Source organism: Bos indicus, chromosome 18 (assembly GCF_029378745.1).
Source record: "Bos indicus isolate NIAB-ARS_2022 breed Sahiwal x Tharparkar chromosome 18, NIAB-ARS_B.indTharparkar_mat_pri_1.0, whole genome shotgun sequence".
NCBI lineage: Eukaryota > Metazoa > Chordata > Mammalia > Artiodactyla > Bovidae > Bos > Bos indicus.
The window spans coordinates 37767431-38662252 of NC_091777.1; the positions used below are offsets into that span (position 1 = coordinate 37767431).

Sequence of the window (894822 nt, forward strand, 5' to 3'; positions counted from 1 at the left end):
GTTTATCATTATTTTAAATATTGATAGAAGCCCTTTTTATACCCACCAGATTGCATTTGGGGATTGGTGGAAAATGCTAGCAAATTAGGGAAGCAAAAGAAAAGACTGCTCTGTCTACTGATTTAAATGTGTGTGTGTGACACAGATATATGTATATAAGGTGAAGTCAACCTTGATGTGTGATTTTGTAGCTTAACTTAACAGTTTTTAAAAATGGGTGTTTTCAGAGACCAGTTAGTTTTCTTCCTCCTTTCAATTCAGAAGCAAGTAAAACCAAACTGTTGATTGTCCTCTAATGATTTTGAGGTGTTTCTTATAAGCCCTTTAAAAATAAGAATTAACCTGAGAAAGAAATCTAAAGTCATTACTTTCTGATTAGTACAGATGTCCATGCTAACATTCAAGCTTCTCGTCAGTTAATATTTTTATGGGGAACTTTTGGTGCGTTTTCTTTTTAAAAATAATAGAGAGAAAGCAGTTGGCATGTTGACATTAAACTGTATTGGGGAAAGTGGGTCCCTACTCTCCACATCTGTTCAGTGTTTCTGTTGCCTTTCATTTTCTAAAGTGTTACATATGGAATACATATGTCTTTGTGTTCTGGTACCACAGGAAAAAAAAAAAGGGAAGAAATAAAAAAGAAAAATCACAAAGAAATCAATAAACACCTGTTATTCCCAGATCTGCAGTTATTTGGGCTCAGAAGCGCCTGCAGGCAAAGTTAGAACAAAAATCCTTGGATGTCTATATGCCTTCATAGATTTCTCTTGACCTGTATGAGAGTTCTTAAAATTTTATTTTATATTTATTTCATTTCGTTTCATCTTACTTTATCACAGAGTGGACCCTTCACCTTCTGTTATTTTACTGCCCTGGATTTGTTCTCTCCAATGTATATTTATTTCCTCTTTCCCTATATGCCGTAATTTTGTATTCAACAAAGTGGAGAATTTTTTTCCCAATGACTCTAGGATGCAGCCTTACTTTCACCACTTCCACAGCAGGTTTCCTACGTTAGATTGCCCCCTGCTGCTTCCGGAGCATTAAAAACAAAGCTCAAAATAAAATGTTTGCGGACATACCATTACAAAAGTATCCAGTGAAATATACTGGAACCTAATCATTTGAAAACACGTTCAAAGATCAGTAATAATTGACAGATGCTTCAGTAATAATTGACAGATGCTTTGGTGTGTTATACGGAAATTTTAAACCTGAGAGATCGAGCTCACATGGTTGCACTTGTAGCCAGTTCACACATTATCTCTTCCTATTGTTAGTTATGAATTAGAAGGTGTTGTTTTAAATAGTTGTGAATCACGTGATATGCTTTTTCTTTTGCTGTCTCAATGTAATTAATAGTTCCCACAAGTAGATTCTGACCCAATTGTACAATTTCTTTTTCTTATAAAAAGTATACTTTTCCTTAAGGGCAGGGACCATATCTTGTTTGTTTTTGCATTTTTGATCCAATGCCTGACATATAAAAGACACTAGATTAAAATCTGTTAATTTCACTAGATTCATTCATTCAGCAAAGAAAGAGTAAGATCACTAAGCTTTAATTCATCAAAATATTTTTTGTTGGACTTAGAATCAAGAAGAGTAAATAATGTAGCTAACATTTTTAAAGAAATAACTCCCAGCAAAGATACAAGAACATTTTAGTGATCCCTACTGTCATGGCAGATTCCATGTTACTGGCTTATATTGTTGGCTTTCAGAATTTAGTTTCTCTTTATTGCTGTTTCTTTCTCAGCTCACATTTTATATATAGATTTGACCTACTCTCCTGGGTACTCCTCACTGGCCCCGTGTATGTTTCCTGGATATCTCATTCAAGACTTTGGTTATTAGAATTTGTCTGCATTCTCTGATAAACCTGTGAGTGACTTGAGGGCAGGAACTATCTCGGATTCATTTCTGCATCCCCAGCATCAATGCCAAGAATGTCCATTTGCTATTGAATAGTTGACACTGAAATGGGATTTACATAGCCTCCAAAGAAAACAAGCATTAAAAATATGAATAAAATAATAAAAATGGAACTAAAACTATTACATGTAGCATCTAGTTTTAGGGGTAATCTAACTAAAAACAAAGGACAGCAGTGAGTTATAAAATGACTATGGTGCCAAAGTCAAGGATTGGATAGTGGAATGAAAACACAAAATTAATCATGATTGGTTGCCCTAATCTCTATCCTTCTTCCCCACGTATAATCATTACAGCATCTCTGTGTATATGTCCTGATATTTCTTCCTTCCTTCACCCCAACACTTGAGTCCACTAGGTCTGGCATTTTGATTTGACCAGTACTATGTTCGATGACTTGGTTTTAATAGCCATAAGAATTTTGAGATTCTAGGGTAGGACTGAGGGATCTTGGCTCCCTCACTTACCTGGATACTATTAGAGGTTGTAACCGTATTCTAGACCTTTTGCTTCTCTTTGATCCTTGGCCTGGAAAGGGTGAGTTCCTGGGGCATATGTATTTACTGGGGTAGTATGTAGAAAGGCCAGACCCCTCATGCTCCGTCAAGAAATGTTCACCGTCTAAGACCCCAGGAATGTTCTCTATCACCTTTGGTTTCAAGTGTGTAAAAATTAAGTTCATAAAAACCATTTGAGTTTTAAGCATTTGCTATCAAAACAAAGAAGAGCTTATTTAAAAAAATTCCTTCAGGACTCATTCTCCTTCCCAGCTAGAAGTAACTAGCATCCTGAAAAATTTTTTCTCATTATGTTGTCCCTTAAAAAAAATAAGTTTGCCACTGTGTGATAAGGAGGGATCATATGTATGTGTACCTGAAAGTATTCTTTGTTTACTTTGCAACTTTTGAAGAATGGTGTCTTTTAAAGATACTTTCCTGCAGCTTGCTTTTTTCAGTAAAGTTTATATATATTTCTGCAAGGAGATCCAACCAGTCCATCCTAAAGGAGATCAGTCCTGGGTGTTCATTGGAAGGACTGATGCTGAGGCTGAAACTCCAATACTTTGGTCACGTCATGCGAAGAGTTGACTCATTGGAAAAGACCCTGATGCTGGGAGGGACTGGGGGCAGGAGGAGAAGGAGACGACAGAGGATGAGATGGCTGGATGGCATCACTGACTTGATGCACATGAGTTTGGGTGAACTCTGGGAGTTGGTGATGGATAGGGAGGCCTGGTGTGCTGCGATTCATGGGGTTGCAGAGAGTCGGACACGACTGAGCAACTGAACTGAACTGAAGGTTTATGCATGTGGTTGCACAGAGCTATAATTCATTCTTTTTCACTGTTACAAAATATCTCATTGAATGAATATAGCCCAGTTTATTTATCAAAATCTCTAGGTGTGTGTGTGCTCAGTTGCTCAGTTATGTATGATTTTTTGCCACCCCATGGACTGTAGCCTGCCAAGTTCCTCTGTCCATGGGATTTCTCAGGCAAGAATACTGGAGTGAGTTGCCATTTCCTTCTCTGGAAGATCTCCCTGACCCAGGGATTGAACCTGCATCTCCTGCATTGGCAGGTGGATTTTTTGCTGAGCCACCTAGGAAACCCCATCAAAATCTCTACTGATGGACAGTTGAGTTCCTCCCACTTTTTGCTATTTCTAACTTTGCTATAAGGGACATTCTTGTCTACATGTAAACATTTCTTTAGGATATGTATCTAACATAAGGATTTCTGGATTGTATGTACACTTTCAACTTTATTATGCCACATTATATACCAAGATGGTAGCACACATTTATATGCTTATCAATAGGGTATAATCTCATTCTTCTGTATTCTTGCATTGGCAGGCTAATTCTTTACCACTGTGCCAACCAGGAAGCCCACTCATTCTTCTATATTTTTGGCAGCCCCCGTTTTTGTTATCCAAATCTTTATATCAACTATCTAGTTTCTTGATATTGCAGACTTTGTAAATCCTGAGTGAGGTTTTGTAACTATGATTCCATTTCCTAAGTGAGACTTATGGAGCTGTTGGATTTCACTGTTTTGTATCTCTAGGCAGAAAAACACATAGAAATGATGTTGCTTCCACCAACAAAAATTCAGTAGAATCTTATTAATATTATGACACTGATATTGTAAAATGAGTGTAATACCTGTTCTGTTGTCGACTATCTGGATCATAGTGTGAAGAGCTATGTGTATAGGGGAAACACAGTGGCACTTGATTTGATTCATTTGAATCCTTGCAATAGCAAGATGCATTGATTGTCTTTATTTTTACCATATATGTGACATTTTAGGAAATAAACTTCAGATTTAATTTTGAGGGGAATGGACTTCCCAAAAGGGCTTCTTCCATTAGAAGATTCATCTGGCTGCTTTGAGGAGTGTTTCTCATCTGAATTTTAATAAAAGGCACACATTTTTATTCCAGTTCTCCTGTGACCGGTATGTATATACTTGTATTCTTTTTAATAAATCAAAGGAAAATGGTAACGAAAGCATCCACACATTTCAAAGATCCAATGTAATCATAAACTACTCAGTCTTGACTCTGTAGCTATGATGATATGAATTGAAAATTCATTGATGTATGTAGCATTTCTGTCTTAAATCATAGCTGTATATGTACAGGTGCAACGGTACAGATTTCAACAGATTATAATATCCATGTACTCTGCATATTCTATAAAATTTATGCGTCAATTGTTGTGACTTCGTGTACCACTCAACCTGTGAATTGAATTTAATTATTTTTGCTCGCTGAAGATATTTTGATATTATCATCATCCTTATTTTAGATATGCTGGTCATTTTAAGAAAGGCATCATTAGATGTATGCTCTCTGACTTAGAAGCCATAAAGATAGAAAAATAATCCATTGCTGGGAATCAAGGAATATGGATTTATATCCTTGCCAGAGGTGTCGCTGTTCTGATCTAAAATCCTCTCTCTCTTAAATTCATTCATTTCAACAAGGAGATAAAGCTGAAGCATCATTTTGAGTTCCTTTTAAAAGTGAAGGACATTACCAGACACCACTAAAGCCATAAACTGTTAAATATATTATGTTTCTTTATAAATTCCCAACTTTTCCCAAACAAAGAATTTGGGTGAAGGGAAGACCCTAGTGATAGGCAAAGGGTCTTCCTTTGGCTTTGAATAAAGGTCAAGGAGTGAGAGCCCAGGCTTGGACCAACATTTCCTGTTCCATGTTTTGACATCCTTAGTGTAATCAAGAAAATGTAGATCCAAACCAATATTCTCAAGGTGTGGAACTGCTTTAACAACTTTCCTGGTGATTCTGATGCATTCCAAATTTGAGACCCACAGTTATGACCAACCTAGATAGCATATTCAAAAGCAGAGACATTACTTTGCCAAAATGGTCCATCTAGTCAAGGCTATGGTTTTTCCAGTGGTCATGTATGGATGTGAGAGTTGGACTGTGAAGAAAGCTGAGCGCAGAAGAATTGATGCTTTTGAACTGTGGTGTTGAAGAAGACTCTTGAGAGTCCCTTGGACTGCAAGGAGATCCAACCAGTCCATTCTGAAGGAGATCAGCCCTGGGTGTTCTTTGGAGGGAATGATGCTAAAGCTGGAACTCCAATACTTTGGCCACCTCATGCGAAGAGTTGACTCATTGGAAAAGACTCTGATGCTGGGAGGGATTGGGGGCAGGAAGAGAAGGGGACGACAGAGGATGAAATGGCTGGATGGCATCACTGACTCGATGGATGTGAGTCTGAGTGAACTCTGGGAGTTGGTGATGGACCCAGAGGCCTGGCGTGCTGCAATTCATGGGGTCACAAAGAGTTGGACACGACTGAGCGACTGAACTGAACTGAACTGATCTAAACTATTAATGTATCATTAAATTGTTGTATTTAACCAAAATTTCCCTTAGAAACACAGATTAAGCATCTCCATATAAATGAAAGTTTATCAAGTACTTCTTGCTATTTTATCACTGGTAAAAAATGGAAGAAAAAAATGATCCTCATTTTTATATCATATTTTTTTACATTAGCATTCCTCCAGTATCCTTTTTTTGGGGCAATTTTGTTATTGTTCGGTCTCCTGTTGCTTTTAAGTATTATAAAATTTTATATAGTTTGACTTGATCACTTTTGCAACAATTCAGTTTTCTATGTGAAAAGTATCCTACTGAGTGCTTTGGAAGTAATCCAGGAGAAAACACAATATTTTCCCTCAAGGAGGAAGAAGAAAAGCTAGTTAAGAGGGCACCAATTCCTTGATTTGAAACTTCTCTACAATTATAGTAAAACAATATAGAGAGGGAAGAGCTATCTGATTTGGGGTGGACAAGCTTTTTACATGAAGTAAATTAATTTTTTTGCATTAAAAAATTTTAAATGCTGGTAAAATAAATATAAAATACACCATCTTAACCATTTTTATGTGTATAGTTCAGTAGTGTTAAGTACATTCATGTTGTTGTACAATAAGTTTCCAGAACTCTTTCTTCTTGTAAAACAGATATTATACCCATTAAACAACAACTCCCCATCCTCCTTTGTGCTCAGTCCCTGGCAACCACTGTTCTACTTGCTGCTTCTATGAATTTGACTTGTCTTGGTACCTCTTATGAGTAGAATCATACAGTATTTGTCTTTTTGTGACTCTCGTATTTCACTTAACATGTCCTCAAGATTCTTCCAAGTTCTACCGTGTGTCTAAGTTTTCTTCCTTTTTAAAGCTGAAAATGTTCCCTTTTATGTAGATACTGCATTTTGCATATCCATTCATCTCTTGATGGACTCTTGGGTTGCTTCCATATTTTGGCTAGTGTGAATAATGCTGCTGTGAACATGAATATGCAAATACCTCTTTAAGGCCCTACTATCAGTTCTTTGGATATATACTCAGAAATGGATGAATCATGTGGCTTCCCTGATGGCTCAGTTGGTAAAGAATCAGCCTGAAATGTGGGAGACATGGGTTTGATCCCTGGGTTGGGAAGATCCCCTGGAGAAGAGAATAGCTACCTACTCCAGTATTCTGGCCTGGAGAACTCCATGTACAGAGGAGCCTGGGGGGCTACAGTCCATGGGGTCACAGAGAGTCAAACACGACTGAATGACTTTCACACACACTGGAATTTTTAATTTTTTGTGAAACCTACATAGTGTTTTTAACAGCACCATTTTACTTTCTCACTAATAGTACATAAGGGTTCTAATTTCTTCACAGCCTCTCCGACGTTTGTTATTTTCTGTGTTTTGGTTTTTTGGTAGTAGTCATCCTGATGGATGTGAAGTAATACCTTCTTGTGCTTTTGATTTGCATTTTCCTAATGATGAGTAATGTTAACCATCCTTTTATATGCTTGTTGCATGACATAAGTTTCTGTCTAAGCTCGTAGAAAATCATGGACTTGGGCTTTTGAAAAGGGGAATAGATTTCCCAAGTGAACAAAGAGCCATTAGTTAAAAGAAAACAAGACTTTTTCTTTTGGCTGTGCTGTGCGGCATGTGGAATCTTGGTACCCTGATCAGGGATCACACCTGTGCCACCGGTACTGGGAGCATGGAGTCTTAACCACTGGACTGCCAGGGAAGTCCCAAAAGGAGACTGTTTTGAAGGACAGGTGATAATGAGACAGGAAGGATGGAGAATTGGTGGTGTGGATGATGGAGGACACTGTTGATCACATGTGGGACTACACTGTGGGACACTCTTGGAGAGTTTTGTGCACTGAGATTACATGATAATAGGGAGATGTGTTATTCTGGCAGTTGTTGATTGAATTTCAGTGGCCAGGGATAGAGCCAAGAGAATGTTTTCCTAAGAGCTGTCACCCTCATCCAAGTTTGAGGTTCCGAATGACAAATCAGTGACCTAAATAAGAGTGTTAAGTTATATAGTAAGTAGTTTTAAAAATGTTTATGTAATTTTTAAAACTAAATGATCTCCAGATTAATTTTTTTTAGCTGCTACATTGGAAACTTTGGATTAATTTATGTGCAACAACCATATATGCAGGTTTAAAAAAAAATTTATCCAAACCATTGAAAATTACTAATGCATAGTAGAGGAGTGTGGTAGACTGTAAAATCTTCTCCCCCCACTCCAATATACAAGGTTCTAAAACCTGGAACTTATAAATATTATCTTACTTGTAAATGTTACTTGATTTGGAGAGTTTCTGCAATGTGATTATGGTAAAGATTTTGAGATGAGGAGATTATCCTGGATTACCTGGGTGAATCCTAAGTGTAGCCGTAAGTGTCCTTATAATTGTGGGAGACAGAGGGAGACTTCACACACAGACACACAGACACACACACACACACATATGGGAAGCTATGTGAAGATGGAGTAGAGGAAGAGATTTGAAGATGCTGGCCTTGCGGATTGGGGAGATGTGACCACAAGCCAAGGAAAGCTGGTAGTGAACAGAAGCTAGAAGAGGCAAGGAATGGATTCTCCCCTAGAAACTCTTAAGAGAGCGCAGCACTGCTAACACCTTGACTTTAGCCTAGTGATACTGATTTCAGACCTATGGCTTCTAGATTTATGAGAGATAAAATTATCTTGCTTTAATCCAGGAAGTTTGTGATAATTTGCTACAGTGGCTAAAGGAAACTAACACAGCAGATGAAAACTTTGTATCCTAGCTTCCCAGATGAATAAATTGACATTGCCACTTACTGGCTATGTGAACTTGTACATCTGGTTTACTTCTATGCTTCTCATCTGTGAAATAGGAATAACAAGAATGGGAGCTGCTTTATAGCATAGTTGAGTGACCCAAATGAGCTTACCTGGCTATGATACGCTCTCTCATCACTGTTGTGGTGGTGGTGGTGGAGTCACTAAATTGTGTCCTACTCTTGGGACCCCATGGACTGTAACCTGCCAGGCTTCTCTGTCCATGGGATTTCCATCATAGTCAACATTATGTATCTCTGTCACTGTCACCATCTCTTTTTCCCAGGCGACCTTTAGGATTGGATCTTTGTTGATCTTCTAATCACCTCAGTTCGTATTTTTTACTTTGAAGCCTTCTATCCTTTTGTAAGTCTGTATCTGAGCTCATAGTCTGACCTTTCCTTGAAATTTTATTGTTTCAACAAAGTAACTTCACCTTCAGCAATAGATTAGAGAACACTGCAAAAATCAAATTATGGCCAACATTACCCAGACCAGCTGGGGCTTTACCTCCTCCTGTTTCTTATCCTTACTGTTCTCCCTTCCTCTTCTACCTCTTCCTCCTCCTGCTTCCTTCTATTTCTTCTTACCCTTTTTCTTTCTTCCTTTTCTGCTTCTATTGGAAATGGTTCCAAATCCTTCCCTAGTTTAGCATAAGGTAGAGAATCATTTCTTGATTATAAATTCTTGAGGATGAAGACACTGTAATGATAAATCCAAATGTTAGATGAAGGCATGCCTCATTCAATGGCAGCCCAGCAGGCTATGTGACTGTACAGAAATATAAAATTAACCAGGCAACACATGTGATTTCTAAATTATTTGAGAATTCAGATTTTGAGTAATTGATCTCTTCCTTGTTTGCTTATCTCTATTATTTAGGCCTTGTGCTAGCACATCGTCTTTATCCAGTTCTCTGTCAATGAGCATTTAGGTTGCTTCCATGTCTTCGTTATTGTAAACAGTGCTACAATGAACATTGGGGTACATGTATCCTTTTGGATTTTGGTTTTTGCCGGGGACCAGCCCCGGCTGATCCAGGGTATTCGAAGCGGGGACGGCGTCGGCGAGGATCAGGAAACAACTGCTTAGTTAAACGTTAATTAAGGATATAAAGAGTAATAGAATGAGGATAGCTCAGTGAAGAAATTCAGTGGAGAAAAGAGGCTGAAATAAGGATAGCTCAGTGAGGAAATTCAGTGGAGAAAAGAGGCTGAATAATTCAGCCAGAAGGTAAGAGAAAGAACGACATGGTGAGACCAAGTTTCGGTGAACAAGGCCCACACTTTATTTTCCAAAGTAGTTTTTATACCTTAAGTTATGCATAGAGGATAATGGGGGAAGGGGTAGAGTCATGCAGTAAGCCAGGCTTTCTTCCTGCAAACTTATCATATGCAAAAGTTTAGGTGATTTGCATCATCTTCTGGCCCGGAGGCCTTTTTCTCTAAAGGTGATTATTCTAAAGTCAGGCGCCAGCCTCCAAAAAGCATTAGATAAAGTTGCATTCCTACAGAGCAAAGGTGTGGTGGGCTATAACAAGAAAAAGAATTAATTCAAGGGTCCCAGGTTACAAACATTAAAGCTACTATTTAAACCAATTATATTAATCAATACACTGCCAGGGACACAGCAGGTAAGGGATATGGAGACTTAGCAGCAAACATTGGCCCAACAAGTGAAAATCCCTTCACCAATACAATTTCTAATCAATCTTTTGACTGCTCAAAGGAATCTGTATTTAGACAGTTTAGAACATCTCATGCCTCTCACAGTTTGGAGGCTCTGAGCAATCACATGTGGCCGGAAAAAACCTATTCAGGCAGGCTAGAGGACTTCCAAGGGAGTTTGTAGGTTGAAACACTGTCACACCCAGGAATTAACTGGAGCTATAAGCTAACTCTTTTTTCAGAGAGGTAGTGGGGGACAGCCCCCCGTAAAGTCAGAGGTGTAGGTGAAAGCACAAACCAGAAAGTAGGCAGACTCTGGTTTTGGGGGTAGATTGCTCGAGAATTTCCAGGGAGACTCCTGAGGCTTGATCCCGCCTTTGCGTATGCCAAGCCTCCTTCCTCATGACCTTTGCCAGAGGCGGAGCTCGCTCCCCACATCTCCCCCTTTTTTATTTCTTAAAATAGCCAGAGGCAGCTCAGTCGCGAGCATTCAATGCTCTGCCGAAGAATCCTGACAATACAAGGAAGAATGATTATGAGAAGCAAAATTAGAACTAAAGATATTAGACAGAATGCTTTTTCCAGAAGTAAAGTTAGAGAAGGTGTGAAATAAGTCATTAGCTGCTCCAGCGGTGGTAAAATCCAGTTGACAGTGTTCCAGGGTCTGTATTTGATTATGAAATTTCCCTAAGTCCAGGCCAATGTCAGAGCTGTTGCAAACACCTGAGATATGTTTTTTGATTTTTTCCCATTCATAATCTGTCTCGTTTACCTTTAAAGATGTCACGCATATCCACCGGTAATCAGCGTGGCAAGACAGAGCCATTTTCACTTTTAAAGCCTGTAACTCAGTCCCAATATGCATTATTGCCTCTTTTAAGGTGTCTACTCTCATCTCTAATTTCTTATCTATAGCTTCCTGTGTTGCTAGAGTTAAAGAAACACTTTTAGACGTGGTATCAACATATTGGGCAGTATGCACTTGTTGAGTCAATGATATTGCTGCCGCAGTAACAGAACTAATTGCTGCTATTAAAGCTGATATTCCTAAAATAAGTAAAGCCCACAAATCGTCGCGATCACATTAAATCTTGTAGTTGTTGTAACACAGCAAGACTATAGTTATATCAATACGTGGTTACATCGTAAGATATGGTGGACATTGTAACACTACCAAAGAGCAAACATTATATTGAGGGTTTAAACAAGATGAGAGCATGCATTGTTCACAAGTCACTACATTGGGTCCACCAGTGAAAGTCACATGTACATTAAGTTTTCCAGAATCATTGGTAAAGAGAAAAACATAAGGAAAGGGTAGACAAGCCAAAACAGAATAAAGTAGAATTATTTTCTGGTTGGAGTTCGCACTGCAGCAGCCCCGTCAGTCTTGCCGGGATCTCGATGTTTATCTTGCCTCCCCTTCCGGCAGGCTCCTCTTTTGTGATCGAAGCAATGGGGAACTGGATGTCTGGGGGTCTGCAACATGGCGAATCAACCTGTCTTGGATCTAAATTGGAGAATCTGCATCCTGTGGAAAAATACAAGCACATCCTCGACCGCTAGTTAATAAGGGGTCAGGACCCTTCCATTGTCCTGAGAGAAGGTCCTTCCATTTGACTAACGGTTTTGCATTTAATTGCTCCAGGCACCAATGACGAAGCATTGCAGTAGTTCTAGCCAGATCAGTATTTAGAATATTTATTACGAAAAGAGCAAATATTTATTACGAAAAGAGCATGTTGCAAGATTTGATGGGGAGAACTATACTTAAACTCCCCTTCTTTTAGTTTTTGAATTTGGATTTTTAATGTTTGATGCGCTCTTTCAACAATGGCCTGTCCCTGGGGATTATAAGAGATGCCTGTATTATGTTTCCTGAAAAGACTTAGAAGTATAAGCAGGAGCATTGTCAGTTTTCAAAGCTTTTGGTAGGCCCAAATATGAAAAACAAGTAAAGAGATGTTGTATTACATCTTTAACTGCTTCCCCTGTACGAGCAGTTGCAATAATAACATGAGAAAAGGTGTCTACAGTTAAAGAACAAAGGACAGTTTTCCAAATGAAGAGACATGAGTTAGATCCATTTGCCAGAGTACATTAGGTTTGAGACCGCGAGTATTAACTCCCATAGGTAGACTATTATAAACAGTGGGGCAATATAAGCAAGAACGCACAATTTCTCGAGCAGTATCTCTGGGAATTTGGAATTGATATCTTAAAGCAGTAGCGTATTGATGAAGTGAGTGAGAGGCTCTGGCCTCCTCAATCACAGAAGCCACTGTATTTCTGGTTAACAAGTTAGCCAAATCATTAAAGGCATTTTAAGGGCCGGGCAATCCGGAATGAGCCCGAATGTTTCCAATGAAAAATATTTTATTTGTCTTCCAAATTTGTTGCTGTAATTTACTTAACAAATGAAATATGGTAGTTTTACTTTCAGGCAAAACCGCAGTTTCAATGTGTGGAAACAACCTGACAATATACTGAGAATCAGAATAAAGGTTAAATTCCTCATCTGCAAACATAGCAAAAGCCTCTATGACTGCTGTTATTTCAGCTCTTTGAGCTGAAGTTTTCTGTGTTTCTAAAACTTTTTGGTGATTTTTAGTAACTATGGAGGCTTTACCATTTGCTGACCCGTCAGTAAAGGCTATCTGAGCATTTGGACTAGGAGATTGTTTACATCTGACAGGAAAAATAACTGGATGTCTGGATATAAAATTCAGCAAAACATGTGAGGGTAAATGATGCAAAATTTTGACCAAAATAGTTTCCTATAGCAATCTGCCAATTTTTATCAAACATTAGAAGAGCAACAAGTTGTTCCTTATTATATGGAATTACAATTTTTGATGGCTCTTTACCAAATAATTCAATGTTCCGCTTTTTTCCTTTAATATCAAAGTAGCTATCAATCCCGGATAAGAAGCCACTACATTTTTAGTTTGAGCGGGAAGATGGACCCACTCTAGGGGGCCGTTTTTTATAAAACCAATTTTTTGTCTGGTTATCCCAGTTACACCTATGGGGGGGTTTTATGGCAAAGGAATTGTCAAGCAGTTGTCAATTTAATTTTTTAAAATTTACATTTTAACAACATAAATTTAGAGATATGTTAATTTAGGTCTAATGTTTAGTTTAGGTCTCCGTATAAATTTAAATAATAAATGTATAACCTCCTTATCTCATTTTAGTATACAGATATACCTAAATGCAAAATGTATTTATATATGGCAACAAGTATAAACTTATTGACATACAATATATATAAATCAATATACTTGAATTAATCTTATAATTAATATATTAATTCATATATATTACAGCAATACAACACGCACACAGCCAATACCAACCAACACAAACCAATGTACTGTAATAATACATGTCACACATATATAATTATACAGCATACAGAACATATATCACAGCACATCAATCCATACCAATTAATATCAGCCACACACATTATATTACTGCAATATACATTTAATTATACAGTATATATATAATACATATATTGATTTATATACAAATTAAGTAAGTATAGATCTATAAATAGAATTAGGTATACCTTTATTATGTTTTATTTATACCCATACCTAATTAGGCAAACTGTAGTTAGGCAAATATATTTATATTACGTATTTATAACAATATATAAAGTATTGTTAATTGTACCACCTGTTGATAACTAAGAAATTGAGAAAACCCTTCTCTGAGTATCTCCTATTTGAGACAGCACGTCCCTCCCCCATAGGGTAAAGGGGAGCGTAGGAACTACATACAGTTGGAAAGTTCCACAGGTATCCTCAAACTGCCAATCTAACATTTTTGAACTTTTAACTACTGTGGGGGCTTGAGGGCAAATGAAACAAAATTTGACCCCTGAAATCTATCAGGGCAACTTGACAATCATCACTATTTTGTAAAAGACTTGCAGTTGATCCTTATTGAGTGAAATTATTATATTTGCTACTTCTTTTCTAAAAAGTTCCACACTTCTTTTTTCCTCCTTTTATAATTAATTGTGCCACCAAGCTGGGATAAGATAAAACTATTTTTCTTGGGATCACTGGTAGATGGAACCAATGGGCCTTTTTGTCACAAGCACCCTGTAGGTGTATGTTTTGTTGGAAGAATAATTTAATCTCATCTTTTGGTAATATTAATCCTAATTAACTGATCATTTAAAGTCTCATACACTTCAACAAGAGCTAACTCTGTCTCATTAGTCAACTTTCTCTTAGAACTGGAATTAGGATCAATTTTTAAGCAATCAAATAAAGGCTTTAAATCTGCAGTAGTCAGTTTTAAATGAGGGTGTATCCAATTAATGTCCCCTAATAATTTTTGGAAATCATTTAAAGTTAGTAAACAATCTCTCCGCAGCTTCAAAGGGGCATTATCAGTTTTTAAAACTTTTGGCAGACCTAAATATGAGAAGCAAGTAAAGAGGTATTGCACAACATGTTTATAAGCTTTTCCAGTTATCGTTTTGTAACCTAGATCTGGTCTACAGCTTTTTAGATGACAAGCAACCATCTAATCTTTGCTTGAATACTTCCAGCAACGGGGAACTCACTATTCTTCAAGGTTTTAAACTCTCCCTCACCTTTTTCTATACAGCATTCCCACCCCACATACCACTTTCTCTAATCTCAACTCATTTTCAGTAGTATGTGTTGGCCAGGAGCTGGGTCAGTCTTTCCCAGCAATGTTAAGAGACGTCTGTTCCTGTGTCTAATAGCCCTGACATTTTATTTTCTTGAATTAAAAGATCTTTTAAAGGCCTTGGAGCTGTAATTTCCTGCACCCAAAAGGCTGGATCACTAGATCTAAACGCTCTGTGGCTCTTAGCTTGAGAAGTCAAATTTTTCCTGCCTGATAAGGTAAAAGCAAAAACTGTGTTATTCTTTGACTTTATTAATTTGCACAGTTTTGGTAAGCGGCGAGATCAAAACTATAATTTCTCCAATATAATCAGAATCTACCACACCATATACCACCGAAATTTCTTGAAAAGAAAGCGAGCTACACCCTAGCACAAGTCCTACAATGCCCTCAGGCAGGGGGCCAGCCACTCCCCTTGGAATCGGAGCAGCCGGCATATCAGGGGTTAATATTGTTGCTAAATCCCTTTACCGTCAGCTTTTTTCTTAGCCTGGGTGAGACCCCCCCTGAGGGGGTTTTCTCCAAGGAGCACTGCATATTGTGCACGAAGTCTGTTTTAAAATCTCCACTGTTCAAAAAACTTTTTATCTTCCTCAGGCTTAGGCAACACTTTGAGAAACTTTGGGGGCAAAGTGGGGAACTCTTGGGCCCTGGAAGGCGCAAACGGAGGCGGCAGCAATGGCCTTAAATCAGAAAGTGGTGGATAAGTTTTTTTTTTTTTTTTTTTAAGGTTTGTGCAGTGGGGGTGGGGGGGAGGGAGAGCTCGCCAGGACACCTGGTCACAGCGTCTCTTACAGTCTCTCTCTCTCTTCCTCTCTTCCTGCTTTTCTCACTTTTCTCTCCCCCTTCCTTTTTCGCTACCCTTCTCTTTCCTTCGTTTCTTTCCCTTTACCCTCTTCTCTTCCCTAATCTTTTTTTTTTTTTTTTTTTTCTCCCTATCTTTTTCTCTGTTATCTCCTTTTTAACTTCCTTTCTCTATCTTGCTGCGTTTCCTGATTCCTTCCTTCTCCGTTCCTCTCTCCTTTTCACTCTTTAGCTTTTTCTCTATCTTTAGATCTTTCTCTATTTTCTTTCCTTTTTTCTTTTTCACTTTTTTTTGTTTGTTTGTTTGTTTTTCTTTTTTTTTTTGCTTGGGTGAGGCCCCCCTGAGGGGGTTTTCTGCAAGGAGCAGGCTCTGTATATTGTGTATTTTTTTTAAAAAAGCTCCTTTGTTTGAAAGAAATCTTTTTTATCTTTTTTAGCTTTAGGCAATGCTCTGGGAGACTTTGGATGTAAACTGGGGAATTTTTAGGCCCTGGGAGGTGCAAGCGGAGGTGGAGTAGTCGCCTTAAATCAGAAATTGTTGGATAAATTTTTAAAGGTTTGTGTAGAGGGGGAGGGGGCTCGCCAGGGCGCCCGGCCGCAGCGTCCTGTAAGCCCTCTCCTTCCTCCGGAGGTAGAGCACAGTCTCCCTCCTTTTCTTCGTCAATGGCAGAAAATATGATCTGCGCAGAAGGTGGAGACCCACTACCATCCACCGCTATAGCCTCTCCCATAGACTATCCCACAGCCTCATGACGAGGGTCCAGAACATTTTTAATCATATTTATAGGATAAGCTTTTAGTTGTTTTTTACCTTCACCCAAGTATCTAAATTAACAGTAGCCTCTTTAACAGTTTCAAGATTACTTGTATAAAGAGTTGCCATTCTTAGTTTCAGTGTTACCCATGTCAGAAAATTAAGTATAATAGAAGATAAAGCTTTTAGCTTTTAAAAGATCAGGCTCTTCTTTGGCCTTTTAACTTCAGAAACCGTTTTCTCTCTCTAAGTCTAACTCTTTAACACTTTCAACACTTCCCACTCCTCTCGCCCTGTCTATCCTACAGGGGGGTCCGCGGCACCCTTGAGTGGGGTCCTAGCCGTCCCGAACACTGGAAGAACAATAGGGCTGGTGACCCAGATTGTTCCGGGGGAGGAACAGTAGGCTGATGGCCCAAACTGTTCCAAGGGAGGAGCAGTTGGGCTGGTCACCCAAACTGCTCCGTGGGGGAACAAGAGGGCTGGTCACCCAGTTGTTCCGAGAACGGGGAGCAATAGGGCTGATGGCTCTGATTGCTTTGGGGAGCTTACCTTCGAAAGTCCCTGTTCGGGCGCCACTTGCCGGGGACCAGCCCCGGCTGATCCAGGGTATTCGAAGCGGGGACGGCGTCGGCGAGGATCAGGAAACAACTGCTTAGTTAAACGTTAATTAAGGATATAAAGAGTAATAGAATGAGGATAGCTCAGTGAAGAAATTCAGTGGAGAAAAGAGGCTGAAATAAGGATAGCTCAGTGAGGAAATTCAGTGGAGAAAAGAGGCTGAATAATTCAGCCAGAAGGTAAGAGAAAGAACGACATGGTGAGACCAAGTTTCGGTGAACAAGGCCCACACTTTATTTTCCAAAGTAGTTTTTATACCTTAAGTTATGCATAGAGGATAATGGGGGAAGGGGTAGAGTCATGCAGTAAGCCAGGCTTTCTTCCTGCAAACTTATCATATGCAAAAGTTTAGGTGATTTGCATCATCTTCTGGCCCGGAGGCCTTTTTCTCTAAAGGTGATTATTCTAAAGTCAGGCGCCAGCCTCCAAAAAGCATTAGATAAAGTTGCATTCCTACAGAGCAAAGGTGTGGTGGGCTATAACAAGAAAAAGAATTAATTCAAGGGTCCCAGGTTACAAACATTAAAGCTACTATTTAAACCAATTATATTAATCAATACACTGCCAGGGACACAGCAGGTAAGGGATATGGAGACTTAGCAGCAAACATTGGCCCAACAAGTGAAAATCCCTTCACCAATACAATTTCTAATCAATCTTTTGACTGCTCAAAGGAATCTGTATTTAGACAGTTTAGAACATCTCATGCCTCTCACAGTTTGGAGGCTCTGAGCAATCACATGTGGCCGGAAAAACCTATTCAGGCAGGCTAGAGGACTTCCAAGGGAGTTTGTAGGTTGAAACACTGTCACACCCAGGAATTAACTGGAGCTATAAGCTAACTCTTTTTTCAGAGAGGTAGTGGGGGACAGCCCCCCGTAAAGTCAGAGGTGTAGGTGAAAGCACAAAGCAGAAAGTAGGCAGACTCTGGTTTTGGGGGTAGATTGCTCGAGAATTTCCAGGGAGACTCCTGAGGCTTGATCCCGCCTTTGCGTATGCCAAGCCTCCTTCCTCATGACCTTTGCCAGAGGCGGAGCTCGCTCCCCACAGGTTTTCTCTGGATATCTGTATGCCCAGAAGTGGGACTGAAATAGAGTCACAGATGTAGAAAACAAACTTTCGGTTACCAGGGGAAAAAGAAAGGGAGAGATAAATTGGGAGATTGGAATTGACATATATATACTTGCTTTTATTTTTCATTTTGCTTTTTGTCATGAAGTCATGTCTGACTCTTTTGTGATCCCATGGACTGTAGGCCCACCAGGCTCCTCTGTCCATGGGATTTTCCAGGCAAGAATTCTGAAGTGGGTTGCCACTTCTTTTTTCAGGGGATCTTTCCAACTCAGGAATTGAAATCACAGCTCCTGCCATGTCTCCTGCATAGCAGGCGGATTCTTTACAGCTGAGCCATACTACATATAAAATAGATAAACCAATAAAGACCTACTGTATAACACAGGGAACTCTACTCAGTGCTCTGTAATGACCTAAATGGGAAAAGAATCTTAAAAACAGTGGATAACTGACTTGTTTTATTGTATAGCAGAAACTAGCACAACATTGTAAATCAACTACACTCCAGTAAAAAATTATATATATATATATATAAAGTAGGCCTCTGCTCCTTTCTAAAAAAGCTTGTCTACTTTGCTCAATGCTGGATGTTTACCGAATATATTTGAAAAGGCCATAATGATATGCTTTCTTAGCTACACAATGAATTTCCAAGTATTTACTTGACTAAAAGTACCTTGGGAACAGATTTTTCTCCTGTCACTTTGGTACACAGGAGGGAGTACTCAGAAATTCTGAAGAGGCATGGAAATGGCAAATAATGAAGTCTGGATGAATGTTTCATTGTGGTGGAATTTTAAAAGCACTTTTATTTAATTTATTAACAAAGCAAAAGTTTGTTCATATCAGCATACATTTGTAAGTAGGAGACAAACTATCATCGTGTATTTTTCTGGACCTTATTTTTAAGAGCAAAGGGCTGAATCTCAAAATAGCTAGTGCTGTTAGCTCATCCAGTGGTTATCCCATGCTCACTGTACAACTTTGTCCTAACTTGTTTTATTGGAGGAAAAGTCAAATTCTGAACATAATAGTGATGCTATGTTAGTTGACAAGGTGGTAAACAGACTGGAAATCAGTGAAGGACCTTCCTTTTTGCAGCTGACGCATCTCAGACTTGTTACATATCTAACGCTTATTACCCATCCCATGATTCCATGAAGCCCAAGCAACCTGGAGATTTAACACCATTGTCAACATGGCAACATTTTTTTTAAAGAGTCACTTGTTCATTTTTCACCAGGAGGAAGAGAGTCCATGCTCTGAATAGAGCAAGCTTTCAGTTTATGACATTAAATAAATTCTCTTACTGGCTTTAAAATCTTGGGATTGAAAGGCCCTGATGTTACATTGAAATAGATTTACGGGATGTTCTGAAGATGGGTTGTTAGGACTATGAAATATCAGATGCATATTTGGGTAATTTTCAAGTGAGTGGAAATATCATCCTGGGCTTGTTTCATTTCATGTTGTTATGGTCTGCCCTTTCTGGTTTTTCTATCCTGTTATTCATTAGGGATTTCACTCTTTATCCCCACCCTTAGGACAATTTGTTTTGCTGAACATTGTGAGATACAGTTTCTTCATAAAAATGATGCCATTCAAGGCCACCTTATGCACAGCCGGAGGCAAAAATTCCTTAGGAGAGTCTTTGCAGGACTCAGAAACTTCCTCTTTGCCAAATAACCCTACTTTCCCTTAGCATCTACAGTTATTTGCTAAAATTTTTAGTCAGTGAGTCATTCCTCTGGGCTAGCAAATACTATTGGAGAAGGAAATGGCAACCCACTGCAGTGTTCTTGCCTGGAGAATCCCAGGGACGGGGGAGCCTGATGGGCTGCCGTCTATGGAGTCACACAGAGTCGGACACAACTGAAGCGACTTGGCAGCAGCAGCAGCAGCAGCAGCAAATACTATCAGAAAAAAAATGGAAGCAGCTATCAATCACCCTGGGAAGGGCTTTCCAGGTGGCTCTGTGGTAGAGAATCCGCCTGCCAATGCAGGAGACATAGCCTCGATCCCTGGGTCAGGAAGAGTCCCTGGAGAAAGAAATGGCAACCCACTCTGTGTTCTTGCTTGGGAAATCCCATGGACAAAGGAGCCTGGTGGGCTACAGTCCATAGGGTCCCAAAGAATCAGACATGATTTAAGTTACTAAAAAAGAATAATAGTCATACACCCCCTAATGCAAATCATCTCTTTGGCTCTTCCCAGCCAATAACTGAGCTTGGAGGGAATGGAATTTAAATCAGGGTTAAAAGAGAAGGATAATTTGGAGTAGAAGCTCCTTTAGAGATCAGGCCTAAGTGAGAATGATAGGAGGCTATACCTAGGGCAGCATTTGGGAGGGTGACAAGGGAAGGTAGGAAGACACATTTTAGTGACTATAGTTTCCTAGATAACTTCATGTGAAAGAGGAGAGTGAAAAAGTTGGCTTGAAACTCAATATTAAAACAAAACAAAACTAAACTAAGATTGTGGCATCCAATCCCATCACTCCATGGCAAATAGAAGGGGAATAAGTGGAAGCAGTGACAGGTTTTATATTCTTGGGCTCCAAAATCACTATGGATGGTGACTACACCCATGAAATTAAAAGACGCTTGTTCCTTGGAAGGAAAGCTATGACAAACCTAAAGAGTGTATTAAAAAAACAGAAACAAAAGATCTGTCTAGTCAAAGCTATGCTTTTCCAGTAGTCATGTATGGATGTGAGAGTTGGACCATAAAGAAGACTCAACACCAAAGAATTGATGCTTTTGAATTGTGATGCTGGAGAAGACTCTTGAAACACTTGGACTGCACAGACATCAAACCAGTCAATCCTAAAGGAAATCAACTCTGAATATTCATTGGAAGGACTGATGCTGAAACTGAAGCTTCAATCCTTTGGCCACCTGATGCGAAGAGCAGACTCATTGGAAAAGCCCTTGTTGCTGGGAAAGATTGAAGGCAGGAGAAGAAGGAGGTAGCAGAGGATGAGATGGTTAGATGGCATCACTGAATCAATGGATAAGCTCTGAGAGACAGTAGAGGACAGAGGAGCCTGGCATGCTGCAATCCATGGGGTCACAAAGAGTTGGATATGACTTAGCAACTAAACAACAAGTTAACTTCATAGTGGTGACTCCCCATGTTGAGATTCTCATTATGTGATAGCATAACATCTCACTGGAGCATAGCTCTACAGACACAAGGCCTGTTCATTCAGTGGTGTTGTCAAACACCTACTGCCAAGTCAACTCATAGTATGTGCTCCATAAATACGTGAATCAATGTATAGTCTGGTACACACAGATTACTTTTAAGATGTTTTGCTTTACACTGCTGAAACTATTTTTTGAATTAATTTCAAAAATGCTTGTATTTTTAAGCCCAACCCTGAAATGATTTTTAATCCTCAAACTATACCAGACATAGTTTCTTAAGCAAGATTCATCTTACAAGTGTTAAGTGTTAGATATTCTAGCAACTAAACAAGCTTATTACAGGAATTAATTAGTCAAGTATTTGACCACATATTCTGTACCAGGAGCTACTGTGTTGTTGTTTTTTTTTTCTGGAAGAGGGCAAAGGCAAATTTGTTAATCCATATTTTACTTTTGTACTTACTTTTATACTTAAAAGAACCCAAGGCAAACAATTAGGACTTTTACTATTTGAGGATACAAATATGCATGATAAATAATTGTCATAATTTTAATCTTTCAGATTTTACTTTATGGTTGTATTATGACCATTTGTCTGATGTATTTAATTTTCTAAATTTCTGTTGCATGAAAAATGGAAACTGTATTGATTTAACATCAGAAAAATGTACAGTAGTTAATATAAAAAAAGGCTGCATTTAATTTTGTTAATAAACTATAAATGATAAAATGACATACAGTCTAGATATCAAAGTATTAGGAACCCTCAGTTTTCTGTACCATTAATAAAGTAGTTTTAGTTTTGGCAGCAGCATAATTCTATAGTGTGAGATTTCTACTTTATTGTTCCTTGAAGTAGGCTCAAAATGTTGACATAATATGGGAAAATTTCCCCTAGTAAAGTGTGCACTGAGCTAATGGGATGTGATATTTGTATTACAAAGGTAAGTCTTACATAGATTTGCAGACCAGTCATCATAACTACCCTCAACCCTGATGTTGAAAGATTTATTAATATCAGGTGGCATACATTTGCCATCATTTATTATGAATTCAAACAAAGTTTGCTCTTCTTGACTGTCTCTGGAGCAACAGTCAAGTTTAGTAGCTAACTCTGGAACATTATGACCTTGATTTGAGTCTTGGTCCTCCACATATTAGCTGTATCATCTTAATCATTCTGTGTTTCCATTTTGTCATCTATAAAGTGGGGATAATAACTGGGTCAACTCATATAGGGTTGCTCTGAGGATTATATAAGTTAATACAAGTAAATGTGTTTAACAGTGACAAGAACATAGTAGGTACTTGATAAATATTAGAATTCCTAGAAATAGATTATGAGTAAGAGTATTACAAGCAAAGTTAGCTTATGAATAAAATATAATGCACTGTATCAGTTTGGCGTGCTATGTCTTGGAAGAGATTTAGTTTAGTCACACAAGGAGAGGTTAGGCTAAGCACAGAAGACTTAAAGGTGAGAAAGAACATGGGTCTCTGCATTTTTAAGTTCTGCAGAAGTTGTTGAGCTTGTGAAAGATGAGGTCGGATAAGTGAGGACTGAATCCTGAATGCGTGACCCAGAGCTTCGTGGTTATCTTGAGGACAGTGGGGAGCCCTAAAATATTTTAAGTTGTACAGTGACATGCTGAGATGAGTTTTGAGTAACACCACTGTGCCTGCAGTACAAAGAATGAATCGATTGGAGGATTGAAGGTGATTCGACTGCTTCAGGAAGTGACTGAAGAGGCTATTAAGAGGCAAGATCAAAAAAAAAAAAAGATCAAAAAGAGGCAAGATCAGTGGTAGCCTAAACCAGGCTGGTGTGCCAATGAGGAGAGAGAAATGGACAGATTTGAAGTCTATTGAGAAGATAGACTCAGTAGCATTTAGTGATTGTTTCAATGTGGTGAGTGAAAAAGAGGTAAGAGCTGAGAAGGATGGTCAGTTTCCAGGCAGTGGCTGACCAAGATATTGCCTACCTACCTGGCCAGATACCTAGGTTTGTAGTGGGCCATAGCGCTTACGGGAGTAATGTGATCTGATGCAGCTGCTGTTTGAAGTGAGACAACATCACCGGTAAAACTGAAGTATTTAGTCATAGGCTGGAGGTCAGGAAGGTATATAAAAACATAGAGGAGTATGTTGTCAAAAATAGAAAATGAGGGAAAATCTGGGGCCATATTTGCCTAAGACATGGCCCCTACACTGTCAGGGTTCCACATATATATTACAACGTGACTCTTCTCTAGTGAGTACTGTCCCTCAGAACAGCCCCTCTAAGCTTTAAACGCCCTGGGCAATTCCAAACCTCTGTTGACTCTCCTCTTATCTGCCTTGGAGCCTTGGTACTAGCAGTTAAGGATTGTGTCTCTATCCCTGAGGGAAACTAGAGTTCACCTTGAACATGAGATTTTCTTGAGCTTGTATTTCTAGGTTCAGAAGACCCTTTCTTCCCTCGGGGACTGTGGACCCTGAGGAATTAAAGCAGAGCGCTCCTAATTCTTCTTCATCCATGTCCTATTTGTGACATATTCATTCCTCAGTCCTTAAGCTTTCTTTTACATCATTCTGCTGAAACCTGAAACATGATGCATTTTACCTAGGCATTTGTGCAGGCTTGGCTCTAGAGATGAGTTAGGGTGAATTCAGGTAATTGCTAAATTAACTTTCTAATTTCAAAGTTCAAGTTTTACAAGTGATTGTTAAACTTTTATGATAAAATACAAACCTTAACAGTGTGAATTGCAGCACTGGTGGGTGGGAATTAAAGAATTAGTCTCGTTCAAAATTAACAATCTAATCTAAGAACGGTAGAATTGTTCATTTGTGTGGATGAAATGCGGATCTGGTTTTCAGTTTGTTTAATATTAGGAATTCAAAAAGAGGAAGATTCAAAGCATTTCAAAATATTGGCAGCCTTCTTAAGGGGATCATTATAGCAAACCTCACTGAAAGTAAACAGACCTCTCTTGCTTCTTCAGTAGACAAACTGTGATGGTGAGAATGAAATTAGCACTGAAAGTATTAAAATATTGATAGCAATCATTCCATGTCCAGGCTTTGCCAATTAATAATTAATTTTACCTTGAAGGTAACTGTAAGAGTCAGACTTTTTTTTTTTTTTTTAATGCTTTCACTTGGCAAGAGTGTTGACTTTTTCCCCTCAACGTTATCAAGTCTCCAGCAACTAACTCACATTTTAATGTGGTTAGTAGCTGAAATTTCTTTTGTGTGCATTCATAAAATGAGAAAAAGATTTGTTGTGAGTGGTTTAGAGAAGGGGTGCGTTAGTCACCTCTCTGATTTATATGTGGTGTTAGTAGACTCTTACTGTGTCATTGCCTGTTATGTACTTCTCACAGTGTACCTGTTGTTTAAAAAATTTTTTTCAAGTGCCATACCCAACAGGAGAGGGAATGATCTTTATCCTCTGAATGCTAATGATTACAAAAGGGTTATAGATGGTTACAAAATGGATATTTTCTCACCAAACTAGGAAGCATTTTTCGTTTTTTTTATGGCTTTTTCGGCAAGGTAAGTTTGTATTGAATTCCTCATAATATCATCAGTGAACAGTCTTGTTGCAGTGGTGCTATTTTATAGTCAGAGGCAGTTATGCTGTCTCAGTGTTGCTCTTACTCTAATGGTGGGTAGCAAAACTTATGTCCTAATTTGTTTTATATATTCAATAGTTATATATTCAGAAATCCATTGCAAGATATTTTAGTTTTGTTTTTTTTTTTTAATTTTGATAAATAAAAAGTGGCTAAAATAGTCACTCATCCTCTCAACTCTTTGCTGACTGCCTGGTATGTGATTGTCCAGAAAAAAGTGGATTTAAAACCTGTTTGTGTCATACTAATTAAAGAAAAGTGCTCCGTTTCTTGTTTTCTAAAATGGGACAAGATATTTAAAGTCTTTGGTCCTTATGCTGAAATGTTTCCCCTGTTTTAAAAAAAAAAAAATCCATCCCTTCCAATGAAAAGCATAGGCTTAATTATTTTTAATCCCTGGTGGCTCAGACAGTAAAGAATCTGCCTGCAATGCAGGAGACCTGGGTTTGATCCCTGTGTTGGGAAGATCCCCTGGAGGAAGAAGTGGCAACCCACTCCAGTATTCTTGCCTGGAGAATTCCATGGACTCTAGAGGAGCCTGGTGGGCTACAATCCATGGGGTCGCACAGACTCGGACATGACTGAGCAACTTTCACTTTCTTGCACATTTAGATTTTTGTATTTACTTACTTTACTAAAGTATAGTTGATTTACAATGTTAATTTCTAGTGTTAAGCAAAGTGATTTGGTTGCATGTGTATATATATATATATATATTCTTTTCTATATTTTTCATTACGGTTTGTCCAAGGACACTGAACGTAGTTCCCTGTTAATGGGAATGTAAGTTGGCACAACCACTATGGAAGATAGTATGGAGGTTCCTCAGAAAACTAAAAATAGAATTACCATATGATCCAGCAATCCCTGGGCATATATCCAGACAAATCTATAATTTGAAAAGATAACTGCACCCCTATGTTCATAGCAGCACTATTCATAACAGCTAAGACATGGAAACCACATAAATGTCCATTAACAGATGAATGTATAAAGACTACTACTCGCTTAGCCTTAAAAAAGAATGAAATAATGCCATTTACAGCAACATGGATACAACTAGAGATCATCATACTTAGTGAAGTAAGTCAGAGAAAGACATATACCATATGATATCACTTATATGTGGAATCTAAAATATGACTCTAATGAACCTGTCTGCAAAGCAGAAACAGACTCACAGAACAGACTTGGTTGCCAAGGGGGTGGGAAGGGATGGGGAGGGATAGACTGGAAGTTTGGGCTTAGTAGATGCAAACTGTTACATGTAGAATGGATGGACAAGGTCCTACTGTATAGCGTAGGAAACTGTATTCAATGTCATAGAGTAAACCATAGTGGAAAAGAATATTAAAAATAATTTATATTTAAAAAGAATATATTAATAAAAAAGAATATATAAATATATAAAAAGAATATATATAAAAACTCTTAGAACTGATAAACAAACTCGTGTCCGACTCTTTGTGACCCCATGGACTATGCAGTCCATGGAATTCTCCAGGCCAGAATACTGGAGTGGGTAGACATTCCCTTGTCCAGGGAATCTTCCCAACCCAGGGATCGAACCCAGGTCTCCTGCATTGCAGGCGGATTCTTTACCAACTGAGCCACAAGGGAAGCCCAACGTTAAAAAGAATTTATATTAAAAAAGAATATATAAATAAAAAAGAATGTATATAAAATATAAAAATAATATATATAAAAACTCTTAGAACTAATTAACAAATTCAGTAATGTTGCAGGATACAAAATCAATACATAAAGTCTTGCATTTCTACACAAGATGTAAACTATTACATATAGATTGAATGGACAGCAAGGTCCCACTGTATCACACATTTATTAATAGTTTTTGAGTAATGCCTTTCTTCAGGTTTTGGAAATATTTTGTTTGAAAATATTTTCTTATGTGTAACTATAGGGAAAGTATAATTTTCCTAAGTGACCTTGTTCAAATATTTGAGAATAGCACCTAGCACAGTGCCTGACACATGTATTTATTGATACTGAGTGTGGTGTGATTTCAGTCTAAAAAATCCAGTAATTCAGTTCCTGCTCTGTGTAGTCATCTGTCTTCTTATCGTGCTTTCTTGCTTTTATTTCAGTCTCAGTGCCTTAGCTCCAACTTGACCCAAACCATTCAATCTGCTTGTTTCTACCTAGCCTATAAAGAGCAGTTTTCAGACAATTAACTGCAATATTATACATAGGACTTGCAAGCATTGATTATTTCGAATAAAAAAGTCAGGAATAGAAGGTAGTATTTTTATTTGGGTGATATAAGTCCATGGGCTCACAAAGAGTCAGACACTACTGAGCAACTTTCACTTCACGTCACTTCTTGTGTGGATGAAAGAGAAGCTACCAACCAGGTTTCATAAGCCACCATATTTATTATTAATAGTATTTGTGTGGTTTATAGTGTTTCTGCCAATTCCTGTACTACTGATCCACTGGCATAAGTTATGCTGAGACACTTGCCAAAGAGTTAGACACTTATGGTTCTCCGTAGTTCCACATGAGATTTATATGGTCCAACCAGTAATTTAATTTCTACAATTTTAAGGTCAATAGGCATTGTCACTTGTGAAATGTAAGTGAGCGAGAATTTATAATAGTCTTCAGATGACTTTTATTTTGCTCATTATAGTTATTCTCTCCCTTCATGAGTATCTATGAAAACAAAGATGTACCAAAACAGTATAATACTTATAATTTTTCCAGATTTGTTAGAAAGCACACATTGTATCATAGTAGAGTTCCCAGTGTAAGTAGACAAGAAGTGCTATAATGTTTTATATTCAGCCTTTCAAAAGTCTGTTAATTATGCATAAGATAGTACTCTTCAGTAACATCAGGAGTACACAAAAGAAATCATTAGTTTTATATTCCAGAGCTGAGTGTGCATCTGTTATAACTATGCATTGGATGCCTTCACCCACGTGGCTCAAAATCACTTTTTGATATAATGTGATATCATAAATGACTATGAAGAGTATTATATGGTGGATTAAATTATATCAGAAACTTTTATAAACCAATTTCATTATTTGAAAAGATAATCTGCTGAGAACTTATGACAATGGAAGGAGAGGTATTGATCAACCATTTGCCATTGTCTTTATTTCAATAAATAAGGCCTCTGACAAATATCCTCTCCAAGACGCTTAACGTGCTACCATAGCAATTTCAGTATAGACAGAAGTGGATCTTGGTGGTAGAACCTTCTAGGAATATGTTAGAGAAAAAGCTCTGTCTTCCTGTGAAGTCTGGTCATGACAGGATATCCAGCAGTATATCTGCATATTCCTTTAAGTTGGAAGCATCCTAGAGAAATATTTTGAGAGGTAAGAGAAGAAATACATGTTGTACATTTAAAGTGACTTTGTGAAGTGATACGATTTGCCAAAATGCACATTATTGTAATTTAGCCAAGATAAGTGGCCAATTGAATGTTCACGGGACTGTGTCTACATGCTATTTACAAGGCCCTTTCTGATAGAGCTAGCAAAATGTACCTTTTCCTTTCAGTATCCATTTGGTTAGGAATGTATCCATTACTTATAAATGATGGCACCCTCTGTCTCTCTCTTTTTTTCTTGGCTACTGTAAATACACGTGAAAGTAATGTAGCTTTTTTCTATTTTTGTGGTTGTAGAAATTATTTTTAAATATACCATGTGTTACCTTAAATTTAATTCTAAACTGTATATTTGCTTAAAAAGAAAAGGGAAATAAAATTTGAGAAAGAAAATCATATCCAAACAGAGAATAGTTTTAGCCATGTGTTTTATAGCCAGAACTTCAAAGCATGGATGGAAATATTCTAAGATTTTCTTATTAAAAGCTGGTTAAATTTTTACAAATGTCACATTGCTGACACCAACCAGAAGCAATTAAATTATGAAAATAGAATTTTTATATCTGTTATAGGAATGATACATTCACTGGAAAAAGTCCTGAAATAAACATTGATAGACAGTGATAGTTTTGTTTTATAGTTCTAGAGTATAAACACATGAACAAAATTACAGAAAGGGATTTGCTCTTATTTTGTTTCTGAATTCCACTGTTAGTAATAAATGTTAAATGTCTTACTGAAATAGTTTTTGTTGGAAATATAAAAACATGAAACTAAGCTTTGAAAATTCTGAATTGTGTCTTCCATGTTAGACCTGGACATAAATGTCTATCTCTAGTACCCACATCTAGTTAGTTCCTAACCTAGTCCCATTATCTACTAGCTGTTTTATCTTAGGTAAGTTATTTAAATCCCTTTGTGCCTCAGTTTCTTCATCTGAAAAATGAAGAAAAATAGTATAATAGTGTTTCTTTCAGTAAGTTGTTGTAAAGATTAATTTAATACAGGTATAGGAATTCAAATAATACACAATGTTGGTTATTCCAAGTTGTAGTATATTAATAAAGTTCTTAATTAAAATGTTCTTTCAAGTTATAAAAATTGTATATTTTCATTTAAAAAATTAAGGAAATGCAGAAAGATATAAAGAATATAATAAAAATCACTTATCACTCCCCACAGAGATAATTACTAGTACATTTCATTGTGAATCATTGCTTTCTTAGTAACTGCACATTCTTTTGGTTAGTATTGCCTACTATATTTCTCTTTATCAGTTTATTTTCAACTTTTCAATGTCATTCTGTGATGTCTCATTAATGAACAACATATAGTTCAATTTTAATTCTCCTTGAGAGTATATCTTTAAAAATACAATCTAAGTAATTTGCATTTATTTGATACTTAAATTTTTTTTAGTATCTTTTCTGTTTGCATTTTTCTTTTTTCCTTCTTTCCTACATTCAGTTGAATTATTACCTTTTTTTAAAAAAAATCTCTGCTGCTCAGGCATCTTCTCTACTGAATTTGAAGTTTGCATTATATTTCAATTCTTTTCCAATATACACCTGAAAATATTTGATGTGTGTACTTTTCCTTTTTTTTAATTGAGATATACTTGATTTAAAATGTTTTAGGTGCATACTTTAGATTTTCCTATTCTATCTTGCTCTCAAATGAAACAGTGACCCTAGGACCTAAGCACTTCATTTCCTTGTTTCATGTTATTGTTATCAAGAATGTTATGATTTTATGCATTTGATGGCCTGCAATTACTTTTCAGTTCAGTTCAGTCACTCAGTCATGTCCGACTCTTTGCAACCCCATGAATTGCAGCATGCCAGGCCTCCCTGTCCATCACCAACTCCCAGAGTTCACCCAAACTTATGTGCATCAAGTCGGTGATGCCATCCAGCCATCTCATCCTCTGTCGTCCCCTTCTCCTCCTGCCCCCAATCCCTCCCCGCACCAGGGTCTTTTCCAATGAGTCAACTCTTCGCATGAGGTGGCCAAAGTATTGGAGTTTCAGCCTCAGCATCAGTCCTTCAAATGAACACCCAGGACTGATCTCCTTTAGAATGGACTGGTTGGATCTCTTTGCAGTCCAAGGGACTCTCAAGAGTCTTCTCCAACACCACAGTTCAAAAGCATCAATTCTTTGGTGCTCAGCTTTCTTCACAGTCCAACTCTCACATCCATACATGACCACCAGAAAAACCATAGCCTTGACTAGACGTACCTTTGTTGGCAAAGTAATGTCTCTGCTTTTTAATATGCTATCTAGGTTGGTCATAACTTTCATTCCAAGGAGTAAGCGTCTTTTAATTTCATGGCTGCAATCACTATCTGCAGTGATTTTGGAGTCCCAAAAAATAAAGTCTGACACTGTTTCCACCGTTTCCCCATCTATTTCCCATGAAGTGATGGGACAATTTGCCATGATCTTAGTTTTTGAATGTTGAGTTTTAAGCCAACTTTTTCACTCTCCTCTTTCACTTTCATCAAGAGGTTTTTTAGTTCATCTTCACTTTCTGCCATAAGAGTGGTATCATCTGCATATCTGAGGTTATTGATATTTCTCCCAGCAATCTTGATTCTGGCTTGTGCTTCTTCCAGTCCAGTGTTTCTCATGATGTACTCTGCATATAAGTTAAATAAGAAGGGTGACAATATACAGCCTTGACATACTCCTTTTCCTATTTGGAACCAGTCTATTGTTCCATGTCCAGTTTTAACTGTTGCTTCCTGATCTGCATATAGGTTTCTCAAGAGGCAGGTCAGGTGGTCTGGTATGCCCATCTCTTTCAGAATTTTCCACAGTTTATTGTGATCCACACAGTCAAAGGCATTGGCATAGTCAATAAAGCAGAAATAGATGTTTTTCTGGAACTCTCCTGCTTTTTTGATGATCCGACGGATGTTGGCAATTTGATCTCTGGTTCCTCTGCCTTTTCTAAAACCAGCAATTAGTTTTAGACTCTCTAAATAACAAATGTTTTCCTTAATGGTGAATGATTATGGATTATGATTTAATTATAGATAATTACAAATACTCATCTATTTTTTGTGAATCTAGAAATAAAATTAAGCATTTGTCAAGGACCAGAGAAAAGAAAAAAAAATGTGATTTTAAACCCTCTAAAATTAGTTATTACTAACTAATGACGGCCAGGTCATGGTGGAGAGGTGTGACAGAATGTGGTCCACTGGAGAAGGGAATGGCAAACCACTTCAGAATTCTTGCCTTGAGAACCCCATGAACAGCATGAAAAGGCAAAAAGATAGAACACTGAAAAATGAACTCCCTGGGTTGGTAGGTGCCTAATTTGATACTGGAGATCAATGGAGAAATAAGAAAGAATGAAGGGATGGTGCCAAAGCAAAAACAACACCCAGTTGTGGATGTGACTGGTTATAGAAAGAAGGCCCAATGCTGTAAAGAGCAATATTGCATAGGAACCTGGAATGTTAGGTCCATGAATCAAGGCAAATTGGAAGTGGTCAAACAGGAGATGGCAAGAGTGAACGTCGACATTCTAGGAATTAGCGAACTCAAATGGACTAGAATGGGTGAATTTAACTCAGATGACCATTTTATCTACTACTGTGGACAGGAATCCCTTAGAAGAAATGGAGTAGCCATTAGAGTCCACAAAAGAGTCCGAAATGCAGTACTTGGATGCAATCTCAAAAACAACAGAATGATCTCTGTTCGTTTCCAAGGCAAACCATTCAATATCACGGTAATCCAAGTCTATGCCCCAACCAGTAATGCTGAAGAAGCTGAAGTTGAATGGTTCTATGAAGACCTACAAGACCTTTTAGAACTAACACCCAAAAAAGATGTCCTTTTCTTTATAGGGGACTGGAATGCAAAAGTAGGAAGTCAGGAAACACCTGGAGTACCAGGCAAATTTGGCCTTGGAGTATAGACTGAAGCAGGGCAAAGGCTAATAGAGTTTTGCCAAGAGAAAGCACTAGTCATAGCAAACACCCTCTTCCAACAACACAAGAGAAGACTCTATACATGGACATCACTAGATGGCCAACACCGAAATCAGATTGATTATATTCTTTGCAGACAAAGATGGAGAAGCTCTATACACTCAGCAAAAACAAGACCAGGAGCTGACTGTGGCTCAGATCATGAACTTCTTATTGACAAATTCAGACTTAAATTGAAGAAAGTGGGGAAAACCACTAGACCATTCAGGTATGACCTAAATCAAATCCCTTTTGGTTATACAATGGAAGTGAGAAATAGATTTAAGGGACTAGATCTGATAGATATAGTGCCTGATGAACTGTGGATAGAGGTTCATGACATTGTATAGGAGATAGTGATCAAAACCATCCCAGGAAAAAGAAATTCAAAAAAGCAAAATGGCTGTCTGGGGAGGCCTTACAAATAGCTGTGAAAAGAAGAGAAGTGAAAAACAAAGGAGAAAAGGAAAGATATACCCATTTGAATACAGAGTTCCAAAGAATAGCAAGGAGAGATAAGAAAGCCTTCCTCGGTGATCAATGCAAAGAAACAGAGGAAAACAACAGAATGGGAAAGACTAGAGATCTCTTCAAAAAAAATTAGAGATACCAAGGGGACATTTCATGTAACAATGAGCACAATTAAGGACTGAAATGGTATGGACCTAACAGAAGCAGAAGATATTAAGAAGAGGTGGCAAGAATACACAGAAGAACCGTACAAAAAAGATCTTCACGACCCAGTTAATCATGATGGTGCGATCACTCACCTAGAGCCAGACATCCTAGAATGTGAAGTCAAGTGGGCCTTAGGAAACATCACTACAAACAAAGCTAGTGGAGATGATGGATTTCCATTGAGCTATTTCAAATCCTGAAAGATGATGCTGTGAAAGTGTTGCACTCAATATGCCAGCAAATTTGGAAAACTCAGCAGTGGCCACAGGACTGGAAAAGGTCAGTTTTCATTCCAATCCCAAAGAAAAGCAATGCCAAAGAATGCTCAAACTACTGCACAATTGCACTCATCTCACACGCTAGTAAAGTAATGCTCCAAAATTTCCAAGCCAGGCTTCAGCAATGTGTGAGCCGTGAACTTCCAGATGTTCAAGCTGGTTTTAGAAAAGGCGGAGGAACTAGAGATCAAATTGTCAACATTCGTGGATCATGGAAAAAGCAAGAGAGTTCCAGAAAAACATCTATTTCTGCTTTATTGACTATGCCAAAGCCTTTGACTGTGTAGATCACAATAAACTGTGGAAAATTCTGAAAGAGATGGGAATACCAGACCACCTGACCTGCCTCTTGAGAAACCTGTATGCAGGTCAGGAAGCAACCATTAGAACTGGACATGGAACAACAGACTGGTTCCAAATAGGAAAAGGAGTACGTCAAGGCTGTATATTGTCACCCTTCTTATTTAACTTATATGCAGAGTACATCTGGAGAAGGCAATGGCACCCCACTCCAGTACTCTTGCCTGGGAAATCCCATGGACGGAGGAGCCTGGTAGGCTCTAGTCCATGGGGTTGCTAAGAGTCGGACATGACTGAGTGACTTCACTTTTCACTTTCATGCATTGGAGAAGGAAATGGCAACCCACTCCAGTATTCTTGCCTGGAGAATCCCAGGGACAGTGGAGCCTGGTGGGCTGCCGTCTATGGGGTTGCACAGAGTCGGACACGACTGAAGCGACTTAGCAGCAGCAGTAGCAGCAGAGTACATCATGAGAAACTCTGGGCTGGAGGTAGCACAAGCTGGAATCAAGATTGCTGGGAGATATATCAATAATCTCAGATAGCAGATGACACCACCCTTATGGCAGAGAATGAAGAGGAACTAAAAAGCCTCTTGATGAAAGTGAAAGAGGAGAGTGAAAAAGTTAGCTTAAATCTCAACATTCAGAAAAATAAGATCGTGGCATCTGGTCCCATCACCTCATGGCAAATAGATGGGGAAAAGGTGGAAAGAGTGACTGACTTTATTTTTTGGGACTCCAAAATCACCGCAAACGGTGATTGCAGCCATGAAATTAAAAGATGTTTACTCCTTGGAAGGAAAGCTATGACCAACCTAGACAGCATATTAAAAAGCAGAGAAATTACTTTGCTGACAAAGGTCCATCTAGTCAAGGCTATGGTTTTTCCAGTGGTCATGTATGGATGTGAGAGTTGGAGTAGAAGAAAGCTGAGTTCCGAAGAATTGATGCTTTTGAACTGTGGTGTTGGAGAAGACTCTTGAGAGTCCCTTGGACTGCAAAGAGATCCAACCAGTCCATTCTAAAGGAGATCAGTCCTGGGTGTTCATTGAAGGACTGATGCTGAGGCTGAAACTCCAATACTTTGGCCACCTCATGCGAAGAGTTGACTCATTGGAAAAGACCCTGGTGCGGGGAGGGATTGGGGGCAGGAGGAGAAGGGGACGACAGAGGATGAGATGGCTGGATGGCATCACTGACTTGATGGACAGGAGTTTGGGTGGGCTCCAGGAGTTGGTGTTGGACAGGGAGGCCTGGCGTGCTGCAGTTCATGGGGTCGCAAATAGTCGGAACTGAGCGACTGAACTGAACTGAACTTAATTCTATCAACCCATGTTACCAATTACTTTGCTTGCTATTTTTTCTTATATCCTATTCCTTCTTATGGGATTCATTTTCCTTCTGGTCAAATACATTCTTCAGTAGTTCTTTCAGAGAAGTCTGCTTACAAGCTCTTAGTTTTCATATCTTTGACAGTCTTCATTTTATTTGTAGTCTTAGGTGATTGTTTAACTGGGTATGAAATTTTAGGTTTTTTTTCTTAGTGTTTTGAAGTTAATATTATCCTTGTGCATATTTTGTTGCCTTCGATAAGAATCCTGTTTTGATTATTGTTCCTTTGAAGGTAGTTTCTTCACTCTTTTGCAGCTTTTGCATTTTCTCTCTCTCTCTTTCTTTTTTTTTTTTTTGGTGTTCTGTAGTTTTATCTTTATTCTGGGGAGTTCAGGAACTCTCAATCTGAGGATTTATATTTTTACTTCTGAAAACTTTAAGAATATTAATCTTTCTTTGTTCACTGTAGTCTCCTTTTCTCAGATAACTATCATGTGTTGGAGTTTTTTATTCTCTTCTAAATTTCTCTTTAATATTTTCCACTTTTTTTAACTTCTTGTGATGCATTCTAGTTGACTTCCTTAGACATATCTTCCAGTTTAGTAAATTTCCCTTCCTGTTTGTCTTCTGTACTCTTCAGTGTATCATTGTGTGTGTGTTGTTTTTTTTTTTTTTTTTTTGCCAGTGATAGTCTTTTAGTTCCAGAATTCTTTTTCAAATTTTCCATTTCAAGATATTTTTCATGGATTCCAGAAAATTAATGTGACTTGCTTTATTGGGATACTTGCTTTATGATGGTGATATAGAACTGAACCTGCAATATCGCTCAGGTATGCATGTACCCTGATCTTCCCATGTGGGATCTATTATCTTTTTTATCTGCTTAATGGCTAAAGTTCTTAAAGTTGCTTTAGTATCCAAAGTTATTTGATTATGAGTTTTTGTTGCATTTTGCAAACTTTTATAATATTAGATTTCTTTGTATTTGCAATCTTTTTACAGTAACTTCTGATGAATTTTAGTTCATCAATAGTAATTGTATATTTGTAAGTACATTCTGGATTGTGGAAGGACCTTTATGGGGCAGTTTTGTGCTTTATTCTACTGTGGATGAATGGATTTCTCAGCTCTTTACCACTTTTTATATTAATTTCTTAATTTGGAGTTTGCTAATAGCTCAAAGAATTTTACATTGTGCTTGCGTGCCTTGCAGGGTAGGGAATTCACAATTGTCAAAATTGACTCTGCTTCCTATCTGTACCTTGAGGCAAACTTTGTTTTTCCACTGTTGGGTTTTTTTTTTTTTTTTTTTCTACTTCTAGTTTACCTTCTGGTCTTGCTTCTTAACTTTGTGTGTCATCGCCACAATATACATCCACTTCTTTCTGAGGGACACATGGCTTATTTTTCTAGCCCCTACAAATGTATTTTTCTTATCAGGTCTAGCTGTGTCAGAGAAGGCAATGGCAACCCACTCCAGTACTCTTGCCTGGAAAATCCCTACAGAGGAGCCTGGTAGGCTGCAGTCCATGGGGTCACTAAGGTTCAGACATGACTGAGTGACTTCATGTCCACTTTTCACTTTCATGCATTGGAGAAGGAAATGGCAACCCACTCCAGTGTTCTTGCCTGGAGAATCCCAGGGACGGGGAAGCCTGGAGGGCTGTTGTCTATGGGGTCGTATGGAGTTGGACACGACTGAAGAGACTTAGCAGTAGCAGCAGCAGCTAGCTGTGTACTTTGAAAAATTTGTTCAAATTTTATCTAGAATTTCTAGATGTCTTTGAAGTGGGAGGAGAGACTTCTCAGCTTAGATCAATCTGCTATCTTTGTTGGAAAAGCCTCCTTTTTTTTTTAATGGGCATATTATATATGTGTGTGTATTATATATGTATATGTTTTGTTAATTTCTTTTGTACCTCTAAGACTTTATCATGAATCTTTATACCTTTATTAATCTTCTAAACCATGATTCTTTAGCAATTTCCACAGAGTAGTTGTATTATCTGGGCAATCCCTGTTGTTGCATATTAAGTTTCTGGGTTTTTTGAAGTTATAAATAATTCCGTGAATATCTTTATGTATCTTTGTGAGTGTCTCTGCCAGTACTACCTTCTTAGAGGTGAAAAAATTATTGTATAAAGGGATAAGATTGTTACAATTTGAAGGACTGTTTAAACATTAGTAATAGGAAATACAATGGGTGTATCACAAAAATTCTGAACACTAAGAAAAAAAAGAACAGGATAAAATTGTAAGAGGACTATAGAAGTATATAGATTAGAACTCTGTACCATTATAAAAGTAAAATCTCAGTTTATTGACTTCATCCAACAGATATTTGAGACATTATGTTGAGGACTGTAACTAATAGGGATAAGAAATGAATAAGACGTGGTTTCTGCTCTTCAGAAGAATATAGGTGAACTCTAAAAGCCGTTAAATACAACTGTATGAAACTTTCATGAAATAGCAGCCATATGTAACATACTTCAGATAACAGGAGGGTGCTATGAGATCTCAGAAGAATGATCTACTTAATCCAGTGGAGGAGGGACTATATATACCCTGGTGGCTCAGACGGTAAAGAATCTGCCTGTGATGCAGGAGACTAGGGTTCGATCCCTGGGTTGGGAAGATCCCCTGGAAGAGGGAATGGCTACCCATTCCAGTATTCTTGCCAGGAGAATTCCATGGACAGAGGAACCTGGTGGGCTACAGTCCATGGGGTTGCAAAGAGTTGGACACAACAGAGTGACTAACACTTTGACGTATCTACCGAATAATTTACAACTCTTAAAATGACAAAAGAAAAAGGGTTAAACAACAATGAACACATGGTTATAGGAGGGATAGTGGATTTAGTTTGTAATTTTGTGTATATAATTACCTCAATAAACATTTTCTTGTCTGAGTGAATTGCCTCTTACCAGGGCTCGCTTCTAGTCCAAATGGTTTGTTATCATGTCACCAGCCAAAATGACACTGTCAAGCCTGTTCTTTAGCTTCTTTACAGCAGCCTAACAGTCATGTCAACTTCCTCCTTCCAGACAGAAACTTCATTGGTCTGGTTTTTCACCATTCTTATACATGGGTATGTGCTCCGGAAGATGCTCACCCCGTCTCTTGCTATAGGGTTCCAGTTAATCCAAGTCAGTCATAAAGCATTCCCTTGCCAATGACTGGTTTAGACATAGACATGTAATAGAATTTTGGCAGGAAGAAAATGTTGCTTGGGGCATTCTTGGAAAGGTTTATTTGCCCATGTAATGGGGAAAAGATAGTCTTTCCACTGGCCTTTGTTGGGTCTGGGTACTGTACCTGGAACTGTTGTAGTCATCTTGCCTTCAGTTTTTGGATGAAGTCAGTGCATAGGAAGGAGAAACTATGAAGGAGAGAGTGAACCTGGAGGCTGCTCTGATACTTAATGCTGTGATAATAAGTGCCCAGACCATTTGACTTGTGTTAATTGTGTTTTTCTTTTACCTGAAGCTGAAATCTTCCTAACTGATACAGGAGGGCAGGTGTCTCTTGGGACTCTTGTCACGTCAGGATAACCCCTGCAATCAAATGTCTGATCCAGGGATACAGACAATGTTCTGGGTGACTTGAACTGCTTTCCTATTTGTTGTCTTTGGGCAGTTACCAGAATAAACTGGATATTTGCATTTCCATATCACGATGTCTCTTTCCAAATTTTCTAATGTAAAAGTAGATTCTTCCAGTTGGTTTTCTCCAAGAAAACTATTGATACTGCACAGTAATGATCTACATATTTCCTATTCAATTCCTTTGTCATGAAAATTAGGGAAAAACTACAGAATGATAATTATTTTTTGGCAAAATATTATGAAAAGCATAAATCTCCACTTTTCAAATACGGTAAGATAGCTTGCGTTCACTGCTTCCTTTGTGTCTTCAGTGTGCTGTGACCATAGCTTATCACTCACTTTCAAACTTCTTTTCAAGCATTGAAATTCTTTTTATTATTTCCAAACAATTTCTCAATGAGCAACAGCACCCCCCACCAAAAAAGAAGTTGTAATAAATCAGATTAAATTGATTTTATAAATTCAAATTTATAATCGGAGATTATGGGTGACAATTGCAATTTGAGATCACCTTGAGCAAGTCATTCTTTGGTTCTAGATTTCCATGCTGAGAGAATTCAGATTCATTCAGTTCAGTTCGGTTCAGTCGCTCAGTCGTGTTTGACTCTTTGCGACCCCATGAACTGCAGCACGCCAGGCCTCCCTGTCCATCACCAATTCCTGGCGTTCACCTAAACTCATGTTCCTTGAGTCGGTGATGCCATCCAAGCATCTCATCCTAGTCGTCCCCTTCTCCTCCGTTGCAAGTTTTAGGATTTTGTTTGTTTGCTTAAGAAGCTTGTTTTGTAATCTTTCAGTCAATTCAGTTCACTCAGTCGTGTCTGACTCTTTGCGACCCATGAATCACAGCACGCCAGGCCTCCCTGTCCATCACCAACTCCCGGAGTTCACTCACACTCACATCCATTGAGTCGGTGATGCCATCCAGCCATCTCATCCTCTGTCGTCCCCTTTTCCTCCTGCCCCCAATCCCTCTCAGCATCAGAGTCTTTTCCAAAGAGTCAACTCTTCGCGTGAGGTGGCCAAAGTACTGGAGTTTCAGCTTTAGCATCAGTCCTTCCAAAGAACACCCAGGGCTGATCTTCAGAATGGACTCGTTGGATCTCCTTGCAGTCCAAGGGACTCTCAAGAGTCTTCTCCAACACCACAGTTCAAAAGCATCAATTCTTTGGCGCTCGGCTTTCTTCACAGTCCAACTCTCGCATCCATACATGACCACTGGAAAAACCATAGCCTTGTAATCTTTAGGTTCTTAAATAGGGATGATTAGAAGTATTTTATCTGAAGCATGTTAACCTCGTTGCATAATGTAATGTGGTGAGAATTTCAGATACAAATATAATATTGGTATAGAATCATGTGTGTGTCTGTTTTTAAATACCATTTTAGAAATAAGAACTATTTAGATGAAGAAATTACAATAATGTAGTTTTTGTAACCTTTGAAGTACTCTAGCAATGCTTGGAGTTGAATACCATTGTTTTAAAAAATTTTTTTATGATACTTATTATGCCATGTAGTGATTATTTGACGGACTTTCAGTCTCCCTTGAGCTTAGGGAGCTTTCATTCTCCCTGCTTGAGGGCAGAACTTGTATGTCATTGATGGTGAATTTAGGGACCCAGTTTTATTTTTCATGGTTACTCCTCCTTAGACCATCTGAGAGCTTCCCAGGGTAACATTCCTCATCTCTCTAGCACAGTGCCTTCTGCATGGTGCACCTATGGAATGAATTATGTTACATCCCAGCAAACATTTCTCTGCCTGTCTATCTGTTCAGTTTATAAAAGACTGATTTAGGAGTTGGTTTCATTGAAGCTTCTTTTACAGAACACATATGCAGATCCATTTGTGGTAACTTTTGTTGCTTTCTTCATGTTATTAGATAAAAAGATACTTGTAGAAATTTAGCAAGTATAGTAAAGTATGAAGAAAATAATCACTGTGAAGCTTTTGCATTTCCTTTCAGTCTTTCTTCTCTATATATGTTAGTTAAGTTAATGATGTCTGTATCCTGCTTTTTTTATGTAACATAAGTGGACATTTCTTCACTCTACTAAAGTTTTCATAAACCTAATTTTAGTTTTTTTTTTTAAGTATTCCATCTTATGAAACTCCCATGGTTTATTTTACCCATTATCTATTCTTAGACGTAAAGTTTCTAATCTGCTTTTGTAAGTTATGCATTACAAAATGCTGTGATTTTTTTGCCTATAATGTATCAACTGTGCAAAGATTTATTTGTTTAGGGTAAATTCCTCAAAAACAACAACAAAAAGGAAAGTACTGGGCCAAAGGTGCAAACATTTTCAGGGCTCTTGTTTTTTTCTTTTTTGCCTCAGATAAATTTGTCATTGTTCCTATTGATTCTAGAGAAGTTGATTCTGGTTGCAGTTGTGTAACTGTTGATGCCTCAGAAAATTCTGAGAATTAAGAATTTTAGAATTTAGATGACAATAGAAGTAAAAGCTATGTTAGATTTATCAAATGAAACAGATATCAGAACCAGGGCATCCTGCTATTTAAGAAAATTGGCTTTCAGATACTATATTTTTTCTCATTTCCTTGGGGATTCTACCCTCCAGGACTTTTTGCAGCCCTGATTCTTGCTGGATTTACATTTCCTGAGTTTCATTTGCATCTGACCTTTCCCTAAAGAACAAGGGATGGAAAATCTTGTCGGGGATGCACTTCACTTAAGAACCAGCACCCGTTTATTTTCTCACAACCTTACCTTGGGTTTTGGTCAGAGGAATACAGTTCTAATTTCTCCTCTTGATTTTGCATTAAGAAAGCTTTTTTGAACTCACACATGTGGAAAGACTTGATACAGTGAAAACAACATTTTGTTTCAGGGAAAGGGTACTATGTATAAGAGGAAATGTTGAATCTGGGTTTTTATGTATTTAAAAAATTTAACTTATTTACCCAGAAGCAGAAATCCCAGGGACGGGGGGAGCCTGGTGGGCCGCCATCTATGGGTTCGCACAGAGTTGGACACGACTGAATCGACTTAGCAGCAGTAGCAGCAGAAATAATTTGGGGCTTAGGAAAAAAAATAACAGTTTGAAATTCATATGTTGTTATTTGATTTAAAGTCATATCTTCCTTCATCTAGATCATACCAGTCTAATTCTAAAAGAAGCGTTCAAGGGGTTTGAATGGATTTTTTTCTTTTTTTAACGTAAAGAAAGGGCACATTAAAAAAAAAAAAAATGACAAATTGGCTTTTCCCAGTGGCAGACTTGATGCTGTTAACTAATCCCTTAACTAGAGCAATATTTACCCATACATTTTCCAAATAAAATATGGGTATATGCAGGTTTGGCTTAAGATTCTATAATACAGACACTTTAGCTGCTAAGGAAAAATAAAACAAAAAAACACAAATTGCCCCAAGGGTTATAAGTACTGGGGGAGAGGTAAGAATTTTAAAAAGCCAGAGAGAGGGAATGATGTGACTTTGTAGAAAGCCTACTTAGGACAGAGAGGGGAGGAGTTTGTAGGGATGGTTGAAGGGTAATGCAAATGCCTGGGCATTGCTTAGAAGATCTGATCAGTTATCCAGAACAAGTCATGCTTGCATTATTAGAACCTGGGTATTAAGGACTGCCATTCAGGCAAGCACTGATGATTGTTTTCTGCTAGGAGGTATTAGAATTTTTTTTTTTCCAGAAGTACTGTGTAATTTCTATTTGCCCTCCTCTGTAAAATTCTTTTTCAGATGGTGAAATTACATTTTTATGACTTTAGCTTAATTTGGATTCAGTTCAGTTCAGATTTTGAAAATGAGAAATTAATCCTGTACTGGGCTAAAACTTGCATTGCTAGAATGGCTGATCATTGCATCTCCCCATAGCCTGCAAATTTTTTGAGAATCCCATTAGATTTTTTTCAGGAGTCCCTTACCAGCCAAATGTATTGTTTCCATGGATACAATTAATGGGGAAAGCAATTTTATAAGACTGATGTAAAAAATGAGCACTTCATCAGCCCCCCTGCTGGTCGCTTTTAGAGACTGGAGGAAGGAAGTCGGCTCTTGAGGGGCTGGCACAAGGTCTGTGGTGTAAAGGGGGCAAAACAATGAAAGCAGAAGTCAGAAGTGTCTTTTTAAGTATAAGGAATTGCCACTGAAGACTTTATTAGGAACTGTAAAATGCCACTAAATTGTGACACCTTTTCACACACCATCTATTTACAGAATCCGTTCTGTGACAACCTTAAAAAAAAATTCCTTAAAAATACACCCTTTCATTAATTGCTGAAACAGGTTTTAGGGTATTTAGTGCAAGACAGATAGACCCAAGAAAGAATGAAAACCTTGATGAAATGAAGGACTCAGTAGCTCTTAACTGTAATTAATTTCTACCACAATATTTAAGTTTTAGGTAATTATGACTCAATCATCAAAATTTCTTTTGATTAGCATTTTTATTTATTCTTTGAAAGACGTGCAATGAGGTGAAATCAATACCACGTCATCTCATTTTCCAAAATATCAAAGTGAAAATAATAGAACCACAATATAATTTCCTAAGCATCAACGAATGCTTTCACTCCACTGCCCTAAGCCCAGAGCAGAAATCTAAAGAGAGTTTTTGACAAATCAGAGCCCTACTGTACAATGGTTATATAATGTTTGAGTAACTATTAAGAAGTATTTTAAAAGGCTACTGTAATTTGGGGAAGAAATAAGGCTGGAACAATTGTGTTTTCAGTTTAATATCACCATGCAGTTTGTGACAAAAATGTTGCCCTTTTCCTGTTTTCCTGTGACTGGAAATAGGGGATAGGCCAACTTAAAAAAAAGTATAGTGTGAACAAATACATTTAAGGGTGAATGAATTCAGTCTAATTGCACACGAGCAAATTCATTTAATAAACTATTTGTTTATATTTTCTGCTGTACAGGTATCTTGTTTTTTTTTCTTTTTTTTTTTTGAGATTGTTTTGAAAGGGGGCTGTTAAAAAGATGCTTTCCCCTGCAGAGGGCAGTCTGCCTCTACAAAATACACACAACCCCACAGCATTTAAGCATAGAGAACAAGTATGTAAAATTATTTTTTAAGCTGCGAATGTAAATAATTCTTTTTGTTTTGGGATAAGGCTATAAAAAATTCTATGGTAGGAAAATATAGATTGTGTGCAGCTTATGTATGTGTTTTCCTCTTGACCTTGTATGTATTGTCTTGATGACCAGGTTTTTTTTTTTTCTTTTTTAAGATTGAAGGCATTTTTGAATAAGTATTGAGTAAGGGGGATTACAAATAAGGTCCCAAATGGAGGGGGAAACGGTAATCAGAGTAAGAGAAATATCAGGCTGAATTGTAGATTAAAAATGTATTTGTATTAAGAATTTGAGGGCATACAAATTGCACCGCAAAGGCAGAGAAAGTAAAACATGCCACGTGATATATATATATTTTTAAATATAGAAATTAATTTCAGTTTAAAGAGGTTTCTCTCTGCAGCTTGAGATATTTAATCTGAAAAGTGTGAGAAAATAGGTATTTCTTTCTGTAATATTTCTCTCTTGTTTGATGTACGTCTCTGTCTGAGAGAGGAATGGATTAAATAGAGGCAGCTCTTCCAGAGGAGAATCAGAACCTTTCAAGAAGAGGTGCTCATAGGCATGTAACTGATGCACATATAAATACAAGACAACAGAATTCCCAAACAGTTTAATTGCAGATTTTCTGGACTTTCAAGGGAGAGGGGAACACTTTCTGCTGACCAGGAGAAAAGTGCCTAGAGATATTGTGAAGCCTTAGTTTAAGGGTATGTGAGAAATGATCAAGCTGCACATGATCATTCATAAACACTGAAATTCATAAACACTGAAAAAAATTACATGGATTTTGTTTATTGAAAATCTTGAAAAAGGGTTATATAAAAGACTCCTTAAAAACACAATAACTAATAGAGGGAAAAATGCTAAGCAACTTACGTCTTGGGAATATTACAGAAATCTGCAGCTCACACCGATTTTCATGTCGTGAATGCAAGTTGTGGAAATACCTTTGAGAATATCTCTTTTGCTGTTCTCCTGCCTATTTACTTGCCAGGATTTTCTCAGTTCCTTTTCTAAAGCAGCTTGAAAATGTGATTTCTTGTCAAGACGCTTTTATAAAGTGCAATTTATTTATTCAGTTCTCACCACATATGTTTTTATTAATGCGCAATTATTGTATAGCAAGATAATGCCAGCACAAAATATATTGTCTCTAAATGAAAAGGAGAAACTGTAAGTGGTTTAATTTTGGAAACTTATACTTTTGGAGCTAGCTCTCAAAGCATGCAGCTTTGTAGTCTGTGGTGGCTGCGGTCGAGCCAGGTGGAGCAAAAGCTGCAAAATGGCAGGACAGTGACCATCAGGGAAGATCATGAGGAGTCCTGTCAGTTTCCAGTGTGAAATGTAATCAGGTTCCATAGCATGATGTAATCTATCTTGTTAGCCCATTCTGAACTATTTTGAAAATATAAATTATAAACCTTTCAAAATTTAAAACAGGGAGATTCAGAACTGCCTAGGTTGTCATTCGGATGTTTATTTTGCTGCCATGAATTTTATATCAGCAAGTTTATTTTAATCAAGTGGCCCATTCTACACCATATTGATATTGCACATACAATTATGGTTGTTAGTTTCAACCATTTAGAAAGAATTTTATTTTAGCAAGTTTATTATGATCAAATAGTCTATTCTCTTATATTGACATTGTTCTATCCTATCATAGTTGCTAAGATCAATCACATATATTTCTTCTTTTCCAAAACTATAGAGCAAGTATAAAAGGTTTGCATATATCAAACTAGCTTATCTTTGAGGGGTATTTTGCCCTGTGCTATCATGAACAGTTGGATATTGCTTATGCCCTCTAAACCTAACTTCAGAAGTTATGTTACATCCTTTTTGTTTTAAATGAACACTGCATAAAGCTCTTGAGATATTAAAAATTAAATAGGATGATGAAATGCACAAAGTATTATTAAGACTTCCAGATAAAGAGTTACAATGTAGGATATCTCGGTTATTTTTCACTAAAAATGGAAGACTTTGAAACTGTGAAATTTGTGTGCATTTTGTGTCACCAAAATTAATACAGCTTAAGAGAGTGATGCTTTTTCTCTTTTCTCACATAAACACACACACACGTACATATATATGTATATATACACACATACACACACAAAATGCAGAATACTCATACATATAAAAATATGCCTACTTTCTTCCATGGCTACTGAGGTACTTCTAAACAGCTATTTGTAAATTAGTACCCTTGCCAAAATATTTTAACTTTTACAATCTGTCAAGTTCGTTGTACACACTACGTAATCCACAGAGTTGGATTTATCTTGTTCTTCCTGAAACCTTGGGAACAATGCTTACAGAGAAAAGAGTGGGTGGTTTTTACATGGCTTGAAAATTTTAAATAATATTTCAACTTTTATATGTATGTACTATTAAGTGATCTTAATGCCTTGATTTTTTTAAGTATTGTCTTAGAAATTGAAATATACATTGAAATTATAAAAAAATATACAAAACATATATTTTTTCCTGTCACCTCAAGAAAACTCAGTTCAACTCACTTTCACGTTTGGTTTGAAAAGCAGAAGCATTCAGTGCTGTGATTACCCCTGTCTTCAGTCTGCACTGTACGGCATTTTCTTGCCACCTTCCACAACCGAGTTGCTGGAAAAACCACAGTGGGAACCCTGATTTTTCAGCCATTCTGTATCTTTGCTGCTGTTAGACTCTTAATTCTGCTTGAATTTATAATATTTGCGTTTGCTCTTATTACACCAAAAGAATTCCTTGGAATGCATGTTCACTTTCTCCCCATTCCTTTCATTTGCAGATGAAAGGCAAATGCAGATTAAAAAAAAATAAATAAATACGATGTGGTTAGGACCATTCATCACACTCCCTGTCTGCTGGGTCTTTGTTTCTGTTTCATGCTGTGTGCATTACATTACATTTCTGAACCTGTTGTGAGTATTTTTTTTAAAGCATTTTTCTTTTGTAGTTTATTAAAATAAAAATATTTTCAGTCAGCAGAAATCCCATTGGTTCTTCTGCAAATCTTGCCCCACAGGCCTTTGTAGGACAAGAATGGATTGTCTTGGGCCTAATTCTGAGCATTGTTTTTTATGAGGAAATCAAAAGTATAATTGTTAAAACCCAGTGTGTCCTTTTATGTCTGAAAAGGAGAATTAAATTGCTGGTGGCAAAGCAACAGGGGATAGAGAGAGAGAGTGGATGTGAGGCAGGCCCTTTGGAATTAGGGATTTGTTGTTGAAAGTAAGGGGAGAGTATACTTCGGCATGTACACAAGTGAGTGTGCATTTGGCAGGTAGAGCTCGGAATCTGGTGAGTACAATGCAGTGGAAACTGAAAAGGAATAAATGCATTAAAATAGTCTCTTTGGCCATTTAGTTTGCTCCTGTCAAATTCTTAAAGGTCCCAATTTGCAAATAGTAGAGAAAATACTTGATTCAAAACTTGGAGGATGAACTATCAAATACCTACCAATTTTGGTTTCTTCTAGGGGAAAAAAAAATCTTTATATTCTTGAGGGATTTTTTTACCCAGACATTATTCTTGACAGGACTACTCTACCTCTTTGACCTATGCTTTCATTTTTAATTTTGAGGAGAAATAGCTTGAAATTTTAGTTTCATTTGTGCTAATTATACTTTCCGAATCTGATGGCTAAAAAGTGTATCAGGATTTGGGACGTGTGTCATAACAATTCTAGATTCCTAAATTTAATGAAGTTCTAAGACCATCCTCAGAGATCTGTCTTTCATGGGACTATTCGGACAATTTTGAATTTTGCCATACGACACATAGTTTCACTGCATACTTTAGGGTACATATGTAAGACAGAGGATCCTGTGAAAACACTTCATGTTCCAAGTTTAACTGGGATATAACAAAATAGATTTCAAAAAAGAATTCAGTGCTATGAATCTGGACAAAACCTTGGTGGTGTGCTCTGGTGGACAAATGGTTAAAATATACACTCATTGGAGTATGAAGGCAGTTCTTCTCAGCTGTCAGATAGTTTGACCAGTGTCAGGCTATCCTGACGCGTGCAGCATACCTTCATTGCATCATAAATAAAACAGACAAATTACTTTTTTTTTCCTTCAGGATGAAATAAGCACCATGAGAGGGGAGGGAAAAGGATTAGGGAGGGGGAAGGGGTGACTTGGAGGGTTGATGGGGAGGCAGCAAAGAATTAGAAAGGAAAAGAAAGAAAGAGAGATCCTTTCAGCCCCTCTATGAATCTCGGAATGGCAGCCGAGAACAATGAGAAAACCAGGCAATTACCTAGAATCCTGTTCCCTTATCCAGACATAGAAAATATATTCTTGCACCGGCCTTCCTTCCATCCCCCACTCCCCACTCGCTTCCTTCCCTTCCCCCAGTCTATCTAATTCAGTTCTTTAGTGGAAGGCCCAGCAGATGTAACAAAGGGGGAAGGGTTTCTGATGATGGACCACTCACTGACTCAAGGGCCCAGCCTTCCCGGTCTGCTGTGGGAAACATTTTTTTTTTTTTTCTTTCATATTCTGTACCCTTACAGACTCTGGTAACCTCTGAAGCCGCAGCAGTGAAAAATGAATGGAAAGGTATTTTATATCCTGAACTCTTTTCCTGATTCCCTGAAAATCAAGTGGTCGGGACCCTAAATCATCTGGCCCAAATGCCCCCAGTTGACATGTCACTTCAGCCTTGGGAAATTCTGCCCTAAGCTGTGAGTAGGCTCTGAATTCTGGGCTCTGAAACTGTTTTACCCAGAAACCTTCCTGAATTCCAGTGAGGAATTCTGCCTTACTTATAACGTCATTGCAGTCCTGTAAGGGGCTGCCTCCTACCCAACTTTCCCTTCAGTTAAGTACCAGTGATTGAAGATGCTGGTAGTATTGGTGATTTCACAGATTCTTTCAGAGTGACTCAAAAGCCTGTCCTTTCTTTACTCCTGTGCTACCTGGCCACCCGGCCAAAGCTCCTGGGACATGTATGGAAGGATGTACCATAAATGACTGTTCCCTCTGAGGCCTTTACAGTTGGAATGTGTGTGTCCCATTATATGCTGAACAGGGGAATTTGGTTAGAGTGACATTTAAGTGAGAGTGTGTGTCTGAACCCCTGTTATTTATATTCCAATATGGCAACAGTGGCTTTATATCTGATTTCTGTGTCTTCTAGCCACCCCCTCCCCAAATTGGCAAGACTGACTTTGCGTTGTCTGGAATGCTGATAACATATGGTTATATAACAATGGTTTGTTGACATATCATCCACACTTCTTATCATGACCAGTAGTTCATAAAGCAAGACAGCTGCCTGGGGTTAGGGTGTGGTTGACAGCTGCTTACAGAAATTCCTCTCTGCACTCTTTACAGTAGCTGTGCAACCTCTATAAAAAGTAGAATACCAAGGCTTTCCCATGGTAACGTTTACTCAAGATATGCTTGGAGGAGTATCTTGAGTTTCTTCTTGGAAAAACAATTAACAAAATCTCAGAGGCCAGCAGATTGCCAAGACCACTTCTCTACATTAGCCAAAGAAGACTTGTTGGCATTCACTAGCTTATTTAACCTCTTCCTTTAAGTAAAACAGATTTTTACTGAAAATGCCATTGTTTCCAGTGGAGTGGCGGTGGTATTTGGTTTCTAAGTGGATGCAAAGTACTTTGACATCTTTTTATTTCTTAAAGTGTGATTTATGTCTTATATAGTTTTCACTGTATTTATTTTTACAACTCGGTTGTGAGTTAGTAAGAGCTGGCACCCTGATTTAGACTTTGCTGCATTATCCTGTAGGATGTGAAGGTTTGCAGTTGAAGCCTGGGGGTTCAGATTCCAGTTTTACTTCTTGCCTGGTGTGATGTCACAGAGATCAGGGACTCTTACTTAGGTTGAGACTCAACTTCCTAGGGACAAAAATTCATCAGAGGTCTGGTGAAGTTTAATAAAATAAAAGCATATCAGATCACTTGGTATATTGCCTGATGCCTAGAAATGGTTATAATTACTCCAGTATGTAGTAATAAATATCTGTTGATTGAAACTGAAGTTACATAAAGACAAGCCTAGATTAAGCAGCTATTTTCTTAAGAAAATTGTATTGTTTAGGACAAACCCCTAGAAATAAAGGTACTCCAAAAATATGTTGGAAGATGATAGTATTTAACTTAAAAAACAAACAAACAAACAAAAATTAAGTCACCTGAGACAGTTTTAAATTGCCAGTTAGAGCTTTTTCTTTTTTTCCTTAGAAGTCATATCCGAATTTAGCGTTAAGTTCCAAAAGTAAGTGCTGAGACAAACGGTAACATAATCCAATTAATGAGTCCCTAGTAAAATTAATAAGTTTGTACAGCAGATTCATCATAAAAGGAAAAACCCCAATATTCTTTATTTAGTGGTTTTTCTGATATTTAGTCCAACTTAATTGGATCTTTTTAAATCTTTCTGGATTGTTGTCCTTCCAAGATTTATCTACTACTATTATAGATGATCCTTCATTAGGTAAGATCCCCTTTTTTCTCCAAATTTAATTTCTATGAACTTTGTGTTTTAATAAAACTTGGCCACAGTTGAGGTTTTTAATGTCAACACAATTGTTTTCAACCTCACTGATCTAATTCCCATGACCTAATTCACTTATAATTACCCTGACTCCCCATGTTGACAGTGGGGGCAGTTGTGCATGTTGTATGGTGCATCCTATTAGATAGAGTCCATGCTGTTGATCAGAATGGCTTTTACTTACAAACCTCATATATGAATCAAAGTATATAAAATTCTACAAGTCTGACAGAAAATGAAGCAGAAAACCTTTTCTGGGTAATTGTACTGAAATGGCTCACCCCAATTTGTCTTGCTAGGGACTGAAGATACCCTGAGAGCATTCTAGCCCATGCAAGGACAGTTCATGTCCTTAATTGTGTGAACTTAAGTAACTAGGAACAATTATCTGAGTGAATAATTTAAAATATTATCTAAAGCCATAACCCCTCTTTTTCATGGGCCTATAGCATTAGTATTTTTTTTAAAATATTTGACAAAGTTTTATTTGAAAGAATGGCTTTAACTTTGAGAGAAACACAGAAACAGAAGGAAAGGGTTAAAGTGTATGTGTTATTTAAGTATACATTAACTCTTTTTATGATGCTTTTGGGATGTTGAGATTTCTTTTTTAAATGTTGGAGGATGACAGGTAATTCTAGAGGGACATCAAAGGACAGAGGATGTGATATCATATTAAGATCATAGTTTGGTGAATCTGTGCAAGGATTTTCCTTAATCTAATGTAAAGGTTTGTAAGAACCTGTCATCTTTCTGCTTGTTGGCTGCGTTTTACATAATACCCTTCAGCATCATTGATACCAACCTCGATGGCATTATTACTGCTATTTACAATCATGTGCTAGTAATGTTAAATCCGAATGGGCTTAATAAAATAAATTAAGTGATAAAGATTTTAATGCTATTAACAGTCAGTAATACTTCTTGACAGCACAAGAAAAGGAATAGCATGCTATTACCCAGCCTAGATAGACTCCACAGTCTGTAAAGATAAAGATTCCTGGTAATTCATGTTGATAAACCTTATTTTTTTAAAGTGCCCCTCCACCACACTTCCCTATTCTTTGCCCCCCATCTCTTCCTTCCTCCTGTCCTTTCCTTTACTTCCCTCCCTCCTTCCCTTTCTCTTTTCCTGTTTGTGATCTCTCTGTGTGTGAAGATGCATTCTTCATGATCTCTCATCTTTACTGCTCTGCAGTTATTCTGCTGTTATTGTCTGGAAATTGACCATTGCCTAGCAATCGTGTGTGCAACTTGTGCCAATAAACCTGCTGGCTCAGCCTGCTTTCCTTCCAGCTCTTTCTGCCTTCCTTAGCTAGTGCTTTCCTCACTCCCACTGTCTTCCAGCTTCCACCTCAACACTCTTCATCCTCCCGCAGATGCTTCCTGGGGTTCTTTTTGAAATGGATGCTAGTCTTTTGTTCCAGTCCCACTCTGAGTGGCTAGGGTCAGGCAGCTAGCAGCCTCCCCGGGGCAGTGCTGTGATGAATTTTGGCATGGCCAGGCTGTTTAACAACTCCATCGCAGAGTGCCAGCTTCCTCAAAGATTGAAAGGAACTGTGATGAGCTTTTTCCAAAGGCTCCACTCAAGTTTTGAAATACCAAAGATTCCCGTGGATCTCTAAATTATGTGGTAATTTTTTGAACCACGCCTTCCCAATAAAAATGAATTTTCTTTTTTCTATGAAAATTTTCTATGAAACATAGCTACTTTGTGATCGTATTAGTTAAGAACTCAAATTTTCCTGGGATCCTAGTTGTTTGGATTTAGTAAAATTTTAATTTAAGAATGTTCAAATCCAATCAACCTTTTTCTTGCTAATTGTCAGTTATGTCTTATCTTTGCTATTATCCAACATTCTTCTTTTAAAAGTCATAATTCTAATAAATGACACTCTCAAATAATTTTTGAAAACACTTGTCATTTCAGAAACATTTAGAAAGTCCTAACTGAGTGAATTTTTTAAAGTGGGTAGGACGAGGTATTTATGCCCAAACTATATATCTAGTTCTGTACCTATATGAAAAAATTGTTTAAATGAGAATCCTTTTCATTTTCTTTTATGGCGTTGAAAATTTACCTTTCAAGATTATTTTATCTTTTTATATGTATATACTTGGGTTGTAATATGGACACTAAAGAGGCAAATAGTGGTCTTTAATTGGGAATGCTTAAGAAGTCACTTAAGGAAATACTGCCACGGATCTTCAGATATTAATCCTCAAGGAGAAAACATTTAGACTTAGTTTATGTGACCGTGTGCACAAAACAAGCATATTGTATGGCTTCTTTGAAAATCAGGTGTACTTTTCAGATGTACTTCATTGTCATGACCCCCAGCTTTGCTGTAACTAAAGAAGGGGAGAAGAGTGCATGATGGTGTGTATATGTGTGTGTTACCACTGAATGTGATGAGTGTTCTCAGGAAGGATAGCTTGGGCCAGGTTAACAGCTCTGTACCCTCCTTCATATCCTTTCTGGTACTCATTAAGTTAATATACTGTTGCCTGCATGGGGCAGCTTCTTTGATGGTGAGTACAGTTAAATGCCTATTTAGACATGTCATGGACTAACCAAGACAAGAAGGTGCTTGAAGTGTGGTAGAGAGATGGGGGAGAGAGGGAGAGGGGAGAGGGGGAGGGAGAGAGAGAGAAGAATTGTTGCTATATATTTTTAAACTTAAAAATGCTTCTTAACAATCCTTTGCAGCTGGCAGAAGGCTAAGGTTTCTCACACTATGAAAGGAAGTCAGACCATAAATAAGGCAGTCGAGTGCACCTGGAAAGAATAAAATGCCTTTCTAGACTTTACACTGTGCTTAGAATGGATGCCAGCCTGGTGAGTGCATTCAAATGGTATGGAAGAATGTGTAAAGGCCACATTAGTATAAAGCTAGGGAAATGTTTCCATTTTTAATCTCTAACTTTTAAGCTAATGGTTTACGGGAAAAAATATGGAAAGGCATTTTTCAAAGTTTAGTGTCTTGCTGTCATGTTAGGGGCAATGGACCTCTTCCAAGAAGCAACAACAGAGTTAAGACAGAAAGAGACAGAGACTAACAAACTTTGCAGAAGCTGCCACAGTTTTCACACTTAGGGATCTAATTCAAAGATGTACGTTCCTCATCTGATGTGTATTAAAGATCCAATGATCTTTAGCCTTTTTTTTAACCTCATCCCCTCTCAGGACATTACACAAGAATTTTTTATGGCTGCACCAGTCAGACATACACTGGTGCAGTTCTTGGGTTGGAAATTGTGGATGCTTCTACTTAATCATTTGGCTGCCAGTACTGTCTGTGAATTACACACCATCTGGCTTAGGACTTTTGCAAATTTTAAGGTAGGGTACTCAACTTTCCCAGAGGCTGGCCACTGCTGAAACTAGTCAGCAAACTTACGGCTATATTATTTCTGTCTGAAAAGTGTGTGTTGACAGCCTCCCTTATCTGTACAATAGGATTCATGTCTAGGCCATGGAGGTGGAAGGGGAAGCATGTTATTTCCTGGACCCAGTGGGCTAGAAGAGGAAGAAAGAGAGTTGGTGAGGAAGAGAGAGAGTTGTTCTTGAACAACACATTCCTGATTCTGCTAACTTAGTCCTTAGATTCTCAAATGCAGATGCAAAAGAAAGCTTTATTTTTGTTTGGTCTGTATCAACTTTTACAAATTAATACCAATGGCAAGTTGATTGTTTAATACATTCTAAGAACATTTATGGATGTAGCAGGAAAGTAAAAACAAGTATGTCTGGGGCCAACTGCCTAGTAGTCACATTCTTCCTTCCTTCCCAGGTTTGTCTCCCATCACTGCTTTCTTCTAATGGCAGACACAGATTCTTTGTGTCTCCTAGCCTGTTCATTTCATTAGTGATCTCTAGTACAGAGAGAAACAGTGAGCAGAGGAGGGTCCCCAGGAGCCAGCAGAGAATGTATTCCCTTATAGAATGTATTAATCTAGGTAGCCTCTTCCCAAAACATGGGCTCTGCCTCCTGCTATGAAGCCAGAAGGGGATGCTTGGAAACAAATAACAAGTGCATGTTTTGCCAAGTGTTGCCAGGACCAGATGGCACTCAGGTTGTCTTGAGTTACTGTGATTGTGCAAAGGGCTTTTCCTTGTTGGCTTTCAGACTTTTTCAGGGAAGCTATATCATGTACTGAACCTTCATGGACTAACATTTCTGATGATTATCTTGTGCCAGATACTTTGTACTATACAATTTAATCTATTGAAGGGGAAGAGGTCTGAATATTTGACTTTTTAACATACCAACTTAAGTCTTTCTAAAAAGAAGAGCAGGGAGCAAGTAAAAGAGGAAAAAAGCTTATTGTCAGTTTGTTTTGTGTAAAAATTTGTTGCATGTTTTGATTTTTCTAGTCATTCATTAATTCATTCATTTTTTCCAACTCTTTTATGCAGGCATTGTTCATGGTGCCATGAGGGAAAGAAAAAAATACAAGTTATGGTCCTTATCCTTAGAAAACATATACCTTAATATGCATCATTTATAGGAATGTATTATAATTTTCATATATGTTGACAAGTGACTATTCTGAGTCAAGATTCTTTTTTTTTTAAATTCAGGATTCAAGAAGCAAAATATTTGCCTCCTTTTTTCAGAGTAGTAATTTCTGCTTATGTCTTAAGTAAAAAATAAACCTCTTCACCTTGAATTTTTAAGAAAAGTTTTGTTTCATTAATCAAAAAAATGTATGTGTTGAATGTGCCTTGAGTAATTCTAAAAGAGTAAGTGTCTTAGTTGAAAGATTCAAAACTTAAGTTGATAGTTTGCTTCAAAAATAATTGAAGCCCAGGATTTATTTGAATATGTTTGTGGACCAGATCCTGAGACTGTTGCCTTCTTTGATTAAGATGGAATTTGCCGTTCATAAAGTTAGTATATATCCAAAAGGAGAAGAGTGGCATTTTTACAGTAATGCACTGTGAATGTTTAGTGTTTCTTTTCTGATATTATTGCCTAAAATTTCCAATGGTGTAAATTAGACCCTCTAATACTTGTCTCAGCAGTAGGCAATAATTGAGGATATTTGATGGTTTTTATCCACATGGGAGAATGTACCACATATTTCAAAAGCAGCAAATCTCTGCATTCAGTTTATTTATATTGCATTTTTTAGTTTCAATATTTTGAGAAAGGAAGGAATAATTAAATAATATTTTAAGTGACCAATAACAGAGATAGAAATTTGATAAAGAAATAAATGGCAATAACCTATATTAATATGCATTTCTTGTATGTGAATTGAGTTTGTGTTCTCTTTCAGCAACTATTTTCATAAGAATCTTGGCTGATTTTGGAGGCATGAATCATCTTTCTTGTTTTATGATCTACTTTTTTTTAATATGAATGCATTTTTAGTTCATCATTTTAAAGTTCCTTTTTGGTCCAGAATCAAATAGAGAAAAACACGAGAATAAAGAGGGCAATATTATTAGTTTGTTAGGAATGTCACATAACACATGTGGGTATTATATGTTATAGTGTGATATATAAATCTCTTTCCTGAATTTATAACTTTACTGTCAAAATTCACCTGAGGGTGACGCTCTGAAGGTAAGAAATCTTAATTGAAGAGAGATTTACAAAACCAAACCTTAAAGAAAACACCAGAGAGTGTTTCTAATTTTCCTAAGCACAGTTTTTATATTTGTATTCCCTCTAATATGGCAATATGATTTTTAACACTAAATTTGACAAGCAGTAAATCTAATTATTACTGAGCATATGAAAAAATATATAATGTAAGAGAGCTGGCATCTAAATATTTTGCTTTCACATTCATGGAATATTTGTTAAAGTTTCATAAGGACTTAAAAATCATTACATATTATAGTTATACCTCTAATAAACTAATTACATATGTTGTTTCTACTATGTAATTAGGTATAATTATAATAATTGCAAAACAGATGATAATCAACCTGAAATTACTTTATAAAACAAGAACATTTACACAACAATAATGTCATTAAAAAACATAAGCCCCCAAGAATGAGACAAAGCAAACAACACCAGGAAATTCAGTTAGGGATTAAGTGTCTAGCACCGTAGGTATAATAGGGACGCTGTCACCTTCCCATTACCCTAATGCACTCCATTCCTCTTAGATATAGTATGTTTAAATCCCGAGCTGTGAATTTCTAGGCCTTTGTGTCTTTGTCTCACTACCTTAACATTTTTAATGTAGTTTTTGTTGTGTAAATCTATATAAGTGCCATCACCCGTCAGCGGTGACATCTGATGGCATGAGGCCGACCCAGTCTGCATGTATTAGGGCTTTTTGTGTTTGTGCAGTGGAAACTACTTAAACAAATTCCAGTTGAAGGAATAAACCTGTAAAAGGAATACATTTTCCCTGTTCTGAAACAATAGCTCAGTGTTGAATGGATGCCCATGAAAAGAATAAATCGCATAGAAGGATAAAGTTCTTTTCCTCAGAATGGCAAGAGGATAATAATAATGATTTTGACCTATTGAGGAAATAAATCTCTTGATTTATCAGTTTAATGTGGAGACCAATCTAGAACACATGCCAGGAAGCCACCTGGAAATTACTGCTAAATTTGGGATGGTCCAAAAAGAGATTCAGATATCAAAAACAATATAAAAAATTCAACAATTTCACAGAAAAAGCTGAGGCCCCAGACTGGGCAGGAGCACTTTGACATTATTTACCTAACTCTTTAATATTTAGTCATTCTTATCAGTGCCATACTCCAGTAAACCAAATACCTGAAGAGCTATGATTGGACGTAAGAATCAGCCTCCATTAAAATAGAGTATTTACTTGCAACTGATCTTTTGTATTGTTTGTGAACAGTGGTTCAGGAACTGTAGATCTGTTATTAGATATGCCTTGGTAAGATTTGTTGTGAATCTGCAGTGAATTGGGGGCTTTAGAAATGTGTAGATCCTTGTGTCTTCAGCTCCTATTACTGGGGGGATCTGTGCCATATAAAAGTTCAGTGTCTATTATCACCTTAATTTGTAGTAGAAAAACTGGAGTATATTTAAGAGCATTTAGGACTTGAGATGCCGAATCAAATTCAACTTGAGAGCTTGAAGATGCCAACTCATATTCTGGTTTCTTCATCTGTTAAACAAAGCAGTCAACAAAATAATATAATTTTCACAGCTGCCAGCAGCTAATGTAGACATGTAATGTAATGATGCTTAATAAATTCTTGCCAAAGAAATATGTAAATAAAGGGGGAAAATAGTATTTGCTGGGTTCCTCCCCACCCTGCCCGACTCCTAATAGAGTATGAGTTGTTTTCTCAAAGAGTTTGGTAATATTACTTAAATTTTAAATAATACTTTCTTTTCTCTGATTATGAAATAATATTTACTATATATATATATATATATATATTTTTTTTTTTAATTACAAATAGGCTCAAAAGAAGGCATGGAAAGGCTTTGAGGTGTGTGCTTTCCAGAAAGCTTCCACTCCCACTAGTATAGTGAAGTTGCTCAGTCGTGTCTGACTCTTTGTGATCCCATGGACTACCAAGCTTCTCTGTCCATGGGATTTTCCAGGCAAGAGTCCTGGAGTGGGTTGCCATTTCCTTCTCCAGGGGATCTTCCTGACCCAGGGATCAAACCCAGGTCTGCTGCATTGCAGGCAGACACTATGCCATTTCCCCACGTTTACCAGTATTGGTTATCTTAATTTTTAAAAATCTGTCAATTTTATGTGCCACATCTTACTTGTATGCATTGTCTTTAATTTTAGAAAACTTACTTCTCTTCTGATTTCTGTTTCCATTTGCTTCTATTGGATATGGTTGATTTTTTGATAAATATTATCTGAATCTCTTGTCTATGATGGGAAAATCCTGCAATGTTGTGATAGCCTCCTCCTGCTATGAAAACTGAAAGTTCCAAGTCTTTCTTATTATGAGAACACAAGTGTGTATAGCAGGTTCTACCCACAGGATGCCTCCGATTCAGAGTTGAGTTATCCATGAGAAATTCTTCTTTGTGACAGTTGTCGAAAGAGAGTTCCTGGGGAGCAGGGGGAACCGTGCTGGTGGTATCCAGTGTCTACTGCCTGAGGTAGGGCTGCATTGGCCAGTGCTCAGCAGGGGCATCAGTGACTTCCCTACTAAACCAGATCTCTGCTGGGATTCTAGATATCAATCCCAGCTTTGTAGCTTGAAACTTGTATCTACTTTTCATGACAGTCTTGTGAGCTTAGTAATAATTTTTAAGAATAAGCATTCTTTTTTGCTTAAATAAACCAATATACATTTTTATTACTTGCTTCTCAGGATATTAATTGATAAATAAGTGGATGCTGGGACTGATTGAGTCTAATGTTGCTACATAATTTAAAGAAAAAGAATAATAGACTCAAATTCCTAAATTCTTGGCTCTAGGAAAGGGATTTTTTTTTTTTTAAACCAAAAGAATATCTTCTCTGTTGTAGACACAGAACAGAGTAAATTCAAAGTAAAAGGTGATTGACTCCCACGCCAAGATTGTTGAATTAACAAGTCAGCGGAACTCACTGTCTGGTGTCAAAGTGTAATAATGAAAAAAGGGTGAAACTACAGAACTGGGAGTGGGAATATAGGTGAGGATTTGAATGATTCAGACTGTAATGGCCTCCCAAATCCACAAGTCTCATTTGGGCTGAAAGAGCCTTCTTGCCCAATCTTGCTTGAAAACCCTGGAATGACCTCTTTGCAAACAGAATCCAATCCTCCTTATGGCCCATTCTCAAATCATGCACCATCCCCAGACCTGTATCTTGAGACAGATCCCAGCATCTCTTACAATAACCATCAGAGTTGAACTACAAGATTTTGCTAATTTTTAAAATCAGATAATATATGTGTAAATAGATTCTGAAGGTATAAGAACATGGAAGAAAGAGTGTAATTTTGAGTTCAGCTGAATTAATATGGATGTACTTACCACAAATTCTGGATTCAATATAGTAGCTTAAGTGAGAGTGGTTAATGTCATACAAGGCATTCAGCTGCTTACGAAATTAGAAATGTTGGAGTAGGTTCATCATGTTTGCCTAACTCTAACCAGGTTCTCCAAGAAGATTCAGAAGACATTCCCTTCAGGCATTTAAAAATACGTGAGTATTTCAGGTCTGGGAAGAGTGCTGCAATGTCCATTCTCTATAAGCCAAGGATGCTAGTGGGAGATGTAGTAGGGTTTCATTAATTCAGTTAGGATGCATGGGTCCCAGGATGGCAGAGCCTAAGTACCAGCTCAAAAGTATTAGAGATAAGGTGAATGCGGTTATGATAATATGGATTAGAGCTAGTATGATAATAGTTAGACCAGCTGTAGTGTTTGGTGATAATTAACAGGATTAAAATAGATGGGTAGCCTAATTAGATTCTACTTAATATGAATAAGAAAAACTGCATGCTTGATGAACTAAGGCCTGACAATAGTCGTGATCTCTTTTAAAGTCCTAATGTGTGTAAGTTTACAGGTTCAAAATTTTTTCAATGAAGGGGAGATCAGATACTCTTGAGAGGAAGAAATCTACAGTAACATCTTAATTAGACTTTTAAAATCTTTTATCTTTTACAAAGGGACCTGAGCCATTTACCAGGGTGACTGAACACTTGCGGAAAAGGGAAATACCTAGACCTTTCATAATTATTAGATGTTAGCTCTGGGCTAACTAAAGGTTCTGGGGCCCCAGAATGCAACCTAGTTCTTATGTCAGAATATGGGATTTATGGAATTCAGATGATAGAGATTTGATCCAAGTCTGTCTTATAGTTAGCCCATTGGGACCGTAAATGCATCCCTCTTTTATTTCTTTAATTCATGAATTTATTGTTGGACTATATATCATTAGCAATAGAAGAACTCCATAATGGCTTCTGATATATCAGAAAGGACCAAGTGGAAACTGCTGGAATTTGTCTTACTACCAAGAGACTAAATGAAAAGCAGTACCATGTCCCTGGAGAACTGCAGCTTTAAATGTCATCATAAACCACTAGAAAAAGGCAGGGATATTGAGTCTTATCACTTCTTAACATAACTCTCTAGTATGAAATGGTCTTAGAGAATGTTGGTGGATTATCATGATAATAAGTTTAACAGGTGGTAACTTCAGTTAAATCAAGTGTTTCAGATGCAGTGTCTTTACTGAGGCAATGAACATAACCTTAACTCCTGTTCTTCCAAATCTGTTTTTTGATTTCAATACATAGTTAACCCTTGAACAATACCCTCTGTGTTTTCAAAGATCTGCATATGAATTTGTGGTTGGTCTTCCATACCCATGGTTCTTCCTCTGAGATTCAACTAACTGCAGATCTTGCAGAACTGTGGTACTTATTTATTGAAAAAAAAAAAAAATCCATGTATGCCTGGACTTGTGCAGTTGAAACCTGTGCTATTCAAGGGTCAACTGTATCTAGACACAATAGCATTTTTCTTACACTTGGCATGGATAACAGTATACTTTTGCCATTTTGCCTCAGAGTTATGTGTACTCTCTGGTCTTGAACCATAATTCAATCTAGGGAGAGCTTGAATGTCTCATCCCAAAGGACATCAGCCTAGGTCATGAAATTAGTGAGTTTATGCTGATATAATTTGGAGGACATGAAGTAGCAGACATTCTAGATACATCCAAACTCGAAAGTGGGAACAAAATCCCTGAAAATATAAGACCTGAGTTGCCCAGTGAATTGTGTAGAGGGTACAGGGCTTTGGAAAATTTCAGGGTATTTGCTGAAGTTTGAGCCTTCTACCATTAAAAAAGAGATATAGAACTTAGTGGGTCTCTTTTCATTTTGAAGGCATATATACTAGATTTGGCTGTGTTGCTTAAAGGCCACTTACTATGTGTAGCAGATGCTGTCAGGGCCACATCCATATCTCCTCACCTTTACTCTCTCGTTACTTCAAGGAAACTTAAAAATTGCCAGCACCTGCATTCTTTTCCCTGACGGAATTCTCTCGCTACCAGAGCATACTTTCTTGCCATTTACTTAAAGTGTCTTAACAGACTGCGATATTACATAAAAACTGTATTAAGTCTCATTAGGAGAAGCATAGCAAATACACCTGGGGTTTGAGATTAAAGTCATGCTCTCTTAGTCAGGTAACTAGTTCTTTTGATTGAGAAACATCTCTCAGCTTGTTTTAAGATCCTTATAGAGAATAAATGTTTAACTATAGGTATACCAGATAACTATTCAACCTGAGCTGCCCAGGATGTGTGTTATGATTCACCAAGCCATGTATCTGGGTGCGTTAAACTGGAATACATTTTCAGATGGAGGTGCTGTATTGTATATGGGACCTAACTCAGGTTTTTCTAAGCTCATAGTAAAGGGAAGTCTCTACAACCGATTGATTGAGTAGGAAAGAAAGATGGAAGTTTAATTACCAGTGGCTCTGCATAATAAATTAGTACTACCCTGATGAGAAAGGTTTCTTTTACAAACATACTCAGGGATAGCCTGTCCTCCACTCATGAATGTCATCTGATCAAGGTTGACTTGACTACTGTCATTACTGAATGCCCAGTTTGCTACCTGTGGCTTCCAGTATGGTACCATATTCAAAGGAGATTAGCCAGACATCAGACTATGCTAAGACTGTATCATTATGGAGCAAGAGTAATTTTGAATTTGAACTTGCTTTTGTTGTCTGCTATGCGTTAGCCCCACCGTCTTTAGAGTCACTAAAAGTTTTATTTTCTACTGTGTTGTTATATGTTACATAATTTCTGAATATGAACTCAATTTACATCGAAGGAGTAAGGCAATGGGTATACAGCACATGAGATTCATTCAGTGTCCCAGAAGTTGCAGTATAGTTTGTGAAACATAATTTTTAGCTTTCTAGCCTCTGGAGTTCAGGAAAACATATAAAAGAATATAAGAATGGGTGCTAATATCAATCATTTTCTGCAGTTTATGCAAATCCCCCAGGATGGTGGAAGGCCCATTGAAGATTATGTTGTAATTTTAGATCAGAGACTACTTTGTGAAGTTGGGGTGCTGTCCTATGGGGTACTTTGAACTAGTATGTATTCTTTGAACTAGTGAGCAAAATGTGATTCTGTGTGTGTCATATCAAGAATGTGTAAGTTTGGAAACCAAGGAGGAGGAAAAGGGAATGGTACCTCTCACAGCTCTATCTAATGACCCACTCACAAACTTTGAATTCCTGTATTACTCAGCATTCACTGGGAAACAAAAATCACTCCAGCTATTTTAGGCAGGAAGGACTTTAATATAGGCCATCAGGTGCTTATGGAATCATGCAAGAGTGAAAGAGTGACAATCAGGAGTCATTTCAGGAGTAATTGAGTTCAAGAAAAATCTCCTATTGCCACAATTCTAGAATTGGGTAGCAGAGATGAAGAAATGACTGGAATGGTGAATGCCTGTCAAACACATCTAGAACATTTCTTATTTGAGGATCTCTGAGATCTGCTGCTTGAAAGGCTTAGTTCCCAAAGAAATATGGCTTCCATCAAGGGAACAGCAGTTATTTCATTGAACTCAGGCTGAGCCAACCAACCCAGTCATTTCAGACCTCTTGTGCCATTTGATGAATATTAATAGATGAGAAGTGTTGCTTAGGTTTGGCATGGGAGATTGTTCCTGTCAGTGAAGTTACTGTGGCATGACTGCAGCAAGGAGGAGTATGGAACACAGCGGCTTTGGAACCTAGGCTTTAGGGTGCCTTCTTGTACTGCTCCAGTGATAAAACAATGAAAGACTACATCAATGTCTCAAATCTCTCAGGTCTGAAGGTTTGAATGAAGATTTAGGTCATCACATTGGGTAATGAAACCAGGTCAGCAGAATGAAATTGAATCTGGAAGGAGACAGGGAGGAGGGAAATCAGAAGTACCAACGATAGCATCATGTCCGTTTGCAGATGACTGTTATATCTGCCCGTATTTTCTTACCTGCTGTGGTGTCTCATGTACATTTATATAGCTTCGGAAATCTCTTTTCCTCTTCCTTACACCTAGCATTTCTCTCTATCTTACATTGTTTATGGTAGTGATTATTTATAGTTTAGTCTATAGATTACACATTATTGAAAAGTGACAGTATTTGAAGATCTTGGACTTGAAGCTGGATGCATTAACTGAAAAGTTTTTGGGTTGTCTGCCATTGGAGGACAGAAAACATGCTTTTAGATATCAGATAAGGGTTGATGTATTATGTTAGGTCAGAGCTCTTTGTGGAAGAAGAAAAAGTATGAGAAAGAAAAACACATGTTGATGTGGACAAAGAGTGATTTTTCAGGGAGCATTTGTGGTCCGTTTTGGCCACTCAGTATCAGAACCTCCTTCTCACATTTTGGATTCTTCCTCTTCTTACAAGCCTTGTTGTGGGTACTGCTTACCTTTTGCTGGAAAAGCTGAAATGCCAATTATTTGCTTTTCTTCTCTCACCCCTTTTTGGCTCTCTTGCAGCTGGAGAGCAAACACATAATCTAGACTTCAGGGACAAATGTCTTAGAGCGACAGGAGAAGCACACCCTTGAGATCATTCCCTGCTAGGGCGGTGGCTGCAGAAAGAGTGTGCTACTGAGACAGCGGTGGCGCTGCACCAGTGAGACCACCCCGTGTTCCCACCTGTGTTCTTGGGTGCTTAGCAGTGCCAGTGGTAGTGTTCTCTCAGTCTGTGGTGTGATGTTTGAAAGTCTTTTTCTCTATGTTGCCCCATATCTAGCTCTTCACCCTTTCTGGGGGTTCTTTGAAGTACCCACTACCATTATTTTTTTTCCCCTTATTCTTTTCTTTTCATTTTTCATCACCTGTGGTTGGTTTCTGTTCCTTGCCAATAGGAAAATAAGACTATTCAATGATAGAATAGAAGGAGCCTGGACTTGAGGCAAGGGTTGGGTTGGAAACAGGGGCTGCCACCTAGTGACCAGTGACCTGGGCATATTATTATTTTATTTACCAGAGCCACAGTTTCCTTATCTGTAAAATGAGAATAAACATTTCCACTTTGATTATTGGGCACAAAGATCGTATGAGCTAAAACTTTTGACGGTTCCTAGACCTGGGCCTGTCACATCTTGTTTTTATTGCTGTTTTTGTTATTAAAGTAGCAGTACAATGGGAAAATGCAGTGTTTGAACATAGAGTAATTGTGCTCTTATTAGAATATCTGACTGTGTTTAATATTACTTTCATTAAGATGTCCTAGAAAAGAATATGTTTTCTTGCTAGCTCCTGAGAGTACATAAAGTAATGGAGTTTTAGTTTACCAATTTTGAATGCAAGTGTTCTTTATTTTCCATTCAGGTACTTCTATAGCACATAGTTCAAATGTCTGAAGGTTATCTTGGGAAATAGAGTAGCAAGATGTACTTATATATCTGATTGCTGCTAGAAGTTTAATAAAATCAGTGAATATACTAATAAGTATGCTATTTGTGGTGAAAGGCAGTTTGCTTTTCAATGAAATTATTTCATTCCTTGCAAAGGAATACTACATATTTTTTTGTTGTTCAGTTGCTCAGTCATGTCCAACTCTTTGCTGTCCCATGGACTGCAGCACGCCAGGCTTCCCTGTCCTTCACTCTCTCCCAGAGTTTGCTCAGACTCAATCCATTGAGTTGGTGATGCCATCCAACCATCTGTCACCCACTATTCCTCCTGCCCTCAGTCTTTCCCAGCATCAGGGTCTTTTCCAATGAATTGACTGTTCGCGTTAGTTGGCCAAAGTATTGGGGCTTTAGCACCAGTCCTTACAATGAATATTCAGGGTTGACTTTGTTTAGGATTGTCTGGTTTGATCTTCTTGCTATCCAAGGTACTCTCAAGAGTCTTTTCCAGCACCACAGTTTAAAAGCATTAATTCTTTGGCGCTTAGGCTTTTTTATGGTCCAACTCTCACAGCTGTACATGACTACTGAAAAAACCATAGCTATGACCATCCAGACCTTTGTCAGCAAAGTGATGTCTCTGCTTTTTAATTATGCTGTCTAGGTTTGTCATAGCTTTTCTTCCAAGATGTAAGCATCTTCTAATTTCATGGGTTTGGTCACCATCCACAGTGATTTTGGAGCCCAAGAAAATAAATTCTGTCATCAGAGACAGACTGCATATAGAAAGTATAAATAATAATTAAATAAACACCTATATACTTATTTCTCAACTGAAGCCACTTGTGTAATTCAGCCCATATCCCTTTCTCTGTCTTCTTTCTAGCAGTATATGTAAAAAGTGCTTGGAATTATATATAACAAACTGTTAGCAAAAGTAGAAATCATGGGGTGTTTTTGTTGTTTAGTGGATAAGTCATGACTATTTTATAGTCCCATGAACTGTACCCAGCCAGGCTCCTCTGTCCATGGGATTTCCCAGACAAGAATACTGGACTGGGTTGCCATTTCCTTCTCCAGAGGATCTTCCTGACCCAGGGATTGAATCCGAATCTCCTGTATTGGCAGGCAGATTCTTTACCACTGAGCCACCAGAGAAGTCTAGGGTGTTTTTACTTTCTTCACTTCTTTGTAGTCTGATTTTTTTAGGAGCAGTTTTTTTTTTTCATTTAGGAAAATGATACATTAAAAAAGAAAAACAACTAATGTAACAATATAAAATGCATTGGAGCAAAAAAAATTAATGAGTATTTTGGAAAACATAGGTACAACAGATTTGGTAAACAAAAACATGAAATTTCAGAAGCATACTATCAACAATTATTCAGACAATGATTGGTTTTTCCTGGTTTAATTGTTCACTGTGATTTGTAGTGATTATAAGGGTGGATCCTGAAACCATTGGGTATAGTTTCAGACCCAGGTCCAATATTTATTAGCTGTTTAACCTTGAGAAAGCCATGTAAATCCCTTTGCCTCAGTTTCCTCACCTATAAAATATGGATAGTTACAGAATCTTTCTCATAAGAAGGCTGTGAGGATTAAATGAATAATTCCATCAGATAGAGGATAGAGATACATAAGTAGTATATGTGTGTGTGTGTGTGTACACGCTCATGTATATAAGTTCTCTCCAAGCATAGCAATTGGTACATTAGTGATAGACCTTCCTTTCCCAGCCACAAATAGTAGCCAGGAACCAACAATCAAGCATTTCCTCTGTGAATATAGAAGCTGAATGTGGTGGACTTCTTTAATTATATATTATAGACATAAAACATATGTATATATACATATACACACATACATATATAGAAATCAGTTCAGTTCAGTTTAGTCGCTCAGTCGTGTCCGACTCTTTGTGACCCCATGAACCGCAGCATGCCAGGCCTCCCTGTCCATCACCAATTCCTGGAGTTCACCCAAACCCATGTCCATTGAGTCAGTGATGCCATCCAACCATCTCATCCTCTGTCATCCCCTTCTCCTCCTGCCCTCAATCTTTCCCAGTATCAGGGTCTTTTCAAATGAGTCAGCTCTTCACATCAGGTGGCCAAAATATTGGAGTTTCAACTTCAACATCAGTCCTTCCAATGAACACCCAGGACTGATCTCCTTTAAGATGGACTGGTTGGATCTCCTTGCAGTCCAAGGGACTCTCAAGAGTCTTCTCCAGCACCACAGTTCAAAAGCATCAATTCTTCGGCCCTCAGCTTTCTTTATAGTCCAACTCTCACATCTGTACATGACTACTGGAAAAATCATAACCTTAACTAGACATTACTTTAAAGTAATGTCTCTGCTTTTTAATATGCTGTCAGGGTTGGTCATAACTTTCCTTCCAAGGAGTAAGCGTCTTTGAATTTCATGCTTGCAATCACCATCTGCAGTGATTTTGGAGCCCAGAAAAATAAAGTCAGCCAATGTTTCCACTGCTTCCCTGTCTATTTGCCATGGAGTGATAGGACCAGATACCATGATCCAGATGCCATGATATATAGAAATATTTGTATTTAAATATTTTAATTTAATTCCTTACTGTTGAATACACTAACAGTCAAGATTATTAATTTGCCTCTGGGCATAGCTTTTCTGCTGCTGCTGCTCAGTCGCTTCAGTCGTGTCCGACTCTGTGCGACCCCATAGACGGCAGCCCTCCAGGCTTCCATGTCCCTGGGATTCTCCAGGCAAGAACACTGGAATGGGTTGCCATTTCCTTCTCCAATGCATGAAAGTGGAAAGTGAAAGTGAAGTCGCTCAGTCGTGTCGGACTTAGCGACCCATGGACTGCAGCCTACCAGGCCACTCCGTCCATGGGATTTTCCAGGCAAAAGTACTGGAGTGGGGTGCTATTGCCTTCTCCGGGGCATAGCTTTAGGTACATCTTAAAAGGGTTACTATAGTGGTGTTATCATTGTTATTTCCTAAATAATCTGAGTGTTTTCAATTAGGAGGTCCTGCTGCTGCTGCTGCTGCTCAGTCGCTTCAGTCGTGTCCGACTCTGTGCAGCCCCATAGATGGCAGCCCACCAGGCTCCCCCGTCCCTGGGATTCTCCAGGCAAGAACACTGGAGTGGGTTGCCATTTCCTTCTCCAATGCATGAAAGTGAAAAGGGAAAGTGAAGTTGCTCAGTCGTGTCCGACTCCTAGCGACCCCATGGACTGCAGCCCACCAGGCCCCTTCGTCCATGGGATTTTCCAGGCAAGAGTACTGGAGTGGGGTGCCATTGCCTTCTCCTAGGAGGTCCTAAGAAGTGTTAAAGTTGTTGAAGTGTTTTGTTTTATTTTGTTTTGCTCATGCTTAAAGATTTATTATACTGTGGACATATAATAGAGTATGCTGCCTATGTAGTTTCTACTATTTGGTGTTCAGACAGTATTTCTACCTAATATATGGGAAAGTAATATTAATAGTCTATTAAAATGTTTGCTTTGTATGGGGGTAATCATATGTATTATTTTATCTGTCAGATTTATACTCTGGTGTTTCTTGCATTTTCATTATGTCCTTCACTTAAAATTTTTTTCTATTGTAGGGCAATATTATTCCATGCATAAAAATTAACGATTGTTGCAGTTTCATTACATATTGTACCTTGACTCATTGGAAAAGACCCTGATAATGGGAAAGATTGAGAGCAGCAGAAGGAGGTGACAGAGTATTAGATGGTTGGATGGCATCATCAGCTCAGTGGACATGAATTTGAGCAAACTCCTGGAGACAGTGAAGGACAGGGAAGCCTGGCGTGCTGTAGTCCATGGGTTGCAAAGAGTTGGACACAACTGAGCAACTGAACGACAACAACCAGTATAATAATACCCTCTTTATTCACTTAATGCCTTGCCTTGATTTTTGCTTTTACTTGTACTAATATGGGAACTTACCACTTTCTTTTGGTTTGTGTCAGCCTATTATATCTTTGTCCATCCTTTTAATTTTTAACTTTTTGTGTCACTTTGTAAGTGCTTAGGCAATTTTTCAATGCAGTTTAAGAATTTTTATTTATAATAGTGGTTAACTCATTTATAATTATAATAATTATTGGGCTAGTCGATGTCACTCTTGGGCTTCCCTGGAGGCTCAGTGGTAAAGAAACCTCCTACCAATGCCAGGAGACACAGTTTCGATCCCTGGGTTGGGAAGATCCCCTGGAGAAGGAAATGGCAACCCACTCCAGTATTTTTGCCTGGAAAATCCCATGGACACAGGAGCCTGGTGGTCTACAGTCCATGGAGTTGCAAAGAGTTGTGCATGACTTAGCAACTAAATAACAATAGCAACAAAGTCACTCTTACTGCTTTCAGAGTTTCCTTTTTAGTAATGTATTTTTGCTGCTTCCTATCTTTTGAACTACCAACATTGTATTCTTTGTGTTTGTTTTTGTCAGTGCTTTGGGTGTTACATGTCCTGATTTCAGTTCTTTATAAATGGTGACCATGCTTTTTCGAAAGCAATTATTTCTAAATATTTTTTTGTAATTTTCAAAACTGACCAAAATAATTGCTTAAACAGTAATTGGCAGGATTCTTTGGTTGCTGTTGCTAATGTGTTAAGGTGCAGGATAAAAGAAACTTTCCCCAACTTGATTTTCTCCATATTATAGGAGCAAGTATGGAAAATAACACCCATTGCTGCAGCTGAAAATACTATAGTAGCAGGTAATATCTTGAGTTTCTGTGCAAACATGATAAACCATTTAGCATATGAGAATATATCTTTATAAAGACCATAATGTATCTGCTCCTAAGAATAAGCCATCCTAGGTTTCTTTGTTTGCTATGATTGAATAAAAATGAAGAAGAGCTAGAAAAGATTCAGGGAAGAAAAATAAAGACATTAGAAGCAGTTGAGATGTTTCTATATAAAGAAAAATTTCAACATAATAAATTTTAGGTTCACTGATAGGATGAGAACTCTGAACCAAAGGAATCTGCCTCAATGTAAATTTGTAATTGTTTTTAACATAATGAATTTCTTTTCCAAATGTTGTTAATTTATCAAAAAAATCATGATACACATATATTTTTGATCTCTATATGAATGAGATATGGTGATTATTTTTCCTTTTACTAAAGATATGAAGATGAGCTGAGATTATTTCTATTGTTTTTGCTTTGAACTAGACCTTGGTTAAATACTCAACTTGGAGATAGTCTTTTGAGTTAGAATTGATCAAAATGGTTATCTTCACCAAATCCTTCACCTTTCTTTGAGCTGAATTCATGTCATACAATTTTGAGATTATATTTTTCTTAGATGGTCAAATCTCACATTTCTGCTTTAGAGGTAGAATAATAAAAAACAAAGATGTAGAACAAAAGAGAAAAAAGTTTAAAGGAACCCACTGAAAAGGTAAGAGAATTGGAGAACTGATTAGTTACCAGGTAGGACAATTGGTCAGTTTGACATGACTTATTTTGGGAATCCTATAGGTGATAGTCATTTTTCTGAGACTTTTCAATAAGCTAGATAAGCAAGATGGCTGACCTGGTTAAGCTGGGCAAGCTGGCTGGTTTAGCAAAGCAAAAAATATCTAATATCATAATGTATGTATATTGCAGGACCATAATTCACAATGATATTTTACATATAGATAATGACCCAGTGAAAGATGTAGGTTCTGCAATTTTTTGGCGTCTTCAACCCTTAGATGAATATTTAATAAGAGTTTGTTAAAAAGGCTGTTTAGAGAGCATTATCCCTATGGCAAGTATTTGGTCAATATAGAGTATCAGTAGCCATGGGTCAGTGTTACTAAGTAGATCGTTTGTGTTGTCAAGCAATGTATTTTAAAAGTGCTTGTTTCCCAGCACCAGTAGTGGAGGATCATCCAATCTGAGAGTGACTCTTCAGATTATTTTTTAAATCAGGAATTACCTTGCCAAGGAATTCTGAATATTATTAAATTTACTTGAAAGCAATTATGTAGAACAGTTGTACATTAGTCACTGTGAATAAAACCATTTATAAAATCTATTCAGCAATATTTTTCATACTTTAGAGTAAAACATGGAACTATTATGACCTCTTTGGAACGTAGCCCAGTAGAAGGAAAGCAGACATACGGAAGAGAGTTTCAGAATCTTAATTCTCCACTCACAAACAATACGTTTTTCCAAGTTAAAAAGTTCTGACTATGTCTGTGTATTTTTTGGCATCCTAGACATTCCCCTGGTAGCCAATGACTCACTTTTGTTCCAGTTCTGTATCAGGAAGGGTGTAGCATTGAGATGGGATGATGGTTCTCAAATATGGAAATTAGTTCATGAGGGAAACAACGATGTGCCAGATAGCTTTGAAGGTCACATTATTTGCGTTATGTTCATTCTCTCTTTCGCATCTTGCCCAGCGGGCAACCTACTTATAAGGGCAAATAGGTTATATGGTGACTTGCTGTGGTGTTCTCAATGAATGTCCAGGGTTGTTCACTCTTAAGTTAATCAAGAAAGCCATTCCAACAGAGCTTGACAATGCAGACATTACGTGTCCTGTGAGATTTTTTAAGAAATAATTGAACAATGATTTATTTTCTTGGGGAAGTAGTAGCTGGTGGGTACCTGTTTCTGGAAAAAGTTGAGAGACAAAGAGTTTTCAGGCAGCCAAATGAACGGAACATGGATTGGAAGTCAATGAAAAGAGGGGGAACCAGAATGACTGTGAGTGTTTTGCTTGTCTCACAGCATGCACACTTATTTCTGTTCCATTGTTTGTGACACAGAATGTGATGTCACCCAGTATTGGTCCTTGGCAGGGAACCTAAGTGTGCCCAACATTAACCATATTGAGAAGGACTTGGCCAAAAGTTTAAAGAGAAACACATGATTCCCAGATTGTTGCAGTATCTAATTAGATACTGAGTAGTGGGAGAATGTTGAAGAATAAGAGCAGGAAAAAAATCTGGCATGTCTTTTGTTGAAATTCAATCCTCTCATTTCCCCCTCTATGTTCTCTGCAGCAGTCTGAAAACTTTTCAATCACTTTTTTTTTTAAAAGGATGCAGTGAATTTTATCACAATTTTGTCAATCAGAACCACATGTGCTTGCTCCATTGATGACAGAGAGTAACAAAATCATATTTGTTAAGACCAAACCTCAGGTAATAAATAACTTGGATACAATGTGAAATCTAATGTTCTTTAAAAGAAACAATGAATGTTTCTGAAAAATTTAATTTAGAGACTAAAATGAACTTTTTGAAGAGAAAGCCATATGAAAATTTTACTTGTGGCTCAAGAACCTTTTTTCCTCTATCAGACCTATTCTATTTTTCTGTCCTGAGGCCATAATAAGAACTCTCCTACAAATTGACCAGCTTTCATGTGATGTAGATTAAGGTCTCTAAGTGTGGGTTATGGTTATGACCATGTTTTAGAGCCAAGGTGGGCAAACTGTGCTCCCCTGGCAAATCTGGCCCAATGCCTGTTTTTGTAAATAAAGATTTATTGGATCATAGCCTCCACTGTTCACTGACACGTCCTCTATGGCTGCTCTTATGGTACAGTGGTGGAATGGATGCATAAAAGACTGAGGGGCCTACAAAGCCTGAAATATTTATTGTCTGACCTTTTACAGAAATAGTTTATTAGCCTCACTTTTAGACAACCAAGAATAGTCAGACAAAATACAATCAAAATAACTGACTCCTGGGGAACAAGGATTAAGAAGGATTGTGGTAATTTAAGAAATATCTCCTTCTGATTCTCAGGCTATGGATTTGTTTTCAGTGGCATAAGGAAGAGTAATCCTGTGTATGTGACAAAGGTCATCAGCAGCCACTTAAAGACCTCCATTCTCTATTATTGAGATTATTTATTCTTGGTTTTGGGCTTTGGCAAGTGGCCAGAACTTGTATACCTGCACCCTTAACCAAAAGTGCCTGGCTGCAGCCTAAATGCATAGTAGCTGCTTTAGGAATGTGGAAATGTCAAGTTCTTCTTTGACATCACTGCTGTGGAATGGTTTGTCCTAGCATTTGTAGCCTAGGATAGTGAAGGGCCAATCGTAGTCTTTAGAAAGTGATCAATGTTACGGTGTCATTTTGTCTGTTTTTATTTTTAGATTTGGAACCCATTTGATTTTAGGAATGCTATCAATTTTAATGTGACTGTGCAAGGAGAACAAAAGAAATGTAATCGTATCTTGAACAAGATCTTTGATCACTTAATTGATGAATTAAAAACTCTCAAAGGCTGTGCACCAGGCGGAATGCTTCAGATTTACTGGTAATTTTAGAAGCACTTTGTTATTAGTTCCTTATTTCCAGCCGTCCTGCAAAGGTATTTCAAAATGTATATTAAAGTCAAAACCAAGCTGCCTCTCTTCTCCATCAGCCACAGAGCTCCAGGGAACTTTTCTAGGAAGGCGATGTCAGGATATTTGGAAAGGTTAATTCATCTCTAGGTGATAGGAACCAGGTTCTGTCCACTTAAAGGGAAAGAATGGAATGGGGGAGGGGGACAAAAATCAGATGGCTAGGAAGAAAATAAAGGCTACATAACTAGAGAAAATAACCACGAAATGTGTAAGGCCTGTGGGCCTTTGCTTAAAAGAAATCAGGCTGAGGGCAGTTAAGAATTTGAATGATAATATAAAAGGTCTCTACTCTGATTAGACATTTTTGAGTGATTAATGCTCTCTGCCATCCACTGCATCATTTTTGGTAAGTAGAGAGATGGTAATAATTTTAACAGGTTGGTTTGATTTTGTGTGTTGCTTATCTAACAAAGTGGAGATGACAGATTGATTTCTCAGCATCCTCTTCCAGCTCTAGCTTGTTTGTATATCTGAATTGTAGAACACCTTTTCAGCTTACTCCTGCACTCAGAAAACAAGCTGAATCTATTGTGTCCAGCAAAACCCCTGAATACTTGGGGCTCTTGGGTACCTTTGTGCTTTGTAGCATGAAGAGTAAAGACAAAACAAACTGATGGACCATCATGCATCTTGGAGGCAGGGCACTGGAAACAGAAATCTTCATTATTCCGATGGCCAACATGTTGAAATATTTTTTACTTGGGGACTAAAGTTCATACTGGGACATTGTCACCCGATTTCAGGAAGGCAATGCAGAAAGCTCTGAAAGCTCTGATCCAGAGGCTTGCTACATTCTGTACTGATGCTTTATGCTGTTGCTGCTGCTGCTAAGTCACTTAAGTAGTGTCCGACTCTATGTTGACTCCATAGATAGCAGCTCACCAGGCTCCCCTGTCCCTGGGATTCTCCAGGCAAGAACACTGGAGTGGGTTGCCATTTCCTTCTCCAATGCATGAAAGTGAAAAGTGAAAGTGAAGTCACTCAGTCGTGTCTGACTCTTAGTGACCCCATGGACCACAGCCTACCAGGCTCCTCCATCCATGGGATTTTCCAGGCAAGAGTACTGGAGTGGGGTGCCATTGCCTTCTCTGGATGCTTTATGAGTCCATCTTCAAAAATCTCTGGTTTGTGACATAGTATATGAATGGTCACATTTACCAATGGCAGAGGCACAGTGCTTATTAAAACATTTTCTTGTAGAAGTTTGTGAAGTAGCCTATTTTGATATTGGAAAAGAGGGAAGAATTAGGTAAATATGGCATGCCTAGACCTGGGTTGGGGTTAGCCTCACCTGGAAATTGTTTTAAAAGTTAACTTATTTATTCGGCTGCTCTGGGTCTTAGTTGCATCATGCAGGATCTTTGATCTTCATTGCAGCATGTGGCATCTTTTAGTTGCAGCAAGCAGAATCTTCAGCTGTGCCATGAGAACTCTTAGTTGCAGCATGTGGGGTCTAGTTCCCTGACCAGGGATTGAACCCGGGCCCCCTACATTGGGAGCACTGGAGTCCTAGCCACTGGACCACCAGGGAAGTCCCCTCACCTGGAAATTTGAGTTTAGTTTTGGGACCACATTTTAATAGATATATTACACACTAGAATATGTCCAGGATGGTGAGGGTACCTAAAATTTGGTATTCATTCATTCATTGAAGTTTTTGTGCTTATCATATAGTAAGTGCTGAACCAGCCACTGGAAGTACAACAGTAAAAGACAAATATGGAACCTACCCTCGTGGAGTTTACTGTCTAAAGGGGAAAATGAAACACACACACACACACCCACATACACACACCAGCTGGCTAACTAATTAACAACTCATGAAGGTGCTGTGATAAAGAGGGTGAGTTGAGTTAGTCCTAATTCAGAAAGATTGTCAGGACTCTAAAGTGCAGGCTCAGTAGTTGTGGCCCCCGGGCTTAGTTGCCCTGTGGCATGTGGAATCTTCCCAGATCAGGGATTGAACTTGTCTCCTGCATTGACAGGTGGCTTCTTTAGCACTGAGCCACTAGGGAAGCCCCACAATCATCTTTAAATCAGTGGTTTTTCACTATTTGTGGAGCCACCGAGTACTTTAAAATCTAATGATAGCTAAGGACCCTTTTTACAAAAAATGGATCATACATCTAATATTGAACACGACTTTTTAAAAAATTAACTTATTTCAATTGGAGGCTAATTACTTTACAATATTGTGGTGGTTTTTGCCATACATCAACATGAATCAGGTGTGCATGTGTCCCCCCATCCCGAACCTCCCTCCCACTTCCCACCCCACCCCACCCCTCTGGATTGTCCCAGCGCACTGACTTTGAGCATCCTGCCTGATGCATCGAACTTGCACTGGTCATCTATTTCACATATGGTAAAATACACGTTTCAATGCTGTTCTCTCAAATCTTCCAACACTCGCCTTCTCCCACATAGTCCAAAAGTCTGTTCTTTACATCTGTATTTCTTTTGCTGTCTTGCATATAGGGTCATTGTTACCATCTTTCTAAATCCCATATGTATATATGCCTTAATATACTGTATTAGTGTTTCTCTTTCTGACTTCACTCTGTATAATAGGCTCCTGTTTCATCTGCCTCATTAGAACTGATTCAAATGTGTGTTTTTTTTTTTTTTAATAGCTGAGTAATATTCCATTGTGTATATGTGCCACAACTTTCTTATCGATTCGTCTGCCGATGGACATCTAGGTTACCTCCATGACCTATCTATTGTAAACAGTAAACAGTATTGTAAATAGTCCTGCAATGAACAGTGGTGTACACGTGTCTCCTTCAATTCTGGTTTCCTCAGTATATATGCCCAGCAGTGGGATTGCTGGGTCATATGGCAGTTCTATTTCCAGTTTTTTAAGGAATCTCCACACTGTTCTCATAGTGGCTGTACTAGTTTGCATTCCCACCAACAGTGTAAGAGGGTTCCCTTTTCTCCACACCCTCTCCAGCATTTATCATTTGTAGACTTTTTGGTGGCAGCCATACTGACTGGTGTGAGATGGTACCTCATAGTGGTTTTGATTTGCATTTCTCTGATAATGAGTGATGTTGAGCATCTTTTCATGTATTTGTTAGCCATCTGTATGTCTTCTTTGTAGAAATGTCTGTTTAGTTCTTTGGCCCACTTTTTGATTGGGTCATTTATTTTTCTGGTATTGAGCTGCATGAGCTCCTTGTGTATTTTGGAGATTAATTCTTTGTCAGTTCTTTAATTTGCTATTATTTTCTCCCATTCTGAAGGCTGCCTTTTCACCTTGCTTATAGTTTCCTTCATTGTTTAAAAGCTTTTAAGTTTAATTAGGTCCCATTTGTTTATTTTTGTTTTTATTTCCATTACTCTGGAAGGTGGGTCATAGAGGATCTTGCTGTCATTTATGTCAGAGAGTGTTCTGCCTATGTTTTCCTCTAAGAGTTTTATAGTTTCTGGTCTTATGTTTATTTAGACCTTTAATCTTTGCATTTTGAGTTTATTTTTGTGTATGAAGTCAAGTCAAGTTGCTCAGTCATGTCCAACTCTTTGCGACCCCATGGACTGTAGCCTAACCAGGTTCCTCCGTCCGTGGGATTTTCCAGGCAAGAATACTGGAGTGGGTTGCCATTTCCTTCTCTATTTTTGTGTATAGTGAACACAATTTTAACAGTCCCATGGACCACCCAAAGCTGACCCATTGACTGTTCATGGGCTCCCGCTTAAGAGCCCTTTTTTAAAATAGGTGAGGGGATTGCCTGTGGGAAAGGAATTGGCCTAGTATTATCAATTTTCATTAGACAGTCTGGATTCAAGTCTTCTCAATTAGCTGAGTTTTAGATTTCCAATTGGTGAGATGAAGATTTATAATGCCTGTTTTATCAATTTATATAGCTGTTTTAAGTTGACTGAGATGGTGCTTTCTTAATTAATATCACTATCTAATCCTTTAAGCAAATAAAGCCACAGGGACATAAATATGGCTTGGTTGAAGAACTTTTGATAATTATCATTTTCCTTAGCAAAATGGATTACTTGGTGAGGTAGTGGTTCATAAAACTGTTCAAGCAGGATCTGAATGACATCTTGCCCATAATTGTATGGGGAGTGTTGGACTAGATGATCTCTAAAACCTTGCCCCATCTATGGTCTTTACCGGAGCATAGCTACATCCAAATTTGTAAGGTTAGATGGGGAAGTAATATGTGCTCATGCTCAGTCACTAAGTCATGTCTGACTCTTTGCAACCCAATGGACTATATCCCACCAGGCTTCTCTGTCCATGGGATTTCCCAGGCCAGAATACTGGAGTGGGTTGCCATTTCCTTCTCCAGGGTCATCTTCCTGACCCAGACATTGAACCCCATGTCTTCTGCACTGGTAGGTGGATTCTTTACTACTAAGCCACCTGGGAAGCCCAGTGTGTGGTGAAGTGAAGTGAAGTGGCTCAGTCGTGTCCGACTCTTTGCCACTCCATGGACTGCAGCCTACCAGGCTCCTCCATCCATGGAATTTTCCAGGCAAGAATACTAGAGTGGGTTGCCATTTCCTTCTCCAGGAGATCTTCCCAACCCAGGGATTGAACCCAGGTCTCCCGCATTGCAGGCAGACGCTTTACTGTCTAAGCCACCAGGGAAGCCCAATGTGTGGTAGATAGTGCTAAATAAAGCAGGTAATAATTAAATTATCGGGACAGACAATGAGCAGGGTGGTTGGCCTAATCGTATCCTGAGACATCTTTCCTATAGTCACCTTCATCCAAGGGTGGCCAAATGACAGACATTCTAATGAACAAACCAAGTTTCTAGGAAAGCCACCTCCTAGAAACCTCACGGCAGACCTAAATAGTAATCATGTTTGAAAATTTTTCCATTTATTTTCACTTTCTTCTGTCCTTAAATTTGGAAGTGATGTCAAGGAATGAGGCAGTTGTCCTGTGACCATGAAAAACAGCCATGAGGCAAAGGTTGAGAGAATTGTTGAAATGTTTTCATTTCTCTTGGCTATATACCTAAGAGTGGAATTGCTGGTCATTTGGTGATTGTTAAAAGCTTCTGAAGAACCGCAAAATTGTTTTCCACAGAGGCTGTACCATTTTACATCTGTCCTAGCAACATATGAGGGTCCCAATTTTTTCACATTCTCTCCAGCACATACTGTCTTTTTGATTGTAGCTGTCTTAGTGGATGTGAAATGGTTTCTAACTGTTGTTTTGATTTGCATTTCCTTAATAATTAATGATAGTGAGCATTATTCTATGTGCTTATTGGTCATTTGTATATCTTCATTAGAGAAATGTCTACTCAGATCCTTTGCCCATGTTAAAATTAGGTTATTTGTCTTTTCTGAGTTTTAAGAGTTCTTTATATGTTCTGGATACAAGTCTTTATCAGATATTTAATTTGAAAATATTTTCTTCCATTATGTAAGTTATCTTTTAACTTTCTTGATGGTATTGTTTATAGCTCAAGTTTTAAATTTATTTTGATGTTGTGTAGTTTGTCTTTTTGTTTCTTTTGTCACTTATGCTTCTGAAGTTGTATCTAAGAAAACCTGGCCTAATCTGGGATCATGAACATTGACTCCTATGTTTACTTTTAAGAGTTTACATTTAGGTCTGTGATCCATTTTCAGTTCATTTTTTTGCATGTGGTGTAAGGTAGAGAGCCAACTTCATTCTTTTTTATGTGGCTATCCAGTTGTCCCAGCACCATTTTTTTGTAGACTATTGTTTCCCTGTAAAATTGTCTTGGCATTCTTGTCAGAAATCACTGACCATAAATGTCAGGGTTTATTTTTGGACTCTTAATTCTATTCCATTGAGCTCCATGTCTGTCTTTATGTCAATACTATACTGTCTTTATTCCTGGGGAAGGAAATGGCAGTTCACTCGTGTACTCTTGCTGGGATAATCACATGGACAGAGGACTGTGGTGGGCCACAGTCCATGGGGTCACAAGACTCGGACATGACTGAGCAACTGAGCATGCATGCACATACACAGTCTTTATTACTAAAACACTGTAGTAAGTTTTGGAATCAGGAAGTGGGAATCCCTAACTTTGTTATTTTTCAAGATTATCTTTGCCTATTCCCTTGCTTTTCCATAGAAATTTTAGGATCCATTTGTCAGTTTCTACAAAAAGTTAACTGGGATTTTGATAGGGATTATGTTTAATCTATATAATGGTGAGTATTGCCATGTAGATCTTTCTGATCTATGAACATGGAATATCTTTCCTTTTATTTAGATTTTCTTTAATTTCTTTAAGCCTTGCTTTGTAGTGTTCCATCTACAAACTTTGTATTCTGTTAAATTTATTTCTAAAATTTTTATCTTTTTGATGCTATTATAAATAGAACTATTAGTTTCATTTTACAATATTCAAGTATATGGAAATACAATTACTTTTCTTATATTGATCTTGTATCCTGCAATCTTGCTGAACCTTTTATTAGTGCTAATTAATTTTTTGTTTTTAGTTGTCACCTTGGCTTCCCTGATAGCTCAGTTGGTAAAGAATCTGCCTGCAATGCAGGAGTTCAGTTCAGTTCAGTTCAGTCGCTCAGTCGTGTCCGATTCTTTGCGACGCCATGAATTGCAACTCCCCAGCCCTCCCTGTCCATCACCAACTCCTGGAGTTCACTCAAACTCATGTCCATCGAGTCGGTGATGCCATCCAGCCATTTCATCCTCTGTCATCCCCTTCTCCTCCTGCCCCCAATCCCTCCCAGCATCAGAGTCTTTTCCAGTGAGTCAACTCTTTGCATGAGGTGGCCAAAGTATTGGAGTCCCCGATTCAATTTCCTGGGTCAGGAAGATCCACTGCAGAAGGGATAGGGTACCCACTCCAAAATTCTTGGGCTTCCCTTGTGGCTCAGCCGGTAAAGAATCTGTCTGCAATGCGGGAGACCTGGGTTCGATCCCTGGGTTGGGAAGATCCCCTGGAGAAGGGGAAGTCACCCACTCCAGTATTCTGGCCTGGAGAATTCCATGGACTGTATAGTCTATGAGGTCGCAAAGAGTCAAACACGACTGAGTGACTGCAGTTTCACTTTGGATTTTGTTATATATAATATCTTTCTATATATAGGATTATTATTTTCTGTTCATTGTTTTCTTCTTTTTGCTAAGTTTGGGTTAACACTTTTTCTATTTTTTTTAAGTGGAAAGTTAGGTTATTGATTAGAAATCTTTCTAGTTTTATAATATAGGTGTTTACAGCTATAAATTTCCTCTGAGTTTTGCTTTAGATGTATCCCACAAATTTTGTTATGTTGTGTTCGTTTTCATTCACCTCAAAGTAGTTTCTAATTTGCCTTGTGATTTCTTATTTGAGCCTTTGGTTACTTAGGTATATGCTGTTTTAATTTTCACATACTTGTGAATTTCTTAAATTTCTTTGTGTTATTGATTACTAATTTAATTCTGTTGTGATCAGATAAGGTGTTTTGTTTTATTGTAGTCCTTTAAAACTTACTGTGATTTGTTTTATGGTCTGGCATATGGTCTGTTTTAAAGAATGTTCCATGTGTATTTGAGAAGAATGTACATTCTGCTGTCGTTGGGTAGAATGCTCTACCGATAATTGTTACATGTAATTGATTTATACTATCATTTAAATTTATATTTCTTTATTGATCTTCTATCAGTAATTGAAAGTAGGATACTGAGGACTCCCAGTATTGTTGTTCAATTGTCTGTTTATCCTTCAGTTCTGTAAAATTTTTTGCTTCATCTGTTTTGGGGCTCTGTTGTTAGGTGAATATCTTTTTATAATTGTTATATATTCATGACAGAGTGATCTTTTTAATAATTATGAAATACCCCTCTTTATTACCAATAACATAGTTTTTGTTTAAAGTCAATGTTATCTGACATTAATATAGCTATTTCAGGTTTCTTATTGTTGTTACTTACGTGATATATCTTTTCCAATCATTTTACATTGAACTTGATTGTAGTTTTGAAACTAGAGTGTATCTCTAGCAGACAGCAGCATATATTGGTTTTTTTTTTTTTTTTTTAATCCAATATGACAGCCTTTGCCTCTTGGACAGATTGTTTAATCCATTCACATTTAGTGGTATTATTTTTGATATGATTAAAATTACATCTGCCACTTTGCCTTTTGTTTTCTGTTTGTCTTGTGCTTTTTGGTTTCTCTGTTGTGTGTGTGTGGTTTTTTTTTTTAAATATGAGATACTTTGTAGTGTAATACTTTAATTCCATTGTGTGCTCAGTCATGTCCAACTCTATGTGGCCCCATGGACTGTAGCTTGCTAGGCTCCTCTGCCCATGGGATTATCCAGGCAAGAGTATTGGAGTGACGTGCCATTTTCTACTCCAGAGTATCTTCCCAACCCAGTGATTGAACCTGCATGTACTGCATTGGCTGGCAGGTGGATTCTTTACCACTAGGGCCACCTGGAAAACCCTTTAATTGTATTGCTGCTGCTGCTAAGTCGCTTCAGTCGTGTCCAACTCTGTGCGACCCCATAGACGGCAGCCCACCAGGCTCACCTGTCCCTGGGATTCTCCAGACAAGAACACTGGAGTGGGTTGCCATTTCCTTCTCCACTGCATGAAAGTGAAAAGTGAAAGTGAAGCCGCTCAGTCCTGTCCGACTCCTAGCGACCCCATGGACTGCAGCCCACCAGGCTTCTCCATCCATGGGATTTTCCAGGCAAGAATACTGGAGTGGGGTGCCATTGCCTTCTCTGGCATTAGAGACTCTTAAATTCTATTTGAGTAATTTTGTTAACGGTTCCTCCAGGGTTTACAAGTCTACATTTTAAGTTATCAGAATCTACTTCAAATTTATACTGACTTTGTTTTAAATATAAATTTTTTTCTTTATTAGTGTGTTGTCACTTCTTTTTGTGCTATTATTATTATATATCATGTATAATACATTATTATAATTTACTTTATTTAGTTTTATACTTTTAAAGATGCTAAGAGAAGAAAATAGAACGACTATATATTTGTGGAGTTTGCTACATTAAAGTTCTTATTTACTCTTCTGGTTTTTTTCATTTTTTACTTTGGGTTTGATTTCTATCTGATGTCATTTCCTTTCTTGAATAAGAACTTTATTCCCACCTGCTTTCTTGGTGCTCTTATTGTTAAATATTTTATATTATGTTATAGGCTCAATAATATAGTTTCATATTTTTATGCAATTGATTTTAAAATCAATTAAGAGAAGAAAGATATACTTTCATAATATATACATAATTACCTTTATTGGCACCTGTCATTGTGTGAATTTGAATTACTGCCTGGTGTCACTTTCAGCATATAGAATTTCCTTTAATATTTCTTGAAGGTATGTCTACTAGGAACAAATAATCTCAACATTTTTTCATCTGGGAATATTTTTTTTCACCTTAATTTTTGAAGTGGTATGATTTTTCTGGATATAAGATTCTTGGTTGACAATTTTTTTATAGTCAGTACTTTGAATCTGTCATCTTGTTGCCTCCTGGCCTCTACTATTTCTGAAGTCTGCTCTTAATCATGCAAGTGTCCTTATCCTTGTTTGTTTTTCTCTTACTGCTTTCTAGACTTTTTTCAGTATCTTTGGATTTTGCCTTTGTGATTATTCATGTGTCTGGGAACAGATCTTCTAAGTTTATCCTACTTGAAGTTGGGTGAGCTTCTTTGTGTGTAGATTAATGTGTTTCATCAAATTTTGGAAGTTTTCAGCTATTAAAAAAATTTTTTTTTGGTCATTTTCCCTCTCATGTCTCCTGGTAGTCCCATTACATGTATGTCAGTACCCATAATGGTGTCCTACATTTTTCTAATCATTTTTATGTATTTTTTCCCTTTGCTCTTCAAGTTGCATAATATCTATTAGTCCCTCTTCAAATTTATAGATTTTGTCTTCTTCCTTCTACTATTGAGCCCCTCTAGTGAATATCTTATTCTGGTTATTGTGCTTTCCACTCCACAATTTCTATTTGGTTCTTTGTCATAGTATCTCTTTATTGATACTATACATTTGATGACATTGTCATCTTAGCCTTTTGTAATTCTTAGTATCATATTCATAGTTTTTAACTTTTAGTTTTTTGAAGGTATTTATAATGACTGCTTTGAGGTCTTTGTCTGCATAGTCTATCATCTGGGCCTATTTAAAAGCAGTTTTTATTGCTCAACATTTTCCCTATGTGGGAGTCACACTTCTCTGTTTCTTTGTGTGTCTCATAATTTTCAGGAGGGGATTAAATAATATATTTTAGCTACTTCAGATAGTGATCTCCTCTCCCAGGTATTTGTTGTTGTTTTCTCATTTTGATTTTGTATTTGTTTACTGACTTGGCTGAAATAATTCTTGAAGGTGTCTTTCTCTTGAAGTGAATATCCTCTAATGACCTTACTAAGATTCCCCTCCTCCACCTTTTACTTTCAGCCTGGCTACTTAAGGTTGCCTCTGGGTTAGAGTAGATTACTGTTAATTTGGTGTCTGATCAGAAGCCCCTTGTGCTTGTGAGGCTGCCACCCTACTTGATGGGTTTGTGTGTAGCTTGAGGAATGCTTTCAAGTCTGTTTGCATTTGGCTATGATTGTTCCTGAGTTGGAGCAGCCTTGTAGATGCATTCAGCTCGTCACAGAATTGATAGTGGTCCTAAGAAGCCTTCTCTTGGATGTTTCTTTCTTTCTTTCTGTTAAGCTTTTAGCTGCTCTGATGATTTGTTTGAATCATGGTGCTGGATTCTTATGATTCTTCATCAAGATCTCAACTGTTTTCAATAAGACCCTCAGCCTGGCCAAGTACTCAGTGCCTGAGGTCTTCTGCCAGAAGGGTAACTTTATCTTGGTAGGTTTTCTATATCTTAGCCAGAACCTTCTGTTTGCATGTTTTCCAACCTTGGGCAAAATTCTTGCCTTGAGACGAATCTTATCTAACCCATTTCACATAAGACCCAGCATATTCCTTCCATTTCAGTGCCTTGAATCTGCTACACTTTTTACTTTATTCCACTCCTTCAGCTATTATGGATGCTTTTGGTTCCTGATCATTGGACTGAATTCCCAAACATTTTTCTTGCTATGTCCTACAGTCTTGCTATGTTCTACAGTCTTTCCGGAGCCCTGCATTGTACTGAGGTCCTTATTTGTGTCTGTTTCAAATCCTGTGTCATTTCAAATTTTCCATGGATTTTTAAGGTCTATAGTTAGAGTGGACTCTCAAAATTTCCTTGGCACCTCAGTCCAATTTCTGTACTTTTAACTGCTCCACTTTGTTTTCCATTGGTCACTGCCTCTCTTTCCTTATTCCATAGAGTAGCATGACTGCAATGTGTGGCAGCACTTTTGTGAAGGTTTGAAAGTCAGAGAGGGTTATTTCATTGCACAGTAGGAAGTAAATGAAATTACATAATAACATTCACTCTTTTAAAGTATTCTTTGGTCACCCAAGGACTTCTCACTGGCTGATTTTCTCCTTAAACTCTGGCCATGTAGCTGGCTTGATGCTGCTCTGTCTTTCTTGATTCCACTGTCCATATTTTCTCCTCTCCATTCCAGGGTTCTTACCTATCTCTCCTCTTGTCCACCTCCTTTTTGAGTGTACATTTATCAAAAATTGTAGTAAATATACATAATATAAAATTTACCATTTTAACTATTTAAGTGTATAATTAATTGAATGGCAATAAGTACATTCTTAGTGTGGTACAATAATTACATAATCCATTTCTAGAACCTTTTGTGATCCTAAACAGAAACTCTGTACTTTTAAAGCAATAACTTTCCTCTCCTCTTTCTAGTCCTGGTACCTCTGTTATACTTCCTGTCTTTATAAAGTTACCTATTCTACATATCTTATATGAGTAGAATCATACAATATTGTTCTTTTGTGTCTGGCTTATTTCACTTACTTTGCATAATGTCTTCAGAGTTCATCCATATTATAGCATGTATCAGAATTTCCTTTCTTCTTAGGGCTGAGTAATATTCCATTGTATGTATGTATCTCATTGTGTTTTTATGTTTATCTGTTGGTGAATACTTGGCTTCACCTTTTGGCTATAATGAACAGTGCTGTCATGAACATTGCATATATGTGCCTGTTTGAGTCCTTGTCAGTTCGTTTGGGTATATACCTGGGAGTGAAATTGCTGGGTCATATAGTAATTCTGTTTCTAGCTTTTTGAGGAACTTTCAAACTTTTCCACAATGGCGGCACTATTTTATAATCCACCAGTAATACACAAGTTTTCCAGTTCATTTACATCTTTGCCAGTGCTTCCCCCCCCCCCATTCATTTGATAATGAAGTGAAGTGAAGTCTCTTTGCTGCTAAGTCTGCTAAGTCACTTCAGTCGTGGCCGACTCTGTGTGACCCCATAGATGGCAGCCCACCAGGCTCCCTCGTCCCTAGGATTCTCTAGGCAAGAATACTGCAGTGGGTTGCCATTTCCCTCTCCAATGCATGAAAGTGAAAAGTAAAAGTGAAGTCGCTTAGTCCTGTCCGACTCTTAGCAACCCCACGGACTGCAACCTACCAGGCTCCTCCGTCCACGGGATTTTCCAGGCAAGAGTACTGGAGTAGGGTGCCATTGCCTTCTCTGGAAGTCTCTTTAGTCATGTCCAACTCTTTGCAACCCCATGGACTTTAGCCTGCTGGGCTCCTCTACCCATGGGATTTTCCAGGCAAGAATAATGGAGTGGGTTGCCAATTTCCTTCTTCAGGGTATCTTACTGACCCAGAGATTGAACCTGGTTCTCCCCCATTGCAGGTAGACTCTTTACTGTCTGAGCTACCAGGGAATCCACCAGTAATGCACACGTGTTCCAGTTCATTTACATCCTTGCCAGTGCTTCCCCACCCCCCCATTCTTTTGATAATAGCCATCCTAATAGTATGAAGTATCCTGTCCATTTTTAACTACTCCTCTCCTTTCCCCTGCCAGTGGGTGAAGGAGATTCCTTTTATTATATAGAGCAGATAAATAGGAAGAAGCTGAGAGAGCAAGAATTATAAATTTGTCTACTCTTTAGCCGTGAAGTATTTCTAATATATGACAATGTTTAAGGGATCATAAACTCCTCTTTTTAAGAATCAGATTATCAGATCTTATCTTTTTGCCTTATTTGTTTTGTATTTATAGTTTTCTTTGCCTTGAGATGTACTTTTCACTCATCAGTGGTTACCTGTCCATAAGCTAAATGAAATAATTGAAATATTTATTCTCTACCTGGTCCAAAGCAAGTTCTCATTGTCTTCAATTTTTTTACATTTGTGAAAATGATTCTTTTAAGGAATTAACTTAGACAATTGTGGGAGCTGACAAATTCAGAATCTGTAGTGCAGGCCAGCAGGCAGGAAACTCCAGTAGGATTTTCATGTTGCAATCCTGAGACAGAACTCCTTCTAAAAAATATCCCAGGTTTTGGAGTAGGAAATGGCTACCCACTCCAGTATTCTTGCTTGGGAAATCCCATGGACAGAGGAGTGAAAAATAGTTGGACACAACTTAGTAACTAAATAACAACAACAAAATATACACTATATGGTCTGTTAAAGAAAAAAAATAATAGATTTTCAGTTGGTAACTAGACTTGTGGTGATCATTTCATAATGTATAAAGTTATCAAATAACTTTGTAATATACCTGAAACTAATATAATAATGTAATCCAAGTATACTTTAATAAAAAATTTAATGATAAAATTATCATAAAAAATAATAAAAATTTTAAAACTCAAGCTTTGCTCTTTAGGTCTTCACTGATTGGGTGAGGCCCACCCACATTATTGATGATAGTGTTTTAAAAAAATTTTTGTTTAGATTGAAGTATAATTGCTTAATAGTGTCATGTTAGTTTCTGCTATACAACAATATGAAGCAGCTGTATGTATACATATATCCCCTCCCTCTCGAGAGCCTCTTTCTCAACCCCCATTGTTTTTTTTCGTTTGTTGTAAATTTCTGTTCTATCAGCTTTGAGTCCAGAGATACTTTCCATGTTTCAGAATGAAGCTTTTCTTTACATTTAGGCAGACTAATTTTTTTAAATTTATTTTTTAATTGGAGGAAAATTGCTTTACAATGTTGTGTTGACTTCTGCCATACAATGAAAATCAGCCATAATTGTATATATATCCCCTCTCTCTGGAGCCTTCCTCGCCTCCCCCCATCTCACCCCTCTAGGTCTTCACAGAGTAGTACAGAAATTGGCTCCCTGTGTAATACAGCAATTTCTCACCAGCCATCTATTTTACACATGACAGTGTCACATATATCATGCTTACGCTCAGTTGTGAAGTCATGTCCAACTCTTTGCAATTTCATGGATTGTAGCTGGCCAGCCTGTTCTGTCCATGGAATTTTCCAGGCAAGAATATTGAAGTGGGTTGCCATTTCCTTCTCCAGGGGATCTTCCCAACCCAAGGATCAAATCTGGGTTTCCTGAGTCTCCTGCATTGGAAGACAGATTATTTACCACTGAGCCACCTAGGAAACCCACAACAGTGTACATATGTCAATGCTGTTTTCTCCATTTGTCCCACTCTCTCCTTCCACAAGTTCATTCTCTGCATCTAGGCAGACCACTTTTTGAATGAGTTTTGTTCACATTTCCTAAGTCACTCGCTAAAATATCATTATTACAGTCTTCTAAGAGGTAACCTCAGGAGCTCCATTTTTCATGTGAGGAAACTGAGGTTTACAGAAGGATAAAGGAAAGAAAGGATGTCAGAGTAGCAGAGCTTGGGGAGGCAAAAACAAGTATAGAGGAAGACTGCAGACAACAGGGTTCATGGATTCTTTCATTAAAGTAACACGTTAAAATATTTGAAGGAAACACAATGCTTGGATTTAAAGATTATGCCAGGGTTTCAGAAAGAAAGATGATAATGGTGATTAAACAAATAAAAACATACATTGAACATTTTTTTTCAGCTAAGGAAATTAACAATACTTTAATTTTATTTTAATGCTTTGTAGTTTATACATATTTTGTTTTCATTATTTCATTTGATTATTACAATAGTCAAATGCCTGGAAAAGTGTCTTTTCTGAGTCCCATTTTATAGATCTTTTTTTTTTGAAAAAAGAAGAACCCTAATTTTCATTGACCTAATTTTCATTTGCTTTATATTGGCCAATTTATGAAAATTTACCTCACTTAAGCATCACAGCTTAATCTATTAATCTTATAATCTATTAATCATATAAATAGATAGTACTATTACTGTTTTCCAGATTAGAAGACTGGCGTCATAGGTGCTAAGTGACCAGCCCAGGGTTTCACAGAGAAAATCAAAGCTCAAATGTAATTCTCTTTCTACCATCAATGTTAACTACTAAGAAACTTAATCTGAAACTAGAAGTCTGTGCTGTTCATTATGGTATCCCATCAGCTACATCTGGCTCTATAAATTTAATTAAAATTTAATAATATTAAAAATTATTTCCTGAGTCTTTCTAGCCACATTTCAGATAGTCACTAGCCACATGTGGCTTTTAGATGCCAAACTGAACAGTACAGCTACAGAAAATTTCCATCATTGCAGAAGTTCTGTTGAATAAGGCTACTGGAGAGGCTGTACCAAATATCTAATACCTGTGTTAGATGCGCATACGCCAAAGAATGAAAAAAGATGGAGTCAGGAAAACAAGGGAGCAGAACAGACAGCAATACCAGTGAAACCACTTGTTTTATTTATGTGAGGGGTGAAACAAATTATTTTGAGTGTGTATACAGCAGGCAAGAATAAAAAGAAAAAAAAAATCCCTCATTTCAGCATATGGAAACTAGCAGAGGTTGAGAGGAGGATGTATTGGTAAATGTGGTAGTTAGTGAATAAGTATTTGAGTGTCCGTAGGATGCTTAGTTTTATACTAGGTGCTTGAGGGTATGTATTAAAAATAGACATGGTCTAGTGCACAGTTTGTGGATCCTATGATTTTTCAGAACTCCCAGAAAAGCTGACAAAGAATTGCCTCATGCTCTGCACAAGAACCGTACAGATAAAAACCATTCATACTGTCAACACAGTCATACAGAATATTGGCTATTATTTTCTCCCTCAACAAATGTGGAAGATAGGTTGCCTCAGGCAAAATAGTATTTTACACATGGTTTCCCCAAAGCCCTGTGCATATTTAGAGCTCTTCTCAAAATGTTTGCATTTGTTCTTCCAAAAAGAAATTTGCATGACATTTTAGAATTGCATTCTGTCTAGAAAGCAAATCCTAGCTTTTCATATTTAAATTCAAAGCTTTCTGATGTAAAATCTGCCAGGAGAATGTATGTTCCAAATTAGGTTCTTCTTAGAGCACAGCAGGTTTTTTTTTTTTTTTTTACTATTAAAGTAATTTTGGGGAAAAATTCCTAACCTCATGCTATCTTTCTTTCTTGGTTGAGAAAACCATTGAGACTCAAGGATTCAACTCATTTTCTACATATAAGAAATTGAGGCTGGATTCAGTTTGATGGGGCTCTTCAGAGACACAGTCATGTGATGTCATTGGTTAGACACTTGATGTCACACTTGTTTCATATAAGGGCCATTAATAGAGTATTTGACAGTAAAATAGTAAAGTTCTTTAATATTAAAGTAGTTGATCATCCAGTTAACAAAGATCGGTGAATAAAAAGCCTCTTGGTAATCCCTCAAATTCGCCTTCCAAACTGACTTCATTGAACATTATCAACAATGGGTACTATGACCTGAAGACATGATCCTTTGAATTTTTTTATTTTGGGTCCAATTTCTTTAAATTGTCTGTGAACAATGGATCAGCATCTTTCTCTTCAAAACTATGCAGCAAGTTAAAAAAAATAGTTCTTTCTCATTTTTTTTTCCTTTTACTGTCCATTTTGGCAAACCATTTAATATTACAGTAATCCAAGTCTGTGCTCTGACCAGTGATACTGAAGAAGGTGAAGTTGAATGGTTCTATGAAGGCCTTCAAGACCATCTAGAACTAATATGAAAAAAGATGTCCTCTTCATTATAGGGGACTGGAATGCAAAAGTAGGAAGTTAAGAACTACCTGGAGTAACAGGCAAATTTGGCCTTGGAGTACAAAATGAAGCAAGTCAAAAGCTAACAGAGTTTTGCCAAGAGAATGTGCTGGTCATAGCAAATACTCTCTTCCAAAAACACAAGTCTACACATGGACATAACCAGATGGTCAATACTGAAATGATTAATTATATTTTTTGCAGCCAAAGATGGAGAAGCACTATAGAGTCAGCAAAAACAAGGCCAGGAGCTGACTGTGGGTCAGATAATAAACTCATATTGCCAAGTTTAGACTTAAATAGGGAAAACTCCTAGACCATTCAGATATGACCTAAATCAAATCCCTTATGGATACACAGTGGAAGTGACAAATAGATTCAAAGAATTAGATTTGATAGACAGAGTGCCCGAAGAACTATGGACAGAGGTTCATAACTTGTACAGGAGGCAGGGATCAAGACTATCCCCAGGAAAAAGAAATGCAAAAAGGCAAAATGGTTTTCTGAGGAGGCCTTACAAATAGCTGAGAATAGAAGAGAAACTAAAGGCAAAGGAGGAAAGGAAAGATATATCCCTTAAATGCAGAATTCCAAAGAATAGCAAGGAGAGATAAGAAAGCCTTCCTCAGTGATCAGTGCAAAGAAATAGAGGAAAACAATAAAATGGGAAAGACTAGAGATCTTTTCAAGAAAATTAGAGATACCACGGGAACATTTCATGCAAAGATGAGCACAATAAAGGACAAAAATGGTATGGACCTAACAAAAGCAGAAGATACTAAGAAGAGGTGGCAAGAATACACAGAAGAGCTATACAAAAAAGATCTTCATGACCCAGATAATCACAATGGTGTGATCGCTCACCTAGAGCCAGACGTCCTGGAATGCAAAGTCAAGTGGGCCTTAGGAAGCATCACTACAAACAAAGCTGGTGGAGGTGATGGAATTCCAGTTGAGCTATTTCAAATTCTAAGAGATGATGCTGTGAAAGGGCTGCACTCAATATGCCAGCAAATCTGGAAGACTCAGCAGTGGCCACAGGGCTGTAAATGGTCAGTTTTCATTCCAATCCCAAAGAAAGACAATGCCAAAGAATATTCAAACTACCGCACAGTTGCAGTCCTCTCACACGCTAGCAAAGTAATTCTCAAAATTCTCTAAGCCAGGCTTCAGCAATACATGAACCATGAACTTCCTGATGTTCAAGCTGGTTTTAGAAAAGGCAGAGGAAACAGAGATCAAATTGCCAACATCTTCTGGATCATCAAAAAATCAAGAGAGTTCCAGAAAAATACCTACTTCTGCTCTATTGACTATGCCAAAGCCTTTGACTGTGTGGATCACAGCAAACTGTGGAAAATTCTGAAAGAGATGGGAATACCAGACCACCTGACCTGCCTCCTGAGAAATCTGTATGCAGGTCAAGAAGCAATAGTTAGAACTGGACATGGAACAACAGACTGGCTCCAAATAGGAAAAGGGGTATGTCAAGGCTGTATACTGTCACCCTGCTTATTTAACTTATATGCAGAGTACATCATGAGAAGTGCTGGGTTGGAGGAAGCACAAGCTGGAATCAAGATTGCCAGGAGAAATATCAATAACCTCAGATATGCAGATGACACCACCCTTATGGCAGAAAGTGAAGAGGAACTAAAAAGCCTCTTGATGAAAGTGAAAGAGGAGAGTGAAAAAGTTGGCTTAAAGCTCAACATTCAGAAAACGAAGATCATGGCATGTGGTCCCATCACTTCATGGGAAATAGATGGGTAAACAGTGGAAACAGTGTCAGACTTTACTTTTTGGGGCCCCAAAATCACTGCAGATGGTTATTGCAGCCATGAAATTAAAAGACGCTTACTCCTTGGAAGAAAAGTTATGACCAACCTAGATAGCATATTCAAAAGCAGAGACATTACTTTGCCAACAAAGGTCCGTCTAGTCAAGGCTCTGATTTTTCCAGTGGTCATGTATGGATGTGAGAGTTGGACTGTGAAGAAGGCTGAGCACTGAAGCATTGATGCTTTTGAACTGTGGTGTTGGAGAAGACTCTTGAGAGTCCCTTGGACTGCAAGGAGATCCAACCAGTCCATTCTGAAGGAGATCAATCCTGGGTGTCCATTGGAAGGACTGATGCTAAAGCTGAAACTCCAGTACTTTGGCCACCTCATGTGAAGAGTTGATTCATTGGGAAAGACTCTGAGGCTGGGAGGGATGAGGAAAAGGGGATGACAGAGGATGAGATGGCTGTATGGCATCACTGACTCAATGGATGTGAGTCTGAGTGAACTCCGGGAGTTGGTGATGGACAGGGAGGCTTGGCATCCTGCGATTCATGGGGTCGCAAAGAGTTGGATATGATTGAGTGACTGAACTGAACTGAACTTGAGTTAGATGATGCTTCCTCCGCCAAGATTAGATTTAGTTTATATAGAATACATTTTTGGCAGGAATGCCATTGAACTGATATGGTGTCCTAAGTGTGTCACATATCAGGAGGCACACCGTATCACTTTATCCAATTATTGGTAATATTAACTTTGATGACTTGGTTAAGGTGATGTCTGTCAGGTTTTGTCACTCTAAAGTTATTCTTTCTCCCTTTATAACTTGTAGGAAGAGGTTTTGAGACCATGTAAATATCCATCAAACTTTGTCCCAATAGTCTGAAGCATTTGTGAACCATTCTGGACTAAATTATGACTCAGGTGAGTATCAAACCTTTTCCAGAAAGATTTCAATAGATCCTATTTTATTTTAGGGACTGTGAAGAAGGCTGAGCACCGAAGAATTGATGCTTTTGAACTGTGATGTTGGATAAGACTCTTGAGAGTCTCTTGGACAGCAAGGAGATCCAACCAGTTAATCCTAAAGGAAATCAGTCCTGAATATTCATTGGAAGGACTGATGCTGAGTCTGAAACTCCAATACTTTGGCCACCTAATGTGAAGAACTGACTCATTAGAAAAGTCCCTGATGCTGGGAAAGATTGAAGGCTGGAGGAGAAGGGGATGACAGAGGATGAGATGGTTGGATGGCATCACTGACACAATGGACATGCAGTTGAGTAGGCTCTGGGAGTTGGTGATGAACAAGGAAGCCTGGTGTGCTGCAGTCCATGGGGTCGCAAAGAGTCAGACACGACTGAGCGACTAAACTGAACTGTTGAGTATCTACCATAATGAATTATTATGGCTTCACTCAGGCAACAGTTATGATCTAACTGTTGGGTTGGGTAGCCTTTCCCTTGTCCAGGGGATCTTCCCAACCCAGGGATTGAAATGGGGTCTCCTGCATTGCAGGCAGATTCTTTACCAGCTGAACTATCCAGAAGTCCTTATGATCTGGTGGCAGAGATCAAACTGGTGGGACCAAAGCCAGTGGTATGGTTGTTTGGTATGATTGATTGTTATAGTAATATTCCTGACTCCTTGTAGCTACACCCACATGACTCTGGACTTTATCATGTGACTTTCTTTGACCAGTGGGACAACAGCAATGTGACATAGCAGAAGCTTGAAAAACACTTGTGCAATTAGACTTTCCCTGTCCTTGTAACTTTTAGAACAAGGCTGGTTTAGAGGATAAGAGACCATATAGAGCAGTGACCAGCAGTTCTAGCTGAGTTCTCATTAGACCAATGTAGTTGGCAATTACCAGATATGTGAGCTAGGCCTTTTGACTTCAGTTAGCTCACCACTTGACTTCAGAGATCAGCCAAACTGGTCCAAGATAACTGTTCCACCTGGCTAACCCATAGAATACCCAAAGAACCTCTTTTTGGTTTGGTTGCTTTCTATTACTGCTTATATATTACCTAATGTCTCCTTTTGTCAGAGTTGTGTCTTCTCTCCATTCCCTTTGTCTTCTTATTTTTCTGCCTTCTTGAATTAAATGCTTATCTTATTAATTTTCAGTCTTTTAAAGAGGTTGGGAAACCTTGGTTCCAACGTAGAATTGAAAGGTTTTGGTTGTGAATTGAATGTTGGGACTGAACAAAGCAGAAACATCACAAATGGCTCCCAGGGTTTGGAATTCATTTAATGACTGGTATTTTCTTTGCTCTAAAGGTCCTGGATGAGTTGACCTAATTTGTGTCAGTTAAGATTTAACAGAAGTCTCTATTAAATCTCCAGATGATATCACAGGTAGTAGGTAGGTTTTGTTATCTCTTTGTAAAATAACAATAGTACTGATCTAATAGGATTGTTTAGGAATTAAATAATACATGTAAAGTATTTGACATGCACACAAAATATTAGGTATCGTTGGATATTATGATGATTATTATTAGGCAGGCATAGTGGAAATCCCAACATGAGGATTCTTTCATTGAAGACCACAAATGACCTGTCAGAATCTTCCACTCAAGTGGGAACCAAAGGCTCAGTATTGAGTTAACTGAAGTGTATCTCTAACATACCTTGGGCTTGCTGAACTCATTTGTTTTTGATTCATTACTTTGTTTGTATTTTATATTTAAACCATGTCCTGATCATGTTCATTAGGTCATCTCACATGATATCACTGTGTACTGGTTCTTCATGATCCCATTCTGTTCTGAATATGAAGAAATGGAGGTACTGAAGGGTCCACAGAATTAGAAATTATGTTGAAACTAAAATATTTATTATTCTTCATTATTGTTTATGGTTTTGAATACTTGGTAAATTTTCAGGAGAAATCATTTAAAATGAAATGAATTAAAAAAAAATATCCATTTACTGTTAGTAGGCAGGATTGTGTCTCTATGGACAGGTTTTGTCCATCCTGCTAGTTCACTACAGTTGGAGGAAGCTATTTTCCTTTTCCCTTTTGGGCTGTCTCAATAATTACAATTCTTTATTTTAACACATTGCACAAACATGAGATCTTATTTGTACCAACACTTGGCACTTTTTATTAGCTCCTACGTGGCTTCCAACATGAGTGCCCTTAATTCTCTTTGAGATAGGTGAAAGGTGTGCCTCGCTTCAGACCCTGTGGCTGCAACAGTATATTGGACGGTGCTGGGTACCCTGTTGGTGCCCAACAAATAAGCTCTAATGCTGATGAGAATGAATGAGCAGGCAAGAGGAGAGTCATCCATCAACTCTCTGTCATACAGTATTGACGCAGAGTGAATGTGAGGCAGAAGACAAACCAGTGCAGTCTGCGTGGAGGTCTGGGTGGTGTATTGGGCACAGACTTCCTTAGTTAAATCTTGCTGGGAGTATAACACTACTGCACTCCACCTTTGATTATTGTATCTGATTTTTGCTGGCTGAAAGAACACAGTTCATTTATCCCACTGACCTATTAAAGAATTCTGGCTTCATTTTTTGGTCCTTTATATATAGCACAGAAAATGTGGGTGGCAGAGACACCTCCAGCCTGAAACATAGCTAAAGGCCTTCCTTGATGACATGCCTCTTTAAGTACATGCACTTTATAGATTATGGAACAGACCTTACCTCAAGTAAGACCTCTCTTTTGGCAGAGTTAAGTTGAAATGCAGAATTATTCAGAGACTTATTTTATCTCTTTTAGCCTGTGGACAGCAAAACAACAGCCACCTTACAGGAGGAAATGTAAACCTTCCAATCAACTTTTCTGTGTCTAATTATGGCCTTCTGCCATTTTGAACTTGTGAAGCCCAAAAGGGAGTTTCTTTTCCTGATTTTGCAAATTTCTTCATCTTTTGCTGATCCTTTGATAGGAACCATAAATTATCTTAAATTAAGTAAAGTGGCGGATTATATTCCATTTCTAAAGAAGTTTAACTCTCACAAAGTGTTCTGAGTTGAATGGGAACTACTATTGAACTCTTGTTAAACAGAGAAGACAGAGTTGTATCATAATAGTAACTGCTGCCACTGAAATAATTCTGAGATGCCATAGTCAGCTTCCAGTCTCAGGTACCATAAATATAAGAGCTTTATTCTCCAACTGCTTTAAGAAAAACTGTGATTACAGTTTCTTCCATGGCTGCCTCAATTTCGAGTCTGAAATTCTTTAAAAGCACCTTCCAGATTTGAGCAGTGGAGGGAAATCCCATCTGGGCAGTTCTTCTGTGCAGGATCTGGGAGTGGTGCTAATGGGGAAGGGGGCTGGGAACGGGGATTCTTACAGTTGGAAGAAATAACTACTTAAAGCAAATGCTAATGATTTAAAATGTTATTCCTTCTGTGCTTTTAGAAAAAAAAATAAAATTAAAGTAATAAAGGCTCACAGCCTGTACCTCATCTCCAGTCACTCCACTGAAATTCCCAAGAGGGTCTCGACTCCCCTCTCCTCCCTTTAAAAATGGTGGACCTGGAACCACTTACAGGAGAGGTTTAATAAGAGGCAAATGTGTTTTATATTTTGTATCTTGTTAAGTGAAAAAAGATGGATTCTTGCAAGTAGTCTCTTGGTGCAGATTTGAGTGGTCTGTGCATGCAAACGTGGGGATGCTTTGCCAGCTAGCATCTCCGCTCTGGTCCCCCATGGCTACTTAAAATACCCCTCCCATGCCACTGCCCCCACCTCAGAGCTAGCAGAGATGAAATTGCTTCATTTGTAGAATGGATCTGCAGATCCAGGAAACTTGTTTCTGTCTGATTTACTGATAATTTACTCCTCATTTGATTTAGGGGGGGAGAAGAGTGGGGATAAAAAGAAAAACAGTCTCAGTTCACACAGCCCTTCCTCAAGGAAAGAGGGATTGCTGTGCCAGTTGGAGAAAATCATGATTCAAAGGAACTGAAAAAAAATTAGTAAAGATTTACACAAAGGTTGTACACTTATTAGAGCGAAAACAGGAAAAACCTTGCACCTGTGATGAAGTGACCAAAAAAACCCTACACTTAAAGTAGCTCATTGGAAACTGGGCAAGAGAGAATCATTTAAAAATTTTATATATATATATATATATATATACACACACACACAGACACACACATATATATAATTTTAGATATATAATTTTACAATGAGACACATTCCCTTTCTGGCAATTTTTTTTATGACCTTTGGGTGCCAGATAGCACCATTCCTGCTGTCTGCTTTCACTATTCAGCGTTGAGGAAGCCCATTATATCTGTCTTTGATCCGGAGATCGGGATTGCTAAAACTGATGGCCACAATTAAAGACAGTCCTGTTGAAAAGCTGACCTCTGTCTGCTCTCAACTGCATGTAAACTTTTCAATATGGATGTAATTTGGTATTAAATTACCCATGCTTTATTGCTTTTTAGTACAGCCCTGTCTGTTGCCTTTTAAAGATAAAGGTAACATAAAAGAAAAATTGTGGTGTGTCTGCATAATTATGTAATTATAAACTTGTTTTCCTACATTCAGAAAACCCTTTGTGTGTGTGTGCATCTATTGAAAAGTTAATAGGCTGGTAGGATTGGAGAAGAAGCCTTTATATATATATATATATATATATATTTTATTTTTTTTTTTTTTCCCTCCTGATCTGTTCAACTTAGATATATGCTATGCAAGATAGGTCACTGTATTTAACTATTTTAATCTTGGCTTTCAGAGGGTATTCTTGATTTGGAAGTGAGGTGGTTTTGCAAAAGATATTGCTACATTTATTTTTTACCATCAGCCAAACTGGCATGGATGTTATGCCAGAGCTCTGAGGCAAAACCTACCCGTTCTACCAAAGATTGGACCTATCATAGCAACATGGTAATATCCTACACGTCTGCAATGAGCTCTTGGATGATTTAAACCTCACTGTGCTTGAAATTAAAAGCAACGGTTGTGACTTTCTCCTCTAACGTTTTTGTTTGGGATGAATTCTGCTGAGGGGCATGGAAAACAAGCTGAAAAGATGGAAGCAGATTTCCCTTTTACATTACAGAGCTGCCCACTACTCTCAGTTGTTCTAGCTACCACTCTGTTATTTCAGAGTAGAACGAGTGTAAGCTATCATTAGAGTCAGATATAGGGTTCTAGAATTGCATCTTCTGAACAGAGAAAGAATATCTGTTTGGAGGAATAGTTGAAATCACAATTCCATGATAAAACTTGGAGGAGGACAAACTCTCAGGCCTCTGGAAATGTGCAATAGTTCTCTGTGTAAATGGAAAGTTTTGAGCTTACTTTCTCTTCTTGTTAAATATTCCATGGCAAGATTTTCCAGTAGAACCACATTTAAAAAGCCAAGCAGATAAAAAGCTGATATCAAAACAAACAACCCAAGGGAGGCCAACAGGCTGCTCCAAATACCTTAAAACATAATAAAGCAAAGGTATCAGGTTGGGGGGAAAGTGTCTGCATAATGCAGGTGAGTTCATCTCTCCCTCCTTGCTGGTCCTCTGTTGGGTTATGTGTCTAGTCTTCTGCCCCACTTACCTGATTCTCTGGGCACACTGAAGAATTGGGGTCTGACCCATGTTGTAATTCATCTGGTTGCTCTATAAAAATTGCCTCCTATGGGCTCTCATGCAAAGAGGTAATTCCAGAATATCAAGGAAATAGGGAAAATAGATTCCATGCTAGATTTAACCCCCCACTCCCATCACCTTCCAGCATAACTTGCTTTAGAGTTGAGACCAAAGAGAAGACTCAGCTTCAAGTAATATTTTTCAAGTCACTGTTTAAAATAGGGCTCATCCCCCCCCCCCGCTTTTTTTTTTCCCCTTAGTGTCACCAGGATCTCCTTTCCTCTGATGTTGCTAGTAGTAATGATGAGAAGACCGGGCATAAGATACAGTAGGGATTAAGGGTTGGATTTGGGGTTAGATCTGAGCCATCCAGGGTGGTAGCCACTAATGTGATAGAGCTATTTATATTTAAATTAAAGAAAATTATATAAAATTCAGTTCCTCAGTCACACCACTAAATTGCAAGTGGTCAATAGCCACTTAAGGCTAGTGGCTACCATGTTGGACAGTGCAGATATGGAACATTTCTGTAGCGGCAGGAAATTTTATTGGCCAGTACTGGGCTAGTAGGAGCTGGAATGTCAGGTCCGCTCTTACCTTGGCTAGGTCACTGTACCTAAGTTTACTCATTCATCTGTAAAATGGGAATAGTAATAGTATCAGCCTCTTGAGGTGATGATTGGTGGGATAATTAAAAGAGGTAATACATGTGCTATCTGATAGGAGTTTCTGCAGTAACAGAAATGTTCTATATCTGCATTGTCTGATATGGTAGCCACTAGCCACATGGGGCTATTGAGCACTTAAGATGTAAAGAATGTGACTGAGAAACTGAAGTTTTAGTTTTGTGTGATTAAATAAAACTTAAAATATTTGCATGGGAATAGTGGCTATTGTATTGGAGAGAGACCTTGCTCAGCAAATACCAGCTTTTGTTTCTGTTAGTTCTTCTCCTAATTTGGAAAAGGTGGATAATGAATCACAGGTTTGTTTTGAGATTTAAATGAGAAAAATGTTCTTGAAAGCACTGATTAAATCTTACTTATTTAACATATTATCACTGTTTATTAAATTTATTTATAAATATGAGGCTTATGGAAATAGAAAAGTTATGAATAAGGATCACAAGGAATTATGAAATAATAAAGGGCTAAGAAATAAATTTGTCTTGTTTATCAATGTTTGAATAATTTTGAATTCTAGAAAAGTTACAGAGTATTATTAGTTCAGAAGACTAGTGAGAGAATCATTATTCATCTACCTGTCCCCTTTAATTTTATATGTTACCATTAATATATAGACCAAGTATGATATTTTTTAAAAGGCCATTGGGATCAGCTGCATTATTTTCTAGTATGAATAATTTAATTTGGCAGTATTCTTGATATTTTTTGCCGTAGCCACAGGTTTCAGGGAAAACCAGAATTCTCTTTTTAAATGCAGCTAAACAGTGGAAGAGAACTTTGGTACTGAACTATGGTACTGAACTAAAGAGTTTTAGCCAAATCTGCAAAGCAAGCAGACCTGCTTTTGATTTCTTTACTTGCAGCATTAATTTGGAGCTGTATCTACAAAATTCCACTGAGCATTTGATCATGTGCTCTCTTGCACTGTTTTGCAGGAGTTTGTCCTCTTATTCCAACTAAATCATAAGCTTCCTGAAGGCAAAGCCCATGGTTTTAAATGTACTCTACATCTAGCACAGTGCTGATAGGTTCTATCAATAAGGGTTGACTTATTATTGATTTTTCTCTCTCTTTTTTTGGTATAACACCAAATTTTATTATGCAGTTGTGATGTAGTGAATACACTTAAGGCCTTCCGTGGCAATGAATAATGATTCTGCATTTGTTTACACTCAACAAAACCTCCAGTGATTTTGCCGCAGCATCCCAAAGACTTGACTGTTATGAAGCCCTCATGTTAGAAAAATCAGGTCTGTTGGCGGCATCAGCATCACCTATAATCACTCCTTAAAGATCATCACTTATTTTACCAGTAGAGAAACAACCTGACCTTTTTAATCTTAGGAAAAACATTCTATTTTATCCTGAAAAATTTGGTAAAAATTACAGTGTCTATTAAAAAAAAATCATTATCAATTAAAATTAAGTATGCAAGAGATGCTGCAATTTGAGATAACTTTAAAGGTCCAGTTTTGTAAAAGATCTGAGAATAATTTAGTTCCTTCTACTAAACTACTCCACCTAATATCTTGATCCATATCCATTTTAGCATTTCTTTGCATAACAAAATACCAAACTTAAACATTTTTGGGGAAATTCACCAGAAAAGCCAATTGAAAGAGAAATATGCCTGCTCAAATAGACCTGGGCCCCAACATAGAGTTTTAGAGTTGAAAGGGATCTCAGAGTGCAAATGATCTGGTACTACAGAGGTTAATTAACTGACTCACAATTACTCAGAGCCAAGATCAGATTCATTTCAAGTCTGAGGGGCCCATTTGACTTGCCAGTGTAGACGCAAGACATGAATTCACTTAAATAAAAATCCATCATGAGCTCAGTGCTAGTTTAACCTCAATTGTTAAAATTGTGCTGCCTCGTGGGCCCTCTGCTGCATTTTTATTAATCCCTAACTCCTCATTGAGATTACTTTATTTAAATGTCATCACCCAGCTCTAAAATATGCTTTCAAAATAACTGTGGTGGCCATGGAATACAAAGTATTGGGAGAAGAAAAGGAAGCAGTAGAAGCCAACTTCTGTTTGATATGTAGACACATTTCAGTCCACTGGGCGCCAACTTCTGTTTGATATGTAGACGCATTTCAGTCCACTGGGCGCCAACTTCTGTTTGATATGTAGACGCATTTCAGTCCACTGGGCCCCTGGTGGTGGTACTGAGGCAGGCTTTACAACCAGGCCTGGACATCCTCGCTGTCAGAGGGGGACTGCCATTGCCACTGGCAGGGTTGTACCTTTGGAGGCATTTGGGTCATTGGTGGAGTAGGATCAGAGAAAAGGTATAAAAAGTGAGATGAAGCAAAGGGGTCTATAAACTAAAGTCTTATGATGCAAGGTGGGGTGGGGGAGGCTCCTAGCATTAGATCGAGAGAAGATCAGTCAGTTAATAAGTTTGGGGTGCTGGCGACTAAAACCAGATCACTGGTGGCTGTCAGCTGGAGAGGGGCGTCATCCCAGGTGGATGGCGACCTGGTCAGCTCTGTTACAGCATGTGCCTTAGTATTCATTTCTCTCCACTTTTTTTCAGTCCTTTGTCGAGAGACAGTGAAGGGTTAGCCTTTTCTCCCCCATGCTGATACAGGTAAAGACAGAGACTGATGGTGCCAGCCTTAATTCCCCAAAGAAAAGGAGATCTAGATTTATGTGAATACCTTTAGTTCTGAAACAAGAAAAGATGAAACAGGTTGCATTCATGTATTCATGAAGCAGACAGTGTGTGTATTGGCGAATTCTGTACAAATTCACTTATTGTTCCATCTCTCATTTCTGAAGACCCTGGGTGCTCATTTTCCCTTAATAACATAAAAGCAGTTTTAGCACAACTGAATTTTCAGGTTTAAAGCAGGGTATCCACAATTCAAAAATGCTGTGTGTGTGTGTGTGTGTGTGCATGCGCGCATGTGCACCTGTCTGTGTGCATGCGCAACAAGTTGATTAGAAGATCAGTGTGATTCCACTGGGAACAAAAAGTTTTTTTCTGGCTTATGAGATTTTTTTTTTTTAATCAGTAAACCTAAAGGACATCTTCCAGCTCAGAGAATTGTGGTCACGGGTCAGAATTTGACATCTTGATAAAGATGGTGAGCTGCGACAAGAAGGCAATTTTCCTTTCTTGGTTTGTATCACTAGTCTTGCTATTCCATTGACAGATGTTCTATCTTTGATAACTGTAATGACAACTTTTATGGGGCCTAGGAAAAAAACTGAGTTTAGGAACAGTGGTCCTCAAATGTTTGTATGTTCATAAATTACCTGGGAGACTTCTTGGGGAAAAAAAAAAAAGCAGATTGTGCTTCAGCAGGCCTGGAATTTGGCCCAGGAATCTGTGATTTATACAGGTAGCCTGAGAGATTCTCATGTGTAGCCACACTTTGAGTGGGAGAGGTCTAGGAGAGGGGTGGGCAAAGTACAGCCTGTGGGCCAAATTTGACTCATTGCCTGTGAGTGAAAATAAAGTTTTATTGGAACCAAGTCACTCTCATTCATTTTTGTATTGTCTGTGGATATTTTTGCACTGTGATGGTAGAATTGAGTACTTGTGACAGAGACTATATGGTCCATGGGGCTTAAAATAATTACTGTTTGGCTATTTACTGGAAGAATTTGCTGTCCTCTGGTTAAGAAGAGAAAGTTTTCAACTTGTTGATGTAAGTCAACATATATGTGTGTATATATATGTGTGTATGTGTGTGTGTGTATATAATATATGTGTGTGTCTGTATCTATATACACATACACATATGCACACACACATATATAGACATATGTATATATGATATTTTAAATGCCTAGTATTAGTTTACCCTATATATAAGGTACATAAAAGTGTGGATGAGTTGGTTCAAGGGCTAGAGGTCGAGTGTGGTGCTATCTCAATAATTTAATAGGACTATAATACAGGAGTTAGTAGTGTTAACTCTGTTGTTACACAGATGATGCTCTGAGATCTGGCTGTTACACATTGGACTTGTGACCTTGAATAAGTTACTTTATGTCTCTAAGCCTCAGTTTCCTAATCTGTGAAAAGGGGTTGATAGTAGTACCTACTCATGGACTTGTGCGGATTAGAAAAGATAATGTGAGTGAGGTGCCTGGTATTATGGTAGGTGAGAATTCTACCACTGAACCACCCTTGCACCAGTAATGCCTGGTATTGTGTCTGGCACATAACAAGTATTCAGAGAATGTTGTCTCTTAGAACATCAACATCTTCATCAGCACTCTGTGTCACTACTTAGCTGTAGGGTACTGAAGTCAACAGACTTTGCCGCTGTTCCTGTTCAGCTCGCTGGGCTGACAATGTGGGCCAAAGTTCAGGACTCTGGACAGCTAAGATCCCAAGTCTGTTGATTCTGAACCAGGCATATTTGGAGGCATGATCTTCTCTTATTAAACGCCATTTCCAATTTCCCCCTTGAATACACAATTTCAAGGAGGTGCCTATACCTTTGAAAGCGGCTCTTCCAATCTTTAAAATATTGCTTAATTGTAGCCGTGAAACCCCAATTCAGTTCAGTTCAGTCACTCAGTCATGTCTGACTCTTTGCAATCCCGTGGACTCCAGCACGCCAGGCTTCCCTGTCCATTACCAACTCCCAGAGCTTAGTCAAACTCAGGTCCATCAAGTCAGTGATGCCATCCAACCATCTCATCCTCTGATATCCCCTTCTCCTTCTGCCTTCAATCTTTCCCAGCATCAGGGTCTTTTTCAAGGAGTCGGTTCTTCGCATCAGGTGGCCAGAGTGTTGGAGTTTCAGCTTCAGCATCATTCCTTCCAATGAATATTCAGGACTGATTTCCTTTAGGATTGACTGGTTGGATCTCCTTGCTGTCCAAGAGACTCTCAAGAGTCTTCTCCAACACTACAGTTCAAAAGCATCAATTTTTGGCACTCAGCTTTCTTTATAGTCCTACTCTCACATTTATACATGACTACTGGAAAAACCATACCTTTGACTAGACAGACCTTTGTTGGCAAAGTAATGTCTCTGCTTTTTAATATGCTGTCTATGTTGGTCATAGCTTTTCTTCCAAGGAGCAAGCGTCTTATTTTATGGCTTCAGTCACCATCTGCAGTGATTTTGGAGCCCAAGAAAATAAAGCCTCTCACTGTTTTCACTGTTTCCCCATCTATTTGCATGAAGTGATGGGACCAGATGCCATGATCTTAGTTTTCTGAATGTTGAGTTTTAAGCCAACTTGTTCACTTTCCTCTTTAACTTTCATCAAGAGGTTCTTTAGTTCTTCTTCACTTTCTGCCATAAGGGTGGTGTCATCTGCATATCTGAGGTTACTGATATTTCTCCTGGCAATCTTGATTCCAGCTTGTGCTTCATCCAGCTCGTGAAACCCCATTCCCTATCAAAAGCTCCATCAAACAGCAGCCAATAAATTGTAAGTTAAGATACAGACTGTGAAGAACCTGTTTACTTTGTTATACTTTCTCCAATCTACAGTGAGTCACTGATGGTGGATACAATACAAATGTATATGTTATATGTAGTTGTGAAAGTTTTTGCCTGGAATTCAATGGCTATTTCTTTTCTGCTCTGCTTTTTTACTATGGTCTAAGTGATCAAAAAAAACAAAAAAAACAAAACAAAACCGAAAACACAAGATTCAGTAACTCTCTCTTTGTTCTATTTAGAAAAGGGGTTGAATTTGCCTTTCAGTGGGGAAAGAACAAATAAAATTCTTTATCCTCATCACCACAGATTTCTCCTCCATGTGCTAAGTGCAGGGCTGTGTTTGGGTCTCTGGGTACACCCCTTCACCTTTACACTGAGTCAGTGATTCTCAGTGGGGATGATTTTGCTTCCTCTTCGGGGACATTTTTGGTTGTCACAACTTCAAGAGCAGTGCTCTTAACGTCTAGTGAATAGAGGCCAGGGATGCTGCTAAATTCTGTATAGTGCAGTGGACAGTGCCACCATGCTCCTATCAGAATTATCTGGTCTAAAATGTCAATAGTGCTGCTGTTGAGAAACTCTGGTCTCTGGGGAGAGAAATCCAGTTTCTCTACTTCCTGGACTACCTCCTGCCTTAGGTACCAGTTGCTTCGTAATTATAGCTCATTTATTGCCTTGAGCCCAGCCACCCAAACCTTCTTTCTCCTTTTTGCAGCCTTTCTGTAATTAATTGTATTGATATCCCAGAAAATATGCTTTCTGATTAAAAGGAGTTTTTAAAGTAAAATGTACTCACCTGGGGAAAGGTTAGAACAGAGAAGGAATGACTGAATCAGAATATGGCCCATATTTTTTATTTTTTGAGATGAATGAGTCCTTACCTTCCTGGTCATCCAGTCCTGTATACCATAGTGATACATGATGATTTCAAGTGGTTTATGCCAAACATTATGTTTCATTTAATCATTGCATATTTATTTTAATGCATTATATGTATTCTGCACTCAATATGTCAACAAATTTGGAAAACTCAGCAGTGGCCACAGGACTGGAAAAGGTCAGTTTTCATTCCAATCCCAAAGAAAGGCAATGCCAAAGAATGCTCAAACTACCACACAATTGCACTCATCTCACACGCTAGTAAATTAATGCTTAAAATTCTCCAGCCAGGCTTCAGAAGTTCAGTGAACCATGAACTTCCAGATATGCAAGCTGGTTTTAGAAAAGGCAGAGGAAGCAGAGATCAAATTGCCAACATCCACTAGATCATTGAAAAAGCAAGAGAGTTCCAGAAAAACACCTATTTCTGCTTTATTAACTATGCCAAAGCCTTTGACTGTGTGGATCACAATAAACTGTGGAAAATTCTTCAAGAGATGGGAATACCAGACCACCTGACCTGCCTCTTGAGAAACCTGTATGCAGGTCAGGAAACAACAGTTAGAACTGGACACGGAACAACAGACTGGTTCCAAATAGGAAAAGGAGTACGTCAAGGCTGTATAGTGTCACCCTGCTTATTTAGCTTATATGCAGAGTACATCATGAGAAATGCTGGGCTGGAAGAAGCACAAGCTGGAATCAAGATTGACGGGGGAAATATCAGTAACCTCAGATATGCAAATGACACCACCCTTATGGCAGAAAGTGAAGAACTAAAGAGTCTCTTGATGAAAGTGAAAGAGGAGAGTAAAAAGTTGGCTTAAAACTCAACATTCAGAAAAGGAAGATCATGGCATCTGGTCCCATCACTTCATGGGAAATAGATGGGGAAACAGTGGAAACAGTGTCAGACTTTATTTTTCTGAGCTCCAAAATCACTGTGGATGGTGACTGCAGCCATGAAATTAAAAGACGCTTACTCCTTGGAAGGAAAGTTATGACCAACCTAGATAGCATATTCAAAAGCAGAGACATTACTTTGCCAACAAAGGTCCATCTAGTCAAGGCTATGGTTTTTCCAGTGGTCATGTATGGATGTGAGAGTTGGACTATCAAGAAAGCTGAGCGCCAAAGAATTGATGCTTTTGAACTGTGGTGCTGGAGAAGACTCTTGAGAGTCCCTTAGACTGCAAGGAGATCCAACCAGTCCATCCTAAAGGAGATCAGTCCTGGGTGTTCACTGGAAGGACTGATGTTGAAGCTGAAACTCCAATACTTTGGCCACCTGATGCGAAGAGCTGACTCATTGGAAAAGACCCTGATGCTGGGAAAGATTGGGGGCAGGAGGAGAAGGGGACGACAGAGGATGAAATGGCTGGATGGCATCACTGACTCAATGGACATGGGTTTGGGTGGATTCTGGGAGTTGGTGATGGACAGGGAGGCCTGGCGTGCTGCAGTTCATGAGGTTGCAAAGAGTCGGACACGACTGAGCAACTGAACTGAACTGAACTGAATATGTATTCTAATTAAATATTTCATTAAAAATTGCAGCTACTGAAGTTAAAGAGAAAATGTTGATATATAGTAGTATTTAGTAAAACCAATTAGAAAAATGCAATGACAATAAGATTTTGTTCTAAAGATTAATTTTAAAGTTGTTTTTAAAAGTTAGTTATTTTAATAAGAACTATTGGGTAACACTTCAGTGGGATGGGATATAGCAAGTCCACGAAGATGACATTAAAATTTCTGAGATCTGGGAAACTCTAACATTGTCCATCTCCCTTATTTACACATGAATTAATGATCATGATATTTTAATAATCATCATGGATAAGTATGATATTAATAATGATTTAGAAAGCACTATCCCATTTATTTATTAGTGGGAAATTAAACTGCAGTGTTTATGGATTCTAATCAATGGCAACCATCATTTTGCTCATAAATCTACAGTTTGAGCAGGTTTTCATGAGGATACTCATCTCTGTTTCTTTCAGCATCATTTGGGATGGCTGGATGAATGGGGTGTCAAATCCTCTGAACAGTCACTCACTTCTGTAGTGGTGACGCTGGCTGTCAGTTAGAACCTCATCAGGGGCTGTGGCCCAGAACGTCTACATGTAGCCTCTCCATGCGATCTATGGCTTCCTCACAACATGGCAGCTAGTCCCCAAAGGTGAGTATCCAAGATAGAAGAGCAGACGGAAACTGTTTTGCCTTTTATTGTTTATAGCCTCTGATGTCACTACAGTATCACTAACACCACAGTCAGAGTGGGTGGGAACTAAACCCCACCTCTCAGTGGAGGAGTGTCAGTGTCACATTGTTAGAATAATGTGAGGGATGGGATATACCGTTGTCACCATCTTTGGAAAAAATAATCTGTTATAGTACTATCACATATATTAGTATATTTAAATTTTTGCAGCTATTTATGTGAGCCTCTTACCACCCTTGCTATCCTTACTGTTTTCCAGATATAAAAGAATTGAGGCTCAGAGAGCTTGACTGACATGCCACTTAACACATGGGTAGTTTGTAGCTGAAACAAAGTTAAAGCAGTTTTGGGACCCAGAAAAGACATTCTTCACCAGGTTGCCAAGTTCACAGGAATCCTTTTTACATCGTCTCCTGTCATTTTGCTAGGATCATTGCCTTCACTCCTTCTGGGGACATTCATTGTGCAGTTCTAGAAGAGGGCCAGATAACTCTTAGAAACAAAGATCCCATGTTCAACTTCCTTCAAATGTCATCAGATCCTGAGATGCTCTTGTGAGAGGCTATTTAGTGGTTTTTGTTTTAGTCAAGTAGGTTAATTTCTTTTAGGCACTGGGACTAGGAGGTCAAAATTATTTTGAGATAATTGTGTTGACCACATTTTCTTGAGGATTTTCTTGAAAATTTAAAATGTTTTAATATTTCAAATAAAATATAAAAATAGTACTCCTTACCTACCACCTAGCTTTAACAGATCTTTGCCATTATTTATTGTTTCACTTAAAAAAATTAACCTCTCTGAATTTCATCAGTTTTTTTTTTTTTTCTGCTGTGAAGTGGCCATCTTTATTCTTTGTCGACAGAAAACATACTTGTAGAATTTTACAGATATGTGAGTTGCAAATTAATCAAGGATGGGCTGGGGTCAGAGATGTCAGCTGCTGCTGCTGAGCTGCCTGTATAAGCACCAGCAGTGGCTGGCCCTGTCCTGCTCAGACGCTGCTCTGGGTCTGAGGCACATATGTGTCTCACAGCCGAACTCCCAACGTGAGCAATACTTTTGTTGTTGTAAATGTCAAAGTGTCATTACTCTTTTTAATGATTGAGTTGTATTGCATTATATATACCACATATTCTTTATCCATTCATCTGTTGATGCACCCTTCGTTTGCTTCCTTATCTTGGCAATTGTGAATAATACTGCTGTGAACATTCAGGGGCATGTATCTTTTTGAATTCGTGTTTTCATTTGCTTTGGATATACATCCAGCAGTGGGATTGGTGGACCATATAGTAGTTCTAGTTTTAGTTTTTCGTAAAACCTCCATACTCTTTCCATAGTGCCTACACCAGTTTGCATTTCTACTAATGATGTACCAGGGTTCCTTTTTTTCGTCATCCTCACCGATATTTGTTATTCATGGTCTTTTTGATGATAGCTATTCTGACAGGTGTGAGGTGTTGACTCCTTGTCGTTTTGATTTGAATTTCTCTGATTAGTGATGCTGAGCATCTTTTCCTGTACCTGTTGACTAACTGTATGTTGTCTTTGGAAAAATGTCTGTTCAAGTCTTCTACCCATTTTTAAATCAGGTTATTTGTTTTTTGACATTGATTTATATAAACTGTTTATATATATTGGATATTGATCCTTTATGGTTTGTATAATTTACAGATACTTTTTCCCATTCAGCAGGTTGTCTTGTTTTCATTGATGGTTTCCTTTGATGTGCAAAGCCTTTATGTTTAATTAAGCCCCATTTCTTTTTTTAGCTTTTATTTGTCTTTAGGAGATAGATCCAAAAAAATATTGCTGTGATTTATGTCAAAGAGCATTCTGCCTTTGTTTGCTTCTAAGAGTTTTATAGTATCCATTGTTATATTTAGGTCTTTAATTCATTTTGAATTTATTTTTGTATGTGGTATGAGGAAATGTTCTAATCTCATTTTTTTTTTAACGTATAGCTGCCCGGTTTCCCTAGGATTACTTATCAAAGAGACTGTCTTTTCTTCATTGCATGTTCTTGTCTTCTTTGTCATAGACTGAGTGACCATAGTTCCTGGGTTTATTTCTGGACTTTCTGTTCTATTGATCTGTGTGCTTGTTCTGTGCCAGTACCATGTTGTTTTGATTACTGTAGTTTTGTAGTATAGTCTGAAGTCAGGGTGCATGATATGTTCAGCTTCATTCTTTTTCCCAAGATTGCTTTGGCACTTTAGGGTCGTGTGTGGTTCCATAGAACTTTTAGGATTATTTGTTCTATATATGTGAAAAAATTCATGTGTTTTTTTTTTTTTTTTTTTGAGCACTGAGTACTGTGCTTAATGACATAAGATAAAGACAAATACTTTATCACTTATATGTGGAATTTAAAAAATAAGATGAATGACAAAAATAACAAAACAAATATTTCACTTAAAGATACAGGGTATTACATATATCAAATTCCCTCTCACCCTCCCTAGAGATAACCACTATTCTAATTTCATATTCTAATTGTATCATTCTAATGATATTCTATTTATATCATTTCCAAGGATGTTTTCTTTCTTTCTTTCTTTCAAATATAAAAGTCTAGAAATGATATATTTTTTAAAAATATGTAAATCGCTACACTTTATCCAACATTGTAGTTTTGGGATTTAGCCATGTTTAAATTTTTAGAATAATTATTTTATTTTTATCCACCCTATGGTATCCCAAAGAATGAATAAATTAGATTATCCATTCTTGTTAGCTTCTGCTTCTTTCCTTTTTCTGTTCTGATGAGCATGCTGGAGTAAATATCCTTATTACATGCCTTCTGGAGCATGTGCAACTATTTCTCTAGGATTGATTGTTAGAAATAGAGTATGCACATCTTCATCATAGGAGCTACCAAATGTCCCTCAAGTTTATTCCTCCAGTTATATATAGAAGTTGTTAATTCCTCCCTTTCTACTGACACTTTGTGTTATCAGGACTACTTACTTTGTAAACCAATCTGATGGGCATAAGATGACATTTTAGTATTGTTTGAATTTCTCTTATTTCTGATGAGTTTGAACATTTTTCATAAATTTACAGTTTATTTGGAGTTGTTCTTATGTTAATTGCCTGTTCATTTTCTCTGCCCATTTTTTTCCATCAAGTTTCTTTTTTATTATAAGTATGTAGGAATTCTTCATATGTTCTGATCAGAGTACTGTGTTAATTATATTGTGGAAAATAACTCCATCTACTCTGTGACTTGTCTTTTCACTTTTCCCCTTATGCGTTTTGTCACAATCTGTTGCTAAAAATTGCCTTGGCTATTTTCATTTGCTTCCATGTGAATTTTCAGATCAGCTTGCCAACTGCTAAGAAATGCTCTGCTGGAGGTTTTGATTGGTATTGTACTTAGTTCAGATTGTTTTAAGGTGCATTTCCACCTTGAAATAAAGGTTTGCTTTCCATAGCAAAGCATAGACCTCCGTGTATTCAAGTCTTTTGTTGAGTCTTCAGGCCTCCCTCTTCTGGCACCTGTCTAGGGATTGGTCAAATAAGCTTTTCTAGAATTGCTCCTCCCATGCCCAGCCATCTCCTGAGCCTCCTAAGTCAGTGGTGATAATGGACCCATTCTATTAGCCACAAACAAAGGCACTGTGGACAGTCCATTAATTGCTGCCTTCGCTAAGGGTCGGACACGACTGAGCGTCTTCACTTTCACTTTTCACTTTCATGCATTGGAGAAGGAAATGGCAACCCACTCCAGTGTTCTTGCCTGGAGAATCCCAGGGACGGGGGAGCCTGGTGGGCTGCCGTCTATGGGGTCGCACAGAGTCGGACACGACTGAAGTGACTTAGCAGCAGCAGCAGGACAGTCCATTAATTGCTGCCTTCTGGACAGTCCATTAATTGCTGTACTTCAGGTGCTACGATGGGAGCAAACAGAGCAACTGAAGGCTGAGACCCAAGCAGCAAGTTTGAGGAAGAGACCTGGAGGTCCAATCACTATCTGTTTGGGTTGTTTCCTAGGTCCTTGTGTTTTCTGTGTTCTAGTAGCAATGTGGCCTGCTTTAGAACATAGTCTCCAAATAAATGGGCTTCCCTTATAGCTCAGTCAGTAAAGAATCCGCCTGCAATGCAAGAGACCTGGGTTCAATTCCTGGGTTGGGAAGATCCCCTGGAGAAGGAAATGGCAATCCACTCCAGTATTCTTGCCTGGAAAATCCCATGGACAGAGGAGCCTGGCGGGCTACAGTCTATGGGCTCACAAAAGTCAGACGTGACTTAGCGACTAAAACCACCTCCAAATAAAACTGATTGGGTTCAAATTCCATCTCCACCACTTATTAGTCTGGGAAAGTTACTTAACTTATTCATCCCCTAGTTTCTTTATTTGTTAAGTAGAGAATCTCCTGGAGTTGTTTTGAGGAGTGAAATAAGTAATATCAGGAATTACTTTTTTGGAATTCCTGATTATTAGGAATTACTCACTGCTCTAACATCACCATTAGTTATTGTTCTTGTTATTGTTTTTATTATATTGAACCATCTTAGATTCAAGTTGATATTTCCCTATGTGTGCTTTCTCTTGGAATGGGGTTCCTGGGAAATACTCTGTCTACCCTATTGGAGGTTGATAGTGTCCATGAGCATATTCAAGATTCTTAGAATATTCGTAGTTAAAAAACTATTTAACATTATTTAAGCCAATATTTTCCAGCCCTTTTTGTCCACTGAAATCTTCATCTCCCTTTTTCCAAAGAGGACCTATTAAATTCAGTGTAATTAGCATTCAGTAGAAGATATTTTCAGGGATAGTCTTTGGGGGATTACCTATAAAAAATTATCTTTATTTTGGCATTTATTACAGAAAGATATCTCGAAAAGATATACTCTTAGTGAAGGATTTGAAAACACAGGTTGGCTAAAGAATAGAGATTGACATTGGTAGGCAGTCTCTGATGAATGAAATATCCTTTAAGTATTTGAAAAAAATCTCCCAATAATCGTGAACACATTCATTTAACTTAGAGTATTGAAAAAAAGAGGGTGCAAGTTTGTTGTTTTTATAAAGTAGAAGTGTCATATTTTTGGTGCCTATATTACAGCCTGGTGCAGAAGTAAAATTTTATTCCTTTCATAGAAGCCCCATTGGACTTTCTCCTGAAGGCAGGAAGGCCAGTTTATTGGTATTTATCACAGTTCATTTACTGCTTGTTTTTATTTCTTCAAAGAACTCAAGTTGCAATTGGGAATGGCATTTTGAGAATGCTGGGAATGTTGCTGAGAATATTTTTTTTTTTTCTGTTCCCTTCCCTCCCTTTCTGTGTATTTTGTTATGTACTTAGCCAAACCTGTGTCTGGTTAATTATTCCAAACCCGAAACAAAATGCTAAGGCGAAGCAGAGGCAGCAGCTCCATTCTGCCGCCTCTCCTATGGCTGTTCCGTCATTGCTCTTAACCAAGTAAAGGAAGAAGTAGATTATGCTAGTGTTGGATCCAAATAGTTAGGTCTTTAATCAAGAAAAACAAAGCAGAACCAATTGTAAATAATGTTTCCTTTCTTTTAATTTCCTGAAAGATCTTTTCTTAGGATAGCTTCCCCCAACCCCTCTCTCTGTTTTCTCCCCATGACACTTTTTGTTGCATTAAGATGGCACCTAGGGACTTTCCTGGTGATCCAGTGGTTAAGACTTCTTCCAGTGCAGGGGGTGTGGGTTCGATCTCTGGTTGGGGAGCTAAGGTCCCACATGCCTGGGGGCCAAAAAATATAAAAAAGAAGCAATATTGTAACTAATTCCATAAAGACTAAAATATATGGTTCACATTAGAAAAAGAAACAACAACCACCTGTGTGGCCAGGTTTGAGTTTGAGATCTGTGAGGGCCAGGACCTGGTAGGAAAGGTGTGACCAAGCAGAGAACTAAAACTGAGGAGAAAGCTCTAGGGCAGGATCATTGGTTTTCTGAGTTACTCACCATTAATTCTCTATCACAGTTTCCTTTCATTATCAGATAAAGTGAGCAATGAAATCCAGATGATTTGCTGGTAAACTGTTATACCTCCAGTTCACATATGTTAAAATGTCTAATTTTAGTTCTGTATGCTTCTAAATCTTAACAATTGCTTTATCACTTTGATTTCCGTGGCTTATGTTTGGTTTTTTCAAAATAGTCATGCTAAGTAACATTTTGGGCTAACTTGAGTTAGGAATGTTTTGTTATTTAACAGTCTTCTGAATGAATTTTGTCTCATATATTTCTTTTCAAACAAAGCTCAAATAAGTACTTAAAAGTGTATGAATTACTCAGAGATCAAGTTAAAGTAGTAACTTTGGTTTTATCTGTCAAAGACACATTGATCTGGGACTTAATCACGACTGTACTTAAACAGAAACATTAAAAGTACAAAACGAGGCTTGTTTTTCATTAAAAAAGAAAAGAGCTGGTAACACTTGGAATACGTAAACATTGCTGCCTGGTAAATTATAATCAGATTGCTATTGTATTACACATTACATTGTGCTAATGCTAGAAGACCCATTCACAATGATGTCATTTCAGGCTCTGAGTCGACCAGATCTGTTCCTGTTAAAAACACACTGTGCTAACAATTTGCAACAAACCAAGGGGTTATTTGACTTGGGTAGGACTGGCTAGAGTAGTAAAGAGGTATTTCTTTTTACTGAGAAAAACTTTCACTTTGTCTAGGACAAGGTTCATTAGACACAGGCCATTTTGCTAATTTAAAAGGTATCTTCAGTGCTTCCAAATCCATTTCTCTGTGTACAGTTAACTTTACAGTAGGATCACATGAAGGAGAAGTTGAGACTTGCAGAATAAAGTTTTCACCTTTGTGCATACCTCTGCTATCATTGCAGTTACAGCAAGAAGTTGATGGTCACACAAATGGTTTTTAAAGGAGATGCTTTTTATTTTATACTTTATTTCCTAATATTTCCACTAGTGGGCGCTGCAGTGCTTTCAACTCTGTATATTTTTATCTGGGCACAATATTAAAAAACCATACATGCAGTGAATGGTGAGTTTCCCTTAAGAGCTACTGTCCTGTCAAGAAAGATACCAAAAATACATTTGGAAGATTAAACCTGCTGAAATTATTTACTAAAATTTTAGAACAGAATAATGTGCTTGCGATTGCTACTCCGTTTTTGTTGGCATTCATTTATACTTGTGAATTGTCACATTTATTCTTGTGTGATAGGCATATATGTTGAAGTCAACATTATGCAGAAAAGGAAAGGTACTTAATGCCGTAGTACAAATAAACAATATTTATTAGGAGAAAATCCTGCCTTTTTCTATTAAAGGCAAACATTTAACACGTTTGGTTTATGTAATTTTGAGTATGAAGCAGTGCCGTTGTGGCTGTCTCTTTGATATTTAGGGAAGAATTTGATGCTTTAATAAGGGAATCCTCTGTCTCCCTCATCCATCATCCGCCATCCTCATCCATCCAAACACCACTGTAAATTTGTCAGAGCCTTTTCCATATTCAGTACTTGTATAAATAATGGCTGCTGTGATTTGAGAAAAGGGGAATGCGCACTTTCTCTGGCTGTGTTATATATTTGATCACAGTCATGGCGACATGTTACAGTTTTTGTTTTGCCTTGCTCAACGTCGGTGCATATAACTTAAGCCCCAGAGTGAAAGGACATTTTTGTGTGTTGACCCTTATTGTGGCTAGTACTTGCCGAAATGAAATTAGTTTGAGGGGTTTTTTACAGCAGATGAAACACAGCCTCTGCTCCATTACTACGCTTTTATCATTGCCCATTGCCTCTCCTTCTCTCCTTTTCTATCTTAGGGATTATGCAGGTTCTCTGCAATATTCTGAAATTAATCAAAGCAAGCAAAACCCCATGCCTTATTATCCATGACAAGAAGAGAGTGGTTTCCACAATCCAGACAGCTTTGTGATGTTGTCCAGTTGTGTAACTAGAATTTTATTATCTTTTTTTTTTTAAAGGTTCTGGTTTTCACACAATGAAATCTTTTCATGTTAAAGTTGTATGAGCAGTGGATCGCTCCATGTGACTGTGACAAAGGATCTGAATTTAACTGATAGACTGTTTCTCTTATTTAAATAAGGAACTGATCTGTGAACAATGTCCACTTCTTTCTTTGATTTTTAGCTTGGCAGAACTGCTGTATGTCTTTAATGCACATAGTTTGGGTCACAGAAGCTTTCTATGCAATGAGATAGGAGCAAACTTACAGGATGCTTATCCAGTCTGGGCCTTGTATTCTATCTTATCTTTTTATAATCATGCTCTACAAATTATTTTTTTCCACTAAATTAGTGGCCATTGTACAGATTGCAGACACTTAGTTTGATTGAAAGTAATAAAAGGAGATTATCCACTGGGTTGGTTGAGTGAAGGTTCTGATTTGACCCACTGCCTGGAGAGAAAAGAATTAATCTTATAAACCCGACTCACTTCTGCCATGCTTTGAAAAACTGCCAGGAATGCATTAGATCCCTTTTGTCTTAAGTCCAGTGAGAGCTAAAGGTGGAGTGGAGCAGATCAACAAATGAACCAAATAGATAGTGGCCAGTATATAATGCTTTGAGTGGTATCTTGAACTATGATGAGGGCTTTTTCTCACTCCCTCTGTAAACCCCTACCACCACAGTCTTTGAATTTGAGGAGGAGGAGGACAAAAAATAGGAGAACGGTATTTATTTATTAAGTATATTCTTTATGTTGGGCAATGTTTTAAATTCTAAGTTTAGAATCTAAGCATATTCAGATTATATATGTTTTTGTATCTTATCTTTATGAAATAGAATATTATTGAGCCAACTTCCTGGGCATGGAAACAGCTATAAAGAAGTACAAAATCCCACAGCTAGTTGTGGATGATTTGAGATTTAGACTCAAGTTGTTGTTTTTTTTCCCCTCTAACAGAGCACTTGCTTGTAAGCACCATGCTCTCCTTCTTCCTCAAGATAGCAAAGGTGGAAGCATTCATTCCAGGAGATGGGAATGGGATACTGCAGCCTGCCCACTGTCAGGCTGGCACAGGGAGGCACTCAGGAAAAAAGAAATGAGTGAATGAAAAAGTGCATCACTAATGTTGAGGGGTGAACCTTTGTCCTTTTCAGGAGATAGCACAGTGAACTGGAAGGGGCCCAGGGTTTAGAGCCGCCCAGACCTGGATGTATGTATCCTTACTCTTCCCTTTGTTGTCACTGAAAGTACATCACTAATCTCTGTGTTTCTGTCTCCAAGACATACCTTGTAGGTTGTTGGGAGCATAGTAAAGATGGCCTGATTGATGTTGGGTGGCAGATTTTAGTATGAAGGTGGGAAAGATGTGATGAACTGCCTTGGCCAGGAGGTTGGAGGTTGGGGGATAGTATTTGGCACCAAGAAGAATGCAGAGGGAGAGTCCCATATGTTATATTGGAAGAATCTTATGGCACCTAATTCAAATGGGAAATCCCAACTTGGAGAAGTTCAATAGCCTTTGAACCTTTAAAAGACAGTTCTTCCCCTAGAGCCATTTTTAGGATACACTTTAGGCAAAACTGGCATTGTCAACTCGGATCTTTATTTTAACCGTGTAATTTCCATGAGTGTGTGGAACAGTACTGAGCGTTCACTACCAGTCTTAGTTCATTCCATTTACGGAGGCAGCCAAGGTTTAAAGGGAGAGGCACTGATCAGCATCTTCCACATCCACTTCTCTCTTCCTTTGTATTTTGATTTCTGCCCTGTTGCAGGGAAAACGGTGAGAGAGGGGAAAAGAATACAAACCTTTTGCTGGAAATCGTTCCTTTCCTTCACGTTCTTCAGGCCATTCTGTTCATCTGAGGGTGTTTTCCTTTGATCGTCAGCCTTTTGTGGTTGTTTTTATTGTTGATGGTTGCAATCCATTTCCCTTAAAAATCTTGAGACCTAATAGAATAGAATGAAGGAGGGAAAGGAAAGAGTAATGATTAAGACCGTCCTGAGGATAAATGACAAGGGCTCAGGCTGGGAGGCCATACTGTGACAGCAGGTCAGTGTGCTAATGACTGTTCTGTAGGCTGAACCAAGATATTTGGAGGGAGATGTCTGTGGGACCTCCTGAAGACTGATGTACATGTGTGTTACGGTGTGTGTGTGTGTGTATGCTCAGAATTCAATCTGAGCCTCTTCAAACCTCACCTATTTTTGTTGTTGTTTTAGTTACTAAGTAGTGTCCAACTTTTGCAACCCCATGGACTATGGCCTGTCAGTCTCCTCTGACCGTGGGATTTCCCAGGCAAGAATAGTGGACTGGGTTGCCATTTCCTTCTCCAGAGGATTTTCTAGACCCAGGGATCAAACTATGTCTTCTGCATTGTCAGGCAGATTCTTTACTGCTAAGCCACTGGGGAACCCCCATGTGCTTGTGGGGATGCCTTTATTATCTCCTAGCAGAGAGAATAGTCTGTGGTTTACCTGGTTCCAAAGTCGTCAGTAGGACTTGTCTTACATATATATTTTTTTTTTTTTCTTTTAAAGATTCATCACTTTTTAAAATTTAGAGGATAATTACAATGTTGTGTTAGTTTCTGCTGTACAACAATGTGAATCAGATGTCTTATATTTTGACATTGCTTACTCAGGTAACTTCACCCTAAAAACCCAGTCTGCTGCTGTTTTTCTTGCAGGAAAGGTAATGCGCTTTCTCTCTAACCCAGAGCCTTAGCTATGAGTGAACTGGAAACTGGAAGACCAGGACTGAAACTTTTTCTTTCCTTAAGTCTAAAAGCTTTTGGTCGAGTGTCTGGACAAACCTCCAAGGGGTCGGGTAATGGGTGGGGATGGTGACTCAGGGCCTGCTTGATTTCTGAACTTTGGGGCCATTGGGACTGCCCCTTCCTGGCCCTGTCCTGGCCTCTCAGTGGTGTGATGGCATCGAGCCCTTTGGGCATCTGTGAGGGTTTTTTCCTGACAGCACAAGAGCATTCTTGCTGCACGGAAACCTCATCTGTTTCTTCCATTCTTGTCCCTTCCAAGGGGAGGAATTGGATAAGGAGCACCCGAATGGGGAGGTCCCTGGGGGTAGGCTGTGGCCCTTCTCTGTTTCCCGCAGTCTTAGCCCGAGTCAAGCTCAGGGTCTGCAAGTTGTTCTGCAGATGGCTCAGCAGCAGACACCCAGCTGGGCTGATTTAACCCACAGAGTGTTTGTGTTTATGTTTGACAGCCAAGACAGGGAGCAGGAAAACTGTTTTCACTGGGATCAGCCTCAGTTGTTTCTCCAAAAGCAGTTGGTTGAACGGCTGTGCTGTTTCTGGGGCCGTGATGCCATGAAGTGAAGTTTGGATGAAGGACAGATGTATTATCTAGGAAAGAATCCTGGTCCCTTTCCCAAAGAATGTTCAGTTGTTTCCTGGGCCAACAAATGAAACTGCTCTCCAGTGTTCTGTTTATGTAGACACTATTTCTGGGGGAGAAAAAAAAAAGCCCTAAAGACATTAATCCTCCTTTGCTCTGGAGTAAGTAAGTAGCAAGTGTCAGTCAATATCCATTTTCTAGGTGAAGAAATAGAGGCACTGAGAGATTAAATAGATCATTGCTTTTTAAACTTGGATGTATTCATGAAGTGCCTAGGAATCTTCTTGTAAATGGAGATTTTGATTCAGTAATCTGGGGAGGAGACGTGAGAACCTGTATTTCTAACCTTTTCTCTGGTGATACAGATGTTGCTAGTCTGTGATTCACAGTTGGGATTAATTTAGGCTCATGGCAAGTTAGAGAGCAGCTTACTAGGTAAGGTTGCTTGCGTGTGTCCCCAGGAAGTGAAACAATACGGTCTTCTAATCAAGACTGTATCTCAATTGTTTTAAAATAGTTATAGGAAGCATAGCACTGCCTGGACATTGTGGCCAGAGGGCATAAAAAACCAAATTGACCAGAGTGGTTTTTAGCAGAATTAGGTAGCTAGACTAGTTTTATACAGTCATAAGTATAGCTTGCCTTAGATAACAGAAGCATAAGAAATTATACCCAAGCATCAAAAGCTCAGTAGTGCTTAGAAGTGAAGGCAGCTACTATCTTATAGTTTAGGTTTCATTCCTACTAAAGTCAATAAAGCATGTATGTGTGCCTGCGTGTGAGCACGTGCATAGGTCCAGTGTTCCTGTTTCTAACTGCACTCCTGTGGTCTATTTCCTTATAACATGTTATCAGAGCAGTGTTGCCATTGTAAAAGACAATCTTTGCCATGTGCTACTATTCACAAAGATTTCGCAGTTTGTTGATGACTCGCACATCTGTGTGGAAATATACACTCCTGCCTTCAGCTGCAGTACTTTATGTCTTTTTCCCCTCTAGAATATGATTACCCACAAGTATGTAGTAGTCATTTAATGGGGAGCAGGTGTAAGAAGAGACAGTAACTCTGAACAAAAGGAACAGATGCAATTGCAGCATGAAGGATTTAGGCTAGACATCCACATGCAGAGAAAATTCTCTTCTGCCAGTAAGAGCAGTGAAACACTGGAACACAGGATGAAAGCAGAGTGGTGGTACATTCTCGAGCATTTGAAAGAAAAGGGCAGGTGGTTTGATTTCAATGCTCTCTATTCAGCTCCTCTCAGAGGGAGGAGAATGAATTCTGCAATTGCTGGAGATCATTTTTAGCTCTGTGATTCATGAGAATGAATTCTGGGTGTATCTGATTAAAAGCCACGTCAAACAGTCACATATTCCAGAGATCCTTTCTGATCATCCTAATTGATACCGGAATATAATTGTTTTTTTGGCGTGGGGATGGGAATCCAACAAGTATTTGCTGAGACCAGTTTCATGAAATGTCTTTTTCTTTGAATGATTTTCACCTGCACCTTCAATGATAATAAAAATTGTCTTCCCCAAGGGCTTATGAGATAGTGTAAGTAGAGTATCATCTGGAATACTCAGGGGATCCAGAGGTCATCAGATATTCTTTCTCCCAGTATTATTTTGAGTGTTCCAAATTTTAATAGTCTATATAATAGTCCTTCATTTTCCTTTCTAATTGGAATTTCAACTAGGGATGCCTGCAGGCATTTACTTTCCTCACTTGGAATGCTTTGATGCACTAGGAAATGATAAAGGATGTCCATACCTTGGTGCAAAATTGCCACACTGTTATAATGTTTGGTATTATACCATATTAAAACCCGTGTCTCGAGAGAGAATGACAGTGCCTAAAAATAATGGAGATTAAACTTTCCCAGCTTTTCGGAGAATACTGAAAATAAAATACTGTGTGTCTCCTAAGTGACTAATGACACCTTCTTATAAACAGCATCATAAGATCTCTCTCTCTCACACACACACATACACACATGCATGCACAGTCACATAAAGATGAGAAATGGACATTTGAGTTTCTAGTGAATATTTTCTGGGTCCATTATATATGAGGTCAGCAGCAGTGTATGTTCAATAAAATTCACAGCAGGAAAATAGGAACCTGGAGAAATTCTACAGACCTTTTGGAGCCAGATAACTCAAACATTAAGAAGGTGCACAAGTTTTCAGCTTTTGAAAGCAAGAATTAGGAAGGTGGGAAAGGAGGATGGGGGGAAGCTGATAGTCAGGCGTGACAGGCCTATATTTCAAAGATTGCTATGTGAGGGAATTTATGGCACCTGGATTCCATACTTTTTCCTACTGTTGTCTTTATCCTAGTCACAAAATCTACTCCTCAGTGAGCTGACCCATCAATCAGGCAGGGTCTGGACAAGAAAAATGGAATTCTTTGGTGGTGGTTTTTGGTTATTCAATCCTAGTTAGCTAAAGCTAAATTAACACAACAACTTATTCTCATCACTTTGTCAGATTGCTAGACCATGAGGTAAATTAGTACTTTGAAAGGAAAGATACACAGAAACTCTGTTCCTGGAACATTTTATTACTCCATAGAATCCGAGAAATTTGGACACCATGGATTACTAACTTTCAAAGCTTGGTCAATTAAAATTTTTTCGAGAAAGACATTTCCAAATTAAAAAACAAAACCCAATAAACAAATAGGAAACAGAAGAACCAACTATTATTTACTATAACTCTTATTTCATTTTAAAAAAGATATTTGAACACTGAAAGTATGGAAAGGGAATATTCTCCAAATAAAGGGTTGCCTGTATGTTAAATAAACTTAGCCACATGATGGCTTAATGAAGACCAGTGAATATCTCATCGTATACCAACACTGGCCAGCTGATTTGGATTTGGGAACCATTGCTTCAAAACCCAGCTGTTTGTTTAGAAATCAATCTGCTTGAGGGGATGGGGTGATTTGTGGAGGCCCACTGGACTTTGGCTGTTGGGGATCTTCACTGATGAGATAGATATGCCATAAAAAGATAAGAAACATTAGGATGTTTTTACAAAAATCTTTTCATAAATGAAAACACATCATTTTGACTCAACTAGGCTTGATGAATTTCATAATACCCAGTTTATCTTTTGACTGTCCAAGATTTAGCAATTCTGTGTCCTTTTAAGTAGAAGATAAGAAACCTGTTTTGTCTTTTTTAGGAAATCACACATGGTATATCTGATTAAACTCTACTCTGTTTTCCATCGTTACAAACATGAGATGACTTAGCAGTTTCACTGCAGAAGCATGCATCATGATGTTTGAAGTGAGAAATCATCCTGTTACTATTATACAACTTTTACTTCTAAAAACTTAACTCTTCTTACTGTTGTGTTATATGTAAGGGCTTCCGAACCATGAAAACTTGGTTGAGAGGGAATGAAATGAACATCTATACTTGAGGATTGAAAACCGGTTGTATAAGCCTAGGTTGATCCAAGCATATGTACTTACCTCACATTTTGTACCTCACTTAGGTATAATAGTCCATTTTTTTTTTCATCCAGATTTTGAGTTTTGAAGTAAATGCTGAGGATGAGGTAAGTGTCCCAGGACAAGCTCCCTTTCAAGGTTAAAATTGTCTGTAGCAACTGTTTTGCTTAAGAAAACACCTGAGTTGGTAGAAATCACATAGAATGGTAGAGCAGGAGAGGCTTGAGGAATACTTTATTTTATAGATGAGGAAGGGGAGGGAAAGGGTGCAAGGAGGGAATCAAGTTGAAATGCAGATGTCTGAGAATAACTGGACCTACAAGTGGAAAATTGAGGAGAATGACAGAGTCGAAAACTACAATGGTATTTCAGATAAAACTTTACAGATTCCTTCCAGCAATATGTGGGTTGCAGTTGGAGTGAAGTGAATGGTTTTGCATATAATGTGTTCCACAGCCGTTAGGAGATGCCAGGTGTGTGTGTGTGTGTGTGTGTGTGTGTTATGTTCTTTGAACAGACAGTGCTAACAAGGGCCTGCACATGGTCACTTACTTATATCTGCAATCAGCTATAGCTTTAAAGTGATTTCCCTGCTGGCTTAGTCATTAAAGAGTCTGCCTGCAATGTGGGAGACCTGAGTTCGATCCCGGGGTTTGGGAAGATGCCCTGAAGAAGGAGATGGCAACCCACTCCAGTAGTCTTGCCTGGAGAATTCCATGGACAGAGGAGCCTGGTGGGCTACAGTCCATGGGGTCACAAAGAGTCGGACACGACTGAGTGACTAACTTTCACTTTCAAAGCTTTAAAAGGCTCAGGCCTCCTGAGGGCATTTTGGAGGTTCACTGCAGCAAGGGCTCTCTCTTTGTGTGCTGTGATGATAATTTTGGCAAAGGAAGGGCGTGTTCTAGTTTTAGAATCCCTGGAGACTCTTTTGTCTTTCTTGATTCAACTCTTACAGCTTGGACTGCTTTGGCTTAAAAGAAAATTACAAAAGTCAAGCATCACTGAGTTGACCTTAAAGGAATAAACAATCTGAAGATCACAGTGTAGTCCTTGTATTAAGCTCATTTTTGTTTGCTTTTGGTGGTTTTTGGCCAACTATGCCAAGGCATTCAAGTACTTAGGTCTTCATAAAGCTGTTCCTTTCCTCCACTTGTGTTAATACAGATATTAAGTCTACTAGTATCTACTTAGCATAAACAAGAAGATAAAAATGATTCCTATGATTGAAATGTTTGTTATTTAGCATTAAGCATCTTCCTGCTCCCATGCATTTTGCATTTTAATCCACTTGGTGCTTGGTTTGGGGATTGTTAGATTAGTTTTAATCCCCTGTCTAATAGTGGAGTAGTGGTGAGATTTATTACACAGACGGGGTTTGGTTCTTGGATTTAAGAGGGCTCACGTGCACTCTTCATGCATATTAAATTTGGGAAACCACTGGTTCAGTATAAAAGGTTGGGGAGACATCCTTTATCTTAGAATGATTCTCTTTAGGCACACAAAGTGCAGACGGCATTTATTGTATTAATGAAAAGAAAATTGATTACAAGTGTTTTCTCTCTTTTGGGGTCAGACTAATGTTCTCAGAATATTTTTTTTTCCTATTTGAAATGTACTCTACTATCATTTCAAAGCATTTCTAGATGTCCTCTTTATTTCTTGGGAGGCCACCTCTAGGAGAAAGATAAATAGCTTATTATGTAATGGATTCTTCCCAAGACAAATGGAAAAGTTTGAGTACTACCCAACCAGGGAATAAATATTTTCAGAAATCACAAAAAAATAGGAGAGCTCACTAATCCTTGAGAGCCTAATTGTTGCCATTTTCTCCAAACTGATTAAAAAGTGTGCCATTTTGAAGATTGGAGGATTATTGTTATTATTTATATATTTTCTATGTTTCTTACAATGTGAAAAGATTCTGGTTAATAGAGTACAAAACAAACAAGAATACCATGATTGTACGTTTTTGTGATTAATAAATAAAAATAATGCTGGAGCAAAACTTTGTAGTGGGAGCTTTAGTTTTCTTCTATTGTTCCAATTAAGTAATTTTGCCTTGGGGAGAAGAAAGAATATGTATTAAGTAATGAAGAGACAGATACTGGGAATAACTTGGGTTATAGGGTGGAATATTTAGGTTTTTTTATGGTTTCAAAATACCATCCAGTATTTTGAAATAGTCTTACTCTCAGAACTTGAACTTGTATTTGTGACCCAGGAAACCGAAATGGCACCCCTCCAGTACTCTTGCCTGGAAAATCCCATGGATGGAGGAGCCTGGTGGGCTACAGTCCATGGGGTCGCACAGAGTCGGACACGACTGAAGCGACTTAGCAGCAAACCTTACTTACAGTTTGTCTTTCAAGGCTATTTTTCTGCCCATTAAAGGTTGATTCTCTAAAGGAAGAAGACAAGCATGTGTAATGGTCAGTACTACTACTACTACTAAGTCACTTCAGTCGTGTCCGACTCTGTGTGACCCCATAGACGGCAGCCCACCAGGCTCCCCCGTCCCTGGGATTCTCCAGGCAAGAACACTGGAATGGGTTGCCATTTCCTTCTCCAATGCATGAAAGTGAAAATTGAAAGGGAATTTGCTCAGTTGTGTCCGACTCTTAGCGACCCCATGGACTGCAGCCTACCAGGCTCTTCCATCCATGGGATTTGCCAGGCAAGAGTACTGGAGCGGGGTGCCATTGCCTTCTCTGGTAACGGTCAGTAGTCTCCTGTTAAAATAGCCGCTCACATGAGGGCAAAACTGTTCAGTTTACTTAAAAGACATATTTATTTATTTATTTTTAAGGAAATCCAGAAGTGCTGAGAGCAAGGGGTAGGGGGTGGGTAGGTTGTGGAAGATGAGGTTAAGACATATTTAAAATTTACAAAGCAATGTTTTCTCTCTATGATTTGAGAGTTCAAAGCAGCCCTTCTGTGTTAATTTTTCCTTCAAATTTTGTTTCCAAATTTATGTTTTTTTTTTTTTTCTTAAACTTCGTTTTTATTTATTTATTTTTTTTTAATTAATTTTATTCTATTCTCAAACTTTACATAATTGTATTAGTTCTGCCAAACATCAAAATGAATCCACCACGGGTATACATGTGTTCCCCATCCTGAACCCCCCTCCCTTCTCCCTCCCCACAACATCCCTCTGGATCGTCCCAGTGCACCAGCCCCAAGCATCCAGTATCGTGCATTGAACCTGGACCAAATTTATGTTTTATTCATTAAATTTATTTGGTGCTAGCTGTGAATACAAGTAACCCAAAGTTAGTGTAATTGATTTCCTTGAGAGACAAAAACAAGAAAGAAATGTATTCTCTTGGAATGTTACTATGATTTTAAATCCCAGTAAACATAGCTTTTCGGAGAAGGCAATGGCACCCCACTCCAGTACTCTTGCCTGGAAAATCCCAATGGGTGGAGGAGCCTGGTAGGCTGCAGTCCATGGGGTCGCTGAGGGTCGGACACGACTGAGTAACTTCACTTTCACGCATTGGAGAAGGAAATGGCAACCCACTCCAGTGTTCTTGCCTGGAGAATCCCAGGGACAGGGGAGCCTGGTGGGCTGCCGTCTATGGGGTCACACAGAGACGGCACACACGACTGAAGCGACTTAACAGCAGTAGCAGCAGCAAACATAGCTTTTAATATACACATTTGACAATATAAATAAATGAACTTCATAGTAATTTTCACCAAGTTTGGACACCTAGTGGAGCTTTTTAACATCTCTGAGACTCAGGTGAGAATATGCTGTTGGATTTGATAAGAGTCCAAGGAACCTTTCAGTTCAGTTCAGTTCAGTCGCTCAGTCGTGTCCGACCCCTTGTGACCCCATGAATCCCAGCAGGCCAGGCCTCCGGATCCATCACCAACTCCCGGAGTTCACCCAAACTCATGTGCATCGAGACGGTGATGCCATCCAGCCATCTCATCCTCTGTCGTCCCCTTCTCCTCCTGCCCCCAATCCCTCCCAGCATCAGGGTCTTTTCCAATGAGTCAACTCTTCGCATGAGGTGGCCAAAGTATTGGAGTTTCAGACTCAACATCAGTCCTTCCAATGAACACTCAGGACTGGTCTCCTTTAGGATGGATTGTTTGGATCTCCTTGCAGGCCAAGGGACTCTCAAGAGTCTTCTCCAGCATCACAGTTCAAAAGCATCAATTCTCCCGAGCTCGGCTTTCTTTATAGTCCAAATCTCACATCCATACATGACCACTGGAAAAACCATAGCCTTGACTAGACGGACCTTTGTTGGCAAAGTAATATTGGAGTAGTATAAATCTTGCAAGTGTATTTATGAGAAGTAAATCTCATTGACCACTAAGTCATGTGTGTGTGTGTGTATGACAGAAAGATGTTTCTCACTGTTGTTCAGATTGTGGAGATACCTCCCCCGAAAGAGAAAACTTGCATCTGAAATTCCTTTTCATCCTGAGCTGGTTTCTGAAAATGGTGGGCTAAATCCTGAGTGTTGGTAGGCATTTTGTCTTTCTAAAAGGCATGCTATGTTTCCATCCATTCATTATTCAAATATTTGCTGTACACTTTGTGCTTCATGTGGAGAAGGAAATGGCAACCCACTCCAGTATTCTTGCCTGGAGAATTTCATGGACAGAGGAGCCTGGTGAACTATATACAGGCCATGGGATCACAAAGAGTCGAACACGGATTCTGTGATCTTATGAGCTAATGTCAGATAGGAATCTGTAAACCTGTTACATTCTTGTTTTTGAAAACCCAGAAGTTTAGAAATAACTTCTTTCATACTAAATAAAACATTAATGTGATGGTAACATTTTCTTTTGCATTTCATCACCATCCAAATGTTCCCATGAGAAAAGGAACACTGTCTATCTTGTTCACTGTGGCATCCCCAGAGCACAGGATAGGGTCTGTGACATGTTGCACTTAATAAATAAATTAATTTATGGGTGAATAGAAGAGTGTGTAGATGGATGGATCTTTGGAGAAGAGATGTCTGAGTTTCTGGATAAATTCTCAGACAACAACTTCTTGATTTAATGTGCAGATTTAGAGAATGAATTCTTTTCAAACACTAGGAAGTTCAGTCCATAGTCAGCCAGACCACACAAAGGGGATGGTCTGGAGTTGGGTGGAGAGACAGGGTTTGAATCTGGGGGCCAATATTAGGATTTAGAATATTTCAAATAATGTATATATACATATAAAATATTTAAGCATATAATGTATTAATAGAAATCAATGTAATTATATTGCTGTAGTATATAATATCACATATATCACAATATTATATATAATAGTTGCTATAATATTATATAATATATACAAACATGGATATAGCACTTTTCCTATATATTAAAATATACATATAGTGGAAATATTATATACTTCAATTTTTGTTGTCTGAGTGGAAGTTTCCTTCTATTCATAGTTTCTTGAGTGTTTTTTATCATAAAAGGATATTGCATTTTGCCAAATGTTTTCTGCATCGAGATGATCATGAGGGTTTTGTGTGTGTGTGTCATTCTGTTAGTTCTTTGTGTATTCCATCCAGTTTTCTTGTTGCTTATTGTGAGAAAGGGGCAAGATATTCCATCATGACCAGAAACCCTTGCATGTTGAAGTTTTTCAAAATCTTTTTTCATATCTATTAAGCACTAATTATCAACACCCTGAATTCAGGTTTTCTGTTGTAATTATTGGTGCTTTGGGGCATATGTCCATCATCTTTCTGTTTTTTATTGTCTTGCTGCTTTCCCCCTTCTTCTTGCTTATTTCTTTTTTCTGGTTGATTGCACTGTGGTGGTTACTGTTCATTTCTGTAGTTAAATAATATCTTGATCTACCTTACAACAAGTCAGGGTTCTCAGAACTTTTGACCCTTTTAACCCAGTACAAAGAATTATGTACTGTCACTGTTCAATAGTTTAGTTCCACCTTTTCTCCTAAATGCCATGAATTAGACATCATCATTATTGGTATTAGTTTATATAGACAGTGTATGTTTGGATTTATATCCAAGTGTACCTTTTATTTGTTTAACATTCATTTCTCTATCTTAAACCTCCATCTGGGTATTTTTTCTAATTCTAATCCTTTCTCATTTATTTCTCTTAATATAATATGTTCTCTGTCTTTGGTGGAGTGTAATTTCACTACAGTGTTTCTAGGCATGGATATCTTTTTATTTTTTTGAGATCTGTTGTAGCGCTTGGATCATTGGATCATTTTGTTTTGGAAAATTCACACCTTTATCTCTTTAAAATTTTCTTTTCTCCTTTTGCTTTATTTTTTCCTCACTGTTATTCTACCTAGATATATTTTAGAAACAATTATTGTCTCCTCTATACCTCTTTAAACCTTTTATATTCTGTTACCTTGTCTTTAAGTTCTTGGTAATTTGTTAAAATGCATTTTCCATTTCACAAATTCTTTGTTTAGCCATGATTATGCTATTTGACCCATTAATTATTTTATTTCAATAGTGATATTTTAATGTCAAGAATTTCATTTATTTTTCTTTCAAATTTATCTGATAAGTCTCAATACCTTCTTGTTGCTCTCTTATCATTGTAACTATGCTCTCATTTCTTTAAATATCCTTGTGAAAATCCCAATATTTAAATTCTTTGAGAGTTTAGCCTTCAAATTTGTTAATTTTTGGCTCTCCTTCATGGTGTGTTGCCTTCACAAATACTTATTGATCTTTGCTTGTGAGCCCTACTTCTTGATCTTAACCAGTAGTACTCCTTTAGACCTAAGTTGTGGATATACATCTTTGAAAGAGATGCTCTTCTTTCTGTAGCTAATAGATGCCCCCAGTCTGCCACCAATTTTGGAGGTCTGGGGTTTAGCACAGAAATCCCAGGCTCAACTTCCTCTTTCCTTGCTGGCTCAAGTCTCAGTATCTTGATACAAATGCTTCAACTGACATTGCTTTCAGGGTAATGTATCTCCTCACTATCTACTACTTTGACCTCAGCCAAAGGTTTTAAGTAGAAAATGTGAAATCCTGTCCTTTGAGTCCCTGTAACTTGTGAGACCAGTGACACCTTAAGAGTGTGCTCCATTCAGAGTGCAGTTGTTCTGAAGTGTGATGCTCCCATAGGGCTTTTAGATAGCCATAATGCTAGAAATAGAAGTCATATGGTATTACTTTTAAATACTAATTGTTGCTAGAGTAAAGAAATGCATAAAGTTTATCTTTAGTTTAACTGTGTTATCTCTGAATTATTTTGGAATTTTCCTATACACAGTCATATCTCTTGCAAACAAAGATGTTATTGTTCTTCCTTTCCAACCCTAATAGATTTTGATTCATTTTATTTTCTTACTGTACTGATTAGAACTTAGAGTACAATGACAAAAAGAAGAGATGATAGTGGACGTCCTTGTCTTGGTCCTGATCTTCAGGGATCAGTGTTTCACCACAAAGTATAAACTTTTCTACAGTGTGTGTGTGTCAAACAATTAATTCTTACACAGAAATTGGAAAGAGCTTTGTAAGATTTAAATTTGATCCTGAAAATGAGTAGACTGAGATATGTTATAGGTATATGGTATATATAACTAGATTACATTGATAAATGAAAGAAACAGTTGGGATGGTTAATAAAATTTTTGATTTTATGTCTGCACATTCTTCACCTATAAATCCAAGGACAGCAAAGCTAAATATATAATTTTTGTTTTTTAGCTTTCTTTTTAATGGATATATGCATGGCTTTTCTGTGTGTGTAATTCTAATCAGGCAAAATTAGTAGTACAGCAGAACTGAAACATTCATGAAGTTAGGGTCTTTCAGAGAGGAATAATGATGGGGTAGATTTGATGAAATTTTCTTTTCTTTTTAGCAGAGTTTCTTGTTTTTCTCCAGTATCCTAATCAGGAACAGATACATCCCTGCCTTTAGTAATAAGAACTTTATCAATTCTTGAATTCAGTGAGCTTGGGAGAGATTTTGTCTGATATTTGTGGCTTTTTTTACTTCACTCTCAATTACCTGCATCATAGGATGTACTTAGCTCTTTCCATTTGGCTTTCTCTATGTGATATCGTATAGTTCTTCATGCTATCAGCACCCTTCTCCTCGCTAACTGTTCATTAGATGAGGGTGGCTGCTGGCCCAACATACTTCCTCTTCTGAAAAGTAGGAATCAAAACCCAAGAAAGTCATTCTATCTTTATGTAGGTGAACTTGAAACAAATTCAATAGCCATCTGTACTCAGGAACTGTGGATAAGAGAAGATGATTCAGCAGGGAAGAAGAGAAGAATTCAGAGAGGAGTTGAGGTGAGAGATGAGAAGAAAGGACCGTCAGGGTTCTGACAGCATACCTTTTTCTCATTCTAATTCCTTCTGGATATCTACAACCTTTGGGTTCATGAAACACCCTCATATCCTTATAATGTTTTTTTTTCTTCTTGTGAAGGCCACATGTGACCACAGTCTTAGGAATCTAATGTACCTGTTTTTTTTTTTTTCATTTGCACCTAAATTTAAATTTGAGTTCTAGTGACTCTGAGCAAGTTATGAATCTCAGTTTCTGCATCTGTAAAATGGGGATAGTGACATCTACTTTGCAGAGTGCTTATGAGCATTTGAGTTAACATATGTAGTGGAACAGCTGGCTGAGAGTAGACTTTTAATAAATAATAGTTATTACTTTCTAAATTATTTCTCCAGTCCAATATGATATCTGATAGTGCATTGTTTGCATGCTTATTATCGCACATCCTATTCTGCCTGTGATATCGCTTCTTGGATGTTTGCCCTGTCTTCCTATTAGATTTCAAACTTCTTGACAGGATGATTTCTGACATGTGCTTCTCACTACCCTATCAGAAACGATCTCAGAGTTTGTGCTCAATAGATAATTACTGGATAGGGTAAATACTTTGGGGATTTCTTGTCAGGGGAAACCAGAAGAGCTAAGAGTAGAACACTTTCCCTATTATTTATGATTGTCCCCTTTATAAAGCTAGGCAAACACAAACTCTGATATCTTCTATTCCAGAAAGAGTTGCCCGTAAGTGAACAGTTCTCTTCATTGGTTAGACCCCTGACAAATCTTGGTTGTTTTAGTTGTAGTTTTAAAAATAAAATCCTATGAGGAACTCCAATATATGAAACAGATTTAAGCAAAGGCTTTGTGGTTGAGCAGAAGAGAGAGGCCCTGAGCCCTGCATCCCATTCAATGGTAGACCCCAAAGCACCTCAGGGCTTGGTGAAAAACATTTTGGAAACCGTTACTTTGGATTATCTAGGATAGTCTATGTAACCCACAGCTATCATGGGGTTTTACTGAATTAGAAAAAAAAAAATGGAACCAAAGGAACAAGATGCCATAACCCTTCCCAGAGTGATTATGAAGGTTTTAGAAAGCTTTAGGGGATTGTTGTCAAACTTGTTACAATTGATGGTGTGGGAACTCTTAGCCACTATTATAAGCAAGAGAGATTTTGCTGAGGTAGGATGGAAAATGTTTTGGGCTTGATGTCAAAAGATGAGGATTTGAATTCTCATTTCTTTTCTTACTGGCCAGTGGCTTTAGGCAACTCTGCAACTTCACCAAGTCTCAGCTACAAATTGGGAATTATCGGCCCCATCTACTTCGCAGATCTGTCAGCTAAAATGAGACTGAGATGTGAAATGGTTTTATAGTTTGAAAAAAAAAAGTACTATATAAATATGAGGCCTGCTTAGTAATATGACTAATTAAGGGAATAAAGAGAGAAAACACAGTATGTACAATTAATGACTTTACCTAGACTCAGTTATTTTCATCCTTTGACATGGCATACACATATTCCTTTTTATTTTTGCTGAAAGTCTAAATGACTGTACTATCAATAAAGGTCCTCCCTCCTATACTGTGCTGATGAAAGAAACTGAAGGCCTAAATAAATGGAGATGCATGCTATGTTCATGGATTTGAAGACTTAACATGGTAAAGATGTCAGCTCTCCCCAGTTTGATGTAGATTTAATGCAATTCCTGTCAAAATGCCAATAAGATTTTTGTTGATAAAGATGAATATTTTAAAATGTATATGAAAAGGCAAAGGAAGTAGAATAGCTAAAACACTTTTTTTTAAAAAAGAACAGAGTAGAAAAATCAGTCAACTCAATTTCAAGACACGTGATAAAATGATATAGAACTATACTCAAATACCACACCAATGTCAGATTTTTCCATTTGATATTGCACCGTAATTATGTAAGATTAACTGTAGGGGAAACTGGGTGATGGGTTCTTGGCAGTCTTCTACTACCTTTGCAACTTCCTGTGAATCTATAATACTCCATTTTTTACAAAAGTAATTTTTTTTAGCTTTATTGAAATATAACTGACATGTAAAATTGTAAGATATTTAAAGTGTACATCATGGCGGTTTGATATATACATCGTGAAAGTATTCCTCCCATGTTAGGTAATTAACATGTCTATGACCTCACATATTTATCCTTTGTTTATTTATTTATTTTTTGGTGAGTACATTCATTTTGCTCTCTCAGGAAGTTTTAATTATTGAAAGTTTAACGCACAAACACATTTCAACTGTGTCAGTCATTTGCTGGCTGGCTCTCGGCCATTATTCTCACTATTCTGTGTTTTCTTGTTGCATATGATGGGAAGCTGGGGCCTTGCAAATGACTTCTCCCTAATTCTTTTGTCAACTGGCTTCATCTTAGGTCCTACCAATTAGTGGCCCTAGGGAGGGACTAGGAAACAGGATCTGGGGAGAAGCCACTTTATTTTCACTTCTATCTTCTATCAACTTTTCTCCAGCAAAAACAGGCAACAGTGGAATGTGGCATTTTTTGGCAGTCCCAGCCCATGCTCTCTGGAGCCTTTTCTTTGGTCCCCTCATTAGTACTCAGCATCCCCTCAGTAGTACCACATGTAGTCATGAGATACTCCCTCATAGACTTGGCATTGCCTTTCAGTCCTCTTCTGCACTTTTGGACTCTGATAATATAACTGCCTCTCCACCAGCCCTACTAGTGGCTGCTGCTTTCTTTAGTTACTAGTCTTTGGGTTACTATACCACCTTCTCATACTCTCTGCTCTTTTAATACCTTTCTAACCAAGTCCTGAAATTCCTAAAGTGGTTCTGATTTGACTTGACTAATGCACCCAATGTGGGTGAAACAGTGCTTTGTGTTAACAGGAATTAGGCAATATTCTTTCCATCTCTTTATTTCAGTGCTGAGCCATTCCTTGAAATCCTCTTTTGGCAGAGCCTTCTGGAGATGGGGAAAAACTTGGGGTATCCTGAACTTGAACTGTAGTTGAAACTTGGCCCTAAGATTTCTGACACCTTTAGGAAATGGTAGAGACTGAAACGGAGAAGGCAATGGCACCCCACTCCAGTACTCTTGCCTGGAAAATCCCATGGACGGAGGAGTCTGGTGGGCTGCAGTCCATGGGGTTGCTAAGAGTCGGACAAGACTCAGCAACTTCACTTTCACTTTTCACTTTCATGCATTGGAGAAGGAAATGGCAACCCACTCCAGTGTTCTTGCCTGGAGAATCCCAGGGACGGGGGAGCCTGGTGGGCTGCTGTCTATGGGGCCGCACAGAGTCGGACACGACTGAAGCGACTTAGCAGCAGCAGCAGCAGAGACTGAAAAGGGGGGAAAAATATCTTAGTCACTTCAAGTTGGAACACAGTTTTCTGACTTTCAAGAGAAGGACACTTGGATGCTGTCTTTTTTTTTTTTTTTCTAGGAAATCTGCCTAAATAAGCTAAGTCAAAACAGAAATATATTTGTCCAGAGGCTCCACCAAATTAAATCACTGTGTATTTCCTAGACCTTTTGATTTTCTGTTCCTGGAAAAAAAAAATTGGGGGAATGAACATAGCACCCAATATTTTAGTTTTACCAAGAAAGCATGTTAAAAACGGGAAAATGGCAGTAGTTTATCTCAGTTATTTCACTAAAGAAATAGCAGCTTATTTAAAAAATAAAAATGACATGAGAAAAATGGATAGAGTTTTAAATTTGAGAAAGTATGCTTCACCATTTCCTTATTTGTTTATTTTTAAAAAACACCCCATCCCCATTAAATATTCCCACTGGTCTGGGTGTTTAGGAACTTCTTCTGGATAACTTAATGTTGATTCCATAGTGTAAGTAGAGTACACTTTAGAGATAGTGTTTCTGTTAGGGAGATATTTCTTTTGTAAGAATGTTGAGATAGAACTCAACATTTTCATCTTTTGACATGGCATTCACATATTACTTTTTATTTCTGCTGAAAGTCTAAATGACTGTATTATCAGTAAAGGTCCTCCCTCCTATACAGTGCTGATGAAAGAAACCAAAGGCCTAAATAAATGGAGGTGCATGCTATGTTCATGGATTTGAAGACTTAACATAGTAAAGATGTCAGTTCTCCTCAACAGTTTTCTCTCCTCAAAAACTGTTGTATGTTTATCTGAAGATGTGTATCCTCTTGTTTTACAGTTGCTGATAGAAGTTGAAAGTTATGTTTTCCTGAGAGATTGAGATTGTGTGTCTTCAGGAATCTGCACTTATTAGTGTGTAGGTGAAAAGTTGGAACACAGATTTTGGGAAAGGGAAAGTGTCCCTGCTTTTGCCTGGAATCCACTGTTGTACTTTGATTTCGGAAACTAGCAACTCTAGGGACATCTGGAGAAAGTTTTCTTGACCCAGGTATTAGCTTTTTCGCAGTGGACACCAAGGACAGTGAGAATAGTGATACTTAACCCAAGTGGCTTTGCAAGCATGCCAGCCAAAGCAAAGCATGTCAGAGGCTACATGGTGACTGTAGGAAAGGCAGTCTGCAAGCACACATGAAGCTCTTCCTTTTAAAACTCTTGGATGTTCTTGGAAGTCAGGGATTTTTAAAGGGAAATATAACCTGTCAGCCTATGGAGTAAGAATGTGCTCGGTCGCTCCAGGCTCCTCTATCCATGGAATTTTCCAGGCAAGAATACTGCAGCGGGGTGCTATTTCCTACTCCAGGAGAATTCGCATCTCTTATGTCTCCTGCGTTGGCAAGCAGATTCTTTACCACTAGCACCACCTGGGAAGCCAGAGTAAGAATAGGAACTTGATCTGATGGTTGTTGTTGTGACTTTCTTTGTAACCAACTACTGAGTGGAGAATTGTGACAGCATGTGATTGTCCATGATATGTATCAGTTAGCTTTTGGTACATGAGAAACCACTCTACAACTTTGTAACTTATAACAACAAATATCTCTTCTTTAAAATTTTGTGAATTAACTGGAAAATTCATATAATCCATGTTGGCTTGATTTGGGCTAGACAGACTAGAATGGCTTTGCATGTCTGTGGGCTCAGATGGAAAGGCTGGAAATACTGAGACTAATGGGACCTCTTTCCTTGTAATGTTTCATTTTCCAGAAGACTAACCCATGCTTTGGCACATGGTGGTGTTGATGCCCATCAGCAAGAGAGGGAAAGTAATTTTTGAGCTTCTGAATGCATCATGTTTGTTAATATTCCTTCGACTAAAACATCCATTGGTTTAGATTATGTTCAAAGCCAGATTTCAGGGGAGGAGGAAGTGTTTAACTTGGCTAGGAGAAGCAGCAAAATCATATTTAAAGGGTCATGGATATGGGAAGGGAGTAATTTGTGACCATTTTATAATCTTCCACATAAAGTGATGGTGAGAATCTTAACTCTAATATGACACATCCTATGAGCTCATACCACACATAGGATTCATCATCCAGATGTTCAGCATGGCTGTAAGTTTCTAAGTGATGGAGGTGACCTGAATCACTGGTAGGAAAAATTTTATCTTCTCTGGCAAGCATCACCTGCTGTGATTTGCCATTTTAATTTTATTTATTAGACTATTATCTTTCAGCTACAAATCCAAACTTCTATTTGCTCCTCTGTTATTTTGAGGACTGGGCCCTATAAATTCCATTTTTGCCTTGCCTACAGGTTCTCTTTAAGTTCTACCAATAGAGACCACTAGGAGATAGTGAAAGGCTGAAGAGGAGGATATGGCACTCTTTTGTCTGCTTTTTATGAACTTTGCATCAGCTTTTTTCCTATGGGCATCATTCCAGAATGATTTTGTCCATGTAAGTTATTTCTTCTGGTAGCAGTTGCATCCTATTAACAGTTTTCCTAGCATCTTTAAGGGCTTTCCTGGTGGCTCAGTGGGTAAAGAATCTACCTGCAGTGTGGGAGAGCTGTGTTTGATTCCTGGCTTGGGAAGATCCCCTGGAAAAGAAAATGAAAACCTACTCCAGTATTCTTGTCTGGAGAATTCCATGGACAGAGGAGCCTGGTGGGCTACAGCCATGGGATCATAAGAGTCGGACATGACCGAGTGACTAGCACTTGCACTTTCATCAGGCCCTGCTCAAATACACCAGCACCAGCCACCCAGGACCCCATCTCAAGAGACCTGGATTTGGCCCTTTTTCCAAACCCCTTACTTTTAATAATTCCAATCCCATTCCCTTTATTCATCCTTTCTTTGAAGTGGTTGGTCCTTCTTTGACACCTTAGGGTTCTTTTTGTCTTTCCAATTCACTAATCAGAATTGTTTATACCAAGTGAGAAATTCTGTATATTAAATTTTCTGTTACATTAACTGGTGTAGTTTCTGTCTTCTGCCTGAACCTGGACTGATCAGGTAGGAAGAAGATACTGAGGAAAGCTTAAGTTAGATTGAAATGCTTAAAACACTACTGTTTTTTGGTTACTAGTTGCTTAATTACAATTATAAAATGTTTAAGACGTTGTATGACTTATTTTGTGAGGCTTGAACAACCTTGATAACAAGACTCAACAAGGATAGTATGAGAAAAGGAAAACTGTAGTCTACCTCTCTAAGAAAGAGAGATGCAAAGTTAAGGACAAAATATTAGCAAACCAAATCTAGCAAATTATTTAAAAGATATAGTTTTATGTCCTGGGCTTGTTTTTGAAATACAGTGTCAATTTCATATTAGAAAGTCAGTGAGTGTATAATCATTATATATTATGCAATAAAGTATATAGTACTATATTAAAAAATAAATTATATCATCTTAATAGATGCAGAAAGAAAGTTTGATAAAATTCATTATATCCAGTGTGAGACTTTTTAATAAACTAGGAATAGAAACATTATTGATTTGATAGCTAATATCTAAAACTCTGTAACAAATATTATTCTTAACAGATAAGCAATTAAAAAATCTTTCCTTTTGAAATCAGGAGAAAGATAAAAATACTTAATCACTTTCATTCAACATGGCAACAGACATCCTAGCTAGTGTGATAAGGCAAGAAAAAGAAAAGATATAGGATTGTAGAGGAGGAAATGAAATGGTCTTTCTTCATAGATGATATAATTGTGAATATATCTGTGAAAACCCAGAAGATTCAAATGATAAGATATTAAAATTAATAAGAACCTAACAAAGTGGCTGGAAACAAAATCAGAATGGAAAAATGAACTGTATTTCTATATACTAATAATAAATAAAAGTAAATTAAAAATATGTTTTCTAAGGTCAAAAAATATGAAGAACCTAGAAATAACTGTAAGTCATTAAATGTTGCTAATCTTAAAATTAAAAACTTAATTGAACAATATTAAAAAGGACCTAGATAAATGGAGAAATGTAGCATATTTATTAAGGATAGCAATTGCCCAAAAATTGATGTAAAGATTTAATTCAGTCTCAATCAAAATCTCAACTTAAAAAAAAAAAATATATATATATATATATACATACACAACACACACACACACACACACACACACACAAAGGATGAAGTATTGCCAAGTTGACTTTTAAAGGAAATCATAGTCAGGACTTACTACCAGATGTCAATGTATATTATTATGCCACACTGATACAGTGTAGTATAGTGTAGGTATAAATAAACAGGCCAATGGAAGAATAGAAAATGAAGAAATAAAACAGCCCATATGTATATATTAGATACATAACAGAGGTGGTTTTATAGATCAGTGGGGAAAGGAGAGACTTTTCAGTAAATGGTATTGAGACAATTGGTTATTTATACGAAAAAAAGAAATGAAATTGAACCTCTACTTCACAGTATACAAAATAATCATTTCCAGGTGGAATAAAGACCTAACAATGTAACAGACAAAGCAATAAAGCTTTTAGAAGATAATTTAGGAGAATATCTTCATGACCTCAGGATAGGGGAAAACTTTTTAGACAAGGCACAAAACCACTAACCATAAAGAGTCAATATCATAAACAGACCTACATTAAAATTCAAAACATATTTATCATAAAATACTGTAAAGAAAATGAGAAGTCATCTTATTGGACAGATGCTTGCAACATATACAACTGACAAAGAGTGGCAATCAGAACATATAAAGAATTCTTATTAGCAAATTAATAAGAAAAAGACTAATCCAGTGAAAAAATGAATGAGAAATCTTGAACTTTCACACAAAAGAGAAAACCCAGTTGACCAGTAAGCATATAAAACATGTTTAACCCTGCTGGTCATCATGTCACTGCAGATGAAAACCAGAAAGAGTTATTATTGCATACTCCACACCACAGCAACATTTATAAAAGCTGGCAAAGATTGTTGGGAACTTTGCTGATGGGAGTGTTGATTGAGATACCAAATCAGAGATACCAAAGGAACATTTCATGCAAAGATGGGCTCGATAAAGGACAGAAATGGTATGGACCTAACAGAAGCAGAAAATATTAAGAAGAGGTGGCAAGAATACACAGAAGAACTGTACAAAAAAGATCTTCATGACCCAGGTAATCACGATGGTGTGATCACTGACCTAGAGCCAGACATCCTGGAATGTGAAGTCAAGTGGGCCTTAGAAAACATCACTACGAACAAAGCTAGTGGAGGTGATGGAATTCCAGTTGAGCATTTCCAAATGCTGAAAGATGATGCTGTGAAAGTGCTGCACTCAATATGCCAGCAAATTTGGAAAACTCAGCGGTGGCCACAGGACTGGAAAAGGTCAGTTTTCATTCCAATCCCAAAGAAAGGCAATGCCAAAGAATGCTCAAACTACCGCACAATTGCACTCATCTCACACGCTAGTCAAGTAATGCTCAAAATTCTCCAAGCCAGGCTTCAGCAATACATGAACCGTGAACTTCCTGATGTTCAAGCTGGTTTGAAAAGGCAGAGGAACCAGAGATCAAATTGCCAACATCCGCTGGATCATGGAAAAAGCAAGAGAGTTCCAGAAAAGCATCTATTTCTGCTTTATTGACTATGCCAAAGCCTTTGACTGTGTGGATCACAATAAACTGTGGAAAATTCTTCAAGAGATGGGAATACCAGACCACTTGACCTGCCTCTTGAGAAATTTGTATGCAGGTCAGGAAGCAACAGTTAGAACTGGACATGGAACAACAGACTGGTTCCAAATAGGAAAAGGAGTCCGTCAAGGCTGTATATTGTCACCCTGTTTATTTAACTTATATGCAGAGTACAGCATGAGAAACGCTGGATTGGAAGAAACACAAGCTGGAATCAAGATTGCCAGGAGAAATATCAATAACCTCAGATATGCAGATGACACCACCCTTATGGCAGAAAGTGAAGAACTAAAGAGTCTCTTGATGAAAGTGAAAGAGGAGAGTAAAAAGTTGGCTTAAAACTCAACATTCAGAAAACGAAGATCATGGCATCTGGTCCCATCACTTCATGGGAAATAGATGGGGAAACAGTGGAAACAGTGTCAGACTTTATTTTTCTGAGCTCCAAAATCACTGTGGATGGTGACTGCAGCCATGAAATTAAAAGACGCTTACTCCTTGGAAGGAAAGTTATGACCAACCTAGATAGCATATTCAAAAGCAGAGACATTACTTTGCCAACAAAGGTCCATCTAGTCAAGGCTATGGTTTTTCCAGTGGTCATGTATGAATGTAAGAGTTGGACTGTGAAGAAAGCTGAGAGCAGAAGAATTGATGCTTTTGAAGTGTGGTGTTGGAGAAGACTCTTGAGAGTCCCTTGGACTGCAAGGAGATCCAACTAGTCCATTCTGAAGGAGATCAGCCCTGGGATTTCTTTGGAAGGAATGATGCTAAAGCTGAAACTCCAGTACTTTGGCCACCTCATGCGAAGAGTTGACTCATTGGAAAAGACTCTGATGCTGGGAGGGATTGGGAGCAAGAGAAGAAAGGGACGACAGAGGATGAGATGGCTGGATGGCATCACTGACTCAATGAACGTGAGTCTGAGTGAACTCCAGGAGTTGGTGATGGACAGGGTGGCCTGGCGTGCTGCGATTCATGGGGTCACAAAGAGTCAGACACGACTGAGCGACACTGATCTAATCTGATCTGATTGGAAAAGAGTTGGGTTTACTTAGCCAAGTTGAGCTCACTTGTATCCTGAGACAGAGCATCCCATTCCTCATTATACATACACTAGAGAAAGTCTTGCTCATGAGTGCCAGGATACATGAGCAAGAACCATCGCAGTAACATTGTTTAAATAACCACAAACTAGAAATAATGGAAATGGATCGATAAAGACTGATAAATATGTACATTTATTGATAAATCAATAAAGACTGATATATGTATACATATATATCATATGTATACATATATTTGTAACATATATATATATCGTATGTATACATATATATGTAACATACGTAATGACAAAATGTAATAATACATAGCAATGAAAATGAATGGATTATGGCTACACATGACAAAATCAGTGAATCTTAAAATGTTGAGCAAATGAAATAAGCTCTGAATCATAATAGAATAATGAAACAGGCAAAACTAAAATCTTGTTGGGATTAAAAACAGAAAAACATATGCAATGATAAAATCATAGGTGATGACTATATTAAAATTCAGTAGAGTGAGAACCTCTTATAGGATGGTGAGAATAAAAGGATGATGGTGGAGACCGAGATATGGGGACATAGGTTGGGAGAAAGACTGGATGCTAAGGTGTTGACAAAGTTCTGCTGCTTAATCTGGTTGGTTACACAGGTGTTTGCTTTATGACTTTTCTTTCAGCTGTCCATGTGTATTTGTCCTGTGTATGGATTTCATTGTTAAAATACATTTTTATTTATCATGCAGTATCTAATATAGAAACTGCAGAAAAGGGAATGTGCATCTGGAAGCTACAAAGTTTGCTTCTTTCAAAAGTTGCTTTCTCTTGAAAGATGCTTCTTTATAAACAAATCTTTTTTATTCATTTACATGTATGCAAACATTGCTGTCAACTATCATTATTAATCTAAGTCAGTTCATTACAGATTTGACCAAGGGTTATACTGAAAAATCATGCAGTTTCAGTCCTAAAACAGCTATTTTTATGGTTCTCAGAATCTTAGCATCACTGGCCAGCATATATTTCACTGTGGGTTGTCAACATCATGGAAAACACTGAGTATAACCCTCCCCCCGCCAGGAATGACTTGTACATTGGTGGGCTCAGAGTATCCCAGAATGCATTGCTAGGCGCAACCCTGCATTTATAACCCTAAGTGAAACTCCATTTTGCCATTTAAGCATTGATGCTTTCCTTTGGGAAACAAAATTTCCACATAAAAAAGTAACAAAACAGCAATTATGTAAATTGAATGGAAAAAAACCAGTAGTGTCCTGTTGGAGGTAATTTCCCCCATAATGAATGTTGGGGGAAGGAGGAGAATGGGAAGGACTAGAGATTAAAAATAGGGAATTGTGTATGTGTATGTAATAAGCTTGCACAGAAAGCGGATGCATGGTGTGGACGTCATGTATAGAGGCAATAATCTGTGACAGAAAGATTTACATAATATTCTTTCAGGGCAAGTTCCCCATTTTAAAAGACGGTGAAATGCAGACAGCATGCCTGACTATAATGAATCTAAATCAGGTAAATAATTTGCACTCTCAGATTATGTCCCCCCACCCTGCCCCAATCCACACTTGCTTAATGGGTCTATTACAGTTTAGAGGGTAAAGAGAACTGAAGTTACCCTGACATGTTCGTGTGACATACGTGAAAACACTGCATTTCAGAGGCAGAGTGGTACTGATTGACAGTCACAATTTTGATATTGCAGGTTGTAATTAATAATTGGTAAATTCACAAGTGGAAAAGAAATCTCCCTAAATCATGAAAGGAATGCTGTTTTAAACACATTCACACACACAGGGAAAGAAATCTCCCTAAATTATGAAAAGAATGCTGTTTTACACACACACACCCACACCCATACCCACACACACGCCCACACGCACCCACAAACTGGCTTACACGATTCTAGATTAAATGGGATGCTACATTTTCCCTGCAGTGGGTCCCAACCATAAGATGAATATTATGTAAAACATAAATCAACAACCCCTTTTCTTCCTTCTCCTCCTTAGCAGTAAATTTCCGTTAGGTCCTGGGATGCCTTTTGGTGGAAGAAAGAAAACCAAGAGCACAGGATGCTGTTCATCTCATTCGATGTCACGCAAAATGGGGTAGGGATGAGATCGAACTACCTTCCTGCCTTTAAATGTGATGACAGTCCTTATGTTTTAAGCTTTCCCTGCTTCTGTTTATAAACATCTTCCTTGTCTGTTATGCTCCCTATTACATTTGTATAATTCTGAGTGACTTTTTCCTGTGCTTTCAAATTGGACATGGAGGTGTTTTTTGAGTGAGTGTATCTGGTGTACAGAGGCTAATAGACTTGACTCCAACAACACCTGATACCAGAGTTATGATTTTGGACTTTTCACTGTGCAGTAGCCTTAAGCTGTTGGCAAAGTCTTGACTTGGATACTCAATACTCTGCCTCTATTTCACAACTCTCAATTAACCTGCAAACCTCTTGGTTAGTGTAATGCTTAACAAGAGCTAGAGTAATTAACTGTCTATAATTACTGTGCAAAGGAATTTAAAGTATTGTTTCACATGTGTGGAAAAAATACCTTTAAGATTTGGTTTCTCCCTTTGAATATTGTATGTGAATTACATTGCCTGTTGTATACGCATGATATTTCTTTTTTCAGGTTAACACAAAATACTGAAAGGGAGGCAAATCAAAGAGTGTACTGAAAACACCAGTGTTGTTTGTCCTCAATATTTTAATTTTTTCAGGCCCTCAACCTTGGGGTACTAAAACGAGATGGGCAATGGAAAGAATTCTACTTAGGTTTTTAAAAAATAAAAAAATACAGTTTATTTGGTGAGTGTGTCTGATTGCCCAGGCATATCCCTGTTTCAGATGCAGGCGACCATCAATTATTGCTACACATTTATCATCATAAAATGCTTATTTTGACTTTTTTTTTAAAGGGAAAATTATATAAATGTACACACACACAGATGCACGCAAGCATACACATATACATATATACATACATTTAAAGGGCAGAGCAAGGAGCTGTCTCTCAAGGGTAAGCTATTGCTTGCCCCTGCTTGGAAGAAAAGGCTTTCTCAATGGGATTATGTCCTCTCTCATAACCTATCAGTTGTCTGATCAGAAATTCATAACACAGCCCATCTATCGCTCAGCTCAGCCAGGGCTGCAGGATTGAATTTAAATAGGCAAATGCCAGACTTGGGCGTTGACATTCTCTCTGTCTCTCTCAATCTTTCTCTGTCTCCTGTCCTCCTCCCAATCATATTGTCTCTTTTACTGTCCCTATCTTAAAAAAAAAAATTCTTCCACATGCCACCATTTTATATTAGGCATGAACTAACATGATGAGAAGTTATCAGGAAATGGAGGGTGGCTGGTGAGTGGTGAGGCAGACACAGTGAGAGGCAGAGGGAGGGGAGAATGAGAGAATGAGATGGAAGGAAATTGTAAATTGTTTCTGTCATACCCTCGCTGGGACAGTAAAACCTGGTTGTTTTTTGTTTTTGTTTTTTTTTTTTTTTACTTTTAAAAGGAAATATTTCAGGATAAACTGCTTACCACATATCCTTACTCAACCAGCAAGATGACTCTGTGTATATAGTTCACATGTATCCATATTTTAACCCTTTTTTTTGTCTGGCCATTATGTGGAAAATGCATTTGAACCTGTACATTGTCAATCTTGGCTTACTCCAGCTACATGGCTCCTGAGGGTGTCAATTCTATAGAGTTGTAACCTGATGACATTTAGCTCTGGTCTGATAAAGTAATAATTCACAAGCTCTCTCCCCACTCTACTTTCCCATCTTCTCCAATCCCAGTATAAGTAAATCAGGTTTATCTCTAAGTCCAAAAACCACAGTGCAAGGAAACACTTGTTTAACTGCTACTGCTGCTGCTGCTGCTGCTAAGTCACTTCAGTCGTGTCTGACTCTGCATGACCCCATAGACGGCAGCCCACCAGGCTCCCCCGTCCCTGGGATTCTCCAGGCAAGAACACTGGAGTGGGTTGCCATTTCCTCCTCCAATGCATGAAAGTGAAAAGTGAAAGTGAAGTCGTTCAGTTGTGTCCGACTCTAGCGACCCCATGGACTGCAGCCTACCAGGCTCCTCCATCCATGGGATTTTCCAGGCAAGAGTACTGGAGTGGGGTGCCATTGCCTTCTCCGTGTTTAACTGATAGCACATTAAAACTATCTGAGGAATTTAAATGTTGAAAGTTAAGGATTTTTGTATTCAGACAGATGGGTGAGTGTTAATCATTCTGGTTGGGTAAACCGCAAAAGATGAAAAAATGAAAATAGCAAGAAAACAGCCTGTTGCCTGGCAGATTCTCCTTAAAAAATGTGGTAAAATTCAACTTGATGTCAGATTCGTAGCTTTTAAAAGACATGTTCTCCTCTCTGTCCCTCTCCAGTATCATTTTTCTGGGCTAAAGTGAATCTTGAACTAAGAGTTTCATTATGTTTGTACTAAAATTCCTCTCCTTGTGACTTTGTCTAGAGAAATTATATCCCTTGATTTTAATGTTTCCATCAGTAATGCTTAGTTAAAAAGAAACATTTATAAGTGTTTATTTTTTTTAGATCACCATCAATTTATGGGTATTTAAATTTATTTCATAGGACAAAGTCCAAATAAATTTTGTCCACATGGGAAAACATATGGTATGGGGGATTTTGCACAACTTGTAACAAATTCCTCAGCTTTAATAACAATGATATTCTGCACTATAATGTACTGTTTCTGCTTGAGGAAGGATGGAAATGTTGCTAAATACATTCATTTTTTTAAACATCTTTATGCAAACCTTATAATCTCCTTCCTCTTTTAGGACATTGAAAACTCATTGACTTCAACTGATGAGAGATTTGATAGCCAGAAGCAAAAAAATCAGAGAAGCTGGCTGGCCATTTGTCCAGTTAACCGCTCACTGACACACAGGGCTTGCAGAATTTCCTTTGTTACCATGTTCATTTTCAAATGTCTCCACCTACTTGTAGGCACTTGACCCATGGAGAATTCAATTAGTACAGAATTTGGTTCAATTGCTTCAGAAGAGAATAAATCTCAACCAAACTCACTCAAGACCCAAAGAAGTCTCCTTTCTTCTGAGATTTGCACTGATAAATAAAGAAGTCCTTATACTTACTCTGGGCTTCCCAAGTGGCTCAATGGGTGAGGAATCTGCCTGCAGTGCTGGAGATGTGGGTTTGATCCCTGCATTAGGAAGATTCCCCTGGAGGAGGGCACGGTAACCCACTCCAGTATTCTTGCCTGGAGAATTCCATGAACAGAAGAGTTTGCTGGGCTACAGGCCTTGGGGTTGCAAAGAGTTGGACACAACTGAGCAACTGAGCACAAACTTACTCTCCTTGGTGTTTTCTCTCTTGTTTCACAGGTCTGATGGGCTCCCAGGTATTCCTATTTTTTAGGAAGGGCTAAATTGTATGTTTCTGGTGGGTCAGAGTTTTATAGATGTGTTTAACAGTTTTATTGAGCTATTGTTCACATACCCTACCATTCACTCATTTAAAGTGTATTCAGTGGTTTCTAGTTCATTCACAAGAGTTGTGCAACCGTGGGGCCATAGTCAATTTTAGAACGTTTCCATCACCCGCAAGAAAACATTTCATACTTGTTAGCAATCACTCCCCATTTCCTCTCAACCTCCTCTCCCTCAACTTTATCCCCAAGTAACTACCATTCTACTTTCTGTATCTATGAATTTTACCTGTTCTGTAGATTTCTTATGAGTAGAATCATATGCAGTCCTTTGTGACTGGCAGATATAGTTCTAAACCTCTGCTGTGGACACTGTCCTTTGGAGTCCAGAAAGATGTGCATGCTCACAGATACTGATAAGAGTTTTGGGGGTGGTTGTCGCTCCTGAAGTCCATGAACCCCTATTTAAAAGTGTCATTCCTTTGGCTGCTGTAAGAAATGTTCTTTATTCTTACAATTGAACAATTCAGGGGAGAGAGGTAGGCAGGGGCTTATCTTTTCAGATAACTCTTGAAGCTCTAAGCCACTGTGTCTTTACTGCACCAGTAGTTTTCCTGTTTTCTGGTGCTATTTATTTTTATTTCTTAACATATTTTATTAATAGTAAGGGAAAATACCAGCAGAGTCTACCTTTTGCTTTCCTAAACCAACTCAGCAATTGTTGAACTTTACATTGAAGTCATATATTTATTACTATAAAATAAAATTTCACAGTCTAGAATGAATTAGGATGGTTCTTAAAGAAGTAAGAATCACGAATATAGTTTTACTTCTCAATTTTTGCCATTTAATTCACCTCTGCTACAAACCAGGTACAGGTGGAGAAGACTGATGAAAGTTTTGGCAGTACCGTAAGATTCTTTTAAAGTCTGTAGGGTGGGTAGTTAGATAGGTACGTAGGTAGACAGATGAATAAATAAATAACTGAAAGCCATAGGCAGAATTCCAAAAATGCTTTTTAGGAACTTAGGGCTTGCCTTATTGCCAAATGGCCACTGATCACCTTTCCTCTCTGCCTGTTTACAGACATTTTTTCCCCTGCTATTTTCCCATAAGCTAGCTACGGAAATGCAAGGTGCTTTATCTCATTTTGATTAAGCTTGGTATGTATCCAAGGCATCCCCTGCAACTCTAAATGTTCCATTTTTAGACAAGAATCTTCCAGGAGTCACATAACAGCCTGGCATCTTTTGCAGACCTTTTTTGCCATGCAGGACTTGTGCAATTATGGCCAGTCCATTGAACCATTCTCAAGATTTTCTCACACACACCTTCCCATTTTCTGCTTTAGACTGTCTGACACTCTGAGCTTCCAAGAAAGCTGCCTGGAGAGAAGCCCAAGAAGAAGACTTGTCTGTCGTCTGTGTTTTATTCCAGGGAGGGCATCACAGTACAGTTCAAACCCATCAAACTCATAGTTCATGGGGAAAAAATACCTAGCCAGGTTAATGCATGTTGTTTTTCAATGGACCTTTACTGTTTATTTTCTTTGTTACTTCCTCTCTGCTTTGGTTGTTTTCTTTTGCACTTTTTTTTTTTTTTTTACCTTGGGAATCTTATTTTAAGAGCAATAGAATTTGTTGGAAAGCCAATTTTACACACACAATGAATCTTTATCTCCATATTATTATAAGCAAGAAGTACTGGGGATACATGGGACAGAAAGTGCAATAAATTTATTTCTCATTTTCAGGCTATAAGACAGGGTCCAATTCTACCTTGAGATTGATTAAAAAGAAATGCTGAATTTTGTGGTGCACCAGCACCACACATACCTGGGCTTCAAATGCAGCCTCAGACATCACTGCCCTTCATTACCTTGATTTTGTAACCTGGGGGCTGCTGGGGTGGCCAACTAGGCTTGAGCTCCACCTGAACTTCTTTAGTTGGTTAAAAGCCAAGGTCATGGCAACTAGGATTTCTTGCAGTAAGGACATCCTCACAAGTCCTTTGCGTTACCAAAAGGAATACAAATCTGGCCTTTTTTACTTTTCCATAGTGTCAACTAGGAAATTAAAAACTATAAAAAGCTGAAAAAAGGAAGCAATGTTCCTGTGTGATGGGAGGCAACTCAAAATTGACCTCCTGAAACTAGGTCACACAGGGCTCCTTTGACTTCGTGAAGAAGTTGATTCATGGAAGCCTGTGATAGGAGAAGTTTAACCACACAGTGACTGTCAGGGTTACCCAGACGTCAGCTGACATTAGTTTGTCCTGGGAGATTTAAACTGATGGTTGGACATGTCCAATAGGAAACCCAATCTTTTTACCAAAAATACAGTTAATTTTTTTTTATGGCCCCTCCTAGCTCTAAGTGCTTTCCTCCAGTGATTTCATAGTCCCTACATTAACCACACTCTATCAAGCATTTTTTGTTTTTTTTTTCTGGATATCTCTGCATTCCACAGCAACCTAGATATTAGAAATTAGCCCTTGCTTCCAGTTTCCCCCAAACTATGCACATAAGTTGTATTTGAGCAACTGACTTTGTTAAAGGTTGGAAGTAAAGGAAGAAGTTTGCTTTGCAGTGAATACAAGCAACTTTAACATTACATGAATATATTCAGGCAAGTTTTTTGGCTTCTCATCACCAGCAATTTCTGACTACTTTTCTCTGAAGGTATCAACCTTCTGCCATGCTAAATAGTCACTTCTTTTTCTTTCTCTCTCCCATGACCTCTTCTTTCATTCTCCCTACCTCTTCACTTCCTAATCGTTGTGTTTCAGCATGAACAGCAGTTTAGTGCTTTTTTTTTGTGGGGAGGGGTGGTGTTTTTATCTTCCAGTTGGTCTTGCCTTCTACGTGCAAAGTGGCATCTGAAGGGTTTCATATTCCAGGATGGCTTATTCCTTTGCATGAATGCTACTGCTTGCTATTTTAAAAAAGTCACCCTGCAGCATAGCTCCCTAAAGACTGAGGATGATGAAGGCAGAACAAAATCAAGCCCCATTTTAATTCCAGTAACAACTTTGGAGGAATCCTGCCATGCTTCCTTGGATAGTTCTACTTCTGACACTTAGATATGGTATTTACAGTTTTTATATTGCATCAGTGAGTTGATTTTAAACCACTGAAATATTTATATTTGAATTTTTAAAGTAGAATAATAAGATTTTTTTCCTCCAAAAGTAGGAAGCAACTGAAGCTACTGGTAATAAAAAAGGAAAGAAGTGTTAGAAGTTTCCAGAAGTAAATACGAAAAAGTGGTTTTGGTTTCTGCAAATAAAAGTGATGTCTGCCGAAATCATTGCGAATTTCTCAGGATGGTTGTGAAACTTTATATGTGAACAAATAAATACATCTTACAGATTATAATAATGATAGAAATATCTAAACCAATTTGAAATATGATTTTAAGCCAAACTTCTTACAAAAAATGAAATATGTCAGAGGAATCCAGCAAATAGTTGACTATGTAGAGAAAAGATCAATGTCTGAAACCTTTAAAAAAGAAAAGATACGCTCAGCTTTTACTAGACTCTCCACAAAGCTGTAACATGACATAGAACTGATAAGTATGAAGTTTAAGATAACATTTCTTTATCAGAATGAAAGAAAAGCAGATCCTAGGTAGAATTTTTTTCTCTGAAAATAGATTGTTAGACTCAGCTCTGCCTTTTGTGTTGTGATTCCAGTCAACCTGTATCCAAAATTTAGCTTAGCAGGGTTTCTGATCAGGTAGACGTCAAATGTAGAAAATCAGAATCAAATGATTTTTGGAATTTGAACAACAGTATTTTCATGTGTAATTCAGACTCATTTTGCTGGCCAGAAGCATGCTGGTTTTCATCTGTTTTTCTACACTGGTGAAGCTTCAGCCCCCTTGGTTTGTAAACCTTGGTGGGAATTACTTTCAGGTTCTCATAGTTTTCATGATGTCATCAGGTGTTTCCTGATGATAACTCCTGGACATCTCATGCCCACCCTATCTCCACATGATTATTTCAAACTGGTGAGAGTGTGAAATACAAGGCTTAATCTCTTGTTTAAACATCTTGAAAGGTCTGTGCATTTAATACATGGACATACTTTTGAGAGGATTCTGATGGTGTTGAAAACTAGTTTAGTTTGGCATGCAAAATAGTTGAGAGATCTGTACCTTTGACATCCACATTTCCTACTGTTTGCTTGAGTTCCTGTGGAAGGTATGCTGTAAAATAATAGAAAGTGAGTCCTCAAGAAAGCTTCAGTGAGTTTAAAAGAATAAGACAAGAGAATGGAATTTCTTGAGGACTCACCGTTAAACTGAAAACTGTAACAAAGTTTGGTAGCAGCATACCAGTTCTGTACCTATCTGGTTTTCAAAACCTTTGAATATGTTTTCTCTCTATGTATATAGATGTGTGTATGTACATGTGCGTGTGTATAAATGTTAGTTGTTGTTGATGGATGTTTGCTTAGCTGACAGATCCAGTGAGCCAAGTTCTCTTTATGATCAGAGAAGATACACAACAGAGGCTGTAACATAAGTTAACTTATACCCTTATCTGTTGTGCCTTGTCCAATGTCAATATTTCTAGAGAGAAATGGCACTCAGTGTCAGTCACACGAAATTCCCAGCTTTAGTATAAGTAGTTGATACTCATTACTTATCCCCAAATGTCTTTGATTAAATGATAGTGACGGAAGTACTGGGATTATTTTGGAACATTATGGAAGACAGAACTCATGTCTAGTCTTTTCTGTATTATCCTGTTCATTAAATATGGCATTCATTCTTTCTTGTCTCCTAACATTCTTCCTTTTTTATTGTACGTTTGAGTTAGCTTTTTCTTGACTATAAGATGCCCTGCTCCAACCATCTAGAGTGCATTATTTATCAAAAGGCCCCTGAATATATCTGTTTGCATATTGTGCTCATTGTGGGTAGTTAAGGGTAAGTTTTCATCCTAGTGAATATGACCGTAAGTGCCCACCTTGTAATTCAGTTCAGTTCAGTTCAGTCGCTCAGTCATGTCCGACTCTTTGCTACCCCACGAATCGCAGCATGCCAGACCTCCCTGTCCATCACCAACTCCCGGAGTTTACTCAAACTCATGTCCATCGAGTTGAAAGAAAGCTGAGCGCTGAAGAATTGATGCTTTTGAACTGTGGTGTTGGAGAAGACTCTTGAGAGTCCCTTGGACTGCAAGGAGATCCAACCAGTCCATCCTAAGGGAGATCAGTCCTGGGCGTTCATTGGAAGGACTGATGCTGAAGCTGAAACTCCAATACTTTGGCCACCTCATGCGAAGAGTTGACTCTTTGGAAAAGACTCTGATGCTGGGAGGGATTGGGGGCAGGAGGAGAAGGGGACGACAGAGGTTGAGATGGCTGGATGGTATCACCTTGTAATTGGTGACCTGTAATTCAAATAAATTCCCTGACCCTTAAGGAAAGTTGCAGGTGAAATCACTCATGAAAGTAACTGTGATTTTTTTCCCCCTCTGTGCCAGAGAGAGATGGATATATAGTGGCTTTAGCATCTAGAGCACTGGTTCATAACAGTTCAGGTCATGGTTTCCTTTGAAATTCTGATAAAAGTTACATGTGAGTGCATGCACATATGTGTGTGCACACACACACACACTCAAGTTTTGCAAAGTATTTCAGAGGAAATTAGTCCTATTAAGATTTATGCATATATGTTTAGACTCCTCCATCTTGAGAACCCACACATTGAACATTCTGCATACTGATACAAAAATCCATTTTTTTTAATTACAAAATTAAACAGCCATAATGTGTCCACTATAGCATCTCTTGAAATTTACCCTCTTCCATATCCTACTTCTGTTTTTTTTCTTAGTTTTTCTCTGATAAATCTCTTTTCCATTCCTAGTCAACTGTGCTTTTCTCCATCTGTTCCCCACATGCCTTAGTTCCTGTAGGAGACTTGACAAATTGTATGGTAGTGCTTAGAGGAAACGGGCTATAGCATGGTTACATAATTTTGGTAGCAGTCACTGTGCAGTGTGCCAAAAAGTAGTGATCCTGGTTTCATTTTGTCAATATCAAATGCAAAGAAAGAGCAGAGGGACGATGTGGTGGTTATATTTTATAGGCACACAAGTTTTGATGTAAAACAAAAAATATTGATGCTTTTTCGAAAATGTTTAGTATTTAATGTCACTTGAATTATGGGCCAGGAAAATAAAGTGCCGACTTTGTTTTCAAGGGTGTTTAACGGGAGCTTTTAGTTTTAGAAGTGAAGGTGTGATTACCTACAGTTGGTCTTGAAATTATTTAATTCTGTGCCACATTTTAAGTAGACTCTGTAGAAACCAATGAAAATGAAAACCAATGAAGTGTCCATTTCAAGATACACCTTTAGAATTAAGCAAGTTAAATCAATGGAAATCAATAGAATGTTAGGAGAACCAAGAAAACTACCTGACAGGAGAGCAGTGAAGTAGTGAATTAACTTTTCATACCAGAATCAGTATATTTCCACTGCAGTCCTCGGGCTGCATAGGCTCACCTGGGTGAGTTAATCTATATGTGATTTCTTGATTTTAACTATTTGAGGCCATTGTTCTTTAAAAAAAAAAAAAACTGCTTTGTGCTAGAGTAGGGGGAAAAACTTGCTTTTTTGAATGTAGTCTCAGGTCTGAGATCCAGGAACATATGAAACTTCCTTGAATGTAAAGATTCTAGCTCTTGCTTGCTTTTCTGAGAAATTCTTGGTCCAGTTTTCTTTGAGATTTTGGTCAGTAACAATAATAGGTGATTGTGATTCAGTGCATTGAATTTTGTACATTGTTTTGATAGGCTTTATAGCATCTACTCTCTAAACAATTGTTCACATTTTAGGGTTAGTGAAACTATATGCACTAAGCAAAAGACTAAAGGTCCACCCTGCTTCTACTTAATACCAGCTCTTATCCACTAAGAAAGGAAGTAACAGGAAATAAAGATGATGTATCACATGATGGATTTAGGCTACATAGGGTAATTTGATAATTGTTACAATTGCTTCAGCATATGAATGGTTATCATGAACTTCTCTTTCTGGAAGTCTTGAAACTATAACCATGGTTTTTCACTTGTCTGGGATGGTTTAAATGTGTTCCTGCCAAAATTCCATAGTATCTTTTAGTAAACTTTTCTGAGAATAATCTGTGTTAAAGAGCTGAAAATTGATCAAGCCAGTAAAGTGTTCTGAGTTATAGATGTTGATTTCTAGATTACCTATGTACTGTTTAAAATATACATTTTATATTGTTTATCTTATGCAAGTTCTCTGCAAGTAATTTTATGTTTACAAAAGACACTATAGATTATTTTTAAAAATGAGATAAGAGAAGGGGGCCCCAAGCCCTACCTGAAAGTGCAGTGGCATTCATATCTTTTATTGTTTTTTGGTAGTATTGATGGGCATTTTGTTGTATTTTTCTGCAATTAAAAATCTCACATGTACAGACTTGATACAGAGTGAAAAACTGAAGACTTAATCAGACCTAAGGAGGAGCTGTGACATAAGAAACAAGAAAATTTCCCTGACTCTGTTGAGAAAAGCCAAGATATTTAGATTTTTGCAAACTTCTTAATAAAGATACAAAGTCATCTCTACTTCAGAATTCTGTGTAGAAGATGACTTTCTGTATCATATATAAAATAAATAAGTGCCTATTTTACTATATGTAAAATAAATAAGTATTTATTAATAAATACTGTATAGCATAGGGAACTATACTCAATATTTTATAACAAGCTATAGTGGAAAAGAATCTAAAAAATAAATGTATATTATATTTATAATACATATATATAATAAACTGAATCCTGCTTTACACTAAAGCTAACATAACATTGTAAATCAACTATACTTCCATTAAAAAATGATGACTTTTTATTAGGTATCTACTGCTGCTGCTGCTGCTGCTAAGTCACTTCAGTCATGTCCAACTCTGTGTGACCCCATAGACAGCAGCCCACCAGGCTCTCCCGTCCCTGGGATTCTCCAGGCAAGAATACGGGAGCGGGTTGCCATTTCCTTCAATGCATGAAAGTGAAAAGTGAAAGTGAAGTTGCTCAGTCGTGTCCGACCCTCAGCCACCCCATGGACTACAGCCTACCAGGCTCCTCCATCCATGGGATTTTCCAGGCAAGAGTACAGGAGTGGGGTGCCATTGCCTTCTCCGAGGTATCTACTAGTAATATGTTAAGTTGGTAGATGAACTAGTAACCTGGAAATGGACAAATTGAGACCTGGTTGTTTTATGCTATATAGGATCTTAGACCAAACCTTAAAACAGTTTTCCATTGAGTATTAACTACCACATTTGTTGATAATTGGCAATACTCAGTTTTTTGGCCTAAAAGTGGCAATTTTGTCTCTCCACCCAATTCCATTAGATATATTTTGCAAGCTATAAATGCTGTAGGTTATCTATTTTAAAATGGAGATAACAATTATGTTTTCCACATAAACTTGTTTTGAAGATTAACTAAGATAATACCTGCAGCTTGCTGAGTACAATGCCTAGTATAGTAAGTGCTCATGATCTCTTGTTATTATCACTGTTATTAAGATGTAAAAAAAGAAGTCACTGTATTTAAATTAAATTAAAAATAATTACCAAATTAAAAGATATTTTCCCTTTGTTGACTTGAAATACATCAGCTAGTTAATAGTGAATGAAATATGGTCTCAGTAAGACTGTCTTCATTTTGATGTAGAAACCATTCAATTCTCTATCCTTACTACTTTGAAAATGTCTTTTACCTATTAAGAGCCAGTGTATATTGAATTGCATTGAACTGAGTTTTTGTTACGTTACAGGGCAATTTCTAATTCTACCTTATTTTTTTTGAGACCTCATTACAAAAGATTTAAATAAATTAGGCATATGAATGTATTTCAAGGTACTTGCAAGAAGTGGTCATGATAAAAAAATCTCATAAATAGTAACTGTGTTATCATTAGATGTGCTGAGACAAAAGATAGGCAAATGGGCTCCTTGAGGGCAGAGGACAGAACGGGAACATAAGACTCCTGGTCAGACCTGTACCAGGACAGTTCAAGAATCATACTGAGGGTTACCTGTAGTTAATCTGGAACAGGTCCTCCTTCCATTCGGACTCTTGTCAGAGAAGAAAAGCTCCCTCAAAGAACAAGACTGGGTATCCTCAAATCTTAAAGAACCAAATCTGGGTTTTGTTAAAGCAGTATATTCCCTTGGACTCCTAGTATTGACAGAAATTATTTTTAGCCATCTTATATGGTATTTTGTGTAAATTTGGACAAGCATTAAATTAGACATTAGCTTCCTGTGTGTATAGCTTTTATATAGCTATAAAATCAAACTAAATTTACAGATTGCTATATAAGTTTACTATAAAAACCATTGAAGTTTAAATTAACAATGTTTTAATGTTCTATGTGATGTTTTTGCTGAAACTAAAGGACTGATGGCAGATTTGATCATAGAAAAATAGATTTTTGTCTTTGATATTTTACTTATTAAGTTGATTCTTTGGATTTTGAGCCTGATGGGATTATTTTAATAATTGCCATTATCATGGTTATTTTTTCTTTTATGTACCAAATTCATTTAAAATCACTTATCCATCACTTTGATGGGCCAGTCAATTTGTTAGTGCTGCTCAAAATACAATATTGAAAAAATTTTAAATGTGCTTTAATGAAAATTTCTTCACTATTCTACATTTCTTGAAAATGACTTAAGTTCTTATGCATAAATATAGGAGTCTCACTATTAATTTAAAATGGGAATATTATAATGGGACCTTGTGTGGTATTCCAAAGATTCTTTGGAATTTAACTTCTGTTAGTGTGTGTCATGTCATGATTCTGTTTCACCACCATTTTCCTCCATTCCACTTTCCACAAAACTTTTGTTCCGGCAATGTCTGTGAAGTCATTTGGCAAGAACCTATCATTACATATTAACTTGGCCTTTGCTTTTTTCTCATTAGATGCTAAGTATTAAGGGAACACATTAATCTCCCACACTGTCATTTTCATGATGACACACCAAAAACTCAATTTATTAAGTAACTTAAGAATCTACATCTTATTCTGTGAAAATGGCTCTCAATTGATAATTATCACTGCAAGAAAGAAATTTTGTCTCGATAAGAATTCCACATGAGTATCATGTTCAGTTCAGTTCAGTTGCTCAGTCATGTCCAACTCCTTGCAACCTCACGGACTGCAGCACACCAGGCTTCCCTGTCCATCACCAACTCTCGGAGTTTACTCAAACTCATGTCCATTGAGTCAGTGATGCCATCCAACCATCTCATCCTCTGTTGTCCCCTTTTCCTCCTGCCTTCAATCTTTCCCAGCATCAGGGGCTTTTCCAATGAGTCAGTCCTTCACATCAGGTGGCCAAAGAATTGGGGCTTCAGCTTCAGCCTCAGTCCTTCCAATGAATATTCAGGACTGATTTCCTTTAGAATTGACTGGTTGGATCTCCTTGCAGTCCAAGGGACTCTCAACAGTCTTCTCCAACACCACAGTTCAAAACCATTGTGTTAGATATGGCATAATTTCATGTTTGGGTTTTCAATTTTGTTTTCAAAATTGAAAAAAATTTTGGGCTACTTCACTGTAGCCCATGAGTATGTTTTTGAGTGAATGCATTGAAGAACAGGGCTAAATATAATTGAAACAAAAAGAAGTGTCCCTGTGAAATGAATGTATCTCCTATCCCGACCATATGTAGAACTCTTTCTTCCAAGGAAAAGCATGGAAATATTTATTACAAAAGGTATTTTGTAAATTGAGGTAACATTTCAAAATATTTAGTTAAGCCCAAGAAACTTCAGTGGCTGAACCCTACTATATTTGTCATTAGATACCTTATACTTATTTTATTGCTAATTTTAGTTGTTACCTAAGCTGCTCGTAATCACCTGAATCTGGTAGAAAATTTTTACTCTATGGCATTAATTTGTCTTGACAACAAACTGTGTGTGTATTAAATGTAATTGCACTTGAAGGAGCCATCAGAAGTGTCAGAAAACCCGAAGGCCAGTCCTAGCTCTGCCACTTTCTAATAATAACTCAGAAATTTTTGAAAAATCAGGATCTCTCAGCCTCAATTTCCTTACCTAATGTTGCTTGATTTGCCTCATCAGGAGGTTGGTTGTGAGGAAGCAGTGTAAGTTGATTGTACTTTGAAAGCATTAATCTTATGCTTATACATGTTACTACAATAGTAACCCCCCTGCCCCCAGTGCAAAGTGTTTAAAATCTTATGTATATTCAATTGTTAAGATTATCCACTTCTTTCACTTATTTTAGACATTTCTACCCATTATTTCAGCCTTCATTTGCATCATTTAAAAAGTTATTATAGATCAAATGTCAGAACACTGCAGGCTGAGTCCTGTCAATCACCTGTGTTTGTAAATAAAGCTTTATTAGAACACACTCATGTTCACTGATTTATATATTTTCTATGACTGTTTTTTACTGCAGTGGCAGTTGAATAGTGTGGCAGAGACTGTATGGCCTGCAAAACCTAATATATTTATTATGTGGCTTTCTACAGGAAAATATTGGTACCCTCTGTTACATATCACTCAAGTCCAGGGCCAATTATAATTCAGCCCTTTCGGGAACCTCAGTCTTTGTAGATGATGTAATTTCCATACTCTCTTGTAAGGGACTAAGTGGGCCTGAATATATCCTCTTAGTAAGGAGCAGCCTTACCCCCTCACTTGTGATTCATGAGTTCAAAGATGTGGATGTGTTGGAATCTTTCTTTCTTGCTCCTTTCAGTGTCTTGATTCTTTAAAAGAATAGTCTCAGTGAGTTGAGTGATGTTGCTGAAAATTTTGGTTAGAAATCTAGGCACATTTAAAATCTAGTCCATTACCAGGGCACCACAGTATATGCAGGCTAATGTCTCACAAATTTTTAAGTTCAAATGGAACATTGAATAATGGAAATTACCAGTCCAGCAAACAGACAATGTGGAAAGATAAAGTAGATAAGTTCACATTTTAAATGCACTAGAAACAGTAAATTCCTGTTACTAGGTTTTCATGTTTAAGTTTTTAGGCTTAGGCTATATTCATTTGAATTTGAAAATATCTAGTGGGAGAGATGGGGGATTTAGTAATCTATACAAGTTTACTTTCTACTACTTTAGAAAAGTCAGAGGTGTCTCATTTAACATAAAGAATTTTAGAGCTGAAATAGACCTGAGAGATCAACATTTCCCAACCTCTTTTGACCCACGGACCATTTTCATAGTAATTTATAGTCTTTTCAAACCTCTTGGGTATTTTTAAAATCAGTTCATCATTTTTGTGTGATATATTATGAAGAGATAATTTTAAGTGAAAACTATTTTAGATTAGTACATTGTTAAGGATTATATTATACATTTTATTTTGACACGATTATTAATGATGACATACATAAACAAATTTTGCCTTTTTTCGTTTGTAAGTGAAAGTCGCTCAGTCATGTCCAACTCTTTGTGACCCCATGACTATACAGTCCATGGAATTCTTCAGGGGATCTTCCCAACCCAGAGATCAAAGCCAGATCTCTCTCGCATTGCAGACAGATTCTTTACCAGCTGAGTCACAAGGATGAGTGGTAAATACTTTCTTGGACTTCCCTGGTGGCTCAGATAGTAAAGAATCTCCCGCAATGTGGGAGACCTGGGTTCGATCCCTGGTCTGGGAGGATCTCCTGGAGGAGGAAATGGCCACCCTCTCCAGTATTCTTGCCTGGAGAATTCCACGGACAGAGGAGCCTGGCGGGCTACAGTCCATGGGATCACAAAGAGTCAGACACGACAGAATGACTAACACACACACAAACATGCACACACACATATTTTCTCGGTTCACAATTTGTGAAAGAAAAAATGAATTGTTATAAAAATTGAAAATGACATTATTTTCATATGTAATTTTGAAACTGAAATGTAGATTAATGTAAGAGGCAAAAATTGTTTTCATGATCTGTTTGAAATTCTTAGACTTTATGATATAAAAATTAATTTCTGTCTTACAGTTTTTGTATTTGTGCTTTTAAGTGATGACATCAGGGAGATTTGGAGTTTCCCTTCTCCAAAGAAATCATGTTGGCTGAAAAGTTAAGTGAAAAATCAAATTAGTTATAATTATGTGTATATGTTTGTATATTTTAACACTTTGCAAGTACCAGATGTATATGAATATGCTGTGTAAGAATTTTGATCAGATAAATATATCCTATAAACCTCTTAAGGCAATTTGGCACAATCACTAATATTTTTGGAATTCCCTGGTGGCTCAGACGGTAAAGAATCTGTCTACAATGCAGGAGACCGGAGTTCGGTCCCTGGATGGGGAAGATCCTGTGGAGAAGGAAGTGGCAACCCACCCCAGTATTCTTGCCTGGAGAATTCCATGGACAGAGGAGCCTGGAAGGCTATAGTCCATGGGGTTGCAAAGTGTCAGATACTACTGAATGACTAACACACACATTAATATTTTAATTTCATAAATCTTTATTTAAAATGCATCTCCCCTGCTTTTTTTTTTTTTTTTTGGCTTTTGATATCAATCAGAGGTCCATGATGATTATACTTTAAACTCCATATGACCACAAACAAGGTATCTTAAGCCTGAGCCATGGCCAATGACCGTGGTAATTGTCTGAGGCTCTGGGTTCAGGCCATACTTTTCACCATGTGGACCTCGTGCTTGTTCCACATATGCTTGGAGACTCTCAGTCCCTCCAACTTGAAAGGGTATGTCAGTGACTATTTCACAAAGGAATGAAAACAGTTGTTATTGACAAGGGCCCTGTGGTCACTGTTGCTCATCTTACATACAAGAAAGCTACAACCAAGTGAAGTGAAATGCTATTTCTGGGTTCATACAGTAGCCTAATGGCTACCATCTGGCATCTTTCCACATAAATGTGAGTGATTAAATAATGGTACTGTACCCTACACAAAGCATGTGAAGCTGACCTGGTTCTGGTTTTTAACTGGGAGTAGCTCAGATAGTAAAGAATTTGCCTGCAATGCAGGAGACCTGGGTTAGATCCCTGGGTTGAGAAGATTCCCTGGAGAAGGGAATGGCAACCCACTCCAGTATTCTTGCCTGGAGAATCCCATGGACAGAGGAGCCTAGCAGGCTACAGTCCATAGAGTCGCAGAGTCAGACACGAGTGAGTGACTAATGCTATCAGTTAGTTCATCCCCAATCATATATTGTGTTCTAAAGCTGTTATTCAGCAGAGGAAGCCTGTCAGTTATTTCTTAGGTGTCTCATTTGAGGATGTTGATTCTTAATGTGTCTTCCTTTATAATAGATACACCAGTATTCTGATGGAAATTATTTGTAAGTCTAGTCACAGCAAATACCTATTCCATAGAAATCACTTTGTAACAAAGGGTACTGAACCTGAACTAATGACTCATCTATTGGAATCAAGTCATTGGCTGAATGACTTTACAGAGATGAAAAATTTGAAGGATACCCTAGTGCAATAGATTTTCAGCATAAACAAAATTTGTCAAAAACAGTATGGAATAATTGGTTTAAATCATTGCTATAAATTCAGACTGAAGATTAAGTACAGTCTGTTGTAGCATGTGATCTCTATTGGTCAGTCCAGTAGAATCCCATTCAAGGTATGTGTCCATTTGTAAAATTGATTTGGTCATGACTGTTTTTCCTACTGATTATAATAAAGGGATACTTGGTTGTCTTCGACTGATTGATTGTTGACTGTTCTATAATTCAGCATATATTTCTTGATTTGTAGTTCCTCCTCTCCATTGTTAAATTTATCATATTACATTATCATCCAGTTTAATACTATGCTGTCATTTTGTTGGAGATTATTTTAAACCAATCTGTTATTACCATTAGGAGTGGAAAGTTTTCTGTTTGTAAGGTAATATGTTTAGTGACTAGCCTGTAGTGAATGTAAAATGTTAGCCTATGAGAGGATCACAGAGCATTTAGAAGTTTAGTCTGGTTTAAGTATGGGTTGGCCAAAATGTTCATTCAGGTTTCCCTAAGATATTACAGAAAAACTTGAATGAACTCTTTGGCCAACCCAATACATATTTTTATGAAACGGGAATATATCCTGGGTGTCTGTATTTAGAGGTTCATATTTTTCAAGCAACATTTTAGGATTATAAGGAAAACAAGATCTTAACTAACTGGTTAACGAATCAGCAAGTGTTCTACTGTTCAGTATTTTTTCTAATCATAACTGCTGGCTACATTTGTTCTTGACAGAATCACTTACCTGTGCTCATTCCTAACAAGCTAACTCTCTGGAAGATTTTGAAAAATATTCTGTCTACCATTAAACCTTTGTTCAATAAAACCTGTATTTATTGACACCAATGTTCAAGACATCCAAGATTTCACTTAATAAAACAGTCTCTATGCCTATTGGCCAGTTGTTTAATTCTCTATAATCAATTGTTTATAGTGATTATATTTTAGAAAACTAAAATTTCTAACCTTGGCAGAGTGATAGCTTGGAAGAAAACGGTTTAAGACTTCTTCATAAAATCCTAATTAAACAGTTATGCTCTTGGGTTATGTTGTGGACGAAGTAGGTCTGCACTCCAAGTGGGGGTAGCTGGACTGGATGGCAGATGATATCTCCAGGTTGCCACATGCCTTTAAGGTTCAATAATGCTAACTCTTCAAGTAAGCTGGAGAAGGAAATGGCAACCCACTCCAGTAATCCTGCCTGGAATACTCCTGACTGAGGAGCCTGGTAGGCTACATGTGTCCATGGGGTCACAAAGAGTCGGACACGACTGAACAACTTCACTTTCAAGCAAGCTATGTTCTTATGGGAACATTAAAACACATTTATTAAAAATATTATGTAAAATCTTATAAGTTTACCTACTTGCCTCAATTAAGAATCATGAAGTTCTAAGTGGGAAATTGGGTTAGGAGTAAAATCTGATTTCTGTAGAACTTTATAGGTGACTCTTCACCATGGATCACAATGCTGTGCTGAATGTACAATGAAAATTAGGCACCTTTGAATAATATTTCCTATTCTTTGATTCCCAAATGGAGTATATAGGGAAGGATGAAAGTGTGTATGTGTGTGTGTGCGCACATGCAGATGGGTGCTTGGGAGGGGATTATAAATTATAAGATTAGGTTTCTTTTCTTCCCTTTTGACTATCTCAGTAGGAAATACCAGTGGCAGATTATTCACATGGCTATGCTGTAAAATCATAAGTTTTTAATGTCTGGACTACTGAGTACAAACATAACATTTAAATAAAAATAATTCAGAGTATTTATCTTCACCAAATCTTCTCTGTCCCACAGAGGATGAGAGCTGTCTCTTTAATAATGCAAAAGAGTAGTAAATTTCAAGCTGAGGATGGGCAATAACAAGGAGAGTGATCTCCACGCTGCCCTGATGTCAGTGGAGTGCCTTAGGAGAACACCTTATTAGTTCTAACAGGCTGGTTAGCGCCGGGTCACCTCTCTGCCTCCATCTTCCCCAGCAGGGTCACTCATCTCTGGGTTATATTTGGGAGGGGAGAAGTGAGGGGGAGGGGAAAGAATATATTTAGAGCTTCTCTCATCTCCCCAGCTTTGAGAGCTGTTTATTTTTATTTGTTGTCCAACTGTGTGATTCTCCTCTTTCCCTCACTGCCCACTCTTCTCCTCTCATCATATGTCTGCATACATTCTCTGTGTTAAGGCAAAAACGCAGTGTTGTGTTTTTTTCTCATCATTGTTTCATTTTTAGAAATCACCAGAAATAAACGTAGTTTATAAATCTATATTTAAGCGAGTGTTTACTGTGTTGAAAACATTAACCAGAAGAAGGGCCCAATTAACATGAAAAACCAAAAAAAAAAAAAAAAGGAAATATAGATATGCATTTATATACCTTTTACTGTCTTAAAAAATGGAAGTCAGTATATTTTATAAATCAGTCACATTTAGGGTTGCACTTAATATGTTTTTACAAAAGAAAAAGATTATCCTCTTTTTAAAAATGTATTTTTTTTGTCATCTTCGACTTTTTTTTTCATCGTAGCTATGAACATCAGGTCTTTCTCCTCCCCAGCCCCCATCCTCCATCCAAAAATGAATGCAAAGAAATACTATTAGGCTGTCTGGTTATGTATTTTTTATGAGGCCATACAAGACGCTGCCTGACCCCTTGCAGCTCATGTTATAAGCACACTGAAGATGCTTTTCATTTGGGTTTTGCTTTTCAGCCTGGATGACCTCTATTAAATAAAAAAGGGGGGGGGTTGAGAGTTGGGGGGGGGAGGCCTAATATGTGACCCCAGGGACTAGTCGCTTCAAGGATTACATTTAATTCATATGATAATATTGAAATATAACGTTCCTGGGTCCCATGTTTTGGTTATTTTCTCTTTATTTCAGGAACTCATTGATGAGTCTTGTCATAGACGTTTTTCATCAATTTGGGGTAGAAACTGTGACTCATGAATTAGGGTCAGATTCTTAAAATTACCTTTCCCCCCCTCCTTTTAGGATTCAGGTCACAAATACAAAACATCTCTCCAGAGCTTCTCTGGGAGGAACAGAGGAATTAATTTTTTTCTGATGTGTCTGTTAAGAGTTCTGTTTCAAATGAAGAAAGTTTTAATTTTGATGTTTTCTTAACCATCATCAAGATCCTGAAGTTCTTTATTAGTGTGAATACTAACATCTTTTAAACTCATTCAGTGCCTCCCTCCCTTCTATCCCTCTTTCTTTCCTTGCTCCCCCTGCAAAGTCAGTTACACATATATAATGGTATTCTCTCATACATATGAGTCATGATCTAGATAGTGACCCACATTTGGGTCATTGTCCCATGGTACATATATTAATGCTGTAATACAAATTTTTACATTGCTTTTATTATTATCCTATTTTTTATAATTCCCCTAATTAGTTACTAGTCAGTTGAATAAATTTTAAGAGACCTATAACTTGACCATGCATCATTTTTTTTCCTTTTTACAGTGAAACATTGTTCATACAATTTAAATTTAGGATTAATGATCAAAACCAATTTGCAAAAGCATCCTTCTGGTCAGTTTTTAGAATTACATTTCTATTAATGTTTCTCATAATATTGGATGCCTTTTTGTCTTTGCTAGTTGAAATGAGCAGGTTGAGAAATGGAATTAAACTGGACACCATTTGTTGTATTTTGAAAATGTTTTTATTCCTTTCACTTAACAGACTAGCACTTAATGTCTGTGAATCAGCTGCTGTTCATCAGTACTGCAGCGGTTCACTTGTCTTGGAAAGCAGGTTCCTTGGAGGGACAGTAACATTTCACCAGAGCTAATAAAGTCAATTAGGATAATGTTATACAGTAGGCCACTGGATAAGTAGGTGCACTTTGCACGAATCGTTCTATGTTTTTAATTCATACAGTTTTACACTTCATAAGGAATATTTAAAGACAGCTATTGTTATTAGTTGCATCAGCTTGGAGATATATATATATATATATATATGATATGTATATCATATATATATTTAAACACTATTTTCCTTTTCCCTTTTTCCCTTTAGTTGTTGCAAGAAAACGAAAGCAAGAAAATTTGTGGACATGTTCACACATTTTCATTGCCACAAAAGTACTGATGAAAACTGATCAAAGCTGGGAAATTCATTGCAGTCGCTGAAACCCCTTCTCAAGCCAGTCCCTTATTGCATAGGTATTGGTACAAATGTGATTCAGCAAATAAAACCCCTAGCTGCCGGGCCCCCTCTGCAATCAGAGAGCAGCAAAGTGGATCTGCAATAGGGTTTTTTTTCACGATGACTCATAATTTTCCTACATTTGTTTGCATCACAGTCTTAACATTTCTGACATCTGGGTTACTGGTGAAAACGTACATATGTCTCTGTGTATACATAGAGTATGTATATTTTTGTCTTGGTTAGTCATTGTATGTGAGAGGGATGTTTTTAAAACAGAGACTTCAGGTTCTCCTTTGTAAAGCATTAAGCTGTGACCCTCCCCTCCTCCCTTCCCTCCCCCTGTAGCCCTGGACTTCATGATGCCTTCTTGACTGCTAGCTGAACATGGAGTTGTCTTTTTATTTATTTTTTTTATAAACCCAGTCACAACACAGAAAGAGGAGGAGGAGGGGAGAGAGAGAGAGAGGGAGAGAGAGGGAGAGGGAGAGAGAGAAGTAAAAACCCTGAAGGATGGTTCTCAAAAATTCTAAAGGAACCACAGGGAATTCCTTTTAAGAGCAACAGAAAGCAAGCTAGCTGAGGTAAGGCAGATGTGGACAGCCTTTCTTTTCTTCTCTTTTCTTTCCTTTCCTCTGTCTTTTTCTGTGTATCTCTCTCTCCATTTCCTCTCTCTCTCCTCATATTCTGTCTCTCTCTCCCTTTACATTCATTTCTCTCTCTCTCCCTCCCTCTCTCATCCTCTTTCTCCCTCTCTCTCCCCCTCTCCTCAAGAGCTGTTTCTTTATGGATCTGGGAGGGCAGGTGGGTGGGGGAGCTACCTAACTTCTTCCCTGCTTAAGCAATCTGAGAATGGAACTCATGTGAATATGCAAATAGGACTGCCTGGGCCGCGTTGCTGACACGTGTATGTGTTGTATCCTTCTCCCCACCTCCCTGTCTTAGCGTCTGATCTTCAACAGATTGCTGTTGTTTCTTGTGATCACCAGCACAGCGTGCTGGAAAGAGAGATGGGGGGAGAGGTGGGGATTGGAGGGAGTGTTGTGGGGCTGGAAGGCAGGAAATCAGACATGATTGCTGTGACTTTTTTATATTAATGTGTGGCTTTTTTTCTAGCTCATTTGCATGTCAAAGTGGCGGAGGTGTGAGGGCAGAGATTAGTATGGAGATGACATAATGATGCAATGAATTAAATGTGATCACTTCTCAGAGCGGGGGTGAGGTAGGGGGGAGCAGTGAGTGGGGAGGGGGGTAGTCAGCAAGACAGACGGAGTGAGAGAGCAAGAGGGGAGCGCTGCTTCTGATCTTCACCACACAGTTGATTGATGTCACCAGCGAACAGAATGCATCTTTTTATTGTGATGATGGTGATGGTGGTGGTGGTGATGCTGATTGCCATGATTACACTTATCGTTAGTGTGAAATTTGAATTTTAAGTGGTCAGTGCAGGAGCTCCAGTGCACGTGATTGTTTGGTCCATCATTGCAAACCCTTTACTGTCAAAATTTAACGCCGCTCCATGTTTGCTTTTATTTAAAAAGGAGAATGCAACATACAGGAAAGAGATGACTAATTTCTGATGTTACACACTGAGCTGGGATACCAGGGTTTTCATGTTTCTTTAGCTCTATTTTGTGTATGCAAACAAAAAAAAGAGGGGGGGTGAGATTAAAAACATTTTTATTATTACCAAAAAAATCTTTTACGGATCAGCAGGGTGGCAGGGGTTTCAACCGTTGACAATCAAGAAAATGCAATTTCATCTCTGGCATTCAGCGTTATCTTCCTTTAATAACAAAACCAAACCGGACTGATTACTGAACAAAGCAAATTCTCAGGCGGCTAGTTGCAGGTCTGAATGCAGGAGTAAAAACTGAACATTTTCCCCCTTGCTTTTGGCTATTTTGTATGCAACACCTGTAAATATGCAGGAGGTAGTTGTAAAAGGATTCATGGGAAAGGAGAAGGGGAGGTTTTAATTTAAACTTTCTGATAATTAAAAGAAGAAAAAGAATATAAACACACTAGAAGGGTTTGTAGACTTCGTCGATTTATTTGTTGTAGAAGTCAAATTCATTCTGTCTGCCAGTAAGTTTTCCTCTGATTAGTCTCATCTATTGCTTCTTTGGGAGGATGAACTTCCTACAGTATAGACAAATCAGTATAGAAATTTAGGTCTAATTGTTATGTGTGCAATAACCCTGATGATATAAATGAGCACTTAAGAATCCACAGAACATCACTAACATTAATTTATTGAAAAAGAAAATCCAAAGCAACTCCATTAGTTTTTCCCTGTTATTGTTAAGGACTTTAAATGGATTTCCTAATTGGATAATTTTATTCACAAGAATAATACACAAATGGAAAACGAGCCCTAACCCTTGGGGAGGAGGGGGTGGTCTGTAGAAGGAGGAAGAGTCAGGGTAAGAGCAAACCCCTGTCAACTTGTAGGACACTTGCTCGGATAGCACACTGAAGGGAAAGGTGCAGGATTCCGAGGAAAGCACCCATGTGTGAGAAAAGCACCCATGTGTGAGAACGAGCAGTCAAACAGGGGTGGAGGGGCCAGGGTGCTTTAAGTATGTTCAGGCAACATGGGAGATAAATCCCCTTGCCTCCTTTTTGTTATTTAAAACAGTGTCCATGATTGTCGCCCCTCTTTGGTCACAGGCACTTCAGATTCATTCTATCCCAAGTATTCCTAAGACGGAGCATCACATCTTTGCCCTCTTGCCCTCTTTCTCATTCGCATCTTCAGCATTTTCTCTCTACCATGTTCATCTTCTTGGAGTGGCACTGGGGCTTGCATTGTGTTTCTTCCTTCTCCTAGATGAAGGCAGCTATACTTACAATAACCTGGATTTCACTGAATGCTGTGCAGGGCTACTATTAATAGAAAAGCATCTTGTGTTCTATTCTTACACCCTTTGCCTGCCAAATCAAGACAGAGAAAAGTTCTTGAGTACTGGTCTGGACTGGCTTTCCTCCACACACCTCAGTACCTGTATCCTTATTCTCCACCTGTCCCCAGGTGGTACCGTGGCCTCTTCCGCACCCTGCTTTCTCCTTGCCTTAGTCTTCTAGGCCAATAAAGAAGAAAGGCAGGGATGAGGATTGTTCCTATTGATCTGCCCAAGGGGATCATTAGGCATCCGTATCAATCCACAAATCAGTGGGCCTGTGTTACTAGCTTGGGCAGTCATTGCCAATTTGTTCCTATTAGATGGTGGAGCCTGGAGGTGTTTGATGAGCAGATTGGGTCTTTATCTCAGCACTGGAGAGTATGCAGGCTTGCTGCCAGACAGCAGAAGTTTACAGGATATTTTGGTAGCAGGGACAGGGATCCTTATGAGTATTGCTTTTCAGCCTGAAATCTGTCTGCACATTAACTGGACTTCCATAGTGGACCCACCCCGCCCTCACCGATCCGATCGTCTCTAGTTAGAACTAGCCCCGACTTTGCCTCCCCCAGCCCTGACATCTTCCTGGAAAGCTGTCCACAGAAATATCTTCTTGAGTATTCTTTTGTAATCCTTTCAGGGACCGGACCGGCATCACTGGAATGTAGGCACTTTTTCTTTTCCTTCCTCCAGCTCCTTTGCTACCAGGAGCAGTGTATTTACTGTCGAGCAGGTGACACTGAGCTGCGATTTTCTCTGTAGTTCAATTAGAGAAAGTAAAAGTTAAAGCTCCAGGTAATTTTGTTTGGGGAATTCTATTTACCTTTTCTCTTTGAGTTGAAATCTAGAAGGAAATGTGTTCTCATTGCCATCTTTGTAATTAAAAAAAAAATCTTTAAAAACCATCCTTGTCTCTAGTGTTGGGCTTTGAAAGAGCAACAACTATGGCAGAAGCCCAGTTCTCTTGTGTGCATGTAGATTTGAAAAATAAAAATTATGTTTCTGTGGGGGAAGGGGAGGGGAACAGGATAATGAATGAATAAGCACAATTTATGCCATTTTACTGCTGCAAGGATGACATTTCCTCTTCATTATTTTGTGAAAATCTCAATTTTAAGGCTGGTTTTACTCATTCCTGACATGAGCATTATTCAGTATAAATATCTGACCATTGCCAGACCATGGTGATGTTCTCAGTGACATTTCTGCTTTATAGCTTTCTGTGTTGGGAGGAAGAGAGGCAAGGGAAGGTGAGCTGATTCAGACAGGGAGGGAGGGAACCCGGGCAGTGCCCACTTCCTGGGAGTTCTGTTTGTATCTCACTCTTGAGTTTGTTACCTGTGAATAATAAACTGTTACTCAGAGTCCAGCCTGCGGTAGGTGGGCAAAGTAGCCCAACCTGAGTTGTATACTTAGCACTCTGTCCTTGAAAATCTGTTCATCATTCCACATGGGCAAAAAAGTGTGTGTGTGTGTGTTTAATATAACCTTTCATGTTTTGAGTATTGAAAATACAATGGAACTCCGTTTACACTAGATACCAATTTGCAAGCAGTTTTGGCCTGCTTTTACTTGCCTAACATACTTTTTAGATAACTAAAGAGAAAAACCTGCATTTTACTTCAGAAAACTTTAAACTTAGTGATTATTACTGTTTATAGCTTGTATTTACATTGTCCTCAGCTGCCTATTTATCTGTTTCTTTTTTTTTGTTCCTCCCTGATCCTGTTCCAGTGCATCCACTCTAAGGAGCATTCATTTCAATCCACTTGACAAGCGCCCTGCTTTTTTTTGGTTGTGGAGTAGCTCACAGAACTTCACAGAAATACATCTGTGTGGGGTGTATGATTGTTGGAAGTTAAACCACCTTAATTTATCATAAACCAGACAGCCAGTCAGCTTTCATCTTTACAGTGCATGTATAGAAATCGATTTGGAGTGGACTCAGAGGAATGTTTTAAGAGTTTGTTTTGCAAATATTTGTAAACTGTTTTCTCTGGAGCAGAGTCTGTTTCAGTATGGTCACTATACTATTAAGAACAGAGCTTATTTTGAGGAAGATGCTGCCAAAATCTGCTGTTTGTTTTATCATGAGGGTTGGGAGTTCACATTTGTTTGGCCACTGTCAAAACCAGAGATATCGGTGAATAAGCCGGTTATTTTATTCATCCTCAGGATCCTCCCTCTTCCATTTTTTTGAACCCTATGAGAACTTTCAAATGAGTGAAACATACAACCCAGGTGCTCACTTTGATTTTCTGCCTGAAGGACAGAAAGTGGACCTTTTTGCATTTCACTTTAGTAGAGAAAGGAAACCCTTCATTTTCTCATCTCCTAAGGGCTTATTACTTAGGGATGTTGATAGTATGTTGCAACTTTATAGAAACTTTTAATCAATGAGAGTCTGGTTCTTTAGCCAGGACATTTATAGTTTCCAATTCATCTAGCCTGGGTATGAGGGACATTACTTTTATTTCTCTTACAGTGATAGAAAATATTTTCATTCCATAACACACTGTTTGTTTATCTATCCATATATCTCCCTGTTTTTTCTTGTTTTATTTAGTGTGGCTTCATATATCGCATTTCTCCATGAAACAATTGATACATTCTCAGTGCGCGCTGTTGTGAGTAGAAAAAAAACTCCCAGATTAATGGTCAGTGTCTCACACACGCACATTTGTGTTGTGATCCTACGGAGGAGCTGCGAATTACTGACAAGATCTAGAATAATTCCTAATGCTGTCGAAGGCTTCATTTTCTCCTTGGCATGATGGATGAGGCATAAGAAGTGCTTTCTGAGATCATTATGTGCATCATTCTGTTAAGTGTTATTAAAGTCCGTCTGTCTTAGGCAGCAGAAACAATATCTTTGCCCTTATTTTGCTTGCGTTTTTAAAGATGGTAACTGCAGATCCCTTTCTTCCTAATGTGAGCTTTTGGGGAAATCATTTGACTACCGATTTGTGCCATAAAATGATTAAGAATTGTATTTTTCTTTCTATTTAAAATCTGGTAATGCTAATCCATAAACAAATTCTGGTTTATTTCTAAACCTTTAATTCATAATAAATGCTTTAGAATTGCATTTTTTTTTTTTTAAAAAAAGGACATACAGAACATACTAGGATCTGGGGTGTGGGTTTCAGTCTGTAACTTCAAAAAGATTTCATAGTCTTTTATTTTCTGAGCTCCAGTTATTTTAAATAGCACTGACTATTTGTTACCTTGAATTGATTGTGCAAGAAATAGGATAAATTTGAATTTGACAAATATTTCATAGAATTTCTCCCTTAGAGGCAGAAGTATTCAAAATTGACAATGCAAAGGCATGTAAATGGGAATGAAAACTTAGCTCTAACACTTGGCTAAGGAAAGTTTGTTTTTATAAGCTATGCATTTGGAGGGCAAATCTCCCTTAGTCAGTTCCGAGCGCTTGCTGTTTTTGGATGATGGTGGGTGAATGCGGGCTACTTTGAAAGTGAAAGTAGCTTGCCCTGCTTAAGAGAGAGACCAGGTAAATTACAGACAGCTCATGTTATATCTTAAGCAACTTCACCCAGACAGAAGAATTTACGTTACAGCTTTGTAACTTTCCTTTAAGTCACAGATTTTCTGTGATAACAAAATACATGCTGTTTTACAGAAGCTTTTCATTACACCCAGTAGCCCTACCCCATCACCCTTTTTGCTGTTATTGTCGTTAACTGTTTTTGAACAGTGTAGTAGGGCATCCTTAGACCCTGGAAGGCTTTTCAGAAGTAAATGAAGCAAACAAACAAAAAAAGATCATCACACTTTCTTTTAAAATACTACTTCCCCTTTTCAGAAACTCAATGAGACCTAGAAAGGCTCACTTTTATACTTTTAATAGAATTATGTAAGTTTGATGCACAACTGGGATCAGCTCAGCCATCCACAGCACAGCAAGTTTTTGAACATTTAATTTTATATTTGAATAATTCTCCAGATCAGGCTATAATCATGAATGTCATATAAAAAGAATTTTTTAACAAATTACATAATTTCACAGATGTGCAAATACTTCTGAGAAAAAAATTACATTGATCAGTTTTTAATACCCCCCTGTCTCACCCTTCAGTCAAAGGGAAAAATAGCTTTTTTCCCATCTTTGTCTTCAGAAAGGTGCTAGATTGTAAACATCTGAAGGAAATGAAAGGGGGTTGGCCAGTCCACCCCAAACTCTTTCCAGATTTTCAATCCTTTCAGCAGCAGCCTTCAGTTTTCAGAAAAGAGGGAGGGTCTAGGGGAAAAAAAAGAAAGGAGATGTCTCTGTTTATTATTAAAATTTAAAGTGAAAAGCATTGCTGTAACTGGCTAATTTTGAATCTACTAATTTAGAGGGCTTGAACAACAAGAGGCAAAATTTAGAGAACGTATGTGCTGCAGTGATTGGGAAGATAAGGCATTTGCAGCTAATTAAGTCCTAATTCTGGAGAAAGGACAATAAGCAACAGATGGCTATCATTTCTTTTACAGCTTGTGAAACAATAGCATGTGGGTATTTAATTCAAAAACTATTCAGACAAACACAATTATTTTTACTTCGGCAGAAAGATGATTATTTGTATAGTGTTTCTAAAGCACAGCCTATGTATTCCTGTTTGAATAAAGGCATTTCAGAATTTCTGTGTTTTGCAAATACTGGAATATTTCCGGGGGCAACAATTGAAGTCATGAACCGTGGTCATTTTGGGAACAGTCACCTGTGGTTGAAATACTACTGTTACTCAGGGCAGACTGAACAAGTGCTTTTGAATACAAAACAAACAGTTGAATTAAGAGTCTTGAGCGTGTTGATTTTTCCATGTTTCTTTTGTTAAAAGCTTTGACTGGGGAATATTTCATGGCCTCTGTACCCATATAATATTTGGATATTTGATATGTCATCATAAAGATATTCTGAAGTGAAAAAATTGCGTTAGCATTTGGCTCATGGATAGTGATCTGGTTAAGTTGCAGTTTTTTAGGACTTCCTTAGACCGAACAGAAGTATTCTATTTTTTTGTTTTTTTGACTAAAATACTGAGAATAATTTATAAAAATAAAACAAGGTGTTGTATTCAGATCAGTAGGTATGAAATCACAATTGCCTCTTTGTCTTTCAGAAACCATACATACCAGATGCAGTATGAGAAAAATAATCTGAAATGTTGGGTTTATTTTCAATATGCAAGTAGTGTAAAAATATGCAAGCTCTGATCGCAGTGTGCTGGAAACTAGTCCACAAAAAAATGTGTAACGAAAGCTGTTACTATAAGTGCGGTTCATGTATTGGAACAGCTGTGACAGCCTGATACAGTTTAACACTTGTTCAATTATAAGAAAAAGAAATTCAGAAGGGAACTTGATTTAGATAAGAATTTTAAGTAATCCTTAAAATTTCCCAAGTAACTTCTTCTTCCAGTCAAAATCTCACCTTTCCTCCTACTTTGTTCTCTTCTCTAGCCCTGTATTTAGTGTCCAGCCCAGTTCTAGAGACCTGGGAAGTAACAGCTGCCCTTGACTGGACCACTTTCTCCTTCCAAATTCTGCTCATATTTTATGTTTTTTTGAGTGTCTGGGTTACAGCGATTTGCAAATTATTTCAGGTGTCTGCTCTTTTGTATTCACTTAGGAAATTGCCAAGAAATCGTCTAGTAGCTGGCCACACTTTTCATTATGCCCATTTCTTTTTTCGTTTTCAGGTGATTTTACTGTGCTTTTACGGCAGATAGATTTCAGTGCCTACAAGAAAGGCTGACACTGATATCGATACCAAACCTGTAGTTCTGGGAATTTGTGCACATGTCACTCTTTTCCTTTTGTTTAGCAAATGCTTGATTGATGTGTGTGCAATGTATGTGATTATGTGTATATATCACATACATGTTATATATATGTGTGTATGTATGTATCTGTACACACATGTATGCTATAATGTTTGTGGTTCATCTAAACTCTTTCTTGGAATAACTAAATACATAAGGAACATATGTTCCCAAATGTGAAATTTCTTTTGTTTAGATTAACTTTTTATTTTTCTAAGCAGTTGTCTCTATGGTTTGTTATCTGTATAAAGGTTTAATTTTGTTAATACTGCATATTTTGAGAGTTCATATTAATAGTGTTTGCTTGATGTCCTTAAAAGTCAACATCTTCATATTATTTTGAAATTGTCCTCCTTCAAAGCAAAAAAAAAATTACTCAAAACAAAAATCAACCATTAACAGAAATTATTTAGTATTTTTAATCTTAAAGACAATTATTTTTTCACTTTGACTAAAAGTAAAAAGCACAGGCATTTTAAAGAATTCTCAAATCTCAGTGTTTATGATCAAGTCCTGCTGGTAGACAGTGGGGAGAAGTATGTGTTTGTACCAAGGGGACAAACGATCCTCAAAACTGTGTTTACAGAGTTGCTTATCTTAGCTTCAGAATTTCCATTAACTTTACATTATTGAAGTATTTGAAAGTGGATGAGAGAAATAAAATACTGAACTTTTTCGAATGGTTTTTGGGACACTTAGCATGCAAGAAGCTGACAAAAGAGTCTGTGCATTAAGACTCAGGCCGGAGAGGGGAGAAATGGCAAAAGCTACCTCTTTTCATTCTATAGTGGTTGGTATGGGCAATTTAAAGTAGGATCCTGGAATTTCCAGACCCCAACTCTATCTTCTAAGTCATTTCTGTACCTGGAATAAAATGTTGCTGTTGAAATTATTGACATAATAGTCCCCATGAGGACTCATAGCCATCAAAGTGAAATCTCACAATAAATTCAGAGGCCACCTGGAGAACCACCGTTAAAGAGCTTTTTAGAGGGGGGAAAAAAAAAACTTTAAAAGCTTAATTCTTCTTAAATATAAGTTCACTGATCATGTTTCTGTACCACTTTCCTAGAGTTTAGTTCTTTACTTTTAGCTTTGTTAAATAATCCTTTAAAGCTTTTTTGACAGCAAAAATGCTGTGTTTTGTATAGATGACATCACTAGCCCAACTCCAGCCACGTTGAAAGCCAAGGGGTTACTAAGCAATAAACCTCGGTCAGGATTTCTGCGTGTCTCGGGGCATAAAAGCCTTAAAACGTGAGGTGGGTCTTAGTGATCTGTGGGACAAACACTCCTACTATAATACCAGAAGCATTATTGATCAGTTTGGGGGGAACATTTTTTTAAAAGCTAATTAGTCTTTGCAGAGTCGAATAACTAATGCTGTTTTACACTTAGCACTCAGGCGGTGCTTTTCATCTTCAAAGTGCTTTGAAAACATTAACTAATTAATCATTAGCTAATTTAGCAACTGACGATAAAAGTTAAGGGACTAAAAGAGGCTGGATTCTACCAGCGTTTTGTGCACAGTGACCTCTCTCTGGAGTCAAAGGGAAGGTCTTTGTCTGGAAGGGAACCCTGGGGCGGGCCACCAGGTGTGGGTAACGATAGGGGACACTGCTCAGGTAATATCTGAAGAGAACTGAAACAAAATCTTTTAGATACACACTCCTGGACAATCTTGACATTCAGCTTTTTTTTTTTCTCTTGGTTTTAAAAAACCAGTTTTTTAAAAAAGGCAGCTTTGTAGCAGGAAGCCTAACAAATGTCCAGAGTATATAGGTATGCTGAAATTTACAAGTATGACCATCCATGGGCAGAATGAGAAGTGTGTGCATTAATGATCTTTATCTCCCTGGGTCCAGTGCCATGTACTCCATGAATACTACCGTGGAAATCTAGCTTAGTTTGGGAAACTCAGCGTAGAAAGAGCATAAGAGAATTTTCCTACATGTCGTGACAAACGGCATGCTTTCCAGGGGGCTTGTCTGCTCTGCACTGTAGCCCCATCCATTATGTGAATGAGATGTGAAAATAGTTCTTGTTTCTCTGAGATATCAGCAGACCGCACAAGCTGAGTTTCTTTAAAAATACGGAGACAGTTCATCTATAGCCTTATGCTGAATGAGTGAGTATGTGTGGTCCAGCTCATTTAAAGAAAAAAAACACTCCACAAAAGCCACCGGTATTAGGGAATGTGGTACCAGTGACTGCAGTTTTGAAGATTGAATATACATTGTTTTGCATTCAGTTTCTTTTCATTCCCACATACCCCTTTCCTGCAATGAGGAAAAGCAAGATTTCAGAGTATTAAGCAATGTTAAATGTTAAAAATTTATCTACATTCTTGCCTGTTATCACCAAACGGTTGGTAAAGGAGGGGGGCAGAGACAGGTGGTATTTACGGTTTTTCAGAGTGAGTGCTACAAAAAGAAGACTAATTATTGAAAACTTCCCACCAACTAAACTTGGATATCCTGCAGATAGTAAAGGGCAATGGAAATAGACAATGCATATCTAATACAGTCTGTTAGTTACTGCAGAATTACTTGGTGTTCTGTTGGAGAAATTTAAATGGAGATTTTGCACACATGCCCTGGGATAGTGCTAAGACTTTACTCCTAGTCGTATTTTGGGTCTATGCAGAGCTACACTGTCTTAACCCTGAACTTGGCAATAATTCTAACTTTACTAGCTCTCTTGAATTTAAACCTATGTATCTCCCCACTACCTTCTCCTGTTAACCTTCTCCTGTTAATATTTTTTTCTAGAGGGGTGATTTTTAAAGATCCACAACAAGGTTTCAAATTATATTTCTTGTTGAGAAATTAAAATTTTACACCTTCCCTGTTAACATTTTCTTTTTTTTTTTTTTTCAGGAGAAGTACTTCCTTTTTAAAGATCATCTATTTCTCAGTTTGCTGTTTAACTGTAAAGCTCTATAATTTAAACACTTTGAATAAAACAATTCTTTTCCCCATTCTCTGTCTCAGCCCCCTGCTTGCCCCAAGATCTCAGCAGAATGGCAATTTTTCCCCTTTGCTTTTGGGGAATATCCTTTAGACAGCTGCCATCCATGAGCCAACTTTCCCCTTTAGCTCTCTCCCTAGAACTTGTGAGTGAGTCCTTTGGAAAGGTCAGGAGCCCTGATTAGCCTTGAGGTTAAAGAAATTATTGAATGTAGATTGCTATCCTCCCATTCACACCTATTTTACCGTATTCTTTTCTATAATTATTTATTTTTGATTGACTGATTTACAATATTGGTTTGGTTTAATTTCTGTCACACATCAACATGAATGAACCGTAGGTGTACATATGGCCTCTCGCTCTCATATCTCTCTCCCACCTCCTGCCCATGCCCACCCCTCTAGGTTAAAGAGCCCCAGCTTGAGTTCCCTGAGTCATGCAGCAAATTCCCATTGGATTTCTTATTTCACCTTATTCTTATATCTTTAACAAATATTATTTTATGCATCAACATGAATCATCACCACATAGAGAATTACGTGAGATTAGTATCCTATGGGATTCTCCAGGCAAGAGTACTGGAGTGGGTTGCCATTTCCTTCTTCAGGGGATCTTCCTGACCCAGGGATCAAACCCAGGTCTCCTGCATTCCAGGCAGACACTTTAACCTCTTAGCCACCAGGGAAGCCCAGAGTATCCTACAACAGTTGTTATCAAAGTTTGAGGGGTTGATTTTGATCTGAGGAGACATCTGATAATGTCTGGTGACCTTGTTGATTATCCTAGCTATGTGTATGTAGAGGGTTACCAGTGATATCTATTGGGTAGGAGTTGGGGATGCTGTTTACCACCTTATAATGCACAGGAAATCCCCCTATAACAAGGAATTATCTACCTCCCCCAAATGTGAATGGTGTGCAGATTGAGAATCTTTGCTGTTTACTTACTTTTCACTTTCATGCATTGGAGAAGGAAATGGCAACCCACTCCAGAATTCTTGCCTGGAGAATCCCAGGGACGGGGGAGCCTGGTGGGCTGCCGTCTATGGGGTCGCACAGAGTCAGACACGACTGAAGCGACTTAGCAGCAGCAAACCTATACTTGGAATATATAGGCAGTAGCTTTTAGGTAGGAAATTGTTTTCTTTTGATAGTGCTTATAAAACCGATTCTTAATTGGGGATGATAGTCCCTTCTTGCTTCTATACATCAATTTCCTCAGTTTGATTAGTTTTATATAGAGAGGGGGAAATGGCTCTGCTTGATTTCCATTTCTCACTTTTAAAGATCATAGAACAAGTCAGCTGAAATTAAAGAGAAGTGTACAAATGAGCAAAGGATGCATTGGTGGAAATGTAAGTCCAGCTTGCAAAAATTTGACAGATTTTTGGTTTTTAAAGGATAACCTTAGCTTCTGCATCCCAAGCAGCATAAGGAGATAGAAAAAGACACTTTATGCATATGATGTCAAGGGTTTTCTCTAGATTTTCACTCTTCTTCACCCCAGATGACCAGGACCCTTGCTTTTCATTTTGTGATTTTAGGTGTTAAACAAATCTCTTGCAGGAAAGATATTGGCACATATTCTTGTGAAAAATCACAAGCTAGAGATTACAGGAAATGACACCAAGGTTGTTCTGGGTGTTGTTAACTTGTTACTAAATAGTAGTTGGAAGGAGATGAAAGGAGAGCCTTTAGCTGGAAATTAAGAAGCAAAATGCTGGGAGATCTCAGAGTAAGAATATAATGATCTATAATAAGAACTGTTGTTTTAATGACAACATATATTGTCATTATATATGTGTGTGCATGTGTGTGTGTGTATGTGTGTATGTATATACACACTTATCTGTTTTGAATGCTGAAGGGTATAGAACTGGATATCTCTCCAATTACATCTATTTGCCTTTTAAACTAGCCTTACTGTTTTAAGTGAAGTTGAACTTCACTTTCCCAGTAGATGGCATTGTAGTCTGTTCAGTGGAAAAGGGCTTCCCCTAACCATCAGGACTTTAATTTTTTTTTATTCCTCTGAGCTTCTTCCTTGATAATGTACCCCCTCCCTCTTGCATTAAATACTAGCTTGAGGTTATAAATAAGAATCTTGTTTTTGCTAGTTACCTGTAACTCTCAAAAGATTTGATTTTAAAAAAAAAGATACAGTAGATAATTTAATATCCTTATATCAAATGAAAAAATATAAAGACTAGACCTGAGAGTGCGGCATATGGAAAAAATATGCAAGCATGGAATAGTCTCAGAATACACTGTTTCAAAACGAGAGCTGCCTCTGATCTTCCTAAGTATACTTTTCTATATTAATTCATTGTATTTACAGCATTTTGATGTCAGTGTGAATAGAAGCCTTGAAAAAGTTATTCCATGTCAAAGGTTTTCAGATACAATGTATTCTTCTTGACTGAACCCCCATCAACTTTGAATCATCTTTATTAACTCATTGTTTTTAAACTCTTTTTTAAAAAAACTGTCTTGTCTAGGTGCATTACATGTGGGATAGTTGCATGTTTTTATTTAATTATAAATATTATTTTCATGATAGTTTTTTCTTCTTTTAAACCATGAAACCTATAAATAACAGTGGTAATTGATTGAGCTAGGGTAAGTTGTCATTCCTTGATGTTACAAAATGGTTGTTACATCATTCTTATTATTGTTTTGCTTATTATGAAGATCCCTGAATAATGGTCAGAACATTAAACTGAATTTCAATAAAAGAAATAATGATATGGTGAAAAAAGATACATTGTTTGTTAAAAAATTCATAATGAGGATTTGCCTATGTAAATACTTTTTAAAAATAGAGATTGAGTGTATTGACAATTACAATCAAAATGGATTTTCTATTTTTGTAGATGAACTTGCAAGATGAAAAAAACATGTTTGTACTTTTCTGTGTGTGTTTTAACAGTATCTGGGTTTTCCCTTGAGTCCTTGTTTTCCTGTGAAGCTATTATGTTCTCTTTTTAAAAATATTTTGCTGAAACTGTAAACTTTTTTTCCCCAGATAAAAATCCTTTTTCTACTGAATATAATCTGTATTTCTCTGATAGTCATTTGGTAATAATATTTGACTTCCATTTATCAATACTGTTTCTTTCCATTATTTTTAATCACAAGATTATGAGCTATGTATTTAGTTATTATTTAAGCTAAATGGTGTCTTTGGCTGTTAGCTCAAAAAGATAATGTCCCAATATCAGGATTAAGTTTTCATCTATATCAACTGGCTTAAAAATACCCAACTTGATTCCTTTTGAATTAACTGAGTCTTATTTTATTTTATTTTTTTCAATATCACCTATCACCATAGTAACCACTAGCTGTCAGTTCAGCTTCTGACATTTTTCTCATTTGGTAAGATTTCAGAATTGCCATCCTCCCTGCCAACATGTCATGAACAAGAAAAAAAAATTGCATGAAAAATCTAATGGGTGTCTGGTCTGATTGTCCTCATTCGTGGCAGGAAAGACAAAAACTGATGAATTGTGAAATGTATTCAGAGGGATTCAAGGAAGCAAGTGCCTGGGACCCCCTCCCCCCAACACCTCGTTTTCATTTTGTTATGCTTGATGCACTGTACATGCTTACCCTGACACTTGGGTTTGTAGAAATTTAAGATGAACAATTTTTACATTCACCCTGCTGATCTCTCTCCCCTACCTTGTTTTTTTTTTTTGTAAAAACTCATCATTAAAAATAAAGTTACCGGGGCTCATATTTAGCATGATTTCTCACTCGGATCATAGATTTTTAGTAGTCCAAATTGGTTTCCAATATTTAAGACGTTATGCTTGCAAACGCACAGCTCTGTTTTGGAGCCACATATGGACCATGGATGCACCCAGTGGGTTTTGCATGTGTGTGGTGTGCGCGGGTGGTTAAGAAAGGATATTAGGCCCATTTGAAAAAAGAAACAAAGCTGATTCTGGACCTTTTCTAGCGGTTTGTTTTTCATGGCAAAGAAAACTAGGAGAAACGCTGTTATTTTCTAATTCTTCCCAGTACTCTGGTTTAACAAATGAATGGGGGTTACATGCTAATGAATTTCTACCCCAAGTATCTGGCTGGGTAATTGATGAAAGGAGCTAGTTTTGTACTTATTTTCTTCTTTTTTGATTGCCAGACTTGTTAGAGCAAAAAGCAAAAAAGAAAGGGAAGTGATAATATACTTTAGCTGATGTAAACATGCAAGTTATTGAATAAATGTTACTGATATGACACAAACATATACCCTGTACATGAATCTTATCACTGACACTAGGCAAGACATATAATATGTATGTGGTTTGAATACAAGTAAACATATTAAATACATTAGTGTGTATTATGCACACAGATGTCCATGTTGTTAATTTATCCTTAAGCTATCTAGGTGTACATGGACTTGATAAAACTTACGAGTCTTTCCAGAGGTTTTATTTTGAGTGAGATCAATCTTATAGGGTATTTTTTTCATGACTGTCTACAAAGTCAGGCTCAGCAGCAGGAACTCATTCCAGAAACATAAAGCTGATTTGATAAGCAGCTGCAGAATCCAATGCCTTTTACAAACGGGTGGACAACCCAGGATCATGCATGTACACATCGGGATGTTTCCATTTCACATTTCATATGCTATGGCTTTAGCTCCTTTTAAAAAATTCACACACTGGATGGTTTGGGGATGTGTTGTAGAATTACTGCAGATTTTTATTCCCAACTGTATTTAAACATTACATATGGCTAGGAAGGAATGGAGAGGCCTAAAGAAAAATATCTCCATTAAGAACCAAAGTTTCTTAATTTGAAAGCAAAATCACATATATATCTTTGTTATAATTTATATGAATATTAAAACACTTAATGTTCAGGGTAGGTGGATTGATAACATGATTTTGGCATTGATGATTAATGGTGTGCTTGAAATATACATGCATAAGTGCATACATATGTATATGGCTATAATGTGTGTATAAAATAAGCAATTTGGTTCATCATGCTTTTGTTATTTGATTCTTTATAAATTTAAACACTTAGGAGAAACCAGACAAATAATGCCTGAATGTTTTCTGCTATTATTATGAAAAAAATATAACCCTTGAGAAATAACTTGAAAATTGATATTGAATCTCAGGGTATATTTCAAACACATATTTGGAAGTGGAAAATAGAAAGTATTTTTTGCATACCGGCAAATAAATTTACCTTATAAACGAAAAAAGCTAGAAAAACATAAATCTTTTAATAAGAAATAATATTTTTATAAGCTGCATTTTAAAATGAATGGTGTAAACAGAATATACTTTAATGCTTTTATGCTTTATAAGATTTATAACAATAATCAACAAAACCTTGTAACTGTGTTTGCACCTTATGTGCCTTCAAGCCATTGGACCTTGCAGTTAATTGTATAAATTCTATACACTATGGGAAATCACGATGTATCATTTATATTCAGCGTGTGTCATGTGTATAAATATTAAAATATATTAGCCAAAAATGGCTGATTATTCCTCAAACATTTTGTGATAAATCTTATCATTTTATGGGTTGGGTGGGGGAACCTAAATATTTTATGTTATTTGGAAATATTCTTTAAACAACCTAGATTTATTATTAACATTTTAAACATTTATAACTGCGTTAAAATATTTGGAGACTTAGCTCACTGAACAGCCATATACCCGAGTAAAGTTATTTTTGTATGCAGTATACACCAGCAGTTCAGACTTCACTGTTCTCCAGTGTGGTTCCTGCATTAACTGTTCTCTGGTGCCAAACTTATGTACATGAAACACCCATTTGTGCATGTCTTGAGAGTTACCTGGTATCACTGATACAGATCCAGATTGGAATAGCATATTCTCTGTATGTGCAGGGATAGTTTGAAATCTATTTAATTATAATTCTTATCCTTAATTTTTAAAAATCCTGTCCTAGACAGAAAGGCAACGTGTAGGTGAATTTTTGTATGCGAATACTCTTTTTTTATTTTCAATGTGTGTTTGAGGAGCTATTTTTAAAATGTGGGTTGTATATATTCATACATAAACACACAAGTCAAATATACAAAGGCTTGACGTAATAGCAAATGTAAAAAATTAGAGTGATACATATTTATTGAGACTGATAGAGATGCCTAATGAATAAACAAACACAAGGTTGAATTGTTTTACAAATGTATTTGGCAACTGCCCGTAGCAGTGAGTGTGTACATTTTGAGGGGAGGAAATGTCAGAACAGAGTCTTGTAAATACATGCAGCTGGAAAGAATAAAATAAAAAATGATGGCTAGCGCTGACAGGCAGACTTGGGGTGTATGATATACTTTGTTCATTTGATTCTTAGAACTCAGTCGGGGGTTAAATTGGAATCCAGACATCAAAGAATTCTTCCACCAGACCCAAATTTTGCCCGTATAATTTTTTTTCTTACAGTTGTCATAATTTTAGCTAATTTCACAGTGCAATAAATTTTTACCGTTTGAAGTCTTTTTTTTTTAATATGCACACAGTATGTATATATCTCATGTGAACTCCCCACACACTTGATATTGGGTACACCTACACATAAAAATGACACACACGTATGTATATTACACATGTGTCTATGCATGCACATTACAGATGGGGAGAGAAATGGCGCAGGCAGCCACTGCATTCATCTGACCCCAATCTTAAAATATTAAAGAGAAAACAACAACTGTTTTCAGTAGCGATACATTTGTTTCTTTTTCCTCTTTTACCATTCCCACCTCCCCGCCCCACCCCATCCCCAACACTGTTGTGTCTGAAAATGTTGGAAGCATGTGGTGCTGCATATTTGGAGGTTTTGCAGATTTCTGTACGATTTTTATCTGAAGGTCAGGTCTGAGGAAATACATCAGGTTGGGATGTTTGCCGTTTGCCATTTAGCCTTGCTCTGCTTATCAGATCATTTTGTCGTGTGGGCCACAAACAGGGAACTCCTCTAAAGAGAAAGTAAAAGTAAGCATGATTGTATTTATATGCAAGTTTTTCCTTTTTAAAGAGTTAACACCTTTTTTTAGGTATACTTAATTTTAAGCATTCCTTAGGTTCATTGGCTTATGTTTATAATTCAATTTACCATTTGCATTTTGCAAATAAAAATGTTAAAGGTGAATGCTTTTTTTTCTCCCTTTGTAAAAGAAAAAACAGTGATAAATCACATCCATAAGGTGTCATTTCTGAGCCACTGGTGTGAGTTCACTATGCTTGGTTTTACCTGAATATGCCACTTATGATAAAGAAACCCATATAAATTGAAGATGAGGATTCTCTTTACTTGTGCTTTCTATAGCTCTAAGAATCTTGTTTTCTAGCTGATGAACTTGTCTGTTTTCAAATGAGCTATGCTCATGCAGGCCTGAATAATATGGTCACCACCACCACCAGAGTATATAAGCAAGCTGTGGCTCCTATTCCATGAAATTAACATTGTTTATGGAAGCCCCAGATGGAGAGAGAATTTCATACCATAAATTGTGTGAATTAAATTTATTCAAGGTAGCTATCCAATCTTCACCACTTCATGCAGTATTCAAAGGTCATGCAGAGCCAAGGAAAATGAACTTTCATTCTCCTGCTATTAAGAAAGGATCTCCTCCCATTTACATGGAGAGTGATTAGACAGGAGCCATATTGGAAAACAAAAGCCATTAGGAGCAAGTATTGGTCATGGCTTTTGGGAACCAGGTAAGAGATGCCTATTGGCTTTTAGGATTATTGGGTAACTAATTATGCTTCTGATTTCAACCAGTTATTCACCCACAATTAAAAATGAGAATATGGGTCTCAAAGTTGACTATAAAATTTTTCATTTGGACCTACGGAAAATCCTAGATGACCTTGATTATGGTAAACCTGCCTTTTTTCATCAGCATCATCACTCTTTGAAATAATTTCCAAAGAGTAGATCTTATTGGGAATTCTTAGAGGAAGTCCACTTTCATTTCTCTAAGCATTTGTATAGTTGAGGGGCCTCTGAAGCTGCATGTTGTTTTTCAAAATACTTCTTTATTTTGTTAGTTAGCTAACTGTGGTCTCACTGTTAAACTACTGTCAGAGGTAGCTAATAAGGACTTGATTTTTTTTCTTTTTAAAGACAGACTAGTGGAAGACTACCATAAGCTTTGTTATGCTGTCTTTTGCAAAAGATAAACATTTGCTTTCCATCTTGATGTCATCTCTTCAGGTTATTATTTGGTCACTAATTTATCTCACCATTAGCGAATTACAGTAGATTATTGCTTGGATGTGATAAAAGCACCAAGGAGCTGTGGTCCTGTGGCTATTTCGGGCAAAGTCAGAAGCACACTCTTTTTTTTTTTTTTATTGTCCTCCCAGGGAGCAGAATTTGAACTTAATATTCCATGAAATAAGCCATTGTAATCACGTTGGGTTAATAGAAGAAGTAAAATTGCCTCTCCTCTCACAAGACATTAGAGCAAGGCTGTGTTATTAAAGTTTTCTTGAGGACAGGCGGTTTAAAATATATCCTCAGTGGCTGACGCAAGTCCTTTCAGGGTAGATGACAGCTTTTCAGATCTTAATAGGCTTCTCATTCCTGGCCCATGAGTTACCAGCAATTCTTCCTTTTGAGCCAGGCTATGACATGACGGCTAAAATCTGATATAACACAGTACCATGGGTTGTGCAAACCTTTCCTCATTAAATGGGTTTATGTAAGTTTGTGTCAATAAGTAAACAATTAGAACTTGTAAACCATATTGATTTAGGCCACTTATTCTAAAACAAGTTGACCCACAAAAGTCTTTGTTGGATGGCCTCCTTGGAATCTATAACCCACCAGTACGTATAGACCAATAATCTGTTTGATTGGCCTAGGAAGTGTTGAGGCTATGGGAGGCATTATTGAAAGCTTTTTTTTTTTTTTTCTTTTTAAACCTTGCTGGTGTGTTGTGCTTGGTCTTTTGGTGAGCAAAATTTAAGTAAAAGTTATAAGGAGAAAGCAGTGAAGTATTTATGTGTCTCTCCACCTCCCACACCTGTTTACTGTCCAGCATCTTCTGCTGTTCATGTTCGGGTCCAGCTGATATTGGGAGGGTGGGTACTGCCCACCAGTCCTCATAGCAAACTCCAACACTTTTGCAATTCTGAATTGACTTTGAACTTAATTTGAATTGGGGACTATATCTCAGAATGTATTTTCCTCGTTGTGAGTTTATGAGCAAAGAAAAACAAGAGTTTACTCTCAAATACTTCATAATTGCCATTTTTCAAGTCATGGCAAAATCCAAGAAATACAGAGAATAATAGACACTCCTCTGGTGCTTAGAAAAAGAATTGTTTTGGGAATTGAGGTGAATCAGTTTGAATCGCTCTTTAACTTTTTTCTCCTTCTATCCTTTCCTTGGTTACTTTTTCCTCACAGCTTATCTCTACTCCATGGCACTGAACAGACAGATGACCAGTTGTACTGGTGGTGATGCTTTGCAGCTCAAGGACTGGCTGGAGGTAATGCCTCATGACCGCCTTTGCCTTCAGCCTGCTAGCTGGGAGGGAGCACCTAAACTGTCTGGTGTGTGTGATGCCCACTGGTCTGAGGGGATTCTCTCAAGGCCCTGGCATTCTTTGGAATTCAAGCAGCAAATCTCAATTGCATATAAAGTGATTATTTTTATCTGTAAATATGATGTATAAGAGATGCAGAGTGAGGGAGTTGAAAAAGATGAGATTTTTTTACCTTCCTACACATAGTATTTGGAAACAGCTCAATAGGAGTCAAATGGTTTCTTTCCCAACAAATCAAAGGACTTCTTGGAGCTACTTTATGCTCACTTAAAGACTGGACACAGAAGATACAAGAATGTTTGGTTTAATTTAGTCAGTGTTGATTGAACATTTGCTTTGTTTCAGTCTCTGTCTTAGGCCCCTAACAGCCCAGGGTAAAAGACACAATCTCTGACTGCAAAAAAAACTTGTTAATGCATAAGATCACTTCCTCTAAACAAACAGGAAGCAGGGTTAGAATCTGGGAGATACCTCAGCTTCTCTCCAAGCCTACATGTGCCTCTACAGACTCCTGCCTCATATCATGGCAGTGGGCTTCAATAGGTCACGTGCCAGCATTTGTAAATAGAAACACATTAAGAGTTGCCTGTTTTGACTCTGTTTCCTTGTCCCAACGTATATGTGTGTGTGCCTGTTTATTTCCCATGATAATTCTTAAGTATAGTCATGCAAATATACAAATAAGTTATGTATGTATATCCCACACATTCTAAAGCATTTCTCCTGTTATCTTTTGCACAGGCAAGCTCTTTGTAGTAGAGTGTATTTTATCTGTGGTGCATAAACAGTTAGCCCTTTGTCTGTGTAACTTTTACTTGAAGACAGTTCTCTGCAGATGCTTAGCTTTTTTTTTTTTTTTGGTATTGACATAATTCATTCTCAGCTGATAAGTTTTAGCCCTTTTCCCTAGTCAAATGGCATCTAAAATTTAACTAAACATACCCTCTGTGCGTACTCGTTGAGTTGATTTGGGTGGTCGGGGCTGTTTGCTTATTCATGAGTCATATTTAAAATGCTGTCTTTTCTAAAATACCCTGTAGGTTGCTACACTATGAATTTGCAGCTCTGCTACCAACTGTGTTTCCAGAGTTGTACAATTTATGTGTGCCTTGGCCATGATAAGGTTTTTAAGAAAGTGTTGTAAACATTACTAGCTACTGGGGAGGTTAATGTGACGTAGTCTTGAAGAATACTAACCTGGATGAATCTGTCCAGGCTTTAGAGAACAATGGGCATTTCATTCTAATTTAAATCTAATAGAACAGTGTTCACCATTTTCAAAGAGTAGAACTTCCAAGGAGGGAAAATGGAATAAAGAAGGTTATGAAATCATGAAAAAGAATAAAAGTGATCTTTAAAAAGTAGATCAATAGCTGGCTTACAGCCCTTAGATTATAAACTGATAATGCAGAGTACTGAAATAAAAATATGGAGCCTGGGTGCGTGATGGAACAAGAGGGGAAAGCCATCTCTTTAAAAAAACAAAACAAAACTGTACAGAAACCCTTCAGAGTGCATTGAGTAACGTCTGCGGTGGGGCATCCTCTGCATCCTCTGAATAGGCTTTGCAGAATAGGCTTTGGTTAACATGTGTAGGTTTATTAGCGTGTCCCTGTTCTGCCAGGTAGATTTTTCATTTGTGTGGTGGAATGAAGAATCACACACACTTTCAGAGTGGGTAGAGGAAAGCTTCTGCAGGTACCACTCGTCAACCTTTGCATGTGTAAAAATCTTACCACCTTCAATGGATGATATGGACATTACAGATTCCACTATCAGAAGTCTACTGTCTGTACCATTTATGATTTTTGGTTACAAATCTTGAAACTTATTCTGAGCAGTTAAGCAAACGAGGATTTATTGGGAAGAAGGGGAACAATGAATAACCCCCAGACACCAGGGGAGCAAGTTGGAGGAGGGGCAGGATCTGGGAGCTTGGAGGGCTGGAGGCATGGAAAAGGAAGTGCAGTACCCCATTCTAGTGAGAATGGGCTGGCGGGCTGGCTGTTGTTGCTGCTCTGCTGGAGGCTGCACATCATCTCTCTGTTCTTGCACCACTGGCTCGAGAGGCAGAGTCCTGTGAGAGAACATGTGTTTGTTCAAGCTTGGACCACAGGTTCACCCCTGGGAAGGGTCAGTCCACTGTAGGTTCTCACAAGAGAAGCAAGCACCTGTGCTTATCTTCTCAGCAGACCTTTACTGCTGGAGGAGAGATAATTATCTGTGGAAATCAGATTGCATGGAAATGCACCCAAGGGGTGGGATGGATACTGGGTGCCCAGAAGATAATACGTGTCTGCTACACATTCTAATTAAATGGTAGTAAATAGATAGCACAGTTGGAAGCTGTTAAGTAGCATATGAATATTAGATAACACCAGTCTTTAGGCACACAAAATTTTAGATGAATAGACTAAGCTGGAAGTACAAAACTAAAATGTGGGGAAGAAACTCTTCACTGGCCTTGTATGCAGTTGTGAATGGCTTCATGTGGAGTCACATCTACCGTTAGCCTCATGGTTTCCACAATGCTAGGGAGTGTTTGCTTTGCTTGCGGTTTGCGATCTTACTACCCAGCTGCTTGCTATTCAACTGCATGGATGAGTGAAGCAGAATTGTGCTTAGGATCTGGCTATGCCCCACTTACTCAGGCCAGGGGCCTTGGTTCCCCCATCTATAAAACAGAGCTCACAATAACATCATAGCATTGGTTTGAGCGTTGCTTGAGATAACTCAGGTGGAGCATCTAACGCCAGAACTGGCTCATAGAGCACTCTCAGTAAACGTATACTAGATGCTGTCAGTGCTCACCATGAGGCCCCTGGGCCTACCTCTGTGCTCACCTCTAGTTGAGGTGGACTATTCCATGCTGCCAAACAATTTCTCCCCTCTCAGGTCTCTGTCCCCTCGTCTATGGGCTATTTCTGAGCTGTGAACACTAGCCCAGCCCAAGCACTGGGCAGCATGAAGTACCAGAAATTAATGCCTCAAGGGGCAATACAAACCAAGAAAAGACACAAAAGGAGTTGGGGGGTAAGCACCCTGCATCTCCAGCCCTTGGTGGTACAATTCTGAGGCCTATTCTCCATGGATACATCAGACACTCCCCAGCAGGATTGAGCACTAGGTGCCCTTAGTATTCATTGGCTGGCTAATGCAGCATTACCATTTTTTTCTCCTTTGCCTGCTCCCTCACTTAACCTTCCTGAGTTCACCTCCTAAATAAACTCCCTGCACCCAAGTCCTTGCACTGAAGCCTGCTTTTGAGGGAACTCTAGTTCAAATAGCTATCATAGGCAACTGAGATATTGTCAAAGGTAGGATCAGCCCTGAGGTTAAATCTGTTTATGACAAATACTTTCCTTTCCTTTTTTTCCTCCTCATCCCCACTTCCTTTTTATTATCATTATTTTGATGCCTGGAGTATATAAGGAGAGAGAAAAAAGACAAAAGTCATGTGAGGCTAGAACTCTGAAAAGTGGTGGACTTTTGCAAGTTTCGAGAGAGGAGGGAGTGACAAGTACTTGTTATCACTTGAAGAAAATTGAGTGTTCAGACTAAGAAAAGGATGCTTAAACTGGCTCTTAGTAGCATCTTCTTAGGCACAACTGGATGCTTCTCTGATCATAGTGTAAATTCTTCCCAAATCAGGACTCGGGACACTCTGCCAGAGGTGAGGAATGGGGAGGTGAGTGGGAGGAAGGAAATCGACAGTGTAATGTGGGCAATTAATTAACAAAGCTGAAAAACTGTCTAGACCATCATACAGTTGGGAGGTGGGATAGTCTCAGTCCCAGGAAACTGGATATGAAGAGCTCCTTGAATGAGCACGTAGCAGGTAGGCCAGCTGCACCGAGGTAATCCTTCCCGAGCTCTCACTCGGTGTCTTTCAGTTTCTCAGATGTTGTTACTGCCTCAGGAGGCTTCCTCTCGCAGTTTCCGCAACCTGGACTATTCTCACACACTGCCTGCAGATCTTTCATTGATGTCAACTCCTTATTTTCAGATCCCAGTTGGATCAATGAGCATTTGTTTCGCGACAAGTGTTAGTTGCTCAGTTGTGTCTGACTCTGCGACCCCGTGGACTGTAGCCCACCAGGCTCCTCTGTCCATGGGATTTCCCAGTCAAGAACATGTTGAGGTTTGACAGAAAACAACAAAATTCGGTAAAGCAATTATCCTTCAGTTAAAAAATAAATAATTAAAAAAAAAAAAAAGAAAAGGAAACTACTACTGGAGTGGATAGCCATTCCCTCCTCCAGGAGATCTTCCCGACCCAGAGATCAAACCTGGGTGTCCTGCATTGGATATCCTGGGTGTCCTGCGTTGAATCTGGTGCCAGATTCTTTACCATCTGAGCCACCAGGGAAGCCCTTGTTGCATAACAATCCGCTCCTAAACAACAGTCATATAGTTGCTCATGATTCTGTGGGTCAGCAGTTTTAGCTGGGGTCACCTGGCATGACTCACCCCTAGTGTTGACTGAGGTGGCTCATTTGTCTGGGCTCTCAGCTGTGACAGCTGGGTTGCCTGGGCCTGTCTCATGGAGATGTTCCAACAGCATGAGGGGAGAAGCTGCAGGGTCCCTTGAGGGCTAGGCTCAGAACTCACATAGGGAACACTTCTTCCAGATTCTGTTGGTCAGTTCCAGTCTAGATGCAAAGAGTGAGGAAACAGTTACTGCTTCTTCATGGGGGAAGCTGCAGTGAGTGTGTGGCTGTTTCCAGTCTGTAATACCAATCAAATACCATTTCTAATTTAGGGATGCCTAAGAACTCCCCTGCCAGGCTATCTATCCCAGGTCCCCCTATTTCATTTTCTAATGGCACTCTGTCCCATTTTTTAGTACTCGTCCAAATGTGCTAATCATGGTAGGTGGTGGTTTAGTTGCTAAGTCATGTCCAACTCTTGTGACCCCATAGGCTGTAGTCTGCCAGGCTCCTCTGCCTGTGGGATTTCCCAGGCAAGAATACTGGAGTGGGTTGCCATTTCCTTCTCCAGGGGATCTTCCTGACCCAGGGATCGAACCTGGGTCTCCTATGCTGCAGGCAGATTCTTTACTGATCTAGCTACTAGGGAAGTTGTAATCTTGGTAGAATGATACCTTTAATGTCTCCCCCTACTCTAATCTTTGTGTTTTTTATTGTATCCTTGTCATTTAGCCCAGTGCTTGGCACAAAATAGTTAATAACTGTTCCTTGACTGAATGATGGTTTTGAGGAGCAAGTATAAAAGTGAGTGTGGTGGTAGAGAAGCTGTTCAGGAGGAAGTGACAGAAATTCAGCTTGAAAGTTGAAAGAAGACTCTGACTGTGTATGCTGGTATCAATTATGAGTAAAATTATGAAGACAGAATCAGCATTTCTGGCAGTGGATTGTGAAGCATGCCAGTGATCTATCAGAGTATATATAATGCATACCAAAACAAAGGGAATTCTTTTGGAAAGCTTAGATAAGGCAAGAGCACAAAGCAAGAGTAACTTAAAAAACTGCTTTTATAATTTGAAGCTGGAATTAGTACATACCGCATGATCATTTTTCTGTCGAGAGAATTGGGCTACATGCATATTAATCAGAGTTCAGAAACTAATAAGAAATTAAGAATCTAAAAAGGCTGGCTGGAATATGCTTCATTTACACACTCATTCACTCTTTCACAAAACATCTTTTGAGCTTCTCCTAAAAGCAGTGTACTTGGCTAGCTGTTTTGCAAGAGGTAAGGGACATAAGAAAGGTCTATGATTTATAAGGTAAGTGGAGATCTAAGGTATATGTGCAAATGCCTGTCTTATGATATGGAAAGTGATCTAGGTTGGAATGAAGGCCTGTAAAACTTACCTTGTGAATTCAGAGAAAACTTGGGGCTCACTTCCGGTCACTGAATGTCTTTTTTTTCCACCTATTTTTTTCTGAGATTGAAAACTAACTCTCTTTACATGTAATCTTCTTCTTGTGAGGAGTAATCTCCTTTTAGACATAGGATGACTTTGGTTTCTATAAGTCATCTCACAGTCTTAGGCAAAGAAAGTACATCTTTTTTTGGTGTCCTACCATTTACACTCTTCAGCCCCAACTCCTTCTGAGATACCTTCCACCTAGGTCTACCCTCTGGGATCATTGTTCATGATCCCCACTTTTTGCCCACTGCCTACATACTGAAGCTTAACTTTCAAAATCCTGTGTTTCTCTAGGGAGTGCCTCTACTAATTAATCTGTTCTGGTTCTGCCAACCAGAGATCTTTTGGAGATAAGAACTTCCTATGAAGTCATGTGACTTTAGGTATTATGTAAATACCTAATACCTTTAGGTATTTTGAGGTTTTGGTGTGGGTAGTTTTCTTTTTACCTATCTGTTTCTCTCTCATCTTGCTAGTGAGGATGGGGTTCCAGAACCTCAGAGGGTGAAAGAAAAGCAATTAACCTGTACAAAATTTTACTATATGTTAAGCACAAATCCAAGAACTTCCACATGTGTATCCGATGAGGTTTTTAGTTTTGTACCATAGAACCCACTCTAGGTAGTTAAAGTCACAGGAGATTTTAAGTGATATAGATACCTCATAAATTAAGTGAGAAGGGCTAAGATAAGACCCCAAGCTGAATTTCCAGGGAAGACTCTTAGAGACACATCACAGGACAGACCAACGGCAGGAGCTACAGCCCCTCAGGCAGCCGGGGCTTGGGGTTTTGGGTTCAGAATTAGGAGGTGGGCAGTGATCTGCACACACAAAATGTATGGCAGCCCCAGGCCTCTTCCTCCACATAACTTGTGTGGGTGCTTCTCATTTGAAGGATCTAAAAGTCAGAGGAGGCAGGAAATATAGCTTTTAGACTTTTCTTTGGGAAAGTGAGATAGTAGTACATTGTAAGGAACTGTCAAAATGTGGAAAGGAGTGCCCAGAGATTTGGGGAAATGACAACTGCAGTTGTTCCCTCAACAAATACAAATCACACATTTTGAATATTTTGCTTCCATATGAATGATTTAACCTGAACTCTGTCAAGCAGGGATTAATGCCTCTTCTTTTAAGATTAGGGAAAAAGGCACAAAGAACCAAATAATTTATACATAGTTTGGAATAGAATTGGGATGAAAACCAAGAGTGTACTGACTTCAAAACCTTCTGATTTCCTTGGCATCATTTTTGGTTATATTGAAGAGTATTTTTCTTCCCTGGCCTCTGGAATTATCTCAGAAAACAGTGATCATATAGGCACTTTGTTGTTAAGCAAATGACTTTGATTATAAAAGTAGAAGTTCTTTAGAAGTATATGAGAAAATTTGTCAGCATCATTTCTATCAGAAAGTCTAGAAAAGGGAAACTAAAAAAGCACTGCTTCTCCTCTTTCCATAGAAAACTGCTGGGAATGTGCAAAGTGGAGACAGCATGAGGTGGGGGTTGGGGAGCTGGTCCTGACACTTGCTTTTCAGGCTTTTATGGTGAAGCTGTGCTAATGTCTTTAATCGCTTCCAAAGAAATGACAAGCAGAGTTCTGCACCAAAAAGGCCCGAACTTTTATCGAGTGCTAGTATCTTTGGGCGACAGCATTGGAGAAATAGAAAACAGGCCTGAGGAAGGTGCAGAGTCTGCTTTGTTTCACATTTTTTTCCCCCTACCAAGATATAAGTGAGATCTTTCTATAAAGACCAAAATGGCTCCATGAGAATTGCCATATTAGACAAGAGGTCTTTTTACTTTTTATGCGATGCGTTTGTATTGAAAACACATGTTGGAGGCCAAAGTAATTTTCTTTACAGACAATGAATCTTACAACTGGTTTGAACAATTTTTAAAAACTTGAGTGTTTTACCACTCCTTGTGATTGGTAGAACTAGAAGAACCACCCCCCCCCCAAAAAAAAAACACCTCACCCTAAACCACCCCTCCCAAAACCCACCACCAACAACAAAAAATTATGAAGGAGGGAAAGAAGACAAGAAGAGCAAAAATGGAACAGAACTGTTTGAAAAGTTGCAAGTTACCAGAAATTAAGGAGTGCAGGGAGCCTTTGCAAGGCAGTGATTCTGTTGCTTGAGAAATTTTGGTTATAGTCACTTGCAATGTACTTTGGGGAAAATAGCTTTTATCACTTTTCAAAATGTTAGTAATTTGATAATTCATCAATTTTTAAAAATCAAAACACAAAAGAAAGCTATCAGAAAGAAAAACCCACTTTAGGGTGGTCTTGCTTCAGGATAGTCTAATACCAGGTTCTCTTGGCTGTTGTGTTTTTGTCCAGCGGTGATCAAGGCAGCGTCTGTTAAACTAAAGTGAAAAGTTATTGTGACCTTCACTGTCAGACTCAATTTGAACCAGGCCACAGGACTTTGCATTTTATTTTTTTAAATTAGCCATTCCTGTCTCTTGGTGTTTGTCTACAGGCTGCTCCTGCCGCATGAAAAGGACATGCGCCAGGATGCTTTTACTTTCTTTCACGTTCCCACATAAACAGCACGAGGCTACCTTCGAAAATGCTCTGAACTGGAGTGCAACTTGCTGACATGGTGTGCAGTTTCTCTGAGGCTTGAGTAATATGTGAAGCACATTTGTTGTTAAGTCTGAGTGCTCCTGGGCAACTTCTCTGTGTGTTTCTCACCCTCTTTGCTAGAAGAGAGCATGATTCTCTTCTTTGGTGTTTGGCTTTAGTTGTAATGTTTTTGCTTTCTTGTTGCTACCTTTCTCTTGACTTCTTGGGTATTATTTTGTCAATAGTCAGTGGAATTGTAATGTCCAATGACAAGAACAAGACCAGACCTGGAGACTCACTACTGTGAGCCTTCTGAAAGTGAAGGAAATGGGGTGCTGGAGAAGTGAAATGACTCATTCAAGGTCACACATCTAGTTCACGGTCTGCAGACTCTCCATCTGAATCTCTTTCCCCTGGGCCACATGGGAGATAGGCAGAGAGAAGATCTTGAGTCAGAAGAGGGCTGCTTCTTTTACTGAGCACATCAAAAGTTTGAAATGGTCAGGCTTTCGTTTACAGAATTAAATTAATTTTGACTCCTCAATTGTGGCAATGTAATAATAATAAGATTTAAATCCATCAATACTCTTTTACTATTTTGCTGGGTAGTATTTATCATTTTATAAAGTAGGAGCTTCAGGACATTCCAGAAATTTATTTTAGGCAACAGGGGACTTCAGTCCTCACCTGGGCCTGCAAATGATCCTCAGGGAACCTTTGAACATGATTCCTCATCTTGGGCTGAAATTTGGAAATACTTCCTCATGTTTAGCTCTATAAGTGTTCTTCTCTAAGGAAAAGATGGGGATTCATGCTCTCCTTGTCTTCCTGTGGGTATTGTTTTGTTTTGTGTTTCGATAGATGAATTACATTTACACAAATAGAGCAAAAGAGCTGAAAGGGAGAAGTAGATGATGGTCGATGGTTAGTTCAGTCGGGAAAAGCTGGGTCAAAATCAAGTTTCATCCTTCTTTTTTCCATCTTACCTGCATTGTAACTTACTGAAATTGTGAATTATTATGAAACTAAGAGTCCCATCATCCTTGATTCAGTCCATCTGAAAATGCTGTATTAAATCCAGACCAAGCTATGATCACCTCCCACTTGCTGAAGTTCCCCAGACATCTTTTGTGATACCCATGTATTTTTGTGTATCAGAATTTTATTTTATTTATTTATTATTTTTTTGTATCAGAATTTTAATGTGGAATTATTCCTCTCAAATCCCAATGCTAGATTAACCTATATGTCATCTGTTTACAAGACACTATGGTTCTGGTCATCCCTTACAGTAAATGAGACAATGCATGGCAGGTTTTCATGAGGGTGTAATAATGCATAGCACAGTCCTAAGATATAGTGTGATGCAGTGCAATTCACAAGAACCTGGTCATTTCCTTTCAAAATGGCAATCATGGTTTCATTGCTATAGAACCCAGCATTGGTCTTTTTTGCCAACGGAAATGGCCTGTTGATATCAGAGCATCAAAGGCTCTATCAAGATAAGCAGCTGTTCTCCCCAGAATGGTTCTTCTTTCAATACTTAGGCCTTCTCAAGGCTATTTTAAAAGGTTTGAGCCTCTTTCTATTTTATTTCTCATTCTCAATCTTCTAAAATCACTGTTACTGAACTTTTCTTGTGCAGAGCATCCAAATCTTCATGTGTGTTGGGTGGCAAGCATTGCAGGGCAGGCTCCTTCTGCTGGGCTTAATCAGGGATATATTTTTGATTGTTGCAAAGTATCAAAAGTGTCAAAGTATCAAAAGTATCATCATTCACAACTTTCAGTAAGTTACAACGCAGGTAAGATGGAAAAAAGGAGGATGAAACTTGATTTTGACCCAGCTTTTCCTGACAGAACTAACCACCATCTACTCCAGGGTTAGGCAACCCTGTTCCTGACCACTCATGGAAGGAGAATCTTCATGGACTCCATCTATTAAGAAAGTGCAGAAGAAAAACCTTTGTGCATTATATTAAAACTTACACAGCACCAGGCAGTTCTGTTTAGGGTTCCTGTACTCACATCTTTTATTTTGAGATGTGTTTCTCAAGTTTCATGGGGTTTCATTGTAGAACATATCAGGAAAACTATTCTGCCCTCCCACTTCCCTTTCAAAAAAATGTGTTGATGGTTAGAATAAGAAAGTCTAAGAACAAAGAGAAAACTTGAAAAAAGAGTGGAACCTGTGGGGTTATTTTATAGTAAAGATAGGAGTCATGTCCATTCTACCAGAGGACTCAGTGTCTACATGAGCAGTCACTTTTTTGACTGGTAAATATATTTAGGGAGAAGTGCATTTAGATGCCATCTTTACTCATTTATTCTTCAAACTGTAATACAGCACATTTTGGGTTTTAGTATATTGCATTTTAAAACTAATGATGCATTCATTCTAGAGCAAATCTTATTTCTAAGCCCTAATTTAATAGAATTAAACTCTAAGCTGAATTGGTTTTATGAGATAAAACTCTGAAGTTGATAACTGCATTTAGGAATAGTTCAGGTATTGAGTTTCTAATTTGCTTCCTGAGCATGGAAATCCCTCAGATAATCAATATTGACTGCCTTTAATTGGTAGGAAAGGCCCTTGCTGAGTTTTTTATCTTTTGCTGATGGAATTGCCTCCGCACCTTTGTTGTCGTGCTCCTCTGATTGGCCACAGCTGAAGAGCTCTGGGTTTGAGTTCTTTCGAAGTTGGAGTTGGATGTTTGTTCCTGACTGGTTTACCACAACTGTATTCAGCTCTATTGAAGCAACAGTGGTCCTGGAGTCCTTTATTCTGTATGCCTTACGGAGTTTCTGGGTTTATTTCAGTTTTCCTTTAAGACTGTATATTGAGTCTTTATGACAGACCATTACTGTTTTGGTTGGGGTGGGGGGGCGGGGATGGAAGCAAGCTGATCAAGGTAAGATCAGGAGCTTCCTAAAGGGTAGGGACATTTCTGAATATGCTCTGACACCTCTAAATAGTTTTAATACCTTCTGAAAATGAAAATCTTGCTAACTGTTAAATGTTGTATTCCAGACGTTACAGGCATTGGAAATTGATTTCTCCAAATCCCTTAAAAATCAGATGTTGGCTTGTTTTGGTATAGGAAATATATTAAAAATGTAAAACACAGGCAAATGTGTATTTTTCTTTTGGAGCAGAGGGTACCTCTTCATCCCATCCTTGATCCAAATCCTCTAAGAAAACCACCCCCCACCCCCCCTTTTTTTTGTCCCTGTCAATCTAGAGGGATTTTGTTTAAAGGAATTGAATGTGAATACTATAGACCTGTTACTGTCTTCTGAGAAGGCCATGGCACCCCACTCCAGTACTTTTGCCTAGAAAATCCTATGGACGGAGGAGCCTGGTAGGCTACAGTCCATGGGGTCGCTAGAGTCAGACACGACTGAGCAACTTCACTTTCACTTTTCACTTTCATGCATTGGAAAAGGAAATGGCAACCCACTCCAGTGTTTTTGCCTAGAGAATCCCAGGGACGGGGGAGCCTGGTGGGCTGCTTACTATGGGGTTGCACAGAGTCGGACACGACTGAAACGACTTAGCAGCAGCAGCTACTGTCTTACCTCATTTTTCAAAATGAGACAATTCAAAATCTTTACTGTTTCTTTTTTCTTATTATCAAGGAATAGACGTTTAGTATAAACACTTTTTAAAAAACTATGGTATAGCACATAAAATAAAAAGGTAATCTCACTACTTACCTATAATGGCTGCTAATGTTAAAGAGTATACAGGTGAAGGAATCAGGATCAAAATGCACATATTTCTTTGTGAACTTTTAAAATTTAATGTTACATTGGATACATTTCTAGATGTTGTTAAATATACTTTTTTTTTCATCTTTATTTATTTATTTTTAATTTTATTTTATTTTTAAACTTTACATAATTGTATTAGTTTTGCCAAATATCGAAATGAATCCACCACAGGTATACATGTGTTCCACTTGATTTTTTTTTAATTAATTTATTTTTATGTTTTAATGGTTGCACAGTATGGATGCCTCATAATCTGTTTAACTGATTCCTTGTTATCAGGTATGTATTTTCTTCTAAATTTCCAAGTATTATATATATAGGGAAAATCTCAGTTCAAATACTCACACTTTGCAATATGTTTATTATGTGGCCTCAGACTTGTTTTTCTTCTTTTCCATTTCAAAAACTCTCCAACATGATGAGAAATGTTTTATATATTTAGGTTATTTGTGAAGTTTACTTTAGCTCTTTAAGTTCTACACTCTAGTAAATATTTTTTGAACTTATTAAGTTTTCCATAAATGACTAAATCTGTGTATTTTATTCCTGTCTATAAATTTGCATTAATTTTAAGGTATATGTGGGAAAGGTGAACTACTACTTAACTCACGAGAGCTTTGGCATCTGTTTGGAGTTTATAGCAGTGTATTTCCTTTTCTTCTGGAAAACTGTGTTATCAGTGACCTTGCCAGCTGTTCCTGTGGCTGCCCACCTGCTGTGCCCTGGCTGTTGTGGCCCATGCAAGTTGGCCAGCTCTCTGATAGTTCAGAAAGGCCACTGAACGTGACTCCTGCCTGAAAGGCTGAGAAAGTAAATCATGGATCTGGCACATTTCAATGTAAGTAAATTACATTTTGTCAGCTTCATTGCCCTGAATTTCACGCGCAAATGTGGGACTTTGAATGACTGGCATTGACAATAAAAAAAAAAAAAACGGAAAAAACAAGGCTAATGCCTTATTAATGCAAACAATCTCTGATTCAAATGGCTGGAGGCAAGGAGTTGTTGCTATTTCAATAGGGACAATTGCTAGTTTTCCTTCTGTTCATATTAATTTCTCAGAAAATTTAAGCTGTGTTTTGTTTTCCAGTCTGCTTCTCGCTGGATTGGAAACACCAATGCCTTCTTTGGAAAAATACTGGCTTTTGGAGGCTTGTAGAAACTAGGGGATTTGGGGTCCTTATTCATCAGGGCTCTTGTGCTGTGATTTAGGTAAGAACCTACATGTTCTCTTGAGTCTGCCTCTGGGCATCCTCCTTTTACTGCAGATCCTTGTGGTTTCACCTCTGTGGTCAACCTCTTAGAAAAACTCTTTCTGAAAAATCCAGATACCAGAGCAGCATGGTAGGTGTTTTAATGTTCTGGACAAACAATCTGGGGTCTTAGGTTGCCTTCTAGAAATAAAATAATTTATTCTCTCTCTCTCTCTTTTTTTTTTGGAAGAGTGGGATACATTTCTTTGTCTCATCAGCTCCATCAAACTTGGTATTTGCCTTTTCTATTTGATCAGAAAAAATGCCCAGCTTCATGGAAGTAAAAGTCAGCTCCTACCTCGATCCTATGTATGTATTCGTTCTTATTACTCATCTCAAATAGGAACAAATGTATATGTCAGAGTGCTCTTTAACTGTTCACACCAGAGGAATCTGCGATACTAAAAATTCTAGTGAGTTTATAGGTGGGTTTGACCTAATACAATCTTGTTTCGGGAGTCTGTTTTATCTGTTTTATCTGGAAAATATCTGTTTTATCTCTTCACATATTTACTTTGCCTCTACTCAAAAACATATGCACAAAACATATAACAACAAGCAAAAGAACTTGCATTGTATGTGTGTATTTATATGTACTTGCTTTTTGTTCAGCTGAAAGGTCCTACGGTGTGTAATGTTCCAAATCAAAAATGGGCTTTTTTATTGTGGTCTTGACTGAGGTACAGAATGGAGACAAATGACCCAGTCTAACACATGTGACAATAGGAGAGCCTCAGAGACTTGGGGAAACTTTTTCAGGCTTATCAGCAAACTTTGAAATGTGCAAAGATCTAGTTACAGTCAACACATTCACAGGATGGTGAAACTTTGACCTTGACTTTTGAGCTTCTTGCCATTTTTTAAGGCCTGGGTGAGCAGGTCTGACTTTTCTAGGAGAAATGTCTGACAGAGGATTCAGGGCTGAAACAGTGATTGTATGAGTGGTGATGATCTTCAATTTCATCACTAGGAACAAAGAGAATGTAACATCATTCGTAGTTCTATTAGACCCAATGCTACTATTTCAATAACAAATATTTTGTAATATCCTCTTTACTTAGCCTGACAATAAATACATAGACTACTATTCATGTTATTTAAAAAAGACTGTTAAAAACACCTCAATAAAAAACACAATTGAAAGGAAAGCAGTTCATAATAAAACAGACATTGTATATGAAAATATTCAGGATAACCATACTAGGAAAAATACTGAAGAAGTTGGTACCTATACTCATTGGTGGATGCACCATGGGTCAGTGACAAATGCAGACCAACAGAATGTGTTGCATTGGCAACTTGGTTTCATTGAGTTGCTTTGTTATGACTTTCTGATGTGGGGAACAGCTCTTGGTAGAGTTTGGAATGAAATAACATATAGTTGTCTCTTGGTTTATCTTGCAGTTGCATTCCTAGAAAATTCATTTATATTCACACTGAATGATGGTTTGTTTATATGTGAGAGAACTTAGGTTCTAGGCTCAGATAATGATTAACAAGTATTTACCTTGGTGAATGTCCAGTGGGGTGTTGGGAAGTCACGCAGGAGGTGAGTAGGATAATTTTTCATTGTGAGGGATGGTTTTGGATTGTGCTGGATGCTTAAGATCCTTGGATCTGCCTGGTACATGTCAGTAGTGTCTCTGTTGCCTCATAATCATTGTGACAATCAAAAGTGCCCCCACAAAGTTCCATATTGTGAGATTACTGTGGAAGATGGGATGAAGGAAGGAATTTTAGAGAGACAAATCTGTAGATGCTAATTCCTCAATGTGAAAAAAAAAAAGCCCCGTGATATCAAATTCAAGCACAAAATATATCAGCTTAGTGTGCATATTAATACATTTTGATTACAATGGTAAAGAGTCATCATTCCAAGATTTCAGGAGGCATTCTTCAATTCTTAGCTTCTTTGTCCCCTCCAAAGGGGTTTTTTGAAGAAATTAAAAGTATATGCTACATTTGAAAGCTTAACATATGCCTAGCACTGTGTTAAGCTGTATGTATATATTATTTTATTTAAACTCCCACCTGTAATTTTTGAAGATTTTAAGCTGAAGTTAGAACAGAAGCAAAACTTACCCAGCTAGCAAATGTAAGATTTGAGCTCAAGTATGTCTAAGGAGGGCTTTTCCTGTGGTTCAGCAGTAAAGAGTCTACCTGCAATACAGGAGATGTGAATTTGGTCCCTGGGTCAAGAAGATTCCCTGGAGAAGGAAATGGCAACCCACTCCAGTATTCTCCTAGGAAATCCCATGGATAGAGGAGCCTGGAGAGTTCCAGTCCACGAGGTCACGGAAGAGTCCCGACATGATTTGGGGACTAAACAGCAACGACAATGTCTAAGGAAGTAATACAACAAGCACTTCTACACAGGTAACCGCAGAAGGGTACAGTTGATAGATTTCCCCTCCGCCTATAGACTGTCCTAAATATGCTTTAGGAGTGTCTAAAATGTAGCCCTACCTTTGTAGAACATTTGGGCTCTGGATTCTCTTACCTGCTGTGTCCTGTTGAAGGCTTTATTATGCACCATGTTCTAGTGGTTAATTTTCCTCTCTCTGAATTGAGTTCTATATTTTAATCTATGTTCGAGCTCTTTGTAGAAAAAAATTAGTTTGTAACCATGTTTTGACAGCAATAAGACAGACTGTAACTTGGAAGTGGAGATATTGTGGTCTTTTGTAATTGTGCTTAATCACAATATATTTCAACAAAAGAAAAGTTTAGGAGCAGGAGAAAAAATGAAGATGGGATAAGATAGAGGAGGTGGCATAGAGCTATGTGCGTTTTGCCCCAGCGGTCACCCTGGCTAGTGGGTCCCAGGTTCTGGTGGAGTAATTGGCACATCTCCATGGCAGAAGCTGGTGATGTTGTGTCACCCAGATTTCCTGGGATCCCTTTCCCTGCTTGAGTGCCCACCCCTCAGCTGCTGCTCACATCTGCAACCTTTCCTGGAAGATTGGCCTTGGCCAAGAATGGAATGCCAGGAAGTTCTGGGAGTCTTTCTCTCAATCCACAGCCCTAGGTATCCTGTAGTCAGTAACTGGCTTTGGATTGGGGGGTGACAAAAGCCTTGTTCCCATTCTTCAGGGCAGGACAGACTCTGCCAGTTAGGTTAAGTCTGAGAGACCCTTGTGGAATTGGACTGAAGTGAGACTTGATCCAAAACGGTATTCTTGCTCCCTCCTGCCGCTGCCCATCCTGCTCCCTTTACCCTCCTCCTGAGAGCTCTTGCTTGATAACTCATTGTGCCCATCTCAAGGTTGTTTCTGTGGAACCAGACCTGAGACAGACCCAGTTTTTAAAAGGAAGCCACGTTGATTGCCAACCAAAGTCCAGCAAGACTTGTTTAAAAAAAAAAAAAAAAAGACCATTTTATTCAACATTTCTCTGTCCATAGCACTCTAAGAGGTGCTTTATATAAACTATCTCTTTCGCTCACCGTGTCTTTTATAGTTGGAGAAACTGGACTTAGAAATGTTAACTGACTTGCTTAATAGCGGGCAGGTTGGTAATTGACGGAGATGGGATGTGACTTCAAAGCTGTGGTCTGTGCCATGTTCTCTGTCTCCCTAGTTACTAGTCACTGAAATAGTGAGCCCTCAGTAGAGTAAGCCATGGTTTTCAAGAGTTACCATGCTTTACTAAAAGTAAGTGTTGCCAAATTAATCATATTTACTATTTTTAACAAGTATGATATCAGTGCATAAAGGGGACATCTTGAATTGAAGCAGGCAGGCTGGTAAAATCTCTTCCATGTTTTTGAAGACAAAATGGAGAATTGTGTACTGACCAGTGGAGTATATAGTTAGTTGAATAAACATTCTCAGCATGTTTTACTAACCAGAGCTAATTACCCTTATATTACAACCACTTCCAAACTGGATGCCCTGTTATCTTTTTTTAAAAATTTAAATCAATAACTTAGATGACAACATAGAAACTATACTTTTCTGGTATGCAAACAGAAAGAACTCTTATATTGGCTATCAGAGCCAGTGTTCTATGGAACACGCTATGACCAGCTCTTCTTTTTATCCACCAGAGATCAAATATCATTGCCATAGGTTCACAACAGCTTTGTGATTGGGCTCAGGCTTGACCATAGACCAGTTGTGAAAAATAAGACCAAAAGTTCAGAACTGCTGCATGACCCTGGCAGAGTCTCCCTTCTCTTGGCCATCTTTGGTCCAGCCTCAGATGTGATCCTGTCCATGCTCCTTCAGTTCTGGGATAAGGATGTGTTCCAGCTGGCATTTGGGGAAATGCTGCCTCCATTCTAATAAACCTGCCTCTAGATTAGACTGGATTTAAGTCTATAAAAACAAAATTGGTTTACTGTTCCTCTGGGTCTTACTAATGCTCCTAATGAGAAATATTATTTATCAAATACTATATGCCAGATGGGCTTCCCTAGTGGCTCAGATGGTAAAGAATCTGCCTGCAGTGCAGGTTCAATCCCTGGGTCTAGATGGAGAAAAAGGCACTTGATACACATTATCTAATTTAATATTCACAACAACCCTGCAAGATAGCTTTCATTAATCCCATGAGACAAATGCATAAATTGAGAACTTCAGAGGCTAACTAACTTCCTGAAGATCACTTAGTTCCCGAAGGGTAGATCCAAGATTTCACTCTATCTGACTCCGGTCAGACTGAACAGAATCATCTCCTCAATTCACCACACTGAGTGACTCCAACAGGCCTAAGATATAACCACAGATGCCTTCAAAGGGAGCCTTTTTCCACCAAGGCTCTGATAGGAATGTCGTTTTCATATAGGTTTTGTGCAACACTAGCATTCCTAGATCAGGGAGCAGTATCATCATAAGGGCCGTTAAATCTCTACAATGTTTGAGAACCAGAGTAATGAGTATGACTTATAATGGAAAAATGGAGGGAGAAGTGTTTAAAAACATCAAAAAAAAAAAAAAAAAAAAAAGCATCTTGCTGGAAAGTTTCAACCAAGACGTCACTTTACTGTTTGTTGTGGTCTAAAACCTTGTGATAGGCCACCTTTCATGACTCAGCTTGTGTTTTATTTTTATTGAAAGTGTATCTTTTGAAGTATCCGCCACTGGGAAGTTAGTTTTCTCTCCCTGTTGAAAGGTTCCCTTCGTGGATGAGAAGCCTAGCTTCCACTGTAGGAATGTCACATTTTCTCATGCACAAGTAGGTAGCAAGAGGGCGCCCAGACATTTGGCTTACTGCTGAGGAATCTGTGCTTATTCATGCATATTTACAAGGTAATTAGTTGTCCATTCATTCATTAGCGTGTTTATAGGGCCACTCGCAAAGCCTCTCAATTGCGGCTTGGAAGAGAGAGACAGCCGTGGCGGGCCTCCGGGGAACACTTGGGTTAAACAGAATCACAGCTGGATTTAGTGGAACACACTAGTCCCAAAACCAGAACTAGCTTAGTAACTCAAATGTGATTTGTCAATCACCCCCAAAATGAGGTATTGAATTGGCTCATTCATGTTTTTTCTCTAAAAGTCAGGCAGAGACTCACGGATGCTAGAAATTTCTATTTTTAAAGCCTTCCACATCCAGAGAGAGATTTGAATAGTTCCTTTTTTTTTTTTTTTTAAATTAGCTCATACTCAAATTGAGAAAAAGTTTGCTATACTTAAATTTACTTTTTGGTATACGGGTCCATGAAAGTTGATAAGTATGGCATGGTACAGAACAATTTCCATGTGTTTTAAAAGTAAAGACTTTTTTGTACTTTATCTCCCCCCCGCCCCCCGCCCCAAATTAGTCAAATAGATCTGAACTAGACTAGCCGTATTTCATGGAGCAGGAAAAGACACTCTTTTTAGAAAGACAGGTATGTTTTGACTCATGACAGCACAGGTGGCTGCTGCAGGAGCCACTTTTGGGGAAATCCTGATGGAGCCAGCGTGCCTCAGTGGAACACTCCATCCTCAGAAGGGAGTACATATTTCTGTGGACTCAGAATTGATTTAGGGCAAGTTACCTAGTTTTCCAAAGCATTAAAAAAAAAACCCTAAACTATAAAATGAGGATAACATTTCCTGGTGTAAGTGAATATCATTCCTGTGACCCCTTGGGTGTGGTTCTCTGTGTGTTTAAAACAAGCTCCCTAATCACTTGAGGCTGGACCCACCATGGGGGAAGGTGCTCCTTGCACGAGCAGCTTTGCATTCCAGATAAGCCCCCTCCTGGATATCAAAGGGAGGCAGTTTGCAGAACCTGTGTTTTTGAAAATCTGTCCCTGCGTTAGATCTGAGAGAAAAACGTCTAGCTCTTCAAATCATCTCACTCTCAAACCCCATCTGCATCTTTGTTTTTCCTGGTTCCAGGTCCCCTACGAGCATGCTTCCTGTGGTTGCGTGCATGTTTCAATATTTAGTTCCTTCAGTCAACTCCAAAGGACTTCAAACTCACCTCCTTTCAGGAAACCTCCTTCCAAACTAACCTCTTGGAAGACTAGGGGTTATCAGTATAGGGCTGCTTATTAAAAAAAAAAAGAGAAGTTCCCACCTCCTCCCACCCTTCAGTCTCTGTTGTGCGTTCCAGCAGCCTTTTACTTATGATCCCTTTGTCCATGTGGAGGTGTTGCAGGAAAGGGGACCCCTTCCAGGGCCCAAAACTGGGCTCTTGTCTAACACTCAGAAATGAATTGTCCGAGGAGACACATCTGCTGACAAAGCAAGAGATTTTATTGGGAAAGGGCACCTGGGTGGAGAGCAGTAGGGTAAGGGAACCCAGGAGAACAGTTCTGTCACATGGCTTGCAGTCTCGGGTTTTATGGTGATGGGATTAGTTTCCAGGTTGTCCTTAGCCAATCATTCTGACTCAGAGTCCTTCCTGGTGGTGCATGCCTTGTTCAGCCAAGATGGATGCCAGAGAGAAGGATTCTGGGAGGTGGTCAGACAGGTGGTTTCTCCTTTTGACCTTTCCCGAACTTTTCTGGTTGGTGGAGGCTAATTAGTTCCCTGTTCCTTACCAGGGCCTCCTGTCATAAAACAACTCATGCAAATGGTTACTATTGTGCCTGGCCAGGGTGGGCAGTTTCAATCAGTGTGCTTCCCCTAACAGAGGCAGCATAGTGCAGTATTTAGTGCTCCATTTTTGGAATTGGTCTGCTATCTGTCTATGCTTTCATCCATCTATATATCATTTCTATTAGTGTTTAGCCATTTCTTTACCTATCAATCGTGTGTCTGGTTTTTTATTCATTCATCTGTACCTTTGAGAATGTTTTTTTTACCTTTCAGAGCCTCAGTTTCCTCATCTGTAAATGGGGTTAGTAATAATGCTTCAGAGATCTGTTATAAGGATTAAATGATACAGTGTATACATAGCATTTGAAATCATCTCTGTTACATAGTATTAGCCACAGTATTACACAATATTAATTAGCTTGATAGTATTCAGTTCAGTCACTCAGTTGTGTCCAACTCTTTGCAACCCCATGAATTACAGCACGCCAGGCCACCCTGTCCATCACCAACTCCCGGAGTTCACTCAGACTCACGTCCATCCAGTCAGTGATGCCTTCCAGCCATCTCATCCTCTGTCGTCCCCTTCTCCTCCTGCCCCCAATCCCTCCCAGCATCAGAGTCTTTTCCAATGAATCAACTCTTTGCATGAGGTGGCCAAAGTACTGGAGTTTCAGCTTCAGCATCATTACTTCCAAAGAAATCCCAGGGCTGATCTCCTTCAGAATGGACTAGTTGGATCTCCTTGCAGTCCAAGGGACTCTCAAGAGTCTTCTCCAACACCACAGTTCAAAAGCATCAATTCTTCTGCACTCAGCTTTCTTCACAGTCCAACTCTTACATTCATACATGACCACTGGAAAAACCATAGCCTTGACTAGATGGACCTTTGTTGGCAAAGTAATGTCTCTGCTTTTCAATATGCTATCTAGATTGGTCATAACTTTTCTTCCAAGGAGTAAGTGTCTTTTAATTTCATGGCTGCAGTTACCATCTGCAGTGATTTTGGAGCCCAGAAAAATAAAGTCTGACACTGTTTCCACTGTTTCCCCATCTATTTCCCATGAAGTGATGGGACCGGATGCCATGATCTTCGTTTTCTAAATGTTGAGCTTTAAGCCAACTTTTTCACTCTCCACTTTCACTTTCATCAAGAGGCTTTTTAGTTCCTCTTCACTTTCTGCCATAAGGGTGGTGTCATCTGCATATCTGAGGTTATTGATATTTCTCCCAGCAATCTTGATTCCAGCTTGTGCTTCATCCAGCCCAGCGTTTCTCATGCTGTACTCTGCATATAAATTAAATAAGCAGGGTGACAATATACAGCCTTGACATACTCCTTTTCCTATTTGGAACCAGTCTGTTGTTCCATGTCCAGTTCTAACTGTTGCTTCCTGACCTGCATACAGATTTCTCAAGAGGCAGGTCAGTTGGTCTGGTATTCCCATCTCTTTCAGAATTTTCCAGTTTATTGTGATCCACAGAGTCAAAGGCTTGGGCCTAGTCAATAAAGCAGAAATAGATGTTTTTCTGGAACTCTCTTGCTTTTTCAATGATCCAGAGGATGTTGGCAATTTGATCTCTGGTTCCTCTGCTTTTTCTAAAACCAGCTTGAACATCTGAAGTTCTTGGCTCGCATATTGCTGAAGCCTGGCTTGGAGAATTTTGAGGATTACTTTACTAGTGTGTGAGATGAGTGCAATTGTGCGGTAGTTTGAGCATTCTTTGGCATTGCTTTTCTTTGGGATTGGAATGAAAACTGACCTTTTCCAGTCCCGTGGCCACTGCTGAGTTTTCCAAATTTGCTGGCATATTGAGTGCAGCACTTTCACAGCATCATCTTTCAGGATTTGAAATAGCTCAACTGGAATTCCATCACCTCCACTAGCTTTGTTTGTAGTGATGCTTTCTAAGGCCCACTTGACTTCACATTCCAGGATGTCTGGCTCTAGGTGAGTGATCACACCATTGTGATTATCTTGGTCATGAAGATCTTTTTTGTACAGTTCTTCTGTGTATTCTTGCCACCTCTTCTTAATTAGCCTTCAACATCTGCATTATTTCCATGACCTCCTTTTCTCCTTTTTCTCTCATATTCCCTTCCCAGAAGCAGGGCATGATTTCTCATTTGTGACTCTCCTCAAACCCTCAGTTCAGTTCAGTTCAGTCCAGTCATTCAGTCATATCCAACTCTTTGCGACACCATGAATTACAGCACGCCAGGCCTCCCTGTCCATCACCAACTCCCGGAGTTCACTCAGACTCACATCCATCAAGTCGGTGATGCCATCCAGCCATCTCATCCTCTGTCGTCCCCTTTTCCTCCCCACCCCAATCCCTCCCAGCATCAGAGTCTTTTCCAATGAATCAACTCTTTGCATGAGGTGGCCAAAGTACTGGAGTTTCAGCTTCAGCATCATTCCTTCCAAAGAACACCCAGGACTGATCTCCTTTAGGATGGATTGGTTGGATCTCCTTGCAGTCCAAGGGACTCTCAAGAGTCTTCTCCAACACCACAGTTCAAAAGCATCAATTCTTCTGCGCTCAGCTTTCTTCACAGTCCAACTCTCACATCCATACATGACCACTGGAAAAACCATAGCCTTGACTAGATGAACCTTTGTTGGCAAAGTAATGTCTCTGCTTTTTAATATGCTGTTTAGGTTGGTCATAACTTTTCTTCCAAGGAGTAAGCGTCTTTTAATTTCATGGCCGCAAACCCTACCTTCATTGAAACTTAAATGTTGATAATAAAACACTTAGTTCTGTTCAACTTACTTCATCATCACGACTGACGCAAATGTTTCACCACATTTTATAACTTTTTTCTATTTGTGGTTTTTTTCAATCCCCGTCTTTTTTTAACTACTGCAGTTTCATGTGGCCACCAATTCAGTTTCTATATTCTCACAGGTGTCTGTTCTTCCAGAACACATGTTCAGAAGTATGCTTCTGAGTGCCCAGGTAATATTAGGTCACAGTCATTGAAGGGCTTGGTTTTGGAGCCAGAGCAGGCAATCTGCAACCACCGCCTAATTTTGTATGGCCTGTCACCTAAGGATGGTTTATATATTTTAACATGGTTGAAAGAAATAAAAAAGAAAACATTTCATGACAGGTTAAGATTATGTAAAGCTCAAATTTCAGTGTTCATAAAGTTTTATTGGACACGGCCACGCCCATTCATTTACAAATTGCCTGTGGCTGCTGTCACGCTGCAGTGGTAAAGTTGAGTAGTTGCGACAGAGACGGAAAGCCCCCAAAAGCCTGAAATATTTACTGTCTGGCTCTTTGTAAAAAATGTTTGCTGACTACTGACTTGGAATTTTGTTCTAAGTAGAATAATGGTGAGAAAAGAGAATATCCTGATGTGAGAAGTAGGGGATTGAAAGCAGGTTACTTCAGGGGGGGTTGTCTTTGAGTAGCTGTTGTCCTGCTTTTTCAGTATGTCCTATTCCTTGTCTGGCACATTTAGCATATTTGATGGGGTGTGTGTTTTAAGTCAGTTTGCATAAAACTTCTGGGTCAAGTCAGCTTCCTGATTCTCTGCCTGGCAGTAAAACCAGACACTGTCATCTTTGAGTACTGGGTTTCACAGAACACAATCCCTTTCCTCAATGGCCAAAGCTTTGTTTCTTTGTGAACTATGGTGGCTCTCCTTGAATTTCTTCTACTGATGTTCAAAAGCCGGCCTTTTGTCACGAATATCTTCACACGTTTTAAAACGGCGAAACTCCAGGCTTTTCAGCCGTGCAAGCAGAAGGAGCGCCTGCCATTGTCTTTCTATTGGGGTGATTGACTTGTTCTTTAAATAAAACCACAGCCTTTGTTCTCAGTTCCCCACTAACTGCCATATTAAAATTGTTTTGTTCGTGTCTAAAATAACTTGAGTTTGTGCTAGTTATTCTGTTGTCTGGCAAACAATTAAGCACAATGTTTACAATGCAAATTGACACCTATTCTGGAAAAATTCTGCAAAAACAAAGAGAGAAATCTAAATAACAAAACGAGGCAGAAAGAGATCATGCAGTTTTTTTTTTGTTGTTTTGTTTTCTATATAATGTATTCCTGAAAACTTGTCCAAGAGTTATGCAATCAATTCCTGTGTTGTGCAGTGGGGGCTCCATTTGTGGAGAATTTTTTTTTAAATGTCACAAGAGGCCCAAAGCTGATTGGGCACATTATGCCTTCCTTGGGTCCTGAGAGCAGGGGCATGAGAGGTGGCACTGGGTACCGAGGTGACAGCTCATGCTGGATTTTAAGGAAACTGAGCCAAGCATCTCCCCTGTTGAGGCTGATGGTTGTCTGCTCTGTTGTTTAGTCATGCCCGTCTCTATGTGACCCCATGGGCTGTAGCCCACCAGGCTCCTCTGTCCAGGGGATTTCCCAGGCAAGAATATTGGAGTGGGTTGCTGTTTATTCCTCCAGGTGATCTTCCTGACTCAGGGGTAGAACCTGCATCTCCTTTGTTGGCAGATGGATTATTTACCACTGAGCCACCTGGGAAGCCTTGTGGTTGATAGTTAGGTGGCCCCTAACCTGGAACCTATACAAATGGATGTGTTAGAGTCCATGAATAAAAGCAGAGATAAAAGTATCTTTTATCCCCTCTTATTTCTCCTATCATATTACTAGCAGTACAGAGCCTTGTCTGTCTGGGTCCAGGATATGCACATGTGAAGCCTGATGGTTTCCCAAAGGGAGAACCTTGGTGAGGTAGGAGGGGACAGATTTGAGACCAGTAAGGGGTACAGGCTTGTCGACTTAAAAAATAGTCACAGCCTAAAAGGTGAGAGTTATGTTTTATTTGGTGGGAATTTTTAGGACTTCAGGCCCAAGAGACAGAATCTCAGGTAACCCTGAGAGAACTGCTTGAAGGAGGAAAGGAGAGGAGCCAGGTTATATAGAAGTTTTGTAACAAAGGGCAGGTAGTCTGAACATCAAAAGAATATTGTTAATTAAAGAATATCAGAATGGTCGAATGGCATCACCAACTCGATGGACATGAGTTTGAGTAAGCTCCAGGAGTTGGTGATGGACAGGGAAGCCTGTTGTGCTGCAGTCCATGGGCTTGCAGAGTTAGACACAACTGAGTGAACTGAACTGAACTGAACTGAGATATCTCAAGTTAAGGAATTTAGTGCTTTTCTATGTATGGGAAGATGCAAAAGTCTGGGCTCACTGAAATCATTCCTTTCATATGCATCTCAGCTGTCTGGGGCCAGTATCTTGTGTTTTTCACATCCTGAGCTCACCTTAGGGAATGGCTACAATCTGATGGCTGTGTGATGGCAGGTATTCTTCTCCTTCCTGAGTGCCCTTTGGCACACATTGGAGGGCTGGAATCTCTGATGACTGTGACATCTTTGTTTACTGATTCGGCAGGAAATATTCCATTTCTCAGGCAGGAGACTGCATCCCTAGTGAAAAAGCCAGACTCTCAATGTCTCGCTTCTGACTTGGGTGGTCTAGCTGTTCAAGTCAGCTTGTTGCAGCTGTGGTTTTTGGAGCTTAAGGTTGGAGGGATGCTTTTTTCCCCTAAGGTCCTACGCAGGCGGCACTGGTAGCTCTTCAAGGACCTAACCTCTCTCTGCCACCTTTTGTCTTGGTAGCAGCAGACAGTGCCAATTTGGGATGGCTTGTAATCATTTATTATCATACAGATTACAAAAAGTTCATGAAGCTGGATTGTAAAATTACACACTGTATACTGATGTGCAAAGAAAATGTAATTTTTAATGTTTCATAAGAGATCTACTCTTCCCTGGTAGCCCCCATACTGCTGGGATTCAAGTAAAACTAAAATGTGGTCCGATTCAATTATTTAGATAGCTTCTTAGGTAAAGGCCTCTTTGCGGTAAAGGTTTAGTTTCTCTGATTTCTTCGTCTGTTTCTGTTGTTCTCCAAGAGAGCTCCTAGGTGGCTGGTGGAGGTATCTCAGCTCATGGTGAGGGAACATCTCGCAGTTACACATGCAGGTCCCTGTACTGTCTGCTGGCCCCTTCTGTGGCCATGTCCATGTTCTGAATCTGCCTGGTTTTGAACCCCTGGCTCTAGTTCTGAAATTTACATCTCTGACATCATGGTGCCTTCTCTCTCAGCTTGGCCTTCCAGCCGACTCAGCCCCTCCTAAAGCCTAACCCTGCCTGTCTCTCCTGAAGTCCATGACTCTCAGAATCACCCAGTCTCTGCTGTGAGCATCCTCTCCCTTATAAATCCATCAGCTATCTTCTGGGACCTTCCACAGGGCACCCAGAAACTAACACATACTTAACTTGCCTTTGACATAGAAGCTGTGTGTCAGATACTGGGCTGGGTGGTAGAGAAACAAAAATCAAGTCTCTGTTCAACCTAAGGGCTTAGACGAGAGAACTGACTTGTACAAAATGGGATTTGAGGGAGTTGTTGACTGTGGGGGGAAGATGTCTTTGGGAGGATGCTGGAAAGTCCGTGGCCATGGGAAAACAGTGAAGAGACGGGATGGGGAAAATATTGTTAGCAAAATTAGCAGGAAGTGCTGAGCATCTCTCTTAAAGGTTGGTTTAGACCATGGTTCCCAAGGATAGGGTTAAAGTGATGGAAGTGACTGGAATCATGCGCTCATTTGCCACATGAGAACGGAGGCAGCGTGTCTCCTTGGGACCAGCCCACCAAGAGAGGTTAGCACCCTGCATTGGTGCTTGCAGGGCATTTGAGCTTCGTGGGTGCGGGCTTCCTCTTTTTCCTAACTCAGAGACATGAAGAGACATTTAATCCTGCAAATGTATTATGCTGGACTCAAGGTAGCTTCACAAGGATGGACATTAAAAATGTTCTTGAATATTTTATTCTGTTCAACTATGCATATGTATTCCATTCAACTGAATTTTACCAAGGCTAGTTTTTTGCATTTATAGTGATATTTTTAGTACAGACATGCAAGAATACACTTGTGTCCCCTGAAAGGTTCAGAATATTTACCCAAAATACTCCAAAGCATACTTTGGATTCATTGTCCATGAAGACCTAACTTTTTTCTGCTTTTGTAAAGTGAAGCCAATATACCCTACATCAGCCAGCTTAGCACAGGAAGCTGCAGTTTTCTGCTGATGTTGTAGTGATCATTACTAGAGAGGTCCTAAGAGGATTTGCCCCAGTGTCTTCAACTGGGGTCTCTGAGACCCCAGTCCTTCCTTGGTCTTTTAGCTTTAGGTTTTCCCCATGAACTTTTACCTGAGCTGCTCTTTCAGGTCAGTGAAACATTGTAGGAAGCTCCTTGCTAAACCCCTGTCTTGAGAGAACTCAATTTCTGACCTGCCAGTGCATACCACACATAACATGATACACTTAATGCATGCCAGCAACCACAAACACACCCTGTCCACACACCACACAGATACACATACACAGTAGTAGAAGCTGGCCTGAAAGACCTTACTAAAGCACACACTCTGCTCTTACTGCCCTTCTGTATAACTTGATGTTTGGAAACATCTGTGTTAATCAGACTAGGGGAAAAAAACCCCGTTGTTGACACTTGACATGAAAATAGGAAAATCTCCCTTTAAAGTATCACTTTACGCTTTCCAGGTGGCACTAGTGGTAAAGAATTTGCCTGCCAATGCAGGAGACTCAGGTTTGATCCCTGATTTGGAAGATCCCTTGGAGAAGGAAATGGCAACCCACTCCAGCATTCTTGCCTGGAAAATTCCATTGACAGAGGAGCCTGGAGGGCTATAGTACGTGGGGCTGCTAAGAGTCAGATATGACTGAGTGACAATAATGTATTAGTGTATGCTTTCCGAAACTCTTTCAAATTCATTGGACCTTTTAGTTATCTGAAAGGTATATTAGGATTCATGGGGGTTCTCTGAGCTGCAGACCTTATTATTAAGCCTCATGTACCTGATTTTCACCTGGTATAAATTAAACTGGAAACATGCATTTTGCTTTGAGCAGTTTTCTCTTTGATTTGCCCCTGTGTCTCATTTTATGAAAATTTACTAAAAATGAAAGAAAATATACTCATATTGAAGATATTTTATCTGCCATTTTTTTCCAAGAGAACAGACAAAACTGCACAACACAGTGAATCCATATATTGATGATAGCTCTGGTCAGATCACCCCAAAATAGGGAAAGAAGACTAGAAGTCCTAATGGAAGAAAGGCTTTCTGGGCCTTTATTTGGAGTACTCCATGTACATTAGAAATTTGCCAAATTTCATCACAACCTGACAACGCTCAAAAATGTCTAGTGGAACAAACACTCGATGGCAAGTGGTCAAGTTGAAATGAGACCTGGCAAAGCTAAATAGCTGAGAGGTCATGTTCAAGCGCACGTGGCAGTGACACTGAGGCTTTACGGACAGTCTTCTGTCATACCGCCATTGCTGGAAGAGAAATTTCTTTCAGAAATAGCAGGAATGGGGAAACAGAAAAACTTCTGAAAATTCTTGTGCTCATCGTGACTCTAGAGTGTGGATGTTAGCTGTTTGAGAGAAGTTGCAGAGATTGAAAAGCAGAAGGCCATTGAAATATTTTAAGTGGTTGGTGTCTTTACACTGCTATTCCAGTAATTCCAGGGTTATACTTGAGTAGATGAATGGGTCTCAGTCATGGATGATCACAACCTGTTAGCCAGAAAGGCAGTCATCATGTTGTTCTGATGAAGCTCAAAGAGTTGAAATTGAGTAGGAGTGGTTTGATTTGTGGGGAGATGGTATCAAACTGGCTGGGTTAGACCAAACAACCCATCCAAAGATAACACAAGTTTGGTTCTAACTCATGCTTACTCAGTGTCTTAGTTCAGGCTGCTACAGCAACAGAAACACAAAGGCTGGTTGGCTTAAAACATAGGAATTTATTTTTTCCCAGTTCTAGAGGTTGGAAGTACATGGTCACGTTTTGATGAGCGTCTTCTTTCTGGTTTGTATATAGCTGTCTTCTTGCTGTATCCTCCTCATATGACAGAATGAGATTATTTTTCTTGTTTCTCTCCTAATGAGGGCACTAATCCCATTCATGAGGGCTCCAACCTCGTGACCCAATTACCTCCCCAAGGCTCCACCTCCAAATACCATCACATTGGAGACAAGAGCTTCAGCATTTGAATGAGGGGGCAAAACACTCATTCCATCGTGCTCACAGTCCACCACACGGCAGTGAGCTTCTGATTATCGTTGCCACGGCTAGACCTGATTTGTCAGAAGCTCCATCTTTTTTTTTTTTTTTAAATTGGAGTATAGTTGATTTAGTTGAGTATATATAGTTGATATAGTTGATCTTTAGTTACAGTATAGTTGATAAACCCTGAATATTCATTGGAAGGACTGATGCTGAAGCTCCAGTACTTTGGCCACCTGATGTGAAGAACTGACTCACTGGAAAAAAAACCCTGATGCTGGGAAAGATTGAAGGCAAAAGAAGAGGGTGGCCGAGGATGAGATGGTTAGATGGCATCACAGACTCAATGGACATGAACTTAAGCAAACTCTGGTAGGTAGTGAAGGACAGGGAAGCCTGGCATGCTACAGTCCATGGGGCCCCAAAGAGACAGACATGACTTAGTGACTGAACGATAGCAACAACAAATAGCTGATTTACATGGTTGTGTTGTTTTCTGGTGTACAGAAAATTAATTTAGTTATATATATATATATATATATATATACACACACAGACACACACATATATATATTTGGGACTTAAGAATCATTTGTTATTTATTTATCTTTGTATTAAGAAGTTATTCTTCTCTTCTCATACCAGTATCTATTCCATTTAAAGTATCTTTCCCCCTCCCCCAAAAGTGAACAAGTTAGTAACTTATTTTTGTATGTAAGAATCTCACTTTAAATTGACTAAGCCTACAAATGTTCATTTTTTCTGATGTACTTATTATATTAAATGCTCTGCTGTAATTGCTTACTGCCTCATGGGGTGACGAACATTACAGATGACCCTTGCAGTGTAGAAGACTCTTCCTCTGCAGATGGCTTCAGTGTAGAAGGAGATTAATGGCGAAGTGCTCCTCAGTCTGCTTGGGACACTCAAGACGGTCTACTTATATTGAGAGAAAGTGCGTTAAGCTATACTTTGTATCTCTTCCCTCTCATTCTGGACTGAAAATTGTTAACATCTTTGAATGAAAGCTTTCATGTCCTTGAAATAAACAGTATTCCAATGTCCTGCATCATCTTCTCTATGCAAAGTATGTGCAGTTCTTTTCATTTCCGTGAATCAGTTTTCTTTTCCCGTGTGTCCTTTTTGAATTCTACCTTGCTCCCAACCCGAATTTGGGGAAAGTGATGAAAACGACAGAAATAAGGCACATTTGGTCAAAGACCAGGCTTACTGGAAAACACCTTTGTTTACTTCAAGGGAAAACTGGGAAATTAAACATAGTCTCCTTGACTCCTTGGGGGAATCAGCTCTCATGCAGTTTAGAACTGAGGTTACCCTGATTCTTTCAGTTTTCATTCTAGATTCCTCAGGCAAACCAGACCGAGGAAACTTTAGCTCATCTTACTTCCCCATCTCACTGGTATCATCTCTGGTGTACTTTGTCTTATGGCTTCTCCAGTACTTCAGAAGATGCTTAAGATCTTTCTTTCTTTTTACTTCTTTCTTTCTTTCCTTCCTTTCCTTGCTTCTCTCCCTGAATCCTTCTGTCCCTCCCTTCATTCCTTTTTTGGCTTTTGTAATAAGGAGTAGCACCATTTTGAAACCAGAACACCTTTCTTGATAATTTCTCAGAGCGATCCTTATTCACTGTTGTATGTCTTTGTGTTTTTGCCTATTCTGAAAATTGTCTGCAAAATCTAACATAGGTCAGATTTGTTGTTGTTGTTCAGTTGCTAAATCATGTCCAACTCTTTGTGACCCCAGGGACTGCAGCACACCAGGCTTTCCTGTCCTTTACTATCTTCCATATTTTGCTCAAACTCATGTCCACTGAGTCAGTGATGCCTTCCAACCATCTCATCCTCTGTCACCTCCTTCTCCTGCCCTCAGTTTTTCCCAGCATCAGGGTCTTTTCAAATGAGTCAGCTCTTTGCATCAGGTGACCAAATTATTGAAGCTTCAGCTTCAGCATCAGTCCTTCCAATGAATATTCAAGGTTGATTTCCTTTAGGATTGACTGATTTGATCTCCTTGCTGTCCAAGGGACTCTCAAGAGTCTTCTCCAGCACCACAGTTCAACAGCATTGGTTCTTTAATGCTCAGCCTTATTTATGGTCCAACTTTCACATCCATACATGACTACTGGAAAAACCGTAGCTTTGACTAGACAGACCTTTGTCAGCAAAGTGATATCTCTGCTTTTTAATATACTGTCTAGGTTGGTCATAACTTTTCTTCTAAGGAGCAAGCATCTTTTAATTTCATGGCTGCAATCACCATCTGCAGTGATTTTGGAGCCTAAGAAAATGAAGTCTGTCACTACTTCCATTTGTTCCCCAGATACTTGCCATGAAGTGATAGGACTGGGTGCCATGATCTTAGTTTTTTGAATGTTGAGTTTTAAGCCAGATTTTTTACTCTCGTCCTTCAACTTCATCAAGAGGCTCTTTAGTTCATCTTTGCTTTCTGCCATTAGTATGGTATCATCTGCATATCTGAGGTTGCTGATATTTCTCCCGGCAATCCTAATTCCAGCTTGTGCTTCATCCAGTCCGGTATTTCACATGATATACTCTGCACATAAGTTAAATAAGCAGGGTGACAACATACAGTCTTGACATACTCCTTTCCCAATTTTAAACCAATCCATTGTTCCACGTCTAGTCCTAACTGTTGCTTCTTGACCTGAATACAGGTTTCTAAGGAGACAGGTAATGTGCTCATTGTTAAATGTAGTATTAATACCAGAGCTTATTGGGGGAAACTTTTCTTCCCCACTCCTCTGTTTCCTTCCATGAGAAGAGGTTTCTGCTAGTGTAACTCCTGGCTTCACTCTGAGTCAGTAGACAGGTATTTAGCTGATTGTTACATTTGGGAAGAAAGAGCAAGGTGTTTACTCGGCTCTATGCTTTTTCCTCTTGGGATGCACCTTCCCTCCAAGAGCACTTGATATGCTACCATTCTGTGGGTCTGTGATGTCCACCTAACTGTGGGATTTGCTTGGCTGTATGTCCTCCAACTTAGCCTTTTTCATTAGTAAAGTTGATGTCTGGACATTCGTCTGTTATTCTGCTGCTAAGTCGCTTTAGTCGTGTCCGACTCTGTGCGACCCCATGGACAGCAGCCCACCAGGTTCCCCTGTCCCTGGGATTCTCCAGGCAAGAACACTGGAGTAGGTTGCCATTTCCTTCTCCAATGCATGAAAGTTAAAAGTGAAAGTGAAGTTGCTCAGTTGTGTCCGACTCCCAGCCGCCCCCATGGACTGCAGCCTACCAGGCTCCTCAGTCCATGGGATTTTCCAGGCAAGAGTACTGGAGTGGGGTGCCATTGCCTTCTTCGTTGTTATTCTACTATTTATTTTTTTGTTTAGGAGTGAGGTGAGAAAGAGGGGTGTTATTTATTGAACCCCATCACACCAAGGGATTAAGAAAAGCATTTCATGACTAAAGGCCAGACAGATAGTGCCTTAGGCAGCGAGTGGACCCATCCAGCCATTCCAGAATCAACCCTGTTTCCTTTATTTTCTAGAGGCCAGTTTTTCCAGAAAACTTCTTTTTGTGACTCAGATTCATTACTGATCGTTCCTTCCTCCTACTTTCCAGAGCATCAGTAGACTATATGGAATATTATGGCATAATTTAAAAAATTCTCTGAGGTTCATTTCTTCATTTTAGAGTGTTGTAGCTTCCTCACAGTTTATTTTTAGGGTAAGGCAATTGAGATTATATGTACATAATAAATATTATATGTCTATGTATGTATACATATACATACAAACATCACCAAACACATACAGTAAGCTACCTGACACTTGGTAGGTGTTCAATACATATTGTTCTTATTGTCTTTGTATTTTTGCATAATTTTATTTCTCAAATGATTAAGATCCTGCGCTCCTTGAGAACTATGCCTTATATTTCTTTTCCTAGTTTGCAAGGATTTGGTAACCAATTCTAAATAAATTATTGAAAACATTTCTTGGAGCCAACATAAAACTGATCTAAACCTATTTTTGAGAACTTCTAAAAATCTAGTTTGGGCAGGAATTACTTTTGTTCCATTATACTTTCTATGTGTAAGTCTGCATTTAGACCTTGACTTAGATGGTAGTAAAATAATAAATGTGTGTGTCAGACAGCCTGCCTTCTCATTTTGAAATTCTCCCCAAATATCTAACACTTATCATCAGACACTGTAACAGAGAGAATTTGTGAGGAAAAAACATATTTAGCAACATTCCTCAAAGACACAACAGATGTGTGTACATATATATTTTTAATGTATAATACCAGCATGCACACATCAGCATGTGGACACATGGTAAAAAAAAATAGGTTAAAAGCTTAAAAAGGACATTGCCTAAAATAATTCCATTTATTAGACATTAGATATCAAAATATGCTTATTGAATATATTGTGTCTTGTGTTTATGTATGCCTGTTACCCTAGTCTTTAAAGAATAGGCAACTGTGGGCTCTTTATCCCATTTCTTAGGCTCTTAGGTTAGTGTTTTTTATGACGTGAGCATCGGGGCTTATGTCCAAACAGCCCCAAGTAAATTTGACTCTTTAAGAACTGGGGAGTAACGTGGACAACTAGCAGAGATCCAGAGGCTTGGTGCCATCTGGAACAAAAACAAATGGCTTCCAGAATGCTATATAGCTCGAAACTGCCACCAGGGAGGGTCAGTGCTGGGCAGATGGAGAAAATGGATGTCCAACTGCTTGTCCCTGTCCCTGAAGGAAGGTGTATAATAAGCAAACTTCCTCCCTCCCTCCCTCTTCCCAATCCATTGCCCCTTTGCCTCCTCCTCTGTCTTCATTTGCCCTCCCCTGCAGGTTCAAGGAGCAGCGAGTTGAAAAGAATCATTCTTGGTGGGAGAGTTTTACAAGAGAAAGTTGTGGGATTGCTAATTATTTTATAATTAGGTACTAGATTAACCATCTGCATGAAGGAGAGAAAGTCAAGGAAAGAATTTGCAAGAAGTTGTAGCATGTAGATACGTTGCTAGGAAAGCAGTTCCCGTTCCCGTTAATAGACATCATGTAGATGAATCTCCGAGCATTGCACACACTCATCTGCTGAAGCCTCACTCTTCCAGCTGTCACTTCACCCATTCCCATCTGTTTCTTATGCTCTAATAAACGATAGCACTAATTTATTTAACACCTCTCATCAGAGCCCCCAGGGCTGCTCCAACCCTGCAGGGATTCTCTGCCAATATGTGATGACCTCAGAGTGGACACATGGCCTGCTGCTTCTGGACGTCAGTACCAGACTCTGAAATAGGACTTTGCCTTCAGGGATGCTCACCATCAATGGTGTGATTTTTCCACTGCCCTTTTCAAATCCCTTTAGCCTTGGGAATGGAAAATTTGGCCTATTTCTCCAGGGCTGTGAATACCCTGGGAGTTGCTTGCCAGCAGAGGGTCTAGAATGTTTGTAGATATTTATGGTTGCCTTTGAAAATGTTTATTGGCCTTTTATTGGGTCTTCTGGAGGTGACTGAAAGAAAAGAGAAATAGCTAACATTCGCATTCTTGAGGGTAATGTCAGTCTTTGAGCTTGTTACTGGCCTGCCCAATGCCTGGATCTGTTTCTCCAGTGCGTGGAGACGGTGGACCTGAGAGCAGGGAGTGCAGCTGGCTGTCTTGCCCATGACTGATTTCTTACAGACTTTGGGCCTTGCAGCCTATAGTTCACTTGCATATTGAATAATTAGGGGTTGGTGGGGAGGGACAGTATTTTTTATAGTATTCAAAAGTAACTTGGAATACAGAATTTAGAATGCAGTGAGACAGTCTATTCAAAAAAATTAGAAATGTTCGTTTTTTCTCATAAACTGATGCTTTGAATTAAGTTTTGAGCCCAGTACAACTTATTAATGTTGTCAATTTATAGAAGTTAAAAGAAGCAAATTCTTGTAGCGTTAAAAACTGAGTCACAGAACATTGGAGATTTTTTTTAAAGCAGGAAATGGGAACAAAATATAAGGGTTCATGTGGGAGGAATTGTAGAGGTTGAGGGAGTGGGATTTAACTTCCTGGATACTCACAGTTTTTTAGGTTGCTGCCTTTCCTTTCCTCTTCTGACAGTTTTGAGGTTAATTTGAGAGGAAATACCTTTCTGAAACTGTTTTAGAGACAATTAAGAGGATTTGCTTAGTTCAGAGTTTAGCTGTGTTTCTCAAAGAATACTTTGAGCAACTCTGGCCTGATAACACATTGCTGGAAAAATGGAGTCTGTGATGAAATAAACTTGAGACACACAGCGTAAATTTTTCTTTCTCCTGGAGATTTACAAAGCACATGGTAAACTAAAGGCTCTGATAAGTCCTGCAATGAATAAGCTGGTTCAATTTTGTTTATTTAGCATTTTTCAAACTTATTTGAGCACAGTGCTTTTATTTGTTTCTTTTCTGGATCATGTCTATGTGTGATTCTTTTCAGGGAACAAACTTTGAGAGATGCCAATGTGCAGTCAATTTTCCTGGAATATAACTTTTTTTTGAAGCAAAATGAGCCTAAGTGCATGAATCTTGTTTTGTGTGATTTCTGAGGTGTCCTTAAACATACGTGCCATGTGCTTTTTTCCCTCCCTGGTTCTTTTAGTCAATCAGAGCATCCACAAAAGGGCTTGCCAAGTTTCCTTCTTCCAGGTGCCAGAAGCAATAGGTACTAACACACTTGCTCTCATCCCTTGATTCCAAATCCTCCTCATCCTTTCAGTCAAAAGAGCTCAGTAAATTTTATGTGTAAAGAGCCAGAGAGTAAATATTTTCAGTTTGGGGGGCCCGGTGGTTTTTGTAGCAGCTGCCAAATTCTGCCATCATACCGATAAAGCAGCCTTTAACACTATAAACGAAGGGGTCTGGTTGTGTTCCAGAACCACTTTACTTATTGAAACAGGCAGTGGCAGAATTTAGCCAGCTCTCATGCTAGACTCTTTTGAGGGGTGAACCCCTTCTGGAGCCTTTCTTGAGGTTCTAGCTACTGTTTCTACCTTAGTCGGAATCTTTATCTGGCTGTGGTATCTGTTGTCTAATCAGTTATGTTATCCCGAAGGATGGAGGGACCCAGGGATGGCCTTGTGTCCCTGTCTCATCATTCTTGTCAGGCTTTCCCTCCCTCCTCCACTGTGGCCTCTCTCTTCATCTCTTCATCCTTTGGTTCCTCACACACACTACACTCCCTCTCTTTGAGCATACTGTTCCCACTGCCTGCAGTGTTCCTCCCCCGTTTCTCCATTCCTGATTAGCTGTTACTTTGGCATAAGGTCTTAGCCTACACAAGCTTTTCTTGATCTCATGGACTTGGTGAAACTCCCCCATTATAAGAACTGAAACCTTCACACACCTCATAGATCTTTGCTGAAATGCCATTTCCTATTAATTTTTATGACTAGGTATTTAATGTCTGTCTTTCTCACCGGCCTCTAATGACCATGAGTGCAGAAATCAGGCTTGGTTTTGCTCACTGTGTACAACCCTAGCATGTAGCCCAGAACTGACATATAGTAAATGCTCAAGAAAAATGTACTGGAAAAGAAAATGAGTGCATGAGCAAATCAGTGCTTGAATGATTGGACTCATTCAGTCACTTATGGTAGGTTCAGTGTTTTGTCTAAGAGCTTGCACATATATGCTTAATAAATATTTTAAGGAATAAAAATTAATGGCTACTGTTACTCTCAATATCTGAAAGTAACATAGACTTCCAGCTGTGACTCCCTCTGGCATTAGTTAGAAATTTATAGGTTATGCCACATGCCACACTGTGGTACTTTCATCCAAATATTTGATTTCTTTTAAAATTGAGCTCAGCATCAACTGCCAGGCACAAACTTTACAATAAATGACAGTGATTTCTTCCTACTTGGGGAACCTTTAATATCTGTGCTGAGCAGAACTCAACTGGACATTAGCAACCAAGAATAAAGCATGATAGCATCCTTTAGTATTTCTTTTAATTAAAAAAAAAAGATAGTAAAGGGTGCCTTTTCAATGACAGCCGACCTGAGAAAAGCTACCAAGTGGAAAATTTCGAGTTAAGATGCAATTGTGTTATTAATTGTGTTATAGGTCTTTTACAAAAGTCATAACATGGTGAATTTGGGATGAATAGGTGTTTTTCCTTTGAAACTCAGGGAAGTTAGCTGGCAGAAACCTAATGTGACTGAACTATAGTGTGTTTCCTGGACCTCTGGAGAAGAAAGCCTTCAGCCTGGGGTGGTGCAGTGAATGGAGATCAGAGCCCCATTTCTGGGTTCTCATTCCCAGCTCCTCCCCTGATGTGTGAGAGCTTCAAAGAGAAAGAGAAAACAGACGCTTGAGGGGCACAGACAGGAAAGAGAAATCTCACCCAGGTTGGCATTGGATCCTGTTAGAAAATTTTGGTTACACGTTGTGCTGGTCAGTGGCAATGCCAGCAGAGATGGTCCTTTTTGTGGCTCAAGATTTCATGAAGGGCCAGGTGTGGCACTCCCTTAGGAGGCAGCACCTTAGCTGTGCTCAAAGGCATACGTAGAGGGCAGATCCCTTTGAAATGGGCCTCCAAGAATCAGGAATCCCTTCTTGTGGGGTCTTTGGGCTGCATCCACTCTAACGTGCATGACCTGGGATGTATGGGCGTCTCAGAAGTGTGTGAATGCTGCACTTGGAAAGGTCAGCCCACGAACGCGCATTTCACACTACAGTACTTTTGACTTCCCACTGAGCCCAGCACTCTAACAAATATCTTCCCTCAGTTTTATGTTGGCTGTGGATAGTAAAAGGGATGTATATGCCCAACATGCCTCTAAATTTCTAGGCATTAGTTTAGACAGAGGCTAAATGAAAACATTGTAATCTTGCCTCCTCATCCCTTAGACCTCACATACCAGATATAGGTCCTGGACAGCCTATCACTTTCAAGAGCCCCGTACATTGCCAGCACTATGCCAGGCACTTTAATACGTTATCTCAAATTGTCATAATTCTGATCAATGGAGGTAGTTCCCGTCTTACAGCTAGGACTCTGAAGCTCAGGAGATTTGTGATTTACCTGTGGCCATCTAACAGGTTAATAGACACAGTTAAACTACAGAGACATTGGGAAGTGTAAGGATTGATTTCTTGAAAGATTTTTGGGAATTTCTGATCATCAGTGCTCCTGATCCATGCACCTGCTGAGTGTGCTGCTGGCCACACCTCAGAACAGATGAGCCCGGGGGGAGAACAGTGACTGACTGTATGATGCTGGGAATCTGTGATCACAGGATGGAGTTATCTGATGGGGTTCCTTGAGTAACATTTGACAGCAACCTTCTGTTCCAATCTCACCTCAGCTACTGTTGGCATTGGGAGAATATTTTCCTAGGCTACATAGTTAAGAGGGAGTCTCACTTATGCTATGCCATTGGTAATTCACTGCAGAGCAACGGCTGCTTGCATGGTGTACTACGGAACTGGTTTTATCACCAGAAACAAGGAGATGCATGAGGTACTTGAAGAGTTACTTGGGCATGGAGATAGAGTTCATTGCATAGATTCCCAGAACCAATCTACCAGTTTATGGTTATTTCAGAGTCTATCCCTGCATATGTCATATGTATTAGTCACTGTCAGGAGTTCAAGTCAGGTCTTCTTAGTCATCACGTGTGTTTTTGTCATTGTTTGTGAAACTCTGCAGCTTCCTGAACTGCTCTGCATAGTCGATGTCCATCTCATTACTGGTCAAACTGTGAGCGAGTAAAGTTTGAAAACAGATTTGGAATGCAGTTTCCGAGGCATGAGCCCTCTCCACTACAGTGTGCATCTTTACCTGCCTTTCCTTGAATCCATGTGGTGTTTGTCGTCCTTCACTGCACTGGCAGGGGCCCAGAAAGAATCTCCTTAGCACTTGTAGTTGGATTGTACGTGGGTGTCTCATTCTTTAATGCTTTGATATAAAGTTTGGCAGTTGCCATATGTCTGAAACCCCTACTGAACCTTTCCTGAAAGAGCTGAGATTCTGAGTCTTGTAAGAGCTCTGGCTGGTATCATATAATGATGCCGAGTTGTTGAGAAGACCTCTTATACATGTAATTTGTACCTAAAATTGCTTAGCGTGGAATCCATCCATCTCCATGGTATTGGAGTGGGGACTGAATTAATGTCAGCTACCCTGATGAATATCACCTTGCCATGAACTTCCTTATAAGCCATTTTCCTTTTTCTCTCTTGCAACTAGAGGTGTTAATTGGCTGCAATGCCCCTAAATAAGTATTTGCTTTTTTTCCCACATTCAGTCGGATCTCAGTTTTTCCATAAACAGTTGCAAATGATAGAATAAATCAATATTTGTTAATGTTATGATGCAGCAGCATCCCTCAGATCTACAAAGAATGATTTATAGACTACAGCATTTCAAGCCTGACCCGTTCGGGTCTCGGAAAGCACTTAAAAAATAAATTTACCCTGGCCTCTCTCACCCCATTTCAAAAAGGGTGACAAAGATGAAGTAATTTATAAGTCACACTTTTATTAATGCTTTTAACTTTCATACACTTGGCTTTGTTGGCCTTCGAGCGGCATTAGTGCAGGGCCTGGTTGAATGGTAACCTTCGGCACTTTGAGGGGGGTTCGGTACAAATGATCAACTCATAAATAGGTGCTGGGCTCCACATTATCCTGCCATAAATTCACCAGACCTTTCAAGTACATCAAGTAAGAGCGAGTTGAACTAGGCGTTTCACTCTGAGTTTACAGACTAATGCAGTACTAATGAGTATCTGGGCAAAGGGTTCCCAGAACGATGTCCAGGACTTTGCAATGGAAGATGCTGCTTGTCACCAGGGAGCGGAGGGCCTTGTAACATAGGAGTCATGGGGAGCCAGCCTGTCTGTTTTCAAGAGAACCAAATGAATGTTCCCAAGCTGTAGGAACTCCTCCTTTGCAGCCAGAGCAGAAAAATGAGGAATCGACTTGAACTTCACAATCTGCCTGTCAAAACTGAGATTTTAAGACTTACTGTTAGGGGGTCTGTAACGTGAAAAGGAAAATAGGTAGAGAAACTCCCCCCAAAGATGATAATAGTCACCTCTTTGCTTGAGGTCTTTAAAAGAGAGCCTGTGGTGGTTTGTAGGATTAGTGATGACAGAGTATTGACCTGTCAGAGCAACTTTGAGAAGCAGCAAATGCTTTTCTCCTTCCCTGCAATACGATGAATGAGTCAGTGTATTACATTGATTAGTAGAAGGGGGAAAAAAGAAAATAAAAATCACTGAAATCATTGACCCTGTACTTAAGAATTGCTTTGGGCTTGATTCATAGCATGAAGCTTTCAGATATGCTTTTTGCTGTCACCACAAGAGATAGTGTGCACGAATGTGTGTGTGCCCTCGTGCAAGCTGGTTAGCTGTGTGGTTGCCTTGGTTGGAAGCCCTGGAGCAGCCTTGATCATGCCTGTCTCCTTTCCCATCCCCAAACCCAACAGGCACTAGGTCATTTTCCTGCTGTCTCCCTTACTCATGCCTTCAAGCCCGTGCCACAGCTTCTGCATTGCTTAGGCCTTAAATGTCTTTTGCCTGGCATCTCAATCCATATCTGATTGGTTTTCTCTTAAATCTTCACTTTCATTTTGTCAACTCTCTGCTCAGAAAGCTTAGTAATGACTGACTGTGTGCAGAATCAGGTGCAGTCTTTTTTGTCTGGATGTCCATGGTTATCTGGCATGTGCCTCTCAGCCCGTGGCATCTTCTATGCCCTGCAGTGCCCAGTCTCACCTCCACTCACTCACCTCACCTCACCCACCTCATCAGCCTCCCGGTTGTGAGAGTCCTTTGCCTCTTCAGTTTCTACTCATCCCTCAAGACTCAGCTCTTTTTAAAAAATCCATTGTGACACCTTTTTAAAAAGATCAGAGGTCAGCAAACATTTTTCAGTACAAGGCAAGGTAGTTAATATTTTCAGCTTTGTGAGCCATACACTCTCTTTGCAACTTCTCAACTCAGCCACTATATGATGAAAGCAGCTGCTGCTGCTGCTAAGTCGCTTCAGTCGTGTCTGACTCTGTGTGACCCCATAGACAGCAGCCCACCAGGCTCCCCTGTCCCTGGGATTCTCCAGGCAAGAACACTAGAGTGGGTTGCCATTTCCTTCTCCAGTGCATGAAAGTGAAAAGTGAAAGTGAAGTCTCTCAGTCGTGTCCGACTCTTTGCAACCCCATGGACTGCAGCCCACCAGGCTCCTCCATCCATGGGATTTTCCAGGCAAGAGGATTGGAGTGGGGTGCCATTGCCTTCTCCGTGAAAGCAGCTGAGGACAGTATATAAATGAGTGGCTGTGTATCAGGAAACTTTATTTACAAAATGAGGGGATGGGATAGACTTTGCTTGTGGGTCTAGAGCACAGCCACTGACTCCTGACTTAGATACATGGTGAAACCACTTTCCAGTGAGCTCACATGACACATTTAAACCTTTCTCATATACTTCCTTTTGATATGAAGATTATGTTAGATTATTTATATTTCATGACTCTGTCATCTCCATAATTAGATTTTAAATATCTCTTTTACAAGTATCAACTTGACAGTTTAACATAGAATAACAGAGCTGGAAGAGATCTAGTCCCACCATTTCATGGCTAAGTCTATGTCAGTATCTATATCTACTTCTACACCTAGGTCATCTGTAACTATTTCTTCTTTTTCTCTGTTTTGTCTTTTTGGGCTGACTGATTTTGTAGATCGAGATTCTGAGTGTCTCCTGTCAAACATGTCCTTTAGCATTTTATTCTATATGTGAAGACATAGGTATTGAGCCCATTAAAGGCTAGGGTCACACATTTTAGTTACTTGAAAAGTAGTAGCTTTCCTTAAGTCTCCAAACACCTGAAAACCTGATGACAGTTGTTTTCTTTGGGGACTAAAAGATGGATAAACAGTAGATTGGAGTTGGGTCCTTGTAAGGTTCTTCCAGATAAATTCTGCACATTGACACAATGTGGGATGTTCTCTTTAGAGAGAGAACTAGTTGAAACATTTCCTATGTACCTTGGATGTGTGAGGACTGCTTTTAAGGATTTCCTAGAAGCCACTTCCTGCACGGGGTTTCTGTTGCTAAATTTAGGTTTACACTAAGATTGAGTTTGGCTCCAGAAGTCAGCAATCCTGGTGAAAAGCATTTTGGTATACCTAGAGTAGAAGGATCACTTACTCTGCTTGGAAGTGGGAGCTTCGGATAGACACATTCTGGTGGCATGTTTTACCACAGAGAAAAGGAAGTCAAACTTGATGGGATATTACAGATAATAATAGATTATGTTGTGGTCACTGTTGTCTTCATTGTTCTAGTATTTGTTGAGTGCTTACTATAGGCCAGGCATTGGGCTGCATTCATTCTCATGTTATGTACTCTTTGGCATTTCCCCATTATATTAGAGAAATAAAATTGATGTCTATCACCCTATACCTTTAAGTATGATGATTTTTTTAGTGGAGATTTTGGAATAAGCTGAATTGATTACAACAGAATAGGAACATATACGTGGGATGTGATTGATACTTTCTAGTGGTTGTGAACTACATAAAGTCAAAACACCTTCCATAAAAAGAAGTGTTAAGTTTCATTTGAAAAATACACCCATCATACATTTTTAACTATTTTTAAAATTGTTTAGAAAGCTATCTTTGCAAGAGTCTACATGGTGAGCAACTTTTTCATTAAATCATGGAGATCCCAAGATTACTTCATCCAACATATTTAAGCAAGCTAGAGGTATAGTTTGTTTTTGGTTTTAATTTTTAAAAATAATTACTGTGTGGTATTGGTTTTGTAGACTTACAGACAGAAGATCTGTCTGGCGACTGTTGTTTCTGTATTTGCCAGTTGACAATGGTAGGGGTAAGAAGTAACTCCTCATCATCACTTGATCTGATTTCATTTTGAATATAGAAGCCATTGAAAAAATTGAGGCTACAGATCCCATTAGCTTTGCCATCATCCTGCCCCTCTGCAGTAAAATATATTTATATTTATCTATATTACTTACAAGGAAAACCAGCTGGGTCAAAAGACTCCTACTTGATGATTAGAGAAGGCAAAATCACTTACAACTTAAGCGTGATAACCGACAATAGAAGATTGAAAGAAATGAATTGCTGCAATGAGTTAAATTAAATTCAGCACAACTAATAGTAGATTAAGCAAATATTACAAATTAAAACCAAAGCTCCAGACAAACAAGGGAACAAATCTTGCCTGGAGCTGAGCTGACAAGGGAACCAGCTGATAGCCTTGATATGTCTTTGCTCTGGGAGGGAGTCCCCGACTGTGGGAGACCAATGGGTATGGGGTACAGGAAAAGGAAGGAAGTTGTGCAGAGAACCGCACGCATGGCTAATGAGGGAGACTTCCGGTTCAGTGCAAGAGCCATGGATACCTACATAACCATTACACAATGGGCTTGTGAGGAGAGTCTATCTCAAAGAGCTTGAGGTTGTTAAAAAGTACAGAAATGAGTGGAAGGAAAAGGCTCTAGGTTCTAACAAGGGAAGACAGGTGTCACGCTCACTGCTTTTTGAACTGCATGATTTGCCTTTTTTTTCCTTAAATTTTTTTAAAAAAATTGAAATGTAACACATATATAGAAAGTACACAAATAAGTGTGAAACTCAAAAGATTTTCACCTGTGCAACCAACTTCCAGATCAAGAAAGAGAGCATTACCCCAGTAGAGGGAGTCCCAACTACCCCCATGTCATGGACTGCCTTGCTGCTCTGCCATTGCTGTCTATCCGGTTGAGAATCCTGGCTCAGTTACAAGTGAATCTTGTTTCCCACTCAAATATTAGCCTAAAATGACAAAGATGAAGATAGGATAGAGACAGAGGGGTGTGTGTGTGTGTGTGTGTCTCTCTCTCTCTGTGTAAAACACACCCACAAAATAGAAACAACAGAGAGGAGAGAGAGAGATTGGTTAGCTCTGAGGGAAGCTGTTACAAATTCCGAGCTTGGAAGTTAGATGTTTGTAGAACCAGAAGGAAAGACTCAAACTCCTGGTGTTTGTTTAAAGTAGATTCATTGGAGGCCCAAAGCTGAGCATGCACAGTCAGACTAATATCTACCACTTAGTGCAGATCACGGAGAAGGCAATGGCACCCCACTCCAGTACTCTTGCCTGGAAAATCCCATGGACAGAGGAGCCTGGTAGGCTGCAGTCCATGGGGTCGCTGAGGGTCGACACGACTGAGCGACTTCACTTTCACTTTTCACTTTCATGCATTGGAGAAGGAAATGGCAACCCACTCCAGTGTTCTTGCCTGGAGAATCCCAGGGACGGGGCAGCCTGGTGGGCTGCCATCTCTGGGGTCGCACAGAGTCAGACACGACTGAAGCGACTTAGCAGCAGCAGCAGCAGCAGTGCAGATCATGCATTACAGACATTAACTAATTATTTCATGTGGCACCGTACCAAGAAGTAGGTAGGTACTATCATACCTGCATTATAAATGGAGTTAACAGGCATAAAGAGATACAGGTTGCTCCTCTTTCGGAAGTTTACCCAATGAGTTTCCGCCTTTCCTGCCACCCTTGCACTCAGTGGATCTTCAGGCTAATTGGTAGTCATCATATGTCCATATGTTTATTCAATTATTTATTCATCACACACCTATTGAGCTGTTTTATGGTATTGCAGTAGGCTGCATGGAGGATTTGAAAATGAACAGGCATAGTCTATACTATCAAAAAAGGAATAATTCTTATAGGTGTTAAAACTTAAATCCTGTCAGAGGGCAGGTGGATAAGACAGTGGGGAGTGAGGAGGACTTTGGCAAAGTGGAGGTGTCTACTCCATCTGTTTATTATAACATGGTAATTGCCCCAAACAAATGCACCAGTCATTAGGATTCTTCATGGGAAGCCAGCTTGAGGAGGAAGAACATTATTTGCTATAGTGCAGTGTGGCAAATACTCTAATAGAAGTATAAACAGTGTCGTGAGAAGATGGAGAGGACAGTTCATTATGTCAGGAGGACATAGGTAGGGTGTCAGGAATAGATATACAGGCACCCAAGGGGAAGCTGAGAGGGCTTTGAAGAGATTTACAACCATGGTATCTTAAAGTTTGAAGGCAAGTTAGAGGCCCAGCCTGGGCTTCCCTGGTGGCTCAGACAGTAAAGAATCTACCCGCAATGCGGGGACACCTAGTTTCAAACACTGGGTTGGGAAGATCACCTGGAGGCGGGCACAGCAACCCACTCCAGTATTTTCGCTTGGAGAATCCCATGGACAGAGGAACCTGGTGGGCTACAGTTCATGGGGTCGCAAAGAGTTGGACATAACTGAGCAACTAAGCACAGCACACAGCCTATGCTTTGATGCCTCCACTGATGGGAAATTTAGCTCATCCCTTTGGAAGTGTCTCCACTGCCTTGGTGATGAAGACTACCATAGGCTTGCAATCAACCTGTCTAGGTTAGAATTCCAGACTCAACCGCTTAGTAATCATATGACCTTGGGGGATTTATTTAACCTCTTTGTGCCTCAGCTTTCTCATCTGTTAACAATGAATTGTTGCAAGGGTGGAATGCAGATAAAAACCTAAGCATAGTCTTGACACATAGGAACACTTAGCTAGAATTGTTCCAAGGCAGCTAGAATCAAGGGAGACTTGGGACTTGGGCTCCCATCTGGTAGTAAAGCCCTAAACTCCCCAAAGAGGCATTGAATGAACAGAGTCTTTATGAGATAGGTAGTCTCCTGCCTGTAAGAAAGGGAAGGGGCTGAAGATCACCTTTGATGTTTTAGTGGGAATTAGCCACACTATGACTTTCCTGTGCCCTGGGAAATTCCAGCTACACATGGCACTTTCAGCTGACACAGAAGAGAGAATTATGAGCCTTGCATGAGGTATACTCAGATGTCTCAAACTGAGGAATCCAATTCAGGAGAAAAGCAAGAGCTAGATGTGGTCTCTTAAGAGAGCTAAGCCAGTAACACATTTCGGTTTGATTTTCATCATGTTGAAGGGACAGTGGTATTAAATGTCTGTCATTGGAGGTGGGAGTTTTAGTATTTTCACACTATAAAGGGGATATTAAGAGATGATGTTCTGAGCTTTCTACTACATTTTTTTTTTTCTCATTTGGTATATTTGTATTTGCAAAGTTCTTGAGTGTACTACACCGACTGTTCTTGTTTCAACCTTCCTGGGTTGTTCATATTATTCTCTTATTTTTGGATAGAAGTACAAGTCACTGAGAGAGGAATCATTTAGAATAATAGGTTGTAGAGTTTTAGGGATTTGAAAGACCTTGGAGAGCATATAGTTAACCAACTTACTTTACAGATTGACAAAACAAAACTCAGAACAGCAAGTGATTTACTTAAGACCACGTTGCCAGTTAATAATAGTCTACACTTGAATTCAGTCCTAAACTTCCCTGACAGTTAATACACAAATGCTTACAATTTTTTAGTTTAATAGCCTTGGCTGAGTCTTTTCACCTCTTTGAGCTTCTATTTCTTCTTTTGTGAGCAGGGGTAATGATAAATACAATTCATAGGGCTTCAGGGGAGAAGGCAATGGCACCCCACTCCAGTACTCTTGCCTGGAAAATCCCATGGACGGAGGAGCCTGGTGGGCTGCAGTCCATGGGGTCGCTAAGAGTCGGACACGACTGAGTGACTTCACTTTCACTTTTCACTTTCATGCACTGGAGAAGGAAATGGCAACCCACTCTGGTGTTCTTGCCTGGAGAATCACGGGGACGGGGGAGCTGGGTGGGCTGCCTTCTATGGGGTCGCACAGAGTTGGACACGACTGAAGTGACTTACCAGCAGCAGCAGGGCTTCAGGAAGGGCTGAGTAGGATAATGTATGTATAAAATGCTATAGAAACTTTAAATATTATTACCATTTGAAGTAATCCAGTAAGATACTGAATTGGAAGTTTGACAAATACAACTCAAATAAAAAGATGTTTGAGTTGGAAAGGGCCCTTAGAGGTTATTTGGGTTAATGAGCAATTAATTGAAGACTTTTTTACACATCTTTATTCTTAAATCAAATAATCTTTTAAAATGTGCTTTCATAAACTGACTTTCTATGCAAATAAAAAAAATTTTGATTATCTCTGAAAGAGGACTTTCCATCAGAGGGCCCAGATACTTTTAACACTGATCCATAATGCAGTTTATTAAAAATGGCAAGAGATGGTTTTGTTGAGCTGTTGGGCTTCCTTCTTGTAGAGCTGTGTGTGAGTCATACAATTTCACTTTCTTTTGTGGGGTAGTAGGTTAAGTGAGGGAGAGGCTTAGGGCATTCTGGAAAATAAATACTATGAAAAAAGCCTCGGATCTAGCATCCAACAGCCAAGACATTCTAAGGCGAAAGTGCATGTAACCAATTCTTTGTAGATTTGCTTCTCACATTTTTGGCAGAGATGAGGAGGCAGACATTGCAATAGGTGGGTTGCAGAAAATTTTCTTAAATTCCCTGTACTACTACTAAGCAAAGTATTGGGTTGGCCAAAAAGTTCATTTGGATTTTAAAACCCCAGGTGAACATTTTGGCCAACCCCGTATCAGAGTCAAGATAGGTAGGAGGGAAAGCAGGTGACCACAGGGAACTCTGGGCAGGGCAGTCATTTTTTCCAGACTAAATAGGGTTTTGATAGTCTCCTGATTTCTGAAAACTATTGGAAAACTCAGGTTAGGTAATGGAGATAATTTATTATTATTTTTTTTAATGAGTAGAGCGGGACAAGAAACTCACTTAAAATCTACCCCTCCCCCTGCATTGCTCCTTTGCGTGTTCAGCCCACAGATCAGAGGCTGCAAAGAGTGATTCACATGAGGGAGATGAAACTGCATTCCCACTTTGTCCCACCCCCCTGCTTTTAAGATCCTATATAACACCAACTCCCCTGGTAAATGCACTTCCACTGTTAATAATTTAAATGATGACGTAGCCTCAGTGAGAATAAACACCATGAAACACAGAGCTGTGTACAGCAGAGATTGTACATTTGTGACAACTCAAGGCTGGGCTTTGGAACAACTGTGTGGTTGATGGGCATGCTCAGGCCCAGGTGGGGGGACCTGAGCCCACTTGAATGAGACTGCCAGCCATGCCACCTCTTCCCCACCGTGGAAGGGGTAGGCTTCCAAGCAGCGGCACCTGCCTGGATCAGGCGCATTTTCATTGCATGTCAGGCAGATTGCTGCAGCTCTATACACTGCACACGCCCTGTGCAGCTGACCTGCATTACAGCTGTGATGATGCTTGTCAGTGAAAGGAAGTTTCAGCCTCAGGAACAGCCTTAAAAAGGGCTTTTAATTCCTCCTGGGAACTCTACCTGTGCCTTAGGATGGTGGCGGGGTCACCTCTGTTCTGGCAGCTGAGGAGAGCAAGAATCTGCCATGTGATTTCTTCCTCCCATCTTTTCATCAGCCCCTTGTTCTTTAGGAAACATCACACTTATTGCTGATTACAAATACATTATAAAAACAATAACAAACAAGAAAAAAATAAACCCAAGTTAAAAAAAAAAAAACCTTATGTGATAGAATCTAACACTAATCAAGTGCTGTAAGTTCTGCTTTTCAAAATAGTAGTTTGCTATGACTTAAAACAAATATTTATTTATTTGACTACACCATATCTTAGCTGCAGCATGAGGGATCTTTAGTTGTGGCATGCAAATTATCAGTTTGGCATGTAGGATGTTAGCCACTGAACTACCTGGGAAGTCCCTGCTATGACTTTTTTAGCTTGTAGGTGTAGGTCCTCAGGGCTGGCTTCCTTCTCCAGTAGGTTTTTTTCTTTTTTTTTTAAGATTTCCATTTTGTCCACTTCCTCTTGAACCCCTGACTCTGACAACAATCAGGCTGTACTCTGTATCTATGGGTTTATTTTTGTTTCTTTAGATTCTACATATAAGTGAGATCGTGTGATATTTGTCTTTGTCTGACTTATTTCACTTTGCATAATGTCCTCAGCATCCATCTGTGTTTTTAAATGGCAGTATTTCCTTCTTTTTTATGGCTGAGTAGTCTATCATGTATATACCACATCTTCTTTATGCATTCGTTCATTGACAGACGATTAGGTTATTTCCATAACTTGGCTACTGTGAATAATATTACAATGAATACGGGAGTGCAGGTATCTCTTTGAGATCCTGATTTTATTTTTTTTGGATCCCAAAAGTGAGATGCTAGATCATACGGTAGTTCCAGTTATAACTTTTTGAGGAATCCGTATTGTTTCCTATAGTAGCTCCATCAATTCACATTGTCACCCACAGGCCACAAGCGTTCCCTTTTCTCCATAGCATCACTGACGCTTGTTGCCCCTTCTCCTTTTGGCGATAGCCATTCTAACGGGTGTGAGGTGATGCCTTATTGTGGTTTGATTTGCACTTTCCTATGATTAGTAGCAAAGAGTACCTTTCCTGTGTCTGTTGGCCACTTGTATGTCTTCTTTAGAAACAGTTTTCCAGCAGGGTCTTCTCTAAGGCTATTTAGAATGCTGGGTTACTGCCCTTGTAGTTTGTATACTCTGAACACTATCTGCTCATTTCTAGCTCTAAATTCTCCCTTCTCTTCTAAAACGTTTCTCTGACTTTCTGGAGACTCCTTTTGTTCCCCCTTGAAACTAATAGTTTAAATGGCTGCGCATCACATACCAGGGGTAGCTGCTTCAAGCTCTTAAATCTCTTACCCAGGTTTCTCCCGTCCAGGTGTACTACCTTCAAGTTTATTCAGTTCAGACTCATTCAACTGACATGTATTGAATGCTCACAAGTTGTAAATCCCTAAACGCTTGAGGCTGTGTATCTGTCTCTTTCTCACTTTCTATTCTTTCATCATCTTTTATCTATCTGGAGCATAAGATACAAGAAGTCTTACAGAAACTTATATAGACTGCTTTCTTAGCATGTTCAACTTTTCTTCTTTCTATTATTTAAAACTATTCTATAATAATACGGAGAAGGCAATGGCACCCCACTCCAGTACTCTTGCCTGGAAAATCCCATGGATGGAGGAGCCTGGTGGGCTGCAGTCCATGGAGTCGCTAAGAGTCGGACACGACTGAGCGACTTCACTTTCACTTTTCACCTTCCTGCATTGGAGAAGGAAATGGCAACCCACTCCAGTGTTCTTGCCTTGAGAATCCCAGGGATGGGGGAGCCTGATGGGCTGCCGTCTATGGGGTCGCATAGACTGAAGTGACTGAGCAGCATTCTATAATAATAATGGCAATGACAACAATAAACCAAGAATCTTAACCATCTACCATTATGTTCTCTACCAAAATGGGATGAATGAAATTTAACAAGTTTCCTTATAGCATTCATTTCATGATTATTCTCCCAAAGGAGTTGTTTCATTCTGGTAATAACAGTGTAGTCACAGTCCAGGGGTATGGTTTTCACCTTTTTCCCCTTCTTCTTCCAAAGTTCTCATCATGGAGTATTCTCCAGAAATCAGCTGGACTGTTTTCAACATGCACCTCCCTTTCTGCCCCTTCTCTGCTCCAGACAGAAAGGTTAATATTGAGAGGGTGAATGAGTGTGAGTTCCCAAGTGTGGGCCTTTAGAACCTGGTTTTGAATCCTGGATTTTCCATTGCTAAGTGTGTGGTTTGGAGCAAGTTACAGTCCTTGAATGTAAAATGGTGACAATCATAGTACCAGGTTCATAGGAATTGTTGGAACAATTAAATAAAAAAAAATACTACATGTAATCTAGCAGGATGCCTTGCATAATGCCTACTTGAAAGGTACATTGAAAAGGAAATGAGATGCTAGAATCTTGAGTGGGTGGGTAAAGTATCTTACTTAAGAAAATGGATAATTTTAGCAGCATTTAAGTTATATTGGTTCAGTTAGCTTGATGGTTATAAATATTCCCCAAATACATATCTGGATTTTTCCTAAATTTGGATATCAGTGGATCTGAATGTTCTTGCACTGATAAAAGGAAGAAAGGAAAGAAAGAGGGAAAGGAGGGAGAAAGAGAGAAACCAATCAAAGGATGTCAGTGTCAGATGGACTGCATCATGTTTGAGAAAGGTTTGTATAATAATGAATGTTATGCATGCACATAGCTCAGCTTCTGACATGACTTTGATGATAATATCAGTTCCCACATCTCACATGCCAGAAGTCCCTGCTGCCTGACCTGGAGGTGCCCACTACTTTCTTCTCACAAGTCACAGTTTTTCTTTGTACCATTATATTTTTTCACATTCTGCTTTCCATCACAGCTATTTTGCTCAGGTGGAATCCCTCAGTGCCATTCTCTCATCCTCCTTGCCCTACCACATGGTGGATGGAATCGGGTGGAACACGGCCATTCATTTGGGCAAGGCTCAAACCTGCTGACTAGATGATGGATTCCCTCTAGTCCAGAAACAAGTAAAACCTGAACACAAGATCAGGGCAGTGCAGAAGCTGGAGGGGGTTTGGGGAGGCGGATTGGGAGCAGTCTCCCCTTGGTTTCATTTTTGAAGAGTGGCACCTTTCACCAATTTTTAAAGGACGCAAGATTTTACATGAAGATTGTCAAGATGATGATGATAAGGGAAGAAGCACCAGGAAACAAAGGTCACTGTGCTCCAAGTATCAGGTGAGGCCTTGGAACCTCACGGCGGTATGTCACCATGCGGCCCTTTTACATCCACCCTCCCGTCCATCCACTAGTGTATATAGGTGTTATAGGCTGAAACTACCTGACCGCCCCCCCCCAGCCCCAAGCTTTCCCTTCTTGTAAAAACCTGTGTACTCCCACATGAGGCCCAGCCTGCTTTTCCCCACATTGCCCTCCACGTACCCAGCTGAACTAAACCCATGGCCTCAGAACCCTTGAGGGTCCAGCCCTGCCTCTGACTCTGGTTTCTTTTTCTCTTACTGTGCTGTTTTCACATGAGCTTCCTGGATGTCCCTCAAACGTTCTGATCATGTTCCCGTCTCAGGGCCTTTGCCCCTTCTGTTCCCTCCGCCTGAAGTGTTCTATTCCATATGTGTACATGGCTGATATACTTCCTCATTTCTTTTAAATGTCACCATCTCATCAAATGTCACCTTCTAAGGGAGGCCCTCTCTGACCACCCAAGCTAAACACATTCTCCAGTCACCCTCTCTCTCCTTACTCTGCTACACTATTTTTCACATGCCGCTAAGCATTGTGTTACGAACATATCAGCTTGTTGTCTGCTCCCCAACTAGAATGTAAGCTTAATGAAGGCAGGGACTTTGACTCTTTAGTCCTTTGCTGTATCCCACTGCTGGAGCAGTGTCCAGTACATCATAGGAACTCGGTTAATTTGTTGTGTAAGTGAGTGAACAATGAGTGATTTTCACTCATCCATCCATTTAGTGCATACCGGTTGAGTGCCTACAGTATGCAAAGACAAAGACATCATAGTCCCTGCCTTCTAGGACATAGCAGTCTTGAGGAGATAGACATAAATAGATACAGATATATAAACAGATATTTATGAAGAAGATTTGCAGGTACAGTGATAGAGTTATGGCCCGGATGTTTTCTCAAATACAGTGTCAGAGAAGCAGCAGATAATATGCTGACATTAAGTATACTCCTTTGCTTAAGAATTGAAGCCACAAATAAATGTGTGTGTGTGTGTGTGTGTCTTTAGTGCTTTGGCATTATAGGATTTCATAGAGTTTGGAGAAAGGCTCAAAATAGCTTTTCAGTGATGTTACAGTATGACAGAAAGGTGAAGAATTCACTTTCTTTCCCCTCAAATGAAATAGAAGCAGTGGCATTTCTCCCAGGTGGGCCCAGGCATTGTACAAGACCCACATATTTTTCAGTAAGAGGCTCACATTTGCTGTGATGCTAGAAGCTTCTAATGGGCCTCTGAGGGTTGTAAATTATATCAAATAATTTTCCAGATACTAAGCTGTTGTTTTTTAAAGGATGGAGATGGGAGGGGTGAAGATGAAGCTTTCCTTGGATCATGAAATTATACCTTCTTCCAGCCACATTCAATAAATCTTTTTGAATGTCAAATATTCATTCATTCAGTATTTACTGAGTATCAACTATGTGAGAAGTGCCATATGGGACCATGGGACTGTCCTTAGTTGGCTTAAAATCCATAGATCCTTACTGGAAAAACTGCTAGAACTTGATGTAGCTTTTTGCTATTGTTTTAGCATTTATATTAAATTACTGTGGTTTTTATTATATCCTTATTGTAGCAAGTCAAATAAAACAGAAGTATATAAATATGTGTAAAGGAAAAATGTTCAATGATCCACTCTTCCCCTTCATTCCTACCACCCCTTGTAATTAATCTTTCAGTAATTTGTTGGATGGGCTTCCCTGGTGGCTTGGTGGTAAAGAACCCACCTGTTAGTGCAGGAGACTCGGATTTGATCCTTGGGTCGGGAAGGTCCCCTGGAGAAGGAAATGGCAACAAACTCCAGTATTCTTGCCTGGGATATCACATGGACAGAGGAGCCTGCAGGCTACAGTCCATGGGGTCACAGAGTTGGACACAACGAGTGACTAAGCAACAACAAATGTGATGGATATCTTTCTGTATCATTATCTTTGTACACATACCCAGACTTTACTTTTATTTTACAAAAATGGCGTTATATCATACAGATGGCCCTGCAGTGTACTCCTTAAAACTGACTAAGGTATAATAAACATTTTTCTAGGTTTTATTCTTTCTAGTAAGTTCATAATTTCCTATAGACTGGGTATAACAGAATGCAGTCACCCATTTCCTTAATCATAGACTTTTAGGTGAATCAAGGTTTTTTTCCTATGATATTCAATGCCTAAATAAACATCCTCATACATATTTTTATATATTGGTGATTTTAGTTCTGTTCAGTGGATTCTGATAAATGTGATTATTATGTCAAAGAGTAAATGAATTTTTAGTCTTTAATAGGCATGGCTTGATTATCTTCCAAAATGGAGCAATTCATATTTCCTTCAGAAATACACAGGAGTACTTTTGTCCCTAATATTGTCCCCAGCACTGGATGTCCTCAGTATTGTTAAGTTTTGTCAATAAAGACAGTAATAGTATTTAACAGAGATAGTTCCTTGTTGCTTTAATTTCATTTACCTGACCATCCATGGGGTTGGGTATCTTTCATACATTCAGTGGACGATCTGCATCCCCCATTCTCCAAGTTCTTGTTCACGTCTCTTTGCTTATTTTCCTACTATGTTTTCTTTTTCTTCTTGACTGTAATAGAAGCTCTTTTGTGTGTTAAAAATGATAATGCTTTGGCTATATATAAGAATACAGCATGTATTAATCTTGCAGATTGATATAGCAGCTTATTTTTATGATTTCTTTCTCTTTTTTTTATCTTGCTCATCAACTTTTTGGATATGGTGCTCATCAAAAAAAGTGAGTTTGATAGGTCAGGGTCTTTGGGGCAGAGAGCAAGGTCCTGTTTGTGGTTCTTGTGGGTACAGTGTAACGTGTCAGGGTCTGTTGCTGCCACACACTTAAGACCAAGATACCATCTCCATCAGCCTTTCCCTTCTCACTCTTCTCCCTGATTTACAGTAGGTTTTTGCCTTCTGGCCGCAAACCTTGTGTTCTATCAGCAATGCCGAGCATACTTCTACTAGAAAACATTTGGGATGCTCTGAACCTCAAAATGAGGTTAATGAAAGTAGTAGTCATTAAAAAATAATTTGGCATTTCCTAATATCCCAGGGGCTTTCCTGGTGGCTCAGTAGTAAAGAATCTACCTGTCATTGTAGGAGATTTGATCCCTGGGTTAGGAAGTTCCCCTGGAGAAGGAAATGGCAACGCACTCCAGTATTCTTGCCTGGGAAATCCCACGGACAGAGAAACACTGTGGGCTTCAGTCTGTGCAGCTGCAGAGTCGGACACGATTTAGCGACTAAAGAGCAACCACAGCAGTATCCCAAGGCCATTTCTCACTCTGGGACTTCTCCATACCCAAATATCCAGTTTGCCATGAGGCAGACTAGCACACCCCTCCCTGTCAAGCTTATCTCTCATTGCCTTTGCTTTGTCTCTCATTGGCCCCCTACTCTGAAAGAGTCATGAGAAGTCTCTAATACCTCTTGTTATTTCATCCTGGGAACTGGATTTTATACAGAATCGATTTAATTAAAATCCGCTATTTATTTTGCATCTGTCATGTTGTTAGGATGTAGTTTCTACAGACCTAGGCTTTGAGGACTTCAGTGTGTCTCTTCGGTAACTGAGTAATTTGTTCCCCTTGACAGGACTAATGTTCTGTCCTTCATAAACAGGGATGACTTTAGAAGGAGGCAGGCTCTCAGGTGAACTGTTTCTCTAATGATAACGATAGATATGAATGTTTAGATTTTCATACACATTTTCCCTGTCCTTGTGACTAAGCTGTCAGAGAAGGCTGGAACATCAGAGCTATAGGAAAGCTGAGGCAAGAAAACTGAGGCAGAGAGAAGTGAAATGGGCACGTTCGAGTCTCACAGCATATTGATGTACACCGACAGTCCTTGTGGATTTATGACAACCACAGACACAATAGTAATAGGATTTATATGTAGATTTCGGTAAATGAAAACAGGGTCGGATGGACCCATCAGCACATATATCATCATATTATTGGGACGCTGACCACTTCTAGAACTCTGAAGGTAATTCAGAGTCACAGTTTAGAGCAAGAACTTGGACCTCTCTACTCATTTCATGCCGTGGAAATGGAAATACAGGGAAATGAAGTGATATGCCAAAATTTGAATCCATATGCCCTGATTTCCTGGTCTAGCCCTCCGTCTTCTGTCTTATACCCCTATGATTGATGCAATAGTTTCAGGAGTAATTTTTTAAGTGAGCAGTAGAAAGATTGAAGCCCAGTATTTATGGAGAAACAGAATCTATTGCCACATTCACATATAGCCCCTTAACCTGCCTCCCAGCTAAGGAGGCTGGTGTTGTCTTGTTAATTTGTTCAGAAAATGTGTATGTCATTCCCTATGCTGGGGCTCAATAAACCAGAGGTAGGGGCCTGAGCAAGTGACTAAAATTTCATTATTACCAGTGGGGATAAAAGATGCAGCCCGCTGAAAATAAACAAATCCCTTTTTAACAATTTCACTAAAAACATATGCCATATAATTGAATATAAGTACAAATAAAAGGCACCTAGTACAGCTTGTTCCAACTTCTCTTTTATTAGAATCTAAGTGGTAACATTCATTTCCAGGCAGTGTCACTGATGTTGGTTTTGTTCATTATTAGGAGACTGTAGTTATTGCACTCTGAAGGGAGCAGCCCTGGGTTTACAACCGCCAGGGCTGGCAAGTGGCCGAAGAACTAGACACACCAGCTGATGGGCCTTTTATAGAGTCAGTGAGTCAGAAATCATCTTCAGAAAGCGGTGTCCCTTCCCTGTGCCTGCTCTCCCAGGGGGGCATGGACACTTGTTTTCCTTTGGCTGTGGATGTGGTACAGACTTCGGCTCAGAAGCTGCCTGATTCCTGATCTGGTGCCCAGGGGCAGCTAGAGGCGGGCGGCTCAGAGGCTGATGTGGCCGCGGCCACATGAGATGCGAGGCCAGCTGAGCAAGCACCAGGGGCTGATGTCCCGGAGGAACCCTGATGTTTCATTATTTTGATTTTATCTGGCATGAATGGAATTCATGGATGGGCTTCAGAACAAGGTGAAAGAGGAAGAAGGAGGAAAAAGAGATCACAAATTACAGCAATAATTTATGACCCAACAAAGAATTCTCTTGCACCACAGTCACAGCCCCTAATGAGCACATTCATTTGACTTATGTGATGGTACTAATCTTCCCACTGATGATTTCTACACATTGTTATTGTTACTATTGTGCGTGTTTGGTAATGATGGCCAAAAATCAATATTGGGTCTTTGGATTCTTTGAATACAAAAGATAAAATTCTTTTCCTTTCCCACAGCCTTCACACCTTAGCTAGAAGCAGCTTCAAAACCTGGAGACAGGAGGGGACCTTTGGTGTTTATCCTTCTTTGTTTCTGGAGATTTCAAGACAGAACTGTAGCCAAAACTGAGTTGCTTTTTTCTGTCCCTTTTCTTCTTGGAAGGAGGGGAAGAGGCTATTTTCTTCCCCTGGGAAGTTCTATGTGGAGTCCTAGCTCTCCTAAGAAGATCCACAGAAGCAACAAGTGTAAAAGATACCTGGGTACCAATATTCCAAACAAAATGAGCATCTCTCCCCTCTTATCACCTTTACAAGTGAGAAGGCTGCCCCAAAGAAACCTCCCACAATTTGAGTTCTGTATCTAGATGCTTATGACCTCATCCTAAATGCTTGGTGCTTGCTCTTGCAGTGCAGACCTACTTAGGCATTCATCTATCTGCTTTTAAAAAAGATGTACATCATTTACACTTACATAGTATCTTACCATTATCAAAAACAGTTCTATAGATGTTTCTCATTTAATCATTATATCCACTCTTAAAAGTGGCTATTGATCAGTGCCATCTTTAGGTAAAGAGATTGAGGGTCAGAGAGAATTTATGTCTCTCAAAGCTGCTTGAGTGGTGGGTGTGGATTCAAGAGTCCTGTAATGAAAGAAGAGTATTTCTGCCTTACCTGGTTTGTGTCTCCAGAGTAGTACAGCGTTCACCACAGGTGTAGACGCTGGCTTGCTTCTACACTCTCCTCTTAATTTTAAATAGACACTTAGATTTCGGGGGAAGCTTTGAAGACAGTTGTGACTTGGAGAAGCTTCATTTGCGGGGCACTGGACATAGGGAGAGTTTGTTGCATTCTAGAAGTATGTTTCTAATGATTTAATCTTAGCAGACCATTTTAACTCAGACATCAGGCAAGGCTTTTGTGTCCAAACATCTCTAGGTAAGATGGCTAAACTCTCACCCACTGTAAATGTCCCATGTAAATATAACACCCTTTACAATACGTCTGCAGATTTCCAAGGGGCTGAAGCATCCCAGTGGTTACTTCTTGCTTCCTCGTTCCTGCTTCTGTTGAGTCAGTTCATCTTGGACGTTGTCTTGATGCCCTTCTGCTGTCTGTGATGTATGATATGGCCGAGTAACTCAGGCATCTTCCTAAATTTCCTTCAGACAAACCACTCATAAGAGGTGTGTGTTTGTGTGTGTGGGTTTATTTAAGTGTGTGTGGACTTCGTATAATGACTACTGACATTTTGATAGGACAGGAGCATTTACATATCACCATCTGGTCCCTTTTTTAGCTTGGATTTCCATTTCCTACCTTTTTGGCAAGACTCTTTCGTCTTTTTCCTCCTGTCTCCACTTCTCACCCACTCCCCCACCCAAATTTTGTGTGCATTCAGTATAACTACCTCCTTTGTTTCCTTCTGACTCAGGCCCTCAAGGTCTCACTTTCCCCTCAAGCACCTTATCAAGAATATTTTCCTTAAAACGTTCATTCTCTCTGTACAAGGAATTCTGATGCCAGCCAAATCAGACCTTTTTTCTTTTTTCCTAACCATAGTGACAAGTGGGAGAACCCAGTCTTGAATGTGTGATCAGTCTCAACATTACAGTGCTAATACTGATGCTGATACCTGATAGTTACTGAAAGTTTTCAAGTTTTCAGCTTGTGTTGCCTGTACATTAGTATATTTTATTTTCACAGTAATTCCTGTCATCCCAGTTTTTGGATGAAACTGAGGGTCACACAGAGCCAGAAACAGAGCCCAGGTTCCCAGGCTGTGCGAGAGCTCTTTCCCCACTGCACGGCAGGTGCAGTTCTGACCCAGCCTCTTCTGCCCTGGTTAGTTTCTGTGTTTCATTGTCACACAATGACTCAGACTGGAAAATATCAGCCCTCTCTGATTTATGTTTGCCACTGGCCTCCCTGGGACTTACAGTCTTGAATAATTAACTTTATTGTTTTCAACAACACTATACATTCAACCAGCAGCCCCAGGTGGGCTCCTGGGTCCCATGCCTTTTGTCATTTCTGGATATCCAGAAACATTCATTGTTCAGTGAAGGCCACAACCTTGTAGGAGCAGGTCATGAGACCACATCAAACGTGTGACCTGGTTCTTTAAAATTTGGACTATCTCTCCCCCTCCATTGGCTGCTACAACCTACCTGCATGGATGTTTTTAAGTTGTTGTTGTTGTTTTTTTTATCCAAGTAACATTTCTTCAACCTGGGAAGTCTTAATCGCACAGGATCAAAGCCATGTTTAAGCTCCAGCAAGACAGGGGTTAAAATGTTTTTTTTTCCCACAGGATTTCATGAATAGGCTGTGAGCCAGGTTTTGGTCCCTTCCATCATCTCCTTATGTAAGTGTCCCCAGTTTCCCAAGTATGCTTTATCTTGACTATTACGGAACTTAGCAGCCAAGGTACCATAACCTCTGGCTGACCTTGAACTGCTGATGGCTCTGTCATGCACTCCAACTACTAGGATCTGTAGAGGTGGCCGCAGCCTTGCAAGACATCTGAAAGCTTTCCATTTCTGTATTCTATAGCTGTGTCAGGTCCTTACCTCTTTTCAGTGGTGTTGGGTGACTTCTAGATCCCAGTAGCATTTCTCTTCTCGTGTGATGTGTGCTCTTCTGAAATAAAAACAACATTGCTGCAGTTGGTCTCTCTTATTGGAAAACAGTAATTTCCCACTGCCTGGGATGTTTTCCTTGGATGATGGGCTATAAGAAGGAACAGTGAGAATATGAGGAGATTGGTTAACTTCTTTTTTACCAGCAACCTTTTTTTTCTTCATTTTGTCAGGACAGCTAGAGTTTTATTGACTCAATTCTTCCAAGTCTTTCTGCTTGTCATTTAGACTTCATTGCTAAATTGGCAACTGTTATGCAGAAGGCTTAATAGTTTTGATAATATTTTGTATTTTTTGTTAATCTTTTTTTTTGAGTATGGGTAATAAAAATGTCAATGCTTTGCATTTTAGAAGTAAAAGAAAATTAGACACCTGCTACATAATATGCTCATGGCATTATATAACAAGTCTTTCTACTGGAAATAATGCTCTAAGTTGTGCTGTATATTAAACTTGTCTATTTATCAAACTCAGAAATATATTAGGTTGAAATCTATGAATTTGCCTATTTTGTAGATCAAAACCATTCAAATACTGGCAGTTTCATAGGATACCACTTGTATCAGCGGTTTACATGGCAAAGTCTGATGGGAAGCAGGAGGGGTGATCCCAGGCAGGATTGCATTTCAGTCATACTTAGAAGAATCTTAGAACTCACACTTATTAACATTTGTTGTCAAGGAATGAAGTTCCAGATGCAGTTCTGGGCTAGTTAAGGGATTAATCATCAGTGTCAAAGTGGGGAATGGGGCATTCTGGAAGCTCAGCAGAAATGGCAGGGCTCCCTCCTCTGTAAGATCTGACAGGACCCCTCACATGTTGTCACTCTTGGTGGGTGTGGTCGAGGGTTTCATAACACAGAAAACCTCTCCATTTGCTTTCACCTCTCATCAACCAAAGCTTTGATTCCAGGCTCATCAAAAACCAGTGATGATTGACTCTGGCTTGCAACTTGCTTGAGACTGTGTCAGATCGTAGCCCTGAATGTGACAATATAAATATAAGGTAGCCCTTGGCTACCTTAGTGGACAAATTTGCTAAATGAAGACAAGGAACCTGCTTTACTCAAGCAGTGATATTTCCAGACACAGCAGAGTTGTGGGGATAGTCTTTGGACTCCGGGTAGAGTTTTTGTGATGTATCATATCTAAGCCAGATACTCAAGATATCTGCCCTTTCTCTCAGCCTCCTCCCCACAGGCAGCCTCTCCCCACTCCCACTATCCCTTCGCCAGCAGACCTTGATGCCCAGAGGATTCAGCTCTGGGTATGCCTTCGCTCCAGCCAGTATTTATTCCATGCATTGAGCTTGCTCTTTAGCAGACTCATACTTTTGTTGCCAAGAAAAATGTAGCCACTCAGTCCTGGGTGTGTTCCTAATATCTTCAGAAGGCAGGAGTTTTAGAGACTGAGTTCTTCTTTGTGATGAAGACATGAGGCAACCTCTTTCTCTTAGCCTCGGAACCGAACTCAAAACCTTTGGACCTTGTGGCATTATTCTGACACTGAAGACATAAAGTTTGGATGCGGGATGCATGATGACAGAAATTTCCGTGCAATCTGTAAACTCTGTTCAAATGAAATGAAAGTACCCGATGTACTCCCTGGCCCTTCACAAGCTTCTGTTGGATGCAGAAAAGGTATAGAAAAATTGGCTGAAGAGGAAAGATGAGAGGCTTTTAGGTCAGAAGGTCCAGGTTCTGCTCATATATCGGCCACTTGTACACGTATGACATCAGGCCACTCTTGGAGGGTTTCAGTTCCCTCCTTTGCAAAGTGGGGGTCCCAGGACTTCCCAGGATTGCCTCCTGGTCATAAGATGCAGTTGTGGGGGCAAGATGGTTTGAATAAAGGATGACACATCCTGAAAGTGTTGGGTGTCTTATACCCTCCAGGTCTGATTCTTATTACGCCTCAGACGTCTCGCATAATTGGAGAAAGGACTGGGCTAATATGCCTCAGAAGTGGATGGTTCTTAAAATTGATGAGTGGCTTTGAGTCCACATCAATTTCTTACCCAGCCATCAGGAAGCAGCTGTGCTGGTGAAGGGCTGAAAGGGACATGGGGTGGGCTGGGGAACCCCATTACAGAAAAGCCTCCTTCCCAGCTAGCCCTCGGTCCCCACCCTCCTGCAGCGTGTTGTTAATGAGGGAGCTCGGTCCAAACCCGGTTTTCCGGGATCTGATGGAAGCCGTAGCCTGCTTATGGAAGCCGTAGCCTACTTAAATCACTTTCCTGTGGCCTTTAACCTCAAAAGATTACATTTTGTGGGGGTAGGTGGGTAGTGAGCAGCAGAGGACCAGCCTGCTGTCAGAGGATAAAATCAAATTTTTTTTATGTGATGTTGCTGCATTAAAAGAGCCAATCTTGTGTCATGTAACAAGTGAATAATGGCTCTAGCCTGTGATGTCAAAATTTTCCACACGTCTCATAAATAAATCCAGCCACACCCCTCCCCCCAACCACCACCCAAAGGCTATCCGTTTTTGAACCTCAGCTTGCATCCCAAATTAAGAATGCGTTCAGATTCAAGGTTAAAGGTACAGTATCCCGTTTCAAAAGGCACGTCAGTGTTTCTGCTGAGAATGATAAATAACATTTGAAACAGGCTATCAGTTGTCCAGAGGACTCTTCTTCCTCCTACTCCTCTTTTTTGCCCTAACTTTGCTGAACATCTGATCCTTTGGAAAGAATAGATGCTGTATTAGGCCAAGCCTTGATGAAATTTTCTTTAAAGAAAACCATTTGAGTGAGATCCCTCGGGGAGGGAAAAATCACACAGTCAAATAGTCCAATGGCCCTCAAGAGCAGAGACGCTGGATCCAGCACAGCTGCAATTAGGATTAGCAACACAGCCAAGCCAAGTGCTTTTTATTGCAAGAAGCATAGCACATTCATTTGAGACCTGTCCACTTGCATGGGGCTACCAGGCACAGATACTGACAAGAGTCAGAAAACCTAAAATGTTGGTGTTGTTTGCCAAGGAGATTCTTCCTGTTCATTGTCAATTGTGATAGACGCAGGTGACTTTCTGAAATAAGAGTGCAAACCATCCTTTGGTGAAACACACCCATTATTGTTCCCTTTCTTCTAATGTTAAAAGATTGGCCAGTGGTCAATGTACAGGGAGATTTTTCTATAAAATCCAGTTTCGTTGAAAGCTCCTTTGCTGAAGCAGAGCTGTCTCTTTATTCTCCCTAAAGGACAGAAGGGTTTTTTGTTGTTGTTGTTTTTCCATTTTAGAGAGCGTCAGGGGGAGGGAATGGGCAGGGACATGATGGCTGAGAACCAGAGCAAAGAACAAGAGGGGAATTTGGCTGAATTTTCATAGAGGCTCAAGTCGCCCTGTCTGCTCGCTCAGTCCCTCTCTTCTCTTCCCACCTCACAAACAAAGGCAGCATCTTTCTCAGATAATGCCGCGTGTGTCAGAAGCGAACGTTCTGGGAATGTACGTGGTGACCTGCTCTGTGTAACAAACGTCAACCCCAAACCATACAGAAGTCGCTACATCTGTTTTGGCTTTGTTCGCAGCACAGAGGGGAGGGGGGTGCACTCCATGGTCAAGGGCCAAACTACATGTCATATTTCATTACCTTCATTAGCTACTACAGAAGGCTGCATTCAAAGAAAAGGTTGGTATTAACTCTTGAGCCGCCAGCCTTTTCTAACAACCATTTTCGCCTTCACCCACTGCTCGCCGATCCCGTTTGTTCATGCTGTGGGCTCTGATTTAACTAAACTGTAAATCAGCCGCAAGGTCCACAATTTCACCTTCTTAACTTAAAGGAGGCAAGCTACTGTTTTATCCTAGGTAGCTACTTACAGGACGGCTGAACATCTGGAACCTATTAGGACAAATGCTAGTGTAAACCCAATGGGGAAAGCATATTTAGAATTAATAAAACTTTCCCTTCTTATTTTGTCTGCAGTTGTCTTTTTCTTTTCCCCTTCACATTATTTCTGTGATTTAGTATTGCCAGCTCTTTCTTAGTTGCTGTAGTGAGATAGGATGGTGTTTATTGTTACCCTGCTATTTTTCTTTGCGGGAGGAGGTTTTTCTTGGTGCTCTCTTGTGATGACATTAGGCTCGCATGGTCGCTACCCCTGGAAATAAGAGCCTGTTTTCCCATATTCATGTTGCATTCTTAAGGTATGCTTTTCAATTACTGAAATACAGTGAGTGAAGGTATAAAGTAGATCGTTATACCGTATGGCTCTAAAAATGGTCCGTTTTCATGCTGCATATTGATTCTATTTAAAATCATCTGTGGCCAGCACATGCTGTTATTTCATGTTATGAAGAATGGCCACTTGGCCAGCACAGGTCAGAACACACCTGGACTGTGGAATTAGGAGTCTGGAATTTTGATTCTTCATCTTGACGCTGCTATTGATTTATTGCATGGTATTAGACAATGCTCTTGCCCTTAATTCTCCCATCTGTAAACTACAGATCATTATATCATTGCAAGGATTCTAGGATCTCAAATGACTTCATTTTAAGATACTTTGAAACACCACAAGAAGACAGTACTTGAGGATCCTATGTCATTTGGAATACTATACCATCCATTTATTTTCATTAATACACATTTGAAAGATACACACCAGTGGTTTGAAAGTGTAGTTCCCAGACCAGCAGCATCATTAGCACCTGGGAACTTGTTAGAAATGTAGATTCTTGGCCTATGGACTGCATTAGAGACTCTGGTGGTAGGATAATTCTGAGGCACATGAAAGTCTAAGGCCCATTGATCAATAGATTTGGCCTCAAGTCTGGGAGTTAAATCCACAAAGCTCTGTCAGCCTAAGCAGATGTTGGAGCGGAAGCTCAGCTCAACAAGGCTTGAACCATAGCATCAAAAAGCTGCTCTTGACCTGTAACACATGTGGGTGAGCCCTCTTCAGTTCTGACCTGTGCACAATGCCAATGAAAAAATTGTTTTTTCTGGTTTTTGAAATGAGTTTTTTTTTTTAATTTTATTTTTAAACTTTACATAATTGTATTAGTTTTGCCAAATATCAAAATGAATCCACCACAGGTATACATGTGTTCCCCATCCTGAACCCTCCTCCCTCCTCCCTCCCCATACCATCCCTCTGGGTCGTCCCAGTGCACTAGCCCCAAGCATCTAGTATCGTGCATCGAACCTGGACTGGCATCTCTTTTCATACATGATATTTTACGTGTTTCAATGCTATTCTCCCAAATCTTCCCACCCTCTCCCTCTCCCACAGAGTCCATAAGACTGTTCTATACATCAGTGTCTCTTTTGCTGTCTCGTACACAGGGTTATAATTGCTGCTGAGCATTATTGGCATCCCATACTCAACTGTCCACTTTGCAAGCTGGTATGTCTCTAATGACATCTTGGATACAGTTTAACCTGCCAGGAAAATAAATTTATAATGTAGATTGACAATCACCAATGGAATAAGTCTTGAATCTGGGATTCCAGTGTACACAGAGACAGAATGATACCATCAGTCAGTCAGTTCAGTCGCTCAGTCGTGTCCGACTCTTTGCGACCCCATGAATTACACCACGCCAGGCCTCCCTGTCCATCACCAACTCCCGGAGTTCACTCAAACTCATGTCCATCGAGTCGGTGATGCCATCCAGCCATCTCATCCTCTGTTGTCCCCTTCTCCTCCTGCCCCAATCCCTCCCAGCATCAGGGTCTTTTCCAATGAGTCAACTCTTGACTTGAGGTGGCCAAAGTGCTGAAGTTTCAGCTTCAGCATCAGTCCTTCCAATGAACACCCAGGACTGATCTCCTTTAGGATGGAATGGTTGGATCTCCTTGCAGTCCAAGGGACTCTCAAGAGTCTTCTTCAACACCACAGTTCAAAAGCATCAATTCTTCTGCACTCAGCTTTGTTCACAGTCCAACTCTCATATCCATACATGACCATTGGAAAAACCATAGCCTTGACTAGACAGACCTTTGTTGGCAAGGTAATATCTCTGCTTTTCAATATGCTATCTAGGTTGATCATAACTTTCCTTCCAAGGAGTAAGCGTCTTTTAATTTCATGGCTGAAATCACCATCTGCACTGATTTTGGAGCCCAAAAAATAAAGTCTGACATTGTTTCCACTGTTTGCCCATCTATTTCCTATGAAGTGATGGGACCAGATGCCATGATCCTAGTTTTCTGAATGTTGAGCTTTAAGCCAACTTTTTCACCCTCCTCTTTCTCTTTCACCAAGAGGCTTTTAAGTTCCTCTTCACTTTCTGCCATAAGGGTGGTGTCATCTGCATATCTCAGGTTATTGATATTTTTCCCGGAAATCTTGATTCCAGCTTGTGTTTCTTCCAGCCCAGCATTTCTCATGATGTACTCTGCATGTAAGTTAAGCAGGGTGACAATATACGGCCTTCACGTACTCCTTTTCCTATTTGGAACCAGTCTATTGTTCCATGTCCAGTTCTAACTGTTGCTTCCTGACCTGCATATAGGTTTCTCAAGAGGCAGGTCAGGTGGTCTGGTATTCCCATCTCTTTCAGAATTTTCCGCAGTTTTTTGTGATGCCATGTGAAGTGAAGTCGTTCAGTTGTGTCCGACTCTTTGCGACCCATGGACTGTAGCCTACCAGGCTCCTCCGTCCATGGGATTTTCGAGGCAAGAGTACTGGAGTGGGGTGCCATTGCCTTCTCTAGAGTATCTTCCCGACCCAGGGTTCGAACCCAGATCTCCCGCATTGTAAGCAAGACGCTTTACCATCTGAGCCACCAGGGAAGTCATAGAAGAAGACAAATAGAACTTCTTTGGTACTGGGACTTGAACACGGAAATAGTTACTTTGCAGATTGTACCCTTTGAAGTGGCAAAAGAGGTTAATGGTAGAAAATAATGTTCATGTTCAGAAATGCCAAGCTCTCTGTGGCTGAGTCACATGTGTTCATCCTTTACACTTTACAAGAGTTGTTGTAAAATAAAAACTAACCAAAGAACAGACACCCAGACAAGTGATCTAGTTTTGTAAATTAGTACATATGTGCTCAATCGTGTCTGACTCTTTGCCACCCCATTGACTGTAGCGTGACAGGCTCCTCTGTCCATGGGATTCTCCAGGCAAGAATACTGGAGTGGGTTGCCATTTCCTCCTCCAGGGGATCTTTCCAACCCAGGGATTGAACCCGCATCTCCTGCTTCTCCTGCGTTGGCAGGTGATTCTTTACCCCTGAGCCGCCTGGGAAGCCCCTTGTATATCAGTGAGTGAAAGTGAAGTGAAAGTTGCTCAGTCATGTCTGACTCTTTGTGACCCCATGGACTGTATAGACCATGTAATTCTCCAGGCCAGAATACTGGAGTGGGTAGCCATTCCCTTCTCCAATATATCAGAGAATATGTATATCAGTAGCAATATGTAAATTATAAATGCGGGAGTATATGGGGTACACTGACTTTTAATATGTCTCTGCATTTAGTGTTACTTTGTGCTGAGAGGGACTGTTTTCACAGGGGAGTAAGAAACTGCACTCATGTTCTCATCTCGTTCTGGCGTTTTAGATTTCCCTAAGATTCAAGAATCGTTCTGAAGTTGAGAGAGGGGCCAACAAATTAGGACAATTTTTTGTTCCCATTTTTAACCTGAGACCAGTCAGCTAGCTCAATTCTTCCTCCTTTAAATTTGTCCTAAGTTGGGTCCTACAATGAGACCTTTTGCATGACAAGTTTCAGCCTGGAGCAAATTTTTATGGCTGAATTATAAACCCTTGAAAATAGGGGTTTATAATGGAAACGCTGACACAACCTTAACTCTAGCGGCGAGAGTGCAATGCAATAATAAATGAGGCAGAACAGCAAAGTGCTGCTTTTAATTTATCATTTAGTAGGAGAAAAGGGCCTTGTTTACTTCTTCTTTTTCATCTTCTTCTCTACTTCCAAGACTTGCAACCATTATTTTGAAATGTATTTTATAATAAAACCTCAGTGGTTATGTTGCCTAGGGCTTGAGTGTCCATTTTAGAAAGGGAGAAAGAGAGAGAGAAATTTTTGAGGCCTAAGAAGCATGTTCTGTTGACTGATTATGTTTTGACTGCATGGTTGCTGCCTGGCAATGCATTTACTATGGAACAGATCGGCTACTCTGCTATGATCCTATTTGCACATGTCTAAATGGTAGCAATAAAATTATTATAATATTTGAAGTGCCTTCTAACACCTTTTATTCGAGACATCACTGTATTTTGACCACACGGATTATTTTGGAGTCAATTATGTTATGTAGTTTAGTATCTTTCTGCATTCCCTGCATTCCCATTCTGTGGATGAAGAAACTGAGGTCACTCATTGGTGTGATTTCTATCAATTCCTTCCTTTACTGAGTCTCTGTGTGCCAAGCAGTGGGCTGGAACATAAAAGAGCATGCCCCTGCTCTTAGGGAGCTTACAACCCAATGGGCAAAGCAAACACATAACAAAGAAAAAAATAATGGGGCAAAACAATGTAACAGCAGAAGCCTGTTGTAAAGTCACTTTATGAAATGGACATTTAGTTACTTCTAGTCCTTACTTGGTCATTGCTATATCTTCAGAGGGGCTCAAGGGTACAAAATCTCTTATATGTTTATTTTATACTCTCCACTCTTCTCACTATGACATCCGGTTCCATCCCTTCATGGCAAATAGATGGGGAAACAGTGGAAACAGTGACAGACTTTATTTCTGGGGGCTCCAAAATCACTGCAGATGGTAACTGCAGCCATGAAATTAAAAGACCATTGCTCCTTGGAAGAAAAGCTATGACCAACCTAGACAGTATATTAAAAAGCAGAGACATTACTTTGCTGACAAAGGTCCCTCTAGTCAAAGCTATGGTTTTTCCAGTGGGAATGTATGGATGTGAGAGTTGAACCATAAAGCTGAGCACCCAAGAATTGATGCTTTTGAACTGTGCTGTTGGGGAAGACTCTTGAGAGTCCCTTGGACTGCAAGAAGATCAAACCACTCCATCCTAAAGGAAATTAGTTCTGAATATTCATTGGAAGGACTGATGCTGAAGCTGAAGCTCCAGTACTTTGGCTATCTGAAGTGAAGAACTGACTCATTGGAAAAGACCTTGATGCTGGGAAAGATTGAAGACGGGAGGAGAAGGGGACATCAGAGGATGAGATGATTTTATGGCATCATCGACTCGATGGACGTGAGTTTGAGCAAGCTCCAGGAGTTGGTGATGGACAGGGAAGCCTGGTGTGTTATAGTCCATGGGGTTGCAAAGAGTCGGACATGACTGAACGACTGAACTGAAGTGACCATTCTCACTATGCCTTGCAGGATGACCTTTAGGACTGCAACACTCTCATCCTTGTCATGCAGCTTCTACTTTGGTTTAAGTAATAAGAGGGCTCAATAAAAGAATGGGAGGCAGGAGGAGAGTGAGGTTGTGGTACTTATTCCTCTGGCTCCCTCCCTTTCTGGCTCAGAATTGGTTCCATTTCTCTGTTGAAGACCATAGCTCCAGCCCTCTCCCACAGCTACTGATCTTGTCAGATTTCATCAACCTCACCCTCCCCTGGGACTTTCAGGCCTAGGAATGGTAATGGTTTGTGCCTTGCTACCCCAAGGTGCTTCACCATCTCTTCGGGGTTTCCATAAACAAAGCTCACACCTCTGCAAATGGTTCCTTCTTTAAACTCTTCTCAGTTACCCTATTTGAGTGTGCGCATATTGTCTTCTGCTGGTCCCCTGGCTGATTAAAATATGTATATACAGATCACATGTGTGTACATACGTATACACACATATATACACTTTAAGAAGACAGAGTATCCAGAAGATTTATCGAGTAGGTCTGTCCAATGTTGGGATTTGTGGTGAGTATGTTACAAAGACAGTTCTTTCAATTCCTAGGCCAGGTAATGCATCCATCATGCAAGGCAGCAAGCCCCTGAAATTACATCAGATTTATAACATAATAAACTTTCATTAAGAGAAAGCTACATGAAACCTACTCCCTTTCACTCCCAGGACTAAACAAATGCTGCTTGAATATCTAATGAACCCAGGTCTCACCCAAATTGGTAATGCTGGCATGAAGATAGCAGAGAGAATAAAACCAGGAGACACAGAATACCCACTTCATGGAATATCCTCAGTAGCTGAAACAGTATTTATGGCGTTGTCATCAATTTTCTTCAGTCATCCAAAATGGGATGTGTGAGGCTACTTGCTGAGGTTGATCTGTGCCTGCACCCATTATACAGATTCCTGTGTGCATTTTAATTATAACATGTCTTATAGTTTATTGAAGGATTTACACTTTTTGGTTGCCTTCTCCTTTGACACTGTACTAGATAAATCAGTCATGATCATTCCTTAGCACTTTAGAGAGCAAATACCCCAATGATGGAATGGAATTGGTTCACTAAAGGTACCTCCTACCAAGACATAGTTCAAAAACATGGTGGCTAAAAACATGGATTTATCTGCCCTCTCTCAAAGCCTTACAAAAATGATGGTTTAGGTATAAAAACGCATAAAGTCAGAAGGATAACAAACAGAAGAGGAGGTGGATGGCAGATAAGAAATGTCAAAATTTGGGGAGCTGGGAAACAACTGGACTGATGGTAACAGATTTAGTGGAAGACAGAAAGGTGGAGCTACATGTCTGAAAAATGTTGCAAACTGAGCCAGTGTGAGGTGCTAGAACAAGACAGATGCTTCTGTTAGAGACAGTGGCTATTTCTGTGGGTGTGGGCCTGTGTAGAGCTGGGCACAGAAAGAAGTGGAAGCTGCATAAAAGTCAGTTGATCTTCTAGATTCCTGCACTCTGTGCTTCATATGAAGAGCTCTTTGCCCAACTACTCTAGAAGCTTGGCGCTCTAGAGAGGCTGAACAGGTGTTGATGTGAGGAATCCAGCTCAGCTGAGCAAGGAATACTTAAATGAAGTCTGAGTATTAAACAGTGAGGCCTCTTTGCCCTTGTTTGCCACTTGGCTGGAGAACATTGTTGACCCGGCTTATCATCTCCAGGCTTGAGACCGGAAGAGTCCTTTCTGAGGAAGCCGATCATTCCAAGAGGAAAGATCTACAGATACTGTCAGCTGAGATCCCAAAGAAACAACCAGGTCCCCTTCTGAATATAGAAATCACCCCACACAGAACTTCCAATGGACTTTTAAAAAAGTGTTTCATTTTAAAAATATGAATGAACAATGTCCACTCAGACATTTAAGGGAACTTTTGCCTTGATGATAGGAACAAAGAAGAAAATGGAACCCAGAGGGAATAGAAGTAGCGAAGAAAGAAGAAAATATAGAAAAAAAATACACAGGGAGACACAGAAAGATGCCACATTCATGAAATAAGCATAGGGTGCTATTTCAAAAGATGACTCAAGACGAAAAAGGGCCCCCAAGTACTCAGGCCAGAAGTGGATATGGCAGAAATTTCATTTAAATAGGGATAAACAATTTCAGAGGGAAAAGCAGTCCCAATCAGCATCAACTTTCTCAGTAGAAGTTCTGAAAACAAGAAAACAATAAATATTGAGCAGAAATTATTTCCAGTGTAGAACTTAATAACCAAATTGTTGCTTAAGGGTGAGCATAGGATTTACTTCTCCTGTCCCTTTTCTCAGAAAGTTATTCACGGGTGTATTTTACTAATAAGGATGGAATAATCTAAGAGAGTCCCTTGGACTGCAAGGAGATCAAACCAGTCAATCCTAAAGGAAATCAGTCCTGAATATTCATTGAAAAGACTGATGCTGAAGTTGAAGCTCCAATACTTTGGCCACCTAATGTGAAGAACTGACTCATTGGAAAAGACCCTGATGCTGGGAAAGATTGAAGGCAGGAGAAGGGGACATCAGAGGATGAGATGATTGGATGGCATCACTGACTCGACGGACATGAGTTTAAGCAAGCTCTGGGAGTTGGTGATGGACAGGGAAGCCTGGTGTGCTGCAACCTATGGGGTCTCAAAGAATCGGACATGACTGAGCAACTGAACTGAACTGAATCTAAAAGAGAAGACATAAATATCTAGGAAATGGAAACTTTAACACTGGAAGGAGCAAATGGAATTCTCATGATAATTGGGGAAGAGACACTTCAAGATGATTGCTGACCAAAGGAGTCTTTCAGAAGTGACCAGAATTGGCCTACACTGGCCAGCGAGCCCTACCTGGGCTGTAGTCTGAGCTTTTCTCAATTTCATGGACAGGTTTTTTATTTATTTATTTATTTTAATAAAAAGAGAATCCAGTTAGAGATGGTTCCTCCCAGCCCTATGATGACTCTGGTTATAATCTCTACCCAGCAAACTTTTTCTGTTAAGAGTCAAATAATAAACATGTTCGGTGTTGTGGGCCCAGTGATCTCTGTCATAACTACTCAATTCTGCTTTTGTAGTCTGAGATGACCATAGACAATATATGGATGATGGGCATGGCTGTGTTGGAATAGAACTTTACAAGAGGAGGAGCAGCAGCCTAGGGTTTGCCAAACTCTGATCTATATTAGTGGTTCCTAAAGTATGATCATAAGACAACCAGCAGCAGCATCACCTAGAAACTTGCTAAAAATGCAAATTTGGGGGTCACAGCCTGGATCTGCCCTGTCAGAATCTTCAGGGATGGGGCCTTCAGAAGACCTACAGGGAAAATCCTGATGAATACTAAAGTTTGAGAAACATGGATCTCTCTTAAAAAAAAAAAAAACAAACAACTTAATGATTCCAGGTTTATTCAGATACCATGCTCTCTTGCTCAGGTAATGAGGCAGGGAATGTTAAAATAACTAGCTTTAACACCCTTGCTTCCTCCATAGTTCCCAAATTATTTTAATTTTCTCATCTTCACAAGAAAATTATCCCTTTCTGTTTTGTTCATCATAATCACTGCTAAAGCTTTTAATATGTAAGAAGTGAAAGCTGTTGCTTTTACACGCAAGTCTTCTTTATTATTGTTACAGCGTAACTGATATTGTCTTTCATGTGTACCCAGGGACTTCCTTGTAAATAGCAAATAGGTGTCTGAAAAAAGCAGCCTTTGAATAGTAATGACACTTAACAGTTCTGTTACACTTTCATGGGAGGCAGTCTGCCATATATACACTTTTAAAAATATGAGGTTATTCATAAGTGAAAGAAATTAACAGGGAAAGATGAGTCAACATGAGAATTCAATTGGAATAAGCCTTGCTGGAACATAGTAGGAGTTCATGGTGGCTAAAACCCCGTCTTGACTTGGAAGTCTAAGTTAGATGAAGAGAGAGAAGAAGATCTTAGTAATTCCTGGGACAATAGGTTCATCAGAAGTGACCTTTGTTGCTGCCCAATAAGAGTGTATGTAGCTCCATTTCGGCTTTTCCTGAATTGTGCTTATATGTCTTAAATTTTCATTTGTGGGATTCTCTGGCTTAAGGTCCTCATAGACTAGGATGGTGTCTACCTCTGTAGAGCCTAAACATTTCACCTTGCACATGGGGTGGATGTGGTAGAGTAAATGAGAAAATGAATGAACGAATGAACATTGTGTAGGATTTTAGGACCCAGTAAAGGCCATTTCATTCTTGGGGTTTTCTTCTCAATCACATCCCAGAATGAAATGACACTCCCTCTGCTTTCCCCCCATTCCCTCCTCCTCCTCTTTCATTGTTGTGGCTATCTTTTCAGATGAATTATCCACATCACTAAAAAAATTAACTTCTGGACAGTCATTTATAATTGGATTGTGTGTGTCATTCCAATACTGGACTCACTGATCATACCCTGGTGGTCTTTAGATATGTGAATTTGGGCTCAGTCAGTAACAAGAAAAGTGATGTCCAGAATTCCCAAGATACATGATTACAAATGTTTGGGAATTTAGGAATGCTACAGTCATATGACAGTCTTTGTCTTCAAAATATGAGATGTGGGTTACTGCATTCTAGTCTGTGTGGCCATCTCCTGGGGATTCCAGCTGGATACTCACCCTGGGGCAGGACCCAGGACGTGTGGGGCTTACCCCAGAGCAGATGCATCCCATGATACCAGAGAAAACACTTAATTCTGGCTTATCTCCCCAGAAATTTCCAAGTTCATTTTCCACTCACCTGTGAATTTTCCATATAGAACCCTTATGATTAATGTTCCACAGAATAAGAATAATTTCTCCTTTCAGAGATTTATTTACCACCTATGTTGCATTTTAAGTATGAGATGTCCTCCTTTCACTAATCAAGATTCTGGACCTTACTCAAGATTTAGAGAATCCCCTTTCAGTGAACTCCTTACTATGGAGTGACCTTGACGTTACCTGAACTCAGGTACAAATTGTTGGACATTATTTTTACATTGATATGGTTTCACTGTGTTAGTTTGAACTGCTGATTAAATCCTACATTGTCATTTTATCTTTTTATTTTTATTAATTAGATGAGACTGTAAGCTCTTGGAAGGCAAGAACAAGGTATTAAGGTCTTTTAAGTCCTTTCGTATGCTGCAAAGCCATACACATGGGAAATGATTGTAGACAAAACATTTTATCTACATATATCTACATTTTATCTAAAATATTATCTGAGTAGATAATAAGTGAATACATCATCAGTGGTTGTTCTCAGATTAAGATTTTCCCTGTCTGATTTTTAAAAATAGTTAAAATCAAGTTTCAAACAAAATAATGTAGATTGCTGCTACTCTTTAAGGGATTGTTGTAAGTTTTAAGCCTGTTTTTGAGGAATATTTTATATTTTGCAATGTATTTTTAGTATTCATTTAACACAATAGCTCTTGTAGACAAGGGAAGGTAATAGAGAAGCTGAAATCTCACAGGGTGATTATTTGCCTGTCATGTGGTGATTTAATGAATAAATGAGCAAATGGATAAATATGATGGGCAGATGCATTCAGAGTTGGAACCATGTCATTCTGAGTTGAAGGCTAATGCCTTTTTTTGGTACACGCTCTTCAGCAGTAAGGGCAGTGGTTAGTGCAGGGTCTCTTAGAGTTTTGTTTTAGGATTGTTTAGTGTACCTGCTCCCTTTCCCAGCGTGGGTAACCTCCAATGCCTGGTCTATTTCCTGGGAGTGAGCTTCTGAAGTCAGCTTTGCATCCAGCAATTGGCTTTGCTGTTTTGTATTATTTCATCTTTCTCAGTCTCTTCCAGGATCCAGGGGTCCCTTCAGCTAAAGAGAAAAAAAAATCTCATCTCTACCATTTGGGAAGTCTGAGGCAGTACCTCTCTGAACCTCAGTTGCCTTATCTGCAAATGGAGATGAAACAAAATCCAGTCATACAGATGTGAGGATTAGATGAGGTACTGTTACATACTCAGCACTGTATCATTCACAGAAAACAAGCTCAGTGCATACTCACTATGCACTGAGTAGTCACCAAATATTCACTACTGTTGTTGATGGAATTGGAGAGACGCACTGAGGAAAAAGGATTTAGGGACAATGTCGTCAACAGAGTAGAAATTAATGAATATTTACTTATTTACATTAAATTAAATTTAACTCAGCTTTCCAAAGGAGGCTAGTTGGTCCAGGGAGTGGTGAAAAACAGATCCCTGCCACGCACATCTGATGGGGCTCTGGCATCTAAGCTCGGTGTGTTGGGTGGGGTGTGCCTCTTCTCACAAAGCCTGACAGTACTCGGATGTGAAACAGGGGAACGCAGCACCTCCTTTACATTCATGGGAAAAGATGAAGAGTAATCCTACCTCTGGTGCTGCCTTCCCTTCCAGGGGTAGGGGATTGGCCCAATTCAGTTGCACAATGTGCGAGGATGTAAATCCGATAATGTCATGCCTTAAAAAAATAAAGAAAGCAAGCCGTGCTGATTGCTTATATGGACAGCTGGCACACCTTAAGAAGCAGGAACAGTTCAGGCGGGAATGTAATAAGGCCCAGGAAAGTGGCAGCATGAAAGGGATGACCTTTATTTGCAATCATGGCTGAGATTTACAGTTTATTACTGATAGCTTTTATAAAGAGCCATTCAGTTCAGAGGTGAGAGGTTTGTCATCTGGAAATGCAATTAACTTTACCTTATCCCAATCCCCCTGGTCTTAGTATGAGAGCAGCACTCCAGCACTTCAGCAATATCATGATTTCCTCTCTAATTTCATTTCTGTCTATTGCATCCCCAGGTCCCTGGCATTAACGTGGTTGCATATTTTTTACTATTATTATTTTTTATTATTGCTACTCCCTGTCATCAGTAGCCAGAAGGCACTTGTGTATTTTTTTTTAGATTTAAATTATTTGATTTCTGAATGAGGAAACCTCAAAGCATAAAGCCTTTTTAAACCGCAGCAGTTAGAGTAGCACACGGAACCAAGACATGCTCTCTTAGGTGCCTGAAATTAATTACAGCAATGGAGAGGTTGTAGCAAGGTAGAGTTGTTGTTTTACACAAAGATGGGACCCTAAGAGTTTAAGCCCTTGCAGTTCCACACATTTCGGTGGCCCATGCTTTGCCTGGAAAGATGCTTGCTCTCCCATGCCTGCTCAGACATACATGCGTGTGGAGGAAGCACAACATGATTGGAAACAGGAAAAAATGAAAGCGATTTTGGCAACCCTGCTGTGTGTGTATGAGAAGTCCCGAAAGGTCTATTTTTGTTTCACAGGTTCAGTTTTATGACCCTCTCTTGTCTGTTAAGTCAGGTCTGCAGGAATTTAAGAGCCAGACACAAAAGCAAGAATTTAGTACTTTTTGCCAGTTGGTTTAGGTTATTTGAAATATAGCCTAGTATATTTTCCACACTAGGTTGCTGCCAGATAGAACAGAGGAGGGAAGTGGTTCCAAGAGCCTGCATCCTCAGATTTTTCAACCTCTGAAGAGTTGAGGGAGAGGAAAGGGATTCTGCTGGGGGCACCATCACTTAACACCACACTGTCTGCTGGCCTGGCAACTCCCCCCGCCTCCCGATAGCCCTTCCACCTGCCGTATAAACCCCCAAATGAAGGGACCTTTTACAAATTCCTGAAGCTCTATCTGAAAACTATTTCCTCTGGGGTAAGGTAGAGCAGAATAATTACTACCCCTGCGTTTTTCATCCCGATTTTATTGTGGCTATTATTTTCATCAGTGTTAGAGGTTAATATCCCTATTTTTCCCCTCCACTGCCTAAATATAACTGGGGCTCAGCACACAGACAAACCAGGTAGTGAAGGAAATAGCATTGCCTCCGAAAGAAGTTCAGATTAGTCGAACTGAAATGAGGGTTTGGGGCCCTCGGGTAAGAATTACCCTGCTGCAGCTGATAGCAGATAGATTTAAACCCATAGTATTTCTTTTCTCAGCTGAGAGAGGTCGGGTTAAAAGATTCAGAAGGTGAATAGAGCATGAAACGATGCACTTATACAACTATATTGGTGCTACAATAGAACGGCATCACTAAGAATAAAAGCATCCAAGAGCCATTTTTAACAGGAAGAAGGAAAAGCAGACACCTCAGTTGAGCATCCTTAAAGAGTTCTTTGTAAGCAAAGCGGGGTTGAAGATGCTTAGCTTAAGGGATTGTGCTAAACTTGAGAAGGATATATTCAACTGCCCTTTCCCATAGAAGTGCCTTAAAAATTTTCAAATCTTGTGTTTTAAATCTTGTTTGTCCCCAGGTTGTATCTAAACACAAAGGATAGAAGTTAGGAATGGGACAAGTATGGAAGCAGGGGTCCATTTAGAAGGCTATCAGAAACATGTGTATATTTGGCTGAGTCCCTTCACTGATTGCCTGAAACTGTCACAACATTGTTAATTGGCTATTCCCCAATACAAAATGTTTTTGCTGTTAAAAATAAAAATACACCCTAATTTTAAAAAATAAAGAAAAAGGCTCATGTTACAACAACAAAAAAAGGCTATTGAAGAGTTCCAGTTGATGTGCTATCTGAGCTTACAACAGGGTGCTAGCAGTGGTGGTGGGGAGAAGTACGTGGCTATGAGATAAATTTTGGAGGCAGAGCCTGCAAGATAGACTTCTGGGTTGAATATGATCAGGTTCAATTAATATGGGATTTGAGTCTTAAGGGAAGTCAAGAAAACTAACTACATCTTAGAGCAAAAATGTACCCATTCACACAACTGCTTACTTAGAGTTACAAATGCTACAAAATGGGAAAACCATTCCCACTCAGAAAAGCTACGATAAACCACTGTCCAGGTCTGATAAACAGTTTATGTTTCATTACCGTCTGTGGCTCAGTGGTATTACCCAGTTGCTCATCACATAATTGATGCTCCGAACTGTGAAACTCAATAATACATGCACTTTCTCTTCACAAATGGCAGTGTCTTAGGAGAGTGTGTGTAGAGCAGCATCTTCATTTCTTAGAATCAGCATCAACAGTGGATATAGAGATTTAAGTTAAGTTTGGTATAGGGGTGAGTCGTGTGTTTCTACTGAGGAAGACCAGCACATATGGGTCTTTGTTAGACTGTCTCCGGGCCACCAAAGTCAGGAATTGTGATGGATCGTGGGAGTGGCTATTCTAAAGCCAGAATGGGTATGAGGGCAGCATGAAGGTATGAAAGAAATGAACTCAAGTTTCATTAAATACTTAATGGGTTTATGCCAGAACCATGTGAGGTGATGGGGATTCTACAGCAAGTAAGATGGACACAGTGTCCACCCTTACTTGTTACAGAATTGAATTTGGAGAATTTTTGGCCCACAAAGTCGAGAGTAAAGAATCAAAGACAGTAATTAAAGCTTAATATCTTTTCAGCTTTTTAAAAGGGTTGTACGATGGAATGTTGGAGTCCCATGGAACTTGTCTCTAAACCCTGTTCTCTTTCTACATTCTCTCCTTAGGTGTTTTCATCTATCTTTAAATACAATCTGTGTAAGATAATGCTCAGATTTGTATGCTAAGCCTCTTTCTTCCTCTGAGTTCTAAATGTGTATAGCGGTAGCAGCAGTGTCAGTCGCTCAGTCGTGTCCGACTCTTTGCGACCCAATGAACTGTAGCCCATCAGGCTCTTCTATCCAAGGGATTCTCCAGGCAAGAATACTGAAGTGGATTGCCTTTCCCTTCTCCGGAGGATCTTCCTGACCCAGGGATCGATCCAGGTTTCTGGCATTGCAGGCAGATTCTTTACCATCTGAGCTACAGGGAAGATCAAATGTGTATAACCAAGTGCCTATTCAACATTTCTGCTAAATGTCTGAGAAGCAGGTGTTAAATGTGGGCAAATCGAACTCCTGATTTTCAACCCCAAATTTAATGCTTAACTATCCTAGTAGATTTCATCACTCCCCGTTTTTAGTTCCTCTTGCTGCAAATACAGGCTTCTCTCACCTTCTGCATCAATGCCCTTAACAATTCTTCAGGTTCTGCCTTCAAAATGCCCTCCCATCCACCTCTTAACACTCCAGTTTATACCACCCAAGACCCTGGTGTAAGCATGGTCATCTCTTGTCTCCGGGTTTGATTGGTCTCCCTCTCTCCATCCTTGTCCTTCTTTCTCTTGTCAGTTTCTTGCTCAGAAACTATAAAAGTGTAGAGCAAAAACAGTTTTACAATGTAAATCAGCCTAGCCTTATCCACTAAAAAGCTTCATCCTGTGTCTTCCCACCCTTACCATAGTCTCTGAGACCCTAAAGGTCTGGTCCTTACCTAAAGCTATAACATTTTCTTTCACCAGAAATGGCTTTGCTGTGAAGTTTATTTCATGGCCCTTCATTTGTATGGTTCCTTTCCAAGATTTGAGAGGTCCTTAATCAAGTTCATATTTCTCATTTTATTTCTTGTGTTTTAAAGTTCAATTCAGTCACTAAGTTATGTCCAACTCTTTGCAACTGCATGGACTGCGGTACGCCAGGCTTCCCTGTCCTTCCCCAACTCCCGGAGTTTGCTCAAACTCATGTCCATTGAGTCAGTGATGCCATCCAATTATCTCATCCTCTGTCATCCCCTTCTCCTTCTGCCTTCAATCTTTCCCATAATCAGGGTATTTTCCAATGAGTCAGTTCTTCACATCAGGTGGCCAAAATATTGGAGCTTTAGTATCAGTCCTTCTAATGAGTATTCAGGACTGATTTCCTTTAGGATCGACTGGTTTGATGTCCTTGCAGTCCAAGTAAAGTAATGTCGTAAAAATGTCGGTAAAGTAATGTCTTTGCTTTTTAATACACTGTTGAGATTTGTCATAGCTTTTCTCCCAAGGAGTGTGTCTTTTAATTTTATGGCCACAGTCGCCATCTGCAGTGATTTTGGAACCTAAGAAAATAAAGTCTGTCACTGTTTCTATTGTTTCCCCATCTACTTGCCATGAAGTGATGGGACTGGATGCCATATCTTAGTTTTTTGAATGCTGAGTTTTAAGGCAGCTTTTTCACTCTCCTCTTTCACTTTCATCAAGAGGCTCTTCAGTTCCTCTTCATTTTCTGCCATAAGGGTTGTGTCATCTGCATATCTGAGCTTATTGATATTTCTCCCGGCAATCTTGATTCCAGCTTGTGCTTCATCCAGCCCAGCATTTTGCATGATGTACTCTGCATAGAAGTTAAAGCAGGGTGACAATATACAGCCTTGTATTCCTTTCCCAATTTGGAACCAGTCTGTTTTTCCATGTCTGGTTCTAACTGTTGCTTCTTGACATGTACACAGGTTTCTCAGCAGACAAGTAAGGTGATCTGGTATTCCCATCTCTTTAAGAATTTCCCACAGTTTGTTGTGATCTACACAAAGTCTTTAGTATAGTCAATGAAGCAGAAGTAGATGTTTTGCTGGAATTCTTTGTTTTAAAGAGGATCCCCCAAATTGCATAAGCTTCAGGCCCCATGAAATCTTGGTTTGCCTCTTCTTCTAGCTCTCTACTTCTTTATTTCTCTCCAGCCACATTAGCCTTTATCAAACATGTCAAAGTTATTCTTACCTCATGGCCTTTGCACTCACTCTTTCTCTAAGTAAAGTGAAAGTGAAGTCGCTCAGTCGTGTCCAACTCTTAGCAACCCATGGACTGCAGCCTACCAGGCTCCTCCGTCCATGGGATTTTCCAAGCAAGAGTACTGGAATGGGTTGCCATTGCCTTCTCTGCTCCTGGGCCTTGGCCTCCTTCAATTTAGATGCTTTCTCTAAAGCATCACACAATTCACTCCCTTGTTCTAAGTTTCTGCTGAAATATCTCTTTTTGAGAGATGCCTTCCCTGACAGCCTTCTCTCTACTTGCTCTTTTATTTTCCTTGTTTTAGTGCTTTCTACACACACATTATTATACGTATTGATGGTTGTGACAATAGAATGGAAGGTACATGTGGACAAGGACTTTACCTCACTTAATGTTTATCTCCAGATCCTGGAGCAGGGCCTGGTTCCTAACTGGTTCTCAGTGAGTGAGTGTTGGTTGAGTGAAGATGGGGACCAGCTGTTCTCCACCTTCACTGATGCAGAAAGAGTTTGATAAGAACTGAAAGTGCAGCACAAGAAGAGAAAAAATTACTGCCTGGTGGTGACATCTATGGAATGTAAAGAAGGGAAAGCAGTGGGCCCCAGCTATCTGGACCAGCACTGTCCTCTAGAACTTTCTGTGATGATGGAAATGTTACATATTTGTGTTTTTCAATATGATAGCCATTAACCACTGAGCCTTTTCATATGGTTCATGGGGTTCTCAAGGCAAGAATACTGAAGTGGTTTGCCATTCCCTTCTCCAGTGGACCACGTTTTGTCAGAACTTTCCACCACGACCGATCCATCTTGGGTGGCCCTACATGGCATGGCTTATAGTTTCATTGAGTTAGAAAGCCTGTGGTCCATGTGATCAGATTGGTTAGTTTCCTGTGACTGTGGTTTTCATTCTGTCTGCCCTCTGATGGAGAAGGATAAGAGGCTTATGGAAGCTTCCTGATGACAGAGACTGACTGAGGGGGAAAATAGATCTTGTTCTGATGGGCAGGGCCATGCTCAGATCAGATTAGATCAGTTGCTCAGTCATGTCTGACTCTTTGTGACCCCATGAATCACAGCACACCAGGCCTCCCTGTCCATCACCAACTCCCGGAGTTCACCCAGACTCACGTTCATTGAGTCAGTGATGCCATCCAGCCATCTCATCCTCTGTTGTCCCTTTCTTCTCTTGCTCCCAATCCCTCCCAGCATCAGAGTCTTTTCCAATGAGTCAACTCTTCGCATGAGGTGGCCAAAGTACTGGAGTTTCAGCTTTACCATCATTCCTTCCAAAGAAATCCCAGGGCTGATCTCCATCAGAATGGACTGCTTGGATCTCCTTGCAGTCCAAGGGATTCTCAAGAGTCTTCTCCAACACCACAGTTCAAAAGCATCAATTCTTCAGCGCTCAGCCTTCTTCACAGTCCAACTCTCACATCCATACATGACCACAGGAAAAACCATAGCCTTGACTAGATGAACCTTTGTTGGCAAAGGAATGTCTCTGCTTTTGAATATGCTATCTAGGTTGGTCATAACCTTCCTTCCAAGGAGTAAGTGTCTTTTAATTTCATGGCTGCAGTCACCATCTGCAGTGATTTTGGAGCTCAGAAAAATAAAGTCTGACACTGTTTCCACTGTTTCCCCATCTATTTCCTGTGAAGTGATGGGACCACATGCTATGATCTTCGTTTTCTGAATGTTGAGCATTAAGCCAACTTTTTCACTCTCCTCTTTCACTTTCATCAAGAGGCTTTTTAGTTCCTCTTCTGCCATAAGGCTGGTGTCATCTGCATATCTGAGGTTATTGATATTTCTCCTGGCAATCTTGATTCCAGCTTGTGTTTCTTCCAGTCCAGCATTTCTCATGATGTACTCTGCATATAAGTTAAATAAACTGGGTGACAATATACAGCCTTGAAGAACTCCTTTTCCTATTTGGAACCAGTCTGTTGTTCCATGTCCAGTTCTAACTGTTGCTTCCTGACCTGCATACAAATTTCTCAAGAGGCAGATCAGGTGGTCTGGTATTCCCATCTCTTTCAGAATTTTCCACAGTTTATTGTGATCCACACAGTCAGTCAAAGGCTTTGGCATAGTCAATAAAGCAGAAATAGATGCTTTTCTGGAACTCTCTTGCTTTTTCCATGATCCAGCAGATGTTGGCAATTTGATCTCTGTTTCCTCTGCCTTTTCTAAAACCAGCTTGAACATCAGGAAGTTCACGGTTCACATATTGCTGAAGCCTGGCTTGGAGGATTTTGAGCATTACTTGACTAGCATGTGAGATGAGTGCAATTGTGTGGTCGTTTGAGCATTCTTTGGCATTGCCTTTCTTTGGGATTGGAATGAAACTGACCTTTTCCAGTCCTGTGGCCACTGCTGAGTTTTCCAAATTTGCTGGCATATTGAGTGCAACACTTTCACAGCATCATCTTTCAGGATTTGGAATAGCTCAACTGGAATTCCATCACCTCCACTAGCTTTGTTTGTAGTGATGCTTTCTAAGGCCCCCTTGACTTCACATTCCAGGATGTCTGGCTCTAGGTCAGTGATCACACCATCGTGATTATCTGAGTTGTGAAGATCTTTTTTGTACAGTTCTTCTGTGTATTCTTGCCATCTCTTCTTAATATCTTCTGCTTCTGTTAGGTCCATACCATTTCTGTCCTTTATCGAGCCCATCTTTGCATGAAATGTTCCTTTGGTATCTCTGATTTTCTTGAAGAGATCTCTAGTCTCTCCCATTCTGTTGTTTTCCTCTATTTCTTTGCATTGATCGCTGAGGAAGGCTTTCTTATCTCTTCTTGCTATTCTTTGGAACTCTGCATTCAGATGTTTATATCTTTCCTTTTCTCCTTTGCTTTTTGCTTCTCTTCATTTCACAGCTATTTGTAAGGCCTCTTCAGACAGCCATTTTGCTTTTTTGCATTTCTTTTCCATGGGGATGGTCTTGATCCCTGTCTCCTGTACAATGTAATGAACCTCATTCCATAGTTCATCAGGCACTCTATCTATCAGATCTAGGCCCTTAAATCTATTTCTCACTTCCACTGTATAATCATAAGGGATTTGATTTAGGTCATACCTGAATGGTCTAGTGGTTTTCCCTACTTTCTTCAATTTCAGTCTGAATTTGGCAATAAGGAGTTCATGGTCTGAGCCACAGTCAGCTCCTGGTCTTGTTTTTGCTGACTGTATAGAGCTTCTCCATCTTTGGCTACAAAGAATATAATCAATCTGATTTTGGTGTTGACCATCTGGTGATGTCCATGTATAGAGTCTTCTCTTGTGTTGTTGGAAGAGGGTGTTTGTTATGACCAGAGCATTTTCTTGGCAAAACTCTATTAGTCTTTGCCCTGCTTCATTCCATATTCCAAGGCCAAATTTGCCTGTTACTCCAGGTGTTTCTTGACTTCCTACTTTTGCATTCTAGTCTCCTATAATGAAAAGGACATCTTTTTTGGGTGTTAGTTCTAAAAGGTCTTGTAGGTCTTCATAGAAGCGTCAACTTCAGCTTCTTCAGCATTACTGGTTGGGGCATAGACTTGGATTACCGTGATATTGAATGGTTTACCTTGGAAATGAACAGAGATTATTCTGTCGTTTTTGAGATTGCATCCAAGTACTGCATTTCAGACTCTTTTGTTGACCATGATGGCTACTCCATTTCTTCTGAGGGATTCCTGCCCGCAGTAGTAGATATAATGGTCATCTGAGTTAAATTCACCCATTCCAGTCCATTTCAGTTCGCTGATTCCTAGAATGTCGACATTCACTCTTGCCATCTCTTGTTTGACCACTTCCAATTTGCCTTGGTTCATGGACCTGACATTCCAGGTTCCTATGCAATATTGCTCTTTACAGCATTGGACCTTGCTTCTATCACCAGTCACATCCACAGCTGGGTATTCTTTTTGCTTTGGCTCCATCCCTTCATTCTTTCTGGAGTTATTTCTCCACTGATCTCCAGTAGCATATTGGGCACCTACTGACCTGGGGAGTTTCTCTTTCAGTTTCCTATCATTTTGCCTTTTCATACTGTTCATGGGGTTTTCAAGGCAAGAATACTGAAGTGGTTTACCATTCCCTTCTCCAGTGGACCACATTCTGTCAGATCTCTCCACCACGACCTGCCCATCTTGGGTTGCCCCATGGGCATGGCTTAGTTTCACTGAGTTAGACAAGGCTGTGGTCCTAGTATGATTAGATTGACTAGTTTTCTGTGAGTATGGTTTCAGTGTGTTTGCCCTCTGATGCCCTCTTGCAACACCTACCGTCTTACTTGGGTTTCTCTTACCTTGGACGTGGGGTATCTCTTCACGGCTGCTCCAGCAAAGCACAGCCATTGCTCCTTACCTTGGACAAGGGGTATCTCCTTTCTATTGATGGGTGGGGCTGTGTTCCCTACCTGTTATTTTACCTGAGGCCAAACTATGGTGGAGGTAATGAAGATAATGGCGACCTGCTTCAAAAGGTTCCATGCACCCACTGCTACACACAGTGCCTCCAACCCTGCAGCAGGCCACCGCTGACCCACGCCTCTGCTGGAGACTCCTGGACACTCATGGGCAAGTCTGGGTCAGTCTCTTGTGGAGTCACTGCTCCTTTCTCCTGGGTCCTGGTGCACACAAGGCTTTGTTTGTGCCCTCCAAGAGTCTGTGAAACTTCTGGCAGCTCTATGGTGGGGTTAATGGCGACCTCCTCCAAGAGGGCTTATGCCATACCCAGGCCTACTGCACCCAGAGCCCCAGCCCCTTCAGCAGTCCACTGCTGACCCATATCTCTGCAGGAGACACTCAAACACCATTCTGGCTCAGTCTCTGTGGGGTCTCTGGGTCCTGGTGCACAAAAGATTTGTTTGAGTCCTCTAAGTGTCTCTGGTGGGTATGGGGTTTGATTCTAAATGCAATTTCACCCCTCCTACCATCTTGCTGAGGCTTCTCCTTTGCCCTTGGATGTGGGGTATCTCCTCAAAGTCACTCCAGTGCCATGCAGCTGCCACTAAAATGTTGGCTTAAAACTCAACATTCAGAAAACTAAGATCATGGCATCTGGTCCCATCGCTTCATGGCAAATAGATGGGGAAACAATGGAAACAGTGACAGACTTTATTTTCTTGGGCTCCAAAGTCACTGCAGATGGTGACTGCGACCATGAAATTAAAAGATGCTTGCTCCTTGGAAGAAAAGCTATGACCAACCTAGACAGCATATTAAAAAGCAGAGATATTACTTTACCAATAAAGGTCCATCTAGTTGAAGCTATGCTTTTTCCAGTAGTCATATGTGGTTGTGAGAGTTGGACCATAAAGAAAGCTGAGTGCAGAAGAACTGATGTTTTTGAACCGTGGTGTTGGAATAGACTCTTGAGAGTCCCTTGGACTGCAAGGAGATCCAACCAGTCCATCCTAAAGGAAATCTGTCCTGAATATTCACTGGAAGGACTGATGCTAAAGCTGAAACTCCAATACTTTGGCCACCTGATGCAAAGAACTGACTCATTTGAAAAGACCCCCATGCTGGGAATGATTAAAGGCAGGAGGAGAAGAGGATGACAGAAGATGAGACGGTTGGATAGCATCACCGACTCAATGGACATGAGTTTGAGTAAGCTCTGGGAGTTGGTGATGGGCAGGGAAGCTTCACATACTGCAGTCCATGGGATCACAAAGAGTCAGACATAACTGAGAGACTGAACTGAGCCACTGAGCTCTTGAAATTTAGCTAGTGAAACTTAGAAACCAACGTTTAAATGTTATTTGATTTTACTTAATTTTATTTCAATAAATTTATTTGTTTAATGTAATTAAATAGCCTCATGTGGCTAATGGTTAGCACATAGATCATCAGTATAGGTCTAGGGACCCAGAATTCTTTTTCTGGAATAACATGATACAGCCAGATGCAAGAGCTGAGACGAATACCAAGTGCTTCTGGTTTTAGGAAAAAATGCTCTGGTATCTGCACAGGTAGTGCCGGATATAAAATGAAACATGTTTTTCAAGATATTGAAATCTTCCAAAAGCAGGAACTTTCTGAGAACAGTGTCTGACATTTAGCAATAATAGATTTTTTAAAGATTAGCCTAGATAGCTTAGAAACATACACACATCACATAAGGTTAGAACCTAAATGCCAGGTGAGCTCCACCAATTAGAAACAGGAACTACCAGTGAAAAATGGGAGACGCTTGTAATAAATACAAAGTTCCACGATCAGAAAGGGATGTAATAAATACAAAGTTCCATGATCAGATAGCCAAGATGCAAATGAAAATGAGATTTGGTAATTGCAGAGCTGGTGAATCTGAAAAATACCTGAGGGGAAGAGTTGATGACCAACTAAATAGGGGTCACTCAGAAATACCATGGCAGCAGGGATTCCACTTTCAAACACACAGTATATGGCCAGGGGCGAGAGGTGGAGAACTGTGTTATTCTACCTCATCCAAAAAAGATTCTAACCACATCTGGAAAGCTAGCTCTGGTTTACATCCCCACAATTTAAGAAGAAAATAAAATGTAGAGGAAATAAAAGAAAGACCACAAAAATGATACGAATGTTGGAAGAGCAAACGTGAGTGGTCTGACTGAAGGAGTAATTTATATTTTCCCCAAAGAAAGGCGTCTATGAGGGAAGTGACCACAGTCTATAAATACCTTCAGGGTAACCGTATAAATGAGAGAAAGTTACTATCTTCTCAGGTGGCCGGACCAGGAGCCATGGCTAAATCTAAGAAAGAAAACATATTTCAGCCATTAGTAAAACACAACAAATTCTCCTAGGCCAAGAGGACTGGACAGGGACAGAGCTCTCAAAAGAAGGAGGCCAAGTCCTGTCACTGCACTCAGGAGCTGATTGAATGAGATAGTAATGGAAATAAAAGCAACAGTAGACTAAGGACTTGTGAAATAATTGGTCTGATAGGTCCGGAAATCTGCCTTTGGCTGTGGCCCATGCAGGAGGCCTCAGAGAAAGGTAAAAGTTCCTCACAGTATTTCTCCAGACCTGCCTAAGCAAGGCAGCTGGGCAAATTCCCTACTTAAAATAGGCCCAAGTTTGATGTTTTGTGCAGTGCGACCTCATTTGCCCATACCCTGCTGATCTGGATTCTTGGTCCCTCTGACCAACTCTGCTGTGGGGACTGAGGCTGAGAGGGACCACGATGCCAGGCTATTGTGGCAGCATCCCTAAGGTCTCTTACTTAGAGGGTAGGACCTGTGTAACCTTCCAAGATTAATCCTGGCCTAGCCTGATCCAGGTAGAGAAAGCAGGGATGTGACTTCATCAGTAATAATCCTCAAAATGCTTGAATTCACCCTCACTTTTTTCCTGAAGACTCTATGAATTGATCTTCTTTTTGATCTTACCATCATGAGGCTTCATCATCCCAATCTCTTAGTGCTTCAAACATTTGAGTTCTAAGAAGCTTTAGAAATTATATCATCTTAAATTTTTCACAATGACACAACAAAGCTCAGCAATGTCCAGTTATTTGATATCAAGTGACCTTGATATCAAGGTCACATAGCTAGTTAGGGACCAAACCAGACTTCTGATTCCCAGACATTTATCTACTGCATTATAGTGTCCTGCCATGCAATGGGAGAAAATTACACATTCACCCATCCAGTAAATAATTTTTGTCCGCTATGGTAACCTGCAGGGGCACTGTGTTAGATTTAGCAGCTATGTTGGAGGAGGAGTTAAAATATGAATCATGCACAGATTCTAGCTTCAAGAATGATCACCTCCAAAGCAGAATGTGTCTACCTCAGGGGGTTCCCAAGGCAAACCCACTGAGGGTGTCAGAGCGTGGAGAAGGAGGTGGCATCGGAACTGTACTTTGAAGGATGGTAAGCGACTTAGCAGCAGCAGCATTTGGTAAGGTGGGGGAGCCAGAGGAGGTGGGGAGTTTCCATTGCAGGGAAAAGAATCCTGTCAGCATAAAGATGCGAATTCTCAAGGAACCATACTGGAAACACAAAGTAATTACAATTGGATGAACCTTAAGGATAAGGAAATGAAAGAGTAGTAAATACGATTGGAAAGGTAGAGTTGTACTAGATTGTGGCAGGCCAAAAAAAGTTAGTTCAGTTCAGTCGCTCAGTCTGACTCTTTGCGACCCTATGAATTGCAGCACACCAGGCCTCCCTGTCCATCACCAGCTCCTGGAGTTTACCCAAACTCATGTCCATCGAGTCGGTGATGCCATCCAGCCATCTCATCCTCTGTCGTCCCCTTCTCCTCCTGCCCCCAATCCCTCCCAGCATCAGGGTCTTTTCCAATGAGTCCATTCTTCGCATGAGGTGGCCAAAGTATTGGGAGTTTCAGCTTCAGCATCGGTCCTTCCGATGATCACCCAGGACTGATCTCCTTTAGAATGGACTGGCTGGATCTCCTTGCAATCCAAGGGACTCTCAAGAATCTTCTCCAACACCACAGTTCAAAAGCATCAATTCTTTGGCGCTCAGCTTTCTTCACAGTCCAACTCTCACATCCATACATGACCACTGGAAAAACCATAGCCTTGACTAGACAGACCTTTGTTGGCAAAGTAATGTCTCTGCCTTTCAATATGCTATCTAGGTTGGTCATAACTTTCCTTCCAAGGAGTAAGTGTCTTTTAATTTCATGGCTGCAGTCACCATCTGCACTGATTTTAGGGTCCAAAAAAATAAAGTCTGACACTGTTTCCACTGTTTTCCCATCTATTTGCCATGAAGTGATGGGACCAGATGCCATGATCTTAGTTTTCTGAATGTTGAGCTTTAAGCCAACTTTTTCACTCTCCTCTTTCACTTTCATCAAGAGGCTTTTTAGTTCTTCTTCACTTTCTGCCATAAGGCTGGTGTCATCTGCATATCTGAGGTTATTGATATTCTCCCAGAAATCTTGATTCCAACTTGTGCTTCTTCCAGCCCAGCGTGTCTCATGATGTACTCTGCATATAAGTTAAATAAGCACAGTGACAATATACAGCCTTGATGTGCTCCTTTTCCTATTTGGAACCAGTCTGTTGTTCCATGGCCAGTTCTAACTGTTGCTTCCTAACCTGCATATAGGTTTCTCAAGAGGCAGATCAGGTGGTCTGGTATTCCCATCTCTTTCAGAATTTTCCACAGTTTATTGTGATCCACACAGTCAAAGGCTTTGGCATAGTCAATAAAGCAGAAATAGATATTTTTCTGGAAATTTCTTGCTTTTTCAGTGATCCAGTGGATGTTGGCAATTTGATCTCTGTTTCCTCGCCTTTTGTAAAACCAGCTTGAACATCTGGAAGTTCATGGTTCAAGTATTGCTGAAGCCTAGCTTGGAGAATTTTGAGCATTACTTTACTAAAGTTAAGGTTGTCTTAGTTACTTACTAAAATCATCCAGCTTAAACCAAAGTGGAAGTAAATGGATGAATTAACAGTCCCCAAGAGAATTTACGTGAACTGATTTTGGGGGAAGATTTTGTTTCTTAGCTGAGAGGAGAGAGAAGAGTTGTATACAAGATAATAGCTGCGCAAAGGTTTTCTGGCTTGCTATTATGACTTGAGCCAAATGTTCATCTTCCGGTTGTTTTCAAACATATTATTAGATACATATTTGTAGTTGAGAATTATCCCACTTGAAACCCAGAGTGATCTACGTTACGTGGCTTTAAAATCTTGGTAGCTGTAATTGTGTCTTGTGGTGAAGTAATAATATGATTATTATCACCTCACTTGCAGAGAGTTTTACATCATTATTATACTATCTCCCTTTCACAAAAGAGGAAACATGGACTCAACTATCTCACCAAGAATCATACAGCTAGGAAGTGACGGGGCTGAATTTCAGATTTTTCTATTGTGAACTAAATTATAATGGTTTCCAACTCCACACTCTCCCATTGCTCTGTGTGAGAATGTGAGCTTATTGTATCCAGAGTAAACCCCCCTTTTTGTTATTGCAGCCACTAACTTCCTGGAGTTCTTACTACAGGAGTTTATGTTCCTGATGAGCATTTTTCCCTCAAAATTGTGACCCCTAAATTTTACCACACCTCTTCATGTTGAAGGCATTGTTCTGACACTTGGAGATTCATTTATTCAGCAAATATTTGTTAACTGCATTTTGGTTTTTCTAAAACACTTTTGATTTTTCTAAATCTGGCTTGTAAATGGTTCTCAATATCTACTTCATGTTCATTTGAATGTTTGTGTATGTATGTCTGTCTGCATATCTGTCAATTCTTTCAGGCACGTCTCTTCACCTGATTGATTAGAACAAGTGGATTAATTCTCTAAATCACTTAATTGTGGAATTAGTTTTGATCAATTGTTGCTCTGGGTATTCTTGTATTGCGTGAACCTGATACTTGCTGAACTTTGAGGTTTTCTCATTCTTGTGGCTTTCCCTGGGAGACGTACATCCCCACCCTATTCATTTTCTCATGGGTATGCTGTGGAAATGATTTTGATCCCATTATTCTCATTGTTGCTGCCACTACACGGTGATGTGTCTGCTGTATAAACTGTACTAAGGTTTCCTCTAGCTACCAAGGCCCTGCCATTGAGGTGACTTGCCTTTGCAGAGCCATCTGTCTTTGGGAAGTTGAGTTCTCGTATGAGGTCAATGCAGCTAAATGCCACCATTGCTGTAATCAGATGCCTTTGCTGCCCATGAAGCATTTGCAAATCCTCCCAGTCTCTATTCACAGACTCTGCTGGCTCTTCCTTTGTCCAGTGTCTTTCATCTTTCCAGGGCCAATCTCCACCCTCTGATTCATCATCACAAGGGGACTTTCCATTTGTTGTTTGCTATATTCTCATGCAGCCTTATCTTTGATGGTTTCCATTTCAGCACTAGTTAGCAAGAGTCTCTTCAGCACGGCCCCATTCAGTTCTGCAGTTTTGTTCTTTTACCCTGTTCTTGACAATTACAAGATTTGGGCTGATCGATAGCCTGTGTGTTTCGTAACCATGCGTTGTTATTTGCTTTTCCAATTGGATTAATTCCAGATAGCAGTGTTATATTCTTGTTTATTTTCATTGCTCATCTCAATATCATAGTTACTTTTTATAACTCATATGTTTGAGAGTGACATTGTTATCTAAATATTTCATTTGATACTGATAAGTATCAGTGTATTACTACCTGCTGCTGCTGCTAAGTCACTTCAGTCGTGTCCGACTCTGTGTGACCCCATAGACGGCAGCCCACGAGGCTCCCCCATCCCTGGGATTCTCCAGGCAATAACACTGGAGTGGGTTGCCATTTCCTTCTCCAATGCATGAAAGTGAAAAGTGAAAGTGAAGTCGCTCAGTCATGTCTGACCCTCAGCGACCCCTTGGACTGCAGCCTTCCAGGATCCTCCATCCATGGGATTTTCCAGGCAAGAGTACTGGAGTGGTATTACTACCTAATTGTTGATAATTCACAAAGGTTTTAATTTTCTATGGTGCTGTAGCAAATTACCACAAACAAAGTGACTTAAAGCAACACAAATTTATTGTAATTCTGGAGATCAAAATTTGAAAATAGGTCTTGTGTTTCTGTGTGTGTGTGTGTGTGCTCTTAGTCATGTCTGACTTTTTGCAACCCTGTGAACTGTAGACCACCAGGCTCCTCTATCCATGAAATTTCCCAGGCTTGAATACAGGAGTGAGTTTTCATTTCTTACTTCAGGGGTTCTTTCCCGACCCAGGGATCAAACCTGTGTCTCCTGCATTGGCAGGTGGATTCTTTACTGCTGAGCCACTTGGGAAACCCCCTAAATAGGTCTCAGTGCACTAAAGTCATTCATTTCTGGAAGCTCTAGGGTAGAATCTGTTTTCTTGTCTTTTCCAGTTTCTAGCAGCTACCCACATTCATCTGTTCATGGTGCCCAACCATTTTCAAAGCCAGCAATGGTTGATGGAGTCCTTCTAACTTTGTCTCTCTCTGACTCTGATACTTTAGCCTCCCTCTTCCACTTTTAAGGGCTCTTGTGATTATATTAGGACCACCTCAGAAATCCAGATGATCTGTCTATCATAAAGTCATGTGGTTAGCTATCTTAGTTCTTTCTACAACTTTAATTCTCTTATCCTAAGTAACATAACATATTCACAAATTCCAGGGATTAGGGTCTGGACATAATTCTGAGAACCATTCCGGGACCGCCTACCACAGGTGGTGATACATCATAACACCTGCTTACACGATTCTTGTGAACAGTATGATGGAACTACTGTCTAACTTCACATAGCTAAGCCATCTTTTTCCTTTGGAGCTCTTGCTGTGTACTGAGAGACTTCTGTTGACTACTGCAACTAAATACATGGGTTGAGAAGGAGTGACTGAGAGGCAGAGAGGTCACAGGCAGTGACCTTGGTGTTCTTCCGTGTCCTTGATGCTGGGCATGTCCGTAGGATAACTGGCTTCTTCATATGTCAGAAAGTGTCTGGCAAAACATTTGTCCCTTTAAATACATTTTAGCTTTAGAAGCAGTTTCAGTGATTGAAAAGGTAGAAATTCTCATTTCACATTTTAAGTCACTGTTTAGCTGTGATAGGTTTCTAGATTGTCACTGCTTTTCTGTCTTTATAGGAAACCAAATAGCTGCCTGATCTGGAAGTCCTGAGTATAAATATAGATGTTCATGCCCATTAAAATTTGAATAAGAATGGTAGCATGGTACTATTAATTCTGTAAGCATTTGATGAATTTTTGTAATATACTGTACATTACAAACTAACATAACACTATTATGAAATGTCATTATGACATTTCCCAGGTTATGTTTTCAATCAATCTAAAAGAGCTCATTAGGGGCCTTGTGGCTTGGGATGGTTTGCTAGGTGGCTTACAGATTTACCTAAATGCTCAGGAAGTTTTGATCTAAGACAATGGGGAACAGCATGAGACACCAGAACCTTTACTTCTGGTTGTGATTTTATTCTAACCAGCTATATAACACTGGCAGATTTATTGATATCTCCGGGCCTCAGATGCCCCATGTATGAAGTGGCAAATTTGGCTGAGCATTTCATTCAGGGTCAAGGATGGGTTTGTTAGATTGAACAAATAAACGTACAGGGTGCTCAGTTTAATTTGAATTTCAGACAAACAACAAATAATTTTTTAGTATATGCCCCAAACATGGCATGAAATATATTTGTACTAAAAATTATACACTGTTTGTCTGAAATTCAAATTTAACTAGGCATCCTGTGTCTGTGTTTGACAAGATGAAGTAGTTTTATGTGCGTATGCTGTCACTTTCCCTATCAGTCCGCTGCAAGAAACATGTTTCCTATTGTGTGTGGGCCCAGCTTTCTGTTCTCCCAGCGTAATGCTCCAGATAGTCACAACCAGTCACTTAAAGTTGGCACAGATGGTTAAATCCAAGCCTGATAAAATTCATAGAGTGGAAGGGTAGCTGATATCCCTAATTTAATCTATTACCTTTATTCTATTTCTAAAGTTCCATGATTCTATACCATGTACATAGCATCAGTTCAGTTCAGTTCAGTCGCTCAGTCATGTCTGACTCTTTGCGACCCCATGAATCGCAGCACGCCAGGCCTCCCTGTCCATCACCAACTCCCGCAGTTCACTGAGACTCACGTCCATCGAGTCAGTGATGCCATCCAGCCATCTCATTCTCTGTCGTCCCCTTCTCCTCCTGCCCCCAATCCCTCCCAGCATCAGAGTCTTTTCCAATGAGTCAACTCTTCGCATGAGGTGGCCAAAGTACTGGAGTTTCAGCTTTAGCATCATTCCTTCCAAAGAAATCCCAGGGCTGATCTCCTTCAGAATGGACTGGTTGGATCTCCTTGCAATCCAAGGGACTCTCAAGAGTCTTCTCTAACACCACAGTTCAAAAGCATCAATTCTTCTGCACTCAGCTTTCTTCACAGTCCAACTCTCACATCCATACATGACCACTGGAAAAACCATAGCCTTGACTAGACAGACCTTTGTTGGCAAAGTAATGTCTCTGCTTTTCAATATGCTATCTAGTTTGGTCATAACTTTCCTTCCAAGGAGTAAGTGTCTTTTAATTTCATGGCTGCAGTCACCATCTGCAGTGATTTTGGAGCCCAAAAAATAAAGTCTAACACTGTTTCCATTGTTTCCCCATATATTTCCCATGAAGTGATGGGACCAGGTGCCATGATCTTAGTTTTCTGAATAGGTAGGAATAAAGATCATCAATCATCAACAGGTGTGTGTTAACATAGACAAGCACATGGTTATGTGCAAACTGCAGAGAGATTGTTTTGAACGTGGATCTCAGGAGGGATTAAGGTGATCTCTCTTCCTGTTGGAAGCTTGAAATAGAAGATGGGATTTCAGGTATAGCTTGACTTTGAAGGATGATACACTGGAGGACCATCAGAAGGGTTGGGCTCGGGACATTTGTGAGGTGTCTCCTGAATATTTTCCCTCTGTCCTTCCTTCCATATCCACTCCCCTTCCTTCCTCACTGTTCTTTGTGCCCCAGGACACCTACAGGTTTGGATCCTATCAGTGGGATCCATTGCTTTGTGATTCTCAGTTGAATCTGGCAACTCCAAATCAAGAGATTGGAAAGATGGAGGAAGGCGTGGTTGGAGTATTTATTCCACAGAAGTGGCCAAGAGTTGGTTGTACCCCTTTTACTAAAGACACCAGATCATCTCTGGCATATTCCTCATGCAGCTGCTCTTCCTAGGATGTAGGAATTACTCCCTCTCTGTTCCCCTTCATGTCTAGGGGTCGTAGTGGCTCCCTGCTGTTGCTAGTATTAAGGTAGTGGTGCTAATTCCTGTTTTCCAAAACCCTGCTCTCAAGTTTATAATCAGTCTCTTTATTAAACTCTCCTTGATTACTCATTTTGAGTGTGCCATCTGCTTCCTGATGGGGTTCTGACTGGTACACGTGGGTACTGTTAGCTAACTGAGAATACATGGCTTACAGAGGTTAAGTCACTGGTCCAAGATCACATAACTCATAAGTGGCAGATCTAGGACTCAGATCAAGAATTATCAAGTCAATCTGAAGAAGTAGGGGGAGAGTATATTGGGAGATCCATAGGAAGTCTGGTGATGGTCTTGGAAACATGTATTTTTCTCCATTGCCTTGGAAGATATTCTAAGGAAACAAACCTACATCATCATCTATTATGTCTCTCTTTTTCCATTTTGGGAAAGAAAGAATAAGAATATGTCTCAAATGCTTATTCTTTCTTGGTCTTAAAAAAATTCTGTGAACCAAATAAAAAAGTAGAGATGATGTCCAGATTTTATGATTCTCAGCCTAGTGCTCTATACTCTAGAAAATGCTGCTTCTAGTACCTTCTGTCCATCTTCATTACTTTTCTTGAAGCTCAAATAACTTTATCTTGTAAAAAGATCCATTTTGGGGACTTCCCTGGCAATCCAGTGGTTAAGATTCCTCGTTTCCAAAGCAGAGGATGTGAGTTAGATCCCTGGTCGAGGATCTAAGATCCTACATGCCACGGGGTGTGGCCAAAAGACTTAAAAAAATTAAAAATTAAAAAAGTTCCTTCCTTCCACCAAGGATGAAGATATTCTTAGCAAAGCATTACTATTATTATTATTATTGACAAGTAGCATGATATGCTTAACATCGTGTGCCTCTGTCTGAGATAATTATGAATTGACTTGGAATTAAATCACCTTTCTTAGGTCAAACCATTTCCCATGAGCTTTCCCTGCTGCCAGCTAACCTGAGGATGATGTAAAATGGAGGAGGCAAGTCTGGGGACCCATGTCCCTCTGATCTGCAATCCTCTCTTGAGTGACACATGCTTTGGACACCCTGCCTGCATATTCCATTTCTGTTTACCCTTTTATGCAGCCTGAGTTCACTCAATTTCCCGTTTTTCCCACCAAATGTATCTTTTTGAAAGCTTAAGTTTACCTCATGTTCAAGCTCTTTTTGAATCATGTCAGTTTCTCACTCAGTTTCTGCTTCATTTCCATTGGTTTTGCTAAGTTAAGGTCCACTCTTGACTAAATAAGCAGGAATGATATTGACAAGATGGAAATATGGCACAGATGTCAGAAGGATGTCACCCCTCATTCCTGGGGGAGGAGGGCTTGGTGGCACCCATAAAGACCAGGCATATCCTAGGACGTATGATCGTGATACATAGGCAGTTACCCTGGTGCAGTAGCTAAGCCATGTATTTTAGGAGGAGAAATAAGAAATTTTGAGATAAAAACATATACAAGGTAAGGGTTATACATAAGAGCCAACCAGTTGTTTAGGAGAGGCATTGGTTTTCTCAGTTAAGAAAAAGTTTATTCTGCATGACTTTAGTTAATTTTTTAAAACTAGATTTTACTCCTGCTATTGCTGTAGGGGACTAGAGAGACATTGAAAACTAATGCTTTTTTCCATAAAGGATTTTTTTCAGGGGTGTGAGATTGGAGGAGTCTTTCTCTCCAGTTCATTCATATGATGTTGTTGGTGAGGAAGTTCTGCTCTAGGGAATAGATGGATCAGAGCTTTGATTTTTATTTTTCTCTCCAATTTCTGAAAACCCTGTCCATATTGAAATGGACCTAGAATAACTCAAGGCCTTACTGTAAGCACTGTCCATAGGGTGCAGCCACAGCAACCAATTTTATGGGACCTTCTTGGTCAGAGCAAGTGGTGTGGCTAAGAGAATGGGCTGGTGACCATAAACCATTCTGTATATTCATCCTCATGCAGGAAAACTAAGTACCCTTAATTGACATTGAACTTCTTTCATAGAGAATTGTACCGAAACTAAACACATTGTTTTTCATGAAATTCATAGTAGACCTATTATTTTTCCACTCTATATAGACCAAATAACTTAGACAATGTTTTCCAGACTTAGTGTTTACTGGTAACTGGCCTTGAACTAAAAATGGACTGAATGACTCTAATCATGACTGAAATGAAAATGTAAGTGATTCAGGCCCCAGGTGGCCTTCCCCAATGTTTGATTTCAAGTCTAAATTGAGGCATTTGGCCCAATAGCCATACAGAGGTGACCTTCAGCCTTACCCAACTCTTCTTTTCTCTTATGTGGTGTAAATCAAGTGTGTAAATTAGGTAATTTTCTCCATGAGTTATTAGATCAGTATTTAGGATCAGAATAGCTATGTTCTTTACCAAGCTGTTATATATATATATTCACATACACACACACACACACACACATATATATACACTTTTAACAGAAAGGTCAAGATGTTTTAGTAACTCAATAAAATGTTACCAATTCAAATCAGACACATCTGCATTGCAAAAGCTGCCACTATTCTTTGGCTATAGAGAATCTATCTTTCTAACCATTTAGTAGTGACGACAGAGGATGAGATGGCTGGATGGCATCACTGACTCGATGGACATGAGTCTTAGTGAACTCTGGGAGTTGGTGATGGACAGAGAGGCCTGGCGTGCTGCAATTCTGGGGTCGCAGAGTCGGACACGACTGAGCGACTGATCTGATCTGATCTGATCTGGGTTGTTTGGGGAACCCATAAGATAAATTAAAGAATGTGGACAAGATTAAAAAAAAAAGGTAAGAAATGTCTTCCTAGAAGTTAGGAGGAACAAGCTAGGATATAAAGATAAATTTTCTGTAACTTTGGGAAAGTAACATGAGAAAGAAATATCAGTGAAGAGGAAAGAGGATGAAACAAAGAAAGTTGGAGGTAATGCTGTGGAGAAAAATGGGGATTGAAGAAGAGTCTTGGGGATAAACTGTTGTTTGTGCTTCCTGATCCAGGCATTGAAATTATCCTGAACTAGCAAGATGTTGACTCTAGGGTACACAGAACAGAATATTCCAACACAGCTGCCTGTGAAACATGTGTCAAGACCCAAGGTCCCAGAGGGCTAGGCTATAGATAGGGATCAACCTAGGGGAGAAGCAGGGTGATTAAGACTTCCTGAACTTTGGGATATTCAAGTTACTGGTGCACTGACTGCCATCCTGATTTTAGGTTTATATGGATGTAGTCTGTCTCTTTGGTTTTAGAAGTTTCCCCAGCTGTTCTTTGGTTGCTCCTTTCTTATATGTTCATTTTGGCCAAGCATCCTCCATGGCTGGACAGCCTGTGATCATAGAGGGCCCTCCTTCCTTCTTATCCTCAGCCAGAGCTCATTCCCTTTTGTATCGGCTGTTTTCCTTGGAAGCGTGAAGCATTAGCTTTAATCAGTTTATAGAGCCCCTGACCTAATTTTACATCTGCAATAAGATCACTATGAATTCTCTGCTTCCCCATGGAGGATAAAGCTCTGCCTCCCCCACTCCCTTCTGTAATCTTTCTTTGTGATGGACGTTAGAGAGCCTGGCAGGTTCTGTTCCACACTGCATTGCTTCAAGAGAAAATTTATTTATATATTAATATTATATAAAAAAGATTTCTCATAGGGAGCCAAAGATTGAATCATAGTCAGAAACCTAATTTGAGATTGAAGGCCGGATAGTAGCAGGCGAACAATGTCAAAGAGCAAAAGCTCTGGGGGTGGGCAACGCACAGGCATTAAACGTTTGCTTTGCATCGTACACCTCTCTGTTCCTTCGGCATGTTGGCACATGTTGCGGGCCAGCCGTGTGTATCAGTTTTCTCTTGCCATATAACAAATTACTGCAAATGTAGTAGCTTAGAACAATATTCATTTGTTATCTTACAGTTCTTGTAGGTTAGGAGTCGGGCCTCTGCTTAGCTGGGTTCCCTGCTCAGGGAACAAGGCTGAGATCAAAGTATTGGCTGGGCTGTGTTCTTATGTGGAGGCTCAACAAGGGATGAATCTGTGTCCAAACTCCCCCAGGTTGTTTGCTGAATTTGTTTCTGTGCATCTGTAGAATTCATGTCAGTTTGTTTCTTTAGGGTGAGAGAGTGAAACACTTTGCTGAAGTTTCTATCCTCTGAGTGAGTGAATGAGTGAAGTCGCTCAGTCGTGTCCGACTCTTTGCGACCCCATGGACTGTAGCCCACCACGCTCCTCTGTCCATGGGATTTTCCAGGCAAGAGTACTGGAGTGGGGTGCCATTTCCTTCTCCAGAGGATCTTCGCAACCCAAGGATTGAACCCAGGTCTCCCGCATTGTAAACAAGACAGTTTACCATCTGAGCCATCAGGGAAGTATTATGGAGGTCCTCTAGACCTCCTTTTAAAGGGCTCATCTGATTAGGTCAAGTGGACCCAGGATAATCTTCCTTTGGATTAACTTATTTAACTGCTGAGAGATTTTAATTACATCTGCCAAATCCCTTACTCTTGCCATATTAGTTAGTGGGGTCATAGTTTCCAGGCCTACTTAAAAGGAAGGTATTATATGAGAGTACGGCTCATTGGATGCCACCTAAAGGGCGTGTCCTCTATATTTCATTAATCCTTTATTAGTCAAGATGCCCAGGATCCCAAAACATCTCATCAATATAGCTTTATCATTTTAACAACCAAATATGGCCAAAGGAACAGGACTACATGCCTTTTATAGTGGTCTGTATTTTCTTTCTGCTTATAAAAATCAGTTGTGAGTTCACTTAAATGAGTTCCTGTGGATAATAACCAAGACATGGGAAATAATTAATTAGAGTTTATTTATAATTATACACCTCAGTCAAGCCCATTAGTTACACTTTCTATATTTCTTAATTGCCTTTATTTTGTGAATGCCTGAGACTTAAAAAATTTTACAAGGTTTGATATCCACTTTCTTTTATTTATTTATTTATTTTATTTTTTAACTTTACAATACTGTATTTGTTTTTGCCATATATCAACATGAATCCGCCACAGGTATACACGTGTTCCCCATCCTGAACCCTCCTCCCTCCTCCCTCCCTGTACCATCCCTCTGGGTTGTCCCAGTGCACCAGCCCCAAGCATCCAGTATCGTGCATTGAACCTGTACTGGCGACTCGTTTCATATATGATATTATACATGTTTCAATGCCATTCTCCCAAATCATCCCACCCACTCCCTCTCCCACAAAGACTATTCTATACATCAGTGTCTCTTTTGCTGTCCCATATACAGGGTTATTGTTACCATCTTTCTAAATTCCATATATATGCATTAGTATACTGTATTGGTGTTTTTTCTTTCTGGCTTACTTCACTCTGTATAATAGGCTCCAGTTTCATCCACCTCATTAGAACTGATTCAAATGTATTCTTTTTAATGCCTGAGTAATACTCCATTGTGTGTATGTACCACAGCTTTCTTATCCATTCATCTGCTGACGGACATCTAGGTTGCTTCCATGTCCTGGCTATTATAAAGAGGTGATATCAACTTTCTTTAAGCCCTTTCCACATGATAAATCAGTTTCAAAGATGGGTAACTTTTTTGTGTGTAACTAAGAAATTACAAAAAATTGTATTTTAAAACATCATGACCTACACACTGAAGACATCTAGTTCTGTTTTTTTTAATTTTACTTTTTAAAGACTATGTGTGACAAGGTAAAGAGATTAATCTAGTACATTTGTGTACTAGAACAGTGTGTACTAGATTGTATAAAGAGATTATCTAGTACACTTGTGAGGAGATATTAGGGGAAAAGCCCAATTTCAACTTTTTTTCCCTGTAAGACTGAGACAGACCCAAGCATCACTTTTTATTAGAAATAAAAATTCCCAAGATTATTCTGCACCCAAGAAGTGGACTCTATTTCCTGTCAGTGTTCTTCCTTTATTCACTAAACTCGAAGGTATAATCTTGAAAATTGAGCCCATAGAACAGGAAACCATAATATCCTTCAATTTAAGCGTTCATGAGAATCAGGAATCCTGTTACAGAAATAAAGCATCAAGGAAAGGAGCTTAGAAGACAAAAGTGGTTCGAGAGTCCCGGTAGAGAAGGAGGTGCGCTTACCTATACTCACTGATGTATCTGCCACCTCCTTTTTAACTTTTGTTTCTCCCCTTCACTGTGACTTCTCTCACTGCCTTTTTAGTGGAAACTTGTAACTCCTGAAGCCATGTTTTGGAGATAGCCATTCTGCCTTTTCCATTTAATCAGAATTTTTAGCTGGTACCTGACTTCCTGGTACTCATTTCCCAGCTTTCCTTGCAGCCAGGCATGGCCAAGTGACTAAGATCTGGCCAGTGACATGTGGATGGAAGCGATGTACACAGTTTTCAGCTCTTGTCCTTAAAGGGAAGGGCTATATTCTCTACTTCCCTTGCTTCCCTTCCTATTGCCTGGATGTGAAGGTGAAGATGGAGGCAGGGTTGGCCATAGTGGCTCATGTGATGGAGTCCATGTACTAAGGATGACGGAGCATCAAGAGCGAAGGACCCTAAATGCCAGTAAACATGTGCAGTCACTGAACCTACCCTAGGTTATCACATGAGAAAGAAATAGATTTCTGGTTGGCTCAACCACAGTAACTGATCTCATAACAGATGTATCCGCTTAGAGAGGGTGAATCATCTGTTGAGTCAAGGGACAGAACAGTGGTTGAGAGCAAGGCTTTGGTATCAGGTGGATTTGGATCAACTTTCAGTGCTAACTCATCACCCGTATCTGTGACAGAATTGCAGTTTCATCTTCTGTAAAATGGAGATAGTAGTAAGTGCCTCATAGCATGTTGTATAATATCAGGGGATGAAAATTTGGTGATACACAAACTAGATATGGCCTGTGTTCCCAGGGTGCAGAGGGGGAGAGGCATGGATAGTGGCAAATGGTAAGCAGTGCTGTGGAGGAGCAGAGGAGAGCAATGTTCAGGGGATTCCTTAGAGGCGTCAGTGAGGAGGAAGCAGCTGTGCAGAGCGTATCTCCTTTCCCTATCAGATATGTCCACGTGTTCAGACATTTAGGAGGTGGCTTGCCCTTGCCCAAGCTCTCAACAAAGTTTCAATTATAATCCTTGAATTTTGGGTTGGGCTGTCCCCCGTCTAGACTAGACTGTATGCCCCACGAAGGCAGTGTGCATGTTCACCTTGCTCTTTGCTGTAAATATGAGGCATCCTGCTATTAGCTGAGTGAGGAATGATTCATGATCAAAGCATATCTTCTAAAAGAGATTTATTCTTACTGTCTTCAAAGACAACTGGGTTGGAGCGAGACTAGCTAGGTGTTATCTGCAAGAACTCTATGGTGAAGTTGCTCTATACAGTTAACATTTTTACTGAATTATTAGACTTAGCACAGTGCATGGCATAGAGTAGGTGTTTAATAAATATTTGTAGAATGAATGAATGAATTTCTAGCAATGTTTCAGTTCTGGTTGGTTAGAAATTTCACCCTGATGAACATCCTAACATCTAGGGCTATGTACAAGGGGAATGAGCCCATTTGGGAAGGACTGAGGTCTTTTTTTGGAGATGTGGAAGGATTTAGAGGAGGGTGTCACACTCTGAATGGAGGACCATGTCTTCTTGGGGAAGGTCAACCCAGAGAGTGTGTGTTCTCTGAACATGTGTGTGCTTTGTATCCATGGTTATTTGAAACTTACTCGTTGGGAGTTTTAATTATTTTTATTCAAATAATCTCTGTGCTCTGAATTTGCTTAAACTAAACGAGACTTCTCATACAGTGAGTCACGGATTCTGATTGGCATCAACATCCACTCTTCTTGGACACAGTGGGGCACATGGAAGTTGTTGAAGCTACCTGGAAACCAGAAGCAAGGGTCCTGGTCCCGGTTCTGTCACTTCACCACTGTGTGTCTCTCAGGGACCTTCCAATCTGTACTCAAATGTAACACCCTTTACATGTTTCCGTCATGAAAGTCCTCACATTTTGTTATAATCTCTTTTGGGGGTCTGCTTCCATCACTAAATTATGACTGTCCTGTATGTATCTTTTCCATGTTTTATCTCAATGCCTAACACCATCCACAGGGTTGATGGGTACTCCATACATACTTCCTGAGTTAAAAATTTTCTGTTGTCCTCATCGAGGGAGGAAAAGAGAAATGGTTCTTTGGTTTTCATGGGTGAAGAAACTGAGTGGTAGCAAGAGGAAAATGCCCCAGGACTGACTCCCACATTCTAGGAATGCCACTTCTCTGGGTATTTCACTGTGGAGTTCCAGTCCACAGAAGAAACTTGTCCATAGACCCCAGGGGGATCTTCACAGAGTTCGTGTGAGCTGAGGGTTTGGAATAGACATACTTCTGCACTCCCTTTTCTGTCCCCTGCACTATGGCATGCAGACATTGTTCCTATCACTTCCCCTCCTTCCCAGCATAGCCTTACCCACCTTTTCTCCTGGCTGGCTTTTGGACCCCCTCCCATCCCCGCCCTTCACCATTTCAGATTCCCACAGCGGCTCTTGGGAAGAGATACTGAAGCATCCGTGAGCCAGCGCTTGTTCCTGAATTTCCTTATGGTGACTAATGGGTAACACCTGTCCTGTGGAGTCCCTCTTGTGCTCTTAGGATTGGATTTATCACTGCAGTAGTTTAACCATAACTAGAAAAATGTAGCTCTCTAAAGTCCCTATAATGTGGAGGTTCCTAACGTGGTCTAAGTTATTCCTTGTGTCATAAATAACACAGACGGCACTATTATGGACCAAAACCCTGAAAAGAAGAGGCACTGAGTGCATAAATAACACGCGCTCAATAGGGGTTTGAGAAGACTCATCGAAGTACTTTGGTTCCTGATGGAGGACGAGGAGCGGGGTGGGGTGAGTGGCTTCTAGGAATGCTTGGGATTTGGGGGCCTGGGCGTGAAGGGAAATATCTTCTTGTCTATGAAAACTTTTCCAATTACACTAACCTAAGCAGTCAGGGTGGCATTTGGGGGGTGGGGTGGTCTCACCTGGTCAGAGCCCAAGGTCAGCATGGTCTCCCTTCCTGGAAAGGGTGGAAAGAGGGTCAGCCTGCTTCGGTACTTTTCTTGTCCTGTGTACCCCCATGACTGCCAGGAGAGGGAAGAAGTTAGAAGCAAGTCCATGTTGTGTAATGATCTCGGTCCCGGCCAGGACCCAAAGCCGAGTTTTGTGATCACATATCTTTCCATCTATTATATCCCAAGTCAGTTATCCTGTTGAGTGTAACTGCCATTTTTACTGGATTAGGCCTATCAGATTATTCTCTAAAGATGAAGAAAATGCTACTCCTCCAACAAAACAGTTTCTGCTTTACCTCAAAGGCCTCTCATTCTCTTTGCTTTGAGGAAAAAAGAAAGAGAGAGTGAGAGCGTGTGTGTGCAGTGCCCTTTATTTGGACTTTTATCTTAACCTGGGAATACCTGATCTTCTGTTTCCTTCCTTCTCATGTAACTCTTCATTGATTTTCTTTAAATCAAACAAGCCACCATCACAACTCTTACAAAAGAAAGTCAGTCATGACGGAGCCCTGGGCTTGGAATAGAAGCCAACCTAATTTTAGTTGCTGGCAACCCTGTCTAAGCAGTGGACAGTGGTCAGAAGTTCATTGTGGCCTGTGCTATCAGGACCCAACAGCGGCTGACCACTGTCCCCTGACTCCCTGGGGCCCTCAGGGAGCCCCCACTGATGAGTTCCACCATAATTTCCTGGTGAGGCAGCTTGTCTGCCAAAAGTAGATCTTGCATTCATTATTTTTAAAAAATTAAAACTGCTTCTGATTTATGGATTAATCTCTTGCCAGTATCACGGGTTGGGGGTGCTTTGCTGTGCCTCATCCTGATAAGCAGAGGGGCCCAATCTCCTCTTTTTCTTCATGGGAGGTTGGACTCTGCCTTTGGCTGAAGTCAGGGGCTTAGCTGACTGTGAATCGCCAGGGGAATTCCCAGGACATATCTGCAGCTTCCCCAGCCGGCACAGACCATCCCTTTAAATCTTATTATAAGAATACTTGGTTATTAAAAAAAAAAAAAAGATTTGTTTGATTTGTTCATACTAATAAGTACCAGAAGTTCTTGTAGGATTTTTTTAAAAGGAAGAAATAGTGTGAAGAATTACTCACACATTATGCTCTGTCTTGAAAAATAGTCCAGACCCTGTCTACTTATTGATATAATTAAAACTGGATTAGTAGGATGGATTATAGAGTTTCTAAGACCATTAGGGAGTTTGAGTTCCAGACTTTGCCTACCCTTTTTTCCTCCTCTCTATATTCCCTTTTCTCCAGTTCAAATTTATATATGTCATTACGTCCAACTTAAACAGGCTGAGGTCTTAGACATGGGACTTTGATTGGCAAAAGGGAGAAATTTGGGGAAATAGCATAGAATATTTGAGAATAAGGAGACCTTAGAGATAATTGGGCAGTGTAGACAAGTGGTTAAGTGAGTTAAGTTGCCTGGATTCAGACCATGACTTGATAGCTATGTTAGCATGAACAAATTCATCCCTCAGCCACACTGCACCCCTCTGAAATGTAACTTCCTGGTAAAATGGGGATTGTAATAGCCCCTACTTTGTATGGGTATTTTGAAAATTAAGTGAAATTATGTGTGTAAAGTGTCCTTATAGTAAATGTCCAATAAAAGTTATCAATATCATCATTGTCATCTAGTCTAAACTCCTGGATTTTGGGGGAAGGAAAACTGGGGTTCTGAGAAGCCTACCAAAATTTCCCAGTAACTTAGAGCTACCAGCAGAAAGGATCCAGACAAGGCTTTCCTTAAGTGAATTACATATATTGTATAATTTTCAGAACCTCTCTAGCTAATCTTCCCTCACCTTTTTTCCCTCTGATGTTAATTTTACTTCTTCCTTCAGCTGAAAAGGAACGTACATTGAAAAGCTCACTCCCAGTTCAGATTCGTAAAGCCAAGGCTATCAGAAATAAAAGCACCTTAAACAAAGCAGTTTCTTGTGAGAGCACAAAAGTCAGATCAAGGAAACATTTGCTTTTTAAATAAGATACCCTGTCTTATTACCAACAATGTTCTGGTGTATAGAGCAGTAGGTGGCACATAGTTTGACAAAGTCTGCCAAAGGACAGTCATAAGCTCAAGAGACAGGTATGTGCCTTGATCCCTCAGGGGTACCAGACAGAGAGATGTCCCTTCAGCAGCAGTGTTCTGCCACCAATGGGATGTAAGTGTAGAGACCTCTCTCTACCAATGGTGAAGAACTTGGTTTCAGTAGTGAATTCTCTTGCCTCTTTCACTTCCCTTTGCTGTTAAAATGAAAAATGATTTGAGATTAATACAGAGTTAAGATTGTAGATTACACTTTAGAAATTTTTGAGTGGAAGCCATAGGATGAGTTGAATTGATGTGGGTTTTGTAACTGACCAACATATCCATGAATCATTTTTTTTTGGCGGGTGCTTAAATCAGTTTTTAAGCACCTGCCATATGCCATGCTGCATGCAGAACCCATGTGCTCTGAGTTCTAAAGGACAAAGTGTTTTGCAAAGTGTTTGGAAAGGACAAAGGACATGAAACATTTGTAGAACAGTCCAAGAGTATAAAATTGAATGAGATTTTGTACACACAGAGTTGATTCTTACTATTTGCACCACTTGAAGTGGAAGTGTTAATTCCTCAGTCACGTCTAACTCTTTGCAACCCCAGGGACTCTGTCCGTAGAATTCTCCAGGCAAGAATACTGGAGTTGGTTGCCATTTCCTTCTTCAGGAGATCTTCCTGACCCAGGGATCAAACCCGGGTCTCCTGCATTGCAGGCAGATTCTTTACCGCTGAACCACCAGGGAATTTGTGCCACTTAACATTCTGTCAAGCCATTGCAACACTGAATTAGTGAATCCTGAACCATTGCTCCTGGAAAAATACAGGGTTGGGTTCCTGCCAGCCTCTGGTTACATTTTGTTTACTCATTCATGTGTAACCTTGTTTTATATGTGTTTCTGTTTAGAAACACCTTATTTAGTATATGTTGCTGATTGGAGCTCACAGCCAAGTGCACTGTGACTTACGTCTGAACAAAGCTCATCTAACACCCATTTTCTCCATAATGCACATCACAGACTTTTGTGCTTGGGACACTAGACAGCACTTTGGCACCATGCTTGGGGCCATTTTAAATAGAGAAATCACTGCCGCCGCCACCACTAAAATTCATAGAAAGGCAAAGAAGAAAAAAGAAAGTGATACTAAATAACCATACAAAGGACATCTATTTACAGTATGAGAGTTGGAACAAGAGACAGAGCATTGCCTTGGTTGACCACAGCTGGGATGTGCATGAGGTTGGCTCAGAATCCTCAGTGCTCTGCACACGTCCACAAATGACCGTGAAATCCCCATCAGTGATGAGTTTGAAGTGAATATTACTGAGGAAGCAAATTCCTAAATAATGAAGGTCCACTGTATCTTCAATTGTTATTTGGTGTTATCAGAGATTCTGTGCCATTGTATGTTCTATGGGCAATGAGAGAAGGAAGCAACCAGGTTACTGGAATAAGGGGAAATTTTATGGAGCTGATAGGACTGGAACTGGACTTTAAAGATGAGTAAAATATAAGAAAATCAGAAAGGAGGGGGCCTCATGAAAGTATGCAGGGAGAGGAATAATTGTTTTGTTGGGGGTGTGAGAAGACTGACCTACAACTCAAAGATGTCCACATGGAGGTGTCATGGGAGGTGAGCTTGGGCTGGAGAAGCAGACGTGTTAGTTTTGCCCTCAGGTCCTGGCATCACCTCAGCCATCCTTTAGGAAACAGTCCATTCACTCTGTATGGTTTGGATGGGCTAATACTTCCCCCCAACTTCAGGAAGGACTTGCTCCAGGCTGGGTCAGTTAGGGTGTTTTGTGCCCTTGACCAAATGGCTGCTTCAGGTGTTGGCACGTGACACAGAGGTAGCCATTGAGACTCTGCTCTGGACGTGCTTTCCTGCTCAGATTGATAGTTGCAAAAAGAGGAAGTTTGAAGCTGTTAGGGACCACCGGCAAGAGAGAGTCTGAGAATAAAACAACATGTAGTGGAAAGTGGGAGAGATGGAAAGAGAGAAAACAGAGAATGAGGCTGGACATTTTTTTAAAGTACCTGGATCCAGTAGTGTCTGAAGGAAACTTTGGATTTTTCAATTACATGAGCCACTCCATTTTAATGTATTTTAATTTCCTCAGGTAGTTTGAGTTGGGTCACAGCCAAAAGGTCAGTACAGTAAGTGGGTGTCCCAGTGAAGGGGTTTTGGGTGAGGAACAGAAACCCTCTCAAACCAGTTTCAATTAAAAAGGAGGTCGTTATAAGTCACAGAAACTCACATGGAATCCAAGCTCAAGAAACTTACCTGGGCTTCACAAAAACTGGAATTGAGAACTAAAAACTCAGGAATTATGGCCATTCCCCTGTACGTCAGGGGCGGCATGGATTTGGTCATTTCTCCTTCTCTCTAGACTTCAGCTCTGCTCTCTTTTCCCACTTTCTCTGCTCACAGATCTTGCTCATGGCTGGGAATGGTAATCTTGATCTTTAATCTTGTTCCCAGTGTTTAAACCAGCCCAATTTCTCAGAGTCCCACTTTCAAAACCCTGAGAAAGGAGCTTATTGATTTGGCTTATCTTTTCTCATAAGACCAGCCTACTGATCCTTTTCACAGATAGATGAAGCTATGGTTTTTCCAGTAGTCATGTACAGATGTGAGAGCTGGACTGTAAAGAAGGCTGAACACTGAAAAATTGATGTTTTTGAATTGTGGTGCTGGAGAAGACTCTTAAGAGTCCCTTGGACTGCAAGGAGATCAAACCAGTCAATTCTAAAGGAAATCAACCCTGAATATTTATTAGGAGGACTGTTGCTAAAGCTTCAATACTTTGGCCACCCACTGTGAAGAGCCAAGACTGGAAAAGACCCTGATTGACGCTGGGAAAGATTGAAGGCAAAAGGATAAGGGGATGTCAGAGGATGAGATTGTTAGATCGCATCACCAACTCAATGGACATGAGTTGAGCAAACTCCAGAAGATACTGAAGGACAGAGGAGCCTGGCATGCTACAGTCCATGAGGTTACAAAGCGTCAGACATGACTTAGCGACTTAGCAACAACAACAACAATGGGTCCAATTGCTGTCAAACAGGAGCGGTAATGATTGTATGGATCCACTAACAGACATCTCTGTTACATCAGCCTATGGGTGAGGCTATCTCTGAGAAAGTTTTCAAAGTCAGATGGGGGCATTTGGGCTTGAGGTTGTGGCAGTAAAAAGTAAAAGATGGATGGCAAAAGATAACTTGATATTTACTTTATCCTACTTTTGAATACCAGAAGATAGGACTACAAAAGTACATATTTATATTAAGAAAATTATGTAAAAATTTAAAATATATACATACATATTTATGTACATATACATACAAACATGTATGTGCATATTTATACATATGCATACTTATGCCTTTCCTTATATTTCACTCCATTTTGTTTTTCTTTTCTAAATTCCCACTGAGGCATCATATACATATGTATTTTATATATATTTATACACACATATATGTTATATACATATATATATATATATGCATATATAACCATATGAGCTTCTCAGGTGGCACTTGTGGTAAAGAACCCACCTGCCAATGCAGGAGACATAAGAGTTGCAGATTTGATCCGTGGGTTGGAAAGATGTCCTAGAGGAGGAAATGACAACCCACTCCAGTATTCTTGCCTAGAGAAACCTATGGATGGAGGAGCCTGGGGGCTACAGAGTCAGACACAACTGAGGTGACTTTGCACACACTCATATAACCATATACTTAAGCATTAGTGTATACTTTTTGCAGGTGCAAAGACAGACATTTTGAAAGCTGATACACACTGTTATTCATAAATTTAGAGCACACATGTGTATGTTTACAAACTAGTATGGATTTTGGCATTATTACTTAAAACCTTTCCGCGGTTCTCCATTACACCATACTTTTTGAAAAAGTGTTTCTTTTTGGCTGTTCCAGGTATTCACCGCTGCACACAGGCTTTCTCTAGTTGTGGCGAGTGGGGGCTGCTCTCTAGTTGGGGTGCACAGGCTTCTCGTTGCAGTGGATTCTCTTGTTGCAGAGCACAGGTTCTAGGCACACTGGCTTCAGCAGTTGTGGTGCATGAGCTTAGTTGCCCTGTGGCTCATGGGGTCTTCCTGGACCAGGAATTGAACCAGTGTCCCCTGCATTGCAAGGTGGATTCTTAACCACTGGGAGTGCCAGGGAATCCCACATCCTGCTTTTTAAAATCATGGCTTTCTAATATAGTATATATTATATATTTGCATGTTATTTATTCAAAACGCTGTACTCAGTGCAAAGTACAGTATGGGCACAGAATGTTTGTTCAAGGGGCTTCCCTGGTGGCTCAGACTGTAAAGAATATGCCTGTAATGTGGAAGACCTGGGTTCGATCCCTGGGTTGGGAAGGTCCCCTGGAGAAGGAAATGGCAATCCATTCCAGTATTATTGCCTGGAGAATCCCATGGTCAGAGGAGCCTGGCAGGCTACTGTTCATGGGGTCGCAAAGAGTTGGACATGACTGAGTGGCTAAGCACAGCACAAACATTATTGAGTGCATGAATGAATGAGTTGTGCCTGAGGATTCAGGGACCTTCTTGCCATAGCTCTTGAGTTCCTCCCTGAGGTCTTCTGTTCATAATTTTTGAAAACTGGTTTTGAGGTACACATAGGTTCTGGGAACCCAGGTCTGTCTATCCACAACAGAACCCCATGCTTCAATTAGACACATGCAAGATGCTGCTTTTCTATTGAATTTTCTGATGGATGCAACTATAGATATTTTTTCAGAACAACACCCAGACCAGTAGACCTCTAGACCCACTTTGGATTTTTACGCTCTGTAGATGGTTATCATAGTCCCCCAGGTTGTTATTTAGTCAAATTATGTTCATTTTATCGCCTATGCCTTTCCTCATATTTCACTCCCTTTGATTTGTTTTTCTTTTCTTTTCTAAATTCCCTTTGAGGCATCACATTACCCCTAATTGCCTGCAGTGTTCCAAGTCTGGTCTCACAGCTGACACACAGACGCAGTCTCAGCCTTGGTTCGGGATGCCCCTCTGTGTATGGCTGAACATTTTACTAGCTCAGAGAATTGCTGAACAGCAATGCTTGCCTAACCTCCTGATAGCTCTTTACCACTAGCTCACTATTTGGTTGTTTTCTCTATTATTGCCACCCAGGAATCCCCTTCAAGTTAAATTCCATCTTTAAGTTTATTCATCCCCAGTTAGATCATCTGCATTTTTTCAACAAGTGCTTCATTGTATTACTTTTGACATATATTACCAAGATCTGTGTATAGCTTGGTATTGTGTGCCAGTCTTCAACTGCTGTTAGGAACACCTCCCAATTTAGTTTCATCTGTAGATGTGATTATCATGATAATAGTAACACAATATTCCCCTCTCTTTCTTGATTCTTAATAAAGTTGGTAGGATAAAGCTGTGTATCTTTGCTGATCATACACTCAGGACTTTCTTTTCACAGTTCTGTCCGTGTCCGCTCATGGCTGGGGTTGACTTAGGGCTGTTTTTACTTCCCATGACAGTGCTGAAGGACTCACCTAGCTTCTCTTTATGAAAGGGCTGGCTCTTCAAATACAACTTACCAAACCCAGGGGAGGCTTTCAGCCTTGGTTTCTTTCTCCCTGTTGGGTTCCTTCCTCTTCAGTTCCATCACGGAGGTAAGACACATCCCTTGATATCTGAAGGGAATTGTAGATTGTTAATTGTTGAGTGAATGAGTGAATGGATGGCTAGATGAATAGGTGAATGAGTGAATGAAGCTCTCAGACACTAGGCTGCTTGCTGCCATGAGGTTAGTACATGGAGCTTGTGAAACCAAAGCAGTGGTTACTTCTCATTGGTTTGGTGTAAGTTGCAGTGTCCTTTGGGCAATCTCAGTCTATTTCTGTATCACGCTACCCTTCCCAATTAGGGAGCTTCTGCCACTCTTCAACACCAAATGTTGCATTTCTGCTTTTAACTCAGTCCTTGTAGTTATCCACTGCATGAAAGGGCAAACATAACACCTTGTAATGCATTCCAGTGCATGTGGCATTGATGCCCCTGCCTTATGATCCTTATCTCTTCCCCGGAAATCTCCCCCACACAGTCGCACATAGTAAAGCATCAGAAAGGGTAGCCTCACGTATTTCAGTTGCATTAGTAATACTTTGTTTCTCACTGGTTGGTCTTTGTTATGTTATTCTATATAGCTTGGAGTGTTTTAGATATTTCATAAAAACTTAAAAAAATAAGAGGCATGGGCTTTGCCTTCAGAAGACTTCTACTTGTTAGAGAAGACTTGCCCACTAAAGAACTATAACAAATTATGAGAAAACACTACAGACTGGATGTGTCTATAGTACTGTGGCTCAGCGGTGGGTGAAAAATTTCAACCTACTCAAAGGTAGTAGTGGTATTATCAGGGGTGGTAGAAAGGGAGTGGTAGAAAAAGCTCAGAAATTATCCTTAGGACAAGTCTTGAAGGATGAGTAGCGTTCACCAGGCAGACAAAGCAGTAATGCTCTTTAAGGCAAAGGGAATGGACAGGTGAAAACACAGAATGCATTTGAGAAGCTGTAAGTGGTCCAGTATGGACAGAATGGATGTGTTTGGGAAGCGGGGAGATTTGGGTTTGCAATTAGTTTGAGAGAGATTATGTATGTCATTCATGTCAAGTTAAGCCATATGGATTTTATTGTGTAGGCCCAAGGGCTTTTAAATTGGGAAGAGATATGATCAGATTTGCATTTTAGAAAGACTAACTAGGCAGCAAATTGAATGTGGGATAAGCCTGGAGGCACAAGTAACTGCTCCTGAAGGAAGTGTAGGTAGAGATGTTGGGAAGAAGAACAGCATGTGAGGCAGAGGGAACAGCAGGAGCATCAGTATATAGGAGAATAACATGAATTTACATTAAAAAAGTAGAGTGTAAGCATTTTCCACAAAGTTCTTATGCAGAAACTTGAAACCTAACAATATAGCCGATAAATTCACAGCAGCTCTACAATGAAACATATGCATTTTTTGTTATAGTAAAAGAATGGATAACAAATTGTGATTTATTTGTGGAACTTCTTTGCTTTGTTCATATTTGCATTGGTTTAAAACCACAGGATGTTATCACTCATCATTAAAATATTTAAAATAGCAAACTACTGCAATAACAGTTTAAAATATTCAGAATTATTTGTTGCATGGCAATGAATGAGGGGCTAGAAGTGAATCTTGAATGCCAGACCAAGAAATATAAACTTTATTTGTATGATACTGAGGAACTCTTTCAGGTTTTTTTAGAAGGGATGACACGCATAAAATATAATTTTAGGAAGATTTAAGTTTATGGTAGGTTGAAGCAGGTAGACCTGTTTTGTGTTGTGAGGTATGTTTCTGTATTTTTTATGAATCACACATTATTTCTTTTAATTCATGCATTGAAAAGTCTCTTTGAAATTACAAAATATTCTGCATCTTTCCAAGATGATTCTGAAACAATTATTCAAAGTGATTTCTACAATCTAGTTGATAGAACATTATACCCAACTTCTTTTCCTCTTCTACTGTATGTATTTGTAAGCAAAAGATAGGAATTTCCCCAGGATAGATTTGACAAATCCCATTCAGCTGTATAACAAAGTAGCCAGGTTATTTGCTAGGGTATAGATCTTAGATTCCAGAAGCTTCTCTGAAAAATCAACAATGACTATCAGTTTTGCAGCTTGAGCCACTGAATGGTATTGATGCCATTTAATTAGATGGGATAATTTATAGAGAAATACTGTAAGATGTGTGTGTATATATATAACTACATATATCTGTACCTTTACTTATCTGACCTGGTAAATAAATTTGGGAGCAATCAGCATAGTTTTTTGTTGTTATTGTAAAATCCATAGGATTGGTTAGATCGCTTTGTGTATTAGTCAAGATAAGCTAAGCTCTGCTACAGAAACAAACAAGCCTTGAAAATCTTAGTGACCCAACATAATAAGGTTTGTTTTTCTTGCTTAACTCAGAGTCAGATACAAATGTCTTGGGCAGGTGGCTCTTCTGTAATCAAGGATATGAGGAATTTGAGTTTCTTCCACTGTGGGACTCTGCCAGGAGCAGTGCTAGGATCTACCCACATATGCTGATCTGCTTTTTGTTTGTTCCTCTATTTTTGTGACTTTTGAAAAGATTGATAAAAGTATTTACAATTCAATTTTAGAATTCATTGAATGTTAATAATCTAAAACACAGCCCCTGTTTGAAAATGTTTGTACTTTGGCAGTTAAAAACAAAAAAAACTCGCCTTTAAATATTAGGTAAGTTTAAAAAAAAATATATTAGGTAAGTTTAAGCTCTGGTAATTTTAATTAGATATATGAGAGATTTTGATCTGTTTTGTTCTTGCAGAAATCATCATTTTAGGGCATTCATTATCTTGCCTGTGGACTGATTCAGAGTGCTGGATAATTTAATTTTAATATAGTGTTGAGAGAAACCCCAAATAATTGAACTATTATCTTAGATGGCTGCTTCTCTGTTGCCTTAGTATTCTAAGAAAAGTGACCCCCAGTACAGGAAATATTCTCATCAGTGAAACCCCACTTAGCATAGGATGTAAGTCTCAGAGGGGCTAGAAATAAGCCATGTGCTTTCTGGAAATACTTTTCTAATCCAATGGCCCTAAAAGATAACTCTGTATTTAGTATTCTGTCAGGAGACTACCCAGGTGCCGTATTTATATATCATTCCTGAGAATGGTTTAAAACTGAGTGCTATCAAGCCTGTTTTTCTTCTGTATAGAAGAAGGAGATTTATAACAAAAATCATAAATAAGAGACAAAGGAACTCTGAAGTTTCTTTTTTTCCTGCCTGCCTTTCCCTGTTCAGTGATAGAACAATTTATGAATCTGACAAATCCTCCCCTAGATAATGGTAAGAGTAACACAGTGTTCAGCTGAGTAACTCTGGGCCACTAAAGTTTATTAGACTGTAGAGCAACAGCAGCGGGATTGATGCAATAATCAAATGACATGCTTGATTTGGATTCTCCCAGTCTCTCTCTTCCCACCCCAGCCCTCCTTATACCTATCCCTCCCTCCCTTCTTCGTGCCTGTACCTAAGGAAAACTAAGAGAGGGAATTTGAAATTGAATAGGTTGGCAGGGGTAGACTCCCAGTTTCCACAAGCAGCATTCACTCAGAAAGTATGAGAAGTCTGTGCCAAAAGGTTAAATGAAAATAAGGAACATGGTCGTAAACACATCCCGACTAAATTTTTCGTTTGGATCCGAGAAACCCAAGAGGCAAGAGAAGCCTTTTCCATCTGCCTCACGCTTAGGCCAACCCTGAATTGTTGGGACACCAGAGACATGATCAAAATACATCAATAACTTGAGTTAAACCAATATTGATGGGTCAGAGTTGGCAAGAAGACAGAAATTTAGGCATTGGGAAAACTCGACTGCTTTGAAAACTCTAGACTCCATGGGGTATGTTGATTGTAAAAGCTTTTAAAGTGAAAGTGAAAGTGAAGCCGCTCAGTCGTGTCTGAGTCTTTGCGACCCCATGGACTGTATGTAGCCCACCAGGCTCCCCCGTTCATGGGATTCTCCAGGCAAGAATACTGGAGTGGGTTGCCATTTCCTTCTCCAGGGCATCTTCCTGACCCAGGGATCGGACCTAGGTCTCCTGCATTGCAGGCAGATGCTTTAACCTCTGAGCCACCAGAGAAGCCCAAAAGTTTTTAAGAAGTCACTAAATCCAGCACTTCAAAATGGCAGCCAGAGGGTGAGGCTGGGTGTGCATTTGCTTGGTTTGGACCACGCTATTTTGTGAAGTTGAATTTTAATGCCTTCAGGGGAGATTTTCGTTTTCACAGGGCTTCCCTTCTTCCTATTAAGTTCTGCCTCTTGTATACATATGGGCTTCCTTTGTGGCTCAGCTGGTAAAGAATCTGCCTGCAATGCTGGAGACCTGGGTTCGATCCCTGGGTTGGGAAGATCCCCTGGAGAAGGGAAAGGCTATCAACTCTAGTATTCTGGCCTGGAGAATTCCATGGGGGTTGCAAAGAGTCGGACACGACTGAGTGACTTTCACTTGTACACATATGTGGCTTAATTCCTGGCCTGGGATGGCCTTCGTGTTTGAAAAGTAAATCCATCTACTGCTTCTAGTTGGACCACGGCGTGACTCCTGACTAAAAAGACATGGGAGTCTTAAACTAGATTCTTTATTCTCTGCTTGTAAGAGGATGAAATTTGCTGGAAATTGCTAAATGTCACCATTGTTGAGGTGACACCGAAGAAGTCAACATGTTATGAGAAAACCAGCAGGACTGACACCCAGTCCAGGAGACCTTCAGCTTTTTCAAGACAGTGAAAGTAAAAGGTCTCTCAAATATCGAGAAACGTACTTTATAACCAGAATAGTCTGTGATGAATAGGATAATAATATTCCACCCTGCCTATAAAGAAAAGTGGTATGGACATTACTGCGTTTTTGGACACTGGAGCAACTATATCACTCATTTCTGAGAGGTTGTCAAAAAAAATTGAAGGGTTTAAATATATGACCTTTTACAGGAATTACTTCAACAATAGCTTATTCTACTGAGTCCATTGAAGTTGCAGTTGCAACAGTGAATTTCCTGTTGCGAGATGCAAATTGTGGGCTAATTGCAAGATTTAATCCTACCTGTTTAGGGCAGTCCTCAGAAAACTGGGTTTTTGCAACACTATTTTATGGGTTAGTACCAAACATTCTGTCACAAACTATAGAAGGAAATTTAAGAAAAGAAATAGTAATATTCAGAATGCAAGAGCTATCAGAAATATAGACTGATCTTAGAGCAAATGGGTTTTGCTTTGTAAATCAAGTTGGTAATTAGACAAGGGAGCCATTCAGGTTGATGCAGAACACCAAAGCCTCCAAAAAACAGGGGCAGTGCAAATGCCAACCCGCTATGTGTGATAAAACAAAATGAGGAAAATGAACGTTCACCCGTTCTTTGGTTAGTCACTCTCCTAGGAAACACCGCAGTGTTATACCTGTCTAGACCATGCACGCAATCTAGCCTGAAAGAGGCCTTTCAGAAATACCAGAATGAGGTAGGCGAGAATGTTTACTGAAATAGATAACTGAAAGCTCCACTTGCAGCCTGTCAGTTTTGCCATTTGAATAACTGTGTCTGAAGCCCTGAGTAATCTCCATCTGTATGAGTTCTTCAGATTCACTGGTGTCACCTGCAGTCATTGACAACTCCCCAGATCTTCTCTGTCAAGTACCATATGTGCACACCAGAGACATATCCAAAAGCTGCTGGCAAATATCTTTAGATAATGAGTGCAAATTAATAACTCGTTTTGTACGTCACAAGGGATCATGCCAATTTAATGTTATGCCCTTTGGGTGAACAAATGGGACAAAGATCTTTTAGATACTAATGAATAGTGTCTTACAAGGATTAATTTGTCCAACTTTTTGCTGGGCTGACATCACACGCAACATGGCTTGATTTGTTGGGTCTCTGGTGGGGTTGGCTCTGTAGAAGTAAGAAGAAAATGAATTTTAACTTTGGGCTTTAAGACTGTTATTTAAGAGGGATGTCATTCTGGTTTCTCAGTGAAGCAGCTTCTCATAGGGTTATCATGTATGGTAGTACAGGCTGGACCTTTATTCACTCACAGTGTAGTCTGCGTGAATGGTGCCCCAGTCCCCTTCCCCAGAGCTGAGTGCACACAGTTAGTGCAACTGTTTGCAGTGGATCTAGTAACCTCTCATGACTAACCATCATTTCACTCTGGATGGCAGCGTGTATTAGTAATGGTGAGTGTAATACTCCACTGTATTAACAAGAATTTGATTATTCACAAGGATTTGTACTCTTTCTGATTAGGAATTCAGTGGCTCCTGTGTTTATTATATACTGAAGTTTGTGTACGCCTGTGTTTTCTAATGAAAAATTAGATAAAATTTTTTAGCTATTGTATTTCTGTATATTAAAAGTATAGATTGGAGTGGGTTGCCTTTTCCTTCTCCAAAAGTATAGATATTTGCCAGTATTGGCTAGGGAACAGGGAAATAAGTATTCTCTTAAATTCTTATTTCGTAGCATAAATCAGTAGGGCTTTTTGATTTTGGGGGAAATTTGGAAATTCTGTTACATAAAAAATGTATGTATCTAACAGAAATTCTTTTGCAAGGGTACAATATATGTATAAGTATTGTTTGTTGTAGCTTGTAATAACAAGGACAGACCAGTCACACCCCAAAGGAGGAATTTCACTAAATCAATGGCAGACTGAGTCTCTGCAAAGGACTGCTATGAAACGATAAAGGAGTAAAGCAGACCAACTGTGTGTACAGTACACACCATTGCAAGCACATGTGGCAACAGTGTCTGTTTATAAGGACTGACCTAAAAGAGACCAAAGGTATATCATTAAATGGAAAAAAGAAAGATGTAACACAGTATTCAGGGCATGATCTCATTTACACAAGAATTAAATAAATAAGAATGATAAAGAAACTGAAAGTGAAAGTGAAGTCGCTCAGTTGTGTCTGACTCTTTGCAACCTCGTGGACTGTGGCCCACTAGGCTCCTCCGACCGACCATGGGATTCTCCAGGCAAGAATACTGGAGTGGGTTGCCATTTCCTTCTCCAATAATGATACAGACACATACATAAAAAACAGTTCTGTGTATATAGACTTGTTCAGTTAGTTCAGTTCAGTCACTCAGTCGTGTCTGACTCTTTGCCACCCCATGGACTGCAGCACACCAGGCCTCCCTGTCCATCACCAACTCCCAGAGTTTACTCAGACTCATGTCCATTGAGTCAGTGATGCCATCCAACCATCTCATCCTCTGTTGTCCCCTTCTCCTCCTGCCTTCAATCTTTCCCAACATTAAGTTCTTTTCAAATGAGTCAGCTCTTCGTATCAGGTGGCCAAAGTATTGGAGTTTCAGTTTCAGCATCAGTCCTTCCAATGAATGTTCATTCAGGACTGATTTCCTTTAGGATTGAACAACAACAGGGACCTACGGTCCCAGGAGCTGCAAGGTGCAGCCAAAGGAGAGGAAAAGGTGTAGAAACAAAAAGAGCACCGAAAATTTCCAAAATGTTTCCCTAGGGAGATGGGGGTGGAGCGGGGCAGGGGTAACTTCCTGCTGAGAATGAGTGTTCTGGAGCAGTGCTATCCAGTATGGGAGCCGCCAGCCGCATCTTGTTAACATAGGGGTTAGAAATGGCAACCCCACTCCAGTATTCTTGCCTGGAGAATCCTCGTTGACAGAGGAGCCTGGGGGGCTACAGTTCATGGGGTCACAAAAGAGTCGGCCATGACTGAACAACTAAGCACAAAATGTGTGGGTTCCCCAAATTGACATATGTTAGAGGAGCCTGGTGGGCTGCAGTCCATGGGGTCGCTAGGAGTCAGACACGACTGAGCGACTTTACTTTCACTTTTCACTTTCATGCATTGGAGAAGGAAATGGCAACCCACTACAGTGTTCCTGCCTGGAGAATCCCAGGGACGGGGGAGCCTAGTGGGCTACCGTCTGAGGGGTCGCACAGAGTCGGACACGACGGAAGTGACTTAGCAGTAGCAGTAGCAGTGGTGTAAAATATTCATAGGGTTTCCTAACTTGATATGAAAAAAGAACAAAATATCTCATTCAGTTCAGTTCAGTCGCTCAGTTGTGTCCAACTCTTTGGGACCCCATGGACTGCAGCACACCAGGCTTCTCTGTCCATCACCAACTCCCGGAGCTTGTTCAAACTCATGTCCATCGAGTCTGTGATGCCATCCGACCATTTCATCTTCTGTCGTCCCCTTCTCCTCCTGCCCCTTCTTCTCCCCCTTCTCCTCCCCTTCAATCTTTCCCAGCATCAGGGTCTTTTCCAATGAGTCAGTTCTTCACATCAGGTGGCCACAGGATTGGAGTTTCAACTTCAGCATCAGTCCTTCCAATGAATATTCAAGACTGACTTCCTTTAGGATGGACTGGCTGGATCTCCTTGCAGTCCAAGGGACTCTGAAGAGTCTTCTCCAACACCACAGTTCAAAAGCATTAATTCTTCAGCACTCAGCTTTCTTTATAGTCCAACTCTCACATTCATATACATAACTACTGGAAAACCCAAGCCTTTGACTAGATGGACGTTTGTTGGCAAAGTAATGTCTCTGCTTTTTAATAAGCTGTCTGGGTTGGTCATAACTATTCTTCCAAGGAGTAAGCATCTTTTAATTTCATGGCTGCAGTCACCATCTGCAGTGATTTTGAAGCCCCCCAAAACAAAGTCTGTCACTATTTCCATGTTTCCCCACCTATTTGCCATGAAGTGATGGGACCAGGTGCTATGATCTTAGTTTTCTGAATGTTGAGTTTTAAGCCAACTTTTTTTACTCTCCTCTTTCACTTTCATCAAGAGACTCTTTAGTTCTTCACTTTCTGCCATATGGGTGGTGTCATCTGCATATCTGAGGTTATTGATATTTCTCCCGGCAATCTTGATTCCGGCTTGTGCTTCATCCAGCCCAAAGTTTCTCATGATGTACTCTGCATATAAGTTAAATAAGCAGGGTGACAACATACAGCCTTGATGTACTCCTTTCCCAATTTGGAACCAGTCTGTTGTTCCATGTCCAGTTCTAACTGTTGCTTCTTGACCTGCCTACAAATTTCTCAGGAGGCAGGTCAGTTGGTCTGGCATTCCCATCTCTTTCAGAATTTTCCACAGTTTATTATAATCCACACAGTCAAAGGCTTTGGCATAGTCAATAAAGCAGAAGTAGATGTTTTTCTGGACTCCTGCTTTTTTGATGATCCAGCAAATGTTGGCAATTTGATCTCTGGTTCCTCTGCCTTTTTAAAATCCAGCTTGAACATCTGGAAGTTCACGGTTCATGTACTGTTGAAGCCTGGCTTGGAGAATTTTGAGTATTACTTTGCTAGTGTGTGAGATGAGTGCAATTGTGCAGTAGTTTGAGCATTCTTTGGCATTGCCTTTCTTTGGGATTGGAATGAAAACTGACCTTTTCCAGTCCTGTGGCCACCGCTGAGTTTTCCAAATTTTTTGGCATATTGAGTGCAGCACTTTCACAGCATCGTCTTTCAGGATTTGAAACAAATTAACTGCAAATTCCATCACCTCCACTAGCTTTATTTGCAGTGAATCTTCATAAGGCCCACTTGCCTTCGCATTCCAGGATGTCTGGCTCTAGGTGAGTGATCACACCATCGTGATTATCTGGGTCATGAAGATCTTTTTTGTGTAGTTTTTCTGTGTATTCTTGCCACCTCTAAATATCGTCTGCTTCTGTTAGGTCCAGACAATTTCTGTCCTTTATCGAGCCCATCTTTGCATGAAAAGTTCCCTTGGTATCTCTAATTTTCTTGAAGAGATCTCTAGTCCTTCCCGTTCTGATGTTTTCCTCTATTTCTTTGCACTGATCACTGAGGAAGGCTTTCTTATCTCTCCTTGCTATTCTTTGGAACTCTGCATTCAAATGGGTATATCTTTCCTTTTCTCCTTTGCCTTTCACTTCTCTTCTTTTCATAGCTATTTGTAAGGCCTCCTCAGACAACCATTTTGCCTTTTTGCATTTCTTTTTCTTGGGGATGGTCTTGATCTGTGCCTGCTGTACAATGTGTCATGAACCTCCATTCATAGTTCTTCAGGCACTCTGTCTATCAGATCTAATCCCTTGAAACTCTTTGTCACTTCCACTGTATAATCGTAAGGGATTTGATTTAGGTCATACCTGAATGGTCTAGTGGTTTTCCCTACTTTCTTCAATTTCAGTCTGAATTTGGCAATAAGGAGTTCATGATCTGAGCCACAGTCAGCTCCCAGTCTTGTTTTTGCTGACTGTATATATAGAGCTTCTCCATCTTTGGCTGCAAAGAGTATAATCAATGATTTCGGTGTTGACCATCTGGTGATGTCCATGTGTAGAGTCTTCTCTTGTGTTGTTGAGAGCGGGTGTTTGCTATGACCAGTGCGTTCTCTTGGCAAAACTCTGTTAACCTTTGCCCTGTTTTATTCTGTACTCCAAGGCCAAATTTGTCCATTACTCCAGGTATTTCTTGACTTCCTACTTTTGCATTCCAGTCCCTTATAATGAAAATGACGTCTTTTTTGGGTGTTAGTTCTAGAAGGTCTTGTTGGTCCTCATAGAACCATTCAACTTCAGCTTCTTCAGCATTACTAGTTGGGGCATAGACTTGGATTACTGTGATATTGAATGGTTTGCCTTGGAAACCAACAGAGATCAGTCTGTCGTTTTTGAAATTGCATCCAAGTATTGCATTTCGGACTCTTTTGTTGACTGTGATAGCTACTCCATTTCTTCTAAGGAATTCTTGCCCACAGTAGTAGATATAATGGCCATCTGAGTTAAATTCACCCATTCCAGTCCATTTTAGTTCACTGATTCATAAAATGTCGATGTTCACTCTTGCCATCTCCTGCTTGACCACTTCCAATTTGCCTTGATTCATGGACCTAACATTCCAGGTTCCTATGCAGTATTGCCCTTTACTGCGTCAGACTTTACTTCCATCACCAGTCACATCCACAACTGGGATTTTCTCTGGAGGATGAGACTCTGTAGTCTCCAGGAATCTCATTTGCTATGACATATATTTCTTTATTTAAAAAATTGATGACAAAAAATAAGAAAAAAATTGTATTTGTAATTTAGAAAATGAGCCTGCCAACTTCCTGACTGCTGGTGCACTTGGGGGTTTTGCTAGCTCACATTTAGGATCATGAGTCTCCCGATAATTTGCATCCACAAGACAAAGAGAGTTGGGATACCAAGGTCAGAGCTCATTGCTGACTCTGTAGAAAGAATCCTGACTCTGCCCCATTAATGGTGACCACAGTTTCTTACAGTGGTTACTTGCTTGGCAGGCTAAGCTTTGTCCTAAGCTTTGACAAGGTGCAAATGTAGATATTCCTTAGGACTGACATTTCAGATAGTCACAAACCTGATTGACCATATTCATTTCCCCTCCAAAAAGGCCTTGCAATTTTTGTGCGTCACTGAAGGATCAAAATTACACAGCATGGGATATTTTTTCTTGGTCTAATAGAAGTTCAGAGCTCAACCAGTCAAGTACTGGTGGTGGAAGCATCCTTAGCCTTTTTGGGTGGTAGATACATGAGAAATGGGAGCTATGGAAACAATAATCAATCTACCTGCATATGCACTTCAAACATCATTTTGCACTTAATTCAATTCAGGAGCTATTCTGCTGTATTTTAGAGACATTCCATTGTTTTTGCTCAGTAGCTAAGTTGTATCCAACTCTTTGCAACCCCATGACTGCACCATGCCAGGCTCCTCTGTCCTCCACTATCCCATGAAGTGATGGTACCAGTTGCTATGATTGTAGTTTTGTTTTTGATATTTTTATTGGTGTTTAAAATTAGTGAACTAGAGAATTTACATTGGAAAAGAATATATTTTTGAGTACCATATGCATATTTAAAAATAGCTGTAACCTCAGCAGGAAGAAGTCCCTAGGAAATCTTGTTCTTCAAAGATTTAAACAATGAATTGATGCTCTAGGTTGATGCTTTGGAAATTTGAGTGGGTTATGGATTGATGACCATGGTACTGGTGATACATACTTGCTAAATGGGGACCCACTTAATCTCTCAGGAATTGCTTGTTTTCTCCTGCTCCGTTTTCATTTTGTGGACACTGGAGATTTCATTCATGATTAAGTTTTCCCTATTTGGCTTTGTTGCAAGAAAGCCTTAGAACCAAACTGGTGATTTGCTCAAACAAGTGTGTAAGACTCAGTGCCATTTTGCATTTACCCATTTCTGGATCTTTGTTTATACTCCTTGTGTTTTTCTTTCTTCCCAATTTCTCATGTAGGTTGTCTTGTGTTATTTTGTATAATTGTGAATAAGTATTAATCTTTTTAAAGGATAAAGAAGGATATAAATAAATACAGAGATAAGTAAATAAATGCAGTAGTCCTAGAAGCACTGGCATTTTGCCCCTTGTTTAAGGCTCAGGGATCATGTTTTCCTGGTGTTCAATGGTGTGTCCTAAGTCATGTCTGATTCTTTGCGACCCCATGGACTGCAGCATACCAGGCTTCCCTGTCCTTCACTATCTCCCAGAGTTTGCTCAAACTCATGTCCATTGAATTGGTGATGCCATCTGCCCATCTCATCCTCTGTTGCCCCCTTATCCTCCTGCCTCAATCTTTCCCAGCATCAGGGTCTTTTCCAATGAGTTGGCTCTTCACATCAGATGACTGAAGTATTGGAGCTTCAGCTTTAGCATCAGTCCTTCTAATGAAAATTCAGGGTTGATTTCCTTTAGGATTGACTGGCTTGGTCTCCTTGCAGTCCAAGGGGCCCTCAAGAGTCTTCCCCAGCACCACAATTTAGAAGCATCAGTTCTTCAGTGCTCAGCCTTCTTTATGGTCCAACTCTCATATCTGTACATGGCTACTGGAAAAACCATAGCTTTGACTATATGGACCTTTGTCAGCACAGTGATGTCTCTGCTTTTTAATATGCTGTCTTGGTTTGTCATAGCTTTCCTTCCAAGGAACAAGTGTCTTTTAATTTCATGGCTGCAATCACCATCCACAGTGATTATGGAGCCCCCAAAAATAAAATCTGTCACTGTTTATACTTTTTCCCCCTGCATTGGCCATGAAGTGATGAGATTGGATGCCATGATCCTAGTTTTTTGAATATGGAGTTTTAAGCCAGCATTTTTACTCTTCTCTTTCACTCTCTACAAATGGCTGTTTAGGTGTGTCTTGGTGTGTCTACGGCTATTGTAAGAAACAAAACTGCCCACTTTCCAAAAGCTGTTTGGAGTTGGGCCTGTGCAGTTGGGTGTATTTGGACATAGCTTGTAGACACACATATGGCATGGCAAGTTTCTGACCTGTTCTGGACTTCCAGGATTTAGGAACTCAAGAGAGCTGGAGTCTCAGTGGTTCCCTAATAGCCACTTTGGTGAGAATAACAACCACATTTGACTTGTGAGGTAGGTATTTTTATAAACCTCATATTTCTCCATGTGATGACTTCTTAAATAACCTGATAAGGAGGCGGTCGATTTTTACCTTTTTACACCCTACCTACAAGAACATTTCTGAAACCAATACAATGGAAATGCCTTTTACGTTCTTTCTTTAAAAATGTGTTCAAAGTCCTAACTGCATAGATATTATGGCCATCCCATCATCAGCTGTGTACATGAGGAGTCAGTCTTAGGGTGTTCTTCCAGAGAAGCCTTCTTTTTTTCCCAGTGACTTAACTTTTTGGCCCCTTTGTAGCTCAGTCAGTACCCCGGTTCAATTACCCACTTCAATATTCTTGGGCTTCCCTGGTGGCTCAGATGGTAAAGAATCCACCTGCAATGTGGGAGACCTGGTTTCGACCCCTGCATTGGGAAGATCCCCTGGAGGAGAGCATGGCAGCCTGTTCCAGTATTCTGGCCTGGAGAATTCCATGGACAAAGGAGCCTGGTGGACTGTGGTCCATAGGGTCTCTAAGAGTCAGGTATGACTAAGTGACTAAGTACACACGTACTCCATAATGAGGGACACGATTGAAAGCAGAGGCTGCTTCTTCAGTAATTGATTGTGGGCTGAGAATCTGGAGCTTGGTGATTTTTTGTCCATTGAGTACCATTTTACTGAACCTCAGCCTGGAGAACACCTGCAGAAAAAAATACCTTGTGGTAATATCTAAAGTAAACTTCAAAGTATTTTGCATTCACATGTATTTTGCTTTTTTTTCTGAAGGCATTGAAAACACAGTAAACAGATCACCATGTTGTTACTAGTAGCATCTTGCTAAAGGAAGTGAATGGCACTTTTTCATGTGATTTGTGAAGTTAAGGGCCACAGAGAGACACAGAACAATTAGCCAGCAATAATCAGGGCTAGAATAAAACTTGCCCATCTGTCACTTAGAGCTCTACTGTCACAACAGCCTCTACTCTAGCATCAGAAGTCCAGTTTAAGGGATATTCGCATCAACCTTTAGAGTCCAGAGTTCCCTAGCCTGCCAAGTGAATGAATATTCAGTCACTTCAGTGTGTATTTGATGGTAGTTAGCAACACAAAGCAAGCCCAATGCCCAAAGAATGTGTAGAGGAATGTTAATTCTAGAAGCGACCATAACTTGATTTTCATGATTTCCTTGAGTTTAAAGCCTGGACCACAGTATTACATTACCAAGTTATTTGCATTTGAAATATAATACCTGGGGGAGGGGTGACATTTAATTAAATTACAGTGCTACCCTCAGGCTGCAGGGAACCAGACTGGCACCAGGCTGTGTGTGGAAGGTGCTGGATGTGCATTTTGTGCTTTTCCTGAAAGGCAAGGACTGGGAGGAGGAAACTCCAACGCTCCCCAAGAAGCATACCAGTGCTGAGCAGGAGCAGTTGACTGGTTTGGACTTAAAAATTCAGAATATGAAGTGCATGTGTGAGCGTCCATTGAATGTGGAAAAGAGCACATACCTGCAGGCTTCAGTCTCCACATTTTCTAAAGTCCTAAGAGAAGAGAAAGAGTGAGAATCCCTTGGCTTATGACAGACATAGCCCAGCCTAGGTCAGCATCTTCCCCAGTGAGAAAGGAAACTCTTGGCTTTTGAGTCAATGTAGCTCATGATAACTGGGGGACTGTGGTGCCCTTGCTCCTACTCTCTTGAGACTCCATGGTAATGGTTAGAAAAGGCCACCAAAGTCCCCACTGATCAAAAGACCTTCCTTTCCATGCCCTTAAGCCCCCATTCACTAAGCAGGTACAGAGGTGGGAACATTCAAGATGTCTACACAGAACTCTAGCCATCTTATCTCCTATAGCATCTGTTTTCAACTGGCACAGATTTTTCCCTCCTAGGGGGACATTTTCAATGCCCAGAAACATTTTTGGTTGTTATGATTGGGGAGGTGCTACTGGCATCTGTTGGGAAGAGGCCCTGGCTGAATATGCTGAAATAATATACAAAGCATGAGATAGCCCCTCACGACAAAGAGTCGTTCAGCCAAGTCAACAGTGCTGAAGTTGAGAAACCCTGTTCTGACAGAAGATGAGATTATGAAAGAGTGGATTCTAGTTACTGAGTTGGCTATCAAAATAGAAAATAACCTATAAAATTGCCAGTGTGTCATTCAGAGTCCAACTAGGAAAGTGGGGACCACTTTGGTATTTAAAAGGAAACAAAGTTTTTTAAATTGAAGTATAGTTGATGTACACTATTGTGTTAATTTCTGCTGTATAGCAGAGCAGTTCAGCACACACACATACATACATACATTATTTTTTAGTGTTCTATTTCATTCTGGTTTATCACAGGATATGGAATATAGATCCCTGTGCTATACTGTAGGACCTTGATGCTTATCCATTCCATATATAATAGTTTGCATCTACTAACCCCAAACTCCCAATCCTTTCCTCCCCACCTCCCCACCTCCAGGGGAGGTGTGCATGTGTTTCTGTTTGTAGATATGTTCATTTGTCATATTTTAGATTCTACATGTAAGTGATATCATATGGTATTTGTCTTTCTCTCTCTGACTTACTTCACTGAGTATAATAATGTCTAGTTGTTGCAAATGGCATTATTTCATTCCTTTTTATGGCTGAGTAATATTTCATTATACATAATATGATGCTATATATATATATATATGCCACATCTTTATTCATTCATTTGTCGAAAGACATTTAGGTTGTTTCCATGTCTTGGCTCTAGTGAATAAGTGCTGCTATGAACACTGGGGTGCATGTGTCTTTTTGAATAACAGTTTTGTCTGGATGTATACCCAGGAGTATGCTGGATCGTATGGCAATTTGATTTTTAGCTTTTGGAAGAACTTCCATACTGTTTTCCATAGTGATTATACCAATGCACATTCCCACCAACTGTGTAGGAGGGTTCCAAAAGGAATCAAATTTGATTCATAGATTCAGTTGTGCAGGTGCTGGAGAGGCTGGGAGCAGAGAGAACAGCAAGTCAAGGCAGAGAGTACAGCAAGTCAAGGCAAAGGTTAACAAAACCAGGCAGTCCCTACCATTTCTTGGCCAAGGTACAGGGTGGGATGTGGGGACATTGCTGTTTAGGGATTATGGTAGTTAGAACCACAACAAGCTGGTCTGGTAGGAGCTAAAATCGCTGAGATGAGGAAGCTTTTGGAGGGACAACCAAAGGAAGAGAAGGAGAAATACTCTGATTTTTCTGTCCTTCCATCATGGAATCTCCCACCAGTGCCTCCTATCAGCTCAGTTCAGTTCAGTAGCTCAGTCAGGTCTGACTCTTCACAACTCCATGGACTGTAGCATGACAGGCTTCCCAGTCCATCACCAACTCATGGAGCTTGATCAAACTCATGTCCATTGAGTCAGTGATGCCATCTAACCATCTCATCCTCTGTCGTCTCTTTCTCCTCTTACCTTCAATCTTTCTCAGCAACAGGGTCTTTTCCAAGGAGTCAGTTCTTTGCATCAGGTGGCCAAAGTATTGGAGTTTCAGCTTCAGCATCAGTCCTTCCAGTGAATGTTCAGGACTGATTTCCTTTAGGATGGATAGGTTGGATCTCCTTGCAGTCCAAGGGACTCTCAAGAGTCTTCTCCAACACCACAGCTCAAAAGCATCAATTCTTTGGCACTCAGCTTTCTTTATGGTCCAACTCTCACATCCATATACATAACTACTGAAAAACCAAAGCTTTGACTAGATGGACCTTTGTTGGCAAAGTAATGTCTCTGTTTTTTAATATGCTGTCTGAGTTGGTCATAACTTTTCTTCCAAGGAGCAAGCATCTTTTAATTTCATGGCTGCAGTGATTTTGGAGCCCAAAAATATAAAGTCTGGCACTGTTTCCATTGTTTCCCCATCTATTTGCCATGAAGTGATGGGACCAGATGCCATGATCTTCGTTTTCTGAAAGTTGAGTTTTAAGCCAACTTTTTCACTCTTCTCTTTCACTTTCATCAAGAGGCTCTTTAGTTCTTCTTCACTTTCTGCCATAAGGGTGGTGTCATCTGCATATCTGAGGTTATTGATATTTCTCCCGGCAGTCTTGATTCCAGCTTGTGCTTCATCCAGCCTGTCATTTTGCTTAATGTACTCTGTATATAAGTTAAATAAGCATGGTGACAATACAATATACAGCCTTGAAGTACTCCTTCCCTTATTTGGAACCAGTCTGTTGTTCCATGTCCAGTTCTAACTGTTGCTTCCTGACCTGCCTACAGATTTCTCAGGAGGCAGGTCAGTTGGTCTGGTATTCCCATCTCTTGAAGAATTTTCCACAGTTTGTTGTGATCCACACAAAGGCTTTGGCATCATCAGTAAAGCAGAAATAGATGTTTTTCTGGAACTCTTGCTTTTTCGATGATCCAGCAAATGTTGGCAATTTGATCTCTGGTTCCTCTGCCTTTTCTAAAACCAGCTTGAACATCTGGAATTTCATGGTTCATGTACTGTTGAAGCCTGGCTTGGAGAATTTTGAGTATTACTTTGCTAGGGTGTGAGATGAATGCAATTGTGCGGTAGTTTGAACATTTCTTGGCATTGCCTTTCTTTGGGATTGGAATGAAAACTGACCTTTTCCAGTCCTGTGGCCACTGCTGAGTTTTCCAAATTTTTTGGCATATTGAGTGCAGCACTTTCACAGCATTATCTTTCAGGATTTGAAACAACTCAACTGGAATTCCATCACTTCCACTAGTTTTGTTTGTAGTGATCCTTCCTAAGGCCCACTTGACTTCACATTCCAGGATGTCTAGCTCTAGGTGAGTGATCACACCGTCATGGTTATCTGGGTCATGAAAATCTTTTTTTACAGTTCTTCTGTGTATTCTTGCCACCTGTCTTAATGTCTTCTGTTTCTGTTAGGTCCAGACAATTTCTGTCCTTTATCGAGCCCATCTTTGCATGAAAAGTTCCCTTGGCATCTCTAATTTTCTTGAAGAGATCTCTAGTCCTTCCCGTTCTGATGTTTTCCTCTATTTCTTTGCACTGATCACTGAGGAAGGCTTTCTTATCTCTCCTTGCTATTCTTTGGAACTCTGCATTCAAATGGCCATATCTTTCCTTTTCTCCTTTGCCTTTCACTTCTCTTCTTTTCATAGCTATTTGTAAGGCCTCCTCAGACAACCATTTTGCCTTTTTGCATTTCTTTTTCTTGGGGATGGTCTTGATCTGTGCCTGCTGTACAATGTGTCATGAACCTCCATTCATAGTTCTTCAGGCACTCTGTCTATCAGATCTAATCCCTTGAAACCATTTGTCACTTCTACTGTATAATCATAAGAGATTTGATTTAGGTCATACCTGAATGGTCTAGTGGTTTTCCCTACTTTCTTCAATTTAAGTCTGAATTTGGCAATAAGGAGTTCATGATCTGAGCCAGTCAGCTCCCAGTCTTGTTTTTGCTGACTGTATAGAGCTTCTCCATCTTTGGCTGCAAAGAATATAATCAATGTTTTCAGTGTTGACCATCTGGAGATGTCCATGTGTAGAGTCTTCCTTTGTGTTGCTGGAAAAGGGTGTTTGCTGTAACCAGTATGTTCTCTTGGCAAAACTCTGTTAGCCTTTGCCCTGCTTCATTCTGTACTCCAAGGCCAAATTTGCCTGTTACTCCAGGTGTCTCATCTGAGCCCTAGCAGAAAGCCAGCTGTTCTGGGAGGCTGGGAAACACAGATGCAAGGAAGAGGGGTGAATGGCTTTGAATGCAAGCAGGTGCAAACTGGTCCATACTATCTTAGAGAGCCTAGTGAACTTCCCAAAGCATCAGAACAAACCATGGCATGTTTGAGCAAACATCCAAAGAGTTCTGCATTATGGCTGGTACTGTTTACCACAGAACATCATCTTTCCTCCTGCCTTGCAACTTGAGGCTTAAAATAATTTTAAAATTCCCATAATAACAAAGAGAAGATACAGTTATTTCTTTCTCATTCAGGCTTAGAAGTAGCCAACTTCATGTGTTGAGTGGCCTTGTGACATGATGTAGAGTTTTTGTCTCTGTGTAGACAGCACAGTTTGTTGGAAATCCATGTCAGTGTGCAGAGCACACACTGTTAATTTTACTGGATCTGTGGCAAACTCAATCCTTCATTGTCAGGCTTCAGCTCATTTTGGTGGCAGTGATCTTGCTTCTTGCTTCACTCGAATGTATATCCTTTCCATGGGTCCTGCCCCTCTGGAAACAGGCTAAAAGGAGAAAGCTGTTGGGAAGCTAGAGAAACTGCTGTGATGAATTTTATTTATTCTTACAGTGTGATTTTTAAGAATTTAGACAAAGCAAAGGAAATTAATTTTATTTGTTTTCTATTTGAACAGCCCAACAAGTTCCCAAAGTCATGGGGATAAAAGTGATAAATTTTTTAGAGTCTTCTTTAAGAGAGTTGTATGGATGCTTAATACTTTTTGCCCCACTTTTGATTATGTGCACTAATGGAGATGTGGAGGGCCCAAATCAATACCATCCCTTGATAATCCAAAAAAATCTCAATGTTGCCATTAGTTTTGACCTCCTCCCCCACCAAACCTTTTATCAGAGCTACTAAAAAGTGCCTCTGCACCCCCTGGGTTCTCAATATATTCAACTTGTTGACAGGCTGACTGATAAAATTGTCTGATTTCAGTTTTATCTCTTTTTTCCCTGCTCCTGCCCACTCTCTGGGGGAGGTGCTAATGAGCAGCACAAGAACAAAACCACAGGAAAAAGAGACTGCAGAAAAGCCAGGGTAACACACAAAATGATTAAATAGCTCCCATATCCCTGAAACTTTACTATATAATGTCAGCTTTGTAGGATTTTTTTTTCTCTTTTCCTAAAATAAATTGAAATAACTCAAATGGGCAAAGTATATGGAGCCTGCATGGACCCTTTGAAGCTTTGAATAGCTTTTGTATGGTATTCGTTTTCTGGGGAAAGATTTTTAATTATTAATCCTTTTATAAATGGCATTGATGTTACTCCTCATGCTGGTAAAATGCCCAGGCATTTTCTTAACTTCAAGGCAGCTGAGAATTGGGGTGTTTGTCTTAATCCCTTTAAGGATGACTAAAAATAAGAAAGAACTTGGGGACCAGGTTAAATTGTTTTTCTTGTGTTATATTTGTCAGACAAATTTATCCATTATCCAAACTGGACTCATGGACGCCATAGAAATAGCTGGCTGCATCACTATCTTACTGTGCCTGCTTACCCTTTCCTTTTTTCCCCATGATGGGGGATAAGGCAGAACTGACAATGAATAAAGCATATACACTGCTACATTGCCACAAATACCAGATCTCTTACAAGTCCCCATTTACATTATTCTTTAAGATCTGCAGTAACACCACTGTTTGGGTCCAGTACCTACTAGTGAAGACCATGTCTTCTAATTTTGTCAGAATATACCATTAAATGAATGGAGTGCCTGATGAAATGTAGAAAGGTGAAATGCAGTGAAAGGTTCTCACACGGAGGAATGAATTGGCATCTGATCAGGTGCCTACAAGGGAGACAATGACCTCTCTCTTTGGGCTTTATTCTCCATGGAGGAATGAAGTTTGCTCTTTCTGAAGGAAAAAGCAGTGCATTTTCTGGTTTTCCTTTCTGTTTCCTTCAGTCATTTTTACTTCAATTTACCAGATACCGTTTGAAAGCAATTTCATAAACATTGAAGTGGCTATGAAATTCAGTGTTTGTATCTGGCAGGTGGCTTATAAGATCTAAGGAACCACCTGGTTTTGAAGAATTGGGATGATATGTCAAGGTTCAATCAGAGACACAAACCATCTTGAGTGATTAGAACAAAGGATTTATTATAGGGTTTAGGCCTCACATAATTGTGGGAGCTGATAGATTGGACCTTGTAGGCTCTTACCTCAGCATCCAGTATTGGAATTGAAGTTGTCAGTCAGATCAGCAGTTGGGGAAAAAAGCTTGAAATAGACGAGAGAGACTGAACCAGAAACTCATGAGAATAGCTGAATACATGAGCAGAAACTGGTCAGATGTATATAGGGATTCCATTTCCAATCTCAGAGAGACTGGATGACTGGAAAGAGAAGATGGTGCCCGTCACCAAGGAACCATGCATGTACCTGGCCAAAGACTGAAAAGTTGAAGGAGCAGATCCAGCAGGAGCTGGAGAAACTGTGGGTCCAAGTGCTGCTGCACATCACCTGGGTGAGCCAGAGGATCCCTGATAGTGTATATAAGCTGTCATTGGGCCTGGACCCAGCCACATGCCCCAAACTTCAGAGCATAAAAAAAAAGGGCTGTACTTCACTTCTGCCTTCCAAATATTGCACAAAATGTCACTTGTGGGCAGTGCTAATTTGAAACTGTGCAGGCAAGGTATGCTGGAAAGCAATCATAGTTCTTTCTTAGCTAAGGTGACGCAGCACAGTCACTTGATGACATGACTCAAAAGAGATCATCTCTGAGCACTCAGATATGTAAATGGGAACTCACACTTTGGAGAAAGGCACCTTTCCAGGAGACTTGTTTCTTGGCAAATTGCCAGGTGTCACTGTTTAGTGACAGCACTTTGCAACTTTCCAAGTTGCATTTTTCTTTTGTTAGAAACTGTTGATACATTTAATTTACTGATCTTTGTAAGCCATGGTACTTTTACATGAAAAATTACTCTCTACAAATGCTAACGTATCTGATAATCTCATTTCAGCCAAAATATTTTCACAGGTATTATGGCTTTAATTCAGGCAAACTTTTTGTGATAAAAATTTTGTAAGGTTAAACTCATCAAATTATCTGTATCCTTGTAATTCTTTTAATGTTTTGCCAAATTAAGATGCCTCAAAATCATAGGTTTTCTCAATTTTATACCACTAAAATCATAACTTACATGATTTTTAAAGATCTCCATCAAAATTGTTTGAGATATTTTAAAGCATATTTTTAGAATCTCAAAGTTTAAAATCTTTCACATTATTTGTGCTCTCATCATTTAATATGTTTAAACTTCCTTCTTGCTTATTGGGGGGATAAATTTAATGTGTTCTTACATGTAAATTTTATTTCCAGTAATTGTAATTCACTGAATTCTTCATACTACAGTTGGTTTTTTTAAGTATTCATTTGTTCTCTACTTGATTAAAATTTTCTAAGTGATTTTGAACAAAATGTAATCAAAATCTAGAGAACTCATTTATTTACAAAATTAATACCATTGTAAAGCAAATAGGTTTTTTTTGTTTTTTTTTCAATTTGAAAGCAGTCACTGTTTATGAACTGACCAGGTTATAAAAATAATCATGGTAGATACTTCAGTTCTTCCTTCTAATAAGGCTGTTGATCTGATCTTCCCTGTTGCCAACATCTCCATCTTTTACAAAATGAGTGATCTTTCTCTTCACTCCACCTTGTGGAGAAGATAATGTGAAAAGCCACAGGAAGTTGTTTGCTTCTTTGAAACATTTTCCAGCAGTTTAGATCTCATGAATCTGATCCTCTGTGCAGAGGATGCCATATTTACTGAGATCAAACAGTCAACGTGTTATCTGTCAGGGCAGTTCACTTCTTGTTGATTTTGCCATAACCATGCTTGTAGACCAGTTCATTTACTGACTTCAGGTACAAGCTGGAATCAAGATTGCCGGGAGAAATATCAATAACCTCAGATATGCAGATAACACCACCCTTATGGCAGAAAGTGAAGAGGAACTCAAAAGCCTCTTGATGAAAGTGAAAGTGGAGAGTGAAAAAGTTGGCTTAAAACTCAACATTCAGAAAACGAAGATCATGGCATCCAGTCCCATCACTTCATGGGAAATAGATGGGGAAACTGTGGAAACAGTGTCAGACTTTATTTTTCTGGGCTCCAGAATCACTACAAATGGTGACTGCAGCCATGAAATTAAAAGACGCTTACTCCTTGGAAGGAAAGTTATGACCAACCTAGATAGCATATTCAAAAGCAGAGACATCCCTTTGCCAACAAAGGTCCGTCTAGTCAAGGCTATGGTTTTTCCTGTGATCATGTATGCATGTGAGAGTTGGACTGTGAAGAAGGCTGAGCACCGAAGAACTGATGCTTTTGAACTGTGGTGTTGGAGAAGACTCTTGAGAGTCCCTTGGACTGCAAGGAGATCCAACTAGTCCATTCTGAAGGAGATCAGCCCCGGGATTTCTTTGGAAGGAATGATGTTAAAGCTGAAACTCCAGTACTTTGGCCACCTCATGTTAAGAGTTGACTCTTTGGAAAAGACTCTGATGCTGGGAGGGATTGGGGGCAGGAGGAGAAGGGGACGACAGAGGATGAGATGGCTGGATGGCATCACTGACCCAATAGACGTGAGTCTCAGTGAACTCCGGGAGTTGGTGATGGACAGGGAGGCCTCGCGTGCTGCGATTCATGGGGTCGCAAAGAGTTGGACATGACTGAGTGACTGATCTGAATCTGAATCTGAATGCAATGTGTAGCTCCACAGTTCTCAGCATGTTAATTGAAGCCTTGTTGAACTTCAAAAAGGTGCCACTGAAAATCTGACAGAGGCAGAGAAGCCGCAACCTTTTCAGACCTTTGGGATCAGACCACTGATAGCTCTGATCCTGATGACAAATGCCAATTTGGGTTCTCCAGACACATAGAAGTTGCTGACTTTTCTTGCCATCCTGAATTCTCAGTTCTGTATATCTGCCTATATTCCTTGTGATAATGCTTAGCTTTTTCATGGATAAGCTTCCTCCTTGCCTTTTGAAGCATCTTTGGGGCAAACTTCTGCTCAGATGCTTGATCTCAGGTGCTCTGTGAAATCCTTCTGCTGTTTCTGGCACAGCAGACGCCTCTTTCTTCTCTTCTTCAGCCTGCATGGTTCCAGCCAGGAAAGAGGCCAAATAGGTTGATTTTTAAGGTAGTTCTTCAAAATTTCAAATCTAAAACCCAACTGACAATAATGATGAACAGCAAAGAAAGAAAAATCATAGTCATGGTAAAGTTTTTTTTTAAAGTTAATTTTGCATCAGTTTAGTCAAAAAGTCTTTGTACTTCAATTACTGTATTTTGAGTATATGAAATGTAAATTAACAACTATTTCAACTAAAATTTCATATGAGTGAAATTAAAAATGAGTCATTTGATATAAATGAAAAGCCATGGTTGATAGAGTGGTATGCAACTGCACTTTCTATAGCTTTACAGACTTTATCATCATTATTTGGAATAGTGTTCTTTGAATAACCCCTCATGTTGTAAGTAGAATAAAACTAATACAATATTGTAAAGTTTAAAAATAAAATAAAATTAAAAAAAAAAAAGAATACAGTACTTCATTAGCAGTTTTGTTTTTTGCTTTACTTGTGATCAGTGATACCACTATGATCCCTGCATGGTGGATGGTAAATGTTAACACATACATTGTGAAAGTTATAAGCTCTCATGAGCTTTTTTAAGAAGCAGAAATTCAAACTTTAGGTTGTCTTTAAATAAGTATCTTTTGTGGTTTTTAACTTACTGCTGGCTTAAGAGTTTATTGAAAAAGAGAAAAGTGAAAGTGAAGTCGCTCAGTCATGTCGGACTCTTTGCGACCCCATAGACTGTAGCCTACCAGGGTCTTCTGTCTATGGGATTTTCCAGGCAATAGTACTGGAGTGGATTGCCATTTCCTTCTCCAGAAGAATAGAAAAGTATTTTCAAATACTTAAACAAATAAATATGTAGTTATATGTTCTCACCATACACTGAAGGAGGAAACTCAATAGTCAAAGCACACAGGCTACTCTTATAGGATCCATAACAGGACTGCTATAATTTTCCAGTTTTCCTGCTGATTTCACTGCCTTTGTACATCTTACAGTCATGGACTATGGCATGTCAGAATCCAGCAAAGACAGTAGTGACAGATACTTCTCTCACCACCATAAACCAGAGGGGTTAGATCTTCCTAAGTGTTTATTTTATCAATGAGTACCCTGCAAGTTGTCCTTGAAAAAGAGAAATGAATTGCCCCTGGGAAGGGTCTGGGAGAGAGAGATGGACTAGGAGTGGTCATCTTTCAGATGTAGCCATGAGCTAGTGTGAGAATTCTATTATTGCACGTGCATTTCATCTGCAAGTTAAAAAAAAAAAAATATGGCAGAAGTTGGAAGTACAAAGTACAGTTCTACTAGAACCACCTTGGATTTTTTTTTAATGCAGTTTTGACTAATGATACTTCATTAATAAGACAAAAATCTAAAACAAATTCTAAAACAAATGGGTAACAGCAGCAAACTGGGATTGTCCTGGGCAAATCAGAATATGTGGTCACCTAACCTGAAGGCAAAATTTGTTTGTCTATGTGCTTATTTTATTGCTAAGCTAGAGAACTTGATGTATTTGGTTGACCAAGAAGTTTGTTCTGGTTTTTCCATTACATTGTATGGAAAACTTGAATGAACAGTTTGGCCAACCCTATAGATGTTCTCAACTCGAATCTTCCTTGGTTGGTAAAGAGACTGTTCTAAGGAAAACTAGGTTGTAGTGAAACGATAAGTTAGTGTTGAAATTGTGTTAGTCTTCTTAGTCATCTTTAGGAGAGTGGAACCCATTTGGTTTGATATTATCAAACTTGAGATTATTCTGAATATTACTTAGTCTAGAAGGCTGCACACAGTGTTTTACCCTGACCTAATTGGTAGAGATGCTTATTATTAAATGGAAATATTTGTTCAGAGTTAGAATAATTTCTAAAATTATAGTTTCTGCAGGAAATAAAAAAAAATATATCAAATCCTGAAAACTCCAGCTAGGGCTCACATTTTTAACAAATCAGCAGGCATTTGAAACAGAGAAATGGCTTTATTCTGCTAGCTTATTTTACTAGTTGTTATCCTCTCCTAACCCACTCCAATAGTCTTGCCTGAAAAATTCCACGGACAGACGAGCCTGTCGGGCTATAGTCCTTGGGGTCCCAAAGAGTCGGACACGACTGAACACACACGGACACAGGCATAACATAGTGCCGGCTCTGCCTAGCGCATCCGTCCAAAAGGGGTACCTTTAACCCTGGTAGGCCTCCTGTGAGGAACGGGTTTTCTCTTGCAACTTAAGCCTAAATGATTCCTGCTTACAAGAACAGGTTTCAGGTTAAAACAATCTTGCTTGGCTTTATTTTGAACATTTACATTTCCTTATTGTAGCCTGTCACTGGTTATTCAAAAACTTTCCTTGAGGAGTTTGGAGTAGCTTTTTTTCCACTCTTGAACATCATTGGTTTATGTGTATGAGCTGCTGTAAAGTGCAGTGATTGCTTAAAAACACTATAGTTACTTTAAAAAGATGACTTTGATTGTGTTTTTTGTTCCCATCACAATAACACTTTGCAGGTGATTATTAAATTAGAGATTTTCTTTGTTTTTCTAACAAAAAAAAAACCCTTTTTTATGTCAGCGCCAATTATGAGTGGTAATTTTTCACATTTTACAAAAGATTTTTCTGTCCTACCTCCACGCCCCTCCCCCAGATAAAGAAGGGCTTTGACATTCTATGACAGGGAGGGTTTTTTGCATACACAGTGCTTTTGACTTTTCTTTAAAAAAAATCTGTTGACTCTATTGAAATGTGACAGGACAATATTTAACCTGAATAGAGGCATGTTGACTCCTCTTATTAAAACTGACAGTTAAGGACGTTTCTCTCTTTATTCCTTCTGATACACGCAGACAAGTCTTCACTGCTAACTAGTATACAAAATCAAAAACAAAAAAATACAGAGCAAAGAGATGACTACCTTATAAACAATATATGAATGACAATTGCAAGTTTAATCTAGCAAAGAAACCTTTTTTTATCCTTTAAGAAAATTAAAGCCCTTTCAAATTAGCTTGATATATGAAGACAGACTGACATCATTAATTTTCAAGTATTCACTCTTCTTCCCTAGCTGCCTTTCTCTCAAAGATAGGCAACATTCCACTAAGCCCTGGACAGGGCCACAGCGACACCTATGGAGAGAGTCCAGGGCCTCCATTGAGCCTTGTGTAGACCTCACAGCCTTGTGTCATGTTTCTCAGAATTCCTTTGCTTATTCTGCTGTCATGAAATAAAAATGGTGGCCATGGAGATTTGTCCCTGAGCTCCCTACTACCTGATGGTTGCTTTCTCTGTTTCAAAAAAAAATATATGGCTGAAAATATTAAGATCAAGCTTTCAAGTTCTTTCTGTTTTGTTGAACCAATAAAGAGACTTATTAGCATGAATGAGGCTTTGTGCATGGAGTGGGCCTCTTGGGAAGAGTGCAGTTGGGAACCGGATGCCAGCTTTCAGAAAGAGGAGGAAACTGTATGGCATTTGGATGTCTTTGGGTACTTGCCCACTCTCCTTAACTTCCAGGTTCAAATTTCTTAAAAGGAACTGTTGTCTTTCTCCTGTGTCATACACTGGATATATATGTGATGTAAATAAACTGTCCACCGAGACTCACACTTTTTGTTTGCGGGGGGGGGGGGGGGGGGGGGTGGTAAGAGCAGGATATTACACAATTAATAGTAGAGTCATTTTTGTTGTAATATAATTGGAGCTGTAGCAAAATCATGAATGGAACTATTTGTTACAGAGCCAGCAAAGGTACCTCTTATTCTCCTTTTCCTGCTGAACCTTCTTTTCTCTGCATTTATCACTGGAAAAGGGTCCTTTCAATGGTCATCAAGGCTTTCAACATTTTGTTGTGGAGAGTCAAAAAGATAGCAGTCTGTTCCATGGCAGACTTCTATGTCAAGCCTGCAGAAGAATTAGTCTTCTGTGTATTGATATTGATCTGTCCAGTTTAGTCTCTAGAGATCCCCTATTTCTATTTCTCTGGTTATCCTAATGAGGGCCAGGTGAGACCCTTGGTCAAAGCAGCCTGTAGATTGTATTATAGAAGCAAATCTAGATTTTTTTTTTCTTTCTTGAGTAGAAGGACCCAGTGGTGCCTGTGGTAACCAAGACTTCCTTTAGATCTTCAGGTCTAAAGCTGTCAAAAAACATTTAAAATATGTGTGTGAATTAACGTTCCTGTCCTTTGTGTTTGTCAAGATTGTGGGAAAGGCTGCCAAGTCTTTCCTGGTGTCTTAGTTGGGGTTATCCCCCAAGTAGACCTCAGGGCAAGGATTTAATGCAAGTAGTTCATCTGAAAAATGGTCTCGGCTGTGCTGGAGGGGACTGGAGGCAGGAAAGGCAGCCATTGAGGGATGTGGAAAAGTAGGTCAGTGCTGTGGGGAACTGGAGCTTTGTCCTGTCAGGGGTCATTAGAGGCTATGTAGACCATCCTTCATAAAGAGACATTTGAGGGACAAGAACATTCTTTATCCATAACTACTGTCTCTTGTTAGTTGAAGGTCACTCCTGAGCACCCGTTTCTTAGCACTTCAGGTCTCTTTTCTGTCCTGAACCCACCACCTTGGCTAGAGAGAGAGCAGGAAGATATGTGTATGAGAACTTTCTGCTGACCATCTCTGGGGTGGCCTGAGGGGGTACAGGGAAGACACCAGGAGCTTCTGGTGCACATGCTTCCTGTGGTTTAGAGAAGTAAGTACAGTTACAACTGTGTGTGTGTGTGTATCTATTGAGGGTGGGGATTATTAGTTCTTCTTAGACTTAAAGTATGTATATGTGTGTGATGCTGGATACTACCACTGTGACACTCAAGTAGAGATACAGGGCTCTTGTTACATATGGAGTGAACAATATATCTGTCAAGGGCAGGAGGAAGGAGCTACACATTCCCTGGTTCTCTGCTTGGTTATTTGAGCTCTAACTGAATGTGAGAAGCAAAAAGAAGAGACACCAAGACTGCTAATAAATCACAAGAGTTATCATGAATGAGATGGAGTGGTGGGCCATGAGAAGTTTTATTTTCGCTTGATTTTGGCGGCCATTAGCTCTAGAATGGTGCTATTGTAGAACTTCTTGCTAGTTTCATGTAGCTGTTGAGATATGGCTAGTGTGACTGTATTAGTTATCTAGGGCTTCCAAAGCAAAATACCAGAGACAGAGTGGTTTACACAACAGAAATTTATTTTCTCTCAGTTCTGAATGCTGTAAATCTGAGATCAACGTGTTGGTAGGGTTGATTTCATTCCAAGGCCTCGCTCACTGGCTTTCCAGCAGTTGCCCTTTTGCTCTGTGTCCTTATGGTCTTTGTGCACACGCATCCCTTGTATATCTCTGTGTATATTAATTTCCTCTTCTTATAAGGACACCAATTAGATCGAATTGAGACTCACCCTAATGCCTGCATTTTAACTTAGTTGCCTCTTTAAAGATCTCGTGTAGTTACATTCTCAGATTTTAAGGGTTAGGACTTAAATGTATGGATTTGGGGGAGGCGACAGAATTCTGTCCATAATAGTGACTGAAGAGCTGTAAATTCTAACTTTATCTAATTTTAATTAATTTAAATTTAAATTGCTACATGCCCCTGGTGGCTAATATCAGGCAGTGAAGATCTAGAAGATATATTAACTCTTCTACTATGAATCCAGAAAGGTCTGGATGGGATTTTTTCCTTGACCATCAAGGGGATGGTACTAATATCCAATCTGTTACTGGCTTTCTCTTTATCATCTCCTACATTTACTCTCCTCTGTAGCTAATTGATTTGGGTGCCCCAAGCTTAGCTACATCAGGGGCCAGTGTCCACTGATGTAGACACTCTTACCTATCCACTCTTCCTTTGAAACAACGGAACACATTTATTTAATGGATGGTGAGAGAAACCCACTTAAGGGGCAAAACTAAATAGTTTAATATTTTCAAAATATTGTCTCCATTATGCTACAGCTAATAGGGCTACTAAAGAGTTAGATGAGTACATGGGGCAAGGGTGTGGCAGGGCCAGGGAGGGATGGTGTCTGAGTGGATGTCCTGTTCTGTAACCTGAATCACTCATGGTTTGAAGGGGTAGCTGGGTTTTATTCTTAGCACCACTGCCCATCCCTTCTTCTAAGTAGCTCAAATCATGTCCTGACCTGGTGTCTAAGGGCTGCCAGTTTGAGAGAATTACAAAAGAGAATAAAGGGAGGGGCTTGGGTAGCTCCTCCCTGCTTCTCCATTCCCTTCTCTTACTTCTGTGCTCCACCCAGTTCTTTGATCCCCCAACCTCAACATCTAGGCACAGACAAGAAAGTGGCAAAAATGAAAAATGGTGTCTGGCTTCCTTCAGTTCAGTTCAGTTCAGTTCATTTCAGTTGCTCAGTCGTGTCCGATTCTTTGCGGCCCCATGAATCACAGCACGCCAGGCCTCCCTGTCCATTACCAACTCCCGGAGTTCACTCAGACTCACGTCCATCAAGTCAGTGATGCCATCCAGCCATCTCATCCTCTGTCGTCCCCTTTTCCTCCTGCCCCCAATCCCTCCCAGCATCAGAGTCTTTTCCAATGAGTCCAAAGCACTGGAGTTTCAGCTTTAGCATCATTTCTTCCAAAGAAATCCCAGGGCTGATCTCCTTTAGAATGGACTGGTTGGATCTCCTTGCCTCCCTATTGCAACCTTTGTCCCTGTCCCGCTGGGGACCACAGTCAGCTTCAAACTTAGCCCCTCCTGAGCTAGGTTGGGTGATGCAGGAGAGCTGTTGGCCTGCAAGCCTGAGCACATACGTCCTTTGCTGCTGCCTGGAGGAAACAACCCTAGTGGCGGGGGCTTGGCAAAGCACAGAGCGTTGGAAATCAGCCTGGGCCAAAAATGCAGGTCTAGTTTTCTTTTTATATATAAAAGCTTTAAAAAAAAATCTTTAAATTTGTTCTTCAAGAAGAAATAAACCTTTATTAGACCCTATGTATTGCTGTAAATTTGATTGACCAGATGTTTGTCAGATTTAATACAGGCTGTTTAAAAAGTTGCTTTCTACATCTTGACTGAGACCCTTTCTGGTGAGGAAGGAGCTGGTTTATAGGAAACAATGAAATCATTTTTTACACCTTACAGATGCTCTAATCCCATTACAGACTGAGGTGTTTAAAATTCTTGATGTTTTCTTGCTTTATTTTTATGGTATGAGTGATTCTGAAGGAGAAAGCCAAGGCAAGAAAATATTTAAATAAGGCATTGCCCCAAGGGATGGTGGGGGGGCAGAGGTGGAGGGAGGGCTACAAGGAAAGGCTGAAGGTTATTTTTTTGTATTTGATTTGCTTTCCAGCCATGGTTACTGGCTACAGCTGAAAGGCCACTGCTAGAACTCTGATCAGTGATGCCAAGCTTTTGGACCACAATCCAAGAAGTTGCTACCTGGAGGAACTGGGGCTAGTTTTTCTCCAATCCTACTGAACAGAATGTGGCTTCCATAATCCCCTAATGTTCTTTCCTGAAAACAGGCCATTAGTCTCTTTCCTAAAACAGTAGTAGATTGAAACGCCCTCAAGGACCAGGCAGTTGCCAGAAGTGACCAGAGTGAGCCAGACAGCTCTCTGTGGCACAGTGGAGTGGGACTCCAAGCCCACCCAAGAAACAGTCTTCAACTACAGCATCTTGGTGCCCTGTGGAAATGTGAGCCCAGTGAAGGGGTGTTTATGAAAAATTCCCAGTTTTAGGTAAACAAAATTCATCGACAGGACATACTCTGCCTGAGGACAATAGGTTTGCAAGCTTATTCTTATTAAAATGTGTATAAATAGAACTGCACGATTTAAGAGATAATTAGTCCCCACTTTTGAGTTGTTAGAACTAGTAAGAGTGTTCTTAAGCTTTGGAAGCTGACACAGATGTTGTCTGCCTTTAATTTTGCTGTGTAAGGGTATTAAGCAGACACAGTTATTATCACTATCACCAACAAGTTTCATAAAAGAAAGGATATTAATCCCCACTATGCACCCCCCCCCCAAAAAAAAAAGTAGGAAGGAAATCATCTAAAAGTTTAAAAATAGCCTTTCAGGTGAATACTTTTATTTTTATGAAAAAAAAAAAAAAACAACAATCAAATAACCCACTATTCTAATTTTCTTGTGAATGCTTCATCATAGACCAGTGGTGATTCACAGACCATTGCCAAAACTATCCTACCTGTTAATATTAATATAGATTGTTTTCTTCAACTACTTATACCACTAGGGTGCTATTGAGCTTTATTCAATGACAAATTAGGTCTATAATTATTTCAGTCACATAGAGGAGAACTATGTCATTTTTATTACAAAATAATACAAACAGAAGAAAATTACAATTGCCCCACTTCTACTTCTGTGAGATGACCAGTGTAAAATTTTTGATGTACCCCTTTCTCATATTTTTTTCTAATTATATATTTGTTTGGAATCCTGCTATGTTGTGTCATAATCTGAGTTTTCACAACAGTAATATACTTTTCTTTACTCACTAATCAGTAACAGTGTGTTACTTATTAGGTTACTTATTATTAGTTGTATTATGTTTTGTGGTGCAATTAACATTGATCATTATATATTCATGTTAGTGCTCACTTTGAATTTTCCAAAGAGTACTCGGAATGAAGATCTTTGTCATATAGAACCTGCCTTCTGAACATCTTATTTTGCTTGTTTTTCCTTTTATACTCCCTGAATTTCTAGTAAACTCTTCACACATAAACGCAAGTTCATTTCATCTGTATTCCCAACCTAAATCATTCGTGAACTGTCCAGGGGATCAGCAGTGGAAGATGATTTTGGGGCCAGTTGGAGCTGAGCTCCCCATTGTCGTGTTGTTTAGTCACTGTAAACAACACTGTAAGCTATGTCTGACTCTTTGTGATCAAAGGACTGTAGCCCGCCAGCCCCCTCTGTCCATGGGATTTCCCAGGCAAGAATACTGGAGTGGGTTGACATTTCCTTCTCCAGGGGATCTTCCTGACCCAGGGATTGAACCTGCATCTCATTCTTTGACAGGCAGGTTCTGTACCACCGAGTTCCCATGGAAACATGTGTTCCTCATAGTAGGTGCTATTAGATAATCAGTGTGAAGCAACATTGAGCCACTTTGGTAAAACGAATGACAAGTACTGGTCTCATCGGTGGAAGGGAGAACAATTGAACCATGTTATCATTTAGCTTTACAACCACATAGATGTTAGGCAGCTATGTGAGTGTCCATGAGTTTGTTACTGAAACAGTTGGAAATTCAATAAGATTCAACTGTCCTGCTTAGAAAGAGGTGAGAAATGCCAAGCTCTCTTAATATCTGGTTGCAGATCTTCTCATATTACTTGAATAGATTCAAAACTGTTTTAAAATATACCCTTTCCAGAGAGATATAGAATCTCTTTGAGTTATTATAGATCCAGTTTGTAAAAAAATGTTGCAAATCTTCCTTGTGAGTCATTCTTATCCAGGTTATTGGAAGCAATTTCATTAAGTGTGTCATGGTTTATACCTTCATTTAGAATCTTCTCACCACATGACTCACCTTTACAATTTAGTTCCCTCTTAGAAAAAAAATATACTTTTCTGGAGATTTGGGCATATCCAATCTTCATACTATTGTATTTCATGGCATACTCTGTCTACTATACTTTGAAGTAACTTCTCTGAGTGGGAGATGAAAGAAAAGAACTCATGCATTTGAAAGACGTTTAATTTTGCTGCCTACAAATCAGAACCAAGTGTGAGAGAACTTCTTGATTCATAAAGTCAAGGTTAATTTTAGGAAAATGGTATTGGTGTCCCAGATAGCTTGAAACTGAATTCTGACAATTCAGGTCTGGAACTTATTTAGTTCACTGCATTTTTCATAACTCCAGTGAGCAATACTTCATGGCACTGTTAACCAAGTAAATATGACATCAGCATCCTTGGTTTCTTTGAGTCATTAGCTCTAAGCAGAATGTGAATACTACATGTTTATTGTCTGTTGTTAAATTAGCATGTAAGCTCCATGAGGGCAGAGATCTTGTTCATGTATTAACAGCTGTAGGTTCAATAGCTATCAAGCCCTAAGCATACGGGAAGTTCTTACTAGCTGGTGAATGCATGCATAAATGAATGAACCATCAAAATTGAGTAATTCACTAGTGTCTTACTCAAGGCCAGCTAATAGCAAATTCTCTTGGCTCATGCACATTTCCCAGAATCAAGATTTTGTTCTTTTACAGGCTAGGTCTGTGGCAGGAAAACCAAAGAGCATCTCCTTGCATCCATCCTCAGGACCACTGAAGAAATAAAGCCATACTGTTATACAGAGATAACCCCTCTTTATGTTATGTGTATAGTCACCTGAAGTTTTTTTCAGTGTATAGATACAGTGTTATAGACATCACAGAATCATACAGATATAACTTGTGTATTTTCCTGTGTCATTAGATGGTACTTTAAAAGCATGATTTTAAACAGCTATATGACATTTTATCACATGAATGTACCAAATTTTGTGTTACCATTTAACATCTAACAACTGAAATGGACATTTAGATTATACCTTTTTCTCTTTTAAATAATGTTGTGATAAAAATCTTCAACTTCTATTCCTAATACTCTGATGTTTAGGATTAGTTCCCAAACACTGAAATTTGTAGTTAAACAGTATGAATATTTAAAAAACTATAATAAATATGGCCAAATTGTTACTCAGAGAGGCTGTACCAATTTATACCCGTGTAACCTATGTCTGCAATTGTTTTCCACACTGCTGCTGCTGCTGCTGCTGCTGCTAAGTCGCTTCAGTGATATCTGACTCTGTGCGACCCCATAGATGGCAGCCCACCAGGCTCCCCCGGACTGGGGAGAAAACTATAGGTTGCCATTTAAAAAATGAAACCAACAAAACTTTGTCTATGTGTTAATAGAAAATATTATTTTACTTTCTACTTCATTGATTATTAGCATTTATTGGTCCTCTACATTTTTCCTTTGGGAATCTTAATGTTGGAATCTTTAATGTTCTTGCCCATTATTCTATGAGTTATGCTTCCTTTTCCTACATGTTTATTACCCAGCTACTACGTACCAGGCCCTGTTCTAGTCACTGGGGGAGCAGTGGTGAAAGAAACAGCAGATGTCTATTGTCATAAGAACTAAATGAAATCATGTCTGTAACACCCTTAATGAGTAGGTTCTGCCTCATGCAAGATCGTAGTAGGTTGTTATCCAGTCATTCTTGGTGTAGTTGTATGTCTCTCTGTGCCAGGAGCATTAGCTACTGTTTTGCAGACAGGATGTTTCTGGAATTTTTCTATATTGAATTGGCTAAGTGGCCCTAGTGGTAAAGCATTTGCCTGCCAACACAGGAGATGTAGGAGACACAGTTTTGATCCCTGGGTCAGGATGATCCCCTCGAGGAGGTCATAGCAACCCACTCCAGTATTTTTGCCTGGAGAATCCCATGGACAAAAGAGCCTGGCAAGCTACAGTCCAAAGTGTTGCAAGAGAGTCAGACATGACTACAGCGACTTAGCACATACCCAGCCCAACAATGACTTAGGGTGTTCATGGACATGACTGGTGCACCTCTAGTACATATGTTTCTCTAAAGCGAAACAATATAACCAGATTCACAAAATGCTAGTGGCCCCTTGAGTGCCACCTGATGAGAGAGGAAGTGGAAAAAAGTCAACGTGAAAAGAGACAGTAGCCTTAACTGACTGCCTCACATATCTTATATTTGCAAATTTTGCAGAACTGTACGAATCTTTGTCATGGTCCCTTCCAGTGCTTCACAGTTAATCTTCCTCTGGGGTAGGATAGTTACTGAGGGCTTGAATATCATCACTTAGACCCCATGTTCTGGTGGGATTCTCAAAATACAATTTAAAAGTGAAAGTTCCAAATCACCAAGATTTCTTGTTTCTCCTTCTTGCTACACAGAATTTTTTAATCCAGTGTGCACACTGCCATTTCACAGTTGAGTATATGGCATCAAGGGTGACAAATTAGGCAGCCGCAATCAGAATTACAGGTATCGTGGGACTAATTCCATTCCTTGCCCTGATTTCAATGTGTTTCCCATATGATATGACGGAAGAGGACTGCGTTTTGTTTTTTAAAATAATTCATAGTCCAGCCACAGAAGGCTAGTGTCCAAGTGGATCCCAGGTCTGCCTCTTTCAGCTAGACCTCAGTCCCTCTCAGCTTCTCTGTTTGCAAATGTTTCTGCCAAAGAGGAGCTGTGAGAAAGGAAAGGAGGAACTTGTGGGCTTTAAGGGTCTGTTCTTGTAGCTGGAGGGTACAGAGGTTGGGACTGCATGGAGTGGAGAAAGGATATCTGGTTAGGTGTTGAATTCATATCAGAATAAGTGTATCCTTTCAATAAAGTACCACTTGGAACAGAATGTTACCAAATCCTTGCCTTTTACCAAGAGCAAACTGGCCACTTGTTATTCTGCAGTTTGATGGCTGTTGAATTACTTAGGACTGAGCCAGAGGCTGGCGGGCTGTATGCAGAGTGCTGTGTAATTGTGTAGTTTTCTGTGGTCCATCTTTGGAACAAGATCTCATAAAAATCACTTTTCATGGCTAATGAACTGAGAATCTGGGAATGAGATCCAGAGCCAATTCTTGGGTTAAATCTTCTGAGCCTCAAACAAGTCTGCTTAGGAATTTGGGGGAGGGGAGAGCCCATGCCCTCTAATGAAGGAAGATAAGCTCTGACCTTCCTCACTGAGCCTGGAGACCTGCTTGAAGAGGGTACCAACGACCAGTCAAGGCGGATCATGAATATCAAAAGGCTTGTTTGAGCATCAGTAACACGTTGAGTGTGGCTTCCCCCTCTGTTTGTTTTCCATGCGATTTCTAAGAAGTGCTTTCTCATTTTAAAACATATTTCAAGTAAGAAGCACTTGCATTCACATGCTGATCAGTAACCGAATGGTGGAGGTCTCTAGTGAACAGCAACGGAGGGTGGGGAAGGTAGGGTGGGGTTGGGGGGATCAGGAAACCTCTGACACAAAGAAACAAAGTAAAGTGGGAACTGGTGGTCTCTGGTAAAGGTGGGTGGTCTATTGAGAAGGGCATTTCAAGGCGGATTCCATCCCATGATGCACACGAGTAGATAAATAAATATGTATCTGCTTTCCCTTTATTCCACACTAAAGATGATGACTGCAGGTGTTTTAGGCCCCCTGAGGAGGAAGACACAGAGCTTGAGCCCAGGTACAACTGCATTAAAAATATTTCCAATAGGTCCCAACTAGATCTCCTTGTCTTTCGTCTGGTTTTCTTTCTGGTATTGCAAATTTCCTTTCCCTCCTTTTATTTTTCTGCTGGCCTGTGGTGCTTGCACTCATTTCCAACGAAGGACATGAACATTCTTTCATATGGCAAGGTGAAAATAATTTTATTTTCATCACTTCCCTCACCTCCCCCCACCCCAAGCTTGTGATGGATTTACTTGAAAAAAAATAATGACGGGGCTTCACAAACTGGCCTGACAGTTGTGATGCGGAGAGCGAGCCGGCTGGGTAGGGACGGTGAGGCATCTCTGTACCTATTATGGCAAAAATCGATAATGCTTTCTGTAAATTGCTCCTCCCAAAGGAGCCGAACAAATGCAGGAGACAGGGGAAGCCATCATTCTGTGTGAAGGCTCCGCACACTTGGACCAGTGCAATTATGAGCAGGAAGACGGTTTGGTCTGTGTGTGTTCAGAGTAAGAATTCTGGGGGTGGGGGGAACTTATTCATCATAAAAATTTAATTGCTTCTTCTCTCAGAAAGGTGCATCCTTCTATCTGCCCTTTCAGTGTGGGAGAGACCAGAGTTACCCCTTTGGAAGTGGCAGTGGACGGGTTAAGAGAGTAGCCAGCCTATTTGATTGTTGATTTCCTGGCTGAGGACTTATTGTTCTGATGCTTTTCTGGAAACTCTCTTGTAAGGACTTTGGGAATTCCACACTGAATCTATGACAGTAAACTAGCTTGTATGTGTGGGCTGTTTTAAAATTTCCTTCACTTTACAAATCTCTATCTTAGTGATCTTTGAAAAGACAATATATTACAAGTTTCTATTTTTTCTGTAAGATTATGACTCCTGGTCTTTCTACCCCACCCTACTCCTGGATTGCAAAAGGCGATTGGAATCATTTCCATAATGATGGCTCTTGTGGGTCACTGCTATAATAACTTTATTTCCTGGCAGGGGGAACCTAAAAATTAATTAGACATGCCATGAGGCAGTGATATTAAAAGTAACAAAAGATGTCATAAAATAATTTTTCAACTGATGTGTTTGGCTTGGGGAAGTGGTGTACCTAGAATGCAAGGATTGTTGTTTAAATAACTCACATTGAGAGGAAACATGCTCTGTTGGAAAGACCACTAAATTCAGAGCCCAGAGGTCCTAGGTATAAAGAACAGCTATGCTACTTACTAATTTGACCCATAGCATTTCAGCCCTGGTGTCTTCAGCTGTAAAATGGGGACGGTGACACCTACTTATGCTCTGTCACACACTGTGAGAAAGTTGTGTGAAAATCCCTTGCTAACATGAAAGTCATGAGGATGTACATTATTATTAGCTTGAAGACGATAAGCAAGCTTAGGCCTGGGTGTACTTGAATGAAAAGGCCAAGCGGGTCTGTCCATGGTTATCCAGTGCCAGTGTACTTGATCTCATTTGGTTTTGGATCCTATTTGTTAAAGTCAGCTTTCTACAGAAGATGAGACGATAAGACACCTAGGTTTCAACCCCCGTTGGAACTGACAATGTACATGAGGGGAGAATAAAACTGTGGAGATTTGAGTCACTGGAATTTTATCTGACAAAAGATCTGATGAGACTTCATTTCCCATGGCATCCATTGTTTTTTTTATTTTTTTTTTATTTTTTTATTTTTAAACTTTACAATATTGTATTAGTTTTGCCAAAGATCGAAATGAATCCGCCACAGGTATACCCTCGTTCCCCATCCTGAACCCTCCTTCCTCCTCCCTCCCCCATGGCATCCATTTTAAGTGAAGCAGGTAAATTGGGGGTTGACACTCTATCCTTAAGTAAGAGGTAGCTGTAATTCTGGCAGGAAGAGAGACTGCAGAGAAACAAAAGGCAGGATTTGAAGGCAAAGAAAGATTCTGAAAAAGAGAGACTTGAATTTTATTTGAGGAGGTGAGACTGGCAGAGTTTTCTATGGTTTTATCAAATTGTTTTGTTTAAATTAGTGATAAGAGGACTAAGAAGCTGGTGTGTGAGAGGAGGCCGTGGACGTCCTCAAGTAAGACGGTAAGCAGGAAAGGGCAGGTGGTGAGACAAGGAGGGGAAAGGAAGCTATGCAGTCTAAAGTTTTAGAAATAAGGGAAGTAGACACATTGGAAACATCCAAAATAATCACTAGCATCATGAACCAAGGAAATAACCCAATAATGGCTGAAAACGTATTTCAGTTGATGAAGCAGTTGGGAATAGAAAGTCAGCACATGTGTTGAAATGAGTTAGGCAGACACCTTCATGCAATAAAGAGTTTGAATGCACAGGAAGAAGATGGGGTCATCTAGAGGGTACTTGAATGGATGGACACTTGGGGACATGATATGAGAAACAGAGTCACAAACACCCTGGGAAAAAGTGAAGCTTGTGAAATCTTCTCAGGTTGGTAGAACTCAAGATCTAGCCCAAAGCTAGGACATGAGCTGAGAGCTAGGCACCACCTAACCCATCACGGCATAGCCGTGAAGACATATCCTTTCAAAGGACACATTGTCTGATGTCTGCCCCCTGCTGGAAGCAGCTGCCTTGACTCTCAAAGGTAAGGGAGAGAGAGAAAAAAAATTTTTTTTGACCTATTAAAGTCAATAATGCCAGGATCCTAATGGATCCAAGTGCATCTGAATAGCATATTAAAATGACCAAAATTGTCTTTTAAAACCTACTGATGTGGGTCATCCAAGCAGCATGCTCCCAGCTGTTAATAATTAATACTGGGCATCCTGGGGGGGAATCACTGTGATAATTGTAGCCGACGAGCACGAGTCTGGCAGCCCAGTGTGCTGAGGGTCGGAAAAGGGCAGCGGGGGAAGGAATCATACATCAAGGGGTGCCAGCGGCCAAGTATCAGTGGTCTGCTTCCTTTGGCTGTACTTATTCTTCTGATGGGAAAGCCTTCTAAACAAGGTTGTGAATTGGTTTTCATGCTCGCATTGACAGATTGGGAAAGCAGTTTGTTCTACCAAATTTAACAATGATATATCATTATCACAACTTTGGGGGAAATCTATAAAATCAATAAGTTTGTAGCCTGAACAGGATTTGTATCGCTTGCTTGCTGTGCTGGTGTCAAAGCGTGAGCATATGGATTGAGTCACAGCCTGAGATCAATGGAATTTGTGGACAGTGAGCTCAATAACAAGCCCTTCTGAAAAGAAATAGATGTAAAAAGCAAATTTACTAGAGTATAAAAAAAAAAAAAACTAATATCTTTTCCGCGCCTGGCTGTAAAGTGCTGTTTGGCTGCCTTTGGCTGTGGGTACTTTGAAAGCTGTCTAGGGTATGTGCTTGCAATGCTGAATGCTCCTGCGCTAGCCTCATGCATTGCATGTACAGTTGGGTGCTTCTGTTTGCAGGGTTTGTACTAGGAAACTCGCCAAGAATAGGAGGAGGGGGAAAAATAGCCCTTTATATTGTAAACTGAATAAAGAATAAAAACAGTCAGTGTGTCTGCTGGGGAAAGACCACGGTGGCTTTATTTACTTTGTGCTGGTAGGACTTGCTAATGGAGAAAAATAAAAAGGCATAATTAAATAGTTTAATGAATTCGCAGCTCTTTTGTTTGAGTGGGACGGGAATGCATGTTCCAGAGAGGCCTCACAAAGAGCTTGGCTGGCAGTGAGTTAAAAGTAGGAAATCAGTTCTTTGAAGGCATTTTTATACTTCATTATCCCAGCATGTAAAATGACTTGCACTAAACGATTGAGGATTTTATTTTTCACTCTCTCTCTTTCTCTCTTTTTCCTAAACAAAAGAGAGCATGGGGTGGCTGGTGTCTAATTCCCCTCTGGGTCCTGGAGCTAGGAGATCAGCCAGGCTGATCACCAGGCTGGTGGGCAAGTCCCTGCCCAGGAGCGTAGTCGAGGGCTCTGAACCACCATGGAGCCCAGGGAGCCTGTGCAGGCGCCCTGCGAGTGGGCATCAGTGGCCCCTACTCTCCCCCTCATGGGGGAAAGCTCCTGCCTATTGCCCGGCTGTGACTGGGGGCGGTCCTTTATGTTGTGTTTTTTTTCTTAGGAGCCAGGATCACTTCTTCTTCCCTCTTAGGGTGAAAACAAAGGGAAAGAACTCCTGGGGAAATTAAGTGAAGTTGGAGGAATGCTGTTTCTGATTCTCAGTCCTGACCTGGTTTCCTTCTCTTCCACCAGAAGGATGTGCTCAGGAGGCCAGGGCCTTCGGGGAAGCCAGCTGGCCACCAGCACCCAGCTGTTCCCCATTGGCCATAGGGTTCTCACGCTCAAATTGGGCAGCTGGGCACTGAGAGGCTGGTGAGAAGTAGGCGTGTTTCCAACCCTCAAGAGGCAAACAGGGCTTGTGCTACCTACCCAAGCAGGTCGAAGACACTGCCCAAGAAAGTTCATTTCATACTGCAAATTGCACAGGGGGTGGCAGAGCACAGGAGCTTTCAGGGGTCTGGGTTTGAGGTTGTGAGACATCTTGATGACCCACTGAAGAGATGGCCCAAAGGAGGGCCGCCTCCGACCCTTGAGGGAGTGGGGCAGCCCGGACTTTCGACCACGAGGCATGGTGTGGTGGCTGAGGAGCCACCATGAGTCGTCTTTCACAGGGTGAGCTGTGGGTTTTCTAGAACCAACACCGACTGCTCTTCATCCCGCCCATGAGGCTTGTGTATATAGAGAGTAAGCAGGATGACTGTTTTTTCAATAAGTCTTGTATTGTAAGTGCTCAGCAGGTTCCTGCCGTCTCTCAGCTCCCCACCTCTCCTTTTCTGACTGTTTGAGCGCAGAGTTTCCCAGAGGGTGTGGCCAAGGCTGGTCCACAAGGGATGTCCCTGCCACGTGGCAGCTGCCCAAGCACCCCTCTATAGATTTGTTGTTATTTCTTCCTTCCAGCCAGACTGAGGGCTCTCTGCCGAGCCTCCTGTGGCAGCGCTGTGAAGGCGGTGGAAAAACAGCCCAGCTGAGGTGGTTCTAGGTGACAAGCCTAATCCATCTTTGGAGGAGAAAGGCCCTCTTGGGTCTGAAAATAATCACTGCTTCTTTCTGTCAGCCTTTTATTTTCTCCCTCTCCTCTCTCTCTCTCTTTCTGCTGTACTCATATGTTAGCCTTGCTTCCAGATTCAGGACCCAGTCTTTTCCCAGCCCAGCGGGATGCCCCAGAAACCCCTCAGCAACATGACTCTGCACCCTCTACGTCAGAAGGCTGGTTCCTGGTGGCCTTTTTGCTCTGTCACCTTGCACACGTGAGTCAGCTGAATTTCCATTCCATCCTCTGCCAGGTTTGGAGATTTGTGCTTACAAAGCCTCTCTATGCCTTTAAAGGACTCACATTTGATTATAAACAACACTTGCTGTTTGTTTCCTGTTAAATTTTACCTCATAAACAAATATTACTATGTGAACCTCAGCCAGTAATTGTTAAATCCCGACTTTTTTTTTTCCCCCTCATACCTATAATGCATCGACTGTAAACCTAAGATTTAAACTTTAAAGGATGGTTTTCCTTCCTCCATCTCTCTGGTGAGCTGAAGGTGGGGGTGTTTGAAGTAGTTGGCCCCATCTACATTAAAAAACACCATTTGGAGGGTGGATCTCCCAGGATTGAATATAGTTAAACACTCTGGTTAAACAAACAAACCCAAAAGGGCCAAGCTCTGAGTTCTCTTGCCCTTTTTGAATCAGGTACTGAGAAACGTGACAGAAATTATTTTCACAATTAGCCTTAACTTTTGAATTACAGCATTTCTTTCGGTATAATGACCAGGCTGTGTGGTAATTTACAGCCAGTCCCCGGCCTTGCTGAGTAGCAGGGAAATGCTGTGAAAGTGACTGTTAATATTGATCAATGAGGGCTAGAGAGAGCTGCAGACCCTCAGCACTGCCACTTAAAGTGGGCAGGAAACCCAAATTGACCAGTAATAAAGTGTTTGAGGTTGTACGAGGCGGCTCCTGGGGAAACTGCTGCTCCGAGAGGAGGCTGGAGGAGAGAAGCTGTCAATTACTCTTGTTTGATGCCCAGTTACTGAGCAGGACGGAGCAGGCTGGGGCCTGTGACTGCCAGAGGATGGGAGGCAGACCCGGCCTGAATCTCTCTGGAAAACCATCTTTGTCTGGGTAGGAAGGGAGACACAGGGGCTCTCTTTACATTCCTTATGGGTCCTGAGGCCTGGAACTCACTGCCGTCTTCACCCACTTCACTGCCGTTCTTTTAATTTTAGGGCAGGAAGTAAAGTGTGAGCTGATGGCAATCTTTCCCCTACTTCTGTGCTGGACACTAGTGGGTGATGGGGCTTTGGTTTTGGTAATTGTTGCAGTTTTGTGGGTGGAAGACCAGAAGTCTAAAAAGACAAGGTTCAGGAATGAAAATCAGCTTCTGTTAAGGACTTTGGGCTTAAGTCTCATTTAAGGTGATGTTGTTGTCATTACCATTTTCAGTTAATTAATAATAATAGTAGGCAAGATGATGCTCTGATTTCAGTGCTTATTGTATTAACTCATTCAACACAGAAAGCAACCCCAAGGAGTGAGATGCTATTGTTTTGCCAAGGGAATATGCAACAGGTATATGATAGCAGTTTTGATAGGAATTCTACTACTTAGAAGAGATGAATTAGAACATTCTTGGGACGAGACCATGATCCAGATGAACAATTGACCCAGTAATTGTTCCTGGAATAACAGATTTCCTTTAATGAACCTGTGATATGCAGCATCATCTGGGGTTTGTGTTGTTAACATTACAATTCAATGGGGTTTTGTTGCTTTAAATCAGCTGTATATACTCAGTTGAGAGGTGAGTGATTTAGTTTAAAGCTAAAATTGAGTAATCAACCAAAAATAGATGATTATAATCAATTTAGTTAGATTAAAAGATCAAAAAGTATTGATAAAACGGAGATTGCAATTACTTATACAGTCATTCTACTTTTTCTGTCTGACCTGATGCCACTCAAGAGTCCTTTGTTAGGTTACAGATTGCGTGTAAAACCATTTAGGAACTCTTCCAGTACAAGTAAATACTTATAAAAAATGATGAAATATTTCAAGTGTACAGATAAAAGTATACAGACTAATACCTTTTTCAGCCACCCAGGTTTGTCAAATCCGAATATTTTGTTACATTTGTTCTGGCCACTTTTTCCAACCTATGAAGCGTTTCAAGTCCATGTGAACCCTTTTGTGTGTACCATTCCTTGATCTTGGGTTCCCTCGTGGTTCAGCTGGTGAAGAATCCACCTGCAGTGCGGGAAACCTGGGTTCAATCCCTGGGTTGGGAAGATCCTCTGGAGAAGGGAAAGGTTACCCACTCCAGTATTCTGGCCTGGAGAATTCCATGGACCATATAGTCCATGGGATAGTAAAGAGTCAGACACGACTGAGCGACTTTCACTTTCCTTGATCTCATTTCACTCTTTGCTCTTCCTTGCCCCCAAGAATTAACCACTCTCCTGAATTTGATATTTTCTTTTTTTGCTCACATGGGTGCCACCAAAAATGGCATATAGTTTTGCTTGTTACTTTACATCAATGTTATCAAACTGCATATGTCTATTTGCAACTTGCTTTTCCCCCCACTCATTAAATTTTTAAGATTTATTCATGTTGATATGTTTAGCACTTTAACTACTATGGAATATTCCAAAGGCTTCTTTCTAAGTAAATTCACCATCATCTCTCCAGAGTATGGATTGGAGATGTTTCCATTTGCTCTGAGCAAAGGGGTCAGTCTGGGTAGAGTGGTTATTCTTCTTAAATCATGAGGAAAAAGCAAATACTGAGAAAGTTGAGCAGAAAGGGAGTTTTAAAAAATCAATTTGACAACTTCAAATAAGTTGAATTAAAATTAAAAAAAAAACTGATTAATTCAGTACACAGTGAATTGTATAATAAAGTATATTGACCGCCGAATTAGATTTTTAACTCCCAGTTCAGTCTTACCCAGCCTATTTGGATTAGAAACGACGTGACTGAACTGAACTGATAGCTGCTTTACAATGCTGTGTTAGTTTCTGCTGTGCAGGAAAGTGAATCAGCTATATATGTGCCTATATCTCCTCTTTTTTAAATTTCCTTTCCATTTAGGTCACGATAGAGGACCGAGTCGGAGAAGGCAATGGCAACCCACTCCAGTACTCTTGCCTGGAAAATCCCATGGACGGAGGAGCCTGGTAGGCTGCAGTCCATGGGGTCGCTAGGAGTCGGACACGACTGAGCGACTTCACTTTCACTTTTCCCTTTCATGCATTGGAGAAGGACAGACTGGAAGTATGAGGAATATGAATCCCCACTAAGTGCATCTTTCAACCAACGACTGAGGGGATTTTGTGAGATGGTCGGTTGGAGTTGGCTCATACTGACCTGCAAAGTTTGATTGTTAAATTTTCTGAAATTTTGTCAGTCAGTTGTTAAACACAGCTGTTACTAAAAATTAAATTATATACACTTGCATTATAATTAAGTAAATTATGTTAAAAGTAAAGGTAATTTCTATTACTTTCTAATTATTTTACTACATTTTATGTTTTCCTGTACTCTTGTCTTTTGTATTAAGTAAGTGGCTACTATGGTTCTTTTCTCAGCTCCATGTTCAATGACATTATATTGGTAGCTTTAAATCAGCCATGATGGGAGGAGAATTTACACCATGGAAATTGGCAAATGTTACAAATCAGGGATCACTCAACCCCACTCTCACTCCAGCTGGAAAACGTGTTGTTAAAGATTTACCAACACATTACTGAGATGGTAAATAAATACTCAAGCTCTTTTACCCCTCAGTGGGGACAGCTCTGAGGTGCAGATCTACATGGGCTGAGTTGCCCAGCAAGATTTGGGTTCAGTTTCTCATTGGTAACTTTCTTGATGACATATGTTTGGCTGCTTTGCTCTGTGTCACTGTTCCACTCATTTCTGAATAATCCTTGAATTACTTTTGAAATAAACTATTTAAAATGAAGCCCTTGTTTCAAGCTGTGCTTCTGGGACAACCAAAACCAAGACAAATAACAAGAACAATTGCTGTTTCTGATGAGTAGGTCAACAGTTGCCTGTGACCCAGTGAGCAGTGGCACCCTGGCATGTGGAGGGCATGCTCTGTGGATGACCCACTGGGGGTTAGCACCAACAGGGTTCTTCTTTCCATGAAGTATAGTTGTAATTACTTTAAACAATATGTTTGCAAGCTCATTTTATTTTTTAATCTAACATTTTGTCTCTACTGTGGGAGCCCTGTTTAAGTACAATCTCTTATTCATTCCTTGAATATGAAACAGTATGTTGAACAAATGATTGCTTGTTTGCTCTTCATTAACCGTAAGTTCCAATCTCTCCAAAATATACTACTGTGAAGACAAAGTCACTTAAATGCATGTGCCTTTTTTTTAAATTGGAATTCATGTGGTATAAGAGACCAAAGAGCAGAGTTGTCACTTTTTCAGTCTTGAATTGTATGATCTAAAGTAATACGATTCCTTTTTCTTTGTGACTGCAAGTAGGAGACACATTTGCTTGTGCTCACTTGACATTTTACAGATATTTATCACTTTGTGGCATGATCTTAATTCTACTGGGTACTTTTCAACATAGAAGGGAGTGATCAGAATTAGCCAGTGAAGATAGAATTGGCTTGTTTGGTAAGGCCACATATTGTTCAGTTTCATCTTGCTTTTTATTTTCCTACTCTTGACTCACTCACTCTGCCTTCTTTCAACTGGGGTCCTTTGAAAACTTACCACAGTGAAGCAGAAAATGTTTAGTGCATCTTAAACTTGAAGATTGCCTGTCTGTGCTTTTCTCTCCATCTACCTGTGTGTCCACCTTAATGTACTTTTGTTTAGTGATTGGAATGTCCACTCCAATGTCTACCCTGAACCTCTCGGGACTCTTAAATCTTCCGAGCTCGTGAAATGATGCAGGTAGGCACAGTCCACCCATCTCCCCATGCTTCTTTATTACTGGTTTGTTATAGATACTGTTTGTTTCATGGCTCTCTCTGCTATTGCTATTGGAAATTATAGACCTTTTCCCTATAAACTTCCCCCTTCCCCTCCCACATCAATTTTTCTGCTTTCTGTTGCCTTCTGAATTTCAGTTCCTATTTGAATCCACAGAACCTAGTTTTTAATATTATTGGCTAATTAATATATATCTTTTAAAAGAATGACTCTTTTGCTTGCTTAGGTGGGTTGTTATTTTTAATGATTGCTTTAATGGTAGTCGAGGATGTCCTCGTCTAGGGAGGCCCTTTCTTTCTGTCCATAATGAGGCATAAGTCATTTGCACTGTCTTGAGATTTATGGAGGGGCAGGGGTGGGGGGAAAGCACCTTTTCAATTTATTACATCTTAAACAAACTGCTCCCAAAGCAAGAGCAGAACAAAACAAAACAAAAGGACAGTAGAGCCTTGTGTGCTGTTTAGTTTGATGTTTACTGAGTTACATAGAGGTTTGCTGACTGCTCTGGAATTGGTAGGCAAGACTTCACATTTCATCTGAGCTGCTCTTTTGTATTCTGTTCACCCTTAGCTTTTTTTCCTTGTGCGTCACCGTCAGCATCACTGTCTCCCTCTCCTCTAAAGTTACCCCGTGTAGTCATATCCATGTCATTGGATGGTTATGATAGTTCATTTCACCACATCACGAATTTTTTAGGGGGAAAACGATGTGAAAGAGGGGCATCTTCATTTCATACAGGTAGGCACAGTGACCTCAACACTTAGATGTATGACCTCAGGGACATTTGTAATTTGATAAAAAAAAAAAAAACAACAACCTTTGTCTCCATGAATTCTGTGCTGTCCCATCTTTTCAGGTCATATCATAGAAAGAATCTCCCACCAATGCAATTGACTTTTCACCTGTGCTATTGAAGTGCATTGTGGAGGGGCTGGTACCTGCACAGGTGGGAGAGTTGTGGTTTCTTGGGCATGAATTAAATGCAATTTATATTTCTACTATTAAAGATTAAAGAGCAGGTCAATTTTGAGGTGGGTTCAGTACACCTATTGTTACCTATTCTTTTCTCTTGGTTTATCTCTTTGTGAATTCCAGGAGAGAGAAAGCCCCACCATTCAGCTTAGTTTTGAAACATTGCTGGAGAGACCAAGTTGGTTTTTGTATGTATCCCATCCTCCGGGAGTTGGTGTTGGACAGGGAGGCCTGGTGTGCTGCGATTCATGGGGTCGCAAAGAGTCGGACACGACTGAGCGACTGATCTGATCTGATCCAGGCTCTGTGATGCTGCCAAAAAAATGTCCCCCAAGTATCCCTTTCTCTATACTCTGTCCTGCTTCAGGACACTTTTACTTGGCTGCTTTGGTTCATCCTTGTCTTGTTTTTGTAGCCCTTCTCCATCCAAATCCTCTCATTGTGACTGTGGAAAGAGGGTGCAATTTTATTACCCTAACACTAAAGCAGACTTGAAACCTAAAGAAATAGTTGCTCATGGCCACATTGCTCTCTCTGCTTCCTTGACTTTGGAAATGAGGCATTTCATTTCTAACCATGGTTTGAAGACCATATAAATGTGTTTCACACAATACAAAACACCAGCTGTATGTAGATTCTAATATTTTTTCATTAAAAACCCATTGCTTCTTTCCTCTTGCTTCTCTTGATATGTACAGTGATAGAAAGCTCCCACATACCTAAGACTTCCTTTTTTTTCAGACTCAAACTTCAGAATATTTTCAATATCTGCAACATTATCTTTTGAATAATAATTACCTCTTATATTAAATTATAAGACAGCAGGATTCAGGATTAGATCTCCCCATATTATTCTAGTGAAGGAAATTATGACAGGGGTCATTTTTTAGAATTATGTAGCAGGGTAAAAGGTCCTAGGCAGCATTAGAAGGCAAAGGCGTTTATAATTAAATTGTAATTTAGGCCAGTGATTTATCGTTTTCTCAATGAAAAATTTGGTGCTGCCTAGAGATCCTAAGAGGAACTTTAGTGAGATACAACTTAATGAAATAATAAAAAGAAAAATTATTCTGGAATAGATTGTATTACAGTGGCGGAACAATTGCAGCCTGCCTTCTGTGGGTATTTTCATTATCAACTCTATTTTTCAAGGATCTCTAATTTAACTATCATTTTCTTTTCAGGATAAAACATGGCCAGGGAATTTTGAATTTTTTATCCAGACAATTTTTGAAGACAATTTTTGAAAATATAATTAAAAACCTTTGTTTATGTTTTTTCATGTTCACAAATACATTTGGAAACATATTCCAATTTGCTTAGAAGTTGTTCAAATTGATAAAGTAACAACAATGTTTCAAAGACAGATATATTTATTTTGGACTAATAGATGAGTCTCTTTTATTCGCTTATTATGAAGGCTCATGTCCATAAGGGTGATCCTCTAGTATTTGTGTGTTATTTTTCTATCTGCAGTTCTGTATCTCCCATGAGTGAGATAGGAGATCTGATCTATGGGACACAAACCAAAAGGGAAGTTGCAGAATATGAATGATTCTTCCATTGTAAAATAAAAAAGTAAGGTCAGGTTTAAAAGGAAAAGAGTAGAATCCTTTGTTAAAACAAAGAAAAAGACTTTCACAAGCAACATGAAGCCAGTGACTTTTATGGAACTAATTGGGACAAAAGGTTTGGCCCAGGATAAGGCCAGTTCAATTAGTGTTTCGAGTTGAGAGATTGAACAGTTGAAGTATTTTAAAAAATGAAAGTACAGCTTGCATTTGTGGTGTGATATTTGCATTACTTGCATTTGTTACAATTCAAGTTGTTTACTTATTGCTGTATTTCAGTTGTCTTCATAGAACCTTGATTGCTTTAATGATTTTGGTGGTGGTTCTGTAAAAATAATCAAGCTAAAAAGTTTTAATGGCATGTGTTTTAAATAGTTGGTTGAAAATGGTCTAAATATCTGTTTATCCAGTAGTCTGTAATAGCTTCTTCACTCAACACCTAATCTACTTGGTAAATAATCTGCGTTTCAAAAAATGCACTCTGTGTTTACATAATAGATTTCAGGTGTATTAAGAAAACAACATATATTCTATACATTCTTGAAATATCTTAATTGTTGCCATTCATTGAGTAAAGAGTGTGCATTTGAAGAATTATCTAAAACAGTTATATGAAAAATCATAATGTCTTGCAAGAACCTGTTAAGGTTTATCTTGTCTCTGATCGCGTAAGTTTTGTCTTTTTTACTTCTTAAATATACATGACAGACTTTGAGATAAAACTTTTAGGGAGAGCAGAACCCTCAAAAATATGAACTTTTTGGAAGAGAGGAATGCTTTTAAATACCTGCTTTGTAATGATGTCCTTCTCAATACTTTTTCAAGATATTAACCCAATGTTTCTAATCCTGTGGTCTTTCTCTGTCTTTCATATTTGAGACAAGATTGACCTGGTATGGTGACCCTGACATTGCTCTACAGGCCAAGCCCTGTGATGATTAAAAGTACAGGAAAGCAGTGTAACCTTGGGCAAGTGACTGAATTGCTTCTCGTCTGTAGAATAGGAATAATAATAACAGGATCTGCCTCATGAGGTTGTCGAGCATGTTAAATGAGTTAATTCAAACAAAGAACTTATAACAGTGTTTCGTGTACTTGATAAATGCTAGCTGGTATATCTGGTTACTTGTAATTGTAGAGCATGATCATTCTTACTAGACAGATGTTGACGAAAATATTCTATTAAAAGTCTGCAATAAAAACTTGGCGATCTAAATCTTGACCTACATATGAAAAGCTTTTGAAAGTGAAGGCAGTGAAGAAACATAAACCACTAGGGGAAGTGACTGATATAACAGGCAATCCACAAAACATAGCTCTTTTATTCATGTGAAATATGTTAATCTGTCATTTTATATTCAATTCTCATGTCTTTTTTTTTTTAACTTTTCATTTTCAAGTAATTTTAGACTTAGAGAAGTTTTAAAACAGGAAAGTTTGCATATAACTATCACTCAGCCTCCCCTAAAGTTAATGTCTTGCCTTGGTATAATTGTTAAGACTAAGAAATAATTATCAACAGAATACATTTAACCAAACCGAACAATTTATTTGGATTTCACTGATTTTCAACTCACAGTCTCTTTATGTTCCAGGACCCAGTTCAGGTCCACACACTGCATTTAGCTGTCATGTCTCTTTAGTTTCCTCCAGTCTGTGACAGTTCCTCAGTCTTTCTTTGACTTTCATGACTTTGACAGTTTTGAAGAGTACTGGTTTCGTATTTCATAGAATATCCCTCAATTTGAAGTTTTCTGATTTTTTTTTTTATCATTAGATGTGGTGGGTTTTGTTTTAGTCGCTCAGTTGTGTCCGACTCTTGCAAGTCCATGGACTGTAGCCCACTGGGCTCCTCTGTCCACAGGATTTCCCAGGCAAGAATACTGGAATGGGTTGCCATTTCCTTCTTGCATGGAAATTCTCGAACCAGGGGTTTCCCGAACCAGGGGTTTCCCGAACCAGATGAACTTGCATCTCTTGAGTCTCCTGCATTGCAGGCAGATTCTTAACCACTGTGCCACCTGGGAAGCCTAACACCCTGGTACCTATTGATATGTATATAACCTCTACTTTCCTGATCATTTGTTAGTGTTTAAATGAAAAAGTTAAATTCAGAAATAGGCATTTTTTTGACTCCACAGAATAATTCTGTTTTGAAATATAAGAATTGTTTTTTCTAAGAGTTAATTAAGATACATTTTTTTCATTCCTTATTTCTCCAAAAAATTTTTTTTGTTATAAATAACTAAAACCTTCTTTTTTCTGTTTTTCTTCTTTCTTTTCTTCATAGACTGTTGTGTCGCTTTTTGTTGTGTCCCTTTTTGATGGGCCATAAGCAAACTGCTACTATTAGGATTAATTGCTTCATGCTAGATATAGTGATTATTGTCAGATAAGGCAATGGCACCCCACTCCAGTACTCTTGCCTGGAAAATCCCATGGACGGAGGAGCCTGGTATGCTACAGTCCATGGGGTCACTAAGAGTCAGACAGGACCGAGTGACTTCACTTTCACTTTTCACTTTCATGCATTGGAGAAGGAAATGGCAACCCACTCCAGTGTTCTTGCCTGGAGAATCCCAGGGACGGGGTAGTCTGGTGGGCTGCCATCTCTGGGGTCGCACAGAGTTGGACACGACTGAAGCGACTTAGCAGCAGCAGTGATTATTGTAAAATTTAAGGTTGAAGCTTATCAACACTTAGCATTTTTGTTTATATTCCTACCTTAGAATTTATGTATATATTGTCTTTTCATCATTTCCAGAATCCTCTTGAAATACTGAAGATATGAAAGCCACAAGTCAAATGATATGTGGAAATTAAGGAAGCACTTTTGTGGGGGATTGCTGTGAGACAAGGAAAGAGGGTAGAGAATAAATCAGACCTCTATTTACTATGTTCACAAACCTGATGGTTTTGATAAGTCTGACAATACACCCAAAATCCACACAAATGGAAGTGATGAATTTAGAGCTGAGCATATACTACATTCAGTTCCTATTGTGTGTTTGTGTGTGTGTGGTAAGTTGTTTCAGTCCTGTCTGACTCTATGACCACATGGACTGCAGCCTGCCAGGTTCCTCTGTCCATGGGATTCTCCAGGCAAGAATACTGGAGTGATTTGCCATGCCCTCCTCCAGGGGATCTGCCCGACCCAGGGATCAAAGCCACCATCATTTATATCTCCTAGTGCCAGCTGGGAAGTCCTCAGTTCCTATTGGTTTGTCTTAAAAACCAAATTGTATGAGGAGGTTTCCAGGCTGGATAGTTAATGAGAGTTATAGATAACTTAGCATATCGTTTATCAATGACTCTGTAATCAGAATTTTTGACTCCTCATACTGTGACCTTATCTAATGTGGATCTAAACAGCCACCATGGAAGTGGCAAGTGTCACAGTGTTAACTTCAGGAAGAATCTCAAGGTGCTACTTCTCACTTCAACCTCTTTTACAGGTTGAAAGTCAGATTACTCACTGTGGCAGACCCTGATGGACACCATTTATATCTTTTGGGCACGATATCCTTTAACCCTGAAGGCCGCTTATTGAGAACCGCTGTGACTGTCTGCCAGAGGATGGTTTTTCTGGGTGCATGCTCAGTTTGGTCAGCATGTAGGGCAAGCCAGAATTGCCAGAGAGTTGATACCACCAGAATAAACCATCAACTAGTGACAAGTGAGGGTTTAGTGGATACACCCTATGTCTTCCCTTGGTTCGAATAACTGGGGCATGTAGCACATTAGCTTCCAGAACCCCTGTGGGTTAAGCTCCAATTGCCCACTAACTCAATAATGCACCTTGTTGATGTCTCACCCTTCTGTGTCACGCACGCTGGTTTTTCCCCAGATAACTTCCCAAATAAACTACTTGCAGTATTATCCTTGTCTCAAGGTCTGCTTTTGGGAAAATATAAACTATAGCCAGACCAAGTCTGAGTTATCTCTTAGCATAAAACGGTTTCCAAATCCCTTACTTCCTCTCCATTGCTGTTCCTGTATGTTTATTTTGTTCCTCTGGCCTCTTGTCCAACTGGTTTCTCTCTGGAGAGCTTAGGCATGAGGAGGTGAGCAGGATAGAAGGCACTGGTGATGCTGAGACAAATGGGTATTGTAGCATCAGGGCAGGGAAGAGAAATTGGGCATTTGTTGAGTGCCTGCTCTGACCCAGGCACTGGACTGTATTAAGTGCTTTACAAAGGTTATTTCATCTCATTCTCTCACCAGCCCTGGAAGGACTGAAATATATGAGTCTTTTGCAACCGCTTGTGTAAATAGCAGTATTAAGGCAGAGTTGTTTGGCTAAACAAGTGACCCTTCCCTCTTGTAGTCACTGGCCACACCATGGATCTGAACTTCTTAAGCTTAATGACATACTTGGTTTTTCTAACTCTTGAGTCAATCATGGCTGTTTTTTTCCATTGGTCAGTAAATGGCCTAATCATCATGTGGCCTTTTGCTTCATATTTGTCACTGTCAAGTTGGCTTTGTATTTTGGAAAGCTTCCAGCACTCATTACCATAATGATAAAAGGAGAGATGCAGTGGGCGCTTGGGCTGATTTCCATTGAGAGAAGTTCATATTCTCAGCACAAGGACTTGGAAAACTGTTTAGAGGGGCCATTCTTGCTTTCAGAATTTATCGCTTCAAAACGAAAAGAACCTGCAAACCTGTATATTAAAAAACGTTCATGGTTATTTGAGTCTGCAGAATTGGAGCTGTCAACTTGTCCAGAATTAGCCTGCAAGACAGACAAGGTTGATGGCAGAACTCTAACACTAATTTACTTATAATTTGCTTTTGTTTCTTCTCATCTTGGGAGCCGTTCCTTGGTGTTTCATAATCAGTCACAAGCCAGGCAAACTCATAGGTTGTTTCCTTTAATAGGTGTAAGACAAGCAAAGGAATTCTAAGAAAATCTCCTAAATGGAAGGCAGGCATTTTGTTTTGTTTATTGTAGTTGGGATCCTCTGAAGAGAAGAACCTTTTGTCCTGACTTGCAGAGCTGTCCTTTATGTGACTCTAAGAGCCCAAGTTTGTGCTTATTAGACAGAGGCCAGTGTGGCCTTTACAAGGAGGAAAGAGCTTGACTTTCATCTTAGCCCTTCTAGTGCAGGCTATAGGCTGGTCTTATTCTCACTTGTGATTTTCTTGCCTGCTACGGTGTTGGGAGCTCTCCAGGAACTCTTCATGATGCAGCTAAAACACAAGTGTCTTGAGAAGCCCTAATCCAAAGTGAATCTTCTATAAATAATAAACAGCAAATAGGCTCCACTTAGTTATATTAACCTCCAAATAGGTCAGGCACATTGTTTAAAAATGCAAACATCACAATAAAACGGATTCCCTAGATGCAGAATTTGATGTGTATGTGCAGATTTTCTGGACATGGTACAGGAAAAAATAGCCCACACCTATGCTTCACTACTTAAAATATTTATATATTAACTTTGAAAAGTGCTACTTTTGAGATGCTATTTATTATAAGCTGATAGAACTCAAGGGCTCTCTGTCCTCATAGAAGTCCTTCTTATCTTTCCTGATTGCTGAGTAGTTACTGCTAACTTTACTTTGCAAGACCTGTGGAGTCCTCAAGTGAATTGGAACTCTTGCCAAATTTTTCGTGATTTCTTGCTGAACAACTTGGCATTCATTGCGATACTCTTTTAGTTTTTTCAATGGGTCTAATTTCACATGTTAAGAATCTTATTGTTTGCCAGCCAAAATAAAATGGCACAGTTCAAAACTATTTATACAATTCAAAACATTTTTTCATGCGGAGCTCATTCTGCTTGCCTTTCTGCCTCGATTGTACGTTAACTTCATTTCTTTCGTGCCAGGAATAATTAGACAATTAAGTGCTGATGCTCTGCAAATGAAATGGCATATTTTCATTGAAATTCTAACTACAAAAATACCTAGTCTAATTCTCATTCCTTCTTAAAATCAGATGGGTAAAGTGTTCCACTGCAAACTCTAGCATTCAGGCCCGAAAGTATTTGTACTTGGACAAAAATATGGCACTATAATTCGATTGAGGAATGGCAGTAATTACTTTTTCCCTGGGAAAAGTAATTCTTGCAATTAAAAATATACAGAGCTTGTGTGAGACATTTCTGTACTTCCCAATTTGCTTATGGTTTAGCCATTACCCATATCAATCTATAATTCTGTTGTAATGATTTTAAGAGTAAATAAAGCTGCATGATGTCTCACAGTATGTGTATATGTGTGTGTATATATATATATATATATATAGATAGAGAGAGAGAGAGAGAGAGAGAGAGAAGGGACCTTCATTGCTGTGTTGAAATCTCCTGATCCTTTAAAACTACCTCCTTTAACTCTTCTTTTAATTCCTTTCCTTCTCCTCTCAACACCATGGAATTGCCATGATTAAGAAATGATATAGAAGTCCAGTTTACTTGGGATCTGGCTATACATCTGGTTGGATCCATTCACATGAAAGGGATATAATGCAACTCCCAGCCTGATCCACCAGGACTCCTCTGTAGTTTCCCATCTGAAGATTGCACTGAACTCTAGTAATCTCTTTAAAAATGAAATCCCTTATGCTATATGAGAGTTGCTTTCCTCTCTCCCCAACCCATGTCTTCCGTACACACTGTCACTTCTGCCACATTGTATTCATTAGAAGTGAGTCATTAAGTCCAACCCACACTTAAAAGAGGACAATTAAATTTTACTTCTGGAAAGGAAGAATGTTAAATAATCTGTGGACATATTTTAAAGCCACCAGAATCCTGGACAAGGATTTCAGAGGGAGGAGTGACATGAATCTTCAGTAGAAAAAGGTTGGCTGAAATATAGAGTGCAGAGTATACTCATATAAGAAGAGCCTGAGTTATTTGATCAGAATCTCCTTTACGCACTAAACCAGAAACCCTCTTAAGGCAGGGACCACATTACCATTGATTCTCCAGCACTTGAAATCCCTTGCATGTAAGAGATGCTCCTTAAATAATTTTAGAATGACTGAATCAATTAATCACTAACTTAATAAATGAGGAATGGGTGACTTGATTACATAATTTGAGAGAAAGTATGTCAAAATGGTAAAGGTACTCTATGGAATCATAATGCCTGGGTTCAGAGCCAGGCCCCACCACATACCAGATGCATTTCTTGGGAGGTCACTTAATCTTTCTGAGCCTCAGAGTAAAAATGGGAATATTAATATAAGCTATCCTATAGAGTTATTATAAGGATGACGTGATAATTAGGTATAGTATTTGGTACATAATAAACTAAGAAGAGGCGGCAAGAATACACAGAAGAACTGTGCAAAAAAGAGCTTCACGACCCAGATAATCTGGTATGATCACTCATCTAGAGCCAGACATCCTGGAATGTGAAGTCAAGTGGGCCTTAGAAAGCATCACTATGAACAAAGCTAGTGGAGGTGATGGAATTCCAGTTGAGCTATTTCAAATTCTGAAAGATGATGCTGTGAAAGTGCTGCACTCAATATGCCAGCAAATTTGGAAAACTCAGCAGTGGCCATGGGACTGGAAAAGGTCAGTTTTCATTCCAATCCCAAAGAAAGGCAATTCCAAAGAATGCTCAAACTCCCGCACAATTGCACTCATCTCACACGCTAGTAAAGTAATGCTCAAAAATCTCTAAGCCAGGCTTCAGCAGTACATGAACCGTGAACTTCCAGATGTTCAAGCTGGTTTTAGAAAAAGCAGAGGAACCAGAGATCAAATTGTCAACATCTGCTGGATCATCGAAAAAGCAAGAGAGTTCCAGAAAAACATCTATTTGTGCTTTACTGACTATGCCAAAGCCTTTGACTGTGTGGATCACAATAAACTGGAAAATTCTGAAAGAGATGGGAATACTGGACCACCTGACCTGCCTCTTGAGAAACCTATATGCAGTTCAGGAAGCAACAGTTAGAACTGGACATGGAACAACAGACTGTTTCCAAATAGGAAATATACATCAACACTGTATATTGTCACCCTGCTTATTTAACTTATATGCAGAATACATCATGAGAAATGCTGGGCTGGAAGAAGCACAAGCTGGAATCAAGATTGTCTGGAGAAATATCAATATCAATAACCTCAGATATGCAGATGACACCACTCTTGTGGCAGAAAGTGAAGAGGAACTAAAAAGCCTCTTGATGAAAGTGAAAGTGGAGAGTGAAAAAGTTGGCTTAAAGCTCAACATTCAGAAAACTAAGATCATGGCATCTGGTCCCATCACTTCATGGCAAATAGATGGGGAAAGAGTGGCAGACTTTATTTTTGGGGGCTCCAAAATCACTGCAGATGGTGATTACAGCCATGAAATTAAAAGACGCTTACTCCTTGGAAGGAAACTTATGACCAACCTAGATAGTATATTGAAAAGCAGAGACATTACTTTGCCAACAGAGGTGCATCTAGTCAAGGTTATGGTTTTTCCAGTGGTCATGTATGGATGTGAGAGTTGGACTGTGAAGAAAGCTGATTGCCGAAGAATTGATGCTTTTGAACTGTGGTGTTGGAGAAGACTCTTGGGAGTCCTTTGGACTGCAAGGAGATCCAACCAGCCCATCCTAAAGGAGATCAGTCCTGGGTGTTCATTAGAAGGACTGATGCTAAAGCTGAAACTCCAATACTTTGGCCACCTGATGCGAAGAATTGACTCATTGGAAAAGACTCTGATGCTGGGAGGGATTGGGGGCAGGAGGAGAAGGGAACAACAGAGGATGAGATGGCTGGATGGCATCACCAACTCGATGGACATGAATTTGAGTGAACTCCAGGAGTTGGTGATGGACAGGGAGGCCTGGCGTGCTGATTCATGGGGTCGCAAAGAGTCGGACACAACTGAGCAACTGAACTCTATTGAACTGAAACATTTAATAAATATTAGTTATTATAACTATTGTTAATACTCAAGTTTTCAAGCTGTTAAATAGTAGAACCAGAATTTGAATTCATATCTGTCTTGTTTGAAAGCTCATAGTCCTAACATTTGTAACTTCAAGAGTGGAGGTAATACTATCCTTTCATGTTATTATAAAATATTGAATATAGTTCCCTATGCTATGCAATAGGCCCTCGTTGTTAATTTTGTAAGTACTAATGTATACATGTTAATCCCAAACTCCTGATTTATCCCTCACCCTTTCGCCTTTGGTAACCATAAATTATTTTCTATATCTGTGGTTCTATTCATGTTTTATTTATAAGTTAATTTGTATCTTTTTTTAGATTCCACATGTAAGTAAATCTGAAAAAAGAATATATATATAAATATAAAAAGAATATATAATATAGATAAAAAGAAAACAAATATATAAAAACTGAATCACTTTGCTGCACACCTGAAACTAAGACAACTTTGTAAATCAACTATATTTCAATTTAAAAGTTACTTTTTCATGAGTAGTGGTGTTTAAACTCAGTGGGCCTCTTCGGTCAATATTTTGATAGAAGTTCTATAGTACTTGGCTTTTAACAAAGTCTTGGGCTTTTTTTAATTCAGTTGTGGAAGGAGATGATGGAGCTTCTTGAGGCTTAATTTTTAACAGGTTTTTCTAAGCTAGTTCTAGAAAACAGCAGGGAATACCACCAGGACCATTTTTAGAGAACACTTGTTTTGATTGACTAAGCTATATAGCAAGAACAGTAGCAGCAGCACAAAACCACTCCAAGTTGTGTTGGATAGCTGAGAGACCCCACATAACCTATGTTGATGTACATGTGAGAAACCTTTAATTTCTTATAGACAACAGTTTCTTCTATGCTTTTCTTTCTACAGTGTTCAGTTTGATATGTGGGAAAGAATAGGTCTGTGTTGGTAATCTATTGATGAATAACAAACCACTCCATACTATAGAGGCTTAAAATAATAATCATTTAATTTTCTCACCAATCTTTAAGTCAGAGGTTCAGGTTGGGGTCTGCTGGGCAGAGTTGCTGGTCTCACTGCAGGGGATGGCTGGAGTAGAAACAGATGGTCTAAAATAGCCTCACTTACATGTTTGGTGCTGATACTAGCTTTCAGCTGAATCATATATCTCCAGACTCTAGCTGGGCTTATTCACATCATAGCAGTCAAAATAGGAAATGTCCTATTGAACAAGGGCTTTTCAAGATTCAGCTGCATGACATTTGTAAATATCCCATTGGCCAAGAAAGTCACATGACCAAGCCCAGATTCAAGGGGTGGACAAAACTGCTTTAGAATAAAAACTGCTTTAGAATCTCATGGACAGGGGAGCCCCGGGGGTTATGTTCCACGAATCAAAAAGAGTCAGATACGACCGAATGACTAACACTTTCACTTTCTTGATGGGAAGAATGAAAAATGCTACAGAGTTGTATTGAAAAGAGGTATGCTTTGGTCTGGGGTGGTAGAATCGTTTTGGCTTCTTTGCAAACAGTTACCACAATGTGGAAGATAGTAGCAATTTCATGTTTCCAAGGTATGAAGCTAGTCTGGAAAGATCTTTTGAGGGATTTACATCTCAAAGCTATATCTGGCACAGAATTGATGTGAAATGTGCTTCTTTTATAGGTGCTTCAATTAGGTTACTAGGTGACCATGTAGTGTTAGTTGGTGATTGCTGAAGCCTTAATGCACATGCCCTGTATGTGGATGCTAAGATACAAACAGATCCAAGTCTGCAAATCTAGCTTGGAACTGCTGGGTGGATGTAAAAGCTTCATTTATGCTTCTTAAATACTGTATGTCTTCATTTATGCTTCTTAAATACTGTATGTCTTCATTTATGCTTCTTAAATACTGTATGTCTACTGGGTAAACTTTGCTAATGAAATTTCATAGTCATGTTTTCCAGTTTCTTATGAAATTTTAAAATTCCAAGAGACTTTCAGAAATTTCATTTATTCTATCTGAATACGACATAGAACTCCCGATACAGTCTTCTCAGGAAACTGCCATGCTGTGCTTAGGCCATCTCTCTCTGAATCCCCACCCTCTAAGCCCCGTGTCCAAGGAAGACAGCTAGTTATATGTTAAGCAAGTGGGAGAGCAGTGAGAAGATGGGAACACAAGTTTAATTTCTTCCACAGCCAACGAAGCATCTGCATGGCATCTAACCTGTTTCCTTGCTTGTTAGGTCAGAAAATGTGCCTGCTGCATGGCCCCTCACCTCCTCTTTCCTTGCAGCTCAGACATGCTGCAAAATCAGCAACCCTAGGAAATCAACCTCTGGGACCCTGTGGCTACTCTTCTTGGATGTCTTGAGTGAATTTAAAATTTGAGGACTTTCTAAAATTGTCCTGTTCCTGTGGCATGTGAAATCATGATTATGTGAATAAAAGTGATGTGAAACCTTAAAGTTTTCAAGTAAATAGATCTTATTTTGATATTTTGAATTGGAAGAAATGCAATATTTCTAAGATAACCTCTCCTAAATTTGCACCTTGAGGTTTAATTGATTATGGCTTGTAACAACCGAGAGTTATCAATTGGCCATATAAGCCTGGTGTGCTGCAGTCCATGGGGTCACAAAGGGTGGGACATGACTTAACAACTGAACAACAACAACATATTTCTTGGATCATTTTGAATGGGTTGATTTGTGTTAAACTGGGTTTGGGGCTTTAAATCAGAAAAAAAATGCATTGCTTAAAGAAAAAGGTACGGTTATTGTGGAAATGTTGGGGCCTAACAGAAGAGAGGTCTTTAATATTAATAGTTTCTGAATCTTTAGAGGATGCTAATGATGCTACTTCTCTTTCTATTGTACATGATCAGAAAACACATTGTGGGCCCACTTTGTAGCTTATCTTAGTTTTTGATTCTCAACATTTCACAACATAATTTATCTAGTAGTAAAGGATCCAGACGTTTAGAAACTCGTTAAAATAAAAAATGCAGCTTAAAGAAAAGGTATACTATGTCTCTTGAAACATCCCATTATTTTTTTTCTTTAACTGAGAATGGGATGTTAAAAATTAAGTTCCCCATCCCTGAGGGTGTACACAAAGTTCTATTCTGGTAAGGGTGACGAATAGAAGGTAGTGTGGACCTTGATCAAAGTAACCCAAGCACATTGGCCATATTATGTTCATTTCCTTGGTGCTAAGGTGGTAGACTTTGGGTCTCTCCTAAAGAAAGGGTTCTGAGTCCAGAAATAAATGCTACAAATTTAATAGTTACTCTAGTGGGTGTCCTGCAAGTACAGGAATGTTCACTTTTATGCTTTGTACAGTGAGTTGTACATCAGAGATATGCCCTGCTGAGGGGAAGCCCTCATCCTAAACAGAGGGTAGCCTCCACCCAGAGGTCTGCAGCCTGGATGACCTTTGTGCACTGATCACACTGGACAGCTCTGATGACCACTTAACTGCACAAGGCATTCACTTCCTTAACACATGGAGAACATGCTAATGTTCCCCAAAAGTTGGTTGGGTTTGTCCATTGCTGTAGGTCAGATTTTTCCAAAATGAGTTCTGCATGATGCCCTGCCCATGATACTCCCAGAAAGGAAAAAGGATTCATAGCTGGAATGGTTTGAATATATCATTATCCTCTTGGAGATTCACATAAGCATATTAAAGGTTCAGAGAAGTTCGACATGAAGACAACTGTTTAATCTTGTTTAAGCTATCTTTTCCTACACATCTGTGAACACAGATTTATTTTTCCTGACACGTAATAACATCCCACACTTCAAAGAGTATTGCTGTAGATAATCTAAGTTTGATCCTCACATTAAGCATACTTTTAGAGACTGACTTACATCGCATGGCATTGGCTCCTTGTAGAAGAGCATTTGCCATGCTGCGATTTGCTATTATGCCATCAGCCGACTTAAGGGTTGTTCCAGAAATGAGACACAGGGAACTTGCCATTACATTTGTCGTGGGCACCTCTTTAAGTATGTAATCGACATGATTAAATAACACCATCATGGAATTGGTATATTAAAACAGTCTACATTTATTATCTTACAGTTCTGAAGGTTAGAAGTTGGAAATGGGTCTCACTGGACTAAAGGCAAGGTGCTGGCAGAGCTCTGTTCCTCCTGGAGGCTCCAAGGGAGAGTTCACTGTCTTGCCTTTTCTAGCTTCTAGAGACTGCCCACATTTGCTGGCTCATGGCCTGCATCGTCTTCAAAGCCAGCAACAGGCAGTCCGGTCTTTGTCATGATTCCAACTCTCTGTCTGGTTCTTGATCTTCTGTCTTCCTCTTCCACTTTTAAAGGACCCTTGTGATTATCCAGAGCCTAACCAGGCAATTCGGGATAATTTCCTTATTTTAAGGTCAGCTAATGAGCAGCTGCAATTTCATCTGTAGTCTTAAATCCCTCTTGCTACATAATCTAATATATTCATAGGGTCCTGGAGAAGGAGGTGAACATCTCTGAAGAGCGGTTATTATTCCTACACAACACAGCATGCATATCACTCTTTGTGCTTTGGCTTCTAGGATGTTGAAAACTATTTAATAACTATTTGGACCTTTATCTTATTTTTCTAACCTTATTTTCCTTTTGTTCTTATATTTTCATTCTTTTGTAAAATTCATGTCTTCACACGTGCCTGCACATTTATAAGCCTTGTCAAAATGTAGTAGAAATAATCAGTGCCAATAATGAATCTCAAAAATGGTGATTGGCAAAGTACAGCCCATGGGCCAAATCCAGTCTGCCTCTTATTTTTTGTAAACAAATTCTGTTGGAACCCACCTATTGTTTTCCTGATATAAGGACTGAATTGAGTAGCTCTGGCGTAGAAGATATGGCCCACAAAAAGGAAAATATTTAGACCCTGGCCCTTTCCAGAAAAAGTTTACCAGCCCTTTCTCTAGACACTCTGAGGCTTATTAGCATGTTGTTCTCTTTTTACTACAAAGGGAGATATTGGGTCACTTAAAATCCCTGAGACATGGCGCATATAGTCATTTTTAGGTTTTAGCTTTAGTAGAGATTTGTGAAATGACTGGGAAGTCTGGGACAGTATGAATATAATCTAAGTCACTTAAGAAAATAAAATAGTCTGTTGACTTTATTAAATCAGTTTCTATTTACATATTTTCAAAAGGTTATACAGTGGCTTAAATCTCTGATTAGATTTTGTTGATTGGTGGTTACCACCTTGTCACACACATAGACATACCCACACCACTATTACCTCTGCTCAACCTTTAGGAGAATGAGAAGGAAGTGACTATGGGCTTTGAGCTATTCTTAGCATTTCTCAAGTCTGGTGGTAATCGTGCATTCACCCATAATGTGCATCACTGATGTTTTCAAAATGGAACAACAACATTTTAGTAAACACCTTTTATGTACTGGTAAGATTATAATAAAAGATATCTGTGAGAGTGAAAATGTTGAAAATCTCTAGAGTATACATCTGTTTCCAAAAATCATGTACATGTTATTTATGTTTCTTTTAAATCAGTGATTAACATATGAATTATGAACTGTGTAGATGATGAATTTCTTTATGACCTTTCCAAATGAAGTAGTTTTGAATTTTCTTCTAAAGGATATCTGCAATTTGAGCAATCTTTTCTTAAAGCAGCATACCTGGGTACCTTATAAGTAAAAATCTTAATTCTGAATGCAGTTTATACATGGAGGAAGAATGGGATATCTGGAGAACAGGATTAGGTACCTATTGTAGGGCAACTTCTGAGAATGCCCTCATTAGATAGTACTAAATAGGCTTGGCACTTAAGTGTTTAACTTTTCTTCTTTAAAGCTGTATTGAGGTAATATTAATATACAAAAAAATTGCACGCACTTAATGTATTTATCTTGATGAGTCTGGGCATACGCCTACTCCTATGACATCACCACAACCAAGGTACTAAACATACTAATTACCTCTTATTATTTCCTTTTGTTCTTTGGTAGTTTCATTGTTGTTGTTGTTATTTTTTAGTAAGAGCATTTAATGTGAAATCTATCCTCTTAACATATTTCAAAGCCTACAATTCCAATACTGTGTTGGTAACGATTGGTACTGTGTTGTATAGCAGATCTCTAAAATGTATTCATTTTTGCAGAATGTAAACCATATACCCGTTGAAAAGCAATTCCCCATTTCCCCCTCTCCCCATTCCCTGGCAACCACCATTCTGTTCTTTCTTCTATGAGTTTGACTATATCTCATATCCATTAAAAAAAGAATCATGCAGTATTTGTCCTCAAGTAGTTGACTCTTTCACTTAGTATAATTCTCCAAGTTCATGCTTATTGTCACAAATTGCTGGATTTACTTCTTTTTTAAGGCTGAATAATATCCCACAAAGTGTGTTTACCTTTATAATGGCTTGGAAACAATAACCAGAACCAGGGCTTGGCTTGTTCTAGACACCTGCCTATTCTGAATTAAATTTCTTTCTCTATTTCTGGGCTCTTTCTTTGCCCATTTTTGGTCAGTCCCCTCCTTCCTAATCTTAATCTCCCCATGTTTTCAGTAACTATAATTTTAATGAAACAGTCTTTTTAAAGTTCATGTTTTAAATTTTACTTTAGTCCTCCTTCACTTATTTGGTGAGGCACTTTAAAATTGATTTTGGACAATGATTTTTAAAACTGTTTTGAGGTATAATCAGTAAATGGATCAATTATTGTTGCTTTTCTGAAGCAATTGTCTCCAATTAAAATGTTTCCCCCTCCCATGCTCTTCTAATTTATATATCCATTTTAGTTTGGAAAAATGGCAATGTATTTATAGAATCATTTTCTACCAGGTTTGACTATCTCAACTTCAATTTCTCTACTTAAAAGTAAGTAATAAACAGTAAGTTACTCTCTCCCATAAAAGCAGGCATCCATTGACAGACAGTCACTTCTGTATAACGTTGAGTCTACTTCTCTCTAATGTTCCCCAGTGGTCAACGGTAAAGAATCCGCCTGCAGTGCAGAAGCCAGAGGAGACCTGGGTTCAATCCCTGGGTCGGGAAGATCCCCTGGAGGAGGAAATGGCAACCCACTCCAGTATTCTTGCCTGGAAAATCCCATGGACAGAGGAGACCGGCGGGCTATAGTCCATGAGGTCGCAAAGACTTGGACACGACGGAAGTGACTTAGCAGCACAGCAGCAATGTTGTGTAGAATAACCCAAATCCTTGTAGTAACTTTCTGCTTCTGCTATTCTTGCTGGATTTCTGGACTTTTTATTGTTCCTTGGCACTCAGTCTTTGCATGTGATACATTTTACTTTCATTCTATGTCATCCTATTTACAACATGCTGGTGACAATATATGAACTATACCAGTTTCCACACACTATGAAAAGTACTTATCCACACACAAAAGCAAAAATGAGGTTAATAAGTTCACTTGAATTTGGATCTTTAGTAAAAAAAAAAGATACAATTTTAGATTGGCTGTTTGTCCATTAAAGTTTTGTGTTATTATTAGGCCAATTTACATAATATACTTCTACCACTGAGTTTGAAACTCAACTTAGAACTCATCTTTAATTATTTCTGGAGAAGATATTTGCTGTAACTTACTTTGTCCCTTTCCCAGATGGAGACCTGTGAGAAAATCACAAATTAATTTGTCTTCTCCTAAATCAGCAATTAAACTAGTAATAAAATATATCCATCATTAGTGATTTATTATTTAATGTGAAATGAATTTCTATTACCACCTCTACTTCTACCTCTTTGTTGAGAGGGAAGAAAGTGGAAGGGATGGGACTTTCTTTTCCAGTGGAAACAGTGCTTCCATTCTGAGATGTGATGAAGCAGTCAATGTTCATTCTGACCGTGACCTCCATAGCTGGCAGATTTTTATCGACTTCTTACTCAGAATACCTCATTTTTGTCCAAACCTACACGTTACAACTCTTAACTCTTCTTGATAATTTTGATTGCTATTTTCTATATCTTTTCCTTACAGCAATTCTTTATTTTTTAATATATTTACAGACTTGTGGATTTCTTAAATTCTTCTGTGACCATAAGAAGAAGGAGTCAAAGAAGAATGCTTCCCTTGGTATGTACCCACATTCCAACTGGGATGCTCATGGAATCTTTCTCAGAGTACTTTGTTTCATTCAAAGTAGTTGGAGGTTGATTTCACATGGAGGGTGTTCTCCTGTCTGATTTCTTAGACATGATTATTTGGATTATGGATGATATAGAAATGCCTGACTTAAATTTTAATGGCTTTACTTCTCAAACTCTGTGTGTTTTTCCCCGAGGCTTTTTTTGTTTGTTTGTTTTTTTAACTTTTGCTACAAGTGTTTCTATGCCTTCTGCACACTATGATAAACTCAACAAATACTTAACTTTTGTTCCTGAGAAAATGAATCCAGTTGGGAAGATTCTATTGGTATGTAGGTAGGGACTCATTATAAGTCATGGACTTTGGCAGTTTCAGCAGTTAGTTATTGCTGGTCTTGGTGTGAGTGTCATGTGGATGGTGTATAGATGTATTCCTTGTTGAGAATGATCATAAGTATGGACCTCTGTTGTTCTAGAAATGAATGAAGAATAATGATGGGGAAATCCATAGAGTAGTGAAATAGGATGTTGTTTGGAATTCCTTGACTGTTTCTTGGAATTCATTGCCATGGCAGTAGTTGGACATGTGGATATGGCAAATGCACTCTCTAGAAAAACTGTGGTTTGGGTTTTCCTAAATAGGGAAAAAGAAAAGAAGAGAAAGAGTTTTCAGTGTTAAGGCATGTTGGAAGCAGTAACAAGTTGCCATTTGCCATTTCCTATGCCTATTTTCTATTGCACAATGCTTCTGACCTGGGGAGCATTTCATTGTCCACCAAAACGTCTTTCTCTCTGACCTGAAGTATACAAGGCAAGATTTAGTATTGCTCTGAAAATATACTCCTTCATCCTGTGATTTCAAAGTAGAGACGTTGTTAAGAAAGAGCAGGGACTGGGGTGACTGCATCAGATATTCATTTGATGAAGTGTTCAGGAAACCAGATGGTTGGTATCAAATGAATGCCTTGATAAAATACTTTAGAAATAAGAACTGGTTCCCATTAAAAACAATATATACCCCTCTGGAGGAATTTGCTTATGACTTTCACCATTTTGTTTTCATTTATATCAAGTAGTTTTAAAAATTAAGTATATCTGTGAGTATAAACCAAGCTTGGACTATAGATTTTAAAAAGTCAGTGTGCTTGACTGTGGATATTTGATCCCTACTTGGTCACCTGGTGTCCTTATCCTGGTTATCACAGCAACATCTGCTTAGATGGAATACTGACATTCTTGCACACTGAAGCCCCAAACACTTGAATTTTCCAGCAATGAGAACACTGGGTGTTTCTCTTTGTGTGTGCTAATGGTATGGTCTGATTTTGCAGAATCACTGCAGCAAGTTGTAAATGATGTATGAAATGGAAAATTCCTGTCCAGTGCACAGAGCGAATATATACAGTTCTATGCAATCACTAGTGCTGGGCTGTTTATTTTAATATTTCCTTCAGATATATAGTAATTTCTTTGCTGAGTCATATCCAGATGCTTATCACTGGCACAGAACACCAATTTCCTTTATATGCATTTCATATGATTTCAGTCATGTATTTAAGTGTACTTAAATTAATACAATACTAGATTTGAGAGAATTTGACTTTTAATATTTTATGAAAATCATAGCAGTACACTAGTTTTGAAAAATTTCAGAAATATCAAAGGGTCCAAATAGTAAAATTAGAAATCATTTAATCTTGTTATTGAAAAATATCCTGTTTACATTTAGTATTTATCATTTAAGGCTTTTATCCCTTGTGGTTAGACTTCATTCTGTAAAATAAAATTATTAAGTTGTCTTATTTGTAAATTTTTATTCCCCATTGCCAGTAAGGCTTGAATATCTTTTTATGCTCTTCTACAATGTAACTTTATCACGTCATACTATTCAATTACATGAGTGTAGCACAAAGATTTCCCTGTTCTTATTGAACAGTGACGATTTAGGTTGTTTCTAATTTTGCTGATACAAACATTTCCTATATAGGCAATTTTATGTGATTTTATTAATTTTGGTATATGTTTGGTAATGCCACACTTGTCTCCACTTGTCTCTTTCAAAATGTTCTTGGTTATTGTATTTGTTTCTTGTGTTGGAGTTTGATGATAATCCAGTTAGAACTGGCATCTCTGTAAAACTGAGTCATTGTTACTGGCAGATTTTCTAACATGGATTCATTTTAGTATACCAGAAGTAAGCACCCCTAATTAGGTCACGATAATTTTTTATTTCGAGTTTCTACATCTAATGCCTAAGATGTATCTGTAAAGTTCTCTCTCTGTGCCTTCTCTTAATATTTTGAATGAGGGTCTCATAACATTAATTAACAAGATTCCTCCGTCTTCTCTGGCCCTCCTCCCCACCCCACACCGTGCTCTGGAGGCATTTAAATAGCATGGAGGTACCCCGTGTTCTTTAAGTAATGTCTGCATCTGGCTTATTTGGGGGGATATTTTCTTTGAAACCTCTCATTTCCTCTCAAGGTTATTTTTTGTTTAGATTTTTTTGTATCTTCATACTAGCTTCTTAAGTTGCATGTTCAATTTATGTTTACTATTTAAAATATTTCAAACTACTCATTTTCCCATGATTTGCATTTTAGCTGAATCATATGACTTTTGATATGTTGTATTCATTAATTTTTAGTAATTTAATGTATTTAAATTTAATAAATCATTCAACAAAAACCAATTTAATTCATTGTTTAATAACTTGAAGTATTTTTATATCCTCTATGACCCAAAATTCTTTCAAAAGAGTAAATTTTAAAGTAGTTGATTTTTAAGATTTCATCTGTTATTATTGCTTTCTAGTTTAATTGTCTCTGAAATACACCTGGTATGACTTTTACTTGAATTTTACTGACATTGTCCTTATGAAACAGTATACATGGTCATTTTTGGAAAGGGAGTCCATGGGCACTGGAGATGAGAGTTATTTTATCTAGAGAATTTATTGTATTATCAAGCTTTTCTATATCATAGCTTATTTTTGTGTATGTGTGTCTTTTTCGATCTTCTTCGGGCAATTGTGAGGGATGTTAAAGTCCTTTATTAATTTGTTCTTGTCATTCTTTAACTCTTATTTATAGAGGTATTTGCATTCTGACAGAGAAGTATTATTTGACACACAAACTGTGTATTTGTGTTGAATTTTACTGCCTTAATATAACATCTCCTTTGAACATTTCATATGTTTTGCCTTGAATTTTCTTTAATATTGGTATTAAAACCACTATTTTCCTTCTATGTCTATCTCTTTAACATATCTTTGCTCATCTTTTACTCATCCTATTTGTACTCATTTGTCTTAGCTATATCTCTTGTAAAAAAAAATATGTAATTAGATTTTATTTTGTAGCTCAGTTTTCTACTTTTTATCTTCTCACAGAGAAGTTTAAGCCATTTATAGTTATTGTTATAAACAATTTATCTGACTCACTTCTTTCATTATGTTTTTTTTTAATTCTTTGAGTGATTTTTTCCCTTTATTCTTCTTTCTTTGAGCACGTAGACTGTATCATTCTTTGTTAATTTTTAACAGAGTATATATTTCATATTAAATTATATTTTCATTTGTTTCTCCAAGTTCAGTTAAGTTCGGTCGCTCAGTCGTGTCTGACTCTTTGAGACACCATGAACTGCAGCACGGCAGGCCTCCCTGTCCATCATCAACTCCCAGAGTCCACCCAAACCCATGTCCATCAAGTTGGTGATGCCATGCAACCATCTCATCCTCTGTTGTCCCCTTCTCCTCCCACCCTCAATCTTTTCCAGCATCAGGGTTTTTTCAAATGAGTCAGCTCTTTGTATCAGGTAGCCAAAGTATTGGGGTTTCAGCTTCAATATCAGTCCTTCCAATGAACACCCAGGATTGATCTCCTTTAGGATGGACTGTTTGGATCTCCTTACAGTCCAAGGGACTCCCAAGAGTCTTCTCCAACACCACAGTTCAAAAGTATCAATTCTTCAGCGCTCAGCTTTCTTCACAGTCCAACTCTCACATCTATACATGACCACTGGAAAAACCATAGCCTTGACTAGACGGACCTTTGTTGGCAAAGTAATGTCTCTGCTGTTTGATATGCTGTCTAGGTTGGTCATGACTTTCCTTCTAAAAAGTAAGCGTCTTTTAATTTCATGGCTGCAATCACCATCTGCAGTGATTTTGGAGCCCAGAAAAATAAAGTCAGCCATTGTTTCCACTGTTGCCCCATCTATTTCCCATGAAGTGATGGGACCAGATGCCATGATCTTCGTTTCCTGAATGTTGAGCTTTAAGCCAACTTTTTCACTCTCCTCTTTCACTTTCATCAAGAGGCTTTTTAGTTCTACTTTCTGTCATAAGGGTGGTGTCATCTGCATATCTGAGGTTATTGATATTTCTCCCGGCAATCTTGATTCCAGCTTGTGCTTCTTCCAGCCCAACGTTTCTCATGATGTACTCTGCATGTAAGTTAAATAAGCAGGGTAACAATATACAGCCTTGATGTATTCCTTTTCCTATTTGGAACCAGTCAGTTGTTCCATGTCCAGTTCTAACAGTTGCTTCCTGACCTGCATTTCTCAAGAGGCAGGTCAGGTGGCCTGGTATTCCCATCTCTGTCAGGATTTTCCACAGTTTATTGTGACCCACACAAAAAAGCAAAATGGCTGTCTGAGGAGGCCTTACAAATAGCTATGAAAAGAAGGGAAGCGAAAAGCAAAGGAGAAAAGGAAAGATATAGCCATTTGAATGCAGAGTTCCAAAGAATAGCAAGGAGAGATAAGAAAGCCTTCCTCAGGGATCAATGCAAAGAAATAGAGGAAAACAATAGAATGGGAAAGACTAGAGATCTCTTCAAGAAAATTAGAGATACCAAGGGAACATTTTATGCAAAGATGGGCTCAATAAAGGACAGAAATGGTAGGGACCTAACAGAAGCAGAAGATATTGAGAAGAGATGGCAAGAATACACAGAAGAACTGTACAAAAATTATCTTCATGACCCAGATAATCATGATGGTGTGATCACCCACCTAGAGCCAGACGTCCTGGAATGTGAAGTCAAGTGGGCCTTAGGAAGCATCACTACAAACAAAGCTAGTGGAGGTGATGGAATTCCAGTTGAGCTCTTTCAAATCCTGAAAGATGATGCTGTGAAAGTGCTGTACTCAATATGCCAGCAAATTTGGAAAACTCAGCAGTAGCCACGGGACTGGAAAAAGTCAGTTTTCATTCCGATCCCAAAGAAAGGCACTGCCAAAGAATGCTCAAAATACTGCACAATTGCACTCATCTCACACACTAGTAAAGTAATGCTCAAAATTCTCCAAGCCAGGCTTCAGCAATACGTGAACTGTGAACTTCCAGATGTTCAAGCTGGTTTTAGAAAAGGCAGAGGAACTGGTGATCAAATTGCCAACATCCGCTGGATCATCAAAAAAGCAAGAGAATTCCAGAAAAACATCTATTTCTCCTTAATCAGAGTCTTTGACTGTGTTTCTCCAAAGCATTCTTAATTTGTGTCACTCTCAAAATTATATCTTCTGATTAAATGGAAGAATCTGGCATACTTCCTGCCCTAACACGTGTACCACAGCTTTTTCCCAGTCCTACATTTTGGACTTTGTTTCTCCTGTCTTACGTTTTAGAAAAAGCATAATTTTAAAAAATCGTTATTCTTATAGCATATGCCTTATTCTTCAAGAATAATATTTTTATTTACATTTACCTTTTAAAATAGATGTGCTATAATTTTATTTCTTTGTTTAACTGGTTTCATTTTTCCCAGTTAGATCACTAGACTTTCTTTCTTCTTTTTTGAGCTCCTAATTCTTATTCGTCCTTCAGTGAGTTTGGGTATGGCTTTAGATATTTTTTCAAAAAGAATGCATGGTTTTACACAAAAATAAACTCAAAATGGATTAAAGATCTAAACGTAAGACCAGAAACTATAAAACTCCTAGAGGAGAACATAGGCAAAACACTCTCTGACATACATCACAGCAGGATCCTCTATGACCCATCTCCCAGAATATTGGAAATAAAAGCAAAAATAAACAAATGGGACCTAATTAACCTTAAAAGCTTCTGCACATCAAAAAAAACTGTTAGCAAGGTGAAAAGACAGCCTTCAGAATGGGAGAAAATAATAGCAAATGAAGCAACTGACAAACTAATCTCAAAAATATACAAGCAACTCCTACAGCTCAACTCCAGAAAAATAAATGACCCAATCAAAAAATGGGCCAAAGAACTATATAGACATTTCTCCAAAGAAGACATACAGAGGGCTAACAAACACATGAAAAGATGCTCAACATCACTCATTATCAGAGAGATGCAAATCAAAACCACTATGAGGTACCATTTCGCACCAGTCAGAATGGCTGCGATCCAAAAGTCTACAAATAATAAATGCTGGAGAGGGTGTGGAGAAAAGGGAACCCTCTTACACTGTTGGTGGGAATGCAAACTAGTACAGCCACTATGGAGAACAGTGTGGAGATTCCTTAAAAAACTGGAAATAGAACTGCCTTATGACCCAGCAATCCCACTGCTGGGCATACACACTGAGGAAACCAGAAGGGAAAGAGACACGTGTACCCCAATGTTCATTGCAGCACTGTTTATAATAGCCAGGACATGGAAGCAACCTAGATGTCCATCAGCAGATCAATGGATAAGAAAGCAGTGGTACATATACACAATGGAGTATTACTCAGCCATTAAAAAGAAAACATTTGAATCAGTTCTAATGAGGTGGATGAAACTGGAGCCTATTATACAGAGTGAAGTAAGCCAGAAAGAAAAACACCAGTACAGTATACTAACGCATATATATGGAATTTAGAAAGATGGTAACAATAACCCTGTGTATGAGACAGCAAAAGAGACACTGATGTATAGAACAGTCTTATGGACTCTATGGGAGAGGGAGAGGGTGGGAAGATTTGGGAGAAGGGCATTGAAACATGTAAAATATCATGTATGAAATGAGATGCCAGTCCAGGTTCAATGCATGATACTGGATGCTTGGGGCTAGTGCACTGGGACGACCCAGAGGGATGGTATGGGGAGGGAGGAGGGAGGAGGGTTCAGGATGGGGAACACATGTATACCTGTGGTGGATTCATTTTGATATTTGGCAAAACTAATACAATTATGTAAAGCTTAAAAATTAAATAAAATTAAAAAAAAAAAGAAATCCCCCCCCCAAAAAAAAGAATGCATGGTTTGTATGTTTTCTAAAATCATATATTTGTGAAGATATTTTTTCTTCTTTGTTTAGGTATACATTTCTTGAGTTGTACCATTTCCCTTCAAATTTCTGTAATTTTGTTATATTGATTTCTACATCAAAAGAAAGTCTGAGGCAAGGCTCTTTTTTTCTGTGTATAATCATTGGTGTGTGTGTGTGTGTTGTTTTTCTATGCCTTGGTATTTATGAGACTTCATTCTTGTAACTCAAAAATTTTGATAGGAGGCACCTAAGTATGGGTTTGAATAATAATAATAATCAACCTTTTCATCTTTATCCACTGGAATTTTTTCAGTTGATGAGTGTTTTTGTCTATTATAACTTAAATTATTAGAGTTGTCACATGTATTATGATCTTCTCAAGAACCCCAGTGATCTAGATGTTGAAACAGTACGTTCTATGAAGGCAGGAGCCATAGAAGTCTTATTCACTGCTCTGTACCTGGGTATATAGGTCTAATGCCTGGTGTATTCTAGACATTCATATATAGTCAGATAAATGAATGATAAACCCCATCTCTGACCTTCATGTGTATGTTTTCCTCCCCGATAATTTTAATCTTATTTTTTCATCTGTTTGTAGGGATGTTTTGTGAAATAAGCTCACTAGGAAACCATGAAGCTGAAGGTTCTACTTCAGGATTAATATGCTCAAGGTTAACCTACTTGGACATAGACATTGCTTCCCTTGTCTCCTTCCCCTGTTGTCTTATGAAGATACGGCTTCACCAGAACTGTCTTTAGCTTGAGAATCAGCAAAGTTTCATAAGTCTAACACATTCCCTCTTAACACATAATGAGTTCAAGTTCTTCCTAATTGATAAGTAAATCCAAGAGTAAGGAAGAGGAAGTAAGCGAGCACCAAGCTTACTTAGCTCAGATCCAAAGCCTCCCTCTTGACTAGAGAATATCACTGATAACTGACTGCTTCTCTGTCAGTTAGCCATTGTTGCATAACAAACCATCTTCAAATTTAGTGGCTTAAAACAACAGTTGTTTACTAGCTTCTTATTCTCTTTGGGCTGGGCTCATCTGTGCAGCTCTGTGAGTCTCACATGTGCACACACATGTCACTGTAGTCAGACGGTGGGTCAACTTCAGGTGATCTTGATGGCCTCATACATGCGTCTGGTGTTAGAGGCACAAGACTGAGGGTTTCTAAAGCAGCACGAGTGGGAAAACCCCAATACACAAGCACTTTTCTAGCCTCTGATGGCGTACTTTGCTAAGGTTCCATTGGCCAGAAAGTCACCTGACTAGTTCAAATTCAAGGGGTAGAGAAATGAACTCTGGTTCTAAATTGGATGGCACGGATACAGGGAGTGAGCAAATTTGAGGCCTTCTTTAGAGTTCACCCCCAGTCACTCCTATTTGGGATTCTGGAAACCAAAGGTATTCATACTGAAACATATCCATTCCTTACTCTGTTGTTCTGTTGGCCAATTAAGTTGGAACTTAATCTAACCTTACAGTGTGTGTTTGATCGGTAGTCTCTCTGAAGAGTTACACTGTGTTCTTTCTACATTATCATTCTGGTATTTGCTGTCTTTAATGTAGATTTGCATGCTGCCAATGCATTTTTGCAATACTTTACTAACATAAGGTTAGTATTGCATTTTGCAATGCAATACTAACCTTACGTATAGTCTCTTCTTACTGCATTCATCTTTTTTTTTTTTTTTAATTCTGTTACCTTTTCATGTTTTTCCTTATGGTTTTCTGTACCTTTCATGGTGAAGTCTGTTCCACAAGCATCATATTTTTCAAAAGAAGTGATCTTTCTCTGAGTTTGTGGGATGTTTTTGTTCCCTTTCTATATAAGTCTTAGAAATGCTTTGTTTGGTGTTTGTCAACAGAATAGGGGGTTTGCTCTTATGTCTATTTTCTTGTGTGGTGGATCAGATTTCCGTCTTGGATGTGTATATGGAGGACGTATTAATGTGCGTGCATGCTCAATTACTCAGTTGTCTCCGACCCTTTTCGACCACATAGACTGCAGCCTGCCGGGCTCCTCTGTCCATGGGATTTTTCCAAGCAAGAATACTGGAGTGGGTTGCCATTTCTTTCTCCAGGGGATTTTCCCAACCCAGGGATCAAATCCGCATCTCCTGCATTGGCAGGCAGATTCTTTACCACTGAGCCACCTGTGGAGCCCTTTATGTACATACCTCCTAGTCCAATTCCCAGTTTTTAGGGAGAATCATTTAGAGAGTGAATCCCTGAAAGCTCGATCTCTGTTCAAATGGGATACATAAAAATGTCAAATTTCTGGCATGCGCTCCTTAGGTCTAAAGGCAATGAGAAATCTCTTGCTTGTTGATGATGAGGGTGATAGGGGTCATTTTGACAGCAGAGGGTATGTGATCTCTTCTCCTCTCTGCTCTGTTTATGTGCAGGTTTTGTGACTTTTTTGCAAACATTTTCATTAATAATATACATACAAAATTAAATATGTAATATATGCATATTATAAAGCATAAAATGAATATCAGTAAACTTATGACTCAGATTAAGATGAAAAACACAAACAGGGCCATGGTATCTACCTCTTGGACCTTACCTGGTCCTCATCCTACATCTGCCCACCAAGAAATAACCACTATGCTGAATATGGGCTTACTACTCCCTTGCCTTCTCTCTTTTATGTGTAACAATTCCTTTTGGATATGCAGATACATCATGAAAGTACATGAATATAAATGTATAAAAGTGTGAAGTGTAAATAATTATAAGGTCTTTCTTAGGGTCATTTTAATGCATGCAGAATCTTAGTATTGATCATTTGTACCTTTTCCCTTTTTAAATTATTTTGTTCTAATTAGTTTCTCATTTTTTTTTTCAAAAAGAACTTTTGGCTTTGATCATTTTCTATAACAGTTATTTTTCTATTTTACTAATTTCTACTCATCTTTATTATTTGATTTTGGGACTGAGTTCTGAAGAGTAGGTAGAATTTGGCCAATTTAAGAGCATGAAGGGCTTCCCAGGTGGCACTAGTGATAAAAGAACCCGCTCGCCAATGCAAGAGATACAAGAGACGTGGGTTTGATCCTTGGGTTGGGAAGATCCTGTGAAGGCATGGCAACCCACTCTAGTATTCTTGCCTGGAGAATCCCAGGGACAGAGGAGACTGGTGGCCTATAGTTCATAGGGTTGCAAAGAGTTGGACAGGACTGAAGTGACTTAGCATGCACGCATGTGTGCAAGAGCATAACATCCTTAAATATTTGTCAGTATTCATGGGAATATTGGAAATAGTGTTTTAATGTCTGCTGTTGAATCATTAGTCCTACCAAATCCCCTGGAATTCAGAAATGTTGAATAGAAGTCTTGTACACTTAGAATCATTTGATTTCATTTAAACGTGAATATTAATTTCTGAAATATTGGTGATATTTTAAGTCTCATATTCACCTCCTAGGTTTACAACATTCACCCTATTTCCAGAATGTCTTTGTTCCTTCTTTTTCTAACTCTTGATAAAAGCAGATTCTAAAATGGACATGTACCTCCTAGGGGTGCCATATTAGAAATTAGATGACAGTGTTTTTCTAATAGATTTTGTCTTATGTACATGATTCTGTCCTTAAACTATTATCAATGTTCATTTGCTTTGATTACCTGTATTCCCTCTCATGCATCCCCTCCACCTTGAATCTGTCCCCCATTCTTGGATAGTATCAATTTTGTTCACCTAGTGTTTCTGTCTTAGAAAAAAGCAGAAGGATGACACAGTTAAATGGGCCATTTAACTGAAGAATGGCATGTCACACATTCTTTTTCTATATGTATAATGAGAGAGAGGTATATAGGTTAATGTATGTATTTATGGAGATGAATATTATGGCTATTTTATGATATTTAAGACTAAATGCCACAGTTGTATTTTTTTTTTTAAAGTAAGTCTAAACTTCCCTTTAAGGAAAGCCGAGAAAAGTAGTAATTTGGAACTAGTTGGCTTAACTTAAAAAGCTCCCCTGTGACATCGGAGTGTGTTTCATGCAATTGCTTTCTTAGACTTGCTCATTAAAATATTGACTACTCTTTTTCTTCAGTAAATGCTAATCCTGGCTCCCATGTAAATGTATTTACATTTCACTGCAGGCAGCCTGCCAGGTTAGAAATAAAACCAATTTGTTAATATCACTATTTCCTTTTCAGCAAAGAAAATATGCATTAAATTAAAGGCTTTCTAAAAATAATAAGAAATGACTTCAGTTGATACCAACCATTTGTTTGTCTCTCTGACTTAGGCTGTGACAGCTCATCTTTATCAGCCTGCATTTCTCTGTTCCTCTCTGCTCTGACCATCTTCTGTGCAAAACTCTGGATTCTTAAAGACCCCAGTCCAGGTGCTAATGTTCGCTTGGCCCCCTTCTCCTCACCTTTCCCACTGCTGCACCTATCTAAGAATGCAAAACACTGTATTTAAAAGAACGTGAGCAAATATGGTTAATCCTGGTTGATGACATGCTGCTTTACTGGAGCATTCTCCCCAGAAATCTTGGAAATCTTTGAACTGCAAGAAGGTTCCCATTTGATTTACTATTCGTAAGTGGATCAGTGTTATTAAAATCCACAGGAGTCCTTTGTTCATTTAGTCATTCTGAGGGCCACCCATCAAGTACTTCTACATACTATTTTGCACAAGAGCATCTTCCCAGAGCCCTTAGCTGTTTCTTAAATAATCCTTCTATAGAAAGAACTAACTATGCAACTGTACATCAAGTCATATTAGAAACTGGAGAATGTGCACATTGCGTTATCTGAACTTGGGAAGTCAAGTGAATTTTCAGTAAAGCTAACAAGATATTACCCTTGTTAGCATACTTTGCCTGGCTAAATGCTACTTTTTACTTTGTTGATTATTTTTTAATAAAATGAATTGATTGATATTTGCTATTACTCCTGTAACTTGTAAAAAACAAAAAAGAATCATTTGCAAATGCCCATGGTCTAGTTGGTCCTGAGAAAAATAAAATCTGGCATCTAAAATTTGGTACATAAATTTTGTTACTCTCCTGATTTTTCTTCTTATTTCATTTTATTTCCCTTGTTTTCTGGTCCAGTCAAATGTTGGCCTTGGCTCTATCAGTTTTTAGAAGGATGAAGTCTTACTGACAATCTTCATGTTCTCTTTCTACGTCAGGGAAAATATTAAAGAAATAAAATAGTTAACCTAAACAATGAACGATTGCCTACTTCCCACCTTTTTCTTAACTAGCTTTAAGTCCTAGGGTCCTAAATTCTTTACTGTACTGACTCCACAATAGCCATCAAAATAAGGAAATCTTTCCCCTCTTCAGTCCTTTCACCTTTCAGAGTTTTATTCTGTCTTATACCCATTTAGTTTGAAGGGAGTTGTTGGCCTCTTGCATCATTGTTTATATATATTCTTTTTTTTTTTTTTTCTATTGGTATGGCATCATGTCTACTTGCTAAATCCTGTACAACCTTGAGCTGGGTGCATACCAACAGTTTAATGACCCTTCTGGTATAGTCTTTGGTCCAAAAAGTGATTGGTGTTGAGATGCTTCTCAGGAAGAGAGATTTATCAGTACATAGTTGTTCTGTGAGGAAAACCGCCTCATTCAACTGGTAAGCGATTTATGCCCTGAAGCATGAAGATTTCATAGCCCTTGTCATTTTATCCTTCCTGGTGTCGCTGCAGGTGCTATTTTTATTCATATAAATATTTAATCTTCTATAAAACTTATTAAGCTGTTGGCCTCAATAACATTTTTTGGCAGCAAGTTTCCTAGGTTAAAGGGACACAGTCAAGTACAACAGCTTAGCTCAAGATCATAGTTTTAAATAAAGGCATAAAAGGTGATTTTTCTGAGATTTAAAAAAAAGACTCCAGCAAAGCTGTTTGGGGTTCAGCTATGGCATTTCCCAATAATGCTTCCACTGTCTCAATAGCACTGAGTTGGCATCTAAGAGATCAGGAAGCAAGCACAGTTGAAATTAAAGTGAGAGTAGTTCATATATATCTTTTTCTGGACCCAGTAAAGATGAAAAGTAGACAAAATGTATAGGCAATGTTCTTCACTTTCTCAGCATTCAAATCTCCACATTAAAAGTAGTTGGCTTCTTGGGATGGATACCTCCTGTTAAAACAGGTGACCTTTCTCTGAGCTTCTTCATTGGGTAGAGGACCAACAGGTAATGAGTGGTGGCATCTTCTAATTCCTTTTAGATGGTTATCTGGAGATCAAGTGGAGGTTTCTCCAGTTGAATTTGATTTAGCCACAGCCATATTGGAAATTTAAACATAAGCATCTAGACTTATGTACATGGACCATCCAGATGGATGTGGATTAACTCTGGAGTCATACATTTATTTGTCTTCCTGGGTATTTATAGGAGCTGATACATTTGGCCTTGAACTAGCTGGACAATGATGGACACTTGTACCACAAAATATTCTGGTGTGTATAGACCTATACTGGTTTAGAGACTGTATCTAATTTAGATGAGTTAATCTCTATTGGCAGCCCTAATATAGGAAGTTTATGACTCTTAAGGAAGAAAAATAGCATGTTAGTAATAGAACAAAACCATGGGATATGTAATGAAGTTATAAATTATGAGGAATTATAAGGACTGTATAAATTCAGAGAAGGGATTGGTTATTATTGACCAAAATGCTTTAAGTGATGGTGGTAGTTGAACTGATTCTTTTGAAAAACCTGAGATCTGGGCAAGGGAAGAGAAAGTGAGTGGGTGAGGCATTAGTGAGGAGTAGGGCAGGGCTACCATTCAATAGCAACACAACTTCAGTGTAATAGGTTCTGTGACTTCTAAAATAGATTCTCACCTAAAGAATCATAATGAGATTAAGTGTTGGTTCAATCCAGATTATGTGGAACTAAATTTGGTGCTATTCTTTCTTTTATAATTATTATCCTTTCTACTGATGTAATTAAAAAAACATTCTCACAGGTCCAAATATCAAGGTCCAGTAATTTTTAAAAAATATCGTTAACTCATCTTGCTTAGCAATACTTTAGTTCCTTTTGTTAAATAAGTGACCAAACTGTCATACATGCTGGCTGAGTGCAGATTGGTCTAGCCACTTTAGAAACTGTGTTAGCAGCTTTTTTATAAAGTTAAGTATGCATATACCAGCTTTTTATAAAGTTAAGTATGCATATACCATATGACCCAGAAAACCTACTCCTAGGGATTTGCCCAAGAGAAATAAAAACTTTGTCACATCAAAACTTGTCAGTGAAAGTTTACAGTGGCTTTATTCATAATTACCCAAAGTTGTAAAGAGTACAAATGTCCTTCAGCTTGTAAGTGAATAAGCAGTGGTATATCCATATGAAGGAATACTACTTAGTAATAGAAAGGAATGGACAACATGGGAAAAGCTCAAATGTATTACACTAAGTGAAAGAAGCCAGACTCAAAAGTCTCCATGCTGTTGGTTCTGTACATCCTGGAAAAGGCAAAATTATGGGAAAGATAACAGATTGGTCATTGCCCAAGGACTGGGGCTTGGGGAAAGTGTTGACTGAAATTATAAGGGTGTTTTGGGGGAGTGATGGAACTTTTTAGTATCTTGGGGTTGGTGGTGGTCACCTGACTATGCATTTGGCAAAACTCATAAAACTATACACCAAAATGAGTGGATTTTTTCATGGTATTTATATGGCACCCCACTCCAGTACTCTTGCCTGGAAAATCCCATGGATGGAGGAGCCTGGTATATTGCAGTCCATGGGGTCACTGAGGTTGAACACGACTGAGCGACTTCACTTTCACTTTTCACTTTCATGCATTGGAGAAGGCAATGGCAACCCGCTCCAGTGTTCTTGCCTGGAGAATCCCAGGGACGGGGGAGCCTGGTGGGCTGCCGTCTATGGGGTCACACAGAGTCGGACACGACTGAAGTGACTTAGCAGCAGCAGCATACTTCAATAAAACTTACTTTAAAAAAGAAGTGGCCAACCATATGTTTTTCACAAATCTTGCATTATGACCTTACATGGGTTTCCTATGCTACAGTTTTCAGTGTTTCACATTCTAACATCTTTTCCCTCTTGAAAGTTTTTGTTTATAAGCTTCCATCATCCCTTGAAGAAATGTTTAAAATTCTCTTAGAATTTTGGTGGAGATGCTCAAAGACCTAAAATGAATGGTCTGAGCTCCCTTTGAAAACACAAGTATTTTATATGTAAAGAGGAACTACTTTAAAAGGACTGTTTCATATACTGAATATGTGACTCTTTTGAGACATGGTTATGACATGATAGAACCCATGTGACTTCTTTGCTGTGTCATGGATCCATAGACCTTATAAGATGTGGAGATTTGAACCCTTTAAACCAGTCTACACATTCATTTTCCAGATACAAATAAACTGTCTAGTTCATTGTCTGCAAAGTTTCACTCAGGCTACTTAAAGGATATTGAAGAAAAATCACAAAACTTGCTGTGTGGTACAGTGAAAAAAAAAAAAATCTTTTGTTCTTCAGCGATGCCAAAGCATCTATTTTTCTGTGGTTTAAAATTTTTATTTGTATCTCACTTGCTTCTAAAATGGATTTGGGGTGGCTCCTCTTAGTAAAGTAGATGTTCTGAAATTTATCCTTTTCACCAGGTCACCTTCTCACTTCCAAACCCTTCACTTTGCTGGAACAATCTATCTGTTATCACCCCGGACAATGTACTGCCCTCTATCTGGATCTCAGCTTCTCTTTTCAAAAGTGAAGTCCAACTATGATCTGAGGGATCATCTCTTCAGTGGTCCCCAAACACCAGTTATGTTCCTTTTCCTCACATGTGTCACCCCATATTTAATTAATTATTTACTTATTCATCTCCTGTGTTGGAGAAGGCAATGGCAACCCACTCCAGTGTTCTTGCCTGGAGAATCCTAGGGACAGGGGAGCCCGGTGGGTTGCCGTCTACGGGGTTGCACACAGTCAGACACCACTGAAGCGACTTAGCAGCAGCAACAGCATCTCCTTTGTTAGACCCTAAGTGCTGTGGGACCGTGCGTCTCTTAATCACTGTTGTATTCTCAGCTGACAGGAAACACTAGCAAAATATTTGTTGAATAAATGAAGGGACCTGCCATCCCCAATGGGTCATATTTGTGCTACTCATCCCATGCTTATACCAGTTTATACTTTAAATACTTTGGAAATAGTTTAACTACCATATATCTGAAAAATATTGTTAGTAAGGAAAAGCCAGATTTTTGCCATTACAATGTTTTTTGTTTGGGGCCTATCTCAGGGCTTTGTTATAATTTCCTCTTTGATACTTGGTTTGTATATTTGCCTGCTTTTGTTTGTCTGTTTGGGGTTTGGCTGGATGTAACCAAGTGGCAGCTCCTTCACCTGAGTGTTTTGTGCAGTATGTGCCATGTCTCACTGTAGCTGATACATAAGTAGCACCTAGTATGCAGTTGGTGGGTGGTCTCTTCTATGTAAATGAAGGTGATTGCTCTTGGGATGGGAAGTCCAAGATGGCAAATTCTATGGGATTGCAAATTTCAGCATAGATCTCTGGCTATTTGTGGATTTTGAGCGATTATTTTTAACCAGTTGAAATCACTGAATCAGAGACTAGCCATTTTAATAATTGGGTTTCTGAAAGGATATAAATATGTAGCCATTACATAGAACTTATATACTTTATACAGGCCTGTGCGTATACAGAGCTTTAACTATAAATTTTAACTATGTTGGATTTTTGAATTAGAAATTGATGCAGTTGTCAGAGGCTTAGTTCCTCCATTTAATGTAGCTCTTTGTTCTTAGTGGGAATTTAGGTCAGCACTGAACAGTGCCAGGGCATCCCAAGAATTTCCCCCAGAAAACAAGGATGCCAGACATGCAAAAGAAGGTCAGCAACACTCTTTGGCAAAGTTATATTCCCTCCTATCTGGCAGCAGTGCCTGGTTCAGTTTGGACAGCAGAGACTTAAAAAAGGATTTTCTTTTTCTCCTATTTTTTTTTTCTTTTCACTTTTAAAAGCCATTTTCCTTTCCCAACATAAAAATTGTTTTCTATCCAATTCTGTCTGAAAACAACATATCTATTTAGAGAAAAATGTAAACTACTGTGTCACGTTTCTAAGCAGGCCGTGTTTTCTGCAGTCCCACCAAGTTCTGTAGCCATTTGAGTCCTCTGAGTCCAAATGATACTTAAGTACGGACATGCAGTTGAGATGGGAGGGGGTCACAGCTACAGAATTTGATTTCGCCAAAGGAGAAAGAAACGGCTGCCACATCCTGAAGCCAGTCCAGAGTCCTCTTAGAGATACAGGTTCACAGCACTATTCATCACCGATGTCACTTTAGAATCCATTCTTATGATTTTGCTCTGGTTTTCACGGCTATGCTTTTCAAACTCTGTCCATTCTTTTGTCAACAAGTGTTTCCTCAGATGCTTCTCTGCTCCAGACGCTTTCTGGATCTCGGGGACACATCAGTACTCAAATTGAGCAAAATATTTTCCCTTGTTGTTTTCTGCTGTCCTTCCAACCCTCAGAAGCCAGTAGGCCTTTATTTCTTATCCCTAGTAGGAAATGAGAGAGAATTTGTGGCTTTCCTCTCTGATCACCCATGAAGTTATTGGCAAGATTGAAACTAGAAATCAGATCTTCTTGCTTCCAGCTCACCAACCATACCTTTCATCACACCAGACAAGACCTGTGGGCAGGGAGTAGCAGTGGTCAGAGTATCCTTTGGATTGGTGCCTGTTGCGTTTGTCCTTGGATTTGACCTTCCAAAGGACCACTGAGCAACTTGTCTTTGAGAAATGACCTGCCATTTTCAAACAGCATCAAGGAAAGTCAGTGAGACAACAGAATGAGAAGCGAAGTATTGAGTTTAAAATGTTCTTTTTGTGTATTTGAAAAGGAAAAAAAAAGACCATCTATATATATGACTTAAGGAGAAGATATAAAATGAAACAGTTTTCTCAAACTCTTATGTCTGTTGAGACGCTCCTAATCAGAGTGGCTCCCCGCCCACCCTTGCTTCTTTTATTTTTTATTTTTATTTTTTTGGAAGGGGAGGGATGACCCTGCTGAGTTTTGGAGTATGCCTATAGCAGCTTTTAGCAAATCACAGTCCCAGCAGTAGGTTCAGCTTTGAAGAAAGATTTACAAATCCCTCACTGCTTTATAAATATCTGCATTTATATCTTAAAGAAGAAGAAGAAAAAGCCCCTCACAGTTGGTCTCAGGCTCCTCACCCTCTCCCTCCCCCCACCCCACACTTCCCCTTTTCTTGCTTTCCTCTTTCAGAAATTAAAGATTGTGATGTGTGCAGGAAATGAGGGTCTATAAAATTGTGATAAAGTGTTCCTGCAAAATTGCCTTTGAATTTTCACCTTGAATTGCAGGCGAAATGAAATTGTTCGCTTTCAGCATTGCTTTGTTTTTGACCCCTTTTTGTGAATTTATCTGGCATCTCTCAGCCTCTTGAATTACTTATGCTAGAGTTGGCCAGCCTCAGGAAGGTTGTGGCTGGTTTATTTATTTATTGTTCTAAAGTGAGGGTTTTTGACATGGGTTCCCTACTTCATCCGAGGGGAGTATAGAAAAATCAAAAGTGCTTTCTGACATTGCATAATATGTGTTATATATACACATGCGTGCATTATTATAATGGTAAAAGATACCCATTGAAGGAGATGTAATAGAGGACCCCATGATCATAGGTCATGGTTATTTAATATTTTCACCTGAGAAGGGGAATGTTTCATGCACTGATTATAAATAAAATTATATGTAAAAAGCAAAAAAAAAAAATCCGGGAAAAGGCTCTGCATTGGAAACAAAGTGCTAATAATACCTACTTGTAAACCTGTTTAGTAACTAGTTGGTTTTAACAAGTATTAATTCTGTAACAGGTGATTATATCACCTTGTAATTTAGGGAGTTTAATGTGACTCTTTCATGTAAGAATTTGGTATCAGAAAGTGAATATCAGCCATCACCTGCAACTGCGTTCTGTTAAGCCTAGCCTTGCTTGGTAGCCCCGAGTTCTCTTTTAATGTGATTCATTCTTTTTTTTATTTCCAGTCCCTTGTGCCTACACTCAAAAAACCCTAAGCTACAGGTGCAAGCCTGCAGAAATCAGATTTGAGTTTCTAAACTAAATCTCTCTTATGTTGAGAAAGCAAAACAATATATCACTATCAGGGAGAATACATAAAGAATAATACTTCTTTGTGTGGCCTTAACTTCCACGGGGCTCACGTTAAAAATTAGCTCAGAAAACTGTGTTTTGAAACTATTACTAATGCCTTAACCATCCTTTATTCATACCTATACTTAGAACACTATGATGCCTGCAACTGTTGAACGCCTATCATGTTTACATATTTCTAAATTATAATAAGTTAATCCTGAAAAGCTCTACAGTTACCTTTTCTATTATTTTTATAATATAAGCAAAATATGTTTATGCCATAATTTTTTTGTACATACCAATTTTTCAATGGATTTCATTGTGTTTCAGGTTTACTAGTCACACACTTCTTAAATAAGAACTCACATAAACCCCAGAAATGTTCCTTTAAAATTAGTCTTATTCAGGTCAGTGAGAGGTCCATGTAAGTTTAACAAAACATAAAATAAGGATCCCTAGGGAAGGGGGTGACGTGTAGTTGGAGTGTCTCTCACGCACACTTTACTTCCATGATACTGTGAGATCTTGAAATCACGGAAACAGGCTGATACGAAAGTCATTCTCTAACAGATAGGCATCTCTCTGTATATCTGCATCTTAGTAGAACAAACATTAGGATTAAGCAACAACTCAGAAAGTGCAGGGTAAGTGGGAATGTTCACATCAAGCTACTTAATAACATTAAATTTATTTTAGAAATATTTATTTTAATAAGCATTAGCAGTGACCACATTGCTGACTAATTTATGCAGTCAAAGGAATCAACTAACCCGACCGTCACAATTTGTTTTTGATGAAAAAAGAGAAGAAAATGGCTGTCCAAGAAGATTTAAATGGAAAAGCATAAGTTTTCATAGTATTTTTTTGTGGGCTACAGATTTTAAGAGGACCTAACCTCCCTTATATGTCGTATATATCAGCAGCTTGCATATCTCCTTTCTCCCTTATAAAAACAATTCACAACTTTTATATAAACATTTTAATCTATAGAAGAGTGAATTAACATAATTCTTAATTGTGGCCAAAGTACTGGAGTTTCAGCTTGGATTGGGGGCAAGAGGAGAAGGGGATGACAGAGGATGAGATGGCTGGATGGCATCACTGACTCGATGGACGTGAGTCTCAGTGAACTCCAGGAGTTGGTGATGGACAGGGAGGCCTGGCATGCTGCGATTCATGGGGTCGCAAAGAGTTGGACATGACTGAGTGACTGATCTGATCTGATCTTAATTGTGGCAATAGAAATAAAAATAAGAGATGTTTATTTGAAATAAATTCTTGAAATCATTTTCTTCTGTCCCCTCAGAGATGGCAGCAAAAACACTTTTTTGATTCGGACACAGTGATTTAAATGTGTCCAGTTTCGCAGTTGTGCCTACGAATCAATTTAGTGTGGGTTTGTTCACATCTAAAGGAAAGTTAAATGCTGACTTTAAAAGTGGAGAAACGTTCCATAGATATCCTTTGCTTTCAAAAAGCATGCATTTGACTGTGATCCTTAAAAGCTTTTATTGAACTATTTTCTTTTTCTGTTTGCAAAATTCACAAAGGGCTGTCTGTAAGCCCTCTTCATATTTTCCCCAGTTTGTCCTAAATTTTGCCTCAGGGGAATAAACAGCAACAGTGTTGCATTTCCCATTCTGAACATATATGCCAAAACAGAGAGCTTTTATTACAAGGGAAGAAATCAAATCATTGTCACCTAAAGTGCTAATTATGTCTGATAAATGTATGGCATGCACTTAATGCAAAGAGAGCTTAGGAAATGATACACCTTCCGTAATTACAGTGACCAACCTAGCTCCATCAATCTAAATTTTTTTTCAATCCATGTTCATTTGGGTGGCTTTATTCTTATTAAATGGCTTTCTTAAGCTTCAACAGACCCACTTGCTGCTAATAAGGAAGCTCACATAAGTATTTTGGAACTGCCTACAATAAGACGGCGTGTTATGTGATACACATCCAGATGAGTGTACACAGATAAACAGGAACCACAGAGGAATATGGTTACAGTCTTCTCCCACTGGGCCTTGGAATTGCAAACTGATGGTAAAATTTGCCATTCTTTGCTTGCCTAATGAATTTGTGTATCCAGTTAACTAAGGTACTGTATTTCTTTATCAGAGGAGCCTGAAATCCTTTCATAGCTGACAACAGACCCGTTAGTCTCTTCCCCTGGAGACATAAATGACCTCGTGGGTAGGCATGCTGCCCTCAGAACCTCTGGCGATAACATTTAAAAATTACTCCTCTCCCCCTGTTTTTCTCCATGGAAGAAAGCCACCATTCTTCTCAGAGCCAAATTGTATGTGGCCTCTAATCGAACCTGACACCCTTACACAAATGGAATAAGAGTAGGTTTTAATTAGACTGAAGGATGCTGATTTTCTCTGAAGCCACTTCAGAGCCCCTATCCTCTCCGAGTCCTCCAGCAGACGCACTGGCTTGTTTCACGCATCCATCCATATTTGGCTGCAGAAACCTTGCTCCAGAGGGTGTGTGAATTCAGGCCTATCATCGGGACTGATCAGCTGAATAGTATTTTCAGATTTTTGTTTTGCTCTATCACAATTCTGTCTTTTTGTGTGTCTTAATTGCAGATACAGGCAAGGTGCTCTGTGGGAACCGTGTATATCTGGGCAGGCTTTTCTTTGCCTCACTGAAGTCCAAGCAAACTATTCTCTTGTTTGTGCCTCTTCTTTCTCTCTGGGTCTTTTTCTCCTTAACGCTCCTTAACTCTTAATCTCCTTTGCTCTTCTTAACCTCTCCCAATTAAGAGTTTGAATTTAGTTTCTTTCTAGTTAATGTTGCTTGCTTTTTCACTTGGAATTTTTAGCACTTCGTGTTTTTGAAGGCAGTAGAGAAGCTGAAAATCCCTCCATTTCCTTCTGATTACATATCTGAGGATTTTTGTGGATTTTCAAGAGAGTTAGTGCTACCTGATGGAACGAAAGCGTTAGTGGTAAATACTGAATTCTCCATTTTTTTTTACTTTTAAAATCATAATTAAAATGACAGAATTCAAAGTTTTGGGTATTATAGTTATGCAAATAGGTAAATCTTGAACAAAGTCGTAGTTTCATGGAACATCTTTTACTCTTTTTAAATAGTTTTGCACTAAATTCTCAAATTGTCCATTTGCTTTAGCCTACTTTAACAAAAGTCTTTCTCAATTGCAGATTTGAAGTCATTAAAAATGAAAAATGTATTTGGAATTTTTTAGTTTGGTTCTGTATAGTCCATGGAGTCACAAAGAGTCAGACATGACTGAGTGACTTTCACTTTCATAATGTATTTGGCCTTCTCCAGTTTGGTTCTGAATATATATGTGTGATGATAGATGATATAAAAGATTTTTAATTAAAAAAATAGTTTTCATTTTAGCCTGAAAATTCTAAATGTGTGAAAAATATTTTAAGAAACTTTCTATGAGTTTAAAAGACTAGTAGTTTGAAATCCATATGTTGTAGATGAACATATTTAGTTGTAGTGGTTGAAGCATAAATGTGGTATTAATTATAGTATTAAAAGTATATGTACTTCTCACAAATATGGTCAACTTTCAAAAACGAAGTAACAATTTATTTCACAAAACCTACTCCCTAAAAATGACAAATGCTATAATTTGATTTCTGAATTATATAGTTTGTTGTAGTCAGGCATAAGTCAAATATTAAAATATTAGGACTAATTTCATTCATTGTTATATACCTATGAGAAATAAAAACAAGTATTCACATGTACATAAATCATTATAGCAGCATTATTCATAATAGCTAAAAGGTGGAACCAACCCAATGGCCATTGACTGATGACTAAGTAAGTAAGATGTGAGAGTTGGACTGTGAAGAAGGCTGAGCACCGAAGAATTGATGCTTTTGAACTGTGGTGTTGGAGAAGACTCTTGAGAGTCCCTTAGACTACAAGGAGATCCAACCAGTCCATTCTGAAGGAGATCAGCCCTGGGATTTCTTTGGAAGGAATGATGCTAAAGCTGAAACTCCAGTACTTTGGCCACCTCATGCGAAGAGTTGACTCATTGGAAAAGACTCTGATGCTGGGAGGGATTGGGGGCAGGAGGAGAAGGGGACGACAGAGGATGAGATGGCTGGATGGCATCACTGACTCGATGGATGTGAGTCTGGGTGAACTCCGGGAGTTGGTGATGGACAGGGAGGCCTGGCGTGGTACAATTCACGGGGTCGCAAAGAGTCGGACACGACTGAGCGACTGAACTGAACTGAACCGATATGGTATATCCATAGAATGGAATGTTAATTGGTCATGAAAAAGAAGTACTGATACATGCTACAACATGGATGAACCTTGTAAATATTCTAAGTGAAGAAAGCCAGACAGAAAAGATCACATATTATATGATTCCATTTATATGAAATTGTCAGAATAGGCAATTCTCCAATGCATGAAAGTGAAAAGTGAAAGTGAAGTCGCTCAGTCGTGTCCGACTCCCAGCGACCCCATGGACCGCAGCCTACCAGGCTCCTCCGTCCAAGGGACTTTACAGGCAAGAATACCGGAGTGGTTTGCCATTGCCTTTTCCATAGGCAAGTACATATAGACAGAAAGTAGGTTAGGAGTTGCCTATGGCCAGAGGAGCAGGGAGATAAGGTGTTTAGGGGTGATGGAGAAGGAAATGGCAACCCACTTCAGTGTTCTTGCCTGGAAAATCCCAGGGACGGCAGACCCTGGTGGGCTGCCGTCTATGGGGTCGCACAGAGTTGGACATGATTGAAGTGACTTAGCAGCAGCAGCAGCAGCAGCAGAGGAGCGGGGAGATAAGGTGTTTAGGGGTGATTGTTAAAGGATAGCTAAGTTTCTTTTGGGGATGATAAAAATTGGTCATTGCATAACTCTGTGAGTAGATTTAATCCACTAAATTGTACATTTAAAATAGATGAGTTATATGATACATGAATTATAGCTCAATAAAGCTATAACAAAAAAAATTAAGAGATGTATCTGTACATTTGCATTTTAAATGCTAATAAGCAAAGAGAAATATCTGACTACTTTTGAAAAAGAGAACTATGATTTGTTTAAAGATATTTTGTCTGGAGTGAAATTTCTAGATTAACATGCTAGTTAATATGTTATACATATTGACATTCTACCCAAGACTTGCATTTCTATTATAATAGAAATAGTAATTTATTTTGTTGGTGAACTTGTGCAAATACTTTATATTAGTTCTTTTTAACATTTTGCTATAAATCATGTTGAAATTTAGGAAGAATGAGAGAAGTGTAATCAGAACTTGAGTTAATCTTTATTTTTAAAAATGTGTATGATACTATCTAAACCTTTCACATTTGAATTTGAATACAGTTAGAATATTTTACTTTATATTTTGTTTTGAAAACTAGATAATGACAGCAGTATTTTTTGTTTTCACTTTTGTTTAGTGTAAATTTTAGCATACATTCGGCAAACAATTTTAAGGATATGCATATTTGGTTTACTAGATACCTGTGTATTTACCACTCAGATTAAGAAACAGGTCACTGTCAGCTCTCTGGAAGCCCCTTTTATTGGCCTCTCCAATCTCAATCCTTCCAACCTCTTCAAATATGGTTCTTGAGATGATCATTTCCTTAAGTTGCTTTAAAATTTTACCATATATGTAGGTATCCCTAAGCAATATAATTTACATTTGCCAGGTTCTTAGCTTTATATAAGTGGAATGATTTGGTATATATTCTTTGTTAATTTTTTATTTTGGTCAGCATTGTGCTTGCAAGATTCACTTAAGACAGGGTAGGCTTCTTATGCTGCTGCTGCTGCTAAGTCACTTCAGTCGTGTCCGACTCTGTGCGATCCCATAGACGGCAGCCCATCAGGCTCCCCCGTCCCTGGGATTCTCCAGGCAAGGACGCTGGAGTGGGTTGCCATTTCTTTCTCCAATGCAGGAAAGTGAAAAGTCAAAGTGAAGTCGCTCAGTCGTGCCCGACTCTTAACGACTCCATGGACTGCAGCCCACCAGGCTCCTCTGTCCATGGGATTCTCCAGGCAAGAGTACTGGAGTAGGGTGCCATTGCCTTCTCCAATGCTTCTTATGCTATAAGAGACCAAATAGTAAAAACTGGTTTTAAGGGCCATATGATTTCTAGCCCAGCTACTTTGCTTTGTAAACCTGTGAAAGCAGTCATAGACTATATGTAAGTGATGAGGGTGCTTGTATTCCAGAATAATTTTATTTTCTTTTGAAGCCACAAATTACCAAACCTGATTTGAATGATTGTATAGATATAGTTTATTCATTTTCATCATTGCATATCTGTTCTAATATTATTTTACTCATATAATTTTATTGGAGTATAGTTGATTTACAGTTTTGTGTTAATTTAGGTGTATAGCAAAGTGATTCAGTTGAGCATATATATTCATTCTTTTTCAGATTCTTTACCCTATCTATAGATTATTACATAATATTGAGTATAGTTCCCTGTGCTATATAGTGGATCCTTGTTGGTTATCTATTTTAAATATAGTAGTGTGTGTATGTTACACTATCTGTTCTATTCTTGATGAACATTTGGTTTGCTTCCAATTTGGGATATTATCAAAGAGCTTGTTATAAACGTTTTTATATGTGTATTTTGGTGAAAAGGTGCAATCATTTCTCTATAACATATATTCCTTGGAGGAGAAATAATGGCCCACTAGATAGGACCTCTTCACCTTGATTGTTAAATTTCAAATGGTTTTTCAAAGTGTTGTGTTGTTGGTTTTTTTTTCACTTTATAGTCTCACTAGAGGTGTTTAAGAGTTCTCATTACTCATCTAATGAGAATGAGAACTCCTAGAAAACTAACCAAAATGATCACATGGATCACAGCCTTTTGTAAATCAATGAAACTATGAGCCCTGCTATGCAAGGCCACCCAAGATGGATGTGTTGGAGAGTTCTGACAAATATAGTCCACTGGAAAAAGGGAATGGCATACCTCTTTAGCATTTGTACCTTGAGAACCCTATGAACAGTATGTAAGGTCAAAAAAAATATGACACTGAATGATAAACCCCTAGGACAGTAGGTGTGCAATATGCTACTGGAGAAGAGCAGAGAAATAGCTCCAGAATTAATGAAGAGGCTGAGTCAAAGCAGAAACAATGCCCAGTTGTAGATGTGGTGATGAAAGTAAAGTCCCATGCTGTAAAGAACAGTACTGCATGGGAACCTGAAATGTTAGGTCCATGAATCAAGGTGAATTGGAAGTGGTAAAACAGGAGATAGCTAGAGTAAACATCAACATTTTAGAAATCAGGGAAATCAAATGGACAGGAATGGGTGAATTTAATTCAGATGACCATTATATGTACTACTGTGGGCAAGAATCCCTTAGAAGAAAAAGATTAGCCCTCATAGTCAACAAAGGAGTCCAAAATGCAGTACTTGGGTACACCCTCAAAAACAACAGAATGATCTCGGTTCATTTTCAAGGCAAACCATTGAACATCACAGTTATCCAAGCCTATGCCCCAACCACTTATGCTGAAAAAGATGAAGTTGAACAGTTCTATGAAGACCTACAAGACCTTCTAGAACTAACACCAAAAAAGATGTCCTTTTCATCAGAGGGGACTGGAATGCAAAAGTAGGAAGTCAAGAGATACCTGGAGTAACAGGCAAGTTTGGTCTTGGAGTACAAAATGCATCAGGGCAAAGGCTAACAGAATTTTGCCAAGAGAATGCACCTGCCATAGCAAACACCCTCTTTCAACAACACAAGAGACACATGGGCATCACCAGATGGTCAATTCTGAAATCAGATTGATTTTATTCTTTGCAATGGAAGATGGAGAAGTTCTATACAGTCAGCAAAAACAAGACCGGGAGCTGACTGTGGTCAGATCAGGAGCTCCTTATTGCAAAATTCAGACATAAGTTGAAGAAAGTAGGGAAAACCACTAGGCTATTCAGGTGTCAGCTAAATCAAATCCTTTATGATTATACAGTGGAGGTGAGCAATAGATTCAAGGAATTAAATCTGGTAGACAGAGTGCCTGAAGAACTATGGACAGAGGTTGTAACGTTGTAAAGGAGGCAGTGACCAAAACCATCCCTAAGAAAAGAAATGCCAGAAGGCAAAATGGTTGTCTGAGAAAGACTTGCAAATAGATGAGGAAAGAAAAGAAGCAAAAAGCAAGGGAGAAAGGGAAAGTTATACCCAACTGAATGCAGAGTTCCAGAGAATACCAAGGAGAGATAAGAAGGACTTCTTTAATGAACAATGCAATGAAGTAGAGGAAAACAATAAAATGGGAAGACAAGAGATCTCTTCAATAAAATTGGAGATACCAAGGGAATATTTCATGCAAGCATGGGCACAATAAAGGACAGAAATGGTAAAGACCTAACAGAGGCAGAAGAGATTAAGAAGAAGTGGCAAGAATACACAGAAGAACTACACAAAAAAGGTCTTAATAACCAGGATAACCATGATGGTGTGGTCACTCACCTATAACCAGACTTCCTGGAGCGCTAAGTCAAGTGGTCCTTAGGAAGCATTACTACAAACAAAGCTAGTGGAGGTGATAGAATTCCTGCTGAACTATTTCTAATCCTAAAAGATGCTGCTGCTAAAGTGCTGCACTCAGTATGTCAGCAAATTTGGAGAATTCAGCAATGGTCACAGGACCAGAAAAGGTCAGTTTTCATTCCAGTCCCAATGAAGGACAATGCCAAAGAATGTTCAAACTACTGGACTCATTTCACATGCAAGTAAAGTCATGCTCAAAATCCTTCAAGCTAGACTTCAGCAGTATGTGAACTGAGAACTTTCAGATGTACAAGTTAGGTTTAGAAAAGACAGAGGAACAAGAGATCAAATTGCCAGTATTCTTTTGATCATAGAGAAAGCAAAGGAATTCCAGAAAAACTTCTACTTCTGTTTAATTGACTATGCTAAAGCCCTAGACTATGTAGATCAAAACAAAGTGTGGAAAATTCTTCAAAAGATGAGAATACCAGATCACCTTACCTGTCTCCTGGGAAACCTGCATGCTGGTCAAGAAGCAACATTTAGAACTGGACATGGAACAACACCCTGCTTATCAATTTGTATGCAGAGTTCAGTTCAATTCAACCACTTAGTCATGTCCAACTCTTTGCAACCCCATGGACTGAAGCATGCCAGGCTTCCCTGTCCATCACTAACTCCTGGAGCTCGCTCAAACTCATGTCCATAGAGTCGGTGATGGACAACCAACTCATCCAACCATCTCATCCTCTGTCATCCCCTTCTCCTCCTGCCTTCAGTCTTTCCCAGCATCAGGGTCCTTTCCAATGAATCAGTTCTTCACATCAGGTAGCCAAAGTACTGGAGCTTCAGCTTCAGCATCAGTCCTCCAATGAGTATTCAGGACTGATTTCCTTTAGGGTTGGCTGGTTTGATCTTGCTGTTCAAGGGACTCTCAAGAGTCTTCTCCAATACCACAGTTCAAAAGCCTCAATTCTTCATCTCTCAGCTTTCTTTATGGTCCAACTCTTACATCCATACATGGCTACTGAAAAAACCATAGCTTTGACTACATGGACCTTTGTCGGTAAAGTAATGTCTCTGCTTTTTAATATGCTGTCTAATTTTTTCATAGCTTTTATATACAGAGTACATCATATAAAATGCTGAGCTGGATGAATTATGGGCTGGAATCAAGTTTGCCAGGAGAAATATCAACAACCTCAGATATGCTGATGATACCACTCTAATGGCAGAAACTGAAGAGGAATTAAAGAGCCGGTTCATGAAGGTGAAAGAGGAGAGTGAAAAAGTTGGCTTAAAACTCAATATTCAATAATCTAAGACCTTGGCTTCCAGTCCCATCACTTCATGGAAAATAGATGGAGAAAAAGTGGAAGCAGTAACAGATTTTATTTTCTTGGGTTCCAAAATCAGTGCGGATGGTGACTGCAGCCATGAAATTAAAAGACACTTGCTCCCTGGAAGGAAAGCTGTGACAAGCATACACAGCATATTAAAAAGCAAAGATACTGCTTTGCTGACATAGGTCCCTATAATCAAAGCTATTGTTTTTCTAGTAGTCAAGTACAGATGTGAGAGCTAGACCATAAAGAAGGCTGAGCACTGAAGAAGTGATGCTTTCAAACTGTGGTGCTGGAGAAAACTTGACAGTCCCTTGGACTGCAAGGAGATCAAACCAATCAGTCCTAAAGGAAATCAAATCTGACTATTGATTGGAAGGACCGATACTGAAATTCCAACACTTTGGCTATCTGATATGAAGAATTGAGTCATTGGAAAAGACCATGATGCTGGAGAAGATTGAAGGCCAGAGGAGAAGAGGGCAGCAGAGGATGAGATGTTTAGATGGTATCACTGACTCAATGGACTTGAATTTGAGCAAACTCCAGGAGATAGTGAAGGGCAGGGAAGCCTGGCATTCTGCAGTTCATGGGGTCACAAAGAATTGGACATGACTTAGTGACTGTACAACAGCAACGATCTAGCCAATTTTATTAAATGTATTATTGTAATTTTTTGTATTTAAACATTTTCACAACGTTTTCTTTTAATGATCACAGAATCTGAATCATGTTCTCTATCATTCCTAATATTGCTTTCTTTAGTGCCTTATTTATTTCCTTTACATATTTTACTGAATGTTTTGCAATTTTATTATTCTACTCAAAGAAGCAACTTTTTAATCCATATTTATTCTTCTTTAATGAATGTATATATTTATTATTTTCTTCTTTCCATTTTCATTTTGTTTTTGCTTTTTAACTTAATCGGTGTTTTTATGTTTAGAAATGAATAATTAAGCATGACATGTCATAATTTTTCTTAACTTCAAAATTTTTCATAATTTTTGTAAGTGAATTTATAGTCACTAATAATGTTAGACTGCTTTAGCTATATCCTATAAGTTTTTATAGGTAGTATTTTTCATTACCATACATTTCTTATCCACTATACCACAAGAGAAGTCCTGGTAATGCATTTCAAAATAATTTTCCATTATATTTCTTTGTTGAGCCATGAATTATTTTGGACTATTTTTCTTTAATTTCCATACTTATGGGAGATCTGGTTATATTTTGTTAAATGATTTCTGTTTTAATTAAAGTGTGGTTAGAGAAGATGATTCTTATGATTTCAGTTCATATAAGTTTTTTGAGATTTGCTTTATGATGAATTTTTGTAAATGTTCCATGTGAGTATAGAGCACACTCTATGATTTTTGGATATAGTGGGTATTGTGACCTATAGTAAAGGTCATCCTTGGTTTTATTTCATTAATCATGTTTAAAATGTTCTTTATCAATGCTTTTGTCTTCAGATTTATAGTTTTGCTAATAAAGCTGTATCTTTTTAGAGGTTGATAAGCCTGTGTTCTATCCTTTTCTATCTTCCTAGCCTCAGCTTTTTGTATCCTTATTTTTTAGATATGTCTCATAATCATCACATAAATTTTGTTTTTATTCACTCTGACAATCTTCATTTTTAAATTGGAGCTGTCAGCTTATTTAAATTTATACTTAACATAGTGAAGGTTAAATTTGTGTTTAAATTTTCCATCCTGTTTTATGTATTTTGTGTTTCAATTTATATGCTTATTTTTCCCTTTTCCTTCCATACTTTAGGTTATTTTTTGTTACTGTAACTATTTCTTATACTCATTTGAAGTCATACACTCTATTTTTATTCTTTTATTGATTTTCATGGAATTTATAGCATGTTCAGTTCAGTTCAGTTCAGTCGCTCAGTCAAGTCTGACTCTTTGTGACCCTATGAACCACAGCACGCCAGGCCTCCCTGTCCATCACCAATTCCCGGAGTCCATCCAAACCCATGTCCGTTGAGTCGGTGATGCTATTCAACCATCTCATCCTCTGTTGTCCCCTCCTCCTCCTGACCTCAATCTTTCCCAGCATCAGAGTCTTTTCCAATGAGTCAGCTCTTTGCATCAGGTGCCCAAAGTATTGGAGTTTCAGCTTTAGTATCATTCCTTACAAAGAAATCCCAGGGCTGATCTCCTTCAGAAGGACTGGTTGGATCTCCTTGCAGTCCAAGGGACTCTCAAGAGTCTTCTCCAACACTGCAGTTCAAAAGCATCAATTCTTTGGCGCTCAGCTTTCTTCACAGTCCAACTTTCACATCCATACATGACCACTGGAAAAACCATAGCCTTGACTAGATAGACCTTTGTTGGCAAAGTAATGTCTCTGCTTTTTAATATGCTGTCTAGGTTGGTCATAACTTTCCTTCCAAGGAGTAAGCTTCTTTTAATTTCATGGCTGCAATCACCATCTGCAGTGATTTTGGAGCCCAGAAAAATAAAGTCAGCCACTCTTTCCACTGTTTCGCCATCTATTTCCCATGAAGTGATGAGACCAGATGCCATGATCTTCATTTTCTGAATGTTGATCTTTAAGCCAACTTTTTCACTCTCCTCTTTCACTTTCATCAAGAGGCTCTTTAGTTCTTCTTCACTTTCTGCCATAAGGGTGGTGTCATCTGCATATCTGAGATTATTGATATTTCTCCTGGCAATCTTGATTCTAGCTTGTGCTTCCTCCACCCCAGCATGTCTCATGATGTACTCTGCATATAAGTTAAATAAGTAGGGTGACAATATACAGCCTTGATGTACTCCTTTTCCAATTTGTAACCATATATACCTATTGAAGTCTGAAATTAATCAATATATTTATTCTTTTTTTCAGAGAAAAGAAAGGTCTTTGAACACCTTAACTTAGTCTACTTTCTTTCTGACTTAAGTAATTTTGTTATGAATGTATTTTAAATTTTTTATAAATGTTATTATTTTATGTTAGTGTTTGTTTAATCCATAATTTAGCACTTTCTTATATTTTTCTCACTTATTGCAGATCTTTCTCTTGGGATTAATTCTTCCTTCTCCTAAATTATCATTTCCTTTAGTGAAGATATTCTGGTTACAAGCCTCACTTTTTTGTGTGTTTAAAAAATGTTTTTATTTCTCTTTCACTCTTTGTGACAAGGAGTATGACTCCTTTTTTTTTTTTCTTTGCTATTTTACTGTTGATGGCTTTTAATCCTCACTCTCTCCTTCTTCATTTCTGCCCAACATCTGAGTAGGCTGATAAGAAAATCAAGGTGCTTTCTCCTTTGTCACCAGAGGTAGATTCAAACTATACAAGTCCCATCCATCATCTGAGAGTCCTCACCCTGGGCGTATCTCCTAACCAGAATGAGAGACCCAAGGCAGTCTCCCTTTTTTGCTTTAACCAGTTTCAGACCATCTTGAGATATTTGACTCATTCTCCCCAGAAAGCTTTAATTGTATAAGTAATAAATCTTTTCATATCCTTTTAATATGTGTGAGTATCTGTGTGTATATGTATGTATGTGTCTGTGTGTGTGTGTGATTAGTCTCAACACAGAAACTGAGTTTTCAGTGAAGCTCCATCCTGTGTCCCTGTAGTATACCCAAAACCCTAAAAAGATATTTTCTCTGAGTATGAAGTTTCTAGTTTTATAAGTATTTTCTTTCTCTATAATGAAGAAGTCTACTGTCTTTTGGCTTCCAGTGTTGCTACTGAGGTGTTAAATGTTTATCTAATTATTGCTCCATTGATTATAATTTAATTTGTCTATTTTTAGTGGTTCCTTTTCATATCTTTGCCAATTATCTTTGGTGGTCTATAGTTTTGCTACGATGTTGCCCAGGCAACTTTAGTTCAGTCATCTGAGAGTGAAGGTTAGCTGGATGGATTTACTTCTGTCTTATTCTTATCTGAGGGTGTGAGCCTTGGGGAATCCAGTTTAATTTGGAGAAGTTTGCTTGTTTGGAAAATGCCCTTAGGGCAAAAGAAATTTTAGTGTTCTGCTTTGCTCTTTGGGCTCTGCTTCCTCTGATATTTTGAAGTAAATTTTTTACTACCTTATCAGATCTTTGATAGTCTTAAGAAGTTACTTCAAAAAATGTCCAACATCATTTGTGATTATTTTCAATGGGAGGATGGATCCAAATAGTCTAGCCTGCCATATTTTCAGAAAGTAAAGTTGTAAGCTTGATTTTTTAAGAGATTCTTACTTTAAACTATGAATTCAGAGTGTGAATAACAAACCCCGTTCTTTAACTTTGGGTGAAATTTGAACCAAAGACTGAAGATATATGATCTGAGCCTCTCATTTTAAGATCCTAACTCCAACTTGATGGGACTCATTAGTGCTCACAAGGTGGGGTTTTAAAAATGAGTTAGTGGAGGCACAGATAAGTAAGTTGCTCAGACAACATTTTTTTTTTTTTAAGTGGTAGAGCTATGACTCAACCCCCAGATCTGTTTGAACCACCACCTGTGTTTTATTCAAACATATACTTCTTCTGACCAGGTTTACAATTATTCCTACAGCCCTCTAGTTTGGTGTTTGGTGCCTACATGGGCTGTCACAGCCCATGTTGGCATGGACAGGTGTTCCTGAGGTTTGCCCGACTCTCTACCTCTGGCCCCAGAAATTTGAGTAGTAACCATTAGGAAGAGTTATTTATGTTCCAAAGATGTTGTAGAGAGTCTAGCTCTGCATTGTACCAGATTTACTGACCCTCTCTATAATTATTAAAATCCAGAGATAGAATAAAACCAAGTTTTATTAAGGCTATTTCTTAGTAAAAACGTGCTCATATTTATCACAGAATATCAGAATATTTAAATCAGGAAAACCAAGAAATTGGAGGATAGCCATAGTCATATCCAGTCAAAGACAATTTCTTGGAAATCCTTCCAAACTCTCTATGCATATTAACATATACTCTATAGTTACATTTATATTCTAGAAGGGAATCTTGCCATACATGCTGTTTTGTAGCTAGGTTTTGGGTACATGGTATCATGTGCTTTAATGATGATTACATGTTGAGTAGGGAACAGTATAGATTGAGATCAAAGCTGGAAAGCAATAGGAATTCAGGCCAGAAAGCTTGTCTAAGATATCACAAGCTTCACACTGGAAAGCAAAAAGAGTATAATATGACTTCCTAACTACTTTCTGATATTATGCAGCAAATCTTTACTGACCTATGGAACATCATTGTAAAGAGAGAACACTTGCTATCTCTGAAGCAGAGATAGTTATGGTAGCCAACATAGAAATTACCGTAGTATGTTTTGAAGGCTATTGTGATATTTTGTTCCTGTTGATATTTTTTTTCTGAGTATAGTAATTATTTCAAAGCATACAGCATTGAACATGATAACCATAATGCTTAAATATAAAGATATTTGCATCTAGGGGACTTTCTACTAATATCACTTAAATACCCTGAAAAATTTATTTTTACTTCTACTAACATTTGAAAACCAGAAAAGAGCAAAGTTAGCCATCCAAGGCTAGAAGTGATTTTGGAGGGCAAAGGGCTGATTGGTGCAAAGAAGTTAGTATGTTTCTAATGTAGGGATTATAAAACAACTGTGGAAACCTTAGAATGGAAATTATCCAACAGTGAGGCAAGTCAAACTATAATATTCTGTTTTATATTAGTGAACTGGCCTGTGGTGTTCCAAGTCCTTGTTCATGTACAACTTTTTCTAGTCCTATATACTTAATTGATAACAAGTCATTTAACATATCTAAGACTTTTTCATTCCCTGAAATTAATATTTAGGTGGTTTTATATTGTTTGTTTTTATTGAAACTGTGGCAGAAGGCACCCTCACACATGACTTGGTGCATTTGGCCAAATGTTCTAGTAGTATACATTCTTACTAGGAAAAATTTTTATATTAAAGGATATGCAAATTCCAAAGGAGAATTGGGTGGGGGGGCCGGGGGGGCAGAGGGAGAAGGAGCTGAGGACAGAGAGAAGAGAAGGATGCTTCAAAGGCAAGGAGGAGAGATGGGGACAAGGGTAAGAGGGAGCTGAGAGGCTCAGTATCCAGGGAGGGCAAGGCCCGGGTCGGGTAGGGTGGCCAGGGGTGCAGGGGAAGAAACTGTGGGAACAAACCTATATTGTGCACTCTGAGGGCAGTGAGGAGGAGGCGACCTTATCCTTCAAGACCCATTCTCAACTCTCCATTAGAGTAACTTATTAATAACCCCTTACTCCCACAATCCTCCCCTCCCCCAGTAAACAAGCATCTCCAAACAGCAGGGCTGCTGCAAAGGGCAGGGGGGGTGAACGGGGATCGGGGGTGGGATTGGGGGAGGGGTAAGCACCAAAGCCTCAGGGTTCACCCCCAACCCCCCAGGCCTGCCACATTATCCTCCAAAAGTAGTACCAATTTACATTCTCACCAAGAATGTATGACATATCTTACTTTCTGATGTTTAATGTTAACATTATATTTTTCAGCTTTATTGAACTATAATTGACACATAATCTTCATAGTTTTTAATCAGATGGGATAAAATATAAAGTGTCACATTATTTTTAATCTGTTTTAGTCATTACTAATGGGTTGTAGCATATTTTTCATGTTTATGGTTAATTTATATTCTTTTTTTGTTTGTTTCTTTTGACCATTTTTCTATTGTATTTTTTGTTCCTTTTTGATTTGTTAAGTGTCCTTCAGCAGTGTGCATAATATACATGTTTTGTTTATTTAGGAGCATGCGTCAATAAGCCTAGAATTTTCTTTCTTCTTTCTCATTTATTTTTTTCCCTCTTCTGTCTTTCTCAACCGTGGACTAGAAAACCTTTAATCTCTTTGTAAACTGTGATGCAGTTTTTATAACTTTAGAAAGCTGGTGCAAACAGTGAAGTCATTGGTCCTAATTTGCCTGAAACAGTTCTGTTTTCTCATATTGTCCCAGCTTAATTATTAATAACACTGTCTTTCACTCTCCAAAGTGTCCCAGTTTGGGGCTATAAATTATATGGTCCCCCTGGAATGAGCTCGATGATAAAATAGGCTAAGCCTGGGGCATTTGGGGGTACAGATCTTTCACAGCATTTTTCATTTCTCATGTGGTTATTATATATTCAAATTTTTTGTTTCATTCATTTTTGAGCTAATTTAGAAATTTATATATTTTCCTAGAAAAGCATCTATTTCACTTAGGTTTTGAAATTTATCAGTATTCAATTGCAGAAACACTGCAGGTACTTGAAAGTACCCTGAATCACCCATGTCAAGGATCAAGCAGAAAAGGAATTTTTTGTGGGTGAGGTTTAGGAAAGAACCTAATAGGTGGATCAGGCCTGTGGCTCAACCTGTAGAAAATTCAGTTAGCCTCAGGCCTGAAGACAACCGATTGGATCTGGCCATTCAGATCAGATCAGTCACTCAGTCGTGTCCGACTCTTTGTGACCCCATGAATCACAGCACGCCAGGCCTCCCTGTCCATCACCAACTCCCAGAGTTCACCCAGACTCACGTCCATCGAGTCAGTGATGCCATCCAGCCATCTCATTCTCTGTCGTCCCCTTCTCCTCTTGCCCCCAATCCCTCCCAGCATCAGAGTCTTTTCCAATGAGTCAACTCTTCGCATGAGGTGGCCAAAGTACTGGAGTTTCAGCTTTAGTATCATTCCTTCCAAAGAAATCCCAGGGCTGATCTCCTTCAGAATGGACTGGTTGGATCTCCTTGCAGTCCAAGGGACTCTCAAGAGTCTTCTCCAACACCACAGTTCAAAAGCATCAATTCTTCAGCACTCAGCCTTCTTCACAGTCCAACTCTCACATCCATACATGACCACAGGAAAAACCATAGCCTTGACTAGACGAACCTTTGTTGGCAAAGTAATGTCTCTGCTTTTGAATATGCTATCTAGGTTGGTCATAATTTTCCTTCCAAGGAGTAAGCGTCTTTTAATTTCATGGCTGCAGTCACCATCTGCAGTGATTTTGGAGCCCAGAAAAATAAAGCCTGATGCTGTTTCCACTGTTTCCCCAACTATTTCCCAAGAAATGATGGGACCGGATGCCATGATCTTCATTTTCTGAATGTTGAGCTTTAAGCCAACTTTTCCGCTCTCCACTTTCACTTTCATCAAGAGGCTTTTGAGTTCCTCTTCACTTTCTGCCATAAGGGTGGTGTCATCTGCATATCTGAGGTTATTGATATTTCTCCCAGCAATCTTGATTTCAGCTTCTGGCCATTAGGAGATTATTATTTTCAGTATGATGAGAAGGATGGAAGCTGGATAGCAAAACAAGATTGAGTTGAGGATTTGGAGGGAAACAATGTGGATGATCTTTAAAAAAATGTGAAGATAAAAAGAGAAAAGGAATGGCACACAGTTCAGCAGAGGGATAAAACCAAGAAAGGGCTTTTGTTTTAGGGAAATTTCAGCCTGCTGTGGGCAGAGAGTTAGATGAAGAGATAAAATAGAGAGATGAGACTTGGGACTCCAAGCATTCTGTTAACAAAGTTATAAAGCATTCCCACAACTTTAACCTGGACCCATGTTCATGGAAACACTGGGATTACTGGGAAGGAGCACATTTCATATTGAGTTTTGAAACAGTCTTCAGCAGGGAGAAAAATGTAACTTCACCTTAATGGAATGTGAATTTAAAGCACAGTCCTGTATGTAATTGACTAAAATGAATGGCGTTAAAAAAATTTTTGTGTTTATCATCACAGCCAGAGCAACAGGTAAAATCATTTTGTGCATCAGAGTCTGGTTCATTTGTTAAATCAGTGGTCATCTTTAGTTACTGGTGATAAAATCTCTCCACATGAATTTTTCCAGAATTGAGTACATTACCTTTAAGAATATCTCCAGAAAAGGATTCATTTGTATTTGTAATCTTGAAGGACTTGTCTCATTTACAGTTTTATTTTAACTAATAGCCATTTCCAAAAAAAAAAAAAAAATCCATGACAAACTAAATCTCGATGATTTCCTCACTCATTAATGAAGACTTTTAGTATGTACTACTGTGCAAATGTCTTTGAACTGTTTTGCTTAAAATAATGTTTTTAGTTCTTTCGAAAAGGTGCTGGCCGAGCCTTTAGGTATCAAAATCTCTATGCTTAGCACTCCTTTTACATGACCCTAAAAGTTAAACTGCTACACTGGGGGATTTTTCTTTAAATTTAATTTAACTGAAAATCTCTTCAAATTGTATTGTTGGCTTTGGTGCAGGGCATGAAATAATTTTCCATCGCACCCCACCATTCCTCGAAGGTCAGACTTTGAATTGGGCTGTTACTGTCTTGCTGCAGAATTTCCAAGCTACGTTAATTTTGGGTCTGCTGTTGATGGATGGAGCAGTTTGAATTCTGACATGCAGCAGGCCGACTTGAATGACCTGCGGAGGCAGATGTCAGCCTGTTATTTCATGCCTGTTTGTTAGGAAGGAAAGCAGCGTCTGTTCAGGCTGTTCTGTTCTGGGTTGCCTAAGTGAAAGTATGCAAGAGTGCACTATACTTAATATAGGTATGGGGGCAGAAAGTATGTGGTATTTATATAATATGTTGACACATAAAGGAACATATGAATAGTGGGTGTATTATGCTTTTATAAGTCATTTTCTATTTTGGTGTATATAAATATTTTGTGTGGATGTAAATGGAAGTGTGTATGTTAAACACATATACTGCAAAATTGCTCTCCATATAGAGGAGTGTATCCACTGATCGTGTACTCAAGCACCTTTCTATGGCCACATGTCTTCTTTTCATTGAGATCAGTGAGTGTATCAATGTGTCATAGATAAAAAGATGGCATGTATGGACCCTGAATTGTAGGGAGAGCAACAGTATAGAGTTAGGAGTGTGAACTGGGAGGAAGAAGTGGGAAACCAGAAAAGGTACAAAGAAAAGGTTCTATCTATATTCTTGCAAAATATTAGAGCAGAACTGAAGGCTAAGGACCAAGCAGGGGGTGGATATAGTCTGATGAGCCATCTGATAATGTATAAGAGATTGGAGTTTCTTCAGACATCAGAGCTTCCTGCAGAAGTGACTTGAAATTATCCAGAGTTCATGAATTGCCATGACCTGTCCATCTTCCTTCCTTAAGCAGCTGCTTTGATAAGGAGGAACAAATTAGATGGGTAGGTTCTCAGAAACTGCCAGAAATCTGTATTGTCTGGGGAAGACTTCAAGGAGGATGTGGGCTAGTTCTCTTCATCCCAACCCAGAACTAGTTTTACCTGCTTCATTTGTATCTGGAGACTTTGCAGAGAGACCAGTTATCAGACTGATGAAGTTTGTTTATTAATTTTTATTTTTGTAGAATAATACATACATATAGTTTAAAAAAGTCAAATAATACCGAAAGTTTGAAATTCCAATAGCAATTCCCTAATCCACCTCCTACCCCTAATCTTTGTTCCTAAATGGAGCTACTTTCTATTCATTATCTATCTCTTCTGCTGCTGCTGCTAAGTTACTTCAGTCGTGTCTGACTCTGCGACCCCATAGATGGCAGCCCACCAGGCTCCCCTGTCCCTGGGATTCTCCAGGCAAGAACACTGGAGTGGGTTGCCATTTCCTTCTCCAATGCATGAAAGAGTAAAGTGAAAGTGAAGTCGCTCAGTCGTGTCCGACCCTCAGCGACCCCATGGACTGCAGCCTACCAGGCTCCTCCGTCCATGGGACTCTCCAGGCAGGAGTACTGGAGTGCGGTGCCATTGCCTTCTCCGATCTATCTCTTCTAATATGCTTCTAAATAATGTTAGTATTCCTTAATTTATCCATTTTAGTCTTAATGTATGAGCTTCTGTTTTAGCTGATGTGGATTCAGCTTTCATATACATCAACCCATTTCCCCTCTGCCATGCTTCCTAAATCAGTATTCAAGTTTATATCTTTATGATGAATACAATATGTTATATAATTATTGACTTGCTTTCACGATATTTTTTTTTCACTTGCTTAATTTTCTCAGTGATCCTTTCCATCCTTTCCGATCAATCACTATGTCCATCGCATTTTTCAGGAGTCCAGTATTGGCAGTTTTTCCTAGGCCTGCTTGGAGACATTTTCTTTTGTTCTCAATCTTTTGTTGTCACATTGAGGTTAACCATTTCCTTCTTTCTTGTTTTTGGTCACTTTTCCTCAATTTTATACCTCCTTTCTCAGGTTATTCCTTCATTTTGTTAGGGCAGCTTTCTGGTAGCTTTCTCAGACAATATGTACCGAGAGGTAGATACTTTCAAAACCTAAATATTTATTCTATCCTTGAACTTAATTGATTCTTTGGGTATAAAATTCTGGCTTAAAAATATTAGATTTTTTTAAGGCACTGCTCTGTAGTTGTCTAGGTTAGAGTGCTAGTGCTGAGAAGATGGATGTCATTGTGGTTCTTATTGCTTTGTGTGACCTGTTTTTCCCCTTCTGGAAACATCTAGAATCTTCTCTATGTTTGCAATATTTTGTAATTTCACGATTTGCCTTTATGTGGATCTACTTGCATTTACTGAGCAGGACTTCCCAGGCAGTGCTGGTAGTAAAGAACCAGCCTGCCAATGCAGGATATGTAAGAGATGTGGGTTCTATCGCTGGGTCAGGAGTATCACCCGGAGGAGGGCGTGACAACCCATTCCAGAATTCTTGCCTGGAGAATCCCATGGACAGAGGAACCTGGCAGGCTACAGTCAGTAGGGTTGCAAAGAGTTGGACATGACTGAGCATGCACACAGGAGCAGGGCACCTGGTTGAAACCTTTTAATTTGAAAGTTTTGTGCTTTTAGTTCTGAGGCTTTTTTTGGAAATATTTCTTTGATAATGTTTTACCTTTTTTCTCTTTTAGAAACTTCTGTTAACCAGAAGGTAGACCCTCCTGGATGTATTATTTAATATTCTTACCTTTATTCTTCTGTTGTCTTTTCATTATACTTTCAGTGAAATTTCTTCAGTTTTACCTTTTGGCCATTCAATTGGATTTTTAAAAAATTCTTGTTTTTTTAAATTGTTCATATTTGTAAAAATTCTGATTTTTGTTTCATATATACACTAACTTCTTTTATTTTTCTGAAGATATTATTTCTTTTTGAACCTTTCCTTTGACTCTTTACATTGTTTCTCTTTCCTCAAAGTTCCCTTTTAGCAGTTCACTTCAGTCTCTGTCATTCCATTTCCCCAAGAGTGCTGTGTTCTTTGACTTCCTCAGTTCAAGAGTGAGGCACTAAAAATTGATTGGCTGTAGGGTAGGAGCAGGGAATGAACATTTTTATTGGGGACCCCCCCCCAAGTGATAGATTTCTTTTTTGAGTACTCTTCAGTTTCGCTAGAAACTCTCATTTCTTGCCTGGAGGATATAATCTTGGCTGGTAGATATTTGGAAGCCTGGCAGGAGATATGGGCTTGGGCAACACTGTTCATCTTGCAAACTTTTGCTCAGTGCTCCTGTTTCATTCCCAAATCTAGAGACACTTCAGCTTAAATGCTCCCTGAAATAAACCTTCCATCTTCTCCAGAAATGAAGCAGGAGTTATCACGTGGCTCTGCAGAATGAAAGAGAGAACAGAGAGCTCAAAATACTCCTTTTACAAACTTTCAACCAATCCTTTTATTTTTAGCCTTTTTAGGATTCTGCAAGGGGAGTCAGCTTTCTGCTCATCCCTCTAGAGAAACTTATTTCAGCTTCGTCTGCTCTGCTAAGGCAATTATTATTCTTCCCATGACTTGCTTTCTTCCAAAGATTTGTTGACATTTCTCATCTACTATCATTTTCTTTCCCATTTTCCTTGTCAGTTTATGACTTCTTATTCTTTGATTATTATTATTCCATTTTTTATTCTCATTATTTTGGTAGGATTGGGGGAGGAAGCTGAGATAAACACATGTTCAGTCTATCAGGTTTAACTGGAAGTTTATGAGGCTTTGCCTTTAGAACAGCTCTCAATGCCACTGGATTTGTACCAGGAAACTCCTGCTTTAAGAGAAGAGAAAAATCCCCATTTTTTTCATTCTGACCTTGCCCCTGACTCTAAACAAAAGCCAGGAATGTGGTATGTTTCTCTTTTAATATTAACCTTTATGAAAGGATATGATTAAACCACTCTGCTTTCAAGAGCATGCCAATAAAGAACTCTTCAATGACTTTTGAGTCTCATGGGGCTACTATAAACCCATGGTTTAGAGATTCTTGCTTTGGACTTTTCTATTTGTGGGCAAATGGGTTTATCTTCTCCAAAACATTTTAGTTGCTTTTCCTGGATAAACAATGAAAAAAAAATCAAGAAAAGAATACTTTAGTGTAATATATCTGAGCAGGGGAGCTAGTATTGGCAGATTCAACCAGGTCTCTAGAGGAAATGCTACTGTAAACTTGATTAGGGTACTGACAGAGGTTCTAAGATGTTCTGCACTAGGATCTTGCATATGAAAGAGGAGGCGTAGGAGGATTAAAAGAAATAGAATGTTTCCCCTACACTTACTTGCAAAGGACCATTACTTGGTATTTTTTCTGCATGGCTTCTATTGGACTGACCACAAGAGCACTTTCTTGAGTGCCGGAAATCTAGCAGTGCTGATATACAACTCTTTCTTCTTTTTTCGTCTTACTTTCCTCTTCTTTTTTCAGCAGGACCCAGTGAAGTCTCTGTAGCTTTCATCAAAGTTAAAGCCCATACCCCAAGACCTACTTTTAGATGCCTTCATTTCAGACAGATGTTTTGGAATATAAAGAGTCCATATTAAGAGAAATAAATCAGATTCCTACTTCTTTCATTCATTCAACAAATTTTTATTGAATACCTGTTATGTATCTGGCACTGTGTTTTGTGATAGAAATGCAAAAATGAGTGCTCCCTACTCCCAGAGACACACAGGTTACTGAGAAGCATTTAGCAGACAAACAAGCATTTAGCAGACAAAACACAACACAGAAGGTACTATCATAGAGGTATAGTAATTTATTTAACAGATGTCTATTAAAGGCATATCATGTTTAAGGTATACTAGATACTAATATCGGCAGAGAAGGCAATGGCACCCCAGTCCAGTACTCTTTGCCTGGAAAATCCCATGGACGGAGGAGCCTGGTAGGCTGCAGTCCATGGGGTCGCTAAGAGTCGGACACGACTGAGCGACTTCACTTTCACTTTTCACTTTCATGCATTGGAGAAGGAAATGGCAACCCATTCCAGTGTTCTTGCCTGGAGAATCCCAGGGATGGGGGAGCCTGGTGGGCTGCCGTCTATGGGGTCGCACAGAGTCGGACACGACTGAAGCGACTTAGCAGCAGCAGCAGCAACAGATATTAATATTGGAGAAGACAATGGCACCCCACTCCAGTACTCTTGCTTGGAAAATCCCATGGATGGAGGAGCCTGGTAGGCTGCAGTCCATGGGGTCGCTAAGGGTCAGACACGACCGAGTGACTTCACTTTCACTTTTCACTTTCACTTTTCACTTTCACGCATTGGAGAAGGAAATGGCAACCACTCCAGTGTTCTTGCCTGGAGAATCCCAGGGACAGGGGAGCCTGGTGGGCTGCCGTCTATGGGGTCACACAGAGTCGGACACAACTGAAGCGACTTAGCAGTAGCAGCAGATACTAATATGCAAAATGGAACCCTTGAAAGAACTCACATCCATGTGAAGTCATTTGAAGGACCTAGGGGACAGAGTACAAATGAAACCCTCATTCTATATATCTAGATATTGAAAAGTCACAAGTAAAAATCAGCCTAGTAAATAGGATGTTTGTAATTTTTAATGCCTAACTGATCTGATTCCATTCCTGCCTCTCTTTTATAATTTAAATAACCATTATTCACATTTTCTACTTACCATTCTTCCTTCTTGATAATCCATTTTATGCAAAACAATTTGGATTAACAATTCTTGATAATCCAAAATTGGAACTTCTAATAAATAAATATCAGGTTAAATCAATTACCTGCCTAGAATCAAATCCAATCACCTTATTAATTTCCAATTTGAGACAAATCAAACTGTCATTGAGCATCCTAATACATATATCTTTACTTCACATTCATGATTATTTCCATAGAATAAAATTCTCCAAGAGTGTGATCATTTTATGACTCGTGAAAGCTATGGCTACACTGCCCTAAGGCTATAGTGTATAAGTTTACACTCACACTAATAGTGTATGAGAAGGTTGTTTTGCCTGTACTATACCTGGTGGTGGAAATTCTAAGTTCTTTATTTTTTTGATGATTTTTATTTATTTATTTTTAAATATAAATTTATTTATTTTAATTGGAGGTTAATTACTTTACAATATTGTATTGGTTTTGCCATACATCAACATGAATCTGCGACAGGTATACACGTGTTCCCCATCCCAAACCCCCCTCCCTCCTCCCTCCCCGTACCATCCCTCTGGGTCATCCCAGTGCACCAGCCCCAAGCAACCAGTATCATGCATTGAGCTTGGACTGGCGATTCATAAATATTTTTCAATTTGACTGATAAAAGTGATATATAATGGTTTTATTTTTGAATCTCCATTTACCAAAGAAGCTGAAAATCCTTTCATAGGTTTTCTGAGTCTTTCATTAATAGTCTTTCACCATTTTGCCTAAGCCATTTCTTGTCATGTACTCTATTAGAGCGTTCATCATTCTGTACTAAGTTAAGCACACTTAATATATTGCAGATTTTTGTCTTCATGCAGTATGCATAAGTTGCTTTTCAATTTGTTCATATAGTATCTTTTTGTGTATAAATTTTACATGTTTGTTAGACTAATCTACTAATCTCTGACTTGATAGAATCATCTCTTTGTTCTTCCAAATCAAGATATAATTTAAACATCAAAAATTATATAATAGATATCCATGCACCCACCACTCAGCTTTAATACACACACACATATACACTTTCTTCAGCCTATCTTTCTTGCTTCAGCATATAAGACAAAAGAAAGGGCTTTAATTTCATTTTCCCCTCAAATCACATCTGATCTCATTTGTTTTACTGGCTACTTTTCCTATTGATTTGAAATGTCACATTGAAGTATAGAAGTTTTAAAAATATATTTGAGTGTATTTTTTCACGTATTACTTTGTTCCATTGATCTACCTATATCAAATCAGAACCTTATTGTTTTAATTACTGTAGCTATCTGCATTTTAATAGCTATCCATTTTTTTCCTGATATTTAAAGCTAATTCCCTGTTTTTATTTTTTCAGATGTGCTTTGGAATCATTCTATTAAATTCTACCCGACCCCAAAGACCTTTAGTAGTTTTTAGTGTAATTATGTCCCATTCATCAATTAATACCAGCTGAACTTAGTAGCTTTATGGTTGTGTACCTTTCCATCTAGCTACAAAGATGATTTTGTCTTTGCCTATTTTTTGTTTTATGTCCCATTTATGTAGAAATATTGCAGTTTCCACTATATGGATAATGTGCAATTCTTATTAAATATATTTCTAATAATTTTATCCTCTAATTCCCATAATGATTGGCACATTACAATTGTTTTTTTCTTTTTTTTTTCCCAGACTGGTCATTGCTGACATATACAGAAACTATTGTTGTTGTTTTTAATTAGCTGAATTTTATAATTTGCCACCTTGTAGAAGGGTTTAGTTTTCAAAGATTTTTGGTTACTACTCATATTTATCAGGTGCCAATTATATCATTAGAAAACAGTTATACTTTTGCCTCCTCCTTTCCAGTATGCATACTTAAATAGTTACTATTCTTACCATATTGCTTTGGCTGGAACTTCCAAAATGAGATTGAAAGATAGTATTAATAATGATTAAACCAAGCAACCTTGTCTTATTTTTGTTTTCAGGATTCACTATGAAGTTTGATGTTTTCTGTTAGTTTCCAATAGATATACATAGTCTCTTAAAGTTTATTATAATAAATTTAGTTCCAAAGATAATGATTTTGAGGGGTCTGGAAATAGCTAATATGAAATATTAAGTTAATTAAAGAGATCTAGTCAGGGCTCTTATTCTTATTAATATATATGAGAAATGAAATTTTGAGAGTAGATGTGAAATTATGGACACAGATAAGCTCATTCATGGAAAATGTATAAAAATGATAAAGATAAAAAGGATAAGGAGTAAAAATAAACTACTTAATTTAATTGTTCTTTGGTCACTTGTGACTATAAGAGGAAACTAATAACCCTATTGAGAACAGAGTACCATACATTTGGTTAAAGCCAAATTACAGTAAGATCTAAAGAATACATATGTCCAAGATTAGGAGCGGCAGCCATGAAGAGGTACCCCACATCCAAGGTTAGGAGTGGCAGCCATGGGGAGATACCCCACATCCAAGATAAGGAGCAGTGGCTGCACTCTGCTGGAACAGCCGTGAAGAGATACCCCACATCCAAGGTAAGAGAACCAAAGTAAGACAGTAGGTGCTGAGAAAGGGCTTCAGAGGGCTGACAGACTGAAACCACAATCACAGAAAACTAGCCAATATGACCATATGGACCACAGCCTTGTCTAATTCAATGAAACTAAGCCATGCTATGTAGGGCTACTGAAGACAGATGGGTCATGGTGGAGAGTGCTGACAAAATGTAGTCCACTGGAGAAGGGAATGGCGAACCACTTCAGTATTCTTGCCTTGAGAACCCCATGAAGAGTATGAAAAGGCAAAAAGATGGGCCACTTAAAGATGAACTCCCCAGGTTGGTAGGTGTCCAATATGCAACTGGAGATCAGTGGAGAAAAACTCCAGAAAGAATGAAGGGATGGAGCCAAAGCAACACCCAGTTATGGAAGTGAGTGGTGATAGAAGCAAGGTCCGATGCTGTAAAGAGCAATATTGCATAGGAACCTGGAATGTTAGGTCCATGAATCAAGGCAAATTGGAAGTGGTCAAACAAGAGATGGCAAGAGTGAACGTTGACATTCTAGGAATCAGTGAACTAAAATGGACTGGAATGGGTGAATTTAGCTCAGATGACCATTATATCTACTACTGTGGGCAGGAATCCCTTAGAAGAAATGGAGTAGCCATCATAGTCAACAAACAAGTCCAAAATGCAGTACTTGGATCCAATCTCAAAAACGACAGAATGATCTCTGTTCATTTCCAAGGCAAACCATTCAAAATCACGGCAATCCAATCTACACCCTGACCAGTAATGCTGAAGAAGCTGAAGTTGAATGGTTCTGTGAAGACCTACAAAACTGTTTAGAACTAACATCCAAAAAAGATGTCCTTTTCATCATAGGGGACTGGAGTGCAAAAGTAGGAAGTCAAGAAACAACCTGGAGTAATGGGCAAATTTGGCCTTGGAGTTTAGAATGAAGCAGGGCAAAGGCTAATAGAGTTTTGCCAAGAAAATGCACTGGTCATAACAAGTACCCTCTTCCAACAACACAAGAGAAGACTCTACACAAGGACATCACCAGATGATCAACACCAAAATCAGCTTGATTATATTCTTTGCAGCCAAAGATGGAGAAGCTCTATACAGTCAGCAAAAACAAGACTGGGAGCTAACCGTGGCTCAGATCATGAACTCCTTATTGCCAAATTCAGACTAAATTGAAGAAAGTGGGGAAAACCACTAGACCATTCAGGTATGACCTAAATCAAATCCCTTATGATTATACAGTGGAAGTGAGAAATAGATTTAAGGGATTAAATCAGATACAGTGCCCTGATGAACTATGGATGGAGATTCATGACATTGTACAGGAGACAGGGAGCAAGACCATCCCCAAGAAAAAGAAATGCAAAAAAGCAAAATGGCTGTCTGAGGAGGCCTTACAAATAGCTATGAAAAGAAGGGAAGTGAAAAGTAAAGGAGAAAAGGAAAGATATAGCCATTTGAATGCAGAGTTCCAAAGAATAGCAAGCAGAGATAAGAAAGCCTTCCTCAGTGATCAGTGCAAAGAAATAGAGGAAAATAATAGAATGGGAAAGACTCCTCAAGAGAGTTCTCTTCAAGAAAATTATAGATACCAAGGGAATATTTCATGCAAATATGGGCTCAATAAACGACAGAAATGGTATGGACCTAACAGAAGCAGAAGATACTGAGAAGAGGTGGCAAGAATACACGGAAGAACTGTACAAAAAAGATCTTCATGACCCAGAAATCACTATGGTGTGATCCCTCACCTAGAGCCAGACATCCTGGAATGTGAAGTCAAGTGGGCCTTACGAAGCATCACTACAAAGCTGGTGGAGGTGATGGAATTCCAGTTGAGCTATTTCAAATCCTGAAAGATGATGCTGTGAAAGTGCTGCACTCAATATGCCAGCAAATTTGGAAAACTCAGCAGTGGCCATGGGACTGGAAAAGGTCAGTTTTCATTCCAATCCCAAAGAAAGGCAATGCCAAAGAATGCTCACACTACTGCACAATTGCATGCATCTCACAAGCTAGCAATGAAAAGCTCAAAATTCTCCAAGCCAGGCTTCAGCAATACATGAACTGTGAACTTGCAGATGTTCAAGCTGGTTTTAGAAAAGGCAGAGGAACCAGAGATCAAATTGCCAACATCTGCTGGATCATCAAAAAAGCAAGAGAGTTCCAGAAAAACATCTATTTGTGCTTTATTGACTATGCCAAAGCCTTTGACTGTGTGGATCACAAGAAACTGTGGAAAATTCTAAAAGAGATGGGAATACCAGACTACCTGATCTGCCTCTTGAGAAACCTGTATTCAGGCCAGGAAGCAACAGTTAGAACTGGACATGGAACAACAGACTGGTTCCAAATAGGAAAAGGAGTATGTCAAGGCTGTATATTGTCACCCTGCTTATTTAACTTATATGCAGAGTACATTATGAGAAACCCTGGGCTAGATGAAGCACAAGCTGGAATCAAGATTGACTGAAGAAATATCAATAACCTCAGATATGCAGATGACACCACCCTTATGGCAGAAAGTGAAGAAGAACTAAAGAGCTTCTTGATGAAAGTGAAAGAGGAGAGTGAAAAAGTTGGCTTAAAGATCAACATTCAGAAAATGAAGATCATGGCATCTGGTCCCATCACTTCATGGGAAATAGATGGGGAAACAGTGGAAAGAGTGGCTGACTTTATTTTCTTGGGCTCCAAAATCACTGCAGATGGTGACTGCAGCCATGAAATTAAAAGACACTTGCTTCTTGAAAGGAAAGTCATGACCAACCTAGACAACATATTAAACAGCAGAGACATTACTTTGCCAACAAAGGTCCGTCTAGTCAAGGCTATGGTTTTTCCAGTAGTCATGTATGGATGTGAGAGTTGGACTGTAAAGAAAGCTGAGGGCTGAATAATTGATGCTTTTGAACTATGGTGTTGGAGAAGACTCTTTGAGAGTCCCTTGGACTGCAAGGAAATCCAACCAGTCTACTCTAAAGGAGATCGGCCCTGGGTGTTCATTGGAGGGACTGATGTTGAAGCTGAAACTCCAATACTTTGGCCACCTGATGCGAAGAACTGATTCATTTGAAAAGACCCTGATGCTGGGAAAGATTGAGGGCAGGAGGAGAAGGGGATGACAGAGGATAAGATGGCTGGATGGCATCACCAACTCCATGGACATGAGTTTGGGTAAACTGTGGGAGTTGGTGATGGACAGGGAGGCCTGGCATGCTGCAGCCCATGGAGTCTCAAAGAGTCAGACATGCCTGAATGACTGAACTGAAGAATACATATCCACAAAATGGAGAAGCCAATATAAGCAACTATTTAAAGTAGTTTGATGGTAGAGAAAATAGACTGGTAACTTCAGCAGGAAAAAAAGTCGAAGGAGGAGATAAACATTGTTGACCAAAGGAAAAAAAATTGAATAAAAAGGAAAGGGGATAGTTGGTGGATGTAAGTCATGGGAGTGTTAGGATGGTCAGTGGTTAGTAGGAGACTATCCAGGTCATAGAGTGAAAGGGTCGCTTTGGAAATGAGAAAGAAGGCAGGAAATGAGTGTCTGTTCTTTTGAGATACAGGTAAAAAGCCTTTCAATTTCAACCTACCATTACAAGCTCATCACAAGCCTAGGACATCAGTTCCCTGTACACCAGTGTAATAGAACACTGGGTCATACTTGTATTGGTATGTGTGTGTGAGGTGGGGGGGGGTGGGTACTGTGTGGGAAAAGACAACTTTCTGGGCTGAACAACTAAGAAGCATGCACCTCCCTCCACCTCTGGCAGAAAGATGAGTATTTGTTGAACAGTTCACACATTTGGTGGGTTCTACTGGCTTCTGGAAAGACGGCTTATCAGTGAATTAGGTAGTGCTTTCTGGAGTACAATATATACCTATTTCTTGGATGTCCCTTTCGTTCTGTTTATAATTGTACTGCATCAAGACCTTTGTCAAAATTTCTTTTTAGTGAGGAAAATTTGACAAGATTACACAGGAATAAATCATAGTTTGCAAATTGAAATTTTCTCTTCCAACTCTTCCATCTTCACCCATTACCTCAAATTATTACTTTTATAATAATTACACTAATCTTTAATAAGATCACTAAACATACCTTAAAACCTGAAATAAAAGTTCCCAGACTTTAGAAAGGAGAAAGCGCCCTTCTCCTGTTTCTTCTTTTCTGCCTTCTTGGTCGTGCAGTGCTGCCTTCAGTGTCTCAGAAGGGCTTGTTTCTTCCAGGAAACTCACCCAGTGATATTCAAAGAGTGGGTTGCACCGGCCCTGTTCATGTTTGCTGTCCTCAAGAAATCTGTGTGCCCAACTTGCTTGTAAGATACATACATGCAAAATGTTATGAATGATCTATCTGTGTAAAAATCGTATCTGTAAAAAAAAAAAAATCCAGAAAAAGATACCCATGTTTATTTAAAATATTAAGTTATTAATACTTAAATATGAGTGTTAGTGAAATTATAAGTTTTATAATTAAATATATATATAAATATAGTGAATATCTGAGTTACCTTCTCCATGACTGTATTTTTTTCTTAGTAGAAAATGACTGAAGACTGACTTCTTAAATTTCAGCCAACTCTTCATATGAATATGAGTCACTTTGAGGTAAAAACATCTCTGAGGGAAAGGAATAGAATTAGTCATTTTCAGAGAGAAGAAAATAATAGTGTTTGATTTTAGTTCACTGAGGCAGCATGATAATTTCCCAGTTTTGTGTAACATGTACATTTCTTTTTTAAACTACTGACACCATATAGTGTGTGTACGCATATACATATGTATGTACATGTACATTTACATAGATAGATCTTTGTATCCTGGTTTGATCACGTAACATCCTATTTTGACCATTTCTATTATAAAAAATGTCAATAGTATTTTGACCACTTCATAATATCCTCTTGTAGGTATGTATTATATTTATTTTACTAGTCCTCTTTTATTGTACCTTTAAAACTATTTAAAAATATTTTACTATTAGAAATAATTCTTTGATAAACATGACTACCCTTAATCCATTGTTTTACCCTGGCTTTGTTCCAAAGGTAGATTCTTAGTAATGAAGTCATAGAGTCAAAAGCCATTTTTTAAGGCCCTTGATGCATGTTGCCAATGCTTTGAAGAAAGGCCAGGTCAATCCATGCTGCTGTGACAGCCACCAGTATTGATGTATAGAGAAATATTATGTGTCTTTTTCCCTTTGTTAAATAAACTGCTTCAGGTATAGGGGAAACAATTATCAGGAATAATGTAAACAAACCTATGTACCCACTACCAATTAAAGAAATCAACGTTACAAATAACTGTGACGTCCCCATCTCATTTGCCTCACTTTCTTTCAAAAGTGACTCCTAAGTGTGGTTTTTTCATTCTTAAATGCATCTCCATACTGTTACTATACTAGCCTTTGCTTCTGGTTTTACACTAGCCCTTTCTTAAACATTTACTAATGTGATATATGACAGAACAATTTTGCAATGTTGATTTAATTAGCATTTTCATGGTTACTTATCGTTCCTCTGTCTGTCCCTTTTAAAATTGGCCTTTGGTTTTTCCTTGTCAATTTCTACATCTTATATATATTAAAGAAACAACTTTTAGACATATTTGTAGAAGATATTTTATTTACATTTATTTTAAAATATCTTTGAAACATAGGAATTAAAATACAACAAAGTTACCAATCTTTTTGTTAACTTCAACCATTACTTTAATGCTCATAATATCTTTCTATGTCCAAAGTCCACCTAGCATATGATTTTCTACTAATCTCTTTTGTATAGTTTTATAAAGAGAGGAATCTGCCTGTGTGTCTAATTTTTAGGTGTTGATGGGGGCAAGAATGCCTGTGTATATTCTCCTCTTTCAATCAAATGTGAATACTTTAAAGGCAAGAACCATTTTTTAATCTTTTTCTCTAACTCCACACCCAGTGGAGTTAGAACTTTAGGAATGCAGAAATTGCTAGAACATGTTTGTTAAATAAAGAAATGACCATCATATTCATATTTTACATGCACTACCTTAGTGAAAACATTTTATGACCCTTTTGGAATCTATCCTGAAGCATTTTCTTTCTCTCCACCTCCTCTTATCTCCTTTGTACTTGTCTTAAATAACTTCAAGTATTATAAAAATGGCTTATTTGCTTCATTTGAAATAAGCCATATTTCCATTTAGAGATAAAAATACAAAATGTAAACACACACACAAAATTAACAGCATGCTTTTTCCAACCCAGCAGCAACTTATTGAATTATCTAACCCCAATTCTGTACATAGATTTGTGATTTATATGTAGATAGAGAGAAATGATCTCTAGCTAAATGACAAATGAAATAGATGACAGATACATAGAGATTACATGTTGTAAGTTAAACAACCAACTGGTTTGAAGCTGAAATTTCCTTGGCTTTATAGCATTCCCAGCCACCCTTGCCAGAACTCTGAAGGTCTGAATGCTACATCCTGAGTTGTTAAAGAAATTATCAATTTTTAACATATCCAGAGGATGAATTAATATCCCCAGGTAACATTTAGTATTTGTGGGCCATGTTGGTTTCAGAAAACTTTTGCATTTTAAATATTCACGGAGGTTGGTGAAATTCACACCAAAAATTCACACCTGACTTAAGACCCAACTCCAGGTTTTTCTTTGGCATCCTCCACAACTCTGAATGGTTATGCCTCATTTCACCCATCTCAGAAATCATCTTCTCTGATTCCTTACCACTGCTCCATGTGGAAACTTACTCTCAAGGAAAACTCTGACACCAGGACGTGCCACCTCAGTGTTGTTAGAAAAGCCTAGTGAATTAATACTAGGATGTGAATGCAGGTTAAAACAGACAAAGGAAAACAGAAGGAGAAACTCAAGTCACCTCTCTATAGGTTGTTTTTTTTTTTTTTTTTTTGAATAGCCACCTTCTTCTCCCAAAGAAATTAGGGTTTTAAAAATATATTTAAATGGCACCAAGATTGCAATTCCTCCTGATTACAGCCAGGGAGTTAAGTTGAGCCTGTCATGCTTTTCTTCACTGAGACTGTTCTGGATTATTCCTCTGTGAGTTTATGAGTTAATAGCGAGGCACCAGCTGAACTTTCTATTTCTGGGCTGGTGTTCACTTCTGTCATGATTTGGTTGAAGTATGACTTTAAAACACCATTAATGAGTGGTTGCTTCTGGTCAAAATCTGGTGGCAGGTCCATTAGTTAGATCTGGTCTTTTCCCAATTTGCTGTCTATCTCCTTTTCCATTCAAAAGTACGGAGTTTGGTGGAAGCCAGTACCCTGAGCAACACTGAGCAGCACCTAAAATCATTTGATACGAGAAGCTGTCTTCAGCCCCTTTAAGGCAAGGTGAAGCTGATGTTTGATGCACTATGCATTTAATTTAGTTTGCTATAGAAAGACAATACAGATGCGAGGGCCCCAGATGAAACCTTCTCCTTCTGAGAGAAAGATCACCCCCTTCACACAATAAAATTAATTTCCAGCTTCCCTTTTGGCCACACAAAGGACTTTTTGGAGGTGGAATTAAATCTGGAGGCAGAATTAAATCTGGAGGCTTTCACTTGTCTTGATTTTCTTGCTAAATGTAAACTGTTTCAAAGAAGGTTGAAATTAGACTAACATTTTCCAAAGTGTCTACCTTTCAGTCTCACTGAAGAAAACCTCTGGATTTTTTTTCACTGTGCTGAAATACCATGACACCTGTCTAGACCAATTAGAGCGAGAGAGCGGTTGAGTCTCTGCAATAGAAATGATGGATGTGCTGGGGATGGTTTTAGTGACTCATTAGCCAAATGCTACAAAGATATAAAAGTTTTTATTTTCATTTACATCAAGAGCCTGCTTAAACCTGTACCATTCTCTCCATTACCTCTTTCTTGTGCAGTTGAAAGCAACTATCTGTTCAAACCACCCAGCATGCCTCGAATTTAGTATGCAAACTGTCCTGATGCCCATTCCTTTTGAGTTATCCCGATCCTATTTCTAACTAGTAGGATTTCCAAACTGAAAGAGGAAAGTGGCAGTCATTTAAGTATACTTTAAATTCATCTCTTTCTATCCATCAATTGTGCTTGGGAGATGGACACACAATGTTTTTGGTGTTTTTTTTTTTTTTTTTTCTTTTCCTTTTCATTTCTTTTTCTCTTCATCTCAATTTATGGCATTTGAGTTTGCTTTTATCTTTTATTATCCTCACCCAGCCTCCATCTTCTCATCCCCTCCCGTGATTGGTCCTGTGGCAGGTGCATCTTTCTTTGGTGCTTCGGAAAACAGGAGGCCTTTATTCATATTAAGTCCACAGTATCATAAATGAAATTTTGATTTGGGTGTAGAGGTTGCCCTGCTTGTAATGTGAATCATAAACACCAGCAATGCAATTTTAAGAAGCTGTTTTTTTTTCCCCCCTAAGAAAGAAGGAAAATAAAATCTCTGAATCTGCTAAAGTCAGACCACCTCCCCCCACCTGCTTCCTTACTCTGAACAAAGGCTGGTCAATCTCAACCCTTCTGAATACTGTATGAAATTCCAGGCCGCATACAGAGCATGTATGGAAACAGAATGTGCAGCAGGAGATGGATTGTGCCGCTCGCAGTATTTACGTACCGGCGGCCCTGTTTGCGCGCACGCACACACACACACACACACACACACACATGCAGCGCGCTGGTGTGGGGGGAATGGCTGGCTGTTGGTGCAGATTTATATTTCCCATCACTGCTCTCTATCCTTTGGGATCAACTTTGTCACGGGAAAACCGGCGGGGGTTTATTACAGTGTATGACAGCAGGTATGGGGCTGTATGTACATTGTAGATTCATTGTCCTTCTGGATCAGGATTAATACAGCCACACACCCCTTCTTTCCAAGAGCTTACTTGGTACGCGGACATTCGTATATCTTCCGGGGCTGGGTCCTCACAAGGGCCCTGGAGGTGGGGACAGGACCTACATGGCTCAGCCAGGGCTGGGAGTGCATTCAAAGAGATTTGGTTGTAAAGGCTTACTGCTTTTCATTTAAAAATGTAGGTTATTTAAGAGACAGAAATGCACCTGAAATAGGAAAGCTGGCCAAACAAGGAGAAATTCATAATTCGCCAGTGTGATTCAGAACAATTAAATAGACACAATGCTCTCTGAAGCTATAAATTTAGTGAAATCAAATGTAAATTTGTTGAGTGCTATGAGCAGTGCAGGCATAGAACTTGGTACTGTAAGGAGAGCAAGAAGGTTTCTAGAATCGAGAAAATTCAGCTTCTGAGGATTCACATGGTATAACTCTCCTCCCATCTCCCAGGACTCCTTGTTTTCTGGTGAAAGAATCTTGTTTAGGATCAAATAGAAGCTCATTTGGGCTAGAGCCCTTTTCAGCAGACTGTTTTGCTAAGCCTGAAAAATTAGGATACTTCACGAATGGTTGCTTTTTCTCTAAAAGAATAGATCCATAATAAATTTGAGCCCCAGAAGTCATCTAATTTTTAAATGGTTGTTTGAGAGAAGAATTTTGAAAATATAACTGGGGGGAGAAACTGGAGTAACATTGATTTTTTTAAAAGATTATAACACAGTGATATATTTGTTAATGAAGAAAATTTACAAATTACTTTCCTTATTCCCAGAAATATGATTAAAGAAGTAATGGGTTGGAGATACACATTGTGGATAGTTTTTAAGTAGAATAATTTAAAGGGATATTACTCATTTCTAGATAATGTACTAGATGCTGGATACTGCAAGCAACAAGATAAAATTTGTCACCTCAAGAAATCCATAATTCAGGAGACACCTCACACTAGCCCCTTAGCTTATCCTGCTTCTTCTACCACCTTTCAACATCCTCCCACTAACAGCTGTTTTTCTTAAAGTATGTCAACTCTTTCCCAGGCATGATCATTATTAGGAACAAATGGTTGAAAAACACACATCTGAAGTTTATGCAAGATTCTTCATTCAAATGAGCTTTGGGAATTCTCTAGTGGTCCAGTGGTTAGGACTCGACACTTTCACTGCAGTTGTCCAGGTTCAGTTCCTGGTCTGGGAACTGAGAGCCCACAGGTCATGCAGCGTGGCCAAACAAAACAAAACAAAATTAAAAAAACACACACATAAAAACAAAAAACGAAGGCGCTTTAAGTCATACAAATGAGAAGTCAGGTTTTTCTCGACAAGCTGATCAGTAAGGTGACTTGTCTGTGCCTCTGTGCCTCAAACTTTCTGGCTTGAAAAAGATGCTAAGGAGTCTATGATGCTCTCCTCTCCTACTGATAATCTATTTTATCAGTAGATTGAATCTTGCTGAAATACACAGCTAGTTACACCTTTCCTTAGCTTTTATATAAGACTCATGATAAGGGCTTTTCTTTTTGTTTTCTCTTCCTTCTGTCCATCTTCAAATTCTAGCAAATATATACTGTTGGAAGCCCCTGCTTCCCTGTAGCTCAGATGGTAAAGAATCCGCCTACAATGTGGGAGGCCTGGGTTCGATCCCTGGGTGGGGAAGATCCCCTGAAGAAAGAAAGGGCAACCCATTCCAGTATTCCTGCCTGGAGAATCCCATGGACAGAGGAGCCTGGTGGGCTTCAGTCCATGGGGTCGCAAAGAGTTTGACACTATTGAGTGACTAACACGACTCTACTAGGAGCCTCTGTGTTCACCTTTCTATTGCCTGCATCTGTGTCTTTGTATATTTTTTGCCATACCCTTTGGAGAAATCTCGTCTGCTTAATGTTCTTCACACTTGACAAAATCCATGATTTCCTTCAAAACTATGTATATGCTTCAGTGTTTTAATCATGGGTCATGGATCTTTGTGACCCCATTCACTGTAACCCACCAGTCTCCTCTGTCCATAGAATTTTCCAGGCAAGAATACTGGGGTGGGTTTCCATTTCCTCCTCCAGGGGATCTTCCCAACCCAGGGATCGAACCAGTGTCTCCTGAGTCTCCTGCATTGCAGGTGGATTCTTTACCTGCTGAACCACTGAGGAAGCCCATTTTCAATCATAACAGTATATTATTTTTGTTTTCTTCTCTGTCTTCTCTATAATATGATGAATTTTTTGACATAGGGAGCAAAGATATATATGGCTGCATCAGAAGTAGAGAATAAAGTTCTCCTTTATCCCTTGATCCTCTACAACAAACATAGAGCCTGGCACAAAATAGTTCCTAAATAAATATTCATTGGGCTGTATGTTGAGGGAGATTGTACAAGTTAGGTGAAACAACTGGGAAAAAAACAAAGTAACATTATGTAAAAGTGAAGCGTCCCAAACATGTATGTCACCATGGTTTAGAGGAGTGTAAAGTCAATGAAGGACAGAAGAGCTGCCAAGTCTTCCAGGCAGATGGAAGGCCTAAGATGGAAATTAAAGGTAAGAAGAGAATGTTTGTGGGAGGAGAGAGGGATGACATCCCAGAGAGAAAGAGTACTAGCAGCAAAGAGCAGTAGACCATTCACTGGTGATCACATAGTCTAGATTTTGTATGTGGTTCTCACTGTGTGTCACTTAATTTTTTTTTTTTTTTTTTACTGAAAGCCATTCATCAAATGAATGTCAAAACATAATTTAATTTTCACATCTTTGTAAGATTTTTCATATAAATATATTTGTAAATTGAAATATGTATCCTGGTCTTAGATTAGAAGATAAGGGTACAAATTCTCTATGTCAATGTGCATTTAAAAATAGAAGTCTTATGTTTAGGGGTACAGATGGTTCAAGGAAACCAAGGTCATGGCATTTTCTTTTATGGCCTTGCTTTGGCTGATGAGTCCCTTTCATCTGTTTCCATCCCAGATGTAGGAGCTGTACAGCCATCCCTGTCCAGCTCAAAGTGGAAACCAACAAATTTGTTACATGATATGTCAAATACATTATTTATTCTCATATGCATGGCATTTAAGGATCTGTTTCATGAAGAAGGGAGAACTTTTAGAGCCTTACTAGTCAGTCATTCTAGGACCACCAGCATCACTTGGGGTCTTGTTAGAAATGCAGAGTCCCAGGTCCCAGCCTGCACCTAAATTGGAATCTACATTTGAACAAGCTCCCTAAGTGATGTGAATGCCACTGACCTGCAGACTGTACTTTGAGTAGCAAAGCCTACAGCATTTTTTAAACAGGTTCCTCATCTGAACCACCAAAAAAAAAAAAAAAAAACACTACAGAAAATGATTTGAGAGACTGTTTTCTCAATCTCCCAGAATTGGGAGATGAGTAGTACATTCTAGGTGCAGAGGTAAGAGGTTAATTTATTACATGCAATGGATGCCTTGGAGTATTAGGGCTTAATTAATCCTCTCATGGATCCTCAATCAGGAAAGGCACCCGGAATCCTGAACTTAAAGAAGAATTCAGGTTGACGCTATTATACTTGCTAAGTCACTTCAGTCATATCCAACTCTGTGCAATCCCATAGATGGCAGCCCACCAGGCTCCCCCATCCCTGGGATTCTCCAGGCAAGAACACTGGAGTGGGTTGCCATTTCCTTCTCCAATGCAGGAAAGTGAAAAGTGAAAGTGAAGTCGCTCAGTCGTGTCCGACTCTTAGCGACCCCATGGACTGCAGCCTACCAGGCTCCTCTGTCCATGGATTTTCCAGGCAAGAGTATTGGAGTGGGGTGCCATTGCCTTCTCTGGCTATTATACTTAAACGTCATTAAATTGAACACATTGAACTAGGCAGGTGTGAGCTGTAATCTTACTGTGAGATGGAAGGCTTCCCATTGGTAAATCTGTTTTTATTCTGAATTAGCAGAAATCATGGCCAGCTTTGTACAGACTACAGCAGTCTAAAAAGTTTAGCAGATCTTCCATGCCTGATTCACGAAACCAAATGGTACAGATCTAGCTGTGGCTGAGTTAAGTAAATAAAAGCATGACGCATGTCTTTCATAGCTCCACATACATACTATATTTAAATAGCTTCAGAATCCAAATATATTTTTCTCAGATGCCTAAAATAAAAATCACTTTTTGTGTGTGCCAGACTGTAGAACAGCCACTGGAAATGTGGTAATAGGAGAGATGAAATTCTTCCATGCTCTGGGCCCATGAAAATGGGGCCACAGTTGACATTATTTGGCAACTTTCTCCATTAGCATTCTTTACGACAGTCACACCTGTCCTTTGCATGTAAATGTGTGTGAGATTGGATCTGGGAAAGAAGAAATGTCTTTGAGCAGGAGATAGCATTTGGCCTCACTACATGGAGTAAGAAATCAGGAAGAGCCAAGGCACATTAACAGCCGGGGACTTCTGACGCTGACCTCCTACAAAATTGGATCAGGCTTTTCCCTGGCAGTTGTATTAAGCGCGCACATTTGATGAAATGTGCTTCTGAAGCTGGCATATTTGACTGCTTGCTTTCTTTCTTCCCTCTTTTTTTTTTTTCTGGGGGGATAGATTCTTTATTATCTGCTGAATTCATTTCACTCTGTCAATATTCTATAGAAAAATGATGGACGTTCTATAATTTTGACTTTTATATTAATTCATAATTTTGATGGCTCTACCTGAGGGCTGCTTTTCTCTCTCGCCGCCTTTCCCTCGCCTCCCTCCTGCCCCTGACTTGGGTCTCTGGTTGCTCCATCCAGCAGCTAGGCTTATGACAGCCGCATCTCTCCTTATTGCCTCAGCGAACTGCAGGTCTTTTTTCATATTAAGCTCGCAATAACAGCAATGAAATTCAGATTTATAGCTGGAAATCAGCCTATTTGTAATATAAAGCATAAACATTGGAGCATTTGCAAAAGCTAAAGAATTTTTTTTTCCTGCTTTGTATTTTTCCTTCCTTGGAACTTCATGACTTGAGTCCCAAACAAGTGCTATTTTAAAATTTCCTGGCACCATGTAATATAATTGATAATAGTGTTTAAGCAGCATCTAATATCATCCAGCATAGTGCAAAGTGAGCCATCCCAGGATATGAGCTTAAAAAAATTGCATTAACACTTAGACAAAATGAAATTTTTATACTTGATTTGCTCATGGTTGGACGGATGCAACTAAACACAATTTGAGCTGTCACTTTGCAAAAGGGAAAAAAATATGCAACTTTGGAATGTTTCAAATGAGCCCAATATTAGATTCTATAACTCAGAGTGACACAGGAAATACTATTTGCAACACGATTGGTTCATTAATATTTGGTAATTGTAGTACATCATTTTAAGGGGGAAATAAAATGCAAACAAATGTTTGCAGCTTCCAGTCAGTGACTGCTTCTCAACTGCCACCACCAGGGAAGGTTTGGGAGCGAAAGGACACATGCTTTGGGGAGTTTCCCCTCCCCATTTTCATTTTGGAAGAATAATTTTCCTCATAAACCAACATGTCAGACAAAGCATCTACATTTTTAAAAAAATATTATTTCATGATTTTCCACATGCACATTTGATGTAAACCCTGGAGGTGTATTCCCTGAGTACCTATTACCTCCATTTTAGGGAAATTACATTAAATTATTAGTGACAAATTTACTTGTCTGCCAATGTATTTTTCTGGAATTTTACTACAACATCAATACTTGGCTGTTTTATATGGGCCCTCATTTACCTGTCTTTGAAGGCAGCCACCCCTTGGGGAGCCCTGTCTGTCACTAACAGAAGCTGGAAGAAGTCTTTAAGTTTAACATTCACAGTTTTGAATTAGATGGAAAAATATGTTGTACTTTAAAAATATAATGCACCCTTCTGAGTTTTACAATTAGGCAACTTGTTCCATAATCTATTGTTTCACTTTTTGAATAGGGAGGAAACAACCCAAATCATCACCAGGTACCTCAGCATGAACAATGGATGTTCTCTTTAGGTGTAAAGTATGTCTGCCAAGGACTGACAGCAAAATGGGGATAGATGGTCACATTCTTGTATTATTTTAGGGGAATTAGTGGAGAGAGGATTTACAATGATACGAATGAGCCTGCAGCTCTGAGGTCCCTCATTGGAGAGGTGTCTTTAGTGTCCTGGGAACTGCTGGGAGCTGTGGAGGGTTCTGGGATGGCAGGGTGGCAGGGAGCCAGGTGTCATCAGGGGAAAATCTCAGAAAAGAGGGATCTGATTGATGAGAGCCAGTTCTTTGTTGCGATTTATTTCCTCATTTTAAATAAATTTTAGCATCAGAACCTTATTCCATATTCCTTTCATCAAGAGAATTCTGTAAATTCTTTAAGTTTCAGACCCCACAAAACCAGGATCTGTTCTAAAGAAGGATGTTATTTTTCTTGGCATCCCAGTTTATGAACAGAGTTCTGGTAAGCAGAAGCAACATGTGTGAGGAATAGAACCAAAGTTATGTCTCAAACTGTGGAGTCCTGTTGAGGGAATGCATAAGACAAGTGAGCGTGTGGTTCACCTAAGTTTGAAGCAGAAACAAAGTGAAAATGAAGAATAATAAGCAAGAATATAAGTCCCAGTGATGTGTGCTTAGTCACTCAGTCGTGTCTGACTCTTTGTGACTCCATGGACTGTAGCCCACGAGGCTCCACTGTCCATGGGGATTCTCCAGGCAAGAATACTGGAGTAGGTTTCCAGGGCCTCCTCCAGGGGATCTTCCCAACCCAGGGATCGAACACAGGTCTCCTGCATTGCAGGTGGATTTTTTACCCCCTGAGCCACCAGGGAAGCCTGTAAGTCCTCGGGGTAGGGGGTGGGTGTGTACATTCATCTCTCCATTTTCCCTTTGATGTAGAATTCTTCATTAGAACTTACCAAAGCTCTGATGACATTTAAACTTTCTCCTATATTATGTTTGGTTCTCTGGTTTATATATTATTTTTTCTTTAAGATTCTTAATTTTTTAGCAGAATAGTTCATTTTTAGTTTAAGATCCTGGGGTCTCAAGTTGGTCGAGACCCTCTGTGTCTTGGCCTTACCAAAAATATGCAAGTAATTTGTTATTGTAGATACTTAACTTAGAGTTGAGAATTGCACAGATATGTGTGTGTGTATACACACTATATATACTAAATTCTAGTATGTATTTTATATATATGCTAAATTCTTAGGAATTATTTTCTTAAGAATATGCAACTCTATATGACTCAACCTTTGACTATTACTGTTCTTCCCCATTTTCTACTATTCAGGAGCCTCCCTTTTCTAAAAGCCTTTCCTTCCCTCCCCCCAAAACACAACCATTTAGATCAAATTAACTAGAATAACTGTTTCAACTGACCTAAATTCATCCTCTGCTATGGCTTGGGAGGTTTGACCTTAATTAAACCTCTATTTTGCCGGAGAATGAGACTGCTGGAGGGGAAGACCATATGAATTTCTACTTTCATTTCAGGTGGAACATTTGTAGCACCTGGGAACAGATCGTTAATGAAATATTTGTTTTATCCAGCAGTGCTCTGTTAAGACCTGGAAATTTGGCAGTTTGGCAAGTCTAAATGGGGAAGAACAGTAGCTAATGTCACAGGAAGCAGATAATAAAAGGTCAGTACTCCTGAAAGAGATATAAGGGGTGATGACTCAGGACAAAATGGCAGAGACCTGTGGACCATGAGCATATTATAGGATTTCCTTTCTGACTTCTCAGTTTCCCTTCCTTACTTAATCATTGTCCTTGGTGCCAAACAACTGAAATTCGTGAATACATTTAGTAGTCACAACTACCCTACAGGACAGATACTGCGATCCTCATTTTCCCCAAGAGGAGACCAAAGGACAGGGCAATATAAACATTGTCTTAAGTACATCTGATAGTCTACCCGGGATTCCTACTGACTTGTTCGTCACTCACAGTCCAGTTAATTTCTTCTCTGTTCAACTACCTTCTAGCCATCTAACTAATTCTGAATGCTGAGCTGTTTTGAAATGTTTACTCTTAATTCTTTGGCCAATTTTAGTATCTCTTGAATAGTAGTCTTTGACTACATTGTCCAAATTTGAATAAAGAACAATTAAAGATGAAAGTCCCTAACTTTGGTCCCTAACGCATTGCCTTCACTGAGGGGAAAGGGACCAGTGATGAAGTTGGGAAGGAAAGGTGATCATGCAGAAAGCTGGGCAAACCTATGTGTTCCACCCCGAACTGCATCAACCCTAGTCGTAAAGTGTTGTGTGTTCATCTTCTTTCAAACCAGAAACTCTTTATTCAGAGAAAATGTTTAGAAATTGTTCACCTGTCCTAACTGTTGAGATGTCGTTGCTAACATCTCCTACAGCTCCACCTCTGATGGCTCGTGAAGCTTCATGATTGCTTTAAACCAAACAAAAATTTTGTTAAAAAGGTTGGAATTGATGAGTGACAGCCACCCAGTGGAAATGTCATCAAAGCCTTTCAGTTTTGTTTTGCATTTATTGCCCTAAGAGCAATATTTATGTTTCTTTGACATTTGAAATCAATGCTTCCACTTATAAACCTCGACCTGAGAAACAGGTGTATGCTGTTACATTTATGCTTTTGTTCTTAGGATGCAACCAAAACAGAATATTCTTCTTCTGCCCCTGCCACTATCCTGGGTGTCCCCTACCCATTGAATGCAGCTGTAGCCCTAATATTTCAAATGCAGTCTGTGGGTTAAATTAATCAGGTGGATAAGTATTAAGTACTTATCAAAGCCTACTAGTGTGCTAGGTATTTTGGAGGAAGAAATATACCCAGGATCCTACACGTAGTCAGAGAAACTACCGAAGTTGATAGAGCAGCACTGGTTTAAAAACTGAGATGTGAAATAGAGACTATTGTTGATGCTCAGAGAGACAGAATGTGGTCACCAGTGAGTTTTGTGGGTGGGAGTTGGATTTGGTCAGCAGAAAATGGCATAGCACATTTCTGGCAAGGGACAGGAGAGGCAGGAGGTGGGAATATCCTGCATTTTGCAGCTGAGGCTGGGATAAGAAATAAGTGGAAATGGATTTGAAAATGGAAATGAAGAACTCTATAAACTGTGGGGCATTCATCAGGAGCCATTAAAAGAACACTAAGTTTGAGAAAACAAAACTAGTGGTAGAAAGGCCGAGAGCTTTACAGACCTGTAGTTTTATTTTCCCCATGCTGCTCATTTTTATTAGTATTTGTATAGCTTTGGGCGGAATTTTGAAGATGTCCTTATTTTGAACCCTCTCATAGCGAAGTTAGATGTTGAATTTTTCTTAGCTTTTCATACTAAATATCCATTGAGACGATATTGAACAGTGTCTGCATAGACTAGGACATTGGTGATTTAAAATATGCTCTTCTTTTCTTTTTCTCCCCCATAAGCATCCTCTAACTTATTCATGGTAGTCAGCTGTGACAGGTCATAGTCCCATCAGTCTCATGCCAACAGGCACATCCTGGTCCATTATTCTGGTTCAGAAAATGCCATCTTCTGAACTATTGAGGGCACCAAAGATACAGTGGGTCTGCCTGGCGTCTTTGGAACAAAACTTAATTTGGGGTCCTGCTTCACCTTCAGAGATTTAGCAGATCCACTTTGCCCTTTTAAAAATTCAAAACTGTTTCCATAAAGAGGACTGTGTTTCAGATATAAAATGAGAGAGTTTGAATTGCAGTCATCTCTTCATGGTTTGAAATCTACATATATCTTTAAAAAGTGCTTCTCGGTTCCTTAACCCCCTGTGAAAAGAAAGAGACCCACTTTTGATTATGGACTTTCTCATTATAAGCTGTGGAACTTGGGATGAGTTACTGAAGTTCTCTGAGCCTCAGTATCACCATCTATAAATGTGGAATGATAATAATTCTCTATAAGCTTATGATTTTGAAAAAATTAAAAGTATAAAGAAACTGGCAGTGTACTTGACTCATAGTAGAAGATCCCCCCAGTATCGTCTCTATCTTTGAGTTTGTGACTTGATAGACTTTTCTAATCCTAGGGTGTTGTAGGATTTAATTGGGTAGAGAATTGCCAGAGGGCATTTAAGAGAACCAGTGGACACTGATGGTGATCTTGCTTCTAACATTCTAAGGTTCTCAGATAGCTCTGAGGAACTGCCCTAAGTGGGGAATATTACTATAATGACGATCATTACTGACTGAAGTCTAGACACCAGATACAGTACTGATGGTGTCCAGTTGTAACACATTCATTTGCCAGGCCAAAGGAGACCCTGTGGGTTGCATGGATATTCCATTATGAGGGATCTGACAGTACCTGAACGTTAGTTAATGACTTAGAAAGAAGTGGTTCAATTGCCTCAGAGGCCAATGTGCACAGCCAGGAGAAGTTCACAGGCAGCACCACCTCGGGAGTCAAGGAGAAATGACAAGGACATTATTTAAGACACCCATGTGAGCCTGTATGAATGGAAGGGATAGCATGTGGGTAACTGAAGGAAGACACTGTCATTCTCCTACTCAGAAAGCCTGTCAGTCCTAATGATTTGAAATGAGACTTCTTTTTGTTTGTTTGTTTCTAAGCAGGGTAACATTTTTAGAGTCCTCCCTATGGTACTCCCTATTGTTTTATAAGTTGATTTCCTATTAATGAGGTTTCTTCAGTGATTTTCTCTTGCAAAAACAGTTCTAACAAAGACAATACATTTGACTAATAATAGCTCAGATGATTGTATCTATTTTTTTAGAAAATTTCATAAAGAATTTTTCAGGCATCTCCATCTCATATATAAATTTCTGTTAAGTAAATGGTACAAATTTATCTTCTTGGTTAAAAGCATTGAACTAGATGGCCAGTTCTCTCGGCATTGCTTTTCACATGTTTTTAATTTCTTGTGTCCTCTAAAAAATGATCAAGGATGATTTATTTGGAATACAAATGGTTATTCTGTATGTGTGTATATACCGCATCTACCTGCACAGTCCCCAGTGTGTATTTTAGCAACTTCTGCTAGAATTCATGTCTTGTGTTTGTCTTCAATACTCAGTGCCTTTTCTTTGCCCTTTGCTGTTTTCCTCGCCTCACTGTCAGCGCTTGATGAGGAGTCAGCTGCCCGAGTGGTCAGCGGCTAGATTCCCACATTATGAACAGCCCTTCATATAAATTACTGCTGAGAGTAGAGCCCCCCTCCTCCCAGTGGCAAGGGTTACTTACATTTCAGAATGTTGGAGGAAGAGGTGTTTGGTTTTGAGCAGAAAGAACTTCTCGGCACACTTGCTGTTTACAAACTCATCTGTACCTAATCTTTCATTTCGGCTCAAGATGGAGGGTTTGTGATGAATGCAGTTGACGCAGAAAATGGCCGAGTGCTTGGCTTCTTTTAAATACATCATGCTCTGTGCACACAGACTCTGAGCGTCAGTTAGAGAGAAGTGACAGCCGACTTGACCTTTCTCTCTGAATCGCATGTGGAAAAAGGGAATTAGCTTGCTACAATAGTACTTGAGAACTTGCTTTAACTTATCACTTTCCTCTTTAGAAGGAGGAATGCACGTTAGAAATGCAAAATCACCTTCAGGTCTCATGTTGTTTAAAATGAAACTAAACTTCCTGATGATATTAAATCAGATGTGTCAGAAGAATTTACTAAGGTGATCATAATGCACAGCATACAAGTTTTCTTCTCTTTTTCTCTCTCTCTCTCATTTTTTTTTAAACAAACCAGTATTTACATTTAGTGTTAAGATGCATTGTGTGTGTGTATTGAATTTTGCATTGGCTACTGAGCTTCCCCAGGAGAATATAGGAACAATAGGTCTACTAGTGAGGTATGAGGTATAAAAGCTTTTAAATTGGCTTCCGTGTAACTGGAAACCAAATAAATGGCTATGGGAAATAGGAAAGGAGACTTAGCAGGGTTTTTTCCATAGTTGCCAATTACTGCTATTAGAAGATCTAGTATGCTCTGCCTACACCCCAAACAGCTTAATTGACACAGACCTCAGCCAATCATAGTGTTTCCTTGTCAGCTGTAATTAGCCTATGATCAATTACCATGATTTTAGACTAACCTGAATGGAAAGTAAACACACATTGTAACCCAAAAGCTCATCAGGTAAATATACCATATAGAGAAATATCTTCTCTGACCTCTCTGACATTTTCAAACTGTTTAAAAGTTGAAGTTAATTCTTTCTGATGGCCTTTCATCTTCAGTTGACAACAGAGAGCCCCAGAGTGGTGACAGCTCTTGTCAAGCGGGACTGTCTTATCAAAAACAGTACCCTCCAGATCTTTCAATCCAAATATTCTAATCTGAAATAATTGCATTTAAAATTTCATGTAGCTTTTATGTCTTCCCTGAACTATCCTGGTATGAAACCACACATATCTCTTCCTACAGCTCGCTTTAAGCTTCAAATTTTGCTAGTTTAAAAATGCATTGTAGAGGTACCATGTAGCCTGGAGATTGTAAAACTGTAGCTGGAGTGAACAGCTACAATTTGTTCTGCTGCGTCTTTTATTTGTATCTACATGCTCGGAAGGTGTTTCTGCAAGTGTCAGTCCAAGTTCTGTTTCTGTGCTCCTCGTGCTCACACCAAGCAGCATCGAATCTTGTCTTTTGCAAAAGCAGCAGAGATCCTGGATTTGGCTCTGAGATGATGTGAATCATCTGTTGAATATTTAGATTTTTAACACCATGTTTTAGTTATCTCTTCTAAACTCAATTCAGTTTGTGATATGGAGGAACCCTGTAAATGGCATGTAACTGTTAGCGGCTAGCCATGTTATTATCCATTGTCTTGGGTCCAAAGACAGATGGCTGGATCCCAAATCTTTTGTAGAAGGACTTTTGCTGGTTTATAGATTTGAAGGCAATTTCCATCCTCTGTTACCAGCCCTGTTGACACAGGTACTGATGTTGCAGGGGATTGGTTTATGTTTGGGGTTCAGAGATGTGTCTTTTTTGGCAGAATCCTTCCACAGACCTGTGTCTTTCCTGTCCTCCTTCCTTTCATAAGCCAGAATTCCTTCTCCTGGTGTCTGATCAAGCCCTATCACAGGCATCATCCTGGGCCACTTTGTCCTGATGCCTCTTGAGCAGTGGTCTCGAGACTGACATTTCTTTCATCACCCCTTCCCTTCCTCTGCCCTTCCTCTAGATTCAGCTCCCAAACTGTGCCCTGAGTTGTGGCAGGTGTTTTTTGTTTTTGCTTTTAAATAACTCTGCCCCCTTGAATAAATTCTTTAGTTAGGTTTATGTGAAGAGAAGATCACACTGAAAGAAAAATACTATCCTTCTCAAAGTGATTTTCATTGTTAAAACATACAGATGGCTAACAAACACATGAAAAGATGCTCAACATCACTCATTATCAGAGAAATGCAAATCAAAACCACTATGAGGTACCATTTCACGCCAGTCAGAATGGCTGCGATCCAAAAGTCTACAAGCAATAAATGCTGGAGAGGGTGTGGAGAAAAGGGAACTCTCTTACACTGTTGGTGGGAATGCGAACTAATATAGCCACTATGGAGAACAGTGTGGAGATTCCTTAAAAAACTGGAAATGGAACTGCCTTATGATCCAGCAATCCCACTGCTGGGCTTACACACTGAGGAAACCAGAAGGGAAAGAGATACGTGTACCCCAATGTTCATTGCAGCACTGTTTATAATAGCCAGGACATGGAAACAACCTAGATGCCCATCAGCAGATGAATGGATAAGAAAGCTGTGGTACATATACACAATGGAGTATTACTCAGCCATTAAAAAGAATACATTTGAATCAGTTCTAATGAGATGGATGAAACTGGTACCTATTATACAGAGTGAAGTAAGCCAGAAAGAAAAACACCAATACAGTATACTAATGCATATATATGGAATTTAGAAAGATGGTAACAATAACCCGGTGTACGAGACGCAAAAGAGACACCGATGTATAGATCAGTCTTATGGACTCTGTGGGAAAGGGAGAGGGTGGGGAGATTTGGGAGAATAGCATTGAAACATGTATAATATCATGTATGAAACGAGTTGCCAGTCCAGGTTCGATACATGGTACTGGATGCTTGGGGCTGGTGCACTGGGACGACCCAGAGGGAGGGTAGGGGAGGGAGGAGGGAGGAGGGTTCAGGATGGGGAACGCGGGTATACCTGTGGCGGATTCATTTTGATATTTGGCAAAACTAATACAATATTGTAAAGTTTAAAAATAAAATAAAATTAAAAAAAACAAAAACACAGCAGACTCACTTGCTGTTCACATAGGTGAGGCAGGGCTGTAGCGTCAAGATTCCAGATTGAAGCAAAAAGAGCTAGGAAATAAGATCTTTTAAGATCTTTGCTGAGAAAGCAATAAAAGTGAAAATGTGCATGCCTTCTCAGTGTTAGCTTTTCTCTTAGATGTAAGTTACCTGTAGAATCTTTCTATTTTTTATTTTAAGCTTTTACTCAAAGAAAAAAAGAGACAGAAAAGGAGGACCCAAAGATTTTGCATCTTTCAAAAAGCCAACACGATAAAACAAATAGTGTGTTCAAAATAAAAGGATCTATTTCAGAGCCAGAGATCTGTCTGCTGCTGACATTTGGAATCTGAGTTGACTTTCCATATTGCATGTAGACTCCTGCCTTTTATTTTTTCAAATGGCTGGATGACCAGTCACATGTGGTCCTGACTAGACAGATGCCTCATTACCAACCTGGCGTTTGCTGCTCCATGAACAGCACAGATGTGCTGAAGGGGAGTGTTGCTGAATAGCATCCCTCTTTTCTTCCATGTTCTTCCTTTCTTTTGTCAGAGAGCATGCTTCAGAGAGCATGTCTTTCCAGACATAGATATTACTAAAGATATTACATAAACCTGAAAATTTGCTTATTCATTTTAGGCCCTGTAAGACAGAGACAGATGAAAGCCTATAGTATAGCTTATCTTTGGGCCTGAAGAAAAGTTCTAATAGAAAACAGCAGTGTGCTGAGGGTGTTAAAAGGGTTAGGGTTCAACTCTCCGAGGCTGATTTTATTAAGACTTCAATGTACTATGGCCACACCCTACCTGCTGCCTCAACAACAACAGTTTAGTCCTGTACTCTTTCTGGGAGATTAATGGGCCTAGAGTTATTTTTACAAAACTGCTCACAAGAGGGACAAATGCAGACACCAATCTTGAATACCACGCCCAGTTCCATAGAACACAGAATCTCCATAGATGCACTTTGTGAAACATTTCAAAGTAGCGACTACCCCTGCCCATTCAGGAGCCCCAGGGAACACCATGTGGCCCTGAAAGGTCATTTGTAGAGAGGATCCAGGTCTTACCATGCCTTAACCTGGGCAATTTCTGTCAACTTTACTCTCACAGGAAGTCTTACCTTTGACCCCCAAAGAGCAAATCATAACCATCCTGCTTCTAGAGCCTTTCACCTGTTTTCCTAACAGTTACACTGCTTTGTCTTCCTCCTGCACCAGAATCATTGTGAATTTCAGAATCCTACCTGACATCCAAAGAACAAAAGCAAAAATTAAAAACATGAATTTTCCTTATGTCAGTGAAAACGATAAGGCACTGGCATCTCTTTATCGTTCTTTTACACAGATAGTCTGTCTCTTTTGAACATTAAGAAAAGTTCCGAGAGGAAGCCCTGGTTGAATCAGAGCGTAGGGAATGGAATTCCTTAGGTATGAGCCTCATCTTCCCCAAATGAAGATGAAGTTAGAGCAGATTCTGCTGAGACTGTTTTGACTCACAGGCATTTCTGAAACTTGGATTTGGTTTTCTATATAACAGTATACCAGTACTAATCTTCTGAATGAGATCTTAATTTTCAGTAGTATAAATAAAGACTGATATTCTCTTTCATGTGTTTTCCAAATTCTAAGAGAAACAGTCTGCTTTGATATTCTTCTAGTCTTTTATATTAGAGAATTTTCTACTCTGGCAATTTATTTTTTCTTAGAGTATTAAGATATTAGAAATTTCATTGGGACTACACTCTCATCTTTGGTCTTCGGCTGTTTTAAATCTTTATTTCCTTTTTTATTCATTTTATTAAATTTTCCTTCCTTTTTTTTTGTCCACCACCGTGCTTGTATTTTCTCTTTTGCAATACTTCCTTATCTGTCCCTCTCTTCCTTCCTTCCTTTTGTCTTTTCTTTTTTTAAGATTTAAGGGCACTGTTCTCATGTTTCATTTAAGAACTTCAGAAAATAACTCCAAAATGAACTTGTTATTTTTTAGTTATATTAAAAGCAAATTGTTATTCTATGTTTAAAGTGCGCATTTTTGTGCTTTGAGAATGCAGCTTGTTTCACTTCACATTTCCAAATGCCAGAACTATTTTGTGAGTTAGCCAGCCGGTTGGAATTCCCTAGTCTCCAAGCTGTCCTTGCTTACTGCTCAGTGACAAGATGCCCCCACACTCTCTCAAACTCCTTTTGGCCCACCGATAGAAATCCATGTTTTTGTTTTATTTTTAAACAGCTTTATTGAGATATAGTTTACATGGCATATGATTCACCCATTTTAAGTGTTTTGAGGAAATAGAAGCTTCCTTCTTATTCAATTGCATAAATTTATTTATTATTTGAAACTGGAAAAGCTACAAAACATGATCAAATAGAAATCTTGAAACATTCTTTGAACCCCATTCTATTTAAATGCATAATTTTCCTATTACAGCCGCCTGTTTGCACCTCTGGAGTTAAGGTCACAGCAGCGTTTGCATTATAAACCCTTTTTTCAAGGGTTTATAAATGCAGCTGCTTTTGTTTGCTCAGGACTGAAGCTTGCCTCGTGAGGTTTCCATGCAATAGAGCAGCTTTTTGGGGTTGAGTTTTCTTTAACTAAATTAAAATTTTAAAGCACCATGTTGCCCTTTAAAAAAATCATGGCAAGTGTCAAAAAGCCTAAGTAAGAATTTCTCCCCAAATAACTTTTTTTTATGTATATGTAGTTTTTAATTGCCTTTGCTTCTAAAAATTCTCCACTGTGCTCAGTTTCTGATTAATGTTATTTGCTTCAAATATTTACAAACCTAAATCCAACTTGGTTTATAAATGAAAGAAAAAAAAAAAGCATGTTATATACGATTGCTGTCTTTCAGCATTGTTAACAGAATTGTCTTACAGTGCATAATAAAGCCCAAAGATGGCATGTAAAGATAGAGAACCTGTCATAACCTCATGAGAAGTTACACAAATATATATGCATTTGAGAGTGCATGTTCTCTAGGAGAGTTTAAAATATTTAAAAAGAAAACCATTTACATTTTCAGGATCATATTTTGCCTTTTTTCAAAACAATAAAAGTGTGTAGTAGAGGATACAGAAACCACCATAAATTATTAAATTGATTTTAGATGTTAAAAAACGAAATATACAAGCTCATTAAACAAAATACAATATTAGAATGTCAATTTAAATGAAGTATAATTGAGAACCCTGACTTTGTTTGCATACAATTGCCAGAAACTTCTAATCAGACCTTCACTTGGTAATTTTAGGAGGTGTTTTACCTTTCAATCACAGACCAGTATGTTTGTGGCTGCCTAAATCTCACCTTAAGTCTCAGAAGTCAGGTTTCATCTTGTTCAATTGTATTTAATTTTTTAAAAAATATTATTTTATTTAATATTTTTGTGCACATTTGTATTTTGTATGGAAAAGATAGATAAATCAAAAGCAAGATATTGTTAATGAATATTGTGTTCTGCCATGTACAATTTGATGGAAAATAGCATGTTCTTCCCCAAAACATCCACAGTGCTCAAGACAAAAGCATTTTGTAGTCAGGTCCATTTCATGGTGGACTACAAATCCCCAAAGTCAGGGATTCCCCAAGCAATCCTGCATCTATGTCTTACCCTCCCAGCAGAGCCCATGCCTCCTGCAAGTTTGTTGAATGAAGAAATGACTGTCCTGCTCATCCGGAAGCTCTTGGACAGCAATCAAACACTCAAAAACCAAAACAGTTTTTCTAACCTTCCTCCCACCTCCTGACTCCTCAAAACTAAACAAAACAAAACCAGCAAATAAACAGAAAGGTTTAATCTGGATTTATGAGACCTAGCACGAGGGTGAAAGCCTCAGTTGATGTTTCAGCTGTTCCAGCTTGAGTTGAGGTTCCAGCAGCAGCTGACAAAGGCTTCATCAGGTGCCAAAGAAAGGCTGTCCCAGAATCTTTCTGTTTCAGAGCCTGTGGGGGTAGTTGTCCATGCTGAGCCCTGAAATATAGGGCTCCCCAACCTCCCAGCTTTAAACAGTCCTTTGAATTTAGAATATGCTTATCTAAACCAATTTTTTTTTCTAACCAAATAAATACAATTCTAAGCTAGTGTTGAGAAATTGTATTTGTTTCCTGCTAAGATATTTTATAATTCCCCTTGGTCTCTCCCAGTCTGATTTTTTTTTTTTTAAACTGGGAGATTGTATTTATCATCCTGTTTCTTGACCAAAGTATTGTTTAATATAGTTGTATTAATTTAATTGTGTTATAAATTCAGTAACATAAGAAGAATGGGAAAAATAATTTTGTTAATCCAGTGCTAACAGGTTTAATCTTTCAATCTGTTGTTTTTGTTAACAGACCATTTGTTTTTCCTATGGGTAGACAACAACAGAAAGGTGCCTTTGAGTGCTTTTATGCTCACAAAGTGAAGCATTTCCCAAGCAAGAAATGTATGAACAGAGGGAAGAAAACACAGTGTTTCCACATAGTAATAGCTCCCAAACAAACATGCCTCTCCATACTCTACTTTCACATGTGTGTGAAGAAAAGGGGACAGAGTGCCCAGAAAAGAAATACAATGATGGAGGTGTGAAATCATCTCCTTCTGTGAGTGGAAGCATCAGATTTTCATTCTAGAGTGAAAATGAATCCGTCGTTTCCAGCCACCCACCATTCCCCATTATTCCCTGAATATTTTTTCCTTCTAAAGTTAATGGTGTTAAAAAATGGGTACTTTGGCTCTGGAAAAAATCCAGAGTACAGTTCTCTCTAAGAAAAATCGAAATCCTGCCTTTGATTCCTCTCGTGCAGTAGGGTGGGCTCTTGTAAGGGATGGCAGACATGGCTCCCTGGCCACCTATGCTCCACTCCAGGCTGTCAACAGCCAGGAGCCTGAACATCCCACCACCCACTCTCTACCGTACACTTGGTCTATACATATTTATGAATTTAAACACTTACGTACACATTTCAGATTAATTGGTTGAAGTAAAGACTCTGAGGTTTTTCACAGCCTAAGTTATTTAAAAATAGCGTCTCTCGTTTTTAAAACAGTGGGCTAGAACAAAATTAGGATTTGGCTTGACTGGAATTGAATTTTTGGGTGTAGCCATTCTTATCTGGCATCTCTAGAAAGTTTTCTTCAGTGAGTATACATACTCCTATCTTTTTTACATTTCTGAAGTAGGTAACGCCTTTAAAGGGTTCCTGAACTCTCCCCTCTCCTCCCTTCCTCCTTTTCTCTCCTTGCTTCCCTGTCTTTCCCACCCTTTTTCCCCTCTTCCCCTTCCCTCCTCCTTCCCTCCCTGTCTCCTTCCCTCCCTCCTCTTATCAGGCTACCTATGATTTTCCCTTTAAGTAACCTGCCAATGGCTGAGGGTAAAATCCACAATCTGAATATTTTTTTGCTTTTTTAAGTTTTCATTTAAAAATATGAATGTGGATGCTTCCAATTGTGTCTGCTCACACTCTCTATTTAAATCAGGGCATTCTAGAGGAAAATGCCTTTTCATTGTTGGCAGCACATTCAGTTTCCCTTCTACTCCTCATTGGGACAGTAATGAAGGGCTTAAAATTGATCCTTTTTATTTTTTAAAAAATGGAGGCAGTGTCAAATATTTGAATTTGTCTCTATAATTTTTTTCCACAGGTGGGGAGTAAACACTGCAAGTGCACATTCTGTAGGTGGTTATGATGGATAAATTGATTGTATGATGCAGAAATCAAAATGATGGAGGGATGATGATGATGCACAAATCAGATATCTTTGTGTGTCTTCTCACTTCTGAGATGGCCTTAAGTCAGAGATTTTACCAAAGTGGTTCTAAATACCCTTGTCTACCAGAATAAAAGTTGCAGCTTGTGCAAATCCAGACTGGAAGCACAGAGATCTGTGCCAGTTTAGAGAGGTGGAAAACTTCAGGTTGATATAGAGTTTATGAAGAGCTGAAAGTAAGATGGCTATTCCTGCATTTTATGAAATTTGCATGTGTGTGTGTGTTAAGTCACTTCAGTCATGTCTGACACTTTGTGACCCCACGGACCATAGCCTGCCAGGCTTCTCTGTCCATGGTGATTCACCAGGCAAGAATACTGGAGTGGGTTGCCTTGCCCTCCTTTAGGGGATCTTCCCAACCCAGGGACTGAACCTTTGTCTTCTGTGGCTCCTGCATTGCAGGTGGATTCTTTACCACTGAGCCACTGGGGAAGCCCAGTTTATGAAATTTGGGCATCTGCGACTGAGTGACTTCACTTTCACTTTTCACTTTCATGCGTTGAAGAAGGAAATGGCAACCCACTCCAGTGTTCTTGCCTGGAGAATCCCAGGGACAGGGGAGCCTGGTGGGCTGCCGTCTGTGGGGTCGCACAGAGTTGGACATGACTGAAGTGACTTAGCAGCAGCAGCAGCAGCAAATGCTAAAGAGAAAATAAATGAAAGATGGAAAGTAAGGGATAAGAAAGAATAATGAAGAAATACTAGCAGTAAGCACAGTTCTGTGTATATTCGTGTGTAGTTTTCATGGCTGAACTCTCCATTTTTTTTTAAGTTTCTTGTTTTTTTTAGCAAAATAACTTTTAATGTATATTAAATCTGGAACCAGAAGCATTTAAAGTAAGAACACTGCACCAAATGATGTTCAGTAATGGGCCAAAGATGACAAATACACAAGTGTCACATCCTTTTCAATATCAGGCATGACTCTACTGGAGGGTCATGGCCATGTAATTAATTGTTAATATCATGTCACTTCCACTACAGAAAATGCTCCCCCAAATATTTCATTTGAAACGTTTTGTTTCCACCTGTTTTGGAATATTAGCATTAACAAATATTTAGCTTTGAAGAAATTTTTTCAGTTTCATTAACGTGAAAACCAATATTATTATTGTTGTTTTTCCACCTTTTAATAACCTCTGAAACTGAAGAAATAAGTGATCTCACCCCACCTGTCTTTGTAATATTCCTTCAAAGCAAAGAGAGTCAGCTGAATTAAATTCTACATGCATGGATTTAGTACCTACTATGTGCAAGTATTATTAGGCCAAGCACAGTTTAGAAAGTCCCATATACACTGTGTCGTCATGTTTTGTAGCTTTGTGAAATCTTCTGCTTTAGATTCAGTTAGAACATGAAGCCAGCGTGAAGCAAAAGGGTACAGGAATACAGGGGGGATATGTAGGGTTCATGGGCAAAAAAGTTTCCTGAGGCTTCAAGCCAACTTGCACACATGGTGCCCTTCTCTATCCCTCAGTGTAGGTGGGGATTGCAGTGCGGTTTCCCCAGTGTCATCTTCATGAAGCAAACCCGTCTCTCCTTTTTTAGGTCTGAGTATTCAGCATACACTTTAATCCTTTGTGGTCATTCCTGGTTGAGATGACTAATGTCAGATTTTTCTTGACAGAACGTGGTTATAAGTTCCCAGACTTTATTTTTTGGGCTCCAAAATCACTGAAGATGGTGATTGCAGCCATGAAATTAAAAGACTCTTACTCCTTGGAAGAAAAGTTATGACCAACCTAGATAGCATATTCAAAAGCAGAGACATTACTTTGCCAACAAAGGTCTGTCTAGTCAAGGCTATGGTTTTTCCAGTGGTCATGTATGGATGTGAGAGTTGGACTGTGAAGAAAGCTGAGCGCCGAAGAATTGATGCTTTTGAACTGTGGTGTTGGAGAAGACTCTTTGAGAGTCCCTTGGACTGCAAGGAGATCCAACCAGTCCATTCTAAAGGAGATCAGCCCTGGGTGTTCTTTGGAAGGACTGATGCTGAAGCTGAAACTCCAGTACTTTGGCCACTTCATGCGAAGAACTGACTCATTGGAAAAGACTCTGATGCTGGGAGGGATTGGGGGCAGAAGGAAAAGGGGATGACAGAGGATGAGACTGCTGGATGGCATCACCGACTCGGTGGACGTGAGTTTGAGTGAACTCCGGGAGATATGATGGACAGGGGAGGCCTGGCGTGCTGCAATTCACGGGGTCGCAAAGAGTCAGACACGACTGAGTGACTGAACTGAAGTGACTGATGAGCAGTGTTCACAATGAGAACATTTTGTGTTGATTTAGAAATTTTCAATTGATTCATAGTTCCTTCACATTTATTTCCTCATTGGATCTTCAAAAACAACCGTGTTAGGTAATCAAGGATACCTAGTACTTTTCCCATTTTGTTGAAGAAAAAACTATACACATTAAAGTTGTGTGGAAAGAATTGAAGCTGTGGTTCCCTTGCTCTTAGCCAGGGATTCCACCTACTGTCCTTGCTGAGGGTCTACAAACTGAGACCCAAGGGCCAAGACCAGCCTGTAGCCTATTTTTTCTTTTATGGTCCCATGAGAGAATGATTTTTAAATTTTTAAATGATTACATTTAAATGGTTTTATAAGTACTTAACCTAATAGCCTATATTTTATCTCTTGGTCTTAAAATATTTACTCTCTGGCTCGTCAAGAAAATGTTTGCTAAGCCCCTACACCATCTTCTCCAGCCTTCTTCCTATCCTACCCAAACCAGTCCCTCCCCAATTAGATTATTGAGTCTGTAAAGCAAATACCAACTCTTTTTCCTTTATGTATTTGGCACACCAGGTATGGATTTCTATGTGTGTAAAAGTTTGGCTAATACTATTTGACCATTTAATTCACTCAGACAGACCCAAGTATGCCAATTATGCCTGGACTCTGCCTTGATTTGGGGTTAAAGTTAGAAATGGGGTTGCAGTGGAGATAGAAAAGGTCTAACTGCTGTAACTTTAGTGTTTGATTTCTAGCATAAAATTTGTTTCAGTCAAACCTAGGCACCCCAGTGACAGAGTTTTCTCTCGCATTGTGACATCCTAATGTAAGGGAAAATGTGTATCATGTTTAATTCCCTACCCTTCTCCATGGCGAGGTCATTCAGTGATTGCCTTTAGTTCTCGAGTTCCTTTTGCATCTTTTTTTTACATCTCTTTTGCATATATGACTCTTTCAAAATAAAGACATAGAAGGGACACTGTTGGCTAGAGAAACATGGGTTCCATGTTAAGAGCATCTTGAAAATTAGGCTGTTTCAGTGACCACATTCGCCATTCTGAAGATGAAACTCTCAGGCCTAAGTCATCATTTTAGTTAGAGCATAACCAGAACAGCCATTAAAACTGAATGTGGCCTTGTTGGGCTAAGACAGGAGGGCAGAGCAGTTACTCCAGGCTCAGCAGTATATGAGAGGGGTGTATCCATAAACACATTAAGTGAATTGGATGTAAAATGCAATAGGAAATGCTGTGGTGAGAAATGGATATTCTGCCTCTGTCTATCCTCGGATGGATTTTAGAAATTGTCTCCATATGGAAGGCAACACTGGCATGGTAGTAGGCATGAGTCAAACACTTCCTGCCTTGCTTAGCAAAATATGAGAGAATGCAGAGACTTGTAATCGTGGGAAAGTTTAACAAGGCAACTTGCAAAACTAAAGCATATCTGACTATCTCACTGGTGTTCCCAGTGAATTAGGTTTGAAATCTCGACCTAGGTAACTGTTTTGGGGGCAATAGTGACTTCTCTTTTTCCTTTTAAAAATAGTATTTATTTGGTATGTTACTTTTCTGAATTATAAGATGTAACCCAGAATGGAAAACTTGGAAGATATGAAAAAAATAATCTGAAAAATCTACAATCCTACTCAGAGCCACCCTCAGGTACTATTTCAGAACATTTAGTCTCAGTTTTTATTTTCTGTGTAGAGGTATAATTTTAGACAATGTTGAAATTTTGCTTTATTTGATTTCTGTTCTGCTATTTATTTTAATTAACGATGCAATGTGACTTTTTCCCTCTGAGCATTTTTAATGAGTACATCAATGGTGTTATAATTCATACCATAATTATATAATAATTTCTGTATTCATTCTTCTAGTATTAGCCATGTAACTTGCTTTAGTTTATTAATTTGTTATAGTAATTAACGTTGCAATGAATTTTTAGGAAGAATTTCTGGAGATGGGTTACTAGTTCAAGGGGCATAACCCTTTTCTAGATTTTAGAAAGCTTGTATCAACTTATATTCTTTTCAGCTCTCTATGAGAGCACATTTGCATCAACTTTCAAATGGTGAGAATTCATTTCTTTTCAGTCTTTGCCAACTTAATTGTTTAAGGAACATCTTGATTTTTTATTCTATTTTTCTCATGGGCTTATTAGCCAGTTGTATTACCTTTGAGGTTATCCATTAGTTTATCCTTTTGCCCATTTGGGTGGGGGAATGGTGTTCATTTCTCTCTCTCTCTCTCTTTTTTTAATTGAGTTGCATGATACCTTAAAGCCCTCAGATCATAATATTTTAAAATTATTTTGCCAAGGAGAGTAAAGGGAATCAAGTGGAAGCATTCAGAATTAGAAATTCATAGAGGTTGTGGTTTTATATGAAAAATTAAAATAAATATAAATAATTCTTCTAAAAGATTTTTTGGGATGTAGAATATATTGAAGGTTAGATCAGTCCCCACTGTAGGAAAAGGGGCTTGGTTCTCTTCACATCTCATTTAAAATTAGAGGCTTCTGGTTTTGTCACATTTAAATATATAACCAAAATGTAGACTGAGCATTGCAAAAGGTAGATTTCTCTCTGTGACCAGACTTTTAGAGGCCTCCCAAATTGAAACAATTAAAGCACTGGGTTTTTGTTTCTTTTTTTTTTACCTTTTTTTAAAAAAATTAAATTTATTTATTTTAATTAGAGGCTAATCACTTTACAATATTGTATTTGTTTTGCCATACATCAACATGAATCTGCCATGGGTGTACACGTGTTCCCAATCCTGAACCCCCCTCCCACCTCCCTCCCCATACCATCCCTCTGGGTCATCCCAGTGCACCAGCCCCAAGCTTCCTGTATCCTGCATCGAACCTGGACTGGCGATTTGTTTCTTATATGATATTATACATGTTTCAATGCCATTCTCCCAAATCATCCCCCAACTCCCTCTCCCACAGAGTCCAAAAGATTGTTCTATACATCTGTGTCTCTTTTGCTATCTCCCATACAGGGTTATCGTTACCATCTTTCTAAATTCCATATATATGCGTTAGTATACTGTATTGGTGTTTTTCTTTCTGGCTTACTTCAATCTGTATAATAGGCTCCAGTTTCATCCACCTCATTAGAATTGATTCAAATGCATTCTTTTTAATGGCTGAGTAATACTCCATTGTGTATATGTACCACAGCTTTCTTATCCATTCATCTGCTGATGGACATCTAGGTTGTTTCCATGTCCTGGCTATTATAAGCAGAAAGCACTGTTTTAGAATAAAATATTTTACATAATCAAAACCACCACCCAGATTTTTAAAAGTTAGCATTTTGCCACAGTTGCTCCACATGATTTTTTCCTGGTTTTCTTTTCTTTATGACAGAATAAGAAGTCACAGGCCCCTAATCCCATTCCCCTCTCTCTGATTGTTTTGTTCCTGGACAATTTATGCTTTTACTACCCATCCGTGTTTGTTCCAGTAGTCTTAATTCTGTGTTACAGCATGTTATCTTAAGCATCTGTTTCATTAACTGGCCTCCCATTCACTTAACGTTATTTTTAAGAAAGCATCACTTTTTGAAATATTAAGCATATGTTTTCAAATGCTGTATATATCAAGGAATATCTGGCAGGGTAAATGTGGTGAAAATGACAGAATTAAAGAAAGAGCGGCAAAATGCCGCTCAAAAGCAAAGATGCCGATCAAAGCAAGGAGCTGTTAAAATGTCTGTTCAATTGGGTCACTTTGCAAGTCGTACAAAATCATAAACCTGTTCTCTGCCCTCGATGAATTTTATTCTAATTGAGTAAAAGAAAGTAGAAATAAACACGTGATAGATTGAAACAGAGATTCTTTATCCTCTGAGCTACAGGGAAATCCCAAAACAGAGAGGCAAACAATTGTTAAATAACCCTTGTGTGTAAGAAAACTTTTTTAATGTCACTACTGAGCATATGCTTAAGGGTCAAGAAATGAACTGACTTTTCTAATACTTAAAACCAGGATGGAAATACATATTTTTAGTAAAACACTAAACATTTTCTGGAGAAAAGTCTATTACTCCTTGTGTTGAGGTTTTCCTCAAATAGCTATTGCCCACCAGCTCTGGGCAGGGCACTTTTGTATGTGTTAAATACAGCTTGCTGTTTCTGGAGTTAGGCTGAGTTCCAGTGGTTCAGAGCATTGGTGCTCCACGATGACCAGATTCTCGTTTTGTGCCTCCTCCTCTTGCAGGGGTAAAGTGGGGCTGGGAGGCCAAGTGTGTGTTGACAAGGACAAGTGTCACCGATATCAAGGATCCTCGGTGCTATTAGAAAAGAGGCTGTGGTGTAGGCACTAAGCCAGAAGACATGGCAGCCATGGGAATATGAAAAAGGGACACTGGATCAGGGAAGAAAAAGTCAGCAGCCTTCTGGGTCACATTCCAGGTTCCATCTCTTCTGAGGCCTCACAAGATTTCTTCCCAGAGATGATGTTGCTTCTTCAGAAGTAGCCCACTTTAGATCTTTCTGGCTTTTAGTCTAATGTATATGATTATGTATACATTATATATGTATATATATGTATAGATGTATATGGCTAATACAGTCTTATCCAGCTTTGGAGGGTGTTCCACTTGGCATGCATTGGCAAGGTATCCTATACTCATACAAAGAAGGTCTCAGAGTTCCCTGTCAAAGTATTGGGATCGTTGCATGCACAAATAAGGTGCTCAGTATATATTTATGGACTCCACTATCCAGCAACTCCAGCCCTGCCAAAGTTGCCTCAGTAACATTGGGGATGGGGTGGGTGAAAAAAAACTAGGAGGGAAGAGCTAAAATTTGCAGTAAAATCTGAGCATAAAACTTCCCAAGCAGGAGAAGCCAACAGACTTCAACTGACTCAGAAAACTCACAAGATAAAAATTCTGTTCTCTGAAGAGAGGCTCCATTATTTAGTGTCCCCCCAAAAAGCCTCATCATACTAGGTGTGTGTGGTGGGGGGAGTATTTTTACCTGTGGATTGGTGTTTCCTTCTTTTTGATGACATTTTAATCTTGGATTCATTATTCAGTACGTAAACCATTTATATAATAGTTCTCAGTTGGCTGCCATCCTTTTTGATGACCTGTCCTAATGGAGAAAGCAGCCGTGGAGAAAAGCCAAAGCAGGTGACAATCCAAATGCTGTTAGATTTGCTTGTGAAATGCAATGTTTGGTTTTCCACTGCAGATAGGTTCAGACTCATGGGCTTCAGACCTATGCTGTTACATGGGCCCATGCCTCAGAAGGGCCCTGGTCCTGGTTTAATGTTCTACTATCACTGCCTTGAGATTTTAATTGCTTTTGAACAAAGGGCTCCACGTTTTCATTTTGTACTGGACCCTGACAATTATGTAGCTGGTCTTGGCTTCAAATTAGCTTTTCTTAGGCTGTAACATGATTCTGCATCCCAGAAGAAGTCCATATGAACAAAAGGAAGAGACTTCTCACAACCAGAATGTGGCCAACATTCAGCCTGTGACTTTTCTTTGTGTGATACCTACATGGCTCATGGAGATATAGCTGACACGTGCTGAGAGTCTTCCAAGTGCCCAAAACAAGAAGGTAAGATATTATTGGTACATATGACATCAGACTTTAAAGGTCACAGAGAACAAATGTGTCCTCCTCTGTAAGAACTAAGAAGATATGGAGAAACCCACTCTTTAAGGTGGTATTTTAAGAGCTGTATCACCAAGAAAGGTGTTCGAGTGTCCCGTTGTGAGTTTAAATCCTATTCTTGGCCAGTGACAAAGAGCAGACATGAACTGTGATTCATGGATGAAAGGTGATGTGGCTTGACCTATCTTGGTCAGAAGAATTTGTCCGGAGGAAGGCTTTTGATGCAGAGGAAACTGCAGAGAAAGCAAAAGTATGCACACATCCTTTAGCTTCTTGAAGTGCCCTGTGACTTGCTCCTACAAAGAAGGCTTGCATCTCTCTTAGTGACCTGCCTTTCCCCATATACCCTGACATCCATTTCTGAGCCAGGGGTACCCAAGCAACCTTTAAGCCTTGATCCTCTCTCTCATATTTAATAAACCTTTGAAGTAATTCATCCTTTTTGCACACCCTCATGAAGAGAAGTTTGGCATCAGTGACTATGCCAAATGCCTACAGTAACAGTGATAATATATCCCAGAGTCATGCCATGCAGGTCTCAACAGTCATTTATTCAGGTAACAGTTACTGAACTTACCACTCAAGAGTTCTACTAAACTCTAACATATAGATTGTATTCATTTCCTAGAATCATTGTAACAAATTACCTTAAATTGGGTGACTTAATACAGCTTTATTCTGTTACATTTCTGGAGGCTAGAAGTCTGAAATCAAGGTATCATGCTCTGTCTGAAAGCCCTAGGGGAAAATCTGTTCCATGTCTATTTTCTGGTTCCTGGTGGTTGCTGGCAATCCTTACCTTATAGAAACATCATTCTAACCTCTGCCTTTGTCTTCACGTGGCCTTTCTGTCAGGACACCAGCCATTGGATCTAGCGCCCACCCTTAGCCAATATGCCCTCATCTTAACTTAGATAATTACATCTTCAAAGACCCTATTTCCAGAAGAGTTTATATTCTGAAGTTCTGGGTGGACACGAATTTTGGGAGGATACTACGTAACACACAACACACAGATTTTCAAAAAGATACATTCACTGCTCTCAAGTTGCTTGCCATGCAGAGTGGGAAAAGAGAAATACGAAATCATATTCTACAGATCAGATCAGATCAGTCGCTCAGTTGTGTCCGACTCTTTGCAACCCCATGAATCGCAGCACGCCAGGCCTCCCTGTCCATCACCAACTCCGGAGTTCACTCAGACTCACGTCCATCGAGTCAGTGATGCCATCCAGCCATCTCATCCTCTGTCGTCCCCTTCTCCTCTTCCCCCAATCCCTCCCAGCATCAGAATCTTTTCCAATGAGTCAACTTTTCGCATGACGTGGCCGAAGTACTGGAGTTTCAGCTTTAGCATCATTCCTTTCAAAGAAATCCCAGGGCTGATCTCCTTCAGAATGGACTGCTTGGATCTCCTTGCAGTCCAAGGGACTCTCAAGAGTCTTCTCCAACACCACAGTTCAAAAGCATCAATTCTTCGGCACTCAGCCTTCTTCACAGTCCAACTCTCACATCCATACATGACCACAGGAAAAACCATAGCCTTGACTAGACGAACTTTTGTTGGCAAAGTAATGTCTCTGCTTTTCAATATGCTGTCTAGGTTGGTCATAACTTTCCTTCCAAGGAGTAAGTGTCTTTTAATTTCATGGCTGCAGTCACCATCTGCAGTGATTTTGGAGCCCCCCAAAATAAAGTCTGACACTGTTTCCACTGTTTCCCCATCTATTTCCCATGAAGTGATGGGACCAGATGCCGTGATCTTCATTTTCTGAATGTTGAGCTTTAAGCCAAGTTTTTCACTCTCCTCTTTCACTTTCATCAAGAGGCTTTTGAGTTCCTCTTCACTTTCTGCCATAAGGGTGGTGTCATCTGCATATCTGAGGTTATTGATATTTCTCCTGGCAATCTTGATTCCAGCTTGTACTTCTTCCAGTCCAGCATTTCTCATGATGTACTCTGCATGTAAGTTAAATAAACAGGGTGACAATATACAGTGTTGATGTACTCCTTTTCCTATTTGGAACCAGTCTGTTGTTCCATGTCCAGTTCTAACTGTTGCTTCCTGACCTGCATACAAATTTCTCAAGAGGCAGATCAGGTGGTCTGGTATTCCCAATTCTTTCAGAATTTTCCACAGTTTATTGTGATCCACACAGTCAAAGGCTTTGGCATAGTCAATAAAGCAGAAATAGATGTTTTTTTCTAACTCTCTTGCTTTTTCAATGATCCAGCGGATGTTGGCAATTTGATCTCTGGTTCCTCTGCCTTTTCTAAAACCAGCTTGAACATCAGGAAGTTCACAGTTCACATATTGCTGAAGCCTGGCTTAGAGAATTTTGAGCATTATTTTACTAGCGTATGAGATGAGTGCAACTGTGTGGTAGTTTGAGCATTCTTTGGCAGTGCCTTTCTTTGGGATTGGAATGAAAACTGACCATTTCCAGTCCTGTGGCCACTGCTGAGTTTTCCAAATTTGCTGGCATATTGAGTGCAACACTTTCACAACATCATCTTTCAGGATTTGGAATAGCTCAACTAGAATTCCATCACCTCTACTAGCTTTGTTCGTAGTGATGCTTTCTAAGGCCCACTTGACTTCACATTCCAGGATGTCTGGCTCTAGGTCAGTGATCACACCATCATGATTATCTGGGTCGTGAAGATCTTTTTTGTACAGTTCTTCTGTGTATTCTTGCCATCTCTTCTTAATATCTTCTGCTTCTGTTAGGTCCACACCATTTCTGTCCTTTATCAAGCTCATCTTTGCATGAAATGTTCCTTTGGTATCTCTGATTTTCTTGAAGAGATCTCTAGTCTTTCCCATTCTGTTGTTTTCCTCTATTTCTTTGCATTGATCACTGAAGAAGGCTTTCTTATCTCTTCTTGCTATTCTTTGGAACTCTGCATTCAGGTGCTTATATCTTTCCTTTTCTCCTTTGCTTTTTGCTTCTCTTCTTTTCACAGCTATTTGTAAGGCCTCCCCAGACAGCCATTTTGCTTTTTTGCATTTCTTTTCCATGGGGATGCTCTTGATCCCTGTCTCCTGTACAATGTCACAAACCTCATTCCATAGTTCATCAGGCACTCTATCAGATCTAGGCCCTTAAATCTATTTCTCACTTCTACTGTATAATAATAAGGGATTTGATTTAGGTCATACCTGAATGGTCTAGTGGTTTTCCCTACTTTCTTCAATTTAAGTCTGAATTTGGCAATAAGGAGTTCATGGTCTGAGCCACAGTCAGCTCCTGGTCTTGTTTTTGCTGATTGTATAGAGCTTCTCCATCTTTGGCTTCAAAATATAATCTGATTTTGGTGTTGACCATCTGGTGATGTCCATGTATAGAGGCTTCTCTTGTGTTGTTGGAAGAGGGTGTTTGTTATGACCAGTGCGTTTTCTTGGCAAAACTCTATTAGTCTTTGCCCTGCTTCATTCCATATTCCAAGGCCAAATTTGCCTGTTACTCCAGGTGTTTCTTGACTTCCTACTTTTGCATTCTAGTCCCCTATAATGTAAAGGACATCTTTTTTGGGTGTTAGTTCTAAAAGGTCTTGTAGGTCTTCATAGAACCGTTCAGTTTAGCTTCTTCAGCGTTACTGGTTGGGGCATAGACTTGGATTACTGTAATATTGAATGGTTTGCCTTGGAAACGAACAGAGATCATTGTGTCGTTTTTGGATTGCATCCAAGTACTGCATTTCGGACTCTTTTGTTGACCATGATGGCTACTCCATATCTTCTGAGGGATTCCTGCCTGCAGTGGTAGATATAATGGTCATCTGAGTTAAATTCACCCATTACAGTCCATTTCCATTCACTGATTCCTAGAATGTCGACATTCACTCTTGCCATCTCTTGTTTGACCACTTCCAATTTGCCTTGATTCATGGACCTGACATTCCAGGTTCCTATGCAATATTGCTCTTTACAGCATCGGACCTTGCTTCTATCACTAGTCACATCCACAGTTTGGTATTCTTTTTGCTTTGGCTCCATCCCTTCATTCTTTCTGGAGTTATTTCTCCACTGATCTTCAGTAGCATATTGGGCACCTACTGACCTGGGAAGTTTCTCTTTCAGTATCCTATCAAGGGGTAAAGCTCATAAGAAATAGACAGATGAAATGCTGTGGAAAGCTATAGGAAGGAGAGACAGTTTCCAGAGGGCACAATGACGAAAGGCTTCATGGAAGAGGTGGTGTGGTTGTTGGATGTTGACTGGTAAGTAGGACTGAGACATGTAGAGAAAATATATGGAGAGAGTTTGGGAAACAACATGAGCTACAGCAGGGAGGAGAGAATCAGAGGAGCATGTACACATATGAGTTATTGAGGTTGGCTGGAAAATAGGACACTTGATACTCAGTGGTATCCAGAAAAGTACCCTGGATAAGATGACAGCGATTATGAATGCCTACTTAATGTGTGTGAACATTGTTCATCGTGCAATACAGAGTCGCTGATTGTTTTAAAGGGAAGTGACAGATTGTGCTTTGTGTTTTAAGTAAATATGGCAGAAGTACAAGGGATGCATTTATTCACTTCTTCTTTTGTGCAACACATATTTATTGAATACTGGACTCTGAGGAGTATAATAGATCTGATAATGTGATAGAGAGTTGCAGTTGTCTTTCCTACACACTAGAAGCTTTCTGTCCAGTAAAGAAAACAGAGAACTTAGATACTGGGTATTATTAGAATGTAGCATGCCATGATGGGTGCCATGAATGCACAGGGGAGAAACACTTATTCTACCATGGAAAGCTTTTAAAAGCAATTGATGTTACAGCTGAGATGAGAGGAAAGATGGCAAAGTGGGCACTCAGAGTGTGGGCAGCATGTTTGAAGGCTAGACACTAAAGCCATTAGGGGAAGCTACAAGAAGTCCCCCAAAGGAGGAAGTTTGGTGTGGGGGTGGTCAACACACTGTGGGTAGAGGTGGGGGAAGAGGTCATAAATGAAGCGAGAGAGAGAGAGAGACAGAAGCTAGTTTATATGCCACCCTGAAGGCAAAGACATAGCAAAAGCTGCATTTTAGAAAGGCGTGCAAGGGTTGTTTTGTGGGGAAGAGATTAGAAAGTGGTGGTCAATGGGAGAGAAAATGATGGCCGGGTTCCGGGCAGTAGCAGTGGAGACAGAGAGAACACTGACCAGAGAGCTATTTAGGAGGGAGAATCTACTGGACTCCACAGTGATAGAATGTATAGTCAAGGAAGAGGAGGGAGCCACAGATGATCCTCAGGCATAGACAACCTAGTGAATGATTCAGCAAGTTAGAGGCCAACTGAAGGGGTATGCACTTCTACTTTATTGACTATGCCAAAGCCTTTGACTGTGTGGGTCACAACAAACTGTGGAAAATTCTTCAAGAGATGGGAATACCAGACCACCTGACCTGCCTCCTGAGAAATCTGTGTGCAGGTCAAGAAGCAACAGTTAGAACTGGACATGGAACAACAGACTGGTTCCAAATCGGGAAAGGAGTACGACAAAGCTGTGTATTGTCACCCTATTTATTTAACTTATATGCGGAGTACATCATGAGAAATCCTGGGCTGGATGAAATACAAGCTGGAATCAAGATTGCTGACAAAAATATCAGTAACCTCAGATATGAATAGGACACCACCCTTATGGCAGAAAGTGAAGAACTAAAGAGCCTCTTGATGAAAGTGAAAGAGGAAAGTGAAAAACTTGGCTTAACATTCAGAAAACTAAGATCATGACATTTGGTCCCATCACTTCATGGCATATAGATGGGGAAACAATGGAAACAATGAGAGACTTTATTTTGGAGGTCTCTAAAATCACTGCAGATAATGACTGCAGCCATGAAGTTAAAAGACGCTTACCCCTTGGAAGGAAAGTTATGACCAACTTAGATAGCATATTAAACAGCAGAGACATTACTTTGCCAACAAAGGTCCATCTAGTCAAAACTATGGTTTTTCCAGCAGTCATGTATGGATGTGAGAGTTGGACTATAAAGAAAAATGAAGTCACTCAGTCGTGTTCGACTCTTAGTGACCCCATGAACTGCAGTCTACCAGGCTCCTCCGTCCGTGGGATGTTCCAGGCAAGAGTACTGGAGTAGGGTGCCATTGCCTTCTCCAACTATAACGAAAGCTGAGCACTAAAGAATTGATGCTTTTGAATTGTGGTGTTGGAGAAGACTCTTTGAGAGTCCCTTGGACTGCAAGGAGATCCAACTAGTACATCCTAAAGGAAATCAGTCCTGAATATTCATTGGAAGGACTGATGCTGAAGCTGAAGCTCCAGTATTTTGGCCACCTGATGTGAAGAACTGAGTCACTGGAAAAGACCCTGATGCTGGGAAAGACTGAAGGTGGGAGGAGAAGGGGACAACAGAGGATGAGATGGTTGGATAGCATCACCAACTCAATGAATATGAGTTTGAGTAAACTCCAGGAGTTGGTGATGGACAGGGAGGTCTGGTGTGCTGCAGTCCATGGGGTCACAAAGAGTCAGACATGACTGAGAGACTGAACTAAACTGAAGGGATATGTGTGGGGGAGAGAGATGGTGAGTTCAGCTAGAGAATTTGAGGCTCTTAAGAGATATTTAGGAGGAAACATCCAATAAAGAGATATGAATTTGTGTTAACAGAATATCTGGGCTCAGATAACGATGTTAAAGTCATCAACATATTAACTGGCAATTAAGTGTAAATTCCCTGGTAGCTCAGCTTGTAAAGAATCTGCCTGCAATGCAGCAGACCCTGATTTGATTCCTGGGTTGGGATGATCTACCCACTCCAGTATTCTTGGGCTTCCCTGGTGTCTCAGACAGTAAAGAATATGCCTGCAATGCAGGAGACCTGGGTTCGATCCCTGGGTTTAGAAGATCCCCTGGAGAAGGGAATGGCTACCCACTCCAGTATTCTTGCCTGGAGAATCCCAAGGACAGAGGAGCCTGGCAGGCTAGAGCCCATGGAATCACAGAGTTGGACGTGACTGAGTGACTTTCACTTTCACTTTTAACTTTGTGTGAGTAGAGTTGAAATAGTAGAGGGCCTAGCCCAAACCATGCGAGCATGAATAATGAAGAAATGGGCAGATGAAGGGGACCAAGGGATGTGGCCACCAGAGTGGGATGAAAACCAGAAAAGAATGGGTCATAGGACCCAAGAAAGGATAATATTTTAAGAAGGGAATTGTTGGTTCTTTTGAATGTAGATGAGAGGTTGAGTAAGATAAGAACTAAACAGTGTCTATTGGATTGAGCAGCCAAGTAGTCCTTGGGGCCCATTGGAGGCCATCGTCTGGCCCGCGGGATGTGCTGACCTCAAAGAGGAGAGTGGTGGCGTAAATGATAGATGATTAATAGGCAAGCAGTATAGAGATTGGGTAACAGGGATGATGGTGATATTATTGACAGAAAGGGACACTGATGGAGAAGTTATTTATGTGTGGGAAAGGGGAGATAATGAGCTCCATTACTTGCAATGAAAGCATCCTGAGGAAATCTCTTGCTTGTCTAAGCAACCCTAAGACAAACATCCTCACACATGTTCCCTTGGAGACCTGTGCAAGATCTTCGCTGCAGTATTGACAAGAAATGGAATTGCTGAGTTATACTTAAGGTATAAGGATACTAAGTGCCAGTAAGAACTCCTAGGAAGCTCTTCAGAAGGACTCTGTCATTTTATGTTCCCAACACCAGTGTGTGGAAAGTTCCCATCTTTGCTACAGCTTGGTATTATTCCATTTTCTAATGTTTGCCAATCTTACTGGTATAATGGGATATTTCACTGTTATTTTCAAATACATTTACCTGTTACTAACAAGATATTCATACTTTTATAAACATTCAGGCTTTATTCCTCCTTGTATTGCCTAGTCATAGCCTTTATCTGTTTTTTTTTTTTTTTTTTTCTTACAGGTTTCCTATCATTTTCTCACTGTTCATTTGTTCATTGCTTATTTTTCATGTTAAACCTGTATTGGTTTTAGACATTGCAAATAGCTTTTGTTTATTAGACATCCATAATTTTGACCTTGTCAAACCCATTAATGCTTGTGCTTTAGAATTCTTTCCCCTCCCTCCCTCCTGCATCATGGCAATTTTAAACTTTTTTTCCTCTTCTTTTACTTCTACTTTTACCTTTCACTCTGCACTTCCTAATACCCGCCGGAAGTCCTTTTGAATATGGTGTGACATTGGGATCTGCCTAATTTTTCTCCTGCTGGGGAATCACTTTCAGCTATAAATTTCCACTAATAAACCCCTGTTGGTTTTCTTTTGTGGGAAGCACTTGGTTTTCTTTGTGGAAGGATTTTTTATTACTGATTCAGTTGTTTTTGTTGGGATATCTCCTGGAATCTATAGATCCACTGGGAGGAAATTGATATTTTTTTCACTATTGAGCCTTCCCATCTATGAATGTGACATGGTTCTTTATTTATTTAGATCTTTTCAAATTATTCTAGTAAATGCTTAGCTGTAATATTAGGCACATTATATTTTTATGCTATTATAAACAGTATCTTTGTAAAAATGTAATTGATTAATTTTTCATTGAATTATATAAAAATATAACTTTATAGTACATTGATTCAGAATAACACTGCTAAACTCTTCTGTTTAGATTTCCTTTTCACTTTTTAACCTCCACAATGATATCCATTTGATTAATTTTGTTGTGGCTTCGCCAATCATGCCTTTTATTTCTCCTCCTGCACTAGCTGGAACCTCTAGTACGATGTTGAATAGGAGTAGTGAGAGTGGGCATCCTTTCTTATTCCCAGTTTCAAATGGAAGGCTTTCAGTATTTCACCATTAATAAGATGTTTGCCAGAGGTAAATACCCTTTATCAGAGAAAGGGTAGTTAATTCTGTTCCTATTTTGCTAAAAGTTTTTATATTGAATAGATGTTGAATTTCATCAAATTCTTTTTTACATCTATTGAGTAAATCATATCAATTTTCCCTTTAATCTGTTAATGTAGTGACTTATAGTCATTAATTTTCTAATGTTAAATAAACTTTTCATTTCAGGGATAAATCCTACTTGGGCATGACATATTATCATTTTTATATATTGCTGGGTTTGGTTTGATAATACTTTAGTTGAATTTTGCATCTATTTTTTTGAGTGATGTAATTTTCGTTTCTCATAATATCCTTGTCATGATTTGACATCCCATTTTGCTAGCCTCATCAAAGTAATTGGGAACGGTTCCCCTTTTTCCCATATTTTAGAATAGTTTTTATATTAAAATTATTTGTTCCCTAATTACTTGGTAAAACTCATCAGCAAAGCCATTGACATACTAACTTTTACTTGTGGGATGGTTTTTGATGACTGGTTCAGGTTTGTTTGTTTTTTTAATGTTTATGAGGATGTTTAGGTTTTCCTTTTCTTTTCAGGCCAATTTTAATAGTTGTATTTTTCTAGGAATTTTTCAGTTTTATCTATATTTTCAAATTTATTAATATAAAGTTATGCATTGTAGTTGCTCAGTTAATAAGTTGTGTCCAACTCTTCAACCCCATGAACTGCAGCTCACCAGGCTCCCGTCCTTCACTGTTTCCCAGAGTTTGCTCAAATTCATGTCCATTGAGTCAATAATGCCATCCAACCATCTGATCCTCTTCGTCTCCTTCTGCTGCCTTCAGTCTTTCCCAGCATCAGGATCTTTTCCAATGAATCAGCTCTTCACATCAGATAGAGTATTGGAGGTATTGGAGCTTCAGCTTTAGCATCAGTCCTTCCAATGAATACTCAGGGTTGATCTCCTTTAGGATTGACTGGTTTGATCTCCTTGCAGTCCAAAGGACTCTCAAGAATCTTCTCCAACACCACAATTTGAAAGCATCAGTTCTTCAGCACTCAGCCTTCTTTATGGTGCAGCTCTCATATCCGTACATGACTACTGGGAAAACCATAGCTTTGACTATATGCACCTTTGTTGGCAAAGTTATATATTACATCCCCTTGTCATTCTTTTTCATATCTCTAACATCTGTAAGCAGTCTTCATTTTTATTATGAATATTTTTGTATTTTCAATTTTGTTCTTGATCTGTTAGTTTTACTCATTATTTCAGAAATTTAAAAAATTTGAGTTTTTGTCTATTCATTCTACTACATGTTTATTTTCAAGTTGTTTATTAATGCTTTTTAAAAACTGTTCTGCTTTATACTTTTCTTGAAAAAAAAAGCAAAGTTTTTTATTGTGAAAAATTTCAAGCATGTGTGAACTAGATAGAATAGTGAAAAGAACTGTCAGGTACCCATCATTAACTTCAACAGTTATTCATATATGTTCAACCTTGTTTCATCTATACCCCATCCACTTTTCCCCTGCCCTTTAGATTATTTTTGCAGTATAATCCCAAGAGCATGCCATTTCCCCCTAAACAGTTTAATATATATCTCTAAATGATGTGGAAAGGTGTTTTTTAAAAAGGTGTTTTATTTACACCTACAAAAAAAAAGGTTTTTTTTCATCTTATTTTGGATATTTTCAAATATATATATGTGTGTGTATATATATATATATATATATATATATATATATATATACAGGAAATAGTACAATGAACCTTAATGTAGCCATCATCCAGCTTGAGCAACTGTCAGTTCTTGATATCTTATTTCCTCTGCATCCTTCCCACTGCCTCCCACACACTATTTAAAGAAAATATTTATTTAAAGAAAAGTCTATTTGTATTTTTACATTTGCAGTTATCTGAATTTACCTGTAAGGTCTAAGGACTTCATTGCAAAATAGAGACAGAAAAACATTTTCATGTCTAAAACTTATTAGCAGTCCTTAATATGATCAAGTATCTAGTCAGTGTTTATTTTCCTAATTGTCTCTTTTTACTTTACCATTTCTTTGAATCAAGGCCCAGATTCATAGTAATATATTTCATTCATTGATATTATCTTAAGTGTCCTTTTAATCTACAGTGACCTTATCTTTCTCTTTTACTTCTTAATTTTTGCTTTGTGTTATTTTATGTGTAAGTTCACTGATTAAAGAAGCTAAATTATTTGTCTTATAGATAGAGCCACAATTTGAATTTTGTTCTTTGCATTCTCCTGTTGTCATTTAATGTATTCTGTTCCTGTTTTTCAAAGTAAAATAATAGTTAGATCTATAGGCTTCATTAGATAATGACTTGATTTCTTTTTCTAAAAATGCTCTAAGAGGTTAAGTACATTTACATCAGAATACATGCAATGTCTGAATTTTCTTTGTTGTGATGTTACAGCTATTGATGTTATTTTTTTGATCCATTGATTCATTAGTGGTTACACAATAGCAATATTCTATCATTTACCTTCTATTTATTAGCCAGAGCATTTCTTAAAGCAAGGTAACTTTTTATCAGCAAATATCTGGTTACAAGTAAGATTTATATAAGAAATAAAGGACATGATTCTTTCCCTTAATTTACCAGTTTTTAAAATAATAAGTTGCTTTTCCAGAATACTCTAATGATGACCAGTGCCATCAATAGTATTATTATGAACTCTAGATTTAAATATGTTGATGTATTTTGATGTGTTGAGATTATCATTACTGCTGCTGCTCACATTGTCCCATTTGTGGCCAGTGGGAAACTCTTTAAATTGGTTCCTGTGTCCTTACAATATAGACTATGTCATGACTGACACCCTGGCTACTGGTATGACCCAGTGTTTCATGTTCATCTTGTGGAATCTGACTCAAACTGGGAATCAATTATTTTTCCAAGGAGCACTGGTTCCTCTTGCTGCTGCTGCTGCTGCTAAGTCGCTTCAGTTGTGTCTGACTCTGTGCGACCCTATAGACGGCAGCCCACCAGGCTCCCCCATCCCTGAGATTCTCCAGGCAAGAACACTGGAGTGGGTTGCCATTTCCTTCTCCAATGCATGAAAGTGAAAAGTGAAAGTGAAGTTGCTCAGTTGTGTCTGACTTAGTGACCCCATGGACTGCAGCCTACCAGGCTCCTCGGTCCATGGGATTTTCCAGACAAGAGTACTGGAGTGGGGTGCCATTGCCTTCTCCACTGGTTCCTCTTAGTTGGAAATAATTAGAGACCACAGTTTCAATGTAATACCCACCTGTTGATAACAGGTTGGTCATGGTTTTTAAGTTTTCAAGAGACCATGTTAGAACAATTTTTAAAAATTATTATTATCATGAGTTCATACTGATACTGCCAATCCAAATTCAGGGCTACCTGTTTTTGCTTACCTTCATCAAACTTATATCTGCATATCCTTTCTTCCGTGAATATGGTTACTTATTTTTGTTATCCCACGATATGCATAGAAAAGTTTCAGAATAAAAATACCAACACTACCACCAATGATAAAATGATTTTAAACAGTTTGACATATTTTAGAGTATTTAGATTTTAGGGCAGAAGGTTTATTGTCAACTTACTGTATTTTGAAAACACTTAACGATATTTTTTTCTTTCAGAATAGGTTATACTGTTAGGTGACACTATTTCATTTTAACTTCAATGTTTAAGGATTGCATTTTAAATTTAATGTTTTGTACTCTTACCAGATTCCAAAGTCAAATCCACAACACAGAGTATATTCACAGTTAACATATACAACATCTTTACTATCTACTCTACTCCCCATTCCCTATAGGTAGCCATTACCTTTTACTTATGATTTTTTTTTTACTTATTCTGTTCTTATATATATACATATTTATATGTTCACTTATGTATTATATTTCCCTTCTTAGGTAAATGGTAGCATAATATGTATGCTTTCTTCTACCTTTATTTTTTCACTTAAAACATAAGAAAATAGATGACATAACACAATAGTTGACATGATACCACTGTCACATCCAAAAATTTAATATTTTCTTAATTAAATATCCAGTCAGGGTTCAGAGTTCTCAAATTGCATCATAAAAGTAATTTTTGTTCTTTTTTCAAAAATTAATTTTTTAATGAACCAGACTCTCTATATATTCTATATGTTTATTCTATTCTCTCTTATATTCTATATGTTTCCTCTGCATCCTCATTTCCTCTTTCCCCTCCTTGAGCAGTTTGTTTAAGAAAAACTAGGTCATTTGTCATGTAGAGTTTCCTTTTTTTTTTGTAACTTTAAACTTTTTATTTTGTATTGAGGTATAGTCAGTTAACAGTGCTGTGGTAATTTCAGGTGAACAGTGAAGGAACTCAGCCATATATATATATATATATATATACACACACATATATATAAAAATATACATGTATATATATATGAATGCAGTCTAAATTTTGCCAATTGTGTATCCATGACACTGGTTAACATGTTCCTCTAACTCCTGTATTCCTATACAATGGTTCAGTTTAGTTCAGTCGTCCAGTCGTGTCCGACTCTTTGCGACCCCATGAACTGCAACACGCCAGGCCTCCCTGTCCATCACCAACTCCGGGAGTTCACCGAAACTCATGTCCATCGAGTCGGTGATGCCATCCAGCCATCTCATCCTCTGTCGTCCCCTTTTCCTCCTGCCCCCAATCCCTCCCAGCATCAGAGTCTTTTCCAATGAGTCAGTTCTTCGCATGAGGTGGCCAAAGTACTGGAGTTTCAGCTTCAGCATCAGTCCTTCCAAAGAACACCCAGGACTGATCTCCTTTACGATGGACTGGTTGGATCTCCTTGCAGTCCAAGGGATTCTCAAGAGTCTTCTCCAACACCACAGTTCAAAAGCATCAATTCTTCAGCGTTCAGCTTTCTTCACAGTCCAACTCTCACATCCATACATGACCACTGGAAAAACCATAGCCTTGACTAGACGGACCTTTGTTAGCAAAGTAATGTCTCTGCTTTTTAATATGCTATCTAGGTTGGTCATAACTTTCTTTCCAAGTAGTTGGATCAAAAAATCTTCTAAGCCTTTTGGATATATTTTGTTTTTCCATTTCTATTTCTTAAGATGGATTCCTATTGCACTCATATTTAGCCTTCCTTCCTTTCTAAGGTGAACGTTTAAAGTGATGTCTTTTTTGCTATATACAGTTTTACCTGCATTCTGTAAGCTTGAAAGCTAGTTTTTGTAGTGTTTTCATTGTTATTCAGTTGTAAACATTTGCTCATTTCTACTATGATTTTTTCCTTATTAGTTTTCTTATTTACAAATGTTTTCTAAATTTTGAACCGATGGGGGTTTCAGTAGTTATTTTTATGTTATTGATTTCCAGGTAAACTGCATAAGGTCAGAGAACATATCAGCATCTGCTGTAGTGGTATAATATAGTTTATCATTTCAATCCTTTGAAATTTGCTGAGATTTGCTTTATCATTCATCATTGCATACATGTCCCATCTTTAAAAATGTTCCTTGAAAAGAATGTGCATTCTAGTCTGTAGTTGGTTGGTGCAGTATTCTATATATTTAAGTTGTACTACAGGAAATTGCTGTTTTTGAAGGTCTAAATGAAACTTCTGCATTTTAAAAAGATATGCTTGGGGCTGGTGCACTGGGACGATCCAGAGGGAAGGTATGGGGAGGGAGGAGGGAGGAGGGTTCAGGATGGGGAACACAGGTATACCTGTGGCGGATTCATTTCGATATTTGGCAAAACTAATACAATATTGTAAAGTTTAAAAATAAAATTAAATTTAAAAAAAAGATATGCTTTATTTAAAATATATACCATCATCATTGAAGTTTTTCTCTGAGTGAAGTATTAAATGAACATTCCATATTTTTATAAAATTTGGCACTTTTAGGCTGTGCTGCTGCTGCTGCTAAGTTGCTTCAGTCGTGTCCGACTCTGTGCGACCCCACAGATGGCAGCCCACCAGGCTCCCCCGTCCCTGGGATCCTCCAGGCAAGAATACTGGAGTGGGTTGCCATTTCCTTCTCCAGTGCATGAAAGTGAAAAGTCAAAGTGAAGTCGCTCAGCAGTGTCAGACTCTTTGTGACCCCATGGACTGCAGCCCACCAGGCTCCTCCATCCATGGGATTTTCCAGGCAAGAGCACTGTATAACTTACTAAAACCCTCTAGTGACTGCTTATCCAGTGGGATAGTTTTGTTTATTGGGAAGAACTCCAAATCCTGATAAAGGTGGTAGCACATTAGACAGCAGTCTAGTGAGAATGTTGGGTACACCCAGCTGTCATAGCCCAAGTCAGTTACTTTTGCTGTGGCAGTTAGTGATGAGTGTGGTGGAATGTCTGTGTGCAAAGTTTAGGAATGTGTCTGGTAATCAATGTGGGTTGCTTTAAGATCATATTTTTAAGTTCTAGTTTTTGATTATATGTTGCTGCTGCTACTGCCTAATTCAGGTTTTAAAAAGAATAATAAATTATGACTTTCCAGCACAACATGTAGTATTTTGTAATATAGTTATGGGTTTGGTCTTTGTTTGGAAGCTTCACTGACATCCAACCACTGTTCAGGTTATTTGCAATCATCATACAGCTAATGACTCACTCTAAAACTGGCTCTGTGATAGACAGTGGTAGGTGTAGCTCCAAATGTCTTGGTTTATTATTCATCAGTTGGTGTACTCACTTTTCTAATTTTTTTTTTTTTTTTTACCTTTCCTATAGAAGTCAAGTGTTGAGAAGCTATCATAGATCTCAAATTATGATTTGTGAATTAGCTTCTGCCCTGGCTTGGAATTGACCTTTCAAACTAGAGTTGGATATTCCAAAGGCCTTTGAGACTCAGATCCCTGAAATAAGATTTCTAAACCACCAGCAAATAGCTCTCTAACAGAGCCATCTCTGAGGGCAAAATTGTTGCAACCTATTTCAATGGTACTGTGTCTGTTTAAAATTATACACTTAAAAGTATTTAGAATTATTTTGACAATATCATAATGTTTTGTTGATGCTGTTCAGTCACTCAGTTGTGACTCTCTTTGTGACCAACTCTTTGTGACCCCATGGACTGCAGCATGTTAGGCTTCCCTGTCCTTCACCATCTCCTAGAGCTTGCTCAAACTCATGTCCATTGAGTCGGTGAGGCCACTCAACCATCTCATCCTCTGTCTTCCTCTTCTCCTGCTTTCAATCTTTCCCAGCATCAGGGTCTTTTCCAATGTTTACATCGGAGGAAAAATAACCAATAACAAAAACAACCAATTATCAAAGAGAATTAAACAAAATTAAATAAAATAAAGTCTAACAAGACAGTAGGAAATAAACTGTGTATCAATTTTTATGCATCTCAGGTAATTTTTAACTCAGCTAATACTATGTCATGTGGTAAAACATAACATTTTCATTACATCAATTTTAGTTTTGTGTTTTTCATATCTTCATTATCTTAATTACCTTCTATTTCACTTATCAATAACAGAGAAATGAATTAAAATCTTCATCAGTGATTATCCCACTATTTGTAGAAGTCTATATTTTCAGTTATTTTCTCTTAATACATTGAGATTTCATTCTGAGGGTTTCTCACCTTCATTGTTTCTGAACAGTAGTCAGCTGTCCACCTGTTCCTCCTCTGAAGGTAAACTATATGCTTTTCAGATATTTTCTTGCTCTCTCTTTTTTGTTTTTGTTTTGGCTGTTACACAATTTTAGTGTGATATATCAAGATACAGATTTACTGTAATTTGTTCTGCTTGGGTTTTAGTAACCTCTGTGAATCTGACCTCCATTACTTATGGTACATTCTCTGTCATTATTTCCAATGTGTCTTCTACCCATTCTGTCTTCTCTTGGGAACTCTAATTCGATGTATGTTAGAACTTCTACCTCTGTATGTCATTTATGTTAACCACTTAATAACATTTTCCATATTTTTGTCTCTCTGTACTGCACTCTGGATAAGTTCTTCAGATATATATGGCAGTTCACTAACTGCCTTTGTCTATTTCCAATCTGCTTTAGCTTGCTCTTTAAAGATTTAGATTTTGGTGACTATTTTTTTTTTCCCCAAAAAGTTCTATTTAATTTGCTGTCAATCTGCCTGTTCACTTTTCATAGCAAGTTATTCTTTTCCTATCATTTTTTATTATTTTTTGTGGTTTAAATATTTTTATATATACTCATGTCCCAGTCTCTATCAGGTTCAATTAGAAGTTCTAGAGAGTTTAAGTATTCTTTTTTATGGGCTTTGTTGATTCTCCTGTCAGGCAGGTTTTTTTATGGTATACTTTGTAAATTTGGATTGTGAGTTCATCTTTAGAGGAGGCATTTGTCACCTAGACTGGAGCTTGTCTGTCCAAAATGATTTTGCACCACATTATTTCTTGGGATTTAGTCTTTCTGTAAAAGCACAACTGCTTTTCCTACCCAAATCTCAGATGGAGATAAATTTCCTTGTTATTTCCTCAGGTAAGATGGCAAAATTTTTTACTAGGCTAGCTTTCATGGATGATGAGCCCTGTGAGGATTCCAAATTAACTGAAATAACTTCCCAGCACACAATGCATACAATCTTATTTTCTGTCTCTACCCAGCCAGTAAGTCCCAATTCATTGGATTTCTAAATCTGAAACACATGGTTTTGTCCCCTCACAATATTCACGTGACAGCTCGAGTGCTTATGATGCTTTCAGCCTATTCCTTCTTCCTGGTATCTGAATATTTTCCTCTTCTTGCAAGGTTGGATGTAGATTTTTAAAGCCACTATATTTTATTGAGATTTTATATGTTTGATTCAAGTGAGAGGACTTTTATTTGGAACAGGTATTACAGGTTCACTCTTTGTAGGGAAAGGGGTATGCAGATATGGCAGTAGATGGGAAGGAAAGGGGCTTCATTAGCCCAGATAATGTCAGTACATGTTGAGATTTTCAGAAGCATTTTCAAGACCATGTCAAAATTGTCCTGGGAAATCTGTGGTTTGTAGGCATTCCCCATGACCTTGAAGTTGTAATTCCCCCACCCCCTAAGACTAGGACAAGAAATGAATCACATAGCCTTTAATATTTGGATTAAGCAAATGCTACAGTTTATATAAAACAAGGCAGTTCAGTAGTGATTGAAGCTCCACAAGGTGGTTAGTACCTGGAACTAATCCCCAAATCTCAGCATGTGGATTTTATATGACTGCTTAAGCTCTACTGCTATGTGTCATCTGATATCACTCTAAGGCAAGAGTTAGGTCCAGATGGGGAATCTGGATAACTAATAGTTATCATTAGATTTAGACCTAACTTCCTATCTTCCTGTATCTTAGCTATGAAGAATGTTGGAAGTAGGACTGAGATGTGTGTTCACTTGGAGTTTTGTAGGAATAAGTACAATATAACTTTAGATTTATGAAGATTAGATACAACCTCATGGAAGGTGCATGAAAGCTAATGTAAAACACATATTCATGTGTTCCCATTTCAGTATGGCCCATTTTTGCACTGTTTGTGTCTTGAAACTTTTCCAGAGTGAAGGGTATTTTTGCCTCTAGGATTTTGTACTGTGATCTTTCTTACTCTGAGTTCTCCAACAGGCTTGGACTCCATTTGCTTTCTTCACTACATTTTCTAGTCCTTGTCTTGATCCATATTTTGTCTCATAGTATAATCACGCCATTATTCATTTGAAAAACAGTGTTTCAGTTATTTCAGATGGAACTTGAAAAGAGGGGGAAGTATATGTATGTACTCAATACACAATTTTAAGTGGAAAATTTGTTCCAAGTTTTATGATCGATTAGCGATATGTATTGATCATAACCGATCATAAAACTTGGAACAAATTTTCCACTTAAAATTGTGTATGATCGATTAGTGATATGTATGGAGAAGGCAATGGCAACCCACTCCAGTATTCTTCCCTGGAGAATCCCATGGACAGAGGAACCTGGTAGGTTGCAGTCCATGGGGTGGCAAAGAGTTGGACACGACTGAGCGACTTCACTTTCACTTTTCACTCTCATGCATTGGAGAAGGAAATGGCAACCCACTCCAGTGTTCTTGCCTGGAGAATCCAAGGGATGGGGGAGCCTGGTGGGCTGCCATCTATGGGGTCGCACAGAGTCGGACACGACTGAAGCAGCTTAGCAGCAGCAGCAGTGATATATATGGTAATGCAAACATAAACCCTTTACAATTATTGTAATAAAATTAATTACTATTTAATTATAATACTTAAAAAATTGCTTCTTATACTTAAACATGTCAAGCTTAATCTCTAGGACATATTTGAATGTAACAAGGGTCCATTTATGAGCATCTTTTTTGTTCCTGCAAATAACAAGTCTAATTTCAAATGTGAATAGAGGAGTCAGAACTATACTCCTTATTAAGCTTGGTTCTCAGCTGTAGTTGAAATATTAATGTAGTTAGGACTTTAGAAGGAATTACTTTATTCCATATCAAATCACTCACATAAACAAAGGTGAACCACTCATTAATGCCATTACTTTATTCTGAATATTGATAGGCTTATACCTAAATTATACAATTCCCTTCTCTGGAAAATGCTTAGAATATGTGTGGCTGAGTCCTTTTGCTGTCCACCTGAAACTATCCTAACATTGTTAATCAGTTACACTCCAATATGAAATAAAAAGTTAAGAAAAAAAAAGAAAATACTTGGAGAAGGCCAATAGTCTGGCTATTTTTTAATAACTTCCTGCTGAGAACATTTTTCTTTAAAAGACTAGATGGGTATTTCTTAGACCTGTTCACTTAACAGGCCTAAAAGTCATGGTAACCCAAAAGTAATGAACATTCATAGTGTCCAAATTATGGTTTCTAAGTATCACTCTCCACTTGAAGAAGCTAGGGCTTCTTAAAGAGCTGGCTGGTTCCACTCCGATATATAAGTTCATAACAAGGTATCATGCCAGAAAGTAAAGAAGATATTAAAATAAATTAAAGTATAGTCAAAGGACATAAGACTAGACATGATTTGGCTCCCATTGGCAAGAAATGGGACACTGTGAGCATCAAAAAGAATAAGGAATGAAGTTGTTGAAACACAATGAGTCTAGTGATACTCAAATGAAGAGAAAGAGAAAATAGGGAGACAGAAGAGACGGGAGGGAAAAAAACCCCAAAACAACCACCACCACTAATTGGATACTGTTAGTATGAACTCTTTACTCTGAAAATTGGCAAATAAAAAGAAATAAGTAAGCATTTATCCTTTCTTTCCCATATGGGTTGTATTTCTGGATAATACATAGTCCCAGTTAAAGAAGGAAACTTATTTTATATAGAAGGATTTCAACTAACATATTGTGAAAAAATTATAAAATTAGTCACTATTTACAGACCCTAATGAAATAATTGGTACTTCATAACGCTAAAGACAGGAAGTTTTCATTTAATCCCTTATAAGGTTGTCCAAAGAGAATGTTATACATATATATGTATATATATTTTTATATAAATTATATGTTTTCTATGTATATAATATACATAATGAAAAACAGGTAAAGCAAAATAAATACATTTTGGTTTAGCTGAGATGATTAGAATGGGAATTTAAAGGCCTTGATTCTGTTTTTAACTCCATGCAAAAGAAGTACTTTAAATAAAGCAAGTCACTTATTTGAGTGTGCATTTTCCTATTTATAAAACAGTTTGTAGTACAACATGTCTTTTAAAAACCTGTTAATTGGAATTGTGATCTGGGACAATAAAGAAAAACAAGGATTCCGTGTTCACTGTAGGCTTGAAAGAACCTGCATATTACATTCTTGTCCTTTAGAGTCATAACACATAAGGAACTGATTAAACAATTGAACCTTTTTAGCTCAGTGTTTCCCAAATATATTTAATGAAAATACTCTTATCCTTGATTTTTTTTTTCATTTAACACCTATGAAACTTTGGGGGAAACCCTAGACTGTGTGATCTCCCAGGACCCTTTTGGCACTAAAGCTCTACGAGCCTATGATTCTGTAAGTCTTTTAAAGTCTATAGAAAATCAAAATAACCAGTTAATACAGTGGGGAAAAAAATCAATCAAATCAGTTGTCTGACAGAAGTGCCTATTTAATTCAGTCCAAATGTTTTATCAAGTAGCCCCAGGTAGACCAGCTTGAGTGTTTAAAAAAATAACCTTGGCAGCATCCTATGAATCCCAGCTTTGTTGTATTTGTGAAATGCTGAGCTTGAGCAAAGCCACAGCATTCATTTGGTCTATCACAGTGATCAAGGCTGATTGCTCACCAATCAGAATGGATACTGTGATTCACATAAGTCAGAAGCTCAGCAATGAGCAAGTTGACTATACATGTATTGCCAGGAATTCCTGAATGACCACCATGCCATCGGAGAAGGCAATGGCACCCCACTCCAATACTCTTGCCTGGAAAATCCCATGGACAGAGGAGCCTGGTGGGCTGCAGTCCATGGGGTCGCTAAGAGTTGGACACGACTGAGCAACTTCACTTTCACTTTTCACTTTCATGCATTGGAGAAGGAAATGGCAACCCACTCCAGTATTCTTGCCTGGAGAATCCCAGGGACGGGGGAGCCTGATGGGCTGCCGTCTGTGGGGTCACACAGAGTCAGACGTGACTGAAGCGACTTAGCAGCAGCAGCAGGACTTTAAGCCAGAAATATAACCCCTAGTGCCTCAATTTTAAGGAAAGAGAAGGCTGCTGTCAACAGTTTTCTCCTCTTTGCTCTTTGTAGAAGTTTTTTGAAGGTTGGGAAGTGAGGGTCAGGGGGCAGGCACAAGAGTGGAAATGTTTAAATAACAGCATAAGAAAAAGTATGCCTATCTACATACTATCCTACATACTATCCTACAACTATTCAACACATGAGTTTTTAAATTAAACTTTTCTGCTCATTGTAGATTGACATGTAGTTACAAGAAATAGCACAGAGAGATCTCATATACTCCATATATGGTCAGTCAGTATTTCCCAGTAATAACATGTTGCAAAACTATGTATTAAATTGTCACAACCAGAATAACCATGAATAATTTTTAAAGTTTAGAGGAGATGCCAAAAGTAAAGAAAGAAGAAACATAAGGGCCAAAGATACAATGAATGCATAGATTTGATTTCAGATTGATTACCTATCACCCATGTTTTAGGAGAAGAAATCCAAAATACTACATTTTATCAGTAATGAGGCATCCTGATGATTTCTCTTTCTGCATTCGTATAAGTAAATCATGTGTTTTTATGTGTGCATAAGGTCTTAACATGTAACCCTTAGAAATCACATAAACAATATGATTTTGTATATGCTCCCATCCCCTTCTCCCCTCAAAATACACAAAGTCTCAAAATGTCTGAAGGTGCACACCAAAACATATATATTGGAATCTAGGCCAAACAGAAGATCCCATGTATTGATTGAATCTGCTGTTAAAGCAAATTTTAAACCCATCACTTATTTTGAATGTTAAAGGAAGGACGGTGCAAAAACATCTCTCTGCCTGGGACCTATGGTCAGCAGGGGATTGGAGGGTCCTATCCACTTACCTTTAACAGACTTTTACTTCACTATGTGCATCTATGATGATGGAAGAGTCATTCCTCTTCTTTTCTCCTTTTGTAATAATTATTTATCCAGATACTTGTGCCAGATGAAACCTGCTGCAGCTGTAGGTACATTATCTATTCTTGCCCATCGCTCAGATCCTTGGGTGATGCAAACATGTGTGCCAAGGGTAAATATTTGACCGTTGTTCTAGCCACCATTGCACAGCCCCTGAGTGACCCTGCATTAATTAGCTGAGAATTTCAGGGCTTTGAATCTGATTGAATCAAAATATTGTTTTTACAAGTTGATGAAGGCTCTTGATTGATGTGGGCCCTGCTGATTCTTTAAAGGATTAAATTGTATGTACAGATTACAGAGTCCTGACTGTCACTGCTAAAAATGAGATTTTTTTTTTTTAACAAAGCTTCAAAAAAAAAAAAAAAAAAAATAGGGCTGTGGTGTGTTTTTTCCCCAGGGGATGTTGTGATCATTTCAGTGGGCATTTAAGAATGTTAAAAATTGATAGAAATGGTCAAAGAAAGTATCAGGTAAAAACAGAGAGAAGAGAAAGAGAAATGGATCAAGGAGGAAGAATGATGTTGGATTCCATTCATCTTGAAAATATGTTTTGTGTACACATCTCCCATGGTAAAGCCTGCCATATTTTACCCAGGATACAGGAAGGAAACACAATCATCGGGGTCTGAGCTGGTCAGGGCTTAGAGGAATTGAATGGCATGTAGCATCTCCAGTGAGAGACACTCATATGGCCCCGGGTCACGCAGCTCTCTGCCTACTGAACCCGAGAGCCCCACGGCATGAGTGAGATATGACAAGAACCAGAGTTAGGCCCTGGTCCAGAGAAAGGGAAAGACAAGAAAAGCTCCAGGGGAAACTGGTATCAATAGAGATGGAAGGAGGAGCACAGATTTCCCCTTGCCAGCCGTTCCATGTTCGTAGCAAATATCCACATCCTCAAACAAGGAGAGTCTCAATGTTGCCCTCTTCTATTTCTCTTCATCAAGATCTCTTATATTGGTCCCGTGTTGATTCTTTTTTCCCACCTGCAAATTTACAAAACTTTAATTTCATCATGCACCTGTTAACTTGAAAAATAACTTTTCTCATGGAGTCCGTATTGGGTAATGAATCAAAACCAATCAGCATACAGAAGAAACAATAAAATGGAGCACAAATCATCGTGTGCCCAGAGCACGGAGATTGCTGAGGTCTTAGCTGGCAATCCTGATGTGGCTTCTGAGAATGAACCACAGGTTTTAAGTACTTCTGGGAATATGCTGCTTCCCCTAGGTTCCTTTTGGGACAAATTAGCTGTGATCCTGGGTGTTTTTGGTATTTTCTTCTTCTTTCACTTGTACCATGAAGAGGGGGTGGGTCCTGAAAATTGGTTAACCCATAATATGTTATGTGATGGGCAGAACACAGTAATAAGTAACAGTGACCTGGAGCACAGAAAGGGGGAATTTTTAAAGAAGTAAAACTGTATGTACTTGGGCTTAGTTTTAAAAATTCATACAAAAGAATTTTTCCGCATGCGAAACATTTTTAAAGGAAAGTGTTAATGAGCACTAAGTCTGCTCATGCTGTTATAACAAAGTACTAGAGACCGGGTGGCTTATAAACAACAGAAATGTATTTCTCACAGTTCTGACAGCTGGGAGGTCTAAGATCAGAGTGCTGGCAGGGTCACATTCTGGTGGGATCTCTCTTTGTATCCTTATAAGGCAGCAAGCAGAAGGGAAGCATGCTCTGCTGTGAGTTTTATAAGGGCACTAATCCCATTCATAAGGGCTCCATCCTCATGACCTCATCTAATTCTTGTTACCTGCCAAAGGCCCCGTCTCCTAATACCATCACATTGGGAGGCTGGGGAGGACACAAACATCAGTCTATAACAAAGTAGTGACTTTAAAATTAAACGCAAAGGAAAATGAATGTTGGGCGGTGGGCAAGATCACTGGGGGGCTGTGGGTCTTCAGAGGCACTTTGAGGGAGATGACAGATGTGAATGCACCAAGTGCAGAGAGGACTCTCCTAAGGGACAAACGAGAAATCACGAGGAGCCAGGGTAGTTGGTGACTATTTGTGATTTATTTAGCTTGGTTGAGGCAAGAGAATGAGGTGGATCAAGGAGATGAAAAATTATGTAGAGGATTGGTCTCTTGATGAAAAACTCTCTCACATTGAGATGCCAAAAGCAGAAGAGATGGAGACCCAACTGTAGAAAGTGAGCAGAGGGATGGTAGAAATAAAACCCCTTATGTGCGGACATCCATTTCCCTTTGTCGGTGTAGCTATTTGAAGACATACAGTCAAATCTTAATTTAGTGGATCTTCAGTCTGGCTGGTTATCACTCATCTGAAGAATTTTATAATATATACATTTCTGGTTTCTTGATTTACTGGGTCTGAAGTTGGGGTCCATAACTCAGTAATTAAAAGTCTCTAAGGCCAGAGCTTCTGAACTTTAAAGCGCATGCAAATGCCTTTGTTGAAAAGCAGACTCTGATTTAGTAGGTCTTGGGTGGGGCCTGAGATGCTGTGAGTCCAGCAGGCTTCCAGGGGCATGGTGTGCCTGCCCCAATTTGAGTAGCAAGACCAGGATGATCTGGTAACCAGGTAACTTTAAGATCCACTTCCTGAGAGGATCTGAGGTCCAAAGAACAATGTGCATAGTCACCTATCTGAAGGAAGGGTTACATTATTTCTCTAAGCAATGAAAAATAAAGAGAGGATTTTTTTGAAGAGGAACCAACACATAAGGATAGAACAGTGAGACTATTTCTTTTTCTGCATCCACATGTGAAGTCAGTCTCATTGTACTCTAGCCTCATAGTGAGTGAATGAAATAAGAAAATAGAGGTCTTCTAGTTTCCCTGGAATATATAAATAATAGATTATTCCTCTAGTTCGTCTTCCTGTCTTAAGACCCAAGCTGGCATGATTTCAAAAGAAAGGGAAGAAGAAAGAAAGAAAGGGAAAGAGGAAGGGGAAGGGGAGCAGGGAAAGAGGGAGGGAGCAGGTTGGAGAGTGACTGTGGGCACTGTCAACGGGGGAGGACTGTAGAGCTGTGTGAGAGACGGAGAGGCTGAAGAGCTACGGCTAAGTGTGCGTGCGCACACGTGTGCACACCCACATGTGTATATGTGAATATAAAATGGTATACAATGTAATTATCTACGGTAATGTATATGTGGTTTTATGTATATATGATTACATTAATATATTGTGATATGTATATGTTTGTGTATGTCTGAGTGCATATGTATAATTGTATATATGTGTGTAAACATACATATGTGTGTGTCTTGTAAGTGAAAGTGTTAGTCTCTCAGTCGTGTCTGACTCTTTGCAATCCTGTGGACTATAGCCTGCCAGGTTCCTCTGTCCATGGAATTATCCAGGCAAGAATATTGGAACAGATTGCCATTCTCTTCTTCGGGGGATCGTCCCAGCCCAGGGATTGAATCCAGGTCTCCCTCATTGCAGGCAGATTGTTTACCATCTGAGCTAACAGGGAACTGTATATAATTATATATGTGTGTGTTTGTGTATGTGTATATATAGGGGCTTCCCTTATGGCTCAACTGGTAAAGAATCTGCCTGCAATGTGGGAGACTTGGGTTCGATCCCTGGGTTGGGACGATCCCCTGGAGAAGGGAAAGGCTACCCACTCCAGTATTCTGGCCTGGAGAATTCCATGGACCGTATAGCCCATGGGGTCGCAAAGAGTCAGACACAACTGAGCTACTTTCGCTATATATAGACAGAGTGAAAGAGAGAGGAACAATAAAATTGATGGAAGACAAACCCTTTAATTCTAACATAATAGTTAGAAATATTATGGTTATCTATAATATCAATAGATATTAAAATAATCTAATAGATTATAATAATCATCATAATTTGATACCTGCCAGTGGTTGGCTACATTCTGCAAACAATGCTTCAGTGAAACAAACATTTTTTAGTCAAATATAGCTGTAATCAAGAGTGTTGACCATGTGTATTCCCACCTTCTATTTTGTGTATATGAAAGTCCCATCCTCTTTTTGGGAGCCAAAATTCTGGTCTTTTCCCATGAAGATCCAGGGGTTCTCTGTGCTGTGGCTTCAGGGGGTGTAGTCTCCATTCTATAACCCAGATCAGCCCAAGAAGAATGCAATTGCTCCTCACTTCTATTTTAGAAATGAAGTTCTACCTTCACCAAGAAGTCTAGGCATAGCTTCATTTCCCTTTAGACCAGGGAGAGTTGTGAGGGTCTTAGGTGTTAGAGCCCAAAAAGGAGCATGGGAGTGAGGCATGGGATTGTGGGGGCACCTGTAGTAGGTTCAATATTCTAGCAGAAGAGCAGTGCATCAAATGCAGTGAAAGGCACCCCTTCCCTCATTCACTATAACTCTCTTATTATCTTGGGCTCAGGTGTGTTGCATGAATATACAATAATGGGGCTAACAAGATGGTTTGGGGTCACAGAGGGATAAACCATGGCATAATCCAGCTCTGAAAGCCGTTCTGGTAATGAAAATTGTAGACCAGTCTTGTGGCTAGTTTTGTAATAAAGATATACAAAGATGAATATAGGTTTCCAGGAATTAATCTGAGAGCATTTGATCCAATTTATACTGGAGTGGCTGCATTGAAGGCAGCTCGGTAGACAGGATTCCAATTTAGGTTGATAGAGTGCTGTGGGGTCCAGGGAGGAAGGGTTCCCTGTAATTGGGAGATGATTTTATTTTTGAAATGCCCATCTCTTGGCTTTGTCAAAGGCTGTGCATCTGTCTGCCTCGCCTATGAATGCAGCCAGGCTCAAGGCACCGAACCCTGCGGTGTAAGCTTCTGGTTCAGTATTCAGCGTGACAGACAGGCTTCCAGTTTTATTCTTTCAGAGGGGACCCCAGGACACACTGCATTTTATTGTTTTGATTGTTCTGTGGACCAAGCAACATTAGACCCACGGAGAGCGGAGGCTCAAGACAGCTTTATGTCATCTTCTCCTTCCCCCCTCTGTCTTTGACCTGCTAAAAGTGGCCAAGTTTAAGGTTCCTGGGAGTTTTTCTCTGAAGACAGCAGCGTGGGTCTGGGAAGCAGGGGAAACTGCTCTTACTTTGTCCTTGGAAGTGTGTCTTTCTCTGGCAGATGGCCAGGTCAGGGACAGAACCGGAGGCAGCTGAATGCGGGCTGTGACTCTTGAAGAACTGGAATTCCTGGCACACTCTTACATAAAATAGCCTCAGACCAACCCAAGAACGTTGACTGTGTCTACCTTATCTACATGCTATCTGTTTACCTCTCTGAGCTGCCAATTTAGGAAAAACTTGCTTTAAGAACATTTACATTCAAAACCCATCGACTTTTTTTTAAGTGGCATTAGGGAATTATTCTCCTCAAATCCTGCTTAGGTGGCTGTTAAGAGAAACCTGTGTTAAAACTCCTGTTCTGCTTAAGATGAATCAGAAAGCATTGACTTCTGACGCTCTCCCTTAGAATTTTGGAGTTTCTTATTTGTAATTTTATTTACAGACTTCAAAAATGTCAAATTTTAGTTCCTTTTACTAATGTAATTTTGAATATATGTGAGTTTATGTTATCATCTATGAATTTATATGTTTACAATTCACTATGAAAACATACCATGATCATTAGAACACCTTTTAAAGCTCAATTTGAAACACTCCTGTCACAAAAACCAAAGTTTGTAATACATTTTTATTTGTGCCATGAAATTATCACTTAGGATTTTCATATAAGTATTGAAAAGTTAGCTAAATAACTGTTTCTTGTAATGTTATGGGAATGAAATTTAATTATTACTGAAGGCTTTTTACTTTTCTATTTTTAATGTTATTTTAATACTTTTCTTAATTGCATACCTTGGCTTGTATACTAATACACGCAAGGTGGTATATGATGTGAACATGTGAACTGCCTTTAATAACGAGTAAAAAAGCAGTTTGTATTCAGCTTAAAATAGCCCACAGCTAAAATGAAGGATATAGCTCTGCAGCCAATGAACCCAGAGAGAGTTTAATCATTTAGCCTGCAGATTACAACTAAGGCATTTTTAGAGGATTTTGAAATATATAATATATATATATATACACACACATATATACATACACTGGAATTTGCTTATTACTTATATTAATCACTTTTTTGTTTAATAGAAAAGAATGAAGCTTTTTAATTCATTTTGACTTTTATACAGTCTTAGCTTAGATTATCTTTATTGGGAGGTGGGAGTGGTATTTTTAGATGCAGCAAATGAGAAAAAAAAAATGCATTTTCAATTGTCAGTAGTTTTTAATTTCTATCAACAATTTTTTAATTGTTCACCTGAAAAGCAAAGCTTTAATGTGTCAGCCTAAATTACAATACAAAAGAAATCAGAAATTATGGCTGTTAACATTTCCCATTTTCAGATCTTACTGATTAGATTAGAGAAAATTATTCCTTATAATTTCACCATAGAAAAGCTATATGTCTAGTCCTATCACTACTTCGAAATGAAATTAAGGAGAAATGTTTCTTAACATAGTATTTGTATTTGTATCTTTTTTTTTTTGAGAAGGGAAGATTGCAGCATCTAATTTTACCCATGATTTGTCTTTATTAAAAGCTCTTGTCAGGGAATTAAACTTTTTGGATCTGGGCATTGCCTTAAAAATACAAAGCCTATCATGATGTTGGTTTTATAATAAAAATTAGACTGATTTTAATTTAAAGAGATTTATAAGTGGTTCTCTTAGGAATTTTGTTGTTTTATTCACCAAGTTAGTAGACCAATAGAAACATACCAATGACGTTTAGCTTGCAAGTTAATGAAAAACAAATCCCCTATTGAAATAAACTAGATTTTTTTTTAATATAGAGAGATCAGGTTCATGCCTAAGAAACTTTTCAAGGAGAAAACTCTACTAAATTTCTTTCTCATATTTTTAAGGTCAAATGCTTTCTGTATCATGGAACTCACCTTTTTTTGTGGAGAAATCTTGCTTTCTTAGAATTCACTAATGTCATTTGTAAGGGCAAACTTTTTTTTCAATATGGTATAAGTGTCTAAAATAGAAAAAATGGAAGGAATCAGAAAAGCCTTTTAATGTGAATGATCCGTATATAGGCATCTTAAGAAACATGCATACTGTACATGAGTAAACAATGCTTATGCTGTGAAAGATGCTAAATCAATGTGTATTTAACTTCCGAGGAAAGTTGCAGGGCAGAAGCAAGCGTCTATTAGGGAAACATTATATGGGGTTGCATTTGTGATGGGAATCCTAAGGAGCTTTCTGAATATGTTAACTTTTTTGGATAACTCAGTGATGAAAGCTTACAGCCGAGCAAGTGTATTTCTTAACACAAATTTGTAAGGACGTTTTTGATATCTTCATCTCTAATGTTTCAAAGAAGCTTTGTTAAAGTCCAGTTTCCGTAAAATGTCTACTTGCAAAGTGTCAGATCACAGGAAAAGAAGACTTTTAAATATTCAAGGAATATTTGTTTTTTAAGTAAAGCTTATAAAAATTGCCTGGCAAGCCTGTTTTAAAGACACCAGATACCTTCACCCAATAGCACACTCTTACCTTCTGAAAGAGACTCTACGAGCAAAATGGGCTCTTTGGTTTCTAACTGCTATTTACAGCCAATGATCAATTTGTTATTTTTCTTTCCAAATATACAGATTAAGATAATAAGAGAAGCAACAGTGGATTCCTGGTGGAATTAACTGGTTCCTCTCAAGCTTCTTCATGGCATCAACAGCATTTGTGTGTTCTCCTGGCCCTGCCTGGGAGTGTACATGTTTGTATATACAGGTTTCACTGGCAGACCTAATTTCAGGATACATAATGCATGATTTTGAAACCAATTTGTTATTGTAATAAAATATTTTTTAGGAATGCATGGAAGTACTCGAGAGGAGAATGTTAAATTATACATGCATTGTGGCCGAGTGGATTCATTTAGCTCTGTCTGTAGGTGAATCTCCCCGTGACCTTGGCACTTGCTGGCTAGTATAGAATAACAATCAAAGCTTGGATTGGAAATCCGACCATTTCCAAATATTAACAACTTCTTTCAAAGGAAATGCTGATTTCAGCATTTAGGTAATGGAACATCAGTATCTCTTTCAGAGTTTTTAGGGGAGGGGGAGAAATTAAAAAAAAAAAAAAGCATCCATGATCTTAATAGGATTAAAAGCCAGGCTTTTTATTTTTAAAATGCTAATTTGTTTTCTGTATTCTATTTTCATATCAGGGATTGTTATTCACTACCCAAGACCCACAGGCCACTGAAGACTCAGAATTGCATTGGTAACGATAGGAAAGTGACATAAAAGCTTTCTATCTGAAAGGAATTCTATATTCTTTCCAAGCCCATTTTCTTTTTTCTTATGTAAGTCAGCTTGGGGTACAACATTGGAGGTAGAGGGTGGGAGAGGACAGATATGCACCAGGTCCCTGGCCTGACTCCTATCTACTTACCCTTCCACATTAGCTAACAAACTTGAGTCATTAGAGGGGCATTAATTGAAGCAGCCTGTGACCCATATGAATTGGATGAACTGCCTGGGCTGGAGAAGTTTGGCTGTGAAGTGGAGCGGCCTGAGGCAGGTAACATCCAGTAATCTGCTCATCTGGCAGGCTTTCACCAGCAGCTCACCCATGGCTGTCGGAGCAGTGGGGCAGGGAGAGTAGGCTAGAACTGAGACAATAATTTACCATGTAATTTGTTCTTAGATTCCTTTGATAGACTTCACTACCAAAGACATTTGCAAGAGAAGGGGACCTTACACCCTGACGCCAGCCCCATCTGGTGACAAGAGAGAGCTACATTGTCTGGGCCCCGTGACGACCTTATTAGATAGGACTCACCTGTCCTTACCTGCATATTTCTTCCCATTTCGGTTTCTTTGCTTTTTCCTTTCCTGTCCAACCCAGGAATGAAGAGAGAGAGAGAGTAGAAAATCGAGTTACATGCAAGTTGATGAAAACCGAGTGTAGCAATCCAAAGACGCAGGCAATTTTAAGTTCGAGCCTGTTTGGCAAATGAGGTGTCCCATTTGGGGAAATACTGTTCCTGTTTAGGCCCAGCAGGTGTGCTAATGCAAGGCAGGCTTCCTCTGGTTGCCTTATTTAGGGGATGTTACAAATGGAAAGACTATTTAAATGTTCACAAAGACATTAACAAACAAACATACCCCATTCTCAAAAACCCTTTCCTGAAAACTGGGGGGAAAAAAAAAATCAAAGGAAAAAGGCCCACGCTTTGGGTTTTACTCACTTGTGTTTTTAATAGTTGTTTAATGACCTATAAAGTCACTTTTCTAAGAAAAGAAACATAAAGGAATTTGGTAACTAAAAAAATTTAAAGGGAGGGGGCTGCTGAGATATTTCCTTCCAGCTGCTGAAAGAAACTGAACGGGCTATTTTCTGTGCTGCTTTGAATGGTGTTTGCAGCATTTACATTTCTTCCTTCCTTACCCACTTTGTTGGAGAATATAAATGTTGAGGCTCTTTTTTTTTTTTTTTCCCCTGCCAGAACTGTTGGTTTGGTTGGGATTGTGTTTTGTTTTCCGTTTGAAGATATGGCAGATATAAGGGAGGCATCATCTATGTTTTGCTTAGTACATTGGTTTCTAGTCAGTGTCCTTTTGGGGGAAAAAAATTCCTTCAATTAGCATTTCTCACTAAAACAAAGAGTTTGCTCTGTTCAAGCCTCGTTACTGAAATATTCTAAGGTATATTATGTTGCGGCCTGTTGCCATGAAAATGAAAATGTGAGTCATGTCTTAATTAAGGGGATGCTTAGGCCAGAAGATATACAAGTAAATCCTGCCTTGGAATGGAAATAAAACAAATGGGTGAAACTTTTAAATGTCCCCCTTAACATCAAAAGGTATTCTCCATTTCCCCATGGTGGTTAAATATGTACTATGGAATCTGAAGAAAAAGAAGACCCTGGGCTTTGACCTTGGCCAATAGGATGCTCTGTGTACAGAAAGTGCACCTGAAGTTGGCTGGGTTTATCCTGGTAGAGGAACCACTACAGAGTGTCCCCAAGAAGATAAATGAGGAAATCCTACAGAAATGATAGTGGCTAATGGTTCTCCAGCTTAAGTTCTGGGCTTCTGCTTAACATGGAGAATTAGTCGAAAGGAAGAAAATTTGTGAGTGGATGAAATGGATTACCCAGTGTAGTGGATTGAACGGTGTCCCTCCAAAATTCATGATGACCAAGAACCTCAAAATGTGACCTTATTTAGAAATAAGATCTTAGCAGACATAATTCATTATGGATCTTGAGTTGAATTTATCCTGAGTTTAGCATGGGTGCTGGATCCAGTTATTAGTGTTCTTATAAGAAAAATGTATAACACACAGAGAGACACAGGGGGAAAGCTGTGTGAAGACAGAGGTAGAGAAGAGGGTGTTGAATCTATAAGCCAGATCAGATCAGATCAGATCAGTCGCTCAGTCGTGTCCAGCTCTTTACGACCCCATGAATCACAGCACGCCAGGCCTCCCTGTCCATCACCAACTCCCGGAGTTCACTGAGACTCACGTCCATCGAGTCAGTGATGCCATCCAGCCATCTCATCCTCTGTCGTCCCCTTCTCCTCCTGCCCCCAATCCCTCCCAGCATCAGAGTCTTTTCCAATGAGTCAACTCTTCGCATGAGGTGGCCAAAGTACTGGAGTTTCAGCTTTAGCATTGTTCCTTCCAAAGAAATCCCAGGGCTGATCTCCTTCAGAATGGACTGGTTGGATCTCCTTGCAGTCCAAGGGACTCTCAAGAGTCTTCTCCAACACCACAGTTCAAAAGCATCAATTCTTCGATGTTCAGCCTTCTTCAGAGTCCAACTCTCACATCCATACATGACCACAGGAAAAACCATAGCCTTGACTAGATGAACCTTTGTTGGCAAAGTAATGTCTTTGCTTTTGAACCTATGCTATCTAGGTTGGTCATAACTTTCCTTCCAAGGAGTGTCTTTTAATTTCATGGCTGCAGTCACCATCTGCAGTGATTTTGGAGCCCAGAAAAATAAAGTCTGACACTGTTTCCACTGTTTCCCCATCTATTTCCCATGAAGTGATGGGACCAGATGCCATGATCTTCGTTTTCTGAATGTTGAGCTTTAAGCCAACTTTTTCACTTTCCTCTTTCACTTTCATCAAGAGGCTTTTGAGTTCCTCTTCACTTTCTGCCATAAGGGTGGTGTCATCTGCATATCTGAGGTTATTGATATTTCTCCCAGCAGTCTTGATTCCAGCTTGTGTTTCTTCCAGTCCAGCGTTTCTCATGATGTACTCTGCATATAAGTTAAATAAACAGGGTGACAACATACAGCCTTGACGTACTCCTTTTCCTATTTGGAACCAGTCTGTTGTTCCATGTCCAGTTCTAACTGTTGCTTCCTGACCTGCATACAAATGTCTCAAGAGGCAGATCAGGTGGTCTGGTATTCAAGGAAAGTTAAAAATTGCCAGAACCACCAGAAACTCAAAGACAGGCATGGAATGGATTCTCCCTCAAAGTCTCCGGAAGAAGCAGTGCCACCAACACTTGTGGCTTCCAGAACTGTGAGACTATACATTTCTGTTGTCTTAAGCCACGAGGTTTGTGTTAATGTCAGGGCAGCCCCAGAAACTTATACACCCAGCACCCAGTTGAGCTATTTTAATCCTAACAAGGAGATAAATCTGAATTTTATCTGCCATCTACAATGGCTTCTTGGTCTCACTTGTATGGCACACAGTTTTTATTAATAGAATGTAAGGGTACCCAGGGCCCTCTGGCATTTTGAAACATATCTTCAGCTGATATCAGGAGGGAGTAAAATGACTGCTTCAGCAAAGGTGCCCTGGAGTCTCAGGCTAGCCCTGGTCCAGAGTTTTCAAGTCTCTGGATTGAGCAGGAAGCTTCCACAAAGAGTCTTCTACCCAAGGGGAGATAAATCCAGATATTCCTATAACTTATCTTTTCTCCCAGGAATTAAAAAAGAATTTTGGGCACTCTCATGCCCTAGAATTCGGCCAAAGAGTCCTGAGAACACAGCTTCAAGTACCCATCTCTCCCGATGATGCAGCACGGTACGTTAGACATATACTAAAGTTGCATTGTGCTTTCAGGACACCCCAGCTTGGCAGGCAGTGGTGGTGGCCAACTTGGATAATGTGTTTACAAGAAGAGGGACTAACCCATGCAGTAGGTAAAGAAGATCACTAAACCTACACTTGGAAGGACAGCCTAGACTGGTCTGGGTGACCTTGGACCAGTCACGTAACCCAGACAAACTTTATTTTCCTCTTCTACAAAAAATGGGGCTAGCTCATCCTTCTCTGAGTTCTGAGGTTTAGAGTGATAATGTGTATGAAAATAATCTGGAAATTATTAGGTGCCCTGCAAAGTTTAAGTATTTGAGGTAACCTTTGGGGAAAAGACCTGCAGTTAATTTTTTACCCCTTAGCACCACCTTGTGTCCAAGCTACTGCTCTTGAATTTTGGAGTCCTACGTTACAAAATGGACCAGAAGGATTCATTAAAGCTTTCTTCCTGAAGTCATCAATGTGAGAAGTAAAAGTGGATAAACTCTTTGTGACCCTCACTACTCCTTACAATTAGTCTCAGGTACAAATGTTAAACAGTAAATGTTTTCCTACTCTTCAGAAGGCATAGCAACTGAGAGATATCCCCAAACTCATTGATTTCAGTGTTTTATCCTAAGAGAACAAAGAAGAACTCCAAAGTTAAATACATTGCTTAGGTACCGGTATTTAATACCATGAGAGAATTTTGGAGAAACTACTGTCTAATTCTTAAACTTGAGCAGGCTTGACCACCACAAATAAAGCCACCTGTAGTATGAGTCTGAAATATGGGGATTAAGAATGGGCTTAGGTAGAAAAGGTACCCAACTCAAGGTCTAATGCTAGGGGCTAGCTAGAGGACCTGATAATAGATGGGTATGTTGGGTCTGATCCATGTCCTTGTTTGAACTAATTGGAGGGATGACAACCCAGGGTAGGTGGTGGTTGTTATTCATTCGTTACGCCATGTCCAGTTCTTTGCGACCCCATGGACTGAGGCACACCAGGCTCACCTGTCCTTCACTATCTCCCGGAGTTTGCTCAAACTCATGTCCATGGAGTCAATGATACAATCCAACCATTTCATCCTCTGTTACCCTCTTCTCTTCCTGCCCTCAATCTTTTCCAACATCAGGGTCTTTTCCAGTAAGTTGGCTCTTTTGCATCAGGTGGCCAAAGTATTAGAGCATCAGTATCAGTCCTTCCAATGAATATTCAGGGTTGATTCCCTTTAGGATTGACTGGTTTGATCTCCTCGCAATCCAAGCAACTCTCTAGAGTCTTCTCCAGCACCACAATTTGAAAGTGTCAATTCTCTGGCCCAACTCTGGAGAAGGGAATGGCAAACCACCCCAGTATTCATGCCTCGAGAACTCTTCATGAACAGTATGAAGAGGATGGGTAGGAAGGATGGAGTATAGGAGTCAGAGACCTGGGATAATGGCAATAACTATAATCCAGTGTAAATATGGTGAAATTCTCAAGTGGAGAAACACTCAGTGTAACTTGAGGATAGAGGGAGTGAGTCCCATATTTAAAGGATGAAACCAAGGATTGGCAGTAGTGGAGAAGAGGCAGGACTACCATCTTGGAAGGGAACTCTGTGCCAACCAAGGTGCAGGGTGAGCTCATTGTTGCCATTGTGGGAGGGAAGTGCATTGTTGCCCAGAGAGGAAGCTGGGTCCAGTTAGCCCTGAAGGCACCAAGCCCTTGGTTCAGGGAAGCTGGGGTATTATGGAAAGTGAGATCAAGGATCATGACACATTGCCAGGTTAATATCCCATGGACTCAGGACGGAGGTAGGTTGAACCCAGAGGTCAAAGTCTTCTAGACCTGTGACCAGATAGGAAGTACATGCTTGACTCACCCTAATGCTGTCCATGAGTGAGTGACAAAACCATGCCCTAGCTTACAAATGTAATCTGTTAGACTTTACCCTTGAGCTATCTTTAGTATATGCCCTGCTTTAGACTATAATGGAAGCCATCTTTCAAGAACCTCATCACTTGTGTTTTACTATAAAGAGAAATGTTTTGAGTCACTTGAGGATTTAATTTCGGGGTCTTCATCTGGCACAGTGTTATGTCATTTGTCTCATAGATATTTGTCCTCCCACCTAGACCATAAGCTCTTTGAGGATAGAAAAAAAAAATTTTTTTTTACTCCCCCCAAAAAACACAATTCCAGGACTCAAAAACAAAATGGACTAAGAACTATAACCTGCATACGTGACCTATTCTTGGTGACAACCAATTGCTTTCTGTGGCCAAGAGCAGGGACAGCAGGAAGGGGGGTGAGAGGAGGGTAGGGGTGATATTATACTTAGATCATTGCTATTTCACTCAACACGGAGGTAGGCAGCAACCAATCACAGCCCCTATCACATGTGACATCCATGCACATGAAAATTGGACCTTTAAGACTGCATATTCAGAGGCTAATCACCCTCTTTAATACCCCCTCCAACAACCAAGTCTTCGTTTTTGCCTTTATTTCTAAAGACAATGGATACTGCCGGTTAACTGAAATTTTCCAGCAATATTTTGAATCGCTGGCATTAGAACTGCTACTGAGAGGTTTACAGTATTTCAGGCAAAGGTCTTCTTTAATAGAGGCAAAGATTTTCCACTTATCTTCCTGTAATGGCACAGTAACTTTGCTAGGGGGTGGATTTTGAAGTATCACTTAACAGCAATCTATTTCCTTAAGATTCTTGATAACATGGCTTGTATTTCACCACTAATAAATAGGACCAGTTTCAGAGAAAGGCTTTTAAAAACATAGAAGCATCGGATTTCCCTGTACTTTAAAATGTATATATCATTTTGTTTGTTTTTTGTCCTTCTCATTGTCATTTTAGAGCCATCTTCGGAAAGGGGGACATCTTCTGTGTCCTTTCTGGTGAGATAAGGAAGATGCTTCTCATGGCCTCTTCTGAGATGCATCCCGTCCTGGCACTTTACAGTTCAGAACTGCTGGACACGGCATTTACCCTAGAATATTTTAGCAGCTACCTTGACAGAGAAGTTCCTAAGACAGATCCTAGGAAACATTCAGATCTAAAACAGATTCTCCACTTCTGGAACATTCTGCTTCAGTAGATAAATTTGCTGGACTATCTTTGAAAGAGGACATTTGTGATCATAATTTCATCTGGATGTTTACTCATAGGTCCACTCTTATCAGAAGCGTGATTTTATAGATTTTTATCTGGCTCTATTAACTTTTTCAATATTCATTCATCCAGTCATATGGGCACTTTCTTCCCAAGCAGAGTTAACAGGGCAACAGGTGAGGACACCAGAGACATCAGGGGCCTCATCTCCAGGGTATAGAGGAGCCCCACCCAGACCAGCTCAGTCATCCCAAAACCCACAGAGATGGATCACATACACTGGGGAGACTGGGACAATTAAAATCAACTTTTGTTTAAAATTAGTACCCTGGAACTTGGTATTTTTGTTTTCTTTTCGATAATAAGCCCACTTTAGGTAATGAGATTTTTGCTCTAATCTGAAGGGAAAGAAGAGGGCAATTACTGATTGTTCTGAATTTGATAAATTCCAAATTTGTGATCATTTGGCCTGGTTAAGAGAAATTTTAGATTTCTGTTACCTTTGCACTAAGTTTGTAAATATGGACTGTGACAAAATATTAATATGATGGAGCATTTCTGAACTAAAAGAACAAATACTTTTAGGGGTTTGAGCTAATTAATTGTGATATGCAAGGACTTAACACTTGTTATCTATATATCTTTCCTAAGGTCTTTCAATTTAAAAGTTCTTTTATTTTTGGTGACTTAGGTAATTGTGTATAAAATGTAGTGATAAAACTGCTTTTTTAAATTAAAAAAAATCTAAAATTCAGATGTTTCATAATGAATGAGCTTATTACATAGTTCACATCTATGCATTTATGGAGAGTGAAACATGTTGCCTTGAGTCTATTTGTCAGTAAAAACTTTTAGAACTCCAGTCTTCTGCCTTTGAAAATCTAAATGGTTCAAATTCAGTATGGAGTTGTCAGCTTTAGCAAATAGAAACACAGAACACTGAAATAAATTGGAATTTCAGATAAATAACAATGACTATTTTAGTTTATCTATGTCCCGTATTTGGACATACTTTTACAAGATGTTTGATACGAAATATACTAAATATTTTATTATATTACCTATCTATACTATGTCCTGTATGTTATCTGGTAACTTTAATGAGGGAAAGATTCAGATTGTATTTATTCATCTTCTCTGATGGTTTCATACTAGTTTGCCTATTTAATCAAACCTTCCAAGGTGTCTGTAGTTTAAACAAGGAGCAGAGGAACACCACCCAATCTCATGGAGTGTTTGAACTTGGCCTGTCTCTGACTCGATGAACCATGAAGTAGAAACATGGCACAAGTGACATTTCAGAGGCCATATCACAGACACATCACTTCCCTATCTCCCAGTTACGGGACCTTATTTTTAAATTACAGGTAGTATCTGTATGTACCATGTGCTGTTGATCCAAGTAGAGTTTGGAGACTCCTTCTGAATCCCTGCCCAGGGCCACTCCTTAGCACCTTGGAATTCCACAGGGATTTTATCATTCTAACCTGGACCCACTCCAAACACTCGCCTGGCAATTAAGATTATAGTGATGATGATTCAGGCTTTATGAAGTACTGCCTTGACGGGTAACATAAGAATAGAACTACAGAGCCATAAATGTAGAGAACAAGCATGAAATCAGTGGGAATCTTGGCATCCAGAGAGCATTTAAAAAATCAGCCCTGTCAGTGTCTTTATGATAAAATAGTGTTGACTTTTTTAAAGAGCTCTGCAGCCACCCCAAGCACTGAGGGGTGTAATAATGGTTCTGCTTTTTGTTTCCTCTGTTACCTGTGTATAGGAGCAGAGGAAGGATGGGGATCTTGCTTTTTAGTGTGGTGTTTACCTAGAGATAATAAACTGAAACTCTTTTGCTCACTGTGGTCCCTGAGATAAGCTGTGAAAAGATTTCTGTAATTGGGAAATCGTCAGCATCCTGTGACTTAAAATTTAACATGTGGTGCAAAAACCAGTCAATAGAAAGGAAGGGAAAGGCAAACGGGAACACTTGACAGACAAGCTTTGGATCATCATAGCACTGGATTTTCCACCCCATCCCCGCCAACCCCCAGGTCTTTGGTGGATGAAATGTCAAATGAAACAAGCCCTTTTAATTTTTCTATTAAATCCAGCTTTTAATAACAAGCATCCTGGAAGAGGAACAGATAATATTTGTCTTATGAAATGTAACAGCCGGCTCCCTTCTCGAACACAAACCTGCTCACAGGACTTTATCGTGGGCTCAGGCCTGACAAGTTTGCAAACACTCCAGTTGCCAATTAATTAGATCCAGATGCTTCTTCCAAATAGTTTTCTCACTGTCCCTGCATCCCTTCCCATGGAGGGGATGGTGGAGGAGAGGGAGAGCCACAATCTGCCAAAAGGCCTTTATGTTCCAAGAAGTTCTGCCATGGTTTCTTTATCCTTCTGTGTTTGCTTCATTCATGGTGCATTTGCACTGACCAGCAAGGAGGCATGAAAGGGCAGGTGGATGCCCCTCAGAAACAGCTACTTAGGTCAGATGCAGCATCTGGACCTGAGACAAGCGTGCGTGTCTGCATTTCTTGTCCTTCATGCCTCTGGCCCACTGTCTCGTAAGTTGATCTTGGAAGGATGCATAGACCCAAGAGAAGATCTGAGTGAGGGTAATTCCATCATGGCCCAGTGTCACAGGGCTATTTCCAGCAGTTAGAGTCAGCATCTATCATCAGTGACCTGCCACTGGAGGCCTTGACTTACTTTCGGAAATGGGTTGCGGGGAGAGAAGGGGGCAGAGAAAGGAGAAGAGGAAAATGGAAATAAAGGAGTCCTCTGTGTGTATTGGGAGGGAGGCTGTGAATGGAGAGCCCACCCTCAGTGGCTGTAGTCTCACCCCATTCACAGTGGTCTCTCCAGCTAAGCCCGCCATTGACATCCTGATGCTATTACTGAGACCACTGCAGCTTTCTGTGTTTGATCAACTTGTCCCCATCTGTTTTGGCAACGAGAAATAAGAGGCCCTGGCAGTTACTCCAGGCATCGTGGTAAAAAGCTCAAGCTTTAGTACTGTTTGACAAGGGAAAGGATTGCCTTACCAGCACGTGGTGGTAGTATTTGAAAGTACTTTCCTGTAGAAAATTCCAGGTGCCTTTGCTCTCTGAACGCACAAACCATTTATGAGGCAAAGTTGTCCTCAATTATAGGGGGTCTGTTTTCTTTCTTTCCCTCTTGAAGAAACCTGTTATTCAGTGGGCTGTAAAATGGAAAGTAAAGATCAGAGGTAGTGGAAATCATATAATGTACCTGGGTAGAAACATTAGACCTCTCCCATAAAATGTTAAGGCATTTAGAAATTTTCACCCTATTATTTCACCATGGCCTGTTGGAAGCTTTTCTCCCCCCGGGTCCCTTTGGCCTTGTTCTGGGACATCTTCTCAGATGGATGTTCTCCATGGCTGTATCTATCTGCTTCCTACAGGAGAGAAGCCTGATGAGAAACACTTTGGGTGGTTAAATTTGGTTTTCTTAGTTACGATTGCTTTGGTACAGACTGACATGTTGTATTTCCACTGAGAGCCTCCACAGTGGCTTTGGTTTCCACCTGGCCATCCTGAATGCTGTGATTTTGGGGGGTTTTGTACAGTGGGTAAGGTTTGTTATTTGTTTTATTTTGTCCAGCCTCCAAACTGTCTATCAGACAGTACAGTACTAACAGATTTTTATTTTCCCAAAGCCCCATTTCTCTCTGCCTTCAAGTCTTGCTTCTTTGATTGTGTCAGGAAACCTTTGTTCCCTGGGTACCCTCTGCCTTCTGGGCAGCCCCATCACATCTGTGTTCCTAATGGTTCACCTCCCACTATAGCTGACCGGGCTTCAGGGTTGACCACGCCGTGGGCCCTTCCTCATCCTGCCCATTCTTGAATCATCATCTGTCTCAGTTCACTGAGACCTTCTTAGAGCTAGTCTTGTTTTAAATCAGGTCTTCCAGCAGAGGATGTTCAGCAAGCAGGGCCTGGAGGGTGGATAAAGCCACCCATTCAACATAAGACATCAACCTAGTTTGAATTCAGTCACCTCTCAGAATTCCTTCTTCTGGTCCCTCAATATCATCTTTCCTTTCTTTCTGTCCTCCTTCCTAACCACCTCCGCCCTTTCTCCCAGTAAAGCCCCAGTAGGTTTCTCTCTGGAGAACAATAAGCCCCGGTGTTTGGTGCCCGTCCGGAGCTCAGAGGGAAAGTTGAGGTCAGCGTGGCAGGCTGTACAGCTTTCTTTTGAGGCAAACAGATGGTGAAGGTTAAATGACAGCTCTCTGACTGCCTCTTTTGAAGTAATTGGAGATAATTTGTATTTTGAATCAGAACTTGACCATTGTCAGAAGGGAAGAAGGTTAATATGGAAACGATTTTACATTAGCCCCTGTTTCTTACGCTGCCCCCCTCCCCACTTCTTTCTTTCTCTCCTTCGGATCGGTGTTTCTTTAATCCTTGCTCCAGGCAATTGGTGAGATCCTCTCTGGGCTCCGTGTGCCTCGTTTTAGGCTGTGGCTGTTATGAAAGCCAACAACAGCTTATTAAGGCCAGTGATAATCTCTTCTACTGATGTATTGTTGCTTTCCAGAGGTCCAATTAAGGCCACGCATCGGAAACAAGATCTTGTAAACCTACGGCTTCTTACCTAGGACAGTTTGCAAACAAATGCATAGACTGCTTCCGAACACAGACTGATTTCCTATTGCAGAGAACAGTGTGTCTGCATGAAGAAAGGGACATGCTTGTCTTTCACTGCCTGCCACCTTTCCTCTCCAGACACTTAAAAAAATTTATTTTAATTTCAAAGCCTGGCTTTGGGCCCCACCTCTGATGTGAAGTATCGTATTGTTTACCTCTGAACTGCATCGTCTAACGAATTTAAAGTACTTCCTGAAGTCCCACTCTGGGAGGGAAGGGGAATTAAGCCCCTGAAAAATAAGAAGTGCTTTGCATGTTCTAGAAAAGAGACTTAAGGGAGTAGCCTGTGGGTTTCCCCTCTTCCTATCCCCATCATAAATTTGCCCAGAGCGAGCAGGTTCTTAAAGTAAAAGTGAACTGGGAAAGAAGTTGATATTATTGCCACTTAGGGGAAACCTGGGTAGAAAATACCCTGCCTTTTGGAGGTGGCTATGATATTAATCTAGGCAATTCATAAAGAGCACTATCTGGGGATTGCCAGGAACCAGGGATACTCTGGTGAAGGGCGGGCACATTATCATTTCCTGGTGTACTGGACATTAAGCATCATTTCACAACTGATGAGAATAGGGGCGCCCACTCTGTCATAGACACTGGCCCTCACAGGCTGGCCCAGGAGGTACGGGTTAGGATGCGTAGTCAGTTACGTGCCCATCCCATGTCTGCCAAGTGTCAGCAAGAGGTGGCAAATCTGACCACCAGTTGGGTGAAGATGAAACTCAGTCCTTCTTATACTGGGGTCTGAAAAACAAGAAATTAGCAATACTTTGCTGTAAAAAGAATCTGGATATAATCACTAATATGAGAAAAATATAAGTTTTATTTGACATCGCCACACAAAGTTTTAATCTATAGAATCCAGAGAGAAGGAGCAAAAGCAGAGACTGAAGTCTGTCTACAACATGTTTCAGTGCTATTTGCAACAGAAGTGCCGAAGGCAATATTGTATTTTATTCATATACATCTGGTTTATTATGAAGCACATTTCCCCCCACTAACTTAGAGAAAGAAAAGAAGATATTGTCGTGTTATCCCTGGCTTTTTCTTAACCATCCAAAGTAAAGAAATGGCTGCAAAATCTTTAGAAGCAATTCAAGTACCTCAGTCGCTTTCATCAGATGCTCTCTGTACAAGAAAACGAAAAAAAAAAAATCATTCTATCTTTTTATTTTTACTTTGCTTTAATCTTATTTGATGATGTCTCAACAGGCTGGGACATGCTTTCTTGGATGGCAATTTCACTGCACCATATGTGTCTCTCACGAGATAGCAGAGTGAGATGAATCTTGGCAGGAAGAGAACTAAACACATTGACAAAGAAAAGAAAAAAATTATTTACTTAACTCCCTGTTGCCTGCATACATTTCCCCCCCTTGTACTCTGACTCCCAGTGCAGTAGTTCAGACTTAGTTATAAACAAGTGTGTGAAATGCAGGCCCCCATTTATCACTTTTTCTGATCACTTGCTCTAGTTTTTCTAAAAACCCACATTAAGCATTTCAGTGACTAGATGATGAAGCTTGGTATATGAAAAGAGAAAATCTGGTACCCTGCCTAGACCTCCTGTGTGGGAGGAGTCCCAGGCCTGCCCCTGGAGGCAGCAAAAGCCCCCCTTCTTCTCTCTGTACCTGGTGATGAATTTGGGGGCCTCTGCCATCTAGTCAGAGGGAATCTCTGTTATGTTAGTCACGCTGTCACCGTCTCTCCTTCAAGTTGCTTTGGACTTTGGGTGCCTTCAGGTCATCATAAACTGATTCACATGACTAGTCTGTATAGGATAGCTTTGTCTAATAAATGCCAAATTTATAGGAAGAAATGATTGTAAGTGATAAGGGGGTGACTAATTGGTTTGCAAATGGCTCTGATATAGTTCCATCACTTTCATCATAGGGACCAAGGGCTATTTCAAAGGACAGGCCAGGGTCCTGGTGTCACCTTGGTCATCTTTAGATGGGGAAGGGGGCTTCTTTGCTGTCATGTATTCAGGTCATGGAGGCTAGAGTTCCTGATGACAGTGTTAAAACCCTGAAATATGTATATTTGTACACTGTGTGATGTTTTCAGAGAATAGCCTAGCGACCTTGTTGTGACCTCTAGTGGCCTCTAGTGACATACAGAATAGGGAATGGTACTCAATGAGCTATTTCAAAAATGTATTGAGATTTAAGTGAAATCCAAAACATAAAGATACAAATAAGAAATACTTTTCATCAGCCATCTTTGAGGAAAAATAAAATGCAAAACTTATTTTCCAGGTATCAATCTAAAATGTTTGGAAGTAGTATTTTATGGGGGTAAAATGCCCATGTTTGGTTTTTCATAGGGATGATGAGAGAGAGGAACACCCTGCACTTGTCACCCTTGGGGTCAGATTCACAGGTGGTGTGATTAGGGCAGTTGAGAGAGCATGGCGATGTGTGACAAAGGGTGCTTGAAGAATAAAGTTTCCTGGGAAGATTCAGGCTTGTGAACATAAATGGAATCATGAGAGGATGACTTAGGTCCCAAGAAAAGAAGAGTCACAGTCAGAATTAGCTGCCTTCAGATGTACACACTGACTGGTGTGTTATTTTCCAGGAATCTTGTAGGTCAAAAGATCAGTCTAGAGTAGGACAATTTAAGGTTTTTTTTTTTTTTAAACATACATAAAAAGGAGTGTAAATGCAGCATGACAAACAGGTATCTAATGTTATTTTGCTAATGGACAAAATGCCTTTCTTCTCTCATTTATGCTCAGGTCCTCAGAGAACAGAGTTCAGAGAAAATTCTGTCTTCTAGTTCTCAGAAAAATATCTAAAATTTTAGAGATGTTGCAGAACCCACCCAAACTCTACTGATTTTTCAGCTGGAGTTTTAACTGCAGTGATAAGAATAAGTGTAAATGTGGCGCAGATGCTAATTGCTTTAAATAACAAATTGATTTAATTAATTTAGTGGTGTCCATGTCTTAGGCTTTTCAAGCTTTTGCCTTGGAAATATACATTTGGATCAGGATAGAGTGATTTCTAAATGAAATAGCACAATGTTAGTCAATATTAATTTCATGACTGATTTTTCAGTTACTAATGGTATACTTATTAGATGCTAAAAACATGTATAGGGCATAATAGATAGATATATTTCTCTTAATTGCACACTTTCTTGGCTTTGCAAATTGAAAGGAAGAGGTGGGAAAAATTACCGAAAGCAGGGTGGAGAGAGGTTACTGGCAATGATGTAATTTCCCTTTGGTATCTCGTCCCACTAAAAACTCAAGATTGCCCCATTATAAATACCAGATCAATGCAATTTATTTCTCGAGTTAGGGCTCTAGTTAGAGGTCTATTTGGATGAGATGAGTAAAAGATCCATGACCATGTGCTTTCTCTCTCTCCCTCTCTCCCCATCTCCCCCCAACCACTCACTCTCTCCCTCTTTCTCTCTCTCTCACACACACACACACACATGCACACACAGTCACAGACATATTCAGACTTATCTGTACAGGGATTATTTATATGCTTTCAACAGAAAACATCAAGGTGGAGTTCGGAAATGTTGATGATAGCTGTGCAGATATTATGTACATTGTACACACAATATCAATTGTACATTGAGAGAAAATGAGTTCCCATAACTCCTTGTCTAAACAGCATACCAAAACACAAAACTGCTTAAATCATTCCAAGTCTCCAAATCCACACACACAAAAATCTTATTTTTAAGCTTTAGGAACAGGATAAGATAAAGCAGGGTGTAGGTGTGCTTTAATTTATCCAATTTCTCTGAAATGGATATGAAAATGAGGTAGAGTCTACGCGGTTTGATCAACTGACTTCTTTTAGAAGAAATAATTCTGAATTTTAGCAAGTGCTAAACTGCTTGTTTAGAGGATGTTCCAAACTGCATGAAGAGACAAAGCTTATGAACTCTGGAAAACTCTCTCAGGCCTGGATGATTTGAAGTGGACAATGAGAGCAGGTGAGAATCCGCCTCCTACACTCTTAAACACGGCCCGTGGCTGCGTCCTTGTTTATTGGAAGGGTAGTTAATAGTTCAGTTAACAGATTATCTTGTTAATTAGATTTCTACTTTTAAGACAAAGAAAGATGCATCATTTGGTCAAATTATTAGCCCATTTATACTGACTTTTTTTCCCCCACTTATTGTGGCACACTGACTAGTGTTGGAAGAATAGAGGGTTGCTTCTGTTAGATTCAGTGTTTGATGGTGGGGGCCACTGAAAAATTCCCTCTCATTTTCCCTTCTAGTGTAATATCAGTTAATTCTCAAGAGGAATCCAGACAAGGTGTTAAAACTAGGATAAAAGCATTGTAATACCAGAAAATCTGCTCTGTCAAACCAGAGGCCGCTTTCCTAGTGGGAAAGCAGAAAAAGTAAACAGTAGCAATCTCTCATGTAACAGAAGATTTAGGTATAATTTGTTTAAATAGTAGCAATAATGATTATTAATTCACCCTTTGAATGTTAACAAAGACCTGGTTTTTGTTAGTTTGTGCTTTCGATTCATTTCCAAGCTGAAGTTTGTTTTAGGCTAATGCTGCCATTGATGAGAAATGCAATTATCTTTAACTTCCTACTCCCCCACCCCGCCAAATATATTCGACGTTCAGCAATACAAAATAAAATAATTCCCTTCCAGAGCACTGCTTTGCAAATGTCGTGAGCACACTGGAGTGAATTTTTGTTGAATTCTTCTTTACTTCCCTGGGAAACAATAAGGAATTCTTTTTGTTCTTTGCCACAGAAGGTATAACAAATGGATTTCGAAATACCTGCACTCTATCAGTGGTGCTTAGAAGAAAAAGAAAAATCAAAGCAAGAAATAAAAATCACAAAATGGTAGAGTCTGACCACCACTTTATCCACAATTTGTGCCTGACCTCATTGTTGAAAAATTTGGTGAAGGATCACGGTGGCTAATTTTTCTCCTTTTGATACTATAACATTAGAACTAATTTTAGGTGTATTTTATCCAGTTTGGTGTAAAAGAGTCAGAGTCCCTAAGGGACCTTACCACAGGGACCCGTTGCTTCTCCACGAGGCAGTCCTGTCCTGGGCCTGCTGTCAGCGGAGGCGGGCTCCAGAGCAGGGTCCAGCTTGTCCCGTCAAGTTTATTGTCCACTCCATCAAAGGGCCTAATGGTCAGCAGAGGGGGCTAAATGTGTCCCCCGTGACCTGACATTAACGGAGTGGACTGGTTTAAGTGTTACTGAGGGTGTCTCAGAATGATTTGGACGCCAATACCCGTTTCCCTCAATAAGCCGTCATTTGGGTCATGACTCAATACAGCTTTTCACTGACACGGCCCAGCCCCGAAGTGCTCCTGGGGGACATGGCCTCACCTCCGAGACCAGCAGACAGCAGGGCTGATCAATGCCCTCTGACAACAAGTGAAACAATCACCTTTCCCTCACCCCTCCACCTCTTGGCACTTCCCACCCCGAGCCCGTCTGACCAGCTTGAAAATGATAAAGATAAATTGTTTTATCTAAACATAGAGTCTGACACAGAGAAAAGACAGGAGGAGTGAGGAGAACCGCCCAGTTTGTCGAGAGTCTCAGATTCCAGCTTTTTGCTTCTCATGTAATTTTGATGGGGGAAAAAAAATCAGTCTGTATATCAAATGTAGAGCTCGACTGATCCAGAAGGGGGGAAAAAAAAAGCCTGGAGATGTGGAGGGTATTTTCTTCTCAGCTTTAAGCTGGCCTATAAACATTAGCTTTGTAGGTGTTAGGGAGACACACGGCATTTTCTGTGTTTGGATTGGGATTTTGACAAAACCATATGCATAGGAAATAAATTTAAATTATAAGGTTCTTTAAAAAGCAGAGTATTTTTCAACATAATACTGATGTGAGAAATCTTTAGAAAAGGCTTGAAATACTTTTAAAAAGAAGATTCCCTGCAGAGTTCTAAAATAACCATTTAAACCATTTTTTTTCATTCTTGTTTATTTGGTTTTGAAACAAACCCAAAGAATACAGAAAAATGTACATATTTTCTTGCCATCATGACTGTTGTTTTCTTCATGATATAAAAAAAAAAAAAATTACAAATCTATAATAATGCCCAAGTAAGAATTGTGGTGTATATATATAAATACTTTAAATATTTAAAAAAATATTTCGGAATATTGAAACAAGTGGACTAAAATGTTAAAGAGTTATTTCTATTTACTAATGATAATATCACTTTTCATATGGATTTTAATGTAATATTTCTTTGTGAAATAATTTTAAATCATTTTACTTTAGGCAGAAAAAGAAAAGTAATTCTACTAGATCTAACCTTACACACTCATCTAAGAGTATGATTATTTATGAATATATAAAAGGAAAAAAGTATATCAGAAGAAAATTTCATTTCAGAACATCACTGTTTGAACAGATTTGCAACGTCCCTTTTGCAATTTCTGGGAAGTAACTAAAATTTCATATACAATTTTTTAAAACAAATATCTATTTTAATATTTTGGCTGAGGATATCTGTCTCCACTCATATATTTTCATTTGATTAAGCAAACTGGGAATGTAAATCAATAGGAAAATAGTCACATAGTTTTTTATCCTTGGTAGAGACATAATTTACTAGTGCTTTTTATAACTTGAAGTCTAATTTGTTTAAATAGCAATCCAAAAGCACATTTTATTTACATAATTATTTATGTGAATTATCTTCCTTTCTTGGCCTTATTAATCTTTCTTTTCTCTATTTTGTTTACACCTTCTAGTAGAGTAAATATATTATATATACAGTATTTCGGTGTGTTATTTCAAAATAGTTTATACTATTAGTTGCTTTAAGATGATGTTTAAAAAATGTATATATTTATATAGGTTTATAATAAAAAATTGTATACCAGCTTTAACAACAAATTAACATCTTCCTTTGGGGAAGCACAAATATTTATTATATAATTGCACTTTAAAAACAAAAAAAAGAAAAAGACTAAACACCCAAAGTGTCAAGAGTCAAGCTTAACAAATTTAAAAGCAATGAAATGAAACCCAGTTAAGCACAAAAGGTCTTTTTTGAATTTAGTGAAAAGCTGTTGCAAGAACTAAAGAAGACGAGATCTGTGCCTCCAGTATTCGGTTTATTAGGTCCGATGCTCGTCTTCAAAGGAATATCACAGCCGTGTGGCATTTAAGGATTTAGAGGAATTCTGAGAATTTGAGTGCTTTTTGCCAAAATGGATTCCGTGTGCACTTTAGCCATGAAAACTGATTTAGGACCTTTTATTCACTCTTAGTCCTCCAGCTATATTTGTTCAGTTAGATAACTACAAAATTATCCGTCGGTAAAGGTAGAAAAATCGAGAGATGGGCCTAAACAAAAATTACACATCTTAGCAAAAGAAAAAACAGACTCCTCTGTTTACTGCAAGGAGCCAGGCAGGTGTGGTTACAGAATTGGCCACCAAAATAAGAGGCTGCAAGTTTTCAGATGCTAAAGTAGCATTTGGGTCTGTGTTTATTTGCTCAAAGCGTATTATGATTTTAAGGTAACATTGGACATTATCTGTGTTCAGAAATTCCAAAGTAATCAGGAAAATCAGATTTTATTGCACTTTAGAAATAGTAGTAGCTACAAGAATATGGCTGTGGCATGATCGTAAATGTGTGATGGAAGCACAGAGCTTGGAGCCAGGACATGCCACCAGGACAGACTTGGTTAGTATCCATCCACGACCAATCCATTTCTTGATTCAGGTTTAAATAGGGCATTTTAGACCTAGCCTTCAGATTAAAAGAGCACAAATTCAGCCTTGTAATATGAAAATCAAACCCTATTCTCTATTAGGATCGTCAGCAAGAGCTATTTCATCCATTTCTCACCCACCCTCTGCTCCCTCCTTCTGTCCCTGGATAAAACTGGGTTCTAGGGTTAGGAAGGAAAGTGACAGGAATCTTAAGAGATCTCATTTTGGAATGAGGACTTCTTGTCCCTGGAAGTAAAGGAATAAAGCCAAAGAAAGGAATATTTCAGGAGAGTGGCTGATAGGAGGAAAGTCTGAAGTTTGAATAAAAGTTTTGAAGTAGGATTTAATTTAAGCCAGGGTATTGCTTTCTTTTTATTAGCATTGATTGTGCATAAGACATTGCACAGTTTTTTGTGTGTTTTTTTTTTTTTTCTTTTTTTCCTTTCTTTCAGTCTTTCTACTTTTAATTTAAAGCCAATTTAGTACATGGGACTTGTTCTGTAAATAATAAAAATAGAAGAGTAAAATCGTCCATGTGCAGGAGGGGAGGAAATGGGGGCATGTACCTCACTACAAAGATCACTGAATTTTTAACACAAAGAACAAATCTGTCTATCTGACATTGTCATTAGGACAGAAAGATTTTTTTTTCTTTTTTCCCTTTTTTTTTTTTAATCATTTCAATATAAGAAAAGGACCCCTCTCAAGATAAGGTTGCTGCTTTTGCAGCGCTGGTTATGTTATTATTTTAAGATGTGGTTATATTCTCTGCCTCTTACATTAACAATGGGGGCAGGGGTAGGGGGTGGGTCCGAGGGGCCTGAAATGACAGAATGAGGGACACACAATAGGATGGCCGTGACTCTGAACAAATAAATAAAACATGTGAATCACAGTCTCTGCTCTACCTCCCTCCCCCCTCACCCCCCAACTGTGATTAAATTTGCTGTGGTCATTTCCCAAATGTCTGCCTGATAAAAAAAAAAAAAAAAAAAAGGAAGGAGAAGCCGCAGCAGCAGCAGCAGCACCCAGACCCTTTTCTCACACTGTGATGTGACTTCAAGTGAGGGCCCTTCCTGGAGCTGGCAGCCTCCGCTCCTGCCCGTCAATCCTACCAGCACAGACACGCATGCCGCTTTCATTAGCGAAAATGCTCCACATCTGATTGCTGTCCTTCCCCAGCCCCCTAAACAGAAAAAAAGGAGGGGAAAAACAAAGCCAAACAAAACCTACCAACCCTATACCACCAACTCTGCCCTCTTAATAAACAGCTTCCCAAACTCTACCCCCAGCCTCACACTGAAACCCTAGGCGCCTGGGGCTCGGTAATGGGATTTCTCGTACCCCTTCCTCCAACCACCAACGCAGCTTCCCAGCAATCTATTGAGTGCGCAGGGGGAGAAAAAGAATACATTTTAATAAATCGAGGGGAAAAATGATTTTGGTCCTGTGGCCCTGTTTCTTTAGTAATAGAAAAAGGTGAGGTTGTTGGGGGGAAAGGGAGGGGGAATTTAATATTGCAAGAGATAATAGCAACTATGTTAATATCCGGAATTTTCAATGTACCATAAGTACATTTTGTTTTTCCTTTTAGCACGATTTATAATTAAAGATTTTAATCTGGCTTCACATTGAGTTAATAAGCCCTTTGATTGATTAGGATTCATAAAATTGCCATTTCCCGCTGATGCTTTGTGTTTCTGGGGATGTTCTTTTGAAAAGCTGGGTTAAGGTGAATAGGAAGCAGCCATTGTTTAGGCTGAGCTGTGCCAATTCTGGGAACTCGGAACTGCTTTATTCAGAGTTTGTCCCCTGCAATATCTTGTTGTTCAGCCAAATTAATGCAGATAGGATCTGCTGGGCTACAGTTTAGCCATTTTTAGGGGGAAACTTTTTTACTATTATTATTATTTCAGCAGGTGTTCCATGCAGTTTCTGCCTCTGTTTCCTGACCTGTTCTTTGGCTTAAAAAATAAAATAAAAACCAGGATGAAAGAGCATCAAATTGATAAATAGAATGTTACAAACTGTTTCAAAGATAAAAGAGAGAAAGGTACAAACCAAATACATATGAATGCAAGAAACCCAAGGAAACTGGGCTCCGCTTTTTCTTTTAAAAATTCAACTTCAGAGGCTGTGCAACCAATAAATTATCCTTTTGCATTAATGGCCAATACTGCAATATGTGGGAAGTGTCCTCCTTCGGCTAAAGGGATGTCTTAGAAATGTAAACACAAATGAATAAATAGGAGAGCGGGGCTGAGGGAGGGAGGCATCCAGGCGGTGCGTTAATGCTGTTTATCAAGGTAAATAATAGATCCTGCCACCCCTCCCTCCAAAACCAAACCAAAATGAAGAGCAAAACCAAGAAACAACGATAAATTCTTAAAAGGAAAAGAAAGAAAGAGGAAAAGAAAATGTGCGAAAGAGCCAGTGATTTGAAATGTCCCGTCAAAGGGCCCCTTTCTTCAGTTCATTGTACCCTGCATGTCTATATGGGAGTGTGTACAAGAGAATTCTTTTCTCCCCCTTATTTTTAGCAGAGGGAAAAAAAAAAGTGATTCTCTTCAGCTTCCGAAGGGCCTCACTGTGGGGACCGAACCAGAGCAAATTCCCTTTGTGTTTCTTGCTCTGAAGGGACCTGCTATTGTTGACCGCGAGGCCTCCTGGAAGACCCAGTGGGGCTGTGGGCTGTGCGCAAAGCTTCTTCAGAGAGCACTGCCTTGTTCTGGAACCGATACTACCTCTCCTCCCCTGTCATCTACCCCAGTTTACTTGGCACGACTAAGCATTTTCCCCTCCGTTTATCATCATTCAGATGTTCTGCAAAGGCAAACGTTTTTAGGGCTTTTATGGGGAAAACTGGAAGCACATGCAGGGCATGTCCAGCCCGGAGAAAGTGCCCAGACAGCGCCCCCTGCCCACCCCCCGCACCCCCCCAGGTGGGCTGGGAGGTGATGCTCGGCTCGCTGCTCTCGCTTTACCTGGGGCTCTGCCCGGCTTTCCTTCCTAACGTTCAAGCCCCATCTTGGTGCCTGTTTGGCCAAAGACGCATCCCAGGCAGCGTCCTCAGTCCTTTCCTCACTCAGTCCTCATCACACACCCACATCGACCCCCCTCCCCAGTCCCTCCACGCCCCACACCGAGGTTTCTGTTTTTGCCATAAAATAGCAAACACCAGCACAAAGTAGATAGCGGCCAAATCCTCGGAGGGAAGCGGGTTTGGGTTTGCAAAGACAGGGATGTCGCTCTCTACCCCAGGAGTCCTTGCTGTACCATCACTGACCTCATGAATCCCGGACTGGCGGGCCTGATTGGTGGGCTTTTAAACGTGACTAATGAAGAAGATTTACCCTGGGAGGTGGGGAGGCCCCCTCCCTACAACCAAATAGAATGTGCCCTGATGCATTGTACTTTTTACAAGAAAAAAAGAGAAAACAAAGCCCAGTACATGCAACTGTGGCAATGCAGAAATAAATTTAAAACAAACTCCCCCCACCCTTTTTTTTCTCTACCCTGGGTCCTAGGCAATGACAGCAGAGAACAAATAATTCCTGGTGCCGTGTCTTAAAGGTACCTTTGAATGAATGTCAGCTCCTTTCTACCTTAGTGCCAGGCGATCGATGCTTCATTAGGGCCGAATTGTCTTTTGCCCATGCAACCTTGAAAACAGTCCCTTTAATTACCTGTGAGGAAGTCGGGAACCCTCCTCTCCCCTGTATGTCCCTCTCTCTCTTCCGGCTTCTCTCCCAGTTCTTTCTCTCTCCTCCCTCCCCCATCCCTTTCAGGGAAGTGGGGGTGGCTTGATGGGGGTCACTCACATTTTTATTCATAGTCAGTCTGAGTACATCACTCCTTGATAGAGAAGCTTGGAGAAGAGGAAGGTGGGGGCGGGGGAAGAAAAAGAAAAGAAAGGAATATTGGACCCCGAGGTGAGAGGGCAGGGTTCAAGTCCAGACTACAGATCTATTGAAAAGGTTTCAGCCAGGCAGGCCTCCACTTGACTTTCTCATCAGCCAGCTTTATGGATTATCAGCTGCTCCGTTTACACCACAGCTCCATGCATCTCCCCGCTGCTAATCACCGGGGGTTTCTCAAGAATGCAGACCCGGGCCCTGCCAGGGACCCAAAAGGCTTTTGGACAGGTGTCATCCAGGTCACACAGAAAAGGGGGAACCTGTTGGCTAAGTATTTTACAGGAAATACAAGGAACAGCGTAGCTCGATTTAATCCCTCCCATCGAAACTGAAGGCGTTCCAAATAATTGTAGGCCTGGCAAGTCGAGCAGTGGAAGCAGTGCATAAATAATCGTATTTGTTATGCACTATTAAAAATTCAGAAAGATTTTAAATTCAAGTGATAATCTGGCCATCCTGAGGGATAGGCTTGTATTTAATCGCCAGGTATTTTTACCTATTCAATTATGATGAGAAATATTCTAATGAAGCCATAAACCTCAGCAGAGGAATGTTAATCACCTTTGCGTGCTCTGTGAGCACCGTGTTGAAAAACATACCTGCCCAAACTGAGCTCCCTCCTAATGCACTAAGTCAGGATCACGTTGGAACCTTGTTCTCTCAGAGGTTCCCCAGGCACCTGGAAATACATGGCTGAAAACCATGAAGGTCATCTGATAGTCTCTCCAGTGAATGTACTTCTATCCAAGAAATGAGTCAAGGATGCATTCCCCCCAAAATTTACACAGAAGGATGAAATGACATTGTACTATCCCTTTCCCACCCTTCTACCACCACCACACATACACACACACATAAACTGCAGGGTGGGTTTTCCCAGAGAAAATATGGGATGGCAGTTCAATTTGAATTTCAGATAATGAATAATTTTTATGTAAGTGTGTCTCAAATATTATACCAAAAAATTACTTATTGTTTGTCTGAAACTCAAATTTAACTGAGCATCTTTTGTTACCTTTTTTTACTTGATAAATCTGGCAGCCAAGATTCCTCAAATGAGACGAAGGTAGCAATGATTTCAACTCACTTAGAAAATACATAATTGTACAAGGATTTATTTGAATATTTTGGGGTCTAGCTTATGACACAGAAGACGTGAGGTGTTATACTGTGTACAGGTGCCCCGCTCTGTCAAAAGCCATCTCATTCTGTCTCGACGTGGAAACCCTCCTGGTTGAGGAGATGACAATAGGCTTGATAGGCTTGTATCTGTCCATTCAGCTCAACTGTATTAAAAAATGAGGCCTGTGGATACAAACTGCTGTCCTCTCATGTACGCAGGCTAGGGCCATGTTGTCACCGTCACCTGGCAGGCTTTGTGTATGAGCCCAGTCCTGCCCAGTCTTCCTCTGAAGTGTGTGGACACATGTACCCCTGTGCAGCCCCCACGCAGGCCTGCGTCTTCTGGACCAGCGATGAAGACTGAGCCTTCACATGCCCTGGGTCTGGTCACTGGAAAGTGCATGGGGAGGAGGCGAGTAGTGTATCCTGCCTCTGACCTCAGTGTTTGACCTCACTCAGGAACCTGTGATGTCATCACATCAAGGTAAAATAACCACCCAACAGGAGAGCAGAGGCCCAGGGCTGGGAGGGGAGGCAGGGGAAACACACTTCCATATCTCATTGCCAACTGGACTGTGAGAGCCTTTGTGCTCAGTGTGCTGCGTCAGGAGGGAGGATGATCCAGGCCTTAGTCTCAGCGTGCAGGGTCCTCACGCTTGTGCTCAGCTGGGAGGTCAGAGGGCATTTTCCTTGCCTTTATTTAGTGTGCTAAATGAATAGAAGAATTTAATTTCTATTTGTGTATTTCTGTCTGCAGTATTTCTGTCTGTTTTTACTACTTTGTGCCAAGTGGGGGACATGTCACATCTCACCTAAGTTTGCTGAGCCCGGGATAAATATTCATAAAGATGAGAACGTGTTTCAGGTTGCAGATGGGTGGGTAGAGAGGGAGGGTCAGGCTGACTTGATGCTTTTGGATAACTCCTGCCCAGCGGGCAGGGGGCAGTGCTGTCATTTCTGGGAGGAGTAGAGGGGATGTGGTCTTTGAGAGAACTGCTGCCCCCTATTCCAAAAGAATATCTCTCTAATCTGCCTGTATCCCAAACTCCCTACATTTATGAAGCGCAAGCGAAACAGTGCATCCCCACACCTTCGGGTGTGCGTGGTTCAATGCGGCTCAGGCCACTGTCTGCCGCGACCTCAGCCGGAGAGTGTGTTGCTGGTGTCTGCAAGCAGCTGAGTCTGGACATGCTCAAATATGGCGCTCCTGGTCTGAGTTGCAATCAAGGCATATGTTTATCAGCAAGCACAGTATTTGATCTATTAATAGAAAACAGCACAGTGATTGTTGATAAGATGATCTTTGGATTGCTATTGTTCTTGAAGTGGGGGAGTGAGCAAGTGATCCACAGATATTTAGAAAAGAAAAGGGAAGGGGGGCTGGTGTGTGTGTGTGTGTGTGTGTGTGTGTCTTCTTTTGGGAGTCAGGGAATAGAAATTTCCCCAGAGAAGAAAATAAGCATTCTTTTGTTTCCCCTTTTGACCAATGTTGACATCATCTATCCTTCTCTATTAAGGTGGGATGTTAAACAATTGAGGGGAAACTAAAAGGTAGGATTGCAGCCTTTGGGCTCTTGAAGCAAAAAGGGATTACCTCCTTTATGGGATTTCTTACTCTGAGAGAAAACATGGTTTCCTTGAAAGTAGATTTAAAAAGAAACCTCAGCTATTAAAAGAGTTCTACCTGCAAAGTATTTTTGTTCTGTTTAATTTTTCCTCATCTAGGAGTTCAACAAGCCCAAATGGCTAAGGAAGCAGTTATTCTTGAGGCCACTGAAGCCTTTGTCCTCTCGGGCCTATAACACCTGAAAGCCAGTGGCCACCTCACACCAAAGAAAAATGCACTTTCTTCACATACAGTGTGTCTGCATTACAGACTAGGACAATGAACTCCAAAATCCTCAGCCTAATATAAGTCTGTAGCTTGTAGCTGCCTAGGCAGAGCCAATTAACATCTGTAATATTCAGAATATAGACTTCTGCTCCCATAGTATGGAGTCCCTTGTGTAGTCCGTAAATTCCTACTTCTATCCATACCTGTGAGTATGTGCAGAGAAAAACAGTGTCTGTGTATAACTGGGTGTCAAAATGCAATTTCTTGCCGCAGTGAGTTTAATGTATTCAGTAACCTTCTGTTTATTTGGGTATTATTTACTGAAAACACTTGGGAAGCTTTGGCCTAAGAGTGTAGGAAAACCCAGACCAAGTGTTCATCTTGATGTCCCTTCTTCACACACCAATGCCCGAACCCACACAGGCAGACGGCAGAAGAACCGTCTCTCTTTACTGCACAGCATCAAATAAGGTCAGTAATGCTGCTTGTGCGCCTTCTTCTTTTATTGTCCATGTTATCGAGGAAACCTATAAAAGTTCCCTCTTTTGATATCTTGACCCACGGTGTTGCTCGCATGCTGCTTTGTGGTTTAGAGATTTAAAGAAACAGAGAGGGAAAAGGAGTAAGAGAGAGAGTTTGCCTTAGGTGATAAACAGCAGTGCAAGGCCAGAGGCCTTATGGAAAAAAAAAAGAAGGGAAAAAAAAAAAAGAAGAAGCAGCAGCAGCCGTAGCAACAAGGGAATTTGGAAATGATCAGGGGGCATGGGGGGATTATAGGAAGAGGTAGGGGCACGTGAGGGAAGATGCAAAATCAGTCTCACTCAATAACAATGTAGAGTAGAATTCCAGACCTTCATAGACTCGTCTACACCCTGGCTTCAACGCAGGGACAGATGTGTGGCATATGTGTCTATAGGGCCACCCAGTCACATAAGAAACACTGGAAATCCACAGGTATACTTGTTCAACTCAGTTTTCAAAGACAAAAAAAAAAACAAAAACCCAAAAACTTTATTTGATAACAGGGTATAGATGTCTGTTTTAAGTGGAAATTTGAAATGAGATGCTGTCATTTCCCCTCATCCCCAGGCACATTCAGTCTCCCTTGGTAAATCAGGCCTTCTTGGGCAGACCTCTTTGTCTACGCCCCTGTTTGAGGAAGATGTCTTGGTGATCTTGGATCTTGGACCCGACAGATGTCATTACACTGGTTTATTGAAATAATCATTGTTCAGTGTGTGTGGCTTGCAACACATTTCTATCCAAGTCAACCTGGATAATTTTCAGTGGTGAAAGGAGGTGCTGCTATTTTGGGGAGTGTGTTCACTGATGAGGAAGGGCAGGCCTGCCTGTTCATTTTTCTCCACTTGCTCCGTGTGAGTTGTCCAGCCGGCCAGCTCAGTGGTTCTAAATTTCTACAGTGTTAGGTCTCTGCTGTTTTAGCAGACGGGCAGGTGCCAGGAGTGAGAAGTTAGGAGCTGGGTGAGAAACAGGGCCACTCACATAGGAGATGGTGATACTGTGCATTTTGTCTTCTGTCTGGACTTCTCCTCTGATCCCTGATTTGATGGAGGTGGAGTTGTTTTCTTGTAAAGAGGAAAAAAATTGTGTGACTTTTTCAGAGACATGTGAGTTTATAAATAAATGCCACAGTATTTATTGTTTGGCTTCTGGAATGTACCCCATATGAACTTCTTGTTGATGTACCTTCATAGCTGGAGTTTGGACTTCATACTCAAGTGCAGGGTGACCTTTTCCATTTCATGGCTCTTTTGTTAAATTTTATTCCAATAATCCTTGGAGAAGAATTTTCCCAAACCCTTTACAGCTGAGGAAACAGAAGAGGGCATAAGATGAGACACTGGAGGCAGTGGCATGAAACTTTTTCCATGTTTTAATTTTAGTTGAGTGAGAGTGAAAGTCGCTCAGTCGTGTCTGACTCTTTGTGACCCCATGGACTATACAGTCCATGAAATTCCCCAGGCTAGAATACTGGAGTGGGTAACCTTTCCCTTCTCCAGGGGATCGTCCCAATGCAGGAATCAAACCAGGGTCTCCTGCATTGCAGGTGGATTCTTTACCAACTGAGCCATCAGGGAAGCCCTTAGCTGGATAGCGAAAATATGGAAAATAGAACAGTGATGCAACAGTCATTAATGTGATGTGTACATACGCTGGGTGAGAATGCACTGCTCATGTTCAGTCCTCAGAATGTTTTCATGTAAACACAGTAATATTGGTAATGTTGAACCTTGAAGACAATCATCAGCCAGCAACATCACGCCTACTGAGGCCTCGAGTACTCTGTGTTGAGTGAATAAACTCAATGGATTGTAACTGAGTCAGTTCCGAGTCAGGTCAGTGTATGATGAGATCGATAACTTATTGCTGTTATCTTTTGAATGCTCAGGTCAGATAAACACTAAAGCAAATTAACATGAACTTGAAAGGGGGGGGATTTGTGGATACTCATCGTGTGAGTTTTTTCTTTAAAGGATATCATTGAATTAACTTATGCAAATACATCTTCCCAGATAATAAAACACAGATCCCTTAGTTAAATGTGTAAGAGAAGTAGGTGGTCAAAGAGGTAAAGGGGGTTGTGTGTAGATCACCTCGTAGGCCTTTGGAAGGACTTGGGCTTGAACCTTGAATGAAAGGATTAGCCATTAGAAGATCTTGAGCAGAAGAGAGATGGTGGCTTCGGAGTTGAGAACAGAGGCCAGAAGTAGACATCCTACTGCTGTAATCTGGGTTAGTGATGACATCAGCTCTGACCAGAAGCCCTGGGGGTGCTAAGAAGTGGCCCACCCTCCAGTAGCACTGACATTGTTTTGGTAGTTCAGTATGCACAGAAGAGGCGCTATGGCCTAACTTCGGGGATAAGGGAAGCAAATTCGCAACCGTGGCAGTGCAGCTCTGGAAGTTCCAATCGCATCTGAACTGTTAGGGAAAAGAACTAATCTGGAATGCAAGCAGTACATTCCACTTGCCAAATACAAGACGGTCGTTCCATCCCCCTAAAAGCTCCGTCACAGAACTGAATCTTGGATGTGAAGGGAGTTATTTCCTAAGAAGTTTCTGTTGCCCAGTTGCTGAGTGTCATCACATAGCCTAAGATCGCCTAATTAACACCCAAAGAAGCAGGTGCATCACTGGGGATGTAACAGCAACAATCGCAAATGACACAATTATTTCCAGCACTTGAAATCAGAATTTTCAAGTGTGAAAATCATTTTCCACTGAATTACTGTCTAGGCAAAGGCACAAAGTAACAGCACCACTGCTTTCCGCAGAAGTCTGCTGCTCTCTGGAATTTTTCTGCAGTTCCTGATGGGGACTTCCTCATCTGTCACCTGGATACTGGGCAGGGTCAGAGACCAGCTTTGCCAAGGCTGCCAACTGACCTCTGTAGGCCAGGGGAAGGCAGGGGCCAGGCGGGTTTTTCCTGTCTCCGTGTGGCAGCATGCTGGGAAACTGCCAGCACCCCTCCCCATGTGGGTGAGTGCCACACCGTTTCTCTCAATGTGAGGCAGTTGGACACATCAAGGGAGAGAAACCTGCTGAATTAGCTTCTCCAGAAGGGCTGGAATATTTTTTATTAATCCTGTTCTTTGGCACCAAACTCTCTGATTCCTTCTCCTTTCCCATATAGGCTCTTTTATGAGCATCCCTGAAATTAATGGCAGATCTTTTGACTAGGGCAGCTTTTCTCTTATCAGCTTCTCTGTCCAATGGGCAAAATTGCTGTCTACATATAGGAAATCTAAACAGGAGAATGAGATACAGAACTGACGAATGTCTGGATAATTTAGGACCCCCCCCCCATCTATTTTACTCAATTTTCAAAGTAGAGGAAAAGCCACTCGCCTCCACCCCCACCACCTCAAATCTCACCACATGTACTGTTTTCATACAATGCATTTATGCTGTATGACCTCTTCCTTGCTATGCTCGTATTTTATTTTTTGCTGTCCTCAAGGAAAGCCTAGCTTATTAATTGTTAAACATGTTAAGGAACTGGGGATTCATTACATGCTGTTCTCAATTCAGAAGGTTGGAGAGCCAGATGCCTGTCTGTATCCAGGAGGCTGATGTTCAGTCATGTATCATTATAATGTAGCTGGTGTAATGAGGCTGAGGTCCTGGGTGTGATTCCCAGGGTGCCAGTTACCTCAACTCTCTGGCTGCTGACGGTAACTCTGTTCTGATGTTGCACTTCGAGTGAATGAGTTGGTCAAAGTGAGAATGAATGAGAGTCTGTGACCAACGTATCATCAATGCTTCAGGAACAAGAACTCACAGCACGTGCCTTAGGGCTAGAGTGTGTGCCAGGTCCTTCTTCTAGCCTGCCCCAGCCAGAGCTGAATTCTCCCCATTCTGAATCTCTTCCATGCTTTTGTATTCTCATGCAACTTATCACATGCTACTTGAGACCCCAGTAATTATTGTCCACACATTGTCTTCTGCCGGGGTCCAGTCCCAGCAGGATCTAGAGAGAGATGACAGGGGTCTTACAATGGATTGAAACCTGATAGTCCGGGGTTGAACGATAAGAGAATAAAGGAGAAAGAATAAAGAGAAGAGAAAGAGGCTTGATCTTCCTTGATTAACACAGAAAGCCAATAAAGCTCTTGTGTTCCAAGGAGTCATCCTGAAAGAAGAACAGAGAGAGAAAAGGAGGGGAAAAGAAAAAAAGAATGACACAGGGAGACCAAGCTTCGGTGAGCGAGGCCCACTCAGGGATGGTCTCCTCGGCGTCGGCAGGGCTGGCCCTGTCCCGGGGTGTGGCCTCCAGTCTTCCTCACTGAGTTATAAATTCCTTGAAGACATAAACTATATCGAGTACATTTTTATGTCTCTTACAGTACTAAGGCACACTCAGTAAATCCTTGCTGAGAGAATGGATAGAGGATGGATGGTTAGAGACATGGATGGATAAGTAAGTTGTGTGGGTCATCTTTGCATATCTGCTGGCTGGTACCTCTGTTGGTGTCCATCAAGGACAGATAGTTCAGAGATGTAAAATAGATATAATAATCATGCCTGATGATAATGCTACATCTTCCACAAAACTGATATATCTGATAATGAAATGTGTATTGATTGCTCATAATAAGCTGATAATGCATAGAATTTCCCATCCCACCAGCAGAATCAAATCCTTGTAAGTATTTAATGCATGTCTAAATCCTCTCTTTTGGACTTCCCTTGTGGCTCAGCTGATAATCTGCCCGCAGTGCAGAAGACCTGGGTTTGATCTGGGTTGGGAAGATCCCCTGGAGAAGGGAAATGCTACCCACTCCAGTATTCTGGCCTCTGGGATCGAAAAGAGTTGGATTTAGAAAAGGCAGAGGAACCAGAGATCAAATTGCCAACATCTGTTGGATCATCAAAGAAGCAAGAAAGTTCCAGAAAAACATCTACTTCTGCTTTATTGACTACGCCAAAGCCTTTGACAGTGTGGATCACAGCAAACTGTGGAAAATTCTTCAGGAGTTGGGAATACCAGACCACCTGACCTGCCTCTTGAGAAATCTGTATGCAGGTCAAGAAGCAACCGTTAGACCTGTATATGAAACAACAGACTGGTTCCAAATTGGGAAAGGAGTATGTCAAGGCTGTATATTGTCACCCTGCTTATTTAACTTATATGCAGAGTACATCATATGAAATGCTGGGCTGGATGAAGCACAAGCTGGAATCAAGATTTTGCTGGGAGAAATATCAATAACCTCAGATATGCAGATGATACCACCCTTATGGCAGAAAGCAAAGAACTAAAGAGCCTCTTGATGAAAGTGAAAGAGGAGAGTCAAAAAGTTGGCTTAAAACTCAACATTTAGAAAACTAAGATCATGGCATCCAGTCCAATCACTTCACTGCAAATTGATGGGGAAACAATGGAAACAGTGTCAGACTTTATTTTCTTGGGCTCCAAAATCACTGCAGATGGTGACTGCAGCCATGAAATTAAAAAACGCTTGCTCCTTGGAAGAAAAGCTATGACCAACCTTGACAACATATTAAAAAGCAGAGACATTACTTTGCCAACAAAGATCCATCTAGTCAAGGCTATGGTTTTTCCAGTAGTCATGTATGGATGTGAGAGTTGGACTATAAGGAAAGCTGAGTGTTGAAGAATTGATGCTTTTGAACTGTGGTGTTGGAGAAGACTCTTGAGAGTCCCTTGGACTGCAAGGAGACCCAACCAATCCATCCTAAAGGAAATCAGTCCTGAATATTCATTGGAAGGACTGATGCTGAAGCTGAAACTCCAATACTTTGGCCACCTGATGTGAAGAACTGACTCATTGGAAAAGACACTGATGCTGGGAAAGATTGAAGGCAGGAGGATAAGAGGATGGCAGAGAATGAGATGGTTGGATGGCATCACCAACCTAATGGAAATGAGTTTGAGTAAGCTCCAGGAGTTGGTGATGGACGGGGAAGCCTGGTGTGCTGCAGTCCATGGGGTAACAAAGAGTTGTACACAACTGAGCAACTGAACTGAACTGAACTGAACTGAAGGCCTCTCTTGGAGGCTGCTCCCATTTTAGAGAAAAGGAATCTAAATCAGAGTGGTTGAATTGTTCTGCACAACATCAGGCAGTATACAGAAGGATCAGTGGAATTAACAGCAATATTAGTTATCTGTTGCTACAACGAATTACCCTAACATTTCACAGCTTCAAACAACAAACATTTATTATCTCTGCTTCCCTGGGTCAGGAGTTTGGGTGCAGTTTAGCTGGAGGCCTCCATCTCTGAGCCTGTCTGTTATAGGGCTGTGATCAAGGAGTCAACTGGGGCTGCTGGCACCTCTAGGCTTGACTGGGGAGGATTCGCTCCAAGTTCACATGTGAGGCTGTTGACAGATCTGAGGTTCTCAGATCTTGGAGATTTGATTGGCTGCAGCTCTCAATTCCTGGCCTTGGTTTCCTCACAGCAGCTCATACATATGGCACCTTGCTTCCTGCAGGCTGAACTCCAAGAGAGAGTGACAGAGAGCAAGCAAGACGGAAGTCACAGTGTTCTTGTCACCCAACCTCAGAAGAGACAGGCCGTCACGGTTGCTATGGTCTCCTTGATAGAAGTGGGTCAGCCACACCGAAGGGGAGAAGGTGGCGTAAGACCAGAGTACCAGGAGGCAGGGGTCCTTGGAGGCTGTCTCAGATACTGTCAACCACGGTGGGCGCCCCCAAAGCTCCCAGAATGCCTCTCTGCCAGCTGCCTCTCACCTGTCTGTACATTGTGTTGAGTCAGAAGGTGGTGCCAAATAAGAGACCAAAGAAGCAGCCTGCCTTGAAAGTGAAATCTGTTTTCCCCATTTCAACAGAAAACAAAGGTGAATGTGGCTTCTTGCAGGAGACTTCTGCCAATAGCCCCTCCCATCCTGAGTGGCACCGCAGCCTCTCACCTCCACTTCCTGAGCTCCCTTCAATAGATGGCGGTGGATTTCTGGGAAATTCAAACACATGTGCTCTGCCCTCACAGTGAACTCCTCAGGCTGGGACCCTCTGAGATGGAGAGACTGCTTTTCCAATGGGATCAGTGATCAAAACTGTTGAGTGTGGGGGTGGAGGAAGGAAAAATCCTTCCTGATGGTTGGTGAAGCTGCAACTCCATTCTGAAGCTGGTTGTCTCTTGTGTTGGAAATGAATGCTTTGAATTGACTAAAGTCCCCTAGGAGTTTATTCCTTTGTGTCTCTTCAAGCGAGGCTTTCAGGAGAGACATAATCAAAGAGATACAGTATAGTGGACGAGGAGCAGAGGGTATTTTTAAGCCCCCTCTTGCCTTGAATGGTCATTTGCCCTGACAGTCCACTGTTCTGCCAAATCTCCTTAACTCCCGAAGCAAGATAATGACATTTTATTAAAGAGCGATTGCTGGGTTATTAGCCACCAGGCCTAAAACACTGAAGTGTCATCATTCTTTTGCTTCTCTTGGCTCAGATCAGCGTGGTTTCAGCTGCTTCAGAGATGTGAAGTTCAGAGCCAGCAGTTCTCTCCATCCTGCTCAGAATTAACCAATAAATTAGAATAACTAAGTGAGAAAGGGTTAGACAAAGGCAGTGTCGAAACTGGAGGCCGGGGCCTGGGTCATTTTGAATATGAAACGAAGCATGGTTTATGTTTTGTATTTTATAGGTTTTAAAACAAAACTAAAGTATAGCATTAAGGATCAAGGTCAGGGTGTTATCTTTTGTGGGGTGAATGGGGTGGGGGTGGCGAGGTCACAACTTATGCCAAAGACTTGGCCCCTCCTTTCTCTGTAACATTTATTTTCCTGAGCTTCTGTCTAATTAATATAAGGCCTTGCTCAAGCACACTGGCCCTCATTGGGCCTGTCACTCGTTAATCAAGCGACCCTTCTAGCCTTGGGTAATGACCTTGAAAGAATATATCAGCCCATGATGGCGGAAGTGAGGAATTAAATTGTTTCTCTGAGTGCTTATGGTCATTGCTGACAATTTATATCTCACAGCTGCCCTGGGCTGGCCATACCGGCCATTGTGCGGCAATCATTTTCCTGGCCAGGAATGGATTGTGTGCCGGACAGAGACCAAGCTGGCCTCCTGTACATCTCCATCTTTATGTTATTTCCCCTCTCCCCACCCCACCCCCCCCCCCCTTCTTTTAATCACGTCTTTGTTTGAGAGGCAGGGATTGTACAAAGTTAAAAGCTTTGTCATTAAGGCCACCAGGAGCCAGAAGCATGGGGGAAATCGTGTGTCTGGCTGGACCTGCTTTGTCCCTGAGCACACCACTTTCACCTCTGCTGATGTTAGGCCGAAAGGGAAGTGTCTTGAGAATTATGCTAGCTCCAAACTCATAAGAGAAAAATTACTGGAAATATTAAAAGGCTGTAAAGGGTGTATTGTATACAAGTGATTAAGCCCTAACCATTTCTGCGTCTTTCCAGGAGGTCAGGGAGATATTGGCTGCTGGTCCTGAGGGGAAGAGGGGACTTACATCCTTCTGCCTTTTATGGTGCTGTATTTAGACGTAGTGGTGTCTAGGGGTGTGCTGGTGTGCAACTCAAACCATACCCTCGCACCAAGATAAATGTTATCTGTCCCTGAGATTAAGCCTTGTACATCCACTCAGAATCTGGATACCCCCTTCTCCTTTTCTGTTCATTCTTCTTGAAACTAAGTAAGTAAATCTTAAGAGCTCTTTTCCTGTGAAAAAGTCTATTTCATTGTTTTACTACACCACCTGTTAGGTTTCCAAAAGAATTAAGAAGGAGTTTTTTTTCATGAGCTAAAATTCAAGAGATAAATAGTATACTTTTGCATGGCTCAGGCTACAGTGGCTGGGTTTGTGTGTGAAGCTTTGTGAATACCATGGCATAGTTTTGATTTGTCCCTGGTTGTCTCTTGTATAAAGATGTTTGCTAGTTATCACTAAACATATGTGCTACAACTTCAAAGAAGAGAAATCACCAGCAAGGACCTCCAGAGTTGGGGAGAGAGTTAAGTGTTGGTAAAAGCTAAATTGTGATTCTCTCCTTTCACTGGCTCCTGGCTTGGCGCCTGGGTCTGTTTATCATTATTGGCCAATGCCTTCCATACACAGAAGAAATTCTTTTTCCTGGGATCTATGTGGTCTGAGAGCTTCTGCAAGTCACAGCTCGAACTCGAACTTAAGGAGGGTCCTTTTGTTACTTTTTTATGTAGAGTGGTTGGCGGAAGGGAGTCGATGAGGAGAGTTCGTTTCTAATCACTCAGGCACACTGGCCGTCTATGAAATAGGATACATATTCATTCTGTCTTCAGCCTATCTGAAGAATGTGTACAAATGCTGAAAAGGAAGACTTCTGACAACATATGTGTGAATAAAGGCAGGCAGGTTAATAGAATGCAAGCTGACCACATGCATGCTGGTCCTAACAAGATTCATATCAAGATGTTTGCCCTTTAACGGGAAGCTCATGGAAAGCAAAGGCCACATCATTTTTATCTTGGGATTCTTTACCACCACAAGTAGTGGCTTACAAATCTAGGCACCAAAGAAAAAAGAAAAAGATTTATTTAGTGATGAGATTAATTCATCCATCCTGTGGTCACAACATATGAGTCAAACTGGTTCTTCAGCTCTTAGGGAAATAGGACAGAACTAACGCCATGGAAGGGAGTCTTACCTGTCTGTCTCCCTGTCTTCATTACCTGCATATATGGTAGTGGAGACGGCACAAAACTGAAAGTCAGAGGCCTCAGTCCCACCCTAATGCCACCACTCACTCAAGTGCCAACTTCACAAGAATCGTCCGTTTTCTGGGGGCTGCTGCTGCTAAGTCGCTTCAGTCATGTCCGACTCTGTGTGACCCCATAGACAGCAGCCCACCAGGCTCCCCTGTCCCTGGGATTCTCCAGGCAAGAACACTGGAGTGGGTTGCCATTTCCTTCTCCAAGGCATGAAAGTGAAAAGTGAAAGTGAAGTCGTTCAGTCATGTCCGACTCTCAGCAACCCCATGAACTGCAGCCCACCAAGCTCCTCCGTCCATGGGATTTTCCAGGCAAAAGAGTACTGGAGTGGGGTGCCATTGGACAGCAGAGTGTAAATCTTAGATGAAGGGGCTAGACTTGCTAATTTCTGTGGTTCTTCCCAGCATTTCTGTATATTAGAAGACAGCTATCACTTTGTGGGAGAGAAAGCTAAGTCATAGGAAGAGAATGTCTTTATGTATAAAAAATAATTAGTGTTGCCTGTGTGCCTAGGACATGGCAATGTGGCTGGAATTGGTTTGTAGAAGGAATAAGACAACAGACAAAAACCCACGTAATTCAAATCCAAGTTCACATTCAGCCTTCTGTCCTCCCTTTGCTCAGACATTCATGTCTACTATTCACTGTGACTCCTGGTAGAAGCAGAACTGCCAGGATGGCAATTTTCCAATGTGTAATTCTAGTGATGTGTAATTCTAGGGAAGACTTGACAAACTGAAATGATGGAGATATTTGAAAATTTCATTTGCTCTTTTGCCTAAGTTCTCAAAATCATTCCCTTTTGTAGTATCCATGAGTTGGCTAAATTTTTATGTAACCATCTATGCTTCTGTATTTTCAATGATAGAGGACTTAACTGTTCCATCTAAATATTTAGATTTGTGTACTTGTTTTGATAAAGGATAGAGTTTCTTTGAGATAGGAAAGCCATCTTTGTGAGGAGCATCTAAGAGGCAAGGCAAAGTCAAGGAGAAGAAACTTCGAAAGGGGTGAAAGAGAAAACTTCATCCATCTTCTGTCTTATTTTCTTTGTCATTCCTTCCTTCACAATATACACATGAAAAAAAAAACTGTGTTTTCTTCTGCCCACTCCCAGAACCACATAAATTGCAATGAGACATCCCAGGCCTCCAGGGCAAGTAGCCATATGCAAGGCTGATGATGTCATCTGGGCATGTGCAAAATGCCATGGGTGTGGAGTGTGCTCCTAAGTGTGTCAGTGAACTCTGCCTATGAGACAGGGCCACCGACTCACTGAGAAGACAGCAACAACCCTGCCCCTGAGATGGCACCTCAGATGCTGGTAGCAGAGCATGCAAATCCAGGAAGGGTGCATGTGGTCACAAGCACAGAAACCAATAGTGTTGGTGCTTAAGTCTGAGTAGTAAGAGATCGCATTGCACCAGCTGGCTACTGTGTTCCAGAAGTTCTTTACTAAATAGCTTTCATGTGTTTTTGTTTGTTTAGCCTTAATTTTTTTTCAAACTGTCAATATTCCCAAATGATTTCATAGGAAGCCATGTGTATTTGTTATGCTCAAAAACAATGAACATCCATGATCTGATGCTGAACTTTGTTGATTGAATAATCATAAATTCTTCTTCCTGTATTCATTAAGTGCAGACCTATGTAACTGACAGGCAGAACTTCTGTGAATCATTGGATAACCAAGGCTTTCATGCAAACTTGCTATAATTTTAGCCAAAGGGAAAGGAACTTGGCATTTTCATCAAGCTTTGTGAAATCTTTATGATGGGAAAAATATTACTTTTGCAGACTCAGGATTCTAAGGACCCAGGGCTGGAAACCATTGGATTTTTTTTTTTTCTGGTGGAATTTTAGTCACCATACTAAGCAGAAGTAAGAAAAAAATTGGTCACTCTGTGAGTTCACCTTTTTGAGCAGGATCTTAACTAATAGGGAAAACTATTCTTAGAGTTTCTCAATTTTCACAAATTTCTCCCTTTGCCTGCTATTGCGACATTTTCTCACAGTGGCTTCCATGAGTTGCTACGGTAGAGTGAAGTGATGTGGGCATTTTGAGTAGAACAAATACGGAGTTCAGGGTAAGCCAGAGAAATCACTCCTCCCCCAACCTGTCTATAGGATCTATCTGTTCATTTAAGCAAAAGTTGACCAGTTCTATTCTGATAAGTTCAAAGTTAGTGACCCAGTAGCTTAGTGGAACAAATGACTATTACTGTTATTAATGGTAGTTCATTTTCATCCAGTTTGGTTATACACCAAACTCCATTCTAAACTCTGTAAAACAACCCTTTAAGGTAGATACTAAATTTTGTATTTCACTGATGAATTCCTCAACTAGAAAGTGACAGAGTGCCTCTAACATTTGCTGTCTGATCTATATGGTACCTAGTCAACCAGCCAACAAGGAGACCTAAGTTAAGTTTGATCACTGAAGGCTAAGATTTCCTAACTGCTTTGAAAAGCAGGAAGCTTTCTGGGATTAGTTTGCTTTATTGCCCTATCATCTTCTGAATTTTTAAAGGTCCAAAATTATTTTGTATATTGTGATAATTTTTGAGTCACTTTAACCTTAATTCAGAGTCTGTTATCTCCCACATATCATAAACATCACTCCAGTATATAATGATCTCTGTTCTCTTCCCTATACTGTTTTATGGACTCTTCTATGGCAAAATCTATGTCTTCGTAGACATCTAGTGTAAATAGTATATGTTAAATAAATATTTGTTAGCTGAATTGATTTTATCTAAATTTGCACTTAACTCCATAGATGACCCGGTCTATTTCTTCAATAAACATTAATTTCACTTCTACTTCATACACTTGCTAGACATGAGATGTTTGTGGAAAGAATGAGTGGAGGTAGTAAACTTCCAGAGCCAAAGAGCCCAGAGTTGAGGAAGCTAGATGGGCACTTTGAAAGGCAGCTCAGCTGCTCTTCTAAACCCAAAGGAAGAAGAAAATTAACACTTATGGGCTGAAACTTACCAAAACCAATGTTTTATAAGATATTTCCCCCAAATCTATCTTCTTAAGTGAAAGTCTATGGTCCATCTTTGCTTAACACGTGAATTTTGAAAAATTTCAGACAAGTTTGTTCAGTTATGCCTATATAATTTTAGTTTTCATCCTAGATGAAGACAAAAGACTATATAGTTTTTTCAGCTTTAATTCAGAGAATGTGGGACGATTTATGGAAAGTTTCAGAAAATGGAACTTTGGGGATTAGATATAATCATAAAATATAATAATTGTTGAAAGACACAATAATGTTCCATTAAATCATTTTTGAAATGGAATTTGAAGCAACACTTTAAAAAAAAGACTATTTTTAGAGCAATTTTTTGGAATAAAATTGAAAGGAAATTACAAAGATTTTTCATATGTTCCTTTCCTCCACATAGGAACAGTCTTCCCAGTTATCAGCATCACTCACCAGGTGGTACACTATTGTTTTATTAAGGATAAACCTTCATGAACACATGATAATCACAAAAAGTTCATAGTTTACCTAAGGATTCATTCTTGGTATGGTACATTCAGTGGGTTTGGACATATGTATAATGACACTTATTGATCAATATAATTTCATACAGAGTAGTTTTACTGCTCTAAAAATCTTGTGTGTTCTGCTTTTTTTTTTATCTCTGGCCCCCTCACCTGGCCACAACTGATCTTTTTGCTATCTCCATAGGTTTGCCTTTTCCAGAAAGTCATGTTTTTGGATCACACAGTTATATAGATTTTCAGATTGATTTTTTTTTCCACTTTCACTATGCATTTAAGGTTCCTTCATGTCTTTTCGTGGCTTGATAATTCATTTCATTTTAGTGCTAAATAATATTCCATTGGGTGTACCAGTTTATTTAGCCATTCATCTAGTAAAGGACATCTGGGTAGTTTCCAAGTTTTTGCAATTATGAATCAACATGCTATGCAGGTTTTTGTGTGAACATAAGTGTCCAGCTTGTCTGGATAAACACAGAGGAGTGGGATTGCTAAGTCATATGGCAAGAATATGTTTGTAAGAAACCAACAAAGCCTCTTCCAAAGTGGTGACACAATGTGTGGTCTTACCAGCAATGAATGAGAGCTCCCACTGCTCCACATCTTTGACAGCATTTGGTGTTATCTATGTTTTGGATTTTGGCCATTTTAATAGTCATGTAGTGAGGGCATTGCTTTGTTTTAATTTCAATCTCTCTGATGACTTGAGATGTGGAGCATCTTTTCATAATCTTGTTTGCCATCTGTATATATTCTTTCACCATGTATCTCTTAAGGTCTTTGGGCCATTTCTTAATCAAATTGTTTGTTGTCTTACTGTTGAGTTTTTACAAGTTTTTTGTAAATTTTAGATAACGGCCCTTTATCAGATGTGTCTTTTCCAAATATTTTCTCCCAGCTTATCTTCTAAAAAGCAACACATTTAAAATAGGTTCATTATCTAGAAGAAAACCTCACTGTTCCATTCCAGACTTAAGTTTGTAAAAAGTATCTAGTGTGAAATTAAATCAAGTATACAATGAATCTGTGTAAACCAACCCCAAATGGCAGCAGTTTCCATCCTTCCTTTTATCTTTAAATATGTGATTTATAGTATCTAAAATACTGTGAATTTATTTTCTAAACAAAGCCATCAGGTTTGGTTTTTGTTTTTTCTCACTCTAAGTACTCTCCTAATAAATCTACTTCTTTTCCTAAAAGTTTTTGCTTTGAAAATGAAGTAGCCTTAATTCCTAGTATGAGTAAATATTTGAGAGTGATTTATTACACAGCTCATTTGTTAGTGGCAAGTAATTCCTGGGACAAGAAGTAGGCCTAGATGTAGGGCTACCTCTTCACCTTCCTCCAGGAGGAGGCCAGGGAGTTGTCAGGGCTGCTTTCTGAACCCGTCAGCCACTGATGTCCCTGGGAAGAGACACTCTGGTTAAGGGAGAACAGCTAGACTGGACAGGTGACAGGTGACCAGGAAGAACCTGGGACAGAGAAAGGTGGTCTCACCTGGAAGGTGAAAAAAGAAAGGAAACAAATTCCAGTTGACTGGGGTACAAGCTCCAACGTACAGGATTTTTTTTTGTTTTTTTTTGTTTTTTGTTTTTTTGTTTTTTGAATGGCAGGACATTTTTTTTTTTCCTTTTTTTTTATTTTATTTTATTTTATTTTTAAACTTTACAATATTGTATTAGTTTTGCCAAACATCGAAATGAATCCGCCAAGGTACATGATTTTGAAAGCAGGACAATTTGTGAATGAGAATGAATAAATAGGCCCAAGGAAGAGTAGAATAGAAAGGAGTTAAGAAGGAAGAAATAATTATTAAAAAGAAAAGCAAGCAAAAATTTCAAAATAAGTAAAATCCTAGAGAAAAATAGGAAAAATGATACAAGAAAAATTTATAGAAAATTTTAAAAAGAGGCTAATTAAATATACATTTAATCTTAGATAAGTGAAGAGGGAAAGAAAGGTGTTCATAAACCCAATAACTAATAAAGAAGAAAATATCTTTCCAATGAAAACTTTTCATCTTCTGATTTACTGATGGTTTGCCTGTTTGTCAAAAATAATTGTTAGAGATACTAGAAAATTTTTTAAGCTTAAGATCAAAAAGGATGGGTCATTTTGAATCCTCTGCAACTCAGCAGATTGCCTCTTTTTCCCTAAGAGGTTGATGGGTTTAGAAATGTTTATATCTATCTACTTACTTAAAGGAGACTTGGGAAATTCGCGTTTTCCATTAGCAGACAATGAACACCACTTAGTGCCTTTGAGACTTGACTGGACTTAGCAAAATCCGCTTGCCTTCATCGCTTTGCCTCTTTCATGCCACAAATCTTGGTGCTTTTTACTGTGTAGCATCATGACCACTGTTCTTTTTAGCTGGGAAGACGTGTTAACCTTTTCATGGCAAAGTGGTCACCAAGTGTGTAGCCTTTGATTTTCAAAGACCTCTTTGGACACAGAAGTGAAGGCAGTCCATAGAATTTTTCCCTAAAAGAAACGGCTTAGGGATAATTTAGACTAGACAGATGGAAAATTTTTCACCTGGCAAAATCTGTTAGATATTCAAGTTTGTTATGGGAGGAATTTGCTGCTTCTGCCTCTGTGGAGATCTTTAAAATTCCTGTCTCTGTGAAGTGGCTGACTACAGTGAGGTCCAGACCTCAGTGTCCCTCTCTGCTGAGGCCAGGGCTGGCACATCTCCCCTTGTTTCCCTGAATGGGAAATTTACAATGATTTCTCCTCACAGATGGTTAGGGACCTGTGGATCAGGTGACTTCTGAGAATCAATCATTTGGCAAAAGGTAACTGAATGAGGCAATGAAAAAAGAACTAATGGGGGAAGTAACACAAGTAAATCATAGAAGTAACTTTTTCAGGGAAATAGGACCCAGATGAAAAAGTAAATGATGTTTATCAGCAATGTATGCTGAGTCTTAGATGAGTACTTTATTTATTTTATTTTATTTTTTAACTTCACAATATTGTATTGGTTTTGCCATATATCAAAATGAATCCGCCACAGGTATACCTGTGTTCCCCATCCTGAACCCTCCTCCCTCCTCCCTCCCCATACCATCCCTGTGGGTTGTCCCAGTGCACCAGCCCCAAGCATCCAGTATCGTGCATCGAACCTGGACTGGTGACTCGTTTCATACATGATATTCTACATGTTTCAATGCCATTCTCCCAAATCATCCCACCCTCTCCCTCTCCCACAGAGTCCAAAAGACTGTTCTATACATCAGTGTCTCTTTTGCTGTCTCGTATACAGGGTTATTGTTACCATCTTTCTAAATTCCATATATAGTACTTTAAATAGTCAATTGAAAGATGATCTCAGTGACTAGAGATTATCAGCGGAGCAGATAGGTTCAGTGGCCTGCCCACATACCTTAAGCCATGTTGTCCAATAATGGCCACCACTGGCCACATACAGCTGTTAAACACACGGAATGTGGCTGGTCCTCACTGAAATATGCCCTACATATAAACTGCATCTCAGTTTTTGAATACTTATTATAAAAAACATGTAAAATTTCTCAGTAAATTGTTTATGTTAAATACATGTTGAAATGATAATATTTGGAGTAATAAACTAGGTTGAATTAAAAAAGATAATGTTAAATAATGAAAACATTATTGAAGTTAATTTTACCTGTTTGTTTTGAACTTTTTAATGTGGCTACTAGAAAACTTAAAGCTTAATATATTCAGGCTGTATGTGGGACTTACATTATATTTCTGTTGGACTAAACTGCTTAAACCTAAAATATTTCAGGATCTACATTTCTATACTGAGGGCTTCTTCTGAAGTTCTGACAGATGGGAGAAATTGGGAATTATCATCCTTCTTCCTCTACATTGGTCCTTACCCGGTAACTTTTAGGAGTTGGTGTATAAATACCCCATTCCTTTACCTCACTGGTAAGACAGGCCTAAGGTGTATGTTTTGTACCATTTGCAATATTTTCCCACATTTGTCCACTCCCTTGCTGATTTTCCTTGTTCTCCTCAAGTAAGCCATATGCCCTCAGATTTCTTACCTCTCCTACTAAGATGACTAACCCAAACTCATGCAGTCCAGGGAGAAGGTTATAGAGTTAGACATGGCTTTTGAAAGGTGGATAAGATTTGTAAAAATAGATGAGAAGGAACATTCATCTGTACATCTGTTCACCCGTGAATTTTGCTGATGAATATAAAGACAAGCATTGTGAAAGTAGAGATGGCCGTGTCTGTTAGAGGAGCATAAGATGACAAGTATTTCTAGAGAAGAGGAGAGGAGGGGAGGCATATATAGGCGAATACAGATGGTCTCAACTGCTTGAAATCTTACAGGCCACAGGGAGCTTCTTATTGAAGGTGTTAGATGTTGGAATGACATGGTCACCACAGAGCTTTAGGAGGTGTTACTTTCACAGAAATACGAAGATGATACGAAGGGAAACTCTGAAAGAAAGCAGGCCGGTTCAGCTTGTTAGATTTGTTGTGAGAAGATGAACATCTCAGCTGAAATGCTGGCAAACAGAAGTTGAAAGGAATAATTACCTTAAATGAGTGTGGTGTTGTACAGTTTATCAAGCATTTTCTTGTGCTTGATCTCATTTTATCCATCATCAACCCAGTGAGGTAAACAAATGCAAAGAAGCATCGTGACCAAAGCTGTGACAGATCTCGGTGGGTAATCAGAAAGGAACTTATCAGAGATGAGCTCCAAAGTGGGGACGATAGTGAGATCAATACTCTGTCTATCTGTCCAGCCATTCAAATCATTTGGTGTGTGTTTACTTAGCATTTGTTGTGTGCCAGACCCTGCTCTGGTTCTTGGAATGCAGTTGTGAGTGAATCAGACAAAGCTCCTTACCCCATTAGAGCTCACATGATGAAAATCGGGGGTAGTAGAGGAAGGGGAAATAGTTTGAGGAAGAAGGTGATGATTTATTTTTGGATATATTGTCTCCCAGGTATTTTGAATAAAAATGCCTAGTGGTCTACAGGCTCTTTGAACAGTCATTCCAAAGAAAATGTTGAGCTGCAGGTGTGCTGAACCTTATCCGCAAAGAGGTGTTCTAAAACTTCTGATCACTAGTCTGTGGCAGCTATGAATCATGTGATGCTGCTAAGTCGCTTCAGTTGTGTCTGACTCTGTGCGACCCCATAGACGGCAGCCCACCAGGCTCCCCCATCCCTGGGATTCTCCAGGCAAGAACACTGGAGTGGGTTGCCATTTTCTTCTCCAATGCATGAAAGTGAAAAGTGAAAGTGAAGTCGCTCCATAGTGTCCGACTCTGTGTGACCCCATAGACAGCAGCCCACCAGGCTCCTCCGTCCATGGGATTTTCCAGGCAAGAGTACTGGAGTAGGGTGCCATTGCCTTCTCAGAATCATGTGTTAGAACACTTAAACACTTAAATTTGCATGCAGTGTAAAGATGATACACTTTAGGTACTTGAAGATTTTATTGTATGTATGTGAGCGTGTGTATCTCTTGTGTATGGTCAAATATGCATTTGTTGGTACACATACACATGTTTTCTTTTCTAACCATGAACCTCAGCCATGGCAGAATGTAAGCCATGATGACAAAAGCAGCAGAGCCGCTGCATAACTTCCTCTGCGCAGCCTCAGCTACATAAGGTGATTCAGTGCTCTTATCTTTTCTAGCAGTGATTGTACTTAGTTTTCTGAGACTTGTTTTAATGTTTCAAATTGTGTTCATAGAGGTTGTGGCATTGTATTCCTAAAAGACCCCATGGATCAGTGTTTAAGGATGTTTGCAAAGAGTTCGCAATAGAGGTGCTGACATGTTTTCTCCTGCTTTCTGTCTCTGAATGTAAGTTTATATCATCGGGATTACTTAGCTCCATGTTATATCCCATGAATGGCAAATGACCAATGGAAACAGCGTGTTTGCACTTGCACAGAGAATATAGCATTTGACTGACTCTGCATCATCTTCCAGATGGGCTTGTTTGACTGATTTAGCCCATCAGTCCAGCCATACAATCATTCCATTTAAACAGCTGGTCAGATGATCAAAATAGTTAGACATAGATACAGCTCAAAGAAATGTCTCCCATGTAGAGTCCCAGATTCCTTCATGACAGATTTTAAATGGTCCCAGATTCCCTCTAGCCATAAATCATTTCAAGGACTTATTTCCCAGCCTCTTCTCCATTACGTACTTCTAAAGAGACCGTATCCTTAGATTCTCATATTTGTTCTCGCTCTACTTACTCTTTCCTCTCTCCTCCCCTGCCCTCCCTTCTCCTCTCCCTTCCTTTGGCCTCTCCATCCTAGTTTAGCCCTATCTTATTGGCTTCAGACCTCTGCTTCATCTTTGTTACCAGGAATCTCTTTACATATTTGACTGGGTTATCATTAGCCAGTACATTCTGTTCCAATTAATGTGCTGTGTCCTATACATCCTCGAGTGCAGAGAATTGGTAATTGGCAGCCTGGGAAGCTTAACAAAAAGACGACAGGACTTGCAGAGCCTCAATTGTGCTGCCCTTCTACACACACAAATCCGATTTAGGTCAATGAAAGTTATGTAGATAAAGGCATGGAAAGGGGGCCTTCAGAAAGCAGATTTACTGGTCTGTATCAGATTCAAAGCCTTTTGGGAAGCAGCACTGAAAAGCCTCTGGAAACACTTGGGATACATACCTTGCAGTGAATGTGCTGACATTCTCTTTATTTTCTTTATTTCTCAAAACATGAGACCTTTTGGTTTATGGAGGGAGGGGGAATAAAAAGGAAACTTGAATAAAATATCAAGATGGTAAAGATGAGTAAGACCAGCTCAACTGTTGTTATATTTTGTCCATCATCACAAGTGAGAGAGAGAGGGGTGTGGGAGGGGAGAGTAAGGCAGGGACAGCAATTTTCCTAAGGCAGATCCAGCATGGAAGGGAACTGGCAGTTCATCTCAGCTCACTCATTCATTCACTCGTAACAATTTGATCAAGCTCAGTGGCTCACCCTCACCAGCCTTCATCTCTGCTCTCCAGGCAAGGATAGAGTGACATCCAATACTTAGACAGAAGGTAGTCTTAGATCCAGGAGGCCTTGGTAACTAAGGTAGATATTATGTTCAGCTTCTTTGAGCTTCAGTCTATGGCTTGTAAAACAGGGACTATCACACCTGTCTCACAGGGTCACTGATGATTAAATGAGATGACAGGTGCAAAGTTTGCACTTAACCAGTACTGCTAGTATCCTTAGTGGAAGTATAGACTAATACTAATAAAAGTAATATTTCAGGATATTTAGTTCATATATAAAATGGTAGATGAAAACAATAGGACATTAGTCATAAAGTCATTGAGAAGAATAAATATGAAAATAAATATAAAATGCTTAGCATGGTATTTGGTTCATCACACACCACCAATAAATGGTAATCAGTACTAACCATAAAAGTAACAGCTGTGGTCACCTACCAAATACAGAGGCATCTTTCGTTTTGGCTAAAATACAACTTCCTCTGTGAAACCTTCTCTTCCAAATCAACCCATCCTGACTCTGCAGAAGCTGGCATAGCTGAGGGTGGAGAATTGCTGAGAATCTGCTGAGTGAATCCTGCTTCTTCATTGCCTACCCTGTGGTGGGCTTGAGTGTAAGACCCGCATGCTTTGTTCTACCTCTCATAGGTATATCTGTACATTCCTTTCTTAGATATCCTTGCTTGCAGTATTTCACTCTTGCCCCTTCCAAGCTCCTGACTAGCTAGGGATTTGCTACTGCTCACGAGCCTTTGCATGTCTTCTCTCAGACATTTCAGTTCAGCTCAGTTTAGTTCAGTCACTCAGTCGTGTCCGACTCTTTGCGACCCCATGAATCACAGCACGCCAGGCCTCCCTGTCCATCACCAACTCCCAGAGTTCACCCAAACTCATGTCCATTGAGTAGGTGATGCCATCCAGCCATCTCATCTTCTGTTATCCTCTTCTCCTCCTGCCCCCAATCCCTCCCAGCATCAGAGTCTTTTCCAATGAGTCAACTCTTCGCATGAGGTGGCCAAAGTATTGGAGTTTCAGCTTTAGCATCAGTCCTTCCAAAGAACACCCAGTTCACCCTGAATCAATGACCAGGTGTGCTGTTCAGAGCTCTGCTTTATGAAAGAATGACCCATCTCTTTCTGCAATGTGACTGCCATGTGAGATGAGGGTCTTGAAATGCTGCCAAAGAGACCACTGGGTTTTATTGCTGCCTTGGACTGATTGTTATTTCATCTGAGTTCATGTTTTTATGAAGGTTTCCAAAACAGTTAGCTAAAGGCAAACATCCCCATCATATCTGTAACTGTGTTTTCCTGAGGCCATGCAGATGTCATCACTACCACCCAGTCTGACGGTTTGCATTTTACTTGCCCTCCTGCTGATACACCACAGGTGAGAATCTCAGTACTGGTGATGCTGCTCCTTGTAACAACTGCATTGGCCTGGGTTCACCAGAAGGAAGACAAGGTGGGTTATTTGGAAGTGACCTCAAGGAGTAGAAATGAATGGACTGTAGGAAAGATACATGGAATAAGAGTGATTGTCAAGTTGGCCACTGCTAGAAACAATGTATGCTTAAGCCTACCTGAAACTTCGGAGGAATTCTTTGAGATGAGTCTCAAGAGTTGTCTGCCTCGGTTATAAAAGGTAGAAGAAATTTTCCATTAATCTCCATTCTCGGCCAGTTTTGAGGTGGCCATACCTGAATGTTGAGCAGGTTCCTATAGGTTTATCATTTTACACCATCGGAGAAGCATAAGGCAAAAGCTAGAGTTATGGTGCAGATCTCATGTCTGGCATCTACAAAAATGTGATCAAAGATGTTTGTGCATAACTGGGCATTCATTACTTTAGTTGATGGAGTAGACGGTGGCAGAGAAGATGTAAACTGGTGCATGTGAGTTACCCTGTACAAGATCCCACTGAGTTCTCCCTCTAAGAGCCTTCCTAAGCCCTCAGACGTGGACTGAGGGAAATGTTGGCCAGGGCAAGTATGTTGGGTCGTGAGTTTGTTGCTAGAAAAAGACATGAAGGAGAAGATAAAATCATCTTGATTTCTCTCCCTGATAAAGAACAACCTGAGCTTCCATCTACATTTGTTCAACTTGGCTGCTACTCAACTCCATGGGCTGTCATTCTTATTATCAGAATGAAAACTGCCCCCTCCCCCCACTTGGAGCTGCCCAGTACGTCACTTACACATCAGTATATAAGGACTCTGGGTGATTTTCCTAATTTCAGAGTTAACAGTCCAAATGGAGCTAAATGGAGTCTCTACCCTTACATTTGGTAAAAGCCCCGGATAAACAGAATCCCATATGACTGATGTTATAATTGTGGTCTGTATGAAACACTATGGGGATTCAGAATACAAGTGATAAATTACGTGGTGTTCAGGTTGGGGCATTCATTCACCACAAATTTATCAACCACTTACTTATTTGGCTGCTGAGGATATAGTGGTAAACACAGTCCTTATTCTCATGGAGCTTATGCTCTAGTGGAGGAAAAGAGACATTGAACAAACAAACAGGGATATTATTAGATAATGATAAATGCTCTGAGAAGAATTAAGATAGGATTAGCAAACAGCAACTGGCTAGATAGTTACTTTAGAATTGTTCATCAAGAATGTCTTCTCAGAATAGATGATATTAGAGCCAGCATCGGAATGGCAAGAAGGAATCAGAAAACAGCACTCTAGGGAATGGGGACAAGTAGCTCAAAGATGGCTGAAAAATGCACTGGGCACACTTGAGAAAGGGAAGGGAAGCAGCGCTGTCTAGACCAAGGTGGGGGTGGGAAGAAATGAAGTGGGAGGTGTAGTCAGGGCCCAGACCATGCAGGATTATGCAGGGTACCTCTTACTCTAAATGGGTGTCAGAAAGAATGGCCCCTGGGGACTTTCCAGTGGTTAAGACTCTGCACTTCCACTGCAGGGGTTCTGCCCCTGGTCAGGGGACTATCATGCCAATTTATTAAACCAGAGGGATCTGGGGCTTAGTGGATATTTAGAAGTTCTTCAGATTAGGGTAGGAGGAAGGCCATTTTAAAAAGAAGGAACGGAATTGACAAGGTCCAAATATGAAGACATTCCATTTTAGTAGCTACCATTATAACTAACTTGTACTTGTGAGAATCAATGTCAAAGTCAAAGTAGCTATGCTGGAGAAGACCTTGAGAATACCTAATTAATTCTTATCTGCTGTATGTGAGCATATATTTCTCCATGAGACTGCCCTTGGAACTGACTTGATTCATTGGCATCGTCCATCAAAGGGTCTAAAATGTGCCTTGACTGTTCATATTTGAGCCTTTGCACGTTTGGCACTGGGTATCTTTTCCCCAGATTTATTCAAAAGACATCATAGACCTTCAGCACAGTTCTTATTTTGGTGGAAGTGTGCAAGACACACAACCTCCTTTGACAAAGGAGGAGAGAGGCACATTGCTTCTATTTTTTGCTATTTAAGGCCTAAGTCTCACTAAGCCACAGTTTGCATTCCTATCTGGATGATAATATACCACTGAATCCGTATCTTTCCAGGGTGTACTATTCTCCCCGGACTGTGTTTTGCCTGTTTTTGATGATGACTTGTTGGATGATGGAGAATAAATTGAGTATGATTCAAGGTTGTCCAAAGTTCAGCTCACACTCTTTCCTGTAACTGGTTCCATGTGATAAAATGAAAGCTTTGTTTTTATGCTCTGCTCTGCCTAACTCACATATGTGTAATGACAGTCCTGAGGAGCCACGTGTCTGTGCTTGACATGTAATACCCTTTCACCTGTGTGGAGTAGTCCGTGGTATTTACTCAAGTCTTTTTTCCCTGAAACATGCTTCCCTCCCCCCACCCCCTGCTTTTTTTGTTATGATATTTGAAAAATAACAAAAAATAGCCCTCACTAACTGATCTAACTTCTTTTCACAAAATGTAGACATTTACTCCAGAGCACTTGGAATTAAACTAAACCTTAATGTTTCCACCTGACCCATCCTTACCCATTTCACAGATGGAAGACTTGAGACCTAGACAAAATAATTCAGCATATGAGAAGCAGAATGATTTTACCAAACCCTTTGGGAGCCTTGATGAGACATCCTTAGAGTGCCATGTGGATTATAATGAATCTGGTAGCTAACAGTATCCATGATGGGCATTCAGGGAAAGTCACTCTATACGGAAACCAAATTATCATCTGTAAGCATTTGCAGAAGGACTGCATGTTACACTTGCCTCTCTGCCTTGGTCCTAACATTTGCTGAGCATCTAGTGTGTTTAGGTACCAATTTCATCACAAGATTTTTAAGCTCATTATAACTGTTCCATTTTGTAGATGGTGCTAAGGATTAGATAGGTTGAATACTTGCCTGTAGTCTCAGAGCTGAATTTCAAGCTTATCCTCTGCCACTGAATCTACTCCTCTTTCCAGTGTATCTGATGTGAGGGTATGCAATGGACTGTCTTCTGGGAGTCACTGCAGGCTGAGAGGTGTTTTGTATTGAACTAAAAGACATATGACCTCAGTCCATAAACCTGGGATCTATTGTGTATACAATGATCACTACCAATCTGGATGCTTTATACCATCTTATTTCTCTGTTTTATTCCCCCCACCTTATTTACTGATAGTTTTACTCATTTCCCCTAAAAAGGAAACACCCAAATCTGGTCGTCCATCCAAAGGGAAAAAAAGCTATAGGCAGATATTAGAACAAAAGGTCTGCTAAAAGTGAGAAGGGTGTTGAATCTGTCTCAAGAGTGTGGATATAAAGCTGGAGATGCTAGAGGCGAAAGGAGAAGCACTCCAGTGTAGGTCCATGAAAGAGGCCAGGTGAGAAGACTCATGTCAGAACTCTTGAGGAAATACTGAGCATTCCACACAGCACAGTTTAGAATGGATTTCTGGACACAAAATGTGTATTATCGCCCAGGTTCAGCCAAGAAGAGGGCTCTCTGAGGCCGCATGCATATTAAAGTGTGTAATCTTGCTGTTACTATGGGGAAATGATTTACAGGATCATACAACCCGCTGCCTCCTGTCATCTGCTGGGACCCTGTGGTTGCCGTGGCTGCACATGGAGACTCAGCTACTGAGTTAATGTCACCTACTGTGTAAAATTGCACCTCAGCAGAAGGAGAAGGCTGATTGGTTTCAGTCGGGGCTTCATGTGGTGAAGGCTTAACTAGGAGAAAAGCCATCCGAACCCCTGTGGCTTCCAGTGAGGGGGTGGCAGAGCCAGACCTGATACTGAGACCTGCTTTGGTGTCAAAGCTCAGGTCATTCTGGCTGAAGACGCCTGGACATTCTGTTAGCGGGTCTGTGGTAAACTTCAGGGCATTTCCTCAAGACTTTACACAAACCTAAGAATGTGAGTCAGAGAAGGCAGTGGCAACCCACTCCAGTGTGCTTGCCTGGAGAATCCCAGGGACGGTGGAGCCTGGTGAGCTGCCATCTATGGGGTCGCACAGAGTCAGACACGACTGAAGCGACTTAGCAGCAGCAACGAGAATGTGAATATTCGACAGAAGGAAATCTGGAGACCAAGTCTACGTGTCCACAATATGATATTTTACAGAGAACAGAGTTAGGAAGGTGTGGGTGTGTAGAGAAAAGTGAGACAGCAAAAGTCAGAGAGAAGTTGTCTGGTAGATGTCTTAGGCATCCCTAAATATCTGGGACAGGTCCAGGCAAAGTGGCAGCATGAGAAATTTGGAACTAGGCATTTTTCACAGAAGGACAAATGAACTTGCTATTGAACATCTTGGTATCTCAGATCAGATCAGATCCCAGGCTTGGAAGAGTATCCTCAAGATCCAGTTTGTAGCAACTCAGCTGTTATTGGTACCAATCCTTGATCCACTGGGGCTTCTAGTATCTTCATCTGCAAAATGATGAAGCTTTAACAAGGTGAAATTCAAAGCCCCTGCCTCCCGGGCGCCCATCCTGCCATAACACAAGCCCCTCAGTTTCCATGTCCGCCATACACTGTCCTGCTGTCCAGCTGAATGCCTGACACATAGTAGGAACTCAGAAAACATTGCATGGAATGCCTCCCGCAGCAGAGTGCCAGTCAGTCCTTATGCATCCAGAAGGGAAGATTCTTCTCCAGTGAGCGCATTAGTGTTAATGCGGCCATGCCCCTTGTTTCTGCTCTGCAGTTCCTCAAGTTTTCCAACAGGGGAACAGTAACAGTACATTTAAAGGCAGTCAGGAGATTGTCCCAGTGTCAGCCGCTGGGGGAAAAGTGGAAACAAAATCGAGGATTTAGAGATGACCAGGTGCAGCTTCTAAGCCTTATAGCCCAGACAAGAAGTGAAGTTTCAAGGATCCTCTATACCCTCAGTCACAGAGAAGGCAATGGCACCCCACTCCAGTACTCTTGCCTGGAAAATCCCATGGATGGAGGAGCCTGGTAGGCTGCAGTCCATGGGGTCTCTAAGAGTCGGTCACAACTGAGCGACTTCACTTTCACTTTTCACTTTCATGCATTGGAGAAGGAAATGGCAACCCACTCCAGTGTTCTTGCCTGGAGAATCCCAGGGACGGGGGAGCCTTGTGGGCTGCCATTTATGGGGTCGCACAGAGTCAGACATGACTGAAGTGACTTAGCAGCAGCAGCAGCAGCAGCAGCAGACCCTCAGTCAAACAGACTGGGACCCTCTCCATTATTATCTTGACTTAGTGGGCTTATTTATATATATATTTTGCCTTTTTTTACCCCTTCTGTGTGCTTTAACTTTAGTTAATGCACAAGGGTGACTAGTAGTGGATGGGGCTCCTAGGAATAAGGAGACAAATAGCCCTTCACTTGCAATCAAGCCATATGTTCGAGTCCACCATTGAAGGGAGTGGTGAGGGAAGAAACCAGGCAAAGAGAAAGTGAGCGAGTGGTCAGTCCCACCATCCCTGCCTCGCCTCCCGTAACTGACGTAAGCCTCCTCCAAGAGGCAAGACTTTTTAAACAATGCGTTTGTCTCCACTCTCAGGTGGTGCAGTGGCTGGCATCCTGCGTTTAGACAGCGGAGCAGGGAGGATATACATATATATTTATATTTATTGTATTTTTTCAGGCACATTCATCTGAAAAGCCTTGGGTTGATTAATATTTTCCGCTGTCCGGTAACCATGGCAATAGGGTCAGCAGATATAATACTTAATTTAATCTTCCAGCTGCCTCAGTGTGCTTCACCAGTGTCCCGAATAATAGAAAGCCTTTGCCTCTCTCTCCCTCCTTCTCTTTCTTCCTCTCTCTCTCCCTCCTTGTATATTATTATCTTTGCCAGTGGCTCCCTCACATGACCCAAAAGGAATACACTGGGCTTTTTTCCTCATTTCGTTTTGTATATGCACTTAAAATAAATTCCTGTGTGATTCCACCTCCCACCCGAGCCAGTTCCCCCTTCAACACCCCAACCACCCTCTTCCCCCTCCACCTCCACCCCCCACCACTCCCCCCACCCAACACTCCAGCAGCCAATCTCCACGGAATGACAGGAAACGTGGGAAGATCCTGATAGCTTTCATAGCTGCACCGTAAGGTTTATGAAACACACTCCTCGGCCAAATGAACCCATGCGGACTCTCCTCCTCACAGCACACCCAGGCGATTGGCTGAGAGCGCCTTGCTGGCCCGCTTCGCTCTCCAGGTGGGTTAAGTGCGTTGCTTTGTCTTCATTTGGCCCATTTCCCTTGTGTCATATCTCTTTATTTTCTTTCTCTTTCCTTCCTCCTCCTTCCCTCTGATGACTATCATTATTATTTTTTTTAAAGCTACCATGTTTTGCACACACTCAGTATTTGGTTGGTTCTAGGGAAAAGGAGAAATTGGTTGTGAACCCTAGGTAGACTTTTGCACAGGAGCAAATTAAAAAAAGGCAGTTTGGGGAGAATAAAGGGGTTGGGGTTTGAGATGGATATTTTTGTTTTTCCCGCTTTCACAAAAGCTGATGTGAATTCTCTGATTTAAGTTCACTTGTTTCTTTCCTCCTTTGGTTTATTATCCTGCCACCATTTATTCCACATCTATTCAAAGAAAACATTAAAACTAAAATAATACTTTCTTCCCAAAGCTGAGAGTGGGTGAGGGGAGATATTTTAAAAAGTGTGAGAGAGAGGGGGAAAACAAGGAGAGACTTGCTGGAATATGGTTTGTAAGAAAACTAACATTTTCCCATTTCTATTTATTTATTTATTTTTAAATTTTATTTTATTTTTAAACTTTACAATATTGTACTAGTTTTGATTTTATTAATCCTGTCATCAACTCAAACAATAAGCATATTTTCCCATTTTTGCCCCCCTACTTTTGTTGTTGTTTAAAAATAAAGAGCAATTTCCAGAGCACAATAGCAAAAATGAAGAACTATCACCATCATTTCTTCTTCTAAGGAGCACAACCCCAGTACATTTCTTCAAGAATTCTTATTTTCCCTATTGGAAGAAACAGGTCAAAAATATAATAAAAAAAATGCCGATTGAGCATCCATTGACTTTAGTCTGAAACCGAGCCAGGTCTGTTGATTGCATTTTCCCCACATGGAGGAAGTGGCCCCCATCTTTCTTTGATAACATGTTTCATGTAGACATGCGTTCAGTATCTCCGCTCTTCAAGGGCAACTCCTGTATCCTTTTTTTCCCACTCCCCAATTCAGGAAATGGTGCATCCAGTTAAATCGTAACACAGTCTGTAATCAACATGTTGGTAATCGGAAGCTTCTCGAGTTGGACTGGGGCCTGGAGGAGAAGAGATGTGCAGCCATCAGTCTCTTGAAGTAGGTGACACTGTGGAGCCACCGCCAGGAGCAGACGTGTGCAGTCATTACCTTTTGCAGACAGGTCTCATGTTAAGCCATGTGACGTATCTCAGGGAGGTCCTAAACACGTAAACAGTTACGACTTGAAGCAAAAGGAAGCCTGTAGTTGTCAATATGTCCACCATCTCAGACATACCCAGAGACAAAGCTACCTGCAGAATTACTCTGGGCTGCTGATGCTGTTTACCTAAGAGACCACGTCACACAAACCCTGGAACGTGAGGCACACAGACCGCTAAGTACAGATATAGAGACAAACTCCTCTAGTTCATCACCATGGCTACGACCCAGACGAAGCTGTGAACATCCACAGCCCGTGGTCCTGCGGTGCCAATGCTAGCTCCCGTTTTAGGTTCGCATCACCCAGCTCTGACTAGAGCATCTCTTGAGAAAGCGGGAAAGGGGACCAACAGTTCTGCACGATCACCCCAGGCTGTGGAGCCGCACAGTGATGCACTGTGAACGCTGTTTGCCATCGTGTTGAACAGTTATGCTGGTGTATCAGGGAGGTGCTCTGGGGTTACAGGAAGCAAAGACAATGTGAGCTTTCCTAAACGGAGAGTCCATTTTAATAATAATCAGGGGAATGAGAAGAAAAGGAAACCATTTCCTACATACACCTAAAGATCACAAAGAACTGGAACATTCAGTGGCTCTGTGTCTTAACTCTCTAGGGGTTCAGCATCTAATATTCTTCATCTCCTGAGGTTACTATAGGGTATCCTCTCTTTCCAGCAGCTGTTGCCTATTGCTTCTACTCTAGCAAATCCATCTCAGACTTGAGGGTTCAAGAGATCCCCCTCGTCTCTTTCTCTGCCTTGGTTTCTCACCTCTCTACTCCCCTTTCCCATGGCTTCTGACTTCTTTCTGTGGGCTTCTCAGCTTCTGCTCTGCCTACCCCCTTGATAGGTCTGAATTCCACACACTTGATAGGCGAGGGTCTGAGTGCTTCAAATCACCGTAGCTTCTTAGGCCAGGCCACGTCATAGGCCACTACCCCAATCTCTATTACTGTCCTGGGATCAGGGGCCCATCTCTGACCCTTTTAACCATGGGCAGTTGTTGGCGTCATGAGATACAAAAGAGGCAAGATGACCCCTTCAAAAAGGGAGCATGGTTATGGTGGGCCCCTGGATTTCTCAACCTTTAATCATTGAATGTGTCAGGGTTCTCAGGTCTGCACCACCTTGCAGATCTTGTTGGCTCTGAACCTAAGACTTTATCAAACAGGACCAAGAAAAGTGCATTTTCCAGCCTGCTTTCCTTAATGGCCTTTTAGAAGTTTCCATTTATATTCAAAACAGAATAACCACAGGTTTCTTGATCTATGGCCTTTTTTTTTTTTTTTTGCCTGATCAGTGACTGTTAATACTGTATCTTCAACCACTTTTCAGGGGGTTTACCTCCTAGAGGAAAGCAACAGAAAAAAGAGATAACCCACTGGCTGTGGGAGGCACAGTTTATCACAGTAAACAAATGGCTCTTTGTTTAAAAAAAATCCTACACAATAGCAACCAAACCTCTTCTTCACAGAGCCTCTTCCCAGAGGCGTAAGAAAGGCATCTTCAGTGGTTTCTCATCTTCCTAAGGGAGAGGGGTCGTGTGGGTCTGTCAGGACAGGCATGGCTTCCAAACAGGGCCACAAGCTGCCTGTCTGAACTTCCATCTTTCTCACACAGCTGCCTTTTTTTTTTTTTTCCTGTTAGGCTTCTTTTAATTTTTCTAATTAATTCTGAGAGCTCTTTGAGACATTTTCCATTTTGTTCACAGTTTGAGTCCTGCTCTGAGGTGTTCTCAATAAATGTCTTGGTGTCTTCAGCAAAATTTTTTCACTGTAATGGATCCTTCGATAGAGACTTGCGCTCCTGTTTCATTTAGATGTTTGATCTGATTGTCATTTTCAATCCAGCGATGGCTTTGATTATCAACAGTGACCTATAAATCATAAGCACTCACAACACAGTTCAGAGAGGGAGTGGGGGAGACTGCTGGTTAAAGGTTCCAGAATGAAGGAGCTCATAAATGATGCAATTTCTTCTTGTTAGTTGCTGGGATAGTTTAAGAAAAGAACCAAGATAGTTGGCTTATTTCATGCTGAAGGCAGATCTGTCTACAGTCTCAAATCATGAGTGGTGTGTGGAGGTGTGTGTTTAAGCTAAGACAAAACATGGAAAATTTTTAGTGTAGATTTTTGTGACTGTTGTATATTTTTTTCCCATTTCCATATTTTCTTTCAATTGTTGAGATCACTTCTTAAAATATCTATAGTCTCCACTCATCAAGTTCCTATCTGGATCTTTGCAGACTTTATTTCATTGGTTCTATCATAAAGCTGTGCCTCTCTCATGTTTTCTCGTCAGGTGGATATTTGTACCACAACATGAGGGACTTAAGAGGCAGCTCAGCTGTTTTCCCAAATGTGTGACTTGGAAAGATCCAATATACTGCAGTGTGAAAAACACAGATGTCCTCCTCCACTTCAGAGAATGCCTGTCAGTCAGTTGCCACCTGTTCAGAAAGGGAACTGACGAATGCAAAGTGGCAGCTTGTTACCAACTTCCCAAACCCAAGCCCTTCTCTCTACTGTGGCAGAGATCAGGAATAACTGTGTGTGGATGAACGTGCAGCTCTGGTTGTCTTTCTTGATTGTGACCCAGCAGAGGAGGTCATGGGTGCAAGGACTGGAAAGGTGTCTCTGAGTGTCTCCTGCAGGCCACCCAATTCTCTTCAGTTACCTTCTACTTGCAGGCTCGACATCCTCCTACCCAGGATGCCAAATGAAGTCCTTACTGAAATAAACTAATTCTGTGGTTTTGCCCATGACTGTGAGCCCAAGTCCAGCTCTCACAAGCTCAAGTTAGAAGGGGCGAGTTACTATTAGAGGTGAAAAATGGTACCTGCTCCTTACTTCTTGCCTCCAAATTAGTGAAATCTTTTCACACCATCCAGATCCATCTCCCACTTCAGAACAAAAGCATTAGTTCCCCTGGCTATTGGGAATGTTGGACAGCTCTCAACAGGGTCCTCTCTCTGGTCATTACAGTATGTTAATAAACACCCTTCCTCAGAGGCAGACCATATCCCATCTGGAGCCTTGGTTTTATCTGTATCACAGTTTGACTTCTTCCTTGACCCGATCCTTCCTTCACCCCAACAAGGGTAGTATTATCCCACATATTCTCCTCAATAAATTTCATGCATGGAAATATCCCTCACAGAGCCTGTATACCTGAGACCCATCTCCAGTAAGACTTTCAGTGTGGTGTCCTGGAGGCAACTCCAGACATCCCCAGACAACCTTGAAGCCTGAGAGACATGGTCTGATGTACTCAGCCCCCTGCTCACCCAGTAGTTATTCCTTGAGTTAACTTGCATGACTGTCACATTTCATGAAAGTGTCCATCCTTTAAAAAGATGGTGTAGTCATCATTTTCCTATAAAGGTATCCCTTCTGCAACTGTTTGGGGGTTTAAGTTGTATATCTTTCAGAAAGTGACTGTGTTCACATATTTATTGATGTATACATACTTACAATAAAGTGTACAGGTCACAGGTTCATTTGTATGTATATACATACCCATGTAACCAAACCCACATCGATCTGCCAAACATGTTCAGTGCCCAGGAGATCCCTCATGCCCTCAGTCAGTTCCTCCACCAAAGGCCAATACTGTTCCAAACTCTAACCATGGAAATTAATTTTAAAATGATTATTTTGTGCATTTTGATTTCTCTTTTCATTGACAGTCTTCAAAATTTTGTCAGTGCTGGTGGCAGGGTCACCATTTCTGTTACACATTTAAAAGGCAATAAAAACGTTTAGAAGCAGCATATAGAAGGAAAAAAACTCACAAGTTAGTATTTATATGAAGCACTTAAAAGTATAAGCAGGGACGTTGTTAATATTGCACACATGTATAAACTAACGGGCAGACAAATGGTTGTAAAATGCCATATAGCCAAGTTATATTATTTTAACTTAGTCACTAGGATGGTTAGGTTGGATTTGAAGGAGTCATTAGGTTGAGATTTTGAAGTTAAATTGGGATTTAACAATTTAAAGTCTGGCTATGTTGCCATTTTTTCCCCCAAAGGAGTCATCCATTTTATGAGGTATCACCTTATAATTCTCATAATCCTTCTTTCCCCAGCACTATTGAAGTTCCCTCCCTGTTTTTAACCATATCCTTTGGGCTGCTTCAGCCTTCAGTCCCACTCTTTGCAGTGTTGTTGCCACGATTCCCAGAGAGTTTCAAGTTGCATTTATTGAGGTCCACAGTTGAGGCTTTCTTTCTCCAAGGGGAAGAGGAGATAAAATGATTGTGAAATAAATGTGGTGGCAGTGAATGTGTCAGACAGTCTTCAAGTGGCTGAAAGTGGGGTGAAGCAGACTGGTATCTTGTTCCTTGTGTCCATGCTGATCGGTTAGAGTTGGTGTGCCAGTCTCCAATCCCCCACTGAAACAGTCAGGTCCCAGCCAGGAAAAGAGAGCCCGTGTTCTTAATATTGCGGAATTCAATGTGGGATCTAGTTTGAAAGGTGCTGGAAGAGCATGGGGTGGCAACTCAGGGATTAGCATAGCAGGAAGCTGTTACTAACCCTAGCCTAGAGGAGCAAAGAGAGGAGGAGGTTTTCAGAGCCCAGGGACCTGGGACATCCGAGGAAGTGAGAATCACAAGAGGGCTGGCTGGCAGGAGAAGCAGCAGCTTCCATTGGGACCACCCAGAGCAGAAGCAAGAGGAGAAGGAAAGTGGGAGAAATACCTGGCTTCTCCCTTACTCCCACCCTCTGGGCTCCTGACCATCCTTCCCTTTTTGGCTGACTCCATCCAACCAGGAGCCATTTGGAGAGGGAGCTCTTGGGAAATAGAGTTTGCACAGGGCTGCCCTCTGGAATATGGGGCAGGAAAGGAGGGTTTGCCTCTGAGAGCAAAGAGGCCAATGACCAGCGGCCCCCCTTTCCCATCCGTCCTCAACTGATGAATAGAAACCCTTCCTACCACCTCTGTGTAGAACCAATTTTGTAGGATGTATTCCTAAGGAAAGCAGAAGGCTGAACCTTTAGTGCCTTTGTTTTCAGGGCCTGGGGACTGCCAGCTGGAGGCTGTGCTGAGGGGCTCTGCTTCTTGCTTTTTTTGAGCTTACAGATGCCGCACCTTACTTTAGGATTTACAGGCGATTGCAGTTTCATAAATCAGCGATGTGCGCTCCGTGTGGGAGAGTCTGCAAATTCTAAACTAATATGTCGCTCTTTTTCTGTCTAGCATCATATTTATGTTAAGGCTGTATAAATCGTGCTCTCCGCTTCTACAGCACAATCACAGTGAAAAGCGATGTAGCTAACAATAAGAAAAAATGGAAATTAAAATGCAAGAAAACAAAATGAAGTCAAAATCCATGTGACCCGAGAGTTAAAGCCACTTATTTCAGAAATGTGCATTGATTAAGGGAAGGAAATCAAGTATTCAGTCTGCATTTAGCCACTTAGCTGCTAAGCCATTCAGCCCGTTCTCTTGCTGTGTCAAATGTGTCTCTGGTCAAGGCCCTGAGGATTGTCTCCACATCCGAGGTGGTGGTGGTGGTGGTAAGCTTCTGAGCCTTAGTGTCTTTTCGGGGGCAAACTTTCCAGAGGGATCTTAGGGGCCATTGTACTGAGGAGGAATTGTAAGAGCAAAACTGGGACCAAATTTCCCACCAACAGGTGAAGACAGAAATGGAACTCAAGAAAGCACTTCTCAGCCTTGAGTCATGAAATCCACTGTTTCCTGCCTAGCTTAGCAGACCACAGTAAGGTGGATTTGAGCTGCTCCATTTTAGCAGAAGTATTTCTGCCATACAGATCTCAGTGTATTTTATGGGCACAGATTTCTTCTTTTAGTATCAGACTCCTAGAAGGCATGAACGTACCAGAGCTAAAGAACAAGGCTGCTGCTAAGTGAGTGGTTCCTTTGGCTTGCAGAGGGCAGTGATTTCAAAGGGAACCCACCCAGAGACATAGCATCTTCCTTTCCTTTAGGGGTATTTGCTTTTCAGGTTTGTTTATTACATTTGAAAAACCAACCGAAACATCAGCTTATGCAGTAGACCAAGGAATAAAAGGTAATATTTTAACATGCTAAAGGAATTCTGCCAGCCAGTCATAAGTATCAATCCATCACAATTATTAGAAACAATGTACTCTGCAGTAGTAAAGAGATACAGCCAATATGCAGACATACACGAAATAAATTCCCTCTTAGGCTGGCTGTTCTGCCCGCCCCCCACCCTCGCCAAGGCAAATGCAGAGACTGTACAAAAGAGCAACATGGAGACAGGTGGAAAACAACATCACACATTCTTTTCTATGTTCAGTTTTTCCTATGTCTCCGAGTGGAGCTTATATTGGCACCCCAGTTTCCCTCTTAAAAACACAGATTGGCCCTGGATCTGGAGGTTTATCCTATACAGAATATGATTAGAATATTCCTGATTACATGTAAACATCAGCAAAAACAGCCGCTGGGGAGAAAGAAATGTAGGATGGATTGAAGAGGTAAATTGATTCAACCCAGAATACGGACCTCACCGATGTGTTTCTGCACGTGGAGATGGCCGCTTTTGCTTCCATTCGCTTTCCTTGCTTTTCCAGCCATATCTTCATTAGCAGAGAGAAGGCTAGAGGCAGCCCCTCTTTCCTGTAGCCATTTGCTTTACGTAAACCAGCTAGCAAACCGCTCCGTTCGTATTGATGTAGACATTACCACAAATCGCCACTTAGGGACCTGAACGAATTGACTAACTGGTTTCAGATCCAATACACATAACTTGATCAGACACAAAGTTTAAGTACACTTGCAGGCGTGCCAACTGCACCTACCGGGAAGTGACTCTTTGGCTGCCAGTTTAAAAAGGCCCTAAGGGAAACCCGGGAGGAAGGCAGGCAGACCTACGGGTGAGGCAGCAAGTCTGGAGGTTACAAGAAGAACAGCCCAAGGTGGAAAGAAATAAAGCATTCTGAGCAGCAAGCAAGGCAATTTCAAAAGCCACGTGGACACTTCAGTCCAGGGTGCACTTGATTCAACCTTCATTAATTTGGCTTTTTATCCTCCCTTCCGGCAGCTCTGAGGTCTGGGAGCCTGAGTGTCAGATGACATGGGCAATGACTGAATTCAGATCAGAGAAATCTCAGCTGGTCAAGGGTCAGCTGCGTGTGCACCTGCCCATCAGGCTGCCAGGCACCCATGAACAATGGTGTTTGAGTTAATTGTCTTCTCAGTAGCCAGGAAATTACCTGGGTAGAACTGGGCTAAGGCTTTGGGAAGAATGAACAGCACTGACCCTGGAGGTCAGGGCTTGTCTGTGGTGTGGCCGGGCTGAGGACCATGTGAGCTTGTGCTTCCCGAGCGCCATGGGCCAGGCCAGCCCTGATTAAGTCGCCCACTGTGCCAGAAGCCCTCACTCAGTCCTGCCCCAGTCAATTATTGCTTTAACAGCTTCTCACTCCTTTGGGTGTAAGTTTTTGTTTTCTCCAGTCACCTAGGGAGTGGGGATGCTGCTTTTCTGTGACATGAAGCTTTCCCTTGGAATATTACATGATAGAATTTACAAAGTTGGATGTGCAAGTGGATGGGGTGGATTGGAGTTGTAGCCATGGGAGTTTCTGGAAAAAAAGAGTAAGTCAGAAATATCTGTCACTTCAACTGAAATGCATAAATATATGTGCATTTATGTGTGTATAGGGGAGGGGAAAATATTGATAACAGTGACTCAGTTAGCATTCTAGCCAAGACAAGAGTGCAGAGTCTATTAGAGGCAGATGAGGCCAAGGGCTGCAAAACAATAAGTGACTCCAAAGAGAGGCTCAAAGTTAGAAAAGAACAGAGAGGTGGGAGTTACTGCAGGGGGAGAAGTAGCTAGGGGAAGATTTCAAGAAGGATTGTATTTGAGCAAGAAGCCTTTAAAATTTGAAAGAATTATCAAATAAATAAATGGTTTAAATAAAGTAGTTGTTACTTCACTTATGATTACGTATTTAGATTATTATATATAGTTAATATCTCATTTATTTTTTATTCATCTGTTTACTGTGTACTTATCAAGCACCTACTGTGCCTTGCAAGCATGGTCAACATTGTGGGACACAATACAGATTTGGTTAGTGACCATGTAGAGTTTACAGTCTCACAACAGTTGTCTAGAAGCAGATTACTGGAGGCTTAAGGCATTTGGCAATGAAAGCTTAATCCTTGCGAACTGAAATAATTTAATGTTAAAAGTGATTTTTTAAAGTGATATAATAATAACAGGAAGAAATAATGATGAAATGTATTGAACACCTATCTCTGCCCAGGAATTGTGCTGGGCAATCTCTATATATTGCATCATTTAATCCTCACAACTGTTTTGTAAGGGAGAGGTTTTTAGTGCCATTTTACACACATGGCTAAGCGAGGTTAACATAACTCCCACATGTTATGGAGGAAGATACGGATTTCGAATTTAGGCATATTGGATCCCAGATCCTTCACTCATTCTCCTCTACCAGGCAGCTTCCCTGGTGATACATAGAAGTTTGGCCAGGGTAGAGAGACTGGTATGAGGAACCCGTGAGGGAAATAATAGTATTGTTATTTGATGAGAATAGCAGTGGATGTACAAGGAGACTACACAGTGTACAGATGACAAGGGAGTGGGAGAAGAATCAGGCTCAGCAGTCTCCTCAGAGCTCTCCACGGGATTGGGAGGCAAGTGAATTGTGAAGGTGGAGGAGTCAGGGACAGCCTTTAAGGTTCCCAGCTTGGGTGACCGGAAGGGCAGAAGGTCAGTGACTAATATTAGAGACGGTGGAAAGGGGGTTGGAGCCAGAGGCAGGAGATGGCAGTGAATTTCATTTTGAACAGGTTTCATGTAAGGAGATGGTTGAACATCCAGATAAGCATAACTAATAGTAGTTAGATATATGGCGTTCGGGAGAGATTAAAGTTAGGTATATAGCAACAAAGATGCCAAGCAAGCAGGAGTACAAGGCCCAAAACAAGCAACTGTCTCTGAGTGTTCTGTTCACAAGCACTCACTGGACACATCAGGCATAGGGCATTTCATGGACCGACTGGTGGGCAAGGGTTTCTCAACTCGGTGCCATTGGCAGTTTGGGTCAGGCGAGTCATGGCTGTGAGCGGCTGTCTCATGCATTGTGGGATTTTAGCAGCTTCCCTGGCCTTAATCCACTAGATGCCAGCTGTGGCAACCAAAAAATGTCTCCAGACACTTCCAAATGTCCCTTGTGGGGGAGCAAAGTTGCTCCCGGCTAAAAACCACTGAGGTAGATAGACCTAAGAGTTTTATTTCTAGTTCATGTGACTATTTTCTAAGCATAAATATCATGTTACACACACATATGTATACACATATATGTGAATCACATCATCTGTGCTACGTTTTCAGTCAATGGGACTCAGTGCTGCTCTTGTAACTACATACACAAGGAAAAATGACTCTGCTATGAAACAGAAGACTGAATATTTCTAAATTCTTTAGCACTAGTCATTTGCCTATAGTTTTAAACCTTTTGAGGTGTGTTCAAAATCACTTAATTATACAGTTTTAGTGCCTGTGTCAAAGGCAGCTGATGCTCACCAACTACCCACGTGCTCTCATATTTCTCAGACAGTTGAGTTAGAGTCAGGCAACTGGTTTATTCAGTGATTTGGGAGAGAGGAATTGACATGTATCACTTCTGGGCTGAAATAGATAAAAGCCAGGTGTCTTTTTCCATTTCTCTTGCCCTGACACAATGGCATCAGAAGCCATATTCTAGATGACTTATTTTCTAGATGGAAGAGGGCTGCCTGAACCATATCTGACTTTGTATGGATATGATGTGTCAAGGCTTAGACTAATGCTTGGAGGTTTCTTTGTTACCACAGCAGAGCTTCGCTTTACCCTGATTAATAGAACTCTTACTGGCATAGAAAGTAGGGGGAGCAAGAAAATTTTACTAAGGTTTTGTGAAATGTATGTCCACTTTACAGGAACCACGTATGTGACAATCATGTATAAAAACTGTGCCTAATAGAATAGTAAGATCAATGTTAGTAACACTGAGAAATCTGACATGGTATTATATATTCAGTCAAAGAAACATCAGTTAGCTGTCACCTCTGTAGTTTCCCAGTTTCAATGGAGTTGTTTTTTATTTATTCATTTATTTTTTGACACAACATGACTGTGTTAAATGGAGTTTGTGTTACTGAAAGGTGGAATTATTCAGCGTTCCAATTCAGTCTTGATTTCAGATGTATCATGCGTTTTGAAACTAATTTCCACATTACTTAAATCACAATAAAATGTTCCCTAATGTAAGCAATAAGGAAATTATCTGTGGGTTTTAAAAAACTTACAAAGTTTTACAACAGAAGTTGGGCAAAATTTCACAACTCTGTGCTATAAAAATATGAAGATCTTCCTTTCTTTGGAAAATATGTCTGTGAAAGTACTATAGTTCATGTGATGTTTCTTGAACTTTATATCTCACTAGATGAAGCAACTGATATTATCCCTCCATTCTGAACAGCAGGGGAATTCTTGATAAAACTGTTAGAATCTTGGTTGATGGTATTTTTGTTAACCTAAAGGTGCAAAATGTAGGGGTTTTAAGATACTCTTCCACAAGTATTTGAACAATTGCAGTGGCATTTCGTGGGAATTGGTTGTACAACAGAAATTTGTAACAATTACATAAATGGTGCATCTCATGTTTTACATTTGATGGTGTTTTTCATATTTATATAGCATGAATAGACATGCTGTTATTTTGTGATTTTATTAAAGTGTCGTTCAGACAAATTTTGACATTGTAGAACACAAGATTTCTGTGACTGATCCCTGCTTTTAAAAGAATGTTAGTAACATTGCAATTACTATGAGTTTTTGTTTTATTCATTTGAAAAAAAAAAAAAAACTGGAAAAAAAGATGTTTTAAGCATTCTGAATGAAAACTTCAGTCCTTTTCATTCCCCACATTCTTATTCTTAAGAAAGTAAGGTGAAATTATATTGAAGTCAGAGGCTATTTGTGAATATTTTCCTGTAGAACTGAACATAGAAGGAAAGATTCCTAAGATAATGTGCTTAAAGTAAGAAAGCTGTAGAAGACAGTTACTAATGGTGGTATTTGTTCAAATTTGGAGCCAGTGCATCCATCAGATATCAGGAATGTATAATGTTAATTGTTGAGTCATTCCAGGGCTTTAAAAGGCAAATCTCAGTGCTTTTATGAATTATGCTGGATTCAGTTGGAAAAAAGCCCTAAATGGGATGATCTGGAGAAGATATGGAATCATTTCTGTGTTGCTCATCTCACTTTGTCATAGAATGATCTTTTTAATGAACTTTTGGTTCTTAAATCATATCTTAATGAGAACTTGCTAGCCAGATGGGATAGAAATAGAGATCAAATACAGTTGAATGTGTATATAGATTTTCATCAGGAATACATTAGAATCTCAACCTTGAGGAAAGTAGGGAACCTCCTTATCTCCTTGCCAGTTTCAAATGCTGTGGTCTAGAGGGCATCTTCCCTAATGAATCTATTTTAGGTGTCAGAGGAGGTATTGATGATATTCAAATGGCAAAGTATTTCTAGACAGTCCAATTGAGTTTGTCAGAACCTTGAGAAAATATGAAGGACCAAATAACTATTGAAAATAATGACAATAAGAAGAGTTTGCTGTGATCTGGATACTGTATTTAAATATGCTGAATGTTTAATTGTATTTAATCATCACAGCAACCATATGAGATAGAAGCTATTATCATCTCCGTTTTACAATCAGGAAACTGACTGTAAAGTCAGTTGTCCAAGGCCATCAGTCAGTAGGTGTTTACACTGGCATTTGGCTCTAGAATAGGTACCTTCAGTCACCATTCTATCTTGGCCCCTAACAACTGTAAATATAACTTGACATCAACTTCAGTAGTGGATGGGGTGATGCAGATAAAAACAAAAATAACGTCTAAGCTGTCAGACAACTTTTGCAAGGTTTTATATGCCCCGTCATGCAGTGTTAGTCTCTGGACAGCCTACGCCTTCCTAAATCATAGCCAACTGCCTAGAATGGGGAAAACTTGATCAGTGAACCTTTTCCCAGTAGAGTCTAAATATTACCCTCCCCTTCCTTGTTTTTTTGCCCCAACAGGATTCAAGAGGCAACCACTGAGGTTTGCCTGCTAGATCCATCCATGTCAGTATGAACTTACACTCTGTTATCCCTGAGGTTCCTCCAGTGTGGGCTGACATTAGCTGTGACCTGCCATTTAGCCATGAGATTCCTACTGATGTGGGCTCTTTTATTCTTTCCGTCCTTCTGACTTCCCTTAACCCCACTCCAACCATTGCTTGGCCACGTTGCTTTTCTGATCACCACCATCACGAGCTCTCTTTTCCTTGCCACCCTCATGGCTGCTATCATCAATCTGCTATGATAGTGTTACAACACTGAGTAAGCAGCCCTAAAGGATGGCCCCCCCTCCTTTAGCTTTCTTAAAGTGTTTGCAGCTCTTCTATCAGTTCCCGAAAGAGTGGCTCTGCTCTTTCAGGTTCTTCTAGGTTCCTCCCTTGAGGACCTGGTATCATTTATCTACTGCTAAGTAACAAATCACCCTCAAAATTGGAAGCTGAAGACAAAAATGATAAGGTATTCCACTCTTCTGTAGGCAGACCATTTGGGCTGGGTTCAGCCAGATAGCGCATTTCTGTCCCACACAGTGTTGGCTGAACTCACTTAATATGTCTGGGAGTTCAGCTGGATCAACTAGAATAGTTGGATCACTCTCTCCATTTGGTCTCTCACCCTCAAGGAGGCTAGCCTAGGCTATTTTCACATGGTGCCAGAAAGAATCATCCCAGCAAGCAGTAACAGAAGACAAACTCCAATGTATGAATACAAAACTTCTGCATACGTCACATTTACTAAAGTCCCATTAGCCAAAGCAAGTCACATGATCAAGCCCAGAGTCAGTGTGAAAGGGTCTACATAATACTGTGGATGCCAAGAGATGTCATTCAGTGGGCCGTGGCTATAACAGACCTTAACAGTCATCCTGGAGTTGGTTCAGAAGACATTGGTGTGACTCTGGTCGTACAACACCAAACCTAAACTGCCCACCATCAACTAAACTCCTTAGTTTGATTTTGAAGGCTCACACAATGTGGATCTCTTCTAAAATTATCCTTTTATAAACCTCTTCAGAAATCTACTCTAGCCATTGTTCCTATTCAGTGTCTCTTCCCATTTACCCGGGGTCAGAACCTTGCTCTCTCTAAATAGTAAGCTATTTCCGCTGAAGGATCACTATTCTTCTACCAAACTCCAATCTCCAGCCTCATTTCCCATCATATCATTCCTACTATTGCTGTCATCTCAGAAACCTTATTTTCTAAGTAAGTCTCAGGCCCTAACACATATATACAGAAGATATAAATAAATACCCAGTAACCTGTCTTGACTTGGGCTTATGTTAAAAAAATCCCAAACTGCCTTGGGGTTTGTGAATTCCCTGCAAGGGTTGAAGTGATCTTGTTCTGGGTTTATGGGGGAAGCCTGAGATCCTAAAGTGTGTAGAACACAGCACAGCACATTGAAGGATGGATTCTTTGCAACATTCTCAGATAAAAGTGAATTCCATTTCTGAAGATAAAAAAATAGAGAAGAGAGGCCCCTAGTTTCAGCAGGAAATGAGGAAGATTCTGAGTTAGAGTGAAAGCTGCATGACAAAACCCACTAGGTCACCAAGCACCACGGAGTTTATCTGGTGTATTTGGAAGTCACATAGGTCTACCTTTATGTTGGGGACTTGCTGGGATTCTGGAACAGACAGGCTTTGCTGGTAATGCAAAACCTGTTTTCCTAGATGCAAAGGCAGTGGTGGAGAAGCATCAGCACATGCCACTTTGAGCCCTCAATTAAGCTTTTGGATAATCAGATGGCATTTATTTAACACATGTTTATGGACCCATAAACACATAGCCAGGCACCCATGCTAGGTCCTTGGGACTCAAGATGATTAGGAGAGGGCTGACTGCTGCTCTCATGGAGCTCACAGGCTTGGAAAAGTGATCCGTTAGAGAACATGGCAATATGTTCTAGCGCTGGGCACTGTGAGAGGGGGCTTGCTCCAGCCTTGGGAGGTCAGTGGAGGCTGCCAGAGGAAGCAGCGTCTAAGCAGAGAGCTAAGGAAGAGGATTCAGATGAGTCAGCCTGAGGGCTGACGCGTACACATCCCCGTGTGCTCCTGCAGGCGCTGTGTGACAGAGTGGAGCGGTGGACAGGGACCCCTCAGTGGGCAGAGGCAGTAACTGGTGTGGAAATAAGAGGCGAGAGAAGGCACGTTGAGTTCAAGACACTGAGCACATTTAGCATGGTTGGGTTTCTGAGGAGGGAGAAGAAATCCTGTTGGAGGGCAGACGGCAGCCTGGAGGCTGCAGCCTCGTCAGCCACATCAAGGAGTAGAACCAGAACAAAGACTTAAACACAATCACAAAATGGAAGGGCATTTTCACCAGAAACATTTTTTTCTTTAAAAAAAAAAAAAAAGTAAATGCTTGAGAAGTTCCCCCACATACTCTCAAGTTTTTCTCCAAAGAGAATCGAAACCTATATTGTACCCAACAGTCAAGAGTTCTTCATTTACAACCAGCCAGGAATGGGGCTGGGAGGGAGGCTGAGTAGAGAAGCCCCGGCCGCTTGTTCCCTGTCTCCTGAACGGGCTTAAACACTACAGGACTGAAGGGCCCAGCATCTCAGTCCCGTTCCCCAGATCACCCATTGGTCCCGTCTGCCCTGACATTGGACAAGCAATTTGTCATTTTCTTTTACTCATTTTTCAACCCTCTGTTTGACTTTGCCTCATCTATTTTTAGCCTTTCTCATGTTTTTGTTAGTTTTCCAAATGTACAAAACTAGCCATTAGTTCTTTCTTTACCCTTTAAAGGACAAAATTGGTGGGGTCCTTTTGCAAATGCATCTCTAAGGATACTTCAAACCTCAGAAACATTCCTTTTTTTTTTTTTTTTTTCTTGTGGGAAATGCTGTCTGGTTTTAAAGATGTGTATGTGGCTATATCTTTCCAGTTATCCAAATGGAAGGTTCCTGTTCCTTCCCATGTATCAACACTGATGATCTTTATGAAATATAAAATAAAAATAAAGTGCCAAAGCAATGCATGCAATGTTCCTATGCCTCTGGAGGAATATAAATGAGAGACACTGTGTGTCCTGAGAGGCCTTTTTCATGGAAGGCATACCTCCTGCAGAACAGAGGCTAAAACAAGGGAAACTGGAAGCTGATGCTTTAAAGCAGAGAGACTTTTTAGAAGTGTGGGCCTTCTTCACACTGAGGACTCTGGAACACAGTGCTGGCTGTCCCCTCTGATGCCCTCAGCTGACCTTCACTCATGACACACAGGGGTGAGCTCACCCTAGCAGTCATCTGATATTCTAGGGGCCCATCTGGTCACTAGGCACCCAGCTCCTGGGGACATGGAATTAGGCTGTCTCAAGGGAATGCCCAGGGCAAAAGTCTCCAGACTTTTTCTGTCTGAGTTTGGGACTTAAGGCATCCGAACTGGAGGTTTTGAGCCCAGTACCAGAACTGTTTAGGACCTTAAAAGCAGCCAGACTTTAGACTCTTTGAGAGTGAGACGGAGTTATAGCACAGCTATAACCCAGAAGGCCAGGTTCTCTGGACCATTGGAATAAGGTGAGGATACTCCTTGGTGAGAGCGTTTTTTTGTTTTGTTATTTTTCTCCCACCCCATCAGATCCAAAGCCTCTCTCATCACCCAGGGCTCTGAGCCATAACTTCGACCCAGGACATCTGTACCTTTCTTACCTGCAGACACTGGGTTCCAGGACAGAAAAGGAGCTCCTGAACCAAACCCGTATTCTTGCCCTTGCAAACTTGACATTCTTGCAACAAAGTCTAGGCACCGACTAGTGGGGTATTTCAGACTGTTTTCTTATTACTAAATGGAAAGGTATTAACACAATGCAGAAATTTTTTAAAAATGCAGAGGGTGAGGGGCGGGGGGAGAGAAAAGAAAAGACAGCCGCCTGCTCTTTTCTTCTTGGTATTATTATTTGTGACAAAGCCCTCGGTCCATTTTTCTTCATAATTTGCAGGACTCCTAATGGGAACAGCACCTCCCAATTACCATGGCTGCCAAAGGCTAATTTGGTTACCCTCCGGATCCACAATAGCGAAACTGTGTCGAGCCTTTGTCGATATTTGCATACTATACATACCAGGAATGTAAAACAGCTGCCTGGCCCCTCTCCCACTATCATGGCAATTATGGGTCATTAGCTTCCCCCCCCCAACCCACCCCCACCCCGCTTTTTCTTGTTCTGTCTTCCAGGGTTTGGTAGGCAGTGGTAGGCAGCTGACGGATTTGCAGAGACAAGAAATGAGAGCGCAGAGCTGCGTGGCCTATTTGTTAAGAGTCGGGGCTGACGGACTGCCACTTGAATTGCGCTCACACAGCCCTGCGCTTTTATTCACGGTTCCCTCCTCCTCTTTTCTTCCATCTCCGCCTGCCCCCTGCCCCGGCGCCCCCGCCTCTCTTTGGGGAAGCCTCTCAGAGGGTTAGCGGCGGCCCGCACGTGTCTGTGTGTATGCATTTGTCCAGGCAGTCGGGCTAGGACCTCTGGGCAAGGCGCGTGCAGGCACTTGGCGCTGGGGACGCGCCCTTCCGGGGACGCGCTCCCAGGGATGGAACTTGCAGGGCCAGCCCCGAGCGCCCAGGCTGATCCACATTTAGAGGAGGAGATGCTTCACTTTTAAGTTTTCTTATTCAGTCTTAGCCCCTCGAAGGGGGTGGGGGCGAAGGAGGAGACGAAGAATGAGAAAAGGGCTTACCATGACGTGCTTGCTTCTTTGGAACAATGTGTGTGTCTTGCGGTAGTTAATGGGAAGTTATGGTTTTGAATATAATTTTTCCCCCTTCAAGCTGCTAATTTTATTGACAATATGGATAGATTGAAAGACCCAAAGCTTTTGTGTTGTTTTGTTAAAGCAAATAAGTGAGGCACAAATGTAAATTACATCTCCAGGTTCACATTAGAGGTTTGCAAATAATACCGAGCTAATGGTTATTGCAAAGGAAAATAGCACTGGGATCAATATTCTATACAGTGGAAGGCGATACCTCTCTCTCTTTTAATCACCTCATTGCAGAAATGGCATTGAAATTTGAAATCTCATTTTCTCCATTTGTACAAATTGAACATAAATCACTATGAGTGAGGGGAGGTGGCAGACAGCTTCACTCTTTGTGGGATTGCATCACTAATTAGCGTTGGGCTAAAGCAGTGCACAGCCCAGGCGGGAGAGGCTTTGCTAGACCTCTGGCCCAAGGCAGGATGCTCTGAAAGCCTAGCCAAGTGCAGGGAGGAGCCTGCCCACCTAGTGGGGAGTAGGCGAGGCCAGGGTCAGCCCTGCAAAAGAACTGAGACAAAGGGCAGAACGCATCTCAGGGCCTCAGTAGCTCATACCTGTTTTCTGTGCCAGGATGGCACCTCCCCCCATTCCCTTAGATGTCCGTGAGGTCAACATGTACCAGGACATCACTGTTTCCAGTAAGAATCAGGTGAGATGTCAGCTTCTAAGCCTTGCCTTTGTCTGTAGGAGGAGAGGATGGAATACCTGAGGCTGGAAAAGCCCTGCTCAACCCAGTCACTGTTCCACCTCCCCAAACCCGCCTCCTGCAGACCAACACCAGCCCCCACTTCCCTGCCTATGCCTGCCCCTTCCTTCATTCCCAGCTCCACACACTTGCATTGAGTGGCTGTCAGAGCTCTAAGCTAGATGACAGATACTATCTACAAAGCATATTCAGATATGTCAAAGGGCCTCTGATACTGAACCCACCTCAGCTACATTTTCTCAGCATCATTTACAACTTACTTGACTTTAGCTGTGGGAGAAGCGTTCAAGAAGCACCGCATTCTCCTTCGTTAGGCTAAAATACCCCACAGCCATGCATTTCCAGAAGCCTGCCAGGGGGTGCTAAAGAACCCTCCTGCCACCAGACGCAGTTTCTATCCCTGGGCTGGGAAGATCCCTTGGAGGAGAGCATGGCAACCCACTCTGGTATTCTTGCCTAGAGAATCCCACAGACAAGGGGCCTGGAGGGCTGTGGTCCATAGTGTTGGAAAGAGTCAGACACGACCGAAGCAACTTACCAGGCATATACTACGCTGCATTTATGCAGACAGGTTGTGCATTTCCAGAACTTGGCAGATACCAGGGGTGAATGAGTTTTGTTTGTTTGTTTTTTTTAAGGTAACAGAAGACAGGGAAGAAAGTTGGTATGTGATATGTGGCAGGGGGAGAGAAGAGGGCAAGGTGGTGAGATGTCAATGCAGCTTGCAGGCCTGACGGATTTAAGCCTTTTTTCTTAAAGGTTTGGGACAGCATGGCTTAGGGAGGAGTTGTGCCAACAGAGCCCTCACCCATCTTTGCAGCTGGCCACTCACCCCCTCACTAGAAGTAAATAATGTTCTGCTGGGTGATTAATGGAGGATGTTTAGTTCATTCAACTTGATACCCCGAGGGCAGGCTGGACTGGTAAAATATTTATATATTTATATGCAAGGCTGCTCCCACAAGGGCCAGTGTATGCAGATTATTCCCAAGTGGGACAAGCTAGTGTCCATCAAGGTGGGGCCTCAGCAGTGGCCAGTGACACACACTGCTGTCACAGCCAATGGGTCACCATTAGAATAAAGAAAGACACCCGTTCATTCCCAGCCAGAAAGGCCTTTTAGAAGACTGAGCAGGATGGCCAGGCAGTCTCCAAGGGCATGCGTGATGTTCCAGGCACAGTTCTGCCCTCTTCTGCTTGCCATTCCCTCTCTGTGCCTGGAAAGGAAGGTGGAGGGACTCCTGTAGACTTTATCAACACCCCAGGAGTTTTCCACTCTCTCCTCATCCTCAGTCGTGGCAGGAGGAGTTAAAAATAAGGGAAGTTTGGGGGAAACGAGGTTCATTTCCTAAGGTCCCACTCATCCATTTCAATAGATGAAAGCAAAGAAAATACAGCAGACCCCATCCAAACAGTAAGCAGGTGGTAGCTGCTAATAGAGAAGAAATAAAAACCTTTCAGAAATCAGAGCTGACTACAAAAAACACTGACAAAGTGGAATGAAAGTTCTGAACAATCAGTTCAAAGAAAAAGGTGTTTGAAATAAACCCTTAAAAACATTTCAAATGCTGAAGAAAAAAAAAAAGCTGCTTTAGATATTTGAAGCCAGGATGACTTAATCTGGAGAGAAGACTTTTTGAATTCTACTTAAAAAATAGAAAAAGGATTGATGAGGCCTTGGAGGTGGCAGACCCCCATTAGGGCACGTGGACAGCCTTGCCCTGATTGTGAAGCCCAGTCCATCACTGGCTCCTGGGCTGACCTGGGGCTTTTAACCTCCGTGGGCCTCCATTTGCCCAGCTATAAACTGGGGTTACTAATAGGCGTGTCCTCTCCTTAGGTCCTGGTCCCTAAGGAAGTGTAATAGGATAATGGTCCTAATCCTATCGATGGAGAGTGAGTAACTGCCATTTTTGTGACCTCTGCCTTTAGCCCAGCAGGTATCCTCCCAGAGGCCTTTGGGGACCCTCCCTTTTCTGGTGAGTTTCAGCATTCAGTCACTTCATAAGAAGCATGCCTCTCTGTACCAAGTATGGTGGCATGTGATAGTCATCATGGAAAAAGCACCCCATCCCTCCCTCAGGTTGACCGCAGGTTGAAGGCAGGCAGGCAAGGTAACAGATGATTATAGAGCAGTGTGAGGGAGCAAGCATGGGATGTCATGGGAGCTCAACCTGGAGAGGCTTCCTGGAGGAAGTGCCGACTATGCTCGTTTCTGGCAGAAGTGGCTGGGTGTCAAGGCTGGGAAGGGCATCTCAGTCAAGGGAACAGCATGTGCGAAGGTCGAGAGGAATGAGTTTGGAAGCTGTTGAAAAGTCTCTTCTGGCAAAGGAATTGGGGTACAAAGGGCAGACCGGAGACAGAGGATCCTGGAGCGGGAAGCAGGAACTGCACCCCCGGGTGTTTAGGTAAGTCAGGAGCTAGATTCCTGGCGCTAGACTTCGGCAGTTTGCAGCTGTGGGAGCTCCACAGCCATCCGCAACCCACAGTCCTTTGGTTTTTCTGATCCACCATTCTTAGCAGGTGACTTCCCTCTTCAGGATCATCTCCCTCATAAGGAGAAAGGGTAGCATGGGCATGGCATGGGCACGAAACAGGCTGTAGCAAAGCCTTTTCCAACAGGTGAGGGGGTGTGGGTTTCTCTTGGGTGTGGGCTGTGGCCATTACCTCCGTGAGATTTGCAGTCGTCTTGCATCCATACCCTATCAGGTTTTTGCACCTTACCTTTTTGTTTTATGAAAAAGCTAGGCGTTATAAGGGGTGGACAGGTGAACAGAAAAACAGCACAGGAAAGAGTAAGAAATTTAGATATTCGCTGCAGTGAAAAATACAACCTAAGAGTCCTAAAAAAAAATCCCTCTTTGGTAAACCAAAGGATTCCTGGGGTGTGACTATTGTCTTGGCATGCATGCAGTTTATTATTTGTCCTGGATTTTCCTTTTGTTACTATTTTTAAACAAAGTGTCATAATTAACTGTTGCATTAAAATAACCCAGGAGGGCTGATGGATTTCCACTTGGTTCTGCTGGCTCCTGTCAAGGTCCCATCCAACTGTGTGTGAGATGCAAGTTTGGTTCAGGCTGAAAAATTACCAGGGATGACGTGTCCCTTTTCCCAGTTTGTTCCAGGCACAAGGTAATTGATACCACTTTCTACAGTGCAGTGTGCAGGGTACTTGCTGATGGTGTGAAGTGCATGCAGCTTTGAGCACTGGGGTTCAGGGCCTCCTCCAGGTCTCTGGTGGTGAGAAGGGACTGATGCTGCCAGCCCTACTTGCTACCTGCCTTTAGCCAGTGTTGGGGCCCTCAGCGTGCAACAGGCCACTAGGATGCCAGTTGGCAGGATGTGTGTGAACTGTGGAAAACCACAGGTTAGGTGTACATGAAAATACTGGTTCCATGTAGAAAATGGAGTCTCAGCAGGTCTGCCTGGAACACAGAGTGCTCTTGTAATAGCGGTTTTGTCACTTATTGTCATTTACATCCACAACTTATTTATTTCATTATTTGGTAACATTTTTATTTTGAAAGAAACACTTCTGGCAGCAATGAGCTCCAAAAATGCATGTTTAATAAAAAATTAATTACTGGGTTTCTGTTTCTTGGGAAAGTTGATGAATGTGTAACTTACACAAAATATTTATCAACATTTACCATCCATTGTTGTAAATGACCACATAAAAAATAGAGGAAAAACTTGACTTGCAAAACATTAGCATCTAATTTTAAAAATCAGTTATTTTAAGAAGGTTCTCTTCTAGATGATGAATTCACATATGAATCTGCCAAAGGTGGGTTTACAGACTCTTCTGTAAAGTGTGCTTTATATCAAACGACTGTTGTTTCCTAAATTTCACGAATATTTTTATTCTAAGTCTCATATATGTACAAAACTTGGTGTTCATAGTAATAATATGTTGAGATTAAGCAGAAGAAAAACTGCAGCTAGTTCAAGGGTATCAATTTTATTAGTGCTATTTGATACTTCACAAAGAAAATCAATTAATTCTAATAATTAGTTCAAATACTCACTTTCAATTCAGGAAACAATGATGAAGTTTCTGGAATTTCTGAAGAAGGTGAAATACCTACTTTTTTAATATTAGTGTAAAATTCACTTTTAAAAAATGATCTTTTTAGTTTAACTTTGAAGATAAAGCAATTAGTTTTTGTAGTGGTAAATACACATTTAAGTTTTGGTGATACATATCTTCATGGTAAAGGTAGTGTGATCACAAAATTAAGATACTTATGGAACAGAAATAGGCTTTGAATTTGCTTTGGTGCTCATATCATTCATAGTTCCCTCCCACTAAGCTGAAATATTAGATCAATTAAAATAATTAAGGAATGCTTTCCTGTGCCAGGATGCACTTTTTCCTTATTGCTCATCATCAGTTGTCGTTCCGTCACTAAGCGGTATCTGTCCCTTTGAGATCTCATGGACACTCCAGGCTCCCTTGTCCTCCACCGTCTCCCAGAGTTTGCTCAAATTCATGTTCATTGAATCAGTAATGCTATCTGTCCTTCTCATCCTCTGCCACCTCCTTTTCCTCCTGCTCTCAATCTTTCCCAGCATCAGGGTATTTTCCAATGAGTCAGCTCTATGCATTAGGTGGCCAAAGTATTGGAATTTCTATTCAGGGTTGATTTCCTTTAGAATTGACTGGTTTGATCTTGCAGTCCAAGGGACTCTCAAGAGTCTTCTCCAGCACTACAATTTGAAAGCATCAATTCTTTGTCACTCAGCCTTCTTTATGGTCCAACTCCCACATCCGTGCATGACTACTGGTAAAACCATAGCTCTGACTATACGGAGCTTTGTTGGCAAAGTGACAGCTCTGCTATTTAATATGGTATCTAGATTTGTCGTAGCTTTGCTTCCAAGGGGCAAGTGTCTTTTAGTGTTATGGCTGCAATCACTGTCCACAGGGATTTTGCAGCCCAAGAAAATAAAATCTGTCACTGCTTCGACTTTTTCTCCTTCTGTTTGCCATGAAGTGATGAGACAAGATGCCATGATCTTAATTTTTTGAATGTTGAGTTTCAAGCCAGTTTTTTTCACTCTCCTCTTCCACCCTCCTCAAGAGGCTCTCCGTTCCTCTTCACTTTCTGCCATTAGAGTGGCATCATCTGCATATAGGTTGTTGATATGGCACCCAGCAGTCTTGATTCCAGCTTGTGATTCCTCCAGCCTGGCACTTCTCATGACGTCCTCTGCATATAGATTAAATAAACAGGGTAACAATATGCAACCCTGTCCTACTCCTTTCCCAATTTTGAACTAGTCCCTTGTTCCATGTCCTGCTCTAACTGTAACTTTTTGACCTGCATACAGGTTTCTCAAGAAACAGGTAAAGTCGTCTGGTATTCCCATCTCTTTAAGAATTTTCCACAGTTTGTTGTGATCCACACAATCAAAGGCTTTAGCATAGTCAGTGAAGACGATGCTTTTCTGAAATTCCCTTGCTTTCTCCATGATCCAGTGAATGTTGGCAATTTGATCTCTGGTTCCTCTGCCTTTTCTAAACCCAGCTTGTACATCTGGAAGTTCTCAGTTCACATACTGCTGAAGCCTAACTTGAAGGATGTTGAGCATAACTTTACCAGCATGCAAATTGAGCACAAGTGTAGAGGAGTTGGAACATTCTTTGGCATTGCCTTTCTTTGGGATTGACCTTTTCCAGTCCCTGTGACCACTGCTGAGTTTTCCAAATTTGCTAGCATATTGAGTGCAGCACTTTAACAGCATCATCTTTTAGGATTTTAAGTAGCTCAGCTGGAATTCTGTCATCAATAGGGATTTTACAAGATTTTGTACCTTTGAAGAACTATTTTGTAAATCAACCTACATGTTTTGCAATGGTACTGACCTTTTATAAACAAATTTATAAAATTTGATTGCATTTTATTCAATGTCAGATAACTTTAAGAATAGAATATTCAAAAAACTATTTTAAAGCAATTTTAACCAATTGCAATTTTTGAAAATATTGCTTGCAAACAGGAGGACAATGAAATTTATCCCTAGAACAGAAAGAAAAAAACCATGAACAAATTAAATGTTGAGAACTTAAAAATTATGAATTTTATTTTCAAAATTATTATTGCACTTTAGGATATCTTGATCTGTTGGAAGACTCTTTTGATGACATTTCCATTTTTAATTGCTTAAAGTTACAGTCTTGGCAGAGGGAATGAAACTGAAAGGCTTATGATTTGGAATCATAAGTTAAGTATAAGTCACTCAGTCATGTCTGACTCTTTGTGACCTCTCTGTCCATGGGGATTCTCCAGGCAAGAATACTGGAGTGGGTTGCCATGCCCTCCTCCAGGGATCTTCCCGACCCAGGGATTGAACCAAGGTCTCCTGCATTGCAGGCAGATTCTTTACCAGCTGAGCTACCAAGGAAGCCTTTGGAATCATGAACAAAACTAATTTAAATGGTTTTCCCCTGAAAAAATATCTGTGGGAATAAGTACTTGGGAGGTAAAAAGACAATATCTGAGAAAATATATGAGCTAAAATATTTACGGGTTTCCCTGATAGCTCAGTTGGTAAAGAATCTGCGTGCAATGCAGGAGACCCTGGTTTGATTCCTGGGTGGGGAAGATTTCTTCTGGAGAAGGGATAGGCTGGCTACCAACTCCAGTATTCTTGGGCTTTCCTTGTGGCTTAGCCGGTAGAGAATCTGCCTGCAATGCGGGAGACCTGGGTTTGATCCCTGGATTGGGAAGATCTCCTGGAGAAGGGAAAGGCTACCCACTCCAGTATTCTGGCCTAGAAAATTCCATGGACTATATAGTCCATGAGGTTGAAAATATTTACAGATTTTAATATGAAAAATACAGCGTTGGAGTGTATGCTAGTAGAATTTGCTCTGAATTTACAAGGCATCTTAGTAACTTTAGAGAAAGTATGTTTCTCAATTAAAAATAATATTATAATCTACAGAAACGATTCAATTGAGAGTGTCAACAGTTTCAAAATTATTAACAGTAAAATGCAACTTCAGTGCTTTTTGGTGTGTAATACTTCAGAAAACTTTAAAAATGCCACTTCAAAGAAGATATATGCAATTTTATGAAACAAAAAGATTAAAAAATAAACCCATGTTTTAAAAAATTGTCTTTATGAAAATACCATGGCATAATAATATCAATATTAAAAATAAATATGACTAAAAGTACATTAAAATATATGAAGATATGCTAAGCACCATTATTCTGCTAATGATATTGTTTAATCTTCAGATAATAGATTGAACAAAAGAAATTATTTTCATTTTGCTTTAATGAACACAGATATGTGTTATATTTTTAATAGAAATGATTTCATCTTTGAAAATAGGTTTTAAATAAAACTATTTTATTTTCCATCAATATAAATAAAATCCATATATTAGTAAATAAGCTAATATTTTAAATTACCAAATTTTAATTATTCCTGTCACTTCCTTTTCCTCTGAAAAACCTCCATATTTGTTGATAAATGTGTGGCCTCCTCATAATAGGAATAAAAACTGAAGAAATCATCAGCAAGAAAAGATCAAAATGAATCAAAGGGTCAGAGAGCAGAGGCAGGAACAGGAAGGAAAACCATGGAAGCCCCGGGAGGAGGAAGAAGGGGACAGGAAGGGAGATGGGGAGCCCCAAGGGAGCCCTGGTGTACAAACTGCTGAAGAAGTCCCTCTTGGGGATGCCGGTGTACTCCTGGGGGTGGGGGTGAGTATCAGGGAATGAACAGAAGCGAGTCTGAAAATGGCCCCATGACATCACAATATAGGTCCCCCTAGTGGTAAGTACCCATCACCTTTTTTGAAAGAAATAGTTTATCAGTTAGAGAGTCAGTGCTATCAATTATTGACTCCTCCATTCACTGACCCATCCATCTCTTACAAATTCACTCAGTCATTCATTAATTCTTTAATTAAATGAACCAAGAATCATTTGCTTAATTCTTACTATGTGCCAAGCTCGTTAGGCACAGGTGAGGAATGCAATAAGGGGACCCAGAAGGCACATCTACTCAGAGGGGCACATCAGGGGTGATGATCCGGATTCTTAACTAAAACTTCCTCCCGCTGCTCCTTCTCCATTTTCCCTTCTTTCCCCCTGGAAGTGCTGTATCCCCTGGCAGGGTTTCAGGTTGGAATGCAAGACACTGCCCTTTGCTCTTGGTATTTTTAATAATAAAATAATAACCATAATGCAGATCCCTAAGAATGATCATCTTTGCTCCCTTGGTGTGCTTTCCAACTGTTGTTTCATTCCTGTCTGGTCTCAGACAGTGTCCTGGAAAAACTTTTAGGACCCAGTAGCTGTTTCCTGTTCCAGGTTCCTTGTGTGTTGTTTCTGGGCACAGAAACAAATCCAATTCAAGCAAATAATGCTGTCATCGGGATCTTGTGCAGGCATCAGAGGGGAGTTGGCCTGGCCAATGGAGTGCTCTGTTTAAAATATCTTGAGATCTTCAGAAACATTTGTTTTTACTCAGAAGTGTTCATTTGATGTTTCCCTGACCCACGCAGTTTCCCCATGGGCTTAAGCTCCCTTTTGTTAAAGAAACAGATGGGGAAAACCAGTTCAATTTGTGTTTGTTTTAGCATTTAAGACAGCTTACTGTGAGTTGCTAGAGTTTGGACATTGCAGATAGTGACACTTAATATTTAGTGGGCAGATAAGGGAACAGAATCACATGGCCAGTTTGGAGAACTGAAAGGAGGGACCTGCCCAGTTCCACAGAATAAAGCCGTGGCGACACTGGAAGTGGAACCCTGTGATTCTACCGTGGACTCCTTTCACTTGAGTGGGATGCTCTAAAGTAGACCATGAGAATCTCAAGTATCTGACAGATTTTGCCAACTGCTGTTGGTTCCCATATGCCTCATATCTTATTTTTGCCCTTCTACTATATTCAAATGGAAGCGCCCCCATACACAAGTCAGCACACGATGTAAGCTACCATCATGTGATACAATTCCACCCAGGCAGACTCTAGATCGTTAAGGACTGCTCCAATCCACGGGCATGGCCACAGTCAGGGTCCTGGCAGGGAATGGACAGTATATCTGAGATGCTGATTTAATGAAGAGGGTTTAATAGTGTTGATAGAGGTGAAAAGGTAAAGGGAACTGACAAAGGATGATGAAACATCTCAGAGAAATAAAGTGGCAAAAGGAGGAACAGAAGGTTCCCCCTTCTGTTGAACACAAGGTCTCTCCCTTGTGAGACCTGTGGCTGTGAAAGAGCTGTGCCTGTAGGCAGAGGGATATGACCACTGTTAAAGCAATGGTGAAGCAGAGAGGGAGCTGAAACAACCAATACTTTGACCTCTGACCTCCTTCTGGATCTTCCCATTGGTCAAATCCATCTGTGAGCTGGAGGAAAAGTGAATCCATGTGATACAATCTGTAGAAGCTAGTGTCCTGGGACACAGAGCCTGGTGGAGAAACTGGAGGATAATGTAGGAGTCTGCAGAATAGAATAAATAGAATAATCAGCACATCCCTTACTTTGGGTATACTCTCCTGACTCAGGCAATTACGACCTGTCTGAAACTCAGTGTGCTATTTCTCCCATTGGTGGCAGGAGTAGAAAATATGCCCCTTTCAATATGGTGGAGCATCCGGCAGCAAACTAGAAGTATTGTGGCCCCATCAGAACCTGTGGTGTAGACAAAGCCAATAAGCCAATGAAGTGTGATTTCACATCGTACCACCACAGGCAGGATAATCCAGAAGTATTTATTTGAGTCTTTAAATTTAACATTTTTAGGTATTTAAAAAAACAGAACTAGGAGTCAGAAAACCTGGGCTCCTGCTCCAGTTGGCTGTGGGTAATCCTCTCTAGGTGTTTTCTCATCTGTGAAATGAGGAAATGGGGTTAAAAGCTGGTTTAAATCTCTTTTGGCACTAACATTCAGTGCATGCATGCTGTTGATTGTCATGTCCAATTCTTTGGAACCCCATGGACTGTAGCTCTGCAGGCTCCTGTGTCCATGGGATTCTCCAGGCAAGAATACTGCAATGGGTTGCCATGCCCTTCTCCAGAGGATCTTCCCAACCCAGGGACTGAACCCACATCTCTTATGTCTCCTGCATTGGCAAGGGTGCTCTTTACCACTAGTGCCACCTGGGAAGGCCAAATATTCAGTAGGTTTTTAAATCGAAACCAAAGACCACTAGGAGGAGTGACAGGTTATACAAGTGAATGTCTGAAGCCCCTCCTCAGACGTGAGTGTATGGAAAAGCAGGAGCGGGCTCTGAAATGCCTAGGCTGCTGGACAAAGTTTGGCATCACATTGTCAGAATCAGAAGATGAGTAGGTGACTTATCCCCAAGAAGAGGGCTAGCTCGCATGCTTAACACACCAGATGCTCTCAGATGTCTCAGCTTGCTTCAAGGTCTTTCCTAGGCTAAGACTAACTGTAAAGATTCAAGTAAGTTCTTAACTCTGCTCTTCTCCACCCAGAGGAACAGAGACATTTGAGTTTCCCTTCAGTTCAGTTCAGTTCAGTTGCTCAGTCGTGTCTGACTCTTTGCAACCCCATGAATTGCAGCACACCAGGCCTCTCTGTCCATCACCAACTCCCAGAGTTCACTCAAACTCACGTCCATCGAGTCAGTGATGCCATCCAGCCATCTCATCCTCTGTCGTCCCCTTCTCCTCCTGCCCCCAATCCTTCCCAGCGTCAGGGTCTTTTCCAATGAGTCAACTCTTCGCATGAGGTGGCCAAAGTACTGGAGTTTCAGCTTTAGCATCATTCCTTAGGTGCTCTTTTATCAAGGTAGATTGCTAGTGAAATGTTTTTCCTATAGTTCCCTCTAACCTAGTCCCCAAGGGTATCAAAACCTGTAGGGTTTCCCGGGATCTCTTTTAACCACCATCACCCAAGTCAGTTAAATCTGCAGTAAAGAGGAGACCTGAGGACTGATGAGATTTAGAAAGACAGAGACAGTCACACGGTGGGGGTCTATCTTGCCCACATGTAACAAACGTAGGGTATGAATAGCCCGCCTTGGCCCATCTCTTTACCTCGGGCCGGGGCTTGTAGCTTGCCCACTGGTCAGAATCAGCCCCAGAGAGTCGCACCAGTGGTACATTGCCACTTTGTACATACAGCTCCAAAAGCAGCTCCAGTCACACATCCTAAGAGCAATCAAGATTCCTACACGGCACAGTTAATTGTTGACTATGATAACATATCTTGTTATCAGTTTTTCTTTAATGAATTCCTTAATAGATATCATTAGACATTAAGTGCTACATGACTTCCTCTAAGAAGAAACATTTAAAGAAACGACACACATTTTATGTCCTGAATCAGTGCTGAATGCCATCTCTAGTGATCACGAACCACACCATGGAGTCATGTTCTCCCTCGTGATGTGCTCACACTTGCTTCTTTGGCTGCTGAGAATATGTGTCTTTGAGGATAGTATTTGAAGCTGCGATTACATGTATGTCCAAAAAAGGAGACGAAAGACTTTGACTTCCAAGGAAATCACTGGATCCTGTAAGAAACACATAGCCATAATGAGAAATAGATAAGTAATCTTAGTTTGTCAGCACCCTGGTAGGGAATTAAACTCACAACTTCCACGTTAGTGACACTTTCGCATTTAATTTCCTGTGAGCCACGCTGAAAATGCGTCTGTTGAAAGTTGAATTTCACTCCATAGAGCTGTCTTACTAAGTGAATGTGTGCGAGGTTGTACCTGTCAAAACAAGACTCTGGAAGCTCATTTAGAACTATAATTTGGGTTAGGAGGAGCAAAGGGGATTGTACCCTGTAGGACTGTCACTGTTTTCTGGATGCCATTATTGCTATGAGTAATCAGTTATTCATTAGCACTAAGTATTAATTATTAATATTAATAAGAACTGTTTTGAGAACCAGGAACCTGCTGTCTGCTGTGTCCAGGCTGGGCCATTCTGGATCATTGGCTTAGTGGGTGATATGCTAACCATTAGGGCTTCCCTGGTGGCTCAGATAGTAAAGAATCTGCCTGCAATGCAGGACACCCAGGTTCAATCCTTGGTCAGGAAGATCCCCTGGAGAAGGAAATGGCAACCCACTCCAGTATTCTTGCCTGGAAAATCCTATGGATGGAGAAGTCTGGCAACTAACACACGTGCATACTAAACCTAAAGGCAGATGTGGACCCGGAGGCCAGGAGCAGATCTGAAGTCCTATTGGAGGCCTCTTGTTACAGGGATCAGGGCTCCTGTGGCCTCCAGACAGCCTTGCATAAGTAGACAGTATATCAACACCTCCATGAAGAGAGCAAAAGGCACTTCATCTGTGGGAGAAATGTGTCACACCTGCAACTCAAAGTCAAGTGTGGGCAGAGATGGGCAGCATCAGCATCACCTGGAAAATTATTAAAATGCAGCATCTCAGCCCCCATCCTGGACCTCCTGAAGAAGATTCAGCATTTTTATGGAATAAAGTTTGAGGACCACTCCCCTAGCCTCTAGTAATTCTCCAAATCTGCTGCACACTAGAATCTTACTGGGAAGTTTGAAAAAACCCAACACACAGGCTTTTACCCCAGAATAATAAAATCAATATCTTGGAGGTTGGAGCAAAGTGTTAGCATGATTTCAGAAGCGCTGGTGATTGTAACAGGTGGTCAACTCGGAGAACTTCTCATCAGGAAGACGGGCTCACTAGATTAACTTAAAACCTCTTGAGAACTTAGAGAACTCATGTTCTGATCTTTGGAGTGGATTTGGGGCTGCCATATGCATGCAGGTGATCTGCATCCACCTGGACACCTCCCCTTGTCAGTCCCCTCTCCCTCCCCTCCAGGCCCACAGCATCTGTCCTCCTCCTAGATCCCCCAAACACTCAAGGATCTTTGGCTGCCCTTTATTGGCCCAGCATTTTCCTGCTGCCTCCCTGCAGTCCACCCCTAGCTTTGGTTGATTCTTTTCCTCTCCAGGTGAGACCACCTGTTTAAGGCATCTCTGCTCTTAGGCAACGTCTGTCCTTTTCAAGGTTTCAATTATCTGATGGAGGTAGAGGGGTTAGGTGGTAGGAGAGACTGAGGAGCCTTGCTGTAAATCCTCATGCACTTTTAACAGCAGTCTTTGAAGACTAGAACCCTACTAATCTTTTGCATTTAGAGAGAGTCCATTTCTTATCTCTAAGCTGATGATGCTAATACTTACCTTACACTGTTTATTAAGTTCTAAATCACTTATTACATAGTTTTCTAATTTCCTTCTCCTCTTCACTATGTAATCAGGCCAGAAAGAAAACCATTATTGTAGAAGTCAGGATAAGGTCAGGAGTACCTATGGGAAGACAGAATAAGTCAGAGACTATGGATTTGTGATTAAACATTCTCCCCACCTTTTAAAGAGATTACTCCTTGTTCCCCCCAAATCCTTTCTCCCTTCTTTCATGGTAAGATCCTCTCTCTACTGGGCATATTTGTTGCTGAGAATAAGGACGGCATTTCCCAGTTTCCCTTGAAGCCAAATACAAACGTGACTAAGTGCACACGGCGGGTCCCCAAACCTCCCTTGAGGGGCCCTTGTGCACACTGCTGCGTGTCTTCCTTGTTCCTTCCTTCATCCTCTGCTTGGAATAAAGGTGCAGCCATCTTGGGCCAGGAAGAGGGGGACCGCTGCTTAGGATGGTCGAGCAGTTGCGTTGGAAAGGACTGGCGTTCTTAAGATGTTTGCGATACAGAGTCTTGAGCACGTTCCATTTGCACTTTGGTTATGTGAACATGAAACGAACTTCCTTCTTGTTTGTGACAACTGTTTTGACCTGACACTTGCAACCAAACCTAATCCCAGCTGGTGTATCACCTAAAGCGTCTTCTGCATTGGTTAAATTCTGAAGATTTTTTTCTTTGAATGTTTAACTTTATTCTCTAGTCAAGAGAGACTAGATAAGATGTAGATTCCGCAGGGTGGGCTCATAGCTTAAATCTTACAAGCAGCATTCTTAGCAGGTTTTCCAACCTTGGAAAAGGTGGTGGTGGCCAGCATCAGGGGACTGAAAATCAAGAGAGAAGAGCTGAAGAAAATCTACCCTTTTGACGTTCTTAACATTCTGCCAACTGCTCTTTGGGACAGCTCATCTTGGGGCCTTGAGAGTATAAGTAGATTTATTTTGGATACTGTTGCTTTTTTTTTTTTTTTTCTAAATTTTTTAATTATGAAAATTTGCTAAAACTTAAACTGAAAAACTTTTGTAATAAATACCCATCCACTCACCATCTATAGTCAGCTGTGAACATTTGAATGGATTTTCTTTGTCACAGTCCATCTATCTGTTCTCCCTTCTGCCCATCCATCACTCTATCCTTTTGGTCAACTGATGTCAAAGTAATTTGCAGGCACTAGTTCCCTCTCTCTTGAATAGTTTCCTGCTTTCTATACAGTCTGTTCATTTTTACAACTTCTTCGCTTCTGTTCAAGCCTATATCCCTGCAAGGAAGGAGAGCAGGAGGTTGAGGGCTAAAATTTATGACTCACAGATCTGCATAGGGTTCATCTTTCCTCTTCCAGCACCTGAAGTTCCCAGGCAGTTAATGGAAGTAGATACCAAAGCCAACAGAGCTGCATTGTCCTCTGGAGAGACCTTGCCTCCTCTTTCTCTGTTCTAACAGTCGTCCTGAGCTGGTTCTCTAGATTTCCTTGAGCCCTACAGCTCTCTCCCTTCTCACCTGACTCCTATGATTTGCCCCAGGGCTTACTAAGGTACAAGGATCAATCCTCTTGAGCTGGAATTGTATCCATTCTTCTTTTCAACCAACTTTTCCTCCACAAGATTAAGCTTGCCTCCCTGTGTCCCATCCTTAGGGCATTTGTCCACGTGTTCTGTGCTCGTCATCTACCCAGACCACTCTAGAAAACCAGTTCACCTCCCTTTCACTCACACATCTTATGTTGATTCTGCCTCCTTTCTTATGCTTCCTGGGGCTGCAGCTCAGCCTTCCTCAGAGCCTCGGTCTTCTGAGCTTCCTTCCTTCCAGTCTCTGGAAACCCCAGGACATCAGACCTTCTGGAACTGAAGAGGGAGTGAGGAGTTCTGAGTTAGGTCCTTGAATTTTTCAGTAACAAAACAGATACCTTAGAGGGTTCTGTTTGATCACAGCCACAGCTGATTGAGAACTGGCAAAGTGCCAGGGGTCATGAAAGCACTTCACCTGGTGTATCACTTCATTTTATCCCTCCAGCAATACTTTGAAGTAGGTACTTTTATTTCTCTTCCTGTTTTGAGTGAGGAAACAGGTTCAGAGAAGTTAAGCAACTGCTCCATGCTTACACAGCTGATGGAAGTTTTCTAGAAGTATTTTTTGTATCAGGGAAGCTCAGATTGGAAAGAATGATTTTTGTGGGGAATTTAATAGAACTACAGTTACATTTATATTTTCATGTTGCTGTGTTTCTGTTTCTCAAGGCAGTGTTTTTCCAACCAAACCTTCAGACCCTAGGCTCTCACAAACACTCATGTTTTACTACGTTTTCTTTGACAATGCTCCATGCATTCTTCCAGCGTGAGAAACACTGGCTTGGAGTCCAGGGTTGGGTGGATCTGTCCCTCCCAGTCTGTCGTTTCCTTATTGTCATGTCCTGCCCCCTGCACCCTCCCAGATCATAATGCAGGCCATAGGTAGCTCTGTGCCCAGAATCTGGTGTCTCAGTCCATGGGCAGTAGTTTTCTTATCCATCTCATCTGCTCTTTGGACTGGAAGAGGAGCCAAGGAAGGGGCAAGGACTCTGGGAAGGGGAGAGAGGGACAGGCTCTATTCCAGGCAGGGGAAAGGCTCAAACTAGGGCCCAGAGGCAAAACTTGGCTGGAACATCTGAAACAGTGGTGAGGCTGTCACCTGAGACTGAGCAGGAAAACAGCAGAGGAAGGTCCATGGGCAGCTTCTCTGAGGAGACTTGAGCACCAGGCTGGGGAGGCTGGCTGGCGCTGGAGGCAGTGGGGAACCCGAGAAGAAACAGATGGGGAGGACTTGCTAGGGTTCCTGCCTCCAGGGACATCTCTGAGGCCCTTGGCAAAGGCTAGTACGGCAGCTTCCGAGCTAGGAGCAAGTGAGGTGAGGCGTGGACCTGAGCAGCCTGGAGCCCATCCTGCCTAGGCACCTGGGGAGTGACGAGGAGAACCTGCTTCTGGGTCTCTGCTTCAGCTCCAGGAAGGCAAACCTGCGCACTGGAGATGGCTCAGCTCTCAGACCCAAAATAGTTTTTAGCCAGTCTCCTGAAAGAAAAAAATTGTTTAATTCTACTTCTTGAGTTGCCCTTTGCTTCAGTACAGCCTAAGCTGGAGAGAGGGAAAATAACTATTAACCCAGAGAAGCGAGATCAGGGAAATGCAGTGAATGTGTTTCTCATAAGCACTGAGGTCCTCTTCCTCGCTGCTCTTGCCCACATGGGGAGACAAAGAGCAGCTGGGTCGCCCTGCTCTAGTGACCACACCAGCCCTCCTGGGCATGTTCATGTCCGGCCCCCGGGAAGGCTCATCCCCACATTCCTGCCCAACCTCAGCAGCCACTCGTTATGTCAGCACTATGTACGTTCCTACCTCCCCAGGATCCTGAATAAAGTCAGCAGAGGAGGGGTGGACTGGGAGAGCAAACTTTCTTATGTGGACAAAAGAAAGATAAGGAGACAGGGACCCAGAGCCAGGTTGGGGACTAAGTTGGTCCCCAAGCCCCTTGGCGTGACCAAGCCCCAGCACAGCTGTGACACTAGCAGCCGGCATTTGAGGCACAATAATAATTCTTCAGATCAAAGCAGCTCCGTCTTTAGACAATTATAGTAAAATTGAAGCTCTCCTCTAAAAGAAACACATGCTCTTGTTGTGTTTTGCCCCCTCCCCCTCCTTGTTTTATTCTTTATGAACAAATTGGTTTCCAGGGCTATAGAAAGAACCGACTGGAAGCTTAAACTCTCACTGTCTGCCCAGGGGTGGATTTGCAGGGGTGGACATGGAACATCTGAAAGCTGATTTTTTTTTTTAAATTGATATCCAAGAATAAAAGAGAGAATGGTAGGAGAAGCTGATCAGGAATGAATAAAGTCTCCTTTTAAGCTGAAATAACCCCCTCCCCCATCTTCCCTCCAGAAAAGCTGGACTGTAATTGCTTGCAATCACTCGGCACAAATTGTCTGCTCGTATTTGCTTTTTAATTTTGTATAATCTGGTCCATTTCGCCTCTCTCTGCCTTTGAGCTTAACCTCTCTCTTTCTCTCTCTCTTCCTCTTATTCCTTCTCTCTTACTCTCTCTCCTTAATTCTTCAGGCTGTTCAAAAAATTAGTAATAATTCCCAAGGATATTTGATGGCTTTTACCAAGCAAAGGCACTCGGAAAAGAAAACACACACACACACACACACACACACACACACACCCTCTGAATGGAATGGATCTGGGCTGCATCTACTTAAATGTTCATTTCTGCATCCAAAGTATTTTTTATTTTAATGCATTAATATTGTTTCTAAAGGCATGGTAGGCATTTTAATACAGAAATGGACCCCAAAGTGAGCAAAAAAAAAAAAAAGCCAGAATAAGGGAGGTGTTTTCTCGGAGTAACTGTGCAACGTTTTTCTCTGTTTTTAAGCAGGTTTATGTCTGCTGGCCCCGCACAGTCCCACTGGTTCTCGCTCTAAGGCACATGCCTTCTGTGGAGCACACTGTACCAGCCACCCTGCCTTCCCCAGCCAGTGTTGACCTTATTCTCTTGTCTGTGCTTTACTTCCATTTGTTGTTTAGTTGCTAAGTCGTGTCTGGCTCTTTTTCGACCCCATGGACTGTACCCGCCAGGCTCCTCTGTCCATGGGATTTCCCAGGCAAGAATACTGGTAGAGGTTGCCAATTCCTTCTCCAGGGGAATCTTCCCAACCCAGGGACCGAACCCACATCTCCTGCATTGGCAGGTGGATTCTTTACCACTAAGCCACTGGGGAAGCCTGGTACTTTACTGATATAGGGGCCAGTGAATCTGGAAGGAGACACATCAGTTAGTATTGATTACTTTCCAGCTATATGAAACATGATAGGGAAGTGAGGAGGGCATTTAGGTGGAGAAAAGTTCAGGGGGAAAGTCCTCAATGGGCAGAGAAAAGAAGAAAAAAGGGAAAAGATGTGGGTGTAAAGAGAAAGCCAACAAAACCACAAAATTAAATGCACAAGTTACACTGGAAGTGATGGACATAACAGATTCAAATATATTGTACCAGCACCATATGCCCCGGTCTTCTGAAAGAGAAATGAGATGCCAAGAGCAAGAACATCAACAGGATCATGACTGAGAGTTTGATTTCCGTCGCCTGATCCTTAGTGTATGTTGTTTACAGCTTACATAACCTCTCTGTCCTTCCATTTCCTTTTCTGTAAAATTGGGATGGTAGTATATCCTTTCTTATGGGGTTGCTTGCAATACATAACAAACGTAAGCTACATGGCAGGGACTTGGCATTTTTAAGTACTCAGTAAATACTAACTATTGTTATTTTACTTTAATAGCAAATGATTTAAAATACCAGCCAGGACTTATTCACAGAAGCAGATAGTATAAGTATTATGGAATAAGGAGTTTATTATAGACATCAGAAACTTGCACAATTGTGGAAGGAAGGAAGATCTGGAAGGAAAGTTGGAAAAAAAGAGAAAAGTCACTGACCCAATTCTTTCACTAGAGAATTCTATCAAATGTTTAAAATATTGACACCAATCCTACACAGTTTCATCCAGAAAGGAGAAAACACTTCTCAATTCATTTTATGAAATTAATATTACCCCAATACCAAGACCAGACTTACACAGCATAAAAAAGGAAAACTGCAGACAGATATCCCTCATAACATAGATGTAAAAATCTTTAACAAAATATTAGCAAAAAGAATTTAGTAATATATGAAAACAGTTATATACTATGACCAAGCAGAGTTTATCCTAGGCATTCAAAGCTGGTTAAATATTCAAAAATCGAACAATATATTCTAGCATATCAACAAGAAAATCACATGATCATGATCATAAAATTTAATACCCTTTCATGATAAAAACTCTGAGAAAAATAGGAATAGAGTGAAACTTATTCAAATTTTAAAAAGTGCCTACAAAAACCTACAACTAACACTATACTAAAGGATGAAGGACGGATTGCTTTCTCCCAAGTTTAGGAAAAAGACAAGGATGTCTACTCTCACCACTCACATTCCCTACATTGTTAGAAGTTCTGGTCAGTGCAAACACCAAAAAAGGAAACACGACTTGCAGATTGGAAAGGAATAACATTTTCTTAATTTGCAGAAGATAGGATTGTCAACATAGAAAATCCCAAGGACTCTACAGTAAACAAACAAACAAACAAACAAATTCCCTAAATAAATGAGTTCAGCAAAGCCACAGAATGCAAGATAAACATACAAAAACCAACTCCATCTTTATATACCAGTACTGAACACAAAAAATAAAAATTAAAAGTACAATGCCATTTATCATAGCTTTAAAAAATGAATACTTAGGTATAAATCTAACAGAATATGCAGGATTTGTATGTTGAAAATTGCAATATGCTGATGAGAGAAATCAAAGAAGATCTTAATAAATGGAGAGAAAACACTATAATCATGGTTTGGAACACTCACCATTGTAAAGATATCAGTTTTCCTTGAATTGATGTATAAGTTCAACATAATTCCTGTAAAAATTCCAGCAAGATTTTTCTTTATAAATTTAACCAAGATTATTTAAACATTTATATGGAAATTCAAAGGAACTGGAATAGCTAAGACCATTTTGAAAAAGAAGAATGAAATGGGAGGAAATCAATCTACCCAATTTAAAGACTTCTTATATGGCCACAGTAATCAATATGATGTTGTCACACAGATCAATGGAGAAAATAGAGAACTCAGAAATAGACCCACACAAATATGTCCGAATGATTTTTGACAAAGATATAAAAGCAATTCAATGGAGGAAAGATAGCCTTACAGCAAATGTTGCAGGCACAATTGGATACCCATGGGCAAACAGAAATGAACTTCAACCCAAGTTCACACTGTATACAAAAATTAACTCAAAATGGATCCCAGACTTAATGTAAATCATAGAATGATAAAAACTTGTACAAAAAAAAAATTGGAGAATCTTCAGGATCTAGGTCAAGGCGAAGATTTCTAGACTTGATATCAAAAGCCCAATCCATTGAAGGAAAACTTAATAATTGGTTCAACAAAACTGAAAACTTTTGCTCTGTGAAAGGTCTTAGGATGATGAAAAAGACAAGCTGCAGACTGGGAGAAAATATTTGCAAACTGGGTATCCAGCAAAGGACTAATTTCTAAACTATGTTAAGAACTCTTAAAGAACTCTTGAGAACTCAGATTCTTCACTGTCTGAGCCACCAGGGAAGCCCAAGAACACTTAAAACTCAACATAGAAAAACAAACAATCCAATTAGAAAATGGGCAAAAGACGCAAAGAGACATTTCACCAAAGATGATAAGCAGATGGGAAATAAGCAGTTGGAAATATGCTCAACATCACGAACTATTTGAGAAATATAAATGAAAGCCACAATGAGATATCATTATGCATATATTAGGTTGATAAAGTAAAACATACACAAGTCAGCACACGATGTAAGCTACCATCATGTGATACAGTTATACAACCCAACAGTGGTACTCCTAGACACTTATATCAGAGAAATGAAAAAGGATGTTACACAAAAACCTGTCCATGAATGTTTGTATTAATAACAACTTTATTTGTAACAGTGAAAAACTGAAAACAACCCAGATGTTCTTCAGTGGGTGAATTGTTAAACAGCAGTGGTACAGCCATACTGTGGAATATCATTCAACAATAAAAACGGAAGAGACCACTGATATACCCAACAACCTGGGTGGATCACCAGAAAATTTTACTGAGTAGAAAAAGCCAGTCCCCTAGAGTTACACGCTGTATGATTTCATTTATACAACATTCTCAAATTGAGAAAAAGTGCAGAAATGGGTAACAGATTAGTTGCCAAGGATCAGGGAGAGAATGGAGATTGGAAGGATGTAATTGTGACTATAAAAGGGCAATAGGAGAGAGCCCTGTGGGGATGGAAATGTTCTGTATCTTGACTCTATTGATGTCGTAGCCTAATTGTGATGGCGGACTGTAGTTCTGGAAGATGGTATCATTGGAGGAGACTAGGAAAAAGGTACATAGGATCTTATTATTCCCTAAAATGCGCATGAATTTACAATTATCTCGAAAAACTTTAATTAAAAAAATATAGCAGCCAGGATCTCAGTGTATCCAGTGACTCCAAAACTTTTCCACATTCCATCTGTTTGTTGTTCAGTCGCTCAGTTGTGTCCGACTCTTTGGGACCCTGTGGACTGCAGCACACCAGGCTCCTCTGTCCTCCCCCAGCTCCTGGAGTTTGTTCCAATTCATGTCCTTTGAATTGGTGATGCCGTCCAACCATCTCGTCCTCTGTCACCCCGTTCTCCTTTTGCCTTTAGTCTTTCCCAGCATCAGGAGCAGAAGAAGGTAACATGGAATATTGAGACAGAGGTGACAAGCATAACAACAACAACAACAACAACAACAACAAAAAACAAGAGAGTCAGAGGAGAAACTCCAAGTTCAGGTGATAGAATTCTACTTGCATGTCGTAGGCACCATGTAACCACTGCTGGGCTGAACATGTCTATGTAAAAGGAAGAGAGAAATAAAGAAGGGAGATCATGAGAAAGAAGAGGAGGATGGAAAGAGGAAGGAAGAGAAATTTCTTTAAGGATAGTTTTTTTAGTTCACTAAAGAGGGGACAGAAAAATCAAAATGAATAGCCTTTACCATAATAGGTGACTATTATGGGTTGTTGTTGTTTGGTTGCTAAGTTGTGTCTGACTCTTTGTGACCCCATGAACCGCAGTGCACCAGGCTTCCCAGTCCTTTACTATCTCCCAGCGTTTGCTCAAACTCATGTCCATTGAGTTGGTGATGCCATCCAACCATCTAGTCTTCTGTTGCCCCCTTCTCCTCCTGCCTTCAATCTTTCCTAGCATCACGGTCTTTTCCAGTGAGTCAACTCTTTGCATCAGGTGGCCAAAGTATTGGAGCTTCAGCTTCAGCATCAGTCCTTCCAATGAATATTCAGGGTTGATTTCCTTTAGAATTGACTGGTTTGATCTCCTTGCTGTCCAAGGGACTTTCAAGAGTCTTCTCCAGCTCCATAGTTCAAAAACATCAATTCTTTGGCACTCAGCTGTCTTTGTGGTCCAACTCTCACGTCCATACATGACTGGAAAGACCATAGCTTTGACTAAACAGAACTTGTTGGCAAAGTAATGTCTATTGTGGGTAAAGGTTGTGCAATCAGCTCATAGAAAGTCACAGAAGAATCTTCTAAACAACTGAGTTTAAGCTACTATCCTTAGCTAGTATTACCATCTCCCTAGCAGGAGCCAGGGTGGAAAAATACGGTAGCCATGTGCCCCTGAGCAAGGCTGTGTCCTAAGAACTTGCTGTGCGTTATCTCATTTAGGCATCACCGTGAAGCAGGTATTATCCTGTTATTTTAAAGGTGACTGAATGAGGTTCAGAGAATTTAGGTAGCCTGCCCAAGGTCATTCTGCTAATACATAGCAGATCCACATGGAAGGAAGCATCCCAGCTCCCACAAGGCAATCAAAGCCAGGCATTTCAGGGCTGCCACTGGTGCGGGAAACATTTTCTGAAAGGAAAGGCCAGACCTCATAGTTCTCCATATCTGGTGTCCAGGATTTCCATTCCCACTGGGGTCTCTGTCATTACCTCTTGACCTACCAGGCTTAGTTCAAGGCAGATGCTCCCCTATGGAAGAAAACTGTCATTTCCTCATTTAAAATCTTCCAAAACTTGCAGAGGACTATATCCGCTATGAGCGGAGGGTGCAGGAAAGGGAGAGGAGTGGGTCTTCCAGTCTTCCCAGAATTATGAGGTTCAGCCACCCTCTGTATGTGGTGAATACACCCCTCCATTTCTAACCCAGAGCAACCAGTGGATTCCCTTCCTCCTGAATGTTCTCTCCAGTCTGATCCTAAAGCCCAGAGTCCTTCATTTATAAAGAAATGAAGAAAGAAAATTTATAGGATAACCCTTTGACTGACGATTCAAGTATTTTCGCCTAGAAGATAATTACAAAATTTGAAGGAGAAGTAGGCAGAGAACTGTTGGTAGTTAGAGTGTATGCATATGGTTTTCAGTAGTTGATGCTTAGTAATTCTTTGTTAAATAAATAAATTATCCAGTGCAGCTTGATTCAATCTTTTTATCCAGATAGAGGTAAAATGACATCTGGATCCCATTCTCCAGGACTTGGAGCAGCTCTTCATTCATTTCAAGGTTGTAATTTTCATTTTGCTGTCGAGGTAGCTACTTTTAGAACCAAAACAAAGGAGATGAAAGTTTCTGAGTTTTGAGTGGCACCTGCTTTCTGCCGGAGCTGGCTGTGGTCTTTCCTATGAAAACATACTGTCCCACATTTTCAGAGTCTTGAGCAGTAAGTGTTCTCTGTCAAGAAACCAACAAGGAGATTGAATTGTTGTGGATGTTTTCTAGAGGATGTATCTAGTCTCTGTGACACTTTGGTTTGTCTTTATCATTTTGCTTTGTGAGGTACGGAAGGTGATCCATATAACCTCACAGGCTTTCCTGTGCTGCCAGAGATAAGGAAGGAAGGATGGGAGGAAGGAGCAGGGGAAGAAAGGAAGGAGGAGATGACATTCTTCAGTTTGGAAATTAATCCCAGTCTCCTGCTACTTTAAGAACTTGACAAATTGAAAGAGCTCTTTTTCTTTTCTTTCCAGAAACTCGAAAAAGGAAATAAGGAACAATTCTAAAGTATCCCTGTCTCAAGACCCTGTCATATTCTCGGGGATATGAACTTATGGAAGGCTGCGGGACGTGCCAGCAGAAGAGGTGAAGGGTTCCTGACTCTTGAGAAGGATCCCACCTCCTTCTTCTCCATTAGAGGGAGAGCTCCCCACTAGCACCCTGATCTTTCCTGGACCCTTCAAAGACAGCAGCCACAGGTTCCTGGACTGGAGAAGTCTGACGAGCAGTTCTTCCCAGGTAAGTGATACTCCTGCTTCAGATTCTGAGAACTCTGAGAAAGAAAAAAGTCAGCAGTGCAATGCAGTTTGTGAAGGGACGCCCACCACCTTGGGTGGTAGGGCACATACCACACGTGGAAGTAATGCTGGGAGCCCTCCAAATGTAGGTTAAAGGATTTCTCCAGCCCCCTCACTCCTCCCCACATCAAACAGATTCCCTCTGTAAAAATAAATTGGTACCTGCTTCTTAACAAACGAACCTTTGAGGGCAAAAAAAAAAAAAAAAGCAATATTTAAGAAGAAGAAAATTACATGTGTATTTTCTCCTGACACAGTTTTAAAAGCTGTTTGTAGCTGATTTACAATGCTCATAGTATTCAGCTTTTCATGTGAAATTCTAATCAGTGCTTTGAATGGGCTGGAGCTTGTTAGAAAGTAAAGGGAATGAAATGTCTTTATTGAATTGTGAGGTTTTACTGGCTTCCCCATAGATGTCCTAGGTCTCTTCTCGGTGTCACCCTTTCTTTCCATGGGATTTTTGTTGAGTTGATATGAAACACAGATGCAAACATGGAGCGGGAAGAGTAACTGGGTAGAACCATCAGGTAGGGTCCATTTATGCAGCCACCTGGGTCTGTATTTTTCACGCTTTAGTTTTTACATCCCTATGATGTGCAAGTGGATTGGAAGAGTTACCTTTTCCATTCTCCCAAGAAATTCTCCTCTAAGAATACAAGTGGAAGCTTCTTGGGAAGTATTTGGACCTCTCAGATCAGAGGTGCTCTTTTTATGGACTAAATGTGTCTTCTAAAAGCAAGTGTTGGCTGATAGGAAAACGAGGCCTGTGCATATCTTGGTTTCTATCAAGAGGTCATGTTTTAATTTTACAAGCTATCCCATCTATGATGGGCACCAAATAATGCCACAGTGGTTTAAAAAAAAGACAGTCATGTCAGAATTTGTAATGATAAACTTCCATTTGTAAATCATTAAAAAAAAAAAAGAAAAGATAAGTAGCGTGTTCTTGACATAAAAAGTCTAATTCTCATTTGGTCTGACTTTAGCAAAGGTAAATCAAGACCCAGGTTAGTTTTCTATTGCAGATTTTTTGGTTTTAGTTGGTTTTTGTTGTTTTGTTATTACTGCTTTATGCTCTAATATCATACCTTTTGCAACACTGTTACTGTAAATGATGGAAAAGTCTTGAGTATTTACATAATATTATGACTGAAAAGATAGGATGATTTGTGGCTGAAAAGATAAGATGTTCTTTATGCAACACAATACATCTTTCTTCTAAGTATTTGTAGTCACTTCTTACCTCTTTTCCTAACCCACACACCCTCTTTTAGAGGGGTGACCTAACTTGGAAAAGAAAACAGTTATTGTGAAGGCCTTGGTGGATTGAGGAATGAATAGATGGTTAAGAACTTGAGACATATGGAAACAGCTCTTTTGAGGGACCTGGTTGTGATAGAAGAAAGAACCTGAGTATTTGCTAACTAACCTGCATAAAATTACTGGAGAGACTGGTGGATCTAATTTGGTATTAATGGTTTCATTACTGTGTTGAGGATTTGGAGAACACATACAAAATCCTCATGAAGTATTTGTTTCCTTTGGAATGTCCTCTGGTTCTACTGCTGATTTCATTAAATCTGCTGAGTTAGCTTCAAAGACCCCACCATCTTTCTATCATCTGTAGAACAGTTTCTGGTTGAATAAGGTTCTGCCTGGATTTTTCTCTCTAGAATAAAAGTGGTAGGTATCTGAGATGGTGGCAATGCAGCATATTAAAGCATCTTAGGAGGTTCCATTCATCTCTTATTGCTTTACCAAGCACCCTAAAATGCTACAATGTGAAACAGCCATGGTTTATTGTGATCACAGATTGTGTGGATTGAGAATCTGGAAGGGTGTAGTCGGGATGCTCCATGTCCACTCTGTAGGGTTTAGTGCTTAAGACTGGTTAATTGAGAAGGAGTTCTTGGCTGTGTTGGCTTCAGGTGGTACTTCTTCATGTGACAATCTTTCTGGCACCTGAAGAAGCTGGAAAAAAACATTTTACCTAGCCAGGATTGCCTGCATGCGTTAGATTCTTTAGTGTCCTTCTGCCAGCTAGAATTCATTATATTTGTAATATGATTAAGAAATTAAAATAAAATAGTGATTTTTATATACAGACATTGATGAAAGATGCGTTTTTAAAGCAGTAAATTAAAATCTCATTAATATTTCAGTGAGGATATTTTGTGCTCTTATCTGTTTCATCTCCATTTTTGACCTATGGCTTAGAGTTCACAGCATGAAGGAGACGGTGAAATCTGCTCACTATAAAATGTTAATTATAAGTAAATTACAGCACAAATGTTCAATCAGCCACATTAATTCCACATAAAGTGAATTATTGTAGCAGAAAATTTTGAAATGTGACTGAATTTTGTAATCTTCCATTTCTTTTTTCTCTCTTGCACCAACCCCGACTCCCATGTGTTTATTCCAAAAGCTCTGAGCTCTTTGTATAGTGTTGAGCTCATTCTCTCACTTTGTTTTGAAAGTTAAGTATAGGTGCGCACTCCCCCATCTCTCCAAATATTTCTGAATTGTACATAACTCTGTTTGCCCCATGGCAACTTAAATGAAAGCTTTGATATTTTTCAAGCAGAGTTGGGCTTTTAACATGAAGATGTTGGGTTTATGAAAGTGTTCTCTCCTAAAAGATGACTGAAATGTCCTCCCATATGATACGTGTGTATATATAAAATCATAAAACATATGAGTGTTTTAATTGTCATTTTATAATATAGAATATATAACATATTTATATTTCAGTATCTATATAAATGCTATATGTGTGTATATAATTTCCTCTTGGATTTAGGTCTATTTTAAAGTTATAAACGTCTTAAAAATTGGGTTTATAGCCAAAAACAATGGCTCTTCCATCTGGGATCATTTCTTAGTTATCAGAAACATACTAAGGGAACCAAAAATCATACCCAAAGAGTAATAATAATTTAGAAAATGCTTAAAACATTCAGACTGCACATGGCTCATTCTGTCAACTAAGTTAATTGCTCATTAATAACAAAAGTACTGATGCGTCCTTGAACAAGAATGCTTCTGTATGTTTATTTTGTACTTAGAAATAGGGATGCTGCTCATATTAACAGGATATTTAATGTAGTGACTAGATGCCATCAGGTACTGAACTCAAGGGAATCCACTTGGGATACTTGGGAGCTGGGAAACTCTTCTTTACTTGGTACAACTAACAATCAATTGAATTTAAGTAACAAGTAGTCTAAAGAATTGCATAATAGAGGCTTTCAACTCCTAGTTGTCCTTTGGACTAAGGTATTTCATGATGGGTATGGTCTGCACCCTTCCACTTACCAAGGTCTAATGTATCTCTGTTGGATCTATTAATAGAGTGTTAATGCTGAAAGTGTGAATCACGTTCTGAAGGATCCCATTCAGATCCCTAAGTCAGAAGCTGCCAATCTTTCCTAGTCTCTTTTCACTCACTGTGGCAACATTATTGCTCAGGTGTCTGCTCGGTGATCTCAATGGAACTCCATGACTTTATGGAATATGAAACATACATTACACATATATTGCTTCCCACCAAGGTGTGTCTTCTGTATTAAGGACCAGTGTTCCCATTAGTAGAAGGCAGAGTCTTTGCTTTGTTGCCTCAGATAAGTATTAAATTTCATTCAATACTCCTGAAACTCAACAGAAGGCTGAAGCAGACAAGAAAAAAGAGAAATGTTTTATAGAGAGCATTAAGGAAGATACAGAAATGAAAATCATAGTACCAGTAAGAAAGACTCTCTGTATGAGAGGGATGAGGGAAAGAATTTCCAATTTGCTAATGGTAGAAGCTGTTAATCTGCAAATATATGCAGGCACTGGTGAGTCCTCCTTTGACATACTCAAAACCTTGAGGATTAAAATTTCTTAGAGAGTCAGAATTAGGGATCTGGTACCATTAAAAAGAAAAGGGGCATCTGCTTCCTCAGAGGCTAAATCTTCTAAAGAAAATAGCAGAATTAACAATGTAGTAAAGTTAAAATGACAGTTTCTTTAATCCAAAACCATAGGCAAAAATATGAAAAAATTAAAGATGACATGATGCTTCTATTATAATTTTCTTCCCCTTTCTTTATGCCCCAAGTTTCCAGTCTGGGCTGTTAGCGTCTCTAAGCTGCTACTTTCTTTTCTACAATATAGAAAATCAAAAATACACTTACAACAAGGTGTTATATGCCTATATTGTTCTTTTATAGAATAATGACTGCTGGTGTTCTTATAAAAATTATACATATTACTTTATAAAATTAAAAATAGTGAAGTACAAAGGAGAAAGCACAGTTTTACTAAAAATTTTACCACTCAAAAACTTTTACCACTCAGTCATCTTTTAGATTTGGTAAACATTTTCCCAAGCATTTGTTTGCCATGTATATATAAAAGAAAAAAAGAGAAGTGTGAGAGAGACAGATAGAGAATGACAGGTTCAAACAGGCTCAGAGAAACAGATTAAAAAAGAATCATATATGATCTAATAACAATTATGAAATATAATGTTGTAAAATAGCAAGACTTTGTTACATTAGAATTTAACATAAAGATTAAAAAAGAGAAACTGAAGGAATTTCTGATCCTCTGGAAAAGAATATTTTTCATTAGAATATAGTTCCTAAGCGATCTGTCTACAGTTAAAAAAATGATTAGGAAAACACTTTATCTAGATCCACTATTGTTTTATTTCATATTTCAGTATTGTGAAGTATTGGTTGACTCATGAGAAAATTAGCACACGGCCACCCAGTTTCTTTCTTCTGCTTCCTCTATTTATTGGTTATTGTTTTACTTTGTCACAGTTTTTAACATTTGTCAGTTTGTTCTCAAGCATAAATAATACCACATAAATTTTGTCATATTATAAAAATATATATTTACTGGTTCAGTGCTCAGGTTTTTGGATCCATGTTCTCCATTCATTTCTTAATTTTGATTTCCCTTTTAGCTGGTTAAATGTTATTTTTAGGTAGACTTTTAGAAGATATTTAGATACCATATTCTAAGTTCTTGCATGCTTGAGAATATACGTGGTCTTTATGCTTGCTGCTGCTGCTGCTAAGGCGCTTCAGTCGTGCCTGACTCTGTGCGACCCCAGAGACTGCAGCCCACCAGGCTCCCCCATTCCTGGGATTCTCCAGGCAAGAACACTGGAGTGGGTTGCCATTTCCTTCTCCAGGTCTTTATGCTTAAGGTGCAGCAGTATAAAGGCATAGGAAACAAAATTGAAATAGCTGAACAAAAATAAATGAATAATTGAAAGGATACTTTAGCTAGCTATAAAATTTTCAGATCATCCTTTCTTTCCTTCAGAATTTTGTGGACTTTTCTCCATTGTCTCTTAGCTCTGAGTATTGTTCTTTAATCATAAAAATGTCATTCATAATTTGTTTCATTGGTAGGTGGACTTATTGATTCCATACTCTGAATTCCTTCATGTTTGAGGATGTCTCAGTGTTGTGATTTATCTGAACATCAGTTTAACTGGATAGGATTTTCTACAGATGTATAGATATGCCTCCAGAGAGCATAGATATAGTTTAAAAAAAAAAAAAACCTTGTAAATTTTGCTTCCTTGTCTTCAGAGATTAAATTCCATGGGAATTCTGAGGCTTATTTAAGTTTTCTGTTTATAGGGAACTTGATTTTTCTACTTGGATAACTGAAGGTTTTTTTCTTTTTCCTTTGAACTCAACACCTACACCAGGAGATTCTCAGCATCAACTAATTTATATCAGCTTTTTCTAGAATGTGCTGTCCCCTTAGCTTGATAAATCTATTTCTTCCTCTTTTAAGATACTTTTTCCCTTATATATCTGATTATTTCTTTATCTGTTGTATTCTCTGATTCAAAGACATTGATTATTAATTTTCTATTGTCTTCCTTTATTTCTCTTTCCCTTTTCATTCACTAAAATCATCTGAAGCCTTTCCCCTATGCAACTAATTCTATTTTCAGTCATGTCTATTCTATCCTACTTGTGCAAATTTATTTATTAACTATATAATGATGTTTTGAGCCTCAATTTGTCTAAGTGCCACAATCTCTTTTATATCATTTTATTATTTTAATAGCCTACCATTTAACAACTTAGTAAATTTGTGCCATATTAAATTTTTCATAGCACATGAAGTACTCAAAAAGAAATTTTGTTTTTCCTTGGGTTGTGTTTTATTCCAGGTGGATGTTCCATCTCTTGTTTGCATGTCTTATTTCCTTTTTAACATTCTTTTTGTCATCTTTAATGTGAAATCTTTAAGATCCTGGCTTAATGCAGAAAGGTCTCCTGCTAGATTTACAACCCTATATGAGCTCTAGGTATATTAGTATTTGTCCCACCTCATATACAGCAAGACAGTTGAAACCAAAATTCAGATTTGCAGGTTTGGCAGATATTCTCATTGACAAATACCTGTGGGGTAAACAGGGCCTCTCCTGCTCTGGGAGAATTGTGAAATTCCCTTTAGTTTGACCAGCTCCTTGATTTCTCAACACTCAGTGCTTTTGAGGTGTTTTCACTGTTTTATATGAAGGTTGTTTTCAGCAGAAGGTCTAATCTAAAAGGATTAGTTTGCCATTATATAAAGTGGAAGTCCCTTTGCGTCATTCACACATACATCCTCTGATTTGTCTTGTTCTTATGTAGTATGCAAAGTCCTATAGAGATCATCTCCTTGTGCTGACAGATGTTGCGTAAATTATTTTTGACTGCCCTTCCTACTTGATCTGAGACCTGTCTTTTTCTCAGTAACAGCTTAGTGTGTTCTTTTCTGTTGTCTATATCATGAGTACTTTGAAGAAGGAAGTATTCTGATACACACTTCGTCTTAGAGAACCAGAGGTTCTGCTCTTTCTCCTGAGGTTTTTTAAAATGTTACTCATCAGAGTTCACTTCACCTAGTTGGGAATGTATCTTATTGCCCTAAAGTTTCTCTCCAAAATTTTGAGTTTTTCCTGAATCTTATAATACTCTGAAATCTTTTAGCAATAGGATTCTATACCAAGGGCTTCTGCTGAAATTACTTGCTTAGATATTACTTATACTATAGTAAGTATATGGTAATTACTATACTTCACTGTTACTATTACTTTACATAGATACAGAGAAACAGGTAGTTGTCAGAGGGGAGAAGTGAAGTAGGTAAGAGAAATTGGTGAGGGAGATTAAGAGGTACAGACTTCCAGTTACAAAGTAAATGAGTCACAAGGTGTGAAATGGACAGTGTGGGGAACATAGTAATTATGTAATATCTTTCTGCGGTGACAGATAGTAACTAGACCTATTGTGGTGATCATTCTAAAATGTATAGAAATATTGAATCACTGTGTTGTGCATCAGATTAACATAGTATTGTAGGTCAGTTATATTTCAAAAGCAAACTCATAGAAAAAGAGATTAGATTTGCGGTTACTCCAGTGTTCTTGCCTGGAGAATCCTGGGGACGGCAGAGCCTGGTGGGCTGCCGTCTATGGGGTCGCACAGAGTCAGACACGACTGAAGCGACTTAGCAGTAGCAGCAGAGGCCAGGGAGTGAGGCAAGGGGGAATTGGGTGAAGACATTTGAAAGGTACAAATATATCTTTTGATATATTTGTAAAGATATTTGTAAGAAATTAAGTACTAGGGGATGTGGTGTACAATGTGATAAATATAATTAAAACTGTTGTATATTATATATAAATGTTGTTAAGAGAGTAAGTCCTAAGAATCTCGTCACAAGGAGAAAAACTTTTTTCCTATTTCTTCTATTTTGAAATTTAAATAAAGTTGACAGTTTTGACCCCCCACAAATTATCTCTGTATGAGATGATGATGTTCACTAAACTTACTGTCATATTCATTTCATCATGTACGTAAGTTGCATCATCACGCTGTATACCTTAAACTTACACAGTTGTGGTGCTTATTAGTTGCTCAGTCGTGTCTGGCTCTTTGCATGAACTATATAACCTGCCAGGCTCCTCTCTCCATGGAATTCTCCAGGCAAGAATGCTGGAGTGGGAGGCATTCCCTTCTGCAGGTGATTTTCCTGACCCAGGAATCACATCCAGGTCTCCTGCATTGCAGGCAGATTCTTTACCATCTGAGATGGTATAAATAAAACTAGAAGAAAAAAATTACTTTCTTAACTCAACCGCAAATGCATTTGCACACCTTCAGTTTCTCTCCACACTATGAGATGTTCAGGGAAAATTCTAAATATTTTCTCTGCTTCTTTCAACCCATTCTGGGGTTCTCAGTAAAGTTGGAAGCAGCTTTGAGACACATCAAAATAATTTTCCTCCTCTTTCCCGCCTGATATTTTTTGAAGTTTGTGGCTTGAGGTTATACCATTTTCTTTGTCTGTTGCTGGTGAACATCTTACTGACTTTTCACTACTTGTCATTCCTTTTGTTAAATATCAGAGCAAGGAGATTTTGTAATCCGAATTCATCCTACTCAGTTCAGTTCAGTTCAGTCACTCAGTCGTGTCTGACTCTTTGCGACCCCATGAATCACAGCACGCCAGGCCTCCCTGTCCATCACCAACTCCCAGAGTTCACCCAAACTCATGTCCATCGAGTTGGTGATGTCATCCAGCCATCTCATCCTCTGTCGTCCCCTTCTCCTCCTGCCCCCAATCCCTCCCAGCATCAGGGTCTTTTCCAATGAGTCAACTCTTCACATGAGGTGGCCAAAGTATTGGAGTTTCAGCTTTAGCATCAGTCCTTCCAAAGAAATCCCAGGGCTGATCTCCTTCAGAATGAACTGGTTGGATCTCCTTGCAGTCCAAGGGACTCTCAAGAGTCTTCTCCAACACCACAGTTCAAAAGCATCAATTCTTCGGCACTCAGCCTTCTTCACAGTCCATACATGACCACAGGAAAAACCATAGCCTTGACTAGACGAACCTTTGTTGGCAAAGTAATGTCTCTGCTTTTGAATATGCTATCTAGGTTGGTCATAACCTTCCTTCCAAGGAGTAAGCATCTTTTAATTTCATGGCTGCAATCACCATCTGCAGTGATTTTGGAGCCCAGAAAAATAAAGTCTGACACTGTTTCCACTGTTTCCCCATCTATTTGCCATGAAGTGATGGGACCAGATGCCATGATCTTAGTTTTCTGAATGTTGAGCTTTAAGCCAGCTTTTTCACTCTCCTCTTTCACTTTCATCAAGAGGCTTTTTAGTTCCTCTTCAGTTTCTGCCATAAGGGTAGTGTCATCTGCATATCTGAGGTTATTGATATTTCTCCCAGCAATCTTGATTCCAGCTTGTGCTTCTTCCAGCCCAGAGTTTCTCATGATGTACTCTGCATATAAGTAAATAAGTAAAAAGTTAGGGGGAGCTATTGTAGTCACTTAAGCTGGAAAAACCACGGGCACCTTTAAAAATTTTATAGATATATATTTCACATATGTGTGTATATATATTCACATAGAGAAAGATATATATGTGGACGCATATATATATTTATATGAATATAATTTATATGAACAAATTATATTCATTATACATGCATATCTTTTCATATGTATAAGAGCTGAGTATGGGTGAGGTGATACACACAAAATAAGTATGTACAAAGTTCTGTGTTGCATGGGTGCCAAATGGACTCTTGGAGAACATTTAGAGTGGTGCTGGTTTACATCCCCGTCAATTCCGATCTGACACATGGGGAAAGGATCACATAATTCTTACGGAGGCCACTGCATAAACCCCACTGTCCTGCAATCCTACTTTCAAGAAAAAGTGAAAGTCACTCAGTCGTGTCTGACTCTTTACAACCCCATGACAATGCAGTCTCTGGAATTCTCCAAGTAAGAATACTGGAGTGGGTAGCCGTTCCCTTCTCCAAGGGATCTTCCCAACCCAGGGATCGAACCCAGGTCTTCAGCAGTGCAGGTGGATTCTTTACCAGCTGAGCCACCAACAATCCCTTTCATAAAGATATGATACTGATTTTAGTGTTAGAAGGTGTTTTTGTGACTTTTGACAGCTGTGCATGTCATATATCAGAATAGATTGCCACAAATGCAACCCTTACACTCTGTGTGAACTATCTAACTTCTTGGTTAAAAAGTGGTGATTTAAATTCAGACTAAAAGAAAAAAAAAGAATCTCCAAGCTCATTCATTAAGGTAGAGGGAAAATTATCATTTTAAATACCATGAAATCAGGGAATTTCAATCAGCTATTTTGCATATAAAGTACATATATTTTGAAAAGCAAGTATAGTTCAGAAGTCCAACCCAAGGACTTGGAAATTGTATATATGTTATAAGGAATATCAGCTTACTTGTTTCATGGTACTTGACAAAATTACCCACACTAGAAATCATTATTTAAAGATCTCAGAGTATTCTATCTCACATTGACTGATAAAAAACTGAATCAAGAATATCAGGTGGGAGAGGTGGAAATATTTGATATTTCTTTGGCTAAAATAAGAAAAAAGCCAAGGGATAACTTAATATATGATGGAGTCTCTGTATTTCTGAGTAATTATTTTTCCATACCCATAGAGGGTGGCAGAGAAGGGAGGGAGAGACAAAGACAGACTGAAAACCAGACTCACAGGGAACGTAAGCATGAACTCACCATTGTCTTGGGATCTTGAAATGCCAAAGTGTGGCCTCCATTAGCAAGAGATTTTGGTCAGATGTAAGAAACAACTTTTTAGAGTAGATAAATTGTTGGAGTATGTCCCTGAGTGATCTCATGGAGTGCCCACTTCTAAAGTCTTTTAGACAAGAAACTGCCATCTTTTGTGAAAGATTTCTGTGAAAGGTCCAGGCCAGAGTTTGAGTTATTATAATGTCCAGAGGCTCTGACTGCTCTCTGAAAGGGGAATGGCTGTTGTTTTAGAAAATGTACACGCAGTAGTACATCTCAGTAACTTGCATCCACAAAACCAATTTTTTCCCCCAACTCCTCCTTCCCCAAATCTCTCCAGTTATGGTCCCTAATCACTGGGCTATGCCATACACTCGTAGATTTGTTTCTTCCACTCTTTATGTTTCATCGTCACATCAAGTAAAGCTCCAAATTCATCTATAAATTATGCTGTTATGGGTTGAATTGTGTCCTCCCCAAATTCATATGGTGAAGTCCTAAGCCCCAGCACCTCAGAATGTGACTGTACTTGGAGACAGGGTGTTTAAAATAGTAATTAAATTAAAATGAGATTGTTGGGATGGGCCCTAATTCAAGATGACTGGTGTCATTATAAGAAGGAGAAATTTGGACACAGACATGTTCAGGGGAAGACCATGTAAAGACACCAGGAGCAAACGACCATCTACAAGCCAAGAGGAGAGGCCCCAAGACATAGCAATCCTGCAGACACCTGGATCTCAGACTTCCTTGCACAGCATCCCTAGCAAACTAATACAGACGCCCTTTCCCTCCCATGCCCTCTCCCTTTCCTTTGCTTTCTCTGGGACAGCCTGCCTAGGCTCACTAACATTTCTTTTCCTTTTGTCTTTAAAACATATCCCTCCCCCATCTCTTAAGCTGTCTAAAGATGTTGTCTTTACTGATAACTTTGCTCATGTCTTTGCTGTTGTACCCAGGCATCCATCAGTGAGAATTAGACCCAGAAGCCTGTTAGGAGAGAAAACATTGTGAATCTCATGACTGACTGTGAGCAAGTTTTCATGCACAGAAGAAACTGCCTTCTATCATTTCCATTTTTTAAAAAGTATACGTTAGAAAAACGTTTGTGTTTGTATGGCTCATCAAATTTGATAAAATATTTTGCAGACATAACTTTGCTTAATTCTCCCTACATTTCAAGTCAGTGTTTTTGCAAGACCCTGGAACTCAGAGAGGTTAAGTAACTGGATCAAAATTGCGCAGTGAGTAAATAGCAGAGCTGGAAATGGAACCAAGGTAAAGATAAGCACCGTCACTGACTCCCGTGGTGGGATGGTCAGTGGGAGCTGTTTTACAGTGTGGCTGGCTTCTCTCTCCTCTGCCTGGACTTCCATGGTCTTTCCATTCATGCGTGATCACCTCTGACTAGGTGTTTGCTCGTGAATCATTATCACCGCAGCTAAATCAGAAGCTCTGGGGAGGCAGGCTCTGGGCTGTGCTTTCTGTTTAGTTACAGTTGTCTGAGGAACATGTCTTGATTGATTGGTTAAATGAACTTTTTACTAGAGAATTTGGCATATCTTTTGGCATCAGGTTTTCCAAAGGCGTATGCAAAAGTGACAGGGCTCTCACAATGTTGATCTGGTCTTTCTTGACAAAGGTTAGGAAAGAGTATGTATAAAAATAATTCCGTGGATTGACATTATATTATAGTAATTATGATTATTATACCCTGTATTTATATAGCTCTTGCTCTCTCTCTCTCTCTCTAAGGGGCTCATAGTCATTTGTAAGCAGTGGGCCTTATCCTGCTGCTAAATAGAAAATAAATTGCTTATCTCTTGGAAGAGAATTAACTCTTTCAGGGCACTGGGGTACCATTTAGTAAATTAGTAATCCTCTAAATGGCACTCTAGATACGTAAGATCCCCCATATAAACTGGAAAATGAACGTGTTCCCAGTGCTTAAAAGAAATCAGGGCATGGCTAACAGAAATCAGACAGCAAGCTTAAAATATATGTAATGTACTTATCTCTCTCCTCTAATAACTTTGTGTTCATTCTCATGGAAATCTGTTTGTGAGTAAAGCTGAATCTATTTGCTAAAAGCTGGCACTTCTGATCTTTTAATCTACTAATATGAGAGCAATCAAGGAAAGGAGGCAGATGACAGGAGAAGGAGAACGGTGGTGTCTATGCACACGGGGTCAATGATCATTTGTTCAGCTAAGCAGATTTTAAGAAATTCATGGGTTTTTTTTTTGTTTGTTTTTTTTCAAAACAGTTTGGTAGGGCAGCCTTCATAGTTCCCTTAGGCCCTGAGAATGTGCATCTACTACCAAAATGTAGTGGTTAGTGAATTGCAGTCAATCTCATGGATCTCCTTGGAGTCACTGATAAGGTAGGTAGGAGCCCAACCATCCATCAGCACTAGATTTAGAAATTCAACTCTCGGTCAGTCAGAAATGAAATTGAAGGCAATTAACACAAGCTCAGAGTTGCTGGAGATTTTCCATGATGGGTGTAGAGAAACAGGTATAGTTAATTGGTACTGAACTCTGGACCATTTTTTAAAAAAGATTAGCTACAGTCTTTCTCTCTCATCTTCACTGTTTCTCCCTTGTATTACTTGGCGGCACATGCTGTCTTGAAGACATTGTCCCCCAAATTAGGATCTGATCTCCTCATCCCATTTGAAAATTTTGAAATTCATTTTTTGACTCAAATGCCTGTTGGACACACTTGCTCGTTGAGGTGTTGCTACACTGAATTCTGATCGTAATTCAGTAACACATTATTGATTGTTGAGACTTTCGGTTTATGTGCAATGAGATAGAATTTGGAAACTGGTGGTGTCTTATTGACTTTCTGATTTGCGCTGCTGGGAAGCTCATTGGATGGTCAGATGGGCTGCTGCCAGGCAGTTTGGCAGTTCAGTAAACACTGCGTTTACTCTTCCAGCCGTGCAGCATTCCCCTCAGTGTCCCTTCACCCAGATCCCATGCAATGAGGAGCACAATAGACTGCTGTCCTAGTTCCTTTCCCTCAACCCTGTGTCCAGGAGTTAGCCTCTCTCTAAAGCCTTGCCCCCCCTTCTTTGGGTTTTTCCTTCCTCTTCCTGCCCCACTGACAGCCAGCTACCAGGGGCCTCTTTACACAGGCTTCAGCTTTTTAAGGTAAATATGCCACGTAAGTCCAATTTCAGCAATCTGCATACCTCTGAGCCCCTCAAACTCCAATGAGCATCCTTAAAGAGAAGAATCAGCAGGCTGCTAAAAAGAAATCAAAGCAGATCAGCAAAATGTCTTCAAAGGGAGAAGGACGAATGAGCCGCATAGACGAACAGCCTTCATTTTCCAGTAAGCTCCGTGACTGGTGACAAAAATAAACACTAATGGGAAAAGTGAATATTCAGTCTAATTGTATAATTGCAACTCACTATCTGTACATCACACAGGGACTGAAGCAATAGAGTTCTGGGAAGTAGCTCCATGGGCTCCCCGCTGCATACCTATGCATTTTGCATCTAGTTGCAGTCTGGCAGGAGTAAAAAGTCCGAAAGCACCAGGTCTGAGAATTCTATCACCCATAAATTCCTAATACTCACCATCTCAAGATGAAGGTCAGTCGCAATAGCGCACAGAGCTCAAAGGTGGCCAAGTGAGATGAACAAAGCTGGCATGAGAAACAGAGCCACTAATTCATCTCCCAGGTGGCCCCTTTAATATTCCAAACCTCATTTAATCATCAGGCAGGCCATTGAACCAAGGAGCCTGGTCAGCAGTGCCCTTCTGCTGACTGACTTTTCAAACTTTCTAGCAAGTAAGGAAGCAGATGGAGCTCTTACCCCACCTCTAGTGCTGCTACTAGACCCTCAGAGACTTTGCCAAGGACAGGCAAGTTGGATTCCATTCATTCCCTTTGGTTCTGAGAGGAAGGCAAAAGCTCCAGAGGTCATTTGTTATGATGGTATAAAACAGATGCACCTCACTTGCCCAAATCCCCATCTCTTCCTTTTTGACATCCTCTTGCTCTCAGATTTGTAGTGTCTTCAGCAAACACAGCCGCTGGCTTCAGGGCTCAGATCCTCTGTCTCCTTTGTTTCTGATTCTGGCTGCCACTTCCTCTGCTGTTTGTGACTCTGATTTCATCTGGAGTGGAAAACACCCTCATGCCCTAGGCAGGTAGGAAGTTTCCGTGAAGAGGACATTTGTGTGGCAGTTGTTGGAGTAATTACCACACATTTTATTTTCAAATTTTCCAGAGGGAGCTGGAAATATGGAAAGCATTTGAGTTTCTGAAAATGCTAATTTAACACAAATGTAGTCATCATAATTAAGGGTTATCATTAATGCATTATTATTTTTCTACTTTGTAACCCAGGAATTGTTTTAATCCCTGAGTTTTGTACAACCCAGAGGCAATGCATAGATGAATAATATGATTTGCATTAGATATCATTGTTTTTCCTATCAATATTGAATATTCCATAAGAACTTAAAATACATTTGGGTGATTATTGCTTTCATCTACTTATGTGCATTTTATAATTTGCTTCAGACCCTCTTCTCTCATGATTTTTGTGGCTTTGTTCAAATGGCCAAGGCTGCCTTTGAGCCATTATGAGTTCATAATGATTGATGGAATTTTCTCATGGACCGCATTATCAACATCTACCCTTCTGCAGGGAAACATCTTTACCAAGGAAGATCCAATTTTTGTTTCTCCCTATTTGTTGTTAATCTGACTTTGATAATGTCATCAAAGCCTTATTCTATACTTTTTTTCTTGATGAGCTGGAATTCTCTGGAGCTGAGAGTTGCAGGCATGGGAGAGAGTGATAAACGGGGACCACAGAATTAGGCAAATGCTCTTTGACATTCCTCTGCCTCAGACAAAAAAACTGATGGACCTGCATTTGTAATTTCTTAGCTTTAGGGCAATCCCATAACCACTTGTCCTTCAAATCAAGTTCTTTTAGATCATCTAACTCAAGAAAATGAAGCCAAATAAAAAGTTGGACATCTATGTTGAAGATTTTTGAGGGCAAACTAATCGCCCTTAGTTTCAGCTTTCTTTGATGCCCACTGGTTTAGGAAAGAAGCATAATATTGAGAAAGACTACAGAAGAATTTCCAAGGACCATTTTGCTTTGCAAATATTTGAAAAAATAGCAGGCATTAATGTCTAGTGAGTAAAAATTGCAAGTAGCTCATACCCAAGAAATAGTGAGATCTGACTTGATTAATACTTCCCACTTAGAAACAGTTTTATCTGAAAACTGGTAAGCACAGATTTGTTGGTAAAATACTAACAATAGACTACCTCATTTATTCAGAAATTACATCCAGTAATATTGACTATTTAGAATAAAATAAAAAGCTCAAAATAATGATGGGGAAAGCCTTCTACAGGGGAAAAAAAAAGTATGATACGACATGCACACACAATTCCTGCTTAGGTAAAACTCTTTCATATAATCTTGCTTAATATATTTTAAAAATATTTCATTAAAACATTTAAAGTGAAACAATGATTTGGTGCTTGAAGGCATAAGCTTTATTTTCCCACCATGTTCATATACCCCTCAATCCCGTGTCAGATAAAAAAGGCACTATTGTGTAAAACTCCTTTCCTGAAATTAATGTATTAATTTCTACAGTGCTTTTTATAGTTTGCAAGTTAAAGATGGTCTCCAAGAGGGAACTGAGTGTCTTGTTCTTGTTTTTGTTACTGGTTGCTTGTGTGACCTTGCTGCTGTTGCTGCTGCTGCTAAGTCACTTCAGTCGTGTCCGATTCTGTGCGGCCCCATAGAGAGCAGCCCACCAGGCTCCCCCGTCCCTGGGATTCTCCAGGCAAGAACACTGGAATGGGTTGCCATTTCCTTCTCTAATGCATGAAAGTGAAAAGTGAAAGTGAAGTTGCTCAGCAAAATAAGGTTTTACTTCAAAATTAAGTTTCTTCTATTTGTGAGAAGCCGCATGATTCTTATGTAGTTCATCACATCAGGCAACTGGTAGATTCCAGGCTTCCCTAGAGGTTGTTTGGCCAAGAGACTGAGGAAGCTACAGTCTAAGAGAAGCCAGTCCAGCTTGAATGAATGATAAGATGTCTGGGGTGGGGAAGGTGTGGGCAGGTGTGTGTGGGGAGTATGGAATAGGCATGGTTTGAAACTCAGGAGAGCCAGGGACACTTGACTGTGTGCTTTGGGCCAGCCTCCCCAGAGCTTTCCTGCGAATCAAGTGAAGCTCTATGCCATCTCCAGAAAGACAGTTGGATCGCTTAGATGTCCTTCTACCCTGAAGCTGAAAACAAACTGGAGGGAGCCATTCCTCCACCTCAGAGTATCACTTGGCTTTACAGCATCGATGTCCTCAGGGGACACAGTAAGCCAGATACTCGGGGTCCCAAGAGCCACCCTGTGGCAGCGGGAGTATCATCGCCCAGCCTGCTAGGCTGTGGGAGAACTCACCACCCATTTGGGGAGCAACATTTGGGTGTGGATGTGGGTGCTGGGAGGTGCCCTCGAGATCTGTAGGGCCAGCCCAGACAGATGGTCTGGGGGGAACAGCCCGTGAGGCAGGAGGCAGATTCCTGTGGTAACTGGGGTACCTGTGAGAACCAACCAGTGACCAGAGACTTGAGTGGAGGCAGAGATTCTAGGATAGCACGTGGGGTGCGAGCCTGAGGGACAGAGCTCGTGACTGTGACTTCACCTCCATGGTTCTCATTTAGGGCCGTTGTGCCTTTCAGGGATGTTTGATGACTGGAGGCACTTCAGGCTATCACAAATATAGGGGAAGGAGTGCTGCTGGCGTCCAGTGGGCAGAGGACACAAATGCCACAGCGTGCAGAGCAGCTCCCCTCCCCCACCAAAGAATGATTCGGTCTGAAATGTCAATAGTACCGAGGCCGAGAAACTCCACAAGCCTGCTCGCAGCTGTGACAAAGGACAGTGTGGTCCACTCCCGTGCACCAAAAACTAGACTGTGCCACGTGGCCAACCAGTATAACAAGGAGGATGGTCCTGTGATCACAGTCACATAAATAACCTCCCTAACACTCTGTACCGACCATGTACTCAGTCCTCTCCCTGCAGGACTGTTCTGTGCCTTTCCCAGATACCTACTCACTTAATTACCACCACAGCTCTAAGAAGTACATATGGCGCTTATCTGCAGCTTACCAGTGATTTAAATAGCCATGCTGCCAATTTACCAGAAAGAGTCAGCCAGACTCTTTGTTTGGCCAGTCTGAGTGGTCGGCTGAAGCACACGATCCGTGCGGCAGGGACCGCTAAAGTCATTGACCTGGCATCTCCACCACTGCCCCAGCAGCTGGGAAACAGAAGGCCAGCCCAGTACTCCCAGATGCCCACTTGGCATCTTGGTACCAGCCTCGATCATGTGATCAGACCACCTCTCTTGATACCAGCCTCGATCATGGGATCAGAGCACCTCTCATACCATATTATTATTTTGTGGGGAAGAAATTACAAAACTACAGACAGCACAGCATCAGGTCATGTGGAAAGAGACTGGCAAGAATCCAGTGACTCAAAGTATCTATCAAAATAGACCATGAAGTCCCCAGATCTGTTTTTGCCTCAATTATTCAAACACATGCAGATTGATTTTAAATTACCCAGATTACTGGGGCCGGGTAGCCTCCCCCTGTTTCCGTAGGGTTTTAGTAGATAAATTTAATGAGATGGACGACTTAGTTCTCTCGCCCACGGTTCTGTGGCATTGTTTTCTGCAGAGGAGCACACAGCCCTTCCATTCACCTTTTATCTCAATCAATCGTCTTGTATTTACTGAGGGCCCCAGGAGTGGGTCACGAGAGGTGTAGATCATTCAATTTGTCGCAGCGCATATTTTCAATATTATGATAAGAAGACAAGGGACTCTGCATTTTGTCAACTTGCAAGGCCAAGATCGATCAGCAAATAGATGGGCCTCCCCGTATTCTGAATTAAAGTGTGTGTTTTGGCGGTTTATTGACAGTTGATAACTACTGACCACTAGTCCTGATAGAGTTACAAAGGTCAGGTCACGGCAGGTCAAAGCCACAAAGAAGGCGGCCTGCTCTTGGAGTCTGCTGCCCTCCCAGAAGGGAAGTGCAGGTCAATAACTAAGCCACCTGTGGGGTCTGGAGGCTTTTTCAGTCTTTCTGCTTCTGACTGCCGTGACCTAACCCCCGTGCAGCCCTGTCTTCTCTGGCCTTTACCCTGAACACGGCTGCCCTGGGAGTCCCACGGGTACCAAGAGAGCCAGGACAGCACTGGGCAGCCCCAAGCCCCCCAGCACGGGCTCAGCCCTGCAAGGCAGATGCCCTTCCACAGGGCTCACTTCTGCTCCACAACCTCCGAGAGTTAAGGACACACAGAGGAAAAGGAAATGGCTGCCTTTATGGCTCCCCCAGGAGTGCCCACTCTCCTGTGCATATGCAAACCACTCTTGGCAAGCAGAAGTTTAATTAAAAGCCTCTCAGAATCCCTCTCCAGCTGGGGTGGGCCTCAGTCACCGGGAGGGGCCTGATCAAGTAGCTGAGAAAACACACAGATGAGAGGGCTTGTTCCCAGGAAATGTCATCTGGTCTGCCTCGCTCGGTGCCTTGCCGAGGAGGGGGGAGGGGGGCCATGCCAGGGTGTTTGATGCAGTATCCATTGTCTACCTGAAAGATGCAAATGATATTCAAATTTGGTTCCAGTGTACAGGCTGCTTGCATATACCCCACAGCAACCCTCAAGCAAGTGACTAATGGGAACATGTGTTCTTTCTATTTTTATAAGGCTGGGAGAACAAGGGGATGGAGGGCTGAGCTTGTGGGGTTTGAGATCTCTCTTTTCAGGGGACCTGCGGCTGTCTGGAATGATAGTAATATCTAGTGGCAGCTCCATGGCAGTGGCCCTGATCTGCTTAGATGCTCTGTTCCATGGAGGCCTGAAAGCTGAGGAAGTGGCCCTGCCCATCCCAATCCTTCTCTCCAGCCAGAAGGTGTGGGACCCAGGGACGTGGCGGGGCTTGTAGGATGGGTCTCCCCAGTCGCCCCTTCCTGGTGGCTTGACTATGTCTCAGTCATCACTAGTGGGGTGACTGTCCTGTACATCAGTATTGTTAGTACATCAGTATTGTTAGTACAACAATGATCTGCATTGTTAATTAGATGATTCATGGCTGTCTCTCTGTAAGGTCAGATGAGGGAGCTATGTCTGGCCAAAGCCTCTTACAGCCCAAACTGGAAAAAATTAGAAGAATGTTTCATCCAACACAATCTTAGTGTCAAAAATCCATATTTGCTGCTTCGTTCTCATTCCTGATAGGGTTGTGAAGGCAGTGATGGGCCTCCCTCAACTCGTATTCACACTTCCATCCAGTGAACAAGACTCACGTGGCAACGAGGACAAAGTAGCAAATGGGGTCTTTTATATGAAAAGTGATCTCGTTGTGTGAATAACAGACTGCAAGAATCATGAAATGCTAGCATTCAGAGGGATTGGGACAGACAGACCAGATCAGTGACCATCAAACAGAACTTGAAAAAACCTTTTCTGAAGCAAGGAAGTGCTTAGAGCTCTGGATTCCTCGCTCCTTCACAAACAGTCTAGCTCCAGCTGATTTGTTTTATGTTGTGTATCTCTGCATCCAGACTATAAAACAGAGTCATGTTTAACTCCAGTTCACTAATGTGCTTAGTCATGTCCCACTCTTTGTGACCCCATGGATTGTAGCCCACTAGACTCTCCCGCCCATGGGATTTTCCAGGCAAGGATACTGGAGTGGGTTGTCATTTCCTTCTCCAAGGGATCTTCTTGACTCAGAACTCGAACCCGTGTCTCATGCACCTCCTGTACTGGCAGATGGGTTCTTTACCACTGCACCTCCTGGGAAGCCCCAGATGACTCACAGGGGCTACCTAAAGTGTAGTGATGAGGATCCTAAGCCAAGTCCTTGATCTTTGAAAAAGAGAACTGTAAGCATCAGGACTGGAGAGTGACGCATGTTAACCATGCATTTGCTGTCCCTAGCATCAGCTTGCTTTAAAGAACAGAGTTTGAGATTTTTAAAAGTTTAAAGACCATCACACTCTGTTCTCTTGCATTTAGATAGGTATCTTCAGCCAAACCTAGGCAGAGATATATTTTGCTTTTAGTGACAAATTTCACAAGTGCTCATGGTAACCTGTTATCAACTCAACAACTCTTCACAACCCCTTGATGTGAGGAAACCAGGCTTCTTCCATCATAAAAATCAAATATCCATCTTCCCCTTGCCAAATGGAGGAGACTCTTGGAGATGGAATTAGGATCCCAAGGTCTCGTTGCTTCTCCCTTGCGGAGAGTCATCTCCACAGGCACCACTAAAGGCCCCAGCTTGTCTTATCAAGGCAACACTGGAACATCATGATTGTTAGAGGTCAGGTGCTTCATCCATTTCCAGTATCTTAAAGTGACTCTCCTTGACCAAACTTCTAAGATTTTCTCTCCCAAGGAACTAAATCATAGAATTATATATGAAAGATAATCATCACATCATTTTTCCAAATACTTTTTAAAATTAGGCTTAAGTTAACAATAAGTAATTAAATTAATAGATAAGAAAACATTTATAGATTATATGGAATATTAGTGGTTTGTAAAGTCCTAGCTTTTCTAAGAATGTGAACTTTTATGAAAACTATGAAATAAAAGACGAGGATTTAAAACTAGCATAAAATAGGATCCCAAATTATTGTATGTATGTATAGGGATATAACTGAAGGAGATACGTATATACACACAGGAAATAAAAGAATGTTGATGGCACCGTCTCTGAGTAGTGGTATTGTGGGTGTTTTGGACTTTTTGTAGTTTTTTTCTGTTTGACAGATTACTTTTATAATCAGGAAATATTTACTTAAAAAAAAGCCTAGACTGCAAAAATATTAAGATACTTTATTTTTAAGGGTACCTCTGTACTAAAGTCCCTAGAATGAGGCTGCATTCAAGACAGCTGTAAAGGGAAAGTGAAGTCAATTTTCCTCTCAATACTGTATCCACTTGGGGGTAGTATGCAAACTGCATCATTCATGCTAAAAGTAAACACACAGTTTCTCTGCAATTAGGTGTTTGGCCTTCTTTATCAGGAAATAACTTCACATTTCCATTTGTTTCTGCCTATGTGGGGGCAGTCAAAATCCATGCCTTATCACGTCCTAAAGCAGCCATAACTGTGCCCTGCTAAAGTGGTCCTTTGAGTTCCCACCACGTTCCAGCAGTGTGCTGGGAACCAGAAATACAAAGATACTTACAGCGTCATCCCTGCTTTGGAGGGACCTTCTGTTGGGCTAAGAGAAACATAAAAATGCTAAAAATTAAAGGTGAATACCAGGTGTCATCTGTTACTTCATGGCAGGCACTCTCCTAGGAAAACATTCATATACGTCATCTCACGTGTTCACCTAAACCTGTGCCATAGGCCAGTCTCCCCATTTGTGGGAAGGAGACGACCCTGCATCTCAGCGCTTGACACCTCGATGTCACTTGACATCTCAGCGTCACTTGACACTTCGGCAAGTGGCAGGTGGTGGAGCCAGAACCCAGTACCCATTTCCCTGTACTCACTCCTGGTTTAACTCTTGAGCCAGACTGATGCTGGCATACAAGAGGAAACCCTTGCGTCTCCCTGCAGAATGTGAACCGCCAGTGGAAAGGGTTCTTTTGGTCTCGGTCCTGGTTTGGGGTCCGTTTTGTCTCCTGCTGTGTCCCTCACACCTGAAACAGTGAGTGCCTGGCAAGCAGGGAGAGTGGGTACCCTGTAACCAAAGTGGGGTTGCCGGTTAGCAGACGAAGGACATCCAGTTAAACTGAAATTTTAGACAATCAGCGAATACTTTTTAAGGTGAAAAGTATGTCCCATACCATAGTTAGGATGTACTTTAAAATTATTCTTTGTTAGCAGAAATTCACATTGTGCTGGCCATCCTGGGGCACCTGGCGACCCTGAGCCATGACAGCCAAGGGCGGCCTGGTGGTGAGTTAAGTTGATAGTGGATTGGAAGTGCTCACCAATCACACGAGACAGTTGCAGCACGCGCGTCTGCGTGTGCTCCCTCTGTCCGGGAGTGGTTTGGATGACTACCGACCCCATGGAGGGTGACTGCGGGGAGCTGCCACCCCTGGGTCGGTGATTGACGAGAGCTGAGAAAGGAAGGAAGGCCATGTCTTACTTCTCAGGGGCCTGTAGTCTGTGCTAAGGAGTTTCCTTCTGCAGACAGAGGGATCGCCTTGGTGTATTGTAAACCAGGCAGGTGGCATACTCCCGTGTCCTTTAGAATGTGACTCTGGCCCCCTCTTGGAGGGTGGATTGGAGCCCAGTGACTGGAGGCAAATATGGAGTCAGTGTGGAGGCAAATGCAATTGATTGGGGTTTGAGGGTGGAGGGGAAGACACACCGTCGAGGACAGCTTTAATAATCAGTAACTGTCTTCAGAGCCTGGTGGAAGGGCCTACGTGCTTTCAGAGCCCTGGATTCTCCCCCCAAGCCAGTGATAACCTTGTGGGCTTAAATGGAGAGCACAGGAGGTATAGGGGATGATGACATGGAGTGATGCACATCTATTCAATCTGTCTGTCTGTCTATTAACTTATTTACGGTGGGTAAATGAGGAGAAGGCAACAGATGGAGTCAGGAATGGACATGACCCCCCATTTACTCTGCTGATTCCCCTTGGCTTAAGGAAACATAGCTGTTCCCCTGCCCTGCATGTCTGAGTGACCCAGGCTGAACTGGTTGCTGGGGGCAGATGCATTCGTAATGGAAGAGGCAAATTCACGGTTGGGGGTTGGAGGCAGGGTGTCGTGTGTCCACTGGATCAGGAAGGAGGAGGGAGGCATTTGCTTCTCCAGTAATAAGATTGTCAGGGCCCCTTCCCGGCCTGAATGGACCGAGGAAGGCTGCCAGGATGGCGAGCTCACTCTTCTTAATTAGCACTAATGCAGTCGAGGCTGTTTTCTTAGCCTGACCAAAGGGAATAGTAATTAATATGGTGGGGGAGACAGACGGAGAGTTCAAGGCCGGCATGTGTGCCCCCGACCCTGGGGTCACTGGGGAAGGGGAGCCTAGCAGACAATAGCCTGGCTCCCACAGGCCTAGACAAAGGCTGGCCCTAGTTCTCGAACTTCAGCTCACTGTGGCCTCCCCATTAATGTGAAATCCTGTGTTTCCTCTTCTGGAAATAGGACTGGCTTATTAGACTTGCCAGCTAAGGCATGTGGATGTGTGTGTCTATGTATGTGTGAATGTGTGTATGAAGGCATAATTGTTCTCCCACTTAAACTACTACACAAAGCCCAGGGAGGTCTTCACTCCCAGTGCTAGTGTGTGGCTCCAGTTGTGGGGCGGGGCATGCTGGATCTGTGTCCCCACCACACAGCACACAGGTCCTACAGCATCCGTTTCACCCTGAAGTTTGCGTAGCATCTTGGGCCTAGGAGCTCAGAACCGAGCATGGCCGTTTGCAAGCTGGGAAGAGGAGGGAGCTGGAGCTGAGGTGCCTCTGCAGCCAGCAGACTGGACAGCAGGCAGGCTGGTTGCTGCAGGACAAGGGCCAACAGTGATGGCCCACCTTCCAGGGAATCCCGGAAGAAATGCAGAATAGGAGTCCAGGGAATGATGGCGAGTGGGGTCTAGATGGTTGCCTCCCTCATTAAGGATGACCTCACCCCCCTTGAATGACAGGTGGACAAGCAGAGCCACAGATAAATGAAAATACTCTGGACTCTCAGTGTCTCTTCCCTGTTTTGAGATGTTGATCTTCCCAGAGATGAATTTGGTTCTTTTAGATTTTTGCCCTCAAGTTTCCTTAGGCTGGTTCTTTTTTTTCTCTTTCTTTCTTTAATTAAATACTGCTGCCTAACTCTTTCAGGTCAGCAGCAATGTCACTAGCATCAGCCATGAATCATGGCCAGGCTGACATTTTAAAAATGGCATCGTCAGGGCAGCGAGTGCAGGCCAGACACCCAGGCACAATGGCTGGACCCCGTAAATTACACTAAAAGTCTAATCAGAATAATCAACACGCTGACATCTTTATGCATGTGGGCAGGACATGGGGAAGAGAAAGGCTCTGCCTTGGATTTTGCTGAGATTTCACTTGCAGCAGATTCTGGTGCTTTTGAGGATACAGAGAGAATCTTCAAGGTGTGTCTGTTGAGTGCTCTGTGACCTCTTTCCTCACATTTACGTTTGTGATAAAAACAGATATAATGAGTGTCTCCCGAGAGTGTGTTGGTTTGTATGCAGCTCGTGCAGCAGAGTCATATATTTTTTCCTGCAAACATCCCCCACATACATATTTCTTCATCAATATAGGTGCCCATGAATGGCTTTTGCTCTTACACACACACACACACACACACACACACACACACAAACCTTGAGCATTCATGAACGCTTCTGGCTAAAGTCTATTCAAACTCTGTCTCTAAGAATGGTTTTCATAATTCTTACCTAAATTCTTTACTAGTCTGCCTTAATGGGACTTCCTAAAGCCAGACAGGACAGCCACCATATGGCCAAGGCCATTTATCACCCTTAACACTAGATTTTAGTTTTTTCTTTTTCTTTTTCTCTCCTGGGTTCCTTTCTCTGTCAATCTCAAACTCTATCTCACTTGGGCTTCATGTTTCTATAGTTTGCAAAAAAAATATCCTCTCCCAAAACTTTGGGTTCCTTCCTTCTAATGGAAGGCATGGGGCAGGGGAGGGAGGGGAATGTGCTCTGGGGCATACATATGCAGAAAGATCGCCTCCCAAGGATTAATTGGCCCCACCCAGTCTCAGGCACAGTGAGCCCATTTGTCACCAGCTCACCTCTGGTCATTACAGCCAGGCCTCCCAGAGCCTGTGGGGAACCCAGTATACACCAGCTGGGACTAGCCCCTTGGTACCCACTGAGCTGTGGCCAGCCAGGAACCAAGGGTGAATGCTGTGGGCTGGTTGGAATCAAGGAAGGGATGGGAAACGAAAGAAAAAAAGAAGAAAGAAAAAGTGAAAAAAGAGATAACTCAGTTGACACATGAGGTGCAGAAACATTTTCTTAAAAGGTAAAGAAGTAGGTTCTGTTTTGCTTGGCTTGATTTCTCAAACATTTATTGAGCACCTACCATGTGCCAAGAATGAGCAAGATGTGGTTCCTTAATCTGGCACTAGAGACTGTTGATGCTATTCGAAGTACTTTTTGTCCACCAGGTTTTGCAGTGATTTCAAAAGATATGACTAATAGTCATACACTAAGTTTTCAGATTGGTAAACTGAGCCAAGGTCCCTATGGTTTGCTCAGGGCCATGCTGGGAGCGATGATACCACTTCCTCTAGTGCTGCTTTTGCTGTATTACACACAGAGGGTATCTACCAAGACCTGATTCTGTCATACCCTTGGGTCCTCCAGCGTATCGTGACCAAACTCTTTGACTACTGGTCATAAAAACGTGGGCTGTGGTTTAGGTTTTGACTTTTTAACTCATCAACTGTAGGACCTTGGGCAAGTCACTTTACCTTTTGCATCCTCAGTGTTTCCATCTATAAAATGGGCTTCATACCCTTAGAACGGTGGTGATTATATGACATCATAAAATTTGGGGCGTTGTGCCTGGCGCAGATTAAGCAGTTAGTAGATTGCTAGGTGTGTCAGGTACATGTATATTCATGTATCAACATTCTGTCCAGGCTGGACCTTCTGGGGCCCCAGCATGGGCTCGCACCCTGCGCTGCAGTCTGGGCCAGCCCTGAGCCCAAGGACAGATGTCCCATGATGCCGTTCTCAGAAGGGGGTTTCCTCACAGATGTCCCATGATGCCATTCTCAGAAGGTTTCCTCACAGATGTCCCATGATGCTGTTCTCAGAAGGGGGTTTCCTCACAGATGTCCCATGATGCCATTCTCAGAAGGAGGTTTCCTCACAGATGTCCCATGATGCTGTTCTCAGAAGGAGGTTTCCTCAGCTTCTCCCTGTCCATCCTCCCATCACCAACCCCTCCTTAGCTATTGTTACAATGATCCCTACAGCCATGCATTTGTTCAATAAGCACTTGTCGATGTTACTGCTGGGAAGCACTGTACTAGGTGCTGTGGGGCAGGCAGGCAAGGTAGGAAGAGGGACAGGGCAGTGAGAGAAACCAAGGACTAGAGTGGGTGGAGACAGGCAGGACACAGTCTTGACGCCCCATTATGAGACGACCATCGATGTGTCCTGGTTAAGAAAGCTCCAGATAAGAAAGTCCAGCCCAGTAAAACAATTTCAGAAAAGGGAGATTCTTAAAGAATTGTATACATTTTTTGGCCAAAGGAACAAAGATGACTGACTTGGTCAGTAGTTCACACTACTTGATAGACAAGCTGATTGCAGAGTTCCTTGAAATAGCAAACTGCCTTGGAGAGTTTGATGGTAATTTTGTGTACAAAAATATTGACAGCTTGGATTGTTGGGTTGCTCTACTTGTGAGCATGCCTGTGGGAAATACCAGAACAATTTCTAAGGTACCAGAGGCCCCCAGAGAGGAAAGGGATTTGTTGAGCATCTTCTATGTGCGAAGCAATGTGTTGTGTGCTTTATGTGACTGGCCTCATTTAAGTTATACAGTAATTCAGGGGGATAAGCACAATTATCTCTATTAGCAAATGAGGAAACTGAGGCACCCAGTGACTAGTGAGTGGCCTGAAGCCATTCTGTTAGTTGGAATGTCTTTGGATGAAAATAGTAAAAAAAAAAAAAAAAAAAAAGTCTAATTGGCTTCAATAATAAAAAGTGTCATCTCACCTCACAACAAGTTTAGCAATAGAAAGATTCTCTCTGATAAGTGGAGTCTATGGTTCAAAGATGTCATTGATGGTTCAAAAATTATTCAGTCTCTTCTGAATAATGCTATCCCCTAGGTTAGCTTGCCCTTACTTCAGGTCCCCTTGAGGTTGCCATCTGAACACAGTAAGACCCAAAATGGTCCAGAGGTAAAAAAGAGAAGCATCAATTTCTAGGTCTCATTAGCAAACCTTTTCATGGATGTCCCCAGCAGAAGGTCTTCCTCTCACTTAGGTCAGATTTGGGTCACGTGACCACACCTAACCAATCCCTGACAAATGGATGAGATGTCCAAGACAGCCTAGACTGGTCAGAGGAGGTTAGGACACAGGCTTACACACAGAAGGACGACCACAAGATGACACAGGGAGAAGACAGTCATCTACAAGCCGGGGAGAGGCTTTAGAAGAAACTCACCCTTCTAATATGTTGATCTCGAACTTCTATGCTCCAGAACTAGGAGAAAATTTCTGTTAAGCCACCCATTCTGCGTAGCTTGGCTGCAGCAGCCCTGACAAACTAATACAAGTGGAATGTCAGTTTTTGCAGTTTTCCTTCTATCCATAGTATTCATTGGTGATTGGGAACCACAGGGAAGGTAGAGGGAGTTAGGAGCCTGAGTACTAAGAAGCAGAGAAAAATGAGGAGGACAAACTAGAGAGTATTAGGTAGGCAGTGTGGATGTGCTTTGGCAATTTGATTCATTCAGACCTGCGCCTAGTTCTGGGAACATTCACAGCACCACAGACCTACTGTGAAGTTCAAAAGGAAAGTTGCTTTGGGTACAAATGTAAATTTGAATTGGGAAATGTTCTCTTTACTCTTTGGTAACTATGAAATAAATAATTCCTGTGTTTTCTCTGTGCCAACTGGCACCAACTGCACCAGGGCAGTGAGAAGGAACAAACAGTGTGACCCCTGCTTTCAGGAAACTGGTTTTTTACTAGGAGAACGAGTTTTGCATGACCAGTGAGGGGAAGGTTAGCATGAGAAATCTGGTTGCCAGCCTCCAAAATTCTATTGTCAGAAAGTTTATGGTACACTGGAGTCATTGCTCTTTGTAAAGACAAATGGCCCCATTCAAGGGTCAGGCAGAGGAAAACCTCTGCAGAACTCTTCTCCCCAATAGAAAAAGAAAGCCATCTTTTTAAACCAGTGTTTTAGTTCCATAAATTATGTACTTGTGCTTCCTAAGTGGAGAACAAATACATCTTTGGGTTTGAAGTAGAAATAAGTGAAGGCAAGGATTTCTAGGAAACAAACATATTTCCTATTTGTCTCTGCAGTACAGAGGAAGAAACATGCTTTTCTGAGAAGGAAACCACAGGCAAGTGGTGGGTCTTACTGCATAACTGTGATTGGTACTGGGATCTCACTGGTTTTCCTGGAGAACTCAGGAGATTATTCCAGTTGAAGGAACCTGAGTTGGTTTCATTTGTGGCTTTTCTACCAAATATACAGCTTTACTTACCTGGAAGAGGTCGAGGCAAAGCATTGCCTCCAATCTCACCTTAGGTGTGTGCTCCTGGAGAGGAGCTCAGATCCTGCCTAGCGTCCTTCCCCTGCCAACCTGAGGCTGTGGACATAAAACAACGGTGACCCATCTAAAAACAAATCTGGGGCATCCAGAGTCACATCCAAATGCATATTCTGTATCAGTCAAGCCCAGACGGAAGCGGGGATTTATGGTAGTTCAATAAAGATGACAATTTATTTGGAATCTCCTGCCTAGAATTTCTTGCCTTTTCCCCCTTTTATTGGCATAAAAGGTTTTTAACATTTACTTTCCTCATTTATCACTACAACAGGGATGTTTGGATGATGACTTTAAGTGAAATATGTATGCATCCTAAAGATATTTATGTAATTTAGCAAAATTATTTTGTAGGTTTTTTCCAAAAGAATCTGCTCAGTTCATGTCTTGCTAACACCACAAAACATTTTACTAATCACACCCTAATGTGGGAATGAACACACATTACTTAAACACACCAAATATGTGAACATATAAATAGTGTTTAAAATATCTCTTACACAATAAATTATGATCACTATGTTAAAATACCAATTTCTAGAGAAAATTGATTTAAGAAAAATAGCTAATCACAGGACCCTGTGAAAGCAGGCTTTTTTTTTTTTTTTTAGTATCGTTTAATGTTCAAGCCAGGAGATTCGTGCTGTTGTTTCATTTTGTGTTCCATTATTTTTTCCATTCATTTGCTGAACAATCATCTTCTGAAACATCCCACTTCTGCAGTGGTATCAACTGGCGTGATACCAAAAAGATGTAAATGATTTAATTGAATTAGCTTAATTAGGTAAATTAACAGTTAAGCATATCACACACAAGCTTGTTCTGTTTATACTACGTTATGGAGATAATTTAGTGAGGAAGGAGAATGGGCATGACCAAAATTCCAATGCAGTGAGCAAGATTAGCTGGCAGTGGAGAAAATACAAAGATAACAGTCTCTGGAATTAAATCTGGATAAATAATTTATGCGCTGGATTCATTATGTAGTTTGAGTTTAGACAACGACCAGTTGATAGTCAAGGAATGTGCAAAAACACTGCCACAGAGCAAAAGTCTGAAGGCAACCACAGTGCCTCTAACCATTCCTGAAGCACACCCCCAGGGAAATTTCAACATCCCTTGGGGATTCAGACAAATCGAGGCAATGAAAGTCAGTCTGGCTAGCCATAAATCTGTAATGAAACAGAACAAAACAAATAAGCCATAGTTTGACTGTTTTCACATACATGCAATTAAGTAAAATAAAACAAAGTTTCTCAACCTTAGGCACTACTGACATCTTTATTAGGGGTGGGGAGACTGTCCACGCACTGTCGGATGATTAGCAGTGTCCTTTGAATCTACCCACTGGATGCCAGCAGTACCTGTCTGCCTTCGGCTGTGATAATCAAAATGTTTCCAAACATTGTTCAATGTCCCTTGGGTAGGGCGACCGAAATCACCCCAGTTGAGAACCACTGAAATAAAACAATTGGATATTACCTAATACATATCTTTAGGACTACTGCTTTAGTGAATCATTCACGAAGAACATTGCAACATTTCTAGCACTTATACAGGATGTTACACAAAATTTGAAAAATATTTATTTGAAATATCCTGTTCTTTCTCATCTATCCATTCACTCATCCATTTGGCAAGCAGATATTAAGACCCAAGCATAGCATTTCGGTGGATAGAGGATATCAATGCCTTCATAGGCATGGAGCAGCTGGCAGACCTGGGAATGAAGAACCACACAGCAGAGAGTAGATACTGGCAGGTGTAGGAGGCTCAGGAAAACATGTGTCTTTGTGAGAATGCCTCAGCCTTGGGTAACTTGCTTTTAGCTTTATTTGGCAGAATACAGGGCCAGTAAGGTGGACAGGTGCCACCACTGTCTTCAAAAGTTGGCTAAAACATCAAGTGACAATGTGAGAAATTGGGGGGTTTTAAACAAAGGAGTGTCATTGGTAGTCGGCACTGACTTCTGGAAATAGCAAAGGTTTTAAAGACACACCCACACAGGTGAAATCCTGACTTTGCCACTCACCACATGGGTTACCCAGGCAAACTGCAGACTTCTGAGTCTCATGTTCCTCTCTCTAGATGGAAATAATAATAATTAACTTATTGCAAATCTTAAATGAGGCTGTCTATGTGAAGCACCTGCCATGGAATCTGCCCCATAAAAGCCACCCAATAATTACCAGTTCTGCTTTCCTTCATTAGCCAATCCGTCCCACATAGATTTTTCTCACGAAGAATGCAATGGAAAGCATATATTTATGAGGTCTGCATGTTGTATTGTACAACCCCAACATCTGGGTTGTATTGTTGAATGCTTGAAGTTGTCCAAACCTTGCCACTGGGTTTTGTTTACTCTAAAGCTAAGTGTTTAAATCCCTTAAATTAGTAACGTCAGTTTGACGTTCATGTTAATCTTCCATGAGATTTTGGGATCTGGAATCGGAGGTGTTTTTCTCCACCACATCCACGGATCTGGAGGCAAATGTAGTTGTTATTACCACGGGAATCAGGGAGAACAGAGAAAGCACCCACTGGAAAAAAGGCTAACTTTCTATACAAAGGGACTGAAGTGTTTTGTTAAGCAAGTTTCTGGCAACTTGTCTTGAATGAGAGTATTTTTATCCTATTCGCAAATAGCAACAACCTAACAGAGGAGAAGGGAGACCTGTTTTGCATTTGGAAATACCAACAAAACCACATTCCCACCCCTTCTGCTAATTTATCACTAACATACACTGAGCTTTGTAAATATACTGGATGCAGGACTAAACTATTTTCTCTGGTATCTGCATGTCTCTTTCTCATACACACGCTTGGCAGTGATATATCTACAAATGAAGGGGACATTTCCAAGAACACATTTCATTGTCATTAACACATACACCTCATGCATTAAATGCTCAGGATAAAGATGACCTCTCCCTTACCCCCACTCTTGGCTGGATGCTCCCTTCCTCTGCTGTCCTGTGATAATAGAATTCCCCTTTTCAGGTGACTAAGCCCAGTGAGCCTCGGGGGGGTACGGTCTTTAGGGTGGCTGGTCTCAGACCCTAACCATCCCTAAAGGCACTTAACATCCCCTTGTTCTGCTGGCCACCAGCTGCAGCTGATGAGGATTTCAGAATCTTCTCTAATCCCTTCCACACCCAGGGGCTTGTTCTCAGAAGTTTAACTTGTATATGTTATGGCTATAATAGCATACAAATTCATGATAACCCAAGAAGGAAATGACAGATTCTCAGTGGCCTCAGGTTGTGGAAGGGTCTAGAAGAAATAGTCAACTGCTATGCTACATCTCTATCCCATTACCCACTCCCTTTCCTCTCCCCACCTGCCCCAGTCTTTTCTTGTCTCTCCTTAAAAAAAATTTTTTTTAATTCTTTCAGGCTTAATAGAAAAGCTCTAAAAATAGTTCTGAGTTTTCATGTCCTCTTTACCCAGCATCTCCTCATGTTAACATCATATATAACCAAGGTACAGTTATGACAACTAAGAAGTTAATATCAGTACGGTACTGTTAACTACACTACAGTCTTTCCTGGTAGTCACCCATTTTCCCCCTGATATTCTTCTTCTGTCCAGGATCCCACATGGCCTTCACTAGTCATGTCTCCTTTGTTTCTTCCAACCTGTGCCAGTCCCTCAGTCTTCCCTTGTCTTTCATGACTTTGACCCTTTGGTAAAGTACTGGCCAGTTACTTCACAGAATGTCCCTCTATTACTGTGAGTCTGATGCTTTCTCATGATCAGAATGGGGCTCTATGTTTTGCCTAAGGTACCCCATGGCTGACACCGGGGGCCCCCGTGTGTCACGATGCTCATATGTCTTATTAACTTCAATTGCTTGGGTAAGATGGTGTTCACCGAGTTTTCCTACCATAGAGTTACTATTTTTCCCTTTATGATTAATAAATATCTTAGAGAAAATGCCCTGATACTATACAAATGTCTTGCTTGTCTTCAAATCTTTGTCCACTAGTTCAACACCTGTGGCCCTGGCCTGCAACAATGATCACTGTGGTGTCCTAATGGCAATTTCTACTTCTCTCAATCCTTCTACATGTATTGATCTGAACTCCCAAGACCTTCTGTGTGACTCTCGGAAGAATTTGTGTCCTCACCTTGTAGGATTTTGCCTGGCCTCATGCTCTGATCCCTAAATAGCACTCTATAGATATATATGTGTGTGTGTGTGTGTGTGTGTGTGTGTATTTTTTATGGAAAGAAAGAAGAAAAAAATGACAAAAAGGGAAAAAAGAACCCAGAAAGGTTCTGGTCCAGGCTTACCATGTTACTTCACACAAGTCACTATTCTTTCTTTGAGTTTCAGTTTTCTCTTCTCAAAATGACATCTCTAAGCCCCTTCCAGCTTTCACATGCTATGATTCTGTGACAGGAAGTGGGTTGTGATAGAATCTGCAGCTGGTATCACCAAACAGCTCAACAGTGAGGCGAACTTAGGGTGGCCACAGCCACAGACGGGGAAATTCAAGGAGAAGGGGAGGAAATGGTCCATGAATCTTTTACAAGCACTGGTGATACTGACATTAATAATACTTTCCACACCAAGAAACACATTGGAGGGGAATGCTAAGGTTTGGGAAGGAGGCAGCCCCTTTCGGGATGAGGTCTTTTATCTCTGCCGGCCCTTGAAACAGATGAATCAGCCCTTTCTCCTCAGACTGAAGAATCCATAGTGTGTGTTTCCAGTCTCAGTTTCATTACTTTGCATCGGGCTTAATATCCATTTAAGGCTTAATGGTTGCAGAATTACACTGGATGTAAAATATAGTTTTTAACTGGATAGTTTAAGGGCTAAAGTTTTACTCTTATCCTCTCTGTAAAGCTCACAAAACATCCAGACCTCAAAACTAAAAAAAAAAAAAAAAAAAAATCTCCTAATCTCTTATTAACGAAGTCTGTTTCTCTGATTTCCAACCCATAACCAATATGTACTGATATTCTAAGTATACAGTTAGAGATTGCAGTTTATTTTGCCTGTCTTTTAGATATACCAGACATCATTTAAAAATAATAAGGCTGAGGGAGAAACATTTGTGATTCTAAAAGGGAGGGTTGGCTCTTAGAGTTAACTGTGAATGCTGAGTGGGACAAGACCCCCAGGAGTTGATCATGGGCAGCAGTCTCTGTTACAGAGAGAGAAGACTCCAGAGATAAGGAAAATTCAAATTAGTCCCCTACTCCTTTAATTTGAGCCAGTGTTTGTTAAATTCCTTTTCCCAACTAGTCTCTTGTCAGATCTGCTAGCAAATACAGGAGTGCATTGCTTTGAGATCGTATCTCTTAATTCCCCATTTTTAATAAGAAATTTTTGAAATTTCGCTGTACAGTTGCTTTCGGTAAATATAATTTGAAGGGTTACAGGGAAAGAGAAGTGGGAGAATGAGTAGCCCGTTTGTCACCCACTACCGTGAAGTTTCTGTGTTATTGATTAGACTGTGAGTTTACTTTCTTACAGACAGGGACATGTATCTGTTAGTCACTGCTGTATCTCGAATGCCAGGCATGGTACCTGGCATGTGGTTGGTGCTCAGTGAACCCTGGACACCTCTATAAATGGTTGATTATAGAAAATATCTCAGCATCCTGAGCTGTGTTCCCTTTCATTTACCTTTGAGGTGATGATTGTAGGTGGGAGGTGATCTTATAGGAATAATTACACGTAAGGGTTGTATATATATATATATATATAATACTTTGTAACAATTCTTATCAAAATGCATTTTGGGAGAGTTAAAAGATATTATTAAATGAAAAGATGCAGTGGTCAAAGTTTGAACTGTAAAGTTTAAGAAGTTTGTTTTTCGTTTTGAACTACGAGACTTATCAGAGCCTTTCATACTTTGAATGAGTGTTGGGACTTAACCAAAAGAGCCACGAAACAGTAGACTTTTGAATATTATTTTTCTTTCTTATAGCATCTTTTGTGTAATTATCAAATGAATACAGTCTGAGAAACATTAATAATATACAGAGCATTATTTGGGCAAATCATCCTAGATGGTTGTTTTCTATCTTTTCAGTATTTGGCTTTGTTCTAGTTACTTGTGCATGAATCACATGCACAACATGCCCTCAGTACTCAAATACTTGTTCAGTGAATGAATGAATGAGTTAACGAACTAGATTAGTGACTATATCGGATTAATATTGTTTTATATATATATATGATATAGGGCGTAGCATCATCATTATCAGTATCTAAAGGAGTTGTGGAGATTTCCCAAAACTATGAGATTTCCCAAAATGTAAATGTTTTTGTCATTCCCACTGATTCTCTCCCTCCCCCCAGTAAAGCTACTCAATACATTTTGCTAATTGCAGTAACTTTTCAAAGAGTCTTTCCATATCTGGTCTTGCTGTTCTCCAGTCTGTCATGCCTGGGCCTTATATGCTATCGACTGAAAAAAAAAATGCACAACTGAAAAAAACAGAGTTGTGAGTTTAGTTTTATTTGAAGTAAAATGAAGACTATAACCTGGGAGAGAGATTCTCAGATGGCTCTGAGGAGCTGCTCCAAAGAGGGTGGGGTGGGGGAATGGGGAGGTCAGTTGCTGCTGCTAAGTTGCTTCAGTCGTGTCCGACTCTGTGCGACCCCATAGACGGAAGCCCACCAGGCTCCCCCGTCCCTGGGATTCTCCAGGCAAGAACACTGGAGTGGGTTGCCATTGCCTTCTCCAAGGCATGAAAGTGAAAAGTGAAAGTGAAGTCGCTCAGTCGTGTCCGACTCTTAGCGACCCCATGGACTGCAGCCTACCAGGCTCCTCCATCCATGGGATTTTCCAGGCAAGAGTACTGGAGTGAGGTGCCATAGTGAAGGAGGGTTTGTGCGATTAAGCACCGGCTCAAATAGAAGGAGTAAGGAGACTAATTTGGATTTTCCGTATCTCTGGAGTCTTCTTTCGCTATAACAGAGACCATTGCCCATGATCAGCTCCTGGGGGTCTTGTCACTAGCAAGCGGCTAGTGACCTCATCCTTGCAGCGGCAGGTGACGAATGCCAGGTTTCAGTTCCCAGTGCCCACCTATCAGCCGGCTGACTCATGCTCTCAGCTCAGTGGGCCTCCTCAGACATGGCCCCAACTCACCCACCAGCCTGATCTCCCGCTTCTGTATTGGCCTCGCTCCACACCAACCAGGCCTCCCTCCGTTTCCTGAGAAATTTCTCCTTCCTGTGCTACTTTTTGTATTGTTTCTTCTGTCTGGAATGCCTGGGGATTCCCACATCATTTGTGCAAAGGGCCTCTTAAAATACCACCTATTTTTTCGTTTTCATTTCAGACCACCTCCTTTATGAGGATATCTCGAGTTCTGATGTTTTCTGATCTCCTTGGTAGTCTCTGACATCAACCATAATTACCTAGTATTCACTTTGTTCTGTTGACCTCTTTTCTACCCGACCCCACACCTCCAACCCTTCACACACACTGCATTGTAAACTTCTGCAAGGTAGCATGTTATTCTTTTTTGTTTTCAGTACCTCCCACATCTTGCACACAGTGCACCCTCAGCTAATATTTGGTGAATTGAGCACTCCTCTTAGGAGCTGGAAATGCATCTGTATGATTGCTTTTCAATAGAGCAGCATAGAGAGACCAGACTTTCCTTAAGAAAGCTGAAGTTCCAAATGGGAAGCCCCCAATTATCTTCTAGAATTTAGAAGCATCAGATTTACTAATGGGCTATATTGCAGAAGTTCACTGGTAAATCTGTTGTTTGGAATCTGGGTTAAATTTTCCCTTGGAAACAGTTTTATACATGGTGGTTGTGTCTCCCAGCCAGCCCACAAAAGCCTATTTAATTTGTAATGTGTCTAAAGTCCGATACTAATAGCAGCCCCAGGGGTTCATCGGCCTCTTCTCTCAGGCCATTGCCAGTCTTAACACTACAGACCTTGCCCTGAGGCAAAGTATGAGGCAAGGGTGGAACGGGATCAGGGGCACAGTCTCCAGCAGCTGTGGATGCTGGAGGAGGGCGGAGCGAAGGAGGCAAACAGGAGGAGACAGGCTGTGATAACCGAGCTAGGCATCTGGCCTGGGACAGCCCTTCTCTCCTCGCGTAATGGGTACGATGCGAGCCAAGTACATGGGACTTCCGGGGATAAGTACATCCTCTGACATTTATTTCTATTAGAAAGTCTTTGGAAAGCTGCCTGCCTGTGCTTGTCTCAGGGGTTTGTGATTGTTCTTCCTGTAGATTTTACCACAGAAGAAACTGTATATTAACAAAGAAACCAAGGAAAGACTTATTTCTGCACATTGAGGCAACCGCTATGATATTGACTAGAGGCCACAAACTTAACGCCTGGGGGCTGGGCAGGCAGAGGGAATGTCTGCTGCAGGGCAGTTGAGTAAGAAGACTCGGGGAATGGGGGTCGGTGATCCACAGTGCGCATGCTTCATCCAAGGGAAGCAGCTTCCACTTAGCTCCGGTCAAGTGCTCACCCGGGTTCAAAATATTCAACTTTTTCAAGAGAAGTCATCAATTTCAATTTTATGTACTATTCCCTGAATTTGATATGTTGACAGTTAATCTGAAAAATTTTAAACACACACACCTATGGGTCCCACCCATGAAATTTTTCCTATACATAGTCATATTTCACTTAATGTGGTCCTTGGGAAAAAAAGAATTATAAATAGAGTTTTTGTAAGTAGACTCGCATATTCCCATTTGATGCACACTAAAATTTCAGAGACATGTTTCTACAGAAAAAAATTTCTGTTCAACAACACACTTGAAAAATCACACACTTCAGGTCACAGTTCATGAACATCTTTCAAGGGGAAAGTGCCAATTTATGATAAAACTTTAACAATAATGCATCAATCTCTACTAAATAGAATTGCTAACACCTCTAAAATCCAGAGTAAAATAAACTCAGAAAACAGGAAATTTTTGACCAAGGACTGGGATGCTTTGAGATGGAAACTCACGTCAGCAGTTCCAAAGTCAACTCTGGGCACTTGGCCATTCCCATTTTCTGCAGATTCGGTATCACAGGAATCTCTCTTCAAAATTCTTAGTCTTTATACAGTAGCCCCTGGGGTCATTCACCCAGAGTGCAGGGACCTACAAGTTCTCTGGCTATAGTCTGTCCAGCCTTTGATAGCATCCTGCCAGCATGAAACCTGTTTGGTGGTGGCCATCAAGAGTGTATTCTGAAGACCTCAGTGCCATGAACAGTGCCATTAAGGAGAATGCCATATCCATCCCACACAACAGAGTGCTATGCTTATCTGAGAGGCAGGCAACCGGAAACCAAAAACGGGGCACTTTGTCATTAAGGTGTGAACTGATTCTAGAGCTGCCACTGAGATGAGTAAGTCACTTTGACACCAATGCTTTGGTGTCTGTATCGCCAAAAATGTACCTACCCCATGGGTTGTTCTAGGAGTGAGATGAGATCACACAATTTTGCACTCAGTGGCTGGTAAGCATCATGAACATTCTTTCTCAGTAATACCATTTGCATCGTTGGAGCATGTGGCCTCTCCCATTTGGTTCCTCCTCTGGCCTCCAGCTTCTGTTTCTGAAGATTGCGTCAGTCCAGGAGCTGGAGACAGGTCAGCACTGACCTATACTGTGGGTACAAACTGGAGAAACTGCTCCTTCAAATGAGACATGCAAGTGTGTCTCATGAGTCCAGACTTCTTACCACCTTATTCAGGACATAGTTGTCCTCAGACCAAATGTAACTATTTTTTTTCTTGACTTTGGGTGTATCCAGCATTAGTGACTCAGCCCCGCTGTGTCTTCTCCATGCTCAGACACATCACTGGTCTCTCCAGGGAACAAGAAGCTTTTAAAGGGCAAAGCATGTTCTTCTGTCTTGATGTCTGCATTGCCAACCTTGGCACTGTAAACAAAAAGGTACTTAATGAGTTGCTTTTTTAGCAAAGAAACTACTCATTCGGGTGAAATATTCATCTAGGCAATGAATTAACATTTTCATTTTGCCATGGCTGGCTTTGACCAAATGAATGAATCCCCGTACTGAATGCAAGGAAAGAGCTATTTAAACGAACAGCGGGAATCCCTTGCACAAAGCCAGGTTGAAATGAATGGGGAGAGAGCCAATCTTTTTTTTTTTGGAAATCCCCAGCGCTTGTCTGTAAAGTTTGCTTCAGTCTGGCCGATGGGGTACCGCTCGGGTCGTCTCAGCTGGAATTTGATGCAGTGTGTGGTCCTCCCCCAGGGACAGTTTAGAGAGCACGTGGACCCCATGTGCAGTCACACCTGTCTCCTGTTCTGAGCAGGGACCGAGCATTCTTCAGACCCTGACACACAGCGGGCTCTAGGCCACAAGCCTGGCCCTCTGGGCCACCCAAGGGGAATGTCAAGGGCCTCTGCTGCCCTGACCTCACGCCTAAAGGGCCCCAAGGTCAGTTAGTTGGAAACTGGGTTTCCAGAGCTCTGCCTGCCTTGTGCTCCTCTCGTTCCCAAAGGAGTGAGCATTTCTAGCCCCCGGCTCCAGACCGCAGTGCTGCTAGCGGCTGCGATCCTGGCTTGCAGTTAGTTCTTGGCCAGATTCACTGGGGATGAAAAGGAAGGGCAGATGTGTCAATGAGGAACCAGTAGCAGCTGCAGCTGCTGCTGGTTAGAGTTACTAGCATCCAAATCCCACTGTCTGTCCCCAAGACCTCAAGACACTGACTGGTCCTGAGTGGTTTCTTCCTCTCTAGTCACTTCTGCTCTGAGACCATTGCCTCTGCCTGGACATACTGATGGTGAACCCCACAAAAGACTTAGTTTTCGAAACCCCGTGTCTGCTCCGATATCATTCAGTGCAAAAATGCCTACAGGGAACTTGGAATGAGCAGCAGCCTCTTAGGTCCCGGGCCAGATCCCTCCACCCAAGCAGGAAAAGCTGCTCCACAGGCTTCTGCACCCTTCTCCTCCCACCCGCCCCTACCCTTCCCCTCCCATCCTTGGCTGCCTCCCCCATGACCTGCGCCTCCCATCTCCATCAGAGGAAACGGGTAGGTGCGCTTCCCTCGACTGCTGTTCGCTTTCCCCCAGCCTGTGGGAATCCGAGGTTGGGGTAGGAATTGATAAAAGCAAGCATTTTGCCATAAAAAGAATCTAAGAGGGCAATGGAAGGCCATCCGTGCGATTCCCCAGGCTGTCTGTCTTTGAAAAGGAAGATCTGGCCAAACCTACAGAACTTGCTGCCTCTGGAGTTTACTCTTTATTTCACTCTGTGCAGCACGTCCTTGTGTATGAATTAAAGATTAAAGGCAACTTAACCTGCATTTTGCTATATCTCTATATACAGGAGAAGAAAGGAGGGAGGGAGTGCATGTGTTCGGCTTGGTCTCCTGGTTCTCACTCTGGACCAGGCAATGCGAGACTGAAGATGGAAAGGTCGGGGGTCTCTTCCTGACCCCTCTACTCCTTCATGCCAGGACGTCATTGAACTGGTCTGTGCCTCCAGTTCCTCACCCATAGAACAAGTACAATGATACCTACCTGGACTCCTGACGTGTCCTCTGCCACACCCTGTGGATCTCACGGTGGTGATGACATCATTGCAGCACCAGCCATTGAACACAGGACGCAAGATGCAAATCAACTTTCAGGGGAAAATCAGCATTTGGGCCCCTATCTCACTTTGAAATGCAATCTCACAAATGATCTCTAATCCCACCTGCTTCTAGTCTCCAAATACAGGAGCTACCTTTGCAGTCCCTTAAGCCAGGGTTTCTAACCTCAGCACAACTGCCATTTGGGGCTGGATCATTCCCCGTGGTGGTCCCGTGAATTGTTGAATGTTTAGCTGGATCCCCAGCCTCAACCCACTAGATGCCTGAAGCACCCGCAAGTCGTGACAACCAGAAGAATGGAAACATTGCCAGACACCTGCTGCAGGACAAAACCCCTTCACTGAGGACTGCTGCCCTAGAATCAGCAACCCTACCCACTCCCCACCTTGGGAGAAGGAGCACCAAAAACCATGATCCAACATGTATACCTGTGGCGGATTCATTTTGATATTTGGCAAAACTAATACAATTATGTAAAGTTTAAAAATAAAATAAAATTAGAAAAAATTAAAAAAAAAAAAAAAGAAAACAAAACAAAACAAAAAAGAAACTGAAACCCAAATGCACAGGCTAATTCCGAGTCTTACTCAGGAACTGGAATGTCAACAGACAACATAAACCAGTCCCAGCAAAAGTTCAAGAAGATAAGACTGTGAAAAAAAAAAAAAAAAACATCCCCAAGCCATTCTCCATAATTTTTCAGTCATTCTTTGTACTGCTAATGTCTTATTAGTGCAAATCATGGATCATTGACCTGATAAAGACCACCACCCCACAGCCCTCCTAGACTTGTAGTAACATCTGCTGGGCACTCAGAGCTTTTCAGGCACAGGCAGGATGTGAACAGGAAAGTGCTGAACAGATGCTTATGGGCTAGGTGGGCCCACTTGGCTCTGAATCTGTACTTGAGTGTCTCTGTAACAAGTGTTCAACAGAATTTATCGCATTCCACATGGGTGTATGAGCCCAGAGCAGCTATATTAAACTATGGGTATCTGCCAAAATGGATATGTCTTTAGGATGAGTGAGTGAGTGAGTGAATGAAAATTGCTCAGTCGTATCCGACTCTTTGCTACCTCCATGGACTATGCAATCCATGGAATTCTCCAAATCAGAATCCTGGAGTGGGAGAAGATCCATTCTCCAGTGGATCGTCCCAACCCAGCAATCGAACCAGGGTCTCCTGCATTGCAGGCAGATTCTTTATCAACCGAGCTATCAGGGAAGCCCCTTTAGGATAAGTCTTCTTAAATATCAAACAGTGAAAAAAGGCAGGAAGAGACCCTAAATGTAGACCCTGTTTTCTATGGTCATCTGAAATCGTCTTCAGGTCCCACCGGGTTACAGCTGGTCCTGCCTTGACTGTAGTTCTGTGGTAGCTCCTCTGACTGGGTAGATCCCCAGGATGGGCTGTGTGGATGTGTAGAGGGGAACCTTCATCGTTTGACGAGGATCAGAGAACCTATATGGCCCATAAGTTCTATGCCCCAACCCAGAATCATCAGCAATGTGTTGGTACCAGAAGAACCAGCTCTTGGCACCTATATGGGGTTGACTCAGAGAGGGCGGGGGATTCATTCAAGGTGCTCTCGGCAGCTGACGCTCAACAAGGCATTCAACAGAGCATCCTGAGGCCAGCTCTCTTGTCCAGATGGTTTGACTCTGCTGCCTCCTCCTAGAGAACAAGGAATGTGCATGCCCTCGACCCCCTCCCTAGGGCCGTGCGCCCCCTCTCCACCAAGAGCATCTGCATTGGACACCACCGGGAAGCACATTCCTAGGAGGAATTGTTTGTGTGGCACTTTCCAACATCCCCTGGAGCCAAGAAAAGATTTACATTTGGCTGGCAGTGTGCAACAGGTCCCAGTCATTTCCTCTCCTTTCAAGAAAATTCCGAATGAACATAAATCTCACCCCAGCTCTGACAGCCTCCAGTCATCTGTTTACCAAAATAAACTTTAAGCATACATTGAAAACTAATTCCTAGTGAAATATGCATCCCCATGGCATTCAAGTCTGGTATTTAATGTCTTTTTTATGGTTAATAATGCATCAAAAGCATCCCCAGTCTGAAGCTGTCATTACATCACATACATGATGTGCAGGGCCCATTTCAGTGTCTAAAAAACTTGGAGTCAGTTTTTATTTTCTTAAAAAAATACTAATGTATAATTACAGTGGCCTGTTTCCCTCTATCTGTATTTCTTTTTAATAAATCTGCTGCTTGATGAGATCAATCCACTGAAAATACCTAGAGAGGTTCTTTGCTTTAGACAGATAAAGAGATGTGCTATATAAACAACTCCAAAATCCCCTCATTAGAACTGGGTTCTATTTGGAGAGCACCTTAGTCTTCTTTTTTATTTTATGTTGCTTTATATTTTAAAAAAAATCCAGGATTATATAAAGGAGTACAGTTAAGCCTCCTTCTTCCTGGTAGACATAGAAAAATAAAATATTTGAATCAAAACATTGGCTTTCGTTTCAATGCTGGCTCCCTAAAGTTAACAAAATCAGGGAAGCTCCATTTGCCTTCTGTTAATAGCAAAGTGAACATTGCTCTAAAAGTCTTTCCTTATATATTTTTTTTGCTACTAATGATGAGAACAAAATATGAATGGAAGGGAGGATGAGGGTTGAAAATTTCCTTCCTGAGCTGTCTAGAGGCTTAGAAGTGTAGGAACCCCCAGTCCCATCATGGCCATCTATAATGACCACATTCATGCCCATGAGTGATTTTTTTTTGCCACCCTGGACCATTTCCGATGACCCAAGGATGATGCAATGTTATCAGAGCAGCCAGCTTACAAATGCTTGGGCATTGGACAGTGTCTGCTTACCTTGACTTGTGGCTCCAAGGACCAAGTAAAATAACTGGATAATGTATGCAACGTGTTTAGGGTGGGCATGCGCCTGGGAGACACAAAATGGCAGCAGTTAGGTCTCGGAGCAGTGGTTGGAGCAAGCAATGGCTGTGGGCGCAGACGCTCTGGGATGAGGAGGGACTTCGCTGGACTCAGAGACTTAGTTTGCTTGTGTGTAACATGGGGGTAGTAGTTGCTCAGGGAGTAGATCATAAATGTTCTGACCATAAAAAAAGAAATGGTAATTACGTGACATGATAGAGATATGAGATGATCCTAGGTAGTAATCATTTTGTGATACATATTACATATCAGTCAATGCAATGTACACTTTAAACTTATCCAGTATGTCCATTGTATCTCCACAAAGATGGAGAAAAATGTTGGGAGGTGGTGTGCGGGGATAATAGCATCTGACTTACTCTCACGTGATTACTATGATGATAAAAATGAAATAATATGTACTGATATAAACTGTAAGTACTCAATGGATGGTAGCTATTAACACCACCACCACCAACAGCAGCACCTGTAATTAGCTCTGTAATTTGCAAGCACTTAGGTAATGTGGTCTTGTAGTTGCTTTACAGCCCCTCCTGCTTAAGATTTGCTAATAATGGTGGATTTGGACCTGCAGTGCTGAGTTTAAGCCAAGATTCATCCTAGGAGATCTGAAGAGTTTTTGCTCCTCTGCCAATGTGGCAAACACATGTGTTAGGAAGTAGGGAAGGAACTAAAGGATAGTTACTTTCACAACTTACAGGTCTTAACATTTTGATGGTTAGTTCTAGAAAACCATTGTAAACCACAGAATATAGGCTGAAACCAAGCCTTCTTTGGCACCTGATGGAGGATATCTGTCCAGAGACTAGAAGCTGACTTGGTCCAAGGTCATGCTGATCAAATTGGTAGGTGTGGGTGGAAGGGGTCAGGGCTGCCCCCGGGTGGCCTTAGCTTTTCCTCAGCCTCTGACACTTGTTTCTTGGCTGCTTCCGCCTGGCAGGGCACTTTGGAGACTGAATCCTGAGAGGTTCCCCGGTGGAAGAAGGCTTTCTTTTTTCCTTTTCTTAGTTCTTTTTGGAGATCTGAATTGTGGGGTTCCCCAAAGGAACTCCTACTCCCTTAATGATCCTCACAGGAGTTTTTCTTCCATCTTTGGCTAGAAAAGAACATCCCAAGATCCAAAGTCAAAGCAGCAATAACTTGTGTGCCACCAGCGCCAAGACGTTTCAGGCACCCTGTTCCTTTGGTTATTCACCCTCTGTCCCTTCCTCGCCCTCCCTGTAACTCTAGTTCTGGGCATCCCTCCCAGAGCTGACAGCCTCACAATCTGGAGATAAATGCTGTGAGCTCTCCCTTTCAGAGGCGGTTTAAGAAGTTACCATTTGGACGTGTTCGCCACTGGCTTCCTTTCAGTTCCCTTGCGGCCCCCTCCCACCCAGCACAGATCCTTTCTTGGTTTCCCTATTGTTCAACTCCACGGTACTTTTTAAGTGTCAAAGCAAATTTGTGTTTCCAGTAAGAAAGCACCTTTTGCTTTTTGCCTTTTTTTTTTAATTGCATGTGACCCTGACGATTCTAATTCCCACGGAAAACTTAACCACGTCCCTAAGAAAAGGCGGACACGTACACAAACGCAGCCAGCAGCATACGCTCCATGCTTCTGCACACCCTGGCAGACACACAATTGCATACCGTAAAGCCGGCTAATGTTGATGCATCCAGGTTGGAAATGACAGGATATTGTGGACGGCCAGTCATTTAATGAACCCCTGCGGGACCAGTCTTGGTGACTAACAATTTCTCTCCAACTCATCAGGCAAGGGAATCGAGGCCCTCAGTGCTTCACTCCATCACACCACCCCCCCACCCCCCCGCCCGCTTCTTCCTGCTCTACACAAACAAACCAATTACAGCAATGGATATAAATTGGACCCCTTTCCTGAAAATGCTCCCTCAACCTTTTTTCTGCCCTTCCTTACTCAGCTCCCATCAGCCTGCCCACCATGTGAACTATATGCACACACAAGCACATGCATACACACAGGCATGCATGCATATGCGTGATCTGTGTCACAGCCTTCGCAAACTTCCTGTTCTCTGGTCCAGTCTGGTTTTAGCTGCCCTATGTCTCCTTAATCTACTATCATGTGGGATACTGACTGAGAATGGCCTTTCTTTCATTTCTTTACCTCCATTTTTTTTACATTGCAGCCAGCGCCAAACCTTCCTCTCTCTCCATCATACCTGAGGGTAGCTCCCTAATTTCTGTATGGTGCCTTGTGTAACTCCTGTTGGTATTAACTGTGTCCTTCATCTCAGTTATCAATTGATCACTTACCTTAGAGGCTTTGTGTAAAGACTTCCTGCTTAAATGAAACTATTAAAATGTCAGAGTCACACTCTTAAGAGGAGTGAGAAGTTGAGTAGCTGGGTTTGAATCATCCTAAGTAAGATAGCAAGAAAATTATCCCTTCTACATCAGCACTAGTGATGCTTTGAGTCTGCAGGTCACTCTTGGTCATGGAGTCAAAACCATGGAGTCACTCTTACCACAGAGTTCTATACACATAAGCCTCCACACGGACATAGGCATATTTCAAAAGAGAGACATTTGTCCCCTCCATCAAGCGGAACAATTACCCAGTTATCTAAGTAGAATGATAGGTGTCTGACAAATCATAGGTTGGAGACATTTTAGAAATACTAGTAATTTGAATTTTCAGTGTCCTTTCCCATTTATAAATAACATCCCCCCTATAATTACAGAGCCAGCCAGCAAGGGTTGAGCTGCCTCCTCTACTTTAAAGCGGGGTCTGTTACCTGGAGCCCGTCCCCTCGCACTGTCTCTGTGTGTCTATCCAGATGCTGCCCAAGGTCCCAGGAAACACCAGAGGAACAGAAAGAACTTTTCCTACAGTCATGTTTGCCTCAGTGTAATGCACCAAGAGCCTGTGAGGGGACCCTGGTGGGTTCCAACCATCCCCTGTGCTTTCTGGCTGTTTTTTTTTTTTTTTTTTTTAAACCAAAATACCTGTGGGTTTTACTGGCTGGATTGTGACGGGAGGCAGTGGGGAGAAAGGCAACACTGGGCATTAAAAATGACAAAGCACTTTCATTTGACACAGCCATCCGAGGAAGTTAGAAATGAACATATTTTTCTAAGGGAAAGCAATTTCAGCAGCCCTGCATGTGTACAGATGAGCAGGACTGTGGACCAGCTCGGGATGGCTCCCGACATTCCCGGGGAAAGACGGATGATTGATGTTTTCTCATTAATGTGGGTTGGGGAGATTTTTATGCAAAATTCAAAAAAGGAAAGAAATCCCAGTTTCTATCGTTCTTTCTTTTACAAGGCCTTCCTGAGCTGGAGGCTGACAGACGTGGAGACAGAGCTGCGCCAGAATCATGTGGAGGTGATGGGTTCACTTCTGGGCAGTCAGATGAGCCAGACATAGCCAGGCCTGGCTGCTGTGGAGGATAATGTTCCCTCTGGGGAAGAACACAAGGTAATAAATGGCTTTTGCAGCAATTAAACACAAGAGCAAAAGGTGAACCTCCAACTCCACGATTGCCATCTCTTTTTCAGGAACAGCAACAAAAAATGACCATGAGCCATCAAGGTGGAAGCACATTCCCCCGGCGGAGGATGGTGTGGCTGTCCTTTTTTCTTTTAGTGAACCCTCCAGTGCAGCTCCTTGTAGGTCTCTCAGACCACGTGTTTGGTAGGAGCTGAGAGAATCCCATTCCATCTTGCATTTTCTAAAATGCATTCAGAATCACATTATTATAGATTATGCAAGACGGGAACATGGTTGAGATGAAAAAGTAGCCCTTGATGCTTCTCAGAGAAGGAAACCAGACTGACCTGTTGGAGACCTAGCTTCTGACTCTTTGTTTTTGCACAGATCGACTTGCCTAAGGGAAGAGTTCAGCTCTTCCTTCCTTTTAATTCCTGTCCTGTGGGAGTTGTGAAAACATGAAGCAAGGAGAGAAGATCCCTGCAAACTCCCATCACACACCAGCAGCTCTACGCACAAGCACGCACACACACACACACACACACACACAGACACACAATGGAAGTGAGGTTTTAGATCTTAAACTTGGCAGCTTGGTTACAGGGAAGAGGGCTTGGGAATTGGTGTTATGGAAGGCAGAGAATCACATCTATTCTGGCTAGCTGTGTGGCCTCAGGGAAATCACTTAACCTCTCTGGGCCTTAGTTTCCTTATCAGCAACAAAAAACAAAAGAAACGAAGCTTTGGATTTGATGATTTTTGTGATTCCTTACAGACTCAGCGTTCTCTGATTCAGGGAATTCATTTCTAAATGAAAGTCTTACTTAGGAAGGCCCATGGGTTTTGCATGCATGTCTGTGTCCCAGGTATGCACAGCAGATAATGCAAGGACTCTGTTCTGTTCTCCCCTAGCACAGCCTCCATGGGCAGGCTCTCTGCTGTCTTTCCCCGTCCTCCTATGCACTTTCAGTGGCCCTGTTAAATCCAGGCAACTATACGTCTTCAGAAAATCATAGTCAGAGGGATGCTGGAATGACACATCTCTCAGTCTCCAAACCCCAGTGCAAACCAGCACTCAATTGCTGCTGGAGGCCATGGAAGTAACCATGGCCTGCTTGAGCCTGCAGGGAAGTGAAGTGAAGTGAAGTTGCCCAGTCGTGCCCGACTCTTTGCGACCCCGTGGACTATAGCCTACCAGGCTCCTCTGTCCATGGGATTCTCCAGGCAAGAGTACTGGAGTGGGTTGCCATTTCCTTCTCCAGGGGATCTTCCTGACCTGGGGATCGAACCTAGGTCTCCTGCCTTCCAGGCAGACGCTTTAACCTCTGAGCCACCAGGGAAGCCCCTGCAGCCACCAGGGAGCCTGCAGGGAGATAGGCTGAATGCTCCAGTGCCTGCAGCCTGTCAATAGCCCTGAATAAACTAATCAACCCATTTACACCTTCGTGAAAATGGATCTTGGAGTTGGTGAAGTAGGGGTGGTAGAGACAATTCCAACACTGAGTGGAGAAGAAAAGAGAAGGGTCAGACTTCCCTTGTGGCTCAGCTGGTGAAGAATCTGCCTGCAGTGTGGGAGACCTGGGTTTGATCCCTGGGTTGGGAAGATCCCCTGGAGAAGGGAAAGGCTACCCACTCCAATATTCTGGCCTGGAGAATTCCATGGACTGTATAGTCCATAAGGTCACAAAGAGTTGGACATGACTGAGTGACTTTCACTACGAAGGATAAACATGATGTCTTTCCTAAAGGGAGAGGGGTGCAGTGTCTTCAGAAGTTCAGGGCAGGTGGTGAGGGTGGTGAAACATTGCCTGAGTCTAAGAAACTGAAGTTCCCTCTCCTCTCTTGCTCTTGGCCACAGGTCCACCTTGATATTTCCACTCATCCCCACCCCCAAGGGAAGGAATGCCACAAGTCTCCATTTCTTTTCCTGTTTAGTAGAAACTTCCCTGGTGGCTCAGACTATAAAGCGTCTACCTACAATGCAGGAGATCCGGGTTCAATCCCTGGGTTGGGAAGATCCACTGGAGAAGGAAATGGCAACTCAATCCAGTATTCTTGTCTGGAAAATCAATGCACGGAGGAGCCTGGTGGGCTACAGTCCATGGGGTCACAAAGAGTCAGACACAACTGAGCGACTTCACTTTCACTTTCACTTTAGTAGAAACACTAGTCTCTTACCTTTCTAAGAACCCATTCACAAAGATGTATGTCCAGATGCTAAACGTTCCTTTTGACTTTTTCCAAGGGTCACTTAAGACCCACTAGCACTAATCATCCATCTTGTGATGGCATAGGGGCAACCCTGGATCGAGGCTGAGACGTCCCTCGACTTCCTGGTCAGTGGGGCTGTAAACTATGTGCCACAGCGTTCAGCCCATGTAGGGATGAGGTCCTGTACGTGTGCTCAGGGGGATCCCACCCCACTCCTCTGACAAGGTTGAGTACTACCCCCTCACACACACGCAGTGGAAAGGGATCAACGCTGTGCTTAGAAGCTGACTCTCAGATTTTCCAAAAAGCCTCAGTTTGGAGCATTTACTGACTTTTGTGGTATAAGCACTCCCACTGTGACTCCCATAGTCTTGAGTGTAGTTAACAACTGGCTCACGCCATTTCCAAAAATTGAATCACCAGTTCTCACCAAAAGGCCAGCCCCAGCACTCCGCTGAAAAGGATTCCCCTGATGCCAACTAGAATTACCAACAGTGGCATGGCCTTCTTCCTTCCCCTGGAAATCAAATGGGTTGTTTATCCCAGAGACTGGTGGAGAAATGCTTAAGATCAACTAGAATAATTCTGCTTTTTCCTAGATCCCATCTCTTCTCTCCCAACTCCCATTCTCTTGGAGGACACATCTAGGCTCATGACTTTAAATTCCATTGAATTGCTGAATTCTCTCTAAATTATCTCCCTGGAATCCCAGAGTCTTCAACCTCTAACAAGTATCTCAAACTTAGCACTTTTTATAATAGAACAGGGGTCTTGATGTCCTCTTCCCAGAATTTTCTCCCCCAGTCTGGCCCAACTCAGTCAATGGCACCACAGCCCACTCTTCACCCTCTACATCTAATCTATCAGTCAGACCTACTGACTTTACCTCTGGAGCACTGCCTGAATCCAGCCCTTCCTCCCGTGCCCCCCACCAGCCTCCTGACCCAAGCCAACATCACTGCTCACTGAACCCCTGCAATTACGTCTTTACTATTCTCCATTCTATTGGTGACCCTGCAGTCTGTTTTCTTTACCACAGGCAATAGATAGCTGAAGACACTCCAGTGGCTTCATATCCCAATAAATAGCTGAAGACACTCCAGTGGCTTCATATCCTACACAGGCTTCCTCCAGACTCCCCGTGCTCACGCTGCCTCCACCCCACCCTCAGCCTGTACTGTCGGTCACTCACTCCAGCCACATGACTCTTCTCTTCTGTTGCTCAGACACAGCAAGTAAGCTTCTGCCTTCGCATTCAGTTTTCCATCTTCCTGAGTCCCCAGACCTTTGCCTGGCTCACTATCCTTATCATTCAGGGCTCATCGTAAATGCCACCTTCTCAAAGAGACCTTCCTTGATGACCTTCTGTATGCCTGTTTGTCTAGAGTATAACTTCCAAGAGGGCATAGACCAATGTTAAGCATGTGTAACAAAGACAGAGAGAGAGAGGCCCAAATATAGAATGGCTAAAGGACACAGAAGTCTGTTTCTTGCTCCTAAGAGCTGTTTGGGTCCTTCCATCACATTGCTCTGCTGTTTCCAAGGAGATTACCACCATCGGCAGGAGCAAAGCAGGGTCCCCACAGGTCCATGCAGCGGGACAGGGGTTGGGGAGCAGGCAGCGTACCCATGGTCTTCAAGTCTTGGCGTGGATGTGGCTTACATCCCTTCCATTCTCCCGCCTCTGGTGAGATTCAGCCACATGGCCACACCTCCCCACCTCCATGGCTGGAAAATGTAGCCTGTCCATGCATCCAGGAGGTTGTATGTAAAGAATGAATAAACGAAAGAAAAAAAAAAGAATCTTCTCATGTAGCAAGTACACATTTCGCGTGCCCCTGGAAACTAACAGAGTTGCAAAAGGAGGTTAAGAAGGTGAAATCCAGCCTTCTCCAGTTTGATCCTACGTGGCGCACTTGCATCATGGAAGGTATTCATCAGGAAACCATGGCACTGGCCAAATTCTCTATCTTCGCCTCCCCACTCATCCCTTACCCACATATAGATGAGAGGAATGGAGACAGATGCCCACTGGGAGGCTAATAGAGAATACTGTGTCTTTTCCACTTTCTAACTCCCTGTTTTCTTCTTAGACCCCCTCAGCCACTTTTTCTCCAGCTTCAGCAGGCTACTGCATTCCTCCCAGGCCCTGTCCTATTTACTCCAGGTAGGGTGATGATTTGAAAAGACCCTGATGCTGGGAAAGATTGAAGGCGAGAGGAGAAGGAGATGACAGAGGATGAGATGGTTGGATGCATCACCGATTCAATGGACATGAGTTTGAGTAGGCTCCAGGAGTTGGTGACGGACAGGGAAACCTGGCGTGCTACAGTCCATGGGGTCACAAAGATTCGGACGTGGCTGAGCGACTGAACTGAACTGAACGGAACTGAGGGTGATGATTATGAAAGAACAAAGGAGAAAAATAAGACGTGTATAGTAAGCCATTGTTTTCTTCTAAACCTTGTTGAAATTCTGACTGCAACTGAGATAACCATGGGCATATTTAACAGAGACCCATGGGACAGCTGGTGTGTGGAGGCACAGATCTGTAGATGTTCTACACGTCTGCACTTAAGGTGGAAAACTGGGGTTTATTAGAAGGATTACTCTTCTGTATTGAGTTTTGCACACTGGGACCCCTATTCTGAGCATCTGTTGCAAAGTCCAGTCTATAGGCATCTTAAAAAATATTAGTCACAGAATCACTTATGAAAGAAAAGCAATAGATGTCCTTCATGTAGTGATGTAGGAGCAGGCTTTAGTAAATTCAGAAAAATAATCCATTTGGCAGTTGTTACAAAACTGTTAACAGTGACTGTATGCCTGGCACTGTTCTAGGTGCTGAGAATAAGACAATGGATAGCTCAAAATTTCTTAAGGAAAGACAGGTACAACATAATGCAGAGCTTTTCAGTCTCAACACTGTTGGGATTGGGCATCTGATGAAGCTTTGCTATAAGGGCTGTCCCAGGCATTACTGGTATTTAGTGGTATCCCTGGCCTCTACCCACTAGATGTCATGAGCACCCCTACCCCCAGATGTGACAACTAAAAATGTTCCAGATTTTCTTCCGCAGGTGCTAAATGTCACCTGTGGGGAAAATCACCAGCACTGAGGACCTCTGCCCTAGTGGTCCCTTTGGGACCAGATCTGAGTTAAAGTCCTAGCTCTGCCACGCTTTAGCTTTAAAATCCTAGGGAAATTTCTTTACCTTTCCGAGTCTCGGTTTCCTAATCTGTCAGATGGGTTACTAAGAGGATGGTGTTAGATGACAAATATAGAATGCTTAGGTCAGTGTTTGACGTGAGGAGTGCTTCTGGAAATGTTACCTTAAGAGTGCAAAGCTTGATTTGCTCTGGTATCATATAAAAGCCTCAAGTAATATAAAATCTAGACAACTATTTATCCTGCCATTTTTGATGAGTTCGACAGGGTTTTGTGGACCATTGTAAGCATATCTGTATCCTTCTGTCTTCATTTGTGTAGAACTTTGATTCAAATATTAAATAGGACATTGAGGCTGCTTTTGGCATAGAGATAGAAAATTACTAAAGGGTTGTTGTTCTTAATTAACAATTCAGTATTTTCTAGCACTTTCCTTTGCAACAGCTCTTTGTCCCACTCCCAAGAGAATATGTTTTCCTACAGGTATCATTGTCCTCTCCAGAAATCAGTTCCCAGCTTCCCTTGGTCTATTTTTTGTGATTAGAGACAGGAAATAACACAAAACGTTAGAAGGAGGATTCATGTGAGAACGAACCTGTACTTCCACTAGAAACCAGATTTCACCTCTAGTGACTTTAAACTTGTGAATAGCACCAATTACTTTAGGTATGTGTTCTTCTCTGCTTCAAATTCAAGATCATAACTTTGGTAACAAAAGAACTGGCATGTGAACCACTGGCCACATTGGTAGCACTGGATGTAAAGTTTATATGGAGAAAGGAGAGGACCAGGAAATGCAATATCAGGACAGTGAGCTGCTGTCAGCGATCATGGGGGAGATCATTAGGACCAATCATCAGACTATTGGGACTGACAAGAATATATTGACAAGTGACATGCTGATAGCATCAAGGAAATCTTAAGCTTCAGTTGGAGGGATGGTAGGAAATAATATGCAGCAGGGTGTATTTTTTTTAAGTTACATATGGTGGAAGATTATGAAAAGACATTAAAAGGATAATGGAAGTTTTCTGATACTGAACAAAATACAGGAATCATAATCAAGTAGCATTTATGCCCCCAGTTATCTGTATGCCAATGTACCCTATGTGACTAAGGAACAAAGTGAACTTGGAAGTTTAATGCCAATACGTTGAGACTTTACGAGGTCTCAAAATTGAATGGTATGGTAGGGGACCTTTGAGCCAGTAGGTTAAAATGTGGTAGAGAATTTGTACACGTCGATCAACAGAGAAAGAAGTAGAAGTGGCGTCCTCATGGGAATATACATCAGAACACCCAGTCAGATCACTTGGCTCATGCTTTATTGCCTGTGGTATGAACTTCACGTATGCAAAGTGCACCATCCTCAGGGTTTGTCGGCTCTCCCCATGTTTGCTAAGTACCACCTTCTGCTAAAAACACACTTGCCGAAACATTCTTGACCTCCTTGTTCAACATTTCAGGTATTAAAAGGCTGAGAAAGGCAAGAGTAACTGCTAATTCTGGATTGAATTCTGAATTATTAGATCAATATTCAGCTCAGTTGAGTCAGGTAGTACACTATGATTACTCTTCTTTTCTGGCATAGCTCTGTTTTCAGTGGTCTTATTTTTTGCTTTATTTTCTGTGTAGTGATGATAGCCATGTCTATAAACTCTCTACCAGTTATATACTTCTCCTCTTGAATATATTCAAGCATGTGGGATGTTCTATCAACTTCATCTTCTTATTAAAGTTCTCCCAGAGCTCGCTGACCTGCTCCCATAGAGACTAGTTGATCCTATAACTCTGGAGCCCACCTATTTCCTTCCCATCATCCTGGGGCTCCTTTCTCCTCTGTGGTATGTTGGAGCCTCTCTTCCTACAACCTAGTTGACTTAATTCCCATCCCATAGTAAATATCATTGTTAACTCCAGTTTGCAATTGAGCTGAACAAAGGCATGGGGAACTTAGGTAAAAATTTCCAAAGTCATATGGTTGTAACACAAATGACACAACCAGGTCTCAATCCAGAATCCATCCAACACCAAACCTGTGCCCTAATTACTGAACAATCAAGGCACGCCCTTTGGTGATCCTGGTCGAGAGATCTGATAGGTAGTGGAAGCTGGGGACACCCACAGGTGGCTAAGGGCTTCATGTAAGCTGTGCTCCCCTTGGTCGAGTCAGTCTGTTGCAACATTCCTATTTTAAAGCACTTTTTACAGCCCCTGACTCACTGTCCCTAATGGCAGCTTCTTATTTCTGGGATTAGCGGTTAAAAAAAATAGCTTCTGGGCATGTGACACTATTCTCAGGCCTTTAATGTCAGAAATAATGATCATGTTAAATTGGAGCTCATTACCACGGAATGAGACCTCATTGAGCCCTCTTTTTGGGGGGCTATTTAATGGTTTTTATCCCTTCTTTTTTTTTTTTTTTTTTCTTTTACCTCATTCTTAGTAGCTCTGACATGGTGCACCAGGGGGGAAGTGGATATTTGGAGTGGCAAATTATCAAATAATAAGAAAGATCTCCTTTCATCGATGGAAGGAAAAGGGTCCATCCTCCATTGTTCTCACCAAATGCTGGCTGTTCCTTTGTTATGGTTTCACGGAAATTTCCTGAGCCCCTTAAGCCACTAATACCAGTTCTATCCCCAGCAGCCACAACACGTACTTAAAGCATTATATTCAGCACAGTCTTTCCCATAATGAACCTGACAATCCTGTTTTATGATTTGATGAGTGGTTAATTCAAAATATACCGTTCTCTAGAACTAGCTTTCTGATGGAATCCCTGCTAGGCCTCCTGCACAAGCCCAAAGACTGTGTATGACCATTTTCCGAGGGCTCCGCAGGACCTGAACAGACCAGGGTGCTACCCCGTGCCTGGGAGTCCAGAAGGCCAGCAGCCAGCCTCTGCTTTCTGCCCTCTAGAAGCTCCTCTGGTGAACAACCAAAACTATGGGAACCAGAAATAAATGCCCCACTTGATGAGGAACTTGGCATCCTCATAAGTGTAAAAAGGACCCTGCCATCCAGGAGCAGCCAGAGGGCTCAGGGAGCTTATACCACACAAGGAACAATGAGGCACTGGGGGTCTAACCTGGAGAAGCAACTTGCAGGAGTAAGGATGTCCACTGTCCTGAATACTGAATGTGTTATCTTATAAAAGGGATTGTCCCCCTTGCTTGACTGGCCCCAAAGGGCAGAATGGGAACCAATGAGTGGAAATTATAGGAAATCAGATTTTTACTCTAGATTAAAAAGAGCCTTCCCACAGAGCTCTCAGGAAACATTGCAGGCTTCCCTGTGAGCAACGATATGTTTCCTTTTACTATAAGCCTTGAGAGAGAGAGGGGATGTCCACATATATTCCAAAGGAGAGTCACATACTAGGCTTTAGGCAGGACTTATAATCTAAAATATGCCTTAGAATCATAGGATTCTGAGTCTAAGAGTGGAGGGGAAGATCTTTGGGCAGTCTTTTTAAGTAGATCTTTTAGATATAAGTTGGTGCTACTTTAGAAGCCAGCAAACTTTTTCTTAAAGGGCCAGAGAGAAAATATTTTAGACTTTGTGAACCATATAATCTGTTGTCACAACTCAGCCCTAATATAGTACAAAAGACAATGCACAAATAGCCCATACACAAATGAATATGTCTGTGTTCCAATAAAACTTTATTGAGAAGAAAAACAGTGGGCCAGATGTGGCCCATGAGGCTTAATTTGCCAATGGCTGACACAATACTGAGAAGCCCAAGGAACATAATGAAAAGGCTCTGCTAATGCTGGAAGATGTGCTTGTGAGTGTTACTCTCATGTATAGCACACATAACGTGTATCTTTTTGTGAGATGGATGCATAGTTCTCTAAGTGTGGTTTGGGGTGTGTCAAGGAGAGGAAGAGATAGGACCTGTCTGTATGCAGAGCAATAAAGCCTCTAAGACATGCCGGCCATGGTCTGTGTAGACCAGTGCTCTGTCTCAGTGATGTAAAGGCTCCAGCCCCAGAGGAACCCCAGGGGGACTTGTACACAGTGTCTGAAATTCCCTTCTGCTTCACTCTCTTTGCTTTGGGCATCTGCCTTGTGAGGATTATATCTGGCTTATATCTGGATTGTGAAGGATGCCTTTGCCTAACTGAATGTAATTCTGTCCTGAAGGAGCAAAAATACAGTTACCCAGATTAGTTTATCAGACCGTTGTCATACAGGCCTTCAAATAGGGAAGTCAGGTTAGTTTGGTGCCTGGTGCAACCAAGAGAGGCAAGGAAGTCCTCAACTCCTGAAAGGAATGTGGACAGGGAATGAACAGAGAGAGGGGAGATGGTGGAGGACAGAGATCGGCACTGCCTGCTTGGCAGGTTAACTTTGCGATGACCCCTGTCTGTGCCTCCACCCAGACCCTGTACATTTATCTGGGGGTAGTCTAAGGTCCATTTTAAACAGGATGTTTTTAAGCAGCTGATGAGCATTTGCAGAGACTAGGGCATCTGGGGGGTCCTTTGGGGGGTCCTTTATCATCTGGCTTGGTTAGAGTTCAAGATGGTTAAAATACTGCAAATTCTATTTCTTGGAGTCAACATACTTCCCTGGAGGGTTGCTTCTCCCAGATCATTAGCCCTTTGCTGTTCCCTAGGACTGCACCTTCCCTTTAAATATATCCCTTTTGACCAGGTAAACTTTAAAAGCCTCCTAGCCCAGGTGACACACTCTAAACACATACAAACACATGCACACATATACATCTCAGCGTGCACGCGTGCACACACACACACGCATGCATCCCCTCAGCATCTGAGCAGCATCTCACCGCCATTTGCCGCTGCCTCGTGTTTCCACGGCGGCCATCTTGTCACATCTGAAGAGGGAAAGGACAGCCTCCCCGATCCCTCTGAACTGCACTATGCAGCGCTGATTTTTTTTTTTTTTTCAATCATCTCTAAATAAAGGTTTCTCTCCCCCTCCTACCAGCTCAGCACCCGAGCGTGCGATGAGCGTGCCCTGCATTTGAAATCTGACATCTCCCTCTCTCACTCATTCACTCTGTCTTCAGCTTGGCAGAGCGCTTAAAAATTGGTATCCCTTTAACTAGGCGAGCTATTCTTCTGTGGGGAGATGACCTTTTACACAGAAGATAGGGCTGTCGTAAGTGATCTCTGATATATGGAAGTTTCCTGTGTGTTCCAACAAGCAACCGTACGGCACCAGAGAGCAGTGGGTGTTTGCATGGTGTTTCTGTGCAACGTGTGTAAAGATATATTATATTACTATATATGGACCTGAATAAATTACCACTAGTTCTTTAAAACACTGCTAGTCCTCATGAGGCACATCCATTCAATTTTTTTTTAATTGAAAAGAAAAATTTTGTCTGACTCAAGGGCTCTTAGGGGAAAAGATGGAGGGAAAAACCATTGAAAATAGAAAAAAATTTCCATGGGTTTTATAGAAATTAATTGCACTCAAAGTTATGAAAATAATCTTTAAATAATTCTTCCCACAGACTTGGGAAATGAAAACAATAAATGTCTTTTTATTCTCCAAGATAATGCATTCTCCTGAAGTCTTCAATAGTAGCCCCTCTTTTCTTATCAGAAACCTAAAGTCTGATTTTTCTCCAAAGCAGAATATTATTTATTTTTTTCTAAATGTTAATCTATATTACCACAGAGTTGCAGAATTCACATAGCAGAATGAAAGGTGAAATTTCCAAACTGGGGAAGTATAAGGATTTGCTTGCATGGCATAGATCCACTGGGTACCAAAATCAGTACTAATGAATCTTAAGTTCAGGACCTTGTCATCTGCTCAAAAAATGCATGTACCAGGGGTTATTTGTATACCAAGGGAACGGGGCTCACACAGCCTTATAGGGTGCACTGTCAGATGGGATGGACATACCAGGGATGTGCTGACCCCCTGCAATTCCCCCTTTTCATCATGTAAGGAAGAATCCTGGGATGACTGTTCTCAGAGTTAAAGCATTAATTCTCCTTGCCACTAGGCCCTTTCTCTAAGCTACCAGAAAACTCTAAGCATCTTCCTAGCTTATGTTTACTTACATACTTAATCACTGCTGCTGCTGCTAAGTCACTTCAGTCGTGTCCGACTCTGTGTGACCCCAGCAACAGCAGCCCACCAGGCTCCCCGGTCCCTGGGATTCTCCAGGCAAGAACACTGGAGTGGGTTGCCATTGCCTTCTCCAATGCATGAAAGTGAAAAGTGAAAATGAAGTCGCTCAGTCGTGTCTGACTCCAATCGACCCCACAGACTGCAGCCCACGAGGCTCCTCCGTCCATGGGATTTGCCAGGCAAGAGTACTGGAGTGGGGTGCCATTGCCTTCTCCGACTTACTCACTAGATTATGCCATCTTTGACTAAATAGAAGGAAAGCCTGGTGGGAGGCTCATGGCTGCCCCACCCTAAACCAATTTCAGTGATGATAATGACGTCCAAGAACTAGTTATTTTAAGGCCTGAGTGTCACCCAAGGGCCACTCCAATCTCTGGAGCCTTTCTTTTGACATCCTCATATATGGCCCATATTTCTGATTTTTATGGCCTAAGGTATATGTGGACCTCCTGTGTACCTTCATTAAGTGGCTGCCTTCAGACATAAACTACGGAACAGCTCTTTTGCTGTGACTGAAATTCTAACATTGGAACTCTTATCATTGAATTAAAGAAGGAATTGTTTCTTTCAAAAATACAAATACCTCTAAGGAGCTAAAACAGTATTATTAAGAGTGTAATATTATTTCTGCTATGTAGTAGTTGTCCAACAACTAACAACTATATGTATTATCTCATCTCCATATTATAACCCAGCAAGGTCAGTAAATTAAAAGTAAGGATGTTGGGATTTGGAGAGTTTAAACTTCTTATCTATACTGACACATCTAGTAAGTAGCAGCCCTGGCATTCAAACTCATCTTAATGATTTGAAAACTTGTATGCCTGATTCCTATATATTGTCTAATAAGACCCTTTCTAATCTGTTTAGTAGCTGAAAGCTATTTTGATAAGAGTAAAAAGAGAGAGAGAAAGTGAGAACATTGGTTAATTTATAAGATGCTTTGAGACCATGGAGTGGTACTGAAGAAAACATTTCCTGGTGTAATTTTTCCCTTTTGTAGGTCTTTGCTCAGATGATTTAAGGCCGGATTCCTGAGCCTAGGATTTCTTCTGGAAACTGAGGGGATGTTCTGACATTAGCTAGTTGCGGTTGGTGAGACTGAAACTTCCAGGGTCAATAAGCAGTATCAGTTGGGCAGCTGTATTTTCCATAATCTTCTGAAGATATGTCAAAATGTGTTCAAACAGGCAGGAATCTCAAGAAAAGACTCAATGCATGGCCAGAGTGCACTTGAATCTATATGTCTAAGTACAAACAGAAAGGAAAGTTTTAATAACTTTTACAATGAGGATTTTTTTTTTTTTAACTGCAGGCACAAATACTCCAACCTCAAACAGCAGGAGGTGTATGAACTCATATAACTGAGAGGCTCGTGGGAAGATCTATTTAGATAGGTAGCCAAGTCACAGGTAAAGTTGATTAGGGACTTAAACCAGGTGTCCAGGTTTCTTCTCTTCCCCTGTCACCTGGAGCTGCCTCCTTCATAGCAGTTCATTTCCCTGGAGGAGTTTCCTTAGTGTCAAAGCATGACTGCAGTCACCCAGATCCTACATTCTCTCACTGCAGATGCTTTGGGAAAGAGGAAGCATCATTTTCATAGAAGTCCCTGCAAAAGTCCCATGGTAACCCACTAGGTCACATGCCCCTCTCTCAGCCAATCACAGTGGCCCAGGAGGAATGCAGTATGTTGATTAGATTAGGCCTGTTTGTCAAGCGCTGTATCCATGGTGTCAGTCCCACTGGAATCATGTGAACATATATGGGAAGAAATATAGATCGAAAGTGGCTGCCTTCAGGAAAGGGGTGAATGGATGCTGAGGGTCAAAAGGCAATGAATGTCCACTGCAGAGGCTGTCTAACTTTTTGGCTGTCCACAGACATGTGCATGAACTATGTAGAAAGCTCCAGGCCCTTCCTTTGGTGAATGCTTCGAGGCTTGTATCAGTAAGTGAAGTCAATGAAGCAAGAAACATGGATGCCCAAGACTGTCTTTGATCATAGTGTATTCAAGTTGTCTGAAGCTGCAGGGACAAATTAATGCCTTGTAAATGGTTGGTACTTGATGTTTCTTAGTTCTGTTTTAGAAAAAAAAAAAAATCCTAGAACCTTGCTACTCAAAGTGTGGCTCACAGACTGGCAGCATCAACATTACCTGGATGTTTCCTAGAAATGCAAAATCCTTGACTTCTTCCCAGATCTTCTGAATCTAGGTAACATGGGAGAGCAGAATTTTTTTTAAGGTCCAGATAGTAAATATTTCAGCTTTACAGGCTTATGGCTTTTGTCGTTGACTTTCCAAGTCTACCTGCCTTGTTGGAGCTCAGAATCGAGCCATAGATAAGTGTACACAAATAGGTGTGGCCTATGTTCCAACAAGCCTTTATTTACAAAAACACGCTGAAGACAAGCTTGGGCCCAGAGGCTGTAGTTTGCCAGTCTCTGGCCTAAAAGATCAGCCATCACGGCAGGGACTGAAGTCTCCTGATTCTCATCTCTGCTTTGGGTTTACAGATGCAGATGGAATATTAGAACCTGACTCAAAAATAATCTGCTCATTCATTCGTTCATTGTTTTCAAAGCATCCGTGTTGAGCATCCCCTCTTTGGGAGGTGTTTGGACACTGCAGGCGAGATGGAAGGGATCTAGGACTTCTCGAGCACCTGTGATGTGGGGGGTGCTCTCCAGAGGGCACCTTCTTCCCGTGTGCAGAACCGAGGCTCATGTGCAGTGCAGGGCAGTGCTGTTTTGTCAAAGACCGGTATGTTTGGGAAGCGGGGCACTTTGTGCCTGTCTCCCCAGGACACCAGACACTGGCTCAGTCCTGGAGAATAAAACATCCTCAACTTGTCCAGATCCTGCTGTGCTGTGCTGGCTTGCAGGAGACCTAACTGGGTCCACCCCCAGGTCCTTTGGATCCACTTTCCTTTGCCAGCTCCACAAAGGATCGCAGGCAACAGAGAGGCCTCAAAAAGATAAGCCACACAGAGACGTGTCGCAGGCTGCAGGGTCCCTCTGCGGAGACACTATTCTCTTCCCTTTGCACCAAATGTCAGCTCGGCGGCCTCTCCACAGCAGCTGATGGCTGTGTGCATTCTTTCATTTTTCTCTAGAGAGCCCTCCTGTCCAGGATGCTTTTTCTTTTACATTTGAAAAAGCAGAGGCTCTGTGCAGAGCCTGAGTCACCAGCTCCAGGCCCACTACGGTGGGGCGGCCTCAGAGCTTCGCCTCGGGCTCCCTCAGGCTGGCGCGGGGAGGCAGCGATCCTTTGTGCTGTCACTCCAGTCATGGTCCTGCTGCCGGATGGATGGCTGGAACCACTGCCCACCTGAGGAGAAGCGAGTTGTTACTTCACTCTGACCACTTACCTGTTGAAAACGCATGACTTCACATGTGGAAAAAATGACTTACAGCCAAGTAGCTGGATCCCCAAACCTCAAAAGAAGAAAAGAAATTAGTCAGTGCAGCCTTCCTCCATCCAGAGGCTGCAGCCATGTGCCTCTCCCCTGTCTGTCGGCTTCCGCCTTCATTCTTGGGTCTCAGGCCCTTCCTCCCTTGCCTGGCCTTGTCAGGACAAGAATTCAGCAAGTCCTCAAGATTGCAACAACCTTCTTGCCCCTTTCCACTCCCCATGAGCTGAGCCAAGAAGAACAATTAGACCAAAGCATGTGGGCCAGCAGCAGGATTCTCCCAGAGTTTACCCTGGACAGAGCAAGTTCTTGGGTTCAAACTACCACCCCATAGAAAAGATGAAGAGGTCAGTCAACTCAGGAGCCCTTGGCTAGACACCATAGTGGGCATGGCATAGATGTTTTCATCAAAAACCAGCCCTTGTTTATTGAACATCTCTTAAACCCTCTCCAGAGAGTGTGCAGGCTGGCCTCCCTGGTTCCATGGTTACCCCGTGGCCCCACGGTCCATTCTCCACATAGCAGCCCGAGTGTTCTCTTTAAGTAAGTGTGTTAGTTGCTCAGTTGTGCCCGATTCTTTGCAACCCGTGGACTGCAGCCCAACTCTCTCCATGAGATTTTCCAGGCAAGGGTACTGGAGTGGCAATTCCTTCTCCTTAAAGCAGGAATCATATCACTGCCTTGCTCAAAATCTCCAAGGGCCTCCAACTGCACTTAAATGGCACAAAATTCTACCCTTTGCTTGTTTTTCTATTGGCTTGTCTTTTTTTGTTGTTGCTGCAGATTGGTAAGAGCTCTTTGTGGATTAGAGATACCAGTCATCTATGATGCAAAATTTTTTCTCAAATCTATTGTTTTGTCTTTAGACTTTGTTGATGGTATATTTTGTTTTATAAAAATTTTACATTTTTATATAGTCAAATACATTCAACTTTTCTTTATGTCTTCTGGGTTTCTTGGCTTGCTTAAGATGGATGTCCTTCTTAACAGGACTGTAGTCCACCTGGATTTTTCTTCTAAGAGGTTTTCATGGTTTATATTTTACACTTAAGTCTTTGCTCCATTGGAATTTATTTTTGTATTTAGTCAGAGACGGGGGGTGGGGGAGTACTTTAATTTTCCTCTAGACTACTGGCAGTCTGTGGCCCATAGGCCAGCTGTCCGTGTTTGTAAATAAAGTTTTAGTGGAATATGATCATGGCTCATTTACATATGTCTGTGGCTGCTCTTGCAATATAATGCAGAACTGTACCCCTGTGGCAAGACTGTAAGATCCACAAAAGCCTAAAATATCTACTAACTGGCTCCTCACAGAAAAAAACTTGACCACATCTGCTCTGGATGGCTAGTCATTTGTGGCAGCATGATATGTTAAATAAACCACCCTCTACCCTCCAAAATAAAATTCCCTCTGTCATATGTGAAATTCTAATGGATCCTAGGCTCTTTTCCTGCATTTTTCCATTCGGTTCCACTGGTCTCTTTCTCTGTCTTTCTGCCAGTACCACTTAGATATGATTACTGTGACCTTCTATCTGGCAAAGCTGTCCCCTCCTCACAATCTTATATTTCATGCTTTTCTTGACTATTCTCATGTGATTACCCTTCCATTAGAATTTAAGATATTTTCATCCATTTCCCCCCAAAATGAAAACTTCGTTGGAATTCTAATTAGAATCACATTAAATTTAGATACGTATTTTGGGAAGAATGAATACATTTATAATTTTAAGTCTTTTTATCTAAGAAAATACCTTTCTGTCTTTTCAGTTCTTATTTGGGGTATTTTAATAAGATTTCATAATTTTATTCATACAGATCCGTATTAGTCAAAGTTTGGTTAGAGACAAAAAACCATGTCAGTAATTTGAACATGGAAATTTTATATAAAGTCTTATTAATAGTAAAAGGTGGTTAACTTCTAAAAGGGTTAAAAGACTCTAAGGGATACAGGAATAGCAAACACAGGAAATAGCTACTGTTTCTAGGACTGAAGGCAAGAATGGAATAAAGGATGGAATAAAGAACTTTGGAGCAGGCAGGACCCCAGAACCCAAGGCTGAAATTTAGACAGCCCTGGAGAGGATGTAACTGCCATAGGAAAAGATAGCCTAGGCCTAAGTTACTTTTATGTTAAATGTGTCTCTATGTATTTTTATATATATTTTTAAAAATTTATTGTCATTTTCCCCATTCTCATTTCCAGGTGCTTATTGCTAGTTGAAAGTGAAGCTATTGATTTTTGTATATTTATTTTTACTAAATTGTCTTATTTATTTGCCTATTTCATTAGAGTCTCTTGGATTTTTCCAGGTTATTCAAACGTATCACAAAAGAGATAGTTCTGTTTTTCTCAATATTGATACCAATGATTTCCTTTTCTTCCCTCAGTTCCTCAGATAATGTTAACTTCAGCACTTTATCTATTCTACCATGCTTTTAAAAATATTAAATTCCCTCTGTTCTTTATTTTGTCTCCTATGCTAAGTCATTTCAGTCGTGTCCGACTCTGTACGACCCCATAGACGGCAGCCCACCAGGCTCCCCCGTCCCTGGGATTCTCCAGGCAAGAACACTGGAGTGGGTTGCCATTTCCTTCTCCAATACATGAAAGTAAAAAGTGAAAGTGAAGTCGCTCAGTCGTGTCCGACTCTTAGAGACCCCATGGATTGCAGCCTAACAGGCTCCTCCATCCATGGGATTTTCCAAGCAAGAGTACTGGAGTGGGGTGCCATTGCCTTCTCCGATTTTGTCTCCTAGATATGTCCAATTCTGAGAGATGTATATGGATATCTCAAATTCATTCATTTTAATTATAATCTTTCTACATGTTTAATAGCTTTTTCCTTATATATTTTGCTATTATGTTGTATGGTGCATACAGATGTGTGGATATTGGGTCTCTTTTATTCACTAGGCTTTTTAACTTTATCCTGTCACTCTTCCTTCTGTACCTTCAACCTTAAATTCTACCTTTTCTAACATCAATATTGCTTTATTTGCTTTCTTTTTTGCCTAGCTGCTCTTTACATATACTTTCCATTTTAACTTTCCTGTCTCAGCTTCACATGGTGGAGACAAATAACTTAGGTCTCACTTTTGCATTTCTCCAGAAGTTTCCACAGTAACCATGTTTTCAGATTCTGACACCTTTGATTGTCTCCAGTGGGTCTCAGTAACAGAGGATGCTACCTTCAGTCCGAAGAAAGTATCGCATAGGCACTCTGCTCTTTCCATTCTAGCTCCCCCCGAAACAACACTGAAATGAGTGCCCTACTGAGTAGGCTAAGTGCGTCAGTAGTAGTCCCCAAACAAGATCCCAGCCTTTTGTCCCTTACTGCCCTGAACATGCTTGATTTAATTTTTGCTCATTTTGACCTAACCTCTTGCTTTCTCCAAAGGCAGAAATGACCAGCTGGATACTTTTCCTCTCTGCTTGTATTAACAGTAACTTCCATATCTTGAGTCTGGCTGTGAGGCAGGCACTTTGCATACTCTGCACACATTATTTTACTTAATCCTCACAATCATCCTAGAGAATATATTACTATTCCTGGGATGCAAATGAAGAGACTTAGGTAGCGTGCTTACTTATGGAAACACAGCCTGTAAAGAGCAGGGACAGAATTTGGTATTTATTTTATTTTACTCCATACACTGCTTCTCCTTTCTGCAAAGTCTCCCAGTCAGCCCCAGCCTGTGCTGAGACTGGGGCTGTTGGTGATAGAGGCAGAAAGCAAAAACATTCCCGAATGACCGAGTAATGGCTATTTCACCAACTTTACCAGACTGGCTCTGAGTGATGCCACCATATCCTCTATTAGAGTATAATACCTCTACTCTTCCATGGCTTAGAAATCAGACCTTATCATTAAACACCTGAAAGTTCAGTAAAAAAAAAAAATCTTTCATAAGAAGGTTTGGGGTTATGCAGATATAAGAATATACAAAATCTGATCTCTCCCAACTGGCTTTTGACAGGTCTTCCTCCACGAGAACCACACACACACTATGCTCTTGAGTTCATGCAAGATACTGGTGTAAGAGAACCAACAAGTGTGTGCTTGAAGGGTTCACACATCTGTTTGGACATGTGCCCCCCCCCCCCAAAAAAAAGGAAAGGTTTAAAAAGGTAGATGATACAGAGCACGGGGAGGTGCTTAGAAAAGCATCTCACAATGTCAGAGACCGTGTTCTCCCAAGGGAAGATTTGGGGGCATAACGCACTTGAGCTAGGCTAAAGGAAAATAAGAAACAAGTGAAAAGAAGGAAATTGTGTGAAATAAAAGCCAATACCTGGAGGGGGAGATGTGTCACATGGAGAGGGAACAGGGAGCAAATGGAGTTGGTCAAGGATCAGGACACCAGAGTTTGTGTGTGAAGGGTTGTGGTAGAAGTTACTACTTGATGCAGATCATGCTATGGTGAAAGACTTTGGACCTCATCCTGTGGGTAACAGGAAACATTTGAAAGTGTTAGAGCAGGGCAGCCAGGTATATCTAGAGACCAGGTTGCCTAGAGGTACTGATTTCAATGTGCTTCAGCATGTTGGGGTGGTATCAGAGAGAAAGAGAGAGAGCAGTTTAGAAAGTGGTAAAAGAAAAAGCAAACACTTCACAAAAGAAAAACTTTAAAGGGCCAATAATCATTTAGGAAAAAGTTGGTTCATTTTATACATTATTCAGTTCAATCACTCAGTCATGTCCGACTCTTTGTGACCCCATGAATCGCAGCACGCCAAGCCTCCCTGTCCATCACCAACTCCCAGAGTTCACTCAGACTCATGTCCATCGAGTCAGTGATGCCATCCAGCCATTTCATCCTCTGTCGTCCCCTTCTCCTCCTGCCCCCAATCCCTACCAGCATCAGAGTCTTTTCCAATGAGTCAACTCTTCTCATGAGGTGGCCAAAGTATTGGAGTTTCAGCTTTAGCACCAGTCCTTCCAATAAACACCCAGGACTGATCTCCTTTAGAATGAACTGGTTGGATCTCCTTGCAGTCCAAGAGACTCTCAAGAGTCTTCTCCAACACCACAGTTCAAAAGCATCAATTCTTTGGTGCTCAGCTTTCTTCACAGTCCAACTCTCATATCCATACATGACCACTGGAAAAACTATAGCTTTATTCATTATTAAGTTAACACAAACTAAAACAACTGCAAGGTACTCTTCCTTACCCCCCAAAATGCAAAAAGAGCTTAAAGTGTGATATTCCATGTTATCAGAGAAACATGTGACTTGACTCTTTTATGTACTACTATTGGACATATAGGGCATTTCAGGAAAGATTTAGAAGTGTCAAACAAGATTTCCCGAAATATTCAAATCCCTTGATCTATTATCTCCATGTGAATAATTAATGGTAAGGAAATAATGAGTCTGTGTTCCACGTTTTAGATACAACAGTCTCCACTGGAACACTATTGTAAACATAGAAACAAAAGATAGGAGCAACTTAATATTAAGGGTTAGGGCATTAGTTAAATGAATGATAGTCCAGAAATGGTGTATTTGTAGAATGGAATACACTGAAGCTGTTTAAAGCGGTGTCCAGGAATAGTGATTGAGATGGAAAGATGGTCATGAGACAAGGGGTTCATCCTTGCCTCTTGGTATCCAGTAAAGCAAGCATCCAAGCTGTTTCTAGGTTCTGTGTTCTGTTCCACTGGTCCATTTGTCTGTCTCTATGCTGGAATGATGCTGAAGCTGAAACTCCAGTACTTTGGCCACCTCATGCGAAGAGTTGACTCATTGGAAAAGACTCTGATGCTGGTAGGGATTGGGGGCAGGAGGAGAAGGGGACAACAGAGGATGAGATGGCTGGATGGCATCACTGACTCGATGGACATGAGTCTGAGTGAACTCTGGGAGTTGGTGATGGACAGGGAGGCCTGGCGTGCTGTGAGTCATGGTTGAGTGACTGAACTGAACTGAACTGAACTGATGCTGATACCACCCTGTCTTAATCACTATAGGATTTTGGTCAGTCTTCATCCATGGTAGGCCCAATTTCCTTGACTCTGGCTTCTGTGAAGAATAGATTTGGGCAAAAGGACAAAATTAAAGCAGGGAGACCAACTAGGGCACTGTTGGAATAGTTGAAAGCAAGGTGATAGTGGAAATGTTCCTGAAAATAATGGAATTACTCTACTGCTCTACAAAGCCCAGGTTATTAAAGGGCACTAGAAAGAACTTCTTATCCATATGTTGACAGTTTGATAAACTGTCTCAGATTATGGAATGACTCCTCTCATCTCAGACCACTTGCCTAATCATCAAGGAAGAAAAATGAATTGCTGAGCAGAACATTGAACTGAAAGTTGTGGATCCCCTGGGTCCCCACGGTGTCTTCTACTTACCTACATACAGTGCAGTTCAGTTCAGTTGCTCGGTCGTGTCTGACTCTGCAACCCCATTGACGGCAGCACGCCAGGCTTCCCTGTCCATCACCAACTCCCAGAGCTTACTCAAACTCATGTCCATTGAGTCCGTGATGTCATCCAACCATCTCATCCTCTGTTGTCCCCTTCTTCTCATGCCTTTAATCTTTCCCAGCATCAGGGTCTTTTCAAATGAGTCAGTTCCTTGCATCAGATGGCCAAAGTATTGGAGTTTCAGCTTCAGCTGAAATGAATATTCCAATGAATAGTCAGGACTGATCTCCTTTAGGATGGACTGGTTGGATCTCCTTGCAGTCCAAGAGACTCTCAAGAGTCTTCTCCAACACCACAATTCAAAAGCATCAATTCTTCAGCACTCAGCTTTCTTTATAGTCCAACTCTCACATCCATACATGACTACTGGAAAAACCATAGCTTCGACTAGATGGATCTTACACAGAGGAGGGGCTTATTCCTTCCTCAACTACCGCATTCCATCAGTCTCTCAACTGCATTTTCCGGAAAGTGTGAATCACCTCGGGTAGTCACTGCCATTATAAACACTGGGAATGAACACTCAAACCTACAGTGAAGGAGACGTAACACTGCTACTCACACAACAAACACTGAGAAATCCCCAGTGGTTGTACTTTTCAGAAGAAGTAATAAATGGTTCCATGGAAATGAATTAAAGTTTAACATACAGGTGGTGAAAATCTTGCTGACATGGCTGAAAAAAAATCTATGGAAGAGCAGATTGAGGGTCGGAGAGAGAAAATAGTCAAATACCTGAAGTAATTTTTCAGGAGTTTTCTAGAATATTAAAGAGTTGCAGGTCAGGAGTGACCTTCTTCACACTTGAACTATTCTTAGATTTAAAACTGAACCTCAGTAATTATGATCCAGCAAGAGCGTCAATAACTCATTGGTTTTATACTAAAAAATCATAGCATAAGGTAAAAAGGCAACTGTCTATATCATTAAAAAGAAACTAAATCAACCATAACTTTTAAAAAAGTCACCCACAGTGGAGAAAAGGGAACGCAGGGACGAGGACGTGATGAGGTCAGGTGTTTGACTTGTTGGACTATACCTTCTTTTGTACATTTGGAATTAGAATTATATAAATGTTTACATAATTATTAAACAAAAGTAAAGTTTAAAAAGCCATTCTTAAAATTAAAATCAAAATCAAAATGAAATAAGTGAACTCAACTATGTGTCGATAGTTGAAGGACTTGGCTAAATGACTTAATGTGATACACATTAGTAAAGTCAAAAAGAACTGCAAAACAAAAAAAAAGCAAGCTTTTTCAGTAATGTTCTTGTGGATAGTATAGTGTCATTGTTATTCTGGGACTCTTGGATGTATAGTGTGGGATAAAGCAAAGCGTTTGTATGAGTGCCATTGACAACCAAGATCTTTAGCATGTCAAAAAGGAGCTACTGCTGAAAGATCAATAAAGTTAAGTAAAAACTTTTTAACTCTGAATTTGAGTGGCAAGTATCTGTATGAACTTATAACACATTTTATCCTAAGTATATGTGTATATATATTTTATTATTATATAATTAATACGTATATGTATGTGTTGTATATTCATGATTTATAACAAACAAAGCCACAAATGAAGAAAATCCAAAAATTCAAAGTAGCCAAAGCTGACGCCACAGAATTGATGCTTTTGAACTGTGGTGTTGGAAAAGACTTTTGAGAGTCCCTTGGACTGCAAGGAGATCCAACCAGTCAATCATGAAGGAAATCAGTCCTGAATATTCACTGGAAGGACTGATGCTGAAGCTAAAGCTCCAATACTTTGGCCACCTGATGTGAAAAATTGACTCATTAGAAAAGCGTGATGCTGGGAAAGATTGAAGGCCGGAGGAGAAGGGGATGACAGAGGATGAGATGGTTGGATGGCATCACTGACTCAATGGACATGAGTTTGAGTAAACTCTGGGAGTTGGTGATGGCATGCTTCAGTCCATGGAGTTGCAAAGAGTCAGACACGACTGAGCCACTGAACTGAGCTGAAATGAGGGGAAATTATCTCTATAGAAGTAGTCCAGCCTTAAAAAAAAGGAGTAAAAAGAGAAGGAAGGGAAACTTTGAATGATAGAATCAAATGATCCCCATTTTATCATCCTGAAAGAACTAATGAATCTAGGCAGTGATCATCACTGACTGTTCAGATCAGGTATCAGACACTTCCTGATGGAGACACAAGCAGCATCACCTATGAACTAGTGTTTCCAAAGAAGTGAATCAAATGAAGCCTCTCAATCCAGGTGTGAATGTATCAAAGATGAAGGAGACAGCCAACTTGAAGTGCCCACTGGCTGAAGATAACACAATGTATTATCAAAAATAATAATAACCACAATGAATTTCACTACTGTGTGGATACAATATAAACACCACCATGAGACGGCAATTAGCAAAAGCTAGACTGTTTGAAAAGGCTGCCGTCTATGGGGTCGCACAGAGTTGGACACGACTGAAGCGACTTAGCAGCAGCAGCAGCAGACTGTTTGAAACTCGACCACATGACCCAGTTTCTTTAACAACAATAAAAGAAAGCTTTCAAGGACAAAGAGATTGAAATGGGAACCTCCCGATTAAAGAGACTTGAGGAACCTATCAGCCAGTCGCATGGTATGGGCTTCTGGGATCCCAATTCACCCTTTTAAGGGGACAGTGAGGGAGATTTGAGCCCTGACTAGGTGTTCAGAGATGTTAAGGAAATATTTTCAGGTGCAATAATGGTATTCTGGTCAAGGTTTTAAAATATCTCTTTATCTTTTAGAGATGCATACTAAACTCATTATAGATGAAATACTGTGTCTGAGATTTGCTTCAAAATGACAGGATGGGGGAAAATGGGCGTGACTAGAACCAAAATTAAGCATTGGTTGATCATTGTTGAGGCTAAGCGAGAGATACCTTGGAAGTTTTTCTTTTTCATAGCAAAAAGTTTTTTAAAAGATATAATGTCATGTTTTACATGATATATATATAATTCAAAACATCTCTTTTTTTAAGAATAGCCTACCCACCCTGCCCTCCCCACCCCCCCACCATGCCTCCCATTTTGCCCTGAAGTCCTTTATCTTCTCCATTAACTGATTTCCTTGTTTCTGCTGGCAATAGTGATTCTGACAGAGCAGCAGAAGGGCTGGAGGATCTGGGAACCTGCTTTATCCTGGCTTACTGTGTGCACGCTGCATCCCTTCCTGGTTCATCCCAAGAGTCCATGTACTACACAGCTTTGATTTTGCAGATCCTGTCAATCTTGTGCAATAATACAGTGTAGAGTTTATTTCAGCCGCATAACTTCTTTCAATAGCTTTGTAAGTCATTGTAGTCCAAAGTTTACACAATCATTAATAGACGGAAGGGTTGCGCTTAAAGTTTTCAGTTACTCTGTGTTGTATTGTATAGGGAAATCGTATATTGTAGTAATGACAGAGATGGGCGTTTGTGAAGCTGTCTTTGTAAATTTCTAGACCAAAGAATTATTCAGAGGCATGGCCTGAGGCATTGAAGGAGAATGTCATCATGCACTGCTTCATTTTGTTCTTTGAACACAGATAGTCTTGTGCACCCGTCCTTAGCAGAACCCATACTTTTTGCTTTAGTTTTGTCATCAGCTCTGGACTGGTAGTGGCTTGATTTTCTAGCTAGTAAGAACTGCCCAGAGAGGTAAAAAGGACAGAACCCCGTGTTGTTTCCACATCCTGGTCCCCTAAGACTCTTGGGTCTCCCCTTGGGGGAATCTCTCTTGGACAGAACAGTATTAACAAGACCATGCCAAGCAGGGACCTCTATGGTCACTGGATGAGGGGAGGGCAAGTGGAGTGTGTTGGACTCTGTTTATCTAATTCATCTCACCCAAAATTCCTGCCCAGAGAGCTATGCTTCATGAAAGACAAAATAGCTTAAGCCAAGGGGCCACGGAATGAATAGCCCCCCAACTGGTGAGAAATTGAAGCTGAGAAGCAATCTGACAATTTCCATCTCTTAAATTAAAGAAAATAGATCCAGAGACTTTGGAAATCTTCCAGCTCCACAAATGTGAGTCCCTAGGCCCAAGTGTCTCTAATTCTTCACACCAGAAAAGTTAGAAGCCTCAGGACAGGCGGCAACTACAGGTCTGTCTCTGGATGCTCAAGTCATTAAACTCTGTGAAAGCAATTTGACAGCGTTCGGGACGTGTTTTGTCATTAGGGGTGGGATTGGTATTGTTGTTCATTTTAGCCGGGAAGAGGTGTGTGTGAAGGTGTCTGCATGTGAGGGTGTGTATTTCAGATGCAGGTGTCACTGAGTGTGTGCGTGTTAGGGATGCGTGTGAGTTTTTCGAGAGTTTCATTACTGTTTTTGTTTTGTGTTGTTCCTGCTGAAGAAACACTCCTGAGTTTGATTCCTCTGGAAATTTTGTGCTACTCTCCCATATGACTAGGATCGCCCAAAGCACAATTCTTCCTCTGAATCATTTTGACCAGATCATTCTGAGCAGCCCGAATTTTACATTCACTTTTCCTCCTACCTAAAGGAACAAGTTGTCATTCTAATTAAATAACAACTTTATTTCATAATGCCAAGGAATAAAAATCTCTGAATTACTTTCACTAACTTCCCGTTTAAATAAAATCTTGCAAATAATTATTTGAACATAAATTATTTACCCATTAATTCTTTATTTGAATTTGGAGGAATTCAAATATGTTTTCTGGCAAATGCTTCATGATAAGTGACTTGGTTAATTAGCAGTAAGTGTGTTATTCTCATAATTTCTAGCATATAATAAGCAGCATCCAGTCATTTCTGTTTCATGTGTTCTTTTTAAGCCCTTCATCTCTCTTTTAAAAAAATCTTGTTTAATAGATCACAGACATGATCTTTTAAACTGTTTTCAGTAGTTATGCAAAATCTTCACAAAAGTACCGGTGGGTAGACGACAGGGACTTCTCGACTTTAATCAGCCCTGAGAGTAGACAGGATTTAGAAGTCATTGCTCAACTCAGGATCACCTGCAGAAAATGAAAAAGTCCCAGGGAAGACTGCTGAGTATAAAATGCCATTGTGTACATAGACTTTTATGGACTCTGAAAAGCCCTTTGACTTCTTGGAAATAGAAGCTATGTTGGAAGTGGAAAGACTAGAAAAATTTGTGTGACATGTGCATGTGAACGTGGCACTGATGTTTGGGCTTGAAAAAGAGTGAAGAGGTCCAGGAAGGGGGCTCATAGCCACTGAAAATCTTAACTGCTCGCCCAGAGGGGCTGGGCTGAGACCTTGAATGGGAGGGAAAGGGCATGAAGATCAGTGAGAGAGACTTTGAACTGTTTGCCAGTGACATGGACTTCAGAGTCCCAAACCAGGCAGTAATAATCCCAGAACTGGAGCCAGGTATGGGAAATGGGCTCAGCGTGAGGATGGAGAAACCATATTTAAAGGAAGCATGATAAAGGATAACTACTGTTCGGGAGAAGCCGTGGGCTTCACTAGTGCCTGCGCAGCAAACCAAGATGGACAGTGTAGGGTTGCCGAAAACTGCACTGATTTGTGCGGGCAGTTGGCACTTCTCATTATGTGACCTTAAGCAACTCATTTATCTCCTCTGGTCTTCCGTTCCTTCACCTGTAAAGTTGGGAGTTGAAATGGCTGACTTGAAGGACCCTTACAGATGTAACATTCTGCAGTTCAACAATGGTCTCTAAGAGGGAAAAGCTTGGTTTTCCAAAAGGATTTCAGTACATAGAGCATTATCCCAAAGACATTTCTTCATCTCTTCAGTCCTAGGTATCTTGCAGGTCTGGGTAGCCAGCCACCCATGCACCCACCGTTGACTGTCCAGAAAATAGAGAGGAAGCCATTAAGTCTGAGGTAGCTGGACAAGGAGAAAGAGAGTGACACTTAGCCTTCACTGTGGCTGGTGAAGCAGATAGTTTGAGATTCAAAGCAGTCAATACCAGGAGAAAAGAAGCCATCGGTCTCCATCACAGCCCAAGATGGCCCCTGAACTGGACCAGGGTGATGTGCTATGTTGGACCGAGGCTGCCCTGTGTGGAAGCTTCTCCTAGGCACTGCTGATTTCATGGTAATCACATTGATAGACCCAGTATAGATCTGTATATAGATCAAATGTGGGGGGAACTATAGCCAGGAAATTTGAGTTGAGCCTGCATCATATTAAGGGGTTAGCATGTGGCCTTTACCAGACAGCAAGTAACCACTCCAGATGCCTCCAAGCTTCCTCTTTATGTTCATGTACTACCCAATTAACACCCTGTTAATGGCTGCATGCATGCACCAGCTTTGCTTTGTCACAACGACCCTACAGCTCGTAGCTATCCCCAACCTGCCTGCCCTTCTAACAGAACCTTAATTAATACTCCCGCTTGAGCAGAACACTGTCCGTTAAAGAAATATCAGATGGCTCTGATGAGAAGATGCGTGGGACTTGTCAAATGTAGCCATTCTGTCGTTCCCCGAAACAGACACCCAGGTGAGCATGCAGCTGAGTTGCAGTGACACGTGCCAGGTGGCATGAAAGCTATCACCACACAGTCAGTCTTCTGCCGGGATTTGAAGGATTATTTCCAAAGAAAGGCTGCCATTGCTTATCTGTTCTCTCTGGCGCTGGTCTTTTCTGGTTACGTGGCAACCAGAAGCTGGAAGGTTCGGCGGGGGGAGCTCAGTGTGAAAACTTTGGCCTTGAAGTTACAGTTTCAAGTGAGGAATAATTCCTTGCCTGGTGGCATAAAAGGAATCTTTTGTGTGTCTTAGAGCCATATCACTGACAGACTGACCAAGTGATATATTGAAACGATTTCACAGGGTGAGTTTCGAGCGACTTAAGAGTTTCAAGTGTGCCGTGACTGTAATCTTAAAACCAAGTAAGAACATCCAAATCTCAGTAATTAAGCTGAATGTTTCTGTACTCGCTAATGTCTTTTGCTAGGTAGTGCATTGCTGCCTGATCCTGGCTGTGCTTCTGCATTGCCTGGAGCTTGTTCATAATGCACATGCACAGACCAGAGCTCCTGGGTCTGAATATTCAAGAACAGCTAGCATCTGCATTTTGAACAGGTTCCCAGGTAGTGCTGCTGCATGCTCAGTGTTGAGAACGACCGGCAAGGTGCTTTGTGATTATGCTAGGAAACTTTTTCACACATCATCTCGTTTGGTTCTCCCTGTAACCTGTGAGGCAAGAATGGTCTCTGTTTTATTGCAGAGAAATGAGAGAGAGAGTTGAAAATTTCCATTGCTTGGCCCAAGGCCACAGAGGTGATAAGTAGCCGAGGCAGCCTGGCCTCCTGTCCCTCATACTGGCTTCACGAGGTGTGACTAGCAGAGGAACATAGGATCTGGTGCTTAGGAATCCCCTGCTTGGTTGAAATCTCTGCTGTTGCCATCTTATATTTCTTAAGGGTACCACATTTTCATTCTGCACTGGGCCATGCAAACCATATAGCCAGTCCTGCTGCGTAGACCATTACTGCTTCAATAGTGTTGTTTCAACTGTACTGAATCCATGCTGGGGAGTAGGAAGCACTTTGAAAGTGGACCCCAGCTCTGGAGTCCTTAGCTGAGGTGTGCCGGGGTGAGCACCAGGAGAGAAGATACTGATGTATTGTAGTACTTCCATTTGCTGAGCACTGTGTTACGAACTTTTCACAAATTCTTTCACTTAATCCTAGCAACAGCCTGTGTAATTATTGTCACCATCTTATAAATGAGGAAACCGAGGCACACAGAAGTTAAATATAAAAACAGAGGTCATGTAAAATAGGATTATAGATGTCTATGATGATGGTAGATTCTGGACTCAAATCTTAGCTCCGCCATTTATCAGCTGTGTGACCTTAGGCAAGTTACTTGACATTTCTGAATTTCAATCTCTCGACCCATAAAATGGGGGTGATAATAATTACTTCAGAGAATTGCTTTCAGCATTAAATGAATTAATATGGACAAAGTGCCCAGGACATAATAGGTACTCAATGAATGCTGGGGCCTTTAACAACCTTTGCACTCAAGAACATTATTCATTAGATACCGAAATAGGTATTTAAATGGTACCTTACTTAAGGATCTGAAGTGTTTTCACAGCACTGGATAATGTAGTCAAGGTGCAATTAGCCATACATTATAATATTTTTAAGTGATTCAAGTGACACTTCTTATGTCTAAATGTAATCTTTCCCACTTTAGCATTTATCATAGTTTAATAACTGCTGAATGCTGTTGAATTAAAATACTATTCTGTCTGGGGACACTTTGACCCTTAGTGTGGTAAAGCTTGTCCCAAGCTCAGCTCAAGCCTCAAAAAAAAAAAACTCACCAGAGCAACTGACTGACATGCTCTTTGGAGACAAGAAAAGACCATCAGTAAAATGGAGACGCCCTGACCCCTGGGAGAAGCCAGACCACTTCATGCCCACATGAGGGAAAGGCCTAGGTTAGGGGCTTACTCAGGGTAAGGATATCTCTATAACATTTTACAGGGGGTTTTTGTTTGCATTTTTTCCATATTTCATAGGCTTATTTGATCTGCCCAACAAACTGTGTGGTAGAAAGGGGATGTGGCATTACGACCTTTGGTTATCTTCCCCATGTATACCCACCAGCGTATATCAAGTCTGTGCCTATTTTTGGTGCTATACCTAACACAGAGTTCTTACACAACCTACAAATGAGTGGAGCTCCCATTTTACAGATGAGGAAAGTGAGGCTCGGTGGATAAAGCTAATTTGCTTGGTGATGGAGGATTCAAACTCAGGATTGGCTGGCCTTATGCCCCTTTCCTCCTTTCACTCCCACAGTTCTTCATGCTCTTCACTGAGTAGGAGGGGGCGTAAGGAAGGTGGTCAGCACATCCTTAGTGAATGAAGGAATGTGATCAGCATCAGAGGAACACCAGAATGTTTTAATGACCTTATTTACTGGCGTGGGCACATGACCCCATCAAATGTACTATTGTTTTGAATTATACAAAAGCTGTAAAACATTTGTTTTTCTAAGCAGCCATTTTTCTTCTCTTTATTGCACATTGTTCTTCTTCCTTCACACCATGAAATGCACCAGCTTGATGTAAGGGGCATGTGGTCTTCTGGGGAGGTCACCATCTTGGTTCAGCAGTCTCATGGGATCCCTTTCTGTCTTATATATCTCAGATTTGGCTCCAAAGCCATGGATTTTGGTTCTCCCAGTAACCATTCATTGGGGAGGGATCTGGTATTTTTTAAAGCCGTACAAGGTCACTTGGAAAAAATTAGTCTTTGTTAGAAGAGTTCCCTAATGGGCCCCTGGAAACCTGGGAGGCTGGATTAAAATTGTTCACTGGGTGAGAGAGAAAGTGTGTGCGAATGTGTGAACACACACTCATTCTCAGTATTAGACCCAGCAGAGGGAAGGCATGGGTCCCACAGGCCAATCAGCCATGATGTGAGTTCCCAAACTAGGCCCTCAGAATGTTGAGAGATATTAGACAAGAACCCTTTTCAGCTACCTCAGAGAACTTCAGAATCCCAACTGATACAGAAGATACTTTGTGACACAGTGGTTTGAACTGTATTTTGTGGTCCTGACATGATCATAGAGCCCTCTGAGAAATCTTGGAGCCTTTACCTCATCCCAGAAAAGAATTCACACATTAGTACACACACACACACACAATTTTGTAAGTGATATCAAGTATTTGTGAAATCTGTGGATTGTCCTTTAGAAGTACTGCCCCATGGAATTTGTTTCCTGTCTCAAAACAATCTCCGCCACCAGCCTCTTTCTCTTTCCATCCATCTCTTTCTGTCACTTATTCTACTTAGGAGTCAAAACAGGGTAGGATTTTATTTTTTATAGTCTTTTTTTTCCTCAAGGTGTTATATCATAAGCTCTTTTCCATGTTGCTGCAAATTCTTCACAATGATCATTTTTAATGGCTGCAAAATATCCTATCCAGTAGTTATCTCAGGTTATTCTCAAGCATCCTTGACTGGATGCTTGCCCCTATCCCATCTGGTTCTTCCCTTTCACCTCTTGTTCTCCCATTATACGGAGCATGCCCAGGTCCACTTCACCTAGATAAATCGCTCTTGCCACCATGAATTTGCATGTACTGGTGCCCAGAATAGTCTTTCTTCCCATCTACACCTGGGAATTTCCAGCAAGCATTAGACCAAGAAAAGACATTGCTTCACAGGATGACTCCAGGGTACGAAAGGGGAGAATGTGAATTTCCACGAGGACTGCACGTTCCCATAAGCAGGGAGCCAGACGGCTGCTGTGGCTCTGTGCCGTGTTTAGAGATTTCGGTCTCTGCAGAGGTGGGGACACTGGGAGTCTTGGTAAGTTCCTGAAGCAGAACAGTGCACTAAAAAGACAACGGTGTTTAGATTTGGGATGACATGGGATCAAGTCTCAGCTCTGCCGTTTACTAACTCGGTGATCCTACATGTGTTGCCAAACACTAGTTTCTTCATCTCTAAAAGGATTAATGAGATTTTATTTGGCCTGGTGCAGAGCCCCATAGCTAGTGTCTTATAAATGGTTTCTCTTCTCTCTCACAAGCCTTCATACCCCAGCAATGTTTAGCCTCCTGGTTGGCTCAGAGTAAACACTCAATAAATATTTGTTGAATGAATAAACATTGACCGATAGCTCCAAGGTGTGGGCACCAGCCCTCATCTGCGTCCTTGCTCCTCGCAGCCTGGGCAGATGAACAGGCAGCGCCGGCTGCATCCCAGGGCAATCTCGATGTGAAGCAGAAAAGTCCACAGCTGGGGTACACACGCAGCCCGGCAGCAGCTGTCTCCGGAGAAGGTGGTGGCACCATGCCAAGTACCCGAGGCCTCTCCACAGAGGCGTGATGACAATTATGATCCCTTGTGTTCCTTCTGGAGAGTGCCTCTCTCCTCAGAACATGTGGCACTTCACAGACACCATCACAGGGATCGTTGCCACACGCCTGTGAGGGGAGAAGGCACCCGCACGCTTGCTGCATGCCCTGTGGCCACACAGAGAAGCAGGGCTGATGGTGAGAAAGGATGGGGAGGTGGAGGAGACGCGCATCCTCCTTCTACAGGTGGAAAGACAGCAGAGTCAGGCTTCAGTGGCTCTCTCACTGCCAGTGGGGCTTCGGGAATGACCCGGGATCTCTTATTGGTCTGGACATATCTGGGCATTTCTGAGGGCCTGGATCAGGCTCAGCTCTCTTGGCTGGGGCTCATGCATATATCCGCAGTCCCAAGGTCTAGGCTTTGTGTATGAGACTCCGTGAATTAAAAAAACACCCACCCCCTGGCAACTGTGAGATGGAGGGAAGAGGAAGATAAAACTTCACAGACCCAGAGTGCTCACAAGTTAACAGTTCGAGTCCATAAATGCCTTGAAACTCAGTCCCAAGTCTTTAAAACCACACAGAAAAAGAATGTCTTCCCACACACCAGCCCAAGGTGGGATGGTGTTTTCCACCTCTGGAGCTCCCCATCTGTGCCCCACCCAGACTGGACCATCCTCCTCTGAGATGCTCCCTGTGCTTTGCCTTTGTGGCACTTGGCTAATTTGTCATGTTTTTTAATAGCATAATTATGCATATAATTATACCTAGAACCTCCTTGAGCAGACTGAAAGCTCACTGAGTTTAAAGAGTACTTTTGTCTAGTTCATCTTATATGTGTCCACTACCACTCAATAAATACTTGTCGAATGGATGAATAGTTTGTATTATTTAAATGAATAGGGAAAAATAAGCCCCGAAGAAATCAAAGTACCAGGATCAGATGGCATATATTTTGTTATGCATGTACCTATCCATAGCCCTATTTGTGATTTCTGCCTACATCTATAAAATGAAATTATTTATTCTCTGTGTTGCACAGAATTAACGATACACACTTCTATGGCCCTGTGAGGCCAGGGTTGCTATCTGTCCTGTTTTCCCATCCTAGAGGCTAGCGCAATACGTAGCACAAATTATGTTCTAAATAAATTTTGTTGAATACTCAATGGAAGAAGCCTGCAAAGGCTTTAAAATTCATCAATCCATGCCCCATTAAGAACATTGGATAATTAAGACATAGCCTAATTGAGTTTTTTCTTTGTATTTTATTTATTTATCTTGTATTTATCATTATCTGCTGCCTCACTGAGGAAAAAAAAAAAAAAAAAAAACTTCTTTGAGGTACCAGAAAAGTAAGTCTATGTCACACTATTATTTTCCTCAACAAATACTTGTTAAATACCTACTCTGTGCTACACACAGGGGTAGGCAATGAAGATGTAATGGGAGAAAAGGCAGTTTACCATGTCTGTCTTCATAGGTTAAAGTATTGAAAACTTGTTGGTTAAGCGAGTCAGTAGAACTTGGAGCAGTGTTTAAGGTATGTAGCCATTGCTTTTGCTGCATAACAAGCCACCCCAAAACTTTGTATTTTAAAACAACTGCCATTTACTTAATTCATGACTCTGTGGGTCAGTACTTCGATTTGGGCTCCTCTGGGCAATACTACTCACCTGGTCAGGCTCAGCTGATCTTAGGTGGGGCTCATCTGAATGTCCACAGGGAGCTGCTAGCTTGGCAAGGGGCTGGCTGAGAGTCAGCTGCGGTGCCTTTGTTCTATTTCACATGGCCTTGTCCTCTGGAAGGCTGGTTGAGACTTGGTCACGTGGAAGTCTCAGGGTCCCAAGAACTTGAGAGGAGGCGCTGCAAGGTCTCCTGAGGTCTAACCACCAGAAGTCACAAGGTGTTACTTCTCCTGCATTCTGTTTGTCCAAGAAAGGCACAATGCAGCCCAGGTCCAACTGCTAGGGAAATAGGCTCAGCCTCTTGATGGAGTGAGTTATAAAGTATCATGATCATTTTTTATACCTACCACAGCTTATTATTTATTTTGTGTAAAAAACACATAGCATAAAATTTATCATCTTAACCATTTAAAGTGTACAGTTCAGTGGTGTTAAATACATTATAGTGTTGTGTAACCATAGCCACCAACCATCTCCAGAACTCTTTTTTATCTTGTAAAACTGAAGCTATACCCATTAAACAATAACTCCCCTTTCACGCCCCCCCTCACCAAGCCCATGACAACAACCATTCTACTTTCTGTCTCTATATCCTTTTTAAGTTACTTATATACTTGGAATCATACTGTATTTGTCTTTTTTTTGTGACTCGCTTACTTCATTTAGCATAATGTCTGGTCCATCCGTATTGTAGCGTGTATCAGAATTTCCTTCCTTTTAAAGACTGAATACTATTCCATTGCATGTATATGCCACATTTTGCTTATCCGTCATTGATGGACACTTGGGTTGCTCCCACATTTTGGCTGTTGTGAAGAATGTCACTCTGAGTGTGAGTATACTAATGTCCCTTTGAGTTCCTGCTTTCTGTTCTTTTGGATCTCCACAGCATATTTATCCAAACATGTTTAAGTCTTTTTATATTACTTCAGTAGTTCTCACTTGTATATAAACTAAGCATGATACTAAAAGAGATACAGAGCTGCGAGGAATTTTATTTGACAACTCTTTGTTAACTGTTTTAGGTTTCTTCATTCCAAGAGCCTGTCTGCCTTCCCTCTAAGCTCACAGTAGGGTGATGCTATTGTTCATTTTTACCTCCAGGAGCCAAAGACGGCTTCGTTACTGTAAACTCATGTGAACAGTGTCACTGTGGCTGCTGGTCAAGGGCTCTATTTGTCCTGCAAAATCTTGCATCAAGCTGCACACCCAGGTCATATTCCAGGTACTGAAATATTAGATGAATTCATCCATGGTTCTGGATGCTTCCTTATGATTCATTTGTAAAATATTCAATAATCCCTCAGAACACTCTGTCAAGTGTACCCTCTGTCTGGTGAGACCTAACACCCAATAGATACCCCTTCTGTAAATTGGATGCACCAGGCCCCTTGAGCTGGTGCCAAGGTGTGAATTAGGTAGAGACGCTTTTGACTGTCCCTCTAGCCTCCTGACTCTGTGCCTGGGCCTTCCCACAGCCAACCAGGCAGCATACCTGACCTCAGCTCCCCGAGGATGGGAGATTCCAAAGTAGGTAGCAGTGGAGTACTGCAGTGGTTCCGGCATCCTGTTTGCAAATTGGCAAAACACAGAGCCCTCCTATCTGAGCTTCTGCTGATGCCACTCCTAGGATGCAGGTCTTCCTTAGGTAGGGAGTGTGGTGGCAACAAAGATCTTGGGGGAGCCAGAAAGGCGAGGCAGAAATTCAAACCGTTTTGGCTGCCATACATCTCCCAAATCATGTTGGAATAAGTTGTTTGCAAGGAATTTCTTCTCCATGAGGATATGGAAAATGGAAGGTTCCCAGCTTTGATGAGCTATCCCAGATCTCACACTCAAAATTCTAGAACTACCCATCGTTCCTCATGTGTTCTTGTGCTTGACTTTGCTTTTCATTTGTCCCTTCCTTTCTCTTCTTCCCTCCCTCATCTAGCTTTTTGTTTATTGGGGGGATTTTTAATGAGGGGGGTGTGGTTAGGGGCTCATGATCCTCCATTACTTTCTTTTGCATTATTACATGAACTGTTTCATCAGGGAAATAGAGAAACTAATTCCAGCAGCTTACAAAGATTGAGTACAAAGGGGATAGCTTGGGATCCTTAGTCCACCACCAACATACATAGCTCTCAGTTATTCAGCAGTTATTTAGCACCTATACACCGGACACTGCTGTACATACCTTAAAGCCACGTTCTCAGGATTTAGCAGTGCCAGCTCTGGATATAGCCTACCTGGCTTCAGTTGTCAGTTCCACACAGTATAACTTTCACGAAGCTTCTGTGCCTCCATTTCCTCATTGTGGTTGTGAGGATTAAATTCATTAGCTCAAGTAAGATTATCTATTGTTGTTTTTCTTCATCATCATTTGTATATTGCTTAATCCTCCCAACAACCTCCTGCTGTAGACGTCCCCTCTCTCGTGGTACCTATCAGGAACCCTAGGCACAGAGAAGTTGAATAACTTACCCAAAGTCACACAGCTAACAACTGGCAAACGCAGGATTTAAACTGACATCTGTCTGACTTCAAAGCTATGCACTCAATCGCTACTTGATATCTTACTCATGTTTATAGCCCTCAAACAAGGTAGGTTCTGGTGCGTGATCCTTATTTAGTTTTCTACCAATAGTTGTTTGATCATTAAAAAAAATCCCATCTAACAAGACCTGCCCCATGATCAATACCCATCCACACTGAATCTTTAATGCTCTGTCTTATCAAATTAGCAGCTTCCACCACAACTCAGGGCAGAAATCAATGTTCTCTTGACCTTAAACATGCACCAACTTGCAAGCACTCATGCCTCAGGGCTTCGGTGCTTATGGGTGAGGGGAGCCACTCTCAGACATGTGCACATCAGTCCGGAAAGAACACAGCTCCGGATGACCCACACCACCACAGGCCTCTGTGAGTCCAGCAGTCGTGGCCCCTGATCCCAGGCCTTCCGTCCCTCCTGCCCAGGGCCTGGGGTGTCTGGCATATCCCTGACACACAGCACACAGCCAGGCGGCCTCTGGTCTCCACTTTCTCCTCAACTTAGCTACAGTATTGTGAGGCCTCCCAGCCTCCAGGTTTTCCCCTTTACACCCCCCAGGCCTCAGCTCTTCAAACAAATACATCGCCAGCCACCAAGCTTTCCCTCATCCTGTAGGATCTGCTCTGACATCTGCCACCGCTGGGCACGTCACTGCCTGTCATCTTCTTCCCAGAGTCCACCCTGCACTCCAGTCAAGCCCCACACTCCCCAGGTCTCCTGCCATGCTCTGAATTCTGCTTCTGTGCTCCTGCCAGAATCCCCTGATGCAGTTCCCTACTCCTGCCTCATTACAGTTTCACTGAGAAACAATCCAGAAGAGTCCACCCCCCACTCCCGTTCTTTTTTATCTTTACCTCCTCTAAACTTTTTCAATTTTTCGAGTCTCAAGAGACAATTTAGTGCTTAATGGTCTATTACCTTATGTTGCTTCCCTTCATGAGTTTCAGCATCTCCTGAGGCAGAAAGCAAGATCCTCAGTTTCCAAAACTTGTGTTATATCTTCCCTTAAAATCTTTGTAAGCGTAGATAGTATTTCTTAAGTGCTTACAGGGCTCCAGGTGGTGGCCTACGCAGGCCGCCTGGTGTAGAGGTGCCTCATCTGGGGTTGGGCTGCGTGTGTTTCCCACCTGTGGGCCTCCAGCTTGAGTCTGTCTGTCTCTTTCAGTTCTTGAAAGCTCTGGCCTCCCCTCTTCTCTTTGGACTCGCCATCTAAGATACGCCAGGCCACTTCCGGAGGACATGGTCGTTGCTTTTCCATTCCTATTTTGTTGTCTCAGTGTGAGTTTCCCAGAAGGAGAACCACAGATAAACGTTTAGGAATCGTCTGTGTGGGACCTGATTCCAGGAAACACCAGTTGGGGAGTGGGGAAGGGAAAGGTGCCCATAAGAAGCATGTCATCAAAGATATTTCCACTGTGGACAACAGGGGTTTCACCCCACAGGGTCATTCTGAGACACCCTGCAAGACAGACATTCGGAATCATCCTACCCAAGCAGTGAGGAACCCCATCCATCACTGCCTGACTGATCCCCGCCCACCCTGTCGACTGGACCCTGGCAGGTCCCAGCACAGGCCTGGTGGACACCCATGGCCAGAAAAGAAAGTCCCTGAGAGGGGGTCATCAGTGTTTGTAGCCAGCAGCTTTCATATGTAGGGTGAGTGTCAAAGAGAACACGAGTGGGACTTATTGAAAATCTAATGCCATAATAATAGCTAAAATACTGTATATAATTAGTCCAGTTCATCCTCACAGATAAGCTTGCTCAGCCCTTGACATACGAATGTGCTCAACAAATGTTAATTAAATTGGTTGGTGTTGCCACTAAGTTATCCAAGGTTGTTCAGCTTGTAAATGTCAGAGCTGGGGCTCCCACCAGGTCATCGGTGCAGAGGCTGTCGGTCGTTAGACTGTAGAACAAGGACGGTGTCACTGCAGTGAGGGGTCCTGCATCAGCTGTGGAGACAAGTTGAGGAGAAAGGTGGAACGAGTGGTACTGACTAGGGCAACATCAGCATCTTGCCCTGGGTCAGCCCAATTATCAGGGTTTGTCTGATAAAATTATGAAGGAGAAAAATCCCAGAATGACCCCTGGGCATGTACATGAGAATTCAGGAAGAACAAACGAGGGTAATACGAAGTACATACTGACTGACTGTATCAAGCCAAAAATACCAAATCGAAAAACATTCATTCAGATACGATCTCATGATTTGCTTCTGGAGACCAGCCTGACTTAATATGATTGTGTGTGTGTGTGTATGTGTGTGAGTGTGTGTGTGTGTGTGTGTGTTTGGGGGGAGGAGGGTACTATCCATCATTCAGAAAGGGCCCGTTCAAGTAAAATCTGGTTGATTCCTTGGTTGTATCTATTCTTGGCTATAATCTCTTCCCTTGTTCTGGTGCCTTGATGTTATTTCAGGATTGTGGGTCTCGAGGGTAGGTTCTAAGCAGAATGCCAACTGTGGAACGGAAGGATTGCTGGAGGGACAACATGAAGGCAGGGAAGGAAAACCAATGCCTCGAGGAGGACCGTGCCTCCAGGCTCAGCTCTCTGGGTGACCAGTGGCAGGATCCTGCAGTGAGAGAGACGGGGGAGCAGACATCCCGTCTTATACCTTGGAGTGAGTGTCAGGCGCTGTCCTTGGTGGTGCCTTTGCGGTCTCTGCAGTCGATCAGCACCAAAACGCCACACACTCTCTTCGTACAGAATCAGAGACGTTGAACAGCTTGCCCCAGCTCAGTCAGCTGTGAAGCAGAGGAGCGCCTGAACTCAGTTCTGTGTGACTCCAACGTCCTTGGGTCTTTCCTCCCTCCTGTGCCTCAGTTTCCCTCTGTGCTTGTTAGAATTACTTATCAAATATGTGAGAAGTGTCTTTTTCTAGAGTATAATTTTCTGTACATATCAATGTAGGCAGGATGACGCAGAGCATCCCAGCTCCAGCCCAGTTACTTGGCACCCTTGTTCAGGAAGAGGTAACCTGGGCACACTCCATGCCCCTTTTCTGCACCAAGTGAAGGAGTCTGTGACTTGTGAGAAGGGCCATTTGTCATCTGTAGATCAGTGGGACATTATCTGGTTCTGGCCAGAGAGTTAGCAAAACCCAGATGGAATTTTTTTTAAAGCCAGGTTTCCTTTTTATTATTATTATTCATGCCAGGAGTCCACTGGGGAAATCTTTATCTGCATTAAAACATACATAAGAAGAGGAGAGAAGAAAAGGCAGACAAGAGTGAGTCCTACAAAGGGTTTCTTTGAGCCCAGCTCTGTTCCTCTATAAAGTTCTTTGCCGTGCTCTCCACAAAGATGGAATCCGGGTTCAAGGTTGAATGGAAGCCGGCTCCTGATGGAACACGTATCCCCCGAACACACCTCTAGGAGATTAGCCCGTCATTAAATATTTGTAGGATAACAGGAGAAGCCTAATTTAGTTTTTGTTTCTTTCTCTCTGTGGTTTAATCACAGATGAAAGAGACTAATAGCACTGTAGAGCTTTCTGGTGATCAAAGGCCAATCAATCCCCTTTGTGGAGTAATTAACTATTTGCTAAACTTGCAGAATTGATTTCCATTTAGGGCTAAGAGAGAGGGTTTTAAATGAAGACCGATTCTCTAGGCGCGAGGAGGGAAATCTCGGGGGCTGATGCCAGGAGATACTCAGGGTGATGAATTGGAATCTGCTAATTAGAGACTGAAAAATACAGCCAGAGCCTGACCCTATCCAGGAGTACTTTAGGGGAGGTCAGGCCAGAGGAAGGGTGGGCCGCCGAGGTCTTTATCTGCCAGGCAGCCGTGAGCACTTGAAGTGAAGAAAGGCTTGGCATCCTGTTTGGGGCAGAAAAGGCAAGCAGATGCCTGGGTGTGCAGGAGAGGGGATGCATGTGGGCAGCAAGTCAGGGCAGAAGTGTGAAGGTGACCAGGGTGTGGAAGGGAGCCCCCATGACATGAAGGCCCCGTGTAGGTGCACCCTAGAGCTCTGAGCTGATCCCTGTGCACCCCTGAGCCTCTACGCTGGGACTTGAAATTTGCACCTGAAGCCAGTTAGGAATTTGGGTCCTGTTGGTGCCTGTAGAGATGCCCCAAGAATCTGACAAGATGGATACAGCTGGGACCTTAAATGAAACATTTATGCCAGCTTATAACTATAAAGATGAGACAACCTAATAATACCTCTGCCTTGGGTTGCCAGATAAAACACAGGATGCCCAGTTCAATGGGAATTTCAGACAAACAAATGATTTTTTTTTAGTATATGTATGTCCTAAATTATTTGTTGCTTTAGTACAAGTATGTCCCCAGTGATTCAGTGTTTCTTTGAAATTCAAATGTAACTGGCCGTCCTGTATTTTATTTTCTAAATCCCACAGCCTGGCTCTGGTAAGATCTTGGCTCTCTACCCACTGAGTGAGAACCTCTCTGAATCTTAGTTTCCTTTCCGATGAATGAGCCTCAAAGTAGTAACTGAATTGTTTTGTTATGAATATTAGATGAAAGAACAGAATGGGAAGCACTTCAGACAATGTGGTGCCTGGCACATTTTTATGTTCTCTCTAAATGTAACCTATGATGATAGCAAAAAACTATTTATTTGATAAATAAAAATAATAACCTTAAATATCAATGATGTATTTCCCATTATCCTGTCTTCTCCCATCCCTCATCCCCAACCTCTTTTCTTCTTCCCTTTCTCCCGTTGCCTTGTTTTCTTCCCCTTTCCTTTTGTTTTTCGCTGCAAACTGCATCTGTACGTACCAGCATCAGTGTTATTTTGTAAACTGCAGCATCCCTGTCTACTGTCCCCACTGCAGACAGGCAGGATGGGTAAGTGGTCATGAGCTGGCCTGAGGTGATAATTCTGTGGTCCTGACCATGCTCTTTTAAGTTCTCTGTGCCTCAGTTTCCTCTTATGAAATGCCAACAATATGACATGTCAGATGAAGTGAACTCATAGAGTGTCCAGCCTATATTGTCAGTATTACTACTACCACCTAAAGGTTAGCTTGGGGAGGTTCAAGAGGGAGGGGGACGGACCGTATACCTATGGCTGCTTCATGTTGATGTATGGCAGAAACCAACACAATATTGTAAAGTAATCATCCTCGAATTAAAAATAAATAATGAAAGGAAAAAAAGAGTTAGTTTGGGCTCCCCCAGGAACGATGCAGTAAGGGTTGGTTTCTGTACGTTCGCCTGAGCCACGCTGGGTGCTTGGTTCGTCCCGAGGGAAATACTGGATGGTTTCCGGTCCTAGCTTTGGTTTCCTCAGTTCTTCCCTGGCCAGAGCTCTGTGTAAAGGAAAATTGGGAGGTCTTTGGTGAGGTGAACATGCGAGTGGTTTCAGTGTTTGAAGCAAATAAGAACATTTTTGGTTTGTTTATTTCTCGTGGATCATTTCTAACCATACCTTACCTTTTGCCAGGGCAGAGGCTCCCAGCATGTAGACTGTGATTAAACAGTACTTCTTGAGCACTTAGGCAATCCATTTCCCTGATGGCTGTTGCCACCATGACCTTCTTACCACAGCCTGTGTGGGATTCCCCACCCGCCCACCCCAGAATGAGGTCGGAGCAGACGGGGACACTTTCTGTGCCTTTCTCTGCCCCCAGACCAGGCAATTTCTAGGAAAACAGCCTAGCTTGGGTACATACAGATTGGGGACCTTTGCCCTGAACCAAGTCAATTTAGGGAGGCTGGGCCAGATAGCGCTTCCAATCAATTAGCGGGATGTGGATTTCACAGTAGATAAAGTCCCAGAAGAGGAAAGGATTCAGGCAGGCCAATTTTACTGTACTCTCCCGTGCTCCCCACTAAGTAATCGATCATGTCCTTTTCTTAATGCTTTTTTTATATGTCCCAAGCTCAGTTCCAAAAGCTTGACAAATATTAACTCAGTTTATCCTTTCAACAACCTGGTGTAGCAGGTACTGTTATCACCCATCACTGACGAACTACAGGTGCAGAGAGGTTAAGCTGCTGCCCAAGCTCACACAGTGATTGATCTGTCACTGCACATCCCTTGACTGAGACTCCAAAGACAGTGGCGGATTACTGCTTTGGGTAATGCAATGCAGGAGGTGCCAAGTGCCCAAGAACACCATGGAACCTTTCCTGCCCTCTCTGTGAGCTAGCGGCATGAACTCAAGAGAAGATATTACCAGTATGGAGATTCTCCAGACTGGGAGAAGATAGACATTTCTCAAAAATGAGAAAGGGATAAGTGGAAAGAATTGTGCTCTTTCAGCCTTGCCCCTGGTTCCTGCAGCCAAGGAAAAGAGTATTTTATTTCAATATCCCGACAGAGGTATAAAGGCTATCATACTACACAGAGCAGGCCTCCTCACTTCGGGGACTCACTGAGGTTTAGAAGGTTTGTCACATTCAGCTAGAAGTTCAGCGGTCACGCTGTGTTTGACTAACTAGGGCCTAGGCCTGGTGTAGCTTGAGTGAGTCTTCCCGGGGAGTGCATGACCTCCCCCTCGCTGGCTGGACCCAGGGGTAACTGGAACTCAGCTGCTAAGAAGCCTGTGGAGAAGTGAAGAAGTTAAGCCTAGTAGTGTTTTAAAAGGATTCCATTCGATTCTTTATTGTAAATTGAATTCACCTATCAAACAGCGGGGACTTGATATTCATGGGCACATGAGACCAGAGTTTCTGCAGCAGCACCACCCCCCCCCCAAAAAAAAGAAGCAAGACAATACCCACTGACGAGGGAGCTGCACAAAGTCCCCGTTGTTCAAACAATTATTTAGGAAGATGGTAGCCGGGAAAAAGAATGTTTCCCAAGCGGCGTTTGGAGAAGGCACCTCAGAGCCAGCCCGGACCCTGTCCAGGCTGACCGGCAGCGTTTAAATGCAGGGGCTGCTGTGAACTGACTCACTGCTGGATAATTACGTTAGGGACCAATCGGCCTGTTGAAAATCAATTCTGTTGGACCAGTGTGTTTGTTCGGAAAGCCACTCAGCCAATTCAGGAGTATATTAGGCAGCAGGCCCAGTGCGGTGACCTCTTCCGGATTGGGGTTGACACTTGAACGAAGGCGTTTGTCCAGTTAAAGGACAGTACTAGCAGCAGGCTCTTATCTGCCCTAAATTGGATTACTCAGATCTGCTTGTTCTCTTTAAAGATAGCCACTCTTGGGTTTTTTCCCCTCTCTTTCTATCTGTCTGAGATGGTTACCTAGTGATTACTGTTTAACTTGCCATCCTTATGTATTCTAGGACAGTTAACGCTTAATGCCACCCATGTCACTTCCCTTTCCTATGTGGAGAAGGTCATCTGATGCTGACACCTGCATTTTTCAGGTCATCGGTTGAACCTGCGAATGGGTTGGGATCCAGAGGAGCTGTGTTCTTAGGAGTTCATAGTTGGCAAGCCTGTGATTCATGTTCCAGGAAGCAGAACACAGACCCAGGGTTAATGCAAACCTCCCTTCAAACACAACAGATTCCTTCCAAAGGAATTCTTCTCAGGACTCTTTCCTTAGCTTGAAAACTCTCAAGCCTGCTCGCCAGCTGATGTCCCTTGAGTGGGAGTACCACCCGGCCACCAGGACCGTGGACAGCAGCAGCCCCCTGGAGCATTGCAGCCACTGGTGGAAGGGCGAGGACACAGGAGAAATGACTGCTGAAGGGTGTGCCTGCGAGAGGCTTGAGACATCCTGCTTGGGGCAAGCTCTCTTGGTTGAGTCTTTTCTACCTGGAGCTGCAAGACCTGCCACCACACCTAAAGTTGCATAGTGTCAGGAAGACATCGAGAAGCCCAGGGAGTCCTGTGCACACCTCTTGAGAGAATCCAGGAAAGACTTACTGCCGCAACGATGGGTCTTTTAATGACACATGGAATTAACTGTTCCACATATCCATTTGCTTTGACAGGGGAAGATTTCACTGTGATGAAAGTAGGGCCATGCACACTCTCAGTGATTTACATTTCTGTACCCCAAACCCTGTCAACCAATTAGACTGCAAGAGCAAGTGGCACCATTTTCTAACGAAGCTATAATCAGGCTGCTCCCTCACCCAGAAAGAGCAGATAGCCTTGTCCCGAATGGAGAAGGCAATCATCAAGGGAAAGGGTTTGAATAAATCAGGTGTGATACCACTGCAGCTCGCTGTAGGTCCCTTATAATTGGAATCTGGGTTTGTGGAGACTCAGCAGCCCCTTCCAACTGCTTTGCTTGAAAGAAAGTAGACTTTTCTGTGTGGAGAAAGGCAACATTTGTTTTGAGATGAGCAACTGGGAAGGCAGAGGCCATGGATAGAGATCAGGTCTGAGTTCTCAAAGATCCACTGAAATGTGAGGAGAGGGAAGGGAAAGGGGAAGAGAGGGGAGGGGAGATGGGGAAAAGAAAGAGAGAGGAAGAGAGGGAGGACGGAAAGAAGGAGGGAAGAGAGAGGAAGCAGGGAGGGGCTGAGGAACAATGGAGGAAGATAGATAAACTCGCTGTCTACCCAAGCTTCCTCACAGATGGAACCTGACTGATAGCATCTGTGTTCCTTATCTCTTGAAATGATTGTGAAAATTAAACAGGATCCTGTGGGGTGAAAGATACGATGCAATCACCTCTTATTAACACGAATGCTAATCACGCCTCCTACGGGACAGCACTAACCACTGCACAAGATCTCATGAGTCCTGCCTGATGATGGGAATTGTGTGCTTGGCTTCAGGTCCCTCTGGCCAGTGAGCTCTCTCTCCAGCAAGGTGTCGGGATTCCAGTGTAACTTTAGGGAGAGAGTGCAAAGGCTGTGGAAAGAGCATCTGGGGGGATTCCAAGTAAGCATTGTTGGCTGCAATGACAATTGAGCCTCCCAGGTCTTTCCCCTGCGTCCTTTCCAGATTTTAAGATTTTCAGCACCACTGCTCTGGAGAACAAAGGTGTAGAGATCCTGGGGAGCCCCAAAAGCTCCTTTAGGGGATCCTTGGGTGAAAAAAAAATTTAAATACCCTCTGGGAAGCCATTCTACTTTGATCTGTGTTACTGATGCCCCCAAAAGGAAGGCCAAAAAATACAGAATTCTATGGACCCTCAGACAGAATCATGGAACCATCCCCATTCTTGCTCCAGATTCTTTGGAAAGTCTATTTTCCCACTACTTTTTAATGAAGTCATTGCTTCTCCACTGAACCAATTTTATTGCCACAGGAAAATGTCTGACTCTCTACATAAACACATCAGCTTCACTTCCCACAAATGAGAATTCCCTGGACCGTTGCTGGCTAACTTTGCAGGGCCGTCATGCTCCACGCCTGGTTTGGTGAGCGCTGGTCATCATCTTCCCCTCCTTCACGGGGAATGCGGACCCCACAAGAGCATCCCAGTACGTACCTGAGGTTCAGCGAGAAGAGACATGAATGCATTGCGTGTGCCAATTTGGCTTATGTGGCTAATTGCACTCTGTGCAGAAAATAACACCTGCGAAGATCAGTCCACCCTCTGAACACCAGACTCTCAAAGTCAACGACAAAGCTCTCCGGGTGAAGCCCATCAGTAGAAATGCCCGTGGAAACATCAAACGCGGCTTCAAGTGGAAAGTGACTGAGAGTGAAACTTTAAAGATCAATGAGAAGGCTAAATTGAACCGAATTCTTTCAGGGTCTGAAGAGGATAGAGGCTGGGGTTGGGGGTTGGAAGCGGGGGGAGACTACACACCCTGAGGGTGAAGGACCCTTCCAGAAAGGTGATTGACAATGCTTTGGGGGAAGACTTCCTGAGCTGCTCCCAGTCCACAATGGAAGAATGGGACAAGACCAAGCTTCTCCTGAGGACTTATTTTCTAACCAATTTCAAGGAAATTTGGAGTAGCCACGTGCTTGGGGTGTAATTAGGTGGGGTCTGCCTTGACCGCCAACAGAAAATCAGCCATCACTTTGGCAGGTTGCGGGCAGTTTCCTTTTAAGCAGGCTGCCTGCCCAAGTTCAAGGAGATTAGTAAACAGAGATGGAGAGGTCTTGTTTATAGTGAGAATGAATCCAGCCACCATGGTCTGTTGAAAGGTGTTTGTGAAGCTGCTGCTTTTTCCAGCTCTTAGCCAGTCTACTGCCTAAGGAACACACTGGACATTCTGCCAGCTTTTTAAGAAAATATTTAAATATCAAAAGTTTTCACTCTTTCCTGAGTATGCAAAATGTCAGCTTAAAACCCAATGGAAGCCAAAGTTTTTGCTTAGCATACAAAGGCTTATGAGTTTTATAGTGTTTGGGACTTTAATCTACAAAGTATAATTTAATCCTCTTTGAGCTATCTGCACCCCAGAGTCCTGGTTGTAAATAAACCATATGGTTGCAGTGGAGGCAGCCACAGCTGCCCATCTCCATCACTCACCCTTAGTAAATATTTCTGCAAAACAGATGAAATTAACTACTGTAACAGATAAATAGAGAGTGTAGAGCTCGGAGCAAATATTTTGCCACCGCAGCCATGCTTAAACACAGCTGAGAGCTCAGAGTCGAGACTTCGCCCCCTCTCGGCTGAGCCCTGGTGTGCCTGAAGGGTGGTGCCTCCCTCTGGGAAGAGTGAGGGCAGCACAGAAACATCCCTGGGCAGGAAGGCTGCTGCTGCTGCTTAGTCACTTCAGTCAGGTCCGACTTTGTGCAACCCTGTGGACTGTAGCCCACTAGGCCACTCTGTCCATGGGATTCTCCAGGCAAGAGTACTGGAGTGGGTTGTCATGCCCTCCTCCAGGGGATCTTCCAACCCAGGGATTGAACCTGGGTCTCCTGCATTGCAGGCAGATTCTTTTTTTTTCTTTTTTTAAATATAAATTTATTTATTTTAATTGGAGGCTAATTACTTTAGAATATTGTATTGGTTTTGCCATACATCAATATGAATCCGCCACGGGTATACATGTGTTCCCCAACCTGAACCCCCCTCCCATCTCCCTCCCTGTACCATCCATCTGGGTCATCCCAGTGCACCAGCCCCAAGCATCCTATATCCTGCATCGAACCTGGACTGGCGATTCATTTCTTATATGATGTTATACATGTTTATTGCCATTCTTCCAAATCATCCCACCCTCTCCCTCTCCCACAGAGTCCAAAACACTGTTCTATACATCTGTATCTCTTTTGCTGTCTCACGTACAAGGTTATCGTTACCATCTTTCTAAATTCCATATGTATGCCTTAGTATACTGTATTGGTGTTTTTCTTTCTGGCTTACTTCACTCTGTATAATAGGCTCCAGTTTCATCCACCTCATTAGAACTGATTCAAATGTATTCTTTTTAATGGCTGAGTAATACTCCATTGTGTATATGTACCACAGCTTTCTTAGCCATTCATCTGCTGATGGACATCTAGGTTACTTCCATGCCCTGGCTATTATAAACAGTGCTGCGATGAACACTGGGGTACACGTGTCTCTTTCAGTTCTGGTTTCCTTGGTGTGTATGCCCAGTAGTGGGGTTGCTGGGTCATAAGGCAGTTCTATTTCCAGTTTTTTAAGGAATCTCCACACTGTTCTCCATAGTGGCTGTACTAGTTTGCATTCCCACCAACAGGGTAAGAGGGTTCCCTTTTCTCCACACCCTCTCCAGTATTTATTGCTTGTAGAATTTTGGATAGCAGCAATTCTGACTGGCATGAAATGGTCCCTCACTGTGGTTTTGATTTGCATTTCTCTGATAATGAGTGATGTTTAGCATCTTTTCCAGGCAGATTCTTTATCACTGAGCCACCAGGGAAGCCCGGGCAGGGAGGTTACATGAGAATAACAGGCTGAATCCTCAGTGCTCCCACATGGGACGAATAGCTGGTGAACTGATGTGCCCTGAGTCATTCCGCAGCAAGGCTGAGGATGTTGTCCTGGGTTGCCAGATACCCGACCCTGGGCATCGAGGCCCAGGGAAGGGAAAGGGGTAAAGTCAAGGAAATGGGCCGATTCCCTTAGGGCTGAGGTTGTGCTGGGTGAAAGGAATGATTGCAATTTTGAGACTTGTCAGGAAGTAGAATCAGATACCAGAAGCTTGTTTGTGATGAAGTGAATTGGATACTAACTGGTAAACTGAGACTTTGTAGTCATTTTAAAGACCAAACATTTATTTGAGTGGGCCTGACTCATTGGAAAAGACTCTGAGGCAGGGAGGGATTGGGGGCAGGAGGAGAAGGGGACCACAGAGGATGAGATGGCGGGATGGCATCACCGACTCGATGGGCCTGAGTCTGAGTGAACTCCAGGAGTTGGTGATGGACAGGGAGGCCTGGCGTGCTGCGATTCATGGGGTCGCAAAGAGTTGGACACGACTGAGCGACTGAACTGAACTGAACTGATATCATAGAGACACGGATTTGAAACTGTCTCTGTGACTTTACTTCACCCCTTTGAGCTTCTGCTTTTCTCCTCTGTAAAATGGGAAGAATCATACCTCCTTACAGTTTATGAACATGAGGGTTAATTATAATCATCATCATCAATCATAACAAAATAATAATTATTATTATTTGTATTTATTATTGTTACAGCAGTAGTAAAAGTTTAATTTCATGATATGGGAGGCAAAAGAGGCTCTTATCTCTGCCGTGGGCTCTTTAAGCCATGGGTCTCTTTGGCTCAGGCTGTGGTTCCCATTTCTAGCGTCTGAAGCTCTTGACAGTGCAGGATGCCCTGTTCCATGGCTTTGTCACTTGCCGTACCCATTTCAGCCAATCAGTGGCTCCTCTGTGCCTCAGGTCTCGAGGGTTGGCTGAATAAGGGCTCCCTGTCCTCTTCTGCACTTCCCCAGAAGTGGGGCCTGAGCGTACAGCAGGGCCCAAGCAGGACATGGCGGAAGAATCTAGGGCAACACGTGTGTGAGGTTTTCCAAGCCAGGCATCAGTGGCCTGTGAGAGACAGATGTTTACCGGAAGCCAGGAAAGGTTCAAAGGCAGGTGGAAGGTGAATCAGTCAGGGGGGCACACCCCTTTCTGTGCTGCAGGTCCTTGAACCTGCAGGGGAAGAAAATAGGGGGAGAGGATTTAAGACAGAGGGGCAGCACTTTCATCCTGGCCCGGGAGACTTCCTCAAGAAATAAAACAGAGCACAGAAGTGGCTCAGTGGAGAATCCCGTTTTCTTTACAGCTCAGTTTAACAGCTCAGAGCCAAGATGTTCCAAATCCCAGCCTCAGCTGAGGCTGCAGCAAGTCTGTGCCCTGAGGGGCAGCTGACCCAGAGCTGGAGCCACAGGGGATGGGCAGCTTCAGAGCAGCTTCCGGGACTTCTCACTCACAGATTGACAGCCTATTTGAAAATAGCTGTGTCCAATTGGATATTTTTTTACAAAAATAAAAAGATTTAAATACAGGGCTATTTTTAAAAATGCTGTTAACTGGGCACATGATTTTTCTCCAAAAATATCACACTGACACCCTTTAAGCTAAGAATGGGACTGGTAGTTTTACAGACAAGACAGGGAGTACAGGGCAAGTTAAAACAGCTTGGAAAACAAAGACGCGGGAGACCCAGGGTATCTCCATAGGCTCCCCACCCCCTACCCCCGATTCCCACAGAAGTTTTTAAAGTGAGATGTGACATGCGTGTGTGTGTGTGTATGATTTTCTCAATCATTTGAGAAAAAGTTGCTGGCTTTGTACCCCTTCAAACTACCTCAGTGTCTATTTTCTGAAAATGAGGCCATCATTTTACATAATCAGAGTACAACTTTTATCTAAACCAGGAAATTGAACATTTATCCAATATCATCAGCTAATCCACTATCCAAATTCAAATTTCATCCATTTTCCCCATAATGTGCTTCTCCCAGGAACACGCAGTGCCTTTAGTTGTCACATCTCTTTAGTTTCTTTTGAACTAGAGCAGTTTCTCAGTCATTCTTTATCTTTACATGTTCTTTTTCTTTCTTTAACCTTGACATTTTTGAAGAGTACAGACCATTTATTTTGTAGAAGGTTACTCGATTTGGGTTTGTCTGATGTTTCCTCATGATTAGATCTTAGTGATGAATTTTTGGCAGAAACACCCCAGAAGTAATGTTGTGTCTTCTTCTCTGCATCCAGTCAGAGGGATGCAGTGTCAGCTTGGTGCCGTTATTGGTGATGTTATCTCTGATTACTTGGCCAGGGCGGTGTGTCAGGTTGCTCCTCTATAAGGTTGCTCTTTTCCCCTTTGTGATTAATAAGAAATTTACAGGAAGATACTTTAGGACTTTGTAAATATCCAATCCTTATCACAATTTCACCCAGGAGTTTTAGCATCCATTGATGATTCTTGCCTGAAACATGTATTACTATGATGTTTGCAAAAGCTGAGTTTTCTAGTCCCTTCATTTTTCTACATTTCTTCATTCAATTCTATTGCAATGGGGAGCCTTTCCTACCCCACATTTATCTATTTATTCACTCATTTATATCAGTATGAATTCATGGGTTTTTGTTCATTACCATCACTATGTATTTTCACATTCACGTAGTCCCAGAGTTGGACCATGAGAGCCTTTTCTGTCCTTTGAGATGTATTCATTTGAGTACTTTCTGAAACAAGATATTCAGGCCCATCTAATACCTTACCTACCCTAGAATCAGCCATCTCTCGAAGGGGTCCTGAATCCTGTTAGAGGAGAACAGAATTTAAAACCAAGATCTGGGCATTGGCTAACTGGATGTCATTATTTCTAGATCCTCTCAATGGATAGAGCTAGGATCTATATCTATTTTTAAAACATATTGATGCTTACAGTTCGAGTCCTACATCATTCTGAAAGTGCTAGTCACTCAGTTATCTCCAACTCTTTGCAACCCTACAAACGGGCTCCTAGTCCTGCTAGGCTCCTCTGTCCATGGGATTCTCCAGGCAAGAATACTGGAGTGGCTTGCCATTCCCTTCTCCAGGGGATCTTCCTGACCCAGAGATCGAACCGGGGTCTCCTGCTTTGCAGGCAGATATTCTTTTCATCTGAGCTGCTAGGGAAGCTGCATCATTCTAGGCTTCCTCTTTTTCTGTATTTGAAAAAAACCTATAATAGTGAGACATCTGGCTCCCATTTTTTTCAGTATATTTGCTCTTTGTTCGTTCCTAATATATAAAGCAGTTTTCAAATTGTTCATGCATACTGTCTTGCAAAGCGAGACTAACTAGGTTCCAATATTTCCCACCACTTCTTTTTGTCTTTAGGCTGAGGGTGCATACAAAAACACTGTCTTCAAAAGTTACTTGGAGTAATTATCCCTCCAGCTTTCATTCGATGTAGTTGTGCTATTCATTGAAAGCATAGTTGATTCTGTTAGGGCCTTTCTCCCCTCCCTTGTGGATGTTTTTGAGTATATAAAAAATTAATATGATTATAAAGGTCAAAATGAAATTAAAAAAGCATATTCAGATCAGTGTCACTCCCCCTCCAAACACTTCCTCCCTGTGCCCACCCACATCATGAAGTGGCCCCATCTCATTCATTTCTGATTTTCTTCCCAATGTCTCTCTCTTTTTTTTTTTTTTTAGAAGATATTATCTGTTAACCTTTTATTTTTTTTATCAGAGGATAATTCCCTTACAATATTATGTTGGTTTCTGCCATGCATCATCATGAATCAGATGAACCTGTTTGCAGGGCGGCAGTGGAGAAACAGACATAGAGAACAGACTGTGGACACAAGATGGGAAGGAGAGGGCGGAATGAATTGAGAGAGGAGCATGGAAGCATGTACACTACCAGGTACATGTCATCTATTCTCTACAGAATAGATAACAGGTGGAGATTTGCTATGTAACACAGGGAGCTCAACCCAGCGCTCTGTGACGACCTGAGGGGTGGGATGGAGAAGGACATGGGCGAGGGGACACTTTCTGCTAAGAAAAGTAAATACATGTACAGTTTAGTTCCTCTTCTTTCTCACAAAAAAGAGAGCCTTCCATAAATGATCTTCTGCACTTTGCTTTTCCCCCTTTCCAGTGCATTCTGGAAATCATTACCCATCAGCTGGCAGAGTTCTTTCTTACTCATTTTTCACTGAATAGTACTGTATCACATGACTGTGTCTCATTTCTCCAATCAGTCTTCTATTTGTGGGCATTTAGATTGTGTCCAGTATTTGGCAGTTACAAACAGTGCTTCAATATTTACGTTTGTATGTGTGTGCTTTCACATAGTTGAACAGGTATCTTCAGAGTAAATTCCTAGAAGTGAGACTGCTGTATCACTAAGTATACAGATACATAGTTTTGTTAGATGTTGAAAAGCCCCCTCCTTCTTTGCTATATTCCCTCTAATAAGTTATGAGGGTGCCTGTTGTCCCACAGTTGATAGGCAAAATGTCTCAAGCTTTCTTAGATTTACCAGTCTGATAGATGAGAAGTATTATTTCAACATCATTTCAAAAAGCTACTTTATTGAGAGATTATTCACATATTGTACAGTTTATCCACTTAAAGTGCACAATTCAAAGACTTTTAGTATATTCACAAATACTCGCACCCATCACCACGATTTTAGAAACCCATCACCATCCTAGCTCATTCTTCTCCCAGCCCTGAGTAACCATTAACCTACTTCCTGTCCATAGAACTGCCTGTTTAGGACATTTCATATAAACGTGGCCTTTGTAACTGGCTCCTTTTATTTAGCATGTTTTCAAAGTTCATCTGTGTCATGGCTGCTGCTGCTGCTAAGTCACTTCAGTCGTGTCCGACTCTGTGCGACCCCATAGACGGCAGCCCACCAGGCTTCCCCGTCCCTGGGATTCTCCAGGCAAGAACACTGGAGTGGGTTGCCATTTCTTTCTCCAATGCATAAAAGTGAAAAGTGAAAGTGAAGTCGCTCAGTCGTGTCCGACTCTTAGCGACCCCATGGACTTCAGCCTACCAGGCTCCTCCGTCCATGGGAGTCCAAGAGTACTGGAGTGGGGTGCCATTGCCTTCTCTGCTGTGTTATGGCATGTATTAGTATTTCATTCCTTTTTGTGACCAAATAACATTCCATTCTATGGTCAAGTAATATTCCTTTTTGTTTATCCATTCATTCACTGATGGACATGTGGCTTGTGTCCACCATTTGACCATTAAGAATAAACCTGCTACAAACATTCATGTGTTGTTTTTGTGTAAGCATATGTTAGTATTTCTCTTGGGTATATGTATGTAGGAATGGAATTGCTTAGGTCACATGGTATGTCTGTGTTTCCTTGTTTGAGGAACTGCCAAACTTTTTCAGTGTAGTTTTAATTTGCATTTCACTTATGTGTGAAGTTGAACATTTTTCTTATATTTAAATGCTATTTGTATTTATTTGTTTCAAACTGACTGTTCATGTCCTTTGCCTGTTTTCCTCTTGGGCTTTATATCTTTTTTTCTCTCAAATTTTAAGATAACTTTGTATATTGGAAAAAATTAGCCTTTTACCTGTAATATATATTGCAAACATTTTCTCCCATTTCTCATTGTCTTTTAATGTTGCTTATTGCATTTTTCCATGCAGACTTTTACAAATATTTTTATGTAATCGAATTTATCAATCACTTCTTTTATTATCTGTGGATATTGATTCAAGTTAGAAATCCTTTTTCCATACCCAGAAATTCACCCATGTTTTCTTTCAGGACTTGTAGGGTTCTTTTTTTTTTCATACAGCTCTCTGTGACCCATTTCAGACTATATTCTTGTGTGTTTGGAGGTATAGGCCCAACTTTACTGACTGACTGGCTCCGCAGGTGTCCTAACACCACTTACTGAAAAGATCACCTGCACCCAAGTGATGTTTGATGTCACCTTTATATTTAGGATATACTAAATCTTCACGTGGGCCTGGGTCTCGTCCCAGACTTTCTGCTTTATTCTAGTGGTCTGTCTGTTTACTCAGGTGCCAACAGCACGCTGTTTAACTTCTTCTGAGCAAGTTTGATAACCTCCTCTGAACACCTGTTCTTTTGTGGAGGCCCTGGCTCTTCTGAAGTCCTTTCTCATACCCACGCTTCAGTCTTCCTGACTGTAACTCAAGCCCATTTGCTCTGTGAATTCCTATGCACACAGAGCACACCTCTCTCTGAGTTGTCAGGTGCTGTGAGCTCTCTCCTTTTATGCAAACGTGGCTGCTGCTTTCTGGCCCCGAGGTGACTCTTCCTCATTGACAGCCCTGACTGCCAACTTTACAAGTAATTTGCTGAGTTTGTCAAGCACTGCGGAATCATGTAAATGCCGTCATCGTTTTCGTCATCAGCGGAAGCGTTGGCCGCTTCCCTTCCTTCACCTATTGTTTAGAGCAAATGAAGTAGCTGCTGATGCTCAGAACAGAAGATTTATCTGTGGATTATCCAAAGGCATAAGCCCTTGTAGGTCAGTTCACGTCTTCAAGATGCTAGACAGGCCAGGAAAAAGATCATCACACAACACAGGCTCTTTGTACTTGAGGAGTTAATATATCTCACAAGGGTACTCCTGCCTCCACCCCCAATGCATTTTATCTCCTACTCTTAGTGTCGAAGGACAATGTCTAATTGATAAGTGTATGTTTAAGGAATGATTGTTTTTTTAAAAGGAAACAGTTGCAGACTTTGTACATCTATTTTTCCTATTGTTTTAAGGTAGAATACAAGGTTATATGCTTGGGAAAATTAAACATTATTTGAGTTCATTCAGTAAATATCTGGTGAACAACTGCTCTATGAAAAGCATTGCAGTAGAACCTGTGAAGGGTCTGAAGAAAACAAGACAAGATCCTGTCCTCCAAGAGTTTACTGACAACTTGGGGAGATAATGGGAGGAGAGATATGCAGGCAAAAAGACATCATTACAAGGCAACTGAGAACATGCAAAAAAAAAAAAAAAAAAAAAAGGTTGCAAAGTTCTATGAAAGTGCAGAAGAGAAACCATCCATTGTGGAGTCTCTGTGGAAGATGAGAGACTTAGAATTGGATTCTGAAGAATAAGTTGGATGGCATAGGAAGATAAACTGGCATTTAGAATGGCTTAAGCAGAATCACAGGGGAAGAAATATATGTTGAATTGGGCCATACAAAATGGCTGTTTTGTAGGTCAAACAGTTACGTATTGACAAGTGCATATGCTTGAATCTAATATATCAGATTTTGGGCTACTGTAGACAGTTGTAGATCTAGAACTAATAGACTTATTTAGGAGGGGTTTACCTTTACCAGATGGTGAAGAATCTGCCTGTGATGTGGGAGACCCAGGTTCAATCACTGGGTCGGGAAGATCCCCTGGAGAAAGGCATGGCAACCTACTCCAGTATCTTTGCCTGGAAAATCCCAAGGACAGAGGAGCCTGGAAGGCTATCGTCCATGGGATCACAAAGAGTCAGACACAGCTGAGCGACTAACACTTTGACTTTCAAGAATCCTCTAGGGGAAACCAAATTTAAGGGATTTTGAGTGTTAAGACAAAGAATTTGATATTTATTCAGTGAGATTCATCTAATTCTTTATTTTAAAATACTTTTAAGTTCCTATAATATGCCCAGTTTCCTGGTTGGGGAAGCTCTGAGAACATTGTCCAGTTTCAAAAGGATAATTCTGGCCGTAGTGTGTGTGGCGGGCAGGAGACTTGGGTAAGAAGACCACTTAGGGGCTCTAGGAACTGGAGAGCAAGTGAGGACCTGTAATAGTGAACAGAAAAGATGAAAGTTCAGAGATTGTAAGTAAAGGCAATCAAAGCAAAGGCACAGGAGAAAAGGCTGATCCAACGGCCCTCTGATGCAACTCAGGAGAACTGGGAGGCTTCCAGGGACCTCCATCTATTCATTTATTCACTCATTCATTCCACATTATTTACTGAGTGCCTACTGTGAGATGAACAGTGTTCCAGAATCTGGAGATTTGCAGAGGACAAGACAGGTACACATTTTGTCTAATGCAGAAACAGGCAATGAATAAATAAATAAAGTTATGATGTAATGAAAGAGAACAGTAAGCACTAGAAGGAAACCTTATTTAAGGTTAAAAAAAAACTGGAAAGGGTGGGAAAAGGTATTTTCCAAAAGGATAATCAGGGAAGGACTGACAGAGAAGGCAACACTGGAGGTGACATTGGAGCAGAGATCTGAATGATGTAATGGGAGTTGGGGTAGGAGCAGTACTGGGAAGACCTGGGGGAAGGGAGTCCCAGGGAGAAAGCACAAGTAGGTAAGTATTGAGACAGGTACCTGTCTCATTTGAGCATTTGAGCACTGAGCATTTGAGGTCTGCGCTAAGGTCAATATGGCTGGACTGAATCGAGAATCAGGGAAGCCAGTAGGAGATGTAGGGATGGGGCATCTAGATGGAGGGATGGGACAAAAGCATGCCATGGCAAGGAATTTGACTTTATTTTAAGCGTGCTGGGGTTTGAGTTTGGAGAGATGACCTAAAGTTTATCTGGCTCCTAGGTAGAAAATTGACTAAGAAAACAAGGAAGAGAACTGATGTGGTGGGGGTTTCGAGAGGTGGTCAGGTTCTGGATAAACTTTGACATTAGACCAAATAGAATATGCCAAGGAGTTAGAAACAGGTTGTCAGGGAAAGGGGGATTGAAGGCTAATCACCATTCCCAAGTGCAGGGAGGGAGCAGAATTTGCACTGAGAATCAAGGTTTCTGATTTGGATTTGGTAAGTTTTATATGCCCAGAAGACATCAGGGTAGAGAGACTGAGCAGCCAGTGGAGTACTGGAGCCCCAACTTCAAAGGAGAAGTTGAGGCTGGAGGTCTACACTTGGGAGTCCCCAGGATATAGACACATTCAAAGTCCTGACCCTAAATGAGACACTTAGGGAGTGGGGTTACAGAGAAAAGGAGAAGTTTGAGGACTGGGTTCAGTGATGGTCAGTGTTTACAGGTAACAAAGAGGAGAGAGAACCAGAAAAGGAAATGTGGAAGGAGGGGCCGATAAGAGGAGAAACGGAAGACTGTGGTTACCAGGAACGCAGGGGAAAGAAATGTTTTCCAGGAGAGTGGGTGACCAGTTGTGTCAGTGCTGCTGAGAGGTCATGTGAGATGAGGACAGAAAATTGACAAGAAAATTAGCAAGAGGGAAACATTGGTGACCTTGCCAGACAGTTTCTGTGGTGTGGTGGGGGGGAAAAAATCTGAGGAGAGAATGGCTGGAAAGACATGGAAACAGAAAATAGAGACGTCTCTCTAGACACTCGAAATCAAGAGGAACTAGAAAACAGAATGATATTTGTTAGGGAGGAGGAGTTGGATGGAGTCTAAGAAGGGCTATTGTTAAAGAAGGGACACCTTACAGAGTTTTGGCTCCTGAAAATAATGATCCAAAAGAGGGAAAACATAAATGATGAGTAAGTAGGGGAGAGGGGCTGGCATGGAGTGTACAGGTGGGGACATTGGGTTGAGTAGGAGCTTGGGGCTTTGTCCACTTCACGGGGCACACAGAACAAAAGATAGAGGTGTAAAATTCGTAGATTTGTCAATAGAAGGATGAGGAAATTCCTGTGTTTTCTATTTTTTTAGTGAAATAAGAGGCAAACTGAGAGTTAGGAAGAGGAGTTGCCAGAAGCTCAAGGAGAGAGTAGAGGGTAAGAAGCCATCATGTTGGAGGGTGAGTGAACGTGGCTAGTGAAGTGCGGTAGGATTTCTGGGTAGTGCTGAGGTGTGTGCGTGTGACACTCATAGTCTCAAGTCAGGTCAGCCAACCTGGCTGTGTTGTTTCCTTTAGCATGTTCTGCTGTTCTTCTGCAGGTAAGTGTTTTATTTTTGTAATTGTAGGTTTACAGAGTTAGAGTTTTAACAAGCTAGGGCAGTGGACAATAAGAGATTTGCAAGGAGGCTGGGGGTATACACAGAAGAAGAGTTTTAATTATAAACTTTGGAATCTAAATAAATAACAAGGGAAGTGAAACATGAGGCAGATGATGGGCGTAGGAAAGGGCTTGAAGATTTGTTGACGTTGAAACACTAATAAGAGTGAAGTCAGAATATAAAAGGTGAAAAGGAGTGGCATGCTTCAAATAGAGAATTTTAGAAGTGATGAAGTTGCTGGCGTGAGAAGGTCTAGGGCATGACACGACAGTGGTGATGTAAGTAGGATGGAGGAGAAGAGCATGAGAGGCAAGCAGGTCAAGCACCTGCGTGGCCAGCATATTGGCAGGAATGCAGATATGGAAGTCATCAAGAATAATGCCAGGAGTGATGGGGACAAAGACAGGGAGGCAGGCATGAAAAGACTCAGTGAATCAGCAGATTCTACGTGATCTGTGACTGTGATGAATGGGGATGGTACTGCCAATGGCTTGTGCCTCAAAGGAGGTTTTAGAGGAGAAAATAAAAGTAGCCTGAGAGCAGTGGTGAGAGTCAGTGAAGACAGCCACCAACCTCCTGGCTCTAGGGTACATGGGATGTGGAAGGAAAGGGTCACCACTGAAGGGGACTGTAGGGGAAGCAGTGACCTCTGGAGGCTCCTGATACCACATGATGAGGGAAACATTTACAGAGAGGTTCAGGTGATAGAGGATTTGGGGAGGAAAAAAACATGAGTTCCAGAGGATGTGGTAATAAGGATTTCTGGGGTTTAGAGATGAACTGAGTTAGAAGAAAAGGAATCTGTAATGCATAGTTTGTAGAGACGTGGTCCAAACCTTTCAAGACATTTGCAAAAGTACATGACATTGAACTCAGCTGTTGGAAGACCAAAATGACCAAACCTTCCGTCTCTTTGGGGTTATTATCATAAGGGCATGAAATTTAGTCAGAACAAATACAATCAGTACCCTGATCATGAGTCTTCATTGGCAACCAACAGTAGAAATAGCTGTCAGAATTGTGTTTACATTTGTTTTAATTGCTTTCACTATAAAGTTGGAGATGGTTACAAAATATTCTGCAACTGAAACTTGGCTCCTGTAATATTAGGTAGATTGAGAAAAGTTCTACCAAGTAAAAACCAGCCTTTCGAGGAGTTCCTGTCACTTTAGGGTTTCATCTCCATTTCACTCCAGTGTTTTTTTAATTCGAAGTTTTTAAATTTCTGGAAAATTAGAAGTCATTGGGGGAAGAAATTTCTCTTCATTTGTGTGTTTGATTTATTTCTTTTCTGGAGAAAAACATAAGACCAGCATATAAGGCTCAGGAAATATTAATATTATCATCACTGTTACACCTGCACTGAAGTTTGGCATACTTTACTTACTTAATTTTATCTTATTAACCTAGGACAATGAAGCACGTTATATATTTCTTGTTTTCCTGAAAAATAGTCACATTTGGGATATTTAAAACCATGGTTTTGTCACATAAGAATTGGTTCCATGTTTGCTAATTGAATTTACCTTTAAATGTTTTAAAATTTGCTGTGAATAGAGCTTCCTGAGTTTAGTTTTTTTTCTTTTTTGGAGGGGGGAGTGTTTTTTCATTCCTTTGTGAGGAGCAGGCAAACTCAAGAACAAAACAGGCCATCAACATTACGGTGGAACAAAGAGGGTTCTTATGTCAAGCAGATTCAGAAAGCATTCATTTTCCAGAAAGGAATGAGAAAGAAAAGCAGGAGAAGGGATCCCCTTATCCAATTTAATGGAAGATCACAGGACTGAGTGGAGGAGGGGCCAGATTCAAACTTGGCGGCGTTTCTGACCCCTTTCCACTTGCCCCTTGCCTCTGTCTGGCAGCCTCTTGAGTTTGCAGCAACTTGTTTCTAATCTCTCTGAACACAAAGGAGAGCGACTGTGAGTGGCCACTCGGCCTGCGGTCCTTTGAGGGGCAGGCCAAACAATGGGCTCTCTGCCACCCTCGGGCCGAGGGGGACAGGAAGTTGACGAGTCCCACTGCCTTCAGTGCCAAGAAATGAAGTGGTCTCCTAGCGGCAAGACTGGATTTCCTCCTTGCCTTTAAGTGTATTATTGCGTTTGCCCTCTGCATTTGGGATTGTTAATGAGTTTTTTGCCCTTTCTATTTTTCCTTCCTCACCATCCCCTCACCAGGTAACCCCCTGGGGTCTGTCCTCTGTCCTTCCCACCGATCAACAAGCTCAACAGCCTCTTCTCCCTTCTTGTCCTGTGCGGCTGCAGCTCGGCATGAAAGCAGCCACGAAGCTGAAGTAGCTCCCTGCCCCCTGCCCCTTGCTCTCTGAGAACCCTCTGCTGTGTCCACTGCCTTTCATTAACTGGGTCTGCCTCCTCCTTCCACCTTTAGAACACGAGTTCTTCCTCACAGACGTGTCCTTGTCCACTCCTCTTCTCTCTCTGGTTTCAATCTGGGCATTCCCCCTGCTCATTTCTGTGTGTATCTTCCACCCTCAGAGCAGCTCCTCCAGATTTAATTCATTTAGTTCAGTTCAGTTCAGTCTCTCAGTCATGTCCAACTCTTTGAGACCCCATGGACTACATCATGCCAGGTTTCCCTGTCCATCACGAACTCCTGGAGCTTGCTCAAGCTCATGTCCCTCTAGTCGGTGATGCCACCCAACCATCTCATCCTCTGTCATCCCCTTCTCCCTTTGCCTTCAATCTTTCCCAGCCTCAGGGCCTTTTCCAATGAGTCACTTCTTCGCATCAGGTGGCCAGTATTGGAGCTTCAGCTTCAATATCAGTCCTTCCAGTGAATAGTCAGGACTGATTTCCTTTAGGTTGGGTCTCCTTGCAGTCCAAGGGACTCTCAAGAGTCTTCTCGAACACCACAGTTCAGAAGCATCAATTCTTTGGCACTCAGCTTTCTTTATGGTCCAACTCTCACAACCGTACATGATTACTGGAAAAACCATAGCTTTAACTAGATGGACCTTTTTCAGTAAAATAATGTCTCTGCTTTTTTATATGCTGTCTAGGTTTGTCATAGCTTTTATTCCAAGGAGCAAGTGTTTTATAATTCCGTGGCTGCAGTCATGGAATACGTCAGCAAGTGTCTTATAATTCCATGGCTGCAGTCACCATTGCAGTGATTTTGGAGCCTAAGAAAATAAAATCTGTCACTGTTTCCATTGTTTCCCCATCTATTTGCCATGAAGTTATGGGACCAGATGCCATGATCTTTGTTTTTTGAATGTTGAATTTTAAGCCAGCTTTTTCACTCTCCTCTTTCACACTCATCAAGAGGCTCTTTAGTTCCTCTTTGCTTTCTGCTATAAGGGTGGTGTCATTGGCATATCTGAGGTTGTTGATATTTCTCCCTGCAATCTTGATTCCAGCTAATGCTTCATCCAGCCCAGCATTTTGCATGATATAATCTGCATATAAGTTAAATAAGCAAGGTGACAGTCCACAGCCTTGACATATTCCTTTCCCAAGTTGGAATCAGTCTGTTGTTTCATGTCCAGTTCTAACAGTTGCTTCTTGACCTCCGTACAACTTTCTCAGAAGGCAGGTAAGATGGTCTGGTATTCCCATCTCTTGAAGAATTTTCAAGTTTGTTGTGATCCACACAATCAAAGGCTTTAGCATAGTCAATGAAGCAGAGGTAGATGTTTTTCTGGAATTCTCTTGCTTTTTCTACGATCCAACGGATGTTGGCAATTTGATCTCTGGTTCCTCTGCCTTTTTTAAATCCAGCTTGAATATCTGGATGTTCTTGGTTCACATACTGTTGAAGCCTACCTTGGGGAATTTTGAGTATTATTTTGCTAGTGTGTGAGATGAATGCAACTGTGCGGTAGTTCGAGCATTCTTTGGCATTGCCTTTCTTTGGGATTGAAATGAAAACTGACCTTTTCCAGTCCTGTGGCCACTGCTGAGTTTTCCAAATTTGCTGGCATTTTGAGTGCAGCACTTTCACAGCATCATCTTTTAGGATTTGAAATAGCTCATCTGGAATTCCATCACCTCCACTAGCTTTGTTCGTAGTGATGCTTCCTAAAGTCCACTTGACTTTGCACTCCAGGATGTCTGGCTTTAAGTGAGTGAGCACACCATCGTGGTTATCTGGGTCATGAATATCTTTTTTATATAGTTCTTCTGTGTAATCTTGCCACCTCTTCTTAATATCTTCTGCTTCTGTTAGGTCCATACCATTTCTGTCCTTTATTGTGCCCATCTTTGCATGAAATATTTTCTTGGTGTCTCTAATTATCTTGAAGAGCTCTTTAGTCTTTCCCATTCTATTGTTTTTCTCTATTTCTTTGCATTGATCACTGAGGAAGGCTTTCTTATCTCTCCTTGCTAGTCTTTGGAACTCTGCATTCTGATGGGTATATCTTTCCTTTTCTCCTTTGCCTTTCACTTCTCTTCATTCAAGGCTTTACCTACTAAACATTTCTACCCACATGAAAGTCAGGACCTTAAATTCACCAGATAGAAAGTGGAAGTTCACAGCCCATCCTTGACCTGCCCCTCATCTTTTATACCTTCTTTTATGTAAATATCCCACCGTTTTTCTAGCCATTCAAGATCAAAACCTTCTTTGACCTCCTGTTCTCTCTCACCCCATATCCAAATATTATTGTTTCTGTTTTAAGCAGCTTTCTCATCCATCATCCTCTTTTCTATCCCCAATTCAGATTTTACCCCCTGGAAAATCCAAATAACCTTGACTATTCTCCCCACACATATATCTTCATTACTGCTCCTATCAACTCATCCAATACCCTACCATCAAATGAATATTCCTAAAATAAGACCATGATTAAGACAATAGGTACCACATACATATATCTAATCCCCTTCTCCTTTAAAATTCATAGCAAATAAATATGGAGGAATGAAAGGTTGGATGGATAGGAAGAAAGATGGGAAGGAGAAAAGGAGGAAGGAAGGGAGATAGAAAGGAAGAGAGGAAGAAAGAAAGAACTACAAGACAGCAACCATAGATTTATTTATGGAGAACTACTGACTTTCACGGAGAAGGCAATGGCACCCAACTCCAGTACTCTTGCCTGGAAAATCCCATGGACGGAGGAGCCTCATGGGCTACAGTCCATGGGGTCACTAAGAGTCAGACATGACTGAGCGACTTCACTTTCACTTTTCACTTTCATGCATTGGAGAAGGAAATGGCAACCCACTCCAGTGTTCTTGCCTGGAAAGTCCCAGGGATGGGGGAGCCTGGTGGGCTGCCATCTATGGAGCCGCATCGAGTCGGACACAACTGAAGTGACTTAGCAGCAGCAGCAGCACTGACTTTCACTCTGCTTTAGTTTTCCTTTTGGAAATTGTGAAAGCTCTTGCCACCACACTTGCTGCATAGAATATATTCTTCATTGATTATCTTGAGGTCTCTGAGAGCCCTTCATGAAAAGAGGTCACTGTGTACTCACCTTTGTGTGTGGTTTTGATTAGTCCCAGGTCAAAACAAGTGTTTGCTGGTCCCATGGTCTATTGACATCATATAGGGTTAATATTCTTATACACCAGCGAAGTATTTAGTTTCTCTTCCTAACTGAATAAAAGTTTTGAGAGAACTTCAAAGAAAGCTTTTTGGTAAATGAAGTTGAAAGAGGCAATGTGTATATTTATATATGTAAAATTTTCTCTGAGTAATAGTTGAACTGGGAGCCAGTGTGACTGGGAAGGTACACAATCCTTTGTGACTTCAGGTACTCCAGAGGAGGGGTCCCCAACCTCCTGGATCTAATGCCTGATGATCTAAAGTGGAGCTTATGGAATAATAATAGAAATAAAGTACACATAAATGTAAAATGTTTGAATCATCCCTCCCAATCCTGATCCGCAGAAAAGCTGTCTTCCACGAAACTGGTCTCTGGTGCCATAAAGGTCGAGAACTGCTGCTCCAGAGCATTTTCTGCCAGTGAGATGGGCAGGCCAAGTTCCTGGTTCATCCTCATGAGAAGAAAACACAGCTTAGGGCTCTGCAATGTTACCTAAAGATTTAATCACTCGTGAACAAGTTTGGGCTCTTTCATATCCTTTAATAGTAAATGAAGAATTGGTTGTATAATTTCCTTTGCCCCATATATAATTCCCATATAATCCCTATAACTTGAAAATGACCTCCAACTTACTTAATAGCCCAAATTTTCCCCATATTCTATTTGTATCACTTGACTTTATTACGTAGTCAACTTTTTCAGGACACTTGAAATATCTCCACTGTCTTTGCATAGGAATTTGTGAAAATCAATATGCATTCCTGATTTCTCAGGTTCCATAAAATTCATCTTGTTCTAAGCTGCTTACCGTAAGACAGAGTTGAACACAGGCAAGGGAATTTCAGATTTTGTTGCTTACTTTTGCCTTTTTTTTCCTTCTGGTATATGATGTACTTTTAACCACTAATTCACCAACTCCACTCTCATGTGACCCTGGCTTCTCTCTTCCAGATAAAGGGTACTACTGCTGAAGTTTAGTTATGGCAGTCTTTTTCCAACTTCCAGATACAAGTTATTAAATAGAAATGTCACGATTTAAAATATCGTTCCCCATATTTTTTATATGTTGACATCTTCTCTTCATGATCTCAAGTGTTGGGTCACTTGTACAGGGCATACTTGTTATTCTTATATACTGTATCAGCAACCTGTGTTCTTCCACACAAAGTGCCAAGACTTCTAGGTCTTGTCATCCATTCTTGTCCACTGAAATAAGGTGGAGGATTTTTCCTACCATCACATCTCATAGATGGATCATGACACTCATGAGGCTAACGGGGGAGATGCGCCCTGTGCAGACTGGAGAGTGTGGTTTTGTTCTGTGGTAACAGAAGAACAAAGGACTCCAGGCAAAAGGCCAGGGATGGTCCAGCTCAGAGCACCCTCTTGTTGCACTGAGGATGCTGAGTACTTTCTTTCCATCCATCTCTTTTGCATCTGTTCTGCTCTTGGGATGCCCTTTCTACAAATGCTGCCCCTGGCTTTCCCATCAAGGATAACTCAGATTATCTGTGATAATCAAGAAAAAGAGAAGTATAAGATTCATCAGAATAAGATCAAAGTGAAGAGAAAGAAGAAAGCACAACTGAGTATGGTTTGATGCTCCTCTTCTTTCAGAAGGGACAAAACAAGACAATGGGGAAAACCATGGTGTTGTAAACCTATTGTCTTGGTATGTGTCCTCTTTGTGGAATTGCAGACACAAATATTTAATAAGGACCCATCCTCTCTGACACCAGTGCACCCTCACCACCCCTTTATTTGGTGATTGTTTTACCTAAACCTATCCACATCTGCCCATGAGCCTGCAAGCTCTTCCTGCTCCAGCCCCTTTTCAAAATTCAGCCAGGCCATCTGTGACTTAAAGGAAGCCCTTAAATAACAACCAAGACAGTTCCTGACTACAAAACACTGACATCTGTCTCCATCACATCCCCTCATGTGATAGTCAATGTGATAGACTGTCTCCTAAAGCACACATGCATTGCTTGCCTCCACTTGGCATTATTTACTAACAAACATGCTCTACCCTTCAGCACACCTGTAATCAATCCCCTCTTTAATATCTATATTCAACAGAGCTCAGATGACAGCACCCCAATAACTGTACCACGCCACTCGCCCAGACTAATGACAGAATCCAGTTGATGCACTGCTTCCACTTCCCTCTCCTCTGTCCTTCCCAGTCATCAGTTGCTACCTGGACTCCCTAGGCCATTTAAACCCCCATCAGTAGGTGGCTCAAGCCTCGCTCCTCTCTTTCCCCTTCCTGCCCTAAGTGTGCAGCTCCTGCTCTTTGAGCGACTGCTTAGGATGACCCTACTTGATCTCTGTTACATTCCTCCAGGCTTGTCAAAGGTTTGCATTGTGTCCCTTAGTAGCTGGGGCATGCCGTGAAGAGTGAACGCAGCCTGGCCCTAATCATGACAACCTCAGCCCCAGTGAAAGATGAATAATAACAACTGCTCTAGCCAGTCCCACAAGAGCCCATGGAGGACATTTGTTTTGGAATAATGAATATGGAAATTTGGAATCCATAATAAACTGCAAGCAGTCTTTCAACTCACTCGTGCCGAAAATTCACTCGCCTTTCCCATAACTTGTCACTTGTGTTTTTTTATTGTGCGATATGTAAACAAGGCCAGGAAAGCCTTTGTTCCTTGGTGCCTACTTAGATTTGCCCATTAATCCCAACCCCCCTCCCTTTCCCACCAATGCATGCAGAATTACACAAAGCAAAAGTCATTAATTTTTATCTCTGACTATCTGTAGGGTTTTTAATGTGGCCTGGCTTGCTTATGCACCACCAATTACATGTCATAAGTGCTTGTAGATGCTGGAGCAGTATCATGGGCTGATGAATCACTGCCTTCTCTCCTGATTAGTATGCAAGGGGCCGTGTTCCTTTTTGAGCAGCTGGCATGCCAATGAGGATCTGGCTCCGCCGGTCAAGGCATCTGGACATGAATTCAATATGGATTGCTTTAATTAAATGGCTAAGCGCACAAGACGCTAAGAAACAACTCCATCATTGAGCGAGACTCGAAAATATAGTCAACACAACCAAGAGGGTGGAAAGGGTAGGAAGGTACTTCATCAACACCACCCACTCCACCTAAAATCCTTGAAATCCCCCTGCCTGAAGCACAACCACTTGCTAAAAGCATGATGAATTGTGGAATCCACAATGAAACAGCAAAGGTGAATCTAGTTCATCACCCTTAAATTTAGAAATCAAAACAGCGGAGCAGAACCTCATCTCCTGCCCTTTGAAAAGGTTTTGTTTTCATAATGTACTTGCTTGCAAACACACAATGTGGTGGATTTCAAGAAGGAAGGATGCCATGAGAGGCGGGGAGCAAAGTCTGAATGTACCTGTTACCAGCAGACCTGGAGGAAAGGAAGAAGCTCAGTGTTTCTTTGTGTTTCCTCTACAGCTTTGCAAGTGTCAGGAGGCCAGAGTGGCCTGTCGGTGTGCTAATTTACTGAGGAAGGAGAAGGGGAAGAGCAGCACGGATTCTCACTGTCCACTTGGGATGGGCTTTGCATAGATCAAAAAGATGAAGTATCTGCCAGTTCATGTTTGCTTTCAGCCTTCCCTTTATTAGTATATTTCAATAAGGAAACAAATGGAAAATTTTCATAAGGAATAGCTGTTGCAGCAGTAACCCCAGGCTTATTCTTCCGAGCACTTAACTTTAATGCTGTTGCAAGCTTCCTCTTATTCCCACCCTCACTGTAGTTGATTTGCTTGTATATTTCATTGGGAGGCAGAACACAGCAATTGAGGCTGAATGAGGACTCAGGATTCCAAGGCATCTGGACTCTTATCCCAGCTTCATTCATGTCTAGCCATGTGGTCTTAGGCAAGTCATGGGATTTCTCTGAATTTCCTTGTCCCCATCTCTGAAACAGGGATAAGAATGATACCTACTTCATTAATATTTTGTGAAGATTGACTTAATCCACACCAGATCTATAACGTGCACTGTAGACTCTCAAAAATGATGACTGCTATTTATGCTTTGTGGAATGGAAACAAGTCATGTTAATGTTTTACCAAACACAGAGAGGGTTGGTTTCCTGTGACTGAGTAGATATAGCTACGTATATTAATACCAGTAAGGATTTAGGGAAGACCTTTAAAACAGATGACTATACAACTACCACCTCTCCAGTTTCTACTCCTCTGCTCCCCATCAAAGATCTGGTACCTTCAGTTGATAAAAATATGCACCACAGATGGACCTGGGGCTCTATTTTCTTTTTTAAATAATTTATTAAGACACCATTGTTAAAAAGACCCCGAGGCACTCTGCCTTAAAAGAAGGGGATGTGAAAAAGGTAAAATAGGTTCAGCATTCTGGCTGGTATTCCTCCTTGATTCTGAGCTGAAAGATTGATGACCAGGAAAGGAAGTTACATGCTGGTGCCTATGTCTATGTCTGTGCTTGCGTGGTACATTCTCTGAGATTTTATAAATCCACAGAGGATTGGACATTCCATGCCGGCTATCATCAGGGCCCTAAGAGTTCCCCAGGGGCAAATGACAGAAAGAAGACTATGCATGGTACACAAAATTCAGTTAAACCATACATAGATAGAATGTGAGATTCCCATAGTAATCAATCACAAAGGTTGTGTTTCAGGGCAATTCAACCTTTGACACACTAGCCTGCGAGGTCTAAGCTTGACACAAAGGTAGTATCCTTGAGTAGTAAAGCAAGACACTTGCTGAATCTTGTTATTCTCTTTGGGATCTTCAGAACGGGTAAGTCCCATGTAGGTTCTTCTCAGAACATCCGTAATTCATCTACCATGCGTATTAGTAAAGATGGTTGCCATGGGAAGAAGGGCCAGTGGTTGGGTACAACCATGGGCTATCAATGTTTTCAAAATTGTGGGCCTAAGTCTCCTACTGGGGAACTTGAAGAGGAGATAGAAAGGGGTTTGTGGATGAGCACTGACTCTGGGAGGGGTGGGAATGGGGTTAGGAAATGAGTCACCATACATGGCTTCACAGATTAATTGAGACATTGGGCAGCAGTTATTGCAATGGCAGGTGGAACAGAGCAATGGAAAACAGTCTACTTGAGTCTTAACATCAGCTCATCTGCCATGGATTGCTTCTCCTGGATATGAGGAATGTAGGGGGTACACAGAACTGAAGAACAAGTAGGCTGAAAGGCTTATTAGAAAACTGCTATGCCAACAAATGAAAATCAAAAATAGTTTGAGCATTAAACTCATGATTGTCGGCCCAGGCTTCTTTTTTAGCTAAATGTTCTGTTTTGTGTTATTTATACAAAGCTGTTCAAAGAGGCTTTGTGAGATATGGCTTTCTCAGGAGTGAGACTTCTTTCCCAATGAATGTTTAAGTCCCATTGAATTTCTTTAGAACCACAAATATATGTTGAGAACAATTTAAGATGTCAAGATACAGAGCTTGATGAGTTAGAAAAAGGAATCAAAGCTTTATCTCCAAGGTATGTTGGTGTTAGGTGTTTTAAATTAACCAATGTGCTAAAGACTCAAATGAGAACTAGAGCTTCTTCAGTTTTTTTTTTTTTTAATAGCTTTGTTGAGATAGAATTCACGTGCCATAAAATTCACCCATTTAACATATATAATTCAGGAGTGATTAGCATGTTTACAGAGTTGCACAGTTAGTATTGCAGTCTAAGTGGAGAATGTTTCCATCGCCCTAAATGAAACTCCACAACCATTTGTATAATCACTCCCCATCCTCCCCTCACCCCCAATCCCCTGGCGACTATGAATCTACTTTCTGCCTCTATAGATTTACCTCTTCTGGATATTTCTTATAAATGGAATCATACAATATGCAGTCTTTCTTGACTGACTTCTTTCACTTAGGGTAATGCTTTCAAGGTTCATCCACATTTAACCTGTGGATTCAGAATTTCACTCTTTCATAGCTTCAGTTTCAAAACTCAGATGCACATACCATCCACTGTGCCCAAAGCTGGAATGTCAGCTCAGAATGAGCTTAATTTGCTGACTGTAGGACATTAGCCTATTATTGAACTTCAGGCTTTATGTAGACACATCATTTCTTTTGGTCCTGCCATTTACATTCCTTCCAGATTCCCGAATTCTTGAATGGCTCTTACATATGATATGAAATATTATTCTTTATGATTTTTCCCATGTTGGGAAATACAAAGTGTCCATATTGGCTAGTCTCAATATCCTGGATTTGTGAAATTTTATTCACATGAATTCACCTGGAGAAGAAATGGCCCCTTACTGTAAAAATGCAATGAGGTTTTTAAGGAGCTGAATGTGAAAAAAGGGCTCTGAGCCAGGATGGAGGGGATCTGTACCTTCCTGCCGCTCCCTGCACTGCAGACCTGGAGACCATGAGTGTGTCACTCAGCTTCTCAGCTTCTGTCTCCGCACTGGTAAAATGTCCATGTCTCTCCCAAACTTTGAACCTCCACCAGCACCCCCGCTGCTGGAGAATCAAATACCAACTTCTTAGCATAATCACATGAAGCTTTCCCAACAGAGGCTCTGCTCCCCTCTTCATACCCTCACCCCTGTGCTTTTGTAGTATTAGGTCGAACTCCCTAATTCTTCTACACAGGCACCTCTCTGTGTTCCCTCCCTCCCCCTGGTGTGCCCTCCTGCCTTTCTCTTGCAGGAAAATCTTGTCTCATCCTCCCAGGCCTTACACATATGTCCCACTCCCCCATGGAAAGCTCCTCTAATTTTCCCAGGCAGAATTATCAGATTCAACCCCAGATCTTAGGGCACTTAATTCATGCTTCAATTAAAGTCATTGTATTGTGCCATAATTGTTTCCACATCTATCTCAGCCACTTCCCACACCAAGTCTTAGCACTTCTAAGTTCCCTAATCTTACCACCACATCTGGGCCATAAGAGATCCCCATAAAATGTTTGTTAAGCTTACAGATTAATTTGAGGGAACTGACCTCTGTTCTCATGTCATCATCCTAGACCACACTACCATATTGCCTCTTGCCTAGATTCCTCTGAAGTCCCCTCTTTTCCTTCTTCCTTGCTCAAATCCATTTTCCACCCAGAAGTCAGAGAGGTTGTGAAAGAGTCAAATGAGACCTAATATACATGAAAGAGATTTGCAAATTCTAAAGGCGCCATACACATGTAAGGTTTTCTAATTGTTTAATTTTATGCTTGTCCGATTTTGATTTTTAGAATAAAAGTGATCAAGAGAAGGGTAAATGTCGCATCCCTTGAGATAATTGGAAGCACTCTGGGCTATTGCAGAACTGGGACTGAGAACTACAGCACGCGTGATTGTTTTCTCAAGCCTGTGCTCTACATCCAGAGCCTGGAGACTAACTTCACCCTTCCAGTCTTCATGGGTTTCTGTTCCTGATTCTCTAATTCCCATCCAAGGCTCAGAGTTCAACTGAACCCTCATTCATTTCTACACCTCCTACCTTTCCTATTGTGTGTAAAGCTGAGCATAAGAGAGATGTCACACCCACCCTAAAATTAGTAGGCCAGTTTCCTTCCACTCACATTCCTCTTTACAGTCTCCTCTTTCCCTCTCCGCGTGCTTTGAGAAAGCTCCTAGGACCCCCTGATCCATTCTGCTTCCTTTGTGGAAACTGCTGCATAACTTCTTCCATCCATGGTCTTCCCCCAAAACTGACCTTATTCTTTCTTCTGCCCCAAATTTGGCCATCTTCTCATGATAAACATTGTAAATCAAAGTATGGAATTGCCAATACACTGTGATACCAGTGTCCACAGCTACCCAAAGAAGAAGCTGCTGGAATGAAACTGCCCAAATCCATCTGTTTCTCTCCATCCTAGAATAAGGTACCATCTTATCTCATGCCTCAACTAGTCTAAAATTCCTCCCTTCTATCGCCTATTCTCCACACAGAATTCTGAATGCTTTTCTTAAAACAAAACTGAATTAGAGCATATCACGTAGTTGCTTAAAATCAGTTTCCCCGTAACATGTATAATTGAATGCAGGTTCCCTAACCTAGCCTGTGACCTCTGTGTGGTCTGGCCTTGGCCCCCACCTCATCCTTTACCTCTCTTCTCTGCCACAAGGAAACCAAGGACTGGGTACTATTTTCCTTCTGCCTGGAATATTCTTCTAGATTCTCTCACAGCCAGTTCCTGTTTGCCATTCAGTTCTAAAATTAAATACCGTCACCTCAGAGGGCCTGTTTCTGCCAATCAGCCTGAAGTATCCCACTGTATTAGTCAGGCCGAGTGAGGCTGTGCTGTGGTAACAAGCAGTCCCAACATCTCAGATGGCTCTTCTTCTGTCCCTCTGACAACAATGCTGCCTCTTCCCTCCACATCTTCACGCTTATTCTTCCCACCACCAAGAATGCCTTTCCCACTTTTTCTCAGGCTATCCAGGTCATTCTTTCTGAAAATGCATCCTTTCATGGTTCATCCCAACCACCGTGATCATGCTCTTGAACCTGGAACATCTAGACCAGGGGTTGGCAAACTGTTTTGGCAAAGGACCAGATGGTGACTATTTTAAGCAGGTCATAGAGTCTCTCTTGCAACTACTCACCTCTGCCATCATAGGGAAGAAGCATCTGTACACAAGATATAAATGAAAGGACATGGTTGTGTTTCAATAAAACTTTATTTACACATACAGGTGACAATCCATCTTGGCCCTGCACGTTGTAGTTTACCATCCCCCTGAACTAGGCAGTTCCTTTTTTTATTGCAGTATAGTTGATTTACAACATTATATTAATTTCTGCTGTACAGAAAAGAACTCAGTTTTATGTGTGTGTGTACATACACATACACACAAACCAGGCCATTCTAACCTTATTATTTTAAATTACCTGTTACTTTTCACATCTTATTTTCCAACTAAATTATTTATCCCTTAAAGGTAGAAACTTTTTCATATTCCTTAGTATGTACTTTCTATGAAATGCACTGCATAAGATTCTATAAGCATCTGTAGGTGTTCAGTAGAGAATGAATAAGTGTGGAGCCAGGCCTTACAAGGGTCTCTGTCCCTAGATATTATATAGTTGGAATGCCCAACACAGCTCCCAAAGCACGTGAGGAGTTCAGCATTTTCTGTTGTTGTTCTTCCTCCAAAACAGTTCCCAAATCAAGAGCTGTTGGAGAAGCCTGGGAGCCCGGAGCTCCCTGTGACATGACAGTAAGCCCCACACCCCTGGGCTTGCTCTGTGGGGGCACAGGACAGCCCTTCCCAGATCTCCTGTTCAGATTCCAGTATCACAGCATCTTCCTGTCACCATCCTACCTGGCAGGTCCATACATCAGGACATGCTATGTAACCTTATTATTCTGCTATGGCACATTTAAATGGGAAAGTTTCTTTAAACCTAGCTGCCTCACCATTAAATGTGTGAAAAGAATATCATAAGCTGCAAAAAACTGTCCTGAGGATTCCGATGTCTTCTGTCTTTCCAGTGCTTCCTGACTTACCTCCTCTGTCTGGGCTCCCCCTCCTCCTTGGGCATCCCACGTTGGTCCACCTACAGGTCGCCAGCCTCTCTCCCTCTCTGAGCTGTGTGTCCATGGCCAGTGCTGCCTGCATCCTGAGCAAAGTCAGGTCTGCCTGCGCAGAGCAGGGGAAAGCAAATGAACTGTGAGAGCTGGACTTTGATGCCTTTTGGTGGGAAAATCACGAGTTTTATTCCCAGCCTCTACCTCCGGGATTTTTATGTGCTTAACGATTTCATACACTTTGTAGTTATTTTGGTCCTCAGGAGGGAACAGGAGTGCAGCTGTCATGAAAAGTTGACAGACACCAGAAGGTTTCCCCCTCTCTTTCTCTCTTGTTTTTCTGCATATGGCTTGCCATGCTTATCAGGAAATGCTTGCCCACCATTTGAGGAAGAGGGATAAGGCTGGTACTTTGTCAGTAGTCAAAATACAAAACAAAAAGTGTCTAAAGGAAGGAGGGCAAGTTGAACTGCCTGCCTCTGTGGGGGCATCGAGGGAAGACGGTTCTGGAACAAATGTGTTCAAGCTGTGTTCTGGACTAGACTCTTGGAGAAAAAAGTAGAAAGCCATTGGACTATTAATCAAGAGCGTATCATGTGAAAATTATGCTTTTCTCTGTTGCTAAAGTAGCAGTGGAAAGAATACTAGGTCAACAGAGAAAAAAATAATCAATAAAATGTCAACTCCCTGGATGGAACATAGATAGATATGTTCCATATCATATCCTCCCAGCGATCTAACAGGATCAGGTACTGTTGTGTTTCCACTGTTCAGATCAGAAAACTGAGCCCAGACAGGTCACCCAGCTTGCCAGTGACAAAGCAAGTCTCTGCTGCAAAGTCTGGGGTCCTAACCCCTGAGCTGTCCCCACTCCACACTGGGCTTAAACAGATTTACGAGGAAGCCAAATCTTCCTGTTATTAAACCCTGGGAAGTAGTAGAGAGCGATGTCCTGCAGCCTGAGACCCGGCAGAAATGTGGCATCTGAAGTGGAAAGAAGGAAATTCATGAGCAGAGTTTGCCTCTGCTCTCTGTCCTGTTCCTCGGCCCTGCTGGCTGGTGCCAGAGCTCCATGGCCCCTCTCTTCTGCCAGGATGAAGGCTCCTGGGAACCTGATCCCCTCTGCTGGTACACAGGCATTGAGAGCATTGGCATAAAGTAGGGGCCAAGTTAGTATCTGACATGCAGCACCAAATCTTCTGACTGTAAGACAGTTGTCATCAGCAAGTGTGACAATGCCAACCTCGTCTTTGGCTGTTTCGGATCTCCAACCTTCACTTCACATTATGGTAATGAGATTTTCAAATAAAGCACAGCCAGCACAGGGAGGTGGGAAGAAGGGCAAAATGAGTGAGAGGTATAGGAATTTGGGGGGCTTGGGCGTCCCACAGATGGTTTACAACAGCACTAGGAGGACACAGTGGGATTATATAGCCCCGTAATTCCTGGCTGTCTTTTGAGTGCCACAGTGGTACCTGCGAAACAGCAGAGAGAAATCAAGTGTGGGTAGATAGGAAGGGTTGTTGGGAAAATATCCACAGAATTATCACCACCCTTTCGACGTCAGCAGCGGGGAAAACTGCCACAAGGCTAAAAGAAACGTGAAACCAGATTTCCAAAGGGAACTCTCCCTACCAGCTCTGATGTGATGTGATGTGGATCTGTGGCTGTCCGTGGACATGTTATATTCAATAAATAAATGCTGTGTAATGTGCCACCCTTACCATTATTAGAATATTTCATTTAAGTGGCAATAGCTGGGCTATGCATTATTGCAACAGTTCGGTTTGGTTTAGCTCACCGTTGATGTTTTCTGGAGCCAAGGCACAGCCAGGTTCATATGGAATGTGTTTTTTAAATAAGGGGTGATTAGCCTGATGGGCCAGTTTGGATGATGGATTCCATATCAAACAAAACTCATTGTCCATCTTCTGAATCTCAGGTCCTCAATTTAGACACAGCGCTGAGGATCTTTCTTTTCATCGTTATTGTGTCCCTGAGTTTTTTTTTTTTCTTCTTCCAGACCTCCAACCTTTAACTCCTCCTCCTTTTCTCCCTCATTTGTACTGGTTGCTAGTCTCTGTCCAGCTCTCTCTGGAGATAAAGACTCGCTTTAGCATACAGCGCGCTCTCCTTAATGCAACCGAGTTCACTCTCATCATTCTAATAGTGGACCTAAGGTATGTTGCCATGTGAACAAGCCATCACGTCACCATAGCAACCAGCCAGATTGCAGCACACCAGTCTGAGGACTGGACCTTTTTTTCCTCCCCCCCAACCCCCACCCCCCCTTGCTCTCTCTTTCTCTTCCTCGCCTGGGCTCTTTCTTTTGTTAAATTTGCTGAAGTGCTCACAATAGGAAGATTCAGTCTGCTTTTTCAAGCGGGGTTTCGTTTAAACCTGTAAATTGTTGTATAAACAGAAAGGCCAGCGTGGCACTAGACTGACTTTCAAAGACGAGTTGATGAGGACTTTGAATGTGGACCCCACCCCCATTCTCTGCCATGCCTTACAATTTGATCAAAAAAGGGACGATCACACGTATTGGTGGCATTTGGACTTAACCAACCCCCCGCCCCTGAGTTTCTTCTTCGCTTCCCCCAGCGGGGACTCCGTGACTCTCCCGAACAGGCCTGGTGACCACAGCTAAGCCCTCAACTATGCTTGGAAGCCCTTTACAGTTCCTGAGCTCGGTGGGACCCGAATTAGACCCAATTAAAGATGTGGATTCTCCTTCCCCTTTCCCTATTGCCAAGTAACCTATGCCGGTTCCAATTCCAACCACGTGGGGACAGCGGGGATGTTGAAAGGACAAATGATAAAGGGATGTGTGTCGTGTCCGCCTGCCCATATTCATCAACGTTGCTTGGCCTTTGATGCTCCTAACCTTCTCATCTTTGTTCGAGGAAGCATGAGAATCATTCTTCCAGGGCCTCACATCTTTTCCCATTTTATCCCCCGCTCTCTTGCGCATGATACATCTATTACCTGCTCCAATCTTCCTGCATCCCCTGTGCGGAGGGTGGGCGGGGGAGGGGGCCCACCCCCCTGGCCGCAGTATGCACCTCCCTCTCCTTCCATGCCTCGCCCCTTCCGCCGCATTTAGTGCTACGCACGTCCTGACCGATGCACGGCAGGCCGGCTGCGTGTGGCCCGGCCCGCAGGCTCAGCTGCAGGCAGGCCTGGGGTGGGGTGAACTGCCCTCCGTGGGCAAGAAGGACCAGTTCAGCTTTGTGCATAAAATTACAGCAAACAAGCTTCAAATAATGCAGGACACTTTCATAATTGATTTATGCAGGGGCGCTGAAAGTTCTATTACCTTTTGTTTAGCTCAGGGGGCCTGACTCTATGCAATCCATTGCTGAAACTAATTACAAGATATAATTAAACTGTGACACAAAGATATTATACCGTTAGTTTACTAATGACACCGCGAAGCTGTACCACCAGCACAGGACACTGATTACGCTTCATTTATTATTTATCCTTTTTGCTAAATGAGACGCTGACATTTTCAAAAATTACTTTGAGGTTTCTTAATTGTCGGCAGCAGGATGGACTAGAAGGAGATCTCCTTCCTCTTCGTTACTTATCCAAACCTCAGAAGCATTATTATCTGAAGGAAAAAAAGAATAAGGGGAGAAAAAAAGCAAAAACAGTCACCCAATAGTAATAAGTAAAGCCTAATTGCATCTTTGGACATTTTAAAATTTTTACAAACAGCATTCGACAATGGGTAGGGCTGCTGACCCAGGATTTAGGTCCAGGGGAGAGAAAGCCCTGTCATGAGATTAAAGGTGACTCTTATTATTCTGTAACTTGGACAAGCGCGGGTGGCCCTGGATTTGTGTGGGAAGAGGCCAAGCGTGCATGACTGGAAGGAAGCTGACCCCAAGGTTCTGGCCTTTGCAGCAGGCAGAAAGCAGGTAGGGCTCTGATGCTGTGTTACTGTTGGGTTTTGTTGTTTTGTTTTGTTGTTTTTAACAACTTTTCCCTTTATCCATTTCCTGAAACAAACATCTCCTTAGCAATACAGATATGGAAACTTTTGCATGTGGAAAAGTCAAGTCTACTTCTGTTTGGGATCAGGGCTAATGCAGTTTCTGGTTTAGCCTTTTCTTTTCTATCTTCCATGGATGCAAGGATTTCCTGTAAAGACGCACATGCCCCAAATGAATGCTTGTGCTTCGCTGTAAAGGTTTCTTTCCTCCTTTTCTGTCACTGTCACTACCACTCTGGCTATTGGCAGAATGTCCCCTGGAGAAGGTTGTAAAGAGGAACTCCCTCTATCAGCTTTAGGACTGGAAATCTCTGGGCCCATTTATTTACTGTCCCTACGTCTCCATGCATGAACCTTTCTTTATTACCCTCTCATTCATCACATTCTCAGAACAATAAAAGATTAATTTACTGGCTGCCGTTTGATGAGTTTTTGATGCCGTGAATGTGTGTGCTCACGGATGTGTCTCCTTACAGCTCATCTGGGTCAGGCATCCTGCGAGGTACCACTGGCCCCAAATGGCCACTAACCTCTCTGTAACCCCAGTGGTGATGCAATCACAGCAACCACTGGTCGGCTTGAGACAAGGTTTAATTTCTTCTGAGTGTAATGGCATCCGGCATCTATAATTATGCTATTTTCTCCCCTGTGCTGATTAAATACGATTTACCCAGAGAGCTAAATGATGAATATTTGAGTGGAGTGTGTTGAGCCAATAGCTGGTAAAATAGCCACAATAAATAAACTTGGTCAGGGGGAGCGGACTCTGCAGCAGCTATTTCTCTGCCAGGTAGCATGGGCAGGTGCAAGGAGAAAGAAGGCAAGATTAATACCGAAGCCAGAACAATACCTGCCCCTTCCCCCTCAGCTTCTCTTCAAGGAAAAGAAACCCTGAAACCTGGAAATCTCACCTTGGGGTCTTCCTGCACTCCAGCAGTAGTTAAACAGTCAGACTCTTCCATCAGTGTTTTGGTTGGCTGTTGCTTCCAGCCGCTCCCACTCGTCCCTCCCTCCAAGAATACTCTTCATTCCCTAGCATAGAGCTGAGAAATGAAATTCAATATCACTTCTCCCATCACCTTGGACCTGCTCGTCTCACCACTCCTGTGATTATTAAAAAGAGGCCTGGCTAGTCTCAGGATTCCTTTTTCTGTGTCAAAGATTCTCACAGAGGGAGCAAAATGTCCCTGCTCTTCTGATGAAAGGGCCAAGCGCCCAATATCAAAATCAGCCAGGGAGTTCCCTGTGAGCTTTTCCCTCCTCTTAGCCCCAAAAAAACAAAACAAAGAATCTTTAGCAATGACCACTCCTTTTCTGCACCCCTATCATAACGGTCATGCAAGATTGTCCCTTGGGTGTTTGTGTTTACTGGTTGGAAATAACAACCTGAATGAGGAAGCCAGTCCCTAGTGCTGTTTGGAAGTACAGACCTGTAGGTGACATAAATTAAGCAGTTTATCAGCAGGAAGTTATCAAGGTCATCAAAGTACTAGATCTAATGGGGGAGGGGGCTCTGAAGAAGATACATGACAAGGTCCTCTCTTTCAAGGCATTTGAAGCATTATTTGGTAGAAAGGCTTTATGTATATGGAACCATTGAGAATACCAAACAGTATCTGAGTATTGGGTTGAATGGTAGAGATTACATAAGCCATCTGAAGCCAGAGAAAAAGCAGGTCGTGGTGGGTTGGAGGCAGCAGGTGGTGGCACTCAGGGTAGGTGGCCAGTAAGGGTGCTGGGATGCAGTGTGGGGAGCGGATAGGGAGAAGGAGGGCTGGAGGGGCTGGGACTGCAAGAATGAGAGGCAGCATGTGCCTGTATAAGAAGCCCAGTGTCCCATCACCTTTAGGTTTCTTGCTTAAGACCTTGCTTTTGCTGCGTATCTGATTTGGCTTCCCTTGATGGTGCTCAGTGATGCTCAGAGTTATGACAGGTGATGGCAGAGAGGTTTCCTGTTAGAAAACTTGCCCCAGGGGTGAGACTTCCCCCTGCTTTCTCAGATAGAACATCTTGGGTTTAGAATAGATTAGAAGCTCTTGAATTTGCTTTCCTTTCGGCATCTACCTTCATCAAGGAACAGCCAAGAAAAGAAGAAACTGTCCTCTGAGACTCTCTCCCAGTGGACTGGCCAGTGTGAGGGGCTGTGCACGGCCTCACTGAGGCAGGCCAAGCAGGGACAATCTAGGCAGGGGCTGTGGACAGTGGACAAGGTTGTGTCTTCTGTATTTTGACTTTCAGGCTTAGCATCTCCTACTTCAGAGGCAACACCTTCCTCTTGGCAACTCCCAGAGGGGCTGCAAATGGCTTTAAAAGCTTCTCCTACATATTACTGTAAACAGGAAGTGAGCGGGCAATGACATCCTCATAGGGAAATGTCCTTTGAGCACAAGTTGATGCAGACAAAGAAAACACCATTTCCTTAGGCACTTTGCATTTAGTTATTCATTTTGCTCCCCTTCCCTCTTTTGCTAACCTTGCTTTTCTCTTTCTTTTTTACTGCTGAAGGCTCTTATAATAAATCTATTGTATTTCTATTTGGATCTGTTTCAATGCCCTTTTTTTCAATACCTGGTCCCATGGCATGTTTTTGTGCTGCTTTTGTCTGTATTGTCTTTTTGTTTGGAAATTATGCGAAAGATGAGCCACCAAAAGAGAATGCACTCTGGATGGTCCAAAGAGCTGCTAGTAGTAAGAGAAATCTGGCAAAAGTGAAATTTAAATGAGACTACCAGGAGGAATTTTCTTTCAGGAAAGGCTGTAGTAAATCAAAAAGTAGGAACCTTATCACAGGAATTACTGAAATCAGAGAAGACTTAAAAACCTTTGGAAAAATAACAACACATATGCTTCTGCCTTTTCACCAGTTAGGAGAAGCCAAGAAGAAATTCTATGTGGTTGAATTATTTTAAACACTCTGTATTTGAAACACAAATTATCCAGTGAATATGGAGGGTGGGGGTGGCAATTCAGTTTCCTCTTAATTGAAAAGTGAAAAATATTCAATAAATTCTTTTTCCATTGAATTGAACGATAATAGGAGGAAGAAAAAGCAATGAGTCTTATCACCTTGGATCTGTCAAACGTTGAGAAAAGTCCTAATGTGATAGGACTGCCTGGTTGAGGAATAAACCAGCCATTTGGTAGAGGGAGGGGATCCAGAAGTGGCATCTGTTCTCTCTAGACAGCTCCTTTCCTGCTTTCAGATGTTTCTCTCTTGATTTCACTTCATCTAGTCAGTAAAACATAGGAGAAGGCAATGGCAACCCACTCCAGTGTTCTTGCCTGGAGAATCCCAGGGACGGGGGAGCCTGGTGGGCTGCCGTCTCTGGGGTTGCACAGAGACGGACACGACTGAAGCGACTTAGCAGCAGCAGCAGCAGTCAGTGAAACACAGCAGATGAGAGAGCAAAGAGTTCCAAAGAACTTCGTGTACAGTCTCGGACTCTATAGCGAGACAGTCAGAGTTTCCATGCTGGCTTGGCCATTTATCAGTTGTGTGGCTTTGAGAAAAACATCTCAAAACTGGACATCTCTGAGTCTCAGTTTCCTAATGTTTAAAATAGGGACAATAAGTATACATACCTGTGATATGCAGGGTTCTACAGAGAAATAGAAACAATAAGGTGTGTGTGGGGGTGGGGGGTACACCTTAGAGCCAAAGAAGGTTCAGTTCCAGACCACTGCAGTAGAGCATGTATTCAACAGAGTGCATCACATAACTGTTTTAGTTTTGTAGTGTCTACAAAAATTATATTTACACTGTACTGTAGTTGATATGTAAAAACATTATGTCTAAAAAGAATAATATGCATGCCTTAATTTAAAAATGCTTTATTGCTAAAAGGGACTTCCCTGGCGGCTCAGATGGTAAGGTATCTGCCTGCAATGCAGGAGACCCAGGTTCAATCCCTGGATCAGAAAGATCCCCTGGAGAAGGAAATGGCAACCCACTCCAGTATTCTTGCCTGGAGAATCCAATGGACAGAGGAAACTGATGGGCTACAGTCCATGGGGTCGCAAAGAGTCAGACATGACTGAGTGACTAACACACACACATATTGCTAAAAAGTGCTAACCATCATCTGAGCTGTCAGTGAGTCATAATCTTTTTGCTTGTGGAGAGTCTTACCTTGTTGATGGCTGTTGACTGATTAAGATGGCAGTTGCTGAAGGTCAGGTTGGTTGTGGCAATTTCGTAAAATAAGACAACAGTGGAGTTTGTCACTTAGATTGACTTATTTTCTTCAACACTTAGAGTCTATTGTAGGGTTATTAATTGGCCTAATTTCAGTATGTTGTGTCTCAAGGAATAGAGAGACCTGAGACAAGAGACAGAGATAGGGGAATAGCCAGTGAGTGGCGCATTCAAAACACTCAGAACATTTATGGATTAAGTTCACTATCTTATATGGACACAGTTCTTGGAGCTCCAAAGCAATTGCAATAGTTACATCAAAGGTCGCTGATCACAGGTCATCATAGGAAATATAATAATGAAAGAGTTGAAAATATTGCAAGAATGACCAACTTGTGACAGAGACATGAAGTGAATAATTTCCACTGGAAGAATAGGTGCCGGTAGACTTGCTTGACACAAGGGTGCCACACATTTGCCTCCAATTTGTCAAATAAACAAAGTCCACAGTATCTGCAAAGCACAATAGAGTGAAGTGTGAAAAAACAAGGTATGCCATATATGGAGAGAAAAAGGTGGGAGGCAGGGGGGAGAGGGTTTTTTTTTTTTTTTAATAAGGAATTGTTTCATATAACTGTGGAAGTTGATGTGTCCAAAGTCTGTGGTGTGGGCTAGCAGGCTAGAGAGACAGGAGAGCTGAGAGTGCAGATCCAATCCAAAGGCCAGTGGGTGGATACCCAGAAGAGCCAATGGTGCAGATAAAGTCCAAGGCAGACTGCTGGAAAATGCCCTCTTGCATGGGGAGGCCAGTCTTTTTGTTCTAGTTTCAAGCCTTCACCTGATGGGGTGAGGCCCACCCACACATGGAGTTCAATCTGCTTCTTCAAAGTCCACCGATGTAAATGTTAATGTTGTCCAAAATCACCCTCCAAGTTGACATATAAAATTAACTACCCCATAAGGCTGTTGTGTTTTGACTGACACGTAGTGTTACATAATAAACTATGACAGTGAAGACAACGATGACAGGAAGAATCAGTACCCCTGTTACTGATAACCTTATGGAGTCTGATATACCAGGTTTCAAAATCCAGTCTATCACATATTAGCTGTGTAACCTTGAGCAAGGTTGTCAACTTCCCCAAGCCAACATTTCTTCATCTGTAAAATGAGGATAAAAGGAGGAGATACCACTTAGAGTTGTGGCCTTAAATGACTTTATATAGGTACAGCATTTGGAACTGTTTGATCTGTAGTAAGCATTATACAAGTGTTTGCAGCTGCAGTTATTATGGTGACAATGATGAATATTATCATGGTTAGCATTGCTACAGTATCTGAAACATTTTTGGTCTTAGACAAGAGCCTCAACCTCCCCAAGGCTCATCTATTAACTGGGGGTGTATAGCATTCCCAATTACGTTTGATGCATAGTAAGCATTATACAAATGTTTTCCACTACAGTTATTTTGCTAGTGATGAGTGTTATTATTATTAGCATTACTATAGAATCTGACATTTTGATTAGCTGTTGACTTGGGCAAGATCCTCAATTTTCCTCAATCTGCATTTTCTCATCTGGGAAATGAGGTTGATATATAATAGTATCTTCATTACTAAGTGGCTATAAGGAGCAAGTTAGAGCACGTGAAGCCCTTAGTACCATTTTTGGTGCCTGACTCACAGAAAGTGCTCAGTGATTGTTGGCTGCTAGACATCTGTTCATGCATCAAGCACTAGGCATCAGGAATACATTACTAGCCATCCTTCTCTCATTTTCTCAGCTCCCCATCCATTCTATAGCAACCTTGACACACTGCTGGAAAGTCAGTGATGGGGACCATATGACATCCCAAGTTAGCCACCCCGTTTTTGAACATCTCCTAGGTTTAGAAGAGTTTTCTCGTTTTTGTTTGGAAATTATGTGAAAGAAGATAAGTTATCAGCTCATATCAGCAATTAGTACCATCTCTGTGATCCAGGCTCAGGCAGAGCGTGTTTATCCCTTTACCGTATGACAGCCTGCCAAATATTTGAAGACAGCACTCACTTCTCTCCTAAGCATTTTTGCCATCAGACTAAACATCTCTAGCTCTTTCACCCTTTTGTCACATAACACAATTCCCCAACCCCTCACTCTATTGATTGCTCTCAGCTGGACCTACTCCAGGTTTCCAGTGGTCACCCCTAAGTATGTCACATGGCCTGCATTCAGCACTCCAGATGCATGATGGGTGCACTTGCCCCACAGCAGACTGCTACCTACATCATTCTGGTGTAGTCTTCTCTTATTAAGTTATCCTAGACTTGCAGTAGCTCTTTCAGCAGCCCCATCTGGCCTATTCATGTTATTTTGAACTTGGATTGACTCACACCCTTCATGCTGGTCATCTTCCTCCTGTCTTTGAGAGTTGGAGCTCCAAATATATGTATAAATATGTCACAGTCTGCTTACATTTCATCTTATTAAACTTGGCCTGTTTTAAACTATTGAGATATTTTGACAGAACAGTAGTTATTTTTTTTTTGAAGGTAAGAAATATCACGTATTTCTTACCATCCAGAGATAACTATTATGGGCATTTTAGTAACTTCTTCCCAGTCCCATGCCTTATATCATTTGTGTGTATGGGGTGTGCAAGGGCACATTTGTTGTTACAGTGTTCAGATGGCATTGTGAATAAGGTTTGGATTCCTGATTTTCTATTTAATAGTATAGGTTTTTTTTTTTTTTTCATCTTTCTCTCTCTTTTTTTTTTTTTTGTTTTGGCTACACTACTTGGCATGCAGGATCTTAGTTCCCCGACCAGGGATTGAACTCCTGCATTGGGAGCACAGAGTCTTAACCACTGGACCACTGCAGAAGTCCTTATTTAAAAGTATACTCTTTACAATTTCCTACATCATTAGGTTGTATATGAAAGCTTGAATGCAAAGTACATGCTTCAGATATATGGATAGTCCATAATTCACTTAACCATTCCTTTATTGTTGGAGATGAAGATTATTTCCAAGATTTTGTTGTCATAATTAATGCTTCTGTGGGCACCTTTTTCTATATCAACCTCAGCACTATTGAAATTTGGGATTGGATCATTCTTTGTTATGGGCGGCTGTCCTGGGCACTGTAGGATCTTTAGCAGCATCCCTGGCCCCTATCTACTAGATGTTGGTAGTACATCACCCCCATACCCTGTTGTAACAACCACATATATCCTCAGACGTTGCTAAGTATCTCTTGAGTAGGGGGCTAAAATTGCCCCTGTAGAGAAATGCTGGTCTGTCTCTCTGGTGAGAGGGGCACAGTGGGAACAGTCTACCCTAAATTCAAAGAGTAAGGGAATGTGTTGTCAGTAGAGCATTTAAAAAGAATACTAAAACCAACTATAAATTGGTTTGCTTTTTATTACCATCATGTGCTAATAATGTCAATAATAAATTTCTACTTACTACCTGGGTAGAATGTTTCCATTCCATAACCACTCCCACAATGGTTTTACCATTGTCTCTTTTTTTAGAAGTCTCAAATACATTATTTACGCTCCCTGAAGTATTATAGAATTTTAGCAAAACAGAGCTCTAGGTGAGTTTGTCTATTTTTTTCACTTACAGCTTTCCTGGTCCTAAGGTCACAGACCCTTAGGGGTCACAGCTGGGGACAGGGCCAGGGGACAGTTGCTATACTCACTGGGTCAAGTTCAAGGAGCCCAGGTCCCTGTGACCATATGTTTGAGGGTCTGGGGTACCTTCTCTAATTTTTCCGAAGTATGTTCCCATTATAATATGCTTCTGTTTAAAAATAACTTTCAGTGTCTTCATTTCCATTATCAAACATCCCTTCCCAGACTGTCAGCCTTGACTTCCCACAGTCCCCTGACAGTCTACTTCTGCTGCACAGGACCAGCCTTCTTGTACCTGCTGAGTACACGCTGGATTTCATGGCTTCCTAGATACTGTCCCAGTTCCTTGGAAGGCCCATCCTATTTCCTACACAAACCCCACCCACAGGAAGCCTTTCTTGGGTTCTAAAACTCTCATTGATATCTTACTTCTCTAAATTCTTATCTTTACTATGTGATCATATCATATAATATCATGTCATATCCTTTAGCACTTACATATTTACATGTACATCTAATTGTTCTAGTCACAGAGTACCATCCCAACAATTAGAAAGTAAATTTCCTGAAGGTAAAGATGTCTTATACTGGCATATCTTCTCAGAAAGGAGTCTGTAAATATTCAATAAATAGCTGATAATGTATCTATAATTTATTCTCTTCCAACATTAGCTTCCTCATTTCCTAGTTTAGCTCTACAAAATTCAATGCAAGAATTTAAAATATATGTGTGTGTCATTCAGATATGTTAATTTAACCTTAAAGTTAGCCAGCTGGACATCCAAACATAAATTGCATAAAAGGTATCAGATTTTTCCATCACTCATCTATCTGACCAGTATTTTCTGCAGGAGTCAAATGGTCAGTAACTTTCCATGACTGGTTCTAGGTACTCCCTCCTGCCTTAACTGTTTATATCTTTCAGCATTCAAAATCAAACCACCATCTAGCATGGGTTGCAGAAAGCAGAGCTAGAAAATGTGAGGGTGACTGCTGGTTCTCCAGAATCACGCAGCTTCCTGAACTTGCTGTTCAGTGTTGTAACTTTCTAGATACCTAGTACCCATGTCCAGATGTCATCACACTGCTCATTTGAACTAAAAATAGTGTGTGATACCTTCTGTTGTTTCCCCCAATTTTTCAGTCTCTGAACTTTCAAGAAATTTACCATCATCACATTATGAGTACAAACATTTAAGGAAAAAACGAAACTATGAATTTTGACATTCCTGAACAGTAAGAAACCAAAAAGACACCATGAGAGGAGGAGAGATGGCCAAGGTGAAAAGGGAAGGAAAGAAGGCTCTTGTAGCCGGGTTTCTCTTGAGAATGATCATATTCCTCTGGTCTGTCCATCTGTGCAACTCAATGCAGTAGAGGTCAGAGGGGAGCCCAGAGAGGACCCCAAGACAAAATGACGTTGGTTACTGGCTTAAGAGACTCAAAGAACTGTCCTAGAAGAGAGCAAATTCTATTCTGAGAATAGGTTTTTCAAGAAGAAGCAGATTTTCCAGTTTCGGAGAAACAAGAGAGTTCCTTTAAGTCCAGCCTCTGAAAGCTCCTTGACCAACAACCCTTGGTGCTCACTGTCCTCTGGGGTCAGCCCAGATTGATTTAATGATTAACTCCAATGTTTTTCTGGCTTCTCCACTACACCAGCACATTTCAGGCTTCTAAATATAGGTCAACCCAGGCAATTAGGAGAGAGCGTCTGTTTTTGAAAGGTATTCAGCAGAAAGAAAGCCCAGTTTACAAATGAGTGATCATCTCTGGCCTCGGACTGACGTGACTGACAGGGACTGCTATGTTCTTAGCTGTTTATCTGAACATGCTGGGATAGAAGAGAAGTTTCCACATTTGTCACTTCAAAGGTTATATTAACCCCAAGAAACTTTAACTTCCCATCAAAAGACAAATTTGGCAATGACCTTGTCAGCCACCTCCATTGTAGGTCGACAATTCTGTAACCTTGGTCTTCTTATTGTATTTGACATGAACCCATGGCCCCACTTACCAGGTGGCCCTTGATAACTTGATCAGTAAAGATTTCTATTTAGTCCCCACCTGACTCCACACCCTCCACTCACCAGGCCGGACCCCAACCACAGTGCCGTGGGAAGCTGAAGATCAGACTGTGGCCCTGTCTCAGAGGGGGCCACAACTCAAAGCCAACATCGTGCGTGAACAATGAGATTCCCGTTGGGTGGGGCCTGGTAGCTTATCAGTGCTGGGCCCAGGAGGTTGATTGGCCCAGATCTTACATTCACAGAGAGTCTCAAATATGGTTTCTCATTACTGTCTCCATATGAGACAATATGTTCTGTTTTGGTGAATCAGATGTATTATTGGGTTAATACTTCCACAATTTTTGAAACTCTATTTTGACATTTTAAAATTAATATGTATATATATATATATAGAGAGAGAGAGAGAGAGTGAAATAAAGAGACCCAAGAGTGAAATATACAGGAACAAAGGAATAGAGCAATCTCTCCTGGGTTTGGGGCCCACATAGACAGTTGGGGACGAGTACTGCACACATAGGAACTTGCTATAACGTAAAACCTTGTTCTCTGGCATATCGTGCAGCAGCATCTGCAGCAGCTGGGAACTCATTAGAAGTGCAGACTTTCAGGCCCCAACCCACCCTTGCCAAACCCAAACCTGTATTTTAAGATCCCCAGTGCCGACTCACTTCACATTTGGCAAAACTCTGATCTGGAAGTTGGCTGATGTCGTGGGTTCTGTCATCAGACTGGGGTTGCACGGACTTCCGTGCACACAGAAGCTAGGTCTGTGTGTTATTCCTGCCAGGATGCCAGCTGAATTTTACCCGCTCTGCAAAGGAAGCAGGCATGAAGCGAAATAATCTGCCGCTGTGAGACGTTAACATATCAAAGCCATATTTTCTTTCTTCCTTTCCTGTGTTCTCCCCCACCGTAATGGATATGGCTGGCATGCTAGTAGTGCAGACGATTCCTGGGACTTGGAACATTTCAAAGAAAAGGAAATTCTCGGGCATCACGGTGCTGAGTTTTGACTTCAATGCAGCTGGGAGGTCTCAAGTTGTGGAGATGATAACTAGTAAAACATAGCCAGCCAGGGAATGCTCACGTCTAGATCAGCAAGGACATGCAAGCCAGTGAAATTTGGGAACCAACGTATTGTTCTTCCAAAGCTACAGTAGTGTCTTTCTCCCTCATCTTTAGCTTTCAAACCACTGCAACTCATCTTGGATGTCATCACCACACTTTTTCAAATCCATTGCCCTCTTTTCAGGGACCAATTGTCTAGAATCTGACCAGCGCAATGACTATCTAACATGAGGTTTGAAAACAGATTTCTGTTGCTTTCTCTTAGAATGGTTTATTGCCTTGAAATGGGCTTTCCTCCCATCCAACAGCTTTACCTGGTAGAAACCCCCTTTCTCCAGCTACCCCAGGTGAATTGCATCCTTTCTGAGGTCTCCGAATTGCCGCTTTTCCCTCCTTCCTCCTACGGAGTTGCTGCCATCACATCGGTGACAGTCCACGCTGTACTGTGGTGAGCGTGGCTCTTTCCCTCTGGTCTTGGGCCATTTTTCCTAGGCTGTTTTTTTTTTTTTTTAATTTTTTTATTTTATTTTATTTTATTTGTGGTCTCTGTCATTCTGCTGGGGCAAGGGGGTAAAGAGATCTGACACTAAGTGCGGGGAAATGCTGAATCTGGAATCTATCTTCCAGACGGCACAAGAATAAAAATTCATGGCAGGACAGCAGCTGCTGACACACTCCCAAAGACATATTGCAGGTAGCATTATTTATTGTGGCAAGGAGTTCATAGAAGTGCTACCTCAAAGCACCCTGAGAGATCCTGAAAAGCCCATCTCCCATCACGTGAGGCAGATTTATGGGGGCTGCTCTTAGAGAGGTCAGGCAGTGCGGCTCAGGATGCAGGCTCCTTCCAGAAAGCCTGGATTCCCTTAACATATTCAGTGCTGTTTGATTGGTTCAAAGGAGGGCTTGAGTCTGTAATGTTGACCATAAAATTGCAGTGACACGCTGCTTTAGATAAGAGGGCTGGAGGAAGGGGGCAGGGACGCTGTGGGCGCGGGGGCAGCTAGCGCAGGCAAGACCGGAGCATGCGCTCATATTTTAGGTTAATGTGCAGGCAGAGGCGGGGGGGATGGGACCAGGCAGATTAATGTTCACACAAAGGAAAGCTGAACCCACCAGCCTGGACATGCAGACACCCTGCGTCTGTACACATAAAGCCACGTGCACATGAACACAGAGACTCATGGGGACCTGGAGGTGCCACCCAGACAGGACCCCAGCCAGCATGACCTGTTCATTGTCCCCAAGTCATCCCAGGGAGAGACTGAGTTCCCCTTGACCCCTGCCAACTTCATCAGGTATCTCACAGGCTCCCCGCCAGCCCCATGTCATCATAAACATTGTCATTCCCCATGCTGCTGGCTAACCAGACTCGGATGCACAAATTCCTGCTCCCGGTCCTCGACTCAGACACATCCCAGAAACGAGGCTCTTCTACAAACTCAATGGGGCGAAGGCTGATGGGACGGGGGATGGGGAAACGGGGAGGGGGTGGGGAAGGCACTGCCAGAGAAAGGTGCTGAGTCCTGTCCCAAATCAGTGACATCCTCCCAGGGCCAAGAGAGTGCTGGCCTTGAGAGATGACCTCCAAGCCTCATGCTTGAGTCTACGATGTTGCAGCCCTAATCAGATGGGTGAGCACCACTTACTGATTTAGGACGAGTGTTTTCAACATGAATGTGCTTATCTGGGTCCATTTCTATTCATCGTGTTTCAAGGGTACCATATTTGTAGTTCAAATCTGTGTCCTCCTGTGGGCAGCTTGGTTGAGAGGTTTAATTGCTGTCAACTTTCCACATCTGAGTTAGAGAGATGGAATATATAAGGGGATGAGATGGTCATCTAAATAATTGAGGTGATTATCTTTTTCTGAATTATTCAGCTAGGACCTAAATTGTCCTATAAATTCACAGAAAGGTAGGTTTGGGCTTGAATTATACAGATAATAGCCTTAATTCTTCACTTCGCTCAAGCCTGTAGGTCCAGTTGAAAAGTGACTCTCTCTTTATTAAAAAGGACATCATTTAGATCTTTGAATCCACCTGTTTGAAAACAGCCTTCCCAATATAAATGTGAGGCTTTCAGGGTGTCCATTTGGTTCGTAAGTCTGGTCACTTGTAGGAGGTGGAGGAATGAAAATTTAAACTTACTGAGATGAGACCCTTCTGGTTATACTCTTATCAAAGTGGAGAAACTACTTACTAAATTTTTCCCATTGCTTTTTACTCCTTCAGAATCCTGTCCATTTTGAAGCAAACCATGATTCATGGGCTTCCCTTGTGGCTCAGCTGGTAAAGAATCTGCCTCCAATGCGGGAGACCTGGGTTCAATCCTTGTGTTGGGAAGATCCTCTGGAGAAGGGAAAGGCTACCCACTCCAGAATTCTGGCCTGGAGAATTCCATGGACTGTGTAGTCCATGGGGTCGCAAAGAGTCGACCACTGAGCGACTTTCACTTTCAGAATTCATTTGCATACTCTGTTGCTCTCCCATACCCCGTCCATGATTTAAAACTGTAAGCTCCTCCACTGTTTATAATACTGACTACTCATAACACATAATACAAGGCACTGTTCTTTTTCTACTTGGCTTCCAGACCCAGCCTCCTTGCAAACTGTCCTGAGGGATGTGACCACTGAATTTGCCAAATCTGGGAGGACGCCTGAGCCTCTGAGTTGCCACTGCTCAGACGGTCATCCTTGCCCATTGGCCTAAACAGTCGTTCCTCTGAGTACCACTGTTGACCCCCTGAGGTCCAACGCTTGACCTCATTAATACAAAAGGGGAGAAAGCTAAGTGAATGTTTTCACAGTCTCCTTTTTCTCCAGGCCAACTGGAGGTTATCAAGGCCAGAGGCTGCTTTCTAGTTCATAAACCTGTTAGGGTATTCGGAGTCATGATTCTCTTATTCAACTGTCTGTGCTTTTCCTTGGGACAACTAATCCCTCAGCGTGACTGGTGGAAGCCGCAGTATTGATTTCTGTGTCTCTCTAAACCTCAGTTGTGTTCAACGCTTGTTAGACATCTGAAGGAATATCCAGTGGGCTCTGGGGGCAATTTGAGAGCGAGGCTCAATAGGCCTGCTCTTGAGAGAAGTTTCTGTAAGGTTGCCCGGCAAACCAATCGAATAAAATGAGAGAGAGGGTGGAGGGGCTGAGAGGGAAAGAGATGGAGAGAGGAGAGAACAAAAAGCATGAGGAAAGAGAAAGAGGAGTATGAGAGAAATAGGACGGTGTGGGGAGAAAGGAAAGAAAGGGAAGAAGAAAGAGAAAGGGAACTTTCTCTTGCGAATATGAATCCTTTAATCTCAACTCTCCCTCTGTTAGGAAAAGAACACTTTTATTTTCTGTGCCATCTGTAATGGGAAAGGGGTACCTACCTATGTGGCGTGCACGTGTGGTCTCTGTGGGGGCTTGTGAAGGGTGTGGACTCTGTCCATCTTTGGGGTATCTGTTTTGGTTGGCGTTCGATGCTTCTATGCAAATTGCGGGTGTGGCTGCGGATGCTCCTGCTGGGGTAACAGAAGCTCTGAGAAAGAATGTTGCAAATTGCCGGATTCTCTTCAGAGTAGCCACTCCTCTGAAAAGAGTGCTGCTTGTAACAACAACAAAAAGCTACAATAAAATTTCTTTCCAAGGATGGTAATCACAAAGTAAAAGACTGGCTCATTGCAATAAACCACCAGGACTTGGCAATGACTTGTCTCCCTTCTCTTAGTACTTAGTCCTTTAAAATGCCCAGGCTTCAAGGCCACTAGGTCATCTAAGCAGGTGGGGCTCGACCGCGGGTAGTTTTGCACTCCCTACTCCCATCCAGAGGGCTGGAGACTTTTTTGATTGTCATAACTAGGCCAGCTACTGGCATTCAGTGGGTAGAAACCAAGGCTGCTGCTAAACACTTCATAATGCACAGGGCAACCCACTGCAACAAAGGATGATCCAGCCTGAAATGTCAATACAGCCAAAGTTGAGACACCCTGGTGAAAAAATATAGAAAAAGTATGATTTCCTATTTTTTCTCTCTTTTATTTTCTTCCCACTTTTACATAAGACATATCCTCAGCCAGTAGTAGATGATAGTCACTTCTAGGAGATTTAAAAGGAAGAGGGAAAAAAATAAAATAAAAAGACAAAGATGCTTTTCTGTCCAGAGCACACTCACCAAGTCCCTCCTAAACAAGTTTTTTGAAGATGGGGCCCAGAATCTGTATTCTGAAAATCATCCAGGTGACTCTTATGCACGACAGACTTGAGACTCCTGGATGAAGATAAGGGGCCCCTTCATGGTACTGTCAAGTATTAAGGCACATGTCTAGATTGTTTCTTTTTTCAATCAGAAATCTATTTCCTGGGTTCTAGACTTGGAGGAAGGCCCACCAGTCTGACACTGCCCAGAACAGTGTGGTTCCATTGTATCAGATGCTCCAGCACTGCAACTCATTTCTCCACCTAAGAATCATATTCTGCTCCAGAGTGAGTGTGCTGGACTCTCCTCAATATCTCTTATTCCTGACCTGGGAAAGCAGCCTGGACCATTGGTCTGTAGCTGTTAGAGCTACTAGAGCCTGCATCGCCTGGGCCCAGAGCTGTGTGGAGAATACACCAGGGTTACCTCTGTTCCCTGGAGCTCGCCAGGTAAAGTCCCCAGGGGCCTGCCCAAATGCTCGCACGCTGCCTGGAACATCAGATCCCACCTCCATAATGGCCTCTGGAGTCTTTGATTTCTACATGAAAGCTTTTCAAGGAGTCCTTTGTTTTACCAAGTGGCCCTTGGAACGTATTTCTCAAGGGACGAGAGCAAAGGAATCACACCAAGCTCGTTAACTGAAAAAGGCAAGTGGTAGTATGTTAGTATGGATTCATCGTAGTCTGAGACCCAGTCAGCGTAAAGCAGGGACTTCAGGTGATGACATGGATCATTAAGATCTGGAAAATCTGTTTTCCTCCTGCCACCGAGAAGAGAGACAGAGATTATGAGATTCCCCTGTCGGTGGTGGTAACTGTCCTATTTCTGTTCTTGACTGGGCCTGTGGGGAACTGACTTAGAAGTCCACGATGCCTCCCTCCACCTTCCCTTGTCTTCCATCAGCTCCTGCGGACCCAGGAGGCCCTAGAATGTGCCTGGTGGAATACAGGGCAACCTGCATAAACAGGGCCAAATGATTGACCCTTGCCGGGCCCAGCCTCAGCCTGCTCCTCCTGGGCTGAGCATTTTATTGGTTTTCTTCTTCATCTGCAGCATGGGCTCCTGCCCCTGCTCATTATCATTACCTTTCCCGAGACTCCAGCCTGCCCCTCATCAAGATTTATATCGCCGCATTCATTAGGTGATACAATACTGTCAACAGAATCAGCGGTGGCAGCAGCAGCCTCATTATCTCTGTGGTTAACCCCTGCTTCCCCAGTGTCGGTCCCTGTCAGGGATTTTAAATTCAAATTAAATTTTAATGCAGCAGCTTTGATGTTTGAGGTAGAACTGCCTTGTCAGGAGGTGGCTGGGGATGGAGACTCTATTGTTACAGTACCTCTCCCTCTTAGGAACTCCAAGCCCAGTGTTTCTGGAAAATACTTTTTCTCTTCAAGGGATTAAACAGCAACATTCTGATGCTGTAACTTACTTCATTTTCTGGTTGGAGGGATATATTAAGGAATACATCTTTCAAATGGGTATAGCTCATACCGTTTTGTCCCAGGACTAGAGTATTTAAGTCTAGATGCCACATATAAGCCCGGGGCCAGCTAAGGGATCCCAGCATGTAAAATAATCATAATCATAATGTATATTTAGAGAGAAAATGAGTCACTTTTGAGATTTTTCTGGCCTTAAAAAGAAAGAGCCCCCTTTTCTGGATCTTTATCTTCTTGTATTTCTCTGTACACAGATACTGACATTGTTTAAGATATTAAAAAATATACATGGTTTTATTTTTATGCATGTGTGGACTGAGGTTGTCCCAACCAGACTCAAAACTCTGCAGCATAGAAACCTTGTCTTATTTCAGCTGTCATTATAAAGTAATAAAACAAATTTTCTGCGTGAAACTGGAGTATGGTAGGCACTTCCCCGATGTGAGCTTCTCCTCCACTTACTGCATCTCCCTTGTCCACACCCCCATGCCTACCAGAGTGCTGATTCTCAATAGAAGCTCATCGGCTGATTTTGCTTAGCTTGACTTAAACCGTCTGACCTTGACAGTGAACAGCATCATAGTTGGCCATTTGAATCACATGGTTAAGGCCCAGAAGTCTAAAACATACCCTGTGAGCTTTCTACCTAATTGCCCTGTGTAACAATCAACAATAGTGTGGCTTAAAATTGTTGATTGAAGGAGTAGAAAGCAACATAAAGTCTAAAATTAATTAAGTTCTCACTGTGTGCAAGGTATTTTGCTGTCTCATTTATTCTGCCAGACAGCCCTACAAGGTAAGGATGTTGGCACACAGACACTTTTCTGAGGGAAGTGCGGAGGCCCAGAGAGGGTATATAACTCGTTCAGAGTCACGTGGTGAAAGAACAGGCTTTGAGTCCTGTCTGCCTGTCTCCAAAGCCCATGCATTTCTCCTCTACTGCCTCTTGTTTCTCTCTTAAAATGAGAAGTCCACGTGGTACCAGAGCCTCTGCTGTACTATTTGGCTTCTGCATGCTAAAGAAGTCAGGTTGCAGGTAGAAGGGTTTAACTTGCTTTCCGCCTGCAATATGGTTTCTTTTTCATTCACCTGCTCCATACACTTACACCTCATTCTAAATAAGGGCAGAAATAAGAATTGTGTACTTGTTGTAGGTGTATGTATTTGTAGTAAGCCTACTGTGTCCAAGTAAGAGCCCAAAGTGACCAGTTGTCTGGGGAGTGATAGTGCCTGTCAACACTCAAGCAGGTTTGCTCTCAAATCTGTACCAGTATCACTAACACCTGGGCTTTGAGACTTGAGTTGGCATCCTGACTCCATTCCTTGCTTAACTTAGTGACCGTAGGCAATTACTTAACCTTTCTTAACCTCCGTTTCCATACCTATAAAATGGGAAATCATCCTTTCTGTTTCACGTGGTTGTTCTAAAAGTAAATGAGTTGATGCGTGTAAAACATTTGAATTGTGCATGGCCCATAGTAGGTGTTCAGTAGATATCTATCATCATTCCCAGAGTCAATATCATTATTAGCAACATTTTGTTCTAGGCAAATCAAGGCAAAGAATCTACCCATAACCAAGACTCAGTACACAGCAGTTTATTTTGGATGACCAAGCCAGGACATGGATGTTACTTAGACGTCTTTCTGAATAAGGGACTAAGAAAGAGAGGCAGCAAGAAGGAAACCATCAGCAGAATTGTTGTTAGACCTTCTGATAAATTTGTTAGACCTTCTCACAGACAAGTCAATCCTGAACATGATAAATGAGTAATTTTCTAATTGTGCTGATATATATTATCTTCACACTAGAACAGTACTGTCTATCTTCCGATGTATTTGCAGAGCTTGGAAATAGCTGTTTCATGTTAATTTCCCACATTGAAGGTATGGAAGGCACATTAAAGTTCCCTTATTCTTCCTCCCTGGACTTTATTTCCTTGATCTTCATAATTTAGTTGTAACATTGCACTTATACATTATCATACAAGGTCTTGGCTTGCAGTGATGTTTTTAAATGAGAGAATTTGGACATTTTTATGCTTTTTCAGTTATGTCTCTTAAAATGAAATTTCATAAGCATTTAGCTGGTAATATGAACCAATTGCCTGAGTTATTTCCAAACAGATTGTACAGAGGTCAGGATACTATGTTTGAAACCCGCAGACAGAGGGGATTGTAAAATGAAAGGGCTAGAACTGTGAGCCTCTCTGAGGATGCTGCATGAACTGTGGCTGAACCGCAGGACCCCACCAGGGAGTCAGAGGATGGCTTGGGGCATCCTTCCTGTTGTGGGTGCAGTAGGACAGGAGGAGTTGCTGAGGGGAGCATGTGTGGAAAAAACTACCTCCTGCAGAGGGGGGTTCTAATGGGCAAAGTCCCATCAGGGCTCTTGCCTCCCTCCATCCCTTCTTGTCTGTGCATCCCTGTCCTTCCACAATCCCTTGCTGTCCTAGTCCCTTGGCCAGGTGTAAAAGGACAGCTACTGCCTTGTCACCCAGCTCCTTCTACAACCAGGGCCCAGCCTCCTCCCTGGCTCTCAGTGAACCCCCCTCGGCCACTTCCCAGCAGCCTCTCGTCCATGTCATTAACTGAAAAGCAAATGGATTTGCTGACCTCCTAAATGCAGTTACCCAGTTCTGGAAATGGAAAACGGACAGCCCTAAAGAATGCCACACGTTACTCTGTGAGGACTTCAGACACTATACGAAACGATGGGGCAACTCAGGAAATGTGCTGAAAGCCAGTTGTGTTGTCAGAGCTTAATTCTCAGGAGCCAATGAGAAAGGTTTAATATATGCACAAATTAATTTTCGAAAGGAAAATTCATACCTTTCTTTGTATGATTTCTCCAAACTCCTCCCTCCGGTTGACAGCAACTGCACAGACACGGCTAAATTTTGTTTTCTGTCAAGCCCTCAGTCCTTCTTTAGCGTAAATGCTATTCAGTGAGGGGAGTGGACACCGGAAGGGCGAGAAGCAGAGATTTTAAGTTGTCCCTCCCCTGACTCGATCCCTGGAGAAAGCTAGGCTAGCTGGAGAGATGGCTCATCCACAGTTAGCCATTCTGGAAGAGCATGCCACAAAGGAATACCAAAGGGACCCACACTGGTGCCTCTTCCATGGCTAACACAGCTCTTCCATTTGGGCTCCTCGCTGCCAGGCCTGTTACGTATCAGTGTCCTACTTAATGACGTCTCCCTGTGTTTTACTGTCTTCACACAATAACCCCTACTTTCGTTCTTTCTTTTTTGCATATATGTATATCCACTCTTTTGTAGATTTCTTTCACATTTAGGTCCCACAGAGCATTGAGTAGAGTTCCCTGTGCTACACAGTAGGTTCTCATTAGTAACCTATTTTATACATGGTAATGTATATGTCAATCCCACCCACTTTCGAGTTTTAAGAATTCCCACTGGTGTTTGTAGAAGATACAAGGATCATCAGTGTGTCAACGTTGTGGACAAGGGACTGCTTCTCTAGAGAGGGGCTTTGAGGTTTGTGGCACGGCATCCATCACCTGGGTGATGTTCTTATCTTCCAGAATGTGGTTCTCAGCCTTAGAGGCTAGAAAATTGATGCTCCCTACATTCTATGAATCGGAGAAGGCAATGGCACCCCACTCCAGTTCTCTTGCCTGGAAAATCCTATGGACAGAGGAGCCTGGTAGGCTGCAGTCCATGGGGTCGCTAAGAGTCGACTGAGCGACTTCACTTTCACTTTTCACTTTCATGTATTGGAGAAGGAAATGGCAAGCCACTCCAGTGTTCTTGCCTGGAGAATCCCAGGGATGGGGGAGCCTGGTAGGCTGCAGTCCATGGGGTCGCTAAGAGTCGGACACGACTGAAGTGACTTAGCAGCATATTCTATGAATGAACCATCTTCCCCTCAGGGACAAGAATCTGTTCAATGAATTTGTAAAATAAAACAAAGGCAGTTTACAATTTTATAAAAGCATAACCCATTGTGATAAATATCCCAACATGACCAGCTCTTTCTGTCTTGAAAACATAAGTGTACATGGGAACCCAAATTATAATCAAAATGTAAATGTATTAACTTGCAGTGATAAATGGCTGTCTCAGGCACCAGAATTTGCAGTTATAGTGCTGAGCCTTCTTTTTCAGAAAGCCAAGGAATAATCCAGAGGTTTTCTAATGAGCATTGACTCTGATCAAAGGTTAAACAAACATATAAGGATGGTCTTGCCAATGACAATGAGCCCAAAGACTCAAAGGCTGTTGGCCAGGAGTCACTGAATCTATATCCACACTGGCTTTGCCAACAGGACTGCCAGGCTGTTCCAGCTCCCATGAGTGGTGCTTCCTAGGCGTCACCAGTGTTGTCTCCACGAATCGCCTTGCTCTGTGCTGCTGTAGCTGACCAGCCCAGCCTCTGATGAACATTCTCTTTCATTACCCATACTGGCACATCCAGTGGGCACAGGCATGCTGGCCTGTGTGCCAGTCTGTCTGTTTAAGATGACTGCTCACAGTGAAATTGTAACTTTCCCTCATTCCCAAATCCTAAGGGATCTTCTCACTATTGTCTTCATGCATCAATAGCAAAAAATAGAATAGAATATAGTTAATTAATGGCACCCCACTCCAGTACTCTTGCCTGGAAAATCCCATGGATGGAGGAGCCTGGTAGGCTGCGGTCCATGGGGTCGCTGAAGGTCGGACACGACTGAGCGACTTCACTTTCACTTTTCACTTTCATGCACTGGAGAAGGAAATGGCAACCCACTCCAGTGTTCTTGCCTGGAGAATCCCAGGGACGGGGAAGCCTGGTGGGCTGCCATCTGTGGGGTCACACAGAGTCGGACACAACTGAAGTGACTTAGCAATAGCAATAGCAATTAAACTATAGGGACATTACATACAGCAACGTCTTATAAGTGCTATGTATAGTTATTCCTGAATTTAATTTAAATTCATAATCACCTTTCTAGGAGTTTTAGTGGTTTCCTCCTAAACACAATCCATCTTTGCCCTGTTGGTGCTGGATGCTTATGTAAGGCGGCTGTGGCTGGTTCCAGATCTAGTGGGAGTCAGGGTCTCTTTTGCAACCTGTTTCCCAAACCTCCTGCCAAATATGACTTCTGATATTGCCCATGAGTTCTTCCCCCAGGATTCTAACCTTGGATGATGGTTTATCCCACCTACCTAGGATTGCTGTCTATGCCCCAAATGTGTATTCTTCATCTCTGTAGGTGTGCCTATCACACACACACATACACACACACACACACACACACACACACACACACAGCAGCCAGTTTCTAGGGCTGATTCTATCCTAAGGCAAAGATAGGAGTCCCTCCCCTTTTGTTCCAGGGTAGTTAAGATGACCTTTCTCTGGAGGCCACATGATTCAGTGGAGGACACCATCCCTGTATCCCATCTGTGTTGTGTTAGCTTCTTCTAAAATTCTCAGCAGATTATTATGTCTACCTTGTTCAAAATTCAGGTCCCCTGTTGAGCATACCAAAATACCCCTGCTTGCAGCCTGAGGAATGCCTTCTGTTCAATCCATGCACAGATGAAGATGACTGATGTGTCTTGGTATGTCTGATATGACTGATATCAGACCTATCTGGGCTCAGGTGACCAGCCCCACCCACAGCCTCAGGCTCTCCCTGGTGACCCATAGGCACCCAGACTCTTCTTATTTGTACTCCACACAGACACACACAGCCGCACGATGGAAGGTATCGAGAACCAGGCAGTCCCTCTTAGATGCTTCAGAGAGACTTTGAAGAAGCTGATGGTCACAAAAGACAATCTCTTTTAAATCATTGCCCTGTTCCCTCCAGAATTTAAATATTGTGAATTTTTATTTTAGCCTCCTAGAAGTGTCCTGTTAGAGTGAAGCCTGCCATATCCGTAATTCACAAATGCCAAAGCGTTCTAGATTTGAGCAGGAAATTAAAGCTTCAGATGCTGCAATGTCCCATCATCCTGGAGTAGGGAAGGCTGGAACTCCTGTAGAGGCTCTGAATCCCATTACTGCAGATCCAAGACATCCTAGCATCTCCCTCAAAAAACGTCTGTACCCAAAGGTTAGTACCCTGCCCTGATTTCACTTCTCTCTGCTGTTGATTATAAAATTCTTTCTCCTTCTAGATTTACAAATGGCAGTGGGCAATGTTTACATTTCTTTTATTTCCCATCTGTTAGATAAGAAACATGTTCGAATTTAAGCATGAGTCTTAAACAGCATCTCAGGACCTCTCTTGCATCAGTGCTTAGCAACTGCAGTTCTGGGCATGCCCTCTGCTCCTCAGAGGGGAGGTTCATGGGCCACTATCAAGACCTCTTTTGCAAATGTACACGAGACCTCAAACAAAGCTAAAAACAGGGAGCTTGACAAATGACTGGCACCAGAAGTTCTTCCTAGAGTATGTGGGATGCTCAGAGTCAGCTCTGAGCCAGTTAACCTTGGCAGGGTCAGAGAGAGCTCTCATCCAGAAGGATGAAAAGCCCTTTACAAAAGCAGGGCAAGCGGTCTTGAAATGGCCATCATGGCTCCTCCTGATGGATTCTGGTTCCAGGACACAAACAGTTAAAGGCACCTGCCTGTTCCTTCAGGGTCAGCACACCTGCTCACCAGGTGCTCGTTGCTCTTAGGGAAGCTGTCCATTCCAAAGAAAGGGCGAGGGGAGAGGAGCAGAGGCCATCCACAGTGCAGGCTTCCTAATCAGGTGCGAGCAGATGCTCTGCTGAACAACTCCATGTTGAGATGTCACTAATGTAAAAATTAGTGTTTTTCTCTTTCTGCCAGAATGCAGGATTTACATGATCCCTCACACATATCCCTGGAGGACTGGGGTATAATCTCATAACCAGCAAGGAGCCAATAAACCTTCATTCAGGAGAAAATGCAACTCCCAGAAAACTCAGAAAGCTTGCTTTCACTGGCAGCTGCCCAAACTTCTCTGCCCCATGTCAGGGAGCCCATCCCCATGTTGAGGTGCATGTCTCTCTCACTCCCACCTGCGGTCCCTTAGCTGCCCTTTTATGGTGGTCCTGAGCCATGCTTGTGCTGGGCAGCCTGTGAAATCAGTGGGGAATGGGAGGGGAGATCCCAGGGCAGGTGGACATATACAACCAGGGTGTGGGGACTGAACGCAGGGAGCACAGAGCTTGGCCACCCCCGGAAGAACGAGGATGGGACAGTCCTGGTTTAATAAGCCACATTGGTTTAATAAACGGCACATTTGTACTGTGGAGTTTGGTTGGGTGTGGTGAGTGGTGGCAGCAGAGAACATCCTGATTGCCTGGAGCATCTTTCTCGTGGTTTTATAATACATCTTCCAAATTCCCCCAATTCAGCTGGCAAGTCGTTCACCCTACACCACATTAGATCTCATTAGTCATCCCCAAGGGCCATGTTTTCTCTTCTTGCTTTTCACGTTTTGGATTCCCCTTTGCTCCAGCATGAGGCTCCTGGGTTTCTTTGACTAGGATTTTATTCCACTAACTAAGGCTTCTTAACTCCCCTCCCAAGCACACCACTCAGCCACAAGCCATGAACTTGGGAGAGCAGAATCCAGGAGACAGGTGGCTCCGGGAAGCCCTTTTGTTGCTCCTTCCTCCTCTACCCACCCTGAAACTTCAGAGCACAGGAGGGGGTGCCCAAGAGCTCTGGGACAGGCCCCCCATGGAAGCAGAAGCACCACTGTTGCCATGTGTATCAGGATAGAAGAAATCCAGCCTCACCATCAGTCCCGCTCCCTGGGCCAGGCCCAGCTAGGGCTTCTTTCTGCCCTTCCTCTCTGTCATCTTCTGATCCTTCTGCAAACCTTCCTGGACACTTGGGTTTTACCTAGCACTGCAGAAGGCTTTCCTCTAGACACCGATTCTCAGCTTCCATTTCAGGTGGGGGACATTTCTACCTGATAGGGAGCCCAGGGCATCTTCACTGCCTCGTATTTCTGCCCATCATGGGGCCTTTGCCCAGACCCCTTCCTCAGCCTGAATGCATTGTTCCTGCTTCATGCTGACTCATTTGTCATATCTCAGCTTCACCACAGTTCTTTAGAGAAAGAAGCTTTTCCTGGCCACACAGATGAGGTTCAGCCTCCCCATCATGTGTTACACACTGCAACTTGATGCTCACATCATCACTTTTAGTTAGAGGCTGTCATCTCCATGAGGATGGGCACAGAGTCTCTTTGTGCTCATTGCTCTTCCATGAGAACCCCCCAGGCCTAGCACAGCGCCTGCCGTACAGTAGACACTTAACAGTACTCTTTGAACCCTGGTAATTTGCAGAAATGAGCTTATATTCTTCATTCATATATAAATATATCTATGTGCATGTGAGTGTGTGTGATTTATACTCTGATTAATACCTATAGCTTCTCCCTTGTAATCTTCATGCTGTAACCAATGCTCAGAAGCAGCTTGTCCTCAGCAGTCCCTGCTCCACAGCTGGGGCAGCCACAAAGCATCCTCAGTAACTTTGCACAGGAGGCCTGGTATGGGTGTCCTGCCTGGCAAGGCTGTCTACAGTGTGCCTCTGTATCACATAAACCCCAATTCCTGACTCATGTCCATAATTTGATTCACCTGCTGAGTCCTTTCCTTCCCCACCTTCCCCACCCCCTAGGCTTCCCCAGAATGAAGAGTGAGCCCCCATCGGTCCCTGGGACTGGACAGCAGCCACCTTGGCTTTGCAGGGCCACTCTAGAGCACTTGGGAAAGGACTGGGATGGCTCCTCCAGTGTGCGTGGCTGATATGCGTGGGGACAACTCTTTCCGTGTCTGGCTTGGGCAGCCAGCCGGGACCCTGGCTGCGGAATAGAGAGCATCGCCTCTGAGTTGTAAGAACCGTGTCACTGGCCGTTCCCCCACCTTATCAGAGACAAGCATCTCAGGCACATCCCAGGGAGTGTGAAGATGGATGGTTCGTTCCTCTACCTTGAAAACCACTGGGTTCCCTGAAGTTGTTTTGCTTTTCTTTCTCTTTTTAATTCTGTTTTTTATTTTCTCTCTCTTGGTTGGTCATGAAAGAAAAAACTTAGCTTATGCAGGAATATCTTTTTTGTTTTTCATTTGTCTTTTATTTTAATGTTATTGGAATATAGTTGATTTACAATGCTGTATTAGTTTCAGGAGTACAGCAAAGTGATTCAGTTATTCATATACATATATTCATTCTTTTTAAGATTCTTTTCTCATCTAGGTTATCACAGAATACTGAATAGAGTTCCCTGTGCTATACAGTGGGTTCTCATTGGTTATCCGTCTTATATATAGTTATTTGAATGTGTTCACCCTAAGCTGCTGATTTATCCCTCCTCCCCCAACATTTACGCTAAAGATGTTGGTTGGAATCATCCCCTTACGTTCCTACCGAAAGGGTGGCTGTCATAGCTGTTAAGGGGGCCACAGGCCTCCTCCTGCCCTCTCCTATGTGTAGCCGGAGCAGGAACCCTGGAATAATAGGGTTAGAGGAACTTTAAATCACCACTTGAAGTCCCACACCTGGTTTGTTCTGTTTGAAGGGGCCCCCATGGCCAGACGTGACACCTTCCTCCTCCTCAGCCACACGGCCCTCTAAATACCCCCGTTGCAAACAGGCAGGGCCAGCGCTCAGGCAAAGGAGCCACTGGGAAGCCCGGCCTCATCTGCTGTCCACCTGCTTTTTGAAGGAGCAGGGTTGATTCAGTACTTTCGGGGCTTGGTGACATTAATGGATCTGTTTTGTGTAACACAAAGTCGTTATTAGAGGCATCCCAGATCATAAAAATGGTGTAACAAGAGACAAGGAGGGCTTTTCCCCCTTGAAGATAATAGCAGTCGGACTGGAGTAGAGAGGGGTTGCAGAGCTGCACTCCGACTGGTGGCTGACATGCCACACTGACATTTCTGCAGTTTCATCAGAAATTCTAAATAATCTGTGTGAAAACGGACAATTATTTACCAAAGATGTATGCACCGCATGTGCCCCTAAGGCAGTGAAGACACAATCTCGGCTCCGGGAACCTCCTCTCGTAGGAGGCCTGCAGCTGCTCGCCAGCCTCAGATGAAGTGGACCCAGCCGACCGCGGGGAAACCAAGTCAGTAGGCGACTGAATACGGGGGCTTGATAACACAAAGGCTGAGGGAGCCTGTCTCTGCTGTGGACAGCAGCCGGAGTAGCTAAGTAGGCACATCTGGCCAGCAGCTTTAAGTAGGACTGAGTCAGAGCCTCCCAGACCCAGAGTCTTTGTGTTTTTTCAAGCTGGTTCCCATTTTCTGTAGGTGAAGAAAGGCACCCTCAGCTCTCTGAAGGAGCAGACCTCGGGGATTCCGTCCCTTCTGTTTGGCCATCAAGGAACCAGCTGTGGGCGTCAGCAAGGGGGTCTCAGCACCCGGGCTCATCTTTCCCTTCTCTGCTCACAGGACAGGGTGGAGACACAGAACCACACAGAAGGACGCTAGGTCCAGCTTCTGCCTGGGGCTGGGAGCGCTGACTCCCCACTGTTGGATTTGCATTTGGGAAATGATTGTGAATGTTCTCAGGCCCCTTTTCTGTCTCCTAGCCTCATCACCCCCAGAGCCATGCTTGCGCTTCTCCCCCGCCTCCCTTCAAGGGGTGGCAGGCAGGAGAGGCCGGCAGCCAGGCTGATAAAGAGCCAGATCCGCATCCTCTCACGGCTTCCCGCTGAGATTGAACGGCTAAGAGCAAACGTGCAGGGTCAGAGCATTAATGGGGGCACAGACAGTCCATCTCTGCCTGGCCCAGATGCTCAATGGAACGTTCTCAGGCCTTGGTGTGAGAGGCCGGAACCTGGAGGAACAGCAAGACTCCTTGGAGTGAGGCTCACCGTCTGTGTAGAGGGTTGTTTTCCTGGGGTTTGGATGAGCTTGGTGTTGGTGCTCCCAGGGTGGCCTGGTGCTCATCAGTGTACACACACAGATACACACACAGACACACACTCTTACACCCACACCCTCACATACACACATCTACCAACACTCTCACACACACTCATACACACACCCACACACTCTCACACAAACCTACACCCCCATACTCACTTACTATCATGCACGTGCACACACACACACACACACACACACTGATTTATCAGGGTGATCAAGATTTGGACCCTCACAGCTCACACATCAGCCTCAGACTTTAACTTTAGATTCAGCTTTTGTCTTCCACGTCACAGCTTTGTACATCTGAGGAATGCCCTTCCCGGGTTTTCCAGTCACTTCCCTGGTTTTCAATGGCTCATTCTGTAGACTTCTGAATTGATGCTTTTCACAATGTTGCTTCGCCTGGTAATTTTAGTGCAACTTTTAAAACTGGGCACTCCTCTGGCACTTTTATTCCGTTGCTGTTTGTATTATTTATTTGTACAGGTGTTACATACAGGAGGAGGAGGAGAAAGTGGTGTGGGTGTGTGTACATGAGACACAGAGACAGACAGACTGACCACTGGGGACTACAAAGGGGAGGACAGGTTGGCTCAGCTGAAGCATTTGTATGGCAGTCCCTTCCAGAAAGAAGTGTGCGTGACAGACTGCCTGAGATCCAGCCAGGCAGAGGCAGCTCTTCCAGCACATATCATAAATTCCAAAATGTATAATAAATACACATTTTACAAAAGCAATGTGTTTTAAAATATAATATATGCAAACAATCTTCTAAATCACTAGGCATGACACTAGTCAGCCAAAGAGGCTTCTGGGGAAATGGTGTTGTGAGTGTGCGTGTGTTTTTAATAATGTGAAAATATGTGTAATATGTTTGAAAAACAACAGCCAAAAACCCCTTCTACCTGCCAACTTTACTATACTTATTTCCCAGGAGCCTGCTGTATCCTAGACTCTCAGGAAAATAGCAGGGGGCTTAAATAAAAAATATAAATATGAATAAGATGGGACAGCTCCACCCATTTCAATATATATTTCCCTGATGGTCTTGACCAGCTCAGGCTTCATATGTCAAAAAAATAAGCATTTTATGGTTTTCATGCAGAGGTTTCTCTAATATTATTACATGAAGTAGTCACACACAGCATGAGAGAGGAGAGTTTCGTCAGATCCCCTGTTCTGACATACTTCTGGAACCTTGTGCTGTCATGGTGTGTTAAGGGCTAAATGTCAGCCCAGACCATGTGTTTTGTGCCCTTTGTCAGCCAGAGACGCCCTTTGGATTTTTTTCAGGGCCATTTTTAGTCCTGAATGGTTTAATTAGACCTCTCCTGGTGTTCGGTAGAAATGGGCACGCAGGGATCCCTGGCTCTCACAATTACTCTCTCCCGGATCCCTTCATCCCCTCAAGTAGCTCGTTGGGTCTCATCTCCTCGGGGCTACTGCTCCCAGGGCAGCAGTATCCTAGTGCCGGGGTGATGGGTAAACAATGAGCACATGCTTTTCCACTCTGCCTCCCTTCTCCTCCCACCCCACCAACCCAACTAGCAAAAGGGACAAGGATTTGTCAGGTACTGCAGCCAAATCTATGACACAGAAATGAGACAAGCACCCAGACGAAGTATTTTTATAAAGAAGAATTCTATGGCAAAGTGCACACTGGAAAAAAGAATACATGTGTATATTTAAATGAAAAGCTATTCATTTCAGTGTTGTTTATAATCCTGGAAAATATAGAAGCAAAGTAAATTTCCAGCTGTGAGAGACTCTTTAAATAAATGATGGTACGTACATCTGTACAATGGAATACTATGCAACCATAACAGAAAGAATATTTAGGAATCTTGGAAAAGTTTCACGATAGATTTAGTTAATGCAAAAAAGCAGGTTACAAAACGGACTAATTTAAGGGGATTCTGTATTCTGTTACATATGTTATTGCCATCATGTATTACTTCATGAAGGCTGCAGAGTGTTGGAGCTGAAATGTATAATTATATATGATTATAAATGTATACTTAATGTTTTCATATATGTATGTGTATATGTGTGTGTGTGTGTATATATATACACACACTATATATATATATATATATATATATATACACACACACACACACACACACAAGTCCTTGGTGGCTCAGACAGTGAAGAATCTGCCTGCAATGCAGGAGACCCAGGTTTGATCCCTGAGTCAGGAGGATGCCCTGGAGAAGGAAATCCATCCACTCCAGTATTCTTGCCTGGAGAATTTCATGGACAGAGGAGCCTGGCAGGCTGCAGTCAATGGAGTCACAGTCAGACATGACTGAGCAACTAACACTTTCACTTTCACATATATTATACTGAATATTTTCAGGTACATAGTTCAGTTCAGTTCAGTCACTCAGTTGTGTCCGACTCTTTGCAACCACATGAATTGCAGCACGCCAGGCCTCCCTGTCCATCACCAACTCCCGGAGTTCACTCAGACTCACATCCATCAAGTCAGTGATGCCATCCAGCCATCTCATCCTCTGTCATCCCCTTCTCCTCCTGCCCCCAATCCCTCCCAGCATCAGAGTCTTTTCTAATGAGTCAACTCTTCGCATGAGGTGGCCAAAGTACTGGAGTTTCAGCTTTAGCATCATTCCTTCCAAAGAAATCCCAGGGCTGATCTCCTTCAGATTGGACTGGTTGGATCTCCTTGCAGTCCAAGGGACTCTCAAGAGTCTTCTCCAACACCACAGTTCAAAAGCATCAATTCTTCAGCGCTCAGCTTTCTTCACAGTCCAACTCTCACATCCATACATGACTATTGGAAAAACCATAGCCTTGACTAGACGGACCTTTGTTGGCAAAGTAATGTCTCTGCTTTTCAATATGCTATCTAGGTTGGTCACAACTTTTCTTCCGAGGAGTAAGCGTCTTTTAATTTCATGGTTGCAGTCACCGTCTGCAGCGATTTTGGAGCCCCCAAAAAATAAAGTCTGATACTGTTTCCACTGTTTCCCCATCTATTTCCCATGAAGTGATGGAACCAGATGCCATGATCTTCATTTTCTGAATGAAAGTCATATATAATTATGCATTTAATATATATTTTCAATATATATTTATATTGATATAAAATATTTGGAAAATGTTGACGTTAGTTATCTCCAGAGGGGGGAGTTTGGCTTTGAGCGGTTTTAGGGATTTTGAATTTTTAGATAATATTAGAGGTATGCTACTGCTGCTGCTGCTAAGTCGCTTCAGTCATGTCCGACTCTGTGCGACGCCATAAACGGCAGCCCACCAGGCTCCCCCGTCCCTGGGATTCTCCAGGCAAGAACACTGGAGTGGGTTGCCATTTCCTTCTCCAATGCATGAAAGTGAAAAGTGAGAGTGAAGTCTCTCAGTCGTGTCCGACCCTCAGCGACCCCATGGACTGCAGCCCACCAGGCTCCTCTGTCCATAGGATTTTCCAGGCAAGAGTACGAGAGTGGGGTGCCATTGCCTTCTCCGAACATTAGAAGTACAGCTATGATAAAACATTGACTGTACTTCCTGGTTGCACAGTACCTCCCTGAACCTGTCTCACACCCAGTGGTTTGTGCCTCCCACTCGTCCTGACACCTGTGCTGCCCACCCCCGCACTGATAACCACAAGTCTATCCTCTGTATCTGTGAGTCTGCTTCTTTTATGCTATATTTACTAGTTTGTTTTATTTTTTATTCCACATATAAGTAATATCATACAGTATCTTTCTCTATATGACTTATTTCACTTAACGTAATGTCCTCCAAGTCTATCCATGTGGCTGCAAATGGCAAATTTTTGTTTTTATAGCTGAGTTGTACTCCACTGGGCTTCCCTGGTGGCTCAGTGGTCAAGAATCCACCTGCTAATGCAGGAGATGTGGGCTCGGTCCCTGGGTTTGGAAGATCTCCCGGAGAAAGAAATGGTAAACCACTCTAGTATGCTTGCCTGGAGGAACCTGGAAGGCTACAGTCCATGGAGTCGCAAAAAGTCAGACACATCTTAGCAAATGAGTGAAAGTACTCTATTGTGTATGAATACCAATTTTCTTTATCCATTCATCTGATGAAGAACACTTACATCGTTCCATTTATTGGTTATTATAAATAATACTGCTATGAACATCAGGGTGCACGTAGCTTTCCAAATTAGTGGTTTTGTTTTGCTTTTCAGATATATACCCAGGAGTAGAATTGCTGGCTCATATGGCAGTTCTATTTTTAGTTTTTAGACAAACCTCCATATTATTTTCCACAGTGGCTGCACCAATTTACATTCCCACCATAGTATTCAAGGGTTCCCTTTTCGCCACATCCTCACCAAGATTTGTTACTTGTAGACTCTTTGATGATAGACATTCTGACATGTGTGAGGTGCTATTTCATTGTGGTTTGATTGGCATTTCCCTAATGGTTGGCAATGTTGAGCATCTTCTCATGTGCCTATTGGCCATCTGCATTTTCTCTTTAGAAAAATGGCTGTTTAGTTCTACTGGCCATTTATTAATCAGGTTGTTTTTTGTTGTTGAGTTGTATGAGCCATTTATATATGCTGGGTAGACCCAGGAGGGGGCAGGTTCATCCCTACCAAGAGGTGGAGAAGGCCCTGGGGTGCTCAGGAGGGTGGGCTCAGGGGAGGCTGACCGGCCTTCCGTCCACCCTGCAGCTTCCAGAATCTGGCAGTTTCTCAGATGAATGGACGGAGGAGCCTGGTAGGTTGCAGTCCATGGGGTCACTAGAGTCGGACACGACTGAGCGACTTCACTTTCACTTTTCACTTTCACGCGTTGGAGAAGGAAATGACAACCCACTCCAGTGTTCTTGCCTGGAGAATCCCAGGGACGGGAAAGCCTGGTGGGCTGCCATCTATGGGGTCGCACAGAGTTGGACATGACTGAAGCAACTTAGCAACAACACTAATCTTTTTATTATTCATATAATTTGCAAATTTTTTCTTCCATTCAGTAGACTGTTCTTTCATATGTATGTCTTCTTTGGAGAAATGTCTATTTAGATCTTCTGCCCATTTTTCATTGGATTGTTTGTTTTTTATATTGAGCTGTATGAGCTGTTTGAATATTTTGGAAATTAATCCTTTGTCAGTTGCATCATTTGCAGATTTTTTTCTATTCTATAGCTTGTCTTCTTGTTTTGTTTATGGTTTCCTTGGCTGTGTAAAAACTTTTAAGTTTAATTGAAGTGAAATGAAAGTCTCTCAGTCGTGTCCGACTCTTTGCAACCCCATGGACTATACAGTCCATGGAATTCTCCAGGCCAGAATACTGGAGTGGGTAACCGTTCCCTTCTCCAGGGGATCTTCCCAACCCAGGGATCAAATCCAGGTTTCCTGCATTGCAGGCAGATTCTTTACCAGTTGAGCCACAAGAGAAGCCTTAAAGTTTAATTAGGCCCTGTTTGTTTTTATTTTTTGTTTTTATTTCTGTTATTCTAGGAGACAAATACAAAAAAAAATATTGCTGTGATTTATGTCAAAGAGTATTTTGCCTGTATTTTCCTCTAGGAGTTTATAGTATTTGATATTACATTTAGGTCTTTATTTTGATTTTATGTTTGTATATAGTGTTTAAGGATGTTTTGATTTCATTCTTTTACATGGAGCTGTCCAGTTTTTCCAGCACCACTTATTAAAGAGATTGTCTTTTCTCCATTGTATATTCTTGCTTCCTTTTTCATCTATTAATTGGCCATATGTACATGAGTTTATTTCTGGGCTTTCTATCTGTGCTATTGATCTGTGTGTTTGTAGCTTTGTAGTATAGTCTGCAGAGAAGGCAATGGCACCCCACTCCAGTACTCTTGCCTGGAGAATCCCATGGATGGAGGAGCCTGGTAGGCTGCAGTCCATGGGGTCGCTAAGAGTCGGGCATGACTGAACGACTTCACTTTCACTTTTCACTCTCATGCATTGGAGAAGGAAATGGCAACCCACTCCAGTATTCTTGTCTGGAGAATCCCAGGGACAGAGGAGCCTGTTGAGCTGCCGTCTATGGGGTCGCACAGAGTCGGACACGACTGAAGTGACTTAGCAGCAGCAGCAGCAGCAGCAGTATAGTCTGAGCATGATTTGGAGGGCAAATCTGATATCATTTTTCTTTTCTTTTCTTTGCCTATCTTCATGTTTCTGCAATAAATAGAAACTGTTTCTTAGTAAGAATTTTTAAATGTATTTTTAATGCATTTTAGTGGGCTAGGAGAATAAGCCAATAGTTATATACTTAAAATCTGCTCTATAAGATAGAAATCAGACAGCCAAAGAAATACTAAGTCAGCAGATGTCATTATAATCTGCTCCTCTGCCCTCTTACTCCTTTAGAGAACTTTCACTGGTGGATACCTATGTTCTCTTATTCCCTGGGCACCCCATTCATTGGTGGTCACCCCAGGACCAGGCCTCGAGAGCTACAGGGAGAAGCCAGTCTCAGGTTCCAAACTTTAACTCTTTTCACATTGGCAACAGGAAATGGGCTATCATCTAAAGTGACCCAAATGACCCTTTCCCCTTGGTCTTGAAATATTTGTTATTGAAGAAGACAGGTCTCAGCACAAATAGAATCACTCAAAACTTTGATCAGTTTCTCTTTGCGGACTGGTCATCAGCCTTTTGTCTCTTTACTGATTCCACACCAGGACCTTATACCTCATTGTCATAAAATAGGTAGAATGCCCTAAAGGAAGCAATACCCAAGGAAGGATGAGAATAACATTGGTAAAGAATTTCCCTGAACTCATAGATATCACATGAGGGCAGGGGACTTAGTTCCTTCAATGGTTGTCTCCCTGGTATCAAGAACACTGCCTGACACATAGTAGATATTCAATAAATCAATATTGAATGAATGAAACTAAACATTGAAAAGACAAATAAAGGACTTCATTTGGGGGGAAACACATAAGCCAAGTAAAGGCAGGCAATTCTTTGTAATTGTATCATATTTTGTAAAGAGTATGATACAGACATCTTTTTTAAAGCAGATAAAAGATCATAAAACAAGGAGGGAAGGGAGACTGCAAAGTTAAAAAACTTGAGAACAGAAACACTATTATGGAGCTCACAGGTAAATTAGAATCAGTTCAGTTCAGTCGCTCAGTTGTGTTCGACTCTTTGCGACCCCATGAATCGCACCACGCCAGGCCTCCCTGTCCATCACCAACTCCCAGAGTTTACTCAGACTCACATCTATCGAGTCAGTGATGCCATCCAGCCATCTCATCCTCTGTCGTCCCCTTCTTCTCCTGCCCCAAATCCCTCCCAGCTTCAGAGTCTTTTCCAATGAGTCAACTCTTCGCATGAGGTGGCCAAAGTACTGGAGTTTCAGCTTTAGCATCATTCCTTCCAAAGAAATCTCAGGGCTAATCTCCTTCAGAATGGACTGCTTGGATTTCCTTGCAATCCAGGGGACTCTCAAGAGTCTTCTCCAACACCACAGTTCCAAAGCATCCAATCTTCGGCGCTCAGTTTTCTTCACAGTCCAACTCTCACATTCATACATGACCAATGGAAAAACCATAGCCTTGACTAGACGGACTGAAATATGGCTAGCTAAAATAAAATTCTGATTTAAAGAAAATGCTTAAACTAATCATGGAAAGTGCAGAGAAAGACAAAAGAGAAAATGTAATCAATGTGAGGGCAGTCTAAAAGTTATCCAACATAATGATAACTAATGTTCCTGAAGTAGAGAATGCACAAATGAAAATTATGTCAAAGATAAAATAGCCAAAAGAATTCCCTAAAATGAGGAAATTATAACATTGAGAATAAGAAGTAAATTAATTACAGACTGGTAGAGAAATGCTAGCTCTAAGCCCTATTCTGGTTAAAAAACAAAGAAAAATGGTCTAGCTTTTTCTAAAATCTAAAATACAAGTCACCAGCAAGTGGATGGAGTGTGAGTCCAACAGCCTTTGGCTTGGCTAAAGCAGCAGTCATTGACAGAGATGCAGGTTACTCATTACAGGGAAAAGAAATGTGACTCCAGCATGGGGAAAACATAGAAAGGATAAGTTCATCTAGTTTATAAATGTAGGAAAATAAGAGACACAATTTATGAACTTCAAAATTTTTCTTTAGAATTGCAATTAGGCTTTTTCATGCTTCATTTTGTATATCTGCTGAATTTCTTCGAGGCACTGTATTGGGGGTTCCACGGATTCTCATTTGGTTGTCTCCAGGCCTGGCCCCAAATCAGGCCAGTTAGTCAGGTAGGGGGCCTCTCCAACTCCCTGATGCCTTGCTACTTATTTTGTCTGATGAGTGTGCTCCACCAGACTTCCTAGCATGCATAGGTGTTAAGAGCAGATTATAGGAGCATCTTAGATACGCTTAAATTCATTGTGGTACCTTATTTGTGGAGCTGGCAACTGCTTCTTTGGATCAACCACAGGACTCTGTTCTAAGAGTGGGGTTAATATTTCATGCAACCTCCTTTGAGCTATAACTATATGTCCTCATGCCTTGAGTTCTGCTTGAGAAATAGCTTCTAGCGCTTGCCAAGTTTCTAAATACAAGGAATAATGCTGTTGTTGAGAAGATCCAAACACCACATGAATGAGGAGGTGCCTTGAGTATGTCATGTGAGACCATGAGAAGTGCAGCAACAAAGGAATCATTCAGTACTGATACCTTAGAATTTAGCACCAAAATTTCCTTTGTGTTCCTCATCATCTTTGTCTGAAAATTATTTTCTCAGTGTAAAAGATACAATGTTCCATTGAATATGAGCTCTTCCTTTTCTACCTTTAACCTATAAATAGTGTATCGCTTTCAGATTATTAATATGTGATAAACTATAAATACATTGTATACTGTTAACTCCAAGTAGGATAAAATACCCATTGGGCTTATTTATGGCCGATACGTGCATCTTTTTGATATCTGGCAAAGAGAACATGATTGCTATCTGAGACTCAGTTCTCTGAAAATGCCCTGAAGGGTTTTCAATACCTTTGACAGGTTCATTGAGGCTACAGCTTCTTTCCTACTTTAACATCTACTCAGAGTGAATTAACTCTAAATCTGTAAATGAAGAGGACTAGCATCTTTAATGTGTAAAGATTACAAATGGGATGTATAGACAGGGAGGTTAAAACTGGAAAGAAAACTGTATTATAATTAACTGAGAGGTATGAGATTGTCCCCACTTAGTGCTAGGAAAAAATAGAAGAGAAGTAAAAATTCTTGGAAGCTGTCCTCTGAGAACACAATCACAACTTTCTTCCTCCATCAACATGAAGATTTTACTGCCCAAAAAAGAATGCTGGGATTTACTAACTCATTTGATTGAGACTATGATTACAACATGTTAGGTGGCTCAGTGGTAAAGAATCTGCCTGGCAATGCGGGAGATGCTGGTTCCATCCCTGAGTCAGGAAGATCCCCCGGAGAAGGAAGTAGCTAACCACTCTAGCATTCTTGCCTGTGAATTCCCATGGTCAGAGGAGCCTGACAGGCTAAAGTCCATGGGTTGCAAAGAGTCGGACACAATTTAGCGACCGACTGAGCATGATGAATGACAAAGTTGCTTAGCAGGGAATTTCCAGCAATAAAAAGAACTAACACCTTATTCTAACTGAGCAGAATATCAGGACATATATTTTTATCATGATTCAATCTGAGGAACTTCTTCCTTGGATTTAAATGATCATTTATCTAATAGGAGACATAACAGCACCCAAGAATGTTTTCTTCTGGACAGAAAAATAGAAAGACACATCTCTCTTTTCAATGTAAGCATGGAAGATGAATTTAAAGTAGAGAGAGTCAGAAAAGCATCAGTGATTGCTCTCCCTGTTTTTATGAAGCATGCTGGTGGCCTTCAGACAGAAATGCTTTCATTGGGTGACAACTACGAAGTGAACAAAGTCATGAAAATTTAATTCATCCTACAATTTTGAGAGTTATTCTCCTTTATAAATGGTGGACCCTAAGGAAAACACTATTATAGTTTTGGATTTTAATAACGATTTCATATGCCAAGTAAGAAAGATAAATAGGATGCCACCTAGAGCTGAAAGCCACAGAGAGTGGCCTTGCTCTGGGGCTTGGGAGCCACAGTGCTGCCCTTGAGAATGATTCATCATCTTAGGCAAGGTTGGTATTAAGTAAATCTGGGGTGACTTTCAGTTTATTATGAAAATTAAATATTTTCATTAGACAGAAAACAAGGACATCAACATGCAGTCTGTTGGCCCTGAGATTTATCATGATTAAAATGCTGAGTTTGTATCAACAGTGTTTCTTAAGTCAACAAGTATTTGTCAAGCCCTTAGCAAGACTTTTTTGCTAAATGCCAGTAAAGTATGAGTATAATCACTCAAGGATCATACCAGCGTGTTTAATGAAAACTATTCAGGATATCCAAAGATACATGGTGCAATTTCACCAATTTCTCAGTTTCTATAGAATCTTTGCCTTATAAAACTTGGTATTTTGTACATATCTCACCTGTTCTAATCACCAGAAACCCCTCCTGAAAAAAAAAGAAACCCCTCCTAAACTTTGAGAGGTATAAAGGAGAATGATAGAGTATAGTCCTAAAGACTGACTTTTCAGTTTCTGAAAATTGCCTAGATTTAGCCCATGTGATGGCATGTTTGTGCCATCCCCAAAACCTGCTTTCCTCTCATGTAAACAAAATTTTCCATTGTTCTGGGAAAATTTGACATTTGTCTTTAGTAGTAGCCCTGTGAGAGACTAAAAATATCTACTTTTGAAAAACTAACACACAGCAGAAGTATGGCAAGGTGATTTCACATTTAAGAACCAAAGGTATAAAGAAGGGGTATAATTCCCTTACAATTTATTGATTTCAATATTATGCAAACCTGCACCATGTAAGTAATAATACTATAAGAAATGCAGCCATTGAAAACCAATTATCATGCCAATGCCCAGTTTCTTAAATCAAACAGCACAACCAGCCAGATCAGAGAATACATATTACACAGTGTGCTGTGTTAGAGGGAAAAGAGCTTAAAAACAGGGCATGGACGCTTCATTATCTAATAAATCTCCAATACTATCCTCTGCTGTTCCCACCTGTCATTCTTTATTGCAACTGACTTTCGAGTTAGGCATAAAATAAAAGAGGTTACCTGTAGATTAAGTCCTCCAGAGGTCTTACTACATTATTGAGCAAAAGCATACAGTGAAAGCCTGGATTATGCATGGGAAACTTAACAAACTGGACTTTCTAGATGTAGAACAAACCTCCACAAGATCTCCCAGTAAGAGATGACATGTGAACTTGTCCCTGAGTACCCATCAACCATAACTACCTGAGACGTCATCAAATAATAATTATGCCTATAGATTCTGAGACTTGCCCTTAATAACCTAAGGTGGTGGAAGAATGTGTATATACATACACACATGCATATATACACATGGAAGATTTCCTATTAAGATGATATGGTGAATTCACATATTGACTCACCTCCTCTGCTCTAACATATAAGATACAGAAGGAGAAAATTTAATATATGGCTGGACTTAAAAGCACAATAGATATCCCCACAGACCAAAAACAGAACAGAAATACAAAATGATGAGTGGCACTAAAGCCATGGATTCACCAGCCTCTCCAACTGGAAATAGGCAGTGGCAATTTATGGGGTAATAGAGACTAAATCTTCTTCTTGAAATATGAGGAATTAACAGGCTCTGTGATTGAATTCAGAGTCTATGGGAGGGTTCAAGAGAGGACAATTTGAAAATAGAAGTCCTACCTACACACTGCCTGAAGATCCAGCTTTATAGGGAACTATAGACATGGGGAGGTAAAAGGACAAAGGTATAGCTTCTGGAGAAATGCAACAAAACTCTGCAATTTCAGTGACTGGACCTATGCTATTTCCAATATTGCAATGAGGGAGAGGTCTAAAAATGCCATTAAAGTAATGTCTTGGTGTTGGCCTGATGATCCAAGGGCTGAGCAGAAAGTCATATGTAAACTAAACAGGGAAAGGTTGAACTTAGAGAAAGAAACAACAAAAAGCCTCTTCCTATAGACCAAAATTTCAAACAACTTGAAGATGTCCAATGTCAGTGCTGCTGCTACTGCTGCTAAGTTGCGTTAGTCATGTCCGACTCTGTGCGACCCCATAGACAGCAGCCCAACAGGCTCCTCTGTCCCTCGGATTCTCCAGGCAAGAACACTGGAGTGAGTTGCCATTTCCTTTTCCAATGCATGAAAGTGAAAAGTGAAAGTGAAGTCACTCAGTCCTGTCCGACTCTTAGCGACCCCATGGACTGTAGCCTACCAGGCTCCTCCATTCATGGGATTTTCCAGACAAGAGTACTGGAGTGGGTTGCCATTGCCTTCTCCATATCTAATGTCAGTAAGCAAGCAAAATACACCATTAGAATATGAGTTTTCTATAGATTAATATACTGAAATAGTCTGGCAAAGAATTAAAATTAGTATGTTTAAGGTATTCAGTGATTAACAAGAATTACATCCATTAAAGATGAACATGGAAGAATATTTTTTTCAGTGAATGAGAAGCTATGAGCTGGAGAAAGATAGAAATAAAGCAAAAAAATGGTTTAATATGAAAAAGAACCAATTAGAAATCCTGACAATCAAAAATTTTAAATCACTATGAAAATGATCTCTACACTTGATACACACAAATACACACATACACAATTAATAATTAGAAATTAATAATTAGGAATTAATAATTCCTAAGATAGCAGATGATGGAGTAAAACGATGTGCACTCATCTTCTCCTGCAAGAACTCCAAAATTATAACTCACTGCTGAACAACCGTCAACAGGAGAATGTAGAATCCCATCAAAAAAAGATGCCCTACATCTAAAGGCAAAGGAGAAGCCCCAGCAAGACAGTAGGAGAGGTGAAATCACCTTTAGAATCAAACTCCATATCCGCCAGAGACGCTCAGAGGGATCAAACAAACCTTGTGTGCACCAGGACCCAGAGACCCCACAAAGACTGAGCAAGAAGTGTATTTGAGTGTCTCCTGTGGAGATATGGGTCAGCAGTGGGGGCTCTGGGTGCAGCAGAGCTGGGTATGGCATAAGCACTCTTGGAGGCAGTCACCATTAACCCCACCATAGAGTCACCAGAGCTTACACAGGACCGGGGAAACAGACTCTTGGAGGGCACAGACAAAATCTTGTGTGTACCAGGACCCAAGATAAAGGAGCAGTGACCCCACAAGAGACTGGCCCAGACTTGCCCATGAGTGTCCAAGAGTCTCTGGCAGAGGCGTGGGTTGGTGGTGCCCTGCTGCAGGGTCAGGGGCACTCAGTGCAGCAGTGCGTGCATGGGACCTTTTAAAGGAGGTAGCCATATCTTCATTACATCCACCATAGATTGGACTCAGGTCAGATAACAGGGAGGGAACACTGCACCGCCCATAAACAGAAAATTGGATTAAAGATTTACTGAGCATGGACCCACCCATCAGAACAAGACCCAGTTTCCCCTTCAGTAAGTTTATCCCATAGAGTGCCTGATGAACTACGTACTGAGGTTTGTGACATTGTACAGGAGACAGGGATCAAGACCATCCCCATGGAAAAGAGATGCAAAAGAGCAAAATGGCTGTCTGGGGAGGCCTTACAAATAGGTGTGAAAAGAAAAGAAGCAAAAAGCAAAGGAGAAAAGGAAAGATATAAGCATCTGAATGCAGAGTTCCAAAGAATAGCAAGAAGAGATAAGAAAGCCTTCCTCAGTGATCAATGCAAAGAAATAGAGGAAAACAACAGAATGAGGAAGACTAGATTTTCTTCAAGAAAATTAGAGATACCAAGGGAACATTTCATGAAAAGATGGGCTCAATAAAGGACAGAAATGGTATGGACCAACAGAAGCAGAAGATATTAAGAAGACGTGGCAAGAATACACAGAAGAACTGTACAAAAAAGATCTTCATGACCAAGATAATTATGATGGTATGATCACTCACCTAGAGCCAGACATCCTGGAATGTGAAGTCAAGTGGGCCTTAGAAAGCATCACTACGAACAAGGCTAGTGGAGGTGATGGAATTCCAGTTGAGCTATTTCACATCCTGAAAGATGATGCTGTGAAAGTGCTGCACTCAAAATGCCCGCAAATTTGGAAAACTCAGCAGTGGCCACAGGACAGGAAAAGGTCAGTTTTCATTCCAATCCCAAAGAAAGGCAATGCCAAAGAATGCTCAAACTACTGCACAATTGCACTCATCTCACACGCTAGTAAAGTAATGCTCAAAATTCTCCAAGCCAGGCTTCAGCAATATGTGAACCGTGAACATCCAGATGTTCAAGCTGGTTTTAGAAAAGGCAGAGGAAAAAGATCAAATTGCCAACATCCGCTGGATCATGGAAAAAGGAACAGAGTTCCAGAAAAACATCTATTTCTGCTTTATTGACTATGCCAAAGCCTTTGACTGTGTGGATCACAAGAAACTGTGGAAAATTCTGAAAGAGATGGGAATACCAGACCACCTGACCTGCCTCTTGAGAAACCTATATGCAGGTCAGGAAGCAACAGTTAGAACTGGACGTGGAACAACAGACTGGTTCCAAATAGGAAAAGGAGTACGTCAGGCTGTATATTGTCACCCTGCTTATTTACCTTATATGCAGAGTACATCATGAGAAATGCTGGGCTGGAAGAAGCACAAGCTGGAATCAAGATTGCCGGGAGAAATATCAATAACTTAAGATATGCAGATGACACCACCCTTAGGGCAGAAAGTGAAGAGGAACTAAAAAGCCTCTTGATGAAAGTGAAAGAGGAGAGTGAAAAAGTTGGCTTAAAGCTCAACATTCAGAAAACGAAGATCACAGCATCCGGTCCCATCACTTCTTGGGAAATAGATGGGGAAACAGTGGAAACAGTGTCAGACTTTATTTTGGGGGGCTCCAAAATCACTACAGATGGTGACTGCAGCCATGAAATTAAAAGACTCTTACTCCTTGGAAGGAAAATTATGACCAACCTAGATAGCATATTCAAAAGCAGAGACATTTCTTTGCCAACAAAGGTCCATCTAGTCAAGACTATGGTTTTTCCTGTGGTCATGTACGGATGTGAGAGTTGGGCTGTGAAGAAAGCTGAGCGCCGAAGAATCGATGCTTTTGAACTGTGGTGTTGGAGAAGACTGTTGAGAGTCCCTTGGACTGCAAGAAGATCCAACCAGTCCATTCTGAAGGAGATCAGCCCTGGGTGTTCTTTGGAAGGAATGATGCTAAAGCTGAAACTCCAATACTTTGGCCACCTCATGCAAAGAGTTGACTCATTGGAAAAACTCTGATGCTGGGAGGGATTGGGGGCAGGAGGAGAAGGGGACGACAGAGGATGAGATGGCTGGATGGTATCACTGACTCGATGGGCTTGAGTCTGAGTAAACTTCGGGAGTTGGTGATGAACAGAGAGGCCTGGTGTGCTGCGATTCATGGGGTCGCAAAAAGTCGGACACGACTGAGCAACTGAACTGAACATATCCTTATCTGTCAGAGGGCAGACAGAATGAAAACCACACTCACAGAAAACAAACCAAACTGATCACATGGACCACAGCCTTGTCTAATTCAATGAAACTAAGCCATGCCCGTGGGGCCACCCAAGATGGGCAGGTCATGGTGGAGAGGTCTGACAGAATGTGGTCCACTGGAGAAGGGAATGGCAAACCACTTCAGTATTCTTGCCTTGAGAACCCCATGAACAGTATGAAAAGGCAAAAAGATAGGACGTTGAAAGATGAACTCCCTAGGTTGGTAGGTGTCCAATATGCTACTGGAGATCAGTGGAGAAATAATTCCAGAAAGAATGAAGAGACAGAGGCAAAGCAATCAAACACCCAGTTGTGGATGTGACTGGTGATGGAAGTAAAATCTGATGCTTTAAAGAGCAATATTGCATAGGAATCTGGAATATCAGGTCTATGAATCAAGGTAAATTGGAAGTGGTCAAACAGGAGATGGCAAGAGTAAACATCAGCATTTTAGGAATCAGTGAACTAAAATGGACTGGAACGGGTGAATTTAACTCAGATGACCACTATATCTACTACTGTGGGCAAGAATCCCTTAGAAGAAATGGAGTAGCCCTCATAGTACACAAAAGAGTCCAAAATTCAGTACTTGGATGCAATCTCAAAAATGACAGAATGATCTCTGTTCATTTCCAAGGCAAACCATTCAGTATCACAGTAATTCTAGTCTATGCCCCAACCAGTAATGAAGAAGCTGAAGTTAAATAGTTCTATGAAGACCTACAAGACCTTCTAGAATGAACACCCAAAAAAGATGTCCTGTTCATCATAGGGGACTGGAATGCAAAAGTAGAAATCAAGAGATACCGGGAGTAACAGGCAAATTTGGCCTTGGAGTACAAAATGAAGCAGGGCAAAGGCTAACAGAGTTTTGCCAAGAGAACGCACTGGTCATAGCAAACACCATCTTCCAACAACACAAGAGAAGACTCTACACATGCACATCACCAGATGAATTGATTATATTCTTTGCAGCCAAAAATGGAGAAGCTCTCTACAGTAAGCAAAAACAAGACCGGGAGCTGACTGTGGCTCAGATCATGAACTCCTTATTGCCAAATTCAGACTTAAATTGAAGAAAGTAGGGAAAACCACCAGACCATTCAGGTATGACCTAATACAAATCCCTTACAATTATAAGTAGAAGTGACAAATAGATTCAGGGGATTAGATCTGATAGACAGTGTGCCTGAAGAACTATGAGCGGGGGTTTGTGACATTGCACAGGAGGCAGGGATCGAGACTATCCCCAGGAAAAAGAAAGGCAAAATGGTTGTCTGAGGAGGCCTTACAAATAGCTGAGAAGAGAAGAGAAGCTAAAGGCAAACGAGAAAAGGAAAGATATTCCCATTTGAAGGCAAAGAATAGCAAGAAGAGATAAGAAAGCCTTCCTCAGTGATCAATGCAAAGAAATAGAGGAAAACAACAGAATGGGGAAGACCAGAGATCTCTTCAAGAAAATTAGAGATACCAAGGGAACATTTCATGCAAAGATGGGCACAATAAAGGACAGAAATGGTATGGACCTAACAGAAGCAGAAGATATTAAGAAGAGGTGGCAAGAATACAAAGAAGAACTGTACAAAAAAGATCTTCATGACCCAGATAATCACGATGGTGTGATCAGTTACCTAGAGCCAGACATCCTGGAATGTGCAGTCAAGTGGGCCTTAGGAAGCATCACTACAAACAAAGCTAGTGGAGGTGATGGAATTCCAGCTGAGTTATTTCAAATTCTAAAAGATAATTCTGTGAAAATGCTGCACTCAATATGCCAGCAAATTTGGAAAACTCGAAAGTGGCCGCAGGACAGGAAAAGGTCAGTTTTCATTCCAATCCCAAAGAAAGGCAATACCAAAGAATGCTCAAACTACCATACAATTGCATTCATCTCACATGGTAGCAAGGTAATGCTCAAAATTCCCCAAGCCAGGCTTCAACAGTATGTGAACCATGAACTGCCAGATGTTCAAACTGGATTTAGAAAAGGCAGAGGAACCAGAGATCAAATTGCCAACATCCGCTGGATCATTGAAAAAGCTAGAGAGTTCCAGAAAAACATCTATTTCTGTTTTATTGACTACGCCAAAGCCTTTGAATGGATCACAACTGTGGAAAATTCTTCAGGAGATGGGAATACCAAATCAGCTTACGTGCCTCCTCAGAAATCTGTATGCAGATCAAGAAGCAACAGTTAGAAACGGACATAGAACAACAGACTGGCTCCAAATCGGGAAAGGAGTATGTCAAGGCTATATATTGTCACCCTGCTTATTTAACTTATATGCAGAGTACATCATGGGAAACGCCAGGCTGGATGAAGCACAAGCTGGAATCAAGATTGCAGGGAGAAACATCAAAAACCTCAGATATGCAGATGACACCACCCTTATGGCAGAAAGAAAAGAACGAAAGAGCCTCTTGATGAAAGTGAAAGAGGAAAGTGAAAAAGCTGGCTTAAAACTCAGCATTCAGAAAACTAAGATCATGGCATCTGGTCCAATCACTTCATGGCAAATAGATGGGGAAACAATGGAAACAGTGACAGATTTTATTTTGGGGAGCTCCAAAATCACTACAGATGGTGACTGAAACCATGAAATTAAAAGACGCTTGTTCCTTGGAAGAAAAGCTATGACCAACCTAGACAGCATATTAAAAAGCAGAAACATTACTTTGCCAACAAACATCCATCTAGTCAAAGCTATGGAAAGTGTTTGAAAACCTTTCCATTTGGACCATAAAGAAAGCTGAGTGCCGAGGAATTGATGCTTTTGAACTCTGGTGTTGAAGAAGACTCTTGAGAGTCCCTTGGACGGCAAGGAGATCCAACCAGTCTATCCTGAAGGCAATCAGTCGTGAATATTCATTGGAAGGACTGATGCTGAAGGTGAAACTCCAATACTTTGGCCACCTGATGCGAATAACTTACTCATTGGAAAAGACCCTGATGTTGGAAAAGATTGAAGGCAGGAGGTGAAGGGGAGGACAGAGGATGAGATGGCTGGATGGCATCACTGAGTCAATGCACATGAGTTTGAGTAAAGTCCAGGAGTTGGTGATGGACAGGGAAGCCTGGTGTGCTGCAGTCCGTGGGGTCACAAAGAGTTGGATGTGACTGAGCAACTGAACTGAACTGAACAGAACTGAAGATAGTTTATGAGGCACTCTATATGTCTAATATGAATTTCAGAAAAAAAATAGAAGTATTTCTATTTAGAAGTCTATTTAGAATATCTAAACTTCTATTTAGAATATTCTAAACTTCTATTTAGAATATTCTAAACTTCTATTTAGAATATTCTAAAATTTAAAATGTAATTTCTAATGTCAATGCACTGTAGATTTAAAGGAAGCTAAATAATGCCACATCAGACACACTGTAATAAAACAACAGAAAAAAATTAAATGTTGAAAGGCAAACTATTTGAAAAGAAATGAAAATTAGATTGAGCACAGACTTCTCAGCTACATCAAGAGATACCAAAGACAATCAAAATGCTAAAAAAAAATCATCAGCATATGTTTTTCTACCAGTTAAACTATTGAGACTAAGCAAAATAAAGTTATTTTTAATTATAAATTAGTATTTAAACACTTTCAGAGCTTCACTAACAGAACTATTAATAGAACCTAGGGCTCAAAAAACATCAATAAGAAAAAAAGAAGTAAAATATGACAATAAATGTAATTGTTTATGTTTTTAAAATTTTTGTGTTTAAATTAAAATCCTAAACAATAATGACAAGTTGGAATAGGGAAGATTTTAAAGAATGAAGTGTGTGAAGTATTGTGCCATACTCAGGAAAATGATAGAAAAAGATTTTATTATAAAAATCTACAGTTCAGTTCAGTTCAGTCACTCAGTCATGTCCGACTCTTTGAGACCCCATGAATCGCATCATGCCAGGCCTCCCTGTCTATCACCAACTCCCGGAGTTCACTCAGACTCCCGTCCATCGAGTCAGTGATGCCATCCTGCCATCTCATCCTCTGTCGTCCCCTTCTCCTCCTGCCCCCAATCCCTCCCAGCATCAGGGTCTTTTCCAATGAGTCAACTCTTTACATGTTAAGTTTATGTTTAAAAAATAAATATAATTTTTAAAACAAGGGACATACAATCCATAGTTCAAAACCAGTCCAGAGCAACATGGCCAAAAATTGGCTCTTTGAAAAGCTGAGAAAATAGAAAAATCATTATGTGGCAAAACTGATTAATAAAATAAATTAAATTTTTAAAAACAAATGCAACAAATGGAAAAGGGACTTAACTACAGACAGAGTAAAGATTTTAATATTCATAATTTTGTGCCAATTTATGAGAGAGATTCAAGAGGGAGGGGACATATGTATACCTATGGCTAATTCATGTTGTTGTTTGACAGAAAACCACAAATTCTGTGAAATAATTATCCTTCAATTTAAAAAATAAATTAATTAAAATATATATAAATTTTTTTAAGTATACCAAAATGCATATATAGAGACACTCATTGAAGCTTCACTTTTAAATAGAAAAAGGAAAAAACACTGTATCTAGCAAATGGGAGACTACATAAGAGAGCTATGATATAACCCATAATGGAATACAATACAGCCTTTAAAAAGGAAGTGAATCTGAGCATCCCTAAGATACAGTCAAGTGAAAAATACAAAGATCAGAGGAAGCAGTTTAGTATGGGTCCTTTGAGTAAAGAAAAGAAAAGCTGGATGGGTTATATATACTCCATTATGTATAGTTTATATATATACTTTGATCATATAGGTAGGGAAAATGTTTCTGAACAGATACATGAAATTGACCAGCTGAGAGAAGTAAAAGCCTATTTTTTTATTTTATGCCTTCCTATTTTTATGTTGGATTTTCTAACCATGTGATAAAATACTTTTTATTTTCATATCCAACAGAGGGCTTTTAGATAGTATGTTTATAGACCATTTATTTTCTTCATATTCTAATAAATGTATTTCGAATGGTCCACAGTCACTACATCTGTTTCTGTCTACACTACCCCCTTGTGGGTTAGTATGTGACCCTGAAGAAGATGACCACGTTGAGAATGAAGATATTCTTATTCGTGTAGCTTCATTAGGGACTGATGGACTAGAGCATGAATAGTGTGTCCTATCTAGTGGGATCTTTTCAGATGAGTAACAGAAGTTGTTTGAATCTTTTGAAGTGTATTGATAATATTGATTTTCTAGCAGACATGTTTGTTATTGTATTTATTTATTTGGATGCACTGTGTCTTAATCACAGCTTGTGGGATCTTAGATCTTCTATCTTCCTTTCAGCGTGTGAATTGTTAGTTGTGGGATCTAGTTCCATGACCAGGGATCAAAGCCAGGCTCCCTACATTAGGAGCACAGGGTCTTTTGGCCACTGGACCATCAGGGAAGTCCCTAGACCTGCTTCTTTTTACTTTTCCTAAATTGTTGAAAATGGTGTTAAGCTCAGTGAGGGCAGCAATTGTTTTTTACTTGTTTTGTGTCCTTCATGGGTGACTCTTCAGTTCAGTTCAGTCGCTCAGTAGTGTCTGACTCTTTGCGACCCCATGAATCGCAGCACACCAGGCCTCCCTGTACATCACCAACTCCCAGAGTTCACTCAGACTCACATCCATCCAGTCAGTGATGCCATCCAGCCATCTCATCCTCTGTCGTCCCCTTCTCCTCCTGCCCCCAATCCCTCCCAGCATTAGAGTCTTTTCCAATGTTGTCAACTCTTCACATGAGGTGGCCAAAGTACTGGAGTTTCAGCTTTAGCATCATTCCTTCCAAAGAACACCCAGGGCTGATCTCCTTCAGAATGGACTGGTTGGATCTCCTTGCAGTCCAAGGGACTCTCAAGAGTCTTCTCCAACACCACAGTTCAAAAGCATCAATTCTTCGGTGCTCAGCTTTCTTCACAGTCCAACTCTCACATCCATACATGACCACTGGAAAAACCATAGCCTTGACTAGACAGACCTTTGTTGGCAAAGTAATGTCTCTGCTTTTCAATATGCTATCCAGGTTGGTCATAACTTTCCTTCCAAGGAGTAAGCGTCTTTTAATTTCATGGCTGCAGTCACCATCTGCAGTAATTTTGGAGCCCCAAAAAATAAAGTCTGACACTGTTTCCACTGTTTCCCCATTTATTTCCCATGAAGTGATGGGACCAGATGACTCTAGCACAGTGTTTAACACAAAGGAGAGCTCAGTAACTTTTGGTGAAAGAAATTAAATTAGAAACTGAAGGACTTTCTCTTCCTTTCACTGGCAACATGTTTGCATTGGAAGATTGTCAGATTCATTGATTTAGCAAATGTATATGGCATATCTTTTAATACATAGTATTCATTAGAGTAAGGGTTCTCAGACTTCTTCACTTGAAAGACCAAAATCCTCCCACCCAAACAATTGGGAGAGACAAATAAAGGATACCCAATATTTTATTTTGCCATGTAAAGTTATTTTAAAACATCTATTGCAATCTACTATCATAGTGTGCCATTGCTAAAAAAGGCATTTAGCAACAATAACAGCAAAAAAAGGGAAGCTATAATCTCAGAATAAAAGCCAGTTCTTTAAGTACTTATAGTTAGCACTCCTTTTTTTTTTTTTTCTTTTTCGGCTTCAGCTGGTGAAAACTCCAATCAGAGATGAATGTTATTCCATGAGCTGTGTGTAACCTTCGCCGATGGGCTGTGACCTCAGCCTTCCTGAGATTCAAGTTGCTTATCTATAAAACAGAGCAGTAATAATGCCCAGATCAGGGATAATTATGAGGATTAAATTAGGTACTGTATGTACGTAACCTACCAGTTCTGGGCACAAAGCATTCTGTTAATGTTAGCTATTAGTATAGTTGCAGGTAATGATATTATTATCTCGAAATTACCACTACAGCAGCTAAGAGGAAGCATAAGACTTCCTTTCTGCACTTTAAGAACTCAGCATCTAACTAGAAAGAGAAGCAAATGATGAAAAAATGCCCCACAAGTGATATGAATGATGAGGGACATAAGGATGTGGTCAGAGCCTGGAGGCAGTGCAGTGGAGTCAGGTCAAACTGGGATGAGTGGACCCAAAGATACCTGGGTCTGAGTCAACCAGGATGGAACGACACCCTTTTTCAGGTTTGGAGAGAAATGAAAATGGCCTGTTTGGTTGAAGCGCTTCTGCTTAGAACGATGAAAGCACTTCAGTGCCCAGGATCGGTCCTTGTGGCTTACAGCCTAGACTTGGTCATTAGTGGACACCGTGTAGCCACATAGCTCAGCCCTCAGGCACAATTCAATGCCACACTCCTTCAAACATCCATGCCTGGGCCACACCCTAGAAAAATTAAATCACAGCCTCTTGAGTGAAGCACAGTGGAACAGATCAGATTTCATGAGAACTTCTTAGAAAGAAAGAACATAAAATCACCATCACCATCAGCAAAAAAAATTCCATGCTTAGTAGTTCTTTAAAATGAGGACAGAAATCATACAAATTACCCAGATGCACGTCCCTTGTTTCTGAGATGTCTTCAAGGGTCCTGACTGTGACCTGACTTCCTCCCTCCCCAGAGAATATTCTATATCTCTCAGCCCCTGCCCGGACTCATAGGGCACCAGGCGCACGTGGGGCTCTGGAGCTTTGGCCTCACTATCTTAAGGACAATCTGTGTCTGGTCCTAGGCATCCTTTTCTAAACTCCCTACCTGGTTCTAAAGATTAGCCTCAGAAACGACCTCTGATCTCTATCCAGCATGAACACACTCCACAGGACAGAACCTCTTAGTAAGTGGCTGATCAGCCTTACGTGATTTTGACATCCCCCATCATATATAAGCATACCCTAGTCATGTCCACTTGGAACATGAGCCACCATCCTACATCTGTCAATCATCAAATATATATTGAAGGACTTGTGTGTGCTTGGTCCTGAACTGGGTGCAGTGGGGAATAGAAAAACTCAATTTCTGCCCAAAGATGAGCTCAGCATGTTGGAAACATTAACAAAGAACAGTTGAGAGAGTCTCAAGGTACATCCCTCATCTTTGCTATGTTTTTGCTTTTCCTCGGTTGTACATTTTTTTTAGGTACCTGGGAGGGATTGGACAAATCTCTACTAAAATGAGGTGTTTGAGGACTTGCTTCAACAAGAATTGGGGCAGAGTGGATTCAAATTGATTTTTTTAAATAAATTATGATGTGGAAAGAATCTCTGCATCATTAGTCATTAGGGAGATGTAATTTAAAAATCACAATGAGTTACTTGTAGATACCTAGTCAAATGACTAATCCCTAGTGTTGGCAAGGAAGTGGCATCCATCACTGATGAGAATGCAAAATAGTATGCAAAACCACTCTGGAAAATATTTGGGCAGTCTTATAAAATTAAATATATAACCAAGGACCAAGCAGTTTTACCCCCAAGTATATACCCATGAGAAATAAAAGCATATACCCACACAAAGATTTGTACCTAAATGTTCATAGCAGCATTTTCACAGTAGCTCAAAGGTTGTTGTTATTGTTGCTATTCATTCTCTAAGTCATGTCTGATTCTTTGCAACCCCATGGCCTGCAGCACACCAGACTCCTCTGTCCTCCAGTATCTCCTGGAGTTTGCTCAAATTCATGTCCATTGAGTCGGTGATGCTATCTAACCATCTCATCCTCTGCTGCCCCCTTCTCCTTTTGCCTTCAGGCTTTCAGCATCACAAAGTGTACACAACTAAGTCCTGCTTATGCTGGAGAAGCAACTGTGGTTCATCTGTAGAATGCCATTTACCAATCAGAAAGAACCAACTACTGATACACAGGATGACATGGATAAATCTCAAAAGCATATGCTGAGTGAAAGAAACCATTAACAACAAAAAAAAAACAAACTGTTTTTTTGCATTACCCAGTTTATATTATTAATACCCTCTAGTGGGGGGAAAACAGAAATAATAGGAACCAAAAGAGATCAGTGGCTGTCTGGTCTGGAACCCAGAAAGGGGGAGTGACAAGAAAAGGCAAGAAGGAATTTTTAAGGGTGATGGAAGTAGTTCTATATCCTGATTGTGATCATTTTGTGATTGTTCACATTTGTCAAACTCATTGAGCTGTACAGATTAAAAGGATAAATTCTCCTGAATGTTAATTATACCTCTTAGAAGACTAACTTGTAAAATAGATACTTTTTTTAATAGCCAAATTAGGATAAAGGATGCATTCTTAGAATAAGGACAGGTGCCAGGTTAGAAGGGGCTTCCCTGGTGGCTCAGAGGGTAAAGCATCTGCCTGCAATGCAGGAGACCCGGGTTCGATCCCTGGCCAGGTTAGAAGAGACTAAAAGGAAACGATAACTAAAGAGCTTTTCACCCCCAAAGTGCAGTCAACCCAGGTCTTTATACCCCTGTATTATGTCTGTGGTGGTTCCTGAGCAATCTCCAGCATTGGATACTGTTCAGAGCCATGCCTCAGCACGTCCTTGGAGCATTCCTGGACCCACCCTGTGGCAGCTGCCACATGTTAGTCGTTTCCTGCTGCTCTCCATCCTCCGTTGTAGGAAGCTTGTCTTCCGGGCCGGCAACCAAGTCACACTCCAGGCCTCCCACTCTGGGTCCCCATGGTTATCCCTAACCAGGGGGAGAACACAGTGTTTCAAGTTGCACCAACCCTTCATTTTAAAACAAGAGCCTAATGAAAGGGCAGGTGTGCCCTGAGCCCTCTGTGATTAGCTGTAGTTCTTGGCAGAGTGTGACATGCTTATTCTTCTGAATGAGCACAGAGCACAAGGCATTTACCATGGTACTAATTGCTATTGGATGAGAACAAGCAGCCCCAGTATGTGGGCATGAGGCAAGACAAAACAGATGCCAAAGTCATTCAGAGCCATACCCTGCACTGGGCGCTGTGCCGGTGGCTGAGAACACGTTTGTCTAAATGTCAGTCTCTGTGTTTAGGGTGTGGGAAGTGAGCCTAGAATCCCACATGCTTCTGGTTGAGTAAGTGGGCAGCTGCACACCCTTCTTCCTCCCCTGCGATACAGTCAGCACTTGCATCAGTGCTGTTCTTTATACTTACATCAAGTTAGATGGGGAAATAATGTACACATTCAAGTATCTCCCCCCAGACTTTGCAGTACATGAAATTTCCTCTGTAAGAGAATGATTGCTCAAGCAAAGCCACTTGTAGGCCAAGTTTAACTCATACATTGGACTTCAAAGAGACGAGTCTATCAACTCTACTTCAATTAAAAATAATAAATAAATAATATGCAAATCTAAATCTGTCTAACACAACAGATTTCAATGTCATTTATTGTGGGAGACAAATCTGTATACATCCTACTTCTTTATGCTTCTTCTTGTCTTCCCAACAGTCACCATAGACAGAGGAAAATGGAATTACCTAATAAACCAAGTCTTCTGAAATCTTCCAAGTATAGTAATGGAAGTCAATCATAGAGCTAATATCACATCCAATTTTATCAACGGATACACCAGAAATGGTGATAAGGGACTTTATGAATTGAAAAAAATAAATAGCTTTCCCGTGGTTCTTAATTACTTTTCCTATGGTTAAAAGGAAAGCTCTGGAAGAAAGAAAATGAGGGAAAAGTTCACTTCATGAACACTTGCTTATCACCGTAAAGATGAATGGAAACAACATTGCTAGATCCTTCAGCATCTCCTCGGTAGACTGGGTCTGCCCTTAAGAGGCTAGCCCAGTGTTCTCTCAAGGAACCCCAGGCTGCGCCAAGCCTGCTGATGGAGATCTTTGGCAGGCAGAAGGGGTGCCAAGTACAAACGTGTCTGGGCAGGTGGTCAGGGCTCGGGGGTGGAGGGGTGGAGGGGGGAGGCATACCATGATACCTCCACCTGATGTCATATAGGTTTATCTGCTTTGTATGAAAATGACCCAAGTTTTAGTCAATGTCCTATTTCAAAACTGGGATGCTAGCTACATATGAATCTCTGAGCCTGATTAGTCACCACTAGGGACTGCTCCATGTGCCCAAATTCCACTTCTCCCAAACCTAACCAGAATTATCCTCCCCACTGAAACCTAGCTGCCACATTACCAGGTTTATTAGGTGGGTGTGGGCATATGGAAGCCATGTATTTCCTGATTAAGGAAGACTACCCCCTAAGACTCTGTGCCAAGCATCATGAGAGTTGTTATTACCTAGACTTTGTGCCCCTGGGCACAGAGATGATATTCCCCTCATGGAAGCAGAGGGGCATAGTGTCACAAGAGGAATGGATAATCCCTTAAGTGCTTGGAGTCCGTCTTTGCATCTGTAAAATGGGGACATGTGGATGCATAGTTCTCCTTCTTGAAAGGCCTGTGGAAATTCTAGGTAACAGCAACTCTCATGATGCTTGACACCTCATATCTGTTCATAGGTTTCTTGAATTTCAAAGAGGGAAAGAGTAGGTATTCTCTTGTATATAGGTTTGCTTCAAAAAAGAAATGTAGTCATTTTTTATGTGTAGTAATTACACCACCCCCAAAACAACCCCCAAAATTGCAGAATTTGTGATGATAAGGTTATTAAAAAAACTTGGAATTCAGAAAAGAACCCAGTCTGAATTGCCTACTGGGTGCAACCTAGCAATTGTCAAAAAGCTCAATGCTGTTAGTATTGTCTTTGCTTATAGGACCTAAAGGTTACATTTGCATTTGTAATCACTGCCCTGTCACAGTTTGATAAATTGGAGAGCAGCTAGATCTTTCTCTTTAAGAACTATATTCCGTTCACTGTAAAGAGTAAGTGGGTTGTTTTCAAAATTGACTACTCAATTGCCATATTTTCTCCCTTCTTTTTTGGGAATTGAGAAAGTGGTCAGAGTTGGGAAATTCCTGCTGAAAAATTAAGTAGCTCATATGACACCCACACCCAGAAGCTGTTTACATTTTCATCATTGTCCTTGGGAACTCTTGCTCTTCCCTTCGCAATTTGTGCTTTGGCCAGCAAACGTCAACTTCTGTGAGGACTAGAACCTGAACTACCTTCTTTTGTTGCCAGTCAAAATGCTGGAAATCACTTGCAAGCATTTTTATATAGATGCCCAGAAACTTCCATTAAAAGTGGCTGGTCTCCATTTGGGACAGAAGACTGACCAGGGAAATTCCAGAAGGGCTGGTGAGGTCATGGACCAGAGTTTCCAGGGTGATGACACAGAGATTTCCTCACCTCTCTTCTAAAGCAAGTCTTAAAAGTACCTAATACCCCACAGGCTGATGGGAGTGGTCAAAACCACTGTCCTCCAACCTGCATAATCAAAGCACCTCAGTTGTTTTCTTTTTTAATACTTCATATAGTCCCAAATTTAAATGGTAAAAGACAGTTTTTGGTAAAAGCCTCTTTCCTCAAAATGCCCTCTTCCCCTCCCTATCAACAATCACATGGTTTTTGTTTCTTAAACAGTTCTTCAGAGCTGTTTTATGCATTTATCAATAAGCACATGTACACATACAGATGTGTGTAGTCATGTATATTTCCCCCTTTTAGTCATGAATGGGAGCACACCATAGAGACAGTTTGGGAGGGTTCTTTTTTCATCAGTTGGAGTATATTGATTTATAGTATTATATTAATATCAGGATACAGCCAAGTGATTCAGGTATTTCTTCAGATTAGTTCCCACTATAGGCTATTTCAAGATAGTGAACGTAGTTCCCTGTGTTATATAGTAAATCCTTGTTGCCCATTTATTTTATATATAATGTATCTTTTAATCTGATTCTTGCGGTTTATCCCTATCCCCTTCTCCTTTGGTAACCATAAATTTGTTTTTCATGTCTGGATCTGTTTCTGTTTTGTATATAGGTTCATTTGTATTACATTCTTAGATTCCACAGGTGATAATATAATGTTTATTGTTCTCTGTCTGATTTACTTCACTTAGTATGACATTCTCTAGGTCGAGCCATATTGCTGCAAGTGGCAGATTTTATTCTTTTTTATGACTGAGTAATATTCCACTGGGAGAAGGCAGTGGCACCCACTCCAGTACTCTTGCCTGGAAAATCCCATGGACAGAGGAGCCTGGTAGGCTGCAGTCCATGGGGTCGATAAGAGTCGGGCACGACTGAGTGACTTCACTTTCACTTTCCACTTTCATGCACTGGAGAAGGAAATGGCAACCCACTCCAGCGTTCTTGCCTGGAGAATCCCATGGACGGAGAAGCCTGGTAGGCTGCAGTCCATGGGGTCGCACAGAGTCGGACACGACTGAAGCGACTTAGTAGTAGTGGTAGTAGTAATATTCCGTTGTGTGTATATGTTTGTATACATATAAACATACATACATACATATATACCACAACTTCTTAAACCAATCATCTGTTGGTGGGCACTTGACTGTTTCCACATCTTGGATATTGTAAATACTGCTGCTGTGAAAATTAGGGTACATGTATCTTTTCAAATTAGAGTTTTCATCTTTTCTGGTGAAAAATTTCCGAACATATGGTACCTCTACTTTTAGTTTGTTAAGAAACTTCATATTGTTGTCCACAGCTACTATGCCAATTTGCATTCCTGCCAACAGTGTAAGGGAGTTCCCTTTTTTCCACACCCTTTCCGGCCCGTGTTATTTATAGACTTTTTGCTGATAGCCATTCTGACCAGTGTGAAGTGATACCTCAGTGTGATCTTTATTTGCATTTCTCTAATAATTAGCAATGTTGAGCATCTTTTCATGTTCCTGTTGGCCATATGATGTCTTCTTTGGAGAAATGTCTATTTAGGTCTTCCGCCCATTTTTGATTGAGTGGGTTTCTTTGTTGATATTGAGTTGTATGCAGACATATGAAGAAATGAAAATTCTTGTAATCTCTTGGAGATAATGTAATTTACTGCAGTCACTTTGGAGACCAGTTTAGTAATATTTAACAAAGTTGAAGATGTTCACATTCTATGGCCCAGCAATCCCACTGACAGCTGTGTGTCCTAGAGAAGGGCTCACACACATGTGTATACAGACACAAACACATACACACACTTGTGTTCCCAGTAGTGGGGCTTGTGGTAGTGAAAAAGGGATGCAAACTAGACATCCACCCAAAGAAGAATGCTTGGATCCATTGTGGTCTACTCATTGTAATAAAATAATTAAATCAAAGAATTAGACCTATAATTTCAACATAGAAAAAGCTCAGAAACAAATGTTGAGTAAAGAAAGCAAATTGCAAAAGAATATGTAACCTTTAAATGCATTTTTAAAGCATTATATATTATTAGTAAACATACTCACCTACATGTAAGAAAGTATAAAATCTTTCCCAAGAAGGATATGGTTCTGGCTTCGAATTTCCTCCTGCAGGGGATCTTCTCTACCCAGGAATCAAACTCGCGTCTCTTGCATCTCCTGCATTGGCAGGCGGATTCTTTACCACTAGCACCACCTGGGAAGTGCAGCTTATGGAAATCACTTATTTTTCTTTTGATGCAGCATCAGAACTATGTACAATTTCTTGTAACTCTTCACTTTTTGCTCTTTCATAGGCGCTGACTTGGAAACCGAAACATCGCGGATACTCAAAGGACAACTTTAACCCTTGCTGTCATCTTCTTCATCGTTGATTTTAGAGAGGGTGAGTACCACCTCTTTCTAAACTCGTTTTTTCTAGTGTTTGTTTTGGCATCACTGACACTCTTCACCAGTTGTTTCAAAAGGTTTAAAAATTGCCTCGATAATCCAGGCATGTTCTAGGTTCTGCTTATATGCGTATATGCCCAATAGGACTTGAAGGAGAAGAAAGTAACCGAACCACACAGAATAGTGAATACAAAAGGCACTTGGCTGACTTTGCTTCTGGTTCTGACTTCCCATGTGTAACTGGTTGTGTGACCTTAAGAAAGTTACTTAATCCCTCAATCTCTTCCTCTGCAAGATGAGAAATTTGGGCTGGATTATTCTGAGGGTATTTCCCTAAGCTCTTTAATACTCTAGGCACATGGAGATTGAAAAGCACTGATTTAAAGCAGTCCTTCCAGAGTATGATGAGCCATCCTTCTGCTTCTGTCACTGGGGTGCTTACTGAAAATGTGCCTTCCAAAGCCCTTCCCAGATCTACGAAGTGAGAATCTTGAGGCTGAAGAGCAAAAGCTTGCCTTTTCAGCAAACTCCTCAGGTAAACTGGGTGTACAGTAATGTTTGACAATCATTTCTGGTCACATGTACACTCAGTTCTGTGAGATGTAATGAGCTAGTTCTGAGCCAGGCAGAAACCAGCTGGAATCATTTTGTATTTGCAGTTGAATTGACAAGGTCGGCGTCCGATGGCTATTTTATCCTTGGTTTCTTGGCTCTGTACCTTCCCTTTGGCAGTCCTCGACTCAGCGGTTCACTGGCCAGATCTAGGTGTCGTGTGTAGGCGCCTTGGCTCTCCTCCCCTTGGCTGCAGCTGAATGAGAGTCAAGTCCTTTAGAAATGATGGTTAAAGGATAGAATGTGCTCCCAGACTCTACTCAAAACAGGATCTTGTCAGTCTTCTTGCTCTCAGAGACATCACAGTCATCACCACCTCATCTGCCATCCGCTTCGCTGTTCCTCATTTGCTCTGGAGGGTTAGGCTTCACTCCAAGGGTGTCATCACTCTGAAATGACTAAGGGTATGTGGGCTTGAAATAAGTCATATTTGTATGTGAAACCAAGATGGCAGACTCCTAGAGAGAAGGCACTGGCCCAAACATCCCACCAGATTGTGCTCAGAGATCTGGATCTCGAATCAGGAAAGCATTCAGACTGCACTACAGTTTGATTCTGTTGCCAATACAGGATATGTGCCATTCCAGGCTTTCTGTGTTGTGTGCCTAAATCCTCAAGGAATCACAGCCACCCCTAAAGAGACTTATGTCTTAAAGGAAAACTAAATCCTGGCTTTGAAATACAAACAGGGTCTCTCAATACTGCCTGCAGAGACTCCCCACCAGGATCAGTCTAATTGCTCAGTGGGGTGACTGTTGCTCTTCTCTGGAGCTTCTGCAGATGCTATTTTCTGGCATCAAATAAAGGGAATTGGAGCTCTAAGAACATAGTGTCGCTGTTGTCTGCTGTGAGTCAGATATGAAACTCTCCTCCCAAATCACAGGCAAGACATTGCGTGTGATGTGTTAGGTAAAGTACTAACAAGCACCCCTTCATGAGAGAACCACTTGCCCATAAAGAGCGTTCCAGACAACACCCACTGCAGGCTGGGGATGGATGTGGGCTTTATTTGATTTGGGGTTGATTTATTTGTTTGCCTTGCTTCTAGAACAGCATAACTTGGGTTTAATGTCTCGAATACTGAATCCAATACTTCTAGGTTCACTGACTTGTTATTATTTAGCATTTATGAAGTATATGTCAATGCACTTGGCGCTTTACAATGACTCGTAAAAAGGCATGATCCTGGCCGTTGAGCATAAGGTTGCTGCTGGTTGAATTACTGCCTGTGTGGAAATGATCACAGGACAAATCTGGATATCCTTTGTCCCCTAAACAATTATATATTCTGGTTCCTCGTTGTACCTGTGCCAAAAATGAGGTATGATAGTTGCTGCTGCCATGTTGATGTCAGTGTCCTGACGAAATAAACTAAGTGTCTAGTTCCTGATGCTTAGGGAAAGCTTAGCAAACACTGATGAAGGGATAAATGGATGAGTCGATGGATGGGTGCATGGATGATTGGATGGAGAGCTCTCTCTCCAGTGGACATCTGTAGTTTTCTCTTTGCTCTTCCATGCATGGCTTTATTTATGCATTGTATAAACTAGTGGTTATAGAGCTGGCTGACTTGGAAATAAGGGAACTGTTTCTTCTTAAGTGGCTTTTTGCAATGAAGAGGGGATCGATATATCTATGAGGTGGACAGAAACATAATGAGAAACTGATTACTCCAAATCAAATAAACTTGTTAATGACATTATATCAATGTCAATTTCTTCATTTTAATTATATAAGATATTACCATTGGAGGAAGTGGGGTGACGGGTATAGGTGAGTCTCTGTACTATTTTTGCAACTTCCCGTGAGTCTACAGTTATTTCAAAAAAGAATCTATGAACTTCATCCTTCAAATCTTTGTCATCACATCTCACTGCCTACATTTTCCAGGCACAGCCTCCCACCCCCCACTGATAGCAAATCTAAGTGTTTCCTTTGAGGACTCCCCAAAAAGCAGAGGCCAATACAAAATCAGACATTCTGGATATAGTGAAGCATAAAGTGAAGCATAAAATGAGGAGAGTCTTCAACTTGCAAGGCAGTTCCAATATCTGTGAAAGGAGAGAGGGAGGAAAGAGCCTCAGATTGTGCATGGGACAGAGGAAAATCTCAGCCAAGCCAGTGAGGAGTCCCTGAGCACACTGCCCATTAGAGGAGTCCCCCATGGGTAGGGTGGCCCCGTTCTAGTCCCCCCACCATCCTCTGTCATCACCGGAGCAGCCCACTGGGAACAAACAGTAGGTGTGTTCAAAGGAGCACAGGCAAGTGGAGGCTGTCAGTGAGCTGTGCTCCCAGAACAGGTTCTCCCCAAGGGAAGGTTGAGCAGGATGCCTCCAAGGCCACATACTGGGAAAAAGGTTCTCTCTCAGTGCCCGTGCCTTCCTATCCAGCCCTCTTGTGACATTGACCCCATGCCCCTCTGTCAGACTCATATTCTTCCTCCTAAACCAGAGTGCATTTCACCCTCCGCTTCCTCTGTCTGCTCCCTGCCTACCCAGAGCAGATTACGGGAAGGTGTAGAGCTGAGCCATTCGATCCGCCAGGTATGTGTGCCATGCAGCATCAGGAGGTCCTTGCTGCCCCTCAGGGGCTTTCACTTTCCTTCCCCCGCAGATTCTCTGTCACATTTCTTATTGTCTTTACTGAACCCCCTTCTGCTTCCATCACTGGATTCTTCCCCTGGGTCTATAAACGTTGGCTCTCTCCTCCAGAACTCAACTGTCCCCTGATCCTTCTAACCCTCTGAACTGTCTTCATGCAGGCCTCCTTTCCTAGTCACCAAACCTCTTGTGAGATGTTTCTATACCTGCTGCTTCCTCCCCTTTCTAACAAAATACTAATCCCCTGACCCTCTCTTTCCCCCCTGGTCAGCTGAAGCTGCTTCCTCACATGTCTGTGTTGTTGAACCCAAAGCCTCATCTTGGGTCTCCCCTTCCATGACCTCTCGTATGTCTGTCGCCCCTCATTCTCCACATTTTCTCTTCCCTTGGCTTCTAGGCCATGCCCTCGGTCCTTGGCCTCACCTTTTATGACTCCTCTTCTTGTAACCTCTTAATGTTGCCCCCAGATTCTCTCTTCATCACTCTTGAGGTGACTCCACCTTCTCTCCCTTCACATTCTTCACCATTTTCATGATTAACTCTCCACACTCTGCAGTCTCTACAACTCCATCTTTAATTCCCTCTCAAACACAAATTCCCAAACATAGTCCCTGTATGTCTTAACCAGAGCTTAAAACTCTAAGCTTCCCATATTCTCTTCTCCTTGGGTCTTTGCTCTTCCTCTGAAGGAAACTCCACTCTATCTGTCATTTGGGTTGGAATTTTGCCTCAACTTGGCACTTCATATCTGTTCCTCTGTCCATCCTTCCTCCGTAGAGTCTCTGCTGGCCTCTCTGTGCCCACAGTCCTTGCCCATCTCCAGCCTCTGCTGCCTGCCCGTGGGGTCCTATTGACACCTCTGAACTGGCCTTTCCACCTTGAGTCTTTTCTCCTTCCAGGCCACTATAGTCACCAGTGGCAGTTTTATTTTCCTAAAAGCATAGCTTTTATTATGTCCCTTTTGTGCTAAAAAACCTTCGATGGCTCTACATTGGGTATTCAGCTGCCCAGGAGCTATAAGTAATCTCCTCCCAACTAAACTGCCTTTTTTTTTTTCTCTACATGTCTTTCTTTTAATACTTATTACTAATTACTAATCAGCTAGTTCTCCAAGCTCACTTCCCCACACCTCACTGACCCCTAAAGAAATAAATGTGTGTATGTATGTTTTACTCTTGTTTCTAACCTATTGCTGTGCGTTTTCACCTGGAGTAGCCAGTCTCCCAGAAAGGAAGTGAAAGTAGAGTGTTCTGTTGGGTTCTACCCCTAAATAGAGGTCACCGTGTGTGACACAGAGCGGGGCTCTGGGATCACACTGCCCGGGTTCAAATCTTGTCATTTTGAACATGTAAGCTACCTCCCTGAGCCTTGGTTTCCTTACCTATGCTGCTGCTGCTGCTGCTGCTAAGTCACTTCAGTCATGTCCGACTCTGTGAGACCCCATAGACGGCCGCCCACTAGGCTCCTCTGTCCCTGGGATTCTCCAGGCAAGAACACTGGGGTGGGTTGCCATTTCCTTCTCCAGTGCATGAAAGTGAAAAGTGAAAGGGAAGTCGCTCAGTCGTGTCCGACTCGTAGCAACCCCATGGACTGCAGCCTACCAGGCTCCTCCGTCCATGGGATTTTCCAGGCAAGAGTACTGGAGTGGGGTGCCATTGCCTTCTCCATTCCTAACCTATAAAATAGGCTAATAATTATGTTATGCCATAGGATTATTGTGGTGACTGCATAAGGTAATTCAGGGAACAGGGTTAGAGCCATGCTTGGCGCTGAGTAGGCTCAGTGTTAGCTGTTGTTATCATCATCATTGTTACTGTTTTATCACGCTTGCAGCATGACATTATCTACAGCTTAATTATTCACTGTTTGGCACGGGAGACTAACTTGGGAATTATACACAACTGGTGAATTAATATCCTGAATACTTCCACTAGGACATCAGGCTAATAATTTTTGGTACTTTAGATAACCCGTGATGGGTCCCAGAGGGTCCTGAAACCAAGCATCTACATTTTCTCTCGTAAGAATGAACTTTTTTTTTTAGTTTTAGAAGTCTGTAGTTTAACATAGCAGCTTCCACGATTAGAGACCTGGAAGCTGAACTGAAGGAAGAAAGGAAGAGTCCTGCTGACACAGAAAATTTCTGGTTCCCCACCAGTGAGATAACACACATGACTCAGTTGGTCAGTGAAACCAAGGACCTGGCAAAGATGGCAAAAGATCAACTGTAGGAAGATAGGCTATCCTGGAGGAAGTTTTAAAAAAATCAATGTAAAATATAGAAGTTGCTTCTGAAAAATAAAGATATTATGTGAAAGTCGCTCAGTCGTGTCTGACTCTTTGCGACCCCACGGACCCCACAGTCCGCGAAATTCTCCAGGCCAGAATACTGGAGTGGGTAGCCTTTCTCTTTTCCAGGGGATCTTCCCAACCCAGGGCCCGATCCCAGGTCTCCCACATTGCAGGTGGATTCTTTATCAGCTGAGCCACAGGGGAAGCCCAAAGATATTGAAATGAGAGTTAAAACTGTTTACCTAGATGGTTGTACAACATTGTGAATGTAACTAAAGCCTCTGAATTATACACTTAAAAGGATTAAAATGGCAAATTTTATAGTACATATATTTTTATATAATAAAAAAGCTAATAAATATACACACCAAAAAAGTTAGACAGCTAAAATGTATAACAATTTATAAGAATATTTTTGTTTCAGAGATATATTTCCATATGATAGAGCTGCTTATGTCAGCTTAGTGTTCATTAAGTACTTACTGTATACAAGCACCTTGCTTGCTACATCATATTATGATAAGCAGCTGTTTTTTATGCATCCATACTGAACTCTCCATTACCATTAATGAAAGAATGATATCCTGCCCGAATGAGTCAGTGGTCATCAGTGCACTCACCACAGACTTGTGGACAAAGTACTTTTATCTTAGATAAAAGAAAAGAAAATTAGCTTCAAAATTGTTGGAAAACTATGTTCTGCTTTAAACACTGAATATAAGCCAGCTAGCTCCTGTATTCTCGTTATGATGTTTAAAAGAACTGATGTGTTGTTTTTTCTCACCTAACCCTGGGCTAATGCAGTCTAACAACAGTCACTAAAGAGGCGGCGCATAAACAACAAAGTCCCTCATACGTGACAGCAAATCCTTGGGTCTCATGGAGGCTTCAGTCCCACTCACTGCGAACTTGTTCAGTTTTCTAGTGGCTTTTGAACTCTTCCACATATTCAGGGAAAGGAAAGGTTAGTGACTCCAGCTGATGAAAATGATCATCTTAGGGTCTGTCCCTAATGACGTTTCCCCATTTGGAAGACAGGAAACAATAAGTAAATCAGAACAAAAGTAGTGATAGGGAATTCCCTGGCAGTCCAGTGGTTAGGACTCTGAGCTTCCACTGCCGGGGGCCATGTCCAGCAAGAAAAAGTAGTGATAGAACAGATAGCTTTTTATAGTGGGAAGGAGAAGTAAGCAGACTTATGAGATAGAGAGGCTATTAATTTGATTCAACTTGATTTGATGTATCAGCACTGAAAAGCTTTGATAGCTGTAATAACTTGTTTTTATTGTAAAATGTAATGCATATTTGGAAGAGTACATATACACAATTTAAAGTAGAATCATAAAGTATGTAAATAATCTCCCACGTCAAAACATGGGACATTGCCAGCCCCTCAGAAGCACCAGACCCCATTGTGAATTCCTTCTTAATCATAGCCTCCTTCTTCAATAGAGGTCAACATTTCCTGGGATTTTATGGTGATCATTTCCTTGCTTTTCTTCAGGGTTTGTTTGTTGGCATCTTCATTTTATTTTCATTACATTGTAATATTTCACTGCCCAAAGAGAATGCAAAAAAAGCCTTGTGGATAGATACATAGTTGCTGCTGTGAACATCATTCTCATGTGTTCTGTACCTGGGGCTCACGTATTCCCTCAGGTGGCCCTTCTACTTGAAGACTCATCACCAGCACCCAGGGGGCTCACAGATGGCAGGACCCCACCCTCAGAGTGCCTGACTCAGCTGCAGTGAGGTGGGATTTGAGAGTTCACACTCCTAACAAATTCCCAGATGATGCTGGCACCACACTGAGGACCACTGCTTTAAGTTATGGAAAGAGATTTGCTGGATTAGAGATGTGCATCTTTTCAGCTTTACTAATTAATGCAAAACCGTTTTCCAAGGTAGTTCTTAACATGCCCACCAGACGTGTGTGTGTGTGTTCCATCATTCTGTTATACCCATGCTAACACTTATTGTTGTCAGACTTCAAAATTTGCCAAGTCAGGGGCTATGGAAGTTTCTCTCCTTGTGGTTTTAATTTGCATTTCCTTAATTCTAGTGAATTTGAACATTGATTTATCATTTCAGTTTCTTTTTTTGTGGAGTGTCTAGTCAAGTCTTTTGCCCATTTTTCTGTGGATTATCTATCTTTTTCTTATTGATATGTCAGGACTATTAATTTAAAAGACCACGATAAAATTTTCCTTAATTTTTGAAACTTACACTTAGTATATAGATGGATATTAGTAATAGGTAAACTTAGCATAGATGGATAGTAGTAAGAGGAGCAAGTACAGAAGACGATTCTTTACATAGCTTCTCTTTAGCAAATGGCTTGAAAGAAACAAGAACTTTTTCTCCAAACAAACTACGAACTGTAGAGGCAAAGCCACATAGAATAAGCATCAGCATTCTTCATATGTTCACTGAAAATGCGTCTGTAAGCACAAGGCCGCCTGTAAACAGTCATAATGCAACTGAAATAGATCATTCAAAGAAAGGAGACCTATTATTGAGGCCAACATGGCCATCGACACTTGTTAGCTTGTCTCTGAAGAACAAAATTCTGAGCAGCAAAAGCTTAAAGTGAATGAAATTGTATCCAATTCTCAATCTAATGAAAAAGCTTTGGGCTCTGGGCCAGAGAATAGATTTGGACCATGGAGGCGACTTTCTCCAGGGTCTTAAATTTAAATGGCTGAATTATTTTTAAAGTATCATCCTACTCAGTCTTCTGGAATGGAAATGTGGGTTTTTTTTCAATTTAAAAAATATAATTTCAACATAAGGATGGAATGCAACATCTTTGTCTAGAAAAGCAGATGCTTCATTCTAATGCCTGGAGTAATGACACCAATTACAGCCTCCCTCGACCCAGGAAACACACACACACACACGCCATGCATACAAGTAAACACACAGATACATCAAATACATAGTATGCATACATGCACAAACACACATACATGCACACATATATTAAATATACACGCACACACACACACACTTTGTGCCTAGAATACTTGAAGCAAATATGCATATATTTAGTATAAAGGATGTATCTTCCCCTCTGAAAACGCTAACTATTGTATCATGAAGACATCTATAACTCTCAGTATCTCAAACCAGTCAAGAACAAGGGAACTATCTTAGAATTACTAGTTTGTATACAACTTAATTATCTAGGAACTGAAGTTAGTTGCAAATTTTAAGAGAGGAAAACTTTCCCTCAAACTGCTGCTTAATTTTAGAATGTCATGCCTGAAGGATATTTAGAGTTGTTTTAAGATACAAGCATTTAAAAGGAAAGATGTTGTTATGGCCCAGTTGCTCATTCATTCTGTCTCTTTCTTTCTCACTTGGTCTCACCCTCACTCTCTTACATAAATAAGGTAGTATTAATAGTAAGTATAATTAATATAACATTGTAAATCAACTATACTTCAATAAAATAAATTTAATTAAAAAAACAGTAAGTAAGGATTAATTAAGAGATCCACTTGGGTGGGAAAGACCACCCACCTTCCAAAAAGTCATCATCAAGCCGCTTCCTAAAGCCTGCTCACCCCCACACCCTATGCACGTCAGAGCTCAGTGGGTGGCAGGACCCAGCTTGCTCCATATGGACCAAGGCAGCCCTGATTCTGTATTCCCAATGCATGTATTCCCTTCTTGTCCTCAGCCCTGTGCTCACAGCTCTAACCTAATGGGGAGATCCTGTTTAAGAATACAGATTCATCTCTGACTTAGGAGCCTGACATTTGTTTCAATTCCAAGCCCCAGAGTTGTGAAATTCAAAGAGAGAGCTGGTCCTCGGTGGTCCATGGAGTCCCCAGAAGTAAGGTGACCTGAAAATGGGGCCCTGCTGGCAGCATCCAGTCCTCACCTGCCACTCTAAAATATTTCCAGCACATCTTTTCACAGCTCTCCATCACAGAAGTGCGGGAATCCCATGGATTCTACTCTTTAATTGTAAAACTCTGGTTGTATGACAGGCAACGTTTCCTGTATTCTTTGGGCTCCTTCACTTTTTAGTCAATTCAGATATTCTCACACACCCTCTAAGGAAGAGGCAGCTGAATAGGGGGGAGTCCCCAGAAACCGAGAAGAATCCCAGATCTAGAAGCACCAACTTTTATTAGGAACAATGGTACTGCTTCCCAATCCCCATAGTGGCCCACACACCTAATGTAGCCTTCTTGAGTGACCCACACTGCAAAATGGTCTTAAGAACTCCCAGCCTTTCCCATAACCCTTTCTTTCAAGGGAGGGAAGCCTTGTCTGATGCAGTTAACCTCTAAGGACTCCTGGTTATCGGCATAGCATCCCAACCTGCTACTTGAGTCAGGGGCTTCACGTCTAACTGAGACTGAGTGCTGAAGGGACTCTGACATCTTGAACTGCCATTCCTATCACTTCAGCAGCAACTTTTCTGGCTTTTAAAGGGTTTTTCTTCTTAACTAATTCTAGATAAGGGGTTTTTCTTCTTAACTAATTCTAGATAAGTAAGGTCGTTGCTAAATAGTTGCATTCTGAATGACTGAGATGTTGCAAAAATCCAAATTAAGCCACAGAACAGACTGTACCCAAAAAGCACATTGTGTTAGATGCCTCTATGTATCCGTTGTGATCTTTCTCTGTGCCTGTACAGTGATGGAATTGCTGAAGCAGAACCCTGATGAAAGCTATTCACAATTTAGCATTTACCATCATATGGAAATGTCAGTTCCATCCACCAAAGAGAATATTACAGGCATGTTCAATATAAAATGCAAATATAATAGCTTAGTGGGCTGGATATGTCAGCTGTGTTTTACTTAAACCTATTACCTTGGCAGATTAAATACAGTTCCAGATCTTTCGCAAGGAGGATCTTCTGATGAAGTTGCCTCTTATATCAGCTTTTGTGGCTCATCAGTTCAATTGGATATGACTCGAATGGGAACAAAAATGGGTGAGGAATAAGACTGAATGGGACACAGCCATGGAGAAATAGGAGGATCTGCCCCATGAACCTTCCTGTACCCACTGAGAAATGTTATTATTGGCTCAAGGATAAGTATCAGCAATTTTTAGCAAAGATTTTTCTCTTAGGTGATGAAATAGGTGAGGATCCACCAATTCTCACCAGGCCTGCTTCAGCACTTCCAAATCTTGCTACCTGTTTGTGTAATCCAACTCAACTGAGCAGAGGTGGGCCCAGCCTGAGCTGTGATTTGTGGCTCCAGCATGGTGTTTCTGTAGCTATTTGGGGCACCCAGCTCCTTGAGCTGAACTCAACAGTAGCGAAGCCCTGTCTCATTTGACCACACACTCCACACTCTTCCCCAGCTTCCCCTTTAAACTCATGCCCATGTCATACCTTGTCTTACTGTTGCCACTGTCCTACTGGATACGATTTCTTGCCTGAATGCCACCAAATCCCCACCCTTCACAGTACCACCCATTCTGCAAGGACTTCCCCAGGACTGCCCTGTCTCACTTCCCACCCCACACCAATGGAAAGGTTGGTGGCTCCTGGAATAGCCCACTTTGAGCCCCCACTCAGTAAGACAGACTTGGTGGAAATTAGCCAACCTATACAGTTTATCCAGCACAGTTCTCTTGTCCCCTCATTGCATGATCAGTTATAATCTTTGGGGGTTATATATCCAGCAACATATCCCTATGGGCTTTTCCAAGGGAGTGGCTTGCAAATGACTACATAGAACTGTAGAAATAATTGATCCTTTCTGAAAAGAGCCTTCCTCTGTAGTTTCTCTGATTCTTTTTGCTTTGTCTTACACTAACATGCAGCAAGTATTATTTCTTGATAGCTATTTATATTTGTAACCAAAAAAAAAAAGGAGAAATCATGCTCAAGAATTCCTGCTCTAAAATAGACTACTTGACTAATTCTCAGCAAGCACTGAGTCTTCCTGCCAAAAAAGATAGTAACCCACAGAGCACTGGTTTCTGGACTGTTGGGGTGATAAAAGTAGGGATGGGAGACAGTTGATCACTGTAGAAGGAAGTTCTAGAAGAGATATCTTATGTGTAGTAAGACATAGTAAGACATTCCAGAGTCGTCTTCTAACACTCCCATTATCTGAAGTTGTGCCATGCGTCTCTTCTGTTTATACTCTGAATTCCTGATTTACCCTCTTTCCTGACTTCTTAAATGCATGTGTGACTGTGTCTTTGGCATGTGTGAAAGAGTGGCATTGTTTTAGCCTAGAGTTCTGCATCCATTCTTTGCACCAAGTTGGGGATCAATAAGAAATCAGCAAAAACTAATTTCAAAGCAGCTACTTGCAGTATGAAACGTTAAGTGAAGATATGACCCAAAGAGGCCAAGATTTAGTTTGAAAGAATAGTTTTATAAGACCATCATGTAAAGTCCTCTTCATAAAGGCAAAGATGCCTAACATGAGTCCATTGGCATTTTGCTGAGGCCACTTTTGAATCATAAACTTTGGGGAGGCAGTGGGAGACTTCTCCTAGCTGGCAACAGAGTCTAAACGATCTCCCAGCCTTCGCATCTTGTCACAGCAAACCAGTTTTATTCCTCTGAGAAAAATTCACCACCCCAACCCCAACAAGCAGACACCTTGTAGCAAGTAGCATTTACTTATGTGAAGGGTTCCAAGAAAGCGAAAGTGATCTTTTGCCAGAAAGAAGTTTTGTACAAAGTAAAGGACGGACTCCAAAGTCAGACTTGTGCTGTGAACAAGGTCATCCTAATCTGTTTGGAAATCCTAATCTGTTCGGAAGCAAAAGCTCTACTGATTCATAAATATATTCTACTAGTACAGTCAATCCTCTTTATTTGCAGACCCTGTATTTGCAAAATCACCTAGTCACTTAAATTTTTTGTAAATCGTAAATCAATACTTGCAGTGTTTTCATAGTCATTGGTGGAAGCAAACAGTTTTGAGTCATCTAAATGCACATCCCAGCTAAGGTGGAATGAGGCAACATTCTGTCTTGTTTCAACTCTCATACTATAACCTGGCTTTCTCTTCACTATCCAATATCCTGTTTTTCACTTATTGTGCTTTTGGTTCACTGTTAAGTGGTTCCCAAGCAGAATGCTGACATGCTGTCTTGTATTCTTAAACTCAAAAAGGCTGTGATGTACAGAGAAACCATATGTACTAGATAAGCTTCAATCAGGTGTGAGTTCCAGTGCTACTGGCCATGAGTTCAATGCTAATAATTTAACAATATATATTAAATAATGTATCTTTAAACAATAACACACATAAAACAAAGTTACGTATTGGTCAGTTGACAAAAATTCTGTGATCAGAGGCTCAAAGGAACCTAACCCATGGTTAGGAGCCATGGTTCAGTTTTTGCTAATTCAAAGTCTCTGGTGACTTTATAGAACATAAACACCAAGAATAATAAGAACCAATTGTCTTTTCAAATTTAGGAATTCCTAATGATGTCTTAAGATCTTTCTTGGGACTACCAGGAGGCTGTGGTACTAGTGATTTTATGCTATTTTCTGCCTCATGGGAGATCGGGACTTACAAAACCATCCTCATTCCTTCTTTTATGGTGTGGAATTTTTTTTTTCTCACTATTCAATTTAGTATTAATTGAGTGCTCCAGAACCTGCTGCTGCAGGAAGATATGCAAAAGGAGCATTTAGCAGTCTCTGACCTCGGGGCTACTTGGGATTACTTTGGATGGAAAGACCAGGGTTAAGAGGACAGATGCAGCCAGCTCTAGAAGAAACGTGGAAACATCTCAGAAATGGCAGGGAAGAGAACAAGCTCTTGGAGGTGTAGCCTAAGGGAAACGGGCTATTTTTCTAATAGTAACCTTGAACTGTTAATTTAGTGTTTCCTCCCAGGAACTCCGCAAAGGAAGTTCAGCTTTGGCCAGAGCTTCTAATTAACTCCAAAGTTTCTACCACATCCGCAAACACCTAAAGACCACCCCAGTGTTCATTTCTCACCTGACAAAAGTCAAAAAGCTGATGTAAGTGAGAATTGCACCATAGGAAATCCTTTTTTCACTATGGGAAATGGTTGCTGTATTTCCCTCAGTTTGATTATTTTGGGGACCTATAATCTTACAGCTAAAAAATATATTATTTATGATACTGAGCACAAAAATAGTAATATTAATTTATTAAGTACGCAATGTATGCCAGGACCTGTGTTGGGAACACAGGAATAAAGGACAGAGTTTCTGCCTTTAAGCGTCTCACAGTCAAATAAGAGAAACTGACCATTGTAAAACTGGGGTAAATGCCATGAGAGATGGAGGCAGGTGGGGGACTTGTGGCAGCACAGACCCAAAATGGGAGACTTATGGCGGGGGGAGGGGGTTGGTAATGCCTCTTCCTGGAACAGAATCTTAGAAGTGAAGAAGAAAAAGTGTAAGAAGTAGAGTTGAACATTCTAGGAGGCAGGAACATTCTGTAACACCCTAGAGGTGTGAAAGAGCTAAGACTGTTGACTGACCTAATAGTGGTCCCCAATGTTTTTGACACCAGGGGCTGGTTTCGTGGAAGACAGTTTTTCCACAGACCAGAGAGGGAGGAGATGTTTTCGGAATGATTCAAACACATTACAGTTATTGTGTACTTTACTTCTATTATTATTACATCAGTGCCACCTCAGATCATCAGACATTAATTAGATCCTGGAGGTGGGAAACCCATGCCATAGAGCCCAGAGCAGGAGATGGAAGAGGTTCAAGAGAGAAGGCTGGGAGATGCAAGACCCAGAGCATGAGGACGCTTGAAGGCTAAGCTAGGAAAGTGGAATCCACTGTTGGATTTCACAGAGGCAAGCAAAATAATCCCATCTGCACCTTCTCTAGGTCACTTAGAAGTAGAACAGAGAATGCACTGTGTGTTAGAAAAGCCACGGAGGAAATAAGCCTAGAGAGGAGCAGTAGGAAGGTAGTGAAGGAGCAGGTTTAGATAGCAATTAGGAAAGTAGAACTGAGAGAACCACCTAAATGGCAGTTGGCAATGGGAGGAAACAGGGGAAAGGGATGCAGAGGTAGAATAGATTCAGAAATGACAATGAGTGCAATTCAGGGTGTACTCAGTTGGAGGTACCAAGGACCAGTCCAAGGAGAGGTCAATAGACAGCTCAATATCTGGGGCTGACTTCAGGAGACTGGTTTGGGCTGGGAGTGATAATTTGATGATCAGTTCATAGATAACTATTGGGTTTACATTTGCACAAAGCTAAGTGTGTACAGAAGAGAGCCACAGAAGCACTCTTTGGGAGCACTAATATTTAAGGGATTAAAAAGAAAGTCAAGTCTGAGGTAATGCAGCCATAAATGAAGGAAGAAATCTAACATAGAATAGAGTCAGAAATGACAGAGGAGAAGAGTGCCACTCTTCTGAATGGTCTGAATGGTCTGTGGAATCCAACCATGCCAGGAAGAAAAGCACTGTTTAATTGGGCGTTAATGACCTGAGCTTCCCTAGTGGCTCTATGGTAAAGAATCTGACTGCAGGGCAGAAGACGTGGGTTCAATCGCTGATCCAGGAAGATCCCCTGGAGAAGGAAATGGCAACCCACTCCAGTATTCTTGCCTGGGAAATCCCATGGACAGAGGAGCCTGGTGGGCTATAGCCCATGAGGTCACAAAAGAGATGGACATGACTTAGCAACTACACAACAACAGCAAGCAATGACCTGAGCAGTTAAATGGGGAAGTAGAAATGAAAACAGTGTTCTGTGTAGAGATGCAAAAGGGGATAAAGTAAAGACACAGCATGTGTAGACCAACCTTTGGCTAAACTAGATTTTCAAGAAAGAAGGAGAGAGGAGCAAATAGCAGGGAGTGGAAAGTTTAGGAGGGTTCCTGCCACTGCCAGTTGGAACTTAGCAGTGGCTCTTAATTGCTGGTAGGACACAGGGAACATTTTCAAATTGCACATGACTACAGATTACACAGACTATACGATGTAAATCTCATAGTGAAGAAGTGAGGTGGGGGGACGATAGAGGATCAGCAATGCAGGATGCATCAGGTCAGGGCTTCTGAAGAGGATTTTTTATGAGAAGCTATGACAAACAATAAAATGGAATCAGATTAAGACTCAGAGGACCCGTGAATGCCTCTTGCTAGCTTTCAACCCTAGGCAATTTCATCACCTCTCTGAGCCTAGGATCCTCATCTATAAAATAAGCTAAATACTAACTATCTTGCCTGGTTGTGGTGAGAATTAAACAGGATAATACGTGTGAAGAGCACCCTGGAAATTGGAAAGCCCTGTGCAATTGTGTGAGAAGATGGGCCCTCTTGCTGCCCTTCATCATTTGCTGAGGTGCCTTTTCCGGTTGAAGTTATTTCAGATGCTGTGGAAAAGCTTTCTTCCAAACTAAAGGCAGGATCTCTCTTTTCTGGGGATGTCTATCTTTTTTTTTTCCTATCTTTTTTTTTACTTGCAATGAAGAGTTCTGTGGATAAATAAGAAGAGAAATGTTTTTAATTTTTTTTAATGTTAAAATAGGACTAATCACTACCTTAAATATTGGAAGGGATACACATGAAAATATTCAAACATATTTCTTTCTAAATATTTAATCCTCCCACTTACAACCTTTGTGAAAAATCTCTGTTGTGTGATCACTACCTTAAATAATGAAGACATTAGACCCTGCCTGCTAAGGTGCCAGTGACCAGCAGACCAACAGGCCCTCCAAATATCCATTTCCTTCCCCGCTTGATTGTTTTAAATTAGCACTTCTCTCTCAGTCCAACAAAACACACTCCCATGATATTTGCCATGCAGTTGCTAATATCTATATTTTTTAATTAAAACATTTCTCAGAAAGACTTGGCATTTAAAAGACTACAAAGTTAACAAAAAACACCTGTGGTAGCTATTTTAGACTAAAATGAAGATTGCAAACCAGCACACCGTAGGCCCAGGCTGTCCCCACAGACAGATGTGCTTTATTTGATCTGTAGACTGTTTAGAAAATAACACTAATAACAGCCAACATTTAAAATTTGATATTTTTTTATATTTAAACATACCAATTTCTACTGCCTCTTGGAACATTGGAAGATCAGGCAACACAAGGCAGGGCCTTTATTCCCCTAAATAAAAACAAATGGCTCTGTCTCCATGTCATCCCAAGCCCTGTGTGTGTGGATGTGTATGTGTGTGTGACTCAGTTGTGTCTGATTCTTTGTGACCCCATGCCTCCTTAGGCTGGTACCCACAGATCCCTGGAGATTTCAAAGTGTGTGACCCCTAGGTTAAAGTCAAACCAAGTATAACACAACGGAAGGGGAGAAGTTTGTTTCTAACAATAGTGCCTAAAATAAAGAAAAAGGAAGTCCCAATACCTGGGCTGGAGTACCTGATTGTTAGCTCTTAGCATTCTGTCTGCCCTAATACAGGGCTCTACAGTAGTGGAAGTTAAATCTTTTCCTTTGTGTACTTAGTTGTATGATAGAGATTAAAATAAAAGCAACAACTTCCTTTGGGAAAGGCCAAAAGCATAGCCCCAAAGAAAAATTTGTATTACTTCAAAAGCTGAGGCAAGCAGCCAAAAGATTCCAGAAGGCTCGTCCTAGCCTCAACAAGGTCAAGAAACTTTGATGACCTGTGACGGCATGCAAAGACATCTGGTAGACCACACTTTACAGTTCAGAAGATAAAGCTCATTCTCAGTTTTATTAACACAGACTTACTGGCCATGGCCGGTCTTTGCGACATAGAAGAAATTCCCAAGCAGTGCATTCTTGGGCTCTTGTCAAGTGGTCTGTTGTCTGTGGAATTTCCTATTCTCCAGCCCCAAAACAGAAAGCAACACCCACCCCCCCCCGCCAACCTCAGCTTTGGCCGACATGAGATTTAAAGAGGATCATTTGTTTTCATTACAGCCCCTTGAAGCCCTTCCTTCCCTCCTCATTAATGAATTTCCAGTCTTTCATCAAAAAACAAAAACAAAAAAACAAACACAAAAAGGGACCTGACAGAGGACATGGTTAAGTGGCTGGCGCGCGTAGCGGTGCCGGCTTGAAAGAGAGGAGACGGCCATTTACTGATTTCAGGGAGGGGTTGACATTCTTGGTTAGTATGCTAATTTCATCTCCTGCATTTAACATTCAGATCAGGTCCGGACAGGCCCTCCAGAGCAGCAGAGTCCAGGAATGGGTGGCTGTCTGCCTTGCAGCGTTGAACAGTCTCTGCATGAATTACATAAATGCCCCAACATTCCGTCTGCTCTGACTTCACTCTCTTCCTTCCTCTCTAAAGACACACAGACAACAGAGCCATACACATGTGAGCACACACTCAACATGATGATGTCACATGCAAACACACACACACACACACACACACACACACACAGACCCTACAGACATAGGTCTCTATGAATGCTGAAGACATGCAGTGTAAGATATCCAAGTCATCCACAACTGGCTTAATTTCTCCTCCTTTGAGTCTCCAAGGCACACTTCTGCAGGATGTATGTCTCCTGCTCAGGAAACTTGCAGTGTACTGAGGTATCTGAAATAAGGAAGCAATATGAAGAGTAAATCCCCAGTGAAAAGGAACACATCTTTCTGTTGACCTTCCAGTCCCAGAAATCCTTACCGGGGAAAAAAAAAAAACCAAAAAAAAAACCTCTACTCATCTGTAGGGGCACCAGATAGCTCAGTTAACTGGACACCCAGAAAGAAGAAAGAACCAGGTCATTTTATTCCTTGGGGTACCCACTTTGTCATGGTGTGTTTGGAACTCGGTGTTAAACGAGTATTTCATCCTGGTTGGTTTTGGACTCACCAAGCCACAGCTGGGTGACAAGGGAAGAGGAATCCCAAACTCGCTCCCACATGGCGGTCCAAATGGCAAGGATAAGTCACCTGGCACAGTTTGCCTAGCGCCCAGACACCAGAAAACTGAATTTCCTCAGCCTCCTCTTCCTAGCATTTTTCTGTAGCATTGCAGCAGTTTCCTGGAGACAAACAGAATCAGCAGCTCCTGTTATCAGAAGGCACATTTTGGGGTTGCTTTGAATAGACAGAAGCTATTCTGAGCAAGCAGGAGCTCCAGTTAAAAGGCAAGGAAAGGTTGGTTTTTAATGTTCTGTTTTGTTTTCTCAAAGTGTGACATAACCGTGTCATCTGGCATGCCATGGTTCCTTCCTCTGGCTACTCTGGTGGACCCTGGTCCTGACCCCTGGTGCCCACGCAATATTCCACTTTCGGCTGAGGAACACCGGGCAGTTCCTGTGGGAGCTTCCGACAGGAGCGATGGTTGTTTTCTCCAAGCTGCAGACTTGATTTGCCTCGATTTTTTTTTTTTTTTTTTTGGCTCTGGTCCAAGATGTTTTCCTGTCATCATTTCACTGTCTTTTCCAGTAATCCCTTTTTTAAACATGGCCAACAATTAGTCGATTTATCTCCACCACCAACACCACCCCCCACCCCCCATCTCCACGCAAACACGCACTCCACTGAGCCCCATCACTGTCTTGTTTTGCCTTGAAGTCTAAGAAATTACAGCTTCTCATTAGCTGGAGAGCACGTTTGGAACGGCTTTGTATTTACTCACTTAGTAAGTGATGCTGGCCTTTTTAATTATTCTCCCTCCGCGTGCCATCACAGAGCTGCAAGCTGTTCCAGGCAAGCCAAGCGACTGCGTGTCCTCCGCCAGGCAGTTGGAAGTAATCGTGTTTTACCTCACTGCTGCTGCTTTCTTCCTCTCCTGTCAGCAAGCCAAGGAATCCCCCCAAAGCTCTTACGTAGGAGATACCAAAACTGTGAGTCACTTCTGGCTCCCCAAGCAGAGGGAGCCCAGGGCACCGTGAACGGAACAGCAGACCCAAGATGGGGGTTTCCTCCCAGCCAAGCCCTGGGACCAGATGTGCAGCCATGGCTTGGTTTTTCTTGCTGTTGCTCCCTCTTTCTCCTCCACCCTCATCCGTTCCTTCGTTTGCCAGCTTCTTCCTCTTTCTTCCTTTCTGTGTTGTCGACAGCCGCAGACCCAGCAAGAGCTGGGTCCCTCTCGCCTTCTGTTGTTTTTTTCTCCCCTGCCGCAGGCTTTGGCTGCTACCTCTGCAAGCTGGATCACCAAAGACACACGACTCCCTCACAATGAATAATCAATACAGATATTGATCTGTGGAAAATGTTTGTAAATTCCTGAAAGGGAATCGGGAGCAGGGGGCAGGGAGGCTCGTGGGGGACGACGACTGGAGTGCCGGTGGCGGAAGGCAGCCGAACTGGATTTGGATCCCAAGGCTGGCTGGCTCCGAGGTGACGGTACCGGAATGCGTGCGAACGAGGGTGCGCGCGTGTGAGTGCGCGGGTGACGCCGGTGTTGTGTATGCCCCTTTCTCTACAGCTGCTTTCCCTGAAGAATCAAGAGCCAAATGGTCGGGAGCCCCTGTCAGTGCCATGCCTTGGCTGCGGGCCAGCACTGTTTTGTTTTCATTATCACACGCTACTTTGCAATTTGCATAAATACAGGGTTATTTTTTATCGTGTCGCCCAAAAGATAAAAAAAAAAAAAAATAGAAGTCTTTGTTGTGTGCAAGAGGGGCTTGCTGCCTACTCATCATGGCTAAGGATTTAGCATATGTGGAGGGCTCCAGAAGAAATACCGGCAAAGAAGTGGTAATCACAGAGACGAAAGAATACAGGAGAGCCGAAAAGAGGAATTTAAAGATAACTGCAGGGGATTCAACTTGATGGAACCAAATATTAGGAATATGTTTTCCTCTGTGGAGGAGTGGTAGTGCCTTAGAAAAGCGAAGAAGAAATAAAGACCACCAAGGTCTAACCAGTGGCCTATAGTATACACATGTCACTCTTTAACGACTGGAATGAGCGATTTATCTTTGGTGGACATTGAACGCAAATTTGCTTTCTCTGCCCTCATCCAAAGCTTAGAAAGAATGGGAACAGATGGAGCGTTTCCAGCAGACGGGATGTTTCAGAACTTGGTCTGTTTTCCCCTCCTCCCTACAGCTTGAGCAGCTCAACCACATCTCCAGAGCTGCATTTGCCCTAGTACTGAATGGAATTTGCATCCTCCCTTTGGCTTTTTCACCTTCAGGAAAGTGGGTACAAGAGAGTCTTAAGCTAAATAGCAAGCTTTGGGTGGCTTTCTTCCTGCATGCTCAGAGTCCTGGCTGCAGACAGAGATGAGGCCTCCTGAAGTTATGCCCCCAAGTGGATGGCAGGTGTGCTCTCGGGTCCCAGGAAGCAGCAGCTTATTTCAGAAAAGCTTCTAGCTCTCTCAGGCCATTGGATGGCCCCCCTTCCCTTTGGTTTCCGGTCCTTTCACCTCTCGCCCACTCACTCTGTTTCTGTGATTCGTAGTAAAACCTCTCTCGGATCATCCTACTCTTTTCTATCGCTGTTCTGTCTTCTCCTGCCCTGGCGACAGAAGGGTGGCGCCTCCTTTGAGATAGCTATCTAGAGTGAGACCTCTGCATGAGGACTCAATTCCAGCACCCCTGTCCTGGAAGGAGCCATTCGCTTTATCAGCCAGCAGCAGCCTCAGGAGGAACACGGATTTTTTTTTTTTTTTTTAATTCCTTTTCTGGCTTCTGATTAGCTCCAGCAATCCAATTAGCAGAGGAATTTATATCACACAGGCCGAAGTGCCCCTGCTCATCACAGCGGCTCAAGCCCACTCTTAAATTCTGTCGATAGTACGTCTTCCCGTGACATGGATTAATTACAGCGCCAAGCCTTCCCGAGTAGGTCTACCCGTGAAAGTGTATGTGATTATCAGAATTAAAGAAGAGGCAAAAAGGATGACTTTTGTGTATCACTACATGATGCATGAAGGCTGCGTTGCACATCCTCCTTCCTGTGGGTCTCACATTGTTCTAGTGTGTATCAAAAAGGCCAAGGGAGTATTATGGAGGATTCAAAAGTGGCTTAATTATGGCCCACCCATGCATTTTCTTCCTATCATTGATTGACACATGTATCATGAAACTTCAGAGCTCTTAGAGACTGACTAATTTCCTGCCTCCAGTGTATACTTCCCCCAAAAGAGTTAAACTATTTAAAAGAGCTCCATGGAGAGAAATGACATTATCTTCATTGGTATTCCATTCCAGTTGGGTACAATTGTGATATCATTGTACCCCTGCATCTATCTACAATTTCATTCCAAATTTATCCTTACATTCATCAATCTCTAGCATCTATCTCTCCATTCATCTCTCTATATTCATTTATATATCAACTATTTATTCTGCTTCCCAGTCATCTATTCATCCATGTGCATCTAGCTATCCATTTTCTAACCATGTATTGATCTATGAATATCTTTCTATTATCTGTCATCTACTTGTCTATCCATTTGTGTCTCTATTAATTCATTTGTCTGTATTACCCATCTATCTGTTTTTCTATCTATTCATTAATCTATTCATGTATCTAGCCATTCAATCATATATCATTTGCTTATCAGTTACCTTTTTACTTTGTGCCTTTTGTTAGCTATGATCTTAACAGAATCCCAGATTCACATTCTCAATCATTTTTAAGGTAAATAACATTCAATTTCCAAATGAAGTCTATACCCACTGTGTACTTGGTTATCTGTTCTCTAGTTTAAGAGTATTGTCAGCTATGGAAGTAAGTCCGTAAAATCGTATGGCTTTAAATGTGTTAAAAACTACAGGGAAGATATTTTATCCTGGATTTGTGGTACATTTTTCTTACTATAAGTATTCATTTCTACTCCCTTTAAACCATGGCTTTAAAAGAGGGGAATTTCACATAAAGTCTGCAGGTAAATCTCATGCAGGTTGTTAAATCGACCACTGACCAACCTCATGCAAGTGATCCAGTTCAACTGATAGTAACTTGAGATTACTTTTATCAGAAAGAAAAACAGATACTAAACCCTTACATGGTAATGTGGTAGTGCATGTTTGAATTTTTCTTGTATACAGACTGGGAGTTGAGTAGCATTTTAGAAACTAAAAATAGGTTAGTTTTGTTCAGAGTATATTCAACATTGGACCAATACTTGAGAGTCAACACCTTCTCAGAATGACCCCTACCATTAGCTCTGAAGAAAACGGGTCCAGGGAAGCCTTATTGGGTTGGAGGAAATTGTCAGTGGATAAATTTCATTTGCGTTTGGGACAGAAACTACAGTTTGTTGCTGGGAGGGCTGCAGTGGTTGGCTGGTTTTTCTCTGTGTTTCTAGGGAATCACTTCCCAAGTAGGAGCCCAGTTCAGAATTCTAATCGAACAGCTGATCATGTCTCTGACCACACTGGCCATCTCTCATATACTGTTCTTGTATAGGTAGTATTATCCATTAAAGATCCAAATTTGTTTTTCTCTTAATTTTTAAAAAACTAAACCATAGTATACTGATGAAGATAAAGCCCGTAAAGACCTCATCAGTTCTGAAATTGCCATCCTCAAAGAACAGGCAGGGACCCAAGCCATGTGTCTTCCAAGAGATCACAGATGTGAAAACCTCCTCGTTCCTCTTCTCAGATCCTTTCCATTTGTTTCATCACTGTAGCTTCTGGACTTGATTGTAATCAGAAATGATATCTAGTGAGTTCATGCTCTTGTCATGGCTTTTTTGTCAGGCTAACCAAGGCTGCCTTCTCTGCATGACCCAGTAGATGCAGCACCTAGGAGGAGGCCATGGAAGTCTTTTAATTTCTTTTAAAATCATCAAAAAGATCAACTTTTGGTCAAAAAATTTAACATATAATATTAATATACTAGGTTTTATGCCAATGCAATTAGAAAGTAGTTGCTATTGTTCAGTCGCTAAGTCATGCCCAACTCTTTGCAACCCCATGGACTGCAGCACGCCAGTCCTTCCCTGTCCTTCACTGTCTCCTGGGGTTTGCTCAAACTCATGTCCATTGAGTTGATGATGCCATCCAACCATCTCATCCTCTGTCACCCCCTTCTTCTCCTGCCCTCAATCTTGCCCAGCATAAGGATCTTTTCTAGTGAGTTAGCTCTTCGCATCAGGTGGCCAAAGTATTGGAACTTCAGATTCAGCATCAGTCCTTCCAATGAATATTCAGGGTAGAAAGTGGAAGTTTGAATAATTTTTCAGGGAGGAAGAAGCCCATGATGGCAAAAGCACCCAGAGTCAATGAATGTGGCTTTGACATTAACCAGCTACTTATAACTTAGTCATGCTCAAAAGAGTGCAGTGGTTAAGGACCTGCTCAGGAGCCAGCCTTCCTGGGTTCATATCCTGGCACCACCACTTGTTAAAGTCATTTAAGTTCTCTCAGTCTCACTTTCCTTAGCTGTAAAGTGGAGGTAATGGTGCCTAATGCATAGGAATGCTGTCAAGATTAAATGATATTACATATTTAAATTGCTTAGCATATAACTTACATATAACGAGGGCTCAGTGAAATTTGTTATAATAATAATTATTATTATTGTTTTGGCTTTAAATGTCTTGTTTCAAATGTCTACCTCTCCTCATTTCAGCAGCTATACTAAATTAAGTCTTTCATTTAAAAATTTTAGATTGTCTTCTAGTTACCATAGACAGAAGAAAAAGTAGTTAATTGAAATTCCCTCCCAATTCAGGGAAATTCCCAATTCCCAGAAAATTTTGTCTCCCAGAAGTAGCAAATTCTGTACTATCTACCTGGAACCAGGTCTTGTTCTATAATATAAAACTTCTCTAATAAATCAGCATCATCTCTCTTGGTTGGAGATTTGATTCTTTCCTAACCTAAAACAATCCTGCAAAAATCTTATTAAGAACCACAGGTTAAAAAGAATATTGTCAAAACTTTCTCTCTCCTTTTCTCTCTTTACTTTATTATCCCCTCATTTTTTTTGTCATTTAACTCCAATTATGAGATGCTAAGTGCTTTTGGAAATTTCATTGTTAATATCTTCTCACAGTGCTATTAACGTAAATCAAGTTTAATAGTGTCCCAGCAAGTGTAAAAGCAATCAAAAATTCAGTACTCACGAATCATTCTGTAATTTCAGCATAAAATGTTAATAGAAATAATATCCAATACCATAAAATATCAGTAAATTCAACTTTAAATATATGTGATGAATTACTTCACCATCCTATAGCATTCGTGGAATATTTTAGTATGTAGAACTTAATTGGCCAAGCCATACCTCAGTCTTGCTCAGTCTGCCAGAAGTCTCCTCCTCTGCTCTCCCCCTACTAGCCAATCCTGGAAGATTGGACAGCTCAATGACAGGCCTTTTTTCATCCCAGACACACTGAGTTATTTGGCCATAAGGAAAAATGACTCAGGATCAAGGTGGGAAGTACAGTCAACTTGAAGGAATTCAAATTAATGAGAACAAAGACACTGTAATTCAGTTCTAAGAATATTGATCAGTAGCTGCAAGGCCTTAGCTCCATATAATCAGCAAAGATGGCTAGGATAGAGGCCCTGTCCTTGGAGAGTTCACATCTCATGAGACAGACCCAAGGCCGAGACACATACAACTTACAGTATTTCTGGCCCAGCACTGAAGATAGCTGTCAAGTATGTCCTTAAGAAGGCTCTGGTGGAACAGAAGTTGGTCAATTAATTTTAAATTTTGCTAAAGCAGGAAAACATAAATGTGTGTGTGTGCGTATTGACTTGTATTTTAAGCATTTTAAACTTAAAAGCGACATACATCTTTTGCATGAGCCACCACCATAGTGCTTGAATACTGCTTCCACTCTGAAGGGAGAATTTAGATACCCAAGAGGCCCTCAGAGTGCAGAATCCTTAAGTTAATACTTGTCCTATCCATAGGGCAATTTTTAGCAACTCACCTGAATGTTTTCACAGAGTTAACTTAGCTGTCATAGAAACAACTCTCTTTGCATGCATATATCTCTGTTTTATACTTTATTCAGTTACAAATTTCATGAACAAAAACAATTTCCATAAAGACGTTTGGGGACAAAAACTCTTAGGAAGAATATGACTCAGTGGGTGGGGCCAGGACTGCTCATGTACTCTAGGGTGTGGGTTATTACCTGGAGCCACATGAGGGCATGGCATCAGTCAGCAGGGCATCTGAAGGGCATGGAGAGTGACTGTCCGTTTAGCTAGTTAGTGAAGTGAACGTTGCTTAAAGAGGTCTATAAATGGAAAGGTGAGCCCAGAGACAAAGAATTTGTTGTTGGGTCAGAACAAAGATTCTCATGGGCTGATATTAACTTTGTTTGTTCTAGGATTGTATGATGTAGGACACAGCGTTAATGGGTCTGACATCAGAGTGTCAAGTTAGTATCTTTAATACTTCTTATTGAACAGCTTGTTGTGGCTCTGACCTCTAGAAATTTATTTAAATCTTCCTAAACCTGGCTTCACTTATAACCTATGAGGGTTTCAGAAAAACAAGTCTCAAATATTTGCTCTCTGTTAGAGACAATTGCACTTCCTACATTTGTCCTAAAAGAGGTTTCCTTAAACCTGTATGTCCTCAAGTGTAGGATACATAGCCACAGTGATGTAAAAGATCATGTTTGGAGGTATACTAGTTAACATTTATGTCCTTGTAAAATATAACAAGCATGTAATCTCATGATTCATGCGTATTATCTCTTCAGTTCAGTTCAGTCGCTCAGTCATGTCTGACTCTTTGCGACCCCATGAATTGCAGCATGCCAGGCCTCCCTGTCCATAACCAACTCCCGGGGTTTACTCAAACTCATGTCCATCAAGTCGGTGATGCCATCCAGCCATCTCATCCTCTGTCGTCCCCTTCTCCTCCTGCCCCCAATCCCTCTCAGCATCAATCGTTTCCAATGAGTCAGCTCTTCACATGAGGTGGCCAAAGTATTGGAGGTTCAGCCTTAGCATCATTCCTTCCAAAGAACACCCAGGACTGATCTCCTTTAGAATGGACTGGTTGGATCTCCTTGCAGTCCAAGGGACTCTCAAGAATCTTCTCCAACACCACAGTTCAAAAGCATCAATTCTTCACCGCTCAGCTTTCTTCACAGTCCAACTCTCACATCCATATATGACCACTGGAAAAACCATAGCCTTGACTAGATGGACCCTTGTTGGCAAAGTAATGTCTCTGTTTTTGAATGTGCTATTTAGGTTGGTCATAACTTTCCTTCCAAGGTGTAAGCGTCTTTTAATTTCATGGCTGCAATTACCATCTGCAGTGATTTTAGAGCCCCAAAAAATAAAGTCTGCCACTGTTTCCACTGTTTCCCCATCTATTTGCCATGAAGTGATGGGACCAGATGCCATGATCTTCGTTTTCTGAATGTTGAGCTTTAAGCCAACTTTTTCACTCTCCTCTTTCACTTTCATCAAGAGGCTTTTTAGTTCCTCTTCACTTCCTGCCATAAGGGTGGTGTCATCTGTGTATCTGACGTTATTGATATTTCTCCCTGCAATCTTGATTCCAGCTTGTGCTTCTTCCAGCCCAGCGTTTCTCATGATGTACTCTGCATATAAGTTAAATAGGCAGGGTGACAATATACAGCCTTGACGTACTCCTTTTCCTATTTGGAACCAGTCTGTATATTATCTCTTAGTATGAGTCTAAATTTCTTTCAGTAAAATTGTAAGTCCATTGAGAGAGAAAAATACTGTTGCAATGGAGGTGGTATAGGAATAGGACAGAATCATGAAGATAGTAGTCAAATGACTGAAGTTTAGGAAAGCCAGATTAAGCTTTTAAGAGATATCGCTACCTTTAAGAGATGTCTCTACCTTTAAGAGCTATCTATTGTTTGAGAATTCTACAATTCAGCCACTCTACTATTCACTTTTCAAGTAGAAGGTTCTGAAAGTAGTAGGTAGCCATGCTCATGTGAAGCAACTCACCTTCCTGATCTTTTGACAGTTTTCTGTGCCTTGCTGCTTTTGTCCATTTGGTTGAAACATTTCAGCTTCCACACACAGGCTTATGTCAAGCAAGACACCTGAGAGACCTCGTAAAAGGCAAACAATTCTAGGTGGTTGGTGTAGCCTTTCGTCAGTCTGCCAACATGGAGTCCAGTTTTTCCTGTAAATAAGACTCTGTTGGCCACGGTTCTGTACACAAGCTCTTGTTTCTGCACAGGCCACACCTAGAGATACGGCTCAGGGTACTTAGAAACAGCACTTTAGGAATCCTGCTTATTTGACTTGGCTTGTCTCGCTAAGGTGAGGTCAGCCTGCTGTTCTTGACTCTGTCCTGGGAAAGTTCCACGTCAAGAAATCTGATAGAACCGCCGAGAAGCAATCTATCAGTAGAAGCTCAGTATGCGATTGACTTGAACAAGAAAGTTTTCTGAGTATTTTATATACATATTGTGCTGCTAAATCCACTTTCTATTTTGCATTTTCTTACGTTATGATGGAAAGTCACACTTTAAACCCGAGTATTTTCAGCATGCCATTCTGTATTATTGGTCTTAGTATATGACACTCACATGAGGAGAGATTATTCACACCTGGTAAGTATCTTGTTCATCTTTGGAAAATAATTATGACCAGTGGTGATGACTGCAGGGCTTATAGAAATAGAAGTGTTATAGAAATAGAAGAAAACGATGTGAGAAGCTTCTGGGAAACAGAGATGTGAAAAAAAAAAAAAAGGGTTCATCACTGAGTTGTGCATAAGAGAATGTAAAACAACCTAAATACCCAACAAGGGGGTTGTATTAAAATAAGACATAGTTTGTCCATATAATGGTGTCCTGTGAAGCCATGTGAAGTGATAAAGACATGAAAAGTATATACAATGTATTAATAAGTGACTTTTTAAAGTTTAAAAATAGTATAGATAGGAGATCCCGATTTTGTTTCAAAATCTATTTAAAAATTCAATTTCAAAAATAAAACATATAGTCATATATAAACCATCTATTTTTATACACTAAAATTGTAACTGTGAACAGAGGTATTGCAGTTTTTTTATATTTTCTTCTTTGTGTTTTTTATATTTTCCAAATGTTTCACAATGGTCACATATCTTTTATAAGCAGAAGAAGAAAAAAATAACACACGGTATACATATATATGTATATATATATATATATATGTATTTCTTACAAGGCAAGAAACAGGCAGCAATCTGATGTACAGAATTACTTTTATTTTTGAACCATTTGGCTTTAATGCCACCAATTTTGTAATCCTAGAAGCATGTTTATCTAGTAAACCCTGTTTTCCATTATGATCATGACCATGGGTTGGGATGTTGTGATTAGTCAAATCTTCTTAGAACTATCCCACATGGAGTACCAGTTTTCAGAGAATTCAAATATAAATACATGAAACTAGGCAATATAAAAAATAATTTAATCTTCCTGAGTTGATTCAAAAGGAATCTCATAATCCCTTAGTGCTCCAATATTCTTTTCATTTTGAATGTCAATGACCTCTGAGGGAGGAAGCATAGAGGTGAGAGTTAATAGCTATGTCTGGTTCAATGCCCAGCTCAACTTCTCCCTGAAGACTTTCTGGCCCATGCATCCCACTGATGGCTCCCTCTCTGAGTTCTAGGGCTTTTAGAGGATATACCTCCTCCTTGGGCTTTCTGTCAGCTTCTTCCCTGCCTCTGGGTCTCCCAGGTCCTCATCCTGGACTCCCTAAGACCTTCATCCTGACCAAAGGAGAAAGCACAGCCTCAAGCTCTATCTTCCAGGGAGATCAGAATTAAGCCAAGTTCAGGACCCAAGATATAGTGGCTCAGTTACAACAACACTGTTCTGAAATGATTCCTTGTCCAAGATTCCTTGTCCCGAATGAATTCCAAGGTGCATTGGTTCTAGGGGTCAGCCCTTGGGTTCTGCTCAGGCTGCTATTAATATAACACAAATACCATAGACAGAGTGGCTTATAAACAATAGGAATTTATTTGTCTCAGATCTGGAGGCTGGAAAGTCTCAGATCAAGGTGCTAGCAGGTTCAGGGGCCAGTTAGGCCCACTTTCCCATTCATAGCTGACCCTGTTCTCACTGTGTTCTCACATGACAGAAGGGGGAAGTGAGGTCTTCAAGATCTATTTCATGAGGACTCTAATCCCATTCATGAGGACTATAGTTTTATGATCTGTCACCTCCCAAAGGCCCCATCTTCTAACATCGCCACATTGGGGATTAGGTTTTAACAAATGGACCTGGTGGTGAGTGGGGGTGGGGGACACACACAAACCTTCAGTCTACAGGAATTACTTTGTTCTTGGTGACGGACCCTTCCCAGGGCTACAGCTTTCCCCAAATGCTATATGCCCAACAGTTCCCTAGAACTGCTTGCTCCCTACATAAATCCCCCTCACACACATACATCCCCAGTGTGCCATCAAATAGGGTTCGGGGACTCTTCTACCTATAGAGCACCTACAGGAAAGTTAGAAAATGGAGATCATTCTCGGAAGACAAACAAACACAAGAATGCAAGTCCTCTGGATGAACACAGCCCCACAAACCCTTGGCAGGCAGAGCACAGCACACATGCTTTTCAGCATACAGCAGCTCCCTTGAGTAGGTATCTTTGTATACTGAACACAGCAGCATTGAGGGATTCCATAGTCCACGAATTTTAGAGAATACTGCATACTGTGTCTGTCCTTTTGGGGCTTCAGAATGCACATGGGTGTGTTAAAGGGCTCTGCCAAGACCTGTACACCAAGATCTATTTGACTTCCTTTAACCTCACCTCTGACCACATTTCTCAGACTTATTTGTCAATGAAGCCCATTCCTTTTTTCATGGTTTACAGTTCACCTGGCTTTTCCCCAAATATATTTTGCAGAGGAACTCTTACCCAGCTTTCTGGGGCCCTGCTAACCAGAGAAGGCAGCCTTCAAGCTCTCACCCCGCTGAACTCTGGAGAGGGCCAGTCCAGAAGCAAACATCACAGCTTCTCTACTGTCAGCCTTACAGACCATTCATTCCTTTGTGTCAGGATCTCTTACCACCAACCATTTGTCCAAACAGTGATAGGAAATTGCAATATCCCTCAAACAAATAGGCTCACAGTCCAGCAGGACCTTGGCTGTCAACTGGGCTTATTTGGGTCCGTGTTCTGCTCCAAGCATCAGATCTCACCCAGTCTCCTCCTGTTGCATCGTCTGACACATCCAAAGACCATGTGCGCTAGTTATTTTGCATAATTCTTTCATGAGCATGAACCCATCAGGCAGTCTTGACTTAGTGCCTCTAGTGCCAGGACATGTTGACAGATGACTGAGAGTAAAATACATTAAGAGTGTGACTTGTTGAAAGCAACTGCAACAACAATAGATCTGTATGTTGCTTCTACGAATTTCTGTTACCATGAAGAGAAGCAAAAATCAGATCTAAGAAGCCAAATGTCCATCAACAGATGAATGCATAAATAGAACATGGTGTATCTGTACAGTGGACTATTACTCAACCATAAAAGGGGATGAACTGCTGATACACGCTACAATACAAATGAATCTTAAAGACGTAAAGTAGGAGCCAGCCACAAAAGGCCACATACCGTGTGGCTCCATTCATATGAAATATCCAGAAGAGGCAAATGCACAGATAGATGGGAAGCATATTTTTGGTTACCAGACCAGCTGGGGTGAAGAGGGGACGGGGAGTGGCTGCAAATCGGTGCAGTTTCCATTTGTGATGTGGAGACGTGCTGGGCTTGGTAGTGATGGTTGCACAACATTGTAAATAACTTGAAGCCACTGAGCTTTGTACTATAAAATGGTTAAAATGATACATTTTGTGTCTTCTTAGCACAATTTAAAAAACAAGTCAAACTAACTCTAAGAAAGTTCTGGGTACTGTAGAGAAATTTCCTGGATGTAGCCCAGCATTATTTTCCATAATCCTCATCCAAAAAGTTTCTTTAGACAGGTTAATCATTGCCTCTCTGTTGTGAGGTTTTAAGACTGGAATTCCTTTTAACCTTGTGGGCCAAAGAATACTGAGCAGTTTCCTTTTTCTTATTTAGGCATGGTTATGATGCATTATAGACTTTTCTAGTGAGCTATCTCTGGCCTTCTAATATATATAAATCTCAGTAGGGCCACGCCTTGTGCCATTCTGGGTACCCCTTTTTGCAGGATGAGTGATTCCAAAGCTATGCTAAGTCTGGGGAAGTTGAAAAGACATGAGAATTGGTGGAGAGGATGTAGTGACATAAAAGCTTTCACTCCCAGAATAAAACTGGAGGAAACCGTCACTTCTGTACTCTAGAAATGACTCATGAACAATATAAATCACCAATCAATCTCTTTCTGAAAAAGTCCTGGGATGTATAGGTTAAAAGAAATTGGATTTTTTTTTTTTAAGGTTAACTACAAAGCCACCAGCAGGGGGAAGTATACAAAGAGATGTCAGGACAGCCTTGGGGCCCCAAAATGTCCTGGGCTCCTCTGTAAACAGGGAGGCTTCTTTTGCGCCTTCAGTAGGAAAAATAGCCCTATTGTGAGCCTGTGAGAGAAACAACCTTTAATCCTTGCAAAGCCCAATAATATTATGTATATTGACTAAAACCCTGTAGAGTGGGCCTGACGGGGTTTTTTCATTACCACGGTACATTGTAACCTAGCTACCTTTGAAAAGTAACCAACATTGAGAGGCACTTGACATTTGCAAAGTATTATGGGTGTCCTCTCTATGTCCTCTCAAGTTCCCAAATTTACAATGGTCTTAATTTAAAAGTTAAGCCGGGGGATCAATTGCTTAGTGTAGGGCCAGGCTGCCCTTTTTAAAACAAAACAAAAAATATCAAACCCCTGTGGGCCAGTGTGACCTGACTTCCTCATGCGGCTCAGGTTTTGGTGGGTTGCATGTTGTCTCGTGTTTAATTTTGAAGGAAGGTGTCTGAACCCCCAGTTGGACGGTCATGTTCCACTCTTCCAGGTGTTGCTGAGATGTACGAAGGCAGCAGCAGCTGGTAATGAGTTGGCGAAAATGAAAAAGGAACATAAGTAGCTTCTTTAGCAAATCCCCTGGAAATGACATGGATCCTTGAGGATCGATAACATCGATCTATTCCAGGGCTACAGCCCTGCTCCATCTGACTCATCTGCAGTGTCAGCCCGGGGAGAACAGCAACATTATTACCGTCAAAACTGCGACCAAATCAACTGGGAAAATCAAACTCCAGCCTGCTTTCAGCTCCCTCTGTTTGGGCAATGGCCATGGGTCAACATTAGAGCAAGGATCAGGCTGAAATCCCAGGGGAGAACTTAAGTGGGCCATGGCCTTGCTTTCAGAACATATCTTTATGACCTTCAGTGATATTTGCACCACTGTCTACCTCCTACTGAAACTCCAATCATTGTGTAAACCTAGACTCCTGACCTGGGAAACTGGGGAATCGAAGTTACTTTTTAGAAAATGTTCAGATGACATTTGAGTCTGTTGTAAGCAAGTGGTCTGTTAATGTTTCCTATCAAAATCAGGCAGGCTGATTACTAAGTAAAAGTAAAAATTCAATTTGTTTACCATCAGCTAGTGCTTAGATTACAGAGATGAATGGGCTGACTCTTGACTCTGAAGTTCACAGTCTTTCGGAGACAGATGTAACACTAGTGATATCAAGTATGGAGGCTACAGTGGTAGCAGATCGTGAGACCACTCTGGAAACCCAAAGGAAGGAAACCAATTCAGTTTGAGAAGGTTTTACAGAAAGACTGACATCCAGGCTGGCTTGGGATGGACTCTGAGTGCCATGGTAAAGAGTGTGGACTTGCCCTATATGTGGCAGGGAGGCCATGAAGAAAGAGACTAACATAATAACATGGCAGTTTAAGATAACCAGCTTGCAAGTGTATCAGTCAGCTATTGCCATGGTAGTGCTGTGTAACAAACCTTCCCCAAAGCATAGTGTCTGAAAACAGCAAACGTTTGTTTACCCCTTATATGTCTATAGTTCAGCTTTGGCTCTGCTCTGCTTGTCTGGAATCAGCTGGGCTTAGCTCCAGGCTGTAAGACACATTCAAGTCAGCTTCAAGTGTTTTGTCATTCTGCGACCAGTCACTATGTAAGGCATTTTGTTCCTGTAGCATATCAACAGAGCATAACAGTAGGAACAGGAAAATGCAGTGCCTCTTGGGCCTCGAGAGCTAGCACCCATGGGCACACATGCACACACACACTCACATTTCGCTGGTCAAAGTCACACATTAATTCAATGAGGCAATACACTCCACTTCTAGTGGGAGGAACCTCAGTCACAAGGCAAAGAGTGTAGATGTATAATCCAAATACAAAGAGGGCATGAAGAATGGTGAACAGTGATTCACTCCACCACACCAGGAAGAGAACAAGTTGGAGTGAAGAAACCATAGGCAGTTTATGTGGAATACGCTTTGTGTAAAACAGAAGGAAACAATCCATTGAGCGACGCAGAGGACTTTTCTGAAGCTGCACAGTCCAACCAAGTTGGCCTCACCCATCTAATCAGAACAGGGAGAAAACTCTAGCTAGAACATTATTAAATGGTTGGTTGAAACATTTAGGAATTCCTGGTTGAATTATGGTCTTGGCAGCAGCTGCCTTCCAGACCCATCTGGTTTGAATTGGCAAAACTGCAGCTGTGCTTGTTGGTATGGGTGAGCCTTTCTTTTGAGTAATGGGTCTGCATGGAAGGGGTGGAGACAGGGAAGAGAAGGATGAAACTGTTGTCATGAAAAATGAGTAGAGAGAACAAGAGACCTACTACTGTTTTGCTTTGCAACATGGAATCGGGCCTGTGGTTCTGGACTGGAGGACAGATTCTTGCAGGATTACTGGGTCCCCTCTGCTTTTCTGGAGCTATTGTACCCAGTAGATGCTGTCACATCACATACTTGGGTTATGAATTGATTGTTTTGCTTTTATGAGGCTGGTATAATTAGTTTCACATTTTTAATTTATAGCATCAGCTAAGCTTTTTAATCCGTTATTTATGGCAAAGACCTAAGAACTAAATTGCCTCCTGCTCTACTCCCAGAAAGCATTTCAGTCCCACAGTTTGTAATCAGTTGTTTGGCTAAGACATGTGGCCCTCTTAAAGGAAAACTTTTCTCACAGACGAGTTGCTGCAACTTCTTTGGATTTCTTCCGACGTGAGCCCTGGAAACCTTGAAAAAAATAAAGCCTCAAATGTTTAAATGGAGTCATGTTTGTCTAAAGTCCTGCATTAGGAGAAAGTGGAACTGGCAGGGATGAGAAAATCATGCCAGAAAAGTTCCATTTCAAGAAAGAGTCTTGTGTTGGGTCATGTTTTCTGTCTTTGGCCGCCCCCATGCGGTACTCAGGTACTCAGGTGTATTGTGGTGCGGTTTTGTTTTGTTTTGTTTTTCCCTGAAACAACTAAGGAATGTTGAGTGTGTAAGAAGTGAACTCAGGAAACCGGGATATGTGAGGAGAGATCTGTGCTGGGAATCAGGGGTCTTGGACATTGGGCAAGTGAAGGATGAAGCCCCCAGCAGACTCAGAAAGCATCCGGTATACTTCTAGCTGATTTCCTAGGACTCCTGAAGCATCTTCGTCTAGTCTGGTTTGAGACAGCAGCCGCAAGTTTTCTGAAAACTCCTGTTGAGTAGTATCGATAGCCACACCATAAGTCACTTTTTAAAAAAAATCCCAGTCACACTTGTAGATCTGGAAAGACAGGATATGCCATAGCTCACATTCAGCTCTGCTGCTGAGGTGGCATGGGGCGGGGGACATGGACGGCTTCCAGACTGGTAGCCCCCTTGGCAGCTTGAGCTGTAAGCTGCAGTCTCGGCTTCAATCCCGACTTTGATTCTTTGCCCAAGTCCATTTGAGCTGGAGTGTTGAAGGGTTAAAGATGAAGAACCAGACTGTGGCAGGAGCAGCTCCTACAGGACAAAGGAAGGCATTGATGCCGAGCTGGGGGTCCTCCCCCTCCCCCCTCCCCCACTGAGGCTGAGGGGTCTCAGTGTTTACCGAATGTTAAATAAATACCAATTGAATCGTATGTTTAATGAGGTGTATCAAACATGTAATAAGATACATATCTATTAAACAGTTGTGAAATCTCAGTAAATATGTTCTTAATAATAAAGGATGCAGATGGCTTACAGATTGGACCAAAGAACAAAGGCTAAAGGAGCTTATGGAAGGAAAAGGAGAGCCATCTTCTGAAAACTGAGAAGACAGCTGATTTTCAGCCAGAATTTGATACATGTATCTGCGCTCAACAAGAGCAGAAATGGGACCTGGGCCCACAGAGAAGAGGACTATAAACTTCGAAACCTAAAGACCAGGAGAAAAAGTGACTAAAATTAAAGACAGAAAAATGGTTGCTCACAAAAATGTCAGCAGGATTTTAAATATACCTTCAGGTTTTAGCAGGGTACAATTCTTAGTATCCCATATTTACCCCTTGAACGTCCCATACTGCAGGGACTAGCCAAGTATTAGAAAACAAAAGAGTCACATGATATGTAGGTAAAGGATTATTAACTTGTTTTTCTTTCTCTAAAAAGTGGTAATTATCATATTATATTGCAATATGCTATTGAAGTTACATCAGAAAACTGCTATTGAAAACTGATCTCTTTCTCCATGCACACAAGGTCAGGCTGAGAGTCTGGTTAAGCATGATTGTTTGCCAGACAATTGGTGCTTAGAGTTGAGAGAAAAGAGGGAGAAAGCAGAATCTGCAGGGAAGAGATAGGGTGGCTTCCAGTGAATTCTGAAATAAACATGAAGCTTATGACCACATTTCCCAACCATTCTCGAGTCTTTGCACAGAACAAAAATTACCCCCTTTTGTTCATCAACCTGGAATAATCAAAGCCTAGGTGCTATCAGCATGAGGCCTCTGACCAGGCATTGCCCTACCATCTTGAGGGCAAAAACATTACTATCGCATCATACTGTATGGGAAGCTATGTCCTAGGCCTTACAGAGAACTAGAGCTCAACCAAACCTAACATTCTGTCTTTCTGATCAGAAACCATTCCAGCTTTGAAGTAGTCAAAAAGTGTGCAGATGTATATACAAGCATAATAATTGACATTTGGATTGCTTTCTATCTGTTTGACATTGTTCTAAGTGTCTACATGTATTAATTTATTTTAATAACACAGTAACTATGAGCTCAATGTTATCATTATCTCCACTTAAGAAATGAGGGAATTGGGGGGATACAGAAAGGCACTTCCCCAATAACCACTAGTTGGTCAATGGCGGCACTGAGGTTCAAGGCCAGCTAATTTGACTGGAGAGGACATATTTGCAACCCTGACTCTCTATTGATCCTTTCTAAGAATTTTAGAGTTGTGGGTCACAAAGAAAAGCCCAATTGTGCTGTATATTGAGGTTAAACCCTGTAGGGCAGCTCATAGCCCCAGGCATACGGGTGGGGTCAGAGTAGCAGGTGGGCTGCGTGGCTCCACATCGCCCACTCTGGAGCACATTCGCACTCTACCCATGTGCTGTGGCACAGCAGACGGGAGGTCCTCTCTCTATAGCTCTCAGGATGTTCATAGCAGAGTTGTTTACAACATCAGACCAAATGCTATAGCCAGACTAGGTGCATAATAGAAGTGGATAAAGTCCGTATGCTAACATCTAGGGAACCTTTACAAAGTTTGATATAAAAGCATTTGTTGGCAAGGAGAGATGTTCATGATATAAAACACAGAAAAAAAAAAGGACATGGTAAAACAGGATATAGCATTTGATCTTATTTTCATTTTTTAAAAAAGGAGGTGGATAGATAGATCCATCTAGAGAGAGACGGAGAGAGAGGGAAACAGGCTTATAGAACAGTCACCAAATGTTTACAGCTGTGATCTCAGGATAATGGGCTTACAGGTGTTTTTTTGTTGTTGTTCCTTTGTTTTCTCTGTCCTTTTTCTATAATGAACATGGATGACTGGAAAGTTTTTTATAAAAAATCACCTGTTGAATTCCTATAGAATTATTAATGTTCAGGTTCCCTTTCAGTCTAAACATAGTTTCCCCAGACCAACGACTTTCAACCTTTCACTGTCGTTGTTTTAGCAGCAGAATTCTTTTTCTAATAAAATCTCACTCATAGCTTCAATATATAAAAACAGATCAAATAGAACTTCTTTGATTGAAGCCAGATGTGGGGCCCAAAGCCCACCACCCACTTAACTGCCCCCTTCCCACCACCCCAATTCCTAAATGGGCATTGTTCACAAAATGCTCCCCTGGACCACTATGTGAGAATCGTGCTAGCCTGAAAAACATGCTTGGAAGGAATAAATATATTTAGATAATCAAATAATAATTGAGAAAATAATAGAAAACTTGATTATTTAAAAAGATAGATTCTTTGTAATTTAAATTTAAATGCGTAGATTTTTGCCAGATCCTACTCTGTGGACACTTTGTAGGGGTCACCAAGTGGTTTATTCATGTGGCAGCCTCCTTGCATCCAACATGACGCCTTTATCACAGATACAAGTGATACCTGTTTTGTAGTTTTACTTCTTCTGTTTGATTTCTGCTCATTCCTATACTGTCCTTAAGTGTCACTGAACTTCCAAAAGAGTCCAGAAAGAAGCCCAACACCCACTTTCCGGCACCTTGTTTAAGCTTGCTTTCATGGTATTTACATGCCTCTTAAAGAGGCAAGCAAATTGTAGTTGGTAGAAAAAGATTTTAAAGAAAACTGAATCGTTGACCCGAAGAACACAGAAACACTAATTTGAAAACATACATACACCTTTGTGTTCACTGCATTTTTTATAATAGCCAAAATAGGGAAATAACAGCCTCTGTGTTCATTAGTGGCTAAATGGATAAAGAAGATGAGATACACACACACACACACACACACACACACACACATACACAGTGGAATACTACTCAGCCCTGAAAAAAAAATGAAGTCTTGCATTTTGCAACAATATGGGCGGACCTCGAAGATATCATGTTAAGTGAAATAAGTCAAATGGAGAAAGACAAATGCCATATGATTTCTTTTGAATATGGAATCTTAAACAAAAGAATGAAAAAAGAAAGTTAAACAAAACAAACTTGAAGATACAGAGATCAGATGGGTGGTTATCCGAGGGGAAGGCGAATGGGGCGCTGAGCAAAATGGGTGAAGGAGGGCAACTGTATGGTGACGGATGGTAACTAGCTTTGTGTACTCACTTTGTCATGCATACAGATGTCAAACGATAATGTTGTGCACCTGAAACTTACATAACAAAAAAGTAAGAAACGTGGGTTTTTTAATGCAACATGGTCACCAACAATCAACATTTGTGTCTGGTAAAAACGGCAGTATAAGACAGGCGAGAATAGAGCCTCAAGACTGCCCTAATGTGAACTTTGAGTCTCAGCCTCAGCCTCAAACAGTGAACCAAAGAGGTATCTTTCTGCTTTACTTTATCATTCATTCTCCAGAGGAAAGCTGAGTAGATCCCTAAGAATTAGGTGAGTGATCATTCACCCACGATCAGAGGGCTATTGTTTCATTATCTTTGTTTCCTAACTGTTCTGGAAATCAAAATAATATTTGAAAATACACCTTTCTGAAAAAAGATGCCAAGATATCCCCACCTCTCTCCTCTTTTCATCACTTTCTCATCTGCCATTTCTGCTGTTCTCCTGCATCCCACGTTAAGAGTAGCCTCGTGACTCTTAGAAAGGATTAATTGTGACACTGTGAGCTCAACTCCGCTGAGCTGAGTTGAAATCTCGTTCTGGATGCTACAGGTTATTAGGGTTAGCCGAAAGAATGCACATTTATTTACTGAAGGTACTTTATAAATCAATACCTTGTTTTTGAATTCAGGTCAATAGGAATAACTCTGAAACACAACCAACAACTACAGCAACCCTAAAACAGCACTTTCAACTTATTGATTTTCAGAAAAGTATCTTTTCCTGGCATTCTTCACACACCCTTGATAAGCAGCTCAATGCAATCACAAATTTAATGGATTTCCAACCCCCCCTTCCCAAATATATATTTTTATATATTGTCAACATGCCTTTGAATTGCAGCCAGTTAAATTTTTGAAAAAGATAATTTGGGCGGGGGATGAAAGATGGGAGTTTGCATTTATTTCTTCCCAGTTTTATGGGGAGGTATTTTGCTGATTCATTGCTGGAGCACAGCTAACCAGATCCACCAGCTGTTTACCATTTAATTTCTTCAGTCTTTGGGCGCCTGTAGATATTTCTCTCGGAGAAGGCAATGGCACCCCACTCCAGCACTCTTGCCTGGAAAATCCCATGGACGGAGGAGCCTGGTAGGCTGCAGTCCATGGGGTTGCTGAGGGTCAGACAAGACTGAGCGACTTCACTTTCACTTTTCACTTTCACGCATTGGAGAAGGAAATGGCAACCCACTCCAGTGTTCTTGCCTGGTGAATCCCAGGGACGGGGGAGCCTGGTGGGCTGCCGTCTATGGGGTCGCACAGAGTCATACACAACTGAAGTGACTTAGTAGTAGTAGTAGTAGATATTTCTCTAACTTCACTGAAAAAAATTTATTTCTTCTTGTGCAACAGTATTTATTAAGTACTTAATTGGGGATAGTCTTGACCTGGGGTACTTCAAAAAGCAAAAGTAGCTGGAATAATTCTTACCTTCCTTTGAGGCCAAGTATTTTTAAGCCGGGGTACCAAAAGTTGTTCACACACTACCGTGTGTATGTGCACGAGTGTATACAGGTGTGTGCATGCTCCTTTCTTGAAGAAAGGAGAACATGTGTGGTTCTTGGAAGAGCCGTGACCCTGAAAAAGACATTAAGTGCTCTAAGGCAGCATTTCTCAAAGTGTGGTCTGGGAACCCCTGGGTTTCCTGTGGTCTCTGAGGTCAAATGATTTACATATTAATACAAAAACATTATTTTTCACTCTTAATCTCTCACAAATGTACAGTGGAGTTTTTGATGTATTATACTGCAACAAATTAAATGTAGAGGCATCATCTGAAAATCCAGCTGTCTTCTCTTAAACTAGATGTTAGAGATTTATAAAAATGTGGCACAGTGACACTCTTCTCACTAAATTATTTTGGTTTGGGAAGTATAATTATTTTTCTGAAAGTATGTTACTTACGTTAATGTACAATGGGATTTTTTTAATGAGTTAATATGTACTTTTTTTTCAAACTCTAATATATCCATAAATATAACCTAGACAAACAAAACTCTTTAGCATCCTTAGTAATATATAAGATTGTAATTAAGCCCTGAGACCAAAAAAGTTTGAGAATCACTCCTTCAGAAGATGTGGGGATTTCTCTAAGCAATACTAATATATAAGTAAAAATAAAAAGAGTCTGAGAGTTTTACAAGTAGGCGGTTGTGCTGTACCTAATGTATTGGGTTGACTCATATGAAATTGTCAACGTGGAACCGTTATTTGCCTACAAGAATGGTCATTTCATGTGGTAAACCTAGTAAAAAGATATTGTTATCAATCTAACAGTTGGGCTATGTTTACCTTGGTCCCTCATTTCTCAAAAATTGAATCATCTCATTTCAACTCAGAGGCTCTTCACACAAGTATACCGGCTTGTGCTTCACACGAGTGAACTGCTGGCAGTGTATACAGAGGGTAGTAGTGAGAAGGTCTAGGAAAAGGGCAGCTTCCCTAATCCCGTAGGATAGATTCCTCGCAGTAGAACTACTGGCCAAGAAGCTTGAACCTACATTTGACTCTTTATTACCAAACTGTTTTCCAGAAAGTTGTGCTAATTTACATTCCCATCTGCCATGTTGTAGAGGCTGCTTTACTTCTCTGCACCACAACTGGGCTTTCTCTCTTTATCTCTTACTCATCCTCCCCTCTCCCTTCCTCACATTGCTTACCCTCTGCTCTCCTCTGTTTTCCAAATGAACTTAACAGAAAAAATATTATCTTATTTTGATTTGCATGATTTTGATCTTTTAATGACTGGCAGGTATTGTTTTCCCAAATATTCGTTGCTGGCCAACAACTGTGCCTCTCCGGTGAGTCACTTTTATTTTCAAGCCTTAATATCCCGCAGTTCAGTCGCTCAGTTGTGTCCAGCTCTTTGCAACCCCATGGACTGCAGCTCGCAAGCCCTCCCTATCCATCACCAACTCCCGAAGTTTACTCAAATTCATGTCCATTGAGTCAGTGATGCCATCCAACCATCTCATCCTCTGTCATCCCCTTCTTCTCCCACCTTCAATCTTTCCCAGCATCAAAGTCTTTTCAAATGAGTCAGTTCTTCACATCAGGTGGCCAAAGTATTGTAGTCTGTAGTTAGAAAATGAGCAAAGCTTACTGGTCTGCAGGATATGGAACACATTTTTTTGGTTTCATTATTACCTATTTGCAAAACAAATGAGCTGATGCCAATCAAATGCCACTGTTCAAAGTATCTCTGGCCAGAAACATAAAATGTTGAAACCACAAGTAACCTTCTCATTAGACCCTGCACTGGTTAATACCCCACTTTAGTCTAATTTGGGGCCCTATAATTTAAGAGGAAAGTGAAAAACTTAACTTCAAAAAAACAAGCAGTAACAGAAGAGTAAACTTGAAACAGTTCTTATTTAATTGGGAGACTAGTGCATATCATCTAGCTCCTTGCTGGCACTTTCCTCTGGCTTGAAGTCTTTAGACAGTCTCTAGAATTTCTGGACAGCCTTTCTCTGTGTACGTGTATCAGCACATCTGAGATAGTACCTCTTAGAAGACACAGGTCGTGTTTAGTTCTCTTTTTATAATTCTGCACAAATAGATCCTTTCTAAGGATTCTGTTTAGTTGTATATTGAGACTGCGACCACATGTAAGAAGAAGAAGAAAAAGGAGAATGGGGAGAAAAATTATTGTGAATGTGTTTAATAGAAAAATACTGAATACGTGATAGTGAAGGAGAAGACTCCAGATGCCACTAAGAATCTTTGAATGAAAAATCTTGAGAAATCCTTCTTATGATGTAACCATGCTATGGCCTAGACAGGAAAGGGAATAGTGAGCTGTAAGCTTCCTTGGGGATATAAAGAGATCAAAATTGAAAGGGAAACACCCTGACATAAATGTCTAAAAACAGCAGACTCCCTGTTTTCCTGTGTTCTGTTGACCAGATCTCTTTATTAGCTATCTCCCAGGCCTCACCAGTATCAATAGTGGTTCATAATGATGGCCTGAGGGCAGAGCAAGATCTTGAAGTGCCCTCTGACTCATCAAAGAAAGATTAAATTAAATGTATTTTGTTGAGGTCTAATTCTTTTAAAATTGGTAATCCATGTGTGGTATAGATGATAATTCCCTATTAATCCAATATTTTATTCGACCAGAGCAATCTTTGAGTCATCTATTTCCCACCCACAAGAAGGGGTTGATGCTAGTCTTTAAATGTCGTTGAGCGTTCATCAGTTGCGTCTCTATTATATGTCGCTCAAGGAATTTACATAAGCACAGCTGAGTATCTGTTGTTTTCTTGCTCTGTGATAAAAGTTCATTTTTAAAGCCTCAAATTGCGATTTGTCAAAGTCCATTTGCCAGTTCTCTAACAATTTCAGCCAAATTGTAAATTGTATAACTGTCTGCATCATTTGCATACATAATCATGTTAGAGTGATGGTATAATCTAGGCACATCATTTATTAGAAGAGGGAACAATAGCAGCCAGCTTCCAATTCTTGGGATACTCAGGGTAATTTATTACATGGCTGATGTTTTCTTTCTAATTTCCACCAAATGATCTCTTTTAGAATGATGAGCACTAAGGACGGCTGTCCCTTGTGGATTATCTTTACTGCTTTCCTAATCTTGAATTGAGAGCCAAGACGAGCACCACATTACACGTCTGCTTCATTCATACACACACACACACAACACACACACACACACACACACACATGCACAGAGTAATTTCAGTCCAAACAATATCACAAGAGTTCAATGAAACATCCTCCTGAAATGGTGCCCTGTGTTAGACTAATTTGATCTCTGAGTCTAGTTATTGAGTATTCTTTTCTGTGCATTGACAATTTGCCAATTGCTTGCTTCCTATTTTTAATCAATCTTGCAGATAATTTACCAGCCAACTAAATCGTTTTACTGGCCTATCACACTTCTCTACCCGACAGAGAGCAAAAGTAAATACAATCAGTCGTGTGTTGCACCATAGGAAATTTATGATGACCCCAGGCAAGTAGCTTTCTGCAAGACTAATTTATGTATAGTCACATCTGTCACTGTGGCACTTGGACACATCTTAGGCTTTTTTATTAGTTATTCCTGGTAACAACCCTGTGAGATCACAAGGTGGGTCAGATATTCCCTTCCTCAAGAGGCCTCTGAAATTTCATTCGATGCTACTACATTTCAGGACTCAGTCCTCAAGTCAGGAGTTTGGTCCAGACCACTGATCGGGATCATCTCAAGTCCTAGGACTCAGAAGCTCTATCAGGCCCAAATTCATTACTCCATTTATTAATTTTTCCCCACAATAAATTCGGAGAGGGAATCACTTTCCTGGGGTCATAAAATGATTTAGTTGTAGTAGGGATTAAACTTCCTTGTAAGTTAATGATTAACAAAGACTCAGATCTGGATTCTTATTCTGACTCAGCCATTTATTAATGGTGTGACTTTGGGCAAGTTGCCTCCCTTCTCTTGCAACACTGTCATCTTTTGAGAGCGAGGGAAACATTGCTTATCCTTTGGGCATTATTGTGAGTGTTGTAGTAACAGGTCACTATCTGAGTGTTTTCTGGGCTAGGTTATTTATGCTCCTTCCTGTGTTTAATCCACAACACAGCCTTGAAAGAGGTGGAGGGTGCCTCTGTATAGAACTCCTGGTACAGAATCAACACTCAATATTATTAGGATGCTATGTGGTAACTCATTCTTAGAGTTAGTAGAGAACATCACCATGGTTGTCTTTCTTTCCTGCTATTTATTTACTGGAAACATCTTGGAATTCAGAGAGGAATCTCTTCAAGTTGCAAAATTACAGGTTAACAGAATTTGAAGTAATTTTGGCTTAAAAAACTCAAGTGTGGGCAGAGACCAACTGATGAGGCTCTCTGCTGACTCTCAGAACAAATGCATATAATCTCAGCTTTCATATACAAGCCTGAAACTCACCAGATCCACCTGTCTCCTGAGTTACAGAGGCACGGTTGTACCTCCAGCCAGAGTCATGCTCAGGTACCACAGAGCATTATTGCTTGATGGCTGTATACACATAGGCCCTTAGAATAGCACATGTCCTACAGTAAGTGCTGAGTAAGCATTAGCTAGTATTGTTACCATAAGCATTACCCTACTCTCATCACACCCACTAGTTATGTCTGCTAGATCAGCTTTCTTAATATACAAAGCTAGAAAGATTCTCCTGTCCAGAATGAGATTTGTTTGAATGGCTTTCATATTCTTATGACCAAGTGATACTACCTAACTTTACATAAATATTTGTGGAACAGAAACAGGTGTACATGCTCTACAGATAAGGCATCTCTAGAGATATAAAGATGAAGATGCCTTGAATCCTAACCTCAAAGAGCTTATAGTCTGCTGAGAGAGAGGGTGGGGCCTGGTCATAATGCAAGTCAAACTGGGGATTTTTTAAATATCGTGTGTGTGTGTGTGTGTGTGAGTGTGTGTGAAGTGCAACAGGATGGGAGGGGTCATAGAACTTCCCAGAGGAACTGACCATAGAGCATGGCCTTGAAGGATTAAGGTATCCTTCTTTCCTTCCAGCCATCTACCTGCCCTTCCCCCTAAGCCCCAGGCGCTAAGTAAGAGGACCGCAGAGTCAGTGCATGCATGATCTTGGTTGTCGAGGCCATCCTGTGCAGAGAGAAGAGATATAGATGTAGATCAATGGCCACAGGAGAGTGGAGCGAGTGCTCATAAAGAGACTCTAGGAGGGGCTAGAGGAGCCCAGAGGAGAGTCTTCTAAACTGGAATGAGAGATCAAGAAAAGCTTTCAGGAAGGAGGTGATGCTTGAGGCGGATTTTGAATAATAGTTTGAGGAGATCATGAAGAGGATAGAAAAGAAAAAGAAAGACAAGCTAGGTCAAGACATGGAGGCAAGAAAAGTGTTGGAGCTTTATGGCACCCCAGGTAGCTCAGAACATGCAGGAGAGCTAAGAATGAAAGCAGAGTAAGGTGGGCAGGACGTTAGGACTGTAATGGGAGGTGGGAGAAGAGCAAAGGAGGCAGCCTTCCAGACAAAGGGATCAGCAGGATCACAAGCAGAGAGATCTAAAAAGTGAATCACGCAGAAAGCCAACAAGTGGTGTAGCTGGAAGAGAGGTGTGTCTGAAAAGGTGAAACGGGGCAAAGTCCATCTTCCTCCTGTGGAATTTCCGTCTGGCTCCCTCAGCACCATCTGGCTGGCCCAGTTCTCAGTGGTACAGTATAGTCATTCTGACTCCAGGAGCCCCAACCTCCTCCCCTGCCATACCAATGGTTTTATGACTTTGATTTTGATTCTGGGCCAACTTGGCCATATGGCTGGGCTTCCTTAGTACAGAAACCCTTTGAGCCATTTGCCCTGAGTAAATTCATATTTTCTTCTCTGGCTTCAGATCTCTCTCCCATGTGGCTTTTGATTGGCCTCCCATTTCGACCAGCAGTTAGTGTCAGAAAAAGATGGTTAGGAAATAAATACCTAAGAGATACTTAGTTCAGAATGATGGCGTTCTTTCCACTGTACTCATTCGAGAGAATTTCAAGAGCTCAGAAATAATTAGTCTTGTTTCGATCTGGGCCGCATCTATGAATTCTAACAAGGTTGTATCCTTACCCATCATTCTTAGGTAAGGAGTGGCTGTTGGACTCCAGCAGTCATAGTAAGAATAGTAATGAGCTTAAATCTCTGCATTTAAATGTCTTTTCTCAAACTACGGTCATGTGAACCACAGAAAAAGAAGTTTCTTCCCAGTGATTTATGTCCTTGGTGTTTTCTGGAAATTTTGTCAATCTTCAGAGAATAGTCTAATCATCCATAGATTGCATTAAAGTCCTCAGAAGTACTAGCATGCCATAAATGCCTTTATTTTTTTAATGTATAGTAAGCATTAATAGGGCTTCCCAGGTGGCTCTAGAGGGAAAGAACCCGCCTGCCAATGCATTAGACATAAGAGATGCAGGTTACATCCCAGGGTCAAGAAGTTCCCCTGAAGGAGGGTATGGCAACCTACACCAGTATTCTTGCCTAGAGAACTGCATGGACAGAGGAACCTGGGGGGCTACAGTCCATGGGGGTCACAAAGAGTCAGTCACAACTGAAGTGACTTAGCATGCATGCACAGAAGCATTGATAACTGTCAGGACTTTTTTCTAATAATTTAACCCCCCAAATGCCTAGTTTGCACCTAGCTCTTTGTCTGCTAACTTAGATGTTAGTGAAACACAGTGCCTTTCTTTAAGGAGATTTTGTATAATTCAGTATTACCTAAAATAATACAAAACAAAAATAGCAAATCTTCCTCACTGCTATTATTTTTAAGGATTTTTTTACACTCTTTTATTATACTAGAAGAGTCTTTCTCAGACCAAGGCAGTTTGCAGGGTCAAGTCTAAGATGTTTTAGCAACATTTTCTTCTCAAATGGGCAACAAAAGCACTAAATCCGTTTGAATTTAGTGAACCAGGCTGAATATTCCAGATTTATTTTAGAACAAAAAGAAATTCATTTGAAAGATGCAGATTGTTCATAGACACAATTGCCTTAATTAATCAGGCTCTTTAGGTTGAAACGAACTGGAACCAAACTCACATTAGTAAAACTAGGAACATATTAATTCGTATACCAAGTGCCTAAGCTAGGTGGCTTTAGGCTCAGCTGGATTCACCAGCTCAAATATAACATCTATCTCACTTCCTCTGTCTCCTCACACCCTCCTAGGTTCTGTTTGCCTCATTTCCAGGTGGACTATTTGCATGTAATAGTCCTTGGCAGCTCCGGGCTCACATCTACCAATATAACTACCCCAAGGGGAGCCTCCCATTGCCAACAGCTCCAGCAATGTCTTGGACTGGGCTCTCATTGTCTCAGCTTGGGTCCATCATTCTAGGAAGGGTGGTGTGATGTCTGACTGTCAGGGTAAGACACTCCCCCGCCCAGAGAAGTTTAGAGTGCCTACTCCAAAAGGGAAGACAGCAAGTAATGCCCATTGTCCGTTATGATAGCCACAATAAATTCTAGTGTGTTGCAAAATCAAGTGATACAGTTAGGTGAAGGACACAGAACCACAAACTAACAATAATAATATAAGTGGCAATAAACAACTAAAAAATAAAATACATCATAAAAATTAGAGTTTTTCTAAATTTTAAAATGCCAAATAGTTCCTTTGATTGTATTTTCACCAACTTCAAGAAATTAAACTATGATTGGCCCAGATGATTCCTGAACGCCCTTTAAGATTTTTTTTTTTAATCTATAATTCTATATATTGATTAGATTGATTAGTTCATTGTTTTAGAACCATCTAAAAATGGCTTCCAGGTCATGGAGCTAGGTAAACTACATTAATACTGTGTAAACGATCTGACACTTCTGAGATTTTTTTCTGACTATGACTTCTCTACAAAGCCAATCTAAGATATACTCCTTCAGGGGATTTTTTTTTTTAACTTAATATTATTTTATAGAAGAAGCCAAGACAGATTTCAACTCTATATTTGAGTGAAAATATATCACATCATTTTCATATGATTACTTAATAATACTGAATTCTTCCTTCAAATTTACAATCACATTCCCACCATAACTCTAAATATATGAAATAGAAATTCATGAAGGGATTTTATGGGTAAAATAAAAAGTATTCCCTAGAAATATTTAATAGCTGATTAAAATCTTTAATTATAAACTTTTAAAAGCCAAATAATAAAGTCCAAATGTGAGAATAGAAATTTTACCAACTTGATTTGATTTGATTACTGTGAGCCTAAGTTCTGCCTGCCTGGAAAAAAATAACATTTTTTTTTTTTAGTTTATTTCTCTCTTTTTAACACTGATGTGTAATACTCAAACAGAACCTCTCACAAGGGCACTTATCATTTTATTCTATTTTTCCATCATTTGCACATTTCTTTTCACTTCCATTTCTTCCATATGAAACACTGATCACAACAAAAGGCAAGCCTCTACTTCACAAATTGACAAGAGTGGCGATTCTCTTTTTAAAAAGATCGTAATAGATGCAGATTTATCAGCTTTAGGGTTATTTCATAGACTCTTTTTTTTTTTAACTAAGTACTGCCAATCTGCAAAACACTTTTTACCTTATTTCTGAAATAAAAGTTACATGGAATTCAGCAGCACATCAGGAATAACAACACTCACTTTGGAGTTAGCATCCTTCATGCTCTCATTGTGCATCTGAACTCTTGTGAGGCTCCCTTTCATCCAACCAGGCCTCCCAGAGGTACCTGTTTCAGTGATAAGATTCGCCAATTTTTCATCATTCCAGAAAAGATAGTAGCCGACTGTCTCTCTAGTGGACTCAGTGATCTTACCTTGAGGTGTTAAAAATCGCTAAGGGCTATAAGGACTTGTGTAAATTACAGCCATGCAGAGAGGCATTGAAAAATCAATAAGTAATGAAATAGTACTGGAGTGAAGTAGCCAAGAGAGCAATGGGTGGGAAACTCCCAAGGACACAGTTTCATTTTGTCAAAAGGTAAAAGAAGATGTTCTGATGTGTTTCTATAAAACGGGCTTCCTCGGAAACAAGAGGCTATTGGCGTAGATGGCAGGAGGATCACTCCAACAAGCCACTAGATGCAGTGGACTGCGAACTTCTTGGTACAACGGCTTTATTTTAGACAACCATCCATTTTATTCCAGTTAAGCAATAAATATGGCATTTTCTTCATTACTTTGGCTGTCCACCCCAACACAGTTTTTCTATCCCCTGATACCCAAGCATAGCCCATTTCCTCCATTCTACAAGGGACCATGCGTATTGCTTCCACAAACTATCCTCATCCTTTCTGATTGTACATTAGCAGTGTTTCCCCAAGAAAGTGACAATGTGGTTGAATCTGGACATCACTTCCCAAGAGCTTCCGCCCATTCACAGATGACTGTGGATATATTCAGCCTGGAGGCTACAGCTCTGCAGTCTAGGAACATTCATATAGTTGAGTCCCTGAGCTGATAATTAAATCTGCTTCTGCTTTTTCTTTCTTTCTGTATAACTTTTGAAATCTGAAATGACATCATATTGATATTTTTGATGTTGATAATTCGTTTTGCGATGGTCAAACTGATTTTTATAAAATCATATTTGAGTATCACAAAGAAATAGATGAGGGGAGGGATCCAATGCAGTCGACTTTGCTTGGGAGAACCTACTTCCTTCCTGCTGATGAGTGAAGGTCCCATCTCTGTCCTTTCCGGTGGTGATAATGGCCCTTGCTCCTTACATAGCCATCTGGTATGTAAATTAAGCTAACTATAGAGAAGGATGAGCCAGGCACAATGAATCCCCACAAGGTCTCAATCAAGAAAAAGGAAACCCTAAAGATGTTACCTAAGAACTGATTGAAATGATAGCATTACAGTTGCTTTGTGCGTGTGTGTGTGTGTGTGTGTGTGTGTGTGTGTGTGTGTGTAACTTCTGTCCTTTGTTTAGCAATAGAACAATGAAAACTGATCATTAGCCTCTATTTTGGGTCAGTTGGTGTCACTCAAGCTACAGGAGATGAAACTTTAAAAAAAAAAAAAAAGACACCCGCCTGGAAGAGAAAAAAGTAGCCATGAGTGTTTGTACAATTAAAAGACTTGTAGTCTTGGTGAATTGAGATTTGGGTCTTAACACACCAAATAAAATATCCTACTTATCTCCTTTCCCTTTACCAATACCCAAGTACACTTGGCACACTGACAAGCAGAATCTTTCGTATCTGATGAAACCAGGGCAGTAACTATCAAGTGAAAAGGACGAAGATGTGAACCAACTTCCAGCCTGTTCCCAGCCCATTTACGATATGTTGGGTATGTTTCCTGATAACCGATGAACTAATTTTTTAATATGTGTCAGATACACAACATCTGTATACACTCCATTATAATTCAGAATCTGTATATATACTCCAAAGTGCTGATCACCCTAAGTCCAGTTACTATTCATCACAATTCATCCCTTCCAACCTTCATCCACCTGAACTAGTTTTAATTGTTTTTTTTTTTTTACTCTTAGGCTGTGTCTCCCTGTACTATGTAGCATGGGAAATGAAGACATATATCACATTTAGGAGAAATCTGTCCACTTCAGGCCCCAGAAAAACACTTTCTGATAAGTAGTGAAGAGGTAGTTTAGGTGGCTTGGGTTACCTGCTAGTCAGACTTTCCTCTTCTCCGTAATTACACGAGCACATGGAATCATGTCACTTTCTTCGTGCCTATATATTCTGCCATGTCTGAACGAGGGTTCTTGTTGTTATTCAGTCCCTACGTCAGGTCCCACCCTTTGCAACGCCATGGACTGAAGCACGCCAGGCCGCCCTGTCCCCCACTATCTCCCAGAGTTTGCCCAAGCTCATGTCCATTGAATCAGCAAGGTGAAAAATCCAACAGACGACAGATGAGTACTTGTGCTACACCCAGCTTGCTTGTCTGTCTGCTCCATGATGTACTCCCTGAGGAAATCCCTGCTGATCGGGCCCACACCGTGAACAGAGCAATACCCACCTCCTCTAACAGTTCATCCACTGATGCCATTACCCATTGTTTATGACATTGCAACCGCAGTAATGAATTGATATGTCTTGATCTTTGAAATGCTTAGACAGGAGGCCGCACATTATAAGAAAAAACAATGTCAAGACAACTCTGCTCGGCAGGGGTTGGATATGGATATTGTGCAGGAAAATGCATTAAAGTTGAAGAGGGTTTTGTTTAACATGATGGTTTTAAAGACGTAAACAATTATGATGGGCAATAACTCCTTCAATCAGAAGATTATGGAGAGGCCCTACATAGGCCAGGGTGCTGGTGTGATTCCAAGTGGTGCTACCACCAGGAAACACTAGGGGTCACCATATTAATGCCAGAGTCTGGGCTCCATTGCTCTCCCGAGAGCCTACCATCCAGGAGCTCTTGGCTCCCTGTTTATTCAAGGAATGTTGCTCACTGCCTATCATTCATGATGCGGGACCCTTTGCAGTTATTTCAAGCACCAGTGAAACAATGGGGTAGAGTCCTCTCTAAGCCTCTTTCTGGTGAATGACATTTTTTAAGGGCCACCTAAAGAGTATCAATCCATTATTTGGGGCTAGAGGTAATTATAAGGGGTGTGTAGGCCAATTAACCAAATATAGAACATTTTCATTCAATAGTTGCACAGTATGCCAACTCAAATGCTCTGCTAAATCCTGAGTCTCTCAAACCATGTCAACACTCTTTTACTTGCCAGGATTGATATTCTGTTGAGTGTTGACTAAAACATTAATCTTTCTCTTCCTTTGTTTCTCATCTCTTTATGTTTTCAATCCTTAATTCAGAAACTAGTTTCCAAAGAAGTGTAAGCAGTTGTCTGAAATCTACAGATATGTTATCACCAGGCTCTATCACAGTCTCTAGCATCAGAATGGGAATCTGCTGGCCCAGGTACAGAGGAGGTCACAACCTCACAGTGATCTGATTCTGCTCACTCCTACCTTAGTCCTAAGAATAATGCTACCCACCCCACCATCATAAGTAGGAAAGCTCTAGTTATCTCCTTTGGGGTAGACTTTCTGAAGGGTAGGATTAAAGCAGTTGAAGATCTGCGAACAGCATTTAAACAACACACACACACACACACACACACACACACTCAATCAATATTCCAAGGGAAACAGATGGCAGTTAATAATAATGATAAGATCATAGCCTAGATAAAATGCACATCTAAGTCAAAACTAATTTCAAAGCTTCTGGATTTTTTTTAAGTGTTTATTTTTTATTTATTTATTTTTATATTTGGGTGCACCAGTCTTAGTTGAGGCACAGAGGATCTTTAGTTTCGACACATGAACTCTTAACTGGTTACGGCATGTGGGATCTAGTTCCTGGACTAGGGATCGAACCCAGGCAAAGATCGAGTCTCTTTGATTCTCTTTATTGGTTGAGTACCTAATATGCAGAGCCATCCATCTGGCAGTGGGGGAGATAGAAAGATATACATGTGCACAGAAGGTAATTAGTGGCTGTGGTTTTCTTTCCCTGTCCTCACCATTTGTTCCGTCTTACCCAAATATATCCCCTCTCCATCCACCATTTCCCTCTCACCTTGCTCAGTCATGGTCTCATGCTTTTTTCTGCATTTCCTATTATTCTGGACTCCAATCTCTCACCTGCACCCATCCTTTCTCTCTCTGTAGCCTATTTAACTATACATAATAGTGGAGAAACTGAAATATATTTAATAACTTGCATTTCTCTTCCCCATTAGGCCTTTCTTTCTCTAAGAAAGAAAAATATTGGTATTACTTTTATTTCTGTGTGTAGCTTTCAGTCAGTTTTTTCTGTGGATTATCATTTCTTGATAGTGAAAACAGAGGGTTCCCCCTTTGCTTCCTCTGGAACAATCATGGTTTAGTGGGAAAGTGATTTAAGATATTTCTATCCAGCAAATTAATTTTGCAAAGCCAATGGTACAGAAGTAGAGAAGTAAATCAAAACCATGCCAAAGGTGGTATTTGTTAAGAAGGTATTTGGGGAGACTTGAAATATGCTTCTGTCGAACCTGAAAATTAAACTCTTTGGGTCCAACCCTTAATTCCTACCAAATTACAATGAGCCATACAGGATATATTCATATCAGAGGGCATATTCGCAATTATTTGTTTTTTAATTTAAGTTCTTTCAAACTCTAGCCTGTAAACACCGTACATAAGAAAGTTCTTTATCTCACTCGAAATAAGGAAACTTTCTTAGTTAAATAAGGGGCTCACAACTTTGACATTCCACTTCTCCAGAGTTGGGAATTCTTAACACAGTGACCCTTGGCTATTTGCAGCTGCCAAAGGGTGGGAAAGAAGGAGAGAGAGAATTTCTCCGAGGCTCTCTCAGGGCAGCGCAGGCTTCAACAAAAGTTGCAATGGCATTGTCAGAAGCATACTGCTTGAGAAAGACCGTATAAAGTCTAGCTCCAGTTCAGTTACATCATACACTTTATTTTCTTTTTGGCTCACCAGTTGATGTTACCCATAATATAATTTTCAAGTCAGATTAGCATCCTTAATATATCCAAAGCTGTGTTTGGATAATCCTGATGGCCTCATAAATAAGAAGGCAATAAAACAGACATTTCTAACCAAGGTCTATGGATCCCAGCAATTCCATGGTTGTGTTGAAATCCCCAGAAAAACATATGTGGAATTTGGGGTTCATATTAACTTTTCTGCAGAGGGAGTTCAGAACCTTTACTATTTCCTCAAATGAGTCATGCGCCCTCCACCCCAGGAGCTTAAGAACCCACTGGACTCGAGTGTCTTCCCTAAGTGAAGTTTTCTGTAGCTCTCCTAGTCAGGCTTCACCACTGCCTGGACTAGAAAATGTCAATTAACGATATAATACCCGTAATATTTGCTGAGTGTTTTCTACGTGCCAGAGCACAGTTGTAAGCACACTGTGTGCAGTCACTTCATCTTTATCAGGTGGAAACTACTCTTATCCACACTCTATAGCTGAGGGTGCTGGAACACAGACAGGTGGGCAGCTCGCCCATGAACCCAAGTTGGGAAAGTGGCGGTGCTGGGACACCAGCAGGGTGTGGCCCTGTAGCCCTGGGCTTAGCCAGTGCTTACCCTCTCTGCCTGCTGCTCTGGACTGAGAAGCCCTCCTGGGCAGGGGCTGTCCCTTTCAAAACAAAATAGAACTGAGGGTCGAAGAAAATGTGAGCACTAAGAGGTAAGGAAATAAATTCCCTCTTGCGTCTTCCTGCTCCACATTCCCAGGATGCAGGGCAAGGCAGGCAAAAGGTCAGGGCACTGCTTGGTGCTGGAGAGGGCTCCAGGGCCTCAGGCAGGTCTGTGGGCCCGAGGGGTTGGTTGGTCATCTACCATCAGGGCCGCCGGCGCCTCACATTTGAAGATCACTTCCAGTTGGCAGTCCCTAGTCCCATCTCTCCTCCCCTCCCACCTGCCAGGAAGACCGGTGGAGATCATTTCACAGACTAGAATACTAGGGCCAGAGCGATCACAGCCTAGATTATAGCAGGGCTGTGTCTAGGGCCCCAGTCTCCAGACCCTCTGTCTAAGTTCTCTTTCCATTTCTCTTTGCTGCCTGGCCCATCAGTATCACTTGGCAAGACTCTGCGTGCACTCACCTCCGCTCCAGTGAGCGCCTTTTTACTTGTGGCCAAAGAGTACACATTACTTTGAACCAATACAACCACATTACTTCCACTATCTCATTTAATCCTCAAAACAACCCAGTGAGGTGGCTGTTATTTCCTCAGTTTCACAGACAGGGAAACTGAGACACAGGAGCACAGCTTGTCAATTACAAAACTCAAGACTTCATACCCAGGCATGTCTGACTCCCCAGCATTTGCTCTTCACCACTGGGCCATGCCACTGTCCAGGGAGACAGGAAAAAGCAGAGGAGCAGGAAATGAACAGCCCCGCTTGTATGATGAGCAATGCTTTTTACCTTTTCCGAGGACGGTACAAACGGAAATCTGTTTCAAACACTAGCACATGAGGTTAAAATTAAAGAGGACAATTACGAGCGATTAGTCACTGGAGTGGGGCTCCATGGGCGTCTTCAGAAACAGGATCAGCTCTCACTCACTTGGACCTGGCCCAGAGGAGCCGTCAGAGAAGTCTTTTCTAGGCCTGTGATTCTGTGATTAACTCTTTTAAAGGAGCCAGACTGCCAAAGCTCATTAGAAACAATGGCCCCATTTCTCAGGGGCTGTCGAGTCAAGCGGGTCCTGAAGGAATTTCTTTGGTACCCAGGGATCATGAAATTAACACCAGAGCAGCTGGCACCAGATCACTCTCCTCTGCTGAGACCTCAGGAAGGGAACAGTCACTCAACCTTTCTGTCCTGAAAACCCAGGAAGCAAGGACGGAGGGTGGTTTGAATTTCAACACTTCTGAATGCATCATTTCAAACAGCCGCTCTTCTTAAATTTTAATTCATTCCAAAGTCCCAGGAGAAGCATCCTCAATGAACACAGAGGGGCCAGGAAGGCTTTGAAAAGCTGGTGGGAGAAGGTGATCAGGAAGGACTCTGAGGCTCACATGCCAGGGCTAGGGGAAGGGGTCTGTCTGTCTCTGATCCCTGAAGCAGGCCACCTGAACAGGGGCCTTCAGAGCTTCTGCATAGACCCCTGGCATGGACGGCCAGCCAGCACCACTGAGCTGCCACCACCAGCGCTTCCAAAGGGGAAGGCTAGAAGGCCAATGCTCTCAGTGGGTAAAACTGTTCTTTGTGGAACCTTCCCTAAGCTTCCAACATTATGTCTACTAAAGAGTGTTATCTCAGCCCAGAGGAGGCCTGGCCCCCTGCAAGCCAGAGAGGCCATAAGGCTCCCCTCCAAGGGTAGCAGGATCCTTGGGGCAGCCTCGTCCCAGACCCCAGAGTATTGGGGTTTCTCCTCCTGCAGCAAGAGAAATATGCATCTCGAGGTTCTCACTGAAAAAACTGGATCAGAGAGAGCCAGAGAAAGGTCTGACTTATCGCCACTGTAAAAGGAAAAATGAAAAACTGAAAAAGAAAGAGAGAAAGAAGAAACAAGTGGGGTGGAAGAATGTAGGGGAGGGTCAGAGTTTTTTTTTTTTTCCCTGCCACAGTTTCTCTTTTGGAGATCTGAAATCTGCAAGTGTTACGTCAAAGCTTTCTCCAAGTGTCTTGATGGGGGTTTTTTGTTGTGGGGTTGCTGCACTCCCGGGACTCATTGGGATGGCAGGATAAAAATTAATTAGAGGCTGTTTGGAGGGGGCTTTGCAAGACAGCCTGAGGCTACACTTCAGTCTGGTTGTTAGAAGCAATATCATCACCGCCTCCTCGCCCAGCAAACAGACCTGCGCTGGGGGCAGCCAGGGGGAGCCTCGGAACATTCAACACAGACATCAGAGCCAAGACTTCCTCCCAGAGAGATTACTTACCACAAGCCAGTGGATCTACCTGCTGACAACCTCAGAAATATGTCTTGTTTCATTTTCAGATTTTTAAGAGGGGTTACATAGGAAGCTTACAGAATCCTGATTAAATGGTTGGTGGAGGAAGAGATACTTGCCTCCTCCATGCCTCTGACTATGACGTCCAGGCAGGGCAGAGCCACCAGGCTGGCACAAGGCAGACACAAGGCCCTTTCTAGGATCTGCCTCCTCCTTCTAGAGGATGGCAAACTAAACGGGAGGACCCCAGGAGCTGGCATGCTTCTACATGACCAAAGCTGACCCGTGATTATTTCAAATTCAGACAGTTCATAGGAAAAATAATGCAAGCCCTCTTGGCGCCTCTTTCTCTGTTCCCTTCCTCTGCCCTGTGGTCCTCACGCCTCCTCTCCTTTCTCACCCACATGTCACCTTTCTCTACCTGAAATACTGGTTCAGCCAGTGACCTTGGGGTTGAAATCATCAGAACCGTCTCCTTGATTCCAGATAAAATAGTTTAAAGCCTGATATTAGTCTCAGCATTTCGTTAGTCACAAGTAGCTTTCCCAGCTGTATATTTCACCCAGAAATGGAAAACGCAAAGGAAGCAGATGCCTGGGTTTCCTTCGTAAGAGCACTTTCAGCCATTATGAGAGATCCTATGGACCTCATATGTATTTATCTCCAGATCACAGTAAACATGTTAGCTAGTTAGTCCCTATAACATTTCCTGTGATGCAAGCAATCACAGGATCATAAGATCCCTGTCTTATGGATAGAAAAACTGAGATTGTTCCTAATTCTCATGTCCAGAAAAAGGCAATCTATGTGTGAGCTCAAAGAAAATTTGGAGCATCCGAGGGCCCTCCCTGCTCCCCAGACTTAGCTGTGTCTGTTTTATTGCCTATAATTGCTTCCTTGCATCATGGTGAAGATGGGGGTGGGGTAAACCAATGGGAACAATTATCAAAAGAAAAATAGCAAGCCTCCCACTCCCCACCCCCACCCCCCGCAAACAGCCACATCCAAAATGAATTCACCAGCTGCGTCATAATATGAAATCACACCGCTGCACAGCAGTTTAGCAACTTCCCTATTTGAAAGGTGCATTTTTTAAGGTGAGTCTTGTTCCCTTGAGCTCAGACAAAGAGTAATCCTGGCAGTCATCAGATCTTCAGGAGAGGACAAGAAGACTTCGTCGTGGGCAGGCTTACCATCGAACCTCAACACTGAGCTTACTTCAGAGGGCTGTGAGGGGTGTGAGCCCTGGTGAGCCAAGCTGGCATCACCACTGTGTTCTGATTTGCTTACACATAACCAAAGGGACAGGGCTTAGTCCCCAGTGCGTGGAGACCATAGCGGCTGGTCAGTGAGCTCAGAGGGGAGCCCAGGACCACCCCTTGCCCACTTGCTCTCTGCCAAAGGGAGGCGAAAGGAGCTATATGGAGGCTGCTCTTAGAAACCAGGTCCCCACTTAAGTCAGGGCCAAGGGGTCTGGCTACATAAAGCCAAATCCGCTCCACTAAGTGCTCTCAAAACTAACCAGTCTGCCCGAAAATCAATCTACTGCTTTATAAGCAGCCAGCATATTTAGAACCATGGAAATTAAAGATGGAAAAGACCTATTAAGTCTTCTAGATCATTCCCTAGGGCCCAGTGCAGCCTCATTCCCCGAAGTACATTTGTTAGCACTACGTCAGGCCTAATTTCAAGTGTCTCAAGCAATGAACATAAAGGAGGCAGAGACAGTGGTGTCGGCCCACGCCAGGGAACAATGATCGTGTGATTAGAATCCTCCACTCTGCTCGCTGGCCTTTGGCATGCACAGAGAGGGTTTGGATTCCCCAGGGCTTGGCTCAGAAGACACCAGCAGCTTCTAGAGAGTGCAAACATTTAGAGAACTTCTCACTTCTTTGTGTGTAAGCAGAGTAACACCCTGCCTTTCAGGAGCATCAAGGTATTAGCCTCTCTGTAAATAAATTGCCAAAAGGGGAGAAGAGAGAATCTAGGTGTGCCAGGACTCATGTTGAAATGAACTAAATCCTAGCCCCCACCCCCAGAAATCCAGTCTTCTCTCTTATAAATTTTATTCTGGGTTGGTCATGGGGTCCCCAAACTGCATTTCCAACTGGTGGAACATTTTGCAAGATGCCAGGGCTATATTCTAGAACATCCAGGAGCTAGAGATAGGAAAATAAGAACAGATGGCTCACAATAGCCAGGTTTTTCTGAGAAATCATTCCTCTTTTTATCTCTGTTCCCAGCTAGAGAGGAAGCAGGTCACATTCACAATTTCAGGTGGAAGACTTTAAATGAGGGTAAACAGAAGCCAAAGCTGATAGAATCCAGAGAACAAAGGGATCAGAACCGAATGCAAGCTGTGTCCTTTCTAGTTCTCCATCCTGAACCAATGGAGAAAGTCCCTTTAGAGATTTACATTAAAAATTCCAAATCCCAGCATTGCGCAGTCCAGCTCTGTTATAGGACACGAGCCAAGGGAGAAGGGAGTCTTTCACAGGTCCAGTGCAGAAGTGGCAAGTGACAATTCGTCGACCCCAAAGACCTCGAAAAGGAGACCACGTCCCATTTCCTGGGATAGGAATTCCCTCCAAAGAGACTCTTGTCCCCCTTACCTGGTCTCGATGAGGAAGCCCATTTTCTTTCCTGCATAGTTGAAGCAAAACTAAACTTTCCAAAGCCTGAAGTTTGACTCACAGGCCAGCAGCACATTAGTTTGTGAAGCCCCCCGCCTCCCACCCCCTCACCTTCCTCTCTATAACTCTGTTCTCTTCCACTTTAAAGCATTATCTCATCTCACCATTGCCGCTTTTTTTAAGTTCAATGTCAATAGCTAGTTAGGAGAGGGCAGGAGGGTCAGGGTTTAGGACTCCAAACCGTCCTTGACGTTTTTCTGTAGGCGGATCTGCTGTTTGCATCAGCCCCATAAAAAAATAAAAAAATAAATAAAAATCCCTCTTTACTATCTGAGAAAAGATCAGAACAGGAAAATGTCAGTTTGAGAGCTGACAGAATTCTGATAAGAATGAACTGGAAATAAGAGAAAGAAAGGAAGAAATGCTGTCGGAGTTTTTAATTTAATGTTTTTAGACAAATACGTTTCCCACTGAGCACGTTTGTGTTTTTCATACACGACTCTTCCGTCCCTCCACCTCTTTTCCAAATGCTCTTCTTGAGAGAAAGGCTGTCTATTTTGACTTGATTTGATTTGATTTTTACGGTCTTTCCACAACCTTTCAAAGATCTGGAAGGGTCAGCCCTCCTGGCCTGAGAGCTGTGAGCACATTCACTCCATGGCATTTCTTCTTCTGAGCCCTGGAATCATTTCTACTTTCAGAAGTATCTCTACATATTTTTAGAGTTAGGGAGATAATTTAAATTCTCAGGCTTAATTGAACCGACAGAATAGAGAATGGAACGCTCCAGATGGAAACACTTTCTGAGTGTGACGACCTCCGAGTTCAAATTTAATACCTACATAATAAAGGCTTGAAGATAATATAATGGGCATTGTTTCTGTTGCTTTTTCTTTTTTTTTTTTTTTTCACTTGTGTAGCAACTTTACTGTTAGAGGAAATGGCTGGTGTTTTTAAATACAGGCTACACGAAACATCAAGAAGTGACCCCCATTAAAAGATATACTTTTCATGAAGAAAAGGCCAAGTCTTTGATGAATAAAACACTCGGTAAGAGTTAAGTGTTTTTCTGAATGAAGGAAAAAAAAATCTACAACTTTTCCTGGAAATGAGGCAGTTTCCTAGTTCACATACAAAAGCTTCACTGAGCACCTATTCTATGCCTGGCATTCGACGAGGTGTTTTATGCCATCTCACTTAGATACGATTATCCACATTACACAGCTAAGAAGAATGAGGTGAAGGGGGGTGGCTTTGCCTAAGATGACGTGGAAGTGGCGTGAGAGACGAAAGGTGCACGCCGGGCGGACCTGCTAAGCCTCCCCTGTGTGCAGGCCACGTCTGACATTTAGTGATTTTTGTCCTGCCTCTTGATGCGGGGCACCTTAAATGTCCTATATTTGGCTATTTTTAGTAACTTACAAAAGCTTGTGAGAGCTACTTTTTAGGTTGTTTATTTATTTACTTACGTATCTGGCTGTGTCGGGTTTTAGTTGCAGCACATGGGATCTTCAGTCTTCGTTGTGGCACTGAGAATCTTTAGTTGAGGCATTAAAACTCTTAGTTGGGCTATGTGGAACCTAGTTCCCTGACCAGGGATCGAACCCAAGCTCCCTGCACTGGGAGTGCAGGGTCTCAGCCTCTGGACCACCGGGGAGATCCCTAGAGCTACTTTTCAAATTTAACCAAGTGTTCTGTTTTTTTGTTGGCTTTATCCGGCACCCCTGACACCCAGGTCGTAAGATCCCGAATCCAGAGGTTCGCCCTTTCTTCTACATGAAGAATGGATTTTTCTGGACACTTGATGAAACAAACAATGTACACACTAGGCCTGATCTGTAGTAGTTAGGAGTGCGGGCTCTGCTGTTGTTGGGACTCGGGTCTCATCCTTGTTCCACCACTCGCAAGCTGTGTGACCTCAGGCAAGATTCTTAACCTCCCTGAACCTTGGGCTGCCTGGCTGTAAAGTGAGGATGTGGTAAAGTAAGAGTGGGGCCTACTTCATAGCGTCGTATGGAAATTTAAGAAGAGAATGCATGTAATAACCCAGTTTCTGGTACATAGTAGGTGTTCAAGAAATATTAGCTATTACCTTTATCTTCAAAATCATTCTATGATAGCTCTTCAAAAGCATAACTGCTCAAGCATCCTTTTGCTTTAAAACGTCTGCAAGAGACGACGCAAATCCCTTAACTCTGTCTGTAACATCTCAGGCATACTGGCTCCACCAAACTCGGCAAGCTATTCCCTACTACCACTCATAGGAGACAGCCAATTAGTGATTGTCAGCATAGCCTGTTGAATACAGCTCTGAATTTGACTAAGGAAACAATTATGTTTTCAGACTTAAGTGTGAAGTCTTTTTCTGCCCAATAGGATGAACTGATAGTGGGTCCTTGGGCCTCCTTGTCCTTAAAGGTGGACTTTTTAACTAAAGATGCCAGATATCTTAGTATGTTCTGGGATCCTCTGAGCAGGACCACCACAGTGGAGTAGCCAAAATGCTAGAGAAAGCGTCAGTAGGAAGGTTTCTGTGAGGAAAAGAGTTAAGGTTTTGACTGTCCACCACCCTCCAGTCTCACCACCCTCCCTCTGACCAAGGCCGTTTGAGATCACGCTGCCTGGCTTCGAAGCAGGCAGGCTATAAACACTAAGGAGGAATTTTACTGGCCCGTCCTCAACTCACTATTTTATTGTCTGGCATTTCCGCTACCTTCTCTGGAAATTGACAAAAACGTCTTCTATGAAACGGCTTTCGGCTTTGCAAGCTAGTGTTCGCGTTGTCAGCGAGGGCCTCCTCTGTGGCTGTGTTGTCTTCTCTCGCACTTGTCACTCTGTCTCCTGGTCACCCTGTGCTCCTGGGAGGCGCCAGCCACTGGATGCTTCCATCGCTGGCCTGGGAGACACGGAGAAGCACCAGGCCCTGGCAGCACCCCCATGCATGGGGACTAGACAGGAAGTTAATTCAGAAGGGAGGGTGGGAAACCACCCAAAAGAGCCGGCATTCCCCCTACGAGAGAAAGAAGCGGCAGGCCAAAGGCTCGCCCTAGTGAAAACCAAGGATACAAAACAGGCCTCTTTATAGACACATGACCTGCATCCCTGAGGCCCTGCTCTTTACGGATTCATGCACTGGCATAAGTTCTAAATTGCTGCCAGTTTCACAACTGTTTTTAATTTAAAGGCCTCCAGGCCATGATATTCCAGGGCAAAGAGAGATTTTTCATCAAGCAGAGCAGAAGAACGAGATCAGAGCGCCCCCACGGCTTGCGACAGCCGACTTCACCTCCTCCGCTTAGGAAATCATAATTAATTTCTCCCCATCTCCAAAATGTACTTCCATTCGGAGATAAGCGAACATGCTGGAAACCACTCAGAGAAGGCTCCGAAGGGCAGAGCAGTCAAGCGCAGCAGCTATGAACATAACTTCTTTAAAAAAAAAAAAAATAAAACAGAAGGATATCTCAGAGTTTTCCAGAAGTTAAGACAGTGGCAGTCTGAGCTATAACATCCACGATCTCCAGAGGCCAAAGGAAAGAGACGGGTGTGGTGACACCCCAGGACTAGAGTCCACACAGACGGGGAAGGCCTGACAAATCCCTTTGCGGTGGGCAGAGGGGTGGTGGGGAACACAGGCAAGGCGGCTCACCTCGCTTTACAGTAACCAAGTTGCGAAAGAATAGGAGAGCGAGCCAGGGCAGTTATCCATTTTGTTATCCACCGCTGCCTTTTGAAAGGCCAAGTATGAACTTCTAAAAGTTCTAGTTGGGAACTTCTTTACTTACTCTTCCTCCCAGCTCCAAAGAGAAGGCCAGAAGAACCAGGGCCTTGCCCGGTGTGTTCTCTACCTTCCTGACGTTTAGAAAAGGCACTCTCCCTGGAGGGACATTTGGGAGAAGATGCCCCTACTAGGTAGACTGCATGGCTGAAGGACTGATTCTTCCCGTGAATGAAGAAGTTACCTGTCCCTCCAAGTGGCCACTGCCCTGTGTCAGGACACGCCACAAGGCAGCCTGATAAGTAGAACATCAGCTGGTTTCAGCTTCCATTTGTCCCCTTGGCCAGGCACACTTACCAAACCCACAAAACCCCCAAGCACGCACAGAAGTCCTAACAGGAACGATGCCTCCAACACACTTGTGTGACGCATTGACCTTGTACAGCTGATTGCCTCCTTCCTCCCAACCATCGGAGCGTATTTTTCCCAGGACATTTTTTCCCAATTCCCTTTGAGCGATGATTGGATATTCACAGCCAAGGGCACCAAAGGGAAGGAATGGAACTTGGGTTAGAAGGGCAAAATTTCACCCCAGCCCACTCATCGTAGATAATGGAGCTGGTAGTGATGTGTGATGTTCAACAGCCTCATGCGGGCTTCCCCATCCATCAGGAAGAAACCTGCGCTGCCCACATCAGAACAGAGGGGTTTGGAGTGTCAGTCTCATTCACACAGACAAAGCTGATATAAAGAGATGTATAGCTCTGAAAACAAAGCCACAACCTCGCTTTAAGCCCTCCTTGTACAAACTGCTCCTGACATTCCCAAAGAAGATCATCATATAAAGAAACAGAATGGCATTGACCATGTGATGCACCTGGAAAGACCAGGATGGCAGAGCAGAGCTTGGGTTGCCCTGGCAATGCCAACGTGAACACGCCCAAAAGGGTAGACAAGATGGGCTGGCAGAGGAACTTATTGGCAACAGTCACCAACTCTCAACCTCCTTGCAGGAGTGGGCTTCACACCCACTCATGTCTTCTATGTACTCCCTTCAGCATCTGTGGCCTCAGGATCTCTGCTGGCAGGCAGGGCCCAGAGACCAGGTGTCCTGGATCCTTTTAGTGAGTCTAGATCAGACTGGAGAGTAAAAGCAAAAAAAGAAAAAAAAAAATGAAATAAGAGGATCCCTGGTGAATGGATCTGAGTCCTGAATTTCTTCCCAACGTGGCTTTACATTTTCCCCACAAATATTTGGATCTGTGCATAGTAAGTCAGATTTTGTGGAGAAACTTGCTCTCTCGATGACCCCTGGGTCCAAGAGTTGGCTGGAGACAGAAACGACTGGCCAAAGCCTGGATGGATTCAGCTGGGCTCAGTCCCCGAAGGCTTTGTTCTTCAATCTGTTTATACAGTTTCCCGTAGGAGTCTGTAATTTTAATCAGTAAATATCTCCCTTGATTTATCACCTTCTATTGACATAGTGGTAATTCAAGCAGTGGAACTAAAGCTGGGCCTGCTGTGTGTTTTTTCCCCTCCTTGTGCCCGGCCCTTGTTTGATTTTTCTCCATCCTCTTAGGTAATTGGTCCGCCTCTGATACTCTCTGTATGACCGGCTGTGGTCAGGGGTCAGTGGGCTCCCCCTTCCAAAGAGCAGAATATTGTAACCAATCACAATGCAACTCCATCTCAAGTTGGCGAAAACCAGAGCAGACAAACCACAGACTGATGGGACCCAGTGGATTTCGTTTTTAAAGTAGAAATCCAAGATGCTTATAAAGAACACTGTTATCCTCTCTAGCCCCAGAGACAGTGTGGAGACTTAAGCTGCTGATTTAGTATCTCTGAGTTGAACAGGAAGATCCTCCGTCCCAAACCTTCTGGACCTGCCAATTTCCACATTAGCGGATTGATCCTCTGTAAACACCAGGTTGGAAAAGGCCTGGAACTCAGTTCTACTTTGTATTCAGGCATTTATTTATTTAGTATTTATACTAGTAAACTGGTTTAAAAAATATGCCTTAGGCCCACTGTATCTTGATTTTAGCATCACATTTGACCTAAAATGATCTCCTTGTTGGCCAAGATAAAGAAACGAGGCTTTGCTAGTCATAGAGCTGGGTGAGGGTTCAAAGCTGACTTGATATGCACCAGGGTTCTGGGCTAAGGTGATCGTACTCATGTCCACAGGTGGACTAGAACTAAAAGGAAAAGATTGATATTGGAGGACAGGGTCTAGATGCCCAAAAGATCTCAATGAACTGAAATGATGGGCTGAAACTTCAAAGGCCAAAATCAATAGAAAGTCCTGAACTTTGGTTTCCAAAATCAAATGACAGAGCACTGAACAAGGACAATCTGTTTAAGCATACATTTTGTGAAGCTGTTTGTTAGAAGTTTAGGGGTGGACAAATTCAGTAGATGCTAACTGCATTAACGGTGGCCGCCAGATGACTAATAAAATCTTAGGTTGTGTTGGTAGAAATATGGTTCTCTCCAATCATCATCTCTCTAAACTTGACTTTCATTGAAGTTTTTCATCTTTTTATCCCCTATTAATAACTAGAACCATGCCTACTACTACAGAAGCTTATTTAAGTATCATTTAGATGGATGGATAGATGAATAAACAGAGGCAAGGATGGATTACAAGGGAAGAAATTGACCCACTGGTCAACACATGTCTAAAGTCCTGTATTGTGTTCCATTTTGAATGCTGATTTTAAGGATGGACATGAATAAACTAGAATGGGTCAAGAGAAGAATGTCCAGATAGTGAAGGGTTTGAGAATCATCCCTAGGGGAATGAGTTGAAGAAATTGGTATATTTAGTCAGAAACAGGAGAAGGCAAAGAAGTCTTGGGTTTCTCTGGTGGCTTGGCGGTAAAGAATCCACCCGCTAGTGCAGGAGATGCCAGGTTCGATCCCTGGGTTGGGAAGATCCCCTGGAGAAGGAAATGGCTACACACTCCAGTATTCTTGACTGGGATAGAGGAGTCTGGTGGGCCACAGTCCATGGGGTTGCAAAAGAGTCAGACATGACTTAGTGACTAAACAACAGCAACAAAGTGGTCTTGGCACTGGGAAAGGAGAGAAATGTCATCTAGATTTAGAATTGTGAAGGCAGGTGCACATGAGAGGGATTAAAGCAATTTACATTTCTTTGGCGGCTACAGCTAGAAGCACATGGTGGATTTTTGCAGATACCCACCTGTAGTTCAGCTCAGAACAAAGAGGAAATCTCCACCAGTCAGAAGGGTCCCCTGGTGCCAGGAGCGAAGTAGCCTGATTCTACCAGTGGATCTTTCTCTTTCCGATTGTCATAAGCAGCCCCCATCCAGAGCAGCTCCACCCCTCGGATGCCTCCACAACTAGCCGTCAGTTCTTCTTTCTCACTGCTTTTCTTCAATAGTGCTTTACATTAAATTTAGTTTACATGTCTGTCTCCTTCACTAAGTTACAAGTTCCTTGAGAACAAGGCCTGTGCCTTTCATACTCTTTATACATAGTAGACACTCAATCAACATTTACTTTATTTGTTGAGTTAAATACAACCTGGCTGCCCCTTTGATTCAAGTCTAATACCAAAAAAAAAAATTGTTTGGTCTAGTCTGAGATCTGTGGAAACACAGAGGCTCTGGAATGGCAATATAGCTATGTTGGCATGCCTCCAGAGTTCTGTATTTGGGGGAAGACTCATCTGTAAATCCATTCTTCCCATCTCTAAAGTAAGGATACTTGTATTTTTGAGGTTTACAACGTTGTGTACATAATGTTTCAAATTCTTTCAAATAGAGGTAACCTCTGAATTTAAGGTGCCATTATAATGATATATGTCACATTAAAGAAACATTTTCTCCTTCCTCTTTACCACCAGCATTCTTTTTTCGCTCCCAAAGTTCCCACTATGAAATCCTAGAAAATTCATTTTGGGACTTCCCTGGTGGTCCAGTGGTTAAGACTCAACACTTCCATTGCAGGGGGCACAGTTTCAATCCATGGCTGAGGAACTAAGATCCCGCATGCCACATCACATGGCCATAAAGAGAAAAGACATTTCATTTCAGTAAAATCATTTATCTGCTACCCATCCAAATATATATAAACTAGTGGAATCTTTTTTGCATATGAATGGGAGAGACCTTTATTTTCCCTCTTAAGGGAATTAATAACTATTTGGGCTTTTCTTAATAACTCAAATCATGAAATAGTTTAGTCTGGGGGATATACAGATTTCACCTTCAGATCACATTAATGGAACAGACTGTCTCAAATGTGCGGATAGACATGTTTCCATGATTTAGTCATGCCAGTGGTGCAAATCCAGGTGGGGCCAAGAATGAGATGATGAAGATAGTCATCCTTAGGCTTATTCTGTTGGATGAGAAGAATCACTATGATGCAAGCTTTGTGCTATTTCTCATGATTACATCATTGCCTTCACAGTGCATTATATTGCAGGGTGGGGCTGAACCAGCACTTCAGTAAGACTTTTCTGGAAGCTCAGTTTTTATCAAGCTTATACTCCATCATGTTGCCACCTTCTTTCCCAAAGGTGGCAGCATTCTGGTGAATGGTAAAGTAAAAGGATTTTCAGAGAAGTAATTAGGAAAGTACACAGAGGCTAAAAGGAAAAAAAAAAAACAGGCTATTAATCACTAAATAATTAAAAAAATTCAGTCGACGACATTTTCCTTCTTTGTGTTCTTGGCTATGAGAGAAAGCGAGATTCATGAGGACAGGTCAGGTGACCATGTCTTAGCTTTTATTTCTACATAATACAACATACGATCATGATGAGTGGTAAGAAAGATCAGTCATCCAGTCCCATCACTTCATGGCATATAGATGGGGAAACAATGGAAACAGTGAGAGACTTTGTTTTGGGGGGCTCCAAATCACTGCAGATGGTGACTGCAGCCATGAAATAAAAGACACTTGCTCCTTGGAAGAAAAGTTATGACCAACCTAGACAACATATTAAAAAGCAGAGACATTACTTTACCAACAATGGTCCATCTAGTCAAAGCTATGGTTTTTCCAGTAGTCCTGTATGGATGTGAGAGTTGGACTGTAAAGAAAGCTGAGTGCCAAAGAATTGATGCTTTTGAACTGTGGTGTTGGAGAAGACTCTTGAGAGTCCCTTGGACTGCAAGGAGATAAAACCAGTCAATCCTAAAGGAAACCAGTCCTGAATATTCCTTCAAAGGACTGATGCTGAAGCTGAAATTCCAATATTTTGGCCACCTGATGAAAAGAACCAACTCATTGGAAAAGACCCTGATGCTGGGAAAGATTGAAGGCAGGAGGAGAAGGGGACAATGACAGGGGATGAGATGGTTGGTTGCCATCATTGACTCGATGGACATGAGTTTGAATAAACTCCAGGAGTTGGCAATGGACAGGAAAGCCTGGCATGCTACAGTCCATGGGGTCGCAAAGAGTCAGACACGACTGAGCGACTGAACTGAACTGAACTGAAGAAGGATAAAAAATGAGGACTATGGTTTCCTCCTATCTCTTCAGGCTTTCAGGTAGGGCTCTCAGATACCTAATCTTGGGTGTTCATGGAGTAATTGCATAGACATTGATCTCTTAATGGTAGATGATGAGTTAATTCATCCCCAAACCCTTCTAACTAGACAGGTGAGAAGTTGTGAGTCACTGAACTCACTCTGGGCATTGCATATTCTATTTATCATCTACATATAAATGAAAATGTGAGCCTCTCACTGGAAAAACTGGCCCACAAGCAAGAGGAAAGAATGGAGTGATGGTGGAGGATGTGGTAGCTCCTGGAAAATTCAGAGAATTTCCATCACCAAGAGCCCAGGGTCAATACTAGTAAAAGGATGAGAGAGTAAATAAATAGTTGTAGGAACTGGAGAGGAAAGTGTGGCCCAGGAGACACAGTGGCTGGAAGGTGGCTGTCGTATTAGAAGAGGACAGGTTCAGAGTTCGAATCATTCCTTTATATGATACTGATTCACCAAATGCTTCTGGTGCTAGATCAGGATATACACAACTACCCATGCCCACAGGTAAGCAAATAAGAAATGATGACAAGTTGGAAAAGTGATATGAGGGAAATAAATAGGCTATTACGGAAGAATACTGAGATTGGGAATGAAAAGGATGCGAACCTATTTCAATAGACTAGTTAGAAAAGATTTCTAAGGAATTACTGTTTAAACTCAAACTTGAAAGCTAAGAAAGAACCTACCTGACAAAGAGAAAAAGATGAATGGCAGATGTCTGTGAAGGCCTTGAAGCAGGGAAGCCCTTGGCAAATTCAAAGAATTAAATGGAATGGTACTTCCATTCATTGAGCCCCAGTCATGGTCAGACCCTGGCTTAGGTGCTTTATGTGTTTAAAAAGCATTTACTCCTCCCAAGCCATTGAGTAGGCATTGTTGTTATTCCTAACAACAATGGGGCTAGTGTGTCTGGAACATGAAGGACCAGAGAAAGATGGCTCAGTATCAAGCTGGAGAAGTAGGCAGGGCCCAGCAGGGTTGTAGCAGGAAAACAGAATCTGATTTGGGTTTTCTGATGCTACCTCTGGCTGCTCATTGGTGAATAGACCAAAACAGGGTGAAAGAGGAAGTGGAGGGGCCATTTGGAAGGCTTCTGGATTCTAGGCGAGCATAGATGTGGTTGGGCAGGAAGGTGGTAGAGGGGATGGCAGGAAGTGGTGATTTGAGGCAAGTTTTGGCTGTGTTGAGATTTGAGAGGCAGCCCAACAGTAAGGACACAGAAAGAAAACACATGGACTCAAACCTCATACCAGCTGCCCTCCACCATGACAGCGAGGGAAGGGAGAGAGGGGTGAGAAACAGACGCTTGGAAACTGGAAGACGTTCAGGAACCTAACCAGGATCCTACCTCACCGTCAATCTAAGACTTAAAATATCCATTGCCTGCATGTTGTGGTTTGGCTGCCCTAGTTCCTCTCTTTTTTTTTTTTTGTCAAATGGACACACACATACACACACACTCCGGCATGCACCCTTCCTGATCCACTAAGCACGGAGCAACAGTCAACAATAAGGCTTGTCTCCATGCAGGGGAGAGAGATAGCTACCCAGAAAAAGGCGGGGGGTGGGGGGAGTGAAGACTGAATTGTGAAGACAGCTCACCTGGGGAAACAGGTCCGGCTAACCTCCAGCCAATCATTAACCCTGCCCGAGGCCTTCAGGACACTCACACACTCGGGAATTTTAGGAGCCCGGAAACTCAGAGCAAAGTTTATTTTCAGAACATGGCCTGAAGAAGGAAGCAAAGGATAAACAGGGACCAAATGTTTTAATTATTTGAAATGGTTTCCACCCCAACACCATTCCCCAAGTGTTAGAAAGGCTGGCCAGGAGAATTTATGGGAGGGCCTTTACCCCCAGCTTGCTGCCATCCAGGCTTGCACAGCCCCACAAACCCTTTGGCATGACAGCCCCTCAGCAGGATGGGCTGGGTGTGCCCCTGGCTGCCTTGTGCCTGTAGCCAACACCGGGCCTCGGAGCCCAGTGAGCTTCCCGGGCAGCCATCTGGAACCATCCTGGCCTTCAGAACAGTAGCCACAGTTGGTTCTCCAGGGACTGCCTCTGAGTTTCCTGCGATACAGTTCTTCATCTGGGTTTTATAGAGAACAGGGTCTTGACCCTGGGATGGAAGAGAGCACAGCCTTGTTAGCAAACTGTCCGGGGAAAACTTTAAGGAAAACGAATGTGGAGGAGGCAAGGGAAGTCGGGAAGGGCTGAAGGAGGACAGGCCCGTCACCCGGCACTGGGCCCCAACAGACTCCCCGGGCGTGGCCTTGAGACCAGCGAATCAAGTCCAGATACCTCGCAGAGAGCCAGAGGACAGGACAGACGTGTCAGGGAAAAAATAACTGCTAATATGATAAAATGCCAAGTGGCTACGACAGGCCGCAGCCCATCAGAGATCGCAGCAAACACAGCTCGGAAAAAGTACAAAAGTCCTTCAGTGTGAGGTAATGAGGCGCGTCTAATTATATTTAAGAAAGAAACAGCAAGAAATGCTTTCAAAGCCTTCCCCTCTTTCTTCCCTTCACGAACCAAGTCCAAATCCCAAACGGACAGACACTGTAATTTCAGAGAAAGTGAGGAATTTCCGAGAGCATCACGGGAAACAAGGTTGTGATTTTCCCAGAACTGAGAAAAACTATCACACCAGCCCTTCCCCGCCGGCTCCCTCTTCCCCTCCCCAAAAAAACTCCCATCAGGAAACGACAGGGGGAGGAAGAAAAAAAAAAAAAAAAAACAACAAAACAAAACACAGGCAGCCCCACCATGAGAAATCAAGGCAGTCGAAATGACATTTGACACCGCCAGGCCACAGCTGAAGAACAAGGGAAAAGTTTTAGGGTGACTGTCACTGACCCATAGCCTCTCACTCCTAACCTTGCTCTCCAACATATGTTTCTCATTTCCTTGCTTATAGCTGGTCCAAGCTAATGATATGTGTTTTGGCCGGGATCCCGTGCTTGGCATACAGCCGGGCTTGTTCTCATTGTCCGGGCTACTTACAGAAACCTCTTTCTCTGTCTCTTTCTCTCTCTCAAAAAACCGGCTTGAAAGAACAGTAAATATGCAAAACAGCCCCCGCACTCTATACAGCTACCATCTTGAACATGGCCCCCTCTACCCTAACACACCCCATCAATAAAGGCCTAAAGAGAACGTCCACGGGTGAGGGCTATGCTCAACACAAAAGCAGTGGAAATTCAAACAAATTGGCCCATTAGAGTCTCACACGGCTATAAATACAGCTCAGCTCCGGCTATTTTGAGGGACGATGGCATGGGAAAGTTCGGCCTGGAATCTTGAGTTTGTCAGAGGAGACGGGTCTCTCCTGAGACATGGGAAGAGGACGGAGCGCTCAGCCGGCCCTGAGGAAGAGGGGCATCGATTCTGGTCAGTTCCAGGGCAAGGCTAAAAGTGGACGAGGAGGCACACCCAGGCCTCGCCCCTCTTCTCCAGGGCCACTGGCCTTGCTGTTGGAGGCGTGGGCTCTGGTGTCACTCAGAGTGTCCATAACCTTTAAAAAGGCTGAACGTGCCCTTTTGCTCCCTGGAGGTCAATGGACCATTGCACTCTTCCTGAAGGACTGGGCAGGCTGGTGGAGGAGGGGTGGGAACAAGAGTGACCCAGCGAGTCTGGGCAGGCCCCAGGCTGCAACCAGAAGGGTTCCTCTGGCTAACCCAGAAGGAAATCCCGAGAAGCCCACTTTTTGCCAAATAGACCCCAAAGTATGATGCCTGTTATGTGCATATTTTAAAATCAGGGCACAGTCATGTGAATTTTAGGAGATGAGGACCCAGCGAAATAAGTAGACAGACAATGTATATGCAAATGTCAAGAACTGCTTCACATTTCCCCTCGGGTTGTGTCAACAGAAGGCAATTAACTGCTAACAGTTAGGGATGAGCTAACGCGGGACACACATCTCCTGGGACACACATCTCCTTCTGTATCGTGTTCCTGCAGACTTGACTTCCGGAAGAACACAGACCACCCCTCGCAGTGTCACTGCTGGGTCTGTTTGACCTAGGTTCGTGGGCCCCATATCAAGTCCTCTTCAGAAGGCATGCCTGGGACCTCTTTGGATTTACCCATTCAGTTAATAAGTTTGAGCACCTACTGTATACCTAGCACCTGCCATGGCCTGGAGTCACACAGACACAGACCTGCCTGCCTGGATTCTCGATTCCAGGGGCGCATTTAATCTGCTTTTGACCCTAGAGTTTTCTGGAGCACAATCCCATTTTGCCCAGGACAGCCCAGTTGATAGCTGTTGTCCTGGTGTAGATATTAATAGCACTTCTTGTAGTGCTCCGAAGTGTCCCGGTTTGGATGATGAATTCCACAGTTACTCCGTCTAGAGTTCCTCTCTCTGAAGTGCCTTTTGGGGTCTGAAACCCAATCCACAGAGAGAAACGTGCAAAAATATAGCGTCCTCTATTTTAAAGGCTCTTTGGAACTTGCAAAAGTTAAGAGAGGGTTTCCAAATTATCAAGAAAATGGCTTTAGCCGATTAAATTTTAATTAGTTCAAGAACAGGCTCTGCGGCATCCTGGGCTTGAGTCCTTGCCACATGCTGTAGTCGGTTCTTTCGTGGCAGACCTTGTCTGCTCTGCATTTTCCATGATGCTTCTGAAGCCTCAAAGTGACTGCCCTCTTCCCCCCTGCAGCACAGGGACAGCCCGAGTACATGAGGGCACTTGTCCCCATACAGCCAGGAGGGGAAGAGCCAATTCAGTTGCCATGACAACACCCTTTCCTGAAAACCTCTGAGTGACACTTCCTGGGGAGACAGGAAGTAAGGACAGGAAGATACCAAGGTCACTCTCTTCCCATGTCCAGCTTTCCCCACCTCCCGGACTTGTCTGATAGTTGACCTTTTCTAGCTCACCCTTTCTTCTCCAATTGCCATCAGCTTTTGTCATGGGGGTAAAAGCAACCAATTGCTTCTGTTCCCTTCTTCACAGCCAGCCAGTGAAACCCCCAAATAGTTCAGTAATATGCCACATGGAAGTCACGAGGGAGGGAAAGATGCTTCAAAAATTAGGTGGCTGATTCCAAAGTGGGGGAGAAAAAAAACAACAACACTGAATCGACTGCTTGCACTTTTGTAATCAATGTTATAAATTATGACAATAATAATTCAGCAAATGTTATTGAACACTTACTGTGGGCCAAACACTGTGCTAGAGCTTGGGTGTAGAGTATTGAACGGAATGGATAAGGTCTCTACTTTCTCGGAGCTTACTTACAGTGTTCCAAGGGAGATGGACACCAAAGGTATAATCCCACAATAAATCCACACCTGCAGATTGTGGTGAGTACCACAAAGGGAAAGTGCAGAGTGTGAGAGAAAGTATAAGAGAACTAATTTGTATTTGCATGAGCCAGGGAAAGTCCCTCTAATAAAGCAACTTTAATCTAAGACCCAAAATATGAATAAGAAGTAAACAAAGAAGTCCATTTCTGTACAGTCCATGAGTCTCTACCATGCTGGACATCACCTTAATGCTTTACTAAAATATTTCGCTTTGAGACTAGAAGAGTTTTGGAGTTATAATCTTCAAACCTACATGTTGATAACCTGCAGCAAAAATAATGCAAGGGGTAAAAATCCCTCACTGCTGGGTCGTTAGCTGTGTGTGATGATCCTAGTGCAGAACTGTATCCAGAAATGTATAAAGTACTCAGAGCATGGCATTCACATGTCTAGAACTATTTTAGCAAGTATAGGGTCTCTCATATCTGAATCCCCAGCAACTAGCATGATTCAAAGTATTATCACCAGATAGTAGTTTTGTGCATTAAGTGCTCAATATACATTGAATGAATAAAGGAATCAGTGAACCAGTGACTTTTATAGAAAGTCTTCTATGGATCAGGCCCTGTGACAGGTAATTTCACTAATACCCTCAAATTTCAACACCATAACATTATTGTACCCATCTCAAGGCTGGGATGCTTATGTGCTTAGACTAAACTAGAGTTCTAAAAATAAGTATAAAATATAACCCTAAGGATATCTGGAGAAGCAGAGAGAAGAAAAAATGCACTTCCAAGAGTATTTTGAAATAGCAATCGAAGGTGCAAGCCAATGAACTGAAAAGGTACAAAGAGTCACAGAAGTGGGATGAGAAAGCCTTTAGAGGGAGAAGAAGTGTGAGGCAAGATGGATGGGCAGCATTGCTAAAACCTGAAGCTCCTGAACATTTTGTAGATGAGCATGATGTAATTGGATTCTGTTGTCCCTGGGACGTGTGAGGAATACACCCCTAAAAGTCTAGAGGTGGGAGAGTTGGGTTTGGAGAGAATGGAGATAGAATTTGGGCTCGGTGGACCATTTAAGTGCAGAGGAGCTTCAGAAACTATCATGTTAAAAGACTGGCATTTATGGGGCAGGTGGGAGGTGATATGGCCATGTTCTTAAACAAAGGTAATGAGAGGAAGTATGAAGTCACAAGTGGCTCCAAATCTCACTGGCTTAAGAAAGAACATTGGATAAAGAAGGAAACCAAGCAGATGATTTTATATTTTAGGCGGCTCCTCTAGTCTGAAAGACCAAGTCTCACTGTGAATGATTTAGACAAAAGAAAGTTTCAACAGAGGTAGTTTATTTCATCAATGACGACAGTGGGAAACAGTCATTTTAGGGTCGGAAATCTCTACGTTTTAAAACCACTCACGTTAAACTGGGAATGAATGTGAAAGAGAAATGTCTGAAAAGGTTCAAGGGGGTCAGAAAAAACCCGAAGGCAAAAATAATTGCCCCTTGTAGGGAGCTGTGATGTTCCAGAGGATTTTCTGCAGAAACAGGCATGGGTTTAAACCTGCTGCTCTTCTGTTGAATTCCTGCAGTTCCCTGAGATGAGGACAAGTTCCATAATTGTTGTAGCTTTATTGTTTTTCTTCTACAAACCTATTTGTGAAAGTGCCATAAAATTGTCTTACCCAACGCTCTCAGTTTCAGGAAATATAATACACAGCAGATCAGGAGAAATTATTCCTTTTTTCCCCCCTATTCCACAGCCTCTTGGCACAAGTTCAGCATTGAAATGGTTAAAATATCAGCACATTTCACTGGTCTTGGGTTACTCATAAACATTCAGCAAAGCAATTTCACTCAATCGCACATATTAACTGCTTAAGTTCTTCTCTCTGAGGATGTGGACTGTTATTTTATGCCAAAAGTCCTGTAATTAAGTTTGACATAAGCGCATGGATTAAATATGTGGTTGGGGGGGCGGTGCGGGTGGAGACGCGGAATGGAAGGGTTTCTGTCCTCGCCTTTCTACCATATGGAGACTGTAACCAAATAATGTGCAAAAATTTTTAAGAGAATTTCCAATCTTATTACTCAGAGTTGTTTATCAGGTAATTCATAAGGCCAGTACAGTTACAAAACCAGTTTTTCTTTCCCCCCATTTAGCAATAAGAACAACAACAAAACACTCCCCTCACAGCAGCCGTGGACCCTCATAGTAGAGTCTTTATAAGGCAAAGAACAGAAGCTCTACTAGAAATTCTTCCAATGGGCAGGCGACTTTGGCTATAGTTTGGAGCTAATTTATCAAACTGATCTAATTCAGGGTTATATTTTAAATGCTAAAACCATGATGAGAGTGCTGTGCGCTGCAGTTACCCTGCACAGTGACGCCGTGCATCAGTTACATCAAGGCAGGCGACATTGGAGGTACTTTGTTCGAAAGGGACTTTGATCGTGTCCAGCTTTTCCCTGTCTGAAGGGCCCTCAGGTGACTCTGAAAAGGCCTGAATCACGTAAGCAGCATAATAACAAATTTACTTTCAACTTCTGGCCACATACATGAAGGTTTCTTGTGGTTTCAGAGAGGAATGCTCTTGTTCCTCCCTTCCTAAAAACAGCTGAAAATAGCTTTTTCAAATGTTTGAGAGAGAAAACATCCTCCTGGCGTTTCCCCCAAATCGGAGGGAGCACGCAGGAGATTAACCCTAAAAGGGAGGGTGGGCATCAGGCCACCTGCCAGCTTCCCTCCTGGTGAATCTGCTCCAGAGCTCTTGCCCAGTTCCAGATCTTTCTCTTCCTTGGTTTAACTGAGTTGGTTGCTTTCTTGGTGGCTTCATCTGCTATAAACTTCTTTAAAATATCAAGAAATGTTCTTTCAAATCATCGCCTGTCTCAAGTTCTTTATCCTATTGCTCTGAAAAATGTCACTGCAGCCATCCCAGTTGCCTTCTGATTTGTCTCCATTTCTCTGAACTCAGCTCAGAATCTTTTCCTTTTGGAGGCCTACAGTCAAGGCTTTTCATAACATTGGGAACCCTGTAAATCTCCATGTTGCGCTGACTTCTGGAGTGGGTTTCTGACCATTTTAGCATGTCCATTTTTATTTTATAATAAGTAGCTCACCCTGAGTGCAGTGTTGAGATAAAGCCTTGATATTTGCTGCACAAGAGTGAGAATAATTTACTTAGACTCAATACAGCCCTCTGTATTCCCCATAATTTGGGGCAATATCTACCTCATCATTCAAAAGCCCATCCCAAGCCCTTCAGGAATACTCCTGTTTCTTAGTTTATCTTTCTTGTTTTATAACTTTTATTTCTGCTCATTAAATTACATAAGCCTGTTAGTAGGCCCACAGCCTTAATGTCTTCCAGGCATTCTGCATCGTACTCTACTTTATTATCCCTAATCTGGTACAAAATATAATTACCTTCGACTCTACTATCCGTGTTGTTGTTGGGAATTGTCTTGTTCTCTTAAATGGCTTTCACTTTTTCTTTGCTGTCTTATGTAGTCCTTTCCATTCCCAAACCTTACTCTCTAGAGGATTTGGTTCATAAGATTTTCCCAAGAGAGGTAATGAAAGGCAAAGCCCCACCCCAGAGGTGGGCTCTTACTTTGATCATGAGGAGCAGGGAGAAAAAAACTCTCATGGTTGGCCACTCATTGAGTCCAGTCCAGTGACTTGAAATTAACAGAACTGATCCAGGTCACTCAGAGGGTTGGGTGCTTTGAGCTTTCTAACCATGTCTGGTTGCTTTTGTCATGGACCCACATCTGTCATTTTACCCTGTCGGTGTCCAAGTCCTCCATAACAGCTCCAGAAAGAAACAAAAGCCAGTGATTTTAGACTAGGCACCAGGCTGGGTTGCACGTAACTGATTTCAGTGGGGCTAAGTGTAGTATATTAAGAATGCAGTGGTTTCAGCATAGTTGTGTAATCCCTCTTGGAGGCCTGTTGAAACCTTTTCTGCACTTGAGCCTTTTCTCAGCTTGGTTCCTGAATAAGAGTTTATCCCCTTGTTCCCTCTGAGATGCTGTCACATTCTGTCTCCAGGCTGAGGTCATTCCATCATGGTCCATGCATTTCTCCCAAGCTTCTTGTCTTACCTCCAACATACTTGCAGGCCTGAGAATTTGTTAGGAACTTTCGAGGCCTGTGCTCACATATTTCTAAATCTGACCATGACCACATTGAAGCGAATGGTCATTTTCCCTGCAGTTTGTGCAGAGCAGTTTTGGTTTGTCTTCTGGACTATGATTCAAAATTACGTACCCCTGGTCTTGTTGGTGGGCTCCCCAGGTGGTGCTAGTAGTAAAGAACCCATTTCCCAAGGCAGGAGACTCAAGAGATATGGGTTTCCTCCCTGGGTTGGAAAGATCTCCTGGAGGAGGGCATGGCAATCCACTCCAGTATTCTTGCCTGAAGTATCTCATGGACAGAGGAGCCTGGTGGGCTACAGTCCATAGGGTCTCAAAGACTCAAACATGACTGAAGCGACTTAGCACACACATGGATATTGGTGAATGGGGGCGTGTAATAGTGCAGTGAATAAGAATGTAAGCTCTGAAGCCTGACACTTGGGTTCAAATCTCAGCTCTGACATTTATTAGCTGTCTGACCTCAAGCATGTTAACTTAGCCCTCATGACTCACTTGCCTTATCTGTATAATAGAGAATAATAGTATCTCCGTCTTGGGGTCATTGTGAGGATTAAACACATCAAGAGTTAATGAGAGTGCTTGGTGCATGGCAAACCTTCAATAAGTGTTGGCCATAGTCCAGATTTTCTGAGGAATCTCAACTACTCCTTAGCTGTTTTTGGTTTGAGATGAACCGCTCCTTCAAAGATCTAAGATGCTCAAGCTCTTAAAGGGATGAGGGTTGAGCACATCCCTGTTGTACTTTACTTGGCAACATTCAAGCACAACCTTACATCAAAACTGATAGTCAGCATGTGACTCAACCTCTCACAGCCTAGTGTTATTTAAGGACAAGGAGACTAAGAAAATGGAAAAGTTGGTGTGAAAATAATCATAGGACTTCATTTCAAAATTCTTATTGTTTCCTCTGCTGCCCATGGATAGCAACTGCAGAGTTCTTAGGTGGACTCTCTGTAAAAGCCAGAAACTCACTAGGGTCTCAGGGTGGGCTACCAGAGTCTGCAACCCCCAGAAAGACTTTCAGCCAACCTCTTACCCTTCGCTGCCAAACTGGGATGATTCACCACCATGCCTACCTCACAAGACTATTACAAGCAAGCAAGAGAGTATAAACATATGGAAATATAATCATTGTTATTATGAAATACATGCTGCTGCTAAATTATCTTGAAATCAATAATAATACTTTTAAGATTAATTTATGTCTTCATATTTATACAGAATATTGCTAAGTACCCTTGGAGTACTCCATCTCTCCCATCTCATTGTCCAAATTCTACCCTTTCTTAATGTCCAAATTAAGCCTCACTTCCTCTGAAAAGCCATCCCTGCACATACACCCAAACACAACATTAAACTTTCACCCCTTTGAAGTATTAGCTCACTTACTACTGTTGTTTTCAAAGCAACTACTGTTGCTTTGGCATTTAATCGTCAATTCAAGAAGCTAGCAAACCTTTTTTGTATTGGTTCAGATAGTGAATATCTTAGGCTTTGTGAGACATACTGTCTGCTATTGTAGCCCAGCAGCACCTGAGACAATTTGTAAATGAATGGGAATAGTGTTGTGTACTGATAAAACTTTATTTATAGAACAGGTAAGGCCCAGAGACTGTAATTTGATATTTCTAATCAATAGCTTGGCTTTATTGTCAGAAGTCTTTATTTGTGCTCTTTTTAGCTGTTACTCAATTAGATTGTCAGGACCTCAAAGACAAGAATCTTTGTTAGATGTTCCTAATGCCCTATTCCCCACTTCTCTGAGCCTAGCACCTGGTTCAGTACATATATGTTAGATTAGACTGGCACGTGGGATACTTTTATGAACAGATGAATTTAGGAAACCAAGCCAGGCCGAATGCCCTGAAGAGTTAAGTCAGGAAAAAAAGATGTGTAGTCCTAACAGAATGAGAGATGGCCATCTGCACGTCAAACGGGCAAATGTAGAAGAACGTTGCCCACTGATCACTGTCAAGTCCTGAGGGAAAACCTATGGAAAACACCTGAAGACCACATGTGCCTGAAATCTGAGTTCTGTGCATGAGTAATGCCATAGAAGGCCAGGAACATGGGGAGTCTGAGTCTTTGCTAAGGACACAATTATAACTGAACTCACAGACATTCTTTAGAAGCAATTCTTCTTCTTCTTGAATTTAGAATAACTTCACTATCATTTCCCATTTAGATTCATCTGAAAATAAATATTTTTATTTGTAGAAATATGACACTCCAGGAGCTAGTACAGTAGTAGCTTAGAGCATCAGGGCTTGGAGTGATACCTAATTCAAATCTAGGAGCCTTTGAGTATGTCACTTAACCTCTTTAAGCTTCAATGTTTCCGTCTATGAAATGGGAATTTTGTGAGGATTAAATGAGTCCAGGTATATGAAGAACTTAGTATAAGGCTCAGGACAGAGTAAATGTCCAGTAATTATTAGCATCTATGATAGCAGCAGTAGCAGCAAAGTCACAGAGTAAAAGGTAGTTCTTTAAACACATGACCCAGGAATTCCACTCCAAAGCATATACCCAAGAGAAATGGAAACTTATGTCCACATAGAAGCTTGCACACAAATGTTCATAGAAGCATTGTTGACAGTAGCCAAAGAGTTGAAACAACCCCACTACCAATCCACTGTTGAATGGAGTTGGTCTATCCACTCAATGGAATATTATTCAGCCAAAAAAAGCAAAAAATACTGAAACATGTTCCAACATGGATGAACCTTGAGAACATTATGCTAAATGAAAGAAGTGGTCACAAAGGCCACGTATTGTATGGGACAAAGTGTCTAGAACCATCAAACACGTAGAGACAGAGAGTAGATCAGTGGTTGCCAGGACCTGGGGCGGGGGTGGAGGGGCCATGCACAGGGTAGGGGAGGATGAGGGGTGACTGCTAGTGGCAATGAAACTTTTGGGGGGATGATGAAAATGTCCTGCTGCTGCTGCTGCTAAGTCACTTCAGTCGTGTCCGACTCTGTGCGACCCCATAGATGGCAGCCCACCAGGCTCCCCCGTCCCCGGGATTCTCCAGGCAAGAACACTGGAGTGGGTTGCCATTTCCTTCTCCAATACATGAAGGTGAAAAGTGAAAGTGAAGTCACTCAGTCGTGTCCGACTCTTAGCGACCCCATGGACTGCAGCCCACCAGGCTCCTCCATCCATGGGATTTTCCAGGCAACAGTACTGGAGTGGGGTGCATAGACAATTGTTGTCATTATACAACTCTGTGAAATACTAAGACCACTTTAAAAGAGTCAATTTTATGGTAAAAATTATATCTCAATAAAACTGTATATTTTTAAAAGGCATTTCCTTTAAAAAAGTGAATTAATTTATCTGCTCTAATTAAAAAATAATCTGTAGTATATACCTTCTTTGCCCTTGATATGAGCTAGAAGTTTATAGTTTAAGCATGCCATTTAAAAAAAAATGTGTTATGGACACATATATTTTAATAGAAGATTAGTTATCAAAGTTCATATATCCATAGTGTTTAAGTAAACTTACCAAGGACATACATACATAACCTTCATTTATAAACTCTAGTTAGTTGTAAGAATTACTCACAGTCAAGAGCTGTGTGTTAAGGGTGTGCTGTATGCTGGCACATTACCTAGGACATAAGGACATAGGAGAAGTAGAGTCCTAGAGTCATGAAGCTCAGAGTTCATATATATGCAGTTTTTTTGCGCAGCTCACCAACCATGATGATTCGGTCATGCTCGTTTTCTGTAGTTTATGTCATAAGAACAATGGGATTTTTCCCCGGTGTAAATCATATTATCATCTTATCATCATACCTTTTCAAACTCTTCTCTCCAGGGCACACCTCCCCCATCCCCAGCTGAAAATATCGGTTCTGGATTCCAGAAATTTCCATAAGTTCAGGATCCCTAAGTTTTACATAAAGAAAATATGCACATATGTACAGCCACCAGGCGATGTATATACATATAGATTGCATTTTCTCCCTGGAGAATTTGCAGTAAAAGGAGTCTCAAATTTTTAAAAACATAAAATCCCCCGGAGAGGCTTGTTAACCATGCAGATTCCTGGGCCTCAGTCCAAAGAGGCAAATTCAGTAGGTCTGAGAAGGAGCCCAGGAGACAGAGTGTTTAACAGGCACCCGAAGTCACTCAGTGCGAGAATACAGGAGCCACGCTTGGAGAAATACTGCTCTCAAAGATGAGAAACCAGTGCATTGCTGGCTGTATATTGAGCTCCAGCTTTCAAAGTGGCACTGTCTAGGCACTTCAGAGACATGTAGACATGCAGTATCTCCCGCAAGGAGCTCATAATCAAGTCTGGAAAACTTGGAAGACACAGCATGATAACTCCCTGTGTACCCTGGATCATCAATAACCAATGAGTGACTGAGACCCAAAGGGCAGGAAGGACTCACAAGAGCCGAACCACTCTGTGAGCCCAGGTGGTAAAGAACTCCAAGAAGGAGACAGATCCCTCAGCCTAACCTTAAAAGGTAACAGTGACTATAAAGAAGAAAATGTTAAGGATATGGAACAGATAGTGAGGGAGATTTATCTCAGAGCAGATGGCTGTAGTGTGTTTTCATGTGGAACAAAAAGATGCCCCTGCTTGGTATAATTTTCTATTTAATTCTGCTGAAAGGATCGGAAGGATAAAGGTCAATGCTGGGCTTATCCTCTACTTGTCTGAAAGTGAATGTTTGAAGCACTGTGAAAGAAATTCATAAATAGAAATTACTGATGAAAAAGTCTTAAGGAGAGAGAGAGAAGAAAAGAAGGAAGAAAAGGAAGAAAAAAGGAAGGGAAGAAGGGAGGAGATAAGAAAGGAGAAAGGAAAGAGAAAGCTACCTTTGTTGGCAGATCCCATTTCAGTGCTGTGCTTTGGCAGAACACCACCAGTCATATAAAGACCCTAAACTATTTGGTTGTCATCACTTGTCTTGTAAACTAGCCTCCTCTCTGCTGAACTTCTGCGTGGGTCAGATTTCTGCTTCTGCGGAGGTGCTCAGCACTGTATGTCCAGGATACTGCCAGAGAGCAGACGCCTGAGTTCCCATCTCAGTGGTAAGTGCTCGGACTGCAGGCCCAGCTTTGGAAAGGCCGAAAATGCTGACCAGACACACCCCATTCTCAGGACATAATTAATGTGCTATTTTTTTTCATCAACAAAGATTACTAAAATACTGCATGATTTCCTTCAAAAAATGTGGCCCTCCCTTTCCTGTCTCATTTTTCTTTTCCTGGATCTGAACGTGGTTTCCATTGGCCTCACAAAAACAGTTATTTCTGTTCATTTTCCTCAACTGATCTCTTAGTCCCTTGATCTCAAGGAGTTCAGAAATGCTGAAGAAAAGAATCAGCAGAGATTTAGGGGCTGCTTCTCTCTTTTCTAAAACACTTCTCCTCCTTGTGATGCCGGTGGCTTCTTCTTTATCCGACAACAAACCTCAGGGCGTTATGAAAAGCCAACTCACTAAATAATGCCGTAGGAATCTTAATGACCAGGGTCATTTGGCCAACAACATTACACAGTTTTTTCCTCTCAGAATTCAAGCATTTAAAATTATAAATATCCCATCCAATTCAAATTTAATTACCACTGCTCAAACTTTAAGAACTTTCTCCTTTTCAATTATGTAAAATTGGAAATAATGAACTACTACTGCTGAAAAAAATGGTAAATTGACTCCTTTTTTAACGGAGAGCAGGAAAGAGGTATAATTGTTATCTCTTCCTGATACAATTTCTATTGTCAACTGGCCATTTCTTTACTAAACTTCCCTAAATCACATAAATCAATTTCTCCATATTTATCATCAAGCAAGAATGAAGTTAACCTGTGATGAGCCCTGATATCTAATTTGGCCATAGAGCCCATCTTTCGCAGAACAAAAATCTGAATCTGAGAGCTCAAGTGATGCAAGCTTTGATGGCAGAGGACATTTTAAATAAGGATCGGCATGGGAAATCCGGGACTTAACTGCTGCCATTAATCCAAACTTCTGCACCATCTGTTGGGCAAGGAAAGAGAACAGGGTTGCAGCACCTTAAGGGGCTTCTAAAGGGTCGCTTTCATAACTTGCTCTCCTTCCTGTGAAAAGTTAGGCTTCAGAGTCAGGTACATCTAGCTATGCTTTAGAACAGGGCTGCTGGGAACGCAGAGCCACCAGCAAAGGCTTCCTTCAAGAGAGTCCTACCTACTGGGGAGATATTGGCTTGAAATAATGATGGATTCATTATTGAGTGGTAGCAGTTCTCTGAAAATCTGTTTCAGTATGCTTTGCAATATAGTCCATTGTCTCTAATGATCATCTTTGAAAAAGAAAAAACAGTCTTCTTTTAGTACCCCAGATCACTTCTTTTTTTCGTATTATTTTTACTGAAGTATAGTTGATTTACAACACTGCGTTAGTTTCAGGTGTACAGAAAAGTGATTTAGATATCCATATATATACATACATATTCCTTCCCATTATAGGTTATTACAAGACATTGAATACAGTTCCCTGTGTTCTCAGCAGGTCCTTGCTGTTTATCTATTTTATATACAGTGGTCTGCATGTGACAATCCCAACTCCTAGTTTACCTCTCCCAATTGTTTCCCATTGGATAACCATGTTTGTGTTCCATGTCTGTGAGTCTGTTTCTGTTTTATAAATAAGTTCATTTGTATCATTTTTTTTTTAGATTCCACATGTAAGTGATATCATGATATTTATCTTTCGCTGTTTAACCTAGTGTGATGATCTCTGGGCCCATCCATATTGCTGTAAATGGCATTGTATCATTCCTTTTTACGGCTAATAGTCTCTTGTATATATGTTCCACATTTTCTTTATCCATTCATTTATTGGGAGATGTTTAGAATGTTTCTGTCTTGGCTATTGTAAATAGTGCTGCTATGAACACTGGGGTGCATGTATCTTTTTGAATTCAAATTTTTGTCTATTCTGGATATATGCTCAGGAGTGAGATTGCTGGATCCTATAGTAACTTGATTTTTAGTTTTTTTAAGGCATTCCTATACTATTCTCAATGGTGACTATACCAATTTATGCAATGTAAACTGGTGCAGCCAAATCACTACTTTAAATGGGACCTACTCACCTACCTATCAGTTCAGTTCCGTTCAGCTCAGTCTCTCAGTCATGTCCAACCCTGCGACCCCATGAACCGCAGCACACCAGGTCTCCTTGTCCATCACCAACTCCCAGAGTCCACCCAAACCCATGTCCATCGAATCGGTGATGCCATTCAACTATCTCATCCTCTGTCATCCCCTTCTCCTGCCCTCAATCTTTCCCAGCATCAGGGTCTTTTCCAATGAGTCAGCTCTTCGCATCAGGTGGCCAAAGTATTGGAGTTTCAGCTTCAGCATCAGTCCTTCCAATGAACACCCAGGACTGATCTTCTTTAGGATGGACTGGTTGGATCTCCTTGCAGTCCAAAGCACTCTCAAGAGTCTTCTCCAACACCACAGTTCAAAAGCATCAATTCTTCGGCGCTCAGCTTTCTTTATAGTCCAACTCTCACATCTATACATGACCACTGGAAAAATCATAGCCTTGACTAGATGGACCTTTGTTGGCAAAGTAGTGTCTCTGCTTTTGAATATGCTATCTAGGTTGGTCATAACTTTCCTTCCAAGGAGTAAGTGTCTTTTAATTTCATGGCTGCAATCACCATCTGCAGTGATTTTGGAGCCCAGAAAAATAAAATCCGCCACTGTTTCCACTGTTTCCCCATCTGTTTGACATGAAGTGATGGGACTGGATGCCACGATCTTAGTTTTCTGAATTTTGAGCTTTAAGCGAACTTTTTCAGTTTCCTTTTTCACTTTCATCAAGAGGCTCTTTAGTTCTTCTTCACTTCCTGCCATAAGGGTGGTATCATCTGCATATCTGAGGTTATTGATATTTCTCCCTGCAATCTTGATTCCAGCTTGTGTGTCTTCCAGCCCAGTGTTTCTCATGATGGACTCTGTATATAAGTTAAATAAGCAGGGTGACAATATACAGCCTTGACATACTCCTTTTCCTATCTGGAACCAGTCTGTTGTTCCATGTCCAGTTCTAACTGTTGCTTCCTAACCTGCATACAGGTTTCTCAAGAGGACCTACCTATCAAGTCGTTCTTAAAATGAACCTAACTTTTGCATTACCAGTAAAGAAAATTAACAAAAAATGTTTGAACATGTGTGGGGGGCTTCCCAGGTGGCTCAGTAGTAAAGAACCCGCCTGCCATTGCAGGAAACACCGGAGACATGGATTTGATCCCTGGGTCAGGAAGCTCCCCTGGAGGAGGGCGGGGCAAACCCACTCCAGTATTCTTGCCTGGAGAATCCCATGGACAGAGGAGACTGGTGGGCTACAGTCCATAGGGTCACAAAGAGTCGGACATGACTGGAGTGACTTAGCATGCACACACACGTGTATATGTGTATATATGCTGTATGATGGTGTAATGACATGTATCTGAAATATGTGTGTATGTTATTATATCACTAGCATCCATTTGAAATGGGCTGCATCTGGTCACCACCGGCAGTTCTGCTTACATGGAAGATCTAGACATTGGGGTGGGAACTTTGTTTCCACTCAGCTTCCTCTTTGGAAACCAGAGTTTTTGTGTTTAGGAGATGCTCCCATTTTCATGTAAGAATAACATTTTTTTGTACTGACCATTAAAACCTAGAACCCCATGGATTACTTCCCCTTAAGAGTGTGCTGTTTTGGCTTTGGAGCACATGGAAGTGTTTTATGTGCCACCTGGAAAAAAAAAATCTTTATACTAGAATTCTATTCATCCTTCTTCACTTCCACAAGCTTGCCTTTTAGTTTTGTTTTCTTTAATGGCCTTCACTACACATATCCCCCATTCTTCACCTCCCTTTAGCCTTACAAGGTTTTTTGAAGGTTGAACATTTTGTATCTGACCTACAGCTTTTCCCCAGAACATATTTCTGTTGACCAAAAATCTCAAATTACTATGGTAACTATCAAGAGGCCCGAAAAAATGTATTTGCTTTTTCTGTGCTCAACCTACGGCAGAGTCACCACAAATGGCCCCAGAAATTACATAAGAATTACATCCAGGATTTCGAAAGGAGCCACCAACCCCCGTGTCATTCATTTCTTTCCACTTTAGTGTGTGTTGGGGGAGATCGAATGGCAGTCCTTGGAGGAGAAGAAAATCATCTGTGCAGATTCTTCTTGTTATCTCACAGACAGGGAGAGACTGTCCAGTTGCTGTGTGTGCCTGGTCAGTGGTGCAGGAGAGAGAAGAGGAAGTGCTGAAAAACGGAACAGGAAACAGATGGGAGATGTGATCTCTTAAAACTCCCCAAATTCTGAAAAACCTCAGACAAGCCTGGTTGCTTGAAGATTAGGACAAAAGTGGGGTCTGCACATTTACCAAAGAGAGGCTAGCAAAGCCGGCACAGCAGAGAGCCATGTCACGTGGATGCCGAATCCAAGTTTCCACAGTGCGGCCAGCAGCACCAGAAGGAAGTGAGAAAGTTGGACCATTTCTGAGTTAATTTGGCCCAGAAAGGTGGGGAGCAGTCTCATGCTCTTGCAATAACCTCTTCAACTCTAACTGCACATCAAGGTCTGAAATCTCTGCAATCATGTGATTGGGTATTAAGTATACTTCTTTCTTTACTAAAAATTGGGAGGTAATTTACAAGGAATGAAATCGATAAGGATGGCCAGAGGGAAAGGACTCAGTCTTCTACACCTGCAGCCTTTAGGACTCGTGTAAGGAGGGCTCACGTATGGGAAAGGAAGGAGAAGGGTATGGAATCAGTGGGTGGGGGTCATTTTCAGTAACGCCCCCTCAAAAGACAGAACTATAAAGAATCTAAGTGGTTTCATTAACATTCATCCCAAGGTTCGGTGACTTGTCTAAAAATGATTCCTGTGCCCAAGTTCAGAGCTCTGGGAGAAATGGATGCTGATTGTTCTCCCAGGTAGGAATCCAGACTTCATTTGTTCTTTTTTTTTTTTTGATGGTTTGGTAAGTGGGGCGCAGGAGGAGGGGAGCGAATGCTCCCTAACCACCAGAAAGCCGAACCTGCTTCTTGAGGAGATGCTAAAATCTGACAATCCAGCTGACGTCCTCCTCATAAAGCCCGATAGCAACACCATCCAAAAACCCCAGACACCCCTCCCCCTTGGAGGCAACTGCTTTTTGCTTGTGACTTTGCACAGCCTGCGGTCAGGAAAGAGGCTTCGAACACGTCTCCAGAACAGCAGCGATTAGACGGTCTTTGATTACTCAGCTCAGCTGGTTCTCCCTTCTCTGCGTTTCCTTGTGCCCCTCTCTCAGCCCTCTTCAATGCACCCAGTAGCTCAGGCAGGTTTGGTTTGGTTTTGTTTTTTTAATGCAACCAATTTATTTTCCCCCTCTCTTTTCATTTTCCTATAGCATCCTAAACCTCAAGATGCGGTGAACACTAATCCTGATTTATTTAGGGTTTATCTGCATTATTAATTCTAATCATGAAAAAAGTACTCCAGGCCTTGGTTTGTATACAAAGTTTGGGTGTTTATTAAAAAAGACCAGCGATCCTTAGGAAACATATTTTTCTTTAGCTATCTTTTAAATCCAAACAACTTTCTTTTCTAAACTGAAAATATTCCTTGAGATGGGTCCCCTCCTTCACAGTTTCATTTATTATTATTTTTCCCCCAGTCAGTATCCTTTGAAGCTGCTTCCTGCTTTAATCTGGACTTAATATGGATTTAAACATTTACAATGGAAAATAATTTGGGTTAAAAAATAATCTCCCTTGATAAAGCTCGAAAACCCCCACAACTGTCACCATCTCTGACAGCCAGGAATGGAATGAGATTCTTAAATATGCATATTGAAGAAAAGGAGAAGCTAGACCAACAAGGTGTGTGTTATATTTTGTATTCGTCAGCTGTTAATGACTGACTGCAGTTGAGTGATATCCAGGGTCTTGACTTGTTGTTTGAATGAATTCATCATCACTCACAACATATGAACAGTTATTTGGTGCCCAGGATGTACTAAAAATATCTCCACTTGGCATAAGAGAGGGTTGTCTTCTCAGAGGCAGCAACCTGTATCCATCACTCATAGAAAGGCTGCTCACTAATTAACTCTGGCCCCTTCCTACCCATCCTTCCCATGTTTGCATTCTTCAGCCTATTAACTGGTATAACAGTAGATATAGAAAGTTCACATCACTTTGGGTAGCCACCACCACCACCATCCCCCAGCCCTGGCAAGACCAGTGTTATCAAGGGAGTTCTTCCTGGATTTGACTCAAAGCACACATGAAGATTAGAATATTTTCATGGGAATTTAAAGGAATTAAGATTAGACCTCCAAGTCTACTTTGTGAGACCTCAGCACTTAAGGCATGTTTTGCTTTCTTGCGAAATGAAGCTCAGCTGAATCCAAGAAGCTCTCCTCTTCCAGGGATGGAAAATAGCACAGCATGGTTACCATAACTTTCCCTTCCAATACCCATGGCAGACATCACTAATCAATCACAGCACCCTTTCCCACTGAGCCAGGGGGAGCCTCTGTATCTTTCACAACACAAAGCCACCTGCAGTGGATCCAGTTTAGGACACATATTGAAAGCCAATTGTCATTCCTGCTGGGCCCTGAAACTCTTGGCTGATCTGGCTTTTAGCATTCCCCTTCAACCTACCTTATACATTGCTGCCATCTCCTATTTCTGTTCTTGATTATATGGGGACATGGTGTGGGGAACAATTCCAGAAAGAGGAAATTTAACCTCTGTGGCTTCCAAAATCACTAGTACTAATGAGGCATACTGGAAACCTTTGCTCAGGAGGAGCCACCCCACTCTTGTTCCTGAACCCCAGAAAGTCTGTCTCTTATGAACTTCCTTCAGCATCCCTCAGTCACTTGGGCCAGGATGGAAGGTGGCTGGGGTCATCTTCTAGGACTCAGCCACTCAGAACCAATTATATCAGAGTCAGGGCCTTCATCCAATTCTTCAAGACCTTCTTCCAATCTACCTCTGAACACTTCACCAGCTTCATTCCTCTTAAGGCCACGTGTGATGTTTCTTTCTCATTCAGAAAGCTTTCCAGCCTTCACACACCCTCTGTTCCCTGCTAAGATATCTGCTCCAGTTAATTGACTCTATGTCCTTCACCATTTTTTGCTGTATGCTTTATTCAAATAACATTTATCTCTTTCCAAAGTACTATAAATTAATTATAGAAATTTTAGAAAATATAGATATACCAAAAAGTAGAAAATCAAGTTGATTTATAATCTCATTAGGATATATAGATACCATATTGATGTATATACTTCTCTTTTTATGAAATACTTCTTTTTATTGTTAAAAAAATTATATACTTAAAGTGGGTGAATTTTATAATATCTTATATAGAAATTATACCTTAATAAGCTGATCATATATCTATATATTATACGTAGAAAAAAGCATATATACTGTGCATCTGAACTTTACATGCATTTAAAAAATATTTTTAAATATATTAAATATTTCAAAAATATATTTCACATTTAATGTACTCTCTTGAAAAATCTGTAAACTTTGTTATCTGTAAATGTTTAGAGCCTAAAACATGCAACTGAATAACCTTAGGTGATATATCTACATGTCCAGTATTCCAAAGATATCTCAATATGTTTGCCCATTCTTTTGTAAATTTTGTAACAGCTTTATTAAGATGTAATTTACATACCAAGCAATTCACTCAAAGTATACATTTTAATGGGTCAGAGTGTATTCACAGATTGTACAACCATCATCACATTCAATTTTAAAACACCTTCATCACCCCAAGGAGAGCCCCCACAGCCACCAGCAGTCATTAGCACTCCCATTTTTCTCCAAACCCCCTCAGCCCTTGTCGACCACCAATCTACTTCCTTTCGCTATGAATTTTCATATTGTGGACATTTCATAAAAATGAAATCATTCAATATGTGATTTTATGACCGGCTTCTTTCACTTAGCATGGTTGTATGTTTTCAAGATTCATCTAGGCTTTGTAGCATTCCCTCACTCCTTTTTTTTTTTTTTTAACATTTAAAAAAAAAATTATTTGACTGTGCCTGGGTCTTGGTTGCAGCACATGGGATCTCAGTCTCTGTTGCAGCATGAGGGATCTGTAGTTACAGCCAGTGAACTCTCAGCTGTGGCATGTGGAATCTAGTTCGCTGACTAGGTATCAAACCTGGGCCGCCTGCATTAGGAGCATAGAGTCTTAGCCACAGGACCACCAGGGAACATACTCCATTATTCCTTTTTATTGCTAAATAATATTCCATTCTATTTACCCCCCCCAAAAAAATAGTTCTGTTTTTGTTTTAGAGATGTTAATTTTAGTACCTTACTGAATTGAATGGCCCTACATCTCCCATCTATGAGCCCTTTATTCATTCCAGTGATGATTTTTGGTAGGATTCTACTGAACTTACCAAAAAATCCAGTTCAGTTCAGTTCCACAGATATAAAATGCTGGGGATACAGAGATAACTAAACACAACCCTTGTCATCCAGGAGTTTGCAGTTATTTACATCAAATCATGTGAGCAAACCACGTCCATTAGTCTTTCTGATACCTTTAGCTTTTAATTAATATTTTGATTTACATTAATTGGATATAAGCATATTAATGTTTTTTTCAAGTTATGTTCTTATGTTTATACCCACGCTATTCTGTAAGCTATCCCAAAACAGGATCTATGCTCCTTTGTTTTCTATTATAATATTAATGACTCCATTATATTAATTAATATTAGAAGCTACCATTTACTGTATATTTAATATGATCTATACAACAGTTCTGTGAAGTAGTCATTGTTATTTCCATTTGCTAATGGAGAAATTGAGGTTCAGAGTGATCAGGCAACTTGCAGAAGGTCATTGGCGTGGTAAGGGTGGTCTCTGGACCATGCTGCCGCCAGTTGCATGGAGGACATTCTAAGCAGCCAGTAGGTGATACTGTCTACCTACCACTCTGGCAGGCAGCTCTGCACCTCGGTCTGGGCATCCTGAACTAGTCTCTAGGCATAAAATCTAAAGTCAGAGTCTCAAATCTTCATCCTATGGTATCTGTTAGTTGTATTCATTCCTTTATTCCCTTGACAGTGATAGGAAACCTACCTGCCACCCCACCCTGCCAAAGAGCTCCCTCTGCTTGGTACTGAAATCAGTGGATGTCGTCTCTGGAATTCATTATTTTTGAATCAAAAATTTGATACACCTAACGATAACAAATTAGGAAGCTCTCAACACCCAAGATGTGCCGTTTCACAAAGTAGCATGGCAAAGGGCAGGATTTGAGAACTCAGGCCTTCCGTTTTGGGTCTCCAGAACTGTCCGACTACCTTCCTAAGACACACTTGACTGTATTGTGCTGTCATCTTCAACAAGAAGGCAAGTTACCTCCGTGAATCTACATATCACAATGAAAATGCTTGATAAATATTAAATAATAATTATTGTTTCCTTCACATTCGCTGACAGGATAAAATCCCCATAAAGAGCCTTTAAGGTCTAATTACTTGGTAGGCATTGAAACCAAACTGATAGTTGAAAAATTAATTGTGGAGCCTTCGGATGTGGAGGAGTAGGAAGTTGTTTTGAGCAGTGGTGTCACTTTGAAACTCCGTTTAAAATGTGGAGCAATAAACACCAACGCGAGCTGCCAAAAGAGACAGGGCAAGAGGAGACTAGGTGTGCAGCTGGCATTTACTGGCTTCAGCACACAAAATATGTGTTGAGTGAGTGACCAACTGAATTAACTAATTAACAGGATATGTTGCTAGGGATATTTAGAGCAATACATAGATGGACTTATGGTGCACATGAAGGCCCCCAACAGTTGCAATAACATGTAACATTAGTATGTAATAATCAACATAGCTATGAGCCAGGCCCTATTTCAAGTGCTTTATATTACATCTGGAGAAGGAAATGGCCACCCCCTCCAGTATTCTTGCCTGGAAAATCCCAAGGACAGAGGAGCCTGGCAGGCTACAGTCCATAAGGTCACAAAGAGTTGGACACGACTGAGTGACTTCACTTTTATATTACATCATTTAATCCTGACAACAAATTGTGAGGCCAATATCCTCATTTTTAAAATGAGAAAGTAGAGGTTCAGAGAAATTAACTGACTTGCCCAACATCACATGGTTAGTTAATTTTTTTTACTATGCCATTCTCTAATCTCTCAGGAGATCACTGAGTTTCCAGGAACTTCCAAAAGATTCCAGGGACTTTTACAGTCTGTAGTCTTCAAAGTGGTTCATGGAACCATGAAAGTTGCTTCAGAAGTTCCACCAATGATATTGTGTTTGTTAAATAGGTTTGAGTTTAACTCCCTGAAGAAATATTTGCTGCTTGAACCTGCTTTGCATGTTGGATTTCCACATGGCATTTTGTTTTCAAACAAAAGAGAGAAAGAGTGTTCCTTCATCACAGGTTTGGGGCTGGTCAATGTTTTCTGTAACAGGTCAAATGGCAAATAATTTAGGCTTTGCACACCACACCATCTCTATTACAACAACTCAGTTCTACTACTATGCAGAAACAGCCATGGACAATATGTAAATGAATGAGCATGGTCGTGTTCCAATAAAGCTTTATTTATAAAAGTAGGGAGTGGGCCATAGTTTGCTAACTTCTGGTCTAGGTCATCCTCCTGTGGTCAAGTGGACCTAAACTTTCCAAATACTGGTTGTCTTGCTTACTCACAAAGAGAAGGTATGTAGTTCTAGACCCCCATATTTATTAATGCCTGTTATCAGAAAGTCCAGGCCACAGTTTAAGGGAAAGGAATCTAACATGTACTGAATGCAAACTTTGTGTCATGTACCCTGCTAATGGTTCAACAGCTGAATTAATCCTCCTCATATCTGTGGAGGGTAAAGAGTAGGATTCCCCTCAACAAAAAAAGAAAACTGAGACGTTCAGAGGTGAAAATAGTAATGATAGTCAAGCCAGAGCCTCACTGTGTGTGATTAACCATGCTGACCTGGCTGAAAGCCACATGGCTTGTTCTGTCACGTAACAGCCTGGAAGGTTATCGATAAGTCACCCTCAGTTGATTCTTTTCTAGGAAAAACCCTTCAAGTTTACTTTATAAGCTTACTTTTCTCCCCACAAAATATGTCACCATCTCTATTAAATGAGAGATTTAAAGACAAGTGCTACCATATCTGTATGAGTTTCTTCAAGGCATCACACAAGAAGTTATGTTACCATTCAGTTGTGAAGGTGGGCTGCAGTGGCTCGGGGACGTTGCAACTTCAATAAGCTGTTCTCCTATTTATGCTTTCTAGTTTTTATTGTCTATCTTAGCAGGCTGCAATGAGGGTTGTACTACCTGGTAATCCTCCATGATCCATATGTAGTTTATAAAAATCATTTTTTATCTCTAAACTTTGTTCTCTGCCTCCTGTACTTGTCTCTCTAGAATTCATACTATTCTGGAAAACTTTGGAACTCTAAGTCTCAGTAACTCCCTTTCATCAAATACTTAATGGCACTACTAATTTGGTTATATGGCACTACTAGATAAATCTAATGTCTTCCTCCTGCATAGATAGGATAGGCTGAAAATTTGAGGCTGAAATGTTGATGCTTGCAACACTAAATCTCTTTAGAACATGCATTTGTTGTCTTCTTTCACATTCACCAAAATGCCTTGGAAGAGAAGGACCTCCTACATCTATTGTCAATTCATTATGCATTGGTTTCCTCTCAAGAACCAGTCAGCCCCATTCAACCAGCAGTAGGTGGTTGGTGCTTTCCCAGAAGTCAGTGACAGCATCACTTTCATGGCTCTTGATTCTGAAAAATCCCATGTCCCTAAGCCACCGCAGCCCACCTTCACAACTGAATGGTAACATAACTTCTTGTGAAACAGAAGAGAACTCCATCACATGTAGAAAACTCAGCCATCAATAAGCAGCTCTGTAAGCCTTTCAGTTGGGGACCAACCACAGAACAGGCTGTCCTTCAACAATCAAACAGTCTTTAGCTGTGATCAGCTGCTTCCATCACCTCTGAGACTGGCAGATTTCCAATAAAGCCAATAGCACCCCCTCCCCCAGGGTAAGGTCATCAGCAGGAGGCAGGCATTGTCGTTCAGCGCAGCAATTTGACAACAGTGTTAGCTTACACTCTATTAGCCAGCAGCTACACCCTGACCCCTGACCCTGACATTGGCCTCAGATGGCCCTCTCCTGAGGTAGACTCTGATCATTTGAGGTGGCCCGCCTTGCTGGTTAGTATGAGAGGAGGCCCATCAGGACCAAGCAGAGCTCCTTGCTCAGCCCTGCTCCCCACAGGAGGCTGAAGGCTTGCAGTACAGAAACAAGCCAGAGTTGAACCCAGGATGGCAAAGGTGAAAGTTCAGAAACATATCCATCAGCAGCCTGTCACCAAAGGATGCTGTGAGAACTACGGGAGCTTTCAGCGTAGGGCTAGCCGTTGTCTCCAGACAGTCCCGCTCCTTAATGGAAAAGACATATCAAAATATGGCTTACAAAATACAAAATAATGGACTGAGATGTACATTATATGAGGGTGTTAGATTGCAATGTACTTTACAGTGGGGGAATTAGATTGAAGTGTTATGCCGGAGTAGTTAGGTTGAAATATGGATTATCCTAGGAATGTTAGCCTGAGATGTGCTTTATAACACAGTTGTTAAATGAAGACATGCTCTTCAACGCAGGCATTAGTCTGAGATGTGCATTATAGCAGAATTGTTAGGGGGAGATGTGGATTCCACTTGGGGAGGGGGATAAGAGCAAGAAAAAAAAATACCTTGTACTGAATAGTACTCAAGGTTACAGAGAGTCTTACGCATTACATGGATTTCAGAGGTTTGAAAGCCGGGAGAATGAGAGCGTGGCAAATACGTATGTCATGTATATATAAACTATGCATATAGAATGTTCTTCCCTTCTCCTTTCTGCCCAGTCAAACAATCTGCCACTTTTCCCCAGATCTCCTGTTAGGGACTTAAAGGCCTCCCCACCCCCCCATCAATAAAAACATTAGCTCACTAAACAGCCTGATGGCTTTTCCTTCCCAGGCTTAACCCTTCGGGAGCTGGGGTTTCCTTTGGATTTGTAAAGATATTGATCCCAGATAATGTTTGCCTTTCTAACTCTCTCTTCCCTCGACTTGATGGATAGGTTCAGGGCGGCATCTCGGCAGCCAGCTCACCGCAGCTACCCAGGGAAAGGGGAGTGGAAAGCGAGGCGAGCGTCCTGTAGTTTAACACCCTCGGAAGGCCTTCCCGGGATAGGCAGGCAGTTACGCGGTGGCTGGGGAGAGATGCAGGCGCCGCAGTCGCTTTCAATCAGCGCGGGATTTCACTTTCGATTTTCCTCATTCTTGTCCTGACCCTTCTACCAAAATTTCTTTGGTTCAACTTTTAGACTGTTGTATAATTTCTGATTAATATCAGATGCTCTATTGAGGCTAGCAGCCCTGAGTCGCCTTTGTAAAGTCTCCTTTTCCAGTGAAAGAAGGTGATTTTCTCCAGCTTGGTCAGCGTGGAATGAACACAGGTAGCTGGGTCGTTTGCTGGTGGCCCAGGTGGAAACGACGTTGATAAATCCTTCCCTTAAATGCAAATTGTACCCAAGAAAAATAAGTGGGAAAGGATGGGCTCATCCTCTCTCTCGTTTCCCACTTGGCCTATGAAGGTCCACCGAGTGTCTCCCCAACCGTGTTTTTGTTCTTTCTTCTCTCTCTCAGCTCCGAAGATATAATTTACAGCCTCCAGAAGTCTAGCCGAGCGTGATTGGATGGTGTCCAGCCTTGCCAGAATCAGAGAGGTGAGTTCCAGCCTTCTTGTTTCTCAATGAAAGAAAATGTTATACCAGGTGAGTTAACGCAATCAAAAGGCTAACCCGCCAGACAAGGACACCAAACAAAACCAAACAGTTCAAAGGAAATAAAAGTGTTACTAGACACCTCTGCATTGTGCCCTGAGGTTCCGGGAAAGAGGCAAGTGGGCAATTCTGCGTGTGTTTTGTCAGGCCCTGTTTGTCTAGATAGAAAAATGAGCTTACTATGGGCGGGACACAGGAATGTGACAGAAATATGCTGCCCAGGTAGGAAGGCAGTTCCATCTCCCCAGTATGTCTTTGCCAATTTTTCTCTCTTTGTCAGCCTTCCTCCTCCTGGTCTCTCTGAGCATTTCCTGGCTAAGCACTCCTTGACTCCATTCTGGTGTGTTCTTTTTCGTGATGTCCATCGCTGCCTCATTTTCTGACATCACATTTCCCTTAAAAATAGGCTTTGAGAGCTATTTCTAGCTCCTGTCAAGGGATCTGTCCAGCCAGACTCCCATGGGAGGTAGCAATGAGTTTAAAACCAATCCTGGGGAAGAAAGAAAAAGAGAAAGAGAGAGAGTCTTGGCTTAGTCTCAGACTCCGTTTTAAAACAAATCTTCTGTTGGGTCAAGTGAGATATTTGGGGCCCCTCCCTAATTGCATTATGGTTCTCTGGAACACCACCTAAAATCCCACCCTGAAGAAGAGACCACGGAGTATCACAGCAGGATCGTGGTGGCCTGGTGGTTGGAAGCAGCTTTGGAATCTGTACTCCTCTATCACTGAATTGCTTTGTGAATTCGGGCAAAGCACTGGGCTTTTCTAAGCCTCAGTTTCTCCATTCGTAAAATGGGCTTAATGGTAGCATTGACCTCCAGGTTATTATGTGGCCCAAATGGCCTAATGCACATGATGCTTAGTCTGATGCCTGCCACAGGGTAATCACTCAACAGATGGAGGTTGTCAATTTTACGATTTTAGCACCATGCCAAAAACTCGCCCGTTTACCATCGGGCTCCCATGGTATTGACTTATCACATAACCACGCCCACCCTCATGCTCATTAACACATCTGGTTTTAGACACATGCTGCATCTCTTAGCCTCGGTCCTTTTCAACCAACACTGCTGTTTATGAGGACTTTTTCTGTACAGGAAGAGGGACATCCCAGCCAATGAGGGCAGAGACAGATTAGAAGGGCTTTCCTTAACCAGCCCTGATTGTATGTCAAAGGTAACAGTTCATCTCCACCATGGGGATTGGCATTCGGTTCCCAAATAGGGCCTAATGTGATCCGACAGGCCTGATTTCTCTAGATATATATTAAAACAACATGCCCAGTGCTGATGGCTCCAAGGTCCTGACCCTTAACAAGGGCTTATGACGTAAGGCAACCTGCCCAGGAGAACCAGCGGGGCAGGAGGCCAGAGGGACAAGGTCGTCGGCTAATGAAGTGGTCAGCATTGAGTTTCTGTCACTCAGCTGGTTAACAGGAAACTGAGAGGGAAGTAGAAGAAAATGGGAACATTTAAGAAACAAAGGAAAAGACCACATTTCAGCTAAGGCTCCAAAGGTGAACTGTTGCTGTCAGAAGGCAGAAGGGATAAAACCCAGCCCGTCGGAGCCTTCCTTGTGGACTTGTTTAGTTTAACCTGACAAACACAGACTGGTTGAAAGAGGATTTGGAAGAGGCTGACTCTATAGATCTTCCCTTGTAGTTCAGTCAATAAAGAATCTGCCTGCAACGCAGGAGACCCAAGTTCAGTTCCTGGTTGCGGAAGATCCCCTGGAGAAGGAAATGGCAACCCACTCCAGTATTCTTGCCTGGAGAATCCTGTGGACAGAGCACCCTGGCAGGTTCTAGTCCATGGGGTCGCAAGAGTTGGACACGACTTAGTGACTAAACCACCACCAACAACTCTATAGAAATCCCAAGTCAGAATGAAAATGCTGCTGCTGCTGCTGGTAAGTCGCTTCAGTCGTGTCCGACTCTGTGTGACCCCATAGACGGCAGCCCACCAGGCTCCCCTGTCCCTGGGATTCTCCAGGCAAGAACACTGGAGTGGGTTGCCATTTCCTTCTCCAATGCATGAAAGTGAGGAGGTACTAAATCAGACTGTTCTTTGGCTCAAGTTGGTTTCAGGCATGGCAAGGAAAAGTGGTCAAGAGCACTGGCTTGAGCACTGGCTTGAGAATGGATTCCAGACTGGTTGTCTCTGGACTCCAAGTAGACTGCTCTCTGAGGTTCAGCTTCAGTATCTGGTACCCACCTCAAAGGGAAGTTGGTGGAATTAGATGAGAAAGTTCATGTAGTAGGCTTCATGTGCAAATCATCCCTATTCATTCATTCAGTTGGGCACAAATTGTCACGCAGATGTCAGCAGTTGTTACTCTTATTCCACATGCTCTTATAGCCTTAGACAGAAAGTGTGGCGTTTTTAAAAAATGAATAGTAAGCCGTCTGTTGTACAGAAAGAGGACAGTTCCGTCAGTTTCACAGTGACAACTCCTGATGCGTCCAACTGGGGGAGCACTTTCAAACCACTCATCTGGTCAACAAGCTTTAATTGAAAATACTGCCTGCTGTGTGTTGTGCTAGGTCTTGGGATGGAGTTGTACTGAATCAGAATCATTCTTTTTAAAATATTTATCTATTCATTCATTCATTTGCTTGGCCGCACTGGGTCTTAGCTGCACACTCGGAATCTTTGACCTTCATTGTGGCATGCAGGATCTTTACTTGTGTGGCATGTGGAATCTAGTTCCCTGACCAGGGATTGAACCTGAGCCTTCTGTATTGTGAGTGTGGAGTCTTAACTACTGGACCACCAGGGAAGTCCCCAGAATTATTCTTTTTTTTTTAAGTTAATTATTTAATTAAGGTATTTCTTTATTTTTGGCCGTGCTGGGTTTTTGCTGCTTTTGTGTGAGCTTTCTCTAGTTGTAACGAGTGAGGGCTACGCTTCACTGCGGTGCACAGGCTTCTCCTCGTGGTGGCTTCTCTTGTCGCGGAGCCCAGGGTCTAGGCACACAGGCTTTGGTAGTTACAGCATGTGGGCTTGGTAGTTGCAGCTCTTGGGCTCTGCGGCTCGGGCTCGGTAGTGGTGGTGCACAGGCTTAGTTGCTCTGCAGCATGTGGGATCTTCTCAGACCAGGGAACGAACCCTTGTCCCCTGCATTGGCAAGTTCTTACTTCCCGCACCACCACCAAAGAAGTCCTTCCAGAATCATTCTTGACTTTGTTCTTCAGAGTCTTGCTGGGCAGGCAGAAATATCGAGTCCTATAACATAAGTGGTAGTCCATTATAAGAATATGGCAAGGAGTGGGGACAGCCAGCTCTTCTAGAGAAGGTCAGAGAGAAGTCAAGAGTTGAGGACGTTCATATCTGTTATATCACTTGATCTTCCAAAGGATGACTTGAGACAGGTAAGACTGGTGTAGCTCCCCACTTCATTGTATGTATAAAAAGGTTGAGACCCAGAGAAGTTAACCCTTGCCTCCTTTGTAACAGCTCGTGGTAGGACAAGACTGTTGTCCCAGTCTCCAGACTTTCAGAAGGAAGCCTTCTCGGCAGCATCAGAAGGAATTGGGATCACTGATAGCCATACAAGGTCCAAAAACATTTCTCCTAACTGGCACTCTCATCAGAGATAATCCAGTTCTTGGGCATTTCAATGCACAGAAAGGGCAGAAGTTTTCCTTTCCATTTCCTGAGTTATTAAAAAGATTCTTTCAAAGCTTTTCCCTGTCATTTCCGAAAGTGAAGGTCTGTGGGTTAGGCAAAGAAGCACTGAATGGAGAGATGGAGAAGGAGGATGCTGGTCCCAGCAGTGCTGTGGTTTCCCTCCAGTCCCAGAGCCACAGGTTCATCAGGTCCCCAGATTAAGAGTTCATATTCCCTGCCCTCTGCTGCCTTGCAAAGGTCATCTGAGGATAAACTGAAAGCATTGATCTGAGGAAACACCTTGAATGTTTAGTAAGGAGCATAAAGTTCCAATGAAAATGATCAGATTAGACGGTAGTAGCCTGGGAATACGGAATTGGAGCATCACTGGGGCAATCAGCTCCCTGTTCCCATCATGACCCAGCAAAGCCCCTTTATCCAGATTCAGTTCCTTAGGACTTTTTTGGGTTTGACAACACAAGCAGAGCAGCACAGACACTCATATGCCATTAACCAAGGCTGATCTCTCAAATATACACCTAACATTAAGCTTTTTTCTTATTACAAAGAAAATATATAATCTCTTTTCAAAGTGATTGGTCAAAGCAGACAGAAAAGTAGCATTACCCCAAATTCTACCACCCAGAATAAACACTGTTAACCTGAATGGCATCTTATCAAATGCTTAGTCTGTAGACATATACTTGTATGTGTCTTTTATTTTAAATCAGCGGTATCATAGTTACCTGTTGTCCAAAGCCGTGTACCACATGGGTGAATTACAGATTTGTGTGTTTCTTTTCAGTGACTGTGTTGCATCCCAGTGTTGGATGTACTGCCAGTTACTTACCAAATCTCCTATGCATGGGTAGTTACAGTATTTTCAGCAATGCTCTAAAGGAACATCCTTGTGCTTGGTCAATCTTCCCAGTTAACTGTTTGGCATAAATTCCCACAAAGGTGGAGTTTCTGGGAAAGCTGTCAACCCAATGTTAAGAAAGAATTCACGTGGAGCATTGGGGTAATAAAAGGGCAATTGCCAGCCAAGCTGAAGAGTCCTGTCAATCCTAGTGGCCTGTGACGCTTGCAGGAGCCCTTCTCCATTCATCTCTGGGGACATGGGTGTGAGGGAAGGTGAATTCTCACATCCCTGAGGTTGAGCATCTTGCCAGGAGGGTCTAGAGCTAGATGTTTGTTTTCCGTTACTTCACACTTCCCATGCCTGTCACCCTGGCCTTTGGATCCTCTCTGCCGCATTTTCCTGCCCTGACGCTCTGTTAACCGGTGGGTCCCATTTTCCCTTGACTGGATTTTCTTCCTGCTTTTCCCCATACGGGGCCCTGACGAACTCCTTTGAGTAAGAGTAGGCACGGAGACCAGCCAAGCAGTGAGTTGAATTGAGTGATTACATTGCAACGTTTTAATTTGCCTTTGGACAAATTCTCATAAGCTTTTCTGAGAAAATCTCCCATTAGACATAGTCATTTAATTTAAGAACAGTTGGGAGAAGAAGATGAGCTAAGATGACAGATGGAGGAATGCAGATGTGTGTGTCTTAGAAGGACTCAGAAGCACTCTGAGGATTTGGCATTCAGTGCAGCACAGTGTCAGCCTCTACTGCTTGTGTTCACGGACTTGAGAAATTTTCAAGAAATCATTAAACTACAGTGATTTTTCTCAGATGACAAGTAGATTTTTTTTCTTGTCTACAAAATCATAGCAAGGTCAGTTAAAGAACTGGATAGCCCCTGCACACACCCAAAGTCCACCAAATGCAAAAAATAAAAATTTGAGTAGCCTTGGAGGAAAGCAAGAAAAGGCTGCTGTTAGGGAGAAATTTCTTTTGGTCACATTGCCACAAAGATCATTTTTTTTTTTTTTTAATTCCATGCTTACCCTGGTTTCCTTCGAACAGATTTTCTGAACATCCTAATTTGGTGTTCACATAATTCAATGTCTATTATTGTTTTAGGTCCACAGTTATTATTTTAATTATAATTTAAAGCTGCCTAATATACCCTGAGGTTACCGGGCACCTAAAAGAAATAAATAAAAACAACGTGCCATTTTTAAAGTCAGCGTGTTTATTTGGAAGTCCCAGAGCCGCTCAACTAAGATATCATAAAACCTTCAAATAAACTAAATCAGAAACAAAATAAAATATCCAGTCTTAATCTCCTTAGAAGGCATGCCAGAGAAGGTTGCAGCTAGCTGAGTGCTGGCGTGAGAACTCTCAGAATGACTTTATTACTGAGTTTGGGAACCCTCGTGTATGTCTTTTTTAAAGTTATATAAGTGCTTTTTCAAATTTTTATTATTTGCATATTTGGCTGCACTGGGTCTTGGTTGCAGTACATGGGATCTTCCATTTTCGTTGCGGCAGGCTGTATCTTTAGTCGCAGCATGCGGGATCTAGTTCCCTGGCCAGGGATTAAACTTGGGCCCCCTTCATTGGGAGTGTGGAGTCTTAGCCACTGGATCACCAGGGAAGTTCCCTCAGCGTATGTCTTGATGCCCTCAGTCCGTATTGCAGTCTGCACAGCCCTAGTCCTTGGTGTGTAGTCCTTAGGCAATGAGGAGTTAGTTGGTCCAGCAATGAATCTGGTGAGGGAAAGAAAAGGGCATGCCAGAGGGGTAGAAACACCCATCCACCAAGCGGAGGACTACTTCATCCACATGGTGTCGGATGGCTTCCTCTGGTGGGGGTGTCAATAAAGCAGATGCAGGTCTCATTAACTCTGATATTTTAAATGTGGAATTGCTGAAATATCTGAGTCTAGTGATTTTACATTTGGAAGGCTAAAGACATTTCAAAACAGTTCCATAATGTTCCTACATGTGAGTTTCCATAACAGAAAACAGTAAAATCATTTTCAAACCATTTACTGCTCGTATTCTGCATGTAATCAGAGCTGTTATGGTTTGTTAAGCAACAGAATTATCTAGTGGGCAGGAGGTTTATGCTGTTCTAAGACCTTCGAGCTACACAAGTATGCAAATCAGTAAATATTATAGAATCCATTGAATAAGCATAGTCAGGATTTCCAGAGGCAAGCATCCATTCCCCCCATCCCCAGAATGGTCTTAGATAGTGTTAGGTGACTCTCTCTGGGACCCAAAGAGCTGGACTGTCAAAGCTGGGTCACTTCAGTTTCTAAGAAGAAGGCAAAGAGTAAATGCCCTCAAGGTGGCAAAGAGAGATCTCCTTCCTTTCTATGGACAAAGTATGAGAAAAAAAGAAAGAAAAGGAAATGAAGATAAGGCCAGAAGAGAATTTTAAAAAGAAGGAACTTGATCCGCAGATTGGCAAACTCCAATGACTGCATGGTTTAAGCAAAGAATACAAGTAAATGAAGTGGGAATAGAATGAGGCAGTAGGGAGAGGTGGGGACTATGGAGAACATGCTCGGCCTTAGGGGGCAGCAGCTGCTCCATTCTAATCAACAGTTTCTAGGCCCAGTGAAACCACAATTTTTTATTTTTTCAAAAGAAGCTAGAAATATACTTGTTTTTTTACTTGAAATATCTCAAATTTTGAATGTTGGCAATCAATTTGATGTAAACACCAACATGACATATGAACCAAATCAAAGATTCAACATGCCACATTCAGCTCATGGGGCTGTAACTTTGTAAACTATATAGAGACAGAAGCAAGTAGTTGGGAATTAAAAGGAGCAACAGATTCTGAAGCGTGGAACAGAGAATTTGTATTAAGGATTCTTTCTTTCTCTGTCTCAGATAAGAGAGAGGCTTATCAAGACTTGCTGCTAATTCCCATCTGTAAAGAAAAATAATATACTTTTTCTCTCCCATGCTATCCAATGCCCTTGAACCTAAAATAACTTTTAATTTACTTCATCCTTTGTTTCTGATTCTGTTTGTAAATATTAGACTGGTGAATGAATTCTGGATGTACTGAGCCAGGCAAATGCTTCCCATCTCTTAATGTTCTGAGCTAGGGATGGGTTGATGCATAAGAAGTATCTGTAGAAGGTGGAAAGCTGTTTTGAACCTCTTTGCAATATTTCTTTTACAGATTATAATGTATTTAATTGGTTATTTAAGAGTATTATCCTTAGAGCATTTCTATCATTTGAGCTTAAAATTTTTTATATTTAGCACCGGTATCCATCAGTTTTTAACCAAATAATGCTGCATTTGCAAACAACCCCAGGTCTTAGTGACTTAAAGATATATATTTTTTTCATGTACAAAATTGCACCAAAGTAATCCTTCCATTTCATCTTTCTCCATTCCATTCGAATTAGATGGTTGTATCTTTGCTCCATTTCATCTTTATTCTGAGTCCTAGGCTGAATGAAGGAGCAGCTCCTCCCTGGCTTCAAAACCATATCCTGCTAGAAGGGAGAAAAGGAACAACCAGATGGCTTTTAAGGCTTCTGCTCAGAAGTAGCCTATGTCACTTCCTCTCACATCTTTCTGGTGACCAAGTCGCATAGCCAAGCCTGATGTTGATGAAGCAAGAGAAGTCTTACCCTCTGGCAGGAAAGGACAACATTTAGGAACAATGAAACCATCTCCCATTGAGGGTGCTGCCTCAGGGACTTTGAGAGGGAAAAATAAGAGCCAGTTCCCCAACATCTCCTTTTGGAGAAACAAAACCAGCCCTCAGGCTCCATTCTGCCTTTGGTAGGGACCATCGAGGCCATTTGATCAGTGATGGTTAAAAGATGGTACCTGGAGTCAGACTTCCTGAGTTCAGACCTTGGCTCTGCCATTTCTTGGCCCTAAGACCTTAGACACATTATTCAACCCTCTTGTGTCTCGTTTTTCCAGTGTAAGCATACCTGACTATAAGGCTGTTTGGAGGATTCAATGAGTAAAGATATGTATTTATACGTGGAATACTTAGAACAGTGTTTTGCTCATAATAAGTACTGACTATTATTACAGTGACGATGACTAGAAAGCTATTGGCTCAAATGCATCTCAGCCACTTTGTCACCCCTCTCTTATAGCTAGATTACTTCGGGCCATTTTGACTTTAAGAATCCCATGTGAAAATGCATGCACTTCTAGAAGATCTAAATCCTTAAGTTTTTATCAACTTGTTCCCTGTTGGGGAACACTTTGAAAGCAGGTTTGAGCAGAATGAAATATAGAAGAGGATCCTGGAGACAGTGAGAGAGAGAAAGCAGAGATTGGGAAACAAGGAGCCCCCATAATAAATTTGCCATACTGGATGGTTTTATCAAGACCTACTCTAGAACCAGATCAGTGGTTCTTATCCTTGGCTACCCATTGGAATCAAGAGGATGCTCCGACCATACCCTAGACCAAAACATCAGAATCTCTGTGGGTGGGATGCAGGACTCTGAACCTCTTAAAGCTCCCCAGGCTCTTTTTCTGTAAAACCAAGGCTGATTAGCCCAGGAGCAGTGTGCCTTCCACGCAGAGCACCTGATTGCCTCTTCCTTGGCTCAGAGTTTGCTCTACCATGGAGCTGCCTTAACCCCAGTTTCTCCACCATGGTCCAGATGAACTGACTAGGAGAGGAACATTTGCTGACAAAGAAGAGGGAGAGATATGGCCGAAGTTGAGCATTTGTCTTTCCTTTCCTCCTGATTGATCACTTTATACAATAATAAAACTTTTAAAAGGTTGAACCTGAACTGAGGCTGTGACTGTGACACAATTAATCAAACTCTTGAAGAATCATGTTACATTATGTGCTTCAAGCATTGATCCAGTTCACTAAAAGTTGGCCTGAAATACAACCCAGACACAAGATATTGGATCCATAAGAAATGGCCAGGATGCTGTCAATTGCTTTGTGCCTCCATGTGATATGTGGCCATGCAGCTGGCCAGACATTAAAGCAAGACAAATTCTAACACATCAGAGAGGATGTCACCAACCCCCACCTTGCCCCAAATTTCTGGGAGAAGAAGTACAGAGAAGAAAGGGCTGACTGGGGTATGATCCCCGAACCTGCCATCACTGCATCTAGATAACAATGCTACTATCCATCCACAAGGCTCCAAGGCTCCCTACCTGGTCTTGAATTGGTCACAGACAGTACCAGCATCCCCAGTACTATAAACTTGTCCTCATGGAGGAACATTCTGTGGTTCTCTCTAAAGCTAAGTTTTATAGAATCAAATGCATTGCTTTTAACTCGCAGGTAATCATCAAGTCAGTAACATTAACTAGCATCTCTGAGCAGTGCTTCCCAGTTAGCCAAACACTTAAACATCCCTAGACTCACTTGAGCCTCATAACAGCCCCATGAGGTAAGTAGGTAAGCCAGGATTCCTGACCCCCATTTTATAAAAGAGGAAACTTTCTGGGGAAGTGAAGTGAGTGGCCAGGGTCATGGAACTCCTGGTGGAACAAGAACACCCAGGTTTAGGACTTGAATGCTATTGTTGCAGTTTAGTCTCTAAGTCATGTCCACCTCTTTGCAATCGTATGGACTGCAGCACACCAGGCTTCCTTATCCTTCACTATCTCCCAGAGTTTGCTCAAACTTATGTCCATTGAGTCAGTGATGCCATCCAACCATCTCATCCTCTGTCCGCCCCCCGCCCCCCGTCTCCTCCTGCCCACAATTTTTCCAAGCATCAGGGTCTTTTCCAATGAGTTGGCTCTTCAAATCAGGTGGTCAAAGTATTGGAGCTTCAGCTTCAGTATCAGTCCTTCCAGTGAATATGCAGGGTTTATTTCTTTTAGAATTGACTGGTTTGATCTCCTTGTAGTCCACAAAGCTCTCAAGAGTCTTCTCCAGCACCACAATTCAAAAGCATCAGTCCTTCAGTGCTCAGCCTTCTTTATGGTCCAGCTCTCTCACATCCATACCTGACTACCGGAAAAATCATAGCTTTGACTAAACAGACCTTTGTCAGCAAAGTGATGTTTCTGGTTTTTATTACTCTGTCTAGGTTTGTCATAGCTTTTCTTCCATGGAGCAGGTATCTTTTAATTTCATGGCTACAGTCATTATCCGCAGTGATTTTGGAGTCCAAGAAAATAAAATCCATCACTGTTTCCACTTATCCCCCCTGTATTTGCTGTGAAGTGATGGGACTGGATGCCAACATCTTAGTTTCTTGAATGTTGTGCTTTAAGTCAGCTTTTCCACCCTCCTTTCTCATCTTCATCAAGAAGCTCTTTAGTTCTTCTACTCTTTTTGCCATTGGGTGGTGTCATCTGCATATCTGAGGTTGTTAATATTTCTCCCAGTGATCTTGATTCCAGTTTGTACTTCATCCAGCCTGGCATTTGGGATGATGTATTCTGCATAGAAGTTAAATAAGCAGGGTGACAATATACAGCCTTGATATACTCCTTTTCCAGTTTTGAACCAGTCTGTTGTTCCATTTCCAGTTCTGTTCCTGTGGCTTCTAGCAACTTTCAGGCAACGTGGGAGAACACAGAGGAAATCAGATCTTGCACCGTCCCCAAGCAAAATCTCATGCCAGGCGCAGCTCCTTGAATGTCTTCTGCATCCACACACCAGCCTTTCCCTCTCGCCTCCAGTCATCCCTCCCCTTCTGCACTGCCCCATTGCACACCCACACTTTCGCTAACATCTCCAGAAGTCTCTCTGTGCTCCCCTCTTCAGTTTGTCCTATGGTCTTAGCTGTAAAAAGATGGATGTACCCTCAAAGCCCAGCTCACCCTTGAGACCTAACTATGTGACCTTGGTCAGGTTACATTATGCTTTTGAATCTCCTTCTCTGTAGAATGGATGATTTCTAGTACCTACTTCTTAGGGCTACATGGAGGGTTATATGTGTTATGTACATGAGGCGCTCCAAACCATGTCTAACATGTATTAGACACTCACAAAGGACACTTGCTTTGGAACTATTTATATTTAGTTATTAATTTTATATACTAGATATGGCAGCTAGTATCTTTCAAGACCTACTGTGTGACAGCATGTATTGCATTGTTCTTAGAACTTTTCTTTCATTGATTTAATTGATTTCTCATGACAACCCTAGGAAGTATGTACTATTACTGCCCCACCTTACGGATAAAGAAACTGAGACACAGAGAGGTTGAATACAGCCAACAAGGGCTAGACCCTGGATTTGATCTAAGTGGTATAACTCCAGACCCAGAACTCTTTATTCAGATGCAATCTCCAATTGGAGGGAGGGTGGGTAACAAACCTTTAATATTGCTTTTTTGCCACTTCCATCTTTAAATAGCAGTATCTTTGAATTAAAAGAAATAGCTAAAGGATTTCGAAAGGAATGAATCTGTAAGGGTAAAATATCAGCCATGGTCACAAAGAGGACAGACAATAAGTAGGAACAAGGGCTTTCTGGGTCCTGCCAAAATTATACCATGAATATATTTTTTTAATTGGAGGGAGGAATTGCAAGAAAATTAACAGTGTTAGTTTTTCTAGAGAGGACCAAGCCTGGGTGAGGAGAGCAGGGTTTTTCATGTTCATTTTGTATTTTTCTGTATGATTTGAGTTTTCAAACCCAGCTCTGCACATTGATTTTGTTTTATACCAACAGAATTTATCAGAACAATAAGAGTATTGCTTTATTTTGTTATTTGTTCTTTTCTTCCATGTATTCTCACAGTAAAAATTAATGAATGTCATGTTTAAAAATTATACTGTAAAACCAACCACCTGTCCCACTCCAACACCACGCCCTCAAACTGCTGATCATCTCAATGCAGAGATAACGTGCTGCGGGGTGAAGAACTCAAGTGCCCAGCAAGACGGGTTATAATTAAGTGCCCGAGAATGCAGAGCCATCTCTTGAGACCGTAGGAGTCCTGCTCTCTTCCCAAACATGGTATTTTCCCTGATGTTTTTTTTTTTTTTTTTCCTCCACCAGAAACTTTCCACTTTAATTATGTGGGTTAGGTTAGAGGAGTTCACCTTCAGAACTTTAAATGCGCAAACAGCTAATCCCTTCCATAAGACACATTTCTGGGAAAGCCCAAAGATAAATGTTTACAGCGTGTGCTGGGAGAACGGAACCCAGTGAAATTCGAAGTGAGTTAAGCATGATGTGCCCACGCCTGAAGAAACAATTTAGAGACTCTAGCCTCTATGTTCTGAAATTCTGGCCTTCGTTCTCACAGAGTGGAATCGCTGGCAGTGCTCATAGGTTAGATTTTTTTCCCTCCTTTTCCCAGTTTTGCCTTCAACGTGAGAAGGATGGTAATTAAAACCATACTTAAAATATTAAGTCTACTACCTAAAGGAATGAAGTTTATTAAAATTGCTAGGCGTTAAGTACAGAGACTCAAAATAGCTTGGGCACACTCCCCTCAGTATATACCCAAATTATTGGTTGCAAGGAGCCCAAGCATAAAGATGGTGTGCACACATACACACACGCATCAATACATTGATATATCAGTAAATGGAAGTCTTTTCTCAAGTAACTAACCTTTGACAAGCAGAGAGCAAAGATGATCCCCCCAGTTAAGGGCCAGTTACTCAGAAAAGTTATAAAACAGCCTCAAAAGGGCACAGAGAAAATAAGAACCAATCCTAGATACCATTTAACTTCTTTGAAATAGCTTCTCTTCAATCCCAGGGAGTCAGTGATGGATGGACGGATGCGGGGTAGATAGAAGGAGATACCGGGCGTGATCCCGAGAACAAAGGCAGGAGGTATGTAGTGTCAGGCTCCTTATTCCTGGGGATCTCATGGTGGTTCAGTTGACAAAAGATGAGCACTCTTCCTCCTCGCCATGGGGCTGGCTGGAAGCTACAGGTCAATCCAGGTAAATTCCAACTTTGATCGAAGAGTATTCCATCATCATTCTTTTCTCGTCACCCAAGGTCATAAGGAAAGGGCAGTGTGGTGTAGTGGGTAAAGCTTGATCCTGGGTTCAAAAACCAGCTTTGGATATGACACAACTCACGTGGCCTTCCAGAGGGTTGTGAAGAGGTGTGCCAGCAGTGCTGAACGGCGAGTGCTCACCGGGCAGCAGGGTCCTAACTGCTCTGGGTTGCTCCGCTCTCCAGGGCCTCACTCACGCCTGCACAGCCGTCCAGTGGCCTGCAGGCTGGCTGCGGACCAGACCACTGGGAAGGCACACCAGTAGGAAGGGGGCTGCTGCCCCTCCCTGTCTCCCATCGCTTGCTTGGCCTGGGATCCCCTCTGTTTGGTGCTGCAGGATTTGGCCCTGCAGGAAGCCCAGGAGTATCTTGAAAGGCAGTATGGATAAGAAATGGTTTCCTTATATGTTTGTTCTCAAATTCCTTGAAGAATTCCTTTAAGAATTTCTTGGAGCAGACTAGCTAGTACAGAGAAGCTGCTCTATAAATGTTTATGGGGTGTTCCCTGGTGGTCCAGTGGTTAGGACCCGCCGCTCTCACTGCCGTGGCCCAGGTTCGACTCCTGGTGAAGAACTAAAGTCCCACGAGTCACGCAGCAAATAATAATAAATAAGTTAAATAAATGTATGTTTATGAATGAACCATAATTAGTGCTACCATGTGCCAGGCCCTGTACTCCAAGAGAATCTTAACTATCGGTTCTAGTTTAACTCCACAAGTGGAAGAAAAACTCAACCCAGAGATCAAACTCAGATCTCCCTCACTGCAGGCAGATTCTTTACCACCTGAGCCACCAGGGAAGCCCTTCACATTAAGTGCCAGGCCCTGTACTCCAAGAGATTCTTAACTGTCTTGTTCTAGTTCAACTCCACAAGAGAGAGAAAAGCACTAGGGTTTAACAGAAAAAAGACCAAACTTTGGAATGATCATGGAATTTTCCCCAGGCAAGAATACTGGAGTGTGTTGCTATTTCCTTCTGCAGGGAATTTTCCCAGTCCAGGTATTGAACCCACGTCTCTTGCATTGCAGGCTGATTCTTTACCGCTGAGCTGCCAGGGAAGCCCTTTGGAATTGCAATTTAAGCTAACTCCCCACCCTTCATTCTAGTCGGGTGACCTCTGAGAAAGTATTTAAATTCTCTGAGCCTCAGTTTTCTCATCTGTAAGGTAGACATATCTACCTCCAAGGATTGCTGTGAAAATTACAAGATAAATAGGTCAGTAAATAGATAGATCTATCTTTTATGTATGTGTGTACAAACACCTACACACATAAAACCACATAACACATGTCTAGAACCTAGAATACAACATTAAAAAACATGAAAAATGGTATAACAACCCAGTGAGATGGGTGTTATTACCCCCATTTTATACAGATGAGAAATCCCTTAGAATAGCATCCTTTACAGAAGTCCATTCAGTCTCTTCCACTGACAGGAGTTTCCTTGCTTATATCATGAGTGAGCAGGGAATTGATCTGGAACTTCAGAAATACCCAAGATTGAGGTAACAAATGGAGAAGGTTATTCCAGACAAGCTCAAACCTTACAGAGGCTTGTGGGAAGGGGTGGGGTAGACAGAATAGTGAGAGAGCAAAGGAAACACTAGCTACATTTTTCTCTTCTCCTCCCATACAGAGTGCTTGAGTGCAAAGCTATTTGTGAATTTAATCCAAAGCTATACTGGCAGTCCTGCTACATATTGACCACCTAAGCTGAGAACCAGGATAGGAAAATGGTTAAGAAAAACTGCTCTAAAGTGATCTGGCTAGGCTTGAATTCCTACCTGTCAATTACAAGCTGTGTGACCATGGAAAATCCTTTAAACCTCTCTGAACTTTGAGTTCCACGTTTCTGAAATGAGAACGATAATATTAATACATCCTTTGCAGAATTGCTTTGAGAATTACACAAGTTAATGTATGCAAAGCCTATGCCATGCTTATATGTGGTAAGCTTTCAACGCATAGTAATTTTTATTGTGGTTGTTACTGTTTTTATATGCTTTATATGAATAGTCCAATTAGATTAGGATGGATTAGGTAATGAACCAAATAATGGTTCAACTACTATGCAACTACTAGTCCCAAGATTCTAAAACCCAATCCCCCTGTCCTAGTCAGAAATAGTTCCATTATGCTGGGTAACAAACAGGCCAAAAAGTTCAGCACTGTGACACAGTCAAAGTTTATTCCTCATTCACACAAATGCAGTTCTGGACAACTGTCCACGAATTAGCTTAACATTCCAGGGTGGTTGCTCTTATCCATATGAATACAAGCACCTATGATCATAGTGGCAAGCAAAGAGCAGGAAAGTTGTGTACTAGTAATTAGTACACCCATAAGGGACACATGTCTTTCCTACTCACATTTCACTGACCAAAACAAGTTACACAGTCACTCTTAGTTCAAGAAAGAAGCCCAATCCTGAGCACAGGCAAGTTCAGAACACAAGTTATTAGTGAACACCAACCCCTCAACACCAGTCTCTAAGCAATGCAAAATTGATTGCACTGTTCTGCCCATGAATGGACCAGCCATTGGTCAACTTTCTCTTACCGCAGCAGTTAATTTTAATACCCCTTAAGTGCAGAGAAAATCATAGAAGTTTTAAATGAACTAAATAGTCAGAGACTATTTTATAAACCCAGCCTGCCTCTTGTCCCTTTCCTGCCCATCAGCATCATTCCATGGTCCATGGCTGTCCTCCTGTGTGCCTAGTCAACTCACTCAACTCCATCTAGAGGCTCCTTTTCTTCCCCCATCAATCACCAGGGCCCTGCGATCTCACCTGTCTATGCCTAGCTCTTGCTTGATATCTCAGTTCTGGAACAGATGTGCCAGCCACTACCTAGGAAGGCCCCCAAAATATTTAGTTAGCAGCCATTCAGTTAAGTGGAATTGACTTTTTATCGGCTTTTCTCTGTACGGCTGCCACCAGCGAAGGCTGTTTCCTCCTTTCCTCTTCTCTGCCTGTCAGTTCACTCCACATTCCTATCGGCAGCCTTTAGCTCTGATCAATACTAACCGCTGTGTAACAGCTCACGCACGGCTGCTCTGGTTTGCATCGATCAGACCCTTCTTCCAACAGGTAGTCAGCTATTTGAGGCAATGACTTGAGATAAACACCTACTTTTACTTCAGGCTAATTCATTTCAGGTGGATTTCAAGGAGGCTCCGCACCCCATCTCTGTTAGACAAGCTGAAATCATAGAGTCAAGATCAACTCCTCATGTGCTCAAGTTCCTAGGAGACCTTTCTTCCTCTCCCCCTTTCCCCCCTTCCCTTATATGTTATAAGTGCTACTTATAAACAAGATACCAAGACTTGGGACATTGAAAATGCTACTTCAGGAAATGTGTCAGCCAGCCATCCCTCTTTCCTTTGAGATGCATCTGGACCACCAGAAACCTAGGGCTACCATGGAGGCAGCATTGTCACCAGGCAACCAAGCATCCTTCCATCTTCCCCAGAACTAATCTCACTGTATCCTGCAACCCTGGTCTCTCACCACCTTAGAAGGCAATGAGTTTACCCCCATCCTTGTTCCAGGCTCACCAGTGAATCTGCCAGAAGCTGATATTGCAAAAACAGTTGTTATTTTGCAATTAATTAGGGATTGGTACCACTTCCTGGCATTTGCACTATAACTCAAAAACAAGCAACACTGGATTTTATACATTTTTTTTTCCCAACATGTACACCAAGTGTGGTTGAGTGGTCCATCTGATACCATCATGACCCTGTCACCTGGGTCCCAAACCTCCTGTCCCGTTTCTGTCTCTCCAGCTCACCGGTCCCCTCGTTCTGTTGAGCCTTCCCTTGCATGCAGTTGGGCAGTTCCAGTGTCCGGCATTTCATCTCAGTTGCTATCGTCTTATTGAAGCCCTCCTCTCCTGATGCTTGAACCACTGCAGAACCTTATAGCCTGGCTTCCCATTGTTCCCTGATTTGTTAGTTTCACCTCGCACCTAGATTTATCTTCCTTGCATTCTGCTACAATTGCCTTCCTCTTCTTGAAAATCCTCAGTGGCTTCCCACTGCCTACCAGAATGCAGGTAAATTCCTCAGCTTCTCACTTTAGTCTTCAGTGGTCTGGTCCTTACCTTTCTTCTAGACTGTCTCTTGCTGTCCTCCAGAAGAAACCCCACACCCTATTCCATCTGGACAATTCCCTACTTCCTCTACAAGAGTTTTCTAGCTCTGTGCCTAAAAAACAAATGTCACGCCCCATACTGCCTTTGAAATGAATTCAAATCCTGGCTGTACTACTTATTAGCTGTGTGACCACAACTGAGTTATCTAACCTCTCTCTGCCTCAATTTCTAATCTATGAAATAGGGATAATGACAGTACTTACCCCCATAAGTTGGTTATGAAGATTAAGTAATGTATGTAAGGCATAAATAATGGTACCTGTATATAGTAAATTCCAAGTAAACATTTTCCATCGTTTTGTTATTTTTCCCAACCCCTCCAAAGCATATATTGTCCATGAACATTTGCTAGGCCATCCTAGTAAATAATACTCCTTTCCTTTTCTGCCTCTTATAGCCCTTGGTTATACTTGAATGATAATTCATCATAATTACTGGGTGCTGGGTACATGCTCAGTTCTTTTATAGGCATTATTGCTTTTAAATCCTTAGACTGGATACCTACCATTTGCCCCAAATCCACTCTCCCTCTTATGTAGCCTTGCTTTTTGCCACAGGAAGATCATCTGTATGTCCAGTGGCCCCTAGGTGTATTTGGCCAACAAGGAACACTGAAAAAAAGCAAGCAGGAAAATGTGTGGGTCAGAGTTTTTATTCCTCCAGCTCCTCTCAGACATGTCACTGCAGAACAGCTTCCTCTCTCAACTCAAGGTCATGGCTCCTGCCCGGTGGCCCTCTGGACCCTGCTCTGTCCCTCGCTCTCAGTCATCTCCTTGTCTCTTCACACCTGGGATGAAAACATGGCCCTAGGGCACTGCACTCTCCCTTTTGGGTCCCTGAACCCTGACTACAGCTTTGTAAATACAATTGTCCCTCTATAAACTATCCTCTAATTACCCCACGTGTCACATTGGTTAACACAGTTCTCATTACAACCCTACAAGGCAGGAACTGTCATTTTTACCAAGTTTGCCTGAGATTATAGCCCATACTCTGAATCACTCTATTATAATAAAGAGTAAGTAAGGTGGCTATTTCTCTGTGTATTTCCACACGTCTTAATCAGAACACATTAGTTTGCTTTTCATCACATGAAAAAAAACCCCAAAACTTAGAGAGTTCAACATCATTTATTAGCTCACCATTCTGGGGGTTGGCGATTTGGGCTGGGCTCAGCTGGGAAGTTCTTCTGCTGGAGTTGTCCACGTTTGCTTGCATGGTGCAGTCAGCTGGAGGATTTTCTGAGGCCTGGTGGTCCCTGGCAATGTCACATGCATATCTGGCATATGGGGAGTTCCACAGGGTGACCAGCCACATGTCCCCAGTATCTAGCAAGTTACCCTAGGCTGCTTCACGTGGTGACTGTTCCAAAAAAAGCAGAAGAGAGCAAGCCTCAATGTGCAGGCACTTTTCAAGCCTCTGCTTATATCAGGCTGTATAACATCTCATGGGTATAACCCAGATTCAAGGCCTGGCAAAATTCACTCCACTTCTTTGGTGAAAACAGCTGCAAAATACTTCAGCCATTCTTTTTTTCACTCTACCACAGGGGCACTTCTTTCTGGAAAGATCTATGCCTTGACAACTTCATATCCTGTATCCTCATAACCCAAGGCAGAAAAGCAGTATGGTCAGGTTCTGTGTTTAGGGGGTGGGGAGTATCCGCTTTACAGCTTGGTGAACATCTGACACTCTTCCTGCCTGTTACCACCAGACTGAAAATAATTCTGAAAGGGAAGTCTCTTAAAACTTAGCATGAGGGAGTGGAATTTTTTTCTAATTAGGCTTCAGCAGAATTTTTAAAAGAATCTTTCTTTTCTTCAGTGGCCTCTCCCTTGTTATAAATTTTAACTCCACCCAGTGGCATACCACAGCCAGCCCTGCTTCTCCTCCCCAGGCTTCCACACCACTGTTTGCTTGGCAGCAATGTTCAGCTCACTTTGCCGCAGACAGCAGTGGGAGAAGTCTTGCTTCCTGCTCGCCTCACTTCCTCTCTTTTCCCCTCCATTCCTCCTGGAGCTCATCCTCTTCTGCTCATTCCTGCTCTGCACCCATCCTCTCAGGATCAGGATTCTAGGAAAGGAGGACAGATTAGCCTATAGAACTGCTCAATAAATACATCCCCCCAGGTTGGGCACTGCACACAGTAGCCAAGAGACTCAGCCAGAAGTCTGGCCTTCCAGGAAGCCCTAAGACAGACTATTAATCTAGAAAGTAGCTGTACATGAAATTTTCACTTTGAAATACCTGTGATATCATGAAATTGATGAGGTCAGCCCTTCATTAATTTATTTCACAAGTACTTATTGAATACCTACTATGTGCCAGGCACTGGAAATATAAAACATGGCCCCTGCCCTTGAGAAACTTGTAGTCTGGGGATGGGTGGGAGGAAGACAAAGACATGAAGACATCATATCAGTTAACAGGGTAAGTATTGAGTTGGCCAAAAAGCTCCTTCATGTTTTTCTGTTATATCTAATGGAAAAGTCAGAATGAACTTATTGGCCAACCCAATGCGTACTATGTACAAGGGTGTCATGAGAAGCCGGGAAGCCGTTGCATCTGGCCTGGGTGACCAGGGAAGGCTTTCTTAAGGAGATAACGCCTGATTAGGTCTAGTCCAGCACTGTCCAGTAGAAGTGTATTACTGGCCATGTATGTAATTTTAAACTTTCCAGTAGCCACATCAAAAAAGTGAAAACAGACAGGAGAAAATAACCTTGATAACATATTTCATTCAAGCCAATATATCTAAGTTATTGCTATTTCACTACCCAATCATTAAAAAATCATTAATGAAATATTTTACATTCCTTTTACTATACTAAGTCTTTGAAATCTAGTGTATATTTTATAATGACAGAACGTCTCAATTTGGACAGTAACTTTTCAACAGTTAAAGTAAAATGTAGTCCTACCAAAGCAATAAAGTTGTGTTTAATCAAGACATATTTTGTCTTGTTCCAATTAAAATTTTTTAATCTAAATTAATTTAAGTGAAATAAAATTTAAAATTCAGTTTTTCACTTCCACTAGCCAGGTTTCAAGAACTCAATAGCCACGTGTGACTTATGGCTACCATATTGGAGAACTCAGGTTTTAAAGGATAAATAAATGTAAAGCAAACAAAGAGAGGATTAAGCATTCTTGGCAGGAGAAAAACAAACCAACCCCAGTATCAGCAAAGGCACTAAAATCATATGGGCTTTGGACTGTGCAGTTTAGTAGTTCAGTATTACTGTGACAGAATGGGCAAGTCTGGTGATGGGGAAAGAACCAAATGTGGAGGGGTAGGCAAGACAATCAAAGTGAGCCTTGAGTGCTCCTGAAAAATCAAGGATCATATCTTTCATGAGAATGTACTTATCATGAGGGAAGCTGTGCACAGAGAGAAGTCTCAGGTATAGGCCCTGCCTATGGCTTCCCTGGTGGCTCAGAGGTTAAAGCGTCTGCCTGCAATGCAGGAAACCTGGGTTCGATCCCTGGGTCAGGAAGATCCCCTGGAGAAGGAAATGGCAACCCACTCCAGTATTCCTGCCTGGAAAATCCCATGGACGGAGGAGCCTGGTGGGCTACCAGTCCACTGGGTCGCAGAGTCGGACACGACTGAGCAACTTCACTTACTCAAGGCCACTAAACCCTAAGTGAAGGAATCTACCCTCCTGGCAGCCTAGGAAGCTCAACAAGTCCACACCTGATATGATGGAGCTTGGCAAAACAAAGTGGAGTGGATGAAGTATGTATTTGCTACAACCAGCAGAAATCAGCTAAAACATATTTCAGTGACCAGTGGTTAAATGATAAATTATTTACCCCAGGTACACCCAATACAGTGAATAAAGAGCAGGATGTAGACAATAAAACCTTGGTTTGGAAGAAACAGGGGGAAGAGCATAGCGTATAGTGTAAAACAGAAATAATTAAGAATCCTGGCAGTAGAAGGAATTATTTGTGTCCAGTATGGACCAAGGAGGATCATCCATTCCCATTTGTCCTCCATGAGCGTATCTGAGAAAGGAATTGGAAGGACGTGGTCTCTGGTTATTATCTGCTTTAGCAGTTCACAACCATTTGGTGCTGGTTTGTAGGCTAGGGATTACCCTAAAATTTGTCCTAAGATTTGAGCAATTTCAGACTGCTGTCCTCCTTTTATGGAGTTTCTGTGGCAATGCACACCTCAAGAAAAGCTAATGGACTTTCCATCTATTGCACTGGGTAACAACCACAGCCAGAGGTTTTGCTTGGTCATGCTTTTCAAACCTAGAAATTTCTATTTTCTAGCCAAAAACCTCTATGCTTTATTGATATACCTAGACTACTAGCTTTCAAACTTTTAGTTTATAACTCATAAGAAATGAATTTTACTTCACAACCCAGTATATAATTATACATGTATGTTATTAATATGTATACATGCATAACCAAATCACAAGTTTCATGCAGAAGTATGTACCCTCACTGCATGAGACGTTTCCTGATATTTTCTATTCCATTAGGAACAAAGAGGAAAGGAAGGGAGAGAAGAAAAGCTGGTCACAATCCACCAAATTGATTTTGCAACCTGCTAATGGGTCACACCCAGAGTTTTAAAGCACTACCTTAGTTGAAGCCTAGTTTAATGGCCTCTCCTTTCGTTTTAGCCTCTGCTTTGAAGGAAATAAAAACCAAAGCCTTGGATAGAGACATTCTCATAATTTCTTACATCCCTCAGATTGCTACCAAATACAACTATACAAAGCATGTGAGTCTCCCCTGTCTTAGAGACTGTTTAATACAGGATGTGCTAGGAGAGCCTAGGAGGGGGTGAGTCCAAATTTTTGTCATGTCCCAAGCTCATTTGCTGGGAACCCTCTGCTCTCCCTGTTTCTGTGTATGGAAATTGAACCCATCTGTAGTAATCAAGACCTCCCTTCCGTATTTGATTCCACTTCCCGTTATCTTTTCTAGAACATTCCTTCCTGTGCATTTGGGGCACTCGGCTCCTTGCCCCACCCCAGTAGTTCACATAGTGGGTGTATGTGATTATAGCCCACGGGAGTTCTTGCTTGATTGTAATTACTCACATTAAAGCCACGCCTTGGATGATGCCTCATTCCCTAGGCTGTAATGTGGACGTGGGTGTGGATAGATGTGGGCCATGCACACTGTAACTGGCCCTGGATTTTTAATTTCTAGGAGGCAGCTTTGTGTAAGCTGGTAGAAGTCCTCGTACTTCCTTGGGGCTTTTGCTAACCCTCAACTAGAACTTGTTCTTTATTTCCCAACCAGGTTTATTGACCTTCAGGATATGAGGAACAGTCTTATATTATTCTTATATTTTTGTATGTTATTCTTATATATTATTATATATCCCTTCCTACGAATATAAAACACCTTCCTTCCTCCCTTCCCTCCCCTTCCCTGCTTTTTACCAGCTTCTCACCCTCTCTCCTTGTTTCTTTTTTTCCTCCGTCTTTCCTTTTCTCTTTAATCCTCTCTTTCCTGTCACCTTTCCTCTTCCTTCCTGTTATCCTTCTTCTTCCAGCTTGTTGCTTGTCCCAACTGCTTTTTTCCTCTCTGTCTCTCTCTCTCTCTCCTTCCCTTATTCTCTCTCCCATGGCTAATGTAGCTAGTTTGCTGCTGCACTGTTTAATTTGTTTTGTCTTTTTGCATGGATGCCCCAAGACTTTCAGGCCAAGAGCAAACTTTGAAATCCTCTACGACAGTAGCACCCAAGGTGCAGGGCATCTGTGGGTGGCTGGGCCCAGAAGCATGTTCCCAGGGCGTGGAGGACCCCTGCCACATGTGAAGCCGGAGGGGCTGCAGACATCCCTCACGGTCAGCCAGGCCCCAGGGAAGTGGCTGGGACCCTGCACCAGCTCCCCTCAATGCACAAGGAAAGTGGGTGATGTCTGGGGTTCTTCTCTCCTCTTCACCCTTCGCTAACCTCCCCCTTCCCATCTTATTAGGAAAAGTGTTCATTTAAAAAAAAAATCCTTCCAGCGTGGCTTTGTTGTCATTCATGAAACCAAGATTCCCATAGTTGGTTGTATCACAGGTCCATCCCCACCCTCCACTTCACTTCCACTCATTTTCTCTGTCTCCTGCTTTATCAGGTCCTCTGTGGTCTCCTGCCTCTTTTTCTCGGACTATCTCGCCCTCTCTTCTTAGAGGACATTGTTCCTTATTTTTCTGTCTTATCTCTCTTGAGATGAGGTACAATGGGCAGACGAGAGCAAAGAAAAACAAGGCACTCTGGAGAGAAGTGTGTCAAATATGCCCAGGGCATTGCCCAAAGCTTGTTCTAGAACATCCCTAAAAACGGAGGAGAAGGACATGGAGATACCCAGACTCACCACTCTGGGATCCTGTGGCTGCAAACCTGCTTTCCAGCCATCCCCAAGGGATTCTTGAAAGGCAGGGTCAGTGAGTTTGGGAGTTGGGAAGGATGGAGGCTTCTATCCTTGGGAAACCATCACCTGCTAGTTGGTATATTTGAGACTTTGCCCAAGCATGTTAAACCTTCTGAGCCTTGGCTTTCCTATCTGTAAAATGGAAAGATAGTCATAATTTCTGAAGTTCCAGGCACAGGGTAAAATAGTAACTAGGACAAGTGTTTGGAAGGCGATAAGTTTGCAGTGAATATTAATTTCCTACTTTCCTCCCAGAGAATATGGAAACTGCTAAGACTTAGGAAAAATAATAAAGCTCAGCAATTAAAGCTGGTGAGAGCACAACACTTCATGTAATGGTTGGTGCTGTTTCCCGTGGATAACAGGAGCCTACAGGTCAATTTTTATTCTGGCTTTGCTGTAGTAACTGCATTCGTTTCTTTAATGTTTAAATAGTGCCTGCTTTCGCTTAGCTGGCGTGATGTTAGACCTCCCATTAGTGTGCTTATTTATTTATTTTTAATTTCACTAGCAATGCGTGAAAGCATTCTCATGGGGAAAAAGCAAAATCAAACAAGATAGGATAAAACGAAAATGCCCCTTGGCCATCCCCAGAAGTCCTAATTCGGTCCCAGAGGTAATAACAGCTTGGCGTGTGTCCGTTCAGACCAAAAGGAAGAACTTTCATTCACATGCATATGTGTACCTACAGAAATGTCTAGATTTATTTTATAATTTTAAATACAAAATGTATCCTTACTGTTATTATTTTGCAACTTGGCTGTTTGTTTCTTTATTGGTTTAAGGTACTCTGGAGATCTTTTCTTGTCATTATGTAGAGCCCCATCTCATTTTTTCTACCTGCTGCCATGCACCCCATAATCCTTCTAGAATTATGCCATGCATCCCATAATCCTTCTAGAATTATATTCTAGCTAGAATATAATAGACTCAATAAGAGATGTTGTCATTTTCATCTCTTAATCCCTTAAACCTCTAACATTACCTGTGACATAATAGGTGTTTTATTACTATGTTAAGTTATAACTTTCTGAAAATATTTTAAATGAATTAATATGCATGTAACCACATGCATTTTTAACCATCCCCTACTGATCGACTTTTAGGTTATTTCTTTTTTCCCTATTACAAACAGCAGTGAACACTCTTACATTTGCTTTGTTGCGCGCGTATGCATGGATTTCTCTGGTGTAGGTCCTAAGGAGTAGAATTGGTGGGCCAAGGAAGACATCTTTTTCTAAATATTGATTGCCACAGTATCTTCTAAAGAGGTGGCACCAGTCTACAGCCCCACATTAATATGTTTCTTTAGGTGTCTTTTTGACAATATGTTTCCAAAATAATCCTACGTTGCCCTTCTCTGTTTTGATTTCAGGAAAGGAGGAGGTTTGATGATTAGAATGATTAGAATTAGAATAAAATAAGAGGTGGTACAGAAATCTGTTCATTTATTCATTCATTTTTCCAACTATTGATTTCATTGTAGGCCCTGCTGCAAATGCTGGGCATAGAAAGATAAACAAGACCTTCTACACACCCCAGAGGATTTCACAGTCTGGACTGAATACTTACATTCTTAATTCTTAAAATGTCATGTTTCTTTCTTAAAAGTAACATGACAACTAAATGTAAGGTCTGATCCCGGATTTGATCCTGGACCAGGAAAAGCAATGGCCATGAAGAAAAATACTGGGACATTTGGTGAAATTCAAATGAGGTCAGTGGATGAGATAATGTATTGATATTAAATTTCCTGATTTAGATCATTGTACTATGGTTGTTTAAGAGGATATTCTTGTTGTTAGGAAGTACACAGTGAAGGGTTTAGGGGAAATATACATGATTTCTCCAACTGATTCTTCCGTGGCTCAAAAATATACTTCCATGTAACTCAGAGCTTTCCTGTGGAGCATGATGACAAAAATGTTCTGTACCTGCTCTGACAATATGGAAGCCAAGAATGTCATGTGACCACCAAGCACTTGAAATATGGCTAATGCAACTGAAGACTTGAATCATTAATTTTATCCAATTGAAATATAAATAGCTACATAAGGCTAGTGGCTACCATGCTGGACAGCAAGGATACAAACAGGAGAGAAAAAAAATACTAAAATAAATAGGATGAAATGTAAAGAATTGGTGAACTTATATAAATGGAATGAGGAAATTCTTTGGATTATTCTTGTAATTTTTCTTTAGGCTTGAATTACATATTTTTAATTAAATAATAAACACAGTGTCATCTCAGGGAAGTTCAAATTAAAATCTTACTGAAGTGTATTTTATTACAATTAAAATGTCACAAATAAAATTATACTAACCAGGAGCCACAGAAAGGACACACTTAGACATTACTGTTAGGTGTGCAAATAGACACAGCCTTCTCTCATATACAGTTGCACAAGTACATGAGAAAATGTGTAAGGATTTCATTGTAGCTTTGTTTGTAATATCAAAAAATTGGATGGAGTGGAAATATTCAACAATAAGAATGGCTAAATGTATTTTCTTTGTTCTTATTCTAGATTACTATAAAGCTCTTTACCACACTGAGACAAAACAGTTTTTAAAATTTGTTTTATGGAATTATAGTTGACTTACAGTGTTACATTAATTTCTACTATATAGCAAAGTGATTCAGATTTTTTTTTTCATATTCTTTCCATTATGGTTTATCATAGGATATTCAGTATAGTTCACTGTGCTATACATTGTTTATCCATTGTTGTTTATCCATTCTATATAAAATAGTTTGCATCTACTAATCCCAAATTCCCAATCCATCCCTCCCCCACCCCTTCTCCCCCTTAGCAACCACAAGCCTATTCTCTATGTCCGTGAGTCTTTCTGTTTCACAGATAAGTAAGTGATATCTCATGATATTTATCTGACTTCATTTAGTATGAGAATCTCTAGGTCCATTCTTGGTTACGGCTGAGTAGTATTCCATTGTGTGTATGTGCTGTGTCTTCTTTATCCATTCATTTATTGATGGACATTTAGGTTGCTTCCATGTGCTAGCTTGTATATATCTTTGCAAATTATAGTTTTCTCCAGCTATATGCCCAGCTGTGGGATTGCAGGATCATGTGACAGCTCTATTTTTCATTTTTTGGAAAGGAACCTCCATAGTGTTTTCTACAGTGGCTGTACCAGTTTACATTCCCACCAACAGCATAGGAGGGTTCCCTTTTATCCACACCCTCTCTGGCATTTGTTATTTATAAACTTTTTAGTGATGGCCATTCTAACTGATATGAGGTGGTACCTCATTGTAGTTTTGATTTGCATTTCTCTAACAATTAGCAATGTCCAGCATCATTTCATGTGTCTGTTAGCCATCTGTATGTATTCTTTGGAGAAGTATCTATTGAGGTCTTCTGCCTATTTTTTAATTGAGTTGGGGGTTTTTTGCTATTGTTATTGAGTTATATGAACTGTTTACCAAAAAAAGCAATTTGCTTTTTTTTTTAATTAAAAAAAAGAGGTTTGGTATGACTGTATTTTTGTAATAAGAACACTGAAACTACACACACACACACACTCACTCAATAACTTATTCACCTTTATATGCACATAGGAAAAGATTTGGAGAAATATACATGAAACAGTTACCAGATCATTCTCCAGAAATTTCCTCAAGTCCTGTGGAAAGACCACCCAGCTCCATCTCTTGAGTCCTTGGGCTGGGCTGTGGAGGGTCCTCCGAGCGCCTTGTGCTATAACAGCAGAGGTGCCTCCAGCCAGCCAAAAATCTCAAGCTGGTGCCCATCGGCTTGTTAGCTGCACCTCTGTGCCTGCCCCACGGAATCTCCAGGAAATACCCCTTAGCTCTCCCTGCCATTTCCAGGCACACACACTGCCCCTCCCCATAGCCACCAGGCCTGCGGGGCAGGCAGGGTCATTACTGAGTTCCAAGAAGGGAGTGTTTATTATTGTTGTCGGTTTGATGCTGATCCCAAAAGGACCTAATCAACAGGTAATAAGACCTCATGGGAGCAATTAGAAACCTCAACTTTAACCCTGTTATAACCACAGCAGAGACGACCAGAATCTTGGCAGGACTCTGCCCCTCACTGAACAGGGCCTGATGGAGAGGAGATGAATGGGGAAGCCGGAGAGGTACTGGTGGGTGTGCTAGGCGGTGGGCTGAAAAGGGAATCTGGGAGAAGGGGGCACATCTGAAATCAAGTCTACCCAACATCATCATGCTTAAAGGAAGAGCTGTGCTAGGTGCATGAGGTACAAAAACAAATAAGCCAGGGTCCTGCCCCCAAGATGCTCACAGACGCAGGAATAAAGATTTGCAATATGATAGGAGCTATACTACAGGATAGGTTTATTCAGGGCCCAGGCTGGTTCAGAGGCAGGAATTATCAGCCTTGTTGGGTGAGTCAGGGAGGGCAAATGCACCAGTCAAGTGAGATCTCATAGTATATAGATACGACAGCATCTATTGGTTGCCCGAAGGACTTCCATTTAGACACCCACTTGTGACACAGAACTCCCTGTGTCTTTCAAGCTGCCTTAAATCCTTTTTCTTTCTTTATAAGGTTGGATTTAAATAAATAAAACTTATTAGTAATTAATTTAAAAACAGATGCTTAAACACTTGCTTTTGGTGTTACAAGTGGCTCTACCTGCCAACCAATGAGATAGAAAGTTAGTCTCATCCATTAGCAAAACTTAACAATGCCTGATAAGATAACTGTGTCATGAACCATTTCTCATTACCCACATAGTGACCAAGGGCGTTGTTACATAATCATCACACGAGAACACCCTTGGAATGGAACCAACTGACTACACATAGGCACATCACCATCATTGTCGATGGATAGCTGATAGAGGTTTTAATTACTTCAAGTTCCCAAAGCAGGGCCTCTGTGATAAATGATGGAGACGAGGAAATGAAGTCACATCTTCAAAGGCCAAATCAGCCTCCGGTTTTTTCCAACTTGCACAGAATTGCAACAGCTTCTCTCGTTAATTGTTGTGCAAGATTTTGCATCTTGCATAAAACTAGCTGCAAATGTCACATCGGCCATCTTGATTAGGCCCAAGATCACAATCAAGAGGGTGAAATTGGACAGCAGCATGGCGGCCATCTCACTGCTCAACCTCTTCTGGCTCTTAGAGAAGAACAGTTTGTACATTTGCAACGTGCTTAGTCCTGGGTTCTCATTTTGCTAGAACAAAAGTCCTGGATGCCAAAACCTGACACCATACAAAAACCAGGGTATGTTTAAAGTCTCAGAGCTGATAAAGAACTTCAACTTCATTAAATGAAAAAGAAACATAAAATTATACAGATTCTTCTTCTGCAAACATGCATCCAGTTACCTAGCACCAGGTACTGGGTGTGGGGGAAAGAAAACAAGATCTTTGCCCTTAAAGAGCTTGCACTTTAATTAAAGGAAACAGAAATAACCAGAGCATGATGAGATAAGTCAGGCAGTAGCAGAAGCCCAGGGGACTGGGGAAAAAGCCCTCACATGACTTGGGGCCAAGTGTCCCAGAAGTCTGCAGAGGGACATTTGAACTGGGTTTTGGATGATGGAGAGGATTCTCTTGGTTCTGGGGCCAGTGTTCTAGGCAGAGGGGACTGTGTGTGCAGAAGCACAGAGGTTGGAGATGGTAGGTCAGAGTGTACATGGTGGAGTGAGAGAGATGAGGAAGCAGAGGGAAGACTGAATCCAAAGAAATCTCAATCGTAAAAGTCTTGAAGGCCACGAGAATAAATTTTGACCTAGAAGACCATAGGGTTGTTCAGGTATTTTTAGAATTAGCAAACAGGAAATGTTTAAAAAAACAAAACAAAACACCGGCCAAGGATATATTTAGGTAAGAATTTGTGTCATCAAGCAGAGTGAATGACTGAGCATTAGAAGTTGATACTTGGTAATCATGGCTCTTCTGCAGGACACTTCGATCATCTCACATGCTCATACGATGGCTCAGGGACAGACATACTGGACAGCCCACTGCCTTCAGGGAGCACACCATCACACAAGGGACAGACTCACGTTCAACCCCTCAACAGTGTAATGATGGAAACGAACATGGAACACGGTGGGAGCACTTTGGGGGACAGAGGGCAGGGTCTCGGGGGTGGCCAAGGAAGACTTCCTGAAGTCTGTGAGACTTGAGCTGCATGTTGGAAGCTGACTAGGATTTAGCCAGGTGGAGAACTATTCACAGGACTAACAGTTCTTAATCTGAAGGTGCAGGAGGGAGGCAGAGACGGGGGAGGAAGTGGTATGGAGGAGGTGGTGCTGGATTAGGAAGGGATGTGTTGGGAGGGATGGTCACCCTGGTGGGGGTGACTGGAGGCTTGAGGTCTGAGCCTGTGGCCTGCAGAGCAGTGATGTCATGAACAAAAGTAATGTAGTCAGAAAGAAGCCAATCTCAACATGGGCTTGAATGCAGAAGGAATGATAAACTTCTGTGTGGTGCCAAGTTGGATTTCTGTTAGAGCAGCGGTTCTCCACCAGGGGCAGTTTTCCCCCTGGGACAATTTCATTATGCCTAGAGACTTGTTCAGAGGTCAGAGCTCTGGGAGGGTGTGTGCCCCTGGCATCCAGTGGGTAGGATTCGGGGATGCTGCACCAATGCACAGGAGAGGCCCCGAAACAAAGAGGTATCTGGCCCAAAAGAGTGCTGAGGTTGAGGAACCCTGTCCTAGAGCATCCCCTCAAGGGTGACCTGAGTACCCTATGAGCAAATGGAGAAACAAGGGTAATTCAAAGCCCGTTAACAAATGGATTGCTTTCCAATGTACAGGTTTGTAGTTGTAAAAATCTTAGGAAGGGCAACAGAAAGCTTTGATCAGGGTTCTGGGATGCCCAAGTATGCTGACTACATTCTAGACCTCCAAAGAGATAATGTCGCTTTGCCTGGACTCCTCCTTTCTCCAGTCAACACATTTGGCAGGATGTCATTTTTCAGACCACCCCAGTGCCCTGTTCCTGGGTCCTTCTATACACATGCAAGGAAAGAGTAACCTGACAGAATTTCACCCATCCTCGCTCTACAATAGAACAATATCCTGTTGTTCATGGCAATTGTATGACTCATGCCAGAAGACAGTGTTCCCAACTTTATGAGCAATTCTGGGGGGTCCAAAGTCCACCTAGAAACCCTGGGTAGTTCTTGGATGGAGCTCAGAAATGTACATATTTGGGCTTAATATTTCCAGGAACCCTGATAAGGGGGGTGTCAGGGGCCATAGTTGAGAAAGTCTTGCTATAAGAGTACGAAGGGGTGGGTGAAGAAGAGAATGAAGTAGAGAAGTTTATATCAGATCACACAGGGCAGAGGCAGGCATGACTCTGAGCTGATGGAAGGTAGATCAGAAGAATAGGGAGGTTCTGGGGACCAGTGGCTTTCTGAGGTTTTATCCACAGAATCCTTTCTTTAGAGAATCCAGGGAAGTCTAATCTGTAAACCAGAAAAACTGGGGGATGTTCTGATTTAAGTGGTGTGAAAGGGCTCTCTTAAGCTTTGCCACTTCCTGATACTTCTGATAGCCAAATTCTACCAAAGATTTGTGAAGTTCATCGAACCCAACAGACTCCAGCAGACTTTATATTAGGAAATAAATCCAAACATCAAGTTTCATGACAACAAAGAGGAAAGAAGGCACACCCAGTTGATCAGTTCAGTTGACTCTTAAGTATCTGATGATATGAGTGACCAATGTTTATTCACTCATTTAGTAAATATTTTTTTGAAGACTGGCTGTGGGCCAGGGACTGTTCTAGAATATGAGTAGTATGGTTGGGCCACCTATATGCTGTCTTTCTTCTCATTTTTTCTCTGCTCATCAGTCCAACTCTAAGAAGTTAGGGAAAGAAACAAAATGAAACTCACAATTTAGTTACTCAGGCTTTTAGTGAGCTACTTGATGGTGGAATCCTGGAAATTACTAACAGCGAAACCAAAGGCTTCTCTCCAGGTCCCTTGTTTAAATTCTCCTTGCCCTCATCCTCAGGTATAATGGGCTGAGTAGAATAGTAAGATGGTGAACACATGGGCTTCCCTAGTGGTTCAGTGGTAAAGAATCCGCCTGCAATGCAGGAGGCACCTGGCAATGCCAGAGACCTAGGTTTGATCTCTGGGTCAGGAAGATCCCCTGGAGGAGGAAATGGCAACCCACTCCAGTATTCTTGGCTGGGAAATCCCATGGACCGAGGAGCCTGGGGGGCTAACATCTTACGTCCTCAAGACAGTATTCCCAGGGAAAGGAATTCCACTGAGGGACCCCAGATAGCAGAAGCTAAAAGTCCATTGCAATAATACCAAGGCATGGCAGATAATAATGGCACACTGAGTGATCCAGGTCAAGATGAACGTGAGACCCGTCCCTGCTGCCTCCCTGCCCCCCCACTTCTGTTTCTGCTAAGAACAGGACACACAAAGCTCACCTCTTAATATTTCCAAATAATGCCGTTTTAAGAATCTGGCCGGCTAGTGTGTGACAAAAATTGTAAAAAGACCTGCCAACAAAAATTACTATTCAAAGTAAAGTATTATTTTAGGGTGACATTATTTTTTAAATTCACATTTTTCATTTGTTATACCATGTAGCAGCTCTGTGAACACATAGATAAGAGGATACAATAGATATTTGACAGTGTAGTTCTCAGAGTATTTGCATATCCAAGAGATTATTTCAGCGAGTATACTTAGACTGACCCTATTAACCATTCACAATATTTTGTCTTGAATTCAATTCACACTCTGTGGACATGTCCAATTCACATTTCAGCTCTTAATGCTGTTTTCCCTCTTAGACTTTATATTAGGAAATAAATCCATAACATCAAATTTCATGACAACATCTGCTCTGGCTGACATGATTGAGAGAGAATTTCACTCATGCCAGGTTATTCTGTTTCTTAATTTGTTCTTTATCATACCTGGAGAAGCAGCATCTTTTATCAAGTCCAATATGGAGAATGGAAGCTACTGGTGCAGCATTCACAACAGGCAGCAGCCTCAGCAGCGCTGGAAGGTGACTACAGGAAGCACTCTGAGGCAGCAGAGTTGACAGGATGGCTGGAGACTGATTTCCAGGCAGGCATGGCTTTGCCACACATGCCGCCAAGCTAACAACCAGAGCATTCAAGATGAAGGTAGATCATCGCCTAAAATGGGCAATGAACTTTAATGAGAAAAAAATATGAGTCCCTATGTACTAGGGACTCAGTCTCTTGTACACCAGTGTTCATAGCAGCATCATTCCCAATCACAAAAAGCTGAACAACCCACATGGCCATGAACAGATGAATGAGTAGACAGAATGTGGTATATCCATACAGGAGAACATTATTCAGTCATAAAAAGGAATGACGCTCCCATACGTGCCCCAACATAGATGAACCTTGGAAACATGCTCAGTGAAATAAACCAGATACAAAAGTACAAATACTGTATGATCCCACATATATGAAAGATCCAGAATAGGCAAATCCACAGAGGCAGACTGTAGATTAGAGGTTTCCAGGGCTAGGAGCAGAAGAGAGTGGGGAGTTGATGATTAATGGGTTCACAGTCTCTTTTGGGGATGTTGAAAAATTTTGGAAATAGTGATGAGACATATGCAAAATTGTAAATGTAATCCCATGATTAACATCACCGGATTGTGCAATCCCTCAGAAATGATTACCATAGCATGTTTTATGCTATATATATTTCACCACGATGAAAAATTAAATAGTTTTATATATATATATATATAAATGATTTAAATAATATATATTTTTAAAGCTGATACCCTAATGTCAGGAGGTTGAGGACTCTGTTCTCAACTTCTAGGTACAGGCAGAGGGAGACCATGAGCCCAACTTCACGTGGTCATGGGCCCCATATGGTTCTCATGCTTACAACCTCCTGACATTAGGATAGCAGCTCTTTTTAAAATCTAAAACCAGACAATCAGATTTTTAAAGAAACCTGTGAAAACTGTACCTGGGAAATTAAACAAACTGAAGGTAGAAAATACAGTAAGCAGCCGTTTCAGAGCTCCACAATTCAAACTGTCTCAGAAAGAAATCCATCTCTTATCTCGTCCTTGCCCAGATTTCCCAGTGGACATGGGTGTTTGTTTATAGCACATGCTGGTGGCCACCTTTCCAGACCTCATCTCCCATGTGTGGGGCGATGGCGCCTGTCTCCTCTGGGCAAGCACCTCTGCGTGCTAACACGCCTGAAATGAGATGAGGCTCCAGAATGTTCTGGAGGCGGAGCTGTAACACAGTGTCACCTTCTCGGCCAGCTCCTGGCACCACTTCCTTCCCATCAGCTTCAGCTCCTACCTACTGGCGGTTCCATGTTTTCAGTGGCAGGAGAGGGCCTGTGGAAGGTGGGGAGGTCTCCTGAGCTCTGTGGCCATGAGCGACCTGCTCACCTCTCAGCCTCCAGCTCCTCCTTGTTGCCAGAAGGAGAAAAGGCGACTTTCTGGAATGGTGACAGGAGCCCAGAGGCAGCACGGGCAGCAGGAGCAGGCGGGCAGGCAATAAAGTTTCCAGATCCCCAGGGGACGTAATCCCATTCTCCAGCCAGGTGCTGCAAGTAAGGCTGGTGGCTTCCAACCTTCTTGGCCCGAGGCCAGAGTTTCCAGGCTTCCCTCCACCCTGAACTCCTTCCCATCATCTTTCCAACCAGAAGCTTGTTAACTGTTTTCCTGTGCTTTTATCCAGATTTCAAGGCACCCTCTGTGTGTTAAACTTCAAAGAAAGTTTGCTACAGTAAGTGCCATGCTATAGCAAGGGGAAAGCTGCAAACAGCTCTGTTGAAAATGGTTTTGTTCAAATGAATAGGGCTGGGACTCTTTCCTCTCTCACACCCCCCGCCACCCTCCCCACACACACCCTATTTCTTTCAGATGAAATTGCATTTGTGTCTAGATTAAGTTGCCTGGTATCAATCCTGAAATTTTTAAAGATGAAAAGCAGAACAGCCGCACAATATTTAAAATGTGAAATGATTACGGAATGGCACCGGGCCAATGTTTATGAATCATTGAATATGATCATAAAATCATAAAAAATAATCACCAAAAGGTAAATAAATTACCCAGCTTACTGCTTATTTTCACGTAGGGTCTGACACAAAAGCAGCAGCCATGAATGATTTATACCTGTTTTAACAATAATACTCATTTTACTGAAAGATGGTCAGCACTTGGACTGCTGTGGGCAGCATGCCAGTTGTCGAAAGGTTAATGTTTCAGCAGCAATACATTAAATTATGAATAATACCAGTCCCAAAATGGAAGGTTATTAGCTCAGTATGCTTAATTAGCCCAGCTAGAACTTTGCCATCAAGTAGCAGTGCCCATTACTGCAGCACTTGCCTTGATGGGGGATGGCAGCTTTGGGATTCTAATGGCAGGAGCCGGGGCAGGTAGATGCGGGAGGGGTGTGGGCATGTCCTTTCTTTTCAACTCAGGGCACAATTATTAGAAGCATCTCAAAGCTGGTTTTCGGGATTTTGAGCTTTCCCATGGTTTCCCCAGGAAGTCTTCCCAGCAAAAAGGGCAGAAATGACCTGGGAGGGGCACGGTACTTAGTGCTGTGGATACAGGGGATGGTTCACAGGCTGGGCAAAGCCATCAGCATTCATCCAACATGGGCACTTATTGAAAAACTACTGCCTACCAGGCACGTGCAAAGCAGTTAATGAGACCAACAGGTTCTCAGATCTAAGACAGGGGAGAGCCCTTAAACAACCAACTATGCAATTAGTGCCTTAATTACAGCCTCGTGACTGCTAGGAGGGGCGGGTTTAGAATGCCGCTGGCACCTGGACTGGAGTCAGGGTAGGGGTTTTCGGAGAAGGCGTCCCGTAGGAAGTACCATTCACTCTGATCTCTAAAGGGTGAGTAGAAATGAGCTAGGTGAATCTCCAGGAGAAACTCTTTCAGGCAGGGACTAGCCAAATCACGCCAGAGCCTCCAGAAAGGATGGTGCTAGAGAAAGATGCAGGCTTTGGGTGAAAGGAGCATTGACTTTGTGCTTGCCTGCCAGGCCGTGAAGATGCTGCTGAGCACCTCGCTTGTGGGGTGCGTGCGTCTGTGTGCATGTATGCCTACACCTGGCCCCACAGCCACCCAACCTCCTCTCCTCCTGCTGTCTTTGCTCCACGAGGTGCTCCCATTTAAAGCTCCAGGCTCACAGGCAGGGGTAGGGCCGGACCTGCCCCTGGCCTGTCCGCTACATCCCGCTGTCTGCACCACCACCCTGCTCTACTTAGTACTATTAGTAGCTTGTTTTTCTAAGCCCTAAAATTCATTTTCTTTTCCCGCCTCGCTTCCAGAAAAATAAATAAAAGTGAACACATCACTCATTTAAGAAGAGGAATGGAATTTAGGTTGCGTTTTTCTTTCTATTTTTATGATTAGTTAGAATTTTCCTGGGAACACGGCCAGGAGGGCATTATGGTGAGATAATGTCCTGTATTTAATCACGGCTGCAATGGCGAGCCGTGTTCTGTGGAGAGAAGCCGAGTTAACGCATCTTCCCTGTCTTGTGTGTTTTCAGGGTACCGCGGGTAGCCCAAGATGAAGACTGGGCCAAGAGGCAGCTGGGCGCCGGGCCTGTGTGAAAACCCACAGGTGGACAGAATGCAGTCATGACTCTCTTCATGTGGGACCCATCAGCCCTGAGAACCCTGAAACCCCCAAAGGAGCCAAGTGCAGGAGGCCCCAAAACTGACCAAAGTCAGTTGCATCCTTGGTCCTGCACCCTGTGGACAGTTCTGGCATCGTCCATGCCCGCCTCTGCACAGCCCCTTGGCCTGGATGCACTTCTTGTTTTCACGTGGGCATCCCACCCCTTTGTGACCCCAACACCATGTGTGCAGGGGGAGCTCAAGGCTTCTGAGTGAACCTGGAAGTCAGCAACAGGTAGGACCCATCTGTTCCTTAATTCTGCACATGCGTGGCCGTCCGGAGACCCACAGTCCCCCGCGGGGCGGTGTCCGTGGTGGTTGACAATCTTCTGAGTCACTCTCATTTTCCAAGATGGTTGATCCATCATGAAGAATGAAAGAATTGCTGGCAGTGGTAAAATAGAAACAGGTATCTTAGCGAGATGTCTTAGGGAGATGCCTGGAAGGCAGGAAAGGGAGATCAGGTTTAACCTGGAAGAAGGGAGCCTGGAGGACAGGTGGATGGATGCGGACCCACCTTTCTTGGCCAGGAAAACCAGAGTGGGTGGGGAGGGGCACATGGAACCCTTCACATTCACTGTTGCCCTATTAAACGTGGCGTTAGAAGGAGTAAGGTAAGGGCAGTGGAGAGAACAGGATGCCCCAAGCAACCCATAAATAGCAGGGCGAAGACAAAGTGTTTATTACTTAGCTTCATGAAGCCCATATAAGCACTCTCCCGGGGTGCGAGAGCGCGGGAGTGTGTGTGTCCGGGGATGGGGAGTCCCAGACCCGCTGTTCGCGCTTGGCTTGATTCTATGAAGGCGTCTATTTGATGGAACGTACTGGAACAGTTCATAGCCAGCACAGCAAACCTTGTGCGGAGACAGAGCTTTCTTTTTCTCTTTCCTTTTCCTGTTTGCCTTGAGAATGAGGCCTTTCTCTTCTCAGCCCTTTGCTCTCCCCAAAGTTGTCTCACGAGGTCACTGCCAGCTGACAGGCTTGCCTTTCGGTGCGAGGTTTGAATGGAAACAATGCCCTGTGTTCTGGGGGCTGGTGAGGCTCTGGGCCTGTTCCTGGCCGGGCTGCCCTAAACTGTAAATGGGTTATTGTTTTAGCAGGACTGTCAGTTCCTATAGACAATTTGGTGTATGTGATGCAAGACTTGCTCCTAGTTTGTATGTATATATATTTTTTCATAGATGGGAAAGAGTTCCCGGTTTGATCCCTGGATCAGGAAGATCCCCTGGAGAAGGGAATGGCTACCAACTCCAGTCTTCGTGCCTGGAGAATCCCACAGACAGAGGAGCCTGGCGGGCTTACAGTCCATGGAGTGGCAAAGAGTCAGACAGGCCTGAGCGATTAATACTTTCACTCTTATATATGTATGTAGATGTACATACACCTATACATACCACCAGTATTGAGTGGCAGAAAGGTGATTTAAGATCATCATGTTTACTTTCAAACCAGGTTTGGCCCCTCACTCGCTGTGTTTCTTTGAGCAACTAACTTACCCTCTCAGTAAGGGTATTAGCAAGGCGTTAGCATCTCAGTTCAAACAAGTCTACCTAGAAGATCCCTTCTAGTTCAAACATACTTTGACCCTGTGATTGCAAGATATTACATTACCATGTTCAACAATAAGCTTAAAAGAACTTTCTTTGAATAGCTTATCCATTGACAGACCTGATTTCTAAGAGCAGTCAAGGATGTGTGCTGAATGTTCTATTGAATCTCCTGAATGCTGAAGTTAGTGCTTTGCAGATGTGAATGGCAAGAAGAGGAAAGTAGAAGAGATCTGTGTTGTCATGTTCTGGGATCTTGAAAAATCCTTACAGTCATACTCAGGATTGTCAGTTACAAAACACTTTGTCACCAATGGATAATATTTGGAGAAGTAAGAAGCATTTTCAAAAGCTATATATTGGAGGTTTCTGAATGAGGACCCAGTTCTGAAAACTCTTTTCATTGGCTGAGGAACGGCAAATAGATAAGAAACAATTCACCAAAACTAAGGTTGACTATTTTTCATTGCTAATAATGGTCAAGCAACAATAGCATTGCCTATCAGAGGCCTCAGAGGCAACCAGTAGGGCAGTGACAGAACCCAGCCAGGGCCAGCCTCTGGGACGCTAGGAGCCCTCTGGCACAGCCAGCCTCAAGCTGGCACTGGCTGGCTGGCTCTGTGAAAGTGTCACCAGCACAGAACCGTGTGCTGGCCTTCCAGGAAGGTAAGTGACTAGCTGGGCAAAGAAGGAGGGATTCCCCAGGGTTCTACCAGAAGCTTCACTGAGAATCACAGCCCTGCAGCCACTGACCGCTGTGGCCCACCCCTTAGTAGATCTCTGTGAAGGGGGTCTCTCCCACGCTGGCTGGTGGAAATCCTTTCTGGAGGAGGCTGACACTGGACATCTGCCTGGCTAGAGGTCTTTACTGCTTCTTTAGCCTAACGTTTTCCTTCCTTCCCTCCCTCCACAAGCACTGACGGGATACATACTGTTTGGCAGGCACTAGGGGAGGCCCACAGTCCTCGTGTACTAACAAATGAGTCTGAGCTGGAAGTACTTTCTGCCTCACAAGACAGATAATCACAAGTATAGTTTAGAATTCCATACACTGAGCTGGAGAGCACAGAGAAGGAAGAAAGCAGCTCAGGCTATAGAGGGTCTCAGAAGAGACGTTTATGGTGGATATCGGTAGAGGGGAACAAGGCACTCCCAGCAAAGTAAACACAGCCTATTTAGAAAGCAGGGGGTGGGTATTTTTTGGCTCACGTCCAAGACTTAAAGAAGAATCCACACTGGGGATGAGTTTGAGATACACAGCCTCAAAGCAACCACAGCCTGGGTTCAGGGATATCTCTTCAACTTATACCCTGCAGACAGTTGCCTAGGCCTGGACGTTGGTGAGGAGAGGAGTAGGGAATATCCAGACCCTGACCTGTCATTCGTAAAAAGCTTGACGATCATTTTCAAAGGCTGCAGGCCGTTCTCTCAGAGTGACGTCCCACCTCAGACGCTGCGTCTGTAAGGATGAGAGCTCTGCCTGGTGCATGTGTCCTGTGCAGGAATGAGTCTTAAGACCTGTATGCTGACTGCTAACAGTGCCGTCAGCCCAGGGTCCATGGATAGTGTGGGCGCCATATGCATGATTTCATCACAGCGGAGCCCTTGGTGTTTCTTGCATTAGCGCCCCTGCTTTGCTTTCTTTTTAAATTTTAATGGATTGTGATCAATTTACAATGTTGTGTTAGTTTTAGGTATACACAAAGTGATCCTGTTATATATATATATATACATGTATTTTTAAAATTCTTTTTCAGGTTCTTTTCTCATGTATGTAGGTTATCTCAGAATATTAAGTTTCCTGTGCTATACAGTAGGTCCTTGTTGGTTATCTATCTTATATGCAGTTCATCCTAAGCACCTGATTTTT

General features: G+C 40.8%; 4 long non-coding RNA genes and 1 pseudogene across 5 annotated transcripts; 1 reads left to right on the forward strand and 4 right to left on the reverse strand.

Moving 5' to 3' along the window:
* Positions 1 to 320968: 320968 nt before the first annotated feature.
* Positions 320969 to 322514, reverse strand: LOC139177353 (large ribosomal subunit protein uL30-like; annotated as a pseudogene).
* Positions 322515 to 365076: 42562 nt separating this feature from the next.
* On the forward strand, positions 365077 to 891634 carry LOC139177355 (uncharacterized). Its single transcript, XR_011561821.1, has 5 exons — positions 365077 to 365145; positions 576370 to 576634; positions 758018 to 758106; positions 854638 to 854717; positions 891276 to 891634. It is a non-coding gene; the product is annotated as an uncharacterized lncRNA (long non-coding RNA).
* Positions 700101 to 817696, reverse strand: LOC139177354 (uncharacterized). The gene is made up of 3 exons (XR_011561820.1): positions 817173 to 817696; positions 704778 to 704967; positions 700101 to 700264 (listed from the first exon to the last, which is right to left on the reverse strand). It is a non-coding gene; the product is annotated as an uncharacterized lncRNA (long non-coding RNA).
* On the reverse strand, positions 775253 to 778053 carry LOC139177090 (uncharacterized). Of its 2 annotated transcripts, XR_011561513.1 has the most exons (3): positions 777159 to 778053; positions 776388 to 776559; positions 775253 to 776111 (listed from the first exon to the last, which is right to left on the reverse strand). It is a non-coding gene; the product is annotated as an uncharacterized lncRNA (long non-coding RNA). The 2 variants fall into 2 exon arrangements; XR_011561512.1 differs by having other exon boundaries at positions 775253 to 776559.
* LOC139177091 (uncharacterized) lies at positions 779724 to 786072 on the reverse strand. The gene is made up of 3 exons (XR_011561514.1): positions 785392 to 786072; positions 783059 to 783112; positions 779724 to 781227 (listed from the first exon to the last, which is right to left on the reverse strand). It is a non-coding gene; the product is annotated as an uncharacterized lncRNA (long non-coding RNA).
* Positions 891635 to 894822: the final 3188 nt, after the last annotated feature.